The following is a 1,036,331-nucleotide window of genomic DNA, read 5'->3' as shown; positions in this document are numbered from 1 at the left end:
TTGAATAAACACACCTTTCTAAAAAGATATTTAAGCAAATAATTTCTATAGTGTAGTAAGTGTCATGATTTTTCACTAATTGCAGCATCTGAGAATGTTACTATTTGATTATTTCCTTTATTATAGCAACATAAATTAATAAGAAGGAAACACTTATTTTAACAGATGGTGTGTAGCCTTACCTTTATGAAGATGGGGAGTTTGATCTTCTTTCCAAACACTAGAGGGCAGAGGCTGATTAGGTGCCCAAAGTTGTGCCCTGCTAACAGCAGTTAAGTCTGTTGTTATCAGATAATAACAAATACAATCAGATTTAGATTTTATTAAATCTGGAATGAAAGAATCACATTTTCTGTATTGTAATACGCTTCTCTTTTCCTGTTGTTGGAAACCTAAAGAAGCAGGGTTTCAATATTTAATGTGCCATCGTTTTGGCTTTTTTGGTCATCTTTGTTTCTCAGTAATGTAGAAAAAAGAAGAATAAAGTGTTAAATTTAACCTAGTCCAATATTCAAAGCATTCTACCAGATAATGCATTAAAAGATTTTCAAGACTGTATCTCATTATCTTTGATTTGATAGCTTGTAAGGTATGCAATAATGTAATTTCAAATGTAGGTTATTCTCACTAAAGAAGATTGCACTGAGCAGCAGGATTTTAATAGGTCTGTTTGAACCACAGGAAGTGTGTGCAGTGGGGTGGGGTGGGGGGGAATCCCATTTTAATTGCTTTGTTGTGGCATGTGAACCGTCTTGTGAAAGTGAAGTTGAGTTCCAGCCAAACAAATAACCACAGCCATAAATAAATCTAACATGTTTTTAAAGTCAGGAAACGTGTTCAGTTGTCAAATCATAAATTATTCCAATAACACCCATTACAGTTAGATATGAATATGAAATGTGTTGCATAAAAGCTATGTTGTGATTGTCAAAAGTTTTTACTTAAGGTTTTGTGTTTTGATTTCACTTTTAAATAATTTGCCATGTCTAAAGAAATATTGTAAGCTGAAAATCATAATTTTTAAGTCAATAAATACGTTTTTATAATAATGTACATTTAAAAAAATGCTGTATTTTAAGAAACAACTATTTTGGGAAAAGCTGAACATTACATAGCCTGTACATTGCAACAGATTGTTATTGTAAACAATGCAGGCCACTGTTTATTTCTGTTTGTATTTCAAAGTTGATTTTGGGAGTTTCCAGATTCAGCTGAAACAACAGTGGTCATGGCTGCTGGTTACTTTGTATGTTATGAAGCTGATCGATTTTTAAGTTTATTTTGTGTGTGTCTAACACCAGTACAGCATAACTAATTTAATGCCAGTGCTGTGAACTATACACTGAATAGCTCTGTGTGGGCTTTGTAGTCTACAGGGATATCACATTATTAGCAATCATATCTGCTTAGGCAAAGCTGGCTTCTACAGATGGCTGCTTTCAAGTGCAAATGAACTGGTTAGACGTGTCTTGTTTAATACATACTCAAGATTCACAAATGGGTATTGATTTTTTTTCCAGCCAGTGTTTCTGGTAGCAATGAAAATGGATTAAATGGCCTTCAGGGAATTTAAAGGAACACAGTCACTTTTAATTAATTGTGAACTGGTAGCTAAAATACATAATACTTCTATTAGTATGTCAGAATGTATTTAATTAAAAGTGACTGTGCTCACTTTGTGAAAACAATGAACACAGCCACTTCGAATGAAACAGGCTATTCCAAGAATTCTTGAACATTAGGCAACTCTCTACAACCTTTCTACAACAGAAAATTGTATAATTTCCTAATCAGCAGCTAGTTTTGCTGGTGGGGCCCAAAGTTGGTTGCCTGTTGTTGCTCCTCCCTTCAACTACTCCCTCATTCCAATACCTACCCTCCTCTCTGCTCCTCCTCCTTTTCTCCCTGTAGAAAAGAGGGAAAGTATTAAGATATCAAGTTGTGCCTAACAATGTCCCTGTATATGTCTCCTCCTGGATAGCCCAAAGCCTATGCAAACAGACATAAGTTGTTTCTTCCTCTACATGTGTGCTGTCTGCTCCCCTTGATTGCCAGCTCAGAAGCTAGAGGCACCTGTACACTGTTTTAAATAGCTTGGGATTTGGAATTGAGGGAGAGAGATGCATGTGTGATATAGAGAGGCAGAGGACCCCAAGCTACACTTTTACACGTCTGTCAGATGCCAGTCTCTAGGAGAGATAGCATCTTCTCCCTCCCCGTCTGCATTGCCTCAAATGGTTTAGGGGATGTGGCAGAGAAAGAGGAATGTGAAATAAAGAGGTAATGCACGCACACACACAGACACACACGTTTTAAGAGGAGGACTAAAACTCTGAGGCTACCAGTTGCCAACCCTGTTGTAAGTATTTAATTGCATAATCTTAAGGAAGCTTATATTTATAGGCTAATTAGTACATGTCACTAATTAAACTAATTACTCCTGACTTTAGGCATTACTCATAGCATCACGAGTTCATTATATAGTGTACTGCTTCTGAGAGGCTTGAATGTATGTTGGTCTTATAATGCGGTGCCATGTCAAACTGTGAACAACAAGAAGTTAATTGTTCCTTTGCCAAGAGCTTCGGCTAATGGGCGGTATAGAAATTAAATAAATAAATAAATTCCTGATCCATGTCGTTAAAGGACAGGAAAAAGTAAAGCCATTATCTCCACAGAAACTAGTCTGAAAATTAATATTATTAATGTATCTATTCCCATAGCTGTTGCTAAATTGTGTAACCAACTTCCTTGCCATAGACTCTTATAAAAGTTGTCCCTGGAAACAGACTAAAATGGTCTTGTTTCTATCTTGTTAATTTGTGCTGTAAATAACTTTTAGAGATAATAATATAAACATCCTTTCCCTCTTTACCCAATTAGTCTTGGCCCATGCTTTCCTGATAGTACCTATAATAGTGGGCAAAACTAATTTAGGACACACAGAGGGAAAATATCACTCTTACATAATAAAAACGATCCTTGAAGTAATGGGTGCAGGTGTGTAATTTAGTTTTGTAGATGGTCCTGGATTGGTTCAGTGTGTGAAAAATCTTGTCACTACTTTCATCAATGTTCTGATCTGTCTGTGTTACCTCATAAGACAGTTTTTGGCACTTCCAGTCTCTCAACAAACTGGATCCCCCAGGTACACTTCTACAAAGAACACATTGTAATGTTTATCCTGCAGTTCCATTCTTAAAGCTGCCCTGTGTCTAAGAGAAGTATTAAATGCCATCCTCTGCACCAGTCCAGTTATCCCCTTCCAGGCCTCCAGCTTATCACATCTCCGCCATGCCTGTCGGACCCCATACCTGTAGTGATGTGGCTGTTTAAAATTCCACCACATGCAGACTGTTTCCATGTGGCAAGCTCTTCCTGTGCAGAACCTTGATAGAGGACTGGTGATTTTCTCCATGACGTTGTTTTGTTTTGTTTTTTGTTTTGTTTGCTGGTTTGCAGAGTTGGGGAGAAAATAGGTGGGTCACAGGGCCAAGACCTGCTCATAAGCAATCTGCTGTGTAGAAGAGGCTCCACATGGTGGCATCTCATTGCTGCTTGTTTGTGTAGATGGGGTCAGGGCAGGCTGCTTTAACTTATTCCTTCATACCCAAACACACCAGATTCCTTGCTCACCAATTCCCACTGCTGCTGAGGGAATCCTTCACCTGTCACTTGATGCTTCCTGGCTTTTGTTCTGCATTGCTCCATTTGCTTCTATTGTTCCTAAGCACCAGAAGCATCAGAACTTCAAGATGGTGGGGCGGGGTGGGGGAAAATTCTCCTCACCTTGGTATTTATTTATTTATTTATCATTCATTCATTCATTCATTCATTCATTCATTCATTCAAAATATTTCTGAATCACCCCTTAACTCAATGAGTGCTTGAAGCAATTTATAATAAAACCATAAACACAATAGAATAAAAATAATTCAAACAAAACTGATAAACCACATAACAATAAAACAAGGGTAACCTTCTAAAATCAAAGAGCAGCCTTAATCAGTAAAAGCTCAGTGGAATAATATAGGTTTTCCAGTCGCCTAAAGGCCAATGATGAGGGGGAGCCAACCTAACCTCTCTGGGAAGGGAGTTCCACAACTGGGGTGCTGGTTCACAGAATGCTCTGTCTCTGGTCCCCACCAACCTCAGCTCTCCAGGAGGTGGGACATGTAAGAGTGTCTTGGATGAAGAACTCTAGGCAAGTTCCTATGGGAGGAGGCAGTCTCTCAGATATCCTGGCATAAAACCATTTTCAGGCTTTAGAGGTAAGAACCAGCATCTTCAATTGGGCTCAGAAACAAACAGTGAAGATGTTTCAAGACTGGTGTTACATGTTTGGCCACCACGGTTTGCTCTAGCTGTATTTTCCAAACACTTTTCAAGGGCAGCCCCATGAAGTGCGTGTTACAGTAATCTAAATGTGCAGTGATTAAGGCATGGACCACTGTGGCCAGATGCCCTTCCACAAGCGGAAGGCATCTTCCACTCACAGAAGAAGTGTTACCAACTTAGTGGAGCAGCATTGCATGAGAAAGGCGACCCCAAATCCAGAAGGCTCCTCAGTTTGCACGAGCTCTGGTGTAAGACTGCATAAGCTCATTCTGAAAACCATTTTATGTCCCACTAGAATTTGTACGCTGAAGCCTACATTATGTACTGTTTCATCTTCTGTAATGCAACATTGTGGCACTATATTGCAAGAAGTCTGCTGCTGGTAGCTCTAGCACAGCAACTCACAGAGCAGCATCAGGGCATGTTCTCCTTTCGCTCACAGTTCCTTGGGTCCAAGCATTGTGTTCGAAGTACGCTTGCACGTGTGTTTACTTTCTTCCTTGGGGAATGAAGAGGAGTGGTTATTTTTGTATACTGCTTCATTGATGGAGAGGGAGAGAAATACAGACTATCCTGAAAATAGCTCTTAGACCATTTTAGGAGTGCGCTTGTTAAACAGTCAGAGCTACTTTCAGTCAACAAGAAGATTTTGGCATTTAAAAAAAAATGGTGGGAGCAGGGAAATTTAAAATACCATCTGTTACCTCTGTTTGTTTTAATATAAAATAACACCCCTCAGTGTTTAGGGATGCAAAGCAAATGCACAATTGACATTGTATAAGAGAATCTCATAGCAATGTTGTTTTCACTATCAGCAGTGAAGAATAAATTATGATTATATATTTGTCAATCAAATTCTGCCCAAGTCCAAGAAGTTTACAGCTACCAATTGCTTTTCTGAGTGGATAGCATTTTGTTTAAAATATGCACTGCTTTTTAAAATAGTGTGTTTATAGATACATAATTTCAATGCTGTAATCTGTTTTCCTTCTGTCTCTCCTAGGCGGCTGGGAAATACAGACAGCAAGGCAGAAATTATGTAGTGGAGGATGGAGATATTATCTTCTTTAAATTTAACACACCTCAACAGCCTAAGAAGAAATAAATATCGGACCTGTTCATTTCTCAGAATTAAACTCTGTTACCCAAAAAAGCATACGAGTTTTTATTTAGATAGGGATATCTTGGGGTGTGTGAGTGTGAAGAAGGGAGGATACAATGTGTAAACTTAAGGACAAATAACCCCTACAAATGAAATCCCTGATGTTTGTTTTGAATTAAATTATGACATCTCCAGTGAATGTACAAGTTCACTTAAATGTGAACAGCTCTGCATTTCAAATGATTAAGACTACTCCAAATTGCAGGAGCTTTTCAGGAACCATATTACTCTCATGATACTTCATTAATCTCCATCATATATGCCAAGCCTGACATGTTTGACAGTGAGGACAATGTGGCTTGCTCCTTTTTGAATCTACAGATAATGCATGTTTTACAGTACTCCAGATGTCTACACTCAATAAAACATTTGACAAAACCAGCCTCTGTGTGTTTGGGGATGTCTGTATTGACTGAATGTGGTGTGCTGAATGTGATACGGCACCTGGTGGATGCTGATTACAGAATTTTAAGACATGTGTATGATACAGTAACTGACAGTGTGGGGCAGCTACAATTGTATCTTAAAAGGGAGCCTTTCGTTGGAATTAGATTATTGGGATGCCAGTGATTTGTCTCAGAAAAGTTAATGTATTGGTAGATTGCTAGCACCTTCAAGTGGATGTCTAACAGGATAAAAAGATACATGGTTTAAGTGGCTTTGGAGAGAAAGCAAAGATTGTGTGTTTAAATCGTGTCCTTTGAACACTTGTGCAAAAAAATTTTTGAACATGACTTTCCTTGAAAACTTGTTAAATTGTAATGTGTTGCCCTCTGAGAGCAAGACTGTAGGTTGTTGGCAGGGACTCTGAAGTTAGTCTTGAGAAGGAAGGGGCTACATTGCTCTGATGGTTTCAGTATTTCAAATGACATGCTGTAGCTGAACAGTTCTCTATGAATTGTAGAAGAATGAATTGATGAATAGGCTACAAGTTTAACTATGTATTCATTTTAGCCTTGGAACTGCTGTTGTAGTCCATTTAGATACACACACACACACAAACACAAATGTTGAAGTGAAGATTTATTTAGGCCCTGGGGGAACATGAAATATGAAAAGTATGAAAATTTTCAAGAAATACGTGTACAGGCATTTGGCCTCGGATAAATATTTCCATAAGGCCTCACCATTTGTACATAATCATAAGGAACATTAGTGATGTCATACACCCAGACTGCTCTTGTTATTGTAGTGCTGTTCGTTTAGGCTTCTCTTTGCAGCAGACCGGGTTCTAGATCAAAGTCCATGCCATAACACTACCTATTGTAAAATATTGGCATCTGTGCCTGAGCTGTATTTGATACAGGAAAGCAGTGTGTCATACAGATAGTATGTCTCTTTTTGGTCACTGTGGGGGAGAATGAGCAATATCTGTGAAAAGGGGCTCATACTTAGAGTTGAAAAGCAGAACAGAATTTGGGGATTTTTAAGAAAAAAATATCAAAGCACTCTCTTGCCAAGTATGTTACGTGTTTGAATTGAGCAGGGGATTGGACTCGGCCTTGCAGGCCCCTTCCAACCCTACTATTCTATGAGTCTATGAATATTTTTTTTCCTTAAAAAAAATAAACTTCAAGTGTTCAGATACCTCAGTAAATGACACTGAGTTAAATCCAGCATTGTATGAGCAGAATTCCAATTCTGTCCTCCTCCCTTGCAACCCCCTGCGTGCCCCACCCATCTGTGCCAGAGGGTTGCAGTGGGGAGGGGAAATCTGTTCCACCAGCAGCTTCTGTTCTGGTGGCAGACAGCATTGGATCCAACCTATTATAACCCAAGATTGACTGTATGGCACTGTTGCCATGTTGTGTACCTGTTGTTCAGGTAGCAACGTAACCCAATAGGAATGGCTTGCCAGCCCAGGCCAAATACTGTTTCTCCCCTATGCTCTCTTGATGAGGGGACTACTGCCTGAATGACCTCAGGTCTTGTTGGGCACCTTTATTCCAAGGCAGTGCAACTAGCTCCAGGTCATTTGGGAAGTTCTTTTCCAGGCATGTGGCCTACTGCTTGCACAGGCAGGAGATGTTCTAGTCCCCAACCAGCCATGCTTACTACCATTACTGGTAGGACTTCATACCTCACAGGAAACAGATGTGTTGACTGTAGTAGAGTGCACCCAAAAAGTGACACAGTGAATCCATAGCTGCTTTGAATCCAGGGTTCTCATATATAAAACACTTGACTGAGTTAGATGTGCTGGTAAGTCACACTGCTGGTGGAGTTTAGGCCACCTAAATGGTTCAGAATTATTGCATCGAACTTGAGGCTTAAAGCATTTCTTGCTTCCATTTCAGATCTTCTCTAGCCAGTAATATTGATCTATCTGGGACTGGACAGAACTATCACATTAAAAATAAGAGTAGTTTTGTAAAGTCGCATCAGTAGAAAGTTGCTTGATGGTGACCCTTCCCACCACATTACTGTTATGGCATGGGAATAACTATATGTATGTTTACCATAGGCCAGCCATCTGTCCTGAATATGTCACATTGGTGTGTCATAAAGGGAGTGTCGCTGGCACAGTAGCACCAGTATTTGTTGCTATTTTAATAGGCTAGATGGGGATGCTACCAGGAGAACTGTCTTCTCAAGTTAGCACTAAGTCCTGTATGCTCAGTTTTGGGGAGCTGTGTATTGGGGCAGCTTGTAGGATCATCACCTCAGTCTGTATGTTCCAGACTTCTAACCATAATGGTACATGATCTTCTGGCACCACTGGATGAAGTTCTGTTCATGTCTGTCAACCACTACTGACTTACTAATGGTTTCTTCACTGAATGTGTTGTTTAGTGAGCTACTTAAAGAAGAGCATTTATTCAGTAATAGTTGGGAAATGGAATTAGAATTCTAATAAATAAAATGATTTTAGCTAATTACGTTGGCTTTCTCACTTCAGTTTGCAAGTGTCAAAGGGCATTCAGTACTTTACCATCACATCTGTCACTCAGCCTCTCTTGCCAGGCTGCAGTGCTTTCTCGGTTAAAAGGCAAGAGAATAATCAGTGTCTAATGCAGTATATTTAAAAATAAACCCATAGGAAACCCATATATAAATATATAACCTGAACTCTGAATAGTGAAAAAGTGCAAGGGTAATAAACTAATAGCTCATTTGTATCAAAGAGTGAATTAACCCAAAGGCCTCAGTTTACTCAGCCCAAAAGTTGTATTCTGAGAATTCAGACTAAAATGAATCCACAGCCTTGGCTCGACAGTAGCTCTCTGACGCTATTGAGTTCTTTAGGTGGAGAACTGATAAGCAATGCCCGGATGTAATATACATAGTAATTGACAATAGCTTTAGGTGCAGAAGAAACCAATAAAATATTTGTGAAGTTGCCTTGAAATAATCAATGTAATTTGTAAACCAAAGTACAACAAAAGTATAGGATCATAGAAGTGGTGTGTGTGTGTTTTAAAGTTTAGGTGAAAATGCACAATAATAATTTCTAAGCAGTTGCTAATATCCCTTTCGGTAAGTAGCGCCTATCAAGAGAAAGAGCACATGAATGCCCCTGCCACACATACACATAAAGAATGTTATAGCCCTAATGAGCTAGTAGTTGTCATCCTGCTCACAAATATGGAAGGCTCTTGATTTTCTTTTTTAATAGGCTGACCTATGTTTTCTATCAAATGTCAGAAGATAAGTAGAAATACAGCATTGGGGTATTATACTAGGCATACAACATGGATACGTGGTGGGAATAGCTTTTTATGTCTGCTTGGAGGCCTAGGATCACGTGGCACGTGCTATCCAGCAGGCCACCAACTCCTGTCTTTTTCTGCCTGAGCCAACGGGGCTAAGGCAAAGTGCAAAAGACACTCTGCTCTCAGCAGGCAAGGCTTTTGCCCATAGCAGAAACTGCCAGCAATCATGACCATATTATTACAGCTTTGAAGGGAGCTCATTTAAGGCATCACAGCTTGAGCATCCTTGTTGAGACCAGAATCCAGCATAGTATGAAAAGAAACATTTTTTGCAAGGATGCAAAACAAGGCTCTCGTATAGCCACAGTGTTAGCGCAGCTCACATGATGCATAAAGTCTTGAGTTTATGAATGGAATTAACTGGCTCTAAGTGACACCAAGCTGCCTTGGGCATTCATGGCAAATTTTTCAGAAGGCTTTAGCTCAGCCTACCCCACCTGGGGGTGATGGGAATTGTAGTCCAACACATCTGGAGGGCACCAGGCAAGGGGAGGCTGTTTCAGCTGATAAAAGCAACTCCCTGGCTTAAGATTTGTTTGGATGCTGAAATGGTAAGGGACCAAAAAAACAGTGAAATAGATCAAAACCAAACTTTAAAGATAAGTATTCTGTATACTTATGTGTAGGAAGGTACAGAAAGCCTTGCACTGTTAAGTGGGTCTAATGCTGAAGTCACAGATCCCCGTTATATCAAGCTGAAAACCAGCAGGCTTTTATTTGTGCATTTTTATGTTGCAAGGACTGTGAGCTGTAAGATGGCAAGATCCCTCCTAAGCCCCCTACAGACAGTTCTTTCCCCCCAGCTTCTAGCATGTTGATAAGAGCATGAATTGAATTTAGCAGCAACTAAAGGTAAAATCTTTCCTCTCCCAAAGTGGTTTCAGTCAATCATTAGTTCACTGTGAGCTCTCTCCCATTTTCTTCAATGGAATATATCCATCTATATTCAAGTGTCAATCACTACAAGATACAAATTAAGCTAAAATGATTAACTGGAAAGCACGGAAACCAAAATAGAACTAGTTAATATAAACAATTATAATAGCAGTTTATCAGGATAGGATGAACTATGAGGGGAGAGATCGTGTTTTATTTTTATGCATGTTTGAGATGAGAGTTATTCCTTCATAAATTGTGCTGTATGGTGAGTCTGTCACCATTCAACATGGAGGGCGGACATGATTGGCAGTGCTGTCAGAGAGACACTACATTTGTGGCTGCTGGCCCTTGGAAAGCCTCCCCCAGTAATTCCCTTCCATAACTTCAGATGCTCCAGGATTAGCTGTTCTCTTTCTAGCTGTAGAGAGCACTGCACCGCTCACTGAAAAGCAATACATAAACCCATGCATTGCACACACACTTAAAACTGCACATGGAACAGCTAGCAAAATGATACTTTTTAAAAAACAAATCTTTAACCTAGTGGTTGGGAGATTTAAAGACACATTTTGTTCACCAAATATAGTTGCTCAGGGTGAAAATAACCACAATTCTATATTTGGACTATTTAGCTCAGCTTTCCAGAGCTCTTTGGAACAAAGGAGCAACAAGGCTTGAATGAAGAAATATAAACTGGACTGAAAATGGCCAGTCTTTGCTCAGCAGTCTGAGGTGCGCACACACCTGTTTTCCCCACCCCCTTGACAAGCCAGCAAGAAAAGCATAGCAAAATCCTTATAGCTTAGTCTTTGGGTTTGGTAAATTTCTAGGACTGTTCAGGTTTTCCAGGACCCTCTAAGGTGAAAAAAGATAACCCAAATAAGTGAGTGAATCATATTAGCACAGCTGGTGACCATCGGAAAGCACATCAGTGAAATAATCTTTTTCAGGTCAAACTGGGTATTGCCAAGTGACTGCTGCTATAATTTCCCAGAACAAAGCCAGTGGCTGAAAATTGTAAATTATGAGTAATACACAGTTGACTGATCAATAAATTATAAAGACATCGGATCTCTAGCAGCCGAATCGAATGTGGAGGGCAACGTCCCTTCAGCTGTCATGGGTTGAAGCTGACCTATAGCGTTGGACTGTCTACAAAATAATTGTGCCCTGGAGGCATCCTTCTAAGGAATCCACAGCACCAACTGGCCGGCGAGCAAGCAAGCCCAGGCATGGTTTCAAATCACATAGCAACCATTGCCAAGAACAATTCCTTGCCTTCCCAAGCTTTTGGAATACATACAATGACAGTAGCGAGACGGCTGTAAATGCAGTTAGCATTCGCTTTGGAGAACTCCATGGTGCTGGTTTCTGCTGCTGCTGGATACCTCTGCCAAGGTATCAACCGTCTCTGCTTTCCTGTGTGAATGTTACCAGCAACAAGCGCTAACCTTGCAGCGTCGACAGCCATTCCCACAGGGTCCCTGGCAATTCCTCCACGAGTCCCCAGTCAAAGCATTGCACGCTGATGACACCCCCACATTACCTGTGAAGGAAAGCACCAGTCAGAATACTTGGTAATGCCTTGTGTGTCAGCCTACTGCCCACACCCCCTCTACATACGTCTGCACAGTCACTCCCAGGGAAAGCCCACAATACCATCTCACGTGCCTCTGAACAGTGGGAGGGTAGCAGCTGATACACTGCAGGACTGAGTGCTCTGCAGCCCAAAAACATACCCTGCAAACAACCATCTTTCACTAGAAAAGTCATCTGGGCCAGGCAGGGAAAACCAAACTTCCGTTCCAGCTACTGCTACCATCTAACTTTATCACACAGGCCAAGTCAGGGGCCTGCTCCATGTGCCTCCCACCCATCAAGGGTGGCGAGCGGTGCACAAAGGAACATGCATCCCTGCTGTTCTCTCCGATCCAGGTTGGGAAAACAACAGGATCCCTCCAGGGGAGAATTCTCCAGGGGGTGGAGCTTGGAGGCCAAGCCCCGCCTCCTGCAGCTACCCAAGGAGCTTTGTGGGCTGGGTTGGGGTGCCTGGTGGGCTGCATTGGGCCTGTGGGGTTCTGCACCCTTGCCCATGTGCTCCAGGTGGGAGTCACTGCTGCAATCTGTCAAGGAAAAGAGAGTGTTTACATGGTGATCCTCTCTGTGGCCATTAATGTTTGTGTTCTGAATCCGTACCTGTTTTCTAGGCCGTGTGTGTGTGTGTGTGTGTGCGCGCGCGCACATACGCACACACGTGCGCGTGTGTAGGATATTCAAGAGTGGTGGAGGCTGACGGCTCCTGTTTCAGTGGGGCGGTGAATCCACTCTGGGTTTCAGTCAGAACCAGTCAGAACTCTAAAGGTGCTAAACCCTATCTCAAAATGGGTCCAGCACCTTGGATGGCTCCTTCAGAGTTCTGGCTGGTTCTGACTGAAATCCAGAGCAGATTCACCACCTCTCTGGCATCAGAGCTACCAACCTCCACCATTCGAGAGTAATGCTTGGAGGGAGGACACAGAGCAGTCTCTCCCTCCCTGATGAGCAGTGGAGTTAAGACTCCTGGTGGGTTTTGCTGTTTGCAGGACATGGAAGAGTTATAAGAAGAAAAGTGTTATTTATGAACCCATGTTTTGTGCAAAGTGATCCATGTCTGCAAGTCTCCCCTTGTGAGCGCCTCGTTCTGTAAATCTGGAGGCAGAGTGATGGACTCTATAGAATAGAATGATAGAATAGTAGGGTTGAAAGGGGCCTACAAGGCCATCGAGTCCAACCCCCTGCTCTATGCTTCTTCATCTGTTATACGTGAACTATATTCCCTTGGTGGGGTTTATATATGGCTGCTGGTGTACTGGAGTCAGCTGCAGAGATTGTCAAAATCATGTCCTCCATTGGGGTCCCGGAGTGGGAGAGATTGGAGCATTCATCCTGGGCTCTCCACAGACTTCAGTGGAATTTTTTTTTCTTAGACCATCTCTTTTGCAGGTGTAACGTTATGCTTTTGTCAGAGACTAGACTAGCCCTGGATCATACAGAGGATCTAGATTAAGCTCTACTCCTTCCTCACCAATCCCCCAACTCCACCCAGATTTCCCCTTTGTGCTGGTGGTGTAGGGTAACCATTGTGCTAGCCATATTATTATTAAAGGTAAAGGTGTCCCCAACCAGTCGTGTCCGACTCTAGGGTGCGGTGCTCATCCCCGTTTCTAAGTCGAAGAGCCAGCGCTGCCCGAAGACGCTTCCGTGGTCATGTGGCCGGCATGACTGAACACCGAGGTGCACGGAACGCTGTTACCTTTCCCGCCGAAGCGGTACCTATTTATCTACTTGCAATTTCTTGCTTTCAAACTGCTAGGTTGGCAGGAGCTGGGACTGAAGACGGGAGCTCACTCCGTCACGCAGCACTCGGGTCTCGAACTGCTGTCCTGCCAACCTTCCGGTCTGCAGTTCAGCGTCTTAACCACTAAGCCACCGCAGCCCTTATATTATTATTACATTCATGTAATTAATTTTCTTCTTTTTATAAATGATGACTGAATGCCTGTTCATGCCAGAAGGTTTAATAAGTGTTGTATATAACGGAGTCATTCTGCTAGCACAAGTGCTGTTGTGCTGCTGGAAACCAAGTTCCAAACCATACGCAAGATCTTGAGTTTACAGAGTCGTCTGCGAGCACGTGCACAACTCTTCGCACAATGGGAAAAGGCAGCCAAGCTTCGCCAGCACAGCAATTTCTTCCACTAAATTCTGTTGGACTGAAGCCTAAATATTTCATCAAATACCTGGAAGCATCCTAAAACACAATTTCAGTGCTGTGGGCATATTCCACATGCCTACTATACATAATTCTTCATACTAAACACAACTTTATTAAATCTCTTCTACAAATGACAGTAAGTGATGACCAATGCTGCATGTACCATCCACTTCTATCAAACCAAATAAGCTTGCAACAAAATACCTGGCATAAGCAGAAATAATACATTAGTTAGACCTTAGTCACTTCCTTCTTTATTTGTTCTTCATTTTAATTCATCCAGTTAAATCAGACACACAGCATCTCCTAGGCTTCTGTTTTATAAATTAAAGGCACAATTATATTGGAACTTGTATTTTGCAATGTGAGAGCAGCTGCAGGCCATTTTAAAATGGCTCCCCTCTTGTAAACAGGCTTACAAGCTACTTAAGCTTGTAAACCGCCGCTTTGTAAACTTTTTAAGTTCAGAGGTGGGATAGTTATAAAAGAAAAGAAAAAAGAATAAATGGTTGTTACACAAATGATTCACATTAATTGTCCATAATCATGACTACGACATTGCCATGTAAAGAGAATACACAGAAACAGAATGTCATTTTAAAGACACCCTTAACAGGAGCTGTTTGTTTTTGATTCAACCAGTTCTTTTAGATGTGTGCTATGGGACTGAGAGGAAATGCTTTCAGTAGAGGAAGGGAACCCTGACAATGATATTAATTTTTAAATGAAAGGTGAAGTGTCTACTGGTGTGTGCTGGGTAAAAGGATCACCTTTCAAGTGGTGCTTGCTGTAACTTGGAGATAGCGACAGCCAGTGGAGAACAGAAGCTGCTTTCAAAATGCAGCCAGATCATGAATACATTTCAGTGGTATTTTAAGACAGTGTGGCACTTTCAGTTAGCCACAGGGCACATGGGTGCCTGGGGGATGTCTGGGGGTCAGATCAGCTGATCTAGTGCATGTGGTCCCTGAAAATCATACTTGTGTTTGGGTCCTCACTGGCATATTCCAAGGAATGTGGGGAATTGTTGTCTTAGGGGGTGATGGTATTTTAGTTCAGGAGTGGGCAGAAGGTAGTTCTCCAGATGTTTTGCACTTCCAACTCCCAGAAAACCCATGCCAGCATGGGCAATGATCAAGAATGCTGGAAGCTGGATTTCAACACATATGGAGATTTACTTTCTGCCCACCCTTGTTTTAGTGGATAATTGTTTTAGCTGATTTAATTTTGTTGTAAGTCACCTAGGGATGGCAGAGAATTTCTCCCCGAATCTTCGGGAGGCCGAGCGCCGACGCATTTGGCCCCCCGAAATTGGTTGGGAAATTCTCCGCCGGCCCCCCACCCCCCCCAGGACGGGACTTACCTTCAGTGAATGTCCCTCTGGGCAGCGGGTCCCGGTGGCGGTTTGGCGGCGGTTCGTCGCGGGCAGGGGCGGTGGCCGGTCTCCTGACCGGCTGCTGCCGCCGCCATTGGAAAAAAAAAAAAACTAAAGTAAAAAAAAAAACCCACCCGTGATAGGCTACGTAACGATTTATGTAGCCTATCATGGCTAGATTTCCAAAGTCAGCTGTGATAGGCTATGTAAATCGTCACGTAGCCTATCACGGGTGACTTTGAAAAAAAAAAAGCGCGTACGCAAATGGCGGCAGCCCATGGGCGCCGCCATTTGCGTTCCTTATTTTGGCACATCTAGTCTATGTAAAGATTTATGTAGACTACGGCGAAAATAAGGGCATGCTATTTGCGTTGCCCTTATTTTCACCGTAGTCTACGTAAATCTTTATGTAGACTAGACGTGCCAAAATAAGGAACGCAAATGGCGGCGCCCCATGGGCGCCGCCATTTGCGTACGCGCTTTTTTTTCCCTAAAGTCACCCGTGATAGGCTACATGACGAGTTACGTAGCCTATCACGGCTGACTTTGGAAATCTAGCCATGATAGGCTACGTAAATCGTCACGTAGCCTATCACGGGGTCTTTTTTTTTTTTTACTTTTTGTTTCGCAGCCGGGGAGACGGGGTGCTTCTCCCTGGCCTGAATTTCGGCCGGGCGAGGCAGGAAGCCTCCCCCCCTCACCTGAACTTCGGGGGGAAAAGTGAAGCGCCTCCCCCCCACCACGAAGCCAAGCTGTGAAAAGATAAGTGACTTTCGTACATCCCTAAAGTCACCTGGAATCTTCTTCTGAGAAAGGTGTCTAAGAAATCTAGATGATGATGGGCTGAGCTGCAAGCAGCACTTTTACTCTTTTCACAGAGGAAACTCGAGCAGAATACAATGGGGTAATGTGGTAGCTCATTATCTGCGATCTATTTAAAAACGGAACAAAGGGCATTTAGTGCAGGAGATGCCCTGGAGGGACACGGCGCCATGTAAAGAGCCCGCAAACGTCCATGAGGGAGCCATCTCAATTGCAGGATAAAAGCCCAATGTGAAGGAGCCCCGGGCAGCAGTCTGCAGAGTGTCTTGGATTGCTTGCTATTGGGCAGAAGGTAGCTGGAGCTAGTTGGGCTCTGCGCACTCAGTTTTTGTTGTTCTTTTATGTGGTGGCAAAGATAGTGAAGAGCAATGAGGGACTGTCCCAGTAAGCAGTTGCCTTGCCTGACAGCAACGTTCAGAGCTGAGGGCTGAAGAAATCAGTTTACTGCCCTGCTTACTGCAAATGTTCACTGCTACAGTGAACTGTAATTTGTGGAAGTGATAGAAGAGAAGGGACTCCAGCTGGCTAGTTCCTGTAACCATAGAATAATCTTCCCCAACTTGCCCCCCCCAGTTGTTTTGGACTACAACTTCCATCATCCTATGCTGGCTGGTGGATTCTGGGAATTGTGGCTGAACACATCTGAAAGGCCACCTGGTTAGTGAAGGTTGTTATAGAAGGAAGTTCTCTCTCTGTTGAATATTTTTTACACAGCAGTAAAATGTACTCTTTGTTGTATAAATTCAGTGCCGATGATGATAAATCAGATTTAATCAACATTTAAAAAAAAAAACATGGAGGGGAGAGAGATCCATTCCCTAAAGCCCTTGAGTAAGAAAGAAAAAATATGACTGACCCTATCCATCTGTACTACTGTGAGTTTAGAAGAAAGTACAATTGGCTGCTTATGATGCATTTTTGTTTCTATTTAAACTATAGTAATTATTTCTAAATTTGTATTTATACATATAAATTAAGATATGCAAATGCTATGCAAATTGATGCCCTCTTTTGTCCTCTTTTCTGGTGATGCGCTTCCTCTTTGGGGGGGATGCATAACTGACCATCCTACTTATTACAGATCAGAGGTGATAACAGCCTAATGCAGGAGAACCTATTTGTTGTTGCTATTCTAAAACGATTTGGCATCAGAAGCCATTGCATGTCTACTGCAAATCACTTCCAAATATACTGGTAGCTGCTGACCTACCATCTGCCCACCCTTGGTTTAAAGGTATTGACAGCTTTCCTAGCACATATACAGAGCAGTATTTGCTTCCCCCTCCACCCCCACCCCCCACCACACACTCTTCAACTACTGCATGCTACAACCACCTGCAAATATATCCCTTGCTTTTTACCTTCCAGCCTCTTGAGCAACTAACACAAAAGCAGTCTAGGAACTCCACTTGCATCTTCTCTACAGTCCTTCATCAGTGAGGCTGGAGGATAAAAGCAGCAAGCAAGGGCTTTACATGATAAACTGACTCCAAATATTGGAGTCTGGAGTGGAAATTAGCCGAGAGAAGTAGATGGAAATATGATGTCTGTGTTCAATTAAATAACTAAATGGTGATTTGAATACAATGCAGAAGAAAGTGGTTAATTCCCAAAGCTGCCATAGGCTACATAGCTAAGGGTAGAAAAAATGCAATCATGTCTCTATACATCTGAAAAAGAGGGCATTTTCCAATGTATTCCCAGGGGTTACTCAGTGAATGCAAGGAAAATAGATTATGTGTTTATGCACAGTATAAAATAATCATCCAGTACTTCTTAATTTATGCTGCTCTTAGTCTTGATGGACATATTCTATAATTCTAAACAATATATTTTTGGCATACAGCAGTAAACCCTGTACAGGCAAAATGGGATTGGGCCTGGATTTAGGGTGGCCACTTAAGCATCTCCCACCAAAGAGGACACAAATCACTGGAAAAGATGTCAAAAGATGATTTGCATAAAAGTTGCATATGCTAGCCAAAATATATAGGTGCAACTTTGGAAAGGATTAGTAGACCGTAAATAGAAATGCAATATATTTTGTGATAGTAGGGAAGACTGTGACCAGGTGACCTGTGTGCCTGCTTGTTCAGTTTGCTGTCCAGGTGCTGACTCTTGATGGGCAACTTCAAGGCCCCTTTCAGGCTCTCCCTTTAGGGTTCTTTGACTTTAACCCAGACTTGGACTGGGCAGCCCATCAAATGGAGGACACCTTCCAATAGAGGACTGTCCGTAGCAGCCATTCAAATAGAGGAATGTCCTCTGTAAAATTGGACACATGGCCACCCTCCCTGGATTGGGTCTGGAAACTGGGAGCCGGTGCAGATGTTTCAGGAGTTACAAAATATGTTTTAAATACCTGGTCAAAGTTAGCACTCTTGCAGCAGTGTTTTGCCCTAACTGCAGTTTCAACACCGTCTTTGAAGGCTGGCAGCCCCACTTACAGCACATTACAATCGTCCAACCTGGAGGTTGCCAGCGTAAGTGCAACATCCCCAAAAGATACAGTATCCCAAATAAGCTGGGGGATATACATATTACAAGTATAACATGCTTCTATGCCAGTGGCTCGATCTCAAAAACAAATATGTTGATCTTTTTGTAACAGTAACATTTAAAATCTGTGCCAATATTTGAAAAGCCTGTCTTCATATTCCTAATAATAATAATAATAATAATCCAAATTCACTCAACACATCCTATTTTCTGCTATTACGTGGAAGGTATTTTTCTCAAAATACACAATTATGTTTGAAGAAGCACTTTGGTGGCCTAGACTTCTAAAATGGGGGGATTAGGCTAGGCAGAAAAAATTCTAATCCCTCCTCCCTGACATCATAAAACAAACAGAAAAGCAACAAGTGAAAATCCAAAGTGAAAAATGAAACAAACCCATTAGCAGCCCTTCAACTGGATTCCTGCACTGAGTAGGGGGTTGGACTTGATAGTCATATAGGCCCCTTCCAACCCTACTATTCTATGATTCTGTGATTCTATGATTAATTTGCATTTTTCAAATTGATAGCAATGCATGTTTACATCTCCCATTGCTGGACATGTTTGCAGCTTTAGCCTGGGTTTGCTTTTTCTCTTCCTCCTCTGTAAATAGACAAGCATCCACCCGCCTCCCGTAATGCTCTACATCATACTGATAAGCTATAAGAGAGACATTTATCTGACACACACCTTCTTTTCTGAGGTCCAGGGTGAGATCTCTGAACTGTGGATTCCCACTGAGTTTATGTTTATAGCCATTGCCGCTATTTGTACAAAGCAAGGTAGAATATCCGCTCCATAAAGATTACTCTCACATTCCATGCCCTTAGAGATGTAGTTGTGTTCTTGTTTCTGAGGCAAGGAAGTGCTAACAATTTACCATCTCTGCACTTTTTCCAATTCTCGCTGCGATCAAGGTTGCCATCAAGGACTTTGAAGCAAATGGAAATCATTTGGTTGCTGTGATTGGCGGGGACTTTGGTCTCTCTCCATATAGATATAGATGAAGCTATTATGATAGATAGATATAGATATATGCTTATCATGATAGATGATGATGATGATATAGATAGATAGATAGATAGATAGATAGATAGATAGATAGATAGATACGAAAAAGTAGATAACACAGTCTACTTCATAATAGCTTCATTTTTAAGTTCATGTAAGTTTAGGGAGTTGTAAGTGGACTAAAAAAGATGAGTGGCTCTAAGATTCACTGAGTGATCCTGCAAATGCAGGGACTGCAATATGAAAGGAGTAGAGGATGCATAGACCTTTGCCCATTACATCAAGAAAATGAAGACGTTAGAAAGGGGACGGGGAGGGCGAGATTCCGATATTATACATCTCAAGTCTTCCTCCAAAGGGAGGGGTAACCAGCCTATTAGTAGAGGTGCCAGGAAGTGTGCTTTTGTGACATCTTGCCAAACACACCTGCATTCACTGGACCACAGAAAGATCAAACCTGTTTGAAAACCACCCATTACCTAAGACATCTAATTTATATTAGAGCTCACTAAAAGGCACAGTCTAGCCTCCAACCTTCACTTCCAATGATAAAGAGGATGTTTTACACTATGTGTGACACTTAATCAAAACCAATATTCTTTAACAAACCCTTAACCTCTCACACACAGCAGTCACCTGAGGCCAAGGAACAAGACCCAGATCCAGCTCAGGGTGGCCTGTCCTTTGATTAAGATGATAAAGATTTCCCATTTTTATCAGAGTGACAAATTCTGGATATGCCCCTTTTTGATTTGTCAGTGTTAAATTCCACTAAGAGGTTCAAGCTGGAGAGAGAGACCAGGGACTAGTTCTATCTTCAACTGGGTATTAGGAGATAATTTCTAAGAACTCTTGACTGTAATGATCCTCACATCTTCTGATCTTCCTGTCAGCAAGGCTTCCCAGAGAACCTGGATTTAAACTGGTACACGCCTTGCTTGCATCTGGGTCCTTTCTTAAAGGGGGGGAGTGTCTAAATACACTTATTCTGTTGGCCCCAGATCAGACCACCACCCCACCCACTTTTCCTTAGGTCTTTCTTTTTCTTCAAAGAGACAGATATCCAAGTGAGTTCTTTCACACTCTGTTGGATTTCTGGTGCACAAGGTTTTGCTCACCCAGTGTCTACAGTACTTCAGGCAGCAGCTTGGGTAGACTCTGCTCTCTTTTAGTATAATATTTACAACTGAGACCTGCAACAAAAAAGTGATTGTGTCAAGCAGTGGTGTAGTGCTAAATTTGGAAGTGCAGGCACTCATCATGACACTCCCTGCAGCCAGGCCCCCCACCCCTACCCAAGAGTCCAAGAATTCAGGCAGCTGTGTTGAGCCAGATCAACAAACCAATTCTAGCCATTTTCATCTTCCCCAGGAGCAGGTCTTTTGGAAAGCTATTGGGTCTTCATTGCCTGTTCAAGACCAAGCCCCCCCCCCCAAGTATTTCACATTACAACAGGGACAGCCCGCAACTAGATATAGTTGTTGGGAAAATTCCATGTTTCCCCCGGCTACGCTGAGGATTGCAGCTAAGCTGAGAGGGGACATGGAAGTCTGAGGGGGCCGGCAGATGTGCCACTGTCCCTGCTAATCAAAGAGTGCTGGCTCTGCGTCCTTGAGAGCCCCGGCTCCACTACACCACTGCTGTTGAGGGTTCTTATTCAGGGATCCCTCCAGCTATCATCTCTGCCAAGAAACTGCATTCCACTCTTCTCCCCTGGTTTTCCATTCCTCCCCCACAACAGATATTCAGTACTCTGCGACCACTGAGCACGCTCAGTCCTCAGATTTGATTTGGTCTGTTTCACCTCCCCCCCCCTTTATTTCTTTTCTTCTTGTCTCCTTGGAGTTTTTTCCCCTAAGTTGTCCCCCCCCCCTATTTCTGCACATAGAATCTCCACACTCACCCCACACTACTCAGAGTACCTCTGGCTTTGCTGCTACATCCCTCTGGTTTCTTAGTAACCCTGTTTTGGCTAAACAGTCATCGCAGCTCAGCCCCTGAGTTTATTATTACTGTATGTCATCTTCCCGATTCATCTTTGCTTTGCTCCAGCTTGATGTGGCCAGGATTCCAAGACATCCCCATGTTTGAATGAGGAACCCCCTGCCCATACTATGTGTGCACCAGAAGCCATATGAAACATTCCATGTGACTTGATTTTCCCATGCAATAACTGCACGAGAACAAATAGTCCACATATAAAAGCCTCTTTCTGTACTCAGAAGAGGATCTAAGGGCCCTGGTCCATATATCCAGTTCTAAATGATCTGTTCATTCTAGATTGACTTTCTTGTGCACTGAAAAGCTAAACTCTCCACTAGCATAGTTTTGTTTTGTCTTAATGCCCATCAAATCTGTTAACCTAATTCACTCGTAGGCTGTAAATGGCTAAAACTTTCCTAAGCAAGGGCTGGTAGTTACTGGACAAAACAGTGTTTCTCCATGAGATGTAAAGTAAATGTCCATGCTCTTTGGTTAGTACAGCCATAAATATTCATAATTCAAGAATCAAATGCACAGCAGATCTTGGATTACCCCATACCTGGTTCAGTGGATGATCCTATATATCTCACTGATCCATATCCTAGATCAGGGGTGGGCAGAAGGTAGACCTCCAGGTGTTTGGGACTTCAAGTCCCAGAAGCCCTGACCAGTGGTCAGGAATGCCGTGAGTTGTAGTCCAAAATATATGGAGATCTACTTTCTGCCCATGCTTGTCATAGATCTTAATGCTTGTGATGACTTGCCAGGACCAGTAAGGATTCACTAAGGAGCCATAATAACCAATACCATACTTGATTTATTGTGTCATTTATAATGCTTAACCTTAGAAGTCATATGTCTTCCTTGCTGGTTCTTTATTTTACACAGAAAAGCCATCTTTAATTCAGTGACCTGATTCACACAAAGCACCAAACTATGGCTTGGCGCTACAGAATGAGCTTGAGCGCACACACGCCCACTTTTCCCTCCCTCCTCCCCTTGTCCCTGTATGTTTTACCCCACAGGGCATATAACTGTCAGAATGTGATTTTAATTGAGAAAAGTGGCATGGGAAGGAAGGGTCAGCCCCCCTCCTTCAGTGCCAAAGCTCCACCTGGATCCCTCCTCCCCCAGAGGCTGCCACTAAACTTCAAAACAACAACATCAAAACATGCAACCACAGCAGGAAAACTGATCACAGATCTTCCAATGTCATGTCTAGTTGTGCCCTTTGTATAACTAATTTTTTAAAAATTGAAATACCATGGGTAGTATCCAATGTTAGTCCTACATAGAGTAGACCCATTGAAATGAATGGGACTTAGGTTAGTCATGATTAACTTAAGGCCCATTCATTTAAATGGATCTACTCTATGTAGGACTAATATTGGATACTACACAATAATTGATTTTTATCCACTCTGGGTCTATGTAATAACAGCTTATTGTCCATTTGCAGCAGCAGAATTGCTTTATCCCAGGCTTCTCTCCCAATCGTCCTTGCTCCCAGGACCAAAGCTGGCCCAAGAATTTTTGCTGCCTGAAGTAAAGATGGCACCTCCCCCGATTCAACGTATGAAAGCTGAACACACTGGCAGCTTCAACTAGGGATGGATGAATCTGTTAATTTTGGTTCCTCTCAGTTTCTCCTTTTTCCAGTCTGAAATTCAGTTTGGCTCGAGCTTTGGGAGTTTCGCCAGTCTCAAATTCAGTTGATTCCAAAGTTCAGGAAAACTTATCCATGAAAACTCAAAAGCGTTCTTGTGCACATTTCTCCTAATACATGCATTTTTGCCTAATATATACATTTTCACAAGCCATTTGTCCTAATATAATGCATATTTGAATGCTATTTTCCCTAATATACACATTCTTGTATGTATTTGTTTGAGCAGAGAACTCCATTGGAAAAATCAGAGAAGTGCAAATTTAGAGGGATAACGTAGGTTTGATTTGCATCATGGTTTGAAAGTGCAGAATTAGGGAAGTTTGCATTAAAATGCAAACTGAAGAAATCTCTCCGCCATCCCTTGCTTCGACACTGGGGGCAAGATGCATCCTCCACTGCACCTGAGGACAGGGGCGAGCTTGAGGGGCCGAGGGCAGGGCATGTAGCTGCTGCTTGAAGTGGCTGCCTCACTCTGCCTAATGATAGGGCCAGCCCTGCCCAGGATGTCAGAGAGAGAGAGAGAGAGAGAGAAAGCGAGCGCACTCGGCAAGAGCGTGGGCTAACATTTATCATTACTTCAGGTTCCCAGGCTGAGCCTTGATACTGATAACAGGTTCAGAAGCTAAGGTAGTGGCGTCTTGGCTCGAATGAAGCTCTTAGGCTGCAAAACATACCTGGGAGTGAGTCCTACTGAATTCAGCGAGTTACCTCTGAATGCCCATGGGATTGCACTGTAAGAATATTAATGAAGTGTGCTAAACACTCAATTATTATTTGAAAACTATTTCTTTATGTATTGAATTTGTTCATTGCCTCATAAAATAATTGTTTCTAGGTGTTTTATAATAATAATAATAATAATAATGCTGCTGCTGCTGCTGCTACAAATAAGATCGCAATAAAATCAATAATATAAAATGAATAAATGTATCAACACAGCAAACACTTTAAAAGACTTTTAGGGTGCAATCCTATGTCCTATGCATGTTTGGACAGAAAAACGTCCTACAACTCCCAGCATGCCCTAGCTGACTTGGGCATGCTGGGAGTTGTAGGATATTTTTTGTCTAAATGTGCATAGGATTTCTTTCTTAAAGATTTAAATGGGCTTGGAGAACAGGGTTTGGAGATATTATGTTCTTTAAATGTCTACTTTACAGTAATATAGAAAGGAGGGCATGAAAAACATTACTGTAAAATTCTGTCTTGATTTCTCCATTTCATCCCCTTAAAACAGCAATGCAGGTTTTCAGAGAATAGTCTGTAGCTATAACAATAATAAAATAAAATGCGGTAGCACTTTAGACTCTAACTGGCCTATTGTGTCTTAATGGGAACAAATTGAATTGTGACAGGGAAGTCTTTATGCTAGAATGTTTTAAAGCTTCATTTCCCCTAACATTTGTCTAATTATTATGTTTTCAATTTAAGGCTGTGAAAACTGCTGATGACTCTTAAAACATCCACAGCGTCCTTATAGGGAAGATAAGAATTAACATACTGATAGATTCTAAGTGCAAGAAAAAAGGCCAAAAAGAAAAAAAAAGTGGTTTAATAATGCTTGGAATAGGGATGTATGAAACTCGCTTACCTTTTCGCGGAATCTTTCGCGGTGGGGGGGAGGCACTCTGTCCCTCCCCCCGGAATCCTCGACGGCCGGCTCCAGGTCGTCCGCAGCCGGATTTCCGGCCGCGGACGGGCTGCTGCGGACGCAAATGGCAGCCGCCATTTGTGTCCAGCCAGGCAGCCGTGATAGACTATGTATGAATTTACGTAGCCTATCACGGCTAACCCCTCCAAAAAACCCACAAAAAACCCAGTGTACGCAAATGGCGGCTACGGCTGCCGCCATTTGTGTTCCCTATTTTTCACCGTTTTGTCTTACGTAAATATTTACGTAGGCTAGAACGGCGAAAAATAAAGGAACGCAAATAGCGCCTACTACGCTATTTGCATTCCCCTATTTTTCGCCATTTTATCTTACATAAATATTTACGTAAGATAAATAGGTGAAAAATAAGGAACGCAAATGGCGGCTGCTGTAGCCACCACCATTTGCGTACGCTGTTTTTTTTTGGGGGGGGGTTAGCCGTGATAGGCTATGTAAATTCTTACATAGCCTATCATGGCTGCAAGGATGGCAATGGCGGCGGCAGCAGCCCGGCCATGGCCGGCCAGGAGACCAGCTGCTGCCGCCGCCGCCACTGGAACCGCTGCTGCATCCGCCGCATCTGCCCCAGGTAAGTGCTGTCCTGGGGGGATTCTGCGGGGGGGAGGGCAGGAGGCCATTTCACCACGGATTCCGGGGGGCTGGATTCTTTAGAATCCGGCCTCACTGGAATCCGTGGTGGAATTCTCTGCCATCCCTAGCTTGGAGACAGTGTCTTCACAGAGCAGCTGAAGAAGAGGATGAAGTCATCCCTATCTTACAGCTGCCTTTAAGATCAGGTGAGGAAATATCTTTTGTAAACATGGATGCTGATGTGTTAAATGTGGAAAGCAATGGGTAGTATCCAATGTTAGTCCTATGCTGAGTAGACCCATTGAAATGCATGAAATTTATGTTAGTCACGACAAACTTAACTCCCATTCATTTCAACGGATCTACTCTATGTAGGACTAACATTGGATACTACCCATTGTTGACAAACTAAAAATTTGGAAGTTGACCTAGCACTTCAGCATATGTGAAAGGTCAATTTCTGTTTCTCTAGACGACTCCAAAATATTTGAAAAGTTACATCTTAAACTATCAGCAGGAATATTTTTTAGCAGAAAAAGAGCCAAGATCATGTATATATACTCTATTCACCCTTTCATCACGGAATGCAACAACATTTCCACAAACTCATATGTATTCCACAGGACATTTTGTACAAGGCTTTTCCTGTTAGGATTCGGAAAGGAACAGGAGAACAATATGATTTCCACAATCAAAACCTGCAGTTCAATTAGGAAAAATATGTCCTGTGTTAACTTTGACTGCACTGTTCTAAATCCCATGAATCACAGTGTTGTTCCTTTGCATTTTGGGGAGTTGGCCCTCAGTGCCTCCTTTGTAAACAAATGAGGTTGGATCCAGACTACGTTAATCACACTTTAGTCCAGTGGTGCAAACCCATGACCTGCAGGCCACATGCAGGCCCCATATTCTGCCCTCACAAATTTCCCTCTTTGCTGCTGCATCCCCCCCCCCCGCCTTTCCCATTGGCATCACTGCTTTTATGCTGCTAATGGCTTCAGTAGGAATTACTTCAGTGGGATTTACTCCTAGGTAAGTGTGTGTACCTCTTCATGGATCACTGCCTCCCCTTCATGGATCACCGCCTTGTTGTGGCGAAGGGGCTTGCGTAGCTCAGTGAAGCCATAAGCTATGCCATGCAGGGCCACCCAAGACGGACAGGTCATGGCGGAGAGTTCTGACAAAATGTGGTCCACTGGAGAAGGAAATGGCAACCCACTCCAGTATTCTTGCCAAGAAAACCCCATGGAACGTATCACAAGGCTAAAAGAGATGACGCCGGAAGATGAGCCCCTCAGGTCGGAAGGTGTCCAATATACTACTGGGGAAGAGCAGAGGGTCTTTCCAAGTAGCACCAGAAAGAGTGAAGCGGCTGGGCCAAAGCCGAAAGGACACTCAGCTGCGGATGTGTCTGGTGGTGAAAAGAAAGTCCGATGCTGTAAAGAACAATATTGTTTAGGAACCTGGAATGTCAGATCAATGAATCAAGGTAAGCTGGAGGTGGTCAAACATTAGATAGCAAGATTGAACATCGACATCTTGGGAATCAGCGAACTAAAATGGACAAGCATGGGCGAATTTAATTCAGGTGACCATCATATCTACTACTGTGGGCAAGAATCCCTTAGAAGAAATGGAGTAGCACTCATAGTCAACAAAAGCGTGGGAAAAGCAGTACTGGGGTACAATCTCAAAAACAATAGGATGATCTCAGTACGAATCCAAGGCAAACCATTCAACATCACAGTAATTCAAGTCTATGCCCCAACCACTGAGGCCGAAGAAGCTGAGGTTGATCAGTTCTGTGAAGACCTACAACACCTTCTAGAACTAACAACAAAAAAAGATGTCCTCTTCATCATAGGGGATTGGAATGCCAAAGTAGGAAGTCAAGAAATCACTGGGATAACAGGCAAGCATGGCCTTGGTGTACAAAATGAAGCAGCACAAAGGCTAATAGAGTTTTGCCAAGAGAACACGCTGATCATAGCAAACACACTTTCCCAACAGCACAAGAGGTGACACTACACATGGACATCACCAGATGGTCAATATCGAAATCAGATTGATTATGTCCTTTGCAGCCAAAGATGGAGAAGCTCTATACAGTCAGTAAAAACAAGACCTGGAGCTGACTGTGGCTCAGATCATGAGCTGCTTCTTGCAAAATTTCGGCTTAAATTGAAGAACGTAGGGAAAACCACTAAACCATACAGGTATGACCTCAATCATATCCCTTATGAATATACAGTGGAGGTGAGGAATAGATTTAAGGGATTAGACCTGATAGATAGAGTGCCTGAGGAACTATGGACGGAGTTCCGTAACATTGTTCAGGAGGCAGCAACTAGGGATGTACGAAAGGGACTTACCTTGTCCCGCAGCTTGCTTTGCAGTGGGGGGGAGGCACTTCACTTCTCCCCCCGAAGTTCAGGCGAGGGGGGGGAGGCGCCCCGCCTCGCCTGGCCGAAATTCAGGCCGGGGAGAAGCGCCCCGTCTCCCCGGCTGCGAAAGAAAAAGTGAAAAAAAAACAACAAAACACGTGATAGGCTATGTAACGATTAACGTAGCCTATCACAGCTAGATTTCCAAAGTCAGCCGTGATAGGCTACGTAAATCGTCACGTAGCCTATCACGGGTGACTTTGGGGGAAAAAAAGCGCGTACGCAAATGGCGGCGGCCCATGGGCGCCGCCATTTGCGTTCCTTATTTTGGCACGTCTAGTTTACGTAAAGATTTACGTAGACTACGGCAAAAATAAGGGAACGCTATTTGCGTTGCCCTTATTTTCGCCGTAGTCTACGTAAATCTTTACGTAGACTAGATGTGCCAAAATAAGGAACGCAAATGGCGGCGCCCATGGGCCGCCGCCATTTGCGTACGCACTTCCCCCCCCCCCAAAGTCACCTGTGATAGGCTATGTGACGATTTACGTAGCCTATCACAGCTGACTTTGGAAATCTAGCCATGATAGGCTATGTAAATCATCACGTAGCCTATCATGGGTGTGTGTGCTGTTTTTTTTTTTACTTTTTAATTTTGTAATGGCCCCCAACTAACTGCCCCGCCCCCAACTAACTGCCACCGAACCGCCGCCAGGACCTGCCGCCGAGAGGGACATTCGGCCACGGTAAGTCCCATCCCGAGGGGGGGCCGGCGGAGAATTTCCCCAACACTTTTGGGGGGCCGAATGTGTCGGCACTCGGCCTCCCGAAGATTCGTGGATTAATTCTCCGCCATCCCTAGCAGCAACTCAATCCATCCCAAAGAAAAAGAAATGCAAGAAAGCAAAGTGGCTGTCTGATGAGGCTTTACAAGTAGCTGAGGAAAGAAGGGAAGCCTGAACAAGGGAGAAAGGGGAAGATGTATCCAGCTGAATGCAGATTTCCACAGAATAGCAAGGAGAGACAAGAAGGCCTTCTTAAATGAACAATGCAAAGAAATCGAGGAAAACAATAGAATGGGAAAGACTAGAGATCTTTTCAAGAAAATCAGAGATCTCAAGGGAATGTTTTGTACAAAGACAGGCATGATAAAGGACAAAGAAGGCAGGGACCTAACAGAAGCAGATGAGATTAAGAAGAGGTGGCAAGAATACACAGAAGAACTATACAGGAAAGATCTGAATGTCCCTGATAGCCATGATAGTGCGGTCACTGAACTTGAGCGGGACATCCTAGAGAGTGAAGTCAAGTGGGCCTTAGGAAGCATTACTAACAACAAAGCTAGTGGAGATGACAGTATTCCAGCTGAGCTATTTAAGATCCTAAAAGATGATGCTGTTAAAGTGCTGCACTCAATATGCCAACACATTTGGAACACTCAGCAGTGGCCACAAGACTGGAAAAGCTCAGTTTACATTCCAATTCCAAAGAAGGGCAACGCCAAAGAGTGTTCAAGCTACCGCACAATTGCAGTCATTTCACATGCCAGCAAGGTTATGCTCAAAATCCTACAAGCTAGGCTTCAGCAGTATGTGAACCAAGAACTACTGGAAGTACAAGCTGGGTTTCGAAGAGGAAGAGGAACTAGAGATCAAGTCGCCAACATTCGCTGCATCATGGAGAAAGCAAGAGAATTCCAGAAAAATGTATATTTCTGCTTCATTCACTGCACTAAAGCCTTTGATTGTGTGGATCACAACAAACTCTGGCAAATTCTTAAAGAGATGGGAGTCCCAGACCACCTTACCTGTCTCCTGAGAAACCTGTACGAGGGTCAAGAAGCAATAGTAAGAACCGGACATGGAACAACCGATTGGTTCAAAATTGGGAAAGGAGTACGACAAGGCTGCATATTGTCGCCCTGCTTATTTAACTTATATGCAGATTACATCATGAGAAATGCCGGGTTGGATGAATCACAGGTCGGAATTCAGATTGCCGGGAGAATTATCAACAACCTCAGATACGCAGACGATACCACCCTAATGGCAGAAAGCGAAGAGGATCTCAAGAGCCTCTTGTTGAGGGTGAAAGTGGAGAGTGCAAAAGCTGGTTTGAAACTCAACATTAAAAGAACTAAGATCATGGCATCTGGCCCCATCACTTCCTGGCATATAGAAGGGGAAGAAATGGAAGCAGTGACAGATTTTATTTTCTTGGGCTCCAAGATCACTGCAGACGGTGACTGTAACCATGAAATTAAAAGACACTTGCTCCTTGGGAGGAAAGCTATGGCAAACCTAGACAGCATAGTAAGAAGCAGAGACACCACCTTGCCGACAAAGGTCCATCTAATCAAAGCTATGGTTTTCCCAGTAGCAACGTATGGCTGTCAGAGCTGGACTATAAGGAAAGCTGAGCGCCGAAGAATTGATGCCTTCGAACTGTGGTGCTGGAGAAGACTCTTACGAGTCCCCTGGACTGCAAGGAGGTCAAATCAGTCAATTCTAAAGGAAATCAACTCTGACTGCTCTTTGGAAGGACAGATACTGAAGCTGAAGCTCAAATATTTTGGCCACCTAATGCGAAGAGAAAAGTCACTGGAAAAGACCCTGAGGCTGGGAAAGACTGAAGGCAAAAGGAGAAGGGGACAGCAGAGGATGAGATGGCTAGATAGCATCACTGATGCAATGAATAGGAACTTGAGCACACTCCGGGACAGAGCGGAGGACAGGAAGGCCTGGCGTGCTATGGTCCATGGGGTCACGAAGAGTCGGACACGACTGAACAACTGAACAACGAAGTGTGTATAGGATTACAGCCTGAGTCTGTATCGGAGTCCATGAGGAGACTGTGAGGAGAAAAATAGAGACAGAGATTGTGAAGGAAGGTTCTGGGGAAACTGTGAAGTGGGAAAGACAAAGACAGGGAAGAGAGGGCCTGAGGATGCTGAGAAAAGACCTGGAAAAGGAGCAGGGGAGCAGCAGCGTTATGCCCTTCTCCCAGCTACCAGTCAGTAGTGGCTCCATAAATAACTGTTACTAACTGAGTACCAGTGGAGGCTGGTGGCTCTGATGTCAGTGGGGCTGTGAACCCAATCTGAGTTTGTCAGAACTCTAAAGGGGCTATTCAAGGTGCTGAACCTACTTTGGGGGTTGGGTTCAGCACCTAGGACAACTCCTTTAGAGTTCTGGCTGGTTCTGACTGAAACCCAGACAGATTTACAGCCCCGCTGGGAAGAGGGGTCCCAATAGGTTGGAAGATCAGCATCTGTCTACCTCATCCACTATTGTATGAGACTAGGCCCCATGGCTCCCCCCCCACTTGCCCCAGCGTTACTGGTAGGGAAAGTGAGGTTACATAACTATAAGAAATCCCTAACACAGTTTTGCCAACACTCCTAACAGTACAGCTGCAGGCCTGGTGCCATTTCCTCTGGCCAAACAAGCGTATTACAGCAACTGTTATTGAACTTCAGATTTATCATAAAATAAAATGGCTCGGAAAGCTGCCTTCATATTTGAATATGGAACATTTGTAGGACAAGGTAATTGGTGCTAGGGTCCACTTTCTTGACAGTAATTCTTGACATGGGGCTGGAGCCTACTGGCTTTCCGCTCCATTGGAGGCCATTTAGGAGGAACCATTTTTAACTTACAAAGATGCACACGGTCTCAAATATGAGGTCCGCTTTACAGCAACTAAAAGAGAGGCTGTCAAGAGGCAAAACCAGAGAAGGGAAAAAAATCACACTATTAGATGGCAGGGAATTTAAAAGTAAGGCTGTCATCTGTCTTCTATCCATTACAGCAGAACATAGACAAAAGGCATCCATTACGTTCTGTGGCATTACCGCTCAGTGTTGACACTTCCTATGCTGAAGTGTCGACAAATGTTAATAGTGAAAACTCAATTAAATATTAGTCTAGAAAGCAAACTCAGTTTTGTAATGGCCTGATGCTCGGGGGAGGGGGGCACTTTTTGAATGGCTAACATGATGTGTCTATTAAAAATCAGGAAGAATATACCTCAGCCGCCTGTTTTCTGAAGAAATAGGGGAGTAAATGACCACTTATTCCACAGCTGCAATTAGGTGAGATTGCTGACAGCTTCTCAAAGTGATCAACGTATCAGATATCAGCTCATCATAAATTAAAAGGGAAATGGCAAAATGCTCATCTCTTACGATAATGTCTTACCTGATTCTTTCAGATGCAATCCAAAATAATTTCTGGATGTTTGTAATTCCCTGTACAGGGCAACAGAAGTTTTTAAACAATGTCCCTGACAAATCGATTTCTAAAATGAGGGAGGTCTGTGTTTTTCCATATGTGGTGGTTGTGTGAGGAGATAGCTAATTTTTGGTCTGAAGTCAAGGTGGAAATTTCTAATATTTTATTTTATTTATCTAACGGATTCACAAGCTTCAATAAAATGCCCAGGTACAAAACTAAAACACACACCATGACACAAATTCGAACTGGGCAAGCTGTGCAACCCAATCCTAAAACTGCATTCTTCTTAATCTTCAACAGTCCTTTCAGTCATTTTTTTTAAAAAAATGAGTGAAATATTGTAATCAAAGGGAAATGAAAATGAAACACTTCCATGATGCCATGTTTCTCTCTCTCAAGCCCTCCATAACCCCCCCCCCTTGTGTTATGAAAACTTTGGCATCAGCAGGAACAATACTAGGGGTAGGAGGTTGAAGTAGGTAGTCACCTAGGGTGTAAAGAGATCCAAAGGGGCAAACAACACCCAGGCAGACAGCAACAATAGTGACTGGGCAAGGCTTGGCATGTGTAAAGGAATTGCTGCACTAGCCAGTCTAGGCTGCATGTGCCACTTTAAATCACAGTATTTTCCCTAGTTGGCGAACAGTGAGCTGAACCAATCATCTTACTAACTTTGGGGTGTGTGCAGCCAGTGAAGGCATTGCAGTGGTTAGAAGCCTCCCCTGTTGCCGCTCCAGAGCCCTTATTGGCTGTATGTCCCCAAACCAGCATCTGATTGGTTCAGCTTGGTGACATTCTCACACCAGAAAAAACACTGTGATTTAAAATGTGCACATCTTCAATCTGGGCTGAATCTACACAGAGCAGTTTTACCGTTATCATACTCCAATGAGAACTACTGGCGCACATCACACCAATAGGCACCAATAGTTATCACTGTAGTATGATGGGGAAGTAACTTGATTCACTGTGCAATGGGAGTTATTTGTGGAACAGGAGAATGTGTGAGCAAAGAGGTGCTTTGGGGTGACTTTCCCTCCCCCTCCCCCACCCCCATATAAAAACAAAGTGAACATGTGAAAGTGGGTCCCATGTTGCTGAGAATTAGAGGTGGGTCTCCAGTCTGGACAGGTTGAGGGCCACTAGTTTAAAGGATGCATATCCTCTCTTCCAAAAAAATGTTTAAAGCACCTTACAGTACAGTAACACTGATGTCACCACTGAAATGTTGCAAAGTTAAAGAATGGAATTAAAAACAGAAGACATCAATTTCCCATGAAACTCATGGTTCCCGTCCTCCATGAAGCCATTTCATGCTACTCAGGAACTAAGAGTGGTAGCATGTGGGGGGGGGGGAGGGAAATGGTCTCTCTCCTGGGGCATCAAAATAACTTGAGATGGGCATGAACCCTTAGCCCTCATTTCCTATTGAAGCTAAGGCTGTTTATGCGCAACTGAAGAATGCAGATGCTTTCCCTGTTTACCCTCACTTCTTCCCATTCAGCCTTCCCTGTGTTGAATTTCAGACTGTAAGCTCCTAGAAGCAGGACCTGGCTTTTTGCTGTTACTCTGTAAAATGCCATGGACCATGATGGCCTAATAATACCTTGGTGGTATGACTTTAAGATGGGGTGGGCAACTTCGGGGGCTCCAGGGACCAATTTTAACTCCCTGGAACACCCCCCCCATGGTGGCCCCATGGCCACCACAAGTCCACCTCCCCACACTTACACACATACATGCAACATACATATTGTCAGGGTGGAAACTGAGTCGATAGAACCCCAGAGCAGTTCTGATTCTGAGGAGGATCAGCAATCTGTGGGAGAGGAGCCAGCTCATCCCTCACAGGCACAGCAGCTGGCAGAGATTCCTCCTGCTGGCATTCCTGAGCTAGATAGTGATCCAGGCAGTGAGAAAGTGCAGGAGGGGGGCTTGCTAGATGCTTGACGCAGACGCAGGGAGCAATGAGCGATGGAGGGCACGGAAAGGAAGCGTAGCGCCTGTTTGGCATGCAAGCAACAGCCACGTCCCGTGGACCCAAGGAAAGGAGGGAGGATCTCTCCCTAGCCCATAAGTTCAGGATCTTCAAGTGACTCTCCTTCAAACAGGGATCAACTGCCTACTCGGAGCATAGGCTACTCTGCTGTTCCTTGCTTAGTCGCTGGTGATTAGCATCTGAAAGTGCCATTAAGTTGTAAAAGGATTAAAGCCTTGAAAAGAATCTTTTCATCTGTGTCTTGAGTTGGCTATTGGAGTGTACTGAAAGAGGCCGCTAGGGCGCTCCTGACAGCTTGATCCCCGTTCCTCTTTTTTCTCTCTCTCTCTCTCTCTCTCTCTCTCTTCTCCTACTGCTGAATGGAGGGTGCCAGGGACCCAGCGGTGCAAGCTCTGGCGCAAGAGAACCAGATGCTCTGTGATCAAGTGGCTCAACTGATGACTGCCATACAGAATCTACAAGCTGTGGTTCAACCCCCACCACCTCCGATTCCCCCCCCCCCGCCACAAGTGCCCGGTGGCTTTGCCAGATAATTTTTCTGGGGAGAAAGGACTTTTTCAGATTTTCTGGGCCCAATCGGAGCTGTACATGCACCTTCGACCTGAGGATTTCCTGACGGAACAGGTTTGTATGGACTTCATCATTAACCTACTTTCAGGCATGGCAGCTAAATGGGCTTCGGGATGTCTTCTCGCTAATGGCCCCCTGCTCGGGGACTATCAAGGTTTCATGACAGTGATGGCCAGATTTTTTGGTGACCCTCTGCGCACACAGACGGCTTCTCGGGAGATTCGCCGCCTCAGGCAGGGCAAGGACTCAGTTTCCAGCTATGCGACAACATTTCGCTTGCTGATGCAGGATTTACAGTGGAATGATGCTGCGCTGGTGGCTCAGTTTTTGGACGGTTTGAACTATGAGATCTTGGACGAGTTGGCGCGCACGCATCGCACGCCTACTTTGGAGGACCTCATCCAGACCTGCTTCCAGATAGATATTAGGCTGGAGGGGCGCCGGGGGCCGAGATTTCCCTCCTCCCATTCCCCCTGTTTCCTGCCCCCTCCCCCACCCCCACCCCTGTGGTGGGGGCAGAGGAGACCCCGATGTAGCTGGGAGCTACCTGAGCCCCACTGCCGCCAGAGGAACTAGAGTGGCGGCGCGCTGAACACCGATGCTTTCGGTGTGGAAAGCTGGGGTATTTCGCTAAAACCTGCCACACTAGTCCCGCACCTCCTCTGCCTCCCCCTCCTCTCCTTCCTCCTCCTCCTCGCCCCCAGGCCTGACTAGGCTGCCCCCCAAGCCTGTTGGGGGTCTCCAGTGTGGGGGTCGGTTCCACACCCGGTGGGTGCCTTCCGCAACCCCCCCACCCTCCCATCTGCTATTGCATGTACACCTCCGCTCCTCCCAGTGGGGTGGGGTGGAAGCCCTGGCTTTAGTGGACTCGGGGCCTACGACCAGTTTCATGGATGAAACCTTCGCCCTCTTTCATGAGATTTCTACCCTGTCTCTTCCTGCCCCCTTGGCAGTGGAGTCCATCGATGGATGTCCTCTTTCTTCGGGCACGGTGACCCAGATTACAGCTCCGCTCACTCTGCACACTCAGTCCCACATTGAGCAGATTCAGTTTCACTTGGCCAAGGTTCCCCAATACCCAATCGTGCAGGGTGTTTCCTGGCTCTCTAAGCATAATCCTCAGATTTCTTGGGAGCTTCAGCAAGTGGAGTTTGCGTCTCCCTACTGCCGGGAGCATTGCCTCCCGATCGAGGTGCCAGTCCAGGCCCAGGCCTTAACCCTTTCCTCCTCCTCCTCATCTGCTTCTGGCAGTTCTTCAGCTACCATGATCCTCCCAGAGAAGTATGCGGCTTTTGGGGATGTTTTCGACAAGAAGGAGGCCGACCAGCTCCCCCCCCCCACCGCCCATTTGACTGTGCCATTAACCTCATTCTGGAGGTGACCATCCCTGCTGGCTGACTGTATTCGATGTTGGAGCCGGAACTTTGAGCTCTGCGGGAGTTTTTGGACACAAACCTCAGACGTGGCTTCATTCTCCCTTCCTCCTCCCCCGCCTGTGCCCCTACCATCTTTGTGACCAAGAAATCTGGAGAACACCTGGTGCACGGCTACAGAGCCCTCAATTCGGTCTCAATCCCTGACAAGTACCCCCTCCCCCTGATCCCTGAGATGTTGGAGTGCCTGGGGCGAGCCAAGATTTTCACAAAGTTGGACCTGCGTGGCGCCTACAATCTGATTCACATCCAGGAGGGGGATGAGTGGAAGACCTGTTTTGGCACCCGGTACGGAGCGTATGAATACCTAGTGATGCCGTTTGGGCTCGCCTGCGCGCCCCCCCTCCACGTTTTCGCGTTTTATGAATGCCATCTTGCAGGATTATTTGGACACTTTCCTCATTGTGTATCTCGATGATTTACTTATATTTTCTGAGGACCCCCACTCCCATCAGCACCATGTCTCCGCCATCCTCCAGCACCTCCGCGAGCACCATCTTTATGCCAAGCTGGAGAAATGTGCGTTGGACTATCTTGGCTACAAAGGTCCAGGCTGTCCTGTCCTGGCAGGCTCCATCCACCAAGAAGGACTTGCAACGTTTTCTGGGGTTTGCTAATTTCTACAGAAAGTTCCTGCCAAGCTTTGCTCAGCTGATATCTCCTCTCACAGACCTCCTTAAGGGCAGGAAATCTCCTTTTCATTGGACGGCATCTGCCCAACAGGCTTTCGAGGAACTTAAGAAGCCTTTTAGTTCTGAGCCGATCCTGTTACATCCCTACCCGAGGAAGCCTTTTGTGGTGCAAACTGATGCCTCTGACTTTGCGGTGGGGGCGGTGCTTTTTCAGCCAGATCAGGTGGGCGGTGGGTTGCAACCCTGCGCCTACCACTCCAGAAAGCTGAACATGTCTGAGAGGAATTATACCATCTGGGAGAAGGAACTGTTGGCCATCAAGTCCGCTTTGGAGACCTGGCGTCATCTGCTAGAGGGGGCACAGCACCCAGTTGAAGTTAGAACTGACCATTGCAACCTGGAACATCTTCAAACAGCCTGTGCCTTAAACCAGAGGCAGATTAGGTAGTCACTTTTTTCCCCCCAGTTCCACCTTAAGATTTGCCATGTGAAGGCCTCCGACAACCTACAAGCAGATGCTCTTTCTCATAAGCTGGACCTCCAGCCAGGGGGTGAGGGAAATCCCCCCCTCTCTGATTCTTCCCCCCCCCCAGAGCCTGGTGGCAGCTGCGGTGCCTTGCTCTTGGGAAAAACTCCTTCACTCTGCACAGGCTCAGGATGCTTTTGTTTGCACAAAAGTGGAGGAATTGGGGCTAGCCTCTGCCCCCCCACTCTACCCCCTTCTCTTTGCGAGGTGGCCTGCTTTACCATTCCGGTCAGGTCTATGTGCCTTCTAGACCCCTCCGCGAGAAGGTCCTCCATCAGTGCCACGACTCCCCCACCGCTGGGCATTTTGGCTTTGCCAAGATTTTTGACGCGAGATTTTTGGTGGCCTTGTGTGTGTTGGGACGTCAAGACCTATGTCGCCTCCTGCCCAACCTGCCAGCGGGTGAAGGCCCCCTCAGGCAAGCCCACAGGCTTGCTTCACCCCCTGCCTACCCCCTCAGGACCTTGGAAACTGCTCTCCCTTGACTTCATCACTGACTTGCCTGCCTCACATGGTAAGACCACCATTCTGGCCTTTCCAGATTATGGCCCAGATTAACCCGGTTGCTTTTCGCCTGGCTCTCCCCCGCTCCATGAAGATCCATCCTGTTTTTCATCGGTCCTTGCTGTCCCCCCTGGTTTCTGGCGACCCTCATTGCTCAGTCGGTTCCCCCCCGCCGCCAGTGCTGGTGGAGGGGGAGGAGGAGTTTGAGGTCACGGAGATTCTGGACTCCCGCCTTTCTCATGGCTGCCTGCAATATCTAGTGGACTGGAAGGGGTACGGGCCAGATGAGCGAACCTGGGAACCCGCGGAAAATGTGCATGCTGCTGAGGCGCTTCCACCAACTGTACCCCCACAAACCCGGGGCCCCAGGGGAAGAGCACGGGGGGGGCGCCTCATGGGAGCGGGGATGATGTCAGGGTGGAAAATGAGCCAATGGAACCCTAGAGCAGTTTTGATTCTGAGGAGGATCAGCAATCTGTGGGAGAGAAGCGCACTCATCTCTCACAGGCACAGCAGCTGGCAGAGATTCCTCCTTCCGGCATTCCTGAGATAGATAGTGATCCTAGCAGTGAGAAAGTGTGGGAGGGGGGCTTGCTAGACGCTCGACGCAGATGCAGGGAGGGACGAGCAATGGAGGACGCAGAAAGGAGGTGTAGCACCCGTTTGGTGCGCAAGCAACGGCCGCCTCCCGTGGAGCCAAGAGAAAGAGGGAGGATCTCTCCCTAGCCTATAAGTTCAGGGTCTTCAAATGATTCTCCTTCAAACAGGGATCAACTGCCTACTTGGAGCATAGGCTACTCTGCTGTTCCTTGCTTAGTCGCTGGTGATTAGCATCTGAAAGAGTCATTAAGTTGTAAAAGGATTAAAGTCTTGAAAAGAATCCTTTCGTCTGTGTCTTGAGTTGGCTATTGGCGTCTACTGAAAGAGGCCTCCAGGGTGCTCCTGACACATATACACACACATACATATACGCACACTTCCTCCGCCCCCACATTCACACACACACACACACACTCCCCTCCCCTAATCCTAGTGACCTGGATGATGATCACCATGAGGAGGGCAGAGGTCCTTGAAGGAACAAAGGTGGGATACAAATATAATAGTAAACAAATAAATAAATGTCCCACAAATCACACCTTCTCCTAATAATTTTGCATTTTCACGGTGAAATTTGGGAAATTTAATATGATTTTTTTTCTTAATCTAACCTTCCAAAGTATCTTGCCGGCTGTCCCACCCATGCCTATTTGGAAGTAAGTCTCACTGGGTGAGCCTACAGACAATGGGGTCCGAGTGCAAAAAAAGGCCTCATGCAACTATTGTCCTTTCTTAACAGGGTTTCTGCAATAGGAAAAAGACAGAAGAAGCAGTGGGAAAATGCAGGAGTGTTACAAGTGGGGCTTTTCATACAACATGCTAACCCACACTCAGTGGTGGTTGTTAAACAGTGGGTTGTTTGTTGAACTGTGGGTTAGCGTGTTGTCTGAACCCAAGACATCCTCTGCAGGGTGGCTTGTTAACCACCCTACACAATCCAATAACAAATCATGGGTTCTCAAGGTGGCTTGTTCATGAAAAGTAAGCCACACTGCATGGTTAACAAGCCACGCTGAGGAAAATGGCAACACGCCAACCCACAGTTCAACAAACAACCATGCACGGTTCAACAACAACCCAGGCTGAACCACTGAGTGTGGGTTAGCATGTTGTGCAAACCCAGTCAATGACATTTAGATCCTCCACCCCAAATTCCGTGAATCAGGCAGGGCAATGGATCAAGAAAAGCCTTGTCTGGAAGCAGCCGCTCTGTTCATTGTGGCTTAACTAGTCCCATGTAAGTGTGCATTAGACGGCAGCCTTAGAAAACTTCCCCATCTTTAAGAGCTTTCCAGTTTCTCTCATACAATTAATGCTCAAATTATGACAAATTATAGCCCAGATTAAATGTTTAAACACTGAGAGTGCCTTTCCAGGACTGGCATTATCCATGTTTGCTGATGTTTTCTACTAACTGGCTCTCTTCCATGTTTTTGGACATAGAATTTGTTAATACAGGATGGGGCTATTATCAAATTAACTGGGAGGTTGTTTTAAAACTATTATTCCAGTTGTCAGTCCTGGTCTGTTACAGCTGCTGTCCGTTCAGTTGTTCTACATTATTGACGTCACATGGCTGGCACCATCAGCAAATATTGATTTCTCCACTTCTTATTCCCAGCACTGCCTAGCACACCTATGGAATTTTCTTTTGTAATTCCTTATCAGTGTAGGAGGGGACACCCCTAATTTCCCCATCCCACTTCCTTATTACATTTGCATTTCTTATTTAGAAATGCACACTACTGTAACAGTGATCTGTTGTGGGGTATTTTGCACATGAAGGAGCAGTGGACCTCACCGGTTTAATCACCGTCCCACTAAAGCTTAAGATAAAGATCTTCCATGGTCCTTCAGATGAAATAACCAGTCATTAAAAGCCTGGCATTTACCCCAGTTCTGAAGAGCAACAAAGGATTTAGTTATTTCTTATTTTCCCAGGCATTTTAGTCTTTCAGTTTCTGTTCTTTTAAATCTGTTACTGTATTTTAAATCTTGGCATTGCTGCTAGGTTTTATTTTGGGTTTTATTTTTATTTTATATTGTGGTTTTAACGTTGTAAACTTTTGTATCGTACCTTATCATGTAGTATTTTATGGTTTTAATTGCTGTGAACTGCCCAGAGAGCTTTGGCTATTGGGTGGTATAGGAATGTAATAAATAAATAAATAAATATTATTACATTTATATCCTTCCTTTTTCCCTCTTGCAAGGAACCCAAGGTGGCTTATGTGGTCCCCCTCCTCTCCATTTTTATTCTCACAACAACCCTGTGAGGCAGGTTAGGCTGAGACTCAGTGATTGGCCCAAAGTCACTCAGCGAGTTTCATGACCTAGTGGGGACTAGAACCTGGATCTCCCTAGTCCCAGAGCAACACACTAACCACCACACCACACTGGAATCCAGCATAAGATGTATTGTCCTTCCTTGTCTTCAGCTTAGATGCTACTGTATTCTTGACACAGTTCACTTCAGACATAATGGTTACCTGCTGTGAGAATGAACAATGGTGAGACTTGGGATCATGTACCCCCCCCCCTCCCCTTTGTGGCTGTGAGAAGATTAGAAGTTTTAGATTTTTATAGCTGTTAATATATTTATCTATCCCTGTGATGTTTCTCACTTGTATCTTATTCCTTTAAATATGTATTTTGTATTGCATTGTTTTAACTACTTTTTTGTATTTTATTATTTTAACTGTTTGTAATGTGCCCAGATAATGTGTGTTATTGGGTGGATTAAAAATATAATAAATGAATAAAGTAAATACTTTTTTCCCTTCTAGTTTTAAACAAACCACAGTTCCTCATTACATCCGAAGTCAGCGAACTATGGTTTGTTTAAACTCTAGTTAGTGAACAAACCAGAATCAGAAACTATGGTTTTATTGTGGTTCATTGAACTAACTATATAGTGTTTAAACAAACTATAACACCTGAGCTGAGATGTAACAGGGGTTTGCTTATCAATAGTGGAGGACCTCTCCACATATACCTGCCCGTACACTAAGATCTTCAACCAAGGCCCTTCGTCAGGTGTTCTTGCTGTCTGAGGTGTGGTACGTGGCTACTGGGGAAAGGGCCTTCTCGGTGGTGGTTCTCTGACAGTGGGATGCTTTGCTTAGGGAAGCTTGCCTTGTGTCCACTTTGATGTCATTTTGGTGTCAGGTGAAGACCTTTTATTTTCTTCACTTGTTTATCTCTGCCGATTGCCCCTTTGAATTCTGTTGTTTTTAATTTTGCTTTAAATTGATGTTATTGTAATTTGGATTCCTTGTAAGCTGCCCTGGGAATTTATTGAAGAGCAGAGTATATTCCCTAAGACAAATAAACAAATAAATAATGGGAAAGGAAAGCATCTGATCTCCTTGAGGCCATGAAAGAGGAGAACAGAAGGAGAAGGGTGCAAACCCAAGGCTCACTGTTTGTTCAAAGTGGGAAACCATGGTTTCCCATTATGCCTGAACTGGGCCATATTTTTTTCCCTACCCAACCATTCTTGAAAAGGCAAACCTTTCAGTGTAAATTGACCTGTGCTGTCTCTAGTATGGTTGACACTGCAAACTTAAAAACAGGATAACAATGTGGTAAGGTTTGGGTAGTTTGCAATATATTTCCCCTATGTTCCTGCCCGATTGTTGAGATCGTCTTCGGAGGCTTTTGTTTGGCTTCTGCTGCTGCCCACAATGATGTGATGGGCGACTGCCAGGGAAAGAGCCTTCTCTGTATTGTGTCCCTGTTGGGGAATGTGCTTCCCAGGGAGCTCCACCTGATGCTTTCATGATATACATATAGAGTCCCGGCTAAGACCTTCCACTTCCAGCAGGCATTTACTCTTTCCTCTGTTTAATTTATTATCAGTTTTATTGCTGGCTTGTCAATATTTTAATATTTTCATCAGCAGCATTTTTGTTTTGTCGGTATCTTATTGTTGTTTTGGGGTTTTATGATTTTAAACTACCCCGAGCGCATTTGTCAGTTGGGCGGTATAGAAATTTAATATAAATACAATTGTTTTAAGTAGCAGAATTCAGCATACATGAGCATGAAGTCCAATTGCCAAAGCCACATTCCCAAATGGAGAAAACCAGGAGCTCCCATTAAAAGTGAGTCTTTGCACAAGTGCTAGATAGAGGAATCAGGAGGTAGATTGGAACGGTATTGTCATGTGCTTACTGTTTACCAGCATCTCAGTAATGCTTTTCTATCTCTTTAACTCCAGTCTGAGCTGAGCAAAATCAAAATGGTTGTTTTTTAAGGATATGCCTTCCCAAATTCTTATTTTTGATGTCCTTTACTGAACAGTCTAAAATTCAGCCACAACTCTTTACAACGTTCAGGCATGTTCTGAATGCTTCAGAAATGTCACCATCAGAAGTGATTTAATAAACACACAACTGTATATTATATGCAGCCTTTTCTAACCTAGCACCCTCCAGATGTGTTGGACTACAACATATCTGGAGCTGGGAGTTGTACTCCACACACACATCTGGAGGGCACCAGGTTGGGGAAGGCTGTTCTAACGAACCGGCCGCAATGACCTTGATTCTGGTGACTGCTCGCTCACAAAAATGGCAGCATATGTTCAGCATTTCAGTACTTACTAGACAATCATACCGCTGAAACACTTTTGGGTTCTGTAATTTAACACATCTTACAATGATAGCAGGTTCCTGTAATGCCCCAGGTAATCTTACATGGTCTTACAAAGTACTTCACAGATTGCTATATGCTGTAGGTGCTTGGTTCTCTAGGTGATATTGGTCATTGTCACAGCAAGAGTTACTCATGCTACCCTCATCGCTTGTCAGGAGGATTGATACTCAGTAAGGCTCCCACGGTTCTTTCTTAAAAAATGGATTCTTTTGGCTTCTGTAAGCACCATCTGTGAGAGTCGTTTTCTGTGCAGCAGTTACTCACACAGCTGAGGCGATCCCTCTAATGCACCAAGAGAAACAATGTCTACCTCCTTTTAAAAAGAGAGAGCGAAATAACAACTTGGCTTTGATTCTTCCGATAATTTGTACAATTTTAAGTCCAACAGGAAGTCTTCATGTGGTTTTCTGCAAAGGCCCTTTTAAGATTGGAACCTTTAAGACTCAAATCCTAGGCATGCTTATTTGGAAGGAAGACCCATTGAATTCAGTGGGGTGTATTCTGAATAAATACTATAGGGTTGTGCTGTAAATCTTTAGATTCTATGGAAATCTGCATGTACTCAAGAGACATGTTTCTCAGTAGTCTGGCCTATTTTCAAAATTTAGAAGACACTGAATTTTTACTGTTTATATTATTGATGCTATATGTGTTTATAGAACATGTACATTTAGAAAAAAAGGGAAATGGCCAGAGATAAACACAGAGTTACAATGCAATCCTATACATGTATACTCAAAAATAAGTCCCATTGATGTTAGTGGGGCTCAGTTCGAGGTAAATGGGTATAAGATTTCAGTCTATTGACTATTTAAGTATGATGGATTCTGGCCAGAATGTCTTCATAGGCCAGATCTTATAAGAGCTTCTCATTTACAAAATGCCCTTTCCACCAAAGGGCTATCCTTTTCATTTCTATTATGCAGTAATGCAGGGCTGCGTTTCTTAAAATACACTTTGAGTCTCAACATCTGTGCAATGATTCTAGTTGAATTGGTCCTTACAGTGCACAATAGTTGCTCTTTATGGTGACATGTTTGGGTTGGAATGTATTTTCAAGCTATAGAATTGAACAGATCCATTTAAATACCAAGGTATTAATGAGGCAACATTGGTGTGTGGGTTTTGCCAAGCAATGAAACACTAATTTCTATAGCATGACAGAGCTGTGTTCTGCTTTGTAAAGTGAGACCTGACATTAAGTGGAAGAATTAAATATATTTGGGAAAAAAGCACTGCGTACTCTTAATTAAACTTTGTCAGAGTTATTTAGTTGGCCTTTACCTATTTTATATCTCTCTTCTTCCTTAGCATTTTTCTTAATGGTATGATATAGGAACATGGTAGTTAAGCTGTTAAGATATGCTGTTTATCAATTTTATTCAATGACCTTTTAAACGTTAAGTATATAGATTGAAAATCCTTAAGGAACATAATACATGACACTTTGTACTGGAAAACAAAATACTTTAATCAGCCTCTCACATATTAGGAGTAGCACCGATCTAACTGCTGTGATCTCACAGCATGTTTTATAAACATTTTAACTGCTATGGGGGAAAGAACTAGTTATAATTGTGACAAATAACACAGTAGCTGTGGGAGAAGTAAAATGTCCATTTGGGCTGGGGCAAAAACCTTGCCCAAGACCTGAGAACAGTGTGAAATTTAGGAGGTGGAAATGGCCACACAAGAGAACCAGTGGCTAAGAGACAAGGCCAAAGAAGCATCAGTGGAGAAGGGAACTGAATTTCATGTGTTTATTTGATATAGTCAGCCAAGTATTTGGCTGAAGGTCTCTAGCCGATATATCACTGTTGTTACCCACCCTGAAATATTACAACAGAGAGCCTATAATAGTTTATCTGGCTAGTGAAGCAGGAGAATCACAACTTTAAATGAATTCTTCTTTTTGGCAGAACAAGGACTTGGTGGGGGATTTACCCATCAAGCTGTTGCTATTGTTCACAGGAATCTAATAATTACACCAAAGTGTATTAAAGCTGGATATCTAAATGGGGAGCATCATGTATCTGGATAGCGATGCTGCCAAATTCCGCTAATATTTGGCTCATTGGTCAAATTGGATCTGTTTGTAATGCTCACCTTTGGAGCACGCCTGGACTGATGCATTACGAATTTGCTATTAAGTTCGGAATTGCTTGCGCTTCAGAGCATGTGTAGTAAAGCAGTATACAGAGTCCCTCCCTGTAAATGTTCAGTTGTCCTGCCACCTAGACCCCTGCCAGCCCCCCAAATTGTACTCACAAGTCTGGAAGAGATAGTGAAGGAATGAAGAATGGCAATGTCATGTAGTCGTAAGCACAATTGCGCTGCAATGCATCAGCCATCACTATCCACAGGAGCAACTGTTACAAAGTTATTCTGTGGAACAGAAGGTGTTGGAGGTACTGGAGTATTTTCTGTTCCCTCTGTGGGCCGCAAGAAGTCGCTTTGCTCTTAAGGTGCCTCTGTAGAACAGCCATCTCCAACCTGCTTGCCTCCGGATGTTTTGTACTTCAACTCCCACCAGCCCTAGAGCATGACCAATGGTCGGGAATGCTGGGCGCTGAAGTCCAAAACACCTGGAGAGCACCAAGCTGTAGACCAGGAGTAGGCAACACATACCCTGCAGGCCACATGTGACCCCAGTCTGCTGCCCCCATCAACCCCCCCAAATTAGAAAAAAAATAAAATTTGGCAGTTTGGTGCCAAAATTTGGTGGCATGCCTCTACAGAGGGTTATTGAGGACAGATTTTGCTCATTTTCAAGCTAATATTTGTCTACAGTAAGCCCCGTAGTGGTTAATCACTGTGCTTTTCTTTTTCGGCAGCCAGAAGGGTGTGTGTACAGCACATAGGGGGCCCCCAGGAGAGAAAATTGGCGCCTGGACTGCCCAAAGTTGCCCATCCCTGCTATAGACTATCTGTAGATTAGCTTAGCCTCCCCTAGCATGGTGCCCTCCACACATTTTGGACTATGACTCCCATCAGACCCAGTCAGAATATCCTATGGTTCTGTATGATGGGAGCTGTAGTCCATAATATCTGGAGGACACTAAGTTGTGAAAGGCTGGATGAGTTCAATCATACACACATACAGCACCATTTCAGACAGCCTTCCCTAACCATTGACCATGCTTGCTGGGAATGATGGGAGTTGCAGTCCAACACATCTGGAGCACACCAGGTTAGGGAAGGCTGATTTGAGGTCTGCCTGCCATAGCTCAAGCAGGAACACCTTAAATCGGCCTTAAATCAAGGCTGAGGCTCTCACACTGCCGCCAGCGTAGCCTAAGTCTGTGTGGACTTAGGCCCTACTGACATGTCTCCTGGAGTATTGTGCTTGCTCACACACTGTTCTGGGAAGCTCATGTAGGTAGGGCTGGATACTCTGCCCTGGGATCCTTTGGGAATGAAGGGCAGTTTATAAATTCTAAAAACAAATCTACAAGAAGAAGGAGGAGGAGGAGGAGGATGTCTGTCCATCATGGCTATAGCGCCAAGACCATGAAAGCTAGATGTCTAAAACTTGGTATGCTTGGTATAAGGGGAGCCTAGGGGTGTGCACCTCAGGGTTATTTTGTTTTTAAAACACATGGAGGGAGCAATCCTATGGCCACTAGTCAGCAGCTAGATGGCCATAGCATATCTTGTTTTCCGGGAACCGACCTCGGAGCCCGCGGCCTGAGGTTAGTTCCCAGAGAACCGACCTTCCCCCTCTTCCACGCTGCCTCACAGGCAGCACAGGGAAGGCCCGTGCTCCACGCTCGCAAGAGGAGCGTGGAGCGGCCAAAATGGGGTGTTCTGGGGTGGATGGAAATGCTGATATAACACATCCAATGCGTCATCCGGCAGCCTCCTCCCCCACTCCGCCGTCCTGTGGCTAGACAGCCGAAAGTGGCTGTCTAGCCGAAAATGCAGGGCAGGAAGAGCACGGACGGAACAATCCCCTCTGTGCTTCTCCTACCCTGCATTGGATAGGCGGTCGCCTCCGAGTTCGGAGGCAGTCGCCTATCTGCATAGGATTGCACCCTAACTTTAATTAATTTAAATGTGTCCACGTGGTTGAAGCCTGCAGTAACATCTTCAGCCACAAGGAGCAGGCTCCCCAAGCAGCACATAGCTTTGCAAGCCATACAGTTCGAAGCCAGGAGCAATTAGCAGGCCGAGGGACAGAGTTATATGCTTGCCCTCTCCCCCTTGCCTCCTTTCAGGGGAATGGAGTGGACAAACCCCTCCCTCAAAGGGCCATAGGGATGCACCACGGCAGCGGCCAAGAGTAGGGGTGCCAGCAGGCGTGGTTTCACTCAGATGGGGCGGGCACCACGTGTCCTGACAGCTGTGTAAGTTTGCTTGAAAGCTTTGCTGTATCAAACTACTGTCTATTCCAACTGTGCAAAGCCAGCTCTGTTTGCAAGCAAGCAAGCAAGCAAGCAAATAAATAAATAAATGGTTATGTACCATACTGGCGATGCCTGGGGCACATCAGTAAGGTCATGCGTAATCAAGCAATTTAATTATGAAGCCCAGTTTCTCTTCTTGTTCAAAAACCCTGCCTGAAGAGTGGGAAGAGTGTTGGAACAGTTATCTGACAAGTCCAAATGAATGATTTAATTAAGAACAGAGAGCAAGAAAAATATATTCATCAATATTTCTATAAATACAAATGTACATAACATTATGTCATTGCCCACTGAATTCCTCATATTGAATTATGAAACCCAATACAATATCACACAAGAGCCAATCATATGTGAATGGCATGATATCCTATTATTTCGACAGCAAAGAGAATTTTCATAACTCATTCATACTCAATTGAATTAATGCTAAGGCTTAGTACTGGCAGTTAATTAGCCTCTATAAAGATTTGGTTTTTGTGTTCACCCATAGTAAAGGGAACAATTGTTACTGTGCATGTTGAAAGAGCAGTACCCGAGGGAGAACCGAGAAAACATGCTTGCCTGGAATTTTAACAAGTGAAGCTTCACTCTAACTTTAGTTCTCCATACTGAGCTTTGGAAGATTAATATGTTTTCTTGATAAACAGTGGACAGTGAATCTTCTCAGTTTATGTGTGAATGTGAACCTCTTAGATTTGTATCTGAATCCAATGACACCCACAGGCTAGATAGTGCTGTTCATGTTTGATGTGCTCTGATTGGGCTGCTCTACTAAAACTTCATTGGCCAAGTCAGTAGCAAAATGAAGAAAAAGTGCTGAGGCTCCATAGAGATTTTGATTATTTATTGTGGCATGAATGCCACCACATGGAAGAAACAGATCCAGGTGAGAGTTCTCTCAATAATATGTATGACTTCCATAATGGAGCAACAGCCCTTATACTTGCCATGGGTGAAGGCAGGGTTTCCCAACCTTTTTGAAATGGTGGACACATTTGGAATGTTGAGCGTGTCATGGGTGCGCTCACAAAATGGTTGCCACATATGTGGGGCTTGCCCAGCCACAAAACGGTCACCATAGTGGGTGTGGCAGCTACAAAACATGTATTCCCAAAAAGGCAAACTGGTGAGGCTAATAGAAAATAACTTGCCCAAGGGCCTGGCAGAGGTGGGGCCTGGACTTCAAAACACAAAAGCACTCCTTTGAACCTGAAGTTTTCTGCTCCGTTTCACAGAAGGCAAACTGATGCTACTCAGAGACAAGTAACTTGGCCAAGAAACTGAGAGTACAAGGCAGAGGTGGGGTCTGACCCCAAAGGCTCAAACATGTATAGGACACAGCCCCATTGGAGGAAATGGGTGCAATGCAGAGAAACTGTATTTATTTATAATGACATGACAGAAAAGGAAAAGGGGATGCTCTTATATCCCATTGAAATGAACAGGCTGTACTTAGCGGAGCTGCAAGTTCTGCATTTCTCCCTCTGCTTTTTATTTTTAACCCCAAGCAATGGGTCAGACTGTGTTTGGGAGGCAGAAAGGTGGGAAGGGAAGGGATGCTTAACCCTTTCCTCACCCCGCTTTACAGCACAGAACCACTCTCCCCAAGCTGCTTTTTCAGCTACACAGGGAAAAAATACTGGGCTCTAGCAGTTTCCCTATGCCTCTGCATGTGCTCACATACCCCTGAATGAAAAAACAGCTTCCGGAGGGCAATTTTGAGCTTTGAAAGATCTGGAGAGAAAATAGTCAAGTATTCTGTCAGTGCCTATCCTTCTGCTCAAACACAGTCTGCCCAAGGTGCTTTAGTTTTTGTTTTGAAATCCAGCCATGGAGTAAAGCAGGAGTGGGGAACATGTGGCTTTCCAGAAGTTGTTGTACCCCAACTCCTATCAACCCCAGATAGCCAATGATGATGGGGGTTGTAGTCCAACATATGGAGGGCCACACCCCTGAATAATCATGTGACTCCACCTCAGATGTAGTTTGGGACTTTGATCCAATGCACTTAATTAGGGGTAAACCCCATTGAGTGGGGATTTACTTCTGAATAAACCATACATAGTATTTCAGTGTACAGCTAAAATCCTATCCACACTTAACAAGAGTCACACTGAACTCAGTGGGACTTGCTTCCGGGCAAGTATACGTACGATTGTGCTGTTACAGCCCATTCCTGCCTGCTTTACTTCCTGAACTTAGGACTGAAAACCAAATTTAAATGGCATAATACACATGCAGTTGTCAGGTGTACATGGCATACATGTATGATTGAAACTCCTTTGACTGATGGAGGAGAATGCAAATATTTGTAATAAATGTCTTAAAACTTGCTTAAATGGCTGCTTTTCCACAGTAAATGTGGGTGTGGTGATCAGGAAGGGAATTGGCCACCAGTTCTGTGTTTATTGGAATGAAATGTGTCCACACCATCACAGGTGTGTGTCTTTTACCATTTAAAGTCAAACATGATAGTGCCTTAAGCACATCTAACTTCCTCTGGAAACTGTCAATTTTTTAACAGTGAACTCCAGTTCTGCAGCCTTTCACAGATTTCATTTTGCAGGATTATAGTTGTTGTTTTACAACCCCTTTCAAGTTTAAACACATTCACTGTGGCCACAAGCAAGTAATATAATGCAACCGGGGGCGGGGAGGCGTGGATAGGGAGAGAAGGCCGGAAGCCATCTCTTCCCCTTTCTCAAACTATCATCTCGGCAGTTTGGGGTCAATACCTCCTTTCCCAGCGCATAATAAAACAAGCTTTGATGTGCAGTCAAAACAAGGCAAGAGGTCAGTTAAAACGTTATGTACATAGGAAGCTGCCTAACACCAGGTCAGATCATTTCTCCATCCAACTCAGTAATGTCTAATGTGATTGGCGGCAGTCCTCCAAGGTCTGAGGGAGATTTTTTCCTCTCACCTGCTCCCTAATCCTTAACAGCTGGAGATGACAGGAACTGAACCTGGGACTCTCTACATACCAAGCATGTGTGTTCTGCCACTAAGATATAACCCTTACCCAGGACTCCCATGTGTCTATCTTTGTATTAGTGTAATCTGGAGGCCACCAGAGCACAGCTAACTGTGGCCGGGGTATCTCAGTACAGTTTAAATAGATGGAAGGCATGGCATGCGACAGAGGCCTCTTGAGCATCCAGGGGCAACGGTAGACCTAGCAGTAACCCTAGACATGAACACGGCGTATCAGGAGGACTGCGACCCTGTCCAGGTTCAAGGCATATTAGCATTGCGGTTACTTTCTGCATAGCTCGTAGTGACATTCAGAGCAGAAATGTACTTCCAAGTATATATGTATGTATGTATTCAACTTAAGAGTCACCCTACAGCCAAAGTTCTCAGGGTGACAGCCACAAAATGAATTTTAAAAAATGAACCACAGTACAAAAAAGCAGCAATAAATCTCTGTTTACAAAGCAGTAAGTATTAAAGGCAACCAGTACCCCACCCCAATCTAAAAAATAGCCGACTGGGAGGAGAACAGTTAAAAATGTGGTTTTAATGTTTTATATATTTTGTATTGTTTTGTGTGCTCTTTGGTTTTAATTTTTGTGAACTGCCCAGAGAGCTTCAGCTATTGGGCAGTATAGAAATAAATACACACATACATACATACTTTAAAACACAAGTGATAAACATATACCACGTTAAAAGGCCTGAGAGAAGGTCTTGGTCTGGTGGTGAAGTCAACAAAATGCCTGCTTCCAGCCAGTATCTTGCCGCTGTTTTGTAGCAAAGTTCCAGACTGTCTTTCAAAGGCAGCCCCATGTACAGTGCATTGCAGTAATCTAAATAGGATGTTACCAGAGCTTGGATCACTTTAACCAGACTACTGCCATCCAGGTAGGGCCCTAGTTGCCATACCAGCCTAAGCTGGTAAAAGAAGCTCTGTACCACAGAAGACACTTGTGCCTCTAGTGACAGAGATGGATCCATAAGCACCTCCAAACTACAAACATGTTTCTTTAGGCATGCAACCCTTTCCAGAACAGGCTGAACACCACTACCCCGGAAATATGAGCCACCCACCAACAGTTACTCTGTCTCATCTGGAGTGAATTTCAATTTATTGGCTTTCATCTAGTCCATTACTGTGACCAGACACTGGTAAGTACTTCCAGCGCTTCACCTGGCTCCAATGAGAAAGAGAAATAGAGCTGTGTCATGAGCAACCTGATGACACTTCACTCCAGATTACCTCACTCAGTGGTTAAAGTAAACATGTATTTAGGACTGAGGAGTTTGTCTTCCTTCCTCCTTTAGTTGCAATCATCTATCATAAGTGGCACTTGAAGTCATTCAAAGTTAAAAATCATTAAAGTTAAGGCTTCCGAGTATCCGATGCCCTGCCAGGTTGCTACTGGTATTTCTTTCCCCAAGGAGATGGGGGTGGGAGATTGGAACTCAAAGAGTACCCATCCCAAGGTTGTACCAGTGTCTACGGCCTCGGGAGGGAGGACTCTGAACAATCCTATGTTCCTTGGGATGCTCTCCCAGGGACCATAGGATTGCTCTCCCCAATAATAATCAATACAATAAAACATCCTGAAGCAATCAGAACGCAAAAACATTGCCATGCAGTCACTTTTACTTGGGAAGGCCAGGGTTAAGTTTATATGCATATAAATTTATTTGTATATACAAACATAGCTCAGCACATCCCAAATGGCACTTCCCATGTACAGATCTAAAACTTCTTAATCTAATATTTTATGTTATGTAGATCATAGTTTTTATCTAGGCTTATGACACACCCTGCAGTCGCCTCCGTCTGATTTATGGGTTACACTTTTAAATAGGGTTGCAACAAATCCATAGTAGTGGCTTTGTTTTGGGAGACAAAAATATGTCCTTAAAAGAACCCTTAACTGAGAGAATGTTCACCTTGTTTTGAACTTGTTCACTGCCATTATTTCCTTTATCTGCTGTTACTTTATGACCATCCACACTAACCTCTGCTTAGGGCTTCTTTCTTCTTTCTAGTGATCCTAGCCACCCAAGGATCACAAAATTAATATGATGGCATCACAACACTACGTAGCCAACCAGAGTTGGCTAAACGCTTAAATCACTGAGAACAAATTTAGAATAAGAGCAACTTCCTGATCACACGGCCGACTTACTTAATGTGATGGTACCACTGAGAGTGACTGAAGCTTATTCAGGTGAATGCTTGATAAATAGGCAAACACTGGAGCGCGCAATCCTATGGGGATAGGCGGCTGCCTCCAAACTCGGAGATGACTGCCTATCCAATGCAGGGCAGGAGAAGCATGGAGGGGATCATCCCCTCCACACTTCAGCTGCCCTGCATTTGTGGCTAGACAGCCGATTTCAGCTGTCTAGCTGCAGGAAGGCAGAGCAGGGGAAGCAGCTGCTGGTACAGTATTTCCGTCTTCCCCGCCCTGGAACGCCCCGTTTTTGCCACTCCGCGCTCCTCTTCCAGTTCCAAGCTGCCCGCAAAGCAGCGCGGGAGTGGGGGAAAGTCGGTTCTCTGGGAACCGACATATCCTATGGCCGTCTAGCCACTGACTAACGGCCATAGAATTGCTCCCGAAATCTCTTTTGCATCAAGACCTGAAAAACTGCAGAAACGGTCTTTTTCAATGTTGATAAAAACTTTGTGAAAATTTCCCTTTCAGCTCAGCCCATCTTCAGAAAGGGAAGAGGGCTGTATTGAATCCTATGCTATCACCTTGCAGGAACTGTAGCTCAAGGGTAGAGCACATGCTTTGCAGAAGGTCTTGGGTTCAATCCCCAGCATCTCCAGGTAGGGGTAGGAAAGAACCCGGCCCGAATCCCTAGTTAGCCACTGCTGCCAGTGTCAACAATACTGGGCTCTTACCCATCTATAAAACTGCCACTGTCCTGTACTTGAATTAAATTTTTTATGGCAATTATAGAACTGTATTGCATTATCTGTTAAGGGTGCAATCCTAACTAGATAGGCAGCCGCCTCCAAACTCAGAGGCGACCGCCTATCCAAAGCAAGGCAGGAAAGGCACAGGGGGGATTGTTCCCTCCACACCTCTCCTGCCTTGCTATTTTTCGCTAGAGAGCCATGTTCAGCTGTCTAGTGGTCAGAGGGCCGACCGGGAGAGAAGCTGCCATACGACACATTGGATGTGTCGTACATGCAGCTCTCCCCCCACCACCCGTTTTCAGTCGCTCTGTGCTCCTCTTCTGAGCACGGAGGATGGGGCTTCTCTGTGCTGCCTCTGAGGCAGCGCAGACAAGGGAGGCAGTTGGTTTTCCCAGAACCGACCTCAGAACACAGGCTCCGAGGTTGGTTCCTGGAAAAGAGCATATCCTATGGTCTTCTAGACAGTGTCTAGTGGGCCATAGGATTGCTCCCTAATTCATGCGTTGATGACTTTTCATACCTTGTAGATTTTTTGTAACACTGTTTTAAGAAAACAAAAATCCATCATCTGGAATGTTAGTTTTCCACCACAACAATTTCACTATTTCAGGTAATAATATAAATCCTTGAAACATTTCTCCTCTTAAGGTGAACATAGTTGCAGCAGATAAATGTAACTAACACTTTGAAGTTACCCATTATGGTATTTCTAAAAACCAGTAGCAAAATAGATGATGTATTATAAACCACCAGAAAATAGCCTACACAGATGGTAATAATCTTACCAAAGGAGATCAAAAGTTTAAGTTATCAAGAGTCTAAAATTAATAAAATATTTCCCATGCCTCTTCCTTTATGGGTTGATCCTACTGGCTACTGCAAAAAGCAAGAATACTGAGTTTGTCACGCTCACAGTGACTACTGGATGTCATAGTAGCTGCTGTAGTAAAAACTACTATTATGGCAGCTAATAACTATCTCTATCATCAGGCGACCTGATCCTGAATAAAGACTTTAACTATGTGTTTAAGTATTTAAACACAGTTGACATAGGACCATAGCTACTCGCAAGGCAAAAGTACAGTAATTAGGCAGGGAAATGGGCTTGTCTGTCCCACAGAATGCTGGTTCAAATTGTTGATTCAATTGCCCTATATGTTGCTAACTTTATTTGGCATCTCCGTGAACTATAGTACATGGATTACCATTTAGTCAAAAATATGAATCCTAGCACTAATTTTAATGTCTCCAAAAGAAATTAATAGTGCTAAATACGTAAAGGTATCCCCGTAGTAACCTATGGCTGTGAGAGCTGGACCATAAGGAAGGCTGAAGGCTGAGCGAAGGAAGATAGATGTTTTTGAACTGTGGTGTTGGAGGAAAATTCTGAGAGTGCCTTGGACTGCAAGATCAAACCAGTCCATACTCCAGGAAATAAAGCCAGACTGCTCACTTGAGGGAATGATATTAAAGGCAAAGCTGAAGTACTTTGGCCACATAATGAGAAGACAGGACAACCTGGAGAAGATGCTGATGCTAGGGAAAGTGGATGGCAAAAGGAAGAGGGGCCGACCAAGGGCAAGATGGATGGATGATATTCTGGAGGTGACGGACTCGACCTTGGGGGAGCTGGGGGTGGCGATGGCCGACAGGAGGCTCTGGCGTGGGCTGGTCCATGAAGTCACGAAGAGTTGGAAGCGACTGAACGAATAAACAACAACAATCATAATATTTGTTCCATTAAAATGGGGAAAATGGAGATGCACCTGTCTAATTAAAAGGCTAATAATTAGATCATATACAATCATTTACTGTAGTTGTAACTCTCCAATCAGAGAGCAGAATTAAGATTAATCTACTTCTCTGATTTACTGCAGCTTAATAAGAAAAAAAATGACAAACATAATGTGCTGAAGAGAGTGGATATTTATTTGCTTGTAAAACTGCAAAATGTAGCTGGTCAGGAAGACTGTAATTTAATTTCACTGCTGAGGCTTGGTGATTCCTGTTACAGAGCTGATCATTACTGTCATTATCCCCACAACAAAAGATTAAAAAGTAAATTTTTTAAAAAGCCATGCAAACATCTTGTGCGTCAATAGCACACAAAAATACTGTGAAGGATGCCACATAAAACTCATCCTGCCTTTGTTGTCCTTTCAAAATGCCCGTTGGTTCACCTTTTGGGAAAAGAAGTGGCAAATAATTGTGCTGCTTGGCTTTTACATTCTTATGCTCTTGGGCCCCAATCCAGTTTTAGTCAGGCACAGACAAAGTGTTAATACGCGACTCTACCTGTGGGAGAATGGAGATGAAGAACCACATGAGAATTTATTTATTTTTACATTTTCTAATCCGCCCTTCTAATCCAATTCCAGGGTGGTATACGATAACAAAACGCATGTCCCATTCAAGGCACTGCAATGTGGCCTGCCTGTGGAGCTCATGCAACTTACCAGGGGGAGATGACCAAGTTCACAATTTACACTGGAAGCAAGACAAGATGAGGCACAATTGCTCAAGTTTTCCTCTATCAAATATTCTTTGGACATTACATGGATTTCTTATGCTCCTCCAAACCCCTTAAAGCCAAAATCAGCCTGGGCGGACTTGTAAGGGCAAATAGAGAGAAACAATCCTGCCTTCCTTTTTTGGCTCAGAATAACCACCCCCCGTTTCTTTTTTATGCATGAGAGGAAAATACAGGTAAGGGAATCCATATTCCCTCCCCCCTACACCCCCACCCTTGAGGATGGCGATTTTGAACTGGAAAATGACCCTTTCTCCACTCCAACCTGTTGCCTGCTCAGTCTGAGTTTGGTTTTTTAAAAGAACAGACAGGACCCCCACCCCACAGAACTCTGTCTAATATGCAGTCTTAATCTGTGTTTAGGGGAGCCCTGGCTTTCCTCAATGAGATCCGTTACAGTGGCCAAGCTTCCCTGGAAAATATCTTGCCCAGTGCTGGGGGTTGCTTGGACAATTCATGTGAAGCAACAGTAGGCCCAACCAGCCTGAGTAGCGCCCTGTACAAATTGAGCGTGTGCCCCAGAAGATGCTTACAAATCCTCTGTGATATGTAGGGATTCCACAGTAAATCTGTATGGCTTCCATGGTAGACAAATTGATGTGGAAGGTGTCTCCGAAGGTAAGAAGTTTGAAGACCACTGTTTTATGCTATCTAAAATTATTTCTAGGCTGCCTTTAAGGGTGGAACCCTATCAAAGCGGCATACAAGATTAAAACCACACAAAGTGGATACAGTTAAAAAAAACATAAAAACATGTTCCAGTAAAATCCATAAAAAGAGAGATTGCCAATTAAATTAATTAAAAACTAAACTTACTATAGCTAGCTTTTCCTAGTTAGGACTGTTATGTGTAACACGTGATAATGAAGGGCCAAACTAAAGGTAATGTTAATCCTGTAACCGGTCCTTGTGCACATTTTTTTCTTTACCAATTAGCAGCCTGTGGGCAGAGGTCTACGATCTGGATCAGGATCACAGTGCATGGGAAGGAGGGGTTTAAATCTCTGGCCCCACTTCAGTCTCAATCCAAATTGCCCTCCATGGCAGATATTTGCATCGAGAGGGAAGCTCCCACTGGCGCCAATGGCAGCTTCCTTATCAGTGCAAACAGCAGCAGTGGAGTTTTATCTGAACTATGCAACATCACAGTATTTGGAAAATTAACTGTTGTTTTATGCAATCAGTTAATTCTTAGCAAACCAAATAAAGTTGACAATGCAACATGAAAACAAGCTCACGTTTCAAAGGGAAACGACCATCACTTCATTTGAATCGGTGCAAAAGCAATAAAAACCAAAAAATGTAAACAGAAAATAACAGCAGACTTAGCTCTGTTACAGCCTGTTAGTTTGCTAAGTTTGTTAGAACGTTACAGAACTGTCCAGTTTAGGAGTAAAGCTTGCTTCAGGTAGCAATCCTAGAATCACGTATGTACCAGTAATCTTATTGAAGCCTGCGAGAGTTTCAAGAACAAGGGATTTTAGAATTTCCTGCCCTTGTATTTTTTTTAAAAATCCACATTGAGACATTCCTTTAATTAAAAATGTATTTCTTTTGGTTTTAGATCTGATGTTTAGGAAAAATGCAGTGGTTTACATGCGGAATAGACAGCCATTTTGCTGTTAAATGTTTTAGGATGTAGGCAATAATATGAAGTACAATTTTTTCCACTTTTAGAAATGTATTGTTTCATAATGGTAATTAGTAACACAACAAATGAACACAATAGAAGTCAAATTGGGCAAATTGGAGGGGATATAACACGAGTCAAATATGTTTAAGTTTTCCTTTTTCAAGCTAGATGTGACATTGTGTGAATGCAATTAACTCATCTGGATTACTTCAATGTGTTGTATGTGGCACTGCTTTTGAAAACAGTCCGGAAACTTCAGCTGGTCCAAAATGGGGCAGCGAGATTGTTAACAGGGACTGGTTGATATGAACATATTATGTCAGTACTTTCTGATCTGCGCTGTTTGCAGGTCTATTTCCAGGCCGAATTCAATGTGCTCGTATTATCTTTCAAAGTACTAAATGGTTTAGGGCCAGGTTACCTGAAGGATCATCTCCTCCAATAAATACCTGCCTGGACCCTAAGATTGCCGTAAGAAGCACTTCTCCATGTCTCCCTGCCAAATGAAGTGAGGTGGCTGACTGTTCAGAGGGCCTTTTCAGTGATGGCACCCCAGTTGTGGAATGCCTTGAGAGACTCATCTGGCACCTACGAATTGTGGTCTTTTCAGCACCGGCTGAAGACCTTAATTCTCCTAGGCATTTTAGTCCTTCAGTTTTTGTTGCTTTTAAATGTTACTGTATTTTAGATCTTTACGCTCCTGCTGGTTTTTACTTTTGTTTTACACTGTGGTTTTACATTTTTAAGTTTTATATTTTATTGCATTGTTTTATTTTATGGTTTTAATTGTTGTGAACTTCCCAAAGAATGCTGGCTATTGGACAGTATAGAAATATTGTTAATGATAATAATTCTTAAACATGTAAATAGATGCACGGGATGGACAGAACACTGTAACTACAGGGGGTCGGGGGGAGTTTAATCCTTTCCCCTTCCTCACCATGTTTCCAATGAAAATTGCCCCACTGAAGCTGCTGTTTGCATTGGTGGGAAATGTTTATGGATGTCACTGAAGGATTTCCACCCAATGAAAATAGAAGCTTCAGTGGGGTGATTTTCAGGGGTGGGGGAAGAAAGGTTAAACTCTCCCTCCCACAGCAGGGGGGGGGAGGATTAAACTCTCCCTCCCCACTTCCTGCATTCCGTCTGCTGCTTTATTTAAGCATGCACGCTAATTGCATTCATGCAATTAAAACCAAGTGTAGGTTGGCTCAGAGATGCACAGAAATACCTTTTTGCAATAGGTTTCAAACTGCTTAGGTATGCCCTTAATCACATCCCCTTCATCTGTTCCACTTATTTTATCCCTAATACAATGATCTGAGTATTTAACATTGTCAAGTATCTCACTGCCCCTTTCTTTCTGTTGGTAAGGTACTGATAGCAGCCAGCCTGTTGTTTTAGGCCTTGGGCTGGATTCTTTTCTGCCAGAAAGCGCATTCAGCTCAGAATATTCCCACCAGTGAAAAGGTGTGGGGGAGGCATTTTTTTCCAATTTCCTTCTCCCACTGTTCTGGATGGTTCCCTGGAGCACTTTTAGGGGACATCTAGGGGACTGCAGGGGGAGCAGGGAAGCAACGAAGACTGAGACCTTCTCAATTCTGTCAGCAGGATTACCCCACCAGATTGGAAGCTTCCTGGGACCGAAAGAAGCACTTCTGTCCATGGGTGGCAGAGTCTGCATCCAACCCTATGTTTCTTTCAATATTTTGCACTTGTCATATATTGCATGACCTACCATAACATCTGTTTCTTTCCATGATGAAGAGAATAATATAGTAATTGGCAGATAACCTTTGCACATACAGCAGTTTTTCTTTCACTGAAGGTAGGAGCACCCTGTTCCTCATTACATTCACCATAATCAGTGCCCTGTTCTGATGGATCTTGCTCTGAGTTTTCTTCATCTTCCGGAGAAATACAATTTGACATCAGTAGTCCCTTATTAATGAGAAAAATGCTGATAAAAATGTTAACATTTCATCTTAGTAGCCATCCAAGATGTTTTCAGTTCTTCAGAATCACAGAACCTGTCTGAAAATCCAAACTTGCACTTCCCGTAAAGCTTCTCTGATGTCCTTTGCAGCTGATCTGATGTTATGTATTTTTCATGTGTGTCAGACTATTTCATCAATCCCTAGATTTGCTGAAAATACCATCAAGGACTTATTTTTACTGTTAGCATAGGTCTCCTCCATAATGTTTTGTAGTCTAAATTTAACTTCGTTGTTTCTAGTTATGTCTTCTCCAGTCAATTTATGAGATCACAGATTTATGACAGTGTGAAACCATATCCTTTATGTTTAGGGCCAATAATTTCAGTACCTCTTTCAAAGGTAACACCTTTTGTTGAAATTTTTTGGTCTTTAGGATTTTGCATATACCGTATTCGTACAACCTTAAATATCCCTCCGAACATGTTTTGTGGCACAGTATGTCTGCACCAATTACCCAAGCATCTTGATTCCAGATCTGCTACATGACTGTGTCATTTTGAAAATACATAGCTGTGGCCAAAAAATTCTTTGCTCTTCCTGATTCCCTTATTGCAAAACTTCTCTCGCACACCATTACTACTTCGTTGGCCACAGACTATACATCTTACATGTGTTGATGGCATAACTAAAGACAGAGGCACTCGTGGTGGACCTGTGGACCTTGTTTTATGTGGTGTTCCGGCAGTGGCAGCTTTGCCGCTGACCAAAGCTTCATGCTTGCTTAATTCTTTATCTCGTTGTTCAACTATTTTATCAAGATTTTTTTTTCCAAGTGTATGCTTTGTAGCATTTGTTAGCCACATGATACACAAACTTGTCCTCATCTGCCACAGTCTTTTCACAACAACATCATATCTAATATCAGCTGCTTCCCGTATTTGTTTTCTACCATTTATAGTTGCGGTAACTGTTGCCTTAGTGTCTGAAGTCTGGCAAATAATGCACTTTTTCAGATCAAATGAAGTTTGCACCTCTTCCTGGTAAATAGATGCAAGTTTAGTTCCAAGCCGTTGCTCACCACCAATTTTTCTTCAATGTTCCTCTACCTGAAACAGAGAAATATATATAATAATGTACATTTAATATAAGGTAATCAGAATTTCATATATGTTACTGTTTACAAGAGTTTTTATTTAATAACATGAAACCTGTTTACTGCAAAATCTAACATCCACATAAATGTAAGAACCTTGTAATGGAATTCCTTGACCCCTCAAAACATATATTTAGACACCAGAATGATGTCTGTTAAGTGGTCGAGGAGCTGAAATAGGTGCAGTTAAAATTTGGTGGCAGCCATCTTGAAAGATGGTGTCTAGAAAATCTGTTCCAGGCTACGGTGATGACTACCCAAGTTTTTCTGGTTCTCTTATATGTATACCAGGTGGTTTTGTTGGTTACATAAATCAGAATGGATTTTTTTTATGGGGCTTCATTACAGGGACTGGATTATTAGGGAATCTGTCAAGTTTACCATTTTTATTTGGCTTTCTTATAAGATATCCCAAGCACTTAAAATACCCCCAATCCCCAAATCAATTTTTGCAGGATTTTTCAAGGTGTCTTTAGGGGCGCAATCCTAACCAGATAGGCGGCTGCCTCTGAACTCGGAGGCGACCGCTTATCCAATGCAGGGCAGGAGAAGCACGGAGGGGATCGTTCCCTCCGCGCTCCTCCTGCCCTGCGTTTTCGGCTAGATAGCCAATTGCAGCTGTGTAGCCGCAGGAGGGCTGAGCGGGCAAGGAAGCTGCTGTACGACACATTGGATGTGTCACACAGGCATTTCCACCCTCCCCGGAATGCCCCGACATGCCCCCTTTCAGCCGCTCTGCACTCCTCTTGCGAGTGTGGAGGACAGGGCTGTTCCGCGCTGCCTCCGAGGCAGTGTGGAAATGAGGGGAAGTCAGTTCCCGGAAAACAAGATATCCTATGGCCATCTAGCTGCTGTCTAGTGGCCATAGAATTGCTCCCTCCACTGTTTTATTAATATTTAAGAACATAAGAAGACCCCTGCTGGATCAGGCCAAAGACCTATCTAGTCCAGCATTCTGTTCACAGGGGCCAATCAGCTGTCTGTGGAAAGTCTTTAAGTAGGACTTGAGTGCCATAGCACTCTCCCACTTGCATTCCCCAGCAACTGGTATACCAAGGCATACTGCTCTTGATAGTAGAGGTAATACATAGCCATCATGACCAGTAGCCATTGATAGCCTTATCCTTGGTCATTTGATCTACTATGTTAACAACACATTCCATTGGTGCCAGTGGGAGCTTGCCCCTGACCCCACAAAGACTAATTGCCATGTCAGGAGATTTTTGTTGATTTTTGCAGGGAGGGAAAGCTTAAATCTCCCAATGAAAATCCCTCGACTGGTATTACATTTTTAAAAAACCCATAGATGCTAACCATGCATTAAAGGCAACATCTTCTTTAGCCATAGGAAATAAAAGTTTAAATAGAAAACTCTTACCCTTTCCCACATCTTTATAACCCCACGACCCTTGATAATTTGTGCTGGTACCTGTCTCAACTTTTGGCTTTGCATACTTAAAAAAAAAAAAAGATATTGTAGAACTGGAAAAGTGCAGAAAAGGGCAACTGAAATGTTCAAGGGGCTGGAGCATCTCCCCTATGAAGGAAGGTTACAACAGCGGGGATTGTTTTGCTTGGAAAAAAGGAGGGTAAAGGGAGACATGACAGAGGTGTACAAAATTATGTATGGTGTGGAGAATGTGGATAGGGAGACATTTTTCTCCCTCAAGGTACTAGAACTTGGGGTCATCCTATGAAGCTGATTGGTGGGAGATTCAGGACAGATAAAGGAAGTACTTCACACAGAGCATAATTAAACTATGGAATTCGCTACCTCAAGATGTAATGATGGCCACCAATCTGGATGGCTTTAAAAGGGGGTTGGACAGATTCCTGGAGAAGGCTATTAATGGCTACTAGTCCTGATGGCTGTGTGCTACCTCCAGGACTCCAGAGGCAGTAAGCTTATGTACACCAGTTGCTGGGGAACATGGGCAGGGGGGTGCTCTTGCACTTGTGTCCTGCTTGTGGGTTCCTGGTTGTTAGCTGGTTGGCCACTGTGTGAACAGAATGCTGGACTACATGGACCCTTGGTCTTATCCAGCATGATTGTTATGTTAATTCCTTTTCCATATTATATCATCTGAAACTTGGATTGGCTCCAGCCCTCAAAACAATGCTGTTTGCCCCTTAGCTGACCTCTTTTCTCCCCCAAGCTCTGAAACATATCAAAGGGAGATAGACACAGATCTGAGTATGTGAACCAGAGGTCTTCTCCTCTAACTGGTGTGTTTTAATCACTATTCCTACTACTTTCCTTTTGGGGAACTCAGACCAAAAGGATTAAGTAGACTGTGTTGCAACAGAGAAGTGAGTAATCTTTCTTTCACTGGTGTTCTCAGGTCTCTCCTTAACTGCTGTGCCCCCAGCTTCATTTCAGGTGGGGTGTGTGTGTGTGTGTGTGTGTGTGTGAGAGAGAGAGAGAGAGAGAGAGAGAGAGAAATGGCAGCTTGGTTTGCCAGAAAGTCACTGCAAGTGAGAAAATGGCCATCCAAGGAATAGTTACTGACCAGGATTTAGAACATGAATTACAAAAGGTAGAATGGGCTGCCTAGAAGATGATGAGCACAGACGAAGAAATATAGTTGACCAAAGAATGAATAAAAATATTAAAACATATTGCAATAAAAAAATAATTGTAAATCTAAAAACAGAATTTGATTAATTTGGGTAAAAAGTAAGACCACATGAAAATATTGAGCAATTATATCAATACAAAGTAGCATGGATATCTACAACATGTTAGGAAGAAAGCTTTCAGCTTGTGCTAATTTTGAGGGAAAAAAGCTACTTTGGGTGGAATAGTATGATTTTAATGGCTGTTTTGATACCTTTAAAAGGTGGAGAGTATATTAGTCTGAAAAAGCAATTATGCTCTGACTGGTTAGGAGCAAAAGGAAACCTGGCTGCCAAAGAACAAGATGGCTAGATACCATCAAAGTTGATACCAACCAGAGCATGGAACAGCTTAAACAAATAGTACAAGATCAGGATACATGGAGAGAGATGATCCATAGAATTGCCAAAAGTCAGACACGACTGAATGGATAATATATTAGTCTGAGATGACCCTCACTAAAATTTGAGAATAATTGGATACATAAAAAATACAAAGTAGCAACCACTATATAGTAATTGTAACTTTTACAGAAATTTCAGGAAGCTTTTTTGGTATCTAGAGGTATCTGTGGCCTCTCAAAACAAAACATGCACTGGGATTTCTAGATCTCAAAAACCGCTTATTTTGAGCCTGAAACTGCGTTTGCTTCCTAGGGCTGAACAAAGACTTTAGCGATGCTGATGTTATGATCTATGGATCATCCCAGTCATCACCAAAGTTCTTAATAGCAGGATTCCAGAGTCATGTGATAAATTTACATAGGTCATTAAGTTTTCTTTAGCTCTGCAACATGCATTGGTCTGATCAAACCTGCTTTACTAAACAGAATGTTATTTAAACAGTCAGCAGTGTTCATCACTGATGCCTCAGTAAAGTGCTGCGTCAATGTAAGTTCCACCTGCTGATTTGTTGTGTTCTTGTGGAAATGGTCACAAAACCCAAGTGTTCTGAGAAGCCACTTCTGAAGCATCTGCTTCATATTGTCTAATTTTGTCATAAGACATTCACAGCCAACATTCATAAGGTTGTAGTAATACTTTCGAAGATTCTGTACACCTCCATCTTGGTTCTTCCAAATCAAATACAACATAATAGACATGCTTGAAGAATATTTGCCAAACCTTTGCAAGTTGTGTCATCTGGAGATGCGGTAGACCACCATTTTGATCTTGGCAATACACAGCAGTACTGTCACAACCCAGATTTGTCTGCTGGTTCCAAGCACAATGCACATGTATTTTTATTATGAAGAATATCACAGCTGCTTCTTAATACCCTAGCAGTAAGTGGTGACAACGATTTTGCCCAGTGTTGCCATAGTCAGTGCTAGGCACTAGCATTTCCTCACCTATTTTTTGCTTTCCTATATACACCTTACTGCAGCTGCATCCTAAATGTGAAGGTAGCCTGGCATGTTTTATGTTACATATGTTGGAGTACTATCTCAATCCATGTCCTCATACATAGTTCCATCTTTATCCAGTATACTCCAGTGTTTGACTCTTCATTTTATTTCACAAGTCTATGGGATCAGCACTTCTGTTATGTTCATTTTGCTTACCACGTAATATACATAGGCGAGTCACCATGGGTGAAATCCAACATCATGTGAGTGGATTTCTGATCGTAAAATGGGGCTTTCCCCTCCTCCCCAAAATCTGCTCTGGAGGGTCCCCAACCTTCTGGAACGCATTTTGAGGATGTGCGTGGGGGGGCAAAGAGGCATCACCTCCTCCCCCTTCCACAGACAGAAACCATTCCATCGGCAGGAGGGGCTATACAAGTCCAAGTCTTCCCTTTCTGGCTGACCCCCAGGAACTGCTTTGTCCACAGGGGTGGACATTGTTTGGCTGCTGAGTGACAGTATTTGTACATATTAAAGGCGCCACTGTTAAAAAGTTCAAAAATATAAAATTACAAACATTTCAATGAAAAGATATATACACTGACCTGTAAAATTAAAAGCAAATTTTTGGAGTTTTAGAAATGCCTCTACTTAAGACACCCCTTCATGGATCACTGCCTTGTTGTGGCGAAGGGGCTTGCGTAACTCAGTGAAGCCATAAGCTATGCCGTGCAGGGCCACCCAAGACGGACAGGTCATGGCAGAGAGTTCTGACAAAATGTGGTCCACTGGAGAAGGAAATGGCAACCCACTCCAGTATTCTTGCCAAGAAAACCCCATGGAACGTATCACAAGGCTAAAAGATATGACGCCGGAAGATGAGCCCCTCAGGTCGGAAGGTGTCCAATATGCTACTGGGGAAGAGCAGAGGGTATTTCCAAGTAGCGCCAGAAAGAGTGAAGCGGCTGGGCCAAAGCCGAAAGGACACTCAGCTGCGGATGTGTCTGGCGGTGAAAAGAAAATCCGATGCTGTAAAGAACAATATTGTTTAGGAACCTGGAATGTCAGATCAATGAATCAAGGTAAGCTGGAGGTGGTCAAACATGAGATGGCAAGATTGAACATCGACATCTTGGGAATCAGCGAACTAAAATGGACAGGCATGGGCGAATTTAATTCAGGTGACCATCATATCTACTATTGTGGGCAAGAATCCCTTAGAAGAAATGGAGTGGCACTCATAGTCAACAAAAGCGTGGGAAAAGCAGTACTGGGGTACAATCTTAAAAATGATAGAATGATCTCAGTACGAATCCAAGGCAAACCATTCAACATCACAGTAATTCAAGTCTATGCCCCAACCACTGAGGCCAAAGAAGCTGAGGTTGATCGGTTCTATGAAGACCTACAACACCTTCTAGAACTAACACCCAAAAAAGATGTCCTCTTCATCATAGGGGATTGGAATGCTAAAGTAGGAAATCAAGAAATCACCGGGATAACAGGCAGGCACGGCCTTGGTGTACAAAATGAAGCAGGACAAAAGCTAATAGAGTTTTGCCAAGAGAACATGCTGATCATAGCAAACACTCTTTTCCAACAGCACAAGAGGCGACTCTACACATGGACGTCACCAGATGGTCAATATCGAAATCAGATTGATTATGTCCTTTGCAGCCAAAGATGGAGAAGCTCCATACAGTCAGTAAAAACAAGACCTGGAGCTGACTGTGGCTCAGATCATGAGCTGCTTCTTGCAAAATTTCGTCTTAAATTGAAGAACGTCGGGAAAACCACTAAACAGTTCAGGTATGACCTAAATCATATCCCTGATGAATATACAGTGGAGGTGAGGAATAGATTTCAGGGATTAGACCTGATAGACAGAGTGCCTGAGGAACTATGGACGGAGGTCCATAACATTGTTCAGGAGGCAGCAACGAAATCCATCCCAAAGAAAAAGAAATGCAAGAAAGCCAAGTGGCTGTCTGATGAGGCTTTACAAGTAGCTCACGAAAGAAGGGAAGCGAAAAGCAAGGGAGAAAGGGGAAGATATACCCAACTGAACGCAGAGTTCCAGAGAATAGCAAGGAGAGACAAGAAGGCCTTCTTAAATGAACAATGCAAAGAAATCGAGGAAAACAACAGAATGGGAAAGACTAGAATCTCTTCAAGAAAATTGGAGATCTCAAGGGAACGTTTTGTGCAAAGACGGGCATGATAAAGGACAAAGAAGGCAGGGACCTAACAGAAGCAGATGAGATTAAGAAGAGGTGGCAAGAATACACAGAAGAACTATACAGGAAAGATCTGAATGTCCCTGATAGCCATGATAGTGCCGTCACTGAACTTGAGCCAGACATCCTAGAGAGTGAAGTAAAGTGGGCCTTAGGAAGCATTAGTAACAACAAAGCTAGCGGAGATGACAGTATTCCAGCCGAGCTATTTAAAATCCTAAAAGATTATGCTGTTAAAGTGCTGCATTCAATATGTCAACAAATCTGGAACACTCAACAGTGGCCACAAGACTGGAAATGGTCAGTTTACATTCCAATTCCAAAGAAGGGCAACGCCAAAGAGTGTTCAAACTACCGCACAATTGCGCTCATTTCACATGCCAGCAAGGTGATGCTCAAAATCCTACAAGCTAGGCTTCAGCAGTATGCGAACCGAGAACTACCGGAAGTACAAACTGGGTTTAGAAGAGGCAGAGGAACTAGAGATCAAATCGCCAACATTCGCTGCATCATGGAGAAAGCAAGAGAATTCCAGAAAAACGTCTATTTCTGCTTCATTGACTACGCTAAAGCCTTTGATTGTGTGGATCACAACAAACTGTGGCAAATTCTTAAAGTGATGGGAGTACCAGACCACCTTACCTGTCTCCTGAGAAACCTGTATGAGGGTCAAGAAGCAACAGTCAGAACCAGACATGGAACAACTGATTGGTTCAAAATTGGGAAAGGAGTACAAGGCTGCATATTGTCACCCTGCTTATTTAACTTATATGCAGAGTACATCATGAGAAATGCCGGGTTGGATGAATCAGAGGTCGGAATTAAGATTGCTGGGAGAATTATCAACAACCTCCGATATGCAGATGATACCACCCTAATGGCAGAAAGCGAAGAGGATCTAAAGAGCCTCTTGTTGAGGGTGAAAGAGGAGAGTGCAAAAGCTGGTTTGAAACTCAACATTAAAAAAACTAAGATCATGGCATCTGGCCCCATCACTTCCTGGCATATAGAAGGGGAAGAAATGGAAGCAGTGACAGATTTTATTTTCTTGGGCTCCAAGATCACCGCAGACGGTGACTGTAGCCATGAAATTAAAAGACGCTTGCTCCTGGGGAGGAAAGCTATGGCCAACCTAGACAGCATAGTAAGAAGCAGAGACATCACCTTGCCGACAAAGGTCCGTCTAATCAAAGCTATGGTTTTCCCAGTAGTAATGTATGGCTGTGAGAGCTGGACTATAAGGAAGGCTGAGCGCCGAAGAATTGATGCTTTCGAACTGTGGTGCTGGAGAAGACTCTTACGAGTCTCCTGGACTGCAAGGAGGTCAAATCAGTCCATCCTAAAGGAAATCAACCCTGAGTGCTCATTGGAAGGACAGATAATGAAGCTGAAGCTCAAATATTTTGGCCACCTAATGCGAAGAGAAAACTCCCTGGAAAAGACCCTGATGCTGGGAAAGACTGAAGGCAAAAGGAGAAGGGGACGGCAGAGGATGAGATGGCTAGATAGCATCACGGATACAATGAATATGAACTTGAGCACGCTCCGGGAGAGAGCGCAGGACAGGAAGGCCTGGCGTGCTATGGTCCATGGGGTCACGAAGAGTCGGACACGACTGAACGACTGAACAACAACAACAACTACTTAAGACAACGTAGGATCCTTCTTAATTGTTGATTTGCAATGGCCAACTGGAGCAAGGCAAGGTTAGATGGAATAAAAACCAGTTTGTCTTTATCATCTGGAAGTAGATGAACTGCATTTACAAATTCATCTTCCACTCCATGTGATTTTTTGTGGAATTCAAAATGTTGCAGATACCAAACTCCTCACTGTTTGTACTACATAACCTGCCAGTTCCACCAAGAGTATGACTCTAGGTTTGTTGAACATATTTATTAAATTTCTTAATCGCCCATCTGGCTGGTCACCTGGCCACTCTGAGCGATGTACAACACTGCAATTTAAAACAGTAAAATTATACATTAAAACATTGTTTAAAAATACCCTAACCCACCCCAAATGCCTGCCGGAACAACCAAGTTTTCAATGTGTGGAGGAAGCTCATTAAAGAGGGGGCATGGTGGCGTTCCCTAGGGAGGGAGTTCCACAGAGTGGGGGCCACCAGAGAAGGCCCTCTCTCTCGTCCTCACCAGCCTAGCTGTCCTGGCTGATGGGACAGACAGAAGGCCTACCGAGGCCGATCTCACTGAGTGGCGTCCCTGGTGTTATTGGAGGCGCTCCTTGAGATAGACTAGGCTGGAACCATATAGGGTTTTAAAGGTCAATGCCAACACCTTGAATTTGGCCCGGAAAACAACTGGTAACCAGTGCAACTCCTTCAGCATCGGTGTGATGTGATCACACCGGCAGCTACCTTTAATTAAGCGAGCTGCCGTATTCTGCACTAGCTGCAGCTTCTGAACCGTCTTCAAGGGTAACCCCACGTAGAGCGCATTACAGTAGTCTAGACGAGAGGAGACCAGGGCATGTACTACCGATGGGAACAGATTGTATATTTTGTTCAATATACAATAATTATTTGTATGCTTCCTATTCTTTAACATAATTCATTTGCTCATCTCGAGTTTCAGTTGTTGGCTTACTCAGTCTTCTTGTGAATTTTTAAAAGCACAATAGGTGATATTTGGCTTCAGATGCAACTAAATTCTGACTTTGCACTACGGCAAGAATTCAACTGTCTCCTTTTCCCACTGCAATGTCTTTTATTGTTTGACCAGTTCTAAGCTGTGCGCATTGAACCGCTTTATCAATACCTGGTACCACTCTTACTCTTGGTTGACTTCATTGCGAAATAAACATTTTTCTTCAAATATTGGTGTTGAGATTCCTGCTGTTATATAAACCGCCATGATCATGCAAGGGTGATCCAAATATGACATCAGTCTTCATGCACAGATCCCTTTCTGGATCAGGAGCTGAATGTACAAAATGTGTGAGCTGTGTAAGTGGTTACCACATCCAGCACTTGAAGCTGTACACATAGTTCTTTTCCACTGCTGAACTGGGACTGTGAAATTAGAGCCAAAGATCTACTTTCACATCAGTTGCCCAAAACATGCAATGAACCAACAATTAATTTTCCTACTAGCATACTATTAAGTCATTGTCGTATGTTACTATAATAATTTATGTTCCATGGTCCAAGAACCCCCTAATTATCCATGTTGCTTGAGACAGAAACATAAGTGTTTTAAAATGAAAAAAAGTACATATTAAATATGGGTGAGTGTATAACTATTACCTCTTTCTTTTGCTGTTGTAGCCCTGGCCACTGAAAGTTAGCCAAAAGAAAAGCAGAAAAATCTTAAGACTTTAATCAAAGTTTTACAGCTGCATAGCAGTTTGTCACTATGAACTGAAAGATGGACTGCATCATCAAGAAAGCATTTTTGGCCATCTACAAATAGATAAAAGAAATGTAGAAGTCTCTTATGTATGCTGGCCCATCAGCCCTGCACTTTATAACATAATCATCCAATCCTGGCAATAGTATTCTCTTGCCACTCCCAATAAGCAAAATTCCTATTTTCATAACATATAAAATCCAACTTATTCCTGCCACATGCTGAGTCAGTTATGAGCTAGACCCATGGTTTTAACAGAAGTCAAAAAGAGCTAAACTGACTGAAGATTGTATGTTAAAGTCTCCCCAAATGGAAACATAGCTGTTGCAATCCTATGCAATCCTAAGATTCTAGCACGCAATCCTAAACAAATTTACTAGGGAGTTATAAGAGCCACCAAATACAGCGGGAATTATTTCCAAGTAAACATGCTTAGGACTGGGCATTATGTTCCATTGAACCCAGTGAGACTTCATTCTTAGTAAACATGTACAATATCAAGCCACATATTTAGAATTCAACATAACCTTCCAGTTAGGAACTATACAAGGACACAAATTATACCTTCTTGTGTGAAATTTTGAGTGTCCCACCACTAAAAATCCAATATATATGAAAAACTTCATTACATATGTAATTTTGACAAAGGATGTATAACACTGATCCTAATTCCGTAAATGCTTAAGGATTAGGGCCTGATCCATAAGAATCAATAGACAGTTCTCCATTGATCTCAGCGGGAGGTAAGTTTGCTTCCTTAGGGAAAAACACAGAACCATTGAAATCAATGGCTGTTTTGCCACTTAAAGAGGTGTGGTTTGTGCCTTTCGTTTTTGAAGTTCATTTCTTCTCAATATGGTTGCTGAGGACTCATAGCGAACAATATAAAAGTGTGGTTTTTTTAAGTAAGCAACCAGAGAGAGGAATTTGCAACACTTAAAATACTGCCATTTCAATATACAGAGCCCTCTACTACACTTGCCATTTATCAATCACGGTTTCAGTATGGAAGCCTGTAACTCCCCACGCAGCGACTAGTTCTGAAAATGTGTAGACCCATTACAGACTATGAATATGAGAGAACTAAGGATTCCAGTACGTAAAAAAATCAAATTCCTTTTCAGGTGGCTAAAAGCTGAAGGTTGTCAACGTGACAAAGTAAAGAATACGCCAGCAGAAGCCCCGGGTTGGGCACGTTAAAGAGGCCTCCTCTGCCCAAGAACGTGCCGTCCGACATTTTAACTCTGGTGTTTTGGTTTGGTGTTCTGGGCGAATAAACGCGGCCGCCAACTTCTCCTCCTCCTCCCGTGAGCCGCTGTCACAGACGCTGAGTGACAGCCGGAACGAGGGAGATTTCAAACCCCCGCTGAGAGCTCCGGGGTCTCCCCTGGAAACCGAGCACTGGCACGGCCCGTCTCCGCGGCGAGGGAGAAGCGCTCCAGGCTTCTTCCACCGGGCGGGGCGGGGGCCGCACGGCGGGCGGAGGACAGAGCAAGGGCCGGCCCTGAGGGCCCACACAGCTCTGGCGGCGGGGAGAACTCGGCCTGCAGCCCTGACGTGTGTGGGCTGCCCGAGCCCGTCCTGCCCTCTCGGCCGGCGACACCGTCCCGGAAGGCGCTGGAGGCCTGGGCCTCGCTTTCCCCTCTCGGCCCGGACCCATCCGAGCAGGCCTCGCTCATTGTCTCTCACACAAACCCTGGCAAACAGGAAGCCACCTCGGCAAGGGAGGGGGACTTACGGCGGGCGAGCGACACGCCAGGCAAGCCAGTGAGAGCCCGGACCACGGAGCGCCGCAGCCAATGAGCTGGCGGGCGCGCCAGGGAGAGGCGGGAGTTCCGGGCTGGCGGGCAAGGCGGCGGCGGTGTCGGCCGGGCCCCCTCTTCCTTGCTGCAAGCCCCACCTTTCGGCTTCCTCGCACCGTCAATCAAAATAGGGGAAAACCCCGGAGCGGGCTCAAGGCCGCCGCCGCCGCCGCCGCCACCACCACCACCGCCGCCATCTCCTCAGCAGCAGCCGCCGCCGCCGCCGCCCGCGCGCACCATAAGCATGTCCCCCGCGGCGGCCGCCTAGCCCTAGTGGCCGCGGCGGCGAGCGGGGCCTGCGCGCGAGCGAGAGACAGCCAGCGCTTTCCTTCCTTCCTTCCTTCCTCCCTCCTTCCTCTCCCTCCTTCCTCTCCCTGCCAAGCAGGCAGAAGCTCCCCTTGCCGCTCGCTCGCTCGCACACCATGACCGGTACGTACGGGCCTCGGCCGCTCCTCCTGCTCCTGGGTCCGGCGGGCAAGCGTGTGTCTGCCTGCGAGTGTGGCTCGAGCGGCACTGGCTGAGCAGCAGGAGGAGCAGAGCCAGGGGGAGGAGGGAGAAGAGGGGCAGGGGCAGCGGCGGCGGCGGCAGCAACAGCGCGGAGGGAGGAGGAAAGAGGAGGAGGAGGAGGAGGAGGAGGGCTCCTCCGCTGCGCGGGCGGGTGGGAGGGAGGGAGGAAGGAAAGCAGGGCGGGCTCCTCTGCGCGGGAGGGAGCGCTGGGGTTATGGGGAAGGGAGGGGGCGAGCGCTCCCGTCAGTGACTCTCTTCCCCTCCCCCCAACTATTGCTGCCGCCGCCCGCCCCCCCTCCCCGCGCCCCGCCGCCTCTCCTCTCCTCCCCCCGCCATCGCACCCCCCGCTCCCGTTATGCCCGCAGCTCCCGAGAAGCCCGTGAAACAAGAGGAAATGGCTGCCTTGGACGTGGACAGCGGCAGCCACGGCGAGTATCTGCAGCACGGAAACGGCGCCTCGGCAGCCACTTCGGCCGACGCCTCTGACGAGGCCGGCACCCCCCAGGTAAGCGCGGGCCGGCCGGCCGGCCCGGCAGAGCGCCCGGCGCCTCTTTCGCCCGGCCTCCCCCTCCCGCCCCTTGCCCGCGCCGGCGCCGCGGCCCCGGTGACACGCCGAGAGACGCGGGGCTCGGCGGCGCCGGCGCCTCCCGCGCGCTGCCCCGCGGGAGGGGACCGAAAGGGCTGCCGAGCGCCCCGCACTAACCGCCCCCCTCTCCCCTCCCGGCCCGCCTGTCGAGCAGGACACCCAGCCGTCGCCGCTGGCGTTGTTGGCGGCTACCTGCAGCAAGATCGGGCCGCCGTCACCGGAGGACGACGGCGAAGCTTCTCCATCTGCCGGAGCGGTAAGTGCCCGCCCCGCCGCGCTCGCACGGCCTGCCGGGGGGAGAGGGAGAGACAGCGCAGATCGCCCGCCCGCCCGGGGGGAGGGACGGACGGGGAGACACCGCGCAGCACTGCCCGCCCGCCCGGGGGAGGGACGATCGCAAGGCCGACCTGCCAAAGAGGGGTCCCCAGGCTCCCCTGCCTCTCCAGGAGGAGCCGGGCTCCCTGGGGGGGCGCGGCGGCGGCGGCGGCTCCGGCACTTCCCTCGCCTCTCGTGGCGGCGCCTGCTCGCGCTTGCGAACGGGGGCTGGGGGCGGAGGGGGGGAGAGGCGGGAAGCTTTCACGCTCCCGCTCATCCCTCCCCCGACGACAGGGAGGTATCTTGTTTTTTCGTCCCTGAAACGTGAACAGTCCCCGTTTCCCTCCTCCTGCTGAATGTCAGCTGTCACCCCGGGACCCCACAATAACACAAAATGAAGGCTGGGCTGAAAGAGAGGATGCACTTTATGGGTAAAATGGCTGTTTGAAAAAGCAGCCGATACTCCCTAGCGGAAGCAAGTTGTTTTGAACGCGGTGTCTGGGTGCGGGTCACTGTGCACTGCGGATCATTAAAAGGGGGGGGGGGGGTTGACTGTTTTATCTCTTTCGTGGGGTCTCTCCTCTATAAATAGCTTTAAGGTTCCTGTTCAGGAGTTTTGAGAAGAATCTGGTAGGGATATAATATAATTACAATTGCAAGTATTTTATTGTTTGGTCTTTTAAATGAGCAGGTTCTAAGGGGTGGAGAGGAATTAAGGTCAAGTTTTAAGTAATACATCTGATCGTTTCTTGGTGGATTGAACAAGTGTTTAGGCTAAAGCTGAGATTGCTTTAAAGGATTTAAGGTGCAATCCTATACATCTTGAAGGCCTACAACTCCCAGTATCCCCCAGCCACTAGGACTTTTTCTGTCTAAACATGCATAGGATTTTGTGCTTAGCCTTGTAAGGTAGTGGAAATGGGCACAAGTTCTTATTTTGAAATCTGTTTGTAATAGTTCATAGGACAAATGGAACATTTGATGCTAAATAAAAAATCTTCATCTTCTGTGATCTTTTCTGAATTTTATCAAGGTTTTTCTTTTTGATTTTATATTGGATGAACATTGTGGTGGAGTGGAATAGAGGGATTATACGTGTGTGGAATGAGAGGTACCACATTAGCTTCAGTGAGACTGGCTACAATCCTGAGTACACTGGGGCTTAAACCCCATTGAATTCAGTGGGACTTCTGAGTAAGCATTAATAGGATCACACTGTTCCAATGTCAACTTGGAAAATTTGTTAACCAGTTATTTTTTTAGCATTTGTTCACTTACTTTGGTATATATTTCTGTACTCTAGTGCTCATAAGTCCTATCAACTTCAGTGGAGGTTAAAAACCATGTCAGTGGATTAAGGTTTTTAAGGTCACATGGTAGAAAGAATTTATTATCTCCATAGCACACCAGGAAGCTAAGATGCAATTCAAGTTAATCACTTGTCCACAGCCTCAGTGAGTTGGTGTCACAGCCTGGAATGAAGCCAATTTTGACTTGCTCATATATGTCCTTCCAAATGTGATGCAAAGGAAGAGTAATGCAGCAATGTGGCCTCCGATTGTAAAACAGCCCGAAGCAAGATTTTGGTGTGGGTGAAATTCTCCATTCTGTGTTAATTAAAATAGGACCTCAAACTACACTCGGATAACATTAAATGGATATTTTTGTAGTAGTCTAGGCTTATAAATTGGATGAGATTTAAAAGGAGGTCATCAGGAATTTGCCAAGGGAAATATGGGCTGGGGAGCAGGCAGGCAGGTATGTGAAACAGAGGCCACAAGGAAGAGTGAAGAAGTGAGCATGAATGGAAAGTTTTTTTCCACAAAAAAGTTACCCCTATGGTTCTCTGCAAGTACTTTATGCAGTAGGGGATGTATGTGGTTTAAACAGCAGAATTGCTATACTTGTGGTTTAGCTGTGCCTGTCAATGTGCTATGACCCTAGCTCAGTGTGCTTGCAGCTGATCCAGACTGTAACTGATTCACACATGGCATTATCTTGTTCTTTTCATAATACTTGACATTCTGGACCTCTTGAGTATTTTTCTGCATACTGGTACCATCAAAGATAGAAATAATGACAGTAGATGAAGAGAGTTGGAAAGAAGAAGTATTGGCATGAATTTGCTTAAAAAGAGTCTTCTAGGATAGATAGTTTCTTAATAGTATTGAGTGGAGTGTTCCTTGAGGAAAGGAATTAGTGCACCTGAAAGTGCTAGCAAAATAGCAATGAAATTTATGAATTCTCTCGATAGGAAGAAGATTGTGAATGGTTACCTAAGCACACAGATAAGAGAGTTGAATCAAGTCTTCTTCACCAAATTCTTCATCCAGTATGTTGAGATGTAACTAAAAGTAGTTAGCATTTATATCATTATATAAGTACCTGAATTTTGTATGAATTTCTTAAATGATTTGTGCCCACCCACCCCCTTTATAATGTTGTTGTGACTTGATCCTAACAAATATATTCCTAAATTAATCTTACTACGCTGTTGTCTTTTGTTAAAATTCAGACTTTTCCTGGTTACTGCAGTGTTCATCACTAGTTTAGAATACTACTATGGCCTATATTTTACATTTTTAATCAGGAAGGTGTCTAGAAATGAGGCAGCCCTCTTGCTAAGTAAAGTATTTACCATAAAGATAATGTCAGTATTCCCTGGCTCTGATCTAATAGTCTATTTAATTACAGCTTCTATCGTACAGTGTGTTTCACACTAAGGCCTAGTTGGGATGCCACAGCCATTTCCACATTGTCTTTGAATTTATGTCCTCCCTCCTCCCCTCATGTCCTCCTGTTCCTTCCCTCACTTCCTGATTCTCGATTACAGAGGTGTGTTTGTACATATCCAGTGGCAATTTGTTGGTTAATTAACCCATGAGTTGTGAGAATGCACGTGAACCACTTCCAGTTTCCTGGAATAACCTACAAATGCTGCATTTTGTAGGTTGTTACTGAAACCTGGAAGCATCTTGCAAACGGCTCAGGTGTGGTGCACAACCCAGTGCTTCTGGACACTGCTGTTATGTCCAAACAGGGCCTATACTTTCTTGTAATCTCTGAATTGTGCAAATAATAGTTACCATGTTATTATTTGCATCCCAGTTTCAACTAGGTTTCCAATTCTGTTTGAAGGCAAACTTGTTCATATAAAGCATAGTTTGCCTGGTTCAGATTTAATGGCAAATGATGGTTTGCCACAACCCATGAAGTGAAGAACTGGAATGTCTAAACAACAGAACTAACAGCCAAACCAGGGTTTGGCCATTATATCTGAACTGGCAAAAGAAAATTAATTGATTTGCTCCTGATTGAACATAGTACACCCATCTGACCAATATAACTATCTATGAAATAGTTTATGTGAGATTTGGAAATCTAAATCAATCACACGTTGTAATGGAAGATTCTCAACATGTCAGTTAACGTTAATATGTGTTAAATCCCTTAGAAAATAAAACCCCATATCATCCAGATTATAGGGTACTGAAAATAGCAATCCCAAATCAGCAAGTTGCCCTATTCCATAGGTGTCTGCACAGTAAAAGGAATTGTTGAAGAAAATAATTCACTCATGGGTCTGTCTGTCTAATCTACAAACACTAGAATCTTTTCTTGTCTGTTTTCTCCTGATGTTTCCCAGGTATAACCATAATAGTTCTTTGTAATACTGAATTTGGTGGTTCTGTGCCTATCTGTGTAACAGCTATCCACAGACAAGGTAGCGGTTTTGCATATTTGGGGAACTCCCTAGCTATTCAGAAAAATACTAGCTTTTAAGGGTGCAATTGTATGCATGCTTTGACAGAAAAAGTCCTACAGCTCCCAGCATTCCCCCACCAGCATGTAAAGGACTTTTTTCTGCCTAAACGTGCATAGGCTTGTGCCCTAAATAGAGCAAAAATCCAAACAGCCCAAGGTCTTAGCACGCTTAGTTAACCCCCAGGAACCATGTTGAAGGTGTTAGTACCTTTAAAAAAAGAAAGAAAATTGGGAGGGGGGAACTGGTCTGCTCAAGGCCTGAACAGCTTATCTTGGAAGTGGGGTTATGTGTTGGATGGTGTGCATCCCATGAGGTTAAAATGCTCCTCCCTGTACTGCATGGAGAGGTTGAAAAACAGAGGGAATGAAAAAGGACAATTTTTCCTTTTCTCGCTTTCCAGAAACCCACTCACCTACTGAATAGGAATAAAGTACTCAGTTTGGGGACTGACAGTCATCCCTGAAACTGAGCACTGTATAGCACAGGTGGGAAGGTTTTAGGAGGGGCTGTAAAGAAAAAAATGTCCTTTCTCTTTTTCCTTCCATGATGCCCAAACAGCACTGTAAGGTATTCCAGGCTGGCACACTTCTGTTAATAGAGTGAGGATATATTGCAACGTTTTGTGTCCCCCCCCCCTTGTTCCGTCTAATACTAATATTGGTCCTGTGCCCTTAGTTTGACAGTGAAATGGGGCCACTCACAAACTAGTGGTTTCTGCATACATTCAGGGCTCCCCAGATATGCAGAAACACATTGGTTTATAATTATAAGAGGCAGAGTATAAAACTAAACAACCCAATGAAGAATGGGCATGCTCAGTGGTTTCTGGGAGCCAGGGAACATCAGCTTGGAGGGAGGGAATAGGTGGGGAGAGGTTTCTTTCTTGATCCCCTAACAAATTGCAGTGTATTACGAGGGGTGGGGGTGAGATTAGGGGTGGGGAATGTGTGCCTTATGGCACATATTCTTCCATACAGCATAAGCTCCTGTTCACTGAAGCCTGAACTTCAGGTAACACTATAGAAAAACTGCTATGGTTCAGAGCTAAGTAAGCAGGAAGCTGTTCATCTCCCTTGCGCTCTTTGGGAGAATGGAATTTCCCAATTCCTCATGGGAACACCAGATTATTCTTTCTAATAGCGAACTTGGTGTCCTGTGTGTAGGATAGAGAAAAAGGGCTACCAGCAGACAAAGTAGATGGTTCTGCATATGGGGGGGGGGGGGGAGTTTCCATGTATGCAGAAAAATACTTGTTTTTTAATTTACAAGTTAAAAGAAAACATGCCAATAACAATCCAGGGAAAGCTGAGCATGCTCATTACCCAGCAAGAGTCATGGAATGTTAAGGGGGGGTTGGTGGAGGAAAACGAGAAGAGGGAAAATTGAGCCCCTAACACTTTACAGCATCCAAAGGGGGGATTAGGTCAGGGAATGTGTACCATGAGGTGTACATCCCAGAATCCTAATTCCCCGCCCCACCCCGATGCAATCAGCTAAAAGCTATTTGTGTTTGTGTTAATTAACATTGGAGGAAAAGTCCTTGCTCCAATTCTAATTAATCAACCTTCCATGGACACTAAGGCTCTGCCCCATCAACAGTTTAAAATACCCTGGAATTATTTATTGATTACATTCATGCCCTGCCTTTTTTCTTCCTGCGAGGAACCCAAGGCAGCTTACATGATCCTCCTCCTATCCATTTTATCCTCACAACAACCCTGTGAGGTAGGTTAGGCTGAGAGTCAGTGACTGGCCCAAAGTCACCTAGTGAGCTTCATGTTTGAGTGGGGAGTAGAACCTGGATCTTCTGAGTCCCAGTCCAACATTCTAACCGTTATACCACACTGGCTCTACACTACGCTGGCTTTCATCATAAAGATGAAATCCCATACAGTGCTGGGATGGAAGGATCAAGGTACCTTCCCTCATGTATACTGTGCTGCTAAAGTTCAGAGCAAGATGATAAGCTTCTAGCTCACTGAGCCCTGAACCCCAGCGCCATAGGGCAATAATGCTAAATCATGAGAGTGCTGAGGTGCAGCGGGAGATACTCATGTAGCCCTAGAACGCAGCAGTATCCTGATCTTGCTGAATGAGGAGGATTTCCCAATAGTTTATCCTTTCACCATTCCTTGCAGGGCCAACTTATATAAAAGTTCACTATTGAGCTTGTATACTTGTGTGTGTATCTTTCTTTTTGTGGCAGATCCTGTTTAGATATAGAGGTATTTGTGTAATAAATACCACCTCTTATAAAGGTGCTTTGAAATCAGCAGTAGGTTTGTAGCACTGGTTGCATAGGTTATCTTGATTGCTTATGTTTTCAGTTAAGTTCTCTACTCAAACTGTTCTTTCCCCAGCCATTTTCACAGTTTCTGCTCTTTTGTTATTTCTCTCTCTCTCTCTCTCATTAACTGCACAATTCTATGCATGTTTAGACAGAAAAAAAGTCCTAAAACTCCCAGCATAGTTGGCTGGGGAATGCTGGGAGTTGTAAGACATTTTTTCTGTCTAAACATGCATAGGATTGCACCCTAAAACATATATAATCTTGGTTTCTGTCATACTTACAAATAGCTCTTATGTACTCCATTCCTGTCATTGTGTGCTTCCATTACTGCTTCTCTTCTTATACTCCCACCCCAGTAGTTTAACCATTTCGACAGCCCCTGTCTGAGGAGAGGTAGTGCTTCATACACTTTCACACTTTGGAGCTTTATATCAGTTGTGGGGTATGGGTGATTTTATAATTTGAGTACAAATGACACCATCTGGGATGCCTTTGTTTTGATGTAGGCTTTCACCTAGGTTTTTATCCCTTTTTTTCTTTCAGCTAGCAGTAGTGGCATGACATTTTTTTCCTTAAGGGAAATCTGAAATATATAGACAAATCCATTAAAAGAACTTGTTTGCTACTTGGATACAATTTTGAAAAGGTATTCTCAGTATTGAAGACATTTTGAGGGCTTCAAATTTATGCTGCAATCCAATGCACACTTATTTAGGATTAAGACACTTTGGACATAGTGGAATTTACTTCTGAGTAAACATGAACGCCTCCCACACTGGAGGCATTCAAGACGAGGCTGGACAGCCTTCTGTCAGGGATGCTCTGACTTGGATTCCTGCATTGAGCAGGGGGTTGGACTTGATGGCCTTGTAGGCCCCTTCCAACCCTACTATTCTATGATTCTGTGCACAGCGTTCTGCTGTTAGTGTATTAACTGTTATTCGAAAAATAGGTGCACAATAAGGAAAATGTTTAATACATACAAGGAATGGCCACTGTAAAAGAAAACTCTGAAAGCTAGATTTTATGTGCAGCTTTGTATAAAATGTACTTTTGAGTGTACTTATGAAAGAAGTACACTCATGGTAGAGATAATAATCAAATCAACCAAGTTTTAGAAACTGAGTAAATATTTAACTGTTCGCCTCCAAAATGGAGTAAACCCCAGAGCATTTGAAGTAGGACTCGTTAATATTGCAAGTAAGATAACAAGGCTATATTTTTGTGAATTTGAAATATAACCAATGTGTAGCATTTACATGCTAAAGCTAGAGGAGAAACGAATGCGTTTATGTAAATAACTCTGTAGTTGTGATTTTAAGAGAACTGGGAAGCTAAGTTCTATTGAAGCTAAAGTAAATACATTTAAATTAAATACAATTAGTATTGAGGTTAAACCTAATCATGTTTACAGCACACTTTAATAGTATGTACATGTCCCAATTATACAGTGGCAATGTGTAGCAATTTTAATTATGTATTATCGTAAGAAGGCTCCGGGTCACTGAACATTGACTGCCTGAGTCTGTGGTATGCTTTGAGAATCAGGAATCTGGTGTAAACATACCCCAAACAGTGACTGTGTAAATGTAGTGAGTACTTGCATCTCAGATAAGTCAAGTGACTGAATTAATCCTTGAAATATACTCTAGTAGTTTTTATTAATGGTGTGCACCAACCCTCTGATTTGGTGCTTTGAAAAATGGCTCAGTTTGGCTCAGACTGATTCAGAGCCAATCCACTTCGACTTATTACTGAACCCACATTGAAGTTCGAAAATCCTAGTCTTCATGCCTCCCATTCACTATTGTGGGAAATGTAAAAATGACTATATCTTTTTTCCGTCAGATTTGGATAATAGTTTCAGGCAGAATAACCCCTTTTGAGGGGATTATGCCTGCCAAATGTCAGAAAAAAAGATGCAGCATTTTTTGTGCTATGTGCCTTTATATTTTGATTTTATTTTTCAAGGGAACTGCCAATAACATCTATTTCTTGGCAGAACTGGATGAAAGTTTCAGGGATATTTGCCCATTCTGAGGGGATCAAGCCTGCCAAATTTCAGAATGGTAGCTGCAGGGGGTTTTGTGCACCAGTAGCTTTGACATTTTGAGTATCTCCAAAATAGAATGTGCTTATCCCCTCTTTTCCTTGTCAACCAGTGTTCTGAAAACGACAGGCAGCCTAGAGGGACGGTAAGAAATCGGAAAAGTTTTAGAAGGATAGGTGCAGCAGTTCATGGAAGGGGGTTTTCAATTTCTTTGTTGTGGTGGGAGGTGATTTGCTTCTCCTTCGCAGGATTATTTTTTTTTTTTTGACAATTTGCATGAAAATGATGCACATCCTAGAGGTGTCTTCAGGCAAGAAATCTGTAGAGTTTCAGAAGGAGAGGTGCAGGGGCTAATGAACAAGTTATTTAATTATTTATTTATTAGATTTATTAGCTGCCCATCTGGCCGGCTACCCGGACACTCTAGGCGGCGTACAGTGCTAATACCAACATGAAATACAACGAATTTACATAATCAACTGAACAAAACAACACTGCTCTAAAAAACCCTAACCCACCCCAAATGCCTGCCTGAACAGCCAGGTTTTTAAAGCCTGGCAGAAGCTCATCAAAGAGGGGGCATGGCAGAGGTCACTAGGGAGAGAATTCCACAGAGTGGGGGCACCACAGAAAAGGCCATCACCCTAGTCCTCACCAGCCTAGCTGTCCTGGCTGATGGGACAGACAGAAGGCCTACCGAGGCCGATCTCACTGAGTGGCGTCCCTGGTGTTATTGGAGGCGCTCCTTGAGATAGACTGGGCTGGAACCATATAGGGTTTTAAAGGTCAATGCCAACACCTTGAATTGGGCCCGGAAAACAACTGGCAACCAGTGCAACTCCTTCAACACTGGAGTGATGTGGTTTCACCAATGGCTTCCTTTAATCAGGCAGGCTGCCTTTAATCAGGCAGGCTGCTGTGTTTGCACCAGCTGCATCTTCCAAACTGTCTTCAAGGGTAACCCCACATACAGCGCATTACAGTAGTCTAGGCGAGAGGAGACCAGGGCATGAACTACTGATGGAGCAGATGGTTAGGGAGATAGGGGCGCAGCCGCCATATCAGATGGAGTTGGTACAGCGCTGCCCAGCTCACGGCTGATACCTGAGCCTCCATGGACAGCTGGGAGTCTAAAATGACCCCCAGGCTGCGGACCTGGTCTTTCAAGGGTAGCTGTACCCCATTCAACACCAGGTCAACATCCCCCAACCTCCCCTTGTCTCCCACCAAAAGTACCTCAGTCTTGTCAGGGTTCAGCCTCAGCTTAGTCCTTTCCATCCAGCCACTCACTGACTCCAGACACTTGGACAGGGTTTCCACAGACAACCTTGGCGAGGATTTAAATGAGATGCTGTCAAGGGCTCCTTGGAGGCCTCTCTCAGTCTAATCCAGTAGCCAAGTCCAGACACAGACAAAGGGATTCTTTTCAAAGCTTTATTCCTCTTTTACAACTTAACAACTCTACTGTTAGCAACTAGATATGAGCAGCAGAGTACCTATGCCCTACGATGGAACAGTTGGTCCCTGTTTGAAAGGGAATTACTGGCAGACCCCTGAACTTAAGGACTAGGGAGAGTCCCTCCCCTTTTCCCTTGGATCCTCTGGGCGCAGCCGTTGTTTACGCGCCAACCGGGCACTACGCCTCCTTTCTGTGCCCTCCATTTGGCGCCGCTTTCTGCGTCGGCATCGCGCGTCCATCAAGTCTGCTTCCCGCACTCTGTCACTCCCAGGACTGCTATCTAAGCTAGGAATGCTGGTGGGAGGAATCTCCGTCAGCTATTGGCCCTGGGAAAGAGGAGCGCGCTCCTCTCCCAGGAGCGACTCCTCTTCCTCAGAATCAGAACTACTCTGGGATTCTCTTGGCTCAGTGTCCACCCTGACAGACGTAGAGTTGCATGTCATCCGTATATTGGTGACACTGCACTCCAAACCTCCTGATGATAGCCTCCGGTGTCTTCATATAGATGTTAAATACCATCGGGGAAAGAATAGAACCCCCCACAAGTGAGCAGCCAAGGTTCTGAAGTCTCCTCCCCGAGAGCTACCTTGTACCTGCCAGAGAGGAAGAAACTGAACCACCATAATACGGTGTCTCCTATGCCCAACTCCTCCGGGCGGTCCAGGAGGATACTGTGGTCGATGGTATCAAAAGCCTCTGAGAGATTGAAGAGAACAAGGAAGGTGCATTCGCCTCTATGCAGAGCCCTCCACATATCATCCACCAAGGCGTTTCTGTCCCATGCCCAGGCCTGAAGTCCAGTTGAAATGGATCCAGAGAATCAGCTTCTTCCAAGTGTGCCTGCAACTGCAAAGCCACCACCCGCTCAATTATCCTGCTCCAAAACGGCAGATTCGAGACCGAGCAAAAGTTGTTCAAATCTTGGGGATCCAAGGAGGGCTTCTTTAATAGTGGTCTTACCACCACCTCCTTGAGGACTGATGGCATCACTCCCTCCTCGAGGGAGGCATTCACTACTGCCTTGATCACCTCCCTAAGTCTCTCCCTGCAGCTCATAATGAGCCAAGATGGGCAAGGATCAAGTAAGCAGGTGGTCGGCCTTAGAGACGAAAGCACCTTGTCCACTTCCTCAGAAGGAAGAAGCTGGAACCAATCCCACACAACTGGTCTGCCACTCGCCGCCCCTCGTTCACTAACTGTATCCATAGCGCACGGAATAGCGCTCCTAATCCAGTCAATTTTATCTGCAAAGTGCTTTGCAAACTCATCACAGGAGGCCTTAGAATGCTCCATTGGTTCCAGAACAACTAGACCGACCAGGTTCTGGACCACTTGGAACAGCCTCCTGGGACAACACTCTGCAGACGCAACAAAGGCACCCTCCCCACGCCAACACACAAGAAAAACCTTTCAGTTCACTCCTTACTCCCAAGCAGCTACACTGTAGTACTGAGAGAAATGGAGGATGGCAAGAATTTTATAGAAACTGTCAATGGAACTCAATCCCTCCCCCAAGCACAGTGATTGGAAATCTTAGTAAAATGTGTCCTGAGATTAGAAGGTGGACCTGTCAGTCACTGTCTGTGTCCCCCTCTCCCTACTCAGCGGTTTAGAGAAACAAAACAAAAGGTCTCAGCATCTCAGAAACTTGAGTCACTAATGAAGCGTTTTGAAGCAGGTTTGGTTCTGTTGCCTTCAGAGGAAAGCCCACTTTGACTTGGGAAGCAACAGAACCAGGCCAAAGTGGCCTGATTCTGCTCAGGCTTCATCCAAAACCTGTGCACATCCCTAGTTTTTATATATGGTTTTCATGTGCTTCATACAGCTGAAACTCTTAAACTTGGTTAGAAATAGTTCTTTAAGTCGTGATGATTATGCTGAAATAGACAAAGAAAAGTTGTTTTAAGGTTTTTCCATAATACTGTAGAACCGGGTTGCCTTACGCACAAGTCTCCCTTATTTATTTGTTGGCTGCTTTTTCTCGTCTCCCTACCATGTAAGTAGGTGCATGAGCAAAATTGGGTAGCACTTCTTCATCTCTCAAAATCGGCCGAGCCAAAGGATTTAGCCTAAGCAAATGAGAATTCCACTGACCCAGATCAGGCAGTCACCTAAACCAGGGGTAGGTAACCTGATGCACTCCAGGTGTTTTGGACTGCAACTTGGATAATCCCTGACCATTGGCCATGGTGGCTGGGGCTTATGAGAGTTTAAGTCAGAGCATCTGGAAGGCACCAGGTTGCCTACCTTTGATCTAAACCAGGAGTGCCTGAAGGTCAAATCAAGACCTCCTGGCAGCCCAGTCCAGTCTTCCAGGGTCCTCCAGATGGTCTTGTTCCTAACCTCCGATCGTTTGGTAGTTTCCTGGCTACCCAAATCTCCCTCTTCCATAATAATTTCTGAATATATTTCTGCTAGTATTTGTCCTAGTAAGAGGGATCCAGGCTTTATTCTCACTAGTGGGAGGGGAGGAGAGTTGATTTCCTGATTTCCGCCCTCCCTCTGCAAATCTGCACCAGAAGGCTGTAGTGGGGAGGCTTCAGGTTTGGAGGGTGCAAATGGCTGCATGAGGTGTGTGTGGCAAGAGTCACCTCCCCCCTTCTGCCAGTGGAGTCCTTCTGCTGTACCTAGCACCTTTTATGAATGGCAGAAGCCCTCCTGTTTGCAGGATCCAATCCAATGTGTGTACATATCACTGGTATTAATGTTTTGTTTGTTTGTTTCCGCTCTTATTCTACTCATTCTATTATGCATTTCTAGGAAAAATGGTTATTCATTATATTTGCTCTCATATACTTATTTACTTATGTATGTATGACATGTCAAAATTCTTCATGGTAGCTAACAGTCACAGACAGATTTATTTTTCCTTTTCTCTTTTATATTTCGCCTTTTGGAAGAGAATTTTTTAGGACGTGAGCTTTTTAATAGGCATGTGGCTAGATGCTTCATACCAGTAACTCCTTGGGGCTGATAAGAATACGTATTTCCCTTGTGCAAGAGTGGATTCCATTGTGTTTTGTTCGTCTGTTGCAAGAATATACTGAGAAATTTGATGGCCCTGGATACAGTGGTTTGATAGTTCTGATAGATGTTTCCTTTTCACATTCTGAAAGGATTAGGGAAGTGGGTAGAAGATGGCTGAAGACACACATCCTTAAAATGTCAGAAACATTAGGTGTGATTAAAGACATTTGAAGTTGGAAGATCCTAGAGCCTTGGAAGATGTGTGTCTTACTGGAGAAACCCTTGTATTACAGCTTCTGGCCAGTGCAAGAGAGTGCCATTCTGGTCTTTGAAGGAGAGGCTGTCACTAGGATTGTTGACATTTTATAGAGAGTATGAGAGAGAAGCTTCACTGTGGCTTGTTCTTTCTTGGCTTTGACTGTACATTAAAATTTTTAAAATGATTTTTGCAGTAATCTGAAGGAAGGGGCCCTTGTACTCTTATAAAGGTAGCCTGCCGTTTTGACTGGGGGCTGAAAAAGATAAGCATATTTTATTTTATAAGTCTATAGGCATAAGAGAAAGACTGGAAATTGTTTATTATAATTCCCAATATTGTACATTGCTAATTCTTTTTAGAAAATGGTCTGAAATGGAGAATGGTTAGAAAAGTGAACTTTAACAATTTTTTGTATGGGAACTTACTACTTTGAAAACTTTAGAGTGTGTCTGTTTTCCATGATATTCTTCTAAAAAATTGAGCTACAGCAGTTCATCTTTTGAATCTGCTGTTAGAGGACTTTTCATTCTAATAAATACAACTTCTGTTAGGATGTTGTAGCAGTGTAGCAAAGCTTTAGCTCTGTTGTGCTAGACTTGTTCGATTTTTGTCATTATGACTTTACCTAAACTTTCTGATTTTACAAGAAAACAATGCGGTTACATTTTCCCAAACCTCATTAACATGTAGAGCAAGGTTTGGGAAGAAAAGAAACAAGGCTATGGTGATTAAGATTTGCAGTCAAAGTAATGAGACTGAGACATTTGACCTTCAATGACCCAATTCAGAGCAACATTCCACAGTGCTACAGGACATGTGGAAAGGTGACTGTGTTGTAGTCTCATTGCTGCTGTTCAAGTAGAGTAATTTAGTCTCTTCCAAGCTAAAAAGATAGAATGCAGTACATCATTTCTATTCTAGGTTCATGAAGTATTAATCTTTTTTTCATTATCTCCAGAATAAATCACTACCTCCTTTTAGTGATGACCAACATGGTTTTTTTCATTAAACTTCTAAAGCAGTTAGACATTAACATGCTTAAAAATGAAAATGAGGTTAAATGTCGAATTTTCAATACTTCATACATACTAAGGAACACTAATAATACTAAGGAACAATTAAGTACAATTGGCTTTTTTCTTTCTAGATGTGGGAATGTGCATAAAGTCTTCTCCATATACTCCTGGTCTGAATTCAAAGGGCTCTGTGGAGACAGGCATGCAGCATAGTACAAGGAGGTGTGGCCAGAGCGGGGAGGGAAATCTCCCGTACACATGCACAGAGGTGCTTGTCCATGCCAGCCAAATACTGTAAATCCTAGTTTTAGTCAGGCAGAAGATCTATCCTAACTCACAGTATATCTTTGTTTTGTTTTCTTGTAACTGTTAATGTTAGTGACCATATTCAGACAATCGTATCTTGGCTTAATAAAGGATTTACTACTGAATAGACATGTGTAGGATTGCACTGTTAATGTAGGTAGAGGTCAAAATCCAGCGTGAGCTGAGCCCCATTGGAATCAGTTTAAGTGCATTTAAGTGGTACATCACAGTCTATAGCTTCTTGCATGCACATGTGTATTGGATTGACTTGCATTTCATATGTAACCTAACACTTGCAATTTAGATGTCTTAACTTTTGTTTGTTTGCTTCTGTTCAGACAGGAGATTTGGCTTCTGTACAGTTAGCAGGAACTCCAAATAGGTGGGAGGTGTTGTCTGCTACACCTACAACTATCAAAGATGAAGCTGGCAATATAGTACAGATCCCAGGGGCTGCCACAGTAACTTCAAGTGGTCAATACGTTCTTCCCCTTCAGAGTTTGCAGAATCAACAGATATTTTCTGTTGCACCTGGATCGGATTCATCGAATGGTACTGTGTCCAATGTCCAATATCAAGTAATACCCCAGATTCAGACAGCTGATGGTCAGCAAGTTCAGCTTGGTTTTGCAGCCTCTTCTGACAATGGTAGTGTAAATCAAGAAACTGGTCAAATTCAAATCATTCCTGGCTCCAATCAAACCATTATTGCCTCTGGAACATCTTCTGGTAATATTCAGAATATTTTATCACAGACTGGACAAGTCCAAGGGGTTACGATTGGTGGTTCATCTTTTCCTGGGCAAGCGCAGGTAGTTGCTAATGTTCCTCTTGGACTACCAGGAAACATTGCTTTTGTTCCCATCAACAGTGTTGATCTAGATTCTCTGGGACTAAGTGGTTCTCAAACCATGACTGCAGGCATTAATGCTGATGGACATTTGATAAGTACTGCACAGGCAATGGATAGTTCGGACACTTCTGATAGGACTGCTGAACAGGTTTCTCCTGAAATGACAGAAACCACCACTGATACAGACTTATTTGTGCCAACTTCATCTTCATCACAACTGCCTGTTACCATAGACAGTACTACTATTTTGGAACAAAATGCAAACAGCTTGCCTACTACTGCTGGGCAAGTACATAGTTCTGATCTTCAGGGAAACTACATCCAAACATCCGTCTCGGATGAGACGCAGGCTCAGAATATTCAGGTTTCCACAGCACAGCCTATTGTACAACATATACAGCTTCAAGAGTCTCAACAAACAACCAGTCAAGCCCAAATCGTACAAGGTATTGCGCAACAGACAATCCATGGTGTGCAAGCCAGCCAAGGTATATCGCAACAGGCTTTGCAGAATCTTCAACTTCAGTTGAATCCTGGAACATTTTTAATCCAGGCACAAACAGTGACCCCATCTGGGCAGATAACGTGGCAGACGTTTCAAGTACAAGGAGTCCAGAACTTGCAGAACTTACAGCTGCAAAATGCCCCTGGCCAACAGATAACTTTGACACCTGTGCAGACGCTCACTCTTGGTCAAGTTGCAGCAGGTGGGGGCTTGACTTCAACTCCTGTTAGTTTAAGTACTGCTCAGTTGCCAAATCTGCAGACAGTTACAATAAATTCCATAGAATCTGGTGGCATTCAGCTACACTCGGGAGAAAATGCTGACAGTCCTGCAGGTATTTATATTATAATAATTGTCTGTGTCAAACTGCCTCTCTTATGTTTTCAGTATTTTCAAAAGCTAATCATATTTACTTATAATTGAAGCATGCAAGACTTTATACTGCTATTTAATAAGAAATACTTTATTTCTACTGTCAAAATAGGTGCTTCACTTTCTACCATGTATAGTTATGTTGCTATTCTTCTAAATTAGTTGTCCATGTCCATGATGTCCCAAGTTCCTATTTTCTGAACTATAATATGTTACACATTTTTGAATCCCAAGATTCTAGACAACAGGTTTAGAAACACCTCTTGCGTCACCTAATCTCATGTGAATGAAGTAGTTTTTGATAGATCCATAGCAAGGGCAATGATACCAGTGGTGCAATTTGTTCTTCAATTGGCTGGTAACTCCCAGAAGTACAGAGGCCAGGACCCAAAGAACATACAAACTAGTTTCATGAGCTGAAGGGGCTTTAGACTTGTTTTTCTCAGACATAATTTCCTTATGTCATGTGGCAAACTGCTTTTGAAACTGGGAGAGATTTCAAAAAATCCTTAGCATGATGATTTATATGAATAGTTCTGAAATAAAACTCTCAAATTTGATTTGCTGGATAAACAGCAACATTACCTGTCCTAGAACAGACTGTGTTTGACATGGGTTCATTAGTTAGAAGTACATTAATGTGAGATATTCTGTAGATACAAGAACAGCCCTCGTGGATCAGACCAAAGTCCTATCTAGTCCAGGATCCTTTTTCCCACATTGGCCAACCAGATGCCTATGAGAAGCCCACAAGCAGGGCATGAGCACAACATCTCTCTCCCCCTGTTGTTCTCTGTTGATAACTGAATCTGCTCCTAGCTGCTTAGCTGGCTTTGGTTTCCTAACACATCAGTCCATGATGTGAGAGCATGGCAAACATGGAATTCAGGAACACATCTTATAGGAGTAGTAAAATGCGATTGTTATAGCAGATGAGTTATTTAACAGTATGGAGGAAGGACATGTCTGTTCTAGGACAGGTAAAGTAGCTCTTTATCCAGCAAGTCAAATTTGAGAGTTTTGCTTCAAAATTTTTCATATAAACATGGCACTAAAGCATGTCCTTAAATTTGGGGCAATTATTAACTGGCTGTTTTTGATTCTTCATGTGACCTGTACGTGAGAGGAATTGCATGGAAAAATCTCAGTGTATGTCAGACAGTGCATGATGATTGCCCACAGCCATTTCTGATGATATGCTGATACTTTTCCCACAGATTCAAGCAGCAAAGCTTTCTAATTCACATGCTTGAGAGTGAGACTGATGTCAGGTAGATGGCAAAGAAGGGTTGCTGAAATAACTTCAGTCAGACTTTGGAATATTTTTATATCTTGCTTTTTGGTTTTACAAGCGGCAATGACAGCAGTCAAGTATTTGGGTAGTATCCAATGCTGCCTGTGCACTAGCAGGAATTACAGCAAGTGCAACAGGAAGCTAGTGCAGTGGGAAACTAGTGCTTTATAGCATAAACCTGGAAACTAGCCCAAGCCTGTGCTTCCAGAATGTGACAGGTCAGCGGAGCTTGTGGAAGGGAGCTCCACTGATTTGTCCCATTGCAGAAGCTCTAGTTCGAGCTAATTTCCAGGGTTGCGCTATGAACTGCTAGCTTCCCATTGCGCTAGTGGTCATTAGGAATAAGGTTGTGTTAAACTAAATTATATTGCATACAACTTTTCAGATTGATTAAAGAAATTGATTAAACAATTGACATTTAAAAATGTGGTTCAGTGCAGTAGCTTGATATCCAGGCTAACTGGGATTTGCTCTAAAGACAAGAAGAAATAAAAACCTGGAATTATTAGTGGGGTAAAGACATTTTCTACAAATGAAATGTTAATCACTTTCTTTCCCCTTTTCCATATAGCCAGTTGATGGATTGTCTCCGTTCTAAATATGCGTCTTTGAGTTCACCTTATATGGGGCAATAATAGGCAAATATGGAACCTTTTCTAGGAAAATAATTCAAAATGAGAATTCTAATTGGGGTTAAAGCAGTACTCCAAGAATTGTGAACTGTTCCACTTATTGACCTACCCAGGTGTGAAGTGTTTATAGTATCCAACAAGTTTCTAACAGGATAGTATCCAGTGGGTCTGCTGCACTCCTGGCTCCTGCCGATTCCATTACAGAAGCAGGATAAACCACTTGCACAGCTGGGATTTAGCACTTTATAAAGCATGCCTCCAAACAAATGGAAACACTTGTTTCTGAATCAGGACAAGTTTGCTGAGCTTCGTTATATGATGAGCTCTGCTGATCTACCCCATTCTGGAAACCAGCGTTTATGTTCATTTCCGGTTCCTGTCCAAAGTGCTAAATCCTCATTGCACAAGCAGTGGGTCCCGCTGGTGCTTGGGCAGCATTGGACGCTGCCCTTAGATTAATAATCGGTTATCGGGACTGATAATGTATTTACCTGGTTGTTATGCAGCATCTAACATTGCCACAAGTGGGCACCTTTCTCCTCATTCTAGCTGCCCTTCTAGCAGCAACCGTAGGTGTTTCTGTGCCAGCATTGAGCAAAACCCTTACACAATACACCAGTTTGTTATGAAGTCTGCCGGCAAAGGGCTGATGTAATGTGATGTTAGCAGGAAGTGGTTCTGATCTTGGTAAGATTTGCTAAAGGAAGCAGAAATGAGTTGGCAGTGGGCTTGTGATGAGCATGGCCTAGACTGGCCATAATTGTTGAGGCTTGGCCAGTTGACATGACTTATTTCAATGTAAAAGGGCAAACATCCATTTTGGGAACTGGAAAAACTAGTTTCTTGGTATGGGCATAGATTATCTGTCACCTAAGCAACAAGTCTTCCCTACCTCACCCCTCTCATCCTGCTTAGTTAATGGCTGTCCAGTCATAGTTAAGTACCTAAGGGATGACAAGCAGGAGCCTTCTCAGCCTTCCAAGAGAAACAGCGTTTACTAGCATATCAGAATATAAAATAAATGAGAAGGTACATGCATGCACCTAAGGAGTAGTGTCTAACTGTGCTCTAGTGCTTATGATGTTGCTCTGCCCTAAATCAACACATGTGCAACGTAACTCACGCTTGTTAAGACAATGGGGGGAAAGTGGCAGCTTGCCACTGAACTTTGGTACAAATTGCTGCTTTTCCTCCATTGCCTTAGCAAGCACTAGTTATGTTACTCAGCATCATTAGCACTAGTACTAGGGCACAGTTGGAGACTACCCAAGGTATTTCCACACGTGTCCAGAATAATTAGTGATTTTCCCTTCCAACCCCAGCCTGTCGTAGCACATTATATGCTGATCTCGTGCTATGTAAAGCCGCAATGTGTGCAGACATTGGGATCCTAACAAAAGAAAAAAAAGAGGCTCGAAGAATGGCTGCTCTGTCTCCTGCATTTGGTTTGACAAAATAAATGAGAACAACCCAGTGCACCATAATAAATAACATGTACAAATGGTTAGTGCATAGCTTAAGCAAAAGGACCACACAGGAAACACTACCCCCTCACAGCCCCTACAGCATCTGAAAAACTACTTGTGAAAGTTCAGCAGGTCTTCCTGCTTGTCATTTGAATCAACACAAAGCTGCAGTTGGAAGATAACTTTTCTGAAAACCTGTGCAAGCACCTTAGGTGCACACATGAAAATTTTTTTGTTCCTGACAGCCTTTCTGGGAAACTGTAGTAGGAGCAGATGGGGAGTTGGAATAGAGAGGGTACAAGGCCGCAATCCTATGCACCTGGGAGTGTGCTCCATTGAACACAGTGCCACTTACTTCTGAGTAAACATGTATAGGATTGTGCTGCAAAAGATCCACCTGAATAGCTGATTACTGAACCACTTATTCTTGACTGTAAGCACCAACTAGAGTAAATATTTTGTCTTAGTAATCCTAAAGTAAAATGACTGACATTCTGATACTAGTCACATTGATTACTGAAATCAGTAGGACTTACTGGTGCACAATAGTTGCAGTCAAACAAAGTTGCATATGCACATATTTTTTCTTTGCTTTATAGTTCAGGAGTCTACTCATATACACCCCAGGAAGCTTAAAATATGATTTGGGAGCGAGGACACTGCTGTAGTGTGCTGCCATGTTGGATAGTTCTATAATGTGGTACTTACACGCCTGTCTACCTTTGTAGTATGAAATCATATTATATTGGAAGTATGCTTTGGGAAATGCCAGTTTTTTAGGGCATGAGTCAAATGCAGAAAATGTTTAGTGGAAAATTTTGTACAAAGTATGGTGAAAAAAAATTAAATGGTTTTTTGTTTTGTTTTGGAAAAGAAATCTACAAACAAGACTAGCATTGCTTCCATCTCCAAATGAGAGATTTGTCCATATTTTGGGATAGTTCATCATATGTTATCTAAACAAATATATGTGGCAACTATGTTGTTCTTTTTCTCTTACCACTTATTCCTGCTATGTTTCTTGGACTTGATTCCCCATCTATTTGTAGTGTTTTCTTCTTGGCATCCCCTTTACAGATCACTTGCTATCTATAGCGTGGGGGTGCAAAACCTCAGGCGCAGGGGGCAAATCTGGCCCTCCTGAGGTTCCAATCCAGCCCCCTGGGATTTGCCAGATGGCCGCACCCCTTTCCCGCAGCCACCTAGTGACTGATGGTTTCCCACCTTTTGTGTGTTTTTTCCCCATTCTAAAAGTCTGCAGTGCGCTTCCTGAGTTAGCTTAGTCACTGGCAGTAAGAGCTTCAAGCGAAAATATGCCGGTGTTTTTGGCCCTGCCCTGTTTGCCGTTGGCCCCGCCCACCACTGGAATGTGTCTCCTGAGAGCCTCTCTGAAATGGAACTCAGCCCTTGGGCCGAAAGAGGTTTAGCACCCTGCTCATTTTAGCAGATGATCTAAAATAGCTGCCAACGCTTTAAACATTTTAGGAGGCAGATGCTATGTAGGACAACTAACAACTCATTCTTTGTTCTAATCTGCAGTGTGTGATTTTGTTTGCATATGTCAGTCAATTAAAAGCTTTTGTATCATTACATTGTATCAAGCAGCTGTTTGAGCTGTTTAGACAGTGACAGTTTCATTTCAGTTGTGTTCACATCCCATAGCTGTTGCAAAGAGTAATTTACAGGGATTTTAATAAGCATTCTTGAAACTTTCAACCTTTTTGAGCTTTCCCTCTGGTTTCAATGAAATGCCTTTACATATTTAATTAATAGGGTTTTTTGATAAATCGTATTGGAAGATTCAAAAACTTTGTCATAAATACACTGTTTCTTTCCATTCTATTATACAGCATGCATTTTTTTTCTCTTCCAGCCAGAAAAAAATGTTTTTATTTTTAACAGTTTTAATTGTGTGTGCTGGTTGTTGTTTTTTTAAAACTTTCTTATATTGATGATTTGGAACGTGTGACTACGCATATCTTTTCAATACAGAACAGGTACTTGGGGATCTAGCCATAACATGAGTAGGCAGTAAAAGCACCTGACATTTCAACTGGTACACAGTGGTATATATGATATGTTAAAGAGGTAAGATCATTATGCTTTGTTTCCCTCTGTTTAATAGGCTAGCTACTGATCGGTGTTTCTTGTCCTCAGATATTAGGATTAAAGAAGAGGAACCTGATCCAGAAGAGTGGCAGCTTGGTGGTGATTCTACATTGAATACCAATGATCTGACACATTTGAGAGTGCAGGTGGTAGATGAGGAAGGGGACCAGCCACATCAAGAAGGGAAAAGATTGCGAAGAGTTGCTTGCACCTGTCCTAATTGTAAAGAAGGTGGTGGAAGGTATGCGTTTCTTGTGTAGTAAACGTCCTTAAAATAAATGAGGCAAAAGTGAGAGAGCTCATTAATTTCCACACCTGTAGCTGTGGGGGAATGTATGCATCTCGTACTTTCAGTGCAGATGGGCAGATGCCTGACTGAGGGATGTGTCCTGTATTGTGATTTTGAGGTTTAGCAGTGATGGCTGCCGCAGCTTCTGAGCCCATTAGTTCCCTTGATCCCTCTGAATGTATACTGAGATGTTTGAATGTATCTCTTTACAGTTCAGGAAAATGTACTGCATACTTAGAATTTGAATGTGTTGAATAACTTTTGTTTTAATGCATATTTTAACAGAGGAACCAATTTGGGGAAAAAGAAACAGCACATCTGTCATATACCAGGTTGTGGAAAAGTGTATGGAAAGACATCACATCTGAGAGCTCATCTTCGCTGGCATTCTGGAGAGCGTCCATTTGTTTGTACTTGGATGTTCTGTGGCAAAAGGTTTACCCGCAGTGATGAGCTACAGCGGCACAGGAGAACACATACAGGTTACCAACGTTTGATTTTTGCATGTTGCTCTTTGGTGAGGGAGAGTGAAGCTTAAAATTACCTATTGCTAATTTCTAAGTGTTTGTAAAAAGTTAGTCTTTAGTAGCATCCTTTTCTATCAGTACAATTTTATTTGATTTTCTACTCAAGACTCTATTTTATCCTGAGATCAGCTTAAGTTTCAGTTATGTTGTGTTGGCCAGCATTTTGGGTGTGTGCTCTGGTGTGAAAAAAACTTGTGCTTTATATTTTCAACAGGTGAAAAGAAGTTTGTCTGTCCAGAATGTTCAAAGCGCTTCATGAGAAGCGACCACCTTGCCAAACATATTAAAACACATCAAAATAAAAAGGCTATTCATGCCAGCAGTACAGTGCTGGCATCAGTAGAAGCAGCACCAGAGGATACTTTGATTACTGCGGGTGGAACAACACTTATCCTTGCTAATATTCAACAAGGTTCTGTTTCAGGGATAGGAACTGTTAATACATCTGGCACCAGCAATCAAGATATTCTTACCAATGCTGAAATACCTTTACAGCTTGTTACTGTTTCTGGAAATGAGACAATGGAATAAATCTACACAAGATACCTATTAATTGTGGTTATTTTTATACAGTAGTGAGAAGAATATTGTTCCTAAGTTCTTAGATATCTTTTTATTGATGTGCAAAAATTTTTGGATTGACAGTAACTTGGTTATACATGACACTGAAATGCCTTACTTTGTATGATATTCCATAGTATATTAAAATGGTAAAATTGCATGGGTTTTGTAGGTACTTTTGGAATCTAGAAGAGATTAAATTTTACCAACTTGTATAAAAAAAAAATTTAACGATGGAAATGGTAGTCTAATCAAATGCATCAATCCTTTGTGGTTTAGTGTAAAAATGAGAACATGTTGGTATTTATCTATTGTAAGATAAAAGTTGATTGGTGAAAAGAAATCATGTTATGATAAAAGAAATTTTGTAATTTTCTTGATGACTGGAATTTTTATTATGCATAACTGACAAATCAAGTTTCCAAGCAAATGTTTCATTGTATAGGCTTTAGCTCATCAAGTTGTCATTTTGAAGCTAATTATTTTAATTAGGTTAACTATGTACAATATTTTAAGCATTACTCTTGTAAGATTTTGAAAATGACATTTTAACATGGAACTCTAGGGATAGTCACCTTTTAAATCCTGTTGAAAAGCCATGTTTAAAGTTTGATTTTGCCAAAATAATGTATTGTTAATATTCTTTCAATAACTAATTTGGGCAATATATATAACCAATGTTTAAAATTATTCAAAGGCTTAAAAAAGATAGGTTGCAGCATTTTTGGTGGTGAAACAAAAATAAAAAGATACCTTTTTCTTGAATATTGGAGGACCAAAAACTAAAGGGTATCCATTTCAACAGTGGTTTTTTTAAGAATCTAATCTTGTCTCCAAAAACATCTGTCTGCCAGGGCCTTAAAAGCCATCATGTAAATTAACAGTGAAAAAAGCCCAAACACACACACATATGCAAATAATATAAAATCAGTTCCATAGGGACAATACTCCGTATTAATATTAGTCATAGTAAAATAAGGGTTTTACAACGCTTTCTTCTGCCAAGCTTTTGGTTAGCTGAGCTGCATTTAAATGTCCACATCTTTCCTTTATGCTTCCCTTAAATTGTATGTATCCAGTACATTTAACTGATAAACATATATGTTTTTTATTATGCTGAATTCTTTTTTATTTTTTAATTACTGTTTATATTTTCAATTATAGAAAAATGTACACACTTAATTTGCATAGCCAGTCTGTAAGTGCTCTGCCCATTTTACAAAAAAAAAGTACAATCATTACAGCAGTTCACTATTTACAAACATTTGGAAATCTGTTCATTTGTTCAAGTCACCTCAAATTTAAAGGCTACCTTATTGTACGTTTAAAGTGTATTATAACAGTGTGGTAGTTAATAAAACACTATTTTTTTCCTTTTGACTTGGGGTTTCTGGTTTTCTTTGGCTTTTTCTTTCTCCTGAAGAGAGTGACAAGTGACTTCTTGCAATGTATGGTAGCTGGTGGTATACTTGCCATTTCCAGTAAAGCTACACTTTGAAATTTTACTGTTGACCAATAAACCTGTTCAATTCTTCACTCGTACCCAGTTCACAAATAGGCAGTGTTGCCAAATATATATTAAATGTAACTCTCCCTTGATTCTTACGGACTGTTGTACACAGAACTGGCGTCAAGGGTAGGCATGGTTAGGCACCTGCCAAGGACCCACAAGCCAGCAGGGGCCCACTAACAAGGGTACTCTGGAGTTGTTCCTCCTCTTCACCATTGCAACCTTGTTCACCAGCCTCTTGCTCTGGCCCAGACAACGGTGGCTGTGAGAAGGAAGAGCAGTAGATGCCGCTGTCTCCTTGCTCCCTGGCTGTCTGTGCCTGTCAAGCAAGCAAGTGGTAGCAATGACGAGAAAAGAGGATGCAGAGCAAGACCAGCTGGAGACGATGGTGAGAAGGTAAGCTCACTGAGGGAGGGGGTCCTTCTCAAGGGCCCTCCAAAACTGAAGCCAGCACTGGTTATTCATATTTTTTGCTCTGAGTTGAATTCTTTACCCACATATGTTTGCATGGTATAAGGACCTTCGTTTCTTTCAAAACACTTAAGCCTCTTTCAGAAACTCAGCAGCCCCTGTGTGATCTCCCACAGGAGCATTCGGGACCCCTGGTGGGTTTGGGGCCAGGCAGGGTTTGGAGGCACCAGTTGGTACAGTTGGCACTTCCGTGCATTCCCTGACAGGCCAAGGTGCACTCATTCTGAGCAAAATACAAGATGTGGAATAGTTCAGCTTTGGAGCCAGGAGAAAAATACATCAACATGCTGATGAGTGCCTTTCCTTCCTCACAGCTGAGCTCCTTCAGTAAGCAAAAGTCTGACACGCTGCACTTTGCCTGGAATGAGGCTTTATATGTGGACTAATTCCATCTCAGTTCCATTAACATTCCATATTTATAACAGTATCCTACCTTACTCTGTCTGCAGTGCAGGCATAAGATTTATCACAACAACCAAATATAACAAAAGCACAAAAATATGCTTTCATCTGCAGTTCTGCAAGAGTAAACATTTTTGGAATCTCAAGCTTTTGTTGAGTTTCCTTTTCCTCCCCCCCCCCCCCAATATCTCACTAGTTTTGTTCTTTATTACCATTTCTTGCCTTCTCTGCCTCATCTGAACTGGGTTCAACCACCTTTTGTGCCACATTCCTTCAGTTGCAGGTCATCTGAACTCCTAAGTATCTTGGATGTTTAGGTTTCCTTCTTTACTGCCTCAGGGTCAAATTAGACATGATGGTGTCAGGCCTGTTTGTTTAAACCTGGCCTGCCTCAATTACATAAAAATTGGAGTTGCGGTTGAGGGTTGAAAAATCTGTTAGAGCAAAAGGGGTATGTGAGTTAAGGGAAGCTTGAGCCCTCCCCTGGCCTACCACTTCCTGGAGCCCTGCCCTCATCAAGTGTTCTTCCTGCCCCCGCCCCTCTGGTTACATGCTAGAGTATTCATTTTAAATTGAAAGGTAGGGTAAAAGTGTGTGACTAGTACATATCTAATACATTTTCTCCCAGCCAAGCTCATTTCTGGTATTGAATTTCATCTAAGGAGAAAAGTGCTTGTGGGAGGGGGAGGTAATTCAGGAGTTAAGCTGCAACTGGGGTGGGTTTATTGGCCCCCTTTCCCTACTCCTGGGGTCTTCAACATGGTGTCCGTGAGCATATCTCTTGGCACCTGCCAGGTTCCTTGCCTGTCCTGATCTTTATTTTTAAATTAACAAAACCTAACTGGGAGGCTGGAATGCTGCCAGATGAAGTGCCAACTTCTGGCACCATCTTCATTTCCAAGGATGCTTTTGGGCCCCAAATGGGTCCCAGAGGCATTACAAGAAAATTAGAATGGTGAGTGGCTGCGACCCATCGCCTTGTTTTGAAGTATGCCCAGCCACCCAGAAGAAGCAAAAGGTAAGCTGGGGATGGTAGGGGATGTTTCTTCCTGTGGGTGTATGGGTGTTAGGTTATTTAGTTTTTGTTCATTTGAGGGTGTGTGTTGGGGGGGCTGCCTGTGTGCATCTCTCTGAGCATTTTGCCTTTTGTGCAAAAGGCATTCCGTTGTGATTTGTGGGAGCCCACAACACTGAAAATTCCAGAAGTGCTCATCAACCCAAAAGAACTGGGGAACCCTGCTTTTACTCTTATCGATGGTAGTGGCAAACCTGGGTTTATGCAAAAAGCTGTGCCCTGTCACACTTCGTTTGGTTGTTATATTCAACCTACAGGGGGCAATGACTGTTCACGTCCGTGACATTCCCAAAGTCACACATGTCTCCTGGGTGGTGCTAAAGAACAGTCACTTCGAAGCAAACATCTGAAGCTTTGAAGTTACGGCAGCCAGTCAATCCTAGTGATCTCCTGGCTATATTACATCGCATTCAACCTACATTTAACCCATTTCTGTTTGTCATGATGTGATTACGATTACTTTTATTTCATATGTGCACCACAGCTACGGATGTACGAAAGTCACTTACCTTTTCAAAGGGTGACATTCGCGGTGGGGGGGAGGCGCTCTGTCCCCCCGAAATTCTCTCTGGCCAGCTCCACTCCGTGGCGATTCTGCGGAGCCGCCGGCCAGGGCCACCCGCAGCTGGACATCCGGCTGCTGGGCAGCCTGTAGGGACAAAAATGGCAGCTGCTGTAGCCGCCGCCATTTGCGTCCCTGTATTTTGCCGTGATAGGCTATGTAAATACGCAGCCTATCACGGCTTCTGCGGGGATGCAAATGCTGTCCCTGCGTTAGCCGTGATAGGCTACGTAAGTATTTACATAGCCTATCACGGCTATAGTGAAGAAGTGAATGGCGGCTGTGGCCACCATTCGCAAAGCAGCGTGAACGGCAGCAGGTAGGTGTCCTGTTTCATACGCCCTTCGTGGGGTGGGAGGTGGGGGGGGGGGCTTTGTTCCACCACGGATTTTGGGAGCCGAATGCACTGGCATTCGGCCTCGCCAAGATCTGTGGCAGAATTCTCTGACATCCCTAACCACAGCACAGAATCTGATTTCTTCATAGTAATAGTGGAAGATTTAAGAAAAAAGTACATATGGCATGTTCTGAAGCTTTGGGGAAGCCACTGGCATGGCTGTTGGGAGGATTTCCAGTAGTGGAAGATGTACCATCTTGTATCGCATCCTATTCCTAACTGCTGCTTGGCCTCTGGGAGCCTAGCATGGTCTTCCTGGAAGCCACTGTAAATAACCACCATAATTTAATATTGATGCCTGTGCTCTCATGTTCCTGTTGAACTTTCAATTGATGTGCCTTGTTTGCCCACCTGAGCAAACTTTCTAGCAAAGGTCTGATTTAGCATCTTCAGTCCAATGCCCTATAGTTTGATCTTTATAGCTGATCTTAGCTAATGTCCTAATGGAACATTAGATATATTTTTTAGAATCTCTTGAGTATTGTGTCTTGAATGAAAGTTACTATGGGTGGCACGTCAAAGAACTCTGATCATTACACAAGCATCCCAACCAAAGTAAACCAATTGCCTGAAGGGAGGTTTGCTGATTGGCTGCTTTCCCTAGGACATTGTGCATTATCTCTAATGTTTTAGCTTTGTCTAGATGTGGTGTTGGTGGGTATGCTTCCCACACCCCCTGCATTCCAGTCTGAGTATTCTGTTTTCAATTTGGAGCTGTCCAGCAGATCTTTGGGCTTGGGAGAGTCTCTACCCACAACCTCTTCAGGCAAGTTTGTGATTCAGCACTAACATCTTCAGAAATGCTGAAGCAATTCCAGTTCTTCAGGGAATCTGAAATGCATGGAAATGCAAGTCCATTCCCTGCCTGATGAGTCTACGGTTCCAATTCAGGCACTGCTTATATATAAATATGAGCTAGGGCAACCTTCCCCCATCTGGTGTCCTCCAGATGTTTTGGACTTCCAACTCCCATCTGCCCCAGCCAGTATGGCCAATGGCCAGGAATACTGGGAGTTGTAGTCCAAAGAATTTGGAGGAGCCGAGGTTGAGGAAGGCATCCCTTTAAAGTACAGCTTGAGGGGGTAGCAAATACCAAAGCCCCTGCCCAGGTGGTGTAGCATCTACCAACAGACCTCAGGGAGCTACAATGTGTGCCTGCAAGCAGAGAAGTATTCCCCATGTGCTCCTTACATAGGCTGGCCTTTCCTCCGTACAGTTAAATAACTCATCTGCTGTAACAGTGGGCATTTTGCTACTCCTAAGACATTTGTTCCTGAATTCCATGTTTGCCATGCTCTCACATTATGTTCTGATGTGTTAAGAAACCAAAGCCAGCTAAGCAGCTAGGAGCAGATTCAGTTATCAACAGAGAACAACAGCGGGAGAGGGATGTTGCGCTCATGCCCTGCTTGTGGGCTTCTCATAGGGATCCGGTTGGCTACTGTGGGATAAAGAGATGAAGTCTCAGGATGTTGAAAAAACTGCAGTTTTATTCTGAGGAGATTTTAGAATACAGACCACTGAAGAAAGCCTGTATATGTTAGTCAGGGCCGAAACGCATATGGCAACTCCTCAGAATAAAACCACTTTTTTTTTTTTAACATCCCAAGACTGTCTATTCCCTTGGGCTTTTTGGATGTTCTCCTGTTTTGTTTGATCCTGGCCACTGTGGGGAACAGGATGCTGAATGGGCAGGCCTTTGGTATGAGTCAGCAAGGCCCTTCTGAAATTCTTACGAAGTATTGCTGTGAGCCGCTTTGGGAGGGCTTCTGCCCTGAAAGGTGGCCAAGAATTTTTGTAAGTAAGTAAGTAAATAAGTAAGTAAATAAAGGGGCTATAATCAGCAAAGTGAGAGGAGGCAAAATGTACCCCCCTCCCCACTTTTAAACAAATTGAATTGCTGAGGATCACAAGTCCCAATACTTTTTCTTTTCCCCTAATAAGTGCTTTGTTGGAGGACGTCACTGTGGTGGTGATGGTGAAACATTGTGGGACACCCGCCCCCCCAGGGGAGTGGGTGTAATTTCTCCTTGCAATATACAGTCCCTCTCAATTTTGCCCCCTCTGTCATGATGGACATTTTCTTAGAATTCTGTCACACCTAGACACAGCTGTGCAATTGTGATCTGGGAGGGAGATGAGGGAGAAACTGGGGCTTGCAACAGCCCCAGGTGCTATGAACTTTACTTTGCTGAATGGTGTGAACACTTTTTAAATGTGTTAATGTGTTCCTTGCTTCTACATGATGAAAGAATAGGGCTGGTGATTAGTTCCTAATACAATTGTTTTTAATTTTTATTTTTTTTAAAGAGTGAAATTGCTGAGGTGCTGTGATTAATAATTAACCACACTCGGGTACATTGTACAATTTTCCATATGTTTTCATACCGATTTTTATGTAAGTACTGTGTCCTAAATATATAATTATTTAACAGCTTGGATTGGCACCAAAGGAGCCCCCATTACACAAAATATATATTTTAAAAGAATAGCTTTGTTCCTGCCTGTGACTTTTTCTTTAATTTGTTGAATATTTACCTGGGGTACTAAAATGGGCCATTTTTGAAAAGGTTAATTAATTCTAATTTTTTAATTGCCATGTTATTATGTACTTATTTACTCAGACTTGAGTACATGACAATATTATATAGGTTTATTTAAAGTGTTAAAACCTCAAAGCTACTCAATCAATAACTTGCACTAGGGGAGCTGACTTTTCCAGTTTTTAAATTTTGTATTACAATTTAAACAGACACCCCCCTAGAAACAGTTAAGGTTAGACTTCAGAACTGTACAAAACTGAATGTAAATGCATACAGGGCTTGCCCTACCACTAGGGAGAGTGAGGCAGCTGCCTCAGATAGTGGATGGTGGGAGGCAGGGAGCAGCAACGAGGTGACGGAGAACAGAACGCCTTGTGCCACATCCTCTTCCTCCCCACCGTGACTTCTAAGTTAGTCGCTGCCCTCAGGTATGGTGGAAATTGCTGTCCCAGTGAAGTAAGACTCAACTGCCAGTCTGGTCAGCTTCTACACATGGAGAGAGGCACCATCTTGTCCTTTGTCTCAGGCAGTAAAATGTCTTGGGCCAATCCTGAAGATGTACCATAATGCAGGGGTGAGGAACCTCGGGCCTATAGGCCCAATCTGGCCCTTCTGGGGTTTTCAGATGGCCACACACCCTTTCTCCTGACCACCAATCATTTGGTGGTTTTCCAGCTTCTGCACATTACCTCTCCCCCATTCTAAAAGGTTGAAATGCTTCTCTTAAGGCTTAATTACTGGCAGTCAGAGCTGATGTTTTTGGTATTTTGGCCTTGTCTCTTTCGCCCCCAACCACCACTGGAATGTGGCCCCCAAGAGCTGCTCTGAAATGGAATTTGGCCCTCAGCTGAAAGTTGTTCCCCACCCCTGCCGTGTTGTGTTGCACTCTGGAGATGTTACCTTGTGCTGTCTGAAAGTGCTCTCTGTCGGCTATCGCACTGGCAACCTTCGGGGCTCTCATCAACTTTTAGCACTTGCTATTTGAGAGCTTAAAAGAGAAGAGGGAATAGGTGAATAGAAGAATGCTTGTGTATTCATCCCCTGGCAACTTCAGTGGAATGATCTCTGAGGTTTTGGCTGGGAAAGAGATTTGCCTGAGACTCCAGAGAGGCTCTCTCTCTGTCTGACTTGGCCATTATGGGTTCCATGGAACACTGATCTGATTTCATCAAAGCATCTTCTTTTTTTTACTGACCACAGCTGGTAGCTGCTGCAGAACAATGTGGGCCAAAGTATGCCACAGCCTGTTTAGCATCTCTAATATGGCAATTGCATTCAGATGGCCAAAGCCACAAGTTTATTGTTGTATATAGCATATACAGCATCCATTTCAAATAAAAACAAGGTTGAACACAGACAGCCCATCACCTTTACCAGTCTTAATGGCTAATTCCCCATGCAGCTTCCGAAAGTTGAGTCATGGTAGTTTGGTTTTATTAAGGATGGCTTTTTAAATAAAAAAATGCTATATTGTGCTAATTTCTTTGCTGATGTTTGTAAACAATAATTACCAATGATTGTGATGAGCCTTAAGAGGAGCTGGGCTCCCATTTTGAAACATTGCCTTACAAATTAAAGCAGTCTTCAAAAGCGGTTAGGTCCAAGCCAAGAAGAGAAGATGCAGAGCAACTGTAACAAAAGAATCAGAGCCAACTTACATTATACATTTTTAATGTAGCCATGGCCTGGTTCATACATTTGTAAATGGGTTTACTCTAAAGCATGACTAGTCTGGATCCAACCCAATAAATAAAAATGGAAACTCAACAATTCCATAATCAGTATGCGTCATTTGGTAGAACTGATTCACAAAATATTAAACTCAGTAAAGACCACAGAAGGTGAAGATTTGACAGAAGCACAAAGAAGGAATAGGGAAAATATGACATATATTTTCAAAGGCACTTAGAAGAACTTCTGCTTTCCCCCAGCCATCAAGCATCCATACAAGGCTTCCAGAAAAGAGACGTGGTATTCCTGCATTTTAGCTTCATTAACCTGGGAAGGCCGTTTGTGCACAATCATAACATTCTACACTTTAGACCAAACTTCCCAACTGGGTGCCTTCCAAATGTATTGGACTACAACTCCTATCACCTCTGGCTAGCATGGGCACTGGGTCCAGCACAGCCATGGGGCATCTGGCTGAGGAACCCTGCTTTAGACATCCATTCTTTGTGAGCCAGGGCCTCTTGTTGCTTTCAGTTGCTTCCCCCAGCTCCTTAACTGGTAGAAATAAAACAGAAGCTCTCTGTGCAGGGGTAGGGAAGAATCTGGTTCTATCACATCCAACCAAACCAGTTTTGGATCTATTTCAGTTGAACAGCATAAGATTTTTCCTGCATGTGGCTAGTATGGCTTTCCAAAAGGTCTGTGCCTTACTGGGGACTGTCTTCATGAGCAATTTAGTGCGATGTTAGAGCCGTTTGAGGTCCTTCACAGCAGATGACATTGACACCAATCCGCTGCCAACCAGCTGCTTCCCTCTTGAAAAGCTGCATTTTTCTGAAACTCCTTTTACTTCCTTTTTTTTTTTTTTACTGAAAGCTGATCCCTGGTGGTTTTACCACAGTGTGCCATGTCCCCCCCACACATTAAATGCTGTGTGTGCCTCTGTGACCTGGCAGTGATGTGGTTGAGGGGGTGGGATGCCCCATTCCCTCTTGTTTCCCCAATGGAAGTAGTTTCTCCCATTCCCACTGAGAAAATCCCCAGGAGTGCAGCAGCAGCCCCTCACATTACCACAGCAGTGGGGACACTCAATCACCTCAGGGAGCCTGCTTTTAATCTTTAACATATTCCCCCTCCCTTCTGTGTATGTTTAGTCAGAAGTAAGAAATAAAACTTGCTCCCATGCAGTGAAAGGGTTAAAGGCTAACTTTAGTAACTCACCCTAAAGCACTCTTTCGCTTAGAATCATAGAATAGTAGGGTTGGAAGGGGCCTACAAGGTCATCGAGTCCAACCCCTGCTCAATGCAGGAATCCAAGTCAGAGCATCCCTGACAAATGGCTGTCCAGCCTCGTCTTGAAGGCCTCCAGTGTGGGAGAGCCCAGCACCTCCCTAGGGAATTGGTTCCATTGTCGTATTGCTCTAAGAGTCAGGAAGTTTTTCCTGATGTTCAGCTGGAATCTGGTTTCCTGTAACTTGAGCCCATTATTCCATGTCCTGCACTCTGGGATGATTGACAAGAGATGCTGGCCTTCTTCTCTGTGACAACCTTTCAAGTACTTGAAGAGTGCTATCATATCTCCCCTCAGTCTTCTCTTCTCAAGGCTAAACATGCCCAGTTCTTTCAGTCTCTCTTCATAGGGCTTTGTTTCCAGTCCTCTGATAATCTTTGTTGCCCTCCTCTGAACCCTCTCCAGTTTGTCTGCATCCTTCTTAAAGTGTGGTGCCCAGAACTGGACACAGTACTCCAGATGAGGCCTAACCAGTGCTGAGTAGAGGGGAACTAGTACTTCCTGGGATTTGGAAGCTATGCTTCTACGAATGCAGCCCAAAATAGCATTTGCCTTTTTTGCAGCCACATCACATTGTTGGCTCATATTCAGCTTGTGATCGACAACAATTCCAAGATCCTTCTCGCTTGTAGTGTTGTTGAGCCACGTATCCCCCATCTTGTAACTGTGCATTTGGTTTCTTTTTCCTAGGTGCAGAACTTGGCATTTATCCCTATTAAATGTCATTCTGTTGTTTTCTGCCCAGCGCTCCAGTCTATCCAGATCACTTTGAATTTTGTTTCTGTCTTCCAAAGTATTAGCTATCCTGCCCAATTTTGTGTCATCTGCAAATTTGATCAGCATTCCCCGCACCTCCTCCTCCAATGAATCCTCCAAGTCATTAATAAAAATGTTGAAGAGCACTGGGCCCAGGACTGAGCCCTGCGGTACCCCACTCGTTACCTCTCCCCAGTTTGAGAAGGTCCCAAATTCTCCAATGCTCCCTTAAATCGCTATTGTGATGTTGTGCTTTTTTGCTCTGTTATGTCCCTTCTCCGCTTTCTTGCAGTAATGATCTTTCATAGAAACTTCTCATTGCAAGCAGGGAGAAGGAAAAAGGGAGAAGGGGTGGGAGTGGAGGTTGAAGCAATAGGCAAAAGTACACATATGGGGAAAAATGGGGTGAGAGCAATAACTCCACAGCAGATTGCTGGGTTGTGGCAAAATTGGGGTAGGGGGGATCTCTCAGGAGCCTTCAGATGCTGCATTGGAGAACTGGGGATTTTGGTTTCTTCAGGGAAATATGCGCACGTGGGGAAAATCAGTTGCTTTCCATTCATAACAATGTAGAAGCAGCGGGGAGCAGGAAACAAGCCTCTCTCATTGGTTGAGCAGCCCCTGCCAGGTTGATAACATTCAGTTCTACTCCCCCCACCCCACCGGGAAGTATGTTCCTTTCAAGCACTGAAGATTCTGAAGGTACACTACACTCAGCTTATCTTGCTTCGTGTGTCCCTGACAGACCAAAGCCAATTCCATGAAAATCTGGGTAATACTCTAATGCACTTCCCATTCCGTTGTCCTGAAGACACCCCCTCTCCTGGATACTATGAGGGAAGGAGAGGTTTCTGCACAGGCAATACTTTTACCTTACTGTATCCTGTCCGTACAGTCACAGCCATATTAATCTATTTGCAACCTTCAGGACAAGGCAATTAGAGCTTTAAGAGCTTTAGTTCTACATGAGATGTCTGATTCTGTGTGGAATTTTGTTCAGGTGAAATTTCAAAGGAGGAAAAAACTCTGGTTGTGCATACAGGAATAGTATTTTGGGGAGGGGGATAACAAAGTCTGACCTAGGAACCTGTAGAGGAGATTAACAGTGCTATCCTATGCATGTTTACTTAGAAGTCTGTCTCATTGTTTTCAGTGGAGCTTACTCTGGGGTAAGTATGTATAGGATTGTAGCCTAATTTTGTTCTGGAATCCGTCACTCATCTGTTGACTTGGGGGTCAATCTTCCATATTGGAAATGTGTGCATGGATTTGTTTGTTGTTGTTGTTGTTTTTGCTCATGGTTGGCAATGATCATTGGCCTTTTTTGCTAATAAGAATGCAAAGGGCATGAGGTGGATAATGGTTTTGACATGGCAGCTGTGTTTTCTTTTCCTATGCAGATATTTAAGTCCATGGTGCTTTCCAGCAGTTTCACCTGATGGCTTAATAGCCAAGGTTAAGAGCTCACATTTTGACCTGAGCGACATGCATCCCTCATTAGTGAAGCTTCTTCTCCCTTTTCAGCCTGTGCCTCTGCCTGTCCCCTAATCACAGGAAGGCTTTTCAAACTTTTTCTTGAGCTCTCTGAGTGATGGGTTCAAATACAGCCCCTCTAAAGCTTGTTGCCCTGGCTTTGTATTTGCCAGAGGATCTTGCAATAATTATGGGCTGTGTTCCAAAGGTTTCTCCATTGTCTCTGTAAACAATGACACAAAACTTATAAAAGAGCCAGTGTAACCCAAGGTGGCTGTTTTGCTCAAGTTGCAGTTACCGAGAAGTCTTAGGCTGCCCAGCTGTCACTGTCTCAACCGCAAGGAAGATTCACTTACTGCTGTGCCTTTTCTTGGGAGCAGGTGACATGAAATAGGTGGCCAAGGGAGGATCGTCCTTGATGTTTAAGGAACGTGAAGAAGCTGTAGCTCCCATCAGCATGCTTTACTATCTGACAGCCTTTGAGAATAGCATGGCGTTTACACCCTCTGTCAGCAAACTGTTACATGGGAGGTACTAGCTTCCTGCTTGCTTGAATTCGCTGTGCAAAGAGGGAGTGATTTCTTGCTGCATTTCCATCATACAAATGTTTCCTTCTCCCCTTAGCCAGCCAGAGTCGTCGGCTAGAACGGTCCAGCATGTTGGGATCTGCAGGACTTAACAGCTCAGATTCCTTCCCCAGTGCTGCCCTGAGTCCAGTTCTTGTCAACTTGAATTCCACTTTGGCCAAAGATGGGCGCATTGATCACATCAAGGAGCATGCCTTCAAGTCCTTTAAACTGAAGGCTGAGAAATGGAATCACTTCATCTCAACAGAGGAGAACCAAAGGATTTTACTGGATTTCTTGGATCAAGGCCAGCGTCAGCGGCTGATCCTGTTTACTTGCCCTGGGGGCAATCTGTTTGTTGGTGATGGGCAGGTAGGAGCAAACTATATCAAGTGTTGGCATGTTCAGAATTATTGATATATTTATTTTGTAACATTTATATCCTGGCTTTCCTGTAAGGAGCCCAAGGCGGCATACAGACATCTCCTCCTCTCTATTTTATCCTCAAACAACCCTGTGGGTTACGTTAGGCTGAGAGTCAGTGACTGGCCCAAAGTCACCCAATGAGCTTCATGGCCGAGCGGAGACTAGAACCCAGATCTCCTGAGTCGCAGTCCAACATTCTAACCACTACATAGCACTGGCATGGGGAAACTTCTGATAGTTAGCTTTTGGGAGCCAAAGCCTGGTTAATCAGTCAGTGCTTACAGGGTAATTTATTAAAGGTGGTGGTGCTGTCGCCTTCAGGTGTGAAACTGGGGAGAGAGGCTTGACTTGGTTAATGTTGTGGCCTTTTGATATTCTGAGTTGATAGCTATCAAGAAGAAGGTGATTGCCTTGAATGATGAAATGTTGGCAGGGGAGTGTAGGGAAGAGATATGAAGTCAAAGAATCCTGTTAAGGAATATCAGAAGAAATTAATAAACAGCATCAGAGAAATTACAGGCTATGAATTGCAATTAACCCCTACAACTATACACCTGATCTATATTAAAGATCAGATCCCTAGAGATTTAGTGGTAATGGTGAGTTATATGTTAATAGCTGCAAGGATCCTCTTAGCAAAAACCTGGTGATCAACATGCATATCATGTCTGGTAAAATGGGAAAAAAAAGGGTTTGGACTACCATGGTAATGAATAAAATAACAAGCTATGAGTTGTTATGGAAGGGAAGAATGAACTCCATCCAGACTTTCCAGAACAGTTAGATATCATTTATCAATTATTGGAATAGCTTCCAGCCAGGTGATTTAGTAACTAAATTTAAAAATTATATAATGAAAAAAGAAGAAGGTGATTGCCTTGAGTGATGAAATGTCAGCAGGGGAGCGTAGGGAAGAGTTATGACGAAGACTTTCCAAAATTGTATGCCGCTCTGGTGCACCAACTGTAATACATGCATTAGAACAGGGGTAAGAAACCTGGTACCTTCCAGATGTTTTGACTCTAACTCCCATCAGCCAGTATGGCCAAATTGCCACATCTGGACGGTACCAGGTTGCCTATGCTTGCATTAGAAAGATGAATGGGATATTGTCAAGGATCAAAAATGAATTTGACTGCCTTAAACAGAATGATTTGATTATGTTCATCATATTCTGGCAGGAAGGGTAAATAGTTTTCTTTGCCGTTCAAAAGTAGTGCATATGTGTGTAAGTGAGCAAACACATGCAGAGACCTGTTCCATTAATCTGAAAGACGATGGTGGTCATATGCATGGGAGCCGGGTAGAAAGAAAAATATGCTGACAAATAGAGTAACTTATAGAAAAAGCTGGTAAGACTGATGTACAGGTTTTTTAAAGGTGTACATCAACCCACCAACTAAATACAGCAAAATGGAGGGAAACTGTCATTCTAGTATTCCTATTTACTTATACAAAATTATTGTACGTATTTCTGGCGTTTGACAGAGGGGTGATGAGAGTCAAAGGTATGCTAGGATTGTTATCCTGCTGCAGTGGGCCTACCTGATGCACTAATATGCTTAATTGTCATCTACGTTATTTTGTACAGAACTCAGGAAAATTGGAAACGATTTGTGCAGCTTGCTTACCTCTGTGTAGAATGCAACTCATTATAAAGATTGCATCGGCCGTCTCACAATGTGAATGCAGCTTCCTTAAATGTTTGCAAAAACACTTGCATATCCATTCATGCTGGTGATTCTTCTGTTGTTTGTCACCCGGATGCCTATTTCTTGGAAAACCAAACTTTTGTACGTTTTGCGGAAAATGACCATTACAAAAGTATCCCAGTCAGGCTACAAGCAGGACAGGAGACTGAATTAGGAGAGGTTTCATATCAGCTTCTGGATCAAGTTCCCATTCTCATTAGCCAGATGATGTCAAATATATGACTGCATATCTCTGATTTTATTTGATGGTGTCTGTATGACTTTTGTTCTGCCCACATACTTGCATTTAATTGGATAGGGGGCAAGGGAAAGGGCGGGGAGTCCTGGTGGTGCTTATATGATCTACGTGATGCTTCTTAAGTTCTTTTGAGGTATCTTTTGGTGAAACAAAAACTGCTCATTGTAAAGAATGCTGAGAGGGCTGTCTCATCTTTCCAGCTCCCTTGCCAAAATTTGCTCTACGTGCAAATATATGTCATCAGCCAGCAAATATTTTGCTGAGTACTTAAAATGAAATTTGTTTGATTAAGTGGCTCAGCAAATTTAATGCTTATATGAAAAAGGAAAGAAAAAAGCTAGATAAGAGGGAGAGGGATGTTTTGCAATTATCTTTCTGTTACGTTTCACGCAGCCCCACTATTTGGTAGGACTTTGTGCCTCTGAAAATATTTCTCTTTCCCACTCTGATTTTAATTTGCTGACCACATCTAAAATATATTTTACTCGCTGGCAGGTTCCGTTGGCCATTCTTCCCAACCCAAACTATTGCAGTAGCTGGAGGATATGAGCAAGCATGCTGGGATGCTCAAAAGCAGTCTGTGTTCTACAAGGGCATATCACAAGAAGAACTTACCTCCCCCTGCCCACATTGGCAGTGCATCTGGATGAAGCAGCAGTGTAAGCATTCACGGGAGGCGGAGGGGGGAGTGTTCCACATGAACTCCCCCATATGTCAGAAGCTCACATGATGGGCTTGCAGGATCATGGTGCTAGCCAGCAACAGTGCGCACGCTTTGGCCTTTGGCAGCCATGTGAAGGAACCCTAAAGATGCCCCTGAAAGTACACAGCATCGGCACTTTTTTATTAGCAGGTTTAATTAACTTTTTCAGCATCATCCATCCCATCCATTCCCTCAGACTTCCCTTTTCCCTCTGAGCTTAGCTGCAATCCTCTCGGTAGCAGAGCAGAAACTGGATTTTCCCAGTGACAACATATTATTGGGAGCTATTCCTGTTGAAGTGCAACGTATTTTGGGGTGGCCTGGTCTTGAATGGGCAATAAAGAGCCATTCGCTTTACCAAAGACCTGTTCCTGGCAGAGATAAAAACTGCTAGAACTGGATTGTCGATATGGATCAACACAGTGGCCTGAATTCTTGGCCGCTCCTTGGGGAAGTGGCAGGCCTGTAGCCAGCCTAAAAGTTGGGGGGGGAGTAGGGGGGTCATCTCGTTTGCAGGCCTTTAAAAGACAAAATTGTAAACTGTTTATAATTATTTGTTTGTAAAAAAAAAATGTAGGGGGGCAGAGAAAATTTAGGGAGGGCCGGGCTCCTCCTAGCCCACCCCTGACTATGGGCCAGGGAAGTGGCTATGATGAGCACCTGCTGTTCAGAATTTACCATCCCACCACTGGCTGTGTATATGTGGGGGACTTCTCCTGGTAAGGGAAAATATTCATGCAGTTGCTGAACAGCCAGCTGTTAGGAGGTAGTGTGTGTGTGTGGCCACCATGCATGCCATTGATCGGGCTGGGGTTAGCCGGTGCAACCCAGACCCCCCTCACGCTTGCTTTGGCTTGTGTAAACTTCCCCCTGCAGGGCTGGAGAGACTCAGGCCCAGGGGCCAAATCTGGCCCTCCTGGGGTCCCAATCTGGCCGTCTGGGGTTCGGTAGAGGGCCATGCACTTTCCCTTAGTTTCCCCCTTGCCCCCCAACCTATGAATGTTTGGTGGTTTCCTGGCTTTTGTGCAGTTTTGGCCCCATTCTAAAAGGCTGAAATGCCTCTTACTGGCAGCAAGGCTTTAAACTCAAACATGCTGGTATTCCTGGTATTTTTGGCCCCTCCCTGATTTGCCTTTGGCCCCGCCCACCACTGGAATGTGGCCTCCGAGAGCTTCTCCCAGATGGAATTCAGGCCCCGGGCTGAAAGAGGTTCTACACCCTTGTCATATCATAGAACAGTAGGGTTGGAAGGGGCCTACAAGGCCATTGTACATCCTACTGTTTATTAACAAAATTACCAACTTCTTCAAGTTTTCATCTGAGATTAAGGGTTAATTCCAATGGTGGCCGTCCATCAGCAGAATAGAAACCGCTGAAGGAAGAGATTTTACTTTCCCCTGTATGTCCCCCCCTGGCCCGGCACCCCAAACTCAGCTTCAGAGGGTCCTGACAGTGTGGTGAGAGGCCAAGAAGGAGGGAGCAAGCAGGGGCAGCCTGTCCATATAGGTGATCTAGGCGGTTGCCTAGGGCACTAAGTTAAGCGGGCAGCCTGTCCATATAGGTGAACTAGGCGGTTGCCTAGGGCACTAAGTTAAGCGGGCAGCCTGTCCATATAGGTGAACTAGGCGGTTGCCTAGGGCACTAAGTTAAGCGGGGAGCCTGTCCATATAGGTGAACTAGGTGGTTGCCTAGGGCGCTAAGTTAAGCGGGGAGCCCAATTCGAGGAAAGAAATACAATTTTAAAACATACAAATAAAATGACAAAGATGCCATTATTTCAATTCCTATGTGTGTATAAAGGGAATATGACTGAGGCTGTGGAAGTGATCAAGGGACCGATTGCGGGTGGTGGGGCTAAGTCAGTCCGCCCACCCGCTGCCCACCTTTGGGGCCCAGTCCTCTCTCAGGTGACATGAGATATCCTCCTGCTCTGCTGCTGGTCCCAACTGGAGGCAGGTTGTGCAGCCCTGAGAGAGCCGCTTCCTTTGCCCTCGGAGGGCTGAGCCTAGGGCCTGGTGGCGCCTTGTTAGCCATGTTGCCCCAAGGATTCAGCCAGGACCCTTCTTCCAGGGCGGTGCTCATCTCCTTTGTTGATTCTATCAGACCCTCTGTGCTGAGACAGTGCTTAGTTTAAAAAAACCCAATTTGGGGCACATTTTATTATACGTTATAATATTTTCTGCTTCCGAACATGGGTGTGTGTATGTGCGTGCCTCTTTATTAAATGGAAAATAGGGCCAAAATGTTTCCTAATTTACCAAAGACCTCAGCCTAGATCTGCCCTTGGGGTTGCGGGGGGAGGGGGCGGCTGATTGCATTGTTTGCAAACAAACAATTGTTTGCATTGTTTGTTAGCTCCCCTATCTTATGGGGTTCTCTTCCAACCAAACTGCCTACCTTCAGCCTATCTTTCCCACCCTCTGCACTCCTTCCCGATTAAAGTATGCAGCTCCTTTTCCATAAGGTTCTATATTTTTCCCCACTGCTCCCCTCAAAGAGGTTACAATCTCTTTCAAAATTCCATACAAGTGACAGACAGTTTTTAGTCTAATCTGATCTAAATAAATAACTTTACCAATATCCCAAGACAGGCCTGCACATTGCATGTCACCCATCACACCAAACAGAGTTCCACACTTCTGTATGGTGGCCCACCAAAGAGGTTCAAAAAGGGTGCAATCGCTGGCTGGGGCATGCTGGGAGTTGTAGGCCTTTTCTCTGTCTAAACATGCATAGGATTGCGCCCTTAGGCTCCTAGTTTGCTGACTGCCTGGGACTGAAAAACGGACAGAGGGCATGCGTCACATACTGAGCAGGCAGAATAAGTGGCCAGTACCTTATGTTCAGCTTGATGAGTCACATGTTGTGCTGCATAGGCTTTTCCTAAGACAATTAAATACCCAAAGAATATTGCCAACATGTACCACCCAGGTATTAATTCTGAAATTAATAACAAAACACTACTGCAAGCCTGGTGGATGTTGGAGTTGTATCAAAAGGAGGCAGAAAGGGAAATCGTTCTCCCTCAGTCCTAGAACTCACCTCACTTTGACCATTTCAAATGCTAATTGAGCATTTACACAATGTAATAACTGAGATAGGTAGATCTATCTATCATCTACGTGTCTACCTATCTACCTATCTAATTTATAATTTGCCATTGCGCACATTCCATCTGTTAATAGTTAATACAAATGTCTCACTCTTTCATGCCCAATGTAATTTGAGGAATGAAATCTAAACTCTCACTGAGCGTAAATAATAGATGCTAAAGTTAAATGGTTACATGTTTCCAGAATGAGTGTTGGATTTCTGCTGCTTATTATTTTCTTTTCTTTTTTGGCCACAGGATACATTATATAGAAGCCAGTTCACTGTATACAGTTGAAACCATGGTAATCCAATGGACCCATCTGATATCTGACGTTTTAAGATTGGATTCTGCTGAACTGACTTTACAGGGGGGAAACCCTGGACCTTCTGCAGAAATTCAGTGTTGGCAGAGGCAAAAGGAAAACCTGCTGGGAATGTATGAGCAGGTAGGACAGCTGTAATGGGAGACAGTGAACTTGTAGCCCTTTTGGAGTTTGTATCGTAACTCATGAAATGCTCATCACTCTTACAGATGGAGTGGGAGGAGTGCATATTGCAGAGACTCCTCCTAGCTGTGTCTGGGTCCCAGTCACAGATTGCGACCGCTCCTGGGGTATGTTTCCACGCTATCGGCTTCACTTTGTTTGCAACTTCATTGCGATGTTTCCCCAATTGCATCTGCTCCCTTTCCAGTTTCCACAGTGCTTAAAGTCCCGGCTTATCATTCATCGCTGCAGCCTGGGGCTCCGTGCTGTTTCCACTGAGCTCTAATCGAATTATTTTCTTGATGGCTGGGTGGAGTCTGAGTGGAGTCTGGGTTGGGTCTGATGACCTCATCCATGTTCCCGCCTCCTTGGCCATGTTTCCAGGACAATGGAAGGAGGAGCTAATGGAGGAGTATGGGATTTTTAAAGAGGAATCAGCTTTGCTGTGAAGAGAGGCTCCCCCCTCTCCCCCCCTTCCTCCTTTCCCCTGAAAGTCCAGATGCACCTGTATTTCAGGAGCAAGCCTCACTGAGCACAGTGGGAGTTACTTCCAAGTAGACACACATATGTTTGTGCTGGGAAAGGCAGGGGAGAACACAAAGAGGGAAATTAGGCCCCATTTTAACCCAGAGGACCACATTGACCACAATGGGAGTTACTTCTGACAAGACAGTAATGGGTTTGTTGTGGGAAAGAGAGCAAAACCAGCCCCCATTTTAACTCACAGGATCTTTATTTGGAAGCTGTGAAGGAGTTAAGTCCTAAGGCAAAAGACCGAAGCCTCAAGATCTCACTTAATCGCATTGAGGGGTGTACGAAACCCCACTTATATGGCTCTGCTGGGGTCCGCAGGTGGGGGGATTCTGCGGGGTGGCGGGGGGGAGGCCATTCTGCCACAGACTCCGGGGGGCTGGATTCTAAAGAATCCGGCCTCACTGGAGTCCGTGGCGGAATTCTCTGACATCCCTAATCACATTTAAGGAATTGGGCTTTAAAGTGTGCCATTTCAATTGAGGGGGAATCTCTGTAAGTTCTGATGTAGGCATTCAAAGGCAAGCCTCATCCAGCACAATGGGAGTTATTTCTGAGGAGACACTAATAGGTTTGTTGTGGGAAAGATAGTAGTAAACACAAAGACCGAATCCAGCCCCTACTGTAACCTGCAGGATAGCTATAAGGAAGCTGCCAAGTACTTTCTTCCTAAGGCAATTCATCGGAGCCTTGGTTGGTCACTTAAACGCATTTAAGGAATTGGGCTTCAATGTGTGCCATTTCAATTGAGGGGGACTCTCAGTCTCATCCACTGCAATGGGAGTTACTTCTGAGGAGACACTAATGGGTTTGTTGTGGGAAAGAGACCGAAACCAGCCCCCATTTTAACACGCAGGATCTCTATGGAAGCTGTGAATGAGTTATGTCCTAAGGCAATGGACCGAAGCCTCAAGATTTCACTTAATTGCGTTTATGTAATTGGGCTTTTATATGTGCTGTGTCAAATGAGGGGCTTCTCTGTTTTCTCTGTGGTCATTGAGAGGGCAAGCCTCATTCAGCACAATGGGAGAAAACACCTGTTGACTGGGGTCATGGGCTGTGTTCTAGTGCTTATTTTCAATGATGTTTTAAAAGTTGGTCCCTCGGCATCCTGCTCCAAAACTGCAAGGAAACTTCCGGAAAACAGGGAGGGAAAGGGTTGGGTCACTGAAGTCAGAGTGACACACTCACAAAGCCTGGGTTACACGCCCCATGGGCAGGACTGTGATACTGGACCCAGTACGATTGCAGAAACAATCATTAATGTGATTTATGGAAATCACATTAATGGTCAGTAATGGAGCCGAGGTAAGCTGGAAAAGGTGGACTATAAGCAGTCTCAGAAGAAGCGGTTTTTCAGCGATAAAATGCAGGGCTGGTGCTGAATGGCCACAATGCCATGGAAATACAGAGACCTCACCATGCAGGTTGGAGTAAATCACTGGTGGAAACACAGCCCTGATGACAGATTGCGGTCCATTTACGTGTCCCAGAAAGCTCAATAGAATGGAGACCTCTGAAAAATATGGTTGTGCCTCATCTGTGTAGCTCCAACCATTCACCTATGTAGCCATGCCCTGAGTTTTGTTTCTTAATCACTAGAGTTTCCAAACAGGCAACACCTAGGGACTAAAATATATGTGTCTCTGTGTATTAGGGGCTTGTTGACAATATTGTGTTTGATATGGTTGTTTGATTTTATAGACTTGTTTTGCTGCTGTTGACAGGTATAGTGTAGTATAGTATAATGCTGACTTGTGAAAGTGATCAGGACTATTTAGTTACACCTGTCTGAGGTCAATCTGATTTTACCCTGCTTGGATCATTCCCTCCCCTCTCCTCGCCTCCCCATAAAGAAGTAAGAAAAGCCAATTTGAGTCCACTCTGCATAGCCCAAGAACATAAGAACAGCCATGCTGGATCAGGCAAAGGGTCCATCTAGTCGAGCATTCTGTTCACACAGTGGCCAACTAGCTGTCAACCAAGAACCCACAAGCAGGGCACAAGTGCAAGAGCACCCTCCTGCCCATGTTCCTCAGCAACTGATGTACATAGAGCATACAGCTTCTGATACAGGAGGTAGCACACAGCCATCAAGACTAGTAGCCATTGACAGACTTCTCCTCCAGAATTTATCTAAGCCCCTTTTAAAGCCATCCAAATTGTTGGCCATCACTACATGTTGTAGTAGCAAATTCCATAGTTTAACTATGCACTGTGTGAAGGACTTCCTTGTATCTGTCCTGAATCTCCCACCAATCAGCTTCATGGGATGACCTGGGTTCTAGTATTATGAGAGAAGGAGAAAAATATCTCCCTGTCCTCATTCTCCACACCACGCATAATTTTGTACACCTCCATCATGTCTCTCCTTACTCTTCTTTTTTCCAAGATAAACAATCCCAGGTGCTGTAACCTTCCCTCATAGGGGAGATGCTCCAGTCCCTTGATCATTTAAGCCACCCCTTTCTTCACTTTTTACAGCCCTAAAATATCCTTTTTTTAGGTGTGGTGACCAGGGAGGTGTCTCCACCAGTGATTTACTCTGAGCTGGCTGTGTGTCGAGGTCGTTAGGGATACATGACGGCGTGGCCATCCAGCAGCCACCCCGGAGCTTATCAGGGAAAAACCGGATTTCCTGAGACTGCTTAAAGTACAATTCTTTTCTTTAAGTCGAGTTCTCCCTGGTATAGCTGTTGTATGCCCCAACCCCCACATTTAGCTTGGGTATGCTAGCCCTGCCCAGGGGTGTGCCTTTCACAGTGACCTCAGTCAAGGGGTGTTTCCATTGTGCTGAATGAGGCTTGCCCTCTCAATGCCCACAGAAATAACAGAGAAGCCCCTCAATTGACATGGCACATATCAAAGCCCAATTCCTTAAATGGGATTAAGCACAAACTCAAGGCTCTGATTCATTGCCTTAGGAAGTAACTCCTTCACAGCTCCCTTATAGAGATCCTGTGCATTGAAATGGGGGCTTGTCTCCGTCTCTTTCCCACAAGAAACCCATTAGTGTCTCCTCAGAAGTAACCCCCATTGTGATCAATGAGGCGTGCCTTTGAATGTCCACATCAGAATTTACAGAGATTCTCCCTCAATTGAAACGGCGCACTTTAAAGCCCAATTCCTTAAGTGCGATTTAGCGATCAAGTGCAATCTCGAGGCCCTGATCCATTGCCTTAGGAGGTACTTCACAGCTTTGTTATAGATACCCTTTGGGTTACAGTGGGGGCTGATTTCTGTCTTTGTGTTTACTGGTCTCTTTCCCACAACAAACCCATTACTGTCTCCTCAAAAGTAACTCCTATTGTTGTCAGTGAGGTCCTGTGGGTTAAAATGGGGGGCTGGTTTCCATCTTCATGTTCTCACTCCCTCTTTCCCAGCACAAACATATGTGTGTCTACTTGGAAGTAATTCCTATTGCGCTCAATGAGGCTTGCTCCTGAAACGCAGGTGCATCTGGGCTTTTGGGGGGGGGAGAAGGGGGAAGACTCTCCTATTGGTTGAACAGCCCCTGCCAGTCAGATGACATTCACTCCAACCCCCACCAGAAAGTATGTTCTGTGAAGCTGTGGAACTTCTGTGAATTTTTACTGCTGCAGAAAACCTGCTTGTGGAAACCTGCTCACAGCAAAGCTGATTCCTTTAAAAAAAAGCCAGTACTCCTCCATTAGCTTCTCCTTCCATTGTCGTGAAAATACGGCCCAGAACTGTACACAGTATTCTAAGTGTGGTCACACCATAGATTTGTATAAAGGCAGTATGATATTGGCAGTTTTATTCTCAATTCCTTTTCTAATTATGCCTAACATGGAGTTTGCCTTTTTTCTTTTTTTTTTTACAGCAGCTGCACACTGGGTTTATATTTTCATCAAGCTGTACAATACAATCCCAAGATCTCTTTCTTGGTTGGTCACTGCTAGCTCAGATCCCATCAGGTTATACTTGAAGTTGGGATTTTTTGCCCCAGCGTACATCACTTTATACTTGCTTAGACTGAACTGCATTTGCCATTTAAATGTCTATTCTCCCAGTTTAGAGAGATCCTTTTGGAGCTCCTAACAATCCCTTTTTGTTTTAACCACCTTAAATAATGTGGTGTCGTTACCAAACTTGGCTACATCACTGCTCACTCCTAATTTCAGATCATTTATGAACAGGTTGAAAAGCATTGGTCCTAATACCAATACTGTGGGACCCCACTATTTACTTCCCTCCATTGGGAGAACTTACCATTTATTCCTACTCTCTGCTTTCTGTTCTTTAACCAGTTACTGATCCATAAGAGGACCTCTTATTCCACGACTGCTGAGTTTGCTCAGGAGTCTTTGGTGAGGGACTTTATTAAATGCCTTTTGGAAGTCCAAGCAGGCAATGTCTACCAGATCACCCCTGTCTATTGACACTCTCAAAGAACTCTAAAAGCCACCCAACTTCCCCTCATAAAGCGGTAGGTAGGAATAATGCTTTCAAACTGGGCAACCATCACTCCAGCCTGTACTTCTGGCCCCTGCCCTGAGCGCTCAAATTACTTCCAAAAAGTGCGCTGAGGCACAGGACAGCCAGAGGAGCTTTGCATGGGATCATGGCTCTGTGATCCTGACATAGCTTACAAAAAGAAATAAACAAGAGAAATCAGGAAGCTATCTGTGCTGAATGTCACCTACCCTGTTTTGTAGCTGCAACACCCAAAGGTTCACTGAATAATGGAGATTCTACATAGGACAAGAAGCAGCTATTACCCTGGGTTCAATCAACTTATCTTTCAAGTGGAAGAAGGTATGAGGCTTTATGCACAGAGAGACTGCAAAGCACTTAGATTCTTTGTTCATTTTTAATCATTTATATTTTTTAAAAAAATATTGTGATTTGGTTCTGAAATGAAGAATATATTAACTATAGAGTGAAGGCAGGCCTTCTGTATATATCTTCCACAATATAACTGACCTGATGGATCAGACCATAGATTCATCTCATTCATTACACTGTCACAAACAGTGCTAGGCAGATCACAGATCGGGCATAGAGGAGACAACTGTCTCATACAGTCTGTGTTGGAGTGACAGTCTTTCCATTTGTGGAAGGGTCTAAGATCTAGCCAAGGTCCTTCTGATGGAAGCGGTATGGGAGTGGCAATTTTTGTTGATTTCCCCTTCTCCCTGCAGTCCCCAGCACCACTTCCTACATGGTTCTGGAGGGTCCATCAACCCTCCAGAGCAGATTTCTAGGGGCCACAGGAGTCTGCAGAAGGAAGGAGGAACTGGCAAAAATTTATTTATTTATTTATTTATTGCATTTATATCCTGCCTTTTTTCCTCTTGCAAGGAACCCAAGGTGGCTTACATAATCCTCCTCTCCATTTTATCTTCACACCAACAACCCTGTGAGGTAGGTTGGGCTGAGAGTCTGTGACTGGCCCAAAGTCACCCAGTGAGCTTCCATGGCCGAGTGGGGACTAGAAACCAGATCTCCCAGCTCCCAGTCCAACACTCTTACCACTGTCTCAGCAGAAGCATCCCATGAGTAGAGTTCTGCTCATGGAAACTCTGGATCCAAGTCTTTGCCTTCAGCATCTCGTAATCTGATTATGCCATACAAGCCTGCCAGGGTTTTAAGATCTTCAGGGGAGGCTCTTCTCTTGGTATTGCTGCCATCAGAGGCATTCACAGTTGTGGGGGGTACAAGAGAGGACCTTCTTGGAGGCTGCTCCCAGGGTCTGGAACTCCCTGCTGAGGGAGGCTAGGTTCGCTCCCTCTCTGTTGTCCTTCTACTAGCAGGCAAAGACATTGTTATTCAGGCAGGGCTTTGGCATATAAGCTGCCCTGCTGCTGAAGGGTTTTTTTATTGGTTGTTGCTGTTTATTGTTGTGTTTATGAGGTATTTATTTTTATATTATGTTTTAACATTTTCTTTTTAATCTAGATTTTATCGCTAGCTGCCCTGAGTGCCATTTTTTTGGCAGAAAGGGGATATCTATATCTATATTTATAGATATAGATATAGATATAGATATATATTCACATACACACAAACACACACACATAGATATGGAAGCTCTATTTTGGGCTATTATGAGTAACAGCCACTAATAGACTTAGGCCAGATCTCCACCTTGTGTCATATCATTACAATCCCATCATGGTGAAGCCATATCCCTCTTGTGCATTTATATCTTGTAGGACACACAGTAACGTTTGTTGTGGTATTTTGAATAATGTGGAATAAAAAGCAGGAAATAACAGTCCAAAAGTGGTATATCGAATGCATAATGTGCCCCAACAGTTATCAGTGCACTTCAATACCCCTATAAAGCAGTAGTGTAGATCTAGCCTCATGCTCCATGGTTTTCTCTTATTTGCCTGCCTTATGCTGACTCAGAGCTGTGGTCCAGCTCACTCTGTCTACCCTGACTGGGTAGCAGATCTCCAGCAAAAGTGTCTCCTACCCATGCTACCTGAGGCCCTGGAGCTTTATGCTTGCAAAGCATCTCCACCCTTTGGTCCATCAAGATGTCTCCTTGGCCAATGCAGTAGAGTCCACTTGGCTCACTTATAGGTCCCATATTCCATGTAAGACTGGGGTGGTGAGAATAGGGGCAGGCCTGGGGCAAGACTTTTCATTGACCCAATGTAGATTGAGGGTCAGGTGCCCCCTTTTCATTAAGAGCACCCAAATAAATTCTAAAAGAAACTTAGCTAAATAAGTCCATTTTCTTTTTGACTATTTTCAGCAGTTTCTGAAGCTGAAGATATTTACTTGTACCTAGCCCCCATAAAACTTGGAAGAAACCAGCTTCTCGAATGTTGAACGTCTCATTGCACTCTTTTTCTATACCATCTGTCCAATCTGGACCTATTCCAAATGCTACTGCTTCCCCAACAGAATTGTTGTCCTGCTACAGGAGTTTTGCAATCTTCTAATTGACAGGGTAAGGAAAATGTACTTTACACGTTTCAGTTAGCAAGTTATATGTTTCTTTGATAAAAGGATTTAAATGCCGACATCTGCCATATTAAGTTGCAGTTTATGGATCCCAGTTAGAAGGCACAAACTCTTTAATTATGGCCTCCTTGCTGGTCCGAGTTGTGCTTTTCCTTGCTGAAAAGCCAACATTATTATTATTATTTTTAAAGTATGCTTGAATCGTCTGCCAGTATGCTACCTAGTACTTCAATGTATTTAGCGTTGGAATGTTGTAATTGCAGTATCTGTTTATTCTTAAAGAACAGATGGTTAGAAATCCAGTAGTTTGATCTGAAATTCTTAAAAAAGAAGTTCCAGATCATAAGAGTAATTACACAGGTGAAAAAATGTTAACTCAATGGAGAGATTTATGATCCAGATTTTCAAGGGGACTAATGGTTTGGTACCTCTGTTTAATAAAATCACCCCACCCCACCCGTTTTTGGCAGAACAATTTTATATTTTCAAATGGAGTCTGACATTTTGGGCAGTGGCAGTGTAGGATACTGCCCCAAACGTCCAGAAGCAAGTTTCCATGTATGCAGCCAATGCCAATGTGGATTGTGTCACTCATTTAGGGCGCTGCTTGTGCATCTCTAAAAAAGAGGAAACGCATCATGAAAAAAGAGGACAAAAGTGGGCAGAGATTTGGATAACATTTCCATATGTTAATTTATATGTATAGATGTACATCTCGAAATAGTTACTATAAGTTAAATGGAAAAACAGTACAGTTCCCCATAGTGGGGAAGGCTGACCAGGTGACCTGTGTGCCTGCTCAGTCTGCTACCCTGGTGCTCACTGCTGATGGGCAACTTCAAGGCTTCTTCAGAACTGTCCTTTCTTAGATGCTTTGGATAGAGGAATGGCCTGACAGCCATTCAAACAGAGGACTGTCCTCTGTAAAATAGAACACATGCTCACCCTAGACTGAGCTGGTTTCATGTATCTTTTGATGTGAATGGCCTCTGCACCCATTCCCCTACTAGTTATATGGCTCTAGTTGTGCATTATTAGATGTAGACTAAAGCTATATTCTATAGGGTGGGCATATTGTATGCACAACATTCCCAACATATGCAGCTTTTCACTTTGCTTAATGTACGAACATCAAGGAAGTATCCATCCATTACTATAGGTTTCCTCTCTCTCTCTCTCTCTCTCTCTCTCTCTCTCTCTGCACAACCAAGCAACAAACAACAACCAAACAACATTGCAAACAACTAGGCCCTGGATTCTAGAAGGTTATTGGCAAATTGTAAGCCTGCAATCCTATACTCTCTTAACTGGGAGTAGGCCCTATTGAACTCAGTGGAGCTTGGCTGAATACATGGAAGCCTCCTTCACTTCCATTACTTCAAAAGCCCATTAAACTGCCCCCTCCTTCAATCACATAATAACATCTTCTGCTTAGACGAATTCCATGTGGTTAACAACACTGTAAAGAAAATAAATTATACCAGAAAAGGGTAAGACCTTCACAAGTGAGGTGAACTGGTGATGACAGAGAGAGAGAGAGAGAGAGAGAGAGAGAGAGAGAAATCAGATGGCAGGTAAAATACGGTAAAATTGTGTCCCCCAAATAGGAGCAAGCAACCCATCATTTCCCCACCAATTTGATACTTGGTAACAATTCTGATAGGCTTTTTAATGCATCAGTTGAAGTGTTTGGTTGTCACTGATTTTTATGGAGTCATGGTATTTTAGTGAAAATTGTTTTAGCTGTTTTAATTTTGTATAATTTAATCTTATTGTAAGTTACCTTCTATAAAAGCCAAAAAAATCTATCAGAATAAAGCTAAAACACAGTAAAAGCCTAGGTGAATTAAAAAATGGTCTTTGCCTGTCACCAAAAAGAAAATGAATGGCACCAGGTGATGCTTCCTGGGTGGCATGTTCCAAAGGTGGGGCACGACAGAAATGGCCCCGTCCCACATCCCTGGTTGCCTCCTAGAAGGGCCTCTATGGAAATTTTAATATTTGCACAGGAGAAGGTGATCCTTCAGATATCCCAGTCCCAAGCTCCTTAGAGTTTTAAAGGTTAAAACCAGTACTTTGGATTGGGTTCAAAAATGTTTTGAGCAAGAACCAGTGCAGCTGTTTCAAGACCGGCATGATGTATTCCATATGCCTGGTGCCAGTTAGTCACCTCATTGCTGTATTTTGTACTAATTAGCATTTTGGAACGGTCTTCAAGAGCAGCCCCATGCACAGTGCATTACAGTAATCCAAATGGGATGTTACTAGAGCATAAATAACTGTACCCAGTTTATCTTTATCTGGACAAGGCCAAAGCCTCAGTGACACAGAAGTTCAAAATGCAAGTGGCAGTGAGTTCTAGGGGAAAGGGGCAGCAAGAGAGAAAGGGAGAAGGTATAAAATAGAGGTTTAATCCCAGAGAAAAATATCGGCAGCATAAAGATGTCAGGAAGGCAATAAAGTTAGAGGGCAGGGGATGGGTGGGGGGAAAACAAAATAGTTAAGAAGGGGCCAAAGGGTACAGAGATTTAAAAACACCCCCCCCACACACACACACTCATATTTGTAAAATAGTGTAAGAGTCCATCAGCATGACCTCATAATGGAGCCATTATAGTATTGAGGTGGTTGACAAAGGGCTTTTAAATAACACCCCAGCCCCAGCCCTAGACAAAATGGCATTCCAGGCCAAAAGTGTCTTTGGCAGTCCCACCATTTGTTCAATAAGACTCTTCAACAAAAATAATTGTATTTGTAGCCCATTTCACAACATATAAGATGATAAACCTCTGGCTGTGCATGAGCACATGTGAGGTATTATGAGTTTGCATGTGCATGTGAGTGCAGCCCCAACCCACTAGTCATCACCCCATGTGGTCCTCATGGGCAGAAAGGTTGCCCACCCCTGCTGTGAGGATGTCCACCTTGCATCAAGAGGGAAGCACAGTGCTTACTGCTCACACAGCGTAAGCTGGCCTTCCCCAATGTGGTGCTCTCCAGATGTTTGGGTCGTGCTGGCTAGGGCTGACAGGATTTGAAGATCAAAATGTCTGAGGGTACCAGTTTGTGGAAGGCCGGCTTAAGCCATAGCAGGAGACTATGCATCCAGTTCAAGAAACTCCGGTGATATGGCATGAATGGTTGGCCAACCTGTGGCAAATGTGCCCCACATGACATAGGGAGCAAAGGGTTGTCACATGCTTGGATAGTAGAGGCCTGCTAGTGCATAGAACCAGGCCTAAACTCATGGCTGCACTGCTACCAGCTCCATGCCTCAGTAGACTGGAAGCAAAACACAAACAAGGCAAATTGAGAATGCTTACATACTGCAAAATACTAGAGTTTCAGCCTCTTATATTGTGGACTTAGCACATGCCTACATACCCTGCATACATGGGCACCCTTTAGCACAGAGGTCTTAATTGCACCAAACCATAATACACATGGTGGCCTTGATACTGCAAAGCACTTACGCCACTCTGCAAATGCCAAAAGAGCTCTGATGAAATCAGTAGGACCACTTGAAGTACATTACCGAAGAGCTCAGTAATGCTAGGTTTGAATCGGTAGACCAGCCTTCCTCAACCTGGGTCCCTACAGATGTGTTGGGACTACAACTTCCAATGCAGTAAAAATGCGATAAAATGTCTTGGGCCAGCCCTGGCCACAGCATAAACAGGTTACAACAGCATTACTGTTCAGATCTATGTGGAAATTTGAGTCTTATGCAAACAATTTATTAGGGCCAAACTAGAAACAATGCTAACTGTTTCATTTATTTATTGTATTTATTTATTTGCTTGTACGCTGCCCCATAACAAGATGTTCTCTGGATGGCTCACATAATAGAAAAAGAGGGGGGGGGGAAATACAATAATACAGCAAAAATGCAATAAAACAAAGCACAACATTAAAAATAAGATAGAAAAAACAGATAAAAGAAAACAGTGAGCAAAGAATGAAGTTCAACAGGTCTAAAACAATGTTAAAAGCTACAATATGATTTCAAAGGCTTGGGAAAATAAAAAGGGCTTTGCTTGGTAGAAAAAAAAAGTAGGCCAGGCAGACCTCTCTGGGAGCTCATTCCACAACTGGGTACTACCACTGAAAAGGCCCTTTCTCTCATAGTCAGCTGCCAGTTATCGCTTGGTGGGGGCACTTGAAGATGGGGCTCAGATGAAGATCTCAGCATCTGAGTGGGTAAATGTGGGAAGAGATAGTCCTTTAAGTCAGGGGCGCACAACCTTTTCGGACCCAAGGGCCACAGCCAGCATTTGCTATGGAGTTGGGAGGCCATACTTCCACTAGTGGGGTGTAGTTTCTCATGCCACACCCATCCACATGCTGTCACTAGTGGGGTGGGGAATCCTTTTCTACTCAGAAGTAAGCGGGGCTGAATCTCTCAGCAGCACCTTCAAATAGCATCCCAAGCCTTTGCATCCCTGCTCAGAAGCAAGCATGAACATCAATGTCTATGCACAAGTAAGTACAGTAATCCTCTGCATGTATACTCAGAAGTAAGCAGGACTCAATCACTCTGCAGTTTCCAGCCCCAGGCCCTGCACCCTCTCCCTGGCATAGATACGCTCTTATCCCTGATCATCAGCTGATTGGAGATAACAGAGTTTCCCTGCCGGGAGAGAGGACAAAGCTTGGGGAAGAAGCTGACAGAGGCAGATCAGTTGGGTAGCGGGAAGTGGGTGCGGTGCCTCTGGCTTTGCAGACTGCACTGGGAGCAACCAAGGGTTGCATGCGGCCTGCGGGTCTCAGGTTGTACACCCCTGCTCACCAGTCCCAGGTGGCAATCTTTCAGCCACATTCTCTCCTACCTAAAGTTTCAAGTGCATTTTCAAGGACAGCCCCATGTACAACACATTGCAGTAGTCCAAGTGGGAAGTAATGAGGGCATAGATCACTGAAGTAAGGCTATCCTTGTCCCAGAAAGGGTGGTACCTGCTGTACCTTGCCCAAGCACTTTGCAGTTAAATCCACTAAAATAATCATAATCATAATCATAATTAAGAGTAGTAGTAGTTGGGAGTGGGTGACTTTCACTGCGACCTCTGTGCACAGGGAGGGGAGGTTAAATCCTTTTATCCCCTCCTGAAGAACTGACTACTCTACCCCACACCCCCTTACTATCCCTGTGAGGGGAGGCTCCATTAGCAGAAGAGGCAGCTTCCTTCCTGGGAATACTGGCAGCTGCAGGAGGGGGAGGAGTGGGTTAAACCTAGGCTGACCATATTTCCTTGAGACAAAAACAGGATATTGGGATGACAAAAATGGGATGGAGTTATGTAATATTCCGTATTCATGAAAAGGTAAGATGATAACAAAAGTTTTATTAGAGAAAGAATCTCTATGGGCGGAATGATGGTAGAAATAACAGCAAGACTCACCCTCCTGGCCCCCACATGCTGAATGGGGCGTAGCGACCACCTCTTGCGTTCCCCACCACTGCAGACAGGCAAGGGGGCAGCCTCTGATCGTCGCTAGCTTAAGAAGCCTGGCCCTGGCTGGAGAAAGTAAACAGAACTTCCTCTTTCATCACACTAGTAGTTTTACTGTATGCATTGATTAGCATAGAGCCTTATGATAAACGCATTCAGTTTTTTACCAAAAATTAAAAACGGGACAAAATTGACATTTATATTAAAATGACGGGACGGTTGGGAAATATGAAAAAAACGGTACTGTGCCATTTAAAACAGTACGTATGGTCAACCTATAATATAAACCGCCCCTTCTCCCCATGCTGCGCTCCCAATGAAAACCTCCCACACCCACCATGAATACTATTGCTCATGAACAGGTTTGCGAGTGCTGCATTCAACGCCATGTCTAGCTTGGCCGTTTGGCGGCCGTCCCCAACATGGTGGTTCTCAGGTGTTTGGGACGTCAGCTCTCTTCAGCCCAGCCAGCACGGCCAATGGCCAGGAATGCTGGGAGCTGTAGTTCAAAATATCTGGACGGCACCAGGTTGGGGAAGGCCGAGGCAGAGAGAAAATAAACCCCCAAACAAAGCCCATGGAGCCTTCCTCATTTCTTTTCTCCTTTGCCTTTTGGGCTGGCTTTGTCTTCTGTACGATTATTATGCATTCAACTGGAAACACCTTAAAAACTAATAAACAACAGGAGGGGGCAGGCTTAAACTGACAAAAAGCAGTGAAGTCAGGCTAGCTGTGAGCCTAAAACGGCCCTTGAGTCACTGCGTGCGCAGGAAATTCAGCACATATGGGGATGCACAATCATCCTGTGTTCGGAATCCCTGCTGCATTTTGGCACTGCAGAGCCAAGCCAGAAGAGAGCAGCCATTCAGATTTAACCCTCAACTGCCTGGCCTGGTGTTATTGATGCCAGACAGCTGAGGCTTACATCAAATGGTATTCAGAATTAGAATTGTTGCTGATTGCTGTATTTTTCTTTTGGGAAACAATTTAACTCATTTACTATTCTTGGTGGCAAATCATTGTAACAAAAATGAACAATAAAAGTTCTTGACAGAGTTTTTTTTTTTTTAAAAAAACCATTAACAAGGGGTATGTCATGAATATTGTGTACAAAAATAAAACTTTGCTCAGAGGTATTCCTGGTGCGAATGTTTTGCAATCATCCAGTTTCCAATCAGCCTCTTGAAATTCTGAATAAACAGTATGCTAAGGAGATAAAAAGCATAGTAACTGATTAGAAACAAAAGTGATTTGTGGTGGTATGGGTTTCCTTCAGTAGGCCAAGGGTGAGTAGACAGTAGATCAGGATTTATTGGTAGATCTCTGAGGGATTTGCAGTAGATAGGCAAAAGTTTTCTGGTTCCCAATGGTCTAACAATTTGTTGTTGTTCAATCGTTCAGTCGTGTCCGACTCTTCGTGACCCCATGGACCATAGCACGCCAGGCCTTCCTGTCCTGCCCTCTCTTCCAGAGTGTGTCAAGTCCATATTCATTGCATCGGTGATGCTATCTAGCCATCTCTGCCGTCCCCTTCTCCTTTTGCCTTCAATTTTTCCCAGCATCAGGGTCTTTTCCAGTGAGTTTTCTCTTCGCATTAGGTGGCCAAAATATTGGAGCTTCAGCTTCAGTATCTGTCCTTCCAATGAGCACTCAGGGTTGATTTCCTTTAGGATGGACTGATTTGACCTCCTTGCAGTCCAGGGGACTCGTAAGAGTCTTCTCCAGCACCACAGTTCGAAAGCATCAATTCTTCGGCGCTTAGCCTTCCGTATAGTCCAGCTCTCACAGCCATACATTACTACTGGGAAAACCATAGCTTTGATTAGATGGACCTTTGTCGGCAAAGTGATGCCTGCTTCTTATTATGCTGTCTAGGTTTGCCATAGCTTTCCTCCCAAGGAGCAAGCGTCTTTTACTTTCATGGCTACAGTCACCGTCTGCGGTGATCTTGGAGCCCAAGAAAATAAAACCTGCACTACTTCCATTTCTTCCCCTTCTATATGCCAGGAAGTGATGGGGCCAGATGCCATGATCTTAGTTTTTTTAATGTTGAGTTTCAAACCAGCTTTTTTGCACTCTCCACTTTCATCCTCAACAAGAGGCTCTTTAGATCCTCTTCGCTTTCTGCCATTAGGGTGGTATCATCTGCATATCTGAGGCTGTTGATAATTTCCCCAGCAATCTTAATTCCAACCTGTGATTCATCCAACCCGGCGTTTCTCATGATGTACTCTGCATATAAATTAAATAAGCAGGGCGACAATATGCAGCCTTGTCGTACTCCTTTCCCAATTTTGAACCAATCGGTTGTTCCATGTCCGGTTCTTACTGTTGCTTCTTGTCCCTCGTACAGGTTTCTCAGGAGACAGGTAAAGTGGTCTGGTACTCCCATCTCAGGACAGGAAGGCCTGGCGTGCTATGGTCCATGGGGTCACGAAGAGTCGGACATGACTGAACAACAACAACTCCCATCTCTAAGAATTTGCCACAGTTTGTTGTGATCCACACAATCAAAGGCTTTAGTATAGTCAATGAAGCAGAAATAGACATCTTTCTGGAATTCTCTTGCTTTCTCCATGATGCAGCGAATGTTGGCGATTTGATCTCTAGTTCCTCTGCCTCTTTGAAACCCAGCTTGTACTTCCGGTAGTTCTCGGTTCACATACTGCTGAAGCCTAGCTTGTAGGATTTTGAGCATCACCTTGCTGGCATGTGAAATGACTGCAATTGTACGGTAGTTTAAACACTCTTTGGCATTGCCCTTCTTTGGAACTGGAATGTAAACTGACCTTTTCCAGTCTTGTGGCCACTGTTGAGTGTTCCAAATTTGTTGGCATATTGAGTGCAGCACTTTAACACCATCATCTTTTAGGATCTTAAATAGCTCAGCTGGAATGCTGTCATCTCCACTAGCTTTGTTGTTAGTAATGCTTCCTAAGGCCCACTTGACTTCACTCTCTAGGATGTCCAGCTCAAGTTCAGTGACCACACTGTCATGGCTATCAGGGACATTCAGATCTTTCCTGTATAGTTCTTCTGTGTATTCTTTCCACCTCTTCTTAATCTCATCTGCTTCTGTTAGGTCCCTGCCTTCTTTGGCCTTTATCATGCCCATGTTTGCACAAAACATTCCCTTGAGATCTCCGATTTTCTTGAAAAGATCTCTAGTCTTTCCCATTCTATTGTTTTCCTCGATTTCTTTGCATTGTTCATTTAAGAAGGCCTTCTTGTCTCTCCTTGCTGTTCTCTGGAACTCTGCATTCAGTTGGATATATCTTCCCCTTTCTCCCTTGCTTTTCGCTTCCCTTCTTTCCTCAGCTACTTGTAAAGCCTCATCAGACAGCCACTTGGCTTTCTTGCATTTCTTTTTCTTTGGGATGGATTGAGTTGCTGCCTCCTGAACAATGTTATGGACCTCCGTCCATAGTTCCTCAGGCACTCTGTCTATTAGGTCTAATCCCTGAAATCTATTCCTCACCTCCACTGTGTATTCATAAGGGATATGATTTAGGTCATACTTGTATGGTTTAGTGGTTTTCCCTACGTTCTTCAATTTAAGCCGAAATTTTGCAAGAAGCAGCTCATGATCTGAGCCACAGTCAGCTCCAGGTCTTGTTTTTACTGACTGTATAGAGCTTCTCCATCTTTGGCTGCAAAGGACATAATCCATCTGATTTCGATATTGACCATCTGGTTATGTCCATGTGTAGAGTCACCTCTTGTGCTGTTGGAAAAGAGTGTTTGCTATGATCAGCGTGTTCTCTTGGCAAAACTCTTATTAGCCTTTGTCCTGCTTCATTTTGTACACCAAGGCCGTGCTTGCCTGTTATCCTGGTTATTCCTTGACTTCCTACTTTAGCATTCCAATCCCCTATGATGAAAAGGACATCTTTTTTTGGTGTTAGTTCTAGAAGGTGTTGTGGGTCTTCATAGAACCAATCATCCTCAGCTTCTTTGGCCTCAGTGGTTGGGGCATAGCCTTGAATTACTGTGATGTTGAATGGTTTGCCTTGGATTCGTACTGAGATCATTCTGTCATTTTTGAGATTGTACCCCAGTACTGCTTTTCTCACCCTTTTATTGACTATGAGTGCTACTCCATTTCTTCTAAGGAATTCTTGCCCACAGTAGTAGATATAATGGTCACCTGAATTAAATTCGCCCATGCCTGTCCATTTTAGTTCGCTGATTCCCAAGATGTCGATGTTCAATCTTGCCATCTCATGTTTGACCACCTCCAGCTTACCTTGATTCACTGATCTTACATTCCAGGTTCCTAAACAATATTGTTCTTTACAGCATCGGATTTTCTTTTCACCACCGGACACATCCACAGCTGAGTGTCCTTTCGGCTTTTGCCCAGCTGCTTCACTCTTTCTGGCGCTACTTGGAAATTCCCTCTGCTCTTCCCCAGTAGTATATTGGACACCTTCCGACCTGAGGCGCTCATCTTCCGGCGTCATATCTTTTAGCCTTGTGATACGTTCCATGGGGTTTTCTTGGCAAGAATACTGGAGTGGGTTGCCATTTCCTTCTCCAGTGGACCACATTTTGTCAGAACTCTCCGCCATGACCTGTCCGTCTTGGGTGGCCCTGCATGGCATAGCTTATGGCTTCACTGAGTTATGCAAGCCCCTTCACCACAACAAGGCAGTGATACATGAAGGAGGGTCTAACAATAGCAACAACTAACACAGCTTTCTCCCCCCTCCCTTAAATTAGGTTGCTGGAAAAGTATGCTTGGGGGAAAAATAGGAGTGGATTTTTTGTGTGAAAGGACTTGTGAACTTCGCACTGGTAGTGGTCACAAATTCCTGGTCTGAGCTCAGAGACAATGGCCATGGCTGCGCGTCCTGACAACCCAGTTTTGTTTCTTTTTAAACAACCCTGGGTTGTTGTGAATGAACAGGAGTGAGCAAGATGTTGGCTCCCAGCTGCTCGGTCGCTTCTGCTGCAAGCAGGAGGAGCTAAACAACCCAGGGATGCTCCATCCATGGGTTGTTTATCATGATATCCAAATCTGGATTGTTGGGGGAGAGACAACCCAGAGCTGGAACCTATGGTTAAACCCTGGGTTCGAACTCTGGGTTGTCTCTCTCCCAACAACCTAAGAGTTCTGGGTTCAGATGACATGATAAAGAACCCAAGGATGTAATATCCCAGGATTGTTTAGCTGCAGCAGGAGGAGCAATCGGCCTGCCAGCAGCCAGCATGACAGGACAGCCCAGGATTTGGCTTGGGCTGAGCAGCCCATCAAATAGAGGACAATTTAACAGACCTCCCTCCACAATTAATCACAGATGGAAATAATGAAAATGAATGAATTAGTTCCAAACCCATTGTGAAAATGAATGAAAAGCAAACAAAAGAAGAGTGGATGAAACTTTTAATAACAAAAATGAATGGAGTAACTAAATGAAAAATATTTTCTTGAACATCTTCACATCCACATAGGTGCCTTTTAGGCAGAAAGGTAATTAACAAATTTAGGAAATTAGAACTGTAAATAAATTCCAATCCACTAGAACCTGCCCTGGTGGATTGGGCTCAAAATGATGATGGGAGCAGAACATATTGTGATCAAATGCAAAGATATTTTAGGTTGAGATTTCAAAATACAGTTTTGAAAATAATGTCTATTTGTTGGATCTTTTCTGTCAAAATAGACTTTCTCATTTGTAATCCCTGAGGAGATTTTCATGATGGACCTAGAAGAGGGAATGGAAAAAATAAAACAAACAGTATGGACATTCAGAACGTACAAGAATACATTCTCTACATACCAAGAAAAGCTTGTTTGTGGCCATATGAATGAACAGAGGGTGAACCATGGGACCTTCCCTCTCATTTGGTGTTTTCTAGATTTGATAAGATCCTTCAGAGGTTGCTGCATATTGAGGTAGAGTATCTCAGTTTTAATGATTAACAGCCATTTAGGCCACAACCCTATGCTTGTTTAGACAGAAAAAAGCCCCACAACTGCCAGCATTCCCCCCAAAAGTTGTAGGACTTTGCGGGATCTCTACACCTCAAGTTTATTGCGCATTCACGGTTGCTCACTCACTGAATTGTGCAGGCCCATCACATGATGTCGTCGTTGTCCAGTCATTATTCCACTATTTCCTCCCACCTATCCCGTGTTTTCGTCAAATGGAAAAACAGGGTATTTTTCCAGATATGCACAAATGGAGCACCATGTCCTCCCCATGTATTTCTTCCCTAGCGTGAATGAAGCGCTGAGTGTGGTTGTTGGGGGCGTGGTCATGATGTCGAAGGCGGTGACAGAGGTCTGATGGGCGTTCAGCCTTCCTGCTCCTGCGCCATTTTGGCCCCTTGCCATTTTCAGCCTACCTGATCAAAACAGAGCGGCAGAGCGGCAGCACATTGTGGCAGGGACTGAGGAGCAGCAGAGGGGCTGAGCAGCAGGGACTGGCCAAAAGCATGGAAGAGGGAGGCGGGGCCCGGGGCAATCAGTGGGGGGGCTGTCGGCGTGTCAGTCCCCATCCACCACTAATGTGCAAGGGGAGGGAAAGGGGCAGGAACCCAGGAACAAGTATCGCTGAACCTGGAAGCTGTGTAATGCCTCTTCACGGAAACATAATGCTATGGGAACGGCCATCTACAGAGAAGGAAGCGCGTGTAAAGGGAATCAGTTGTGATCCTGCATTTAAAACGGAAGCGGAAAGCTCCATTTTAAATGCAGGATTTTAGGTTGGTGTAGAAATCCCCTCAATCTGACTAAACATTCACAGGATTGTGCCCTCAGGTTGCAATACTGTATCCATTTACCTGGGAGTAAGCCACATTGGACTCAGTGAGGTTTACTTCTGAGGAGACATGTAAGAGATTGCACTCTTCAACTATTAGAATTGGACTAAGCATATTTTAAATTTTCATTTTTAGATGTGATTGCAGTTGGTATCACTGGTACTCACTCCTCTGGGGGCTCAGGGACGGAATTAACCTACCCTAATCTGACCAGATACTTGCTCTTAAAACCTCCGCTTGGGGATCTTTGCCATACTTCTAATTGATGCGTTTCAAAAAGTGGGTTCTGCAACATAATTCTGAGTGGGGAGTGTTCCTATTTAGGGTTCTACCATGCCAATCAGCCAGCCACGCCCTCTTCCAGTGTACTGTATTTGATTCCCCCCCCCCACAAACAGACACTCAGGAGCACTTGTCAGTCCTCATTAAGGGTGGGGGGGGGGCGGATAAGGGGTTGCCTCCTTAGGTGTTTCTTTTTTATACTAAAGATATTTTGTACTTCTGAAAACCTTTGAGTACCTCTGAGCATGCTGATATGTCCCCTTTGTTTCTCAGTGACCCTGTTAGGCTTCAGTCCTGTTGGCACTCACCACCTGAGTTTGCTATTAGAGGGAGTGATGCTCCTTTGCTCCTGTAATAAGAAAGCTCTTCCTAACGTCCAGCCTACATTTCTTTTTGTAATTTGCTCTGATTGTTTCTTGTTTTGCTCAGAGCAAACAAAGGAAGAAATCAGCAGGGGTGGCCTTAGAAGTGGGCAAGCTGGGCAGTCACCACCAGGGGCGCCGAGCTGAGGGGGGCATCAAGCTGAGCTCAGTGGCTGTGTGTGTGTTTTTAATGTACTATCTGCAGTGAGCTAGGGTGGCAAAAAGCAGGTGTAACCTTTCTTTCAAGGTTCTACAGGTTGTCTGGGTACTAAGGACAAAAATGATCTTCCTTCAATTAGCTTTAAAGTGTGTTTCTTTTTCAGTGTCCGCTTTGATGTCATTTGCACTAGGTAAAAATCAGTGGAATGTAGCTTTACTTTGAGGCAACATTGCTGAGCACTTCGCACTTCAAATACTGTAAACACTGTAAGAACTATATAACTAATAATAAAATAAAGCTGTAAGCTGTAGGAGGTCAGCTGGATACCTTTTTTATTTATAACTTTTCTTAATTTTTCAAAAGATAAAAATAATGGATATTCTAAAACAAAGAACGCTTACCCAGAGATACGTACTGTTACAAAACCAAAAATATAATCAGTAAAACCTGTGATAGTTCTGCTGTGATAGTTCTGCTGTGATAGTTCTGCAGTGCATAGGGCACTGCCATAGCTCAGAATATGGCCTGATTCTGTGAGCTACAGCACTGCTCCCAGTCCTCATGTGGCACCCTGACCACTGCAACCCTGGCTCTCAAATGGAACGTGGCTGCTCACATATACAAATTATCATCCACTACAATGATCCTCTCCAACCCATTTCCACTTGCAATAAAAAGAAGGGCAACTTGGCAAAATGCAGCAGGCAAAGCCAACGAGGTGCAATTGTAAATTAATAAATAGTTCCCCAATGTGGTTTGGTATCTTTGACAGGCAACATTGTTCAACAGTTAGAAATGAAGTTTAATCGTCTAGCATTTCATTGATAATGGGGCTGTGTGTCTATCAGTGGGATGCGAGAAGAAGGCAATGCAATTTTTTATATAATTATTGAACCATTTCCCCAGATCTAAATATCTAATCAAGCAAATGACAGGGTGCTATGTATCTTCAGAACCCAAAGTAGTCCTGTAATGCTATGTAAAAGGCAAAATACAATTAGGGGACAATCTTATGCATATTTTGACAGAAGAAAACTCCTACAACTCCCAGCATGCCCCAGCCACCAGCATAATATTAAACTTGCTGATTGCAACAGGAGTGTGTATTGTTCATCATTGGAAATATGCACAATCCCAGCTGGCTCATAACTGTAGATTGGGTTAAAAGTGTAAGTGTGTGTGTGTGTGTGTGTGTGTGTGTGAAAATACTCTTGTCAATAAAAAATAAGTTGCAATGGGGTTGTTGTATGCAAAATCCCCACCCCCACCCCCGTACCAGCAGAGGGGCAACTTTGCCCAGTTCTAACAGCCTACAGCAAACTAGTTCTAAGATTAGGATTTTCTTTATGTATTTAATTTCATTTCTATACCACCCAATAGCCAAAGCTCTCAGTTCACAAAAATTAAAATCACAAGGTACAGCATAAAGCAATATAAAATATCAAAGCTTTGTTGTTGTTCAGTCGTTCAGTCGTGTCCGACTCTTCGTGACCCCATGGACCATAGCACGCCAGGCCTTCCTGTCCTGCGCTCTCTCCCGGAGTGTGCTCAAGTTCATATTCATTGCATCCGTGATGCTATCTAGCCATCTCATCCTCTGCCGTCCCCTTCTCCTTTTGCCTTCAGTCTTTCCCAGCATCAGGGTCTTTTCCAGGGAGTTTTCTCTTCGCATTAGGTGGCCAAAATATTGGAGCTTCAGCTTCAGTATCTGTCCTTCCAATGAGCGGTCAGGGTTGATTTCCTTTAGGATGGACTGATTTGACCTCCTTGCAGTCCAGGGGACTCGTAAGAGTCTTCTCCAGCACCACAGTTCGAAAGCATCAATTCTTCGGCGCTCAGCCTTCCGTATAGTCCAGCTCTCACAGCCATACATTACTACTGGGAAAACCATACCTTTGATTAGACGGACCTTTGTCGGCAAGGTGATGTCTCTGCTTCTTACTATGCTGTCTAGGTTGGCCATAGCTTTCCTCCCAAGGAGCAAGCGTCTTTTAATTTCATGGCTACAGTCACCGTCTGCGGTGATCTTGGAGCCCAACAAAGTAAAATCTGTCACTGCTTCCATTTCTTCCCCTTCTATATGCCAGGAAGTGATGGGGCCAGATGCCATGATCTTAGTTTTTTTAATGTTGAGTTTCAAACCAGCTTTTGCACTCTCCTCTTTCACCCTCAACAAGAGGCTCTTTAGATCCTCTTCGCTTTCTGCCATTAGGGTGGTATCGTCTGCATATCGGAGGTTGTTGATAATTCTCCCAGCAATCTTAATTCCAACCTCTGATTCATCCAACCCGGCATTTCTCATGATGTACTCTGCATATAAGTTAAATAAGCAGGGTGACAATATGCAGCCTTGTCGTACTCCTTTCCCAATTTTGAACCAATCGGTTGTTCCATGTCTGGTTCTGACTGTTGCTTCTTGACCCTCGTACAGGTTTCTCAGGAGACAGGTAAGGTGGTCTGGTACTCCCATCACTTTCAGAATTTGCCACAGTTTGTTGTGATCCACACAATCAAAGGCTTTAGCGTAGTCAATGAAGCAGAAATAGACGTTTTTCTGGAATTCTCTTGCTTTCTCCATGATGCAGCGAATGTTGGCGATTTGAACTCTAGTTCCTCTGCCTCTTCGAAACCCAGCTTGTACTTCCAGTAGTTCTCGGTTCACATACTGCTGAAGCCTAGCTTGTAGGATTTTGAGCATCACCTTGCTGGCATGTGAAATGAGCGCAATTGTGCGGTAGTTGGAACACTCTTTGGCGTTGCCCTTCTTTGGAATTGGAATGTAAACTGACCTTTTCCAGTCTTGTGGCCACTGTTGAGTGTTCCAGATTTGTTGGCATATTGAATGCAGCACTTTAACAGCATCATCTTTTAGGATTTTAAATAGCTCGGCTGGTATACTGTCATCTCCGCTAGCTTTGTTGTTACTAATGCTTCCTAAGGCCCACTTGACTTCACTCTCGAGGATGTCCAGCTCAAGTTCAGTGACCGCACTATCATGGCTATCAGGGACATTCAGATCTTTCCTGTATAGTTCTTCTGTGTATTCTTGCCACCTCTTCTTAATCTCATCTGCTTCTGTTAGGTCCCTGCCTTCTTTGTCCTTGATCATGCCCGTCTTTGCACAAAATGTTCCCTTGAGATCTCCAATTTTCTTGAAGAGATCTCTAGTCTTTCCCATTCTATTGTTTTCCTCGATTTCTTTGCATTGTTCATTTAAGAAGGCCTTCTTGTCTCTCCTTGCTATTCTCTGGAACTCTGCATTCAGTTGGCTATATCTTCCCCTTTCTCCCTTGCTTTTCGCTTCCCTTCTTTCGTGAGCTACTTGTAAAGCCTCCTCAGACAGCCACTTGGCTTTCTTGCATTTCTTTTTCTTTGGGATGGATTGAGTTGCTGCCTCCTGAACAATGTTACGGACCTCCGTCCATAGTTCCTCAGGCACTCTGTCTATCAGGTCTAATCCCTGAAATCTATTCCTCACCTCCACTGTATATTCATCAGGGATATGATTGAGGTCATACCTGAACGGTTTAGTGGTTTTCCCGACGTTCTTCAATTTAAGCCGAAATTTTGCAAGAAGCAGCTCATGATCTGAGCCACAGTCAGCTCCAGGTCTTGTTTTTACTGACTGTATGGAGCTTCTCCATCTTTGGCTGCAAAGTACATAATCAATCTGATTTCGATATTGACCATCTGGTGATGTCCATGTGTAGAGTCGCCTCTTGTGCTGTTGGAAAAGAGTGTTTGCTATGATCAGCATGTTCTCTTGGCAAAACTCTATTAGCTTTTGTCCTGCTTCATTCTGTACACCAAGGCCATGCCTGCCTGTTATCCCGGTGATTTCTTGACTTCCTACTTTAGCATTCCAATCCCCTATGATGAAGAGGACATCTTTTTTTGGTGTTAGTTCTAGAAGGTGTTGTAGGTCTTCATAGAACCGATCAACCTCAGCTTCTTCGGCCTCAGTGGTTGGGGCATAGACTTGAATTACTGTGATGTTGAATGGTTTGCCTTGGATTCGTACTGAGATCATTCTATCGTTTTTAAGATTGTACCCCAATACTGCTTTTCCCACCCTTTTGTTGACTATGAGTGCTACTCCATTTCTTCTAAGGGATTCTTGCCCACAATAGTAGATATGATGGTCACCTGAATTAAATTCGCCCATGCCTGTCCATTTTAGTTCGCTGATTCCCAAGATGTCGATGTTCAATCTTGCCATCTCATGTTTGACCACCTCCAGCTTACCTTGATTCATTGATCTGACATTCCAGGTTCCTAAACAATATTGTTCTTTACAGCATCGGATTTTCTTTTCACCACCAGACACATCCACAGCTGAGTGTCCTTTCGGGTTTGGCCCAGCCGCTTCACTCTTTCTGGCGCTACTTGGAGATACCCTCTGCTCTTCCCCAGTAGCATATTGGACACCTTCCAACCTGAGGGGCTCATCTTCCGGCGTCATCTCTTTTAGCCTTGTGATACTTTCCATGGGGTTTTCTTGGCAAGAATACTGGAGTGGGTTGCCATTTCCTTCTCCAGTGGACCACATTTTGTCAGAACTCTCTGCCATGACCTGTCCGTCTTGGGTGGCCCTGCACGGCATAGCTTATGGCTTCACTGAGTTACGCAAGCCCCTTCGCCACAACAAGGCAGTGATCCATGAAGGGGATCAAAGCTTAAAACTACAATATAAAAGTACAACCAACATAACTAGCAGCAATGCAGAGATTTAAAATACAGATTTAAAACAGCAGAGCTAAAAAACTAGAATGCTAAAATCCCGGGAAAATAAAATGGTCTTCATCTGGTGCCAAAAGGAGCACAATGTAGGTGCCAGGCGAACCGCTCTAGGGAGCTCATTCCACATCGGGGTTGCCACAGCAGAAAAGGCCCTCTTTCTGGTAGCCACCTGCCTCGCTTCCTTTGGCAGGGGCTCCCGGAGAAAGATCCCTGAAGATTATTTTAGGGTCTGGGCAGGTACTTATGGGAGGAGGCGATCCTTCAGGTAACCTGGTCCCAAGCCGTTTAGGGCTTTGAACATTAATACCAGCACTTTAAATTGGGCCTGGACATGGACTGGCAGCTGTTACTCTGTAAGAGAGAAACACAAGTCATAAGACAATCAGTTTACAGCTAAATGGCCACTGTTTATTAATTTTTGGAGTGACATTTTCTATCGTAATGTCCAATCTTATATTTTCTTCCCAGTGCTATAAAATATATAGTCTGCTGTATATTTAAACCGTTACATTTATTTCCGTTAAAAATTGTCAGTATACCTGATATAAATTTTAAAAACTGATCTCTCTCTCTCTCTCTCTCTCTCTCTCTCTCTCTCTCATGATAGCCATTTTAATAGTATATTGTATATGGTGGCAAAGAGTCCTGATGATTCTGTCTTTAACTTAAAGGAGCTTTTTACATCAGCTGTTGACTTTCTCAAGTTAGAAAAAATGGAGACTGGGGGCCCGAGAGGAAAGATTCTCAGTGAGGAGATGCACTGCATGAACAAAGAATTTCGTGAGAGCTGGAAGGTCCTACAAGAAAGTAAATATGACCCGTTGGACTACAACAACCAGGCAAATATTAGCGTCTGGTGAGCACTGGTGCCCTGACCCAGCTAGTGAACATAGACATGTATGAAGGTAGTCTTCTGAATGCCCAGCCATAGCAGAATGCAACTTGGGGCTGTGCAGTGCAGTTTCTCCTCTGATCTGATTGCCAGGGCTGCCCATGCATACTCCCAGTTAGGAACTCACCCTCACCATTTGGGAGGGTACAGTTGTGCCAGATTTGAGTAGGGCAGATTATCCCAAGCAAGTTAGGAAGTCCAGGCTTGAGGGCCAGCTCAGTAACTTGCCCTTGGTGAGCCCACTCCTTTGTGGGCAGTCTCCTAAGTGGGGAGGCTTACCCTGTAGTTTGGCAGAATGAGTTCCTGGCAGCTGCCCATGGATACTGCTTATTGACCCCAGGTCTGGGGAAAGCATCTATTTCTTGTCCTTTATGGATCAAGAAACTGCACTTTTAAAGTAGGATTTTAAGGCAAGATTTGTTTTTAAATGGTTGTAGCATTGACTTTGTTTTCTCAAAACATCCAGAACTATGGAACTGAATTTCAGAAGCACTGACATAAATAAATAGATACAAGCAGTCTTTCTCACTGGATTAATTTATAGTCTAAATCTTTCTTTATGTGACATTTCTAGTCATGATGATAACACAAGATTTTCAACTGATAAATGTTACTGTGATCCTCATTCATAAGCTGTATATCATGGCTGATGTGTGATGGTGGTTTTACATTGTCATGTGACCAGCAAGACCAATGAGAGCTGATTCAGATGTTACAGTTTGGCAGCTGCAGCAGTAATTTCTGTTTGTCTTGCACACAGTGATAAACATATTGGGTTAGATCCAGAGTTGGGCATTGTGGAGCTCCATGAATTAAATGCTTCTGCAGGTGGAAGAGGGGAAGGCAATTTTGGGGATCCCCACCTCGATGAAAATCTGTTCTGGAGTGTTGGGGGGTCATCTTAAATGGCATATGGAGCAGCTCTATGGATTGCAGGGGAAAGGGGAAATTGGCAAAAATTGCCGCCTCCCTCTTTCCACCTACAGAAATGTCCAGTTAGTGGAACAGGAACTTCCACTAGAGCTGACTCACTTCTGTGAATTGAAGGAGACCTTCCATTTATGAAACAGCAGGTCTGAATCCAACCCATTATATTTCATAATGTGTTCATGGTATAAAAGGATACCATAACAATCTGAGGGATGGTGTGTTCATTCTCTCTCTCTCTCTCTCTCTCTCTCTCACACACACACACACACACACCGCTCATCACTCATTGATGTACCACCACAGTTGCATGTATGAATAACCTGATGTCAACTCAAACACAGTACTTTTCAGTAGAGATCATTCACGTATTCATCTGAGGCTTATCAAGTGTTGAGTAAACAAGAGATGAACTTGAATTTGTGAATCCCCTCTAATTTGTTCCCATTTAGCTCAAGAGCTTGTTGGATCCAGGGATATCATGGGTTTGATAACTTGCCTATTCAACAGTGTGGAACATAAGGAAGCTGCCTTATACTATGTCAGACTATTTGTCCATATAGCCCAGTATTGTCTACTCTAAGGGTGCCCAACATTTTTGGGAGTTGGTGACCACATTTGGAATTTTGGGAGAGAGTTGTGGGCATTCTCCCAAAATAGCTGCCATGGGAGGGCTTGGCCAATCACAAAATGGCTGCCATGGGAGGGCTTGGCCAATCACAAAATGGCTGCCATGGTGGCCGTGGCACCCAGAAGATGAACTGGTGAGGCTAAATGAAAAGTAACTCACCCATGAATCTAAGTACAAGGCACAGGTGTGGTTTTCACTGCAAACACCAGATCACGTATTTGCCCCCACAGAGCACAACAAAATATAAATTTCACAAAAGGCAAACTGGTGATGCTCAGGGAAACACTTACATGCACACAGAAGCAAAACACACACACACCACACTTCCACACCTCCTCACCAAAAACAAACAAACAAACAAGCAAAACACATTACCCCCCCCCCCCGACAGGCAAAACACACACCACGCCAAACGAAACACACCCATTCCTTGCTCCCCAGGACATGCCCTACCACTCCCCCAGCTCAGTTTTTTCCTTTTTCTGGAGGGCTGGACATAGTTTGAAACAAAGTGCTGGGCTACAGCCATCATTTTAATTGTTTTAACTATGCTTTTGGCCACATGGTGCCCAAAGGCATTCTTGGAAATAAAGATGTAACTAGAGGCCAGTACTTTGCTTTGCAGCATGCCAGCCTCCCAGTTAATTTTTAATTAACCTCCCAATTGATCCTTAAAAATAAAATAAAAATCAGAAGGGGCAGGGAGCCTGGCGGGCACCAAGAGAGGTGTCTGTGGGCACACTGATGGCCATGGGTACCATGGGCATCAGAGCCCAGGTCTACTCTGTCTGGCAGAGGCTTAGAGTTCAGGGTCACAGGGACCGGTCTTTCACATCACTTTCTATCTGACCCTTTTAGCAGGAGATGGCAGAGATGAAATTGGGATCTTCTGCATGCGAAGCACCGAGCTATGGTCCCTCCCCATAAATGAAAGCCCTGGCTCTCCTCCCACAACAGGGCTAGTACCAGCAACCTTCTTGTCTGCAAGGAACAGCTCTCACCAGCGACCCAGCTGGCCACACACGCAAATAACCTATCCATATGTGCAGACACAGGGTGGCTCTGGTGTTTATAAAACATCGTGTTTGTACTGATGCTCGCACTGTGCCGATATGCATGACCATCTTGCATGGTGGTACTACATTTGAAAGAAATGAGCTAGTAGTGCCATCTAAACAAATGGTTGCAACTGCAAGCTGATATTAAAAGTTCATGTTACCTATACAGGAATTTCTGTCTGACTACACAAGATACATTCGACAGATTAATGACTTCGATAACCGGTTGGGAACAATACTAAATCTTGCATTTCAGGAGTCAAAGGGACTAGAATCAGCTTTCAAGGTAAATATATTTACAATGGGCTGAATTCAGACTACATTAGTCATGATTTAGTCACATTCGAATTAATAGGACAAGCCAGTTATGACTAATGTAAGGCCCATTGGGGCTTGTATGTGAGAGACATAGTTAATTATTTCATTTTCAGGTATGTTTATGGCCAGCACAACTGATTTCAGGGCGGACACCCACCAGCAGCCACGATAGGTGCATTATGGGGACCTCCAAATTCTGCATTCAGTACTCTTGTAGTTCATCTTCATTTTCTGCCCTCACTTAACTCAGCCCTTTTCCCTCCCACTTCCCACTTATATCTCATATCGCTGAGAACTGGTTCCAAGTTGGGAATTATGCTTCAGCCCAAATGGACAGCCCAAATTCCTATTCTTTTTAAAAATATTATTTGGCTACAGAAGTTTGTTTGGTGCATCCAGAGATAATGCTTTTGACCACTATGTGGTTGGATCTCTATAACAGATCACTGTTACTCCCATTTTACAAATAGGAAACTGTGGCTGAAAGAGGATCATTTGCCAAAGACCACCCAGTGAGTTCATGGCTGCACTGGATTTAATGCCCAGTCTCCCATATCCAAATTAAGCATTCTGTCTACATTGGGAGGTTCTACCCATAGCCTTTTAACCTTTCCAAATAGTCAAAGACAAAAGCAAATGGAGCCATCGTAATTATTCGCTATGAGGAAGAGATTTGGGGGCATTATGAAGAAGAAAGGGAAAACAAATAAAATCCTAACCATGATGCCCTATACTTTTCAAGAGTTGCATGGGACTTAGCTGCACAAATTCCATTATAGTCAATGGGGGTTATTGAAGTCAGTGGGAATTGTATGGTTAGCTCTTTTGCAAAACCTTTGAAAATCTAAAGGCAAGTGACAATCTGTACATTGGAGGAAACCAAATTTAAAGTATCAGAGAACAGCATTACATGAGAAAATTAGGAAAATATCTTTCAAAATGGAAAAGCTGATGGAAAAGAGAGATGGGAGGAAAGGAGATGGTTGAATTGCTGAGTTAGGTAAGAGACTGAAAGAGAATTCATAGGGTTTCAGAAAATACAATTTCATCAAAAGCTGAAGGAAAATGAAAAGGAAGACAGCAGGTGTAATTGCTGTGAGGAACAGTTTCCTGCTGAGACAGGAGAGTTTTACCATCAGCTCTGTAAGAAAACATCCAAGCAAATACAATAAACATAGAAATAAATGTATCATGAAATCAAGAAGGTAGGACAAAAAGACTTGACATATGCACTGGAGAAGAGGCAGAGCAAAGGGTGAATAGGATGACAGTAGGAAAAGAGAAGTGAGAAAATTACATCTCCATGGTGCCCTACAGGAACAGGGGAGGAGGACAAACAGGAGGATAAGGATACTTAGAATGTAAGAGGAAAGGTATATTTATGAACAGAACAGATGGCAGAAAACAGCACAAAGCACATCAGAAATACATGGTTGGAGGACTGAAAACCCTCTTTTCCAAAGTTAATCGTTTCTACCAAAGCTAAGCGTTACCATGTCTCTTCATTTACATGTGTATGCTATCTCGCATCGATACATGTGTACTTAACTGTCACGGAAATATTAGGATCTTTTGCAGAGGCATGGTGAGCACATGGCAGATTATGCACTGTGCTTGGACAAAGTGGAGAAGCTAGCTCAACAACAACGATTCAGATTAAAGCACATGTGTTTGACAGAAAGGAAAACATTGATTAGTCTACCACCCCCTAGCACTGGAACAGCAGACTATTTTCTTGTGATTCCTAACAGCAGTGATGGAATGACAGCCGATGGAGGCAGGGAGTTATGATTGATCAAATAACAAGTGGGCAGGGCTCTATGGAAATGGTAAGGTGGTACTTGGAATGCCTTGAAAACGCAACGGGATGCCTTGAAATTCAGTGATCAGGGGTTGGCCACGAGAGGGGTAGAATGGACAGATTTAGAATGATACAAGGAGAAATGAAGAAAACTAAGACAGAATGGGCATATGTACCTGTTTCAGAGGAAGGAAACGTGAAGGGCTCCACTTCCTGGTTGGTCAGTCACTTCGAAACCCACAGCGAGCAATGGTTGTCCAAGTTTCTTAGGGCTTCTGGATACTTTGGGCAGACTCCAATGGGGCGCTTACACCCCCACAGATTCTTTTCCGCCCCACCGATTCCTTTCTCGAGTGGTGGGTGCGCTGATTGCATTGCACAAGCAGGGCCTGCTGCTTACACAAGGGAGAGTTCATGCTTCCTAGGGAAAGCCCTGAAATGAGCAGAAATGCTAATTTCCTACCCGAGCTCGGCCAACCTGCCTCCTTCCAGAAACAAGTGTTTCTGCTTGTTTCGGGCTGTCCTGGAAGGAGTAAGTCACCATTGTGGAAATGGTGGGGCTGCTTGTGCAACACAGTCGATTGGGGTGGAAGAGGATGGGGGGGAAGCATCCCATTGGATTCCCCCCCAATTTACCATGCATGATGGAGCAATCTATATCATCATCATCATTATTATTATTATTATTATTATTATTATTATTATATTAAATTCATGTGTTGCTACCCACTATGAAAAGCAATCTCAAAGTGACTTATACACACAATACAGAAATCCATGATTAATATGAAAGAAAGGAAAAACAAAAGAACACCCCCCATCAATCTAAACCATACTCAGCATAATAATACAATAATACAATAATACAAATAAATAACATAAAAAGATAATCTAAAAACAATACAATATGAAAAGCGGTCATCCACAAATGCATAAAATCTTTGCCTGCTCACAGCCTAGAATGAACACAACAAAAGCATCCCGCAGCAACTGGGCCATAGCGAATGACGAAGTGCCTGGGAAAATAAGCACGTCTTTGCCTGGTGCTGAAAAGGTGACAGTGTCAGCACAGACATGCTTCTTTGGGGAGAGTGTTCCAGAAACATTGGACTCTCACAGAAAAGGCTGTTCCTAAACTGACCTCTCCAGGTTTCTCTCAGAGGGAGCACAAAGAGAAAGTTATCTGAAGCTGATGTCAGGGACCAGGTAGGTTCATTGGGGGAGAGGCAGCCCTTGAGGTACTGGGGTCCTGAGCCATGTAGGGCTTTATAGCTTAAAGCCAGCACTTTGAATTTGGTCCAGAAACAAATTGGCAATTTGTGAGCCAGGAGAGCCAGGACTGGGCTTATATGTTCACATCACCTAGTCCCTGTCAACATCCTGGCTGCCACGTTCTGCACTAGTTGCAATTACCGAACCACCTTCAAAGGCAGCTCAATGCACAATGCATTGCAGTAATCTAACCTAGAGGTTACCAGAGCATAGATCACTGATGCTAGGCTAGCTGGGGTTCCAGCTGAAGCTGGTGGAAGGCACTCCATGTGACAGAGGCCATCTGAGCCTCCACTAACAATGATGAATCCACTCCCAAGCTGTGCACCTGCTTCTTCAGGGGGAGTGCGATCCCACCCAGAGCCAGTTGCACTTTCCCCTTCTAGACACAGGAACTACCCACCAGCAGAGCCTCAGTCTCATCTTGTTTGAGCTTCTGTTTATTGGCTCTCATCCAGTCTGTTGCTGAACACTGGTTCAGCACATCCACTGCTACACCTGCCTGAGATGAAAAGCAGAAGTAGAGATGTGTGTCATCGGCATACTGATAACACACCCCAGCACTCCAGGTGACCCCACACAGTTCTTTCATGTAGATGTTAAGCAACAGGGGGTGATAGAATCAACCCCTGCAGAAACCACACATGGCAGCTCCATGGAGCTGAGCAATACCCCAAGCACCACCCCCTGGAAATTGCTGTCCAAGTAGGAGAAGAACCATTGCAAAGCAGTACCCTCAACTCCCAACTCAGACAGCCACTCCAGAAGAATACTGTGATCAACGGTATTCAAATGCTGCCAAGAGATCAAGAAGTATCAACAGGGACATACTCCCCCTTTCTCTCTCCTGACACAGGTCATCATACAGGGCAACCAAGGCAGTCCCAGTACCAAAACCCAACCAGAATTCCAACTGAAATGGATTCAGGAGTGCCTGGATCTGGTCAGTGGCCACCCACTCAAAGACTTTGCCCAGCAAAGGGATCTCCGCAACTGGTCTAAAATTATTCAGATCTTTTGAGAAGGCTTGTTAAGGAGTGGTCCTACACCCAGCTCTTTCAGTCAACCTGGAATCACTCCCTCTCATAAGGAGGCATTTATCACCATTGTTTATCTACATACAAAAGGGCAACTCCTATTGATTAAGTTACAACAGAGGACTCATAGGTCATGAATTTTAAGTCAGGTAAGTATAACACTCCCATCAGGATCCTTTTGCTCCTAGTTGGCATAATTCTCTTACCCATGCAGCCTTTCCCAGAACAAAAGACCTATTAGACAAGGGGATGCTAGGGTGATGTCTACAAAACACATGTGAGCAAGCAATCACGGCAGAGCTTCTTAGTAAACAAGAGAATGTAACTATTATGTACTTTAAAAAAAACACACTTAAGTATATTATTTTATTTTTTGGCTGCTGCCCTGGTTCTATGAAGAAGGGTGAATTGAACTCTCAGCTTTCAAGAGTAGGATATGGGCAGTCAATTGGCCTGAACAAGATATAAGGGCTCAGCTGAACTCAGCCTCATGTCAGCGCAATGTCTGTTGGATCGGGGAACTATCCTTGGTCCTGAAGATTCTGACTCTCTGCTCTTACCAAGTCATCTATTTCTCTGCAGCCTACCATCTTGCTGCCTTTCACCAACTACTTGCTACCTTCAACCCCAATAACCTGCTGTCCAACTTCTTGCTCTGCACTGGACCCTCCAGGGGTTTGCCTAATATACCTCTATTGCTTCCACACTACTGGAAGAGGACATTATTTGGTAATTCAGGCGGATACCACTGCGAGAAATAAGAATAATATGGTTCCTTCAAACACTCGGGCATGGAAGGCAAAACTTGTTTACCTGAAATGTTAGATGGACACCAAGAGCTTTTGAGCAGGCAGGCATTTCAGATGAATAAAACTACTGGGTTTTTTTTATAGGGTTATGTGGGAAATATACGGTATGGTTTGGGGGTAAGTGCAATATTCACACAATGGGTGTGTTACATGGCGTAATTGTCTATGTATCCAGTTTGATAAATTTTGTAGCAAATGAGAAAAATGACTAATAATAATAATAATTAAAAGAAATAAACCACACACCCAGCAAAACAAACGATAAAAGGCACACAACAGTTTGCCAGAAGGACAAACAGCAGGGGAATACAGGTAAAGGATTTGAAATGATGCCAAAAATGGGAAGACACAACAGAGATAAATAAAACACACAGCAAAGATGCAATATAATAAAACGCTGTAATTTGGGCTGCCAGCATGAGAGTGTAGCGAGTTCACAATAGCAGGGAGTGAGTTAGCTTTTATGGGATATTTAACCACAAGCACGAGGAGAAGCTGCTGCTGTTCGTATTCAAATAAAGCAATGGTGCTATTGAAGGAAATGATACAAAATCACCGCTATAAACTTTTGGGTTCTATTTGTTGAGTTTGCTTATAAACCATCTGCATTTACTTTTCAATGGCTGCATTTCTTGATCTCACACAAAAGGTTCTTTACAGTATCCAAAAGGAACACAGTCTGTGTGTATGATAAATTGGTGTATTCAAGCACCGTGAATTATCTGTGCAGTGCTCCTTTAAGCAGAGCACAGCATCCAGATCCGAACACCCCCCGCACACTGCCCCCCACTGCCCTTTTTGCCATCTATGGAACTCCCTGCCTCTGGAGGTCAGGCAGATGCCAACACTGTGTTGTTTCCGGCACCTCCTGAAAATTTCTTTATTCCAGGAAGCCTTCCTTGACTCACCAGCCACTGTTTTTTTTTAATCGGTATTCTGGTTTTTTTAAAATAATAATTTTAATATGGATTTTTATTCTTCTAACTTTTTATCTTTTATTGTTCACTGCTCCAGAATCTGTCTAGATGTGTATATAAATGTTGTAACTAAATGAGACTTACTCTCATGTAATAGGATTTCAGCCTTAGATATATGTTGCAATTGGGTACATTTTAGTGATGAGGGACAGCCTGATATCCCTTTACTGATGCTGATCTGAGTTATAACAAGCACTGTGCTATGTAAAGACACAACTTAGTTATAAAATGTTATTCCACTTAAAATCCATATTACCCAAATAACACTTTTATTTGGAATACCGTTCAAACATTAATGACATTAAGACAAAATAAAAGTTGCAATAGAGATAAAGAAATTATTCTACCCTTTATGTTTTTATCAAACCAACTAAGAACTGCATCTTTTAAAAGTGAGATGAGAATTGGCACTTATGCTACCATTCAAGTTAGCTTAAAAAAAATCTTTAAAGATTTTGCAGATATTTGGAAAACTTCTGGAGAGGCCTGTCATATATTCTCATTTTTATCCAAACGTTGCTATTCTTTCAATGTTTGATGAGGAAATTACCTGCTGCAAGCAAATCTTTGACAATCAAACAGAAAAAGTAGGTAACAGCCTTTGGCACTCTAATTTATTATTGCACATTATTTACTTATTTGTGGAGACACACATTTTATTTTCTCCTTCATGAATAGCTGTTGTGTGAAGTCAAGATGATTATTCCTTTGTGTTTTAGTACAAACTGAAAAAAGCAAGCTTTAAAAGTTCATCATTTATTTTTCTTATGTAGATTTCCAAAGAAATTCTATGACATTCTTGTCTGCCATGTCCATGGGATGAACCTGTGTCAGAAGACAGCTGATTTTTTTTTTAAAAAACAAATAACTTATAAAATTTGCAAGGAGCCCAGGGCAGCTAACAAGCTATATACAATGACACAGTATATAAGCACCATTAAAATCATAACTCTAAAATTACAGATAAATTAAAAAAACACAATAGGTGAGCAATCCTATTGCCCCTGGAGAACGTCCAAGGAACCATAGGATTCTCCAGAGTCCTCCCTCTGAGAATATAGACACTGCTGCAAGCTCAGAACAGAGACTCTGGAATCTGATCTCTTTCCCCCTCTTCTACCCCTACCAACTCCTAGCTACTGCAGAAAGATTCATGGTGCTTGCATTATGGTGTTGCAAAAGCAAGGGGTTTAGTTCTGAAAAGATCTGGTTTTTACACCTGACATTAAAAGGTCTGGGATAGGGATGTACAAGTATTTAGTTTATGTCCACAAATCATCCGAAAATGTCATGTTCACAATCCCGAGTGTGAGCGTGAGCAGTAGAATGTTTTTTGAGAAATGTCCTCATTGTGATCTCATTAGAAAAATGTGACTTCTTAAAAAATGCACATTTTAACACTTTAGTCAAGGGTGGGGGGAAGGTGAGCACTTTTGAAAAATATGCGCAGAAATGCACATTTCCCCCCTTTCAAAATGTACCCTTTTCCTGTTCAAACAAGCAGAAGAATTAGATTGAAAATGAAAACAGAAGAAAGGCAAAACAAGCTTGACACTGCATTTTGGAGAATTTTGGTGAGCTCAAAATTAGCTGGTTCATTCTTAGTCTGGGAAGATCCTAAGCAGATCAGCTCAGATAAGCAGTTTATCAAGTTTCCCTTCAAGGGCAGCAGCCTTGTAAAATACTTCTCAGGCCTTTTCCCCATACTTTGCCAATTATAGGCACCTTAAAATAATTTTGATTTTGAGGGCACCACTTCCTTCCTTCCAAGGCAACTCTTGTTTACACAGTATGCAGCCAATTGTGGTGCTATTATTTCCCAATACAGTAGCTATTGATGAGAGTTTTGCCAAACATTTCAACAGAGACCTAGGATTCTTTTTTAGAATACAGGATTTTTAAAGAACTAAAAGCACAACCCTGTGTACATGTCTACTCAGACATAAGACCCACTGAGTTCAATGGAGCTTACTCCCAGGAAAATGGGTTCAGGATTGCAGCCTAATTCCAGTATTAATGTTCCTGTAATTCCTGTATTAATAACCTGTATTTGGAAGTATGTCTCGGTGATTTCCATGGGATTTAATTCTCAGTCTGTATGTTTAGATTTGCAGCCTAAGTCTGTTTCAGTGGGTAACTTTCACATTCACCTCCAATTGGAGCATTCTTGAGTTTTTATTGCAGGCTTTACTGTGGTGTATTGACAGTCCATCATCATAACAGTTTCTGTTTATTTAAGTTAAGGAATGGAGGCAATGCACTTCATAAAAACATGCCCGTGACTGCAGGCAATTTAAAATGGTCTCAGGAGTTACGAGAGAGGCTGCTGAAGCACAGAACACATTTTAGGCACATCAATCATCTGTAAGTATTGCTATAAAAAAATTGTACAATAGGGCTTAAACCACTTCACAAAGCACCTTCCACTGTGTACTTAGAAATGACATGGGGGGGGATCCTTTTGGTCTCTCTAGGATTCCGCTGACAGAGGAAACCAATGTTGTCTTCCAAAAATGTGGGAAGATGTTGGAATTATTGGATAAAAATGATGTGGACATTTACACCTCATGGGCGCAGGATCTAAGCCTTCTGTGTGAATCACATCTCAGTCAACCAATTCTCAGATACAATGACGGTGGATTATTTGAAGTTAACTTTAATGAAAAGGTAACCCTAGTTGTTAATCTGTGCTCTACTATGATTGTTTTCAAAGCATTGTCAGTCATGAAGGACTTCAGGAGTCGGGGGTGAGCTTCGACTATTTGCACTCATGATTCAGAGCCAGGGCCAGCCCTACCATTAGGCAGAATGAGTCAGTTGACTCAGGCATCAGATGCTCGATAATATGGCGGGACAGCGATGGCAGCCCACTGACCATTCCTCCCCATTGGAGGACAGAGCTCTGTGTCCCAAGCAGCCTGCCCTGCACCCCCTATGCTAACCTCAAAATTATTCCATTTGGAGCATTAAAATGGCAAATACAGTTCAGTATAAGCAAGCATAAAGTGATGCACGTTGGAGCAAAAAAAAAATAAAAATCCTATCTTCAAATATAAGCTCATGGGACCTGAGCTAGCAGTGACTGACCAAGAAAGAGATCATGGGGTTGTGGTGGACAATGAAAATGTCAGCCCAGTGTGTGACAGCTGTGAAACTGGCAGATTCCATGTTGGCTGTGTACACCAGTTGCTAGGGAACATGGGTGGAAGAATGCTGTTGCACTCATGTTCTGCTTGTGGGTTTCCATGAGCAGCTGGTTGGCCACTGTGTGAACAGAATGCTGGACTAGATGGACCTTGGTCTGATCCAGCATACCTGGCTCCCCTCATGGCCAGCTCTCTCCACGCTGGCTACATCTCCATGCTCAGAAAGGGAGTGTGGAGATAGGGAAAAGGGGGTGTCCCGGGGGCGGGGAGAGGAGGAGTAATGCATGTAACACAGTTTCCTGTGCACGTTCTGGCCTCCTTCCCTCCCTCTCCCCGAAGCTGCAGCTACTGCTAGACAGGAAAAATCACCCATCTAGCCAATAATGCGGGGCAGCTGGAGTACAGAGGTGAGGATATGCCCTTTACCACTATACTACACTGGCTACCTATGTATCAGAGTCTTTTTAAATTAATTTTTTATTGTACATTTCAATGAATACGTATGAAGTGTGTGTGGGGTAGGTGGGTAGGAAAATACAACTTTCTAGAAAATAAAAGAAATTATACATAAACTTCAACAAAGGCAGGCCAAATATCCATATATGTATCCATATATGTATCCATTCATGAGTGGTGCCTATACACCACCCATTTAAATGTTCAAAGCATTGTAAGCTTCTCAGTCCTTTGCATTATAGGAGGTGAGTGAGCATTTATCCTTCCAATGTTGTAATATCCATTTTTAGCTGTTAAAAGGGCACAGAGAATCCATTTACACTGACTCTTTGTTAGCTTCCAAGAAGCAGGTAGATAATTTAAGAGGACTTGTACATCAGTAAATATTAAAGAGTATTCTAATACAAAGTTGATCTGTATAATAACCTCTTCCCCAAAAGAGGCAACAATTGGGCATTGCCAAAACATATTGTTGCCAACCTCTGATTACTAGATATGTAATTAGATCTAAACTACAGGGCAAGACTAATACAAATTTATAAAATGAAGGAAAGGGCAAGTACAGAATTCAGATAATAAAGAAAGCAAAGTCAATACATATAACACTGATGCCAGAATAAGCAAATGCTTCCAGCATTTAAATAAATACAGTTTCACCAGCAGTAACACTTGTACCACAGTGAGTCTGTTGCAAGTTGGAGAGGGAGTAAGACGTGGTTGTGGAGCTGTAGGAAGCAGAAGGAAAGGGAGAGGATTCACTCAGCCTGGTGTCAGCACTGTGAAAAAGAGGAATGCCCAGTCCTGCCTGCAGCTAAGTGGCACCTGGATGGGGATGAGGAGGAGGGAGAAAAAACAAAATTAACCCTGTTTACATAATTCTAGTGTTTGATTTGAGCCCTGGCTGCTGCCAAGAGCCCCAGGAAGAGGCTTCGGGACAAAGCAACTTGCTCTGTCTGCCTACGGCCCGCCCATGCCCCCGGACCATGCCTGCTGAGACTCTGGCCTTGCTTGCCCCTGCTTGCATGCTCCCAGATGTTTCCCGCACTCACCCAGACCTGTCCGTGAGTGCCCGCCTTTTTGCTGAGCTTATTTTTATGGGGAAAAGGAGGTCATTAAAATGTGCATATTTAAATATGTGCAAATCCAGGCTGGGAAAGCTTGATATACACAATAATAAAGGCGTACATGGGCCATTTCTGAACAGTTGTTATGGGGAGTGAGGGAGAATAGTTGGGTGGAGGGGTGGCCAGAAAGTCTGTGAGAAGGCAGGGTAAGTTCACCTGTGGTCCTGAGGGAGGGATCTGGGATCTGGGGAAGTGGAGTAGTGAGTACGGTACCTCAGACCCCGTCTGATAGCTCTCCTCTATCAGTGAGGGGGGAACTCAAGGGGATCCGAGTGAGTCTGTTACAGCTCTGTCTCTCCTTCCCCCACCCTCTGGAGGTGTCCCATCAGAAAACACAAACCCCTAAAAGCCCCACTTTCTGCTTCAGTCAGGCCTGACACACAGCACAAATCCTTTGCTCTCTCAGGAAGAGACTCTTCTTCTGTTAACAGTAACTGCTTCTTTCTCCATCAGATCTTTTACTCTCATTCTTCTGCTGTCTCATGTGCTTATTCTCGACTTCTTCATCTGTTTTCATCTTCCTCTCATGAAGGCTTTCTTGAGCTTCCCTCTCAGTCAGCCATGACTCCAGCCTTTCTGCTCTTCTCTCCCCATCCCACCACATCAACTGCCAACATTTTTTTTCTGTTACCTGGGCAACTTGCTCCTTTCCCTTGCTGTATCTAGCAGACAATGTCAGCTCCTTCTACAATATGATTAAGAGCAGCATTAGCAGTATTACACCTCCAGCAATTAACCAATGTAGACAAATCCTTATGAAAGAGATTTTGTGGCATCTCTTTCATAAGGTGTTGTGGTATCCAATAGACACAGAACAAGAGTTTTTGCAGAATAAGATGTAACCTGAGACCCATAGACACTTCAGATACAGATGCTAAAGAGGTGATCCATTGATTAGGCAAAATGGGACAATCCAGTTCTCTGTTCCATTCCTGCTTAAGACCTTGTTATCATATTTATTCACTGGCAATAAGTATTTATAAACATGGATCATGGGTCGATATAGCAGATCAGCCTCAATAAGTATTTCCAATAGCAAAAGAAGCTGTAAAAGCAGCGGGACTGAACGTGGATTCTAACAAACGTTGCCATTGCAAGCATTACCAGTCATTCGTAGTAGGCAAATCATACTTGGCATGCAAATCCGAAAATGACCAAAACTCATCACTAATTGATCCAAGGTAAAAAATCAACTTATCCATCCAAGTCCACCACAAAAATATTTTTTGGCCTATTTTTAAAGCTGGATTTCCCCACAGAGTCAATTTAGCATGAGAAAATGGGTCAAGATAGAGTTGACGTGACATTATACACCACATGTCTCTAACAGCCTAAACTGTGGGAGGAACCCTATCCATTTTAATATGCCAAGAACCTAATGCCATCCAATTGGAGTGAGGATCCAAACAGGATGATTCCAAAACTGACCAAGGTGGAAAATCTAAGTGGAAAAGACCAAAATTTAGTACAGGTCAACAAATAGGGCCGATGATATAAAGCAAGATCCAGAAAGCCAAATCCACCTTCTTTAATTGTAAGTGGCATTCTTTTCAAGGATATTCGTGATCTGAGTCAAAGACACGTAATACATTCAGTTCTATTTACTGTTTGTTTATTTGTTTATTTATTTAAGTCAAATGACACCTGGAATTACAGGCAAGCATGGTCTGGGAGAACAAAATGAAGCGGGACATAGGCTGATTTTGCCAAGACAACTCACTGTGCATAACAAACACTCTCTTCCAACAACCGCAGAGACAACTTTATACATGGACTTCACCAGACGGTCGACACCGAAATCAGATTGACTACATCCTTTGTAGCCAAAGGTGGCAGACATCTGTGCAGTTGGTAAAAACAAGACCTGGAGCTGATTGTAGTTCAGATCACAAACTTCTTATTGCACAATTTAGAATCAGACTAAAGAGAATAGGGAAGACCCACAGATCAGTTAGATATGAGCTCACTAATATTCCTCATGAATATGCAGTGGAGGTGAAGAATAGATTTAAGGGACTAGATTTAGTAGATAGGGTCCCGGAAGAACTATGGAGAGAAGTTCGCAACATTGTTCAGGAGGCGGCAACAAAAAACGTCCCAAAGAAAAAGAAAACCAAGAAGGCAAGATGGCTGTCTGCTGAGACACTGGGAGCAGCCCAAGAAAGAAGGAAAGCAAAAGGCAACAGTGATAGGGGGAGATATGCCCAATTAAATGCAAAATTCCAGAGGTTAGCCAGAAGAGATAAGGAACTATTTTTAAACAAGCAATGCGTGGAAGCGGAAGAAGATAATAGAATAGGAAGGACAAGAGACCTCTTCCAGAAAATTAGAAACATCGGAGGTCAATTCCAGGCAAAAATGGGTATGATCAAAAACAAAGATGGCAAGGACCTAACAGAAGCAGAAGAGATCAAGAAAAGGTGGCAAGAATATACGGAAGAGCTGTATAGGAAGGATAATAATATCGGGGATAGATCTGATGGTGTGGTCAGTGAGCTAGAGCCAGACATCCTGAAGAGTGAGGTTGAATGGGCCTTAAGAAGCATTGCTAATACCAAGGCAGCAGGAGATGACGGTATCCCAGCTGAACTGTTTAAAATCTTGCAAGATGATGCTGTCAAGGTGATGCATGCCATATGCCAGCAGATTTGGAAAACACAGGAATGGCCAACAGATTGGAAATAATCAACTTATATCCTGATACCAAAAAAGGAAAGCACCAAAGAATGTTCAAACTATCGAACAGTGGCACTTAATTCACATGCCAGTAAGGTAATGCTCAAGATCTTGCAAGGTAGACTCCAGCAATTCATGGAACGAGAATTGCCAGATGTACAAGCTGGGTTTAGAAAAGGCAGAGGAACTAGAGACCAAATTGCCAATATCCGCTAGATAATGGAGAAAGCCAGGGAGTTTCAGAAAAACATCTATTTCTGTTTTATTGAGTCTTCTAAAGCCTTTGACTGTGTGGATCATAACAAATGGTGGCAAGTTCTTGGTGGTATGGGGATACCAAGTTGTCTACCTCCTGAGGAATCTGTATAATGACCAAGTAGCAACGGTAAGAACAGACCACAGAACAACGGACTGGTTTAAGATTGGGAAAAGAGTATGGCAGGGTTGTATACTCTCACCCTACCTATTCAACCTGTACGCAGAACACATCATGCGATGTGCTGGGCTTGATGAAGCCAAGGCTGGAGTTAAAATCGCTGGAAGAAACGTTAACAATCTCTAATATGCATGATACCACTTTGATGGCTGAAAGCGAGGAGGAGCTGAGGAACCTCATGACGAAGGTGAAAGAAGAAAGTGCAAAAGCTGGCTTGCAGTTAAACCTCAAAAAAACCAAGATTATGGCAACCAGCTTGATTGATAACTGGCAAATAGAGGGAGAAAACGTGGAGGCAGTGACAGACTTTGTCTTTCTAGGTGCAAAGATGACTGCAGACGCTGACTGCAGCCAGGAAATCAGAAGACGTTTACTTCTTGGGAGGACAGTGATGACAAATCTGGATAAAATAGTTAAGAACAGAGACATCACACTGACAACAAAGGTCCGCATAGTTAAAGCAATGGTATTTCCCATAGTAACCTATGGCTGTGAGAGCTGGACCATAAGGAAGGCTGAGCGAAGGAAGATAGATGCTTTTGAACTGTGGTGCTGGAGGAAAATTCTGAGAGTGCCTTGGACTGCAAGAAGATCAAACCAGTCCATACTCCAGGAAATAAAGCCAGACTGCTCACTTGAGGGAAGGATATTAAAGGCAAAACTGAAGTCCTTTGGCCGCATAATGAGAAGACAGGATACCCTGGAGAAGATGCTGATGCTAGGGAAAGTGGAAGGCCAAAGGAAGAGGGGCCGACCAAGGGCAAGATGGATGGATGATATTCTGGAGGTGACGGACTCGACCTTGGAGGAGCTGGGGGTGGCGACAGCCGACAGGAAGCTCTGGCGTGGGCTGGTCCATGAAGTCACGAGGAGTCAGAAGTGACTGACTGAATAAACAACAATTACATGAATAGGAGAGGTTTAAAGCTATCCCTCCTGGCCGCTTGTTTTCCTAACACCGCCCACCCCACTGCCCGAGAAAGAAGAAAAAACAGTCCCAATTGTCATAAATGGAGGCTTTTTTCTTTTTTGCCCCTGTGTGTGCTGTGGGGCAAATTTAGGAAAACAAGTGGCTGGGAGGAGAAGGTGTAAATTTCCCTTACCTGGATGTGGTGGTCCCAACCCAGATCCGAGCTCCACATGCTTGTACGTAAAAAAGAAAGCTAGGCTAAACTCCATTTACAAACCCAATTTAAAGTGTTGGTTTTAACCTTTAAAGCCTTGAACATTTGGGTGCAAGGTGCTTCAGGTACCACCTTATCCTGTACCAGCATGTCCATGCTCTGAGATCATCAGCAGAGACCCTTCTCACCGGCCTGCCACCAAAGGAGGTAAGGCTGGTGAGTACAAGTGGTGACCCCACACCTTTCAGTGGTGACCCCACACCTCTGAAATTAGTTTCCATCTGTGGTTCTTCCAGCCCTTACTTTGTAGGCCTTCAGGAAAACTCTAAAGACCCTCCTTGTTTTTTCTGGCCTTTTCATAAGCTGTGGGCTGCAGGTTTTATTGGTGTTATCTGTGTTTACAGTGTTTTATAGTATATATACTTATTGCATTTGTATTTTTGTTTGGTATGTTTTTGTATTTTTATCTTGCATGCCATCTTGAGAGGGTTCTACCCTTAAAAGCCGTCTAAAATTAATTAATTAATTAATTAAAGGTGGAATTGCTGTGTGGCATCTGAACTAAACCAGCCAATAAAGCAGCTGGAGGATTTTGCCAGAAGAAAGTTTGAGGTTGAACGAGTGCGCTCAAGGTGAAGAAGTTTTGAATTCGCTTCTTGTAGCATAACAAAACCATTTACATCTTCTCCACTGCAGCTCTCTGCCATCCTCTGGGAAGTGAAATACCTTGAGGTTTTAAAACATCCCGATATACCTGAGGTTGCCGTGCAATTGTATTCCAAGACAGAAATGCTTTACAAGGTAAATAGGAGTGATGCGAGTATGAAAGAATATATGTGCGAATATAAAGAAATGGAAGAAAATTGACATAACTGCAGTAATCTGTTTGAGTCTTCAACTATCCTAAACCAAAAGCAAAGAGTGCACAACTATTTTTCCTAATTATTTTGTCAGCTGGATGGTGGTTATATTGTAGTTTGTAGTTAATCTTGTATTTCAGTCTTACTGCACGCTTATGTGTTCCTGTGAATACAAAGGGCCCTCTTCCCCTCTCTGTTGAATTAGTTTGTGGTCCTATTGACAGCAAAATAGCAGTGTTCAAATGACAACGGGGGTGGGAAGACTAAGCACTTCCACTGTGTTCAGGGTCTCCACACTTTCCTTTTCTCTAAAAGTTCTGGAGAAAAAAACATGCGGCGGGTGGGGCACGGGGGGGGGGGACGGGAGAGGCCCCTTTATTCCTCTCTCACTCCTCCAGTAAAAGCACTGGAAGGAAAACAGGTTTCTCAAACCAAGAATTCACGAAAGGTGGAGAACAGACAGATGCCTCAATGGACTGTGGGTTTTTGATGGGAGACAGTGCTCATCACAAACCCCAATGTTGTCCAGTAGGTTTGTGTTCAGAATGGCAGCTTTCCTGCAATGAAATGGACTTCCTTGCTCCCTCCTTTGAACAGCAGCCACTCCAGCCCCCTGCAAATGCTAGGCAGAGAGGCGGGAGACCCTGCTGAATGGGGTGAACTATGGTGCGTGTGGGGGAGGGGTATCCCCCAAAACTGGGCAGAGGGAAATTCTGTAAGAGGAGCCCTTTCTCTCACAGAAGGCAGATTGTGGATCCAACCCCAGAAATTCAGAAAGCTGTATGGGAGGGTGGGGAGGTGTGGAGGGCAGCGTATGAGGTTCAAGGCTGGCACCAGGGATAGGCATCGTTGGGCACCTGCCAAGGCCCACCCTCCCAGTGGGGGACCCATTGCTACTCCATGGAGCCCCTTGGCCCTGCTGCTGCTCCTTGCTGGCATTGCCTATTTACCTGACCCCTTTAAGCGGGTCAGCAGTGGAAACAGCTGGTTGGCCACTGTGTGCACAGAATGCTGGACTAGATGGACACTTGGTCTGATTCAGCATGGCCCTTCTGCTGTTCTTATGACAACTGTAAGGAGATGGGGCAGAGGCCTTCACTTGCCTTGCTCTCTCCCTCTAGGGAGCTGTGTGGATTGTGCCCAAAGAGAGAAGGTAAGTCAATAGGCAGCAGTTACCAGCAGCAAGGAGGAGGTGACCCCCCTCAGGGAGGGGCCCACTGAGGGCATCTTGCTGGCACTGACAGGGTTGAGAGGAGATTGGTGCCAAAATCGTTGCCACCCATGTTGAGCCCAGCTAAGCTGTTGACTGGGATCAGCACAACTCTATGTAGTTACACTGGATTAGCACACTTGCCCCCATTAAGGCCCCTTTCTTCTGGAAGTGCCTGGGTCATGCAGGAAGGTGTTATAATTATGGGCCAGCTATTTGACTGGCCACTTGAAATGAGTGAGGGATTAGCCTGCTTCAAGCACTACATATTCATAGGATGATGGGAAGTTGTCACAGTAATGGACAGTCTGATTGGTAGCCCCTGAGAATGGCCAGAGATAATATCTTCTTTGCCACTAACTAAAGCTGGAAAAGGTCAGTTTACATCCCAGTTCCAAAGAAGGGCAACGCCAAAGAGTGCTCAAACTACCATACAGTTGCGCTCATTTCACATGCCAGCAAGGTTATCCTCAAAATCCTACAAGCTAGGCTTCAGCAGCATGTGAACCAAGAACTACCGGAAGTACAAGCTGGGTTTCGAAGAGGCAGAGGAACTAGACATCAAATCGCCAACATTCGCTGGATCATGGAGAAAGCAAGAGAATTCCAGAAAAACGTCTATTTCTGCTTCATTGTCTATGCTAAAGCCTTTGATTGTGTGGATCACAACAAACTCTGGCAAATTCTTAAAGAGATGGGGGTACCAGACCACCTTACCTGTCTCCTGAGAAACCTGTACGAGGGTCAAGAAGCAACAGTAAGAACCGGACATGAAACAACCGATTGGTTCAAAATTGGGAAAGGAGTATGACAAGGCTGCATATTGTCGCCCTGCTTGTTGAACTTATATGCAGAGTACATCATGAGAAACGCCGGGCTGGATGAATCACAGGTCGGAATTAAGATTGCCAGGAGAATTATCAACAACCTCAGATACGCAGACGATACCACCCTAATGGCAGAAAGCGAAGAGGATCTCAAGAGCCTCTTGTTGAGGATGAAAGTGGAGAATGCAACAGCTGGTTTGAAACTCAACATTAAAAAAACGAAGATCATGGCATCTGGCCCCATCACTTCCTGGCATATAGAAGGGGAAGAAATGGAAGCAGTGACAGATTTTATTTTCTTGGGCTCCAAGATCACCACAGACGGTGGCTGTAGCCATGAAATTAAAAAAACACTTGCTCCTTGGGAGGAAAGCTATGGCAAACCTAGACAGCATGGTAAGAAGCAGAGACATCACCTTGCCAAAAAAGGTCCACATAATCACAGCTATGGTTTTCCCAGTAGTAATGTATGGCTGTGAGAGCTGGACTATAAGGAAGGCTGAGCGCCAAAGAATTGATGCTTTCGAACTGTGGTGCTGGAGAAGACTCTTACGAGTCCCCTGGACTGCAAGGAGGTCAAATCAGTCAATCCTAAAGGAAATCACCCCTGACTGCTCATTGGAAGGACAGATACTGAAGCTGAAGCTCAAATATTTTGGCCACCAAATGCGAAGAGAAAAGTCACTGGAAAAGACCCTGATGCTGGGAAGGATTGAAGGCAAAAGGAGAAGGGAACAGCAGAGGATGAGATGGCTAGATAGCATCACCGATGCAATGAATATGAACTTGAGCACGCTCCGGGAGAGAGCAGAGGGCAGGAAGGCCTGGCGTGCTATGGTCCATGGGGTCACGAAGAGTCGGACACGACTTAACGACTGAACAACAAAAAAGCTAGAATGTATTGTAAAGGTCATATGAAATTAGGGAAAGCAATAGAATAATGGGGCATTTGTGAGGCCTGTACCATCATCTATGCTTATTTGCCTGGGGCCAACATAAAGTTCAACATAAGAATAACAGAGGTGTCTTCTGTGTGTATTTGAAAGGTTTGCCCATTTGAGGAACTTCAAATCACACCACATCCAGGTCCCAATAAAGGTCCCAATAAATTATATGCTTAAGGATATCTTAGGTATTTGACTATATCCCCACCCACACCCCCATCCAAGTCATTGGTAGAAAAGGGAATAGAATTTACACTTTGAAAAATCTTACTAACCTGGTGCCCTCCAGATGTGTTTCACCCTTAGCCAGCATTGGGTTGGGAAAGACTTCCTTACAACATGGTGGTATTTTTTCTTGGCACTCCTCCCCACTCCCCAATCCAGTTTCAACTGTGCTGCTTCATTTTTGTCAACTGCAACGACAGTGAGGCCACATACTAACGTTTGTTACAAATGTTTACTGTACACAATTTTTCCACAGATGCTCAGATGAGGCTGGCTCTTATGCACTAGAGAGGGATGCACTTCATCCATTCTGGTTTGCAAATAATACAGATGTCCCAGATTATTTTTCTGGATACTATTGGGTGCCTTGTTATTCCAGAGCCTGATGTGTTTTGCTAGAAACCTGGTGCATAGAAGGACTGCAGGTAGTTAGGAGTCCTGATCTGCTTAAGGATCTGCTTCTTGCAACAGCACACACTTACAACATCATTAGCACATGCCAGTGCCTATTAGTATCCTCTGAGCAGGCTTTGTGTGGCCTGACATAATTCCAGACTCAGAAGGACCTACCACAGTATTTGGTGAACCACCCTCTAAATTTGTACAGGGTCTTGGGCCAGCCAGATCCCAAAAATCTAACATTGAATTCTGGGTTTTCCTGGAATCCAGTAGCTACCTTATTGTGCACAGGTATTCAAAGCAGGTAACAAAATCAGCCTGGCAATTAGGGCCTCACCTGATTGCAGGTGATAAGTCCAACTAGCTGTTGACCAGGGATTCACAAGCAGGGCATGAGCACAACATCACCCTCCCACCCATGTTCCCCAGCAACTGGTGTACATAGGGTCACTGCCTCTGATACTGGAGGTAGCACATAGTCGTTAAGACTAGTAGCCATCGATAGCCTTTTCCTCCAGGAATTTGTCTAACCCCCTTTTAAAGCCACCGAAATTGGTGGCCATCACTACATCCCATGGTAGTGAATTCCATAGTTTAACTATGTTCCAGCCAGGTGATGAAGCCTCACCACCACTGCAGTTGCACTTGTATTCTCTCTTTTCTGCCAGAAGATGTAGAAAGTGAATGTTTGTTTGTTTATTTATTACATTTATATCCTGCCTTTCTTCCATTGTGGAACTCAAGGTGGCTACCTGTGGGTCCCAGGGGGTTTCCCTTCCAAGCTCTGACCAGACCCAGACCTGCTTCGCTTCAGCAAGGCGGCTGCCTCATGCCCTGGGACTACTTGCAGAGGCAGCAATGTTTCCTCAGCTGGGAATTGCAGCAATTGGTGTACCTGTCGGTGGCTGCACCTCTATGCTTTATTTCTGTCTGGCAGACCCAGAGAGAGACAGAAAATACCATGCAACAGGAGCAGTGACCATACTCCTGGAAGTGGGAAGTTCGTGTTACTGATACTGTGCAGCAAGAAGAACTGAATGACAGCAGTCTTGGTATGCTGTCTGCTCTTAGCGATAGGACTGGTGGGACAAAGTTTGCCTTTGTCTTCCTCTGTATTATTCCCTTTGGGTGACTGCAGTCTGAGGAGAGAGTGTGGCACCTGAATCACAAAGCTGCAGATGATTTCCTTGACCTGGCAAGCTCTCTGCTCTAGGCACCGAAGCTCTGTTACACACAGAGGGCTGTCTCACCCATAATGGCCTCTCAGTTCATGGCAATGTTTAGAAGCAAATCTGTGTGCGTATTTCTTGTCTCATACAGCTCTCCTCTTTTCACTGGAAGGAATGCATCAGACCTCAGGTTCAAGGGATCTGAGTGCAAGGGTGAGAATAGAGAGCTCTCGAGATCACGCTGAATGATGCAGTATACATCTCCATTGATTCATCACCTGTTGTTATTGTTTTTCTCTCCCCTCAGTACCTTGGAAATTTAAATCTAGTTACCAGGCAGTATAACCAGTTATGGAGGACAATTCTGCCTGAGGAAGCAGAGCTCATCGCACATGAGATTGGGAGAATCAAGCAACAGCTAAAGCCTGCTTTTGACATGCTGACCTGGCAGAATGAAAACCTGTGGGATTATATTGAACAGATGAGGCAACTTATTCAAAATGTAGGCAGCAGACTCCAGAAAGCCAATGTGGAATTGATCCAGATCCTGATGCTCAGGCTGAGCGAAACATCTTTTCTTGCCCAACAAATGGGTGTCACTTCTTCGCTGCTGTGCCTTGATAACAATGAAAGAATATGCCAGCTATATTGGATAGTTCAAGAGATGGGCAAGAGAATCCATCAGTTAGTTCAGGTGACTATGTTTTAAAAAATTATTCCAGTACACCTTTTGTCTTGGGAGTAACTACACACATTGAAGGGCTGAGATACAGTTGCCCAAACTCTGATTGACTGCTCCAGACAATAATACTTAAGAACTCAGACAAGGCTTGCAGCATAAAAGGGACACAGGAGAAAAGAGGTGGTTGATCACATTCACAACAGGGATGCACAACAAAACAAATGTTTTGTAGCATATCCCTGCCCTAGGTAAAGACAAAAGGGTTCACCTGCCCAAGTTTGGGGATAATGGGTTGGATCCAATGCTGCTATTCTGCTGATGGAAGCAGTTCCATCAGAGGAAGCGGGGGGAGAGATTCCCCTTCTCCCCTGCACCCTCAAAATCTTCTCCGGAGGGCTGAGAAACCTTCCAGAGCAGATTTTTGAGTGGCACGGAGGCTGCTGGGGCGGGGGGGGGGGAGGAAAGAGGGACAAAATCCCAATGTTGGAAATATCCCAGTGGGAAGAAAGAAACTGGGCAACAGACCAATACATTGTGGATAGGGCTTTCATCTGTCAGTTCTAGAGGAAAGCTCCTCAGCTTTTCCCCACCACTGTTTTTTCTCAGAACTATGGTGTGTGTGTGTGTGTGTCTTCTTTGCTCTTGCACTTTTCAGCCTAATTTGCCCGCACTGCCTTTTAATCCAACAGGCTGTGGTGATGCACATGATTTTGTTTACAAAGGTCCATGATGTCAACACATCGGCTGTGGCATCATGAGGTCTTCAACAACTTAATGTACATTACCAGAGCCCATAGGCTTAAAGAACAATGTGGGCAAATACGGCCATGGTCAGTGAGGGCAAAGGAGAAGAAGGAAAACCTGTGGGATGCAGTGCAAATGAGATACGTTAATTGAGCATGCACGACTTGCATCACATCTACAGCTCCCATCAGACCTCCTGCATTAGTGTTATCCTCCTTTCCTTTGAGCATCATTCAGTGGACACTCAAGTGATGAGGCAATTAAGTTGTAAGCAGCAGGGAAGCCTTTCCTCCTCAAAGTAAAGTTTTCTTTACTTTTTGAAGTAGTTAATTAGTCAGGATAGGGGAAATGTGTGCTGAGAAGTGCAATTTTAAACTCTTCTGTTCATTTTCTAAATGGCTTTCTGCAGGACAATCAAGGCCTCCTTTGGGCAGATCCTCTTTCCGAAGAATGGAAAGCCTACACTGAATACATAGATCACATGGTTTCAGATGGACTGTTCAGAGCTATCAAGTGTTCTCTCCAGTATCTGATTGAAAACACTGAGACAGCTGCAAAGCAAAACCCACTCCCTTATTTGAAGTACAGCTCATCCTTACTGGCAATGAACTGACCTTTAAACCTTCTCTGGACCATACTGTCAATGGCAATTTTTCTGATACTGTGAAGGGTCTAATCTGAAACATTTACCTGATTGCATCGAATATAAACAGAGTTGCCATGCATCTTGAACACAACACTTATCAGGTATAATCACCAATACACCCATTCTCTTTTCTTTTAACTTCTGACCCTTTTAGCAGCCATTTTGATGAGGTTATCTTGTCCATCCAAGTGGCTGAGTGAGCACCTTTTGCTTTATTCTCCCTGTGATGAGCCAGCCCTATATTGACCATGATTGCTGTGGTTTGGCCAACAGGACCATTTTAAAAATGGTAAGCTTATTCTTGGGAGACAGCCAGCAAAGCCGCCAGTCCTAATGGGTACGTGTGCTTGAGTCAAACTCGACGTTTAGATATAGAATCATAGAATGGTAGGGTTGGAAGGGGCCTACAAGGCCATCGAGTCCAACCCCCTGCTCAATGCAGGAATCCAAGTCAGAGCATCCCCAGCAGATTGCTGTCCAGTTTGAATGCCTCCAGTGTGGGAGAGCCCACTACCTCCCTAGGTAATTGGTTCCATTGCTGTATTGTTCTAACAGTCGGGACATTTTTCCTGATGCTCAGCCAGAATCTGGCTTCCTGTAACTTGAGCCCATGATTCCGTGTCCTGCACCCTGGCATGATCGAGAAGAGATGCTGGCCTTCCTCTCTGTGACAACCTTTCAAGTACTTGAAGAGTGCTATCATATCTCCCCTCAGTCTTCTCTTCTCAAGGCTAAACATGCCCAGTTCTTTCAGTCTCTCTTCATAGGGCTTTGTTTCCAGTCCCCTGATCATCTTTCTTGCCCTCCTCCGAACCTTCTCCAGCTTGTCTGCATCCTTCTTAAAGTGTGGTGCCCAGAACTGGACACAGTACTCCAGATGAGGCCTAACCAGTGCTGAATAGAGAGGAACTAGTACTTCCCGGGATTTGGAAGCTATGCTTCTATTAATGCAGCCCAAAATAGCATTTGCCTTTTTTGCAGCCACATCACATTGTTGGCTCATGTTCAGCTTGTGATCTACAACAATTCCAAGATCCTTCTCGCTTGTAGTGTGGTTGAGCCACGTATCCCACATCTTGTAACTGTGCATTTGGTTTCTTTTTCCGGTACAGTTTTGAAACATGTGCTTGCAATTGGCTGCATCTCTTTGTTTATAAAAGCAGCTGTGGCACCCTTAATTTGCATTGAGAACATGGCTCAAGGCAAGGGAGTTTCACCCTTTTCCCCATGATGGTTTTCCCATTGAAAATTGCCCCCCAGAAGCATCTTCAAGGAAAGTCAGCTTGCTCTTCCCCCTGGGCCATGGTCCACATCTGAATTGGAGGTCCCCCACAGCTACTTTTTGTAAATAAAGATGTAGCCAGCTGCAAGCTTGAGATTCAAAAGCACGTTTAAAGTTATGTCTAGCATGACTCTTAGTCACCCAGACAAAAACATCTAGGCCCCCCCCTTTTTTCTATCCGTTGTTCATTCACACTTAAGTACGCATAAATACATTTTTTGTGAACCGGCCAGAGAGCTTCAGCTATGGGGCGGTATAGAAATATAATAAATGAAATGAAATGAAAATGAAATCAGGGGTGGGGAACCAATTTTGGAGCAGCTCTTGGGGGCCACATTCCAGTAGTGGGTGGGACCAAAAGCAAAAGGGGTGAGGTCAAAAATACAAAAACAAAACAACCCAGCATATTCAGAGGCATTTCAGCCTTTTAGAATGGGGAAAAAACTGCACAAAAGCCAGGAAACCACCAAATGATCAATGGTTGGGGGAAGTGGCTGAGGAGCCCTGGAGGGCAAGATTGGGACTCCACCCCTGATGTTCCCCACCCTGCCATAAGGAAGCTGGTTAGACTATCCTGGAAAAGTGTAAATCAGACATTCTTTCCTCCTGGGATTCTCAGTTGTCAGTAAGGTCTGTTACATAGCAGAAGTGTGGTTATTCATGATAGGATTCCATTTATGACTTCCCCATCTGTAACTGGCCCAGGTCCTGGTGGCACTATTGTTATTAATGTTATTACCAAGGTGGGACATTTCCAGCTTAAAATGAGGTGGAAGTGGTTGTTCCTTGATCTTTCTTGCTTTATTCCAGATGTAGATGGATAGACTGGGGACAGATGGGCTGCTCTCCAAATTCTAGAAAGCCTTGGTACTCTGCAGTCAGTGCCATCTTGGAGTCTTTGAAATCACCTTAAGAAGAGGCTTTTGGAACTTCTAAAGTTTGGAATGAGTCCCAATCTAAACAGAAAAGAAAAACATTTACCTACGTAGCTCTTTATTTTGCTATTTTTATGCTTTTATGTTTCTCTTTACTAAGTGTTAAACTTAAGAGTCAGACAGCACTCTAATAAGAGTTCTGTCTAAGGCGAACATGTTTTGTATCTACTTTATGCATGGCATTGCCTAAATTACTTGGTTAAATGCTTCCTTGACCTGGACTTCTTTTTAAGGCTTGATGACTCTAATCCAGAATCACTGGTTCCTCTGATATAATTAAAGATAGGCTGATGGCGGCAATTATAAAATCAGCTCTGCCAGGGCTGGTGTCAAGGGTAGGCATGGTTGGGTACCTGCCAAGTCCCAAACCTCAGCAGGGTCCCACTGACAAGAGCCCCCTGGAGTTGCTCCTCCTCTTCACCATGGCGACCCGCTTGTTTACCTTCCTCTCACTCTGGCCCAGACAATGGTGGTGGTGGTGGTAAGGAGGAGGAGATGCCACGGCCTCCTTGCTCACTGGCTCTCTGCCTGTCAAGCAAGCAACTAGTAGCAATGATGAGAAAGAGGAGGAGGAGAAAGAGCAGCTGGAGACAATAGCAGTGAGAAGGCAGACTCATTGGGGGATGGCCCATTGAGGGTGCCTTGTCCCCAGGGGCCTCAAAAACCTGGAGCCAGCCCTAAGGCTTGCTAGCATGATAAGGCAGGTTGTGCAGCAGGCTTGGTCCAGGAGGTCTGCTGTAAACATGAGAAGGAGTTCAAAGGCAGCAAAAAGAAGCATGACCTAATTATGTGGCTTCTCAGTGGAATCGTATTTTGTCCTTTCCAACAAAATTCCCTGTTCCCATGGTCTTGCATCACTTCTTTGCAGCCACCAAGCGCTGCTGTTAGAATTGTGCAGCCGATATTTCTGGCAATGCTCACATTTGAGGGGTTCCATGGAAGCGGCACTCGAATTTAGGGACAAGTGGAGGTGAAGCTTAAGTTTGGGGGACTTCAGTAGGGGCTAGGATCAAATTTAGAGCATTCAGAAAGCAGAGGGAACCATTCTGAACCCTCCCAAGCCCATTCCAAATTAGGCCTCAAGTCCTCCAGAATCCGGTTCGCACTCGTAATAGTCCAAAATGTGCCACCAATGCCCCTTCCCTTTCCCAAACGTACCTGGTAATTCCCACAAGGAATTACACAAGGTTGTGGTGGGGCCTCCTTTAGGTGCTAGATCAGCCTTCTTCAACCTGGTACCCTCCAGATGTTTTGGACTACAACTCCTAGAATTTCTTACTGTTGTTGACCATGCTAGCTGAGGCTGATAGGAGCTAAAGTCCAAGACATCTGGAAAGTGCCAAGTTGGAGAAGGCTGCTCTAGATATTGCCTTGACCATGTGCAGAGGAATCCAGGGCAACTAGGAAGCATGGTAAATGTTATCTGGATATCCAGATTTCAACGGTGACTGGAAGCCCTGCATTCTTCCACATATACTTGCTATACCTTCTAAGGCCTAGAGAAGCCCTTGCTACTGACCTTCCCTTCCACCTCTGAGTAAATCTGGGAAGGGAAGAGGGCACTGGGAAGGCATGCTCTGGAGTTTGGGGGTGGGAAGGCTCCTAGATCCATCTTCTCCTGATGGCATCATCAGAAGTACAACAGGGTCTGGCTTAAAATCTCACTTGAAGGTAAAACAAATCTAATTTTGAGTATGTATTGAGTGTGAACATTGTCGCCTGCCTGACCTCCAAAGGCAGGGAATTCCACAGAAGGGGGGCCACCACACTGAAGGCTCTTTCCCTGGTGGACTCCAACCAGGCCATGGATCCATGTGGAACCACCAGAATATGATTGTGCAAGTCCATTCTTTCCTCCCCATTCCCTCAGTTAAGACTGATTCATACTCCAGTCATCTCTCTGGCCTTTTGTCATCACAGTCTAGCTTTCTCACCTCAGTCCAGTATCCCACTGCTAAAGTAATTCACTTCTCTCATCAGTCAGACATGTGCCATCCCTTCTCAAATCTTATTCCACCCCTTCCACATCCAGCACAAACTCTTCCTTACCTTCAAAGCTTGCCCCAGCCTTGGTACATACCATCTTTCCATTTCCATTTTTCATTATAACACCGCCTGTGGCCAAACAGTGCCCCTGATCAAAGACTTGCAACTCCCTAGGAAGCACCAGCCTTACTTATTATTAATATATTTACATTTATTAGGGTGACCATGTGTCCTCCTTTACACAGGACAGTCCTCTATCTCAAGGGCTTTCAGAAGCCAGCCCTCTGTTTGAAGGCATCCTCTATTTGAAGGTCCAAGTCTGGTTTAAAGATAAAGAACCATAAGAAGCCAGTAGAGCATGGGCCTTGAATTTGCCCATCAACAGTGAGCAGGCAGGCACACAGTTCCCCTGGTCATATTCTTCCTCCCTACAATGAAATATATTGTACTTCTATCTAAGTTATAGTAATTCTTTCTAAATCTGCATAGGCAAAGTTTATGCAAATTGATGTCCTCTCTTTTGGAGACATCTAATTTATATCCTGCCTTTTGGCCCAGCAGAACTCCACTTTTTGCTTTTATTTCCCGCCGTAAAACCCCACGTACACTCTGCTCCTTCCTCCCCATTTCTGCCCATCCCCTGAAAAGGCTCTCTTGAGGACTGGAGGATGCTCTGGAATGGTGTAGAGTATGGCTCAGGGAGCTGCAGTGGGAGCAGGGAATTGGTGAAAATTGGATAGTGGAGACACCAGCCTTTTCCAGGGTTTCTGATCACATGGACGACACCTACATGAATATAGTTCCTATGTGCGTAGGCTCTTTCACCACTTCTGCTGAATGCATATTGGAGGCAGGAGCAAGGACAGTGGGCGTGATCTTATTCCCTTTTCTGTGCATGTTCTTCATAATGTATGAGGAAGGTTAGAATATCTTTGGACTTCATGTATGAGAAAACAATGTCTTCTCCTCCTCCTCCTCCTGTGTGATCTATCTATCTATCTATCTATCTATCCATCCATCCATCCATCCATCATCTATCTATCTATGTATCTATGTATCTAATACTATTTGTACTTATTGTAACATGTCCCACTCACTTGTCTCGTTGGCTTATCTCTTAGGGGCAGGACACTTTTTTTTCTCTCCATCAGATTTCTGCTCTTTCTTTCTGCTACTTAGGAACAGCTTGCCATGGCAACAGCATTTTGCTTTATGTGAACAGTCACGTCTGAAATTGCACACTGATGGATTCTTGGGGGGAAAGTGGCATCTTGAACGAGATTTACAATGTGGCCGCTGGTGCTTACTTCATGACCTAATTAAGACATCTTTCTGCTTTGTAGCCTTTTTTGGTAGTAACCATGAGATTAGTTTATATACTTCCAGTAGGGCTGCGGTCTTGCTTCCAGACCAAATCTGAATTTCTTCCCACAGTATATATTAAATCACTGGCCCAACTCTATGGTTTTATTTTCACATTTAGCATGATGTGGACCAGATGGATACACTGGAAGAAATGCACCAGGAAATCATGAGTAGGGTGCAATCGGTCATTGTTAATGTTCAGGAATATCAAAGCTACTTTAAGAAATACAGCCACTTATGGATGGATAATAAAACCAAATTTATGAAGCAGTTCCTTCTCTATGGACGATTTCTCCATACTGAAGAGCTGGAATTATATGCAGACCATGAACTTCAGAAATGCTCCCCGCAGTTAGATCACTTTAAACAACAGGTACTTTGCAATGGTGTGCGTGAATCTTTTGAGCTATTCCTGTTGGTTGTGTTCCATTAAGCTATTTACATCTATTGTTCTTTCAAAGAAAAACTCAGAATTGTAATCACATCTCATTCCTTAAGATCAGCATTTATGAAACGCTACATAAAGAAGTATCTGAGTTTGAAAATCAGAAGACTTTTAATGGCTGGTTCCGGGTTGATATTAAGCCTTTTAAGATATCTACGATGAATACGATTAAAAAATGGAGCTGGATATTTAAGGAGCATCTGCTCAGCTATGTCACCCAAAGATAACCTACTTTTGATTCTTTTAAATAGGCTTTTGAATTTTACATCTTACAAAAACAAAACCCCCTGCTCTTTTTGTTAAATGTTGAGCAGGGTAGAAACAAGGACAAGAAGCAAAACCACTACTAAACTAAACCACCATACAGAGTCAATGCTTTGTGTCCCAACAACATCCTCTACATTAGGAGTGGGGAGCATGTGGTCCTCCAGATGTTGTTAGACTGCAACTCCCATCAGCCCTAGCCAGCACAGCCAACAGCAAAGGATGTGGGAAGTTCCAATCCAGCAACATCTGGAGGACTACACATTCCCCATCCCTGCTCTCCATCAGTCTCCCACAACCTGGTCCCTTCCAGATGTTTTGGACTTTACCTCCAATCAACCTCCATCCAGCATGGCCAAAACATCTGGAGACCACCAGGTGGGGGGATGCTGCTCTGCATAGTATCACTTGTGCAGGGGACTTTTTCTGCTTGGTGCTTAAAAGCCCCTTCATGTGTTAATCACACTGAAGGGACAGTAGGGCTGCCCCCCCTGCAACCCTGTCCACAATACTGTGCAGCTTCCCCAGCTCCCCACCTCTGATGTTCGTACAGGGAGTATGAATGTCTACAACAGGAAAACTTATGCCTGTGGACCTCCCTGTGGGTAGGGTGGGAGCCTATGCACATCAAGGTCAATGAGCACAGCAGCCCCCAGTGCAAACCTCCATGTCCACCATGTGGATGTCGGGGGCAGGCAACCACGTGACACGAGTGGCGGAGCCAGTGGTGTGGCCTGTTCGAGTATGAAGAGGGCTGGGATGAAGGTGGTGATGTTTCCTGGCTTACAGAGATACTCATCTTGATCCAGAGTCCTCGGTGCACCCCGAGGGCCATATTGACCTACTTCCATGGGTTTTTAAAACAACAATAATAAAAAAAGAGTTGATTGTTAGTATTTCGAGTCCTTTTGCCTAATACTTCTTATATATCCTATTGCTTAAGAGCCAGAGTCACGGATGCTGGGCAATAGGAGGAAGGGGGCTGAGCCTCCTGAGCAGCAGTGTTTGAAGTGTTGAGGGCCAGTCAGAGGCTGCCAGCTGAGGAACCCAGTCATCAAGTTCCATGCACCCACCGGGGCCTTGAACTTGTGTTTCTCAAAACAGCAGTGCCCCAGAAGGGGCATGGGGTGGGGTGAGGGAGTTGTATTGTAGAATGGCATGTGGGTATCTTGTTGGAAGAAAAATGCTTATCATCCTTCTAATCCTTTGCTGCAGAGTGGACAACCTCTCTTCTCCCCTTTGAAATGCACACTGGGGACAACAAACATTTCAGTGCTGGAGAGGGGAAGCACACAACTCCTGAATAATTTTTTGAAAAGATGGGATAAGTGTTAAATGCATCTGTTGAGAAGAGGGATATCTCTTCAGGGGAGGTGGGCTAGTTTTGCTGTGTTTTGTCCTCTATTGGGAAGGACTTAAAAGGCTGCATAAGTACTTTATGCCTGAGTAGAGATGTGGAGGCCTGGGGAAAAAAATCCCAAATTACTATTATTTTTTAAAATCATTTTTCTCCGGTGACTTTCTGTCCTTGGAAATGCCCCAAGGTTTTCTCTCATTTGTGTGTGTGGAGGATAGCTCTTAAAAGTCTCTAAAGAATGTGTAAAGAAGGTTATGAAAGGATACAAAATCCAACCACAGCACATTCAGTTTCCACTGATATCAGTGGGAGAATTAAGCATGTACTTAACTTGTGTCAGATGAAATAAATGGAAATGTAACTTTAGATAGATCATGCCCAAATATTTTTCTCTTAAACTGTATTGATGACAAATCACTACCTGATGACTTTTTTTGGTAGCTTCTATTATTTTGGTGCCCCTTCATGGATCACCACCTTGTTGTGGCGAAGGGGCTTGCGTAACTTAGAGAAGCCATAAGCTATGCCGTGCAGGGCCACCCAAGACGGACAGGTCATGGTGGAGAGTTCTGACAAAATGTGGTCCACTGCAGAAGGAAATGGTAACCCACTCCAGTATTCTTGCCAAGAAAACCCCATGGAACGTATCACAAGGCTAAAAGAGATGACACCGGAAGATGAGCCTCTCAGGTCGAACGGTGTCCAATATACTACTGGGGAAGTGCAGAGGGAATTTCCAAGTAGCGCCAGAAAGAGTGAAGCGCCTGGGCAAAAGCCGAAAGGACACTCAGCTGTGGATGTGTCTGGTGGTGAAAAGAAAGTCCGATGCTGTAAAGAACAATATTGTTTAGGAACTGGGAATGTGAGATCAATGAATCAAGGTAAGCTGGAGGTGGTCAAACATGAGATGGCAAGATTGAACATCGACATCTTGGGCATCAGCGAACTAAAATGGACAAGCATGGGCGAATTTAATTCAGGTGACCATTATATCTACTACTGTGGGCAAGAATCCCTGAGAAGAACTGGAGTAGCACTCATAGTCAACAAAAGGGTGGGAAAAGCAGTACTGGGGTACAATCTCAAAAATGATAGGATGATCTCAGTACGGATCCAAGGCAAACCATTCAACATCACAGTAATTCAAGTCTATGCCCCAACCACTGAGGCCGAAGAAGCTGAGGTTGATCGGTTCTATGAAGACCTATAACATCTTCTAGAACTAACACCAAAAAAAGATGTCCTCTTCATCATAGGGAATTGGAATACTAAAGTAGGAAGTCAAGAAATCACTGGGATAACAGGCAAGCATGGCCTTGGTGTACAAAATGAAGCAGGACAAAGGCTAATAGAGTTTTGCCAAGAGAACACGCTGTTCATAGCAAACACCTTTTCCAACAGCAGAAGAGGCGACTCTACACATGGACATCACCAGATGGTCAATATCGAAATCAGATGGATTATGTCCTTTGCAGCCAAAGATGGAGAAGCTCTATACAGTCAGTCAAAACAAGACCTGGAGCTGACTGTGGCTCAGATCATGAGCTTCTTATTGCAAAATTTCGGCTTAAATTGAAGTAGGGATGGCGGAGAATTTCTCCACGAATCTCTGGGAGACCGAATGCCAACGCATTCGGCCCCCCAAAATTGGTGGTGAAATTCTCCGCCGCCCCCCCCCAGGATGGGACTTACCTCGTGCGAATGTCCGTCTCGGCAGCAGGTCCCGGCGGCATTTCGGCGGCATTTCGGTGGCGTTTCGGCGGGTGCGGCGGCGGCGGCCAGTCTTCTGACCGGCCACCGCCGCCGCCATTGCAAAATAAAAAAGGAAAGTAAAAAAACAACAACACACACCCGTGATAGGCTACGTAACGATTTACGTAGCCTATCATGGCTAGATTTCCAAAGTCAGCCGTGATAGGCTATGTAAATCGTCACGTAGCCTATCACGGGTGACTTTGGGGGGAAAAAAAGCATGTACGCAAATGGCGGCGCCCATGGGGTGCCGCCATTTGCATTCCTTAGTTTGGCACATCTAGTCTACGTAAAGATTTACATAGACTACGGCAAAAATAAGGGCAACGCAAATAGCGTTCCCTTATTTTCGCCGTAGTCTTCGTAAATCTTTATGTAGACTAGACGTGCCAAACTAAGGAATGCAAATGGTGGCGCCCCATGGGCGCCGCCATTTGCGTACGCTCTTTTTTTTTTCAAAGTCACCCGTGATAGGCTACGTGACGATTTACGTAGCCTATCACGGCTGACTTTGGAAATCTAGCCGTGATAGGCTACGTAAATCATTACGTAGCCTATCACGGGTGTGTGTGTGTTTTTTTTACTTTCCTTTTTTTTTCGCGGCCGGGTAGACGGGGCGCTCCTCCTCGGCCTGAATTTCGGCAGCGAGGGATGGGGCGCCTTCCCCCTGGCCTGAATTTCAGCCGGGCGAGGCAGGGCGCCTCCCCCCCTCGCCTGAACTTTGAGGGGGGGAACCGAAGCGCCTCCCCCCCACCGCGAAGCAAGCTGCAGGACCAGGTAAGTCCCTTTCGTCCATCCCTAAATTGAAGAACATAGGGAAAACCACTAAACCATACAGGTATGACCTCAATCATATCCCCTTTGAATACACAGTAGAGGTGAGGAATAGATTTAAGGGATTAGACCTGATAGACAGAGTGCCTGAGGAACTATGGATGGAGGTCCGTAACATTGTTCAGGAGGCAGCAACTCAATCCATCCCAAAGAAAAAGAAATGCAAGAAAGCCAAGTGGCTGTCTGATGAGGCTTTACAAGTAGCTGAGGAAAGAAGGGAAGCGAAAAGCAAGGGAGAAAGGGGAAGATATACCCAACTGAATGCAGAGTTCCAGAGAATAGCAAGGAGAGACAAGAAGGCCTTCTTAAATGAACAATGCAAAGAAATCGAGGAAAACAATAGAATGGGAATTCTAGAGATCTTTTCAAGAAAATCGGAAATCTCAAGGGAACGTTTTGTGCAAAGACGGGCATGATAAAGGACAAAGAAGGCAGGGACCTAACAGAAGCAGATGAGATTAAGAAGAGGTGGAAAGAATACACAGAAGAACTATACAGGAAAGATCTTAATCTCTCTGATAGCCATGATAGTGCGGTCACTGAACTTGAGCCAGACATCCTAGAGATTGAAGTCAAGTGGGCCTTAGGAAGCGTTACTAACAACAAAGCTAGTGGAGATGACAGTATTCCAGCTGAGCTATTTAAGGTCCTAAAAGATGATGCTGTTAAAGTGCTGCACTCAATATGCCAACAAATTTGGAACACTCAACAGCGGCCACAGGACTGGAAAAGGTCAGTTTACATTCCAATTCAAAGGAAGGGGAATGCCAAAGAGTGTTCAGACTACTGTACAATTGCGCTCATTTCACATGCCAGCAAGGTGATGCTCAAAATCCTACAAGCTAGGCTTCAGCAGTATGTGAACCGAGAACTACCGGAAGTACAAGCTGGGTTTCGAAGAGGCCGAGGAACTAGAGATCAACTCGCCAACATTCACTGAATCATGGAGAAAGCAAGAGAATTCCAGAAAAATGTCTATTTCTGCTTCATTGACTACGCTAAAGCCTTTGATTGTGTGGATCACAACAAACTGTGGCAAATTCTTAAAGAGATGGGAGTACCAGACCACCTTACCTGTCTCCTGAGAAACCTGTACGAGGGTCAAGAAGCAACAGTAAGAACTGGACATGGAACAACCGATTGGTTCAAAATTGGGGAAGGAGTATGACAAGGCTGTATATTGTCACCCTGCTTATTGAACTTATATGCAGAGTACATCATGAGAAACGCCGGGTTGAATGAATCACAGGTTGGAATTAAGATTGCCAGGAGAATTATCAACAACCTCAGATATGCAGATGATACCACCCTAATGGCAGAAAGCGAAGAGGATCTAAAGAGCCTCTTGTTGAGGGTGAAAGTGGAGAGTGCAAAAGCTGGTTTGAAACTCAACATTAAAAAAACTAAGATCATGGCATCTGGCCCCATCACGTCCTGGCATATAGAAGGGGAAGAAATGGAAGCAGTGACAGATTTTATTTTCTTGGGCTCCAAGATTACCACAGACAGTGACTGTAGCCATGAAATTAAAAAACACTTGCTCCTTGGGAGGAAAGCTATGGCAAACCTAGACAGCATAGTAAGAAGCAGAGACATCACCTTGCCGACAAAGATTTGTACAATCAAAGCTATGGTTTTCCCAGTAGCAACATATGGCTGTGAGAGCTGGACTATAAGGAAGGCTGAGCGACAAAGAATTGATGCTTTCGAACTGTGGTGCTGGAGAAGACTCTTACGAGTCCCCTGGACTGCAAGGAGGTCAAATCAGTCAACCCTAAGGAAATCAACCCTGACTGCTCATTGGAAGGACAGATACTGAAAATGAAGCTCAAATATTTTGGCCACCTAATGCAAAGAGAAAACTCACTGGAAAAGACCCTGATGCTGGGAAGGATTGAAGGCAAAAGGAGAAGGGGACGGCAGAGGATGAGATGGCTAGATAGCATCACCGATGCAATGAAGATGAACTTGAGCACACTCCAGGAGAGAGCGGAGGACAGGAAGGCCTGGCATGCTATGGTCCATGGGGTCATGAAGAGTCGGACACGACTTAACGACTGAACAACAATTATTTTGGTGGCTAGACATTGAAAATCTGGCAGAGTGGCTGAAGGACATTCTAAGCAGAACAGAAATAAAAGATTAACAGTTATCGCCTGCAGCAGGAATGGACAAATTTACAGATGATTTCTTTCATTAATTACTGAAATAATCAAAATGGCAATCTCTTACTGAAATCTCTAAAGAAAATAATCACCCACTGATACCATAGGTACATACTCACAGATCAGCCTTCCCCAGCCTGGGGCCCTCCAGATGTGTTGGACTGCAACTCCCATGATTCCCAGCCAGCATGGCCAATGCTGGCTGGGGATCATGGGAGTTGCAGTCCAAGACATCTAGGCTGCCTTTACATTAAAGAAAAAACCTGCAGTCCTCCCGTTCTGGAGCCTTTCTGCGTTTACAGCAGCCCCCAGAGGGCAACCATGTGATCATTGAGAGGAGAAGCTTTTAATTTTCAAGGTTCCATAGAACTCAGTGAAACAGCACCATCTAGTGGCTGTTTTAATTGCGTAACATTCCAACTTAAGAAGATAGTTCATTAGTTCCGGATCTTTTTGAGATGGAATAACCAGGAAATACTTCTGGATGTGCCCTGGGAGTTGACAACGTCACGAAAAGGACCCACAAACTTCTGTGAGCAGACAATCTCAATAGCAGGATAAAAGCTCCATGTGAAGGAGCCCCTAGAGGGCCCCAGGTTGTGGAAGGCTGCCACAGATGATTGTGACAACAGGGCAACTATTATACATACAGCACTCTTATAATTTGCCTGCAACTGGGGGGCAACATGCACTTAGCAAATTTCTTAGGTTTGAATCCTGGGCAAATGGTACTTCCACACAATGGGAATGCCACATTGACTAGACACCCTACTCTGCAACTGAATGCATGTGCATGCAAACACAGGCACACACATCTGGAACGGCTATTAAAGTATAATGAAGGCCAGGGGTAGGTAGTGCCCTGCAGATGTTTTGAATTACAGCTCCCATCAGCCTCAGTCAGCATGGGATTATGGGAGTTATAGTCCAAAGCACCTGGAAGAAATTATTTTAAAAAAGGAAATCCTCAAGGCACAATTACAAACAATTCCAACAAGAAGAAAAGGTGGAAGACAACAGAAGAAGCCAATGTGGCTTCACAAAAAGCTTAGAGATGACCTGAAAACAAAACAGCACACATATAGGAAGTGGAAAGAAGGCCAAGCAACAAAGGAAGAGTACAGGCAGGTAGCACAGAATTGCAGGGATGGCATCAGGAAGGCTAAAGCTGAGAACGAGCTGAGGTTAGCGAGGGATGCTAAAAGCAACAAAAAGGTTTTCTTCAGCTACGTGCATAGTAAAAGGCAGAGGAAAGAAATGGTTGTTCAGCTATGAAATAAGGATGGCAAAACGATAACAGATGACAAAGAAAAGGCAGAGATGCTCAATTCCTACTTTGGCTCAGTCTATGACCCCCCTGGCAAAGGCGAAGTACAGGCTGAAGGGGCAGGATTGCAGCTTGAGATCGATAGGCATATGGCTAAGGAACACCTAATTACTTTGAATGAGTTCAAATCTCCAGGGCCAGATGAACTGCATCCTAGAGTAATAAAGGAACTGGCAGAAGAACTCTCAGAACCGCTGTCTATTCTCTTTGAGAAATCCTGGAGGACGGGGGAAGTGCCAGATGACTGGAGGAGCGCTAATGTTGTCCCTATCTTCAAAAAGGGCAAAATGGAGGAACCTGGGAACTACAGACCAGTCAGTCTGACATCAATCCCTGGGAAAATTCTGGAGCAGATGATAAAGCAATCCATCTGTAAGCACCTTGAAAACAAGCAGTGATTACTCGAAGCCAACATGGATTTGTCAAGAACAAATCCTGCCAGACAAATCTGATCTCATTTTTTGATCAAGTAACCTCCCTTGTGGACCGTGGGAATGCTGTAGACATAATATACCTCAACTTTAGCAAAGCTTTCGACAAAGTGCCCCATGATATCCTGATGAGCAAACTAGCTCAAAGTGGGCTAGATGAAATAATGATCCGGTGGATCCACAGTTGGCTACAGAATCGGACTCAAAGAGTGCTTATCAATGGGACCTTCTCAAACTGGGGAGAGGTAACGAGTGGGGTACCGCAGGGCTCAGTCCTGGGCCCAGTGCTCTTCAACATTTGTATTAATGACTTGGAGGAGGGGGTGCAGGGAATGCTGATCAAATTTGCAGATGACACAAAATTGGGCAGGATAGCTAATACTTTGGAAGACAGAAACAAAATTCAAAGTGATCTGGATAGACTGGAGCGTTGGGCAGAAAACAACAGAATTACATTTAATAGGGATAAATGCCAAGTTCTGCACCTAAGAAAAAGCAAAGACAGTTACAAGATGGGGGATATGTGGCTCAACAACACTACAAGCGAGAAGGATCTTGGAATTGTTGTCGATCACAAGCTGAATATGAGCCAACAATGTGATGTGGCTGCAAAAAAGGCAAATGCTATTTGGGGCTGCATTAATAGAAGCATAGCTTCCAAATCCCAGGAAGTACTAGTTCCCCTCTACTCAGCAGTGGTTAGGCCTCATCTGGAGGACTGTGTCCAGTTCTGGGCACCACACTTTAAGAAGGATGCAAATAAACTGGAGAAGGTTCAGAGGAGGGCAACAAAGATGATCAGGGGACTGGAAACAAAGCCCTATGAAGAGAGACTGAAAGAACTGGGCATTTTTAGCCTTGAGAAGAGAAGACTGAGAGGAGATATGATAGCGCTCTTCAAGAAAGGTTGTCACAGAGAGGAAGGCCAGCATCTCTTGTCAATCATCCCAGAGTGCAGGACACGGAATAATGGGCTCAAGTTACAGGAAACCAGATTCTGGCTGAACATCAGGAAAAACTTCCTGACTGTTAGAGCAATACGACAATGGAACCAATTACCTAAGGAGGTGGTAGGCTCTCCCACACTGGAGGCATTCAAGACAAGGCTGGACAGCCATGTGTTAGGGATGCTGTGACTTGGATTCCTGCATTGAGCAGGGGGTTAGACTCGATGGCCTTGTAGGCCCCTTCCAACCCTACTATTCTATGATTCTATGAGGTTGGATTCCTACCTTGTTGAAGGCCAATAGAAACTGCAAGATCTGTGCTAATTATCTGCTGACATTCCTTTGTTCTACTTATTATTAGCATTATGGAGTTAGCCAAGTTCATCCATGAAACAGAAAAAGAGTTAGCTAAGAAAGTGAAAGAAGGAGATTATGCACTGCTGGTTGAAATAATGGGACAACTCATGGCTATCCATGACCGACAGTCAACTGGAGACATTTTCAAACCTTTAAAATGCACAGCTGAATTGCTGCAAACTTATGGACAACAGCTACCAGAGCAGGTTTATAAAGAACTTGAGGTAGAGGTTCAACTAGTGGTGCATCTCCTGATTTTCTCATATTTCAGAATTGAGCATGGAGAAGTTTCTTAAGTTTCCTTGCTCTTAGATCGCTTCTCAGGAGGCTGTTATAGCCCAGAGGGGCCAAATCCAAACTTGCCAGAGGCAAACAGTGTGACCTAAATGGGCCAGCCATCAGGACACTCCAGAACAAGTGAACAAAGATCCAAAGGGCCAGATGAAGATGACGTGGCCTAAATGGGCTTTTGGTCAGATGATGAAGTGGCCAGATGATGGAGAGGACAAAGCAAATCTGTTCATCTTCTGGAATATGAGCAGAATGGTGCTGTCATTGCAATCATGTCATCCGTGTTGATTTCCCATGGGCATCTGGCTGGCCACTGTGGAGACAGAATGCAGGACTAGATAGGCCTTTGGTCTGATCCAGCAGGGCTCGTCTTATAATGTCTCACAAACAAATTGCTCAGACTTAGAACTTTCTACACGAGGCTTTTATTGTGCACTAAAGAACCCATAAACAACTCATGGTTGTTTATGGGTTCTTTAGATGAAGTCACAATCCTCCAATTTTACTTCTGTTTTTTTTAAGAGCACTTTCCCACCTTTTTTTAGAGCAGAGAAAATAGAGTCTTATCTGTGAAAGTGAAAGAAAATGTATTTTCCTACTTGTGTAATTGCATTATTCTGCTATAGCACAGCACCACCTAGAGGTTATGTAATGGAAAAGGAAAAAAGGAAAAGTGCTTTGTGCAGAACTTGGTTCTCAATTCTGCAACAAACACGAAAGTAGATACACAGATTAACAGCCTTGTGCAGAAAAAGTTCTGAGTAGCCAAGCCTAGGAGAGTTCTTCTATAAGGCCAACAGGAGCCCAATGTGCTCCTCAGTCACCTAATTCCTTCTGAGTTGAATGGCTGCATATTTTGTTCCTGCCCCTGTCGGGGAGTGCTATGCAGCAACATGGGGCAGGCCTGCCAATGCCTCCGCTTATAAGTTGTCTCAGCAGCACAGAGAGTAATACACCTGGGCCCTGGAGATAGAGTCCCTGGTTCAAGGCTACTGGTGCCTTACCGTGGCTCTTCTGTCGGTTCTGCACCCACACACAAAATTAAACCTATGTAGGAAGTATGCAGAACAGGGGGGTTTCTAGAGGTGTTGTTCCACTAGTGGGATTTCCCCCCTTCCCCACTGCAGCACCCTGTGACCCACAAATCCACTCTGGAGGCTTGAGGGACTCTCTGGGGGAGATTTGGGCATGCGTGAGGGGCTGCAGAAAGTAGGAGAGGACAAGGAAATCTCACCACAGGAGCGGAAGACTTCTGCTTGTGCAAGGGTTGGACCCAACTGAGGGCCATTTCTTTCCACTGCAATCCAGGCTGAAACTCTCTCCCACCCCAAGGAAGCCCAGCTTGCAACTTCACTGTGTAGTTTTAGAGCCTGAGGAAAAATGAGGAAATCCTGGAAGGATTGTCACAAAGATGACTGAAGACTTAGCCGTTCCATCTTTGACAAATAAAACGAGTACAAAAAGAGTACAGGCATAATCCCAGGAGAGATGAGAGATAAAAATAAAAAGGGAAAGGGGGAAAATTAAATACTGTTGCTAAGAAGAAGAAGAAAAGAATAACAGACCAAACAGTGTATTGAACTTTGTTATAAAAGTTCTTTCTAATCCGCACAGTCAGTGAAACTGTTGCAGTATTAGAGAGTTCACGTTTTCATAAATGCTCAGCTCTGTGCATAAATTTGCAAGGTCTTTCTTGTTTTCTTTTCCCCTCATTGTGCAATTTTTCCTACCCAAGAAATGAAAATACTTCATGCTTGGTATGAAACCTGGAAGCCTGTCAACTTGATTGGCTTATTTTTCAGTTCTAAATTCTCATTTACTGTAAGTACTTCATTGGAAAACACTTCTTTTTTACTCAGGAAATATTGTCTTTTAAGGTGCAATTTAGAAGCAGAAATGTCTTTGTTCCCTCATGTCTGGATTCATTGTCAGTAGATTGCTTATGTATATTAAATTCTCAGGCCATGTGAATTACAATTTTTGCATTCTGTAAGAATCTGCACTTTCAGCTGTATGATTTGGGGGCTTAGTGGCTTAGTGACTGGAAATGGCTCTCCTTGTCAGATAGACCTGATTTCAGGGCCGCTTTATATGGTTGGTTCTAAACATGGTTTCCTCTCAGGTATGCTTGCGACTGAGCTATAACCACTACAGACATCAGGTTTTGACACCAGGTAGTTTTGATTTTTATGCAAATCAGGCAAATCAATCAAATAAAATGTTTGGGCATTCTAGAACCTAGAGTGCATACAGACCAGCAGCTTTTCACACAATCTGCACCTTTTCTTTACAATGTGCATGCATTGTATCCCTTGATCTCTCATTGTTTTAGTGGTCTAATTCGTGTTTTCTGTTTGATTTTCTGAGAGTATACAAATCTATGGACTAAATCCAATGTTATGCAAGCGGATTTTGCTTGGGCAACATGAGAGTCCCTTCCTCTCCTCCCCCTGTAGCCCCTGCAGGCACCCCAATCTATTTTGGAGCCCCCCCAAACCCTCTGGAACAGATTTGGGGTTGCATGGGGGGCTGCAGGGGAGAGGGGAAATTCAAACTGCCAGAGATGTCTGTTTCACTGGCAGAAGGACAGTTGGATACAACCCTATGGTGTGACCTCACTTTGGAGTACTATATACAGTTCTGGTTGCTGCATCTCAGAAAAGGAGTGCTGGAAAGGTGCAGAAAAGGGCGACCAAAATGATCATGGGGCTGAAGCACCTCCCCTGTGAAGAAAGGTCACAACATCTGGAACTTTTTAAGTCAGAAAAAAGGTGACTGAGGGGAACATGCTCAAGGTTTATAAAATAATGCATGGTATGGAGAAAGCAGGTAGATGTTTTTATCCTTGTTTCATCTCATGAAGCTGGTTGGCAGGAGGCTGAGGACGGGTAAAACATAATGTACCATTAATCTGCTGCCATGAGAAGTGGTAACAGCTATTAGACTTCGATAGCTTTAAAAAGAGATTAAGCAAATTCTTGGATGATAAGGCTATCTGACTGTAGCTATTAGCCGTGATGGTGATAGGCTGCCTCCAGAGTCCAGGTTCAGAAGCAGTTTGCCTCTGAATTACCAGTTGCTGGGGCACAACAGTAGGAAAGGGCTATTGCGCCCGTGTCCTGCTTGTGGGCTTCTCTGAAGCATCTGGTTGGTCACTGTGGAAGGCAGGATGTTGGACTAGATAAGGGAGGGGTCCTCAACTTTTTGGGTCAGTGGGCACATTTGGAATGTTGAGAGAATGTGATGGGCAGTCTCACAAAATGTCTGCTGGGGGGGGGGAGTGCTTGCCCAGAATGGCACCTTGCAGCATACTACCCTCGTAGTTTAAAAAGTAATTAATTAAAATCAAATAAAAGTCAGGAGCAGCAGGGAGCTTAATGGGCTCCACGGGCCCCATGTTGGAGATCCCAGAGATAATGCATTGGTCTGATCCAAGCAGGACTCTTTTTATGGTTCTCATTAAGAGGTTCCTATGACTAGCTTTGACAGAAGATCTTGTCTAGGATTTTTCTAGACACTGTCCCACCTTTTCCTTCTTTATTAGAATCATTTCCCCCCTTTTGTTTCCTTTAAAACATTTTTAAATTTCTGAATTGCCACCATTGTAGCCCTGTACACATTTGCTCTTTTTACCCATGTGTTCATCTATGCCATTTATTTTAGCAGAAACAGATCTCCCAGGCCAAAAGTCCAATGCTGTCTACCAACTGATGCTGGCTCCCCTCCCTTTGAATAGTCAGTTCTTAGGGCTACTTCTGATGCTGTGCTTTGGGGATCTGAGAATGTCTCTGCCAGTTAGTCCTGCATTTTGTTGCAATGCTTAATACAAAACAGCTTAAAGTCAGACAGAATTTGGTTGTCTCCTTGTACTCATGCATCCTTACCAACAAGAGAGATCTAGGTATGTTCCTGCTACTTTAACTATGATGAAAGTATTATCCCATACATGTCATACTTGTTAACCTCTGCTTTTATTAGTTATGTACAAAAAACACACACCCTTAAGTGTGTGTGTGTGTGTGTGTGATGATAATGATGATGATGATGGAAAAGCACAAAATATAGATATGGATCCTGATAATATTCTTAAATGTACACTAACATTTCCAAAGCAAACTATTCCCATTTTAAAAGATTGATTGAGCAGATTTTAAGTCTTCATTATTTTGCTTACTTCATACATTCTAATCTAAGCATGTCTTGCTTTGTTTGCTGGAAAAACCACTGAGGATTTGCAAGATGGTCTACTTGGAAGCTTTAGAAAAGTTCACTGGCACTAACTTGAAGAAGAGCTGAGGTCTTGCAAGGACCTTGTAAGCTATTGCAAGGACTCATTTTAATTGGCTTGCAGAAGAGTTTTTATTTACTCTGATATATCAGGCTTAGCCCTTGCAGGACCAATGACATTTTCTTCAAGGAAATCTCGGTGAGGAAGTAAATGTTTTAGAGCACTTTTAAGTGCAACTGCCAGAACAAAAGCAAAATCAATAACTCAGTTTTCAGAGTTGGAGAGAAGTTAATCTTAAAACAGGTCTGCAGGTGCCTGATATGGAAACCATGGTGTGTATTAAGCACTCCAACTACATTGTGGCAACTTTCCCATTGTCATACCTTCATTCTGTGGTTTTGGGAGCACCTATTAGAATATGTTCATTCATTGATTTAAAACACGTTTATGCCACCCTTCAGTTTAACAGAACTCCCAGGATGGCACACAACAGTCATAAAAACAATGGCAAGTTGTTGTTGTTTTTTTAAAAAATCAATAGAAAACAATGTAGAGCAGTAAAACCTGAGCTGAGGGATAAAAATCAACAGTGACAGTAAAAAACAATGGGCAGTACCCAGTCAGACACAAGTGCTGATGTAAATTACTTGTGCTAGCATAAGGGACTTCTAGTGCAATGCCAACAGTGTTATCTGGTGCAACGGGTTTTCCTGGGAATCCTATTGCACCAGCTAATGCTATTGGTATTGCGCTAGAGGACCCTTACTCCAGCGCAATATGATTTATGTTAGTGTTAATGTCCAATTGGATACTGCCTAATATCATCAGATTAAGGGTCAGTTTAGATGGCATGCTGGAAACGCTGGATAAATGACAGTATTGTTGCCTGCTGCCGAAAGGACATTGAGTTGGATTGTGGAACTCTGCTCATGCAACTGGGCTTTCCTAGCCCCTCCATGCTGCATTTATCCCAAAGCTACTCCTGGGGGTTGATGGACCATCTGGACCAGCATGGGATGGGGCATGGGATGCAACAGCAGGATGGAGAAATCGAAGGTACTCAGCGGGGCTGCCTTGCACAAGCAGAAGCAATTCTCCAGTCCTGCAGGACATCTCTGGGTTCAAGCCATTCCATTCAGCACCAGGTGAGTCTCCTTGACAAGGGTGTTCTACAGAGTGGCCACTGCAACTGAGAAGGCCTCCCTGTGGTCCCCAGTCACCTTACTTCAGAGGGCAGGAGGATTCAGAGAAGGGCCTCTGATGATGATGTGTGGGAGATGACAGGCCTGTAGATGTGTATATGACCAAATACAGTAGCAAGGAGTATGGCACATGAACCATTCAGGATTTAATTCAACACGTTACATTCTCAGCAGAGCACAGTGATTGGCTTAAGCTATTTCCCAGATGGCCATTTTTTCAGGGACTACACAGCCATAAACAAGAATTGAGCGAAAAGGTTCCTCTGGCGTATCTGACCACAGACTCAAACTGGCTTAAGAGTCATTCAGTCTAGTTCTGCATGGGAAAGGTTCAGGTTCTGTAACAGAAAATTCTCAGCAGCCTCATCAAACTGCAATGTGCAGGATTCTTTGGGGACAACTGTGACCATTAAAATCAGCATAAAATGGATATAGTTTGGTAGATATGCCAATAAAAGAGGCACCAACTAACATTGGGAGGTAGTGCTACAGTACTGGTATGGTCTGCACCACTTGTTCTGATACTTTGAGGAGTTGGGTTGGATCATTTTGCAAATTAGCACAGTCCCCATGCACCTGACAGTGTTCTGATGAGTTCTTAGAGGAGATTGACACTGTTTGAACTCTTCAGTACACTTTACACAGGCTTGGATCCAGAGTCTTCCTTACATGGATGGAAGGGCTCCTTCCATCCATGGAAGTCTTCCGATCTAGTGGGGTATTTCTGCAGATGGAACAGGGGAGGAGGTGATTTCACTGATTTCCTCATCCTCTTGCAGTCTCCTATGCCCTGCAAATGTCTGCTCTGGAGGGTTGGGGGACCCTCCGGAATAGCATGGGAGGTGGCGCTGTGGGCTGCAGGGGGAGGGGAGAATCAGCAAAGATTGCCTCCCCTTGTTCCCACTAGCCAGGGTGTCCTGAGAAGACTCCACTCAGAGAGTGCTCCTACTAGTGGGGGAAACTCTAGATCCAACCCAATGCTGCAGGAAAGGTGCTGCTGATGGAGATGCTGAGTTCATTTCATACTGAATATACATAACGCACACTGTACCAAGGTACAGACTGCTATACCCAAATACACACACAAATTATTTTATAAATTACCGTGAGCAATGAGTCCATGATTGCAGAGAATAATGAGGTGGAGAGTAAAATGTACGATCTACTAGTGTAGAGAAAAAGGGAAAATGAAAATAAGACACGTGTACAATCTTTTGTGAGAGAAAGGGTTGCTGGCTTGATGTGCCAACGAACAAACAATATCTGTGCGTTGTTAGGAATTACCTGAAAAGTGGAAGAATCTTAAAAAGATTGCCTTCACTGTGAAGCATGAAGTGGCTCCTCTACAGTCCAATGAAGTGTCTGTTATCAGAAGAAAATGCGTACTTTTTGAGGTGAGATCAGTTCTGTGCTGTGAACCGAATGATTTTTCGTTTTTTGTTCCGATAACAAGCTGGTGGCAAGCTTCACTGAACTGAGAAATTGTAAACTCTTAGAAAAGGCTGTCTAAAGATAACAATTCAATGTTTCTTGGTGATATATTCCGGATGAATCTGATAATTTAAAGCCCAGTTCACCCAAAATGGGAGTGATGCTTGCATCCTCTTTATCTTCAATTATGTCTAATCTGTTTCTAATTCAAACATGGTGCCACTGTTGTCAGATCAAATGTAGATTTTAAATGTTTCATACTTATCCACTGGAAATGTTTTAAATGTATGCGAGCTGCGTGTCAGGGAAGTGCAGTCTGTATCTAATAAAGTTTTAAGCAAATTTAAGGGAAATAAGAGTACTTAAAAAGAAATGATTCAAGGTTCATGAGATGGAACATACTTAATGAATGGCAGCCAAGGAAAAGTTATAGTATAGTCTCAATGGATCACCTGCTTAACCTTACAGGAACCCAACTTCAAAAATATATACTGTGTCTTTCAGGTTAAACAGCAAGAGTTTAGAAACAGATTTAAAAATGAAGTCATCTTTAGATTTGATGCTGAGGATCCTTATACATGCATGGATAAGGTAACAAAATATCTTTTTCCTGAATTAGACACTTCAGTCACAGTAATTTAAAAAGAAACCCTCAAAGCTAGAAACAACTAGATTTGTTAACATTTTTATTGACCCCATTCCTGTGTCATTATCAGCAACCTGACACACAAACATTTAGTAGGTGAAGGTTTTCCTGGCATGGTGATAAGTAGTGGGAAAAGCATCACCACACAGATTTTCTGTGTTGTGCTGCTCTACAGTTCTGCTGTAAAAGGTGCAGGAGCAATACAAAGAAAAAAAAAGTGGCAACCCTAATGGCAACTGTCATCTTGCATACCTCAAAATGGAGCTGTATATTTCATATCTCTGGGAAAACTCCAACAGTACACAAAACCTGAAACAAAATATTATGAGCTTTCCCACAACTATCTTGGATTGGGGAAGACAATTCTGCAAGTCCTGTTTAAGAACAGTCTTTGCAAAGACGGAGGACTTTTTGCTAACAATAGGAAATGGAAACATTTTTTAAAAGAGGCAGGACCTCGAATAGATACTCAAGAAATAGGAATTCTTGTAGTGTATAACATACATCACATGTTTTGACTAATTCTCTTTGTCAGGGGCAAGAAAATCTCACACAGTTGTATTACTTACTTACATATTTATTAAACTTATGAGTCACCCTCTTTCCTAGGCCAATCTTCCCCAACCTGGTGCCCTCTAGATGTGCTGACTACAACACAGAGTAGTTCCAACAATGGCCATGCTCTCTTTGGATAATGGGGGTAGTAGTTCAACATATCTTGAGGTTACCAGGTTGGGAAAGTTTGTCCTAGGGCAATGTAGACAATAAAACAACAAAATCAATAACTTCTAAAATACGATCACAATGAAAAGCAGCCCCAAAGATACAATTCAAAATATTCAAAACAGAAATTAAAACAGCAACAAGGCAGCAGATACTAAACATCTAAAATAATCACAGAGGTAAAACAGCTTAAAACACAATTTCAGAGCATAAGGTATAAAATACAAAATACAACCAGGCAATAAAACATATAATGAGTGAAAATGATTGAGAGAATAACATTTTTTTCTTTTTTTCCGGCATTGACAAATCATTAAGGAAAACTCCAGGTAAATGTCTCTAGAGAGAGCATTCCACAGTTTCTGGGCGGGGGGTGGTCAACCAAAAAGGCCTGCTCACAAGTAGATACCTGCTGAATCTCAGTATGTGGTGGCCATTGGAGCAGGCTCTCTGATGATGCCCTCAGGGTAGATGGGAAGAGGCAATATTCCGTTGTCTTGTTACAATTTACTTAGTATATTGCCTCTGAAAAAAAGTAAAGTAAAAAATAGCATAAATCTAAAGAAAGATTTCCTGAGCATGTACAGAGTGCCTATCGTTCTACACTGTACACCCACAACCAGTCTCCAAAACATTTGGGATTATGGAAAAGGGTGTGGTTCAAGAAAGAAACCACATAAAGCTCTCCAAAGGAACCAGGAAGGGCTACAAGCAGTTCAGAACTGGGTCTTTGCTGTGCTGATTTGAGAGGGGATACAACATTTTTGTAACACCCATGCATTGTCCTCCAGCAAAGGAGATTGTTACCTTGTCGTGGTGCTGGAGCTTGAGCACCTCAATGACGTCATTAGCTAAACCATGAAGGGACACCCAAGACGGGAAGGTCATGGCAGAGAGGTCAGACTAAATACAATCCCTGGGGAAGGAAATGGCAACCCACCCCAGTTTTCTTGCCATGAAAACTAAATGGATCAGTACAACCAGAGATATGTCGGTATACCATCGGAAGATGGGACTCCCAGATCGGAAGATGGTCAAAATGCTACTCGGGAGGAACAGAGGATAAGTTCAACTAGCCCCAGATGTGATGACGCAACTACCTCAAAGCCGAAAGGAGGGCTAGCAGCCGATGGTGCTGGTGGTGAATGACGAATCCGATGTTCTAAAGATCAACACACCATAGGAACCTGGAATGTAAGAGCTATGAGCCAGGGCAAATTGGATGTGGTTACTGGGGAGATGTCAAGATTAAATATAGACATTTTGGGTGTCAGTGAACTGAAATGGCCTGGAATGGGCCACTTCCCATCAAATGACCACCAGATCTACTACTGTGGACAAGAGGACCACAGAAGAAATGGAGTGGCCTTCATAAGTAATAATAAAGTGGCTAAAGCAGTGCTTGGATACAATCCAAAAAATGACAGAATGATCTCAATTGGGATTCAGGGTAAGCCATTTAACATCACAGTGATCCAAATATACGCCCCAACAACAATTGCTGAAGAAGCAGATCAGTTCTATGAGGATCTGCAGCACCTACTGGATAGTATGCCAAAAAGAGATGTTATTTTCATTACAGGAGACTGGAATGCTAAGGTGGGCAGTCAAACGACACCTGGAATTACAGGCAAGCATGGTCTGGGAGAACAAAATGAAGCAGAACATAGGCTGATAGAATTTTGCCAAGGCAACTCACTATGCATAACAAACACACTCTTCCAACAACCTAAGAGACGACTTTATACATGGACTTCACCAGACGGTCGACACCGAAATCAGATTGATGACATCCTTTGTAGCCAAAGGTGGCGGACATCTATGCAGTCGGTAAAAACAAGACCTGGAGCTGATTGTAGTTCAGATCACGAACTTCTTATTGCACAATTTAGAATCAGACTAACGAGAATAGGGAAGACCCACAGATCAGTTAGATATGAGCTCACTAATATTCCTCATGAATACGCAGTGGAGGTGAAGAATAGATTTAAGGGACTAGATTTAGTAGATAGGGTCCCGGAAGAACTATGGAGAGAAGTTCGCAACATTGTTCAGGAGGCGGCAACAAAAAACGTCCCAAAGAAAAAGAAAACCAAGAAGGCAAGATGGCTGTCTGCTGAGACACTGGGAGCAGCCCAAGAAAGAAGGAAAGCAAAAGGCAACAGTGATAGGGGGAGATATGCCCAATTAAATGCACAATTCCAGAGGTTAGCCAGAAGAGATAAGGAATTATTTTTAAACAAGCAATGCGCGGAAGCGGAAGAAGATAATAGAATAGGAAGGACAAGAGACCTCTTCCAGAAAATTAGAAACATCGGAGGTCAATTCCAGGCAAAAATGGGTATGATCAAAAACAAAGATGGCAAGGACCTAACAGAAGCAGAAGAGATCAAGAAAAGGTGGCAAGAATATACGGAAGATCTGTATAGGAAGGATAATAATATCGGGAATAGATTTGACGGTGTGGTCAGTGAGCTAGAGCCAGACATCCTGAAGAGTGAGGTTGAATGGGCCTTAAGAAGCATTGCTAATACCAAGGCAGCAGGAGATGACAGTATCCCAGCTGAACTGTTTAAACTCTTGCAAGATGATGCTGTCAAGGTGATGCATGCCATATGCCAGCAAATTTGGAAAACACAAGAATGGCCAACGGATTGGAAATAATAAACTTATATCCCCATACCAAAAAAGGGAAGCACCAAAGAATGTTCAAACTATCTAACAGTGGCACTTATTTCACATGCCAGTAAGGTAATGCTCAAGATCTTGCAAGGTAGACTCCAGCAATTCATGGAATGAGAATTGCCAGATGTACAAGCTGGGTTTAGAAAAGGCAGAGGAACTAGAGGCCAAATTGCCAATATCCGCTGGATAATGGAGAAAGCCAGGGAGTTTCAGAAAAACATCTATTTCTGTTTTATTGACTATTCTAAAGCCTTTGACTGTGTGGATCATAACAAATTGTGGCAAGTTCTTGGTGGTATGGGGATACCAAGTCATCTTGTCTGCCTCCTGAGGAATTTGTATAACGACAGATATACAGTAAGTAGCAACAGTAAGAACAGACCACGGAACAACGGACTGGTTTAAGATTGGGAAAGGAGTATGGCAGAGTTGTATCCTCTCACCCTACCTATTCAACCTGTATGCAGCACATATCAGGCTTGATGAAGCCAAGGCTGGAGTTAAAATCGCTGGAAGAAACATTAACAATCTCAGATATGCAGATGATACCACTTTGATGGCTGAAAGCGAGGAGGAGCTGAGGAACCTCATGACGAAGGTGAAAGAAGAAAGGGCAAAAGCTGGGTTGCACTTAAACCTAAAAAACCCCAAGTTTATGGCAACCAGCTTGATTGATAACTGGCAAACAGAGGGAGAAAATGTGGAGGCAGTGACAGACATTGTCTTTCTACGTGCAAAGATTACTGCAGACGCTGACTGCAGCCAGGAAATCAGAAGACGTTTACTTCTTGGGAGGACAGCAAGTCAGCACAGAGATCAGGCTTGGTAATGTTTATCCTCAAGAGAATTTAGAGGAGGATGGAGCCACAAGGACTGAGTTATCCACAGATCAATCAGATTTATATTTGTCTTTGATTTGTGTAAACATACAAAGCTGTCTTATGTTGAGTCAGGTCATTAGTCCATTTCGCCCAATGTTGTCTATTCCAGTCTTGCCCAACCTGGTGCCCCCCAGATGTTTTGGACTACAACTCACAGCATTCCTGACCATGGGCCATGCTGGCTGGGGTTAATGGGAGCTGAGGTTCAAAACATTTGGAGAGTACCAGGTTGTGGAAGGCTGGTCTATTCTGACCTGCTGTGGTTCTCCAGGGTCTCGGATCTTCTTCCTAAGATACTTTTAATTATCGAAGTGTATGGAATGGGGGACCTCCTATATGCAAAGCATGTGTTTTACCACTGAGCTATGCTTCTCCCCAAAAACCTAGTGAGGTGTGAGAGCTCACTACTGCAGAGCCTCATACATGATGACTCAGGTTCACAGTCAAATTTTATTTTATTTTTTATATTTCTATACCACCCAATAGCCGAAGCTCTCTGGGCGGTTCACAACAATCAAAACCACAAAATACAGGATAAAATACAATATAAAATTTAAAAGTTTAAAACTGTAGTATAAAAAAAGTAAAACCAAAATAAATCCTAGCAGCAATGCAGATATGTAAAATACAATAACAGATTTAAAACAACAGATTTAAAACAAATGTATGGATATTGCTTATTGTATAGTTGATTCAACAATATAAAGGAAAATATCCTGATGGGAATTAATTAATTCAGAATCCACAGAGCTGGGCAGTACATTTATTAGGACCAATCAGAGTGCCAGCAAAGACTGTGCATGGATGGAGCAGTGCAGCTCTCTTTGCTTTCTCTGATGGGAATTTTCATTTGGCTGAACTAGAAATAGGTTCCTCTTATTAGTTATTAAGCACTGATAGGAGAAAATATGTCCTTGGAAATTAATCCCATTCCATTTCTGCCTTATGCCATGTGGCAACTGCATGTATGACAATGTTAACTTACTTATGAACATGTGACTAAAATGAATAAAGCACACAGGAACAATGTTTTTAAAAAGCAGATGCTAGTGAAGCACATCAATATTTTGTTTGATGATCTTCTGTCCCTGATGATTCTAGGATTTCCATTTTGTAATGCTCCCAAGTATGTTTACATAAAAACTAGAAATAAGGGGCCATCAGCAATAAACTTGGAAGAAGGAACTAAAAGGGAAGGTTCCTTTCCTTTTATTTCCCTGGATGTCTAGAGATCACAATATTACACGTGTATACATACAGGACATTTCTACACCAGCCTAACATCCTGCATTTAAAACGGGGCTTTCTGCTTCCGTTTTAAATGCAGGACCGCAACTGACTCCCTTTACATGTGCTTCCTTTTTCCCTTCCCCTTCGCCTCCCCCTCTGCGTCTTCCATTATCTTTCATTGATCTCGCTTCTCTTCTTGCAACTTTAACTCTTTTCACAGAGGAAACTCAAGCAGAACACAGCAGGGTAATTTAGCTCAGTATCTGCAATCTATTTAAAAATGGAACAAAGGGCATTTAGTGCAGGAGATGCCTTGAATGATCACAGCAGCGTCGCGGCATCATGTAAAGAGCCTGCAAACTTCCATGAAGGAGCAATCTTAATCCCAGGATAAAAGCCCGGTGTGAAGAAGTCCACAGTGTGTTTGATCCAAAAACTCTGTTATTCCAGTGGATGGAAGCTCCTAGACACTTGCTAATAAGAAGATGTATACCTTTTGCTAGTTAAATTAGTCCCCTCATATGATAATCAGGGAGCCATTTAAGCAGGGGGGGGGGAATCCCCCCCTTCCCTGATTCAGATCACACGTGAGTCATTATAATGGGTTAAATCCAAGGTCACGCAAGTGGACTTCCACAGTGCGGCTTCCCCTTCCCCTCCTCCCCTCTGCAGCCCCCCATGCAGCCCACAAATCTGCTCCAGGTGGACCCCCACCCTCTAGGGCAGATCTGGGGTATGTGCAAGTGGCTTCAGCGGGGAAGGAAATCTGATCCACCAGCAGTTTCCAATCCACTGGCAGACAAACAGCGTTGGATACAACCCAGTATCTCTGATTATTAGGAAATATTAAACAATGATCATAACAAAATGTTCTTAAAATACACTGCTTTGTTTTAGGAGTTTTAATGTACAATCCTATGCATGTTTAGACAGAAACAGTCCTACAGCTCCCAGCTTTCCTGAGCCAATTTGCACCCTTAATCTCAATTTCTGTATCTGAAAGCATTCTTTTGAACTTTGCTGTGAATCTTGCCCTTTTACTGAAACCTGAAATGGCACCCTGGTGTTACATTTTTTTTTAAAAAATCAAGGAAATGAACAGATTAAACTTCACCAATTCTTTTTTGATTTTGCATTTCCTTTTCTTAACTAAATATGAGCGATGACAGTAAGTCAGATAGAGGAATTGGGGAGGGGAAGAAGAGGCTATCCACAAAATGATTAAAATGTTAACCTCCTTTTCCCCCCAGCTTTTGATGAGAGGTCACCCTGTTGAATGTCAGAGAATTTCTATGTTTGAAAATATAATGTGTTTGAAATATGAATCTGCTCAATGTTTTCTCCCTGAAAATGAGAGCAAGATTTTCCAGCACATAGAATGAAAAAGATGTAGTATCCCCTTAGATTAGATTTCAGCCTCAGTAGGTTTCAGATTTTAAAATCCATTTTGTAGACTTCATACATTATACATATTTATATACAGAACCTACACTTGAGTTTGAAAACGCTTTGCATCTTAAGTTGCCACAAAAAGACTTATGGGATTTTTCCTCCCCAGATGAGCATTAAAGACTGGATGAAAACTCCATGGAAACAAATAAACATTGAACAAATGGATGTGGATCTTTGAAGATTTGCAAAGGTGATAATTTCCCTCAATTATTATATTGTATTTATATGCAATATGCAGTGTGCACTGTATTTATCAAACTGGCAAACTGATCTGGCAAACCAACTTTTGCACGCACTAGAGCATGCAGTGATCATTGCTTCTACAACCAAAGTGGTAATCCAGTGCCTGGTAAGCAAGGCTTTCAGCTATACTTATTTTGCTTTAACGGTGATTATTTTGACTGACTTCGATAAGGACCAGTGACTGTGAATGCAGCATCCTCAAAGTTGTTTAAAAACCCTATGACCCTTTCTACATGAGGTATTTATTGTGTGCTCATGATTCCTCACATACGGTAGTTTGCAGCAGGGCTGTGCATGGACCTCCCTATCCGACTTGGAGACCACTTTGGGGTTTCTGAGGCGGGCCCGAATAGGCTCAGGCTGACTTGGGCCGGGGGGCATGCCTCGCTTCGGCCTACAAAGCCAAACTGGGATTTGGATGTCCGAATCCTACTTCGCCCCCCCATCATGCTGCCCAACCCCCAGCTGCTTACCTGGGCCCTTGTTCCATGGGAGGGCCACCACCAGGGGAGCCACTACTGGTGCTGCCAGGGGACCCACTGATGCCACCACTGCTGCCTGGGGAGCTGGTGCCGCTGCTGGTGAAGCTGCCGCTGCTGGTGCTGCCACCAGGGGAGCCGCTGCCAGCTCCTGGACCCTCTGGACATGCACCAGCAGCCATCTTGTTGTTCTGTAGGAAGGGGAGCCATTTTTTAAATGGCCACTCCCTGTATTTCTGGAAATACAGGGAGCCACTATTTTCAAATTGGCTCCCCCCCTCCAGAATAACAAGATGGCTGCCGGTGCACATCCAGACGACACAGATAAGCTTGGCTACCGCACATTACTTCTTTTCTTCCTTTCTTTTCATGGTTTCTATCCTACATAGGATATGAAGATTCTGGATAAAGAAATACAGACTTGGGATATATATGTAGGATTAGAATCAACTGTGAAGAATTTGTTAACCTCCTTAAGAGCTGTGAATGAACTCCAGAACATCGCGGTCCGGAAAAGACACTGGCAACAACTCATGATGGCAACAGGGGTATTGCTTTTTGGCTTTGCACATGAGGGCTTTACACTGGCAGGGTGATCAAATATCATGGTGCAAATGACTTGTTTCTTTTTCAGTTCCTAGGTATGGTTTGTCATGAATGAAGACACTACACTAGGAGACCTTTTAGCTCTTCAACTCCAAAGGGTGGAAGATGAAGTTAAAAACATTGTGGATAAAGCTGTGAAAGAAATGACAATAGAAAAGGTAATATAATCCAGGGCTGGGGAACTTTTTGAGCCCAAGGGTTGTATTGGCTCTGGGCAAGCACAGCAGGGGCTACATGCCAGCAGCAGGCAGCTTCTGGCATGTAGCCCCCATATGCATTGGCCCAGACCCAGGGTCGAAGCTCCAGTACTTTTTGATTAGCAGGGATGATTATGTCATCTGCCACCCCCCACCCCCCAAGCTTCCATGTTCCCTCTGAGTTTAGCTGCAATCCTCACAGTAGCTTTGGGGAAATAGATTTTCCCAGCAACGGTATATTGTTATGACCTATCCCAGTTATAATGCAAAGTATTTGGGGGTAGCTTGGTCTCGAATGGGTCATTAAAACCCCTTAGCTTTACAAAAGACCTGCTTCTGGTGGAAATGAAAACTGCTGGAATGGGTTTCTTGACACGGAACAAAACAGTTGCCTACGTTTCTGGACTGTTCTTGGGGGTGTGGCCTTGGAAACTGTCACAGTGAGTGCCTGCAATTCAAAATTTACCACTACAACACTGGCGCTCATGCGCACACACACACGTACACACGCACACACGTCACAACTGCTTTTATAGGAAATAGTCTGCAGTCCTAATGCCATTGTGGTCAGTGGAATGGTGTGCTTAATGTTAAGAGACTCAGGACTGCACTTGTAGAACTATTGGACCCTTCTGATTTTGTGTCCCCCTCCCCCCAGGCACTCATGGAGATCAATCAGACATAGGGTGTTATGGATTTCTCATACGAACAACATCACGGCACGGGCACACCGTTGCTGAAATCTGATGAAAACCTCATTGAAACGCTAGAAGACAATCAGGTAATGACGTGCGTTCAAGATTTTCAAGGCATTATGTATGTTTGCTATCTAATTAGACATCCATCCAAGTCTTACAGCATTTTGTCATTAGCGATGGATTGTTGCGAGGTACATCAAGGCCAAGATGAAAGAACCCTGTGCACTTCCTCTCGCATCCCTTGGATTCTCGCCTTTATTTCCCAGAAACGTTCGAGCTATTACGTTGAATAGAAAGTGCAGAATCCGTTATGGTTTCAAACAATAGGCATTTTATTTTGAATGAACAAGAGATTAGTTTTACAGTGTACTGCTGCCCTCAGCATTTTAAGAACGACTGCAATTCTAAGGATGAAATATATTAGCGTGATTGTAAGTCATTGGAAGGGTCCCTCGAGAGTTTATTTTAAATGGGAACAATGCCTCCCAAAATTTCCATATATTTTTTAGGATATATACAAAATAATGTGAATAGTTTTATTAAATTAAATATCAAGTTGTTTTTAATCCAATTACAACCCTTCTGATTTCCAAGCTTAAACCACAGTTGTGAATATTTATGAAGTAAACAAGACAATAAAAATAAAAATATGCAGTGGCTTCTTACAAATGCACATTGCCTGCAAGAGATCATGATGCTACATTTGACACTACATGTACATACATCTCTCAGGCCTAGTACATAATGCAGACACTAGGACGCTCGTGTGTGTTTGTGTGCATGGAGAGCTAGGCATTCAGAACACATTACACTACTACTGCACCACTTATATTGGCTGCCTATTTGTTTCTGGGCTCAGTTTAAAGTATTAGTTTTGACCTTTCAAACTCTGGACAGTTTGAAACCAGGTTATTTGAAGGGCCACTGAATCCATATAAACTTGCCAGGGCCTGAAGGTTGGCCTCAGAGGCCCTGCTTTTGCAGGCCCAACATCACGGTCCACATCAGACTGGCAGGCAGTAAAGGGTCTTTTTGGTAGTGGCCTCATATCTCCAGAACTTTCTCTGAAAGAAAGTACATATGGCCACAACTTTCTTAACTTTAAAAACGACCTTTTAAACCCTTTTTGTTTTGTTTCATTCTGCATTTTACAAAAAGCGTCGTGCTGGAATTTTAAGCTGCTTGAGTTTTCGTTATTTGTAATTGGACTGTTTTGCATGTATTAAAATGTTTTATGTTTCAAGGCATGATCCTATGCATGTAGGACTTCTTTCTGTCGAAACATGCATAGGATTGCATCCTTAATTATGTTTGTAAGTCACCTTAGGAGAACTTTCCCTGATACATAGCATATACATTTCTTCTAAAAATAAATATCAACCCCCTAGATCCTGAGAGCCACTTCTTATGGTATAACCAGCATGTAGGGATATCAGAAGAATCCATTTGTGGGGTGGAGTTCAATGAGCTTCGTCACCTTGGCCCCTCCAGACTCCGTCCATCTTCTGCCAGCTGGTGGATTTTTCATATTTTTTATTTGTGCAAATAGCCATTTACCCCATTTACAGCTGCAATTTTGCTCAAACTGCTTAATTTACAGCCTCATTTTTGCACAAATGGCTATTTGCACCATTTTTTAAAAACTCCCAAAAGTTCCTGGATTTCAGGAACTTATCTGTGGCTTGGCTCACAAATATGAGCCAAGTCAGGGATGTTGCAGGGATCTGTCAGGCCCCCAAACGGTTGGATTTCCCCACGACGGACATCCCTACCAGTGTGTAGAGACATTTGAAACTGTCTCCACATGGCATCTAACACGGTGAGCCGTTGTGTGTACCAGCTTGTCATGTGATCTCAGTGCATGAGTTGTTTTCCCACACCTCTGGCTGCTGGCACCCACAGATGACCTTGAGTAAACTGCATCATGGATACAAAGCCTATGATCAGCATGGAGATCAGTATACACAAACAGCTTGTCATGTGGAGCAACCAGCGGCATATAGAGATAGTTTCAAGCTATATTGTGAATAAACAGCTCAGTCCTCTAAAATGCATACCAGAGATCTGGAGTGCAATAATGGGTTTTCTACCAGAGTCGCATATATCCTCATCATACATTTGGCAATTAAAAAATAATAATCCAGAAGATATGGATGTAGATATTCAAGTATTTGCTTTTTCATTCTCTCTCTCTCAATAACTCATTCAATCATGGTTGATTCACTCCAGATGATTTCCCTGCATGGATACCACCTCATGTACGCAGTCATCGGTGACAAGTCCACACCTGTTTAATTCACCATGTGTGCATTTGTCACTTGTGCCAGCGTACACATAGCATAAATCTCACCAAAGGGAAATGGGGCCATTGTCATGAGTGAAGCAGGTCTCAGTATATGTGGCAGCCAGCACCACCTTGTTCCAGTTGCTCCTTTCTCCATCCTGGCTAGCTCTTCCCGAGATGTGTACTTCCTGGTAAAGGTTTGATTCAGAAATGCAAAGCTGGTCACTTGCTTTCTTCACATGATCTCTGCTGGGCATGGGGTTGTGTAGAGAAACCACAGTGTGCATCAGCCTGTGCCCACAGAGCTGACAAATTAATTGAGCAACTGCCCTCTGTATGTGAGCTGGCCTGAAGCGAAAAGCTCACTAACAGTGTATTCACAAAAAAACAGCAGCGATTCTTAACCTACAAGTGGGATCTCCAACAAACTGACGCAATGCAGAGTTGTCACTATACTCCAGGAATGAAGGCATGAGATAAGTGATGGGGTTCAAGGATCTGGAACGAGTGAAATCCTTAACCTCTCATCCCAGCAGGCATCGCTAGATTGAGGAAAAAGCTGGAAGAACCTCCCGCTGTCCCCTCATGTGGACAACACCATCCTGGCTCCAGGTACAGGCTCAGTTATATAACTGATCCATGCCTCTTTCCCCAAGACTGCTGATACCTCTGTCTTGTGTGTGGATACTTTGGTTCTGGCTACATAAGGCTCCACACTAGGAGAATGAGTTCACTATTAGTATATATGATGATAGGCAGAGCTTTAGCCAATCAGTATATCTGGCTGTTTGAAAGCACTCCCTATGGGAGATTCTGAATATGAAACTGAGCCAAAGTCTTCAAAGTCTATCCATGTATTAAACCTGTATCCTGCCTTTTTGAAAATCTGTCAAATTACAAAACAATTAAAATATTGAGTATACAATGAAATCCAATCAAAAATGACTGTTCAGAGGGGAGAGGAATAGCTCTTTAAAAAAGATCTTGAGCATTCCAGTCTCAAGGCTGCAATTCTGTACCCGCTTACCTGGGAGTAAGCCCCATTAAAATCAGTGGGACTTACTTCTGAGTAGACATGGCTAGGATTACATTGTTAGACAATCTGTGCTTGCTGAAGGCAGTGGTTATAGGTAAATAGAAACTGGCAACAATTCGAACATATTCCAGCCTGGATGGTATGTACACAAACTTCCTTTATAGATACATTGATTGGGGGGGGGGGGGCTATTAAAAACAACAGCTACAATGTATTCTCATTGGTCTGATTGAAGCAAATTATGTTCTCTGTACTTTCATAAGATTGACTGAGTTTTATGTGGTTCTCACTATGAGGAAACTACAAAAACCATGTCAGGGTATAAGAAAACTGGCATTAATTAAATGAAAAGTCACTATTCCCTATGGCAAATTATTACCAGGTTTTGTTCAACATAAACAGTTGTCTATAGTAAGCCCTTCAGTTATGCAGATTGCATGCTTAGAGCATATGCTTCAGATATAGTGAACTATGAATGCTATTCCCTTTATTTCTTATATTCAGGCATGAGTGCTGATGTTTGTGTAGCCAGAGTGGCACCACACACACACAGGGGGGGGGGGGCGGAGAGAGAGGTATCAGAAGGTTTGGTGAAGCCCTCAGGGTTTTTAGGAGTACAAAAAAGCATCAGAAAAAAACGTAAGAGGGACACCCACTCACCCCAAAACGCTAAATGAAGACTGAGTATGCTCAGTGGCCACCGAATAATACTGATTGACTGTTAGGAGAGGGATGAAAACCCATGTAGGAGAGGGAATGGAGTATTGTGGACAAGGACATGGCTAGCTCATTGGAACACTGAACAGGAGCACTCCACACTGCAATATTCTGTTGTACATCCCATTTCTTAATAATCATATTACTTGTTAAAATGAGTGTGCGTGTAATTAACATACAGTATGGCCTTATTTCAATATCATTGCAGGTTCAGCTTCAAAACATCCTGATGAGTAAATATGTGGAGTATTTTCTGGTGGAGGTCAGCAAATGGCAGCAAAGGTTAACTGTAGCAGATACGGTTATTTCAATGTGGCTGAAAGTGCAGCAAACTTGGGCCCACCTCCAGAGTATCTTCACCAATTCTGAGGACGTACAGACTCAGCTTTCAGAAGATGCTAAAAGATTTGAAGGGATTGATCAAGATTTTAAGGTATGAGCAAGCATCCCTATCTTTCTTCCTAAGCAATAAGAGAGGTTGGAATCAGCTACCATAAATGTATCTTTGAGAAAACAAGAGCAAAATTTATTTATGTATTTATTTACAAAATTTATAAGCCACTCTGTATCTAAAAAAGCAATGAACAGCAAAAAAAAAGAATAAAAATACCAAAGAATACACTTATTTTAAATCAAGTCATACCAAGAAAACGGTGGTGGTCCTTTCAGGTAAAGCTTGTTTAAATATACATTTCTTTAGCAGAAGTCAAAAACAAAGCAAAATTGATGCCTGCCTGATATCACCTGGCAGAGAATTCCACAGAGAGAGAGCCAACGCATTAAAAGCTGTAGCCTATGTTGACTCCAGACAGACAGCAGGTCCATGAGGAACCACCAGGAATATCTCAATCTCTCAAATACAGACTTAATAACCAGCATTTACATAGATAATGACTGGGTTCACACAACATGATAACCCATACTCAGTGGTTGAGTATGGGTTGAGTGTGGATTGTCATTGAACCATAGGTTATCATGTTGTCTGAACTCAGCTGCAATAACAAATCACGGCCTGTTAACCACAAACAACCCAGAATTCACAACCCAACAACAAACCATAGGTTCTCAAGGTGATTTGTTCGAGAGAGAAATGCACTGAGAAAATGAACTGAGTTCAGACAACACAATTAGGGATGGACAGACTCACCAGCACCTGGCTTGCGCAGGTGCTTGCCAAGCCGCTGCCACTGGCCACTCTTGCTCATGGAGCTGTGCGAGCTTCTAAACAGCTCCGGTAAGTGCCTGAGGAAGCCACGGGGCCACCATTGTGTGCAACAACGGTGGCTTTGGATTTTCCATATTTTTAATGTTGTGTATTTGGTGGCCATAAAGGCACATTAAAAATACAGAAGTTTTGGAACCACCATTGTGCGCAACAGCTGCTGGAGTCCCCGTCGGGGAGAACAAGGGGTTAAGAGCAACTCCTGTCTCCGCTGCCTCTCAAGGCTTGCCAGGCAGGAGGGGCAGGAGTCACTCCTCCTGCTCGTTCTCTGCTCCTTGCAAGGAGGGGAGAACAAGGGGTTAATGGCGACTCCTGCCTCCTCCGCCTCTCAAGGCTTGCCAGGCCGTGTTAACTCCTTGTTCTCCCCTCCTTGCAAGGACGGGATAACTTGCCAGACCAGCTCACCAGGCACAGGGCTGCTTGGCGAGTGGGTCTGGGTGCACGTGCACACAGAGTCTCGGCAAGCCAATCAGGGGTGCGCCAGTGAGGGGGAGTCTGCTGGACTCTACCCCTTCCCGGACTCTCATGACATCCCTAAACGTAGTAACCCACAGTTCAACAATAACCCACAGTCCAATGACAGCTCATGCTCAACCACTGAGTGTGGGTTATGGTGTTGTGCGAATCCAATTGATGGCTGGGTTCATACAACACACTAACCCACACTCAGTGGATGGGTGTGGGTTGTTGTAGAACTGTGAGTTTTTGTTGTACTGTAGGTTATCATGTTGTCTGAATGCAGCCCGTTTTCCACAGGGTGGCTTGTTAACCATGCACTGTGGCTTATTTTTCTTTATCAAGAAAATTTATTTTTCTTTACCTTAAGAACCCATGATTTGTTGTTGGGTTGTTCAGCACGGTTAACAAGCCACAATGCATAGAATTTAATATTTCATCAGCCAGCCCAGAGTCCACTGCATCAGACAAAGTAGCCCATGAAAGCTTATGCCACAATCAATTTGTTTGTTTTTAAGGTACTACCAGATACTGTTTTTAAAAATTTGAGCTACATGGTAGCTCAAATTTTTGTGGACTACAAAGATTTGTGGACTTATCTACAAGGGTGTACAATTATTATTATTAGTTATTTAGCTGCAATCCTATGCATATGCTCCTGGGAGCAAGCATGAATGGACGCTGTTGGCGGAGATGGGGAGAACTTAATTCTGAAGAACCACGCAAAGGATTGCACTGACAAACTGTTTGGGTTAAATCCAAAATAAGTTAGCTGAACTTAGATCCCTTCAAAATCAATGGGACAAATTAGCCATGTCTTAAATCCCATTGATTTCAGTGGGGCTAACCTCAGCTAACTAACAGTGCAATTCTATGCACTGCACTTCTCTATTGAGAAGTAAGTCCTACTGAGTTCAATGGGACTTACTTCCAGGTAAGTGTGTATAGGATTGCAGGTTTAGTCTAGATCCAACCCTCTATATGATCTTTCTCACATGAAGTAAGTAATTATTACAGATTTCCCAATTTTTACAGTAGAACCAGACTAAAGGCAATTTACCCAACACTGCCTGAATTTCATTTTGTGGCAAAGCAGGGATTTGAGCTTCTCCCAGTTCAGATACAACACTGCCTATAAAACAAAGAAACTCAAGTTTTATTTGTTTTTGTTATTGTTTTTATTTTCTTCCTTTTTTCCCTCCTCTTGGATGTTCAGGATCTTATGGCGGTAGTGGTGAAGACAAAAGAAGTGATTAAAGTAACACACGGGATGGGATTGCTTGACAAATTGGAAGTTCTTCAGCAAAGGTTTGACTTAAATGGATCTAAGGTCCACACTTAAAATGGCCAGTGCTGTCAGCTTAGAGATGCTTGAAGAATTTTATCTTTCCGAATTCCCATACAAACTGACCCGATCAGCACCTCTCAGAACAATGTGTGGTTCAGAACTTAATTTCATCCTTCTCCACATGTTGCAACATAGTTCTCAGTAGTTTAAACATATAAAATACATTTTACAATATGTATTTTGAGAGGAAAATATGTTTAGCAATGTGCATTTGCAAGAAAATACATTTAAAATACATATTTATCAAGAATGTATTTAAATGTGAATTTGTGAAGTTTTTTGTGGGGAAAAAGTCAGATTGATGTGGAAACAGGGTGGAATGGACTTTTGGGTATATACATGCAAAATAGACTGACAGTATAATCCTAGGCATGTCTACTCAGAAGTAAGTCTCAGTGAACTCAATGGGCTTTATTCCCAGATATGTGTGCATAGGACTGCAGCCTAATTCGGCCACCCCTGCCTTGGGTATGACTATAGAACAGGCCAGCATGTGTCTCCTGCCACACTGCCTCCCCCTGCCCCTTTATTTCTTGTCTATGAAGGATGACGAGCTCTTCTGCATGAGGCATTTACTGTGTACTCATGATTCCTTACTCACAGTTGTTTATGGTTCTTCAGATGATGTCATGATCCTCCAATTCCACTTCTATTTTTTTAAAACCTGGAAGGGGGGCGGGTTGAGCGGGGAAAATGGGGTATTATTTCTGAAAGTGAAAGAAAATATATTTTCCTACTTGTGTAATTGCAATATTCCACTATAGCACAATGCCAACTAGAGGTCATGTAGTGAAAGCAAGAAGAGAAAAGCACTTTGTGTAGAGCTCGGATCTCAATTCTGCAACGAAAACAAAAGTAGATACAGCAATTAACAGCCTCATGTAGAAAAGCTCAATATTTCCTAGAGATGTTGAAGTGAAATCTCTTTACTGCACAGTCTGATACATGAAGTAAGTCTTGTGTTTAATGAGGCATATTCCCTAGGAAGTTCATTTAGGATTGCAACTGTAGCCATTCTAAGGCATTCACGTATTTGAGGTGTGAAGGCATTCTAAGCAAAGAGTAAAGAGAATGATATAATGGCATTCACTGTGTTTTTATTGTCTGCTCAAGATGCTTTTCTGTATCTGCATTCTGCAGAGGAAGGGGCGCTGGGAGAACCCTACTGTTAGGCAGAGTGAGATAGCCGCCTCAGGTGACAGATGCTACGAGGCGGCAGCATGTTGTTGGGAGGAGAGAGCTGTGTGTCATGCAGCCTGCCCTGCGCCCCCTAAGTTACCCTGCTGCCTTGAGGTGTGGTGGAAGACATTGTCGCATCCGCAGTATTGAAGGAAGATCCAACTGCCAATCCAGTCAGCTTTAGTACATGGAATGGGAGGGGGCGCCATGACGTTCTTCACTTCAGGCAGCACAATGTTTTGGGCCAGCCAGGACTCTCACATGACTACTTTGTCCCCCTCTTTTTGGTAGCAATTCTAATTCTGCATTGAACATTATTTTACAGTTGTGGGATGTATGTTTCCAGGCTCACAGTTTGTGAGAAATCCATCCTTGGCTGACTATTTGGATGCCAAGAGACTCGCTTTTCCAAGGTTCTACTTTGTCTCAGCTGTGGATCTATTAGAAATCATCTCCAAAGGGACTCAGCCTAAGCAGGTAAATTTCTCTTTTGTCCAGCTAGACAGCTTCACTAATTTTTGGTGATGCTGAACTGAAGCTATGACATGGTCAACTTTGGCATCCATATCAATCGATTACCAGGCACTCGATGAAGCTCTTTGACAACGTGGCTGACCTTAAATTTGAGGAGGACAAAGACAGGGAAACACAACAGGCCATCGGAATGTACAGCAGAGAAGGAGAGTCTGTGGTATTCTCAGAGCGCTGTTCCTGTGAGGGGCAGGTAAATCCATTGGCAAGAGGGCAAGCTGGGATATGGGTGTCAACAGTGGTGCAGCTGGGTAATTTTAGATGGTCATGTGTGTTAGGCAAGTAACAGGTACTCTCCTCCAACCCAGCTGCCATTCCATGCTTCACACCTGCTTCTGCAGTTGTTAGAATAGCAGATGTTAGAACAGCAACAAAATCGTTTGCTGACCCTGATTTAAACAGCAAAACAAAACTCTGAGCATGTGCAGTTTTGCATTTTAAACTCACTTAAATAATAGCACTATCCTGATGACAGGAATAAAATGGAGTTTACTTAAATGCCCACACCAGCTGACGCTCTCTGGCTGGTCATTTGAGAGGGTCTTGGGCTGTGGGGCCCTGGACTCTAGCTGCACCACTGGGTGTCAAAGCCAGAATGGGGGAAAGCAAACAGTCCAAGCATAATTCAGGGAGAATTGAAGCAGATTAAAGTAAAATAAACATTGGAAGGAACATTAGAAGATTTGAAGTACACCAGAGGGTCTAAACACGAGCTGTTGGCAGCCCAATCAGTGGTCCCTTCCTGCTTCTGTTTAAAGGGGCTGTTGGGAGGCTAGAAACAAGGAGAACAGGGATGTTCATGGTCTCAGGTGACAACTTGCATTCCCAAAACAGGGCACTGCTGAAGAACACTGATGGGCACTAACTGGTTTTAAAAGTTGTTTAACTACAGCAACTAGCCACTAACAAAAAACGCAGAAAGATGTGATTTCCCCTCCCACTGCAGCTCTTTATACCACAACCCAGGTCTTTCCTGAGAGTAACCAGACCCTTAGGAAAGGTTTGGGGGCAGGGGGAGAGAACTAACCAGACCCTTAGGAATGGTTTGGGGGCAGGGGGAGAGAACTATATTGGAGAGGAGAGAGCAGGACATTCTCATTGTGTGTGAGCAGTCTTCCGCTCACACAGCATTGGATACAACCCAATAATGCTGAAGCAAGTAGAATGCATCCTTTGTTTTTAGGTGATCCACGTGTGTGTGTGTGTGTGTATTGTGGCAGATATTGTCTCAGAGCTCCTCTACATGAGGCGTTTATTGTGTGCCCATCATTCCCTCTTCATGGTTGTTTACAGGTTCGTTAGATGATTCCAGACCCTCCAGTTTTTCTTCTGTTTTGAAACAGCACTTTTGGAGATTTTTTTTAGAGCAGGGAAAAGGTGGTATTATTTGTGAAAGTGAAAGAAAATGCCTTTTCTGCTTGCATAATTGGGCTATTCCACTATACCAAAGTGCCACCTAGAGGTTATGAAGCAGAAGAGCAGGAAAGGAAATGCTCTTCGTGTAGTGCTCAGATCTCAGTTCTGCAAAAAAAACTAAAGCAGATACAGTGGATTAACAGCCTCGTTTGGAAAGGTCTCAGAAGGGACATCCCTCTTACATGTGAGCACAAGGGGAATGCCTCTTCTGAGATCATACTTCCTTTCATCAGCTTTTTAAAAGTATTTTTAAAATTATATGTTCATTATATATATCTGCGATTCTGCTTTTCTTGCAGTCCCTCCGAGCTTCCTAATTTCAGAGGAATGGGCTAGAATCTCTCAGGTCACCAACTTGATGCCCTCTTACAACTCCCAGCATTCCTGACCATGGGCCATTTCATTTCATTTATTATATTTCTATATCACCCCATAGCTGAAGCTCTGTGGACAGTTCACAAAAATGAACCAGGCTACCACTTGCTTGCTTGGCAGGCACAGAGCCATTAAACAAGTAGGCAATGGCATCTGCTCCTTCTCCACCTCAGCACCACCATTGTCTGGGCCTGAGACAGAGGCAGGTGAACAAGCAGGTTGCCACGGTGAAGAGGAGAAGCAACTCCAGGGGGCTTCTGCAAGTGGGCCCCTGCTGGGGTTTGGGCCCCTGGCAGGTGCCCGACTATACCTACCATTTACGCCAGCCCTGAACTGCACAAATTATTTCCTTGGTCTCCCTTGGGCTATACATGAAGTGGCACAAAAACACAAAAGAAGTTGAATTCGTCCTTAAGTTGAATTAAGCCCATAATATTTCTGTGCCTTTCTACATGCTGTAGGCAGAATGCTGGTTAAGCCGATTAGAAGAAGCCATGCACATGGCAGAAAATAATGGAAGCTGTGGTGGCTTATGAGTTACGAGGACAAGCCATGAGACCAGTGGCTGTTTGATTACCCGGCCCAAGTGGCTTTGACTGGCAGTCAAATCTGGTGGGCTGCAGATGTCAGGACTGCTTTTGAGTGACTTGAGGGAGGCTTTGAAATGGCTCTGAAAGAGTACAGCCTCAAACAAGCAAGTGTAACAACCCTTGAAAAGGGAAAAAGGGAAAGTGCTATCAGGAGTGGCTGTCCCTCATTAGTTCTGACTTAGTAATAATTTAGATTTACTGGATGGTCTTTCTGGAGGTCAGTTTGGACTGACTAGACCAGGAAGGGCCCAACCCATGCTGCAAAAGCTGCAATGGGTGCATGTGTTTCTAGGCCCTGTGGGGGACATGTGTCCCCATAGATGTTGCTGGACATTTGCCTTGCTGATGGTCAGGGATGATGGGAGTTGAGGTCCAAAACATCTGGAGGTTCACAGGTTGCCCACCTCTGCCCTACAAGATTTCACCTGCCCAACTTCCATCAGCCCCAGCAATGGCAAGGTATTGTGGGAGTTCAAGTCCAAAACATCTGGAAGGAATCAGGGTGGGAAAGGCTGCACAGTGCTCACTGATGACATCTTCAACTCATGGCACAGCTTAGAACAGGGCTCAGGAACTCCCTCCCCCCGATGTTGTTGCACTATAGCTCCCAGGATCCCTGGCCATTAGCCATGCTGGCTATGGGAGTTGGAGCCCAGCAACATCTGGGGGGGCACAGGTAGGTCCCCCACCCCTGGCCTAGAAGCATGTGCACCTATTTCAGCTTTTGCTTCATGGGTTGGGCCCTTGCTACCTCTCTAACAAAATGGTCCTACTCTGCATAAAGTTCTTGGATGCTACTGTGCCATGATTCTGGGCAGGCCTAATGTAGCCTGGCAGGCTGACTGGTATTAAGGCACAGCAGCCCACTTCAGAATTTGGTGAGGCTCCCCAATTGCCATGCTGAATTCCTTTCAGCCAGCCTGCCAAATCTTCTTTCAAATTCCATGTGTTCCTTTAATTTGGTAGCAACTGGAGTTATTTATTTTTAGTATATTGGGCACATGCATTTTTGTTCGGCATCGGTGTTTGGTTAGGGTGGCCAGGTGTCCAATTTCACAGAGGACAGTCCTCTGTTGGAAGAGCTGTTGGAGGACAGTCCTCTATTGGAAGGTGTCCTCTATTTGATGGGTTGCCCAGTCCAAGACTGGTTTAAAGTCAAAGAACCCTAAGAAGGGAGAGCCTGGAAGGTGCCTTGAAGTTGCCCATCAACAGTAGCACCTGGACAGCAGACTGAGCAGGCACACGGGGCACCTGGTCACAGTCTTCCCTACTATGGGAAGATGAACGTATTATATTTTGATTTAAATTATACTCATTATTTCTAAATTCACATTTATACATATAAATTACCATATGCACATGTTATGCAAATTGATGTCCTCTTTCGTCCTCTTTTTGGGTGATGCATAAATGGTCACCCTAGTGCTTGTTGTAGATCTTGATTTTTGGATTTCTATACATCAGGCCAGTTTAAATTTGCTTTTTTTCTTCTCTCATAAACTAGATTTAATGAACCAGAAACCAGAATGGCTGAACATAATTCCCCCCCCCCCCCCCGGTAAAGGAGTTTAAATAACAAAGCACTATTTGTCTATTATATGATTCCTTTGCTCTGTTTATTAGATGTGTTCCATTGAAACTCTTAATAATTCCATCACATTGAACGCTAAAGCAAATGCAGTACAAATGAACCTGTACACCAGTATTTAATTCATATTGAAATAGAAGTAATGGCCACTAGCTGAAAAGTGTATCTTTGTTATTAAGGAAGCAAATTGCAATTATGAGAAAACAATACCATTATTAGTTTGCAAAAGTTATTTGCGTTGATTAAAAGCACCAATAAGTATGCCTTGCTACCAGAGCTGCTCCATTTAGCACTTGACATATAATAGGGCTTTCCCTTCACAGTGTAATATCTCCATTGAAATATAATTATTTTGCAGATTGCTCAACTGAACGCCCTTATAAACATGCTGTTAGGGGAACTCACCCCTGGAGATCGTCAGAAGATCATGACAATGTGCACAATTGATGTACATGCTAGAGATGTTGTAGCCAAGCTTATAGCACAGAAGGTAATTTGTTGCAGAGCAATTACCCTAATGCATTTTTAAAAGCATAAAATAAAGAATAATTTCATTTGTTGAAAAGATATTTGGGTTGCTTATGTATAATGATGACAGAATATTTTGATTCAGTCAATTTCTGTCCTTTTTCTTTCGTTTCAGACGGTAGATAATTACGTTTACCAGTTGAAAAAATGCTATTTAAATATATATAGATATATGTGTATGTATTTGTCCAAATGTTTAAAGTGTCTATTAAAAATGTATGCTATAAAGTGACAGCAGGTTCTCAATGATCTGTCCCAGACCTGTTAGATGTTACTATGTAAATGTGCAATTATTACAGCTGGCTTTGCAATTTGAATCATACAAAATACTATAATTGTATAATAATTTTGCAGAATACTTCTGTTTGTTGTTGTTGTTGTTGTATATTAATGGTTTTATTTTTTCCAGGGAAGGATGTAATGATAACTTGATAATTTCTCCCACATCTGTAAAGATGTGGCCCTTCTGTGTGCCTGTAGCTCAGCAGCTAAACTCATGCCACTTTGAATGCAGAAGCAGGGATGGCCCTACCATGAAGCAGAGTGAGGCGACCGCCTCAAGTGGCATATGCATGGGGGCGAAGGGGGAATCATTTCAGTGGTTCCTCATGAATGCTGCACCTGTTCCCCTCTGTTGGAGGATAGAGCTGTGTATGCCACACAGCCTGTCCTGGACCCCCTAAATGAAACTCACTTGCCCTCTCCCTCTGCACCCAATCCGCACTGCTGCTCAGAAGGAGCAAACAAGACTTGCTGTTGTCACTACTTGCATGCTTAGAGAGGACTGGTGAAGAGGCAGCAATAGCAAGGAGGAGAGGAGGGGCAGGGGGCTCTGGGGGTCAACACTGGCCCCTTTGCTGTGGTGTGGGCCTTTGCAGTTGCCCAGTGATGCTGACTCCTAACACCAGCCCTGGCATCTCCAGTTTAAAAGATCTCAGGGAAATGAACTAGGAACTGTCGTGATCTGAGACCTTGCTATAAGTCAGAGTAGTCAGTACTCTGATTTAGAAGACCAATGATCTGGCTCAATATAAAGTAGATGCCTATAGTTAAATTTGGGTACTTAATTTTTTGACAAGGTCAATACCATGAAGCTATACCATACCCGTCAAAGATCTTGAAGAGCTGTGACTCAAGGAGCTAGAGGATCAGCAGTCTTATGTTCTGTCTCTATAGAATAATTTGGGCTGTAGTTGTGGGGTTTGAATGTGTGAATGCTTCCCTCCCCCACCCCGCCCCAGTGAAGTGGCTTCATAAGATGCATATTAACTCATGAATTGGCCTAGGCCAGCCTTTCCCAACCTTAGATCCCCAGATGTTGTTGAACTACAACTCCCATCACCCCCGGACCATTGGCCATTCTGGCTGGTGATTATGGGGGTTGTAGTCCTCCAACATTTGTGGACTCGAGGTTGGGAAAGGCTGGCCTAGGATCAAGGAATTATAAAATTATGTATTTTTTTTTTTTACTTAAAAGCACACAGACAATATACACAAATAACATAAAACTAAAAACAACTTTGAACTGTCAGTCATAACTAAAGACACATCCAAGACTGATTAAAACTCATCACGTGCTGCCAAATGCCTGGGAAAAGAGGTAGGTCTTAACCTGGCGCTAAAAAGATAATAATGTTGGTACCAGGCAGACCTCATTGGGGAGCTTGTTCCACAAATGGGGGACCACCACTGAAAAGGCCCTCTCCCTCATTGCTGCCTTCTGAGCTTCCCTTGGAAGAGGCACTCAGAGGAGGCCCTTAGATGCTGAACGTAGCATACGGGTAGGTTCATTTTCGGAGAGGCAGACTGTCAAGCCATGTAGGGCTTCATAGGTTAAAACCAGCACCTTGAATTGAGCTTGGAAGCATATAGGCAGCCAGTGCAAGCGGGCCAGAGTCATAGGACTCAAATAGGGCTGAGCAGTTTAGACTGCAGCTCTGCAAGGTGCCACCAGTTGGCGTCTTGCACAATGTAATAAACATTCTGTGTAGTTTGGCTTTAAGAAAGGACTGGGAGTTTTTCCCAGGATAAAACATGACTATTCCTGTGTAGAAATGGTATTTGGTGTATAAGACATGACGTGGAAGAGAGGTACCTGAACTTTATCAGTCATATGCCCAATTGGCTGCTGCTGTATGAAGTACACTGAATATCCAATAAATGTATGCAAAGAATGCAAAATGTGTCATTGTCTTTGCCTTGGTTGCTGATTGTGAGGTCAAGAAGCTTCCCTATCTATCAGCATTATCTGTAGGCCAGAGGGCTCCAAACAGTAAGCTCTATGTGTGCAGCAGGAGCCTTTCCCCACCTTCCCCTTTTATTGTGGCCCTGCATACCACTTGATAAGCTGCTTTTGAAATTCACGGGAGTTTGAAAAGCAGAGTACAACCAGCCAGAAGCTGTTGTGACCAGAGAGAAGAGAAAAGGGCTGTCTGGACTGCAGCCTCATAAGGAGAGCCCTGCTGGATCAGACTGAGGGCCCATCTAGTCCAGCACTCTGTTCACACAGCGGCCAACCAGTTGTCCATGGGAAGTCCACAAGCAGGGCATGAGCGCAACAGCACCCTCCCACCCATGTTCCCCAGCAGCTGGAGTTGTAGGCATACTGCCTCTGATACTGGAGGTAGCACATAGCTATCAGGACTAGTAACCATTGACAGCCTTCTCCTCCAGGAATTTGTCTAATCCCCTTTTAAACTCATACAAGTTGGTGGTCATCACTACATCTTGTGGTAACAAATTCCATAGTTTAACTGCACTGTGTGAGGAAATAGAGGATATCCTGGAATATCTATTAATGTAGGTTAAAATCTATTAATCTATTAATATCTCCCCCACACATACACTTTTTGGGGGTTGATTACATCTCAATGGCCTGGTTAGGCTGAGTCTGTTGTAGATTAGCAAGGGGTGCAGTCATCTTTGATGCTGGGAAGCTCCTCTCCCTAAAGGCAGAGGTAATGCAATGCTGTGAGGGATTGCTTAGCAATTGGAGAAATGTGCTTACAAATGAAGGATGGTGTTGAGTTTACATGCAGCTGTGGCAAGAAAAGATCATTTTGACGGAACTCTACCTACATCATACAGTATAATGATATTGCATCATGGTGTAGGGGTGGGGAAGTAATTCATTCTGTTCACATTTTAAGATGAACATAACTCATTTCACACTTTCAAACCACTATGAGAACCAAAACTCAGTTATCCTTCAATATTCACACTTCTCCAAATTTTGCAAAGGAGTTCTCCAGTAAAAAAAAAAAATCATGCAAAATGGGTATATAAGGGGAAATAATATTCAAAAACACATTATATTAGAAAAATTGCTTGCCAAAAAAAAAGTGTATATAAGGCAAAAATGCATGAAAAATACATGTAGGAGGAGGAATGTGCACAAAAATGCTCATGCATTTTCATGGAAACAAAACAAAATTCCGCAAGTTCAGGATGAAACAAATTTAAGACTGGAGAAATTCTCAAAGTCTGAGATGAACCAAACTTATGACTGGAAAAATTCGAAACTGAGAAAAACCAAAATTGACAGTGTTGTCCATCCCTACAGTAGACTGGGTTGGTGTAGGGTAGACTTAATTTAAAAACCTGGCATTTCCACCTCCTTGCAGTGAGTGAATAGCAAAGATAATTCCGTTTTGTTTTTAATTGAGGTTTCTAATGGACAAGCATTTCCTGGCTATCACAGTTGCGCCACAGATGGGTGAAGATCAAAACAAGTGTTTTGTCAACATTTGCGATGCTCGGTTTCAGTATGCTTATGAATATCTTGAGAACAGTCCTAAGCTTGTAATTACACCTCTTACTGACAGGTGAGGACTATACTACATCTGAAATTGTTGAAGGGGGCAGTTTTAAAAGAGGAAGATGATAGAGCTCTACTGTCCATCCACTCAAAGGTTTTTCTGGGTTTTGGCTTGCTTCATCATTTGTCCATTAAAATAAGACATGTTTTAATATATGAATAAAATAGTGCGATTCAGCAATTTAGCAGCAGCCTGAATATTGGGGGGGGGGATGATTGCATTTTTTAAAAAATGTGTTGGCATCCTTTCTTAAAATAAAGGATTTACTTGGACTTTTCTAATATTGGAAATAGGATCCAATATTGGTCCAGAGTAGCTTGTCACCATGAATAAAATGTACGTTTTACTTAAAAATATAAAAGAAAGTAAATCCTTTAAGCTACGCTCCTATTCCCCTTTCCTGGGAGTAAGTCCCAGTGAACGCAATGGGACTGACTTCTGAATAGCCCCGCATAGGATTGCACTGTTAATTATTTGTGCACGTAATGAAAGCTCTTTGTCGAGCACAAAGCCTTGTTGACTGGCATTCTGTAAAAGAAAACAACCCCAACAACTGTGCAGAACTCTTAACAGTTGCTGAACAAAAATCCCTTTCTGCTGGAACATAATCATTTTGTTGTGGTGCGATGCATAATAGCAGTTGGAAGGGAAAATTTGCAGCAATTTTAAATATTCTTTCCGCTGAAATTGTTTATCCACATTGCCAAAGCCTTTAAGGAAGTACTGATGTTTTCCGCATTGTCGGGAGCAGCTGTCTCCGTCTCTTGCGGCTGTCTGCCCGCTAACGAGGCAGATGGCAGACAGTAGCTGAGGTGTGTCGGCTATATGCGGGACTAACTTTCCCTGGCTTGTAGGAAGATGCACAGCTGCCACGCTATTATGATGGTGATGATGATTCTTCTGCATTTGAGGCATGGCAAGCCTGGTGTGGAGCCATGTGCTTTTGAAGCGGGGCGGGGAGAGGGTTTTTTTTTTTAATGCACCAAATAAGCACTTTAATAATCAGGCTGCTGAGTGGCATGAAAATATGGAATTCCTATTAATGACAGTTTGCAATTAAGATCAAGCAGGAAAGCGAATTCTAAGAAGTGAGCAAGATTAGTTTGCCAAAGATAGGATTGAACATCTTTTATATCATCAGTGGTGCAGCTAGGACTGGACCTTGGTGGCCCCCAGCCCGGAGGACCCCCAAATTACCACCCAGAAAGTGGCAGGTGATGAGGGCATCAGGGTAGCAGGAGCAAACTCCATTTTGTTCCTGTAGGCATGATGTCGCTATGATTTAAGTGACCTTAAAATGCAAAACTGCACATGCTCAGAGTATTTATTTTAAATTGGGGTTGGCAAACAGTTTTGTTGTTGTTCTAATCTAAAGCTTGCCCCCATAAGACCATTTGGTCCAGGGCCTAGAATTACCTAGCTGCACCATTCTGTGCCATCTCCAGGTTTTTGAGGGCATTTGGGCAAGTCACCCTCAATGGGCCCCCTCCCTCAGTGTGCCTACTTTTCCACTGTCATTATCACCAGCTGCTCTTGCTCGTCATCCTCTTTCTCATCATTGTTACCGCTTGCTTGCTTGACAGACAGAGAGCCAGTGAGTAAGCAGGCTGTGGCATCTACTGCTCCTTCTTCTCACCCCTACTGTTATCTGGGCCAGAGTGAGAGGCAGGTTGCAATTGTGAAGAGGAGCAACTCAGACAAGGAGGCTCTTGTCAGTGGGCCCCTGCTAGGGCATGGTCCCTTGGCAGGTGCCCAATCATGCCTACCCTTGATGCTGGCCCTGGCACCACTTTATATCATGTGGAAAGGAGACAGAATGCAGGGGGCAGGGCAGGGCACAACCAAGGAGCTCTAAAGAGGAGCCGATTGACCAGCCTAGCCACAGCAGATGCTTTCTTTATCTTTTTTGCAGAGGCTGCAGGTAGGCTGTGGCCAATGGGACCAAAGCATACAACTTAGCCCCAACTGAGGCTTTTAAAGAACAATGGAATAAAGAGATGAAGTCTCCGGATGTTAAAAATATATATGCCATTTTATCCCAAGGAGTAGCCCTATGCATTTCAGCCCTGAATTGTATATATGGGCCTACTTCAGGGGTCAGTATTTCTAATAGTGCCTGCAGAGATCTCTGAAAATGATACTCTCCAAGATTAATCCTGTGACCAGGAAAAATGGCACTCAAGGGAGCTTTATCAGGCTTGAAACAGACTCTGCACAGTGGATGCTTCCAACATACCACATACTATGGATATATGGGGGAGAAATTCCTTCAGTTCACATTTTAATTTTGCACTGTGTGAACTGAAACTCATCCTTTGACATTCGCAGTTCTCTGAATTTTGCATTTGACTTCTCCAATCAAAACACTCATACAAAAACTGCATATATTGGGGAAAATAGCATTCAAATATACATTGTATTAGGAAAATGGCTTGCAAAAATATGTATATTAGACAAAAACGTAACTGCATGTATTAGAATTATCCACAAAAATGCTGATGAATTTTCATGCAAACTTTTAAAAACATTCTTAAATTTGGGATGAAGGGAACTGAAGGCTGGAGAAATTCTCAATGTTTGGGATGAACTGAATGTAAGATTGGAAAAATGAGAAACTGAAATTGACAGATTCGTCCATCTCTAACTGGACACATCATTATGTTCTTCCACCTGGCATGCAGGGTCTTCAGAAAGTAGCACTTTTTGCTACGTGCAGCAGCTGATGCTAGCCTGGAACTATTTAATGTGATATGGAAGAATGACATAATGAGCCGTTATGGTGGTGCATGAAGGAGAAACCATACAGATAAAAATAATGACTGGGATCCTAAAGTTCCTGCTAGTGGAAAGGGGCCGGGGAGGGGGGAGTCAATTTCTGCTGATTCCCCCTTCCCCTTGGAGCTCCCTATGCCTTCCAAATCTGCTTCAGGGGGTTAGGGGATCCTCCAGAACAGCATGGGAAGTAGTGCAAGGGCTCCAGGGGGAAGTGGGAATGAGTGAAAATTTCCCCCCTTTTGCCAATGGGAGCCTCCACTGAATTGGAGTCCTTTTCGTTTAGAGAAGGAGCCCTTTTGTTTATGGAAATGCAGTTCAGGATCCAAGCCAATGCATGGACCAACCCTTGATCAAGCTGTTGCCTCTTGATCAGCATCATGTGAGCAAGATTTTATGGGCACTTTAGGCACCTGTTCGGCTTGTAGTTGGATGGTGTGGAAAGCTTGTGGGAGTTTGGGAACTTTCCCAAAGGAACAGGTGAATAGAAGTGATAGCTGGAGATCAGTGAGTCTGCCTTACAATCATTGGAGAATTGCAGGAAACAAATATTCCTAAGTGTTCATAACTTGGGAGATCCGAGTCCCATCATAGTTGGCTAAAATTAGACACGACCCCAGATGACTGGACTTCAGGCTTGCAAACATGAAAATGTTTGTTGTTTTTAAAAGGCAAGTAAACCACTGTGATTTTCAATTTGGGTGTGTCACTTTATAGGTCATGTTTAAATCATGTTAAAATGATGAGTGTATGTCTTCCTGCTGCTAGTGAGACTGAAATCATCATATGGCATCATTATATGGCATCACTGTATGCTGTCTTTGCTGCCCGAACCCTCCTAGGTCATTTGTCAGCCTCTGTTTGGAGAAGGGACCATGAAGAAAGTGGAAGCAGTGGGGCTGTGGAACCGATTCCAGGTACTTGCAGATGAGACTGGAGGACAGCCTGCAGAGGAAGAATCACAGGGAACCTACATGAGAGTGAGCAAGAGGCTGAAAGTCAGTCAAACAGAGGCAATGAAACCAAGGCCTACAACAAGAAGAAGAGAAGAGTGGTAGTAGCGGGAGACTCCTTGCTGCGTGGGATCGAGACCCAAGTATGTTGCGAAGACCCGTGGACTCGCCAGGTATGTTGTCTCCTGGGAGGATGGATTAGAGATGTGACTGAAAGGTTGCCTGCAGCTTATAAAGCCCACTGACAGGTATCCCTTTCTTCTCATCCATGTGGGAACAAATGATACCGCCAAGCGGAGCTACAAAGAAATCACATCAGACTTTGAAGCTTTGGGAAGGAAACTCAAGAACTTTGGGGCCCAGATGGACATCCTTCCAGTAGTTAGAAGAGGGATAAAAAGGGAACGAAAAATACTTCGGGTGAATGACTGGCTATGAAGGTGGTGCCGACAAGAGAGATTTGGATTCTGGGACCATGGGCTATACTTCCTGGAAGATGGGCTGTTGGCAAGGGACGGGTTACACCTCACAAAGGATGGGAAGAATGTGTTTGGCCACAGCATGAAGAACTTCATCAGGAGGGCTTTAAACTGAATCCTACGGGGAAGGGAGATGTAAAGTTGGGGGTAACAATGGATGTAGGCTCATGCACTGCAATGGAGAGAACAGCTCTAATAGTGCCCAATAATAGTTTTCAGACACATGTAGGAAGAAAGCCAGACTATGAAGCACATGGTCTTCGATGTCTATATACTAATGTATAGTATACCAGATGTCTATATACCAGAGTATAGGAAACAAACAGAATGACCTTGAACTCTTAATACAAGAGGGAAATTATGACTTGATAGGTATAACTGAGACTTGGTGGGATGACTCCCATGACTGGAATACAGCAATTGAAGGATATAACTTGTTCAAAAAGAACAGGAGGAACAGAATGGGAGGTGGGGTTGCACTGTATGTGAAAAATACATATCTCTGCACAGAAATACAGGAGGATGAGCTTGGTAGCCCCATCGAGAGCATCTGCATCAAAATAAATGGAGCAAAGAATAAAAGGAACCTGGTGGTCAGAGCCTACTACCGGCCACCCAATCAAGGAGAAGACGAGGATGAAACTTTTGAAAAGCAAATAGCCAATGTTTTAAGGAAGCATGATGTAGTAGTAATGGGGGACTTCAATTTCCCCGATATTTGTTGGGAGACAAATTCTGCAAAACATGGCCCCTCCAGGAAATTCCTGACGTGTGGCGGATCACTTCCTCCTACAGAAAGTAGAGGAAGGAACTAGAGGATTGGCTATCCTTGACTTGATCCTAACCAACAGAGATGACTCCGTGGATCAAGTAGCAGTTACAGGAACTCTGGGGGAAAGCGACCATGTCTTCATGGTCTTCAAGACTTCAGTTCTTGGTTCTAAGGGAAACAAAAGCTGAGTGTAGTCAAACGCGTACCCTGGATTTTAGGAAAGCTGATTTTAATAAACTCAGAACAATGATCAGTAAGGTCCCATGGCAAGTGACTCTAACGAGAAAAGGAGTCCAAGATGGATGGGAGCTTTTAAAAAAGGAAATTCTCAAGGCAGAATTACAAACAATTCCAACAAGAAGAAAAGGTGGAAGTTAACAGAAGAAGCCAATGTGGCTTCACAAAAAGCTTAGAGATGACCTGAAAACAAAAAAATGACACATATAGGAAGTGGAAAGAAGGCCAAGTAACAAAGGAAGAGTACAGGCAGGTAGCACAGAATTGCAGGGATAGAGTCAGGAAGGCTAAAGCTGAGAATGAGTTGAGGTTAGCAAGGGATGCTAAAAGCAACAAAAAGGCTTTCTTTAGCTTCGTGCATAGTAAAAGGCAGAGGAAAGAAATGGTTATTCGGCTATTAAATAAGGATGGCAAAATGATAACAGATGACAAAGAAAAGGCAGAGGTGCTCAATTCCTCCTTTGGCTCAGTCTTCTCCTAAAAGAGGGTCTATGACCCGCCTGGCAAAGGTGAAGTACAGGCTGAAGGGACAGGATTGCAGCTTGAGATCGATAGGCATATGGTCAAGGAACACCTAATGACTTTGAATGAGTTCAAATCTCCAGGGCCAGATGAACTGCATCCTAGAGTAATAAAGGAACTGGCAGAAGAACTCTCAGAACCGCTGTCTATTCTCTTTGAGAAATCATGGAGGACAGGTGAAGTGCCAGATGACTAGAGGAGGGTTAATGTTGTCGCTATCTTCAAAAAGGGTAAAAAGGAGGAACCTGGGAACTACAAACCAGTCAGTCTGACATCAATCCCTGGGAAAATTCTGGAGCAGATGATAAAGCAATCCATCTGGAAGCACCTTGAAAACAATGCAATGATTACTCGAAGCCAACATGGATTTGTCAAGAACAAATCCTGCCAGACGAATCTGATCTCATTTTTTGATCAAGTAACCTCCCTTGTGGACCGTGGGAATGCTGTAGACATCATATACCTCGACTTCAGCAAAGCTTTCGACAAAGTGCCCCATGATGTCCTGATGAGCAAACTAGCTCAAAGTGGGCTAGATGAAACAACGATCCAGTGGATCCACAGTTGGCTACAGAATCGGACTCAAAGAGTGCTTATCAATGGGACCTTCTCAAACTGGGGAGAGGTAACGAGTGGGGTACCGCAGGGCTCAGTCCTGGGCCCAGTGCTCTTCAACATTTTTATTAATAACTTGGAGGAGGAGGTGCAGGGAACGCTGATCAAATTTGCAGATGACACAAAATTGGGCGGGATAGCTAATCCTTTGGAAGACAGAAACAAAATTCAAAGTGATCTTGATAGACTGGAGCACTGGGCAGAAAAAAACAGAATAACATTTAATTGGGGATGTAGGAAAGGTACTTACCTTTCCGCGGATTATGCTGATGCTGGGGGGGAGGCGTTCCGTCCCTCCCCCCGGAATCCTGGCCAGGGGGGAGGCGCTCCATTCCTCCCCCCCCCGGAATAATGGCCGGCTGCCTCTGCTCCGCAGGGATTCTGCGGAGCCACCGGCCGGCTCCGCCAGCAGCCGGACATCCGGCCACTGGCTAGCAGGGACGCAAATGGAGGCGGCCATAGCCGCCGCTGTTTGCGTCCCTGCAGTCAGCCGTGATAGGCTACGTAAACGTTTACGTAGCCTATCACGGCTGAGTAAAAAAACCAACAACAACGCGCGTACGCAAATGGCGGCACCCATGGGCGCCGCCATTTGCGTTCCTTATTTTGGCATGTCTTAGTCTACGTAAACATTTACGTAGACTAAGACAGCGAAAATAAGGGGAACGCAAATTGCGTAGCGTCTACGCTATTTGCGTTCCCCTTATTTTCGCCGTCTTAGTCTATGTAAATGTTTACGTAGACTAAGCAAATGGCGCCCATGGGCGCCGCCATTTGCGTATGCGCGTTTGTTTTAAGTCAGCCGTGATAGGCTACATAAACATTTACGTAGCCTATCACGGTGTTTTTAAAAAATCTAGATGTGATAGGCTACGTAAATCTTTACGTAGCCTATCACATGTTTTTGTTTTTGTTTTACCTGGAAATGGCAGCGGTAGCAGCCGGTCAGAAGACCGGCCACCGCCGCCAAACCGCCGCCGGAGCCACTACCGGAGCCGCCGCCTCCAGGAAGATCCGCCTAAGGTAAGTCCTGTCCCGGGGGGGGGGGGCATTCCACCACCGATTTCGGGTGGCCGAATGCTCTGGCATTCGGCCTCCCCGAGATCCGTGGCGGAACTTTCGTACATCCCTACATTTAATAGGGATAAATGCCAAGTTCTGCACCTAGGAAAAAGAAACCAAATGCACAGTTACAAGATGGGGGATACATGGCTCAACAACACTACAAGCGAGAAGGATCTTGGAACTGTTGTCGATCACAAGCTGAATATGAGCCAGCAATGTGATGTGGCTTCAAAAAAGGCAAATGCTATTTGGGGCTGCATTAATAGAAGCATAGCTTCCAAATCCCGGGAAGTACTAATTCCCCTCTACTCAGCACTGGGTAGGCCTCACCTGTAGGACTGTGTCCAGTTCTGGGCACCACACTTTAAGAAGGATGCAGACAAACTGGAGAGGGTTCAGAGGAGGGCAACAAAGATGATCAGGGGACTGGAAACAAAGCCTGTCAGGGTGGAAACTGAGCCGATAGAACCCCAGAGCAGTTCTGATTCTGAGGAGGATCAGCAATCCGTGGGTGAGGAGCCAGCTCAACCCTCACAGGCACAGCAGCTGGCAGAGATTCCTCCTGCCAGCATTCCTGAGATAGATAGTGATCCTAGCAGTGAGAAAAAGCGGGAGGGAGGCTTGCTAGATGCTCGACGCAGACGTAGGGAGCGATGAGCGATGGAGGGCGCGGAAAGGAGGCGTAGCGCCCGTTTGGCACGCAAGCACCGGCCGCCTCCCGTGGACCCAAGGGATAGAGGGAGGATCTCTCCCTAGCCCATAGGTTCAGGGTCTTCAAGTGATTCTCCTTCAAACGGGGATCAACTGCCTACTCGGAGCATAGGCTACTTTGCTGTTCATTGCTTAGTCGCTGGTGATTAGCATCTGAAAGAGTCATTAAGTTGTAAAACGATTAAAGCCTTGAAAAGAATCCTTTTGTCTGTGTCTTGAGTTGGCTATTGGAGTGTACTGAAAGAGGCCGCTCGGGCACTCCTGCCAAACCTCTATGAAGAGAGACTGAAAGAACTGGGCATGTTTAGCCTTGAGAAGAAAAGACTGAGAGGAGATATGATAGCGCTCTTGAAGTACTTGAAAGGTTGTCACAGAGAGGAAGGCCAGCATCTCTTCTCAATTATCCCAGAGTGCAGGACACGGAATCATGGGCTCAAGTTACAGGAAGCCAGATTCCAGTTGAACATCAGGAAAAACTTCCTGACTGTTAGAGCAATACAACAATGGAACCAATTCCCTAGGGAGGTGGTGGGCTCTCCCACACTGGAAGCATTCAAGACGAGGCTAGACAGCCATCTGTCAGGAATGCTCTGACTTAGATTTCTGCATTGAGCAGGGGGTTGGATTCGATGGCCTTGTAGGCCCTTCCAACCCTACTATTCTATGATTCTATGATTCTAAGAAGATAACAAGGAACAGTTGGTATTGAGGAAGTGAGTACCAAACTACCATGAAGGTAAGCAATGATTAGGTGTTTTCTTCCATGGTAGGTTGTTACTCATTTGCTTTGCCTCCAAATCCATTTGTCATATCAAGAAACCATCTCTTGTAGTATTTTGGCTTGAATCCATTTATTTGCTAAAAATTTGGGGATAACCTTCCCCTCCAAATCTGTCCTCCTAATAAACAAGTGTGTTATCAGTCATTGTATGCTTTGACATATCAAGCACAAGAGCAAACAGTGTTACCACTCAGATTTTCATCACAATTCAAATTGTAAATCTTAAGTATAATTCTTTAGATTTACAATATAAAAAAAAACTAAAATACAAATGGAATTATAGTATCCAATTACCATCAAGCGTCCAGGGCAGGTGCAAGTTGAGGTCCCTCGTGATAGATGATGTAGTCACGGCTTCGCAGCCATCCGTGGTTTTCACTGGGAAAAAGCGGAGTTCCAGGCAGTTGTTTTACTGCAATTTGGGGGGTTTGCTGCAGGTTCCCCCACAGTTGCAGGCCAACTGTTCCTTCCCTGAACTGACTTCACATCTTACAGTGGGAGTGTTGTAGGCATGCATAGTGCCTGCATCACCCTGTGATGCCCCTTTGCTCCCCCACCCCTTCACAGTGGTGCAGTTACAGAGGCAAAGAGGGACCTTATCATTTATTTAATCACACTTTTGCACATTTTTGCAGCTTCATATCTTTGCAATGGTTGCTTTTGGATTCAGTACACAAGGGCTGGGCGGGGGGTCTTGGGGGAGGAACAGCATTGCTCCGGGCACCATTTTGCAGTGATGGCTAGGCACGTAGAGCTCACACTTGTGAGTGTGAACCATCGTGAGAGTCTCTGGCTGGGGAATGACGAACTGATGCTGTGGAAATGAAGGAGCACAAAGCACCCACTTTTTACCTAAAAAGGGATGGAAAGACACAGCAGAGTCCCTCAAATATAAAACAGCCACTGAAGTTTTGCACCCCCACTTTCACGGGACTGCACAGCTGCGCATTTCAGTATAATGCCTTGTTCAAGCTTCACCGACCTCTTCTTTTGGCAGATCATAAGAGAAAAAGCAAAGAAGCAACTGGGAGGCACCCTCTTAACCACCAACATTCATGTGAGGAGTTTTGCACCTTCTTCATGGCCTACTTCATACCACCCTGGAGTATAGGCAGGGAAGTTACATGTCCATAATTGCCAAAAAATAGCATTCCCCACATGCAATAAAAATGCATAAAAGAAATAATGTCCCATGCATCTTTCAAAGTTGTGCATTAGGAAAAAGACTCCCCCCCTTCTTTATAATATGTTTGGGCACATCCCAAAATGCTAGGGACCATTTTCCTTTTAACGATGAAGCTGTCCACCTAGTTGTAACTGAATCCCCCATGTATCCTTCCCCATGCCTTTTTGTGTGCATAACTTTAGAAGTTTTGAAAGGAACAATAACATTCTTGTACATGACAGAAACAGCTGGTTAAAAAAAATGATAGGAAAGGCTGGCCACTTTCCTATTCCGCCAAATGGGCAGACAGTGACACGATCAATTATATCTCAGTAAAGCCATAGGATCAGTGTGCTGGAGGAGGCAATGCCAGAACAAACGAAGGAGGACACCTTGTGGAGTTTAAGGGGAAAAAATGTAGAGCATCATGATCAGGAAAGGACAAAGGAAAGAGCCCACTCCTTCAGAAGCCAATGGAGGCAGACCTACTAGCAAAGTACAAGGAGAGCAGGTATACAGTAATAATAATAATAAGTATTGTAGGTTAGAGGATCATGTGGAGATGGTCACGGAAGAAAGCAAAAGTACCATAACGCTAAGGGAAAAGGTTTTCTGGAAGTCAAAGATATCAGAGAACACACAAAAGACAATCACAAAGGTAAAGGAACTGAAGATCAAGGGTGGAGGAGAAGACTAATGAGGAAGAAGAGGATTTAGAGAAAGCAGGATAGACCAAGGGAGGCCCTCTAGAATGACAGATGAAAGACTGCAGGGTGGTGATGGTAAATAGTAGAAGCAATTTCTACAAGCTGATGTACAATGCCAGTGGCAGGTAGCCTAGGAAGCTGTCTTAACTACGGCTAAATAAATGGTTGAGGGAGAGGCTTTGGAAAGAAAAAAATGGTGTTGAAAGTTAATATGTGTGGAACTCTTACTTAGGGGAAAACTCCAAAAATATCAAATTCTCAGTTGGTGTTTAGCACTATTGTATTGTACAGTGAGTAGAATTAATGCTACTTGGGTTTGCTTAAGCAGTAACTTCCCCAATAGGTGAGGAGCTCCACAAGGAGTTACAAACTGGGGGGAGGGGTGTTGATGAGAGGTTTTTTTGTACTTTGCTACCTTATAGTAGCAACTCCACCATGGGAGGGGCAGTAGCACAGTAACAGAGCCCCTGCTTGGCATGCAGAAGGTCCCAGGTTCGATCCCTGGCATCTCCAGGTAGGGTTATGAAAGAATCCTGCCTGACACCCTGGAGAGCCGCTACCAGTCACTGTTGACAATACTGAGCTAGATGGACCAACGATCTGACTCAGTATAGGGCAGCTTCCTATATTCCTATCCTGTGTGGCTCAGACCAGCTGTTTGGACTAGCAGCGATCAACATGGACACCAGCACAGATAAACTTAGTTGTTGTTTTTTCATGAAGCATGGTTGAAGTGAACTAACCACATGCCAAGCTTGTTGCATGAGATTAGAATAGAAGTGTATGGGGCGGGGGTAAGCAAACTTTACAGCCAGCTTGTTTGAGTTTCTACACTATTAATGACAGATCCGTAATCCGTTTCAGGGACAGTTCTCACCGCTGGAACTGAATGCTACCTGTTGGGAGGGTTCCAAAGGAAATTCCAACACTATGCTTCTCTGAACAGGTATTTGGACCACCAATGATGTGAGCAGGACTCCAAACAGGTGTTTGGACAAGCAGTGATCAAGTTGGAGATCATCATGGTCACTTTGTGGAATGTGTGTGTCAGGGGCTATGAGTCAGTACACCTGACACTCAAAAATCCCTCCATTTAAAAGTACTATGAATATCAGTAACCCAGGTGGTAATAATTCATTGGGAGATGCACATATAGTAGTCCTTGAGAGATATAAAGACTAAACACATGAATGAATGAGTCTGCTATGTGTTTCTTGCTCATACTGCTTTTTCGTGGTGCTAGATCAAGGCTTGTTGTTGCTAGATCAAGTGTTGTAACATTTGCAGCCGTAAACCACTGCCACATGAGGCAGGCACCAACGTTGCTTTGTTTTCAGCGTTTGCTAAAGACATTTTTTGTTTAAACAATTTATCCCTGGATAACCAGTCATGGTCTTATTGTATAACTTGATTTTCAATGTTTTTATTGTTTTGTATTTTTATTCTTTTTGTTTTCACTGTTCACCGGTTGGGGATCTTTTTAGATATAGAGGAAGTTTAAACTATAGATATAGTTTAAACTTCTGTAAATAAATAAATAAAATAAATTGGAGGCATTCATGCCGAAATCATGTCCATCACATCCCTCTGATGGACTAGCACTGCTCCTGCTAGTCCATTTGATTAGCAAGGGTCTCGGTGCAGTCCTCACTGGAATTGCTGCTATCAGGCTTGCTGATGCAGAACAAACGGCTGCTCCTGGGAACTCCCTTACTATTGTTGGAGCATGTGTCCTGAAGTATAATTCAGACCCTATGGAGGATTTCCTCTCCCCAGCACTGCCACCACTTATGGGGAACTGCTTCTTCACCAGGCAATCCCACCTATGAGTTTTCTTATTTATAGCAAATCCTTATATTTCAGGACCTAAGGAACTCTCTGCCACTATAAGTCAGAGTTCCACAAGGTGACCCTTTTCCGCTGCCCCAATACCGTCAGAATGCTTTAAAATCTCCTAGTGTCTTGGTATAAGAGGCTTAGGTGTGAGATAGGCACCTACGCTAGAGACAAGATGAACTATTAAACAAGGAATTTATTAAAGGGATATTTTGTATATCAGGGATTACTAATTTACTTTTGTGGTTTCAAAAGACTGCTTAGCAACAAGAGATACTGTTGCTGCTACAAGCCTCTAATGACTTCTTTTACCTCAGGCCAAATTCCCTAATCCTCCACCCCAGCCAACCAGGTCCAGCTTCTGGATACAGTCTTCCTCTGACCCCAAAGCTCTTACTGTTGTATGTCTAGCTGCTTGGACAATTTCTCTGGGTTTTTAACTGTGTGCTTGTATAACCTTCTGGCAAGAACTTAGGGCAGCCTCCTGGCACAATACAGCCACCTGCTCCCTACAACTGATCTTCCCCAGCCACATATGGTTATCTACAGAGAAGGACACTCAGGCCTTAGCTATTCACTTTCTTTTCAGCTTTCTTCTGGTACTTCTAAAATACCACACACCAACCAGCAGACCTTTTCCCTGCCTCTACTACAGACTAACTCCACTCCTAACTATCAACTGTTATGCCATAACAGTTGTTTCTCAACCGCTCTTTTCCACCTAGCTAGAATCTCCAGCAAATCTAACAATATTCAAAGCAATTGTCTCTCTCCCACTTCAGAACATCCTTAAGCAACTAGTTCACAGGCCTGTGACAGTAACAAAACAAGATCTCAGGCCTACTCAGATACATTAATGCCTCACAGAGGCCACACAAAGTAAACATTACATAACCATAACCATTATATACAGGGCATTCCTTCACAGACCCCAAACCTGGTACCTTACACTATGAGCCAATCTACACGTGTGTTTTACTGCAGAGGGAAAGCACTTCAGGGTTGTTCAGGACACATGACATTGTGACCACCCCGCTGCTTCCCCCGCTGAAATATGCATTTTCTGAAAGTCGTTTTAGCAAGTTGTTGTTGTTGTCGTTCAGTCGTGTCCAACTCTTCGTGACCCCAGGGACCACAGCACGCCAGGCCTTCCTGTCCTCCGCTGTCTCCTGGACTGTGCTCAAGTCCATATTCATTGCATCGGTGATGCTATCTCGCCATCTCATCCTCTGCCGTCCCCTTCTCCTTTTGCCTTCAATCTTTCCCAGCATCAGGGTCTTTTCCAGAGAGTTTTCTCTTAAATATGGCTCCTGTGCGCTTCAGATGCAGTGTGCCCCATTCACCTGAATTAAGTCCTGCATGCTGGGCATGCCTAGGGGTGTGTCTGGCTGTGACCTTTGGTCAAGGGGTGCAGCCGTCACTTCCCCCCCTCCCCATTTCTTTATTTTCTGCCACTGGCAGTAGCCCGCTGCCTCTGCCTCTCCTCAGCTGCCTTTTTCTCTGCACAGCAATGAGGGGTCGGGGGAGAGGAGTTGGGAGAATAGCCTGCTAGGTCTGCTCACATGTAAGGAGTAGAGGAGAGAAAGCGAGCCAAAGGGTGTGTGTGTGTGTGAAGGGGTGCCATAAGGAGCTGCTGTTCTGCCATCACCGCCAGTCCTCCCCACCAACTCCTTGAACAGTCTGCCCTCCGCACCGCCATTGAGAAAATCGGAGCCCCTTCCCCCTGCCCCAGGGCTGCTTTCCCATTAGGGACTTGACTCATTCATAGAATGCAGCCTGTTATCTCCATTCATAAAAGCACAGTTTTAATCTTTAACCTTTCACAATAGCCTGATGGTGGATGAGAAGGGAGAGGTGTGGGGTTAAACTGGGGCGGGGGGCTTAATTCAGTGCTTCCAAACTTCCCTGGGCAGAGGAGCATGGAGAGGGGTGGGGAACAAGCCTCTCCTTTGCTCAGAAGCATCTACGTCTTGATGATGTTCAGTGCAAGTGCCAGCCAGGACTCTGCCCAGATGACCCCAAAGTAAGGAGGACTGACATGCAGTGTGACCTGTGAACATGCATTTAAGGTACTGTATGCTCTGCTTTTCTGGTTATGTGTGTCCCTTGACGGACCAAAGACAATTTCATGAAAACCCGCATTAAACATGAAAGTGCTTCACTTTCAATTGCCGTGTAGATCTGGCCTAGATTGCTGGAAACCCAGACTGTTAAGAGTGGTTTGATCAAGGGTTAGTCATGTTCCTGAAACCTTCATTGCTCCTGGGAATTAATGGCAATTTCATGTCTTGGGCTTATTAAAGCAAAACCAAGAGAAAGCATAGACTACTTTGGAGTAATTATGACCCTACTTTGTAAATTTATCCTGCTGGGTAAAACCTCTCTTTTGTATTTGTTCTTCTCATGTGTTTTCCTCTTCTTCTAGTGCTTATTATTTTGAAACCTCTGAGAAAGAAAACAGTATTTGGGTGGATCTGAGAATGATACAATATGGCACTGGCAGTTGCTTTACTAATAATATTCAAATATGAGCCATCTGTACATTGCAACCAACAGATTGTATCCAATGTTAGTCTAACTTAAATTCCATTCATTTCAATGGGTCTGCTCTAAGTAGATCTAATATTGGATACAACCCAATGTGCTCATCTGCACAGAGTGATGGCTAGATTCTAACACATTTCTTCTGTAGCTTCTCCAAAGGCACATGAATATGTTTCTGTTTCCTACCGATGCTATATTACATTGACACAGTCTCTTCACTTGGCTATGAGTGGTGCACTGTCCGGTCCTGCAGGAATGGGGAAAACAGAAACCACCAAGGACTTAGGCCATTCTCTTGGAATGATGGTCTATGTTTTCAACTGTTCAGAACAAATGGACTATAAGGTACTGTATTTGTTCAAATATTCTTTAAGAGCCTTACCACCTGGCAATTCATTAAAGAGCCATGGCTCAATTAGATCAGCAAACTAGATCAAGGCTAGCATCTATAAATTATAGGGGTGTACGAAATACTCACCCCGTTCCAGGGCGTCCGCGGGGGAGGGGGAGGCGTTCCGCCCCTCCCCCTGGAATCCTCCCTGGGCGGCTCTGCTCCATGGCAAGTCTGCAGAGCTGCTGGCCAGGCCTGTCCACAGCTGGACTTCCGTCTGCTGCAGGGCTGCGGACGCAAATGGTGTCGGGCGTCGGCTACGCCAGATGCCATTTGCATCCGCAGTCCGGGGCAGCGGACAGACGGCAGTGGATGGACCTGGATGGACCGGCTGGCAGCAGGTAGTGTCCGTCCAGGGAGGATTTCGGGTGGGGGGGAGTAGTCCATTCCGCCACGGACTCAGGGGGGGTGGATTCTAAAGAATCCAGCCTCATTGGAGTCTGTGGCGGATTTCTCCGCCATCCCTAGTAAATTATTGTGGAATGGTGAAAAATGACATGCAAAGAGAAACTTGCCTAGATCATGATGATGTTGATTAGTGTGAGGAGCAGGAATTCAAGGTTTAGGTTTCTCTAGCAATGGTTTTACACAATAATGAAGCCTTTAAGTCAAGGGTTGCTCTTATGAGCAACTCTAGATAAATATTAAATGACAGAGTAAGCACCTGGATGAAACATTGATCATCCATTTAAGTCAGGGTTGGGCAACTTGTAGCCCTCCAGATGTTTCAGCCTACAGCTTCCATAACCTCTCACCATTGGCTATGCTGGCTAGGGCAGATGGGAGTTGTAAACCAAAAGATCAGGAGAGCTATAAGTTGCCCAACTCTCATTTATATAGTGATATCATGAATGAGCTTCTCCTGTCAATGACAATTGCTTGTGTATGTTGAAGGAGCTCTCACAAGTACAGCAACACAATGATGAAGTTTCAGATGAAATAACTAGGCTAACTGATGAAGACTGCAATCTAGGTACAGGTAGTAGGCTAGATAGAGGTAAATCTGTCAGTTTATCCCACATTCACATATTTTAAATCTCAGGTTCTTTCTCTCCCTCCACCAAACTGGGTTATTAGAATTCTTGTCCTGTACTAACTCAGATGTAGATTTGGATTTGTAGGTCATCCCAATGTATGGTTGATGGCAGGGGTGGGTCACAAAGGAGAGAAACAAGTTCTTAGAATGCAAAAATATGTTTATTAACAAGAAGCCCAGCAACCAACAAGTGGATCCGGCAATACAAGTCTTTGAAAGACTTGCTTTACAAGACCTTGAAAAGATAGAGAAAGCAACAGCCTGTCCTTGGAACAACATCAAGCATGAAGAAAGAAAAATTCTACTTGATTTAGCACAGGACTCCTCCATAGTTATAAAAGAAGCAGACAACAGGGGAGCCACTGTAATTCAGGACAGCGCAGACTATAAAAAAGGATCCTTCAACAGCTAGCAGATATGGTATCATATATGATACGTTAAGGTGATTCCACTACTGATATTGCCAGGGAGATACAAGACACCCTGGATGAGGGATTAAGCCTGAGATATATAACTGAAGGAGAATACAGGTGATACAGGTAACCCAGAATCCTTGTATTTTATACCCTGCCAAAAATCCAAAAGGGAGTGATCCCCACTCCAGGCAGACCCATAGTGTTGGGATGCAACTCAGTGTTGGAACCACTCCCTCATTTGGACTACTTTCTAAACCCCTTCATACTTCTAACACCTCATTAACAAAATCAAATCCATGAATAAATAGGAGAGGGATATTCTGATCACCATATATGTAAGATCATTATACACCAATATACCTCAAAAAGATGCCCTAAAAGTTATACCACATGCACTAGATAGGAGAGCAGAAAAACATCCTCCTACCCATTTCCTTCTCTCCCTTGCCAAAATCGCTCATTGCCAGAATTATTTCCAATTCAACAAACAGGTTTTACTGCCAAATCAAGGGGGTTGCCATGGGCTGTTCCATTGCCCCAAAGGTGCCCAATTTGTACTTGGCAGAATATGAGAAGGAACTTTTTTCACCAGAGGGTCAATATGTAACAAAACTTTTGGCATGGCTGAGGTATACTGATGATGTATTCTCCATTTGGTGAGGGAGCAAGGAGGAACTACAGCAATTCATAGCATGGGTAAAGATGAAAACTTCAAACATGATACTCTATTTAACACCCTGGAAGTCCACTTTTTAGATTTAAAAGTGAGAAAGGAGGGAGAACAACTTCTTATGTCCATTCATACAAAGTCCACAGATGTTCGTACTTATTTAAAATGTGACAGCTCCCATCCCAGCTCCTAAGAAACAACCTCCCACATGGAGAGTTTTTAAGACTCAAATGCAACTGTTCCAACAGATCAGATTTCGGACAGGAGTCACAGACATTGCCTATGCATTTAAGGGAAAGAGGATACCCTAATTCTGTAAGAACACAGGGCTTCCTAAAGGCTGAAAAAAGACCACAGGCTGAGCTTTTAGGATATAATAGAACATCCTCAGACTGGATTAACTGTAGTTTAACATCTGATTATGTCACCAACAATTTGCAAGGAAGCCTAAGAAAACATGGTACATAATTCAGCACATCTCAGGGTGCCAGGAAAAACCATTGGTCTCCTTCGAAAGAAGCAGGAATATTAGAAATGTGCTGATAAGAAGTGAATTTAAGGAGCCTGACACAAGTTTGTCCAATATTTTACCAGGTGCTACCATACCTAGGGGTCACCACCCATGTGTATACTGTACTGCAGGTACACTTCCAAAGTCAAAGAAAATCCCTCCAACCAAAAGAAATATATTTTGAAACATTTTACCATCTGCAGCAGTAACTTTGTAGTCTATGCCATCCAGTGTAAATACCCCAAGATTTATGTGGGGAAAACAACAAGATCCCTAAAAAGCTGGATAGGAGAACAACGGAGTAACATTAAGAACATCAAGCCATTAGTTCTGTGTAGCCATTTCACCGAACAACAACATTCTCTTACAGATCTGAAATTTTGGGCACTGTATAAGCTTAGCACAAAAGATGACAAAACATCTGTTAAAAAGGGAAATGGAGTGGATGTTGAGACTAAAAATTCTGTCTCTATGTGGTTTAAATGAAGATCTAGAATTTTTACCACTTCTGTGGCCTATAGGTGATTTGCAAACACCCCCTAGCTACAGCAGCACAGGCCAGTTAGGAGACTTTGACTTAATCACATTAACAGGGAAACACATGGGCTCTAACATGGTAGACCCCAGAAAAGGAAGAAAAATGGGCCAAGAGTATAAGATAGAATTTGAAAAATACATTTTTCAGTTGCCAGTAGATTAATCTGTTTGCTATGAGAAACTCTGCAAACACTTTTATCTAGTAAGTAAGAATTTATGTTATATCTTAGCATTATGGCAGGTTTTACATGGTTTTTAAATAATATATGCATGGGCCCTTGTGGCAATGTGTTCTATTAACCATTTTGGGGGGGAAAAGTTTTATTATTATGTGTTGTATCATTTGTATCTTATTATTATTGTCACAGCCCCTGAAGAAGGCCTCAGAATAAGGGACAGGCCGAAACGTGTAAAAAAAAAAAAGGGCTTCTTGTTAATAAACCTATTTTTGCATCCTGAGAACTTGTTTCTCTCCTTTGTGACTTACTTTGGATACTCACCTCCTCTGCTTTTTATGGCAGGGGTGGGTAACACATCACCCATGGGCTGCAAGTGGCCCTTGCCAACCCTCCCACAGCCCACATTGTCCCCTGCTGCTGCCACGCTGCCAGAATTTGCTGAAGCAAAAACATCACCAGTTTGTCACTGAAAATTTGCTACTGCTATGGAAGCCTTAAATGGTCAAATCTCACTTCAAAACGAGATGTGGCTGCTTTAGGCTGCCTTAGCAGTTTGTTGCTGATGTTTGGCGGCAAGATAGTAGGTGTAGGAAAAGGGTCAGTATCCCAAGGGGTGTGGCCTGCGGAGAATCTTGCCTCATCTTGAGTACTGTGTCCAGTTCTGGGCACCACACTTTAAGAAGGATGTAGACAAACTGGGGAGGGTTCAGAGGAGGGCAATGAAGATGATCAAGGGACTGGAAACAAAGCTCTCTGAGGAGAGACTGAAAGAACTGGGCATGTTTAGCCTGGAGAAGAGACGACTGAGGGGAAATAGGATAGCGCTCTTCAAGTACTTGAAAGGCTGTCACAGAAAGGAAGGCTAGCATCTCTTCTCGATCATCCCAGAGTGCAGGACAGGAATAATGGGCTCAAGTTACAGGAAGCCAGATTCCGGCTGAACATCAGGAAAAACTTCCTGACTAGTAGAGCAATACGACAATAGAACCAATTACCTAGGGAGGTGGTGGGCTCTCCCACACTGGAGGCATTCAAGACGAAGCTGGACAGCCATCTATCAGGGATGCTCTGACTTGGATTCCTGCACTGAGCAGGAGGTTGGACTCAGTGGTCTTATAGGCCCCTTCCAACCCTACTATTCTATGATTCTATGAATCCAGGAAGGCAAAAATGGCCCCTGGACATATTTATTTATTTTTATTTACAATATTTATATACCGTTCCTCATCAGAAGGTTTTGGAGTGGTGAACAACATGATAAAAGAATAAAACAATGGTTAAAAGAGTTAAAACATTTTTAAAAAAAGACAAACCCCAACTAAGTGGAGTTTAACAAACCATGGCTGGTCATGCAAGGAAGGCCTCTTGAAAGAACAACGTCTTCAGGAGGTGCCAGAAGGAACACAATGTTGGCGCCTGCCTGACTTCTAAAGGTAGGGAATTCCACAGGAAGGGGGCCACAACACTGAAGACTTTTTTCCTAGTGGACTCCAACCGGGCCATGGGTCCATGTGGAACCACCAGTAACATGCCCTCTAATGACCTCAGTGACCGGGCAGGTTGGTAAGGAAGGAGGAGCTCTCTCAGGTGTCCTGGTCCCAAGTTGTTTAGAGCTTTGTACACTAGTACTAATACCTTAAACCTGGCCCAGTAGTGAATAGCAAGCCAGTGCAGTTCTGTCAGCAAAGGATTTACATGCTGAAAAGGGGCATCTCCCAACAACAGCCGAGCTGCTGCATTCTGCACTAGCTCCAGCTTCTGGACCAGCCTGAAGGGCAGCCCCACATAGAGCGCATTGTAGTAATCCAGTCTTGAGGTTACTAATGCCTGTACCACCATGGTCAAGCTATCCCTGTCCAGGAGAGGCTGGCTGAAGCTGGTAAAAGGCACTCCGAGCCGCCGCGACCACTTGGGCCTCCAGCGACAATTATAGATCTAGGAGTACCCCCGGACTATGGACCTGATCTTTCAGAGGGAGTGCAACCCCATCCAGAATGGGCAATGAGCCTATCTCTCGGACCCGGGAACCACTCACCCACAGGACTTCCATCTTGCCAGGATTCAGCCTCAGTTTATTGGCCCTCATCCAGCCCATTACTGAGACTAGGCACTGATTCAGGACTTGCACAGCCTCTCCTGATTCAGATGTCACAGGGAGATAGAGCTGCGTGTCATCAGCATACTGATGGCATTTAGCTCCAAATCCCCTAATGACTGCTCCCAGCAGCTTCATATAGTTGTTGAACAACATTGGGGACAAGATGGTAGCCTGCAGCACCCCACAGCTCAATTCCCAAGGGGCTGAAGAATAGTCACCCAATGTTACTCTCTGAAATCGACCCCGTAGGTAGGACCAGAACCACTGTAGCACAGTGCCTCCAATACCCATCCCACGGAGTCAATCCAGGAAGATACCATGGTCAATGGTATCAAAAGCCGATGAGAGATTGAGCAGAATTAACAGGGTTGCACTCCCCCTGTCTGTCTCTCGATAAAGGTCATCCATCAGGGCGACCAAGGCTGATTCAGTCCTGTAACCAGGACGAAACCCAGACTGAAATGAGTCTAGATAATCAGTATCCTCCAAGAGTGCCTGCAGTTGGTCTGCCACGACCCTCTCAAGTACCTTCCCTAGAAAAGGGGTATTTGCGACTGGGCGGTAGTTATCTAATACCATTGGGTCCAGAGTGGGCTTCTTCAGGAGTGGCCACACTACTGCCTCCTTAAGGACAGCAGGGATCACCACTTCCCATAGGGAAGCATTTATCACTCCCTGGACCCAACCTGTCATACCCCCTTGGCTAGCTTTTATTAGCCAGGAGGGACAGGGATCAAGAGGGCATGTGGTTGGTTGCATTATTGCAAGCATCTTGTCCACATCATCAGGCCGTAACAACTGGAACTGATCCCACAAAATCGGGCAGATGATGGCATCAGATACCTCAACTGGTACTGCACTAACAACAGCATCAAGGTCGCTGCGGAGAGAAGTGTTTTTGTCCTCAGAGTGCAATGCAAAATGGTCACAGCAGGTCCTCGACGGGGCCAGGGCCCCATTTACTGGGGAAGATGTTAACAACCGCTGGATCACCTGGAAGAGCTCCACTGGACAGTTACTTGAGGACGCAATGGAAGCAGCAAAATAAACCTTCTTTGCTGCCCGCACTGCCATGCAACAGGCACGATTATGCACTCTAGAGCGTGGTCGGTCATCTTCACTTCAAGTCTTGTGCCATTTGCGCTCTAGCCGACGTCCAGCCTGTTTCATTGACCACAGTTCCCCAGTATACCAGGGAGCAGAATGGGCTCCAAAGTGCCGGAGAGGGCATTCAGGTGCAATCAAGTCGATGGCCCTCCACATCTCACTATTCCACAGTGAGGCTAGGGCCTCGGCTGGATCACCAGCTCTCTCCACTGGAAAATCCCCAAGAGCATTCAGAAATCCACTGGATTCCATCAGTCTCCTGGGGCGGACCATCCGAATAGGTCCTCCACCCCCATGGGAGGAGAGTAACGTCGTAAGTTCAAATCTCACCAGGAAATGGTCTGACCATGACAATGGGGTTACTTGGAGCCCCCCAATCTTCAGACTACCCATCTCACAAGTTGCAGCAAAAACCAAATCAAGGGTGTGCCCTGCTTCATGAGTTGGGCCAATGACATACTGAGACAGCCCATGGTTGTCATGGAGGCCATGAAGTCCTGAGCTGGAACTCCAGAGACAGCCTCAGCATGGAAGTTGAAGTCACCCAGAACCACCGTCCTGGGTTCCTCCAACACCACACTTGCGACTGCCTCCGCCAGCTCAGTCAGGGAGGATGCTGGGCAGCAGGGTGGGTGGTACACCAGCAGCATCCCCAATCTATCTCTATGGCCCAACACCAGGTGCAACCCCTCAAGGCCCACTCCAAGGTGGAGTGGTCTCCTGGTGACAGACATGGAAGTTCTATGAACCACGGCAACTCCCCTGCCCCCAGCCCTCCAACCTATGTTGGTGCTGCACTGAGTACCCAGGTGGGCAGAGCTGAGTCAGGTTGACTCCACCCAGCTCACCCACCCATGTCTCAGTAATACACGCCAGGTCAGCCCTCTCATCCACGATTAAATCGTGAATGACTGCAATCTTATTACAGACCGATCTAGCATTAAATAGCAGCACCACAAGACAGGAGGGCAAAGTGGAAGAGCTACCAGCTACATGAGAGCTAGACGAGGGGGGTAGAAGGGGAACAGTGTATAAATACCTGTGGCTCATTCTACTTTGATGTCCCAACCCCCTCCTCCTGCGGTATCTCCTTCTGCCCCAAGTCACTGGAATAGTGGTGCCCCCTCCATTAGGGATGGCAGAGAATTCCGCCACAGATCTCGGTGAGGCCAAATGACAGTGCATTCGGCCCCCTGAAATCTGTGGTGGAACGGCCTGCCACCCCCCCGCCCCCCCGCAGATCCCCCCCGGGATGAGACTTACCTGGGGTGGATCTTCCGGGCGGCGGCGGCTCCGGTGGTGGCTGCAGCGGCAGCAGCTGTGGCGGCTGGTCTTCTGACCAGCTGCCACTGCCACCATTTGCAGTCTTGTCGGGTTTTTTGTTTTTGTTTTAACAAGACGTGATAGGCTACGTAAAGACTTACATAGCCTATCACGTCTGGCTCAAAAACAAAAACGCGTACGCAAATGGCGGCAGCTATGGCCGCCGCCATTTGCGTTCCTTATTTTTGGCCGTCTTAGTCTACATAAATATTTACGTAGACTAAGACAGCCAAAAATAAGGAACGCAAATGGGTACGCGCGTTTGTTTTTTAAGCCAGACGTGATAGGCTACGTAAGTCTTTACGTAGCCTATCACGGCTGACTACAGGGACGCAAACGGTGGCAGCTACAGCCGCCGCCATTTGCATCCCTGCTATCCAGCGGCCGGATGTCCGGCTGCTGGCGGAGCCAGCCAGCGGCTCCGCGGAATCCCCGCGGAGTGGAGCCAGCCAGCCAGGATTCCGGGAGGAGGGACGGAGCGCCTCCCCCCCCCCCAGCGGAACGCGGCAGAGCCAGGTAAGGGGAGTTTCATACATCCCTACCCTCCATGGGTCCCTGCATTAGAGTCCCCTAGGCACATTCTTACCGCCGTAAAAATACCCACACACTCTCCACAGCCACCCACCATTCAAATATACAATCAACCATTCAACTCATACACTCCACTCATCCAACAATCACTCCCAACCAAACTAATACAGTCACAGTTTGTAATTGTGGTCATAACCAGCCGCTGATCAGTCAGGACATCAGGCTTGTTAATCAACCAAATAAAGCAGAGAACAAGTAAAGTGCTATATCCTAGCCATGTAACCTTCTTCCATTGGTTCATGCTCATTCTATCTCACCTGGAAGGTGGCAAAGCAGTCCTCCCCACCCCCACCCCCTGGCTCTCACCCAGGGGAAGCTCCACTTCAAGCTACCACAGGCTCCCACCCTGGGCAGAGAAGCAGCTGTGGGATATGAAGCCTCTATCCCCTGTCTCTCACCCAGGGTGGGCAACAATAACATATGGAGAACTGCTGTTGGCAGAGGATCCCTGCTCTCACTATATCCCACTATATCCAGGTTTTCATTTAATATCAAGCACTCCAATTCTCCCACTTTGGCTCATCCTAGTATATCATGGAGCTGAATCTAAGTTAAAGAACAAAGCAGTAGTGCCATCTCTAGCACAAGTGCGCACTAGGGGGGACCCTAACCTGTGCTGTCCCTTTCTGAAACTATGCTCTGCACCACCTTGGTCTCTTCCACCACCATCACCTCCAGCCCTTCTACCAGGGATGATATCTTTGCTAGTTTTCGGAGGGCCTTGTGAGCAGGGATGTTGGAGAAATCTGCAACAGAATCAAATGAATTTGGATTTCTATGAATCTGACCTGTGGAATCTGCAGTGGACTGGATTTTCCTGAGTCATATGGGTTCTGCAGACTTGTGGACCATTTTGTCTAAATTCCACAATTTTACACTAATTTAGTTGTGGAAAAATACATAAAATTAAAAACCATCAGCTGAAAATGTGCATTTCTCCATAGGGTAAAGCATGAAAATGCGACTTCTGGGGAGATTTGCACAGTTTTGCAAGTGCACATTTGTGCAAGTTTGGGACATTGGAAAAAATCCAGTTCTGTCAGTTAGTGGACACCAGAACAGAAGGCACCTGACAATCCCCGAAACGCAGACAGAATGAATGTTACAAAATCCATACATCCCTAGTTGTAAATAGCCAGTGGCTGAAAAGATGTCAGTAATATCAAGAGCAAGGGTTTTTTTTGCTATCAGTTCTGAAATCCTCCCCACCCACCCCCCACGCTCCACAACTGCTTTCTACCAACAGCATACAGCTCTTCCTATCTTCTCAGATCTCTGTGAAGTTTCCTCTCACCTTCCTATTTCTTTGTTTCCCCCTGCCATTTTGGCATCCTGGCCACAAAACCGCTACAATGGAAGAGTCCACCTTCCTGTATCTCACAGTACTTCTTGTCCATACAAGTACTTCTTGTATGTGATATACATCCGGTGAATGGAATATAGTAGAAGAGCTAGCCCTGCAAAACAGTGGTCACCATGAATTTGCTATTAATTCCCCCCCCCCCCCGATAAAGTTAACTGGGAACATGCGCTATGAAAAAGAAAGTATGCTGTGTTTCTTTACCAAATTCATACATTTGGCATTAGTCTGCTGGCAAACTCATCAGTAGTATGGAAACAGCTTCCCATGGAATTCAGTAACATTTGTTTGTTTATAAGCCACTCTTCAGAATACGTTCCAAGGAAGACATACACTTAAAAACAATAGAAGGAAGGAAGCACGTAGACAGGGACCTGTCCATGCATACTGATATTCTTCACCACATTCATTCATTCAAAATTAGTGTGAGCATGATTGAGTGGGGAGGAATTACATACAGCATGCAGTTCCTGAATCCAGATTTTTCCAGAACAGCCTCGGTTAAAGTTACAGAGAAACAATTTTATATGTCTAACATTTTTTTAGCCAACATTGTTGATTAGATTATGTATATCATGTTAGGGAACTCCTTTTGTACCATTTATGTGATAGAAAACCTGAACCAGGCAAATAAGCTTTATATAGCATAAAATACTATGTTGTTGTTGAGTTCTTGATACATGTATTTATTTATTTTATTACATTTCTATTCTGCCCATTAGCCAAAGCTCTCTGGGTGGGTCACAAACAAAACTTAAAACCATAAAATACAACAATGCAGTAAAACATAATATAAAAACCATACGTTTAGAAAATACGTTTAAAGATAAAAGCCAGCAGCAGTGCCGAGATCTAAAAATGTGCAAACACAATATTTTTTGAAACAGAAAGACAAAAAACTGCCGTCCTTCACTTGGTCCAGCTATAGAAAAATGTAATTCAATACCTTGGGTTCTCTTTTGAAAGAATTAGCCATTCCTTTATATTTAGGACATGCAAACATATTTTAAAAGAATGAACAAGATGCAGTTGTCTTTAGGATTGCCTAAGAATTAAAACTCTCCTCATTAAGAGAGTTTTAGGCTAGATCTACATTACTGCTTTACAGCAGTACTGAAGTGCACTGATAACTGTTGGTGCACATTACACATTCTATATACCGCTATCATACTGTTACTTCCTGATTTTTATTCCGCAGTATCCAAAATACCGCAACAAATGTCACTGTGTGTCCTACGAGGTATAAATGTGCAAGAGGGATATAACGTTACCATGATGGGATCGTAATGATATGACACAAGGTGTAGGTCTGGCTGTTTTCAGCAAACATGTTTCTTTTTTTCTTTCTCCTTATCCCTTCATTAGTCATTTGGGAATAACTGCAAAGGCCTGTGCCAAACTGGCGTATGGGGGTGTTTTGATGAGTTCAATCGTATTTCTGTGGAGGTGCTGTCTGTCGTAGCTGCTCAGGTTAAAACTATTCAAGATGCTGTCCATCACGAGAAGAAAAGGTATGTTGAGAAGGAGATTCCACCCCTGTCCCCCAGGTTTATCTTCTGCTGTTCATTATTAATATCTTACTTTATCACAGTGACACTCACCTATTCCTACAGATTAAATTTTTTCAGGTGAAACTATACAATTGAAAGCAACAGTGGGGATCGTCATAACTCTTAATCCAGGTTATGCAGGAAGAACAGAACTTCCAGAAAACCTTAAGGCTCTTTTTTGGTAAGTGTAGAATAATTCAAGAATATATGACATTGGACTAGGTCCAAAGAGCCATGAGCAGAAGGAAAACAGCTGCTAATGTTTTTGCATGTACTCTGTGCATGAGAGCTTGCACATAGGGTGGCCAGGCATCCTACTTTACAGAGGGACACTCTGCTGTTTGAAGGTGTCTTCTATTTGATGGGCTGCCCAGTCCAAGTCTGGCTTAAAGTTTAAGAACCATCAGAAGGGGGAGCCTGGAAGGGGCCTTGAAGTTGGCCATCAAGAGTCAGCACCTGGACAGCAAACTGAGCAGGCACACAGGTAGGGATGTTGGAGAAATCTGCAACGGAATCAAATGAGTTCAGATTTTTATGAATCCAACCCACGGATTCCACAGAGGACCAACTTTCCCCCCTGTTGGGTGGATCCTGCAGACTTGCAGACCATTTTCCCAACTGATGATCAGGGGACTGGAAACAAAGCCCTATAATGAAGAGAGACTGAAAGAACTGGGCATGTTTAGCCTTGAGAAGAGAAGACTGAGGGGAGATATGATAGCACTCTTCAAGTACTTGAAAGGTTGTCACAGAGAGGAAGGCCAGGATCTCTTCTTGATCATCCCAGAGTGCAGGACACAGAATAATGGGCTCAAGTTACAGGAAGCCAGATTCCAGCTGAACATCAAGAAAAACTTCCTGACTGTGAGAGCAATACAACCAATTACCCAGGGAGGTGGTGGGCTCTCCCACACTGGAGGCATTCAAGACGAGGCTGGATAGCCATCTGTCAGGGATGTTCTGACTTGGATTCCTGCATTGAGCAGGGGGTTGGACTCGATGGCCTTGTAGGCCCCTTTCAACTCTACTATTCTATGATTCTATAACTTTCCCAAATTTTGCACAAATTTTGTCTGTAGAAAAATATTCTAAATAAAAAAATCTGATCAAAAATGCACATTTTCCCCATAAATTAAAGTGTGAAAATGCACATTTTGGGAGGGATTTGCACATTTTCACATGTGTGAATTTACGCAGATGCGTATTTGCGCAAATTCAGAAACAGAAAAAATCTGATTCTGGCAATGGGTGGACAACAGAATGAAAGGTGCCTGACAATCCTTGAAACACCGATGGAATAGATTTTACACAATCTGTACATCTCTACACACAGGTCACCTGGTCAGTCTTCCTCAAAGTGATGAGATGTATTGGATTTTTATTCAAATTATAGTAATTATTTTTACATTTGCATTTATATATATCAATTAGCATGTGCAAATGTTATGCAAATTGGTCTCCTCCCTTTTGGTACTGCATTTCCTCTTTTTTGAGATGCGTAAATAGCCATCCTACTTGTGCAAGAGAACATGCAGTGGTATAATGGAAGGTTTTGAGGCACTTCTCGTGCTTCCTCTTGGGGGAAAGATGTCCCATGACCTCTTTCACAACCTGTTCCACAAATGAAAGAGCATCTTTCGATTTAGTTTCTCTTTTAGTTTCATTTTTTGATTTAGTGTCACTTTTCTTGTGCAACACTATAGTGTGAGGTGTAAAGTAGTCATTCTGTCACCACAAGTAACTTTCTGTATGGACAGGCAGACCTTCAGATCCAACTCACTAATTTTAGATCTTTCATTCCTGTTTTTAAGTCATAGCTTATAAATGAATTAGGGATAGACAAATTACTATATTTCTTGTCCATGTCAATTTTGCATGTGTCCATCCATAAGTCCATACTGTCCTGTTTCAGCATTAATCTGCAAATTTTCTTTTTTAAGAATCCACACAAAGATTTACATATAAATACACATTTTAAATGTACTTTGTCTCAAAATATGCATATCTAAACATATTTCGTCAGGGGTGCCTCTGAGCATAGGCAGTGGCAGAGTAGCTCAGAATCCAAAGAGGAACCGCAAAACATGGGGGAGGAACTTTCCCAGACTCTTCCAGACAGGGAGAGACAGACTCCTCGGGTTTCAATAGTCCAGCTGGACAAGAGGGTTTCTCTTCACACACACCCCTGTGAGAGACAGTGAACAGGGAGAGGTGGGGCTTGGACAGCCTGAATTCTTAGATGCCAGGGGCAGACGCAGAGCCAAGAGAGAGATGGCAGGGGCGGAGCTTAGGCAATCTGCCTGACTGGCCCGGCAGGAACAGCTGCATGTAGAGACCTCACGAGATAGAGGGAGATCCCCCTACCCCTTAAGATAGGATAGCCTGCCCACCTTTTCTCAAACGGTGGGCAACTTTCAACCTGGGTAGCTTCCCCTTGAACTCCCTGAAGCCTTTTCCTTTGTAGACTGTGAGTTACTGACAATTTGCATCTGTATGACCCATTGATGTAAAGGATTAAAGAGCCATGGAGAGAAGCCTCTTGTCTGTGTTTTTGATTTGGCTTGTGAAGTTCAGCAGGGACAAAAGGGAATCCTAACATATTTTCTTTCAAAGTACATACCTTTAATACCCATGTTTATACTTTTTTGAGCCAAGAATTGCATAGGAACTTTTGCAAAGTGCAAAAGCTGGTGGATAGCTAAGTTCTTTTCCACACATTAGTCCAGTGACTGTAGATGACATCAATCCATACCGAAATGTGCAAAGATTGAACTTCTCAAGTATCTCTAAAATGAATAGTACAATATTTAGCTAAAATCCTCATGGGGGCGCAATGCCTATATGTCAAAGAATCCCCATAGGGAATAACAGGCCACTATTCCTTCCTAATCTCCAGTGCACAGATAAGCGCACAGGCTGTTGCAGCAAATAGGAGGCCTCTCCACGCCTCCTATATCCATAACTAGTCCTCCTCTTTCTACTTGTTCCTTGACCAAAAAGAAGGGGAAGGTTTGACCTCACTCTCCACCTGTGTGCCAACACCACAGGGGAGAGGGGAAACAGGAAACTGTTGTACCATGTGTGGATCGCTCCATGAATAATAAATAATTCCCCTGGAAGCAAATTAATGGTGCAAATCCTATGCATGTTTAGACAGAAACAAGTCCTACAACTCCCAGCATTCCCCAGCCAGCAAGGCTGACTGGGGAATGCTGGGAGTTGTAGGACATTTTCTGTCTAAACATGCATAGGATTGCACTCTAAGTCAGATTTATCAACAGTTTTGGGGCACCTCTCAGAACAACCCTGATATGGCTGCTACTTCTGCCACTGAATTAAGCTACTGCTACCACTCCCAGAAGCATTCAGGTTTGGACATTCTAGCACCAGTGGCAAGAAATCAGCATGAGCAATGGTTGTCTTGACATACTGGAGGCAGCTATGTAAACCAGCTCTGGGTTGTTTAATAATGATGGTCTGTATTATGAATGTCCACATTGTAATGCATTTTATCAATCTGACAGACCCTGTGCATTCCAGACTTGGAGCTTATTTGTGAAATAATGCTGGTCACAGAAGGATTTGTGGATGCCCGATTGCTTTCTAGAAAGTTTGTCTCTACACACTTTGCCATGAACTGCTGTCCAAACAGGTGACTGAGGATGAGTCTGTATTTGATGGTTATGGTCTTTGCCTTTCAGCCAATTGCGGTTTGCGATACTATTTAAAGAACAAACTCATATGTAATAAATAATAATAATAAATTTAAAAAACCCCAGAATACTAAAATGCCATACAAGGCAGAATAAAACATGATATGTATTACAGCAAAAGTCATAAAAGTTAAATGCTGTCAAATCCCGGAGTAAACAGAGATGTTTACTGAAAATTAGGAATCCATTCCCCTTTCCTGCTTTATTCGTTTTTTACATAGGTTTGGTCAAATATGATATTTGCGTTACTTCTTTCAGACATGTGTATTTTCAAACAGATCAATTCAGGCAGTTTTATTTGAATTGGAGGAGTGCAGGGGATAATTCCAGTTCTACGTCTCTTTCATTAATTGGTCAAACAATTCTTAAATTGTTATTAAATAATTTACATTATTAACAGTTATGGTTAATAATTAATTAAATAGACCAATAATCTCATACATTTATGAAAGTCAGCCTCAAGCGATTAATCTGAGCATTACTTAAAATATGATTACACTTTGCCCAATGCTACAGGCTAGTTTAAAATTTTTAAAGGCTAGCTGGTTATTTTGTTATTTAATATTTGTACTGCACTTTTTCACCCTCAGAGGGCTCTCAATAACACAGTAAGGCATAATAACAACCCTTTATTATACATTTACAGTTCACTCAGTTAAAAATAACCAAGGAAAACAGCAGCAGATCAGGTGATTCCTAATTTGATTAAGTTCATTAATCACAAATCTTACCCTTCTCAGTATAACTAGAAATTATTTTGGCTATGTAAGAGACTGGCAGGATTTCACTGGTCTAGTTCTCTCTGGGCTGGTTCAGCTATAACATTCCTGGCTTTTTATTAAGGGTCCCACTGAGATGGTAAACCTGTACCAGTGTACCACTTAGGTGTGCCGCCAGTGTACCTACCACTTTAGCCTGTACCAGATGAAAGGTAGGGAGGCTCACATGGTTGGATTCCCTGCACATTAAAATCATGACACTAGAGAAAGTTAGTGTCATGAAGGCTTTGAAGGGGTGGACCGAAGATAAATATAGATCTGTTGATAAATCTCTGGGTGGTTTGCAGTAGATTGGCAAAGATTTCTGACTGACAGATATTTAACAATGACTTCCCTTGCTAAATTATACTACTGAAATGCAGATAGCCTGGAGGAGTTTTGTGTGAAAGGACTGTGAGCTCAGCGAGTGCAAACACGCATTCCTGGGCTCAGAATTCTTTAATTCTAAGGGTAATTCTAATTCTCAGCCTCTGGTTGGTGGATCTCAGGGTTCTAGTTAAAAACAAAGTAGATCCCCTAAGCCTGAAATCTGCTCACTACTGGCTTAGAGGACACACTGGTCAAGAAGCTAGACAGGAACGTTTAAGCTACAATGACATATACGCTTACATAGGAGTAAGCCCCACTGAACACAGTGGAACGTCTGGGTAAAAATGCATAGGATTATACCGTTATTGCCTCTTTTAAACAAGTACAAAAAAACCCACAGGAAACTCTTGACTCCACCCAGATTCAATTAAGTCCAGTGCCACCTGGTGACTAAACAATATAAGGACACTATCTGCAGAGTTAGAAACCGTTTCTTGACAGACCTGTTGTTGTTGATGATGATGCACATAAGCATTGCTTCATCTGAGCCCCCCACCTGAAATCTGAAGTGGTACAGCCCAGACATACGTTTACCCGCCTCAGTGAGAATCAAGCCACAGTTTGGCAGCAATCCTCTACCCACTTACTTGGGATTAAGTCTCATTGAACTCAGTGGAACTTACTTCTGAGCAGACATGTAGGATTGCACTGTAAAACTCATTTGAAGATAAGGAGGATGAACCACTGCACCTCATGGGACTTCTTGTCAAAATGAATAATTTAAGATGGAGCCATCCAGAGGTTGTTGGACTCCAGCTTCCATAAGCCCCAGCCATGCTAACATGGCCAATGGTCAGGGATAATGGGAGTTTTAGTCCCTCAACATCTGGAGGGCCACAGGTTGCCCATACCTGATAAGACTTCGGAGGCAAGAGAAGTGTGTATACTAGAAGGGCTTTCAAGCTCACATATATTTTTAAATCAGAGGAATTTAGTCTGAAGGCAAAATGTCTTCTTCAGTGGAATGTGGTTATTTATAAATTACAGTTTCTGCCAGTGCATGTTGATATATCTAATTATTGACTAACATTTGAAAACCACATTGGACATGCTTAATCATACCTTAAAAAAAAAAAAAAAACACCACTCTATTCCTACAAGCTTCCGAAAGTATGGAAGTGTTAAGCTAATAATAGTATCCAGAGAGAAAAAAATGCCAGTTACTTTTTAACACATTTGTTGCTTCTCTTAGCCTTCTAAAAGAATTGAGTGGTAATGCATAAAAGATTACCATAACCTTTTTATTCAAACATTTGTACTCAGAAGTTTGCTTACATTCCTTTAATTAAGGAATAAGACGTGGCAGTTATTGGATATCTACTAATTATATCTCCCCTCAGAAAATTCTAAGAAGCATGAAGACAAGGGCTGAATAACACTAACTATTAAATTAGAGTGCCTTTTTGGACTGCTTGGCCCGGCCCTATCCTCCTCTGTTCTTACTCCACATACTTGACAATAGATGAAATTCATGGTAATGATAGCAATAAGAGTAATACTGAAAACAAGCTCAGAGATGGTTACATAGATGACTGGACTGATGATGTTACCCAAATGCAACTGCTTGTCCCTATCTACACATTACAAATTTACATTGATTTTATACCACTTTAACTGTCATGGCTTCCCCCAGAGATGACTGATAATTGAAGTTTTGTGACGTTGCTGAGAATTCTCTTTTACAGGTCCCAACCCCATCTCCCAGAACTATAATTCCCAGAGTTCCCTGAGGAGAGGAAATGACTGTGTAAAAATCCATTTAAGTCAGTACTTTGGAGTATGCCCTGAAAATGCAATCAGGTCACCTAACGGACTTGCTTCTGCCCATTGTGCCCAAAACATAGAATGGGTTGGATCCACATATAGGTGTCTGCAATGGGATTGGCGGAAGTGGACTGTCTTCCTCTCCCCACCCCCTTCATGGCAACCTGGAACTCTGCTCATGGAAGGTACTTCCACCCATTTTGGCCAATACATCCTTTCCCCTCAGCCCCTGCACCATAGCCTACCCCTTTCAACAAGGGTCCCCTAGAGCATTTGGAGGGGATACCATGGGAGAAGGAGGGGAAGGGAAGTCTGCTTCCACCAGCCCTGTTATACACATCTGAATCTGGATGTTTTTTGAGTTTGGGATTAAATAATAATTAATTTTTAAATGATCCGCTTACATGGTTTCCCATGTAATTTTAAGAACACTGTTGTATTGGTTGTAGGAATGAGTGCAGGAATCCGCAGGCCCCAAACACAACTGTTCTTTATTCAGCACACACATAAGTGAAGGACTTAGCAGAAGCTCCACCCACTGTTGCTACTCCCCCAACTCTACAGGAGCTGCTAAGGTTAAAAAACAATAACTAACCCACAGTACCTCTCCCCCACCCCCCTGCCCTGCCCTGCCCTGCCCTGCCTCCCGCCTCCCGCCTCCCAAGGATATGTAATATTTATCTGGGAATAGCTGGCTGATTTACTGAATAGATAAGTACCCACTGAAACCAATTGGACTTTCTTCCAGATAAATGTTTATGGGTGTAAATGTGTTGTGTAAAGGATTAATGAGTTCCATTTAAAATTTTGCTTTAGCAGTTCTACACGCTAAGGGAAAACAAGGAGTTTACTGACTGTTTCTCTTCCACAGGATCATTATGACTGGGGTCTTAGAGCTATAAAATCTGTTTTAGTTGTGGCTGGATCACTGAAATGAGAAGACCGAAGCAAACCTGAAGATCAGGTTACCCTTCTTAAGTGATTTTTTAACCTTGATCCACTCAATGTGGATAAAGAAGGATGGATTTTCAAAGGACTGTTGCTATCATACATTAAAATTACCCATGCATTTTAAAAATCTAATTTAATATAGTCTCATTTTGCAAGGTGTTCGGAGTGGTTTACATAGTACTTTCCCCCTTTTTTATCCACACAGATAGGCTGAGATAATAGTGACTGGCTCAAGGTCACCAAAGATCATCATTTATAGCTAATGTTTTAAATAGGTGAAATGTACCTCTGTATGTTAAAGAAATACTCTGTTTTTTAAACCTGCCAGAAAATTGGGCAGGCATTCCCACGCTGTACCTAACCCATGATAATGAAGATAATGCCACCAAAACCCCCATCACCACCATTAGCTTTAACATATCATTTTCTCATTCAGAAAACTAAGTAATTACGCTGTGATGGGTGGGGGGATGGGGGGTTGTTGTAGCATTGAATTTACTGGATCCAGTCTATGTCACTGCAGGTAGCAGATTGAGTTTAACAAGCCATATGGGTTGTAATTGTTTAAGTATGATTAATTCAAAATGTTTGTTAATTTTATGCCTTATATTATGGTTTGTTATTATTTCATTTAATTATAGTGTCATGTTGGTTTTTCTGAAGGTTTTGATGAGAGCCCTTAGGGATTTTAATATGCCAAAGGTAGTCACTAATGATGTCCCTATATTTCTGGGCTTGATCATTGACTTGGTCCCATTGCTGGAAGTTCCATGGAAAAGGGACCTGAAGCTGGAACAGCTGGTGCGCCAGTCCATTGCAGAACTCCATTTGCAGCCCAAAGAAAACTTCATACTGAAGGTGGAAATAATGGCTTTCTGCTTAGCTTGCCAAAATTCTAAATGGGGGTGATAGTATGCTATAATGATCACTGCTGTTTGATGTCTGTGGGTTCCAACATCTGGCTGCAGCCATTACAAGGTTCAGCAGAAAGTGAAAGCAGTATGCGTGGGGCTTCCTGTTTCCTCCTTGCAAGCAGCTGTGTATTTAATGTTTCTTACTTCCATATCAGGAAATAATTCCAGTTTGGGGGGATTCATAATCTAAGCGTGTGTGATGTAATATGATAGCGCTGCCTGTTTTAGCCCTCATGTTCATCTTTTGATGACCTGGATTTTATTAAACTTTAGCCGAAAGGTTTTAAAAACGATGTTAGGCCCTTATTAGCCTCTTCTAGACATGAATCCCAATCATAAACACACACAAGTTAAAATTAGCTCTAAGTGGGCTTTTGTCCTAAGAAAAGTTCAAGAAGGAATGACTAAGGAGACTGGCTTTTCTACTCGTGGGAGAAGAGGTAGACCTGTTTGGGTTGCTGGGGTTACAGAGGAGGGTGGTAACAAGTGTGTGATCATTACTCTTCTCTCGTAATTACCTGCCCTTTGAGCAAATGATATACTTGAGTCACCAAAGTGAGTGCCCTATTCCATCCCATTATCACTGTGCTGTAATTTGATTTTAAGGGAACCCTTTTCACATAAACCTCATAGAAGAAAGGCAAATTTTGTTTTCTTTGTCCTTTATAATAGCTTACAAATATTAATTTGTAAATATTAAACTGTTTCATTAATTTGTAAAATAGGAAACACAATAGCACCATAAACACACTTACAGCACAATCCTGTGCATTTTCACTCAGACATAAACCCCGTTGTGTTCAATGGCTCTTATGCCCCAACATATGTGCTTTAAGAAGACATCAGAATAACAGCATTCCACATAAAAAGTCTCTCTACATTGAGCTAAAGTGTCTGGGTAAATTTTAAAAGTCTTGACCTGTGGTGCCTAAAATTAAAAGCAAGGAAACCAGATGAGCCTCCCTAGAGAGTGTGTTCCATAAGTCTGGTGCCAACCAGTTAAAATTCATGAGCCACATACAGGAATGGCAAAACTAGCAATAAATCATGACACTATAACTCTGAGTTCAGGTTTTCCCTAAAATAGATTCAGCAAGATTTGCCCTTTTAGTCCCTCATTTCTGCTGCAGGTGCTTGTGAAAAAATAGCATGAGTAGAAGTGGCCTCTGTAGAGTTCTGCTTCAATTTATTTTTATTTTACCATAATAATGGATGAAAATTAAAGACAGTATTTCCTTCTAATAAACTTTTATTTATTTTATTGTAAGTTATCTCAAAATGCATCAGTACCCTCAGTGTGTCACATATATTGAGGTTTTCATATAACTGCGTAATGTATTAACTAATTAAATAGGTAAATAAATGTCCCTATTATGAAAACTTCTGTGCTTTCACAAACGCCCTCTCCCCACTCCTCCTCCTCCTGTGTGGCTGAGAGGAGTTTGGAAGCATCCACTTTTTGTTACCAACATTTCCATGTCATCCAAACCAGAAAATGTGGTTAACACAAACTTTTGGTTAATTTAAAAAAAAATCAAAAGCTAACCATAGCTTTTACAAAAAATCACTTCTGAAAGCCTCCTTCTGGCTGTGCTGGAGGAGACAAGGGCTGCATGTTATGCCAAACAGTGGAGAGGGACTAGAGTTCAGGCAAGGACAGTATTCAGTCGTAAAGCACATGGTTTGCATGCAGAAGGTCCCAGGTTCACTTCCTGGCTTCCTCAGTCAGGACTAGGGAAGAATCCTGCCTGAAATCCCTTCAGTGTCGACAGTACTGGGCTAGATGGACCAATGGTCTGGCTCAGTATCTGGCAGCTTCCTCTGTTCCTATGGTTTAGTGTGAGTCTTGGAGAAGCAGTAGACTTCAGTTAGTTTGATGTTTATTTTGCTGTAGCTACCATCTTTCATTTTGCAAACAAGAGCAGAAGATGTTGGCATCTTGACTCTGTTTGGAAAACCATGCTGGGGCTATCTTGAACATTTCCTGTCTCTAATGTCCTGAACGGGACCCAAGCATCATTTTCTCAGCCCTAACAGAAACTTGTAGAAACTAACAGAAACTGATAACATAGGCCCCTCCCACACACATACCGTGACACCCTCCACCCCCCCATATATAGATGTAGATATATAAAATCTCATGGAAGAAAAGTTTCTATTTTAATTTTGAAATTATATTTTTTACATTTCTGAAATTACACCATGGCCCATAGGAGTTTTCTACTATTCTCCCTGAACACACCTCCTTTATGCTATTTTTCTATAACATAACATCAAGACTGAAGAAGAGTCCTACAAAGCTTTCTGACTTATTTTTGGAACTTTTTACTTTGGCCTAATGAAGGTATCATCTTGTCATTGGGAAGTATCCAATAGGGCACAACCGCTACTGTAAATTACATTGCGCTAGTGTAAAATATTTTAGTGCAATGCCAATAGCACTAGCTGGCACGATAGTTTCCCTGGGAAATTGACACACCAGTTTAATTCTATTTGTGTTGTGCTACAGTAATACCCTAGCACAACATAATTTACATTCGTGGTTATGCCCCATTGGAAACCCTAATGTTTGGGGGTTTTAAAAATTCTAATGGATCAACACAGTCATAAACATTCAGTAAATAGACCATTTCACTTTGAAGCTTTATTTTTCTAGCCTTACAAAATTGTGAATCATCTCCACAAAGTCAATTTGTCTTGCAAGTTCACATTTGTCTGACAAAATACCTAGGAAGCAAAGCCATTCTTGACCCCGTACTAAAGCATCTGCAGTGCTGGCTTGCTGAAACTTCTTTCAGCTTCTTCAGTGTGCAAAAATCCATAGGGCTATGTACTCTTCACTGAGAATTAATTGCAGTTGTTGTTGTTGTTGTTGTTGTTCTTCTTTTTGTAAATCTCATTTAATGAGATAAGTAGGAGTAGTTCATATGCTTTTCCAGAAGTAGACTTGAAGATTTTTTTTTCCAGTGCAACATTTCACAAGGGAAATTTTCAGAAACATCTGTAGAATACTTGTGACATTTATTCACATATATTTTGGATCAGTAAATCCTGCCAGCACCACAGGCTCCCACAATTTGTTATTATTGTGGTGCTTTGTCCCTCTTACCAGCTATCTTTCCCTTCAGCCTGAGCACAAGGAATTCTGGGCCTGGTCGTTCATGAGAGAGCATGTCACATTCACAAAGTGCAAATCTCTCTGTCTCTCAGAGTACAAGCCCAAGTTTAACTGCACAAGCACATGACCTCGGTTCTAGAGAAAGACTTCAACTAGTATCACAGCGTTTCTGAACGTTGCTTGTTCTACTCTAGTTCCTCTGATTGGCTCCAAGATCTGTTGGAGTCATGGGAATCTAGAGACAGAGAAAAAAAGTTTCCAAAAATATCCTCCAGGGTGATCTACAATTTAGACTGCCTTTTCCCCCTCATGGTAATGGGGTTGTAGGCTGGGCTATGCATCCATAGATTTTTGGATCCCACTTAGGTACCTCAGTCTCTGCCACATGCTTGGGCCCTGGCGCTGAACTCAGCAAATGTGTGAAGAGATAAATGTATGGCTATCCAGAGAGGAAGGATCAAGAGCTTGCCGTATTAGCATCCACATGCATGTTCCATGATCTAGTGAGGCTCATGAATCTTTCTAAAGGTAATACTTGGCATGTGTAAGGTTCACATCAGGTTCTAACCCACCAAGCTCAATATAGCAGAACAGCCATATTTGACAGTAGGCAGACCAGCAGAGCTGGAGAAACAGGCCCAGTTTTTGTTGCAGCCTGGGTGAAGGTGAGGGAAAGCAAATTGCATTCAGAAGCCCCAGATTGGAAATGGCAGAAAATGGTGGGAAAGGCCTGTGTCTTCCCGAGACTAAGAATGGGTAAGAATTTAGTTCAGTTCATTTTTTTTGTAAAATAAGAACTTACCAAAAAGTCTTCATAAATAGGATAGAAAGAACTTGAGATTTAAAAACGTGAATGTGGGAGAAACTGAAACTGACAGATTCATCCATCCTGGAGAGCTGCTTTCAGTCAGAGTAGAAAATATTAGTTTTCATGGCCCAGAGGTCTGGGAGGTTATCAAGCACAAGGGAGACCACCATACCTGGCTGGTGAGCTGTGTTTGGCTTAGGGTGGCTGTATGTCCTTTTTAAAAAACAGAGGACAGTCCTGCATTTGAAGGGCTGACAGAGGACCATTCTCTGTTTAAATGCATACTCTTTTTGAAGGGCTGCCTTGTCCAGTTTCAATTTAAAGATAATGAACTGTTGCCCATCTACAGTTAGCACCTGAACAGCAGACTGAGCAGGCAGGCACACAGACACGGGTCACCTGGTCACAGTCTTCCACAATGTGGTGAGATGTACTGTATTTCTATTTAAATTATAATAATTTTATTATAATAGTTGTTTTATTATAATCATTATTTCAAATTTTCATCAATACATATCAATTAGCATGGGAAGGTTTGGGGTCTACAGAGGTAAGGCAAAAGGTCAGGCCTAGAGGCCTGGATTTTTCTAATGCCTTTTGTATCACTCAGCTCTGTTGTGTAAATACCTTTAGTTGTGATTTGCTTGCCTTAATTTACCAGTAAACTGTTGTTGTTAAACCCTGTGTTCTAGAGTGGCAGTCACCCCATGCCTACATCCTAAACCCCACGTAATTGGAAAGGGGAAGGTAAAAGAAGGAAGGTGGGACTCTTAAGGAAGCAAGAGATCCTTAAGGAGTTGCTCAGGGGGTCCAGGTCATAAGGGGGCCCTTATGATGCATGTTCTCTGTTTGACAATTCATAGTTTGGCTTAGTCGATCAAATGTTGTGCTGGCTTGTTTTGCACAGACCATCATATTACCTGTGGTAAACCTACTTGTGCCTAATCTCAGTTTTAACTTTCACAGTATAGCTGTTACATCTAACAGCATGTGTATCTACGTATATTTATGTCTTTTTCCTTTTGTAACTGCTGCCTAAGGCTTCATCTGCACTGTCTGCTGCAATAGCACCAACACCTAATGGGATAGCTCTATGGTCCATTTTACACCTGAAATTAGGAACAATGTTGTTCTGGACAAAGTGGAGTCATTGTTGCTACTGATCCTGTTTTTCCAGTCCCTGATCACATAGAGCAGTTTTGTCCCAGCCAATATAAAACTGACTTATGGCTTAATATCTGTATAAATACACCACAACTGCTGGGAAACAGAGTAAAACAGGGACTTAAAAAAAATGAAATGAAAGAATAAAATAAGAGTGATGTTTATTGAAATGAGGAAGAAAAATGTTCTTTGATTCTTTTTTGAGATTCTTACAATTTTCTTAATATTGTAAGGGTGCAATCCTATGCATATTTAGACAGAAAAAAGGCCTTTTCTCCATCTGAACATGAATAGGATTGTGCTCTAAAATGCCTGTAAAATGTGTTTGCTGCTATATCATTTCCCCCCCCTAATCTTTTTGAATGGCTTTTAGGTTATGCAGTTAGAAGATCTACTGACTGTCAGATACTCAGTCTTTGTGGCTGGAAATCCTGGGACAGGTAAAAGCCAGGTAAAATAAAGAATACACACATTCCTTCAATAAATTAATACCAATAAAAAGAACATGAACTGGTAATGCAGGTCACAACATGTATGTCACTGACTAAATTTCTGCATTCAATACTCTCAGTGGTACATTGTAACTATACTGTGGTATCTGTGGGGGCATACTGCTGAGTTCCTAGCAAAGCCAAAGTACTTGGCTATGTATGTAATGTATAGGCTTGGTACTTTGAATGCACTAGTCCCCATAATGCTGCAGAATTCAGAATAGAGCCCTGAAATTGCAACATTCAAAAGCAGACATCTGTGAACACATTTGTATTTCTCTGGAGAAATCTGATATGGCAAATTAAATATTGGCTTTCTGTATGATGGCTTGGATCCAAAGATTTCTTGTGCGAGCAGAAAAGCATTTCCACATGTGCAAGGGAGCCTCTTCAAATTCCTCCAAGTTTCCACTCCTAGATTGTCTAGGAGTGACTGGGCGGGGGGTGGGCAGGTGCAGGGGGCTGTAGCTCGGGGAGTCAGAAAAGTGCTGTTGCGCAATCTGAGCTCCAGTTAAATGTTTTTGGCTCTAACCTAATATACTCTTGATCTTACATACCAGATCTTGATCTTACATACCAGATCTTACATACAAACTTACATATGTATGTTTGTAACATACATTACAAACTGCTGTGAATCCCAAAGTCAATGTAGTTGGACTGAAAGCTATTTTTAAGACAGTGGAACTGAATTAGCTTAAATCCAATGACTTTGACTTTCCTAGATGTGGATAGAGCTGCCTATAAATCACAAAGCCTCCTAAATTTTTAAAGGGTATTTTTATATGGTAACTTTACTGATATCACACTCTCAAAATCTGGTGGAATATGTATCCCGGATATAAATGTTTGTGAATTTTTTCACATACATAGAAACAGGGCACATATAGCTAAAGTGGGGCACATATAACTAAAATAGTTTCTTAATTCCTATATATTCCATTCATGTCTATCTTGGTTGGGGCATTCCATATTTTTTTAAGGCAGAAGAAAAATAGTAAGCAAAAAATAAAGAACTGTCTCTTGTGCTGAAAGGAAAGAAAAATACTGAATAGGCATTCTGTGGACATTCACACAGTATGTATTTTAGGTATATACTTAGGATGTTTAAGTGTATACCTAAAATGCTATGTGTGAATGTGGCAAACACATATATTATACTAGTATACTTGTCAGGGAGTAATGCCTGGTCAGTATATATTCTGCAGAGTATGTGAAATGGTAGGTACAGAAGATAAGTAATTTTGAGGCATGTTTTTTTATAACTGCTGGTAATTTAGGCATGATAATATGTTCTAACTTTAGATATTAAACTTAAGACGCTACACATGACTTATTCCAATATGAAGCTGAAGCCACTATGGAATGACATCAACACAAAAGCTGTCACCACACATGAACTTTTTGGGTTTCTTCATCCAGCGACAAGGGAATGGAAAGATGTATACAAGTCAATTATACCTGAAATAAAATTACACATATTAACATTGAGAAAACATGTAAAAATTATAAATAAAAGCTTCTTTTTGTTTCCATTCACTTGAAGGCTTGTTTTCATCCACCATGCGGGAACTGTCAAGCATTGCCCATGCTGACCCCAAATGGATTGTGTTAGATGGGAACATTGATCCCATGTGGATCGAGTCATTTAATACCGTCATGGATGACAATAAGGTTTGTGGAAATCACATTGTTAATAACTGTGTTTTCTCATATGAACTATTTGTGTCCCCTTAGCGTGTGTATGACAAGCCAGGTAAGATACCCTCTTTGTATATTTCATTCATGTATTTACTTTAGTAAAAATCTGTGCAGCATTTTTGGCTTATATCATATCGATGAAGCATGGAGGCCAGCGATAGCTTCTCACAGAGTGGAAAGAGCCATGGTAGCCTGGACACAGTTAGCCATTTGGAAACTTGATGTGGTTAAGAATATGGCAGGTTGTAAACTAGGACCTGCCATTCGTGTTCTCATATTTGGCAATATTTAAAAGATCTTCACTGGCTTCCATTTTGTTTCTGGATGCAGTTCAAAATGCTGGTTTTAACCTATAACATGTTAAGGTTACAATCCTATGCATATTTAGACAGAAAAGTCCCAAAGTTCCCAGTATTGCCCAGTATAATGCTGGGAGTTATAGGACTTTTTTCTGTCCAAGCATGCATAGGGTTGTGTCTTAAATGACTTGGAACCCAGGTATTGGAAGGACCTTGTTTTCCTTAATGAACCTTCCTGCATGTTAAAATCATCTTCTGAGTGTTCCTGTTTTGAGTGTGTTTGGCCTGTGGTGGTTGACTGGGGACAGGCCCTTTTCTGTGATGGTGACCCATTTATGGGACACCTTCACCAGAAGCACTCACTTAATGGCAATTCTTTCATATGTTAGGTGCCAAGTTAAGTCTTTTTTATTTTCCAAACCCTTTAATGGTTGATTGCTCTCCCACTGATGCTTCTCTTTTAATCTGTAATACATTGTTTGGGGTTGATAGACACCTGCATGTACACACTTATTCTACTGTCATCTCTAGTCAATCAGGGGTTGCTAGTTTATGAAACAGCACACCACTCTGCAAAGGGATGATAGGGGGGTAAGTCTACACACCATGGGCATGCCCTTATTTTATCATCTTAAAAACAACAACAATATTTCTCTGGCTGTACTAGACCTACACTTGGGACCATTTGATGAAGATGGCAAGGACCAAAGATCCTTTTTATAGCAGACAAAATTCATAAAGCACCAGGCAAAAACATTTCTTACTGAAAAATCCAGCACAAACGTACTGCAATATAATTGGGGTTTAAAGTCAATAACAGAATCTCAAATAGAATTATGTTTTTCTGGATTGTACGGTAGATACAAACCCAGCCTTCCCCTTAAGACCCATTTAGTAATTATTAATTTGTTTTGCAAGGAAATGTCTCTTTAACTAAAATGAAATGCATAGTAAAAGTGGAAAGGTCATGGTTCAACCTTGGAAATGGGAGGAGCAGAAAGTGGAATCATTTTGTAGCGTGTGTGTATTAATTTCATTGATTAAAATATCACCTTTATTCGCTACATCATCCCAGTCTTTCTTTTTGATACATACAACAGCAGGAGAGCAAACTGTTGGAAATGAGATATTTTGTGCAAATTGAAAAGATATTTTTGCCCTAATTTTGCACAATGGTAAAAACCTCCTTTAAATCACATTTTCCTAACCAGCTCCTAGAATAGCTCTTGTTGTTAGATTCTAAGGACTCTATTGTAGCTTTCAAACTAAAGCACTCAGTAGGGAATGTGTGGACTTGCACCACCCCTTTGGAACACCAGAAGAATGGCACCTGATGGCAAGTACACTCATAGGATATAAAAATGGATCAAACTGAAACAGGTTGTCCAGCCCCACTATGTGCCAATGCTCTGCTGTATCACACTGGATCTACAACATATTTTGTGTGGCCTATTTTTCTGAGTGTTGAAATTTCCAACACTTTGCCATTGAACATTCCCCAATCTCTCAGCCAAAAAGTTACGCGCTCTTGCGATGTTTCTGTTAATCTTGAAATAATTGGTATTCTTCGAAAAAGGTCGTCTTTTTCATGTGGCTGGAAAGTCTGGCATAGGATTGAAAAGGAACCATTTTGGCTGCAATCCTATACCCACTTACTTGGAGGTAAGGCCCACTGAATTCAATGGCAGTTTCTGCTGAGGACACGTGTAGGGGTTTGCGCCAATGTATTTCTTTTCTGGATAACAGTTAAACCATTTAGACAACAGTTGATTTCGTTTTGGCTCAGTTCAAACATATTGCCAAACCATGGCACTGATGTTACATGAAAAAGCCCTGAGTTCATGTACTCCTTCTTCCCCCCTCCTCCTCCCTTCACGCTTACCATACTTTTCACACTGAACCACAATCTACCCTTTTGTCTGAAGGACGACAATTATGTTCTGTGTGAACTGTAGTTTGCCTGCAAAGTAGAATTGGAAATCATAATCAATAATGGCTTCCAACTATAGCTTGCAGGCAAACCATGGTTTGCCCAGTTCAGACAAAATGGTAAGCTATGTAAGAGGAAGTGCAGGAGGGAATCAGAGCATGCAAGGAAAGAAGGGAGTGCACAAGCCTTAGGATCATTTGAGTAATGCCAAACCATGGTTTAGCATTACATCTGAACTAGACCTGTATCTTAAAGGCTTTGATATTCAGATTAACTGTCTACGTTAGCTATCAGTAACAATGCATTTTAACCTATTTCTCTTCTGACCACTTTACCTTTTAAAAGCGTGTGAAACTCAGGATTAGCTTGCTTTTGCACATAAATTAATTTGGTGAAAGATGCTATTGTCACCTTCACTTCTTTTCATACTTCAAGGGCCCAAATATCAGAAAAGAAGCACCCCCCCCCCGCCCTGTTTTCAGAGTTTCATGAAATTGTATTTAATGTCCATTGAAAAAACAACATCTTAACTGAATTTAAGAGATTCGATTCATAGCTTGTTCATACATTCTTGATTTGATTTCATGAGTATTTAGTACTGTAATCCCTTTCATTTTGCTGTTTACAGCCATTGGCATAATAATACTTTTCCTCACAAACCATCATATGATATTGATTATTTTTATTTTCTGCAACCATGGCTATGAAAAGCCTCGCCTGCCTGTTGCATCGTTACCAATAAAGAATACCAAACAAACAATAGAGAATAGCAAACAAAACTTCAGGCACAAGTTATCCTTTCACTGATTAAGATTTTTCCTAGGTAAGTTGAGAGGGAATAATTTTTTCTATAAAAATTCAAAATAGGATGGGTCTCTAATAAGAAAGAAGAAATTAAGGGGACGGTCTAGTCAGAAGGTCTCCTGCGCATTGAATCAACTGGGACTGGCACAACAGCACAGTATTGCTGTCATTACTTGGAATGCATCTTTTGTTGAAGACCTTCCCAATTGGATTGTGCTCTTGTTCATCTTTTTGCTCTTTTCCTGAATGGCATAGTGGATATCCATGATGATAAGCCTATTATTTAAACAGACAAATAGCTGCAACACTCCTCTGAAAGAAAAATCATACTCCTGTGTATTAGCTATAGCTAAAAATGTGCTTTTTGATTCTTATTCTTTAAAACAGACTCTTAATGACTTAATTTGAAAAGCAAATGCCTATGGAAGTGAATGTGTAATGATTCTGTGTTTAGGTTCTAACTCTAGCAAGTAATGAACGAATTTCGTTAACACTCTCCGTGCAACTAGTGTTTGAAATCAGGCACCTTCTGCAGCAACTCCAGCCACAGTGTCAAGAGCTGGCATCGTCTATGTGAACACACAAGACCTTGGCTGGAGCCCGTGAATATGGCAGTTCAATCCCTCTTGCATCAGCAGTGCTGGGGCACCTGGTGACCCTCTCTTTTGCCGCCGCACTACATTCTTGGCTCGGAAGAAGACTGGCTGAGCACCCTATTCCCATGGCTACCATCTGTTCAGTTGCACCTTCCATGACACCCAGTGATCAGCTGTTCCCTCAGAGACTGACTGACCAACACTTTACAGGGGGACTCATGATTGGAGCCAAATGAACTGATGTAATCAGTGCTGTAGACACAGACCTTGTGAGCCAGGGGAAATTCACAGGTCTGGGAAGGGGTCGTAGTTCAGTGACCCAGCACATGGTTTGCATGCAAAGAGATCCAGGTTTCAATCTCTGGTATCTCAAGGTAGGACTGGGAAAGGCTGCCATCTGAAAACCTGGAAAACCACTGTACGTCAGTGTAGACCAGCCTTCCCCAATCTAGTGCCCTCCAGTTATTTTGGGCTTCAGTTCCCATCAGCCTCAACCAGCATGACCAATGGCCAGGAGTGCTGAGAGTTGTAGTCCAAAACATCTGGAAGGCTGGAATAGACCAGTGGCCTGACCTAGTCTGAGGCAGCCTCCTGTGTGCCAGAGCTGTAAAGAGCCCCAGCCTCTAAGAGCCATAGAGGCAATCTATCTGGGATGGCCAGAGGAAATCACCAGATCCTATGGGTCACCCGTAGGGAAGAGGGGTGATGGGATGGAATCCTGTTGCCAGGTGCAGGAAACATAGAGGAAAGCACCCCAGGCAGAAGAACTGTGTTGGGAGGAGACATGCAAGTGGCAATGTTTCTCATCCTTACCTCTTAATTACATTTGTTGTTTTCCTCAGCATCCATTAACATGCCATATGCATCTTTTCCCCCTGAAGTCATTTCACGTTACAGTGTAGCTCTAACTGGTGAAGTTTCAAATGGCAGAAAGATACTCCTATGGAACAGACTAGACAAAATTACACAGCAGTTTAATGACAACAGTAAGACATGGCCAAATCAGTTAGAACTGGATCATTGACAAGCAACAATGTCCAAGAGGTAATTCAGCAAGTAAAGGAGACTGAAAAGGCTGAGTCCCATAATAAACACACTAAATAGTCCCCCCCCAACAACCCTCTAATCCTCTCACAATCCCCCTTCCTTTCAACCTTTTCAACAAAAGGAATTCATTAAGCAACCCGCCTCCCCTCAAACATCTAAAGTAGTTATCGTTTTCAGAGATATGTGACTAGCTGGATCGAAACTCGCAAATCACAGTCTGAAAGAGCAAATGTAACCATCCTCTTTGACAAATGTGTTCCTTGCTGCTTGGACCAAGTCTGATGCAACTTAAAAACCATCACTCCAGTTCCGGAGAACAGCATGGTACAGGTAACAACAACAACTGCGGTAGGATCTTCAGTCTGCCACTCTTCCTGTGATGTGATTTTGAGAGTGTTCAAGTATGCAGAACTGGTGTGAAGGGACTTCATTATAATCACAGCATGGTTTTGTGCTTTGTGATTCAAGTAACAAAGCAGACAGATCATATAACTGTTTGCTACTGGATTAGGCTTGATGCTGTCCTAGCCACTAATCTCTCCGAAGTAAAAAAAAACTAAGACAATTCTAGGGTCAAATTATTGAAGACTGTAGTATAAGGAGCAGACACTTTTGTACCCTATCCATTTTCTCCAGTGCTCCTGGAAACATAATTTCTCACACACAACTTCTTGTTATATACCTTCATTGAGTGAGGGCAGATTTACACGTTTACCCATTGGAGGTTTTTAAAACTGTGATTTACAAATGTATCTGTCAGCCTGATTGAAATTAGCATACAGTGATCAATAAGTATCTGTGTGAACACAATGTGAATCTGTGTCAGTTTCTTGGTTGCCCATAAGCATTATGCTCACTGGGCTTGCAGTAAACAGAGTCACACAACTGGTCAACGCATACTGTACATATTTAAAGTGGATTTATAGGAGAAAATGCCACCAGTTTGAAAAAAACATAACCACCATCTCCCACCACTGCCCCTCCCCAAGTTGTGTGAATTCACTCTGAAAATTCAGAGTAATAAAAATCATTAGCCATTGTGCCATTGACCGACTTCTGTGGTGTGTGAATCACCACAATCATCTCTTTAAGAGTTGTGCATCACAGAATAATCAGAGAGCCAAAACGCACATTACTTAAAATGTGTCTAGTAGCTATGCCTTCCTTTCATTTTTATTCTAGTGTAGGCACAGGATCCCTAGTCCAGATCTTAAAAGTCCCCCTACACTAGGGCCCTAATCTGGATTGGGGTCCCTGCACCTACTCCGAGGTAAAAATGAAAAAAAAGACATAGCTGCTAGACACAAATTTAAAGTAATGTCTGTCTTTATTACCAAGAGTTATTACCATCATAGTGGGTTGTATCCAATATCAATCCTACTTAGAGTAGACCCCTTGAAATGAATGGGACATAAGCTAGACTAACACTGAAACAACCCATTGGATATAACCCAGTAAGTGTTGATATAAATACCCAGAATACAAAGTTGTCATCAAGAATCAAAGGGCTGATTTGTGCTTCTTGACCACCATGTGATCGCTCAAGATAGTATATGTAATTCTCCCTAGTCTTACTGCCTAAGTGAGATTGTTGAAGGTGCCAGTATTGTGAAGTGGCACCTTCCTTCTCAGTGGGTGGACACCTGGCCACTGTGATTCATGCAACCATTGGTGGCCCTTTTTCAGATTGCCATGATCATGCACATTGTGCATGCATATTTATCTGCCAGCAGCCCCATATCTAGACAATTGCATGGGGGTGAGGAAATGTCTGAACTGGGCCTCAGTGTTCATTGCCAGAGAATATGTAATATATATATTTCAGCAATTATACTGTTATGTAGAACACAGTTAGAGTAAGGTCAGACACATTCTACTGTCCAACTCTGTGCAGGGTGGATTCAGCAAATATGAACCATCAGGTGATAAGACATTGGCCCAATCATGAATGGGAAAATATACACTTATATTCACCCCTCTTCTGATCACCACCATACCACATAGTTGCTTGATGGCATTTGATGGCACTGGTTGCTTAGGCACACTGCAAGACAGAGTTATTTTTTACTCTTCTCTGAAAAGCTGTCAATGTGAAGTCTCCGCTTTTATCAAGAATTTACACTAAACGTGATGTATACAATATGAGTATGGATTGTATTACACCGATTATGATTTTCAGGTTTGCTTGTTTGGGGCTCTTAATATCTTGTTCTTCAGAACACAAGTTATCAGAGCGACTGGCCATTTAAAAATATAAGCAATAAAACACAAAATAGAAATAGCAGAGCAGCATTAAATTCATGAACATAAACCAATGTAGCAGCAGGTTAATATCACATACCTAGGAATAGAAGATCTGAACCTGACAATTTTTTTTAAAAAAATGTTCATCTGGTGCCCACTGATTAGGGTCAGTGTCCCTGGGGAGAGCATTCCGTAAACAAGATGCCACCACTTGAAAGGCCCTGTCTAGGGTCACCTCCAACCACAATTCTGGAGGTCAGGGGACACGGAGAAAGGCCTCTAGGGAAGATGTTAATATTTGGGCAGGTTCATGTGGGAGAAGGTAGTCCCTAAAGTATGATGTCCCCAAGCCATTTTGGTTCTGTGATATGAATAATAAAAAGGATAAAAACCAAGTTATTATTCATACAAGTAGTAAAAGATTTGAGACCATGGAGGGGAAATGTTGCTTCCCATTTCTAAAATCGGCCCATTACAAAGAGTACTCCTATTTCTAATGATACTAAAATTGTCGTCAGGGATGTAGGGATGTTAGCTGATGTGCAGAACTCTGCAGCTGGACAGATCTGTGTGTGATCTAATGTCACTTTAGCAAACAGTTGAAACTACTGCAGTTGGAGATTCTGCAGTATTTTATTTATTTATTACATTTCTATACTGCCTAATAGCCAAAGCTGTGTGGGCAGTTCACAACAATTAAAACCACAAAACCGCATAGATGGAGAATCGAGAAGACTCCTCCTTCCTTGCCTGGATTATTATTAAAATGCCATATTCATTTCTGAATGAATGCAGGAGTTATGCACGATATAATGATTTTTAGATGAAGTTTTTGAGTTTTAAAACATTATTATTTTAAAGCTTTCTGGATCAAAAGGTTTTCCTACAATGGGAAAACAAAGCCTAGAAATTAAAACAAATTCTTGTGACTCACATACAAGAGAGAAAAAAACTCAAACTGCAGAACTTAGATTCGGTCTTTTGAACAGCACAATTATGTTGTGTTTGAGAATCCTTTTCTTTAGTAATTCACATACTTAAAGCATCTGCACTTCAAAAGCGATAAAGATTATTTGGTTGTGTTTTTTCCTAAACAACTTTAAAAACATCTTTATTTAATAATAAAGTTTGCTTTGATAGATTCTGCACAAGAAGGAGCAGCAGCTTACAAGAGTGCTGATTGGGGTATTGCGCACAAAGCCTTTGAAAATGCTGGGAAAAGGAGAGGAATGAATTTTGTGCCCACCCATGGGGCTCTGAACTGGGAAACAAATAGATCTGTGTGATGTAGGGTAGCCACTTACAAATTGCCAAAAAAGGAGGACAAGCATCAGCAAACAAGTGGACAAAAGAGGATAGAGATTTGTATGACATTTTCATATGCTAATTTATTGGTATAGATGAAAATTTAGAAATGATTATTATAATTTAAATAGAAATATAGTACATCTCACAATAGTGTGAAGACTGCGATCAGGTGACCTGCATGCCTGCCTGTCCAGGTGCTAACTGTGGATAGGCAACAGTTATGATGGTCCTTTACCTTTATTCTGGAACTGGACTAGACAGCCCTTCCAGTAGAGGACTGTCCTCTGTAAAAGTGGATATACGTACATGGATTTGTATGAAATGCATACGACTTCCTAGCAATTGTATGTGGGCTTCAACAAAAGTTTAAAAGAAGCATTAGCTGTATTCCACTGCCAGCAATTAGCTGAATAAGACAACCCCTTATTAAAGAGATGTTGCAGTGGCCAGTAGACTGAAACATTTTTGCTGAATAAGATCCATAGACGGGACAGGTAGAAGCAAAAGCAATGATCCACTAATTAGGTATTTTGTGGTGATGCCTACAGCAGTTTCTCAAAGACCCAAATGTGCCCATGGGTTCAAAAATGTTGGGGACCCCTAATGTATATTATAGGTTAGGGCTGCAGAACCTCCATCACCCTGAGGGCAGAATTCAATTTGAAGAAGCTCTTGGGAGCTGCATTTCAGTTGTGGGTGGGCTGAAAGGCCAAAGAGATGGGGCCAAATTACCAAAAATGCCTGCGTAAATCCATATAACATTGCCAGTGACTAAGGTTTAGGAGAGGAATTTCAAAATTTTAGAATGGAGTGGGGGGAGGGGGAATGTGCAAAACCTGGGAAGCCACAAAATCCTCAGCAGTTGGGGGAAGGGGAGGAGGGTGTGGCCATCTGGGGAACCCCAAAAGGCTGGGTTAGGAGCCCAGGAAGGCTGGATTTGGCCCACTGGCCTGAAGTTCAACACCACTATAGTATAGTTTCTGAAATCAGGCTTTCCATGGAAATCACATCCCTGTAGAAACTGACTGGGAGAGAAAATGGAATTGTGAATCAGGAAGAAAGAGAGAAACTGCATGCCCTGCCTGGTCCAGCCACAAACCATCTCCTGCCTCCACCACTGCCATGTGTCACCTCCAGTAGCGGTAAGCCTAGTACCAGCCGCTTCCTGCTTTCGTCACCATTTGACTGGGCCAAGTAGAGTCTGTCTGTCCTGCATACCATCCATTAGTTGCTGCTGCTGCTGCTGCTGCAGACTCTCTCAAATAGCTCCATGCTGCCCAAGACTGACCTGCAGTGTTTTATTTGCTTAAGACCAGTTGCCCACAGGCAGGGTGGCCACTTATGAATCTCTCAAAAAGAGAAAATGTGTTACCCAAATAGAGGACAAAAGAGGACAATGATTTCCATAAAATGTGAATCTTCTAATTTATATCTATAGATGCAAATTTTGAAATTATTATAATAATTTAGACAGAAATAGAGTACATCTTGCCATAGTGTGGAAGACTGTGACCTGGTGACTGGTGTGCCTGCCTGATCAGCCTCTTGTCCAGCTGCTGTTGATGGGCAACAATTCTCATGGTTCTTTATCTTTAAACCAGAAGTGAACAGGACAACCATTCAAACAAAGGACCCCTTCAGACAGAGGGCAGTTCTCTGGCAGGCCTTCAAACAGAGTACTGACCTATGTAAAAAAACAAACAAAAAAACGACACACAGCCACCCTACCCACAGGCCAGAGAAATTTGGAAACCACATCTGAGAATTAATCTCCCTCCCCCCTCCACACTTCAGTCTAACACTTTCTGAGGCCCAGGTATGCCTGACATATCGCTGGAGTACAGTTTAAAGGACAGTTGCCTGGATTCTCTTTCACATCATTGCCTTAGTCTTCTGCGAGTTTTATTTTGCAAGCCATTTAACTTGCTGGTTGTTCTGTTTAGCGCTCTCTATAATGAGGTAATTATAATTATCTCACAATGGTTATATGCAAGACCAAATTAGGGTTTTAACAGAATTATTATATCTGCATAATATGAGCTATAGAAGTGGAAATTATTATTGTTGTTGTTGTTGTATTAATAAATAGAGGCTGTAGGGATGTTATTCAAATCTCTCTATTTTTTCCTCCCTCCCTTTTCTACCAGAGACGTTGTGTTCATTACTGGATTGTCTCTTGACCCCAGAGAACACTCCCCCAGACTGTCCTTGTAAACTCTACGAAATATATTTTGCATTTGCAAGTGTATGGGCTTTCAGTGGTGCTTTGTTCCAAGATCAGATCAGTTTTTGGTTTTGAGAAAAGATACAGTATTTTGGCCTTCTTTCCTCATTTGACAATTTATCTGATATGTTTTCCATAAGAAAAAAAGAGGGGACAGAAATTAGCTTCTAATGTATGTATCTTTAATCACAAAATGGTGGTGTGTGTTTTTTCATTCTTCTTATATGTAAATAGAGATACAGAAGGATTATTCCATACTGCCCTATTCACTACACAATCAATGTCACCCTTCTATCACACCAAAGTGATACGTCCAAAGGTCAGAAATAGGAATACATTGTCTATGTCAATAGACAAGGCCTGGATATCTTTTTATCCTCCATAGCACTTCTGCCATTTTGCTAGTTCTTCATGCCTTTCTCCCTGGGTATGTATTTATTAGCAACATTTATATGGCACCTAATAACTCTGGGTTGTTTTCAATGAAAAAAATTAATACAAAAATAAAACCATCATAAGCCATAAAACTAATGCAGCAAAGAACCAGCACAGAGAATAAAATCAATACAATAGAGCTCACAGCAGCACCAAAATTTCACAGACCTTAAAACCCCAGAAGGTACCCTAAATGTTTATCGATCACTAAGGCAGCAATGCTATATACATATACCTGGGAGTAAGTCCCGTTGCACTCAACAGGACTTACTTCGAATAGACATGCATAGGATTTCAGTGAAAAGGTCAAGAGTGAAAAGCCTGGGGAAATAAAAAGATTTTAATCTGGCACTGAAAGGTGCAAGGCAAGCCTCTCCTTGGAATACATTCCAAAATTACGGTGCCACTAGTGAAAAGGCTCTCACCCCAGTAGCCACCCTTCATGCCTCACGTAGCAGGGAAATCTGGAGAAAATCGGAAGATTTTCTTAAGGTACAAGCAGACTCTTCCTTGTGACAGAATAGTCTGTTTTCACGTAGCTCTACATAGGCTACTTGAGATAAACTTTGCCCCCCCCCCCCGCCCCAGAAAGACAATATTCATCACAGAATCCATTAGGCAGTATTCAGTGCTGATAGTCCTCCAGAGCCAATCACATTGTGCTAGCAGGAACGGGATGGAACAAGTCAGCAGAACTCCCTTTTGTGAGCTCCACTGACTTGCCCTGTTATAGAAGTGCTAGTTTGGTCTAGTTTCCAGTTTTGCTATCAAGTGCTAACTTCCTGTTCCTCTAGCCATTGTTCCTGCTAGCACAGTGGGATTGGCACTGGTGGACAGCCAGCTTTGGATGCTGCCCCTAACCTCTAGGCCTAAGCCAACCATCCTATTTCCCACTAGCTCCTGCTCCTTCAAAGCATGGGAAGACCAAATACATTTCTGTCTGCAAGGCCATATCTCCGTGATGGCTGGTCTAACAGGCAGGAACTTTTCTTAGCTCAATGGCTTATGACTGTTCCCCTGAGAGAGAGAAACCCAGGAGATCATCTGAGCCACTTCTTCCCTGACACTGCTTCCCAATGAAATACTATCTTTCCTTCCTGCATGCTAATTAGTATCAGTTGTGACAACAGGTTTTTGAGTTTAACATGGAAAAATACCCCACACAGATATGGGAGCTGGTCTGAGAGCTCACTAACATTTCTTTTCACAAATACTGGTTTCCTGGAGCAGCAAAAGGCATGGCTTCTCATCGCTCATCATCACTTTAAATTTGTATGATGCTTTCCTGCACAATGTGCCCAAAGCGGCTTACAACACAAGAACAGCAGTACAGAAAGAATGCCTATCAATACATTAACTGTGACAATACTTCATTAAAATATCAACTCAAACAATTCATTTCTCTAATACTAACATAACCATTAAGACACAATATTAATTTATATTAATCAATTTATATATTAAACCAAAGACAAATCCACCAACCTTTCCAAGACATTGAAGAATTAATAAACATACAACCAGTGACCACTGCCCCCCAAAGTGCCAAATGCGGGAAACAGCCACCAGGTTTCTTATAACCTGCAGCCAAGACCCACGCTCTCATTCTGGTGCAGTTCTTGGGGCTCCCGCAGAAACGGGGTGGGGTGAGTGATATGTAATCTCGTCCTGGTGCTCTGGATGTTCCTGCTGTTCCAACTAAGGCCACAAATGTTCCCTCTGAGGCCAGGAGTGACAGCACATGCTGGCCTGCCATCCCACTCGGGGAGATCATATGGGGGAAAACACGGCTGTCCTTCCGAGGGGCATCTGTGGGCTTAGTTGCAACACGTGCAACAGGAGCCACACTTTTTCACTGCTCCAGGACACTGGAATCTGAAAATAAAAAATAAAAAACTGAGCCCTCGGATCATCTTGTGGAATTCAGTGACAGCCCGGATTCCAAAGCAGGCAACTGTCCAGTTCACACATTAGTCCAGGACTTGAGGATCAGCTGAGTCTGCTTCGGAAACTGGACCCACCAAGTTCTTCCACTGTCCCTACAATATCCTAGGATGGGCATTGAATATTCCACTAGTCTGGGACCTAACGTGGATCGAATGGCATTTTCGCACCCATATATTTGATCAGAAAAACTCTATGGCCAGTCACTTGCTCTCTGGTGTCAAATGTAAGAATGCAGCAACATATGATTTTAAAGAATCCATAACCTTGGTTTTGTCATTGTCAAAATATAGAAGTTCTCAAAGTTAAACGATTACTATCATATTGTTTATTGAGCTCTTTCTCATTGTTTAGATCAGTTTAGATAATGGGTTGGATCCAGACTTAGTCACACTTAGATCAGACTCACTGAAGTCAGCAGGACAAGTTAGTCATGACTGACTTAAGTCCCATTGATTTCAGTGTGTCTGCTGTAAGCATGACTAAGTCTGGATCCAGCCCGATGTTGGGAAAAGCCCTTCGAATACTAGAATTTCTATGAGCTTGCCATTTCCACTTAATGTTCAGAGTGAGACCAACATCTCTTTCAATACTTTTAATTCTTGGCTTCCCTTTGTTCTGTTTTCCAGCTAATTGATTATCACATGGAGTTTAGTAAATGGTGGATCAAAGAAATGCGGACAATAAAATTTCCTTCCTAAGGGACAGTTTTTGATTATTTCATTGACCCTGATACAAAAAAATTTACTTTGTGGAGTGAGAAAATTCCAGGCATTGAAATGGAACCAGATGTCCCTCTCCAGGTAGGACAATCCGCTGCAATTAGTAATAAGAGAAGCAGCACATTTCTAGATAATTATGACTGGATTACAGAGAACATAAAGTGCATAACAAGTTGAAGTTCAAGTGCTGCTAATTATCCAAGCAGTGTCACAACACAAGAAATACTGTGCCAGTGGAAATTACATTGCTCTTCTGAAATGAAATTTGCCAAAGTATGCTCTCTTTTATAAGACACCATTGAATTTTGTGTGGCACCAGAGCTTGAAAAAATACTGAAGATCCCCATAGGCATAACAATATTGTATCCAAGTATATCCTAATCTAGGTACAAGTCAATGGCCTCCAATGGACTGTGGCTGCTGGTCATGCCACATAGGTCTTTTGTTTGAAGGGTGGTTGTTGTAATATTTGTGTGATGATTTGGGAGAGTTATTATACCCCCAGGAGGAAATATGCCCCAGATAACCTAGGCCGCAAGGCGGGGGGGGGGGAAGAACACCCCCTTTCTTTGAGTTAGGTCAGAAATCACTTCCCACACTCCAAATTAAAAAAAAACAAAGTTCATTTAAACATCAGGTAACAGATCAGAAGGAAAACAAAGGAGACACAAAACAAAACAGAAACTTACTAGCCTACAGTAACTCAACGCAATATGATCAATCCCACTGTCTGCCTCCCACCTCCATGCAGAGCTCTCACCTGACAACTGGAGTGTATTTGGAGAAACAGCATAGATCCCAAGCATCCCTCTTGAAAAAACATGTGATACCCATTTATTTCCCCTGGACAAGGAAGGAGTAGGGAGACTAGCCAATTAGATTTCCCCACATAAGCATGGGATGCTAATTGCCACCCATTAGATTAGGTTGGTAGGAAGCCACTTAAAAAAGCAGGACATCGACTGGTTCAGCCAGATGAAATGCCTCCAGGAACTGGTACATCCCTCCAGACCCCTACAGGAAGCAGCTGCCCCAGCCAAAACACACCCACAACTACATGGAAATAGATGACAAGAAACAACTCAGTGTCACAGCTCCTTCAGTGGATTGTATCAAATGGTGGATTTGCACTAGCAGAAGGCTGCTTCTGCTCACGGAATGTGGAGCAATTTTTATCAATTTCCCCCCTACCTGCTGTAGGCCCACCTATGTCTCATGAAAACCTGATTCAGAACAGAATGGGATATGCAGTAGGTGCCGGGGGTGGGGTGGGGTGGGGTGGGGTGGGGGGATGGCCAGCAAGAACTGGGTACCATACATTGGGCTAATGGAAATGCTTTCTGTTGCTGCAAGGCCATCACTAGATACAGTCCCATGTGAGCAGAGGCTCTTCCTTGAGACCTGTCCTGTTCAAGTTCCTGCCCAGCCCTATCAGCTTGTTTCCTGCTATCCGATAGCTTCTCCAGGTGTCTGGTATGGCCAAAACACAGATACTTTTGTAATTGCTACCAGAGAGCTGAGGAAGCTGAAACAACTAAGTGCTTTGGTCATTGTTTACTGCAAAGATACTGCCTGACGCTCTCCCTCACCTGTTCAAAGAGCAGGCTCTCTGCATTCCATTCCAGTAGTAGTAGTAAAAAATAACACAACACTCTGCTCATCTTCAAAAGAAACTAGAGTTACTTACAACTACAAAATTAAATCATATGAGCACAATCAATTCATAATTACATCAAAAGCAACAGCATAAAAGCAATAATAAAAAAGGAACAGCAGCATAAAAGAGCCATTACACAGCCATTTAAAGCCCCTTCCCAAAAGCAACCATGGATTGAAGGGGGCGGGGGAAACAACCCCAACTTACATTCTCTTAGCAGAAGAGAAAAACCAAAGCAGCCCTCAGCCCACACCAAAGGCCTCTCTAAAAAGTCAAGTCTTTACTCACTGTGCTGAGTGTTGGGACTGGTGCAAGCTGTTTTGCTGCCTGAGGTGAAGGACAAGAAGACACACCACCCCCATTCCATGTACAAAAGCAAATCAGACTAGACCAGGAGCTGAATCTTATTTCACGTCCTCGTAGGGGAGTTGCACTAGTCCCGTGATCATTTTGGTTGCTCTTTTTCCAGCTTCCTTCTGAGGTGTGGTGACCAGAACTTTACACAGTATTCCAAGTGTAGTTGCACCATAGATGTGAATAAAGGCAGTGTGGTATTAGCAGTTTTAATGTTGATTCCTTTCCTAATTATGCCCAACATGGGATTTGCCTTTTTCATAGCAGCTTCACACTGGATCGACATTTTCATTGAGCTGTCCACCACAACACCAAGATTTCTTTCTTGGTCAATAGCCACTGGCTCGGATCCCATCAGCATATATATATGAAGCTGAGTTTTTTTGCTTCAACATGCATCATTTTTTTTACTTGCTTACATTGATGTGTATTTGCCATTTTAATGCCCATTCTCCCAGTTTGGAGAGATCCTTCTGGAGCTCTTTGCAATCTTGTTTTGTTATCGTGATTGGCTACACTCCAGCCAACTGCAAGCTTCTATTCAAGTAAAAAGAATGAAAACTGAAAGAAAGCCCTTGTTGGTGCTATGGGGGCTACTATCTTTAGACTGAGACAATGAAATACCTTGGGCTGGCCTTGGTCATATTGCCAACACAATATTCACTGCAGCTGTTTGTTGAAGATTGATCAGTAAGCCCACTGAAGAAGAGTCACATTGCTTCTATGTACCACTATATGGTGTTGCTGTTACTTAAGGGTAAACAATTCAGCAGTTGTTGTGGCTAGGAAAAAGTCCCAACTTTAGGGAGCTGGTAGAGAAACACGTTATTAAAGAGCTGAGCAATTAGTATTATCCAAATCAGTATTATCTGTGCTCTCAAAGCATAATGCAGTTCTGCTTTATCTATGGTTAATGTTTGATGGGAATATTTGGTTCTAACAATAGGGAATAATCCAAGGAAAATTGTACATTTTAAGTTTAATTGATTTCAGTGGCAGAGACTGGAGTACAAACTCTCCCCCACTGAAATCAGTGGGACTTTAAAGTGTTCAATTTTGCCTGGATCATGCCCATAATTTTCATAATTAAAACTATTAATGCACAGAATGCAAGGGGAAGCAGTGGGAGGTTTCAATGAGCAGACCAAGGCATGGAGCAGTTTGAGTGGCTGTTACAATGAATATTAAAGCCAGAATCAGGTGCTAAGAGTGGGGGGAAATGGAATAGAACAACTAAAGTAGGGTGGAGTGGATTTAATCTGTCATGACTAGGCTTTTGCGTCTATTTTGATGGGATGCAGGGAGGCTGTGGTCTGGTCATTTTAATTATATTATTTTCATTCCCTCTTTAGAAACTGTGCAAAAGTGAAAATATTTTACGTTCTTTATGTCAATTGACTGGGAATTTTTCCTTTGTTTGCCTAAGGACTTATCCTGCACTGGTGATCCACATTAACTCTGATAATTGCAGTTTATATTATCTTCTATGCCTGACCTGCTTTGGTAGGTAGCAGTAGATCATTTTGGGGTGTTCTGTTTTGGCTGTATATTTCACAATATGAGCACAACACATCCTCAGTATGAACATTGCCCTCAAAATCACCACATTGACCAACACTGAAAGACTATATGCCTATATCACTAACCGCCATTTTTATTTCTGAGTGCTAAATGCAATTCCTCGTAGATGCCCTTTATGCCATTCCTATCATTTTCAATTAACTGCAGGTACAAAAAGGAAACAAAATGGACACACCTTTTCCCAGCTTTTCTTCCCTCCCCCAGTAGAGACCATGTCACCAAATGGACTGTTTAGACAGAGTGTATGGCTTGTATAAACATTATGAAAGCCCTTTCCTAAACAGGTGCCTAAACAGTTCATTTGGAAACATGAAATTATTGGAGTTAAGTAGGGACCGAATTTACTTTCAGATGTTTGTGGTGAGATATGCTCCTATTAAAGACAGACTCCCTACTACGTGGCATCACATCTTATCTGAATTAGTTTTCCTTCATTTTATAATTTGGCTAAAAGAAAACCCTCAAGGTTGATGTGGGCTGGGATTGACAGAACGATGGCTCTCGGAAATCCCTGCTGTCCATTTAAATTTTAATGTTTCTATCATTTGTTCCTCTGTGTAAATTAACAGCCATGGCAGTGTGTTGGGTTTCTTTTCTGAAGTCAAGACTTTAAATTTAATTCAATAGCCTAGATTTACAGCTATTCTATATTTCACAAGGCAGAATCAATAATGTGACTGAAGTGAAGAAGATAAAAATTTATGGTATCTTGCAATTTAATGGTTGAAAAGATGCAATTGGAGAGATCATAAATTGTGAAGGAGTTTATGCTTCATTGCTCCTGATTCAGTGCTTGCTGTTAGGACTTGATTTGTGACTATTCACAAGGTGTGATTAATGGTGTGATCGATGCTTGCTTCAGTGCAGTAAAGCAGTTGTAATGCTCTTCATTAGAATAAATAAAATAAATTGACTGAAGCTTTATAAAAACTGTGTAACATTTAAAATCTAAAATGTCATTTTTTTTCCCTGTTACAATTTAGGTTTCTTCAAGGCAGTTTCCACCTACAACACATTATTCATTGTCATTCTTTTTTTCCAGGATATTATAGAAATACGTGTGGGTTTGGGTTAGCTTTATGCAAAGCTCACTGAAGAGGAAAGGAGAGGGCGGGGGGTAGGAAGGGACTGGTTGGAGCCTAGGAAATTGTGATGATGACGTTTTGCCATATTCCAAATGTAAGTTCTATCCTCAAACATTTGAAGGCTGAAAATAACCAAGGCAGAAAATGTCCTATCCTATGGATACTTTCTGCTAACAAGTAGACAAAATAATAGTTCCCATTGTTCTTAAAAGGAGTAGCTGTATAATTGGCCCCATAGCAGAAGCAATGGAAATGCACAAAATATTTAAATAGCATTCCATTAGTGTGCATAATATAATGCTGTTTTATTCTGTCCTATTAAAACAGAAAAAAAGGATTTTATTTTGGGGGGTAAAACCTGGCATTGTGTGTGAGAGAGGATGGCTTGTTTTGATGTAGTTTTTTTAAATGGGCTCCAGTAAATTCAGACAAGGTCACTAACTCAAAGAAAGTTGGTTGTGCTTAAGACCCTTTGAAATCAATGGGGCTTAAGTTAGTTGTGACTAATGTGGTCTGTTTGTTTCAGTGCATAGCATAATTTAGCTAGCTTTATCTAGATTGGGACTAGGGAGTAGTGCTGAAAAGGACATATCTATACTATGAACCAGGTGTACCCAACCTGGCACCCTCCATACGTATTGGACTTCAGCTCCCATCATTCCGACCAGCATAAGCTGTGGCTGTACTGGCTGGGGAGGGAATCTATGGCAATTAAACTGGTATAAAACTGATTTAAGTCCGTAGTGTATATATGGCCTCATTATACTTTGTACTTTCTTTGAAAATACATGTATAGTTTTAAATTTTAAATATGTCTGAGCTTCAATAGGAGGGGAAATAAACAAGGTTAACCTAATACTTTCTATTCAATAACAGTTCCCACCTTTGCAAGAATTACGTTTCTAAAACCAGGTGCATTTCACCTTAGGTATTTTCCTTTCAATCCAAGGATGATTAGTAGTCAATAGATGGTGACAGCATGAAGCACCCCAGCCCAAGCCCAACTGTTCATAGCACAGTTAGTTAGTTCCCTGCCCAATAACACCCAAAGAGAGTGGCATCACCAACTCTGAGTACAACAAGAAACCTCCAATAAGTGCACAGAAGATTTAAGCCTTGTACAGATGTTCTTTTAGGTGAGCCTTCCACAACCTGGTGCCCTCGAGATATTTATTTATTTATTTATTTATTTATTTATTTATTTATTTCCATTCCACCCACTAGCCAAAGCTCTCTGGGCAGTTCACAAAAATTAAAACCACACCGTGCAGCATAAAGCAATACAAAATATGAAAGTTTAAAACCATAATATAACAGTACAACCATAATAAAACTTAGCAGCAATGCAGAGATTTAAAATACAGATTTAAAACACCAGAGCTAAAAGATTAGGAAGCTAAAATGCTAAAATACTGGGAGAATAAAAAGGTCTTCACCTGGCACCAGAAGGAAAACAACCTAGACGCCTTGTGAACCTCTCTAGGGAGCTCATTCCGCAGCCAGGGGACCACAGCAGAAAAGCCCCTCTTCCTGGTAGGCACCCACCTTGCTTCCTTTGGCAGGGGCTCCCGGAGAAGGACCCCTGAAGATGATCTTAGGGTCCAGGCAGGCACATATGGGAGGAGGCGATCCTTCACATAACCTGCCCCCAAGCTGTTTAGGACTTTGAATGTTAACACCAGCACTTTGAATTTGGCCCGGAAATGGACTGGCAGCCAGTGCAGCTGGAAAAGTTGTGGTGTAATGTGATCTCATTGGTCAGTCCCCCTTAATCTTGCTGCCATATTTTGGACTAGCTGAAATTTCTAGACTGTTTTGAAAGGCAGCCCAAGTATAATGCATTGCAGTAATCCAGATGAGAGGTTATCAGAACATGGATAACTGTAGCTAGGCTATCTCTGTCCAGATAAGGGTATAGTTGGTATATCAGCCTAAGCTGATAAAATGTGCTCCATGCCACTGAGTTCACCTGTGCCTCAAGTGACAGTTCTGGATCCAAGAGCACCCCCAAACTACAAACCTGATCCTTTAAGGGGAGTGCAACCCCCTCCAGAACAGGTTGAACATCACCTAGCCAGGCAGACAAACCACCCACTAACAGTACCTCCGTCTTGTCTGGATTGAGTTTCAGTTTATTGGCCCTCATCCAGTCCATTACTGTGCCCAGGCACTGATTCAGAACAGCCACTGCCTCACCTGGGTTCGATGAGAAAGAGAGGTAGAGCTGGGTGTCATCCGCATATTGATGGCACTTCAGCACTCACCTCTGGATAACCTCCCCCAGCGGTTTAATCTAGATGTTGCACAGCATGGGGGATAAAATAAAGCCCTGTGGAACCCCATGGCATAATTGCCATGGCACAGAGCAATAATCCCCCAGCACCACCTTTTGGAATCAGCCATCCAAGTAGGAGCAGAACCACTGCAGTGCAGTGCCTCCAACTCCCAACCCAGACAACCTATCCAGAAGGATACCATGGTCGATGGCATCGAAAGCCGCTGAGAGGTCCAGGAGAATCAACAGGGTCACACTCTCCCTGTCCCTCTCCTGGCAGAGGTCATCCCACAGGGCAACCGAGGCAGTTTCCATTCCAAAACCAGGCCTGAAGCCCAGTTGAAATGGATGTAGATAATCCGTTTCATTCAACAGTGCCTGGAGCTGTCCTGCAACCACCCGCTCAAGCACCTTGCCCAGGAAGGGGATGTTGGCCACTGGCCTATAATTGTTAACATCCTCTGGGTCCAGGTTAGGCTTTTTCAGGAGTGGTCTGATTACTGCCTCTTTTAAAGGGGCTGGCACCACTCCCTCTCTCAAGGAGGAATTTACAACCTCCTGGACCCAGCCAGACATCCCCCCTTGTTTACTGTAATAAGCCATGAAGGGCAAGGGTCAAGCACACAAGTGGTCAATCGGACTTGGCCAAGCACCTTGTCCGCATCCTCTGGCCTCAGTAACTGAAACTCACCCAATAAAACTGGACCAGACGGTGCTCTGGACACCTCTGCAAATTCCAACACTGCATTAACTGTGTTGGAATACCATTCCCATCACCCCCAGCCTTGTCCATGCTGGCTGGGGATTATGGATATTGTAGTCCAACATAGTTGGAAGGCAGTAAGTTGGGAAAGGCTGTTTTAAGTACTTGTGTATGTATGGGTTGTTGCTATTACTGCTACACTACCCGCTTGGTGCAGCCAGTCTCCATGTGATCAGAAGAATAAGGATGTTGTCCTACATGTATAGGATATGGGGGGGTGGCTGCAGGACAACGGAAGGAGAAGCTAATGGTGGCTTACCCAGATTTTTCAAGGAGCCGGCTTTGGTTCATGCAGGGTTCCATGAACGAGTGCACCGCACCATTCTAAGTCCCTTCACAGGAACATACTTCCCAGTGGGGTGGGAGGGATTGGAGTGAATGTCATCAGAGTGGCAGGGGCTCCTCAACCAATAAGAGAGGCTTCCCATCCTTCCTTACAGCTGACAAAGCTGTGAACGATCAAAGCTTTGACTCTTGGCATTAATTACTCCAAAGCAAACATTAAAGAAACACAGGTGCAGCCTTCTTTCTTCCCTGAAGCTCCCAATGCTGTGAATGATGGAAACTTCAAAGCTTGGCATTAATGACTCCCTTACAGCTGAGAAAGCAGCTTCACAACCTTTTGGAGAGTTAACCCCCTGAATACTTGAAGGACCATGGCTCCAACCAGCCCCCTTTCTAATCCCCTTTCTCCTTTCCGCTGAAGCTCCCAAGCCTGCAAAGGATCAAAGCTGCAAATTAATTACTTCTGAAAAGCAACAAAGCAAATATCAAAGACATGCAACTTTGACATTAAGGCTCCAAAATGCATTATTTCAATGCAGGGGAATCTCAGTAACTTCTGGAGTGCGCATTTTGGGAACAAGCCTCATTGACCACAATGGGAGTTATTTCTGAGCAGATACACATGTGTTTATGCTGGGAAAGACAAGGTCAGGAAAGACAGGGATGGGAAACCAGCTCCTTTTCTAAGCTGATGCAGTGCAGGGTCAAAGGTGCTAAAATTTAAATACAAAATAGCTGAGAGTAAAAAGAAAAAGAAAAAAGGCACAGTGGCCACAGTAGTGCAAACCTCTGAGTGCAGCACAGCAGCTAAAATGGACTCCACATGCTATCAGAGTGTTATTGTCCATTGATACTCAAGAGTGTTATTGTCATTGTTCAAAGACGTGTCAGGGGGAAGTTGGTATGTGGATGGTATAGACGGATCTGTGGGCTGAAGAAGTAGTTGCAGACATGATCAGGAAATCAGCAGCTGGTATAATAAGAGTGATAAGTGGTAGTGGACAAGTGTTATTTACATTAACACTTGCTCTATGCACTCTACTTTGCAATGCTTGTCACTCTGATGGACGGGGTGAGGGGGCCAATGAACTGCAGGAATCTGAAGGGAGGGGAATACACAGAGATGTATCCAGGACATTTCTCTTGGTGAGGCACAAGAAATTCTGCTACGGCAGAATGTTTTATCCAATGCCCACACCTAGTGCATGCCACTACAGCAGACTTTTCAAAAGTGTGTGTGTGTGTGTGTGTGTGCAGCCCACAACACAACACACCTGTGCATTTTCTTTGTGTATGCATGCACAGGTGTGTTGATGCTTAGAGTCACATTCCATGATATTTAGAAGCCTATGCAGAGTGGCAGGAAATCCTCAGAAGTGGGAATTTAACAGCACTAATTCAGAAGAGTGCCATATTCAAGCTTCACCCATAAGGCATCATTTTATTTATTTATTACATTTCTTTACTGCCCAATAGCCAAAGCTCTCTTTGCAGTTCACAACAATTAAAAACATAAAATACAGCATGATAAAACATATAAAACTGTACAAAGTTTAAAACTACAGTATAAAATCAGCAGCTGTATAAAGGTTTAAAAATGCAGTAACAGGTTCAGTCCCAGGAGGCAGATGTGCTCTGTGAATTGAGGGTTGTTTGAGGTTTTTTTCCTGTGAAAAGAAAACCATGATGATTCTTGAGGATCTGTGCCTCGGATCCATGTTTTTGCACTGTGGTGGTACCAATGAGCGGCAGATCCATGATTTTCATGGTTCCAGTCTGTAGAGGCAGATGTGCTCTGTGATGTGTTGGTGGTTTGGGGTACTTTGCTTGTAAAAATGAGGATCCGTGCCTCAGATCTATGTTTTTATGGTGCAGAGGTGCCTACAAGTGGTGGATCCATGATTTTTATGGTTCAGTCCATGGAGGCAGATGTGCTCTGTGATGACTGTGGTTTGGGGTGTGTGTGTCCTCTTTAAAAATCATATGAAATCATGAGGACCTGTTTTTGATTTCATGGATAGGACTTTTGCCCAGTCCGGTTACTGCCACCTTTCCTTAATGAATTCTGCCTGGAGGCAGCTGCAGTGCTGTCCTGAAACCAGAAATTCCAATAATTAAGAACTCGAGTTCTCAACCCTTCTGTTTCCATCTCTTCCACGCTCTGAAGCCTTGTGGCGAAGGGGAGCTGGGTTTTTGTTTTGTTTTTACAATTTCTACCATCCTTCCTGGCCATCCCTATAGCAGCAGAGAACTCCTCCTCCTCGAAGGAGAAGAGACAGTCCCTGGCTGAGGCTGAATGACAGCATTTGTCTGTCTTCCTCCCCCCACCCCCCTAGCTCACCCAGCTCGAGCCATGGAGCCCACGCCTTGCCTTGCCCCACCAACACCACCATCACCACCTCCTCCTCCTCCTCTGTCACATGTGCTTTCCCAGCCAAGGAGAGCTTTTGCCTGCCCGACTCCTCCTCCCCCTCCCCAAAGTGTCTTCCCATTGCCACTGCCATTCTCCTGCGGATGCAAGTGCTGAGCGTAGCAGCACACCGTCCCAGGCATCGGCTGCACTTCCTGCAAGTGCAGAAGGTGCTGAGAAGCAGCCGTTCACTTCACCCTCATTGCACCACTCTGAAGAAGCCCAGTGGTTGCAACAGGAGGAGAGAGATGGAGCCACCAAGCCCATAATGTGGGCAAGAGGCTTTGCCTTCTTTGCACCATTACAAGCTGGCCCAGCGATCCTGCTAGGAAGGTTGGCAAGAAAGCAGTGGGGCCACAACACCTGTAATGGGCCCAGAACCTTGTTTCCTGGGGCCTCGCCCCATCATCCCCAGACTTTATTATGGTGGCCGGTTACACATTGCAAAAACGGGACAAAAGAGGACACAGGGTTGCACTAAAAATGAATATGCTAATTTATGTATATAAATGGAAATTTAGAAACAATTATTATAATTTAAATAGAAATACAGTCCACCTCCTCATAGTGGGGGAAGACTGTGACCAGGGGATTTGTGTGCCTGCTCACAGGTGCTGACTGTTGATGGGCAACTTCAAGGACCTTCACTAAGGATGGACGAAAGTCCCTTACCTGGTCCCGCAGCTTGCTTCGCGGTGGGGGGGAGGCGCTCCGTTTCTCCCCCCGAAATTCTTGGTGGGGAGGAGGCACCCCACCCCTCCCGGCCGAAATTCAGGCCGGGGGGGAGGTGCCCCATTCCTCGCCGCCAAAATTCAGGCTGGGGGGGAGCGCCCCGTCTCCCCGGCCTCGAAATAAAAAAAGTAAATTGGAACATTTTACTGAGGCCGGGGAGACGGGGCGCTCCGTCTCCCCAACCACTGAGGCCGAAGAAGCTGAGGTTGATCGGTTCTATGAAGATCTACAACACCTTCTAGAACTAACACCAAAAAAAGATGTCCTCTTCATCATAGGGGACTAGAATGCTAAAGTAGGAAGTCAAGAAATCACCGGGATAACAGGCAGGCATGGCCTTGGTGTACAAAATGAAGCAGGACAAAAGCTAATAGAGTTTTGCCAAGAGAACACGCTGATCATAGCAAACATGCTTTTCCAACAGCACAAGAGACGACTCTACACATGGACATCACCAGATGGTCAATATCGAAATCAGATGGATTATGTCCTTTGCAGTCAAAGATGGAGAAGCTCTATACAGTCAGTAAAAACAAGAGCTGGAGCTGACTGTGGCTCAGATCATGAGCTTCTTGTTGCAAAATTTCGGCTGAAATTGAAGAACGTAGGGAAAACCACAAAACCATTCAGGTATGACCAAAATCATATCCCTTATGAATATACAGTGGAGGTGAGGAATAGATTTCAGGGATTAGACCTGATAGACAGAGTGCCTGAGGAACTATGGACGGAGGACCGTAACATTGTTCAGGAGGCAGCAACTCAATCCATCCCAAAGAAAAAGAAATGCAAGAAAGCAAAGTGGCTGTCTGATGAGGCTTTACAAGTAGCTGAAGAAAGAAGGGAAGCGAAAAGCAAGGGAGAAAGGGGAAGATATATCCAACTGAATGCAGAGTTCCAGAGAATAGCAAGGAGAGACAAGAAGGCCTTCTTAAATGAACAATGCAAGGAAATCGAGGAAAACAACAGAATGGGAAAGACTAGAGATCTCTTCAAGAAAATCAGAGATCTCAAGGGAACGTTTTGTGCAAAGACGGGCATGATAAAGGACAGAGAAGGCAGGGACTTAACAGAAGCAGATGAGATTAAGAAGAGGTGGAAAGAATACACAGAAGAACTATACAGGAAAGATCTGAATGTCCCTGATAGCCATGATAGTGCGGTCACTGAACTTGAGCCGGACATCCTAGAGAGTGAAGTCAAGTGGGCCTTAGGAAGCATTAGTAACAACAAAGCTAGCAGAGATGACAGTATTCCAGCTGAGCTATTTAAAATCCTAAAAGATGATGCTGTTAAAGTGCTGCACTCAATATGCCAACACATTTGGAACACTCAACAGTGGCCGCAAGACTGGAAAAGGTCAGTTTATATTCCAATTCCAAAGAAGGGCAACGCCAAAGAGTGTTCAAACTACCACACAATTGCGCTCATTTCACATGCCAGCAAGGTGATGCTCAAAATCCTACAAGCTAGGCTTCAGCAGTATGTGAACTGAGAACTACTGGAAGTACAAGCTGGGTTTCGAAGAGGCAGAGGAACTAGAGATCAAATCGCCAACATTTGCTGGATCATGGAGAAAGCAAGAGAATTCCAGAAAAAGTCTATTTCTGCTTCATTGACTACGCTAAAGCCTTTGATTGTGTTGATCACAACAAACTGTGGCAAATTCTTAAAGAGATGGGAGTACCAGACCACCTTACCTGTTTCCTGAGAAACCTGTACGAGGGTCAAGAAGCAATAGTAAGAACCAGACATGGAACAACCGATTGGTTCCAAATTGGGAAAGGGGTACGACAAGGCTGCATATTGTCACCCTGCTTATTTAACTTATATGCAGAGTGCATCATGAGAAACGCCGGGTTGGATGAATCACAGGTCGGAATTGAGATTGCCCGGAGAATTATCAACAACCTCAGATATGCAGACAATACCACCCTAATGGCAGAAAGCGAAGGGGATCTAAAGAGCCTCTTGTTGAGGGTGAAAGAGGAGAGTGCAAAAGCTGGTTTGAAACTCAACATTAAAAAAACTAAGATCATGGCATCTGGCCCTATCACTTCCTGGCATATAGAAGGGGAAGAAATGGAAGCAGTGACAGATTTTATTTTCTTGGGCTCCAAGATCACGGCAGATGGTGACTGTAGCCATGAAATTAAAAGACGCTTGCTCCTTGGGAGGAAAGCTATGGCAAACCTAGACAGCATAGTAAGAAGCAGAGACATCACCTTGCCGACAAAGGTCCGTCTAATCAAAGCTATGGTTTTCCCAGTAGCAACGTACGGCTGTGAGAGCTGGACTATAAGGAAGGCTGAGCACCGAAGAATCGATGCTTTCGAACTGTGGTGCTGGAGAAGACCCTTACGAGTCCCCTGGACTGCAAGGAGGTCAAATCAGTCCATCCTAAAGGAAATCAACCCTGAGTGCTCATTGGAAGGACAGATACTGAAGCTGAAGCTCAAATATTTTGGCTATCTAATGTGAAGAGAAACTCCCTGGAAAAGACCCTGATGCTGGGAAAGACTGAAGGCAAAAGGAGAAGAGGACGGCAGAGGATGAGATGGCTAGATACCATCACTGATGCAATGAATATGAACTTGAGCACACTCCGGGAGAGAGCGCAGGACAGGAAGGCCTGGCATGCTATGGTCCATGGAGTCACGAAGAGTCGGACACGACTGAACGACTGAACAACAATAACAATCTTTAAACTGGACTTGCACTGGGCAGGCCTTCAGACAAAGGGTGCCTTCCAACTAGAGGACTGTCCTCTGACAGACCCTCAAATAGAGGACTGTCCTCTGTAAAGTAGGCCCCATGGCCACCCTAAACCATGTCCAGCGCTAAGAATGCATTTAAAAAGTTGGGGCTGTGCAGAGGGAACAGGTCACTCTTCTTGCCAAGTAAAACCTAGGCTAGCCTGTCCTTCCATGCCTGGAGGATGATGGGAAAGTGTGCTGTGCTATCAGCAGCTGTGGCACAAAAGGACTTAAGGATTCTAGTCCATGAAAGCTTAGGCCATAAGAAATCTGTTAGTCTTCAAGTGCCACAAGAATCTCAGTTATTTTCGCTGTAACAGACTCACAGGGCTGCTCCTCTGGCCATTGATCCCACAAATAGGTGGCCTTAATCTGCACTCTGAATAGTTTACCAATCTTTTTTTTTTTTTTAATGGTGGAAGGCCTCCATTGCATGAACACAGGCAAAGAAGATGTCAGTTCTCTTCCTTCAATGATAGGTATCACCTGGACAGCCCCATAACCACATTAACCAAATCAGCCAGACTTATGATGCTCATCTTTTCATGCATACCCTTCCCCAAATTCTTAATGTGTCCATCTTTTGACCTGTTTTTCTCTTTAATATTAAAGCAGCCTAGTAATATGTTAGAAAATAAAGGACATAATACATGGAAAACTGTACGGGGGAAAAAAACTACCCTCTTCTTTGCGTCTATCCACCAGTCCTTTCTAGATCCCTCACAGTTCATTAGGAGGTTGCTCTATGTATTATGAACCAATCATGCATTCATACATTCTTCCATTTGAAGTGCACTTTTAAATGTTAGACTATACACTAATCAGGTTGAACATGATAATGAGAGCACGTTCACATTGTTAAGGTAAATGATCCAATGCACTCATAGTGAAGACGTATTTGAACTACAATTGGAGCTTTTCATTGCAATATTGAAACATTCTGGGGAACTGAGTGCGTTGTTTGGTGGCTGACTTGCAAATGTCTGATTATCATTACCCTGCTGGCAGTGGGTTGGACATTTCACTGCTGCTTTCGGTTGCTTTTCTAGGAGCCATTAGGATTTTATGGCAAATTGCTGTTGGGAGTCGGCTTCTAGATGGCATGAATATTAATACCCTTACTCTCTTACACAGACACGCACAGACATCTTATTTATTTTTGTCTTCAGTGCAATCCTATACATGCTTACTTAGAAGGAAGTCCCATTGAGTTCAGTGGGATGTATTCCCAGGTAAGTGGATACATAGGATTGCAACCTTATTTATTTATTTATATACATACATACATACCTATTTATGTTGATTAACCATTTGCTTTATCATATGGGCCAAGAATGGGTTACGTACGTTTTTACAACTTCATGTCAAAAGCAACAAGGGATAGATATCTGAGCCCACATGTTTGTCACTTTCAGAATTGCTCCATGTAAATTTGGTCCTGTTTATCTTCAGAACCTACACCAAATGGGTTCTAACCCCGCCCCCCATGGGTAACCAAGCTAATCCCAACAGACAAACATCACCACAGACCAAACTGTAAACTAAATCTATTTAAGGCATTATTTTTGAAAAGTACAAAATAAGAAGAATGTGACATAGTAGTTATGAGTATTAGAAACTTTCTCTGTACAGAGAAAAAGAATGCAACAAAAATGTGAAATTAATTAAAATAATTGCAGTTGCCAAAGCTGGTATTATGAATGTAGCTGATAAGATAACGGCTTGAGCTTCTAACGTTGTTATGACTCCTCCTTCCTACCTTCTCCTGTTTACTACTTGCAATTTAAAGCTAAACTAAAATAGCTTTATTTATTTACATAACATCAGATAACATCAATTTACAAATAACATCAATTAGCATAGAATCAAAACTTCAGGGTCCTCTCGCTCTGGGTCAAGAGTCTAGAATATATTCTAAAGTCTGATTCTTAAATATGAATCTGAAGCCTTTTAGGGGCTCTTCTTATACGTCTCCCCCAACCCCTCATTCAGGTCATTTAGCCATCTTCAGTCTTTTGTTAGCAACATTGTTTAACCCTTTTAGGACCAGATTAACACTCCAAGGTGAGTTTTAAACCAGATTTGGACTGGACAGACTATCAAATAGAGGATACCTTCCAACAGAGGACTGTCCTTTGAAAAGTAGGGCACCTGGGCAACTTAAGAAATAAAATGCCTTAGGCCTGTCTCTTAACCCCAGCCACACTCTGTAGACACACACATCTCTGCATATGAAAGATCATAGAAGGCAACATGGTCAGGAAGTTTTGCTCTAAGCCCTGCAGTGCTGCCACCCCGCCCCACCCTGATTGTGAAGTCTAGCAATCAAAATTTGAAAACCCTTCACACACAACCAAAGGAAAAAGAAAGTGGGAGTTTGGGAATACTGTATTTAAAAGATCTGTTGACATCGCTGCACCTACATTGCACAGACTGGAACCTCCCTGGTAGCCATCTGTATATGCACAGGCTTTCTCTCCTCCTTCCTGCCCCCACCCCGCTCAGCAGGCAGACTGCAACTGCCCTTGGGCTGTTCAAAGTGCTTACAAATCCATGACTAGAAGCAAGGACCACAATACTCTTGATATAAAATGCAGGAGAGAGATATGGTAGGATGGAAAGCCACAAGAACTCAACGTTTCAAAGGATGAAAGTCAGTCAGTTGATCCACCCAGAGAGCAGGAGTGGGCCTGCCAATCAACCAGCAGAGTAACAGCTTGCATATTATTATGTGTTGAATCTTTGGGCTTGTAGCGGGGAGGGCCTCCCGCTCCTTCTTCCCTGTTTACCCAGCCCTGGCAACTTATCTGTTGTCCTGGGGAAAATTTCTTTAAAACACTCCTGGGATCTTAAGCAGGAAGTACATAGCTGAGTTCATTGATGAACAGTTGCAGCTGCCAGCAAACACCAGCTGGGAGGGAACCACCCGCAGCTATGTGCCAGAAGGATAAAAAGACCTTATCCCAGTAGCAGGGGATGGCAATAGCGAGGGAGGAAGGAGCTGAGGCTGATCGTGTTGAGAGAAAGCCTGGGCAATTCATCTAGTGAACCCAACATCACTATCTAGAGGTGGCTGCCAGTGCCACCCTGAAACTCCCAGGTCCGGGAAGACCAGCCTATTCCTTCTCTGTACTGAAGGCTCCCACGGGGTGGGCAGAGAGGTCCAAGGCACTGAAATGGAAAGGACCTGAGAAGAGAGCTATCTTTGATACCTTTTACTGGTAAAGAACTATGAGTTTGCCAATGTTTTTGTTTGGACTGCTGATAACCCCTGCTGGCTGTCTACATTGTTTTGTTGAACTATTTTGGAGGCCAGCACCAGTAAACATTGCTCTGGATTCTGCATTATCTTCTTGGTTGTTGTTCGATGCTGTGCTTGGAAGACTAATTGGAAAGAAACCCAGCTGAAGCTGTGAGTCCTTCCCTCTTTACACAAGTTAAAGGGGAAAGCATAGCAACTCTAGCATGCACCCTGTAACAGGGGTTGTTAACCTTAAAAAAAAAAAATCCATCTGTAATATTTTTATTGTGCATTATAAGTAATGGCAGGTGATCATGGGAATTGTGAAGAAAAGAGGAGCATGTAGTGTATCTCAAGGGCCTGTTGAGTCATTAATTCACCCCTGGGCTTCTACCCAACTGAAATCGAGAATGAGCTTGTGGTTCACACTTCCTCCACTTTTGTCCTTACTATGGGTAGAAAGAAAGTAATGAGTGAAGCAGGAAATCCTATCTTTACATGAATATGGGAACTCTTTTGACTTGACGAGATATAAATAGCTTCCTACTGGGTCATAAAAAACCTATTCTCACATAAATGTGGGGTCTCCCTTGTTCCCTTAAGGTACTTTACATATAACGAGGGGAGCAGGGGCAAAGGCCCAGAGTGGGCTCACTCCTACGGGGATACAATACCATGGACAAAGGAGTATCGGAGAAGGCCATAAGAGTCCATGAGAGGAAAAACCTGAAGACTTGACATATTTCTCATGATGAGGGAACTTTGGACAGTATTCTATGCCATCTGTGTGCCAGTGGACCCACTGCCAGTGCAAGGGAGAGCTAGCGATTCTTAAAGCAACTGGAAATAAGTGGAAATTCTCATTTCCAGAATGGGCCAGGCTAGCAGAAGCTCACAGAAGAGACTTGTCCTGATCCAGAAACAAGCACTTCCATCCATTTCCAGGGTTCCTTTGTGAACTTCCTGTTGCGCAAGCAGTGGATCCCACTGAGGCAACACAATACCATCCACACGGTGTAACTTCCACACCAGCTAGAAAGCAAGAATTCCACTCACACACAGTGCAAGGGACCCTTATTTCTAGAAACTTGGGAAGATGTTCCGAGTTAACGTTCTTGTATTCAGCTTGGGTTGGAGGAATAGCAGTGGGGTTTGCATTGGCAGGCAGCCATCCTGAGAACAGCGCAGAAGTGTTGGACTTTCCCCTTATTGCAATGTAATAATTTTCAGCTTGTGGGATTTCCAGTAGAAGCCATTTTCTTCTATTGGAAATACAATATTTTGACTGGAGTCAAAAGGAGGGGTTTCAAAGGAGGCTAAAATGCTCACTGCGCAGTTGCACAAGAACACTTTCCACACACACATTCAATGTGTATTCCTTTCCCCTGGTGGCAGTGGATAGTGACAGGAGCATCTAGGGTAGCCAGGTGTCCTACTATACTAAGGACAGTCCTCGATTTGGAGGGCCGTCCAGTCTAAGCTAAAGATAACAAACCATAAGAAGGGAGAGCCTTGAAGTTGCCCATCAACAGTAGGCATGTAAGCCTCCCCCTATATGGTGAGATGTATTGGATTTTTATTTATTTTCTAGAAATTATTTCCAAATTTGATCTATGAATATAAATTAGCTAATGCAAATTTTATGCAAATTGGTGCCCTTTTTTTGGTAATGCATTTCCTCTTTCTTGGTGATGGTAAATGACCACCCTACTGACTACTGTTTGACACCATTTTACATTCTAAGTAGGCTTTCTTTTTCCTAGGAATAAGTGAAAGTAAGGAAATATAATTCAGAGTAAAGTGAAGTCTTTGTCTTCGTTGACATCATCACATAGACATTGTTTGGCAATGTCTTTTGTTCCTAGGAAACAAAGCCCTCTTTTGAAGAAACAAATGGTTCCAAAGCAGCCATTGATTGGTACTGTGAATCAGCATGGAAGAGGCACTGAGTGGTGTCAAGGAACCTTTTGTTCCCTCCCCCAAGTCCTCCAAAACGTTCAGCAGTGACCATTTGAGCGAGCCATGATACCTTCCTCATAATAGTAGTCGGTACTCTAGCACAGAGACCAAACACGGCCCAGATGATACAGGATGTTGGGCTCTGGGAGTTTTGCTTCCCCCTCCACAGACTTGAAGCAGCCTCCAGCTGGGGAAGAGTCAGGCAGCAATGCAAGGCTAAAATTGGGACAACCTATACATGAGTAGGCCCTCCTCCTTTACATGCTTGAAAAATCCATCAAACGGAGAAGAGGGTGGTCACAGCAGCCAGAAACAGATGAAGATTTCATATATACTTCATATATCAGGTCCTTGCTTTTCATTCGCTCATGACTTTATTTATTTATTTATTAAATTTATTAATCGCCCATCTGGCTGGTCACCCAGCCACTCTGGGCGATGTACAACATATAATAAAACAGTTTAAAACAATAAAATTCTACAATTAAAAAAATTCTAAAATACCCTAACCCACCCCAAATGCCTGCCTGAACAATCACATTTTTAATGCACAGCGGAAGCTCATTAAAGAGGGGGCATGGTGGAGTTCCTTTGGGAGGGAGTTCCATAGAGTGGGGGCCACCACAGAAAAGGCCCTCTCCCTCATCCCCACCAGTCTAGCTGTCCTGGCTGATGGGACAGAGAGAAGGCCATCCGAGGCTGATCTTGTTAAGCGGCCTGTCTGGTGCTGCTGGAGGCACTCCTTAAGATAGGCTGGGCCAGAACCACATAGGGTTTTAAAGGTCAAAACCAACACCTTGAATTTGGCCTGGAAAACAAGTGGTAACCAGTGCAACTCCTTCAGCACTGGAGTGATGTGATCTTGCCGGCGGCTGCCTTTAATCAGGCAAGCCGCCGCGTTCTGTACCAGCTGCAGCTTCCGAACCATCTTCAAGGGTAACCCCACATAGAACGCATTACAGTAGTCTAAACAAGAGGAGACCAGGGCATGTACTACCAATGGGAGCAGATGGTCGGGAAGGTAGGGGCGCAGCCACTGTATCAGATGGAGTTGATACAATGCTGTCCGGATCACAGCTGACACCTGAGCCTCCATGGACAGCTGGGAGTCCAAAATGAACCCCAGGCTGTGGACCTGGTCTTTCAAGGGTAGCTGTACTCCATTCAACAGCAGGTCAACATCCCCCAGCCTTCTCTTGTCTCCCACCAGAAGTACATCGGTCTTGTCAGGGTTCAGTTATTCCTCCCCATCCAGACACTCACTGTCTCCAGACATTTGGACAGGGATTCTACGGCCAACCTTGGTGAAGATTTGAACGAGAGGTCGAGCTGCGTGTCATCCGCATACTGATTACACTGCACCCCAAACCTCCTGATGATAGCCCTCAGCGGCTTCACATAGATGTTAAATAGCATTGGGGAGAGGATGGAACCCTGTGGCACCCCACAAGTGAGTGGCCACAGGTCCGAAACCTCCTCTCCCAGTGCTACCCTCTGGTACCTGCCAGAGAGGAAGGACCGGAACCACTGCAATACGGTGTCTCCAATGCCCAACTCCTCCAGGCGGTCCAGGAGGACACCATGGTCAATGGTATCAAAAGCCGCTGAGAGGTTGAGGAGAACAAGGAAGGCGCATTCATCCCTATCCAGAGCCCTCCTCATATCATCCACCAAGGCGACCAAGGCCGTTTCTGTCCCATGCCCAAGCCTGAAGCCCGACTGAAATGGGTCTAGATAATCAGTTTCTTCCAAGTGTGCCTTCAACTGCATCGCCACCACCTGCTCAATCACCTTGCCCAAAAATGGCAGATTTGAGACTGGGCGAAAGTTGTTCAGAACTTGGGGATCCAAGGAGGGCTTCTTTAAGAGCAGTCTTATCACTGCCTCCTTGAGGGCTGATGGCATCAGTCCCTCCTCAAGGGAAGCGTTCACCACCGCCCTGATCCCCTCACCCAGTGTCTCTCTGCAGCCCATAATGAGCCAAGATGGGCAAGGATCAAGTAAGCAGGTGGTCGGCCTTACAGATGAAAGCACCTTGTCCACTTCATAAGAACGAAGAAGCTGGAACCAATCCCACAAAACCGGTTTGCCACATGCCGCCTCTTGCTCACTAACTATATCCACAGCGTGCGGAGTAACACTTAGGGGTGCACGAAAGTCACTTACCTGGTCTCGCAGCTTGCTTCGCGGTGGCAGGGAGGCGCTTCGCTGCTCCCCCCGAAGTTCAGGCCGGGGGGGGAGGCTTCCCGCCTCGCCCGGCCGAAATTCAGGCCGGGGAGGAGGCGCCTTGCCTCGCCCGGCCGCGAAATAAAAAGTTAAAAAAAAACACACGCCCCCGTGATAGGCTACGTGACGATTTACGTAGCCTATCACGGCTAGATCTGCAAAGTCAGCCGTGATAGGCTACGTTAATCGTCACGTAGCCTATCACGGGTGACTTAAAAAAAAAAAAAAGCGCGTACGCAAATGGCGGCCCCCATAGGCCCCATAGAGCCGCCATTCGCGTTCCTTATTTGGTCGCTGTAGTCTACGTAAAGATTTACGTAGACTACGGCGAAAATAAGGGCAACGCAGAATTTCTCCCCGAAACTACTTCAGGGGGCCGAATATGTTGGCACTCGGCCCTCCGAAGTTTCGGGGAGAAATTCTCCCCCATCCCTAGTAACACTCCTTATCCGATCAATTTTATCTGCAAAGTACCTTGCCAAGGCCTCACAGGAGGCCTTAGAATGCTCCAGTGGTTCCAGAGCCACAGGACCGACCAGGCTCCGGACCACTTGGAACAGCCTCCTGGGACAGCACTCTGCAAACGCGATAGAGGCAGCATAATATTCCTTTTTTGCTGCCTTCACCGCCACGTGATAGGCTGAAGATACAGCTCTAGCCCGTGTCTGGTCGTCTTTGGAGCGGGACTTCCACCCCCGGCACTCTAGCCGTCTCACCTCCTGCTTCTGAGCTCGTAACTGTGGATTGAACCATGGTGCAGTCTGAGCCCTGTTCAGGGGGAGAGGGCATTTCGGAGCCACCTGATCTAATGCCCCAGTGATTGCGGCATTCCAGCCACCCACCAGGGTCTCAACTGAGTGGCCGTTGGCGTGCTCCAGAGAATCCCCAAGCACGTTCAGGAATCCATTCGGATCCGTAAGACGCCTGGGGCGGACCATTTTAATGGGTCCTCCACCCCTGCAGAGAGGTTGTGGAACCGAGAAGTCCAACGTCACCAGATAGTGATCTGACCATGACAAGGGGGTGGTGGATATACCCCCGACTTCCAGATCACTCCCCGCTTCTCCAGAAACAAACACATGACCGGCTACATGGGTGGGCCCAGTTAGAATATGGTGCAGCTCCCAGGAAGCCATGGTCTCCATGAAGTCCCGAGGTGCTCCTGTGAGGATGGCCTCCGAATGTACATTGAAGTCCCCCAACACCAATAAGTTAGGGGACTGTACACGCATATCACAGACCACCTCAAGCACCTCGGCCAGGGAGTCAGTCGTGCAGCGGGGTGGACAGTACACGAGCAGAATCCCCAAACTGCCCTTCGGGCCCAACCTCCAGTACATGCACTCAGCAACCTTGGTCTCCCGGAGAGGGGGCCTGGTGAAGACCAAGGACTCTCGGTAGATAACAGCCACTCCCCCTCCCCAATCCCCAGCCCTTGGCTGCTGTGCATACGAAAAACCCAGCTGGGCTCATGGCCACCAGAGTTGGAGCAGCGGCCTCAGCCAGCCAGGTCTCCATAATATATGCCAGGTCTGCACCCTCGTCCAGGATCATGTCATGGATGAGGGAGGTTTTCTGGGTAACAGACCTGGCATTGCAGAGCAGGAAACGAAGGCCAGAAGATGGAGTCACGCCTCCCCCAGCCATCCTTTGGCTCTGGACAGGCCCGGAGCAGGGGACAGATACTGCATATCTCTCCCTTGTTCCCCTTACCTGGCATGGCCTGCCCCTAGCACTCCGCCAGCGCCTGCCACCCAGCCTCAGTATGTTCTGGCCCCCAACACTCCCCCCACTGCCTCCATCAGGTGGACACATGCCCCCTCGCTTCCGCCTGTCAGGCAGGCTACCCACCCCTAACAACACAACAGAATCCCCCAGAAATTAAAAAACAACAACAACAACTAAAAAATCCCCTTAAAAATAATGCCAGGCAGAAGTCCACGGGGAAGGCCTGGTGGTGGTGGTGGCAGCGGCAGCAGCAGCAGACCCAGCAGCAGCAGGCACGCCTCTTCCCCAGTGGTGGTGGCTTCTCCTGCAGGCCCTGGCTCCATTATGATCATTACAGAAATGTTCATAATAACATAAATCCCAAACTAGACAAGATATTTTTGAGACATTATCTATGGCATCATCATTTTGGAGGCCTGTGTCTCTTCATTTGTAGGAAATACAGAACAGAGCAATCATTTTCTAGTTCTTAGAATATCTTTTCAGTTCACTGAATTGTTCCAGACCCCTTACTGGTGCAGGCTTAAATAATTCTGGGCAGCTATTTCCTAGCTATTACAGCACAGTTAGAGGCTTATGTCGGATGGACAAATCTGTCAGTTTCAGTTTCTCTCAGTTTCCCATTTTTCTAATCTTAAGTTTGGCTCATTCTGAACATTTAAATTTCAGATTTGGGGGGAAAAGTTTGTATGAAAATTTGTACACGTTTTTGTGCACATTTCTCCAAACATGTGCATTTTTGTATGCAATTTGTCCAATATACACATTTTTTTACAAGCCATTTCCCTAATAGAATGCATTTTAACATAATTTTCATGAATATATAGATTTTTGTGTGTGGTTTCCCCTAATAATCCACATTTTGGTACGCATTTTTTAAAAAAAATTGGAGAACAACATTGCAAAATTTGGGGAAATGCGAATTTTGAAGGATAACTGAGTTTCAGTTTGCGTGTTGGTTCAAAAGTACAAAACGAGGTAAGTTTGCCTTAAAATGTGAACTAAACCAATTTCTCCCCCATCCTTAGGCTTATGTTGAATAGTTACGGCAGCATCCTATGCAAAGCAAGGAATGCACAACTGGACGCATGCTCCAGAAACTTCTTACATAAGTTTTTTGCAACAGCATCAGAATAGCAGTACTGACAGCTGCTGCTACTTCTTTGGTTCAGGGGACAGGACCAGCTTCTAGTGGTGGCAGCAGACAGAAGGTGGACCCTTGTGTTTTGTACCGAATCTCCAGCATAAGTAGAATCATCCTCCCCCATTCAGAGTTCTTGGACAAATCGATATTCTAACCAAATGAAAGGTGGTATAAAATGTCCACCTTTTATTTCATTGCAACTGTTACAACTATATCCAAAGGCTATATCCAAATGCTCATGTCACAATAAAATATTTTGCCCTTAAGTGGGGCTAGTGACTAAGTGTTCCAAAGCACTAACCTTAATCAAATTCTCAACTACATTCCTGCAACACAATTAAGTAATAATATGTCCATTTTCTAGTTGGATAAACTAAGCATAGATAAGTTAATTAACTTACCCAAACTGCACAGTATCAATTAATCACCAAAGTGGAAACTGCATCCAGAATCACTATTAATTACAGCCCTCATCTGGTTATTAGACTTCCCTTTGGTATAGTGCATGATTCCTCTCACAACACCAACAGAAGGGTATTCACACATATACTCAGAGACAGCTGAAAAACACTTGAAGCTTTGAGATTGATTTGATATGCAAGTGGCATATTTCACTTCAAGAATGCACATTTTTCTATCTGCCTCCTCGGGTTCTTTGCGGGCTTGTAAAAATGACACTCCATTATGGACCTATATTTTATTTTTCATTTGGAACCTTGTAGAGAGAGAGCTATCTTTTTTTTCCCCCTCTCACCACCTCAACAGATTCTAGTATTATCTCCTATACAAGCTGGCTTCATACTTCATTTCTGCCATTGATATGCCTATTTTCTGCAGTGTGAATGAACTGCCTGGGGTGATAAATATTAAAGTATATCTGCAATTTCATTTTCAAAAGAAATTGGGCTGTTTCTGTGGATAAAACTATTGCTGCCATATTTACTCAGTTTCCCAATTTTAATTCTGATCTCCTTGGGTAGAATTTTCAGTCCAACTTATTGGCAAAGGCAATTTGACATCATTTCTCTTCATTTATGTCCATGTTATATTATTTCAGCATAATCATATGGTAGTACCATGACTTATGTTTATAGCATGTCATTTATATTTGAAAATGTGAATATAGACATTGCAATAATTCTCATATTACATTTCACTGTATTTTAAGTGACAGCAAAATGCAGTATTCCACCACATTGAGTTACAAATGCTATATAATGTAATCTTGCTAAAACAGCTATTTAGCTTCTGATCTTTGCAGTGTCAAAAATCATTCATTGTTATAACAAAATTAAGATTATGACAAGTATCAAGTCTGAGTAACCGTTATATATTTCCACTTGTTTAATCTTAATGTATAAATTCACTTTTCTGTCACCTAAATTGAAGTATAAAAACAATTACGTTGATTTACATTGTGGAAGAACACTCTTAACTGCATATATCTTTTTCCTTGTCTCTTAAATGCATATTTCTCTATGCCTTGTCTGCGGGAACAGACAGTCTTGATTCATACATTTGAAAATGTTCGCTTGAGATATTTTGTGGATTTGCTTTTGGAGAAGGGTCAGCCAATTATGCTGGTGGGAAATGCTGGAATTGGAAAAACAGCCCTCATCTGACAAGTTTACCAAGCTATCAGAAGAGTATATGGTGGCCAAGGTCCCCTTCATTTATTATACATCTGCTATGCTTCAGTGTATGTAGTTACCACCATCTCCTCTAATAAGCTATCTTTATACTATTGCAGTTTTAATATTGAAAAGCCATTCCAAATCGCCACAAACTTGTGAATTAGGTACAAAGATTGCAGCCCACTATTTGTCAGAAAAAGCAAAACAAACACCTAAACAAAATGCAGGATTACTCATCATTTGCGGTTTGGCCCCCAGAGTTTCAGGACTTGGTGGCCTACTGTATCTATCAACATTATCTATTTTGTGGATGAATGAAATAAAACTACTATACCTATTTATATGTACATTGTGGGTTGGATCCAGACTGTCATACTAAGAGTAAACCCACTGAAATCAATGGGACTTAGGTTATTCTGTAAATATGACTAGGTCTGGATTTGTAATGTGCTATTCTAACAGTATTCTCGCTATATTTATTTATTTAGGTGCTTGGGGTTGGAGCCAGTGGTGTTATTCCTACAACAGAAGGGAAACTGCTAGTAGAACAGAATTCCCCACTCCCCTTCAGCCCCCTGGGCTGTCCTCAAATCTGCTCTGGAGGGTTAGGGACGCCCTGGAGCAGATGTTAGGGTATGTGCACGGGGCGGCAAAGAGGAGACAATGGTGAAGTCCAGCTGCACGAGCAGAAGTCCTGTTGTGTGAATGGACATCGGCTTGCGTGATGTAGGATCCAAGCCTCATACCTCACTTTGCAGAGGAAGAAGACTTCACAAAGCAGCTTATGATGTTAAACTGGTATATATACAACTTAATTTTTTTAAGCACTCAGAACGCAGAATTCTGACAGTCAGTGGCTCTCCCAGGTCTCAGGCTGAGGTATTTCTCCTCACTTGCTACCTGAAACCTGGAAATGCCAGGCATTGAGCATGGGGACTTCGGCATGCAAAGCATGGGCTCTACCACTGGGCTATGGGCCCTCCTCTCTCTGGACGTGGGCCTCCCAGAGCAGGGAATACCAGGTGAGCCTCTCTGTAAAGTGTGTTCCAGAGTCAGGGTCCCACAACCGTATCGCCGTCCACCTCACTTCAGAAGGAGATGCAGCAGGGCCTTTGAGGGAGATGTTTCCTTAAAGCAGGGGTGGGCAACTTGTGGTTGTCCAGGTGTTTTGGCCTACAATTCCCATCAACCCTAGCCAGCATAGGCAATGCTGAGGGATGATGGTAGTTTAAGGCTGAAACATCTGTAGGGCCACAAGTTGCCTACCCCTGCCTTAGGGCGCAATCTTATCAAGGTAAGTGGCTGCCTCCAAACTCGGAGGCGACCGCCTATCCAAAGCAAGGCAGGAGAGGCACGGGGGGGGGACTTTCCCTCCGTGCCTCTCCTGCCCTGCTATGTTTTGCTAGACAGCCATTTTTGGCTGTCTAGCTGCGGGGGGGGGGGGCGACCGGGAGAGGAAGCTGCCATATGACACATTGGATGCGTCGTACACGCAGCTCCGCTCTCCCCACCCCAGAGCACCCCCCGGAACACCCCTTTTCAGTCGCTCCGTGCTCCTCTTCTACGTGCGGAGGATGGGGCTTCTCTGCGCTGCCTCCAAGGCAGCACGCACTGGGGGGGAGGTTGGTGTACCGGGAACTGACTTCAGAGCGCGGGCTCTGAGGTCGGTTCCCAGAAATGAGTATATCCTATGGCCCTCTAGACAACGTCTAGTGGCCATAGGATTGCTCCCTTAGAAACTGAAGGTTGTTTGAAAGCCACAGCAGGCTGAAAAGTCAGGCTTTCAAATAAGTCCCAAAGACCCAAACCAAGTTTGAAAGAGAACTTAATTTTCCCTTTGCTCATTTGTAGAAGCTGTAACTATTAGGCAAGGCATCAGTCTTAAAATCCGTTAGTCCATCATTTTCTGGTTGCCAGCTTGGAATAAATTTCATTAAGTACTTTGAGATTTTTAGTCCCCCAGAGGCTTGATCAAATCAGGTGGAAGCATAAATAAATAACCTAGAGGTGATTATAATGCTCCACTTTATTTGACACACATGCCTTTTCTTACAGCGGAAGTTCAGTGGTAGTTCTCATGCATCTTCTATCCTCTTGGCAGGTGTTCTTGAAAGATCCTTGGAAAAGAAAGCTGGCAGAAATTATGCTCCTCCAGGCATGAAAAAACTAATTTGCTTCCTTGATGATCTTAATATGCCTGAGGTCGATGCCTACGGAACTGTCCAGCCTCATGCTCTAATTAGACAGCACCTCGACTACAGCCATTGGTAAACTTTTCTTTTAAAGTTTTGAAGTTCACTAGTTATACATAGTTATAACATAGCTATACATGCATATTTAGAAATAGCCTTTGTTTGTTAATTTGCTGGTCTAATCTGAGTTCGAGTTTTTAACAGTTTTGAGTGCAAATTTGAACTCAGATTAGACCACCCAATTAACATTGCTAATTTGACAACAATAAATATGAACTGCTGAGTAAAGAAAATAGCATAGTATGTATTTATGATTATGAACCCCTATTTTGTTTACCTAGTCTTAGGGAAAGCATAGATATTTGTGCTTTTAGGTGTCCTGTATATAGGCAATCACTATCAACGAAAGAACATAAGGACAGATAAAAGGAAGGACTTATTCACACACCACATAGTTAAACTATGGAACTCACTTCCACAAGATATAGTGATGGCCACCAATTTGCATAGCTTTAAAAGGGGGTTGGGCAAATTCATGGAGGATAAGGGTATTGATGGCTACTAGTCCTGATGGCTACCTTCAGTATCAGAGGCAGTATCCCTATGTATACCGGTTTTTAGGAAACATGACTTGGAGGGTGCTATTACACTCATGTCTTGCTTGTTTCCCATGGGCAGGTGGTTGGCCACTGTGTGAACAGAATGCTGAACTTGATGGACCTTGGCCTGATCCAGCATGGCTCTCTTACGTTCTTAATATAACAAGTTTTAATTTAATTTAATTTAATTTCAATAGTGCCCAATAGCCAGAGCTTTCTGGATGATTCACAAAAATTACAGCCCATAAATGTAAGATAATAAAAACATAATATAAAATAATTGACATACAAAATTTAAAAACAATTTAAAACATCTAAAAACAGTCACAGTAAGATATCAGGGCCTGAAAAACCAAGTGACATGAATGCCTGCATCTTCTGCTGTCAAATGTCTGGGAGTAAAGTCCTAACCTGATGTCAAAAAGATGACAACATTGGCACCGGGCGGTGTTCTTGATATATATTGTTATCTCACATGATTATCCAAGGTCTGTTCTGTGTTGTATGTTGGATCTTAAATTACTGACCTTAATACAGGATTCAGGTTCTATGTGTGTGTTGGTGTTATGACCAGTTTTACACTGTTCTTTTAAACCCAGGTCTGCTGCAGAGTGTCTTCTAGGCCAAAATATGAGAGGGAGGGGAAAGGCAAGATGCTGTATTTAACATAATGGGATGGTTAATTCACTGTACCATGAATATAACACATGTCCCAACTGGATTTTTGTATGTATGAATGGAATTTTACCCCACCTTCTATCATAAATATTCAAGACAGCTAAACAACAATCTTGTAAAAATAAGTAAAACAATAAACCCCCCATCTTCAAAATTAATCTAAAAATAAACAGATTTAAAGAGATTGGAAGGGACCTTGGAGTCCTGCTCATCCTTCATTGTGGTATGGCCCTTCCCATGGATAATGTGTGAACAGAGCTTATTACTCTTGTGAGCTGGACTCTGTGCTTCCATTAATGTCTCTAAGATTGTGTTAAGCTTTTTTTCTTTTCTTTTTTTAGCGGCTGTTAGCTTTTTTTAGCAGCTGGCTGGCTCATGTTCAGGCTGTGATCAGCTAGAGGTCAAGCTAGATGTTATTTTGAAGATGTAGCTAGCAGTGATGTCTTTCTTTCGCTTGTAAAGTAAGCACAGGGATCCTGATTTGGATTGGCACCCTAGCATAGGGGTGGGGGGCTTGACCCTTTGCTCGCTGCTGTGGTCTCAGTCCAGATCAGGGGGCCTGCAAGTATAATTTTCGTTGCCAAAAAGTGACATATTTGTTTTTATGGATCACTTTTTGGCAATGGAAATTACAAGCTCAGGACCCCTGGTCTGTATTGGGAGCACAGTGGAGTTGGGAGGGAGGAAAGGATTGAAGTCCCCTATCCCCACACTAGGATCCCAATCTAGATCGGAGCTCCTGTGCTTACTTTTAAGTAAGTAAGAAAGATGCAGCTGCTAACTGGTAACTACATCTTCAAAATAACATGTAGTTTGGGTCTAGAACACCTAGATCTGTCTCACATATACTGCTGCCTTATTTGTCAGGGCCTTAGGCTAGTACAATGAACTTTGAGATGCATGTATATTTGAGTTGTTTTAAGAGCCCTAGAATGAAAACTACAGTAAAACACCTCATTTTTTTTTGAAGTACCGCTGCCAAGTCCACATCACATAGTTATGCCATGTATTTATTTATTTATTTGTACCTAAATGCAGAACATCACAAAGAATTAGAAGGTGAGCAAAGTCAAGCAGTAGTACAGCCAGGCAGACCTCCCTCAAAAGGGTGCTCCAAATTCTGGGCACCACAAAAGAAACATTTCTGTCCTTTGTTCCCATGCTCCTGGCTATACTTCAGACTGTGGGCATACCTGGAGTTGAGCTCCAGATTTCTGTGCTCAGGCAGGTTTACATGGGAGGGGGCAGTTTTTGAGAGTTTATCCTTTCAAAGATAGTCCTTGTTGTTGTTCAGTCGTTAAGTCATGTCTGACTCTTCGTGCCCCATGGACCATAGCACGCCAGACCTTCCTGTCCTCCGCTCTCTCCCGGAGTGTGCTCAAGTTCATATTCATTGCATTGGTGATGCTATCTCGCCATCTCATCCTCTGCCATCCCCTTCTCCTTTTGCCTTCAGTCTTTCCCAGCATCAGGGTCTTTTCCAGAGAGTTTTCTCTTCGCATTAGGTGGCCAAAATATTTGAGCTTCAGCTTCAGTATCTGTCCTTCCAATGAGCACTCAGGGTTGATTTCCTTTAGGATGGACTGATTTGACCTCCTTGCAGTCCAGGGGACTCGTAAGAGTCTTCTTCAGCACCACAGTTCGAAGGCATCAATTCTTTGGCGCTCAGCCTTCCTTATAGTCCAGCTCTCACAGCCATACGTTACTACTGGGAAAACCATAGCTTTGATTAGACGGACCTTTGTCAGCAAGGTGATGTCTCTGCTTCTTACTATGCTGTCTAGGTTTGCCATAGCTTTCCCCCCAAGGAGCAAGCGTCTTTTAATTTAATCACCGTCTGCGGTGATCTTGGAGCCCAAGAAAATAAAATCTGTCACTGCTGCCATTTCTTTCCCTTCTATATGCCAGGAAGTGATAGGCCATGATCTTAGTTTTTTTAATGTTGAGTTTCAAACCAGTTTTTGCACTCTCCTCTTTCACTCTCAACAAGAGGCTCTTGAGATCCTCTTCGCTTTCTGCCATTAGGGTGGTATCGTCTGCATATCTGAGGTTGTTGATAATTCTCCCAGCAATCTTAATTCTGACCTGTGATTCATCCAACCCAGCGTTTCTCATGATGTACTCTGCATATAAGTTAAATAAGCAGGGCGACAATGTACAGCCTTGTCATACTCCTTCCCCAATTTTGAACCAATTGGTTGTTCCATGTCCGGTTCTTACTATTGCTTCTTGCCCTCATACAGATTTCTCAGGAGACAGGTAAGGTGGTCTGGTACTCCCATCTCTTTAAGAATTTGCCACAGTTTGTTGTGATCCACACAATCAAAGGCTTTAGCGTAGTCAATGAAGCAGAAATAGACTTTTTCTGGAATTCTCTTGCTTTCTCCATGATCCAGCGAACGTTGGCGATTTGATCTCTAGTTCCTCTGCCTCTTCGAAACCCAGCTTGTACTTCCGGTAGTTCTCGGTTCACATACTGCTGAAGCCTAGCTTGTAGGATTTTGAGCATCACCTTGCTGGCATGTGAAATGAGCGCAATTTTGTGGTAGCTTGAACACTCTTTGGCATTGCCCTTCTTTGGAATTGGAATGTAAACTGACCTTTTCCAGTCTTGTGGCCACTGTTGAGTGTTCCAAATGTGTTGGCATATTGAGTGCAGCACTTCAACAGCATCATCTTTTAGGATCTTAAATAGCTCAGCTGGAATACTATCATCTCCGTTAGCTTTGTTGTTAGTAATTCCTAAGGCCCACTTGACTTCACTGTCGAGGATGTCCGGCTCAAGTTCAGTGACCATACTATCATGGCTATCAGGGACATTCAGATCTTTCCTGTATAGTTCTTCTGTGTATTCTTCCCACCTCTTCTTAATCTCATCTGCTTGTTAGGTCCCTGCCTTCTTTGTCCTTATCATGCCCGTAGTCCTGCAGGCATCTTTTCAGTTGCAGTGGTGCTGCAAGATCTCGTTTGCATGGCATAATTGTGGAGAGACCATAGTGTAAGAAGATCAGAGGAAGCCTTCTGGATCTGACCACAGGCCTGTCTAGTCCAGCATTCTGTTTGCACAGCAGCTAAACTGATGCCTATGGGACACCAACAGGACATGAGCACAATAGCACCCTCCTGCTTGTATTTCCCAGCAAGAGGAGGGGAAGGTGGTATGTTTTCAATGCCTCCTGAAAATGTACTTGTTTAAGCAGGCTTTGTCTGGCTTGTAATTAACCATAATTAATTATGATGCTGCTCTATTGTAGTATTGTTGTATTGCTTGTCTTCTTGTAGCTGAAATTGTTTTTAGTAGTGTATCTTCAGCTGTGATTTTAATAATGTTATATGTAAACTGCTTGGGGATTTTATTATATTAAGCAGTAGATAAGTATTAATCAGTCAACAAGCAAACTGGTTTTGAGAGGCACACTGCCTTGGATAGTGGAGGTAATATATAGAGCTTCTTTACATGGAGCTTTTATCCTGCTATTGAAATTGCTCGCTCACGGAGGTTTGCGGGTCCTTTTCATGACATCGTCAACCTCCAGGGCATATCCAGAGGTCTTTTCTGGTTATTCCATCTCAATAAGATCTGGAAATAATGAACCATCTATTTAAGTCGGATTGTTATGCTATTAAAACAGTCACTAGATGGCGCTGTGTCATTGATCTCTATGGAACCTTGAAAATTAAAAACTTCCCCTCTCAGCCATGAATCACATGGTCACTGTCTGGGAGCCCACTGTAAATGCGGAAAGGCTCCACAACGGGAGGACTGCGGGTTTTTTCTTTACTGTAAAGGCAGCCAGAGCCATTTTGACTAGTAGCCATTGATAGCCTTATCCTCCATGACACTTTGCTGTTAGGAGGATAGGTGTGCTGCTGTTCACATACCCTTCTCGTATTAAAGAAATACAGCTAGCTGCGTGCTGTGACATGAGGAAGCCTCCAAAGAACTAAGACTATAAACCCGTTTGGTTTTATTCCATAAGTTAGGAAGGCACTGCTGTGCAGGGAGAGTAGCTTTGTTGGTGTGTTCTATGTAATGCAAAAATAATAATAAAACAGTGATGTAATCCGTCTCTCAACTGAAGCTGTGGAATGCACAAGGCAAAGTGGTTGTGTCAGTATTCCCAAGCCTGAGTGCTGGGAAAGGCACTAATCCACTGATGCTTGCTGGGGTTATAGTAGGAATTAGGAGCGCACATTTTGTATTGACACAGAGGGTTGGTTTAAACAGTCACAATGGCCTTTCGCACCACAAAACTTAACTATCCTCAGAAAGAACGTAACATGTGTGACCCCTGGCCCTCCACAGATGCAGCGCCAGCTAACCATAAGCACTTCCTGTGGTTGCAATAGCTGGAAAATGTACTGCTATGATCATAGAAACAGCTGCTGGGAAACATTTCTTTTTAAGGCTTGCACTCCTCCTTACTAGTCCTGCAGGTTTCTTGAAGCAGCTTATGGTGGGGATGGGGGTGGGGGTGGGGAGAATAAAAAATATATTGAAAGAGCAAAATAGTGCACAAACACACACATAGCTCTCACAGGCCACACACACACACACACACACACACGGGCACCGAAAAAATAAAATAATTATTTTTTAAAGGCATCTGTAGAAGCTATGGAGCGCTAAAATGGTCAAAATGATCTTGCAAACAAACTCATTTTGACCCTTTGAGCTCTCCATAGCCACGCCTTCTTTTCAGACCCCCAATTTTGAAGCAGCAGTGGAGGAGCAGAAGGGGCCCACCCCTGTCTTAGATCATCATGTTCTCCATAGGAGCAGCCAGGTGGAAGAAAGATTGGGAACAGCAGAAGCTGCCTTATACCAGACTATTTGTTCATCTAGCCCAGTGCGGTCTGCTCTGACTGGCAGGGGTTCTCCAGGGTCACAGGCAAACAAGGGTCTTTCCCATCTCCTGCTAGCTCATTTTGATTGTGTGAATGAGTTCACAGTAGCCCTGAATCACTGTACATCTATGTGTGCTGTAGCCTGTTTCCATGTGCTGATCCCTACTTGCAGCACTTGTCAAAATTGGTTACGTCCCTCAATGGCCTTGTTTAAGAGAACCCAAAAGCAGAAATTTTCTCCTTATATTGTAGATGCTTGAACACTACCGTCATAATTTGATGAGAGGAGGCCAAATTGAGGTTCTGTCAGTCTTCAGAGCTGCTTAAGAGACTGAGAATTATAGAAATCTTGTGTAAGAGAGCTGGGACAAAAGAAAGGTTTTCAGATCTTTTAACAGAGGGCTACATAATCAGACTTTCTTACAGCAGTCTTCGCTGTGAAGATCTGTCAATAGGGATCTCAAACTGTGAATATACAATTGAGTTTTATTATCCCTTTGTTATTTTGTAACTACATAGGTATGACAGACAGAAACTGATTTTGAAAGAAATTCACAATTGTCAGTATGTCACGTGCATGAATCCCACTGCTGGAAGTTTTTCAGTAAATCAGTGTCTTCAGGTAGGTTGCCTTAAGTGCCAAATGTGAACAAGCTGTTCTTCCTCTGAATAATATTAAAGCTATTTTAATTTCGGCAAAGAGAAGATCATTAACTTTCTTGTGCACCCTGGCATTTACAACTCTGGAGGTTATATATATATGTATATGTATATATTCCCAAGGGAGACTATTTCTCCACTTCTCTGCATAAGAAAAAGAAGAATGATTATGAATCGTATAGAGCTAAAGAACATGTTCAAGCCCTCCAGCATCACCACCGCATGCCTGTATCCTCCATGCACACACAAGCCCCCAAAGAAATAACCTAATCCATTAAGGATGCAATCCTATGGCCTCTAGACAGCATTTTGATGGTTATAGGATTTTTTGTTTTCTGGGAACTGACCTCGGAGCCAGCACTCTAAGGTCAGTTCCCAGAAAACCGACTCCCCTCCCCCGCTGCCTTGTAGGTGTGCTTGTAAGAGCAGTGTGGAGTGGCCGAAAAGGGGGCATTCCAGGGGAAGGGGAGGGATGGTGGAAGTGCAGTTATGATGCTTCCTATGTGCCCTCCAGCCTCCACCCACCCTGCTCTGAGGCACCCTAGAAATCGGCTGTCTAGCCACAAATGCAGGGTGGCCAGAGCATGGAGGAGAAGATCAAGTACTTGAAAGGTTGTCACAGAGAAGAAGGCCAGGATCTCTTCTTGATCATCCCAGAGTGCAGGACACGGAATAATGGGCTCAAGTTACAGGAAGCCAGATTCCGGCTGAACATCAGGAAAAACTTCCTGAGTGTCAAAGCAATACGGCAATGGAACCAATTACCTGGGGAGGTGGTGGGCTCTCCCACACTGGAGGCCTTCAAGACGAGGCTGGACAGCCATTTGTCAGGGATGCTGTGACTTGGATTCCTGCATTGAGCAGGGGGTTGGACTCGATGGCCTTGTAGGCCCCTTCCAACCCTGCTATTCTATGATTCTATGATTCTATGATCCCCTCTGCGTTCCACCCGCCTTGTATTGGATAGGCAGTCGCCTCTGAGTTCGGATGCAGCCGACTATCCCCATAGGATTGCACCCTAAGTTGTCCTTTGAATGGATGACTCCATCAAATAAGACAGACTTCATTACAAAGCAAAAACCAAGAAAAAAGAAACAAAATTACAAACACAGTTCCATAGCTAGAGGTGATCCTGGGATCAAATGAACAGGATGAGTGAACAGGGGAATTTTCCATGGGACTGCTCTAAGGGGTGGAGGGGGTGGTTTTGTGGTTTTTAAGTTGAATTTGTTGCTTGTTTGAAGGTTTTTCACTTTCATTTGTTTCAGCTTTTGTTCACCTGTGCATGTGCGCGCTCTCTCTCGCATGCGTGCTCTCTCTCTGGTTACACTGCTGGGTTACCTGACTCAGCCTGCTATTCTTTGGCCTTTTTTCTGAATGTTTTTTTTTAAAAAACATGGGGTGGGGCTTTGGTGGGTCACCTGACTCATGCCTGTGGCTGGGGCTACATTCCACAGCTGGAGTAGATCAGAACAGGTAAGCTGTGTAGAGTTTGGCTGGAAATATTGAGGGGAAGTCCAGGGAAATGGCAGCAGCGTCTAGAAATCCAGTGTCACGGATACCAAGAGAGCCATTCCAGCGATCTGCAGGGTGTGCACAATGTATGTCTTTTTGCCTGAGGGCAGCATAAGCTACACCTGCTTCACCCACAAATGCCCTTTCAGTCCTCACTCTCACCTTCAAGGTTTTAGATACATAAATTAATGAGGTATTTTTAGTCTTCTCGGGTATACCTCACCGCACCCCCTGTTCTCTTTCTTGCAGAGACATTTCTCTGTGTTTGCTGTCCACTTCCCAGGAGTGGTGGATGCTTTAGCCACCATCGACAGCAAGATAGTAAATACGCATTTCCAGCTAGGGGGCTTCTGTTACAGTATGGTGAAGTCTACCGGCACGCTTCTGCAAGCTGCAATTTCTCTGCAGAAATCGGTGTCACCAGAAGATGACTCAGGATTTTCTACCTACAGCCATTCGGTTTCATTATATTTTCAAATTGAGAGATTTGACATGCATATTCCAGGTAATACAATTTACTGTTCTGCTTTTTCCTATGTATTGCATTATCCACATGTATAGGGGTCTGTGTAGAGTAAGCAGAGTCCAGGTGGGTGCTGTGTTTACTAAGAATATGCATCATATCCCAGCTCTGGGAAAGCCTCAGGCAACTGCTGTCATTCTTCCTCCTCTTGCCAAGGATGCATAGTCAGCATGCACTAGCTTAGTCCGATTTCCCCCAATCTGGCACCTTCCAAATGGGCTGGACTACAATCCCCATCACTTCCAATGGCTGTGGTGGCTGGGGATGATGGGGGTTGTGGGCTAACCCAGCTGGAGGGCACCAGGCTGGGGAAAGCTGGCTTAGCCAAATCTTCCCTTCCTACTGCCATGGTGGTTTTCGAAGCTTAAGGAGTGTGGGGTCAGGGGGGAGGGGGAAACTGACAGTTATTTTCCATAATGAAATAGAGAGAAGGAAAAGTGAGCAAGATACAGTTCCTCACAATTTTTTTTTATAGTTCCTAGTGTCACTGCATGTGCTGCCTGATCAGCTGTTAGCCGCAGCAGATACTTTCGACCTCTCATCACCCAAAAGAACAACATCACTAGCTCCTCTGCCTCTTCCCATGCTTACACCTTCCAGTGTCTAAAGGGCTCTGCCATGGGTCAGGAACTGGTGGCCTGCAGGCTATATATGGCCTGTGGGGGCCTCCCCAATAGTCCTGTGCTCCCCTCCTCAGCCCTCCCCCCTGCAGCACTTAAGCTTTAAAAGAAAAGGTTTTAAAAGGTTAATTTGCAGCACGGAGGACAATTTGGGGTGGGGTGGGGGGGAGATCGCAATGTGTGGGGAGGATTGGCCCTTCTCTCCTCAGCCCCCCCCCCCGAATGCGCCCATATCCACACACAGAGCAATAAGGCTTTTTAAAAAGTGGCTGCTTCATGAATAGGCATGTCTGAATGTGTGAGAGAGAATCTGTGTGTGAGTAAATGTGTGCGTGTGTGAGCAAGCGAGAATGGAAATGTGGATGTAGACAAATGGGTGTGAGGAGGTGTAGGAGAAAGAGTATGTAGGGCGTCCCCACCCACTTTTTTACTTTGGTGCCACCCTCTACTGACATGGAGGCCCAAGAAAGGGATATGAGAAAGGGATCCAACATTTTGCAGAAAGAAGTGGTCTCTGCCTATAGTAAACCAACCCATCAGAAAGACAGGTTTAATGTCTCACTCTCCCTGGTGTGCTTGGTTTCTCCAGCAGCAGGAAGGACTCAACATGGGGAAGCATTAAAAATGTGACCCCACTCCACCTGAGTCTGAAGTGGTTAAATCCTGCAGTGCTAGAAATCTAGATTTTTAACACTTCAGACCCAGGTGTGTGTGACATTTTTTATGCTTCCCCGTGGTCAGTTCTCCCTGCATGAAGAAAAGAAGCCCATCAGGGAGAGTGTTACATTAAACCTGTTTCTCTGATGGGTTAGTTTACCATATGCAGAGAGGCTTGTATTTATTTCATTTTATAATATGGGACAGTATTCAAAATTGCAGTTTCCCACCAACAGCTTGAAGTGGTATATACTTTCCATCCCATTCTCTGTGAAGTGTAAATGAAATACGGAAGAAAAGAGCAGAGGAGACATAAAAACGTGAACTCATGCTAGAGTCTGCCAAAATAGGATGGAAACTGAACGCTGTAAATAGAGCAAAGCAGTTTTGAAAAATAAAAAAGAGGATAAATTCCACTCAAATAAAAATTGTAGATCGTAAGTGTGGGAGGAAAAAGTGTCAATGTTCCTGAGGCAACCACCGTTCCTCATTATAAGTAACGTGTTGCTTTTAGCTGCAAGCCATTAATTGCCTATTAAATATATGAACATATTGCAAATAACAAATTCACATGTTTTTGGTGCCACTGGAGTACAGTTAATTGAATGGCATTTTTTATTTAATAGAAATGGATAGTCTAATGTTCAAGAAAGATAATGAGAAAATATACACTTTGCACTATTTTGCAGGGAATGCTTTTTGCAACCCCAGAGTGTATGCGATTCCCTGTTGACTTGGTTCATTTATGGTTTCATGAATCATCCCGAGTCTACTCAGATAAACTTATGGAGGAAAAGGATATTGAACATTTTAACAAAGTGCTTAACAATACAGCAAAAAAGTATTTTGAGGTGTGTCTTGAGTGTGACTTTGATCATGAAACATTCCTCTGAGGTACATTTTTAAAAGTTTGATATTATGTTTTCTTGTGCGGTATTTTATGGTCTTAATTACTGTGAACCACCTAGAGAGCTTTGACTATTGGGCAGTATAGATATGTAAAATTAATTAATTAATTAACTAACTAAAAAGAAATCATCTCCAGAATAAACATTAATGAGGGACAAACTACATGTTACTTTTAATATGTAGCATGTAGCTATGTCTGTCATTTTTGTTACTCAAAAGTAAGTGCAGTGGTCCCCATCTGGATCAGAACCACAGTGTGCATGAAGGAGAGGTTTAATACTTCCCTCCCTACATGTGATTCCCCCCAAAACTCCACTCTCCCTGCAGCAGTTAGGAATCATTAAAAAAGAAAAAAGCACAGATGTAGCTGCGTGCGACAGATTAAAAGTAACATGTGCTTTGACCTCCATGAAATTGTATTGATAGAAACAATAGAAGCAGGCTAGAGGATCTGATTGATTCTACTGAGAAAATTCCTTTGTGAATGTTCCTTGGCTTCCATCTATCTCAATGGTCATTCTTTGAATGAAGTAAAAAATACCAGAAATGTGAGTCTAGGTCAGCATCACATTTAATAAGATGGAGATCAGGCTTTTTATTCTGTGTTTTTGTGGTGACTGTAATCTTCACCGCTTATTTATTTATTTATTACATTTCCATACAGCCCAATAGCCAAAACTCTCTGGGCTCTTTCTTGTCTACTGCTTTGGTGAGTATATACATTAGGGCGAAGTGGGGGATATGTGATGGGTGGACATGAATTAGTTTAGAGATGGGGATTTGGGACCCAGAATTGGGTTGCAGTCTGACCTAAGTTAGGTCTCACCAGTAGCAATACCAACATGCACAGAGAATTTAAAAAAATTACCCTGGGCCCCAGAATTCATGTTTGGGCAAAAGGTGGGTCCCTGGAAAGGTTAAAGACTACTGGTACATAGCTTAACAAACATGTCAGTTTCTTCTCTTAAATGCCACTATTTACCACTTATTCCTGTAAAGTGCCTTGAGTTAATGACATATGTAACCTTAAGGGCCTCGTGTGGCGCAGAGTGGTAGGCGGCAGTATTGCAACCAAAACTCTCCCCACGACCTGAGTTCGATCCAACGGAAGCCGGGTCTCGGGTAGCTGGCTCAGGTCGACTCAGCCCTCCATCCTTCCGAGGTCAGTAAAATGAGGACCCAGCTTGCTGGGGGAAAGGTAGTCACGACTGGGGAAGGCAATGGCAAACCACCCCACTACAGTCTGCCATGAAAATGCCAGCATAAGCAGTGTCCCTCTAGGGGTCAGTAATGACCCGGTGCTTGCACAGGAGGAACCTTTCCCCTTTTTTCCCCAACCTTAAGGGATCCTATGGGTTGCAGATCCAGAGCATATTTGTCACATTTTTGTTGTTCAGTCGTTCAGTCGTGTCCGACTCTTCGTGACCCCATGGACCATAGCACACCAGGTCTTCCTGTCCTGCACTCTCTCCCGGAGTGTGCTCAAGTTCATATTCATTGCATTGGTGATGCTATCTAGCCATCTCATCCTCTGTCGTCCCCTTCTCCTTTTGCCTTCAGTCTTTCCCAGCATCAGGGTCTTTTCCAGAGAGTTTTCTCTTCGCATTAGGTGGCCAAAATATTTGAGCTTCAGCTTCAGTATCTGTCCTTCCAATGAGCACTCAGGGTTGATTTCCTTTAGGATTGACTGATTTGACCTCCTTGCAGTTGAGGGGACTCGTAAGAGTCTTCTCCAGCACCACAGTTCGAAAGCATCAATTCTTCGGCGCTCAGCCTTCCTTATAGCCTTCCCAGGCATTTTAGCATTTTAGCTTTCTAAATTTTTATCTTTGCTGTTTTAAATCTGTATTTTAAACTCTTGCACTGCTGCTAGGTTTTATTGTGATTGTATTGTTACATTGTGGTTTTAATGTTCTGTATATTTTAAATTGTTTTATTGTGTGTTGTTTGGTTTTAATTTTTGTGAACCGCCCAGAGAGCTTCGGCTATTGGGCGGTATAGAAATGAAATAAATAAATAAATAAATAAATAAATAAATAAATAGTCCAGCTCTCACAGCCATACATTACTACTGGGAAAACCATAGCTTTGATTAGACGGACCTTTGTCGGCAAGGTGATGTCTCTGCTTCTTACTATGCTGTCTAGGTTTGCCAGAGCTTTCCTCCCAAGGAGCAAGTGTCTTTTAATTTCATGGCTACAGTCACCGTCTGCGGTGATCTTGGAGCCCAAGAAAGTAAAATCTGTCACTGCTTCCATTTCTTCCCCTTCTATATGCCAGGAAGTGATGGGGCCAGATGCCATGATCTTCATTTTTTTAATGTTGAGTTTCAAACCAGCTTTTGCACTCTCCTCTTTCACCCTCAACAAGAGGCTCTTGAGATCCTCTTCGCTTTCTGCCATTAGGGTGGTATCGTCTGCATATCGGAGGTTGTTGATAATTCTCCCGGCAATCTTAATTCCGACCTGTGATTCATCCAACCCGGCGTTTCTCATGATGTACTCTGCATATAAGTTGAATAAGCAGGGTGACAATATGCAGCCTTGTCGTACTCCTTTCCCAATTTTGAACCACTCGGTTGTTCCATGTCTGGTTCTTACAGTTGCTTCTTGACCCTCATACAGGTTTCTCAGGAGACAGGTAAGGTGGTCTGGTACTCCCATCACTTTAAGAATTTGCCACAGTTTGTTGTGATCCACACAATCAAAGGCTTTAGCGTAGTCAATGAAGCAGAAATAGACTTTTTCTGGAATTCTCTTGCTTTCTCCATGATCCAGCGAATGTTGGCGATTTGATCTCTAGTTCCTCTGCCTCTTCGAAACCCAGCTTGTACTTCCGGTAGTTCTCGGTTCGCATACAGCTGAAGCCTAGCTTGTAGGATTTTGAGCATCACCTTGCTGGCATGTGAAATGAGCGCAATTGTGCAGTAGTTTGAACACTCTTTGGCGTTGCCCTTCTTTGGAATTGGAATGTAAACTGACCTTTTCCAGTCTTGCGGCCATTGTTGAGTGTTCCAAATGTGTTGGCATATTGAATGCAGCACTTTAACAGCATCGTATTTTAGGATTTTAAATAGCTCAGCTGGAATACTGTCATCTCTGCTAGCTTTGTTGTTAGTAATGCTTCCTAAGGCCCACTTGACTTCACTCTCTAGGATGTCCGGCTCAAGTTCAGTGGCCGCACTATCATGGCTATCAGGGACATTCAGATCTTTCCTGTATAGTTGTTCTGTGTATTCTTGCCACCTCTTCTTAATCTCGTCTGCTTCTGTTAAGTCCCTGCCTTCTTTGGCCTTTATCATGCCCGTCTTTGCACAAAGTGTTCCCTTGAGATCTCCGATTTTCTTGAAGAGATCTCTAGCCTTTCCCATTCTGTTGTTTTCCTCGATTTCTTTGCATTGTTCATTTAAAAAGGCCTTCTTGTCTCTCCTTGCTATTCTCTGGAACTCTGCATTCAGTTGGATATATCTTCCCCTTTCTCCCTTGCTTTTCGCTTCCCTTCTTTCTTCAGCTACTTGTAAAGCCTCATCAGACAGCCACTTTGCTTTCTTGCATTTCTTTTTCTTTGGGATGGATTGAGTTGCTGCCTCCTGAACAATGTTACGGACCTCCGTCCATAGTTCCTCAGGCACTCTGTCTATCAGTTCTAATCCCTGAAATCTATTCCTCACCTCCACTGTATATTCATCAGGGATATGATTTAGGTCATACCTGAATGGTTTAGTGGTTTTCCCTACGTTCTTCAATTTAAGCTGAAATTTTGCAAGAAGCAGCTCATGATCTGAGCCACAGTCAGCTCCAGGTCTTGTTTTTACTGACTGTATAGAGCTTCTCCATCTTTGACTGCAAAGGACATAATCAATCTGATTTCAATATTGACCATCTGGTGATGTCCATGTGTAGAGTCGCCTCTTGTGTTGTTGGAAAAGAGTGTTTGCTATGATCAGCGTGTTCTCTTGGCAAAACTCTATTAGCCTTTGTCCTGCTTCATTTTGTATACCAAGGCCATGCTTGCCTGTTATCCCGGTGATTTCTTGACTTCCTACTTTAGCATTCCAATCCCCTATGATGAAGAGGACATCTTTTTTTGGTGTTAGTTCTAGAAGGTGTTGTAGGTCTTCATAGAACCGATCAACCTCAGCTTCTTCGGCCTCAGTGGTTGGGGCATAGACTTGAATTGCTGTGATGTTGAATGGTTTGCCTTGGATTCATACTGAGATCATTCTATCGTTTTTAAGATTGTACCCCAGTACTGCTTTTCCCACCCTTTTGTTGACTATGAGTGGTACTCCATTTCTTCTAAGAGATTCTTTCCCACAGTAGTAGATATAATGGTCACCTGAATTAAATTCGCCCATGCCTGTCCATTTGAGTTTGCTGATTCCCAAGATGTCGATGTTCAATCTTGCCATCTCATGTTTGACCACCTCCAGCTTACCTTGATTCATTGATCTTACATTCCAGGTTCCTAAACAATATTGTTCTTTACAGCATCGGACTTTCTTTTCACCACCAGACACATCCACAGCTGAGTGTCCTTTCGGCTTTGGCCCAGCCGCTTCACTCTTTCTGGCGCTACTTGGAAATACCCTCTGCTCTTCCTCCGTAGTATATTGGACACCTTCTGACCTGAGGGGCTCATCTTCCGGCGTCATCTCTTTTAGCCTTGTGATACGTTCCATGGGGTTTTCTTGGCAAGGATACTGGAGTGGGTTGCCATTTCCTTCTCCAGTGGACCACGTTTTGTCAGAACTCTCTGCCATGACCTGTCCGTCTTGGGTGGCCCTGCACGGCATAGCATTTGTCACATTTAGGCCCTGTCACATTGTCACATTTAGGCCCTGTTAAAACCAATGTGAAAAATTAGTCATAATGAACAAGTCCCATTGATTCCAATGGGATTTTAAGCGCAGATAATGTGCTCTGGATCCAACCCTATGTGTCTTGTGCATGTGTACAATATTCTGGGCTGCCACAACTATTTTGGGCAAAGACTAGTGTACAGTTGCATGCGACACTGCAGGCTTCACCACAGTTGGGTGATGGGCAGATCTACTTCTGAGGCCTAGTCATTGGAAGCTGGTGGCTCCGATTTCGGTAGGGCTGTGAGTCCATTCTGGGATTCAGTTAGAACCAGCCAGAACTCTAAAGGAGCTATCCAAGTTGCTGAACTCTATCCCCAAAATAGGTTCAGCACCTTGGATAGCCCCTTTAGCGTTCTGGATCGCTCTGACTGAAACCCAGAATGGATTCGCAGCCTCACGAAAATCAGACCTGCCAGCCTCCGCTGGGCTTTGTTGACACAAACATTTGCAGGATAGTCTGGGACTGAACCACGTAGCAGATGGAGGAATTTCATAATCAAAACTTCTGCAAAGAGTTTTAAACTAGCTTTATGCCTGATATGCTCATGTGGTACGTACAGAGATTGTTTCTCCCATTTACATTATTTGGTCTCACAACTGCAATCCAAGGAGATATAATCCAAGAACTGGTTTACCTCATCCTATGTGAACTCTGCCCAATTTTTTTGATGGGCCAAACTAGACATAAAATGGAAGAACCATTTGTAAGAGCTGAGTCACCATCAAACAAAGCAGAGGTGTGGACACAGGGTGGGTGAGCGCTGAACCCCCACTTGAAACTTTTTTACGTCAGCAAAAAGCAAGAGCATGTGAGCATTCAGCTTCTCCTTCCTGCTAGGGTGGCCCTCTGTCCTCTTTTACAGAAGATAGTCCTCTGTTTGAAGGGCTGCCTTCAAACTTCTGTTTGAAGTTGGAGGACTGAAGGTGATGTCTATTTGAAGGGCTGTCCAGTCCAAGTCCCCTTTAAAGATAAAGAACTATAAGAAGGGAGGACAGGCCGTTGGACAGCAGACTGAGCAAGCACACAGGTCACGTGGTTACAGTCTTCCCCACAATGGGCAGATGGGCTGTAGTTCTATTTAAATTGTAGTAATTTAAGGCCACAATTCTAAACATGTTTAGACAGAGAAAAGGCCTACAACTCCCAGCATTTCCCAGCCAGCATGTCTGGCTGGGATATGCTGGGAGTTGTGGGGGGTTTTCATGTCTAAACATGCATAAGATTATAGCCTAAAGCTATTTAAATTATAGTAATTTCTAAATTTGCATCTATCTAAATTAGCCCATGCAAGTTTTATGTAAATCTAGGTCTTCCATTTTAGTGGCTTGTTTCCTCTCTTTTGACAGCGCATAAATGGCCACCCCATCCTAAACTCAGCTTGAGAATCCTAATTAAAACCAAGCACCTTTCCAATCCCTAAGGCCTGGTCTAGCATTAAATGTGAACTAGAGTTTATATTCCAGTTGCTGCCCTGTTTCTTACCCACCCATGATGCTCTTAAAAATTATCCCCAGCCCCTATTCTGTGTTTCTGTGTTAATGTGGCATGGCATGCTGGATTGTGCTGCTTTGGCTGTTAGTCCCATGTGTCCCACCTGTTGCCACACCTTGTCTGTTAAGCAAAAAAAAGGTCAGCCCTGACTGATTGGTCATCATAATGGTTTTATGGCAGCATAATGGTTTTCAGCAGCCATTGCCATGTTATTTTATGCCTTTACATCTTCCATAATCACTGGTCAGTTGAATGTGCTATATAAATAAGAGCACCATCTTATGCGTGTTTAAACAGAAAAAAAATTCCTACAATTCCCAGCATGACCCAGCCAGCTATGTATGCTGGCTGGGGCATGCTGTGAGTTGTAGGACTTTTTCCTGTCTAAACAAGCATAGGATTGCGCCCTAAGCCTCTTTACATTTCATAGTTCAGGCTGCCTCAAACTGCTGGGGAGGTGTTTTGAATAAATAAATACCTAAATAACTGGTACCGATATTTTCTTTGAGGCCAATCCAAAGTTGGTTTCATATTTATCCACATAAAGAAGAACAAAAAGAAGACTCGTTTCAACTTCTGTGTCTTCTGAGTTGGTTCGTCACTGTTTGCTCTCCGGAATGGAAGTTTCTGGGCCAGGTGCCCCAGGTACAGCTCTCGGTCAGGGATAGATAATGGCCACTCAGACAGACAGCAATCCTCTGCACACTTACTTGGAAGCAAGTCCAACTGAACTCAAAGGGGTACCTCTGAGTAAACATGCATGGGATCGGGTGATGAGTCAAACCTTTTGCACTCCATTCAGCAACAGGCAACACTTGAAGAGGCCACTAGACTGAACAAAAACATTTAAATTCAGACTCCCAAAGTGTCCTTTCAGCACCATCTGTTTTTATTTTTTTAATCAAAACTAGAAGAATCGGTATAGTGAAAGGGTTAACGTACCAGCTGAATGCTTGTTTGTATTGTTACCACCAGGGTGTTGATGAGCATGTATTTATCCATAAGCCACTAATTTACTGCCACTTTGCCCATGGTGTTGGAGAACCACGTTACTTTCCAGTATCTGATTGGAAGAAGTTGACCAGAATTTTAACAGAGGCATTAGAGCAGAACAATGAACTGCACGCAGCAATGAACCTCGTGCTCTTTGAGGATGCCATCCAGCATGTGTAAGTTCTCTCATCTGGGGGCATGTGTGAGCGGTGCTTCCATGCAAATCATTGCTGGAGTGAAAATGTATTTCCAGATGACCCATAAAGGTATTTAAAATGGCCTCATGGAAAGGGTTGGAAAAGGGCACTGGGTGCTCTGTAAGTGACCTGGTCTAAGCCAGATGTTTGGCACACAGGCTCACTTTAAAAGCCTATTGGTCCCCACGTTCTTTAAAGGTTTCAGGAAGCCAGCATCTGCTGTAACCTGCTGGCTCTTGCTCAGTGTGACTGATGGGTACACTGCTGCCGATGTCAAATTCACAGTGAAGCCCTGGGGCAGAGAGAGGCATGACCTGTACGGATATTTTAAGATTATTTTGTATAGAGTATTACATTGCTTTCCAAAATTTTCCTTTTCCGGATTCATGTGTGGCAGGAGAAAATGGTTGCTTTAAAAATTGCTCCCCCCACCCCAGGGAATGAAACTATGTCTGTTCCCCTTTCTGTACTCTCTTGGGTCCTGCGGCGTTTCTGGTTCTCAGCCTGTTGGATTCACTGAAGGGGGGAGGATTTTTTTTTTTTTAAATCAAGTCATCATTATGATGCATATTTAAATAGTCTAAATCTCCTGATTTAAATTGTAAGCCTATTGTATTCACTCCTTCCTCTTTCATAAGGAATAGGTTATTTTCATATGGTAGCTTTAGGGTTAACTGTGCATTTATTTCCAGTGGTGTAGTGGTAAATTAGGAAGTGCAGGCACTCATCATGACAGCCCCCATAGCCACACCCCTCCCCCCACCAAGAGTCCAAGAATTCAAGCAGCAGTATTGCTCCATTTCAACAAACAAGTTCTAGCAGTTTTCATCTCCACCAGGAGCAGGTAAAGCTAAAGGGTCTTAATTGCCCATGCAAGACCAAGCCGCCCCAAAATACTTGCATTACAACAGGGGACCGCAAGTTGTTCGAGAAATTCAATTCCCCACAGCTACTGTGGGAACTGTAGCTTAGATCAGATGGAATGGAGAATTCCGGGGCTGGTGGCAGATGACATCAGCATCCCTGCTAATAAAAAAAAGCCGCCTCTGCATCCCTGTGAGCCCTGACTCTACTGTACCGCTGGATGTAACACGTAGTTCTGGCCTGAATACCAATACAAATGTCAGAGGTCCAGGCAAAGTTAAACAGCCTTACTGATTTCAGTGCAAGAGTGTAAGGCTTTGAGTCTGAATAAACCTCCTGCCAAAATTCTAGGTTGAAGAGCAGGGCTGGCCCTACCATTAGGCAGAGTGAAGCAGTCACCTCAGGCAGCAGATTCTAGGAGGTGGCAGTTAGATGTTGGAGGAGAGATCTGTGTGCCATGTGGCCTGCTCTGCCCATTGCTGAGTTAGCTTCCTGACTTCAGGTGTGGTGGAGGATGCTGTCACATTATCAGTGTTGAAGACAGATTCATCTGCCAGTCCATTTGGCTTTTGCACATGGAATGGGAGGGGTGCCATCTTGTTCTTCGCCTCAGGCAGCAAAGTTCCTTGGGCCAGCTCTGTTGGAGAAGGATAGCTGGAAGCGTTCTGCTGGCCTTTCATTCTGGGTAATTGCTAGTATGCTGGCGTGTGCAAACACACACACCCCGAAGAAAATGTAAGGAGAAAGGCAAATGGTTGTGTTTGTATAGGACCAAATCACGCCCTGAGATTGTGTGAGGTTTTTCCCATGTAACATTGTGATACTATCTAATGAATCCATAAAATATATCAATTTTAGCAAATAAAAAAAATACAGAGCTATTTTCAATGTCTAGGCCGTCTTGTACCAATTTTGAAGAACGCCACTACGCTGATACATACTCTGCCTGATGTGAGCACACCTCATCTGCATGGCAGTGGTTTGATTGTTTCCCAGAGAGCTGATAAAGGCTCCTCCACTGGGATCTGCAATAGAAAGCAAATTAATTTTTCATCTTGTTTTGTTTTTTTGTTAATCAAGAAAAATGTACTTAATTACTCTGGCAGGAAATCATGCATGTAGAGGCTGAGCTCAGCCTGAGGCCAGATGTCGGGGAGTCTGAACTAGAATAGGTTCTTGAGGAAACGGCAGTCCCAGCAGAGAATAATCTCATCAACAAAAGAATCTTATTCCACAGGAGTCACAGTCCTGTGTAAGAAACCTCAAGCCACAGAAGTATTAACCCAGTGCTGATCACATCTTACTACTCTGCATTCTGATAGTGAAATGTAGCAGAAGTAATGTTTGAAAAAGATCCTGATCCACAGAAGCTTGACTACTTGTGGCTATGCAGTAAAAGAATCTATACCGGTAAGTTATTGTGGCTAGGGATGTACAAATCCCTTACTTTGTTCCGGGTGGGGACGTCTGCAGTGGGGAGGAGGCGATCCGTCCCTCCCGCCGGAATCCTCCCCGGCCAGCTCCGCTCTGCGATAAGTCCACAGAGCCACCAGCCAGGGCCGCCCGCAGCCAGACCTCTGTCTGCTGCTGGGCTGCGGCCACAAATGGCAGCTGCCATAGCGGCTGCCATTTGCGTCGCTGCGTTAGCCGTGATAGGCTACGTAAGTATTTACGTAGCCTATCACGGCAAAGAGCAGGGATGCAAATGGCGGCCGCTACACCATTTGCATCCCTGCTCTTTTCGTGATAGGCTATGTAAATATATACGTAACCTATGACGGCTAACGCAGGGACGCAAATGGCGTAGCGGCCACCATTTCTGTCCCTGCGTTAGCTATGATAGGCTACGTAAATACTTACGTAGCCTATCATGGCTAAAGTAGGGAGAGAAATGGCAGCCGCAGACTGGGGCAGCCATTCGCAGCCGCAGACCGGGGGCAGCGGATGGACTGGATGGCCGACACCAGGCAAGATCCGTCCCGGGGAAGTTTCGCGGGGTGGCGGGGCGGATTGCTCCGTTCCACCGCGGACTCCAGGGGGCCGGATTCTAAAGAATCTGGCCTCACTGGAGTCTGTGGTGGAATTCTCTAACATCCCTAATTGTGGCCAGCATCAACAATCTGTTAGAGAGAAGGTGAAGCAAGGAACATAATACAGACTCTACATGACATAAAAAGGGTCATGGTGGATCAGACCAGTGGCCAACCAGATGTTTTAGGAAGCCTAAAACTAGTCATGAAGGCGACAAATGTCCCCTGCTGTTGTTCTACAGCAGCTTCCCCCCATCTGGTGCCCTCCAGATGTGTTGGACTACAACTCCCATGATTCCCAGCCAGCCTGGGTAGGCTGGCTGGGAATCATGGGAGTTGCAGTCCAACACATCTGGGAGGTGCTAGGTTGGGGGATGCTGTTCTACAGCAAGTGGCTTTGAGATACTGGCTTTAAACTAAGATTCACCGTCTGTGGATGTGTATTTCCTTTTTGAAGGCATCTAACGTAGTGCTATCATTATATCACGTGGCAGTGAGTTCCATAAATTATGCGTTGCACAAAAAAGTACTTTCTTTTATCTATCCTGAATAGACTGCCAATCAACTTCATTGGTTGACCCTGAGTTCTAGTAGTATGAGAGAAGATAAAAAAAGTATCTCTGCCTAATTCCTTCACACCACACATAATTTTATAAATACCACATTCCCCTTAGACACTATTTTCTAAATTGAAGCATGCCTTTCCACATAGGGGAGTTGCTCCAACCCCCTGGTCATTTTGGCTGCCCTTTTGTGCACATTATAAGGACATCAAAATACTGTTGGTATTATTTTCCTTCCCTTTTCTAGTATACCGTAGCCTGAAATCCAGATTTTTCCACAGCTGACATGCACTGAGTTGATGTTTTCATGACCATGACCCCAAGACCTGGCTTCAGTCCTCAAACCTTCCCAAAAGTGTATTGTCCTTGTCAAAGTTCACAACTTCATTGGTGTGTCCAGCATGGATTATTACGTGCACAGGTTCAAGTGGTAGATGCAGGTGTTTAAAAGAATGACAAAATAGTTCCGCACAACATGCATTGGAACAAATGGATTATGACATAGAGGGGATCTATGTTCAGATGTCTTCCCTGTATAGATCACCCATACTGGATCAGGAGAAATGGATAAAAATGTTTTTTAATTATTATGGGTCAAATTCTACTGCAACCATAGGCTGCAAGTGCTCTTCTCAGCCCTTACTGGCTTTTACCACAAGCTGCTGCAAGAAGAGAGAACTACACATAATGCATGCCTTCTTTGGGGGTCTCTTATGCTCCTCCTCCTTACTGCCAAGAGCCATTTCACATAATCATAGCTTATTTACTAAATATATATTTTGCTGTTTACCTGTTTTCAAAGCGACTTACAACATCAAACATCTAATATAATAAGGCAATGTAAACACAATTTTAAAACTAGTTTGAAACCAATAAAACATTAAGTAAGAGCTTTTCTACATGAGCCATTTATTGTACACTCATCATTCTCTACTCATGGTTGTTTATGGATTCTTTAGATGATGTTGTGACCCTCCAGTTTCACTTCTTTTTCTAAACAGCACTTCCAGCAAGCCTTTTTAGAGAAAGAAAAAAGTGTTGTTTGTGAAAGTGAAAGAAAATGCTTTTTTCACTTGTGTAATCGCATTATTTTGCTATACCACAGCCCCACCTAGGGGTTATGTAGCAGAAAAACTCTACGTGTAATGCTCAGATCTAAATTTTGCGAAGAAACCAAAAGTAGATATAGCGGATTAATTGCCTCATGTAGAAAAGCTCAGAAAGCAGCAGTAAGCTAAAACTCAAACCAGGAGATATCAGTTAAAAGACCTGATGAAGCAAGAATGTTTTCCCCTTTCTCCAAAAGGAGAATTGTATTGGGGCTAACCAAGACACCACAACATTCAGGCATCTACTAAAAAGGCCCTGATTAGAGGCACGGCTAGCTTTGATGGGACCTCAGGCAAATTGCTTTCCTTGCGCTGCTGCTCTGATAGCCATCCCTCTTACTTTTTTTTTTTAATCTGGTGGCAGCTCATCCTCCTAGCCTCCCCCACCCCCCGCTGGCAAAAGGAAGCGTGGTGGCAGCCAGCTGGGCAAAGCTGTCGCCCTCCAGCACACCATTTTCAATTTTAAAAAACCCTTAATGTTTGAATAGCAGTGATCTGAAACAATCAGACAATTCCTGGGGGGGGGGGGGGCGGACAAAGTGCCTTTACGGGGAAGGGGCACTCCCTGTTTGGGGGCCTTCATGTACTGCAGGGCCCACACCTGCTCCCCACAGTCCAGCACTTCTCAGCTAATTTGATATCCACAAATGATGGTACCCTGTGCAGGATTTCACTTGTCACATTTCATTTGTCATGGAGCATATGTCGTGGTTACTTGGTGGTGTCACCACAAGCTGCCTTTCTGGGATATTTTCTCATGATAACCCAGTCTTGTGAATATGTCAGGATCACAGCTCACCACATGCTAGAAACATTTGAGCAATGCGGACAGTACCAAGTGACACATCCAGCACCTGTTCCCAAGACCAATTTACATGCTACAACTCCCTGAACATACCCATGCAATTAGTCCCGATCACTTGTCTATGTTCTAAGAAATGGTTGAGCAAAGTGGTGCACAGTTTGGCTACAGGGATGGCAATGGAAACTGTGACTGTATACCTCATGCCATTACGAGTGTCTCTGCATCATCTCTGTGTGCATTTCTACGCAGCAGTCTTTTTATCCGTACGTTATGACCATCTTGATGTAAATTGCATGTACATTTTAAATTTGATGGAGAGTGACATAAACCAAACTGTCAAACTCAAAAGTTGCAGGAAGTTCAAAATTAAGAAAGTTCTTGAAAATCACAAGTTGTATTTTTCTAGTCTGTGGTTCTAAAGAGGTTGATTGTAGAGCTACCAACTTTTAATTAATTTAATAGGTAGATTAATTAGTGAAAGCTTTAATAGCAGGTTTGATTTTTTTCCCTCCATTAATTGATGGAGGGTCATTGAAGGGCAAATTGCTTCGCAGACTGCACAGATGGATAGGTTTCCTTCACAGTATACCACATTTGGTGACCTTTCCATCCTACAGTTAAATATAAAATTTTCAACATTGTAATTTCAGAGAAATACCCTTCCTTCAATAGCCTCAAGAAGGCACTTATATTGATCCTTTTTTAGTTGATAAATTTAATAAAATATAATGGATGTATTAATCGATGAACGGACTAAAAAAAATCTTTTGATAAGTGATAGGCTTACCACATAACCCTATGTATGTTTATTTGAAAGTAAGTCCTACTGTGTTCAATTTACCATGTTGTATAGCAGCAATGCAGAACTTCAGACCTACGGGCCCAATCCAGCCCTCCTGAAGGCCAAATCTGGCCTTCTGAGGTTCACCAAAAGGCCCCATCCTTTGGTGGTTTCCTGGCTTTTGTCCCCATTTTAAAAGGTTGACATTCCTCTTCTAAGGCTTAGCTACTAGCAGGAAGAGCTTTAAGCTAAAATATGCTGGTATTTTTTGGCATTTCTGTCCCTCCCTTTTGTCTTCAGCCCCGTCCACCACTGAAATGCAGTCCCAAGAGCTTGGGACCAAAATGGAATTCTGCCCTCGGGCTGAAAGAGATTCAATGCCCCCGCTGTACAGGATTGTACCCTGAGTTTGTTACTATAAAAAATTGGTTAAGAAGCCAATTTTAAAAAGTTTCTGCCCTACAGCTGTCACATCAGCCACATTCTTGAGGTCCCATATGGAAATGCCCTTTTGATTGGGGCTGGAGGAAGTGGAAAGCAAAGTTTGTGCCATTTAGCTGCCTTCCTCAGCTCTCTGGAAGTCTTCCAAATAGCACTCCCCAAAAGCTATGGTATCCATGATCTCAGGGTAAGTGTCAGAGCAAGTTTTGAGATTTTGAATTACTCTTCATTTATCGTCATATGTTCTTCATGAGATGACTCATAAACATTGGCAACTTGGGTTAAAATGAATGCCAGGGACATCTCTAATCTACTGTGGCCATGTGCCTTACTTTACAGAGGACAGTCCTCTGTTTGAAGGGCTAATAGAGGACAGCCTTCTATCTGAAGGCATCCTCTATCTGAAGGGCTGCCCAATTCAAGCCCAGTAGAACCATAAGAAGGGGGAGCCTTGAAGGGACCTTGGGCAGCTGACTGGGCAAGCTCATAGATCACGTGGTCACAGTCTTCCCCACTATGGGGAGATGGATTGTATTACTACTTAAAATACATTAATCATTTCTCAACTGCATCTAAACATAAAAATTAGCATATGCACATGTTATGCAATTCTGTGTCATCTTTTTAGCATGTATTTCCTCTTTTTGGCAATGCACACATGGCCACCCTATCCTAAATTCAGTTTGAGAACCCCAATTAAACCCAAACTCCCTCCCAACCCCTCAAGCCTGGTCTACCATTAAATGTGATCCAGAACGTACGTTCTAGTTCTGCGGCCGATACAGATTGTCAGTGCCTCCCTTCCTTCTAGAGGATATAATAAATCTCATTGCTGAAATGTTATGATTACAGTAGTATGTATGTTCAGTTAGTTCCATTTTTGAATTTGTTTCAATACCAGGTTAAGTGTGTGTGTGTGTGCGTGTGTGTGTGCGCATGCGTGTTTAACTTAAATTTTTTGGCCCGCTTTCCTATATTGCTTTATTCCTGCTTTCCTATATTTAAAACACAAGGTGTTTTCTCTGCATCACTTTCTCCACCATTCATTTCCATTTGGGAAATTACAATATTAGCTGTGGAAAAATAAGAAACCCAAAGCTGGCAAATTAATTTTTTTATGCAATTTATAGCCCTCCCTTCCACTAAAAATAGTACTTAAAATATAAAATTATATATTTTATTAGAAGAATATTTGAAAGTGAGTGTTACAGGCCTTTGGTTTTCACTGAGATCTTGTTCTGGCACAGTGAAATAACCCTTAACTCGTACAAACCAAGTAAAAATATTTAAAGGATTATATTTTGTGAAACTGAAGCAACTTTGTTATAGTTGCACATAAAGTGTAATGAATTCATCTCGGATTCACTACTACACAGCATGCTTTAACAGTCAATAAACCTCCCCAGAATACATGTACAATAAGAGGAATGTCAGGTTTTAAATCAGACTTATTTTTCTCCTTCCCTAGTGCAGCATAAATCCTTGCCAATGGACAATTTGAAGGGTCCATAAATGTGTTTTTAAAAATTATCCCCCGTCCAGTTCTGTATGCCGTATGCAGCATAATTTCCTGGTCCAGGGGTGTCCAGCCTCTGCTTCAAGACCATGGAAGGAATTAGCTGGCCTCTGCTATGCTGTCCTGCAGCACCATCACTGCAGGTGGCCAAAGGGTGGTACTGCAGCTCCCAGCCCAATAGGAATCAGGTGACGCAAGGAGCTCATCGTGAAGCCTTCCCCAGTCTGGTGCCCTCCAAATGTGTTGGACTACAAATCCCACCATCCCTAGCCAGCATGGCCAATGGTCAGGAATGCTGGAAACTGTAGTTGAATGCTGCCATAGTGCCCCATCTGGCCCTATAAAACTGTTGACTCTGGCCCAGATCCTCTGTTGCTTAGGTGCAAGCTGAGTGGCTTCTCTACCTGCTGAACTACTTCTTGAACCATCCACTTGCTTAACAGGCCAGTAGCTCCGACAGAGACTTCTATAATCTTTGTATCGGTACATAGCAATGACATCCTTTTAAAATCCTTTTAGTAATGAAGGATCAGGCATCACATGATCAAGTGTCAGACAGTTACGGCTCGCACAGAGCTGGTGTCCTATAGCAACTGGCCAATACATGTGCTGAGTCCCACGCATTAGCATCCCCACCCATTATCCACATTTACATACCATTTCACAGGTGTGATAATAGCTTTATAGCATTATAACTGGTTCATATAAGCAACCGGCTTCCCAAGTGGATGCAGCTTGGCTGTATAAAACTACCCCTGATAGTTCACAAGAGGGACAGCCAGCTGGCAAGGAATGAACTGAATACAACTCGTGAAGCCTTTTTTATTGTGGCCCTTGTAAGACTACCAAGGTGTGGTTGAAATGTTGCCCAAAGTTTCACTAAGGGATATACAAGAATCCTGTTTCTGTTCACAAAACATGTGATCATGCCCTGTTCACACCCCTGAACATGAGTGTGAGCAGGAGAATGCGTTCTCCGAAAATGTCCACAAATGCTCGAACATGCACTCATATGAAAAATATGCAAATGTTGATGAGAAAAAAGTTTACAGTTGTGCAACTTTAAAAATGATCCACTTCACACTTTAGTCAATGGGGGATATTTGTGCAACTTTGGAAATTTGCATAAATTTGAGATTGTTTTTACACAACTTTCACGTTAAATTACATTCATTTTGAGCAATTTTCACGTTCACACAAAATGAACAGATATCGTAACTGCGAGTGCAAATCAAGGAGAGACGTCCACTGAGCCATGTTTGGAGAATCTAGGTAACATGAACATTGCTTTTTCGCACATCCCTAGTTTCACTTGAGAGCAAGAAAATGTGCTTTCAAAAATGTTCAGAATGTGACATATCGCACACTTGACTATTACACATGTCTGAGTTTTTCACATCAGAGGTAGGCAGAAGGAAGATTGGGATCTATTAGGAGATCTCTGAGTTATTTGTGGTAGCTTGGTAGGGGCTTCTGAATTGTTTAACAACTGCAACAACGAAATGACCCCCCCCCCAAATCCCATACATTAGTTTTCTGGAATAAACAGAGCTTGGGGTGGACTTTTATGTGAAAGGACTGCAAGCTCGATGTGGTTAAACAATTTCCGAGGCCCCCTCTCCTTTCATTATAAGTGTATGTTTTTGCCCTAGCTCTGATTGGAGAATCTTGGGGTTGTAGTAAAAACCAAAGTGGATCCAGCAAGCCTGCCCTGTGGTTCATAATCTCTCAACAATGGTAGATTCTTATAAGAACATGCATTCTGCTGTGGTATAGTAGTTAAGAGCAGGAGCTATGAGCAGGACAGCCATAATTCAGGTCTTAGCTGAGGGCTGAGGCATGAATTCATTGAATGGCCCTAGGAAACAAACCATCTCAGTCTCCTATATGTAGCATGGGGAGAATAATATTGGCTTACCTAAGTGGCTGGCGGAAAGGATTGCTAAAATAGTATATGTGAAGCTCTTGAGCTTTTGGGGAAAGGTACTCTAGAATCATTATCAGGTGTCAAAGAATAAGATGTTATGTCAGTGGAGAGCAACATGAGGCTTGGGATAATCTTCAAGTTGCTCATGCAATATAATTGTTCACTTTTCCAGATGGCATGTTCCCCCTTAAGGACAATGACGACATCTTCATATTGATAACGATGTGCCGTCCTCTACAGAGCTTTGCTTTCTGCTTGCTGGAACCTACTTGCACTTGCAAATAGATGCTTTTATCTTATTGCCATCTGACATTCTCTTGTGGAGTGCTCCTTTTGTTTTAATTTTGTGTGTTTGTTTTCATTTTGCCATTAAGTTTTAATATTAACCTCAGTGCAAATATTACTACTTTTTTTTACTCCTGTGTGCCAGCTTTGCTTGTTTGGAGTGGACTGCCTATATCCGGCAGGTCTATGGTTTGTTACCTCTCACATGGTTTATAAAATACCTGTCAGGAATGAATCTGAGCACGTGGAGATGTCTGGCAGCTCAGATTCAGAAACAGAATGGGAACAGCAGAACAAAGGGAGGCACCCTCCCTAGTGAGCCCAGATATGGCGAGACTTTCTTCCCAAGACCTTGACACAGATGGCCCAGCCTGAATGGGCCATTCCTCCACCATGAGAACTCAAGAGTTTGGAAGGGGGGCAAGGGTGAAGGGCATGACTTTAGGGATGCTAGGGTCCATCGCAGAGTGAAGTGAGAAAAGTTAGGGGCAGGGCTCAGACGCTCTGCCAGGTTGGCCATTCGTGGAACCCAACGTAGAAGGGAGCCACCCTAAGGGAGGGGCATCCCTGCGAAGCAAGTCTGGCCAAGAAGTTCTTGCCCAGACCGCTGGCAACTTCTTCAACTTCCACTGCGGTTCCTCTATTGATATTCGTAGATGTGTAGATTAGCTGTTTCATTGCAGTCTGAAAGTTTCCTAGAATCTGGATTTGTAAAGTAGCTAGTTGTTAACTGATAAAGTAGTGTTAACCTGAAGCATAGTTTCATGGAATGTGTTGATTGCGAAGGGAGAGGACATGACAATACCCCTAAATATCTTTGCCTGTGTATCTGCAGGTGGTACTACCATATTGTCACTGCGCTACCAGAGCGCGAATTACAGAGGGGCCATTGGGGCCCCAGCCCCCTTACGTTTTGTGCCAGACAGCTTAGCCACCATTTTACAAGCCATGGGGGGAGGGGGGCTGATCACCGCTTGGATATTGATGTAGAATGGTATTTTAATTACATAAATCAATCAATAAATGATTTGACTAATATTGAGTGAAGCAAGAGATAGGGCTTTTGGATGTTCATTAGTTCATTCAAATTTTATTGTTTATAGCCAATGGCTGTTGCAATATAAACACAAGAGAACATGTTTACAAAACATTGAACAATGAATCCAATAAAACACAAGTAGGGCCTTGGAAATACAAATAAAAGGTTTTAAGCGTATGTTTAATTAGAAAAATGCAACTCCCCTTAGCTTTTGTCACTGATGTGATTTAGAAAGCCTACTCTTAAACTTTGTTGCAGCTAGGGCAAACTGCACTACTTTGTGACTGACAAATGTGTCTATATCCACCAGCAGCCATCTGATCTTAAGATCATCGGATAGGCCTTCTAGAAAGATCTGAAAAGGAAGAAAGAACCTAACCCTAGGAGGATTATATAGCAGGCAGTATAGAATGTAATGCACCACATCTTCCATTTGGGCTAATCCACAAATAAGAAACGATCTATTGTTGACTTTTTAGAAAATCTGCCCACCAGGTATTTAGTGGGCATCAGCTGAAATCTGAGCTGAGTAAAAGCTCGCCTTACAGGGAAGAAGGTTAATTCCCACTTTTGGATGTACTTAAGGGCTCCCCAGCAGGGCTAGTGTGAGGGGTCAGCATGGTAGGGCATCTGCTACAGGCCCACAGCCCAGCAGGGGACCACCGAGAAGAGCCCCCTGGACCTGCTGCTGCGCTTTGCCGTTGCAACTTGCTTGTTCGCTGTCCTCCCACTCTGGCTAAGACAGCAGTGGTGATGGGAAGGAGGAGCAGCAGTAGGTGCCACTGCCGGTGCGCTCACTGGCTCTCTGCCTGGCAAGCCAGCATGTCGTAGTAGCGATGAGGGAGAGCAGTAGAAGCAGCTGGCGACAGTGGTGGTAAGAAGGTAGATCCACTGAGGAATGGTAAATCCACCATTGAAGGTGTTGTCCAAGGACTCTCCCAAACCCGGAGCCGTCTCTGCTCCGCAACATATAGCCCATAACCCAAGGCTTGCTCATTACATCGTAGAGATGGAATGTAACGGAAAGAACCCATCAGTTATGTTGTCCCATCTAAGGCAGAATGTCCCATACCGAAAGCCTCCCCAATCTTTTCTTGAGAACCTCTGCTTTTACTAAAAGAGACTCCAAAAATTATCCGACAGGTCAACTCCACTGCTAATTTGATCTTCCTAAAGTTTAGCTTCAGTATGCCTCCATGTGTCCTAACACTGCTGTTGACAAATACCAGTCTGAACACAGCATCTTGTTAATAAAGTAAATATATTAAATACATTTTGATGCTGCATTACCTAGCACAGGAAGGGACAGAACTAGGCTGTTAAAGTATATACGGTGTTAAGGTAATAGAAAACAATAAAATCAGAATCCTCCATTATCTGGACTTTGGACTAAGAGCTTTTCTACACAAGGCTGTTAATCTGCTGTACCTACTTTTGGTTTCGTCACTGAATTGAGCTCTGAGCTCTGCACAAAGAGCTTTGTCTTTCCACAATATAACTTCTAGGTGGCACTGTGCTATAGCGGAATAACAGAATTACACAAGTATGAACATACATTTTCTTCTGCTTTCACAAATAATGCTCCATTTCCCCCCACTCTAAGTGCTCTTAAAAAGCAGAAGCAAAACTGGAAGGGCATGATATCATCTAAAGAACTATAATCAACCATGTATAAGGAATAATGAGTGCCCAATAAATGCTTCATGTAGATAAGTTCATAAACCACTTACAACCTTATCCTTGCTCTTGGAAATAAGTTCCACTAATTTTGACGGAGCTTACTTCCAACTATGTGTCCTTCAGATTATCAAGCAGCAGATAACCTATATCTTCTTGATATAAATGGCTGATTTATATGAACACTTTCAACTAGTAGATAGCCTTCAGTTTGATGCCAGCCATCCTCCACTCTGGGCACAGACACAAGGCCTTGCTCTTGCCAGGTCTCTATGGACCCTTTCTTCTCTTTTCCCTGCCCAGTGCAAGTGGGAAGCCTTATCCCACCAGGCATCAAAGCAACCCGGAAGAACAGAGTTCTCATCCTTCTTCATGTCAGGCAGAACTCAGTTAGGCAAGTGGTCTCTCAGACGGCAGCAACTTCTGCTTCAAATGCTGTGGAAAGGCCCACCTAGGATTCTGAATGGGGTAGGTGGCATACCTCCCTCCCCTCCCCTCCCCTGCCCTGCCCTGCTAATGATAATGTAATCTAAGTGTCTGTATATGAGAAATAACAGAAACAGATTTTGGAATAATGAGAAGGAAAAACTGCAGTTTGAGATAAACTAAGGAAGAGAAAGTGTGTTTGAGCTCTTGAAGGCACCTTTTGGTCAGTGCTCTCTCTCTCTCTCTCTCTCTCTCAATCTCCGAATCTTTATTATTTATTCATTTCATTTCTGTGCTGCCCCCTAGCTGGAGCTCTCTGGGCAGTTTACAACAATTTCTAAAAATACACCAGCATTACAAAAACACATAATAAAAACAGTCTAAAAATTTTAACACCGAAAAATTAAAACCATGTAAGCAGCTAAAAGCAATTTAAGGAAACAATATTTCCTTAATAGACCTGTTCAAAAATAGCAGACATAGATGCCCCATCATATGCCATTGAATTCCTGGGAGTAGAGGGTGGTCATTACCTGGTTCCAAAAAGATGATGGTGTTGGTGCCAAGTGGACCTCAGTGGGATAAGGGGGGCACTACTGAGAAGGCCCTCTCCCTCGTTGACACCTTCCGAGCCTCTCTTGGAGGTGACAATCGGAGGGATGCCCCAGATGTTGATCATCGTGTCCAGGTATGTTCAGGTCGGGTGAGGTGTTCCATCAAGTATTGCAGTCCCAATTTGATGAAGATCAGTGTATTTGCTGCTTGCAGAAGTACTATGTTGTTTCCTCCACCTATATTTGACTTGTATATTTGTAAATAAATCCATATATTACAAACATTAGGGTGACTAGGTGTCCTACTTTACAAAGCATAGCCCTCTGTTTGAAGGTGTCCTCTATTTGATGGGCTGCCCAGTCCAAGTCTGATTTAAAGCTGAAGAACCATAAGAAGAGCAAGTAGAAGGGGACTTGAAGTTGCCCATCTTGAGTTAGCACCTGGAGAGCAGACTGAGCAGGCACACATGATTGTCTGGTCAGTCTTCCTCAATATTGTGAGATGTACTGAATTTTTATTTAAATTATAGTCATTATTCCTAAATTTGAAAATGTATTGCAATATGTAAATGCTGTGCAAATTGGTGTCCTCTTTTGTTGGACACGGAATCATGGGCTCAAGTGACAGGAAGCCAGATTCCGGCTGAACATCAGGAAAAACTTCCTGACTGTTAGAGCAATACGACAATGGAACCAATGACCTAGGGAGGCGGTGGGCTCTCCCACACTGGAGCAGGGATGGCGGGGAATTTCTCCACGAATCTTCGGGAGGCCAAGTGCCGATGCATTTGGCCCCCCAAAAGTGTTGGGGAAATTCTGTGCCGGCCCCCCAGGATGGGACTTACCTTCAGCGAATGTCCCTCTCGGCAGCGGGTCCCGGGGGCATTTCGGCGGCATTTCGGCGGGGGCGGGGGCGGCGGCCGGTCTCCCGACCGGCTGCCACCGCCGCCATTACAAAATAAAAAAGTACAGTAAAAAACACACACATACACACACCCATGATAGGCTACGTGACGATTTACGTAGCCTATCATGGCTAGATTTCCAAAGTCAGCCGTGATAGGCTACGTCAATCACCACGTAGCCTATCACGGGTGACTTTGGGGGGGGGAAGCGCGTATGCAAATGCTTTCCTTATTTGGACAGGGGTAGTCTACGTAAAGATTTACGTAGACTACAGCGAAAATAAGGGAACGTTATTTGCGTTGCCCTTATTTTCGCCGTAGTCTACGTAAATCTTTACGGAGACTAGACATGCCAAAATAAGGAACGCCAATGGCGGTGCCCATGGGGCGCCGCCATTTGCGTACGTGCATTTTTTTTTTCTTTTCCAAAGTCACCCGTGATAGGCTACGTGACGATTTACGTAGCCTATCAAGGCTGACTTTGGAAATCTAGCCATGATAGGCTACGCAAATTGTTACGTAGCCTATCACGGGTGTGTGTGTGTGTGTTTTTACTTTTTTTTTCGCGGCCGGGGAGACGGGGCGCTCCTCCCTGGCCTGAATTTCGCCAGCGAGGGATGGGGCACCTCCCCCCCCGGCCTGAATTTCGGCCAGGCGAGGCGGGGCGCCTCCCCCCCTCGCCTGAACTTTGGGGGGAGAATCGAAGCGCCTCCCCCCCCACTGCAAAGCAAGCTGCGGGACAAGGTAAGTCCCTTTCGTCCATTCCTACACTGGAGGCATTCAAGAGGAGGCTGGACAGCCATCTGTCAGGGATGTTCTGACTGGGATTCCTGCATTGAGCAGGGGGTTGGACTCGATGGCCTTGTAGGACCCTTCCAACCCTACCATTCTATGATTCTATGAAATCTCCAGTGATCTCTCCTTCCAAAGGAAACCAAACCCAAATAAGTATACTGTCCCATGTTATGGGCTCCCTGCTTGGAGAAGTGGGGATCACATAACAACATGGTCCTTACCAAGGCAGTGAAATAACTTAGGTTGCCATATTATGCAAATATGCAATTTCCCCTTCAGATAGTTTGAATTTTAAAAGTTGAAACTTTAAACTTCCCGTTTATGAGGTTGCTTTGCTTGACAAAGCATTCTGTATGCATATTTTGGTAATGATCTAAACCTCGCTTTCTTCTACAGAGCGATATTGCTACACTTTACTTTAAAGTTGGCGTGAAGAACATCGGCACGGTGTTTCTTCACACAGATGCTCAGATCCCTGATGAGCATTTCCTTGTATTAATTAATGACATGCTGGCATCAGGTAAGCAAAAGCTCACAAATAAAACAAATGGAGAGATTGAAAGACTGCTTCTTTTGTACTTTATTTAAATAACATCTTTTGAAAAGATCATTGAAGTCTTCGTGGACTTAAAAAAAAAAACTTTGATAAATATATTCATGATCAAAACAGTCGAGAAATAGAAGATCCTGAAAGGAGCAAAAGGCCACCGGGTTTTGAATAGGCTTCATCAGTGAGGGGGAAAGGTCAGCTGTTGAGATGAGTTATAGGAGCTATTAAGTCACCTTTTGTGACACTAGCAGTACAAGCTGCATAACATAATCAGCTGCAATCAAGAAAAAAATGCTGTTTATTATAAAATGGTTCCACTATTTTAATATTTGATATTGTTATATAAAATGGCACGGTGTAAGTCCATACACATTTCACCAGTGTAAACTGTCAGCTTTAATGATTTGTGGTGCATCTTACAGAGTCAAAAACTGTAGTGGGGTTATGTTCCACATTGCCATGAACAGGAGCTGCTGGATGATTCTGGGTCCTTAAAGTGTACTTGCAGACTCTGCAAAGTGAAAGGTGTCCAAAAATTCCTGTATCAAGAACCCTTCTCTCTATGTGCATATTGCATTGCCTGCCCTGAAATATGTATGCCTTATTTAAAAAAAATCAAAAAATCCAGTCTCTAAAATTAATCCTGCTGAACAGTTCATTGTTGCAATGTAGGTAGGCATTTTCTGATATTTATATCTAAGTTATCTCTAAAAGAGATAAATATAAATAAATATATATAATATATATAAATATATTTTACGTATATATTTTTCCACTGGAAGCATACCACTAGGGCTCATTATACTGTGTCCAGAGGTTCCCGACATTTTGAGTAAATGTGAGGTGTTTGTTGGATGTTCTCATGTGCATCAGTGCCCAGTTTGTTTGTTTATTTATTTATTTACAATATTTATATACCACTCCATAACTAAAACAGATTTTGGAGTGGTGAACAAAGAAGGTAAAATAGTAGAAGGATAAAAAGATTAAAACACCATTATTAAAATTATGCTTTTAAAAAACAGAATACCAATAAGAACTGTGGCTGGTCAGATAAGGAATGCCTCCTGGAAAAGTGCTGATTTCAGGAGGCACTGGAAGCAACACAGTGTTGGTGCCTGCCTGACTTCCAAGGGCAGGGAGTTCCAAAGAAAGGGAGCCAGCACACTGAAGGCTCTTCTCCAGGTGGACTCCAATCAGGCTATAGGTCCACGTGGAACCACCAGGAGCATGCCCTCCGATGACCTCAGTGACCGGGCAGGTTGGTAAGGGAGAAGGCGCTCTGGTCCCAAGTTGTTTAGAGCTTTGTACACTAGTACTAGAACCTTAAACCTGGCCTAGTAGCAAATAGGCAGCCAGTTTTTTGAAACAGTGTGGATGTGATGCGCCAGTATACTTGTGCTTGCATGTTTTCTTTATCAGCTTCATATATTGTGATTATGTGATTTATTTAGTAACACACAGTCAATAGCTGATGCCATAACCACACAGTATTTTCAATATGAATATTTTCATAAGGCTAAAAATCTCTACAGACCAAAGTTTGCCATCTGATTAGCAGGTACAGATAAGTCATGGGGCCGATCTACATTGCACCCACCATCACAATGAATTTGGTGTCCCATCAGGTTAAATGCTCTCGCATTAAAACGTGATTATTCACACTCACCCACTTTCCTCATTGCAGTGCTTCATCGAATGTGCAAGCTCGGTTCACACTTGAGCGCTGTGATGTTTTCCTGATGTTTTCCTGTGTGCACTTGTCTGATCTCAGAAGCTAAGTGGGGTCGGCCCCGGTCAGTAGTTGGATGGGTGATTTTTAAAAAAAAAAAAAATAAGGCGTTATCCTCGAAGAATCAGGGCTTCTCCGCAATGTTTTTTTTTCTAATTCAGGCATGATCTTCGAAGATCATGCCTGAATTACTTCACAACTTCGAATCTTCAAAGATCATGCCTGAATTAGAAAAAAAAAACATGGCGGAGAAGCCCCGATTCTTCAAGTATAACGCCTTAATTTAAAAAAAAAAAAACATCTGGAGTGGGTGATAGGAGGGGGTAAAACTTAGTCTCATTTGAAGGGATAGAACAACCCCCTGCTCAGTGCAGGAAGCCTGATTCCCAGGCAGTCGCCCACCCAACTACTGACCAGAGCTGACCCCGCTTAGCTTCCAAGATCAGACAAGTACGCACACATCCAGCCCTTTGCTTGTTGCTGAGGAAATGGGGGATGCTGAGGAAGCTATGCAATCAGTAGCCAGAAGAAGACATGTGGCCGTCAAGAGCTGTGATTGGACAGGAGGGAAATACAAATACTGCCGTATATGGACAGGCGGGGGGCGGGACTACGACCAGATATGGTAGCGAAGGCGGAAAATCAGAGCACATTAAGGGGAAATACCAGGATATCAGGGTATTGAAAGCAGGAGCACAGAAGTGGGAAATTCCAGTTCCATTTCGAGGCGGCTACTGCGTAGTGTGAAAGGCAGGTGGTGAAACCTCATTGGAAGTGAAAAAAGGCAGTAAGTGTAGATCCAGCCATGAAATCAGCCCCAGATTAGCCCATTATTGTGCTTGCCTAGACCATGTCGGAACTATCTTTAGAGTCTCAATAATACTATACAGATTTTCAGATTCCTCTAAAGAAAAATAATTTATATGTTTTCCAGCACTTTATACTAAAGAGGAATTATTCAAATCTAGATTTAGCTGCTGTTCACAATGTCTGAAGTCTTGGGGCAGAACTACACGTGAAGCTCAACATGGTGCTGCCAGCTAAAATGGCACCCCCTGTCAACTTCTCCCTTACAGTGCAATCTATGCACGTCTTCTCTGAAGTTCAATGAAACTTACTCGCAGGTATGTGTGTAGGATTGCAGCCTCAATCAATGTACCCATTTGTTTTCCCACCCCTGTGATCAGCAGCCAGTGATGTGAGGGAATGCAGGGAAACAACACAATCCATTCTGACTATAAGTAGGGGAAAGAACTCCACACAGGGCTGCCATTTTCAGCAGCAGCCTCACGTCCAGGCCCCTGTGTAGTTCTACCATTGATCAGTTATTCCTGCCACAATTAACCTTAAATTGCACAGCCTCCAACAGAGAACTTTATCAATAAACCTCTGCCTTGAGCTAACGTCCCATGAGAATCAAAGCTAATAGAATCATAGACTTGGAAGAGGTCTTATAAGCCTCTGGTCCAAGCCTGTGCTTGATGCAAGAAATCCAGAGCTAGAGCATCTCCAGCAGATAGTTGTCCAGCCTCTGCTTGAAGACCTCCAGTGATATTTTGTGGTATAATTTATTTTCAGGTTAGTGGTGCTGAGTTTGAGAAGCTGCCCAAGATGGCTTCCAGCAATCAGAATTTCAACATGCATGGAGCTGGATCCTTATGCACAAGAAATCTTCCACTTACAGAATGGTGTTTCACTTCTCACCCTAGAACATTGTGTGAGAAAAGTGATTGCACGATATCCAACTTGCCACACAGAAAGACATATGCAGCAAAAGCTAGAATGGAAAAAAGAATTTAGGGCTCATATTTTCATTAATGCACTATTAAGCTTTTATGTTCCAATAAGGAACATTCTCACAAAATAAAGGATGTCATATCAAATATAATTATATGTATTCATAAGCCTGATCAATTCCTTTTATATTGTCTGCATTTTCTTTTCAGTATAAGGATCAGATAATTGTTCGTTCTGCTTTTAAAAACAACAACAACAACAACAACCCTGCTGGCTTATCATGGTTAAATATATGGGCCATGTTTAAATACTATGAGTAGGATAGTATTCCTACTGCCACAGTACTAGTGCTAATGACATGGCATTTGCAGAAACCAATGCTTGCACAGCATAACTAGCACTTGCTAAGGCAATGGGGAAAAGCAGCACGTTACTGTCAAAAACTCAGAGCTGAGAAACAGTTGGATCCTACCATATGGATCCAGACTCAGTTAGTTTCACTTAGGGCAATATCCTACGGATACTGCCCTTAGTTCCCATTGAAATCAATAGAATTTTAGTTCAAATTCTTTTCAGATTGATTTCAGTGGGACCCAAGAGCAGCTCACTTAGTCTGGATCCAATCCTATGTAAGTTGAATAACATTGTCTTATAATTTCTTCCATTAGATGGGGTGGGGGTGGGGGAGGAAGGGGGATACAGGGAAAACAGTATGGGCATAGCAATAGACTGTCTTTTTATTCTCTGAAGCTATTGTAAGATATGTTGGTTTTGTGTTTATAATTGAGATGAACAGATGGCGAAGACTTCATTTAAAGTAGTGGTGTATATCCATTAAAATAATATCTGCTGACGGTGTTTCTTCACTAATTGCATGTACAACACAGTAACACAGAAGAAAGAGTTTGAGCCTTTTCAGCCATTTACTATTTTAGGACAATAGTATGGTCTTGTCAGAAAAGGAGATTCCCCCGGATAATAGATGCAATTTTGCTATCTCTACTGAAATGTACATAAAATGAACATTTTAGGATTATCATTGGAGACAGAGAGAAAGGTATTTGCACATATTAGGAAGTGGGAGGGATATTATTTCGTTTGTAGCACTGCTGAAAAAGCATTCAAATCGTCCTAAATCCAATTTTGTTTTCCACAGTTTTAAACTAGAGTAGCAGGACTAGAAATTTATGCCGTCATTTATACTGTGATAAAATCTAAGCATGAAATGGCTTGGGATCAGTCTTGTATGAGATTTCTGGGACCAGTTTTGTGCCACCAGAGGGTGTCCTTGGAAAATGTCTTTATTTCACTTGTTTTGTTAAATCAGCACTGTGAACTGTTTGCCGGGGGGGGGGGGGGGCGGACGAACACCACACTGGCTCCCCTGCAAGCTGAATGATGTCAGTGGGCAGAGCCACGCCCCTGTGTCACCCAGGTTCACTGTTCATGGGCTTGTGTGCAGCACAGCTGTTCCCAGCCAAGGCACCAGGTGGCGGAGTAGTCCTTCACCCTGCACCTCAGCTGGGGTGGCCTTGTCTCCCCTGTGCCTTCCCCCATAGGCCAGGAATGTACCTAGCACATTGCTCATCCTCCCCATCCTGGGAATCCTGGAATGAATCTTTGCTGATAGCCCCGCAGGCACCTCCGATCATTAGCGGGGTTCTAAGGGAATCTTTGGAATCCAGTCAGTGGTCGGAGATAACGGTGGCAATTCCTGTCTCTGCTAGCCGCCAGGGAGTGGGGATTTGGGGAAGGGCATAGGCAGGGTGCAGGATGGGGTTTGCAGGGCAGATGGGGAACCTCTGCAGGCTGAATTTGTCCCATGGGCCAGAGGTTCTCCATTCTTGACTTAAATAAATTAAGCTCTGCCTTTCTCAGGCTCAAGGACACTGACCTAGAACAACTATTATAAAAATTCAACAGTAATATATCAAGAAACAGAGCCAGTATAACAGCAGCAGCAAAAATCAGAAGCCAAAGCCTTACAGCTTGAGTGGAGAACTGCCGGTTTGTGGACAAGATCCAGCCTGTGGTGTCTTAGGTTCAGGCCCACTGCCTCTACTCTGTGGCCCAACCCACAATGCAGCAATTATACTTTTTTTTTAAGAAGCTCCTGCTGGAGCCAATGGAAAGTTTTTTCAAGCCTAATTGTTGGGTGGGTGGCAGAGGAGATAATCAGAATTTCAGCTGGAGAGGGAAGACTTTCAGACGGTGGAGGCTGGTGGCTGCAATGTCAATGGGGCTGTAAATAGGGATGTCAGAGAATTCCGCCACAGATCTCGGTGAGGCCGAATGCCAGTGCATTTGGCCCCCCGAACTCCGTGGTGAAACGGCCTGCCCCCCCGCCCCCCCGCGGATCCCCCCCGGGACAAGACTTACCTGGCGCGGATCTTCCGGGTGGCAGCAGCTCCGGCGGCGGCTGCAGCGGCTGGTCTTCCGACCGGCCGCCACCACCGCCATTTGCAGTCTTGTAAAACAAAAAACAAAAAAACGATGTGACAGGCTACGTAAAGATTTATGTAGCCTATCATGGCTGGGTTTAAAAAAAAAACACAAAATGACGTGATAGGCTATGTAAAGATTTACGTAGCCTATCATGGCTGGGTTTAAAAAAAACACAAACAAACCACGTACACAAATGGCGGTGGCTACGGCCGCCACCATTTGCGTTCCTTATTTTTGGCCGTCTTAGTCTACGTAAATATTTACGTAGACTATGACGGCAAAAATAAAGGGGAATGCAAATAGCGTAGCAGGCGCTATTTGCATCCCTTTTTGATTCGCCGTTTTAGCCTACGTAAATATTTACATAGGCTAAAACAGTGAATCAAAAAGGGACGCAAGTAGCGCCCACTACGCTATTTGCGTTTCCCTTTATTTTTGCCATCATAGTCTACGTAAATATTTACGTAGATTAAGACAGCCAAAAATAAGGAACGCAAATGGCAGCGGCCGTAGCCGCCGCCATTTGCGTATGCGGTTTGTTCCTTTTTTTCCCCAGAGCCCTCCGCTGCCGGAAATCTGGCTGCGGACGGCTCTGGCCTGGCTGGGCCTGGCCGGCTGCTCCATGGAGCTGCCGCGGAGCACAGCCGGCTGTGGAGGATTCCGGGGGGGAGGAACGGATTGCCTCCCCCCCGTCGAGGATTCCGGGGGGAAGGACAGAACTCCTCCCCCCCATCAACATAATCCACGGAAAGGTAAGTGACTTTCATACATGCCTAGGTAAATCCGCTCTGGGTTTCAGTCAGAACGCTGGGAGAATTATCAACAACCTCCGATATGCAGACGATACCACCCTAATGGCAGAAAGCGAAGAGGATCTAAAGAGCCTCTTGTTGAGGGTGAAAGAGGAGAGTGCAAAAGCTGGTTTGAAACTCAACATTAAAAAAACTAAGATCATGGCATCTGGCCCCATCACTTCCTGGCATATAGAAGGGGAAGAAATGGAAGCAGTGACAGATTTTACTTTCTTGGGCTCCAAGATCACCGCAGACGGTGACTGTAGCCATGAAATTAAAAGACGCTTGCTCCTTGGGAGGAAAGCTATGGCCAACCTAGACAGCATAGTAAGAAACAAGACATCACCTTGCCGACAAAGGTCCGTCTAATCAAAGCTATGGTTTTCCCAGTAGTAATGTATGGCTGTGAGAGCTGGACTATAAGGAAAGCTGAGCGCCGAAGAATTGATGCTTTCGAACTGTAGTGCTGGAGAAGACTCTTACGAGTCCCCTGGGCTGCAAGGAGGTCAAATCAGTCCATCCTAAAGGAAATCAACCCTGAGTGCTCAATGGAAGGACAGATAATGAAGCTGAAGCTCCAATATTTTGGCCACCTAATGCGAAGAGAAAACTCCCTGGAAAAGACCCTGATGCTGGGAAAGACTGAAGGCAAAAGGAGAAGGGGACGGCAGAGGATGAGATGGCTAGATAGCATCACGGATGCAATGAATATGAACTTGAGCACGCTCCGGGAGAGAGCGCAGGACAGGAAGGCCTGGCGTGCTATGGTCCATGGGGTCACGAAGAGTCGGACACGACTGAACGACTGAACAACAGAACACTAAACGAGCTATCCAGGCTGCTGAACCCTATCCCCAAAATGGGTTCAGCACTTTGGATAACTCCTTTAGAGTCCTGACTGGTTCTGACTGAAACCCAGAGCGGATTCATCTAGATCTATTTCAATCGGGCTTCATGCCTGGTTTTGGAATGGAAACTGCCTCGGTCGCCCTGTGGGATGACCTCTGCCGGGAGAGGGACAGGAGAAGTGAGACCCTGTTGATTCTCCTGGACCCCTCAGTGGCTTTCAGTACCATTGACCATGGTATCCCTCTGGATAGGTTGTCTGGGTTGGGAGTTGGAGGCACTGCACTACAGTGGTTCCGCTCCTACTTGGATGGCCGATTCCCAAAGGTGGTGCTGGGGGATTATTGCTCTGTGCCATGGCTCTACACAGGGCTCTATTTTATCCCCCATGCAGTGCAACATCTAGATGAAACCGCTGGGGGAGGTTATCCAGAGGTGTGTGCTGAAGTGCCATCAATATGTGGATGACACCCAGCTCTACCTCTCTTTCTCATCAAACCTAGGTGAGGCAGTGGCTGTTCTGAATCAGTGCCAGGGCACGGTAATGGACTGGGTGAGGACCAATAAACTGAAACTCAATCCAGACAAGACGGAGGTACTGTTAGTGGGTGGTCCGTCTGCCCGGCTAGGTGATATTCAACCTGTTCTGGAGGGGGTTGCACTCCCCCTAAAGGGTCACGTTCGTAGTTTGGGGGTGCTCTTGGATCCAGAACTGTCACCTGAGGCACAGGTGAACTCAGTGGCACGGAGCACTTTTTATTAGCTTAGGCTGGTATACCAACTACGCCCTTATCTGGACAGAGATAGCCTAGCTACAGTTATCCAAGCTCTGATAACTTCTCATCTGGATTACTGCAATGCATTATACATGGAGCTGCCTTTGAAAACGGTCCGGAAACTTCAGCTGGTCCAAAATAGGGCAGCAAGACTGTTAACAGGGACTGACCAGTGAGCTCATATTACGCCAGTACTTTTCCAGCCTCACTGGCTGCCAGTCCATTTCCAGGCCCGATTCAAAGTGCTGGTATTAACATTTAAAGCCCTTAACAGCTTGGGGCCAGGTTATCTGAAGGATTACCTCCTCCCATATGTGCCTGCCCGGACCTTAAGATCATCTTCTGCGGCCCTTCTCCGTGAGCCCCTGCCAAAGGGAGTGATGTGGATGGCTACTGGAAGGAGGGCTTTTTCTGCTGTGGCACCGTGGCTCTGGAATGAGCTCCCTAGTGAGGTTCGCCTGGCACCTACATTGTATTCCTTTCTGTGCCAGGTGAAGACCTTTTTATTTTCCCAGGCATTTTAACATTTTAGCTTTCTAGACTTTTAGCTTTGCTGTTTTAAATCTATATTTTACATTCCTGCACTGCTGCTAGGTTTTATTGTGGTTGTATTGTTATATTGTGGTTTTAATGTTCTAAATATTTTATATTGTTTTATTGTGTGCCGTTTGGTTTTAATTTTTGTGAACCGCTGAGAGAGCTTCAGCTATTGGGCAGTATAGAAATGAAATCAATCAGTCAATCAATCCACAGCCCCACTGACATCGGAGCCACCCGCCTCCACTGCTTTCAGAATGCATACATAAAAGTATGCCATATTGGTCCATAAGATCCCCCTGCCCACAAATCCATGGTCAGGCTTTTTGTAACATCTTGCCTGATGAAGAGATCTGGAGATCTCTAATGCTTGCTCACCATTATGTGCAGATTACATTAGGGATGGCGGAGAATTCCGCCACGGATTTCAGTGAAGCCGATTGCACGGGCATTTGGCCCCCCGAAACCCGTGGCAGAACAGCCTCCCATCCCCGCCACCCCACAGAATCCCCCCAGAACGAAACGTACCTGGGGCTCCAGTGGCGGTGGCTGGTCTTTCGGACAGCTGCTGCGGCTGCCATTTGCGTCCTGCCAAGCTGCCATGATAGGCTAGGTAAGTATTTACGTAGCCTATCACGGAAAGAGCAGCGGTGCAAACGGCGGCCACTACGTCATTTGCATGGCTGCCTTTGCCATGATAGGCTATGTAAATACTTACCTAGCCTATCACGGAAAGAGCAGCGGCACAAACGGCATAGCGGCCACCATTTGCATCCCTGCTCTTTGCCGTGATAGGCTACATAAATACTTACGTAGCCTATCACGGCAGCCTGGCAGGACACAAATGGCAACCGCTACAGTGGCTGCAGATTGCCCTGGCCAGTGGAGCCGGCCAGGGAGGATTCCAGGGGGGGGACGGAGCGCCTCCCCTCCCACCACAAATCACACCTGTGAAAAAGTAAGTGACTTTCGTACATCCCTAGATTACATATATTTTTTGTTGTGTCGGGAAGAACAGCTCCTGACAGCACCTCATGAAGGGTACTTCAGAGCCTTGGAATCAATGACAGGCATTTGGAGCAGGGCCCAACCTGCAGAGTGCAACTGCGTCAGGGGCTCTTACAAGCAGAGGCAGTCTTTAATGTATTTGGATTCCAGACAGTTAACGGCTCCATAGATCAGTACCCGTGATAAGTACCTTGAACTAAGCCCAGAAGCACAGTGGCAGCGTGTGTGGGTCGTTGCAAAATGAGCTGAATGTGTGGCTGCCTCCCATACCCCTCGGGAGGTGAGCAAGAGCAAGGGCTGTATGTAGTGTGCATTAGATAGTCCAATCCTAAAGCTTACAAAAGCATGAATAAGAGTGTGGTGAGGTCCCTCTTCTCCAAAAAGGGGCCATGTCTATACAATAAATGCAGCTGATCAAAGACATCCCTCATACAAATGAACTAAAAGAATTACACATTACTATTTTCATTTGATCCACTTCCTGCTTCACTGGTGGTATTTCTCAGTAAATGGAGGCCTTTGCAGTTAGTAACTATTTCGCAAAGCTGCTTAAGTGAGGTGTTCTGAGGCTAAGTAGTAATTTGGCCAAGTTAACCTGCAACGAACAATAGAATGGGTATTTATGATTTGCAATGGTCTTCTCATATTTTGTGTTGCTTTCCCTGTCTTGTAACATTAGTGTTCTTTGCACCACGGAATTTTAGGAATAGTGGTCGCAATATGTGGAGGGCCAGAATACCCCTATAAACATTGGTTTATATATCGTTGGGAATAAAGCTGTTAACTTCTAAGTTCAAAAATTCTGGCATCAGATAGAGGAACTTGAACAGGCTCAAACGCTATTCAGCCATTTGCTTGCTCGCATGTAGGGCAAAGGTGTGTAGGGTGCACATAAGCCCCACCCCAATGTTGCTGTGCACCTGGCACCTGGCTCGACCTTTGCACATTGAGCACCAAGGTCACATTCAGATGAATGCACTTACAGAGCCCTATAAAGCTCAACACGCGAATATCTAACCAGAGGATGGGGCGTATGTGCATGATCACATACTGCTACACACACTTGCCCTACACATAAGAAGGGAAACGCCTGAATAGGGCTCCTGGCAGACAGATATAGAGCTTAATCCCTGACTGGCCTACTTATACTCCTGGCTTTAGTATAGGGGTGGGGAGTCTCTTTCAGCCCAAGGGTCAAATTCAGTTTTGGAGAAGCTCTCAGAGGCCACATTCCATTGGTGAGCAAGGCCAAAGACAAAAGGAGCAGGGCCAACATTTTAAAAATACCAGCCTATTGCAGCATAAAGCTCTTACTGCCAGGAACTCAGTCTTAGCAGAGGCATTTCAACCTTTTAGAATGGGGGAAAATGGCACAAAAGCCAGGAACCCACCAAACAATCCATGGTTGGGAGAAAGGAGTGGGGCCGGGGAAAGGGCTGTAACCATCTGGGGAACCCCAGAGGGCCAGATTGGGCACCTGGGCCTGAGGTTTCCCACCCCTGCTTTAGAGTTTTGTGTTCATACTTACAGCAGTTAAAAGGTACTCTGGATTGGATGATGTAAAATGCAGACTACTGCAGTATTCCCCTTATAAACCGAAACAAAACTGAGCGGCATATGGCAGCTGGGTAGTATACTGAACACATGCAAGAACGTGTGCACAGTAACTTAAGAAGGGCGTAGCAAGCTGGCCAAACTGGAGTGCCCTGCAGCCTATGTTTACTTGGAAGTAAGGGACACACATTCAGTGGAGACAACTCCTACATATGCATTGGACTGCAGCCTTCATAAATATGTGTGCTGTAACTACATGTGTATGTGTGCTTTAAAAATGAAAGTGGGGGAAACCTCTGCTTAAAATTCTGACTTTATCAACAAAAATGCTCCTAACCTGTGAAAAAACACATTCAAGACGGAAAAACCTTACTGGTCGGCAAAGCTGATTGAGAACTGCTTGGAAATAAAAATAATAAATAGGGCACAGATTGGGAGAAAGGCAGGCTGGGAGCCAAAGGACCTCACAATATCACCCACTTCTAGAAAACATTCATATGGTTAATTTGTGTCACATAACAGAGAAAGGAGGGCTTGATTTTAAGACCTAGTTGTAGTGATTGATTATTATATTTGTAGCATATAGGAATGAATAATTGCTGAGAAGGGATATAGGAAATATTTTATTGAGAGTGCAATAATGCATAAGTCATGTGAAGCACAACACAAAATACCAACACACCAACATACCATGAAAGGGTTTAAATAATAACTAACCCAGTCTTGGAAGTGTTCCAGAGAAAACAGGGAACAGAAAAAGAACTAGAGGCGCAAACCTATGTATGTTTAGACAGAAAAAGGCCTACAACTTCCAGCATGCCCCAGCCAGCCATGGGCACGCTGGGAGTTGTAGGACTTTTTTCTGTCTAAACATGCATAGGATTGATTGTGCCCTGAACAGAAAGAAATGGTTTTTAGACATTAAAGAGAGAAAGGGAGTGGCACACATGCTTTTGCATGCATATAGCTTTTTCATTCCAACGATTTAAGGTTAGCATCAAGATAGTCGAATTGTAATGTCTGTGAAGAACTGATAAAAAGCTTTCTTTTCTTTTTTTAAAGTTGGAACACCATTCTTCCGTGTAACATTTGACTTGCTTAGGAAATGCCGAGGGGGGGGGGTCCTCACAGTGGCGACTGTTGGTGTTTGTTTTCAAAAAAGCCAGTCACATAAAATTCAAAAACGCATTTAACGTAACGTGGTTTGGCCCTCACTGGTTCCCCCTGGGCCAGTCATGCAGTCTTTCAGTCTAACCACACAGGGTTCTTATAGAGGCAAAATGGGGACAGGTAGAGGAAAGACCACCCTTAGCTCTTCAAAAGAACAACTGTGTAGAAGTGAAATAATGATAAAAATATTAATCTCTATTAAGGATATAACGTTGTTGACTAAACTTCAGATTTGAAAATCAAGATGTAAATTTTTGCCCCCCTTTTGAAGGTGATGTTCCTGATTTATCTAGTGAAGATGAGGTAGACAGTATCATTTCTTCTACAAGGATAGAACTACGGGGGCTTGGCCAGGCCGATTCGAAAGAGAACTGCTGGCAATTTTTTATTGATCGTATTTGTCGGCAGCTGAAGGTAAAGATGGAAAATGAGCATGAGGAAAAACATTCAACATATAATTTCTGCTCTAGGATGTTGCATGCAGAATGAATTATCACAATAAACACTGTTTTTGTGGGAAATGATCGATATATTGATTTTTTTTAATGTACAGAATCTAGTTATCGGATGTTGAAAGAATATCCAATCCTTTTAATCTTTACATTAAGTGCAAAACAAAAATGAATTATGGAAACTCAGTTTGGATTTTAGCATTGCATCCTATTTTTTACTGATAAAGTAGTCTGCAAGTCTGCATCTCAGGGAAGACAAAATAATAATTATCATTGATTTTTTCCAAGGAAAATTTAGTAGCTTCTACAGTTGTAAGTCATTTAGGATAGACGTGGAGGCAATTACTGTGCTGGGAGCATCAAATATGTTTAAGTAATTTTTCATATACAAATAATTCCACTGTATTAATATTCTACACTATTCATATGAGTAAAGATGTCCAGTGAGTTAGCCGTGTTAGTCAGTTGCAGTAAAAACAACAGTTCTGTAGCTCTTAAAATACTAACACATTTATTGTGGTGTAATTGAAAACTTTTGTGGACTAGGGTCAGCTTAATCACATTCAAGAGGGGTTATCTTTAGTTGGAAGGTTTGTATATACCTATGGTTGTGGAGGAAAGAAAATAAAATGTTGTAGACAGTGGGGCCAATGGAGGCATGATCGAAAGAGATGTGGAAAAGGGCTGTCTCTGTGGCTGCACACAAACTGTAGAATTCCTTTCCCAGGGAAGTTTGGTTGGCCCCCTGTCTCTTGACCTTCCACCAACTGGCCAAGACATTTTTGTTCTGGCAGGCATTAAGAGCATCTCTACGCCGGCCTACAATCCTGCATTTAAAATGGAGCTTTCTGCCTCCATTTTAAATGCAGAATCACAACGGACTCCCTTTATATGCACTTCCTTCCCCCTTCCCCCTCCTCCTCCCCCTTATTGGAGTCTTCCATATCTTTCATTGGTCCAGCTCCTCTTGTGCTTTTCCTTTTTCACGGAGGGAACTCAAGTGGAACAGAAGCAGGGTAATTTGATAGCTCATTCTCTCCGATCTATTTAAAAATGGTATAAAGGTCATTTAGTGCGGGAGACACCCTGCATCATCTAAAGGGCCCGCAAACTTCTGTGAGTAAGCAATCTCAAAAGCAGGATAAAAGCTCTGTGTGAAGGAGCCCTTAGCCTCTTGTATTACGTAGTTTTAACAGGTGGATACCCTGTGTTTTCGGTTTTGATGTGCTGTTCCTCTTTGATTTTTAAGGATTTATGTTATTTGTTTTTATGTGTTGGGGGGGCAGATGTGTTTTAATTTTTGTGTCTCTGAGTGTTGTGACTGCAATAGAATGGTGAAGTTTTTCATTTTATAAATGAAATAATAAAACTTCATTATTGAAACATCCTTGGAGCATAATGTGCTGTGTATGCCTACATTAATTCTTTGTTACTTGAGGTCCATCCAGCTCTCTCTCAGATCTTGTATCACCATTATGACCTTGCTTCTTCCTTTCAGACCTTCTCTGGAGGTCTGATCAATACCTGCTGCTTCTCCATTCTTCAGATGATGGATAGCTTTGGTAACTCTTTAATCTTTATTGGTCTTCAATCAAATTCTTCATGGTGACCTTCGGGTTCGGATTCCTATCGGTTGCTCTGGAAAATTTCCTTTTTTTAAGAAATAAGGACCATCTAAGGAAAATGTTTGTTTGTTTGTTTTGATCTCCAATATTTCAAATTTGCAAAGTGTCCTTTATATTTAGTTTTCTAGGCACTGACACTAAAATTGTTGTTGACACGATTAAAACAAACAAACAAACAAACAAACATTGAATTTAAGTTCTCCAGTGTTCATATCCTTTGTTCTATCTGCTGTACTGCATCTGTACTGTTCTAGTAAGCCCTTAGTAAACTTTATATGCATAAGAAAGTAGCATATATCATTTTTCCTTATTAAATATTTTATTGTTCATGCCAAGTTATCGGTGGTTTGATTCATATATGTTTAGATATGATTGAGAATGGCATGACATCCTATACTATCTAAAACACTAGGATAGTTTAATAATATGATGAATAATCTTTTCTGTCAATGCAAAGGGTGATCCTTTACTTGTGTGGCAGTGGAAAGTTTTGGATAAGAAAGTCTGAATTACTGGGGCAGGTCAGAGGGCCCTGTCTCCTTACTTTTTGTGCTAGCTCCTTAGATAGTGTTTTTAGGGGGAAATTAGATGTGGCGTTAAATGCAAATACAGTAGCTGGCAATGGAGAATTTCCTCCCATTAGGTTCAGAGAGATTTTTTATGTTAGGACTGTGGGGGAAGGAGGTGTTAAACTCCCCCTCCCAGCCTGTTGTTATCCCAATAATTCTGTCTGTCTGTCTGTCTCTCTCTCTCTCTCTCTCCCTCACACACACACACGACTGCTATTTTCATTGTTTAAAAAATGTGCATTTTAAAATGTGAAGATACTTTTAACATCATGACTGTTTTGGCCCTAAGATATCCAGGGTGGGAGGAGTATGCATAATATACCTAAAATTAGAGAAGTTAGAGTTGGGGTTGATGGGATTCGTTAAGCCACCCCTACCTTTCCCCCATGATTTGAGCACTGTGATAAAGCGTCAGGAGTGCTGAGGCAGTGACAGGATGGTGCTAGCTTTCTGTGACTCCTGAGGAAATGGTTTAAAACAGCCTGGGTATATTGATACTTCATCAGCCAAAGCACGTGGATTTAAAATAATGTCACTATTATCGGCTTCAAATGATAGAGAGGATGTGAAGTGGCTAAGGACGTATTGTATCCAAAGTTAAGCATTTTTAATCCCTGCTTGGCAACTGGGTGATTTTGGGCCAGTCTCTGACTCTCAGCCTTACCTACCTCACAGGGTTGCTGGAAGGATGAAATGGAGAGGAGGAGAATCAAGTACACAGTCTTGGGTTCCTTGCAAGAGGAAAAAAGGCAGAATATAAATGTAGTAATGAAATAATAATAATAATAATAATAATAATTATTATAATACATTCCCATGGATTTCAATAAGAGAAATGTATTTATTTATTTATTTTATGCCACCTAATAGCTGAAGCTTTCTGGGCCATTCACAGCAATTAAAACTATAAAATTGTTGTTGTTGTTTATTTGGTCAGTCGCTTCCGACTCTTCGTGACTTCATGGACCAGCCCATGCCAGAGCTTCCTGTCAGCCGTCGCCACCCCCAGCTCCCCCAAGGTTGAGCCCGTCACCTCCAGAATATCATCCATCCACTTTGCCCTTGGTCGGCCCCTCTTCCTTTGGCCTTCCACTTTCCCTAGCATCAGCATCTTCTCCAGGGTATCCTGTCTTCTCATGATGTGGCCAAAGTACTTCAGTTTTGCCTTTACGATCATTCCCTCAAGTGAGCAGTCTGGCTTTATTTCCTGGAGGATGGACTGGTTTGATCTTCTTGCAGTCCAAGGCACTCTCAGAATTTTCCTCCAGCACCACAGTTCAAAAGCATCTATCTTCCTTCGCTCAGCCTTCCTTATGGTCCAGCTCTCGCAGCCATAGTTACTACAGGGAATACCATTACTTGAACTATGCGGACCTTTGTTGTCAGTGTGATGTCTCTGCTCTTAACTATTTTATCAAGATTTGTCATTGCTCTCCTCCCAAGAAGTAAACGTCTTCTGATTTCCTGGCTGCAGTCAGCTCCTGCAGTAATATTTGCACCTAGAAAGACAAAGTCTGTCACTGCCTCCACGTTTTCTCCCTGTATTTGCCAGTTATCAATCAAGCTAGTTGTCATAAGCTTGGTTTTTTTGAGGTTTAACTGCAACCCAGCTTTTGCACTTTCTTCTTTCACCTTCATCATGAGGTTCCTCAGCTCCTCCTCGCTTTCAGCCATCAAAGTGGTATCATCTGCATATCTGTGACTGTTAATGTTTCTTCCAGCGATTTTAACTCCAGCCTTGGATTCATCAAGCCCAGCACGTCGCATGATGTGTTCTGCATACAGGTTGAATAGGTAGGGTGAGAGTATACAACCCTGCCGTTCTCCTTTCCCAATCTTAAACCAGCCCGTTGTTCCGTTGTCTGTTCTTATCGTTGCTACTTGGTCGTTACACAGATTCCTTAGGAGGCAGACAAGATGACTTGTCTGGCATTCGGCCTCACCGTGATCCGTGGCGGAATTCTCTGCCATCCCTACTCATATCTAACTGATCTGTGGGTCTTCCCTATTCAACATGATAAAATACAATATAAAAGTTTAAAACTACACTATATTATCATTTTCATTTTTATTTTGAACATTTATATAATGTTTCCAAGTGTTCAAAACATTTTATAACATCCATTATCTAGTTGTAACCCACAACAACCCTGTCAGGTGAGTCAGCATTATTATTCCCCATGTGGCAGATGTGGGAGAGGAGGCTGCTGAGAGCGGCTTGCCTAAGGCTACCTAATAAGTTCATGGCAGAAGCAAAAGTCAAGCAGAGGGCTTCGTGGTGCAGTTATAGCCACTATGCTGCACCAGCTCTCTAATGCTTGCATTAAGGCTGCTGTTGAAATCAGTGTGACTTCAAAGCGTTTAACTTTGGCTGGATTGTGCCCTAAGTTTCGAGCATGTTGTTAACTATAAGGTCACAGAGAGTTCTGCTGGTCTACTGCAGACTGAACAGTGAGACTACGGAATGGATTGTAAGTGCACAGTTGGGAATGGGAATGTGTTGGACTGACTGATTTAAGGAAGCACATTTTAAAGTTTTACTTGGAGTACCAACTAATTAATTATGTGAATGGTGCTATTAGTCTTCTGACATTAATTTGAAGCCTAGTTAATTATTGAAGGCTCTCTCACGGGAAGAGTGTTCTTCTTCTTCCCAGGTTGTGTTATGCTTCTCCCCAGTGGGTTTCACCCTGAGAGCGAGAGCAAGGACATTTCCAGCCCTGGTGAATTGCACTGCCATTGACTGGTTCCATGCCTGGCCACTGGTGACTCTCCAATTGGTTAGCACCAGCTTCATTAACAAGATAGATTTGCTTGACGTAAGTACAATTTGTTTTGCTCTTGTAGCTTGTTGCATTTTGAAATGACCTGTTCTGCAAAACTATTGTCAACACGGAAGCACATATAGATCTCTCGTTCACAACAGTAACTCATTTGGTTCTCACAGCTGTTACAAAATCATGTTTTTCTGTTGTATCTCTGAACATTACTTTACTGGAAACAGTTATCTATCTATCCATCCATCCATCCATCCATCCATCAACAGATAGATAGATAGACTCTCATGTTTTCTTTTCCAGACAACAGCAACTCCAAAAAACTAATATGAAGTCAATTAAAAACAATATAGTAAAAAAAGAACAAGCCAAAATAAAGATTAAAGCAACATTTTAAAGACAAAAGCAAAAGCGACATTCAGTTTGTTATGCGAAAGCCTGGTGAAATGTTTCTGCGAGGTGTCAAAGCGCCATCCATGTCCAGGTCAGCCAGAACTCACAGGGCAAATAATTCCAAGGTCCCATAATGCCCAGCTTCCCAGAGTCTCACAAAGGACTTGTCCAACAGAAACTGAGCCTCCAACAGTTGTGGGGCAAATATAGTATTTCATCTGCTTTATGCCTCTATAATACAACCTTGCGTAGAGATGGATCTCCAAGCCATACTCAGCTTCTATCACAAAAATTATACATGCTCCTTTCAGCATGCCAAGGGACTTTGTCTGAAAGTACACTATTTGTGTTCTGGCCTCAACACCCAGGCAGCTGAACTCACTCCAAAACCACTTTTGTACAACTCAAATCTTCTTTATTTAACTCAACATAAACAATAAACAACTAATAAATATAGGATCAATACTTAATAGTAGAAGGGTGAGATCAGATGGCTGGGCAGATGAGATGAAGTGGAGGTGATAAGAAGTGGATTGGAGAGATGAAGTGGATTGGAGAAGTGAAAAGACAATGCTAAACCAGGCCTTCAGGCTGCAATCCAAAGCAGCAGCAGAAAACAAGGCCTGAGGGAGGTTTCTTCCCAAGTGAGGAAGAACTGGTGCAAACCAGACAGAAACTCTTCTTAGGGAGGATGACTCAGTGCATGACATCGAGGCCTGATCAGTTGCTAACAGATACAGGGTAAAGTAGAGCAACTGTAAATGCAAAGCCTAGGGGGCAACATAACAAAATAACATAATGACCAATTGGGGAAGAACAATTTTCATGATATGAATTAACAAGGCAGTTGTAGTCATAGTGGTTGTAGTGGGTTGGCTACTGATGGATCTCCAAAGAATAGGAAAGGATCGCCCCCAAAAGGGCATATCGCATAGCATTTGCATTGGCTAATGTACATGTATAGATGCAAATTTAGAAACCATCACTATAATTTAAATAGAAATGCATGAAGGTGGGAAATCCATCTCATCATAGTAGGGAAGACTGTGACGAGGTGACCTGTGTGGCTCCTGCTCGGTGGGCTGGCCTCCTGGTGCTGACTGTTGATGGGCAACTTCAAGGCCCCTTCAAGGCTCTCCCTTCTCTTATGGTTCTGTATCTTTTAACCAATAAAGGGTTGTCCTCTTATGTCATGCTTGAGATGGCAGTCCAATTTACCATGTTCCAGCTGCCCCTACCACCACCACCACCACCACCGAAAGGAACCAAAATGGAGTTCTGTGGCTTTCAGCAGTTATGAGAAATAATAGGGAATTGGAAGCTAGTAAGCTCTGGGGTATGGTGGTAGAATGTTACCATTCAGACTAGTTACGCACAAAATTTGGGGCCTCTGAGCATTCTCCAGCACAGCATGATCTCAACTAGAATCAAATTGTTATTATTTTGTAAGTAAGGCAAAAGCAGGCTGTTGCCTAATGACAATATTAAACTACAAAAATCTTTCACGCCACCTAGGTCTAACCTAATGAATTTGCTTCCCACATAAAAAGCAAAATGGCAGTTTCTCCTCATCAAATGCAATTCCCCATCCCTAAGGGAAAAGTTTACTGATTTCTAGTACCATATTTTTCAGTAGCATTAACATCCTGAAAATATAGCAATTACCCTTAAATTATAGAGTTAAATATTGTGTCACAGTTATAGAGAAAATGGGATTGTTACGTACTACGATACGAATTTTTTTTTGCTTCGTAAAAGGTACATTTCCAGGTTTTCAGAGTGGAGGACAGGAAGGCCTGGCGTGCTATGGTCCATGAGGTCACGAAGAGTCGGACACGACTTAACGACTGAACAACAAAGGTTTCTTTTGTCAACAAGCTACCATTTCAGCTAAATTAAGTAATAGTTTTCATGCTGTATTTTGTACAGAGATTGTACATACGTAATACAGAATCCTTCAAAAAAGTTTTTTTAATTTAGAGCAGACTTTCTTATCTGCATGTCAATCTAATACAAACCATGACAAACAATAATATAATGAGTATTATGTCAGCCTCTTCTTTTGCACTTAATTTCTAGTTACTTAGTTTCGCTAACTCCTTTCAATTATCTGCACGTTTGCAAATAACAACAACAACAACAACAAGGGGCTTGAAATGTATTCAGAATGCTTAGGGTATTTCCATACTAGATAAAAAGATGGAACTTGGTAAACACCCAACCTAAGTGTTCTGTATGGAGTATTTGTATTGAAAGATTGTATATAAACGTTTGGACTGACTGACTGACTGACTGACTGACTGAATAAGAGAGTATGATACCAGAAAAAGTTTGAAAGGGAGACATATATTCCTTAAAATATGGAACACAATATCCCTGTTCAGGCATTTGCCTAAATGCCTGGAGACAAAAACTATATAGAGGGTCAGGGCAATGTCCCGTATGTATCAGTCCCTGACCTTGCCATGTTGAACGGGCAAGTCTGAAGACATGTTCAAGGTCCCCTATCTTGCCATGTTGAATGGCCATTGCATGTCTGAAGGCATGTTCTACTCATGCTCACTTGAACATGAGTAGAATTCTCTGAATGACTGGTGACTCTGATATGTGAACACTAGTAGAACGTGCTTTCAGACCTTGTTGCTCAATGCGGCAAAGTTGTGGATGGAGGGACAGGGCCAGCAGGTTGCACAGAGACATTGGGGCCAGAGTCAGTGTGCATGACCCCATCCCTTCTGCAGAGTTTTAGCCCTCATACGTGCAGATGAATTCCTGGACAGGGCTACTGTGCATTTTTCAGTAGCATTAACATCCTGAATACAGAGCAATTACCCTTAAATTATAGTGCTAAATATTGTGTCACAGTTATAGAGAAAATGATATGGTTACGTAATACTGCAAGAATTTTTTTGCCTCATAAAAGCTACATTCTCAGTCTCAGCAAGGCTTTGTTTGTCGACAAACTACCATTTCAACTAAATTAAGTCATACTTTTCATGCTGTATTTTATACAAAGGAATTGCACAGAATCCTTCAAAAAGATTTTTTAAAAGAAATTAGAGCACACTTTCTTATCAGATCCTGGCTTATTATCCTAGTCTGTTAACTGACCTTAAGCTGGAGTTCGCCTGTTTGGATATAATAAGGAACTCTGGCTTAATGCATGACTGTAGGAGGGGAGGGATGGAGCAGAGGGGAGGGTCAAGGGAGGAGCCTGCGGCCATGGCACATATCCACAGCTTCATAAACCATAGGTTATGAAGGCATGTCTGAATGTGGATGTTCTGTGCAAGACACCAGGATCATCATTTACCATGATTCATACTGGATTTACTTTGTGTTCCTTTAGTTCTTATATATTCAGCAAATGTTGTGTCTTGATTTTTCTTCCCATTAGTTATCTCCAAAATGTGTTACAGTTTTTACCATTGCATAAGATACCAGATATATATTGGACATAGTAATGACATTATGTTAGGCCCGCCTTCCCCAACTTAGCATCCTCCAGGTATGTTGGACCGCAACTCCCAGCATTCCCAGCCAGCACATCTGGATGGCGCCAGGTTGAGGAAGGCTGTGTTAGGCAATGTTTAATTATATATTTTTAATGGTGTTTCCCCCTTGAACAGTTATATCCTCCTTTTTATTGTAATGACTGGTGATGGCCTTTGGCTAAGCAGTAAGGATTTGAGGATTAACATGCATATCAGATCAGATAAAGTATGAAAAAAAAATCTGTTTTCCCCTCTTTGCAGATTTTTTTCTCTGCCAAATGTTCCACAATAAATGTAGACAAAAAATTGTGAGAATGGCATTTTCTGTCAAGAGCTCATGAAAAGGAAATATTCCTATCTTGTCTTTCCATAAAAATGTACTGAAGGAAACAAAATAAAAATAAAATAAATATATCAAAAATTAGCAATTTACAGTCAAACTAAAAGCACACAGGATTGTATCTAATGGTGGCTTTACCTTAGCAGAAAGTCCTTTCACTCACACAAGTCAGGACATTATTCCAATCTCCTTTACCTACTTCAGCCTTCCGCACCATATCCTGTTCTTTTCCAGAGGTTCCCCCAAACCTTCATGAATAGGTTTTCAGGGTCACAGGAGCTTTAAATAGGTGGGTGGGTGATTGGCAAAATTTGAGTACAAACAGAGGTGCTTTCTACTAAGACTAAGTCACCGCTGGATACAACCCAGTAATAATAATGGTCAATATAACCCAATCAATATAAAAATGGCAGCGGCATTAAAAAAAGAAAGAAAAGAAACTTAAAACAAATCAGTGAAGGAGGTAAGTCCCTAGCAGCTCCCAAAAAGGCGAGCAGCGATGGAGCCTGGTGAACATCCATGTCTCAACACCACCAGAGTTAAGGCCCCAGGGGTAGGTGGACCCAGAGCAGTGCCTCAATAGATGATCTCAAAGGTTAGGCAGATTATGTGGATGGAGATGATTCTTAAGATATTCTTGTCTCAGACCATTTATGTCTTTAAAGGTCAGAATCAGCAAAGAAATCGATAACCAGTGCAGTCGGTATAATATCAGAGTCCTTTGTCTGATGCTAATGTGGGTAGATACTCATGTGTACAGGAAGGCATGTTACTTAACAGAAAAAGAATAGCCTTGGTGTCGTGTCTAGGGCTGCTTACATTACAGTGTACATGCATATTTCAGTTTTAAGTACAGTATTGTAATAGTATTGTAATACATTGCATTTTTCTGCATTACAAAAATAAATAATAAAATTTCCCCCTGCTCTTCAGTACTATACATTTGTATTATGAATACCAATGAATTATATAGAAATCTATAATGCAGCAAAGAATTGGTTGAATTTTGCATTCTGTTTCTCCCCCACTCTCCACTCCTGAGCAGTCCAAGGAAGACAAACATTTTATTCCACAATAAGCAAGTTTGGTGGTTTTGTTGTTGTTTTAAAGACATTTGAAAAAGAAGAAATGAAAGTAAATTTGAATCAACTTCTGAGAGGATTTTCTTCTCTTCCCCTGCTGGGCAACTAAATAAAAGCAAAAAAAGTCTTATTCCAAAGCAACAAAAAAAAGTATTTGGATTATTATTTTTAGACAAAAACTATTTGGATTTTTAAAAACAGAATGGGACGTGGGCAAGAAGGAATGTGGTAAAACAAAATCAATCCAAAACCACTGAAAAGGTGTACACAGAGTACAAAACCCTTTTGCTGCTCTGGCAAGGCACAAACATATGAGAGGTACTGTAAGTGAGGAAGGGCTCCCTTCAAACTGCATCCATTTTACTTCAGTTCAGTAGTAGAGATGAACAGCAACAGTGTGCGTGGTGCCACACCTTTCTTGAGCATATAAATATCTGTTGATATCGTGAGACTACAGGTCATTAATGCGCAACTGTGATGAAAGATGCAATACTGGCTAGATTTTCCCAGATTGTTTCTGTACTAGGGACCAAGCTGCTAACGGAACCAATTAACGGAACTAAGTACCAATTCTGTACTGCAATTCTGCAGTAGGGACCAAGCAGCTAACGGAACTCAATAGCCACAATAGCAAGCCCCGCATATATTGACAAATCCTTGGCAAATGCCTGAGAGAGAACACTGAGCAACATGAAATATCTGGTTGGTGGACAGGCACCACTACGAACTGGGGCAGACTGGCACTGGTGCCTGTGATTTCCTTGAGCCCCTCAGGCACAGAGGTTTGTTTCACACATATAGCTATCAGGGGAAGAAGTTTTTAACTGTTCTTCTATCCACTTAACTCATTTTAGCTATTCTGTAACCATCTAGGTGGTGTTGCCTAGACTCAAAAGTCTAGGTGTTGTCTTTTTGAGAGAAAACAAGGTGAACAGAAAGACAGCCGCACTGACAGCTAGATAAAATAATCTTAGATAAAAGAGTCCTTGACAGAAACTTTTAACTGTGTATATGCATGTGAGTACACAAATGCGCATGCGTTTAATCTCTTTTCCTGCCCAAAGGTGTGTTTGTTCATTTATTACATTTTTATGCCCCTTAATAGCTGGACCTCTCAGGGTGGTTGGCAAAAGTTAAATCCATGAAGCAGGGGTCCCCAGCCTTTTTGGACCTGTGGGGACATTTGGGAATTTACGAAATTGCTGTGGGCACCACCACAAAGTGCCTAATCAGTGGATTGCCACTTTGGTGTCTACCTGTCTCAACTATGGATCTTAGGTTGTGTCTTATTCAGCAAAACCATTTGTTTCATGTCTATTGGACTCCACAACATCTCTTTAATAAGGGATTGTCTAATTCAGCTAATTGCTGGTGGTGTGATGACTCTTTTAAACATACATTTTGACAATGTCCAGTAGTTGCTTTGGGGGGCAGGATTATTACACAGATAAATTTTGTACTAGAACAGACTTTAATATTCACTGATGTACATGCTCTTTTAAATTATTTACCTGCTTCATGGAAATTAACAAATGTTCAGCATACATGGATAAATGCAATAAATAAATAAATAAATATTGTGGTTTTAATGTTCTATATATTTTAAATTGTTTTATTGTGTGCCGTTTGGTTTTAATTTTTGTGAACCGCCCAGAGAGCTTCGGCTATTGGGCGGTATAGAAATGAAATAAATAAATAAATAAATAAGATGAATACAATAATTTCATTTGAACAGACATGTCCTTTCCTACAATTCAACAGCTTCCTTCCCTTTACAAATTGTTTTGCCCTTGTCTGCAGGACCCCGCACTAACAGAAAACATTCTTCTTAACTCCTGTCAAACTCAATAGCCAGGCAAGTGGTCCATTGCTTTTGCCTCAGTTTCAGCCTTAACTGGGCAACGTTCACTTACAGCGCAATCTTGTACAAACTTTCTCCCAAGTAAACGTGTATAGGATCGCAGCTTGAAATAGCACAATGTAAACTAACTGTTTTGTGCTGGTTTTATGCCACTTGACAACAGATGTCCCAATTCCTTTTGAAGCTGTGGCAAGAGTTCTACTTAGGATACATTTAACTTATGGTTAAAGTACTGGGAGTTTTTTAAATGTTTAACTTATAGTGTATATTAGTAGGAAACTAAGTTGAGCAGAACCCATTAATGTCACAGTGATCGGTTACCAATGGAAATAAATAATTCATGATAAAGGGAATTAGTCTAATTAGCAGGCAGTTTGAGTCCTTTGATAAAACCCAGCTCTAATTCCGTGAAGGGCAGGAAATGCTGTCATCAGTCAGCCCTGAAAAGATTAGCATCTATTATGAATGAGGTTAGACACCCTCGTGAAGTCATGTGTGTCCTGGAGACAAACTTAATATGTTCCAGAATAGGACACAGTTTGTCTCACCAACACATCATGAGTCCTACTGGGCTATTGTATGTAATAACAAGTAAAAGATCAGTGCACTCTCCTATCATTCTCCCCCTGTCCATCAACCTGACAACTGTGCAAATACATTTTCCATGCAAAGCAGGGAATGTGCTTGGAATGCTTGTAAGGTTGCAGGAGGTGTTGGAGGAAATGTGTCTCCGGATTTCAAGACCTGAAAGACAAACACACGTTGAATGCATCCAAATAGCACATGTTTGAGCTGAAGGATTTCAAAGTGCAGATGGCAAGTTTGATTTGTCTAAAGTATATTTCATAGTATAATGTTCTTCATATTTCTAACATACCCTTCCTTTAAAGAGCTTGTGTATGCATTTTTTCCCATTTATTCTCACAACGACCCTATGTACTACTTGGATGCATGGATCAGCAGGTAATTTATTCTCTGGTCTTACAGCTTGAAGCACTTACAGCCAGCTCATAGTCACATTGTGGAAGTGGTGTTATAAGAATATCCATGATCCTGATACATTTATAACTTTTCCATTTCCTAAGAGGATGGGTTAACCAGTATCCAAACATACGGAAAGTCAGGTCAGTACAGGGAGAACATTTCTTTTGTGTGCATCCCAGCTCATTTGACATCACTGGAAGTTTTCCTAGTGATTTGAAAAACTTGGAAGTTATATACTTAGAATTCCTTATGTTTAAGGGTTTTACCCTAAACAGCAGGCTAAAATACTTTTAAATAAAATAAAATAAAGTTCTCACACTTTAATTTTTTTGTTATCTGAATTCAGGATAGCTGCAGCAGCCTCATATCCGAAACTTACATGCTGATAATGCGACATCAGCTGTGTTTCCCTTTTTACTTATGAGCTTTTTTCAAATTGCATGTTTCTATCTTCCAGTCTGATACACTAATGAAAAAAAAACAGTCTTTTGAGTTATTGTATTGCCTGTCTTTGTTGCAGGAAATTTATTTCTCCTTTTAGTTATGCTAATTTTTAGTAGACAACAAAGACTTTTTTTTGGTATTTCATCTCCCCCCACCCCCGAAATAATTAACATACTAGAAATGTACTCGGCACTATAGATACTGAGTAGGAGATTATATTCAGACGTCTGAACAGCACTTAACAGGCTAACAATTGTTACTAAGAAATCCTTCTATTTAAAAGTAGGTTTTAAAAGGTAACAACAATAAGTTGTTAATAATATTTTGGATTATATGCATTGATTTAAAGCATTAAAATAAAGCAGATGAGATTAGTACAGTCAGCTCAAGAACTGATATGAATGGGAACAGATTAATCTAGAATAAGAATATGTGACAACCTTTGGAGACATTCCATTTTGCGATCAATGGTGGAGATGTCATGAGCATTCAAGGAGACACGTTCGCATACGCGAAAACCGCTTTTAAAATGCTCATGCATAGGATCAGGATAAATGCAGCCCTCCTTGCTTAGGACCAAGAATCTGTTTGTTCTCATCTTCCATACTGCCTCCGCCTTCCTCTTCTGCTGTCTGAAAAGAAAGCCTTCCTCTTCTTCCTACCTTTGCCATGAAGAAGAAAAGGCAGAAGCAGTAGCAGCTGTAGGTGGTCCCAGTCTCCAGCAGAGTTCCCACTTGGGGAATGGAACTAGAACTACCAAACCTAGCATTCCCCATGAAAAAGTGCCACTCTGTGTGCTATCCTCACCAAGGAGAAGGCCTCCAGGAGTCTTCTCTGTGGGAACAACAAATGTAGCATTACTTTCCTGCTGTGTCTGATGGGACGGTCCTCTGGCAGGAAAAGACCTCAGTTGCTGACATCACTGCATTTTCCTTTTCCTGCCCAAAGTTGAGTGTATCTAGCCCAGTATTGCCTACAGTATTGTCTACTGTCTCTCCAAGATTTCAGCCCTATGTGAAGATGTTGGGCATTGAATCTAGGATCTTCTACATGCAAAACATGTGTTTTACAACTGAGCTACAGCCCTTCCCTACAGCCCTCCCCAAAGACAGTGGCGGCTACTGAGACATGAGAATGGGCATTTCTCAAGACCCTGCAAGGGCTTTATGTTTCTTGGAAGACAGGCAGAACCTTGATTCCTTCGAGGGCAAACACAGAGGTGCTTGCATATCCCTAATCTTCAGCAGCAGAAGATTCAGTTGCCAATTTGAATTTCAACAGGTCACAATTGTGTGACGGTTAATTTTATATTAGCAGTCTGCCCCTTAAGTAAAGACTTGCACATGTTTCACTCCTAGTCTCGCTGCTTCATGGGTTCTGTAGTTTTAAGGCTGCACAAACAGGAATTCTTGTGTTAGCATGTTTGGGTCATGAGACCAAAAATGGCTCAGCTGCCCTAACAAGAATTAAGTGTTGAAGGAATACAAATGCAGTAGAGTAGTTTAGTGGCAAAGCCAGAAGTGCAGGGTCCCTTCATGACAGTCACAGCCATGCCCCCTTCTAAGATTGTACAACCCTGTAAGATATACAGCCTTCAACTGGGATCCAAAAACAGTGCAGCTGAGAGTAAGGCAGGGGTATTTCAATTGGACGTCTGAGGAAAAAATGCAGGGGTGTTAACATCTTTTTCACTCACTCACTCACTCACTCACTCAAACACAAACATTTTAGGTTTTCAAAATATGATACTCTTTGGAAGTTTCACCCTCTCAACTGAGCCCTCATGGACAGATCCCTTCTCATTTAAACAGCTCCCCTTTGCACACTCCCTTAGCGCCCCAACAATACCCGTCAGCCTTCCCCAAGCTACTTCATTATATCTTCCCCCTCCCCCTCGAACAGAAACATCCACACATACACACATACTGTTAATTACTGAGGTGAATTGGGTGGAAGTGTATAGAAAAGAGTTTAGTGTGTATAAAAAAGTGGCGTGAGCCCATGAATATGGCCCATAAAAGGCTAGACACTTATGGCGCACACCGTTCATACATTTTGAAGTGTATAAACATCTGCCTGGGTTTTTAAAAAGGGGAAGTTTAACGCCTTTACTCTGTGGGTCTGTTTCTTCTTTCTATCTGATTAGGTACCAACCAGCCCTTGGCCGTAAAAACCAGTCAGGAACTGAACCAAGCTATAGGTGGTTATTACTTCAGGATACAAAATCAAATTAATAAGTAAACCTTTGCTGTGTGCAGAGCATTTCAAAAAAGAGCCTGTTGGCTCCCAAGGATGAACACATGAAGAAATTCCATAGACAAGCCTTTATACTTGTCCAGTTGAGGCCAGTTGAGGAGAAGAGGGGCTAGACACCTTACAGCTGTCCCCTCTTCTGGTTCTTCCCCCAACCTGATGGTTCCTGGCAGCCTTACCAGTCTGCCCTCGGGTCTGGTGGTGCTGCTGCTGAATTCCAGGTCGGCCCAAAATAAGACCTCCCTCATCCATGATTTGATTGTGGATGAGGGGGCTGACCTGGCATGTATTACTGAGACCTGGGTGGGGGAACTGGGAGGGGTCACTCTCTCCCAGCTGTGCCCTCCTGGGTACTCAGTGCAGCACCAACACCGACTTGAGGGTCGGGGAGGGGGGGTTGCCGTGGTCTATAGGAATTCAATCTCCCTCTCCAGGCTTCCTGCTCATTCAAGTGCAGATCTTGAGTGTCTGTACCTTGTGTTGGGTACCCAGGACAGATTAGGGATTCTGTTGGTGTACCGCCCACCCCTCTGCCCATCAGACTCCCTGCCTGAGCTGACGGAGGTGGTCTCGGACTTGGTGTTGAGGACCCCCAGGATGATGGTCCTGGGGGATCTCAACTTCCATGCCGAGGCCGCTGTATCCGGGGCGGCTCAGGACTTCATGGCCACCATGACAACCATGGGGCTGTCCCAACATGTCATTGGCCCAACGCATATAAAAGGACACACGCTTGATCTGGTTTTCTCGACTGGGCAGGAGGATGGTGATCTGAAAGTAGAGGAATTAACATCTGTCCCTTTGTCATGGTCAGATCACTTCCTGCTGAGGTTTAGACTTCTGGCGGCCTTTCCCCTCTGCAAGGGTGGGGGACCTATTAAAATGGTCCGCCCCCGGAGATTAATGGATTCCGTTGGATTCCAGAGGGCTCTGGGGGATTTTCCTGCTGGTATGGCTGGTGCTCCTGTTGAAGCCCAGGTCGCTCTGTGGAATGCAGAGATGACTCGGGCGGTTGACACGATCGCACCCAAGCGCCCTCTCCCTCTGAGCAGAGCCCGGCCAGCTCCTTGGTATACACCTGAGCTGAGGGCAATGAAGCAAGAGGGGAGACGGCTAGAACGCAGGTGGAGGAAAACTTGTGCTGAGTCTGACCGAACACAGGTAAGAGCCCACTATCGAGCCTACTCTGTGGCGGTGAGGGTGGCAAAGAGGCAGTTCTTTTCCACCAGCATTGCATCTTCTCAGTGTCGCCCGGTGGAGCTTTTCCGAGTGGTTCGCGGCCTGTTACATTCTGGGCCAGGGAGAGAGATGGTGGAACCCTCGGTAGCACGCTGTGACGGGTTTGCGCGGCACTTTGAGGATAAAGTCGCTCAGATTCGTCATGAATTGGACACCACGATTAATGCAGTTCCATTGGTAGAGGCGTTCAGAGCACCGTCTGGTCCAGTTTTATTGGATGAGTTTCAGTTACTGAGGCCTGAGGATGCGGACAAGGTGCTTGGCCAAGTCCGATCGACCACTTGTGTGCTTGACCCTTGCCCTTCATGGCTTATTAAATCAAACAAGGAGGGGTTGTCCAGCTGGGTCCAGGAGGTTGTAAATTCCTCCTTGAGAGAGGGAGTGGTGCCTGCCGCTTTAAAAGAGGCAGTAATTAGACCACTCCTGAAAAAGCCTAACCTGGACCCAGAGGATGTTAACAATTATAGGCCAGTGGCCAACATCCCCTTCCTGGGCAAGGTGCTTGAGCGGGTGGTTGTAGGACAGCTCCAGGCACTCTTGAATGAAACGGATTATCTAGATCCATTTCAATCGGGCTTCAGGCCTGGTTTTGGAATGGAAACTGCCTTGGTCGCCCTGTGGGATGACCTCTGCCGGGAGAGGGACAGGGGGAGTGCGACCCTGTTGATTCTCCTGGACCTCTCAGCGGCTTTCGATACCATCGACCATGGTATCCTTCTGGATAGGTTGTCTGGGTTGGGAGTTGGAGGCACTGCACTACAGTGGTTCCGCTCCTACTTGGATGGCCGATTCCAGAAGGTGGTGCTGGGGGATTATTGCTCTGTGCCATGGCAATTGTGCCATGAGGTTCCACAGGGCTCTATTCTATCCCCCATGCTGTTTAACATCTACATGAAACCGCTGGGGGAGGTTATCCGGAGGTGTGGGCTGAGGTGCCATCAATATACACATGACACCCAGCTCTACCTCTCTTTCTCATCAAAACCAGGTGAGGCAGTGGCTGTTCTGAACCAGTGCCTCGGCACGGTAATGGACTGGATGAGGGCCAATAAACTGAAACTCAATCCAGACAAGACGGAGGTACTGTTAGTGGGTGGTTCGTCTGCCCGGCTAGGTGATATTCAACCTGTTCTGGAGGGGGTTGCACTCCCCCTAAAGGATCAGGTTCGTAGTTTGGGGGTGCTCTTGGATCCAGAACTGTCACTTGAGGCACAGGTGAACTCAGTGGCACGGAGCACTTTTTATCAGCTTAGGCTGGTATACCAACTACGCCCTTATCTGGACAGAGATAGCCTAGCTACAGTTATCCATGCTCTGATAACTTCTCGTCTGGATTACTGCAATGCGTTATACGTGGGGCTGCCTTTGAAAACGGTCCGGAAACTTCAGCTGGTCCAAAATAGGGCAGCAAGATTGTTAACAGGGACTGGCCTGCGAGCTCATATTACGCCAGTACTTTTCCAGCTGCACTGGCTGCAGGTCCATTTCCGGGCCCGATTCAAAGTGCTGGTGTTAACATTCAAAGCCCTTAACGGCTTGGGGCCAGGTTACCTGAAGGATCGCCTCCTCCCATATGTGCCTGCCCGGACCTTAAGATCATCATCATCAGCCCTTCTCCGTGAGCCCCTGCCAAAGGAAGTGAGGCGGGTGGCTACTAGGAGGAGGGCTTTTTCTGTTGTGGCACCCCGGCTCTGGAATGAGCTCCCTAGTGAGGTTCGCCTGGCGCCTACATTGTACTCCTTTCGGCGCCAGGTGAAGACCTTTTTATTTTCCCAGGCATTTTAGCTTTCTAAATTTTTATCTTTGTTGTTTTAAATCTATATTTTAAACTCCTGTACTGCTGCTAGGTTTTATTGTGGTTGTATTGTTATATTGTGGTTTTAATGTTCTATATATTTTAAATTGTTTTATTGTGTGTTGTTTGGTTTTAGTTTTTGTGAACCGCCCAGAGAGCTTCGGCTATTGGGCGGTATAGAAATAAATAAATAAATAAATAAATAAATAAATACTTAGTTTCCAGGTTTTGAATGGGATCCCTTCTGAACAGCATAAATGTCCAAAGTGTAATACATAGGACAGCATCCAACTGTATCATTCCGTTAGTGCAAATGCAACCTGTTGTGTAACCGCTTGTGTCTTCCGCCTGTGCCACCAGTTGTGCAACCGGTTGTGCAATTGCTTGCACAATCAGTTTCACAAGGGCAATGGGCAACTGCTTGTGCAACAGGAAGATTTGGCAGAGCTCCGCAAGCGCGACTTGAGTTTGCAGAAGGACACTGTTGGATACTGGCCATAGCATGTAACCTTCAGTTCATTCAATATTTGACCCACTTCTCATGTGAACTTCTCCCTCTCCTTGCTAATGCAGATATCTAGCCAAGTCCCAGAGACTAGGGCCACCATGTGTTGGTGCCTGCTTGTATGTGGCTGATCTCCTACCAACCACAGCAGCATTCCCTAATGTGGCATGGCCTGTGGGCCATGTAATCTTTGGGCCTTGGTATGTCTAGATGTGCTGGATCTGAGATGGAATCAGCAGAGCACCCCACAGCACTGAATGTAGCAGCAGAATTGTGGATCTAGCCACTGGAGGCGTGTGACGCCAGTGTCAGTGGGGCTATGGATCCACTCTGGGTTTCAGTCAGAACCAGTCAAAACTGTAAAAAAGCTATCCAAGGTACTGTACCTATTTGGGGCTGGGTGGGTTCAGCACCTTGGATTGTTCCTTTAGAGTCCTGATTGGTTCTGATTGAAACCCAGGGCGGATTCACAGCCCCACTGACATCAGAGCCACCAGCCTCCACTGGATCCAGCCCCATGCTTTTTGTCTTAACATAAGAAGACCCAGGCTAGATCAGCCCATCTAGTCCAGCTAGGAGGGCCAGGTGCCCTGCTTTAAAGAGGACAGCCCTCTATTTGAAGAGCTATCAGGGGACAGTCCTCTGTTTCAAGGTAACTGCTGACTGATGGGCTGCCCAGTCCAAGTCTGGTTTAAAGTCAACAAATCATCAGAAGGGAGAGCCCGTCAAGAGTCAGCACCTGGACAGCAGAGCGAGCAGGCACACAGGTCACCTCATCAGCCTTTCTCAGTATAGTGAAATGCATTATATTTGTATTTAAATTATAGTAATCAATCTAAATTGGCATTGATACATATAAATTAGCATATGCAAAATGTTATGCAAATTGGTTCATACATTTTTGTCCTCTTCTTTGGTGGCGCGTTTCCTCTTCTTGCCTATTTGTAAGCGGCACCTTAAGTTTACGCAGTGGCCAACCAGATGCCCGTGGGAAGCCCATAAGCAGGCCATGACTGGAACAGCACCCTGCCACTTGTGCTGCCCAGCAGCTGTCATACATCTTGATTAATTGCTCTGGAACTAGTTCTGTATTGACAATTGCTAATGTAATTTAGAATCCTGCATTACTGAAAACCATGCACCTCCTTACAACTATTTAACCACCTGACTGGGCATATAAAAAGGAGTGGTTAATATGCAATACCCCGGTGGCCCAAAAGTAGGTATACAGTTGTTTAGAATGATGATGGGAGGGGGAGAGAATGTGTGAGTAGAAGATGTGTGGGTGGAGTCAGAATGACAGTTGGGAAGAGTGAGTGACAGGGAGTGACAGTTAAATCAGTTAAGTGTCAAGAGTGAGGGGAGTGAGGCCCTTAAGTAGGTATACTTAACATAGGTATATGTTTAGTTTTTTTAGTTATTTTTTTTACTGATATTGTGAATGATGGCAGCAAACTTGAGACAACAACAAAGAAACTGGATTCTAAAGCAGTACTGGAAGACTGAAAATGCTGAGCGGGTGCGCACAGCATGGCAAGAAGCATCTGACACTCCTCCACCAGCACGTCTGACAATTTATCGTCTTAGAGATAAATTTGAAGCAACAGGTGCAGTGGCTAATACACCAAAATCTGGACATCCTAGGATGTCTATGACAGAGGAAAATGATATGAGAGTCACTCTGACATTTGTGAACAGTCCGAAAAAGTCCACACAACGTGTGTCTAAGCAGCTATCCATACCCTGAACATCCTTGCAACGCTTAATGCGTAAATTGAAATTGAAGCCGTACTGTCCAAGACTGTTACATGGTCTTCTGGAGAATGACCCAGACCATCGGTTGCAATTCTGTGAGATGATGCATAACCAAATCTCTAACAAACCAGACCTTCTTGATAAGATCATCTGGTCATATGAGGCTTCTTTCAAGTTGTCAAGCCACATGAACAAGCATAACCGTTTGTATTGGGCAGATGAAAATCCTCATTTGATTATCACATCTCAACTGAAGCATTTATGGACATTGATGCAGACTGGAATTTGTGTCATACTGTGTGTCACAGTGTTCTGGACAGGTTTGAGGAATGTTGCAATGTTGATGGAATACATTTTGAGCACTTACAAGATTAAACAGTGTTAAACAAATGTAAATTTAATAAACAATGTAATAAAATGCAAATAAACTATACTGTATACCTACTTTTGGGCCACTCTGTATATTGTCTTGCATAGGCCCTCATGTTTAATTCGACTTAATTTACTTTCTGGATAAGACTCCATATATTTTTTGCAAAAAATTATACCCTTGGGGAAACTCCTAAACAAAGTTTCCCCACAACCAGTTTGATGAAATGGGCATAGGTTGTAATTACTGGTTTAAAGTCAAAATTCTATAGTCTCCTTTATGGGCTGGCACATACAGAACTTCTGAACATATCCGAGGACAAACTTTCAGGCTGTTTCCACCTTCAGTGCTGCTGAGGCATTGCTTTTCTGTAATTAGCTGGACATGGGATCGAAAAGCTTAAGGACACAATCCTATGGCTGCTGTATGGCGTCTAGACGGCCATAGGATTGGTTGGTTTCTGGGATCCTACCTCAGAGCCTGCGCTGCAAGGTTGGTTCCCAGAGAAGTTGGTTCCCAAAGTTGGTTCCCAAGGAAGGGGCCTCCTTGCCCCTTCCCTCGCCACCTCATAGGTGGTGCGTATCATCTCCACACTCCACGCTCATAAGAGCAGCACAGAGCAGGGCGAAAGGGAGTGGAGCAGGGGTGGAGCAGGGTGTGGAGAAGTGCCAGAACGACACTTCCTATGTGTTGCCCAGCCTCCCACCCCGCGCCCTGATGTCCTGCAGCTAGACAGCCCAAATCGGCTGTCTAGCCACAAATGCAGAGCAGCTGGAGCACAGAGGAGACAATCCATGCTCCTCCCACTGTGCATTGGATAGGCAGTCGCCTCTGAGTTCGGAGGGGGGTGCCCATCCCCATAGGATTGCTCCCTAACATAGCTTGATATTACCCAGCACAATGCTTCACAGTGTTCAAGATCCTTGTGTAATGTTTACTCACAAGTAGGTCCTGTTTAGCAGTTGTCCTTTCAAATGTTCATTAAAAGCTTTCTGTTTGCAAGTCCTGCCCCCTTTATTCCGTCCTGTTTGTTGTGGCTGGTGGAATGGTTATAAATAGCCATTTTATTGCCTTTTGAATAGCTTCTCTTTATTGCCCCAATATCAGTTTCTGTTCCTGCAGGGTGTGGGAATTACTAGCATTGTTTTTCTTTTAATTTTCATTGCAAAATAGCATTATTCAAGGAACAATTAACAGGCTACTCCTCATTAATTTTCCAGCCATGATCAACAAGAAGCAATAAAACAGGCAGGTCCTACAAACAGGAAACTTTTCATTGAAGGCACAGGAGTGATGAAAAAAATCTCAGTAGCACTTAGCCTGTCCACAGTAGACAGGCTAATGCTGCAATTCAGTTTCATTGCGCGCACACACACATACAATAATCAGAAATCAGGTTTGAAAATAATAGACACACAGAAACATTGGACTGCAACAATTTGACATTGATGTGGTCTGGATTCTCTGTAAAAATTGAATAAAGGATGACTATTCCAGAGAAAATTACTAGTGTAGAAGCAACATAAGACTCAGTATCTCTTTGTGGCCTGTGAATAAATATCTTGCATAGCTAGAGTGGCCTTTTCTGGTTGCAACAGCATTTGATTTTGACTGAGTAATTACAGTCACATTGTGACCTTCCCTTGTGCTATAATCTGTATGAATGCAAATTGTATTTCATTAAGCACTAATATTTTGAAGCTAAAAAACCTCCCTCCTCCTAGCAGTGTACTGTGTCTTCGCTCCATGACTGAACTGATATTTTGCTCCTGGACAGGTCTGCTAAATGACAACACCTTTTGAATAATTCCACCTTCAAACCAGTACCTTGCTTTGATGTATTACAATGATAGACTGAAGTGTTCATGCAATACATCACCATACTCAGCAGTTGCTTGACTCCCAAGGATTGAGAGACTGAGCCAGCTGTTTTTCTTATGAATTCCTATAATGCATCAGCAGACTGTGATCACCAGCAAAGCCAAATTAACAGAAGTCAGAAAAGAATGAACCCTAAGATTCTGTTTCCACATAATTTATTTTATTTTGCTTTATTTTAGAAAATCCACATCTTCTGACCCCCAAAGGACCCCAAAGATGGCTTTCAGACTCAAACAGAAAATTACGATAAAATTAATGAGATAAAAACAAATATAATACATCCATTATATCCTTAAGCAGCAGCAGCAAAGGGGCATTAAAAACAAGGTTCATTTAAAAAATACATTGCCACAGCAATATAATGCAAGGCCAGATTAGTTGTATTTTTAGGAATTTGGTTTAACCATTGCATGTACAAGGATGAACCCAACATTGGAATACACAGGCCTTTAAGCAGACTATGGCCCAGTTCACGCAATCACAGGGTGGTTAACAAGCCACAGAAGTTTGCTAACCACCCTGCGCATGCTGGCTGATTTACACAATTACCCTCTTCGGGTGTGGCTTCTTGTGTTGTCTGAACAAGGCAAGGGTGGCTTGTTGCGGTAATTAACAAAGCACCCAGAACCTATGGCCTGTTTTAGGGTTGTGGGGTGATTTGTTAACCACCTCAACAAGCCCCATGCTGGGGGCTTTAATCAGCAACCTTGCGCCTGTGGACACTGCAACCCACCATGGCTAAAAAGCTAATAAGCCATGGTAAAAAGGTAAAGGTATCCCCAACCAGTCGTGTCCGACTCTAGGGTGTGGTGCTCATCTCCATTTCTAAGCCGAAGAGCCAGCGCTGTCCGAAGACGCTTCCGTGGGCATGTGGCCAGCATAACTGAACACCGAGGTGCACGGAACGCTGTTACCTTTCCCACAGAAGCAGTGCCTATTTATCTACTTGCAATTTCTTGCTTTCGAACTGCTAGGTTGGCAGGAACTGGGACTGAAGACGGGAGCTCACTCTGTCACGCGGCACTCGGGACTCGGGGCTTGAACTGCTGTCCTGCCGACCTTCTGGTCTGCAGTTCAGCGTCTTAACCACTAAGCCACCGCGGTCCTTAATAAGCCATGGTAGGTTGTGGTAATTCTGCAAACCAGGTCCATATGGGAGTTTAATGGGACATACTCCCAGGTATATATATATTAGGATTCAAGTATATATTAGGATTCAAACCTAAGGCTACAGCCCTAAACAGAACCTTCTTCTGAGTGAACGTACGCAGGATTGTGCTGTAAATCTATGCAGAGCTACTCCTTGTGCTACCTTATTATCTAGAGTAGGAGTAGGCAGCCGAGCACGTTACAGGTGTTTTTGACTACAACTCCCATATGCCCCACCCAGGATGACTAATGATCAGGGCTTGTGGGAGTTGTAATCCAAAACATCAGGAGGGCACCAGTAGGGATAAATTAATTTGTCAATTTTAGTTTCTATCAGCTTCTTATATCTCCAGTCTAAAGTTTGGTTTAGCTCAAACTTTGAGGGGGGGGGGGTTAAGTTTGCATCAAAATTCATAAGCATATTCATGCACATTTCCTCTAACATATACATGTTTGCATACATTTTGCCTAATATACACATTTTTTGTCAGCAGTTTTCCTAATATGCATATTTGAGCATAATTATCTCTAATATGTGCCTTTTGCTACACATTTTTTGATTGGAGAACTCCATTGCAATATTCAGAAAAGTGCACATTTAGAAGGATAATGGAGTTATGGTTCAACAGGGATTCAAAAGTGCAAAATTAGGGACGTTTACATTAAAATGTGAACTGCATGAATTTCTCCCCCAGCTCTAGGCACCAAGTTGCCTACCCTGATCTAGAGTAAAGCCTGAAATATTGTGAAGTATGACTTGCCATGGATTTGTTTTTCAGTCTCATGTGAAGCCTTCGATCAGCCATTTCATTGCTTTTGCCCACACAAGTGTTAATGAAGTAAGTGTCAAGTACCAGCAATATGAGAAGCATTATAACTACACAACACCAAAGAGTTTCCTGGAACTCATTAAACTTTACCAGAATCTGCTGGGGAAGAAAAGGAAAGAGTTGGTCCAAAAACTGGAAAGATGGGGAAATGGCTTAGAAAAACTGCAGACTACAGCTTCACAGGTAGGTTAGGGAACATTTTGCTGGGAAAGAAAATAATAACAGAAACCTCATTTTTTAGCAACAGGCATTGCCTCAACTGTTGCACACTCTGCATCAGAAAGCCTTTTGTGTAGGTGAAATCTGAACAAGATGTTGTGGGTAGAGATATATGGCTTGCGAGCAGAGATGGGCTAAAGAAGACGCAGACAACAAGCTTGGGTTGAAAATTGGGCCACATTTATTGAAATACCTGCAAAGGGGTAACTAGGACGGGCATCTAACTGTGGCAGCAGCTAGCTGGCACTTCTCGGGCGAAAGCACACCCAGCCTGAGGGGTGGCGTCGATCTCACCGCCCCTCCGGACTGCCCCTTCTGGGGGAGGTAGACCTTCCGGTGTCACCCCCAACCCGGTGCCGCACAACACCTGGGTGAGTGAGGAGGGTTGGTCTCCCAGGCAACCCTTATCCCCCCGCCGAGCTGCACAACCCGTTCGGGGGGCCTCAGGCATCACCTGTCACCGTAAGGTGCCTCTGCATGCACACCATCCCTACTGTCTTTCATGTTTTGCCCGTCCTAGCCGTCACAGGAGTCACAAGCCTAGAGCTTGTGAAACTCCCCCCACCTGCGCAAAAGAACTTCCCGCAGACCTCTTTGCAGATCAGACAGAAATATGTTATTCACTACATGAGACAGGCGGACGCCGTCCTGCCTGTAACGCTCCCCCCTTGTCCACGGAATTTCCGTTGGGTGGTGCATCCATCACCCCATTCACATAGGCCATAAGCCATTTCTCTGTGCACGTTCCGATGTGCCCTGCCACTGGCAACATCATTCCATGCCTTCTGCTTGATCCATGGGAGCAGTGAGGACTGCAATAAGGCTACTTCCGGCCAGGTATGCCAAACCACCTGCACCTCAACCAAGGCCTGTTAGATCAGGTCCTTGCCTGACTTACAGCTGAAGTCATTCCTCTCAATGTGCAGCACCTGGACCTGCGGAGGAAGACTGACAAACTTTGGTGGAACAGGGTGAGGAAGGGGGACTCCCACCGTATGCCCTGTCTGTGAAGCCACTGGATCTTAATGTGTCGGGGTGACAGAAGCTGAAATCCAAAGTCGACATATAAGCCCTTCATGCAGCTCAAAACATCATATTGTGCCCATGTAAGAGCACCCATTCCGGCGTACGTCGAGTCTGCTGGTCTAAGGAATAAGCACATTAGGGCAAGCAAAGCGAAAATTGTGTCAGGAAGAAGCAGACAACGTACAAACGCAGGCCGGAATGCTGTGAAGCCCCATTTTCAATCTGCCATAAAGTGCCTGTGAGAGAAACCTCCAGTGGCTGCCATGGAGACTGCTTCAATGAAAAAACAGTGGGTTCTGAACTGAAAATTACTAATGTAGAAACTGCCCAAATTGCCATCATGTCAACGGTAAGCCGTCGAAGTGATGAAACGGAGGCCCCTCCTCGGACCCACGGCATTCCATAAAACCCATAAGGCCCCAACGGGGCATAACCCATTGACTTGCGTTTGGCCATGGGGCACTGCCGTGCCCTCGCCATACCGATCAGTTTGATCTCCAAATGCGTAAGTGGGTTACATTGGGACAGACCTGTACCTTGAAGTATATCAAGGCCCTCCGGGACAAGTCAGACTTGGGAGCCCTGACCAACCCTGAATTCCTAAGGGGGCTTGAAGCAGGCCGTTAAGTAGGGATGTACGAAAGTCACTTACCATTTCTCGGATTCATTCGTGGCGGGGGGGAGGCGCTCCGTCCCTCCCCCCAGAATCCTCGATGGGGGGGAGGCACTCCGGTCGCCCCCCCCAGAATCCTGCCGGCTGGCTCCGCTCCGCAGTGATTCCATGGAGCCGCCGGCCAGCTCCGCCCACGGCCGGACATCCAGCTGCTGGGCAGCAGGGATGCACTTGCGTCCCTGTAGTGAGCCGTGATAGGCTATGTAAGTATTTACGTAAGTATTACGTATTAAGTATTACGGCTTAAAAAAAAAACCGCGTACACAAATGGCGGCGGCTACAGCAGCCGCCATTTGCGTTCTGTATTTTTTGCTGTTTTAGCCTACATAAATATTTATGTAGGCTATTACGGCGAAATAAAGGGGAATACAAATGACGTAGTGGGCGCCATTTGCATTCCCCTTTTTTTGGCTTCCATCTTGCCAGAATTCAACTTCAGTTTATTAGCCTTCATCTAGCCCATCTCTGAGTCTAGGCACTGATCCAGGTCTTGCACAGCCTCACTTGATTCAGATGTCACAGAACTGTGTGTCATCAGCATACTTCTGGCACTTGGTTCCAAATCCCCTAATGATGGTTCCCAGCGGCTTCATATAGATGTTGAACATCACTGGGGATAAGATGGTACCCTGTGGAACCCCATAGCTCAGTTGCCAAGGGACCAAGGAATACTAACCCAATGCTACTTTCTGAAATGGACCCCACAGGTAAGACTACACCTACCATAACACAATGCTTCCAGTGTCCAACCCATGGAGCCGATCCAGGAGAATACCATGGTCAATAATATCAAAAGTTGATGAAAGATTCACCACATTTAACAGGGTTGCACTCCCCCTGTCTCTCTCTCAATAAAATACATCCATCAGGGTGACCAAGGCTGATTCAGTCCCATAACCAGGTCAAAACTCAGACTGGAATGGATCTAGATAATCAGTATCCTCCAAGTGTGCCTGCAGTTGCTCCACCACACCCTTCTGAGTAGCTTTCCTAAGAAGAGGGTAATCATGACTGGGCAGTAGTTGTCAAATACCATTGGGGCCAGAGTGGGTTTCTTCAGGAGTGATCACACTACTGTCTCCTTAAGGGCAGCAGGAACCACCCCTTCACATCAGAATTAGGGCTGCGCAGGGATCCTCCGCCTTGCCTAAGAGGATGCTTGGAGTCCGAAGTGGGATTCGGATGTCTGGATCAAGCTCACACACACACCCTGGATGCCCCCGCAGCACTGCGTGAGCCCCCACTCTTTATCTGGACTCTTGGGACACGCACTGTCAGCCTCTTCTAGGGAGTCGCCATTTTGTTTTAAAATTGTGACTTCCTCTATTTCCGGAAATTGAATCCTGTGCAAATGGTGGCCATTTGCACCTTTAATGTTGCATACATGACAGTCTTACAGCCAGCATTTGTACTCCCTCGAAGACGTCAGTGGCTGCCAGCATGTGTCCTGAGGGTCCCAATAAGGAGCAGGGGGTTCATGCAGCTGGGTGGTGGGGACAGCTGGGCTTCCGGCTCACTCCAAAGAATGCTGAAGTGCTTTGGAGTGACCCAACCCACTTCAGGCCGCTTTGGGCCACACCCACCCCGTTTCAGAAGCCTCCCAAGACACCCCGCTTCAGCTCGGAATTCAGCTCTAGAGCCAAAGCGGTGCACAGCCCTAATAAGGATGCTTTTACCACTCCCTGGACTCACCTGGTCATACCCCTTCAGCTAGCTTTTATTAGCCAGGAAGGGCAAGGGTCAGGAAGGCACATGGTTGGACACATTGCCGCAAGCACCTTCTCCACATCATCAGGCCACAGCAACTGCAATTGAGCCTACAAAATTGGACAGATGCTGGTGTCAGACACCAGAACTGGAGCTGTGCTAACAACAGCGTCGAGTTCACTGTGGAGACAAGCAATTTTGTCCTCGAAGCGCAATACAAAAAGGTCACAGCGGAACATTTGAGTACAGCCTTAACGGGGAGGTGCCAAGTACTTCACAGAACATGGCTGTTGGGTCTGCATTCAGCTTCATGGGTTATACCAGCCTTCCTCAACCTGGTGCCTCCATATATTTTGGAGTATACTCCAAAATATACTCTCAGCATTTCTGACCATTGGCTATGCTGGCTGGGGCTGATGGGAGTTGAAGTCTAACACATCTGGGGGGCATCAGGTTGGGGAAGGCTGCATTATACTTACAAGCTGATGTAGACCAGTAGTGGTTAACCTGTTTAACAAAACATGACTAAAAACTGGAAGACAAAAAAGCAAATAGTTTTATAAAAACACTAGTAAAATGTTTAATTCTTTTAATTAGTGTTTTTTTGGGCGGGGGGAATCTCACCAAGTTCTGCAGGCCTTTTACCAGTGTTCAGATTTACATGCATTTTTAACTCATTAATAAGTTCAATTAAATATTTTAGTACTCGAAATAACCGTATTCCTCTTTCAACATGATACAAACAGAAAAAGACAGTCCAGGATCCAAAGCATAACATCAAATCTATCGTCTGGTGGAACTCCTTTTCTCTTCTCTTTTTTCTCCCCACCCCATTGTTTTACATAAATATCCTCTTTAGAGCCAATGCCAGACAGGACAGTATACATTTTAGATTGGTGTCCTTCTAGTCCAGACTATATAAAAAAAAGTGACTCAAACGCATTTTGATCAATCTTCTAAGCCTGTTCTGATGCAAGTTTTCAAATATGTAATGCCTACCATAAAAATATTGAAATATAAATACTCTGCATTCATATTCATCAGTAGGATAATTCTGACTGTCATTGCAACAACTATTATCCCAACTAATTTCAGTACCTCATTGATGCAAGAAGCTTACTATCCAATTCCCTGACTGAGTAAACAGTTTGCCTTTGTGGTAGGATGGCAATTCAAACACTGCCCCACCTCTTGAAAATCGCTGGGAGTCGCTGTGGACATTCTTGTGACCCAGATTGCTAATTTCTGTGCAAAATGCAATTTCTGTGCAAAATTTCACCATGCAAAAATGGCTGCTGACCCAGTTTGTCAAACTCTGAAGAAAGGCATCAAAAAGTTTGTTCCTGTATTTATTATGATGAAAAATAATAAGTGCAAAGGATGGGTGCTTTGAGGATTTCGCAAGAAATCCTGTTGTTCTCAGAAGTTAAATTACTGTGTCTTTATTGTGCCCTTTTAATATAAAACAAACCTGTAATTCTCTGTTCTGTATTGCTGTTGTTGTTTTTTAAATTGTTTTAAAAGATAACGTTGCTTCTAAAATGGCATTTCAAGAGACATTCTTGCAAGAAACATTTGGAGACTGTCAATTGTATATTCTCTTTATACTGTAGCGAAATAATGGCTGTTAATATTTCGTTGAATGGGACTTCATGAAAATTGTAGTTGTGAACATGCAATCAGCTCATTGATGAAGTACCAAGCATTGCCCTGGGGCAGCCTCAGCTGACACTCATCATTTTGCATAAAACTCCCTTCCTCTATTAATAGTCATTGTGTGCACATGCTTTCAGTGTCTTACTTTAGCTATATATGGCACCTGCGAGAGCAGGATTTGCAACTGGTAGCTTTTCATAAGCAAGTATGGCAGACAGCCCTTAAGTTTCCATCATTCATGATTTGGAACAATCCATAAGTTCTTCCACAGACTTCCAGTTGCTCTGGTGGACATTTTTAAGCAAAAAGAATTCCAAATTCAGTCATTTGTGAGATCCAGTGTAGTGTAGTGGTTAGAGTGTTGGGCTGGCACTCGGGAGAATTCTAGTCCCCACTTGGCCATGATGCTCATTGGGTGACTTAGGGCCAGTCACTGACTCTCAGCCTAACCTACCTCACAGGGTTGTTGTGGGGATGGAATGGAGAGGAGAAGGACCATGTAAGACACCTTGGGTCCCTTGCAAGAGGTAAAAATGTGAGATATCAATGTAATAATAGAGAATAATAAATAAATGTGTATGTAGTTTGGCTGCAGTATTTTCCTGGAAGCTCAGAAATTTATTTATTCATTTATTTATTTATTCATTTCATTTCTATACTGCCCAATAGCCGAAGCTCTCTGGGCAGTTCACAAAAATTAAAACCAAAGAGCACACAATAAAACAATACAAAATATATAAAACATTAAAACCACAGTAAACAATACACCCAGAATAAAACCTAGCAGCAGTGCAGGGATTTAAAGTACAGATTTAAAACAGCAAAGCTAAAAGTCTAAAGAGCTAAAATGCTAAAGTGCCTGGGAAAATAAAAAGGTTTTCACCCAGCACAGGAAAGAATACAATGTAGGTGCCAGGTGAACCTCACTAGGGAGCTCATTCCAGAGCCAGGGTGCCACAGCAGAAAAAGGCCTCCTCCTAGTAGCAACCCGCCTCACTTCCATTGGCAGGGGCTCACGGAGAAGAGCCACAGAAGATGATCTTAAGGTCTGGGCAGGCACATATGGGAGGAGGCGATCCTTCAGATAACCAGGCCCCAAGCCGTTAAGGGCTTTAAATGTTAATACCAGCATTTTGAATTGGGCCCGGAAATGGACTGGCAGCCAGCACAGCTGGAAAAGTACTGACATAATATGAGCTCACTGGCCAGCCCCTGTTAACAGTCTTGTTGCCCTATTTTGGACCAGCTGAAGTTTCCGGGCCATTTTCAAAGGCAGCCCCACGTATAACGTATTGCAGTAATCCAGATGAGAGGTTATCAGAGCATGGATAACTGTAGCTAGGCTATCTCTGTCCAGATAAGGGCGTAGTTGGTATACCAGCCTAAGCTGATAGAAAGTGCTCCATGCCACTGAGTTCACCTGTGCTCAAGTGACAGTTCTGGATCCAAGAGCACCCCCAAACTACGAACGTGACCCTTTAGGGGGAGTGCAACCTCCTCCAGAACAGGTTGAATACCACCTAGCTGGGCAGACAAACCACCCACTAACAGTACCTCCGTCTTGTCTGGATTGAGTTTCAGTTTATTGGTCCTCATCCAGTCCATTAGCATGTCCAGGCCCTGATTCAGAACAGCCACTGCCTCACCTGGTTTTGATGAGAAAGAGTGGTAGAGCTGGGTGTCATCCGCATATTGATGGCACCTCAGCCCACACCTCCGGATAACCTCCCCCAGCAGTTTCATGTAAATGTTGAACAGCATGGGGGATAAGATAGAGCTCTGTGGAACCCCATGGCATAATTGCCATGGCACAGAGCAATAATCCCCCAGCACCACCTTCTGGAGTCGGCCATCCAAATAGGAGTGGAACCACTGCAGTGCAGTGCCTCCAACTCCCAACCCAGACAACCTATCCAGGAGCATACCATGGTCAATGGTATCAAAAGCCACTGAGAGGTCCAGGAGAATCAACAGGGTCACACTCCCCCTGTCCCTCTCCCAGCAGAGGTCATCCCACAGGCGACCGAGGCAGTGTCCATTCTAAAACCAGGCCTGAAGCCCAGTTGAAATGGATCTAGATAATCCATTTCATTCAACAGTGCCTGGAGCTGTCCTGCAACCACCTGCTCGAGCACCTTGCCCAGGAAGGGGATGTTGGCCACTGGCCTATAGTTGTTAAAACATCCTCCGGGTCCAGGTTAGGCTTTTTCAGGAGTGGCCTGATTACCACCTCTTTTAAAGTGGCTGGCACCACTCCCTCTCTCAAGGAGGAATTTACAACCTCCTGGACCCAGCCGGACATTCCCTCCTTGTTTGCTGTAATAAGCCATGAAGGACAAGGGTCAAGCACACAAGTGGTTGATCAGACTTGGCCAAGCACTGTGTCCACATCCTCAGGCCTCAATAACTGAAACTCATCCAATAGACCTGGACCAGACGGTGCTCTGAACACCTCTACCAATGGAACTGCATTAATCATGGTGTCCAATTCATGGCGAATCTGAGCGACTTTATCTTCAAAGTGCCGTGCAAACTTGTCACAGCGTGCAACCGAGGGTTCCACAGTCTCGCTCCCTGGCCCAGAATGTAACAAGCTGCAAACCATTCGGAAAAGCTCTGCTGGACAACACTGAGAAGATGCAATAATGGTGGAAAAGAACTGTTTCTTTGCCACCCTCACCACCACAGAGTAGGCTAGATAGTGAGCTCTTACCTCTGTTCGGTCAGACTCAGCATGAGTTTTCCTCCACCTGCGTTCTAGCCGTCTCCCCTCTTGCTTCATTGCCCTCAACTCAGGTGTATACCAAGGAGGTGGCCAGGCTCTGCTCAGGGGGAGAGGGTGCTTGGGCGTGATCATGTCAACCGCCTGAGTTCTCTCTGCATTCCACAGAGCGACCTGGACTTTGACAGGAGCACCAGCTGTACTAGTAGGAAAATCCCCCAGAGCCCTCTGGAATCCATCAGCCTCTGGGGGTGGACCATTTTAATAGGTTCCCCCATCCTTGCAGAGGAGGAAGGCTGCCAAGAGTCTAAACCTCAACAGGAAATGATCTGACCATGACAAAGGGACAGATGTTAATTCCTCCACTTTCAGATCACCATCCTCCTGCCCAGTCAAGAAAACCAGATCAAGCATGTGTCCTTTTACATGCATTGGGCCGATGACATGTTGGGACAGCCCCATGGTTGTCATGGTGGCCATGAAGTCCTGAGCCTCCCCGAATACAGCAGCCTTGGCATGGAAGTTGAGATCACCCAGGACCATCATCCTAGGGGTCCTCAACACCAAGTCCGAGACCACCTCCAGAGAAAGAGCCTCAGTGTGTCATCAGTGTATCATTCAGAACTTGTCTGCTTCTTTTTGTGGCTCATTATTCTATACCAGTGAAATGCTTTAAGTGGTATGGACAGAAGGGCAGGGGGATGACCCATATAGTGCAGAAAATCCTATAGGAAGGGGAGGTCAATATGCCTCTGTGCACTCTGCATAGAGAGATGCATCCCCCACCCCATGAGTTCATGTCAATGGAGGATGGACCATCCAGCATAAAGGGCTTAGGGCTGGGGTCTCCAACTAGGGATGCGTGAACCCATTCCCATCCAGGTTCTCCAGGAGCCTGCCCAGTCCCTGACCCTGCTTGCCAGTCCCCAGACCATGCTCAAGCCCCTTGCGTGCTCAGCGAGCAGCCCATACTCACCCCAGCAGCCTCATCGAGCAATGCGGTAGCCATTTTTTGGAAAATAAAATGGCAATTGCATATTTTGTGCATGTGCATATTTGTGTATGCGCAAAATGTGCATTTTCTCAAATGCACACTTTCGCATATGTGTGAGTATGCACATTTGCAAGAATGCACATTTTCACGCGTATTCAAATATGTGCATTTTTGCAATCCCCATTTTATTTTTCAAAAAATGGCGACCGCGGAGCTCACCTACACTGCCGGGGTGAGTGCAGGCCACTCGCCAAGTGAGGCCAGGGGGCTAGTGGGGACAGGGGCTTGGCGAATGGGGCTCAGGGGTGTGGTCAGGGTGGGTTCTGCCAGATTCCCAAATGGAATCTGGCGCCCGCACCATCTCTGTCTCCAGCATGGTGCTTCTGGGCAACAATGAGCCCACAGACACATTCCTCAGCACCCATCAGGCTCCCTGCCTCTCCTATTTTTATTTTAACTTGGAGGCTGGCATGCTGCAAAGTGAGAGGCTGCCCTCCAGCACCATCTTTATTTGGGTTCAAAAGGGTGGTTTTGTGTTTTCGAGCTCAGCCCCCACCTCTGTCTTGTACTTAGGTTCTTGGGCATGTTAGTTTACTTTTTAGTCTTACCAGTTGCCTTCAGGGAAATCAGTATTTTGTGACTTACCATTTCTACCATGGCAGCCATTTTGTGAGAGCACCCATTCCAAATGTGCCCACCAACCCAAAGTACTTGGGGACCCCCGGCTTAGGGCAAGTCCCCCCCCCGCGCCGCCTCGCTACTTGTGTCTTCTATTTACATTTTTCTAGAGAAATGAATGGCAACCATTTACTTATATTGGAGAAAGCACAAGGATGCACAGAGGACACTGTTGAGTAGGAGATTAAATCCGCCCTGGTGAGAAGTCTAAATGCTGCTCCAATACTCTAATAAATCAAATAAATTAGAGCCCAGATAAGTCCATGGGAGCTTTTGGCTTATATGGGAGAAACTAAGTGAGCTGCAATCTGAGAGACCATTAAAGGATAGTGACATCTGCCACAGCTGACCTGAAAAGAGGTTAGATTTTGCCCCACCCCACCCCATTTGTCCCATATCTCAACCCATTTCCTTTGTCCCAAAGAACTCAGTGGCAACCACTGAGAAATGAGACCCTCCTACCTGTTAACCATGTTCTGCATTTCATGGTCACAATAGAGTCAGTGTGACAAAGAGTCAGAACGAAAGAGCTAGTTTTTTATATCTGTGATACTCTTTAATTAAGTAAACAGTACGTCTGTTTAGAACTTTTCCTTTGATGTCAAGAACATGGTTTATTTCCATTTCCTGTTCGTTAGACAAAAAGAGAGGTGTTTTTGGTAGAAAATTCATATAAACGTTGTTGAAGCTGTTGATTCACAAAGAACTTGCAATGGTGGAGTTCTGTTGCTGTTGCGAGTGCTTTGAAACTCGGGCTGCAAACCTGTGCACACTTCCTTAGGAGTAAACGGAATTTGGCTATTCCTTCCTGATGGCTCTAGCAAATAAGATTAATTCTTTAACAAATAAAAAGCCATTTATTGCAGTGGAATTAGGATCAGAATTAAAATGTGTGCAAAAGGAAACCAGATAAAACAAAGTTACAAAACAATCAAGAATTGCATCATCAGACAGCAAATGAACCTTCTTCCTAATTATTTTAATGTTTCCCTCTTCTCTCCCTCTATTTACTTTATATATGATGTCCATAATTTTTTCCTACTTAGTTTGCAGAGTTTCCCCACATACAATGAACTCCAAAGGAGCATTCACACAGACTGCTTTGGATAGTTTGAAAATTGTTGAGAATATTTCTTTATTAGGGGGACATTTTGAACCCCCACATTAATATGCTAGTCAACAGAGTGTAAAATCATACTGGTGCCTTCAAGGCAATCTTTTTATAAATACAGAAATGTAATTATGCATCCTCTAGAGGGCTGAAAATAATTATACAAGTGTACAACAAAGCCCAAGGCAATGACTCCTTTTAACTGGTTGTTTTGAATATCATTTAAATCTTGTTAAAACTTAATTACCAGATTATTCTTGCTACATTTTAGGTAGAAGATCTGAAGTCTAAGCTTGCCATTCAAGAGATAGAACTTCATCAAAGAAACAAAGACACTGAGGCTCTCATCGACAAAACTGGACTGCAGGCAGAAAAACTAAATCAAGAAAAAGCCACAGCTGACGAGGGGCGGAAGGTTATGTTCATAGATGTGAACTATATATACACCACATATTAATAGGCAATCCTAAACACACACTAGAGAGTAAGCCCCACTGAACATAGTCTGAGTAGACATACATAGGTTCGTACTTTTAACAAATCAGACTGATCACATTGTAAGAACCTTTGATCTTCACGTACTATCATATTCTGCTGGGATTCAAAGAGTAGAAAGATGGTCTGAATGGAAAGTCCTTGCATGAAAGCTTGGTGTCTCTGTGCAAGCCAATTTTCTGGGCTTGCTACCACTCCAAACTTCAGGATTTTGCTGGCCCTAGGTCAAGACACCATCAGTTAACTCCCTCCACTAGAAAGCACTGAGCAAGTAGGCTGTGGCAAGTAGGCTGTACGCCCTTTTGCTGTAGGCTGTAGGCCCTGTAGGCCCTTTTGCTAGCCCTTGGTCAAGACACTCCCAGTTAACCCCCTCCGCTAGAAAGCAGTGAGCAAGCAGGCTGTGGCAAGCAGGCTGTGGCATCTACTGCTCCTCCTCCCCACCACTATTATCTGGGTCAGAGCGAGAGGCAGGTGAACAAGGAGGTTCCGATGGTGAAGAGAAGGAGCAATGGCAGGGGGCTCTTGTCAGTGGGCTTCTGCTGGGGTGTGGGCCCCTGGCAGGTGCCCAACCATACCTACCCTTGACACCAATCCTGCTTGCTACACATCATATTCATTGCAACTCCAACGTGTTCGCATGACCTTCAGGAGCAACTTTGCAGAAGATGTAAAAGATAACAGTCAGAAAGGAGCCCAGAAATGCCCCAATACCCATCTGGAATGCTATATGTAGTGCTTTGGCTCTCAACCCTTATTTTAATGTTTTCACAGGTTGTTTTATGGACTTTTAAAATGGTTGCACCACATTTGGGGGTCCTCCTTCAAAAAGGTCTGATTATGGTCTGAATAAATACAGCAGCGCAGTAACTGCGGACATTAATAAAGATAAACTTTACCTTTACTGACAAAGCCCAGTGTGTTTTCCCAGCAGGGCAAAGTCTGTATGGACTGCAAATCCCAGGAGGTTAGTAGTAGCAGAAACTATCTTAAGCTTCATTCTGTTCTGTGGATGTAGAGGAATTTGTGTGGAGAATGATACCCTTAGAACACACTTATATCAACATTTATATAACTTGTATCAAAATTTCTTCCATTATGCATCCATTAATTCAGCTCCTATCCTGTTCTGCTGAGAATATGCTGAAGACACAGCTATGGTGCCTTGAAATTAGACTTTTTGCTAATGCCTGAGTTGGACTGAGAAGGAATCTGTGGCCTGCTTTTATAAATGTAGGAATCTGGGCATATAATACCGTGAAATACAAAGCGGGCAGACTGCTATTTCCATCCTATATGTGAAAAATCTCTCCACATATGGTAGAACTAGATGTTTTAAGGAACAGAGAGTATATATCTGTTTCCCCTCTCCATTCCTCATAATGTCTGGATTATTGCAGTTTTATTTATTTAATGAATGAATTCATATACCACCCTTCAATGTATTTTTTTCAGAGTGGTTCATGTAAAAAGAGATATAAAACAAAATAAAAACATAAGAAAACAACAATAAAATGGCATAAAAATAGCAGCATAAAGATAAAAGGCCTGAGAAGATTCAATCTTTTTTTGTGGTGTGGAAAAGACATTACTGTAGGCTACAGTCACGCTCCCATAAGCACCATAACTGAGAAGGTCCTCTTCCCCAGTCTCCACATGCTTCACCTCAGACAGGAGGGGCACCCAAAGGAATGCTAAGATGGGCAGTCAAACGACACCTGGAATTACAGGCAAGCATGGTCTGGGAGAACAAAATGAAGTGGAACATAGGCTGATAGAATTCTGTCAAGACAACCCACTGTGCATAACAAACACTCTCTTCCAACAACCTAAAAGACGACTTTATACATGGACTTCACCAGATGGTCAACACCGAAATCAGATTGACTAAGTCCTTTGTAGCCAAAGGTGGCGGACATCTATACGGTTGGCAAAACAAGACCTGGAGCTGACTGTAGTTCAGATCACAAACTTCTTATTGCACAATTTAGAATCAGACTAAAGAGAATAGGGAAGACCCACAGATCAGTTAGATATGAGCTCGCTAATATTCCTCATGAATATGCAGTGAAGGTGAAGAATAGATTTAATTGACTAGATTTAGTAGATAGGGTCTTGGAAAAACTATGGACAGAAGTTCTCAACATTGTTCAGGAGGCGGCAACAAAAAACGTCCCAAAGAAAAAGAAAACCAAGAAGGCAAGATGGCTGTCTGCTGAGACACTGGAAGCCGCCCAAGAAAGAAGGAAAGCAAAAGGCAACAGTGATAGGGGGAGATATGCCCAATTAAATGCAGAATTCCAGAGGTTAGCCAGAAGAGATAAGGAATTATTTTTAAACAAGCAATGCACGGAAGTGGAAGAAGATAATAGAATAGGAAAGACAAGAGACCTCTTGCAGAAACTTAGAAACATCGGAGGTCAATTCCAGGCAGAAATGGGTATGATCAAAAACAAAGATGACAAGGACCTAACAGAAGCAGAAGAGATCAAGAAAAGGTGGCAAGAATATACGGAAGATCTGTATAGGAAGGATAATAATATCGGGGATAGATTTGATGGTGTGGTCAGTGAGCTAGAACCAGACATCCTGAAGAGTGAGGTTGAATGGGCCTTAAGAAGCATTGCTAATACCAAGGCAGCAGGAGACGACGGTATCCCAGCTGAACTGTTTAAAATCTTGCAAGATGATGCTGTCAAGGTGATGCATGCCATATGCCAGCAAATTTGGAAAACACAAGAATGGCCATCAGATTGGAAAGAATCAGCATATATCCCCATACCAAAAAAGGGAAACACCAAAGAATGTTCAAACTATCGAACAGTGGCACTTATTTCACATGCCAGTAAGGTAATGCTCAAGATCTTGCAGGGTAGACTCCAGCAATTCATGGAACGAGAATTGCCAGATGTACAAGCTGGGTTTAGAAAAGGCAGAGGAACTAGAGACCAAATTGCCAATATCCACTGGATAATGGAGAAAGCCAGGGAGTTTCAGAAAAACATCTATTTCTGTTGTATTGACTCTTCTAAAGCCTTTGACTGTGTAGATCATAACAAATTGTGGCAAGTTCTTGGTGGTATGGGGATACCAAATCATCTTGTCTGCCTCCTGAGGAATCTGTATAACGACCAAGTAGCAACGGTAAGAACAGACCATGGAACAACGGGCTGGTTTAAGATTGGGAAAGGAGTACGGCAGAACACATCTCACCCTACCTATTCAACCTGTACGCAGAACACATCATGTGACATGCTGGGCTTGATGAAGCCAAGGCTGGAGTTAAAATCGCTGGAAGAAACATTAACAATATCCGATATGCAGATGATACCACTTTGATGGCTGAAAGCGAGGAGGAGCTGAGGAACCTTATGATGAAGGTGAAAGAAAGTGCAAAATCTGGGTTGCAGTTAAACCTCAAAAAAACCAAGATTATGGCAACCAGCTTGATTGATAGCTGGCAAATAGAAGGAGAAAACGTGGAGGCAGTAACAGACTTTGTCTTTCTAGGTGCAAAGATGACTGCAGACGCTGACTGCAGCCAGGAAATCAGAAGACGTTTACTTCTTGGGAGGAGTGCAATAACAAATCTTGATAAAATAGGTAAGAGCAGAGACATCACACCGACAACAAAGGTCCGCATAGTTAAAGCAATGGTATTCCCTGTCGTAACCTATGGCTGCGAGAGCTGGACCATACGGAAGGCTGAGCAAAGGAAGATAGATGCTTTTGAACTGTGGTGTCGGAGGAAAGTTCTGAGAGTGCCTGGACTGCCAAGAAGATCAAACCAGTCCATCCTCCAGGAAATAAAGCCAGACTGCTCACTTGAGGGAATGATATTAAAGGCAAAACTGAAGTACTTTGGCCACATCATGAGAAGACAAGACACCCTGGAGAAGATGCTGATGCTAGGGAAAGTGGAAGGCAAAAGGAAGAGGGGCCGACCAAGGGCAAAGTGGATGGATGATATTCTGGAGGTGACGGACTCGACCTTGGGGGAGCTGGAGATGGTGACAGCCGACAGGAAGCTCTGGCGTGGGCTGGTCCATGAAGTCACGAAGAGTCGGAAGTGACTGAATGAATAAACAACAAAGTATTGTCAGAGCTTTACTGCTTCATCCAGTGAGAATTTTTACTTGTTAAGTGCAAGTTGAAGGAAGGCCACCTCCCTCCCTCTCCTTCTTCAAGTCCCTACTAATATCTGCTTCTTTAACAAACCTTTTCCTGAACCACCTTATGTCTCACTCCTCTCCATCTCAGTCTTGCCTGCCTAATGTAAACTGTGTAAGCCTCTGGGCACTATCACAGCTGTGTTCTTTGCAGTGCTTAGCATATTGGCATTGTTGAATTAAATGATGTTTGACAGCAATCCTTATATAAGCAAGAAATTGAATGTGACATTCGCAGAACTTGGTGTGCATGAAATTGAATGGTTGCATGTATGTGTTCCGATGTCCATTCGCTAGGCAAGGGTGCCACATGCAGCCTGACAATTATTGTGTGCTGTTTCCTAGGTGGCAGCTATTCAAGCAGAACTGCAGATAATTCCGCCACGGATTTCAATGAGGCCGAATACCCGTGCATTCCGCCCCCAAAATCCGTGGTGGAATGGTCTCCCCCCCCTCGCCCCCCCCTGCAGATTCCCTCCAGGATGAAGCTTACCTGGGGCGGATGTTCCGGCGGCAGCAGCTCCGGCGGCGGCTCTGGCAGTGGCTCCTGCAGCGGCGGCTGGTCTTTCAACCGGCTGCCGCGGCCGCCATTTGCATCTGCTGTTTGCCGTGATAGGCTATGTAAGTATTTACGTAGCCTATCACGGCAAGCAAAACAAAAAACAAACAGCATACGCAAATGGCGGCGGCTACGGCGGCCGCCATTTGCGTTCCCTATTTTTCGCCATTTTAGCCTACGTAAATATTTACGTAGTCTATTACGGGGGGAAAAAAGGGGAACGCAAATAGCGTAGTGGACGCTATTTGCATTCCTTTTTTTCGCCGTAATAGCTTACGTAAATGTTTACGTAGGCTAAAACGGCGGGGAAAAAAGGAATGCAAATAGCGTCCACTACTCTATTTGCAGTCCCCTTTTTTTCACCATAATAGCCTACGTAAATATTTATGTAGGCTAAAATGGCAAAAAATAGGGAACGCAAATGGCGGCCGCCGTAGCCGCCGCCATTTGCGTACGCTGGGGGTTTTTTTGCCTGCCGTGATAGGCTACGTAAAGACTTACGTAGCCTATCACGGCAGCCTGGCTGGACACAAATGGTGGCCGCTACGGCGGCCGCCATTTGCGTCCACAGCAGCCAGTCCGTGGCCGGAACACCGGCTGCGGATGGCCCTGGCCGGCTGCTCCGCGGAGCTGCCACGGAGCAGAGCCAGCCGGCCAGGATTCCAGCGGGGAGGACAGGATCACCTCCCCCCCCATCGAGGATTCTGGGGGGAGGGACGGAGCGCCTCCCCACCACCACGAATCAATCCACAAAAAGGTAAGTGACTTTCATACATCCCTAAGCAGAAGTAACAAATCAGTAGCAAGAATCTGAAAATGACCTTGCAAAAGCTGAGCCAGCTCTTAATGCAGCAAATGCTGCCTTGAATACACTAAACAGGGCAACAGCGCTTTGTATTTGATTTGTTTGAAAGGGTTATTTCCTGCCTTATTGTTTACTCTTTCTTTTTTTCAACATGGCTTCTTTTGAGCTCATGCACACGTTCCCACAGTTACATTACATCAGGGATGGGCAGAAAGTAGATCTTCAGGTTCCAATTCCTAGCATTCCTAATCATTGGCCATGCTGGCAGGGGCTTCTAAGCTGAAGTCCCAGACATCTGGAGATCTACATTCTGCCCACCCCAGCATTACGCCATTGCTACCAGTTATTTAGCCTGCTAGTGACTAGGCATTCAGAACTACCAAAAGAGCACGAAAGATGATGTTGTTGGGTTAAATGTGCCGAACATGACACAGAGTCTGGACTCTACAGGCAACCTTGGCGGCCAAGCATATTGTACTGAAGAATTGGAAGTCCCCCACTACACCACATATAGAGCAATGGACAGAGGATCTCTTGGACGTGGCCGTAAAAGAGAAAGTAGCATTTAGCAGGCGAGAGGCAAGCGAAAAATATCTAAGTATTGGTCCACGTTCTTGGAATTATTTGATGGTTAGCCTAGATCTCTGAGGGAATATGAAAACTATTATTTGGAAGTCACCTTCCTTGCTCCCTTCACTTCTGTCCCTCCCCCGCTTCCCCCTTGTCTCTTTTATTTTTATTTATTTATTTATTGCATTTATACCCCACCTTTTTTTCCTCTTGCGAGGAACCCAAGGTGGCTTACATTATCCTCCTCTCCGTTTTATCCTCACAACAACAACCCTGTGAGGTAGGTTGCGCTGAGAGTCTGTAACTGGCCCAAAGTCACCCAGTGAGCTTCCATGGCCAAGTGGGGACTAGAACCCGAATCTCCTGGCTCCCATTCTATCTGTATGTTCCTTTGCTGTATTAAAAAAAACTAATAAAAACTTCAATAATTTTAAAATCTCACTTCGTTGGGATTTGTCTTTTTAAATATTTTAACTCTTTTAACTCTTCTAACCATTGTTTTGTTCTTGTTATCATGTTGTTCACCACTCCAAAATCTTCTGATGAGGAGTGGTATATAAATATTGTAAATAAATAAAATAAATAAATAAAATGTGCCAAACACCACCAGCCCTTTCTGGAGTGTGTGTGGCCCTGGGCCCCTCCCATATGTTGGAGGAGACAGTACTCTTTAAATGACGAACATTTATCTTTAGAACTATAATTCATCTATTAATATTGGTGTCTTTCTGATTTTATTTCAGCTAAACCTGACAGAGCTAAGAACTTTCCCAAATCCACCTGCTATCGTAACAAATGTGACAGCTGCCATTCTTATTCTTCTGTCCACAAGTGGCAAGATTCAGAAGGACAGAAGCTGGAAAACCACAAAGATGTACATGAGTAAGGTAATGGAGGATGTTCCATTAGAGGACACAAATGATAACAAAGTTGTCTTCAGTAAATATTTCTTAGTCACTACATCTTGGTTTACGAGTTACATATTTGAGGGAAATGCCAAAGATAATAGAAACGGCAGGAGTTTGTCAAGGAACTTCCAAAAAAATCATCAAAGTAATTAGACATCTTTGACATTCTGTCATAGAAAAAAAATGTAATGACTTGCTTTGTACAGCAAATCATGCTTACTAAATGCTAGTACAGTATCTCATAAACATAAAGACTGCTCAGTGGGCAAGGGAGATCCTAGAAAAGTCAGTATGGTCCAAAACAACCTGCAATGTTTTCAGTATAACCTATGCTAATCATACTGTTCAGTTATATTTTAGTGATGGTTATGATTAGACTAGACTAGGGGCCATGCCAAATGGCATCTGGGAATCCTGCTCCCCTGAAACTACTGCTAGCCCTGCAGCATAAAAATACAGGTTCCTGCATCATGACCATATTTTTTCCACTGCTCAATTAATAGCAACTTGAGGGACAGATTATTTCGATCAGCATCGGGTGAAGGGGGAAAGTTAGACACTCTCCTCAAGTTGAGTGGCCCAGATCAAAGCTGGAGTCCCTTATGGGGGTTTTTAAAGCATTTTTGTTAAGTTGGGTGATCTGGTCATGTGTGTCTGACCCTAGATTAGACTATTCTGATATCTGCAGTTTGGAGGCTTGGAGCAGCTCACATTTGCATTTGTTTTTACATTCATACAAGTCTTCTATATAGATAAGCCAGATACCACCAGTGTGGGATAAATATGAAGGAATTTCCTTTAAGTTGATGTACTGTGACCTGCCAGATGCTAGACACTCTTCCTGCTTTTGTAGTCAGAAGCAGCCACAAAGCCAGTAAGTTTACTGAGCCCCTGGTGGACAACCATACATGCCTGCTGGACTGCATTTGGGTTGGTGGAGTCATACGTTCTGCAGGAATGTGCTACAGAAATTGGGCTTTCCTGATTTGGCACAAGACCCTTACTTGAGAAAAGAGAACTGAAATCCAGATGTGTGCTTCCATTTGCACAAGGCATTGTGAGGTCTTGCACAACATTTCACAAGGTCTTCTACTAGCTCTTGCGTAACAGTACACGGAACAGCATCACAGACAGAATTTCCTCTGCTAGTGTTTCTCTGACCCAACCCATTATAAATAAGAATTCCTGAAACAGAAAACACAACAAGAACTTGTCAGCCTCCAAGCCAAACAAGGCAGTGCCCCAGGCATTTGAGATGATGCTTTGGCAGCTCGCTATGGCCGGCCACAATACGTGGCTGGTGGGGCTGTGCTTAAATTGGTGAGTCGAAAGTTGTATTGGTCATATGTAGTACCATTCATTTGCAAAGCGCTTTATATGATGGCTCTATAATAACCTTCCTGAGGTGACAGTTTGAAAGGATGAGCATGTGGCCTCACCGATGTAACTGGAGTCATACCTGGGCTGAGATTTGAGCCCAAAGCTTTCAGCTCCATGTCCAACATTGTGTCTTTGCCACACTGGTTGTTGAGATGATTGTATTACTACTAGATGTGCAAAAAATAAATAAATCTGAGATTGTGTTGCTCTACTTCTTTTTCACTGGGGAAGTAGCAAGTAATGCATCGTGCTACTCCTGTACTGTGCTGCACTGCTTGACCATGTCAACCATGTTTAGTAGTGATTCACCATCATCATTGCCCTAACTGTTGTACGTCGATGTTGTACTGTCTCTTCGTGGAAGTCTTACAGTCCATCTTTGATGGACAAGATGAGCTGACGGGAAATATCAAAGATAGTACTGAGGATGGGATAGAAGAGAATGAGGTGGCAATAGATGTGCAATCAAAGTGAGCTAAGAACTGATTAATATCTTGCTACAGTAGACTGACTTCTCCCAAAAAACATTTCATGGCCCACACCAGCTTCTCAACCAGGGACATATTCCATGGTGCAGGGTGGGGCAGCAGGAGGCAGTCGCTGCAGAAAAGGGAGTTTCAGGGGTGTCTCCTTTGGTGTGTCATCAGCTAAAGAGGGCAGACCAGAGGTGTCCAGTGAGGTGCAGCAACCATCTGAGAGCCAGGTTTCCCTACCAGGATCAAACGTCCGATAGAGATCTTTAGCAGCCACTCCCCTGTATTTATAGCAGAGCTACCGGCAGTAGACTTTGCTTGAAACATATTGGTAATCTAGAAAGCTTCCTGCTTTCACTGGAACTGTGAACGTATTGGATTTTATTCTATGTGCTGAACGCAGGGCTGGTTGGGTCTTTTGTTGTGATGAACTGATTCTTGTCAAGATCGTAATCTGTTAACTGTGGATCTTTATTGGGACTGTAAAAGCTTATAGCTAATTACTGGAATTACTGCAATAAAAGGTTGTACTGAGACTTGTGCCTCAGCTCCAGGAAGTCAGGTTCTGACAAGATTACCCCAAAGATTTGCTGAGATCAAAGAATAGGCCTACACAAAAAGTTGTGGCTAATACCCAAAGATGTATCAGAAAGCAGCATTATACATTTCCTAATATAATAGGAACCACTGGGAAATATTTGTCCTTACCGCTGTTGTTGATTTCATGTGGAAGTTTGGGCAGTGTAGGCTGTAATTTACCATTTAGTAGTGTAGCAGCCATATCGGGGGTCAGACTAAGTAGCCTCATGCAGTCTCATGCTTCATGTTCTTGCTGAGCTCTTTCTCCCTTGAATATATTGTTGTAAGCTGACGAGACACAGAAATTCCTTATCTTGTCAAAGGTCATACAATTGTATATCTTGTTCTCTGCTGTTCTCTTCTGTTCTCTCCTTATCATGGCTACCCTATAACCCAGTTCTTGTATTATAAACAATAGTGCTAAGAGAAGAAATGTTGAGGATTGCAACCCCATGTGGGAGGGGGAGGAGGAGCCGTTTCATATGTGTCACAATGTCTATAAAACCAATGTGCTAATGTAAATCGGGGCTTCTGGCTCTTTGGAAACGATTCCAGCCTTAAGCCCGCGCGTTAAATAAAGAATCTCTTTTTCCTTCACTCCGTGGTCTATCTGACTCTGGGTTCTGCAACATAAATGGTGCCGTGACTCGGATGTGGCAGGCTCTGAGCCAGACAGGTGGCAGTTGCCTGCTCTTGATCGCCGCACCAGGAGGACGAGCTCGGCGCATGCCTCCCTTTCTTGGCGCCACCGACCTTTTTGTCGAGTGAATGGGAGAAAGCCTGCACCGGGATCGCCCAAACGGTAGTGAGCAGCAAGAGAACCTTGGGAAACGGAGGAAGGAACTTGAGCCCTGCCTGTATCGCAGCTGCAATTGAGTTGAAACCCACATTGGAAGCCTTCAGGAGAAAGGCAAGTATATGGGAAAAAGAGGGCCCCGCCTTTAGGGAGAAAGGCCACTGGGCAGAAAAAAAGAGGGCCCCGCCTTATGAAGAAGGTCAGTGTTGGTGGTATACATATACAAAAGAACCTACTCCTTGCGGGTAGAAGGGGGGCCTGATCACACCCCCGAGTGGGCGCCAGTACCTAGCACGCCAGTACTCAGTAGGAAGCTGAGGAAGCTGGGGAAGCCGTTTTCCGCTCTGGTAAAAAGTGGGAAAAGTGGGTGGCAGGGACATATGGATGTAGTGGAGAGATTGATGATTGTGTGAGTGGCTACTGCGGTTTCTGACGCATACCGTTGACCATCCGGGTGCCCAGGCCAGTAGCAAAGTGCGTGGTGTGAAAAATCCTCTTGTGTCGGCCAGTGAGACCCCTTACTCACTGACCAATTCCCATTCCCTAATTGTGTCTGTCTTCAATTTAGGAGGGAGGCTATGGGTGGTGGGGGAAGCAAACCTTGCACCCCCTTGAGATGTATGTCAAACAAAGAAGGAAAAAGGTTTTTTTAAAAAAAGATTCAGAATAGAAAGAGAAAACAGCAAAAAGCTCAAGGTCGAGCTGAGAGGAAAAAAACAAGATCTGAGGCTGTTAATTAGAAAAATGTTGCAGGACAGTCTGGCTTTTAACAAAGCGTGGGAGCGTGAGAGTGTAAGGCCGAAGAAGTAGCTGTTAGCCTAGCGCGCCAAGAGACGGGGGGCAGGAAAATTGCCCACAACGTTCTGAGTTGTGCAACATCATCACCTCGCCTAATTGAGATGAAATCCCTAAGAAATGGAAACTAAAAATGAAGACCCAGAAGATGAAGGCAAAATAGAAAATAAAGGTGAAGAATCAGCCCCCAGAGCACAGGCTAGACCCCTCTTCGAGTGAAAAGTGTGCCATAAGACTGTCCCAAAGCAGAATGAAGTGGAAAGACCATGTTGAAGATCTCTGTCAAGGTAACCATGTTTAGCTTTGAACTGTGTTAAAATTGCATAGAGCCTGTAGCTACTGACCATCAGCTATATGATTTCTGAAGAGCGTAACCATTAAGCTTTTGCCGTGGGATTCCCTGCAATGAAGAAATCTCACTGATTTGAGTGTCCAGTGTTACACTGCCTAAGTGTGTGTGCTAAAGAGACCGAGAAACCAGACAGCATGTTCCTGGCCAAGCCAAAATCACGCTACTGCCATGCTCCTGGAAGCTGCAATAAACTGTGTAAGCTGGGAGACCCAACCTGATTGAGAAGAAAAGATATTGGAGCAACTGTCTTAAAAAACAATGAGATCTGTGTAGCTGGCTGGCTGACGCTGTCAGTGATGTTACAACTTTAAATTAAGACTGTTTTCCTGTTTGAGACCCCAGCGAAGAAAGCTGAACCGAGTTATTTGTTGCCCCTGCCAAAGCAAAGATTTGGCTGCCCTGTACCTCATCGTGTCCTGTTTTAAGCTTGGGATTTACAAATACAAACAAACTGAGAAGCTTGCCTTTGAAGTCCTGCAAATCACCCCACCGCCTCCCCGAAGATTAATGGCTGCCTGAAAAATGCAAGTATAAAGCGATGCCCATCACCCCCCAGCGTCCTGAGTTTCGGCACTCAGTGTTTCAGTGCTTTCGTGTACCAGGTTAGAAGAAAAAAAAAAAGAGTAAGTTTTTAAAATGTCTGTGAGAGAACCTGACAGAAGTAAAATAAAATTTACAGAGGAGTTGCCCAGGTTAAAGTGTCACGGCTAGAGAGCTGAGCTGTGCCGCTCTGTTTAAACAGAAGCCTTGCTAAAAAGTTAAAGGCCCTTGTCTGTCAGAAGGGGTGTAGGGCCACACTTCCCCTTTTTAAACTGATGCAAAAGTAGAGAGCCTTTGCTGGAAACATCGCATCTTCATTGCCCAGAGCCTTCTCTGTTTGCCTCCATCAATGTCTGGGCTTTTTAGAGACACTCTGCACATGAACTAAAATTTTAAATTGTCACAAACTTGCCATGGACAGTGCTATGAAGCTTTTGATAAACTTGAACTCTCATCGCTGTGGACCATGTGTCTGTGTTTGTAGTCAGCTCAGTGTACAGCAGGCTGAGTTTGATCTGTGACTTTTAGATTTCCTTCTGCCAGAACTCATGCAGCATAGAGTTGCCGATGCAAAAATGGTGACCTAGAACTCTTTGTGTGTGTGGGTATGCCCATCCCTTGATTTTAATGAGCCCTGAGCTTTCAGCCAGAAGAGCAGTATGATTGCTGGATCTGCTCCATCATGCCTTACCATGCAAGAAGTGTTTTCCATTCATTGTGTTAAATTGCAGAAAAAGTTTGTTGTATATATTTTATGATTTCTTAAATATCATAAAATATATGTGATATTTGCAGATTAGTGTTAGTTGCAACTCCAAATAATACTAAGTGTGGTTCCCAATAGATGACAAGAAAAGAAAGACAAAAGCAAGTAGAAAAGAAGGAATAGAGAAAGTAGAAGACAGATAGAGAAGAGAGAGAAAAAAGGCAAAAGGCAAAGAAAAAACATTTGTAAAAAAGAAGCGTGGCCATAGTTGCCCCCAGGGTAAATTAAAAGCAGCTGATTGTGCCTGGAGCTTATTACCTGGAATAAAGTAGCCACAATAATGTAATAGTTCTTTAAAATGAAGAAAATGTAACTAGAAGGAGAAGAAGAGCCTATCCCAAATGTGTGTCATTGGGACTAGTGTAAGGCAGAAAGGTTTAAGTAAGTTTAACTTGAAAAAGACAAATAAAGAGACAAGGCTGGTGCATAGAGCAGAAAGTTTTATATAAAAAGTTTGAAACATGATCTGCAATACAGGCAGATCAGCAAAGAAAAAGAAAGCAAAAAAAAGAGAAAAAATTTGTCTTCCCATACTAATAAATAAAAGTGTTATCAAGCACTCTGAGAAGCGAAATTGTTTACAGGAAGCTGTGCCTGAGAACCAAACACTTCTAGCCTATGCTGAAAATGCTTGCTAGTGTTATGGGTAACATGTATAGTATAAAAACCCATTTAGTGCAATAGCTCGTGGTTCAGAGAAGCTGTCTGATCCAAAAATTAAGTACGCCTGTGTGCTGTAAGTTACCCAATAAAGTCTCCTTGTAAGTAAATCCCCCCCTCGCTGGAATCCCAAAACACAAGTGGGGCTAGAGCGCCTCACCCAGTATCAAACCCTGCTGTTAGAAGCCATGAAAGGCAGGTATAAAGAAGTCAATTAATATGACCAAAGTGTCTAAAGTGCTGCAAGGTGCCACCGAGGCCCCAGAGCGTACTTGGAGCGTCTTTCAAATGCCTATCGCCAGTATACCTCCCTCGACCCAGAGGCCCAAGAAGACGTAAACGAAAAAAGAAAAGAAGAAGACCCAGCAGAGGCAGAAGATTCTTAAAAAAGAACCAGTGTGCCCAGTGTGGACAAGATGGACATTAGTAGCATGAATGCCCAAATAAAATAAATCAAATACACAAAGGAAAAAACCAAAGGGGCCAGAATGGGCGAAGAGGGAGACAGCTTGAGAGGGGCCGTGACATTGACTGTGAGGGGCAGTGACATTGACTTCATAATTGACACTGGAGCAGCATCAAAAGCAAGCAACAAGAAGTCCAAACACTAAACAAAGGTCTTCAAGCCCAGCGTCGCTTTGTCTTAGAAAATAAGCCCCCAATTCCCATCACAGAAGTTCATCCTTTCCAACCAAGAGTTAAAGTATGAGTTAAAGAGGGAAAAATAACCCTTTGACTCCCAGATGGAAAGAACTCAGAACTGTCATACTTTCCACCCCCGCAGCTATGAAAGCAGCTAGAGTTAAACCCTAGATACATTGGACACGAGTCAAGAGAGCGAGAGGGGGAAAGTAGACTGTAAACAGAAATCCTGAAAATCCTTTAAAAATCATTCTGAAAAAGCAGTAAGAAGACTCAGGCTAGACCTTACTGTGGACACACCGGGAAACTGTCCCCCTGCGTACGGTCAGACCTGCAACTGGAGAATTGAAGAAGGGGACTAGACCCTACTGCAGCTTGCCAGGTGAATAGCTGCCCAGCGTACGGTCAGATCCCAAAGAAGATCAAACATGCGTGTTGTAGTGTTAGTAGTGCTGCATTGTGTTTCCTTAATAAGGTGCAAAAAGGGGGGCCAGCCCCTGAAAGAGAAAGTTTGTCCCAGGGATTTGCTGATAATTACTGGCTTCACCTGGCTAACATCACGAGAGTAAAACATTTTTGTTTGCCAAGAGGTATACCTGCAAACAGGCTTATTAGCTCTTGCCTAATACCTGTCTGTAGACATCCTGAGAAAATTCAAAAAGATACCATGTTAAGAGTTTATGGTGTAAGTTTAACTTATTCCCAAAATGCTAATTGGGGCGTGGTTGCAAAGATCCTACCCCCTACAGAGTTCACTCTACGCACCCCCATCATTGCTGAACCAAATGCTACGTGTGCACAAATGCTTAATTGTCAAAATTTTCCAGAAAATACAAAGCTATCCCTGGCCCCCTTCCACTGTAATAAAATTCAAAACATATCTTTTAATGATGCCCACATACTTTTGCCTCATGGATGGTTTTAGACATGTAATTCCCGCACTTGGTCATTCATTCCTGCCAACTTGTCTGATAACCACCCATGTTGCCTCAGCCGCCAATTGAACTGGTGCCAATTCTTCCCCTGTAGCCTGAGAAAATCCGTTGACAGCAGCCTCGAGCACTCCAACTAACTAAAAATTGTAATAGTCATGTGCAGTTATATTCTGACTCAGAAAAATTGGCCTTAGCAATGTCACTAGTTAAGGTTCCAGGTTTAGCCTTGGCTGATGGTCTGGAAATCAACCGGTTAGCTTGCAGCTTAGCCAAAAGCATAAATGCCACCTCACGAGCATTGTCATTGTTAAATAAAAAGCTGCGTGATCTAAAAGGTGCAGTTCTAGAAAATAGAGCTGGTATAGATTACCTCTTCCTTCTTCATCATTTAAGTTGTGAGACACACCAAAAGCTCTGTTGTTTTAACTTAACTAATAATGGCAATGCTGTAGATGAACAGATCAACAAGCTGCACAATATAGTAGCTAACAAAACAATAAGACAAAACAATTAGCTCAATTAGTTAACCCCTTGGCTTCCAGATCTTAGCTGGCTTAAAAGCATTGTTCATCCTAATTCTACCAGTATTGTTCATAAAAGTTCTGTTATGTCTCTGCGTTCCTTGTCTTATGCGCTGTTTAACCAATCTGTTTTATGTCTCAGCTAGTAAAACTGCTGCCCTCTATGCTCGAATAGCCCAACAAGAGGCTAAGTAATATGTATGTCACAAAAAGCTTTGTATAGTTATCAGAAATGCTATAATTGTAATGAAATTATGCATTTAAGGGGGGAATGTAGCAGCCATATCGGGGGTCAGACTAAGTAGCCTCATGCAGTCTCATGCTTCATGTTCTTGCTGAGCTCTTTCTCCCTTGAATATATTGTTGTAAGCTGACGAGACACAGAAATTCCTTATCTTGTCAAAGGTCATACAATTGTATATCTTGTTCTCTGCTGTTCTCTTCTGTTCTCTCCTTATCATGGCTACCCTATAACCCAGTTCTTGTATTATAAACAATAGTGCTAAGAGAAGAAATGTTGAGGATTGCAACCCCATGCGGGAGGGGGAGGAGGAGCCGTTTCATATGTGTCACAATGTCTATAAAACCAATGTGCTAATGTAAATCGGGGCTTCTGGCTCTTTGGAAACGATTCCAGCCTTAAGCCCGCGCGTTAAATAAAGAATCTCTTTTTCCTTCACTCCGTGGTCTATCTGACTCTGGGTTCTGCAACAGTAGTAGATATTTCCCCTCTTCATTCAGTTATTTTACATATGGATGGATGGATTTGAGTATAATTTCTTAGACTGAAAGACACTTCTGCTCATACCCAACAATGGGGTTGTCACTTTTATCTTCTGGCTGCAGCCTCCTGTACCCCACAAAGCCAGAGGATTGGGGGACCATCTGAATCTGACATGGTGCAACCATGGCAGTTGGGGAGATTCCCTAGTTATCCCCCCACCCTCTTCCATACAAAAGCAGAAATGCCTTTTACTTGCATTTGGAATCTGGAGGAAAGTTGTATATTTTATTACTTGTATGTAATATGGTCTCAGAGTAAATGTGTAAACCTTAAAGATTTGTTTATATTTATAAATTAGATTAGCTCTATTCAGAGATGTGGATGTCTCCTAACTGTAGCCTTTGTAATCCTCTGTAATTGTATCAGTAATGGGAGAATCTTTGGGGGTGGGAGAAACTTGAGAATGAAGTGTTCCGAAGCATATTACCCCCATGCCCCCTTCCAGATTCTCATAGTTGTTGTTATTCTTGCCTAAGTGAGAGAGGTCCAGTGCAGTAAAGATAGCCAAGAAGCATAATTTATGCTCTTCGGCATCCTTATTATAATTTTGCATGCTGAAAGAGACTCTTTGTTGTTTTTGCTGCAATAGACTAGCACAGCTACCCTCTGCTATTGGCAGATACATAACTACAACCAAGAGGATGATAACTACAGCCACTGCTGTCTTAGGTATGGTGGTTTCTAAATGGTGTGGCCACTGATCATCTCCAAAATGGCAGTGACAAACATTTAGGTATGAGGAGAAAGCAACAGAAGGGGCATCCCTGTAGGACAGGTAATCAAAGAAAAAAAAACCTCTGGATAGAAAAATAGGCCATGATCTACTGGTGGACAACTGACTGATTTCTAGTGCATCAACACCTGCTGGTTTCTGGCAAAGAATGCTGGTCTAGATGGTACTTGATCTGATCTAGCAAATTCCTTATGTTCTATAAGCAAATATTACATATTAAAGAGCAAATATTTAGGATTGCTTAACACAGAATAATTATGCCTTAATTGTTCAGAGATTCGGAGTATGCACTCTTGTTTCATAAATTTAAAACCCATCAGTGGACCTCTTGAATGGATTCTTTCTTGGTTGTTGGGGCTATTTTAAGTAAGAGTGAAGTCATCGTACCCCTCTCCTGTGTGTTTTGAGCTGGATGTTTCTCATCAGGGCAGAAGCTTTATGGGTTCGCCTATTCAAGCCAAAGATATACATTCTAAGAGCTCTTTGAGTGAAACTCCCTTGGTCCATGTCAACAGAGGGAAGCTAATATATGCTTGCAACCTACTTTGCCCTATGTGGCCATATACTAGCTCACCTCACTTTCTCAGGCAAAAATTGAGGTGGGGAGGTTAAGTCAAGTTGCTGGGGAAACATTTAAAATGGCAGGGGAACATGCTCCCTTGACAACAACACATTGTTGGTTTCTTTGTTTTTTTACTTTTTTGCTTTGAAGTGACAGATTTGCACTGACAGAGGCACTTATTATCCGAAAATATGGTGTAAACAAGGGTATTAAAATTTGCATAGTATTCGGTATAAGCAATTTAAAAACATGTGGACAGATATTTAATTAAGGGAGGCATTCAGACTTTCTACACTTTGCATCTCATAATTAATTAATGGACTTGGGCTGGGGTTCCCTTTGTTCTTTAGGTGGATGAATTCCTCCAAAGTCTTGTCAATTTCAATAAAGAACATATCCTGGAAGCAACAGTTAAAGCTGTGGAAGAAGATTATCTGAGCGATCCAGAGTTCAACCCAGAGTTTGTACGGACAAAGTCTTCAGCTGCTGCTGGTTTCTGCACATGGGTTATTAATATTATTAAATTCCATGAGGTAGGAATTGAAATACTCTGTTTCTTAGCTCTCCTTTGTTGTTTAATTCCATAAGAAATGTATACATTTAATCCATACATTTTTAAACCAGCTTTGCTCCAAAGAGCTCAAGGCAGTGTTCCTAGTTCTCCCCCTACACATTTTGTCATCACAACAACCCTGCAATGACGTAAATTTTGAGGTGGAGGAGCTCATCATGCCAGTCCCTGTAGCTGGAGTGGGAAACCTCTGGCCCGCAGGCTTAATCTGGTCCACAGAGTTTCCTTATCCAGCCCATAGTGTCTTGGGCTACCTTCCATAGGCCCTGCCCACTCCTCCCCAAGAACCAGCCACTGGCAAGGAGGCTGCCTGGGGCTCAGGGTGGGGAGAGAAGCAGAGAGAGGGTGAGTGGTACGCAGGGGAATCCCTTTGTTATCTCCAATCACAGATCAGTCATAACTAGGGGATTACCCTTACTTAGTGTGCCTCTTGGAGCACTCATTCCTAGGGATGTCATGGAGTCCGAGGGGGGTGGAGTCTGGTGGACTCCCCTCTGCTCAGCCTCCCCGACTCCAGTCTGCAGACTGCCGCACTTACAGGACCCTGTTCGCTGAGCTGCTGGATGGTCTGCAAGCAAGTGGCGTGTGGCTGCCCGTTCTCTCTGTGAGCCACCATTTTGCATAAAAATGGTGGTTCATTCTTTTCCTTAAAGGGCCTTCTATGCAAATGGTAGCTGTAAAGCTGCCATTTGTGCAAGATTACAGGTGTAAATGGTCCATTTACGCCTATAATTTTGTGTAAATGGCTGCTTTACAGTCGCCATTTGCGTAAAAGGCCTTTTACATAAAAGAACAAGCCACCATTTTACGCAAAATGGCAGCTTGCTGAGGGAACAGGCAGCCATGCACCACTCGCTGGGTACTCATGGACTGTTCAGAGGCTTGCGCGGCGAATGGGGCAGCCGGGCAGTGGGCGTATAGAGAACGGTGCACAACCCGGACCAAGATGAGTTCACCCATCCCTACCCATTCCTCCTCCTCTGTGGATTTTTAACTGAGAATTCTGAGCACACGCAGCTAACCACAGCTCCCACCATTATTTGGAGAAAGCCACAACAATTTACAGTGTAGATGTGCCATTATTTATAATAACTTACACAGCAGTGGGACAAATTCCTACCATGGGTGCTGTTCATTGCAGAATTTACAGAGGTAGAATTAAAATGTGCTCGTTCTATGATATTGTCACCTGCACAGTACTAAACAATGTTCCCAAATTTCAGCCATTTACCATTTACAGTTTTCATTTTATAAGCAAAAAAGCACCAGAGACTTAAAGTGTCCCAAGAAATCTATTGCATTTTGCCATCGGGGTGCTTTTTTGTCTCAGCCAATGTGACACATTGGGCTAAACATTTCCAACAAAAAAAATTCCAGGCAAGAAGATTTAGGACACAGTCCTATCGATTGCACCCTTGCTACTCAGAAGCGTCCGAATTTGGGAGCTTCTGATATTCCTATGCCCTGCCAAGCTGAAGCTGGCAGGGCGGTAGGAGCAGTGGAGTTGATCTTTGCCTCCCCATCCTCAGCCTTTGGCAATTTTCACTAGACGGGCTTTTCAGCCCATCTAGCAAGGGTGCTTTGGAGGAGGAGGGGAGGAGGCTGGAGGAGGTTCAAGATATCTCATAGCCTAGCCTCTCTGGTCCTCCTCTCCCTGCCCACTGGAACACCCCCTTTCCTCCTCCTCAGTCACTTTTCCAACCTAGGAGGATAGGCGGCACAGTTCTTTCTGCACTAGCTGGGAGGGGGCCAGGGGGCGGATCTCTGACTCCCCATTCCGAGGTTGGAGCACTGTCTCCGACCTTGGAACAGTTTTTCCAAGCAATCCTATGGTCCCTGGATCACTCACCCAGGGACCATAGGATTGCGCTCTTAAGTACCCATATTTCTTCCTAAAAAGAAAACAAACAAGCCTTGGCCAAAAAATATCCCAAAAAGTCTATTGATTTTGTTTCCATTGGGGTGTTTTTTTGTTTGGCCAATGGGAAGTATAGAAATAAATAAATGTCCCCCAGGGTTTTTCAAACAAAAAGTGATCCAGACTTAAGGGCTCTTCTAACACCACACATGGATTTGTTTGGGGCCACTTTACTACCCTGAGATTTATTGGAATTTGGCTTTGTATAAAAATATCCCCACGTTAAGTTTGGGGTTTTTTAGTTTCAGTCTCAAACCAATATTTTATTTATTCATTTATTTATACTTAATTTATTTACTGTATTTCTGTACTTCCCAATAGCCAAAGCTCTCTGGGTGGTTCACAAAACAAAGATTAAAGCTATCAAGTACATAATATACTGAAACAATGCTAGTACCGATGCATACTGATGTATTTGAGTTTGTATTTTTATCTATTTTATTTTAACCTTAATTGTTATAGTGGTATATTGTCAGGATTTTATTGCCTACCATGTATTATAAACTCAAATTTCACCATATGCAAAACATGCACTCTTCCACTCAGCAATAGCCCTCTGTTCTCCTGTGCACTGTTTTCTGCTTCCATTAAAATGGTTAAGGGTGCAATACTATGCATGTTTAAACAGAAAAAAGTCCAACAGCTCCCAGCATTTCCCAGCCAGTCATGCTAGCTGAGGCATCCTGGGAGCTCTGGGACTTTTTTCTGTCTAAGCATCCATAGGACTGTTCCCTAAACGTATCCTCAGTTCTGCGAGACTTGGATCAAGCTACAGATAAGGAGTTTGAATATCTCACTGCTGAGAGCTGATGTGTCAATGTGTATTATTCACAGAACCAAACACCCTTTCTGTTAAAAAAAAAATTCCATTGCTGTTTAATTAAAAGGTCCATAACCCATACTATATTTGATACGTGTCTAAATATAATTTGAAATACAAGATAGTTACAAAGTTATTTTGATATGTACTAACTAGAAGATATTATAATGTTTAAGTCAGGTTCAATTTCTTTGGTATATGCTTGAAGGAGGATTTGCTGTTGGGTGTGGTGCCATGTTTATGATTAAACACTTTCTTCTTACTCGTATGTCAATCTATTAGTGAGCTGTTAATTCAACTGCTAGTATGATATATTTTATCGCTATTAGCACATTTATCACAAGTAGATGTGAAACTTAGACAAAGGTGTATGCTCTCATTAATGGAGCAGACTATTCATCTTACTAGAATGTAATTAATGTAAGATACAATACTTAATTTTTCACTGTTTGTCATGATGCATATTTAGCATTTCTTCTACCCTTTATCAATCCACTCTCCTATTGCATGGACATCTCCAAAAGATATATGTAAGTGCTGATACTTTTTTTTGTTTTTAAGTTGGCAATTTATTTTCTGTACATTATAGCCTGTATCATTTGTACAAACCTCAGGGGTGTCCATATTGATTATATATACAACTTTTCCTGAATGATTACATATTTAATGTTGATCAGTTGAATCCATAAAACAAATGTTAAGGAGATCAATAATCTTGGTGGCTTGATCTAATCTTATATCAAACATAAATGTTCCATATTGTACTTTTCTGGCTGATCATATGTTGAATTTTAATCGTGAACTCTCATGGCCTGTTACATGTGTGTTGTTTCATTATAAGTGGTGCCAAATGCAGGAATTCCTTTATCCCTGTATTTGGCATCACATATTATGAAACGAGAGAGAGGGAAGTAAACATGTAACCACTAAGCCTTTCTGCTCACCTAACCCAGGTTCTTTCCATTATACGATACAACAAATCTCAGTTTCCCCCTAAATCCTAAGTAAATGTCTCAACATTATGATGTGATTAACTCTAACTTCCTCTTCCTTTATTAAAATTTCCTGAGGAATAAACCCATCTGCATTCTCTCAAAGCTATACCACTACAGTATGCTTCCTTTCTATTGCCACTGAGTAATGACTAAAGGGGGACAGGGGTGTAAACTCACTGGCTTCTTCCCATGATCTTAACTCTCCCCATTGGTTACTCCCACTGGCAGAGGAGCAGGGGCAGTTTTTGCCAGTGCCCCTTTCCCCCTGCGGCCACCTGTGCCCTGTGAAGATCTGATCTGGATTACTGAGGAACCCTCTGGAACAACATGGGAGGTGGCAATGGGGACTGCGGTGGGAGATGGCTCCCCTTTCTGCCAGTGGGAGCCTCGATTATATCGGGGTCCAGCTCAAGAGCCAAGGGGAATTCAGAAGTCTCCCAGCATTAGCCAACTTGTTACAGCCTCTGTTAGCACAAACCACTAGGAGCTTCTGCTCAGGAGCAGCATGGTTGCACCTGCACCAGGTGAGCGGGCTTGTCCCACCTCATCCGTTGCCACCTGAAATCTGTCTCTCTCGTCCTCAGCTGCAACTCGAGCCACTGATCTACTGGCATGGCGCACAATCCTGCAGAAGGCAACACCACATGAGCCTGGCCATTTCAAAGCCAACAGTCTTTCCTTTCAGTGATTCTGTGTTCCTTGTTGCTGTTGTTTTTAACTGTAGTTTTTACATACATACATAAACCCAGGAGTGCTAATATAATGGCACTGAACTTTTGCAGTGGGAAATTCCAGGTGTGCTTGATGCACACATAGACTTCATGGGCATCACCATTCACTTCGCCATTCACCAGTCTGCACGTACGTTTTATACTTTAACATTTCAACAAAGTTAAGGAGGAAAAGAGGGAATGGATGAACAGTGCCTTTTGGCTGCAGGTGCTAGGAGCCCTCCGTCTGGAAGCAGCCCCAGTGTGAGCTGCAGTGGCCACTGCATGGGCCACCAGGTGAGGGAAGGAGGCAGGTGCAGAGGGAGCTGGAGTGACGGAGGCCTCGCTGGTCCTGGCTTGCCCAAGTTGCTTAGCCATAAGCAGTGGAGGCTGGTGGCTCTGATTTCGGTGCACCTATGCATCCATTCTGGGTTTCAGTCAGAACCAGCCAGAACTTTAAAGGAGCTGTGCAAGGTGGTGAACCCGTTTTGGGGATAAGGTTCAGCACCTTGGATAGTTCCTGTAGAGTTCTGGCTGGTTCTGAGTGAAACCCAGAATGGATGCACAGTCCCATGGAAATCGGAGCCACCAGCCTCCACTGCCCATAAGGCAATGCTTGAGTGGAGGAGGGCAGCGGGCGGGAGCGCGCCAGCCAGCCAGCGGTTCTTCGGCAGCCAGCACCACCACCACCTCCAGGCTTCACCAGCATCGCAGGCAGCAGCCATTTTAAGTTTCTCTCTGGCCTGTGGACGACACCAACAACTGCCGCTATACAAATATTTCCAAAAGCCATACTAAAAAGATTTCTGTGATAAACACAGTTTAAAATCCTCTCCTGCTCTGCCTTTTAGGTATATTGTGACCTAGAGCCACAGTCTCTGCACAAGCCAGTTCAGACTTGATCATGGCAGCGGGAAAACTTGACTCTATTAGGAAGAAGCTCCTTGTAAGTCTTATTGTCTTCTACCTAATTATGGTTCTTTCGCAAACAGGGCATCATTATTCTTTTTAAAAAATCATTTTACATATATAGTCTTTAAATGGAGATAAGTGAGTTTCCAGTACTATGAAGTGTTTCTTGCTGTATTCCATGTTGCCTGATGCACTAGTCTGGGCAGGGGAGTATAAAATATTATTGTTATTGTCTCATGTGACCTAAATTGCCTCTTCACCAAGTCATTAGGGCCATGAGGCTGCAATCCAAAGAATACCCACTTACCTGGGAGTAAGCTCCATTGAAACCAATGAGACTTCCTTCTGAGTAGACATGTATAGGATTGCATTGTGCAAGCAAGGGCTACGTGCATGGCTTTTCTCCCTGATATTTGAGGATTGGTATTGCTTCCAGGATTGTTATAATACTGGTGCACCCTTGTTGCTGTTGGGTGTAAAGAAATAAAGAAAACACAGAGGCAACAGCCATTTCTGACTGTAGTCTAGTCTAAGTGCAGGTATCACATGCATGTTTTTTATATTAATGCTCTTCCTTGCAATAAATGGCAAAGTTTCCATTTAGATTTCAGTTTGCAATTCAGGAAATAACTGTGTGAAGCTTTCAGTTTCAAAAAGTATTCATCATAAAAGGAAAAAAAGAATTGCTCCTCTTAATGGGGCACACCACACCTGCTAGATTCATTTGATGCATGTGTGTTGTGATGTGATATTTATTTGCTTTCATTGCCAGTTGTCAAGCAATGTGCTTAGGCTGCTGTCTTATGCACACTTCCCTGCGAGTAAGCCCTACTGAACACTGTGGACTTCAACGTGTTTAGGACTGCACTGTTAAATTAATAAGAAAAACATATAATTGTAAAAGACTGCTTCTGTTCAGTAGGAATTAAAGATGTAACCCTAAAGCACACTTACTTGGAAGTAAGGGTGCTTCCAGGTGGAGGACTCCCAGCACTACCAGTGAGAAGGCATTGTGCAGCTATTCCATTTTTCTTTCTTAATGGATTTTCTGCAGTAAGAAAAAATATGGAAGAAGTGGTGGGAAAACATGGGAGGACTATGGAGTTGAAGACGACAACATCTGGACCCCCTGTAAAATTCTGTGAATGAGACAGGGCGATGGGACCATAAAAACCCCATCTGGAAGTACTCTAAGTCTCACTAAACTCAGAGGAAATTATTTTCAGCTAAACATGAGCAGTAATTTAGCAAACACATGGTATTTCCAATCAGTGCATTGAATCCAGATTTAGTCAGACCTAAAGTAGACCCACTGAAATCAATGAGACTTAAGTGAGTCGTAACTAACTTTTGGGTCTACCCTAGGTATGATTAACTCAGGATCATCCAATCCAATGTGCATAGCTTCTGTTTACTTCAGCAATATGTATCTCAAACTAACACTTCTAAAAATTAATTTTTTGTTTTTACATTGCAGCACAGGCTCACTCTTATTTGACATGATGTTTGGAGAATTATTAAAGTCTGTGCAATCGCAGATAGTAAGACAGCAAACTTGAGCTAGAGCCTATTTCAGCTGATAAGGAATAACGAAGTACAAAGTTGCCGTTAACCTTTGTGACTTTTTCAGAGTTACAAAGCTAGTTATAAAAACAAAGTATAAAATCCACCTGTAAGTGAACATTTCATTCTATTTATGATTTGACAATTTAACTTCAAATAGGAATTTGAAATAACACTGGGGAACAATGAACATTTGAACTCAAAATGTTCCGCGGGGGGGGGGGGTTCCCCCTCATTTCCAAAAGATGGTTTCTCAATAGAGATATTGATTTTCTGGCATTTGTCCAATAACCCACAGAAATAGACCTAGTCATTCAACTGGAATGCTAGTGTTAATTCAAGGACTTTTACTCACATACATTTACCTGTTGTTTTTCAGTTTTATCATGTGGGGGGGGTGAAAGAAAGAGAAAGAGAATAAGGTGAGCAACGAATGTATATTGCTATTCTCTTTACTTAACTTTCATTTATGGTTCTTTACTTAGATATTTGTACTCAGTTAATACATAGTTACATCAGCAAGAGTGCCAGTCAGTCAGTACTGTGTTCTCATACGGTGCTGATGGAGGCATTTCCTGTTTTCACTGCAACTTCCTGATGATTTCTGGTAAGCACTGGAATTCTCCCCCTTCCTCAATCTGCCCAAAGCAGCCAGCATTTCCTAGTACCAAACTGCTTCACCAGTCACCACTGTGGACCCTTATTTGTCTTCCTTTGCCCATTTATCACCTTGGCCCCATCTACACTAGGCTTTTACTCCAGGATGAGTGCGAGTCGAGGTCCCTTGTGATAGATGACACCATCATGACTTAATTCAAGGACTTTTACTCACATACATTTACCTGTTGTTTTTCAGTTTTATCATGTGGGGGGGGGGGAAAGAAAGAGAAAGAGAATAAGGTGAGCAACGAATGTATATTGCTATTCTCTTTACTTAACTTTCATTTATGGTTCTTTACTTAGATATTTGTACTCAGTTAATACATAGTTACATCAGCAAGAGGCATCTGTTCCTTCCCCGAACCGACTTCGCATTTTGTGGTGGGCGTGTTGTAGGCATGCGTAGTGCCTGCATCACTCTGTGATGCCCCTTTATTCCCCCCATCCCTTCACAGCTGCGCAGTTACAGAGGCACAGAGGGGTGTTTTCATCGATTTAATCACACTTTTTGCACAGTTTTGCAGTAAAGCTGTAAAGCCATCCATGGTTTTCACTCAGAAAATGTGGAGTTCCAAGGAGTTGTTTTATGGCGATTTGGGGGGTTTACTGTGGTTGCAGGCATCTGTTCCTTCCCCGAACCGACTTCGCATTTTGTGGTGGGCGTGTTGTAGGCATGCGTAGTGCCTGCGTCACTCTGTGATGCCCCTTTATTCCCCCCATCCCTTCACAGCTGCGCAGTTACAGAGGCACAGAGGGGTGTTTTCATCGATTTAATCACACTTTTTGCACAGTTTTGCAGCTTCATGTCTTCGCAACGGTTGTGGACTCAGTACCACAAGGGCTGTGGGGGGGAGGTCTTGGGGAAGGAACAACATCTCTCCGGCCACCATTTCGGGGCAATGGCTAGGCATGTAGTGCGAACCATCGAGAGAGTCTCGCTTGTGGGCTCAAACCAGCAGTGCAGTCCTGTGCTGCTGCTCCCCTGTGACAAAGGGGGTTAGGTGGCATGTGTAGGAGATGAAGGCATCACTCATCTTTACCTCAGAGATTCCCAACATGTGTATGCAAGTGTTTAGAAATTCATGTTCGTAAGTGTACACCATCCGCCCTGCTATGGGAAAGCACCACTGTTAACACCAGTTTACCAAGTAGCATGAATAACTGCCATTTCGAGATCAGTTGCTCAAGATTTTTTAATCTTGCCAATGCTTACCGTACCTTCTTCCCACACAAAAGAATAATGTGTGTGGAGAACAATAATCAGTAATGACCTGTTTTTCTGGTGAGTACATAAAGGTTTCATGCAGTTGTACACATGCAGCTGTGTGTGAGGACTTGTAGTGAGAAGATTTTTTTTTTTTTAGCACAAATGTATCTCCTCTTCTCCTTTCTCTCACCATCACCATTATCTTGCGTGGCCCAACGTTTCAGTGAAACTTACTCACCTGGCTCAGATGGGAGGAAGTAATGAGGTTAGCTGGGGATGGCACTGATGCCAGGTGAAGCGTTTGCACCAGCTGCTCATCTGGAGAGTCTGGCACACAGTGGAGGCTGGTGGCTCCGATTCTGGTGGAGCTGTGAGTCCATTTTGGGATTCAGTCAGAACCATCCAGAACCCTAAAGGAGCTATCCAGGTGCTGAACCCTATCCCCCAAACAGGTTCAGCACCTTGGGTTGCCCCTTTAGAGTTCTGTCTGGTTCTGACTGAAACCCAGAATGGATTCACAGCCCCACTGAAATCAGAGCCACCAGCTTCCACTGCTGGTACACATCCCCTCGCCTAAAACTGTCATCTTTCCTCGTCATTTCCATGCATCAGGATGTTATTTTTGGTGTTCAAGGAGTAAGACCACCAATAATGTGGGAACCCTCTCTGTCGCCCACCCCTAGATATCTTGCATTCCTCCCCACCCCGGCTCAGTCTTATCATTAGGCTGAGTGAGGCTGTAGCCTTAAGGCAGCAGATGCTGAGGGGCAGGTCTGGGAGAAGCAGTGCCCCACAGCCATTCTTCCTGAAGCCCCCCACCCCATTCCCTTCTGTTGAAGTGCATAGTTATGAGTGTCATGTAGTCTGCCCTGTGCTCCCTAAGCTAGCATGCTAACAGGTGCAGTGGAGGACTCTATCCTGTCACCAGAGTTTAAGTAGGATTCAACTTCCAGTCTGGCCAGTTTCTGAACTTGGAATGGGGCCAGGGCTGCCATCTTGCCTTTTGCGTTGGGCCAGCTGGTCTGCTATGCTTTAATCAGACTCAGCGTTAAGGCAAATTACAAGGCAATCCAAAAGGCAAGTAGGGATGTAAGAAAGTCACTTACCTTTCCACGGATTCTGTTCATGGGGGGGAGGCGTTCCATCCCTCCCCCCGGAATCCTCGGCAGGGGGTGAGGCCCTTCCTCCTGGAATCTCCTGGAATCGACGGGGGGGGGGAGGTCGTCCCCCCCGGAATCCTCAACGGCCGGCTGTGCTCCGCAGCGGCTCCACAAATCAGCCAGCCAGGCCCAGGCCAGGGCCGTCCGCAGCCGGATTTCCAGCCGCGGAGGGCTCTGGGTAAAAAAAAAAAAAGCGTACGCAAATGGCGGCGGCTACAGTCGCCGCCATTTGCATTCCTTATTTTTCTTCGTCTTAGTCTACGTCAATATTTATGTAGACTAAGACAAAGAAAAGAAAGGGGAACACAAATAGCATAGTGGGCGCTATTTGCGTTCCCCTTTCTTTTCTTCGTATTAGTCTATGTAAATATTGACGTAGACTAAGACGAAGAAAAATAAGAACGCAAATGGCGGCGGCTGTAGCCGCCGCCATTTGCGTACGCGTTGTTGTTGTTTTTTACCCAGACGTGATAGGGTAGCCTTAGTCTTTACGTAGCCTATCATGTCTATGGGGGAGGGAAACAAAGACTGCAAATGGCGGCGGCGGCAGCCAGTCGGAAGACCAGCCGCTGCAGCCGCCGCCATCCGGAACATCCGCCCCAGGTAAGTCTCATCCCGGGGGGGATCCACAGGGGGCGGGGGGTGGCAGGCCTTTCCGTGATAGATTTTGGGGGGCCGAATGCACTGGCATTCGGCCTCACTGAGATCCGTCGCAGAATTCTCTGACATCCCTAAAGGCAAGTCAAGAAAGCAGGCAGTGGTGAAGCCCAGTATTACCGGGCAAATCGGTGGTTTCCAGAAGAGAGGTATGAAGTACAGCCAAGGTCAAAACACAGATAAGCAGTCAGATACAAAATGCAGTCCAAGAAGCAGAGTCAAGCAGGAGTCCAAGGGTAAATAGCATGGAGGTTCAGTTGCAAGATCAGGGATACACAGCACTGGAGGTAGAACAATGTTGTTCCAGCACTAGCTAGGCTGAAACCAAAGGCTTCAGAGCCTCCTAAGGCTCACCCAGGGCTCAGCTGCAGTGTGTTACAGGCCATCTGGCAAAAGTCCTGCTCAGGAGAAGGGCCTTGCTCCCAAGGAGTTCTTTCCTCTTGTGGAGTCCTCCTTTGCAGTCTAGTACCTCTTTTCAAAGGAGCTCTACTGGCCTGTCTCTTGAAACAATGATGCTCTCGAGGGCTAGGTGGTCACCCAGCCTCTGCCTCAGAAGTGGAACTTCCCTCCTCCTGCAAGGACAGACCTGCAGTCATCTCCCCTGAGGGCTCAGGCTCCCCCAGGACTCCTTGGTTTTGTCTTTCTCTGGGAGCTCTAGCTCCTCCTCAGAAGACGTTTCCTCCTGCGGGGGCATGACACCAGCCCTGCCCTGTCAACCCAAGATGCTGCCCCTAGGTTGCAGTTTAATAGCTGGGGGAGATTAAGTAATGCATGTCATGTTAGTTGCTAAGGCACAGACTACTGGGGAACCCAGTTGCCATTCTAATTGAGATCTGCTACCTATAATTAAAACAACAACAACACCTAGTGGGCCAATTTGCACAAGGGCCGATGAGCAAGATAAAAACTTGTGTATCTGAATGATTTGATTTTGTCTACAAACTGGTCTAAAGGCTGCTCATCACTCGGAGCATTGATGCATACGTTTCATAGCGCCAGCCCAACATGGATCTTTGAGCTCCCCTTCCCCCACAACACACACCACTATTTACATCTCTCCATTCTGGAAACTCCCCATCTACTTCATATACAATTCATTTGTTTATGTGATGTGCAGGACTGGCATCAAGGATAGGCATGGGTGGGCATCTGCCAAGGGCCCACACCCCAACAGTGGCCTGCTGACAAGAACCCCTTGGAGTTGCTGCTCCTCTTCACCATGGCAACCTGCTTGTTCACCTGCCTCTCGCTCTGACCCAGACAAAGTGGTGGTAAGGAGGAGGACAGCAGATGCCAATGTCTATTTGCTCACTGGCAAAGCAAGCAAGTGGTAATCAAGCAAGCAAGTGGTAGCAATGACAAGAAACAGGATGAGGAACAGTAACAGCTAGGCATGTACGGTCTGTGTAAAATCCACTCCATCTGTGTTCCGCGGATTGTCAGGCACCTTTTGTTCCGTTGTCCACTTACATATGGATGCAAAAAAAAATTCATCATGTGTACAAATACGCAAATAATTATGTAAGAGGTTTTGTAAGAATTTACACAGTTTACCTTCATACATAACATTTAGCGTATTGTCCCCCATTCCATTCAACTTTCCTAAGCAGAAACCTGCATATTTTCCTACGAACAAATATGTGTAAATTTTGGGAAAGTAAAAAAATCATTCAAAAGTCCATGGACTCTGCGCAGCCTCAGGGGCTCACTCCACAGTGGATCCTCCAGTTCGGATTCATAGTAATCTGAGCTCATTTTAGTCCATCCTGAATTTCTCCAGCATTCCTAGTAGCAGCCAGTGACAATGGCAGTGAGAAGGTAGACCCACCAAGGGAGGATATCTGCTGAGGTGTCTTGCCCAAGGGCCCTCAGAAACCTGCACTGAAACTGGCACTGGGCACAGAATTTCTTCCCTACAAAGAAAAGTTCAGGAGGTTAGGGTCTTTTAGTTTGGAGGCGAAGGCAGGGGAGAGGCAGCAAAAGGAGAACATGCCATAGCTTTGTAAAATTGCTTTACATGGTCAGCACAGAGAAAGCAAATAGTGAGAAACAATTGTCTCTCAGAACATTAGAGCTCATAAAACTGACTGACAATCAGGATAACAGAAAAAAATAATATTTTCTTCATAAAGTACATGAAAAACCTATAGGATTCGTTGCCATAGAATGCTGCAATTGTCACTATTAGAGTTTCCCCACAACGGATTAGACCAGGGGTGGGTAACCTGTAGGCCTCCAGATGTTGTTGTACTCCAGTTCCCATCAGCCCTAGCCAGCATGGCCAATGGTCAGGGGTGGTGGGGGTTGTAGTCCAACAACATCCGGAGCACCTCAAGTTCCTCACCCCTGGATTAGACTAATCCATCCTGCCCCAACTTAGTGCCCTCCAGATGTGCTGGGCTGCAACTCCTATCTAATACAGAGACGCTGTGTCTAGCAATACCTATGAACTAAAAATGCCAAGAACTTCCATGTTCAGAAGCTGAATAATCAGATTGCCAGATACAAAGGACAAACGTAGATGGAGTTATCATCATGCCCTGCTTATGAGCTTCTTTGTTGTTGTTAATATAGCATCTCAGCTGGAATTAGGGATGTGTGAATCAGCCAAACTTGTGCTTGTTGAAGTTCTCCGAATTCCATCTCAAAGCTCATTCCAACTTGAGTCTATATCCGATTGCGAGCTTTGGGTTTTTTCTTTTCACATGAAAACCTGTGCATATTTTCAGGCGTATTTTTCAAGATGTACACATCAATTGTACACATTTTTAAATGTACACATTCTGCCATTGACTAACGTGTATTTGTGCACATTTTTCAAATGTACGCATTTTTCATGCGCATTTTTCAAATGTATGCATGCTGTCGAACGCATTTGTTCTGGGTCTGCGAATCACGTTGCAAACTTGGAAATGTACAGACTTCGACCACAGATTGCATCCGAGTCCGTGTTTGGTCCGGAAGGTGCAAACTGGGTAAAATCCTGATCAAAAACAAGTGGAAATGAATTTCTCATACATCCCTAGCTGTTGGAAACAGAGTACTGAACTAAATCTGCCAAAGCAGTTCCAAACTCTAAATATGCTCTTCTCTTTCCTTGTCTGACAGCTGATCATGGGTGGGGTGGGGTTCTTGTCTTCACCCCATATCTCTGACAGGCAGTAATGCCCAGTCTTCCACTGTATCCACATACCTCTATGGCTTTTTGCTACCGATAAAGCCAGGTTCCAGAAAGGGATTAGAGTAATGGGTCATGGAATCATAGAATAGTAGGGCTGGAAGGGGCCCACAAGGCCATCGAGTCCAACCCCCAGCTCAATGCAGGAATCCAAGTCAGAGCATCCCTGACAGATGGCTGTCCAGCCTCGTCTTGAATGCCTCCAGTCTGGGAGAGTCCACTACCTCCCTAGGTCTTCCAAAGAGATGTAACTAATACTATAAATGATACTGTGGGGTTATCACTTCTAACAGGTTTCTTGTTCTATGCCCTAAAAGAATGCAAGAACATGTAATTGTCAAGGATTGTAATTACAGAAATAGCCATCCTTCACCGGAAGAAAGTTTCCCTCCTCCTCCTTCTTCTCCTCCTCAGGTGGGTTTTTTGATAAACAATGATTTGTTGAGAAATCCCAACAAAACCGTTTACAGCAACACTTCATTTCACAGAAGAGATGGTGGCATTTTATTATTTTTTTGTTAAACAGAGGTTTACGCTTTTCTTCCTCTGGCAAATTAAAAACTCTGCTAGTATTTGAAGGCTTTCATCTGTTCCATTTTCAGGGAAGGTGGGGACAGAGCATTTTCCCTATTATTGCTAGGTTGATTGTTATATTGTAGCATTGCATGTTACTACCTCGGTGCTTGGCTGGCGAACAGAAAAAGTCCCAGGTAGGTTTAAAGAAAGCAAAAATGACCAGCAGGCAGCAATAGCACAAGGGATTCCTATCACTGTGGCTCAGAACCCTGCAGCACAATACAAACACTTCTTTTGCATAATGACATGGGGGGGGGGGACTGTTAATAACGGTTATCTTTCAGTAACGTAGCAACAGCCAAATCCTTGAAAAGAGGAAGTTTTCATTTATACAGCATTTCATTTAAACATTGAAATTTGGTATAGTGTACAGTATGAAACAAGTTTTGAAAGGAAGCTAATGATTAAGAAGAAATGCAGTGGGCATTTAATAAGTGGAAGGAACTGCAAGATAATTAACTGGCATGCATAAAGATTCATGCTTTATACCAAAATTTTAATTTTGCACATAAATGTGCCTGATGTAGGCAGCATTTAATCACCTAGCTGACAGGAGTAACTACTTTCATTTAACCTTGACTGAAGATCATGAATTCTAACAGGTTTAATTGGATACATCATTTAACAGAATGAACAGAGCAAATTTTTCTCAATTCATAGGTTCTGATTGACATGCACCAGCAATAAGGCGTTGCACAATTAAAGCTGATCTGTATTCCTGGCCTGGGCACCAATTGCCATAGTGATGTGACACTGTTTGATCACTGTGGCACTGAAACTATACTGAATTTCCCCTTGTTTTGAAAAGGGCAATGCTTTAAAAGAGAGAGAGAGAGATTTTGGCACTTAAAAAAATAATCACATTGATATGCACAAACTACAAGGGAAGGGACATGTCTTATTGGTAATTCGGTAAAAGGAAGAAAAACTGGTGTGATAAGCTAACTTACAGAGCAGTCCCATACATGTCTACTCATAAGTAAATCCTATTGAGTTCAATACAGCTTACTCCCAGGAAAGTGTGTACAGTATTGCAGCCCTTTTTTTAGCACATTGTTTAGATACTGTCAAAAATGTACATAGTGTACATAAAGTAGACTTCCCCAACCTGGTGCCCTCCAAATGTTTTGGACTACAACTCCTAGTATTCCTAACCTTTGGCCATGCTGGTTGGGGCTGATGGGAATTGAAGTCCAACACATCTGGAGGGCACCCGGTTGGGGAAAGCTGATATAATGGATATATCTCACAGAAGATTAAAACAACAAAGCATTTGCATATGTAAACTTATGTAAATAACATTTAATTTCACGAGCAGAAAAATAGACTAAATCCATGCTTTCCCTTTCTTTACCCTGGATGGCTCCATGTTGGACAATGAGCCATAGCCCCCTCTGTTGAGGAATGTATGGGGCAGGCACGATTTGGGAGAGCAACTGGGTTTGGAACTGTCCACTAGTTTGGGCTGTGAATGTATACTTACTAATGTGGAGTAAGTCCCACTGAACTCACTGGGCTTCCTTCTGTGTAGAGATAAAAACATAAGTAGAGTCATGCTGGATCAGCCCAAAGGCCTATCTAGTTCTATTCCTACCAGATGCCTATGGGAAGCCCACAATTTGGACATGAGTGCAATGGCACTCTCCCACCCATGTTCCCCAGCTACTGGTATATAGAAGTATAGTGCCCACGATATGTATGGGTTGTCATTGTTTGTGTTAACCAGGCTTTAATGAAATTCATCATAATGCATCCACAAGGAGTCAAGAGTCAATGGAGCAAAATACAAATATTTGGTGTGAAGGAACAGGGTACTGTCCAACAGTCACACGTGTCTCCCTTCTTGCTTTTGAGCATTGATCCCTGGAGTCTTCTTGAGGAAATCATGCACCTCTGTTGCCCAGCAATCTGAATTCAACTGCAGTGCAGTACATTCTCTCTTCCACCTCAAGTACATCTCCTGCCCAACTTACCATTTTATGGAGGAGAAGTCAAGCAGAGCAAATATTTCAAAGAAACCTCCAAGAGGAAAGGGGATCAGCAGTCTTCAAGATGGAGTTGCATACATTTTCTTTGCCCATATTTCATACTATGAAATCTTTAGGAAATTGCTTAGGTAAGTTAATGCTGCCCCCAGGCAAATTTCAGGTCCCTAAGCAGCTCTTTCTCACCACCCCACCAGAGGTTTTGCTGCTTCTGGCAGCATTCCACAGGTCATATTTTTTTACTTAGATGAACTCAAACTCTTCCTCCCATTCATTAATCACTAGAAGGATTTTCTACATCTTTTCATTTTTTAAAAAAACTACGCATTAGGGCAAAGTTCTAGAGTGAAAAATATAACATTATGCTCCAATCATAGGGTCTGGAATATGTCATCACTGGAAATAATCCTAATTAATAATCCTAATCCAGAGAGCTTCGGCTATTGGGTGGTATAGAAATGAAATGAAATAAATAAATAAATATTCCTCTCCCTGGTAAGAATTGACAGACACTGGCCTTGTCAAATTCTTACATACACTTTGCTCCCATTTTAAAGGTTTATAAAAAAAATCTATTACTGCACTCTTCACGTATTACTATGTTTGTTAGATTTTTCTTATCTGGATGGCTGAATTAAAAAGTGTGGGGGGTGGGGGAACTACCTATTAAAAAAAAATTGGAACTCTCTACTGAATTTTTAAAGCTCTTCTGTGAAATACTATAAGCCCAAATGTCCAGCTCCCAAGGGGAGCCCAAAGCAGTGCCTGCTCCTACACCAACCCATCCCCCAGCACCGGTGAATTACTAAGAGAATGAATTGTTTGTCAGGAGTTCACCAGTGCTAACAAGGTGGTATCCAATACAATCTTCTAGTCCTAGCAAGCAAAACCCCACTTTGAGCTCCCCCGTTATGTAATTACAGGATTTAAAGCCAAGGATGGCTGCAGAATTCTGCCTTCATTGCCTGATTCTGCCTAATATCCTTGATGGTATGCCATTGTAAAGCATAAACCACACCAGACGTTTCTGGCCTTTGATTTCACCTCAGGTTGGGCTTCCTTTTCTTTTCTTTTCTTTTCTTTTTTTTATCTGCTCTGTTTAAATGAGCAGGCAGGCAACCAGTCATAGGATGAGTTCAGCGCATATGAGCACTGATAGGTGACAGGCCATTGGCAAGATGTGTAACTTTCCTGCAGCTTAAATGACTCTTCACCCCATTCAATTGGAAAACAAGCACAAATTGGGTTGTGTGGACGTAGTCCGTTCCGTGACTTTTAATGAATGAAAGGTTATGGACATGATGGCAAGGAGCGGAAGCATTACTCTACTGTTACTACTACTTCTACTACTAAGCTAATTTACAGCTCTTTCTGACTGTGTGAACTGAACACCTGAACATTTTTAAGAGCAATCGTGTTTACGTCTTCCTCCCTGCTATATAATTTAACTTCCCACAATATAAAAATAAGACATCATTTGACTTTTTTTTTTTACTGGTCCCTACAATGTCTAGACTTGTTTCTTACTGTTTTTATTTGAAGGAACTAGACACAAACCTGGCTGGCTTCACCACCGCCTTTGAGAAGGCTACAGCTGACAAAATCCGCTGCCAGGAAGAAGTGAATAGAACTAACAAGACTATTGAGCTGGCCAACAGATTAGTGAAAGGTCTGGAGGTGAGGTCCTACAGGGCAGGCTAATGAAGCAGCCTACAGAAAGCATGTCTTTGTTATACACTAGTGATCTGACAATAACAGAGGCACTTAGCAAAGAACCTGATGAGCTGAACAAAATTATGTCATTATCATTCATTTTTTTTCCATAAAGGAAATGTGTTTTTGACCTTTACATTTTCTTGCATTTTGCCTCACTGCCGTATATATTAACTGCAAGATTACCTACTAACTAACATGTCGAAGAACGTTAAAGAGAAGAGGAATGGCAACCCTTGGGCTCTGGCAACAGACATGGTTTTTACGATGCTCTAAGCCTGAGATGCTCTGAGACAACAATGGAGCGTTTCTTATAATAACTGCCGTTGGTTGGGTTACAGAGAGTACAGTATGATTTGTGCTAGTTACTTAAGTAATATGATCATTCTCTAATTATTTTCCCTGGGATGTGCAACGCATATATTAATCTAAAGGACAGATAATGGCAAGGTGTTGGTCATTTTAAAAAATCTAAAGAGAGAGAGACCAGTACTCAAATGGACCTTAAAGCCAAACCCTCTGACCTTTCAATTCTGCTCCCTTGTCCCAGATGGTGGACACTGATTGTGGTTAATCACTGATTATGGACATTCTCTCCATACATGCTCAGAGTGCTGATATGGAAAACAAGATCTAAGCCCTGTAAAACACCATATTGGTCTCGATCCTTAGATTCCATGAGTGGAGTTTCACTCATGGAAAGGGTGTCTTGGTTCCTGTGAATGGAAGTGGGGGAGACCATTTTCACCAATTCCTCCTTCCCCCCTGAAAATCTGCACTGGAGGATTTGGGGATACTCTGAACAATGTTGGGACGTGCTGTGGGAGCTGCAGAGGCAGGGAAAAATCAGCTTCGCACCTCCATTTATGGGAGTCTCCACTGGACTGAAGCCTCTTCTATTCATGGAAGTACTCCTTTCTTGAAAGGAAGGGCACCTTTTGCTCCAAGCCTTTGCTTCTTAACCCAAGTGGAATCCACTTTTAAATGTATCATGTTCTGTATTTAATTTGTAGTGAGGGACATCTATGCTGCACACTCACATTTCTGGTATCTAAATTCTAGAATTCCTCAACCCCCATCCAGTGCTTTAAAGGTGCAGAGGGGGTGCAAATTCAACTTCTCATTTGAATAAGCATCCGCAGAAAGCAATGCAGTGTGGCCAGACAGCATTCACATTATTACTACTACTACTACTACTACCACTACTACTACTAGATTTATATTCCACCCTTTTTCCTCTTCCAAGGAACCCAAAGCCACTTACATGATCCCCCTCCTCTCCATTTTATTCTCACAACAACCCCATGAGGTAGGTCAGGCTGAGAGCCAGTAACTGGCCCAAAGTCACCCAATGAGCTTCATGTCCAAGTGAGGACTAGAAACTAGGTCTCAGAGTCCCAGTCCAACACTCTAACCACTACACCACACTGGTTCTGTCGATGTGCATCAGATTTTCATGAATGGTTCCTGTTCGGGGTTGTCTGTTGTGGGCAAATCCAGCCCTTTGGGGGCCTGACGGATCCCTGCGACAGACCCAGCTCGGCTTGCATTTGCGAGCTGAGCCGCACAATAGTTCCCCAAACCCAGGAACTTTACTGAGGTTTTTTTTGCGCAAAATTGCAGATCAATTTATGCAAAATGACAAGCATAAACAGCACAATTTGCACAAAATCTCAGGTGTAAATGGGCTAATTTGTGCTATTTACAACTGCCATTTGCACAAATCACGATTTGGGCAACCCCCCCAAAATCTGCGAATTGGCCCAACTCATTGTGCACCAAGTTGGGCCAACTCATGGATGATGATCAAGCCAGAGTCTAGGAGGCTGAGCGGGCAAAAACTCACCGAGCTCCACCCCCCCCAAATGGATTTCTCCAGCCTCCCTACTATTCCTGATTCATCAAGTCATAGATGCATGGAAGCCTGCCCTAACATGCAGATCCTTAGCAGAATTTCCAGAATTCACTAGATGTCAATGCAGCTGACAAAGCAAGATGCCAAAACTTTCATTTATATTTAGCTGAGCTTTTCCTCCCAAGGTGAATGATGAACAAATGAAACTGGCATTTCACTGTTTTGAAATCCTAGAAACAATTGAATAGAATTTCACTTATTGGACAATGAGGCTTTTGCACATTGCAACAAACAATCTAGGATGAATTGGCTTAGACCACAAGGCAATACTGTTTGTACTGAAAGAGCTGTTGGCTGTCATTCACATCTTGGTGACTTCTAGATTAGATTACTGCAATGCCCGCTACATCGGGCACTACACGAAGACGGTCTGGAAACTTCATCTGCTACAGAATGTAGCCACCAGACTTCTGACGGATGTAAGCCAGCATAGTTGTATTATGTCTATTTTAAAGCATACTTCATTAGGTTCTGGTTGGTTTCCAACCCCAATTCAAGGTGGTGATATTGCCCTTTAAAGTCTAAAATGGTCTGAATCATTAATATCTTGGGGAGAATCTTTCCCTTATGACCCTATCCCCCAATTTAAGAGCACTCAGTGAAACCCTGATCTAAGAGCCATATTTTCTGGATCCTAGATCGTTTTCAAGTAGGAGCAGGTTTTTCTCTGTGGTAGCCCTGGCGCTGTAGAACACCCTCCCCTGGGTGGCCTGCTTCTCTGTCTTACTTGTCTCCAGGTACAAACTTTTTTATTGCATGAACCTTTAACCCAAGCATGTTCACCTCAGGGTAGAAGTCTCCAAGAACATGAAACACGGCCTGAGCTCCCTTCCTTATATTTATGGACAATTTGATAGTTATCTTAAGTGACTGTTATGAATTAACCTGTGATCCTTACATTTCAGTCTGAGAATGCACGATGGGCTTACTCAGTAGCGCACTATCATGAACAAGAGAAGACACTGTGTGGGGACATGCTTCTAACGGTAGCTTTTATTTCATATGCTGGGCCATTTGCAAAGTGGTACCGGCATGAGCTCGTTCAAAACCTGTGGCTGCCCTTTTTGAGAAGCCAGAAGGTAACAAGCAGACATATCTTTAGCTGAGTTGTTTTCGGGAATGATTTTTGATAACTATTCATTATTTAGAAACCATACCAATGCCTCTGTATATACTGAAAAGTCCATGAAAACAAATTTTATCTGTACATGAGCAAAATATTTCACTGGCTAATGCTTGCTCTTAACTGCAGCAATAGAAACAGTTTTTATCCTTCAAAATAGTTCAATGTGTCACTCTGGTGCTCCTGACACATATTTACATTTCAAAATGGTGGCACCTGCCATTCCCTGCAGCGTTTGCAGGGAGTCTGTGCCTTTGATCCTAGCCAGTATTCTCAAACAAATGAGCTTCATTGCAAGCTCATCCATCCCAGTCTATATATACTGAGCTAGCAGGGCAGAAGAACTAAGAAAACAAAGACTAATAAATAGTCTCCCTGAATGTACAGGACCGGAGACATTATATCCTCCTGCCTGCTTCTTTATTGAAATAATTAATAAATGCCCATCCTCTGGTGTTTTTTGCACTGGCCCTGGACCTGCCACTGAGTTTGCTGGCATGGCAGCAGCAAAAAAGTGGCAATTTTGTACAACAAGGCATGCGGGGAACCTTGATCTCTTAGAGGATGATACTAGATGTTCTGTGGCTACCTCATTTACTGAAACTACAGCTGCTCCTTCTCCTTTGAATAGTAGCATTGAGAATGGCAGCTTGCATCTGAGAAGCAGTGGACAGGGAGGAGATACTTAAGCCTTCCCCACTCACTGCTTTTCTCTTGCAAACTCTGCACACCCACACACACACCCCACTTACTTTTCCTCCAGAGAAGTTCCGGACAATTATTTGGTAGAACTATTTGGTAAGGGCAGCTTGATCTAATTGGATTAGCCCTGTTCCAGCATTCGGTTTTGGTTCAAATAAACATATTGAGGGACTGATTTGGTTTGTGCTGTGTCACCTCCACACATTCAGGTATCATGTTTGCACAGAGTTACAGCATTTGGACATTACAATAAAACATCGTTTATCATGATGGGAATGAGTCTCGGCTAGTCTTGGGCACGCACACTCCCCATCCCCTCTTCTCACAACAAGGAGTTTTGACATACACTTGAAGGCATGTAGGGTCTTATATGCAAGATCTGGTACCCTGGACAATAGATGGTCTTAGCGTACAAGAGCCTATATGGATTTGGAGAGGTGTGTGTGTGCAGTGAGTCTTGAATGCATGGAGTTCAGGGCTAGGACCGGTGGATGTACATTCTAATAGGCCCTCCATACTTCCATTTGTACTTAATAGGGATCTTGTAAATATAACTGCAGTAAAGCCTTTCAGATTCTGTCTGTGTTATTAGCACAATTTCTATAAACCTTTGTGCCTTCTTATGCTTGAAAATCAGCGTAATCAACATACAGAATCCCTTAGTGCTCTGGGTGATCCTGCTACATTCCTCCCCCTGCCCCTTTCCCGATACTGCAGACATGAGTGGGGATGTATTGTCACAGGAAAGAATCACTGAAACTAGTCATTTTTAAGTTAACCTTTATTATTGTAGGTCCTCGTTCTGATGACTGAAGGTCTTGATCCAATTTCTATGCTGACGGATGATGCAACAATTGCTACATGGAACAATGAAGGCTTGCCTGGTGATCCCATGTCCACACAAAATGCCACTGTTCTCACAAACGGTGAACATTGGCCTATATTGATTGACCCCCAGCACCAGGGGATCAAATGGATAAAAAGCAGATACAGCTCAGATTTGAAAGTCATCCATTTGAGTCAGAAAGGGTAAGCACTCATTGGCAGCTATAGCTATTAACAGGAATAAAAACATTGCTGGACCAACTCCCATATGAGGGAAGCTTACAACAGCTGGGATTGTTTAGTTGGAAAAAAGGCAAGAAGGGGAGACGTGATAGAGGTGTACAAAAGTATGCATGGTGTGGAAAATGTGGATAAGGAGACATTTCTCTCTCTCATAATACTAGAACCTGGGGTCATCCCATGAAGCTGATTGGTGGGAGACTTAGGACAGATGAAAGGAAGCACTTCTTCACACAGCACATAGTTAAATGATGGAATTTGCTACCACAAGACATAGTGATGGCCACCAATTTGGATAGCTTTAAAAGGGATGGTAGGAGAAGGCTATCAGTGTCTACTAGTCATGCTGCCTGTATGCTTCCTCCAGTATCAGAGGCAGTGAGCCTGTGCACACCAGTTGCTGGGGAACATGGGCAGGAGTGGGCTGTTGCACTCATATCCTGCTTGTGAGATTCCCATGGGCAGCTGGTTGGCCACTGTGTAAACAGAAGGCTGGACTAGATGGGCCCTTGATCTGATCCAGCACAGCTGTTCTTATGTTCTTATTCTGTTTGTGGAAGGCTAGGGGAGTTGTATATGCTAGCTCGCTTTACCCCGGGCTTGTCACTTTCTTTGCAGTCAAGGAAACCAATAAATTTTATCAAAATACCTAGCGAAAAAACCCTTGAAGTGAATGCTGTGCCTTTCCTGCTTGCCCTGTATCTTCTTTCAGGTCCTTCTGCTGTCCTTAGGCTGCATTTCTGTACAAACTTATCTAGGAATAAGTCCCATTGAACTCAATGGGGCCAAGTAGATGTAGATAAGATTGCACTGTTAATCTCTCTGTGGGTTTTGCAGGTATGTCGATGTCATAGAAGAGGCTGTTGTTGCTCGAGATTCTGTTTGAATAGAAACCTGGAGGAAACTATTGATCCTGTGCTTGACCCTATCCTTGGGAGACACATGCTAAAGAAGGGAAGATAATGCTGTTTATTTAAATGTTTTGATTTTTAAGTCAACAAATGTCTGCTTCACACGTTTTTAACTTATGTCATAAAGTTCTCATCTCTCCATAATTCATAAAGATGGTTTACATTTCCTCAAGGACAGAGCAGTAACCTGCAGTTTGGGGTCGGGAGGAAAGTGCTTATGTCAAGAGTCCTCAAACAAGGAAAGAGAACACACACACAGTGGAGAGGAGAGGTACTGCTTAAATGGTTTTGGCACTAGCCCAACTAATTATGAGAGATTGACAAGGATCCCACCATTTTCTATTCTTATGGAAGAGGCAGGTTGGTGTTCTATCTTTGGAACCATTCAAGATACAAACAAAATTGAATGGGGGGAAACATCACAAAAGAGTACTTGCATCTCCCTAGAAATGACCAATGCTTCTATGGCCTCCTGCTGTAGTTCAAGCTTTTCTAGAAATTTATTTATTTGTTCAATCGATTTATATCCCACCTTTCCAAAAGTGGTGCTCAAAGCAGCTAACAATAAAATGCAGATTTTAAAAAATCTTAACTAAAACATAGCATAACAACAAATAAACTAAAATGCAACCATAGAGGAAATTTTAAAAAAAAATAGAGGAAATCAGCTTATATGCCAAAGGCCTGCCTGAATAAAAGCACCTTAGCCTGCTGGTAGAAAGACAACAGAGAGAGGGGAGCAGCTTCTCTCTCAGCAGGGAGTTCCAGAGCCTGGGAGCAGCCACTAAAAAGGCCCTCAGTTAAACAATGGTTAAAGTGCTATCATTATGCAGATCATTCTCAGGGCTAAACTACATGCTATATTAACTATATAGTGTGCAGCTGATTTTTGCTTTCTTATTTACCTCAGGGTAAGTGCACAAGCTCCTAATGTGGACCATAACATGCAGCTGGAGAGTATTAGACCTTCCCACCCAGCTACGTTTCCCCCTGAATTTGCCATCCACCACGCAGGGGCTAAAAAAAGGGAGGGGACCATTGGCACCAATGGAAGGTATTTTTTTTTCTTTTTTTTAGCTCCTGCTTAAGAGAGAGAAATTTAGGGGGGAAATTCGCTGTGTGGGAAGGTTTAATCCCCTTTAAACTGCGCTGGTCCCAATCTACATCAGGGCCTTACACACTTACTCTGAGGTAAACAAAGAAAGTGAGGATCAGCTTTGCTCTATGTATTTAACTTAGTGTGCAGTGTAGTCCTCAGTTGTGTGTGATCCAAAACTGTTTTCCCTATTTTATTTTGTCTATAAAATTTCTTTGCTGCCTTTTGCCACAAAGTAACCTCAAGGTAGCTTGCAATAACAGAGCTCAATAAAATGCAGTAAATGCAGTAAATATAATATTAACCTAACAAAACAAAATAGCAAAGCCAGCACATATAGAGATACAGCACATGAAAAGTAGCTGATAGGATGAATGTAGGCTATTTGGATTCCATTGCAGGGCTATCACATTTTCCACAACTCTCAAAACTGCAAATGTTTGTTTTGGGAGAATTATAGGGATGGGTGAAAACTTCATTCAGTTGGGTGTTTTGATAAGAACTTACCAAAATTAACAAAATTATTCCTCAGTGGGACAGAAACAACTTGAGATTTTAAAAAATGAATGTGACAGAAACGGAAACTAATAGATTTGCCCATCACTAGGAAAATGTCATTTGTCCTCAGTTAACAACACAATTGTTTGACTGGTACAGCTTTCATGTTCTATCGCACCTGCTACATCATTAGAGATGAGTGGTGCAACTCAGGCTCACATCTGCATCATTTATTTACCTTTATTTAAAAAAATTAAGTTTTAAAAATAAAAATCACTGTTTAAAGCCCTGGAAGATATCAGATGTGATAAATAGCTGACCCTGAAGTCCAATATGTTTTGCATGTGAACATGTGGAATAGTAGCCCAACATGTTGGGGACTTCTTCTAATGGAGGTGAGCAGAAGCGGGGGATGGGGAAGGGGAGGGCATCCTTTTTCCTACATGCCATTTCCCTGATCCTACCCCCACCAGCTTTCTCTCCCTGTGTATTTAAACATTTTTTCCCTGTATTTAAAACCTCGTGGGTTGGACTTCTTGGAGAGCAATTGAATTGGAAAGTGTTAAATGTCCCCTTCCTCTGCCACTTCTGCAGTCCAGATCAGCTGTGTTGAAAGAGGGTTCTCTGATCTAAATGAACTTACATTACATATGCGTGTAATGTATAATTAGGGTGGGCGGGTGTTCTAGCTTACAGTGTACAGCCCTGTCTTTGAAGGGATCCTATTTGATGGGCAGCCAGGGCCAGGTCTGGTTTAAAGTCAAAGAACCCTAAGAAGGGAGAGCCTGGAAGGGGCCTTGAAGTTGCCCATCAACAGTAGCACCAGGACACCAGACTGAGCAGGCACACGGGTCGCCTGGTCAGTCTTCCTCAATATCATGAGATGTTTTGTATTTTATTTAAATTATACTAATTATTTTAAGATTTGTGCATATATGTTAGCATATGCAAATGTTATGGAAATTGGTGTCCTTTTTGTCCTCTTTTTTTGGCAGTGTGAAACCCTATGTGGAGATGGTCCTAGTTTTCCCTCGTTAATATCATAGAATAAAGGGAACTTGCATGCTTTGCTATAATGCCATGGGCTTTGCAAGTAACTTAACTAAAGTTGATACAGCATGACATTTAGCACAAGGATTCATTGTGATCTGGCCCTTGCACTTTTATGTCCCATTGACTGCAACTGGAGAATGTTAGGTATGAACCAGCCAGTGGTGGCTGGTGACTCTGGTTCCAGAGAGGCAGTGATTCCATTCTGGGTTTTAGTTACCACCAGCCAAAACTCTAATGGTGCTATCCAAGGTGCTGAACCTTATCCCCAAAGTGGGTTCAGCACCTTAGATAGCATCTTTTAGAGTTTGGGCTGGTTGTCATTAAAACCTTGAAGGGAATATGACCCCTCCAGAACTGGAGTCACCAGTCACCACTGGTTCATACTTAAATATCTTATAGAAATCAATAGGACTTTAAAAGACTTAATGTTGACAGGAATGTTCTGTTACAATCTAGAAAAAAAATCAAATATTGGTGCAGTGAGGGGCTGATTTTTTGCTTTTCTTCTCATGTCACTTCATGTCTACTTATCCTGATAAAGAATTTGCAAGCCATATTTGTACTGACTTTCCTATTCAAAAGTTGGCTCCAATTGCTGAAGATCTCTAAGACGGCCAAACCAAGAAGCAAAGTTTACCTGAGCCTCATTGCCCACAATTCCAATGATAATCTTTCCACGTTTCTTTGTCACTTTGTGGCCTTAATTTCCCACCTAAGTCCAAATCTTGTTTGTGAGTTTGGCTGCCTGCTGGGTCCATCTTGTTTGAGTGGCATCTTCACACCAGCTGAATCCTCTTTATGCTGACAGACTTGAAATGAAAAAAAGCTATCTTTAGTGTCTTGCTCCCTTGGCAACATTTGATTTCAATGTGGGATTTCGTGGCCTGGTGAGACTTATTATATTTTTGTTGCAATTCTGAATTTGAATGAATGCCGAAATCTTTATTGTTTCAGCTGGAGCAAATTCTGTAGACTTTCCCTTGTCCTAATTAACACAAAACCAGGTAACTTTTCCATTTGTTCTCCTCCTCCTCCTCAAAATGAGGGACTGAAAATAGAAAAATGTTTCTGTTTTCTAAAAAATGCAATTCTAACTTGCAAATTACTGTAATCTTTCACACTGTGAAATAAGGAATAAGGCGTCCTTACACAGAACTCTTTGCAAAATTGGAGTGCCACCATGCCATGTTTTTACTTTTACAGATATATTAGATTTGGACATAAGGAGTGTACATTTCATGCAAAATTCCGGCTCATCCTCCACACAAAACTCGCTAATAAACCAGAAATCCAGGCCCAGACTACATTGATCAATTTTACAGTTACACGAGATGGTTTAGAAGATAAGTTGTTGGCAGATGTTGTCAAGAGGGAAAGGCCAGGCCTGGAACACATCAAGGTGTGTGTACGTGTGAATGTAAATGTGAATGCATATGTGTCTATGTTCCTGTTCATATACATACATCCAAGTGTTCTGATACAAATATATTTGTTTTTATTCAGCATTTATTTTTTTTAAAAATATGATTGCTCTATTCATTTGCATCATGTTCTTGCTTGGGTCACAGTTGAAATGTTCCACTCCCACCCCCTTGAAATGTTCTTCTGAGTTTAAAAACAAAGCTCCCCCTCCCCCCACCACCTGAATTTCTTTAGACTGAAGATACCACAGCAGTAATTATGCTAAACTGTAAGATATAAATCTGGATGTTCAGCTCACGCTTATTGGGGTGGATGCTAAATTCTATACCTGATATTTAGCTAATTTTTGTCTGGTTTTAAGTCTGCTTAATAATATTCAGAATAAAGGTCACACTTTACATCTTTACACCTGTTTTGTATTAATCCATTTCTTAATTACTAAACCCTAAAAATGAGGGCTATAATAAAGTCTTAGGAGATCAGCAAGTTTTGAAGTTCAGTGATGCGTACTTCCTATATTAATGGTGCTTGAATTATAGGTTTGCAACCTTACCATTTTCATTTCAGTCTGAACTCACAAAGCAGCAAAATTATTTTAAAATTGAGTTGAAAATGCTTGAAGATGAATTACTGACACGCCTTTCAGCTGCCGAGAGTAATTTCCTTGGGGATACCCTCCTGGCTGAGAGGTTGGAAACAACAAAACACACTGCAGCAGAAATAGAAATTAAGGTAAAATTATAAATATGAAGAAATGGTAGTGTACACCAACAATGATTGTGTAATGATGCAAAAGTAACTCTTTTTAAAGTCTAAAAACTGTTTCTTTTTACCAGTCTTTCTCAGCTGATTATTTTATATAAGTCTTGGTGTCTTCTACTGGAATGTAATTAAAGCATGGTTATCTGCCACAACTGAGTTATAATATGTACAGGATAACACTGTGTAGTAGACTTTCTATGCAGATTATACTGTGATCACATATAATGGATAGGTTTTAGTCAGAAGGAAATATTTTTAATGCATTCAAAATAAAAGCTATAAAACAAAGGGAATTTGGAACAGGCGTGGGTGTTTTGCTCTTTCTGTTGTTTTTACACTGCATATATAACTTCCAGTTGAAAATTAAGTGTTTGGGGTTTGTTTTTGAAGTATTACCTATTAGCATTATTTCCAGTGTCACCATGTGTGTGTTTTTCAGGATACAATTAAGGTGAGACCATACATTACACAAAAGTTGTACATTAGCTGTTGCTAGACCATAAACTTGGCATATTAAGTAAAACACAAGAGGTGAGAAAAAGAACAGATTATTGCCATGAAGTGCAGGCAAATTGGATGGCTTTAGTGTCTCATTCTCAATTGAACTGTCAGTACTAACAGCAATAATATACCAACTACGACAATGCAGACAGTACAAAATGAGTGCAAATGAACATGGATGCAATAAACGTGTATTTCTAACACCATGACTCGAAATTAATTTCTGCCACTTTGATGCACATCAGTAGATATTTGGTGCAGCCAGAATGCTTAAGGGTAGCAGGATGTAGCTTGAAAATCACTGCATTTTTTTAAAAAAAGTTAGTAACCACGTTGAATTACTTCTCTTACATTAGATTAACAGTGTCATGCAGTATCAACAATAACTTTGCCATTAAAAGTGGCAGTGTGTTATATCTGTATAGAAATTGAATGCCCTGTATATGGCATTTTCATAAGTTTTATTAGGTATTCCCAAAGCACACAGAACCTATCAATTAATCTTCATTCTTACGGTATAATATCTTCCATTTGTAATATAGAAAACTCAGGCCCATGGTTGATTTAGCTGAAGAAGAGGACAGAGTAATTATCCAAGCAGAGTAAACATCACAGGTCCAACCTTATACTTTCCTTTGCTTTAAATATATGATCATAACACTACACTTAGAATAGATTATGTAGATGTATTATTTCAGTATTATCTACACTGAAATGCAGTAAGCAAGGGTGGGCAATGTTTAGCGCCCCAAATGTTTTGGCCTGCAACTCCCATGATCCCTCACCATTGGCTATGCTGGCTAGGGCTGATAAGAGTTGGAGGCCAAAGCATCTGGAGGGCCACAAGTTGCCTACCTGTGCACTAAGGAATTTTGTGTAGTGATTAAGCCTCTGGCACTGATAAGCTGTGCTGATGTGATGCTGTGGAATGTTCACAAACATTCTGTCTCCTAAAGGAATATGGAGCTTTTCTACACGAGGCTGTTAACCCGTTGTATCTGCTTTCAGTTTCATCGCAGAATTGAGATATAAGCACTACACGAAGAGTGTTTTCTTTCCTACTTTTCCACTCCATAACCTCTAGGTGACACAGTGGTATAGCAGTATAGCTCAATTACACAAGTGGAAAGAGCATTTTCTTTCACTTTCAGAAATAATACCACATTTTCCCTGCTGTTTAGAAAACAGAAATGAAACTGGAGGGTCACAATGTCATCTAAAGAACCCTACTCAACCATGAGTAGGGAATAATGAGCACACAATAAATGCATTGTGTAGAAAAGCTCATTGTTAGAATATTCACAACAATCCAGTTCTGTGTGTAGAAAGGAATAGTCACTTGGCTTTTAAGAAGCACAAACAAACCAAAAAATCACAAAGTAACATGCCTTATGTCCTGGGTGGGAGGAGCTATGTGAGCATGGTAGGGAAATAGAACACTGGAGACTCAGTGGGAAGAGTTCCTAGGAGGCAGAGAAGCTGAGTGGCTATGAACCAAGAGCTGGAGGAAAGATGTAGAGCAGATAATGGTCAGTATGGTAGTCAGTTTAGATATCAGGGAGTGCAGATATTTTCACTCTAGCCTTGTGCAATTTCTTGAAAGGAGAGTTACTATTGTCAGGGCTTGGCCACTCATTCACTCTCTGAGCAGCTCCAGGTTTGAAAAGGCCCCTAGCAAAATGCCCTCTGGTACCCTCCTCCTACTTGGTGGGCTTTCCTGTTGGCAGCAATTCATCATTTTCATTCCCCATGTACACCTGGTTTGGAGGGCCATGGGCCCTCCTGGGATGCTGGAGCCCTGGCAACTGCCCATGGAAGCCAGGTGCTGATGTTTCCTTGCTCTCACTGACAATGTACTCGCTCCAAAAAGGTTGGAGACTCCTGCTCTGGTGCAACCTGATGAGCGCGGGTGGACTGCCAGCACTGAATACTGCCCAGTATCCGGGAAAATGCCCATTTTCTCTGTCTCCCCAGCTCCACCCCACCAGTCTTAAGTCCAAATGAGTATAGTGGAAACTGATATCACTCAACATACTGTACTGAACTCTGAAGTGTTCAGAGTTCAAGTACACAGTATGCTTCTGTCTTTTTCTTTTCATACTCTTTGACCCCTACTCAGCACTAGTAGCTTCTGAGACTCTGGCCAACCTTACCATTAGGCAGAGTGAGGTGGCTGCCTCAGGTAGTGGTTGCTAGAGGGCAGGTGAACAGCAGTGAAAGCCCTGCTGGCTGTTCCTCTTGGCCTCCCTGACATTCCCCTCTGTTGGAGGACAGAATTGTGTGCACAACAGAGTGTGCCCTGTGCCCTCTAAACTAGCCTGCCGCCCTCAGGTATGGTGGAGGATGCTGTCTGTCACCCGTGTGGAAGTAAGATTCTGCTGTCAGTCTGGTCGTCCTCTGCCCATGGAAATGGGGCAGGGGGCAGCTCTGCTGAGGGCAAATCTTATCCTTTCTCTCAGGCAGCAAAATGTCTTGGGCCAGGCTTGCTGAGCCTCACAGTCATATCATCTGAGTCCCAATTCATAACATGTCATTTTTGAACCTCTGGTACATTGCAGGTTATGGAAGCAAACATCAATAAAGTAAAGATCAACAAAGCTTGTGAGCTTTATCGCCCTGTAGCAGCAAGAGCATCCCTGCTCTACTTCCTCGTGGATGAGCTGAAAAAAATCAATCCAATGTATCAGTTCTCACTCAAGGTTACTATTCAGAAAGAAATCAATATGTTTGTCTGCTGCTGTTTTAATCTAGCATCGCTATTGGTTTACATGCTTGTCTGTCTTCTCTCACAGGCATTTAATGTTGTTTTCCACAAAGCAGTGCAGCAAGCAGAACCTTCCAACAATGTGAAGGAGAGGGTCAACAACTTGATTGACTGTGTAACCTACTCTGCTTTTATTTACATCAGTCGTGGCTTATTTGAGAGAGACAAGCTTACTGTCACTGCCCAAGTGGCTTTCCAGGTATGCTCGGTTTGGTATGATGGGACTTGCTCCCTGGTAAGTGGGTGTAGGGATTGCAGCCTTAGCCAGTGCAAAGGCAATAGGTTCTCCCCGCCCCCCCACCACCACCGCTTCCTGACGCTTGAAAGCAGTAGATCCACTTTTGTCCATGGTAGGGATGGGGAAGAAATTAGTTTGGCTTGAAATGCCAAGCAAATTTCTCACTTTCAAACCAATACATTTGAAATGCACTTATCCTTCGAAATTCGCACCTCTCCCAATTTAGCAATGGAGTTTTCCAGTTTAAAAAATGTTATGGGGGAAATTATGTGCAAAAATGCAGCGTATTAGTAAAACTACTTGCAAAAAAATGTAGGTTAAGCCACATTGTATACAAAAATGCATGTATTAGGAGAAATGCACACAGAACTGTGTGTGGATTTCTTGCGAAGTTTTGATAAAAAACCTTAAAGTTCAGGACTGAACTTTTGTTTGGAAAGGAGAAACCAAGGGGATCTCTACACCAGCCTAAAGTCCTGCATTTAAAACAGGGCTTTCCACTTCCATTTTAAATGCAGGATCAAGACTGATTCCCTTTACACATACTTCCTTCTCTGTAGATGGCCGTTCCCATAGCGTTATGTTTCCGTGAAGAGGCGTTACACACACTCCAGGTTCAGCGATACTTGCTGCTGGGATCCTGCCCTTTCCCCTCCCCTTGCACATTACTGGTGGACGAGGACTGACACGCGGACAGCCCCATCACCGACCTCCCCAGGCCTCGCCTCCCTCTTCTGTTCCTTTGGCCAGACCCTGCTGCTCAGCCCCTCTGCTGCTCCTCCGCTCTGCCGCACCCCCTCGTTGCCGCTCTGCTGCTCTGCTGTTCTGCTGCTTTGCCGTGCTGCTGCTCTGTTCTGAACAGGCAGGCTGAAAATGGCAAGGGGCCAAAATGGTGCAGAAGCGGGAAGGCTGAACGCCCATCAGACCTCTGTCACCGCCTTCGACATCATGACCACGCCCCCAACAACCACACTCAGCGCTTCATTCACGCTAGGGGAGAAATACACGGGGAGGACATGGCGCTCCATTGGCACGTATCTGGAAAAATACCCATTTTTTTCCATTTGAGGAAATCACAGGATAGGTGGGAGGAAATAGTGGAATAATGACTGGACAACGACGACGTCATGTGATGGGCCCGCACAATTCAGTGAGTGAATGTGTATTTAAACCATGAATGCACAATAAACTTGAGTTGTGGAGATCCCCCAAGAGAAACCAAAATTACAGAACAATATATTATGTTGAACTTTTTATATAACACACTAAAAAAAATCTGAAAGCATAAATAAAAACAAATACATTAAAACATATATTTACTTACTCAAATTAAAAATGCCTACTGAGATGTCTCCAAAATTCAATAAGTGGCAACTAAGATGATTGCTGAGGGCAACAGATTGATTTTGTTTTTCTGAGTGTTTTGTATTAAAAAAAAAAAGTTTGATGTAATGTATGGGGGGAGGGGTTGTAGCCCTTGATAAAGGCTCTGAAATAAAAGTGGGCCGAAACACATTCGGCTTGGAATAAAACATATTTTTCAGCATCCTGAGACTTTCTTTGTGGGATTGTAGTGGATGCTTTCCAGTTCAACATTTTTGTTGTATATGGTTCAGGGCCAATATGGCTTTGCGGTTAAAGTGTCAGACTAGGACTGGAGAGACTCAGGTTCAGCTTCCCACACACAGGCTGAGAGGGAGAGAAGGGATGGACTTCATATAAAGAAACTCTGAAAAAAAAAAGCAGGTGGAAATAAGAGAAGAACAATGGATAGAGGCCTAGATTAAATGGAATATGGTATTGAGAAAACCAAGAAATCAGTTGTCAGTATACTGAAGAATGGTTTAGTTTTCCCATAGACATGTGAATGTGTTCAGAACGATTACTCCGGCTTACTCAGAATACAAAATGTGTTTTATTCCTTATAAATGTTGTTAGAACTGCAATGCCAAAGATAGCAGAGACTTAGCATTCCTTTTCTTGGCCCTTGCATGGTCAAAGAATTGCAAGTTACACTCTAGTTCTTACCGAGTTTAATATCTCCCTTCCAGGCCCAGCCCTACCCATGCAGAAAGGTGAACCCAGCTGCTTACAGTAGCAGAATTAAGAGGATAGATAAAGACAGGAATTGATATCTGAATGGTGCAGCAAGACCTTTTTTAAATGTGGTATTACAACAACACAATAACAGATCTGTATTCCAGAATAGCTGGTCTATAATGTATAAAATGTTGGTCCTAACAGGGGATGGTAGTGGTGGAAGAATCATTTGGTGCTCTATGAGCAACAAAATGTCTTGAGCCAAAATTGCTCCCCTTCACATTTCTATAACCTGACGCTTGACTATGCATATGAATTATAGCACTGAAAACAATACGAGAATTAAGAATCCAAATTTGCTTCCGCATCACATGATATGAATGCACCTACAGCCAGAGTAAAGAACATGGGTGCCTTATGCCAAGCTGTATGCTGGAACTCCACATCACAGAACCTATAAGTCACACTTCCGTTATGCATGTAGAAGTGGAGGCAAATACAGACACAGCCTCTGATTCTCCTGCTTCCCTTTTCAGACCCTTTGTCTTGTGCCAGATAAGAGACAATTCTCCCAGGATACCAGAGTTCCATACTTCTTGCAGCACTGGCTACTTTGCTCCTGACTTGTAATAAGCAAACAAACGTCCTTCTCTTATTATTTTGGGGTTTTTGCTTAGAGCAAGGTAGACATAGGGCTCCTTCACAGGGAGCTTTTATCCTGCGATTGAGATTGCTCCTTCACGGAAGTTTGCAGGCTCTTTACATGACGCCGTGATCGTTCAAGGCGTCTCCTGCACTGAATGCCCTTTGTTCCGTTTTTAAATAGATCTCAGATAATGAGCTATTGAGTTACCCCACTGTGTTCTGCTTCAGTTTCCTCCATGAAAAGAATAAAAGCAGCAAGACGAGGCACAAGATCAATGAAAGATAATGGAAGACTCAGATATGGGGAGAAGGAGGGGGAAGGTTGTGGGGAAAAAGGAAGCACATGAAAAAGGGAGTTGTGATCCTGCATTTGAAATGGAAGCAGAAAGCCCAGATTTAAATGCAGGATTTTAGGCTGGTGTACAGATGCCCACACATTTCACGTTAATTCCAGAAGCTGACAAGACATTCTTGGGAATATTAGAAGCTGCCTTATAGAAGTTGTCAGACCATTGGTCCATCTAGCCCAGAAGCTGACACCTGGCCCAGCATTGCTAAGAAAAACACTGGGCCGTGAACAGGAAAAAAAGGTTTTGAAAAGTGGGGAGGCTGGCGTCAGCCATGGTGGACCCTCTGAGGCCTATAGTCCTGCCTCAGCATTTTCCACCATGCTTGGTGCTAACACCAGGCCTGTGTGGAATAGCCTTCTGAGAGAAGCATGTCTGACCTCTTGCTGGTCTGCTTTTAGCAAGTGGTGAAGATGTTTTATTCATTTATTTATTTATTTATTTCTATACCACCCAGTTATAAACACTATCACAACATTCTAAACACTACACAACATCACATAATACAACATAGTCTAAAAATTGTTAACATACAAAATTTAAAACAAATTTAAATAGCTAAAAACAATTTCAGTACACAATTTCAATAACAGACAAGCTTTTTAAGCTTTTGTATGATCCCTGTTTATTATATATCTGCTGCTATTTTTAGCTGAAATTTTAATTGTTGATTTTGCTGTTAATTTGATTTTTAACCTATATCTTACTATGTTTTATACCATTTGGTTTGTACAGGTCACCTTATATATGGTGTAAAAAAATAGCGTATAAATTGGTTGTTGTTGTTATTGCTGTTGTTATTTATTTTTATTACATTCCCAGATAATAGAACCATAGGAACTGAGGCTCTGCTTTGTGGATTACTTGGCATAGTCCAGCTAGTAGTGATCGAAGAATAATTTTTTAAAAAATTAAAAGGAGAGAAAATATTTTCAAGTGCCTAAAAATGCTTTAATAAACCCAATGTGTTTCAGAAAGTATTTCCTTCCTCAGGGACCACTCATCTTCCTCCACATATATTTTTTAAAATCTTACTGATACTTCCTCTGTTTCAAAAAAAAGAAAAAGAAGTGGCCCCTGAGGAAGGAAATATCTTTCCAAAATGTGTCAGGCTTATTAAAGCATTTTCAGGCCCTTGAGAATATCTTCCCCTGTTTTCCGACGTAATTCATGCCTTTTCCTCTCATTGGTTCCTTGAAAAATAGTAAAAAAAGACAAGAAAAAAAAGACATATTTATAGACTTGTGGCCACATACATATGCAGATATGTCTCAATATGAAAAGGCTCACAGAACCAGGGTTATGCAACACAATGGTGGATGTTCATATGCAAGGTAGCAGCAGCACATTGCAAATATCTCTTGGAGGCTGTTTTAGCAAATAATGCCTGTGTCTGTTTGGTGGCTCTAAATCTTTCTAAACTCCATTGCTATGTGCTGAATAAATCTGGGGCTTTTCCCCACCCTGATACCTATTCTTCTGTATCACAGAGGCAGCTGATCCTAACCATTTTCCTGCATATTTTATATCCTTAGACCAGAGTGCTTACTAATGCTGATGGATGCTTGAGATCATGCTATAATCTCCCCTCCCCCCCCCCAGTATTATCTATTACTGAATATAAATCAAACATGTGCATGTTAAGGTTAGGAACAGATGGCACTTCTGTTACACGAAGAAGAAATGAGGGTGAAAGAGCAGCAAAGTTGGGGGGAAAAACCCTTCCCTTCCTAGCTTATGAGGGTTCATTGTGTTGCCCTCCTGTTACACTTAGCTGTGACTCTGTATTGTCATAAAGAGGTCTTAGAAGCCGAAGAGAATGATGTTAACCTTCAGTCCTTTTGTGCATTTTAGCAGGTTTCCTTTCTACCCCAACAAAACAAAACCAATGGATGGCGTTAGAAAATGTCAGCAAGGCATCACAATATAAGAGCGCAATACATTTGCTGACCTCCCCCAATCCCTGGGTGTTCTCAGATAGATTTAGTTGCAGTCATGATAATGACATTGTTGCCTTCTTTAAAAAAATAATTTAAGCACACTTATCTGTCTGCCCGGGATAATAAAGCTGTCTCAACAGAATCCTTTTGTACTGCGGAGATTGAAACTAGAAAGGTGTTTACTGAAGTGCTTTCAACCCCACTCAAATATTCATTATTTACTGTTTACTAAATATTTGCTGTTTTATGTCTCATTCTTTTTTCCAGTCCAGTTTTCACTAAACCTTCAAACATTTTAAAGAAAATGCCTATTTTAAGAAATGGCAATTCCCTTACACATGAGCCTAGCACATCTTCTTCTCCACCCCAAAATGGCTTGTGCTGTGTTAGATTTGAAACCAACAGTATGCTGAATGGCCTAATTTTTCTGGAAGGAAAAAAAGGCCCTTGCAAGGTGGTCCCAAGAAGATTCTCACTGTGGATGTGTTTTGAAGCCGAAGCAGCAGCTTTTTGGACCCAGTATAGATACACACACACACACACACACCCCACACACATTCCATAATCCCATCTCATAATAAAACCTCATGATTTGTATTTATACCCAGACATGGTGGTATGGTGTGGGCTTGAACGAGACATTTACTCACATATATTTTGAGCCTGAAAATCCTACCAGCAGCACTGGCTTCCACTGTCCCTAAGATCAGTGCCTCTGACTGTTATGGTGTGTTGCTCCTCCTGACTATGATGCTCAAGGATTTCTGGCAGCGGTAGGTCTTGAGAGAGCATCACCTGATTTGCACATAACGCTAATCCCTAGTTTATTTAACCCATAGGTTGTTGAATTCTGAGTTGTTGTGATGTGTGTGAACCCATCTGTGCTAACAAATTCATTGTTTGTTAACCACAAACAACCCAGAAAGAGAACCAATGGTTTGTTGTTGGGTTATAAACTCTGGGTTGTTTAAGTAATGGGTTGTTATTGCAGGTAGACCAAGAACCATGGGTTGTTCATGGATTGTTTCACCAGACTACAAAGGCATCAGGCAAGAGTGGTTAAAAAAAACAGCCCCTCTACATGCCAGTATTACAATGCCACAAAGGCATTTTAGATCGAGGGAGGGAAAGGGCAAAGGAGGAGCGAAACAAACAACCCAGGGATTAAGAACATAAACAACTGTTTGTTCAATCATCTACCAGACAAACCCTGGGTAGGACAACAATTCATGGGTTAAATAAACGATGGGTTAGCATAATGTGTAAACAAGGCCACTATCACATACAGGGCAGCACAACTCTCCCTCTCCCTCTAAATCCTAGTTTTAACAGCAGAAGTTCCAGAGAGAAGGCCCTGGGCCAGTAACTCACTGATCAGAAGGTTGCTTGTTCTACTGTAACACTGCTTCTGTTTGACTTCAGGAAATCTCACACTATTTTGACAGTAGGTACATAGATACACAGAAATAAGTTTCCATAAATATGTTTCCTCAGGCATGTTGTACAACAGTCTTTCCCAATATAGTGCCCTCCACAGTTGGACCACAACTCCCATCGGCTATGCTGACTGGGGATGATGAGAGTTGTAGTTCAACACATCTGGAGGGCACCAGGTTGGGGAAGGTTAATCTGCTTCAATCTAGCTTCAATTTTCCCCTCATGGTAATGGGATTGCAACGTGGGCTGCCCCCCAGGTCTCTAGGCCTCCATAAAGTGTACCATTCTCCCCAACCCCAGGTTATGCCCTGTGTAATCTGGTGCGTTCCAAAAGCTAAACATTACCTGTTCAGAAGTATCTTCAGAAGCCTGGGCTCCTCTTCCTGGGAATAAAACACTCCATCAGAAACACCCCTGTCCTCCTTGACGTTCTCATTCCATTTGTTTCAAAGAGCAGCTATGCTCAGCAGCCAATCATCACATTATTTTCTATCCCGATTGCTGGCATTTGTGTGGTTCCTTTGATTCTCCTGAACATTTTCCAGTCAATTACAAATATTGGTACAGGTACAGGAAAGATGTTGCCCTTTGATGAAGTGCTTTAAAAAACTTAAGAGCATTTAGGTGACTGATTTTGCTTTACAACAGAGATTTACTGCTGTTTATTTATAAATAAATTATAAATGTATTCATAACGTTTATATGCTGCCCTATAACAAAACGGTATCAGGATGGCTCACGCAGTAAGACAGGTTGGAAAAAGCCTGGTTCAAAACAATAACAATATCTACAATCAAGATTTTTAAAGCCTCACAATATTTTTTTTTTTAATCTAAGCCTATGCCCACGGGACAATACAAACTATGGGTCGTATCCAATAGGGGCAGGGTATGCAGCCAGTGTTGCCAGGCCCCAGTCTGCATGCACTCAGCCCCACCAGCCCAGGTCCACACATGGCCACAATGTACCGTTTCTGGGGAGAAGCCCTGATGTGGTGAAAATGCTGGTTTCTGGAAAGGGCAGGCTGCTCCCCTTCCAGAAATCAGGGTTTTGCATGCGTTGGGGCTTGGCCCTGGAAGTGCTATGTCAGTCGGGGCTGCGAGCAGAGTGGGGCCCAGTGGGACTGGCCATGTGCACACTGCCCAAATTGGATACTACCCCCAGTAAATAAGATGACACCTTTTGATAGACCATGTTCTATCAAACATGGGTTAAAAGCTTCTGCCCTTCACCACACATGACCAAGGGCCTGTTCAGAAGTTACTTGGCCCCTGGGATTCGCTCTGGGGTGAGAGAAGGAGTGGATTGGGCCTCAGACTTACACACTTCCTCCTCCTCACAGCAGCTCCCCTCACAATGGGGAGAAGATCATGAATACCTCAGGACTGTGCATTTGGTGGGACATAGGAACACTTTGATAGGTTGAGATCTCTTCTGTAGGGTCAAGTACGCCTAGCATTTCTGACTGCATTTCCCCCCTTCTCCTTATAGTGGAAAGAGTGAGGAAAGAAATGTGTGAGCGCAAGGCCTGCTCCTAAATCTCTCTGCAGGTCAAATGCTTGGGTCAGGGGAAAGTAAGCATCCAAGTACTGGTTCCATCAAATATCTCTCTGACTTGTCTCTCCGGGGGCCAAACTAGTGACACTGCTTGTCTCTTTTGCTCTAGCATGGCAGATTTTTTTAAATAGCCAATGTGGGGGAGGGGGAGAGCCAGAAAAGCACCTTTGAAAGGGTGGGGAAGGAGTTTTACCCCTTTCTCCACATGCTGTGGTTCCAGTCAGAATCAGTCCTGCCCTGCGCCTGCTATTCACAATGGGAGGAGAGCCCCCATCGGCACCACCACCACCCCACTCCAATTCTGATTGGGACTACAGCATGGACCAAGGGTTAAAGCTCCCTCCCCTTGTGCCATGGTCCCAATCTGCCCCTCCCCATGGCCACCTATCTGTTATCTTTAAAATCAGCCATGCAAGGATTAAAGGCATGAATAACATCTAGTTTGGCCCTGAGTGCCATTTTATGTGTTACTGACAATTTCCAGCGTGGAAACAAATAGGTGACGTGGATAAAATGCAGCATGTTACCCAGTCCTAAGATTTAGTGTGTTTCTGAGACTCTCGTGACTCTTCAAATCTGCTTTTCAACTGACACTTTCCAAGTGTGTGAATTTTTCTCTGCTTTTGTTTTTAATTTGGTTGCATGTTCTTATTTTTAGCTTTTGCTCATGAATAAGGAGATTGATGTTCGTGAGCTAGATTTCCTTTTGAGATTTAATATTGACCACAGTTACAACAGCCCTCTGGAATTCCTCTCCAACTCTACCTGGAGTGTAATTAAGGTGTAGTATGCCTGCATTGTACCAGTTAAACCTGTATAGAATGCCACCACATTATAAAGAAGTGTGCGTGTGTGTGTGTGTGTGTGTGCGCGCGCGCGCGCATTTTGGAGGCAGGAACAGTTTGCTGTCCAAAATATTTGTGCAGACTTAATGCTTCTGCTGCCATTTGCCCTTTTAGACAATGAGCTTCATGGATGAATTTCATGGCTTGGACAAAGATATAGAAGGGTCTCCAAAACGATGGGAAAAAGTGATGAGGTCGGAATGTCCAGAGAAAGAGAAGTTTCCACAAGAATGGAAGACAAAAAGTTCCCTGCAGAAATTGATTGTTATGCGAGCCTTAAGACCAGATCGAATGACTTATGCTGTCAGGTTGGATTATGTGTACTAACTCCTAGAATGCATTGAAAGGCAGAATTGTAGACTCTGCTTGATTTCGAGTAAATACAAGACATGATGAAATGCTGTGTTATTGAGACTGTCTTTCTTTAGAGCTGAAATGCTATTTCCCCAGAGGCATTATTAACTGCAACTCCTCATTGTAGGAACTTTGTTGAAGAGAAACTTGGAACCAAATATGCAGAGGGACGTAAAACTGACTTTGCCAAATCGTTTCAAGAAAGTAGGCCCTGCTTCGCCAATAGTATTAATTTTATCTCCTGGTGTTGACCCACTGAAAGATGTTGAATCCTTAGGTAGGTCTAGACCAAGTACTGTGCTTGTTGATTTTCACTTCCAACGTAAAGCTACCACTACGGCGTTAGAATGACACTGCTGTTTCTATTGCAACAGCATTTTAATAGCCAAGCTTTGTAACAATGTAGGAATATAAGAAGCTGCCTTCTTCTGAGTTAGACCGTTGGTCAACCTAGCTCTGGGACAAACTGTGCCTGACCTTAACTGCATAGTTCTGCCCTTGAGCTCAGGGTTGTCTTCAAATTGCCAGCCAGAGACGGCCCTACCGTTAGGCAGAGTGAGGCAATTGCTTCAGGCAGAGGATGCTGACCGGAGGTGGCAGTGGTAGCAGACTCCCAGCTGTTGCTCCTGTGTTGGAGGACATTGCTCTACATACCGCACAGCCTGTCCTTGCCACCTTAAACTAACCTGCTGTCTCAGGTGTGGTAGAGGACACTACCCCATTGTCAGTGTTGAAGTAAGATTCGAAATTAAAAGTGCAATATGTGAATCTGCCACTGCAGGCTGATCCCATGTGGGAGATTCTCTGGATGGGCCTAGCTGCTCAGCACTCCAGCATGCTCCTCCTTTCTTTGGCCAGAATTAGATATTCAGAGGCAAACACGGGATACCCCAACCTATATTTGTCATGTCCATCTTGCAAAGTAAGACGGGTGGGGAGGCAGTACGCAGGAGAGAACTGGTAGGTGGAATGGAGCCCCATCCAGGGCCAGCATCAGAGGTCAGCATCACTGGGCATCTGCTGATGCTCACAGTCCGGCAGAGGGGCCACTGCCCACCCCCTTGGTGCCTCCTCCTACTTGCGGTGGCTGCCCTCACCAAGTGAGTGAACCCTGACAAGAGCAAAAAGTAGTAGGAGGAGCCTCCACTTGCCTTGCCTCTCCTTCCAGACGGTGGCACGGATTGGGTCCACAAGGACAGGACAAGTGAATGGGCAGCACCAGCAGCAATGAAGAGGAAGTGGAACTAATCACAGAGGGGAGGCCCTGTGGCCATCTTGGACCCAAACTGGGAAATCTGGGGAAGAAGATAGTTCAAGCAGTGGGTGATGGAAAGATGCATGGAGGAGAAGGCTATCAATGGCTACTAGTCCTGATGGCTATGTGTTCCCTCCAGTATCAGAGGCAGTAGGCGTGTGCACACCAGTTGCTGGGGAACATGAGCAGGGGGGTGCTGTTGCATTCATGTCCCATTTGTGGGTTTCCCACAGGCCATACAAACAGGCAAGAATTGTGCAGAGCAACCAATGAACAATAAGAGCCAGCTTCTCCTCCAAGGCCCAAATTTCACATGACATTAAACATGTGGCTTGTAATCACATGTGTCTTTTCAAATTATAAAGAGCAGCTGCCTGCCCACCCCTCTTCCCCCCACCCCCACCAGTCAGGATCAGGAATATGCTGTATGAGAATGAGGATTAACCCTTCCCCCACATCTGCCATCCTGATGAAAATCACTGTCCTTTACCCACCCCAGAAGCTGCTATTAGTTCTAGGAGGGAAGTGTCCATTGGTGTCAATAGAAGCTTCTCTCCCAAGTGGACTCAGGGCACAAATTTTGATGGGCCTGGGGGAAAGGGTTTTTTTAAAAAAAATTCAGTGTGCACTACGATCCCAATCCTGATCAGGCCCCTACCACAGCTGTTATTTCAACAGGGAAAATAGACGCACAGGCTGTTCGTGCATAATGGCAGCCCATGGGTTAAATAAACCTTAGGCTGTCAGGGACAAGCAGGAGAGGACGGGTGCACTCGGTTGTTGAGTGTGACATCCAAACCCAGACTGAGGGATTGTTTAGGGGCTAAACAACCCAATGGTTAACCCAACAACAAACCATAGGTTAACTGCTGGGTTGTTTAGCCCCTAAACAACTCATCAGTCCAGATTCAGACATCAAGCTCAACAATCTACAAAGGAGCCAATTGTGGGTTGTTAAGTAAAAGTGGAAACGGCGGGCATGCAGGATGCAGTGCACTTGCTTGTCCCTGCTCATGCACAACAACCCGCGGGTTGTTTAGAACATGGATTATGTGAGAACCAGGTCACACGTTGCATCTAGTTTGGCCCTTAGTTACACCCATGTAAGTGATAAGTTTTTCAGTGGGATTTTTTAGAAGAGGGAGTATTCAATGTTTACACTAAATTTATTTTTCTTTTTATTCTTCCCCCACCCTTCCTTACTCCTTCTGTTATAATATTATGTAGTTGTGTACAGGCAGGATCCCTTCATTTTATTTAAGTTTTGTGTAATATGGACAGATGGGTCAATCATTTACCTTGCAGAACAGGCAAGTGTGGTCTCATAGTTTAACATAATTTGTCCCAGTTCTGCAACCTGGACTTTATGTTGTGTATGCAGCATTCATGTCATGTGCCCACAAGAGCATGCCCTCACTTCAGTGGATGGGGCAACACATATGTGAGGTTTCTTTATTAAAAAAAATAAATGTTTATGGTACTTATGGCACAATCCTATGTATGTTTAGATGGAAAAAAGTCCTACAATTCCCAGCATTCCCCAGCTGGCTGGCTGGGGAATGCTGGGAATTGTAGGACTTTTTTTCCATCTAAACATGCATAGGATTGCACCCTTAAGGAGCTGCTTTATACAGGGCATTGGTCCAACTTCCCCATTACTGGCTACTCTGACAGGCAGCTGCTCTCTAAGATCTAAGCCAGATGTTTTCTCAGCCTGAGATCCTTTTAACAAGAAACCAGGAACAGAACCTGAGATTTTCTGCAAGCTAAGCATGTGCTCTGCCATTGAGCTGCGGCCCATCTTTTTTCTCAAAGTGACAAGTAACGGTCCAGCCCTCTGACAACTAAAATTGGAAGTTAGAAGATCCTGGCGTAAATATAGAACAACAAATAATAATGGATACAATTGACCATTTTGAACTCAGAGGGTGAATCTCCTGTGGATTTTAGAGAGTCTGGATTGTACTCCATTTGCTTGTCTAATAAAACTGATATTTTAGAATCATCAGCGGTTGTTTTTTGTTTTTGTTTTTTAGTTTAATTTTTCAGAGTACAACATAACCTTTCTTCAAAAGCACATATTCGCTAGCATTTTACTGGAGCTGTATTGTTCTGTTTAAGGAGCAAACGTGGCTTTACCATTGATTCAGGGAAACTTCACAATGTATCTTTGGGTCAAGGGCAGGAAGCCATTGCAGAGATGGCTATGAAAAAAAGCATCAAAAGAAGGCTGCTGGGTTATACTTCAAGTAAGTCTAAGCTCTTCACTGCACCAATTTCGTACTCTAGTGTTGTTGTTTCAAAGGCTTTCTCCCAAATAATGTATGCACAGCGCAGACGCATTATAATAATACTTTCCTTTTTAGGTTCTCCCTGAAAAGGGAGTGGAGGAAGGAATTCATAACTGCACATTTAGGTGTGTGCATGTATGTAGCGTTGATTACAATATAACAATGCAGGCTGCTGTGGCAACTGCTTTATAAGGCTAGAAGATTTATTGAAATACTTTCTCAAACGCTTGCTATCTGATTTACTAATTTATTATCTTTTTAAAAAACATCCTTTAGCAAATATATGTGTTGAAGAAAGAATTGTTATTCTTTATAATCAGATGAATAGATACAAACAGGGAAGATTGCTGTTATTATGCAGTACATTGTACTAAACAAATGCATGTGATTCCCTCCACCTCCCTAAATATTGTGCCACATCAAACTGCTTCCTTTGGCTCATATCAATAAAATGTTTCATATTTCAAATCAATAGCTCACTGGGAAGCCTATTTTTATCTCTCCTCTAGAATATTCATCTTGTTGCAAAGTGGCTTGACACATTAGAGAAATTACTGGAGAAGTACAGTGAAGGAAGTCACCCCACCTATCGGGTTTTTATGAGTGTTGAACCTGCCCCCACCCCTAAAGAACATATAATTCCTTGGGGAATCTTGGAAAACTCTATTAAAATAACCAATGAACCACCAGCCGGAATGCTGGCTAATCTTCATGCTGCATTGGATAATTTTGACCAGGCAAGTAAAAATATCACTTGGAAAGATCCAACACAAAAATTAGATGATTAAAAGTGCAATCCTATACATGTCTACTCAGAGTTCAGTGTGAACAGGATTGCAAGCTAAACGTTATTTTAAAACTATGTGATCACTAAAGAGCTACCTCAAACCGTAAAATGGGCTGATTTTTTATTATGTAAATAACCCCAGCAGCCTCATCCATAGTGTTACAACAGCCAGATTGACAAATATATTTAATAGTTCTCTGGCTAAATGCATGCATACCCCTACTGTGATTATAAAGAACAGTTACTGTGCAGAGCTAAGAACCGCTATTGGTGTAAGTCTGCTGCTTTTGAAAGGTTATTCTTTGCTAAGGGAGGGAAGGTTATAATATTTGTGCCATATATTGTAAATTACTAGAATGGTGTGACTAAGGCAAATCTGTAACACCAGACTGATATAATTTCTTTCAATTCACTGTAGAGATCTTGAGTCATAATATCTGACAACGTAAACCATATGAAAATATGAAACTTCCATTGCTCAACTTTTTTACCTCCCCTTTTAGAATTAATTCAAGGAGGTGTTTCATGGTCTTTTGGCATTTAAAAGTTATACGTCCATACAAATCAAACAATGCCTCTCACACTTGGGCAACCATCACCAGTTTACTGGCATTTCATAAAAAATGTTAGACTGAGATAGTTGACCTAAAGATTTTGTTATAATTTTACCAACTGCTGAATTTATATTTCTGAAATTATTTTTGAAAGCTTTTAAATAAAAGGGTAGAAGAGATTTTCTTGGATATATTTTCTGCTTCCACGTTAACATTTAAGTAGGCTATTAGGAAGGAATAAAATAGCTGCTGCCTGTATAAAAGAGGTGTGGTAGAGAAAATGCCAGAGAACGCATGATGTATAAACGAAAAGAGCAAGTATTTTGTCACTGTCTTGTATCAGTTAGTTCTTCAAGTCTTTGCTTTCAGCTGTCAAAAATACATTGTCTGTACCCTGGCACACAATCTCTCTCAGAAGAAAAAAAAAAGGTTTTATTTTCTTTAGAACATTCTTGATCAGTGTACTCGGGAACAGGAGTTTAAGACCATTCTGTTTTCACTCTGCTACTTCCATGCCTGTGTGGCTGAGCGATGGAAATTTGGACCCCAGGGCTGGAACAGGAAATACCCTTTTAGCAATGGGGACCTTAGCATTTCGGTCAACTTTCTGTACAATTACCTGGAAGCAAACTCACATGTAGGTCATCATGTCATTATGCCCACTTAAGAACCCTATACATCCATGAAGCCTTTAGTAAATGTGCTGTACTGGACTCTCTTGTTTCCTACATATGCAGTGCTCAGGTTGTTCCTCTAAGTTACATAGATTTTGAGGGCAATTAGGGCATTCTGTGACAAGTGATTTTGTATGACCTTTTGTGTATGTCACATGCAGAAACGCTGGCAATTTGGTGACAGATTGCCCCGAACCTGATGGTTGAAAAAAGACTGACTTGGGCTTCACTGAGGGAAACAATTACTCCATACTAACTCAAGCCCGTTTTCTGGCTTCACATATTTGTGTGTGTGTCTGTGTGCGTGTGCGCGCGTGTGCACTTTAATAGCTTAAGTATATTTTTTAGAAATTACTTTGTTGGTTCTCAGATACCCTGGGAAGATCTCCGTTACTTGTTTGGTGAGATTATGTATGGTGGTCATATATTACAGACGATTGGGATAGGAGACTTTGCCGCACTTACTTGGAGGGGTATATGCAACCCCATCAGGTAATCATAACTGCTGGAAGTTTAGCGAAAACATCACAAACACATTGCGTTTCCTGAGTTAGAGCTCCCCCTACTGGAAGCTGATGCATTCTTTTATAGGGTGTACTCTCCTTTTAACTGCATTGGTAGAAGAACATATTTCTGCTTATCCTTATTTATGACAGCAGACCTGTAAGGATGATAATGTACAAATTTAGGGTCCTCCCTCTATTTTACATTGGCACTGAAAGCAAATTATGTTGTAATTTTGTTTACTTTTATGTGAGTGTGTAATGAACACTATGGGTTCCCCTACAATAGCATGACATTCATCTATATATCGTCATCTAACAATCTACAACACTCAAGCTTACAGCTGGAATAGCTCTGTGTTTTGGACTGCTTCTTTTATGAGCTGCTAGTTGATTAAAACATCGTTTCCCTTCCCTCCCCCAGCATGGTAGATCTCGGTACATGAAACAGGCATAGCCACTTCCTTCCTATTCTCATAATGCCAAACTGCAAGGATCAGCTGATATCTTGGCTGTGATCACAGAGAGATATTACTTTATTATATGGAAGCAAGCATATGAAGTGATACTATCATTATTAATTATCACCTCAACTGATCATGTGAATTGGTTCTTAGGTTTCAACTTAGCTGGAGACTAGTAATCAAAGGATCACGGTTCTAAACCACAAGGAAGGGAATCAGTTCATGCTTTTGCATCCAGGTCTAGAAGCCAGATTTGTCTTAAAATCAGTGCACCTGTTTTTACTCACCACTGCTAATGGGCAGGCCTATGATTCATTGTTCTAGGCTCCTGTTTCTTTGCTTACAAATGCCAAGAATTGGCATATACAAATTGAAATTTTGGAAAAATGATGCCCTCCCCTTCCCACACCCAGATACGATTGCAGATGATTTCATTGTACAAGATGCCTTCCCCTTTCCCACGGTATAAAAGTCCTGGTCTCTTCATCATATCTTATAAAGGCTGGGGCTATTAATCTCCTACAAGTTTGTATCAAAACTTCCCATTAAAAATTGTGTCACGCTATAATAATGTAGACTCTACTCCTGTTTACAGCCTCATGTCTTTAAGGCTATAACCTTGTGCATACTTACATGGACCTAAATCCCCTTGAACTCAGAAATTTAAAAATAGATAATTTAGGTCATTTATTTATTGCTGGATGATATGAAAAATATTTGATCCACCACATATGACTTCCAACAGTGTTAAAGTTTTGCTCAGGAGCCACCCCTGATTTAGTTTGTAGCTTTAAAAAAAACAAGAAGGAAGCAACAGTGCTATACAGAAAGTATAAAATTATTCATAAAATGACTACATTGCAGAAACTACCCAGTGACTTTGGATGTTTGTTTAGCAGACTTCTGCAAAGAGTTTCTACATTACAATCGACAGTAGTTTAAAAGAGTACTGTTCCCCACCACTTATACAACCACATGGCTCACTGCAGGCATTTCTGCCAATCCATAATCTGTGCATTACCAGCAGGGGCCCCACACCATTCAAGGACTAATCTGGCTATCACTTTTATCCAGTTATTAGCTAAAAGCAATCACATTTAGCTAATAATACTAACAATAACAATAATGTCAGAGATGGATTCACGCACCTCTGACATTATTGTTAGCTAAAAGTGACCACATGGAAAGGGAATGTTTTGAGAGTATGATCCAGTAACCATTTTTTAACCTTTTAATCCTATCCCTCCTTACCACAGCCCCAATCTAAATCTACACACACACACACACACACACACACATGCTTTTTGCAGAAACAACAAAAAAATGGTTGTTGGGGGGAAGCAAAAGACACTGGAGATGCATGAATGTATCTTCAATGTCATATCTAGCTGGGTCCTCAGGAAAACAGATTGCATTGGCTCAACCTTAACTTTGCTAATGTGTTTGTTTGTTTGTTTGTTTTATACTGTTTCTATACTGCCTTTCTGAAGCCAACCAAGGCAGCTTACAAAAGGTCCAAAACATAAAGACCATAATCAGATAAAAAACATAGTAAAACACAGTTAAAAAACAGCATTGTGTGTCCAGTTGGCAAGTTGCTCCAGTGCTTCAATTATGGGAGAAAAAGCGGGGCAGAAGCCATTAGTTCATGCTCTGGCATCACTAGCTGTAGGGTGAATGAAAGAAAAAGAAAGAAAGAAAGAAAGAAAGAAAGAGCGAGCAGTCACGGGGCTGAGAGACCAACACTACTGCTGGTGACGTATAAACCAGCTCTTAAAGCTATAACACTGCAATCATAAGCAGTTCATGCTCCTTGCATAGTCACTGGTTCCATTGTACTATCCATGAGCTGGACAGCTGTTTTGTCTTTCTGGTAAACAAGCAGGATCCTAATTCATTCATGAATAGGGCATTTTTCTATTTATCTGTTTCTTTTCATCTATGTCCTAGCCCCCACCCCCGCACTCACTATCACAGTACACCTGCTTCTTTATCTATGATCCATAAGAATCCTTACAGAAAGATGTGCAGTATTCACATGCTGCCATCTTCATAGAACCAAAGTTACTTAAGAAAGGCATTTAGAGAGTGGCTGGCCCAGAATGGTAGAACAACTTTCAATGGGAGACACACTAAATTATAAAGTTGAGGATATTTAGAAAGCATCAGTAGCAGAGGACAAGGGGAAAGGAATTGATTATTTATTTATTTATTTATTTATTTATTTTGCAATATTTATATACTACTCCATATCTAAAACAGATTTCAGAGTGGTGAACACAAAAGATAAAACAGTAAAAAGAGAAGATAAAACACTAAAATGTGGGTTTTGCTATATTTTTGATCTTTGAATTTGAATATTTCTATTATGCACTTTATTTTAAAAAGTTGGATAAGAAGGCTAGAAATTTGAATGAAAGAAAAATGGCAAAAACCTTTCATAGACACCCCACATTTTGGCAGATGCATACTAATAACATGTTCCTTTTTGCTAAGGCAAGTGCCTTAATTTTACGTTGTGTGCCCAGAGGGCAAGTTTCTCCAGGGCTTGAATTATGGGAGAAAAAGTGAGAGTAGAGACCCTTAGTGAAATCCACAAACCACACCCTCTGACTCCCCAACATTTTATCCAAATCATGTCCCCCCATAGCCTTCTCAAAACAGCTGCTAAGGGGGTATCACAAAGGTGACAAGGCCAGGACCCCTCTATTCCAACCCCCACCACATAATTTCAGTACTGGGTTGCTCTACAGCTAATTCGCCATGTCGTGGAGGAGGAAAAGCTGCCTCCAGTGAGTGGAAATCCTGCTAGTGTGGGGTGGTTTGTATTGCAATTGTTGCTTTGGACCATGCCTCCCATGTTGCTCCTACAGGCCCTTGTCTGTTGTTCACACTGTCAACAATCAGCACCAGGATCCGCTCACTCCATGCATACCTTGTGGTGGGTGTCAGGAACTCCTAATTACATGCCAGCCATTAGAACAATCCTCCGTCCGAAAGCAAGAAATTATTTTCATCCCACACAAAACTGATGTTGTCTCATTTTCAGGATTTCAGGTTGTTTTCATTTGAAATGCTGAATCATAACACAAGGAGAAAATAGTATTTACCTTTCAGCAATGAACCCCACATCATTTTAAGGTTCCAGCATTTATCATGATTAGTCGTACAATTATTGTTGTGATGGTGATGATGATGATTACTCACATTGTTGTGTTATCTTGGCAGGTCGGTGGGTATTTTAAAACTGTAGGAACTCGGCAGTAATTTCACATCCCCCAGCAGCGCCTCGAAAGCATCAAATAGCGTTGTGAATATCAAGTCAATCCAAATAAATGTACTCCCACGTGCCTGTTGTTTCTGAACTTGAGCTGGTGTTTGCTTAGCAGATTCTGAGATGCAGCCAAAGCAGAACTCATGACCCTACAGCGGTGCATTAAACAATTGTCATTCTGTTCCATAAAGGACCCCGTTTGGCTCACTACAACCCATTTGAAATAGAAATCATTATTATGAAACTGCAGTTCTATTTTATTTTATGGGAGCATACTGATTGTCAAAAAGAGAGTGTCTGTATTTTGGTAATAGTCTAAAAGAAGAAATCTTGCCTGTTTTATTTTAAAATCCTTACGCCATTACTCGCTTTCATTTCAATAAAAGATGGCATTTCCAGATATGCTACCGTCAATGGCTTCATTTAGTAAAATTGCCACGTGGAATAATAATGCTACACCAGAGAGCAGCACTTTGTAATTTGGAAGAAATAACATTTTCCTTTTTTAAAAAAAAAAACCCATCTCTTTACTTCTAAATGAAAATTACCTTCCTGTTATTTGCTAACAGGAGAATAACCTGTGTTTCAGTAAAATGTATTGGAATGTCAGAATCTGTGCAATATAAAAGAACCAATTAAAATAGCAAGTAAATGAGATCAGTGTTCAATGATATCAAATGTTTTATTAAAAGTCTTGTCATTCTCTGGAATAACCCCATAAGCAGAACAATTTGATTTATACCTAGGCATGCTCCTTATTCTTGGTAGCAGGGAGTGATTAATAGATGTTGGGGGGGGTTAGCTGGATAGGAGGCGAGTCCTTGCTCCTGGCTTTGTAGTTCCTTCGAACCTGGATTACCAAGGTTACCACAGATACGTATATTGATGAAATGCTTCCGGCTGAAAGCCCAGTCCGTTATGGTCTTCATCCCAATGCAGAGACTGAATTCTTGACAGTGACTTCAGACAACCTGTTCCATTGTACACTGCTTGAACTGCAGTCCCAAGAGTCCATCCCTGGGGAAGGAGCATCATCGCAGACGGTGGAAGAAAAAGTGAGCTTTACAGCAGAAATCAAATGGCAAATTGTTCACCAGACTGGTATCAAAAAAAGAAAACCTCAGGATGGAGCCATGTGTGGGTAATGTACGGGGAAAGAGCATTACTCACAACCTTATCACAAAATAGGGGTTGAGCAAGTTGCAACGTTTCTGCAACAGTGACAGAACCCACCTTGTACTAGTAATTCATCAGGACGCCACTGCAGTAAATGCACAGAACACCCAAGCACAACCCACATTGTGTGAAAGCACATAACGGCTTCTAAAACCCGTCACAGGTTTCTCCTCCTCTCTGTCCTGCATCCTTTTATACCTGTCAGGGAGTTGTGCTAGTGAAGTAAAATGAGGCATCCGTCATCATCATCACTGCTGTTGATAACAGTGATGGTGACGGCTCACAACACAAAACCAGAAGTCCCCAAAGTGCCAAATGCAGGAAACAGCAACCAGGTTTCTTACAACCTCCAGTCGCTGATCTCTCTCATGACCCACTCTCATTATGGTGCAGTTCTTAGGGATCTGGAAGAGACAAGGCCGGGGCCGGGCAATATTTAGTCTCTTTCCTGTCCTCTGGATGTTCCTGCTGCTTCTGGAAGGCTTGCAGAAGCTGCAGGGATATAGACCAGGTTCGGATGATCGCAGGGGTGATAGAAGCCATTGTGGCTTCTTTCCCCCCATCCCCTCGCCGCCTTGCGCGCACAACCACGATTAGCATAATTGTCTGCAATGCAGCGTGGGTTGCTTTGTCATCTGAACCCAGCACAGTGTGGGGCAGGGGTGGCTTCTTACCCATTCCACAACCCATTGCTTCTAGTAGGGATTGTGGCGTGGGTAAGAAGCCACCCTTGCTGCACAACATGCCGGTTTCTGACGACAGGGCAACTGCACCACATCGCAGGTAATTATGGAAACCACAGGCGTGCGCGCAGTATGCACAGAGGAAGGGAAAGAAACCATGATGGCTTCTTCCGCCCCTGTGATCATCCAAATGCAGCCATATTCAAGACACTCTGGAGACCAGGTGTTTTCTGTTTCCCCAAGGCAAAACTCACTCTGCAGCAGGTGATCTCTCCCTTGCCCTACAGGCTCATTCTGAAATTACCACCTGTGTTTATGGTGGGGATGTCGGAGAAATCTGCAGCGGGATCAAATGAGGTCAGATTTCTATGACTCTGACCTGTGCATTCTGCAGTGGACTAGCTGTTCCCGAGTTGCACAGATTCCGTGGACTTGCGGACCAGTTTTTTTACTTTCCGGAATTTTACACAAATTTAATCGCAAAAAAATGTAAAATTAAAAGAATATCAGCCAAAAATGCACATTTCCCCCATATCTTAAAGCATGAAAATACACATTGGGGGGGGGGATTTGCATATTTTGGGGGGACTGGGGCGGAATTGGTCTTAATATCCTACTAAAGACCAAGCCACCCTAAAATACTTTGCATTACAACAGGGACAGTTCACAACAATATACTGAGAAACAAAATCAAAAACAAAGATAGCTATGCTGGTCCATGAGAAAAAACCCAAATCTTCAGTTGGGCAATCTCTTTATTAGGACCAACCAAAATGCCACAGAAGCCTGCAAGCTTTTGAGTTCTCCAGAACTTTTCATCAGGCGAGGTGATAGAAAAAGCAAGAGGTAGGGGGAAGAAACAGAAAAATCCAACAATTTGGCCAGATGTTGTGGCCATGAGGTCTGCAGCTTAGACCTAGTCTCAAAAGCAAGGTTTGCAAGCTGAATGAATCACTGATAGGGGTTTGCAGGTATCAGATCAGACCCGTAGCAATAATTCTGGGACAGAGAAGCAATGGCTGATCTCTATTTCTGAAAACATGAGGGCCAACTGCAATTCAGACTCTGTCTCTTGCCTTGGCCAAAACGCACAGGTTCCTGAGTCAGCACAGAGCAGAAGTGCAGAGAAATATGACAATCTTTATATTAGCGAAGCCGGAGATCAGTAGTGTAGTGGCAAAGCCAGAAGTGCAGGGTCCCTTCATGACAGTCACAGCCACGCCCCCTTCTAAGATTATACAACCTTGTAAGATATACAGCCTTCAACTGGGATCCAAAAACAGTGCAGCTGAGAGTAAGGCAGGGGTATTTCAAGTTCAACTGGATGTCTGAGAAAAAATGCAGGGGTATTAAAATCTTTTTCACTCATTCACTCACTCACTCACTCACTCAAACACCAACATTTTAGGTTTTCAAAATATGATACTCTACTTCAGCAAAGGAGATCATTACCTTGTCATGGTGCTGGAGCTTGAGCACCTCAATGACGTCATGAGCTAAACCGTAAAGGGACACCCAAGACAGGAAGGTCGTGGCAGAGAGGTCAGACTAAATATAATCCCTGGGGAAGGAAACGGCAACCCACCCCAGTATTCTTGCCATGAAAACTAAATGGATCAGTACAACCAGAGAGATGTCGGTATACCATCGGAAGATGGGACTCCCAGGTCAGAAGATGGTCAAAAAGTTACTGGGGAGGATAAGTTCAACTAGCCCCAGATGTGATGACGCAGCTAGCTCAAAGCCGAAAGGACGGCTAGCAGCCAATGGTGCTGGTGGTGAACGACGAATCCGATGTTCTAAAGATCAACACACCATAGGAACCTGGAATGTAAGATCGATGAGCCAGAGCAAATTGGATATGGTTATTGGGGAGATGTCAAGATTAAATATAGACATTTTGGGTGTCAGTGAACTGAAATGGACTGGAATGGGCCGCTTCACATCAAATGACCCCCAGATCTAATACTGTGGACAAGAGGACCACAGAAGAAATGGAGTAGCCTTCATAATTAATAATAAAGTGGCTAAAGCAGTGCTTGGATACAATCCAAAAAATGACAGAATTATCTCAATTCGAATTCAGGGTAAGACATTTAACACCACAGTGATCCAAATATACGCCCCAACCACAGATGCTGAAGAAGCAGAAATAGATCAGTTCTATGAGGATCTGCGGTAGTTTGAACACTCTTTGGCGTTGCCCTTCTTTGGAATTGGAATGTAAACTGACCATTTCCAGTCTTGTGGCCACTGTTGAGTGTTCCAAATTTGTTGGCATATTGAGTGTAGCACTTTAACAGCATCATCTTTTAGGATTTTAAATAGCTCAGCTGGAATACTGTCATCTCCGCTAGCTTTGTTGTTAGTCATGCTTCCTAAGGCCCACTTGACTTCACTCTCGAGGATGTCTGGCTCAAGTTCAGTGACCGCACTCTCATGGCTATCAGGGACATTCAGATCTTTCCTGTATAGTTCTTCTGTGTATTCTTTCCACCTCTTCTTAATCTCCTCTGCTTCTGTTAGGTCCCTGCCTTCTTTGTCCTTTATCATGCCCATCTTTGCACAAAACGTTCCCTTGAGATCTCCGATTTTCTTGAAGAGATCTCTAGTCTTTCCCATTCTGTTGTTTTCCTCGATTTCTTTGCATTGTTCATTTAAGAAGGCCTTCTTGTCTCTCCTTGCTATTCTCTGGAACTCTGCATTCAGTTGGATATATCTTCCCCTTTCTCCCTTGCTTTTTGCTTCCCTTCTTTCCTCAGCTACTTGTAAAGCCTCATCAGACTACGCTAAAGCCTTTGATTGCGTGGATCACAACAAACTGTGGCAAATTCTTAAAGTGATGGGAGTACCAGACCACCTTACCTGTCTCCTGAGAAACCTGTACGAGGGTCAAGAAACAACAGTAAGAACCAGACATGGAACAACCGATTGGTTCAAAATTGGGAAAGGAGTATGACAAGGCTGCATATTGTCACCCTGCTTATTTAACTTATATGCAGAGTACATCATGAGAAACGCAGGGTTGGATGAATCACAGGTCGGAATTAAGATTGCCAGGAGAATTATCAACAACCTCAAATATGCAGATGATACCACCCTAACAGCAGAATGTGAAGAGGATCTAAAGAGCCTCTTGTTGAGGGTAAAAGGGGAGAGTGCAAAAGCTGGTTTGAAACTCAACATTAAAAAAACGAAGATCATGGCATCTGGCCCCATCACTTCCTGGCATATAGAAGGGGAAGAAATGGAAGCAGTGACAGATTTTATTTTCTTGGGCTCCAAGATCACCGCAGACGGTGACTGTAGCCATGAAATTAAAAGACGCTTGCTCCTTGGGAGGAAAGCTATGGCAAACCTAGACAGCATAGTAAGAAGCAGAGACATCACCTTGCCGACAAAGGTACGTCTAATCAAAGCTATGGTTTTCCCAGTAATAATGTATGGCTGTGAGAGCTGGACTATAAGGAAGGCTGAGCGCCGAAGAATTGATGCTTTCGAACTGTGGTGCTGGAGAAGACTCTTACGAGTCCCCTGGACTGCAAGGAGGTCAAATCAGTCCATCCTAAAGGAAATCAACCCTGAGTGCTCATTGGAAGGACAGATACTGAAGCTGAAGCTCAAATATTTTGGCCACCTAATGCGAAGAGAAAACTCTCTGGAAAAGACCCTGATGCTGGGAAAGACTGAAGGCAAAAGGAGAAGAGGACAGCAGAGGATGAGATGGCTAGATAGCATCACCGATGCAGTGAATATGAACTTGAGCATGCTCCGGGAGAGAGCGCAGGACAGGAAGGCCTGGCGTGCTATGGTCCATGGGGCCACAAAGAGTCGGACATGAATGAACGACTGAACAACAACAACAAATGAGGATCTGCAGCACCTACTGGATAGTACGCCAAACAAATATGTTATTTTCATTACAGGAGACTGGAATGCTAAGTTGGGTAGTCAAACGACACCTGGAATTACAGGCAAGCATGGTCTAGAAGAACAAAATGAAGCAGGGCATAGGCTGATAGAATTTTGCCAAGACAACTCACTGTGCATAACAAACACTCTCTTCCAACAACCGAAGAGATGACTTTATACATGGACTTCACCATATGGTCGACACCAAAATCAGATTGACTACATCCTTTATAGCCAAAGGTGGCGGACATCTATGCAGTCGGTAAAACAAGACCTGGAGCTGATTGTAGTTCAAATCACAAACTTCTTATTGCACAAGTTAGAACCAGACTAAAGAGAATAGGGAAGACCCATGGATCAGTTAGATAGGAGCTTACTAATATTCCTCATGAATATGCAGTGGAGGTAAAGAATAGATTTAAGGGACTAGATTTAGTAGATAGGGTCCCGGAAGAACTATGGACAGAAGTTCGCAACATTGTTCAGGAGGCGGCAACAAAAAACGTCCCAAAGAAAAAGAAAACCAAGAAGGCAAGATGGCTGTCTGCTGAGACACTGGGAGCAGCCCAAGAAAGAAGGAAAGCAAAAGGCAACAGTGATAGGGGGAGATATGCCCAATTAAATGCATAATTCCAGAGGTTAGCCAGAAGAGATAAGGAATTATTTTTAAACAAGCAATGCACGGAAGCGGAAGAAGATAATAGAATAAGAAGGACAAGAGACCTCTTCCAGAAAATTAGAAACATCGGAGGTCAATTCCAGGCAAAAATGGGTACGATCAAAAACAAAGATGGCAAGGACCTAACAGAAGCAGAAGAGATCAAGAAAAGGTGGCAAGAATATATGGAAGATCTGTATAGGAAGGACAATAATATCGGGGATAGATTTGACGGTGTGGTCAGTGAGCTAGAGCCAGACATCCTTAAGAGTGAGGTTGAATGGGCCTTAAGAAGCATTGCTAATAACAAGGCAGCAGGAGACGACGGTATCCCAGCTGAACTGTTTAAAATCTTGCAGGATGATGCTGTCAAGGTGATGCATGCCATATGCCAGCAAATTTGGAAAACACAAGAATGGCCAACAAATTGGAAAAAATCAATTTATGTCCCCATACCAAAAATGGGAAGCGCCAAAGAATGTTCAAACTATCGAACAGTGGCACTTATTTCACATGCCAGTAAAGTAATGCTCAAGATCTTGCAAGGTAGACTTCAGCAATTCATGGAGCGAGAATTGCCAGATGTACAAGCTGGGTTTAGAAAAGGCAGAGGAACTAGAGACCAAATTGCCAATATCCGCTGGATAATGGAGAAAGCCAGGGAGTTTCAGAAAAACATCTGTTCTGTTTTATTGACTCTTCTAAAGCCTTTGACTGTGTGGATCATAACAAATTGTGGCAAGTTCTTGGTGGTATGGGGATACCAAGTCATCTTGTATGCCTCCTGAGGAATCTGTATAACGACCAAGTAGCAACGGTAAGAACAGACCATGGAACAACGGGCTGGTTTAAGATTGGGAAAGGAGTACGGCAGGGTTGTATACTCTCACCCTACCTATTCAACCTGTACACAGAACACATCATGTGATGTGCTGGGCTTGATGAAGCCAAGGCTGGAGTTAAAATCGCTGGAAGAAACATTAACAATCTCCGATATGCAGATGATACCACTTTGATGGCTGAAAGCAAGGAGGAGCTGAGGAACCGCATGACGAAGGTGAAAGAAGAAAGTGAAAAAGCTGGGTTGCACTTAAACCTCAAAAAAACCAAGATTATGGCAACCAGCTTGATTGATAACTGGCAAATAGAGGGAGAAAATGTGGAGGCAGTGACAGACTTTGTCTTTCTAGGCGCAAAGATTACTGCAGATGCTGGCTGCAGCCAGGAAATCAGAAGAATCAGAGTTTACTTCTTGGGAGGACAGCAATGACAAATCTTGATAAAATAGTTAAGAGCAGAGACATCACACTGACAACAAAGGTCCGCATAGTTAAAGCAATGGTATTCCCCGTAGTAACCTATGGCTGCGAGAGCTGGACCATAAGGAAGGCTGAGCGAAGGAAGATAGATGCTTTTGAACTGTGGTGCTGGAGGAAAATCCTGAGAGTGCCTTGGACTGCAAGAAGATCAAACCAGTCCATACTCCAGGAAATAAAGCCAGACTGCTTACTTGAGGGAATGATATTAAAGGCAAAACTGAAGTACTTTGACCACATAATGAGAAGACAGGATACCCTGGAGAAGATGCTGATGCCAGGGAAAGTGGAAGGCCAAAGGAAGAGGGGCCGACCAAGGGCAAGATGGATGGATGATATTCTGGAGGTGACGGACTCGACCTTGAGGGAGCTGGGGGTGGCAACGGCCGACAGGAAGCTCTGGCATGGGCTGGTCCATGAAGTCATGAAGAGTCAGAAGCAACTGACCGAATAAACAACAACAATGGAAGCTTCACCCTCACTTGGCGGCAGGGAAGGGGAGGAGACGGCTGGAAGAGCCCGGCCCACAGCAGTAGGCTGGGAATGGGAGGGACCTGGCTGAGACCTGGCTCTTAAAAAAGTCCCGGGTCTTCATCCCTGTGAGACCCCCCACCACTACACCCCTGCTCCCCCTCCAACAGAAAAGTCCACACAGCCAGCTGGATTTAAACACACACACACACATCATCTTGCTTCTCATTTGCACCACCCATCTGCCTCCCTCTTTTTTACGTTCATCAAGATGTGAAAGAAACTTTTCCATAACATTTCTCCAGCCCCCACCCCCACCCCATTGTAAAACACAAAAAGGCACCAATCCTAAAGACACTTACTGAGGGAGCTGGTGTGGCCCTGTTCTCCTTTCCTGCCCTGGGATTGTGGGAGTGGAACAGGATGGTGCTCTGCTGCTGGTACTGGTGTATAGTTTGGAGAACTGCCAAGAAGAAGTTTAAACATCAGGAGTTTTAAGGGTGAAGCAGTAATGTGGCCCCTGCACCATAAACAAAACTCAATTAAGGGTATGTAAATCAGCTTTATGTGTGTTTTGAAATACAAAGTACAAAACAATGGCAGCATATTTTCAAGCGGAGGACAAGGGTCTAGGCCATTTACATCTCAACACCCTCGCTTCCTAAACGCACATTTTATCTAAATGGTGTGAGGAAAAAGGAGAACATAATGATAATAGCTTGTATAATCAAAAATTAAGTTTCATACAGCTATGTAACTTTAGATTACAAATTAATTTTAAATTTAGATTGTAAGCTTCTAGGCGCAGAGACCTGACTTTTTTGCTTATGATTCTCTGTAAAGTACCACATATATTGTAAACACCAAAGTCTGTGCATCTTCTGGAAGCAGCTGTAGACATGTTTTATTTAAACTGTCTTTTGGTGACCAGCAACAGGGAAAGATAAAGTAGACTGATTAGCATATTGTTACCAGCCCTGAGTTTTTGGGATGAAATAGACGATCCATCCAATCAATTAAATAAATAAATAATACATCAAATATGGACAACTAATGATATATTTTTTTTCTACCACAGATAAAATAGTAACCCTATTATATGGATAGAATAAAGCCTCATGGCCATGGGGATTACTCTCAGGTATGGGGACTTGCTCTCAAGTAAGTGCAAAGCAAATATATGGAGGAAATGAATGAGAGTGTGTGCGCGTGCTCGTGGAGAGGGAGAACAAGAGAAAAGCTGCTTTACTTAACAAATTTATTTAAAGACCTTTAGGGTTGCTGGTAATGTGCACTACAGCAAGAAGAAATGCAGCAGGCTGCAGCAGACCTTCTCCAACCTGGCACCCTCCAGATTTGCTGGACAACAACACCCATTGGCTCCAGGCAGCATATTGGCTATGCTGGCTGGGAGGGCGGATGATAGGATTTGCAGTCCAACACATCTGGAAGGCACAACGTTGGGAAAGGCTAGGTGAGAGAAGTGCTGCGGCCCCTGCCCAGAGCTGTGTGGAAGCAGGTGAGGCAGCCGCTGCGTCGGGGCTCCCAGTATCCACATACATGCCTTCTCGGAAGTAGAGATGGCGGAGGATTCTGCCATGGACTCCAATGAGGCCGGATTCTGAAGAATCTAGCCCCTTGGAGTCTGTGGTAGAACGGAAGACTTAACCCAGCCTCCGCGCGGAATCCTCTTTGGCCAGATCCTCCGGCTCTGGATTGCCAGCGATACGGCCGCCATGCGTATCGCTGGCTGAAGGGGACTGACTGCAGCCGCAAATGGCATCCGGGACGCCATTTGTGGCTGTAAAGGCCTTAGTTTAAGGTAAATGCAGCCATAAACGGCTGCATTTACGTTAAACTAAGGCCTTTATGGCTGCAAATGGCATCCTGGATGCCATTTGCGTCTGTGCTTTTCATTAGTGCGATAGAGTCATAGAATCATAGAATAGTAGGGTTGGAAGGGGCCTGCAAGGCCATCGAGTCCAACCCCCTGCTCAATGCAGGAATCCAAGTGAGAGCAGCCCTGACAGATGGCTATCCAGCCTCCTCTTGAACGCCTCCAGTGTGGGAGAGCCCAGCACCTCCCCAGGGAATTGGTTCCATTGTTGTATTGCTCTAACAGTCAGGAAGTTTTTCCTGATGTTCAGCCGGAATCTGGCTTCCTGTAACTTGAGCCCATTATTCCGTGTCCTGCACTCTGGGATGATCAAGAAGAGATCCTGGCCTTCTTCTCTGTGACAACCTTTCAAGTACTTGAAGAGTGCTATCATATCTCACTCAGTCTTCTCTTCTCAAGGCTAAACATGCCCAGTTCTTTCACTCTCTCTTCATAGGGCTTTGTTTCCAGTCCCCTGATCATCTTTGTTGCCCTCCTCTGAACCCTCTCCAGTTTGTCTGCATCCTTCTTAAAGTGTGGTGCCCAGAACTGGACACAGTACTCCAGATGAGGCCTAACCAGTGCTGAGTAGAGGGGACCTAGTACTTCCCGGGATTTGGAAGCTATGCTTCTATTAATGCAGCCCAAAATAGCATTGGCCTTTTTTGCAGCCACATCATATTGTTGGCTCATATTCAGCTTGTGATCGACAACAATTCCAAGATCCTTTTCGCTTGTAGTGTGGTTGAGCCACGTATCCCCCATCTTGTAACTGTGCATTTGGTTTCTTTTTCCTAGGAAATATTTGCATAGTCTATCGTGTTAATGAAAAGCGTGGATGCAAATGGTGTCTCAGACGCCATTTGCAGCCGCAGTCAGTAGTCCCCTTCAGCCAGCGATATGGCATGGCGGCCGTATCGCTAGCACTTCGGAGTCAGCCGTCAGCTCCTTGGAATCACAGTAGAGCAGAGCCGGCAAAAGAGGATTCCCAGGGGAGGAACAGATCGCCTCCCCCCCTCGCGGACCCACCCCCCGGACTGGCAGGTAAGGGATTCATACATCCCTACTTGGAAGTAAGCATATAGATTTCAATGGGGGTTTATTCCCAGGTATTTCTTATCCATTTAATTTTTAAAATTTAATTTATTTTCACTCATATAGATTTCCTCCTTCTTCTCTCTGCCCCCCCACTCCTTACCGCCACCCCCACCCCGCTGCCTTTTTTGGATGCCACTGCCACCCCCAACCCCCCACCCCAGACCCCAACAAACTGACTGAGCCGACCGATCTGAGTCTGACGGCCAGCGTGTTTTCCGGCGCGTTGTGGTGTCTGCGTGCTGGGCTGCCGCCGCTACTCTAACTGGGCTTGCTGGGGGCACGGAATTGATGATCACGACCAGCGGCTCCAGCAAGCAACTTAGCCTGGCGCATGTGGCACACACCTAACCCTAACTTAGCCCTTCCCTGAGCCCTGCAAGAGAGGGTAAATTAACCCTTTGCCAGGTGAGGCTGCCTTGCCCCGGTGGCCTCTCAGGCCAGGGAAGGGGGGAATTCGCCGTTCTTCCTGCCCCAAGCCTGGCGCTGTGGGGAGAGTGGCGCTGTGGGGAGAGCAGCAGCACCCGCCCCACTCACAACAGCATCTCAGGCTCTTCCGGCCTCCTGCCCCACAGCGGTAGGCTGGGAGTGGGAGGAACCCGGCTGAGACCTGGCTCTAAAAAAAGTCCCGGGTCTTCGTCCCAGCGCTATCCGCCACCACAGCACCCCTGCCGGATATTAATTCTAGATGGTACTCTAGGTAAAAAAGTCGGATGAAGCCAAATTCTGAGTATTACCTAGTGGTTGAAGGGAATGGAACACTCTGTGTAAAGTCCCTCTTCAGGTGGTAGAAAACCTTCTTTCTCTGGTGGCTAGATATGGTATTTTCCAAAGCAAAGACAGCCATACCGGTCCATGAGAAAAATCTCAACATCCACAGTTTGGCAATACATCCATAAGGACCTACAATGCCACAAACACATGCTTTTGAGTTGTCCAGAAGAACTCCTTTCTTCTTCAGGCTAGGCAGTACAAAAGCAGGGCATGGGGGAAGAAAGAGTTGCTGGGAAGCCCTAAGAGAGGTGACAGATGACATCATCATTCCTGCTAATCAAAAAGTCCTGGCATTTTGACCCCGCGAGCCCTGTCTCCGCTACACTGCTGGTTCTGTTCCCAGTGCCTTTGTTAGAAAAACTGCAATATGGGAAGTAATTCCTTATTTATATTAACCAGCTCATTATATGAATAATTTCTACCATCTTTAACCAAATCATTGACGCAAATTTGTTTCCAGATGGTACCAATTGTTGATCCTATCTGAAGTAGGATTTGAACACAGAGCCCGGCCTACTGGTTCATATCAAACTGGGTCACACTGCCTCTCAGGCCATGCAAAGTATTCTTTTGCCAGCAAATACCTATTTAGGCAGGGATATGTTGAGCTACTCCAGAGCTGTGTCATAGAAAGAAACTATGATGCTAAGTTCCCAAACTGATGTTAAACAGATATGCCTAAGAAAAATGTTTAGGAGTAACGATCCTAGGAAATATGTAGTCCTGTACTGTCTGTTCTCTTTTTCTTCCGCTGATTTCCTAGGGAGCTGCATTCCCTTTAAGCCTGCAGAAATTTTCCACAGAAACAACTGTGATTCCCTGTTCCACACATACCACAGCTGCATGGTCAGGAACAGGTCGTACTGGAGCAGCCTTCCCCAGCCTGGCGCCCTCCAAATGTGTTGGACTACAACTCCCAGCATCCCCAGACAGCTTGGCTTAGGAATGCCAGGAACTGTAGTCCAACACATCTGGAGGGAACCAGGTTGGCGAAGGCTGCATTGAAATGTGAGGATTGGGTTTGGTGTGTAAGTACTTGTTTAACCCCAGAGCAGAACATTTATCCAAACTAGACTTTATTTCTTGGCATATGAATCCAGGCCATGAACGTACATATAACATTTAGATAGACTGGATCAGCAATTGTGGCAGAATAAGGTGGTAGAATGAACTGTCACTGTACCACTTTAAACTGCTTTAAAAAAAAATACTGCCCTGACAGGTTCTTTTATTAAACCCTGCAAGTAGAAAACTAGCATATCAGGGAAAAGGCAAGGCTGGAACCTTTATCTCTGTTATGTTGGTTTTCTATTACAGGGTGTATCTTAACATGGCAGGGGGCCATTCAAGAATAATATTCCCCACCTGCAGTCAGAAGTGGCCCATTTATCTCTGCTTTACCACTTCATTCTGCTGCATGTGTAGATCTTGCCACAGCCCCGAACATCATGCTAATGTTTTTTGCAATGATCACTTATTATATGTAATGTGTTCCTGTGACAATTGCGGCAAAGCAGTTTAGCAGATTTAAAGAGTTTTTGCTATATGTTCTTAATATATCCATTCTTTAGAATTTTTATTGTATGACATTGCAATCCTATGGCTGTTTACTAGGCAGGAAGTCCCACTGTATTTAATGGAGCTTACTCCCTAGTAAGTGTGTGTTTAGAACTGTAGCCTAAGTTGTTGGTGTGATTAAAGTGCCCCCTGCCCCACAATTCCCACAAATATTTTCTATATCTGGTGTGCATACCCTACTAGAAATCAAAGGAAGAGTGGGCTGGATCCAGACTTGATCATACTTGGAGTAGACCCATTGAAATCAATGGGACTTATGTTAGTCATGACTAATGTTAAGTCCCACTGATTTCAATGGGTCTGTGCTATGTATGACCAAATCTGGATCCAATTCAATACATTGTGCATCATGTGTAGGATAATGAAACGTGTAAAACCCTTTCTTGATAGAAGCTTAGCTCAGGTATGCTGACTGTATTTGAAGCAAGGAAATGGACCCTCTACATTATAAGCTAATGTTTATAGAAGCAGATCCCAGTGAAACTTTTGCTAGGATTTTTTCTGCCCCTTGCAGGTAAAGATAATATTAGATGATATTCAGGAGAAGCTTCCAGAAGGATATAACATGGCTGACATTACCTCAAAAACTGCAGAACGCATGCCATATATCCTGGTTTGTTTCCAAGAATGTGAGAGAATGAACATACTAATACATGAGATAAGGCGGTCTCTTAAAGAACTTGATCTGGGTCTTAAGGTATGTGTACTTTGCTTTATTCTCTTGTTGGATCTCCAAATATAAATCAAGTATTCTGCATTAAGAGCGCTGGATTGAAATATGGAGTTGGATTCAGACTTAGTCATACTTAAATTTTCCCTGGGAAAATTCTGGAGCTAAAGGAATCCATCTGGAAGCACCTTGACAACAATGCCATGATTACTCTCGGTAGCACACTGTGACAAGTTTGCATGGCACTTTGAGGATAAAGTCGCTCAGATTCGTCATGAATTGGACACCACCATTAATGCAGTTCCATTGGTAGAGGCGTTCAGAGCACCGTCTGGTCCAGTTTTATTGGATGAGTTTCAGTTACTGAGGCCTGAGGATGCGGACAAGGTGCTTGGCCAAGTCCGATCGACCACTTGTGTGCTTGACCCTTGCCCTTCATGGCTTATTAAATCAAACAAGGAGGGGTTGTCCGGCTGGGTCCAGGAGGTTGTAAATTCCTCCTTGAGAGAGGGAGTGGTGCCTGCCGCTTTAAAACAGGCAGTAATTAGACCATTCCTGAAAAAGCCTAACCTGGACCCAGCGGATGTTAACAATTATAGGCCAGTGGCCAACATCCCCTTCCTGGGCAAGGTGCTTGAGCGGGTGGTTGTAGGACAGCTCCAGGCACTCTTGAATGAAACGGATTATCTAGATCCATTTCAATCGGGCTTCAGGCCTGGTTTTGGAACGGAAACTGCCTTGGTCGCCCTGTGGGATGACCTCTGCCGAGAGAGGGACAGGGGGAGTGCGACCCTGTTGATTCTCCTGGACCTCTCAGCGGCTTTCGATACCATCGACCATGGTATCCTTCTGGATAGGTTGTCTGGGTTAGGAGCTGGAGGCACTGCACTACAGTGGTTCCGCTCCTACTTGGATGGCCAATTCCAGAAGGTGGTGCTGGGGGATTATTGCTCTGTGCCATGGCAATTGTGCCATGGGGTTCCACAGGGCTCTATTTTATCCCCCATGCTGTTTAACATCTACATGAAACCGCTGGGGGAGGTTATCCGGAGGTGTGGGCTGAGGTGCCAACAATATGCAGATGACACCCAGCTCTACCTCTCTTTCTCATCAAAACCAGGTGAGGCAGTGGCTGTTCTGAATCAGTGCCTGGGCACGGTAATGGACTGGATGAGGGCTAATAAACTGAAACTCAATCCAGACAAGACGGAGGTACTGTTAGTGGGTGGTTCGTCTGCCTGGCTAGGTGATATTCAACCTGTTCTGGAGGGGGTTGCACTCCCCCTAAAGGATCACGTTCGTAGTTTGGGGGTGCTCTTGGACCCAGAACTGTCACTTGAGGCACAGGTGAACTCAGTAGCACGGAGCACTTTTTATCAGCTTAGGCTGGTACACCAACTACGCCCTTATCTGGACAGAGATAGCCTAGCTACAGTTATCCATGCTCTGATAACTTCTCGTCTGGATTACTGCAATGCGTTATACGTGGGGCTGCCTTTGAAAACGGTCCGGAAACTTCAGCTGGTCCAAAATAGGGCAGCAAGATTGTTAACAGGGACTGGCCTGCGAGCTCATAATAGGCCAGTACTTTTCCAGCCTCACTGGCTGCCAGTCCGTTTCCAGGCCCGATTCAAAGTGCTGGTGTTAACATTCAAAGCCCTTAACGGCTTGGGGCCAGGTTACCTGAAGGATCGCCTCCTCCCATATGTGCCTGCCCGGACCTTAAGATCATCATCAGCGGCCCTTCTCCGTGAGCCCCTGCCAAAGGAAGTGAGGCGGGTGGCTACTAGGAGGAGGGCTTTTTCTGTTGTGGCACCCCGGCTCTGGAATGAGCTCCCTAGTGAGGTTCGCCTGGCGCCTACATTGTACTCCTTTCGGCGCCAGGTGAAGACCTTCTTGTTTTCCCAGGCATTTTAGCATTTTAGCTTTCTAAATTTTTATCTTTGCTGTTTTAAATCTGTATTTTAAACTCCTGTACTGCTGCTAGGTTTTATTGTGGTTGTATTGTTATATTGTGGTTTTAATGTTCTATATATTTTAAATTGTTTTATTGTGTGTTGCTTGGTTTTAATTTTTGTGAACCACCCAGAGAGCTTCGGCTATTGGGCAGTATAGAAACGAAATAAATAAATAAATAAATACTCGAAGCCAACATGGATTTGTCAAAAACAAGTCCTGCCAGACAAATCTGATCTCATTTTTTGATCAAGTCACCTCCCTTGTAGACCATGGGAATGCTGTAGACATCATATACCTCGACTTCAGCAAAGCTTTCGACAAAGTGCCCCATGATATCCTGATGAGCAAACTAGCTCAAAGTGGGCTAGATGAAACAACGATCCGGTGGATCCACAGTTGGCTACAGAATCGGACTCAAAGAGTGCTTATCAATGGGACCTTCTCAAGCTGGGGAGAGGTAACGAGTGGGGTACCACAGGGCTCAGTCCTGGGCCCAGTGCTCTTCAACATTTTATTAATGACTTGGAGGAGGAGGTGCAGGGAATGCTGATCAAATTTGCAGATGACACAAAATTGGGCGGGATAGCTAATACTTTGGAAGACAGAAACAAAATTCAAAGTGATCTGGATAAACTGGAGTGCTGGGCAGAAAACAACAGAATGACATTTAATAGGGATAAATGCCAAGTTCTGCACCTAGGAAAAATAAACCAAATGCACAGTTACAAGATGGGGGAAACGTGGCTCAACCACACTACAAGCGAGAAGGATCTTGGAATTGTTGTCGATCACAAGCTGAATATGAGCCAACAATGTGATGTGGCTGCAAAAAAGGCCAATGCTATTTTGGGCTGCATTAATAGAAGCATAGCTTCCAAATCCCGGGAAGTACTAGTTCCCCTCTACTCAGCACTGGTTAGGCCTCATCTGGAGTACTGTGTCCAGTTCTGGGCACCACACTTTAAGAAGGATGCAGACAAACTGGAGAGGGTTCAGAGGAGGGCAACAAAGATGATCAGGGGACTGGAAACAAAGCCCTATGAAGAGAGAGTGAAAGAACTGGGCATGTTTAGCCTTGAGAACAGAAGACTGAGGGGAGATGTGATAGCACTCTTCAAGTACTTGAAAGGTTGTCACAGAGAAGAAGGCCAGGATCTCTTCTTGATCATCCCAGGGTGCAGGACATGGAATAATGGGTTCAAGTTACAGGAAGCCAGATTCCGGCTGAACATCAGGAAAACTTCCTGACTGTAAGAGCAATGCGACAATGGAACCAATTACCTGGGGAGGTGGTGGGCTCTCTCACACTAGAGGCCTTCAAGACGAGGCTGGACAGCCATTTGTCAGGGATGCTCTGACTTGGATTCCTGCATTGAGCAGGGGGTTGGACTCGATGGCCTTGTAGGCCCCTTCCAACCCTACTATTCTATGATTCTATGTTTCTATGAAAGTTGTTGTTGTTGTTCAGTCGTTCAGTCGTGTCCGACTCTTCGTGACCCCATGGACCATAGCACGCCGGGCCTTCCTGTCCTGCGCTCTCTCCCGGAGCGTGCTCAAGTCCATATTCATTGCAGCAGTGATGCTATCTAGCCATCTCATCCTCTGCCGTCCCCTTCTCCTTTTGCCTTCGGTCTTTCCCAGCATCAGGGTCTTTTCCAGTGACTTTTCTCTTCGCATTAGGTGGCCAAAATATTTGAGCTTCAGCTTCAGTATCTGTCCATCCAATGAGCAGTCAGGGTTGATTTCCTTTACGGTGGACTGATTTGACCTCCTTGCAGTCCAGGGGACTCGTAAGAGTCTTCTCCAGCATCACAGTTCAAAAGCATCAATTCTTCAGCGCTCAGCCTTCCTTATAGTCCAGCTCTCACAGCCATACATTAATACTGGGAAAACCACAGCTTTGATTATACGGACCGTTGTCAGCAAGGTGATGTCTCTGCTACTTACTGTGCTGTCTAGGTTTGCCAGAGCTTTCCTCCCAAGGAGCAAGCGTCTTTTAATTTCATGGCTACAGTCACCGTCTGCGGTGAACTTGGAGCCCAAGAAAATAAAATCTGTCACTGCTGCCATTTCTTCCCCTTCTATATGTCAGGAAGTGATGGGGCCAGATGCCATGATCTTCATTTTTTTAATGTTGAGTTTCAAACCAGCTTTTGCACTCTCCACTATCACCCTCAACAAGAGGCTCTTTAGTTCCTCTTCGCTTTAAGTCATTAGGGTGGTATCATCTGTGTATCTGAGGTTGTTGATAATTCTCCCGGCAATCTTAATTCCAACCTGTGATTCATCCAACCTGGCGTTTCTCATGATGTACTCTGCATATAAGTTAAATAAGTAAGGCAACAATATGCAGCCTTGTCGTACTCCTTTCCCAATTTTGAACCAATCGGTTGTTCCATGTCTGGTTCTTACTGTTGCTTCTTGACCCTCGTACAGGTTTCTCAGGAGACAGGTAAGGTGGTCTGGTACTCCCATCACTTTAAGAATTTGCCACAGTTTGTTGTGATCCACACAATCAAAGGCTTTAGCATAGTGAATGAAGCAGAAATAGATGTTTTTCTGGAATTCTCTTGCTTTCTCCATGATCCAGCGAATGTTGGCGATTTGATCTCTAGTTCCTCTGCCTCTTCGAAACCCAGCTTATACTTCCGGTAGTTCTTGGTTCGCATACTGCTGAAGCCTAGCTTGTAGGATTTTGAGCATCACCTTGCTGGCATGTGAAATGAGCGCAATTGTACGGTAGTTTGAACACTCTTTGGCGTTGCCCTTCTTTGGAATTGGAATGTAAACTGACCTTTTCCAGTCTTGTGGCCACTGCTGAGTGTTCCAAATTTGTTGGCATATTGAGTGCAGCACTTTAACAGCATCGTCTTTTAGGATTTTAAATAGCTCAGCTAGAATACTGTCATCTCCGCTAGCTTTGTTGTTAGTCATGCTTCCTAAGGCCCACTTGACTTCACTCTCGAGGATGTCCAGCTCAAGTTCAGTGACCACACTCTCATGGCTATCAGGGACATTGAGATCTTTCCTGTATAGTTCTTCTGTGTATTCTTTCCACCTCTTCTTAATCTCCTCTGCTTCTGTTAGGTCCCTGCCTTCTTTGGCCTTTATCATGCCCGTCTTTGCACAAAATGTTCCCTTGAGATCTCTGATTTTCTTGAAGAGATCTCTAGCCTTTCCCATTCTGTTGTTTTCCTTGATTTCTTTGCATTGTTCATTTAAGAAGGCCTTCTTGTCTCTCCTTGCTGTTCTCTGGAACTCTGCATTCAGTTGGATATATCTTCCCCTTTCTCCTTTGCTTTTCACTTCCCTTCTTTCCTCAGCTACTTGTAAAGCCTCATCAGACAGCCACTTTGCTTTCTTGCATTTGTTTTTCTTTGGGATGGATTGAGTTGCTGCCTCCTGAACAATGTTACGGACTTCTGTCCATAGTTCCTCAGGCACTCTGTCTATGAGGTCTAATCCCTTAAATCTATTCCTCACCTCCACTGTATATTCATAAGGGATATGATTTAGGTCATACCTGAATGGTTTAGTGGTTTTCCCTACGTTCTTCAATTTCAGCCGAAATTTTGCAACAAGAAGCTCATGATCTGAGCCACAGTCAGCTCCAGGTCTTGTTCTTACTGACTGTATAGAGCTTCTCCATCTTTGGCTGCAAAGGACATAATCAATCGGATTTCGATATTGACCATCTGGTGATGTCCATATGTAGAGTCGCCTCTTGCGCTGTTGGAAAAGAGTGTTTGCTATGATCAGCGTGTTCTCTTGACAAAACTCTATTAGCCTTTGTCCTGCTTCATTTTGTACACCAAGGCCACGCTTGCCTGTTATCCCAGTGATTTCTTGACTTCCTACTTTAGCATTCCAATCCCCTATGCTGAAAAGGACATCTTTTTATGGTGTTAGTTCTAGAAGATGTTGTAGGTCTTCATAGAACCCATCAACCTCAGCTTCTTCGGCCTCAGTGGTTGGGGCATAGACTTGAATTACTGTGATGTTGAATGGTTTGCCTTGGATTCGTACTGAAATCATTCTATTGTTTTTGAGATTGTACCCCAGTACTGCTTTTCCCACCGTTTTGTTGACTATGAGTGCTACTCCATTTCTTCTAAGGGATTCTTGCCCACAGTAGTAGATATAATGGTCACCTGAATTAAATTCGCCCATGCTTGTCCATTTTAGTTCGCTGATGCCCAAGATGTCGATGTTCAATCTTGCCATCTCATGTTTGACCACCTCCAACTTACCTTGATTCATTGATCTTACATTCCAGGTTCCTAAACAATATTGTTCTTTACAGCATCGGATTTTCTTTTCACCACCAGACGCATCCACAGCTGAGTGTCCTTTCGGCTTTGGCTCAGCCGCTTCACTCTTTCTGGCGCTACTTGGAAATTCCCTCTGCTCTTCCCCAGTAGTATATTGGACACCTTCCGACCTGAGGGGCTCATCTTCCAGCATCATATCTTTTAGCCTTGTGATACATTCCATGGGGTTTTCTTGGCAAGAATACTGGAGTGGGTTGCCATTTCCTTCTCCAGTGGACCACATTTTGTCAGAACTCTCTGCCATGAATCTGTCCGTCTTGGGTGGCCCTGCATGGCATAGCTTATGGCTTCACTGAGTTACGCAAGCCCCTTCGCCACAACAAGGCAGTGATCCATGAAGGGGTACTTAAAGTAGACCTGTTGAAATCAATGGGACTTAGATTACTAATTTAAGACACACTGATTTCATTTAGGGTGGCCAGGTATCCTACTTTGCAAAGGACAGTCCTCTATTTGAAGTTGCCCTCTATTCGATGGGCTGCCCAGTCCAGTTTAAACCATAAAAAGAGAGAGCCTTGAAGGGCCCTTGAAGTTGCCCATCAGCAATGAGCACCTGGACAGCAGATTAAGCAGGCACACAATTCATCTGGTCAGTCTTCCCAATATGGTAAGATGTATTGTATTTCTATTTAAATTATGGTAATTGTTCTGAATTTGCATTTATACATATACATTAGCATGTAAAATGTCATGCAGATCGGTGCCCTCTGCTTTTTGGGCAATGCATTTCCTCTTTTTCGGTGATGCATTAGTGGCCGCCTTAATTACATTGTGTCTACACTAAGTGTGACTAAGCCTGGATCTAACCCCTAGAAAAGAAATGTCTCTCCCTGGGACTAGCAGCATCCATTCCATCTTTAGTGTCTCTGCTGCGAGACACAAGGGGAGCAGTTTTATTATGGCTGTGATCGATTTTGACGTTATAGGGAAGGTTACCATCTGCCATCACTTTGGTTTCACTTCAAAAGAAGACAAAGGTGATTTTCATTCAAATAGGGATTTGAAATTCAATTTTCTAGAAGGCTTGGCTGGCTGAGGGCTGCAATTGTCTTTCGAAGTCTTCCGGGCACTGAAAATCCCAGCAAAGTGAATCAAGTTTCACTTTTTTTGGCAGCCAGCAAACCTGAAGGAATTTCCATGTTATGTTGAGGAGACTGCATTGAGCCACTCCAATACGGTGCGTGCGCACTCTCTCTCTCTCTCTCTCTCTCTCTCACTCTCTCTCTCTCTCTCTCTCTTTGTAATGGATTCAGATTTAAAGCCACTGTAGCACAAGGTCTATAGCTGTAGGCCAAGCAGGTGTTGAGATATCAAATGCAGCAGTAGGTCATATTTCCCTAGTTTTTACATGAAGCTGGTATTTGCTGTTTGCTTAATGTTGGCTTTAAAAAGACAAAATAGATTGAGTAATAACGTTCAGAATGAAGGAGTGGGAAAGGGCTTCTCCCAAAAGAAAGAATAACTGGAGATTTGCATGCAGGAATGCCAATGTAATAGCAGTTCTTCTGCAGCTCAATCTACAATTTGGAGTTAGGGGATTGTGCATTCATGTTGCTTTCTAGATGTCCCAGCATAACTTGGTAACTAGATGAAGATATACGTATTCCCCTACAAAGCCTTGCAAACCGTTAATCTACTGTGTTGAACCTCTTTCAGCCAGAGGGCCAAATCCCATTTCTCAGAATGCAGCTCTTGGGGGCTGCATTCCAGTGCTCAGAGGCGGGGGGGGGGGGGGATGGCAAAGGTGCAGAGCCAAAAATACCAGAATATATTAGTTTAAAGCTCTTACTATCAGTAACTAAGCATGCCTTTTAGAATTGGGGGAAACTAGGAAATCACCAAATGATCAGGGGATGGGGTCAGGGGTGTGGCTTTCTAGGGAAACCCTGGAGGACCAGACTGGAGCCCAGGCAAGCCGGATTTTAACTTTTAAAGGTTAATTTTGAATGTTGGGACCTTTGCTTAATGTGGTGGCTAAGAGGTCAGACTCAGTTACTCTGATCACTTCCATAGGCTCTGCAATCTTAGTGTGTCCAGGCATAGTGTCAGTGATCAGTTTTGGGGGGGCGGTTCTCTGTGCCCCCCCTCCGTGGATGCCAACTGCTGATGCCATGCTGATGCATGGGGATGGATCCAGTTTGGCCATTCCATGAACGGGAAGATTACTTCCATTCTTGGAACAGACTGATCCAGCAGAGGCTCTCTGTCAGAGGAGACAGGTGGGAAGACAATTTTCACCAATTCCCCCTTCCACCTACAGTCCATCACCAAGAAACATGCTGGCTTTCATGTTGGTCTGAAGCGTCCGCCTAACCCACCCAAGCAGATTTTCAAGGGGCACAGGAGACTGCAGGGGAAAACTGAGATTGGCAAAATTGCCTCCCTCACTTCCTCTTGCGTTCTCAGTGGTACCTTCTCGATGGTGGCCCCCCAATTATGGAATTACCTCCCCAAAGAGGCCTGCCTGGCACCAACATTGTTATCCTTTCAGCACCAGGTTAAAACTGCCCTGTTATCTCAGGCATTTGGCAGCGTGTAATGAGTTTTTAAACAATTCCTAGATTGTCGTTTGTCGATTGTTTAAAAAATTGTTTTTAGATACATGTTGGCTGGATCTACACTTACCGCCTTTTTTCGCTTTTTTCACCGCCCGCCTTTCACACTATGCAGTAGCCGCCTTGAATTGGAACCAGAATTTCCCAGTTCCGTGCTCCTGCTTTCAATACCCTAATATCCCAGTATTTCCCCTTAATCTACTCTGATTTTCTGCCTTTGCTACCATATCCAGTCGTAGTCCCCTCCCCCGCCTGTCCATATGCGGCGGTGTTTGTATTTCCTTCCTGTCCAATCACAGCTCTCGACGGCCCCATGTCTTCTTCCCACAACCAATTGCATAGCTTCCTCAGCAGCCCCTGTCTCCTTAGCAACAAGCAAAGGGCTGGATGTGCACGCGCTTGTCTGATCTCGGAAGCTAAGCAGGGTCGGTCCCCATCAGTGCTTGGATGGGAGACCGCCTGGGAATCAGGCTTCCTGCACTGAGCAGGGGGTTGTTGTATCCCTTCAAATGAGATTAAGTTTTACCCCCTCTTATCCCCTGCTCTGGATGTTTTTTTTTAAAATTCAGGCGTTATCCTCGCAGAATCAGGGCTTCTCCGCGATGTTTTTTTCTAATTCAGGCATAAGCTTCGAAGTTTCGAAGTTGTGAAGCTTCACAACTTCAAAGCTTCGAAGACCATGCCTCAGTTAGAAAAAAAAACATCCGGCGCAGGGTATAGGAGAGGGTAAAACTTAGTCTCTTTTGAGGGGATACAACAATCCCCTGCTCAATGCAGGAAGCCTGATTCCCAGGCGGTCGCCCATCCAACTACTGACTGGGGCCAACCCCGCTTAGCATCTGAGATCAGACAAGTGTGCGCAGGAAAACAGCAGGAAAACAGCACAGCGCTCGAGTGTGAACCGAGCTCGCACATTCGATGAAGCACTGCAACGGGGAAAGTGGGTGTGTGTGAATAATCACGTTTTAATATGAGAGCATTTAACCCGACGGGACAGCAAATTCATTGCGATGGCGGGTGCAATGTAGATCGGCCCGTTGTCTCTGTGTGCACTGTCTGTTTATATGTTTTTATGTAAATGGCTTTACACTTTGTATAAAGTATATTTCAATGGTTTTTAATCTTTGTGCACTGCCCAGACAGCTTCGACTATGTGGTGGTATAGAAACAAGCTAACAAAAGGGCCTGGCTTTGCACGGGTTGGGAAGAGCCCTTAGTTTGACACAACAAAGCCTTACATACCTGTCAGAGTTCGATACAGCATAGCCGTCAAGCAAAGTTATGCGGCTGTCAGAGTGGGACACATTATGCCTGCCCTGGCCCCTAAGCACAGCCCTGCCATGGTGACCCCATAGCCCTGTGAGGGAGCGGCCTGCTTTGTTGCTCGTCCCCTGAAGACTGTCTTGAGCATCCCTCTCTGTCAGCCACGACTCCATCCTTCTCCGCTCTTCCTTCTCTCCTCTTCCCACCACATCAACTGCCCACATTCTTCTTCCGTCACCTGAGGCACTTTGCTCCCCAGCCCCCTGCTGTATCTATCTGTATCTCGTTTCACCGCCTTCTCTTTTACCACCCTTTCTTCAAAAACTCACTGTACCTATAACCATCCCAGACAGCGATAGAACATATCCTGAACAATCATAGCAATTGGATGTACGGTCTTCAAGTCCATCCAGGACATATGGACAAACACTTTTGGATGGATGGATAGATAGATAGATAGATAGATAGATAGATAGATAGATAGATAGATAGATAGATAGATAGATGAATGAGCGGATCTCTGCCAGTCAGGAGACTGGATCCAAACTGCTGGTGTATCTTATAGGTTGGGTGGCCGTGACCTATTTTACAGAGGACAGTGCCTGTTTGAAGGGCTGTCAGAGGACAGGGGCTGTGGGGCGGGGGGAGGGGAAATTGTTGGAAATCATCTCTCCTTCCCATGAGAGGGCAGCCTATAAATGCTTATAGGCATTATAAATAAATAAACACTTATAAAGAAATGCATTATAATTATTGATTATAATTATTTATAATTATAATACATAAATAAATGCTTATAGGCATTATAAATAAATGCATATAAATGCTCCGTTAAATGCTTATAGGCATGATTCACTCCCTTTCCACAGCCTCCCTACCTGTTCCTGCACATAGAGGAATTCATGCTTGAGTTCCTGCTGCCAGTCGCCCTTCTCATCAGCTGCCCTCCCAGAAGCGGAGAGCTTGGCTTCTGGAAAGGTTCATTTATTCACAGTTATATTTAGGGGCATCATTTTTTTTGATGATTTGGCCTCTGAATAATTGATTACATAACAGACACATAATTACTGTGTATTCTGTTCTACAGATATTGTGATTGTATTTAAGGGAAGCCGAGGAGGTGGAAACAGCCCGCCTCTACGTATGATCATTTTGCCCTTTTTAATAAATGACTCACCCTGATTTTAAGAGCCAAGATAGTCTTTACATCTGATAATTCCAGTACTTTACGTGTTTTTACTGTGTGTGGGGGGGGGGGAGTCCTCCATCATTTATCATGTCATCTTATCACAGTCTCTTTGTGAGACGCAAATAGCACACTAATGTTTTCTTTTGTTAGGGTGAGTTGGCAATCTCTGCTGAGATGGAGCAACTACAGACAGCGCTTTTTTTTTTTATAATCTTCCTGACACTTGGATGAAACTGGCTTATCCATCAACATACAGCCTCACTCAGTGGTAAGTCACATGCCAACAGATATTTGTTCATAAGCAGAAGAGAGAGAGAAAGCAATATAAACTCTGTTGTTTTTTCTTGATAAATACTATTCCTTCTAATGAGGCATGGTAGCCTCACACACAGTGTGATCTTAATGATGTCCTACAAAAGAGTTCAGTCTTTTCTGACATATTATCAAAGATTTCTCAAGTTTATTAAAATTGGGAGTTGAATCCAGAGTTCCTGGAAGTGGAACTTTGTTCACAGGACACTCCTGCTGGAGTATGGGAGGGCGGACATTTTTGCTGATTCCTCCTTCCTCTGTGCCCTCTGAAAAGCTTCTCTGGAGCTTTGAGGAATCCTCAAGAATGATATGGGAGGTGGTACCAGTGCAAATTACCTCCCTCCCCCTGCACCTCCTTCCTCCCATGGGAGATCTCTGCTGGATCTCAAGGGACACACTCTGGATCCAACCCGTTGTTAAGAGTCACATGAGGTTGGTGCAGATTCCGGTACACATTTCAGTTACAGAGCTCATTAGAGAGCTCATAGGTGGGATGGATCTTTTACATGTAACTAGATGGCCATAGTGTACTAAGATTTATCTCCAGGAATATGCTACTTATAGTGGTTAGGGACCTGACTGATGCGGGCGGCGGGGGTGGGGGGAAGTCTACAGGTAGTTACCATGGCAACTTCAGAACTATGGTGGTAGGATCTGGGATTGGCTCAGAGAAGTTCCGCTAACCTGTGGCCAAAACAAAAAGAACCCACACCCTCCATGGTGCACCAAATTTTACTCTTTCAATTGTTCATCAAATTATGCCTGCCATACTCTTCCAAAACCAGTAGCTGTGGAGGACACAAAAGATAAGGTGTCTTGCCCCATCTGAGTGCTCTGTAAGGTGGGTGAAGGGAGGAAGTTTTAATAAATTCATATTTTGACCTGCACAGGGACAGGAAATGTATCACGAAGACCGGGTATAGGAATGACGACCTTGATACAATGGAGGACCAATTGCTGATCTAAGCAGTTAAACATGATGAATGATTAGGCAGAATTACCAATCCAAGCAAATGTATTCAGGATTATTTTCCAATAACCAATACAAGCAATGTATTCAGGGTTAAAGCGAGTCTGTGTGGAACAGATATTATTTACATAGCTACAGGACTAGCAGCCCTTATGGAATCAAAATGTAGCAGTAAGTTGTAATTTGCTAGCTTTCATTTGAAGCCAGTGTTTATTTAAAGCCAGAATCCTGGCAATGAGCAACATCCTGGTAACTTCTTTCCTTATCCGATTTGCCTCCGTAGCTCATTATAGCCCTGCACTCTACTGTGGATTTCTCTGTGGTCCCTGTTTTAACTAACCATCCGTTGCCTGCTCAGGGATGGCAGCAGGCACTCTTTCCCCTTGGGAGGTCTTATGATTCTGAATAGTCCTCCACTTAGACGATTCCCCCTTTGGGAGCCATCCTTTGTTGGAAAGATGGTGACTTACTTAAGCAGCCTTAAGTTTCACAAGGGAAACAAATACAGTGGTGTATTGATTCTCAAGCCACAGTGATTCAGCAAACCTCCCAGAGCCTGAATTCACGGAACCCACTGGAGACCAGTTTTGTATAAAGCAAAAAAGATAGCGCCCCTGTGAATTTATGAAGCGGACTACCTTCTGATGAGAGCCAGGAATTTAGTTTGGATTTCTCACAATGCTGTGAAATGCCCAACATATTGATGCTCCATCCAGGGCATTGTGGGAAATACTCCAAGGCATTGTGGGAGATTTAAAATGGCGACTCATAACCACCCGCTGCAGAGGGGGGCAGGGCAGGTGCCAAGTGCTGGTACGCCCAACTGGGGTCAGCTGCCCAAGGGCTCCAGCTGCCGACATGAGCCCGGCCTGGAAAAAGTTTGTCAGAGAACAGCCTTGTTGCTTGCGGTTAGACTTGCCTCTTGGTTTAATGAACAACACACACACACACACACACACACACACACACATCTGCTGACCTCACAGGCTGGCAGGATGCATTTGTTTTTTTGGGTATTTGTATGCGGCTCTTTAGGACCAAAGGCCCTCACAAAGCAGGTCACACTTAAAATCAAAACAATACAATACAAATCTGCGTAATAAATAATAAGGCTGACCCAGCCAGTATTCTTGTAGTTGGCCGGTGATAATCTTACTGTGTTTTATTGTTGTATTTTATGTTAACAGCTAATCTATTCTCAATAGACTCAGCAGCTGGCAGGGATGAGGACCAATATGTGAAGCTACACATCATGGCCAAGGGCAGTGGTGCAGCTGGACCTTGGGGCTGATGTCCAGGGCCCCGCAGCCCAGGGTGGGGGGAATAACACCCAGAGAGTAGCAGGGATGGGGCATCAGTGAACAGGCCCGGCATCGGCACCTCAGCTGGCATGGGCATGCTGGGGCCCGCTGCGGCTAATGCCAATCACTCAAGCATCCTTTCTTCTTCGTTAAAGAACAAAAAGACCATTTGATAGGCAGGGGGTGGACAGCTAGGCATGTACAGATGTGCACATAATTGTTTTTACTTTAAAAATAAATTATCCTTTTGTACAACAAATGGGGGTTATTCTCAAGTGCATCTGTTTATTATCAGGCCAGCAGATGCAAACTCCATTTTGTTCCTGGAGTCGTGATGGGGCTATGATTTAAATGAGTTTAAAATGCGAAACTGCACATGTTCGGAGTATTTCTTCTTTTAAAAAAAAAAAAAATCAAGCCAACAGTTTACTTTTGTTTTGCTTGAACGTATCAGGAATGTAGAAGAAGCTGTAAAGCATGGACTGTTGGTGGCAGGTAGTGGTTGGTTGTGTGCTAACCACTGAAGTAATACACGTGGCCATCTAAAAAGGGGGCCCTGTAAGACCATCAGTGGCACAATACTATTGGATTTGCCCTGGGTTACATGTATCCAGTGCAGAGCGGGCAGTGCATCATGCTTCCTGCTCTGCATTTTAGCTAGACGGGCGTTTTCACCTATCTAGCAGAGGCTTTGGGAAAGGGGAGGGAAGGAGGCTGGGGACAGCAGGGGATAGCTCACATCCCCAGTCTGCTCCCCTCCCCGCCCGCCAATGTGCCCCCTTTAACCCATCTACAAGCTCATAGAAGCAGCCGGTGTGGTTCTCTCCACGCCAGCTGGGAGGGGGAGGGGGAGAGGAGCTCAGTTTCCTGGCTCCGAGGTTGGAGCGCTGTCTCCGGCCTTGGATCCAGGAATCCAACATATCCTATGTCCCCCAAACGCTGTCTAGGGGACATAAGATTGCTCCCTCTGTCCAGGTTCTACAATTAACTAGGTAACCAAGGAGAATTAAATAGTGTGACAAATTTGTTCTTGTCTAGGGATATTATGATATGGGGGGTTTGTATTTAGTTAATAATGGACCAGCAGGTAATGTATCTCATGCAATATTCCTGGTACAAAGTGTCACCAAGGCATTGTAAGTTTAGAAAATTAAAAACACAGTTTTTAAATAGAGGCCTCTGAGTTCAGGTGTATCTTTTCATCTTTTACTTTAAAATCTTAAGCAATTTTTACATTGCATGATATAAGAGCATTAATCATACAAGAATATAGTGGTTGCAAACAAAATACATTTTCAAAGCATTCTAAGAATCATCTAGGAACACTGTCTTTAATGTAGTAAACTATCACCCAGTAATATGTCTGAGCTTGTTGAATTCCCCCTTCCATTTGGGTTTTTTTAGGGGGGTAAGATGGGTGGACACACTGGTGTCCGATCCCAGCTATATTAAATATTAGATTTCTTCATTGATAGCTATGGGCAGGTCTCTCAGTGAGAACAAGGAAATGACCTATCCAGACACAGAGGTACTATTGTCTATCCATTTAATCTCGATGGATCTCTTCCTCCCTCCTCCTTGTCCAATCACGCCATTCCATTATCCCTCCCACCCAGTTGTCAGGAGAGGGGGCAGAAGAGGTTCCTCTTGGTCTGCCAATATTCCATGACACTGAGATGTAATCCAGCTATTTCGGGGATTCCTCCTGTTTTCCTAAGGTTCTTCATACCCCTGCAAATGTAAGGGTTACCTGAGATTGCAGATACCTCCCTCTTGTGTGGGTGGTGCAGTTTTGACTAGATTCAGATTAGCATGGGGAAACTCAGTGGAGGGTGGTGGCTCCTGTTTCAGTGGGGCTGCGAAGCTGCTCTGGGTTTCAGTCAGAATGCTAATGGAGTTATCCAAGGTGCTGAACTAATTTTAGGGATAAGGTTCAGCACTTTGGATAGCTCCTTTAGAGTTCTGAGTGGTTCCAACTGAAACCCACAGCCCCACTGAAATAGGAGCTACCAGCCTCCACTAGGAAAATTGCTTTTAAGCAATTTGAATCACTTTTAAGAGGAATGATGATGTCCTAGGTCCAAAGTCAGGGCTGTAGTTGCTGCCCCACATCTTTTCTTCTGGATCCCACAGCGCACCATGAAAGATCTCATGGTGTACCATTCCCATAGGCTTCTAAAGAGATGCTACCATCTGAATAAAACAGATATGCAGGCATTTGCTTAGTAGTGGAGGGCAAGCCACTTGTGAATGCTTGCAGTGTAGGCAGATACTCTCAGACGCAGAGCATGTAATCTGCAGAAAAGTATTGGCTTGAAAAAACATGGGTCATAGACGGAATACTGATAATGTAAGGTACATTATCTCTCAGTAAAAATGACAAATATCGAAGTTAAATAGGAAAGATATGCGAGGTGGAGAAAAGTGGAATAAAATGTGTGTTTTAACTAAATCAATTTTCAGAAATACCATGCACAGGTTAATCTTTTATAAATATGTTCAGGCAATATATTTGAGACTTGCCCACCTACACAAAATGAATACACACCCTCGGATGATTTTCAGAGGGAGGATAAATGAGAGAACTGTTCTGTATTTGATGTGGTTCTGCTCTGTAATTCACAGATACCGCAGATCAGTACTGAATTTTTCACTCATTCTCCCAGGGAACTGATACTGACAGCTCAATCCTATACATGTCTACTCAGAAGTAAGTCCCACTGAGTTCATGGGCCTCACTCCCAGGTATGTGGATATACAATTGCAGCTTCACAAATTTTGTGAGGTGTAGGTTTGGCAGAGGACTGGAGCCTCTGCATAAAATCCATGTTAAGTTTCAAAACTTAATAAAATAAAGGGCATATTTGCTGTAATGCTACCTTTAGGAAAACATCTGCTGGACACTTCTTAAAATATGCCTAAGGAATTCTAGTATGTATGTATGTATGTATGTATGTATGTATGTATTTAAAACATTTCTATACCATCTTACTGGAAAAACTGATCAAAGCAGTTTACCAAAAAAACCTGTAGTTCTTGAACCTAATTATCAATAGATTAGGAGCCCTGCACCGTAATTATTACTAAAATACATTTCTGGATACCAACATATAATTTTGTGGAAGGTAATATCTTACAATGGTTGCAGGAATGTTACTTATCTTTTTAACTATGAAGAAACATGGCCAGGCATGTACCTAGACAATGGGAATTTTTGATTGTGGAGTAGGGCATTTTTTCCTTAGTTTCTTAATTATCTAATGCGGTACTCAGAGACCGAGGTATGTACAGCATCACATGTGACATCATGCCAGCATTATGGAAAGGTTTGTTTGGGGAAAAAAAGTGCACGTTTAGATCTGGGGGCGCAAGTGACATATATCTTGACTGTTACCATGTGTGGCATTCTTTGCATGGGAGAGAAAACAGGGCATGTTGGATCCACTTTTAGGCATATGCAACTGGGCTGGCAGAAGTGGGCTTCACTGTGCCCCTCCTCCCCACAACATCACTTCCAGACCTCCTGAAAATGCTACCAGAGGGCCAGGGGTGGGGGACCCTGCTGAATGGTGTAAGCTGTTGTGCGGGAAGGGGGAATATGCAAAAATTCATTAGAGGCAACTTCTAGGAGTGGAGCCCTTCTGTCAAAAGGCAGTTCCTGGATCCAACCCAGTATTTCTTTGGTTCTGTCACTATTTTATGAAATTATTAAATCCATCAGGTTGGCAGACACAACAAACAGGACTTTTTCAGTGGTGGCCCCATCCCTGTGGAACTCCCCTGTGAGATATGTTTGGCTCCCTCTTTAGTTGATTTTAAGCAGGGCTTAAAGATCTGGCTGTTCCAGACTGCTTTTAATGGAATAAGATGGTTGCTCTATGATTTTAACTGCTGCTTTTATGTTTATGCTTTTATCTGTTGTGTTGTATTGTTCTATACATTTTTTTGTGACCTGCCTTGAGGGGGCCTTTGGCCCAGAGGCAGTTTATACTTGCATATATTTTTAAACACTACAAAGGAATGGAGGGAAGATAGGTGTGGAGTTCCTCAAAGATGGTGCTGAGCCTCTCTCCCCTTGGCCTGCAAAGTCATTTCACAGGTGGGTGGAGTCAGTATAATGCTGGCTGGGGGATGCTGGGAGTTGTAGGACACCAGGGTGGGAAAGGCTATCATTTGGAGAAGGCGACTTTAAAGCATAAGCCAGCCAGGGAATTCCCACCTGTGTGAGTATAGTACGTTGGGATCGCATGGGCCACTATAGTGAATTAGACACCTATCCATCTGTAAGCAGCTTCTTGTTTCAAATGGCACAAAACTATTACTATACCTCCAATAAACACTCAGTAGTTGCTTGATCAGCCCTGGGAAGTATTTCTTAGTAGCCAAGCCAGCTCATGCATTCCAGCATACTTCATAAAAATCAGAACTCGGAGAACTCATGTAGCTCAAAGGTCCAAAAATGTTGCCGCTGGAATGTTGGCATTCTCTTTGTCCAGAGCAGTTGGCTTCTTCCTTGAGCGTTGATCTGCAGGTCTGAGGAACAGAATCTCCTGTTCCACAGAAGGGTAGCTGCATTGTGGCATTTACTGCAAGATAAATTGGAATTGAATGCACCCGTCGTACGTTCGGGCTGGTTTTCAGCAGGTTCACCTGCCATGGGTCATCAGGATAGGTATGTGCAACATGTCTGATACTGCATGTTTGGTACTATCCGATACTGCATGTCTGGTGCTGCTATTGTTGGTGCAGTGATCAGCTGTTCCCGGAGAACATCACCCAGTCCCCTGCCCCTGCCCCATAGGCCAGTGGTCCAGAACCTCAGGCCTGGGCGCCAAATCCGGCCCTCTGGGGTTTCCCAGATGGCCACGCCTGCTTTCCCTGGCCCCATCCCCTTTCTCCTAGCCACCAATCGTTTGGTGGTTTCCTGCTTTTTGTGCAGGTTTCCCCCCAATCTAAAAAGCTGAAATGCTTCTCCTAAGGCTGAGTTACTAGCAGGAAGAGCATTCAGCTAAAATATGCAGGCACTTTTGGCTCCACTTCTTTTGGCTTCACTCCCACCCACCTCTGACAGCTTCTCCAAAATGGCATTTGGCCCCTGGGCTCAAAGAGGTTCTGCATGCATTCAGAGTAGCAACTCCTAGCCACAGGAAAAGCAAGAATGCTTTAGAAGGACTCACGGCGTGGTGCGAGAAGGTGTGGTTATTTTTCTTGGGTGAGTCTGCACAGAAGCCACAAAGAAGAACAAGTGATTGCAACTCAAGAGCTGAACAATATTGCAAAAGAGTGACTGTATAACCTCAGCAGCAGTGGCCAATTTGCTTTTTGTTTGCTTTGTTGTTCAGTCGTTCAGTCGTGTCTGACTCTTCGTGACTCCATGGACCACAGCACGCCAGGCCTTCCTGCCCTCCGCTCTCTCCCAGAGCGTGCTCAAGTTCATATTCATTGCATCGGTGATGCTATCTAGCCATCTCATCCTCTGCCGTCCCCTTCTCCTTTTGCCTTCAGTCTTTCCCAGCATCAGGGTCTTTTCCAGTGACTTTTCTCTTCGCATTAGGTGGCCAAAATATTTGAGCTTCAGCTTCAGTATCTGTCCTTCCAATGAGCACTCAGGGTTGATTTCCTTTAGGATAGACTGATTTGACCTCCTTGCAGGGGACTCGTAAGAGTCTTCTCCAGCACCACAGTTCGAAAGCATCAATTCTTTGGCGCTCAGCCTTCCTTATAGTCCAGCTCTCACAGCCACACATTACTACTGGGAAAACCATAGCTTTGATTAGACGGACCTTTGTCGGCACTTTTATTCTGTATCATTATTCAGATGTCACATTATACCGGAAGAGAACAAAGCTAGTCTATAACATTGACTCATAGACTGTAGAAGCCAACAGGAGTATCCCATCCACATAACAAACGTGTGTTGCAAATGTATTTAGGCTCCAGTGTGCTTACAGAGGTGTACCACCTATTTAAATGACCACTTCAAACCGTATCTGTCTATGCTCCCATCTCTCTTCTTTGGTGCTGCTAAGGTACATCGATCTCCTCCTGCGCTGCTGTGAGATTGACTCCTGGGCACAGGATCTCACCCTCCCCAGCATTGTCTGGATATCAGGCTTTTTCAACCCCCAGTCCTTCCTCACAGGTAGGAAGCACATCACACAACTCATTAGTAATTTACTGCTACAGTAATTTTTATAATTACTGCCAGGAGGCTTCATTAAATTTGATCTAATGAATAAATATTGTATTTTCAACGTGATTACCAGCACAGCTTAAGCTGTGTGCCATAAACAATTATTTTCCTCAATACACAGTGTGTCAGTGACTATTGATTTGGGCTTTTTTTAATTTCGCAAGGAGTTTGCTATATTTGTATCGTAGAGGCACTCAATAATGGCTGAACGTGAAGAGTCAATTGTCAAGGGTCATGCGGCTGTCAGAGAAATAAAAGGGATAGCAATTGCAAAAAAGCTGAAAGAATTATTGTTAGTAAATATATTAACTTTGTGTTGGATGCAAAAAATGGGGCAAGAAGAGGGATTCTTGGTGTGTGTTAACTATATAAATATACTTTAAGCATGTCCAAGGGAGCTAGCCAAGTGAGCTTCATTTATTTTTAACTTTTGCCCACCTCTAAATATCACGCTACCATGTTATGGCATAAACTGGTTTTGGTATTTCCCACTGTTTCGAGGGTCATTTCCTACATAGCAAAGGCTGGGAGTTGGGGCTGCTTTCAAGAAACAGAGATCCAAAACAACCCACTGGGTACAAATAACTAATTCCCTTGTTTTTTGGATTACAGACAGCTGCTAAATTTATGGCTCCGTGGGTCAAACCAAGATCCATCTTTGAAATCAGCACTATCAGATAGTTGTAAAGCTAGAGCGCAGACTCAACACAAATGGCTCATAGCACATGGCTATGCTGGTGCAGTCCTTCACATCCTCAAATTTGTATTGGTATTGGACTCCTGGATAATCACAATTTAAGCCCAGGTTTCAAGGACCAAGACCCAGTCCTGCAGTGGAAACTGCTTTTTTGAAGTGTTAAAGACCCAAACATCAAGTTCAGAAACATGACATGACAGTCCTTGCCAGACTGTACAACACCACAGAACATGTGTTCAAATGCTCCTTTGCATCAAAACCTCCCTGCCTGTGGAAAGCAAGGATATCAGGGGAATGCACAAATCCACATTTACTTTAAGCAGCCTCAGCTTGGCCCTGATGTTGTAGGCGAGGTTCCTTTGGGGACTGATAAGAGTGTTCACATTCACTCAGATCTACTTAAATTCAGCAAATAAGGACTAAAACAAAGACATAAGCCAAATGCATTTATTAAAGAAAGATAAAGAAAAATTAAGTTTAACAAGCACACAAACCTTCCACTCAGCAATAAAGCAAAGATAAGGCATACTCATACACCCTACCACTCACCCTTGTACTTTACCAGGAAGGGGATCCTCCTTTTTCTGGCAAAGATTTGGAACTTTCTTCACAATACAGGACCTCATAGTGGCCCTGTAACCAGGAGAAAGACACCCTTGTCCCATTATGCATGAACTTAAAATACTCTTTCAGATTTGGTGATCTCCTTATTACATTTTCTTGGGCCAAGTCACATTATAGGTCATCCAATTCCCACAAAGTCCATCCTTTTGTCCCCAATATCACCTCCGTCCTTGGTGTAAAGTATTGTCTACAAAACAGGTCTAAGTTCTCCTTTTATGTGGTCTCAACAGCTCCTTTTTCTTCCCTTTATTTCCAAACAGGGGAATCCCAAACCACGTGTTCTTATCTTTGTCCCCTTACCTTTTACCCAGTTTCCTTACAAGGAAGGGACAGTTGATCAGGTTGGAAGGTTATCAAAACATCTCTTCTCAGTTCATATATGACATCTAGCAAGCTTCAAATACAGTAGATTTTGCTCCCCTACTTGCCCCTTTACCCCATTAGCGGTAATTGCCCCCCCCATGAGCACCATCTTACTCCTCACACCCCATATTGCACCCAAATGTAAATCGGAAGGCCCCCCAAAACCCATACTCTGCTCTCGAGTTTTTAACTGGAGATGCCAGGAATAAACCTGGCGCCGTTTGCATGCAGAGCTATTGCTTCCCCCCATTTTTCTGCTCAACTAAGTCTCCCCAACTGTTTATTTCAGCTATCATGCAGAGTCTAGCCCGAACAAATGGATGGCCTTTGGATAAGATGCGCATAACCATAGATGTTACCAAAAAATATAAAGAGTTTATGCAGCCTGCTAGAGAAGGGGCATATATACACGGCCTGTACTTGGAAGGTAGGCATTACCTCTACATGGTCTCAAGGTTTTAAAATGGCTAGGTAAAGGTAAAGGTGTCCCCAACCAGTCGTGTCCGACTCTAGGGTGTGGTGCTCATCCCAGTTTCTAAGCCAAAGAGCCAGCGCCGTCCGAAGACGCTTCCGTGGTCATGCGGCCGGCATGACTGAACACCGAGGTGCACGGAACGCTGTTACCTTTCCCGCTGAGGCGGTACCTATTTATCTACTTGCAATTTCTTGCTTTCGAACTGCTAGGTTGGCAGAAGCTGGGACTGAAGACGGGAGCTCACTCCGTCACGCAGCACTCGGGTCTCGAACTGCTGACCTGCCGACCTTCCAGTCTGCAGTTCAGCGTCTTAACCACTAAGCCACCGCGGTCCCTTTAAAATGGCTACCATGCTTTAAAATGGCTACTTTGTAAACTTTGGAGTTTTATTTGTAAGCCTCCTTTAAATTCCTTTTAGGGCACAATACTATACATGTTTAGACAGAAAAAAGTCCTACAGCTCCCAGCATTCCCCAGCCAGATGGGGAATCCTCAGAGTTGTAGGACTTTTTTCTATTAGTGCAATCCTATTAGACAGGGTATAAATTGACTACTTCCATATTGCCAGCAAATAAAAGGTATCCATTTATAAAGGTGTCACCTGTGCCTTCCGTTGTTTCTTGCTGCCACGTTTCCTTCATTTCTTAATTGGAAGAAGTTAAGTACAGATTGTTGTAATTTTTGTTCCTACCGGATAGGTTTACTCCTGTCAGCTGATAGCAGATATTTTCTAAGGATCCTAATCTTATGGTATTATTCAACACCAGTTTGCACGCTGTCCACATACATGCTGAAACTTTCACACAAGGTTGTGGCTACTTGGGAATGGACAAGAGCCCCATCTAGTAATGTGAATATACTATAGCCATATGACCAACTGGGTCAGTGGAAGGACTACAGGCTGGTAAATAGATAACAAATCAGACCTGCGACACAATGTTGCAGTATGGTGTGCTTCTATTCAGTGTTCTAGCTAGCCATTCTTTTTCCAGGTTGCTCCATTCCATTCCCCTGCCTGTCTGCCCCCCTACTTGCATTCCGTGTCCACCGAGTCCCAATTTAACTGCTTGGGTGTTCCTCCTCCACCACCCCCTAGTGGGTTTTTTTGTACTGCTGCAAAACTCGGGGTTCCTGAGCATCACTGTCTTTTGTGTGGATGGTGCTGTTTTGGCTACATAAGGATCGACACATGCAGGAGCGTATCGGTATATAAGATACTGCTCTATATAGGCAAGAAAGGACTGCAGGTCAGTAAATTTCACCAAAGCTAACCCAATAAACAAAATCTGTAACTGGCTCAAGAAACAGTGCAAATGCAGATATCAGTAGAACGTGTGCTGTTTAAGGAGGGAATATCTTGATTTTAAAATCCCTTTCTCTACTTCTAATTATTCACAGGTGCTCGTTGGGATGTTCAAGGGGGCCATATAGCTGAAGCTCGCCTGAAAGCACCAACAATAGCAATGCCTGTGATTTTTGTGAGAGCCATCCCCAATGACAGACAAAAAAATCAGCAATATTTATGAATGCCCAGTATATTAAACTAAACTAAGGGGCTCCACTTATGTGTCGACCTTCCATTTAAAAGCCAAGGAAAGGCCAGCAAAGTGGATTCTTGCTGGTGTTACATTGCTTTTAAGTGTGTGATTATGATGCATTTCCAGAGAAGATATTTCAGACCAATCTCTTTAGCTTTACCTGCTTGTTCTCTCACCTCAGTGAATTTGTATGCACAACAGCATGGTTTTGCTTTGTTTTTAAAAAGGACTGTGAACGTAGATGTAGGAACACAAATGATACTCATGAACCCTTAAGCTTAATAAAATAAAACCACAAATTGTGAATAATCTTCATCTTTTTAAATACATCTCTAAAACTACAGGCAGGGGTAAAGCATACAGTATCACACCTTTAAGTACGTGGCAAGCAGTAAAGCTGTTTACTTTTCCCAGTGCTGTTATCAATAAAAACCAGAAAATCAAAGTAAATGAACAATGGTTACATTTCAGTCACTCGGTGCGGGTAACAGTCTTCTTTGTGGGGGGGGGGGGGGAATTAATGCCTTAATCCAATAAACCCTGATCAGATTTGGGAACTCAGATATACTCAAAGCCTCTCCCACCTGCAAGCACTTCTCTCTTGAGGGCACCTAGCCATGCACATTCCTTTGTGCACACAACAGACTGGTGTCCTTTGTTGAAATAGGGACCTTGGTACACGTGGATATTAAGTGTGTATGCCACCGCTACTAACATAAATGTGCAGGAACTAAGAAAGAAAGAACAAATATTTCTAAGCAAAGTTTTTATTATCAAAAGTACATTTTGTACATAAGAGCTTTATAGATCACAGGGTCTATTTACAGTATTTATGAAGCTACTTAAGAGAATATATGAGCACTGCTACAGTACTCTGTTAGGTGTAAAGGAAGCCTCCACAAAATCTGAATGGCAAATAAGATGCTGAACCAGGGTTTTCCATGTATGACTGAGGAACATCTACAAAAGGCTGGAAAAGCAGGATATACATTGGATTTACATACTTGGTTCAACAGAGATTTAGATGCAAAGCAAAATAGCAAAGAATGGTTTTTCCCCTCAAATGTATCTTTTGAAAGTAACCCCACCCCTCACTCACCCTATCTGCTGGAGAAAAGACTGCCAACGGCCATTTGTGTTTCACAATATTACTTATGTTGAATTATGTACAATGTGCTGTGCTGAACACTAACAAGATGACGTTGCATGCAACAACAAAGCTGCATAAAAATATGCTAGCAAAAGATGCCTTTGGTTTGCAATAACTCAAGATTTAGGTATTCAATTCCCTGGTTATACAATGTTCAACGAAGAGTTTTGCATCATTCATGTAAACGTTACCGCACTTTTCTTTCCACTGCTTTAAGGCTTACAGCTCCTTATCCATGCGGCACAGCATTTTAATTTTAAGCAAATGCACAGTCAGCACCTTACTCAAAGTGAATTGCATGACTAATAACAACCGTCCCCACCTGTGATTGCGGTTTGAAGCATATGCCCCATGTTCTATTAACTATACTTTGAAACATTGTAAGTGTCCTATTGCTGGACTGGAATTTCCTTGATCCGTCTATATTGTAGCTGATGAACTTGAACTATCTATGGTCGAGCAGCAACACTGAACAAGGTCACATTTGTCACCACAACATGCTCCTGCATGTATGGTCCACATGCACTGATATGAGAGCAAGCCTCTGGCTTCTGCACGCCAGCACCACCCATCCTACATAAGCTGTGATACAAGGCTCACACAGGTACACGTGTCATATGATTCCACCACCTCGTTTTTGGGAGCAGATGGATTCCACGTGCAAGGCTACACATACTACAATCCATGTTAAACATCTGTTGTGCATGGAGTGAGTGAATGGACTTGCTCTTGCATAGACTCTGTTGCTTGGTCACTGTATGAATTAGCCTCCAAAACTTTGGACTGTACCCAAGTATCATCCTAGCACAACTGCTTCTGTCATCAGAACAGGAGGGGGGCAATTCCCCCTCCCTCCCTGTGTGCCCTCAAAATCTGTTCTGTTCTTTCAGAGCAGATTTTTGAGTGGTTTGGAGGACTGCCGGGGGGGGGGGGGGCAGAAATAGGAGAGGGAGAAAGTCCTATGCACTAGCAGACTTCCACCAGTGTGACACTGAATTTTATCTTGTGGGTACACTGTTTCTTTCATATATTCCATATTAAACCTACGGTGTGGCTTTAAGAACTTTAAGACAGTCTGATAACTTTTCAGAAGGCAAAACTGAACTAAATTTTATATTCAGCTGCTCTTTCCTTTTTCTTTTATTTACCATTCTAATCACTATGTAAGATGTATGAAAATCCATACATACTTTAAGATGGATAAAACAACTAAATGCTGTCTTGAACCTGAATGATAAACTGGATGTTATATTTGATTTAAGCTGGCTCAACTACTGCCACAATTCCCAGTTTAAGAAATGTCAACTTTTCTCACTGCTTCTTCTTTTCTTTTCTTTTTAAAAACTAGGTATCTAGAATTTAACTTGTTCTGCCACATTAGTTACAGAGCTACTACCACATAAAATGGACTTCAAGGATTTGCTTGGTTTGTTACTAAATCTGCTGCACATGGTATGTGCAGAAAGGTGAGCACCAGAAATCCCAAATGAAGTCTCTGTTCCCTTTTCCAAAAGAGGGCAAAACCACTGGACTGAAAGTAAACATTAAGAGCAGATATGATAGTATGATGGTGGCAGCAGCAGCAGCTCCAATCCAAAGACTCTTAACATATAGACACACTTAACCATGTCAGTTCTCCAAGTTGCACACACAGTCTCCATGCTAGCTGTCACCAGAAATGTGAGGCTCTGCCACGGAGAGATTCAGGACAGCCTTATGCTAAGTATCTCTTTCTGCAAATTACAGCCCTTGTGCAAACCTACTACCATCCAAATGTGCTGAACATGGCTGGCATAATGCATGCAACAACTAATAGCAAGACATTGAGCACTTCTACTTAATGGAATTACAAGCTCACATCCAGTCATATGGAACATCAGTCAAACGACACAATGGGGGTTTTGCTCCATTTTAAAAGAAGAACAGTAACAAATATTGAAACTTCCAATCAGATGGACAGTTAACCGTAACATTGATAGAGCTGATGATCGCAGAACAGTGCCAGAACTTCATTCTTGCATTTCAAGTTCTTGTTTCAGACTGTAAAAGTTTTTTTTTTAAAAAAAGGACAGGATTATTATTTATGAACTGAAACTAAGACCAGCAATAACCTAATGCAAGATTGATATAGATATCCCTAGCTCCATCCAGGATTGTCGTAAATACTCGTTCTTTTTCTGGCACAGGAGATTTTTATACTCTTTGCGCAAGCTGATGTACACAGTAAAATTTTCTAAGAAGTCTTCTTGCCTCAATCTCCTGATTGTTCCTGCCAGCCTACGTTTCTGGGCAGTGCACTGTTTATCAAACCAGCCTTGACTAGTTGCAGGCCTGGAAAAGGAGCTTTAGTAGTGACCACAAATGGTCTAAGTTCTTTCTGGTAATTCTTTCTAAGTTCTTTCTGGTAAGGGCTGGCAATTCTAGAAAGAGATTCAACTAGATTCTGGATGTTAGTGACAAAAGGGACAAGGAGACATCATTGCTCTATTGATAATCAAATTACTTCCTCACAGTGGCAAGCTCACTTTTCAGCCTTGTTTAGACAATCTTTTGCTGGGACCCCATCTGATCCCCTTCATGGCAGGGATTTTTTGTCTTTCTCTTCCTGCCCTGATTGGGAACCAGTAACCTGGGATGAAGTGCATGATTTGATTGCCTCCCTGCCTCCTAAAAAGGCTCCTGGAGAGGATATGCTTCCTGGTGAATTGTTTAGATCTAATTCTACTTGGTGGTGCCCAATTCTTGCTAAAATGTTTACTTATATAAACCAGCATGGAAAAATCCCCCAGGGCTGGGAAGTGAGCATTGTTGTTCCTATTCACAAGAGAGGCTCTAAAGCAGATCCAGATAATTTTTAGACCAATCAGTCTGCTTAATGTTGTTTCAAAATTATATACCAAATATATTTTACACAAATTAGAGTCATGGGCAGCTGAAAACTTGATCTTAGCTGAAAAACAGGCCGGGTTTGCAAAGGGGAAATCTACAACAGACCAGTGTTTTGTTCTCCGTCACCTAATACAGAAATATTCTCAGCAGGATAGAAAAGAGTTATTTGTTACTTTTGTGGAATTTAGTTCAGCCTTTGGCCTTGTAGATAGAGATCGTTTGTGGCAAAAGCTATCTGCCACAAACATTGATAGAAGGCTGTTTCTTTTAATCCAAATGCTTCACTCTGACACTACTCTTAGAGTTAGGCTGGGGGCGAATGGATTGTTATCAGAAAGCATCCCAACTGATAAAGGAGTGCGTCAGGGATGTTTATTGGCCCCTTTTCTTTTTAATTTTTATATTAATAGCATTGTACAAGAACTGAGTGATTTGGAATGCTTCCCAGCTTCTATTCAGCATGTTAAACTCTCAGTCCTCCTTTATGCGGATGATATCGCAATGATTTCCACTACATTAATTGGTATGCGAAGGCTCTTGAGAAAGTTGAGTACATTTTGCACAAGAGAGCATTTATCTATTAACTATGCTAAGACTAAAATTGTAGTATTTGGGAAGAAAAGGAAAACACATATGTGGAAGTTGGACAATGAATCCCTTGAACAAATGAACAACTTTAGATATTTGGGCCTTAATTTCAACGCCCGACTTTTGTGGAGACAACATCTAGATGTAATTAAACTGAAATCATCCCAGTCTACTCAATCTCTCCTTCAGTTCTCTCAATCACAAGGGGGAAGTTTGGTTGCCCCTGCAGCTGAGATATTTCAGAAGAAGATAGTTTCACAACTGACGTATGGGGCTGAGGTATGGGGATACACGAATGCCTCTATTTTTGAGGTGGTTCAGAACTCTTTTATGAGATCTCTCTTAACTGTCCCCCGGAGTACACCTGGGGCCCTTCTAAGGGCAGAAGTAGGATTGATTTCAGTTAAAACATCTATTTACGCTGCTCTTGCTTTGTATTGGCTCAAGGTGACCCATATGAGCGATTCCTGCCTTCCAAAAAAATGCTCTCAAGAGCAACTTCAGACCCCATCCCAAAAGTCTTGGGTAAACCCGACCAAACCTACGTTGCAAGCTTATGGAATTGATACCGAGTCCTTTCCTTCTTTCCCTTCTGATAAAGCAGAGGCTTAAAGAAAAAAATTATCTTTATTCTAAGTGGATGGATTTGGTTACAATCTCACAAATGCCTTACTCTTGCTGGTACCCATTATATAAGACGTCATTTGGTCTGGAGAGTTACTTTACAACTCTGACTGTGCCTCACTTACGGAAATCATTTACAGCATTGCGTCTACAATGCATGCCTTATTGAGGGAAGATTTGACAATACCCCAGTCCATCAGAGACTCTGTATCTGTGGGTCTGGGGAGGTTGAGGATGTCTCTCATTACTTACTAAGATGCCCTCTCTATGGCCATCCTAGGCATAAATTTCTTGCCAGTATTTCCCAGAGCCTCCTAAATAGAACACCTTTAGAACAGATATGTGTCCTTCTTTCTGGCACTGATGCTTTCACCACTGCCCAGGTAGCAAAATTTGCCTTGGCAGCAAGGAAAATACGTGCCAAAGCCCAAACAGCCTACTAGGGATGATTCTGTTGGATGTATGAATTTATGTATATACAAATATGTGAATGTACTGTTTTTTTTCTTTCTCTCTCTCTTTTTAATGTACATTGTGATAGCCTATGGCTTTAAGCAATAAAGTATCGTATCGTGTCGATATAGACATGGAAAACCTATCCTTCTAGCTCCTGCTTCCATGGCTCCTTTATCTGGAGATGTCTGGGCAGAACCTTGCAAATCAAGCACTCTAGCCAATAATCTATATACCCCCTCCCTACAGATTCAGTTATTTGTTTCAAGGAAGCACAGGACAACAGAGTAAAGTTTGCAGCCAGCAGATCATGTATTCACTTTACAATTCTTACAGGACAAGGAAAGAGGGGAGGACCGGAGGAGAGAGAAACACAGAAGGTACCTTTTCAAGTAAGCATGGACGTTGTCATATCCATGGTACTTGGCCAAGTAAACCAGGACACCTGTAGCACACCGTCCTTCTCTCTGCCTGCAGAAGCTACAGTTGCAGATCCCACGGCATGGTGGGCAGTGCCAGTTCTGAGGAAATATACAGACAGATAGATTAGTGGATCCGAAGTAATTCTGCAATGACTCACTTTCTTGTTGCTACTAGGCTCTGCCTGGATTAGAAGTTTCTAATTAAATCTAAAATGAGAACATGAAGGAATATGTGCATTTTTGTCTTAGAAACCTTAACATGCAGTCAAATGAGCATCACAGTGAAATTATCTTACCGGATCCAACAAAGCAGCCCTAACTTCTTCTCCATAGCGATTGCGAAGGCAAGGCCCACAGAACTGACCGCGCACTCCAAAACATTCTGGGTTACGACAGTTTGTCTTGGTGTCTATGGTTTTCTGGCGGCACTGATGACAGGTGGAACCCTACCAAAAACAAACAGTAAAGGAAAAGAAAATCAGGCTTATGGTTCTTTTTGAAAGACAATGCGCATCAAGCGGGTTGACATGCTGCTTTTGCTATGCAGACTCATTGAACTATATAAGAACGAAGCATTCTGGGAAAGAAACAGGTCTTGTACATTTACAGCTTATCTGAGGGCAGGGGTGCTTCAGCATCTTGACTTCAAAACGGATGCACTGGCCCACAGGCACACGAGGATAAAGCGACTGCAAGACACTTTGGTTCAGCTACGACAACAAGCCCTGCGCTTGTACCCTCCCTTTCTCTACTCATATGTTCAGTTCCACCCCTCACTTCTGATTCAGCAGCGAACCAGAGGTTGTCACTATATTTGAACTGAGCAAACGAACAGCAATCTATGATATTGCCACTAAACCGCAAATTAAGTAGCGAATCAGAGCCTGCAAGCACAGGGATCATTCATATATTTTCAAACCATGATTTCACATAGTGTCTGAACTGTCACTTTTTCTCTTCATTACGAGCGGGGAGACACCTGTGGCTCTCTAGATCTTTTGGTCTACAACTTCCACCAGCCCTAGCAGAGCCAATGGTCAGGGATGACGGGAATTGTAGGCCCACCCCTGCAATAAGAGGAAGCATATTGCTTACATCATATCCATTCATACATCCTACAAGTGCCCAGACACTTTGCGGTTAAAAGGAGAAGATGGAAGGAATAAGGCCCAAACAAGCTATCATCTAACTGGCTGTTGTGAGACAATCAAAGAGTACAGCGACATCTACTTAAAGTGAGAAAAGCAGAGGAAGAGAGCTGTTGCTCCACTTACTACAGCTCTTGGCTGCATACTGGTACTAAAAGCTCAGGCCTGCCACTGTTGCCCCTTCCTCCCCGACAAGAGCTTCCCAATTTTGGAATAGGGGGTGGGACAGCTTCTAACAGTAGATCAAAGGGAGTCAAGGATTAGCCACAGCACTAGAAATACTGAAAGAAGTCCTCTGGAGCATGAACATGCACAGCAGACTTTAGCATCAGGCTCCTAGTTAGTAGTGGATAATCAAAGCAAAGAGCAAAACTCTTGAATCTCCAATTCCAGATACTATCACACACTCAAAAGCATTACGCACAATTATTTGGGCAAAGCAAATGGATATGCTAGTGCAGAGTGGCCAAATGACATGAATATTCTTACCATCACACGGTTATATACTTTATCTCTCGCAGTCTCACAGATGTTGTTCAACTCTTCCTTAGATATTTCTTCTACTGGACGGATAATATGGGGAAAAGTCATAGTACTAGAGCGTTTTCTTCTGGGAGTGTCCATTTCATCCTAAAGTCGTACGAAAACCAAAATGCATCTAGTACTTTTGAAGCCAAGCCATTAAAAAAACACACAGTGGCCCTGTTCAGACATAATGCTACGCCATGATGGTTAAGCATTTTGAGCAAAGTATGATGGCTTAGCATGTTATCTCTGGGCTGTTTTTTCTAACCACGGCAGCTACATAACCACAGTGTAGCCACATTCACTGACCATGCACTGCAGTAAGGTTAGTGGCCCCTACCGTGGCTTAGCGTATTGTCTGTCAGGCCCCCGTGGTTAACCAAACACTACCACGGAGTTCCATGGCAAAAGCAGCCAAAACAGCCCTACCAGTGCACAAGACCTCCATGGCTGAAATCTGCCTAGCAACACATGATGCAGCAGCAGAGAACAGCCTCCTCGCTCTCTGTCCCCACCCGCAAGCTGGAGAAGCAGGTAGGGAACAAAGATGTTTTCAAGCCCACGCCACTGTTATCAGCAGAGCAACCTTGAGTGCTCTGCAATCCTAGGCATAAACACCTGTGGCTACTGCAAAAAGCAAAGACACCCCTGCCCACCCAGCAGCCAAGCAGCAGCATCCCTGCCACAAACAGCACGCCCCCGCAAAGCTGCAGACCTCCCAGGCCCCACTGCCGGTAAGGCTACGCCAGCCCCAAAATGGCCACTTGCTCTGCCGGGGCTGCTGGAATGCATGGCAGCCTGGCTGGAGGATTGCAGGGTGCTGTGGGACAGGGGGGTGGCTAGGCTAACCATGCTGCAGGCTGTGGGTCTGTGCACATTGGCAGGAGCACGTGGCATTGTGAGTGGTAATCACCGTGCACCGTGATTAGCCTAACCACCTTTCCCCAGGTTATGTCTGAATAGGGCCACAGACAACAACTACAAAGGGCTGGGCCACATATGTAGTGATACCACTGCGTTTCCTAAACAAGCCATCACCAAGCTTGCATTTGCCTTTGTTCGCATGGAGAAGCAACAGGTGAACTGGATATACGTGCACTCTCCATCATGTGTAACTGCTACAATCCCCACGTTACTGGCGACAGACTGTCACAATGGTGGAAGCTGCAGGTGACCACCTACATTTTCTGGTCACACACTATTTCTTTCACATTATCCACGGGCAAACCCAAGGACATGTGTGTGTAGGAAATGTTGTCCCCACCACTGCATATAAGAACTGTCCCTACCATCCCTGGCTCTGGGGGTGCCTCTCTCTCAAATACAATTTGGTGGCTTCTGTTCCAACAGACGAAAAAAAGCCTATTGTCTTATTTGTTAGGTTAATTATGGTCTGCGGTGCTAATTAACTACATACGTTGCTATTTTTGTGAGTTTTTCTTTAACCCGTATTTTAAACCACCCAAGCTAAGTTTATATTTTAGATGTTTCCACCAATTAGAACACTTAATTAGAATAGAATCACCAACACAAACCTCAGAGAATTCATCAGACGTTTTCCTTCTCACTAAGATGTAAGGATCATCCTCCTCCTTCTCTGGTACAGGACTTGGGGGGCCTTCGATCAGGGACCTGGATCTTGTGTGAGGCCTAGAACTTCTTTCTGGATTCCTCCTTAAAGCACTCCTGGGAAATGATTTTCTTGGGGACCGCTGTGGTTTCTGAGGTGAGGACAAAGATACAGCACACAGAATTACAATTCAAGCCATCTATTAGCTACAGTCCTCTGTACATTAACAGTTCACTCCTATGCAAGTTTACTTAAAAGTAAGTCCCACTATGTCTAATGAGGCTTACTCCTAGTTAAGTGTGCCTAGGAGTGCAGCCCAAGGCTCAACTAAGACATCATGTCAAACTATGGCTAGAACTCAAACCATGGCCTGGCCTTCCCAATGTGTAGGGAAAACAAGGCTTGGAGCAATTTGCCTTGCTTTCATTTTCCATCTACTCAGTCCTCCCTTTTCTATGATGAAGCTGCCTCTGGAACAGGGAAATTGCTGTATCCGTGGTTTATCAGTTTAGACACCACACTAAACCATAGTTAGGCTTCTTTTGCCATGATTTGGCACAGTGTTCAAGTTGAGCTTCATTCATTATACGCAAAGACCCATATAGTTTTCAGTAAGATGGCAACATTCTATGGAAACCCCATTTTCAGTAGGTTGATCAACATAAATTATTATGATGGACTAAGATTTTATGCTAACAACAACAGTGATAGTGGTGCCTGTCATAACTGGGCAGCCAGAAGGGCCTCTGGCTGCCATTGGCTGAGCTTCTCGGATCTTACAGAAGACTAGGCAGGCAGAAGGGCCTAGGCTAGTTAGGAAGCCATGCTGGTCATTCCACGACCAACAAAATGTCACCATAAAATATCTCAAAGGTGGGCCTTCTCGGTGGCAGCCCCGCCCTGCCCCTGTACGGTTTGGGAGACAGAAAATGTGGTGTTTTAAATGCCTCCTGAAAACACACGTGTTCACCCAGGCTCTCTTTGGCTTGTAATTAATTGCTCATAAGCTGCTCCATCGTATTGGAATGTCTGTATTATTATTCTAGTTGTAATGAATAAATACGACATTAAAAGCCATTTCATTTCTAATCCACCCAATAACTAATGTTACCTGGGTGAATTACAAACAGTTAAAAAACTAAAATGCCACAGAACAGTTAAAAATATAAAATGCAATGAAAATATTTAAAATAATAAAATAAAATGTAATTCAAAACAATAAACAGCGCAGGAATCGATAAAACAGCCATAACAATCTAGAACTAGGTCTCTAAAATGCCTGGGACCAAAGGAAGGACTTTGCCTGGCAGAGAAAAGGTAACAATGTAGGTGCCAGGCAAGCCTCTTTGGGGAGAGCATTCCATAAGTCGGCTGCCACAACTGAGAAGGCCCTCTCTCTTGTAGCCATCCACGTAGCTTCCTTTGGTGGCAGCACTTGGAAGACCTCCAAAGATGACCAAGGGTCCAAGCAGGTACATATGAGACAAGATGTTCCTTTAGATACTTTGGTCTCAAGCTGTTTTAGGGCTTTAAAGGTCAACACTAACACTTTGACTTTGGCTCAGAAACAGACTGGGAGCCACGGCAGCTAAGTATTAGCATCACAAGATCACATCAGCCAGTCCCAGTTAGTAACCTAGCAGCTCCGTTTTTAACTAACTGAAGTTTCTCAATCGTTTTCACAGGTAGCTCCACATAAAACACATTGCAGTAATCCAGCCAGGAGGTTACCAGAGCATGGACAGCAACCCCCTTGAGGACAAGTTAATCAGCCAGGACAACTAGACTGGTGGGGATGAGGGAGAGGGTCTTTTCTGTGGTGGCCCCCACTCTGTGGAACTCCCTCCCTAGGGAACTCCGCCATGCCCCCTCTTTAATGAGCTTCTGCCGTGCATTAAAAACGTGGTTGTTCAGGCAGGCATTTGGGGTGGGTTAGGGTATTTTAGAAAATGTTTTTATTGTAGAATTTTATTGTTTTAAACTGTTTTATTATATGCTGTACATCGCCCAGAGTGGCTGGGTGACCAGCCAGATGGGCGATTAATAAATTTAAGAATAAAATACAAATAAAAACACCACTCAACTGGGCAGACAAACTACCTGGTAATAGTACCTCTGCCTTGTCTAGATTGAGCATCAGTTTGCTGGCCGACATCAAGGCAAGTTTTTTTTTTTAATCTTTGTAAACCGCTCAGGGAAGCGGTTATGGGGCAGTACAGAAATGTAAATAACAACAACAAATGTCCATTACCCTGCTCAGGCATCAATTCAAAACATCCACAGAAATGTGATTTTTACTATTTGCAAACAGCTTGAGAGATATTATGTTAAGCAGTACATAATTATAAAAATACATTAATTAAATAATTAAGCAATCTCCCCTACCTAAATTAGGTTGCTAAAAAAGAAAGGTGCAGGGATTGAGAGAGACTGGGAGCGGATTTTTGTGTGAAAGTACTTATGAGCATGCTTCTGGTACTGATCAGACCTCTGGGGGCTGAACAAATGCTCAGAAGCACCTTGTTCTGCAATTCTTAGCATATGTCCACCAGCCTGAGCCACCATTTTGCATCAGATTCTGATTGGTGGATCTCAGGGCTCTAGTAAACACGAGGTAGATCCCACAAGCCTGAAGTCTTCCCACCCCTGGGTTAGAAAAAGGAATCTTGAGAGAGAAGGAAGAAACAATGGCACAAGAAACAGCCGTACTGCAAGGTGAGGAAATAAACTGAAAAGATGAGGCTGGTTGTGTCGATGCTGAAACCGAATTGAAACAGGAAGTGTAGTATTTTCAGTTTACACACTTCCCACAGCCACACAAAAGGAAAGGATGTTTCACCACTACAAGTATCAGGATGATGAGAGCTTGCAATGAAATCAAGACCTACAAGTTCTCACTCACAAATAGTGACTCTTCATTTCTAGCTTAAAATAAAGGTCCAAATAATTTTTGCATTCAAAAGTTAAAAGATCCAGATTTGAAGTTTGACACTTAGGCTCATTTTTGCTGTGTGAGTGAGTGAGTGCGTGTAAAATATGCAGCAGAACAGGACTTTGCTTTATTTGTCTTAGATATGAAGGCTTCCAGGTGCTTTTAACTGAAGTTTTAGAGAGTGACAAGTCAAAAGGTAATCACAGCAGGTGGCAACGGTTTTATAATGTTGTAAACTTTAATTTATTTGGCCTGTCAAGTTCATCTGTAACAAGGCTTAAAAAATCCCAACAACTGAATTGTACTAAGTAAATAATTGTGCCTCACCAGAGTAGGAGTTGCCAGTGGACCTTTCCTAGCAAAAATTCCAGGAACATTTTTTAATTCTGCCATTAGTTTTGCAAGCTGTAAAACAAAAACAGAAAACAAGTAGCAGAATCCCAGGATGATTGTGCTATTGCAGAATTTTGATGAGACACTCATTCAGAAATATATTAATTCCCAAATACAACACAAACACAACAAAGTCTCTTTACGAAAGGAATACACAACAGTTCAAAGTACTAAAAGGACCACAATAATCATCACCGAGTATAGCGACAAAGTGCAAGTGTGGCCCAGGACCATTTTTGTTGAAGTCTTAACCTTCTTGAACTGGTTCCTAATTAAGGCCAGCCTGAGACTAATTATTCAGGAAGTGTACAAGACCTTGCTGTTTAAGAGGCCCTTTAAACTGGGAAGATGGGTAATGCTAAAGTATCTGATCAAAAACATATGGCTATTAGATTGTAATTCTAAAACTTTAGTAATCTGCCTTAGGGCTGGGGCATGCTGGGAGTTGTGGGCCTTTTCTCTGTCTAAACATGCATAGGATTGCACCCTTATACTTGTTAACACTTCTGGAACAATTCAGCCTGAGGGCCAAATTCCATTTCAGAAAAGCTCTCAGGGTGGCAAATAAAGCAGGGTTAAAGTATTTTGAATGAAGCTGAATGGAATGTAGAACGCCATATGTAAATGTGGCATTAGGAAGTAGCACATGTTTTAATTAATGTAATGGAACTCAAGCTTAAACAAGTTTTACTTCAAAATTTGGTCTAGAAAAAACACTTCAACATGCTTTGAGAACATTCCTTCACACTCACCATGGCCTTGTTCTCCTTTATATTTAAAGCTCTTTTCTCTAAGAATTTGGGCCCTCTTTCTTCATCAGAGTCTGAATCCAATTCCAGTTCACAGGAAGATTTGGGGGCTGAAATTATTTCACTCTTTCCCCTCTGAGACCTTCGAAGTGGGAACTTCATAGCAACTTTAAGAGGAACAGAGGATTTCTGTGGCCTCTTACGCAAAAAATTATCTTCATCATTGCTCGTATCATTTTCTTCAGAGTCCGTCTCCAGTTTCTATTCAAAATTTTAAAAATGGAACTATGAAAATCACAGTAAGTCAGTGCTGCAATAGGATCCAGATCCCAATCTTTCTGGACTCTTCCAGATCAGGTGGATTTAGAGCCATAAAATTTCCAGTGCACTCCCAAGCATGTTTAAAAAGAAGAAAATCCTCCCACTCCCAGCACTCCCCAGAATATTGGGAGTTGTAGGACTTCTTTCTGTCTAAATATGCACAGGATTGCAACCTCAATTAATGTTTATGTTTCAAGTCAGTATCCTTCTTGCCTCTTCAGTTACTTAGCTTTGCCCTTCTTCAGGTTCAAAGCCAAGAGTATTTATTTGAAGACCCAAAAGGAAGCTGCCCTGAAACATACAACTGGATCCCAGCAACCAAAACATATGCTGCTCACTCACAGGCCCCACTGGAGCCGTTACCACAGGGGGATTGAACCTCTTTCAGCCTGAAGGCGTAATTTAGAGAAAAGCTCTTGGGGGTCTCAGTCCAGTGATGGGTAGGGCTGAAGGCAAAAGGAGTGGGGCGAAATGCAAAAAATACTGCATATTTTACCTTAAAGCTCTCACTGCCAGTAACTAAGCTTCAGGAGAAACATTTCAACCTTTTAGAATGGGTAAAAACATGCAAAAGCTGGGAAACCATGAAATGATCAGTGCTCAGGGAAAAGGGGTGTGGCATCTGGGGAACCCAAGAAAGCAAGATTGAGGAAACACCTGGGGAGGAAATTTAATATGCCCAGTGTCAGTTAGGGTTACTTGAAGAAAAAAGAAGAGGGAGGGAAAACCTAGAGGTGGTGCAAAATAAATCCCAAAGCCACAATTCAGGGGAAAGAAGGCAACCTGGTTTCCTTGTGATGTTTTGGACAACAACTTCCAGCATTCCTGACCATTGGCCATGCTGGCGAGGGCTGATGGGAGTTGATGTCCAACTAATATCTGGAAGGCACCAGGTTGGGGAAGGCTGTCTTATGTTTTTAAAGGGCAGGAACAGCCTCTGGAATTGGTAAATACTAGGGCTGTTCTATGGATACCAAGTAAACTGAAGACCCAACTATAGCAATTGCTCACAACTAGCCCTAGTCATTGAGGCACCAGCAACACTTAAATACATGGCTTTGGATTTTCAAGCTTTTTCAATCAGAGGTTGTCGTCTCAGTTTCAAATGTCAGGGTAAATGGCACAGAAGGGATGTTGCCTTGTGGTATTCAATGGCTACCGACATGACCTTGTTCCAAATTTTTATTCAGGTCTTTTTCCACACTATTTTTATTCAGGTTCTCCCTTATGCAATCTTAAAACCGCTCTAGTAACCTGTTTGCATGACACACAGCACCGCTGGCCAGGATCCAGAGGACCATCCTACTAGTTTTATATGCTCACGGACCAGCTATGCCACAAGCCAAACCACTTTCAGTATAATTCCTCCCCTCCCCACAAGCTGCAATTAGCTCTGCAGGAATTGGGGGGAAGAGGAAAACAGGTACCGCATCTAGTTTTAAATAGGAGGAAAGGAACAAATACCTCACCCAGAGCACCTCTTCCCAGATATTTAAAGCAGTGCTTGGAGGCTAGTAAGTAGTCAAGAACCAGAGATGGAACAACCGATTGGTTCAAAATTGGGAAAGGAGTACGACAAGGCTGCATATTGTCACCCTGCTTATTTAACTTATATGCAGAGTACATCATGAGAAATGCCGGGTTGGATGAATCAGAGATCGGAATTAAGATTGCCGGGAGAATTATCAACAACCTCCGATATGCAGACGATACCACCCTAATGGCAGAAAGCGAAGAGGATCTCAAGAGCCTCTTGTTGAGGGTGAAAGAGGAGAGTGCAAAAGCTGGTTTGAAACTCAACATTAAAAAAACGAGGATCATGGCATCTGGCCCTATCACTTCCTGGCATATAGAAGGGGAAGAAATGGAAGCAGTGACAGATTTTACTTTCTTGGGCTCCAAGATCACCGCAGACGGTGACTGTATCCATGAAATTAAAAGACGCTTGCTCCTTGGGAGGAAAGCTATGGCCAACCTAGACAGCATAGTAAGAAGCAGAGACATCACCTTGCCGACAAAGGTACGTCTAATCAAAGCTATGGTTTTCCCAGTAGTAATGTATGGCTGTGAGAGCTGGACTATAAGGAAGGCTGAGCGCCGAAGAATTGATGCTTTCGAACTGTGGTGCTGGAGAAGACTCTTACGAGTCCCCTGGACTGCAAGGAGGTCAAATCAGTCCATCCTAAAGGAAATCAACCCTGAGTGCTCATTGGAAGGACAGATAATGAAGCTGAAGCTCAAATATTTTGGCCACCTAATGCGAAGAGAAAACTCCCTGGAAAAGACCCTGATGCCGGGAAAGACTGAAGGCAAAAGGAGAAGGGGACGGCAGAGGATGAGATGGCTAGATAGCATCACCGATGCAATGAATATGAACTTGAGCACGCTCCGGGAGAGAGCGCAGGACAGGAAGGCCTGGCGTGCTATGGTCCATGGGGTCACGAAGAGTCGGACACGACTGAACGACTGAACAACAAAGTAGTCAAGCAACACCCATAGGTGGCCCTGATCACGGATCTCCCATGTCGTGTCTATTTTGCCTGTTAATTTGGGAGGGTAGTTTAAGTTTGTGTATGATACAGAGAGAACGTGTTTCTAACAACATGTTGCATTTCAGGATGCTGCTATTATATACTTTCAGGTTTTGTGATATTGTATGTTTTTTATTAGGGAGCACATTCTCCCATATACGCTCCCCCATCAAGTTTTAAGATAATCACAGACGGCCTCACTGAAGGTACCTTGTCCACAGGGTCTGTTCAGCAAGCATTTGAAACTCGGCTTTCTCAGTCATTTCCTCAAGGAATGGAACTCTCTTCCTCAGCAAGCCCAACAGGGTGCCCTCGTGGGCCATGTTTAGGCAGCTTAAGATATTGCTTTTCCAAGGCCTATGGTGGTTAGTTTAGCTAACAATGTATTCTGGCTGTGATTAGGGATGGCGGAGAATTTCTCCCCGAAACTTCGGGGGGCCGAGCACCAACGTGTTCGGCCCCCCGAACAAGTTTCGTGGAAAAATCCTCCGCCCCCCGGGACGGGACTTACCTTCGCCGAATGTCCCTCCCGGCGGCGGGTCTGGCCAGCGGTTCGGCGGGTGTTCGAGTGGGGCGGGAGCGGCAGCCAGTCTTTCGACTGGCTGCCGCCGCCGCCATTCCAAGAAAAGAAAAGAAAAAAAAAACACCCCCGTGATAGGCTACGTGACGATTAACGTAGCCTATCACGGCTAGATTTGCAAAGTCAGCCGTGATAGGCTACGTCAATCGTCACGTAGCCTATCACGGGTGACTTTAAAAAAAAAGAAAGCGCGTATGGATAATGGCGGCCCCCATAGGGAGCCGCCATTCCCGTCCCTTATTTGGTCGCTGTAGTCTACGTAAACATTTACGTAGACTACAGCGACCAAATAAGGAACGCGAATGGCGGCTCCCTATGGGGGCCGCCGTTAGCATATGCGCTTTTTTTTTTTTTTTTTTAAGTCACCCGTGATAGGCTACGTGACGATTAACGTAGCCTATCACGGCTGACTTTGCAGATCTAGCCGTGATAGGCTGCGTTAATCGTCAAGTAGCCTATCACAGGGGCGTGGTTTTTTTTGTTTTTTTTTTAAACAATGGAGTTCGCGGCCGGGCAAGGCGGGAAGCCTCCTCCCCGGCCTGAATTTCGGCCGGGCGAGGCAGGAAGCCTCCCCCCCGGCCTGAATTTCGGCCGGGGCGAGGCGGGAAGCCTCCCCCCCAGCTTGAACTTCACGGGGGGAGCCGCGAAGCGCCTCCCCACCGCGAACAAGCTTCGACGAAAGTTAAGTGCCTTTCGTCCACCCCTAGCTGTGATGCTGCTGTTCAACATGATTTTATGTTTTTTTTAATGACTGCTGTTTTGTGGTTTTATTCTCTTGTATACCGCTAGGGCATTCTTTTAAATAAATCTTTGCATTATTTCAGTTTTGACTCTAGTAAGTAATCATCCACCAGCTCACTTGTACAAAATGTTGCTTGTGCAAGAGGTCTAAGCATGAATAAGCAACACTGATGCCATGAGATCACGGTTCCTGTTCTAACATGCGATTTGTCCATTTGTGGCAGAAAAGCCATGCTCTCACACAAAAGTAGCAACACTTAATCTCTGCATGAGAGTAGACTGCTTCTATGAGCTATTTTTGCCAGCTCTTGATCAAGGGAACCAACTCCAAGATTGTGCACGCTAAAGTATCATGACAGAGGGGCCATGGCTCAGTGGTAGACCACCTGCTTTGCATGCAGAAGGTCCCAGGTTCGATCCCTGGCATCTCCAGGTAGGACTGGAAAAACACCTGCCTGAAACCCTGGAGAGCCGTTGCCAGTCAGCATTGATAGTAGTGGGCTAGACAGACCCATTGTCTCACTCAGTATAAGGCAGCTTCCTAGGTTCTATGGCTATTACAGTATCAACATGCACGTGCAGTGTGACAGTAATTAGCAAGTTAAACTGTACAACTCACCAGTACATCCTGAATCTCACTTCCTGAAAAACCACAGAATGATTCATCATCCGAATCTTCATTAAAGATTTTAGCCATTTTTTCTGCAACTTCTGGCCTGAAGCTCGGTTTCTTAAAAGGAACAAGTACACTAGGTGTTTCTCTTTCTCTCTCTCTCTCTCTTTTTCTTAAAGAGAGAACCTATTTTCCATAAACTGCTCAGAGAGCAAATCACATTTTACAAGTGCACTACAAGAGAATAGCTTTTGTAACAAAGAAAAATGGTTCAGGGGGTTTACAAATGGTTTCAGAGCTGTTATGGCAAATCATCAGGCATGTTAGGTTAGCGACATTTCAAAAGGATAGAATAAGTGGCTAATCTACCTCCAACAATTACTACCTAGAAGCACAAGGGAAAAAGTGAAATGAAATTACAGTACATTCCGTATATTCATAACTGCTGTATAGAAATGTAAGCAAAGCATTTTAATCACATATGGGGTATTTTTCAGCATCACACATTCAATTCTGTTTATTCTCACACTTTCTACTTACCGTGTTGGCAAAATTATCAGAGCCAAAACTGTCACAGCTGTCATCAGAGGATGAAGAGGTTTCCATAGGAATGAGTTTTGTATTGCGGAATGCTGTGGACTTCTTTCCCGAAAGGTCACCCTGCAAAATAGATGATGGCAGTTCAATTAGCTACTATAATAAGGTAGGTTGTCTAAAGTGGCCTCATGAAGCTCAGATATCAAGAGTTGTTACGTAGTCATTTGGTATGGATGTTATTAAAAAGATGACACTTTCACCCTATTCATACGACGCTGACACCCGCAAGCAAAACAGTTAAGCAGTATTTGTTAGGCAGAGGGACTTTTCACCATACATATTTACACAACAATATCAGTCTTAAGAGCTATGCATTTAAACTTTATTGGAGTTCAATAATCCACAGTATAGATTTTAATACAAAGATTTGTTAACATTTACATTTCTGAAACTAAAATATATCAATCAGTTTAGAATCAAAGCAATGGCATGGCAAAAAATGTAAAAGCACATATTTTCTAACATAATTCTAAGTACTGCTTTTCCTGTTACGTTTGCCAACCGGCAAACCTGTTTCAGCCAATGGCAGCCATGCTTTTTCAGCCAACCTATGCTTACCGCCAACCACCTTAGCCCATGCTCAGCCATTCAAGTGACTACATTGCCACAAGATTAAATTAACTCAAGAGTTGATAGAGACATGCCAAAACCCAGATTCAGCCCAAGATTACACAATCACTTTGGCACAGGCGGAACACAAGTTGTGTAAACTGGATCTCATTGCAGGTATTTTATGGCAAAACGTCTTATCTGTGGGCCAGAGGCAAAACAGCCATTAGGCTGGCCAATGATCTACCAAGAAGATAGATGCATTGCAGTTATGAAGCCTGGTATACAGACTTTGAGAGAGTCTAATTATCTCTACAGGAAACACATACAAATCTGCCGTCTCATAATACCCTTCCATCCGTATCAATCCCGCTTCATGATTACTTTACTGCTCTATCCAGCAATACATATTTCCCCCCTCTTAACTGTAGATAAGATCTGGATTGCAATCCTGTACTCAAGGCCTCAGGAACTTGTGGTTTTCTAGATGTTGTTGAACTCCAATTCCCATCACTCCCAGCAGGCCTGGCCAGTGGTGAGGGATGATGAGTTCATAAACATCTGGAGGGGCACAGGCTCCCCCTGCCTGTATGCACTTACCTGGCAGTAAATCCCAATGAATTCAGTGGGTCTTACTTCAGAGTAAATCCACATAGGTTCAGGCTGTTACTTTAAAAAAAATTAAAACACAACCACATAAAGCCAAAGCATTTTCAAAGCCCTGCAAATGATCCAAAGTGTTAAACCCAAATAACGACTAAAAAATGATCAATCCCTGCAAACCGGCACAAAAATCAAGGTGAGTGGGGTGTCATAGGTGAAGCCACAATCCTATCCACTCAGAAAAAAGTCCAATTGAACACTGTGGCACTCACTTTTGAGTAAACATGCATAAAGTTGCACTGTAGATGTAGTCTTTTAAAAGTCTGAAAATAAAATGAATTCTAAACCTGGAGAACAAAATCCTCGAGTCCGCCTACAGTGCAATCCTATAAATGTCTAGAACGGAAACAAAGCCAGAAAAATGTTAAATATTATTTAACACTATATTTAAAATAATGTTAAATTGTCAGTGTACTATTACTTGCTTTAGTAGCGGACAAAAGGAATGTCCACAACACCCCTGTTTGTCAATGTAAGAATTCAAAAAAGTGAGTACAACTGATCTAAAATATATGGTAGGGGCAGGGAATCTGGTTCCCTCCAGATGTTTTCAATTACAACCCCCATAAGCCCCAGCCAGCACAGTCCAAAATATCTAGACAGCACCAAGTTGCCTAACCCTGGGTTACTGTCTAACTAACTCCATCATCCTAAACACTCTTCTGTACTGAATGTGTGCCCCATTCAATTTATCAGGGCTTAATTGTAAGGAGGTAATGTTTAAAATTAGGATGCAGGTTAAAAAGGCAAAAAAGAGACAGCCAATGTGGTGTCGCTGTTACGATAGCGGTGCGAGATCAGGGTGATCCAGGTTCATATCCTCACTCAGTCATGATACTTAACTAGGTGACCTTGAGCCAGTCATTGACCCAGTTCGCATGATCATGGTGGGGGAAATAACCCACGGTGGCTTATTTCCCCTGTCACATTTCCCCTGCCACGTGTGCTGAAGGGACTTGCATAATTACCCTCACCAGCACAGCTTTTTGTGCTATGTGAACTTGGCAAGGGTGGTTTGCATCCATGGTTAACAAGCCGCCCCAGAATCCTGGAGCAGTCGATAGGTTCTGGGCGGCTTGTTAACCACAGCAAGAAGCCACCCTCACTGGGTTTGCAGAACGCCCTGACACACGGTGGGGGAAATAAGCCATGGTTGTTTGGGGGTATAAACCTACTAAAAAGGCTTTATGTGAATGGCTGGGAGAGCCGCATACACAAACCTGAGATCCCTGGAGGAAAGGTGGGATAAACATGTAATTTTTAAAAGAAGCCTAGAAGCAAACCAATTCTGGCATCTGTAATGTATCTAAGCTGTATGAAGCACGAAAACAATGCACTCAGGCCTTGGAGGAATTCCACATTAGACATAAGTGGTGGAAGATGTCAAGTCAGGTTTGATCTGAGCCAGGACTCAACCTAGCTTTGCCCTGAAATCTGTCTTCAATTCCAGGGCTCTATCCTGGAGCATAAAGTAGCAATAAAGAAGCCAGTGCCTGCCTGTGAGGACAAGCACCTTTCCTCTCCACTGCATAACTCCCACCATAATTACTTCCCCCACATACAAGACATCAACCTGGGATTACGGAATTTAGGGGAAAGGGTTTTCAGGTGCGAAAACAAGCCTCCCAGACAGGCTAGAGCCTGTTCAGCACTTAAAATGCTGGAAGGACTAACAAATGAGCAAGGTGGGGTTCTTGGCTTGTATCCATTGTTCATCCTACCTAAGTAGACCCACAGAAATGAATACGGCTTAAGCTAGACTAACATTGGATACAACCCCTCACCTCTGCATATATATAAAAAATTGCAAACCATCCCGCAATAGTCCATTTGCTCCAAGAGTACCGAAGGGCAAACACAGGGCAGCCACAATTTGCCAAACGGCTGGCCAACCATTTGCACGGCGGGTCCTTCCTCCATGCAACGATTTAGGCGCCCCGACCCTTTTTTCGGGAAGCTCAGCTACACTCCCGCTCACGTTCACTGGCTGGCTCTCGAGCAGCCTCACCCACGTGGGGTCTAAGGGGCCCAGCGCCCCCAGAAAGGCTAAAAGACGCCGCACCAGGGATGGAAGCCGGGGGCGGGCCGCAAAGGCCAGGCGTGGGCCCGGGGAAGAGGCGTGCGGGGCTAGGCAAGAGCAAGCCTAAGAGGGACGCGCCCCGAAGAGCGGGAAAAGCGCGGGCTCGCCCTCGTCTCTTTCCCCCCACCCCGGGAAGAAAGAGAGTCTCCTCCTCCATCTTCTGTGCCCCTCTTGAGAAGAGCGTGGAGAATGCACCCGAGGAGGAGGCTTCGTGCAGTTCATCTCCTCAAGGCCTTTCTTCTGCCCCGACTTTTTCGAGCGGCGGGAAAGCAAACTTAGTCGCTCTTAGGTGGGGACACAGCAGAGATGGGGAACAAGTTTTACTGCGAGGAATTATTCTGTGTGGTCAGGCTGACGGAAACACCAATTAAATCCAGAGATTTAAGGGCTTCATGATCATCGCCACCACTATCGTTTTTCATGAAATCCTCAGAAATCTTTCTGAGTATTTACTTCTCTCAGTACTAAGTAGTGACTGCCTCCCAAGTTAAGATGTGTTAAGAATTGAAATTTTAACTCCGGGGATAAATTGGCGCCTGTTCGGGCTTAAAAATGAAGCACTGTTAAAAGACGCGCTTCATAATACCCTCCTACATCATCTTCGGCGGCAGATCCAAAAATCGAAAATACACCTAATTGGCGGTTGCTAAAAGTACAAAAGGCGACAACTCACTCCCCCTAACAACCTATTTCTAACTCTTACTTTTCAACGCTACTTAGCTCGAATAAGTTTTTGCAAGATTGCAGTCTTAAGGCTGCAATCCTATGCAGCAGGAGTGAGACCAACTGAACACAATGGAACTTGCTTCTGAGTAAATACACATGGGAGTGGGGCTGCACGTCTGCGATCCTAAACACACTTTCAAGGCAGAAGGGCTTTTCCCCCCCTCCGAGTAAACGTGCTTAGGATTGCTGGGCATGTTAAGTGGAGGGCAAAAATCACATCATTCTGGGTTTGCGTTCTAATTCCGCCCCGGCCCCCCTCCTTCCTAATTCATCTCCGCTCCAGAGGCAGAGCTTCGTTGGGATTTTTTCCCCAACTGAGTAATCAGTTCTGAAGCGATTCAAAAATATGCTTTTGTTTTAAGAGCCGCTGCGGTTGTTCTCCTTCCCTGTTCTCCTCCCCTGCATATTTCCTTGAAAGTAACTTGCACCGATTCAAATGCAACTTACTCCGAGGCAAGTAGGGCTGCAAATTTAATTCCCAGCGACTTGCTTACCTGCAGACGGAAGGGATCCATGCTGATGATTGACGTGCCACTCGCAGGACGCAGCAGCCTCTTTCAACTGGATGGGGAAGGAAGGAAGGAAGGAGACAACACGCCGCAGGCTCGCGCCAAAGCAGCTCAGAACTCGCCGGGGGCGGGGATTGGGACAGTTTACCCGCGAAGGTGCGGGAGCCCTGGAAGGGTCAGAAAGAACTCCTTCCGGACACTGCTTTTGGCTGTCCCATTTGGTTGTGAATAAAATATTCCCCATGTGAAGATACAGCCACGATGCAGATAAAGATGGCTGTGGACACTGGACATTTTTTCGGGTTAAATTCTGTAATAGCGTTTGTGGTGCTGCAAGGACCTAAGTCAGTGGCGCGAAATAGTAACGAAGTATTTGCATAGGAGGAGAGGGCGGGTGCGCCGGGGGAGGCCAGGCCTGGGACGGAAGCTGTATTTACAAGATTAGCACAGGTTATACTAGAAGAAACCGAAATTAGAACGTGCGGTGTTGCTTAGCTTTCGTGAATCTGTTCATGCAGACCAGAGAAGGATCACACAACTCTTCTAGCAAAACACATTCATACACTGTTTGCATAATCACAAGGAATGGAAGCAATTCTTAGACGATTGGGATCGCTAACTGCTTCCAGGAGAAGTTAATTACATTTTGACTAAGTTGATTTAGGTAGTTTCGCTATGAAAAGGTCTAGCAACGGCGAGGCACTCCTTATTTATTTAAACCGAAAACTTACTTAAACCGCTACAGTGGAGTATCGTAGGCAGACAGTCTGAACTCTCTGAAACCAACAGCCTTTTACATGTGCTGTAACTTTATGCAAAAATATGATTAGAACCCAGTTAAAACAAGGGGGCGGGAGTCTTCCGACTTGCTCTAAATTGGTGCATTTAGAAAATCAGGCATACACTTGTAATGCTTTCAGAGTTGGTATATCCTATAGCAAAATGTGATGCTTTCCATTTGCAATGAGAAAAATATAAGATCGAGACTAGACGCTTTGAACGTAGTTGTTCTTCAGTATACTGTTTTCAGGAATTACTATCACGATGCAAATACTGTTATAGGTACAATGCTATTTTATTGTGTCATTCTTGCTTTCTATAACACTTACTAGCACTGATTTGGAGCTGAGCAAAGCCAGGCCTGGGCTGCACGTGTGTGGCACACGCATAAACCACATAAGCTGTAACACGAACCAAAAATTATCTAAAAAGTAGAAATCTCACAGACAAAATCACAATAGAATACAGGGCGTTATGTAAACTGTGGGTTATTATTCCGTGTGAGCGTGCTGCAGGCTGACATGTAAAAGAATCTCCATTTTAAATCCTTTAATTACATACTCACCTGCACCAGTGGCTTCTCAGAGTGCACGCAAAAGCAAATGAACTAAAAACAGTTCTCTAGAGACTAGACCCACACTTCATTCTCCTAAATCCGCTTTAGCTCAGGAATGCTTTTCAACTAGCAGAGAAAGGGATTTCCCCACCCTCCTTGCCCACCCTTGGAGTTTAAGATGACTGAGCTTCTGGGGGAAAAAAACTATCAAAAATGTTTGCAGAAGGGGAGAGGGGAATGTAAGAGTTAAAATGTTTCAACCAACCACAGATAGTTATTGGAGCTGCCAACAAACGCTGCTATTAGAAATATTGTGGGAATGATGCAGCCCCCAAAGCAGTAATACTTTGTTCCACTCAATTCAATTGGAGAGTTAAGTAAGGTTGTGTCCATTGTTAGCCCTACTTAGAGTAGACCCATTGAAATGAATGGGGCTTAAGTTAGTTATTTCCATGGGTCTGCTCTAAGTAGGGCTAACATTGGATGCAGCCCTAAACTGCATCCAGTGTTAAGCCCTACTTAGAGCAGAACTGTGGACTGTGCCCTTTATGTTTATGCCTGTTAATACCATCAATGCCTGTTAATACTGTCAGCACAGCCTCTGCTCCAAGTACCATCTTTATTTGAGAAGAATATATCAACTACATTAGGAGAAGGGCCTTTACAGCCGTTTTCTTGAGGGAGTCCAGACCACTTCCCTCCTGGTTGCTAGGAAAAGCTGAAAAATGCATCTATACAATATGTGCATGTATGGTAGCATTCTGTTTCTCATACCAAGGAACATTTTGTAAAGAGCACCCTCTCCGTTATTACACATGATTGAAGGCTCTACTACATGCTGAATTCTGAATATATTTACCCGGAAAAGTCTATTCAGTACTGATTTAAAAGCCAAGAAGATGTTATTTAGGTCAAAAATACCCAGCCTGGTGCACTCCAGATGGTGCCCAGCATTCCTGACCATTGGCCAGTTGGCTAGCGAAGACAGGAGTTGAAGTCCAAAACATCTGGAGGACACCAGGTTGGAGGAGGCTGCACTAGAAAAACAATTGTTCTACAGTGTACTATCAACACTTCAAAATATACTTCAGCAGCAGTGCATGAAGTGGTGGCAGGCTGTGCTCTGCATGGTGTCTCAGGCTGCAATCCTCTACCTACTTATGTAGGGTAAACCCCGTTGATCTCAATGTGGGACTGCCTTTGAAGACAGGTCAGAAGCTGCAGCTTGTGCCAAATGTGATGGCCAGATTGATGACAGGGACAAGAAAGTCCAAACATATAATACTGATTTTGGCCCACTTGCACTGGGTGCCTGCATGTTTCTAAGCCCAATTCAAGGTGTTCATTTTAACCTATAAAGCCTTACATGGTTCGGGACCACAATACCTGACCTAGTGCTTCTCCCAGTGTGAACCTACCCATATGCTACATTCATCATCTCCTCCAGATGCTTCCTCTGAGTGAGGCTCGGAAGGTGCCAACAAGCAAGGGGGCCTTCTCAGTGGTGGCATCCCAATTATGGACCAATCTCCCTGATGAGACCTACCTGGCACCAACCTTATTATCTTTTTGGCCCCAGGTTCAAACCTTTCCCTTCTCTCAGGCATTTGGTAGCATATGAAGAGGTTTAATCAGGCCATGCATTTTTCTTATTGTCAATTGTTTAAAATAGTTTTAGATATGTGTGTGTCTCTGTATGTGGTGTCTGTTTATATGTTTGTATGTAAATGGCTTTCACACTTTGAATAATGTATTTTTAATGGTTTTTAATCTTTTAATAGCATCGGCTTTTGGGGGATATAGAAATGAAACAGGACTTCCTTCTGAGTGGATACATATTCACTTGCACTGTGAATATTCATCAACATGTACTATTTACCTACTTGTGCACTAGAGGAAAGATGCATCTACTTCTAGAGACCCTTGGAAGGTAGCCAAACGATGAAGAATGAAAATTCCAGCAATTGCATTAACAACGTTTTAACAAGGCACCCAAAAATCAAAACAGAGACAATAGTGCATCAGAGACAGGTACCATAATATAGGAAACCTGATGTCCTCCATCTCTCATAAATTCTGACCTTTGGCCATGCTGGTTGGGGCTGATGGGAATTGTAGTCCAAAACATCTGAAGGACACCAGCTGCCTAAGCTGTTTGGAACAATATTGGGCCAGGAGGACAATGAGGCCTAATGAAAGGTCAATTAGTTGCAAAAGATAATAGAGTGGCCTTGTATCCCCTTTACAGAAGACAGTCCTCTATTTGGAGAGTTGCCAGGGGACTGTCCTCTCTTTGAAGGTTTGTCCAGTCTAACTCCACTATAAAGTTAAATAACCATAAGAGGGAAGCAACCTTGAAGTTGTCCATCAACAGTGAGCACCTGGGCAAAGGCTGCACAGGGCACATAGGTCACCTGGTCACAGTCTTCCATACCGTGGTGATATGTATTGTATTTCCATTTAAATTGTAGTTATGTCTAAATTTGCATCTATACATATAAATTAGCATGTGCATGTTAGTGTCCTCTTTTGGGGTGATACATTTCTTCTCTTTTGGCAATTCATAAGTGGCCATCCTACTAGGTAAGGAACTGGGAGCCAGTCTTCTGTTCTGTTGCTAGTACTTGATGATCTTGTGGAGAGAAGTAAATGTTTTCTGTATTTTCTTGAATGTTGTGAGCTGCCTTGAGCAGCTTACAACGTTTGTGTTTGTCAAATAATAAGTATTGTTAAGATGATAAAATGTATGAGATCTGTAAAGGCCCAAAGTAGAAAATAACACCCCCTCCTCCAGATAAAAATGTGAAAAAGTTAGCATTACAAAAAAGCACAGAGTTGTGAATTTTTGTAAAGCTACGTATCAGCAACGCTATATTGTGCTAAATCAAACTTTAAAAATATGTGCAGCTATAGTCTGGTGGAGTTCCACAGGTGAAACTAAGCAATCTTGTGCTGTAAGGTGCTTGGATGGAAGACCAGCTAGGGTCCCAACATAACCTGTTCTGAGCAATTCAGTGGAAATGTAATAAAGCTACATATGTAATATAAATTAAGTACAATAAATAGATACATACATGAATTGGTATGATGTAAGAACGTGATATAAACATAAATGTACTAAATAGAGGCAGTCTGCCATATGTATCATTACGAGATTAGCTCTGCAGTAAAGTCCCTTTGTCGGTGGGTCCATAATCAAATGTAAGCAAATTAGCAACTGCCCCACCCTGAATAACAGAGGCCAAATGGAAGCCCATGTGGAAGCAGGGAGTGGGGGCTGCCGCTGGAGAGATACCCGCAAGTGCACCCGAAAATACTTCTGCTACAGCCGGCGTGGCCTGGGATCACAGCCACCCACGCTGTCCCAAAGTAATGAATGGCTCCAAACGGACTCTTTTCCCATGCGGCAATGATGTAAATGAATAAGGGCCACTGATGCAGATACCCACCACCTGGCTACTATCTCTGCTTGTTAGCACCTGAGGCTGGAGCAATACTCTTTCATGGAATGGGCTGGGGGGTGGGGGGAGTGTGATGAACCTATTACATTGGCTCTGTTAACTTCAAAGGGATATAAGGCATTTTAAATATTAGAACGGTGTTTCAGTAGATCAAGATACCCTCTGTCCCTCTGCCAGGGATGCTTTGACTTGGAGTCCTGCACTGAGCAGGGGGTTGGACTGGATGGTCTTGTAGGCCCCTCCCAACCCTACTATTCTAGGATTCTATTGTCTGATCAGCTTCACAGATAGCAAATACATTAAAGGCGCAATCCTACGGGGATAGGCGGCCACCTCCAAACTCAGAGGCAACCGCCCATCCACTGCAGGGCAGGAGAAGCTCAGAGGGGATCGTCCCCTCTGCACTTCAGCCACCATGCATTTGTGGCTAGACAGCCGATTTTGGCTGTCTAGTCGCAGGAAGGCGGAATGGGGGAAGTGGCTGCCGGATGACACGATAGATGTGTTGTACCGGCATTTCCGCCTTCCCTGCCCTGGAATGCCCCCAGGAACACCCTGTTTTTGCCGCTCCGCGCTCCTCTTCCGAGCGCAGGGCTGTTCCGAGCTGCCTGCAAGGCAGTGCGGGAGGGGGGTAGGTCAGTTTTCCGGGAACCAACCTCAGAGCGCAGGCTCCGAGGTTGGTTCCCGGAAACCGACGTATCCCATGGCTGTCTAGCTGCTGACTAGCGGCCATAGGATTGCAGCCTTAGTCACAAACCATTGTTGAAAATGTTATTCTTTAGACTTGTTTAAAAGGCAGGTTATTTATTTTTTATCAAGGCTTGTTTTTTCAGGTTTAATTTTAAAATATTCTGCCCCTCTTGGTTGTATATACACATGTGGATGCCAAAGCCTTAAAAAGAACATTTTAAAAGTTACAAAATGGAATAACCACCTTTCCACATGTTTAAAGTCAAACTTTTAAAAAATTGACAACGCGGCTAGTTGTTTCTTTGTAAAGGTCCGTAGCTCAGCCTCGATCAGTCGTTTCAAAACATGCATGCAGTTGAACAAATTAACACTTGAAGATGTGTAATGGCCACTCTCTTCTCCCTCTGAGAGAAGTGACAAGCCTACTCTAAAAGGACTCATAGCCAAACAAAGCAAAAGGGGAGTGTTGCTGGTTATTTTAATAACCCATACCTGTTCTTCTCTTGGGCTACAGAGCATGCTTCTGTGCTTTTATGGACATGGTATCCTAAACTATAGTTAACCCCTGGTTACGCAAGATGTGTACTACCTCTTTGTCCTTAAGGGTGTGATCCTATCTAGATAGGCGGCCACCTCTGAACTCAGAGGCGACCGCCTATCCAAAGCAAGGCAGGAGAGGCACAGCGGGATCGTTCCCTCCGTGCCACTCCTACCCTGCTTTTTCTGCTAGACAGCCGTTTTCAGCTGTCTAGCCACCGGGCGGCGGGGCGAGCAGGAGAGGAGGCTGATGTACAACACATAGGATGTGTTGTACAGGCAGATCCGCCCTCCCTGCCCCAGAACACTCCAAGCCCTGCCCTTTTTCAGCCACTCCATGCTCCTCTTCCATGTGCAGAGGACAGGGCTTCTCCGCTCTGCCTTGGAGGCAGTGTGGACGTGGGAGGAGGTCGGTTTTCCGGGAACTGACCTCAGAACGTGGGCTTCGAGGTTGGTTCCCAGAAAACAGCATATCCTATGGCCATCTAGCCGCTATCTAGCGGCCATAGGATTGCTCCCTCCATAATTTCTTGAAATGCTGCATCAAACAACACACCCAAGGTACTTCCACACTAGGCTTTAATTGTGCTATTAGCCTGCCTCATTCACGGAATTATGTGGTGGTCTAGATGTCATTAACTTCCACCCATAGCCCTGCCATGTTTTCCCACCACTGCTTCTGTCTTTTTCCTTACCACAGGAAATCCATTAAAGAAAAAAAAAAACCAGAACTGTAGCATAATGCCTTCTGACTCGTAGTGCTAGGAGTCCTCTGAAGTACCCCCAGTTATCAGAAACTCAGTCTACAGACAGGGATAGCCTGGTCACTGCGCCCCATGCACTCTGTAGAAAAATGGCATACAAACATAAAATCCAATCGAACCTCAAAATTGCATCACTGCAATGTGCTTTATGTGAGGGTGTCCTTAAGTTTGGTCTGGAAGCTGTAGTTGGTGCAGAATGCCACAGCCAGGTTGGTACCTGGGCAGCTGAATGCTGACATATTAGCCTTATGCTGAGGGAACTGCACTGGCTGCCTATATGCTACCAGGTTAGTTTTAAGATTTTAGTACTTGTGTATAAAGCCCTAAGCAACTCAGGACCGGAATACTTAAGAGAGGACCTGACCCCCTGCCTGCCTGTTCAGAGGCTGCACTCATCAGGAGTGGTGAGTACCTTCCTGGTGGTGCCGAAGATTTCAGAAGTCTGGTCCATAATGGATCGGAATAGTGCTGTTAATATCACAATGCTCACTTTGGAACTCCCTACCACTACAAATTAGACAGGCACCGATTCTTCTGGGTTTTTGCCACCTACTGAAAACTTGTTCCAGCAAGCTTTCCCAGAAAGGTGATTCTGTCTACCTTGTTGTCATGCTATTGTCCCTTCTAAGATTTATGCAGTATTTTATTATGGTGTCATACATACTCTATTATTTGTATATTGCTTAGAAATCTTTTTCTAATTTAAGAGATTAATAAATATTGGCAAATAAATATACTATGCCTTTCAGTCTGTTTGAACTAGTGATGGCGTACACATCAGTTCTGAAATATTGTTAGTTGGATATGAGAAAACTTTGATAAAATAATCTTTACTGGTTTTATTGTCCTAAATGAGTCCTACATAACAGTGTCTCACAACAAATTGATTTGAACTGTTCACTTTTGGCACTTCATCCGAAAGGGGAAAGATATGGTGTGTACACACACCACAAATGTACAGAACTTATTCAGATTTCCAGAGAGACTCATGCAAAATGGCTAAAGACTCTCGTATTCTCCCCACCCCTGTTCTCAGTTACAAAAGGAAGTGTATATTTGCTTATCTAATAGAAATATCGAAATAATTAGGGCAAAGTTCATCACAAGTGGGAGTTTTAAAAAAATAATTAAATGCCTATCTTTTGAAGCACAGACTCAATATTCTTGGGAGTGAATTTATAGAGCACATTGGTGTTGGAAGGCTGTGGTTTCATTCTCTGCAGCATCAATGGAGTTAGAAAGGAGAATTGTTCTAAGTAGAGCAACATACAGAGGTCATTGTTTTGAGTGATTTCTCACAGGAGGAAAGGGAAGAACAAAGTATGTTTGAGCAACTTCACCTCATTAAATCAGCTCAGCAAGTTGCTGGATAATGGTCAGTAAATGACGGTTTTGATGTCTGCCCATGTAGGATACCTACTTACATTGCACTCAGTGATTGTCAAATGTGGCCAGTTGGACTAGACATAGGCACTGGGAATGGGTCACAAGGAGATCAAATTAAAGCAGCAACTTCCTTTTTTTGGGTGTGGGGAGTGACTGACACAGTACTCTGAATCAATCCAACACAGCTATAAAGTACCAGTTCAGAGAGGGTGGGGGAAGCTATCATTTTAGGCTAATAACATTCGACTGAAGGGAAAGCATGTAAAATCTAAAGATAACTTTTCTTTAAAGAACACACACCACTACATCTAGTTCGAAATGATGATAGTTTATAGGTATCAGTCATTCTTAAAACATTTCATCTGAGACTAAATGAGACAACAGCAGTTTGTGTTTGGACTGTAGTTTAATTCTGTAACGTTTTGTTACTGAATGCTGTTATGTTTAATGGTACATCAGAGTTAAATCATATTTCAGCCTCTGCCTGTAAGTCTGTTAGCCAGGGTCAAGATTTTGCTTCTCATTACCCCAGTCTACAGACTTATTGGAAACGAGTCATTTTTGCAACATGGTGGTACAGCATAAAGCAGTTAGGAGCCTAACAAAAAACTAGCATTGTTCTTTCTGCCACTTCTTCTGGATTTAGATTCTTGAGTGAAAGCAGCAACAGAATATCACATATGTTTGTGCATGTTCACTAATTAAATGAGTTCTACAAAACATTCTCCCACCCAGTCCAATTAAACCTGGAAAACAATGGCATGGCAACATAGAGTCTTTGCAGTGTAACATTGTTCATCGTTCTTCCAGAGCAGGTCACAGTCTAGGCAGTGTTTTTTGTCCCTAGTAGTCTGTGAAGAACAGGTTAGAAGCAAAGGCAGCAGGAAGTTGTGAACAACAGTGATCCTTTCTCATCCCGTGATGTGTGAGTGCATTTGAGGGACTTGACAGAGGAGCGTATCTCTCCTCTGTCAACTCCCTCGGGTGGCACAAAGCTGTTGCTGTCTAAAAAGCTGGATCAAGGCATTACAAAAGTGGCTACATTTCAAGTGTCAGATGAAGCAAATCTGACTATATTTTAATGACAAAAGCAATTGGCAGTTAAAGAGGCAGGTGCTTTGGTCAGAAGGGATGAGCCACACACAGTAAAACTGGTTCTTACATGTTGTACAGAGGCGTTTAGGGACAAACTAGATGAAACAGCAGAGGTCCGTGATTTCTTGTCTTTAAACGTTGGCAACTAGCAGCCTAGTGCAGACTAGATCTGGATCAGGATTGCAGCACTGGGGTAGGGGATGGTTATTCCTTTCCACTCCTGCTGTTTTTACAGTGAAAGTCCCCTCCAAAGCTGCTATTTGCTGTGTACATGTGTACAGGCCATGTAGTTCAGCTGTGACTGAGATTATAAACCTGTGTCTGGGCTGTACCACATCAGATTGTGGATGTGGGGGCCTCACATAATTGAATGTTGTGCCATTGAAAATAATTCCCTCCATGCTGGGGTGGAAGGATTCTAGCCTAGCTAATTTTTGATATGCAGGGACGTTTTTCGTGCTGGAAGAACATTGTCATGTAAGCTGCAGCCTGAACCCAGACACAGGCTTTCCACATCAGTGAGCACTAAGTCATGCCTGCGTAGCTTGCAGGTGACCACAGACAGAGGACTGAGCTCCTGTACTTTAAAATAGTTATACAAAAGGGGGAATTTATCAACTGCAGCTTTTCTAACCTCCCATTTGGATTATTGTATATATGTTATACGTCAGGCTGCCTTTGAAAATGGTCCCAAAACTTTTGTTAGTCCAAAACAGGGTGGTTAAACTTCTAGCTGGGACTGGCCAATATCATATTATGTCAATACTTCTTCATCTGCAATGGTTGCCAGTCTGTTTCTGGGCACAATTAAAAGTGCTGGTCTTAACCTTTAAAGCCCTAAATAGCTTGGGACCAGGTTACCTGAAGGAATGCCTTCTCCCATATTTACCCACCTAGACATTGTTTGAGGCCCTTCCCGAGGTGCCCCTGCCAAAAGAGGTGAGGTGGGTGGCTACAGGACCTTTTCAGTGGTGGCGCCGTGTTTGTGGAACACTCTCCACAGAGAGGCTCGTCTGACATCTACATTATGGTCTTTCTTGTGACAGGTGAAGGCTTTGTTATCCTCCTGGGTATTTTAAGACCAGTTTTTGGTGCTGTTAGTATTTCATTCTGCTGCTGGTTTTAACGTGGTTTTATGTGTTGTGATGGTTTTATTTGTTGCTGCTGGTTTAATTCTTTGCTGATTTTAGTTTCAGTTTTGATGTCTGTATTTTCCAGAGAACTTCAGATATTGGATGGTTTAAGAGAACAGTAAATAAAAATAAATAGAATTTATAATCCTTGCAAGCATGGCAAGCTGTGCTTTCTGAAATCCCCTCTGAAATTTGAGATAGTTAATGTGAGTCCATGAATCAAGAAATGTTCCTAATAGGGTTTTTATTAAAACCTATTCCAAAATTATTGTTTAATTTAAAATATAGTTGTTTTCCATTTTATTATCCACCCCCGTTTCCCTCATCCTTAAATATTTCTTTTTCTTTTGCTCAGTTCTGTTATTTTAACAATGATTCCAGCAAAGGATGATGATTTCTAGCCAATCAGTGCTGTATGATTGTTCAGTTTTAATAAGTGATCAATACCATCAGCTTCCCCTTTAAATGCTAATGAATGCTTTAACAGAGAAGATATGGACACACAGTATAGTGTAGAATAAAATTAGGCACAGAATTAATTTGCTTGCAAAACAGCAAAGGAATCCATTTAGACATCTTGATAATCAGCTACAGCAAGATGATCAATTTGCAGAATGGCCGCTTCTACAAAAATTCTCAGGCAACTTCAGTCATATTCAAAACATCCGTAATTATCCTCCCCCCTCCCCTTTAATCCAATGATGTTAAGCCATCTTTGGAACATATAATATATATAACATATAATGTCCATGGCAAAGCAGGGATCAAAGGCTAGGGCCTGGACTTGGGCAAAATGGGAAAAGGTGATAGGAGACAGCTATGGGAAGGGCTTGAGCCCACTGATATCATAGGAGTGTGGCCTCAGGAGAGCACGTAGGTTGCAAAAGAGTGGAGGTCAATGACTGGAAAGTACAAAAGGAAATGGGAGAGGAGAGTAAGAGAGTGAAAGCCAGCAGATATGGGCAGGAAAGAAGATGAGGCGGAGGCCAGGAGAATGGGTCCATGTTCCCGGGAACAGGACACCTGTAGGAAGAAGCACTGAAGCCAAAGCCGGCTGGGCTAGAGTCAAGAGTAAGCTTACCTCAAGAGAGAAGGAGAGGACAAGGAGAGAGTCAAACTGGAGAGACACCACAGAATGGAAATTAGGCTGGACTGGCTTAAAGTGCTGGCTCAACCAACACTCTTTTGATCTGTAAGCCACTCCGGGAGCCTTTTCAGCTGAAGAGTAGGTTAAAGATGCTTTAAATAAATAAACAAAACAAACACCTGCCTTTCTGTGCTTTCCTAGCACGGGAAACTACAGACAAAATGAGCTTGGTTGGGGAAGCAAAGAGGTGGAGAAGAAAGACCATCATTAGGTGAACAAGGATGTAAGCCACGCTATATATAGGATCGTAATATACTGACCTGATTCGCATGTAAAAAGAAACCACTGTGGATGAATTCCCCCATGGGGCGTCTTATCATGGTGGCTGCCACCATTTTGAATATTCAGGGAATGGCGGGGGCACGCTGCAGCTTCTTGTTACATGCAAATCCAGCACAGGCGGGTTGTTGAGGTGGTTGACACCCAGAACCCATGGCCTGATTTGGGGTTGTGGGTAGGTTGTCATCCACTCCAACAAGCCACTCTTGCTGGGTTTGCCTGTAACAAGCTACAGTATGTCCCAAATATTCAAAATGGCGGCCACTGCCGCAGTGAGACATCCCATGGGGAAATTCACCCACAGTTGTTTCTCATGATGTGTGAACTGGGCCATTGTGACTGAACAGTGGAGGATAACAGGAAGAGCCTCCTATCCCTCACTACCACTAGGAGTCATCCCTGCTTCCCAGGAATAGGGGAGAGCCCTGGGTGAATCAAAGGAGGAATGGCTCTTTGACTGAGAGAAAGTGTCACACCTCATCTTACTGCTAGGCTGGCCAGTTGCACCTCACCAAAAAGAGGGCACAAGGGGCAGTATCCAATGGGGTGCTGATCTGCCACCAATTCTGTTGTGCCCTCATCAATTCTGTTCTCCAAGTGAGACACACCACTTGTCCAATGGAGATGTAGTGCTATCAGGAGCAACCAGAAAGAAGTGGTAACTAGGGATGGACGGACTTACCTCAGTCTGTCCTCGCTGGGTGCTTGCCGAACCACTGCTGCCACCCACCCCTGCCTGCTGAGCAAGCCACTAGCTGGCCTGGTGAGTGCCCACCCCCTTAGTGAGCTGCCATTTTGCATAAAAATGGCAGCTTTGGTTTTTCCATAAAAGTAATGTTGCGTCAATGGTGGCCGATAAGGGGCCATTTAGGCAACATTACAGGCATAAATAGACCATTTATGCCTGTAATGTTGCCTAAATGGCCCCTTTACGGCTGCAATTTACACAACATTACTTTTATGGAAAAAAACGAGCCGCCATTTTTACGCAAAATGGCAGCTCGGCGAGGGGATGGCAGACTGCCAGGTGCTTGCGGACTCCGTGGCGCTCAGCAACCGGGCCAGTAAGCTCAGTGAGCGGGGTCCATGCGGCCGAGTTGGGGGAGTCCGCAGGACTCCACCCCCCCCCCCTCAGTCTTCCAGAACATCCCTAGAGGTAACACTCGTTTCTGGAACGGGACACATCAGTGGAGTGGGTTTGCTATAGGAAGCATTAAATCTCCCTTGCACAAGTACTGGGTCCCATTTGCGTAATGGAATAGGCAGGTGGGGCCCCTTGTCCAATGGCCCAGGGTTGCAGAAAAATAGCATATACGAATTTATATTTATAGATGCACATTTAGAAATAATTCCTATAGTTTATATAGAAAAACACCATATCTCACCATAGTGGGGACGTCTGTGGCCAGGTAACCTGTGCGTCTGCGCAAAATATTGTCCAGGTGATAACTGTTGATGAGCTACTTCAAGACCCCCTAATCTCCCTATGATATCTCCATTCAAGACTCCCTAATCTCCCTATGATATCTCCATTGAGATAAAGAACCTTATTATGGTTCTTTATCTTTAAACCAAACTTGGACTGAACAGCCTTTCAAATAGAGGACAACTCTGTAAAGAGGACTGTCCTCTGTAAAGTAGGACACCTGGTCTCCCTGGCTGGGATTTGGGGGGGGTATTCTTAAATTTTTGCATGTGAAGAGGGGACAGAAAATGTGCAATATAAAAGTTAATAGTTCCTACCCCTCCAAACATCAAAATTTAAAAAAAGAAAACAAACTCTCAAGCCATTACTATTCCTTTTCATAAGGGACAAACAGGGTAAGTAGGTTTTTGTGGTGGGTTTTATTTTGTTTTTTTTTAAGAATGTGGGTCATTGCAATTGGAGAAACAGGCTAACAAGAAACACTGTCCAATCCTAAGTATGTTCGTTTCAATGAAAGTCCTACTAAGTGTAATGGAACTTATGTTCCAGTAATTATGGTCAGAATTGCCATCTTAGGAGCTCCTAAGAATCCCACCTCAAAAGCATTTTAATGGAATAGCAACACATACTAATAAGCAATAATATCTTTATTATCTGAAGACAAAATCGATTGAGTGCACTTAAAATACAATGAATAGAATGTGTGTCATACGTTAATAAATAGTCTTACAAAAACATTAGAAGCTATCAAGGCTGTTCTCATTATTTTCTTTGTTCTCTGGAAAATTATGATACTGATCACAAGAATGATCATAAGAATAATTCTAATGGAAATATCTGCAGCTGTATCTTTAAATGGGGGATTAACATTACACATTATCAGCCTAGAGGTGGGGGCTGTGTGTGTGTGTGTGTGTGTAATAGGTCAGATAGAAGGGAACTCAGAAAGACAGGATACAAGAGCTACATAGGAAGAAAGGATAACCTTTCCAGTTACGTTTTTTAGACATCACATGCAGGTTTAAAATGGAAGGCAGTTGCTTTTTATGGACATGTCAGTTCTGGATCAGATTATCTGAAACTACATTATGCGCAGTGATTTCTTATTTAATGTTCATGGAACTAGGAACATAGGAATCTGCCTTATACTGAGTCAGAGCATTGGTCCTTCTAGCCCAGTATTGTTGCCACTGACTGGCAGCAGCAGCTCCCCAGGGTTTCAGGCAAGAGTCGCAGGCAAGAGTCATTTCCTAGCCCTACCCAGATGCCGGGGATCGAACCTGGGACCTTCTGCATGCAAAGCAGGGGCTCCGCCACTGAGCCATGACCACTCCCATCCCGCTGAACGACAGCCCTGCCTAGAACCAGACAAAATAAGGAAAAAGAGCCTGTGGTGTGTTGAAATTCAGAATGAAAACAAGGCCATCTTATTCGCCAGAAACTAAGGCTGCAATGCTGGAAGCCCCTGCACTCCACTGCTTGTAGACTTGTGGTATAGTCTCCATGAGAGGTAGTGTATTTATGTTAAGTAGCTCCTTCAAGAAGATTCCCATCACAGGTCATCCATTCCCACATTCAGCGTCAAATATCTTAAGAACAAAAAAATGTGTTTTAATTTTTCTCTGTGGAAACTAAATGTTCGGTTCAATACAAAATAAAACCTATTTTTCAAAAAGCATCAGTGGGATAATTTCTGGAGTGTTCCAGTTCTTGTTGACTTCTCTTTACTTCGCTTGTCAACACTATGCCGGTGAGTTTTCTTTGAATGACTGACTTTTATCCATCCACCTTCGCTAACTTTGCTTTCTTCCTCCTCTGTTTTGGGTTTACTTTCAGTTTTCAAGGGCATCCCCGGTATTGACTTGGGCTGCTGCAGGTAATGTGCATGCTTTCTCTCATGTGCCCTTGACAGGTGTTGATTTTGACTGCATGTTGACTGGGAAGTCCTGTGAAACCTCTCAGTGTTTCTAGCTGCTGCCTGACCACCTGCTGGGCTTCTTGGAAAACGCCTGCCAGCCACGGACACGCTGCGGGAGGAACTGATGTGTCTGCTTTTCACTTTGGACCTGTCTCCTTCTGAAGTGCTGTCAGAAGCTCCACTGGAGGTGCTGCTTCCCTTGGAATTCAAATGCAAAGACGATAAGTACGTCGTTGGAGAGGAGCTTCTTGACTGATTCAAAGGGGTAATCAGATAGTTTACAGGGGCTGGGGACCGTCTCACAGCAGCGGCGTAGGTGTTCTGAAGGTACGGTAAAAAATGCGTCCAGCTGGTGGGACTGTGGGGGCGGGAATGTTGGAGAGAAGGGCTGCTTGCCACATGACGCATTTTCAGGGTGTTCATCCACTGACAGTCGACACCTGAAGCAAAACAAAGGGCGGCAGCGGTTTTGAATTCCAGGTAAAGCTTTCCTTCTAAGGAAACACCAGAAGTAAGGGCTGTGGGTGCCGCAAGAGATCTGATGTTTTTCCTTCTGCTCAAATGCAGATGCTGGGACTACCAGTTTGCTTGGAGAGCAGTTATGCTTTCCCTCCCAAGGAGACTGCAGTTATCCAGTAATTCAAATACATTTATGAAATCATAGAATCATAGGGTTGGAAGCTACAAGACCATCAAGTCCGACCCCCTGCTCAACGCAGGAAGCATGATTCCCAGGCGGTCTCCCATCCAAGTACTAACCAGGGCTGCCCCTGCTTAGCTTCCGAGATCAGGTGCATCCAGTCCTTTGCGCTCTTGGGCCTTTCTCTGAAAAGCCTTCTTTGGCAGGGAGTCTAGATTCCATATTTCAAAATCTGAGCTGCGTGGTTCAAAGATTATTTTAGGGTGCAATCCTATGGCCGCTAGATAGCGGCTGGATGGCCATAGGATTATTCGGTTTTTGGGAACCAACCTCGGAGCCTACGCTCTGAGGTCGGATCCCAGAAAACCGCCTTCCCACACCCTCCCCTGCCGCCTCATAGGCGGTACAGATCATCCCTGGCTCTGTGCTCATAAGAGGAGCATGGAATGGGAGGAAAGCGGGAGGGGACCTCAGAAGGGCTGGTACGATGCTTCCTATGTGTCAGCCGGTTGCCCCACCCACAAAAGCGCTGCAGCTAGACAGCAGAAATTGGCCACCTAGCTGCAAATGCAGAGCAGCCGGAGCATGGAGGAGAAGATCCCCTCTGTGCTCCGCCCACCCTGCATTGGATGGGCGGTCGCCTCTGAGCTCAGACATGGTCACCTATCCCCATAGGACTACTCCCTCTGTGACTATGCCAGTTTTCCCCGACCTGGTGCCTTCCAGATGTATTGAAGTGGTTGGGGATTATCAGAGCTGTAGTCCAACACATCTGGAAGGCACCAGGTTGGGGAAGGCTGGACTATTCGACTTGCAGTTATCGGTTATAACAGTGCAACACTTCTTTATCCACCCCTTTAACTGGGCAAATCCTATATGCCAATTAGTATCTGCATACACTCACACACACCTAGCACATAATTATTTACAGCATTGCAATCTTCCACTAGTATCCATTAGATTAGATCTTTGCAAGGTCTTACAGATGTATCAACTGTGGTTCTTATTGTACAGGACAGAATACCACCTGCTCCACAGAAATTAAAAAGTATGAGCAGATAGAAATCTGCCAATTCAATGGATAAAGTCAGAAGAGCTTTTAAACATAGGTGTGAAGGTAAGATGCTCCTCTCTGTAAGGAACAAAGGCCTTTGTTGAATTATTGAGAAGAACTTATGGGAGTGTGTGCAGATTTCTAAACTGGTTGTTGTTGTTGTTACTATTATTATTTGCTAATGTTCTTTCTCAAAACTTTGCCCATTTCAACTTACTAGAATTGGATCTACTCCGTGGGTTGCCTTCAGAGTTTGGGAGTGATGTCTGTATTTTGAGCTGTATTGACTTCACCTCATCCTGAAGTTTCCCTTGACTCCATTGCACTGGCTGGATATGTTTGGTGGATTTGGGGGTTCTGACATCACTCTGTTCAAGAGACATAAGTAAGCTGTCACTCAGAAGGGTAAATGAAAATCCCACAACAGCCAGGTAACATTTATCCAGGCGCTGAACATACAATAGTGAAATTGACGGTACCAAAAATTTACATGCTGGGTTTGTCTGATATCCCTCCTCCTCCACCTGACCTCAAAAGATTTTTGAGTTGTGCAGTCCAGTGGCAAATTACACTTTCTCTTCTACCTGGCCCCCCCTCCAATAGTGTATTGAACAAGGGCAATATTTTAATGGTTGGCTTTTAACAGAATCATTTAGTAATTATGAGATCGTGTAGTGCTTCAAGTAAATAATCTCTTCTGTTAGTGGAGGTAGGCACTGAGGAGGTATTGTTGCTGGGGTTCCCTTGCAGTAGCTTGCCTACAGTTGCTAGCTCTTTAATCCTGCTGTCAGGCTCTGATTCCTGCGAGGAGCTACAGTCTGAAAGGACCCTATGGTTATTCTTCCTGTTAACAGAAAGCTACTGTTCTTCACTTCTGAGACCAACAAGGTCCAGAATTTTCCTATATCGCTCTCTCACTGCTTGAATCCATGCCACAGGACAGAGCTGAAATTTCAATTATTGGCCTCAGTGTGAAATATCCCATTGGTCTTTATGAAACACTTTTCTGTAAGTATCCAAAAACCTACTCATACAAAGGCTAATTTCCATCCTATTATACATAGCTAAATTGCTTCTAGGTCTTATTTTATGTTTTCCTTCTCACCCTTTTCCCTTCTCCTGTTGTTCCTCTGCTCTGCTAATTAGCATTTTATCGAAAAGGTAAGAAAGACATTCTCTTCAACAAACACCACCTACACCGACCTTTACTCAAAGAAAAAGTAACTTTTTTTTAAACTTAAGGGAGCAAGCTTTCCCAGCTAGAGGTCTGGGCATAGTTTCTGAAGATAGCATTCAGATTTGTATGAGAAGTTGTTAGTTTAAAATTAATTACAGCATTTGGCCTTTACTATGGTGGGTAACAAAGTTAAGGAAGGCCAGTTCCTCATTATGAAACCATACTGACAGAAGGGGTGGACTGCTTTTTTTTTTCTGAGACTCATACCTCATAAGTCACTATACATTCCACGCTTTGATCTTTTTCTATTCCCACAATCCATTTCTCCATCACAAATGGTGGCTGCAAGAAAGAGATAGAATATTTACAGTTTTTAATAATTTGTCTTTTCTTTTTGGCCTATTTTACTAATTACCCGAGAACCTCTCAATTTCTACCCTGTGAAAAGGACAAATAAATATACAGAAACACACACCCCCGTACAAAAATAAAATACAAAAGCACAAAACCTAGTCCACAATATTTGTTTTGACTTTAGGTATTCCATTATTCTAGTACATGGAATAATGATAAAGTCGAGCTGATACATTTGGTGACTGCATTCCTTAATTTGATTCCACTATGCAATAAATGGTTTATTGCATTTTTCTAATAACTTAGTTGTTTTCACACTTCTTCCTGCTCACACTTCTTTAAACAACGTAATATTACTCATTAACATTATATGCCAGATGTTACTAGACCATTCTTTCAATTAAGGTTTTCTCATTTTTACCTGTTATAATTTTGGCCATGTCTTTACTGTTTTCTGTGCAACCAACATCTTTGTAGAGTATATTCACTGCCAATTAGAAATAGCAGCCATAGGCATATGCTCTTTAAAAAAATCTGCACGGCTGCAATTGCAGAACACAAAACAAATGAGCTCTAATGAATAGGCTTCGATCCAGGGTTGTACAAGTTGACAGCTTTCTCACATTCTTCTCCTCACTGCAGTCCCCCACACCACATCCTGTGCAGTTCCAGAGCATCCTCTGATCCTCTGGAGTGGTTTTTTGTGGGCTGCAGGGATCTACAATGTGAATGAAGTCACAGAAAAACCCCATTGTCTGAGTGGTCTTCTGCTCATGCAGCTCTGGATCCAGCTCATGGTCTCATACCTGCCTGTAATACTGGGCATATCACCTTGTATTTCAAATAAAAGTAAAACCCCTCTATGATTGTGGAAACAATCCATGAGGGCAATTCTGCTTGTTAGGCTGTGTCATGGGACAAACAGTCATCTGACACAAAGTGACATGGGGCAGTCCACCATTATCCTGATCTTGTGTGCTCCTCTATTTCCAGCACTATACCTGAATATCTGGAGTGCAAGCAAACATTTCACAGCATGGCAAAGTGGAACGGTATGGTGTAGGTTGTTCTGTTTCAGTGTCTATCAAACAGAATGTGCACTCTTGTCACAATGTTGTTTTTTTCCAAGACTGACAGCAACTGCCCTGAGCAAACAGCACTTCCTCAAACCACAGGACTCTTTTCTTTTAGCGCTATGTTTGTTCTGACAGAGAAGACCTCTCTCTACATTTGCATACATTTTAGAGAAGCTTGGTGGAGAGGAGAGGAGAGGAGAGGAGAGGAGAGGAGAGGAGAGGAGAGGAGAGGAGAGGAGTAGAGCTTAGATATTATTATGGAAAAGAGGAGTAACTAACTGAGTGTTCAGAAAGGAATGCAATATTAGCCAATATCAATGACTTGCGGGAGCGTGTTCAACATTTATTTATATCCTTCCTTTTAACACAAGGCCTTCAAGTTGGCTTTCAAACAGAAGCTAAAAACAAGGCAAATATAATAAACCAATTCACAATTTTGCCTTTAAAATCATCATTGGCAACAGTAAAACCTGCCAGATGAAGTTAAATGCAGTTAAAAGCTTAGAAGACTAAAACAGTTTTCATCTGGCTCGCCCACTTCCAAAGGTAGCAGTTAGATAATTTTAGACTCTGAACTTAATGCTCTTGTGCCCCTTGCTCTCTCTAAATATGGTAACATGCATTACTTCACTTCAAAATATTATGGTAAGCCAGCCCTTCTGCAGTTGGGGACCCTCCTACTCATTCTGCAAAGTGAGGCCCTGGAACTCGCTCCAAAGCCCTGCCCTGACACACCACTGGCCTGGAACAGGCCCTCCGTAGATCCTTTCAGTGTATGGGCAGGTGCAAAGGTCACCTATCAGCTTAGCTTTACACAGGTAGGTTATAGTAGTAATTGTAAATCAATAAAAGTAATATACCACCAGTTGTATTTAAACTGCGGCAGCAAAAGTACAGGGTCCCCTAAAATGTTTGCAAATAGTACTGCCGCTGTTAAGTCATCAGAACCTCCCCCCCTGCCATGCCACCCCAAATATGCCACAAGGAATGTGTAACGCAGTGGTGTGTTTATAGCAAGAAATGGCCTAGTTCATTTCCCTTGTATCTTATCCCTTCCTCCAATGAACCCACAATATTGTCTATGATACTCCCTGGTAGTTTCCCACCTAGGCACTGCCTAGGTTCATACCCGCTTAGCCTGGTATGTGCACTGTGCCTTACGTTTAGACCAGTCTCTCAGAGCACTTTCGCTGCAGCATTGATCATGAAGTCTGACAGATACTGTAGCTCTCCTTTGAAGCACAGGCCTCACAGCAAGCCTTGCTTGTGACAAGTCTTGAATGTTCTTTGTGACATGTTCCTTGTTGTAGATTCGGTGATGATTAATAGTATCTAAACAATATATAAGCTTTGCTCCAGAGTTGTCTTACACCAGTAGAAAGGCACTTCCGCTTGTACACAGCAGGCTCGCCAGAATCTCCTGATTTCCCCCGTCTCTCTGCAACCAAACCCCCGTGTGTCCCATCTCACACTGTTCTAGAGCAGTGGTCTTCAAACATTTTTGATTGCACGCCCCTATCTGTAATGAAAAATTTGAGCATGCACCCCCAATATATGTATATTTATTTATAAATGATATACATGTATTACTGTACTAATATATTATGTACATTATAAAACATACACAAAAATAGAAACTAAAGCAGGATGAGATAAAAATGAACTAAACAGTATTTCTAAAATAATTTATTTTATTTATTAATGGTTTAAAACCCTTTTTGCTCTCACTAAAATATATATATTATCATTAATAATATCCTTTAGTGAGAGCAATGTGATTGAACGTGCTTCATTATTTTGAAAATCTTGTTTTAACACCTTGTGATACAGCAATTTGAAGGTCTGGTTCTAAGTTCAGTTTATTTCGATACTTGGTTTTAATGGCTGTCATAGCTGAAAAAGACACCTCACAAAGATACGTAGATCCAAATGGAAGAAGTGCACTGTTGGCTGTGCTTAATAAATCATGATACTCATTTCTCAATCCCATCTACCAATTATGCAAAGGTTTTTGTTGAAATTCAGCTAGTAAATTTCCATCTTCCCTGATGTCAGTCAGTTGTTCTTGCAAACTAATTGGAAGGTGTTGCATTTGTATATTTTTAACAAATGGGTTCAAAACCCACGAAAACTCTTCATTTGGAAGATTTTTAAACGGGTTAGAAAATTCTGTGTCCAAGCTTTTAAGAGTGCAGATATGAGAGTTTTTATAGGTGACACACATCATTTTCGGCAACAAAATTACATACCGATGGAAACATTTCCAAACATCCATTTTCAAAATGATCTCTCCATAGCACGAATTTCTTTCGAAAAGCAGTTACTTTCTCACTCATTGTTAAAACGTCACCTTTACCTTGAAGGGACAGATGAAGCATGTGTATCTTTTCAAAAATATCTGCTAGGTAGCATACTACTGACAGCCACTTGGCATCACAGGAAAGGTCAGCAAATTTGGAACAGATATGCTCTCCTTCGGGAGGACGGCAGCCGCCCCGGTGCCACGGCCGCGCAAGCAACTGCACCTTCCTCTGCCATGCCTGGTGGAGACTGGCGCAGTTGCTCACGGTGGCTGCAGCATGATAGGGCTGGAGCTGAGAAAGAAACACCATGGAACTTCCCTCTCGGCTCCCGTCCCATCCTGCTGCTGCCATCACTGCACACAGTGGCAGCTCGTTGGGGCAGCAGGAGGCTGCTCAATTATCAGGAGGCTCGTGCACCCCAATGGATCCAGATCTGGAACGTGATTTATTTCGTGTCCAGATCAAACTTTGCTCTGCCAAAATGTAGCCACCGCCACAGCTTTGTCATTAGCTTGCTGCAGATCACCAACAGTACAAGACCCCGCCAGTAATCGACACACCATCAGAGGCGCTGGGTCTTGGGTTTCTCCACATTCACATAATGTATTTGGAACATGATGCCAACCAAGTGTCATTTGGTGGTAGCCGTGCAGCAATGGGGCCATGTGCCACTCAGCCCTAACTTCGGAAGTACGGCAGGCATGCAATATGTGTATGCACTCTGGACAGCAGCTAGATGGCCACAGGATTGTTCAGTTTTTGGGAATCTACCTTTAAACCCGTGCTCTGAGGTCAGTTCCCGGAAAACCGCCTCCCCACTGGCACGTCCGCCCTCCCCACCCACTCCCCTGCCGCCTTGTAGGTGGCGCGAATTGTCCCTGGGCTCCGGGCTCGGAAGAGCAGCGCAGAGCAGGGCAAAAGGGGGCGTTCGCCAGGGTAGGGAGGGGCAGGAAGTGTGGAAGTGCTGGTACGAAGCTTCGTATGTGTCATCTGGCCTCCCCTCCCCCCCAAAGTCCTGCGGCTAGACAGCAGAAATTGCCCGTCAAGCCGCAAATGCAGGGCGGCCAGAGCGTGGAGGAGAATACCCCCTCTGTGTTCCGCCTGTCCTGCAATAGATAGGCGGTTTGGAGGTGGCTGCCTATACCCATAGGATTGCACCCTAAGTCTCTGTTGGGTAGACCCAGAGCTAAGGAGGGATGTTTAACGACCTCCTTCACAAGTGGCTGCAGCCAGTTCTCTTAGAACATTCAAAACACAGAGAAAGTAGTTACTAGTCAGCACTACCTTAACTTTTTTAGGAATCTGGAGAGTGCCTCAAAATCTTTTTTTTTTTTTAGGTCCTCAAAATATCATCAGTACCATAGAATACAGAGTGTGTGCAAGCTCTGAAAGTTTAATGCAGAGATGTAGTAAATTTAAAAAACGGGTTTCTCATCTGGAAATCATGTTTCCATTTCTTTTAGCCATAAAAGTAAAGAAGATATTTCAGAATACGGCTAAGAAGCAGACTTCTTTTCCCCACAATGGTAAAAGAGACCAGACCCATACTTGTGTAGCTTTTGGGGTCTAGGCCAGCCTTCCTCAACCTGGTGCCATCCAGATGTGTTAGACTGCAACACCCATAATTCTCAGCCTGGCAATGTCAGCTGGGAATTATGGGAGTTGCAGCCCACACATCTGGAGGCTGGGAAAGGCTGGTGTAGAAGTTAAAATTTACCACTTTCCAAAGCTGGGTTCTGAAGCCTGGTACAGTTAAAAAAAACAAACCCTCATGAATGCTAGGCACATAATGGCAACCAAAGAGCAAGAACAAGGAGTATGCTCCATGGCACATAAACTCAAAACTGAATCGGCAAGAAACTCTGTTAAATTTACTGGGTCCTACCCTTTAATATGTAGCTGTCAGCATAAGAGGAAAAGATCATCACTCCCCTGGTCCTGTGGACCAATCAATATCATTCCGGAGGGCAAGAGGCAAGGCTTTTTGTGACAAGCCAATTAGAAGTAGGGAAGGCATGGATAATGTCATGTACTAGAGAGGGTAACCCATGGAGATAAGAAAAGAGTAGCTGGACAATCCAATTGTCTGGCAGCACAACATCATGGTTCCTTTTGATGGTGCTTTTTCTCCTCTCCTGAGGTAGAAGTGAGGTCTCCCCATAGAAAACAATGGAGGTTTTAGCATCACCGTGATTGGGCAGCAGTGTGTCCATCTAGAAACTAAATGTAGCAGCAAAGGCAAGAGCTAATATTCCTTCCAACTCACTTTTTATTTGATGTGGAAAACGTGTGTTGGGGAGGGTTTTTTGGCGATGGGGGGGGAGTTTTTAAACATTTTAAAAAATGCACTGCCAATGCCAGTACGGGTCATTATCTCTATAATGTAGGTTGTGGGGTATGGGGGCTGTTGCTGAGAGACAATGGCTTACAACAGCCCTGCACTGTTAATATTACAGGTCAGAAATGGAGCTGAGGCTAGTCTGGGTTTGCAGCCCAAAGTCCACTATGTAAAATATCCTTCAGGTTTTAGCAAAGGTAAATCTACTTAAATTGCCCTTCAGGCTCCCTCCCATCCAAAATATAGTGTTCAGTTGTCTTCATTGAATTACCTGCAGGTGTGTTGTGCTTTTAGATGTTGAAAAACTAAACACCACCACCACCACCACCACCACGAAATGAATTACAAAAGTATATGAACACCTGTCCTTCCTCCTCCCTTTTGGTTTTTTGGAAGGAAAATAGGTCGTTGTCCAATCACAGCTATGCTAAAATCCTGGTCCAGGATTCCAATTTTCAGACTTCTCTACACCAGGCTTTTATCCTGCACCTTTACCAGAGCTTCTGCTTCTGGAATCCTCATGGGATTAAGATTGGCTCCTTTACCTGTGGTTTTTCCAAGGGTTTTCTTTCTCTGCAAGTTCTATACATTTCATTTTACAGCCACTAGATGGTGCTGTGGTACAGCAGCAAAATAGCAGGATTCTGGAAATTCACCAGCCATTGGAGTGCTTCAAAGTGTGACAAAAGTATATTACTGCATTTTCCCCATTAAGAATAAAGTCACTACAATGGCTAGAAAGCACAGAAAAGGCCCTGGAGGTTGACAGCATCGTGTAACAGATCCATAAAAAACCATGAGTCATAAGCGCACATTAAAGCCTCGTGTAGCGAAGCCCAACATTTCCACCAGGAGCAGGTCTATTGTAAAGCTAGTGGGTCTTTATCACACACTCAAGACTAGGCCACCCCAAAATAGTTTGCATTATAACAGGAATAGCTCACAAATATATGTTGTTGTTGGAAAAATCCATTTTTCCTATAGCTGCTGTAAGGATTGCAGCTCAGAGGGAACAGGAGAGCATGAACGGGGGTGGGGGTGGCAGATAACATCATCATCCCTGCTAATCAGAAAGTCCTGGTGCTTTGACCCTGTGAGCCCTGGTTCTACTACACCACTGCGTACAATGGAAGAACAGTGATAATTAGCACTAGGCACCACCCATCCTGAAGTAGCTTAGCTGCTTTGCCAGCATGGAAAATTTCTACAACAGAATTTGGGACTTCTGTAAAACGGAAGTTTGCCAGACCTCATAAATCATAGGCCTGGTTCATGACTCCTCCCCACTAAATATGTCTGCCTTGTTTCTACATTTTAATAATATAAATTGTTCTCAAAGGTCAACAGTTTATTTTTCCATTACACCTTGATGAATGTTCTTCTTGTTTGGAAGTAGTCTGTGCATTGACTGATGTACCATTGACTTTGTTATGGAACCAAGAAATCACACACTTTAATTATAGTGTCTAAGTCTTCCCATTGCTTCATTATTAGCAGGAGTGAAAAAGGAATGTTTAACAAAAAACTATTATGATAGAAACATGCAAAAAGGGAGGAGGTGTCTTAAAGCTGCCTGCAGAATGAGTTTCTATAGGCACAAAAGTCTGCTGCTGTGGTATTTTAATACCTTTGTTTGAGATCTAAGCAGTCATTAAAGCTTCAAGCCCATAAACAGAACCTTACCTTTGTCATCTTTAAAATCTCTGCATCAGGTAGGTTAGTGTTAAATGTCACATCTTTTATGTAGGTTATTGCAATCTCATCCCCATCCATCTCCATATACATTTTCCATTTACAGTCCTAGTATTGAAAAGGAAAGACAACATGTTAGCATTGGAAATTGGATCAACTCTTTTCCATGTTTGCTCCTCTTCCATGTGCACGTATAGGTTCAATGTCTCACAGCTACAAAACCAAAACGCAGTGGTTTTTCATGTATTCTGATAGCTGCTAGGCAAGAAATGGTCTGCAGGGAACAAGCAAATTCCAGTAGAACAAAACTTATGAACTACTGGCTTATGTATAAGCAAAAGTCACCAGGAAAAAAAAAATAAAATATATATATATATATATATATATATATATATATATATATAAAAATATCTGTGTGTGTGTGTGTGTGTGTGTGTGTGTGTGTATATATATATATATATATATATATATATATATGGAATGTGTTTTCCTGGAAGAACCAGAGAAGGTATTTGAACTATGTACCTTTTATAACAGGTGGAGGTTATTTCTGAAACAACTGTGAGCATTTTATTTTATAAGCCAAACCAGGCAAATTGACAGATCAACAGCAAGCTAATATTGAGGCATTGAGACATCACATTTCAAATCCTCTCTGTCTCCTGTACATACATTGTATGTATTTGTTTATTTAAAATATTAATATACTGTCCTTCATTATCAAATTGCAGGGTGGTATACAAAATGCATTAAAACAATAATTAAAATACAAAGATAAAAACAACAAATATACTAAGATACATATTAAAATCAGCAAAAGCCTGGGTATTGTATCCCATCTTTCCTCCCAGCACCTTAGGGCAATGTAAGGGGACTTTACCATCAAGTCCAGCCCCCTGCTCAATGCAGGAATCCAAGTCAAAGCAACCCTGACAGCCCAGACTCATCTTGAATGCCTCCAGTGTGGGAGAGCCCACTACCTTCCTAGGTAATTGGTTCCATTGTCATATTTCTGTAACAGTCAGGAAGATTTCCTGATGTTCAGCCGGAATCTGGCTTCCTGTCACTTGAGCCCATTATTCCTGTCCTGCACTCTGCGATGATGGAGAAGAGGTCCTGCCCTTCCTCTCTGTGACAACCTTTCAAGTGCTTGAAGAGCGCTATCATATCTCCCCTCAGTCTTCTCTTCTCAAGGCTAAACATGCCCAGTTCTTTCAGACCTCCTCCTAGGGCTTTGTTTCCAGTCCCATGATCATCTTTGTTGCCCTCCTTCTGAACCCCCTCCAGCTTGTCTGCATCCTTCTTAAAGTGCGGTGCCCAGAACTGGACATAGTACTCCAGATGAGGCCTAACCAGTGCTGAGTAGAGAGGAACTAGTACTTTACGGGATTTGGAAGCTATGCTTCTATTAATGCAGCCCAAAATAGCATTGGCCTTTTTTGCAGCCACATCACATAGTTGGCTCATATTCAGCTTGTGATCAACAACAATTCCAAGATCCTTCTCGCTTGTAGTGTTGTTGAGCCAAATATCCCCCATCTTAACTCTGCATTTGGTTTCTTTTTCCTAGGTGCAGAATTTGGCATTTATCCATATTTAATTTCATTCGGTTGTTTTCTGCCCAGCGCTCCAGCCTATCCAGATCACTTTGAATTTTGTTTCTGTCTTCCAGTGATCCCACCCAATTTTGTGTCATCTGCAAATCTGATAAGCATTCCCTGCACCTCCTCATCCATGTCATTAATAAAAATGTTGAAGAGCACTGGGCCCAGGACTGAGCCCTGCAGTACCCTGCTTGTTACCTCTCCCCAGTTTGAGAAGGTCCCATTGATAAGCACTCTTTGAGTCCGATTCTGTAGCCAACTGTGGATCCACCGGATCGTTGTTTCATCTAGCCCACTTTCAGCTAGTTTGCTAATCAGGGTATCATGGGGCGCTTTGTCAAAAGCTTTGCTGAAGTCAAGGTATATGATGTCTACAGCATTCCCACGGTCCACAAAGGAGGTTACCTGATCAGAAAATGAGATCAAATCAGTCTAGCAGGATTTGTTCTTGACAAATCCATGTTGGCTTCGAGTAATCACTGCATTGTTTTCAAGGTGCTTCCAGATGGATTGCTTTATCATCTGCTCCAGAATTTTCCCAGAGAATTGATGTCAGACTGACTGGTCTGTAGTTCCCAGGTTCCTCCATTTTGCCCTTTTTGAAGATAGGGACAACACTAGCCCTCCTCCAGTCATTGGGCACATCACCCATCCTCCATGATTTCTCAAAGATAATAGACAGTGGCTCTGAGAGTGCTTCTGCCAGTTCCTTTATTACCCTAGGATGCAGTTCATCTGGCCCTGGAGATTTGAATGCATTCAAAGTAATTAGGTGTTCCTTGACCATATGCCTATCAATCTCAAGCTGCAATCCTGCCCCTTCAGCCTGTACTTCGCCTTTGTTAGGGGGGTCATAGACCCTCTTTCGGGAGAAGACTGAGCCAAAGTAGGAATTGAGCACTTATGCCTTTTCCTTGTCATCTGTTATCATTTTGCCATCCTTATTTAATAGCTGAACCACCATTTCTTTCCTCTGTCTTTACACATCTGAAGAAAGCCTTTTTGTTGCTTTTAGCCTCCCTCGCTAACCTCAGCTCGTTCTCAGCTTTAGCCTTCCTGACACCATCCCTGCAATTCTGTGCTACCTGCCTGTACTCTTCCTTTGTAGCTTGACCTTCCTTCCACTTCCTATATATGTCCTTTTTTTGTTTTCAGGTAATCTCTAAGCTTTTTGTGAAGCCACTTTGGCTTCTTCTGTTGTCTTCCACCTTTTTTTCTTGTTGTTTGTAATTGTGCCTTTAGAATTTCCTTTTTTAAAAACTCCCACCCATCTTGGATTCCTTTTCTCATTAGAGTTGCTTGCCATGGGACCTTACTTATCATTTTTCTGAGTTTATTAAAATTGGATTTCCTAAAATCCAGGGTATGTTTTTGGCTACACTCGGCTTTTGCTTCCTTTAGAACCAAGAATTCAAATATAACAGGGTCACTTTCCCCCAGAGTTCCTGTAACTGCTACTTTATCCACTAACTCATCTCTGTTGGTTAGGATCAAGTCAAGGATAGCTGATCCTCTAGTTCCTTCCTCCACTTTCTGTAGGAGGAAGTTATCAGCAACACAAGTCAGGAATTCCTTGGAGGGGCCATGTTTTGCAGAATTTGTCTCCCAACAAATATTGGGGAAATTGAAGTCCCCCATTACTACTACATCATGCTTCCTTGAAACATTGGCTATTTGCTTTTCAAAAGTTTCATCCTCGTCTTCTCTTTGATTGGGTGGCCGGTAGTAGACTCCGACCACCATGTTCCTTTCATTCTTTGCTCCATTTATTTTAACCCAGATGCTCTCGATGGGGCTACCAAGCTCCTCCTCCTGTATTTCTGTGCAGAGATATGTATTTTTAACATATAGTACAACTCCACCTCCCCTTCTGTTCCTTCTGTTCTTCTTGAACAAGTTATATCCTTCAGTTGCTGTATTCCAGTCATGGGAGTCATCTCACCAAGTTTCAGTTACACCTATCAAGTCATAATTTCCCTCCCATATTAAGAGTTCAAGGTCATTCTGTTTGTTTCCTATACTCTGGGCATTAGTACTGTATATAGACATCGAAGACCATGTGCTTTATCATCTGGCTTTCTTCCTACATGTTTTTGAAGATTGGGCACTATTGGAGCTGTTCTCTCCATTGGGGTGCATGAGCCTTCATCCATTGTTACCTCCAACTTTACGTCTTCCTCCCCCAGAGGGAGTTTAAAGCCCTCCTGATGAAGTTCTTCATGCTGCGGCCAAACACATTCTTCCCAGCCCTTGTGAGCTGCAACCCATCCCTTGCCAACAGTCCGTCTTCGAGGAAGTATAGCCCGTGGTCCCAGAATCCAAATCTCTCGCGTTGGCACCACCTTTGTAGCCAGTCATTCACCCGGAGTATTTTCCTTTCCCTTTCTATCCCTCTTCTAACTACTGGAAGGATGGATGAGAAAACTATCTTGAGTTTCTTTCCTAAAAGTTCTTGAGTTTCCTTCCCAAAGCTTCAAAGTCTGATGTGATTTCTTTGTAGCTCCGCTTGGCAGTATCATTTGTTCCCATATGGATGAGAAGAAAGGGATATCTGTCAGTGGGTTTTATGAGTGTAGGCAACCCTTCAGTCACATCTCTAATCCATCCTCCTGGGAGACAACATACTTGGCGAGTCCATGGGTCTTCGCAACATACTTGGTTTTCAATTCCACGCAGTAAGGAGTCTCCCACTATTACTACTCTTCTCTTCTTGTTGTAGGCCTTGGTTTCATTGCCTCATTGCCTTAGCTCATTTTATCCTCTCTGCAACCCTATGAATGGCTCAAGGTCACCCAAGTTGCTTCCACACAAGCCCATCCTTTGTTTGTTTTTACAGAAAACTGTTCGTGGCAACACTGTTTCCTGTGTTGATCTGTATTTTTAAGGTTTCCTGATTTCTAGCAATTTTTACAACAAATTTAAAATGCATTTTCCACACCAGGCTGTCTAGTGTGGACAAGCAGGAACTATTGAGGCTTTTCAGCACACCTGTGCCTTCAATGAAAATGTTTATAGCAGAGATGGGCAGACTTCAGGTGTGCAGGATCTAATTTGTTTTTACTTGAACCCCAGGTTCACCTGCCCTGCCTCTGGTGCAAAAGACATACACTTAGAATTCTGAGCCCACAAATTTGTTCTGAAGACCAGAACTGAATGGCACTCACAATCCACTCCTGGTTATACCAAGCTTTGTTTATTTCAGCAGTATAATTTAGTTTTGTTAATTTTGTTACTACTATTGTTAAATAACTGGGAGTCAGGAATCCTTGCCAACCTAGTACAAATCACCTAGAGAACTACCAGTAGATCCAGATCTACCTTCTGCCTTCCGCTGGTGTAAAGGTCCTGCCTGTTTATTGTTTCCTGTTGATTGCAGCTGCAGGGACTAATGATGAATAAGAACATAAGAAGAGCCCTGCTAGATCAGGTCAAGGGTCCATCTAGTCCAGCATTCTGTTCACACAGTGACCAACCAGCTGACCATGGGAAACCCACAAGTTGGACATGAATGCAACAGCACCCTCCCACCCATAATCCCCAGCAATTGGAGTGCATAGGTACACTGCCTCTGATACTGGAGACTCTTGCTTCTCACACACCTTGCCCCCCACAGGTACAGAAACTGACAATGGGGAAATTAAGAGGTCATTCATCCCACAGCCAAGGCTAAGAAAAAGAAATAAAACAGGGAGAACCTGTGAAGAGGGATCTTTTAATTAACACTGGAATGGATCTTTGCTGAATGGGACTTAGTAAACCTTTTAGAAGGGTCTTGGGACATACTTTGCTTGTTAATCTAGAGCTATATTAAGTGTGGTGTGTATAACCTGTTTTAATTCCTCTTCTAGCTAATTACAGCAAAGCAATGCCTTGGCAGTGTGGAGGCAAGCCCAGTGAGCTTCTAGCATGGATTTGAATCCAGATGTTCCTGGCCCAAGTCCTACACTCTGTCCATTACAGCAAAAATGCTCTTTTTGTTCACAGACTACCAAAGAAAACCAGGACACTTGGAATAAAATTTGAGAACTGTAAGAATGGCACTCAAATTAACATCTTTAAGAATAGCAATCAAAAAGAAACTAGATATATACTTTGTGATTCAAAGACAAAGACCATGTTTTGTTATCAGACCCGTGTACAATTTTATTTATTTAAGACATTTGTGTACCACTTTTTCTAAGCCCAAGCAGCTGACAGAAAAATTAAATCTTTTAAATCTTTTAAAATATAAACATACAATAATGAATAACCATTCAGGTTCAACAAAACTTGTTAAGGGATGGACCAGTCTCCCTCCTGCACAGGAGCAACCCCATGTTAACATGTATCACTACAGTCAGGATAATTAATTAGGCATGGCTACATAGCTGCCAGAAAAAAGATCCCAGCCACTTCATGACTCCCCAGGGGCTGGCTGCTAGAACTACTTCCAACAGAAAAAGTCTTAGATCCCAGTGAGCATTGCCCCATTACCTCTTATGGAGTCAGTCCAAAAACAGATATTTAGGGGATCTGAAATGTGACTGCACTACCAGCATGAGGCAGAGCTGTTCACATTGATTGTTTAATATATGAGTGAACTATATAATTTGTTTGTATGTAATTATGGTGTTGTATTAGTTTTAATGTTTTTATTGATATTTTATATAAATGTTTTAGCAATTGTTATGTGTTTTAATTGTATTTTAATGCATATCACAATGTATTTTAATGTATTTTAGTTTTTTATTTATTTATTTATTTAAAACTGCTTAGAGTTATTTTTCAAAATGGTCAGCAGCATATACATCTATTAAATAAATAAATACAATTATATTGAAGGTAGACTCAGCCACATGTGTTCATTTTAAACCTATGTGTTCATTTTAAATCTGCTCATACAAAAAATAAAGGAACCAAATAGTTATAAAGTGGGTGTAAGTGTAATTGAACAATATAGGGCATTTGTTATAAAACAACAATTACAATAGCTGTAGCTGGTGGAATAGATATTATGATTTGTTGACAAGATCTCTGGATTATATCCCATTTCATTACTTTGTCAACACCAACTCAAAGCCAAAAATTCCTCCACTGAACCAACATTTCTTATTCATGGAGGGCAGCTGAATTTTTTCTCTGGCCTGTGATATGTCTCTTAAAAACCACTCGTAAATCTTCCAAAAAATCTCTAACCACAGAATTTGCCAGAGTTCTTTTGTTCTTTGCTTATTGCCCCAAACAAGGCTGTAATCTTGATAACAGCATCTATATATCATTTTGCCAGCCTTCACCAAACTGGTGCCCTGCAGCAGATGTGTTGACTGCAACTCCCATTATCCATAGCCAGGATGCCCATTGGCCAGGCTGGCTGAGATTGATGGGAACTGTAGTCTGACACATCTCACATCTAGAGGATACCAAGTTGGGGTAGGTTGGCCTACACTATACCGTGGGAAAATACAGAATTTCAGATAAAATTAAAATAGTCTTACTATATTTTAAACTGTCCTTTCTCCAACAGGATGCCAGTAAAAGTAATGAATGCCATGTCCACAGTATAGTGCATCCTCCCCCAACTTGGTGTCCTCCAAAATGTTTTGGGGCTTTAACTCCCATCAGCCCCAGCCAGTATGGCCAATGGTCAGGAAGTCTGAGAGTTGTAGTTCAAAACATCTGGAGGGCACCAGGTTGGAGAAAGTTGGTATAGCTTAACTTTACTGTGGAATAAATGTCACAATCATTAAAAAGCTCTTGATACAGTTCGTGGATGATCTGCCTATACTGAAGACAATATGGAAAACAGGGAACAAATGTGTGAGAAGTTAAAAATGGGACAAAGTAAAATGAGAGATCCTTTGTCAGGTAGCAGTTGTAGGCCTAATTACAAAGCAGGTACAAATATATGGGAGTAGTGCCATGCATTCCTAAACATGTTTACTCAAAAGTAAGGCCTTCTGATTTCAGTGCGAGTTACTCCCATTTTAGTGTGCACGGGATTTTTAGCCTTGTTTTGTAAACGCCTCGGGGCATATAGGTAACACTTCTTACTTTTTTATCACAGATTTCTATAATTAAAATCAGAATAGGACAATTACAGAACAAAGCAGAACACATTATGGTACTAATTTGTATATTACTAATTTGTATAATACAGAGCCAAGTTCCACAAAAATGTCATAAATGTGATTAAGTCCAACTAATAAAACAACCACAACAATTTCCCTTTGAAATGTGCTTGCTACATGAAGATACCATGGTGAAGTTTACTACTGGATAAACTGGGAAGATAGGCTGTGAAGGGATTTTTTTGTTTTAAAAGTCACACAGTACCTAAAAAAGCTGTTGGAGAGCTGAAAAGGGTATAGAAAAGGACAACCAAAATGATCAGATGGTTGAAGCAACTCTCTTATGAGGAAAGGTTACAACACTTGTGGGCTATTTAGGTTAGAAAACAGGTGAGTAATTGGGGACATCCATGGAGAAAGTGGATAGAAAGAGGTTTTTCTCCTGGGGTCATCCCATGAAGCTGAATGGTGGGAGATTCAGCACAGATTTTTAAAAAAAGCACTTCTTCACACAGCCAATTATTAAACTAAGAGATTTGCTACCACAAGATGTAGCCATGGCCACCAACATGGACAGCTTTAAAGGGAGATTAGACATGGGGGATAAAGCTATCAGTGGCTGCCAGTCATGATGGCTAGATAGTACCTACAGTATCAGGGGCAGTATGCCTCTGCTGGGAAACATGAGCAAGAGGGTGCTATTCCACTTATGTCCTGCTTGTGGGCTTAATATGAGCATCTGGTTGGCTACTGTGTGAACAGAATGCTGGACGAGGGAGGCCTTTGCTCTGGTCCAGCAGAGTTCTTTTAATGTCCAACGTTTTCCCAGCATTTCACACATTTCAAACTAAAACAACTAGAATGACGACTCTATCTGTGCAGTCATGAAAGCTAAAAACTGCATCTAAAGCAGGTCAAGTGATGCAAAAGCCATTAAGGTTTGTTAGACTTGCCATTTAAACAGCTGTTAAAAAATGTGCCAAGAGCATCACTGCCTTGTTCTGCAGATCCAGGTCTACTCTATTGGCCCTTTAGATCCAGAAGGAGGAGCTGTAGCGAGCCCCACTCCCATTTGCTCCTGCTCTCCCCCATTTTGAACAGCTCCTTGGAAATTGTGGCATCACCATACGTTTGCCACAAAGTAGCACAGAAGAAGCAATACAGATGATGATGACGATGACTGATTGATTGACCTACCTTACAGAGTTGTAAGTTGGGGTGGGTGACTTGTAGCCTGTCAGATGTTTTGGCCTACAGTTCCCATCGTCCCTCATTATTAGCTATGCTGATTAGGAATTATGGGAGTTATAGGTCAAAACATCTGGATGGCCACAAGTTGCCCACCTCTGTTGTAAGTATTACTGAGAGAATGTGCATGAAGCACTTCATAGAGCACACTATTGTGCACTGAGGCCAGGGATGAACTGCGTTAGCTCCAAGACTCCCTTCTGTGACCTGATGCCCCAGCATAGCCGCTCATGGTACTGGGCATATGACTGATACACTTTAAAATAGGAACAAGAAGTTACATTGTGTAGTAGCGAGAGAAACACTGACACTTCAATTGAAAAACAAAACAAAGCTTTCATTTACACTTACGGAAATTCTGGAAATGGCTGTGGGAGGAGAAAGCAAGTATGAAGCACACTCCAACTCAGCTGGCTCTACCATTGGACAGAGGAGGCAGCCCCCCCTCCAGCAGCTGATTTTGGGTGACATGAAAGGGCAGCACATGGTTATTTATTTAGGGTGCTTCCAGACAGAGGACTCCTAGTGCTAGCGCTCAAAAGGCATTGTGCAGCTATTCCATCTTTTTTTTCCTTTAATGTTTTTTTTCCTAACAAGAAGACAGAAGAAAGGGTGGTTCAATATGGGAGACCTACAAATGGAAGATGTCACTGTCTTCCTGTAAAATTCCATGAATGAAGCAATGCGATTGTACAGTAAAAGTTTTATCTGGAAGCACCCTTAATTTATTATTGGTGTGTGTGCGTATAGACAGACAGACAGATACATATATCGATATATATAGATTTACTGCCTGGGAGCAGGGGGGGCGCTTGTGGGATTTTCTGCCTCAGGTGCCAAAATAACTTGACCAACCTTGGTTACTAAGCGCCTTGACATGGTTGTGAAGATTTGCTGCTCTGCCCCAGGCAGCAAGATGTCTTGGGCAGTTCTGCCACTAATTATCAAAACTGTAATTGTGGTGAGACTTTTAAAAGGTCAGGTTGGGTTTTTTTTAACATGGTGTCTCTCCCTTGCATTATCCAGATGTTGAATCTCACTGTGAAAATGAACAACCAGCAAGAGAATTTGGTCAAATAAAAAACCGAACTTTAGGAGAAGTGATTTTTGAAAGAGACCTGTTTTTAGAATGAATTTTTGGATTTTTAAAATAACATTTAGTTCACATTACAGTAGACTGAAAGAAAAAAGAAGTGGAAGATACATTAGAGAAAAAAATGGAGGTGCCATCTTAGCAGGAAACTGGATACTAAAAAATATAAGATGTAATGTAAGATAAAACAGACATGAAAAAAGCCTGATCATGCTGGTATTAAAAGTAGTAGCATGTTGATAATTTCAGCCCCGAATAGCTCTTTTACATTCTTTGCTATTATCTATCTCAGCTGCTGAAACCTGCTGTTTTAAAGGCAATAGAAGTTAGAACGTCTATAGTGGTAGCACCTGGGTTATTTATCATTAAGGCTAACTCTGCTACACTATATTTTATTATGCCAGATTTAAAGGGAGATAACACAAGTATGGTTAATTTGCTTCTCTTCTTTATATATAGTGTCATGACCCACCACTGCTTTGTCCCAAGAGAGAGAGAGAGAGAGAGAGAGAGAGAGAGAGAGAGGTTTAAAAAAAAAAAAACCCTAAAAAGAAATCTGCAAGAAACTCTCCCTCAAAATTCCATTAATAACCTCTTGTAGCGTGTTTAGGTTGCAGGGTCTGGAACTAAGAATGTTTTAATCTCTTTCAGCAAAACAATGTCTCGTAATGATGTACAGGACTATTGCTGTACTGATGAAGAATCATACATAATTCAGCACCTTTCACTTGGCACCACTGTGATATCCTCATTAGTAGTGGCTCACGGTGGCTGTCAGATGGTGTCCATGCGAACGCAGGCATTATATTGTCTTTGAGATGTGCAGCTGCTTCCATGACACTGCCAGTATATAAAAACATGACGCCAGTTTGTTTTATTTAGTGCTAAACCTTCCAGTTTGTAAAAACAAGGCTGACACAGAGCCTGACATGAGGCAGTGAAAATAATTAGCTCTCATTTTCTCAGCCTCCTATTTCCTTCTCCCTGCTGTGTTCCCTTTCCACTAAACCACCACATGTCAGTCGAAATGGGAGGCAATTAGTGGGCTCATTTCAGTCCCCACAACTGTGCTGAAAAGAAAGTATTTATGATGGCACAATGAACAGCTGAAAGATTAAATAACATTTGCCTTTTGAAAAGAAAATGACTTCTAGCTAAATGGGCAATTTTTGATTATTCTCAAACAAGCTTAGAGTAGTTTGGTTTTTAAAAAAAATACAAGAAAGGAAAATGAGTCATTTTTAGGTGAAAGAATCAAATAAAACTTGACACAGTAATGCAAATAACTGATGTTTTATTGCAAAATATGTAAATGTGTTATAGCCTTAACAATGGCCTCTGTCTTGGGTCAAGGAAGACTGCTGCCAAGTAGGCACCAGTATAGAAAAGGTGGCTACACAGGAATGGTTTTTTAAAAAATAATTATTATTACTATTATTATTATATTTATTCTGGATCCTGTTTTAAAAATTGGTTTTAGGGAAGAGGCGGTCGTTAAAAATGATAAACAAATTGAGTGAAACATTGGTATATATGAGCTGTAGGTTTTCATGACTATAAGGGTTGTAGCTAGATTCAGGCAAGCATCCCAAATCAGTCACAATTTTGGCTGAGAACTGCAGAATTAGGCCCTAGGAATAATTAAAATGGCCAGTATTTTTTAAAGAAGAAATGATGCTTTGCTTGCTATTCTCTTTGTTTCAAGTATTACGAGGAGGAATTTATGCATAATAATGAATTGCTTAGGTACTAGAAACAGTTGTTTGTCTCTAGCACTTTTAAAACAGCAGGTTTCAGTGGCTGAGATGGATAGAATTCGAAGATGAGAAATTATATTTCAAGAGGAGCTGCTGTGGGTTTCAGGGTTTCCCATTGCCTAAGTGACTGCAAGAAAGACATTTTTAAGTCTCGTAGGTTGATCTTCAGTTTTGCTGCAATGCTATTTAATTGCTTATATGGGGGTGACAGCCATGAACATTACAAAATAGCAGGTTGAGCCAGCAAGGGAGGAAGATTAGGATGATGCTATATGCAAATATTCTGATCAGTTTGTTTAAAATCAGAGTGCCTAATCACAAGCACTATCATTATTATTTTTAAAGTACGGATTCCTTTTTTGGTGAATTAGTTACATTGTTTTAAGTCTTAAAAAAATGCATTTTCAAGTCTCTAAACTTTTGTTTCCTTCTGTTGTGGTGGAGGGGCTTGCATAACTCAGTGAAGCCATAAGCTATGCCGTGCAGGGCCACCCAAAATGGACAGGTCAGGGCGGAGAGTTCTGACAAAATGTGGTCCACTGGAGAAGGAAATGGCAACCCACTCCAGTATTCTTGGCAAGAAAACCCCATGGAACGTATCACAAGGCTAAAAGAGATGACGCCGGAAGATTAGCCCCTCAGGTCGGAAGGTGTCCAATATACTACTGGGGAAGAGCAGAGAATATTTCCAAGTAGCGCCAGAAAGAGTGAAGCGGCTGGGCCAAAGCTGAAAGGACACTCAGCTGTGGATGTGTCTGGTGGTGAAAAGAAAATCCGATGCTGTAAAGAACAGTATTGTTTAGGAACCTGGAATGTAAGGTCAGTGAATCAAGGAAAGCTGGAGGTGGTCAAACATGAGATGGCAAGATTGAACATCGACATCTTGGGAATCAGCGAACTAAAATGGACAGGCATGGGCGAATTTAATTCAGCTGACCATTATATTCTTGCTACTGTGGGCAAGAATCCCTTAGAAGAAATGGAGTAGCACTCATAGTCAATAAAAGGGTGGGAAAAGCAGTACTGGGGTACAACCTCAAAAACGACAGAATGATCTCAGTACAAATCCAAGGCAAACCATTCAACATCACAGTAATTCAGGTCTATGCCCCAACCACTGAGGCTGAAGAAGCTGAGGTTGATCGGTTCTATGAAGACCTACAACACCTTCTAGAACTAACACCAAAAAAAGATATCCTTTTCATCATAGGGGATTGAAATGCTAAAGTAGGAAGTCAAGAAATCACTGGGATAACAGGCAAGCATGGCCTTGGTGTACAAAATGAAGTAGGACAAAGGCTAATAGAGTTTTGCCAAGAGAACACGCTGATCATAGCAAACACGCTTTTCCAACAGCACAAGAGGTGACTCTATACATGGACATCACCAGACGGTCAATATCGAAATCAGATTGATTATGTACTTTGCAGCCAAAGATGGAGAAGCTCTGTACAGTCAGTAAAAACAAGATCTGGAGCTGACTGTGGCTCAGATCATGAGCTGCTTCTTGCAAAATTTCGGCTGAAATTGAAGAACGTAGGGAAAACCACTAAACCATTCAGGTATGACCAAAATCATATACCTTCTGAATATACAGTAGAGGTGAGGAATAGATTTCAGGGATTAGACCTGATAGACAGAGTGCCTGAGGAACTATGGACAGAGGTGCGTAACATTGTTCAGGAGGCAGCAACTAAATCCATCCCAAAGAAAAAGGCAAGAAAGCAAAGTGGCTGTCTGATGAGGCTTTACAAGTAGCTGAGGAAAGAAGGGAAGCGAAAACCAAAGGAGAAAGGGGAAGATGTATCCAACTGAATGCAGAGTTCCAGAGAATAGCAATGAGAGACAAGAAGGCCTTCTGAAATGAACAATGCAAAGAAATCAAGGAAAACAATAGAAAGGGAAAGACTAGAGATCTTTTCAAGAAAATCGGAGATATCTAGGGAATGTTTTGTACACAGACGGGCATGATAAAGGACAAAGAAAGCAGGGACCTAACAGAAGCAGATGAGATTAAGAAGAGGTGGAAAGAATACACAGAAGAACTATACAGGAAAGATCTGAATGTCCCTGATAGCCATGATAGTGCGCTCACTGAACTTGAGCCAGAAATCTTCGAGAGTGAAGTCAAGTGGGCCTTAGGAAGCATGACTAACAACAAAGCTAGCGGAGATGACAGTATTCCAGCTGAGCTGTTTAAAATCCTAAAAGACGATGCTGTTAAAGTGCTGCACTCAATATGCCATCACATTTGGAATACTCAACAGTGCCACAAGACTGGAAAGGTGAGTTTACATTCCAATTCCAAAGAAGGACAACGCCAAAGAGTGTTCAAACTACCGTACAATTGCACTCATTTCACATGCCAGTAAGGTGATGCTCAAAATCCTACAAGCTAGGCTTCAGCAGTATGTGAACCAAGAACTACCGGAAGTACAAGCTGGGTTTCGAAGAGGCAGAGGAACTAGACATCAAATCGCAAACATTCGCTGGATCATGGAGAAAGCAAGAGAATTCCAGAAAAACGTCTATTTCTGCTTCATTGACTACGCTAAAGCCTTTGATTGTGTGGATCACTACAAACTGTGGCAGATTCTTAAAGAGATGGGAGTACCAGACCACCTTACCTGTCTCCTGAGAAACCTGTACGAGGGCCAAGAAGCAACAGTAAGAACCAGACATGGAACAACTGATTGGTTCAAAATTGGGAAAGGAGTACGACAAGGCTGCATATTGTCGCCCTGCTTATTTAACTTACATGCAGAGTACATCATGAGAAATGCGGGGCTGGATGAATCACAGGTCGGAATTAAGATTGCCGGGAGAATTATCAACAACCTCAGATATGCAGACGATACCACCCTAATGGCAGAAAGCGAAGAGGATCTAAAGAGCCTCTTGTTGAGGGTGCAAGTGGAGAGTGCAAAAGCTAGTTTGAAATTCAACATGAAAAAAACGAAGATCATGGCATCAGGCCCCATCACTTCCTGGCATATAGAAGGGGAAGAAATGGAAGCAGTGACAGATTTTATTTTCTTGGGCTCCAAGATCACCACAAATGGTGACTGTAGCCATGAAATTAAAAGACCCTTGCTCCTTGGGAGGAAAGCTCTGGCAAACCTAGACAGCATAGTAAGAAGCAGAGACATCACCTTGCCGACAAAGGTCCGTCTAATCAAAGCTATGGTTTTCCCAGTAGTAATGTATGGCTGTGAGAGCTGGACTATAAGGAAGGCTGAGCACCGAAGAATTGATGCTTTCGAACTGTAGTGCTGGAGAAGACCCTTACGAGTCCCCTGGACTGCAAGGTGGTCAAATCAGTCCATCCTAAAGGAAATCAACCCTGAGTGCTCATTGGAAGGACAGATCCTGAAGCTGAAGCTCCAATATTTTGGCCACCTAATGCGAAGAGAAAAGTCACTGGAAAAGACCCTGATGCTAGGAAAGATTGAAGGCAAAAGGAGAAGGGGACGGCAGAGGATGAGATAGCTAGATAGCATCACCGATGCAATGAATATGAACCTGAGCACACTCCGGGAGAGAACGGAGGACAGGAGGGCCTGACGTGCTGTGGTCCATGGGGTCACGAAGAGTCGGACACAACTTAGCGACTGAACAACAACAACAACTTTAGATTCATCAAGTAGTATGGAGATCATATTTGGCCTAACAAGCCAAATATGATCTCCTTTACAAAGGCTGGATTTTATGCAACTCTTCATTATTTCCCTTAGGTCTCCAAGACCCATAAAGCTGGAAGAATCCATAGATCATATATGTCCAAGAATAGTATATTCTATATTTAAAACATCCATAATAGATACCCACTCACACACACCGTTTTTCTTTTCAAACGTTCACAAATGATGCCTTCATAATCTTCCCATAGACAGGGCTACAGTGGGAAGGACGAATTGGCAAAATTCACCACTTCATCTACTTCCTCCAGAAGGAAGCCTCTGCTGGATCCTGGTTCTCTCTGCAAGTGGAAGGAGTCCTTCTGAGTGCAGAGGGACAAGTCTGGATCCAACCCAACTTTCCTAGCATTCAACCTAAGTGTAGAAGTATTGTTCTTTCAGTGGATAAAACATTTTGATACCATCAACAACTTTTTTTTGCTCCTGCTTATTTATACTTGTTTTAGAACTAGGTATGTATTTCCCCTCCAGCAAAGGAGAACGTTACTTTATCATGGTGCTGGAGCTTGAGCACCTCAATGACACCATGAGCTAAACCGTGAAGGGACACCCAAGACGAGAAGGTCATGGCAGAGAGGTCAGACTAAATACGATCCCTGCGGAAGGAAATGGCAACCCACCCCAGTGTTCTTGCCATGAAAACTAAATGGATCAGTACAACCAGAGAGATGTCAGTATACCATCGGAAGATGGAACTCCCAGGTCAGAAGATGGTCAAAATGCTACTGGGGAGGAACAGAGGATAAGTTCAACTAGCCCCAGATGTGATGACACAGCTAGCTCAAAGCCAAAAGGACGGCTAGTGGCTGATGATGCTGGTGGTGAATGATGAATCCAATGTTCTAAAGATCAACACACCATAGGAACCTAGAATGTAAGATCTATGAGCCAGAGCAAATTGGATGTGGTTATTGGGGAGATGTCAAGATTAAATATAGACATTTTGGGTGTCAGTGAACTGAAATAGACTGGAATGGGCCACTTCATATCAGATGACCACCAGATCTACTACTGTGGACAAGAGGACCACAGAAGAAATGGAGTAGCCTTGATAATTAATAATAAAGTGGCTAAAGCAGTGCTTGGATACAATCCAAAAAATGATGGAATGATCTCAATTCGAATTCAGGGTAAGCCATTTAATATCACAGTGATCCAAGTATACGCCCCAACCACAGATGCTGAAAAAGCAGAAGTAGATCAGTTCTATGAGGATCTGCAGCACGCCACCTACTAGATAATACACCAAAAAGAGATGTTATTTTCATTACAGGAGACTGGAATGCTAAGGTGGGCAGTCAAACGAAACCTGGAATTACAGGCAAGCATGGTCTGGCAGAACAAAATGAAGCAGGACATAGGCTGATAGAATTTTGCCAAGACCACTCACTGTGCATAACAAACATATTCTTCCAACAACCTAAGAGACAACTCTATACATGGACTTCACCAGATGGTCAACACCGAAATCAGATTGACTACATCATTTGTAGCCAAAGGTGGCGGACATCTATGCAGTTGGTAAAAACAAGACCTGGAGCTGATTGTAGTTCAGATCACGAACTTCTTATTGCACAATTTAGAATCAGACTAAAGAGAATAGGGAAGACCCACAGATCAGTTAGATAGGAGCTCACTAATATTCCTAATGACTATGCAGTGGAGGTGAAGAATAGATTTAAGGGACTAGATTTAGTAGATAGGGTCCCGGAAGAACTATGGACAGAAGTTCGCAACATTGTTCAGGAGGCAGCAACAAAAAACGTCCCAAAGAAAAAGAAAACCAAGAAGGCAAGATGGCTGTCTGCTGAGACACTGGAAGCAGCCCAAGAAAGAAGGAAAGCAAAAGGCAACAGTGATAGGGGGAGATATGCCCAATTAAATGCACAATTCCAGAGGTTAGCCAGAAGAGATAAGGAATTATTTTTAAACAAGCAATGCACGGAAGTGGAAGAAGATAATAGAATAGGAAGGACAAGTGACCTCTTCTAGAAAATTAAGAAACATCGGAGGTAAATTCCAGGCAAAAATGGGTATGATCAAAAACAAAGATGGCAAGGACCTAACAGAAACAGAAGAGATCAAGAAAAGGTGGCAAGAATATCTGGAAGAACTGTATAGGAAGGATAATAATATCGGGGATAGATTTGATGGTGTGGTCACTGAGCTAGAGCCAGACATCCTGAAGACTGAGGTTGAATGGGCCTTAAGAAGCATTGCTAATAACAAGGCAGCAGGAGACGATGGTATCCCAGCTGAACTGTTTAAAATCTTGCAAGATGATGCTGTCAAGGTGATGCATGCCATATGCCAGCAAATTTGGAAAACACAAGAATGGCCAACAGATTGGAAAAAATCAACTTATATCCCCATACCAAAAAAGGGAAGCACCAAAGAATGTTCAAACTATCAAACAGTGGCACTTATTTCACATGCCAGTAAGGTAATGCTCAAGATCTTGCAAGGTAGACTCCAGCAGTTCATGGAACGACAATTGCCAGATGTACAAGCTGGGTTTAGAAAAGGCAGAGGAACTAGAGACCAAATTGCCAATATCCGCTGGATAATGGAGAAAGCCAGGGAGTTTCAGAAAAACCTCTATTTCTGTTTTATTGACTCTTCTAAAGCCTTTGACTGTGTGGATCATAATAAATGTTGGCAAGTTCTTGGTGGTATGGGGATACGGAGTCATCTTGTCTGCCTCCTGAGGAATCTGTATAACGACCATGTAGCCACAGTAAGAACAGACCACGGAACAAAGGACTGGTTTAAGATTGGGAAAGGAGTACAGCTGGGTTGTATACTCTCACCCTACCTATTCAACCTGTACGCAGAACACATCATGCGACGTGCTGGGCTTGATGCATTCAAGGCTGGAGTTAAAATTGCTGGAAGAAACGTTAACAATCTCAGATATGCAGATGATACCACTTTGATGGCTGAAAGTGAGGAGGAGCTGAGGAACCTCATGACGAAGGTGAAAGAAGAAAGTGCAAAAGCTGGGTTGCAGTTAAACCTCAAAAAAACCAAGATTATGGCAACCAGCTTGATTGATAACTGGCAAATAGAAGGAGAAAACGTGGGGCAGTGACAGACTTTGTCTTTCTAGGCGCAAAGATTAGTGCAGATGCTGACTGCAGCCAGGAAATCAGAAGACGTTTACTTCTTGGGGGGAGAGCAATGACAAATCTTAATAAAATAGGTAAGAGCAGAGACATCACACTGACAACAAAGGTCCGCAAAGTTAAAGCAATGGTATTCCCCGTAGTAACCTATGGCTGCGAGAGCTGGACCGTAAGGAAGGCTGAGTGAAGGAAGATAGATGCTTTTCAACTGTGGTGCTGGAGGAAAATTCTGAGAGTGCCTTGGACTGCAAGAGGATCAAACCAGTCCATACTCCAGGAAATAAAGCCAGACTGCTTACTTGAGGGAATGATATTAAAGGCAAAACTGAAGTACTTTGGCCACATAATGAGAAGACAGGACACCCTGGAGAAGATGCTGATGCTAGGAAAAGTGGAAGGCAAAAGGAAAAGGGGCTGACCAAGGGCAAGATGGATGGATGATATTCTGGAGGTGATGGACTCGACTTTGGGGGAGCTGGGGGTGGCGACGGCTGACAGGAAGCTCTGGCGTGAGCTGGTCCATGAAGTCACAAAGAGTCGGAAGCGACTGACCAAATAAACAACAACAAAATTGTTCCCCGTTCTTTAGAGGTCCTCTAAAGTTACAATTGGAAGTATTTTTCCATACTGAGAACAGAGACATTACTGTGTAAAAGAGAACATCTCCAACAACTGCAGTTAATAATCCTGCAAAATGTTTGAGGTGGCTACCATTCTAGATTCTTGCTTTCTTGTGCAGGGTATGGTCTGGCTATGTAAGAAGTTGGTGGTTGGATAGATTTATCAGAGTGTTCATAGAATCATAGAATAGTGGGGTTGGAAGGGGCCTACAACACCATCGAGTCCAACCCCCTGCTCAATGCAGGAATCCAAGTCAGATGTTCATCTCTCTCAATCTTTTGTTTACATGTTTAAATGGATATATTAATAAGACTTGAAGAGATTTACCTGAGTTATAACTGCAAAGTTCTGGAAATATTAAAGAATGATTTGTGCCCTGTCATGTTGCCATTGCAGGAATATTGTGACATTCCATATGATTAGGAGTGTGGTTAAAGCTGCAACCCTAAGTTCACTTTTTCAGACTAAGTCTCCATTGAACATACTGGGGCCGTGTTTCCACGACAATGGAAGGAGAAGCTAATGGAAGAGTACTGCATTTTTTTTTTTAAAGGAATCAGCTTTGCTGTGAGCAGGGGTTCCATGAGCAGATTCTCCACAGCAGTAAAAATCGCTTCACAGAACATACTTCCGGGGGGGGGGGGGGTTGGAGTGAAGTCATCTGACTGGCAGGGTTTACTCAATCAATAAGTGAGGCTTCCCACCCTCACCCCCCTTTCTCTTTCCCCTGAAAGTCCAGATGCACCTGCATTTCAGGAGAAAGCCTCACTGAGCACAATGGGAGTTACTTCCAGGTAGACACACATATGCTTGTGCTGGGAAAGGATGGGGGAGAACACAAAGATAGAAACCAGCCCCTATTTTAACCTGCAGGACCTCACTGACCACAATGGGAATTAATTCTGAAGAGGAAGTAATGGGTTTGTTGTGGGAAAGAGAGCAGTAAACACAAAGTCAGAAACCAGCCCCCATTGTAACCCACAGGATATCTATAACCAAGCTGCAAAGAACTTATTTCCTAAGGCAATGAATCAGAGCCTCGAGATCTAGCTTAATCACACTTGAGGAAATGGGCTTTAAAATGTGCCATTTCAATTGAGGGGGAATCTCTGTAAGTTCTGATGTGGGCATTCAAAGGCAAGCCTCATTCAGCACAATGGGAGTTACTTCTGAGGAGACATTAATGGGTTTGTTGTGGGAAAGAGACGGAAACCAGCCCCCATTTTAATGCACAGGATCTCTATAAGGGAGCTGTGATGTCCTAAGGCAATGAATCAGAGCCTTGAAATCACACTTAATTGCATTTAAGGAATTGGGCTTTGATATGTGCCATTTCAATTGCAGGGCTTCTCTGTTATTTCTGTGGGCATTGAGAAGGCAAGCCTCATTCAGCACTCATTCAGGGGAGGAAACACCCCTTGACTAGGGTCATGGTGAAAGGCACACCCCTGGGCACGGCTAGCATACCTGAGCTAAATGTGGGGATTGGGGCATACAACAACTATATAGAGAGAACCCGACTTAAGGAAAAGAATCGGATTTGAAGCAGTCTCCAGAAATCTGGTTTTTCCGTGATAAGCTCCGGGGTGGCTGCTGGATGGCCATGACGTCATCTATCCCCAACGACCTCAACACACAGTCAGCTCGGAGTAAACTGCTGGTGGAGACACCCCCTAGATCTTACTTCCAAATTGGCAGGCTTTATGTCTCAGAAATTATACAAAAGCAAAGTTAATTTTTTCAAGCTTGGATGCTTAAAATTTTTGTTTTGTAAAATAAAAACCAGAATGTGAACTTTACTACATCTACATTTAGCTAAGTGTACAATATGTAGAACAGCAGGTTTCAAAGGATGTGTAAAAATCAATTTATAAAAATATTTTTTTAATAAAAACATTATAAAAAATCAATTTATAAAAATACACAACACAAAAAACAAAATAGCAAAACAAAGGCTGTGCCTCAGTGCTAAACAAACTTTGCCCATTCATATCTCTGCAATTCCAAAGTAGTGATAGTATGCTGGTGTAGTGATACATACAGCCCACATGAGACTTAAACTGGTTTGAAATGCAACTGTGAGATCTACATTAGTCAGAATTGGCACTTCGGCTACAAATACTTTTATCTCACTTTCGACTTCACATTAACAATGATCACACATTCCTATAAATAGCACATGGAACGCTCAAAGACAATGGAACGATCACATGTAAAAATGCCCTAAGCATGCTGAGTCAGCAAACTGGAGGATGAGACTGCTAACTAGTGTTCATACTGATGCCATCTAAAAACACTGAAAAAAAAATCATAGAAGAGAAAGGTATAGATTGAGACAAAGGGAAATGGCCATATTTCCCTGCAATACTAAATTGATGTTCCATTTGGTGATAAGTGTCAACCTGCCAAATATATCTGTCTTGATTATGATAAATGCTAACTTCCTTTTTTCAGCTGACGGTGTATTTTCCAATAGATGGTAACCTTCTGCTGCACATTGCTTGCAACTTTGCTGTAAATTTGCAAGCTGATCAAAATGCTTTCTGCACTTTCAGTGTGCGGATTTTAAATGAGAAATTTAAGTCATGACAGAGATTAAAACTGAGGGATAACACACAAGGACTGGATTTGGATGGTCACATTGGTAAAAGAAGCCATTGTGGCTTCTCCCCCCGCTTCCAAACTCCCTCAAAGTCTTCTCCAGACAATTGTTGTCCTGTTATTCTTGCAAATCATAGTAGCATACCAATAATGCTGTTGTCCATGATTAGTCTTAGTTATTCTTTCTCAAAAATAAAGAATAGAGTCATCGCATATTTTTTCACAATCAACACCAGCCCATTAACATTTTCGCGTCGCTAGTCAACTATGGCTTGGTTCAGATGCTCAATTCCTGGGTTGTTAAACCATAGTTCAGCAGCTGGGAACAAATAACAAGACCGTGTGCTCCCTCCCCACCTTGCCTCCTCCCTTCCTTTGGACTTACATCCTGGTTTAATTAAACCACAGTTCGGTGTTATTTGTGAAATGTGGAACTGTGGTTTAATGTCAGTTTACCAACCTGGATCTTAAACCACAGTTTGAAGTTGATTTAAAACTGTTCCTCAGTTTGAATATAACAGCTAACAGCAGTTTAATTAATCCAGGATGAAAGCCCTAAAGAAGGGAGGCAGCAGCAATGGAATATTAGAATAGATTAGAAATACCATCTTATAGAAAATTAGTGCATCATCGAGAAGGTTAGACTAGAACCTTCCTGCCTGACATGCTAGGTTTCCACAGACTTCGAGTTTTTGATATGAAGGAGTATTCAGTGGTGTGATTCACTTCTACATTCTGAAAAAGGGGCCAAAACAGATATTACTTTATATTGGTATCTAGCAGGTATGGCTTTTTAAAAATTTTACTCTAGAGTAGGTGCAGGGCCTCTGATTTTGATCTTAAAAGCCCCTCTACCTCCAACACTAGGGTTTCAATCCAGAACCCCTGCACCTACTATAGAGTAAAAAAATTAAAAGACGTAGCTGCTAGGTATGGATATAAAGTAACACCTTTTTTGGCCCTAAGAACCCTAGAAGAGCTGAGCCATTTGATTGTTCTGAATATGAATGTGTTGTTTGGTTCTTGGCAATGACACCCTGAACATAAGATTCTTACCAAACTAATGAATAGCAGGATGAGTCACTTGGCAGACCAAACATATTTGTGCAGATTGTGAATATATATGGTGGAGTTTTCTTGTGAATGAAACAAATAGTATAATCTCCTAATCATTCATTTACCTGAGGGCCATTTCCAGGCTTGAAATGATAGCCAAAAACCAGCTCAAGGTTCACTACTTTCTCCTCGCTCGCCTCATTTTCACTGGCAGAATCCTACCACAGAAAGAAAGGATGAGTAATCTTGTTTCAGGTTTGTTTAAGTTCAGAGCAAGGCTATTATTTGACAGATGGGGTTAAATAATTTATCATTCTGAATATAATTACACAATTCTGACTCTACTTAGGTAAGTCTTCAGTGTAAAAAGGAATCTTGCTTTGTACACATTTTGAAAATGGTTTCCTTCTACTGTGAACTATAAGGGAGTTTTTAGACATCAGCCAAGCAGAGGTGATAACACAGTACTGGAAGTTCAACAGGAAGCTCCTACTGCAGGGGTTTGGAGTGACCATCACTACTTTGGCATAAGGCAGCTGCACCACTCATGTTGTTGCTGCTAATCTGTGTGGGCCAGCAGTGATCAGCAGAGGATCAGCACCCTCAGTCCCTGGATTGTGGGTGGCTAATTCGGAGTGCCAACAACCTACAAAACTCTATGGGTGAAATCCAGTATTGCATGAATGGCAGGAAGCAAGCTCACACAATGGATCTTTCCCTTCCCCCTCCATCTCCCTGCAGCCCTCTAGTCCCCCTCAAAAGCCACCCCAAGACCTGGGGGCAGGGGAACCTACAGAACATTATGAACTTAGTCTTACTGGGCTTTAGTGGGAGAGGGGAATCCTTGAAATTGGGGACAGAAGCTTGTGCAAAGTTTCCAATTTCTGTGATCCCTGTACCCCGGCTGCAGCATGGTAAGACACACCTCCCAATGTTCCTCCCACCCTCTGGAGAGGCTTTTTGCAGGGCACAGGGGGAAGGAGGAGAATGAAAGATTTGCTGTATGCATTGTCCTTCCTTTCGCACAACATTAGATGTTACCCAACGTCTGAAAGCACTGTGAGGGAGAAAAACAAGACAGAACTCGGTGCATTAATGCTGTCTGATGAGTTGATAAAATGTTGAGTGCCTGCTACTGAATTAAACAAAACTCACAATAAAATGCAACAATGCTGGACCAGTTTAGATGGATAGACAGCTAGGAAGGCTGACATTGTGATTTAACAGTGTTTGACCAAATATGGCATGAGCTGTACAATAACTACAGGTGAAGACAGACAACAAAAAAGTGGCATGCTAGAGGCACTGTTTCCTGTAGCCAATACTCTTTTTTCTTTTGTCCCAGTATTGTCTTTATTAAAACAAGTTTAAAGCCCCACAAAGTTTATTTATCAGAGACAACAATATATGCATACTGTGGGTACAAATGCTTCTATCATACCAGTTGCCATTTTCTGGAAGAAGAAAAAAAAAATATGGCTCCAGAAGGTCATCTATGGCAGCCTTCCGCAACCTACTACCTTCCAGAAGTTTTGAACTACAGTTCCCAGCATTCTTGTCAATTGGCCTTGCTGGCTGGGGCTGATGGGAGTTCAAGTCCAAAACATCTGTAGGGCACCAGCTTGGGGAATGCTAATCTATGGTCTTACTTCTAAGGCCTAGTTCTCACTGAGGTGGAAAATCTGTATCTGGGTTGTACCATTTCGAATGGCAGAGAAAGGCTCACACGATGGAATATTCCTCCATGCAAAAAATTCTCTGTACCCAGAAAACTAACCCGCCATGCAGAAGTCTAGGCTAAAACCCTTCTACCCAACACCTACTTTTCTAATCATGTTAGCCCTTACCTGCAGCCTGAAGCGGTACAGCCCCAACATAGGCTTACCACCTCCATGACAAATTCATTTGATCTAAATATGTCATGTAAATTTGCTGATCCCAATTGCACAGATATTTCCTTCCCAGGTGTCAACTCATATTTTTACTGTTTATATAACTTTAGTTACCTTAATCAGAGGTGGAAAATGAAACATATTGAGGTAATCTTGAGTTAGTTTCTCAATGGCGGTCTGAGAACGAGGGGGGGAAAGCGCGAGTAAGTTCAGGAGTAAAAGCAAGTTCAAAAGTACAAGTACAGAACTTTCTACACAGCATATACAGATATTTCCCCATAACTCAGCCAGAGCAGGGCCAGTTCCAATCGCGAGCCCCCACACAATAAAGTGTTCTCTGGTACCCCCCTCCTACACTGGTTCCCCCCCCCCCAGTCTTGCTTCCTGGAGGTGGAGCTACAGTGGGCGGCGTGACTCAGCTGCCCTCTTCCTTACCCACAATGCCCCCAACACAGTATTGGTCCAAGTCATTGTGGATAATGAAAATGGTGGGCAACTTTTAGCCCCAGACATCCAAGGCAGGTGGCCCAGGGTCAGCATCAGTGGAGGGCTGTGCCAGGGTGCTGGGCCCTGGGAGCTGATGGCAATGCCGGGCACCGATGCCGGCCCTGAGTCAGAGTACAGAATATTCCCTTTGGAGTCAAATACACTGTTCTCAGGTGACTGTAAAATGGCGAAAGCTTTGGTTGTATGGCATGATAAAAGAAAATGATTTATTTCGAAGTCGATGGAGGCAGAGGTTCGAGATGGGGATTCATCCATCTGTACATTCTGAAGACTTCTGCATGCAAAGAACGTGGTCTACTACTGAGCTATGGCTCCACTGTAGAGAATCTGAAGAACTTTAATAGAAGTAACCTAGTTAGGTTGCCCAAAATGATGGGGAAATTGGGCTCATGGTCAATGTTTCTCTGAGGCCGATCCCTTCCTCTCATTTTAGGCCCAGAGCCACTTTGCTTCCCTTCAGCCTGTGAAACTCCCTGCCAGCTGAGGACTGTAGTTGCATACACAGGTTATTCCCTAGCATGTGCTGATCTTTGATAATAATAGATGTATCTATTCCCTAGCATGCAGGTGCAATCCTTGCCCCTAGCCACTTTGCACTCTCCTCCACACCCATTTAGGTTCCCACAGTGTCTGTACACAGCCACATCTTCTTTACAACCAGAAGGACTGAATGGTTTAGTGGATGATGGATGTGCTGCTAGAATAATCTTTGGGAATTCTAAATCCTACTCTACACAAAGCTGCACAATACAAAGATCTATGAATTTATTTTTTGTCCCTAATAAAAGTTTAACAAGCTTGATCAGCATTCCATGAAATATTATTCTAGTTTGCTTTCATTCTTTCTTCTTCTTCTTCTTAGGTATGTCGGCAGTTCTTTTTGTCCTGAGTGACTGGGATTTTTAAAAATGATTTTAATACATGAAATGCTTAATTCCTTTCTACAGCTCCTTTATCATCCAAGGCTTGCAATTTAGGTACCTTCAAATGAATGATGTGTCCTTTGGAAACAATTCCCATGTCCTTCAAGTCTTCTTCTTCCAGAAGAAGTAATCGCTTCCCTGTGATGTGATTTTCTTTAAACAAGCTGGAATATATGCTCATTTCACCAGATGTGTCATCTTAAGATAATGAGAAACTGCTCAGAAATCTGGACACAGGAAAGTCAACTCTTGTGAGTTGGGTTTCTGCCCTATGGTGTTAGATAACTATGGCCTAAAGAAGACTCCGCTCTCTGGTACCCAGAGGTGAATAGACCTATATTTTGGCTTTCTTCACACGGAGCTTTTATCCTGCAATTGAGATTGCTCCTTCACTGAAATTTGGATTGCTCCAAGGCATCTCCTGCACTAAATGCCCTTGGTTCCATTTTTAAACATATTGCAGATAATGAGCTATCAAATTACCCCGTTGTGTTCTGCTTGAGTTCCCTCTGTGAAAAGAGGAAAAGCGGCAAGAAGAAGAGCGAGATCAATGAAAGATATGGAAGACTCAGATATGGGGAGAAGGAGGGGAAAAGGGGAGGGGGAAAGGAAGCGGGTGAAGTGATCCTGCATTTAAAATGGAAGCAGAAAGCCCTGTTTTAAATGCAGGATTTTAAGCTGGTGTAGAAATGCCCTTAGTGCAGTGACAAATATTATTCTCCACTACCCTTAAGTAATCTTTCAAATTATGGAATTGCCAGAGCCCCATTCTTGCACATGTTAACTGTCTGTAACTATAGGAGGGCATTTATCCTTGCTTACTTTAATGTGCTGCCTCTGCTTTGTTAACTGGATAATTCAACAAGATTCCACTCAATGACCTGGAGAAACAGAGTCTGCTTGGCATGTTCTTTTATGCTGCAATTTGTAAAGGGAGCCCAGAGAAAGGCTGATTCTCCTTTTACTAAGAACTCTACCCAGAAGACCCACTGGAACTCTGGTATCTCTCTGCTTGACCTATTACTAGCGGGGTAGCTACATTCTTTTTATCCTCAGTACAAATTGCAATTTAGCATCTCTGAGATTTCATTTGTGTTCTTATTATGTATTAACTTGTTGTATTAGCTTTTATTGGTTTTGTTGTGTTAACCTTTATTGGTCTGTTACCACAATAAACCATTCATTCATCCAACTCTTGTGAGCTAAACGTACAAAGAGCCTTACCTTTTCTAACAAGCTGTTGCATCCAAAAGTACTGTGAGGGAAAGACATAGATTTTATTACTTTAGGCATAAAAAGCTTTAACTATAATATCTAATCAGAAAACATTATGAGAGGTAAAGTGCAGTCTTCAAAACTCTGTTCAAATGAATAGGAATTGTGTAAAAGAGAGCCAGTGTCGTGTAGTGGTAAGAGTGTTGGACTGGGAGCCAGGAGATCTGGGTTCTAGTCCCCACTCGGCCATGGAAGCTCACTGGGTGACTTTGGGCAGTCACAGACTGTCAGCCCAACCTACCTCACAGGGTTGATGTTGTGAGGATAAAATGGAGAGGAGGAGGATTATGTACGCCGCCTTGGGTTTCTTAAAGAGGAAAGATGGCGGGATATAAATATAATAAATAAATAAATGATAGATAAATAAATAAATAAAAGCACTACAGCATATTTAAATGAGTCCTGCACTTGAGTAGAGATCAGCAGCTATAGGTGCCAAGGCCAAGGCCGCTCCCTGCCAGTTGCCATCTCAGAGGCAAGAGAAAGATGTGGACTGAGTGGCAGCTGGAGCAGCGAGACTTAGGGTGCTTCCAGATGGAGGGCTCCTATTGCTAACAGTCAAAAGGCTTTGTGCAGCTATTCCATCGTTTCTCCTTAATGGATTTTTTTCTGGTAAGAAAAACATGGGAAAAGTGGTGGGAAAACATGGGAGGGCTACAAATGGAAGATGTTGCCTGGACCCCCTTGTAAAAATTCCATGAAAGAGGCAGTGTAATTGAACAATAAAAGCCTCCTCTGGAAAAGATGGACCCGATTTGAAATCGCTATATCTCTGCAACCACGAACCGCCCATGAATGAAACTCTTGCCACTCGAAAGGGTGGGGCATAGAGTTTCAAATGATTACCACAAGATGCCTCTCTCAGAGCACAAACAGCCTCTAGCCTCAGTCATTCGCAAGATGGCGACCCCGCAACACAAGGCGTTTTGCGTTCTGCAGTTCAGCAAGACTGAATCCGCAATTGCGGTGCAGCGTGTGTTTCAACAGCGTTTTGGCATTGATCTGCTAATGTCGTTGGTACCAACAATTTGAGGAAACAGGCTGTTTATGTAAGGGGAAGAGCACAGGGTGACCACGCACTTCAGAGGAAAACATGAGAAGAATTCAAGAGAGTTTCCAGCATAGCCCGCACAAGTCCACTCGTCGTGCCAGCCCAGAATTTGCAACTGGTATGGCCTCATAATTAAACGCCACCTTAACACACGCCAGACAGTCGTATGAGAGATCGCAAGTTCTGGGCTGGCACAATGAGTGGACTTGCGCAGGCTATGCTGAAAAGTCTCTTGAATTCTTCTTACATTTTCCTCTGAAGTGCGTGGTCACCCTGTATTCTTCCCCTTACATAAACAGCCTGTTTCCTCAAATTGTCGGTACCAACGACATTGGCGGATCAATGCCAAAACGCCATTGAAACGCACGCTGCACTGCAATTGTGGATTCAGTCTTGCTGAACTGCAGAACGCAAAATGCCTTGTGTTGCGGGGTCGCCATCTTGCGAATGACTGAGGCTAGGGGCTGTTTGTGCGCTGAGAGAGGCATCTAGCGGTAATCATTTGAAACTCTATGCCCCACCCTTTCAGGTGGTAAGCGTTTCATTCATGGGCAGTTCATGGTTGCAGAGATATAGCAATTTCAAATCGGATCCATCTTTGTGAAACACCCTGTATTATTAGAAGTCCACTTTCAGGGATTGTTAGGGCCCTGCTCTTCCACTCTCCACTACATTATTGAAGTGACCCTTGAAACTTCCCCCAGCAATGTTCTCTTCACCAGCGTTCTGGACCTTTGTTTACCTTGCAAGCGTGGGCCTGGAATCCCACCATGTTGGAGAAGATAGTGGATTAAACAGCTCTTTCCCTGTCCTGTTCTTTGCTGCTCCACTTGACAGCAAATTACAAGGAAGAAGCCACTGGTTGCCATTTCACACTTGTTTAGCCCAGGGGTGGGGAACATGTGGCCCCCCAATTGTTGTTGGAACCCAGCTTCCATTAACCCCAGCCAGCATGCCCAATGACCAGGGATGATGGGAGTTGTAGTTCAACTTCTGGAGAGCCACAGCTTGCCAACTCCTGGTTTAACTAAGGTTGTCACAGAGAGGAAGGCCAGGATCTCTTCTCCATCATCCCAGAATGCAGGACACGGAATAATGGGCTCAAGTTACAGGAAGCCAGATTCCGGCTGAACATCAGGAAAAAATTCCTGACTGTTACAGCAGTACGACAATGGAACCAATTACCTAGGGAGGTGGTGGGCTCTCCCACCCTGGAGGCGTTCAAGACGAGGCTGGACAGCCATCTGTCAGGGATGCTTTGACTTGGATTCATGCATTGAGCAGCGGGTTGGACTCGATGTTCTTATAGGCCCCTTCCTACCCTACTATTCTATGATTCTAACTCTTAGAACAGCCTTTTTAGAAGAAGACTTCTTAGCTAAACAAAAAACGCTGATATAAGGAATGATGGCTACTTACCACATCTTCTTCAGTCCATGCACAGATATCAAAGGAAGGCAGCAACTGTGTAAAAAATATGAATTTAAAAGTGGACTGTTTCTTTTCTTGTCTCTCTGTTCTTCCAGTTTCCTTTAGTAGCTGGCCTTTCTTTAGCATGTTCTTTGCAAATAATACACACGATCTGCTTTGAGGGATTAGTGATAAGTGTCTGATATAAAGAAAACATATCTCATGGTCTGAAATGAAGCCATTCTCCATTAAGCCAAGCCATTCCCATCTGACACATTTATTTATTTTTTTGCTTATTCTTGTCGATTCATAGTTACAGGGCAGTGTGTGTGTGTGGGGGGGGACTGTTCTAATTTATATTTTTTTCATTTGCCAGATCAAAATTTCAGCAATAATTTCTCCCTGTGCATGAAGAATTCAAACTGGAGCTAAACCAAATTATCATGAGTCAACTTTGAATTAATTAATATGACAAAGTCTAATTTGAATTTGCCTTTGGGTTTGTAAACTTAGTACTGAGTAGGCTGTTTGAGATTCATATTTCAGTATTTGTGAAATATGTAAATTGCAATGAATGTTTAGTTGATTGCTTGTTAAACATCCTGCAGTGACGAGGAATGTTACTTAAAAAAACCCTGAACACTTAGATTTGATTCTGATCTGAAAAGCACTATGTACTTTAGCAATAGAAAGCGGTATATAAATATTGTTAATAAATAATAGGAATGTATTAGTGTAGCTAGATATTCTGAGTGTCTTCCAAGATTTTCCATGGAAAATCTAATCTCAGCAGCTGAAGGCTATCCCATCTGTTATGAACTTCTCATTGATTTCCTGACAATTAACTAATTCATACTAGATGTACTAGTTACCAGCATAACCCAAATCCAAGAATCCCCCCCCCTCCCGTCTTTCTCTCCTAATGGGGAACTAATTCCCTATTAGTTGGATAGAGTGTGGATACTTATATAGCCAAACCAGCACCACCCATGGCCAAAATGGAAGCATCATCACAGGAACCACAGGGTTTACAGATATACAACAATATTAAAAAAAAAAAAAACCCTGTGTGGAAAGAAAAAGAAGAAGAAAACAGCTAATGAAGACTGAGGATGCTCAGTAAGTACAGAATGCTGACTGAGTGTTGATGGGGGATGGCTGGCTGGCGTACTGAACAGGAACACTCCACACTGCAGCATTTTGTTGCAGATCCCACTTTAATATATAATAACAGTGAATTCAGGTAGTTGAGTGCCACCTGAGTTTGGAAGCAAAAGAAGACAGTAGCTTCTACATACCTGGTGGACCTCCCAGGAATGCAGAAGTATACGTTTGCAAATTAAGTAAAAGTAAGTATACTAAAATTAAGTAGATACATAAAAGTAAAAAAAAAACACAACTCTATGGTTTCCATATGTCAGGGATTCTCAAATGTCCATTAAAAAACAACAACTGGATGTTTGGGGTTGTGTGTGGCTTGCCTGAACTGCTAACGCCTTATAGTATCTTAGGAAGAGGCCATGGCTGCCTGGCTGAAGTGCTAATCAGAAGCATTCCATTTAAGGGGATATATTGCAAGATTTTGTTGAGGAGGCACAACTTGCTATGTTCTAGGAGCAATTTCATTCAGCCCAAATGATAATCCCAGTAATCAAGCAGAACCTCACATCCCTACATGGTGCAATTTTTCATGGCAACACTTGGCAGAGAAATGAAACCCAAAGCGTGAAACTGTATGTCAGTGGTGTCAAACTCAAATGTGCTGGAAGTCCAAATTCTCCATTCAGCAGATGCTCAGGATTAATTTACAACCATCATTTTCCCGCCCACAAAAAATGTCAATTCTACCTGAATTCACCAACATCTAATGCACTGCACTGTACTGCAGTCTCCTATATTTTACATTTGCCTTGGCATTCCATCTCCAAGAGTGGAACCAACATTATATGAAACATGGAGCTGGGGCTGCTGTGAGCTTCTACGCTCACTTCCTTGCAACATCTAGTACAAGACAATGCATGCCATGATGCCACTGTGTGGTGTCTTTTTCCTTTTTTGGCCATTCACCGGCAGGCAAGCAGGGGGCGGGGAGCACAGTTCAATGACATCACACATTTTGTTGTAACAGACATTAAAAGGAAGAGACAATGCACAGATTGATGTAGAGCAGCAGGAACTCTGTTTAGTTCAGACCTAATTTATAGAAAATTGGGTGGTATGCTACTAAGGGCACTTCTAAATTCAAGACAATCCTTATCATCTCAAACTTCAACTACAGCGTGTGGATGGTGAAGTGCTAGATATACATAGGAAATAGTTAATTTTAGAATATGCTTCAAATAGGATGAGCCCATTTAATGCAGACCTTGGTACCTGCATGATTAAACACCAGAACAAATATTTCATGCCAACTGGTTTAGTGTTTTATCCTTCTCCTGGAAGATATTTATTTTGTTATGTTTATAACCCAACCTTGCATCCATCATCAAACTCAAGGTGGCTCCATGTGGTTCCCAGGTAGTCTGCCCTCGAAGAACTGACCAAACCCAGACCTGCTTAGCTTCAGCGAGGTGCCCATCTCATACGCCTTCAGACCATCATGATATAGTACAATATTTTGTCTACTTGATTTATTATTTATTAAAATTGTAAATTCCAGAATAACTAGGCTGACCATATTTCCTTGAGACAAAAACGGGATATTGGGATGACAAAAACGGGACGGGGTTATGTAATGTCCCACCAGAGAGTTCCGCTGTAATAAAAAAATAGCTAACAGCCTGTTGAACCGAAATATGACTCTGAAAAGTCCAAATCAAACTGAATGTAGGGCAGAAAGAATCTCTATGGGCAGAATGATGGTAGAAATAACAGTAAGACTCACCCTCCTGGCTCCCACATGCAGAATGGGGCTTAGCGACTGCCTCTTGAATTCCCTGCCACTGCAGACAAGCAAGGGAGCGGCATCTGATTGTCGCTAGCTCAAGAAGCCTGGCCCTGACTGGATAAAGTAAATGGAGCTTCCTCTTTCGTCACACTAGTAGTTTTACTGCACGCATTGTTTAGCATAGAGCCTTACGATAAACGCGTTCAGTTTTTTTTACAAAAAATAAAAAAGGGACAAAATTGACATTTATATTAAAACGACGGGACGGTCGGGAAATATGAAAAAAACGGTACTGTCCCATTTAAAACGGTACGTATGGTCAGCCTAAGAATAACACAACTTCAGCATTCCATTGGCAGCTTCCATACAGCTACCATTTCCAGGAATGGGAAACTGACAAGTCAAAGACATTTAATTATATTCATAAAATATATGTTCGGTACCATGGAAAACTGATTGGAAATTGTGAAGATTTGTTTAAACTCGTTGTATCTCTCAGTAGGAACTGGATTCCATTAAAGCATTTGAGAGACATGAAAGTGCCTCCATGAACTTGGCCCAAAGCCTAGTATGATGTGGCTGCAAATACACATTAAACTGTATCCACACATGAGAGGGAGGGAGGGAGGGAGAGAGAGAGAGAGAGAGAGAGAGAGAGAGAGAGAGAGAGAACAGCAAGTGACATTGCAGGATTTTAAAAAATCTTTCTTTAATGAGAAACTAACTGTCCCAAGGCAAAACCCAGGAAGTGGAGTACTAACCAAGGCATTACCCAGAATGCAATGGAGATATCATCAGCTGTTTGCTGTATATTCTGGGACATGACCTAGGTAAAAATAGCTGATACAGACATACAGTTATAGGTCCCTCATTTAAACATGAGTGTTTTTATGCAGGACTAGATTTTATTTTTCTTTGTTTATTCTTCTGTCAAAATGTGTATTGTAAAGTCAGCAATGGAAACAAAAAGAACAAAAGGAAAACAGTTCACAAGAAAATATGATTTATGACACCAAATTGGAAAAAAATGATTACATTGCAGGGTGTTGTTAATAACAAGAAAAGCAAACCCATTATATGGATGAAGCAAGACATCACATGGTTAAGTGCTGTAATGAAAAAAAAGACTAACTACAAAAAGTCTTGACATGCAAGAGTGTAACATTTCATATTCCATACAAATTAGATATTCTGTTTACACACTGCAGTAGTTTTGGCACAGAGTTCACACGGCACAGCAGTTTTTAGAAAAACAAATCTGAACTTTTCTAAACACTGTGAAAATACTTTCCATTTACATTTTCATACATGTCTGGAATACAAATAGTATTGTTTCCTTATTAATCAGTATAAAATACTTCAACAGTGCAAAGGCAAAAAAACTGTAGTGTGTTATATTAGCTTTCAATAGAGAGGCATTACAGATTCCTGAAACATAAAATGTTTTCTATAGTTTGCCTCCATGATATTTCTGAAATTATTCTTCATCTATCAAGAAAGCTCTAGGCAGGCTTTGCAAGTGTTGATTAAATTAAAATCTTGAAGAGAAAGTGAAGATTTTCTTCACCAGTCTCTAAGAGTAGGGTAGGTTTTAAGGAATGGAAGCTATTGTTGCCATATCCTACTCATCTGTTTTACTAAAACAAAAGTTGGAAGATGATAATGGATTCAGTGGTCTAGCGCAGGGGTAGACAGATGATGGACCTTCAGATATTTTCTGCTACAACTCCCTAAAGCCCCTGCAAGTATGGCCAATGGTAGAGAATTCTGGGAGTTGAAGTCCAAAACATCTGGAAATCTACCTTCTGCCCATCCCTGGTCTAGCATACTGTATGTCCTTCAAGCGGCAGGTTCTATTAAACTGTACATATGCAGGGGCAGGGGGGCAGGGTGGAGACATTAAAATAGCAAGAGTAATTGGGCCTATTCATTCATTATACTATGGAAACATCTCAACCCAACATCTTCCTCATTTTTTCTTGGGGGAGAGGAGTTGATCAAGTGGCCAAGTAGCTACAGTATAAATAAAACATACATGGTGGTAACTATGCAGGTTTCCCCCAAGAGGATAACCATTGAACAGGCCCATACTTTCCTGCAGAGCATGTCCTGCTATGGTTTCTGGCCTAATAGATTTTTGGAGTGCCTCTAAGTTCTATTTGACCATCTCGGTGGGACGGATGAATGCACGCACATGCACGCACACAGAATGAGTATACTGCTTACAGTGAAGACTCTACTGCCCTCAATTCTCTGAAAAACTATTGCCTGTACACCCAGCCTTAGAAATGTTTAGTGCTCCCTGACTGCGAAATGCAGTAGCACAGTTGCACATTGTAATGCACTATCTGAAGTGAGGCCTCTCAAACACTGTGCTTCAGTAGAATATAAATATTTAACTCTGAATACTCAGCACTACACTAAAACTTCAAATGATAAATAAACGGGTAGTGAATGTGTATTAAGGAGATATTTCAGTTCCTAAATTTCTACAAGCAACCAACAGCAAGGTCTTTCTGTGTTTGCAGCACAGAGCACAGATCAAACTATCAATTAAGCACACAAAATCATCAGAAAGTGTTTTGAAATTATTGGAGGAAAGGCACAATCGAAGTGAAGTGTATTGGCAGTCACATATTTGGTTTTGTAATTAAGGCTGCAATCCTATGCATATTTACCTGGATGTAAGCTTTGCTGAGGATAGTAGGACTTATTTCTGTGTAACCATGCATAGATTTGAGGTGCATGAAGATTGTAGGTTTTCAAATTGTCTACATCCGGCAAATGCAGAATATCCGTCTGGCTCATATTTTTATATATTATCTACATGTATCAACTGGCTTGGTTGCAAGATTGTAATATCAGATTTAATTAGAATTAGTTATATACCTCAGGCTAGCAGTTCATAAACACTGCTGTCCTAGCTGAGCCCCTGTAGTGTCTAAATGGATACCTGCGTTCACATGCGCAAAAGGCGGAGAGACTCAAGTGTCAAAAACATTTTTGTGCATCTACAGATGGCCGTTTCTGGCTAATAGCTAGTGACTATAAATTGATCACATTAAATTATACTGGAAATATGGTCAGGTGATGCTATACTTTCTACATAAAAGTACACATAACTGCACATGAGAAAATTACATTGACTGATTTCTTTCTTTCTTACTTTTGGAGTGACATACTCACATAAATGTTATTGATGTAAGTGCCAATACATACAAAACCAATTCTACATACATGTTTTTGTCATTACCCTTACATTTTCTCCCCCTCCAAATCCACAAGTGATTCTTTGAGATACAAAATCCTATCAACCACCAATATTGTAGGAGTATTGATAAAAGTGTGCAGCGCAACCTATACATTTTACTCATTGAGCTCAATAGGGCTTTCTCTCTAGTACAAGTGTTTAGGATTGCAGCCCATATATATGAAAGGATTTTTAAGTGTTTAAAAAATTATATATAAACAATTTCAATAGGGCTACCAAAATATTTTCCAAAATAGCAGACAGCTAGTTTTAAGATTGTGGCTGATTGGCCTGTGAAAGTATTCTATATTAAAAAAAACAAACCAAAAACAAATAATCAAAGATCAGAGTCTTCATAGTACAGTTAAATTTAAGTTCTAAACTCTCCATACTCCATCCTATTAAGATCTAGGCCATTAAGCCAGCTGAACTCTGTACTTCCCTGGGTTTTTTTGCAGAACATGCAAAGTTCCATGTTTTTTGAGATTTAGTTTCAGAACTGTAGTCATGTGCTATAAAGTTTTATTTTTCATAATATTTAAAATACTAATCCACAAAACAGCACTGAAGTTTTATAGTCTGGCATTTCTAAAGAATATATTTAGACTGGATACTGTAAATGTTTTCAACTGCAAATGGTTTTGATATGCCATTTAGTTAAAAAAAAACCAACTGACTCCATACGCCACAACAGAGTAGCTCTAGTGTATATGTGGAAGCTTTCATGTGCGTAAACCAGTCTTCATAGATAGGAGCTACTGTCATTTGGGGAACGAACCTGCACATAAGTAGAGCATTCCCAAACTCACAAGAAACAGTGACCGAATTCACACATAATTGGAAAACATCGTTTTCTGCTATGAGTTGTGTGTGCCTCAAGGCCTGTGCAATGTGCTGTCCTCCTCAGTGCACTAGAGGAGATAAAAAGTTTCCACTTCAAATTTTAAACTAACCACAGTTGCCCTTCATTTTCAAACTTGAGGAACTCTGGTTTGAGAACAACCCAGGATATAAAATCACAATTTCATCCTGGGTTGTTCTCACTAACCATCGTTTAAACAAACCATAGTTCCCCAAATTCAGATATCACTGGCAACTGTGGCTAGTTGAAAATAGAAAAATAAGCTTTCTATCTCCCTCTCTGGCTTGTGAAAGAGGAGAGGGGAAGCTCATGGCAGCATGTACATGTAATGGGAATCCATGGTTTCCTATTATGTCTGAACATAGCCAGCAAAGCAAGGAATGTGGAGGCCCTGATATGTACACTTAAGACCCATATAGCTTTGGGTCACAGGCTTCATTATTATTTTAAAAAATGGGCTTTCTTTCTCCTGCTAGGCTTGTTTATGTTATGGGATCTGCTAAATATTTACGTGTCCACTACGACCAAAGATGTTACCAAACAAAATCAATCTATTAAATGACGTAAATGTGCACATGACTAAATCAATGTTACTGCAGAAAAAAACGTACTTTACTGATTTTTAGAGGATGCACGTGTATTGCAGCAGGCATCATCCTAAAAGAAGCAGTCCATACTGTATGAGAAGGGGGAATACATCACCTATGACAGTGTCTACCATCAATAGCTCTCCTAGGTTTTAAAAAAATAACTATTTTTTTTAAATGCTGCCTGATTAATTGGAAGTACAATTTTGTCAGAAGTTTTAACTGGTTATATTAACCTGATTAAGTAGCTAAATGTTTTAGCCTTACTAATTATTGTGTCTACAGCTAAGTTATTTGGTTACTTCTATGCAATTGTGCTTGAAGTGTAAACACACTTTGAGGAAAAAGAAACCACCAGTGAGTTTTCACATTCAGTTTCTATTCTAGAAGCTGTGCATTTAAATGCCACTGCATTAAATTCAGTTTCTCTTTTCTAATTATGAATTTATATCTGTCTGAAAATGACAGAAATGGTAACAAGTAAACAAAACAGTATAAGTGGAGGATAAAGCGCACCAAAATCCTGCAAGGGTGACCAAGCAATGGAAACAGCCATCTTCCATGTGTGTAGCACCTTTCTGAATCAGGTCCTGTTTGTGTAAAAGGGTTCTGGGGAGGAGAAACCTATATGAAGTGTCACATATATGGTGGAGAAAGCTGTACTGGAACTGATAACCTGTAACCACCACCACCACCACCACCCCAAAACAGGTGATCAATGCTGTCAGAGACAATTATATATTCTGTGAAGGGGAAGAGGAACAGATCCTAGCATATCCTAGTGCACAACCTCCTCCTGCGTATGAGACTCTTTAGATTGGGGCCATAAAATTTCCAGGGAAAGTCCAGATGGAAACATACATGTTTCCATTAGTTAGCCTGCTCAAGAAACCTACAAGAATAGTACTATATGCATAACGTACCAGCAATCTTTGTGAATTAATAATATTCCTAACAGGTTTTTTACAGAGTTTTTTATAGTGCTGAGCCATAAACACTTTGGCATTCAGGAATCTAAGGGCAGTATCCAACAGGGTGCTTACACCCCTTCCAATTCCCTTGTGCCCCTCTGATTCCCTTCCTCCAGCACTGGGCCCCACCAATTCTGCTGCACAAGCGGGACCCACCACTGACGCAACAGAGATTTAGCACTTCCTAGAGAAAGCCCCCCCCCCCCCAAGTGGAAATGCTCATTTCTGGATCAGGACAGGTCAGTGGAACTCCCTTATACGAGCCTTCTTCCAGAAACAAGTGTTTCTGCTCAATTAGGGTTGCCCCTAGAAGCACTAAATCACTGCTGCACATGCAGTGGAGGTCACTTACACAGTGGAATTGGTGGTGCGCAAAACACTCGGTGGGAGCATAGGTAACCCCATTGCATGCTGCCCTAATAATGCAGCATAAACAGAAAAATCATTTTTAAAAAACCTTCAATGTGTTTTTTTTAAAAAATCACTTTAAATTTTAAAGCAAAAATTCAGATGGGGATAAACATAGGTAACATGATTGATCACATACAAGCAACAAAAAACGCATCCAAAATAAAATGGTGCTTTTTTAAAAAGTTACTGTAAATCAAACTGCTTTGGATTCTTTGTCTGATTTTTTCCCCTTCCCCCTTTGTTTTAGATGCCACATTAGTGTTCTTATTTCTTTCATTCACTGCTAATCACTGTCATCATCAAAATCAATATCATCATCGGTATCATCATCATCATCATCAGATAAGTCGAATTCATGGAGCCCCAACGCCATGTTGACTTTCTTCCCTTTTCTCATAGAGGTGGTTTTGGAAGAATTCTTTTTGGCTTGCATATTTATCTGCATCCCAGAATGCAGGGCGGACCCTGCTTCGTTCATAGAGAAGACATCCCCAAAGCCCTTCATCATCAAGGCCTTCAGACTTTGGTTCATGCCAGCTACCTCCCCGTTACTTGTTGCTGTGATCTGACATGACATCTCTGCACTGTTTGATTCCTCTGTTTTAGATTCAAAGTAAGACTCCTCAGACATTCTTGCAGCAAAAGGGAAGCAAAACTAAGTGAAAAAGGAAAGGAAGGACAGAGGGGGGGAAAAGGAAAAGGAAAGTTAGAACCAATTTAAAATCCCAGCAAAAGGCACCACCAGATTAGTTAGCAATAAACAGAAAGTAAAATGATTAGTGAGTCTAAATATAAAAGGCCAAGTCAGAGTTTATTTCATGAAAGACTTGGCTGTTTATTTTTAAACAACAAAAAAAGCATAACCAGCACCAATGTATATAGGAGGCACCAAAGGTAGCTTTCATGCTGAAAATGTAAACTTCACATTTTATGAGGTAAACATTTTTTGTGGTTTTTTGTCTTTCATGAAAATACCATTTTATCAGAGCAAAAAAAAAGATTGCAATTGTGTTCTGTTTTAAAATCAAAAAGCACATGTACTTAAAATACTTGTTTAAATATTCCAAAGGACAGAAGAAAGATTCCTGACCAGTACAAAGTACTGCCATGGCAAAACATACTGGCAGATTATGTTTGTTTATGTGCCCCTTCTGATACTAGGATCAAAAGCTACCACTGAAGTCAAGAGACATGCTTTCAACAAGTTTTGGAAGGAGCAGAAACAAATCCTTACTCTCCAGTACTAATACACTACTTCTGCAATAGTTTACAATTTTTACTGGAAAATGGGAATTAACTGATAAACGTACATAGGATCCCTGATCTGGAACCACACACATGCTGCAATGTGCACGAAGTGCTCCTGATATGGCAGATTCTCCCATTCTCTCCTGTAGCATGCTATGGTCCACATTACACTGGCCTTGCGGAGGCCTGGGGCAAACAGCCTCTGTGTAGCACATGCTCCGCGCTCTACGTGGATTGTATAGACCACCAGGGTTCAATAACATGTGGCCCACAGGCCACATGCAGCCCCCTCATCCTCTTGTGCAGCCCCCGCCACTGCCTCCCCACTACCAAATTCAGCAGCAAACCTTTACAGAGCTTTTAAAAAAGGACAATTTAGCTTGTTTTCAAGTTAATTTGTCCTTTCTAAAGCTCTGTACTGGTGCTCCACCGAATTTCAGCAGAAAAAATGCCATTTTTTTTTAGCGTGGTAGTGGCAGGAGTGTGAAAATGGAGTGGAAAATACTCCCAGATCTCCCAAAGTTGGCCACCCTGGTATAGAGTCTCCGTGTCATTGTCAGCTGCTGCCAAGATTAACTGGGGATGGCTTATAGCCTGTCTACGTGGTGGGAGTGATCTGCATGGTAAACCTCTTTGTACATTACAGCTGTATGAAGCATGGGCGACCACTCACCATAAGGGGACAAGATCTCACCTTGGGAGGAGATAGGGAGGAGCTCGCAAGAGCTTTCTCCTGGAGACCAAAGGCCTCTCCACACATGTGGTAGCAAATGCACGGACACATAGCAGGAGGCACGACAAACTCAGTTCCCTGGTGGCATGTGATACTACATGCACGCACTCACTAGGGCTACACATAAAAGGAAGTTCGCCTGCTGTGATCTAGTCTAGCCAATAAGACCTTTACTATCACATTTTGGGGGGAAATGAAGTGACACACTGCGCTGTGTTAAGTCTTCATCACTTTCCAGCCCACCGGAATCTGTTTAATTTCTTTTGTCCATACAAACTCTAAAAGCCAGCTCTGTCTGAATAAGATTTTTTGGCGGTCGACCTGGCAAACGCTCTGAAAACCCCCCAGCCCTGATGTAATGCATGTTTCAGGCAACAGGTACCAATACATGGCCATTCTCAGTCACACCTCTGTGTTAGGTTTCACATAATGTATCTGGCATGTACCCACCACCCCAAAAAACATAGTGATCGGATTCTCACAATCACCACAGCCCACTGTGGCTTATTTAAGCCACAATGTGTTGCAGCATGTACGGGCAGCCATTCTGAATACTCAAGCTACAACCACAGCTTCTTGTGTCATCTAAACCTGGTGAAGGTGGGTTATTGCTGTGGTTAACAAACTACCCAGAACCCATGAGCTGCTTTAGGGTTGTGGGTGGTTTGTTAACCACACCAACAACTTACCCTTGCCATGTTCAGATGACACAAGCTGCGGTTGCGGCTTGAATATTCAAAATGGCTGCCCGTACATGCCACTGTGCAGGCCACTGTGGGTTAAATAAGACACGGTGAGCTTCCTGATTGTGCAAGCTGGCCCAGTAACTACAATTCTAAGTGCCTGGGCTAAACTGTTTCCTTCTTTGTCCAGCCTCCCTCTTCTCAGCCTGACAATGCAAGCAAAGAAATGCATGTTCAAAGGTCATGCTAACATCTGGCTTCATTTTGTCAAGTGTGGGTGTGCGCACGCATGCACGTGTGTGTGTGTGTGTGTGTGTGTGTGTGTGTATATATATATAGTGGCTTTGAGGGCCGGAGTGGTATAAGTGGTAAAAGTGGTAAAAGTAAAAGTGGTAAAAGTGTTGGAGAAGGACCAAGGTGACCTGATTTTGAATCTCCACTCAGCTATGGTGGCCAATCAGTATCTCTCAGCCTACCCTACAAGACTGTTCTGCTAATAAAATGGATAGAAGGATAAATATATACCCTGCCTTGGATTTCTTGGAGGAATGGCATAAAAAATATGAGCAAAGGGGAAAGTGAGTGATACTGAAAGAATCAACTGAGAAGTGGAAATTTACCTGGAGAGTGAACAAACAGATCCCATTTCCATGTTTTATGTTACGTTGTAAATTGGATTTTTTTTTAATGTTAAGTTCTTGACTTTGTTGTAAACCAGCTAGGAGTCCCCAGAGGTAAGGTGGGGTTTAAATGTTTTTAAATAAATAAATCTTATAGAAAAGCCCATGATGCGAGGAGAGGGGTGACATGAGACCTAAGGGTCTAATGTTCAAAGGTCTGGAAACATGCCTGGGTCTTTCATTTGAAGGTTCCAGGACTTAAGATGTCTGAAGACTGCCGGAAGTGTTCTATGCCTGAAACATATCTTGTACTTCTAGCAATAAAGTAACATAGAAGTGTTTTATAGTACAGCCCATTTTTTCCATATCCCCCTTGCCTCAATAAACTCTTTGATTCCCTATAACTGGGCTTCAAGTGTTGCCGAATTCAGCAGCAAGGATCTGGAGACGGTTGGTCAGCTATGGGAGACCCCACTACAGAAGCAAGGTTGCTTTTCTAGATCTCATGCACCTTAGAGGTTAAGGCAGGCACCATCCAGGAGTAAGGGTCAGGCTGGTAAAGGCCTGAGAAGAAGAGCTTTATTCATTCATTCATTCATTCATTCATTTCATTTCTATACCGCCCCATAGCTGAAGCTCTCTGGGCGGTTCACAAAAATTAAAACCAAGGAGCACACAATAAAACAATATAAAACATATAGAACATTAAAACCACAGTATGACAATACAACTGGAATAAAACCTAGCAGCAGTGCAGGGATTTAAAATACAGATTTAAAACAGCAAAGCTAAAAGTCTAGAAAGCTAAAATGCCTGGGAAAATAAAAAGGTCTTCACCCAGTGCTAGAAAGAATACAGTGTAGGTGCCAGGCAAACCTCACTAGGGAGCTCATTCCACAGCTGGGGTGCCACAGCAGAAAAAGCCCTCCTTCCAGTAGCTACCCGCTTCACTTCCTCTGGCCTCATGGAGAAGGGCCTCTGAAGATGATCTTAAGGTCTCTGGCCACAAGCCATTAAGGGCTTTGAATGTTAATACCAGCACTTTGAATAGGGCCCAGAAATGGACTGGCAGCCAGTGCAGCTGGAAAAGTACTGGCATAATATGAGCTTGCTGGCCAGTCTCTGTTAACAGTCTTGTTGCTCTATTTTGGACCAGCTGAAGTTTCCGGACCGTTTTCAAAGGCAGCCCCACATATAATGCATTGCAGCAATCCAGACAAGAAGTTAACAGAGGTTAGGGTCCAAACATTCAGTGGAGGACAACTTGAAGTTTGTTCATGCTGTGTTGGGCAAGAGTGGGGCTCACCTGGGTGATGAAGAACTGTGAGACACACATAACCATGGGCAGAAGTCTAAGGATGCACTCCTTATACACCAAATCTAGAATAGCCCTACTGACTTCAGCATAAACATTCTCCAATAAAAGGTCTCAGGACTGTGATCTACATCCTGGTTCACACTTGCAAAGAGCATCATCACGATGGCTTACAATGCAATCAGATGCAGTTTGGTCCATGCAGCAAGCCATTTGTTTAAAGTATCTTGCCAGCCAGTTCAGGTCATTATCACATGTCACTGCAAACTGGGGGCGGAGTGGGGAAGGGGTGCACATTTGCAATGGTATATGAAAAAAAATGCCAGGAAAAAAAACACATGGCTGCTTCACATGAATGGCTTGCTGCATTGAGCATTCTGCAGTTGCATTATAAGTAGCCACTATTTGCATGTGTGAATCAAGACTAAGAGGGAAGAGTTTCCATAATATAACCATAAAACTGCTCAATTTGTCCTCCTTTCAATTCTATGTCAATGTCGCCACAATATTTGACAATGACAGAGCAGGTGCTGTGCAGCTGCTGCTTAGCCCCCTTAAATTTGAAAACTCTCTGCTTAGCATGTGCCTCCATCTGCTTCCAATTCCTGACATAAGTTCTATGCACTAATTCTTGCATATTAATTAAGCCTTCCTTCTTTTTTTTTAACCTCAGATACAGTTTCTTACCGAAACTGACACAGAGCTGAGCTCCATAGCTAAAATTTCTAAAGTACATTTAAAATTAAAGATGTTCCTGTTGAAAAATACCATTTTATTGCAGTCTTTCCCCACACAGTGAGGGCTTACTGCTGCAGTGAAAATTTAACTAATGCTATGGATCTGGAAAAGACCCTGATGCTGGGAAAGACTGAAGGCAAAAGGAGAAGGGGACGGCAGAGGATGAGATGGCTAGATAGCATCACCGATGCAATGAATATGAACTTGAGCACGCTCTGGGAGAGAGCGCAGGACAGGAAGGCCTGGCGTGCTATGGTCCATGGGGTCACGAAGAGTCGGACACGAGTGAACGACTGAACAACAACAACATGGATCATGATCCTTGTCCTAGCACTCTTTATGTTTTTACCATGTCCTGTTCAAATCTAGGTATGCTAGGGGAAGCAGCAGCTCTGGTGTGATCAGATAACAAAGCCCATGTTTAATTTCTAAAATGAGAGGTGTCTGGCTTCAAGACTGCCTTGAATTCACCCCCTTTGCTCTGGCAGCCTTTGTCCTGAATCCTAAAAGGGAGGAAAACATACTATTCTTTACTGGTCCTTCGTATATTCCATGGCCAAGTCAAAACCAGTCCCAGGGTCCAGCCCTCATAAGCCTTGATTAAAGCTGTGCCTTAGAGGCAAACTAAGGGGAACATTAAATGAATGAATGGAATTAATGTGCACATTTTTTGTTATGTAAATAGCAGCCAAAAGAAGTCTGAGCAGCCTCAGGACTGTGGGTAGGTAAGGGAAGTCTTTCTCTCTCTCCCCCTACCATGGTCCTGACAAAAATAAACTCTTGCCATCTGCCATTTGCATTTCAAGGGTTTCAATTTCTTCCACTGGAACCAATGGGAGCTTGTCTTGAAATGTAAATAGCAGCTTCAGAGAAGGCAATTTTTGTTGGGACCATCGCAGGGAGATGAAGGATTAAGCTGCTATTTACCTAACAAAAACATGCCCATTAATTGCACTGAAGCAATTGCCATGTCTAGTTTGGCCTTTATTCAGGCACATTTTGATCACTCCAAAGCTGGAGCATGCTTTGAATAACTCAACAGTGTCACAACACATGCCATCATCCCGTCCTTCCATTTGCTAACCTGGCTCCCCTAGCACCCTGCTGGAAGTTCACACTGCTTGCTGGATATCGTGACCTAGTCTCAAGTAGATTCTTGGGGGAGAAGCAATAGCACTTGGCTTGCACCCAGAAGGCCCCAGGTTCTTTCCCTGGCATCTCCAGATAAAAAAGGATCAGGTAGCAGGATGCGTGAGAGTTTCGTTTTGTTTGTTTTTTGATAAGAACTTACCCAAATTAGCAAATTTCTCCATACATTGGATGGAAAGAACTTGAGATTTAAAAAACACAAATTTTGGAGGAAGCCAAACTGACAGAGCCATCCATTCCTTGCAGCAGGTGATGAGAAAAACCTCTGCCTGAGACTCTGGAAAGCCACTACCAGTCAGAGTAGACAATACTATTCTAGGTGGACAGATAATCTGACCTTGTATAAGGCAGCTTGCTATGTTCTTAAGGTATCTGAAACCAACATCCCCAACTCTCAAGGGTAACATCAGACATCAGACACTGATGTTTAATAATCCTTGAAGAAAGGAAGCTGCAGGCAACTTGGATAATGATGATATCCTGCTCATAAAATTCCTTTCGTTTCCCCATGTATTTCCCTGTAACACCGTGTATTTCTGTATGGATTATATACCAGTGCTTTACGGGTTATAGGATTATTATTTTTAATTGACAATAGTACTGCTTGTTAGTGTTTTGATGTTTTACATTAGAAAATGGATGACTGCATGAAGTGAGCTACACTTATGGAGCCCAATGACCATTATACCCCATTTTGGAACCTTAGCTTCAAAAATCTACTTTTGTCACTCTCCTGGAAATTACACAGTTTGGAAAGTGGATTTTTTGCCCTACATTCAATTATGTACCAAACTCCAAACTTGTTTCCTTTGTCCCATAGAACACACCAGCCCCCATCTGCATAGCCCCACTGCTTCTCTTACGAGTCCCCTGGACTGCAAGAAGGTCAAATCAGTCCATCCTAAAGGAAATCAACCCTGAGTGCTCATTGGAAGGACAGATACTGAAGCTGAAGCTCAAATATTTTGGCCACCTAATGCAAAGAGAAAACTCTCTGGAAAAGACCCTGATGCTGGGAAAGACTGAAGGCAAAAGGAGAAGGGGACGACAGAGGATGAGATGGCTAGATAGCATCACCGATGCAATGAATATGAACTTGAGCACACTCGGGGAGAGAGCGCAGGACAGGAAGGCCTGGCGTGCTATGGTCCATGGGGTCACGAAGAGTCGGACATGACTGAACGACTGAACAACAACAACAACCCAGGAGTAGGCAACCTTTTGGGGGGCCTGTGGTCTCATTTGGAAATTTGAGAAACCATCCTGAGCACCACCACAAAATGGCTGCCATGGGATGTGTGGCTAGTCACAAAGGACAAGTAACTGCCCCAAAGACCAAGTACAAAGCAGAGGTGGGGGCTCAGCCCCAACACACTCAATCCTTTTGAACCCAGTTTTCATTGGCAACTGGAACCTATTTTACAGAAGGCAAACTCTTTCTCTTCCCCCTCTGCCAGTCAACTCATTCCTCCATCTCTTTTCCTCTCTCCATCTGTATCACCACCCATACTAACACTCTCTCTTGCTCTCTCTGTCTCTCATCCCAGCTCACGCTCCATAGACATTCTCTCACACACTTATGGACACACATCCATCCTCCATCCATTCATACACACACACACACACACACACACACACAAGTGCAAGAACCCCATATATCCTTTGTACATACATGCACATATGAATGAATGAAAAAAACACTCTTTTTCAGCATCCTTCCAAAAAAACCCTCTAAACACTTTCCCCCTCTTTCTCACACACATGCATCCCTCATCCATTCAAACATATAAGCACACAACCCTCCCCCAACCCCCTGGGTTGTTCCCTGCTGGCTCTGCTGCTCTCCCTTTCCCATCCATGATTTGTACTGGCTTCCATAACTGCCCAGTTGGCTTACTGATACCCTTTCTAGCCCCACCCCACCCAGCTTACCAGAGGGAAGTGTCAGGAGTCCCTTTTTCTATTTCCCCTTCTTCTTCTTGGTGGCTGAGTGCACTGCAGAGGAAAGCATCAGCCTGCAGCTGCCCTCCATCTTCATTTCCTAAGTATGTCTCTGAGTCTTACATGTTGACCAGGGGCAGTTATGAGAAATGAAGACAGCAGCAGATAGAGGCCCTCACTTTGCTTTGAAACAATCCCATCGGCTGATAAAAAACTGGGGACTGGCTTTTCTATATTAGATATATACATATGCCCGTCCCCAATTTGTGGGTTTAAACTCGTGTATATGTATAGTTGCCACACACACACACACACTCGCAGAGTTAAAACCTTTGGGAAGGTGGGTTGTGCTTTAAGCACAGCAATCTACCAGATAGTTCCTTAGTTTCTTAAAACTGTGATGAAGGACTAGTTCTCCCTGAGGCAGCAAGCTCAGACTGCAGAAGGAAAATCGCATAACTGAATGCTTCTCGTGTGTGTGTGTGTGTGTGTGTGTGTGTATATATATAAATATACAAAACAGAAAAAGCAACCAAATAGTGCTGTAATCAGGCAAATCCTGGATCGGAGAGGGGTGCACCCAACTGTGATAAGAATAATTATTTTTGGTAAAGCAATTGGAGAAACAGAGATAAATATACTTTAATTTCTATCAAACATTTGTGCTTCCACCTATGTCAGTGACAGACACATTGACAGACACAAATGGCCTGAACTTGGAGGATAACACCTTGTCCGGCACTTTACCTGCAATCTCGGAATTCCATCCACAGTGCTAACATTCTATAACTGTCACTCAGGGGGGCTGTGTTTCAGCTCTTATATTAACACACCTAGTAGCACGACATGACAACCCACCATGGGTAGGTTGTTGAGACTGCCAAACCCAGCGCAGTTTCTGCAGGACAGCTTATTTTGGTAGTGTAATTGCTAGTAAAGGAAGCAGCCTTTTAAAAAGAAAGGCCTTTGCTAGCAAGGCAAGCACCAAAGTGAAATATGAAATTGACAAGGACATTGACAAGAGGGGGATATCAGTATGCTGGGCTAAACAGAGGACAGGTGGTCTCCCCTCTCCCCCTGCATTTTTATTTTTATAGTTTGCAAACGCATTACTGCATTCATAAAGGCTCCAAAAATTCATTCCATTTGGCAAGCTGATGGGGGGGGGGATTTCCCTTGGAAGCCGGCAACCCCAGTGGACCAGTTGCAGAAAGGGTGCTGATGTAGAGGAAACAAGTTCTGCCGCAAACATGCCTGGGACACATGCCGGGAGCTGGCAGGAGGACTGAGGGGAATCAGGGGAGAAACAAGCCAAAGAAAGCCACAGAGCAACCCATCATCTGTCAGGTTAGCGAGCAAACAACAAACCCATGGTGGCTTATTCTCAGGGTGATTCAGCATGATGTGCAAACTCACCCAAACTGTCACTGATGAAGGTGGAAGCTGAAATGTTTGACAGAAATTAAAGAATATACATTTACCTATGTTTTGCCAATTACTATTACAGTTCTTTGTAAACTGCCCAGAGAGCTCCGGCTATTTGGCAGTATAGAAATGTAATAAATAAACAAACCAACAAATAAATAAATACTACAGAGAGAGAGAGAGAGATTTACGCATACAGAAAATTGAATGTCAAGGAGAAAGAAGATTAGTCTATTTGTCTATCTGACATACTATTTTCTTTGTGAATGGATTTTTTGAGGGTGGGTTATGGGTGATTCTTCACCCATATATAGTTGCCATGAATGATTTTTCAGTAAAGGAAGAAAAATTGCACATCTGTTTATTTCTCTTTCATCCTAATCTTAATTTGCTTCTGCTCCCACCTTCATGCAGAAGAAATATAGACCTCTTGTCAATAGGGCTTGCCATTTTCACAGAACACCTGAGCACATTTTGATCTTGTACATTCCCATATATCTAGATTTGTCTTTGCGTGCAGAAGTGTTCTGAAGTTAATTTCTTAAGGAGCAAAGGAAAGAAGGGAAAGCATACCAAGAAACAGCAAGATTTTTCACCATTCAAATATATAACAGAAGCTCTTTCAGCTGAATGGCTGTTCATTCAAGAAGTTTAAAAGATACTCTGCTTCCTACTTTATCTTCAGACAGAATTGCATTTGCTTGCAATAGGATGGTTATGTTAATGTCCTATAGAAAAGAAGTTTATGCTAAGCACAACAGGCTTTAGCACAACACCCTCAGCACAATCAGCCAGTGAAAAGTAGAAGCGATAAGCAAGCACAGAATAAAAATCCCTAGCCTTGCTGGTGAAAAGATTGGCTCATTAGGGCTATGTTTCATGCGGTGCGCCATGTAGGTGATGGCCCATATCTTAGCTACTGGATCTTCGCAGACATTAAAGAAAACCTACAGGCTGCCTACTGAGAACACAGATCACCGTGCTTCTGGGAAACACTCATGCTCCATCATTATATGCTTCTACATGTTCACAGCTGGAATACCCATGCGGTGTCAGTCATATAGATGCCATTAAGCTCTTTCTCAGAAAGAAGGTGCAAAAACAGTGAACAAGCCAAAAGTTGCTCCTTATACTAAAGAATAATTATAATGTGTACTGTAAAGTCAATCACAAAACGGCAATAGATTGTAACAAATGCAGAATATATCAACATTTTAAATGGATGTTGGATTTAGGGGCAGGGGAGATAAAGTCTATTTGCCCATCATTTTGGGCAGAAGTAAAATGCAACACAAGTAAATAATGCAAACAGGAAGCCTTGCAGTTAATTTACATCAAATGTCTCAAAATGTTAAGGTAAGAAAGCATACTTTATATGCCAGTTTTCTAGCAGCCTTTTCTTGGGCATATGATTTCACTGCATATGAAACCAAGTTGTAATTACTCCTAGAGGAGGAGAACAAGGAGTTCCATTTTACGTAGAAAATGTTACTTATGTTTTGCCCTTTACTTATATATGGAAATGTTCCTTTAAAAATTAATACGACTAAATAGATCTTTATGGTAATTCTATTCCTAGTTCCTTCTCATAAGATCCACTGCCTATATATAAGCCATGATTTGGACTGAGTTCTATTGTATCATCGGCATAGATTTCTGGACCTCCTTCCTGCACCAGACTACCTTTAGGGCCATATCATATTAGTAATAAATCTATAACATAATTACCAATTTTGAAAACAGAGTCCAATCACTTCTTAATTTTTTTTAAATGCAAACAGCAGCTCTTCAAGGCTGTTTATCAGAATCCATTCTTTTTTTAAAAAAATGCTACCCCCAATCGGTAGGCACATCTGCAAACACACTGTTAAAGCAAAGCAGATCACAGCCTGGTCAGTGTCTTACGTGGAGATCCCAGGCAGTCCCCCATTCAGATGCTCTGCGCTTCTCGAAGGAAAAGTAGGACGTAAGTGTAGTAAATAATAATTAAAATCCTAAGTATCACTAGAGTAGCAGTTTTAGAATTGCAAGTTGCAATGGTTCCGAATTTTGTTACAGATGTAGGATGCCCACCCAGGCTCCACTATGTGCAGGGGCATCAGCATTCACTTCAGTGGAGGAAGCTGATCTGATCACGCATTCTTTTGCATGCATGGGCGTTCTCCCTCCATTGAGCACACCTATACAAGAGCAAGAGCTCAATTTACATATTAAAAGCTTACACAGGGATTGGAACATTTATGCTGGAATTCTGTATGTGCATATACTGTTAGCAGTATGATATGACACACAAAGATCAGTGGTCCCTAACTGAACAAAATTTAAGAGCTGCTGATCTAAAAGAGCAGGTTTGCATATGTCCCAGGACTTTCCTGTTGTCACCTACAGAGAGAACCACATGGAGCTGTGGGATTTTCTCTCCATTACCCTGAAGTCAAACAACTGCATTTAGGCTGCAATCCTATCCCCACATACTTGGGAGTAAGGCCCATTAGACATGTATTGGATTGTGCTGTTACGGGCTTTTATAATGCAGTAGATGACATTTACAGGATGCACTTTACTAACTGAGACAACAGGCTTGCTTATTTTAAACATGTGGTACCATGCCTTTCCATGCAAAGTTAAATATAAGCCCTATTCCATTGTTCTCTTACCCAGGCAGATCAAATACATGAGAATGGGGAGCACTCCAGCCCCACCCTGCTCCTCATGGGTTGCCATCACCCTCTCATCACTCATGGACGGTGACCTCTGAAGAGGAGACTCTCCTATATTTGTGGAGGCGCTCCGCATTGAGCCAGAGTGCTGGAAAATCAGCAGATGTGACGAGGAAGAGGGACAGGCCTGGAGGGCTCTCTGTCCTCACGCGTTCGATCTACCTAGGTAAGAGAAGGCCTGAATAGGGCTATACATTCACTGGAATCCAAAGAACAGTCCAAGTCGTTCTAAGAGTGCTTTGTTTCTCAAAAAGCTGCCACTCATGCTGTATGGCAAACCACTTTTAAAACTATGGGGAGTTTCAAAAGTTCTGTCCAACATGAACAAATGAATTATTTATTATGGTCACAGACCCAATAAGGTCCTCTCCAATAGGGCATGTTCAAAAGAGGTGAAAGTGTGAAAATCCCACTGGGTGAACACAATCCATCAGGCATAGTTTAACCAGCTCTTTGGAACCCAGCTTTTGTTGGAATTTCAGATTCTACTGTGATGAACAATAAAAGAGCAAGCATTTATGTACTTACAGGTGTATTGGATTGTTCAGTTAGCTTCTGCTCCCACATCCTCAAGCGTCTCTCCCGTTCTTTTAACTCCTGCTCCTTAAAGCTCAGATCACGTTCCAGTTTCTTTAGCCTCTCTAAGGTTGCCTCTATTTCACATCTACACAGAGACAATTTGTTAAGTCATGTCTTTTCCTGACAAGTACAAATTGTTCATAATTTTTTTCCACATGAATATTAATTAAATGTGAAAGGGTGAAAAGTACAGTACGAACTCATGCAGGACATTTAATTACCACCAAGAGAGGATTGTTTGAACCATAAACAAAACAAAAAATGTTCAAATAAAGCCCAGAACTACCACTTTAAAATAGGTAGAAAAGTTAAATCCCAGGGTTTTGTGTTGTTGGTTTTATTACATTTTACTTGAATGTTATGAAATTAAGTTCATTACAAATGAAACAGAATTAAGTGGACCTGAGGTGCATCACTTCAAGGTATGGGTGGTGGGTACCACTTTCGAATACCACCTCCTATGTTAAAAAGTGCTAAGCAAATTAAAAACTAGCATTTAACCCAGCCCTTTTGGTACTGTGCTGGTTTTCTGTTTGCAAGTAGCTTTTAACACAGGGGAGCATGCAAAAATGTGATTCCTCCTCCACCACCTGTATTCTCAAGTGGTGTAACATTTACATATATGCAGCAGAATGAGGTGGTAGAGTAAGGTGGTAAAGTGGACTCTAGCCCTTCAAACTGCTGCTTGAGGATACCACTTTTGAATGCTCCCCCACTTTAACACATAAAGCCTTCCTGCAAGTAAAATATTTAGAACATCATGGAGAAAGGTTCTAACTTGGCCTTCTTCCTGGTGTGCTCGTTTTCTGCTTGCAGGGAGTTTTTTCATATAGGGAGCATTCAAAAGTGATATCCTCTCAGGTACGTGTGTAGATATTACATTCTACCACCTCAGAAATCTTCCACCTCATTCTGCTTCATGTGTAGGTCAAGTCTCAGTATGTGACAAATGGGTTATGGAAGATATTCACTGGCATGGAGACAAAACACCTCTTTGTGAATGTGGTTTATAGATCATCCTGGGTTTCTTTAAGTAGCAACTCATCTATTACAGCTTCAACTCAGCATCACATACCCACACACATACACACACGTTTAGTGGCGTTGATCTAGCATTTGAAATAATAATAATAATAATAATAGTTTTAATTATTAATAAAATGTTGACACTGCAAACAAAGGTATATGAATGAATCAATGGTAAGAATGAATAGGGGAAGTACTTTTACAGCACAATGACTTCAATTGGACTTGCTCCCAGGTAAGTATGTATGGGCCTGCAGCACTTACTTAAGGGTAAGCCCCAATAAACACAGAGGGACTTACTTCTGAGACAACATGCATAGGGTTGCAATGTAAATTGTTTTATTTAGATAAGCAAATTTTCTAGCTTAAAAGGAAAATTGGCCTGTCTTGAAAGACAGTGAGCTTTTGTTTGTTTTAAAAGTAATGTAAATTTAAGCTACCCTAGTCACTTCACATAACATTTTCAAAAACATATTTCATTAAAAAGAGAGAATATGAGAGAGAGAGAGAGAGAGAGAGAGAGAGAGAGAGAGATGGAGATGTAAGCCCTAAATTATATTATTCCTAACCCTCATTTTCCTTATTTGGAAAATTTGTAGCGCAACTAAGCCCTATCATAATTTTTCTGTTACATTACTTGAAGAAACTCCACCCATGATTTTTAACACTAGGGCTCTCTCTGCCTCTTCAGATGGTCAGGACACCAGAATTTTCTGCTGTGCCTTCTACTGCTTGGGTAGAAGGGATGCTTGAAAGAGAGAGTCATGATTCTACGTCAATCCACTGCCAAGCTCTTCTTGTGCCTGAATTACATGCCTGACATCAAAATGACACATGATTGTCAACAGGAAAGGGCTTGGCAAGAAATGTCAAAGGTGTTTGACATGAAGTAGGCCCCGTTAAATAGGCCCTCGTGTTGCCAAGTACAATACAGTGATCCGTTTAATAATCTGTTATGCATTCCTGATCCAAATGTTAAGAGCTTAACTAGCTAGTATGAGAGACCCAGAACTGCTGTTACATTGTGTTTATTTGTCCCCTCTTCCTCATAACGTTCGGGAAAACACAACATGTGAAATATTGTGATTGCACTGTGAGTTGCTTTGCCCAGGCAGCCAACAACCAATGATGTGAGGTTGAGGTGATGCAATCCACAGTGCAATTATGTCATATTACATGTTGTATTGGAATGGCTTAATCAGTACAAGATGTTATGAAGAAAAAGAGCCAAAGAAGCACAGAACAAAACAATTAAGTTCTAGATCCATACATTCTGCATTGCAAGACAACAGAATATAGACTAAGGAGTCAACCTTGATGGAAGCTTGGGGCAGGTCATTGTGAACCAAAACATCAAAGCCAAATTTGCAGAGGTATAACAGATTTGCATCTTACACTGATTATGTCATTTCAATCTCTTCAGGGATATGTATCTGGGTAAGAATTCCTATGCCATTTTACAAAAAAAAAAAAGTAATGTCAACAACCATATAAACCACATTATCATGTAGAGAGTCCAAAATAAGAAAACCATGTTACCTTTATTTGTATGCTCAAGTGTGTGTATCTATCCATTTTAAAGCTGTATAAAGGCGCTATCCATTTTTTAAAATCTCTGTCCTTGGTAACAACAGCTTTCTATATGTCAAAACCATACTGTTTTTGTACTGTAATTATTTCCCCTCATTAGGCAAAAATTTCTTTATAAGAAAAGGTCAGACTCTGAAAAACAGCTGCATTCTTTCAAAAAATGTATAATAATAAAACAGTGTAATTAAATGGAAGGCTCCTGTACATTGCCCAGTTAATGAGTCTGTTACTCCACAAGTTTAGCAATTTATATCTAACATTACTGGTCATGTGTATTCTGTTTATTTCCATACTATTGCAGATTAAATTTGCTTGCTTTTCCATGACCCAGATCAATATATTATCTCAGTCAATTTATAAACAGCTTATAATGAAGTATATAGGGGCACTGTATCATATCTGTCTGTCTGTCTCTATATCCATGGACTTTCTGTTACTGATGTATTACATTTTAAATGTTTTGGTGTGACTGGAAGCTGGCCCAAGTCTCTTGGGTTGTACATGGGGTGAAAATTGAAAAAAAGTAAAACAAAACCAGGGTAACTATTCTAAATTTAATTACCATATTAATAATGGGTTGTATCCAATCATGCCCTTCCATAAACAGAAGGAAACCTTCACTTTGCGGAAGAATCTGATCTACTGAATCTCCACAAATGGAACAGGAAGGGAGATGACATTTGCCAATTCTCCCAGCACCCCCTGCACCACATCTCATGCTATTCTGGTGGTCCACAAACCCTTCGGGGGAAATTTTCTATTTTGATAGCATTTACTCTTTCAACCGAAAATGGGAGAGTTCTTTACAATTTGATTCTAGTTTCTTAAATTTATTAAGAGCACTCCTATGGGCATCGCGGCACTCTGGGAACTAGAGCCAGGCAGGGTGGGAAGCACAACAGCAGTGCATTTTAGAAACTGAATGCATGTTCTAATCGGTGTGGTCATTCATTTGATTTACAGAGGTGGAAAATTCAAATGGCAATTACAGAATTACATATGAAAGTGAGGTAATCATTTGGTTATTGATAATTTAAGGAACCAAGCCTCAAGCTTTTAATCCAAATGGTGGGTTGCAGGGTGCCAGTTGTAGCCACACCTTCAGCATTCAGTGGCCATACGGAAGACAAGGTTTTACATCTGTCTCTGCCACTACATTACATTTTCATACATAGCTAAATGCAAAAATACGTAAGTAGCATATACAGATGACAAAAAATTAGGAAAATGCCAGTAAAGCAGCAGGCCAGATCTCAAATATTAGAAGATATTAGCAGTGCATAATTTTCACTATTTGCTAGACTGCTTGAACACATAGAGATGCCTAGTTTAGATTTTTGGCTCATACACACACACACACACACAAATAGGTTTTCATTATCTTACCTACAACTGCACCTTGGCTTTAGCAAGTGAGGCAAGCTAATCCAGTTATGCTACACATCAATTAACATCCTATTATAAAAGGATGCTGTAAATCAAGTGTGCAGGATCAAGCCAATGTAGGAGCTGACATGTCTTTATGATGTAGCTGAGGTCAGGTACCCACTCAGTGAGGTACCCACTACGTTCCCTCTCCACCCAGTTTTTTTTGCCATGCAACAACTTTGCTTGCTGTTGCTACATCATGCCTGACATGTTGATACTGAGCCAGCAATAGCAGCTTATGCCACCATGCCAACACAGTAATGCAACATTTTGAGACCCTATACTTGCACAGTGGCCCTTATGACCCACCCTATACTCCCAACCTGATGCAAAAGTCCATAGGATCAGGGTAGTAGCCTTTCAAATCTAACCACTACAAAAAACAAACAAGCAAACAAAACAGAGCACTGACTGCCTACACACATCCTACCCCCCACCCCCATTTTTTAAAAAAGAGATCCTAGTTGCTTCAAGGTCTTAATAATAGAGATGGATGGATGGATGGATGGATGGACAGACGGACAGACGGACGGACGACACACAGACAGGTTTCAAGATCTTAGCAACCATTTGCAAACATTTCCCTGTTTAGTGAGCAGGAAAGAGGCAAATGGGATGCATAGTTTCAGCTTGAAAATGTATGTATATATGGAAGTTCAAAGGCTGCAATCCTAAGCACATTTTCTAGGAAGCAAGCAGTGGGATGTATTTCCAGGTATGCATGTTTAGGATTAAGCTGAAAAACTGTTTTAGGATCTGCATGATTATAGCAAGCTTTGGGTGTTATCCCAAGTTCTGTCATGCAGTTTTCAGTTTGAATCAGGAGGTGGCGCAATGCATTATACTCTGCTGAGTGCTGTGTTCCGCAGTCAGTTACTGCCATATTCTGCTGAGTCAGTGGAAGAACAATGTCAGTTCTAAAACAAGCTATTTATACTTGCATCATGTGACTTGGCTCGAACTCCCTATCCTGTGCTCACTTTTTCCACGCGTGCCATAAAATTCTCTTGTTATCAGTTCACTTTTATAGTTCTCTTAAGTTTAGGATGCTTTGTTCTGATACATCTTATTTCTATAAATCTCATTTTTTTATTTTTTACATCTTTAGACCCCTCTACTTTTCTTGCATGTTTTCCCTTGCTTTAGTACACTATTAAATTGTACTCCACATTGCCCTGGAGAGTAGCCAAAGATTCTTAATTTAGAACTACTGCAAAGTCCGCCTGGTTATGATCCTCTGCTAATACAGCTCCCTTTTCAAAAGGCCTTGGAAACACCCTAAGCCTAACTGTGTTAAATGCTGCATATGCAAGACAGACTGATGGACATTTCCAAAGGAGACACTAAGACTGCCCTATGCACATTTTCCTGGAAGCAAGTCCTAGTTAACACAGTGAGACTTCTGAGAAAACATGCTTAGGATGATGTAACAAAAAAGACTTTTAGGCTGAAATATACCACTTATGAATGTCATTAATACCGGATCAAAAGTGGAAGAGTCAATGAGTTTTAGCTTACCAACCACTTGCACATATGCCAGGACAGAACACTGAGTAGGCTGGAGCCACAGGCAAGCAATCAGGTTATGAATTGCAGCCCACCAAGTCCTTGATTAACCCTGTTTGGCCTGCTTGGTTTACCTGGTGGCCTTTCAGGGTTGCTTTTCCTGGTGGCCTTGTGCCGGGCAACCATGGGCACCATTTTTGCATGGCATCCATGGGTGACTGGCTTGCCTTGGCTTGTCATGTTATGTCATGCAAACCAAGGTGGTAGGGGTTAAGGGTTAGACATCCCTTGGATAATCCTAAAACACATGCGTTATTTGAGGGTCATCTAACCCTCAAACAACCCCTGCTGCCTGGGTTTGCACAACACGCCAAGTCATGGCAAGCCGGGCACCCACGGGGCACCATGCAAAAATGGCATTTGCACACACCTGGCACAACGCAACAGCCCCTGGTCAATTAAGCTGCAGTGGGCTGTGGTGTCATACAAACCAAGTCAGTCTTTAACAGCAGTATATAAAGATACTGAGTTGGATACAGAAGTTGTCTCCCAGGAATGGAGGAGTTCCTCCTGTCTGCGGAGTCCTTCTGATCCAGTGGAACATTTCTGCTGTCGGAATGGAGGAAGTGGTGATTTCGCATCTCCTTCCCCCTGCAGCCACCTATGTCCTCTGGAAAATCTGCTCCTGAGGGTTGGAGTGGTGCTGGGGTCTGCAGGAGAGGTAGAAATCAGCAGAAATCACCTCTTCCCCCCTTTTCTGCTTGCTGGAGTGTCCTGAGTGGAACTCTGTTCAGAGAGTTCTCCTGCTCATAGGAGCCAACTCTGGAACCAAACTGTTATGATTATAAAGACACCAAGAACAATGTCTAATCCAATCTTCAATCTTTGATAGCAAAGATACAGTAATCGAATTTAGGTCTACTACTGACTCTCCAATTCTAAAATATTTATGCTGGCAAATCTGCCTGCCATACTGTTTTGATGTCATCGTTGTGATGCTGCGTTAATTGTTGGTACTCTTCTTAATTACTAGGAGCTAGTCCAACAAAGCCACAACGTAGCACAATATTTCATTAGTGTTCCTAACTCTATACAAGATTGTGGCCCAAGTCTTAGGTTTGGACTAATGGTCCATGGCTTATAAGCAACAAGCTTCGATAAACATAAATCAAGTCTGAGGCTCACCTTTAACTCAAGCAAAAGGGATAATGTAAAAAGATTACATTAAAGCGTACATTCTACAAATAACTGGAGCGCATCCCACAAACTCCACAAATGCATTTCACAAATGCATGCATTTCCACAAATAATTCCTGCTATATATCTCACAATTCAATTTAATATTGCTTAGGAATCAACACATGTGAAAAAATGTGCTGACTTTCATATTCAGCAATGAGTTAGGTGGACAAGGCCAAGAATTCAAACAACTGACATCTTTTGCACCTAGCCTTTCAGAAAATATTTCAGTTTCCCTCTCCAGATCATTTTATATTTATCTGCATACACCATGAAGACTTACTGCCACTCTGCCTTGTTATGCAGGAATGAGTTGCATTGGTCTGGAAGGTTGCTATCGTTTGACATGGAGTCCAAAATCGAAATGATTTGTTTGAAAGAGGGTCTTTTCTGAAGAAGAAGAAAAGAATGTATATACTTTTTTAAAGTACATTATAATACTACAATAGTAACAGAATTCTCTTGAGTATGCCTGCAAATACAAGACTGCAAACAGAACCCCTACTGGCATAACGACTAGATAATTTTAGGTATACAGCACAAGAAAAAAACATTTTCTACAAGTATTAATTTAATACTTTGGAGGCAGTTTAAATTTTAATATAAAAAGGTGTCTCAAAATAAAAAAAAAGTCAGCACAGTAAGAGGCTGACCTGAATGGACACACTATTTGCAGCTACATTATTATTCATGCACAATAATATGACAATGGAAGTGTCTTTGTCATTTTCCTCAACTTCAGAAAATACAATGAGGACACCCTCAATGGAACTAAAAGAGGCGACCTATTCTTCTTTCCTGCCCTTTTGCAAAGGTAGCGATCTCTGCTTATAGCACATAAGTATTAACTCTGATCACGCTAAGTTACATGAAAGTGTTCATTTGAGGAGAATCCAGCTTTGCTGAAAGAAAATGGATTTGCAGATTGTAGGCCATGTCTAGCCCTTTTGGATTCGGCATTTGTTTTTTATTTATGTCATTTATTTTACAAAATTTATATACCTCTCTGTATCTAACAAAATTCCAGAGTGGTGAACAATAAAAAGAAAGAAAAAGGAATAAAAATACAGAATAAAATATTTAAAATCACATGATGCCAATAAAACTGTGCCAGTCAGTAAGGGAAAGCTTGTTTAAATAAAAAATGTCTTTAGCAGGCACTGAGAACGCAACGTCGGCACCTGCCTGACATCAACGGGCAGGGAATTCCACAGAGAGGGAGCAAGTATACTGAAGGCTCGACTCCGAGTGGACTCCAAATGGACCGGAGGCCCATGTGCAACCACCAGGAGCCACAAAGAAAGCATAACAGTAAATAGATGTCTGAAGGTACTGACACTGGGCCCAATGTGACAAGGAATGTAAAATGGAACTGTGACTGTATAGGAAAGTTTTAAACTACAGATTATACACCACTATTACAGGAACCAATGTTCCTGAGACAAAAGCCCCATTCAGGCATTGTTCTTATCATGTTCAACCAGCGTGAGGAGAGGGAGCGTGTCAGCCTCACCCCTCTCTGTTGTTGTAGCCATCACCCTGTTCATGTGAAGGGCAGCGGTCAGAAGAGGAGAGCCTCCTGTATTTTTTTTTTTTTAAATTTCACTTCTATACCACCCAATACCCGAAGCTCTCTGGGCGGTTCACAAAAATTAAAACCGAAAAGTGCGGGGTAAAACAATCTAAAATCCATGGAGGCTCTCCACACAAGCCAAATAACTGCATCATTTAAATAAACGTACTATAATTTAAATAGGACTTTCTATATCAGGCTTACAAACACTAGCCTTAAATGCCCACAAAGTTTATTATGTGTTTTTTTAACTAGCTTGCCTTTTTGGTGTCCACAGATCATTTTATGCCACCTTTGTTGGCTTCCTACTTGCTTCCATGCTCAATTCAAAGTGCTTGTTCTAGCTTTTAAAGCCATAAGTGGCTTATGACCAGACTGAGTTAGGGACCACTTGCACTTATATAGGCCTGCCTATATGGGGCTCGCTGTCAGTTGCACCTCGGGATATTTGGCAAGTGAGCATGAGGGCAGTGCCACAAATTCTGGAATGCTCTTCTAACTGAAATTCACCAGCCTCCCTCTTTGTGTCTCTCTCACCAGAAATCGAATACATTTATTTCAACAGGCTTTTAATGTGTAACTCTTAGATTTATTGCTGCCACTTTTAATGTGTAACATCTTTTACCCTTGCTTAAGGCTTTTGTTTTTGTTCTGGTTAACGTGTTGGTTATATAATATGTTCTTTGTAATTACTTTTAGAAATTGGTGGTTAGCAGTATTTGTACTTTTATGATTATGTGGCCTGGTTTTATGCTCTGCATGGTTTATACTCTGCCCTTGGTACAGGTAAAATCATTTGTTTATTTGTTGTGCAAGTCATTTGTGGCTTAAAATGAAGAATAATCTTTTATAAAGCTTCAGTGCCTGATTCACCTTAAGATAATTCTGATTCACCACAGGCCACCACAGAAGTGGATGTTTACATGTCTGTTTTACTTGTAATTTACTACTCGACTTCTGTAATTCAGTGCCCAGAAGGAAAATATTGGTCAGACCCAGAAAACAGTAACCGGGGGCGGGGGGGGGGGGGGGTTACCCAAAATGTTTAACAAAAACAAAACACACCAAGAGACTATTTATTGAATCCAAAATTTTAAAAAACGAGGAAAACTTTTCTAACATCTAGGTACAACACAAGAAAATAATAATCAAGACTTGGGAAAGATCAGCCATCTCATACAATGCCATTTCATTGTGAAAGTTAACCACAATGCAGAGGACAGTTGTGTTTTAGTTTTGTGATGTTCTGTAAAGACACAAAGACTCACTTTACACAGAAGTTTTCAAAAAGGTTATAATATTTCAGTTTCATGGAGGTAACCAAAAGGTTTTATATCCACATCTTTAGGTCCTCTAAAAAAGTAGCTACAGTCACAAAACAGTATTACATGATCATTTTAGTTGACTTACTGTGCTAATTTACAGCTCTTCTATACATTTTCTTTTGGGTGTGCCATTCTATGGGTATGCCATTCTAACACTGTGATTTCAAGACAACTTGGGTCTGTCCAGTGACAAAGCAGAGAAAGACTGTGCTGTGTATAATCAGAGACGACCTGATTATTTCAAGTCAAAAAATTGACTCAGATAAAGCAGTCATAACTTCTCTGCATTTTTGCCTGCGTTTATAGCTTCCTTTGTTACAATGAAAAAAGTGGGATAATTGTTGAAAACTGAAAAAGTCACAGTTAAAATGTTTCTTGAGGGAGCATCGCCTCCGTTAGTCTGTTTGACAGACCCCAGACAAGGTTGAGACAAAAGGTTGAAACCAAAATGTGGATACATAATAAAGGGATGATGCACATTCTCTCTGCATCACGCCTGTAATTATACCATTTCTGCTAAAATTACAGATGCAGCAATTAAAACGTGCATTTTAATTTGGGTGCACAAAAACAATTAGGAACAATGCTGAGGTGTCTCTCCCAGGCAGATCCAAGTGATTTTCACATTATAAAAGAGAGACAATTTCTTTATTTCAAATGTCAAACAACATAAAAAAATGTCAAACGTATAACAAAAAGAGACAAGTGCTCTTCTATGCAAGACTTGCCTATTCAACACTTAGGCGAAGGGATTTTTTTTCTCTCTTTTTCATTTTTGGTCCATCTGCACACAATTCTAAGGCAACAGTTTAAAGCTAAGCAGTTGCTATTCCCTCCACCCCACCCCACCCCATATCTACACTGCATGTTCACACACAGCCATTTCCCCCAACCATTCCAGCAAAACCCACGTTTTAGGACCTACTGTATAGTTTATTGCTAATCGGCTTGGAGCAGGAGCACAGCATGGCAGCAGGTGCACACTTGGCAGTGTATTATTTCCACCTGTTGATATAATTCCATAATTGATTCCTAATGTCGAGTCCTAATGGCTTGCTTCAGCAGTTCATGGCTCCCTGCGGATACCACATTGGTAATGAGTGGCTACAGCCTCACAGTAATAAATGTGAATGAGGCCATGGAGGAAAGACTGGATTCCCTTGCATCCATCATGGCATCTCCTCATTCAACGCACAGGAATCACTTTCAGTTTTAAAAGGTTTATTTTAGACTGGCAAATCCTCAGGGGCAAAAATATTGTTCTGCCCCAATTGGGCACTGTGTTATTTGCCATGTTGCCCCCTCATCTTTGCATTTAGAACTGCTTTAATTTTCCCTGTACAGATCTGTCAGCAACTGATCAGGTCTTACTATGTGCTATCATGCATTCAATGGTTGTTCCTAGGGCGAACTGTTAGTCCAGTTCAAACCAGTTTATTCTTCAGTAGGAATAAACCATCCTCAGGTCAGCAGCATAGAACCAGGCCAGAGTTGTGGCCTGGAAGGCCTGGCCTTGCATTGCGTTTTCCCCTTATTTATTTACTTATTTATTTATTTTATTACATTTATGTCCTGCCTTTTTTCCTCCTTAAGGAACCCAAGGCAACGTACATAATCCTCCTCCATTTTATTCTCACAACAACAACAGTGTGAGGGGAGTTGGGCTGAGAGTCTGTGACTGGCCCAAAGTCACCCAGTGAGCTTCCATGGCCAAGTGGGGACTAGGACCCGGATCTCCCAACTCCCAGTCTCAACACTCTAGCCACCACACCACACTGGCTCTTCTTCATTGTACTGTGATATATAATGCCCAGAATGACACAGATGCTGACTGGACAACTGAGACACAGGATATTTGGAGAAATAGCCCAGATTAAACAGCCCCTGACTAGGGTGCCATCTACACAGCACCGCTTTCAACCTTCACTCCGTTGTAACTCTGCAGCATTGCAGATGCGAATTAGCTTCTGCTGTGGTGGACGCATGATTTACTGTGGACTTCTCCAATGAAAAATCCACTGTGCCTGACACATAGCCATTGAAGCAAAGTAAACAGCAGCAGTCGTGGTGCTCTTTTTTTGTACCATTATATTTACATGCACAGCTGCGCAGGCACATGAGGACGGGGGTGTGACACTTCGGGTTTTAGTGGCTGTTTTGTATTTTAGGGGTTCTTTTGTGTCTGTCTATTCCTTGTTAGTTGAAAAGTGGGTGGTCTGCTCCTTCATTACCATGCCAACTGTTTGGTAGTTCTCCAGCCCGAGACTCTCGCAATGGTTTGTACATGCCAAGGCATGTGCCCATGAGAGGTACATGCCTACCCACATTCCACAATGGTGGCTGAAGCGAAGTTGGTCCTCAACCTTCTGTTCCCCTGATACCGCCCCCCCCCCCTCGGCCTTGGCCACTGACTCCAAAGCAGCAACTGCAAAGATACGAAGCTGCAAAGGTGTGGTTGAAGAAATGAGCACACTTCTCCATGCCTCTGTAACTGCACAGCTGCGAAGGAATGGGGAAGAGTGAAGGGGCATCACAGAGTGACACATGCGCTAGGCACGTCTACCACACACCCACCACAAAATGCAAAACTGGTTCAGGGAAGGGACAGACAGCTCGCAACCACAGGAAACCTACAGCAAACCAAAAACTTCGCAGCAAAACACTTCTTTGGAAATCCACATTTTCTGGGTGGAAACCATGGTTTGGCTGCGAAGTGGTGACTGCGTCAAATGTTCTGAAGGACCTCAAATCGCAGCAGCCCCAGAGAAAATGGCTTGTGTAGATGGGGCCTGAAACAGTTTTTACAACAAATTCTGTGTTTAATAAAGATGAGTATTTTAAATCTCTACCCCTCTTTCAAATAATTCCTCCTAAGGGGTGAGATAATGAAGATAAGGGCATTTGTATTGGACCCACACCCCTAATTTGAGGGAAATAATCTGGATTTTGGAGCTAGAAAGATCTGTCAGGAATGGAAGACAACCCATTGACCTAGAATAGGGACAATTCCCAAGACTGAAAACTACTCATCTGGTAGTATATGCTGGATCAAGAAAGGCCTACTAATGACTCAACGCAAAATGATAAGATTACCCAGACACAAGTAAAAACAATATAAAGGAAATAAATCCCCACGCCTAGCTTACTGTTAAAGGAGGAGGTGGTTGCCCCTGTCTCCACCCCCCCTCCAGTTAAACAACAGGATCAATGTATAAAGACAGTTAAACATCTTGTCTTCTGGTACAATATAACAGGAAGGTGCGGGATTTGAGTGGATTCCCTAAGAATAAAAGATGTCGGTATTCTAGTAGATTACAGTTTTTACTTTTGAGATGGCTGAGGTGAAATATTTTCAGAACCACTTAGTTTCTAGTACAAGTTGAAGCATGGAATTGGGCTGGGATCCTTTTAGTTCATGAATGAGGATTTGGGAACAAACAAACAGGCTTTTGTCGTACATACAGCTGGTAGAGGTAAGGGTATATATCAGTTAGACCTTTGCCAGCTTTTTCAAAAGTCACATCATAGTAGCCTTGGGACAGTACCAGAGCCCTTGTAAAATCCATAATAATGGGTTAGGTTTAATGCATAAAGCATCTAGAATAGACTTGTAACTATCAACTTCAAAGACTACATCTCAAACAGGGAAGTAAGTTTGTATTATTTCCCCAACCAATGCATCATTTCTTAATTCTTGTCGGATTGGAGAGGCATCAGCTGTAACAGGGAAATATAAAGAAAGGTTTCAGCCTAGTAAGAGACTCCGTAAGCCCTATGACACATGTGGCTTGTGGAGTCCTGAGCCACTGTATAAAACATATAGGAACAACAGGTAAGTCTCTGAGATTTATTCAAAGAAGTCTCACACTTAAATAGGTATGTGAATTTTGTACAATTTCTTAAAATAACATTCCAATGGTTAACCTTATTTGCTGTAATGGTAACGTTATTAAGAAAACGTGTAAACCCACAAATTCTACCAGAATTTCATTTCAGTGACTATCTGGCAATGAGAGGGAACTAACAATAAAAAAATTACACCTTCTTTCTTGGAATATAGCAGAGTGGGCAAATAAATGTGTGGTCACTGAATTCCCAAAAGTATCTTCAGTTATTTGATATTAATTCTCTGCAAGAGACTTGGTTAACTGATGGGAGTACTCCTGAGCTGTAAGGATATAGGGCTTTGCCCTGCCAGCAGAAAGAACCCAGGAAACAGGGTGAGGCTTCATAGGGTCCCGGAAGAACTATGGACAGAAGTTCGCAACATTGTTCAGGAGGCAGCAACAAAAAATGTCCCAAAGAAAAAGAAAACCAGAAGGCAAGATGGCTGTCTGCTGAGACACTGGAAGCAGCCCAAGAAAGAAGGAAAGCAAAAGGCAACTGTGATAGGGGGAGATATGCCCAATTAAATGCACAATTCCAGAGGTTAGCCAGAAGAGATAAGGAATTATTTTTAAACAAGCAATGCGCAGAAGAAGATAATAGAACAGGAAGGACAAGAGACCTCTTCCAGAAAATTAGAAACATCGGAGGTAAATTCCAGGCAAAAATGGGTGTGATCAAAAACAAAGATGGCAAGGACCTAACAGAAGCAGAAGAGAAGAAAAGGTGGCAAGAATATATGGAAAATCTGTATAGGAAGGATAATAATATCGGGGATAGATCTGACGGTGTGGTCAGTGAGCTAGAGCCAGACATCCTGAAGACTGAGGTTGAATGGGGTTTAAGAAGCATTGCTAATAACAAGGCAGCAGGAGACGACGGTATCCCAGCTAAACTGTTTAAAATCTTGCAAGATGATGCTGTCAAGGTGATGCATGCCATATGCCAGCAAATTTGGAAAACACAAGAATGGCCAACAGATTGGAAAAAATCAACTTATATCTCCATACCAAAAAAGGGAAGCACCAAAGAATGTTCAAACTATCAAACAGTGGCACTTATTTCACATGCCAGTAAGGTAATGCTCAAGATCTTGCAAGGTAGACTCCAGCAATTCATGGAACAAGAATTGCCAGATGTACAAGCTGAGTTTCGAAAAGGCAGAGGAACTAGAGACCAAACTGCCAATATCCGCTGGATAATGGAGAAAGCCAGGGAATTTCAGAAAAACATCTATTTCTGTTGTATTGACTCTTCTAAAGTCTTTGACTGTGTGGATCATAACAAATGGTGGCAAGTTCTTGGTGGTATGGGGATACGAAGTCATCTTGTCTGCCTCCTGAGGAATCTGTATAACGACCAAGTAGCAACAGTAAGAACAGACCATGGAACAACGGACTGGTTTAAGATTGGGAAAGGAGTACGGCAGGGTTGTATACTCTTACCCTACCTATTCAACTTGTATGCAGAACACATCAGGCGACATGCTGGGCTTGATGCATCCAAGGCTGGAGTTAAAATTGCTGGAAGAAACATTAACAATCTCCAATATGCAGATGATACCACTTTGATGGCTGAAAACAAGGAGGAGCTGAGGAGCCTCATGATGAAGGTGAAAGAAGAAAGTGCAAAAGCTGGGTTGCAGTTAAACCTCAAAAAAACCAAGATTATGGCAACCAGCTTGATTAATAACTGGCAAATAGAGGGAGAAAACGTGGAGGCAGTGACAGACTTTGTCTTTCTAGGCGCAGAGATGACTGCAGACGCTGACTGCAGCCAGGAAATCAGAAGACGTTTACTTCTTGGGGGGAGAGCAATGACAAATCTTGATAAAATAGTGAAGAGCAGAGACATCACACTGATAACAAAGGTCTGCATAGTTCAAGCAATGGTATTCCCTGTAGTAACCTATGGCTGCAAGAGCTGGACCATAAGGAAGGCTGAGCGAAGGAAGATAGATGCTTTTGAACTGTGGTGCTGGAGGAACATTCTGAGAGTGCCTTGGACTGCAAGAAGATCAAACCAGTCCATACTCCAGGAAATAAAGCCAGACTGCTCACTTGAGGGAAGGATATTAAAGGCAAAACTGAAGTACTTTGGCCACATCATGAGAAGACAGGATACCCTGGAGAAGATGCTGATGCTAGGGAAAGTGGAAGGTAAAAGGAAGAGGGGCTAACCAAGGGCAAGGTGGATGGATGATATTCTGGAGGTGATGGACTCGACCTTGGCGGAGCTGGGGGTGGCGATGGCTGACAGGAAGTTCTGGCGTGGGCTGGTCCATGAAGTCACGAAGAGTCGGAAGTGACTGACCGAATAAACAACAACAAGCTTTATTCAAATAGTCCATCAGATTGAAGATTGGGATTTTGTCTCACTTGTGTGGGTCGGATCCAGACCTGCACTCAGTGGAGTCCCACTAATGCTAGAGAAAGGGGTGGGGCTGTGATTTCCCCCAATTCCTCCTTTCCCCAGCAGTCCCCTGTGCCCCCTGAAAATCTGCACTGGAGGGTTGGGGGACCCTTCAGAACAGCATGGGAGGTAGCAATGGGGGCTTTAGGGGAAAGGAGGAGTTGGCTAAAGTCACTGCCCCCTCCACTAGATTTAGGTTCCCTTCACCAACAGAAGGTGCACTTCCATTCACAAAGGGGCACATCTGGATCCATCCCTAGATGTATATTCTATGTAGAACAACCTCCACCAAAATGGGAGGGTAAGCTAGCATCTGCGCTGAATTAATACTGAGGTCAAAATTCCTAAATACTGAAATTGTCCTGTTTGCGGATTTTAAGACCCATATAGAGGCTGCTGACCTGAATGTAAAAGAAAAAGGATTTATTTGGTGTTTCAGAAATGTGGTCTAGTAAATTAATTTCAGTGGAATTCTTCATTGTTATATTGTGTCCGACTGGAAGTTGTCTGCCTTTTCATATATTATATATTCCCAGCATAGCTATGCTGGATGGGAATGATGGGGGTTGCATTCCAGCCCACCTGGAGGGCACCAAATTAAGGAAGGCTGCGTTACACTATGCATTTTCTTTAGGCACTTACAAATTTGCTTTGCCTGAAAGTGTAATACTACCATCTAAGCCAGGATTGTGGCTTGAGGTCTGGTGGCATGACTGCCCTCTGAGATGCCTTCTGTTGGGGCTTTGAAGCCTGAAAAACTGCCTAGAACAATTGCTCCCATTCCTCTGCCATGGGAAGCAAACATGGCACCTCTTCCTTTTTCTTGAACCAGTTTCTACTCCACAGGGAGCTGAAAGCAAAGTAAGGGCAGAAGTGGCTTCAAGAAACAAGAAGTAATGCCTTGTCTTCTTCATGCAGCAGAGGGCAAGAAGGAAAAGCATAAGAGGACTTTTGGGGTAGGGTGGAGTGAGGGAAGAATACTGGGGAGGGACTGGTGGCCCACCTTGTATTTGCTCAAGGATCCACAAATCTTTTCAGCACACTACCCACCAAGAACAAATTGGTCCTGCTCTAGGCTTATTTGACAATTGAGTTTATTCAAGCACACAATGTGAGAGATCACAAAAATCTTCCATCTGTTACAAGAGGAATGAGATCCCCCCCACCCCAACTCCCACAACTGACTTGAGTGAAAAAGTCCTCTTTCATTTTCTTAACTACCATTGAAGGTAAACAAAATGCTTGCTCGCATTAGGTAACAATGCCGATACTACATTGGCTTTCCTCTAGCTATACAGAAGAACACCCACTTTGTTCCAGTCAATTTACAGTATGACGGTCAACCAAGTATGAGAAAAATGTGTGGAATCTGAAAGTGCAACACTCAGTTTGCTTTGGCTGAATAACGGCACATTTGACCTATTCCTGTCATTGATTCTGCTAAGGTAGCCTTCCCCAACCTGGTACCATCCAGATTTGCTGGACTACAGCTCCTACAATCTTATTGGCCATGCTGGTTAGGGATGATGGGAGTCGCAGTCCAACATACCTGAAGGGTATCAGGCTCTGCTAAGGACACTAAGGGCACAAACTTTTAAAAAACTTGTTACATTTATATCCCGCCTTTTTTCCTCTTGCAAGGAACCTAAGGTGGCTTACATGGTTTTTCTCCTCCTCTCCATTTTATCTTCACAACAGCTCTGTGAGGTAGGTTAGGCTGAGAGTCAGTGACTGGCCCAAAGTCACCCAGTGAGCTTCATCACTGAGTGGGGACTAGGACCCAGATCTCCTGAGTCCCAGTCCAACACTCTAACCACTACACCACACTGGCTCTCACACTGGCTTAGCCAGAATGGTTGGCTGGGGAATGCTGGGAGTGGTGGAACTTTTTTTCTGTCCAAATATGCAAAGGACTTCACCCTTAGACTGCAGTCTGATACATACTTACCTAGGAGTGAGTCCCATTGACTTTCATGTGGCTCGCCTCTGAGTAGACAAGCATAGAATTACATTGTTAAATATTTCTAAGATGTATTAGTTGTCCTGTAGCTAATAGCTCTCAGGGCGACATACAACACCAAATACATATAATAGGTTTAAAAACAATTAAATCTAACATTGTTTCTGTACCTGCTTTTACAGTTCATATTTTCCATTCTGCATTCCTGTCTACTCTGGTGTGGGGAGTGGATAGTGTGCTTGGTATTTATGGTGATTGTTGTGCGATACTTCCTCCACATGAGGAGAGAAGACAATTGAGTCTTTCTTACTGTGCCTTACAGGTACTACACTTATATGGTAAAACAAAACAAACAGAACATTTGCAAACAAAAACATTTCAGAAGAAAATCTGATTTACACACAAAGGAGCTTGCTGTCAAAGATAATTATTTGACATGAATCGCATGAATTATCTGACATCCAATCCTTTACCTGATTCAGTAACCAAAGAAATGCTGGCTTCCTTTAACATAACTAATATCAGCAAAGAGAGCAAGTAATATGTTCTAAAAAACATACAAATGCAATAAACTTACCTGAAAGCTCTTAAAATTTAAAAGTATTTTTAAAAGTCTCCTATTTGCAAGAGCTGCACCACATTTTTAACACAGTGCAATTAAAATAAACAGTGAAAAATGGAACATTTAATGATATATTAGCAGAATAAATACCTTTGGGTCTGCTTCCCAACACTGGAGCATCAATTCTGCAAAGCTTCCAGGACAGCTGCTTGGAATGGTCAGTCTCTATAATAGACACAAGGAATAAGTCAGACAAGCAAAGGACAGGAAGCGAACAGCAGAAGATCAGTCCCAGCCCTGTACTAAAGCAGATGTCATAAGTTTGCAACAGAGCTAGAAAACTGACCACAGGTCTACCACAAAATAAAGTGTGGTACACCACACCAAAGGCACACTACACCAAAGTGCCAGCAGAGCAGATTGCTTGCGTCTGGAGATGGAAACCAAACCAGTGAACCAAGCTATCACCTTCCAGTCTCTCAGGGATGTGACCATGGGGGAAATCTTTTTTCTGGCACCAAGAATGATAGATCCATCATTAGGCCTATTTCACACATTACATTCATGTCATTGCTGCTTCTGAGGAGAAAAACGCCATGTATGCTGCACTTTACAGTTTGTGGTTTGTGGGAATTATGGAAGTGCTAGACCAAAAAATAGTCTTTCTAAATACATTACCTCTGTGTGGAAACTATGCTGTCCAAAACTGTTTCGGGAAACTATTCCAGAATCTGACCCCTCGTGTCTGCAAACTCCTTTTAATTTCAGTCAAATTTCCACTAGTTCTTATACCACACTACCGCTCTCCACAACAATACAAAGAATCTACCAGTTATGTACTTTCCCAAGGTTTTTAAATATGTGCATTCCAGCAGTCATCTGAGATACTGTTCTTTGCAGTTATTCATCCTAAATTTATCCTACTCTTACGATATGCATGTTCAAGAGTTCTCATAAGTTGTTTTGTATATAGATACTAATATTTCCTGGTGGATATTAGTTATTTGGATTAAAGTGCTAGATTGTGTTGAGTGGTCTAATGCCTTATTTTCTACTTAATGGAGCCATTCCAAGTTTAAATGTGCACATAGCTACAAGTTAACCATGAAGAAGCTTAGCTTCATAATGGTGAATCCATGCGTAAGCATCCAAGTTCTGAACAAACATTCTAGTAGATTAAAAATACTGTGATGAAGAAAGGCAAGTTGAACCAAGTACAGAAGGGTAATATCAAAAGATTTGGAATCTGTGTATTGAATTACGCATGTTCTAAGGCTTTAGAGCAGTTTTCCCCAACTCCAGGTGTGTTGGGCCCGCAACTCCCATAATTCCCACCTAGCATGGCCATGCTGGCTTGGAATTATGGGAGTTGAGGTCCCAACACATCTGGAGTGCCCCAAGTTTGGGAAGGCTGCTTTAGGGAGATACCAAGGAGGCACTGTAGAGTTATCATTGTTCATGATACAAACATTCCATATATGCATCCCACTATGGTCTCTGGTCAAAACAGTGTTGCAGATTTCCTGAATCCTGCAATCATTTTAAAAAATTGCCCACAGAAGCATGACCAGCACTGCTGCACAAGATGTGTTCACATTCTGTTATGCCTGTTGCTAGTTCTTGTTGGATAGTGCCTATAATGAATAACATACTTGCCTATCCCATATTTGTTTTAAATTTATTTTAAGTGCTAAAATTTTTCTTAAAAGCAACCTGAAAAACAGCCTGAAGCTTCTTGTGAGTTGGTCTACTTAAACCTACCACTCAATTGACTTATATTGGACTAAAGCAGGGATGGGGAATGTTGTTGGACTACACCCCAGACGCTGTTGGACTGCACTTTTCATCATCCCTCACCATTGGCTATGCTGGCTAAGCCTGATGAGTGCTGCAGTCCAACATCTGAAGGGCAACACATTGCCCACCCATGGATTAAAGGAACAGGTTATAGTCACTTATTTGAAAACTCGAGCAAATACACTGAGGGTTTTACTGGTGTGTTCTAGTTTTCTAATAACTGGAATGTTTGTATAGTCACCAGCCTACTGATGGTGGATTAGGGGTGACATCATTCCTGCTGCTTCAGAGGAACAATTGTACATGGCCTTAGATGTATATGTAGCATGGCATAAAAACCTAAGACTAAACTAACGCAAAAACAACCTGTCACTTTGCACTTTTTGAGTGTAAACATCAATTCATACAAGTCTCATTACATGTTTTAAGAATGACTAGCATCTAAACATGTTATGGGAGTTGACTAGCATGCTGGCAGGGGAATGCTGGGAATTGTAGGACTTTTTTCTGTCTAAACATATATATGATTGAACACTAAATAATAAAAAATATTTAGGTGTAGTAAAAAAACTCTCATATTTTAGAGACTGACAGAAGACTGAAAAACCTACTGCGAACAAACAACTATAGATGAACAGTTAGTAACCTAGCGACATAGAACCAAAGGCAGTGTCAGAAGCAATTTTGCATACAAGAGCAAAAAACTAGATTTCCTCACTTCATGCTATTTAGTCAATACACAATATATAAGATACACCTATGAACCTTTAGTTATATAATTAAAGGTATAATCCTACAGCTGGGGCATGCTAGGAATTGTAGGACTTTTTTCTGTCTAAACATGCATAGGATTGCACACTCAATGGCTAAGGCTGCAATCCTTGTTGTTATTGTTCAGTCGTTAAGTCGTGTCCGACTCTTCGTAACCCCAAGGACCACAGCACACCAGGCCTTCCTGTCCTCCACTCTCTCCCAGAGTGTGCTCAAGTTCATCTTCATTGTATCGGTGATGCTATCTAGCCATCTCATCCTCTGTCGTCCCCTTCTCCTTTTGCCTTCAATCTTTCCAAGCATTTTCCAGGGACTTTTCTCTTCGCATTAGGTGGCCAAAATATTTGAGCTTCAGCTTCAGTATCTGTCCTTCCAATGAGCAGCTCTCAGCCTTCCTTATATTCCAGCTCTCACAGCCATATGTTACTACTGGGAAAACCATAGCTTTGATTATACAAACCTTTGTCGGCAAGGTGATGTCTCTGCTTCTTACTATGCTCTCTAGGTTTGCCATAGCTTTCCTCCCAAGGAGCAAGCGTTTTAATTTCATGGCTACAGTCACCGTCTGCGGTGATCTTGGAGCCCAAGAAAATAAAATCTGTCACTGCTTCCATTTCTTCCCCTTCTATATGCCAGGAAGTGATGGGGCCAGATGCCATGATCTTCGTTTTTTTCATGTTGAGTTTCAAACCAGCTAGACGTTTTTCTGGAATTCTCTTGCTGTCTCCATGATCCAGCAAATGTTGGCAATTTGATCTCTAGTTCCTCTGCCTCTTCGAAACCCAGCTTGTACTTCCGGTAGTTCTCGCTTCATATACTGCTGAAGCCTAGCTGGTAGGATTTTGAGCATAACCTTGCTGGCATGTGAAATGAGCGCAATTGTGCGGTAGTTTGAACACTCTTTGGCATTGCCCTTCTTTGGAACTGGAATATAAACTGACCTTTTCCAGTCTTGTGGCCACTGTTGAGTATTCCAAATTTGTTGGCATATTGAGTGCAGCACTTTAACAGCATCATCTTTTAGGATTTTAAATAGCTCAGCTGGAATACTGTCATCTCCGCTAGCCTTGTTGTTAGTCATGCTTCCTAAGGCCCACTTGACTTCACTCTCTAGGATGTCCGGCTCAAGTTCAGTGACCGCACTATCATGGCTATCAGGGACATTCAGATCTTTCCTGTATAGTTCTTCTGTGTATTCTTGCCACCTCTTCTTAATCTCCTCTGCTTCTGTTAGATCCCTGCCTTCTTTGTCCTTTATCATGCCCGTCTTTGTACAAAACGGTCCCTTGAGATCTCCGATTTTCTTGAAGAGATCTCTAGTCTTTCCCATTTTATTGTTTTCCTCGATTTCTTTGCATTGTTCATTTAAGAAGGCCTTCTTGTCTCTCCTTGCTATTCTCTGGAACTCTGCATTCAGTTGGATATATCTTCCCCTTTCTCCTTTGCTTTTCGCTTCCCTTCTTTCCTCAGCTACTTGTAAAGCCTCCTCAGACAGCCACTTTGCTTTCTTGCATTTCTTTTTCTTTGGGATGGATTGAGTTGCTGCCTCCTGAACAATGTTACGGACCTCCGTCCATAGTTCCTCAGGCACTCTGTCTATCAGGTCTAATCCCTTAAATCTATTCCTCACCTCCACTGTATATTCAGAAGGTATATGATTTTGGTCATACCTGAATGGTTTAGTGGTTTTCCCTACGTTCTTCAATTTAAGCCGAAATTTTGCAAGAAGCAGCTCATGATCTGAGCCACAGACAGCTCCAGGTCTTGTTTTTACTGACTGTATGGAGCTTCTCCATCTTTGGCTGCGAAGGACATAATCCATCTGATTTCGATATTGACCATCTGGTGATGTCCATGTGTAGAGTCATCTCTTGTGCTGTTGGAAAAGCGTGTTTGCTATGATCAGCATGTTCTCTTGGCAAAACTCTATCAGCCTTTGTCCTGCTTCATTTTGTACACCAAGGCCATGCCTGCCTGTTATCCCGGAGATTGTACCCCAGTACTGCTTTTCCCACGCTTTTGTTGACTATGAGTGCTACTCCATTTCTTCTAAGGGATTCTTGCCCACAGTAGTAGATATAATGGTCACCTGAATTAAATTTGCCCATGCCTGTCCATTTTAGTTCGCTGATTCCCAAGATGTCAGTGTTCAGTCTTGCCATCTCATGTCTGACCACCTCCAGCTTACCTTGATTCACTGACCTTACATTCCAGGTTCCTAAACAATATTGTTCTTTACAGCATCGGATTTTCTTTTCACCACCAGACACATCCACAGCTGAGTGTCCTTTCGGCTTTGGCCCAGCCGCTTCATTGTTTCTGGCGCTACTTGGAAATACCCTCTACTCTTCCCCAGGAGTATATTGGACACCTTCCGACTTGAGGGGCTCATCTTCTGGTGTCATCACTTTTAGCCTTGTGATACGTTCCATGGGGTTTTCTTGCCAAGAATACTGGAGTGGGTTGCCATTTCCTTCTCCAGTGGACCACATTTTGTCAGAACTCTCCGCCATGACCTGTCCGTTTTGAGTGGCCCTGTATGGCATAGCTTATGGCTTCACTGAGTTACGCAAGCCCTTTCGCCACAACAAGGCAGTGATCCATGAAGGAGGCTGCAATCCTATATACACTTAAATGGGAGTAAGTCACACTGAAGTCAATGGGGTTTACTTCTGAGTAGACATGTATAGGACTGCAGTGTAACAGGGACAAGTAATTGGGCTGTCTTTTTCTTAAGAAAAAAAATCCTAAATCAACAGTTGGATAACGCCTTTCTTGAGAGAAGCCAAGAAAGATCCTATAGATTCATACATTGACCTAATTACAGAAAACAATTAAATTTGAATTCCTGTCTACTCAATTTGCTGTATAAAGTCATTTTGACATGCACTGCACTTTTTAAAGAACACACAAAGTAAGCTAAGCAAAATGGATTGCTGTATCAGCATATTGGGACCTGCAAAACTTTATAAACTGTTGTGTTCCAAAACAGAAATGCAATAGAACTGTTACACAGGGAAGAATGCTGAGAGAGAAGAAAAAGGAGACAAGAAATACATACAGTAAATGCGCAATCAGGTATGCAATAATTAAAATAAATACTATAAATGTGAAAAAAATCTATACCAAAAGTATATTCAGTAAGTCTATTTGGCATAAACAAAGTGGCACTGACACTTGATCTGCAGGCAAGTCATTTGCCTAAAAATACACCTGATAGTCTAGCAATGGCATTTGTCTGTAACCCTCACTGTTCCAGGAGATGGAAAATGAGTTACTAAAAGACATGTAATCATCACTTGCATTCGTCTTACTTGAGTAGAATGTTATTTGTCAGGTAATTTATAGGTAGCTGGCCCCAAAGAGTGTCATACACTAATAAAAGTGACATTTCTTAGTAGTAATTTGATGTTACGTAATGACATATCTAATATGAACTTTCATCCTTAGGATGTTTCGGAGTTTAAAACATGCAAGCTCCAAGAAAACTCCAGTGAAATGGGGCAAAAAAAAGTCCTTTGAGGCTACAACCCTGTATGCACTTACCTGGGAATAAGTCCCACTGAACTCAATGGGGCTTACTTCTGAGTAGACATATAAAGGGTTGCACTGTAAATCACTAACATTTCACTGATACTATGCGTCAGTATGGTTTAGTGATGGCTATACGCTACTTTCAGTATCAGAGGCAATATACCTCTGTGCATCAGTTGCTGAAGAACATAACGGGAGGGTGCTGTTGCGCTCATGTCCTACTTGTGGGTTTCCCACAGGCAGCTGGTTGGCCACTGTGTGAAAAGAATGCTGGACAAGATGGGCCCTTGGTCTGATCCAGCAGGGCTCTTCTTATGTTCTTAAGTACTGGGCATGGAGTGTGAACATCTGGCTCAAATATCTGCTTATGAATTTCACTTGATGCCTTGAACAAGTCTCTATCTCTAGCCTAACAGAGTTGTGAGGATAAAATGTACACTGTCCTAAACATCTCCGAGGAAGAGCACATCACAAATTCTTCTGAATTCTTTTTGTAATATAAAGGTGAACTCATCTTGCTATGAGTTACATCTGCTCTAACTTTAAAGAGACAAGAATTCTGCCTGGCACTAAGCGTACACTCAGTGCAACAAATTCAGGGTTGGATCCAGACTAAGTTAGTCATGTTTTAGTCCCCTTGAATCAATGGGACTTACGTTAGTCATGATTAACTTGCTCCATTGACTTCAACTTGGTTTGAATCCAACCTGTAATTTGCAGAGTTACAACTAGCAGGAAGGTTGGGCCTTTGTTACTTCATTTCTCCTTCTACACAAGTTTCAGAACACACAATCCAGACAGAGTTAAGCACTTCTAAGTTTCACTTATTTCAATAGGAAGAGTGTTAAGTGCCAGAATCAATGACATTTTAAAGTGCTTAATTTTGGCTGGATCGTGCCCATATTAAGTAGAGTAGCAACGTAAGTGGTAGACATGGTACACTACTATATGTTTGTTATATACCATAATCCTGTATGCAACTATGCAATCAGATAATTCATTTCTATAGGGGAGTTCCTTGCTTTAATTGCCATGTGTCCAAGAGGGTGGAGGAAATCTTGTGCTGAATCAAGAAAGCTCTTCCTCATGCTTAAAAGTGAAATGGATATCCATTACATCTTATTATTTTAAAATTATATTGTAGGAAGTTACAGGTATAACATTATTCTGAATGAAGGAAACATTCCCAACTAAGTTGGGTATTCCATATAGGCTCATAGCCAGCTCAGCCAACCTAATATTCAAACAAAACTTTAAAAGACAGCATAGCATTTATACATTAATTCACTCCCTCTCCCTTTCAAGTAATAATTTAACTATATAACTTAAAAGTTTCTAAAACAGTTTGGGAAGCCAGCTTTATAAAAGGAATAAAGAAGCCATACCGCAGAAATTATCCAAGTCACTTTTATAATGGTACCCAAACATCTAGCCTGCCTAGACAGAGAAGGATTTCCATGCTTTGCCTGTGTGCAATATAGCCGCAACTTTAAAAAAAAAAATTAAAATGTACTTCCCGCCTTTGATATCAAGGAGCCATGTGTTCAAATACACGCTCACATGTTCAACTACCTGAAAGCCTCAATTTGTAGGAAGAAGAAAAGCAACGCTGGGGACACTGTACAAAGGGTGTTTACGCCACTGAAGTTCTTTTGAAATGGAAAGACACGGCATGGAGGAAGCTTGCAACGATGGCACAGCCTTACCAATACCAGTGAGGAGCTCATCTTCAATGTAGTGGGGAACGTAGGTGGCAAAACTGTAATTTCCCTCTTTTTTTAAACTATTTTTTCTTCTTTTATTTTTGAAATCCTCATCTAAGTGGCAGTTTCTTGTACTATAGTGACTCCTGCTGGGAGAGTTAAGTTGAAGTAGCTGAAGGTCTCTTACAGATATATCAACTCCCGGCCAGTATAAAGATGTCCTAAACGCAGGAGATGGAGTTAAACTGTTCCCCTACCTTGGACGCAATGGCTTCTTTCATCACTAAGAACAAACCCCTAGGTTTTACAATTGAGACTGAGAAACTAGTACAGTACTTGTACAATTTTTGATCTACAGCATCACGACGTGAAGCTGCAACAATTAGATGTAAAGGGTCCATTCATGAGGAATAACATCACTTTGACCCTTTGTGTTAGCTCCTACTGCTAATCTTTCCATACGCGTGAACTTACTTTCAATTTGAAGAAGATGAAATAGTCTTTTGCAAAACCCAATACTGTTTTCTGATCTATGTACCTGAATGTAGAAATGTAGTCTTACCTCATTTTTTTCTACTACAAGCCAAGCTACTTGTAATCCTTCCAAGCCTTTAAAGGGGACCTCCCTTGTTAGCATCTCCCAGAGAACCTGGAACAGAAAAAAGAAAAGAATTTTTATTTCTGTACTTTGTATTTTAAATACATTATTAAACATTAATGCAGCACTATCTGTATCCAATTATCAGGCAACTAGAGCCCATTTTCAGGAACCTGGGCATATGTTCCTCACGCTAAATTAATTTTGAATGTTTCTCTCTATTATTTTAAGATAAACCCTGTTTTAATAATTATTTAGAGAGGTGTGGGGCTGGATTTTGTGAAATACACAAGATTACAGTCTTCTTTCTCTGTTCCTCAGTTGTTCAATACTTGAGACCTGTCAACTATTGGATTTCTTCTCTTCAAATCATACTAGGAAATGTTGTTACAACCCTATCTCTGTTGTACAAAAGGAGCTTACTTCCAGAGTCACTTCCATAAGAAAACAGTTACCTCAACATGTGAGAAGCACTATAAGCAGCGTAAAAATGGCTTCCCATCTTCCAATATATTTCTATATTAATCCCAATGGCATAACACAGTTTTTCTATTTAACTGTTTAATAACCATATCTCACCTTTAGCCAAGACATCAACAGTATACATAAACACCATATTTTTTACTAGTATAGCTCCAGCCCGTTCTCTTAATGGTACACTGGGATCTCAAATGAGTTGCACTGAGATGGTATTCCAACAGTACTGCAAAGGGTAATATAGTCTATCAAACCTAGGAGGCCAACATCCTTGTTTTCTAGACAAAGAATACTGACGTTCAGCCAAGCAATATTGTTTATAACCTTGCCTACTTCTCTTCAAACTTCACTAGGCAGCTATTTCATATTTCTATTAGTGTGAGGTGGAAAATATATCATTTAGCTCAACCAAAATAAAAAAGCCTATTGACCTTTTTTTAAACTGAATCACCTAGTTAGGTATTCCAAATATCATTGCCCTCAGTAAGTGCTTATAACCATGTCCTGTGGGTTAGCATTCAGGTTTAGTTGGGATATATAAAATTGGATTCTGGCAATTTTGAAGGCAGTCAGTAGGAAAAGAGAAACCTATTGGCAGATGCTGCCCGTACAAAGCTGGTTGAAACCAACTAGAAACACAGAAGTGTGAGTCACAGTAAGCTGTTATGTATACCCCCCACTTTTTTATGTTATCACGCCATTTTGATGAACAAAACTTATAAGAGTTGGTAACCAAACCAAAGCCTCAGGAGTATACAAGATTTCCACAGCATTACTGTGGTCATGGCAGCTGGAGCTTCCCAAATACATGAGACTTTTTTTCCCTCTCCATACTCTGCAGTGTGGGGAAACCTTACTGTTTCACAGCTATTGATTCTAGCTTGCAAAGAAGCATGGGTGTTTTGCATAGTTGAGCAACTATCTTAAAGCCTGGATTAAAAAGAAGTGCATCTCTCATTCACTTTATAAATAGGTTTTCATACCCAAGGCAACATGTGCTTAGTGGTATTACTCAGTGTCATTATGTATCTTCACCAGGTCTATATTTCCAAACTTAAATTTATTACATAAACCCTCTGCAATTAAATATATATACACATGCATGGGTGAAAGCAATACTGTTGAACTGGTATTTAAACTGAATATGCTGAACTATTTAAATTGAATATGCTGTAACATTGACATCATCCCTTTTCATATCAGGTAGAAGTATGTTTTTCTAATGCGGAAGGATATGCCTAGTCATAAAAGAATGATGCGTTATATTTGCCAAATAGTATTTATTGTTTGGAGTACTGACATTTTTAATGTCAGGAATTATTGGATGGATTTGTCAAGGTCTACCAACTATGTGTTAAATTGGCAAGGACCCTGATTACATACCTGTCTCCCTATATTTCATTCATTTCAGTGGAAACTGCTCAGAAGCATATCAGATTATAGTATCATTCTAGCCCTGCTTGCACAGAAGTCAGTCCTACTGTTTTCAGTGGGACTTGTATCTAAGTGTGCATGGGATTTGCACCCTTAAGTGTCCCATGAAATTATTTTCCAAAGCTCAAAAAGACAGAAGATAAACCATAAAAAGGGCAAATGGTATGAACAATATATGCCATCCTCCCTAATTTTCTTGTGACTTATTCAGAAGAGGCCAGCTTGACCAAGGAAAAACTTGGACCTTTGGGTTGACAGCATTACATTGTACTATGGTGGGAAAATACTTTTTCCCCTTTACCTCGTAAGTAGAAAATAGAAAACAATATAATAGTTCAATGAATACGACCTATTCTGGCAGGGAAAACCCAGGGAAAAAAACAAATAAAAGAAAGGCCATGGATTCTGCCAACAGAATGCCATTTTTCAACATCTTACTAGTTTACATTTGAAAAGGATTCTGCTCTTTGTTATCAGAATTTCAGCTGCACTTCAACTGATGAAAAGCAGATGTCTGTCTAGCACAAAAGGCACTTGTAAGTGCTCTAGATTGTGATACTAGGCGGTTCAAAACTTTATGGACAAGATTGTTTTAAAAGAAAAACGATCACTTTTTCATGGACTAATTCTTTATCTTCAGAACATATTGTTGGCCTAAAGGTTTGTGTTAGAAGAACACAAAGACCTATAAAGCGAAAATCTTGACTGAAACCAGTTATTAGAAAATCAGAACCAATGCACTTCAGCTTACTAAAACAACTATCTAGGTCAGAAATTAAAATGCACCCCAAACCGTGCCATTATGAAAATCTATAAACATTTACCTGTGTGCCAATATACAGTTATTTTGTAAGCTTTCCGAATTTCATACTCTCTCATAAACTTTTCAAGTTTTCTTTTTACTGTTTAAAATGGAAAATATCAAGTTGAACAAAAATTACCTCAGGTTTTGCAGTTATCTGTCATTGGGGCATGTTGATTAAGCCTACTTAAACCAGACCCAAGGAGTAATAAAGGTCATTATCCAAGATGAGATACCATCTCTTGTACCTGAACTGCTTCCCTTTAGTGCGATGGACTTTTCTCCAAAAACAGTGGATTGGATCTAGATTAAGGCTGCCAACCTATACACACTTACCCGGGAGTCATTCCCACTGAACTCAATGGGGCTTACTTCTGGGTAGACATGTGTAGGTTTTGATGTGTAAGTTAGTAGCACTTAGTTCCCACTGAAATCAGTGGGACTTCAGTTATTCATGACTAATATTTCACACTGATTTCAATGGAATGTATGTGTGATTAACTTAGTCTGGGTGCAAGCCAGTGTCTTTGGACTTGGCTTGGAGCTTTGTGGCTAAAATGTGGCTATATGGCAGGGGTATGCCCTCCAGATGTTTTGGACTACATCTCCCATCACCCTGACCATGGTCCATACTGACTGGTACTGATGAGAGTTGGTCCACATCTGCCTACCTATGCTCTATGGGAATGTGTGAATAGTACTCCCCACTACAGAATGTAATGAGAGTGACCCTTTGGGTCCAATGTTTTTTCTCCAGCCTCCCCCAATCTTCTTACTGCATGTAGAAGAGAATGTCTACACCAGGAAAGTTCTGTTTATTTTAAGATAGATTTTCTCTAATCTGGGATATTGAACCATTAGTATAGTGGAAAATAAGGATGGACGGATCAGTCTATTTCTGGTCTGTCTCAGTTTTGCATGACCTTTGCACAGGTCCATTCCATCCATTTCCATAGTAATCTGCAAATCATTTTTAAAACATATTTAAATTTGTGGTCTGAATTCATTTTCTAAGAAAATACATATTTCTTAACACATTTTGTCCTAAAATATATATATTTTATATGCATTTCAGTACATGTCTTGAACTGACAATTGCTTTGCAAAATTCAGGGAAGGGCAAAGTGCAAAGGATAACCACTTTCCAATCTGCACATGAATGCAAGGAGTACAGATCAGATCAAACTGAATTGAAATTAGCAAAGAACAAATTTCTCCAGCACCCCCAGTAGTAAGGTGTGAGTGTGGTGAGAGGTGGAGGAGAAATGCCTAAAAAGGTCGTCTGAGAAAGAAACAAGAGGAAAACTTGCATCACATGAATCATGTGAAAGAAAAGCAAAAGCTAAAAAGGTGACAATGGAGTGTGCATATATGCCAGGGGCTGAGTGTGAAAGAATGTACCTACACAGAAATACCAGAACAGACTGTCAGTGGAGGAGCACAAAAGGGGTGAATACACATATGAGGGAGAATGCATACTTTGTGTGGTATGTAGTGCAGTATGAATGTGACATATATTCTAAACACCACCTAGCGTTTTTGCCTTTGTTTTGGTGCCTAACTGGACCTAGCTGTCCTAAGACAGAATAATCAAATATTGTTTGGAAGCCCATAAGCAAAAAGGCTACTCACCACACCATATGAATATGTGTCACATGTTTCTGACACTGGAAGACTCTGTATAACCTCTGGAGCCATCCAAGGAAAGGTACCAACTAGAGACATATGTGTTGTATGGGAGTGGAACCTTGAAGCACCAAAATCACAGATCTAGACAAAGAAGTAAACAGACAGTAAAACAGCTGTTCACACATTAAGAAAAACAAGATAACTAATATACCTTATCTATGATTGAAGTATTCCTACCTTTAATACTCCATCACCAGCTATAACCACTGAAAATAAAAAAAAACAGTAGTAAGAGGAAACAACATTATAACTATGAACAAACTGTTTACATTCCTTAAAGAAATCCCATCATGATGATGGACTTGTACATACTGGCAAGCACAGTTCATATAATTTGTCTGGTTGACAATAAATTGAACTGACGCCAAACTGCCTCATACTGATTTGTTTCTGACAGCCACCTCCAACCCGATGCCCTCCAAATGTTTTCAGACTACTATTCCCATCATCCGCAGCAAGGACAACCAAGAGATAATGAGTGTTATAGCCCAGCACATCTGGAGTGCACTAGGTTGGGGAAGGCTGGTCTATGTCTACCAAGGAAATACAGCTTGCGATCATGGTAGACAGACTACTGAAGATGACAACTCAGAAAGTTATGGCAGAGGTAAAGGAAAAACTCAGCACTAGGAATTACTGGGAAATTATTTAAAAATAAAACTGTCAAGTATTATAAAGCTGTCATATGCACCTATAGTGTCATGAAATTTGGAATATCCAAAAGGAGTATCACAGAGCTGGAAAAGGTACAGATAAGGTCAACCAGAAATGTTGAAGTGATTGGGGTACCTTTCCTAAATGAAAACCAATTTAGTTAAGATAGTTTAATTTAGGAAAAGACAACCAAGAGAGAACGCACTGTTGAGAGAATAAATAGGCATATTTCTTCCTCTCCCTTAATATAGGATTGGGGGTCACCCAATCTAATTGACTGACTTTAGGTACATGACAAAAAACAAACAAAAAGGCATAAACCATTATACACTGCTTAATGAACTTTTGAAATGCAGATTCACATGATTTGATAAAGGAATTAGAAAATATTCAAGGTCTGTTAACAGCTATCAGCTGTGTTCATGGATCACTGCCTTGTTGTAGCGAAGGGGCTTGCGTAACTCAGTGAAGCCATAAGCTATGCCGTGCAGGGCCACCCAAGACAGACAGGTCATGGCAGAGAGTTCTGACAAAATGTGTTCCACTGGAGAAGGAAATGGCAACCCACTCCAGTATTCTTGTCAAGAAAACTCCATGGAACGTATCACAAGGCTAAAAGAGATGATGCCGGAAGATGAGCCCCTCAGGTCAGAAGGTGTCCAATATACTACTGGGGAAGAGCAGAGGGTATTTCCAACTAGCGCCAGAAACAATGAAGCGGCTGGGCCAAAGCCATAAGGACACTCAACAGTGGATGTGTCCGGTGGTGAAAAGAAAATCCGATGCTGTAAAGAACAATATTGTTTAGGAACATGGAATGTCAGATCAATGAATCAAGGTAAGCTGGAGGTGGTCAAACATGAGATGGCAAGATTGAACATCGACATCTTGGGAATCAGCGAACTAAAATGGACAAGCATGGGTGAATTTAATTCAGGTGACCATTAGATCTACTACTGTGGGCAAGAATCCCTTAGAAGAAATGGAGGAACACTCATAGACAATAAAGGGGTGGGAAAAGCAGTACTGGGGTACAATCTCAAAAACCATAGAATGATGTCAGTACGAATCCAAGGCAAACCATGCAACATCACAGTCATTCAAGTCTATGCCCCAACCACTGATGCTGAAGAAGCTGAGGTTGATCGGTTCTATGAAGACCTACAACACCTTCTAGAACTAACACCAAAAAAAGATGTCCTTTTCAGCATAGGGGATTGGAATGCTAAAGTAGGAAGTCAAGAAATAACTGGGATAACAGGCAAGCATGGCCTTGGTGTACAAAATGAAGCAGGACAAAGGCTAATAGAGTTTTGCCAAGAGAACATGCTGATCATAACAAACACTCTTTTCCGGCGACTCTACACATGGACATCACCAGATGGTCAATATCGAAATCAGATTGATTATGTCCTTTGCAGCCAAAGATGGAGAAGCTCTATACAGTCAGTAAAAACAAGACCTGGAGCTGACTGTGGCTCAGATCATGAGCTTCTTGTTGCAAAATTTCGGCTTAAATTGAAGAACGTAGGGAAAACCACTAAACCATTCAGGTATGACCTAAATCATATCCCTTATGAATATACAGTGGAGGTGAGGAATAGATTTAAGGGATTAGACCTGATAGACAGAGTGCCTGAGGAACTATGGATGGAGGTCCGTAACATTGTTCAGGAGGCAGCAACTCAATCCATCCCAAAGAAAAAGAAATGCAAGAAAGCAAAGTGGCTGTCTGAGGAGGCTTTACAAGTAGCTGAGGAAAGAAGGGAAGCGAAAAGCAAGGGAGAAAGGGGAAGATATATCCAACTGAGTGCAGAGTTCCAGAGAATAGCAAGGAGAGACAAGAAGGCCTTCTTAAATGAACAATGCAAAGAAATCGAGGAAAACAACAGAATGGGAAAGGCTAGAGATCTCTTCAAGAAAATCGGAGATCTCAAGGGAACGTTTTGTGCAAAGACGGGCATGATAAAGGCCAAAGAAGGCAGGGATCTAACAGAAGCAGAGGAGATTAAGAAGAGGTGGAAAGAATACACAGAAGAACTATACAGGAAAGATCTTAATGTCCCTGATAGCCATAACAGTGTGGTCACTGAACTTGAGCCAGACATCCTAGAGAGTGAAGTCAAGTGGGCCTTAGGAAGCATTAGTAACAACAAAGCTAGCGGAGATGACAGTATTCCAGCTGAGCTATTTAAAATCCTAAAAGATGATGCTGTTAAAGTGCTGCATTCAATATGGCAACAAATTTGGAACACTCAACAGTGGCCACAAGACTGGAAAAGGTCAGTTTACATTCCAATTCCAAAAAAGGACAATGCCAAAGAGTGTTCAAACTACCATACAATTGCGCTCATTTCACATGCCAGCAAGGTGATGCTCAAAATCCTACCAGCTAGGCCTCAGCAGCATGCAAACCGAGAACTACCGGAAGTACAAGCTGGGTTTCGAATAGGCAGAAGAACTAGAGATCAAATCGCCAACATTCGCTGGATCATGGAGAAAGCAAGAGAATTCCAGAAAAACGTCTATTTCTGCTTCACTGACTACGCTAAAGCCTTTGATTGTGTGGATCACAACAAACTCTGGCAAATTCTTAAAGTAATGGGAGTACCAGACCACCTTACCTGTCTCCTGAGAAACCTGTACGAGGGTCAAGAAGCAACAGTAAGAACCGGACATGGAACAACCGATTGGTTCAAAATTGGGAAAGGAGTACGACAAGGCTGCATATTGTCGCCCTGCTTATTTAACTTATATGCAGACTACATCATGAGAAACGCCAGGCTGGATGAATCACAGGTCAGAATTAAGATTGCTGGGAGAATTATCAACAACCTCCGATACGCAGATGATACCACCCTAATGGCAGAAAGCGAAGAGGATCTAAAGAGCCTCTTGTTGAGGGTGAAAGAGGAGAGTGCAAAAGCTGGTTTGAAACTCAACATTAAAAAAACTAAGATCATGGCATCTAGCCCCATCACTTCCTGGCATATAGAAGGGGAAGAAATGGAAGCAGTGACAGATTTTATTTTCTTGGGCTCCAAGATCACCACAGATGGTGACTGTAGCCATGAAATTAAAAGACGCTTGCTCCTTGGGAGGAAAGCTATGGCAAACCTAGACAGCATAATAAGAAGCAGAGACATCACCTTGCCGACAAAGGTACGTCTAATCAAAGCTATGGTTTTCCCAGTAGTAATGTATGGCTGTGAGAGCTGGACTATAAGGAAGGCTGAGCACCAAAGAATCGATGCTTTCGAACTGTGGTGCTGGAGAAGACTCTTACGAGTCCCCTGGACTGCAAGGAGGTCAAATCAGTCCATCCTAAAGGAAATCAACCCTGAGTGCTCATTGGAAGGACAGATACTGAAGTTGAAGCTCAAATATTTTGGCCACCTAATGCGAAGAGAAAACTCTCTGGAAAAGACCCTGATGCTGGGAAAGACTGAAGGCAAAAGGAGAAGGGGATGGCAGAGGATGAGATGGCTAGACAGCATCACTGATGCAATGAATATGGACTTGAGCATGCTCCGGGAGAGAGCGCAGGACAGGAAGGCCTGGCGTGCTATGGTCCATGGGGTCACGAAGAGTCGGACACGACTGAACGACTGAACAACAACAACAACAATCAGCTGTGTTAGCTAAATGCAGCCGCTGTATTTAGAGCTTTCCCTGACCTAGTGCCCTCCAGATGCTGGCAGAGGATGATGGGGATTGTAGTACAGCACATCAGGAGGGCACTAAGTTGAGGAATGTTCATTTAGGGGAAGTATACCGCTGAGCTGGGGACAAACAACAGGGAAAGGCTGTGGTCTTTATGCCCAAATTTGACTTTGTTACCTAGTGTTCTTGCAGTGCTCTATCTTAAATTGTTACTTGTTTATAATTCACTTTAGTATATAGGTTTTTGACATTGATGTTGTAGGTACCATTTTGTTTTAGTCTCTGTTAAAATCACAGTTATTTTAGTCATCATTGTTTTGTCCACATCAATGTCCATCTTTATTTCATTGTCTGGGGTTTTGAAACAAATGTTGTGTGAAAACAAAAACAAACACTTCAAAAAAAAAGTTTTCTAAACAAAGCTTCACAAAAACGTCCTGGCTGACTTTTTCATCTAATCCAACAAGGCAATTCCTTTATTCTGGTTTAGTAGAACACAGCAGTAAACGCTAAAAACTTTTGGGTGTGTCCCACTGTACTAATCCCACTTGGCATAAGGAAATTCTATCATGATAAACAGCTACAAAGCATGAGCTGCAATCACCACTAACTTGGAGAGCAAGAGATAGAAAAGGGCTGGATGTGCCTGATCTCGTCAGCTAAGCAGGGTCAGCCCTGGTTAGTACTTGGATGGGAGACCGCCTGGGAATCAGGCTTCCTGCACTGAGCAGGGGGTTGGACTCTATGGTCTTGTAGGCCCCTTCCAACCCTATGATTCTATGATTCTAACTAAGTTAGGTATTCCATATACGGTTCTGCGGTACTGAACATGGTTCAATGGCTTTTCATCTGGAGCCCTAACAATAACCAAAGTCCTTTTCTTAATGAGGGTGTGCCCAGTTTGCAAATCAAACCTTGGTTTAAATGGATGATGCACATCTCTGGGAAAAGCCTGGAAAAGCTCCATATCAATTAGTAGCCCACTAATTACAATTAATGCAAGGAATTTTCACAATTCTTTCTGCAGCTGGATAGACACATTTGCCAAGTTTGAAGGCAGGTATGACTGAATTGTCATGGCCTTTCATATTTAAAAAGGAAAAGAACTTCAGCAGTGATTTACATATAAGTAAGAGTCATTTGGATAATTGGCTTTGGGTCTGCAAGACAAGGAAATTTTGAAGAAAGCAGACTTTGCTTCCTTGCATGTAGCAATGGGTTGGAATGTTGTCAGCTTTGACAGTACTAATTGCATTTTGGAGATGGAGGACTGGATTCACTCTCAACTAACTAGTATGCACATGTTGACTTACTGCAAAAGGGATCTCCTTGCGCACACTCCCTGGGTACACGATGCAGGTTTTTTTTTTAATCCTGTGCAGCACTTTCATGTGTTTGCATATTTCATCTAGCAAGGTGACCTGTGCAAAGAAGCCTGCTTCTGCAGGAAGATCACCCTTGCTAGAAGATTGGGGTGAAAATCTTTGGAATCTTATCCAGATCTTAGACCTTAGTTTCGTGTTAGCCAATGTTAAAAATTTTCAGTATACCTGTTTTAATAAAAAATAAAAATACTAACAGGAAATAAGTACTGATGTACTTTAAAGTATTTTATTCAATAGATGCCACAGATGATACTCTATGATGCAAATTCCATGAGGTATTGTATTCTGATTTTGGCCACTATACACAGAATACCCAAATATTTCTCGGAATAGCTTTACAGATGTGTATCTCAAGATTCTTCTTTTTCAAAGAACCAAATAATCTTCCCTCGAGGACAAATAGGACAAAGGATTAAGAGGTAAACATGTTTTTAATGTGTTTCCAGAAACACATAGAACACATTTTAACTGCAAGTAGAGTTTCCCCCCCTATTTCCAATTATAATACTAAAACCTAGTATTTGCAAAAAAAAGAAAACAAAAGAAAACAAAGAAAAAACATGTAAATTCAAGCTGTATTACCATTTCGGGACTTCAGATCTCTGTGGATTACTTTGACTGGAGCCTCCATATGTAAATAGTGCATTCCTAAAAGGAAATGAATGTTTAAAAAATAATTTTGTTGCAGCAAGAATACTTCTTGTCATAGCTTGTTCACAAGTGAATGCAAATAAGGTGTATCTAACCAACTCTGGAAGCAATCCAGTGATGTCAGTGGGACTAAGCATGCTTAACCATATGCTGCATGGAGTCCTTTGGCTCCAGTCCAGCATCCATGTTTATAGGGACCAACCTTTCTTTCTGAGTGTGAAATTCAAGTGCTCATGGTCACTTCCCACAGCACACACCACTTGATTGCTTTCTTATAGCAGGAAATTAGGACACCTAATTAGGACAACTCAGTGCAAATTATACAGATGGGAACACTGCATGCCTATTCTTCTTTTTCCAGTTCCTGATGCATATGTCTATAGACATCTAAAACCCAAGCAGAGTTAGTCATAGCCCAAATGGAGCAAATCTTTAAAGAGGAAGGGAGATTATCTATCCAAACCATAACCCAATCAAGCTAAAGCATTTGGAATTAAACTAATTCAGTCCCATTGACTAAAATAACGTGAAACTGGCTTGAATCCAAGTATTTCACATCTAAAATGGATTATTATTTGGATGGCACGTGCCTTAACTGGAAATATCACCATGTTTCTTGGTATACAAGTTGCTCAAATGTCTAAACCTTCTGTGCTTTGCTGGGATTAAAATATGCACAAGCAAAATGCATTGCATTATATGCTATAAACAAGTCAGGAAACAACATTAAAAACATAAAAAAAAACTCCCTTTCAAAATATGGGTTACTTCTTGAGAAGCATGGGTGGAATGCAAATGAATTCCAGCTACATATGTAGTTTCAAAACCAATTTAGTAACTTTGAACGGATGTAAGAGCCAAGATCCACTAGGATGAGCTTCTGGAAGACCATAGCAATGGGTTTCATGTCAGCCTAGGAATGCATTGTTTTTAAAACTTCCTCGCCCATGCCAAGGTAGGATTGTACAAGACTGTGCGTACAAAAAGTGAATGGCCCCCAAGATCCTTTGCACATAACTTGGAATTTGTTCATATTGATGCCAATACAAATTACTTCCACTTCAATTCCCAAGCCCGTGTGTGCTTCAAGCGAAACTTTTACACAACTAGGCTTTCCTAAGCATTTAAATGGACAAGGCAATTCTGTGTGTGCACTGGACTTCCTGTGCCTGTGAAGTCATCACTGAATTAAGATTGGGGTGCATTTGGCATAATCTGCTGTGGAGGAGAAAGATTCAGATTTGTTTACGTGTATATAGTCATCATGAACTTGAGCACACTCCAGGAGAGAGAGGAGAAGGCCTGGTGTGCTATGGTCCATGGGGTTACGAAGAGTCGGACACGACTTAACGACTGAACAACAACAACATATAGTCATCAGACCACCACAAAGCAAACCATTTTACAAAGGATACTACACATCTATGTAAAAATAACACATTAACATAAATAAAATTAACACAAACCCTATAACATAAAACAACTTAAAATTCCACAACTCCATGGTATTGTTGTCTTTCTTGTAACACCAGCGTAGATGAATAAAATGTACACAGCCCTGCATAAAATCAGTCATGGACTTACAATTCTGAAGGTAGTATCCAACTGTGCCCCAAAGCTACTGCTAATGACGTTGTGTTAGTATCAACCCAGCTTTGCACAACATAATCAATGCTTGCTATGGCAATGAGGAAAAGTGGTGATATGCTGCTAAAAGTTGGCAGCAAATCACTGCTTTTCCCCATTGCCGAGCAAGTGCTAGTTATGTTGCACAAGCACTGGTTTACAGTAACGCAGCATCAGCGCTAGCCCTGGGGCACAGTTGGATCCCTCCTTGACAAGGCATAGAAACCTCCCTTAACATTTTTACATAACATGTATTACTGTAGACAGAAAACACACAGTCTTTCCAATTGGCTACTGTATCTATCTTGCCCATACAGCAGTTATATTACCGTCTTGGAAATAGACTTGCCCACATATCTCTGACTCCAAGTATTGTGTTCTCAGCACGTTATACAAAGGACAATATATACTAGTACATACAAGGTCTTTCAACCTGTTTTAAATCACACGGATAGGTATGCTCAAAATATGACCTATTCCTGTATCTTCCTTCTAACACAGCTGAAGGCATCAGATTTAACTGAGCTTTAGTAAAGGCTATCCTCTGAGTTTCTATAAATCCTTTAACAAAGGTAGAGCAAAAGGCATGTAAGGAAAATTCTTTTACAACTGCACTGTTTTAGAAACTGATATCGCTGATCTGTAAGGATATGTCAATCAGTCTCTGTCTGCCTCAGAAATCTTTTAGCTAGCTCCATCACCAAACTCCTTATGTATAGTTCAGAAAAGCTTAATTGCATCACTAAGGAAGAAACAAGTCCCTTCCAAAAATGGTTATTCATTTTCTCAAAGGCTATCCTAAGAGGACACAACATAAAGATAATTTTTAACCAACAGTTTAACATCATTTTATATGCCACTGTTTGTATTGTTGCTGTAGCCAGTTAAGCTCTACATAAATCAGAAAGTTTCAAAGCACAGAATACTAGCAGTGATCTTTAAAAAAATATTTCGAACCATCTCCAAAGGATTTAAATACCCAGAAGCCCACGTCTGGGCCCCACAGAGAAGTTGTAGGGTGAATTTTCTGTACAGTTATGACAAATACCTGACAGAGCACCTCTCTCAGTATAAACCTACCTGTACCCTATGCTCAACATCTGAGGCCCTCCTCTGAGGCAGGTTGGAGGACAGCAACAAGAAAGAAGGCCATTTCAATGGTGGCCCCCCTGATTATGGTATGCTTTCCCCAGCGAGGCCTACTTGGAGCCAACACTGTCATCTTTTCAACACCAGGTCAAGACTTTCCTCTATTCCCAGGCATTTGATAGCATCTGATGAGCTGTTTTAATACATCAGTTGAGTTGAGCAGTCTAATTGTCTATGGTTGTCACTGATGTTCTAGTTGTTTTATGGGGTGGTTGTATTTTAGTATGATATGGATAACTGATTTAACTGTTCTAACTTTCATATGTTTTTTACTTAATTGTAAATCACCTTGGGTCTTTCTTTCTTTTTTTTTGAGAGAGTGGTGTCTAAGAATTTTAATAAAACTAAATATAAATTACAGTTCTAGTACTGCTGCTATTAGATGACCACCTCCAGTTCTATAAAAACGCAAGATACCCGAAGCTGTTTTCACCGTTTTCTCCTCTGTGAATTCTCCAGGCTGACCTGGTTTGCACAAGCACAGTGTGCTTGTTAACCCCACTGCGTGTGCCAGCCAAATTTCCCTAATTACCTTTGCTGGCATGGCTTGCCATATCATCCAAACCTGGGTGGCACTGCTTGGTTGAGGGAGCAGCAACCCACAAATAACTCATGGGCTGTTGTTGGGTTATTTGAGGGTTGCTGCCCCCCCCCCCCCGCCAACAAGCCATACTGTCCAGGTTAGGACAACACGGTAAGCCACGCCAGCAAGTGTAAATAGGGAAATCCGGCAGGCACGAAACTGGCATGCACAGCAGCTGGAATCACTCACCGTGGCTTATTTCCCTCACTACAATCATGCAAACCGTCCCTTTGTGAAACAGGAAATTTTACGTTTTGCTTAAATGTCTATTGGAGCAGCACCAGTGGGCGGAGTGTTTAGTCCTTTCCCCTGCACCCTTTTCCCAATCTAAATAATTATCTGAAGCTGCTGTTCACCTCGCCAAGGAAAAACATACTGTATTTTTTTCATCTGTAGAGCAAATAAGCAGCTTCAGGTTAATACAGATCAGAAAAATGACATGGGATGGGGGAGAGTTAAATACTTTCCCCCACAGCCCCACTGATCTAAATTTAGATATCCATCCCCTGACAACTGCTTTTAAGCCAAAATCAAAATGTTGGGAGACCTGACCATACATAATATGTTCATCTCTTTTTTCCCTACATATTTTCCATCTGCAAAAATGTCACTCATAGGAAATCTCATTATTCATATGTTAGTATTTTATATTTTATTATCATTTTGATTACTGAAACAATAAATACAAACATGTATTCCTCACAATATTCACCCTGGATAAATATTATCAAGGGAAGTATGTAAATGTCATAAATAAATAAATAAATAAATAAATAAAGTCAACATAACAATATCAAGACATATTTGCTTTCACTGGCCTTTTCATATTATGTGGCTGCAATTCTTATTGGTGTTATCTGTTTTTAAAGAGCTTTTATAGTACTTTTTTGAATATTTATTCATTATTTTTCAATTCATTATATTTATGGATTGTTTTTATATTGTCCACCACCTTGACAGGGTTTTACCCTTAAAAGCAGCCTAAAATAATTTTAAATAAAATAAATATAAATATATATAAATGGCAATATCACATTACCCATATATTTGTATTTTACTGTACTTTGAATTATCTTAAGGAAGATTTTTTTCATACTTTTCAAAACAGAGTAATAACACACACCCTGGACAGCAGTTTTATGAAACTATTTCCCTTACAAAATAGACTAACAAAGATGATTTAGGGGACACAGGAAAATTAGTTATTATAAACATTAGCAAAATGTAATCTGTTCAGGTGTTCCCAAATGCAGGCTGAAGTTATCTCCTTGAACTAAATCCCATTTGATAAATCAAGATTCACCAGTAGGTTTTAGGAGATTTCAGGGAAGGTAACCAAGTTGCTAGCATTAGACGACGCGAGCAATTCAGACTGGAGATGAAGAGCAGGCTTTCTGAACTGAGCTGGATGTGGACCAAACAATAAGAATTCTGATCATAGATTATTTACTCCTTGATAAAAATATTTTGTGAAATACTGTTGCAATCTACCCATTGTATCAATGAATCTCACATACCTTTAGCTATATCAGTTGCCCAGGTCATTATATGATCCATATCCATTTCTTCACTTCTGTTGCTATTAATGTAGTCATACAGCGATCCAGCCGAAGCATATTCTGTTAAGAAATACCACACATTTTAAAACCATTGAGTCTCATGATGGACAGGCACATGGCAACTTACTCGAGTGACCAGCCACGTTTTATTAAATTTAGTTTTTATCAGAACTCTGTTTCTTTAAAAAAAAAAAAAAACTTTTAACATGGTGTTTTTATTCTCTACCCTGTCTGTTGTTCACCTCTCTGAGGTCTTTGGATGTGGAGCAGTATACAAATACTGTAAATAAATAAAGAAACAAACAAATAATAAAACAATGACTAGCAATCCTAGCTTTCAAAATGAGCAGGATTTACATTTCTTAAAATGCTGCAATAAAGTAGTCTGATTAATATTCCATACGTAGACTGGGTTCACACAACATGACAACCCTCTTTTTCCACTTGGTGGAATAAATGTATAAAAATTAAGAGAATGAAATTTTCTAAGTGTGTGTTTTCAAGGACAGACCTTATATTCCATAAAATTTAAACTACACCAAGTACCATCTCTGAGACTTTCTAAGATGTTCCACTTTTGGCTTCATAGAAAACATCGCACCATGGCATTATAAATGAAATGCAACCCACACAATCAATTTCACCCAGGAGTTCATGTTCTGGCAAATTACATTAAAACATACAAATCTCCAAGGGCTCTCTCTCTCTTTGTAATCCTTCTTCATTTCCCGTTCCTATACAAGTTATCCATTCTGTAGTTTGCAGTTTTATATTGCCATTGCTTTGCTTTTCCAAACACATTGATTTGCCTTGTTTTATACACATCACTCCTTTAGATTAGATACATATCAGCCAAGAAATGTTCATGTAACATTTCGGCAGATTGTAAGAAATAAATACTTGTTTATAACTCAAATAAATTAAAGTAAGTATCCCTGTAACACTTAGATACTATAACTCCATGATATGTTAAAATAACATATTCAGTTATATTTAACTGAAAAGATTATCAATCGAGTTGAAGTCTTGTAAAAAGTAACCATTTTTGTTTGTTTAAAATAGGTAGCTTTTATTTTGCCTTAAACTGTTTAAACTTTCTCTAGATACTACTATTAATAGTGGATAGATGGTATCTTATCACTTCACAGCTATTTCAGCACACATTTACAATGCAACATGGGAATAATTGTTGGTAGGAATTATACATAAAATTATTGCTTGATAAAGCAGCCTTGACATAAAAGCATTTTTACAACAAATGGTTCTGCACAAGAACTGTTCACCATCATCACAGACACTCACTGAGGGGTAAGTGACTGCAATGTCCATTCCTTTGTAGGTGCTAAAGGGAGAAGCAAAGTGTGGCAGTCCAAGTGCAAGAGAAGAGCTTTTAACTCTCAGATTGTATTAGTATGGCTGTTCAGACATTGGAAAGAGAGAAGAAGCCATTAAGCCCTAGTGCTACTATAAAGATGGGCTGGTTGCTCCAGCTGTTATAGAGCAGATGCTGTAATGCAAAGTATGAAATACGGTTGTAACTAGAACTGTTTAGACAGGTTCTGATGTTATTAGCAGCATTAAGCAAAGAAAATATTTTTTACAATATTTCTTGATACACCGAGCTAAATGTAACCTCTTTGAAACCTTCTGATCACAAAAGCTGCAGCAGGACAGTAACCATTACTAAGAGATATCTAGCATTTCAGAAACATCAGACTTTGAATGTAAAACATGCCACCACCACTTCACCCACCATCCACTAAAAGGAGGACGTGTAACTTACCTGTAACTATGCCATAGTTGGGAGGTTCAATGACAGCTCCATAAAACTGAATGATGTTTCGGTGGCTAAGCACACTGAGTATTTCTGCCTGTTCAAAATCCAAGGAACACATTAGATGTGAATACAAAACTGAATGCAGCTTTAGTAAAAAACAAACACTAAACTCTGTGAATTAGATTCTTTTGTGCAAACAACATCAATACAGAAAGAATGCCCACTAGAATTATTTTCTGAGAGATCAAGTCCCATTTCACACAAATGGCTTTCATGCCAATCCATCTTCAGGTAGAGAGATCACCTTGAGAAACGTAATGTATGAATGGTACTCCACAGATACAGACAGATGGTGATTTCTCTGATCACACTGACACTTTTTAGAGCTGCCACAACCTCTGAAATTGGAGTGAGAGCATATCCATGGCAAATCAGTTCATACAATATGCTTCTCCACATAATGCCTGTACCATTAAGAGGGAGAGGGTAGAGACGGCTGCCTGTCAGAAATTGTTGTCAATCTACCATGAGACTCTGCAATAGGAACAGTCTGCAGCACTTCTAAACCATGTTTTTAAAATACCCGAGTAAGGACTTAGGAGAGCCATGAATCAGGACTGGTGTCAAGGGCCGGCCCGGTTGGGCACTCCAGCAGGGGCCCACTGACAAGAGCCCCTGGAGTTGCTCCTCCTCTTCACCATGGCAACCTGCTTATTCACCTGCCTCTTCCTCTGGCCCAGACAAGAGTGGTGGTGAGGAGGAGGAGCAGGAGATGCCACTGGCTACTTCCTCACTGGCTCTCTGCCTGTCAAGCAAGCAAGTGGTAGCAATGACGGGAAGGATGAGGAGGAGCAATAGCAGCGGGTGATAATGGCAGTGGGAAGGTAGATAACTGAGTAGAAAGACCACTGAGGGTGTCTTGCCCCAAAGGCCTCACGAACCTGGAGCCAGCATTGCCTCGAATCAACTGTTTTTCTAACTTAGAAGTATTGGAACAATGATATTTTGATCCTGCATTTCTGTTAGGAAAAGGGGCAATAAAAATTGTGACAGAGAATTAAAAAAATAGAGGACAGTACGCTCAGTTGTGCTCTATGAGTCAATCACGCCCTCTATTTGTAAAGTGTGTGTGCTGAGTGCAGACAACTTAGGAACCTAAATGGGAGAGGGGAGCAGGGTAGGACTGTTGATCGAGATCCCCTGCTACTTTTGCAGAAAAATATAGGAAGGTTGAAATAATTCCCCATCCCCTACCCCTACAAACTGGCCAGAAAACACAGTTGTGTGTGCATGAGCCAGGACATGGACTCTCCCCTCACTGCTGAAAGAATCCTGGATGGGAGGTAAGAACCGCCCATTCATCACTGAGAAGCGGGGGAATTAGCCTTGGAGAGCACACACCATGACTGTTTTTCGCAACTGTCCAGTATTGATGTCTAAATACACTATAATTAACTTCTAAAATCTGTGGTAGAACTGTTTAATTTCCCTGTTATTAAGGGTATTCCCTATCCACACAGAACATGAGAACTGCGTCCATGCGAGAGGAACAGGAGATGTCCAATCACAGTAATAAAATCCCGGATTTCTCTATTATCAATACGTACCTCTCAATTTTGTACTGGGAAGGAAAACAGCTTTAACAAAAAACAGGAAGGTCCATCTCCAGACAGCTGAACAGTCACTCTAGCTTTTTCTGTTTTCTGTGATTACTGTTTCCCTTGCATGTTAATACATAATAATATATTATGTAAAGCCTCATTATAGCAGCTATTCTGTAATAAAACACGTTGTCAAAGGGTCTTATGGAATCTCCTTGGAAGGCCTTCAAGTAAAGGCTTTTCAAACATCTACAGAACCAGTTGCCAAGAGAAGTTATAGTCCCAATTCAGACATAATGGATAATCATAGTTGTCTAAGGGAGCAATCCTATGGCTGCTGCTCAGCGGCTAGACGGCCATAGGATATTTGGTTTTCCAGGAACCGACCTTCCCCCAGAACAGTCCCATGTGCCGCACTCGCAAGAGGAGTGTGGAGCGGCCAAAACAGGGCATTCCAGGGGGCATTCCGGGGGGCGTTCCAGGGTGGGGAGGGAGGAAATGCCAGTAGGGCGCAATCCTATGTATCATCTGGCAGCCTCCTCCCCCGCTCCGCCCTCCTGCAGCTAGATAGCCGAAATCATCTTGTTGTTGTTGTTCAGTCGTTCAGTCGTGTCCGACTCTTCGTGACCCCATGGACCATAGCACGCCAGGCCTTCCTGTCCTGCGCTCTCTCCCGGAGCGTGCTCAAGTTCATATTCATTGCATCTGAATACATGAATACTGCTTTCCTTGCATGTCAGTCATAGATGCAACTTGTCTCATGGCTACAACAATGGGAAACAAGAGTTTCTTACTAACTCATTGTACTGCCTCTACATTTTGCCACATATTTCCAGATCTACAGGTCTAGAGACTTTCTTCTTTCTTCTTCATCAAGAAAGCTAGGAATCCAGGCCAGTGAATCCAGGCACTGGGTAGTATAGAGAATCCAGGCAAAACTGGGCCACATAGCCATCTTACTTGGGGGATTTTTACAAATAATTTCCAATAGCTTAATCAACTTACAATTCCCATGGTTCTTTGGGAAAGCCGTATCAGTTAAACTGCTATAGAACTGTAAAGATATAGGCCAAAGCTCAATGTGTCTGTAACAATTATTTTATTTTCTAGTAGTATATGAAAAGGAAAGCTGGGCTCCCCATTAATTGAGCTCATTAGAATGTATCTCTATTGTACAAAACAAGCAGCTTCATTGAGGAAACTTTCACCCTTGTATTTGTCTATGCCTAGAGGTCCTTACCACGCATTCAGTAATGCAAATAATTTTTTCTTCTCAGAACCATCAGGTTGTAAATGCCACTAAAATGAATCAAAAAGCAAGATGAGCATGGTTCAAGCCAAAAAATATATGCAAAGAATACTAAAAATATTTAACCAGCTTGTGATAATAACCAGTAGAAGTGCCAATAATATATGTAATGTTCCATTTTATTCAGGAAGAGTTTACTTGTCAAGACCATAGTTTGAAAATAAACTCAAACTCCATTTGGCCACTAGATCAACCAACATTGTATTAAATAAATCAGCTAAATTTCCCAGCATGAAGCACTCTCTCATGACACAAAATTACAGGGTTAGATGTGTTTAACTACTCTAGCACTCTGATTAGCAGAACATCACTAAGTGCTTACTAATATTTATTGCTGTTTCATGTGAGAGTTGATTAGTTATATGGCTGCAGAAATGTTTGCCACATTTATTATAGGAACACAAACAGTATTTAGAAAGAGCTGAAGGCAGATAAGCAAAGAAATGTAGCCCAAGTGTTCTGCAGTATTTTAAGTAACTGCACAGTGGTAGGTAACCTTTATGTGCCCAAGGGCATATTTGGAAATTGGAGAAACTGTCCTGGGCATCACCACAAAATGTCAGCCATGGGAGACATGGCTAGACACAAAGGCTAGTCACCATGTAGCCCAGAAGCATTCACAGGAAATTAAGATGGCAGTTGCTGGAGGCCTTCACATTATATATATATATATATATACACACACACACACACAGATACATACATATATACGATGCTCTCAAGTGTATGAGTAGTAGCAGGTGCTCATTTGAATACAGGAAGGGATGGGGTTGTAGTGGGGTGTATCTTAAGTGAGTGGTGTATGCTAGGTAAATTTCCTGTTTGAGCAGCAGTGTCAGGGTTCCCTTTTTGCCCCCGCTGAACGTCAAATAGCCAAATCAAAACAGACAAGAGGCTTCTATCCACGGTTCTTTAATCCTTTTACTTCAGTGGGTCATACAGATGCAAATTGTCAGTAACTCGCAGTCTACAAAGGAAATGCCTTCAGGGAATTCAAAGGGAAGTTACGAAGGTTGAAAGTTGCCCACCGTTTGAGAAAAGGTGGGCAGGCTTTCCTAACTTAAGGAGGGGGAAATCTCCCTCTATCTCATGAGGTCTCTACACGTAGCTGTTCCCACTGGGCCAATCGGGCAGATCGCCTAAGCTCCGCCTCCGCCATCTCTCTCTTGGCTCTACGTCTGTGCCTGGAGTCTAAGAATTCCGGCTGTCCAAACTCCACCTCTCCCTGTTCGCTGTCTCTCACAGGGGTGTGTGAAGAGAGGCCCTCTCCATCCAGATGGACTATTGAAACCCAAGGAGTCTGTCTCTCCCTGTCTGGAAGAGTCTGGGAAAGTTCCTCCCCCACGTTTTGCGGTTCCTCTTCGGAATTTGAGCTACTCTTCCACTGCCTATGCTCAGCGGCACCCCTGACAAGCAGCATATAAGCAGCTGCCTTTCAGAGCTGAAATCACTCCAGTCCGGAGATAGATCCTGGCTACAGATGTGCTTTGAAGTGATCCTATCTTGATTAAGAAAATGTATTTATTTATTTTTAAGTGGGAGAGGTAAGGCACCTTGGTGGGCACCAAGAAGGGTGTCTAGGAGCACATTGGTACCAGTGGGTGTCACACTGCCTACCCCTGAACTTAATCCTGGGGAAGTTTTAACCTGTGCTTCACCACAACATTTTATGGACATAAGAATATAAGAAGAGCTCTGCTGGATCAGACCAAGGGTCCATCCAGTCCAGTATTCTGTTCACACAGTGGCCAACCAGCTGTCAACTAGGAACCAGCAAGCAGGGTTTATTTATTATAATTACACATGAAAATAAATTATTTCCTGTAGGTCTCGCTCCCAGGTTTCTTTCAGACCTATGAAGCCTGCATGGAATACTATATGGTATTCTACTAAATGGATGGGACTCACAGATAGGATTGTCTGAGGATCTGTCATTTACACAGTTCATAGTGACTTCATTAGCAAGGAATAAGCATCATGTTTAATGATCAGATAACATTCTTCCTATTACAGAGGCACCAAATTAAAAAAAAAATCCAAACAAAAATGAACTTACATACCAAAGCAGAATACATATTGTGGGCAATGCTAAAATACTGCCACAGTCTGACAGACAGTTCATTTGATTTACTTTTTCATCATTGGCTAACTTGTTGGTTGCAAAAGCAATATTGCTTTCTAGAGAGGAAATTATCATTCTATCTATATGAATAGAGAAACCATGAAAAGGAGAGAACACTGGTTTAGTTTTGATAATATTATTTCAAACCGGTAAGGATAGGAGTATGTGCAACTCTTTTAAAGAGGGTAAGGTTGCAATTCTATATACACTTACCTGGGAATAAGTCTGAATGACCTCAATGGGGCTTATTTAAGAACATAAGAAGAGCCATACTGGATCAGACCAAGGGTCCATCTAGTCCAGCATTCTGTTTATACAGTGGACAAACAGCAGCTACATGTCTAAGAAAACATGTAAAGAATTGCACTGTAACATACTCTAGTTCTCCTTATATTATCTCCTCTCTAAGGGCTCATCTACAGAACTTAGTTGCATGTAGGGATGTACGGATTGTGTAAAATTCATTTCGTCTGTGTTTTCGGGATTTTTAGGTGCTTTTGTTCCATCATCCACCCATCAACAGAATCAGATTTTTTTTGTTTCCAAATGCAAATTCACACATGTGAAAAATGCACAATTTCCCCCCAAATTTTCACACTTTAGCCTAGGGGGAAATGCACATTTTTGGCCAGGTTTTTTATTTTGCATATTTTCCTACAACAAAATTAGTGCAAAATTTGGGAAAGTTAGAAAGTTGGCCCACTGTCAGGAATGCCCCTGCTGCCTTTTGAAATCCTCCAGTAGCCAGAATCAACACGCAGACAAAAGGACTCCTTTCCAAGGCTTTATTTCCATTCAGCCTAATGAACCTTACAGAAGCTAATTGCCTTAGACTAAGTGGAAATACAAAGGAGCAGCCTACCAGGGGAATCTAAGAGTAGGACGTCAGTTGGTCTCCGTTTGGAGAAAAGCGCGGCAACTCTCTGAACTTAAGGAGTAGGAGGGGAGAGTCCTCCCCATCCCATGGGGCCTCAGGGCGCAGCCGTTGTCATGCCAGTCGGGCTGAGCGCATCATCTTGGTGCCCGCAACCTCTCACTTGTCTCTGCGCCTACGCCTCGCATCTAGAAGCTCAAGTTGTCCCTCCCTCTCCATGCCAGGGTCACTGTTGCTCCCAGGAATGTGAGCAGGAGGGGGCTCTCCCTCCAGCTGCGCCTCTGAAAAGCGAACAGGTTCCTCTCCCATGGATTGTATCTCTTCCTCAGAATCAGAGCTGCTTTGGGGCTCTATGGGCTCAGATCCAACCCTGACACCCACAAGTCTGAGGAATCCTCCCGACAGGGGAAAAGCCAGGTGAGATTCATGAGAATCCGAAATCATTTAGTTCCATTGTGGATTTGTCCAGCATCCCTAGTTGCATGGGAAACCACCTTCATGTGGCAACTCCTTATGTCTAAATGTAACATCTAGTTCCATGCAACTTATCACGTAGATTCGCCCCAATTCTATGGAAGGTCTTCACCAGCAATGTATTTATCCATGAATACCCAGCACTACTGTGGAAATGCTCCACTTTCTCAGTATGTTCAAGGTGAGCATGGTGGATAAAAATCGATGATTTTAAAATTTAAATCATTTATTTTTTAAAAACATCATAAAGAAAATTATATTTCTCTCTCTCTATTAAAAATAGAGACCCAAAGTTAACCTACAATAAGTAGTTAGGTTAATTTTGGTTGTTGTTTAACAATTAACCCATAGTTAATCCATGCTTAACCCATTCGGATGTCATAGAGCAACCTTTGATCAGGCCAATCAGAGGTTGAATATTCAAAATGGCAACTGCATACACTGCACACACCACAGCAAATTGTGGCTTAATTGACCCACTATCTGTCATCATTACGTGTGAACCATTGATTTAAATCAATCCACCATGAAGGTGAGAGGATCTTTGTGGCATTGCGGTATTTGATGTTATTGGCAGAAAAATCACATAAACAGCCTCCCATGTGGATGAAGAATTTTTATGAGTTTTTTAAACTCAAAGAACTATTTCCATTCATAATTTCTGTCAAAATGTTCTGCTTTCCTTAAGTTCTGTTTCCTTCTCTTTTTATTACTAACCTGAAGGCAGTGTGAAAGTAAAAAACCAACAAAAAACAATCAATATGCTATTTCAACCATTTCTTCCAAGCTTAATTATAATCTATTGTCAGCACTGATGGGCCCTCATGAGGCCCTGGTAGCTGCCTGTGGATTTCCCTGGTAGAGCTGAAGGAACACATCACCATGTATATTTCCCATTCAGAAAAGTTCTTCAAGTAGCTACCCATGGAGCAGAAATATACCACCAAAATGAAAAAGAAAAGCCCCGATTTAAGGAAAAAAGCAAAGGGCTTTTGATACAGAATATCACCAGGATCCAGAGATGCATACATTCTGCATTTTCATCCTTTTTCCCCCCCAGAGTCCCTATTTCATAAAATGCCTCAAGAACCTCAACCAATTTCAAGGAGTTTGGTGATTTGGCATGACAACAGTTTCAGGAGAGAATCTTTACTGAGAAAACAGTACCCACTTCCACTAAAATAGGCCCAGTCCAAATCATCCCTTCCCCTGAAGCTGCCTAGCTTGACCTTGCGAGAGTAATTGTAAATGTGTCAACCTAATAGAAGTATTCCTTTGAGAAGAGGAAGGAGCAGAAAACCACTAGTGCACCATTGCAGAGGACGCAGCCAAATATGTCATTGTCTACCAAGATGTAAAAGTACACTGCCCAATATAAAACATTTGTTGCCACAATCCAGCAATGGAGAGCTGTGTACATATGCAGCCAAAGTCAAAAACTTGGTTTTAGTTCCTAATACTTGACCATACAGGCAAAGCCAAAAAATTACACTGCAATACAATTAGAACACAGAAACCATGATTAAGAAATTTTTCTTCCAGGATTGTTCAATTTGTTCACCACTAAAGGTGAAATCACAAATTTATAACATGCCAAAGGACTGCAGTTCATTTGCATGTTTTGCTGCATGCAGTTAACAGAGCCTGCTAAGCCATGATGTGTTTTTGAGCTAACCATGGTGGCTTAGTGTGACGTCTGAATGGGTGTCTGACCCAGCCATGATGGATTATTAACAACGCACAAACTACCTGCTGCAAGATGGTTAGCAGCACTAACCATGGGTTAGAATGATATCTGAACAGGCCCCATGCTTAACAGAGCACTTCCATATTGCTGTACAGCACGAGCAGCCGAAAATGGTCATTAAAGGAGTGGGGCTGCTGTTGGTGGCCATTTTCTTCCTTCTTTCTGATTCCATTATAAAAATAAGTAATAAATGAAAACATTGAAAAATTGCACAAAAATCGCTGTATTGCTTAAACGCACATTTGCACAAAATCACTATATCTCGCTAAAATGCACATTTGCGTATATGTGCACGTGTGATATATGCATATCGATATAGCAATTCTGTGCACATGTGCATATGCGCATTTTAGTGATATATGGGGATAATGCGCATTTTAGAGCGATACGGAGATTTTGCACAAATGTGCATATGTGCAAATGAGGATTTTAGCGATATCGTGATTTTTGTGGAATTTTTCAACATTTATATTTTTTACTTATTTTTGTAACAGAATCAGAAAGGAGGAAGAAAATGGCCACAAACAGCCATCAGCAGCCCTGCTTCTCTAATGGTCATGTGAGCCGCTGAGACTGCTGGGATGCGTGAGGGACCGAAGGGAGGACTGCAGGAGGGAGCATGGTTAGAGAGTGGTTAGGCTAACCACACTGCGAGCCATGGTTAGCTGCACATGTGGCAGGGCTCTCACAGTGGTTAGCACTAACCACCCTGCACCATGGTTAGCCTAACCACCCTGTCCCAATGTGTGCCTAAACAGGGTCATTTTCTTTAAGCTGGTGGACACAAAAATACAGGTGGGGAATGTATTGCATTTATTCTACACTGCCCTTATTCAAAAATTGTTGCCTTCAAATATGAGAAACTTGAGATTGTGCTTTTAAAGTCTAGACAGCTCAGACATCAGGAGAGTTGAAAAACATAATGAAACTGACCCTCTTTATTCTTTAGCATTGTTTGTTATGACAATCTTGAACTTATTTCTGCATCCATGATCTTCGTGGAACATTCATGAATCAAAGGTACATTCATGCATTTCTTTCAGAATGCTCTCAAATATTTCCTCCTTTTCCCCCCAAATATGTTAAGAAAGAGATATTATACTGTACATCAGGGCTGTTGAATCTCTTTCAGCAAAAGGGCCAAATTCCAGTCCAGAGAAGCTCTCAGGGCTGCATTCCAGAAGTGGGTGTGGCAAAGGACTCAAGGCTAAAATATTGTAGCTTAAAGCTCTTACTGCCACTAACTAACCCTTCGGAGAGGCATTTCAACCTTTTAGAAGGGGGGGGGGCTTCATCCAAGCCAGGAACCCACCAAACAAAGGTGGTTTGTGGGGAAGAGAGCATGGCCATCTGGGCAACTCTGAAGAGCCAAACTGGAACCCAGGCAGGCTGGATTTGGCCCCCATGCCTAAGTGTCAATAACACTGCTGTTCACACCTCTCCCCCTGCCCCCCCCAAGTAGTCCACCTTTGGTGGCTAAGAAGAACTGAAATGGACGAGTTAGTGAGTTTTAGGCATCCAATTTCATCCTTTCCATCAGCTTTTTAAGAACTTTTAGCTGTTCTCAACTCCCTTTAAGGACACAGTAATTCCAGTATGCAGTTAGGAGAAAATTAGCATCTGGAAGTAAGGATGAGGTGCTATTGTGGAGAAACAGCTGATCCACTTGCTCAAAAAGCAGGGTAGTGTGGGATTAAACCACTTACCTTTAGAGACTGAGGGTTTTTTTTAACCCTTCCTCCATAACCCATAGCTTTTCTTCACTAAATCTGTAATGATGCTCCTGAAGATGTGCATTTGTTCAGGTAACTGGTGCAATTAAATGGGTGCCATAACTGCAGGGGCCAGAGCGTATTAAAGAAGTAAACCTTTTCAGTGATGACCCCTCTGAGGCATCACCAGGCTGGTGATGGGGCTTCCCCAAGTCAGCCCCTTAGAGCCTGTTGGCTTGAGCAGGTGACCACACCAATCTGGAACATATTGGTTTGAGAGGTGCCAATGCTGCTTATTTCCTCTTAAATGAGCACTCTGTAGTATATAAATTAGGATCAGTATGAAACTACTGGTGAGTGCTCCATGAGTCAAAGCCAGGTGAGGTCACCTAGAGGCAGATGTGATCTCCCCTCCCTCACCTTAAGCATAAAGTTAGGCAGGTTGCAGGGCGTTCATATTCTCAGTAAATTTGTGACCTTAGTTCAACCCTTAGTTCTGTATTTTACTTCCAGAATTTGTGGGCAACTCATCTTGTAATGTTTCCCAAGCATATTCCACAATACTTTTCTGGAGACATAAATCAAGAACATTCAGGCACATCAACACTACTAATGTGCACCTTCAGACTTGACTTAGGGTGCTTCCAGATGAGGCTTCTATTCTGCAGTCTCCCTACCTCAATCACATAATTTTATGAGGGGTCCAGATGATGACAACTTCTATTCATAACCTCCTCCCCCATCTTTTCCCACTGCTTCTTCTGTCTTTTTTTCTTACCAGAAATAAATAAATAAATATAAGGAAAAGACAGGATGGGTTCACAATGCTTTTGGATTTGTATAATAAGGAGCCCTCTGTCTGGAGGCACCTTTAGCCTCTGTGACAATTAATGAGATTGCAAAAGAAAATCCAAGGAAATATCAGATGCACCCAAATCATATTTCAACATACTTGTATCATATCTTAATTTACTTATTGAATCATTATAGCTCCTCCATAATGTATCATTTTTGTGCCACTGCTTGCAAACTAGTGTCAAACTCAGTGCAATCCTACACATGTCTCTTCAGAAGTAAGCCCCATTGACTTTAATGGGACTTACTCCTACCCACTCCAGTATTCTTGCCAAGAAAACCCCATGGAATGTATCACAAGGCTAAAAGATATGACACCGGAAGATGAGCCCCTCAGGTCGGAAGGTGTCCAAGGTAGTGAAACATGAGATGGCAAGACTGAACATCGACATCTTGGGAATCAGCGAACTAAAATGGACAAGCATGGGCGAATTTAATTCAGGTGACCATTATATCTACTACTGTGGGCAAGAATCCCTTAGAAGAAATGGAGTAGCACTCATAGTCAACAAAAGGGTGGGAAAAGCAGTACTGGGGTACAATCTCAAAAACGATAGAATGATCTCAGTACGAATCCAAGGCAAACCATTCAACATCACAGTAATTCAAGTCTATGCTCCAACCATTGAGGCCGAAGAAGCTGAGGTTGATCGGTTCTGTGAAGACCTACAACACCTTCTAGAACTAACACCAAAAAAAGATGTCCTTTTCCTCATAGGGGATTGGAATGCTAAAGTAGGAAGTCAAGAAATCACCGGGATAATAGGCAAGCATGGTCTTGGTGTACAAAATCAAGCAGAACGAAGGCTAATAGAGTTTTGTCAAGAGAACACGCTGATCATAGCAAACACTCTTTTCCAACAGCACAAGAGGCGACTCTACACATGGACATCACCAGATGGTCAATACTGAAATCAGATTGATTATGTCCTTCGCAGCCAAAGATGGAGAACCTCTATACCGTCAGTAAAAACAAGACCTGGAGCTGACTGTGGCTCAGATCATGAGCTGCTTGTTGCAAAATTTCAGCTTAAATTGAAGAACGTAGGGAAAACCACTAAACCATTCAGGTATGACCTAAATCATATCCCTTATGAATATACAGTGGAGAAGAAACCTGTACTGAGAAACCTGTACGAGGGTCAAGAAGCAACAGTGAGAAGAACTGGACATGGAACAACCGATTGGTTCAAAATTGGGAAAGGTGTACGACAAGGCTGCATATTGTCGCCCTGCTTATTGAACTTATATGCAGAGTACATCATGAGAAACGCCGGGTTGGATGAATCACAGGTCAGAATTAAGACTGCCAGGAAAATTATCAACAACCTCAGATACGCAGACGATATCACCCTAATGGCAGAAAGCGAAGAGGACCTAAAGAGCCTCTTGTTGAGGGTGAAAGTGGAGAGTGCAAAAGCTGGTTTGAAACTCAACATGAAAAAAACTAAAATCATGGCATCTGGCCTATCACTTCCTGGCATATGAGATGGCGAGATAGCTTCACCGAATATGCAATGAATATGAACTTGAGCACACTCCGGGAGAGAGCAGAGGACAGGAAAGCCTGGCGTGCTATGGTCCATGGGATCACAAAGAGTCGGACACGACTTAACGACTGAACAACAACAACAACAACAACAACTGAGCATAGGATTGCAACCTCAGTGGCTTACCTGAAATCTAGTGCTTGTATAATACGTAACCAAAAGTGAGACAGAGAAAGCATGAAATGCATGCAAAATATGTTGGTCTCTTTGGTGAATATTTCTACAGAAGCTTAAAAAATAACACCTTTAGCTCTTGAAATTAGAGAAGCTGTGACCAGCTGTTAGGAAGAATAAATCAGATTAGCTTTATTGGAAAATGTTTCTCCACAAAAGTGTCCTGCCTTTAATATAACTGTGACAGGGATAAACACCCTTGCCTTTCTAATGCACTTTGTCCTGTACAGAAAAAGTATGTACATAAACCAAAAAAGAAAAGAAAAATAAACTGGCAGCAGCCTACTGAAAAGATTCCATTCTGATTCAAAGATTTTATGGAATTCAAACTTTATAGCATAGTTAAAATCATACTGAAGATATTATTTTTTCATAAAGTACATTTTCTACTGAATATGGTTATTTTTTACATTTAATTTCTTTTAAAGATTTCATCCTTATTTCTTCTTTTAAGCACAATGAAACTGACAAGTTTGGTCCAGTAGAATCTTCTAATCAAGCCAACATAACAGAATCTTCACTCGAAAGCTCACAGAGGCCTCTCCATCCCTTCCCAATTTATCCACTGCCACAATTCTTTCCAAAGGGGTGTTTGGCAATAGAGCCTGAGCACTGAAATATTTAAAAAGCATGGGACAGAAATATATCCATCAAAATCCGATTGTGGTCCAAACCCAACCAGCTGTTAAGTCAAGCAATATGAATGTATGCACACTTTCTGCTTAATAAAATTTGAATCAAACACTTTGCATCTGATTCTCTGTGTAAGCTTTTATGCAAACTTCTAAAGTGCAAGGAATCCTGGGGTGGAAAAGCTATTCTGAGAGCTTTCACATAGTTCATATAATTAGGGAAACCACTTCCTTTGATTGTAAGTGTTCAAAACAGCTGAATTTCTTCTATCAAAGGAACTCTATGATTTGGGTCATCTCTTTTACTTCCCTTTCATGTTTCTCAGGATGAGAGGTGAGAGGCTGTGGAGCACATTATTGGGGGGAAAAATCACTTTTTGTTTTAAGGATTGAACATGGACTATTCAAAAGGTTGTCATTTGGGAGCTCTCTTTCTTTCCCTCCCTCTGTTTCCTTCCTTTTCTGTTGAGGTCCTTCAGTAGTGCTAAGTGAACGTACTCCAAAATGCCAATTTAAGACTGACAGAAAACTGGTTTATGGTTCGTAAAGAAAGGAATTGTATTTTTGCTTTGTACTGTTTGGGATGAATGTGTAATTGGAAGAGGGCTGAAACTGCAAGGTCTTGCTCTCTCTACCTTGCTATCTTTTAGCGGTTCTAAACACTGACCGAGCCAAAAGAAAAAAAGAAAAATTAGACATGTAAAAGAAGATAAAGAAAGCCATTACTCTTGCCTTTAAGAAAAGCTATCTAAGCTTCTCTCTTTAAACACACAAACCACACAGGGAAATCAGCTAAACAGTTTAAGGGGGAAAACATAGCTTGTGTTTGAAAATCAGTGCCAAAGCTGTGACAGTGTTAAGCGTCACTTATTCCAAAAGACTTTCTCCTGCCAACCACCAACTTAATCTGCAGAACAGATCCTCTTTCCACGGTATCTCTCTTGCAATTAAAAATAAAAATGATGGCACAGAGCACCCATGTGATTTGGAAAACTATTTAAACTATTGAGAATCAATCCACCTAGACCACAGTCTAAGACAAACTTAGGCACACATAACCCATTGACTTCAGTGGGTTTAAATGCAACCAACTCTCTATTGGATCATGGCTTTAAAATCCAGATAACAAATGAATTCTTAGAATTATTATTTCCTTAGTATATATCAAGGGGGGCCAATTTGCTAAGCCTTGGACTATCAGACACATTTAGCATCATATACTGATGACACTCTTTTTCTTTAAACAGAAGCTATATGCTACCTCCAGTACCTACACGATGGCTATATGCTGCTTCCAGTATCAAAGGCAGCATGCCTCTCTACATCAGGGCATGGTCTGAAGGCACATGAGGTAGTTACCTTGCTGAATCTAAGCAGGTCTGGGTCTGGTTGGTTTTTGGAGGGGAGACTACCAAGTACTCCTATGTCGCCACCTTGAGTTCCACAATGGAAGAAAGATGGGATATAAATGTAATAAAGTAAATAAATATCAGTTGTGGGGGAACATGAGCAGGGTGGTGCTGTTGCACTCATATCCTGCTTGTGGGTTTCCCGTGGGCAGCTGGTTGGCCATTGTGTGAACAGAAAGTTGGACTGGATAGACTCTTGGTATGATCCAGCAGGGTTCTTCTTATGTTCTTAGGATTGTCTCAAAGCACTGGGCCTGTTCAGTGGTTACTTTTCCATGGGATTCTGCCCAGATAAGATGGGTGCAGGTGGCCTCTGGATCATATACTCCCTCACCTGTCCCTCCCTGCACCATGCAAAGAAGCTAACAAGCATACTGGGAGAACCTGCTCCCAGTATGCATGATGTTCACAGACAAAGGCAGGATCTAATAGTAGTCATTAATTTCTTCCTGTGGTGAGGAATGAGGGATTGGGGTAGGGCACACCTATCGCAATCTTCCCCACTAAGAGATGTTCTGTCTTTCTATTTATGTTATAGTCATTATTTCTAAATTTACACCAATTCACATAACTTGGCATATGTAAATTTTATGCAAGTATTTGTTTTTCTTTTGTGTATACAATGTATTTCCCATTTTTTTTAAATAAGTGGCAACCCTAGTTTGCAAGGAGCTGTTGTTCTTGCCTTGCTCAGTCTGCTAAGTGCTAACAGTTGATGGGCAACTTTAAGACCCCTGCAAGGCTCTCCCTTCTTATTATGGTTCTTTATCTTTAAACTGGATTTGGATTAGACGGCCCTTCAAATAGAGGGCTGTCCTCCAACAGCTCTTCAAATAGATGACTGCCCTCTGAAAAGTAAGGGGCCATCTAAATCAAGACGTTTTCCAACGCGATCCTGTTTTAAACTGCATTTTCAGGAAATTGGACTTGCTTCTTCCATGGCAGACACAGCCAATTACAGCAGGCTATCCTCCCGAAAAGAACTGCTTTTGCGTGGCAGACAGGTGGAGCCTCACGGCATCAACAAGCTCCCGCCCCGCTCTTAAAGGCAGCAAAAGTCAATGCCCAGATTGCGGGGGGGGGGGTGCGCGCGCACCTGCATGGACCTTCCTTTCTCCAGCGTCCACGAGCGGTGAGCTCAGCAGGAGCAGCCAGGCCACGGGAGCCCGAGAAAGGGAGATGCAAGGGAGGATCTGCAGTGCCCCTCTCTCCTGCAGTGGCAGTGCCCTAGGCTCTGCAGAGGCCCTTCCCTGGAAGGAGGAGGAGGAGTCAGCAGCCCCCAGCCCAGCCCTTTTCTTTTATTTCCCTGCTCCCCTCAACTCCGCACTTCTGTAGCTGCAAAGGGTGGAACCTTAGTGGAAGTCAATGCAAATTATTTCCTAGTTATTGTTTACCAGGCTGTTGTCAGAGCAGAAGCAAAGATTTCAAAAGAACAGAAGTAATCCCAAAGTGCAGCCTCACTTGGGGAAAACAAAACAAAGCACCTTTTAACTCATTAACCCTTTAGCGAAGCTCCACACCTCTGGATAGCGGCAGCTTCAGAGCAATAGCCTTCCCCACCCCTCTCGGCTCTTTGTTGAGTATGTGCAGTGCAAGCCAATGAGAATTACTTCTGAGTAGACATGTTTAGCCAGATGTTTTAAGGGCAGAAGTGGAGATTTCAAAGGAACAACAGTCATCCCAAACGACAGGCTCATTTGGGGAAAAACAAAACATCCACACAACTGTGAATGAGTGGGGCAGGAAAAACAAACAAAAGCAAAGGGGCATCCGAGAGCCATGACGTTAAGACCCGAACACACCCCTAGGCTCGCCCACCATACTGAGCCAAATTTATTTTGGGGAATTGGGGAACACTCTGCACAAACCGCATTGAAGCCTCAGCAAGAAGAAAATCCACTGCAAAACACCTTTACGAAAATGCGCATTTTCAGGCAGGAAACCACGTTGTTGCTGCAAAGTGGTGGCTGCATCATGTGACCCAAACATCTCTGAGAAGCAGCAGCGCCGGAGTAAATCACTCATGTAGATGGGCCCCAGAACACATAGCCATCCAATTGCAAACACTGGTTTATATCTTAAATAGCCACTGTTGGTCTTACGTATTTTGATGGGTTAGGCAAAATATTAGACCCCCTACATTCTCTTCTCTCTGCCCTCCCCAAAAATTGGCCTGCAGGCCAGACAAAGCTTTTATAACACCATCACCCTGCCTCATTCACAGAATTCTACTGCAGGTCTCAGATGATGTCGTCTTCCACGCGTAACCTTCCCGTGTTTTCCCACCACTTCTTCCATCTTTTCTTACTGCAGAAAATCCGTTAAGAAAGAAAAGACAAGATAGCTGCACAATGCCTTCTGATTGTTAGCACTAGGAACCCTCTGTCTGGAAGCACCCCAGTTTCCAAGGCCTATGACATTCCCACCCGTTCCCTTACAGGAATGTGTACCCTAACTTGATATCTTAGGCCACTCACTGCACATGATTTTTACCTATGTGTTGCTAGTTGCACACAGCTCTTGACTGTATGAGATGTTTACGTATAACATGGAAATAAATAAGTCAGATTTATTTTGATGGCTTCTCTTAGTTGGCCCAGTAAGTTCCATCATTAACCCAGAGATGTCCTGAGGTAGAAATGTAGGTTTGCACACTAATTTCCAAATTATCACAGCTAAGGAAGACAGCTAAGAATGCAGCTTTAAGAAGTTAAGGACACTTTGGTAATGTATAAGGACAAAAGGGATAACAAACTCCAGAGGGTTTTTTGTTTTGTTTTTTTAATTAAAATTAAATAGAAACTTAAATATTGATCATATTAACAAGAAGAGCAGGCTGTTTACTGTTTGATTTAGCATGTGCTCAAACTTGCAGTTTTTCCAAACACACTGCTACAGAAAATCATGCGAAGGGGGAGTGTAACATGCATCATATCCCATGCTCCGTTACTGTTCGATGTGCCACTCCTGATTTTTTTTAATGCAAGAGCTTATACTTTGTGAAAATGCACTTTGGATATCCTTTTAGCAGATGTCTTATGCTATTCCTCTTTCTGACTATTGACCTCCCGTTCTCACACAGTATCGGAAACATTTTAAAAGATGCTGAATTTGCACTACTGTACTCACTTACCCATTCACCATAGAGACTTGCTCATTTATTTTAGCTGAAACTAAACCCAGGTACTTCAGAATCCATCCCAACATCCCCCACCACACTGCATTGATTTCTCTGGAGTATACCAGGGTACAACTGAACAAATTCAGCACTTATGAGAGAAATTGCAGACCTATGGCCATTTCAGAGGAAGGAAGAACAAACAGATGGGAAACATGCAAAGACAGTGAATGCTGAAAAGTGAAAATAAATTAAAAGCTAACAGGACTACCCTGGACAACCTTTAGCTGCTGTCACATAGCAATGCATCTGAAACATTTGCAGCAGTGGCAGCTTGTATAGGTGTTGTGGCCTCACAACAAAATCAGTGTCACATCATGTTTAATAACCTCTGCTGGCATAAATGTCCCTGTATTACACCAATCCTAAGCACTTATGTGCTGTGCAGCAATTCTTATGATCAGTCTATTGGTGTATTTATGTAAGAGTGAACTGACTGGTAGCTTTCTCTGTATCTGTGCAGTGCCCAGTTAAGATAAACAGGTGCTCAGTGTTTCCTTATAACTGTTTATACTGCCCTCTTAAAAAGGAAACTTTCTTCATGCACATCTTAAATGGCAGAGAGCGTAGGCAGAGAGGAACTTTGAGGCCGCAGCTGTGTTACATTATGATTCCATTTAATCTTTTCTATCCATTTTACCCAAGATAAAAATATTTTGTCTAGTTGTTTGTTTTTATCAGTAAGAGTCACCTTCCAAATGGAAACAAAAGAAGGTAACAAGAATGAAAGGGCTGCACTGATATTTCTATGAAATACAGTAATTGCCAAGCATTTTGCTATGCTAAAAAACAGGTAAAAAATTAATTGTGGAAATAAGTGATTATTTATTTGTTCTGGAGGGCATCTAGATGCTCCAGTCTTTCTTGGGATGGCATATGTTCTATACAACTGTAATGAAAGCATAACCTTGGGACACATAATTGCAGTGTCAAAGCCATTCTGTGCAAAGATACTTTCTAAAATGCTGATATATAAGAACGCTGGAAGTCCAGTGGCTACAACACTGTCTTCTCACATACAATATGTTGTGAAAAGTACCATGAATCAATATGGTACTGAAAAGTACCATTCAGTACCATGAATCAGTATGTTCTGACAAAATGCATAAAATCAGAAGAGCAAAAAGGCTGTGATTCTGCCAAATGATGCACATGCTCAGGGGAAAAAAGGATACGATCCTCCTGAACCTGCACTAGAGCTTCAGAATTTCTCCCAAATAAAAAAACTCCCTGCCTACACAAAGGTGGCATTATAGTTAGAAGGTCTGTAGCCTCAATGTGGAGAAAGGAGGAAGAGGAGGATTAAAGAGCATTCAAACATGCAATTCCCCATCTTAATTCTGAAGCAACAAAATCCTATAAGGGCTGCACCACTTTTTTCTACACGTATAAAAAAAGGCCTTAGTCAACTACCCTCTCTTGCCTATAAACACACAAGTTAGGAAGCACAAACATTCACCACCACTACTAACCATACTTCCATCTCTCCTTGTCACCACGCTAATCACACCATGTAGGAATGCAATGTTTTCCTCCCACAGACTTAAATTTGCATTTGCATTTGAATTGCTTCTTTAAAATGCAGCAAATACTTAGAACAAAGAAAATGCTTGTACAGAAAGCAAAATTAAAACGGAATATTCATACTGCTAACTAAGTTGGACAGAAAAAGATAGCATACTACAATAAGCTAATAATAAACTTACAACCAGGCCTCACTTCTTCTTCCATAGCACCAACAATCCCTGGTATGGTATGTCATGTCAAGGAGCTAAGTATCCTTATAAATTGCACGCCAAGCGAATATGTCTATATTTAATCCTGTGAAAGCAAGTGTCACTGGGTTGTACCCAGACTTACTCATGCTTCAGGTAGATCAATTTAAATCAATGGGACTTAAGTTGGGTAACCATCAATGGCTAACTTATCCCACTGATTTCAATGGGTCTACTTTAAACATAACTGTTTCTGTATTCAACCCAATATAACATTTATTTAACTATGTGTATTCATTTTGCTACTAGTTCATTCTATTTATTTAATTAAGGGGTGGGGTTTTTTGGTCTTCCTTTATTTGTACTTGGGTTCCTAAGCCTCATGTGGCGCAGAGTGGTAGGTGGCAGTATTGCCACCGAAACTCTCCCCACGACCTGAGTTCGATCCCAATGGAAGCCGGGTCTCGGGTAGCCAGCTCAGGTCGATTCAGCCTTCCATCCTTCTGAGGTCAGTAAAATGAGTACCCAGCTTGCTGGGGGAAAGGTAGTCATGACTGGGGAAGGCAATGGCAAACCACTCCGCTATAGTCTGCCATGAAAACGCCAGCGTAAGCAGCGTCCCTCTAGGGCTCAGTAATGACCTGGTGCTTGCACAGGAGGAACCTTTCCTTTCCTAATACATGCCCCAATGAGCCATGTTTTAGGGTCCAATATATTCTGGCATATAAATATTTCAAGCTGGGGGGCTGGTCACCTCTCAAGGATGCCCCCAACCATGTAAAAACAGACTGTTAGAATAGGTCAAACCAGTCGGACAAGTTTAGCCTGGCTGATTCTCTACTGTTATGAAGATTAGCTGAGTGGTGGCTGTCCTCAGAGATGGCCATGGGTAAACTATTTTGGAAGGGGACTATATTCCCTCTCCTTCTGCATTTGTTCAGAAGTCTGTGAGAACAGTAGAAGCAAGCTAAGTCTGTAGTTTAGTGAGTCTGTGCTGGAACTGGATCAGAAAAGGAAACGGAGAGCATGACTTTGCTCTCTGCAGGAAATCCTATCATACTATGGGTTCCCCTAGACATCTGATAGGGAACAGGAATCTGGTGGAGTGTTGATGCTGCAAACCCTCACCTTACACTCAGCCTGAATATATGTATAAATAAGCCTTATATCACAGAAACACCATAAGTCTCCAATGACCTCCTCCTAAGGAAACTGAATCCTGGGTAAGCACTGGAACCCTTGAAACAGCTCGCAGCTTGGAAGTGGGATGCAGGCACATAACAGTATAATGCTGTCACATGGACCACTGAATGTTTTGCTATAACAAGGTAAGACAAACACATGCAAGAAGTTGTCTAATTGCTGCTACCAAATTACAGCCCAAGCAACACGATCTTACCCTGCCTCTTGTCAGCTTCAATCCAGGCCCACCAAAATGCATACACTTGGATGGATTAAGTAGATGAACCTTCGCTCACTCCTAGGGTTTGTGAGGAAGAAGATGGTCTCTACATTCCTTACCACTGGTTCCCAACCTTGGATCCCCAGATGGTGCTGGGCTGCAACCATCATCCCCAGTCAGCCTGCCCAATAGTCATGGATGATGTATATGTTGTAAAACAACATCATCTAAGGAAGCAAGATTGGGAGCTGCAGTCTTAGAGCCCAAGCTTTTAAAAAAGTTTTCTAAACTGAAACCAGCTCCTTGGATTATGCACAAAATGTTCTAGGAAGCCAGTGCCAATTCCACAGCCCTAATCCCCATCATTGCATTCTTCACTAGTTGCATACTACAAAACAATCTCCAAAGGCAACTCCATGCAGATACAAGGCAGGAATCAGGCACAAGGTTATGAATGACAGCAGCTCATTCAAAACGTGAGAAATATGTAGCCGCAGACACCCGATGAGGAATACAGAGAATGCTCCTACTTGCTGCAGCTACCTGACATTTCAGGCCCAGCTCAGGAGCATCCAAGGCTGCAAACATGAGTGATCTCAGGAAGCCGGCTGTCTTTACCAGAAGAATGCAATGAACAGGTGGTAATAAGAAAACAACATTATCAAATTCTAATCATTTTATTAGTGTCATAGAGGGCTTAGGGGATACACCCGTCAGGAATTCAGACAAGAACTTTATTGTCCCTTCCCAATGAGAACAGACACAGGAAACGCCACCCAGATACAGCTAAGTCCACTGCTACCTAGTGACATATAATAACACTAGCCACACAGTTAGGAAAACTGTTGATCCTTCCCCATAATTACAGGTTCCATTTGCAGAATCAGTGTATTTTCTTTACAGCCATCCTTAAACCAGTGAAGTATAGAGGGGCTAGCATGATGGAGAAATGTGGGAAATGTAGACGTGAGAAATCCAGATTTAAATCTGGATGTGAGAAATTTTAGATGTGAGAAATCCAGATTTAAATCTGGATGTGAGAAATTTTAGATGTGAGAAATCCAGATTTAAATCTGCATTCAGCCATAAAGCTTACCATGGCCTTGGACACCAACATAGCCTAACCTATGTCACAGAGTGGTTGAGAGCACAAAATGAGGTATCCTAGGTATGTCGGCCTGAAGGAGGCATGGCATACAATGCATGTGAATAATGAAAACATATCAAATACTCATATGAAGCTGTTACCAACATTTTGAAGGCTGTGCTTTGTTAGTACAGGTATGCTCTATCGATATGGATACCTTCTGTTATCAAAAGGCAATGCAAACATATGCTATAAATTAAAGTGCACAAGCTATAGACACATTATTATAACAAGATTCCACAGTAACCCACAAGATATATACCATCCTCCCCATCTCTCAGATTACCAGCGTTGTTGAATTTACATATAAATACGTTATAGGTGCAAATAAGTGCACTAAGGAAATATGATTAATGTTCTTCTGTTAACAGTCGAACAAGTCAAATCCCCTTGACTAGATATGTATTTTATTTGCTGGTTCAAACAACAGCAAACAATGGATTTTAATTAAATCTTTCCAAGACTGAAACTGCTCTGTACTCATAACAGTTTGCCAAATGTACATTCATGGAAATGAACTGCTGTATCATCTCAGAGATCTTAAAATAAAAAGTCATATCTGATAACTTTTGCAGCTATTACTCAAAACAATCTTTATAGCCATCATAAGTTTCAATTGATAATAAAAGAACTTTAAGACTGAATTGCACAAGAAAACTGAGGATATTTAAGTTTGCAGGTAGCATGCATGTTTCAAACCATAAATTTAACTGTGAAGAAAAGATAGGAGATGAAGCCAAAGTGCCTATTCTAGACAGAAATCCATGTCAAGATCGAGAATATATAGAATGATAGTCCTAACCACATTTACCCTGAAAATCACACTGATTTCACTGGGAGATATTTTAAAGGAGGCATGCTTAAGACTGGAGCCTTAGGGTAATCTAGTCTATCCACCAGCAGAATGGAAACCATTGGAGGAATAGATTCCCTCGACCCCCAGCACCCACACATAGTCCACTCCAAAGGGTGGTGGGAATATCGAGAACCGATATTGGGGAGGGGGTGCAGAGGGAAGGAGAGCAAGGGAAATTCCTACTGCACGAGTGGATGTCTGCTTCTGTATTGTTGGATGTAGCCCTTAAGATCAAGATTTAATTTAAATCCCACTGAATTCTGGGGTATCAGATCCGATCCCTTCGCCATTAGGCGGCAATGCTATATATGCTTACCTGGGAGGAGTACACCCTGCTGAACGCAATGGAACTTACTTCTGAGTAGACACGTATAAGATTGTACCATTAACTTATCTTGGCAACAAGCAGAACACCAAAGTCAGAGGTCGTTTGGCCCTGACAATTATAAACAACTACCACAAAAAGCCTCCTTTAGAATAGACTAATCCATATAAGTAAGTGAATGGAGTTTATTTTGCATACATTTCAAATGTTGATTCAGTAAATGCTGTTTCTATCAAGCAAGTCAGAAATTGGATGGCTCAGGTTAGGCAGATCTGGCTCAGGTTAAGATAATTTACATTTCTTTATTATATATTTAATTTGGTATACTGTTTTAATATATTTCTCTTTTTCTTGCACCACTGTTAAACACTCTGAGATAACCAATGGGACTGGCTTTAATACAAACGATGTAATTTGATTTGGGTTGCTATTTAATAACAGATATACAGCCCAGTCCTATGCATGCTTACTCAGAAGTACGTCACACTGAGTTGAATGGGAACTTACTCTCTAATAGGTGTACATAGGATTGGGCTGCATCTGTTATTAAATCACTTGAGATGTGCTATTATAGTTTCCATAATGTGTTCCTATAGTTTCCATAATCAGCAAACCTACTCAGTCAGCATCCAAAGATTGCAAACCAGGGTTGCAATCCAAAACACTCTTACTTGGGAGAAAGTTTCACTGAACTAAGTGGGACTTCTAAGTAAACATGCATATGATTAGTTTGTAAGTATTTTCAACCTATTCATACCAATGCCACATTTCTGATATTGTGGGGGTATTTTGCTACCTGCAGTATGTATAAACAATGTTGTTTTACTGAGTTGTGTTGCCGTATAATAGAAGGCCGTGTTTATACTGAGAATGCCTATTAGTATGACAACATGTTTCCGTAAATAAAGATCTGACTGAAATATGATGTTGCACATCTAGGCTACAATCCTGTCTTTAATTACAAGCATGCATTTCTCAGAAAAATCAAGATGAGAGGTACATATATCCGAGTGCAAAAGTACACCACTAGATTAGCAATATTTTAGCAAAAGATAGGTCACCCTACTAGGCTCTGGTTAGACACCTGCTTAAAAATCAAGAAATGAACATGATTTTTACTCTACTCCATTCACAAACATGCTGATTGCTTAAGTTTACTTTTAAGTATATCCTCACTATGCAAAGGTTTGAATAATTTAAGTTATTCCATCAGAAGTACTCTGATAACAAAGTATGAAACAGGCTGCTGGTTTCTGATAATAGTGGGACTGGCCAATATTAAATGCTCGGACACAGGAGGGAAAAGACTATGAAGAAAAGGAAGAGCTTAACTCTTGCTTAACTGCCAATTAAAATTTTAGTTCTCAGTAATTCTTCTGATATAAAGAACTAGTTAAGTGCATGCTTACCTCTTTCTCTATCTTAAGCAGCTTCTTCACAGCCACCTCCTTGTCCTGAGATATCCATCGGGCTCGGTATACACTCCCAAAACTCCCTCCGCCGCAGTTTTCAAAGAACTGCAAGTCATCAAATTTAATTTGCACAAATGAAGCACCGAGAGACAACATCTCATAATGACAAAATATACCACGACAAAATCTGTAAGAGAAAGGGGGGGGGGGAGAGAAACTCATTATACTTGTTGCTACGGTTGATCGTATTCTTAAATTTTCCCTTATATGATAATGCAAACAAGATTCTACCGATATAAAAAGCTTTGTCACTCACACTGCGTATATATACTACCCAGACTCTTAGAGCTACTGTTTGAAGAGAAACAGCTAGAAAATCCACCACATTCTCTCCGATTTTCAGATGCAGGAGCAACTCTTTTGTGTGTGTGCATGCGCAGAGAAAGACTGGTTCCCTTTTAGTGACGTACACTGTCAAAAGGGAAGCGCGATTGCAACTGTCAGCTTGCCTAGGAGTTCTGGAATGTGGAGTATGCCATGTATCCATGTCGTGATCACTTTGAGAAATATACATAACCTAAGCCCCTGAACATTCTAGCACAACAGCTACTTTAGACTTCTCCAGACCAAGCGGTCTGTCTGCAAATGTTCACTAAGGTGAACATTTGTGAGAAAACTTGGCACTGTGAGAAAACTTGGCCAAAGCACAAGTCTGTTCCAGAAGTGGTTTAGTTGTGCTTTCAACAGCAAGTGCAGAGTAATTTGTCTTGAATGCAGTACACAAAATCCAAAGTGTATGCCAATGCCGGGGTTTCTTTCTTTTTCTTTTGCAGTTATAAGGGATCGTATCATATTTGTTACCAGTGGAACAAAACATTCTTCCCTTAAAGTTGTAAGTCCCAGAGCCTCTTCTTAAAAACTATGATGCAGCCATGAGAAGTCTAACCACCTGATCAAAACACGATCAAACTGAAAACCCATACCTGGGGACTCTCAACACAGTGTCCATGGGCACCAATGTGCCCCAGACTCTTCTCTTGGCACCAGCCAGGCTCCCTACCCCTCCTGATTTTTATTTCTTTATCGTTTTAATTAATGGTTTAAAACTTGGAGGCAGGCATGCTGCAAAGTGAAGCGCTGCCCTCCAAGGTTCAAAAGAATGGCTTAAGGCGCAATCCTATGCATGTTTAGACAGAGAAGAGGCACATTCTCTGTGCCTCTTCTTTGTCACAGAGAAGGCACAGCTGTACTGGCTGGGGAATGCTGGGAGCTGTAGGACTTTTTTCTGTCTAAACATGCATAGGATTGTGCCCTTAGTATTTTGTAGCTCACACTGTGGGCTCAGACCGGACTTCTGCCTTGTACTTCAGTTCTTGGGCAAGTTAGTCTCACTAGTTTGTCTTCTGGAAAATGAATGTTTTATGACTGGCCATGCCCTCCATGGTGGCCATTTTATTAATTGGCAAGCCCACCTCATGGCAGCCATTTTGTGAGAGCACCCACAATAGTCCCAAATCCCAAATGTCCCAATTCCCTATGCCAAATGTCCAACTCAAAATCCCAAATGTGCCTACTGACCCAAAAGGGTTGGGAGGACCCTGACATATGTCATGTTCAGGTTGAAAGCAAAGTTGTAATGATGGCTTTCAGCAGCAATTTGTGGGTTAATTAACCCCCAAATTGCAGGGACAAGAACAAACCATAGGTTAACTTGGTGTTGTTTAACCCATGAATAACCCCAAGTGCCCAGGTTCAGATGTCATGGAAACAACCTACAAATGCCACATTTATAGGCTGTTGCTGGAAACTGAAAGTGGCTCTTGCTTGGCACATATCCCCACAATTGCCACCGAAAGCCACTGTTACATCCAGACAGGGTCTAGGAGTAAGTTTTTAGTGGCATATCAGTGTAACTGAGAAACCTGACATATTTCACTGTAGATCTAAGAGGTTTTTAAAAAAATAGTCCGCAAAGCAAGCACAGCCACATAGCACTCTACACAGGCTCTGGCATGAATTGCTGCACAATTCTGCACAGAATAGGTTACTCTCATGTTGCAGAGATTTTACAGCTGACTCTTTAGTATAAACACTCGAAGCCTGAATTAGCTTTGCTAGACGAGGGGGGCACAAGATGTAATTATTTTCTGGAGAATAGAAAATCTTCACCAATTTATATCTCAACCCATGGAGAGCGGCAAAAATATTCCACTGAGTTTCCATGTCTGCTATTGATCAACAAATACTTTGTAAGGTAGACCATTAATGATATTTCCCTATTACAAATCAGGGAAGGGAAGGAGGGATGCAGCTGAGTCTGATTCACAGTGGCTTGTATAGGACTGCCCAGTGAGTTCATGGCTCAGGTGAAGTTATCGACTGGTGACTTCTAATCTATTTGTTAAGCTCAGGCTTCCCCAACCTAGTGCCTGCCAGATGTGCTCGATTACAAGTCCCAACAACTCAGCCGGTATGCATGGTTTGGAAAGGCTGGCTTAACTCTAATAGGGCACTTTATAAGCAAAAAAAATGCTAGCTAACCTGTTGTAACGTAAAGTCCATGTATGTCTTATGTGTCTTTAAAGGCATCCCTGCCTCTTCACAGTCACCTCTCCCACTAGGGCAGAGTTAGCCAACCTGGTGCCCTCCAGATGTTTTGGACTACAACTTTCATAAGCTCCAGCCAGCATGGTCAATCATGAGGAATTATGGGAGTTGTAGTCCAAAACATCTGGAGGGCACCAGGTTGCCTATCCCTGCACCAGGGGCTGCCTTTAAAGATACATACAGACTTAATGTTACATTATCATACATAAGGCTCTGACCTGGTTCTCATATCACAATGGCAGCTCCTGGGTTGTTAAACCATGGGTAATTGTTGGGTTAAATCCAGGTTGCTTAATTATAAACAACCCAGAGTTTCCAGGTTCAGCCATAACAAAACAACCCAGGAACATTAAATAAAATAAAGAATGGAACACACATGGCTCACGTGCTCTTCTCCTCCCACAATTCCTGGGTTAAACAACCCAGGAATTGTCCACTGTGATGTGGGAACTGGGTTTCTACGATAAATTTTGTTGCAATCCTTTATGCACATCTAACTTTAGACATATGAATATTAAAGCCAATGGAATTCCTCTCATGTGCACTGTTCAACTTCATTTGACTCATCTGCTTCCAAACCCCAACCAATGCAGTAAGCATAGACATTACAGATCATGGGCCAGATGAAAAGGAGAAATAGAGCAAGGGAGGTCATCTGCATAACGATTTCATACAAAACCTATAATTATGCATGAGCAGTGGCTCCATATACAGATGGGAAAGGGGTAAGCATAAGATGGAACTCTGTGGAATCCAGCCAGAAAATAATGCAATGATTAAAAAGGAATCCCAGAAATATACTTACTTAGCTCTGCAGTTGCCACACCACCTCATGATCAACAATTAGAAAAAAATGTGACAGGATGAACTAAGTACAATTTACCATTAACAGGCCAAGCCATAAGCATGGTGTCAGTTCCTGTACCTTTTAGAGACATACAGAGGCCCTTTTGACATTACATTCATGGCGTGAAAGCCACTAGAACAGAGCCCCTTCACACAACGTGAAGATAATGTCAAAAAAGCCCTGGGTCATTTACAAGGAATCCATAATGTAACTTGTTCCCATGCCAGTGTTGCCCTAGTCTGGAAATAGGTCACATCATGGATTCCTCCCAGATGAGCTGGGACTTCTGGCACTGACCTGTTTCGCACGACATGACAAGCCATCATGGGTTAATTAACCCTCGTGGAGCTGATTCTACCATCAGTCAAGTTACCCATCCATAATGATGGTGGCATTATGAATATGCAACCGCTGACCGGTCTGTTGTCCACCAGTTATACAAGGGTTGCTTAACCCTCAAATAATCCCCGCTGGCCGGATTCACATGACATGACAACCCCCGGTCAGGGGTTGCATATTCACAATATCAGCCAGCATGCACTGCAGCTCCTCAAGGGATAGTTAGCCCACAACAGGCTGTCATGTCGTGTGAACTGGCCCAACCTTCATGGCGTAGACAGAAGCCACCCCATTAGTCATAACAGCTCCCATGCCGCAAAGAGGGCTCTAATGTATGTGAAGCACACTGGACATGCTATATGTCTATGCAGCACTATATAAATACTACATTATTATTATTATTATTATTATTATTATTAATGAATTACTTGTTTATTATTATTACTTTGTGGTATTTTAAAAAGTAGATTGCAACAGCCTACTGCCTGTTTCTATTTCCCTATGTAACCTATGCCTCCAAAATTGACCTCTCTCAAAAATTGGATTCCCAACCATTTTATTTGCAGGAACAGTATATATACCCTGCATATTGTTATAGTGTTCTACTTTTCTGTCTCCAGTGTAATGAATAAAAATAGCAATTTAGGTTATCCAGGGTAAGTATTGGCTTTCGTGGCAGTTGGGCATAGCTGGAGGTTTTGCTCCCATCTCCTCCAGTTTTCGTTAGGATTGTCTATTAGCTAGTGGCTTAAAACTTTTTTTCATTTGTTTTTGCTGTCTGTAGGGGCTACAGTCCACTTTCTGTTTTGCATGCTGCTGACTCTATGACAAAACAGACTCATATATAGCATTCTGAGCCACTCACTTCTGTTGGATTAGCTCCCAAGAAGGCAATCCTCACAAGCACAAAAGTTGGCAACTAGATTTTATTACTGGAAACAGCCTGCAAGAAGAAAAATGTATTTCGGGTCAAACTAGATATTTTAAGACACGCAGAGTTGCTGATACTCCATGCATTTTTTCCATCTGGTCCCTGCCATGTCTAACATGACAGCATCATGCTGTCTAACATGACAGCATCATGCTGTCTAACATGACAGCATCATGCTGTCTAACATGACATCTCCTTACACCCTGCTCGCATAACTGGCTGTCATGGGCAGGGATATCATATTGCAATGGCATCACATTATGTGCTGCTTCTGTTATAGCACAGCAGCTGCGCCATGAACATTTCTACACGAGGCTTTTATTGCACGTTCATGACTGGTCACTCATGGAAGTTTGTGGTCCCTTTACATGACACCATCCACCTCCAGGGTGTCTCTTGCGCTTTCTGACCTTTATCCCGGTTTTTAAAATATCGGGGATAATGCAGTAATGTTAATATGCTTTAATGGCTGCGTGAAATTGCACAATTAGACTATAACACAGCGCCATCTAGTGGCTGTATAATGAAACATGTAGAACATGCAGACAACCCAAGTCCCTGGAAAAAATCAAACCAATCTTAATCCCACAAAGAATCCAGAAGCAGAAGGTCCGATAAACTACAGGATAAAAATCCTGGTGTAGAGAAGCCCAGAGTCTCTTATAATGGGCCTTGATGAAAACCCAGAGAGGGAGGGGGAGAGAGAGAGAGAGGAGGAGACTCAGGCAAGAAAAGGAAATGAACTGTTGCAATATCTATGTCAAAGCTAGGCTGGCATATGTGATGTCCCAACAAACGATGGCATCTACATACACTTGAAACTGTTGATGGTAGAATATTCCACTATCTTCCACAAAAGGGAAATGGGTGGGTAACTTGACTGATGATAGAATCAGCATCAAGACTGGTCTAATTAGTTATGGGCAGAAAAGCCTCGCTATAAAATGTACCTGTGTTATCATCCTGTGGCAAAACTGCCCAAGGTCCAAAATCCAGATGTTACAGGTTGGACTACTAGACTAACACCCCCCAACCCAAAGCACCCTTGGAATTATGTTTTGCTGAAATCAAGGAAAGCTGTTCCCAAGAGCACATTTTTAGGATCAGATCAAGCGTTTTCCTCCTCCTGTCCCAAAACAAATATTTCACTCATCCATTCTCACGACCTAAAGACCTGGATCTTAAATATCTCTAGATGTAAGCTGCACCTTTCTGAGAAAATCTTAATGTAGGAACAAGGAAAGCAAAACATCATGAACCTCCTCGAGTCCCATGGTTCTACCATTTGCAGAAACGCAACTGGGAGTACCTAGCTACTATTATACAAGAGCCATGGGGAAGGTTATGGTGATTGGCTTTGTTGTCTGCAGCAGATTAGTAACACATGATGTGCATTTGAAGGAATGGTTCCATCATTATCCATCATACAGAAACACTTCTAAAGTAACCATCACCTCATGAAGAGAAAGTCCTTTGTTTTCATAAGGTGATGGTTACTTTAGAAATATCTCTATGGGATAGATTGAACTTCAATTTTGATCTAAACAAGTTAATGTGCCTCAAGAGCCACCCCTCACACACACACACAAAACCAACCTAAGAAGAGAACTTATATTCTGTAGATTTGCTGAGTAGAAGGGGAGTTGTTCACTTCCTGGCAATTATTTTTATAGCTTAGAAAGTGTTGTCTTTCACACCAAGGAGAAAAGAATCTAAGAGACCTTTTGTTGCATTTTGTATTTCAATTTTAATGCCCAGCAGCCTATTGTGGTATGTGCTTTATATATCCAACTCTTTAACAACAGCACGCTCAGTTCAATATTGTTCAACAGATGCTGCCTGGTGGGTTCCTGTTATCTGATAGCTTGCCTTTATGCCCATCTTTAACTATAGCCCTCACTTGTTCCAAAATGAGAATAAGGCAACATAGGAAAGAGGACATGTGCAGCCTTGTGCACATTGTAGTACAGAGCACTGTGCTAAAGACGCTTACAAGGTTCCTTTCCTTCCTGCCCTTTGGAAAAGCTGGAGTTTAGCTCCTCACTTCCTTGAAGATAGAATTGAAAAAACAGTATTTGAAGAAAAAGATTAGATTTGTAGATAGCTGCTCATTTGGTTGCCTATGTACAGAAGGTAAAAATTATCCCCTGGTAACTAAGCAGTGAAGCTTTATAAGAAGTTTGTTCTTTTTTTTCCTTTTAGGGCACAAAGGGCTAAAATAGGTATGGTGGGCAAAGAAACATTTTTGTGGGCTTATTTGCAAATCTGGGCCTGGATCAGACTAAAAAGGCATTTGCCTTTCAAAAGTAAGGATTGTGTTTAGGTAACCAGGCAGGGATGTTCTTGTACTTTAAAGAGAAATTAAGATTTGTTATTGGCAAGTAAATTTTGTGGACATTTGCAAAGGTGAGCTTGAACCCTTAATGTTTATGCTAGTTCTCTTCCCACCCACCCTGCTACCAATAAAATCTATTGTTCGGAGGCAGGCATGGACCTAAGAACCCCACATACTCTGGCCCTTGCTCCTGGCTCGGGAGCTGCATACCAGATGGAGTGCCTCTTCCTCAGATTGATTAAAGGGCCATACTTGTTCTATTGCAACAGTTATTCCAGAGAAATAAGGCCTTCTTCAGTGACACTGTACTTATAGAATTCTGTTCCCATAAAGGCCCACCACACCCTGTCACTGTTGGTGTTCAGGAAGAGAACACACACACACACACACTCCAACAAGGCTTTGGAGAAAGCTGAACATCTGGACGTCTGCCTTTTAAGGTGGCTTTAAGATGGGCACAATGGCCAATGTTGTTTAAAACAGATTAGCTGTTGCTCCAATACTGAATATTTTGCAGTGGAAGCAGGTGGGGTGGGGAGTTATGCATATGTGCATAATCAAAAGTAAGGTGACACCTATTGTAAGGTAGCAATCAAAGTTTATGTTCCCAATTTCAATTCAAACTCAGTTTAATGTGTTTGTCCCTGCCCCTCTTAAGTTTCAAGGCTTGGCCTTGAAATATGCTGGAATTATGGTTGTTAAAAAATAGATAATGACATAAAATACTGTATTTTCAGTTGTATTTTTCAGCATATGAAGATGAAGATAATTGTATTTACAACCCTTCCTTAAGCAAATATCCTAGCAAGTCATAGGCATTGTGTAGTACAATCTTAAGCATGTTTACTCAGAAGAAAATCCCTCTATGTTCAATTGGACTTACTCTGCAGGGAATATGTATTGCAGGCTTAATTTACCATGAATTGTAATGTCATGGGAAATTTACTAAATTGTAAAATGATGTTAATTTAACATAAGAGACATGATATTAAAACATCCAGCATATGAAATGAGCATATTGCATGAAAAGACCATATCCCAAGTCAGCAATGTGTTTCCACAAACTGTACATCTTAACAGAGTACCAAATCCATAACATTACGAGCACACACACCTGACCTATCATAATAATAACAACATATCTTGAACAGTCACCAAATTTCCAAGGAATCCAAGAACCACAGGGTTTTCCACTAATCTCCCCCTTTTAGGTTACATCTTAAAATGAAATAAAAAAATAAAACCAAGACACAATGTAGCTTTCAGTGCTTCCTTTGGAAAGGCAACATGCCAATGTATTGCCAATAAAGCAGTACTACATTTGTGCTAGCTTAAAACATACAGCAGAATGTGCCAAGTTTCCTTATTTGGGAAAAAAACAGTTCCGTGGCTTTCCAGAACTTTGACAATCCATTTTTAGATTCATGATTTCGTGTCCCAATACTGCACTCAGCTCTTGGGACTCAAAAGTAATCCCTTCCAAGCACCCCAAAACAAAACAAATTGACCTGAGTGATAGACAGGAAAGAAATCCATATAATATAATGCTGCTTTGTCCTCCAATGTTCTTCATAAGAAAACCTGACTGATAAATCAAAGCTACATTTGCTATTTTTTAGGACAAAACATAGAATGTGTGTGCATGTATTAGGTTTGCTTGTTAGGATCTTTTCCCCTCCAGGCAGGGATCCTGGCACCTTCAGCTGCTGCCTAACAACAGAAATGGTCAGATTAAGCTTTCCCCATTACTGACTCTCTACGCTGGAAAGTTTCACTGGCCAGCTCTCTTCTTCTCAGGCAGCAGCTAAAGGAACAAGAGCCTTGTCAGAAAAAAAAAGTTGACAACCCTAGCCCTTAAGAACAAAAACCCTTATAAATTTGGGAATGTCTGACATTCCCAAAAGCCTCTTACCAAAAAAAGGTAAGGAAGCTGATCAGTTAAGAATTTACAGAAGCTATGCTAACTTCTATAAATAGAGTCATAATCAAACATGTTTTCTCTTGTTTGGCTTTTTACTCTTTTCTTACTTTGATTTCTAGTTTTATTGAATTGTGAAGTTTTACACAGCAGGGTTGTATTGCTGGCAATAATTTATCATGGTTAAATAACCATAACTTATCATAGTTAAGAGAATGTGCTATGTGCTATAGGTTTAGGATATCAATGCAGATTGAGGGCTCCTAGTTCTTAACAGTCCTTAACAGACTTTTCGTGGAAAGAAAAAAGACAGAGGAAACAGTGGGTTAGAAGTGGAAGACATCTAGACGCACCTATACCCCGTAAAATCCTGTGAATGAGACAGGCTGATTGCATGATAAAAGTCTTATATGGAAGAACCCCCAGTCTGTCACCTATAATATGGGGGAATGGTCTTTTCAGTGGTGTCTCCCCATGCATGGAAGACTCTACCCAGACTAACTTGCATGACATCCTTATTAAACTTTAGGCACTAGGTTAAGTCCTTTCTGTTTGCCCACCCATTTTAATCAGCCTTGTAAATAAGCCCACAAAAGTTAATATCCTGCCAAAAAATAAAATAAGACTGCTGGGGGGATGGTACAGGAAGACAGCTGCATTTCTATACTAGGCCCAGAGGAGGGGGCCTCCCTCTTCTAGCAGTCCACTTGGTTTCTATACTGGGTACAGAGAAAGGAGCACTCCATCCCTCCCTCTGCCAGCCTGCTCACTCACCATATGGAATTCCTGGTCATCTATGGCCATCAGGCTGGTGCTTAAATACAAGGCTGATTTTAACTGTGAGGTTAATTGAACAGTGACCTGATGGCATTTTTATACATAATTGTTTTAATTGCAGTAATGTCTGGTGTTGTTAGATTTTGCTTATATGTTTTTTTTGGGGGGGTATGATTTTTCTGTTTAAGTATGCTAAATATTTGCTTTGTTGGTTTTTCCCCTATTTTTTGTTTAAAATTTGGAGACTATTTTAAATTATAATTAAATAATTAAATAAGAAAAATTAGAAAGCATTCTATAAATACTCAAAGCAAACATAAATAAGTAAATAGGGTTATTGTAAGCATTATTAAGATATATGACATGTTTAAGCCTTTAGGAATAGCACTATATGTATATTAAGGGCAGCATCCAATTAATTGTGGGTACTGCTGCCACATGGGGAAGATATCCATCCTGTTTCTGCCTTACTTTACCTATGCCAGTCTTTGCCAAACTGGTGACTTTTTTTTTACTTTTTAGATTTTTCAACTTCATCTCCCATCACCCCAGTCAGCATGGCTAATGATCAGGAATTCTGGGAGTTGTAGTCCAAAACATCTGGAGGGCACCAGAAGGTTGGCCTTTGTGCACATACAGACAATGCCAGAGGCTATTAATGTGACTGGGAAGTCTGTATGCGCCTCCATATCCCCATCCTACCCCCTCTTCAGCTCGATGAAAGTTATGGGGCACTTTGTCTCAAAGTGTGTTTGGGGTAGAGATGCTGGAGAAATTCGAGACGGATTAAAATGAGCTCGGACTTCTAAGAATCCAACCTGTGGAATCCTCTGCAGAGCGACCCCCTCAGGCCCTGCAGAGTCCGTGGACTTTCGGATGATTTTTTTACTTTCCCGAAATTTATGCATATGAATCCATAGAAAAATACGCAAGTTTCTGCTGAGGAAACGTAGAATGGAATAGGGGACAATACACTAAATCTTACGTACTGGGGTAAATTGTGTAAATACTTACATAACTATTTCTGTATTTTTCCGCATGACGAAAAAAAATATATTCGCATCTCTCTGTGGGCGGATGACGGAACGAAAGGCACCTGACAATCCGCAAAACACAGATGGAGTGGATTTTACACAGCCCGTACATCCCTAGTTTGGGGGGAGGATGAATGGGAGACACATGTATGACTTCTCATTCACCCTGGAGACCTAGCACTAGGCAGAGAGGAGTGGTAAACAAAAGCCAGAGTGGTGTAATGTTAGAGCAGCCATGAGGAATCTTCTGCCTGCAGGCTGAATACAGCCTGCCAGCCTCTCCCTAGGGATGTGAGAGAATTTCGTTTCAGTTCAGTTTTGATATTTGCAAAGTTCTCCATATTCAGGACAAAAAGAACTTGAGATTTTTTTTAAAAGTGGGGAAAACTAAAACTGACAGATTCATCCATCCAGGCCCAGGGCTTTGAGTGCTTTGCTCTTCAAAGTTTGAGTTTGAATCCCTGTGCTTAATTAGGGTTGCCACCTCTTTTTCTGATAGGCTCCTCATCTGTAACTGCTATATGGGAGGCAAATACATCAGGATCCTGTCCATGGTGGGAATAGCTGTACCTACTGACTTTGACTGGTGCAGATTGATGAGAATTTCATTTCGGTTGACTTTTCATAAGAATTTACCAAAACGCATAAAATTCTTCATCATTCATTGAGAAAGAACATGAGATTTTAAAAAATCTGAATGGGAAGAAAGCAAAACTAACAGATTCACCCATCCCTACCTCTCCCCAGGCACCCTTTTCCTACGACTTTTCCATGCTGCGGCTCTCCGCAGCATGGAAAGGCAGCGAACGGCCCATGGGAATAGAGTGCTCTCTCCCTTCATGGACAGTTTTCTGCCCTTCCATGTGAGGATGTACGTGCGACAATCAGGTGTATGAATGTGTGGGTGAATGGAGTGTGTGTATGTGTGGGTGTGGACAGAGTGAATGGGGGAGGGGTGTCCAGGCAAGCTTGCCAGGTACTTCATGCCAGCAGTGGGGATGGCTCTACCTACACTGGGCTGTAGTCCTTCCCATTGCTGTCATGTAGCCCCCAATGTGTTGCCCGGAGCCAGTGCAGCCCTCAGGCTGAAAAGGGCTCTCCACTATGGGGTTAGAGTGCCCACCTAAGAGCAGGGAGACTCCGGTTCAAACCACCACTCGACCATGAAAGCTCATCGGGTGACACTGGGCTAGTCATGGTCTCTTAGCCTAAGCTACCTCAGTGTGTTATTTCTAGGATAAAATTGGGAGAGAATCATTCATGCTGCCTTGAGTTCCTTGGAGGAAAGGTAAGATACAAATGTACTAAATAGACAATTAGGGCTCTACTGAGCCTAGGGGATTCTTCACATGCTATCACTACACCTGCCACAGGCTAGAGTATACCCTAAGCATTGCTATTTAACTTTTTAATTTAAAAAACATGGTTAAAAGCATGGGCTTTTAGGACAACTGGCAGCTCTGTTCTACAGCTCAGGTGTGACAGAGTGGAGAAAGAGAGATGAGCAGACAAATATTCATGTTTTTATTTTCCATACAAGTGTACACTCCACTGGAAGATGCTAGATCACTCTAGCTATAACTTTATAATAGTTTTTGTATGAGCCACATATCAAATATTTCAACATATTAGTTACACAGCTAAGTCTGTCAAAACAAATATGTTCGTGTCTCAAAATCTGCAGATGAAGCATAACAATGTGTGAGGGCTTGATGCCTTGATCCATTTCAGCTGTCCAGGTTTTGGCTTTTAAAAGGATGAGCAACATCCGTATTCTTAGGGATTACGAATATTTCGAGTCAGAGCTCAGGGATCAGAAGCAGGCCCAGCTTCGGGCCACCACCAGGGCTTCAGCTCCTTGGTAAGCCCACTGGCGCTGATGCCTGGCCTGGGTCCGTGTCTAGTGGTGGCTGCAGCAAGCAGCCATTTTAATTTCCCACAACTGCCCTGTTGTTGCTCCCTTTCAGGCTACTACAACCCTATATACTCTTACTTGGGACCTCTGCATTTTAATGTTACAGTTCTTTGGGATTTGTTTATGCATCCCAACTATGCCTAAGTACACTTAAAACTCATCCCAGCTTTCTTCTGAGTAAGCATGCCAAGTATCAGGCTGTCAGAGTTGCGAAATGGCATGTTCATTTCAGGACATTCTGAATGTTACTTAAAAGAACAGATAGCATTCTTTACTAACACTGTCAAAAGCAAACTAACTAGCTTCCCAGATAGAAAACTTCTGAAAGTTTTATTTTTCCAAAAGCAAAGTCAAACATACAAGTCTTTTCTTGTTTCTTTGGCTTTCTAATTTCTATACTGGCTGCATAACTTGAAGCTTTTCTCTTCCCCTACAAAAAAAAAAAATGCCAAAAGAACAACAACACGCCAATTCTAAGGACTTTCTTTGAGAGGATGGGAAATGGCATAAACTCAGAAGATGAAAGATGACCTTAATCATCCCTGCACCCACCCCTGCAAGGGTGGAGTTCCACAGGTATACCTACTTCAGAAACAGGCAGCAGCACCATCACCGCCACCAGGGCCTAATGTAATAAATTTTCCAAACTTCGTAACAGGTTTAAAAAAAAAAAAAAATACGAGTCATAAAAGTATACGGAGAGCACGGGTGCACGTTTACGCTAAACACAAGGAGGCTTCCGAGAGCAGGAAATGACCCTTTCAACTCCCTGAAAAACGTACATAAAAACCTCTTGGCTTAGCAAGCCAGTCTTACAGTCCCCTTGTCGAGCGGCTGAGGCCGGCTTGAGAGAACTCTGTCCTCAGCCGCCCAGCCAGGGCGACTTCTTGCGCCAGCAGGGCTCGTTCCCGCTGCAAAAGCGCGCAAGAGGGGCCAGGCTTCGTAGCCCTGGTGGGTCGACTCGCCTTTTGGCGCTCAACTATGCCCAGTGAGGGGCTGCGGCGCGCCTCCTGCCCCAAGGAAGCGAGAGCGCGCCCGCCATGCCAGCCCCAGACGTTCCTCGTTCCTCCCACACCTCCGCGCTCACCCACCGACCCTTGCGAGGAGCAACCACGGGGCTCAGCCTCCGGCTAATCTCCACCCACACCAACGCGCCCCCCGCCCGCGCCAGCCAGCCAGCGAGCTCCGCGCAGCGGCGCGGCGCGCTTCCTTACCTTCCTGCGGGGACGCCCGGATGGCGGTGCCCGCCGAGAGAGGAGCCACGAACTTGTCAGAGGCAGCGCCGCTCGCCTCGCCGCCACTAAGCGCGCTTCCAACCAGCGGGACTTCTGCTGGCGCGCTGGGCGTGCGCGCGCGGTGTCTCCCACGCTTCCGGTTAATGTCAAAGGAGTCAAACAATCCAGCCACTCGGTGTCTCTGGAGCTTGCGATAACAGCACCACCCCGCGCCCAGCCAGGCCAGGCGCGAGGGGCAAAGGACGTCCCGCCCACTTGGCTGGCTCGGAGGCAACTTTGGGGTCCTCCTCCCCCCGCGCCAGTGCAGGGCTTCTCTTGAGGGGACCGTCGGCCCGTACCGCCCCCTTCCCAACTCCCTCCCACAACCCTACGGGCAAAATACTCAGACACCAAAGTCCAGCTTGATTATATTAGTCCAAAGCCCTGGACAAATCACGAGGGGAAAGGCCCACAGCATGGACTCCGTTGGACCAAGGGCGGTTTAGACATGTGTTAAATAAAAAATAAACATTCATGTTATAGAGTCCAGGCATGAGGTGGTCGTTTTTCCCCGCAGTACCTGAAGACGCCCGAGACTGAAGTTCAAACCCGCAACTCTTTGCATGCAGAGCTCGTGCTCTACCACAGCTGCAATCTGTGTGGTGCTTTAAATATGAGCAGACTCGCTCTGGCAAAAGCTGGAAAGCTTTACGATAAACCTGTTACATTGTAAGGCACCTCTGGAGTCTTGTTTGCGTTTGCTGTCAATCGACAGGCAGGGCCATCTAACAGCAGTTATACTGGTATCATAACTATTGGTGCTCATTGGTGCCGTGTGTACCAAAGTTATGATAACGGTATGATAACAGTATACCTGCTATGTGTAGTTCAGCCCAAGTCCTCCTATGTTCAGTGGGCCTTACTGACAGGATTGTATTCTGAAGCACTTTACAGGGAAGTTCACCAAGTGCCAACTTTGTTATCTTTAAGGCACTAAGGGAAAACGTCTTTATTCTTCCCAGCATTTTAGGTGTGTTTTAGTGTTTTAAATATGTTAAACTCTAGCGTAAGGTTGGTTCATTTTTCATTCTTCTGTTTCAAGTCTTTCATTTTGGATTTTTATTGTCTATTTTCATTATTTTGTGTAGAGTATGTTGTATTTAATATTGTTATTTTATTATTGTAAACATAGCATCAAATGATGAAGGTCATTTAAATCAATGGGACCAACTGCTGAGTAAACCTGCTAAGGATTGCTCTTGTAAAGGCTTCAATCCAAAGCGTACATAGTGAGGAGTAAGGCCCATTAAACACAATAGGACAGACTTTTGAGTAAACATGGTTGAAATCCTATCCATACCTACATGGTAGAAAAATTGATGGTGGGACTTACTTTTGAGTTAATGAACATAGGCTGTAAAACAGCTGCTCCTCTGGAATAAAGGAATAACAGTCTTACCTTAGAGCTTAATACATTGCAGAGCATTTATACATCTAAACAACTCCCTGTAAAACTTGGTTTTAAAGAGTAATAGAGAGATGTATTTTTCAAAGTTGGTACCAAACCCTGCTGATAGCATTAGCATCTTGAGGGTAAGGATATGGGAAGGACTGACTTTGGCGGCACTTACTGACTGACTTGGAAGATACATTTCAGCAGGCTAAGCAGATGTTAGAACCATTAACATCCTTGCATACCTGCCAGCAATATAATGCGATGACTGCTGCTGACACACTGCTTTACATACTGGTTGACACACATTTAAATGGGTATCCTGCAATGAATATTAGAGCACAGAGTTCTAACTTTTGCTGAGACTCATATATCAGCAATTCAGATGTTACATTATTAGCAGAGTCACAAATTAGGTAATAATTGAAGTATTTAGGAATGCTATAGGTAACACGGATTTGAAGCTGCAAAGCACTGTGCACAATCCACCAGGTAGGTCTCCTATGCAGGCCCCATGGGAAGGAATAGAAGCTGTACATGACATTAACATAGTCTTGCCCAGCTCCCATTAGTACTGCTCCCAATTTTCTCAGGAGAGGTTTCTGGTAGCTTGTATCCATTGGCTTGAATCCAAATGTATTGTTGCTCAAGCAGAATGCTGATGCCATATGTCATTCTATTCCAAAGGGTACCCAAAATTCAGGAGCAGATTTTTCAAGACTAAAACTAACATTACTTGTGTGGACTTCTACTCACACAACAGGACATTCCCATCCTTTCCTCCACCCCCACCCCCCGCACTCTGCACCTACCCCCACAAATCTGCTCCAATGGTCCCCCAACCTTCTGGAGCAGATTTGGAGGGTTTGCTGGGGGCTGCAATGGAGGTTGGGGGGGGAATCACCTCCTTCCTGTTCTGCTGATGGAAGTCATTCCATTGGTGGGAGGGTTTATTTGTATACAGCCCAACCCATTACGTCTAACTTCAAATAGCAGCATTGTATACTTTTTACTTTGTTCACTCAAGATATCAATGCTAATATTTATTTTGGATAATATACTTACCTATATAAACATTAAATACAACATAATTGATTTAGAAAGAAAAATGCATAGACCACAACAATGCACGCATCTTGTACACTTGTGTTTCACAGTGATTCACAAAGGTGAAGAGTATCACAAGGAATCATCATGGCAGAAATATATACAGGTGAATGACAATCTTTTTAAAAATGCACATTCAGAAAATTCTTTTCCTGTGGTTCCCTAGTAGCTGGCCCCAAGATAATTCCTCATTCCATTCAAATTAAAATGTTACTAAAGATGTAGTGAGCAAGCCTGTACTTAATGTAATGCACACTTCCTATTGTGTAGCTAGTAACTCCCAAGACTTGTCCCAGATTGTTTTAAGCATATGCATTTGTAGAACTGATGCTTTTGGATTCAACATATTTGTGGGTTTCAAAGAAAAGTTAGAAGAGAGACATGAGCTGAAGTATCTTCAGTATATATTCCTCTTACCCAAATCTAAGAGGACCAAACTACACATTATATTATTCACAGTAAAAATAAATAAAAACAAGCTTGTCAATGTGCTCTCAGTCCAAACTGCCAGTTCCCTGTTGAAAACTACCCTGCTGAAAATAACCCCCTTCCTGGTTGCTATTTGCCCCTAAAAGTGCTGTTTGAAAATGGAGCCATGTATGCAGGACCTACAAAATAAAAAGTTATAAATATAACACAAACACACACACATATATATAAAGCAGCATCACTGCTTCCTCCTTCTCATAATGTAATCATAATGTATATTGGGGTGTAACCCACATAACTTGAATCATTACTTGGCATGCCTTTCCAGTGGACCAAAATTGTTTCCCATGATTTTTTCTGCCAGTGGGTTGGTTCCATATTTAGTCATAACTAACTTGAGTCTAATTGATTTCAGTGGGTCTACTACTCTAAGTATGACTAAAGCTGGAACCAACCCACCCAGTGTTTCTTAAACTTATGTGTACATAGCCTGCTGCTGCATGCAAGTATCTGTGGGCTGGGATATTAAACCCAGCAATGGGATTAGAAAAGGAATTGCAAGAAAATGTTGTAATGTATCCCCATCCCCTGTTCACCTGTCTCATCAGGGTTTCTCTCTCTCCATGGAACTCATGCTCTGCCTCTCAAGGTGTCCCACATGCCCCATCAGGCCTGCTCCAAAGCTTGAGTTCCAAACCACTAAGAATAGCAATGTTATGTGCTTGCTCTGAGAACTCCAGGGCTGCAACCTAAGCTTTTGGTTTTCTTTGAATGAGGTAACTGGAGACTTACTGGCATTTTGTATTATTTGGCTTATTTACAAATATGCAGGTTGAACAGAGATGGAGATTCACAGTATTAACACCCCAACAGATACTGCTCCCCCATCAGATTTCTAGGGGGACCCTAAAGATGCTAACAAAGCCCACATTCAGCTCTGTCTCTGACTCCTAGATGCAGCTAACACAGACTGCTTCTATTGTTGTTCACACAAACTGAATAAATACATCCCAAAAGGAAGGGGGAAAGGAGAATGCAGCTGAGTCATCATCTTGCCATCTTGGCCCATTTGCAAAGGTAGCAGCTGATAACCCAGGAATATGTCTGAATAATTAATCTTGGATCTTTTACAACCCAAGTCATTGGGTTAGGGGGACCCCTGAAAGGCCATTTAGACCAACTGCACATCCATAATCCTGATTCCTTGTAAAAAGCTGAGTGAAAGCATTAGACAATGCATAGATGTTACTGATCTAGGGTGACCAGAGCATAGGGAAGGAGATGTGTTTACATACGCTTAGGGTGAAGGGAGAGAAATTACTACATTGTGAGATGGCTAGAAGGCAAGTGGAGAAAATCTCGTGATGAGTCCAATTGAACACAAGTAAGAGCTCATTATCAAGCCTACTTTGAAGGTGAAGAAGCGATTATTCACCACCACTATGTCTTCACAATATTGTCCAGTGGAGCTTTTCTGAGTGGTTTCAGGTCGTTTTCAATCTCATCTAGTAGGCAATATGGTGGAACCCTTGATACACTGTGCAAGGCTTGCAAGACATTTTGCAGACAAAGATGTTTGCATCCACCACAGTCTGGATACCATAATTACTGCAGACCAATCAGTAGAGCTGTCTGGGGCATCTGGCCCTATTTTGTTGGATGACTTTCAGATTTTAGGGCCTTAGTCCCTAAATATGGACAAGGTACTTGGCCAGATCTGGTCAACCACTTGAATGCTCAACTCTTACACCTCTTGGCTTATTACATCTAGCAGGGAGGGGATTATTGGTTGGCTCCATGAGGTGGTAAATGCCTCACCAAGAGAGGAGGTAGTTCCATCTTTCTTAAAGAAGGCTGTAATATGACTATTCCCCCCACCCCCAAACATAAAAGGTAAAGCCCCAAAACATGAGTGGTTGCCAGTCAAGTCAAGGGACCCTCGGATTAAACTGATTATCTAAATCCATTGCAACTGGGCAGGAATAGCTATTATGATTATGATTAGTGCCATTTATTATTCATTGTTTTAGTATCCACATGAAAAAGGCAACAACTGAGAAGCTGGCTCAGGAGAAAAAACATCTGGCTGTGTTTGGCCTTGTTACATTTTAAACTGTTAAACCTAAACTGTTGGATTGGTTATGACTTCACTGTGTAAACAGAGGAAGAACTCATTTTACTTCTGATGATGAAGACTTTTTGAAACTATTGGATGCCTGTCTGTGCATTCTTAGACTTGTGCGTCTTTGAATGGGTCTCTGTTTGTGCATGTTGAAAGTTTAGTCCTGTTGTATTGTTATCCCCATTCTTTTGTATAAGGACTTAGTAGTGCTGCATATTGCACAGCTGAATTTTTAGGTTTTGTAAAAAAAAAAAATCGCACATTTCATATTGGTAATTACAGTAGTTGAGTGCTTTTGAGACAATTCAGCTCAGACCAATTCAGAGTCCATGTGCATCAACTCAGAACTGAACCCGAATCGAGGTTCAAAAATCTGAGGCTTTGTGCTTCTCATTGACTATTATGGGAACTGCAAACATGGCCATAACTTTATTTTTTCTTGAGCGGAATTGGATGATAGTTGTAGGCATTGTAGTACCTTAGGAGGAGATTACTTCTGCCAAACATCAAAAAATTAGGTGCAGGGGGTTTTGCACTATGCATCTTTACATTTTGGGTTTTTTTTTAAGGTAACTGCTGATAATGTTTTCATTTCTAGGCAGATTTGGATGAAAATTTCAGAGATAATTGCCTCTTCTGTGGGGATCAAACCTGGGAAATTTCAGAGTGATAGCTGCAGGGTTATACTACAAGAGCAGTCTTGACATTTTTAGGGTCTCCAAAAGTGAATGAACTTTTCCCCCTACGTTCCTTGTGGACCACTTTTCTGAAAATGACAATCAGCCTAGAGGTGCCCCTAAGCAAGAAACCTGCAACGTTTTTGTTGTATAGGTAGAGGGAATGACTGTAAGAGTCAGCAGGCCTCAAACACAACTGTTCTTTATTCAGCACACACAGAAGTGAAGGACTTAGCAGAAGCTCCACCCACTGCTGCTACTCCCAACTCTGCAGGAGTTGCCAAGGTTCAAAACAATAACTAAGCCACAGTACCCCCCCTCCCCGTGATACATAACAGTTTTAGAAGGATAGGTTCAGCTGTTCATGTGGAAGGGAAATCCTGAAATAATTTGGGGGTTGGTTTGCTTCCCCTTTCTTTCCCCTGGCACACATTGTAGCACACACCCTCCCCCTGGCACACAGCCTTTGCAGGCAAGAAACCTGCAAAGTTTCAGAAGGACAGCAGCAGGGGCTATGGAGTTAAGATACTTGAAAACCAGTTTAAGACTTTTTTCTTGATGAAGCCAGGCAAGGTTGGAAGACCGGATGGTGATTGGAGCCTCTTGCTTGCCTGTCCTTTACTCTTAATCTTTTTCTATTTCCCCAGTCCCCATCCTTTATAAACCTGTTTTCTACATTCTTGCTGCAACATCCATAGAGTGCATAATTCCACATCAATGGGAGTGCTGCTTGTCCATTGATTCAAGCACTTCCCCATTATACCCACTGCTATGTATGAATGAGTGCTGTTAATTTTAGGACCTGCTATATCCCTTTGTCTTAGGCGCTGTTTCATATCCCAGTAGAGGAAAGATGCTACTTGACTATTACCTCACATGTAGTGACTAATCTGCTTACATCTTTCACCCCCACCTTTTTCTCTGAGGCAACTGTGAAGTATTCAAAGCACTTGCTATTTAAACAAAATACGCTTAATCATAGGAAATTGCTTCAGACCTGGTGCAAATTTGGAGCAGAATATGGCATCCTGGAATGGGTGAATCTGTCAGTTTTGCTTTCTCCTGCATTCATTTTTTTTAAAAAAATATCAAGTACTTTCTTCTCCCAAATATGAACTTCGTGTATTTTGGTAAAGTCTTATAAAAAAAAATGAACGGGAATGAAATTCTCACCTATCTTCACCAGCCAAATTCTATAGTTTCAGCTATTCCGAGCATGGAGTAGACCATGATGTACCTCCCTACCACATAGCTGTTAAAGATGAGAAGCCTGTCAGAAAAAAAAGAGGTGGTGACCCTAATGCAGCATCATTGCAGCATGGTTGAGTACACAGGGATTCAAACTCAGACTTTCACGGGTTAAGCACTCAAAGCCCTGGGTCTGGATGGACAAACTTGTCAGTCTAGCCTTCTCCCACATTCAAATTGTTACAATCTCAAGTTCTTTTTGTCCTGGATATGGAGAACTTTGTGAATTTTGGTAAATTCTCATAAAATTGAACTGAAATTAAATTCTCACCCATCCATTGGCATCCCAAATTCCTTATTAAGGGACAGAATGCCTCAGTGAGACATCTAGTTAACACAAACTGGATGGTTGTAGGAATGTTATTCATAAAGCCTTAAAGTGCACAACTGTTATGTGGAATAACTAATCTCCATGTTCCTTCCTTTTCTCATGCTCTGAGCAATTGTTCTGGAGTTTGTAAACCATATCAGCAGCACCAGGTCCCAGCTTCCAATGTCCTGGGGATCAATACGTACATGATTATTATGGGTGCTTGTCCCTCTCTCCCACTCCCAACTCACCACTATGCCCTGTTGGCTCCTCTATGTACAGGAATGTCAGCAGTCAGAGCTAAGGAATTCTGGGACATGGTTTTGGAGAGAGCATGTATAACAAATCCTCCCCCCACCTGCCCCGGCCGCATTTTTTCCCCCTGGGTCCAATCTTCACGGCTGATTTAGTGAGGAACAACAGCACATCAGGGTCTTTCATGACAGATGATGTTGTCCCCAGTCTGCAACCACCCCGCAGCTTCCCTCTGGAAAAGGCGCATTTTTGGAAAGTCCTTTTAGTGCATCTTTTTTCCTTAAACACCTGCATGGTTCCACTGCAATGTGCCCCATCCCCCCCCCCCGCATTAAATCCTGGGTGTGCCTATTTCTGTGACCTGGCTGTGACCTGGCAGTAACCTGGTCAGGGGTGGGGCTGCCACTCCCCCTCTCCCATTCCCTCTTTTTCCCCATTCACAGTAGGGCTGCTTTCCAATTCACAATATGTAGCCTCTTTCTCCCATTCACAGTATCGCAGTAGCGCTGTTTCAAGCATTCACAATATCCCAAAGGGGGATGAGAAGGGAGAAGTGTGGGGTAAACTACAGGGGCTTAATTCAGCATGTCCATTAAGCTTTCCTGAGCAGGGGAGCATGGACAGGGGTGGCGAACAAGCCTCTCTCATTCACTGAGCAGCACCTACAGGATTGATGATGTTCAGTTTTTGTCCCTGGACTCCCTCCACCCAACCCCGAAGTTTCAAGTGCTGTGTGTGAAAGAGGATTTTTAGGTAGTGTATACTCCACTTTTCTTGCTTCGTGTGCTGCTGGCTGACCAAAGCGATTTCATGAACATCTGGATATAGCCAGAAAGTGCAATTCTGTGGACTGTGGCCCCGTTGCTCAGAAGCCTCTGAACTCAGAGGCTTCCAAGATTCCTATGCTCTGCTGGGCTGAAGCTGGCAGAGCGGGAGGAGCAGCGGAGGCAATCTTTGCCTCCTTGTCCTCCGATCTCGTATATTTTAGCTAGACAGTCTTTTTAGCCAGTCTAACAAGGGCACTTTGGAGCGGGAGGGAAGGAAACTGGAGGAGACTTAGGATAAATCGTATTCTGGCCTCTCTGGTCATCTCCTCTCCCCACATACCAGAACACCCCCTTTCCCAGCTGTCTGAGGTTGACTTTCTGACCTCAGAGAGACAGCCAGCAGGGTTCTCTCCACGCCGGCTGCAAGGAGGCAAAGGGTGGATCTCTGGCTCCCCCTTCCAAGGCCGAAGTGCTGTCCCTGACCTCAGAGGGGGGGAAACGAGCCATTCTATGATCCCCGGGATGTTCACCCAGGGACCACAGGAATGCTGTCTTAGTTTGATATTTCACTTTATTTTAAAAGTACCTATTTCCAAACTTCTCTCTGTTTGGTTCTTTAATAAATATACTGACTTGGAAATGTGAGTTGATTTAGTTCTTTGCCTAGTCTGAAAGTCCCATGCACTGGACTGCTTGGCATATATGCTAACCTGGGTTTAAAGGAACCTCTGGAAAAGGGACTTATCCTCCATAAATGCATAAGCATGAATTCTCATATCTCAAGGAAATAAGAGTGAGTAAAAACGCAAGTGCTGGCAGCTACTTCTTAGGAATGTAGATAAAGGGTGTCTTGCAGCCTGTCCTACCTCGCAAAGATGGAGTGGCAGACATACCAGTTTTGTCACACCAAACCATATAGGATGACACATGTATCTCTCCTCGCATTTCCTGTACAAGCTTTTTCTCTCTGTGTTCTGGGCTAGGAGCTCACTTTTCAGAACGTTGCTTGCTCTGTTTGAAGACTGCTCCGGACTGGCTACAGCAAACGTCATAAGATCTGGACACCCCATATAGATGTCCAAGGGGAAATGTTTGCCTAAACATCCTCAAGCATGAGCTACAATTTAGCTTCATTTTTTTTCATCATAGTAATGAATTTACAGCCCTGGGCCCCAGTAACATGCATCCCTGTTGGAAAGTGTGTTTATTTATTGTTCTGCATTCAGAAGAAGCCTAGAGCACAAGTACAATATTTAAAGGCACTGTGTTTGGTTTCCACCACTACGCTCCCTTCAGGTAATACTGAAATTAAACCATTTTATCCTTTAATATTTCTACTAATATCACAGTTTGCAATTGATGGCTTTACTCAGCTGGCACTTACTCCTACATTGTAAATATTTCCAAACATGTTCTTAATCTTATATACAGCCCTCATGCTAGTTCGTATATTACACTTTGCGATCCAATAGAGTTAAATTGCTGATCTAATTTCAGAGCAGCTTTTCTCTGTGGTGTAATCATAGAATCATAGAATAGTAGGGTTGGAAGGGGCCTACAAGGCCATCGAGTCCAACCCCCTGCTCAATGCAGGAATCCAAGTCAGAGCATCCCTGACAAATGGCTGTCCAGCCTCGTCTTGAAGGCCTCCAGTGTGGGAGAGCCCACCACCTCCCCAGGTAATTGGTTCCATTGCCGTATTGCTCTGACACTCAGGAAGTTTTTCCTGATGTTCAGTCGGAATCTGGCTTCCTGTAACTTGAGCCCATTATTCCGTGTCCTGCACTCTGGGATGATCAAGAAGAGATCCTGGCCTTCTTCTCTGTGACAACCTTTCAAGTACTTGAAGAGTGCTATCATATCTCCCCTCAGTCTTCTCTTCTCAAGGCTAAACATGCCCAGTTCTTTCAGTCTCTCTTCATAGGGCTTTGTTTCCAGTCCCCTGATCATCTTTGTTGCCCTCCTTTGAACCCTCTCCAGCTTGTCTGCATCCTTCTTAAAGTGTGGTGCCCAGAACTGGACACAGTACTCCAGATGAGGCCTAACCAGTGCTGAGTAGAGGGGAACTAGTACTTCCCGGGATTTGGAAGCGATGCTTCTATGAATGCAGCCCAAAATAGCATTTGCCTTTTTTGCAGCCACATCACATTGTTGGCTCATATTCAGCTTGTGATCGACGACAATTCCAAGATCCTTCTCGCTCGTAGTGTGGTTGAGCCACGTATCCCCCATCTTGTAACTGTGCATTTGGTTTCTTTTTCCTAGGTGCAGAACTTGGCATTTGTCCCTATTAAATGCCATTCTGTTGTTTTCTGCCCAGCACTCCAGTCTATCCAGATCACTTTGAATTTTGTTTCTGTCTTCCAAAGTATTAGCTATCCCTCCCAATTTTGTGTCATCTGCAAATTTGATCAGCATTCCCTGCACCTCCTCCTCCAAGTCATTAATAAAAATATTGAAGAGCACTGGGCCCAGGACTGAGCCCTGCGGTACCCCACTCGTTACCTCTCCCCAGCTTGAGAAGGTCCCATTGATAAGCACTCTTTGAGTCCAATTCTGTAGCCAACTGTGGATCCACCGGATCGTTGTTTCATCTAGCCCACTTTGAGCTAGTTTGCTCATCAGGATATCATGGGGCACTTTGTCGAAAGCTTTGCTGAAGTCGAGGTATATGATGTCTACAGCATTCCCACGGTCTACAAGGGAGGTGACTTGATCAAAAAATGAGATCAGATTCGTCTGGCAGGACTTGTTTTTGACAAATCCATGTTGGCTTCGAGTAATCACGGCATTGTTGTCAAGGTGCTTCCAGATGGATTGCTTTATGATCTGCTCCAGAATTTTCCCAGGGATTGATGTCAGACTGACTGGTCTGTAGTTCCCAGGTTCCTCCTTTTTACCCTTTTGGAAGATAGGGACAACGTTAGCCCTCCTCCAGTCATCTGGCACTTCCCCGGTCCTCCATGATTTCTCAAAGAGAATAGACAGCGGTTCTGAGAGTTCTTCTGCCAGTTCCTTTATGACTCTAGGATGCAGTTCATCTGGCCCTGGAGATTTGAACTCATTCAAAGTAATGAGGTGTTCCTTGACCATATGCCTGTCGATCTCAAGCTGCAATCCTGCCCCTTCAGCCTGTACTTCGCCTTTGCCAGGGGGGTCATAGACCCTCTTTTGGGAGAAGACTGAGCCAAAGTAGGAATTGAGCACCTCTGCCTTTTCTTTGTCCTCTGTTATCATTTTGCCATCCTTATTTAATAGCTGAACAACCATTTCTTTCCTCTGCCTTTTACTATGCACGTAGCTGAAGAAAGCCTTTTTGTTGTTTTTAGCATCCCTCGCTAACCTCACCTCGTTCTCCGCTTTAGCCTTCCTGACGCCATCCCTGCAATTCTGTGCTACCTGCCTGTACTCTTCCTTTGTTACTTGGCCTTCTTTCCACTTCCTATATGTGTCCTTTTTTGTTTTCAGGTCATCCCTAAGCTTTTTGTGAAGCCACATTGGCTTCTTCTGTTGTCTTCCACCTTTTCTTCTTGTTGGAATTGTTTGTGATTGTGCCTTGAGAATTTCCTTTTTTAAAAGTTCCCACCCATCTTGGACTCCTTTTCTCGCTAGCATTGCTTGCCATGGGACCTTACTGATCATTGTTCTGAGTTTATTAAAATCAGCTTTCCTAAAATCCAGGGTACGCGTTTGAGTACACTCGGCTTTTGCTTCCCTTAGAACCAAGAACTCAAGTACAACATGGTCGCTTTCCCCCAGAGTTCCTGTAACTGCTACTTTATCCACTAAGTCATCTCTGTTGGTTAGGATCAAGTCAAGGATAGCCGATCCTCTAGTTCCTTCCTCTACTTTCTGTAGGAGGAAGTTATCCGCCACACAAGTCAGGAATTTCCTGGAGGGGCCATGTTTTGCAGAATTTGTCTCCCAACAAATATCGGGGAAATTGAAGTCCCCCATTACTACTACATCATGCTTCCTTAAAACATTGGCTATTTGCTTTTCAAAAGTTTCATCCTTGGCTTCTCCTTGATTGGGTGGCCGGTAGTAGACTCCGACCACCAGGTTCCTTTTATTCTTTGCTCCATTTATTTCAACCCAGATGCTCTCGATGGGGCTACCAAGCTCCTCCTCCTGTATTTCTGTGCAGAGATATGTATTTTTCACATACAGTGCAACCCCGCCTCCCTTTCTGTTCCTCCTGTTCTTTTTGAACAAGTTATATCCTTCAACTGCTGTATTCCAGTCATGAGAGTCATCCCACCAAGTGGTTTTGGTTTCTGAATCTACCCTGATCATATCATTGTTTCATCCATTTCTGTTGTCTTGTCTAATCTAATCTAATCTCACCTCACGCTGGCCCTTTTTAGTGTGATCTGCTGCTGTTGTTATTGGGCCTAGTCAATTCTGAGGGCTCAGCCAGCCCTCCTGTTAAAGATTCCTTGCCTGAAATGGGATTTTGGTGCACCATTTAAAGACAGCAAAATGCAAAATTGTGTGTGTGGGTGGGGTTTTTTTTTTTACTGCTGTTCAATGTATTTTATTGCTGTATTTTATTGCTCCCATTTTATTGCATGGGAGGGCTTCTGCCCTGAAAGGCAGCCAAGAATTAAAAATAATAATAATAATAAACACATATTCAAATGAAAACCAGAAGGGAAGTACCAAAACAGGGCAGGACAGTTCTTTTTTTGCATTCTGTCCAACACATATTTAACAGATAGCGATGTCAGGGTGGACACTGAGCCCATAGAATCCCAGAGTAGTTCTGATTCTGAGGAAGAGCAGTCGCTCCTGGGAGAGGAGCGCGCTCATCCTTCCCAGGGCCAACAGCTGGCAGAGATTCCTCCCACCGGCATTCCTGGCATAGATAGCAGTCCTGGGAGTGAGAGAGCGCGGGAAGAAGACTTGCTGGATGCGCGACGCCAACGCAGGGAACGGCGCCAAATGGAGGGCGCGGAAAGGAGGCATAGTGCCTGGTTGGTGCGCAAACAATGGTTGCGCCCAGAGGATCCAAGGGAAAAGAGGAGGGACTCTCCCTAGCCCATAAGTTCAGAGTCTGCCAGTGATTCTCCTTCAAACGGGGACCAACTGTTCCCACTTAGGGCATAGGTACTCTGCTGCTCATAGCTAGTTGCTAACAGTAGAGTTGTTAAGTTGTAAAAGAGGAATAAAGCTTTGAAAAGAATCCCTTTGTCTGTGTCTGGTCTTGGCTACTGGATTAGACTGAAAGAGGCCGCCAAGGAGCCCTTGACAAGCTGCTCTGGAAATGCATGTATCATACGTGAAGTATAAATATAGAATGAATGAATGAATGAATATTTCAGAATATCACAAACAAAAGGAGGACGTACCCACCAAGAAATAAAAACAGGGATGGAGACAAGAGAGAGTTCTGAGATTGGGTGCAGCCAACTGGGTGCAGCCAATCCTGAGCCAATCGAGATTCCCGCCCCCCGATGGAGGAGCTCTACGTGCGTGGCTAGTCGCTCATGATAGGTTGGCGTGTTGTGTGAACACCCCCATTGGTACATATATAGAGCCCCTTCACACACTGCCAGTGGGCAGGGTGGGGGAGAATGGCGGCAAGGAAAATGCTAGCTAGTGTGACCCTGTGACCCCCTCATGCATGCTTTCAGCATCTAGGATTCAAACAAGTGAAGTAACATGGACTTGGGAGTGACAAGTGGTGTGGTATGAAGAATTTCCTGACAGTAGTTTACCTCCATGTACCCTCTACTGTACTGTGGGCCACTGCCATCATAGATGGAAGCATGTTCCTGTCTGCATACATTTCTTCCAACACAGAGACAGTTCAGATGATACTTGAGAGAGCCAATCCAGCCCTATCTGTAGAGCTGGCACACCAGCCCCATCTCTGACAGCCATGAACTTTCAAGCAGACATGGCCTATCCAGGTGTCTCCTATGCATGTAGGCCAAAATTCCATGCTCAGCTCCTGGATAAAAATCTGGAAATTGATTGTACAGTTTTGGCCTCTCTACCTAAAATGTTAGCTACCTTCAGATGGGCTGTCCCCATGTGGATGGTGAACAGTGCAGGGGACTTTTTATTGATTGATTGATTTTGTTTTTTGCATTTATATCCTGCCTTTTTTCCTCTTGCAAGGAACCCAAGGCGGCTTACATTCTCCTCCTCCTCTTCATTTTATCCTCACAACAACCCTGTGAGGTAGGTTGGGCTGAGAGTCTGTGACTGGCCCAAAGTCACCCAGTGCGCTTCCAAGTCTGAGAGGGGACTAGAACCCGGATCTCCTGGCTCCCAGTCCAACACTCTTGCCACTATGCCACACAGGCTCTTTGAAGTACTGTCTGAACCGGCCCGGTTCATATCAGATGTAGTTTTGCTAGGGTTATGTACAAGCTGCAAATTATGTTGCGTTGTGCTTGCTATATAATTTAGTATATATTCGCTATGGCACTGTGAGCAGGGCTGGTGTCAATGACAGGCATGGCTGGGCACCTGCGGAGGGCCCACCCCCCACCCTGTGAAGGTGCTGCTCCTCTTCACCATTGAACCTGCTCGTTCACCTGCTTCAGACAACGGAGATGGTGAGAAGGAGGAGCAGCAGATGCCCCTGCCTGCTTGTTCACAGTCTCTCTGCCAGTCAAGCAAGCAAGTGGTAGCAATGAAGAGAAAGGGGAGGAGGCGCAAAGAGCAGCCAGTGACAATGCCGGTAGCATGATGAAACCGAATGCTCTTAGCCCGTCCAGTGTTGCTTCACTCATCCTCTGTCAGGGCCAGCATTGCGCAAACATGCAAGATCTTTCATACTTGCACAACAATCAAGGGCCTCTGCAAGAGGAAGCGGTCCCTGTAGAGTCTCATATGTAAATCTATGAAAATCGGTGTTGCTCAATCCAGTGCTACCTTGGGCAGCACAGTAGCAATACCTGTTGTGTTCAGCAAAATTCTCAAGCAAGAATGTAAGTTGGACAACGTGCTAGGGAGGCGACAAATGCTTACCCCCACCCCCACCCCACTTCCCTGCTGTCCTTAACTCAACCAGGTGCAAAGAAGATACCCCAGCCCCCATTTCCATTTGCAACACCAATGCCAGGGGTGGGCAGAAAATAGATGGGGTACTATTGGTAGATCTCTGGATGATTTGCAGTCGGTCGGCAAGGATTTCTGACTCCCGATTGTTTAGCGATAGCAACAGGAGAATGACCCCCCCCCATCCTAAATTGTGCTGCTGAAATAAGAAAAAGAAGCAGCTTGGGATAACCAGGAGTGGATTTTTGTGCAGAAGGACCATGAGCTCTGTTCAATTCTGCCACTGAAAACATATTCCAAATTCCTGGGCTCATAATTTCTTTAATTCTAAGTGTATGTGTTTTACGCCAGCCTTCAGTTGGTGGATCTCAGGGTATTAGCAAAAAAAGCTGAGGTAGATCCTCCAGGCCCGAAATTTGTCCACCCTGACCTATAGGGTGGGGCTTGCCTTGTCTTGGTGGAGAAATAGGATGGAGTGGGAAAGGTTGAAGGCATTGCGTTTGCTAGAGATCACACGGAAAGAAAGAGATTAAAAAAGAGGTGGAATCCCTCAGCACTTTAAATACATTAGGAATTCAGGAAGTGGTGCATTCAGGCAGTTTTAGGTTCTGGACTTAATAGTCTTATGGGTGTTGGGGGCACACTTTAGATGATAATGTGTATTATTTCACTTACTTCAAATGCAAAGTAAATGTGAAGTAAATCAGCCCTGCAGCATTTGGGGGCCCTTCTGCTCATTCTATGGACGTGGGCTCTGGGCTTCTGCCCCAGTGTCCAGGCGTGAATGCAGCACCATATTCAGGGGCGGCTAATATCCTGCCTGGGTGAAGGAGGAGGAAAGCAAATCAAGCTGGATTTCCATAGACTCAAATCTCCATAATGATAATACTTAACATTCATCTTGGCTCCAAAACGTGACGCCTGTACCTGGAGTGTTTACGCTCAAAGTAGAGTCAAGGTACTGTACAAGTTTCTGCTGCTTTTTTTTTTAAGGAAAACTTTTTAATCTGGCTATTATTTCCTTTGATTGCTAATACATTGACCTTTGGTGACACCTGCTGCTTGTGCCTGCTGAACTTTAATGCTGATCAGAGTAAAGAACACTATGGTTATTTGAAAAGGCAGGGTGTAATGCATTTCAGATTAACGGTGAAAGAAAAGCTATTCAAGGAGGCAGAGGTTCACTTTGCTATAGCGCACTCTATGCTGCTTTTCTTATTATCAGTAGGGAAAAAAAATGAAATGAGAATAGCACATCTTTTAATTTCCTTCCACTATTACCTCTTGATTTGCATTCAGGTCTCCCAGAAGGAATACCTCTGAATTCAGAAGAAGGCTATTTAAGCTGCATGGTGTTTAAAAATTGCTGGAAGAGGTTAAGGTGCCGTATATTATGCAGTTGACCTTACTAAGAAGCTACGCTAACAATTTAGACTTATAATTTTCTCCAGTTACATTTTGTTAAAATATTTCTTTTTTTCATTTTATTTTTCATAGCAAAACTCATTATCCCTTCTGGGTACCCCTGCAGGTTAAACCCTTTGATTTTCTCTTAACTTGTTTTGTTAGATTTTTTAAATGGCATTAAAAATTATATGAAAGTTATTTTACTTGCACAGAATTGTCTGGTCCTTTTCCCTTTCAGTGGAGTTAATTGTTTTGTTTTGTCTTTTTATCTCCTTTTGTTGGAAGAACCCTGCAGCAGATAGCATCCTGTAATATTATAATATCCAATGCAGTATTTTATCAGGATTTTTTAAAAAAATATTGGGACTGGGTAAACGAGATCTTTGCTTCTGAGCCAAAAATCTTGAATACTACAAGAATGAGCCAAATGTAGGGTGTTCCATCCTAGGCTGGAACTTTCTCCCACAAATTGGCAGTACCGGATATCTGGCCTAGACAAATATTACAGCAACTGATATTATCTGAAATTATTTTTTAGGTGCATTCAAGAGAGCAAGAACGCCTGCTGTGTACCAATGTGCAATTGTCTCTCTAAACTGATTACCACTATGCCATTGCTTCATGACTCCGGCTAAGAACACTTTTTGCTAGATGATACCATCCCACCCTCGGCAAAACCTAAATGACCACAGAGACCCCATTGGTCCATAGGCCAGCCAAGTGTCCTGTTTTACAGAGTACAGCCCTCTAGAGACTTGAAGAGTTGTCAGTCCTCTAGTTGAAGGTGTTCTTTATTTGATGGGGTGCCCAGTCCAAGACTGGTTTAAAGTTGAAGAACCATAAGATCCAGTACTGGTTTCAGAAACTGCCAAAGTCACTGTGATGGTTGATCTATGCCAGGAGAGAGATGGCATAGTTGATTTTCTGGGACTGTCCAATGCCAGTGTATATCCTGGGTGGGCTTTCTGGACAGAGCACTCTGTTACAGTGGTTCCATTCCTACCTGGACAGTCAATTCCATAATGTGGTGCTGGAGGACCATTGGTTGATTTCTTGGCATTTATACTATGGGAACCCTCGGGGTTCAATCATGTCCCATGTCCCCTATTCTTTTTAACATCTACATAAAACTACTGAGTGCGTTCATCCTGAAATTAGCAGCAAGATGCCACAAAAAGGTGAATGACTATCAGCTCTATTTCTTTCTAATTCGTGTGAGGCAGAAAACTGCTAAACTGGTGCTTGAGCATGGTAATGGACCGAATGAGGAACAAAAAGCTGAAGCTTAGGGCTTTTTCATACGGGGCTTTTATCCTGTAATCAAGATTGGTTACTCACGGAAGTTTGCAGTTCCTTTACATGACGTCATCACCTTCCAGGGCCTCTCCTGCTCTTTATAACCATTATTGCGGGTTTTTTTCATGATGAGGAAAGTCTAGTATTTTCTCTCTACCCCACTTTATCCCACTGTAGAAGCCTTGTGAAAATGCAAAATTCTGTTATGCTGCAGCAGCATCAAACATAGAACTTGCCGAGAAATAAAATCTCCAAAAAACAGCCTGTGTAAAGGAGCCGACCTTAATCCTGGAAAGAATCCGGAAGCAGAAGCCCTAGTAAGGGTGTGGGATTTTACTCTCATGTAGAGAAGCCCTTAGTCTCCATAATATGGATGTGCTATTGATGTGTGTTTTGTCTACCCAGGTGGTATTCACCCTGTTTTGGATGGGGGTTGCACTGCCTCCAAAAGAACAGGCTTGCAGTTTGGGGTAGTCTCTGAACTATCTCTGTCACTGGAGGCACATAGTGACAGAGTGTCAAAACTGAGCCTACAATGGAGACTTTGCTGATTTCCTGGCTGTGACAACTAAAGCAAAAAACTATATCTGTAATCTAGACATACGTTTGTGATCTTCCTGTCTATATTGTATATTTCATATTTATTATGCTCTATGTTTTAATTGTAACGCGATGTGAATGTGCCATACAATAAATAAAATAAATAACTGGAGGTGCAGCCAGGTTCTTGCTGTGGCATAGAGCACCTTTTAACCAGCTTAGACTGCTTCTCTTTATATTCTTTCACATGCTTCCACCTCTGGTGGCAACAGATTTTTTTTTTTTTAAGTGCAGAAAAGATCTTGGTGTCATTTTTCTTCTTTTTTTGAGAAGCATACTTAAATTTTGCTTTAAGAGATGTAAATTGTCCCCATCTTTGATAGTGGATGTTGACATGAAATCTAATGAGGAGGATATCAATTGTCATAAGTGTTAATTTAAGCTGTTTATTTTATCATCAACATCTAGCTCCTTCGAGACCATGGGGGGTGGCTTGAGTAGCATAGAGAATACTGTTGTTTCAAAAGCAGCGTTAGTTTGATCATTTATAAATTCCTGCACACCAGCTGTGTTCCTAGATTATTCAAGCTACTACAATTAATAGCATTAAGGAGGGAACACAGACATCCTTGGTGATTATTGATGAAAAGGTTCAGATGACATTCTTCTTAACCCAGGTTCTGTTTCTCTGAGTAAAATGCAAATGGAGGTTACACTGGCAAAGGCACTTCACTCTGAAAGAGGAAAGCTATTCAGTGGTGTCACCAGAGCTGGACCTCAGGGCTGGAATCAAGCTGGCGGGGGAGCAGATGACCACCTAGGGAGCAGCAGGTGATGGGGGCAGTGGCAAAAAGGCCTCAGGCCAGCACCTGGGCCAGCATAGGTATGGGGTCACAGGGCCAACACAGTTCACCACAGCATCCTTTCTTTCTTCATATTTTCAAGAACATTTTATATTCAGTGGGTGGCCGGATGGGCATGTGTGAGGTTACAGATGCCTTTTTGTTATTTTTTTTATTTTAAAAATATATTTACTTTAAAATATATACTTTTTTACAATTCCAATTTATTTCTGTCGTCATGATGGTGCTATGATAATTTAAATGATTTTAAAATGTGAAATTGCACATGCTCAAAGTATTTCTCATCTGTCTGTCTACCTCAGGGCATATATAGCAAGCATTTGGGGGGGGGGTACTAACCTATCAGGAATGTAGAAGCAGAATGGCGGTGTGTATGTTTGTGTGGAGAAGAGAAGTGTTAGATGTGTGCTTCAAATCTGAAGAAATACACATGGCTGTCTAAAGGGGGATTCCTATAAAATTATATTAAGTCCAGCGGCAGAAATGACTTAAGGTGCAATCCCATGCATGTTTAGACAGAAAAAAGTCCTACAACTTCCAGCATTCCTCCAGGCAGCCATGCTGACTGGGGAATACTGGGGGTCATAGGACTTCTTTTCTGTCTAAACATGCACAGGATTGCACCCTTAACTGCAGTACTGGAATCACTGAAGTCTTGGCTCCACTAAGCCCCCACCCCATTCAAGATTTGAAGGGAACCCTCCATTCAGACCCTGGCATGCCACCCCTTCCCATAGAGGGCCTGCAGTGACTCAGTGAAGATTACTGGGTTCTAAAAATCCAGAGGGACCTTATTTTCTCCAAATCACAGTCAAGAAATCTTGACCTACCAGCTGAAGGCCTCCCAGTTTAGGTTAAGCTGACTAAATTCCAGGATTACAGCCTGGTATTTTAAAATAATTTTTAAAGGTAGAGATATGGACCAGCCTGTCATTTGGGAAGACTCTGTCTCTCCCTGAGTTTTGGAGGCATTTGCTATTTTTTCCCTTGCCTATCCCTGCACTCTGCATTCAATCCATTTGACAGAGTAGGGATGGGTAGGCAGCTGTTTATTGAGTTGTTTCTGTTTGGCTGTACTTGTTTGACTTGAGAAAGCAAGCACTAAACAATTTCTGTGCAATGTTCTTTGGATTCTTTTTTGGGTCCTTTTCTTTCAAAAACAGGATTTGCACCACTGAAAGTTGCAGCTCATCAAAGCAGTACATAGAACACGAAGGCTGAGCCAGACCACTGGCTCATCAAACTCAGGCCCCATCTATATGGCACTGCTGTGACTCCCCACCCCGTTGCAACGGTGCAGCAATGCGGCTTCGAGTCGACATGCCCTGCGATACACTCGTGATGTACCGCACCCTTCCGTAACAGACTTGCTGTGCCCTTTTTTTTGTGGTCATTTTACTGAAACGCGCAGCTGTGCAGTCCCGTGAGTGTGGGGGTGCGACACTTCAGTGGCTGTTTTGTATTTGAGGGGCTCTATTGTGTCTTTCTGCCCATTTTTAGGTAAAAAGTGGGGGGTTTGCGCATTTCCGCACCATCAGTTTGACAGTTCTCCAGCCCAAGATTCTCGCGATGGTTCGCACTCACAAGCATGAGCGCTATGTGCCTAGCCATCGCTCCAAAATGGTGGCCGGAGCGATGTTGGTCCTTCCCCAAGGACACCCCCCTCCCCGGCCCTTGGGTACTGAGTCCACAACCATTGCGAAGATACGAAGCTGCAAAACTGTGCGAAAGCGTGATTAAATAGATGAAAACGCCCCTCTGCGCCTCCGTAATTGTGCAGCTGCGAAGGGATGGGGAAGTAAGTGGGCGTCACAGAGTGATGCAGGCACTACGCATGCCTACAACATGCCCACTGTAAAATGCGAAATAGGTTTGAGGAAGGAACGCAAAACAACTCCTTGGAACTCCGCATTTTCCGGGCGAAAACCATGGATGGCTACAATGTCGTGACTGTATCATCTATCACAAGGGACCTTGACTTGCACCTGCCCTGGAGTAAAAGCTTGGTGTAGATGTGGCTTCAGTAGAAGGTTTGATGAGTAGTGAGTCTTTCCCAGTCCTGCCTCGAGAGGCAAGGAACTGAAGCTGAGACTTTCTGCATACAAAGCATGCGCTGTATCACTGAGCTATGGCAGGGCTGTATTCAGGTTCAGGGGCTGGGCAAGCTGCCCACTTATGTTGATGGGCCGCTTCAGGCTCACCTGGCAGTGGGACAGCACAAAAAGAGTGGCTGGGAGCTTCCATTTTCATTTCCTGCCATGCCCTTGTGAGCCTGATATAGTGATATGGAGGCTCGCAGACCCAGGTGCCTGAGGTGGAAAGCCCAGGGTAGGCATCAGTGCTAGTGGACGCTGCTGACACACTGGGGCCGCAGCAGCTGCCTTAAGATGCCAGGTGCTGGCGCTGGGCTTGAGCTTTAGCTGTGCTATTTATACCCACAGCTATTAATGAAGTCACTGAGGAGGAAAGTACTTCTCAAATACGTCTACAGTCTGCACTGGGCAAAAACTACAGTCTATGCTGGGCAAATATAGTATCTATAGTAATAGATTAGGAAGGATCAAGGTACAAGTAACAGATGCTACCATTTTTAATAAATGACAGCAAACATACTTTACTTGGCAGTTACATTTAATGAAGATAGTACACTTTATTTACATAAAACATAAAAGACACTCCTTGTTGTCATGAAATCTAGACCAAGTACAAAGACCAAACTGTACTTCAATTACATGCTAAATAAAAATAGATAAAAATAATAATTATGACACAACTAAAACATAAACAAATAACTCTCACAATGAATTAACACTTCTGTATACTGCCTACTTAAAAGTGCAAAACGAATCCTGAAAATTAGAAGATACTTTGTAAAGTTTAAAGTTCAGAAAATATGACCTAATCAGCCCAAAGTGTAGCTAATCAGCCCAAAGGGTAGCTGATGTTGAAGATTTCAGTCTCCAGGAAAACATTTATCTTGAAATAAATTGTGCATATTGTGCTCTTTTTGAAGAAGGTGTGTTTTTTTGCTGCTTTTAATGCTTTTCCCCCTGCCAAAAAAACTTCATTACCTTTGTCCTGGCATTCTGTAAAATCCTGATTGGCAGTTTAAAAAAACAGCAACAACCAAAAGCAGTGAAATGTAAACAAATACGTACCTAAGTCAGTCCTAGGGTTAAATTACGTGGCCACAATGCTTTACAGCTGTAAGGCAAATGTGGTTAAGAGCTGTCTTTTAAAAAATATACTTCTCTTGCAGTTAAAGGCTTTTAACTATTCTCTGAATACTAAAGCCATAGTAGTATATAACTGTACCAGTTTTCTGCCATTAGTTATTTTTGCCACTGAAGCTCATGTGAGCTGAACATGCAAAATCAATAGCAAATTGTGGCCTTTAATTTGATAATGGATTAGAAAATACTGCAATTTCTTTTATTAGCTAAGAGAACCCACCTATATATTCCTTGGTAATGGCAGAAGTTTTAGATTCTCTTTTCACCAATGTTTGGCGGCGGCAGCAGCAGCTGCTTCTCTTCCTCCTCCTCTCTCTCTCTCTCTCTTCCCCCCTCCCCTCTCATTTTAAATAAAAATTTGTATTATGTGCAAGACTTTCAGTATGTTTCAAAATTAACTAATGGTATATGATATTAGCAACCTCCAAGCTACACTGCATGACTTCTTCAGCAGCCAAATTCCTCCATCATTTCTTGGGGATGGCAGGTACATTGTGCATTAATTACCAAATATGTTAGAATTTGTTGTTGCTTAAATTTGTAGTGGCAGTGCAGTAGCAGGAAGAGCTGGCATTCTTAACAAATGACCTTGTACGGGAGAGAGAAAAAAGGGAGGTGTAATCACTTGAAACACTTAAGCACGTCGTGGTTCTAGCCGGTGTGACATCTGTGATAAAGTCCTCTGGTTGTCAATCACACTTAATTGTCGCACATAACTCCGGACATCCTGATGGTTCTTATTCGCCAGAGATGCATCAGGATCTGATGAAACAGAAATGATGTGCCATTCGTACACTTAGTCAAACTCAAACCTGAGCAGAATATATATACAAGGCACTTTTGTCTTTCAGCAAAATAGTATATAAATATGCAAAGCCAGGGCAACAGATTTACAAACCTTCTGCTACTTTCATCCCTTTTAAATTAACCTTGCCATATTCTTCCTTGATAGTTGTCCCACAACCTGGTGCTTCATTTAGCTTTCCCTCATTATTCCCACTCATACTGGAGAAACTCTGAACATTATTTTATTAGCATATGTAATGTTTACAATTTGATTAAAGGGCTCCCAGAATCTCAAAATGGTACCTTCATTTCTCTAGTAAAATGTCCCAGGGGCCACAATCCAGCAAACACTGGTTTCAGTGGGATTAGATAGTGCCTCTAGTCCAGCCTTGCCCAACATGGCACCCTCCAGATATGTTGGACTACAACCCCCAGCTGGCTGGGGGCTGCTGGGAGTTGTGGTCCAACACATCTGGAGGATGCTGGCTTGGGGAAGGCTGCTCTAGTCTGTAATTCTAGACTGTGTTCCTAGTTATAACCCTAGTTATAAGTTACGGTGCTAGACACAGATGGAAAATTATAGTCATGATAATGTACATTTGATTAATTACTTAATTACATTTCTATACTGCCAAATGGTCGAAGCTCTCTGGGAGGTTCACAACAATTAAAACCATAAAATACAAGATGATAAAATACAATAGAAAAAAATTAAAATTTTAAAGCTACAGTATAAAAATAAAGATAATTACCAAATAGTACCTAGCTGCAGTGAAAAGATGTAAAATACAATCCCAGATTTAAAACAGAAACTAAAAACTAAAATGCCTGGGAAAATAAAAAGGTCTTTACCTGGAACCGAAAAGAGCACAGTGCTGCAATACTTACTGAAAGGCTGGCTCCGGCAGAATTTCACTGTCTTAACAGTGTTTGAAATCATGCGCTAAAAGGAAAGACAATGACTATAAATGATAGTCAATGATGGATGAGAATTAAAGTATCATCCTACTCAGGGAAAGTAAGCATGCCAGGGAATAAGTTTTTTGTTTAGACTGTTCTCCTATTTTTCCATGTGCAGGCCTCTTTTAATGTGGGGGTTCATTAAACGTGCCATAACCACCCATTCTACATTCTGAAATGGTACAGTATTGCACTCTTTCTCTTTCTTTCTTTCTTTCTATTGCTAATCTGAATCAGCTCAGTAACACTGGTGGAAATATGTTTGTAAGAAGATAAAGGAAATCCCCTTGTGGGATCAGACCAAGTCCATCTAGTCCAGTGTTTTGTTTTGAATGGTGGCCAGGCAGATACTTTGGGGAGCTCCTGGGTAGGACATGAAAGCAGTGGACTTTCCTTGGGTTGAATCCCACTTCCTCATTACACCTGCAAAATGGATACCGCTCCTCTCCCCTAGATGTCCATGTCCTCCCCTTCCCCCTGCAGCCCCTTGCAAATCTTTGGAGGGTGTTGCTGTGCACGTGAGGGGCTGCTGGAAGGAGGAGAGGACACATGAGTCCCATTCCACCAGCAGCATTCGTTCTGCAGGCACAAGAAGGAAGTTGCATCCAACCCCTTGTTGTTTGTCCCTAGTAATGCCGGCCCAAGACATTTGGCTGTCTTAGTTGAAGTACAAGATGGCACCCCTTCCACTCCATTTACAGAAGCTGACCAGGCTGACACACTGGTGACAGACAGCTTCTTCCACCACACCTGAGGAAAGCAGGTTAGCTAGCTTAAGGAGCACAGGGCAATTCGGTGACACATACGGGTCTGTCTTCTTAATGTCTCACTTGTACTTCCTCCCCACAGCATCAGCCACCCTGCTCTGCAGAATCTGGTATTCAAAAGAATACTGCTTCTGAACAAGAAGGTTTCACTTTGTCGTTGTATCTGTTGATAGACTTACCTTCCATGAAGTTGTTTAATCTCATTTATGTGCTAGCAAAAAAGAACTTTTCAACATACTCCTCGATGCTGAACAGGCGTTTCATTCCTGTGTTAACCTGGGAGTATTCTGAAAACCATGTTGAATTCAAATAACTGGAAAGAGAAGCTGACACAAACATTCCCGTACTGTGTGCCAGAAGATATTGGGTTAGATCCAAACTTAGTCATGCTTAGAGTAGGACCACTGAAATTGATGAGACTTCCATTCATCACGACCAACTTAAATGCTATGATTTCAGTGGGTCTACTCCAGCTGTGACTAAGTCTGGATCTAACCCTTTGCAAAAAGAAGAATTCCTAAATATTCCTTTATATCAATAGGATGACTCAAGCAAAGATACAGTTATATAAAAAGTACAATTCATGTGGCTATTGTACACCTAAGATTAATGGTATACCTAAGGGCTGTTGCACACCTAAGGGTTCATAGAATCATAGAATAGTAGGGTTGGAAGGGGCCTATAAGGCCATTGGGTTAATGAGCATAAAGGAACCTCTTTTTAGTATTTTTGCTATTATAATTCACAAGTATAAGGGATAAAAAAGGCTAAAGTTCTGCAAAAAATAAATTTAAAAACCGGACACATTCAGTAACAAGAGCAAACTCTTTGTCTGTGTAACACTGTATCCCCCTCAAATTAGCTGAAGTTTACCAATGTGCTTTAAAAGTCTATTACTGGCAAGCCATATAATGGTAAATCTCGATCCCTCCAATACAGAGCTGACCAATGGATACTCTGGGTCCCCCACCCTCCACTTCTCGTACGCACACTGCAGTTCCAATTCAGGTTGTGCGAGCAGCCTAGGATAGTGGCAGCAGGCCAGCACATTATCTGCTAATCCATTCCTGGACCAGGCTTCAGTGTTGTTATAAATATTCATACACACCGTACAAAAAACTGCGAAGTCACATACTTTTTGCATAATCTTTATGTTCCAAAAATGAAAGAATGCTTGCCCCCTCTTTTTCCCCATAAGGATCAGCATGTGAATGCCCATTGTTCAGATCCATAAAACCTGGAAACCAATATGCACACATTCGCTAATCCTCATTTCACACCTCAAGGGTGAAGAGCCTCAGTAAAAAGATGAACCCGTGGTTGATGGCACTATTTTGTACTGCCATGGATGGAGACGCTTGTGTTTCGGGGGTGTCTCGGAACGGCTTGTGGCTTCTTTGTGCAACTACCATAGCAGTAAGAAGCTGGGAAGCACCTTAGAGAGAGAGGTGTTTCCAGTTGCACTTCAGCTCCTCTCTTGACACAGTGATTTGAGGAGCTGTGCTTGCATCTGTGCCCATGCATCGCATTTTTCCACGAAGATGGCATACCGCTGTCATGGCCAGGTGTCCTACTTTACAGAGGACATTCCTCTGTTTTGGAGAGCAAGCAGAGGATGGTGTCCAGCCCAAGTCCCGCTTAAAGTCAAAGGACCATTAGGGGAGAGAGCCTGGAAGGGGCCCATCTACCTTGAGCACCTGGGCAGCAGACTGAGCAGGCACACAGATGGTCACAGTCTTCACTATGGGGAAATAGGTTGTATCTCTATTTAAATAATAGTTATTGTTTCTAAATTTGCACCTATCCATATACATTTGCATATGCAAATGTTATGCAAATCGGTGTCCTCTTTTCATGCCATTCCCTTTTTTTGGCAATGTGTAAGTGGCCACGCTAGCTACCTCTGGGCATAAGGTTTAATGGGTCAGCTCCTTTGCTATGCAACCCCAGTTCTTCTTCCACCTTACCTTTGCCACACCTGTGCTACCGCCAACAGATATCTTGATTTCTCAGTCCATATTAGACATGCAAAGCCCTGGAAACCCCCACAGAAGAATTCAGGAAAAACAGTTTTTCCTGTTTTTTTCCCGAGAGCCCTTTTTGGTCCCCCACCCCACCCACGCCAGCATAACTATGCTGGGAATCTTTTACCATCTCTGTAAAGATTCCCAGCATATTTACTTTTTCTATTCCTTATTAAAATAATTGATCTAATGTCTCTTTTATTGATAGATACTTAGTCATGCTCAGTCTCGAACATGTGAGGCAGACCCAGAACTACAGCTGTATTTCATCCCCATCTCCCGGGCCTGGTTGCGGATGGAGGAAGACGCAGGTGTGAGGGTAAGTCAGCACCATAGGGTGCCAATGACGACCAGAGATCCAAAGGACTGGACTCCCGTGTCTTTAAAACTTGTGCAGAAAGGCGAGTTTCAGTAGCTTTTCTCACCCCACGTGATAAGATGCAACCTGGCACTTCTGCTCAGCGATTGAAAAGAGAAGAGCCTGCGTCCTCCTCTCTTTCTTGTACAGCAGCACCACAGATGCCGAATATTGTACTGTTCAGTTCCTCCTGCAGAGCCCACTACCCCCGCAGGGGAATGGGAGACCCACAGAATCAGAAAATGAAAAAAGAGAAGGGAAAGCACTGGCTTTAAAGCCAGAGTTGGCCCAATTTTCACACAGCTTAAAGCCAAGCTCTCGCAAAGGTGAGAGACATGTGTCTGGACTGCAGGTGGGGGCTCATACGATTGAACCCTTTTTCATATAAAAATACTTGCTGCACTCCATGTCAGAGAAGAAGCTAGACAAGATTTTTTCCTCTCCCCAACATTTTGCTTTCTGTTCAGGGCTGTTGTTTTATGCTTTGATTGTTGCTGATATTATGGAACATTCAGTCATAGGAGTTCCATCAGCATTATGAAGTGGTACAGTGCCGTTACTTTTGGAAACTAGGCCTATTGTCTTAGGTAGATGATACCTATCACCCCTGTGGGGGGCAATCTTGGAGAAAAGGTTTCTGAATCGATGGTCAAAGGCAGACATTCCTCACAAACTCCAGATGTGCTACCGCCTGCTCAGCATGCTGTACCAGATCCATGTGCAAAATCAAAATAGTTTTAAAATGGGTGTTTAAGCAGGACAGGTCTGCCAGCCTGTCCTCTGACTTGGTATGTGAGAGATTGCCCTCTAGAGGCTTCTTTGGAGAACAGCAAAAACTAAAAAAACAAACCATGGAAACAGAAAAAATCCAGAACATTCTTTTAACTAAGAGGCATTAAGGAAATGTGTTTTCCAAGGAAGCAAGATATTCTCTGTAGATCAATAATTGTCTAACCACTTGGAAATGAAAGAGGTGTCTACCAGCAAAACTGGCTACAGAGAAAAAAAATAGAGAGATGAATAAGCGTTTTGTGAGACAAGTTGCCACTGTTTCATTTGTCAGCATTAGATTAATAAAGCTAATGTGCAAGATGAAAGAAAGTATCAAAGATATATGATTCTGGATCTATGGAATAGATTCCTGGCTAATTTATAACATGGGAGCCAGAACTGACTTGGAATGGGAAGCAATTGTAACTTTGAAATAGTTTCCTGTTTGGAAGCTTACAGCCTGATGCCCACCAGCTACCCAGTCCCTTTTGCATGCCCAGTAGTAGAAATCCACAACCCAATACTGATGATGCTTATTATATTTTGCCACTAATTTCAGCAGGATGTGGATGACGCCTGGTACTCAGCCTTCATCCTTAGAAAGTCACCCAAATACTTGCTTTTGGAATACATATTACCTACCATTTTTTCAAAGTTCACTAGACTGTCGATGAATGTCTTGTTCCCTTCATGAGTAAAGGTCATGTCTGCAATAGAAATAAAGACACAACCTATATAACTAGAAATAATTTTATTTTTAGTTATACACCTAGAACACGCACAAACCATCTCACTACAGATAGACCATTATTACCCACTAAAATGCCGATCACTGGAAGCATTTTTTTCATCCATGTTTGCTACTACATTTAGACAGCAATACTTAGATTTTTTCCTTTGCATGAATTGTAAAAATGTGGCAAAGGGATCAAATGTCTCATTTGAGATCTCTCATTCTATTTTTCATTAATCTTGCAGCATTTTTTCCTCTTCAGCTGGTTACCTTTTATAAGTAAAGGCATAAAGGGGATAACAGGAGGTTCCAGTTTAGCTACAGTGAGTCTGTAGGCCCTGTGGTTTCTTGAGGGGTCCTGAAAAAACAAGAAATCGTCAACCTTTTGCAAGCATTGCTCGTAAGTTACAGTCATTTTTAAAAAAACTGCAGTCATCACATAATCTAATTTTTAGGAAAATGCTTCCTTAAAAATTAGGAGAATCATCATCCATTTCACTCATTGCCTATTCCAAATAAATTATGCACACTCTGCTAAGTGTTTACAAAAGAAGTGTTTATTATCAAATGGGAAAGTATGGTGAGAGATGTGATTCTAAAACAACCTGCTCATCTGAATAGAATCCTCTTTCATGCATTTGCTGAGTCATGTCTAGAAGCTGTAAAACCACAATTCTGTAGCAATAATCCATGATAAAATTCGAAGTTGGAATATACATTCTAGCAGAGATATACAGGGAAGATAATATTTTCCACATTTCCCAGAGACTGGCTTTAAGTGGGGCATACATTTTTTCAGAATAGGTTCCCTGAGAGTATAATTTATTAGTCATACATGCTTGTTTTATCAGCACTATAATGGGATCATAAACTCCTTAAAGTCATACAAGGACACATAAAATGTTGAAAGCAGAGGAATTCGGATCAGGTACTCAGAAAAAGAGTGAATCCAGGTAGCATTGTGTACAGAATTAAGTCTCTACTGCCATTTACCATTAAGCTTTCAAACTCGGCATAGATCTTCTTAAACTTGCTTGGAAGTTTCTGTCAATTAAAACAAACAAACAAACAAACAAAAAACACAACATGTGAAAGCCCATATTCAATTAAGATTGATTGGTTTCCTGAAAATAAAGGGGGTGTCAGGGTGGAAACTGAGCCGATAGAACCCCAGAGCAGTTCTGATTCTGAGGAGGATCAGCAATCTGTATGAGAGGAGCCAGCTCATCCCTCACAGGCACAGCAGCTGGCAGAGATTCCTCCCGCCGGCATTCCTGAGATAGAGAGCGATCCTAGCAGTGAGAAAGTGTGGGAACGGGGCTTGCTAGGCGCTCGATGCAGATGCAGGGAGCGACGAGCGATGGAGGGTGCGGAAAGGAGGCGTAACGCCCGTTTGGCGCACAAGCAACGGCCGCCTCCCGTGGACCCAAGGGAAAGAGGGAGGATCTCTCCCTAGCCCATAAGTTCAGGGTCTTCAAGTGACTCTCCTTCAAACGGGGATCAACTGCCTACTCAGTGCATAGGCCACTCTGCTGTTCCTTGCTTAGTCGCTGGTGATTAGCATCTGAAAGAGTCATTAAGTTGCAAAAGGATTAAAGCCTTGAAAAGAATCCTTTCGTCTGTGTCTTGAGTTGGCTATTGGAGTCTACTGAAAGAGGCTGCTCAGGCACTCCTGACAGCGGGCAATTCAGGCCTTTGCTTTGTTCTGTCTGCCCTGGCATGTACAGCTCCATGCACAGGGTTCCCACCCACCAGTCCCTTCCACCTGCAAGAGGAGTGGGGCTCGCCCATGTTCACACAAAGGGGAAGATGGAGTTGCTTCCACCGTTTCTTTAACAGAGCCCAGAGATGGAAAAAGACTTGTTCTTTTGCCACACGTTTACAACAATGCAGCAGTGAAAAACACAGTAAGTCTCCTAGCAACCAGATTATAAATAGAGAGCCATGAAGCTTGGAGCAGATTTGGATCCAAACTCCCAAAATACCCTGGGAAATCTAGATAGCTTTGCTGTTGGTTCAGAGAGGTTATACAACAGCAAAGCAACCCACATTCCCATCTGGATTTCCCAGCATTCATCTAGGAGGGTGGGAGTGGAAGGAGTTCTGTTTACAGTTTCTTGTTAGTCCCACTTTTACTGCAGTACATTTGACAAATAAATAATTAAGTCTTCAGGAGCATGAATTTGGCTACATCAATTACAAGTTTCTGCAGTATTTACCGGTCCCTAATTTCTCAAGTGTGTGCTTCCTGAAGATGCTGCATAATATAAGCTATTACATAAATTCTCAATTAGCTTTGCAACCAAAGGTCACACTGTGGCCTTCGTTATTGTTACTGGAACAGTTGTGCTGGTGACTCAGGCCGCATTCCTATACACACTTACCTGGGAGTAACTAATATTGAGCTAAATGGGACTAAGTTCTGTGTAGACATGCGCAGCATTGTGCTATAAGGCCAGGATCCGAAGAACTAGTTCTGTAAGCTCCAGGGAGATTTAGACTGTTGTTTTGCAAACATCAGTCTGTGATATGGCTGTTCAATGCTGAAATAGGCAAATATTCCAATTGATTGGAGCAGACTTCCTCAACCTGATGCCCTCCAAATGCTTTGGACGGCAACTCCCATCGTCCATTAGCATTGCCCATGCTGGCTGGGCTGATGGGAGTTGTAGTCCACCACAGCTAAACAGCACCAGGTTGGGGAAGGCTGGGTTGCAGCAGACACCCTTTGCATGAGTTTAAGCCAGGGGTTGGGCAAGCTTCTGGTATGCAGGATCTACTTTTATTTTTCCACTATTAGCCCAAGATCAACAACTTGACATAGAATTAGAGAATTCTGAGCCCAGGAATTTGTTTTGAGTAACAGAACTGAATGCAACTCACAGTCCTTCCACACAAGAATCTACTCCTGGGTACCCTAAGGTTTCTTCATTTCAGCAGTATGATTAAAGGTGAAGGAAGAGTCATTTTGTTGCTGTCGTTGTTAAGCAATTGGGAGTCAGAAATCCTTGCTGATGTACTTCATATCACCCAGAGATCTACCAGTAGATCCAGATCTATGTCCTGCCCACCCTTGGTTTAAGCAGCTCTTTGGATTATGGCCTAGGCTTCTTGCTTCTTTGCTGCTCCAAAGAAACAGCAACAAGAGCCCTATTGAAGGTGTTCTCTGAGTCAGTGGTCTCCAAACTTTTTTGATCATGCACCCCTATCAGTAAAAAAAATTAAGCATGCACCCCCAATATATGTACTACTGTACTACTGTATTATGTACATTATAAAACATACACAAAAACAGAAATTAGAAAAGGACAAGATAAAGATGAAATAAACAATGTTTTTAAAATAATTTATTTTATTTATTAATGGTATAAAAAACCCTTTTTGCTCTCCCTTAAAAATATTATCATTAATAATATCCTTTAGTGAGAGCAATTTGATTGAATATGCTTCATTAGTTTTGAAAACTTTGTTCTAACACCTTGTGATAGAGCAATTTGAAGGTCTGGTTCTAAGTTCGGTTTATTTCGATACTTGGTTTTAATGGCTGTCATAGCTGAAAAAGACACCTCACAAAGATACGTAGATCCAAATGGAAGAAGTGCACTGTTGGCTGTGCTTAATAAATCATGATACTCATTTCTCAATCCCATCTACCAATTATGCAAAGGTTATTGTTGAAATTCAGCTAGTAAATTTCCATCTTCCCTGATGTCAGTCAGTTGCTCTTGCAAACTAATTGGAAGGTGTTGCATTTGTATATTTTTAACAAATGGGTTCAAAACCCATGAAAACTCTTCATTTGGAAGATTTTTAAACGGGTTAGAAAATTTTGTTTCCAAGCTTCTAAGTGTGCAGATATGAGAGTTTTTATAGGTGACACACATCGTTTTCGGTAACAAAATCACATACCGATTAAAACTTTTCCAAACATCCGTTTTCAAAATGCTCTCTCCATAGCACAAGTTTCTTTTGAAAAGCAGTTACTTTCTCACTCATTGTTAAAACGGCACCTTTACCTTGAAGGGACAGATGAAGCATGTTTATCTTTTCAAAAATATCTGCTAGGTAGCATACTACTGACAGCCACTTGGCATCACAGGAAAGGTCAGCAAATTTGGAACAGATCTGCTCTCCTTCGGCAGGACGGCAGCCGCCCTGGTGCCACGGCCGCGCAAGCAACTGCCTTCCTCTGCCGTGCCTGGCGGAGACTGGCGCAGTTGCTCATGGTGGCTGCGGCACGATAGGGCTGGAGCCAAGAGAGAAATGCCATGGAACTTCCCTCTCAGCTCCCGTCCCAACCTGCTGCTTCTGCCGCCGCCATCACTGCACACAGTGGCAGCTCAATGGGGCAGCAGGAGGCTGCTCAATTATCAGGCGGCTCGTGCACCCCAATGGATCATCTTGTGTCCCCCCTGGGGTGCATGCACCCACTTTGGAGATCACTGCTCTAAGTGGTTAACTTTAATGCATGAGGAGAGGGAGCGCTTAAGCCCCAGCCCCTCCACTGTTGTGTTCTCTACTCGTGGAGGGTGACTGTTTGAAGAGGAGAGTGTCCTGTATCCATGGTGGCTCTCCATGCAATTGAGAACGCTGGATAATTAGTGTTCTCAGTCCCATGGAAAGCCTCCATAGATACAGGAGGCTCTCCTCTTCAGACCATTGCCCTCCACAAGTAGAGGGTGACAAACATTACAACGGAGGGGGTGAGGCTAGAATGCTCCCTCTCCTCAAGCATTAAAGTTCACCACTTAGAGAATGCCTGACTAGGGCTAAAGTCAGAGGAAGAAATCAAAGTCAAACATTGGTAGAACCAGGCTTTACCTAACACTTACCTCCCATGTCATCGTGAGGCGGCTCACTGCGACATTGCTTAGTCCCATGATTAAAGCAAAAAAAGAATTCAGGTTTTTATATTCCTTACAGCTGTAAGAGAAGAGGTTTATAGTTTGAGGAGAGCAGAGAGAAAAACATTGCCAATGAGGAAAAATAATGGAAGGACCCATTTCTATTGTTAGAGCTCTTCTAATCTTGATTGTATTCATCCAGAGTGGCCTTAAAAGCACACTTAAATGTCATCTTTTGGATGAAAATAAAACACCTGTAAACACCTGGTTTATTATAAACCAACTCCTGCCCTTAGGTTACAATTCTAAGCATATTTACTTAAGAGGCAAATGCCATTTGAATCACCAGGAGTGGCTTCCAAGAAAACCTACTGGGTTGTTTGTTTGGGGTCCCCAAAGTCAAATCACAAGAAATTCTTCACCAAGAAGGATTTAATACATACTCATGAAGTCACCAGGTAGTATCTTTTTTTTAAGGTTTCTTCATATGTTACTATACCTCCAGATCTTTGTTCTAATGATTTGTTCATTCCCTCCTATCCAGTAAATACCATCATGCAGGCATTTCTTAAAACTAGACCAGGGTGGGGAACTATTTCCAGCCAAGGGCTGGAGTGGCTTCAGGCAAGCACATTGGGTACTGCATGCCAGCAATGGGTGGGCCATGGCCCAAAGTAAGCAGGGTCATCCCTGCTACTGGCACATGGCCCCAACGTATTTATACACACACTCACTCACTCCATTCACATAACACCAGGGGTGGGCAACCAGAATCTTGTGGGGGACTGGATGACCCAGTCCTCCATGGGCTGTATGATATCATGGTGCGTGGTCATGCCCCCTGACCTCAAAAGAGCGTGACCACACCACCTGAAGTTATTTTGTTCCCAGCAGCTGCATTGGGAAGCTATCCGGCTTTCCCTGCCCCATGCCTTCTCCCTCTGGGGAGGGGGCATGGGGCAGGTCAGGTGAAGCTTTGGTTCCGATGGCATTGGGAGAATGACCTTCTCAATGAGGCCACTGGGAACTGGTTCCCCTGTCCTGTGCCTTCTCCCTCTCTGCTCCCAGAGAGATCGGAGATAACAAGGGGATTCCTCTCCCCATCCCTCTCCATGCCCCTGGTAGCCTCTAGGCCAGGGGGTGAAGTTTGGGGAGGGGGGCTATGGAGGGATCCAAGTCTCCACAGGCCGGAGGTTACCCTCTCCTGCCTTAAGTAATAAATGTAACAAGTAAATAAACACTGCGGAATTTTAGTATGAACATTTTTTTCCCCTAGGGGTAAAGAGAGAAGGTGTCTGCAGAGGAAAAGCAAAGAAAATGTACTTTTCTGTATGCTCATTCACAGAAAAGTGTCAGTATGAGGAGTAAGCAATCTGGGGCTTGTATAGACCACCGTCCTGATCCAGAGATTACAGCCTATTGTATAATATATGTAAAGCCAGCTGCACATGGAAGAGCAGATCCAGTAATTGTGTAGAGTATGTGGAAGCACTTACCTCAAGGCTCAACAACTAGATATCCCTCAGGTCAAATCTGGCTCTTTGAAAGCTGCTGCCCTGGCCCACAGTTACCAAACCAGGGATGAAAGAGGTGGGGAGGAACTGGTGTCTGTTCATCCCCACTTCTCCCATTTTTGGGAGAGGGCTTGGGGTGGTGGCCCAACTCTCCCTCACTTCTTGAAGTTGCTGTCCTCTCTCCCCGAAAAGAATACTAGTTGCTGATCAAGGACTTTTATGTGTGCAACTGCATGCAGAAGAGTCCCCTGTGGCAACTGGCATTGTGTGTTTGCGGATGCAGCAGCCGGCCTGCAGCTTTCTGCGGCTTCTAGAGACTTCTAGATCATGGTGAGTGTCTGCATATCTGGGGGTGGCTTGACCAAGGCTTTTTGGGAACAATCTAATTTACATTCCTGTACTCACTCACCTATTCTGACCAAGCTAAGTTTGATCTCCCTGTTCTAGCTTGTGTTCCCTTCACATTTTTGTAACCAAAAACCCTCCCCACCCCTGTTGCCATTATAGCATTTTTTGGTTGTTGTTTCAAGAAAAAGCATGACAAAATGGAAAGAGAGAGAAATAAACCATCACAGTTTATAATAGAAATACTTTGGGTGACAAATCTTTCCAAGTCCTTGCATTAAAAAAGAGCCTGAGCACTTGAGCTATTGAGTTTACCAAGGGAGCAGTAGAAAAAACATGGAAAGAAATAGTGGGTTGTCAAGCTACACCGCGTGAGATTAATCTTATGTTATACTCGAATACCAGCAAGTTGCTCACCTCAGGCAACTCTATTGCATTTTCTGCTATTTTTTCCTTATTAAAAGTAAAGCTTCATAACTGTTTGATTTTTAAAAATGTATATGGAAATAATTCAAATTATTTAGTTTAATAACTTCCCCTCCCCCTATTTTGTGTTAAAGATTAGGAAAAGAAACCATTTTTTGTTCTTATGTATATATGCTACTGCCCTCTACTGGGCAGAATGTGGAACAGCTCTGTACAAACTAGTCAAGGCATAGAATTTTTTATAGGCTAAAATATGCTGTCTGCACTGTGTTAACCCATTATTCTCTTTCCGCGAGGCACTCAATGCACTCTATAGGATGTTGGAAATGCTTTCATTATCTGCAGATGCAGGCAGAATTCAGAGCACTCAACAGTTTGTGTACAGTGCTGTGCTATATGCAAAGGTGATGCCAGTGTTCTAGAGAGAATTTAGACTTTACAAAATGGTCACTTGGTAATTTATTTGAATCCAGTGGTGTAGTGGTAAATTTTGAGGTGCAGGTCCACATCATGACAGCCTCCATAGCCAAGCCCCCAAGCAGAGGCCAAAAACGCAGGCAGCTGTCTCTGTCTCTGTATTATATATGTCTTTTGTCAAGCTAATCAGGCTGATATCCAAAGACCAAGCCACCCCAAACTACTTTGCATTAGGGCTAGTTCACAGTGTATTGGTTTGGTCTGATTTAAGCCACGGTGGGTTGCAGCATGTGCCGGGAGGCATTTTGAATGTTCAAGCTGCAGCAGTGATCGATCAGGATAAGCCTCCTTCCTAATCAAAAAGTCCTGGTGCTTTAACCTGCAAGCCCTGGCGCCTCTATTTAAATCACTGTTTAAAGCACTATTTACTTGAGAATAATTTTGTTCAACCACTCATATATAATTTTCTAAAACCACCCCTTCATAGTATATACTTTTAATATTCCTATTTTATCACAAATTACCATGATAAATTAAAATCAGGGTAGGGACTGGAGCGGCCTTGCCCAGACTGGAACAACTCTAATTATCCCCATTTAGCAGAATAATGGCCATGCTGGTTGAGGATGATGGGAGGTATAGTCTGGAGGGCAACAGGTCAGGAAGGCTGGACTAGAGTCTTTAGATGTTGGAAACTCAGTTTCAGAGTTCTATAAAACTATGCAATGATCAGAGTGGTCTTTTACAGTTCCATCTCTCAAACTAACCTACATCAGAGTCAGGCTTCTCAGCAATAAGAAATAATTTTCTCTGAGGCAGTTCTGGGACAATTGTTTCAGACCAAAGAGTGATTATTTATCCTGCCAGTCATGTGAAGTGGCCCTTAGCTGTGGCAAACTGTTACCAGTTTTGGGCCAGCATAAGCAGCTATTAAGCGGGTTACACAATGCCTGTTTTGCAACTCTTTGGATATATGAACCCCTTTTAGGGCTTAATCCTATGCACGTTCAGACAGAAAAAAAGGTCCTAGAACTCCCAGTATTCCCCAGCCAGCCATGCTGGCTGGGGAATGCTGGGAGTTTTAGGACTTTTTTCAGTCTAAATATGCATAGGATTGTGTCTTTAGGGTGCAATCCTATGCAGATAAGTGGTCGCCTCTGAACTCAGAGATGACCACCTATCCAATGCAGGGCAGGAGAAGCACGGAGGGAATTGTTCCCTCCGCACTTCTCCTGCCCTGCATTTTTGTCTAGACAGCCGCTTTCGGCTGTCTAGTCGCGGGAGGGCAGAGCGGGGGAGGAGGCTGCCGAACGACACATAGGATGTGTCATACAGGCATTCCCGCAATCCCCGCCCTGGAACACCCCAGAACGCCCTGTTTCGGCCACTCCGTGCTCCTCTTGCGAGCGTGGAGAATGGGGCTTCTCCGCGCTGCCTATGAAACAGCACAGAAGGGGGGGGAAGGTCAGTTCTCCGGGAACTGACCTTGGAGTGCAGGCTCCGAGGTCGGCTCCTGGAAAACAAGATAGCCTGTGGCTGTCTAGCCGCTAACTAGCGGCCATAGGATTGCTCCCTTAATGTATTATTTTCTTTATATACATTTCTCAGTACAATCATTCCAGAAAGTTCATGTATTTTAATGTATTTGACTATACTTACTGGGCTGCTATTTTAATAAACTTCTTTAAGAGTTGAACACGCTTGCTGAGCTGGGAACACAGACAAATCTCTGTGACTACCCAGAACTGGATTTCATTAAATCTTCGTAGAAACAAATCCAAATTTGCTGTGGTCTTTTTAAAATTGTGCCTTCCAAACGTGTGGTAGACTAGTTCCAGCTAGAAAAAAAGGTTGGCGGAAGAATAGGGGAGAGGTTAGATAAATTATTTATACTTTAAAAAAAATTATCCTGGGAGAAATCACTAATTATGTTTCCAAATGATTTGAAGCCTGGATATTGCTATGTAGCAAATGATCTATAATCTAGGTAAAAAAGGCTCAATTTATTTATTACTAATGTTTATTTACCACCTTTTCACAAATGTCACCAAGGTGGCATACAACAATTCAAATAAAAACGATAATACATAAAAACATAAAAGCAATAAAACCATACTAAAACAACAGTAAAACCACTACTTACAATTAAAAAGGCCAAATTAAAGAGATGTGTACGATCTCATGTTTCTGTTTCTTCTCCCCTTTTGAACACTGATTAAATTTTCCCTTTCATGGTTTGCAGTAACCAGAGCTTGCCATTATGTCTGAATTGGACAAACATGGATTAGTATAAACCAGGAATTGCCTGTAAACCATGATTTTTGAAACCATGGCTGGAAATGTGTTGGCAAACCGTGGTGTAGAGACAACCCTGTTTTGTATTAACCATAATTTGCCTGTTTTGGATGTCACAACAAATTTTGGTTACTTCAGATGGCAATCACTGCTTCAATTGTTAAATGGGCAGGTTTGAATGCTGATGATTTCAGTCTTCATTTTATTTCCCCACTTCCACATGCCCAAGTGACAAAAACTAAGATATATTTAGGTGCCTTAACGTGCAGCAGCAGCATGCTGCTCCATCTCTAACAATGGGTAAATTTGAATAAACTGCAATTGCACTTCTGAATTTCATAAACACACAAAAGAACGTAAAATCATACGCTGCTAACATACACAATTCATTTTATGATTAAAAGCCATAAGGAAAGTACATATTTGCATATAGTTCCATGTCCCCCCAAAATATCTGGATAATTTTTCCAGAAAAAAAACGTATTTCCCCTTTGATTAAGAATTGGCAGAAACGTTATATCTCTAGCTAGAATCGCTCTGCCATAGGTGCTAAATGGTATTCCCCCATTTGCAGTCTGGATTGTACAGTCTACTCTACCACCTCATGTTTTACCTAATGGTGCTGCATGTATAGATGAGGCTGAAGCCAAAGGTAGGAGAAGCTTAAAGGGATACACACATGAATTCTTATTACCTCGTGCACACAGTTGAAAAGCTCCCACTCATAAATTGTCATTTGGTATGCTAGGTCTTTGGAACTCATGAGTTCAAACGTTCCCACAGTTCCGGAAGATGGGCCTTCTTGCTCCTGTAGTGGGATCTGGGAAAAACAAAATGCATCTCTAAGAACTGTATTCTTGATCTGATCTCACACTCTGCCTTGAGAGCTTTCACTTTCTTTTTATTCCTTTTTTTAAAACATATAATAATAGTCATAAAATACAATAAGAACTGAAATAAAAGAGTTGCTTCAAAGTTATATATTTCTTGCAAGAGAGAAAGCATATGTTAGAAAAAACAGGGATATTTCACAACACACACACGCACCATTTTTATTTATTTATTTATTTATATCCCGCCTTCTTGCCAAGAAATGGCACTCACATTGCAGCACAAATGTACAAGTGAAATAGGTTCAAGTGTGATGGACACATGTAGTGATTGTGACATACACACGTTTCATCTTTTTTTCCTGCCTGGAAATTAGTAACATTTAAAGCAGCCCTAAGACACAGTTACATACCGCTGAAGGCTCTTATTCTATTATGCCTCGTACCTGTATTACAGTAACTGTATCCTTCCCCCTGGGGGCAAATAGCAGCTTGGGGAGGCGGGGTGGGTGGGGGAAGCCATGTGCATCACAGCTAAGAGTATGTATCTTCAACTTCGAAATCACCGTGGAAATCTTCTTTGTTGACGTGACACTAGGGCTTCAGGCATAAGAAAAGTACAAAGAGCTGTGCCAAATATGCCGTTCCACTTTTGTGGGACCATTCACACATACAAAATGTGTGTGTGCGGGATATTTGGTGACTTTCAGGTAGGAACTGTACCTTTTTAAAATATGAGGTGCTAAGGATTTCTTTCTTTCTCTTCTTTTTTCACTGAAAAAAGTGCCTTGCTGCTGCTTCAAGCAATGGCTTGACTGCCTGTGCAGCAGCCCAGCGGTGATCTAACCTGTTCAACAGAATGCCCCATGGGAACGACAATCTACATCATGATACAGCACTGCTATCCCCATGGGGCATTCTGTGGAACAGGTTAGATCACCGCTGGGCTGCTGTGTGGACAGATGCTTAAAGTGGCAAGGCCTTCTTAATTAATGAAGAAAAGAAAAAGGGAAATAAGCTTCATCACCTGATATTGAAAAGCTAAGACACACACAATCTGGAAAAGATCTTAGAATTTCACCCCCTCCCAAGACCAAATCTATCTAAACTGAAAGGAAAACAAACCACTCATTCTCTACCATTTCTTTCCACATGACCTTCACTCGCACTTATATTAATTACAGCTATGTGCACATATAAAATATGGATACATTCATTTTAATCATTCAGTTTTTTAAACATTACAATCTCATTTCCATACCACATAATGGTACCGATGAAGAAAACTGCCATTTGGTAACCAAATTTAAAGTAATATTTCATATATGACTTAAAGAGGTGTACCTCTTTCAGCCTGAGGGCCAAATTCCATTTCATAGAAGCTTTTGAAGGCCGTATTCCGGGGGGGGGGGGGAATACCAGCATATTGTAGCTTCAAGCTCTTTTTGCCGGTAACTCAGCCTTAGGAGAGGCATTTCAGCCTTTCAGAATGGGGTAACAAACTGCACAAAAGCTGGGAAACCACCAAACAATCAGTGGTTGGGGAGAAAGGGGGTGTGGTCATCTTTGGAGCCCTGGAGTACCAGATTGGGAACACAGGAGGGCCAGATTGGGACCCTAGACCTGAAGCTCTGTGTGTCTGACCTAAAGAGTGTGCTACTACACTGGAGAGGCTAAGAGACTGAGACGTTAATAAAAAATCTTTAGTTCACATTTTGTATGCCATTTATTCTGTCAACCTCAACTCCAATTTGCAATATATGGATAATATTACTCACATGCAGCTATAAGGATTGTTGAAATAACGTGTGCTAAATACTTTGGACACTGTAAGGCAGGGGTGGGGAACATGTGGCCTTCCAGATGTTGTTGGACTGCAATTCCCATCAACCCTAGCCAGCAAAGCCAATAGTGAGGATGATAGAAGTTATATCCACAGGGCTACTACACTTTCCCCATCCCTGACCTAGAGCACTCTATAAATGCGAAGTATTGTTATGGTTTACAATATTCTATAGTTAAATGTTTCAGCTGCTAAGAAATGACATTTCTACTTCTCTCACCTTGTGAGTGACTCGGATAATGTTAGCTGATGAAATGGGGCTACTATGATGGTTGTTCTACCCTTGTGTGGAAACTGCTCAGACTAGATGGCATTTTGGTACCTTCAACGTTTCTGTGTCTATCTTGAAAATGATGGCAAGCAAGTCTTACAGAGTCACCAATATGGGGGTCCAGTTGGTTAAAAAAAAAAAATCCTTGCAAGTTGCGAGAAGGAATTCCTGTTTTGCAGGATTTTATTTTTCTCTAAAATGACTCTGTTTGAATGTAGAACCAATATCTACAGTCCTGCAAATGGGGATCTGCTTATCACAGTTTTCATTTTGTTCTAGGTGAAGCTATACTTCTCGATGCTTTCTTTCCACAAGAGGGCAGTGGAGTTCATTCACATTTTCCCCTCCAAATTTTTCCACATTGCACAGTTTTAAATAAGTACCAGTATATCATAGAAATATGTGCCATTAGTTCAACAGGACTCAATGGGACTAATCCTTGAATATATTTAGAAGGATGCTACCTAACCCTGACCTCACACAGATCAGGTAAGACTTTCCCCCTGATGCACGATCTCTTTCCCCAGACACATATAGGCAGAAGATCAGAGTTAAGGTCACTGGAACCAAACTACGAGCTTAATACTTTTATTAGATTAAAATTAGATAGGGCTAGGCCATACATTTATAGCAGATGTACAGTATTTCACCTAATCTTCCTACTCTGCCTTCTAATGCCACAATCGTAGGCAGCGTGACTCTGCTTTCTAATGTCACAAAGCCTTAGCAAAGACAGGGTACAAGCACACATGCAACCATAATGTTTTTAAATGTTGATTGCCCAGCAGAACAGGCAAGCTTGCTTTTCCATTTAAAACAGACTTGACTGTTCAACCTGGTAATCGGTCTCAGTAAAACAATCAAAACAACTCTAGCTGTTGTTTTTCCTTCTCTCTTGTACAGTGCTATCCAGCTTTGCAATCTAAGGCAATACATACTATAAAGCCACAACTATTTTAAGCAGATTTAAAATGTTTAGAGATGACTCCTTAGTAAATAGTTTGTGAATGACAACATGTGGGATCATTGCAGGCACCAATCACAGGATAGCTTGGTTGCGTGAACTAATAATTATGGATCAGCTTGCATAGGTACATCTCTCTTCTCATATGAAGGCAGTAATGATGAATGGGAGGCAAGTTTGTAAGTGATCAGCGTGCTAAAGACTTTTTGTTCCAACAATGAAAGTCTCAGGATCAGGCTATTAGAAACTCTGTACTATGCAATGGCATCAATATGACATTAGAACACACTTTGTAAAGGTTTCCAGGTGCATTTGACACTATTCTAAATAGTGCTTGCTTAAAAGAGTAAAGGGAATGATAGTGAAAGTACTGAAAATTTGGGCACAATCTAGCCAAGTTAAGCACTTTTAAATTCTATTGATTTCAGTGGAAGGCACTAGGAATTCTCCTCTTAAAATCAATACAACTTTAAAACAACAGCAACAATCCCCCTCTGGCTGGTTAGTGCCCATTACTGTACACCCTGTCTGTGTTTCATGGATTGTCAGGCATCTTTCATTCTATCATGTGCTCATTGACCGAACTGTTTTTTTTTAGGGATGTACAAGAATTTTGTTCCATTTGCGCAAGGGTGCATGAGGTCAATTATGCATGAACACAAATGTGCATTAGTGCCGGTGTGCATTAGCACTAATGCACATTAGCACAAGTGCAAGTTTGGGCAAATCTCCTCTCAGAAGTAATAAACCCTGTCCACAAGTCCATGGAATCTACAGGAATCCACTGCAGAATCCACAGGTTGGATTCATAGATATCCAAAGTTGTTGTGGATTTCTCCGATATCCCTACTTGAGATACACTTGCATTTACTCTGATGATTCCTCTAACTTTTAAAGAAGCACAAGCTAGGGAGGGGCATGTGTTACAGTGGGAAGGTTTATTCGTTTTTATGTATTTCTTTTATTAATTTCTCGCCTTTCTGCCAAAAATGATACTAAAGGTGGCTAATAATAATAAAATACAGAATAAAATATAAGAACAAAATCTTGATTAAAACATAACCTAAAATCATTAAAATAGTTAAAAACATAACAATAAAAGAAATAGACAGCACCCAACTAGTTAAAAAACACCACCTTCAGCGACAGACCAGAGCATATGCCAAAGACCTGCCTGAACAAAAATGTATTTGCCTGATGCCAGAAGGACAACAGAGTGGGGGGCAACCTAGTCGCTCTTGGCAGGGAGTTCCAGAGCCTGAGAATGGCCACGAAGAGGGCCCTCTTTCGCATCCCCACCAAATCTGCCTCTAATGGTGGTGGGACTGAGAGAAAGGCCTCCCCCAAAGATTTTAAAACCTGGGCAGACTTATGGGAGATTACAGCCTTTCAGATAGCCTGGTTCCAAGTCATATAGGGCTTCATAAACAGGGATATACAAGAATTTCATTGCTGTTCATATATTATGCGAACATGTTTCATCCACAATCCCAAACACAAGCACTTTTTTCCCCCAACAAATATTAGCAAATACCCGAATTAGGGATCGCATTTGAAAAATGCATAGTTTTAACAAATGTGCACTCTGAAATGCATATTTTTCAACAAAATATGCATTTTCATGCTTTAGTGGAAGTAGGAAGAAGTGTATACTTTTGAAAAATCCACACAGAAAAGCACACTGTTCCCATTTGAACAAGCTGAAAAATATGTCAAAAATAGAAATGGGAGTGAGCTGAAATAAGCTTTCGAGTGGTTTTCAGATAATTTAGGGGAGCTTGAAAATGGCTCATTCTCCCATCCCAGTCGGACACGACTGAACGACTGAACAACAACAACAACCAGCACTTTAAATTATGCTTGGAAACAGACTGGTAGCCATTGAAACTGTTGGAAACAAGGGAGTCATGTGCTCCCTGTAAGTGGCCCCTGTCCACAGGTATGGTTTCTGCCCATGTCCACCCAAAAGCCCTGAAGTCCTGGTGGAAGGCACCATACCCAAACCCTGCCTACAACCCTTTGGAGCCTGTCCAGGCTCAACGAAGGAAGCAAGCATGGTCCTGCCAGAAACTGATTACCATCTTTAAAAAGATTTGCATCTTACATCTTATTTACATCTTTGTGTCTTTTTAAATTTTAAATATTTGGGATCCAACGACATCTTTGCATCTGAAGCAATGGCAAGGCTTCCATTTTACAGTGACTTACGAAAGGAATGAAAGCCAATAAAGCATTTCATTAGAAGAAAAACAAGGGACAATATCAAGGCTTGGAGCCATGGAGTTCATGCTGACACAGCTTGGCAATGAGAGCTGCTTTTAATGAAGTTGAAAGGACCAAAAAATACATTAAACAAAACCTAGTTCTACTGAAGTGGACCCCCTTGGAGGATGGTTGGAATTACTTTACCAGTAAGTACTTGTAAATATTTTTAATGTTTAAAGAGAGCAAGGCTTTCCAATGCGAATGTCTTTGGTGATTTTAATTATACAGGTACTATTTTTAAAGAATGTATTCTATGGCTATATAATTCTAAAGCCTATATAGTATTTTAAAATTCTTACATAAAGTACAACATTAAATAAAACAGGACCAGTGTATTTCATTGCTTTCACACCCCAAACATGGGCCATTTTGTTCTTCTGTCTCTACATATCCACAGAGAATATCAGATTTGGTACCTGGTGGGAATTAGGGAATAATAATGTCCTACTTTATAAAATTAGTATGCTCTCCTTTCCCATAGTTATGGTCTTATCACAGCCCTTTTTCTCAAACCTATGCTTTGAAAATCTCAAGATTTTCCTGAAAGGCTGTAAGAGAAGAAATATTCAGAGTAAGAAATGCTTATTTTATTTAGCATTCAAGTATCTAGAACTAACAACAGCCTCTGACCTGAAATATTTTCAGAGACTAGCATACTTACATACCAGTGAGTCAAACTGGTCTCGAGGACAAGCAAAGAGACGTCCATTAATACTGAGTGTTGTAAACACCGAAACATCATTAGGTTTGAGCACCACCTTTTCTGTAAACATGAAAAGCAAGTGATGCACCACATAAACATTTACAACAGTTATTGCAACAAAAGCAAGATGTCAAACACGTTATTGGAACAAAACAGAATGGATATCTCTGGTGGAATCACATCACTAATTTTCTCCAGTGTAGTCAACTCCTTGTATATATATGTAGGAACATAGGAAGCTGCCTTATACTGAGCCAGACCATTGGTCCATCTAGTCCAATATTGTTGACACTGACTGGCAGCGGCTCTCCAGGGTTTCAGGCAGGACTCTTTCCCAGCCCTAACCGGAGGTGCCAGGGATCGAACCTGGGACATTCTGTGCACAACACATGTGCTCTGCCACTGAACCATGGCCCCTCCTCATAGTCTTATGAATGGACTGAATATACTTTGACAGACATAACAATCTAACATGCTCTCAGCCTTAAGAAAAACTCTGTCAGGTGCAGAGTGGGGTCCAAATAATAATAATTTTTAAAAAATGTGTTTTGATTGTTTTATAGTTCCAAGCCAGTCATGAGTCTTTGCCTGGGAAACAGATTCTATTCTTGTCCATAAAGCTCTTCATCAGGTGTCTTCTAAATCCCTTGCGTGCCATTTTTGGCAGAAAGGTGGGATGTCACGTCAATAAATAAAAGAATAATACATTCCCTGGAATTCCCAGCTTTATTTTGTCTGTTCACCAGTCTCTACCTGTCTATCTATGTTCTCAGCTAAGCCTAGATAGGTCCTCTTCTAGACCAGTCCAATATCCCTCACTGAGCCATGGCGCCATTCCAGTGGGAACCCAAGGTCAAGCCGGGGAGATAATTTCCTGACCAATTGAAACCGTGTGTTAAATCTCTGGGTTGTTTCTCCCTCAACAACCCAGAGTACCTGGTTCGCACATCAGGAAGCACAACCCAGGACTGGGGTGTTCCTGCGTTGTTCTGTAATCCGAGAAAAAAGTGGACGCGAGAAGCCATTGGGAGGCAGTGTGCTCGCTCCTGTGCGGCTCCAACAACCCATGGATTGTCATTACATCCAAATCAGGCCAATTACTTTAAGTAATGACCTGAGAAAGTATTAGGCGGCAGTCCTATATACCTTTACCAGGGAGAAAGACCCCGTTGAACTCAACTGGTCTTACTTCTGAGGAGACATGTCTAGAATTATGCCATCAATTATATTTAGTCCTCACTGGTTGGTGCAAGGCTTATTTATTGACATAAATCTCTTCATCCCAGCATATGTCCATCAGAATGCCTCCTACTCTGATGAAAGAAGTCCTACTGAAACTGCAAACTGGCAACACCCCTGGCATCAAGTTATTTGCAAATGGAATCATTTCTATTTGCTTCCCAGTGTAGTTTTAATTAACTCTGTCAGAGCTCACGGTGCCACACAAAATTAGAACCAGCAGTACCTCAAGGAAGCATTTTCTTTCTAAACCCTTGCCTTCACTTAATGTTCAATCTTAAAGGTCAAATATTAAATCTTGTGTCAGAACAAAGTAAATAGAAAGAAGCAACTTTTGCCATAGCAAAATGTTTCATAGATCCCACCAAAAAATGAAAAAATGTAAGGCATGATCCAGTCCACCATGGGCGTATCACCCATGCATGGAAGATTCCCATTGGCTTCAAAGAACCCTTCTCCCCTTTCTCCATAAGCAAATAATTTGTACTGAGGAGAAGGGGGACTGTAGGAGGCATGCACAGACCTCCCATTCCTTCAGCAGCCCAGCCGTAAATATAGGTGGGGAGAGGGAAGAAAAGAAGGCTCTGTCAGGCTTATGGGAATCCCCCATGCCTGATTACTCTGCCTGTATTGGATTGGATTGGGCCCATAGATGCTATGGCAAAACCAGAAGTATTTCCTGTTGTGAGTGCAGTTTATGAAATCTATATACATACAAGGAACAAGAGGTTTCTAGACCCTACGGCTGAGGAAGATTTATGAAAAGCTATAAGTGCTATCTGTCAGGACCATGAGACAGACTGAGGCGGCTGCCTCACGCAGCAGATTCTGGGTATCATGAAAGGGCAGCAAACAGTTACTTACTGATGTATTCTTACTGCATTTTTACTTCCAGGGATGAGGGAACATGTATTTCCATGTGCCAAAATAATTTGGCTGCCTTTTGGATAGTATGTGCTTTGACATGGGTGGGTGGCACTACCGGCAGAATATTTTCGGCTGGACATGGCATCTGTTACATGGCTGAAAAACTAGAATAGCCCTGGTAGGACTTTCAGCAGTCAACAAGTGCGAGGTCCTTACTCTGCACATTCCTTCCTTTCCCTCCCTGCAAGCCTTCTCAGCAGTGTCTTCTGTGATGAAATTACTATGAAGGGCAGACCTTCAAGCTCCCATTCACCACTTTCCCCCTAGTATTTCAGCTCGCCCCACCTACACACACACAAAAATCTCCTTCAAATTCTACAAAAATCCAGATATTGCAACTGAAACAAACTGGGAGTGGGGGGACAGGACCTATTGAGTTGATCAGTTTGTAGTGTAATAGATGCACAGCTCTTACTCCTCCATAGGAGGGAACCAAGGGGTCCTCTATCAAGGTCATTGTGGCCATGTCACGTTTTCCAAACCACAATATTTTGTCATTAGGGAAATGCGATTCTTGCCATCTGAGTATCATGGGAGTTGTAGTCACATCTGGAGGGTACCAGGTTGATAAAGGTTGGTCTATAGTTAAACTGATTAATTAATCTACAATTGAAAGCCTACAAACACTCTCATTATGTTTGTGTACTTACTCTGTTCTGGCCTCAGTATGTCCACTGTGAAAAGTACAGTTTCTTCCCGAGAGAGAGAGAGAGAGAGTCCAGTTTATCAGATATTAACATTGAGAATTCTTTGAAAAATCAGTATCCATTCCATCATGGTCTGCTGCTTCAGGGTAAATGGGGAGTGTTAAAGATTATGCAAACGTCCTTACCTCCTCCTGAGCTCATCTTTACTAATATCAAGCCATCTCCAGAGCCCAGTTTGTCAGCTATGGCGCTGATGACTTCTTTAACAGAAGACAACACTGGAATGCGGATCGTGGTGTAGGTGTGATCTATGCAGTAAACCTTGAACAAAACTTCAGACAGAAATAACACCATATTAATAGGGGCTCTCAGAACAGGACACATGGCATGATACAGAATATGAATATCACAAAATATTGCCTCTATCTTGATGGCTGTCTCAAAATGAACCTAAGTCCTAAGGTATGCTCAGATATTGTACACAGCTGAGCAGTGCTTGTTCCAGGTTTTCGTGGACCCTTGGGCAAGAGGCTCTCAGTCGGAGGGCTGGACTGGGACACCAGGAGGGGTGGATTTGGTCCCTGGACTTGAGATCCTAACTCCTGCCCTATAGGGAGAGGACAAGACATGTAGTGGCTACTGCTTCTTTTTAATGCTCACTCCCTTGGAGAGGGCACATGACCAGACAGCAACAGGAAGGAAGACTAGCAGCAAGGCCAGGAGCTTCCAAGGAGTGGCAATTGGGCCTCTACTGGTGCATGACCTGATCCCAATGATACTGATCCCTGATGTAACCCTACAATTTAAACTAAGGAAGGACAATCAACATTAGAGGAGGTGCCAGCTTCATCTTGACTACCCCCATCCTGTATTCTCATTCCCACTCAGTATGTCTTTATAAAACATCTCCCCATTGCTGTACGTATTGGCTGTGTTGTGGACCAATGAAGCAACTCCTTATTTGATTTCCTGTCATCCATCCTTTGATGACCTGAAAATCATACCATGGTTATGCATTTTCCAACTATTTCACCACCACCACCAATATTTGTTTTAGGGGCTTCTGTACTTCGCTTGTAATATAATATATGAAAGCACCAACAGGAACAGAACAAATATGGCCAAGAATTAAGCCCTAGAAGTTTTGAGATTTTTAAAAATCACCGGCACTCTGGTTTGAAGACTGACAAACTCATATCAGAATTTTATGAAAGAAAGGTGGGCACCTCTGAATGAACCTGTAGCACAGGATGGCCTATTCAGATATGCCCTGCATTCAGGTCAGTGGCTGACATCAGGGGGTCCTCCGGCATGGTGCTGCAAATGCGCCCCTGCTTCCTCCTCCTCCACCACCATCTGTGCCCACTGGCCTCCTCCTCCTCTCTTCTGCCTGCTGCCGCCACCTCCACCACCATCTTGCCCACTCACTCACTCCCCTCCCCAAAACATTTCCTGGCAGTGGCACTTTGGAATAGCAACTGCCACTCACCATTTTAAGATTATCCCAATGCTGACGTGTCAGACATTGCATTTGGGGTAATCCTAAGATGGTGGGCAGCAGCTGTGGGGCCGAGCGACAGCTCCACTCCCATTCAAAAGCACTGTTGTCCTGGCAGGAAACTTCTGGGGAATGTGGAAGAGGTGCCAGCGGTGGCAGAAGGCAAGGCACACAAAATGGTACCGATGGCAGGATGAGTGGTGGGGTGAAATGGTGGTGGCAGCAGGGAGGAGGTGGGCAAAATAGTGGAGGGGGTTGTGGAGGAGGGAGGAGAGGAGGGAAAGGCATGAAGTGGAGCCGAGCACCATCTTGGCTCCCATTCAAGAGTGCTGCTGCCCACCACCCTAGGTAAACCTGTCACGGGGGTGAGGGGGTGGCTGGCTGTTGCTTCTGCCAGCCATAGGGATGGCCCTTCTGAGCCCGTGGGCCCTCAGCAACTGCCCTGTCATGCTGACCCTTGACACTGGGCCTGCCTGCCTGCATCTGTGCACTGTTACAAGCAGGCTGAGATTTTATGTCATCTGTACAGAAGTTAAACTGGAAGTGTGGATTTAAATGCTTGTAGAATTCTGCCTTAGGGCATCAGCTGGGATTAGAGTGGATCCACTGAGTTTCATTCCCATTCAGCACTGCAGTCCTGTGATCCTGCTCACTGACTTACTTTCATCATTTCCTCTGATGGGCTGGCGCTTTTGTGTTCTTTCATCACTCGTGTTAAAGTGCTGCAAAAGGACTTTGTGCTGGGAAAAACAAAACAAAAACTTCATAATCATAAATGCAAGAGGAAAACCTTGAGGAATGTACTGCATATGAGTAATGACGCTTGTGAGAGAAAGAATGACAAAATAGGCATACATTTGAAAATATTTCTGTGCGTGCACTTGGTTTTACTTTGTAGGCTAAAATCTCAGGGCATTGTCATATCTTGCATTTTTAACAGTGCAGCTGAAATGTTGACATCTGCACATAAAACCACAATGTGTCAGCACAATAAATGTGTTTCCCAAAGCATGCGTGACATGGGTACATGTGCCAGGTTTCGTTGTGGCTCCTCACCATGTGACCGCATGGTGGTAAAGATGCATTTGTCAGTCTATAGATGTAAAGCAGCATTTCGTGTTTAGTAAAGTAACAATTTATGTGGGTTGAGTATCCATAATAATTACCTTTTTCTGAGGTGCTTTAGCTTCTTCTGATCTATAAGAAAAAAAATACAGCATGTTTGAAAAATAATTTCAGGAGTTTTAGACACATTTAAGTATTATGCTTACTTTTTTTTTAAAGTGCTTTAAAAAGCCATCCTCAGTTAATGATAAAAGTCATGAATCAAATGTTCGCTGAGACAAAACAGTTTTCACGGAACATCTAAGCGCTAAAAGAGGAGGGCCCGACTGGTCTCCAAGACAGGGAATTCCACAGTCTCAGCGCCACCGCTGAAAAGGCCTGAAAAGGTACACAACCATCTGATTTCCTGTAAGGGCAGGACCACAAGAAGAGCATCAGATGCTGATCTTAACTGATGAGCAGGTCCATATGGGAGCAGATGGCCCACAAGGTAACCTGGGCCCAAACTGTTAAAATATGCTGACTGTAGTCACATGGGAATTGTGCTAGTGCTGATTACTGCTTGTTGGCGGAAAAGCCACACTAGCACCAAATCAGCTATGGTAGCACCAAATTCCCTCCTCCCCTGCTCTGCCCACTAGGAAGTACTTCTTCTTTGAGATACTTCCTGTTCAACTTTCTGTGCTGGTACTAGAGTTGCTGTAGAAGGTTCCATCCAAAAGCATCCTTATACAAAGGAGCAAACTATATGATACATGCTAACAAGGCCCTACTGTATATGTGTGTGTGGGGGCGGGGTGAGTGTGTGGCATTTAAATTGTTTGTTAAAGCAAAGCTGCTTCCAGAGAAAGAGATTTAGAGCAGAGAAGCAATGGAGAAGGGATATTCCTTAACTCAAGCGGCTTTTTCTCTTGCAGGATTCAAAATGCATATTTTCAAACTCCCCATTTCCTCTTCTCCTCCTCTCTCTTGTAACATCTAGAAATACGAAGTGCATGACCTGATGTTATCATTTTTCTACTCCGCTTCATCGGCCTGGTTCGCACATAATGCTAAACCATGATTGGCTGTTGTTTGAATGAGTAAAAACTCAAGTGCACAATAATATCATGTGTCACTCATTTTTAATACTAGATGTTACTGAGGGGAGTTGAAAAACATGATATAGGGCTGCTCTTTTTGGCATACATATTCCTAAAAATGTTCTACCTAAATTCTTTGCTGATGGCTAGTCTGAAAATGGTGATGTTTTATATCTAGGTCTAGGCATTTGCAAAGGACTATTTAGAGATGGGTGAAATCAAAGCTGCACTTACATTTGTTTCATGGTCTTCTCTAGCTCAGGGAGTTGGTCTTTGAGTGCTGTAATCACCCTCGTATCATCTGATACAGATACATAAAACTCCTGTCAAATGATAAAGAACACTCTTCAAACAATAATACAAAGGTAGCTCAAGATATGTATCACAGGTGGGTTGATTTCAAACAGGGAGAAGCTATTCAATAAATGGGCATAGTATCAATATTATACTGCAAACATCCATCTTCAGTGAAATGGCTTAGACAAGCCCCTAAGCTTACCTCTACTCTCAAAAAAACATGTGATAAGATTCCTGACAAATGGATACTAGAAAACCTTCCGTCAAAGGGATGGAAGATGCCATCTGAAACCTATTCTACCTAATCCAAAATGATCTCAAAAGGGACACCAAGGATTGGCCATGCCAAGTGGCCAAATGAGATTGTCATCTCAGGCAATAGACATGGGGTACAATTAAAGGGAGGCACAGGGTCAGTTGTTATAATCATGGCAACAGGGCCATTTTGATTTTCCACTTCATAGACTAAAATGCCTTGGGCTAGCAATTTGGGGAGGGGGGTTCTCCACACCAATGGAAGGAGAAGCGAATGGAGGATTACCCAGACTGTTTCAAGGAATTGGCTTTGGTGCGCTTGTGTCCATGCAGGACTCCACGAATGAGTGCACGGCACCAGTATAAGTCATTTCACAGAACATACTTCCAGGTGGGGTGGGGGGATTGGAGTAAACATCATTAAATTGGCAGGGGCTGCTCAACCAATAAGAAAGTCTCTTCCCCTCCCCCCGGCATCCAGACTCTCCTTTCTCCTTCCGCTGATACAATGGATAATGCAATGGATTGAAGCTTAGCACTAATCACTTCCTTACACCAACAAAGCAAACAGTAAGAAAACACAGCTGCAGATCCTTTGTTACTCAATAAAATCCTGGGAAGTCTCCTCCCATGAAATGGTGTTGCCAAAAATCAACCTCTTTCTCTCTGTGCCCCCCCCCCATTAATTACCTCCTTTCAGCAAAGCAAACAGTAAAGACATGCAGCATGGATATTTATGGAACATGCCTCACTGACCACAATGGGAGTTACTTCTGAGGAGACACCTGCTTCCCCAAGCTATGCCCAATTCCGCCAATTTCCCCCCCTTCCCCTCAAAAAACGCTATCTCACTTTATCATTAGCGCACACTTGTCCAAGAACACCTACACCCCCTATCTTGCTTTGCCATTAGCACGGAATTGCTCTATCACACAATTGTGCAATTGCGTAATAGAGCAATTGCATGACAGATGCATAGTGAGATGGAAGAAATCACCCATCCTGAAAGGAGGTAGTTTAACAAATCACACCAACAAAGGGTTTTGGATGTTGCTGTGTCACTGTCAGGCATTTGTCCAGCAACACCTATACCCCCATCTCACTAGCTCACTATCACACAATAGTGCAGTAGTGAGATAGGGGGTATAGGAATAGCTGGCAAATGTGAGATAGTGAGATAGAGGGTATAGGTATTGCTGGACAAATGCGCAATAGTGAGACAGTGAGATGGTGTAGGTATTGCGAACAAAAGTGCTATTTCACTTTAATGCTTTACTTTTTAAAAAAAGGTTACAGGCTCCCCAGAGCACACCTACACTTGTGGGGATAGCCACCAGAGTTTAGTGGTAGACAAGGTGAAGTAAATGCCTTGAGTTCGCTCACAACTTTGACGGCCAACCGTGAAATGGTGGCAACATGGGGAAACACAGGCAGGGAAAACATTGGGGAAACACCCCTTGACTGGGGTGAGTGAGTTCATGGCCAGGTGAAAGACACACCCCTGGGCAGGGCTATCATGCCAGAGTAAATGTGGAGGGTGGTGCACACCACAACAGAAGTGCAGACAAGCCAAATTAAGGAAAACAATCAGACTAAAAGTAGTCTCAGAAGAACTGTTTTTTCTGCAATATCCAGTGTGGCAGCGGGATAGCCATGATTTCATGTATCTCTAATGACCTCCAAACGCAACCAGTTTGGAGTAAATCACTCGTGGAGACAACTCCGTAGTCACAGTCAAACAATGGTGGTCATGGTTGTCTTGCGTTTACATCAATGAAAGTAGCTCTGTTTGACCACAGCTTATGGTCAGTGATATTGACAAAATACATATTTAGAAACTGATTATTTTTGAAACAATGTGCTAGTCCCAATAAATGGTCACAGTTTCTCCATGAAGGATGTATGTGGGAGCAGCATGTTTTGACAATGCCGCAATTACATGCCTATATCCCATAGCCTCATAAGGCCCATGTCTTCCCAGTGACTTTAAAGTAACCCACTCCATAGTATAAAATACACACAATTCTTAAATTGCCTTTTCTTCCTAAAATTGGCGCCAGTTGCTTGCAGCAAAAAACCCACAAACCCAGAGAGAGACAGAAATGCCAGTTTGCACTTTAAAGTAATATCCTTATAGGAATTCTAAGCTTGGAAAATCATCTGTCTTGATACAGCTTTCTTGCTGCAGTTGCAGTCAATATTCATTCTAAAGAAGCAGCTGTTAGAGCAATTGTCACCTACCTCCAGAAAGGCCATTGCTGCTTCCTCCTCTTGCAGGATGTCTCCGTACAAAGCAGCCCACTGCAGAACTAAGCGAATGACTCGCTTCTTATTATTTAGGGCATAATCCATTTTTTCTTGCTCTGTTCCTTGGGAAGGCTGGGCATGGTAAGTAGCAAGATGTTAAGGGAATCATTTGCTCTGCTACTCCCCCTCCCCTCAGAATTTCCCATCACTTGTTCGTAACACAGCATACATGTCAGTAAATTGGCATTCTCAAACATTGCAAAATGCAACTGCCCAGCAAGATTTTAAAGATCAATGACATTTTTATGTGTTCTCCAGTTTAAAGATTTTCATGGCTTTTGATGGCTTGACATGAGGGAGAGGGGGAATAAAGGAAGGTAAACAAAAGGGCTTTTCCTAATACAGCATGATCGGTCAATTCGTCATGCAACATGGACCCAAGTCATGATATTTCCCTGGGCTGAGGATTCTCTTTGCATTGTGGAGGGCTGGGTGCACATACCTCCCCCCACACACACATAAGGTACAAACATATATTAAAGGTAATGTCTGAGTTAAAAATACATTAAAACAACATTAAAGGTAAAAATCCCCTTCATGGATCACTGCCTTGTTGTGGCGAAGGGGCTTGCGTAACTCAGTGAAGCCATAAGCTATGCCATGCAGGGCCACCCAAGACGGACAGGTCATGGCAGAGAGTTCTGACAAAATGTGGTCCACTGGAGAAGGAAATGGCAACCCACTCCAGTATTCTTGCCAAGAAAACCCCATGGAACGTATCACAAGGCTAAAAGATATGACGCCAGAAGATAAGCCCCTCAGGTCGGAAGGTGTCCAATATGCTACTGGGGAAGAGCAGAGGGAATTTCCAAGTAGCGCCAGAAAGAGTGAAGCGGCTGGGCCAAACCCGAAAGGACACTCAGCTGTGGATGTGTCTGGTGGTGAAAAGAAAATCCGATGCTGTAAAGAACAATATTGTTTAGGAACCTGGAATGTCAGATCAATGAATCAAGGTAAGCTGGAGGTGGTCAAACATGAGATGGCAAGATTGAACATCGACATCTTGGGAATCAGCGAACTAAAATGGACAGGCATGGGCGAATTTAATTCAGGTGACCATCATATCTACTATTGTGGGCAAGAATCCCTTAGAAGAAATGGAGTAGCACTCATAGTCAACAAAACGGTGGGAAAAGCAGTATTGGGGTACAATCTTAAAAATGATAGAATGATCTCAGTACTAATCCAAGGCAAACCATTCAACATCACAGTAATTCAAGTCTATGCCCCAACCACTGAGGCCGAAGAAGCTGAGGTTGATCGGTTCTATGAAGACCTACAACACCTTCTAGAACTAACACCCAAAAAAGATGTCCTCTTCATCATAGGGGATTGGAATGCTAAAGTAGGAAGTCAAGAAATCACCGGGATAACAGGCAGGCATGGCCATGGTGTACAAAATGAAGCAGGACAAAAGCTAATAGAGTTTTGCCAAGAGAACATGCTGATCATAGCAAACACTCTTTTCCAACAGCACAAGAGGCGACTCTACACATGGACGTCACCAGATGGTCAATATCGAAATCAGATTGATTATGTCCTTTGCAGCCAAAGATGGAGAAGCTCCATACAGTCAGTAAAAACAAGACCTGGAGCTGACTGTGGCTCAGATCATGAGCTGCTTCTTGCAAAATTTCGGCTTAAATTGAAGAACGTCGGGAAAACCACTAAACCGTTCAGGTATGACCTAAATCCTATCCCTGATGAATATACAGTGGAGGTGAGGAATAGATTTAAGGGATTAGACCTGATAGAGTGCCTGAGGAACTATGGACGGAGGTCCATAACATTGTTCAGGAGGCAGCAACGAAATCCATCCCAAAGAAAAAGAAATGCAAGAAAGCAAAGTGGCTGTCTGATGAGGCTTTACAAGTAGCTCACGAAAGAAGGGAAGTGAAAAGCAAGGGAGAAAGGGGAAGATATACCCAACTGAATGCAGAGTTCCAGAGAATAGCAAGGAGAGACAAGAAGGCCTTCTTAAATGAACAATGCAAAGAAATCGAGGAAAACAACAGAATGGGAAAGACTAGAGATCTCTTCAAGAAAATTGGAGATCTCAAGGGAACGTTTTGTGCAAAGACGGGCATGATAAAGGACAAAGAAGGCAGGGATCTAACAGAAGCAGAGGAGATTAAGAAGAGGTGGCAAGAATACACAGAAGAACTATACAGGAAAGATCTGAATGTCCCTGATAGCCATGATAGTGCGGTCACTGAACTTGAGCCGGACATCCTAGAGAGTGAAGTCAAGTGGGCCTTAGGAAGCATTAGTAACAACAAAGCTAGCGGAGATGACAGTATTCCAGCCGAGCTATTTAAAATCCTAAAAGATGATGCTGTTAAAGTGCTGCATTCAATATGCCAACAAATCTGGAACACTCAACAGTGGCCACAAGACTGGAAAAGGTCAGTTTACATTCCAATTCCAAAGAAGGGCAACGCCAAAGAGTGTTCAAACTACCGCACAATTGCGCTCATTTCACATGCCAGCAAGGTGATGCTCAAAATCCTACAAGCTAGGCTTCAGCAGTATGTGAACCGAGAACTACCGGAAGTACAAGCTGGGTTTAGAAGAGGCAGAGGAACTAGAGATCAAATCGCCAACATTCGCTGCATCATGGAGAAAGCAAGAGAATTCCAGAAAAACGTCTATTTCTGCTTCATTGACTACGCTAAAGCCTTTGATTGTGTGGATCACAACAAACTGTGGCAAATTCTTAAAGTGATGGGAGTACCAGACCACCTTACCTGTCTCCTGAGAAACCTGTACGAGGGTCAAGAAGCAACTGTCAGAACCAGACATGGAACAACCGATTGGTTCAAAATTGGGAAAGGAGTACGACAAGGCTGCATATTGTCACCCTGCTTATTTAACTTATATGCAGAGTACATCATGAGAAATGCCGGGTTGGATGAATCAGAGGTCGGAATTAAGATTGCTGGGAGAATTATCAACAACCTCCGATATGCAGACGATACCACCCTAATGGCAGAAAGCGAAGAGGATCTCAAGAGCCTCTTGTTGAGGGTGAAAGAGGAGAGTGCAAAAGCTGGTTTGAAACTCAACATTAAAAATACTAAGATCATGGCATCTGGCCCCATCACTTCCTGGCATATAGAAGGGGAAGAAATGGAAGCAGTGACAGATTTTACTTTCTTGGGCTCCAAGATCACCGCAGACGGTGACTGTAGCCCTGAAATTAAAAGACGCTTGCTCCTTGGGAGGAAAGCTATGGCCAACCTAGACAGCATAGTAAGAAGCAGAGACATCACCTTGCCGACAAAGGTCCGTCTAATCAAAGCTATGGTTTTCCCAGTAGTAATGTATGGCTGTGAGAGCTGGACTATAAGGAAGGCTGAGCGCTGAAGAATTGATGCTTTCGAACTGTGGTGCTGGAGAAGACTCTTACGAGTCCCCTGGACTGCAAGGAGGTCAAATCAGTCCATCCTAAAGGAAATCAACCCTGAGTGCTCATTGGAAGGACAGATAATGAAGCTGAAGCTCCAATATTTTGGCCACCTAATGCGAAGAGAAAACTCCCTGGAAAAGACCCTGATGCTGGGAAAGACTGAAGGCAAAAGGAGAAGGGGACGGCAGAGGATGAGATGGCTAGATAACATCACGGATGCAATGAATATGAACTTGAGCACGCTCCGGGAGAGAGCGCAGGACAGGAAGGCCTGGCGTGCTATGGTCCATGGGGTCACGAAGAGTCGGACACGACTGAACGACTGAACAACAACAAAAGGTAAAAATGTGAGGTAAAACAAATTATAGGTAATGTCTGAGGCAAGGTTTCCACATAAAGGGATGAACATAGACCTGATTTTCACTATTATTCCCCCTCCAAACAGGAAAGTGAAGTGGATCCAAATAAGCAGATGAATTGGTCTTTTGTGGATGAATTGGTCTTCTGTCATAAGATAAAGACAGATATATATATAAAATCAACAGAATCTTGTGGCACCTATCAGGATGATAGATGAATATCTTGTGAATCTTATCAGGATAGTTGGCCACCTCCAAATTTGGAGGCGACCACCTATCCAATGCAGGGTGGGCAGATCGTGGAGATCTTCTCCTCCGTGCTCCGCCCACCCTGTATTTACAGCGAGACAGCCAATTTCAGCTGTCTAGCTGCAGGACTTCAGTGTGTGTGTGTGTGTGGGGGGAGGCCGGATGATGCATAGGATGTGTCGTACCAGCATTTCTGCACTTGCCACCCCTGGGAACAACCCTTTTCACCCTGCTCCACACTGCTGTTCTGAGAGCAGAGCCCAGGGATGATCCACACCGCCTACGAGGCTGCGGGGGTAGGGACGCGGTTTTCCAGGAACTGATCTCGGAGAACAGGCTCCAAGGTCAGTTACTAAAACCCAAACAATCCTATGGCTGTCTAGTCACTGTCTAGAGGCCATAGGATTGCACCCTAAATGTGGCATAAGCTTTCATGGACTATAACCCATTTCATTAGCTGTATCTGATGAAGTGGACTGCAGTTCATGAAAGTGTATGTCATAATAAATGGGTTAGTCTCCAATACTCTTTGTTGATATAGCTATACAACTGTGATTTCAGTAGAATCCAGATCCCACAATGCATTTCTATATTTCAGGGTGCGCAACTTGTGGCCCTTCAGAAGTTTTGGCGCACAACTCCCTTCACCCCTCACCATTAGCTATGCTGGCAAAGGCCAATGGGAGCTGTAGGCCAAAATATCTGGAGGGCCACAAGTTGCTATGTTCCTGTGTGAGCAGCTGACATGCAAACAGTGATCTGTACTCTTCAACTTGAACATGAGGTTTTTGCCTCTGCAAAGGAAGCAGCTAACCTCTGCTGCTTCAGTGGACCCTATCGTTCCATGAAATCCTACTCTCTTTCTCCACCACATGTCATTTTAAATGAACCAGAACACCTTGTTGGAGGCAGTAACCAGCTCAGTGGGGGAACTGCTGCGCAACATGAGCTGGGCCAACTGAGCCTAGGATTGCCGTTTCAGTGCTAAGACCCTACCCCACAATGCCACATGCTCTTCCACCAGCATATAGTTCACTTTTATCTGAAGATTTTCCATATTTAAGAGTTACTGTGTTTGTTACAATTGGTATAACTAGCTTCAGGAATTATTTTTCTACTATGTTACCTTTTCTTTTTGTGAAAAGCTGTAATCAAAGCTTTATTTTAACTTTATTTACCCCCCTCTTCTTTATCCCACACTTTCCTTCTGTTTACATATATTGTATATACTGTTTATATTGATACTTCTGTAATCTTGGTTGTATTACCATAATAATATTAAAAAAGAGCTATTCTGCTTGTGAAAGATGTAACAGTTTCAATGTGCAATAATTCTTCTTTTCTTACCATGATTTGGTCATGTGCCTGGCAGAAAGAAAGAATGTGTGTGTGTGTGTGTGTGTGTGTGTGTGTGCGTGTGCAGGGGGGTGGCCTGGTTTTCCAGGCCAGTACTGTGGATCAAGGGAGGCAAAGGACTGGTTCAGATTTCCACTCCCAGATCTAGCTTGCCCTATGATGCCATTAGCCTGGGACCCTGAGAAGGGATGTTGGCGATATATTGCCTCCACTTGTGGAGGTGAGGCTCCATCAGGAAGAGGAAGAGGCACTCTCTTCCCCAACATAATCCAAACTGTCCCTTGGGAGCCATCTTCCTCTGAGAAAGGTAGATAATATGTTTCTGTACAGAGATACATTGGTCCCTCCATTCTCTGCTTTCACAGGCCTTTGATATGTGTGCACTTCCACAAAGGCACACCAACGAACCAAGAGTCCAGCATGACCAAGGGGAACAAGGCATATTTTTAATGTATATATGATTATGTCATGACGGTCTTGAAACCAGCCAATGGAATTGATTGCAATTTAGGGTGCGATCCTATGCATGTTTAGATAGACAAAAGGCCTACAACACCCAGCATGCCCCCGCCACCACTGCTGGCTGGGGCATGCTGGGAGTTGTAGGCCTTTTTTTCTGTCTAAACATGCATAGGATTGGGACTTTTGTCATTATTATTAGTGTTTACAATCAGTTCTGATGATGGGATAGACTCTGGCTTCAATGACTGTGACGCCAGTGGTGGTGGGCAGCAGAAGCAGGGTCACAACCTCAGCCCTTCCAGTGCAATAACAAAAATCGGAGCACCAAATAGTTTTAAAATGAACACTGATGTTGTTTAAAAAATGGATAACTAATTAAGGGGTAAAATTCTCCCATTTTGAAAGGGAAAATTTTGACATGAGAATCAAACACAATGACTGTTAGGCATAACCTTAGTTTGAGGGGGGTGTTTATTTTACTTTATAACATCTATCTTTACCTCCAATGGTGGGGTCATTCTATATGAGTCTGCAAGCATAGGCTTGACTTCTGAAATTCTGCTTAGTCCTGATTCGCCTGGAATATGGTGACAGGCAGACTTGACAGTCAGACCACTAGATATAGATAGATACTCATGAAAGAAGGGAAAATTGAACACAGTCGTATCTTGTACATTCCAGGTGGAATTAATGGCCCAGAATATTTTCCACATGTGACAGTTCTGACAAGCACAGTGTTGTTGTGAAGATAATTCTTAAAATAATCTGTTTCCTTCAAATCAAAGCATGAGGGCTTTAACCTACAGTCTCTGGAATGACTGCTGCTCACAAGGCAAAACAATATCTCTATTGAAGAAGGGGGCAAGAGAAGTGGGAATCCAGGTGAAGGGAGTGCAAGAAAAGTGGGAATCCTGAAAGTAAATGCCCACAGGCCAAAATGACAAATGCAACCACAGGAAAAATACTATAAATGTGACTGCCTCTGCTCTATAAAATGCTTCTCCACAAGACATGGTAGCATATGCACAATATGACTAGAGTAGTAATTTAAGAAAACATTCAAGAAGCGGGCCTATTAAACCATAATTTTATAACAACGTCCCTGAAATTATAACAAAGCCCTTGCAAACTGCTACAACAATTTGACTGCTGGGTTTGGGACATGTACAGAAATCTACATTTTCATTTAACTCGGAAAATATTTAGGTAAGATCAGAAAAGCTAGACAGGATATTTTATGGAGGAGGAACGTAGGGTGTAGATGTTACACTGCAGGCATTGGTCCATATAACATTACAGAAACCAAGTAACATTGCACTGAGTCACTCTCTTCAAGCAGCTTCTACTGTGCAAGCACTGTAATTAATTAATATCCATTTACCTGCTTATTAAGTGACTCACCACAGGCACCAGTAATTTTTCCCTCCAGATCTCCATTGCTCATTGACTTACTTTTAATTCTGCTAATAATTTCTCCAATGCAAATTTTGTCACTGGAAAAGGTAGAGCCCTCCCTCTCAAATATTCATGCTGCATATCTACCAGAATAATAGCACTGTGTATAAATAAATACCAGAGACCCTGTAATTTCTAAGGTATTAATCAACAACAATGTTGTAACAGAATACTGATTTGATCATATTTTGTAGTTTAGTAACAAACTAAACAGCCCGTTCTGTCCTCAGCGTGATCAGGGATCTATTTCCTTTATTGTGGATTAAGCTATTGCTCTGCTGAACTTTTTTTCCTGACTATTCTCATTCAAAACCCTAAGGAAACAAGAAAGAAGCTGTGCTACAGCCTCTGCCAATGGTGAGCCTTATCTGTGAGAAACTGTTGGAGAATTCCCCCCCCCCGGAGAAATTCGGTGAAATTGTATCCCCCTCCCCAATTTCTATGCCCACAAATAGGGTGGAGACATTCAAGAGGCCATTTGCACCTCTAGGAGCCTTTCTACACGAGGCATTTATTGTGCACTCATGATTCCTTACTCACAGTAGTTTGCGGGTCCTTTACACGACGCCGTCATCCTCCAGGGCCTCTCCCATGATTTGCAACCATTTTACCATGTTTTTTTCTAACAAGTCTGATATATCCTGAATGGCAGCATGAAAGTTTAGTGCATTTCCACAATTCCACTATACCACAGCACCACCTAGTGGTAGTGTAATGGAGGTTATAGAAAGGCAAAGAAAGAAACCCCCCAGAAAAAACAGGTGTAAAGGAGTCAATCTTAATCTCAAAAAGAATCCGGAAGCAGAAACCTCAGTAAAGTAGCAGGTTAAAAGCCTCATGTAGAAAAGCCCTAGATGAAACCCAAAGCCAACATCATGACAAAGTAAATGCATCAGTTCATGGGCATGTAAAATGCTAATCTTAAATAATAATAGTTCCTTGCATTTATATAGCACTTCACACTGTATAAAGTGCTTCACTTTAAATCAGAGTCAGAAGCAGGAACTGATGGTAAGAGGCAAGAAGCAGAACTGAAACTAGGTCAGACCCTAGAGACCATACCTGGTTAATTTAGAGGAGGACTGCACAACCTTTTTGGTACACACCAGCAATCCTGATACAGATCACTCCCTTTTCAGTGCTGCTACTGGCAAGGAAAGAGTGATCTGTATCAGGATCACTGGGGGAGGGGATGGAAAGAAGGATATCAATTGGCAGTGACAGCAACTACAATGGTACAATGTGGCACTCCCGATGTGGAATGCCCTCTCCAGAGAGTCCTGCCTGGCACCAACATTGTGCTCTTTTTGGCACTTGGTGAAGACCTTTCTTTTTCATATCCATTTTAGTATTTCAGTTTCTGTTGTTATTTTTAAAAATTGGTTATTGTATTTTTAAATCTTTATACTGCTGCTGGTTTATACTTTGTTTTGATACTATAGTTTAAAAGTTTTAGATTATGTTTTATTATACTGTATTTTATGGTTTTAATTGTTGTGAACTGCCCAAAGAGCTTTGGATATTGGGGAATGTAAAAATGTAAGAAAGAGAGAGAGAGAGAGAGAGAGAGAGAGAGAGAGAAAGAAAGAAAGAAAGAAAGAAAGAAAGAAAGAAAGAAAGAATCAAACAAACACAATCAGCAGAAAATCAGTGGATGGAATTTACTGGCAGGGCTCGGGCACCTTGGGGGGCTGCAGTTAAGGACTGTGGGGGCCTTGTGTACCCCCTGCTTTAGAGAATACATAAAGCCAGGTTATAAAAGCAGGGAAGGGAGCTGGAATCAAAGAGAGGTCAGAACTCAAGAGCAGATCATTCAAAAATATGGTTTAAATCTAGGCTAGTCAAATGGATTGCATACTAACCAAATCTGTGCTAGTCAAATGGATTGCATACTAAGCAATATGACTGAACTGAAGGATTTTAAAATTATACTTATTTATTTTTATTATAATGTAATACATAAAGTGAATTGGGCTGCAATTATATAGGTTTCCTCACTGTGCTTTTAAACACTTGCTGTGATTTGAATTACTTTTTGTCAGTTGTAGCAGCACAGTTGAACTCAACCAGAACTGGTTTCCAGGGCAATCATGCCAGCTGATGTAGAAATCTGAAAACAGGTGGACTCCAAAGAGCATCTTATTTTAAATTAGGGGTGGCTGATTTCTTTTTAAGAAAAAGCACTGGTTAGGCCTCATCTTGAGTACTGTGTCCAGTTCTGGGCACCACACCTTAGACATAGAATCATAGGGTTGGAAGGGGCCTACAAGACCATCAAGTCCAACCTCCTGCTCAGTGCAGGAAGCCTGATAACCAGGCGGCCTCCCATCCAAGTACTAACCAGCGCTGACCCTGCTTAGCTTCCGAGATCAGACGAGATCGGGCACATCCATTAAGAAGGATGCAGACAAACTAGAAAAGGTTCAGAGGGCAACGAAAATGATCAGGGGACTGGAAACAAAGCCGTATGAGGACAGACTGAAAGAACTGGGCATGTTTAGCCTGGAGAAGAGAAGATTGAGGGGAGATATGATAGTGCTTGAAAGACTGTCACAGAGAGGAAGGCCAGGATTTCTTCTCGATCATCCCAGAGTGCAGGACACAGAATAATGGGCTTAAGTTACAAGAAGCCAGATTCCGGCTGAACATCAAGAAAACTTCCTGACTGTTACAGAAATACGACAATGGAACCAATTACCTAGGGAGGTGGTGGGCTCTCCCACACTCAAGGCATTCAAGATGAAGCTGGACAGCCATCTGTCAGGGATGCTTTGACTTAGATTCCTGCACTGAGCAGGGGGTTGGACTCAATGGTCTTATAGGCCCTTTCCAACCCTACTATTCTATGATTCTATGATTAGCTAAACTCAGCCACTTGATGGTCCTGGAACGTGGCCACGTTACAATTCCATCTTGCTGCCAGAAGCCAGAAGCAGATTCAACAAGCCTCCCTCCTCAAAGGGACCACAAACAGACCTCTGGCAGGCTGGTGAGAACGGAGCCCTTCCAAGGAGACTATCTAGGCTTCCAGTGCCACAATCACTGGCCACTGCTGAGCCTTATTTGCCTGCCAACAGCCTTTAATAGCAGCCAGAGGCTGCACTTCAATCTGTGCAAAGTATGGAGATATGGGCAGTATCCAACAGGTCACTTCCACCCCCACCAATTTTCTTCCACCCCACCAATTGTGTTGCGGCAGCCACCACTTCCACAAAAGCGGTTTAGCACTTTGGGGGCAACCAAAAATGACAGTTTCTGCTCATTTCAGCGCTTCCTCCAGGAGGCACAAAATCCCCCTTGCGTAAGCAGTTGGTTCTGCTTGTGCAATGCAATTGGTGGGACCCACCATTTACAGAAGGGAATCAGCAAGGTGGAAAAGAATCAGCAGGGGTATAAGAACCCCGTTGGATTCTGCTCTAAGTGTAGACTTAGGGGAACCATTCCACCTCAATGCACTGTCCTCCCATTTAGGCACATACATTTCAGCACACTGAATCTAATTTATAGGCTAGGTAGGTAGGCAGTATGGGTACAATTATTCAAATTCAACACTCTTTGGGAAACAAATACTAAAAAGTCAAAGTTTTCAATTCTGGGAAAAGGAAGTGCATATGAACAGGAGACACGTGAAGGCATATATGGGTCCAGGAAAGGACAAAATAAAAAAAAATTAAATGATGGTCTGAAACAGTGGTGGTCTGGACATATGCTAAAATAGTTCTCAGATAGAGGTCTCTTAACTACAAGCAGGTTGGCTGGACTTCTGTTTCTTAACAGGCCAAACCTGTTGGAAATAAATACTTTTTGTCAGCGTTAAATATTTGGATCAAAAATATGTCCAGTGGTTTGTTGAGCTTAATTGCTTTTGAAGAAGTGGCAGTGTTCACTTCTGATGAGACTGATCTCTGAAAATTAGATTTTTTTAAAATTTCAAAAAAGGATATTGAGCCATCAAAGCTGGACACAGTTGATTGTTTGGCATGAAGACACAATGCATCATCACAAAATCATGTACACCAGCATCTGTGAAAAGAAAACCAAAAGTAAAAGCAATTTATATTCCTGCATGCTCTTCCTATTTCAGTGAAAAAATCTTGTTCATTCCTTAAAGAGCACAAAAGATTTGACTAAACATATTTTCCATTAATTAAATGGTTAGGATATGACACTAAACCAGCGTTTAGCACTATAAAGACAAGCCTAGCTTCCTTACCTGAAAGGAGTTCAGAAGCTTTCGCTTCCATTTTTGATTAACTGCAGTTTGTTGTGCCATCCTCCGAACCTGGACAAAACAGTAGTTAATCATAGCTATGGTTGGTGGAAACAAGCCAACTTCAACTCATAGCTTATGAAGCTAGCTGGTTTTCATTAACCATAGTTAAACACAGTTTAGGGTTCAAACAAACTAAACTGTGGTTCCTCTAAAATGGAAGTGGAAGTTGTTGATCTCACAGCCATGCTGGAGGAAGAGAGGAAAAGAGAGTATGTGAACAGAGGGGAGGCTGGGCTTGTTCTCAAAATGCTAAACCATGATTTAGTGTTACATCTGAATGCAAGCAGATTTCTCCTTGTGAAACACAGCTTTTCTGCCTCCTCTTTCTGGCTGAAGGGTCCTGGGCCCTCCACACCAAAATGCCACTGCTGAGGTTTGGGGGCACCTTCTGGAACATCAGTCAATGCTGTATAGAGGGCTGCAGCTGAAAGGGAGGGGGGATTGATGGAAATCCCAAACCTCTTTTACATGAGCAGAAGTACCTTCTGTTCACACAAGTGAACCACTTGTGGGGAGCCTTCATTGGGCAGACACAATACTCTATGCATTTAAAAGCAAATCAAACAAGCACACAAATGGAATAGCATTAGATGCCTCATACCTAACATATTTGGCTAACTGAATTTGCTGTGTTTAATAATAAATTTCCACAGATACGAAGCATCACAGTAAAGCATCTGAATCATATGAACTTTAGTATTTGTTCAGCAAAACCTGCAAATAACACATATGTATGTCACTTGTAGGCCAAATGTTGTTTTTCTAAATTGATTCTAAGTTCCTACTTTAAAGTTGCAATCCTATGCACACTAACTAGGAAGAAAGCCCCTCTGAACACAATGAGGCTTTCTTCCAAGTCAAACATGAACAGGATTGTGCTGTGAATCATTTTCATCAGGGTTACACAAATGCTGCAATTCTACAGCACAGAAAGGCTGCAGAATGTGCTGCCGCTTGTAGAATTCACCGGCTTGAGAATCTTGGCCTTCTTCTTTTTAAAAGCAACCTTTTAGGTCTTATGATGGTTTGGAGGTAGCTTGAAAGTGTGCGGGCCATACCAGATGGATGGAGAATAAGATTTCTATTGGTCACAGAGTGTGGCTTCAGTGTCCTGCTCAGGTCCTTGCTCTATGACTAGCAGAACAAGAACACGTTATGCTGAAAAAATATTTTCATATATTTTGGGCATACTGGCTTAATTTGCATAATGTACACAGGCTGAGAAATTCAGTGCAGAATTTGGATTACCTTGGTGCAGAATTTTGACTTCTCTCTTCTTTTTTCCCTTTTTTTAAAGCACAGAGTATCTTCTCTGAACTTGTTGTATGGCATATCCATAGCAGTGCGATATCTAGATCTAACTCTGACCTGCTCAGTTTGGCTTGTTCCCATAAGTTTAGAACTCTTAAATCCAGGGCAGAGTTCAAGGCAACTGACAATTTAGTTACTGTCAAGTATATGGACTGGCTAATTTATATTCATGTATTTTAACTTAAAGCTGGTTCATACATAATTTCAGCTGGCTCTCTTGAGCATTTACCTATCACACAAATGGGCTACTTGCAAGAGCAGTGTAACGTTGGAGAAGGAGACTCACAGAGGATAACATATCAGCATATGTGAGTAGTTGTCCTGAAATCTGAAATCCCTGCATATGGAACCCGATCTCTAGTCTTCTGGAGTTTCCTCCTCCAACATGATACAGTTCACAGAAGTAGAGCATTCACATAAGCAGTTAAACACACAAGAGGTAACATGACCTGGCTCTAAGGGTCAAGCTACACATTACCTTAAAGATATCGCTAGCAGCTGCATCTTTTATTTTACTTCACTCAAATGTAAGCATGGAGGGCCCAATCTGGATTGAGACCACACCATAGGGGTAGGAGTGTTAACCCCCCCCCCATGCTGTGGTTGCAGTCCAAATTGGGGGCCCTGCACCTTCAACTTGCCAAAAGATGACCCACTGAAACAAACAGATCATTTGGGGGCAATGCAAATTGCAGCTCCCGCCCCCTGCTCCAGATCTGGAGGAGGTGCACTGCCCTCCCTTCTGGAGCAGGGAGCAAAGGGCTAAAGCCTCCTACCCCACCACACACTAGGGGTGCAATCCATATCAGGCCCCTCCCATGCCTATTATTGAGTAAGAAAAAACAAAAGACGTCACGCCTGGCTACGTCTTTAAAGTAATTTGTGATCTGACCTTTAGTCTTATTCATTGCAAGATTCTGGATGAGGTCATATAAAAATATGTGATACACAAAAAAGTGTTCTTCTTATACAAGAAGATATACCTAAATTCTAAGGGCAGTATCCTATGCTGCCTGTATGCTAGCTGGACTCACTGCTAGCACAACGGGAAGCTATGTTTCCTCAAGCATCCAGAAAGAGTGGAAATGCTCATTTCCAGAATGGGGCAGGCAGAAGAGCTCTCAGAAGGGAAGTGCTAGTTCCTGTTGCGCTAGCAGTGATTCCCACTAGTGAAGTGGAACCAGAAGAGGAGCAGTGGATACTGCCCTAAATATCCCCCATGCTACACTGACGATGCAATCCCATGTAATGCAATCCCATCCATGTCTACTCAGAACCAAAGCCCACTGAGTTCAACGGGACTTACTCCCAGGAAAGTGTTATAGGATTGCAGCCTTAGAGTGTTGCCCTCAAAGTTATGTATTAACAGGAAATTCACAATCTCTCAGAATTTTAACTTTTTACTATACTTGATATTTCTCATTCTTCTCTCCACCACTACCACCATCATTTCATATTATTGCTTTTCAGTGAAATCTCCTTCAACTTTACATTAGGAGTTTTCAACTTTAACTCAGATATCAAATAGCAGGATCCGCTATAAGCATTTAGCAAGGAGGAAGGCTGTGTGTTGTTGGCAAGAAGGCAGGAGACATGAAAAAAGAAAATGGATTCTTGGATGTATGGATCAGGCATATAAAGGAGCAATGAAATCCAACACTGGGGGCTAAATTTTATGTATTTTTAACCAGTCAGCCAAAATTTTGGTTGCTGAACAAGTTGAATCATTTTAAGGGTTCAATCCTATGCATGTTTAGACAGAAAAAACTTCCACAGTTCTCAGCATTCCTTAGCCAGCATGGGAGCTGTAGGGTCTTTTTCTGTCTAAACATATATAGGATTGCACCTCAAACCTGGATATACTCCCTGAAGTCAACTGGGCTCAGATCAAATTACTGTGGTCCCCCATGTCCTCTAAAACATGAAAATGTCTTTTAGTGTAACATATACAAAGTCCATTGGATGTTGGCCAGGCACTGTTTTATTTGCTAGTCTACTGTGCATAACAAACTGTTTTAGATGTTTCAGTTCTTTTATTAATTTCAGGTCGTGCAAAAGGGAAGAAAAATGAACAAGTGGTTACAGATGTTTGTGCCCCTAGAACTGAAGAAAGAAACTTCGTCATTGAAGTTGTAAGTCATACAATGACAGATGGAACACTGCCCCAAGATATTTTGGAAAACAACCATCTCAAAATACTTTCAAAAGTTAAGCCACACTGGAAAGTTTGGAAAACAAAAAAAAATGAAAAAAAAATGGTCCCTAACAGAAATGTGAAACTTAGTACCATATAATTCCAGACAATTATAATTCCAGACCTAGCTCCTACGTCTCTGCAGTGTTGTGTATATAGCTCTTCACAATGCAAACGTAAACTTTGGCTGTGGTCTTGCACAATCTGGCTGCCAGAATCCCTACTAAATGGAATTTAAGCAATTTGGTATGCAGGACTGTAGCTTTCACTTCTTATACTAATCTGCAATTACAAACAGGCTTTTATTAAGTTAGCCTACCTGATCCTTCACTTAATGGTGATTCAAGACGCAGCGTTTCTAGGATGTGTTCTAAAATTTTCTCCGGAGTTCCTGACATCACAATATACCTGAGTAAGAAAAAAGAAATTAATTCCCTGCACTTGTGGGAAGAAGGAGGGGAAATATAGCTGTAACAAAAAAATATTTAACATAAGCAAGATATGTCTTATGTAGTATGTCTTTATCTTTTGATTTTAGCATACCTTTAATGTAATAATAAATATGGAATAGAAATAATTATTACAGCAATATGTAACAATAAATAAACCAAATGTATCAATATGCTCTGTTTGGGTTTATCACTTTGCTTACTTTCATTAGCTTCCATTTCAGAATTGGCATTAAGTTAATCAGGGATCAAAAAGGCAAGGAATCCAGTGTAGTTGTTACATGAGAGATCCAAGTGAGGGAGAAATAGGAAAGACAAGCAACAGAGTAAGGCAGTGGCATTTCCAGCACTGGGGGCAATAGTGGCAGAGATACCAGGAAATTTGTCACATGATACAATTCTGAGATCGGCTGTACTGCTAACAAAAGAGCCAAAGCAATATTATGGACAATTTAGAGCCTGCCATCTTCTTAGGGTCAGCTCAAATGTGAAGCAGGCACCTTTTCAACTACATGCTGAAGAACCTTGTGATGAGCTACTCAAGACTTGAGCCATTAAGGGTGCAATCCTATGCATGTTTAGACAGAAAAAAGTCCCACAGCTCCCAGCATCCTACAATTTTCTGTCTAAATATGCCTAGGATTGCACACTAAATGTTCTTGAGATTATGCTTGTGTGCAGTTGTCTGCCCACATTACTTCTGCAGTTATCTGTTTGTAAGCACATTTCCTTACGTTCTTTCTATTTTGAGCTCAGCATGGGGCAAGACAATGACCTATGGAAGGAACAAGTAAACTGACTGATTGATTCATAACAAGAGCAGAGAGATGTTCAACAGGGCACATGTAACGGTCACAGCTATCGCACTTCTTGAATTATGAGGGGAAAGGTAGGAAACCTTTCATGAAATCCATGAACCCTATTTCGGTTACCTGAGGGAACAACTTCTCATATCAACTTGTCGGTTCATTGAAATCTATAGATCAGGGTCATCCGGTTGTTCCTTCACTTACACAGCTACATCTGATGGCAACTAGCGGGAGGGCCTTTTCTGCTGTGGCACCCCTCCTTTGGAATTCTCCCAGCACTGTGGCAAGTGCCAACCTTGATGTTGTTTTGGCACCTGATAAAAACCTACCTGTTTAAAACAGGCATTTGCTATTTTTTTATACTTTGCTTGGTGACTTTTCTTTTCTTCTTGTAGCTTTGTTTTTATTGTGGCTTGTGATTATTTTAATTGATGTTTTAATGAATTCTGTACACCACTCTGTGATTTCGTAATGAGGGGTGGTATATAAATATTTTAAATAAATTATCATCATCTTATCTCCTGACTCCCCACCTCCCAATGTTAGAGAACTCATGTCCTCCCCGTAGCCAATAGCCAAGGGAGCGATCACTAAAAGTTAGGGGGTTCGGCCCTATTTGGCAAGCTTGTACTTCAAGCACTGAACTGTCATAGTTTTAGATAGCATTAAAAAACAGAAACTTCTAATAAGCTCTTCTATTTCCTTTTTCATTAAATTGTGTGTGTGGGGGGGGTTAAATATGCCACTTGGTTCTTAAAACTTTGTATCATTTTCCTGAATTCAACTAGAGGGGGGGGAAAATAGAAAACTCCCCTGTCCCCCAAGCTCCTGCTGAGAAATAAGTAGCAGAGCTGAGAGCTTCTCCTTACTCTGAGCACTGGCCATCACACACTTCTTTTACCTGCCAGCCCTTTGTGAAGAGCTGTATTGATGTCCCAAGAACACAAACCTTTGTTAAGCCAAGTGAACATCCATGCAGAGAGACTAACTGGGTATCTTGGGGAGCGAAGCAGAGAGAGAGAGACAGACAGACAGACAGAGCTCGGTTTGCTGCACTTTGAATATGAAAGTGAAAATGAAACCGTAGAAGTGGCTTGCAGTGCCTGAAGACTAGTTGGCAGCAATATTTTGCAAGACACCGGTCAGTTAAGAGAGGATGTGATTGCTCACGAAGAGGAAGACCTTTACAGTCAGCTCTTCAAACAAGATCACTTTGAAATGGGGCTCAGAATGTAGCAGTGGAGCTGGGGAACATGGAATGGGCCCAAATTGCATTCAGGCCATGTGCTCCCAAAGAGAAGCCTGTCTCAGCCTTTTATTTTCCTAAAAATGAGAGAAGCCAGCACCAAAAGCTTCCTGGACATCATGCTTTGTATATTAGAAACTCGCACGGAGAGATAGAGAAATTGCTTGGGATTAGTCATCTATGAGCAAAAAGTATTCTGAGCATGGCCTATCATCATCAGCATGTTTCCTGGGCTGAGCCTTTGTTCAGAGTAAGATCTGATTTTCTGATATGGAAGATGTATCAAAACTACACAATTAAACATGTCGAAGAAACGTTCCCCTCCAGGGAACTTTGGCAGTTGTAATTTTGTGAGGAGAGGGCTGGAGATCTCAAACAGGGAATTCTCAGCATCTCACAGAGTTATAATTTGCAGGAAGCCATGTCCCAAGACATGGTCTGAAGGCACATGAAGCAGCCACTTTGCTGAAGCTAAGCAAGACTGGGTTTGGTCAGTGCTTGGAAAGGAGACCACCTGGGAACCACATGTAGCCACCTTAAGTTCCACAGTGGAAGAAAGGTGGGATATAAATGTAATAAATAAACAATAAATAACAATGTTGTGATAAAGAACTGCTATGCTCTAATTTTGTACTGTAGATAGGGTCTGAGAATGGAAATAAAGGTTCATTTCAGAGATGACATAGCGAGCGTGGACACAGGGATGCTCTCCTCTAAGGGTTTTCAGTTCAAATTCTACCTAACATAGCAGGGACTCAAGGTGGAACATGGGGTGTAAGTTCACTTCTGATGGGTAAACAATGGGCGAGAACTAAAAGAACTATCCAGAGCAAAAATCTAACTCTGGTTTGGGATGCACTGAATATAGGACTTCATTTTGGCTTTCACTGTGTAGCACATATGAGAAAAGCTGTCTCAGACTAAGTCAGACTACTGGACCATCTAGCTCAGCATAGTCTAGCAACAGCTTTCCACAGTTTCACTGGAAAATACTCAGGGAAGGGAGAATGGCAGTGGGAGAGAATCCCGTGATCAGGGGCAGCCATGGCAAGTTGGATAAGAGGTTCTTGTATGCTTGGGACATGGGCAATCCAGCTGGTAGGCAGAGGGAGATGGGTCTTCCTGGGTTGAAGAAGCATTGCCAAAGTAAGAAATATGAAGTGGGAGAGATTTCTTCTCTGCTGCAAGAAGACCAAAACCAGTAAGGGAATTCTTAGCTTATGTACCTGGAAGATGTGACAAGGCAGCTCTGTGAAATGGCAAAGTTAGGTTACTGGGGCAGAGATAGGAGATTTTTGAAGAGGCATTTGAGACTCAAGACTTCTGCACAGAACGCACCAAGTTGAATCCACATCTCAGTAAAGAATCTCAGGTAACAATGCAGAACAACACTTCTGGCTGGGGTCTTGGAGAGCTTCTGCCAGTCACAATAGACAGTACAGGATTAGTGGACACAGATAGTGAGCATTTCTACACCAGCCTAAAATCCTGCATTTAAAATGGGGCCTTCTGCTTCCGTTTTAAATGCAGGATCAAGACGGACTCTCTTTACATGTGCTTCCTTCCCCACGCACCTTTCCCCTTCCTTTCCCCCCTCATCTGAGTCTTCTATATGTTTCATTATACAGCCACTAGATGGCACTGCAGTCTAGCTCCCCTTATTGCACCTTTTCCTTTTTCACAAGGGAACTCAAGCAGAACTCAAGCGGGGTAATTTGATAGCTCATGATCTCCTATCTTTTAAAAAATGGAATAAAGGTCATTTAGTGCAGGAGACACCCTGGAGATTGACAACGTAATCTAAAAGACCTGCAGACTTCCATGACTTCCAATCTCAATAGCAGGATAAAAGCTCCATGTAAAGAAGCCCAGTATTTGTATAGGGATCAGTATTTCAGTGATGCACAACTTGAACTAGGTAAATAAATAGGGTTAATAATGCAAGCACGTTGCACTTTAAATGGCAGGAGATCTTAAGAAAGCTAATTTTAACAAGGAGTGATTCTAGCTCAATTCTATCTCACACTGAATTATGCCATCTCCTTGGATATTCTCATCAGGTGCTGAAATAATGTGCTGTTTTGCTTTTGTTTTTAAAAGGCGGATTTCAAAAGTGTTCTCAAGATGAAAGCCAGTATATACCTACTATACACCTGAGCACCCGAAGTTCTTAATCTGTGAGAGCTTAGTTTGGTGCAGAGTGCATATTGCACAGATGTGCAGCATCAGAATTAGAAATCCAGAAATTAAGATCTATTTTCTTAAGATCAAAACAATATGCTTTTAAAAACTCTTATAGCTAATTGCCCTGCTTAATAACAACATTCCTTATGGCTCATACAGTTGTCTTTAAAGCTTTTGTATGTGGTGAATATTTACAGTGAAGGCTGCTTAGAAAAGTTGAAGGACCACAGATATTGTGTTTGGAAGTAGATGTTCGTAACTGGCTGATAGTTCCTTTTCGAATGTGACACAATGCATTTCTTCACAGCCAGAAAGTGCACGCTACTGATTAAATAAAATCTTCTGAATACATTCATCGTAGCCCAGGATCAACACTGAGGCATGAAAACATACTTGTGCTGAGGAGGTTGTGAGTTTGTTTGATTAGAAGCCCTGTTTCCTGCTGGGATCTTCTCTAGTACCAAAACATCTTGGTCATGTTCTTTAAGTCTTACTGTGTTTGCTTCAACATCCTGAAAGATGATTTTAATAATTAACACACTAGACATAAATAACTTTAAAAATGCTGGCTTGGATCCTAACTAACGCTCCATGAATGGAAGAGCTTCCACCTGCAGAAGGGACTCTGATCCAGTGGAAACTTCCACTGGAGGAAGGGGGGGAGGCAAGTTCCCCCTCGTCTCTACAGCCCCCTGTGCCAATCCCCCCCATACTGTTCCAGAGGGTCCCACAACCCACAAGGGTGAAAGAGTTTGCAGAGGGCAGGGAGAATCAGAGAAAATTGTCCACCCCCTTCCGCCAGCAGGAGTGCCCCATGTGTGGAACTCTGCTATGGGGAAGCTCACGCCACTGGAGTGTTAGTTAGGATCCAAGCTAATGAAATACAAATAGTTTTCACATACTGCAAATAAATAAAGGCAATCACCCTATGGCTCTGTATTCCCAGAGGGCGGGGGGAAAGATATGGGAGCCAATCCAGGGATTGACAGTTGTAATTTTGTCCCATTAACTTCAACAGAGCAAGTTCATTACAACTTGCAACTAATTTAAGACTTATGAATTTCAATGGGACTTATGCACAACCCATCTCTTTTGGGATGTAGTCATCCACTGCAATCCTCGTGTACAGTTCGGCTGCTTAAATTCCACCAAAGTCAATGGGATTTAAACAGTTGGACCAGGTTTTGCGACTTCCTTTTTCTATGCATGCAGATCTTCCTACATTAAGGCTGACATGTTATACACACCCCTTTTAACAATGGAAAATGAGTCCGTCTTTCCAGATCTCTTATTTTTTCAGGGTTCAAAAGATGGTTCTCACTTATTGAAACAGTACTTTAACTGAATTCATTTTCCAATTTAAAATTGGACTCAATACTAGGGCTCAATGAATTCTGAATAGTAGTATCAGCACTATAACTACTATCATTCACTACCACTACCCAGTCATGGTCATTTCCTCCATGGCCAAGCATAAACACAATGCCTTTGCCCAGTTCAGTCATGTCCCACTGCCAGAGAGATGACACCCTCTCCCACTACTGTCTTTACGTCAGCAATAGAGCAACAGCTGCACTGCACTCCATAGCTTCCACTTGTGCACGAATGTATGAAGGAGCCCCAGACATGCAGAGGCTTGAGGGAAGAAGTGCCCAACAGTTGCAGTATTTGAAGGGAAGTTCTTGTGGGGCAAATAGATTGGTGTCCTCTCCTGAGCACTTACTTACCCGGAGTATCCTGTTAAAGTCTTCCTTGTCTACTCTCAAGAAGTGGCAGTTGTCTTCTCGTAGAACAATGGATGCTGCTCTGGGCGCATCATTCACTAATGCTAGCTTGCCAAAATCATCGCCTTCATGTAGGGTACATACCACACCCTAAAAGCAACAACAACCAGGGGTAAAATGCATTTACATAGAGAAACCATAATTTAGAGTTTGTTCCATTGACACTCCATGTGCAAACACTGGGTCTCTAAACCAAATACTGTAACAAATGCATCTGGCAGGAAATCAACAGTCCAAATAATGAACAGGAAACAACATACAGCAGCTGGTTATTACTAATACTATGGAGAGGCAAACGCAAAGAAAGAAAGAATGGAGTTTGTTCTCTGAAATTTGATTCAGAGACAGACAAGGCTTCTGGCTCCACTAATGAAGCCAAGTCTCTATTTTGTTTTTGTTCTTTAAGTCAGTATCTTTTTAAATCAAGTTTGTTGAATAATAGACCTTCCTCAGCGACTGCCAGTCTCAGATATGTATTCTGGCCTGTTATCAGATTGCACTAACTCAAGTCCCATTTGTTAGAATGTGGTTTTTAGTGACAGAGGAGTTTATGGGATCCAGCTTTTTCTTAACCACCCACCTGCCAAAGGTGACTTATTTAAAATTCTTCTATCCCATATTTTAAAGATCTTCTGTAATCAGAGTACTCCACCTAAGAGCCTAGGATTACTCTCTCTATGTATTATGTGGGGTACAAAACTATGTATTATTTCAAAAGGAGACCCAGGTTTGAAAAGAACTACAGCTGTTTAGTCATAAAACACTATGGGATGAACGTACAAAGCTGCATTATACTGAGTCAGGCAATTGGTCCATCTAGCCCAGTACTTTCAACACTGGCTGGTGGTGGCTCTCTGGGGTTTCCAACAGGGGTCTTTTCCACCATCTGCTACTCAATCCTACCAGCTAGAGATGACAAGGACTAAACCTGTGACCTTCTGCATGAAAAGCAGGTGTTCTGCCATTGAGCGATTGCCTCTCCCCAGTCCAAAGAAAGTTCCTCATGCCTGGGCCCTATTGAAATGAATGGGATATACTAGGGCAGATAGGATCTACTCATATAGACATTTGTAAGTGAGACTCATAGTTCACATTCCAGGTTCTATCTGCAATGGAAAGGCTGTGATCCCGGGCTTTGTTCCCATACCCCATGCAATCTGTATACAAGGGCTGCCTATGAATCTCCCTGTTTGTGACTAATGTCAGCAATAACACCAATTTTCAACAGGATGCAAGAACAACTGTTTTTCTCTGTATCACGGCATATTAAAATATCATGGGTTGTATCCAATAGTGTTGTGTTTGCAGAAAGCATCCATTCAGGTAAAGCAGGAAACCCAACTTTCACTAATCCCCCCAACCAGTCACTGCACCCCTCCCCTCACATCTCCTAAGGCAGCCTTTTCCAATCTGGTGCCTTCTAAATGTTTTGGACTATGGTTCCTAGCATCTACATGCTACATGCTTGGAGCTGTAGTCCAACACATCTGGAGGGCACCAGGTTGCAGAAGGCTGTCCTACAGTTGGAGAGCCTTCCGGAACAATATGGAATATGGCGCAGGGGACTGTGGTATGTTACAGGGATCAGCAAAAATTGGGTAGCCCATGTTGCTCAAAAAGAAGATATAAGTATTGCATCTACAGCTGAAAATATACAATTCCAGTCAAGAGAGAGAGAGATCATATATATAGATATATGAGATAAAGGAAATACTAAGCATTTGAAAAGACATTACCTTGCCATAGATGACTACATTTACCGATCCTTTGAGAATAATATACCAAGAAGTTCCTTCTTCCCCCTGGTTAAATACTACACAACAGAGAACAAAGAAGGTATCATGAAAATAGAACAACTTTTAATGGTGCAGCCTCTTACAAAGCCCAGCATGAAAAACAATTTTATGGAGCTTCTTTTTTCAGCCTTTTCCAGGGATGCTCTAATCCATTTGATTAACTCTGGATCCAACCAATTAATAATAAAATAAATTCCTAACAATTTGCTGCCCTTTCATGAACCCCCAATTCAAATGCCTGAGGCAATTGCATCACTCTGACTAACTGCAGGGCTTGCCCAGGCCTTTTCTGTCATATGTCCCTTGCAGTAGGCAGCAAAAACCATTTTAAATGGGTTCAGAAGCAAAAATAGATAGGCCATACTTGGTATTTTATAGTATATGTAAAGGACTATGTGTAAAGGACAGCAATTATGACAGAGTTAAATCTCATCTAAGGCCTGATCACATATAGCAGATTGAGGTTGTGGAGTTCTGCGGTGGTAGAATGGAACGAACTTCTGACTACAAGTGGGGGAATCACATTTTTTAATGCTCCTGTGTGTGGAAAAACTCATAGCAAGGAGAATGATAATACATCGGGGAGCAGGCTGAGCTACATCCTCTCTCCCCAACATGCTAGCCCCCCCCTCCAAGAGGGTGTTGGTGTTGTTTTTGCATGGGGAGTATTTGAAATTGCATGCCCCATCTAGAATCTGAAATGGACAATCTGCTTTACTACCTCAGAATTTTACCTCAGGATTCTACCGCTACATTCTGCTGCATGTGCAATCCTAAGCAAATTTATTGGAGGTACGTGCCATTAAGATCACTGAGACTTTATTTACAAATAAATTTTGCTGCAATAAGTATGGTTACGAAAAATAGGCTCTAACTTAACATTTACAGTCCCCCCACCCAAAATGAAAAAGCTAAGCCTCACCCGTGAATGACAAAAAGACAAGTCCTATATCAGATCGCCCAATTTCCTCATAATACAAATGGCCCAGCATATTTCTGAGGTTTTTCTGCACTTGGGTTCTGAATTTTGAATTGCAGTGCATAAAAGTCATTCGCTTAATGCTCCACACAAGTATGAAACTGTCAAAAAATTCATTTCACTTACAGACAGTTCCTGCTTTGGGGTGTGATTCAAACACTAGAACACCAGCTAGCTCCCGCTTTACCTTGAAGCAAGATGAAGAAAAAGTGTTATATAACGTGTCGACATCTTTGATTTGTGTGGGCACATATAATCTCATATAAGGGGTGGGGGTGTGGGAGGAAGAGGACCACAGCACCAAAATAGATGCCAAAAAATTCCACTGAAAGCAGCATCAGAAATCTTGATATCATCAGGAGGACATGTTTACTGCTACATTTATGGTGGAGTGACAGAGGAAAGGGAAAATCATGCAGAAATAGATGAATCCTGAAGAATCTGTTTGGTTTCAGCCAAACATTCCAGTTAAGAACAGTAACGCTATGGCAGCCTTTCCCTGCCTCATGCCCTCCAGATGTTTTGGACTACAACTCTCAGCATACATGATGATTGGCCTTGCTGGCTAGGGGTGATATGAAGGCCAAAACATCTGGAGGGCAGCAGGGCTAGGTCTGCACTAGTGCTTTTTATCGGAATTGAAATGCGCTGATAACTGTTGGGGCACATTACGCATTTTGTATACCACTTGTGTAGTGTCATTTCCTGTTTTTTATTCTGTATTATCCAAAGTACTGCAAAAGATGTCATTGTGTGTGCTACGAAGCATAAATGTGCAAGAAGGATGTAGCATCACCATGATGGGATCGTATCGATATGACATAAGGTATAGATCCGGTGCAGGTTGCGGAAGACTATGTAGGCTAGGGCATCATATCATCCAGCCCAAGAGTAGACAGATTGTTTTTATAAATGCAAGATATGGAGGACACACAAGATGCTCCCACTCAGTCACTATCAACTGTGTGGGGTGTGTGTTTGTGTGTGAATGAGGGGAGTCATACTGTATTTCTATATAAATTACAGTAATTTGTAAATTTGCACCTATACCAGCATATGCACATTTCACGCAGATCAATGTTTTGTTTTGGTGATGCATTCCCTCTTTTGGCATGATGTGTAAGTGGCTACCCAGAATGAGGGTAGGTTGGGCCAGTACAGGGCAGACCCTTCCCTGTGCCCCTTTTGTACCCTCATGGGGCTAGGCATGGGCCAGCCCCACTTTGATTTATTTATTTATTTATTTATTTATTTATTTATTTATTTGCAATGAATGATAATAAAATATAAAAGACTCACTGTTGTTGAAAGATGAGATAACGCTTTAATGTGCAGAAGTTCTTCGTATATAATTTCTAGGTCATCAACAGTTCTCTGGCCAGGCCTGTTGTAACACACGCACACATACACACACAAATTACAAAGAATGTAAAAGCGAACAAACTATCACAAAATGCTTTTAAGTGTACTGCTGCTTGGTCATATGAGATCAAGGAGTCCATTAAGTTATTTTTCTATATATTATTTATTTATATGTATACTGGCTTTGGAATATTTAGTTCCCCAAGCAGAGCAGATTAAAAATCCAATCAGCTCAACAGCAGCATTATAAAGTAACATCTTTTATTAGCGCCACCCCTCTTTTTAAGGTTACTATAAAAAAGGGCCACATTTCATGAATAAGCAGGAGATCTGTGACTGGATCTCCCAACTGTTTCCTGAAATGCAGCTGTGGAGGGGCTGACATTTTTTTCAGAGTGTCAGCAGCAGAGAGAGAGGTGTTTAACCCTCCCTCTGCCTTATTTTCCGAATGAAATCATATACACTTCAAGCTGCACTTTGCCCCACAGGAAGTGATGGTGGGGTATATACAGGTACCTGTATTTAAACCATCTAAACAATTAGTTTAAACCGTTTACATCTATTTAGTAGTTCAAACAATTATTATAAAATATTTAAACAATAAGTTACTTACTTTACACCCATCTGTATGAGTTGAATGAACGTAAATTAACTTATTGTTTAAATAATTTAAAAGAATAGTTTGACCTACTAAATAGTTGTAAAAATTTTGTTACTAAAATTTCTTTAACCAGGTAGTAGCCCTAACAATAGGTGATACAGCATATGGATGAGTCAGGAGTAGAGAACCGAAGGTATCTCTGAGACTTTTGTATCATAGAAGAAGCATGAGGTCCTCCTGTCTCACTGAAATTCTTACCTAAGCAGCCTCAGTTTTCCCCAAGCTATTCTGAATGCCCAGTAATTAAATATTCTTGCTCTCCGCCCCAGACATCACTAGCAAACCCCATTTCTAGCAAAGGGGTGGGGTGCTTGAGACAAAGGAAGAGAAATCTATACTTTCTGTATTGTGCTTAAACATGAATATAGGTAGCTCCCATCTACTAACCCTCCTCTTTCACTCCAGTCCAGTTGAACTGGCAGGAGCTCTTGCTTTCCTTTTTGTAAAGCCGAAAAAGGAAGACTAGGCAGGGCTCCATGTGCTATGCGCTAAAAACTACAAAAAAACACAAATTCTGTACCAAAAAACAGACAAAGTCTTTGATCTTTATATGCAATTGCATGTTTTGAAATAATTCATTCTACTTCTGCAAGTCACAGGGAAAGGCAGAGCACTTTGCCACCACTCCTCATCACTGGAAAGTTTACTCAGCCACCTTTTTTTCACCAGATGCTTCCCACACGCTTTCAAGCCTATGTTACAGTCTTAAGGACTAGACCTTTAACCCGTAAGATGCTAAATACTGTGCCCAATACCAAATCCAATGCCTGCATGGTGTGATCGCATAAAAGTGGCACACACAGAGCCCTGGACATAGGTAATTACTCTCTGAGGCTTGGGAGAGGAAGGTTGGCTTACTACCTCCAGGATCAGAGGCAGCATGCATCAGAATACCAATTGCCAGGGAACAAAACTGGAGCAGGATATTGCCCTCACGCAGTGCTTGTGAGGACTCAAAGGTATCTGGCTTTCTTTCACTTTCACATTTAAATGCTGCATTTTCCCTGATCAAAAAGAGTTACTGGAAGTGCTGGTTAGATGCAGAAGTGAAACTGGAGGGTCACAAGGTTATCTAAAGAACCTGTAAACAACTGTGACTAGGGAATGATGAGCACATGATAAATGGCTCGTGTAAAAAAGCCCGAAGGCTCCTACCCTCATGTCCTGCTTGTGGGCTTCCCATAGTCACCTCATCATACACTGAGGGAAAGAGGATGTGGGACTATACAGACTATATTTGGTCTGACCCAGCAGCTTTGCTTTGTGTTCTTATAGTGTGTGGTTTTGTTTTGCATTAACCACCCATTCTACAAAATGGCTGACTTTGCTTTGGGAGGATTCAAAACTTATAAAATTTCACATCGTCCTAGTCAGGAGAGTCATATTAAATTGGGAGCTATACTGCTCTGTGTGTGAAGCTCCCTTTTTTTCAACAGACTGTATAAATTATTTATAAGGTAGAAAGGGAGAGGGCGAGAGAAAGGGGTTGTGGCACTACCCGGCAATCTTTTCACTCAGCCGTTACAGTATTTCATCTTTGCCAGAAAGAAGTGGGATGAAAATTCTTATTTAAATACAAGTATCCCTGAAAAGGTCATATGAAATATAAAGTGATTTTACCTTACATATCTGAGAAGAAAGCTATTTTTCATCAATTGCATGCCTATAACAGACACGCTAAATTTTTCTAGACCCAGACCCTCAAAGTAGTTTTTGGCCTGTGCCAGAAAGAGTGAAACGGCTGGGCCAAACCTGAAAGGACACTCAGCTGTGGATGTGTCTGGTGGTGAAAAGAAAATCCGATGCTGTAAAGAACAATATTGTTTAGGAACCTGGAATGTCAGATCAATGAATCAAGGTAAGCTGGAGGTGGTCAAACATGAGATGGCAAGACTGAACATCAACATCTTGGGAATCAGCGAACTAAAATGGACAGGCATGGGCGAATTTAATTCAGGTGACCATCATATCTACTATTGTGGGCAAGAATCCCTTAGAAGAAATGGAGTAGCACTCATAGTCAACAAAACGGTGGGAAAAGCAGTACTGGGGTACAATCTTAAAAATGATAGAATGATCTCAGTACGAATCCAAGGCAAACCATTCAACATCACAGTAATTCAAGTCTATGCCCCAACCACTGAGGCCGAAGAAGCTGAGGTTGATCGGTTCTATGAAGACCTACAACACCTTCTAGAACTAACACCCAAAAAAGATGTCCTCTTCATCATAGGGGATTGGAATGCTAAAGTAGGAAGTCAAGAAATCACCGGGATAACAGGCAGGCATGGCCTTGGTGTACAAAATGAAGCAGGACAAAGGCTAATAGAGTTTTGCCAAGAGAACATGCTGATCATAGCAAACACTCTTTTCCAACAGCACAAGAGGCGACTCTACACATGGACGTCACCAGATGGTCAATATCGAAATCAGATGGATTATGTCCTTTGCAGCCAAAGATGGAGAAGCTCCATACAGTCAGTAAAAACAAGACCTGGAGCTGACTGTGGCTCAGATCATGAGCTGCTTCTTGCAAAATTTCGGCTTAAATTGAAGAACGTCGGGAAAACCACTAAACCGTTCAGGTATGACCTAAATCCTATCCCTGATGAATATACAGTGGAGGTGAGGAATAGATTTCAGGGATTAGACCTGATAGACAGAGTGCCTGAGGAACTATGGACGGAGGTCCGTAACATTGTTCAGGAGGCAGCAACTCAATCCATCCCAAAGAAAAAGAAATGCAAGAAAGCAAAGTGGCTGTCTGAGGAGGCTTTACAAGTAGCTCACGAAAGAAGGGAAGCGAAAAGCAAGGGAGAAAGGGAAAGATATACCCAACTGAATGCAGAGTTCCAGAGAATAGCAAGGAGAGACAAGAAGGCCTTCTTAAATGAACAATGCAAAGAAATCGAGGAAAACAACAGAATGGGAAAGACTAGAGATCTCTTCAAGAAAATTGGAGATCTCAAGGGAACGTTTTGTGCAAAGATGGGCATGATAAAGGACAAAGAAGGCAGGGACCTAACAGAAGCGGATGAGATTAAGAAGAGGTGGAAAGAATACACAGAAGAACTATACAGGAAAGATCTGAATGTCCCTGATAGCCATGATAGTGCGGTCACTGAACTTGAGCCAGACATCCTAGAGAGTGAAGTCAAGTGGGCCTTAGGAAGCATTAGTAACAACAAAGCTAGCGGAGATGACAGTATTCCAGCCGAGCTATTTAAAATCCTAAAAGATGATGCTGTTAAAGTGCTGCATTCAATATGCCAACAAATCTGGAACACTCAACAGTGGCCACAAGACTGGAAAAGGTCAGTTTACATTCCAAGTCCAAAGAAGGGCAATGCCAAAGAGTGTTCAAACTACCGCACAATTGCGCTCATTTCACATGCCAGCAAGGTTATGCTCAAAATCCTACAAGCTAGGCTTCAGCAGTATGCGAACCGAGAACTACCGGAAGTACAAGCTGGGTTTCGAAGAGGCAGAGGAACTAGAGATCAAATCGCAAACATTCGCTGCATCATGGAGAAAGCAAGAGAATTCCAGAAAAACGTCTATTTCTGCTTCATTGACTACGCTAAAGCCTTTGATTGTGTGGATCACAACAAACTGTGGCAAATTCTTAAAGTGATGGGAGTACCAGACCACCTTACCTGTCTCCTGAGAAACCTGTACGAGGGTCAAGAAGCAACAGTAAGAACCAGACATGGAACAACCGATTGGTTCAAAATTGGGAAAGGAGTACGACAAGGCTGCATATTGTCACCCTGCTTATTTAACTTATATGCAGAGTACATCATGAGAAATGCCGGGTTGGATGAATCAGAGGTCGGAATTAAGATTGCTGGGAGAATTATCAACAACCTCCGATATGCAGACGATACCACCCTAATGGCAGAAAGCGAAGAGGATCTCAAGAGCCTCTTGTTGAGGGTGAAAGTGGAGAGTGCAAAAGCTGGTTTGAAACTCAACATTAAAAAAACTAAGATCATGGCATCTGGCCCCATCACTTCCTGGCATATAGAAGGGGAAGAAATGGAAGCACTGACAGATTTTACTTTCTTGGGCTCCGAGATCACCGCAGACGGTGACTGTAGCCCTGAAATTAAAAGACGCTTGCTCCTTGGGAGGAAAGCTATGGCCAACCTAGACAGCATAGCAAGAAGCAGAGACATCACCTTGCCGACAAAGGTCCGTCTAATCAAAACTATGGTTTTCCTAGTAGTAATGTATGGCTGTGAGAGCTGGACTATAAGGAAGGCTGAGCGCTGAAGAATTGATGCTTTCGAACTGTGGTGCTGGAGAAGACTCTTAGGAGTCCCCTGGACTGCAAGGAGGCCAAATCAGTCCATCCTAAAGGAAATCAACCCTGAGTGCTCATTGGAATGACAGATAATGAAGCTGAAGTTCCAATATTTTGGCCACCTAATGCGAAGAGAAAACTCCCTGGAAAAGACCCTGATGCTGGGAAAGACTGAAGGCAAAAGGAGAAGGGGACGGCAGAGGATGAGATGGCTAGATAGCATCACGGATGCAATGAATATGAACTTGAGCACGCTCCGGGAGAGAGCGCAGGACAGGAAGGCCTGGCGTGCTATGGTCCATGGGGTCACGAAGAGTCGGACACGACTGAACGACTGAACAACAACAACAACCTGTAGTTTCTAATTGGAATATATTAAATGAAGACTTACTCTAAAAAAAAAAGTAATTTCTGGTCTACAAGTACCTTATTGCGGAAAAGTTTACAAAAAGTCAAGAATTCTGGATCAAATCTTAACATCTGAAAAGTCCATTCTACTATGGTGTGTACTTGCTATGACACACAAGACAGGCCATGCTTTATATGAAAATGGATGGGATTGTGGTTTTCTTATATATGTTGAGATAGATGATAGATGGATGGATGGATGGATGGATGGATGGATGCTTTGGTAGAGCCAGTCCTACATTAAAAATGTTTGCCCTGATTCTGCTGAGGGATGCAGATAAAGGTAAAGGTGCTCAACTCGCAGTGAACTTTGTTTATTTATTTATTTATTTACATTTCTATACTGCCCAATAGCTGAAGCTCTCTGGCTGGTTCACAACAATTAAACCAACAAAAACTACAATATAAACATTTAGAAGTTTAATACCACAGTATAAAAAATAAAAATAATAACCAAATAGAAGCTAGCAGCAGTGCGAAGATTTAAAATATAGTACCAGAACAGGGGACTCAAGCTCCCATCAACCCCATCCAACATGGCCAATGGTCAGGAATGATGGAAGCTGTAGTTCAATGGAAGCTGTAGTTCAACATCTGGAGCACCACAGGCTCCCCAGCCTGCTGTATACACTTTCCTTGGAATTAGTACCATTGAACTCAATGGAGCTTACTTCTGAGTAGACATGTGTGGGCTTGCACTGTAAGTCTCATTGACCAATATGTTACTTCAGCCATTTATTTTTCTCTGGGCTGAGCTCTGGACTACCCTCCATGAATTCATCTAATACCCTTTGGAAGACATCTATGTTGATGGCCCTCACCACTCTGCTGGACTGGAATGACCTCACCCCTAAGGGCAGCAGAATCTGGACAGGTGAGAAGTGTTTGCTCAAGTGTCAACCCTGTATTCTTGGGAAGGAGGAAGCTGTGCAAAACAGCTCTTTGTGAGTAGATGGGAAGGAGCTGTTGGCTGGCTGGGCTTTCTCCTTTGCCAAGAGTGTATCAGAAATGGATCATCCTTCCCCTTCCCAATCAACACCACAATAGACAAAGGCTAATAAACTTTATTTAGTTAGAGACTAGCCTCTCTACAAATGCAGATTCAAGGAAACTCTCGGACTGCCCCAGGCCCTGAACAACTAATCAACAATCACTAAGCAGAGGAGACAAACCATAAAGTAGAGAAGTTGCCAGCAGTTTAGGTATGAACCTCATGGTCAATCTTGCTTCGCAGTGATGCCCCTCCCTTGGGGTGGCTCCCTCCTACATTGGCTTCCAAGAGTGGCTATCCAGGTGGAGCATCTGAGCCCTGCCCCGAACTTTTCCCACTTTGCTTTACGACATGCCCTAGTGTCTCTCAAGTCACGCCCCTCTTCCTCCTCCTCGGAAGCTTGAGTTCCCATGGTGGAGGGAGGGGGCAGGGACTCAGCCTGGGCCATCTGTTTGTCAAGGCCTTTAGAGGAATCTTTTCCAGCATCTAGTCACTCTAGGGAGGGTCCCTCCCCCAGGCTTTGATCTAGCAGTTCTAACGCTGACTCAGAATCGGAGCTGTCAGACAACTGAAAGGGCTGGGACTCATTCCTGACAGGGAGAGTCTGATAATGGCTCCCTCATTTGCCAGAGTGCAGAATCTGTGAGGGGTGAACTTCACATCTCTCCGCCCTTCCTTGCCTATAGGGACAGCATCTGAAGAGAGCTTTCAGCATTCTAATCAAGCGAAGCAGAGCCATTTGCCAGGTGAGCAACGTGTACCTGGGTTCTCATGGAAAAAACGCTTGCCTGTATAGGTGTGTGCCTGGTCACATGCATTTACTACAAGTCAGCCCATTTGCATGTAGGGTTAGCATGCCGGTGATCAGTGGGCCTCCTGACATGCAAACCTTGCATGTCAGGGGTCCCCAACCCATTTCCTAGAAGCAAAACTGTGAGACTAAAAGAAAAGTAACTTGCCCAAGAAGCCATGTACAAGGCAGAAATGGGGTCTGAGCTCCAAAACACAAAAACATAGTTCTTATCTTCTTAATACCCCTCTCCTGTTGTTGTTCCTCAGCAACTGGTACTCAGAGGCATGCTACCTCTGGACCTGGATGTTGCTTTCCATCTAGAAGCTGAATACCACCACTAGTAGCCATTGATAGCTCTTCCCAGCCCCCAGTGAATTTGTTTAATCCCCCTATAAAGCTATCTGAGATTGTGGCCATCACTACATCTTGTGGTAGTGAAGTCCATAGTTTAACTATGTGCTGTGTGAAGAAGTACTTCCTTTGACTGTCCTCCCATCATTCATCTTCATTTCCCAGAAGCCAAATTGTGAGTCTAAAAGAAAAGTAATTTGCCCAAGAAGCCAAGTACAAGGCAGAAATGGGGTCTGAGCTCCAAAACCCAAAACACTCTTTTGAAGCCAAATAAAGATGATTCTGGGGGACAGCACTTCACTTTGCAGCAAGCTAGCTTCCCAAAGTTATTTTTTTTAAATAAAATAAAATAAAAATCAAGAGGGAAAGGAAGCCTGGCGGGCTCCAAGACAGGTGTCTTTGGGCACACTGGCACCAATTAACACCATATTGGAGATCCCAGGTACATGTGAATTGGCCAGCTCATGCAAGCAGCATGTTCACACATGACAGATGATGCATGGAGCACTTACACAGGCTGGCATTTTACCTTTGGCAAGTACCATGCCTGTTTCAGCTCTCAGACATTGTTCTGTAAAAGGCTGCAATCCTAGGCACTCCTGAATCCCACTGATCTCCATGGAATGTTCTTCCAAGTAAATTCAGCTATTATTGGACTATGAAACTGTTGAGAGTCATTTGGTAAACCCTCATGCCATATGTTTGAAAAGTAGCACAGAATGGATAGCAAAATTAGGAGAGATATAAATGTGCATCTCTGGTGGAAACTGTCTTTTTGTGTTATATACATTGTGTCATATATAAAACAGGCTATGACTAGGTTTCCCATTTGAAAGTGTACAGTATAGCTGGTCAAAACTGCAAATGTTTCATTTGAATATTCAGTGAGCAACAGCCTCAAGGTTAGAGTGCTACCGGTTTTCATTTCCTTCATGTTGTAATTACCTTTTAAAAACTGCATCTTATTAGTACTTTCATAAATGTTAAATTGTATGAATCTATATATTTGTTTATTATTATTTCACTACTTTTGTTGGCTGTATTTCACCGAAGTGGTCCTATATGTGTGTGTATTTTTGTTTTTACTTTGTATTTGCATATTTTTGTAGGTCTTTTTTTTTGTTTTTTTAAATAGCCTAAGCTCCCACATTCCAACTGCATTACAGTCTGTTTTCTGAAAAGGTAGATATCGCGTTCTGATTCATGTATTTGTACTTTAATTTTAGCTTTCCTTTAACATTTATTACTGAAAATGTCACACAGCAGAAGCAGCAGCCTGTTGCGGAGGCATCCCAGACTTCTGCTCATCCAGGTGTCACATGGTAAAATATTAGGCCTCACAGCTTCTGCAAAGCTGTGTGGTGCCCCACTGGTATAGATTCCTAGGATCCTGCTGTGTGAAGACCTACTTTCTGCAGGAGACTCATTGGGCAAGCTACACCTAGTTATACCCAGGATAATAAATGGGGAGGGAGATGGAAAACCAAGCTGCACATTAGTGGAAGGGAGAATTTGGTTGAAATTACATGATCGATACACACTGTTGGCTGTGTGAGTAGTCCATCAAGGTCACAGGCACTGCGTTTCTCTATTGCTGCGGTGTGCGCAAGAGCCGGGAAAGCATCTCTGTAGCAAGCAGCCACTGCTGTGCTTGCACTGCCTGCTTTCCCCCTCTGTAAACTTGGATAAACGTCTACCCCTGAATTCCAGGGATAGAGGGCAAGATGGCAGCCAATATACTGTTATTTAGAATGTACTATTACAACCACACAGAATCATTGAATAGTAGGGTTGGAAGGGGCCTATAAGACCATCGGGTCCAACCCCCTGCTCCGTGCAGGAATCTAAGTCAAAGCATCCCTGACAGATGGCATATTTTTTTAAAATAACACCAGCAATATGCCATAGATATACGTTGTTGCTGTGTATGTGCTCTCTTGTTTTTTGTCATTATGTGAATTATTTTATACTTTATATAATGTATTTTAATGGTTTTTAATTTTTGTGAACTGCCCAGGGAGCTTCAGCTATGGGGCAGTATAGACATATAATAAATGAAATGAGAATGAATGCCAGGCACTGTATAGAAATGGCAGTGATGTGATGCCCTACCCGGGCAAATTAGAATCTAAATCAGGGATGGGAAATGGGTGGCCCTCCAGATGTTGTTGTGACAACTCCCATCATCCCTCACCATTGGCTATGCTGGCTAGGGCTGATGGAGCTTGCAGTCCAACAACATCTGGAGGGCCACATGTTCCTCACCCCTGCTCTAAATGATAGGCCACAGGAACGAGGTGGGAAAACTGGATTTGGTAAAGGAAGCATCAGAAATGGGGTGAGTGCAAACCTGCTGTCCAAATTCAACAGGCAGGGAGGGGAGACTCCTGCCATGCGCCAGGCTCAGGCATAGCGACCAAAGGCCCTCCACACGTCCCACTGATGCGTCCAGTGTGACAGACTCCATGGATGTGTGCTGCGTCTGCCAAGAGCAAACGGAAGCCCCGTGCATGGTGGAGAGAGTGCCTTTTGCTGCCTCAGGAGGATGAGCAGAAGCTAGGACAGTGAGTTCCAAACAAGTTAGGTGGATTCAAGAAGGAGGGCGCTGGGTGGGTTGGCTCACTCCTCCTCACCTCCTTCCAATGCGTACTTCCTCAGTAATGGTGGCTTGCAGTTGCTGAGTGGCAGGCAAGGGGACAGCGCAGGGAGGAATAGACCGGCCAAGACCTCTCCCTCCGCCGCCACCATCTCACTCATCTCCACATAGAGCTTCCATGTTCCATGTCAAGCCTCTTGGGCCTTCTGCTGCCTCTGTGTATATTAGTGCAGAACAAAGCAAGCAGGCAAGGAAGCAACTTCAGTAGTGCCTAAGGAAGAAGTCACTACAGTGCTCTGTCCAGGAGTTATTGATGGGACACACAGAGATAACACCCTCCTCTCTGCATACAGGGCACCCTCCCTAGCCACAGCTAAAGCTCACATATTCTAAAGCTACAGCTCTTCCTAACATATTGGAAAATCAGGCTGTTTTTGTTCCACCTAGCCGGGCATCCTGTGTACATCTGGCATCACAGCCAAGGGTGGAAGGTGAGAACTGAAACACCTTGATTCTCAAAGCACTGACTAGCACAGCACCCATTAAAGCAAATGGCGCTGGGCCTGAATCGAAATATTTCACACACACACATTTCTGACGAAAGCCCCTCGAATTCTGCTGATCACACAACTAACTGCACCAGCAATATCGAACAAACGTCTGGGGAAGCGGCTTCCACTGATCCTATTTAAGATGATTATTTATTTATTAATTACTACTCATACAACTACATTTATATCTTAGCTTTTTTTGAGAGACTATTCAATCATTGGCTGGTGAAATGAAGTACAGGTTCAGGGGAGGGAGGAGAGGGTTAAGTGCACCTCTATGGCTGCAATCCTATACCCACTTACCTGGGAATAAGCTCCGTTAAACTCAATGGCACTTACTTTTGAGCAGATGTGTATAGGATTGCACTGCACATGTATGTCATATCTCAATTGGGTTTGTGACATTCTATGGTGTGTTGTGCTTTTTTGCAGAATCAGGCCTCCTGTGAAAGGATGTGAGGCACAATGACCCTGGGGATACCAGTACTTAAGGGCTGGTCCTATTACAGGCCCTCACTGCCAAGCTCTGCAGAGGGAGACAGACAGACAGACAGACAGACAGACAGAGAAGAAGCCCCCACTACTTCCTGGCACCCATATCTTTATCACACAACTCTGTCTATTACAAATAACACTTTCGAAGTTAAATACTGCATTTAATTCATAATTTTTAAATGTCTGAATTTATGTTTAAATAAGAGCAAGCCAGCATTTCACACTAACTGCTAAATCAACTAAAATACAGATTAAAAAATAAAAATTCAATTTAGGTTGTCATTCTTGAATTGCAAAATACTAAAAAAAGAGAAGTCACAGCTTTCAAATATGTTTCCAAGAGCATACTACAGATTTGTATTTCTTACTTGCATGCATCATTAGAAGCAGGCAGCTTTGTTTGCTGCATTGAAAAAAGAAGCTAATTTTACATTTATAGCAATGTATGTTTTTTAACAAAAAGAAAAAGAAAAGAAACAACAACCTTACCAATAGCAACAAGAGTCTGCCAATTCCCCCCTTGCAGCTTTATTCTGTTTTTTTTTTTTTTAACACTACAGACATTCTTTCATCATCTGACAGTTTAAATGATGCAGTTAATGTAATAAATAGAGAATTTTTAAAGTTGCCTGTCAAAACAAGTGACACATTTTGCAAGTGAGTTTCAGATTCGAAACAATAGAAAGCACCTTTTAAAGCAACAGCATCATTATAAAATCAAATGCTCAAAGTAATCTTTTCAGCATTTTTTTTTTTAAAGCATTATTTCTTTCATGGTAATTATCTGAGTTTTGCATCCTCTTGACGAGTCACAAGTCAAAGGCAGCAGCTGTGGTGATTTGCAAATTGGGAGTATTTTTCAAGTCAACACAGAACCAATATCCTGCACCTCCTGTAAATTTTAATAATATGGCGGCAATATCCAGTGAAAACTAGGCCTAGTTCTCATCGATGTGATAGTAAATCTGTGTCTGGACTGTAGCACAAACTACAGGCTAACATGACGCTTCCCCATGGTGAGGAGCACGCCTGCACATGGAAAGCTAGCAGTCAGGGAAAAGGTTAGACCAGAACCTGGGCTTCCTGGAGGCATCAGATTGACCACTGTGTGAAAAGAATGGTGGACAAGATAGGCCTTTGGTCTGATCCAGCACAGTTCTCCTTATCTGCTTAATACCCCTCTCCTGTTGTTGTTCCTCAGCAACTGGTACTCAGAGGCATGCTACCTCTGAACCTGGATGTTGCTTTCCCTCTAGAAACTGAATACCATCACTAGTAACCATTGATAGCTCTTCCCAGGCCCCAGTGAATTTGTCTAACCTCCCTTTAAAGCTATCTGAGATTGTGGCCATCACTACATCTTGTGGTAGTGAAGTCCATAGTTGAACTATGTGCTGTGTGAAGAAGTACTTATTTTGACTATCCTGAATCTCCCATCATTTATCTTCATGGGATGACCGCAGATTCTTGTATTATGAGAGAGGGAGACTTCTCCCTATCCACTTCTTCTATATTACACATAATTTTATAAATGCCCATCATGTCTCCCCTTACCCTTTGTCTAAACTAAAAATCCCCAAACATTGTAGCTGTGGTGAGCTTGAGAGAGGGAGACCTACAATTTGGCTTCCTACTAGTGCTGGCTAGCTGGTTGAAATTAAGCACAGCTGGACTGAATCAGGCTAGGGATGGGAAAGTGGGGGCCTGCAATGAGCAGGAAGGGCAGGTTCAGCTTTATAAAGCACAGAGAACACAAAGGAGGGGAGAGAGAAGGTGGAGGGCTGACAAAACAGAAAAAGATTATGAGGAGTAGCACCGAAAGCCCCAGAGAAGAAGAAAGACTCTGGTAAGGATGAGGTGCTTTGTAGAAGGGATGGACAGATGGACTGTCCTCAACTCTCCCCTGTGATGAGCTGGGGTCCCTACATCCAAGAACAGAGACCTGGAGTGGTTCCAAGCCCTGTCCTCTGACATAAGCATCTGAAAACACTCTGAGGAGTTGGGGTCTTGTGGAGAGCCCCACAGTAACCTTTTCCCATAGAGATGGGTGTGTAAATATTATTTAAAACAGAATATCCAGACTTAAGCACGTGTTGATAGAGAGGTGTATCCTCTTTTCACATCACTACACATACAGCATAAAGAACAAGCCCTTGGGAAAGCATAGTCTTTGCTTCTGGCTATACACCAGCTGCCTCCAACCTGGTGTCCTCCAGATGTTTTGATTACAACTCCCATTATCCCTAGCCATTGGCACAGTTTCTGATGTACACCAACAGAGCATGGGGGTGAGGGAGTGAATTTCCCCAGGAAAGGAGTTCCACAATTTTGGCACTGTAAGAACGTAAGAAGATCCCTGCTGGGTCAGGCCAAAGGCCTCTCTTGTCATGCTGATGCTTCCTATTTTCCACAGTGGTCAGCCAGATGCCTGTGAGTGCAGGACATAAGTGCATACAGGACATGAGTGCATGCTGCCTCTGATGCTGGATGTAATATATAGCCATTATGACTAGTAAACACAGATAGCCTTATCCTGCATGAATGTGTCTGATCTCCTCTTAAAGTGCTGCTGTTGAGAAGGCATTGCCCCTTTGGAAGTTTCCACCATCCTGCAGACAGTAGAAGGACCCAATGTGGGCAGAAGACCTTAAGGTATATTCATATGCAACAGATATAGTGCAATAGATGCTTGTAAGTTAAAATACAGTGGCCATAAGCTGTCACATCACTAATACCCAGGCCAGCGAGGAAATAATGAAAGCAATGGGGAGGGGGAAAGACCCACAAAGCCGGAGAAAGCAGCTTCCCTCAGAGATAGCGGGCAGGAGCAAACAGAGCCTCCGCCTCTTACAGTGAGGGCCAGATGACATGTGATGGGCACTTGCTCTTTTTGTTACTCTCAAATTGAAAAGCAGCCTCAAAGGCTGCCATAGGAAACAGAAGACATGGGCAGGGGAGGGGAGGGGAGGGGGCTGCTTATGCCTTTCCACTCTGGCCTACTAAAATCATCCTCTCCTAATCTGCTTTCCCACCCATGTGGGGGGAGATGTGGGACAAATGCTGGATTGTGGTCACAGATGTTTTGAAGGATGTCAGCAAAGCACCATCTCTCTGTGCCCTATTGACAACCTAGTTCTTTAGCATGGCTGCAAGACTGAAGGCTTGGGAGGCCTGAACCTGCCTTCAGAGTCTCAAAAACAGTAATCTGCTCATCATCTTACGGCTTTCTAAGAATCATCCTCATGTGGGCATCTGGTCCAATCTGAGAGAGGAGAAGCATGGTGTCCTGTAGTTCTTCATCACATTCTTTCTTTTCTTCCTCGGTCAGCACTGGGGCATCTTCATGCTCATCATCCAAAAATCGATAAAACAAGTATTTGTCCTGGAAGTGTTGCTCTTGATCCACTGAAAGCACCAATATGAAGTTCGGAATTAATGTAGGAAAGTGTTGGAGCTTAAACAAAATACAATGGCTTAGAGCTATAGTTCTCAACGGGAAAGGCAGCCTTCTGTACATAGGAGCAGCCTGTCACCAGGACAGTGCTGGACTTCTCACAGGTCTTCCCCTACAATGCCTTGCCTGAGCCACGAGACAAAATGGCAGTGCCGGCGATATATTAGCAGATGGTGTGTTCATTCTTTGTGTTGAGTATTAATGCTGGAATATCCTTGAGCATAAGGCAATCAACTATTTCTTACTTTTTAATTCCAGCAACACTACTATGTGGACTTCAAAGTATGTCTCCTTTTCTGCAAGGATTTTAGTTGTTCAGCGTAATGAGCTGGTTATTTACATGTTTGGATAAATAGCTGTTTTGTCTTACTTGATCATTTTAGTTAATCTAGTATTTTATATTTGGTAAATGCTGAATTTGGTTTCAGGTGGAGTGGGAAGGGTGGGATATAATATAATTCCCACCACCATCATCATCATCATCCCTGCTCCTTCCGTTTGCGTCTCCTTAGAGTACCAGAGTGGATGCTGCCAGGTGACTTATTCATTTTACGCTTTGGCTTACTTGCAGTAGGGGAGGCATGGGCACTCTTGCCTCTGGCAGTTCCCCATGACCCCCTGATGTGTATACTCCTTTTGTGTACAGTGAAGACACAGAGCCCCAAGGGAACTTTGGCAAGGACAGATCTTAGGGATGGATGGGCCTCTTTCTGGTCCATGTCATTTTGTCGTCTGTTCCATACTGTTTTCTATGAATCTTTTTAAAAAAATGCATAGACGTTTGCATTTAAATTGTATGCAATTTCCCCTGAAATACACTTTTCTCTATATATGCATTTTGAATGAATTTCCATCCCAAAACATGCTTTTTTGTACATATTTTTGGGGCAAAAACTGCATTGCAAAATTTGTAGAAATGCACAGTCTGAAGGATAACTGCATTCCCATTCACATATTCACCTGGGAAGTGTAGATGAGGTAGGTTTGCCACCTGGACAGCCTCCCCAATTAGTTTTTCTCTCCAGTCTGCACTGGTACACCTGTTCACCCCAACAGCTGTCATGACACAGTAGGGGGAAGTGAAATATGAATACTGTGGCAAATCTGAGTCAGCGAGGACAGAGCAGGGGTGTACTTTCACCATCATGCTTTGAAAGCCTCACATTCCTTCTTTAGGCAGATACTAACAAGAAACACATGTTTGGTTATAAGAGCAAATTTACTGAGCTCAAATTCCTTTCCCATCCCTGATTTATTTTTTATGAAGTACCTGCATAGTTAAGACATATTATTATCTCAGCAGATACATCTATATTAGGGATGGACAGATCAAACTATTTTTCATCCATGTCAGTTTCAGATGTGATCATTCATCAATCTATTCCATCCTTTTCATGTTAATCGGGGGGGGGGGTGTCTGCATGACAATATGTACACATTTTAAAACACATGTTATGGTACGATATGTATTTTATATGCATTTTAGTGCTTTTATAAAGCCAAAAACTGCACCGCAAAATTCAGAGAAGTGCAAAACCAGAAGGATAATTATGTTCTGATCCGTAGATTAGTTCGTGATGTCCAGATTAGGTTGATTTACTTCCAAAATCCTGGAGCATCCCTAATCTAGCTAGTTAGCTAGATAGAGCTACATAGATAATCATATCAACAAACCAGTTCTAGCAGTTTTCATTTACAACAGGAGCAGGTCTTTTGGAAAGCTAATGGGTCTTAATTGCCCATTCAGGGACAAGCCACCCCCAAATACTTCGCATTAGGACAAAGCACACAACAATATACTGATGCTGGGAGAATCCATTTCTCTCCCAGCTACTGGGAAGATTGCAGCTCAGAGGGAACATGGAATTCTGAGGGGGCAGGGCGTGGCAGATGATGTCAATATCCCTGCCAATCAAAAAGTGCCTGCAGTGAGCCCTGTCTCCACTACACCACTGTACATGTGTGTGTGTGTGTATTACACATTTTCATAGTCTGTTTTACTCATAAGAGAATCCCAATCAATTTGAAACTGCTAATGAATGTATGCAGTGAATCTCACAGGAGAAATCTTCTGTACAGCAAGGATTTCCTCTTACCGTGATTGAGAACACCTTCCTCCAGCAACACTTGCCACATGCCCACAGCCTGCGTCCGTAAATGCACGCACGAACTTTGCTGCATTATCCAGTCCACCAGTTCTGTTCCTACACAGCATTGTCTGCCGGAGGGGGGAAAAACACTACTTTTAATTTCAAAAGCACAAGAAATGTTGGCTCCAATATGCTCAAAATTTCTGTACAGCGACTACTGGTGTGTTGTTGTTTTTATGGCACTTGATATATAAGAATCATTTAAAAGTAAATAGAACCAGGTCAAGAAAGGGAGGTTACTTGAAGCACCTATCAGGAATAATGGCAGCAAGGAACTTTGCCTCAGCTAGACAAGCCAGGCCTCATCACAGAAGGCATGACACTGATTTATTCAATACAATCTCAGTCTCACTTTGAAGGACTGTCAGAAACAGCCAATTTTTAGAATGTCATGTAAAAGTAATCCAGAAATACTGGAAGGTAACCCCCATGAGCTATGAGCTAGTCAGTCATACACAAGTATATCTCTGTCCATCTGTCTGTCTATCTATTTCAAATAAATTAAGATTGCATTCAATATGTTCCTGGCAGCAGCTGCAAATCCTCTTGCACACATGGATGCTTCATGTTTGTGAGAAGAGGATAGCTTCAGGGGAAGCAACACCACACGCCAGAGAGAGAAAGCTGGTCTGAGGGAGTTCTATTGCCCCATCAGACCCCTAAGACAGCTTTGGGGTGGTGGGAGATTCCCCTCTCCTGCAGAAAGGAACAAATAGCTGTGCTTACATTTCACTTGTGAGCAATACTTACAGTACATAGGCCAGTCTTTCCTAACTTCACAGCATCCAGATCTGTTGGACTTCAGCTACAATCATCCTCAGCCAGACATCACCATTGGACATACTGTCTAGTGATTATGGGAGTTGTAGTCCAACATATCTGGGGGCAGGAAGGGGCACCATGCTGGGAATGGTTGATATAGACATTTGGAACTAACTGACTAAATCATGGGTGTCAAAATGGTAAGGTATCTGAAATATGATGCACACTCAGTCCAAGGTGTCTTTAAAAAAAAGCACCTGAAAAATATGATATGTTCATATTTCTCCCTGGAAACATGATGGCACATACAAATTGAAGTAGCTAAGGGGTAAATGTTGAAATTTGGTGACAATTAGCCTAAGATGCCCTGTTTACAAGACAGTAGCTGAAGTGGAGGGTGTTTTATAAAAACAAATCATTCTAGTAGAAATATCAGCAGCATTAATATCCAGAATGTCCACAAATAACCACAATCAAGATGGAAAGCTGATGCTTCTGTTGATTTCTATTGCTTTAGAGCTATAAAGAGATGTTGAATACAGGATTCCACATATATGGCCTCCAGGTTGTCATTGGCAACCATGTGCAACTTCTCAGCCAGTGCGCGTCCAACCCTGGCACAAGACGAAAGATCCTGTCAGGGTGGAAACTGAGCCGACAGAACCCCAGAGCAGTTCTGGTTCTGAGTGGGATCAGCAATCCGTGGGAGAGGAGCCAGCTCATCCCTCACAGGCACAGCAGCTGGCAGAGATTCCTCCTGCCAGCATTCCTGAGATAGATAGTGACCCTGGCAGTGAGAAAGTGCAGGAGGGGGGCTTGCTAGACGCTCGATACAGACGCAGGGAGCGACGAGCGATGCAGGGCGCAGAAAGGAGGCGTCGCGCCTGTTTGGTGCGCAAGCAACGGCTGCCTCCTGTGGACCCAAGGGAAAGAGGGAGGATCTCTCCCTAGCCCATAAGTTCAGGGTCAAGTGATTCTCCTTCAAATGGGCACCAACTGCCTACCCAGAGCATAGGCTACTCTGCTGTTCCTTGCTTAGTCGCTGGTGATTAGCATCTGAAAGAGTCATTAAATTGTAAAAGGATTAAAGCCTTGAAAATAATCCTTTCATCTGTGTCTTGAGTTGGCTATTGGAGTGTACTGAAAGAGGCTGCTAGGGCACTCCTGACAGATCCCTTCATTCTTCCCACCCCACAAATTCTCCATGCACCACAGAATACTAAGATAATGCCAGGTGGGAGAAACAGATTTACACACCCACCCACCACCCTTTCCCCATGTCCTCTGGTAAACAAGTAATCTCATTTCAAACTGGACTTTGGAGACAAAGAGAATCCTTCTCATATACTGTAACTGCCTGTGGGTTGTTCACCCAAAGTGGGCTAGTCACTAACTTTGTGGCATGCTTTGAAGGCTCTCCCTCTGCTTTGAAGGCACCTCTTCCTCAAGTTCTAGCAGACTCAGGGGAAGGAAGGGTCAGCCTTTCCGGGTCTGCAAAACCTGACACAATGATTCCCTGCATCCCTAAGTCTTCTTGAACCTGATGAGAGTCACTCACTCTCTTGAAGTGTCTTCAAGGCAAGGCACAAAGTGAATAAGTAGCTCCCTTTGTGCCATGTTTTGAAGGCCCCCAGAAACAGCAAAAGGGGTTCTCACTACTTCCAAGTATCTGGAACATCTGGCATAAAATGAGAGGCTGATCTCCCCTTACTCGAGTTGTCTGCATGTGCCTCAGGGGGAGGATAGAGTTCAAAGGCGACTACAGATAAAAGCCAGCTACCGAGGCCAACTAAAATCTGCAGACCCCCAATTCAATAATAAGGGACCAATGCAAGCACAACTTTATACTGATAGGTGAAAGCTATTCCTTCTGCAGGTTTACATTCCACTGTGATGAAAGAAAATAACAAAATCTCACCTTATTCTATCTCCACATAATTGCCCATATGGTGAAAACATCACTATGAGTTGTCACAGCACAGTAGCACTGAGATTCTTTGCTAAGCAGATATAGGAAAACTAAGTATAGCAGTGGTTTTAAAAGAAAATTGGCTGGATTTATGAGAGAAATACCATGGTGCTTCCCTCTATGTTCTGAGCCTGGTTTCATAGTATTGATTAAATATCTCCTTAAAAAAAGATAAACTACAAAACACTCCAGCTAAGGAGATCATTACCTTGTTGTGGTGCTGGAGCTTGAGCACCTCAATGATGCCATGAGCTAAACCATGAAGGGACACCCAAGACGGGAAGGTCATGGCAGAGAGGTCAGACTAAATACGATCCCTGGGGAAGGAAACGGCAAGCCACCCCAGTATTCTTGCCATGAACACTAAATGGATCAGTACAACCAGAGATATGTCAGTATACCATCGGAAGATGGAACTCCCAGGTCGGAAGATGGTCAAAATGCTACTGCGGAGGAACAGAGGATAAGTTCAACTAGCCCCAGACGTGATGACACAGCTAGCTCAAAGCCGAAAGGCCGGCTAGTGGCTGATGGTGCTGGTGGTGAACGACGAATCCGATGTTCTAAAGATCAACACACCATAGGAACCTGGAATGTAAGATCTATGAGCCAGGGCAAATTGGATGTGGTTATTGGGGAGATGTCATGATTAAATATAGACATTTTGGGTGTCAGTGAACTGAAATAGACTGGAATGGGCCACTTCACATCAGATGACCACCAGATCTACTATTGTGGACAAGAGGACCACAGAAGAAATGGAGTAGCCTTTGTAATTAATAACAAAGTGGCTAAAGAGTGCTTGGATACAATCCAAAAAATGATGGAATGATCTCAATTCGAATTCAGGGTAAGCCATTTTACATCACAGTGATCCAAATATATGCCCCAACCACAGATGCTGAAGAAGCAGAAATAGATCAGTTTTATGAGGATCTGCAGCACCTACTGGATAATATGCCAAAAAGAGATGTTATTTTCATTACAGGAGACTGGAATGCTAAGGTGGGCAGTCAAACGACACCTGGAATTATAGGCAAGCATGGTCTGGCAGAACAAAATGAAGTGGGACATAGACTGATAGAATTTTGCCAAGACAACTCACTGTGCATAACAAACACACTCTTCCAACAACCTAAGAGACAACTCTATACATGGACTTCACCAGATGCTCGACACCAAAATCAGATTGACTACATCCTTTGTAGCCAGAGGTGGCGGACATCTATGCCATCAGTAAAAACAAGACCTGGAGCTGACTGTAGTTCAGATCACGAACTTCTTATTGCACAATTTAGAATCAGACTAAAGAGAATAGGGAATACCCACAGATCAGTTAGATATGAGCTCACTAATATTCCTAATGAATATTCAGTGCAGGTGAAGAATAGATTTAAGGGACTTGATTTAGTAGATAGGGTCCCGGAAGAACTATGGACAGAAGTTTGCAACATTGTTCAGGAGGCAGCAACAAAAAACGTCCCAAAGAAAAAGAAAACCAAGAAGGCAAGATGGCTGCCTGCTGAGACACTGGAAGTAGCCCAAGAAAGAAGGAAAGCAAAAGGCAACAGTGATAGGGGGAGATATGCTCAATTAAATGCAAAATTCCAGAGGTTAGCCAGAAGAGATAAGGAACTATTTTTAAACAAGCAATGCGCGGAAGCGGAAGAAGATAATAGAATAAGAAGGACAAGAGACCTCTTCCAGAAAATTAGAAACATCGGAGGTAAATTCCAGGCAAAAATGGGTATGATCAAATACAAAGATGGCAAGGACCTAACAGAAGCAGAAGAGGTTATAAAAAGGTGGCAAGAATATCTGGAAGATCTGTATAGGAAGGATAATAATATCGGGGATAGATTTGACGGTGTGGTCAGTGAGTTAGAACCAGACATCCTAAAGAGTGAGGTTGAATGGGCCTTAAGAAGCATTGCTAATAACAAGGCAACAGGAGACGACGGTATCCCAGCTGAACTGTTTAAAATCTTGCAAGATGGTGCTGTCAAGGTGATGCATGCCATGTCTGCCTCCTGAGGAATCTGTATAACAACCAAGTAGCAACGGTAAGAACAGACCACGGAACAACGGACTGATTCAAGATTGGGAAAGGAGTACAGCAGGGTTGTATACTCTCACCCTACCTATTCAACCTGTACGCCGAACACATCATGCGACGTGCTGGGCTTGATGAATCCAAGGCTGGAGTTAAAATTGCTGGAAGAAACATTAACAATCTCAGATATGCAGATGATACCACTTTGATGGCTGAAAGCGAGGAGGAGCTGAGGAACCTTATGACGAAGGTGAAAGAAGAAAGTGCAAAAGCTGGGTTGCAGTTAAACCTCAAAAAAACCAAGATTATGGCAACCAGCTTGATTGATAACTGGCAAATAGAGGGAGAAAACGTGGAGGCAGTGGCAGACTTTGAATTTCTAGGTGCAAAGATTACTGCAGATGCTGACTGCAGCCAGGACATTAGGAGACATTTACTTCTTGGGAGGAGAGCAATGACAAATCTTGATAAAATAGTGAAGAGCAGAGACATCACACTGATAACAAAGGTCCGCTTAGTTAAAGAAATGGTATTCCCCGTAGTAACCTATGGCTGCGAGAGCTGGACCATAAGGAAGGCTGAGCGAAGGAAGATAGATGCTTTTGAACTGTGGTGCTGGAGGAAAATTCTGAGAGTGCCTTGGACTGCAAGAAGATCAAACCAGTCCATACTCCAGGAAATAAAGCCAGACAGCTCACTTGAGGGAATAATATTAAAGGCAAAACTGAATTACTTTGGCCACATAATGGATACCCTGGAGAAGATGCTGATGCTAGGGAAAGTGGAAGGCAAAAGGAAGAGGGGCCGACCAAGGGCAAGATGGATGGAGATGATATTCTGGAGGTGACGGACTCAACCTTGGGGGAGCTGGGGGTGGCGATGGCTGACAGGAAGCTCTGGCGTGGGCTGGTCCATGAAGTCACGAGAAGTGACTGAACGAATAAACCACCACAACAACAAAAAACACCAAACCCTTAGCACAATATTATTTTAAATAAATGACCGATGGGGAACCTCAAGTCTGCAGGACAAACCCAGCTCTCCTGGGGTCCAGTCTAAACCTCTGGGGTTCCCCAGGTAGCTACATCCCCATTCCTCCGGCCCCACCCCTTTCATCCGACCACCAATTGATGGTTTCCTGGCTTTTGCACAGTTTCTTTCCCACTAAAGACTGAGATGCCTCTCCTGTGGCTGAGTTACTGTCAGTAAGAGCTTTAAGCTGAAATATGCTGGTATTTTTAGCCTTGCCTCTTTTGCCTTTGGCCCTGCCCTCCACGGGAATGCAGCCCCTAAGAGCTTCTCCAAAACTGAATTTGGCCCTCAGACTGAAAGAGGTTTCCCACCCCTGAAAGGAACTCTTATGTCTGGAACACCATTTCAGCTTCAAGGGAAGAGGGCAGTGTTGTTGTTGAAGAGATGATGATGATGATGATGATGATGATGACAATGATGATTTATTACGTTTTTATGCTGCCCCATAGCTGAAGCTCTCTGGCTGGTTTACAAAGATTAGAAACCATTAAAGATACAATATACAAAGTTTATATACAAATGGCAAACCTAGACAGCATAGTAAGAAGCAGAGACATCACCTTGCCGACAAAGGTCCGTCTAATCAAAGCTATGGTTTTCCCAGTAGTAATGTATGGCTGTGAGAGCTGGACTATAAGGAAGGCTGAGCGCCGAAGAATTGATGCTTTCGAACTGTGGTGCTGGAGAAGACTCTTACGAGTCCCCTGGACTGCAAGGAGGCCAAATCAGTCCATCCTAAAGGAAATCAACCCTGACTGCTCATGGGAAGGACAGATAATGAAGCTGAAGCTCCAATATTTTGGCCACCTAATGCGAAGAGAAAACTCCCTGGAAAAGACCCTGATGCTGGGAAAGACTGAAGGCAAAAGGAGAAGGGGACGGCAGAGGATGAGATGGCTAGATAGCATCACGGATGCAATGAATATGAACTTGAGCACGCTCCGGGAGAGAGCGCAGGACAGGAAGGCCTGGCGTGCTATGGTCCATGGGGTCACGAAGAGTCGGACACGACTGAACAACTAAACAACAACAATACAAAGTTTAAAAACCATTTACATAAAAACACATAAACAGACAGTACATATATCTAAAAGAACTTTGAGCAACCTACTCTAACCATAATACAAATCCAGGACCTGACTAAAACTCATCATGTGCTGCCAAATACCTGAGAAATAAGAAAGGTCTTAACCTGGCTCCAAAAAGATAACAACGTTGGTGCCAGGTGGGCCTCATCAGGGAGATCATTCCATAATTGGGGAAATAGAAAGATTCCGTAGCAAGGGGGCAAAGTTTCAAGGGCCATTCTTAGATCTATTTGTTCTAGCGACATTTTTATACTTTATACTAACTAGAGCAATCTTATAAACAAAATCAGTCACCACCATTCCTTTTTGACCCGGAGACAGATGTACCTAGTTTGTTCAGTTGCTTATAACAATGGTCTCTGACAGCACAAAGCTATTGGGACTTACTCCCTGGTAACGATGCATAGGAATGCAGCCTGAGTATGTAGAACTAGTCGATTGGATCCAGACTAAGTTAACTGAGTGTAGGTCCCACTGAAATCAATGGGACATCATGACTTAGTTCCCACTGAAAATTAGTTCCTTGCAAAAGCTGCAATTCATTGCTATTACTGGAGAGAGAAAAAACTTAGTTAAATCTCTCTAGTAGCTTTACATTCTTACCTGCCAGAAGAGGATAGCTCATTTTAACAAGGCAGTGCTGCCACCAGGAGGATGCATATAACAATGAACAATAATGAACAGAAATCTACATCTACTCTCTCTCACACACACACACAGAGTAAAATACAATTACACTGACACATTCCTATACATGTCTATTCAGAAGTAAGCTCCATTCAGTTCAATGGGACTTACTCCCAGGTATTAGATTACTCTTATTCACACACATACACATGTTCTTCTCCACTTAACACAGAATATGCCCTTATACCCTTAACACACACATCCATTCACACCCACAAACTCTTGTCCCAGCAATTAGGATTGCTGGGGTGTGGGGCCAGAGTGTAGCCACTCTCCTGCTCTGCCAGTGATTTCTTTTATTCAAGATTTCTGTTTCCTGGCTGCTATTAGCAGTACTGGAACAGCAGTCTGTTCTCCACCGCTCAGCCGATGGCTGATCAACTGGGCAGCAGAGATATATGAGTGGGTTTCCACAGTTGCCACCAGTTGCCCACCTGTGGGCTGTAGAATTGCAGTCTGAGTCTAAAATCCGAGAGAGAGGCACAATTTAAACAGGACCCTGGGTGTGGAAGGCAAACGTACCCATGTGGTCTGTGTCTTGTTTGAACCAGGATGCCTGGCCTATGAATGCAGCACTGGCTTCTTAATCAGGCCAGAATGAAACATGCGAAGAGCCACAGATTCCAACCGGGTTAAGCATGCTTGGAGTGTGGTCATAATATCCCAAGTAAGTACTTGAAAGGTTGTCACAGACAGGAAGGCCAGGATCTCTTCTTGATCATCCCAGAGTGCAGGAAAGAGAATAATGGGCTCAAGTTGCAGGAAGCCAGATTCCGGACGAACATCAGGAAAAACTTCCTGACTGTTAGAGCAACACGACAATGGAACCAATTCCCTAGGGAGGTGCTGGGCTCTCCCACACTGGAGGCCTTCAAGACGAGGCTGGACAGCCATCTGTCAGGGATGCTCTGACTTGGATTCCTGCTTTGAGCAAGGGGTTGGACTTGATGTTCTCATAGGCCCCTTCCAACCCTACTATTCTATGATTCTATAATTCTATAAGTTCAGATATTTGGAAACCTCAACAGATAACAAACTATAATTAAAAATCACAAGATGCTCTTCACAAAAAGAAAGGTGTGTGTGTGTGTGTGTGTGTGTGTGTGTTTCCTTATACAATCGGCTCACACGTACCTGTATGTCTTCAGGTGATATTTGCGGTCTCTTATCATGTGAGGTGCTCGGGAGAGGATTGCATTCCGCAACACCTTTCCAGCATGGAGGATTTTTTCTGATGGAACCTTGAGGAGGATGAAGAGGAAGGAAAGAAGGTAGTGAAGATATTTTAAGTTTTCATGGTCTCCTGAAAGACAAAATAGCACCCACCATCTTGTATGTAGTAATACCATTAGCATTATCTTCTTAAACAAAACCTGAAAGCGTAATAAGCTAGGTTTTAATGGCACAATGGGGTTTGTAAACATGGTCCTACATATATGCCTATGTATCTTCTTGGAACCTGAAGTTCTTCCACGAGATGACAGGTCTGTGTACATACTCCCCATCTGTGAATTATACCTTGCTATCACACCTGGTTTCAAAACAAGATTTTCATTTTTAATATTATTTTCCATTTTCAAGATGATCAAGGCTTCTCTGATCAATGTATAAGGTTCCATAGCCATGAAAAAAGTAAAGAGAGAGAGAGAGAGCAAAGAACGTTGTCTCCTGAACTGGGAGGAGTGGATGAGGAACATAAGAGAAAGAAAATGACCGACTCCACACAAGGGATATGCTTTATTTGCAACCCATGATGAGTCAAAGTAACTTTTTAGTTATGTACAATTAGTATGATTCCTACACTAATTGCCAGATATGTCATAGACAGGTAATAGGGGTGAGAAGTGAGGTGTGTGTGTGTGTGTGTGTGTGTGTGTATAGAGAGAGAGAGAGGGAGGGAGAGGGAGCGGGGAGAGAGAGAGAGAAAGAGTTCTGCATTGACTTGTGGTAAAGCCATCAGACAAGCAATTTAGTCCAGAGTATTTACAGTTAATGCATGGGACTACACTAGGGTAAATTACCCAACCATCTTATAATCAAAGCATTATTACTATGGATAATCTCACAGCATTGGATAACCCCATCATAAATTATTTCAATTTATCTAGACCTTTTGCACATCTAACTCCTATTACCTCTGCAATGGATTTAGCTGGATGAAGTGCAATATGATGATCAATGAAAAGAGCCTGAAAAATAAAATGTGATTGAAATAAACAAAGGTAGCATTGATGAAGGAAACAAAAATGGGAGTGATTTTTTAAAACAAAAACAAAAAAGTGAACTTACTAAAATGAAATCTGTTGGAAGTCCGAAATGATAGAAACCAATCTCTGCCTGTGGTAAGGTAATTCTCTATAGTATCATGGCTATCATGCATAGTAATTAATAAAAACTAGGCTCTAGGTTTAGATGAAAACAGAACTATGTATAAACTACTGAGTTAAAACATGGCAATGAGATGCTCAGATAACAATATAAAAACAAGCAAACAGCAAATCACCATGTAACTGACAAATCACATGGGTCTTTTTATAGTTTAAGTCAACTTCAGCTGCATTTTCTCAGTCAATTTTCCACATACAATGAAACCATCCTGTAAAGTTGTCCAGCAGATCGAGATCCTCAATGTACTCCCCATACAATGTAAATAATACAAATTTGGTAAATTACAATATTCCCACAAACATCTCTGTGTCTAGCAGCTGAAGGCACAAGCCAGTTTCAGCTGATTTCCAAGCCACATGGAACCAGCTGTGTACCACAGACTTTTGTTAATCATCATTAACCAACATTTATGGTGGTTTCTAGTAGCACACCCCTTCATGGATCACTGCCTTGTTGTGGCGAAGGGGCTTGCGTAACTCACTGAAGCCATAAGCTATGCCGTGCAGGGCCATCCAAGACAGACAGGTCATGGCGGAGAGTTCTGACAAAATGTGGTCCACCAGAGAAGGAAATGGCAACCCACTCCAGTATACTTGCCTACAAAAACCCATGAAACGTATCACAAGGCTAAAAGAGATGACGCCGGAAGATAAGCCCCTGAGGTCGGAAGGTGTCCAATATACTACTGGGGAAGAGCAGAGGGTATTTCCAAGTAGCGCCAGAAAGTGTGAAGCGGCTGGGCCAAAGCCGAAAGGACACTCAGCTGTGGATGTGTCTGGTGGTGAAAAGAAAGTCCGATGCTGTAAAGAACAATATTGTTTAGGAACCTGGAATGTAAGATCAATGAATCAAGGTAAGCTGGAGGTGGTCAAACATGAGATGGCAAGATTGAACATCGACATCTTGGGAATCAGCAAACTAAAATGGACAGGCATGGGCGAATTTAATTCAGGTGACCATTAGATCTACTACTGTGGGCAAGAATCCCTTAGAAGAAATGGAGTAGCGCTCATAGTCAACAAAAGGGTGGAAAAAGCAGTACTGGGGTACAACTTCAAAAACGATAGAATGATCTCAGTACAAATCCAAGGAAAACCATTCAGCATCACAGTAATTCAAGTCTATGCCCCAACCACTGATGCCGAAGAAGCTGAGGTTGATCGGTTCTATGAAGACCTACAACACCTTCTAGAACTAACACCAAAAAAAGATGTCCTCTTCATCATAGGGGATTGGAATGCTAAAGTAGAAAGTCAAGAAATCACCGGGATAACAGGCAAGCATGGCCATGGTGTACAAAATGAAGCAGGACAAAGGCTAATAGAGTTTTGCCAAGAGAACACGCTGATCATAGCAAACACTCTTTTCCAACAGCACAAGAGGCGACTCTACACATGGACATCACCAGATGGTCAATATCGAAATCAGATGGATTATGTCCTTTGCAGCCAAAGATGGAGAAGCTCTATACAGTCAGTAAAAACAAGACCTGGAGCTGACTGTGGCTCAGATCATGAGCTGCTTCTTGCAAAATTTCAGCTTAAATTGAAGAACATTGGGAAAACCACTAAACCTTTCAGGTATGACCTCAATCATATCCCTTATGGATATACAGTGGAGGTGAGGAATAGATTTAAGGGATTAGACCTGATAGACAGAGTGCCTGAGGAACTATGGACAGAGGTCCGTAACATTGTTCAGGAGGCAGCAACGAAATCCATCCCAAAGAAAAAGAAATGCAAGAAAGCCAATGTCTGATGAGGCTTTACAAGTAGCTGAGGAAAGAAGGGAAGCAAAAAGCAAGGGAGAAAGGGGAAGATATACCCAACTGAATGCAGATTTCCAGAGAATAGCAAGGAGAGACAAGAAGGCCTTCTTAAATGAACAATGCAAAGAAATCGAGGAAAACAATAGAATGGGAAAGACTAGAGATCTCTTCAAGAAAATCGGAGATATCAAGGGAACGTTTTGTGCAAAGATGGGCATGATAAAGGACAAAGGAGGCAGGGACCTAACAGAAGCGGATGAGATTAAGAAGAGGTGGAAAGAATACACAGAAGAACTATACAGGAAAGATCTTAATGTCCCTGATAGCCATGACAGTGTGGTCACTGAACTTGAGCCGGACATCCTCGAGAGTGAAGTCAAGTGGGCCTTAGGAAGCATGACTAACAACAAAGCTAGCAGAGATGACAGTATTCCAGCTGAGCTATTTAAGATCCTAAAAGATGATGCTGTTAAAGTGCTGCACTCAATATACCAACACATTTGGAACACTCAACAGTGGCCACAAGACTGGAATAGGTCAGTTTATAATCCAATTCCAAAGAAGGGCAATGCCAAAGAGTGTTCAAACTACCGTACAATTGCGCTCATTTCACATGCCAGCAAGGTGATGCTCAAAATCCTACAAGCTAGGCTTCAGCAGTATGTGAACCGAGAACTACCGGAAGTACAAGCTGGGTTCCGAAGAGGTAGAGGAACTAGAGATCAAATCGCCAACCTTCGCTGGATCATGGAGAAAGCAAGAGAATTCCAGAAAAACATCTATTTCTGCTTCATTGACTATGCTAAAACCTTTGATTGTGTGGATCACAACAAACTGTGGCAAATTTTGAAAGAGATGGGAGTACCAGACAACCTTACCTGTCTCCTGAGAAACCTGTACAAGGGTCAAGAAGCAACAGTGAGAACCAGACATGGAACAACCGATTGGTTCCAAATTGGGAAAGGAGTACGACAAGGCTGCAAATTGTCGCCCTGCTTATTTAACTTATATGCAGAGTACATCATGAGAAACACCGGGTTGGATGAATCACAGGTCGGAATTAAGATTGCCGGGAGAATTATCAACAACCTCAGATACGCAGACGATACCACCCTAATGGCAGAAAGCGAAGAGGATCTCAAGAGCCTCTTGTTGAGGGTGAAAGTGGAGAGTGCAAAAGCTGGTTTGAAACTCAACATTAAAAAAACTAAGATCATGGCATCTGGCCCCATCACTTCCTAGCATATAGAAGGGGAAGAAATGGAAGCAGTGACAGATTTTACTTTCTTGGGCTCCAAGATCACTGCAGATGGTGACTGTAGCCATGAAATTAAAAGACACTTGCTTCTTGGGAGGAAAGCTCTGGCAAACCTAGACAGCATAGTAAGAAGCAGAGATATCACCTTGCCGACAAAGGTCTGTGTAATCAAAGCTATGGTTTTCCCAGTAGCAACGTATGGCTGTGAGAGCTGGACAATAAGGAAGGCTGAGAGCCGAAGAATTGATGCTTTCGAACTGTGGTGCTGGAGAAGACTCTTAACGAGTCCCCTGGACTGCAAGGAGGTCAAATCAATCAATCCTAAAGGAAATCAACCCTGACTGCTCATGGGAAGGACAGATACTGAAGCTGAAGCTCAAATATTTTGGCCACCTAATGAGAAGAGAAAAGTCACCGGAAAAGAACCTGATGCTGGGAAAGACTGAGGGCAAAAGGAGAAGGGGGCGGCAGAGGATGAGATGGTGAGATAGCATCACCGATGCAATGAACATGAATTTGAGCACACTCTGGGAGAGACAGCGGAGGACAGGAAGGCCTGTTGTGCTATTCTCCATAGGGTCACGAAGAGTCGGACATGACTTAATGACTGAACATCAACAACAACTAGTAGCACAACAAAAACCTTACTCTGGATATGAAACTCATAAAAGCCACACATCTTTTCAGAAATGTCATGAGTGTCTACTTGAAAACTAACTGTCTAAAGCAACCTTCCCCAACCAGGTGCCCTCCAGATGTTTTGGACTTCAACTCCCATCAGCCCAGCCAGCATGGCCAATGGTCAGGAATGCTGGGAGTTGTAGTCCAAAACATCTGGAGGGCAATTGGTTGGGAAAGGACGGTACGAAATACGCCAGGGTTTCACGCATAACTGGTGATAAATTTTATTGATTTCTGGACTGTTTAATCTGCAGTCCAGGAATCATTTCTTGATTGTATGAGTTTTTATGAACTTTTTTGTTTGATTTAATTTTGTTTTGTTTTATCACCTAGCATTTAGTTACTCTGGGTGCTTTCAAAAGCAGGATACACATTTTCTTATCGTTAAATACATCACAAGAAAAGTCAATGAGTCAGGCACTTGTGAGAAGTTGGAAGACCTCACCTTTGTTCCCAGATGGGCAAACACTCAACACTTTAATTTTTCTCAACCTGAGTTTCCCTTCCATATCATAAAAAAAGAAGGATGATTCTAAACACCATTTCACACATTATAAATTTAACCACCTGGGTTTGCCACTGAACACTGTACACTCAGCTGGGAGCAAGAGTCCATCTCAGATATGTTACGAGCATGTCTGTGTGATGCATGTGTTTTGAAACACTGTTTGTCACATTCACACTTCACATTTCAGGTCTACACTTAAAAAAACTGTTAGGTGTACACCTAAAATAATGTAATGTGTGAAGAGGCCCCAAGCACTATGACTGAGAAAGTGCCTTTGCAAAACTAAAGGTAATTTGTTTGGGGGCATTTAGACCTATTAGGGTCAAACTAGACCAGAAGTGGGCAAGCTGTGGCCCCTCAGAAGTTGAATGACGACTCCCATCATCCCTAACCATTTGCCATGTTGGCTAGGGCTGATGGGGGTTGGAGTCCAACAGCACCTGGAAGACTAAATGTTGCTACATCTGACGAGAGCCTGGCCAGAGTTTTGTGTTGCTTTCTTAATCTTCCTCTTCTGTAACCCAAAGTGTTCTGGGAAGGCTGCTATTCTGAGCAGAGTGGGGTGGGGAGAGGCTGTTTGACCCTTTCCCCTTGTGTTGTTTTTCAGCTCAAAACCACCCTTCCCCAGAGCTGCCTTTCACACCTGCAAGGGAAAGGATACAGGTACCTTATGCAACATCCAGTTTGGTCCCTATTAAAGAGCACAAATGGAAAAAGCAAAATGCATTTATTTAAAGAACAGTAAATTGAACATCATTTCTATTTTGGTGAACTCTGTTTATTCATAACACTTCTAACGTATGTCCCTTTAAAAATCTCTTTGTGGAATCCTTGCAGCCAACATATGTTAGAATGCTATGTCAGGCATGCATTATTTAACATTTTGTACTGTGCTGCTTCAGACAAACTGTAAATGCCCTTCCTTTTTCAAAACATACACACAAAATGACCCAACCATTACCAAAAATGACACATCATGGCCAATGTCAGAAGAACAGGAATGCTGAAGCGGAATATGGGCTGTGAGCAAATACGCACAGGAAGACTGGAACACAACCAATGATTTTCCTGTCACTTTTCTGCTCCTCCGCTACAGCCAAACAGCGGCTATAACTGCTTTGCATGAATTGAATAAGGTACTCCAGAAGGCAAAACACTGACCACCAGCCTGTGCATACAAGATACTGAGGCTGCATTTGTCATGGCCATTCTTAGTGGGGGGATGGAAATTGTTTGCCAGAAATGTTTTAATCTATGCAATAATGATGAATTTCTGCCCCTTTATACTGAACAAAAACATGTTTATTTAAATTATTTGTACTTTCAAAGTCAAAATGTGCCACTGACTGAAGGCCCAAAGTGCTCATCCTTACCACATAAAATAACGTGTGATTCATGCCTATTCCTCCGAGGAGAGCGTTTTGTGCTGTGATGCTCATCCTGTGTAACTCCATCTCTAAGATGACCCGAGAACATCTCTCCCTCCAGGTTTTTAGAAGGAAAGGGCAATAAAGACCTTATGAACTTTGGAGACAATTACAGAAGAGTTGTAGTTTTGCTGCTACTTTGACCTTTAAAAAAAAAGTTGCTCTGATTCTTCCTGGCTGCCAAAAGACACTACCCGGTGAACCTTAGGGTGTGTCTACACAGGTTATTTCCCATGCTCTAAGGTCAGATCTGATTTTATGTTAAAAAAAAAAGTAAGTTGTAAATCTTCATGCAATTGTTTAGCATTTTTCCATCACTATAGAAATCACAGAACAATAGCTTGCACGTGACTTAGAAAGCAAGAGGCACGTTGGGAATTGCTTTGCTCCTGGTCTTCTTGGAGCTTTCCTATACAAGGCTGTTAATCCACTTCATCTACTTTTGGTTTCATTGCAGAATTGAGATCTGAGCACTACATAAGGAACGTTTCCTCTTCTGCTTTTCTGCTACATAACCTCTAGGTGGCACTGTGGTATACAAGAACAGCACAAATACACAAGTGGAAACAGCATTTTCATTCACCATCAGAAATACCACCCCATTTTCACTGATCTAAAAAAAAATCTGTTTACAAACAGAAGCAAAACTGGAGGGTCACAATATTGTCTTAAGAACACATAAACAACCATGAGTAGGGAATGAAGAGTGCAAGATAAATTCCTTGTGTAGAAAAGCTCTTGTTTGCAGGGATGTTTTTCCAGTGGGATTTGGAGGTGCTCTGGAGGCAGGAGGAGTACCTGGAGGCATGTGGCTTTCAGTTTCTTGTCCCAGGAAGATCCTATGACAATCTCCCCCAAGCTGGTGCCCTCCAGATGTTTTGGACTACAACTCCCAGCATTCCTGACCAGTGGCCATGCTGTCTGAGGCTGATGGGACTTGAAGTTGAAAAGATCTGGAGGGCATGAGGTTGGGGGAAGACTGGGTCCCATGGCCTTTCATCATGTTTGAACTGGTGCCCAGCTGAGTCAAGGAACAATCTGACACACCCGATCCACAACCTTACCCAAGTCTTGTGTGAAGTATTACTGCCCCAAGAAACAGTGATGGGCCTTAGACCCAAGCAACCTGCTTAGCATTAGGGTATTCAGGGTCTCAGTAGTGCAACCCTGTCTTAAGGACACTTCCTGGAGAGTGAGTCCAGTTGAATTCTGTGAAATGTACCTTGGGAAATATCTGTCAGTAAATGTTAAATAGACATAAATTGTCAAACTTCACAGAATTGTACAGCATTTTCCCATCACTGTAGAAATAATGGGGCAGTAGCCTGCATGAGACTTGGATATACAACAGTTTTGAGTCAACCCTGTAAGTGTTCTTTACTGGAAAATAAGCCCTGTTGAGCTGCTGGAATTTGCTTCTGAGCAAACATGATTAGGATCATGCTAAAAATCTGTTTCTAATACATGTCAGTGAGACAGTAAATCATTTTATCTACTCTTGCTCTTCCTTATTAATCTCTGATATCTTTGCCCCCAGTCTTTCTTTGTATACATGAAGGAAAGCTGCCACAGTTATTCCACGTATTGATCGATTATTTCATTGGCTTCGTATTACATTTTCATTCTGTAACGGCAAGTCCTCATTCCTTACTCATAGGACAGATGTTCACAATGCTGTTTGTAAGACACTATGAATGACTTACACAAATCTAGGTGTTCTTTTTAAATTTCCTTTTTAAATTTTTCTGCCAGTGTTGAAAGAATAATTGCAAGATTCAGGAGAATTCATTTGGCTGTTTCAAACATCAGTGCCAAATGTGTTGCTCACATGCGCTCGGCTTGTCGGAAGAACTGAACCTTGAAAAAGGCTACCTTGTTACTCACCGTAATTACTTTTCTCCCCAACTGTCGAGCTGCAAAAACTAATGGAGCACGTGTACATGTCTTTATAGACTGTGATAGAATCACACAGAATATATGGCAAAGGAACAAGGGCACAAAATGCCATTCTGACTTGCATCTGATCACACTCAATGATCCTCTGCCCCATCTGATGTGGTCATTTTCTGTGGTCCTATATCCCACCTCCAGAACATAGATATAAAGCAGGGGTGGGAAACATGTGTCCCTCCAGATGTTTTTGGCCTGCAACTCCCATCAGCCCTACCCAACATAGCCAATGGTGAAAGATGATGGGAGCTGCAGTCCAACAACATCTGGACAGCCACACATTCCCCATCCCTGTTATAAAGTATATGATGCCATGCCATCATCAGAAGCAGCAGAAACATCCAGAACATGGGGAAAGAGACTAAACACCATCACCCTTGTCTCTGTTGGAGCCTTGAGAGCTGCACCACCATGAGAGGGTGGAGCACAGGAGAAATCAGCTGCTGCAGGCTGTATGAAATCTGGTTGCTATTTTCTGCACTTTGAACTCCTGGGGTAGCTGTTTGCAGTATGTATTGTTTATTAATGCCTCAATGCATAGGAAAGGTCTGGTGTATTTGCCTCTGGCTTGCACATTACTGATAAATAATAACTGATATTGTAGTATAACAGTTGATATTGCCTATTTTGTAATTCATTTGAACTGTTATACTGTTAATATTAGTGAAAGGAATTGTTCGTTTTGTGTATTACTGTATGATGTACTATTGTAATTGATGTATTGGCATGCTTTCTTGTTTCTGTATTGCTGTTGTGTTGTGAACCGCTTTGAGCACATTTGTGGAAAAGCAGCATACAAATTAAATGATAATGATGATAATCATCTTACGCTACTTAAAAGCCTGTACAATATTTTTGAAATGAAGAATTCCCCATGGGTATATTTGTCGTATCTTGCACATGGGATTTCTAAAAATAGAAATGTCGAGAAAGTGTGATGAAGAGAATCCACACAACACAGATGTGTTTGCCTATATCCCAAAAGAATAATCCTTCCTAAGGATTTCTTTTGGATTGTTTGTGTGGGAGAAGATGCCAGGAGAACCCATGCCATTGCTGCTTTAAATAATTTCATTACTTATATTGGTATTTATTTTTAGGCAGTTTTATCGCACCACATGGTTCTACCAAGCCCTTAGGGTGGCTCTGAACATAATATAAATAAGTTAAAACACACTAACAAGAGTAACAATTACAATTTTAAAAATTCTAAAACCTTAAAAAGCAAAAACAAAGAAATACAGCAGCAAACAGAAGTCTTGTTAGTAGCTTTGCCCTCCCATCCACCTGCTGGAATAAAAAAGTTTTTGCCAATTTCCTAAAATCTAAAAAAGAGCTGGCCTGCTAAGCATCTCTGGTAGCATTTCCTGGCTAAACAAAAGAAGAAAGAAGTAACCAAATCAATGTTATTTTGCCAGCAGGAGATAGTTCGAAAGCGCACACTTGTGCATTTTTACAGTTTAGCCTATGGGGGAAAATACGCAGTTTCCTGATCAAAAATGCACTTTTTTCCTGATTAAAATTTTTTAAAAGACGCTTGCGCTTGGGAACGCAAACGAGATGAAACAAGCTTCGAGGAAGAATTCAGTGAACATCAGTGAGCTCAAACATCGCATGTTCACCCATCCCTAGTTGGGTCGCAGACCCCACCTCTGCCTTGGACTGTCTTTTGGGCAGGTTACATGTCCTTTGCCACACCTCCCATTTTGTGGTGGCATCCAGAACAGTTTCTGAAAATGCCAAATGTGCCCACAACCCCAAAGGTTTGCTCCCCCCGCCCCCGCTTTAGAGCATGCTCAGTTGCGTAGTTCAGACATGCAGGCTGAATCTTACAGTCCATTTCCTCAGATTCACCAGTCATATTGGGGGGCAGGTGAAGGCTTATACCAGGGGTGGGCCAACATGTGGCCCTCCAAAAGTTGATAGACTGCAACTCCAATCAGGCTTATCCAGCAAAGGCTATGGTGAGGGATGATGGGAGCTGCAGTCCAATATAGTCTGGAGTGCTACAAACCTGCCCACTGCTGGCCTATACTGTGGATGGCTATGTGTGACTCAGGTGCCACAAATGGTGCAGGTATCAGGAGACTTTATGGCACTCCTGCAGAGGAGCGGAAGAGATCTGAGGTGTGGTTATAGCGCAGCATCAGGCATACCCTTTAGTTTACTACTCCCCCTGCCTGCTCCTTGGCTCAATAGACTTCCAGCAAAACCATCCCACAGCTCCAAGGGCTATGTCCTACAAAGCACACCCTAGAGTCACACCACCTCACATTTCAGGCTTTGGTTTGGCACATTTACCAAACGGACTGGCCACTTCACTACTTAGGCTACTTAGCCGCGGCACTGCCATATACCTTTGCTGCTGCTGCTCCAAATTCAGTTTTCACCAGGTTTTAAAACCTGGGTCACTGCTATAGCATTCCCAACCAGAAAAGAGCAACCTGGGCCCCATCTACACCGGGCTTTTACTATTTTACTTTTAAAATGCGAGTCGAGGTCCCTCATGATAGATGACACAGTCGTGACTTCGCAGCCACCCGTGGTTTTCGCCCGGAAAATGTGGAGTTCCAACTGAGACTTTTGGGGTTTGCTGAGGGTTCCCCCGCAGTTGCGGGCCATCTGTCCCTTCCCCAAACCAACTTCGCATTTTGCAGTGGGCATGTTGTAGGCATGCATAGTGCCCGTGCCACTCTGTGATGCCCCTTTACTCCCCCATCCCTTCACAGCTGCACGGTTACAGAGACACAGAGGGGCATTTTCATCTATTTAATCACACTTTCGCACAGTTTTGCAGCTTCGTATCTTTGCAACGGTTGTGGACTCAGTACCCAAGGGCCAGGGGGTGGGGTCTTGGGGAATGACCAACATTGTTCCAGCCACCATTTTGGAGCGATAGCTAGGCACATAGCAATCACGCTTGTGAGTGTGAACCCCTACGAGAGTCTCGGGCTGGGGAAATGACAAACTGATGGTGTGGAAACGAAGGAGCACAAAACGCCCACTTTTTACCTAAAAAGGGACAGAAAGACACAACAGAGCCCCTCAAAGACAAAACAGTCACTGAAGTGTCACACCCTCACACTCACAGGACTGCACAGCTGGGCATTTTAGTGAAATGGCAAAAAAAAGGGCACGGTGAGTCTGTAAGGGAAGCACACAGTACATCGTGAGTGTATCACAGGCCATGCTGACTCCATCAGCCCCTGGCATCCTCAGGCAGCAGCTGTAGCCCCTGTGATACAGCAGAACCTACTGGTTCTGATGTGTGCCCTGGGAACCCTGCGCTGGGTGGCTGACTCTGGAAAGTGACCATTTAAATTTCCCTCCAGTGCTCCAGAGCATCCCTGCAGTGGACTTTCCATCTGCCACCAGGTAACTCCACAACTGGGGGAAGGGGCTCCAATGTAGGATGAAGCCCACCACAGGACACTTTGCTGAGGGCCCCCTAAAGTTCCCCCGTGCCCTAAATTGCCCAATGTAGACATGCTCTTTCAAACTACCATTAACCCTCTTGGCATGTGGGTGGAGTGTCAGCCTCAAGCCCTACAGTGGTGTGATTGGGATTTCTTCAGTCATGCTATGGAAACCTCAGTGCTAAAACTGGGGTGCACACAGCATCAAAGGTACAGTTGCCCCCGTTTTGGGTTTCAATATCTGGAGAGAGGAAAAGTGCTTCTGAGGGGAGACAGCTCTATGATTGAATAATTGGCCCAAATCAGTTTCCTCCTATTCTACAGTGGTGGGTAACTTGTGGCCCTCCAGACGTTTTGGCCTATAGCTCCCATAATCCTTCATCATTGGCTATGTTGGCTAGGGCTTATGGGAGTTTTAGGCCAAAACTTCTGGAGAGCCACAAGTTGCCCACCACTGCACTAAGAGATCAGTGTTACATTCCTAACTAAGTAGAATTCACAAAGCCCTGTTTGTTTACATAGAGTGCCCTAATTACTTTCAATGCATTGTCTTTGTTTTTATTCTTAACTAGAGCAATTTCAGATGAGGTTAATTTCAGCATTTTTGTGCATATACCTCAATCACAGGATGCAATGTGGATGTCAAGAACACTGAACCTGCTCTGTTTCAACAGATGACTGGAATTAAAGGAAATACACATGTAAGCAACTTCAGCAAATTTACACGAAGCAATCAGGGACTGATCATTTGATAAATGCTATGCCTTCTCAAAAGTTCTTCTGGGATTTCATTGGTATATTTCTTCTTTTGGATATCCCTCTTGTCTGTACTGTGGAAATCTCTTTTTAATGACAGTTACTCTAAACTTCTTGAGCCTGGAGGAGGGAAAGTGTGAAACAATACCTTCACTGTTGACATGATGGCTTTCTAACCATTCAACTTATATAAGAACAGCTCAAGCAAACTTCAGTGTGCTTCGATATTTTATCTTACATAAGGAATGAACCAAGGATAAGTGAAGACCTGCACATATGTCAAGATGCATATCACAAATGTATTTGTCAGACTCCTCCACAATTTGCACCTCAGGAGTGTGTGTTGGTTTACTCTTCTTTCCATGTACACGATCCATCTGTGTCATCCAAGCCCAGGATCCTAGCTTGTTGCTCCCAAACAAGCCAGGATTTGTAAACCAAGAATAACCCCTGGTTTATTATCCTGGCTTGTATAGGAGCAACAAGCCAGGTTCAGACAAGAGGCTAAGCAAACACTACTGGTTTATTTAGCCAGTCTCACTAATGGGAGGAGCCAAGGAGGAACAAAAGTGCATGTAGTTCATTCACAGTAAGCCAGGATTCTCCAGAATCTGCCATTGTTATTATTTGCCTATAAAGCCCTATATGACCTTGGAAATACATATCTCCCTACCTTTCTCTCACCATAATCCCTAACAAACTGTGAAAAAGAGTCCCGATAACAATATCATCTATGCCTCATGAAGGGATGACAACAGCACATGGATAGGAATTCTTGGTCATTTCTTCACATTTGTGGAGTTCCCTTCACTTGGAGGTTCACTAGACTCATAGGAGGAGCATAACTGAAGCAGTGGTGAGACCTTTTTGTCTGGTCTGCCAATCTGTGAAGTGGGACTAAGCAAAAAGTTGCAGGTAATTTTAATTTGCTACATATATGTATAGTTACACACCCTAAGCCTCTAGAATAGGGGAGAGCACAATCTGAAATGAGGAGCCTCATCTCTTCCTGTACAGAAGAAGAAACATCTTGTTCAAAGACACAACCTGTAGTCTATAAATATTTGTAAAATACTGTTCTCTGCTTTCCACCTCCCAGAGTGGTAGGAAGTTCCAAGGGCAGCCTTTCGAGAGGAGAGAGCACGGACTTCTTAGGGGCTTTTTGTAATATCTGTTTACAAACGTACTTGCTGAGGATGGGTGAGAAGTAGGCAAGCACCCTGATCAGAGATGCTAGTCACGGCATCACTTTTCAAAAGCAGCAGGATGCTCTTCCTTACCCCAAGGTTGCTTCTCGACAGCTAGCAGGAAAAAAAGCAGGGGTCCATCAGGCCCCCTCATTGCAAGCTTTTAGGAAGGGCCTGAAGTCAACTTACTTGCTTTCTCCGGCCTTTTCCTGATGTTTTATTGGACTGTTCTGGTTTTTAAGCTGGAACTGTGTCTTAGATTTTTATTCCTATCTAGCTAGATGTTTTATTGCTAGTGCTGGTCCATTTTATTACTTTCTGCTATTTTAGCACTGTATGGGTTTTTACTGTATGGGACTTTACTGCATAAGCCACCTTGGGAGGGCTGTTGGCCTGGAAGGCAGCCTAGAATATTTCAAAATGAATACATTAATTAATAGATTGATTAATTAATTAGTTAAAACTCAGGACTCTTTCTCTACTACCAGCCGGATGGGTGATTAATAAATTTAATAAATAAATAAATAAATAAATAAATCTACAGTCAAACTAACAAGCTGTTGCTCTTCTGCCCCATAGTTGGCAGCATTTTTGGTTGTCCCCCCACCCCCACCCAAAGAAATCCACAACTAATTTCTTGGGGAAGAGCTGAAAGGCCGTCAGAGGGCTGTCCTCTATTTGAAGTTGTCCTCAATTTGAAAGGCCCCCCAGTCCAAGGCCAATTTAAAGATAAAGAACCATAAGAAGGGAGAGCAAGTAGGGGCCTTGAAGCTGCCCATCAGTGGTTATCACCTGGACAGCAGACTGAGCAGAAGCCACGCAGGTCATCTGCTCAGTCATCTGCTCAGTCTTCCCCACCATGGGGAGATGGATTGTATGTCTATTTAAACTATAGGCCTGTAGTCATTACTTATAACTTGGCATCTAACTTGGTACACATTGTTCTTCACTTCTGCTAGGGATCCAGGACAAAAACTATGACCATTTATCAACCTATCAAAGAATAATGAGGTGAACATAATTTAAAGAGGGCAAATCCTAAAACTGAAAACTGAATCAGATTATGGCTTCTAAAATACTGTTGAAAGTCTAAACTGCTTTGAAGCAGGATTGTTGATGTCCAAACATTCCTAACATTATCCCCTAGCACAGAACAATGTGCCGTCATCTATTCTGATCTAATGCACTCAGAACACTTATATGAGAACTTTGTACTGCAAAACTGTCAAACAAACCTCGTCTGCAACCCCAAAAGCGGAGTGAGCAGGAAAACATGTTCTCTGAAAATGTTCACAAATTGTTGAGTGCACAGCCACATGTGAAAAATGCACGAATTTTTATCGAATAAGCAGTTAGCAATTTTAAAATTGCACAATTCCATGCTTTAGTCTATAGGGCGAAGTTCTGCAGCTTTGGAAAATACTCAATTTTGCCCTGCAATTTTTTCCATTTGGGCAAACTGAACAGAGATCACAAATGACCGTGGTAAATGAGATGACAAGAACATCAGGGTGATGTTCAGGGAACCTGGGCGAATGCGTACATCGCTTGTCCACCCATCCCTACTCCTAAGCCTTTTCTCCATCACATAAGGTCCAAGTAGAAGAGAGACAGTGGTGAATAGCACTCAATAGCGCCCAACAATAGCGCTCAAGCAGCTGGCCAATGGAACGTAAGGAGGGGCTTGGAAGATAGCTCTTCTCATGCCATCTTTTCTCCAGAGGTCGCACTGACTTCAGTGGGGCTTTGTGTGCTGAGTAGGAATGTCAGAGAATTCTGCCACAGATCTCAGTGACATCCAGCCCACCGAAATCCGTGGCGGAACGAAGCCCCCCGCCCCACCACCCCGCGAAAAGGCACGCGAAATGGAGCACTTACCTGGTGCCGTTCGCGCTGCTTTGCGAATGGCAGCCGCATCTGCGGCCGCCATTCACTTCCCCATTTTTGCCGTGATAGGCTATGTAAATACTTACATAGCCTATCACGGCTAACTCTGGGATGTCATTTGCATCCCTGTGGAGGCTGTGATAGGCTACGTAATTTACCAGATTTCTGCTACAAGAACTCTAAAGGAGCTATCCAAAGTGCTTCACATCTTGGATAGCTCCTTTAGAGTTCTGATGACTGAAACCTGGAGGGATTCACTGCCCCACTGACACTGGAGCCACCAGCCTCCACTGATTATTAGGTCCCTCAGCACTAGGGATGTCCGAAAGTCACTTACCTTTTTGACAGGGGTGATTCACAGTGGGGGGGAGGAGCTCCTCACCTCCCCCCAAAATCCTAACCCAGCCAGCTCCGCTCCGCGGCAACTCCGAGGAGTCTGACTGGTTCTGACTGAAACCTGGAGCAGATTCACCGCCCCACTGACATCGGAGCCACCAGCCTCCACTGCTAATAATAGTGTTTTGCCTAAAGTTTCCTACTTCATTGAAATACTTGAGAAAGGTACAAAGTCTATGGTAGTCCATCTGACTGGCACCGGGTTGTTTTTCCCCCAGGCCTTTCCTATCATCATCAGCCTTTGTTATTAGACAAGCCCATCTAATTTGCCTGATCTACAGTAGTTATTTTTGGTACCTTTCATTTAGGCAAATTTTATTTTATATCACGTTCATATTTTAAAGAATGTTCAAAAAATTCTTCAGAGATTTCTTTGTTTGCTTCCCTGAAACCATTAACACCTCTTTATATTGAGTGGCAGCTGATATGATAATAAACTATCCCTTTCTCAAAGGATGTAATGAAAAGTACACTTAGGGCTCCTTCATACTGGGCTTTTATCCTGCGATTAAGATTGCTCCTTCACAGAAGTTTGCGGGCTCTTTACATGACACAGTGACCCTGCTGTGACCCTCCTGCACTAAATGCCCTTTGTTCCATCTTTAAATACGTAGATCGCAGATAATGAGGTATCACATTACCCCATGGTGTTCTGCTTCAGTTTCCTGCGTGACAAGAGTTAAAGCAGCAAGAGGAGGAGCGAGATCAATGGAAGATAGTGGAAGACTCAGATACTGGGAGAAGGCGGAGGGCGGGGAGGAAGCGCTTGTAAAGGGAGTCAGTTGTGATCCTGCATTTAAAATGGAAGCAGAAACCCCGTTTTAAATGCAGGATTTTAGGCTGGTGTAGAAATGCCCTTACAGTGTGATCCTATGCATATTTACTCAGAACAAAGTCACCATGACTTCAATGGGGTTTATTTCTAAGTATACTTGCTTAGTTTTCCTTCCTTGACCGAGTTTAAATCAGCTTTTTTTTAAAAGGAAGTTGCATCCTGGTTAAAAATAAATAAACATGTTTGGAGATGCTGATCTCTCTTCCTGTGTTACTCACAACAATGGACATTTCTATCAAAGTGCCATAAGTTAACTCCACCCAAACATGTTTACTTTCATGCAGGATAAGGATGGGTCAGGAAGTACCAAATTGTAAGACAAGAGGAAAACCAAGTATATGCAGTAATGCCTGTAAGGTTATTAAAGGTTTAAAAGATGTGTTAAAAAGATCAATCTCTCTAAGGAAATAGGACAGACGGATAGGAAGTGGTGGAACTGAATAAGAAAAAAATGTGCTGGGTTTTTTTTTAATGGAGCAGTTATTTTCACTTGAGTAAAATCTGCCAAAAGCATTATTTCTTATGATCTGATTAGGCTATTAATTTTAATAACAGAAATAGAAAATAGATGGACCATGCAACTCCTCACTAGCCAAAAAACGAAATACTGTAATAAAATAAAAATCGAAGGACACACAAATTTGGAACTTTTCCTATCCCTACCTGATCAGTAACAGAGAAAAAGGCATTGTTAACTATATAACGTGTTGTATGGGGTCAACTGAATGATTAGAGATTTCCTTCATTCTAAAACTGAAGGTGAGAATTCATTCACAGGATATATACCATATAAATTTCTTTGATCACTGCATACCACTAGTGGTTATTTGATGAATTTGCCATTTCCTATTACAAAACAAACAAACAAACTAGTCCACAACCATTTTGCTCGGATGACAGTGTGTTGCCGTGCTGTCTATTCTTTGTCACTTAGATCCCATTTAAACGTTCCTTGGAGTGGCAAAGTTGCATGCTGCCATCCTTCAACTGCTCCCACATCATTCTGGTAATATCGGAAACTTTACCCATGTAGTCTGGCGCCCGCCTGGCACCAATATTATTATCTTTTCAGCGCCAGGTTAAGACATTTCTCTTCTCCCAGGCATTCGACAGTATATCACAAGTGTTTGATTGATCCTGGAATGTCTTATGGTTATGGTTGTTTGTTTTTGAGATGGTTGGTTTGAAGCTGTTTTAGATATATGTTTCTTTTGTGTATATTGTCTGTTCATGTGTTTTTTAAGTAAATGGTTTTTAATGTTTTTAATCTTTGTAAACTGCCCAGAGAGCTCCAGCCATTGGGTGGTATAGAGAAGTAAGTAAGTATAATAATAATAATAATAATAATAATAATAATAATAATAGTCAAGTCAGATTGTGGAGTTACATAAAGCGCTGTGTTGCTTGCCAGATTAAGTGATGCATCAAGAGCATGATATGTAGCCTCAGAATAATCTTGAACTATGTAGGTTCTTGGGAGTGATGTGAGAGCAACCTCAGCACAATAGCAGCCAGGTTGTTCCAAGAAACAAAAATGGAGCCTTAAAGATAATAAAGGGTACAATGTGATTTTTGAATTTGACATTGGTTTATCCATGTAGAACAGGGGGGTCGAAGCTCTTTCAGCCTGAGGGTGAAATTCAACCCTGGAGAAGCCCAAATTGAATTCCAGTAGTGGGTGCAGATGAAGGCAAAAGGGGTGGGGTCAAAATATGAAAAATCCCAGAATATTTTAGCTTAAAGCTCTTACTGCCAGTAACTAAGCTTTAGAGGAGTCATTACAACTTTTTAGAATTGGGGTGTAGGGCTGTGGGGAACACAAGCTGGGAAGCCACAAATGATGAGTAGGCAGGGAAAGGGGCGGGGCAGGGCGAGGGGGCTATCTGGAGATCCCCAGAAGACCAAATTGGAACTCCAGGTGGGCTGGATTTGATCTACAGGGCCTGAGGTTCCACGCCCCTGATGCAGGATTTACTCTTACTAGTTTCTGAATTTTCTGATAAAGCTAATTAAAAGTAATTCAATTTATTTTTTTCCAGCTGCAAACATCTCATTGTCTCAAACATCTCATTGTCTCAGACTGATGCACTAATGCCAAACGTTTGGGCAAATTGCCTGTCCTACCAATATAAATCGGCTTCGGCTTTGCTCTCTTAGTTTTTTCATAACCAATCGTTTATAACTTGGGAATGTGCAGAATTTCACTGACAGAAATGGTCCAATGGCACCCTAACCAACCTGATTTTCACATTTGTTGCAAAGACACTGGCATTTCCTCCCGATGTGATTAATTTATTCTGCCATAACTGACAGTAACATGTGTACAACCCTGACTTATTCAAGTAATATGTAGTTTCACAAGCATCTAAAACATTCAACAATGGAGGCATTTCCTTTTTCACGTGCAACCCTATGCAATTCTACACAGAAGTAAGTTCTGTTGAGTACAATGGGACTTACTCCCAGGTAAGTCTGTATGGCAGGGTGTTGAACCGAAAGCCTGCTCAGGGTACCAATCCAGCACTTCAAGAATTCCCACAAAGCCACCCTCCATTCCCTTGACCACACCCCTTTCTTTTAAACATTGATCGTTTGGTGGTTTCCTGGCTTTTGAACACCAGGAACGTTTTTCTCTTATCTTAATGGTCAAAGGCTTCGTTACTAAGGCTTTGTTACTGGCAGTCAGAATTTTAAGCTAACATACGCTGGTATTTTTTGCATTTTTGCACCATCCCTTTTGCCTTTGGTCCCACCCACCACTGGAATGCGGCCCCTGGAAACTTCTCCAAAATTCAGTTCAGCCCTTGGACTGAAAGAGGTTCAACACCCCTACTGTATAGAACTGCAGCCTCAGTAATGTTTTCACAAAAAGGTTAACTTAATTTACTCACGCATAGATGTTTACTGCCCCTCCATCCCTACAACAACAACAAAAAGTATTTACCTTATTGCCATTTTTAGAGATTGAGCAGAGGCTGCTACTAGACATATTTTCCTTGTCAGGCATCCCTATAAGAAAGCAGGGTATATATTAGAATAACACCCCCTGAGGAATGAAGCTTGCAATTCAAGTCGGGAGATCACTTTCCCTTACATCTGGACCCTTAATCAAGATCAGTTTTATTTCCATATTACAGATGGTTTACTGAGGCTGGGGGCCCTGCCAGACTCTCCCCAAAACCAGTAACACCATATATTCTTAAGCCTCACATTCTCTTGGGTGAGACAACCCAGCATATGTATCTACTAAAATCTAAGAACTAACTGAAAAGTATCCCCCTCAAGGCCACTTAATGGAAGGCTCAGAAATATACTTGCTGTGGTGAAATAGATGCTTGTTGCCCACTTACAAAAAACAAACAAAAAATCACTGGGACAGGGTGCACACAGCTTTCAAATAATTAAATGTGGGGCAGGGGGAGCAAAATGAAAGAGAACTCCTGTGGAAGAAGATTACTTTGGTGGTATTCAATATATATATATATATATATATATATATATATGTGTGTGTGTGTGTGTGTGTGTGTGTGTATGCACTGTATGAGCACTCCCATTCTTGAATGGGACAATGTACAATGTATAATGTAGGAGTGCTCAGCTTCTGTAGAAGTACACCTGAAATAAAATAATACGCTAGCAAGGTCAAAAATGATCCACGCATGGGAGGAAGAAGGAGCTATGTTGCTTGTTCACAAATAATATCACCAATAATATCCAGGAGCTGTCCAGAACAATTACATTACACACAACATCCCTGGTCAAAATGGACAATTTGTTGTTGTTCAGTCGTTCAGTCGTGTCCGACTCTTCGTGACCCCATGGACCATAGCACGCCAGGCCTTCCTGTCCTGCGCTCTCTCCCGGAGCGTGCTCAAGTTCATATTAATTGCAAAATGGACAATATCTAGGTTTAAATGCTGGGAAAGGTGATGCTCCCTTTCAACATATGTGCAACCTTGAAGAAAGACCACTTGGGCTGCTTCCAGATGAGGTGGTTATGGCACCACCACCCTGCCTCATTCACAGAATTTTACAGGATGTCCAGACAATGACGTCTCCCACTAGTAACCCTCCCGTGTTTTCCCACCACTGGTTCTGTCTTTATCTTACAGCAGAAAATCCATGAAGTAAAAGGTAGAATAGCTGCAGAATGCCTTCTGATTGCTAGCACTAGGACCCTGCTGTCTGGAAGCACCTTGGATCTCCTGAGACAGAAGAGTAACTAACTGTGCATTTATTGTGTGGCGGTAGGCCCTGAGAGATGCCGATTTGTCTAAGGTCACCATTTCATGGCTGAGAAAAGCATGGAGCCGCGTCTAACATTTTGCACACAGGAACATATGCTGGGGTCTTAGTTTATTTTTGCTGAGAAGGAAGTGGCAGGTGGCTTGGGTCCCTTCAGCCACCTAAACCTCCAGCTCCATTTACCTGAGAAATTTATCTCAGCCACTAGGTGAGGAATTTACAGGTTGGAAGGAGAGGCAATGGGGGAAGATCTCCCTCAGAAGCCCTCCTTCTGCTCATGGGCCCTCTTTTCCTGAATGTTCTTATTACTCATTCCCTGACAGCATGAAGGTGGGATGCATATGCAGCCCATTCACTGCAGCAGTTTCTGGGGTTGCATGTGTGTCTGTGTTGTTCTGATACCTCAGTATTTTTCACTGTGGACAGAGACCCTCATGAACACTGGAGAATCCCCAACACACACATTCCTCACCTTCTGTCTCCACGCACTCAGAGCCAAACTACACATTATGCTAATTGCATACAGTGCAGCTCAGGGTTATCTTTTTATTTACTCTAGTATAAGCACATGTGACCCCAATTAGGATTGGGACCACTGAGCTCCAGAAGAGGAGGATTAAATCTTCCCCCTCCACCATTCCCCCCAATCTGCCCCCTTTTCAAGGGAGATTAACGAAAGAAAAAAAAGGAGAAAGAAATGTCAATGGAGGCTTTTTTTCTGCGGGGGTGTGTGTGTGTCGTTTTGTATAAAAACAGCACAGGAGGGGAGAAATGGTTTAATTGTCCTCTCCTGGAGTGCAGTGGTCCACTCCTGATCCAAATCTAGGTCCCACATTCATACGTCAGGGTAAATAAAAAGATAACATGCTACATAATTAGAGCTACATGCTACATAATTGGAGCTACATGCTACATAATTGGAGCTACATGCTACATAATTAGAGCTACATGCTACATAATTAGAGCAAGGTATAATTTGGCTGTCAGAGGGGATGTTATAAATAGATAGATAATGGCCACTCTTAATAACAGTAAGTAACATGAATTCCATATACTGACTTTCAAAACATGCAGCATAAACCTGTGGTTCTTTTCAAAGGAGCATTCGACCATTAATAGTGGCCTAGAATTAATGACAGGCAGACAGGCAGGCAGACAGACAGGCAGATGATAGGTGTTTGTCCCACTGTGTTCAATGGGGCTTACTCCCAGCTAAGGCTGCATAGGACTGCAACCTTATAGTACTTACTGTCATTGTTGGAGCCAGTTTCCATAACACCATAAGGAGGAGCAAGAAGTCCTGACATATACTGGCGATATTTCTGGGGAGGAAAATAGTTCAGACATCACTTTGACGGAAGTTATTCACATGAATCTTTTAAACGAGATGGGGTTTAAAAACGGAGTTCTGAGGGCCATACATGATGTCCATTTTCTTTCTCCTTCTGCTTATAACCTACGGGCAGTATCTAGTACCTCCACTGTGCCTACACTAGTGCTGTGGCACCTGCAGAACTGACCACTAGCGCAATATGGATTAGCGGTTCCTAAAATAACCCCAGAAATGAGCGGAAATACTCCTTTCCAGAACAGCACAGGTCAGTGGAGTTCCCTTCTGAGAGCTCTGCTGACCTTCCCCATTCCGGAAGCAAGTATTGCACTCGTTTCCAGTTCTTTCAGGAGCCACCAGTTCCTGTTGCGCTACTGGTTGGTTCCAGTAGGATACTGCTGTACGAGAACAACGTGATATTGGACCCCAGGTAATTAGTACAGCACCTACAGGAGTTACTCTTGTGAAGAGCTTGCTTAGAATTAAACCAATCATACTTGTAGCCCTACGCAGGTATTCGGTACCCATGGGCTACCTAGAACGGATGTGCTAGTTTCACCACCTAGATGCTGGCACATGGGCTGGCCACACCCATTGGGTGGCTTGTGATTGGTGTCAGTCTGAAGGGAGCGTAAGGCTCCCTCCACAGGGATGGAAACCCTGAGAAATCCATTAAACAATATACTGTTTCTCAGCATCAGTTACAATACATGGCACTGCCATCTTGTTCAGTTTCAAGACATTATTATTAGCGCCTTTCACCCTCTCCTGGCTCATGATATAAATCAGCCTTCCTCAACTGGGTACCCTCCAGATATTTTGGACTACAACTCCTAGCATTCTTTGTCATTGGCCATGTGGGCTGAGGCTGATGGGAATTGAAGTCCAAAACACCTGGGAGGGGACCAGGTTAGGGAAAGCTGATATAAACAGAGATTTTCCACAATTATGATACACAGTTCACGGAAAAGCTTCTCTGAACGGTGTATTGATGCAATGTACAGTAAATCACCCGAATCAGAAGAGGTGCCCTCGCACCGATGCTGCACACCAGTGAATGCCAGAGCGTTGCAGACACAATCAATGAAGCATCAAGCTTATGTAACTTTCAGACTAGCTATTAGGTGATACCCCCCTTAACTTGAGAAACAAAGAATATAATGCAACAAGACCAACATGATTCTAGATTAATATAAATCCATACACGCTTACCAAGGCACTGTGAATCATATTTCCTTGTGATTGTATTAAGGAGCACGAATCTTAATTCCATTAAAAAACAGATGGACAACAAGCTTGTACAAAGGAGGTCTAGGAAGTAGGCAACATTTTTTTAGTTGGACTGTACACTGAGCTGTATTTGAATGGATAGCTAGCTGATATTCACGTTTATTTCACATGAGCACACAATAATTTAACCCTAAGATCTCATTCACTATGCAGTTCTATCTTCTGAACCAAATGGCTGAATACATTCAGATCCCACGATCCAGACACATGAAAGAAAAACCCTGGGAGTAGATTGTCACCTATCACTCATATAAGAAGCTCTTGGGGTGACAACCCAGCTGGCAAAGATGGTCCTGGTCCAGAGATCCAAAAGCTCAGCAGCAGGATGTATACAGTGCACATGCCTGATAAACTTCTGGAGCTCCCATGTCTTTCCTATTGGGAAGGAGCACTTACTTAAGACTCTGCCTTCTCCCCCATTCAGTAGAAGAAGGGGGCAGATACGGGAGTATGATGATTCTCAGGGTTTGGTGGATTTGTTTCTACAAGCTGCACACTCCATTTCTTTCTGGAAGTGGTGCCTCAAAAATGTCACTAAAGAATGGAGTACACCTCATTCAAGACAATAGCAACAGATACTGAAACCATATATCAACAACTTGGCTCCAGTTCCAGACTATTACTTACTATTATATTACTTACTGTTACTATTACTTACTATTACTATTAAATACCTATTACTGTATTACTTAAATGGTTATCCCAACTATAATCTCTCTCTGTGAACGTATTAGAAGATAAATATTTACTATTAAATGACACTGGATCAGTCCCATTTGGTTTGGTCCTCTTTCAAAAACAGTGAAAACATTATCAAACACATTGTAAAAATGCCTTTGCCTGACAATGTAGATTTTACTTCAGTGTATTACTTTCAACTTAGCCACCACCCCACCTACTGACCATCTTCACTTTCCTTGTGCTGAGCAGAAGCACGGAGAAAGGGACCTGGCCAGGACTCGGAAGAGCAGCTTTGTAGTAGCTGTTATATTTGGCAGTATGCAACTTCATTATCATTTGATAATGCTCTGACGGCTTCCCTTTGTCTTTTTCAAAATAATGTTCCTAGTGTCCCATCTCATGCAGGTCACATTGATAATTTACCCATTGCCTTAAGTGAAAATACCACAATAACATGGGTCCTTGGCCACCTTTTTTTCAGTTATATTTTCTTTTAATGTCATCATCTATTCAGTCTTTGAATCTTACAGTTGACACTCATCCCTGCCCACTCTGCCAGAGTCAACAAAATGAGCTGAATAACAATATAGGTTTGGACATGCTACTCCTGCTTGCTGTTTGATTTTCCGTAATAGGATGGCCACTTATGCATTGCAAAAAAAAGAGGAAACACAAAAGAAGACAAAAGAGGACACCAGTTTGCATATGCCAATGTATATGTATGAATACAAATTCAGAATTACTATAATTTAAATAAAAATACAGGACATCTCATCATCTTGAAGAAGACTGGCCAGGTGATCTGCTCAGACTGCTGGGCAGCTTCAAGGGCCCTGCTCTAGGGAGAGAAGAATCTTGGTTTCTCTCTGTTTCTCATTATTCCAGTCTTAGAGATTCCAGAGATTTTTTTAAAGTTGCCATGAAAGTTCATACATATTCTTGTGCATATTCCTCCCAATACCATGCATTTTACTGTTATTTTCATTAATATTCGCATTTTATTTTAGAGAGCTTCGGCTATTGGGCGGTATAGAAATGAAATGAATAAATAAATAAATAAATAAATAAATAATTTTTTGTGTGCACTTTCCCCAATATTCTCATTTTCGTTCAGAAATTTTGTTCGGAGAACTCCACTGTAAAAATTTGGAGAAGAGCAGATTCTGAAAGATATTTGAGCTTTGGTTTGCAGATTGGTTCAAAAGTGTGAAATTAGGTCAGTTTACATTCAAACTGAATTATGTTCTTCCCCCAACCCTACCCTGCTCTCCCTCCTTATGGGCCTTCAACTTTAAACCGGACTTGGATTGGGCAGGCCATCAAATAGAGGACACCTTCAAATAGAAGACTGTCCTCTCTAAAGGAGGACACCTGGCCACCCTATTCTATAGGTCCTTCATTTGGAATCTTTGCCTTTCCAAAAGACTAAGGCATTTTCTGACACTTTTCTAATAAACTGCTTTTAATAGCAATTGACAATGGTTGGAACAACAGCAGCAGCAAATGTTCTAGGTTCACTTTATTAATGCTATTTTTCCAGATTAAGACAGCTTGTACTGTTCCCCTAACCATACATCTCTTTTTATGTTTGACAGGCTTATAATTGATTTCACCAGATTGATCCAATCTGGAAATCAGTAAAACACCTAAATGTTTTACAGGCTTACTCTTGCATTTAACCTTCCCCCATGGCCTGTGTAGTTTCCTTCTCTCAATTATCCAACTTAAAATCTATACACTCTGTTTTGTCAGCATTTACTTTAAAATTGGATATCTGTCCAAACTCTAAAATAAACTTCTTTACTTTGCCAATAAAAGTACTTGGTTAGCTTGGCTGAACAGGATTTCATATGCTTTATGACGAATCTCTTGTCCCATTTTAAAAATGCCTCCCTATATCAACTCAGGCACCAGCTGCAGTCAGGGCAGCAGGACCTGTTTACTGTTCAAGCACCGTGTACAATTAAAATGACAGCAACTAGGGGCTGACCACCATTGTCCCAGACCCAGGAATGTCCTGCCTGAGGAGGTGAGGAAGTCTTAGGCCCGGATTGGACCTAACACTGAACCATAGTTGAACATTCTGTGAACAAGCCTGTTCAAGCCTTGGGCCACTATGCTCCCAACCTGTCACGCTCTATTAGGGATTCTGTTGTCTACTGTAATGGCCCCAGGCCTGTAACCAAGTGACCAGTAGTTTTAGAGGAACCTAGAGATCAATAAGGCTGCATATTGTCACCCTGCTTATTTAACTTATATGCAGAGTACATCATGAGAAACGCCGGGTTGGATGAATCACAGGTTGGAATTAAGATTGCCGGGAGAATTATCAACAACCTCCGATATGCAGACGATACCACCCTAATGGCAGAAAGCGAAGAGGATCTAAAGAGCCTCTTGTTGAGGGTGAAAGAGGAGAGTGCAAAGGCTGCTTTGAAACTCAACATTAAAAAAACTAAGATCATGGCATCTGGCCCCATCACTTCCTGGCATATAGAAGGGGAAGAAATGGAAGCTGTGACAGATTTTATTTTCTTGGGCTCCAAGATCACCGCAGACGGTGACTGTAGCCATGAAATTAAAAGACGCTTGCTCCTTGGGAGGAAAGCTATGGACAGCATAGTAAGAAGCAGAGACATCACCTTGCCGACAAAGGTCCGTCTAATCAAAGCTATGGTTTTCCCAGTAGTAATGTATGGCAGTGAGAGCTGGACTATAAGGAAGGCTGAGCGCTGAAGAATTGATGCTTTCGAACTGTGGTGCTGGAGAAGACTCTTACGAGTCCCCTGGACTGCAAGGAGGTCAAATCAGTCCATCCTAAAGGAAATCAACCCTGAGTGCTCATTGGAAGGACAGATACTGAAGCTGAAGCTCAAATATTTTAGCCACCTAATGCGAAGAGAAAACTCCCTGGAAAAGACCCTGATGCTGGGAAAGACTGAAGGCAAAAGGAGAAGGGGACGGCAGAGGATGAGATGGCTAGATAGCATCACCGATGCAATGAATATGGACTTGAGCACGCTCTGGGAGAGAGCGCAGGACAGGAAGGCCTGGCGTGCTATGGTCCATGGGGTCACGAAGAGTCGGACACGACTTAACAACTGAACAAAAGAGATCAATAATGCTTTGGCTTTGGTTCATGGGCTGCAGTTCTCTTGCTAGTGGGCCTCTTGGCTGGTAAGATGAGTCAAAGGTTGATATCACTGCCTCAGCACATTCCATGCTAACAAGCTACCGTTTAGCTTATCAGAGCCTGTGCTGGGAAAGTTCTGATTGTTTTCCTTCTGAACAAGCACTGTTAGCCTATGCCAGGAAAGTGGCAAATGAACGCTAATTAACGCTTGCTTCTGTCATGCTGCCTCACTGCTGACATGTATGGTATAAAACCCATCTTGACCCTTGGCTCTGGGTTCAGCGAAGCTGTCTGATCCAACCATTGGATCCAACCATTGGGTACACCTGTGCGCTGTAAGTACTTAATAAAGTCTCCTTGTAAGCAAAACTGGGTCTGGCTTATCATTACCTCGGCACCTCCAAACCTGAGCAGCTCACAGCCGGGGCATACATCTACTCTGAGTGATGACTCAGGCAAGGAGGCACAACATGGGGCAGGGAACAGGGACAGGAAGAAGTGCAGGTACCAACCCAAGACTTGGCTTTAGTTCAGGACTATGGAGAGTAGCTAGAGTTCTAACAAGATACTCCAGCTTCAGTGATTTTTAAAGGGCCAGCCCCCTTTCCTGCAATCACTGGCTTCTTCTAGGTGCTGCGGATCTGGGGAAAGAATGTTGGGGAATGTTCCCCAGGGCCTCCCTGCTCACTGGAGGAGTTTGAAGTCAGAGGGCAATGGCGCCTCAGGGGGATTGAGAAGACAGGGTGCAGGATCCAAGGCAGAAGGCCCCATTTGTGAAAGTCCAGGAACAGCTTCTGACTCCTTTTCCGAGTCACTGCCACTGGAAGTCTCCAAGAGCTCTCAGTTCTCAACCTTGACACAACCTCTAATTCTCCTCTGGTGTAGCCATAAGTAGATCAGAAATATCCACTTCTTGTTTCAACGTAACTGGAGTTTTTCCAAACTGGGAGAACTCTGATTAGCTTATGAACTGCTGACCCACTTTGAGCCCTTGGGAAAAGCAGTTTATAATAAATACATAAATAAATTTTAAAAAATAACCTGAGAAGGATTTCTGTGAAAATTCAAAAGATCATATACTGGGTTAAAAAAAAAAAAATCATTGTTTGGTCCTAATAAAGATACTGTTTTTAAAGATTCTCTAAAACTTGTTGTTCTGACACCACACAGCTCCTTGGGTTTGATCTGCAAATCTATTTATGTGTGTTCTATTTTCTTACCATAATGCTGGTGTGAAAGACAAAACAGCTCTCCGTGTGGAGAGGAGACATAAAACAATCCTACTGATTAACTACATTGCATATTTACAAAAGAGATGTTCAAATGCAGCACTCATTCTGAGAATATAGAGGACAACAATAATTTTCAATCACCAGCAGCGTGTATATAACAGTGAGCCCCTCAAAAATGGCAAATCCAGCATGACAGCGGGTATTAAAGCCTAATGACCTATCTAAAGTGCCTTCACTTCTGCTTTCTAAATCTACCCATTTATACATTTATAAATGTATTATATATGTGTAATAGTTGCTTAAAGATTGGAACCAACTTGCACCCCTGAATAAACACAAAATATGATGCATTTGTTTTAGGAAAAAACTGTAGTCATTAAAAACAAAAACAAATGCCATATGAAATTTGACTTTTATTTATGTCTGTAGGCTAAATAATTGGTAAGTTAGTGAGGGGTAAACACCTGAAGTTTACTAAAGGGCAACCTACTCTAAAACCTAATGTTGCAAATGCGGCTATTTTTGTTCATCAACAATGTTTAAAGACACCATCCTCATGCATTTTACAGGATTCATCCATCACATGCTGTATGACTGATCTGCTGATCTGAAATCCTATTTCAGCATAAATGAATTTCCTTCCACAACATTAATGCAACTCAGTAAAGAACATTGCATAACCGCTTTTAAAAGGAGGCTGCCTATTTTTAGCAAAACTTAACAACCCCATTCAATACCATCAGGACAACCGTGTCTGTGATACAAAATGTGACGGGTGATGCTGTGAAAAATGTGTGCATGTTACAAAAAGTGACACCAAAAAATTTATAGTATACAGCTACCTTCTTATAGTATACAGCCCCTGTATCCTTGTATGTTGCCGCTTCAAAAGTTGTTTCCAATCATCTCCCAAATTAGTTTTCACAGATACGTTGTAAAATTTGACCATGTAAAACAAAATAGAATGTCTCCTTATTACCCTTTAGCCAATTCAGCCGTGATGGGAAACCATGGTTTTGCACTACATGAACAAGCCACGGAAAGCCTTATTCTAGTGTGCTCTCCCTTCCCTTCCCCCCATCCTCTTTCTCATGCCAGAGGGGATCAGGAGTATCAGATTCCACTTTAAACTCAAAATGTTTAAACCATGGTTTGATCCTGGCTTGTTCTCACTAACAACAGTTTTAGGCAAACCACAGCTCCCCAAGTTCAGATGTTGTGGGAACCATGACCTGTTTAAAACTAGAAGTGGAAGCTTTTGATCTTCCCATGAGCACAAAAGAGAAGAGGGGAGGGAGGTTCATGCGAATTTGAGGGTTACTGCCATTTGTTCATATAGTGGGAAATAGGGTGGCCAGGGAAATAGGGTGGCCAGGTACTTTACCAAGGACAGTCCTCTATTTGAAGGTGTCTTGTGTTGGCAGGGCTGTCTAGCTGAAGTCTGATTTAAAGATAAATAACCATTACAAGGGAGAGAAGGAGCCTTGAAGTTGCCCATCAACAGTTAGCACCTGCACAGCAAAATGAGTAGCCCAACACACAGGTCACCTGGCCAAATTTACCCCACTATGGTGGGATGTATTATATTTCTAATTAAATGATTAGTAGCAATTATTTCTAAATTTCCATCTATACATATACAGTAAATCAGCATATGCAAATCAGTGTCCTCTTTTTTGGTGATCCGTAAGTGGCCATCCTGGTATGTAACCATGGGCTGGATTCAGATATAGACATCCTTAGAACAGACCTGCTGAAAACAATGGGACTTTAGTTAGTCACAACTACATTAAGTCCCACTGATTTCAATAGAACTGCTCTAAATATGACTAAATCTAGATCCAACCCCATGAGTTCTGACTGGATCTGAACTGGGCCTATATTTTCATGTGGTCAGTGTTAAGAAATACCTATATTTCAACTATCCATAATTATCAGGGACAGACTCTCTTTTCTAGTCCCTGTCCCAGGTAAATCACTGTACCAATTTTTGCTCTTTGGGGATGGCATTTCCAAATATCATTAGTGTGCACACTTATTATCCTTCAGGGTCCATCTTTCAGAGGAGGAGCAAATCCAGGGGCTTTTGTCAATAGGCCCCCTGGTGGGTGTGGGCCCTTGGCAGTTGCCTAGTATGCCAAACCTTTACACTGGCCCTGAAATATAGAATATTTGTGGGGATGGGGCTTGAGCAATGATCCTTGGTATGAGAACTGAAGTGTTATAGTTATGCCCCCATTTTCATTTGTACAGTGATGGAAATTATGGAAGTATAACTTCTATTGGTGTGACAGTTACTGGAATAATGCCTTTCTTCTTAAATGTACTCCTCCCCAGCATGTGGTTGGCATCTAGCTTCTTAAATGGGCATATGGCATTCAAACAACTGAGATTAGTCGGTGGAATTATTTAGTTTCTTGATTCTTAAACACAATTCACTTTCATTTTGGGCACACTTTGGCTTGGTGCAGCCATAACTGCTCAATATCATAACCACGGTTAGGCAACGGAGAACATCTCTCTCCCCCCGCCCCCACCCATGCTCCTCCCTCATCCCTGCTCATGTGCAAATTCCCCCTCCCTTTCATTTTCAGAGCTAATTGTGGTTAGCCTTAGGACTGCACTGTTGTTGTTTTTAAATAAGCCAGGGTTGGCTCCAAACCACAGTTTGTAAACATGGTGAGAAGTGTTCAAATCAATGCAGATGGCAGGCCCTGAAATGAAAAGGAGGAGAAATTAGCACATGAGAGGGGGAAAGTGAGTCTACAGGGTGTCCCTAATCTCCTAACTATGATTAGATTAGGCACTTACTATGTAATAGGTCTTGTCCTGCATCAACTACCCTTTCTGATAAGTAAAAAAAAGTATTAATTCCCAGTGGTCTTCCATCCAAAAGGCTGATCAGGTCCATACTCATTGACTCCCAGGCCATTCACTGAGCCCACTTTCTGATAATTTTGCAACATCACTACCGAATGTTTTTGCAGAGCTCCACAAGAAATCTGCTGAAGGGTGTTTTTATTATTATTTCCTAATGCAGGTTTCAGAAGCAAAACCATACAGTGTATTTGCATTAATAAAAGATTATGTTCTGAGATCTGCAGAAGACTCACTGGCATGATTCTAATGTAAGATATTGGCTGCTCAGCATATTAGAGTACAGTAATTAGTAAGCATTTCTCCAAGGAAAGCTCAAATAGGGAAAAACACACACACACGTATGGCAGATCAATGTCACTTAACTGAATGTCATAAAAAGGACCTGCCTCATGGCTATTTGTTATTGGATAATAAATCCTAAACTGGAGATGCAGTAACAACGCTGTAGATACTATTGCCATAATTGATTCAAATCTAAATCAGAGTGGGGTTAAGCACCTTAAAAGCCTACACAAAATAAGGGCAAACTTTTTCAAAAGGTAGCACATTTTGGTTTCTCAACCCTCTGTAACAAAATCTCTGTAATAAGCAGCCCAGAAGGTACTCGTTAACAGCATTCTGGAAAAAAATTAATTCCGAATCCTAATTTCTGAGCTTTTCATGTAGAAATAAAGGGAGAAACATAGTACAGATGACTGAAACCCCTCATACTTACAAAAATAATTAGATAAACTATGGATAAATGTCATCCCAAAATATGTATTAAGTTATGTAATTATTAACTGTTTATCTGCTTTTCCAGCAGATACAACAATAAAAAAATAAAATAAAGATACTACCATGGCAGGAGTTGGTAATATAAAATGACTGCATTTGGATGTCACTCTAACTGTAATTTAGCAAGATACCCTACCCTTCCCCCAGAATAATACACTCCTTCTTCCTCTCCTTGCACATGAGTAGGAGGAAAAATGGAAACTCCCACTGCCACTTTTGATTAACCACAGCTTGCCATGTCTTCCAAACTATGGTTAACCTTAAATACAGTTAGTTTCAAACAAGCCAGCTTCAAACTCCTGAAGCTGGCTTGTTTAAACTAACCATAGTTAAAATTAACCACAGTTCTTGGTTCACACAACACTGAAAATTTAAATTGGTCTGCTTTTGATCCATAAGGAACAGACTATCCTAGTCTGCTGTAACTAGACTACAACTATCCTAGTCTGTTGTAATCAAAAAACAAAAAAGTCATAAACACTAATACATTTATCATTGCATAAGTAACTGTTGCCTGGTACTAAATTAATCACAATGCATTAATAAGTGCAATATATTTATGCAAACAGACCAGATACATATGGAAGAAAAATAGTTTTATTCAGTGTATTGGTTCACATGTAACATCAAACCATGGTTCCATGCTCCAGAACCAACCCTATACTCAAACATGTCCTCCTCTCCCTCCAGTCTCCAAAATGGCAAAGTATGGTTAGTTTCAAACTAGAAAGTAACTAATTAAGGAGAGCATGCAAGGGGAAGAGAAAGTGCACAAGAACAGGGTTCATCCCATAGTGGCAAACCATGCTTTGGCACGATGTGTGAACCAGTTTGGCCAAAAGACAAAGGCTGCATTTGGCTGTAACACTAAACCATAATTTAGTGCTACTTGAATGAGCCTTGGGCCCATGTGCTCTTCCTTAACCTGCATGGTGGCAATGAGGAGACTGGAAGCATCCACTTCAACTAACTGTGCTTTGTCATTGAGTCTGAACCAGGGCGAACTGTGGTTAATGTTAAGTTTGAATTGTAAACTATGTTTTGTCCAAACAAGCCAAGATCAAACTATGGTCTCTGGTCCTGATGTGTTTGGATAAACCATAGTAAAAATTAACTGCAGTTCCTAGTTCAGATGAAACAACAAACTGTGGTTCATTGAAAACAGAAATGGATACTTCAAATCTCCTCCTTGTTGACACAACAGAGGAGGAGGAGAGAAAACCAGCTCATGCACATCGTGCTGAACCATGGCTCACCAGGTCAAAGACAATACAACTGTATGACTCAGTTCCATGCGAAACAAAGCTGGATTCAAGATTCTCTCAGAGTAAGTTGACCAACTCCCACTGCAGCCAAGGGGCATGAGCCATGCTGAACTCATAGTGACTAGAATAGCGTTCAGCCTGCATCATGTTGAATGCTATGCTAGTCATCACCTGCTTTTGTTGTGTACTGTCTTTCCTATACCGTTCTTATTACAATTAATTTAGTATGCTTAAAAAAAAACTTTGTTCACAGAGCACAAAATCTCCTTGGATTTAAAAATCAGGAAGCAAAAAATGTGCCCAGCTCAGTCACGTTGTGTCCAATAAGAGAGGGGCTCTGCTAGCAGAAATGTGTGCTAAGAGAAGAGTGCAGGGTCTAAAAACTCATCTCCAAGGAAACTAGTGTATGAACAATGACCAAACAACAAATTGCACAGTCTTATTATGCTTCAGTTAATTTACGGGCATAAATCCCATCATGTAATTCTCTAGTTCAAAATTCAGAAAGAGTCGAACTCAGTCTCCTAGAGGAACCCACTCAAGAAATGCACTTAATAGCTGGGAACTATTTATACCCAGAAGAGGACATAAAAATACATAAATGGTTGATAGGGGGGAAAGTGTCTTGTCTGTACCATTTATTCATTTCCATGACAAGGCTGAAAAACTGTAGCACAAGTTACTTATAAGACTCCAGCATGGTTCACCAGCCCTAGGATCTTCACATGCAGGTAAAATAAAAAAGCAGCTATAAAAACAACACTAGGAGGGTTCTGTCTTTTTTGTTGTATCTGAATGAACTCCTGACTAAATATGCTCACGTTATAAATCAGACGATAAATTATCTAAGTGCCTATGCTGAAAGCATAACACAAAACCTGAAATGTCAAGCTGTGTTCTTTCTACCTTTTCCATTATCTCTGTAGTAGAGATTCCACAATGAGAACATAGTAGGAAATTGTAGGGATGATGCAAGCAGCATGAGAATGTCCCTCTTTAAGCTCTAACCATTGCAAGCCTTCCTGTGCGGTGATGAAGTCAATAATGTGGCTTGAAAATGCACAGAGCCAAACTATTGGATCTGGTGGTACCTTGTTTTGCATAATATTTTACCCCCTCATAGCCATACTTCAAGTTGTTTAGAATCACATTCACAGCAGAACTTATTCTGTCTTGTCCACAATGAAAACATTAACAGGGGCAGCATTTTTCACAAGGGGAGCTATTCTAGAACAATTTCCATGCCAAATAGATTGCACTCAAACCAATTCCTGTCTTCCCCCACATACGTCTTTCTCCATGGGCACTAGAGAGTGAGAAAATACCTTCTAATTTTGTGCTATTTACATGTTCACTTGTGTCTGGAAGGCCTATGCAACCTAAAGCTCCAGCCACTGCTCTGAGCAAGGGTCTAATGATCTCTTATCTAATTAGCACAGTCTGCTTTAGCTCTTGCTCATTTGTTCTGAAGAGCATCAAACTTAATCAGCCTTCTCTATTTATTATGGACACAGGCTCCAAAAATACACCCAACCATCAAAATTATGAACAAGTAACAACTTCAGTTTGCCCCTTAAAAATGCCAATTCACTTGCTTTGTGTTTTTCATTCTGTGGCATGAACTGATCCAGGGGATAGTCTGCTGAATTTGGAAGATGAAGACAAAGGATTCAATCGGCCAAGAAGCCTATTCTCATAGGGCAGCCATGTGCCCTGGGTTACAGAGGTTAGTCCTCTACTTGAAGGGTTGCCAGAGGACTGTCCTCTGTTTTGAAGGCATCCTCTGTTTGAAGGCTGTCCAGTCCAAGCCCAGTTTAAAGGTAAAGAACCATCAAAAGGGAGAACAGGGCTTTGAAGTTGCCCGTCAAGAGTCCACACCTGGACAGCAGACTGAGCAAGGCACACAGGACACCTGGTCACCCTTTTCCACACTATGGTCAGAAGTACTGTATTTCTATTTAAATTATAATAATAATAATTTCTAAATCTGCATCTATGAAAATTTTATTCAAATCAGCACATGCAAACGTTATGCAAATCAACTCATGCAATTTTTATGCAAATCTGAGTCTTCTTTTTTGGTGATACAGTTCCTCTTTTTTGTGGCCAGCCTATTCTCCAATTATCTTCAACCCCAACTGAGAGTTGTTACAACTTTAGAAACTAAGCCCACAAGAGCCCTCTTCAGGCATTACAAAATTGGAAGCATGGAGGGCGGAGAGGTTCAACCGCCCCGCCCGGCCCTGACTCTACCATGTTGACAGGGAAGGTCTATATTGAAGCTGTGAGCATGTTCAACCGAACTCAGTTACAATCCTCTGTGCAAGTGGGTGCCCTGATCCCATGGAGGACTGCGTGTTCAGCCAAATTCAGTGACATCCTTGCTACAGACCTTCCCTGTCAACACGAGGAGGTTGAGGCTGGAGCGGGAGGGACTGATGTGCACATCTCCACCTGCCATCTGTGCTTTCAGTTTTGGAACACTTGAAGAGAGTGCAAGACAATGTAGGTTACCTGAAGGACCGAAGCCCCACAGAGACAACTCAATGTGGGTGATCATCAACGTGTGGAGAGCCAGCACATGCTCAATAGTCTACCCCACCCTCCACTCATTGACTGGATCTTTGGCACAGAGCCCACATGTGTACAAGCTGTGCACACCTTGGCACAGACAGCCTATATGCATTATAGCAGAAACACATCACACGTAAGAGCTGATCAAGTTGTCAGGGAGAAGCTGGCATGGCCCTGTTCTTCCTGTCCACATGTTGAATATTTCCACTTTTAGTTGTCTGCATAGCAGTTGCCTATTTTAAATCTTTTCTCCTGCCTACCCTCTTGCATGGCAAAATGGAAGGCATGTTCTGATCTGGGGTTTATAATTCATTATACAGTTATTATGATAGTGCTGCAAAAGCAGCCAGTGTTATTCATCATGCCCTTAAAGGGTGAAATTTTATCGTGCGGCCTTCCCCAACCAGATGTTTTGGGCCACAACTCCCCTTGTTCCTGACCATTGTCCATGCTAACTGGATCTAATGGGAGTTGTAATCCAAAACAACTGGAGTGCACCAGCTTGGGGAAGGCTGTTAGACTGCCACACCATAAGATCTCTGACTGTGCAATTCTACAGTTAACTCAGGTGTAACTCCCATTGAATTAAATGGAGCTAACTCCCAGGTAAGAAAAAAAATATAAAATTGCAGCCTGAATAACAGAAAAACAGTTGAGCTGATTAGCTCTTGGATTCTTCTAAATTTCACCAGAAATTCACAAAGCACCTGCCATCTTCAACTATTATTTGCAATACATGATCCTTGAAACTTCAAGGACCCCAATTTGGAAACCGTGTTCCCATTATTTAATTCAACTTTATCAGGAAGGAAATGAAGTATCTAACCTATTCTCTTTGAAAGTGATGGTAAACCCTGAACTCATCAGGGCCAGAGTTGTCCTCACATGATACTTCTCAAAAGAGCCTTTGCCAAAGAAACCCTGGATGCCTGTTAAATATTCAATCAGTCTTTTTGATGGCTAATCCCACAAAGAGAATCCAGGTTCCGTTATAACTAAATCCAAGAGAAAGCCCTTTCTTTGGTTTATTTTCTATCAAAGAAGGCTTTTAATCCTTGTATATTTCACTGAAGCTTTCTGGCCTGGTATTGACATTTGTTTGATTATGTCATAAGCAATTGCACATTTTGGTAGATATGCACAGAAATCACAAATTCTGAAACTGATAAAAGACTTGGTGAGATTCTCCAAGTCTTAAAGTAGGCTCCATTCATTTCAATGGAGCCTTGAGGTTTACAACTGCTTTCTTAGGGCTGTTGCCTTTTCTTAGGGCTGATTCACACGTACATGTTCCTCCTTCAAGTGACTGAAACCAAGCAGTAGCTTGCATGCGGTGGGACGCCGCCTTGAGTCCCAGTATTGGGAAAAAGGCAGGATATTAATAATAATAATAATAATAATAATAATAATAATAATAATAATGCGTGAACCCCCCCGCACAGCTCAAAGCACCACAGATGGAACTCCCACTATTACCTCCCACTACTTCAAGCACAATGCATGCAATTAATGCAACCTGTGCTGGACTGCATGTCACATCCACCACAGTAATGCCACCCAAAACAGCGTTCCTGTAGGGCAGAGATGAGGAACATGTGGCCTTCCAGATCTTGTTGGACTACAACTACTGGCTATGCTGGCTAGGACTGAAGGGAATTGCAGACTAACAACATCTGGAGGGCCAGATGTTCCCCACTTCTGCTGTAGCAAGTTCTTCCCCTTCCTGCCAAAATGTCGAGGAGCACTCCCTAGGTGACCTATATAATATAGCAAATACATAAAAATTATGGAGAGTTGCAGGACCCTCAAGTTATCTGTCATGAAAAGCTCTTGCAAATTGTGCCAAAATGAACAAAGGGTGGAGATTAAGCAAATGCCTTGGGATAGGGGCTGTTTTATAGCCCAAGGCCGCTACTAGGACAATCTTGTCCCTGGAAGCCATGACCTGACCTCTAAGGACAAAAGTGCTGAACCATGGCCTCCAGGAATAATTACCTCTGTAAATGGGCAGGCTCATCACAGGAGAAGGCAATCCTTTAGATATCCTTCAGATATGCCAGAATATATGCGTTAGTCTTTAAGGTGCCACAAGACTCTTTTATTTATTTACTTATTGCATTTATACCCCGCCTTTTTTCCTCTTGCAAGGAACCCAAGGCGGCCTACATTATCCTCCTCCTCTCCATCTTATCCTCACAACAACAACCCTGTGAGGTGGGTTGGGCTGAGAGTCTGTGACTGGCCCAAAGTCACCCAGTGAGAAAGCAAAACTAAATTAATAAAATGCATACATACAAGTAGACAAAAGCGATTGTACATCGGGGGGGGTTTTAAGCCAGTAGACAATTTGCAACATTATTTCCAGGTTCGTTATACTACATTATTTTACTTTCAGTACTGAAGTTCAGTTGTGATATCTTTTCTGGGAAGTCTAAAGCCCAGATCAAAACACATGCTGAATCCTGAGAGAGTAGTATGAATGTAAGAAACAAATTTAAATGTAAGAATCTAAATAACATTGTGAACAACTGCAATACATTACGGTTTTGAAGAAATGACTGCATAAGCGACAAGATGAATTAGCAGTATAACAGTTCTTAAAAGCCACTCTAAATATGACCGATACGTAAAACATGGCAACACAATTCATAACCATATTCTAATAAGTGACTATTGGCAAGTGTTACACATCTAAGGATTGTTTATTACCCTAAATAAACTGGTCTCAAGGTGCAGATCTCATGTCTAATATCAGGCAAATGATGTGATGTAAAAAAAACCCTCCTTCCCCCCTTGCAGGATAGTTTTCAAAGGTTGGTGCTCACACCGCTGATGAGCAGCTGGAGACGGCATGGGTCACTTCTGGCTTCCTCTCTCCCTCTTTTAAACACTTTGTTCTCTGTATGGGGAGAGAAGACAGTTTTCTCCTCAGAAGCATCTTTCATTGTGAAAGGATGCATAAGAAAATGGAGGAATCAGCCAGCCAAGCAAAAGCATAAAAGATCTTGGAGGATTCTTTGGCAAGATGTGAAGAAAACAAGGGAAATACCAAAGAAGGTGCATGTACAATACACTAACATACAGAGAGAGAGAGAGAGAGAGGGAATTGTGTCCACAGAGAAGCAGAAATGTCCTCTAAAGGATGGCTCAAGCATGCAGATCTAATTTCCTTGAAAAGTCCAGAGATGGTTGTTACGGAAAAATCTTGAGATGAGCAGATGTACGCAGAATGATCCCCAGTAGGATACATAGCTGTGCATGCTAAACTGAGATACTGGATTTTACCAGTGTGTGAAATGAGGGGATGGGGGGAGAAAAAACATTATCAAAAGAAGTTTCCAAATGCACACTTGCCTTCTGCTCTGAAGCCAGAGGGAGACTTTTCTAATGTCAAATGTTTAGTCACTTGATGAAGAGTTGTAAAAGGTACAGAGCTAGGAATCATGGTGTAGCAATTGGGTTGGGTGTCATACTTAAGAGTTTGAAACCAATGGGACTTAAGTTAGTCATGACAAGTCCTATAGGTTTAAATGGCTCTACTCTAAGTATGACTAAGTCTGGATCTAACCCATTGTCTCTGCACCTTTTAATTGTATTTAAAAAAAAAAAACTTTGGCCATATCCTGCTTAAGACCCATACCTAGTCTGAGCTGAACTGAACAAGATGAGGGGATGGGCTTAGCACCATGGGATCTGGTCCATGCAAGGAATGTCTCCTCTTGGACAGTGTCGTTCCACTGTTTATTCACCAAATATTGGGGAATTATCCCTGTCTCACACATTCCCAAACCGTGGCCCTCCAAACATTTTGTAATACCTCAGCCGTAATACCTTAGCCTATTTTTGTAATACCTCAGCTTATCTCCAAGAAAGAAAGAAAGAAAGAAAGAAAGAAACTTCAGAACAGGAAAGGAAGAGCAAATGGTTATTTTTAGCCCCCTTGATTTGGATCACTTGGTAGTACCCTAAAGCCACAATCCTATGCATGTTTAGTCAGAGAAAAGGCCTATAGCATGGCTGGCTGGGGCATGCTGAGAGTTGTAGGCCTTGTACTCTGTCTAAACATGCATAGGATTGCACTCTACATCAGTGATGGGCAAAAGGTAGATCTCCATATCTAATTCCCAGCATTCCTGACCACTGGCCATCCCAAACATCTGAAGATCAATCTTCTGCCCATCCCTGATTTGAAACTCAACCCTACCGCATGTTTAGAAGGCAACTGAAGATGAAGTATCTGATATAATAGTGATGGGGGCTAGAGGAAATTCTAACAGCTTTCTTTCATGCTCTATTACATAATCCCCCCAATTTCCCCTTTACAATAAGGCACGCTCGCATCTCGCTACAATCTGTCAAGTTTAAAACTACAATGATATTTTGAGACTAGCAGGTGGTCCCTGCAGTAGTAAGAAAAGCTATAAAATATGTTAAGGAAAATTAGAAAAAAATGAGTTTAAAACAGAGAAGTATAACAGCTGGAAAAAAAAAATCATAATTGTCCATGGGAAAAGGTTGTTGTTGTTGTTGTTCAGTCGTTCAGTCGTGTCCGACTCTTCGTGACCCCATGGACCATAGCACGCCAGGCCTTCCTGTCCTGCGCTCTCTCCCGGAGCGTGCTCAAGTTCATATTCATTTAACGTCTATTTCTACTTCATTGACTACGCTAAAGCCTTTGATTGTGTGGATCACAACAAACTGTGGCAAATTCTTAAAGTGATGGGAGTACCAGACCACCTTACCTGTCTTCTGAGAAACCTGTACGAGGGTCAAGAAGCAACAGTAAGAACCAGACATGGAACAACCGATTGGTTCAAAATTGGGAAAGGAGTATGACAAGGCTGCATATTGTCACCCTGCTTATTTAACTTATATGCAGAGTACATCATGAGAAATGCCGGATTGGATGAATCAGAGGTCGGAATTAAGATTGCTGGGAGAATTATCAACAACCTCCGATATGCAGACGATACCACCCTAATGGCAGAAAGCGAAGAGGATCTCAAGAGCCTCTTGTTGAGGGTGAAAGAGGAGAGTGCAAAAGCTGGTTTGAAACTCAACATTAAAAAAACTAAGATCATGTCATCTGGCCCTATCACTTCCTGGCATATAGAAGGGGAAGAAATGGAAGCAGTGACAGATTTTACTTTCTTGGGCTCCAAGATCACTGCAGATGGTGACTGTAGCCATGAAATTAAAAGACGCTTGCTCCTTGGGAGGAAAGCTATGGCAAACCTAGACAGCATAGTAAGAAGCAGAGACATCACCTTGCCGACAAAGGTCCGTCTAATCAAAGCTATGGTTTTCCCAGTAGTAATGTATGCCTGTGAGAGCTGGACTATAAGGAAGGCTGAGCGCCGAAGAATCGATGCTTTTGAACTGTGGTGCTGGAGAAGACTCTTACGAGTCCCCTGGACTGCAAGGAGGTCAAATCAGTCAATCCTAAAGGAAATCAACCCTGACTGCTCATTGGAAGGACAGATAATGAAGCTGAAGCTCCAATATTTTGGCCACCTAATGCGAAGAGAAAACTCCCTGGAAAAGACCCTGATGCTGGGAAAGACTGAAGGCAAAAGGAGAAGGGGACGGCAGAGGATGAGATGGCTAGATAGCATCACGGATGCAATGAATATGGGAAAAGGTGCTAAACAGCAATTGACAGAAAGGGGAGGCAGCACTGGGGTTTTTTATTTGCCCTATCATAACTTCTTATAAGAGCATACTGAGAAAAACAATGTCACACAAAACAATCCTACTCTGTATCTATGTTGCATATGCAAAAACATATTGCAGAGGCATAATATGATGGTCTTGAACCTAACAAAAATGTAAAATAGTCACTATCCCAAATTGCTTAGAATCTTAATAGAGATAAAACTAATAACTGGGACTGGAACTTCCTACTTTGTTTGAAACGGGTAGATAATGTGTAGTAATTCTTGATACCCGTCAAGGTGCCCTGTCCTTCCCCCCTTTTAAAATTAACAAATTTTCTTACAGGCAGCTTCTAAGCAAAATGAGGGCCTCCAGCTGCTGCCATCTTCATTTCCCATGAATGCCTCTGGGCTACATGATGGGGTCAGAGACATTCTTAGGAAATGAACATCACTGCAGAGCAATGCTTTCCTCTGCAGCACACACCAAGCCACCAGGAAAAAGAAGGGGAACAAGAAAAGAGCACCAATAACTGTGGGTTCAAAGAAGCTGTTTAGTGTGTTATGGCTCAGAACCACCTCTGCCTTGTACACAGTCATTTGGGCAGGTTACTTGTCCCTTGTGACTGGCAACACCTCCCACAGCAGCCATTTTGTGGTGGTGCCCATGACAGTTTCTCAGATTGCCATATGTGGCCATGGGCCCAAAAAGGTTGATGATCTCTGGTGTGAAAGATACAAGCACAGCATATGTTGGTTCTTGCTAGCCATGTATCTAGCAGAAATAAGCATGGCTGAAAGGTCTGTGCACATCTGTACTAATATCTCCAAAATCTGAAATGACCAGATGCGCTCTAAGCAGTCAGATCAAGATGTGTCTACTCTGTTGCTTTATTGGTATCAAATCCACTAGCATTCTTATACCCTTATTGATAGACTTTTCATATTATACTGTGCTTATAAGGCTTCTTTTACCTTCTGGAAAAAAAGAAAAAAGAAAAGAAAAGAAAAGAAAAGAAAAGAACTTTGTTCAGGCTATTTGTCTGAAAAGGAAACAGCAACCCAAGTAAGAGGCTCAGGGTCACACATGCTGCTCCCCACCTCCACAACATTTCCATCCCCACCTACTTGACCCACAACCTCCACACATTGAGTGGGAAGATCTGAAGGGAGCTTCCAGGCACATTCACTTGAACATGAGCAGGAGCCTCTGCAGCATCAGGAACCCTGCTTTTATCAGGGTTTCTGATGGTGCAGAGGCATCTACTTGCATTTTAAGTGAACATACACAGAAGCCCCTTTCAGATCTTCCCACGCAACATGGGAAAGTTGAGGACAGACAGAGTCAGTTATGGGGACATTGGAAGTAGAGTTAGTATATGTGGCTCCCTGCCCCCAACATGCATTGCTGCTTCCTGTTCAGGCAAAATGCCTGATCACAGCTAGACAGATGAGGAAATTAAAACAGTTACAGTGCAATCCCATACATGTTTACTCAGACGTTCAATATGGCTTACTCTCAGCTAAATGGTTATAGGATTGCAGGCTTAAGATAACTGGAAGCAAGACAAGCACCAACACTGAATAACATTAAAAACAGAAGGACAAAGATTTTTTCACCAGTCACCTGAAGGAAGTTTGAAGGGCTTCCTGAGTCAAGAAGAGCCACAATAAAGGTACACCACTGAAATAAACCATGACAATCTATCATAGAAAATATGTCTTGACCTAAGCCAGCCTTCTCCAACCTGGGACTTCAAGTCCAAACCATCTGGAGGGCACTAGGTTGGGGAAAAGCTGATTCAAGCTGTGGTGTATTTGCAACTCCGTAAGCTTTTTCCATTTAGTGACTGGATATGATTGATAACAGAGTATCCAAACACTGTTAAAAGGACATTTTTAAGGAGATCATGAAACAAAATAAACCACATGATGAGTAATTCTGGAAGAGCATCAGCTTTGTGTATGTAATGAGGCACAAGAGGAATCAAATGACCTACATGTGAGAAGATGCATCAGCCTCTAAGGCTGGGGCTTAATTATATGATGGCCTTGAAAGAAAGCTTAATTAAGAAGCCTGAGTTCTAATACACTATACTTGATGAAGCACATTTTCACAAAAATATTTTGAAATTAAATGATCTTGATGATGTTGCAAGATTTGCTCATTTATTTGCTTTAGAAGTACAAAAAGAAATATCTTGCAATGTGTGAATAATGTATAGGCATTTAGTACAGACCAGCCTGTTACCATTCCAGCTGCTGGAATGATGGGAGTTGCAGTCCATCACATCTGCAGGGCACAAGCAGCCCATTTATATGAGGGTTTTCCCTGTTATTGTAATGCCTGGCTCAGTCACACAGCACATCAAACCATTCTCCTCCCACTATTTCTGCCCTTATCTCCTGTATTTCTTCAGATTACTTTAATCACATTTCTTTTCTCTGTCTTTCAGTTGCTATGAGGTGTAAATTCTGGTGTGTGCCAATCTCGCAGTACTGTAACTTATCCTGGTGGTAGTGAGTTCAGCCTACAGAGCCAGTTCAGCAACCTTTCTTCCCACCTTTGGGGATTTCTACACCAGCCTAAAATTCTGCATTTAAAATGGGACTTTCCGCTTCCATTTTAAATGCTGGATCACAACTGATTCCCTTTACACATGCTTCCTTCTCTGTAGATGGCCGTTCCCATAGCGTTATGTTACACAACCTCCAGGTTCGGCAATACTTGCTCTTGGGTTCCTGCCCCTTTCCCTCCCTTTGCACATTAGTGGTGGATGGGGACTGACACACGGACAGCACCCCCACTGATCTCCCTGGTCCCTGCCTCCCTCTTCCATGCTTTTGGCCAGTTCCTGCCACTCAGCCTCTCTGCTGCTCCTCTGCTCTGCCACGCATGCACCCCGCCATAATGCGCTGCCGCTCTGTTTTGAACAGGCAGGCTAAGAATGGCAAGGAGCTAAAATGGTGCTGGAGCGTAAAGGCTGAACCCCCATCAGACTTCTGTCACCGCCTTCGACGACATGACCACGCCCCCAACAACCACACTCAGCGCTTCATTCACGCTAGGGGAGAAATACACGGGGAGGACATGGCGCTTCATTTGCACATATCTGGAAAAATACCCCATTTTTTCCATTTGAGGAAAACACGGGATAGGTGGGAGGAAATAGTGGAATAATGACTGGACAACGACGACGTCATGTGATGGGCCCGCACAATTCAATGAGTGAGCAACCGTGAATGCGCAATAAACTTGAGGTGTAGAGATCCTCTTTGTCTTTCATCTTCACTAGGGTGGGAGTGGCTCTGTGGTGAAGACGTAGGGGTTTGTCCTCCATTTGCCGTCATTGAGGGGGGAGTATGATCAGCCTTAAAAAAAGACATGGTACTTGCCAATGTGCACCTACAGAGCTCCACACCTGCAAATAACACATTTTTTGTATTAAAATGTTCCTACATAGTTATAGAGCTTTGTAGGTGCACTTTGAAAAATATTTTTTTAAAAACTGCAGCTTTGCAGTCCCACAAGCAAAAATAGCAGTGGCTTGGAGGAGAAGGGAAGCAATAAGCCTTTTTTGACACCTTTCCCACCTCCCTCTGCCTGAAGGACTTCCCCTCCCCCTCCCCCTCCCCTCCCCTCCCCTCCCCCCACCCTCGCTCTGTGCCTTGCCCAGTGAAATGCAGAGTGAGATCAATGCTACTTCCCACCACCACCTGTCTCCTTTGAAAAAAATAAAATTTAGAATGTTTTTTTCCAGTCTTCCCAGTTATACCCCTTTTTCTTTCCTTTGTCTCAAAAACCTACTACCTGATGATGCAATGATAAACAGGTCTACTCAGAATAAGTCACATGGATTTCAATGGTGTTTACTTCTCGGTAAGGAGAGCTTCAAGCAGGAAGGAAACTGTGCTTGAGGACATAACAATAGGAGTTGCATTAGCTGTTGTGTTGGTTTGCAGAGGGGGTTGGAGAACATTTCTTGGTGGAGGGAAAGAGGGGAGCATGAAGGTGGACTGTATGAAGTCACTGTGCAACCCCCCCTTCTTTTCTCTGGTTAAAATAATGTGGGCCTTCGCCAATCATCTAGGTCCATCCTAGCGTCCTCTGAATTCATGCACTGAACAACACACACAAGGCCAGAGCAGACATTACTTTGAAGACGTAGCTGCTAGATGCAGCTTTTTTCATTTTTGTTTTAGGGTAGCCATAGGGGGTCCAATCCAGAGCAGGACCCTCACATGGCACATAGGGGGGCTTTAACCTTTCCCCCCACCTCCTATGCATCCGATCTGGATTGTATATGTGGGGGGGGGGTGCTTGTAATTTCTTTTGCAAAATAATGTTCCATAAAGCAAATGGATCAGTATTTGACAATAGAAATTACAGCAGTGGGGGTTGCATCCACATAGTGGGGTGGGTGGGGGAGAAGGGTTAAAGCCCCTCTACCCCCCCCCAAACAGGTGCCTGTTGTTCAGTCGTTAAGACGTGTCCGACTCTTCGTGACCCCATGGACCATAGCACGCCAGGCCTTCCTGTCCTCCGCTCTCTCCCGGAGTGTGCTCAAGTTCAAAACAGGTGCCTACTCTAGAGTAAAAATGGGAAAAGATGCAGCTACATCTTTAAATGTCTGCTTTTGCCCACAGAGAAGCATGTACATGCAAACACAGAGTCCCATCTCTCTAACCCCATGACAGCATGAGAAGCCAAGAACCAATTCCAACATTCGTAAGAGATGAGTTGAGAAGCATGAATGTATAATTTAATATTTGATGCTAGATCTCAGAGATCTTTCCAGAACCAGGGACAGCCTAGAACATATTGCAGCCTGAGGCAAAGGACAAGATGGTTCCCCGCTTCCATTCCATGTCTAGAAACTGACCAGACTGGCAGTAGTACTTTACTTAGGCTGACCATATTTCCTTGAGACAAAAATGGGATATTGGGATGACAAAAACGGGACGGGGTTATGTAATATTCCATATTCATGAAAAAGTAAGACAATAACAAAAGTTTTATTACATGAACATATTGAGCTAACAATTATTCTTCAGTGACAGAACTCATACAAAAATTTAGGTAGACGTAGAGAGGGGCTGTATTTCACCACGATCGTACCATGAATATTTCTCCGATGAAGTAATCTTATGCAGCAAATTTTGGTCTTTCAACACCTTATCATAAAACTTCTCACACTCCATGACACAATTTTGTTTTACAACTAATATAGCCTTCATTGTCTCAACACTTAATCTAGATTTCTCTTTTGACCACATACCGTTCATAACAGAAAATAACGGAATGATGGTAGAAATAACAGTAAGACTTACCCTCCTGGCTCCCACACGCTGAATGGGGCGTAGCAACCACCTCTTGAATTCCCTGCCACTGCAGACAGGCAAGTGGGCGGTGTCTGATCATCGCTAGCTCAAGAAGCCTGGCCCTGACTGGATAAAGTAAATGGAGCTTCCTCTTTCGTCACGCTAGTAGTTTTACTGCACGTATTGATTAGCATAGAGCCTTATGATGAACGTGTTCAGTTTTTTTACAAAAAATTAAAAACAGGGCAAAATTGACATTTATAATAAAACGACGGGACGGTCAGGAAATGTGAAAAAAAACGGTACTGTCCCATTTAAAATGGTATGTATGGTCAGCCTAACTTTACTCCAGCACTGGGATAGCATTACACACTGCACCTGAAGGCAGTAAGCAAGCTTAGATGGGGCACATGGCAGGCCGATAACATACACAGTTCTGTCCATCTTGCTACCACTGCCTGCTCCCCAGCATCTGCTACCTGATGCGGCCACCTCACTCTGCCTAATGGAAGGGCCAGCCCTGTCCGGGATTAGTACTGGTATGCTTGAACAGCCAAAACTAACTATACAGTAACATTCTGCTTATTGTTTTAAGAACCACTCAGTTGGGAGTGAGATGGCAGCGTACACTGCCGTTAGTGTGTGGGAAGGCCTTTGTTTCTCACACAGAGGCCCTTCACAGGTTACAATGGGAAATAAGCAGTTTCTCTCAGAAAGCATGGGTGTGATCATTGCTGTGATAACAAAGAATGCACCTTCCTGACCAGAAGCCAATAGCTGAATGCCTCTGTTTCACATTGTCAGTTTTCTGTCATATATTTATACTTATTGTTTCCAACATAGGTATTGGGGAGAAAATGAATGCACACACACACAAAATGAATACACAAACATTCACATGCTTTGTTTTAAACCCGGGATGGGCAACTTGTGGCCCTTCAGATGTTTTGGCCTATAACTCTCATCAGCCCTTGGCAGCATAGCCATAGACCACACTAGAATGAGAGCAGAGAGGTCATAACAAGAGTTAGAAAAGGTTTATACCTGTTTAAATTTCATGGCTTCCCTATGAAACCTAGAAATTGTAGTTCAATGAAGAGTTCAGAACTGTATTAGAGCAGCTTTCCCCAACCTGGTGCTCTTCAGACCTGTTGGACTGCACCTCCCATAATTCCCAGCCAGCATGACCTGTGGCCTATGACCATGCTAGGTGGGAATTATGGGAGCTGCAGTCCAACACATCTTGGGGGTGCTTGGTTGGGGAAGGCTGTATTAGAGAGCTTTAGCTCCCCTCACAGAAGTATAGTTCCCATGATTCCCTGGGAAAAGAGGATAACTATCAATCCAGATGACGTCTATGGTATAGATATGCACAACATAATTCAAAACCACATGACTAAGCCCTTCAGATTGGCTAGGAAGGCTCCCTACTTCTAAGCCACAGACATCCTATCTAAAGGAGGAATAAGACATATTAAAGTTCAAAGCATTTTTCATTGAGAGATAAATTTTACTAAAAGTTGATAAATATATAATATTAATCTATATCTAAGGCATAGCTTGCTACATTGTGAGTGGTATGTTACAGAAGGAGAGATGAATGATGAGTGAGCATTTCAGCAATAAGTCAGAGTTTTTGCCCTCATATATTTCTTATTCTTGTTTCATATCACTAGCAGATACATACGTTGCCCATCAATTTTAAGTTAACTTACAGTGCAATCCTTTGCATTTCTACTCAGAATTAAATTTTATTGGGTTCAATGGAACTTACTTCCAGATAAGTATGTATACAGGATTGCAGCATTAGATGTTATGGTTCACCATTTTACTTAGCATATTTCACGACTTCTTTCAAGTTAAAAAGATAGCATCAGGGATATGCTTCCTTCTCTACATTATTTATGTTATTTATTTCAAAGCAGTTTTATCACGTTTCTATTTTAGAGGAATACTCAAACCAGCCAATATAATGACTGGGCTCAGACTATCGCAGGGGCAAAGAATCCATCTTAGCTTTTCCCCCCCACCCCCATGCGTGCAACACATGCAAATGAAATTTGCATAATTGTCTGCAGTGCAGTATGAGTTGCCGTGTCATCTGAACCTGGTGTGCAGCATGGCGGGAGTGGCTTCTTTCCCATACCATGACCCATGGCTTATAGTAGAGGTTGCGGGGTGGATGAGAAGCCACCCCTGCCATGCCAGGTTTGGATGACATGGCAACCCGCACTGCATCACAGGTAATTATGCAAATTGTAGTTGCACGGGGGGGGGGGGGAGAGAAGCCATGATGGGTTCTTTTGCCCTCGCGATCGTCCGAACACAGCCACAGTTAGATATCTTCCAATAGATCACAATGATCACTGATATATAATATAGCATGTAAGCCAAGGCTAAGCACTTAACAGTTTGTAGAGCCCAAGCCTATTGGGAAACAGTACAGAATTTACAACCAGAAACAACAAAAAAACAAAAAATAACTATTTCAATTGCTACATTTTTGTACTGATTCAAATCTGGAGTCGGGAGAGAGAGATGGTGGTAACTGCAAAATGTCCACTCAGGTTTAGACACATTCTGAGATTCTCATTAGGACAGCTGAGAGACAGTGCTGATTCTTTGCCTTAGGCAATACGCAGGTCTCTGTTACTTTTACTCCAGGCCTTCCTGTACAAGCCACCTGCCACTGAAGAGCTAATTATAGCAGTGACTCAGCAACTCTAGGAATTCTGGGCCATATTGAAAACCAGCTGTTGGCTAGTGGTAAAACGTGGGAGGGAGAAATGCGTTCAGTAGCTGAATACTTTTCTTGTCCCCCTCTACCACAGAAATTGCCCTAATAGGTTAATCCTGTTAGTGCACTGAAGGGAACAGAAACTTTTGCCAGTGGTTCCAACAAGACTATGCTATATTACATTAGCCCTCCTAATCTAGCTGGCTACAACAGAAGTTGAGAGAAGCAAGCCAAGGATCCAGGGTTGGATCCAGGATCTGCATTCTGCAAGAGAAGGGCTCCGGTCTCTCTGCCCAATTTTGGGGGATCCCACCTTCCCTCAACAGCTCACCCAGGGTCTCTCTGTGTACCATTTTCAGGGTCTGGAGGGAGTGCCATGGGAAGGAAGGGGCAGGGAACATTTCCAGCAGTGCAGATGACCCAGTGTAAGTCTGGATCCAATCCACAAAAGTACAACAGGCTTGTAAGCACGAGGAGCCCCAGTTGACCAAGTGTCTCAGTCCCAGAGACAAAGCATCAAGGAGATCCCCAAGTTGCTGTGAACAACAGTGGGAGAGAGCTATTCTCCTCATGTGCTGCTTGTGACATCCCACAGGCATCTAGTTGGCCACTGTGGGAAACAGGATGCTGGAACAGAGAGGCCTTTGGACAGATCTAGTGCACTCTTCTTTTGTTCTTTTGTTCTTCGGTTCATATGGTGAAGTAACTCAGAATGGTTTAACTTACTACCAATAACGCAAGCTAAAGACAATAAGAGGCCCTGGCTTGCACAGGTATTACACGTTCATAACTGTTGTCTTAATGGAGTACCCCAGCCCCCCATTTTTATAGTTAATTCTGCTTTTGACTCTCGCACATCAAATGTTCAGTTGTTGTTTGCAACCTGCATACAAAATAGTATTTTACAGCAAAGCATCCACTTATTAATTTAGACTACTTCTATTTACCTGACTTTCAGAAGGAATATTTTTAATTAAAATTATTTTGCACTATATACAGCTTTCAGAATACAGTTGGGGAACATGTGGCTCTCCAGATGTTGTTGGATTCCATCTCCCATCAACCCCAGACATCACTATTGCTGATGATGAGAGTCGTAGCCAACAATATCTGGAGGGCTCCAGGTTCCCCACCCATGTTTTAGAATATACTACCAATTAGTTTATGTTTTTATTTATTTTAAAATATTTCCATACCAGTTGTCATGTGTAATTTATGCAGGCAGTATACAATAATAAAAAATATACATTATAATGAAACCAATCAGCTGTACAATATATAATCAGCAGCCATAAATTAAAAAAAATCAAAAGACCAAAAGACAGATGTTATTAAGCAATAAATGCTGCAGAAAAATTAAAAAAATCAACATGCACCAAAACTGCAACAGAGTCAGAGCAGCTTTTATTTCTGGGGAAGGGTGTTCCAGAGGATGGGTGCCACCATAGAAAAGGCCCTTTTCCTGGTTGTTGCCTGATGGACATCTGCAGGATATGGCACAACCAGGAGGGGCTCTGATGACGATTTGCAGTGGTCAGGGAGTTCTGTAAAGGAGGCAGTGTTCTGTATTGTCAAAAACAAAACGAACAAAACAAAGCACCACATTTTCATAACCAACAGCAAGATGTGCTCTTAAAGTCAAATGCAACTCTACTTTCATAGAATGTGTCAGGGTGGAAACTGAGCCCATAGAGCCCCAGAGCAGTTCTGATTCTGAGGAAGAACAGCCATCTGTGGGAGAGGAGCTCGCTCATCTCTCACAAGCACAGCAGCTGGCAGGAATGCTGGCAGAGATTCCTCCTGCCAGCATTCCTGGGAGAGATAGTGACCCTGGCAGTGAGAGACTGCTGGAGGGGGGCTTGTTGGACGCTCGGTGCAGACGCAGAGAGTGATGAGCGATGGAGGGTGCTGAAAGGAGGCACTCTGCTCATTTGTCACTCAAATAACGGTCGTGTCCCGAGGACCCAAGGGAAAGAGGGAGGATCTCTCCATAGCCCATAGGTTCAGAGTCTTCCCACACTTCTCCTTCAAACGGGGACCAACTGCCTTACCTGGAGCTTAGGCTACTCTGCTATCTTTCCCCAGTGCTGTTCCTTGCTTAGTTGCTAGTGATTAGTGTCTGAAAGAGTCATTAAGTAATAAAGGAATAAAGCCTTGGAAAGAATCCTCGTCATCTGTGTCCTGAGTTGGCTATTGGAGGGGACCGCAAGAGGCAGCTAGGGCTCTCCTGACAGAATGCTACCATCAATATAGGTGATTATTCTTCTACTAATATAGTAATACATGAACCATGATTTTGAAATCTGTGGCTGAAAAAAACAGTGTAAGTGAAGGTTAGAAGTGCTGATTTTCTTGTCCGCTTTGAATTTGCATTAATTCTCTGTCCCCCAGATTCTACACACATGAATACACAGACCTAGACTAACATTTCCTTCCAACTCATACAACACAGTAAGAAGTGTTTGATTCTGCATCTGGCATGACTATTTCTTTGCCTCCTCACAAAGTTGTCTTCTTTCTGTCATAACCCTGACTTTCGAGCAGTAGCCACATTGGGGTTGGAGACTGCTGGATTACCATGGCCTGTAGCATAAGCTGTGCAGATGCTGGATCCAGGCCATGATACCAAGCCTGAATCTGACATCCAGGGGACCCTCAAAGTGGAGTTATCTGAACTGGGACCCCCCAGACACAACACCTGCCAAGGGACCAGCTTCTTCCACAACAGGAACCTTGTGTTCTCCGGTGCTCCCACTCACAGATGCAGGTGAGACTTGACAGAGTGCTAGGTCTAAAGCATGAAGCCCAACATACTGTCTTTTTATAGGTCTCAGCACGGGGGTGGAGTCCAGGACAATGGTTAAAACCAGGAAGAATATAAAGCAGGATGGGGAACTTGTGACCCTCCAGACGTGTTGGTCTACAACTCCTTTCAGCCCTAGCCAGCATAACCAGGGGTGAGGGATTATCTGAGTATTAGTAGGAACCTGGAATGTCAGATCAATGAATCAAGGTAAGCTGGAGGTGGTCAAACATGAGATGGCAAGATTGAACATCGACATCTTGGGAATCAGCGAACTAAAATGGACAGGCATGGGCGAATTTAATTCAGGTGACCATCATATCTACTATTGTGGGCAAGAATCCCTTAGAAGAAATGGAGTAGCACTCATAGTCAACAAAAGGGTGGGAAAAGCAGTACTGGGGTACAATCTTAAAAATGATAGAATGATCTCAGTACGAATCCAAGGCAAACCATTCAACATCACAGTAATTCAAGTCTATGCCCCAACCACTGAGGCCGAAGAAGCTGAGACTGATCGGTTCTATGAAGACCTACAACACCTTCTAGAACTAACACCAAAAAAAGATGTCCTCTTCATCATAGGGGATTGGAATGCTAAAGTAGGAAGTCAAGAAATCACCGGGATAACAGGCAGGCATGGCCTTGGTGTACAAAATGAAGCAGGACAAAAGCTAATAGAGTTTTGCCAAGAGAACATGCTGATCATAGCAAACACTCTTTTCCAACAGCACAAGAGGCGACTCTACACATGGACGTCACCAGATGGTCAATATCGAAATCAGATTGATTATGTCCTTTGCAGCCAAAGATGGAGAAGCTCCATACAGTCAGTAAAAACAAGACCTGGAGCTGACTGTGGCTCAGATCATGAGCTGCTTCTTGCAAAATTTCGGCTTAAATTGAAGAACGTCGGGAAAACCACTAAACCGTTCAGGTATGACCTAAATCATATCCCTTATGAATATACAGTGGAGGTGAGGAATAGATTTCAGGGATTAGACCTGATAGACAAAGCGCCTGAGGAACTATGGACGGAGGTCCGTAACATTGTTCAGGAGGCAGCAACGAAATCCATCCCAAAGAAAAAGAAATGCAAGAAAGCAAAGTGGCTGTCTGATGAGGCTTTACAAGTAGCTCACGAAAGAAGGGACGCGAAAAGCAAGGGAGAAAGGGGAAGATATACCCAACTGAATGCAGATTTCCAGAGAATAGCAAGGAGAGACAAGAAGGCCTTCTTAAATGAACAATGCAAAGAAATCGAGGAAAACAACAGAATGGGAAAGACTAGAGATCTCTTCAAGAAAATTGGAGATCTCAAGGGAACGTTTTGTGCAAAGACGGGCATGATAAAGGACAAAGAAGGCAGGGACCTAACAGAAGCAGATGAGATTAAGAAGAGGTGGCAAGAATACACAGAAGAACTATACAGGAAAGATCTGAATGTCCCTGATAGCCATGATAGTGCGGTCATTGAACTTGAGCTGGACATCCTAGAGAGTGAAGTCAAGTGGGCCTTAGGAAGCATTAGTAACAACAAAACTAGCGGAGATGACAGTATTCCAGCCGAGCTATTTAAAATCCTAAAAGATGATGCTGTTAAAGTGCTGCATTCAATATGCCAACAAATCTGGAACACTCAACAGTGGCCACAAGACTGGAAAAGGTCAGTTTACATTCCAATTCCAAAGAAGGGCAACGCCAAAGAGTGTTCAAACTACCGCACAATTGCGCTCATTTCACATGCCAGCAAGGTGATGCTCAAAATCCTACAAGCTAGGCTTCAGCAGTATGCGAACTGAGAACTACCGGAAGTACAAGCTGGGTTTAGAAGAGGCAGAGGAACTAGAGATCAAATCGCCAACATTCGCTGCATCATGGAGAAAGCAAGAGAATTCCAGAAAAACGTCTATTTCTGCTTCATTGACTACGCTAAAGCCTTTGATTGTGTGGATCACAACAAACTGTGGCAAATTCCTAAAGTGATGGGAGTACCAGACCACCTTACCTGTCTCTTGAGAAACCTGTACGAGGGTCAAGAAGCAATAGTAAGAACCAGACATGGAACAACCGAGTGGTTCAAAATTGGGAAAGGAGTACGACAAGGCTGCATATTGTCACCCTGCTTATTTAACTTATATGCAGAGTACATCATGAGAAATGCCGGGTTGGATGAATCAGAGGTCGGAATTAAGATTGCTGGGAGAATTATCAACAACCTCCGATATGCAGACGATACCTCCCTAATGGCAGAAAACGAAGAGGATCAAAAGCTGGAGTGCAAAAGCTGGTTTGAAACTCAACATTAAAAAAACGAAGATCATGGCATCTGGCCCCATCACTTCCTGGCATATAGAAGGGGAAGAAATGGAAGCAGTGACAGATTTTACTTTCTTGGGCTCCAAGATCACCGCAGACGGTGACTGTAGCCATGAAATTAAAAGACGCTTGCTCCTTGGGAGGAAAGCTATGGCCAACCTAGACAGCATAGTAAGAAGCAGAGACATCACTTTGCCGACAAAGGTCCGTCTAATCAAAGCTATGGTTTTCCCAGTAGTAATGTATGGCTGTGAGAGCTGGACTATAAGGAAGGCTGAGCACCGAAGAATTGATGCTTTCGAACTGTGGTGCTGGAGAAGACTCTTACGAGTCCCCTGGACTGCAAGGAGGTCAAATCAGTCCATCCTAAAGGAAATCAACCCTGAGTGCTCATTGGAAGGACAGATACTGAAGCTGAAGCTCAAATATTTTGGCCACCTAATGCGAAGAGAAAACTCCCTGGAAAAGACCCTGATGCTGGGAAAGATTGAAGGCCAAAGGAGAAGGGGACGGCAGAGGATGAGATGACTAGATAGCATCACGGATGCAATGAATATGAACTTGAGCACGCTCTGGGAGAGAGCGCAGGACAGGAAGGCCTGGCGTGCTATGGTCCATGGGGTCACGAAGAGTCGGACACGACTGAATGACTGAACAACAACAACAAGTAGGCCAAAACATCTAGAGGGCCACAAGATGCTTACCCCTGATATAAAGGGTTCATTTGGGGTTGGAACTGGTAGGAATAAGTTGTCTGCTCCCTGGGAACTCTCCAGGGTCCTTTGTTCTCAACGTTTGAATGGATATGCCATCTCTGCTCATTTGTTTCCTGATCTTGGCATTTATTTCAGATAGTTGCTGGACCTGCTTCCTCCAAACCCCCTATGTGCAGAAAAGGGAAACTAAAATGATCAAGGGGTTGGAGCATCTCCTCTATGAGAGAAGGTTACAACAGCTGAGAAAAAGGACGGTAAGGGGAGACATGATAGAGGTCTACAAAATTATCCATGGTGTGGAGAATGTGGATAGGGAGACATTTTTCTCCTTGTCTCAAAATACTAGAACCTGGGGTCATCCTATGAAGCTGATTGGTGGGAGATTCAGGACAGATAAAAGGAAGTCCTTCTTCACACAGTGCATAGTTAAACTATGGAATTCGCTACCACAGGAAGTAGTGATGGCCACCAGTCTGGATGGCTTTAAAAGGGGGTTAGACAAATTCCTGGAGGAAAAGGCTATCAGTGGATACTAGTCCTGATGGCTATGTGCTACCTCCAGTACGAGAGGCAGTGAGCCTGTGTACACCAGTTGCTGGGGAACATGGGTGGGAGGGTGCTGTTGCACTCATACCCTGCTTGTGGGTTCCTGGTCGACAGCTGGTTGGCCACTGTGTGAACAGAATGCTGGACTAGATGGACCCTTGGTCTGATCCAGCAGGGCTCTTCTTATGTTCTTATGAGCTCAGCCATACCAGCAGTGGACACCTTCCTCCTGAGGCTGAGTGTCCTGGAACTGAAGGGATACACTGCTGCCTTCCATTGCCAGCTCCATAGAATTAAATATTGTCTGTCTTAATGTCATAAGGTCAAGAGAAAATGTACACACACTTACAAGTCACTGTTGCTTTTTAAACAGGGCTTGATGACACAAGCACAAGTCATCATCCATGAATGGAAGTCCACTAGGGGCTTGACCCATTTCCTGATTCTGTTGCCTGCCACTTTATAGGGGCAGCTGTGTTTGTTGTGTTGACACCTGTGTGAAGCAGAGAGACACACACTTCTAAACATGCAGTTAACACATGCCAAGGAGTCATAGCCAAGCACAGTTCCCTGGCACATGTCTCCAAGGGCCCGGAGCTGGGAATCTTCCCTTTGTGCATTGTGTGTCCCTTCCAAGAAATTCCAGGGCAGGTGCAACAGCAAGCTGCTGCCTCAAAGTCTGAATTGGACTGAAAAAGAAAAGGAGAGATACCAAGCCCCTGGCATATAAATGGTGAGTGTGCAGCATCCAGATTGGTGAGTAACAAGCTGTGTACAAGCAATCAGTGAATCCCTTTCCCAAGTATTCATTAGTCATGATCTTCATGTGAGCAGGCCCACTAAACAAAATGTATACTTGCATGATCAGGGATTGGTTCCATGTATATATGGAAACAGATGCATAATTTTCTTCTGTAACAATGGCTGAAAACCTTACAGTATGTGTGCTGAAAATTTCAGTGAAAAGAGGATGTAATTCCAGCTATATAGATTTGTGATATAGCCCAGTTTCTGCTGAAAAATGTATAGCTATTGAATGGGTGCCATTCAATAGCTATACATTTTTTGCTATTGCAAAAGCTCCAGCTGTGAAACCAAAATATGAGAACATAAACTGATACCTCACTTATTTTGCCACCATAGTTTAAGATTTTTCCTGAAACTTTTAGGGGCAGGGGACTATTATGTTACACTCTGTGTTTTCACTTGTTCCTTCTCCTTTTAAAGTATATGACACATATTTGGGGCAATAAGCAATACTAAGAATGTGTCAGGGTGGGAACGAAAAATGGTGGAACCTGCATATTAATATCATGCCCATTTTAACCCTATTCAGGCAATATATTTAAGAATAAGCACAACACACAAGCGGGACAGTGGCAAGTAGTACTGCCACCAGTGGGTGTGCTGAGTAGCCCCTCCCCCTAACCCCTGAGCTTACAGAGTGAGTATCTGCAGGGAGAGATGATCGTTACACATACAGCTGTACGTATGAAGGCTTCCATGGAACCTGCAACCCCAATAGCGCAGAGCTCCAGGTCACAAGGAAGCCTTCATATGTACAGATGTACACACAAAGGCCCTCCCCCTGCAGACATTTCTGCTGTCAGCACAGATGCCAGGAGGAGAAGCTATTTGGCACATCCAACATTGGGGTGGAACTACTTGGCATGGCCCCTGCCCCTAGAATGTTGTACTTACTCCTAAATGTAATACCTGAATAAGACGATTGGCAAATAATAATGGGAGTTTCATCACTGACTTAAGTCATATATGGATTGTAACTTTTGATAGTGACTGTTATTACTCAGCTCATGAACAGATTATTAACCCCTGTGTTGGAAGAAAGACCTCCAATATTGTAAAATGTTCTAGAGTGAAATGGGTTGTGGGTGAGTGTAGGCAATGTTTACACATCCACCTCAAACAAACCCACAATTTGATAAATCCCTGAAAATTACAAGCAAGTTTCCACTAATGGGTTCCACTATTCAGGTTACGCATCAGGCCTGCACTTTATATCCACTAGAACAATAATTTACAAAAAACACACGAAGTACTAGATTTAATATTGCTGCCATTTTTAATCAGAGACGGACTAATTCAAATAAAAAGTTTTCCAGGGGAGAGATTCAACTTTGACAAAATCATTAGTAACTTTGATTTAATATGTTGACATACTGAAAAATAAAGAGGCAAGCAAGAGTTGATTTCAAGAGTTGATTTCAATAGCAAATGATATGCATATATGTTGAACAAGCGTCACAATGTACAAACAGTACAATTTATGTGAAGGCAGGAACCAAAACATGACACTGTCAAATTTAGGGATAACACAGAAAATCATAGGCCATCCGCCCACACAAGCACCTTCAGGCTAGGGGCTGCAAAAGTTCAATGCCTCCTTGTACCAGAAGTCCCATGAGGAATTGTGCCTTGTTCTAATTTTGGAATCTGGAAAAAAAAACCAGGAAGGATGTTTTTTTAAAAAATTGTATGTATATTTTTGAAAAAGAAAATCCCTTCAAAGAAAAAGGAAACGCAATATGAAGCAAATGAATACTCATGATATATCAAAAGTATTGAAGCAATGGTTTGCTTCATCAATATGATTAATAGTAGACATCCTCTCCTGTGATGTTTAGGCAGACTTAAAAAAAAAAGGTAAAGGTGTCCCCAATCAGTCGTGTCCGACTCTAGGGTGCGGTGCTCATCTCCATTTCTAAGCCGAAGAGCCAGCGCTGTCCGAAGACGCTTCCATGGTCATGTGGCCGGCGTGACTGAATACCGAGGTGCACGGAACGCTGTTACCTTTCCCGCCGAAGCGGTACCTATTTATCTACTTGCAATTTCTTGCTTTCGAACTGCTAGGTTGGCAGAAGCTGGGACTGAAGACAGGAGCTCACTCCTTCACGCAGCACTTGGGTCTTGAACTGCTGTCCTGCCGACCTTCCGGTCTGCATTCAGCATCTTAACCACTTACCCAAGTCATAATAACATCACTTGTGCAGGTCCCCAGTCCCAGTCCTCATCTTTTGCTGCCACTGGCAGAAAAACAACATGGGTAAGTCTGCCTAAACATTACAGGGAGAGGGGGAGAACATGAACAAGACAGTCTTTTTTGGCAGCAGACACTGTTAAGTGTCATTTCTAGTTCAGCCCTAAAATCAGGTTGCTATTCTTGAAAATCTAGGAAAGCTTTATAAATGCATATTGACTGCTGGAATTCTCTCATAGGGTCAATACACATGACCAGCTGGTATGTTGAAAATGTAGGTTAAGTATATTGACCAGTGGAATTAGTCTGGCACATGATGCAGTGAACAAAATGGTGGTGTACCATGGAATGTGCTATGACATAGGCACATGGTGAAGCAATCACATGACCAAATCCTACAAAAACCCACTCTATATTTCCAGTTTGCCAATATGGTTGTTTAAATTGGTCCTTATTCAGTTCAATTCAGTTGATCCCCTTGACAATGCCATGTTTGCCTGGGGTTCAGTACGTGGCAACTGAAGACAGGGTATCTCAATATAGGCACCCCAATTGTGGAACTCCCTCCTCCCTCCTATACAATTGGCATTGAGTCTTACAAGCTCTCAGCACCAACTAAAGACCTATTTTTTCACCCAGGCTCTTGATTGAATCTGTGTTGCTGTATTTTGTAAACTTATTTATCTGTGTTTCTGTTCTTCTCTATTTTATTAACCGATGTTTGCATGATTTTACTATGCATTATTGATTTCATACTCTCCTTCGGGATTATTTTACAATGAGAAAAGTGGGTAATAAATTTTATAAATAAACTCAGCTAAGCAGAGTTGAAAGACTGCAATAAAAATTAAAATGTTCTTCAGTCTGGGTCTTTGGGGAGATGGGCTAGGCAGGAAGCTGCCAAGATGAATGAGCAAGTACTACTGGTACTTATATTTGTATATCAAACTAAAAAAAAAAAGCAGCAAGTTAGTAGGACTGGTGAGGAAGCTCATTCTAAGTTGTACAATTTTGAAAACACAGACTATACTGGCTTCTGAAATAGTTAAAACATTGTTTTTCTGCTAAACTGGTCTACAGGGCCTTCATTTGTTTCTGATACGAAGAGCTCTAAAACAAATAATGATGAGCTTCTCTGAGCTGGACATCTTCCATTCGATTTTTCGTATTTCAGCAATATAAGCTGGAGTAATGCCAGGTGCTTTTGACAAATCCTACCCCACAAAATAAACCTCTTCTCTGGTCGTCTATCAAGGAGATTCAAGTGAAAATCAATTATTTCCTAGAACTAAGCTTTGTGACATATTAGAAGCTCAGGGCCGAGAGCAAGGTAACCAATTACTAATGGGGCACACAACTGTGAGCTTGAGAAGTACGGTGGGGCATTGGATGCATCGGGTAATGGCAGACCACTTCCCAGGCAAGTATCCATGGGAAGCCAATCTGTGGGAAGCACAATGGCAATAGCATTTGCTGGTGTGGTGGTTTGCCTGGAAAATCTGTTGTGCCAGCTAACGCTGCTACCATTGGGCTAGACATCATTTATGCTAGCGCAATGTGATGTTAATGCTAGTGCTGAACTGGATACTGCCCAATGATTCAGACAGTGTAAGGAACCTGGAGTTCTCTAGCCTACTTGCCAACAAGAAGAACAGCATTAAATATAAGAAGCTAAGGTGGGCCAAAATGGATCTTGACATGGGTTTCACACATCGACAGAGCCCTTTGAATTTAAGAATGACCCACACATGACACACCTGTCAAATTACCTACACAAGGAAGAGAAACACTAGAATACAGATCTATAACAGATGAAAAATTACAAGACTGCTTACTCAACAAGAGCAACAAGATATCTATCTTACTCAGCAAGAGCAGCAAGATTACAGTCTTGGGGCTCAGGGGGAGTGAATTGTTTTGAAAAGAATCTTCAGTTCAACTAGCAAGTCAGCAAATTGTTAAGCCTTAAAGCTGAAATTAGGGTGGCCACTTATGCATCACCACAAAGAGGATACAGGTGGATACCATTTTGCATAACATTTGCATATGCGGATTATTTGTATAAATGTGAATTTAGAAATAATTCCTATACATCTCACCATAGTGGGGAAGACTGTGACCAGGTGACCTATGTGCCTGCTCAGGCTGCTGTCCAGGTGCTCACTGTGGATGGGCAACTTCAAGGCCCAGCGCTTCCTCCTTATAGTTCTTTGAAACAGACTTGGACTGGACAGCTGTTAAAATGGAGGATGCCTTCAAATACAGGACTGTCCTCTGACAGCTCTTCAAATAGAGGGCTGTCCTCTGTAAGGTAGGACACCTGGCCACCCTAGTTTCAATCCTAGGCATGTGTCTACCTGGGAATAAGTCCCACTGAATTCAGTAGGGCTTTGTCTTGGGTAAACATTCATAGGATCCTTGATATATTATAGGTGGGAGGCTTCAACGCGCAGCTAATGAATCAACTTAGCCTTAGATTGTTGCATGTTATTCTCTTGGCAGGTCAGATACCGTAAACTACAGTTAATGTGCACACAGCACTGTTCTACAACCATGCAAGAGCTGAGGTGCTGGAAAGGTAGAGGCAGACTGTACAATAAAGGGGAAGGTCAGGTCAATATGTTTTGCTTTATGCACATTATTATAATCCCTAAAAGCATATATGGGGTTAAATAAGAAGGGTACTTATAGGATTGTTCAGCATAAAAACAATACAATCAAAATAATTACATGTATTTCTTCTCATTAAAATAGGTTAATTCTAGTCGTGTTGTTGTTGTTGTTGTTTTGGAGGCAGTGATGTGTGCATGCATCTGGACTTACATCTGGAATTAGCAGAAACAAAGAAAAATGTATCTAGGGGTGTCATGACTGAGCTGCAGCCTGGACTGTGACTCAGAGAAGCTGGCCAGTGGTGCAAGCTGTAGAGGCCTTGACCTTGAGCCAGAGCCTGTTAGCCAGGAGGAGCGAGTGACAGCGGGAGCGGGACCCCTCAGAGACAGCCCGGGCGCCAGCCAGATTCCTCTGAGGGATCAGCCCCCTGCACTAGGGACCTCATGCTTCCTGGTACATACTTGCCACCACAGGCAATGGATCAGGCAGGAGGTCTGTCCCTTTAAGTCTGTCTACTCGACAGGAAGGGCAGGGATAGTCAGACCCCAGAGGAGTTCATTCCTCCTCTGGAGGAAATGGTTAACTTGGCATTTGCCAGTGTCCTGCGACTCTGGCCTAACCTGCTAGTTCAGCCTTCCCCAACCTGATAACCGGCAGATGTGTTGAACTACAGCTCCCACCACAATGGCCTTCATCAGCCACTGGGCATGCTGACTGAGGATTGTGGGAGTGTCGTCCAACACATTTGGACAGCGCCAGTTTGGGGAGAGCTGGACTAGACCATGTCATCATCAGGAGTATCTTCAGGCCCTGTGGGCTTCTGCTTGTGGCCACGTCATGACGAGGGGCGAGGAGACACTGTTAAACCTCATCCACAATTGTCTTACTGAGTGTCAGTCTTGGTGTAAAAAATCTAGCTAGATTTCCTGAATTAAAATATTTGAGAACTAAAAAAATAATTGCATTCTAATTCTTTGGTAATTTTTCCATCACATGTTTAACATGTCTCTCTACACACACATTGGATAGAAATTTATTTTGGGACTCCAATGGGTACCCAAGCAATTTTCGTTAGCCACGTGCAGCCCCAGGCTTGTCTTGCCCACCTCCAAGTCCCTATATTTGCTGAAAACTGACCTACTATTATAGCCTGTTATAGAAATGTGCCCTTTTATTTTACACATAATGCACAAATGGTAAATCTGAAACACAATTGTTCAATTACTTTCTTGACCCATTATGAAAAGGTTTACCTGTCTTTCTCTACACTACAGTATAGTGGTATTAAATAGCTGTGTCTATGTACAGGGAAGGAATGTATGTGGAGTATAGACTTAAATCAAGCAACTTAAAAAAAAAAATTGTACCATCAGAACAGGCTGGATACCCTGTATGACTTGATTGCTGCATTAGGCGAGCAACCCAGATGCTCGTGGCACTTCCAGATCTATTTCACTGAGTTTGATAGATCCCTTAGTCTTTACAAGTATTTTGAAAAAGCATTGTACTCATCTGCTATCATAGCATGTCAAGGGGGAATCAAAGAACCACCAACTCTTATAATCCCAGAATGGAATTAATACTGACATAGCTTAATGGTTACTGCATAGAAATAAGGAGGAAAGGTTATGGTGTGCCTGACCATAGATATGTAATCCCAACCCTCCTGCGGGAATGGTGCAAAACTGTCAGGGTTGGATCTGAGCCCACAGAGTCCCAAAGCAGCTCTGATTCTGAGGAAGCGATACAATCTGTGGGAGAGGAACCCGTTCGCTTTTCAGAGGTGCAGCTGGAGGGAGAGCCCCCCCCCTCACATTCCTGGGAGCAACAGTGACCCTGGCATGGAGAGGGAGGGACGACTTGAGCTTCTAGACGTGAGGTGCAGAGACAAGAGAGAGGTTGCGGGCACCGAGAGGAGGCGCTCAGCCCGACTGGTGCGATGACAACAGCTGCGCCCTGAGGCCCCACGGGATAGGGGGAGGAGACTCTCCCTTCCTACACCTTAAGTTCAGAGACTTGCTGTGCTTTTCTCCAAACGAAGACCAACCGACGTCCTACTCTTAGATTCCCCTGGTAGCCTCCTCCTTTGTATTTCCACTTAGTCTCAGGCAATTAGCATCTGTAAGCCTTATTAGGTTGAATGGAAATAAAGCCTTGGAAAGGAACCCTTTTGTCTGCGGGTTGATTCTGGCTACTGGAGGATTTCAGAAGGCGGCAGGTGCATTGCTGACAAAAAACTGAGAGATTAAAAACACACATATAGGAACAAGAGGGGGAAAAAACCCAGATGCGCAAACACAGTACAGCTCTCTTTAAAATATTTTAACATACATTTTATGGCATCACTGGCCGTATCATAACACTGACAACTTCACATGACTCATCCTAGAATGATTTCCTTCATCTTGGAAACACTGGTGAACACTCTTCCAGAGAACCCGGTGCCCTCCAGATGTTTTGGACTACAACCCTAGCATTCTAGCCCATTGGCCATGCTGGATGGGGCTGATGGGAATTGAAGTCCAAAACATCTGAAGGGCACCAGGTTGGGGAAGGCAGCTCTGGAGAGTAGCAGTGGAATCTGTGGGAAGTGTCTTTAGCCGTGGAAGGAGAATGAGTGTGCTTGATCAGGTTTTACAGCTGGAGAAGAGCCTGGACTACTCACTTTATTCATGTTGTTATAGTCACTTTTTACAACAGCTAACAATACAATTTTTGCATGGCTTGAATTTTGAACTACAGCAAAGTTCTTTTGGAACTGCATAGTTTTCCTTGGACTGTACATTTTTTTATGTTTGCACATTTTTTAAAAGCCCAAATATCATCAGAAAACAGGTCTACCATTTCTAGTAGATCTGGTGACCAAGTGGCGATAAGGCCTGGGCACCAGGTCTACCAAGATAGGTAGATTGAGTTGAGCTTCTGAGAAATTTGTATCCCAGGTCTACCCCTCTGTTGTTTCTCATTGGGTAGAACTGGTGTATAGACAATGTCTTTCCACCCACAGCTGAAACTCTGTTCTTTCCATGACTCCCTTCACCCCTACAATGGCACTTCTGCTCTACAGGCAACGCACAATAGATTCAGATACCATCACAAGAGGTTTCTTTATTTCTACAACAGGTGAGAAAACACTGACCTCTATGAAGCTGCATGGCACATTGTTTACGCTTCAAGACCTGCACTATGAGAGAGATGGGGAGAGGTTCCACTTGAGCCTCCTGGAAGAGCTAAAAGTGGCATTCTTAAAACTCTCTCTCTCTCCCCCCCCCCATGCCCAGATCTCACAACAACCCATTCTTATTTTTTTTATTCATTTCATTTCTATACTGCCCAATAGCCGAAGCTCTCTGGACGGTTCACAAAAAAGGTTCAATCTAAACCTTAATGAACTGCAATGCTGCTACAATCAATTTCACAGCCCCATCTGCATTTCCCTAAAACATCAACTGACCTGTCCTGAGCCTTGCCCATATGGCTGGAAACTGAAAGTAGAGGCAGACAGGGCAGGCGCAGAACAGCAGCCCTGTTGCTGCTCTCAGAATGACATCATGACTGGAATCCAGGGGGTGGGGGAGTTGCATCCCCTTGCCCCTTTTAGTGGATGCCCATGACTACAGAGGCAATAAGCTCCACCACCATACAGAATCCTTGGATTCTCAACATGCAAAATACTAACATATACAGCCCTACTACAAATAGACTAGACCAGGTGTAGGTAATGTTTTTTGGCCATGGGCATATTGGGCAATTTGATAAACTGTCCTGTATGCCACCACAAAATGGCTTACATGGGAGGTGTGGTGAAGGACAAGGAACCTGCCCAAAAGACTTGAGTACAAGGCAGAGGTGAGTCTGAACCCCAACACAGTAAATAACTCCTTTGAACCCACAGTTTTCGGCACCAACAGAAACTTATTTCACAGCAATCCCAGCAGCCAGTAAAAAAAAAAAAGTTAATTTATGTGGGAGGGGTAGGGCACCTTAGTGGGCATCAAGAAAGGCTTCACGTTAACTACCCATGGACTAGAGATACCAATGTATACCACAACAGACATTAAACATGATCAAGATCATCACCACAATATCACTTAAAACACACACACACACACACACACACACAATAAACCTATTACTCCCCCTCCCCCTTTACACCTTTTAACAGTGGCAATGACCTCTGCCTAGGGCTTTAGAAAGGATTAATGACTAACTGGAATTAATGGACCTTGGATGTATATCAGCTATGAATTCCTAGTACATCATTAATCCTACGAAATACTCTGGGCACCATTCTGTCATTATTATTAAAACTTCATTAAAAAAAAACCCTCTGCACAGATGGGTGCAGCATAATTGGGAAGGGAATAAATGTAACTGTATCTTGGGGGTAATGTTCATTTTGAGGCTCAGGGTTAAGAAAGGTAAGGAGGCTTTAAATACATCATGCTTCCTTTTGAACCTTCAATCATTTGAGTATGACACCAGTAAGCCCTGGTTCAGATGCTGACCCGGCGTCTCATCCTTTGACTTGGTGGAGGACCTGGCCACCTCACACCTATAACCATATAATTTTATTGTTTGCACAACATGACCGCCCACTGTAGCTTAAGTGGGAATTTTTGCATTGTGCTGGGTGCCCGTGAGTACCCGGCTTGCCATGGCTTGTCATGCGAACCCAGGCATCAGGGGCTGTTTGAGGATTAGACAATCTTCAAATAACCCATGGGTTGTTTTAGGGTTATTTGAGGGTTGTCTAACCCTCAAACAACCCCTGTCAGCTGGGTTCACATGACATGACAAGCCACAACAAGCTAGGCACCCATGGGCTCCTAGAACAATGCAACCAGTCCCATGTGTGATTTAAGCCATGGTGGGCTGTTGTGTCATGCAAACCAGGTCACTGTGATGCTAAGGCAAACCCTCCTGTACTTGTGAGAGCCCGCTATATGGGGTTCTTCCTCCTCCTCCTCAAAACAAGCAGAGGAATCACATGACCTGGGCTCTTGCACATACAGGCCTACATCCAAGGGGCCTATATCACATCTTACTCCTGTCTTTCAGGAAACTCGTTATACCTTTTATGTTCAAAAGAAAAAGGATAATATATTTTTGAAGTAAAAGTAATAAAATGAGCATCTGTAACCATGTTCGTGCCTGTCTGGCTGTTCCCCGATGGTAAAATGTTTTTACAGAAGAAAAGGTGCTGCAGTGAGCAGTTCCTGCCCATACTCATGCCAGCCCAGGTGTTGACGATGGGACAGGCCTGTTTGCCGCTGCCCCCATCATCTGCTGCTCTTTGGGAGAGGGGGCTGGTTTCTGGCTCCAAACGCCAGCCCTGGCTGCACCACTGTTCAAAAGGGCTTTTGGCTAATGAAACTGTATTCTGGTGTTATTAATTCAAATTCTGCTGTTGTCTTATGTTGTGGTTAAATTAAAGGAGAGTCACAAAAAAAGGTTCTGCCACTATAAGCCTGAACATTCTACTGCTTATAAATATGACACCCATTGAACTAATAACATGAAATTTGGCATCCATAATCTATCCCATGAGGTTTACAGTTGTGCAAAATTTCAAAGCAATCTGATCAAAGTTCCCACAGGTTCAGCAAGTTAAGTACTGCTGAAAATGCACACATTTGTACTTTGTACTCCGAGCTGTAGCTTGGCATATCATACATTTCTTTCAGATTCTGAGGCAAACTACTTATGTACTGTATTTGGGTTTGTAGAGGAGATGTGCCTTTTCTGGGTTTGGTGAAGTTCTAAGCTGCAGTTCAAAAATTATTAAAGTTTTTCTGCCCCATGAAGCCTATGGCAGCAACTGCTGGCAAAGTTATGTCAGGCATGCTCAGGTTTTCCACACTGTAGCTAAAATGTTGCCAGTACTCCAGCATTCTGAGAGGAATTTAAGTGTGCCTGTCAGTATTTTGACAGTGGGGGAGAGGTAACATGGAACTGTGAACTGAGACAATTTTGAAGGCTGAGGGAATCACTCTCACTGAGTAATAGATCACTGATGGAGAGGGGATAGGAAAGGAAAGAGTATGTTGGAATCCTATGCAGGCTTACACAGAAGTAAGCCTTTCTGAACATACAGGGACATATCAATCTGTTTTTATACATCTCCTCAGTTAATGACTTGTTAGTGTTGTTGGTTTTTAGTCTGTGCTCTTTCCCCCCCCAGAACACTGTAATAATAAACTTCCTTTTTAAAAACTAGGGAAATTCAATGATCAACTAATATGCCAGCTTAAGACAACAGTTAAGGCTATCTCATCTTGGCTCAAGCTCCACAAAGCCAGGAAATTGGAAGCTAAGGCTGTTGCCTTAACAGACATGTCGTGTGATCAGTAATGATGTGCAAAGTTACAAATCGTGCTTACTTACAAGCAACAAATAGGCATGGATCAACTCACTAGGAATGGCAGCAGAATCCGGTTGGGGCTTAAGCTCAGCAGATTACCACCAGTTCGACTCCCTGGACTGGAGTCCACAGACCACCACGCTTGTCTGACTTGGCGCGCATGAGTCGCTGCTGCTCCGCCAAGCCACCATCCTGCACAAAATGGTGGCTCAGCCTTTTCCGTGAAGACCACTCTTATGTAAATGGCGGCCATAAAGAGGCCCATTAACGCAACATTACAGCATATTTAGACTATTTATGCCTGTAATGTTGCATAAATGTGGCTCTTTATGGGCGCCATTTATGTAAAAGTGGCCTTTGCGGAAAAGGCAGAGCCTCCATTTTGCACAGAAGGGCGGCTCAGCGGAGGAGCGGGACAATGTGCACCACTTGCTGGGCACCTGTGGACTGCAGCTTGCTGCATGCAGCGAGCATGGTCGAGCAACTGGCGGGAGTCTGGTGAGCGGCACATGGCATGGGCGGGAGTGAATTCGCCCATCCCTGATCACAGGAGGATTTTGCTTCAGTACAGCAAAGTTCATATGCATCATAAGGCAATCCAGGACCAGGACAATGTGTGGCATCTTTACTGGTCTCAGGTACTCCATCCTCTCCTCTGGATTTGGGCCTGAAAGACTCAGGAAAAATGTGGGTGTGTGGAAGGTGAGCTGTAAGCAAACACAGTGGAAGAGTGGGCAGAATACCTGCTCTTCAGTCATGCTAGAGGATCAGCCAATTCAGAACCTGGGCCTATTGTCTGAAAACAGTGTTCACAGCGGTTCTCTTGAGTTAAATACAGATTGCGAACATATATACTCTCTATATTTTCTCTAAGAGGCAAATCATGCAAAATACAAAGTCATGTAATATGTTGTATCATACCAGTGGGAATTGACTGTTTTTAAAAGAACTCTGTTAAAAATGCACTACTGCAAGTATTTGACCCTTACATATCTGTGTTTGATATGACAGTAGCCAAAAGTCATGACGATGGGCTTTTTACACAACCACTTACTCCATGCTAAAAATCAGTTGAACATCTGATTTGCCCACAGCTTTAAGAAGTGAACCAAAGTTGTTTTAACATTTACAGAAAAAAGATCAAGAACCATAGGCAAAATCAAGGGCTCTTGCCTCAACTCTCTTTCACCTTGGGATAAATAATCATGCAAACAATAGCAGGACTGTTAGTTACCTCTGACTGGTGGAGTTCACAGTTTCTTGGAAAAACCGTCTGTAAATGATCTGAGATAACGAGCAAGGGGGCATATTCTATATATATGTAATTCAAAGTTGGGAGTTAATTGGTCATCCCTTTTTGACTACCTTCCTGTTGATCGATTCTCATGAAACACACTTCATAGGAAAGCTCTTGACATGCAGAGTCCACAAATTACAACAGTTTTCACCATAATTCAAAGTTGGGAGTGTATTTATGTCCATAAAGCTTTTAGCAAGACAGCTGTACATGCTAATGCAGGCAAGGTCATTCCATGTCCCAAGAACAAGCACTGTGACTACATCAACCAGATGGTATTGGACAGAATGGAAGTCGAGGGAAGGACCTACTTGAGTGCAGACAAATTCACTGGCTATGATGCCAGGTTCAATGTGCTATACCCTTCGGAGTTCCTGAACACTCTCAACCCAAGTGGTTTGCCACCAAGCAAGTTGACTCTGAAGAAGGGCACTGAGGTCATCCTGCTAAGGAACCTGGACGTGACTTAACATCTTATCAATGGCTCAAGGTTCATTGTGCTTGCCATGCACAACAACTTGTCTGTATCAGGAAGCCTTCACTGGACAGGCTAAGGGCAAGCAGATCTTCCTGCCAAGTATCAGCCTTGAACCTTCTGGCTCATCTCTCCTTTTCCAATTCAAGCGTCACCAGTTCCCCATTCATCTGGCTTTTGCCATGAACATCAACAAGAGCCAGGGAAAGACTGTGGACCAAATTGACATCTATCTGCCTACCCCTGTCTTCTGCCATGGACAAGTCTACATTGCCATCAGTCGTTTGCGCTCAAGATTCACGTCGTCAATGGACCAGAACAAGGATGTTACAGTGGCCACTCTGGAGTTTACACTAAGAACATTGTATTTAAGAAAGTTTTGTAAAGATGAGAGACGTAACACTTTGAATGTTTCAATAAATGCAGTAAGTTACATTAAACCTTTCATTGTTGTTGTTTATTCGTTCAAGCGCTTCCGACTCTTTGTGACTTCATGGACAAGCCCATGCCAGAGCTTCCTGTCAGCCGTTGCCACCCCCAGCTCCCCCAAGGTCGAATCCGTCACCTCCAGAATATCATCCATCCATCCTGCCCTTGGTCGGCCCCTCTTCCTTTTGCCTTCCACTTTCCCTAGCATCAGCATCTTCTCCAGGGTGTCCTGTCTTCTCATTATGTGGCCAGAGTACTTCAGTTTTGCCTTTGATATCCTTCCCTCAAGTGAGCAGTCTGGCTTGATTTCCTGGAGTATGGACTGGTTTGATCTTCTTGCAGTCCAAGGCACTCTCAGAATTTTTCTCAAACATCACAGTTTAAAAGCATCTATCTTCCTTCGCTCAGCCTTCATTATGGTCCAGCTCTCGCAGCCATAGGTTACTACAGGGAATACCATTGCTTTAACTATGCAGACCTTTTCAGTGTGATGTCTCTGCTCTTCACTATTTTATCAAGATTTGTCATTGCTGTCCTCCCAAGAAGTAAACGTCTTCTGATTTCCTGGCTGCAGTCAGCGCCTGCAGTAATCTTTGCACCTAGAAAGACAAAGTCTGTCACTGCCTCCACGTTTTCTCCCTCTATTTGCCAGTTATCAATCAAGCTAGTTGCCATAATCTTGTTTTTTTTGAAGTTTAACCCAGCTTTTGCAGTTTCTTCTTTCACCTTCATCATAATGTTCCTCAGCTCCTCCTCGCTTTCAGCCATCAAAGTGGTATCATCTGCAAAGCTGAGATTGTTAATGTTTCTTCCAGCGATTTTAACTCCAGCCTTGGATTCATCAAGCCCAGCTCGTTGCATGATGTGTTCTGCGTACAGGTTGAATAGTAGGGCGAGAGTATACAACCCTGCCGTACTCCTTGTCCTTTCCCAATCTTAAACCAGTCCATTGTTCCGTGGTCTGTTCTTACCGTTGCTACTTGGTCGTTATACAGATTTCTCAGGAGGCAGACAAGATGACTTGGTATCCCCATACCACCAAGAACTTGCCACCATTTGTTATGATCCACACAGTCAAAGGCTTTAGAAGAGTCAATAAAACAGAAATAGAGGTTTTTCTGAAACTCCCTGGCTTTCTCCATTATCCAGTGGATATTGGCAATTTGGTCTCTAGTTCCTCTGCCTTTTCTAAACCCAGCTTGTACATCTGGCAATTCTCATTCCATGAATTGCTGGAGTCTACCTTGCAAGATCTTGAGCATTACCTTACTGACATGTGAAATAAGTGCTACTGTTCGATAGTTTGAACATTCTTTAGTGTTTCCCTTTTTTGGTATGGGGATATAAGTTGATTTTTTCCAAACTGGTGGCCATTCTTGTGTTTTCCAAATTTGTTGGCATATAGCATGCATCCTTGACAGCATCATCTTGCAAAGATTTTAAACAGTTCAGCTGGGATACTGTCGTCTCCTGCTGCCTTGTTATTAGCAATGCTTCTTAAGGCCCATTCAACCTCACTCTTCAGGATGTCTGGCTCTAGCTTACTGACCACACCGTCAAATCTATCCCTGATATTATTATCCTTCCTATACAGCTCTTCTGTATATTCTTGCCACCTTTTCTTGATCTCTTCTGCTTCTGTTAGGTCCTTGTCATCTTTGTTTTTGATCATACCCATTTTTGCCTGGAATTTACCTCCGATGTTTCTAATTTTCTGGAAGAGGTCTCTTGTCCTTCCTGTTCTATTATCTTCTTCTGCTTCCACGCATTGCTTGTTTAAAAATAATTCCTTATCTCTTCTGGCTAACCTCTGGAATTTTGCATTTAATTGCGCATATCTCCCCCTGTCACTGTTGCCTTTTGCTTTCCTTCTTCCTTGGGCTACTTCCAGTGTCTCAGTAGACAGCCATCTTGCCTTCTTGGTTTTCTTTTTCTTTGGGACATTTTTTGTTGCCGCCTCCTGAACAATGTTGCAAACTTCTGTCCATAGTTCTTCCAAGACCCTATCTACTAAATCTAGTCCATTAAATCTATTCTTCACCTGCACTGCATATTCATTAGGAATATTAGCGAGCTCATATCTAACTGATCTGTGGGTCTTCCCTATTCTCGTTAGTCTGATTCTAAATTGTGCAATAAGAAGTTTGTGAACTGAACTACAGTCAGCTCCAGGTCTTGTTTTTACCAACTGTATAGATGTCTGCCATCTTTGGCTACAAAGGATGTAGTCAATCTGATTTCGGTGTCGACCGTCTGGTGAAGTCCATGTATAAAGTCGTCTTTTAGGTTGTTGGAAGAGAGTGTTTGTTATGCACAGTGATTTGTCTTGGCAAAATTCTATCAGCCTATGTTCTGCTTCATTTTGTTTTCCCAGACCATGCTTGCCTGTAGTTCCAGGTGTTGTTTGACTGCTCACCTTAGCATTCCAGTCTCCTGTATGAAAATAACATCTCTTTTTCAAGAGGAACACAGAAAAAATGGAGTAGCCTTCATAATTAATAATAAAGTAGCTAAAGCAGTGCTTGGATACAATCCAAAAAACGATAGAATGATCTCAATTCGAATTCAGGGTAAGCCATTTAACATCACAGAGATCGAAATATACGCCCCAACCACAGATGCTGAAGAAGCAGAAGTAGATCAGTTCTATGAGGATCTGCAGAACCTACTGTACAATATGCCAAAAAGTTCCTCTTGTCCACAGTAGTAGATCTGGTGGTCATCTGATGTGAAATGGCCCATTTCAGTCCATTTCAGTTCACTGACACCCAAAATGTCTATATTTAATCTTGACATCTCCCCAGTAACCACATCCAATTTGCCCTGGCTCATAGATCTTACATTCCAGGTTCCTATGGTGTGTTGATCTTTAGAACATCGGATTCATCATTCACCACCAGGACCGTACTGACATATCTCCGGTTGTACTGATCCATTTAGTTTTCATGGCAAGGATACTGGGGTGGGTTGCCATTACCTTTCCCAGAGATCGTATTTAGTCTGACCTCTCTGCCATGACCTTCCCATCTTGGGTGTCCCTTCACAGTTTAGCTCATGGTGTCATTGAGGTGCTCAAGCTCCAGCACCATGACAAGGTAACGATCTCCTTTGCTGGAGAACCTTTCATTAGATTTGCTTTTTCTTCACAAACCGTGTTCGCAGTTTGTGAAATGACTGACATATTCTGGTGACTGACATATTCTGGACTCCTTGTATGTGTAGAAAAGTTGTCTCAGGAAAACAAACCACACTTACTTCCTATACTTACTTGGAAGCAAGCTTCATTGATACCAGTTGGACACTTTGATGTGGCAATCCATTTCACATGACTAATATTTCTTATGAAAGCACACCCCCATGGTGAAAGCTGGTACTTGCTCTCATATGAGAAGCCACTCTTACAGCCCAAAGTAATACATAGTCTCAAGCTGTAAATTAGAGTAAGGGTTATATTTAGGATATAAGGAGCTCTCTTATCCTGATTAGACCATTGGTCTAACTCATGTACCATCTACTACTGGTAACTGTGTTCCACAATGTCAGGCAGAGTTCTTTGACCATCCTAAAATACGCCATACTTGTAAAGGCATTTTAACTCACCCAATGTCCCTGTCACACTTTGCCTGCTTTGAATCGATGGCCAACCTTTCCTTGGTCGCAATTTGCTGTAAACAGCATGCTTTTTTCCATATGAACCTACACAACCTTTTGAGATTGGCCCTGCTCTTTCCATTCATATGTGTGATCAGGTGGGCAAGGACAAGCGACAGGTCCTTCTTGGTGGTAGTGCCATGACTGTGGAACTCCCCCCCCCACTCTTTCTATCTTTCAACGAATGATAAAAAAAACCTTTTCATTTAGGTTAGTTTTTAATCAGTAACCTATTGTTCTTATGACGTTTTTGATGAAGCTTCAGCATTGTTTTGTCTTGATGTTTTTACCACTGAGGTTTTACTCTTGATATCTTACTATTGTGGTTCTTTTACAATGATATATTTTTTATTGCTGTTGTTAATCATATAATATTTTCTTCTCATTTTAAGCCACTTGGATATTATTTAAATTTTTAAAAGAGGGATATAGATAATAAACTAAAGTAAAACCTCTGCACCTCCCCCCTCCCCGCCTCATCTTGATATGCGACATGCTTTTCCCCACACTGCTACCCAGCATCCAGGCATCTCAGCCTGGGACCTTCCCCATGTGATCTTCCGCTGTCCGACTCCTTCCAGTGATCACTTAAATTTCAGCCAGATGACTCTGGAAACCAAAGGTTAATGTAGCTGGAAAGGCTTACCTGAAAGGCCTAATAAAACCCCACTCAGTTACCCTTTTTTTCCTTTCAAAGTCAGAACACGTTCGCCATGCAGCTGCGCTATGTATATAATGCCTTTTTAAAGAATGAAACTAATCTGGCCATCCTCTTTTGGAATACAGACCCTGCACCCCAAAATAAGTTTAATGTAACAAAGGAATTCATGTAAAAAAGAAGAGGCAATTAAGCAATTGACAGGCCAAGACTTGATCAAGCCTTAGGCGGAGGTCTTTCCCCATCTTTTACCTGAGGTCTTTGTAACTGGAGGCATCAAGAACTAAACCTGAACTCTTAGATGTATGACGTATGTTGTGCATTGACCCACAGCATTGACCATAAGAGCACCAGAAACAAAAAAGCATAAAAACAGGGCAACTATACTGCTCGATGCTGAATGTGCCCAGATGGTATTCTGAGGAGCTAACTAAAAATTACAGCAACAGGCTTGTCTCTTCAGATGCATCTCTGCCCATGTCACGTATAAAATTGGGACATGTGTGATCAGGTGGGCAAGGACAAGCGACAGGGTCACACCTTTCTTCACACCTTTAGGTGTGCTGACCTAAAGGTCAAACAAGGGACACTGGTGCTCACCACTTAGCTCTTTGCGTCCACTTACCCAGGCGCTTTTCTCCCAGCTAGACTCACTTCTGGTATAGAATCCAGGCTGGGAAGAAAAGGTACCTGGGGCAACAGACTATGAGGAGTAAGCCCTACACAGGAGAAAGGATCAGGGCCGACATCAAGGGTAGGCATGTGCACCTCCTGACAGCCCTCTGACAAGAGCTTCTGGAGTTGCTGCTCCTCTTCACCATGGCAACCTGCTTGTTCACCTGCCTCTCGCTCTGGCCCAGACAACGGTGGTGGTGAGAAGGAGGAGCAGGAGATGCCACTGGCTACTTCCTCACTGGCCCTCTGCCTGTCAAGCAAGCAAGCGGTAGCAATAAATGAGAAAGAGGACAAGGAGCCATTGGTGACAATGGCGGCAAGAAGGTAAATTCATTGAGGGTGGGGGCCAATGGAGGGCATCTCACTCAAGGGTCCTCAAAAACCTGAAACTGGCACTGGGAAGGCTTTACTACCAGCATCATTGCCACCACCCACATATGCATGTTGCTGTTAACATCTGATTTCACCACCCTGACAGACAATCCTTGCTGTATTCATGATTGCAGCAGACAGATCTACACCTCCTGTCATATCGATACGATCCCATCACGGTGATGCTATATCCCTCTTGCACATTTATACCTCGTAGCGCACACAACGACATCTGTTGTGGTGTTTTGGATAACGTAGAATACAAAAGCAGGAAATAGCACTAGAAAAGCGGTATACAGGATGCGTAATTTGCCCCAAGAGTTATAACTTCAAAGCTGATAAGAAGCACTAGTGTAGACCCAGCCCTGCATTTAAGGACATGAGTCTGCAGCTGTCATGTTTAATTTGGGCTGACAGACCAGGGTACTTGGTCTTATATATACAAGTCCCCCTCCACACAAAACAGTCAAATAACCATTTAGAGAGTAAAGTCGTTTTCACTCCTTATTTCAGATGAAGGAGCAACACAAAGCCATCGCAAACATGGGTGGAAGGCCTGAAGCCTATTAATGGGCTCATTCAAATAGTTATTCATTTAATTTATTTAATTTATATCCCACCTTTCCACCCAATATGGCTCTCAAGGCGGCTAACAATAACAAAATCGAGCTTAAAACATAACATAAAAACAAATACATCAAAAACACAACTAAAAACATAACACTAAAAGAAATAAAGAGCACCCAATCCATGAAAGGCCCCTTCAGCTCCAGATCAGCTTACATGCCGAAGGCTGGCATGAACAGAAATGTCCTTCCTCCGGGAGGGAAAGACAACAGGGCAGGGGCCAACCTAGCCTCCCTCAGCACACCCATGCAGAAATACCTCTCAAATTCAAAATGTCAATTTTAAGCCACAATATAAGCTTTGGTTTCCAGATTACCTGTCACTTAACATGGGTTCAGACATGCATGCAACATGTAGGATTTTTCAGGCAACAGCTTGCACTGGAAATGTAGGCAAGGTAAATGGATACATAAATAATACATTTCAATCTTGTCAAGATCCAGGACTTGGGCCCATGACTAGGAATGTAACTCTACTATTAAACAGGATATTCTCTGAAGAAGCTTCTGCAACCTCAAAGTCAAAGGTAATTGTAAATTACCCAGGTGAACTATGGAACTGTCCCTGAGCAAGATGCTGCTATACTGCTAATCTGATGTCACTCCTGCCTGTTCCTGCTCCAACTACTTATCTAGCCTACCCATCTACCCCATCCTGCACTCCAGATATCCAGCTTCCAATTCCCTGGAAAGGGTCTCTTGACTGTTGACCCCAACTTGAACTCTGACAGTATCTGGTGTAACGCTCGGAACCACTGACCCACACGACTGATTTATCTGCTTCAACCAGTGCTCTCTGAACTTTGTTTGTGCAGGGTCATGCACCTAATGCTGACAGCTTTATGACAACACTGACAGAAGCAAAGGATCACAAGCAAACAGGAACACAGGTGGAATGACAACTATAAATCCCATGACAGATGTAATCACATCAGCAATGAGTTCATTTTTGAAAAGGGGAAAAAAGGTGCAGTGCGTGAATTTTCAATCTACCCCTGAATTAAGATTCGAGAATATTGTTCCCTGATGTAGTAAGTAAATACCAGCGGTCATCATGTAGAGTTCATTGCTTTTATATGTGTGTGTGTGCTGTGTATACACACTGCGCACACGTGCGCACAGAGAGAGAGAGAGACCCAGCTGCCTCATGAAACTGACCAGGTCAAAATAATCTCTGAAGCAGGATTGGCACAACTGGCCAGTCTTAAGTAGTGAGTGAGTGTACATCAACCTCCACACTAGAAAATGAAACTAGCGGGGCTCAAGGAACAGTCTGAAGACACACATGATGCTCAAGCAAAGCAAGTCTGGCCCTGAGTACTGACTGGATGCGAGACATTTAGGGTGACCAGATGCAGAAGAGAAGAGGGCTCCTGCAACTTTTAATAGCTGTGTGGAAGAGGGCATTTTTCATGCCTCCTGCAATGCCCTCTTCTACACTGCTCTTAAAAGGTGCAGGAGTCCTTTCCTCTTCTGCATCTGGCCACCCCAGAGACAATATGGACTGAACGGTGTTTGTGTTTATTCGGATTATCATTTGGAACCCTCATCTCAGAGCCTCAAAATGCTTGATTTTTTTTGCTCATAACTCTTGTATGGGGTAGGGAGGGGAGAGAAACAACTTGGCCTCCTTGTTCTTTCACAGCAGTGCTGTAATAAACCACTTCACCTGAGGAAAGTGCCTGGGAGCAACATAGCTGCCACGCTCCTCATTCATTTTGCCTTTTTCTCAGCTCAGTCAGATAGTGCAGCAACCATTATTCCACCCACCTAGTGCAGTGAAAAGGCCAGGCTCTCTCCTACACTGATCTTACAGAAATGAGAGTGAGAAGAAAGCCCCACTCTCCCTGTCTGCTGTTATAGGTGCTGTTATTGAGGAGGACATGTAAGAAGAACTCCCCTTTGCACAGCAAGGCACCCCACCGCACCAAGGTTGGGGCAGAAACAGCAATCAAGCAGAGAACCCCCCCCATCTCACCAGCCTCTCTCCCAAAGGAACATAGGAAGGTGCCTTATACCAAGTCATCTCATTGTTCCATCTAGGCCAGTATCATCAGTAATGACTGGCAGCAGCTCTCTCCAGGGTTTCAGGCAGGATTCTTTCCTAGCCCTACCTGGAGACGACAGGATTGAACCTGGGGCCTTCTGCACGCAAAGCAGGTGCTCCACCACTGAGCTACGGTCCTTCCCAAATACTTCCTCACTCTTGCTTGAGACTTGCTGGCCATATCAGGAACTGCTGGGTGCATCTGTGGACCTCTCTCTTTCTGTGCGTAATACGTGCCTCCAGGAGTGCTACACTGGGAAACCCTGAATTGTCTGTGAGAGTACAAGAGGTCTCACACTTCGTATCATATGAGAGAGAATTCTCGCACCAAGGGGAGACCACAGGAACAGTACTTAAGCCGTACTGTAACATCTTGGAAAAAGTGACAGAGGGAGCAGTTGTGGAAGTCTAAAAATAAATACAGTGTCTTCAATTAGCCAAGAGACCGGGGGATAATTCGCGAGGCTTTCTGGGTATGGTAGAGCAGCTCAACCTGCCCTGAACGACAAATTGCTCAGACTGGGAAGCCAGGCTACAATCAGCAATTATGCAAGGCTAGGTGGAACCCTGTTAGCACTACAGATCACTCTGGGCCAGCCTCCCCCCACCTGGGGCCTTCCAGATATTTTAGACTACAAATCCCAGCATTCCTGACCATTGGCCATGCTTGCTGGGGCTGATGGGAGTTGTAGTCCAAAACATCTGGAGAACACCAGGTTAGGGAAAGCTGCCCTGAGCTGAAACACTGTAGCAGTGGTGCTACAGAGCAGCAGGGATCAGGTCAGTGGTTTCTTCTGTTTGTTAGTTGTACATGGAATAAGGCGCCTAGGCTCAGCTCCTGGGTCTGAGGCCTCTAGGGCCTTACGCTTCCCCCACTACCGCCACACACACTTCCTGTTTAGCACTACATTTGATAAACAAATTGCTGCAGCAGCTGCCATCTTGAAACAGCCTAGGATCAGGGTGACAAGGTGCATACTACTGAAAGCCATTCATCCTTATAAGACTGTAGTGTGGTGTAGTGGTTACAGTGTCAGACTGGGGCACGGGAGACCCGGGTTCTAGTCCCCACTCAGCCATGAAGCTCACTGGGTGGCTGTGGGCTGGTACTCTCCACATAATCTACCTCACAGGGTTGTTGTGAGGATCAAATGCAGAGGAGGAGGATCAGTTATGCGGGCTTGGGCTCCTTGGAGGAAAGGCAAGATATAAATGTAACAAATACATAAATAAACCCTGCAAGACAAAGATCATAATTACTACTTTGCAGACTGGAAAACCGAAGCCTGAGGTAAACGATGTACACCGCTAGCCAGGACATTCATGACTAAGGTGAAATTGGAACTCCCTTTCTCTATCCTCCAAGCAACACTTTATCCAATAAGTCATGACTTTTAAAAAAAAATCACGATCTTTCCTACTACCATAAAGGACATGTGCTGTTTAGATTTCAGTATTTAAGGTTCTAATTTGCATATTAAACCAAAATCACTGCCTCAAAATCTGTGCAGCAAAACTCCATTTGTTCCCCTTTGCACTTGCACATGCATCACTCAATCATGTTGTTCTGAAAACTAGCATCAGGCTCCCGCTCCCACTGCCAACCATTAGCAGCAATATTCTAGCTTCATGCAGGACAGTATATTTGAGGGTTTTCAAATACATGTATTTGCTGTAAACTACTCAGTGACTGAGGCTGCAATTCTACACACGCTTATTTCAGAGTAAGTCCCAATTAACTCATTGGGATTTACTTCTGAGTAGACATGTATAAGATTGCACTGTAAATATTATAATCTAATTTGGTTATTGGGGTGTGGGGAACCATCCTGAAATCATATTTGTTCAAAATATGTCCTGAATGCAGTTTTCATGCAGATAAGCAATGCTTATTCAGCTCCAGTGTTTCTCTTTTTGAAGATGTAGAAGTGATGTTAAACTAAATAACTGCTCACATTTTTAAGACCTTCAGGAAAATTATAATCTATACTGAATTCTAAAAACTATTTGCAGAAAGCATCTTTTTATTGTCACTGCTTTAATAGAAAGACTACACCCATTATGATACTTCCACAATAAGAGAATATAGTGAGAGGCATTATTCTTGCTTCTCAAGTATTTTTCCCCAATTCATAAAAAACCTAAGAGAACTAATGTAGCTAAGCAGCACACACAAATGTTAAAATGGAGAACTCCCATTAATTAGTCATGCAATGTCAATTCTATATCTATATGACATTCGCTCAAATGTTTCCTCTCTTTTTCCAAAAGTGAAAAGAGCAAGATTTTTTTAAATAAAAGAAAAGAAAAAGAAGAAAGCATCCCCAGGCCCCCAATATACTGTAAGAAATCTTAAAAACTTACACTGTAGTGCTCTCATCAGTCCAACCCAGCAAGCAGCCTTACAGGTACATTTTAGATTTTTTATCCATACTGCGTTTCTCTTAGTGATGTGACTGTTCAGGCACATGGTCAAGTTGCACTCAGCTTCTCCCTTAGTGATGTACGAGAGAGAGAGAGAGAGAGAGAGAGACACGCGCTCTGCTGATTTATCTAGTCTTTCTGCAGCAGATTAGCACTAATGTTTCTGCCTCTGCATCCTACATTTCTTTAAGCGATAGGCTCTGCATTATCATTGGCAATCCAAATTAAACAATGAATACAGCACAGATTCTCTCTCTCTCTCTCCACATGCACACCAATGAGACAATTGCTATGCAGCTACACATACAACAAATAGCATTGTATAAACATATTGACTCCCCCCTCCTCCAATTAGCCTGCTGGCAAGAGTAGCCAAGATAGATGGCCTCCTGCAAACAAGACTGCTGTAGTTCAAAGGTCTGTTTGTGATTTATTCTTCTGAAATGTATTTAGCCGAGACAGATCGTCTCCAGCAAATAATTTGTATTCAAAAAAAAAAAATCAGGAATGCTGTTATTTGTAGCCCATTGATAAAGGGCACACACATGCAAATGTACTGTTTACTCAATGTAGTAATGTTTGGGGAAACCGAATACAAAGTGGGACAGACTTTAATGCATTTAACATCCATTAGCAGCCATGATCTTGTGCTCATAACAAGTGTTATTTAATTACACTATACTGTGGGGATAGGTTATGCACTCACTCTAACTCAAATCCATTCCTCTTTTCCTCCTTACTTTGGAACAACTGTCATTTTTCTTAAGAGTTGCCCTCAGATTGGTGTTTTACACTTTGCCTCAGAAGATGTCAACAACTTTTGTTGGACCAACTGGGAAACAACAAACTGAATGAACCGTTGTTACATTATTCTGGGCTTTCCAGTAAACAAGGAGTGTCTTAGCAATAAGAAGCCATATTTTATTCATGACGTTTTCAGGCCAAGACAACATGAGATATTTTTTAAAAAACCAGTTTAAATTTTCATTAGCTCTCTCAAACACTCAAGAAAACAGAAAATACCCCAGAGCATTTATTCATTAAAAATTTGAACAGCCTGACAAGCTTGCCCACTGTCCAAATCAATGTATATCATGCTTCTGCCTAGACTGATTCTCTCCATTCCTCCTAACTGACAACTGCTATTAGCCTTAAGTGTAAGGAAATAAACCTGATCTTAGAATAACAGCAAATGTCCAGTTGTCACAAGTTAATATTTAAGCTCTCAACGGTGTTGAAAACTCTTCTTCACAGATGTCTGTTTAAGTAGATTTGTGCTCCCTTTATTATTACAAGTAGTGTTCATGCATAAAAATATGTACTATGCACAGAATTAACAAACAGAAATGTTTCCAACTATACTGTGAAGTGCTCCTATCTTTTGTTAATCATTTAACTTCCCTAAATAGTCATAATAAAGAGATTCAGCACATTTTATCCCAAGGTTGGAGGTATATCCCAAAGTATATCTTATAAATATACAGAAGGATTTTTTTTCTTCACCACTGACCTACTCATTTGGTGAGTTCCAGCAACTTACTGTGATTTGCAATGCCACACAATTCTCCAGCAGAATGCTGTAACCAGCAGAGATGGCAAGGGAGATGCTAGCTCAGCCATAGAGCATTTATCCAAACAGAGATTAGTTCTGGCCATGAAAGCAGGTGGGAGGGGGAAAACCATTTCTGCTCTTGCAACGAAAGTGTCATGGGACCTGTAATGGCTGCAAGCAAATAAGATCTCCTTGTTTTAAAATCCCTTTGAAGATAGATTTAATAGCAGGAGCGGCAGAGCATATGTTCAGTGATTCATATGAAATCCACTTTTCCAGCTTGCCTGTTGATTGCCCAGGCTTTTTTGATAAAGCTGAAAGAAGTTCAGTTTTTAATGGGCCTTGTCTGTCTGTTTACCGGGTATCAGTACTGACATGAAGGATCTGATAACATGTGCCCAAACTGCCTTTACCTAGACCAAAATAATTTGAACATCATTTGAATGCAGTGTTAGAATAATTAACACTGGGTGGATACAGGCAGAGCCATTTTACCAACCAGACATATAACAAAATCCTCCTTACTATTTAGTAGGATGATACAGGTGAGCAAGGCCAAAGATAGTTTACTCATGTTTATGCATTTCATTGTGCTTGTCTGAAGAGTGAAGGTTTCCATATATCAGGGATGGAAAACATGTGGCCCTCCAGGTGTTGTTGGACTACAACTCTCGTCATACCCAACCACTGGCCATGCTGGCTGGAGCTGATGGGAGTTGCAATCCAACAAGATCTGGAGGACCGCATATTCCCCACCGCTTTCATATATGGTAACATTTGTCCTCCTTCCTACAGGATGAAAAAAGTAGTTGGACAAATATTCCATTAACTGGACATCTAAGGTGCCACACATGTGAGAGGGCCTTCTCTGCAGTGGCACCACATCATTGGAACAAGTGGCCATCAGTGGACCGCCATGCTCTGTCATTGTAGGCTTTTAAGAAGGCCTTGAAAACAGTTTACCATGGCCTTCTCTTGATATGACTGCTGTTGTTGCTGTTGCTGGTTTTATTGTCAGCTTTTATTGTTGTTTTTGATATTTTGATATTTGTTGTTTTTATTGATATTTTGATATTTTTTGATATCCCTGATATCAAAATATCAATAAAATTGATATTTTATTGATGTTTGTTGTTTATTCATTCAGTCGCTTCCGACTCTTTGTGACTTCATGGACCAGCTCACGCCAGAGCTTCCTGTCGGCCGTCGCCACGCCCAGCTCCCCCAAGGTCGAGTCCGTCACCTCCAGAATATCATCCATCCATCTTGCCCTTGGTCGGCCCCTCTTCCTTTTGCCTTTCACTTTCCCTAGCATCAGTATCTTCTCCAGGGTATCCTGTCTTCTCATTATGTGGCCAAAGTACTTCAGTTATGCCTTTAATATCATTCCCTCAAGCGAGCAGTCTGGCTTTATTTCCTGGAGTATGGACTGGTTTGATCTTCTTGCAGTCCAAGGCACTCTCAGAATTTTCCTCCAGCACCACAGTTCATTTTATTGATATTTTATTTTAAAAATATTTTATTGATATTTTATTGATATCCCTGAAAGGCAGCCCAGAAATTTTTAAAATGGAAGAAATATGGGGTCACCTCGGATTGAGCTACCCATATCCTTACTCTAGTGGTGGTTTTCTAACCATGACTGTCCTATTCTCATTTTGTGCTAAGGAAATTGTGAGAAGTATTTAATAGGTTGATCAGTGGACAGTAACAGGCAAATAAACTCTGCTTACAGAGCCCAAAATGTAGCTTCTTTGTCCCAGATTAAGAGGCCGACTGACAGGACCAACTAGCTCAGTGACAAAGCATATGCTTTGCATTTGGAAAGAAGTCCCAGCTTCAATCCCCATCTTCACTGAAAAGCACTCTAGGCATAGCACTGGGAAAGATCTCTGCCTGAGCCCAAGAGAACCATTGCCAGTTGGGAGTGCTGGGCCAGGGCCAGATGAAGTAATGATCCAACTCAGCATAATGCAGGTCAGTTTGGAAGCTTGAGGGCTGAGTAAATCAGCACAGCAATGGACAGGCAGGAAAATGGTCACACAGTTTATTTTATCACTCACCTAGCTTGTATCTCAAACCTCGTGCCTTGTGCGGCAATAAAGCTGCTGAAAAGTTACATGAGTGGTTCTCAAACAGGCGCAGCGGCAGCCTCAGCACAGTCATATCCCATACAAATGTCTTCATCTCAGGAGCTTTTAGATCTGTGTAGCAACTTGATGTGGTGAACCACTGAACTGCAGGTGGCTGCTTCTCAGTGGAGTACCTTCAGGCCCTGGACTGACTCCTCCCACTCTGGCTAGCCACTGAATCCTACTGGGCAGGAAATGGTATAGAGCTCCCTGCTTCAGTTGGGACTGGCTCAATCAGCAAGGTCTTCTTGAGCTCTGGCACCTTGGTTGGTCCTGACTTCTGGGTTTCTCCTTGATCCTGATGCCTGGTTTGTTCTTCAGTCCTGACTACTGGCTAACCCCATTGCTCCTGACATGCCTCAGAGGGTTGCCCACACTTGGTTGCTACATGACTGCTTTTGGGAAACCACCAGTTAAGTGATGATAAACATGAGCTAACTTTGAACTGTGCATGTTATAAATAAATCACATCACTATTTCAGTACATGCTGAACCCTGAACAGATATACAGAAGCCAGTTTGGAAACCTAAATCTAACACTGCCATATGCAGGAAAAAATAAAGTTTCCATTAGGCCTGGCTAATAGCCATTGTGGCTAACTGGAACCTCTAGGATGAGGATGCTGCTGAATGTTTTGGGGAAAAGGAGCTGTTTACTTTAGGTTCTGCTTGGGAACTTCCTAGGAACAGGATGCTTTGGTCTGATTCAGCAGGGCTCTTATTAGCCACTAACTACAAAACATTGTGAACCAGAATTAAAATACAATCATAATATGCAGAAATGCTGATGTCACATAAACTTATGTTGCTGCCCTTCGTGGTTCCTGAGGCATCAATGGAGGGTGTTTGTTTGTTTTAAACCCCTGTGGGGGGATTTGGAGAAGAAAATCAAAGGTTTAATCCTCCCCTCCTGGTGTGTGGTGGTGCAATCTGAATAGGGACCTACACGCTTACTCAAGGGTGCATGTGTGTATGTATGTGCATATATATCTATATATCTATATCTCTTCAGCAACACATTACACAATGTAATGTAACATGACCCTTAAAAGCGTAACATTGTAACTGATGGCTGGTGCATCACCAATTAGACTTTGCACTTTGGAAGTGGAATCAGCTCTTCCCACACTGTAGCAACAGCGCTCCCCCCCCCCCAAGTGGGAAATGACATTAGTAGAGAGTGCACTGAGATTGGGCAGTGGGGGTGGGGTCAAATGCATATTCAGTCTCTCTAGACCTCTTAGACTGCAATCCTATGGATGTTTAGACAGAAAAAAGTCCTACAACTCCCAGTATGCCTGGCTGTGACATCCTGGGAGTTGTAGGACTTTTTTTGCCAAAACACACTACCTTAGAGTCTTAAAAAAGGGGGCTGGGTATTATCAAAAAGCATTTAGCACTTCAAAGACTTATCATACCACCCAAAACAACCTGCTGGCCAATGCCCTGTATCATGCATATTTGAAATGGTAAAAGCTTTGATATTACTATCAAGTGCAATTAGCCCTTCTTTCTATGTAACCAATGAATACCTCCCTTTCTATCCTCTTTGATGATTTCTTTTGTGAAACTTAAAAGTCTGCATTGTCTTAAGATTTAAGCAAGGCAAGATAACCCAGTAGGATACTACATTTTGGCTATTTTGTGTTTGAAGCACTGCTGGTTGGAAGATGTGTGTGTGTGTGTGTGTGTGTAATGCAGTATGCAGCATTATATATTTTATGCCGCACAGTGCCCTAAAATCAAATACAATGAAGGGTGGTATAAAAATGTTTTAAATAAATAAATAAACCATGGTTCTTATTCGCTGATCCAAACAGTTTCACTTTTCAGCGATAATGGCACTTACGTAACACGTGAAGTCCTTGGTAAGGGCACTATAAGTGGCAGCTCCGGCTTTTGGCCATAAACCAGTGGTAAAGTGTGTGTGTGCACGCACATCCACATGTTTTGTTTCAGCCGAGAGAGAGTGAGTTCTGGAAGTGCTACAATGCAAACTGAGGCGAACCTTCTCTTTTCTTATTGATACTTTCTTCATTTGTTTGAATTCCATTAGCAATTTTAATGGAAACATCCTTTATTGCCTCATCCTTTGCTGTAGGCAGTGAGAGTCAAGGCTGCAGTGTGGAATATCACACAGCCTTCCCATTGTCGCTTGTCATTGTGGCGCGCAGTTACAAATATGTAAACACGAGAGGGGTTTTTGAAAGGGAATCATGGTCAGCCAATAGGATCACATGAACCAAGAGTGCTACTTAGAGCTGGAGGATGCCCCAGTTGCTACAGAGATGCTTCTGAAGGCAGCCTTCCTGTTTGTACCTTTTAAGGCACTGTGCACATTGATGGTGCTACAAAAACAAACAGAAACTGTGGAAAGGGGAGAGATAAGGCTGGGGATCTCTTTCGAAGAATTCTCAACACCTTCCCCAAACTTCCGTTCTCATATCCTTTGGGGGAAAGCATGGTAGTTATATAGGTAGGAAAATGCTTAAGTTTGCAGTGTAGATAACTGATCACAATACTCCCAGCGTTTCCCTTATGCCTCATTTTGCCAACTTAACAACTGATCTAGGGACTCGCCATTCCATTTGGATTGTCATAGCCTGCCACACTTCTTTAGTCCTTACTACATTATTCAATTCCTCATGAAGGCTCAGAGGCAGAAAGGGAAAAAAAGAATCTGCCTTACAATATAAAACTATACTAGCTACATTGCTTTTATATCCTTCTCCATGAGACAGTTCTACACAGAAAATGATTACAATTATATCAGAAAGAAAAAACCTGCCACCAGAGTTTCTGCACATCATCTCACCATATTTAGTCTTTCAAACAGGCCTACTCCAGGCATTAAATGATTTTAATAGGGATGAACTAAAGTCACTTACCTTTTCGCAGGGGTGATTCGCAGTGTGGGGGAGGTGCTCCTCGCCCCAAAATCCTAACCCGGCCGGCTCCACTCCGCAGCAGCTCTGCGGAGCCGCCGGCCGGGTGCATTCGCAGGCATCTGGAGCCTGCGGACGCAAATGGCGGCAGCTACGGTGGCCACCATTTGCGTTCATGTTTTTGGCCGTGATAGGCTACGTAAATATTTATGTAGCCTATCATGGTGAAAGACAGGGGTGCAAATGGGGTGCTACCCCATTTGTGCCCCTGTTTTTTTTACCATGATAGGCTACGTAAATACTTAAATACTTAATTAAATACTTACGTAGCCTATCTCAGCCTCCGCAGGGACGCAAATGGCGTCCCTGAGTCAGCCGTGATAGGCTATGTAAGCATTTACATAGCCTATCATGGCCTAAATGGGGAAGCAAATGGCGGCCGCATTCGCAAAGCGGCGCGAACGGCACCAGGTAAGTGCTCCGTTTCGCGCGCCTTTTGCGGGGTGGTGGGGCGGGGGGCTTCGTTCCGCCACGGATTTCAGGGGGCCGAATGCACTGGCATTCGGCTTCACTGAGATCCATGGCGGAATTCTCTGACATCCCTAGATTTCAATCAGCGTCCTTTGGTATACAGCTCCCTCACATGCAGGATCTCTGAGCACAAGGAATCCGAGTATGTGATTTGACACTTGCACGCTGAGGAGGAGGAGAAACATAGGGAGCTGCCTTATACTGAGTCAGGCCCCTTGGCCATGTAACCCCGTTCCGTCAACACGGTTGGCAGTGGTTCTCTAGGGTTGCAGGCAGGAATTTTCCAGCCCTACCCAGAGATGCCAGGGATCAAACCTGGGACCTTTGGCATGCAAAGCATATGTTCTACCACTGAGCTAAAAAGGCCAACGTTGGAAACACCCACTTCTCTGCTCCCATGCAAAAAAGAGATTTGCGTCTCTGAGATGAGAATTGTAAAACGATAACACAAGCCTGTTCGTAGTTTATCCTCCCTTCTACCCCAGATTAGAACTGTGTGATGAGGAGGTGAACAGGGACAGGTCTCCTGGGCTCTGCCCTCTCCATTGCATCCTTGTCAACCATCCCCACAGCCCTCCACACACTGAGAGCTGAACGGCTGCAGCAGGCAGCCTCCTCTACTTGTGTAGAGTCCCCATGTGATTTAGGGCCAAAATAGTTATCATTTTAAATCTGTGTGTAGCAGCTACATCTTTTAATTATTATTTTTTGCTCTGGACTAGGTGCAGGACCCCAATCCAGATTTTTAAAACCCACCCACCACAGTAGGGTCCTGATCTGGACTGGGCCCCCTGCACCTACCATAGAGTAAAAATGAAAAAAAATGTAGTTGCTAAACAGATTTAAAGTAATGTCTGTTTTGGCCATTAGAAACCTGAAAATTCAGAGTTCTAAATTGACCTGAGGCAATGAGGGCCCGATGGAGGTGGCAGGGCCCATAAGCTCATGCCCTCATATGATTCTAATCATGTAGAGGGTGAACCTCTGAATAGGGCTACAGTGGGTCATTTAATGAAGGGGACAAGTCATTAACAAACTGTTGTAGACTTCAAACAGATGAAGAAGGTGACAAGTTGAAGGAGGTGAAGAGGAAACAGTTTATAACGAGCTCAAGTCTTAAAGTCTTAAATAGTATATTGAGAGCTGAGCGGGTTGTCTCTGGGGATGAATTAAGTGGAAAGCTGTCAGCCAAGCAAGTTCCCATAAGAAATTTAGTTCCTTATGACTAATTAAATTTTTCTGTTCCATCAGTAGATTCAAACTAAGGAGCTATGCTATTCAAACGGGGATACAGCAAGTTCTTGACATGTACAATGATGGCCAAGGCCAATCTTCCTCAACTTGGTGCCCTCCAGATGTGTTGGGCTATAACTACGATCACCTATCTGGGGATGATGAGAGTTGAAGTCCAACCCATCTGAAGGTGCTAGGTTAGGGAAGACTGGCCTAGACATTTGACCAGCTTTTGTGGGGGTGGAGGTAGAACAAGGCCCAAAGGACACAGCCTTATTTTTCTGTCACTTCCTTGTGCCAGTGTGGAAATAATCTTCCACTGTATGCTAGCAAAGATTTCCAAATGTTTTTCCCAAGATTACAGCAACAGAAGCTCATGTGTTAAAAAAAAAAACACACTACAGTTCTAAAAGATAAGATTGCTCAGCCATCATTATGTCATTTTGCACTTTGCAGTACTTATTTATAACATATCCAAAGGGCTTACTGTGGGAAGCAGATATTGTACATTAATTACTGAGTGGATCCCTTTTCCCCCTATATGACAATGTGTCAAATCAGGCATGCATGAGCAAAACAAAAGATGCAAGTGTACAGTTTAAACGTATCAATATAAAATGAAAGTAGACCCATCTGTCCCACTCAGTTCTCTTCTCCTAAACCTATTACACTTTCCCCTTGTTTCCTATCACAACTGTAACCTGCCCTCTTTCCCTTTCATTGTCTCAGTTCAGACATCACCCCAGACCATGGCTAAGGAATCTGTGGTTTGTGATGTGCCAGCAAACCAGAATCAGAAACCCAGGTATGAAGTGGCTTCGCAAACAATTGTCATGTGATCTTTTGGCATGGTATTGGAATTGACAAACCATAGAGATGGCTATCACTCCTTCTCCTTTCTATTTGCAGAGGCTGCTGCTCATGTAGTCAGGAATGAACTTATGAATGTATGAAGCTGACAGGATGGAAAGCAGCTCTAAACCAGGGTTCGCCTATTGTACATCTGGAAGGTAAAACTATGGCTTGAGTTCCAAACTGTGGTTAGCATACTCCAGGGGTAGGCAATATGTTAGGCCCTGGGCACAACCATAAAATGGCTGCCATGGCTAGTCACAAAGGACAAGTAACCTGCCCAGTGCCATCGCTGGGAAGATTTATTGATTACTCCATTTGTATCCCACCTTTTTTCTTCTTGCATGGAACCCAAGGCAGCTTACGATCCTCCTCCTCTGCATTTTATCCTCATAACAACCTTGTGAGGTAGGTTCGGCTAAGACTCTGTGACTGGCCCACTGTCACCCAGCGAGCTCCATGGCTGAGTGGGGACTAGAACCTGGATCTCCCAAGTCCCAGTCCAGCACCATAACCACTATACCACACTGGCTTTCACAGCAGCTGGAGGCTTCCACTTCACCCTGAAGCGATCCCAGCTGCCAGTAAGAAAATATAAAAACAGGTAAATAAAGATTGGGAGGAGTAGAGTGTCACAGTGGGCATCAAGGAAGGTGTCTGTTGCCTGAATTGAGTCCCTGAGTAGTGGAGTGGGCTCTCAGATCAGTACTTCTGCACCCACCTAATTCCATCCTGCATCAACCTTCACCTTCTGGAAAATTTCATTTCCATTCCCTGACCTTCTTCCCCACTATGACAAACATCTTCCATTCCCACCACATCTTTGGACACAGAGGAAAATACCATATTTCGTGTACGCTTTCTATACCAGGCCTGAAATATTGCAATGGAAACCATCATTGCTATATATTAAATGTATTCCGTTATTAGAAGGAAATAGTTAACCAACAATGGATTCACTTTTACTTGAAAAAGGAGGATGGCATGCCTCTAGACATAACAGCAGATTAAGCTTTTGTGGAAACAAGATTTATTGGCAGGGGGTGGGGGGAGCCAAGGAGCGTGAGATGGCAACACTAAGAGAGAGATTAGAAATTTCAGTCCCTGAAATAACCTCAGTGTCACACATGATCTCAAGAATTAGCACAACTGGATAAACTATGCAAATTCCAGAGATATAAGCAAAGCAGAGCTTTTGCAATACTTACTGTGCTAGTCTCAGAGCAATAATGAAAGTCCATTCTGGCTAAACATTAAAAGAACCAATGTTCTAATCAAATTTAACAAATGATCAAGATACACTCCCACCCCCAAATTGGGCACATTTGACATAAAAGCAAACACTTTTTAAAGAGACAACATCTTGACAAGGGGCTGTTCAGCCAGATTTTTGCTTTAAATGACTTGTGTAAGCATTGCAATTTTTTGTCTCAACTGGAGGAAATCGGTTATCAAAAAACTAGAATTAGTCCAGGAGATGGAATTTATATTTCCCCAACTACACTTTGCAAAGGAATGTTAAAGAAGCAGAACAATGCAGGTGAGGTGCCAAACTTTAAAATACAACCTTCTGAGGACCTGTCTTATGCAGGCCCTCTAATGGCATTATATTTTTGGACTACTGTACTGTGGACTGTGATTTTAGATTGCTCTTTCCGTCAAGCCTGACTTCCATCTGCAGCAGAATGTGGCAGAATGCTGAAGTGGTAGAATAGGCTGTACAACATCACTGCAGATGGGAGAATCACATTTGGGCGGGGAACATAGAGGGAGCATTCAATAAGCTCCCTGCAAGTAGAAAACTAGCACAGCAAGAAGCAGGTTGGGCTAAATCCTTTCTCCTTGATGCGCTAGGGTTGTTGTTTTTAACATGGAGAATATAAAAAAAAAAAATGGTATCGCCCCCATCTGAAGTCTGAAGTGGTACAGTCCACCCAATTGCCTCTGAACACCCCCACAGCCAATAGATCAAAAGGCTGAAAAGTAATACTAAGCTGACTGTGTTCCACTTCAAAAAGTGATGGCTTTTTAAATGCAAGTTGTTGCCAACTCTTTCTTTGATCTACTTACTGTCTTTTTGTTCACATGCACATAGTTCCTAGGAGCTACTATTTTGACTTAAAATAACCAGGTTTAGCCTGAATACCCCAGAGAGGCCTGAATTTTTATTTATTTCTGGATTTCTTGCTATACTTTACATTTTAATTAAAATCTCAGCATGGGGTGCACCTCAATGAGCTCTGCATGAATGGTCAAAACCTAAACATCCCTAACAGATTAAGCCAAACAGCTAAAGAGGAAACTTGTGGAATTTCTTAGGTTCCCCAGAGAGTTTTGCTGCCATCTCCCAGCCCCTCTTGGGGCCAATCTACACGAGCAATTTAGTGCAGAGGGAGAGCAGTTTGAGGTCCTTTGCAACACATGTCGTCATTGCCAATCTTCAGCCAACTAGCAGCTTCCCTTCTGAAAAGCCGCATTTTTGGAAAGTCCTGTCTGTCTGTCTTTCTTTCTTAAAACAGCTCCCAGGTGGTTCAGCTGCAGTGTGCCCCATTCCTCTGCATTACATCCTGGGTATGCCTCTGTGACGCAGAATCATAGGGTCATAGAATAGTAGGGTTGGAGGGGGCCTATAAGACCATCGAGTCCAACCCCCTGCTCAATGCAGGAATCCAAGTCAGAGCATCCCTGACAGATGGCTGTCCAGCCTCGTCTTGAATGCCTCCAGTGTGGGAGAGCCCACCACCTCCCTAAGACAACTGGTTCCATTGTTGTATTGCTGTAACAGTCAGGAATTTTTTTCCTGACATTCATCCAGAATCTGGCGTCCTGTAACTTGAGCCCATGATTCCGTGTCCTGCACTCTGGGATGATCGATAAGAGATCCTGGCCTTCCTCTCTGCAACAACCTTTCAAGTACTTGAAAAGCACTATCATATCTCCCCTCAGTCTTCTCTTCTCAAGGCTAAACATGCCCATTTCTTTCAGTCTCTCCTCATAGGGCTTTGTTTCCAGTCCCCTGATCATCTTTGTTGTCCTCCTCTGAAACCTCTCTGGTTTGCCCGCATCCTTCTTAAAGTGTGGTGCCCAGAACTGGACACAGTACTCAAGATGAGGCCTAACCAGTGATGAGTAGAGGGGAACTAGTACTTCATGTGATTTGGAAGCTATACTTCTATTAATGCAGGTCAAAATAGCACTTGCCTTTTTTGCAGCCACATCACATTGTTGGATCATATTCAGCTTGTGATCTACAACAATTACAGATCCTTCTCAGTTGTAGTATTGTTAAGCCAAGTATCCCCCATCTTGTAACTGTGCATTTGGTTTCTTTTTCCTAGGTGCCAAACTTGACATTGATCCCTATTAAATTTCATTGTTGTTTTCTGCCCACCACACCAGCCTATCAAGATCACTTTGGATTCTGTTTCTGTCTTCCAAGGTATTAGCTATCCCACCCAATTTTGTGTCATCTGCAAATTTGATAAACATGGCTGTGACCTGGCAGTGACGTGGCCGAGGGGTGAGGCAGCCCCTTTCCCTCCCCCCATTCACTCTGTTGCCAGTTGAAGTAACTAGCCTGCCTTTTCAATTCATAATTTTTAAATTTAATTTGCACCAGATTATTTTTTTCCCCAGAATGCCAGGTTGGGGACCAAATCTGACAAAACAGTGCCCATGGGCACCATATTGGGGAAATAACTGGTTGTCTCCTCTCGCATATCACTGAGCATGGAAAGGGGGGCTGTGGAGGAAAGCAAGCATGTTGTTCTCAATGGGCCTGCGTTTCTCATTCAGCACTGTTTCAGGGCTTCAGAATTGCATATTTGTGGCTTTCACCCATCAGAGTCGAAAGCCAATATCGTACTGCCCCTATTCAAATCTATGGTGAGACCACACTTGAAATACTGTGTACAGTTCTAGTCACCACACCTAAAAAGGATATTGTAGAGCTGGAAAAAGTGCAAAAAAGGGCAACTAAAATGATCAAGGGGCTGGAGCAGCTCCCCTGTGAGAGAAGGTTACAATAACTGGGATTGTTTAGCTTGGGAAAAAGGAGAGTAAGGGGAGACAGGATAGAGGTCTACAAAATTATCCATGGTGTGGAGAATGTGGATAGGTACACACTTTTCTCCTTGTCTCAAAATTCTAGAACCTGGGGTCATCCTATGAAGCTGATTGGTGGGAGATTCAGGACAGATAAAAGGAAGGATTGCTTCACACAGTGCATTAAACTATGGAACTCGCTACCACAGGATGTAGTGATGGCCACCAGTTTGGATGGCTTTAAAAGGGGATCAGACAAATTCCTGGAGGAAAAGGCTATCAGTGGATACTAGTCCTGATGGCTATGTGCTACCTCCAGTACTAGAGGCAGTGAGCCTCTGTACATCAGTTGCTGGGGAACATGGGTGGGAGGGTGCTGTTGCGCTCATGCCCTGCTTATGGGTTCCTGGTCGACAGCTGGTTGGCCACTGTGTGAACAGAATGCTGGACTAGATGGACCCTTGGTCTGATCCAGCAGGGCTCTCCTTATGTTCTTATGAGTATCTAGCTTTATCTCCCATTCACAAAAGTGTGGGCAGGAGGAGGAGGCTTAGTTCATGGTTAGGAAGTGGAGGTGGCAGCGGCAGCGGCAGTGGCCCTGCTGCTGGTTCCAGAATGTTTAGGGAAAACTACCACATTATTCCTCCTTGAAACTTCCCTGAGCATGGAGAGGGGTGGGGAGCAAGCCTCTTTCATTTGCTGAGCAACATCTATGGGGCTGATGACATTCACTTCTGTTAGTGGGACTCTGCCACCTCAACCCCAAAGAAAGGAGATTTCAACTGCAGTTCAATCTTTGAAGAGCAGGGTTTTAGGTACTGTTTGCTCCGCTTTTCTTGCTTTGTGTGCTGCTGATGGACCAAAGCCAACTTCATGAAAATCCAGATAATACCCCAATGTGCTTCTCATTCTGTTTTCGTGTAGAAGCCTCCCTTGGAGTTTTGTCTCTAAACATTGGGCGAATGTGGGGAAAAACTACCTATTTCCATACTAAAGCCTTACTTTCTGTCTGCTGGGAGCTGTCCAGCCCAGTGTTATGGCTGAAGATTTGTTAAGAGGAGGGAAAGGGTCTCACTTAAGGCTCACATTAAGCCTCACATTAGGTAAGAATCTCCCTAAGAAAACCCCAACTGAAGCCTGCTTCTTTGCTTCAAAGCAGTTTCAGGACAGCAATTTGGAAAGAAGGAAGAGAAGGTGGTTCTTAATCCATGATTTGGCTGTGACATCTGAATCAGACCAGGGTTCCCGCCCCCCTTTTTTTTTTTTTTGGCTACACAGCAGCTTTGGGAGGGAGCAGTTTTATTCAGAGAAGAAGCAAAGGAAGGTGATACTTTTGCTTCCCACTGCATTCTCTCTTTCTCTCTCTCTCTCTCTCTCTCTCTCTCTCACACACACACACACACACAGATAACTTTCCATAGCTCATGGTTCTATACATGTCTTTTGCCATGCAAACCTGCATCAGAAATTCAGAGGGAGGGAGGGACAGTGGAGAATGAGAGGGATAGCCCTGTTGTGGCTCCTTAGCAGTTTTTTAAGGGCTGGATGTGCATATTTAACCTAACTTTCCGGGATATGCATAGCCCCCAAAGAAACACAGCTCCAAATACAGTTTTAAAATAGGTGACAGAAGGATGTCAAAATAGGGGGAGGGGGGATGTATTGCTCATCATTACTGATACTACAAGCGATATCCAAAAGGTTCCTGTGCCTCTTATGCAATGACACTTTGCACAGCAATTACGATGCATGTACTTTTCACCCAGGTATTACAACTGGAGTGGTCAGGAAATGCAATATGCATCAGGGGAAATACAATACCTAGAGAAGATCTGTAGACTGTGTGTGCATTTATTACATAAAAGTTGGTCACATGTAAAGACCACTTCTAAATACAAAGCAAATACCCCCAGCATCAGAGGCTACAATGTCAGACAGAAAGACTTTTACTATGGCTTTAACAATTCCTACAGCATCCAAAGTCATATGCTGCAAACCAGATTTTAATTCCATAGCGCAACACTACACATCTCTGATTGATTGAAAAGCATGGGAAAAAAACAGAAGATATGGTAGAAAGTAACCAAATGGTGGGCCAAAATTCCACATCATCTTATGACAGAGCTGGCATGTGTACAAATTCAATTTGCACCCTGCTATCATGCGTACGATCTGCTCATACCTTTGGACTAACATGAGGGTCATGGCATGCCCCTAAGGCATGACCTCATTTACCCTACCACACATTCACCACATTCAGACTCTCATATCTCAGTTATGATAGCTAAGAAGCTAAGATATGAACAAGGCTTTTGGCTTTTGAATCCTGAAAAGACAAACCAGGAAGTCTTCAATTAATTTCCTAGGTTATCCGACCCAGGAAACTATGGTTACCAGCTTTAAAATAAGCCAGGATATTAAACCATAGTTTGAAGTTGGTTTCATATCTTGGCCTGCTCCAAAGCTGGTATCCATAATTTCCTAGGTCAGATGAAATGGGAAACTATGGTTACTTCGAAACTTCCTGGTTTAATCGTTACTTGCAGAAAGAAAGGAGCGAAGGAGTTGTGTCCATGCACGGGCAAAATGCTTGTTTGTCTAAACTCTCTCATTTGTTCTATGTGAAATGGTGTGAAAAGGGCTGCAGTTTCTCTTCACTTGCATGAGAATGATATGAGCCACTGCTTTGCTCCTCCCATCCTTCATTTTCTTGTATATTGCACTCATATTACAGCACAGAATAATCTCTAGCAGATGATCTGCTGAAATGTTGCTGAATGTTTACTGTGTTTCAACAACCCGATGCTTTTTTCTTGCATTTAATCAATAAAGCCATATTGGGCAAGATAAGTCAGAACAGTATGCAAATAGGATGACATTAAGTGGGTACCGAACAGCTGCATGTTTTGGGTATTTCTGAGGGTCTCCAAACCCTTTACTACTTGAAATCACATGATCATCCCATAAAGCCAAATATTCCTCTGTTTATTAACTCACTGGTTTTATATCTGTACAGGGCTTACTGAGGGAGAAATCACAGTAAAGGTTTCTGGAGTTGATTGCTGTGCAATAAACCAACAAAGTAGTGTCTCATAAATCAACCCAATAATTTAAGTGGCAAGACTTAGAACTGAAAGTTCCTCTATAATTTTTATAGCAAAATTTCATATCTTATATTAATTTCCTTCTCAAATGAACTGTAAAATATTTCTGGCATGCAACACTTGGAAGCAAAAAAAATAAATAAATTAGAATGTACTGACACAGACCTCCTACTGCTCCTCAAACCACCACCACTATAGCTAAATAATATCTACTTCTAATAGTATTTAAAACGTAGTTAGCACACAATGTGTCCTATGTGCTAATGAAAAAACAAAGGGAACAATCCAGTTGAAAGTACTTTTGTCTCATTTATTTTAATGGAAGATGTTATGCACATACTTAACTCTCCCTTGAAATCAATAGGACTTAAACGTGATTAACTTTGGCTGAATTGTGCCCAAAGTCTCTTTTGATTTCATTCTCATCATAGCATTTCTTGGTAACGGAAATAGCAATCGCATCATTAACAAAGATAAAAAGGGGGGGGGAGTAGCTAGTACCCTAATATTGCTTAGACAAATATTAAAAATACATGATTAAAACTAAGCCTTTAATAGGTTTCTTGGGTTGCAACAGAACATATGTACAATGCTGGCATTAGATATTGCTCTTTAAAATGGTTGTATGTAAGGATGTAGCTATCAGAGAGATTAATATTAGGGGCTTTAAGTTTATTTTAGTTTGAAAAGAACTTCCGGATCCTTTCAAAACAGTTCACATTTGATATTATGTAACATTATGTAACAGTCCAAGCACTGTGTAATTTGTTTTTCTTAAACACATTTCTTTAAAGGGGTGGATTTTTATTTTCTTTTTCAAGCTTGGCTCAGAAATTAATTTTCAGATTTAACACTCAGTAAGAGAGAGTCACATAATCAAAAGAGCATGAGATAAGGCAGCACTTACCAAGTCGGTTTGTTCATTGCTACTATGCCTAGTCAAAAAGAAGAGACACCCTGCAGAAGAAGTCCTCTCACAGTCTCTTCCCAAATAATGAAGTCCAAACTTTGTCTGTTATACACTGGAAAATGCTATACTTGTGGGTGTCAGTTTGTGCTGCCCATGCTATCCATGGCTATAATTGTACCAAATGATTATTTTATTCCACAGGAGAGAAAACTACTTGTTTTTCTGTTGTTGTCTCAGGAAGTTCAAGCCACGCACAGCAACAGGAAAATACTCTAAAAATGTCATGTCTCAACGGATTCACTGCTTTCCTGTCTGCGTTTGTGCGACCTAATCAAAGGATGAAACCTGGGCACGTGCTCTGAACTATCAGTGTCTATAAATAAATGAATTTCTCTCATCATCTCTTTAAAAAATACAACACAAGAGGATACAAGGGTGGGGTGAGCTAGTGACGTACCAGGTTGTGTATTTCTCATATACAGAAACCACTGTTATATTTGGATTTGTTTTCCTTTTGAAGCAAATGTCAAACTCCACAGAGTAGCCTGTACTACTAACTTGGAGATTCTGTGTTTTCTTTAAATTAAAAAAAAACTTAGGGTGCAATCCTAAGCATGTTTAGACAGAGAAAAGGCCTCCAACTCCCAGCATTCCCCAGTCAGCAAAGCTGGCTGGGGAATGCTGAGAGTTGGAGGCCTTTTCTTTGTATAAACATGTATAGGATTGTGCCCTTAAAAGCCTAAAGGGGGCAAAGGCCCACCTTTTAGAGCTTCTTGGTTTGGAGATAAGGGATCAAGCATTGGAACCTTTAACCAGTGGTTTCATCTTTTCCAAGCTGCTGCAACAGCTGCCTGTGTAAAATGACACGTCTCTGAGGAAGAAGATGATCTGTGGCCAAGCAGATGTTCATGGACAGGGCGTTATGTCAATAGAAATAGTCACTGGGGGCTGGTGGTGGAATAGCAATTTTGCTAGTGATTGCTGCCAGAAGGATAATATTAGTTGTTTTGATACAAGATTAAAAATGAAGGGAAACGTGGGGGGAACTATCTAACATAAAGACGCTTGGAGGAAAGCATAGTTTGCTAGTTCGGATATAACGGAAAAATGTGGTTTGGCAAGAAGACCAACTGCCCTGTGCAAAAGAATTAGGAGAGGGAGAGAGGCAGATGAAGACACAGAGTAAGCCAAAGACATTTTGCTGCCTGAGGCAAAGGAGATGGTGGCTCTCCATCCCACCTAACAAAGCCAACCAGATTGCCAGTTGAATCTTACTTCACAGTGCCTAATCATAGCACCAGCACTATTCCATGCCTACTCCTGTGGTATTCAGTAAATTATTGGAGCCACTTTGGGGACTCTGGTCAAAAGCAGGATACAAGTCTACTGGAAAAAAATAAGTACAAAGTAAATAATGACCCTGGGCAGTATCCAACACTGTCCACATGCTGGCAGAATCTACTGCTGGGTCAGCGGGAAGCCAGCAAATCCTTAAGCAAACAGAAACAAGCTGAAATGCTTATTTCTGGGACAGGGCAGGTCATTGGAGCAGAACCTGTCCTATTCTGGAAACAAGGATTTCCCCTTGTTTCTGGGGTTGGTTTAGGAAGCGCTAGCTTCCTGTAGCACTAGCAGTGGGTCTCGCTGGTGAAAAATAAACAGCAGGAGCACAGCAGCAGTACAGGATCCTACTGTGCACAGAAGGGAGAGCAGGCGACCCCAAGGTTCATTCTAGATTTGTTCTTGTAGCTCCAAACTGAACCACTTCAGTGTTCTGCAATAGTAATTGGTGAAGTTCTTTAAGCAGATTTTAAATCTCTGCCATTTCCACGCATGGTACGACATGATGCAATAATACTCATTTATAAAGGTGGAAACCCTTTACAATATTCTGGTCCATGTATTACCTGAACTAACTAAAATGCATAAAGAGTAAAGAGACATTGTTCTGATGATTTCACATATTCACACAGCATGATGACCATTTAAAAACAAGATCCAGGAATCGGGTACTATCTAGGTATGCTTGAAGCGGAAAGGCAACATCCCTTTCCACAACCTTACCATAAAAAGTTGGTCAAAGAATTAGTGTCAAGCTCTGATTTCTTCTGCATGGGCCTAAGGCACTATCAGGTACACAGCCTTCTATATGCCAAGCAGGTCCCCTAAAACTAAGCAGCAGTTGATTGATGGCAACAGGTTTCTAGTTCAGGGATACATCATATAGACAGAAAGTTAAACTCAGGTTATATCGCTTCTGTGGAATTCCATGTGAAGTGAACATCCTTCCTAAAGCTATGAAACCTACAGACCATGTAGTGTACAAGGCCTGAAATATACCTTTCCAGTGTGAGTAATAATTCTCTGGCCATATTTTCAAACCTTGAAAGTATTTACTCTCCAGTGTCTGCCAGATTAGTATGTTAACACATGAATGATGCTTATTAAGCATGAAGACACAACTAATTAAAATCAGTGAGAGCTTCAAAGGTTTGTTACCCATGTGCCAATGAATGAGCTTTTTTTTTTTCTTTCTTTCAAAGTTAACCTCATTTCCCTGCCAATTCTAAACTTCCCCAAACTGCTGGCAGAAGGCTTCGCCCACACAGCAGTACAAATATTTAGCAGCATCCAAATCTTGGGGGGAGTGCAACTAAAGAGTATTAAAGAGACTGGCAAATAAAAAGCAATTTCAGGTTGCAGCTAAAAGAACATCTTAAAGATATGGATGTTGAACAGAGCTAAAGACAAATTAACGAAAATAAAAACCTATATCAGGGTAACATACATATGGCAATTTAGCAAAGGAAGAAAAAAGTTCATCTTTAATTAAAAAAAAAGGACCACTGTGATACCTAAAAGCAGCTTTCTTCCCCAGACTGGCAGCCTCCAGATGTTTTGGACTACAAATACCATTGCCCGGGCAAGCATGTGGCCATGGTGGTTGGGGATGATGGGAGTTATAGTCCAACAATCTGGAGGGCACCAGGTTGATATGATGTGTCATATATTAAGACTCCTTTCTATTTTTGCTATGCCAGACTAACACAGCTACCACTTTAGAAAATATTGTCTTAAAAACTTATAATATCACAGAGTCAGCCTACAAATGAAATTAACCAGTTCTGCTGTATCTGTGCATTCCCAGTACATGACCTGCACATTCAGTGTTATGGACAGCTTGTCTCATTACTGTTCATATCCTCTCCCTATGTTATAATTGATCAAGCCGTCTTTTGAGCTTACCTCCCAAAGTGCCTTGAAGTCCTTCTGCTCAATTCGCAGCAGCTCACTGTTTTCCCTCGTAACAATAGTGGCATGGCGAGGGGTGTTGTCCAAAATTGACTCTCCAAAAGCTGTTCCTATTCCCAAGGTGCAGATTGTCACCGCATCCTGCGAATCAGAGTTAAAGGGACATGCACTCAGCCTTTTGGTGACTGAGGGACTCATGACATAGTCCTGCTCAAGACACACAAGCATTCAGTCCTCAACAAATATTTTACGGTATGATAACTCATTACCTATGAATGGCACGGTAGGATTTTTAGCAAAACCATGTCTTAATTCAAACTCAGCTTCAGAATTAACCTCTATTCAATCTGTGTCAAATAACATTAAAAGAGAACTCACTCATGAGAGAATGGTTTTCTATCACCACAGTCCAGTGTTCAAATTATTGGGGGTGGGGGTAGACAAGACCTGATCCAGTAGTTCACTTAGGTAATTTTAGACTCTAAGCTTTGTGATGGGCTTTTTAGATTGTACTGTGCATCACTTCACTTACTTCAAAATGTGGTAGGCCATTCCTGCTGTGGGATGCTCAAAGTTTGGGGGCTCAAAGTCCTGCTCTGTGTTGCCACTGGCCTGAAACCCCTATGGTCCTCTTAGGTTCTGTTTTTACAAGGCTCTGGAGAGCACAGTTTGACTAAAACTGGGGGGAATCAAGGAATAGGGTTTATGGATTTCACTAAGCTCCCTCTACCCCACCTCTTTCTACATAATTCAAGCACTGCCACAGTCAGCCCTAAACACTGAGATTAGGGAACAGGGATTCCAGATCAGAGGAAAATGGCTTCCATGCATGTTTGAAACTGTAGCTAGGGTTGGCCAGCCAGCCTTGCTCCCAGCTCTGCTCCTATACCCTGAACTGTGCCCGACATGAAGAAATTAACTAGGATAAATGCCAGGAAAACCTCCTCTGCTAAATTTTTGCATGCTATGCTGCTGCTGAAGCAGAGTAACACTAATACATCACCCCCCAAAAAGAGGAAATGCATCACCAAAAAAGATGACAAAGGAGGTCACCAATTGGCACAGTATTTGCACATGCTAATGCATATGTATAAATGCAGATTTTGAAATGATAACTATAATTTAAATAGAAATACAACCCATCTCACCATTGTGGGGGAAGGCTGGCCAGATGTACAGCTCTGATATGTACAACCAGACATATGAACCCCCCAAACTAGGATCTCGACCAAACATATAACGAGTTTTGTGCCACCACCCACCCAGGTTCAGAGGTGATATGACCATGTGCATTTTTCAGCCTTCACCAGACCCCACAAAGGGGTATGACATTTTCACACTTTTAGCGCTGCCACAAAACCAGGGATTTGTGGTATGAAATGGTACAAAATGGTACAAAACTAGCGCAGAACTTTGCCATAGGTTTGGAGGAGAGATGAGAATGTGCATTTTTAATCATTTGCTATGCCACACCTAAGGCTATGTCATTTCCATGCCTTTGGCACCACCACAAAACTCGGGATTAGTGGCACAAAACTAGCACAAAATTTTGGCACCGGTTTGGAGGTGATATGACAATGTTTGTTTTTTGGGGTATTAACTACGAACCCACATTTGATGTGTCAGTACACAGTTGTGGGTGGCGGCACAAAACTCGGGATTTGTGACACAAAACTAGCACAAAATGTTGGCATATTTTTGGCAGAGATCCTAGTTTGGGGGGTTCGTAGTTAACAGAGCCCAGACAAACTGTGTGCCTTGCTCAGTCTGCTGTCCAGGTGCTGACTCTTGATGGGCAACTTCAAGGCCCCTTCAAGATTCTTCATTCTTTATGGTTCTTTATCTTTAAACCAGACTTGGACAGGACAACTGTGCAAATAGAGGACACCTTCAAATAGAGGACTGTCCTCTGTAAAGTAGGACACCTGGCCACTGTATGTTAAAGGATTATGAGCAGAGCTAGGAGGAAAGGGAAGCTGCAAGTAGCAACCCTAGCCCAACGGCTACACCTTACAAATTAATTAACCACTGAATGAAAGCACTGAAGACATATTTCCTGCCTACTTAGGGAATGGGATATTTGAAGATGTAATGAGTTGGATAAAGGAACGAAAAATTAGGACTCATGTCTACTTTCTGACAGTTGTCAATATCCAGCTCATTAAATCTGAAAGCAGAAGCTGCTTTCTACCAACTCAGAGACTATTGGTCCATCAAGCTTGATATTGTCTATAACAGGGATGGGGGATCATGTGGCCATCCAGATGGTGGTGGACCACAACTCCCATCAACCCTAGCCAGCATAGTCAATGGTGATGGGAGTTGCAGTCCTGTAATATCTGGAGGGCTACATGTTTCCATATTCTTGGTATGCACAGACTGGCAGCAGCTCTGCACCTTTTCAGACAGGGGTCTTTTGTTGTCCTATCTGTAGATTCCAGGGGTTGAAACTCAGACCTTCCATATACAATGCATGCGCTCTTCCCCTCAGAGCGAGGGTCCTTTCCACACTGAGGAATGGAAAATTCGTAAAAACAATGCAGATATAGCACATGATACTACATGCGCGTTGCAAAACCAGAGCATAGGCAGTTACAGATGGTGGTACTGGCATGACAACACAGTACCAGTAGCAGGCCTCCATTAGGACTGCCAACCTCTCTCTTTGGGGGCAGGATCCCTTTGCCTTTAATAGCCATTAGAGAAAATGAAGCTTTTCCCAGATGCAGTGATGGGAAAAATGGTCTGCTGCATTCTAATCATACAGCTCTGCATCAGCAAATAAACCTGCTGCAACTCTCTAGCTGTATAGACCACAGCAATTTTTCACCAAGACTAAATCTCTGTTGAGTGCAGAAAAAGAATTAAGGATCTAAGAACGATTTGACAAGTTTCTCAAGAAAACAAAGATAAGTAATGCAGTTCTGTGGGCAGAAGAGCATTAACAATTTCATTTGTGATCCCTTCCACATGGCAACAATATCACATTCTCAGCTATGTTTTTCCCTAGAATATTTCTACAATAGTTTTAATCTTTTAGTCTAGTAAATATCCCATGGTCATTAAGTAACATGCTCAGGTGAGGTTTTAAAAAGCAACCTTTATTATCCCTGTACTGACCGTAACACCAGCATTTAATTGAATTAGCCAGTCCTGTTTCTCTACCTTTGTCTGAAGAGAACAGAACAAAAAATGAATTAGTTATATAGGATTCATTGTGAATGGCTGGAATCAACACTTTGTTGACTTCAATGGAGTAAGGGATACAACAAGATGCATGCCTTAGCAGCCTCATGCATAGACTACTGTAATGTGCTCCATACAGGGCTGCCCTTGAAGACAGTTTAGAGACTTCAACTAGCGCAGAATGCTGCTGCTTAGTTCTTCAGTAGTATGCAGAGTTGGAGCCATATTACACCCATCCTCTCTGATCTCCACTAGCTGCCTATTCACTTCTGAGCCTACTTCAAGGTGTTAATGTTGACCTACAAGGCCCTAAATGGCTTGGAGCCCAACTATTTGTTGGAAGGTCTCTCCTGGTATGTACCAGCTCAGCTGTTGAGATCTTTGAAGGGGGCCCTGTTAGTGATCCCTTCTATGAGCAATGCCAGGGAAGCAGTGACCCAAGCAAGGGTCTTCTTGGTTGTGGCACCATCGGAACTCCCTGCCTTTTGGGGTGCATAAGGCATCTTCAGAAGTTCAGTTTCACTGCTTACTTAAGATGTACCTCTCTGCCTAGGCCTTTTGATATTCTTGAGATCTTTGAGTCTTCTGTTTTGTTTGTATGGTCTGTTGTAAGGGGTTTCCTATCAGTGAACTGAGTGACATATAGTAGAGGTTCAGTATGAAAAATAAAAGATTGGCAAAAGTGGGGGAGACTGGGTCCATACAAGAAAAGGTCTGAGGTTTTAGGGGCTTAAAACAAAACAAAAACCTCTTAAAAGGCGAGCTTTTTCCTCCAGCGGGTAGGAAGCTCATTCGGTACCTTGGACTTCAGAACCCCAGATTATTTCTGTTCCCTCTTTATAGATTGATCATCTTTGGGGAAATCCAATGCTAGATGCCAATTAGGTGGGTTAACATTGTTCTCCAGGAACTCCTGCTGTTCTTCTGGACTGACTTTGGGAAAGTTATCAGCTGGAAGCCTTGCTTGTGGTTCCCCCCTGCAATTTCAGAAGTAGCAGAGGATCCCACTCCTGGGTACCAGCTGATGGACAGCCACAGAGTTGTCTAAAAAGATGAGGTAGGAACTTTCAAAGAAGTGCTTGTTTCCAAACCTACAGATCTGCTGCACATACTGTGGGGAAAGCACAAAGTTCATGACACAAATCTCATGTAGCAAGGATACATTCTGCGGTATTGAAAACTGAACACTTGGAAGCATCAAATCCTCTGAATGCCTTTCGGCTTTAAGAGACAAATACGGTTTAACAATTCAGTTTTCATGATGAAGGTTGATGGTCCTTTCCTCAAAAACAAAGAAACAAACACAACCTTAGTAGAAAGGCTCCCATTATGTGCTAAAACAGAGCATTTAGAGATAGAAATTTTGGAATTAGTTTTCTTTCCCTCCCCTGCAAAGTATTCATAGCTGCAGGTTGACGTGGTTATTTATACTGTTGAGGCATGATGGTTTTTTTGTTTTTCATTGCTTGTGGTCTTGCTTGAGTCATCAGGAATCGTTCTCCTTTGCATGCATTTTAAAAGGCCTGTAAAAGCTTTCTTTTACATCAGGTATTCAGTTTTTATATCCAGAGGGACTTTTTGTTCTTGCTGATGTTATTCTGTTCTTACTGATCTTATATTATTTTAGATTTATTTGTGCGCGGGGGTAGGCAACCTGGTGCCCTCCAGATGCTTTGGACTACATTTCCCATAATCCCCAAACACTGGGCATCCTACCTGGTCCGATGGGAATTATAGCCCAAACATCTGGAGGGCACCAGAGTGCTTACTCCTGACATTAAACGAACAAATAAGGTAGTTCTAAGGGTTTGTTATTTTATTTGCATGTCCAGTTTAAAACACTGAATAAGAAAAGGATGTTTAAAATAAATTAATAGTATGCGACACATTAGGCTGAACCTTGCACATGTGACTCTAAAGGGACAATCCTATGCATTTCCACTCAGAGGTAAATCCCATTCAGTTCGATGGGGCTTTCCCTCAGGTACGTGCATGTAGGATTGCAGCCTAAGCGTACTGCTTTCTAATCAGTGATTGTTGTTTTTTTCTGTCCTTGCTGCAGCATCCTACAAGAACATGTAGAAAGGAGCGGGGGGGGAGTAATTTTAGAGACCATTTCTGTTTTTCTACATCAAGAAAACATTTCAAAGAGTTTATTAAATGAACTACATCATAATCTTGAATGTCTCGCCTATCCTAACTCATTTATTGCCTTCTGTTCTGGGTCACAGGGTCACAAATCCCTTCAAGTGTGCACGAGGAGGGGAAAAAAATCTACAAAAGCTGAGTTTCTATATGCTAGGTGTGAAAATACTTGAACGTTAGTCCCTTTTGTTCCCAAAAGGCTATTGTCAGTTAACTTGCACATAAAGGCATGCTACAGTTTTATCAGGAAAAGGCATTTTTCAATAACTGTACAAATAATTGGGGGAGGAAGGGAAAGGGGAAGAAATACAAGTCTGGAATTATTGTCCTCCTTGAATTTCTTTCAGATATCTCTCCACCCTTAAAACACAGAAAGAGTCAAACAGCAGTTATCCTTTAGCTCAGCCTTCCTTAACCCAAAGCCTTCCATATGTGTTGGACTACAACTCTCACCATCCCCAGCCAGCATGGGGATAATGGGAGTTATCACCCAACATGTATGGAGAGCTTTGGGTTGAAGAGGACTGGTTTATCTGACACTATGGAATCCTCCCTATTCATGGTGTCAGAGACAGTAATATCACCATTGCCGGCGCCAGGTTCTTGAGGGCCCTTGGGCAAGACCCCCTCCCTCAGTGAGTCCACCTTCTCTCCACCATGGTCCTCAGCTGCTCTTGCGCCTCGTCCTCTTTCTCATCGTTGCTCCCACTTGCCTGCTTGACAGGCCGAGAGCCAGGGAGCGAGCAGGGAGCGGCATCTACTGCTCCTCCTCCTCCTCACCACTACCACCGTTGTCTGGGCCAGAGCACGAGACAGGTGAACAAGCAGGTTGCAGGGGTGAGGAGGACGCGCAACTCCAGGGGGCTCTTGTCAGTAGGCCTCTGCTGAAGTGTGGGCCCTTGGCATGTGCCCAACCATGCCTACCCTTGACACCAACCCTGAATATTACCATGCTTCTATTCCTTCTCCACTAGGGATGCTTGGCAATTTTGTTTGATTTGTATTTTTAAGCAAATTAGCCTCATTCACACTTCCTGGACTAATACATGGATTGGAACAGAGTTATCTTTCGGTTCCTGCACTTCTGAATTTTGTTATGACATTTTAAAGCTCAAAACATGTAAGCTCAAATTTTTAAGCTCAATTTTTAAGCTCAAAACATGCATTAAAATACAAATTTTGGGATAAAGTATGTATAAAAATGTGTATTTTAGGGTAAAATAAGTACAAGAATGCATTAAAAAAATACAATGCAGATTTCTGTCCACTTTTTTTAAAATTGTAGACTGATGCAGAAATGGGATGGAACAGATTTTTGAATGAATGCATGCAGAACTGATACGGACTGGAAATAGCCAAAGTCATGCATCCCTACTCTCTACCCGCTGCCAATTCTGAAACTGCTTTTGCTTTTTCTGCCAAGTGCAGTGAGGCAGGTCAGAGGGGGCACATGCAAGATCCCCCTCCCCCCAAAAAGGTGCACAAGTGAATTGAATCCAACACATTTCAAGAAAAATCTCTTTATCGAGGGAAGTTCCTTTCAATGCTTCTTGAAAAACTGCTTGGAAGAAGTACTCTTCCAGCTCACCTAAGCTTTTTCTGGCCTTTTCTACAGCTGTCTTTCATCCTTTCAATTGTGGGCAAATGCAAGATCTATCTCTGCCCATAGGAAGTCAGAAAGCCAACTCAATCCTTGCTCAAGCTAGTAGTAGAAACATCAGAGGTGCAATTGGGACAACAGCCATTGGCCATGCTGGGAGCCTGGGAATTCCGGGAGTTGCAGTCCAATAAATCTGGAGCGCACCAATTTGGGGAAAGCTGCTTCCCTGTGGCCCTTCTCATACATACAAGCAGCTGTCACCCTAACATGGGCTAATTATTAGTAATTTACCAACTGTAATTACCATATCGCACTGGGGTGGTCACTGGCACGCCCAAAGAGATTCAGAGAGTCTACATTTTATTGGCTCATAAACTTTGGGAGTTTGTTGGAGTAAACAAGCAAACCTTTCCAAATGAGGAGAGATGACAGGACTAGAGCTGTGTGCAAATGGCCTCTCAAAATTCTCCAGAATACCTGCAGGCAGAGAAATTGGGGGGGGGGGGGACAATTTCACCAAATTTCTCCAAGGGGAGGAGAAATTCTCCAACATTTTCTCATCGGGAGAACTCACAATTGGCAGGGGTTGTAGCAAAGCTTCTTTCTTTTTTTCCTAAAGGTTTTTTGAGGGGGTTCTGCTGCCACTATAAGCGTTGAGGCTTCCACTTTTCTGCATCATTCTCAGGGCATTTTATAATTTATTTTGGTGGCATTTTTGAGCTTACTTAATCACCACAATGTGGTAAAGAGTGCTGCGTGTGTGTGTGTTTTCTTTCTATTAGACATCTCCTAGTTGCTCTGCAGCCTTCCAGGCTGCCTGTGCTTCCTGATATGAAAAAAGCCCTGTGGGAGGAATGATTCGTTATGTCTTCCTCATGATGGCTTTAACTGAAGTGTGGGAAGCTGAGGAGGCTACAGGCTGCCTCAGAGATGATTGTACAATGATAGACAGGACACTCATGCACACTCCTCAGCCACCTCATAAGTAGGCACAAGAACCCTAAACACCACCCATGAGAATTTATCTGAAATGTGTTCTCCTTTGATTTTCGTTTTGAAAGCAATTTCTTTTCTATCAAATCGAATGAGAATGGTCGGAAAAAAAAAAGAGAAATTTTCGGTACAGAACCGTGTGGGTGCTGAAGCTTGCCTATTTCAGTGGAAAAAAGAAAAGGGAAGATCTTCTGCATTCTAGCACTGCCCTCTTGTGGTATATCATCATTTTGCAGGTATTAATATAATCCAGTATTATTCTATATTTATTATTTTTACCTGCTTCATGTTGAGTTTATTATTCCCCTAAAACTGTTACTGGCTTTATTCATGTCTAAGTTAGTAAAAAAAAAAGAAAGAAGAAGTAAATTTCTAGTACGCCCGTTTTCAATCACTTAAAATATTAAATATATGAGATATAAGTGGAGGAAGAAGTTAAGGTCTGCCAGCAGCTGCATGCCAATCCAGGAGCGCCCGTTCCAGTGTTATACCAGTACTTGAACTGATGTCACTAAGTTCTGCATTTGCCACGTCTATTATGCTAGAAATCAGCCACATAATATTAGCCAGCTGCCTTTGAGAATAAACAAAGTCATACTGATTTCTCACATTTTAGATGTTAATTGTCCATTTCCTGCATTCTTTGCTTGCTCCCTTATCACTGTCAATGCATGTTGCAAAACAACATAAAAACACAGTTCCCGCCATAGGAAGTTCTCTTACACCGGGTCAGTCCAATGGTCCACCTAACTCAATATGCTCAGTGTGTTTTAGATCTTAGCAGTGCTGCTGGCTTTTACTTTGGTTTATTCTGTTTAAAACTTTCGGGTTTTATACTATGTTTTAGTATGTTATGGCATTTTATGTTTTTAAGTTTTGTCTTGTGAGCTGCTGAGAGAGCTTCAGCTATTGGGTGGTTTTAAAAAATGTAATAAAAAAATAAATATTCTCTGTGCTAACTGGCAGCAGCCCTCCAGGGTTTCAGGCAGAGGTCCTCCCCAGCCCTAACTGGAGAAGCTGGGGACAGAACCTGAACTCTTCTGCAGGCAAATCACATGCTATACTGCTGAGTTACACCTCCTACCCAAAATTAAAGGCCGATGTCCCTGAGTTGGCCCCAGACCTTTCAATATGGGTGGGCAACCCATGACCCTCCAGATATTTTGACCTACAACTCCCATCAGCCCTAGCCATTGGCTATGCTGATGGGTGTTGTAGGCCATAGCATCTGGAGGGTGACAAGTTGCCCACCCCTGCCTTAAAACTGACAGTTTTGACCATGTGGAAGGCAATAATGTGAAGGAAAGATAATACTCCCTACCCCGAAAAGGAAGATTACAAGTAGGAAAGACAAAGCCAAACAAAATATATTTATGCTCTGTTTGGATTGATACAGGGACTGAGAGGTTAAGCATTAAGTCAGAGACTTCGCTGAAAAGGTGGCATCATATGTAAACATTGGAACAGGGAAAGTTCCAACCATACCAGGCAGCAAGGGAAAGAAAGGAGGAGCAACTTAATTATGCTTTTGAGCAGCTGAGGGCAATAGAGTCGAACAAAGAAAAGTAAGTGAGAGAAATAAGACTGTGTTTAAGTCTTAACACAGGTGATAGTCTAGCAGCCCAATCCTACACACAGTATGCTCAAGCTCGTTGATGGGCACGTTTCCTGTCAAGGAGTTTTCCATATCACCTTTAAACATCAGACTTAAAAGCTACAGTACACTCACACTGATTCAGCCCCCACCAGCATCTCACTCTGCACCAATGAAGAAGAATGGAAGGGATGGCAATAACTTCCATCACTAAATGGATTAAATTCAGACTCTGCATTGATTGGAGGAAACCCACCATTGTGTAAAGGTAATGGTGATAGTAAACATTAATATTTATTTATAATATAATCTCATGCCAGAGATATGACCAGTCAGACCAAACAAAACCTTTGCATCTTAAGCATCCATGCAGTCACACAACAATGCTGCTATAAAATACGCCACTGTGAGAGTCACAATGTTCTACTGGTCCTCCAAGAAGCTGGATTGCCTCATCTGCCCCTGTATTTTTTTTTCTCAACAAAAGAACTATAGCAGCAAACCTACTGGGGGTGAAAGACACAATATTGACAGACTCCTCAACAGTTTTATCAACTTGTAGGTAGGGATTTCGTTAAATCTCTTCTGCCTGTGTTTCACAGATTGTCAGGTGTCTTTCATTCCATTATCTGCTCATTGACAGAACTTGATATTTTGTATGAGAATTTAGTTCATTCGCAAATGTGCACTTGCGCTAATGTGCATTAGCGCAAGTGGACCTTTGCACAAATTTCCCCCTGAAGTTAAAGAAGTTACGAATCTGCGTGACTCAGAAAAAGCCAGCCCACTGTGGAATCCACAGGTCAGATTGACACAAATCCAATCTCATCTGAATCCACTGTGGATTTCTCCAACATTCGTACCTGTAGGTAACATTCTCCCCAGAAGATTGTGCTGTACTAGAGTTGTAATTTTACCTGGTGGTTGCTTGTATCAGAAACCTTAACATCCAAAGATCCTGTCAGAACAGCATACCAATTTGTTCCAATATCACCTTGACGAAATACTGTAAACAAAAAGAATGAAACATTCCAGTTAAAATGTGTATTTAACCACAATTACTTTATGGTTGATATTGACTAATTGTGACAACAGCTATTTAATTAGGGCATATCTGCATTCATGGTCATTCCCATTCCCAAAGGAGCTCTGGGATCTTTAGTAGTGTGAGTGGGACAGAAGATCAGCAATATAATTCCAAGCACCAAACCTACAACTCCTAGGATTCTTTGGGGACTGGCAATTTCCCTGGAGTCAAATGGACAAACATTTTTTGAAGCATAATTCTGCCCTTCTTTCTACTGATATGCCATCATAATCAATCAGATTACCTGACAACACCCTCTCAGTCAGCCTTCCCCAATATGGTGCTCTCCAGTTTTGTTGAACTGCAATTCCCACAATCTCCCAGCCAGCACAAGAAAAGCCTCATCTGGAAGTACCCTTAGCTTGCAATTTCCCTTGGATGCTTTAATGCTTTGTTTTAACATCGCTCCGTGCTCTGAGAACTCATTTGAATTGGAAAGGAGATTGGAGGTCCTTAGACAAGGATGCACCGAACTAATCCCCCTGTCAAATCCATCCGTGGCACCACTGCAGTCTCTCTCACCTTCATTCTCCTGCGGTACAAAAACAAGTGTCCCAAAGGTAATGAAGGATGGCGCATGGACTGGCCACAAAAGGGGAGCCATTAACACTGGCAGCTGTGTGGCGGCGTAAAGGGAGGGTGGCTCTCCAGGTTGCAACCTGGAAACCAGACGTGAAACTTCTAACTACGGTGGCTGAGGAGCGATAGCCATTTGACACAGGCACGTCATCAGCACTTAAATATTTCAAGCTCTTCCCCCGAGAGCTTCTCTAAACTGCCTGGTTTTCTCTAATTTTCTTTTATAAGAGTGCAAAGAGGAGGTAGCAGTATTTGGAAAGCATCTTTGGAAAGCACTGGAGGTGGAGACGAAACACTGTCATCTTCCCCATGACACACACCCTTATTCTTTCCAAAGAGACCATCTCGCCAGAGTCTGTCCATTTCTACTCCATTAGTGTTACCTGACCTCAATGCAAAGATGCTGAAAGCTCTTCTAACTATTGTAAAGGGATATAATCACATAAAACAGATTTCCTATTAAATCGAAGAGTGGCCAACAGAATATATAGTGAAAATAAATGGACATGTTTCACATGACATAAAGTTTTGAGAGCCAGACTAACCATTGCTCCATGTACCCATCTTCAGAATAACATTTAATGCTAGTAATATTAAGAAAGAATGACCCCCTGATCGGATTCCTGGTTTACACTTAGAGATTTTCTAATCCACAAAGAAGAACCTCTTACATGTAATTCCCTTTTCCAGGTTTTCATAATAGCCGCAGAGACAGATTTGTTGTAGAAGGTTCGGATGAAATTTCTCAAAAGCTTTCACTTCTTTCAGCCGGGTGAATATAATATCAACATCTTCACTGGAACGCTCCAAGGGCCTGCAAGAACAGACATGAAATCTGTTTGCCTGGATATCAAGGAACACCTTTCTTTTGCTGTTTAGGTCACTTTCTCCCAAAGGCAACAAGGGAGGATTAAAATATGTTTAAAATCAAACCACCCACTAAAGGATAAGATAAAATGCAAAAGTAAAAACTCCACGTAATTAAATCCAGCCAAAATCCTAAATCAAATGCACTCATCCTTCCAGCAACAAATAGCAGTCTAACCTTGGTGAGATATGTCAGTTCATATGAATACCTCACAAAACCAGGAATATCCTCAGGAAAGTGCTCAGGTTTCATGAGAGAGAGAGAGAGAGAGAGAGAGAGAGAGAGAGAGAGGGGGAGAGGAATTCCACCATGTATGAACAGCCACTGAAAACATCTTTCCGGATGCCTTGCAATGTGGCCATAAGCCATACAGTGCACAGTTGAGAAGTCTGTCCCAGTGTTGTGAACCCCAATGCAAAACACTGAAGAAAGAAAGCATCCATTGACTGTAAGCGTCAGCGTTGACGTTCCCACCCGCCCTGTCCCCGATCAGGTTGTTGCCGCTAGTACTTTTCTATGTCGGAACAGCAGATACGTATTTAGTGCCATAAGGATGAGGAACCGGTGTAAGTCAATCATGAAAACATTACACAGGGTGTAGGCCTTACCATCAAGCAACTGAAGCAGTTGTTTGGGACAGCCAATTTCACAGGGGATGATGTTTTCCTGCGTCTGAACATCATCTCTCTTTGTGGTTTACAAAAATGACCTCCAGTCCAAAGCACAGGTGGGGTGGAAGGGTATGGTTTTGACTTTAGTGTTTGAGGTTTGTTGTTGTTTAGTCGTTCAGTCGTGTCCGACTCTTCGTGACCCCATGGACCATAGCACGCCAGGCCTTCCTGTCCTGCGCTCTCTCCCGGAGCGTGCTCAAGTCCATATTCATTGCATCCGTGATGCTATCTAGCCATCTCATCCTCTGCCGTCCCCTTCTCCTTTTGCCTTCAGTCTTTCCCAGCATCAGGGTCTTTTCCAGTGACTTTTCTCTTCGCATTAGGTGGCCAAAATATTTGAGCTTCAGCTTCAGTATCTGTCCTTCCAATGAGCACTCAGGGTTGATTTCCTTTAGGATTGACTGATTTGACCTCCTTGCAGTCCAGGGGACTCGTAAGAGTCTTCTCCAGCACCACAGTTCGAAAGCATCAATTCTTCAGCGCTCAGCCTTCCTTATAGTCCAGCTCTCACAGCCATACATTACTACTGGGAAAACCATAGCTTTGATTAGACAGACCTTTGTCGGCAAGGTGATGTCTCTGCTTCTTACTATGCTGTCTAGGTTTGCCAGAGCTTTCCTCCCAAGGAGCAAGCATCTTTTAATTTCATGGCTACAGTCACCGTCTGCGGTGATCTTGGAGCCCAAGAAAATAAAATCTGTCACTGCTTCCATTTCTTCCCCTTCCATATGCCAGGAAGTGATGGGGCCAGATGCCATGATCTGAGTTTTTTTCATGTTGAGTTTCAAACCAGCTTTTGCACTCTCCTCTTTCACCCTCAACAAGAGGCTCTTGAGATCCTCTTCGCTTTCTGCCATTAGGGTGGTATCATCTGCGTATCTGAGGTTGTTGATAATTCTCCCGGCAATCTTAATTCCCACCTGTGATTCATCCAACCCGGCGTTTCTCATGATGTACTCTGCATATAAGTTAAATAAGCAGGGCGACAATATGCAGCCTTGTCATACTCCTTTCCCAATTTTGAACCAATCGGTTGTTCCATGTCTGGTTCTTACTGTTGCTTCTTGACCCTCATACAGGTTTCTCAGTGTTTGAGGTGCACACACACAAAAGATGGCGGTGAGAAAGAAAACGCGGGCTACTTTTGCTCTGAAAATACTGGACTAAACTCGCATTAGATCCATTGAGAACTGAAATGCTTTCAGAGTTCAAAAATGAATAAGAGGGGGTGTTCTGACATTGCCCAGGGTAAGGAAATAAAATGGTGCATCTTGATCAACTGTTGCTGCTCCACTGCAACAATGCACACAGGGTCAAAAATGCAAGTTTTTATTTTAGGCATTTATGCCCTATGCCTCAACAAGCTCCCAGGGTGGTGCTTGTGAAGCAAGTGAATTCCACATAAGCAGTGGCAATAAAAATGTGGCTTAAGTGCTGGGTGCCTTTCAACAGAGATATAACAGAGTGAAGACATCATCAGGGCGGGCCCTACCATTAGACATCATGAGGCCAGTGTCTCAGGCACCTGATTTTGTATGTTTTGAAAGGGCAGCAAGTTTGCTAGTTATTTAATTTATTGTTATGGCATTTTTGTTGCCAGGGAGGGAGAGAGGCCCTTGTGGAATTTTTTTTATTGTTATGGCATTTTTATTGCCAGGGAGGGAGGGAGGGAGGCCCCTGTGGATTTTTTAAACTGTTATTGCATTTTTATTGCCAGAGATGAGGAGAGGCCCTTGTGGAATTGTCTGCCTTAGGTGCCAAAATAATTTGACAGGACTTGGGTACTGTACACCTTGACTTTGGGGGTGGGGAGGGGGTGCCATTTGCTGTTCCACCTCAGCCAGCAAAATATCTTGGGCCAGCCCTGGACATCTGTATTTCCTTATGGCTAAGGATTACAAAGGTACTGTCAGCTCTCTCTCTCTCTCTCTCTCTCTCTCTCAAAAAGAAACTTTATGCAAGACCTAAATGAATGTTAAAAAAATTATGTGAGAAGTGCAATGCCTACGTGGTGGTTTGGCATCTGTCGTGGACTGCCCTATTGCAGTCTCGGTCTGCTAGCTAAGAATGGAGGGCAAGCTGCGATACGGTAAGAGAGTTCAACCCACTGGCAACAGAAGCGCGAGACCAGTCCAGCATATTCAAGCAAGCACAGAGTAAGGACAATGACCATGCTATAATGGGAAAGGTTGCCATACGCCACTGCACTTTGCCTGACTGCATGAGCCTATCTGTTCTGACACCTAGCTCCAATGAGACGTCCACAGAATACATTCTTTTCATCCGCAGCCCTAGTTGGCATCTACATTTTAATCAGTAATCCCCTGAAATTTTTCATTCTGTCTTCAGCACTAACAGTAAAGGGAGAAATATTTTTTAAAATCTTTCGTTTAAAAGGCTGAAATTCAGAAAAGCACATACACTATCCTTTTGTGTAGTATATTATCCTGAATAAAAGAACCTTCTAATGATTAAATTATGTTACTGCTGTTAGCTATTTGACCTCTGTATTCACAATCTAGCCCTTTGTCTTTATCCAGATAAGAAAGAACAAGTGGAGAGAGGGAGAGGGAGAGGGAGAGGGAGATAGAGAAAAGGAAGGAGGAGAGTGGAGTTTTATTTATTATTACATTTATATCCAAAGCAGCTTCCACGATCTTCCTCCACTCCATTTTATCCTCACAACAACCCTGTGAGGTAGGTTAGGCTGAGAGTCAGTGACTGGCCCAAAGTCACCCAGTTAGCTTTGTGGCTGAGTGGGGACAAGAAGTGGGTCTCCTCGATCCAAATCCAACACTCTAACCACCACACGGGCTCCGTGTCACTGAGCATATAGCCAGGTGATGCTTTGGCTGATGCTTTGGGGCAATATCATTGTCATCAAAGAACCCCCAGGGAGACGTCCCATATGCCATTAATAAGGTATTTCATATGCCTTCTAAGCTTCACATATTACACTCTTCTGTGGTGCCAGTTCCCAGATGTCTGCTAACTAATCATCTGTATCAGGTGGACAGTTGGGTTTCTGAGCCTGTAAAGTCAGCCAGTTAGCAACTAAAGTTAATTTTTAACAAGGGCCATGTCTTGATTTTGAATTAAGCAAAGGCAGAATGATTAGTAGGAATATTGGCTCTGTTCCCACAGGTGCCAAGAAGAAACAGCTCTTTAACCCCTTCCTCTCCATCATGAACAATCACAACAAAGACCTCTCCTTATGTGCCCCAGGGGCTTGCACAAGGGAACAGAGCAGCTAGGGTGCATCAAAAGAAGAACTCTGACAAACCCTCTAATACTGGAGGTGAGTAGTTAGGAGCCCCATCCTATGGTCCCTGGGATAGGACAGCTCGTGACACCGCTCCGACCTCAGAAGGGGGAGTCTGAGATCTAACCCCAGACCCCCACCCCTCGCAGCCGGCACAGAGGGAACTGTGCTGGCTGCCACTCTGAATGAGGCCAGAGACACAACCTTCGTTCCCAGGGGAGGGGTGTGGATCAAAGAGCCCAGGATATGAATTACAGTATCCTGAGCCTCCTCCAGCCTCCTTCTCTTCCTCTCTGAAGCACCCCTGGTAGACGAGCTGAAGAGACCATCTAGCAAACACAGGAGATCAGAGGATGGTAGGCAAAGATCGTCTTCACTGCTCCTCCTGTCCTGCCAGCAGAGCACAGGAAACTTGGAAGCCTCCGAGTTCGGGAGCTTCTGAGCAGTGAGGGTGCAGTAGATAGGATTGCGTCCTAAAAAGCCCTTGACCTCTTTCTCAGCTCAGCTGAAATGTCTCATGTGAGAAGGGGAGGGTACCTGAGATCAAGGGCAAGGACTAAAATGTACTGTGGATATTAGCACAGGTACAGTAAACAGTATTTGGTGCTTAACTGTTTCAGCTCCATAAAAATGCCCTTTTCACTGTAGCACTTTGGAGATGCTTTTACTTTAAACTTCCATCACAACTTCTTCTCTCAAACCTTTTAAGAAACAAGTTTTGTCCTCCTCGTTCCTTTTGAAGTTCTACACTGACAACGATATTAATAAATATTAATTTTCTTGTCACAATATTTTAAAGAAGAGGTATAGATTCTAAAAGCAGGGATTAAAAATTCCAAGAAAATATTGCAGTGTGGAGTGTTCCTGTGCAGGGTTCCAGATAGCCTTGCCCTCTCCCACAATACTCCTTTCCGTTTTTTCTCCCCCAGTTTTCCACACACACCCCTCTGCAAGTCCATCAGAATTTCATGGCCATTGAACAGTCCTCGTACATTCCACATACAAGTAGCTGATTTTTAACGTGAGGAATCATTCAAACATGAAAATCTCTATTTGTGGTCTGAAGGGGAAGGACTGTGTATCACATGCCATTTCTACACATTTTAATTGTTTACACATTTATCAATTAATTATGTAGCACCATCAACATACATTGTCTTGCTTGCAGTGGTGCAGGGACTGAGCGCCAGGGTCAGTACCAAAGACAAGCTTAGGCAGTCCAAGGTCCAGAGAAGAGCTAGGTTATCCGAAAACTACAGCACAGAGACATGGTACAGAAACATTATTCCAGCACACTATGCCTAGAACTGAAGGCTTTTACCTCTGGGCCTTCTTAGCCCCACCCAGAGCACAGCTGCAGGCCATCACTGCCACCTGAGGAGTGGTCTACTCATGAGCAGCACCTTGCTCATAAGTATACCTTTACTCATGAGGTGGGCACTTCTGGCAGCCTTATGCCTCAGGTGGGCACTTGTGCATTTGGCGGCCTGCAACTTTAGGTGCCTGTGGTCCCTGGGGCTAGGTGGCTGCTCAGTGTATGTTTGGGAGTCTGAGAGGGGCTTGATGAGAAGGGTCAACAGCCATTTCCTCTAAGGGCCCAGTATCCCCCTGAGGTCCCTCAGCATGCAAAGCACTTTACGCCCCCCTGCAATAGGCCAGGTCCCTGCCCCAAGGGGCATACAGTCTACAAACAGATACCCATATAATAATTTAAACTGAAAGGGCTGCCAGAATTAGAGTGGAAATGGTGGTAATAATTCCCAGCATGTGATACCTGTGTGAGTGGTCACAGAGATCAGGCGCAATTCTGGGGCCCGTTTCATTCTTTCCTCTAATATAATATAATGTCATAGACACCACAGAAGCACTACTGGAAAATACTTCTGTGTGGCTTCACTCCAAGCAGATGCCACAAATGTGGCTAATTTACTTTTCTCCTCTTGGCTGAGGTTCCATTCCAGGACTAATCTTCCAGAGCAGTCCTGGTGCTGGTAAGCGAATGCTTCGCATCGTCAGTGCCAACTGCAGGGGGAGTTGCTTACAGTTTTATTTTCTTTGGCTTTCAGGTAGAGCGCTGCTTTGCAGAGGTCTTCCCCCACCGCCAGTAGCACTCGTGTGGGAAATGGTAACCTCTGACATCACCCCAGAATCTCTCTCTTGGCAAGGATTTCAGAAGTGGAGAGACCTGAGCTCCTTGGGGCATGTTGCATCTCCCACAGCAAGGCTGCCTGGAATAATGAGGGGTGGGGCATGCATTTGGGCAGTGTTCAAATTAAATTTTTGGGAGGGGGAGGTAAGAGGCCCTTAACGCAACCCACAAGCCACACACACCCCAACACCCCCTCCCAATTTTAGTCAAATTTCTAACACATCCTGTAGCTTTCTAAAAACAGTGACCAGGTTTGCATGATCACAGAGGAGGAAATAAGCCACCGTGGCTCATCCCCCCTCCCCCCACACACATGCCGGTCACATGCTGGGTGTGTGTGTGCATAATTATGCTCAGCAGCAGGCCTTGTCATGTCTGAACCTGGTCAGAGTGGCTTGCTGCCGTGGGTGACAACCCATCCAGAATCCATGGGCTGTTGTAGGGTTCTGGGTGGCTTTTTATCGATGGCAACAAGCCACTCTGGTTGGGTTTGCACGACACGACAAGCTGCGTGGCTGAGGGTAAGTATACACATCCTTTCAGCACGTGACAGGTATGCAAGGGGAATGAGCCATGGCAGTTGGCTGGGGAATGCTGGGTGTTGTAGAACTTATTCCTGTCAAACCAGGCATAGGATTGCACCCTAAGGGAGCCTTCACAAAAGGTGAACTGCTGTGGCCCATTTAACCCCGTCCCTGTAATTCAAACACTCTGCTTGGGAAGAAGTCAGCAGGGAAGGATATGGCTGAAAATCTCACAGAAGGCAACAGCAAATATAGCACATATTTCCCACAGACCTTCCAGAAAAATGTCATTTTTAAATATATGTTTTTTAATTAAATGTGTGATAATCTTCCCTCACTAAAGTTCATTCATTGTCATCTTCAGATCCCAGTGGGACAGCTACTGCAGCCTTGGATGTTCCCACATCACAGTACTGCTCCTCTGAGACAGGAAATTAGCTTGAAAATATAATGGCGTTTCAGAGGATTTTCCCCTCCACCACAATTTTACACAAGTTCCTCTTTATCCTCAGCCTCTTTCTGGAGAATTAGGACAGGGAAACCCAAATACTACCTCAGGCAAAGGTGAATCTGTATAGACCAGCCTTTGCCAACCTGGTACCCTCCAGATGTTTTGGACTACAACTCCCAGCATTCGTAGCCATCGGCCACGATGGCTGGGGCTGCTGGGAGTTGAAGTTCAAAACATCAAGAGATCACTGGAACAGGAAAGGATCTCTGTGGTGCACAGAAAGTCCAGTCTCTAACAACTTGAAACTCAGGCCTGCTTTTGGCTTGAGTACACATAGGAAGCTGAGCACTGGTCCATCTAACTACGCTGACTGGCAGCACCTCTCTAGGGTTTCAGAAAGGAACCTTTCTAAACTCAAGCAGGAGATTGAAACTGGGACCTTTTCCATGCAAACCATGTGTTCTGCCACTGAGCTACAGCCTTTCGTCTGCAATGACATCCTCATATCTTATGTCATGCTCCCACATGAACCTGCCTGACTGTTTTTGAACTGCAACTGTTGAGAAAGTTTTCAAAAGAAAGGTTGGGAGCTGTAATGCGGATTACCTAAGAGTCAATTAAATAATAAACTGTCAGTTAATTATTTTTTCAAACACCAGAAATTCAGGTTTCAGGTTTGCCCACACACCATTTGAATATCTTCCTCCTCATGCAATTAATTATCACAATCTAGTTATAATATTAGACAGCTTTCTGTTCCCAAACTGAAATCTGTCTAACAAGCCTTAGTGCAGTGAGAAACATCCGCTTCCTTTCTTGGGGCTCTGAAATAAACTGCGTAATACTGAAACATGAGCCATGTTCAAACAAAATGATAAACAAAATGATAAACCAGAATTGTGAAGAATTCTGGCTGATCGTTCACAAGCAGCATGGTCTCTCCTGCTTGGCTTCTCTTTCCAGAAACTTAGGAAGAAAAAGCTTAGCATTACATCCGAAACACCCAAATGTCCGAACACCACTTGTCACTCCTGAACAAGCCAGGGATTGAAAACCAACTTCAAACCTTAGCATCAGACTGTTTTGTTGGGATAGTGACAAAAAAAGAGACCCAAGTTGGATATAAGACTAAGTTGTTTCTTCCTGGGCTCCATCTATATGGCACCGCTTTGACCCTGCACCCCATCACAACTGCGCAGAGATGCGGCTTTGAGTCAACATGCCCTGCGATACACTCGCTATGTACTGCACCCTTCCCTAACAGACTTGCTGTGCCCTTTTTGGGGGGTCATTTTACTGAAATGCGCAGCTGTGCAGTCCCGTGAGTGTGGGGGTGTGACACTTCAATGGCTGTTTTGTATTTGAGGGGCTCTGCTATGTCTTTCTATCCCTTTTAAGGTAAAAGTGGGTATTTCGTGCTCCTTCATTTCCGCACCATCAGTTTGTCAGTTCTCCAGCCTGGGACTCTCGCGATGGTTCGCACTCAGAATCACGAGTGCTACATGCCTAGCCATTGCTCCGAAATGGTGGCTGGAGCGATGTTGTTCCTTCCCCAAGACCCGACCCCCTGGCCCTTGGGTACTGAGTCCACAACCGTTGCGAAGATACGAAGCTGCAAAACTGCGCGAAAGCGTGATTAAACAGATGACAGCGCCCCTCTGAGCCTCTGTAACTGCACAGCTGCAAAGGGATGGGGGAGTAAAGGGGTGTCACAGAGTGATGCAGGCACTGCGCATGCCTACAACATGCCCACTGCAAAATGCGAAGTCGGTTCGGAGATGGAACAGAAGGCCCGCAACCCAGCAAACCCAAAAAATTGCAGTAAGAAGACTCCTTGGAACTCCACATTTTCTGAGTGAAAACCACAGATGGCTGCAAAGTCATGACTGTGTCATCTATCACGAGGGACCTCGACTCACACCCGCCCAGGCGTAAAAGCCCAGTCTAGATGGGGCCTTGCTGAGTCAGACCCTTGGTCCATCTAGCCCAGTACTGTTGACACTGACTGGCAGTAGCTCTCCAAGGTTTCAGGCAGGCCTTTTTCCAAATCTGCCTCTGCTGCCAGGGACTGAAGCTGGGAACTTCTGCATGCAAAGCAGGTGCTCTACCACTTTATATCTCCCACTTATAGGATAAACCACGTCTAACATGTCTGGACATGTTGTCCATAATACATAGTAAAAAGAACTCTCTTTGAGCTGGATCTAACTGCGCACACACTCTCTCTCTCTCTCACTCACACTTGGGATAGGCTTTGAACAAATTGTGTGGCTGGATATCAAAGAAACATTTTTTCACACGTATATGTGTAATCATCCTGAAAGCTAATGGAGTGATGCTACTTTGGAACTGGTCACCAGTCTCACTGAACACAACACACTGATGTTCTAGATATGACCTTATAGATAAGAAGTTCACAAAGGCATTTAACATTTCTTCCAACCTGATGGTATTACACTAACCAGAACTGTTGCCTTATAACAATTGCCTAAGATTGCTGTACTGTCCTGCTTAACTGTGGTTATACATTTCTTTGGGAGGTAAAAGAATTTGGATGAGACATGAAAAACTGTCATATACAGATTCCTGCCAGGATAATTTGAAGGTGTAATCGCACTGGAGTCATAGATGCAGTTAAGCTACCCTCCAGAATTTTACATTTTAGAGTACTCTTACTACATTTAGTGTGGCTGTTCAGAGTTAGGGGCTCATTCTATTCCTCCTGCTCTGCTGCTTCATGTTTAGGGATGGCAGAGAATTCCACCACGGATCTCGGTGAGGCCAAATGCCAGTGCATTCGGCCCCCCAAAATCTGTGGTGGAACGGCCTCCCGCCCCCCCTCGGATCCCCCCCGGGACAAGACTTACCTGAGGCAGATCCTCCAGGAGGCGGCGGCTCTGGCAGCAGCTGGTCTTCCAACCGGCTGCCACCGCTGCCATTTCCAAGGGGAAAAAGAAAAAAACACCAACAAACATGATAGGCTACGTAAAGATTTACGTAGCCTATCACGGCTAGATTTTCAAAAAACACCGTGATGGGCTACATAAAAGTTTACGTAGCCTATCACGGCTGACTTTGGGGACAAAAAAAAAAAGTGCATATGCAAATGGCGGCGCCCATGGGCGCCGCCATTTGTGTTCCTTATTTGGGCACGTCTAGTCTACGTAAATATTTACGTAGACTACGGCGAAAATAAGGGCAACGCTATTTGCGTTGCCCTTTTTTTTGCCGTAGTCTATGTAAATATTTACGTAGACTAGACGTGCCCAAATAAGGAACACAAATGGTGGCGCCCATGGGCGCCGCCATTTGCGTACATGCTTTTTTTTTCCCCCAAAGTCAGCCGTGATAGGCTACGTAAGGATTTACGTAGCCTATCATGGCTGACTGCAGGGACGCAAACAGCGGCGGCTATGGCCGCCGCCATTTGTGTCCCGGCAGACGATGAGATTCGTGGCCGGGGAGACGGGGCGCCTCCCCCCCAGCCAAGAATTTCGGGGGGAGAAAAGAAAATCTCCCCCCCACCGCGAAGCAAGCTGCGGGACCAGGTAAGGGACTTTCGTCCATCCCTAGCTGACGCCATTTGCGTACGCGGTGGTTTTTTTCCCCCCAGAGCCCTTCGCGGCCAGAAATCTGGCTGTGGACGGCTCTGGCCTGGCTGGGCCTGGCCGGCTGCTCCGTGGAACTGCCGCGGAGCACAGCCGGCCGCGGAGGATTCCAAGGGGGAGGAACGGAGCGCCTCCCCCCCACCATCAACATAATCCGCAAAAGGTAAGTGACTTTCATACATCCCTATTCATGATTTCCCTTCCACCTTCCTAAAGTCTGGTTTAGTGTTTTTCAAGCTTTCTACCCTCCCACCATTGACTTGTCTGTTGCAGAGCCCCATGTAAGTGCCACAGCATCCATGTGCATGCTAGAAGATTGTGTGGCATGTTCTAGGAAGCTCCGTCGGTTCTCTGGCCAGATCTACTGGGCCTTGTCCTAGCCACCCATGAATTGAAAGTGGGGCCCCAATAATCTCCTGTAGCTAAACACTGCAGAGGAAGATTGCCAGTAGGAAACTACCTTTCAGGAAAATGTGTCGGATATTAATTATCTTCTTACTTAGGAACCCCTGAGAAACATGCAGGGAACACCAGAGAACACCTCAAAACATGCAGGGAACACCAGAGAACACCTCAAAAGCACGTTTTGGAAACCACTGTCAAGTTTATGTCTGCACGAATACATTCCATAATTTTATATTTATAGTAGCAGCCAGAAGAAGACACTGCCAGGTATGCGTTTCTTGACAGCTGTTGAATCAAAATATCCATTAAAACCATAAAGCTAGCTGTTGTGATGTGGTATTAGGGAATGTTAATCAAACACATGCTATTATATACGCATACAAAGACCATTATAATATGATGACCACTAATAGGCAACAAACAATAACATGAGGAAATGTACACAATGAAATCATGTTACAAAAGTATTGGATTGTTTACTAGTTTACATTAACTCAGGAGTTCATCACATGGAGCTTTTATCCTGCTATTGAAATGGCTCTTTCTCGGAAGTTTGCGGGCTCTTTAGATGATGCCATTACCCTCCAGGCTGTCTCCTGCCATTTCCTCCAGCCTACCTCATGTTTTCCCCAAATGCAAAAAATGTGGTATTTTTTCCTGCCCACCAAACAGGACCGCCATAACCTCCCAATGAAATTCTCCAATAGCGGAAGAAATCGCTATGTCTGCCTCCTGTGGGTGTTTGTTTTCAGTTGTTGGGGGTGGGGTCAGGATGAGATCTGACAGGAGCGAGGGCAAGAATCGCCTGCCAATTGTGTCTTCTGCCTCTGCATTTCTCAACTGGAAGGAGAAGAGGGTAAAATGCCTCCCTGCAATGAAGGAGACACATCTGATCCCCCATCCCACCAAGCTCAGAAGCAACGTCCTCTGTTGTTTCAGAGCACCCTATTAAGTTCAATGGGGCTTACTCCCAAGTAAGTGTGCCGAGGGTTGCAGACTTACAGGGTGGTCTTATGTCTGCTCAGAAGTAAGTCCCATTGAGTTCAATGAGGTTTTCTCCCACATAAGTGTGCCAAGGGTTGCAGACTTACGGCACAATCTTACATTTTATGTCTACTCAGAAGTAACTCGGAGGTTTCCTGGGGGTGCAAGAAAACAGTACAGCAGAAGTTAAGACACGAAAGCTAGAACACACACACCCTGCCCCTTTGCACACATGCCAGGGAGGGAGGGAGGCACTCCCCCAGTTCAAACGACGTGGCTGCCATGTAAAGAACCCCTTCCTAATCCCGCAAAGAAACTGAAAGCAGAAAGCTCAGGAAAGGATGTGGGTTTTTGCAGCTTTTTTGCTTAATGTAGAAACATCTTCAGGCAGAAGGAGACCATCTTACAAGAAAGGTGCACCTTGAGAGCTTGCAATATGCCTGAAGTAGTTTATATATTATGGCAGCCATCAAGCACCCAGTGCATTCTACTGAAATCAATGGTAGTTAAACAGCCTTAACTATGCACTGGATTATGGCTGGAGGTCTTACACAGGAAAGTTGGCTTGAGAGTAGATAAGATTTTCTCATGTTCCAGGGTCCACGCACCTGCTCACCACACTCACTATGGTGACTATTGCCATTTCCCTCTGGTGACATGACACAAGGAGCCCCAGGCTTCCTTTCCACCTTGGAACCAGGGAAGGGGAGGTGGGGATTGGTTGTGCTGCACTTCAGAGTGCCTTGGATGCTCAGCACAAGTACAGCCCTTCCCCCACCCCCAACTCTGACCTGAAAAGGATGCCTGGGACAGATTTTGGCACAAGGCTTGCTAAGGCACTCAGATTCCTCAGCAGCCCAGCAACAAAGCAAGGCCCAGGCTTCCTCTCTAGCTCCAGATAGGAAGACTTAGGCTTGTCATTTTGGCCTTGGGCTGCTGAGATGTTCAGGCAGCCTTGGCAGCCCAGTGCCAGCAAAGGCCTCGGCTTCCTTTCCAGCCTAGCATCGGACAAGAGGGGTGGGGATTGCCTTGTCACCATTGTGCTGGGCTGCTGAGGCCCTCCAAACACCTCTGAAACCCAGGACAACTATGGAGACAATCCTGCCCACCTAAGGGTGACCACTTCTAAATCACCAAAAAAGAGGAAATGCATCACCAAAAAAAAAGGACAAAAGAGGACATTGGTTTTGCATAAAATTTGCATATGCTAATGTACAATTTATACATGCAAATTTATAATTATAATGTAAACAGAAATACAGTACATTTCCCCATACTGTGGAGGACTGTGACCAGTCCTGTGATCAGTGTGTCTTGCTTAGGCTGCTGTCCAGATGCTGTTGGTGGGCAACTTCAAGGCCCAGATCTTCATTCTGATGGTTTTTTAAAATCTTTGACAGGGCAGCCCTTCAAATAGAGGAGGCCTTCAAAATAGAGGGAAGTCCTCTGGCAGCTCTTCAAATGAAAGGCTGTTCTCTGTAAAAGAGGACTCGTGGCCACCCCACCCCCGTCCAAATTTGGAACTGGCAAGAAAAGCAGGAGATAATACCCGACCCCGTACAAAGGCGCACCATGATGTCAGGGACAAGACGCTCTCTCCCCGCCAAGGGAGGAATTTGTGACTACAAATTCCTGGTTGCCTAGGAAGGCCCCGCTCATACTTATTGGCCACAATCTAGCTCAGCATTAGCCTTACTTTAAACCACTGAAATCAACAGGCTTACGTGTACCTAATTCTGTGTTGTATTGTGGCCACTCATTTGATATTCCCTTAGCTGGATACCCAAGCATTAAATAATGAAGTGAGACAAAGTGTTCAGGGCCGTGTTTCCATGACAATGGATGGAGAAGCTAATGGAGTACTGGATTTTTTTTAAGGAATCAGCTTTGCTATGAGCAGGGTTTCACAAGCAGATTCTCTGGAGCAGTAAAAATCGCTTCATAGAACATACCTCCTGATGGGGGTTGGAGTGAAGTCATCTGACTGGTGGGGGGCTGCTCAACCAGTAAGTGAGGCTTCCCTCCTCTCGCCCCCCCCCTTTCTCCTTTCCCCTGAAAGTCCAGATGCACCTGCTTTTCAGGAGCAAGCCTCATTGAGCACAATGGGAGTTACTTCCAAGAAGACACACATATGCTTGTGCTGGGAAATGGAGGGGGGGATAACACAAAGGGGGAAACCAGCCCCCATTTTACCCTACAGGACCTCATTGGCCACAATGGGAGTTACTTCTGAGGAGACTAATGGGTTTGTTGTGGGAAAGAGAGCAGTAAACACAAAGACAGAAACCAGCTCCCATTGTAACCTGCAGGATATCTATAACAAAGCTGTGAAGTATTTACTTCCTAAGGCAATGAATCAGAGCCTCGAGATCTAGCTTAATCGCACTTCAGGAAATGGGCTTTAAAATGTGCCATTTCAATTGAGGAGGAATCTCTGTAAGTTCTGATGTGGGCATTCAAGGGCAAGCCTCATTCAGCACAATGGGAGTTACTTCTGAGGAGACACTAATGGGTTTGTTGTGGGAAGGAGGTGGAAACCAACCCCCATTTTAATGCACAGGACCTCTATAAGGAAGCTGTGAAGGAGTTACTTCCTAAGGCAATGAATCAGAGCCTCGAGATCATGCTTAATTGCATTTAAGGAATTGGGCTTTGATATGTGCCGTGTCAATTGCAGGGCTCCTCTGTTATTTCTGTGGGCATTGAGAGGGCAAGCCTCATTCAGGACAATGGGAGGAAACACCCCTTGACTGGGGTCACCGTGAAAGGAACACCCATGGGCAGGGCTAGCATAGCTGAGCTAAATGCAGGGGTTGGGGCATACAACAACTATATAGAGAGAACCCGACTTAAAGAAAAGCATCAGACTTTAAGCAGTCTCAGGAAATCCGTTTTTTCCCTGATAAACTCCGGGGTGGCTGCTGGAAGGGCACGATGTCATGTATCCCTAACGACCTCAACATGCAGCTGGCTCGGAGTAAATCTCTGATAGAAATATCCCTCAGGGCTGTAACTCAAGCAGTTATTGTGTTTACCAAAAATCCACTGGAACCCACTAGAAGACCTCTCTGAATGACTGGATTGTATACATATTGCATGCACAATAGCTTTGCTTCATGATCAATGCTATTCATATTTACAGGTGTGTAAAATTCTACACTCATAATTAGTAAAGGTCAAGCTGGAATGGAGCAGCAAAAGTATATAAAGAACTCGGTTGACTATGTCCTCAAAGCAACTCTCCATTTTTAAATAATTCATCAAAAGCTCATCAAAGACTGTAACATTCTTGACACACCATGACACCAACACAACATAGCTTGTTCTGTGATCATCTCCTGCAGTCAAGTGCAACAGTCAGCAAAGGCACTGCAGGTTCTGTCTACTGCAAAGGAGGCGTAAGAATGAATGTATAGCTCATGCAGGGAACTGTACTCTTTGGGCTATCTAAGGGCATGATCCTTGCACATCATCATTATGCTGGCATCTTAAAACCTGTAAAGGGTCTCAAAATGGCAATCCTTTTTGTGTCCATGATAAGACGACTGGAAGGCTTCCCTTCCCATGAACACATGCTGGACTCTAATTTTTGTTTTCTGAGTCACTGTCTGCTTGTTGAGTATTGTTTCTTTGCTTTATTACAATTATTTATATCCTGCCTTTCAGAATAAAAATCCTTCCAAGGCAGCTTACAAGTAAGTAAATCCCTCTGAAAGATGAGGTCCATAGTCTGGAGGTACTCCTAGATCCATCATTGTCGCTGAAGGCCCAAGTGGTCACGGCGGCTCAGAGTGCCTTTTACCAGCTTCGGCTGGTTCTCCAGCTACAGCCGCTCCTGGACAGGGATAGCTTGACCATGGTGGTACAGGCATTAGTAACCTCAAGACTGGATTACTGCAATCCACTCTATGTGGGGATGCCCTTAAGGCTGGTCCAGAAGCTGGAGCTGCCCCTTTTCAGCGTGTAACTCCTCTGCTGAGGGAACTGCACTGGCTGCCTATTCGCTACCGGGCCAGGTTTAAGGTATTAGTACTAGTGTACAAAGCCCTAATCAACTTGGGTCCAGGATACCTGAGAGAGCACCTCCTTCTTTACCAACCTGCCTAGTCACTGAGGTCACCAGAGAGCATGTTCCTGGTGGTTCCAAATGGACCCATGGCCTGGTTGGAGTCGACCAGGAAAAGAGCCTTCAGTGTGGTGGCCCCCTTCCTGTGGAATTCCCTGCCTTCAGAAGTCAGGCAGGCACCAACATTGTGTTCCTTCCAACACCTCCTGAAAACGTTGTTCTTTCAAGAGGCCGTCCTTGCACGACCAGCTGTGGTTTGTTAAATTCCACTTTGTTGGGGTTTGTCTTTTTAAAAAATGTTTTAACTCTTTTAACCTGATGTTTTATTCTTTTACTATGTTGTTCACCACTCCAAAATCTTCTGATGTGGAGCGATATATAAATATTGTAAATAAATAAATAAGTAAATACATTAATAAAAAAAATTATAAACAATATAAACTGATAAAAAGCCCTGTGGGGAAAGGGAGGCATAGTCTAACTGGAGCAGGGGCCTGAGGTGTCTCTTCCTAGGACCATTCCCACAGGGACGTTGGTGGTAATGGCCCTTCCCACAGGTGGTAAGTTGGTGGTAATGACCATTCCCACAGGGAAGTTGGTGGTAAGAGGCAGGGAGAGGAGACAGGGAGAGGAGACAGGCAGGGGGGCAGGCAGGCGAAAATCACCTCCGGCCTCTACTCAATTGCACTTTTCCCCTCCCCCAGCAGGGACATTACCCGTAACTGGTCTGTGGGAAGGGTCCCAGAAGAGAGGCAGGCAGGCAGAATGAGTAACAGAGAAGTGAATGTTACACGGCCCTTTTGGACTGCTAAACCATGGTCTAGCAAGTCAGGAATGAGTATTTGTTTGGCCTGTGTGTTCCTCGCTGCACATGTCAGCTTTGGCACAGGTTGAAGATCCTGGTATCTTTACATCTGAACATAGAACTCTGGCTTAATGTCTGTTTACTAACCAGGAACTTAGACCAGGATCAAACCATGGACTCTTGTTCATTTTGAAGAAGAGCAGACTCTCCATTACACGATGTAGTGAAGGTCACCAATTTTGATGGCTTTAAAAGGGGGTTCGTCAAATTCATGGAGAAAAAGGCCATCAATGACTACCAATCCTGATGGTTATAGGCCACCTCCAGTATCAGAAGCAGTATGCCTATGTACACCAGTTGCTGGGGAACATGGGCAGGAGGGTGCTATAGCATGGGTTTCCCATGGGGATCAGGTTGGCCACTGTGTGAACAGAATTCTGGACTAGATCAACCCTTGGTCTCATAAAGCGTGGCTTTCCTTATGTTCTAAGGCAAGCAAGTGGTTTAATGGTGATGGAAGAACATTCCCTCTTCTGTGGGTGTCTAGCTTCTTTTTGAGATAATTCCAACCCTGGCCATATGAATTGTTTTGCCCAATTCTACTTTATCTTTGGTTTTTCCTTTCTCATACCCATGCCTCCTTCATCCGTTGTTTCCTTTGGTGTGGGCTTTTTAGGCTAATGCCAATTTTGTCTCACTTCCTTATGGCAACCTGTCGCTTGGCCAGCCAACTCACACACTTCTCTGCCCACCCTCATGTTATAACCCTTCCCTGCTCCATTAGCCTTGCCTCAAATCCATTTCTTCACTGCCCCTTTCAAGCCTTGTCCTCCACCTACCATTCTTTCAGGTTCCTCTTTCTCAGTCTGTTGCCTTACTCACCCTTCCTTCAGCCTGCTTACATATGACCATCCTGTCCCTTAGATTCTCCACATCCCAGGAGCTCTTCCTAGCCCTCAGTTGCCATATGGATGATGTTTAAATCCCTCCCAAACTGTCAACATTCCCTTCCCTGCTAAAAGATGGACTGAGATGGAAACCGAACAACTAAAGATTCTGAGCTGTCACACCAGCTTGTCCAATCAGCATCAAGATCTTTACCACCACAAGTGCAATACAGTATAACTGAATACCACATGGGCCTGACCAACCTGTGCAGCAGACTGACAGTCCTGAAGTGGTAGCATGGATTGTACCACTTCAGACTGTAAACATGTGAATATGTAATGTAATAAATAAATAAATGAATTTACCATGGGATAAACTAAGACTAAGACTAAGTTCCCATTGAAATCATTTGGGCTTAACTTACATCATGACTAACTTGTCCTATTGATTTCAATGGGGATTAAGTTCAACTGACATAGTTAGTTATATGCTGCTCTTCAGTCTCATAGATTTCCAGGGTGGCTTACACGCAGAAACATAATATATGAAAAAAAATTCTGTGTATAACATTACACATAATAAAAAAAATTCAGTGACAAACAATAAAACCAGCAGAAACAGTAAAATGATCAATATTTAAAATCAGGAAGGCAAGAAAACACATCAATAACAATAAAAACCAGTTCAATAAATATACTGAAAGGCCTGGACAAATAAAAAGGCCTTTGCCTGCATGACGACAGAAGGACATCCGATTCAGTGCCAGGCAAGCCTTCTGGGGGGTGGGGGGGGATGCTACAGGCGGGGAGCTACACCCAAGAACACCCTCTCTCCACTCCTCACCTGCCTTATTTCAGAAGGCAGGGGGACTTGGAGAAAGGCCTCCGATGAAGATCTTGGCATATGGACAGATTAATGCTGGTGAAACTTCTGTTAAGATGTTATTAATAAAATTTCTTAGACACATTTCTCAGAAAAAGACTCAATGCATCTTACAACAGGGATTAAAACATACAAAAAATTAAGATACCTTCAGACTGTAGACAGGGAATGCTGTCTCATGTAAAAATATTCCCTGCATGGAGGAAAAATGTTAGCCTATGAGGGAGGAAACATCTGGCAGTGTGCTCCTTGTTGTGCTATTTTCTACTTGCAGTGAGATTGTTCCCATAGGGAAGCATTCAAAACTAGCATCCTTCACCTGTGGGGGTACAGTCCAGTCTACTACTGAAAAATTCTACCACCTAATTCCCATCTCATTCTGCTACATGTGTAGTAGACCAGCCTGTGGTGGCTGTCTGAAATAGCTCCCATGTGTCAGTTTCTCCATGCAATAGGTCTAGGACTGTTTGGTATGTGGCTCTCCAGTTTGTATAGAGAATTTCAACACTAACTCCTCACATTCCTGAGTAACTTCTCACATGGAAGGTGATCCACATGGCAACAGTTCTATCATGAATGCTGCATGAAGAAGCCAATGCTATTCCAAATGATTTCCAAATGGCACTCATAATGTGTCCTCAATCTCAGGTAGAGAAGGGTTGTGCTGGCTGGGGCATGCTGGGAGTTGTAGGCCTTTTCTTTGTCTAAACACGCATAGCATTCTGCCTTTAGTGTAATTGTTACCATGTCATTTGTCCACCATAACCCTTCTCTACCTGAGATTGAGGACACATTATGAGTGCCATTTGGAAATCACTTGGAATAGCATTGGCTTCTTCATGCAGTATCCATGATAGAACTGTTGCCATGCGGATCACCTTCCTTGTGAGGTGATCCACTTCACTCTGTTTAAACATGCATAGGATTGCACTCTAAATGAGTTTTATCAGAACTGAAGGCCCAGAGTCCCTCCTCCCTTGCTGTGGTATAACGCTACAACTAGAAAATATGAGCATTAAACCTAAATGTGAATACCATGTGCCACAAGTACATAATCCGAACAGCTCCCACAGAGCATGTCTGGATGCACAAGTGGCAGTATTGTGCAACGTACTGATATGATGATCACACACTGCCAAAGCTCCCAATTCAACGACACAAGGAGTCATAAATGGGAGTTATTCTGTGACGACACACCTAACGCCTGGCCATCACAACAATAAAAACTGTAGAGCACTGAGCAAATGGAAGTGCTCTATAAATAGGACTTGCCTGACACCACTAGCTTTGCATAGAAAACCAACTAGTTGGTAGTGGTGCCAAATGCATCAATAATAAATCTCTGTAGCCACTTGTAAAATTGGGTAATTCCCTTATATGCCGTAATCTTATACCCACTTACTTAGGCATAAGCCCCATTGAACTCAGTGGAACTTTCTGAGTAGACATCTATCGGATTCCACTGTTCAGCACTCAGGAATAGTCTAATAAATTAGGAAAACAAATTAATAATTTTGCCATCAATAGGATCCATCCTGGGATAAAAGTAATGATCATATGTACTACAATACGCCTAGCATGTGATCAGATATGATCAATGCTGTTAGAACGAAACCATGAGAAACTTTCCGGCGTTCTTAAGAATCAATGTTATTTTACTACTGTCTTTTCACCACCTAATCAGTGTTAATGAACAGGAATGACTAATAATGTATTGTTTATAGCTTAACCTACATTCTGATCCAACCATATATTAACCTGTCCGTCAGTATCTGGGGACAATTGCAATTACAGTCCATGATAACGAAGAAATTGTAAAAGAGACTTTAGGGTGGGGAAGAAACTAGAGTAATACAGATCATTCCATATCCAGCTTAGTTTATGCTATCATGAGAAAGATCTTCTACTTGTATGTGAAGCATAAAGAATAAGTCATCAGAAACCATAATCATTTGAGAAGAGATGTTAAGTAAATCCAAAGGATTTTTCATGGGAATGCAAATCCCTGGAGGAAATGGAGGAGGCAGAGTATCCAAAGACTATGAAATGAGAAGGCTTAAAGTCATAGCTATTTACACCTGCAATATGGCTCAAAGCATAGGCCTGATTCACAGGAACAAAGGACCTTGTGGTGTCTGCATGAAATAAAAAAAATGCATGGAGATGGTTCTTCAGGGCAAGACCAGCATGTGCACAGGTCTGCTGATGTCACCGCACTAGCCATATTTTTTTCTGGATTGTGGTGGTGTGGTGAAATCCACAGTGGTGAGCGATGGGATCCACAGGGTGAGCAGCTACACAAAAGCACCTCACTGTGTGGAGCGGCCTCCATGCTGCAGGGATGTCAAATGGCCTCCTTGTTTGTGTGAATAATGTTAGAAAGTACAAGTCTATGTCTATAGTACAGTGGTTCCGGTATAATGTAGTATATATACTGCATAGATAGAAACAGCATGGAGTCAGAGTCATACCGAATTGTATAATTTAAGGGACCAAGAGGGCAACTAGTCCATCATTCCATTGCAAGCACTTCTCTTCTAGGAAATCAACCCTCATCAACAAATTAAGATTAAATTGAATTTTACATGTCCATCACCATGGTCACGTACCACCACCCTCAGCCTTTTCAGGGCACAGAAGACCCCAACAGAGATGAGGACCAGACTGCTCTTCCAGGGGAAGGTCATTCCGTCCCATATTCTGCCCCCTGCCCCAGCCAGAAGACACGGCCTTGCCATCATCCTCTAAATCGGAGGAAGAACCTTCAGCAGAACTTCCATCTCCCCAGCCTCGCAGAAGTCTGAGACTACAAAATCAGGGTGAGGGTCCTTTAACAGTCCAGCCAGCTCCCCCAGAAGGGGTAGAACTGACCACACTACAGATGGTGGCTGCCTATGTAAGGCTTTAGTTGGCTTGAGCTTGGTGTTGAGACAACATCCTCCTATGGTTCCAGTTGAAAGAGCTCCAGCCAGCAAAGCTCACTCAGAGCTATCCATGGTCCTGTTCCAGCTGCTCTTTACACAAGAGGGTTCTGCCTTTACTTATAACTTGCTGTGCCGGATGTACTTATTTATCTACAATATTTATATACCACTCTATCTCTAGAACAGATTTCAGAGCTGTGAACACAAGAAATAAAACAGTAAAATCTTGACTGGATTTGACCTCACCTGCCTAGACCTTACTGTTTTACCTAAAACGGATTCTCCTTGCCCAGATCTGACCCTGCCAGATGCCATTGGCTTTCCTGTGAACCTCAGGTAACCGTTCACAGAGCGCAGGACAGGAAGGCCTGGTGTGCTATGGTCCATAGGGTCACAAAGAGTCGGACACGACTGAACAACAACAACAAGTAGTACAATGTCCTCTTCTCTCACACAAACACATATCATCCTAAAGGCCTCTGCTTGGAACCCAGTCAAATTTGACAATGTTGTGCTAGATGGACAAACAGTATGACCGGGCCAGATTTTTAGTGTCACGATAAGGCAGCTTAGTTATTAATTCATTAGTATTGTACTTTTCCTGCCAGGAAAGGGGAGAGGTGCTTGTGTGATTTTCTGCCTCTGCTGCCAAAATAACTTGACCGGCCTTGAGTAACTGTGCATCTTGACTTGGGTGTTTTTGCGTGTGTGTGGGAGGGGCAGGGAGTGCTATTTGCTGCTCAGGCACCTTGGGCCAACTCCCCCCCCCAAAAACATCCCTCTGGAAATGCTAGCATCAGCACTGATATAATACAATGTGGCACCACTTGTCAATACAAAGGACTCCCGCATTTCCCAGCCCTGTATTGAACTGGGGAACCTTCCACCTTGCCTCCTCCTCCCAGTAAGCACCCAACGCATACTTCTGCAGGGACCATCTCTGTGGCCTCCTAGGTGGGGGCTTCCTTCTGTGCAGATGATTGATCCCTCACCCCACCCCCAGCATTGCCTAGAGAGGCCTGGCCACAACAGCCCTGGATATCAGCAGCAGGGGGGAGGGAGGGAAGCGGGGGAGGAGAAGACCCCAAAGTTCCCGGGGGACGGTTCTTTCGTTTCCTTGTCCCTCCGGCACGTGCAATATTTCACGGGCGCCAGAACCCTGTGGAAATGTGCGACCACCCCCCATCCCCCTGCTGCAGCTGAGCAGCACAGCGGCTCTCCTCTGGACACACACCCGTGGAGAAGGGGCCCCCTCGCTCTCGCTCGCTCGCACACCCCACCCCCTCCGGCCCAGCCCTGCTTCGCCGCCCCACCCCCGGCGCAGGGCTTTTGATCCCGATCTTCCAGAGTATGCATTGCCTGCATGAATACATAAGGCACGCTGTAATGGGTGGAAGCAGGTGGGGCTGGGGATGCTTAGAGGGGTACAGAGCTACCAAGCGCACGCTGCCTCCAGCCCCTCCCCCCCCATACGCCCTCCCAGCCGCATACCACGAAGGTGCCAGTACCTTTTATCCAGGCAAGCGATCCACTCGCTGGAGGAGGAAGAATGGGAAGTGTGAGCGGCCACCATGTTTGTCCCGATCACCCAGGCGGCGGCGGCTGCAGCGGGCGGCTGCTCTGCTTTCCCCTCCTCCCCCGCTGCCTTCCCCCCTCCCCTCGCGCCCCTCCTGTGCTAGTGCCGGCAGCCCCTCCCGGCTCCTCCCCCTCGCCCGCTTCTTCCAGCCGGGCAGCCTCTCGCTGCTTCCCCCCGTCCCGAGGCTGTGCAGTAGGCAGCGGCGCCACCTGGCTCATCCCCTCCGCGGGCGCGCGTTCTGGGTCGCCCGCTGCTCGGAGTACTGCGCTCTCCCTTGGACACAGTGGGCTAAATATCGCCCGACCGCCGTGAGCCCGCTGAAGTCGGCAGCCTCGGCGCTGAAGGGAACACGGGCTCGCCGGGCGGGGTCTCCCGCTTTGGGGCGGCAGCGGAGAAGGGGGGCGGCAGGCATCCCGCAGAGCAGCGAGGCGCCGGGCATCATGCCTACACGCCCCCCCGCCCTCTGGTGACTATGACAACCGCAAGAAGACCAGGCCGCCTGCCATCGACTAAATAACACACAAAGATCCCCCCCCCCCATGCATCGAAGTATCCCACCCCCGCTTGGATCACGAGCACGGCTTCTTGTGACAGCCCCCTCGGCTTCTGTCTTTACTTTAGGGCAGCTTTCCTCCTCCTGGCCTCCTCCAGCTGTGCCGGACTTCCATTCCCATCAGCCCCAGCCAGCATGGCCCAGTTCATGGTCAGGAAGGCTGGGGGTTGTAGTCCAAACCAGCTAGAAGAGCGCCCCAGTTCGGGGAAGGCTGCTTTAGGGGAAGAGCTGTGGCTCAGCGGTGGAGCACCTGATCTGCAAGCAGAAGTCCCCGGTTCAATCCCCGGCATCTCCTGAATCCGTATAAGGCAGTTTCCTGTGTTCCTTCAGAAAACTCGGAGAGACGTGATTTGGCTAAAATTGGGGGCGAGTTAGGGGTGTAGATGGAGTTCAGTACGGGCCTCCAGCTTTCAACCCCGCCCCCAGCGGAGGCCAGTGGCACTGATTTCAGTGGGTCTGTGAATCCACTCTGCATTTCAGTCAGAACCAACCAGAACTCTAAAGGAGCTTTCCAAGGTGCTGACCCCTATTCCCAAAATAGGTACAGTGCCTTGAATAGCTCCTTTAGAGTTCTGGCTGGTTCTAACTGAAACCCAGAATGGATTCATAGCACCACCAAAATCGGAGTCACCAGCCTCCACTGCCCCCTCCATAATTTGAGCACTGATATAATCTAAAAATACTGAAGCTGAAGCTCAAATATTTTGGCCACCTAATGCAAAGAGAAAACTCCCTGGAAAAGACCCTGATGCTGGGAAAGATTGAAGGCCAAAACAGAAGGGGACGGCAGAGGATGAAATAGCTGGATAGCATCACCGATGCAATGAAGATGAACTTGAGCACAGTCCAGGAGACAGCGGAGGACAGGAAGATCTGGCGTGCTATGGTCCATGGGGTCACGAAGAGTCGGACATGACTGAACAACAACAATAATCTAAAAAAGACCTCACTCAGAGAAACATAATGTGAATGCAATGCAGTATGCACTGTGAAACATTTAGATATCTAAACATATAAATAAACAAAAAATCACCCATCCTATGAATATACGGAAATATGAAATGAAGACAGAGAAAGAGAGAGAGAGAGAGAGAGAGAGACAGACAGACAGACAGACAGACAGACAGACACTCTATTGCAATGTGTTAGGCATGGGGCTACCCTTGAAAGGTTTCAGAAACTGCAGCTGGTCCAAAATGCATACCAGAAAGCAATCTGGCTGCAGTGCTTTATAGATCATATTACATGGTCTTATACGAGTTGCAATGGCTTGTAAATTATTTCAGGGCCCAATTGAATCACCTGCTGGAATTATGAGGCTACTATAGGTAGTTCTTACCTATGCTGGTAAATGCGCTGGTTCTTATTTTGTTTTCTAAACCGCCCAGAGAGTTTCAACTATTAGGCAGTATAGAAATGTAATAAAATGAATAAACCTATAAAGCTCTAAATGGCTTGGGGTCAGGATATCTGAAATATTGCCTCCTCCCAAATGAACCTGCCCATAGTTTAACAGCTTTATCCAAGGCTCTTTTGTATGTCCTGCCACTGAGAGAGATTAGTTTGGTAGAGATGTGGAATAAGGCCTTTTCTGTGGCAGCATCCCAAGCCCTTCGGGGGCAAGTTGCATTAGTCCGAGGGTTCCCAACATTTTTGGGCCAGTGGGAACATCCGGAAGGTTGAGTGCTGCGGGTGCTCACACAAAATGGCTGCCATGAGGGAGCTGACCCATTCATAAGATGGCTACCATGGTGAGCATGGCCAATCACAAAACACCCATTTCCCAAACTGGTGAGGCTAAAAGAAAAGTAACATGCGCAAACACCGAAGTACAAAGCAGAAGTATGGTCTGAGTTCCAGAACACATAGCCACTCTTCTGAACCCACAGCTTTCTGTTCAAATACCCACTTTGTAGAAGGCAAACTGAGAGGCTCAAACAAGTAACTTGGTCAAGAAACTGAGTACAAGGCAGAGGTGGAATCTGACTGCAAAGTGCTGGATCACATCTTTTCCCCCACAAAAGAGCCATTTCACAGAAGAGAGCTGGTGCTGCTCAGAGAACAACACACACGCACACAGGCAAAACACAAACTGAAACAAGCAAACAAGTCAGCTAATGCACATGACATTACACCACACCACATAAAAACCCACAACAGGTTAGGACTCATACAGCATGGGTATTTCCTGCCAGTCCCTCTGGATGGTGCTTGAGGCCAGTGCATTGCTTTGCAGCATGCCACCTCTCAATGTGTTTTAATTTTTAAAAACCTTTAACAAATAATCATGAGGGACAGGGAGCCTGAATGGCATCATGGGCAGTGTCTGCAGGCTTACTGGTGCCCAAGGGCATCATTTGGAAACCCCAGAATCAGCCCCATTGTTCAGGAGAGTGTGCACATAATCTGTCCATGAAGGAAGTATTGTGTACATTATCCAGTCAATATAATACTTTCCAAAAGGTCTTGAGGAGTGTACATATCTCAGTCGATTTTTTAAGAAAAATTATATTGTCCATTCCCTGGGCAATATGCATACACTCCAAGAAATACATCCCATCTCTCCTTACCCCTTAAGTGGCCCATGGACTCTCCATTCCCTTCTTTTCAGTTACAACAGAAATACACTGTACTCAGTTATAAGTACTCAGAAATCAGTATTCATCACCCACACCCCACCCAAATGTAGTAACGTAGGCTCTTATCAGATATGTGGGCTTAAGTAATGTCTGGGTGTGTGTATGTATGTACAGAGGGAAATCAGGGCCTGAGAGACTCAATGCTCCTCTCCTGACCTCCACATGTTTTTCATTCTTCTGAATTCTATGCATGTACAAGTGTTTGCACATAGAGCCTTACCCATGCAATCAGGAATCCTGTCCTGCTCCTTATATTTCTGAAGGTTCCCCAAAATCCAGGTCCTAAAAAGAGGCACTAGAACTCCTGCAAATTCATGCTAGTTACCATTCTGTATTGATTGCAGCACTCTCTGAGTGCAGGGCTAACCAAAAAGCATTGCAATGAAGCCAACAAAGGTTAAAGTACACAGGCTCAGGCTAGGCACGAGTGGTCAAGATAGCAGGCAGAGATTAACTCACATTTAGGCAGTCTGATATGTTATACAGTTCAGAAGCAGAGCCAAGAAAGAGCCCAAGGGTCAGTAGCGTAGAGCATCAGTCATAACACAAGATCCAGGAGACAACAAGGTTAAAAAACACAGGAGCTGAAAGAATAATGTTCTAGCACTATCGCTCGGCAGACACTGAAAGCTTTTAACACCATGGCCTGCTACCACACCCGTGCTCAGCTGCAGTACATTAGAGCTCTCTGGTTAGAGCCCTACTTATGAGGAATCACATTCTCCTGAGAAGTCTTCCCTTGCAAGAAGCACTTCTTCTCACTGGTCTGCCACTGAAGGTGACAGCACTCCTCAGAGGCAGAGTCCTTTCCCCCTGACCTGCAGGGCAAACCTGCAGCCATCTCCCCCAAGGGCCCAGGCCCCTTCTGGTCTGGTGACAGTGACTACTCTGGGGAGCCCTCAGTTTCTGGGAGCTCTAGCTTTTCCTCTGAGGACAATTCCTCCAATGAGGGCATGACATATCCCCCAAATTGATAACTCTGTAGTAGCACTACTTAGGGCCTCTCTACACCAGCCTAAAATCCTGTATTTAAAATGGGGCTTTCTGCTTCTGTTTTAAATGCAGGATCACGACTTCCTTTTTCACCTGCTTCCTTTCCCGCCACCCCCATCCCCCTGCATCTGAGTTTTCCATTATCTTTCATTTACTCTTTTCACGGAGGAAACTCAAGCGGAACACACTGGGGGTAATTTGATAGCTCATTATCTGCGATCTATTTAAAAACGGAACAAAGGGCATTTCGTGCAGGAGATGCCTTGAATGATCATGGCGTCACGTAAAGAGCCCTTAAACTTCCGTGAAGGAGCACTCTCAATCGCAGGATAAAAGCTCCATGTGAAGAAAGCCTTAATCTAACCATCTTCAGTCATGCATCTGGAAAAATAAGCTCTAAATGGAAAGTGAGACCTCAGAAACATCCACAGCAACTGGAGCAGGCAAGGTGCAAGCGGCTGACCTGGGTGGATCATTCAGTTGACATAAAAGACAGAAACAAGTTGATGACACTCTCTCGGGACAAACAAATATATGCTGAGCATTTTGCGTGTGCCGAGTTATGATGCCCACAAAGGTACCATCAGGTGACATCCAGACTTAGCACCAAAAGCTGAGAAAGAGACATTCGTAACCCAGCATTCCTCCCAAGAACTCAGAGTGAAGTGTGTGGGTTGCTAGGGAAACTCTTGTCCAGATCTAGACCTGCTCAGCTTTTTACACAGTTATGTGAGGTGCCTTCAGATCATTCACTAGGCCCATGAATGTCAGCTGGACATAGAATAATAGAATAGTAGGAAGGGGCCTATAAGACCATCGAGTCCACCCCCAGTCAACCAGTATTTATTTATTATTTTATAACATCATTTTTACCCTGCCTTTCGCCAAAGGAACCTCAAGATGGCTTACACCATCAATTAAAAGCAGAATAGAACAATAAAATGAACAAAGAACTAAAAACCAAAGCTAAAATACAATACCCCTAGAGAGGCAACAAAGCTTAAGAGAATCCAAAAGCTTGAGGGGAGATGTGGATCTCCAAGAGCTGAGTTTGGGTAACTCGAGTTGGATTGTCCAATAACAAAATCATATTGGGGTGAGGAAACTCCTTAGTGATACCTTAAAAAAAAAAAAAAAGTAAAGGTGTCCCCAACCAGTCGTGTCCGACTCTAGGGTGTGGTGCTCATCTCCATTTCTAAGCCGAAGAACCAGCGCTGCCTGAAGATGCTTCCGTGGGCATGTGGCCAGCATGACTGAACACCGAGGTGCACGGAACGCTGTTATCTTTCCCGCCGAAGCGGTACCTATTTATCTACTTGCAATTTCTTGCTTTTGAACTGCTAGGTTGGCAGAAGCTGGGACTGAAGATGGGAGCTCACTCCGTCACACAGCACTCAGGTCTCGAACTGCTGTCTTGCCGACCTTCCAGTCTGCAGTTCAGTGTCTTAACCACTAAGCCACCACGGCCCCTTAGTGATACCTTAGACTGCGTCTTTAGAGCAGGAATGTGCGTCACATGGGCCACATGCCCCCACACTGTTTGTGTGGGGCCCCCATGTCTTCTCTTCACTCCTGAAAATCTATGCCACTGCCAAAAGAAGCACCGAAAAAAGGTGGCCATGCTGTCTCCTTCTCCCTCCCACCCCCAACAGCAGAATTGCCAGGATACCACCCTATCTGCCACAATTCACTCCTTTCCTTCCACCGGAAATCTGTGAGAGATTCTCTGCTCTCTCTCACAAGGCTTTATTGTGCGGAGGATGCACTGTCACTTTCCTCCCCCAGCCTTCCCCAACCTGGTGCCCTCCAGATGTTTTGGACTTCAAGTCCCAGCAACCCCAGGTCATAGTTAGGAATTCTGGGAGTTGTAGTCAAAAACATCTGGAGGGCAACAGGTTGGGGAAAGCTGTCAGTGGCACGCAGAAGAGGGGTGAAGGGCTGATCAGAATCACAGGGATTCTGCTGGGTAACAGGGCTGCCTGTGTGCTCCATTTCCTAGCAGAAACAGGGCTTGCAAGGGAAGCCATCCCTGAGTGCCCCAATTCTATGCAGAATCTGGCTCCCAAGGGCCTGCCAAACAGCTGACTGGTGGGCAGGCAGGAGCATGATTGCACTGGGAGGCGCATGCACTGTTTCCCAGTACAATTGCTGGGTTTTCAGCGGCATCTGTGGTAGTGGCACTGACAGGGGAAGGACGTAGCTCCCGAAGGGTTCCACGGGGACTAACAAGTTGTCTGGCCCTTTAGAGCTTCTGACAATATTGTTACAATATTTGGAAGGCTGAATCAGTTCCAATAAAAGACTTGGCGCGGAGCCTGTTAGTAGGAGCAAGGAGAAGTGCCTCTCTGCCTCTACTTAGGGATTTGCTAAGATCTGGAAAATAGCAGCAATGACTTAATTGTACAGCTGAGAGATGGAAGACACTAAATATAACATTTTAAGAACAAGTGGCTTCAATTTGCTTTTATGAAATATAGGTATTGGGTGTGGTTAATATGGGGGTGAGCTTACCGGCTCAACTTGCAGTCCACCCCTAGGCCCTGCTCTCCAGGCAACACACTTCAGACCCAGGAACTCTCACAACAGCATTCTTCATAGCGCTTTTCTACATGAGGCTGTTAATTGGCTGTTAATCCGCTGTATCTACTTTCAGTTTTGTCACAGAACTGAGATGTAAGCACTACACGAGGATTCTCCTTGCCTGTTTTTCTGCTACACAACCTCTAGATAGCACTGTGGTATAGTGGAATAGTGCAAATACACAAGAGGAAATCATACTTTCTTTCTCTTTCACAATTAAGTGCTGCATTTACTTTGCTCTAAAAAAACTTGTGGGAAGTGCTGGTTAGACACAGAAGCGGAACTGGAGGGTCACGACCTTGTCTAAAGAGCCCATAAAGAGACCGTGCATAGGGAATGACAAGTGCACGTTAAATGCCTCATGCAGAAAAGCCCATACACATGAGAGAAGACAAACTCCTCAACAGCCACACAGAAGACTGCCTCAGCACCAAGGCCTGCCCTTAGGGTGTGCGACAGAGGCCCTGCCCAGGCTTTCAGAAAAGAAAGAAAAACCAAAAAACGCAGGCTTCTCCCATATACACATCACAGGTATAATTTATATAGTTGTAGTAATGGGAAATCAATGACAGGGTAATTTTAAAGTCTTCACTATATTTGGTTAAAACGACAGACTCCATACCTTCAAACTGTTCTTATGTTTTACTTTCATTTTCATTTTCAATTCTGGTTGCTTGTTCTGCACAATACAGCTTATGATTTGGGCCTAGAAACCGTGAGTAGATTCCTCACTTCTTTAAAAGTGAGGAACATAGCGACATTAATATAAAAGTTTCTCTCTGTTGTGAATTGTAGCTATTTAACTCTATCAATATTGAATAGTGTCATATTTATTCATGAAATTTATCTATTTATAATATAGAATAAAAGAGAGAAGGGGGAAAGCTTGATGAAATAGGAAAGGCCTCACCAGTGTTTCAAAGCTGGTGGATTGCACCCTGCAGAACCAAATAGACTCAGCTTTATGAACAAACTTCCAGGTTTTATTTCAACAAAGGCCTTTTGGGCTGTGGCCTCTCTCTCCTCTGGCCAGAAGCAGCAGGTGTTGCCCTCAACTACTTCCTGGCTCCTCCCAGGAAGCACACCCCATCCAGGTCAAATGTGGCAGTTCTTTCATATTATTACAGCAGGCACCAAAACACCAATAAGGAACGGGATAAGCTGGCTTCCTGGGTTAGGGAGCTCCACAATCTGGGTTTCACAACCAAAAAGGCTATGTCAGTGACATAAACTGAATGGCTATGGGTGGTGGCAGTGACTTGGTCTGTACAGCACCCCGTAATAAATAATGCTTGGACAACATTAGCTTCAGTGTGTGAAAGCGGGGCGGGGCGGGGCGGGGCGGGGCGGGGAACGAGAATGAAGTTTTCTCCTCACCCTTAAAAAGTAGATAAAATAGCATGAGACCCTGAATTGTGCCAAATTCTCGAGTCCAAATCTTTGGACCAGTTTATAAAATAGACTCAGGAATCCAGATTCCCTGTAGTTGTTCCTCTCCCGGAATCATGTCTTTCCACGCTGGGGCCCAGTAGCCCATGTTCTGGGCACATGTTCCCAGGCCACCCACCATTTTAAATGTTCATGCCTGCCCAGTATATTTTAACTGGCCGCTATAGAGAAACATGATGATGCCTTTGTTTAGCTACAGTAGCCAGGAACCCAGTACCTCTGACACTTAAAAACACACACCTGTTCCTGGCATCCTAGTTCCAGAAATGTTTAGATAGATACATCTTTCTGTTCCTTTGAACAATTTGACCCACCACCCAATTTTTCAGGTAAGTCATATACTTGATCAATGAGACACCCCACATTTTTTTTTAGAATGCATTCATGTACATCAGCATTCCTTTGTTTTGCATTGTGCAGCCCAGGTCCAACTTTTCTAGGTCTACATGCATCCAGGGCTGGCCCTATCATTAGACAAAATGAGGTGGTTGCCTCAGGTGGCAGATGCTGGGAGGCAGCAGCAAGGCACTGGAAGAGAGAGCTGTGTGCAATGCAGCCTGCCCAACACCCCCTCAGCGAGCCTATTGCCTTCATGTGCAGTGGAGGGTGCTGTCCCATCACCAGTGATGAAGAAATATTCAACTCTCATCCAGTTGGCTTTTGTACATGGAACTGCACCATCTTGTTCTTCACCTGTGGTAGCAAAATGTCTTGGCCCTGCTTGTACCTCATATGTACTTGATTCTGATCAGTGTGTGTTGCTATGACTCAGGGCCAAACTAGATGTAAGACTAAATGCATCTCTTGGAATCACATCAGGGTTTTAAAGAGAGAGACAGAGCAGGTGCAGAACAGGGGCAGTTTTCACTGGAACTGCTACATATGGAGAGGGGATGTTCAACCCTTTCCTACCCCAGAGAGGTCCCAATGAGAATCATTCTCCACAGATACTTTTAGCACCCCTACCCCCAAAAGTTCTCATTGGTGTCATGAGGTTTTTTTCCTGCCAATTTTCATCAGGATTATGGTGAAAGGGTTAACACTCCTCTCTCCATGCACAGCGGTTCCAATTTTAAAAATCCCCTCCCCTGCACTTGTTATTAATTTTTTAAAAACTGTGATGTGATTCCAAATGATGTGCTTAATTGGGCCTTAATAGCAGACCAATTTGGAACTGACAAATCCACTGTTGGAGACATTATCACCATGATGTGATTCTCTTCCCTTAATAAAAAGTTGTGTGCACATAAGTGTAGCATTTTAATCAGTTTAAACTTTGCATGGTTCTTTGGCATTGCCTTTCCATTGTCTTTCAAAGTTTATACACATGAGCATAGAATGTAAGGAGTGAAGAATAAGGAGTGTGTGATGATACACACCTGCCTAATTTTAAGTTAACGAGAAGCATATGCACTCATGAATGTAGCACTTACATTTAAAGCGCCATCACCATGCTTGAAATCTCATGTGAAAAGAAGAAGCTTCCTATGGGAAGCATTTCTTCTGAAAAATCTAAGTATCAAAATGTCCAATGCAAGAAGCAGGAAGTCTTTTACACTAAGCCAAGACAAGGTCATTTCAATTCTGTCTCCTGTTGGGACCAGCAAGTGATAGTATGATCCGTTGCTTCTGCACATACATGTAATGCATGGAAGAAAACTAGCCAGAGTCAGGCACATGCTCGACGTTGTATGCCTCAAAGTTATATTTCTAACATGTTTGTAACTTTGGCAGGGATGGTTGGCATCTTGGAAGAAGAGCAAAATGATGAGCTAACTAAAGTTGAAATCCTAATCACGTTTGCTTAAAATAAGTTCCATTGATATCAGTAAGACTTATTTCCAAATCAATGTGTTTAAGACAGAGATACTTGACCTCAATTTTGCACACAGTAATAAGCAAAAAGGCTTATTTCTGATGGTTCGAATTTCATTTATGGAAGTGCATCATGTCAGTCCTGTAACAAAAATCGCAAACATTGATTAAAAAAGGTAAAGGTGTCCCCAACCAGTCGTGTCCGACTCTAGGGTGTGGTGCTCATCTCCATTTCTAAGCTGAAGAGCCAGAGCTGTCCGAAGACGCTTCTGTGGTCATGTGGCCGGCATGACTGAACACCGAGGTGCACGGAACGCTGTTACCTTTCCCGCCGAAGCGGTACCTATTTACTTGCAATTTCTTGCTTTCGAACTGCTAGGTTGGCAGGAGCTGGGACTGAAGACGGGAGCTCATTCCGTCACGTGGCACTCGGGTCTCGAACTGCTGTCCTGCCGACCTTCCGGTCTGCAGTTCAGCGTCTTAACCACTAAGCCACTGCGGCCCCTTTGATTATTGATTATACGCCTATATATTTGTGGATCCCACCTGGGTATATCCCAAACCATTCCCAGAGTTCTCTGTATATCTGTATTGACCTGCCAGAATATATTAATATAGCCCTTCCAAAAATACAGGTACATACCCATGAACAAGACAGGTAATACTGGAAGCAGCCTGAAGCAATACCACTTGCTGGGGAACATGAGCTGGTCTGTTGCATATAGGCATGTCAGAGAAATCCACAATGGCTTCAAATGAGTTTGGATTTCTGTTCATCTGACCTGTGGATGCTGCAGTGGACCGGCTTTTCCTGAGTCATGTGGATTCCATGGACTTGCAGACCAGTTTTTTTACTGGGGGCGGGGGGGTTGAACAAGTGCTCACTCGCATAAGTGTGCATTTGGGCTAATGTACATTTGCAAACAGGAACAAAATTCCTGAACATAAAATTGATGATTCCGGCCATGAGTGGACAATGGAATGAAAGATGCCTCACAATCCATGAAAGACAGGCGGAATGGATTTAACAAAATCCATACATCCCTGGTTGCATATAAGCTGATCTGTTACTGAATGGGGCTTTAATGAGTTAGGTGCTATTTATTTCTTTTATTGTATTTTTAATGGTGCTTTTAGTTTATTTGTTTTCATGTTACGTTTTAATTCAGATTTTGTTTTTAACCTGTATTTTATTTTTAGTGCCTTGAGTTTCTGGCAGAAAGGTGGTATATCAATTAAATAAGGGCACAATCCTATGCATATTTAGACAGAAAAAGTCCTACGACTCCCAGCATTCCCCAGTCAGCCATGCTGGCTGGGGCATGCTGGGAGTTGTAGGACTTTTTTTTCCTGTCTAAACATGCATAGGATTGCACCCTAAATAAATGAACAGGAAGGTGTCACTGCACTCCTATCCTGTCTGTGGGTTTTCCATGGGCATCTAATTGGCCACTGTGGGAAGAGAATGCTGGATTAGATAGGCCTTTGGTCTGATCCAGCGCAGCTCTTCTTATGTTCTTAAGAATACCTTGAAATCTATGGTCCAGTGTGCTGACAGTCCCATAGGTGACCAAGCATGTGACACCTGAAGGGCAGGAAGACGTGGGAGCAGAGTCGGATGGAGTACTGGGGTAGACCTGCAGGTCAACACAGAGTCAATTGCAGGCCAGTGTCTGAGCTGAGTACAAAGGGGCTCTGGAACAAGGATGCAAACAGGTAGCTAGCAGAAGCGCAAGCAAGAAGATGGGGAACTGGGCAGCCTGGAAAGAGAGAGAGCAAGACTAAGACACCAAACAAGTACGACCAGAGGCTGGTTGCTACCCAGACAAAAGTCTAACCTGACCAGAAATATTTATAGGCTTGTCCAGAGGGGTGGCCATGTTAGTCTGTTGCAGAAAAAACAAGAAAGAGTCTTGTGGTACCTTAAAGAATAACTAGTTTATTTGGGCATAAGCTTTTATGGATGCTGCCCACTTCATCAGATGCATCTGATGGACAGTGTCCACAAAAGCTTATGCCCAAATAAATTAGTCTTTAAGGTGGCACATGACTCTTCATTGTATTTATAGAGTTGTATCTAATAGGTCCCATCTGCCAGCAGAATGGATACAGCTGGCAGAATGGATTCCCCCTCCCCCCTACAGCCTTCCACAAACTCCATGTGTTCTGGAGGATGCCAGAGCAGATATATGGGGTGCAGGGAAGAGGAGAGCATAGGGAAGTCCTCTTGCATGAGTGAATGTCTGTTCACATGACAATGGATGTAGCCCATTGTCAAGATAGGACAGAAGGAACCAATAGGCTGCTGGGAGGCGGAGGCAGAGGGCAGGGGGGGGGGAAGCCAAGCTTGGACCTGGTTGGGCAATCCTGCCACTTCTTCTCTACTCTGCAGTCTTTACTGACTCACTACAAGGGACTTACACATACCAGGGGGCTGTCTGCACAACCACAGAAGGAAAAGGGAACGGTGGCTTACCCAGACTTTCCTAGGAATCGGCTTTGGTCCATGCAGGGCTCCACGAACAGGTGCACAATACCAATATAAGTCACTTCACAGAACATACTTCTGGAGAGGGGGGGGCGTTGGAGTGAACGTCATCTGACTGGCAGGGGCTGCTCAACCAATAAGAGAGGCTTCCCTCCCCCATCCAGGCTCCCTCCTTTTCTCCTTCAATAAAATCCTGGGAGGTTTCCTTCTGGGTCTCCAGAAAAATCACTCTTCTCTCTCTCCTATCCCCCACATTAATTACTTCCTTAGAGCAACAATCATTAAAGGAACACAGTATTTTCCCTCCCCTGAAGCTGCCAATGCTGTGAACAATCTTCTTCTCCCCCCCCCCGCCTGCATTAATTACTTCCTTAAAGCAGCACCCATTAAGGAACATAGTGTTCTCCTTCCCCTGAAGCTGCTGATGCTGTGAATAAGTGAAGCTTTGCATTCATTAAACACATTATTTTAATGCATGGAAATCTCAGTAACTTCAGGAATGTGCATTTTGGAAACAAGCCTCATTGACCAGTAACAATGGGAGTCACTTCTGAGTAGACACACATATGTTTGTGCTGGGAAAGACAGGGATGGGAAACCAGCCCCCTTTCTAACCCAGTGCTGCATAGGTGCAAATTAGTTACTTCCGAATGGCAATAAACCAAACAACGAAGAATTTTAGCTTCAAGATAGCACTGTACAGCATTTAAGGAATTAGTGCTTTAAAATGTGCTGTTTCGATTGTGGAGGAACTCTGTAAATTCTGAAGTGCTCATTCAAGGGACAAGCCTCACTGACCACAATGGAAGTTACTTCTGAGTAGACACTAATTGGTTTGTGCTGGGAAACACAGGATGGGAAACATGGGGACAGAAAACACCCGTTGACCGGGGTCACGGTGAAAGGAACACCCCTGGGCAGGGCTAGCATACCTGAGGTAAATGCAGGGGTTGGGCACACAACACCTATACTGCAGAGAACCCGACTCAAGGAAAAGAATCGGACTTAAAGTAGTCCCAGGAAATCTGGTTTTTCTGCTAAAAGCTCCAGGGTGGCTGCAGAACGGCCACGACGTTATGTGCCCTGAATGACCTCCAAACAGAACCAGCTCGCAGCGAATCGACCATGGAGACACTCCCCCCCTCCCCCGGAGGATCCTAGTTTAATCCCACCTGATGTGGACACCTGCAGTGTTTTCAACCTAAGGGATGAGTTGTCCCTCTAAGAGCTGTCAAAGCGACGCACATTCATACAGTTAACCTTGTTCATGTTCATATTTTCAAAATAGTGCCTTGTCCTGAAAAATCCATATAAATCCAATGTAATTTTACCGCACAATACAGCATTCGTGTATCTTCATTTGTGCCTCACTGGGTTGCTTTCACGTCCTGGAAGAGTCTGTTTTCTCTCAGCTCCTGGTGGTGGCACCAGCACACCAACAGAACCACAGAAACAAACAGAAGAACTAGAGAAACGGCCATGGCCCTTTTATGGCTGATCATCTGGCATACTCTACATGGACTCCTTATAAAAGTAACTTTACATCCCAATATTTACAGCCTTCCATTTATAGTCTGAACATGTGTATTCTTGCTATAAAGTAGCTATGAGTTTGTACATGAATGGATATCTTTCTGTTTTATGGCCAGAATAAACTGCTAAGGGGCAAAAACATACACATGCAGCTTAACTCTAGAAGGACACAACTCTGCAGGAAAGCATGCCAGCAAGTGAAGAATGAAGATGAATGTTGGACAAAGGATAAAACAATTTCCATTGGTAAGAGCTGTGTTTTTTCTGTTGGAAACAGATGGCATTTGCTGGCTGTAAACAGCCTGTAATCTGTTGTGCCATAGAAACCTCAGCAGCAATGCAGCAAAACGGTCATGGTCAGATGCTACCTGCTGCCTGCAAAAGCAAAGGGAGGAATTCTGAATTGAATTTCAAACAGCATTTTGAAAAAACACAACAGAAATTGGGGTAATAAAACCCCATGTCAGTACACACATATATCTGTGTGTAATTCCCACAGGGGTTAGAGGAAGATTAAGAAGATTCACTAGATTGACTTTGAGATAAATCCTGTGTCTTCAAAATACTTTTCCTTATCTTAAATGGTCCCAAATATTCCAGGCAACATACTATTTCCACTGAAAATTCTTCCTCATGCCTCCATAGTGACAAGGTTTGTATTGGAGATCAATAGTATTCAGAATGTCCTTCCTAGCTTTAACCAGCATGGGTGCAGTTCTGTGCATGCTTATCTGGAAGAAAGGATGCTGTTTTTAAAGGAATACAGGTGCTCCCGGATGAATTTTTTATCCTGCGATCACCCTGCCTCAAACACAACATTTTACGAAAGTGGTGGGGGGTCCAGACAACAGTGTCTTCCGTGTTTAACCCTTCCATGTTTTCCAACCACTTATTTAGTCTCTTTTCTCACCAGAAAAAAAAAAATTCTTAAGGCAGTAAAGATGGAATAGCTCCTGCATAATACCTTTCGATTGGTAGTGCGAGGAGCACTCTGTCTGGAAGCATTCTAGGACAGAGATCCAAACCTCCTACACCACCCCAGGGATAAATAAAAGTGTTCATCATACAAGTTGCCTGGACCATGTTGCTTTCCATGCCATCATCTCAACTGCATCAGTGTTGCTAGCTGGAATGAATCCGGGCAATCCCTGTCATTGGTGCTTTGATATGTTACTGAAGTGATATAGGAGTCCAACAATGGGGGAACCACTATCCCACCATTCAGATAATATATAAACTAGGTCTTACGTTTGGAGTTTAAGGTCAGCTTTGCTGTATATGTACAAGAAAACAATGAGGCTATAAGGATGAAACCAGATTAGAAGAGAGACCAAAATAACTGTACATGGAAAAGGAGAGAGTGTAGTGGGAGAAGACTAGATTACAACAAAGAGTAGACATATCTCTGTTAGCTTTCCCCAACCCAGCACCCTCAGATGTGTTGGACTACAGTGCTCATCATCCCCAACCACCACGGCCATTGGTCATGTTGGGGAAGGCTGTTCTATATCATGAGGACTTGGGTAATAAATCTTTCCTTAGATCAACCTATAGTGTGAATGCAGAACCCACATTGGCTGCAACCTACATTCGATTTCTCATCCTATTCTTCCCACTTGCTAAAAACATTTACCCATGGTGCAAATAGGATGATATGGGCTCATTGATGTTTTTCACCTTCATGTATGAAAAAGCTCTAAACCACATATTACCATAAAAGGCTAATACTCCCCATAACCTCCTAAGCCTACTGGCCAACCCCTTTCTCTTTTCTAAAACTGCATTTGTTTTTAACAAAGTATGTAAGAGCAATCCTATGGGCCCTGGGTCCCTAGGACCATAGCATTGCTTGGGAAAACCTTTCTGAGGTTGGAGACAGCACTCCAACCTCAGAAGTGGGAGTCAGATATCCACCCCACCCCCTCACGGCCGGCATGGAAAGAACTGAGTTGGCTCAAGGTTGGAAAATCAACCATGGAGGAGGAGGAATGGGGGTGTTTTTTGGGGGGTGGAGGGGAGGAGGCCGGAGAGGCCAGGATAAGAGATATATTGAGCTTCCTCCATCCTCCTTCCCTCCTCTAAAGTGCCCTCACTAGAGGGGCTAAAAAGCCCATCTAGCGAAAACTGCCTAAGGATGGGGAGGCAAAGATCACCTCCACCACTCCTCCCACCCTGCTGGTTTCAGTCTGGCACTGCATAGGAATATCAGAAGCCTTTGAGTTCAGAGGTTTCCTAGCAGCAAGAGTGCAATCAATTGGATTGCGCCCTAAGACTTCTTCTAGTTCAGTATCATTTCGAAACATTTGTCCTATTCTTTCAGTTACAGTTTAGACAGATGATATGGACTGTTCATTCAGGGTCTAAATTTAGAGTGTAAGCTCATTGGGGCAGGGGCAAGCTAGCATTTTGGACCATTCAAAATACTTTACATATAATATCTCAGTGAGTCGTTACATCAACTCTGTAAAGTAGATCAATATTCTCAGTATCATTATTCCTACACAGCAGATGGGAAGAAGCAGGGACTGAGGGTGAGAGATGGTGGCTTATGGAAGGTCAATTTGCAGAACTACACGGCACATGAACCAGGAACTTCCTGTATCAGACTGTTATCAGAAGCCCTTCTCTGAGCCTCCCAACTGTCAGAAAGTATATGGCTGATCACTGAACAAGAAGGCCTTCTTGGTGTTGGCACCTGTATGTGGAATGCCCTCAGGTAGACTCACCTTGATGTCTTTTCGATGCCAGGTGAAGAGGTTTTTAATTTGCTCCGACCTTCCAGCATGTCATTTAAGCTGATTTTTAATGTTTCTGATTAACATTTTACTGACTCTGCTGGTTTCATTTTTATTTGTTTTATTGCCTTTTCTGTTTTAAATTTATTTTGAGGATTGCTGCCAGCCACTCTAGGAGCTGTAAAGCTGAAGGGCGGCATACAAATGTTTTAAACCAACAATCAACACAGGACCTTGCTCTTGCTGGGTTTTGTTTGTCTTGTGCTTCCCCTTCTCCTTGCCTTTGGTACAATTCAACTCAACCCAACCCAACTAGAGCTGGGTCTGACAATAACCAAGGAAAGTCCCAACCTATGATGAGTGTTCCTGAATCACACCCACACCACCTGTTTATTATCATTAGTGGATTCTTCCTTTCTTTCTGGATTCATTTCACTCAACACATCGTCATCCAGTCCATAACTAATGACGAGATACTCAGTACTGATGACGATCCCCTAGGAGGATAATCTCTATACCTGAACCAAACAAGACAAAGCAGGTCAGAAGGAATCGGGAACACGCCTGGCATTTCCCCCAGGAAGTGTTCACCATTCCCATAGGCATTTATAATGGGAGAAACACATCGCTATATTTACCTTCAAAAAACCTTTGACCATCAGGACATCCTACCCTCACACCCAGTATGAATATTTCTGGAGTGAAGTAGTGTATCACTTATAACCCTGATGGATCACTTAAGCTTTGGATTTATAACTGTGCGCTTTCAACAGATTACTTTTTTTTCCAGTCCTAATTTAAAATCTATTCGTGCAGAAGAAAAGAAAGGGGTCAAATATTTGAGCACGACAGCATCTAGTAAAATGTGGCCTCAGAGCACTCCCTTTTCAGAGTTGGCTGCTCAGAGGAACTTGGCTGGTCCAAGCAGAGGTCAGAAGGGCTCATATTTCCCTTCCATTCTGAGCCTCACAGTTCTTCATGAACTATTTGTTGTACATCCTCCCCGTGGGGTGCTGTTCTCGCCAGTGTCACTAAGGGCCAAACTAAATGTGCAGTGGAAGACCCACGTGTCAGGATTGGGTTGCTGCTGAATCCTTATAAAGTGGGAATGGGCTGGCTGGGGTGATTTAAAGTTCAGGATGGGGAGGATGCTGGACTGCTTGCACTTTCTCCGCTGAAAGCAACCCTCCCTGCTGTATACCTGCTAGGGCTCTGAGGCTGAAAGAAATCTCCCATCAGAGGAAAAACCACTGGGGGGAAACAGTTTCATGGGGGAAGAAGTCTGGGTTCAACACCCTGTTAATAAATGATTGGAATTAGGGGTTTAGCAGCGAGGTGGCCAAGTTTGCTTATGACACCAAACCATTTAGGGTGGGTAAAACAAAAAGGGTTGTGAGGAGCTCCAAAAAGACCTCTCCAAACTGGGAGAATGGGCATCCAAATGTCAAATGCAGTTCAATATAAGCAAGTGTAAAGTGTTCCATATTGGGGCAAAAAATCCCAACTAGCTGATGGCACTGGAATAACCAAAAAAAAAGATCTTGGGATTGTGGTGGATAGCTCAATGAAAACACTGTTCCGGTGTGTGGCTGCTGTGAAAAAGGCAAATTCCATGTGAGGCATAATTAGGAAAGGAATTGAAAATTAAACTGCCAAGATCATACTAGCCTTATATAAAGTTATTGTGCAACTACACTTAGAATACTATGTACAGTTCTGGTCATTGTACCTAAAAAAGGATATTGCAGAGCTGGACAAGGTACAGAAAAGGGCAACTAAAATGATCAAGGAGCTGGAGCATCTCCCCTATGAGGAAAGGTTATCATATTTGGGACTGTTTAGCTTACAAAAAAGGTGAGTAAGGTGGGACATGATACAGGTGCACATAATATGCATGGTGTAGAGAAAGTGGATAGGGAGAAATTTTTCTCCCTCAAACTACTAGAACCTGGAGTCATCCCATGAAGCTGATTGGTGGAAGATTCAGGACAGATAAAAGGAAGTACTTCTTCACACAGTGCATAGTTAAACGATGGAATACACTACCACAAGACATAGTGATGGTCACCAATTTGGAAGGCTTTAAAAGGAGGTTAGGCAAATTCCTGGAGGAGAAGGCTGTCAATGGCTACTAGTCCTGATGCCTCTATGCTACCTCCAGGAGCAGAGACAGTGTGCCTGTGTACACCAGTTGCTGGGGAACGCAACTCACGAGAAGGAGAGTGCTATTGCACTCATGTCCTGCTTGTGGGTTTCTCACAGGCAGCTGGTTGGCCCTGTGTGAAGAGAATGCTGGACTATAGACCAAACTAAATGTTCAAGAGCTTTGGCTATTGGGCGGTATAGAAATGAAATAAATAAATAAATTCATTAGTGGCAGTGGTGAAAAAAATGGGATGGGGGAAGCTTAAATCCTTCTCTCCTGGACCACCATAGTCCCAATCCAAACTAAGGCCATGCGCATACAGAAGAGTAGAAATTCTCGGCTATGTGTGCTTTAACGAATGTTAAGTTTGGCCCAAGATGGACCCTTGGTCTGATCCAGCATGGTTCTTATGTCCTTATGTTCACAGCCTTTCTTATTGTACTTTAAAGAACTCCCACCCTAATTGCTAGGAATTCAGCATGTCCTGCATTCGTTTGTGTCACCATGATGTCTTGTTTGTCCACAGAAGGGCAAAAGCCTCCAGCAGCAGCAAAATGCTGTAGGACTGCTTCAGTGTTTACTAATGCTAATTCTCTCTCTCTCTCTCTCTCTCTTTCTCTCTCTCTCTCTGTCTAAGGTAAATTTCAACCCCCAACTGTATAGCACACTTCTGCCTATAATTCATGCCTTTGAAATCTTGTCCGACATAAGTTGATGCCAATCATCCATGGAATATATGGGATTACACAGAGAAATATGCAGTAACAGGAGCAAAAGAATAGTAATGAATCATTGACACATTGGCTGCTAATTAAGCACAAACATAAATCACATGAAAACATCTGTTTGACCATGCGTTATCAAGACAAGAACACCTGCCTCATCCAATGTCTACTTTCCTTTTTTTTAGTAGAATGTCTCAAACACCTGATCCGCCATGCTTTTGCTTATCTCCCCCATATTCCACATCATACTTTCCAGAGGCATCTGGTAGATTGCTACTCGGGATACATTACCTGGACTAGGTAGGCCACGGTGTTACAGTTTAGAGGACCTTGTGGTTTTAATTTCATGGCAGCAGGAATCACTGCCCTCCTCTCAGAAGAAGATACTGAGGGGGATGCTGTGGCTGGCTGAGACAAGATGACCCGCCTTTGCAGGACTCCTAGGTCAGGATAAAAGATACAGAGAGGCTGAATAGCCCATCATCAGTGGTCAGAACCAGTTGGTTGCTCTGCCAAGGCCCACGAGATGTGAGTCAGAAACAAAGCAGTGATCTGAATCTAATTTCAAGACTGTGGCGTCTAAATGCAGAGATGTTGTCCAAGGAACAAGGGATTTTAGGAACGCAAGGAAGACTAGAACGCCCACAGGCAGAGATTTGGGGAAGTCCCAGGCCAGCCCTATGTTTATGGAAGTGTAGATTCCCACCTATAGTGGTGTGGTGCTGTTGGTCACTACAGCCAGTGAGCAATAGGGTGGTAACTAGCCCTCATCTCATTCTCAAATCCAGATATCAAGGAGTGTTGTGGTATTTTGAAGCAGGAGTGGGCAGAAGGTAAATCAGGATCTACTGGTAGATCTCTGGGTAATTTGCAGAAGATTGGCACAAGGGTTTATGACTCCCAATTGCCTAGCAATAGCAACAACTAAAGAGCTTCCCCCCACCCCCATGTCCACACTTAGGTTGCCAAAATGCTTGGGGGGAAAACCAGGAGTGGATTTTTGTGTGGAACGACTTGTGAGCTTGGCACTTGTACTGATCACAAGTTCCTGGGCTGAGCATGTGCTCAGAGGCACTCTGTTCCTTCATTCTTAGGGTATGTCCACCTGCCTGAGCCACCATTTTGCGCCAGACTCTGGCTGGTGGCCTTGAGATTCTAGTAAAAAACAAGGTAGATCCTGCAAGCCTGTAGTCTACCCAGGCATGTCTTCAAGACAAACAGGTTAATTGTGACATCAGCTTCTGTGAGCTGACGCCGCTTATCAGATGCACAGAAATGTCACAGTCTGGGCTTCGTGGCTATTTAGACCCATCGGAGTTTCTTCTTCTTCTTCTTCTTCTTCTTCTTCTTCTTCTTCTTCTTCTTCTTCTATTGTGCGTGTGTACACATACACATCTGACAAACTGAGGATAGCTTCTGACAAAGTGAGCTCGGACCCAATATTGCTTATGCCTCAAACTGTCTGTTATTCCACATCCCAGAACTTAAAAGCATATTAGTGGACTTCTGAAATGTGGCAAGTCTGGAAATAGATAACACCCAGTCAGAATTATGTTGCATGAATATTGCAGCTGTGGAGCAGAAAGAGCTTCAACGGCTATTGAAACTAAAGCTGCAATAGAGATGCTTTAAATACCTGGGCATTGTGATAACCAGAGATTTAAAGCAATTCAAGATAAGGAGTACTGATCTGTGGATAAAGAACTTAAGATGGGAGCTTGCTTCTTAGAAGCATTTTAATCTTTTGTGGTCAGGCAAGATTCCAGCATTGAAACTTATGCTCCTCCCACAGTTTTCAACCATAGAACTTCATGTTTAGCTTGTCCTTCATATGGGTACTCCTGTGGAATTTATTTATGACCCAGATGCTATTCCAATTCTGCTGTCCCATCACAGCACCAGTATCGAAAGCCTAGAATTCAACTCCTGATGCTTCCATGTCGCCATATTATTAGGGCTAAACTACACAGTATGTTAAATACATAGCATGCGGATGATCCTAACTTCTTTACCTTCCAGTAAGTGCATGGGGTCCCAATCCAGATCTGGACTAGCATGCAAAGCTAGGGGAGGTTTCAACCATCCTACCCACATACTCTCTCCACCCTGTAAATGTGTGTGTGTGTGTGTGTGGTCCACCCCACCCCACCCCCACTGCCACCACATGGAGGCTAACAAGAGATTAAAAAACTCAATTAGCAGCAATGGAGAAGTTTCCCCCCTCTTTTTAGCCATCATGCCGTAGGGAGAAGTTTGGGGGGAAAGTGGCCTAGTGGGAAGGTTTAAAACACCCATACCCTTGCATGCTGGTTCCAACCTGGATTGGGGCCCTGCACACATAACTGAATGTAGAAAAAAAAAAGCTAGGATGATCTGCATGTGATATATTTAATGTAGCATTGTTAGATAAAAAGTTCTTGCTTTCGGTTTAGAAGAAAAGGATGCCAGGCAGGCAGCAGTGGATCCAACACTATTTTATTGATCGTTTTGCAAAACGGGTGCAGAGCAGTCTGGACCCCGAGACATGTGTGCAAAAGCCTTTTATACCTTATCACTTCTATTGTTCTTGCCAATAACCAATGAAACAGTCAGTACATCAGCTTACCAAGCCAATAGCCAATAAACAGTCAGTATCAGCTTACCAAGCCGTTAGTCATGAGCGTGTCATTATGGTTCCCCTTTTTGCTCCGCCCACATTTTTCCCGCCACTCGGGCTCTTACGTGACTGAGGCACCAACCGGTTATGGAGTCTCTTTTTCTAACAGCGTATAGTTTAGCCTTTAAATACGGGTTTTCTATGTGACGAAGCTTAGATCTGTGGGAAAGGCCTGTCTTGTCTCACTAATGGAAGAAGTACATTGAGTGGTGACATGAGATAAGGCCTTCTCCATGGTGCCACTCCGACTCTAGGATGACTTCCCTCAAGAGGTATGCCTGGTACCAACATTACTATAATTTCGGTGTCAGGTGAAGATCTACTTGTTTATCCAGGCATTTACTATTGGTTAGCTCTCCTTTGGATTGATTTGTTTATCAGAGGGTGCACAGGCACACACACACACACACATATGTTGTTGGACATTTTAATGGTGTTGTTACCCACTCTGGGTTTTTTTAAAATGAAGGGCAGGGTATAACTGGAAATAAATAATAAATAATAAATCACTCTACCGGCTTTGCCATATGCAGCCACAGAAGGCAAATTAGAAATTAGAAACTCCCGGGCAGATTTCTATCTGGCAATATGCCATGAGCATACCACCTAGGTTGACTGTTCAGCTTCTTGCTTCTTTGAATTACAGAAGCTAGCTTTTGAAAAGAGGATGTCTTGAAAATAATTTTGGTAAGGAATCCACATTAATGTCCCTTGTAATTAATATGGGAACTATTTGTGGTTTGTTGCACCACCCCTCCTCCCATCACTCTCATTCATATATATATATATATATATATATATATATATATATATTTGCCCCACACCTGTGAGGCATAAAAGGGTGTGTTTGCTTAGTAAAGTTGTATCTGTGTTCTACAGCTTCAGAAAAGGCTGCTAATTATATGATACTTTATGCCCTGTGAAAAGAAAAGAAAATGATTAGGTGAGATCATAATCTACAGTTTCAAAACACTATAGAAAACACATCTTAGAGAATAGAATATCGCCACAGAAATGTTTTAAAAATCACCATTCCTTGTTTTCATCATACTTTAAAAAAAAACCTAGCAGAAGCAATAGCAAGTGAGAAAGATGAGCTCTTAAATCACATTAAAGCTTTCTTTCTTGTGTTTATGTGTTAGAAATAGTACTTTAAATTCAGATTTTGTGACTAAGGGCGGCATGGTGTCCTATATAGAAAGTGTGCCTGTCACTGTAAGAGAAGAGAGCTCTCGCAGACAAGAAGTGAGAAGAAAAGTGGTTGCAGGCTAGAAAAGATGACTCTGCAATGTTGTCCAAATTGTTGTTAGTGTTTGAAGCAACTAAAGCTGTCTGATCAGTTCTTCCCAAGCCATGGTATAGGCCGGATGATATATTATTTTGGCAAATACATGTTTTCCCAAATACATCTTTGCTAGGTAACGGTAAAGAAAGGGTCATTTGCAGGGGTGCTTGACCATTTCCATGTCCGCAAATAACTCCTTCCTCAGGCCTGACCTATCGCCATGGGAAGAAGAAAAAACAAGTGGGGGAGGCATTCCAGGGAGAATATGCAGAAAGAGGAAGGATTAAGCACAGTCAGCTGCTTGCTGATTGTCTCCTGCAACAGGGCCTTTTTAGGGGGGAAGGCACAGGGGGCAATTGCCCCAAGCCTCACACATGAGGGGGACCTCACACATGGAAGGGGCCACATCAACATTGGCAGTGCGGCATTGTTGGCAACTCTTTTCTTTCAGAATCCCACTAACTTGAGCTCCATTAACCTAACAGGAAAAAAATCACAAAACAAACTCTACTGGTGGCCATGTCCTTTCGTCATGACAGCATGGGCAAGATGGTTGCAGCTGCAGACCGTGCCAATAGCAGCAACCCACTTCAACCCTGGTCAGACATACACAATGGGGCACTCAACCCAGTGCTCACAGGCACCACTGTGTCACAGAGACCTACCAGAGTGCCCTCCATTTGAGGGGCCCTCAAATTAACATTACGCACCAGGCCTCTCAGTGTCTTTAAAAGGCCCTGCCCTGCAAAATGACCCTTCCCCCAGCATTAGCATTACACGGTTATGAGGAAAGATAGAAGGAACTGGGTATGTTTAGCCCGGAGAAGAGAAGACTGAGGGAGGACGTGATAGCACTCTTCCAATACCTGGTGAGCTGCCACACAGAAGAGGGCAAAGGCTTGTTCTCTGCTGCCCCAAAGGGTAGCACTTAGTCTAATAGGCTTAAGTTACAGAAGGGTTGATTTTCATTGAACATTAGGAGAAACGTGTTGATGGCAAGGGCACTTAGACAATGGAACCAGTGACCTAGAGGGGTGGTGGGCTGGCCCTAGATGGAGGTCTTAAGCAGAGGCTGGGCTGTTAGGGATGCTCTAGCTTTATTCATTCATTCATTCATTCATTTATTCATTTCATTGCTATACTGCCCAATAGATGAAACTCTCTGGGCGGTTCACAAAAATTAAAACCACAGAATGCAACACAAAACAATATAAAATATAAAAGCTTAATACCACAATAAAACAATACAACCAGAATAAAACCTAGCAGCAATGCAGAGATTTAAAATACAGATTTAAAACACCAGAGCTAAAAGATTAAGACGCTAAAATGCTAAAATACTGGGAGAATAAAAAGGTCTTCACCTGGCGCCAGAAGGACAATGATGTCGCCGGGTGAACCTCTCTAGGGAGCTCATTCCACAGCAGAAAAGGCACATCTCCTGGTAGCCACCCACGTCACTTCCTTTGGCGGGGGCTCCAGGAGAAGGACCCCTGAGAATGATCTTAGGGTCCAGGCAGGCACATAAGGGAGGAGGCGATCCTTTAGATAACCTGGCCCCAAGCCATTTAGGGCTTTGAATGTTAATACCAGCACTTTGAATTGGGCCCAGATTTCCTGCACCAAGCAGGGGTTGGACTAGATGGATTACAACTCAATTATTCTGAGGGAAACACAGGACTGAGAACCCCATGTGTGTCCCTGCTGTGTAGTTCCACGCCTTGTGAAATAGCCTATGAAGAGTCCACATCCTACGGAGTGTTTTTCAAATTGATACAGTACGACTACAATCTCCAGACTTGTGGTTAGTGGTTTACAGAGCTAGTTTTCGGCTTATAGAGCTAATTATAATATACGTGTCCAACCAAAAGAGCTTGTGACCTACTTTTGGAACACAAACCATGAAATAAATAATGGTGCAAAAAAATACCAAGATTATGCTACCATGAAAATGTGATTGCTCTGTTAATGCCCACGTACATCAGGATGTAATGGCTGGGAACCAGAACTCCACAGGGCAAGCTGCCAATGCTCACATGAAGTTCTATGCAAACGGTGTTCATTTCACACCAATGTGGGGAAAGCTTTACATGTGTACAATTGTGCTAGTAAAGCAGCCTTCACCAATCTGGTGTCTTCCAGATATTTTAGACTACAACTCCCAACATTCCTGAAAGAAAGGAAATAATACAATTTACAAGCAAAGCAACTGGTTATAGTTAATGTAGTAACCATTTTAGTAAAGCTTTTTTTAAAAAAATCTCAGTTTCTGTGATCAATATTATCAGTTATTCAGTTATCAATATTATCAGTTATTCACAGTTTTTCTTCTTAAATACATTTCAAGCATTGAGTGATGATCAAGGATTTAATTTTATTCAAATGTTATTATTTTGTTTTCCATTGTATTCGCAAATGTTAATATCTATTTAGTGTAAGCTGCAGCTGCAAACATGGATACATTGCTTCTTTTCTTTGAACAAATGTAAATCTGGTGCTGGGTGTGCGCAGAAAACGTGGCCATGTTGTTTTCCGTGCAGCTGGCTTCACAAATAAGCTGAGCCCTCAGCTACTACATGTGCAGCATTAGCACACCAATGAGGTACCTGTCCGGGGCTATGAATCCCTAGCATGTTAATGCTGAGACAACCTGGTTACTCCAGCCATGTCAAATGCCTCATGGGTAAGTTTTTCTGACATTTAAAGTAGGCCTTTAGGGAACAAACAAAAAGCAGTTTGCCAACTCTGATTAAGAAAGAAATACTATGAGCAGGTGCAGTTTGATATTTTAAACTTACTTAAATTATAGCACCATTGTAACTACAGTAATAAAATGGAGGCCAGACGCCCTGCTCTGACTATCACACGTTTTGTGGAATGAGCTTCCTAGAGAGGTCCGCCTGGTGCCTACGTTGTGTTTGTTTCGGTGCCCGGTGAAATCTGTTTTCTTCTCCCAGGCATTTTAGTTTTTCAGTTTTTTATCTGGTACTGTATTTTAAATGTTTTGCTGTTTGATTATTTAATTTTTATATTAGCATATTACATTTTTTTAACTTTTATATTGGGTTTTATCATCTGTATTTTATCATTTCGTATTTAATGGTTTTAATTGTCGTGAACCGCCCAGAGAGGTTTGGCTATTGGGCGATATAAAAATGTAATAAATAAATATCAGAAAGAACAGATGCTGCAGCAAGCAGCATCAGCCCTGGTGGATGCCAGGATGCTACTGCTGGGCCTGTTTGTTGCTGCTCCCATCCCCTGCCACTTTCTGGTGATTATTTGAGAGCCCCCTAGGCTGCAGGGCCTTGGACTTTGCCCCTCAGGTCCCTCCCTTGCTGATGGTAGACGTTTGAGCACTGCAGAGGAATCTCATGCTTTCTGATAAATTTGTGGTATTCCCATTTCTGTCTCTAAGTGCAAGGCTGGATAACTTTCCCTTATAACTGAGTTGGTTTAAATATTAATTGTTCGCTGGATTTACTCCCTAATCTTTAGACATTCTTGTACAGAACAAGACGTTTGTTTTCAATTACATTATACTATGGCTGCCCTTCTGTCATGCCTTAATCTGCTTACCAAAGCTGATTAGTTACATTGCATTTGCTGTAAAGCCAAGCCTCCCCGCCCCGCTTTTCCATTAATGAATATGGTACAACAGCACACTTTCCCTCTGAGCAGAGCCTGTAAAGTTGAGTCAGAAAGGCATGCTAGAACATTGAACCTTGGAATTGCCATACCAGACATGTGGTGTGTATAGTCCAGGAACCTGTTTTGAGATTACCTGTGATAAGTACAGAGTCAACTTTACTCAGCTGACTTTATCGTTACCCTTTCAGTGTTAAAATCCCAGCTAGACAGGACATCACTTTACAAATTAGATCTGCAACAAATGGAAGCAACTTCTAACATGTCACTTTCCTCACTTTGGGAGTGACTCTCTTTGAACTCTGTGGGATTTCTCTGGGAGGAGATGTCCATAGGGACGCACTGTAATATTTTTAACTTGCCCTATCCCCCAAATGCTCAGTAGGGATAATAACAATAATAACAGAAGGATAAAATATAGTGATTTTCCCAAGCACATCAACAACAAAGATAGCATGCTGGTCCATGAGGGGAAAACATCCAAATCTATAGTTATTACCCAACTGCGGGTTTTGGAGGGAGAAAAATAGAGTGAGCCATAGATAGGGAAGGGCTGTAACTCAATGGCAGAGCATCATGTTTTGCATGCAAAAGGTCCAAGGTTCGATCCCTGGCATCTGCAGTTAGGACTGGAAAAGACTCCTGTCTGCAGCCTTAGAGAGCTGCTGCCAGTCAGTGTCAACAATAATGATCTTTTCTGACTTGGTATAAGGCAATGCTCCATGTTTCATTTGTACAGTTAAGGCACAATCCTATGCAGGTTTAGACAGAAAAATGGCCTACAACTCCCAGCATGCCCCAGCCAGCTATGCACCCTTAGTTGTTAATACAACACAAAATGTTGGGGAAGGGAGAGGTGGGGGAAAACCCTACTTATTTGACTAGAATAGTAGCTATTCGCACACAATTAACTGGGCTTAGATCTCATATTAAGCTGTGCTCTATGTCTCCCTTCCAAAGATCCATGTGGGGGTTTCCACATGGAGCTTCCCCACATATTTAAGTGAATGAGGATGCCTTGAGTATGCAGGAGTTCTGAGAACGCATCAGAGCTCCTGTGTATGCACTTAGGATCCTTCTGTGTGGGGGTTTATGTGTTTATTAGAACCACTGCAGTGAACCATGCTACAGACTGATAAGCCTATTTAGCAATAGGCTCGATACATTAGAGCGCTCTACACTACACTATACGGAAATTTCCGAGGCGTACTTTTTCTGCCCCGTTTCACCACTCCTTTCCAGCAGGCCTTCCCCTTTCCTTCATGCCCCTGTCTCTCCAAAGCACCCAGACCTCGAAGCTGCTTTCTTTTGACTGCAGATGATCTGGTCAGCAGCAGCAGCTGTGGGAACAACACATGCCAGACTGCAATTCATGTTTCAGGAATGTCTCCTGTGGGGGATGAGCAATCACTGTTTGGTTAAACGCTTTTCACAGTAACATATTATCCAGCAATAGAGAAGAGGCATGGCCAGTAGGCTTTCTGCTTTTGCATGGCTTTGCAAGAGTACCTGAAGGTTAAGCCATGAAATCTTTTTCTTTTCAGTTCATTTTTTTTAAAAGAAGTGCAATCAAAAGGAATCACTTGAGAATCAGAACCAGCTCATGAGATACAGGGATAACAACCTAACAAGTACTATAATGCAACAAGGATATTAATGGGAGGGGCCATGGCTCAGTGGTAGAGCACAGGCGTTGCATGCAGAACCTCCCAGGTTTGATCCTCGTCATCTCCATGTAGGGCTAAGAAAGACTCCTGCCTGAAATCTTGGAGAGACGCTGCCAGTCAGTGTCAGCAATACTGGGCTAGATGGACCAATGGGCTGACTCAGTATAAGACAGCTACCTATGTTCCTATGTAATGTCCATTTAATAACAGATTTGTTCCAGTACCAAAGGCACACTAGTCAGAAATCTCAATGCATATTTAGATTTTTTACAGCTTAAGGGTACATGTTAAGACCGAAAAATGCCCTGCAACTCCCAGCATGCTCCAGCCAGCATGCTGGCTAAACATGCATGGGATTGCATGTTTACCCTAAAGCACATTGTTATTGCCTTAAATGAAGTGTAGAGTTTATCCCCTTCAAAACATTGCTCAGAGTGGAAGCCAAACATGTAACATGATACATTAGATTATAAGAAGGTGGCTTAACTCCAAGAAAGATCATTGCTCCATAAAGCCTAGTGCCATCTACTCTGAATGGCAGTAGCTTGTGAAGCCCTCAGGCAGGGAATTTACTGATCTTTTAACAAGAGATGCTGGGGATTTCCTTCTGCGTGGAAGGAATCTGTTCTTCCACTGAACTAGGAGCCTCCCTTCTAGAAATGTCAGTGACTGAACCTGAGACTTCTTGAATATATAGTGGTGTGGATAGTGTTATATAACTTACTCACTACGTGGCACTGGCCTTAGAGCTTCTTTACATGAGTGATTCATTGCACACTCGAGACTGGTCATTCGTGGAAGTTTGTGGGTCCTTTACATGACATCATCAACCTCCAGGAAGTCTCTCCGCTTCACCGCGCCCTTATCCAGCTTTCAAAAAGATTGGAGATAAGCTGTAATAAAAGGAAATGCTGCATTATCAGCAGTGTGTAAAGCCAGCATAGCACTATAATTCAGCCACTAGATGGTGCTGTTTCATTGACCTTATAGAGCATTGCTGAGAAGGGAAGTTTTCAATTCCGAATCACTGGTTCGCCATCTAAAGGAGTCCATAGTAAATCCAGAAAGATTCCAGAAGGAGAAAGCCCCAGTAAGGATGCAGAATTTTAGCTTAATGTAGAGAAGCCCTTAGTTGCATCCTGAGTGCGGTCAGAGGTTTCCTGTTGGTGCTGTGTTCAGCTTTCTGACTGGTGTGTCTTATAAGCCACCCATGACACATGTACTTTGCCACTGAGCTATGACTCCTCCTATACTTCACGTATAATCCCATTACTCAGTTTCTTCTCTGCCTCCACTGAATCCTTGGGTAGCTGTCCAGCAGAGCTTTTACTAGTGGTGAAGGGGTTGTTACATCTAGACCCTGGAAAAATGTGTTGGAATGCTCAAAGACCTGCTGTGACAGGTTTGCTAGGTGCCATGTGGGTAAAGTCATATTTGCCCTAGCCTCGATATCATCATGGATACAGTTTCAGAGGAGGTATCCATCTGCTCTGGTTTTGTGGGATCAGTTTCAGTTGTTGCAGCTTGGGGATGTGGCCAACATGCTTGGAGAAGTTTGTCCTACCACCTGTATTTTCAACTCTTACCCAAGAGTTTGACCTGAGAGATTGTTGCAATTGTTATTGTCCAGTCACTTCGGGGGCAAGGTGCTTGGGAAGGAGGTAGTTCAGTTCCAGGCTCTTCTGGATGAAGCAGGTTATCTCAATCCAGTTCAGTTGGGTTTCAGACCTGGGTTTGCCACTGAAACAGCCTTGGTTGCTCTGATGGGTGACCTTTGTTGAGAGACCGTCTGGGGGAGTATAAAGCTATTCATTCTTCTTGATCTCTCAGCGGTTTTTGATACCATCAACCACAATATCTTGCTGGACTGGTTTGGTAGATTGGGTTTGGGGGCTAGGGTGATACAGCGGTTCCACTCTTATCTGCAGTGTTGGTTACAGAAAATAGTACTGGGAGATTTCTGCTTGACTGGAAGGCATTGGAGCTGTGGGATCCTGCATGGTTCCATCTTGTCCCCCATGCTCTTTAATGTCTGTATGAAGCTGCTGGGTGAGATCATCTGGAGGTTTGAAGTGAGTTGTTGTAAGTATGACGATGACACCCAGTTCTATGTCTCTGTTTCATCTGAATAAGGAGTCTGTGGAGGTGCTAAACTGTTCTCTTGACTTGGTAATGGGATGGAGGAGGGCCAATAAACTGAAACTGGATCTTGACAAGACAGAGGCACTGTGCAGGTGGCTCCTGCATCCGGGACATGGATGTTCAGCTGAGTCTGAATTGTGTTGCATTCCCCTTGAAGGAGCAACTTGGAGGAGCTCCTTGCCAACATTGTCAGGAGGGATCCAGGAATCTTCAGTGGTACAGAGCACCATTTATCAGCTTCAGCTGATTCACCAGCAGCCTTTCTTGGACAGGGATAGCCTAGCCACAGTGACTCTAGTCACCTCCAGGTTGGATTACTGTAATGTGTTATATATGGAGCTGGCCTTGAACAAGGTCCCCAGGCTTCAAACGATACAGAATTGGGCTGGTAGAATGTTGGCATTCATCCATTCCTAGTCAGGGCTGAGCCATAGGCATCAGCCAAAGAGGAGCCAGTGATCAGGAGTCAGGAATTGTGCCAAGTGGTCAAAGCATAGGTTCCAGGCTGGAAGTGAGAGCCAAAGAACACACAGAAATGAGTTCTCAGAAACTCAAGCCAAAGGTCAAAAAGGGATAGTCTGAGAAGTTAGGTGTTTAAGCGGTGATTAGGAGGAAGTAACTATCCCTAATCTCCCCTAGAACTACTTTCCTATTCAGCTTCACAGTGGATGACCTCAGGCTGTCTTTGGCTGAATGGAATACACATTACCTGGGAAAACAGGCAGGCAGGCTGGCAGAAGAGTTTTGTGCTATGTGCTTTTTTCAACACAAACTCTCAAAGCAAAGAGCTATAACTTTTCACTGGTTGCATGAACGTGCATGAAATCTGGACTCCTGGCAGCCCCAATGCAGGCATGATCCAGACTGGGGGACAGCCAGCTTGGCTACCAGTACTGCTGGTCCCAGCAGCGCCTCACACACCTCTGTCCCTGCCAAGACCCCAAAGATGCCTCATATTGGGCTTGCTTTGCCACACAAGCATAGAATTAAATTTAAATAATATATGTTAAGGTGTGCAGTGCTTTGCCCACTATATTTTGAAATGTGGACTCGTGTGTAGTGCTTTGCCACACACTGTTTGCTTGTCCACAACACAAACACACACACACACACACACACAGAGACACAAGAGCAAAAGGAAAGCAAGTACAGAGCTACCTACAAGCAAAAGGCGGGGGAGCACAGTACACTATGTATAATCCTAACAGAAGAGAAAAGGGTTTTTAATTTTAGGGAACAGTTTGTTCAAAAATGCAAAGGGAAGGAATACAGGGATTGAGAAGGGTGGGGGTGGGGACCAAAGAACAAGGTATGGAAAGGAAACTAAAGTACTTAAATGTGTGGGGGGGTTGTTTTTTTAAATAAAGAACCTAGAAAAGAATGAAGGGGAATAGTTGAATTGAGATGGGCTGGGTGGGCAGGAAGAATGACAAAGGTGCAGTACAACACACACACACACCACACAGATCTAGCCAACTCGCTCTCTCTCTAACCAGCTCTCTCTCTCATGAAGCAGGCTGATCTCCAATATATACAGTATCTCCCACCACCACCACCACTGTCACTGATTGGAGATTGCTGCGTTAAGTTCAGCCCTAATCTGGCAACTAGATTTGCTATTCATCAAGGCTCACCATTTCCCCCCTCCTTCCTCCTTCTCACCCCTTTCCTGATCTTTAACATTTTAGAGACAGGCTGTCTGGGCTTCAGATAACTTCAGAATAGCTCCGAATCTCCGAGGCAGACCAAGGCGCTTTGGCGGCAACCCGCTTCACTTTGCATTGCCTCAGTGCTGTTCTGATCTGCTTTGGATCTCAACGAGGTACCCTTGAAACAGCCCAATTCACTTCGGTATTTGGATTTGGCTCTGAAGCAGTGCACAGCCCTAGATTTAAGGTACTGTATATTCCGCTTTTCTGGCCAAAGCTGATTTCATGAAAATCCACATTAAATATGAAAGCACTTCACATTCGGTTGCCTTGTAGATCTGGCCCAGGTGCTGTGGATGGGCAACTTCAAGGCCCAGCTCTCCCTTCTGAGGGTTCTTTGTGTTTAAGCTGGGCTTGGACTGGACAGCCCTTCAAACAGAGGATACCTTCAAAACAGAGGACAGTCCTCTCGCAGCCTTTCACACAGAGGACTGTCCTTTATACAAGAGGGCACATGGCCACCTTACCAGACCACAATCTAGACATTTGCTTAGGAAGGGGGACTAAAGGGATGCAATCTGGTGTTGGTTGAAGGGGAAGTAAGAAGGGCCAAGGAGCAAGAAACAAGAAGGAAAGAATGCGTGGAAGGACAGGAGGCCTTTCATTCCAAAAACCCACCGTCCCACCCATGACATTTCGTGGGCTATTCCATCACTAGTAAATCTAGTGGCTATTGTGATCCAGAAAAAAATGCAAGAAGCATGACTCAGGAAGCATGCCTTTTGTTTTCTTTGCACAGTAATTCACAAAATAATGTTTCATGCCACAAAGTAATGTTTGCTGGACTGCAGCAAAGTAATTTATTATTTAAATTCACAGCCTATCCTATTGCGAGGGGTTGGAGTGGGTAATTAAAATGCATAAAATAACCACATAACTCATAATGTGCACAAGATTCTGCCCATTGCAGAGATTAATTCCCTGTCCCCTATGTTATCCTTTATTCTGGGCCGTGAATCAAACATTAGTTTGGAGTTGGAAAAAAAACCCATGATGTAATAATGTTCAAAATTGTTCATATTTTACTAAGTATGGTAAAAAAAATTATAGACCCACAAGTGGCATTAATCCAAGATCCTATTCAATGGTTACAAAGGTCAAGCCAAAATGGTTTTTTTTAAAGTACAGAAGTATTTACAGTTTAACAAAGCTTATGAGATGCAACTTCTTTAGCAAGAACTGAAATGCATGCTATTGTTTTGCCCAGATTACCGGAATAAATGACACCCCAGAACAGCAGAAGATAAACTGCATGGCAACTAGAAAAATGAACACATATATCAATCAATGTTTCATGGGACTGAGCCTTATATAGTTTCTTAATTTGTAACTTTATATCTTGTGATTCCATTAGGTATAAAACTACTGGTCTTACCCTGTCTAAAAGCTATCTCAGATAAATTACCACAACAAATTTATAGTTGCTGCTTGGATTCCAGATATCTTTTTTCAAGGAAGTATTTCTAATTTGAAGATATTGCTTTTTCCTAGAACTAAATCACAATACTTTGTCCCTGGGAAAATGTAATTATTTTCCCAATTAGCATGACCACTGAGATTTGGAGGGCTCTTTGAAATGTGATAGACAATGCCACAGGCACCTATTAGAAGACAATGGCCACGGTACCACTTAGTACAAAGCCACACAAGTCTCTTCACCCACCCATCTTGTCAGCTGCAATGCAGGCCTGGTCTTTACATGCAGCAGACTGAGGTGGTAAAATCCTGAGGTTATAGCGTGGTCTGTACCAATTCAGACTGTAGGATTTTTTTTAATACTTCTCATGTTTAAACTTCCATGTTAAAAACTCCCTTGCAATTCAGAAAATAGGACATCAAGAAGAAAGGGTTGAGCCAGCCCTCTTCGTGTATGCTGGCTTTCCACTAGTTTTCACATAGGAGAGCATTAAAAAATTATCCCCCCCCCCCTTCAATCTACAGTCAGGGTCAAACTACATGTTATATTAATTGTGTGGCGTGCAACTGAGGATAATCATCTTTTTTTACTCTAAGTGTGCACTGCTCCAATTCAGATTTGGACCACCACATGCCAGGAGGGGAGATTTAATCCTCCTCGCCCCATTTTTTCCTAAAATTTCACCATGGGGGCGAGGGGGTTAAAAAGGGGGAGGGAAGCTTCCATTGATGCCAATGGAGACTATTCTTCTTGTATTTCTTAAACCCACACAGGTGGGATTTGGGGGGGAAATTGTGGGGGGAGTTTAATCCTGCCCTCTCAGTGCATGGTGGTCCCAATTCAAATCGGGGCTGTGTTTACTTACTCCAGAGTAAAGATTATCCTCAGCTACACATAATGCGTGAGATATCTTTGTACCAGCCTCATGGTACTATTGTGTTTGTGGTCTGTTTTGTTTTTTTGTTTTGTTGTTGTTGCTTTCATTCTTTTGTAAACCACTTTGGGATTTGTTTTAAATGAGAAGCAGTATATAAATATTGGTAAAATAATAATAATGATTTCAGCTTCACTAAAATATGAATCAGACCACCAAAACAGTGGAGATTACCATTTGTAGTGGTACCTAAAGAATAAATTCTATATCATTCAACAGCAAGTGACACTATGTTCTTAATTTAAGTCTGCTTTTATTATCATCCGTTTATTATCTACTTTTATGAAGATTTGGGCAATGAGCTGTAATTAAATCAAAAGATTTTGGTTGCAATCCTATGCACGCTTACCTATGAATAAGTCCCAATGAACTCAGTGTGACTAACGTCTGAGTCAACATGCATAGGAATAGGATTTATTTATTTTGATTTATATCACAGAGCCCAGGGCAGCTAACACCCTATATAAAACACACAATACCACATAAACAATATTAAAAACATGACTCTGAAATCACAAATATATAATAAAACCCAAATAAAACTATCAACACAATCAGTCAGTCAGTCAGTCATACATAACAGATAACGCTGGTTTCTCCAAGGATGTCAAGGGAGTTAAGTTCAGAATCATAGAACAGTAGGGTCGGAAGGGGCCTCCAAGACCATCGAGTCCAACCCCCTGCTCAAAGTTACCTGGATCTTTTAAAAAGAACAGGGACAAGAGCCAACTGGGCCAGCAGAATTCATCTCCTGATACATGTTCCATGTCATCTAGGTTAGAGATGCACCAGTTCATTGCATGTCATAAGGCTGTGTTATTTATCATTGTCCCAATAGCTTTCCAGCTATCCACGGGGCATGCAAGGTATTATATTTATGGCAACAGCTCCACAATAAATTGACATAGTCATAGAATCATAGAATCATAGAATAGTAGGGTTGGAAGGGGCCTACAAGGCCATCGAGTCCAACCCCCTGCTCAATGCAGGAATCCAAGTCAGAGCATCCCTGACAAATGGCTGTCCAGCCTCGTCTTGAAGGCCTCCAGTGTGGGAGAGCCCACCACCTCCCCAGGTAATTTGTTCCATTGTCGTATTGCTCTAACAGTCAGGAAGTTTTTCCTGATGTTCAGCCGGAATCTGGCTTCCTGTAACTTGAGCCCATTATTCCATGTCCTGCACTCTGGGATGATCAAGAAGAGATCCTGGCCTTCCTCTCTGTGACAACCTTTCAAGTACTTGAAGAGCGCTATCATATCTCCCCTGTCTTCTCTTCTCAAGGCTAAATATGCACAGTTCTTTCAGTCTCTCTTCATAGGGCTTTGTTTCCAGTCCCCTGATCATCTTTGTTGCCCTCCTCTGAACCCTCTCCAGTTTGTCTGCATCCTTCTTAAAGTGTGGTGCCCAGAACTGGACACAGTACTCCAGATGAGGCCTAACCAGTGCTGAGTAGAGGGGAACTAGTACTTCCCAGGATTTGGAAGCTATGCTTCTATTAATTCAGCCCAAAAGAGCATTTGCCTTTTTTGCAGCCACATCACGTTGTTGGCTCATCTTCAGCTTGTGATCGACAACAATTCCAGATCCTTCTCGCTTGTAGTATGGTTGAGCCACATATCCCCCATCTTGTAACTGTGCATTTGGTTTCTTTTTCCTAGGTGCAGAACTTGGCAGTTATCACTATTAAATGTCATTCTGTTGTTTTCTGCCCAGCGCTCCAGTCTATCCAGATCACTTTGAATTTTGTTTCTGTCTTCCAAAGTATTAGCTATCCCGCCCAATTTGGTGTCATCTGCAAATTTGATCAGCATTCCCTGCACCTCCTCCTCCAAGTCATTAATACAAATGTTGAAGAGCACTGGGCCCAGGACTGAGCCCTGCGGTACCCCACTCGTTACCTCTCCCCAGTTGGAGAAGGTCCCATTGATAAGCACTCTTTGAGTCCAATTCTGTAGCCAACTGTGGATCTACCGGATCGTTGTTTCATCTAGCCCACTTTGAGCTAGTTTGCTCATCAGGATACCATGGGACACTTTGTCGAAAGCTTTGCTGAAGTCGAGGTATATGTCTACAGCATTCCCACGGTCTACAAGGGAGGTGACTTGATCAAAAAAATGAGATCAGATTTGTCTGGCAGGACTTGTTTTTGACAAATCCATGTTGGCTTCGAGTAATCACGGCATTGTTGTCAAGGTGCTTCCAGATGGATTCCTTTATCATCTGCTCCAGAATTTTCCCTGGGATTGATGTCAGACTGACTGGTCTGTAGTCCCCAGGTTTCTCCTTTTTACCCTTTTTGAAGATAGGGACAACGTTAGTCCTCCTCCAGTCATCTGGCACTTCCCCCATCCTCCATGATTTCTCAAAGAGAATAGACAGCGGTTCTGAGAGTTCTTCTGCCAGTTCCTTTATTACTCTAGGATGCAGTTCATCTGGCCCTGGAGATTTGAACTCATTCAAAGTCATTAGGTGTTCCTTGACCATATGCCTATCGATCTCAAGCTGCAATCCTGCCCCTTCAGCCTGTACTTCGCCTTTGCCAGGGGGGTCATAGACCCTCTTTTGGGAGAAGACTAAGCCAAAGTAGGAATTGAGCACCTCTGCCTTTTCTTTGTCATCTGTTATTGTTTTGCCATCCTTATTTAATAGGTGAACCACCATTTCTTTCCTCTGCCTTTTACTATGCACGTAGCTGAAGAAAGCCTTTTTGTTGTTTTTAGCATCCCTTGCTAACCTCAGCTCATTCTCAGCTTTAGCCTTCCTGACGCCATCCCTGCAATTCTGTGCTACCTGCCTGTACACTTCCTTTGTTACTTGGCCTTCTTTCCACTTCCTATATGTGTCCTTTTTTGTTTTCAGGTCATCCCTAAGCTTTTTGTGAAGCCACATTGGCTTCTTCTGTTGTCTTCCACCTTTTCTTCTTGTTGGAATTGTTTGTGATAGTGCCTTGAGAATTTCCTTTTTTAAACGCTCCCACCCATCTTGGACTCCTTTTGTCATTAGCGTCGCTTGCCATGGCACCTTACTGATCATTGTTCTGAGTTTATTAAAATCAGCTTTCCTAAAATCCAGGGTACGCGTTTGACTACACTCAGCTTTTGCTTCCCTTAGAACCAAGAACTCAAGTACAATATGGTCGCTTTCCCCCAGAGTTCCTGTAACTGCTACTTTATCCACTAAGTCATCTCTGTTGGTTAGGATCAAGTCAAGGATAGCCGATCCTCTAGTTCCTTCCTCTACTTTCTGTAGGAGGAAGTTATCCGCCACACAAGTCAGGAATTTCCTGGAGGGGCCATGTTTTGCAGAATTTGTCTCCCAAAAAATATTGGGGAAATTGAAGTCCCCCATTACTACTACATCATGCTTCCTTAAAACATTGGCTATTTGCTTTTCAAAAGTTTCATCCTTGTCTTCTCCTTGGTTGGGTGGCCGGTAGTAGACTCCGACCACCAGGTTCCTTTTATTCTTTGCTCCATTTATTTCAACCCAGATGCTCTCGATGGGGCTACCAAGCTCCTCCTCCTGTATTTCTGTGCAGGGATATGTATTTTTCACATACAGTGCAACCCCATCTCCCTTTCTGTTCCTCCTGTTCTTTTTGAACAAGTTATATCCTTCAATTGCTGTATTCCAGTCATGAGAGTCATCCCACCAAGTCTCAGTTATACCTATCAAGTCATAATTTCCCTCCTGTATTAAGAGTTCAAGTTCGTTCTGTTTGTTTCCCATACTCTGGGCATTAGTATATAGACATCGAAGACCATGTGCTTCATAGTCTGGCTTTCTTCCTACATGTGTCTGAAGACTATTATTGGGTGCTCTCAGAGCTGTTCTCTCCGTTGCAGTGCATGAGCCTACGTCCATTGTTACCCCCAACATTACATCTCCCTTCCCTGTAGGATTCAGTTTAAAGCCCTCCTGATGAAGTTCTTCATGCTGTGGCCAAACACATTCTTCCCATCCTTTGTGAGGTGCAACCCATCCCTTGCCAACAGCCCATCTTCCAGGAAGTATTGCATGCAATAAACATGCAATCCTATGCATGTTTATTCAGAGGTAAGTTCCACTGTGTTCAATGGGGCTTGCTTGCAAGTAAGTGTGTGCAGCAATTCTAACCCTGTGGGCTGGCTCACTGGAAAGGGTTAGGATCAGACAGGTTTTCCTCCACTGGGAGAGAAAAGTTCCATCCATGGATGGGTGTGTGTGTGCTCTGTCTGTCTTGGCAGCCCTGTTGCACCTCTGGAGAGGTCCACAGGCAGGTGCAGAATGCTATCCCCTGTGGTTCTCCTGCCAGCTGTAACAAACACTAGGGCCTGAAACACCTGGGTGTGATGGATTTGAATTTGCCCGAGGTGACCCATGGTCAGCCCCCCAGCTAATGGGGGGAGGGGAATTTGTAACAAAATCCACACCACTGGGCGGGAAAAAAATCCACTTCCTCTGCCTGGTGCAACTCAGCAGGGCTGTGGATGAGGTGGTAGATCTGTCTTGTTTCCCCTCCATCCTAGGATTCAGTTTAAAGCCTTCCTGATGAAGTTCTTCATGCTGTGGCCAAACACATCCTTCCCATCCTTTGTGAGGTGCAACCCGTCCCTAGCCAACAGCCCATCTTCCAGGAAGTATAGCCCGTGGTCCCAGAATCCAAATCTCTCTCGTCGGCACCACCTTCGTAGCCAGTCATTCACCCGGAGTATTTTTCGTTCTCTTTCTATCCCTCTTCTAACTACTGGAAGGATGGATGAGAAAAGTATCTGGGCCCCAAAGTTCTTGAGTTTCCTTCCCAAAGCTTCAAAGTCTGACGTGATCTCTTCGTAGCTCCGCTTGGCGGTATCATTTGTTGCCACATGGATGAGAAGAAAGGGAAATGAGCAGGGAAAAAAAACATGAAGAACAAGCCAAGAAATCAAATTCAGTTATCAATTTTTCTTCATAATGGGTGAATGCTGTTGCTGTATAGACTTTTAAAGAAAGAAAACACACACATCAACAATTGGACTGAATCGTCCATAGGCGTAGGAAAATTACCTTAATGGTCAAAGTGAGTGGAAGAACCAAAAGAAAAGGAGTCAAAATAAAACTCTAGTGCACCAGGAAAGCAAATTGGGTGGTGAAGTGTATATAGACATGGATGAAGCTAGGTCATATTTGGAACAACTGTTGTGGAGAAAGAAGGAGAGAGAAATATAACAATATATATCCTTGGCCATGTATACCTCCATATGATCATACAAACTTAGTGGGTTAAATCCAACATTGTACAAGCAGAAGGCAAGCTCATGCAATGGATCTTTCCTTTCTCCTCCCCCTGTACCTCCTGAAAAGCTCTCCAGAGTGTCAGGGAGCCTACAGAACATTGTGAAATGTCTATTACAGGCCTGCAGTGGAAGAGGGGAATTGTTGAAATTGCTAACCTTGTACAAGCGGCGTAAGCTCCCTATTTCAGGTGATTTCCCACTCCCACCAAAGCCTTGTAAGACACAGCCCATGAAGTCCCCCCAAATCTCTGGAGAGGCTTTGGGGAGGTACAGAAAAGATCCATTGCATGAGCTGTTTTCTACTTATGCAGTGCTGGATTTCATCTGATACATGTTAATTTTTTTTTTGCTCAGTATTGCATCTGCAGAAATCCTTTAAAACTGACTAATTCAGTGCTGAGAATGAAATGTGAAATTGAGGTTCTTCCTTAGATTTCACGGCAATGACAATGACACCATTTCTGTCTTTGGATATAGCCTTTGTGAAAATGGACACTGTATGTATAGCAAGCATCCTTTGCCCTCTTGTCTCTAAAGGACCTCCACAATCATATCCTGCCTCCTTTTAGCTGTATATATTCTTTTTAATTGAGAAAGATGAAAGGGAATTCAGAGTATACTAAAAGAATCTAGTAGCAGATGTGGTGAGAGGAGCACCAAGGGAAAACTAGAGACTGAGAAGGAGGAGCTGGAGAAATCTCTGAAGGAGCTCTCAGAAAATAATAGAGAAGAGGGCTGGAGATCATCAAATAGTTGTAGGAAAATTTACTATATTAAACAATTTCAGGGGCAGCAGGTTAAATAGCATAACTAGTCCTTCTTACGGTAGTTGGGAGAAGAAAGTCTATATCATTAGTAGTTCCTAGTTCCCATTTGAGAGAGGGAAAAATATTGACTCACTAACTTTTCATGGATATTTCTTGACAAATTAAGGCTTTGGCACATGAGACATCTTTCAGTGGCAGCTATAGAATCCAAGGAGTGTTAACAAGTCTAAATATAAGAAAAATTTTATTCATATGGAAGCATCCAAACTGCCCTGACCTTGCTTCCAGGTTCCGTTGGATAGAAGGTTGAACTGGCCTGGCTTTGCCAATCTGCTACCGGTGCATTGAAAAAGAAAGTTGAGAAATGAAAGCGTCCATTTTAGACGCCATGAAAACTAGGAAGATAAGAAAAGTTGAAGTTCTGAAAAGAACCCTTTTCACTGAGCCTGCTAATAAAGAGGGTCCATCTCTTCATTACCATGCTACACATCCACCTCAGTTAGACTTCACAAAAGGGGAAAAAAGCAGTCTTTATAGTTGTACATGATTATATTTTTCTTTTGTATTGAGTTCAAAGTCTTTTTTTTAAAAGCATGTGTGGATTGCGCACAATGTAATGGACCATTCCCAGGAAATGGGGGGGGGGGATGGCCCTTGCGTTTTATATTAATACAATAGGTTATGTATAAAACAGTTTTTAAAAAGTTAATGCATATTAGCTTCGAACAGCCATATTCTAACACCGTGCGGCTCTTCCAGTAGAGCAGATGAATGGAGGTACAGAAGAAGAAGAAAAAACCCTACAATGACAAAGGGATAAAGGTTTAACTAAAAGGACATGGATCTATGTTTCAGGTAGCTCTTTACCTTCCATCAGGAAACGAGTTATTAGGAGTAATGAAAACAGAGATCGACAATACAAAAACTTTTCAGATCCTTCTGTACAAGGCGGCGACACTGGCCTTTTACTTCTCCACTTTGTAATGATTTCCTTTGAGTTGAGGTTCTGAAAAAGCTGTGAGACATCTTCCTGTTAGTTCTTTTTCATCTGTTCCAAACACTGGCCAATAATAACCCCGATCCTATTCTTGCCTTGCTTTTTTTGAAACACATATTGACTATAATGACTATAAATTACCTACTCAATGTACCGGGCTTGTGAAAGAGTTAGAGCTCCTCTGTGCTGCTGCTCAGTGCCTATGTAGAAGTTTGGTGAGATGGAGCTGGAATGTAGCGATTCATACTGCCATTGCTTTCCCAACTACAACCCATTGTACCAAAGAAAAAATATGAATGTTGCAGTCACTAGCAGGAATTGTAGCCTATTGTTCCTAGCAGCTTTATGGGCAATTCTGTTATTGAGATAATGTTTTATTTTATGTATGAAATTTCAAGTAACTAGGAAAATATGTTTGATTTGCTAAAAGCCATTCCGAGTTTTATGGCCTGCTAAGCCCATACATAATAGGATGAGTTGAAATAACCCAAACTAGGCAACTACATTTTCATGAAGTATTTGTAATCCTCTTGGCTAGCTATATTTACTTATTTCACAATTAGGCTGCCTCATAACCAAAATTCTCTGGATGGTGTACAGGTAGATTAAAAAACTTAAAATGCAAAATAATGAAGCCGTGCGTAGAGCAGAGGTACAGAACCGCAGAGTGGAGCGGCCTAATCTGGCCCTTTGGAAGTGCCAGTCTGGCCCTCCAGGGTTCTCCAGAAGGCCCTACCCCCTTCCCTTGGCCCCACCCCCTTTCCCCCAACCACCCATCATTTGGTGGTGGCCTGGCTTTTGTGCAGTTCCCCCCATTCTAAAATGTTGAAATGTATCTCCTAAGGTTTCACTACTGGCAGTAAGAGCTTTATACTAAAATACGCTGATATTTTTTAAAATTTTGGCCCCTTCCCGCTTTGCCATTGTCCCCACCCACCACTAGAATGCAGCCTCCGAGAGCTTCTCCAAAATGGAATTCAGCCCTGAGGCTGAAAAAGGTTCTGCACCCCTGGTGTAGACTATAGGGTATTATAATAGTGATATCTTAGGCCATTTATTCTGCAATCCATGCTCACAGAGGCTCTCCATTCCCCCCCCCCCCAGCTTTCATCCTCTGATTGTTGGGGGGCTTATTAGTAGACAGTTTTAGAGTGGCTGACAAATATTTTTCCAATTCTTCCTGCATTCCTGTCCAATTTGCTAAGATCTTACAAGGCTGTTCCTAACTGATTTCCAGAGATTTATGGGAATTCATTGTAACCTTGAGTCTTAAATGCATACTTTAATTGTGTATGTTTAAATACAACCTAAATATTTTGCAAGCAGCAGCAAAATATAATGGTGATATATTTGTTTTCCACAAAAGGTCCTGGCTGCTTTAGTATTTAGCTGGCTCCAAATGCTTGGGATGGAGGAGGATGGAAACCTGAATTGTTTGCCTATAAAGTACATTACAACCTTCTCTGGGTCAGTGCTCATAATATATCTTGTATTACAGTTTCTTTGCTGTTTATAATTCTAAATGCATTAGTCCATCTTGATTAGTGGCTTGAGATTCCACTTTGTATCATGGAGTCATACCAGGCTTTTACCCGAGGCTTCGCCATCCTTGGGAACGCTAGCTAACAAGGTGTTGTGGTAGCAGGAAATTCACAACGCATTGCCATGTCATGTGTTTTGCCTTACTAAATTATACAGGGAAGAGGAGGAGGAGGAGGAAGAAAGACAAGGGCCCTATTTTCAGCCAATACCAGCCCAAAATATTTTGAGGCCTGAAGTGGAACTCAGATGGTGTTTTCCCTTCAAACATGTTAAAAAGTGCAGTGTTGTTCAGACATCAATTCCCATCTTCACCTGTCCTCACCATGATGCTGCCTGAAGTAGATCGCTTCACCCTGCTGCACTGACAGCCACACATCAGCCATAATATGCCATTTCAGCCTCACTGTATTTTTCAGTACATGATTTCAACTCTTATTTAGCCTCGTTACACTTAACCTAATTAGTCAATCTCTTGCCTGCAATGATTGTAGTCAGGATTCAGCATGGCAAAATATAATAAAACCGACAGTAATTATGTCTCACCTTGTATCAACTGTAAATCACACAAGCAGAGGCCCCTAAAGTCTATGAACATTCAGATATTTCTCCATCATAATAGTGTTAAAAATAAAATTGTTCCTTTCAACAATACTTACCAGATGTGTTTATTATTGCTTTTTACTTGGGGCAGTATCCAACGCAACAGCCCCCTCCTGCCGAATCCATCGCGCATGCGGCACCTCCTGCTGGTTCCATTGCACAAGTGCAACCCACCGCTTGTGCAAGGGAGATTTAATGCTTCCTATAGGAAGCTCCAAAATTATTAGAAACACTCATTTCTTGATCAGGACAGGTAGCAGGAGCTGCCTTACGTGAGCTCCACTGACCTACCCCGTTCCAGAAACAAGTGCTTCCACTCGTTTCTGGTTGCTCCCAGAAGCACTGAACCTCTGTCACGCAAGTGGTGGATCTCGCTTGCAGAATGGAATCGGCAAGAGTGAAACAAAATCAGCAGGGGTGAAGCACCCCATTGGATATGCCCTTAGTACTTGGTGAGGTGCCTTAAACACAATTTCTTCTGAAGAAAGATGGCATATAAATTAAAATCTAGTCTGCTCATTCATGATCCTTGGACAGAACATCAATATTATTCTCTGTTTCAACCTTCTGTTTGTCGATATCTCAGTTAAAACCTCATTTAGGATCTTGATATTCAGCCAAAGAATTGGCCTATTTCGGTGGGATCTAACACAGACTTCAATTTCTTTAATTGTACTAGTTGTGGAAGTCCATAACAGGATTGCATGAACAGATTAACACACTCCCAAATTTCCCAACTCATCTTACTGCTAGCGTTTCCTACAGCGACCCCGGAAACTACCTGAAACTAGTGTTTCCGCAACAGGACAGGTCAGCAGGGCTCCCTTCTGCAAGCTCCGCTGACTAGTCATGTATCACAAATGCTAGTTTTGTCTAGTTGCTTGCTGCTGTAGGAAGCACTAGCTTCTCGTTGTACTAGCAGCCATTCCTGTTAGCACAAGGGCAGCTTTGGATACTGCCCACAGCATCCCAACTTTTTCCTTCCAAGGCAAACAGTGATGTGGTGGTGGTGGGAGCTTTTTGTCAGGATTGTGGTGGGGGAAGGGTTAAACTTCCCCACGCACTGCAGTCCCAGCTCTCCTGCTCTTGGGTGGGGGTATGGTTGCTATAGTGGCTATTTCCTTTTTTTAAATGTCTATGTAAAATGCAATAGCACAATTAGGGTGCAATTCTATGCATGTGTAGAAAGGAAAAAGTCTTACAACTGCCAGCATGCCCAATGGCTGGCTGGTGCATGTTGGAAGTTGTAGGACTTTTTTCTGTCTAAACATGCAAAAGATTGCACCTGTAACATTAGGTCATAGAATTAGACTTCGCATTTTGGAAGAGGAATCCGCTCTTCCCACACTGTAGCAACAAGGTACCCTCCCTCACACACACGCAACTGAGGAGGAAAATGACATTAATACAGGGTGCAGTGAGATGGGGGGTGTTGAATGAATATTGAGTCTCTTCATGTCTTAGGGCTCAATACTATGCATGTTTTCAAAGAAAAAGTCCCACAATTCCCACTATGCCCCAGGCAGCATGGCTGGCTGGGGCATGCTGGGAATTGTAGGACTTTTTTCAGTCTAAGGGATTTTTCTGTCTAAGGGATTGTGCTCTTAATGTCATGTCTCGTTGGGCCATGACTTACTGCCCCTTCCCTGATCATACATAGGATGGGGCTGTAGATTCCTTTACCTCTGTATTAAAAATACAAAATGGAGAGGGAGGGCAGTAGACAGACAAGAAATAAACTATCTTATCAAAAAGATATATTTCCTCACACTCTTTCTACATTCTTTTACAATGTATTTTCTGCAAACATCTTTTCAGATTCTACTGTAGGGGTCAGCAGCTCTGCATTCACTTGAAATAGCTGCATGCATTTGCAATAAATGAAGGAAAAATAAAACATATATAATCCAGCATGACAGTGAAGAGCTCAGCCAAACAATAAAAAACTTCTCTTCAAAATACTGCCTTGCATGAAGCTTGAGAACTGCTTATGTTTAAATACTCCTGTATGTTTTGTTTTGTTTTGTTGTTTTAAAAGCAACCTTAGATGTTCAGATTTTCATTGTGTTTGGGCGTGGGAGGATGTCCCATTCGATCCAATGGAAGTGTTTGCCTCAATGTGAATTGCAGGTGCACCCTTGTTTTACATGCACCCATACACACACACACACACACACACGGAGAAATCAGCCTTCACAGGTGCAAAGAAAATCACTTCTGCATTGTCAATCCATAGTTGGTAGTAGTTTCTTTAGATATAGGTAGAGAGCTCTACCTCTCATTCAAATCTTCACCAAGGTTGGCCGTAGAATCCCTGTCCAAATGTCTGGAGACGGTGAGTGGCTGGATGGGGAGGAATAGGCTAAAGCTGAACCCTGACAAGACCGAGGTACTTTTGGTGGGAGACAAGAGGAGGCTAGGGGATGTTGACCTGGTGTTGAATGGGGTACGGCTACCCTTGAAAGACCAGGTCCACAGCGTGGGGGTCATTTTGGATTCCCAGCTGTCCATGGAGGCTCAGGTGTCAGCTGTGAGCCGGACAGCGCTGTATCAACTCCATCTGATACGGCGGCTGCGCCCCTTCCTTCCCGACCATCTGCTCCCATTGGTAGTACATGACCTGGTCTCCTCTCGTTTAGACTACTGTAATGTGCTCTACGTGGGGTTACCCTTGAAGACGGTTTGGAAGCTGCAGCTGGTACAGAATGCAGCGGCTCGCCTGATTAAAGGCAGCCACCGGCGAGATCACATCACTCCAGTGCTGAAGGAGTTGCACTGGTTACCAGTTGTTTTTTGGGCCAAATTCAAGGTGTTGGTTTTGACCTTTAAAACCCTATATGGTTCCGGCCCAGCCTATCTTAAGGAGTGCCTCCAGCAGCACCAGACAGGCCGCTTAACAAGATCAGCCTCGGATGGCCTTCTCTCTATCCCATCAGCCAGGACAGCTAGACTGGTGGGGACAAGGGAGAGGGCCTTTTCTGTAGTGGCCCCCACTCTGTGGAACTCCCTCCCTAGGGAACTCCGTCATGCCCCCTCTTTAATGAGCTTCCGTCGTGCATTAAAAACGTGGCTGTTCAGGCAGGCATTTGGGGTGGGTTAAGGTATTTTAGAAAATGTTTTTATTGTAGAATTTTATTGTTTTATTGTATGTTGTACATTGCCCAGAGTGGCTGGGTGGCCAGCCAGATGGGCGATTAATAAATTAAATAATAAAAATAAATAAATAAATATTTTGTTAACAATGTACTGAATGTTTATATCATAATATGCAGTACATCACAACTTAATAATTTAAAATGCATTCTAGATTCTATTATTCTTATTACCATTTATATAATATAACCAGCAGATTTCTATCAAATATAAAAAGAGACTTTGAAGCCTTTGAGGGTTCTTTATTTTCCAGTATCCATTACAATTCTAGTCTCTTTCAAAAACAGTTATTTTACACAAAAGTTGCAGACTTTGTAAAGAAATTGTCTATACTTTACAGAATAATTTCAACCAGCTTTATATTTCTATATGTATATTTAGTGAGAGTCTAATGGCTCATGACTTACAGTGTCATAAAAATCAAGATTTGAAGTAGTAAAATATCTAAGCATTGACTCATAAATTCTGTTTGAACAGGATTTGTTAATGTAATTTTCCATTCTAGTGATTTAATGTACTATAGATATTGTAATGCTAAATTTAGCTTTTCCATGGGGGGCTCATAAACCACAATCCACAATGATGTTGGACTCTACTGTCTGTGATCAAAAGTTAAGGAATATAAATAAGGTACATTTCTCTGCCTCTGAAATCTATGTAGTTTAGCAGCTAGAGGTTTTCCCAGTTTTTATACCCTTACTAGTTTTCAGGCTAATCTTAGGAGCTGGGCTGCCCTGAGTTGGGATATCTATCAGGTGATTCACCATACCCAGCCCTACCATTACATAGAGTGAGGCAGTTGCCTCTCAGGTAACAGATCCTGGGAGGTGGCAGCAAGGTATTGGACAAGGAAGTTGTGTGGCACTCAAACTGCCTGCACCCCCTAAGCTAGCCTGCAGATTTCAGGTGTGATGGAGGACACTGTCCCATTGCCAGAGTTGGAGAAAGATTCAGCTACCATCCAGTTGGCTTTTGTACACAGAATGGGAGGGGGTGCCATCTTGTTCTTCGCCTCAGGCAGCAAAATGTCTTGGGTCAGCCCTGAGACACATTTTGTATTTTTATGTAAATATAAAGCAGGAGTTTTCACATGAAGCAGAACTGGCATTAGGTTCTTGGCCAAAACCATGTGTCTCCTTAGCCAGGTCCTTGATCTCTATTTGTCAGTTCCTTTTGCTTTAAGGGTTTGTTCAGACTAGTTAAGGGTCACTCTATAGTATCACCCATCTGGTCGTTCATGCAGCCCTCACAGGGCCTCTTGGTTATTACTCAACCCCACCAAAGTCCCACTACTGCCACAGTTCAATTTTTCTCACTGCCATGGGGAAGACTGGCATGCGGGGGGTGGGGGAACCTTCTCAGCGTGTCATCCTCCTCATGTGAATCGCACTCCCCCACAGCCCATCAAAAAGTTGTGTGGCAAGCTGTGGGGGGCACGATTTACATGGGGAGGAATTTGATGCCTGACCACAGAGCACACCAGATAGAGTGCCAAGCAGACATTCTACCTGGCATGCTCTGTGGTCAGCCCTCTGGGTGCATATGCCAGAGCAACTTCTAGTGGACACACAATAAAAAACTTGCTTAGGGATTTGCTTTGGTATGAATCTCCTATAATGTCAAGTCTTGACACTTGCATAGTCTAAAGGTGCAAAGACTTTGCAACCTTTGCAAGACTTTGCAACTGTGCAAAGGCAGGAGAGCATCCAAAATAGACCCACAAGTAGAAAAAAAAAAGTCTCAGGATGCTGAAACAAACACTGTATTTTTTTAAAAGCCCAATGCGTTTCAGCCTATTTGTGTTTTAAGACCTTCTTAAAAGGTCTGTAAAATAATACTAGTCAACACATTATTATAAAAACATCTGCAGAAATTCTTATAGTAAAAATTGCCAGTGATTTTTAGTAGGAGATTTTTATAATAAGAATTTCTCCTACCATTTTTATTATGAGTTGTCTTGTATTATTTTACAGCCTCCTGAAAAAGGCCTTAAAATACAAATAGGCCGAAACGCATTTGATTTTTTTACAAATAAAATCTTTGTCTCAGCACCCTGAGACATTTCTCTTCTATTTAAAGGTAAGAGGAGTCAACTTTATTACCACTTTTCACTACATGCTGAAAATTTGCACAAGGAAAACATTTTGAAGGAAAGATGATCATAAATGTTGAATTTATGTAGAATTTTCTCATTGAGAAAAGCTTAAAAGAACCATTGATTGATTGAATGGATTTCTTAATCGCCCATCTGCCCAGTCACCCGGCCACTCTGGGCAATGTACAACAATACAACAGTATTAAAACAATAAAATTCTACATTAAGACATCATATTTCTAAAAATACCCTAACCCACCCCAACACCTGCCTGAACAACCACGTTTTTAATGCGTGGCGGAAGCTCATTAAAGAGGGGGCATGGCAGAGTTCCCTAGGGAGGGAGGTCCACAGAGTGTTGGCCACCACAGAGAAGGCCCTCTCCCTCATCCTCACCAGTCTAGCTGTCCTGGCTCCTGGGACAGAGAGAAGGCCATCCGAGGCTGATCTTGTTAAGCAGCCTGTCTGGTGTTGCTGGAGGTGCTCCTTAAGATAGGCTGGGCCGGAACCATATAGGGTTTTAAAGGTCAAAACCAACACCTTGAATTTGGCCCAAAAAACAACTGGTAACCAGTGCAACTCCTTCAGCACTGGAGTGATGTGATCACACCGGCAGCTGCCTTTAATCAGGCGAGCCGCCGTGTTCTGTACCAGCTGCACCTTCCGAACCGTCTTCAAGGGTAACCCCATGTACAGCGCATTACAGTAGTCTAGATGAGAGGAGACGAGGGCATGTACTACCGATGGGAGAAGATGGTCAGGAAGGTAGGGGCACAGCCACCGTATCAGATGGAGTTGGTACAGTGCTGTCTGGCTCACAGCTGACACCTGAGCCTCCATGGACAGCTAGGAGTCTAAAATGACCCCCAGGCTGTGGACCTGGTCTTTCAAGGGTAGCCGTACCCCATTCAACACCAGGTCAACATCCCCCAACCTCCTCTTGTCTCCCACCAAAAGTACCTCGGTCTTGTCAAGGTTCAGCTTCAGCTTATTCCTCCCCATCCAGCCACTCACCATCTCCAGACATTTGGACAGGGATTCTACAGCCAACCCTGGTGAAGATTTAAATGAGAGGTAGAGTTGCGTGTCATCTGCATATTGATGACACCACACCCCAAACCTCCTGATGATAGCCCCAGCGGCTTCACATAGATGTCAAATAGCATCGGGGAGAGGATGGAACCCTGCGCCACCCCACAAGTGAGCGGCCATGGGTCCAAAACCTCCTCTCCCAGAGCTACCCTGTGGTACCTGCCAGAGAGGAAGGACCGGGACCAACATAATATGGTGTCTCCAATGCCCAACCCCTCCAGGGAGTCCAGGATGATACCATGGTCAACTGTATCAAAAGCTGCTGAGAGGTCGAGGAGAACAAGAAAGGAGCATTTGCCCCTATCCAAAGCCCTCCTCATATCATCCACCAAGGCGACCAAGGCCATTTCTGTCCCATGCCCAGGCCTGAAGCCCGATTGAAATGCATCTAGATAATTGGCTTCTTCCAAGTGTGCCTTCAACTGCATCGCCACCACCCGCTCAATCACCTTGCCCAAAAATGGCAGATTCGAAACTGGGCGAAAGTTGTTCAAAACGTGGGGATCCAAGGAGGGCTTTTAAAAAAGCGGTCTTATCACTGCCTCCTTGAGATCTGATGCCTCCTCAAGGGAGGCGTTCACCACCAGCCTGATCCCTTCACCCAGCCTCTCTCTGAAGCTCATAATGAGTCAAGATGGGCAAGGATCAAGTAAGCAGGTGGTTGGCTTTACAGATGAGAGCACCTTGTCCACTTCATCAGAAGGAAGAAGCTGGAACCGATCCCACAAGCCGCCACAAGCCACCTCTTGCTTGCTACTTCTATCCACGGTGCATGGAATAACACTCCTAATCCAATCAATTTTATCCACGAAGTGCCTTGCCAAGGCCTCACAGGAGGCCTTAGAATACTCCAGCGGTTCTGGAACAACTGGACTGACCAGGCTCCAGACCACTTGGAACAGCCTCCTGGGACAGTACTTTGCAGATGCCGTAGAGGCAGCATAATATTCCTTTTTTGCTGCCTTCATTGCCACGTGATAGGCTGAAGATACAGCTCTAGCCTGCGTCCGATTGTCTTTGGAGCGAGACTTCTGCCACCGGCGCTCTAGCCATCTCACCTCCTGCTTCTGAGCTTGTAACTGTGGATTGAACCATGGTGCAGTCCGAGCCCTGTTCAGGGGGAGAGGGCGTTTCGGAGCCACTCGATCTAATGCCCCAGCGATTGCGGCATTCCAGCCACCCACCAGGGTCTCGACCGAGTGGCCGTTTTTGTGCTCCAGAGAATCCCCAAGTGCGTTCAGGAATCCATTCGGATCCGTAAGACGCCTGGGGCAGCCTTAAAATCCCTGGCCTTCAGTTAGGAGCTTTAGTAGTGTTGTTCCATTCCATTTCTGTTCTCAATTGTCACCGTTTTAGTATGACTTACAATCATTTTCTAAAGACTTGATAATCCGGATTTTGCAAAGTGCTGTGTGCTTTAGGGGAGAAAACACCTAAATGGCAGCGTAAAGTAATAATCTCTACAAGAGCAGCTGGTGCTGCTTACATAAAACACCAGATAGCCTAATACAACAGACTATAAATGTGTTTGTAATTTAAAAAAACAAAAAACACAACCATAGACAACAGGCTAGATTAGGACTTGGAATGCCTAGTTTCTGTTTGAACCACAGTGGTACAGGGTGGAAATCAAACAGCCGTAACACACAACACAGTGTTTAATGAGCTTCCATCGTGTATTAAAAACGTGGTTGTTCAGGCAGGCATTTGGGGTGGGTTAGGGTATTTTAGAAAATGTTTTTATTGTAGAATTGTATTGTTTTAAACTGTTTTATTGTATGCTTGTGCATCACCCAGAGTGGCTGGGTGACCAGCCAGATGGGAAATTTATAAATTTAATAAATAAATTTTGCATCTCCAGTATTGCCTGTGGCAGGTAAAATCTAGAGGACACTCTTGATATATCACCCACACCATGAATAGCTTGGGTTTCTTTCTTTAGAGGCTCATAAAAGACTGCAAACTCTGGGCAGCGTCCTATGCTGCTGCTGCGCCCCCACTAGTTCTGTTGAGCCAGCAGAACCCGCTGCTAGTACAACAGGAGCTAGCAGTTCCTGAAACAACCCCAGAAACAAGCGGAAACACTCATTTCCAGATCAGGGCAGGGCAGCCTTCTGTGAGCTCCACTGACCTACCCCGTTCCAGAGATGAGTACTTCCACTCATTTCCAGTTGTTTCAGGGATGACTAGTACCTATTGTGGTAGCGGTAGGTCCTGCTCGCATGTGGGCAGCTTAGGGTATCACCCTATAATTTCATTTACATGTCTCTGAGATACTTCAATTGAGCTACATGTAGAATTGCAATTGACTTTTCACGCTTTGGCGGGTTTAATGCTTGGGGCAGGGGTTGTACATCCCACTGTCAGTGGTACAGTGGTAAATGTTGAAGTGCAGGCACTCATCATGATAGTCCCCATAGCCACATCCCCAAGGTTTGTCCAAAAATGCAGGTAGCTGTATTGATCCCCCCCCCCCATTCTATTTCTGTATTATTCTTGCTGGTCTTTTGTAAAGCTATGGGTCTTCATTGCCCATTCAAGCCCAAGCCACCTCCAAATACTTTGCATTACAACAAGGATAACTCACAACATATTGCTGCTGGGAGACTCCATTTTGTCCCAGCTACTATAAGGGTTAAAGCTAAACTCAGGGGCAACAGGGAAGGGAGCAGCAGATCATCATCCAATCCACTTGGATAACTGGATAATCAACAAGGTTATCCAAGGTTATTGAAGATTATCCAAGGTTATTTGGATAATTCAAATACTTGGGTGGCATATCATCGTTCCTGGTAATCAAGAAATCCTGGTGCTTTGACCCTGTGAGCCCTGGCTCTATTACATCACTGCTCACTACATTTCATCTATCCTCGTTGGTGTGACATATCTGTATGGGCAGAGAAGGGACCATTCACCTGAGCACACCATTTTAGTGGTATGCTTATTTTATTTTTTTTTAAGTAGTGTCTTGATTTCAGTTGTGCTAAATCACTTTTTTCACTTAAGCACTCTTGCGCAGTGGCTTTAATAGCACTTTTGAAAAATCTATGCTAAACAGTGTTTTAGCAGAAATTAAAGCATGGGGGAGGGGGATGAACACACTGCTAAAATGGCACCAAGCAGAAAGCTAGTATGGCTTTTTAAACAAATGTTTTCATTTGTGCTAAAATAGTGTTTCATTTACACTTCATTGCACAATTATTACTATTTTAAATGTAGGTAATGTAGCACAGATTAAAAGATTGATTTAAAAATGAATTAAACACACTGCTAAAATGGCACTAGCCAAAAGTGCCATTATAGTAAAGCTGTGTTGAAGTGCAGATGGACAGCAATAAACTCAGCCACCTGATACGTCATTGCACATGTCAAAACTATGCCTCTTCAAAAAGACAGAACAGTAGTCCTAAAGCTATCAACACCTGCATAGATTGTGCTATTGTTGTTGTTGTTGTTTAAGTCATATCAAGTTATCTGAGGTCTCAAAAGGGTTGGAAGAAGCACAGGATAAACAGGAATACCGTAATTTGATGGTGATGTCATGCAGATACCCATAAAAAGTGAGTAAACAAAGTGTGGCAATTCCAGAGTAAATACCTAGTGAAGAAGCAATTCTGCATTCTATACCCGGATGGATGACAGTGAACAAAGATATCATTAGATGCCACAAGACTCTATGTTGCTTTTGCTGCAACAAATTAAAGTGGCTAATTCTTCTGAAAGATGTCATTTGCTCCGTTTGTTAAATGTAAATAACAAAAGCAGTTTTAATAGCTAAAATGAATATAGGTGCAGCTACAGCAGTAGGCTACTTTCCATTTTTTCAGGTGGGAGACATTTTAGGATAAGCCATCTCTCTCGTATCTTTTCTGAAGGGAGCATCTCTACATTCTATTATCACAATAAAATCTATTATCTATAGCACAGCACAATCCTAATTCCTAAACCACTCAGATGGCCATCTGCGAGGGAATGGATGGGGAGGAGTTGCCTCGCAGTCAGTGGAATGGAGTTCCACCAGTGGAAGGGCACGTCTGCCCAGTTACCCCTGGGATGCCCACGGAAAGCTCTGTGGATGTAAATCAGAACCTCTTTCAGTCTTGGGCTGCATTTCATTCCATAGAAGCTTTTTGGGGCTGCTTTCCAATGGTGGGTGGGATTGGAGCAAAAGGGGTGGGGTCAAAATATGAAAAATACCAGCCTATTTTATCTTAAAGCTTTTACTGCCAGTAACCAAGCGCTGGGAGAGGCATTTCAGCATTTTAGAATGGGGGGAAATGCACAAAAGCCAGGAAGCCACCAAATGATTGGTGGGTAGGGGAAAGGGGAAGGATGCATGGCCATCCAGGGAACACCTGAGGGCCAGATTGGGACCCCAGACCTGAGGTTCTGCATCTTTGGCACAGATCTACTGCCAGTGGTGTTTCCTGCTGGCAGGAGACCCCCAAAGTGGATATTCCAACAAATGAAGATCCACCAGATTAAAAACTGGTAAAGCTGCCCTCCACCTCCCACCGGGGTTGGTGTGAACTGGACAGGGTTTGGAAGTGGCGGGCAATTCGCATACACACATGCGCATGCACAATTGCTCTGGCAAACTAATTTGTTGGTCAGCTGCCTCCACTAAATGGATCAGAAAGCAGTGCTTTAGATCCAAATGCCACAGGATACAGGATAGGGGCGGAATTTGGATTTTGAATGTCAATATATCAGTTCTAACGTTCAAACAATAAATAAAGATGGACTAACTGCTTTTTGTTTACACCAGCCATATTAGTAATCAACCTTGGCCAACGAACACAGAAGGCAAAGGCTTTCCAACAAGGTAAACTTGATGGCTTGCTCATTCAGGAAACTCATATGAAACTAAAAAGATATAAATTTCGGTAAAGCTCTTTACAGAGAAACTATTTGCTACAAAAGGAGTTTTGACAGGAATTAAATCAACCTGGATCTAAGACTTGGAAAGAGCTTTTGAGACTAAGCTGGTAGATGAGTCTGATAAATACCTCCAGTAGGAAATATATACCCCATCAAGTTCAGCTCTATTTTTTAGGTATTTATTTAATTTTTTTGTCGATCCAATTTATTTGATAGTTTCAGTTAATACTATCTACCAAGAAGTTACCCCCAATCCTTCAAAAATGGCTTCAGGAAAACACATTAATAAATATTGGGATATTTTACAATTCAAAAGTCAAGGACTAAAGTTTTATTCAAATCATCCGAAGTCTGTATATTTAAAATGTTCACCCTCCATCATAAAATCTTCAGCAAAAACTGCAATAGCCTCTATCGTAATTAGAGAGGGTGGTCCTCTATTTTTTTACTGGACATTTCAAACTAAACTAAACTTAAGATCAGTAGGGCACATTGAATATTAAGACTCAATCTACCCTCTGTGACATGCTAGCTTTCTATGTGCAGAGGGTTTTGAATATTGGAGGCAGGCGGAGCATTCAGCATACGATCACCTACCAGCATTCAGAAATGATATGGTCTCAGGAAAGCGGTACTACTGATTTCCATAAATGTGTACATTGGCTCTTACAGCCCAACCCTATGCATATCTACTAAGAAGTAAGTCCCACTGAGTTCAATAGGATTTACTCCCTTGTAAGTGTGTATGGCAGCCTCCTCCAGCCTGGTACCTCCCATGTGTTAGACAACAACTCCCATGGCCATGCTGGTTAGCTGTCATCCAACATATCTGGAGGGCACCAAGTTGGGGGAGGTTGGTGTATATGATTGCAGTCCTAATCATATATTATGGCATTACTCTGAAACTGTATGGAAAATCCGTGGGTAATTGGACCAGTTTTAAGAGATAACTGCTATAAGATTGCTAATTGTATTAGGCATACAAAAAGTATCTACTGGGGCTAGTTCTTTTCTGAAATAGAAAGGGTGAGAAACAGAGCTTTGAAATTCTGGAACAAATAGTGTTATTTGTCTGCAACCCGAAACACACTTACTAAACAGTAAGCTCCACTGAACATACATCTAACAAACAGAGAACTTTCAGAATGCTTGGTCCCCCTTTACAGCTTGTAAAGAACAGATATAATACTGATATTGTTACCATTCATTTGGATAGCTATGGTGTTGAAATGACAGTAATAGGTTTCAATAATATTGTTTTTGATAAGCTCTTTTAAATGATATTCCTTCAACAACCTGCATACTATTTATACCTCTAACATGCATAATGTTGTTATATATATTTTTCATGATTGAGAAAGTTTTTTTGTTAAGCACATAACGATTTATATGAGTTTTATTAACATTGATGTCTATACCTCTGTTTTTCACAAGCTTATTAATATTTAAAATGATACTTAGTTATTTCTACTGTTAATGTCTTAGTATATCTGTTTTCAAATTAATTCTCTTATCTTGTATTTTTTCTAATGTTTTAAAATTTTCTAGTATGTATCTTCCTAATATCTAAGTATTCCCCATGCTGGCTGGGGCATGCTGGGAGCTGTAGAACTTTTTTCTGTCTAAACATACATAGGATTGCACTCTTAGTTTTTGAATTTTTTCCCCAAAAGATCACACTGGGACTTACTTCTGTGTAAGCATAGATAGGATTGCATGGTTAGACAACTAGCACAAAGCATTTCTTACTAAGGGACCATTCTGGAATTACAAATGGCTGAGCAAAAACTGAATGAGAAAAGATTCCTGTCAAAGTGAAGATTTTCTAAAAACTTATATTGCCCACAATGCTTTGTGTCTTATGTCCTTGTGAGAAATTACAAATTCTGCCAGGTGTTGCAAGTAAATAAGTTACATAGTTAGTTTATGCAGGATTACATAAACAAAGAATGACCACGAATCTATGGCTGCAGATGTTCTGCTCATCATTTTCAAAAAATGAGTTCTGAAATGTATCTTCATTGATGAATTTGGATATATTTATTTTTCTCCTAAGCTCATGTACACAGATAAAGAAAGATAAGTTCCTGGACATTCCATGGTAACTGGCATATACATTTCAACTAACTAATGTGTTTTTATTGTGTTGAGTTTGGAAATGGTGCTTGAAGAATGTTTCCTAGTTGAAACAGCAAGATAGAAACCTGAGCGCATAGTTGTGTTTCAGCCAGCAAGAATTCCTATCAAATGAAGCATTAATCATGATGCCAGAAAAATGCAATTTTCTCAGAGCCATGGGCTCTTGGTTAAAACTGAAAGCCAAGCACCATGCCAGAGAGGACAAGGGGCCAAGTGCCTGGATGTAGGACATGACACCATGCAATTCCAGTTCGTTATGATGTTTCTGATCTCAGTCAGTTGTGTTCAAATGGCATTATCATCTCACAACACAGTGTCATAGCTCAATGGTTATCATCAGTGCTGTAGTGCAGCCAGGGCTCAGAGGGACCCAGCACCAGCACTTTCTTATTACCAAGGATCATCTGCCCCTCTCAGAACTCCTGTTTCCCCTGAACTTAGGAGCCGTAGCTGGGAGGGTGGGTAGAGAATGAATTTTCCTAACAGCAAATATATTCTTCCTTGTTGTAATGTAAAGTATGTTGGGGTGGCTCGTTCTTGAAAGGGCAATTAAGACCCATGAGCTTTACAAAAGATGTACTCCTAGTGGAGATGAAAACTGCTAGAACTGGTTTGTTGATATGGATCAACACAGTAGTCTGAATGTTTTGACTCTCCTTGGGAGCGTAGCTATGGGGACTGTCACTTCAAAATTTATCACTACACAACTGGTGATGATTTAGCTGCTCTATGTCCGTCTTCCACTTCAGAATATGCTGACAACCATGTCCATTCACCAGTTTATTCTGCGTGCGTGCAAGACATCCACTGCACACTGCTTGAGGGCTTGTTTCTTACAAGCTGCTTGCCCTACCTCAGTCATGCTTGCTGCATTTCTGAACTAGTTCTTTCGCTGGAACTATGGAGGATGCATCATTAATCATTATGCACTGAGTTTCCCTGGCTCTGCTGCAATTATTGGCCACCACATTTTTTTCAGGGGGTGGGGACTTAGACCAGAGGTGGGCAGAAACTGTAGATAAGGATCTACTGGTAGGTCTCTTAGTAATTTGTAGTAGATCAGTAAGCATTTTTGTGTATGTATGTATGTATGTATGTATGTATTTCTATACCCCCGCAATAGCCAGAGCTCTCTGACACCCAACTGTTTGTTGTTTTAACAATAACAACACCAAAAAGTTTTTCCCCACCTAAATAAGTCTACTGAAATGAAGAAAGCTTGGGATGGACTTTTGTGTGAAAGGACTGCAAGCTCAGCTCAGTTCTGGCACTGAAAACAAATTCCTAGGCTCAGAATGTGCACAGAGGCACCCTCTTCTTTAACTAGTGTAAAGCCCATATCACCATGGGCATTAGAATCTGAGGGAGAAACATTCTATTCCTTGACTCCCATTATGTCAGTCCTCCAGAAGCTGTATGGTGGTTACTTCAATGCAACTGAGGACTTTTGGCTCTCACTTCCTCACACCTGTCGCCACTGAAGGACATTCGCTTCTTCCCCTCAGGCCTCAAGCCCACCTCCTTCCCTCTTCCCCCCACATTTTAAAACCTGGCTTTTCCTAGGGCTGCTTCTTTTTCTCCTCCACCACCACCTCAAAGCATTCGCTGCCGCCTCCACCACCATCCCTGCTGTCAATATGGCCGCTCTGAGAGCAGGCTCAACTCATAAAGCCCAAAGCCCTCCCTCTGTCCCTTTTGTGTTCTTCTCCCTGCATGCCTGCATAGTGCAGAGTTACATGGGAGCTGTAGTTCCCCAACTGCTTCAGGCTCCTGGCCAGGGCATGGAAACATACTGTTTGGCTATTAAAGCTTAAGCTTTGAACTTTTTCAGACTTTCAAAATTTTCTGCATGTCTACACTGCTCAAATTTCAGTTTTAACAAAAATGAACAAAATAGATCTGGTAGATCTCTAGTAATAAGCATTACACTAACATATTCATATATATAGTATGTATTTTGCACCTGACTCTAGTTGGTAAATGGGGTGTCGGTCCTTGTAAAAAAACCAAAGTCAGTCTATCAACTCTGAAATCCTCCCATCTCTGGCTTAGACATTATATTATAATATTAGACATTAGCAGAAGAGGAGAGATGTGAGGCCACTGTTTTCAGCCTCCCTAACATCTAAACTAATTCCAGTCTTAGAGGGCAACTCTACCGTACAAACTTATATTCCAAGTGCTGGTATTAACCTTAAAGCCCTAAATAGTTTGGGGCCAGGTTACCTGAAGGAACGTTTCCTCCCACATGTACCTAAAATCATCTTCAGATACTCTTCTCTGGGTACCCATGCCAAAGGAAGTGGGTGGATAACCTTTTCAGTAGTGGCACCTCAGTTGTGGAATGCCCTCTCCAGAGAAGCCGTTGTATTTTTTTTACAATTAAAAAGAATATACTCCACCCAGAGATTGTATTGCTAATAGACATTGTCATCATCATCACAACAACCAGTTTATCCTGGGAATTGTAGTATGGTGAGAGTGCTTAGAATTGACTATTAGAGAACCCATGCCTTCTTACAGAATGACAGTTCCCAGGATGCCCTGGAGAGAGAGAATAACTATGAAGGATTCAGTCCTGTGGACTGCGCCCTCAGTGCTCAGAAGCCCCCAAACTTGGAGGCTTCTGAGATTCCTATGACCTGCTGGGCTGAAGCCAGAAGGGTAGGAGAAGCAGTGGAGGTGATCTTCGCCTCTCTGTCCTCTGTCTTTGGTGAGTTTTGCTAGATGGGTCTTTCAGGAGGGGGAGAGGAGGCTCAGGATATCTCATATGCTGGCCTCTCCAGTCTCCTCCCCTCCCTGCCCACCAGAATGTCCCCCTTTCTCCCTCTCTGAGGTCAATTTTCTGACCTCAGAGAGGCAGCTGGCATGGTTCTCTCTACACCACCTGTGCGGAGGTGGGAGTTGGATCTCTGACTCTCCCCTTCCAAGGTTGGAGTGCTGTCCCCAACATCAAGAAGGGTTTTTCCAAGCGATCCTATGGTCCCTGGGATGCTTGCCCATGGTCATAGGATGGCTCCCTAAGGCACTTTAATATCTAGATATGCTCAGAGTCTTTCCAGTGATCAGGCTGGAGTCCAACAAATGTTGTAGGTGCTCATATAAGACAGGACCAGAAAAAGGTATTTTGCTATATGAGGCAGAGCAGCAAATGCCCCTCCCAAGTCAAGATGTATAGTATCCAAGGCCAGCCGAGTAATGTTGGCATCTGAAACAGAAAATCCCACAAGCACCCTTTCCCCTTCCTTGGAAGTAAAAATGCAAAAATAATGAGTAATTAACAATTTGCCACCCCTTCATGACACCCGAAATCACCTATCTCACTCTGCCCAAAGGTAGGGCTGGCCCTGCCATAAGTTAATGCATAGAGATAATACAAGGAGATAACACAATACAAGGAAAGAAATATTTCTGCTCTTCAAACTATTCTTCCCCAACCTGGCACCCTCTAGATGTTTTATACTTTAACTCTCACCAACTCCAGCCAGCATGGCCAATGGTCAAGAAAGCTGGGAATTGTATTCCAAAACATCTTAGAACAGTGGAAGGCTGTTCTAAGACATAATTCTGTATTTCTGTTTCCAGTTAGCACTTATAGTTCTATACAAATTCACCCATAGTCTAGGTCGGGGTGGGCAACACATGAGCTGCGAACCACATATAGCCTTCACCGCACACTTAGGGATATCAGAGAAATCCAAAAAGGAACCATATGAGTTCATATTTTTATGAATCTGACCTGCAGATTCTGTAACAGACCGGCTTTTCCCCTGTAGGATGGATTCTGCGGACTTGTGGACCATTTTTCTAACCTTTGGGAACTTTGCACAAATTTCATGGTAGAAAAATACACAAAAATGTTTTTCAAAAACCCAGCCGAAGATGCGCATTTCCCCCATAGGCTAAAGTGCAAAGATGCGCATGTTGGGGAAATTTGCACATTGGGGGGTAATTTGCACATTTTTGCAGTGCAAAAAATGCAAATTTGCGCAAATACCCATTTGCACAAATTTGGAAACTTTTAAAAAATCCGGTTTTGAGGACAGGCAAGTGATGGAGCTTTTACACAATCTGTACATCCCTACCTGCCATTGCACCCCCAAATAAATGTGTGTGTTTTTTTTAAAACACTATGGCATTCTGTAGTGGCTACAGAGCATGAAAACAAGTTAAATTTGTCTATTTTAGCACTACTGAGCGCTATGGAGCAGCACTTTTATTTATTTTATTTTTCCCTGTCGCAGTGCAGCCCATGGGGGGTGGTGGAAAAATGGGCCCAGACCTCCTGCAGTTGCCCATCCCTGGTCTAGGAGGATTGTCTCTTTAGATTCCATGTTTTTCTCTCATCATCAGATTCCGGTAAAACAAATTAGAACCCCTTGCATAGTCATTGTTGCCTACATTGTTAATAAAGTTATACTTTCCACTGATTAAGGAAGACTAAAAAATATTTAGAAATGCAAGAATAACAGTTCAAACCACAAAAATCCTGCAACATAGGACAATAATCCTCCGTTTTACCTCTGGGAGCAAAGCCACAAGGAATGCGAAGCTGTCTTCATCTAAATTCCCCATTACTTCCCTCCTTCAATCAGGTGGGGATACAAGCATTCCCCAAGCACACTTTACATTGGAGAATTTACACATAAGTAAACGTACAACATAGTCCTCCCATGACATTATTGTATTCTGTCACCTGCATAATGTCCCCATGTTTCAGCCCCACTCACCATTTTCTGTCTGGAAAAATGCCCAGCATGGGGCGTAAGATATACTCAGAATCTATTGGTTTTGCCATGAGGGTGCCTTTCTGTTCCCAAAATGAAGCAATGTTTTGGAGGTATGAAATGTCCCCATGTATTTTTATTTTTTTTTTGAGAATTTACCTCCAAACCCCATGGAACGTATCACAAGGCTAAAACAGATGACGCCGGAAGATGAGCCCCTCAGGTCGGAAGGTGTCCAATATACTACTGGGGAAGAGCAGAGGGTATTTCCAAGTAGCGCCAGAAAGACTGAAGCGGCTGGGCCAAAGCTGAAAGGACACTCAGCTGTGGATGTGTCTGGTGGTGAAAAGAAAGGCCAATGCTGTAAAGAACAATATTGTTTAGGAACCTGGAATGTAAGATCAGTGAATCAAGGTAAGCTGGAGGTGGTCAAACATGAGATGGCAAGACTGAACATCGACATCTTGGGAATCAGCGAACTAAAATGGACAAGCATGGGCGAATTTAATTCAGGTGACCATTATATCTACTACTGTGGGCAAGAATCCCTTAGAAGAAATGGAGTAGCACTCATAGTCAACAAAAGGGTGGGAAAAGCAGTACTGGGGTACAATCTCAAAAATGATAGAATGATCTCAGTATGAATCCAAGGCAAACCATTCATCATCACAGTAATTCAAGTCTATGCCCCAACCACTGATGCTGAAGAAGCTGAGGTTGATCGGTTCTATGAAGACCTACAACACCTTCTAGAACTAACACCAAAAAAAGATGTCCTCTTCATCATTGGGGATTGGAATGCTAAAGTAGGAAGTCAAGAAATCCCTGGGATAACAGGCAAGCATGGCCTTGGTTTACAAAATGAAGCAGGACAAAGGCTAATAGAGTTTTGCCAAGAGAACACGCTGATCATAGCAAACTCTCTTTTCCAACAGCACAAGAGGCGACTCTACACATGGACATCACCAGATGGTCAATATCAAAATCAGATTGATTATGTAATTTGCAGCCAAAGATGGAGAAGCTTTATACAGTCAGTAAAAATAAGACCTGGAGCTAACTGTAGCTCAGATCATGAGCTTCTTCTTGCAAAATTTTGGCTTACATTGAATAATGTCAGGAAAACCACTAAATCATTCAGGTATGTCCTAAATCATATCCCTGATGAATATACAGTGGAGGTGAGGAATAGATTTAAGGGATTAGACCTGATAGAGTGCCTGAGGAACTATGGACGGAGGTCCATAACATTGTTCAGGAGGCAGCAACTCAATCCATCCCAAAGAAAAAGAAATGCAAGAAAGCAAAGTGGCTGTATGATGAGGCTTTACAAGTAGCTGAGGAAAGAAGGGAAGCGAAAAGCAAGGGAGAAAGGGGAGGATATATCCAACTGGATGCAGATTTCCAGAGAATAGCAAGAAGGCCTTCTTAAATGAACAATGCAAAGAAATCGAGGAAAACAATAGAATGGGAAAGACTAGAGATCTCTTCAAGAAAATCGGAGATCTCAAGGGAACGTTTTGTGCAAAGATGGGCATGATAAAGGACAAAGAAGGCAGGGACCTAGGGGTGGACGAAAGTCACTTACCTGTCCTCGAAGCTTGTTCGTGGTGGGGGGGAGGCGCTTCGCTGCTCCCCCCGCGAAGTTCAGGCCGGGGGGGGAGGCTTCCCGCCTCGCCAGGCCGAAATTCAGGCCGGGGGGGAGGCTTCCCGCCTCGCCCGGCCGAAATTCAGGCCGTGGAGGAGGCGCCTCGCCTCGCCCGGCCGCGAACTAAACAGTTAAAAAAAAAAACAACGCCCCCGTGATAGGCTACGTGACGATTAACGTAGCCTATCACGGCTAGATCTGCAAAGTCAGCCGTGATAGGCTACGTAAATCGCCACGTAGCCTATCACAGGTGACTTTAAAAAAAAAAAAAAAGCGCGTACGCTAATGGCGGCCCCCATAGGGAGCCGCCATTCCCGTTCCTTATTTGGTCGCTGTAGTCTACATAAAGATTTACGTAGACTACAGCGACCAAATAAGGAACGGGGGCCGCCATTATCCGTACGTGCTTTTTTTTTTTTTTAAGTCACCCGTGATAGGCTACATGACGATTAACGTAGCCTATCATGGCTGACTTTGCAAATCTAGCCGTGATAGGCTACGTTAATCATCACGTAGCCTATCACGGGGCATTTTTTTTTCTTTTATTGGAATGGCGGCAGCGGCAGCCGGTTGAAAGACCGGCTGCCGCTCCCACCCTGGACGAAGACCCGACGAACCGCCGGCCGGACCCACCGCCGGGAGGGACATTCGACAAAGGTAAGTCCCGTCCCGGGGGGGGTGCGAGGGGGTGCGGAGAATTTCTCCCCGAAACTTGTTCGGGGGGCCGAACACGTTGGCGCTCGGCCCCCCGAAGTTTCGGGGAGAAATTCTCCGCCATCCCTACAGGGACCTAACAGAAGCAGATGAGATTAAGAAGAGGTGGAAAGAATACACAGAAGAACTATACAGGAAAGATCTTAATGTCCCTGATAGCCATGATAGTGCAGTCACTGAACTTGAGCCGGACATCCTAGAGAGTGAAATCAAGTGGGCCTTAGGAAGCATTAGTAACAACAAAGCTAGCGGAGATGACAGTATTCCAGCTGAGCTATTTAAGATCCTAAAAGATGATGCTGTTAAAGTGCTGCACTCAATATGCCAACAAATTTGGAACACTGAACAATGGCCACAAGACTGGAAAAGGTCAGTTTACATTCCAATTCCAAAGAAGGGCAATACCAAAGAGTGTTCAAACTACGCGCTCATTTCACATGCCAGCAAGGTGATGCTCAATATCCTACAAGCTAGGCTTCAGCAGTATGTGAACCGAGAACTACCAGAAGTTCGGTAGTAACAAGCTGGGTTTCGAAGAGGCCCAGCTGGGTTTCTAGTTTGAACTAGAGATCAAATCGCCAACATTTGCTGGATCATGGACAAAGCAAGAGAATTCCAGAAAAACGTCTATTTCTGCTTCATTGACTATGCTAAAGCCTTTGATTGTGTGGATCACAACAAACTGTGGCAAATTCTGAAAGAGATGGTAGTACCAGACCACCTTACCTGTCTCCTGAGAAACCTGTACAAGGGTCAAGAAGCAACAGTAAGAACCGGACATGGAACAACCGATTGGTTCCAAATTGGGAAAGGAGTACGACAAGGCTGTATATTGTCGCCCTGCTTATTTAATTTATATGCAGAGTACATCATGAGAAATTATTATTGGCTATTGCATTTTACTCAATATCAGGGCAGTGAAGGCACAAAAGTCCGCAGTAGAAGCTTATGAGAATCCCTTCTGCATCCACACACAGTCATGTGTGTCAAAGGGAAAGAATTTTTCCCTCTCTCAAAATACTAGAACCCAGGCTTATCCCATGAAGCTGACTGGTGGGAGATTCAGGAGAGGTAAAAGGAAGTATGTCTTCACACAGCACATAAACTATGGAATTCACTACCGCGAGATGTGCCAATGGCCACCAATTTGGATGGCTTTAAAAGGGGGTTGGACAAATTCATGGTGGATAAAGCTATCAATGGCTACTAGTCCTGATGGGCTATACATTACCTCCAGTATCAGAGGCAATATGCCTATGTACACCAGTTGCTGGGGAACATGGGCAGGAGGATGCTGTAGCGCTCATGTCCTGCTTGTGGGCTTCCTGTCGACAGCTGTTTGGCCACTGTGTGAACAGAGTGCTGGACTAGATGGACTCTTGGTCTGATCCAGCATGGCTCTTCTTATGTTCTTAATTGTGCCCTCTGAGTCTATAGCTTTCACATTATAAATCTTACAACTTATATTTGGGCTGGATCCTTCTATTAGCAGAAAGCCTCTTCCACTCATGGATGGGCTGTTTCCAAGTTAGCGCAAGGGTTGTTGTGTGAGAACAATGACCCCACAAATGCAGAGGAGTTCCTCCATATTCACACACTCTTGTGTAAGACTTTCTGCTAGCTCTACTAGTGCAAAAATTTACAGAACGGCACTAATGCATTTTCTTTTGCCTACCCTTCTTCAAATCCAAGCCTTTGTGTGTAGCATTTGTCTTTAGCGTTTTTGTCTATTTTTTACATTTCTCATGGTATAAAGCCACAAAAGGATAGTTACTTACATACAGCTTATAAAATACGATACCTGTTGTTGGTAGATTGGAAGGGACCTAATAACATTTTGGAAAAGAGAGATGGCATGCTAGAACATAGCAACATTTTTGCTGTTCAGAGCAACATTTTTGGTGTTCAGATGTTTTTATATACGTCAACTAATTTACACACATCAAGAATAAACTTTAATATATACAAAGATACACAAAGATACGTAACCATACCTAAAAACCTATCCATCTCTTCAACAAATGTCGACCAAATACAATTTTGGGGAACTGAGGCACTCCAGAAGCTGCTGGACTACAACCCCCATCATCCATGACCACTGATCATTCTAGCTGGGGCTGATGGGAGTTGGGGTCCAACAACATCTGGAGGGCCACAGGCTCCCAATCCCCACCCTAATAAAACCAGTGGACTTACATAGGCAAAAAAGAACACATTGAACTAGCAAATTAATTTGTTAATAGGTTTATTATTGAAAGGAGAAAAAGGGTATTTAAAGGATTGCCAAGCATCTTGAATGTACACATATGAGTCTAAGTAAACACAATCATTTGAAGTAATGTCTTTCTCTTGAAAATAATGCTTTTTTTTCTCTTATTCAAAAATATGCTTGTGAAAACTCCCACTGGTATCCATGAACAGCATGGCTGGCTGGAGAATGCTGTGGTTGTAGGACTTTTTTCTGTCTAAACATGCATAGGATTGTGCCCTTAGGTGACCAATTGATATAAATTAATGGCTAGTGGTAATTTAAAATGCTGTTTTGCTCCTGTATTACATACATGCACACCCAAGCTGTATGTGTGTGTGTGTGTATACATACAACAGTGAGGTACAAAGAAACTGGTGAGACATATGACACAACACTAAAATCAGTGGGTGTACTGGGTGTTTCCTAAGGAAACCATAAAACCACAACTATAGAAACCACAAACCACTTGAATTTCTAGGCATGAAAATCTGTTACCACATTTGTTTCCTTCTGTTTGATATCCAGAAACAAAAAATACAATGAAAATATATAGTTTCTATTACAATATTTGTCTAGGACCACTCACATTACCCTATGTACAGCGATGCTGTCAAGGTAAGACTTTGGGGCAGACGTCCGGGGCCCCGCTCAACAGAATGAGCACGAGTCTCCCCCAAATGCAACACAGTTGCTGTACAACATTTTGAAGTAATACACATCACCATCTAAAGAGCACACACACACGGTAAGACCATATGAAGTAAGTGAAGTAACATATATTACCATCTAAAGAGAGCTCCCCATATAAGACCGTTGTCTGATCTTGGAAGTTAAGCCGGGTCAGCCCTGGTTAGTACTTGGATGGGAGACCTCCTGGGAATCAGGCTTCCTACACTGAGCAGGGGGTTGGACTCGATGGCCTTGTAGGCCCCTTCCAACCCTCTGATTCTATGATAAGTCCTTAGTCTAAAATTACCTAAGTACGCTGCTGCCAATGTATGATGTGATAACTGCAGCTATCACATGATGGCTTACATGTGTGACATGGGCTAGTGAACATTAGTTAGCATGGAAAAAGCTTTCTTATCAAATATGTACAGCAGTTGTCAATGAAAACTAGCTGGCCATGGGATTATCTTACCACCTCAGTTTATCTTTTAGAGCACCGTTGCCTCTTACAATCAAAACAGTGCCTGAGGATTATCATACAGTATCCAAACCCTTCTTTAGTGCAACAATAACTTAGGTGGAAATAATTAATCTCTGAGTAATGGGAACATTTCAAGCTGATCAAACAACCACTTTGGTAAGGGCCAAGCGAAACATGATGCAGAGTTCCATGTTTGTGTCAGGAGCGCCCTAGTGGCCTCTTTCAGTAGACCCCAATAGCCAACTCAAGACACAGATGAAAGGATTATTTTCAGGGCTTTAATCCTTTTACAACTTAATGACTCTTTCAGATGCTAATCACCAGCGACTAGGCAAGGAACAGCGGAGTGGCCTATGTGCCAAGTAGGCAGTTGATCCCCGTTTGAAGGAGAATCATGTGAAGACCCTGAACTTATGGGCTAGGGAGAAATCCCACTTTCCCTTGGGTCCACGGGGTGCGGCCGTTGCTTGCGCACCAAACAGGCGCTATGCCTCCTTTCCGCGCCCTCCATCGTTTGTTGGTCCCTGTGTCTGCGTCGAGCATCTAGCAAGCCTTGTTCCCGCACTTTCTCACTGCTAGGATCACTATCTATCTCAGGAATGCCGGCAGGAGGAATCTCTGCCAGCTGCTGTGCCTGTGAGGGATGAGCTGGCTCCTCTCCCACGGATTGCTGATCCTCCTCAGAATCAGAACTGCTCTGGGGTTCTATCGGCTCAGTTTCCACCCTGACATCATCCCCGCTCGCATGAGGCCCCCCCTCATGCTCTTCCCCTGGGGCCCCAGGTTTGTGGGGGTACAGCTGGTGGAAGCGCCTCAGCAGCGACGGAGCATGCACATTTTCCGCGAGTTCCCAGGTTCGCTCATCTGGCCCGTACCCCTTCCAGTCCACTAGATATTGCAGGTGGCCGCAAGAAAGGCGGGAGTCCAGAATCTCCGCAACCTCAAACTCCTCCTCCCCCTCCACCAGCACTGGCGGCAGGGGGGAAGTGACCGAGCGAAGAGGGTCACCAGAAACCAGGGGGGACAGCAAGGACCGATAAAAACAGGATGGATCTTCATGGAGGGGGGGAGAGCCTGACGAAAAGCAACAGGATTAATCTGGGCAGTAATTTGGAAAGGCCCTGTGCAGCGAGGTGCGAGCTTCCTTGTGGGGAGTGAGAGGGGAGGTATTGGGTGGACAACCAAACCCAGTCCCCCAGTTGTAGAGACAGACCTGGCTGGCGCCGCCGGTCTGCAGAGGCCTTGTAGGCTGTCTGGGCTTGCTTGAGGGAGTCCCGTAAGAGGTGCTGTACCACTTGCAACTCCTCTAAAAAGTCATGGGCCGCAGGCACCGAAGAGGGAGCTAAGGTGGACGGGAAAGCCTTGGGGTGGTAACCAAAATTGGCAACAAATGGAGTTTGGCAGGTGGAAGCATGGCAGGCATTGTTATAAGCAAATTCTGCAAGAGGCAGCAAGGAAAACCAGTCATCTTGCTGGTAATTGACATAACAGCGCAAATATTGCTCCAGAGTCACCGCAAAGTCAGAGGTATCAGTTTGCACCACAAAAGGCTTCCTCGGGTCGGGATGTAACAGGATCGGCTCAGAACTAAAAAGCTTCTAAAGTTCCTCGAAAGTCTGTTGGGCAGATGCCGTCCAATGAAAAGGAGATTTCCTGCCCTTAAGGAGGTCTGTGAGAGGACATGTCAGCTGAGCAAAGCTGGGCAGGAACTTTCTGTAGAAATTAGCAAACCCTAGAAAACGTTGCAAGTCCTTCTTGGTGGATGGAGCCTGCCAGGACAGGACAGCCTGGACCTTTGCAGGATCCATCCTGATACTGTCAGCTGAGATAATGTAGTCAAGATAGTCCAAAGAAGTTAGGTCAAACGCACATTTCTCCAGCTTGGCATAAAGATGGTGCTCGCAGAGGTGCTGGAGGACGGCGGAGACATGGCGCTGATGGGCGTGGGGGTCCTCAGAAAATATAAGTAAATCATCAAGATACACAATGAGGAAAGTGTCCAAATAGTCCCGGAAGATGGCATTCATAAAACGTGAAAACGTGTGGGGGGGGGCGCAGGCGAGCCCAAACAGCAACACTAGGTATTCATACGCTCATACCAGGTGCCGAAACAGGTCTTCCACTCATCCCCCTCCCGGATGCGAATCAGATTGTAGGCGCCATGCAGGTCCAACTTTGTGAAAAATCTTGGCTCGCCCCAGGTGCTCCAGCATCTCAGGGATCAGGAGGAGGGGGTACTTGTCAGGGATCGAGACCAAATTGAGGGCTCTATAGTCATGCACCGGGTGGAGTTCTCCAGATTTCTTGGCCACAAAGATGGTAGGGGTGCAGGCGGGGGAGGAGGAAGGGCGAATGAAGCCACGTTTGAGGTTTGTGTCCAAAAACTCTCGCAGAGCTCTAAGTTCCGGCTCCGACATGGAATACAGTCGTCCAGCGGGGATGGTCGCCCCCGGAATGAGGTTTATGGCACAGTCAAATGGGCGGTGGGGGGGGAGCTGGTCCACCTCCTTCTTGTCGAAAACATCCCGAAAAGCCGCATACTTCTCTGGGAGGATCACGGTAGCTGAAGAACTGCCAGAAGCAGACGAGGAGGGGGAGGAAGAATTAAGGCCTGGACTGGGACTGGCGCCTCGATCAGGAGGCAATGCTCCACTTGCTGAAGCTTGCTGAAGCTCCCAAGAAATCTGAGGATTATGCTTAGAGAGCCAGGGAACACCCAGCATGATTGGGTATTGGGGAACCTTGGCCAAGTGAAACTGAATCTGCTCAATGTGGGACTGGGCATGCAGAGTGAGCGGAGCTGTAATCCGGGTCACCGCGCCCAAAGAAAGAGGACGCCCATTGATGGTCTCCACTGCCAAGGGGGCAGGAAGAGGCAAGGTAGGAATCTTGTGGAAGAGGGCGAAGGTTTCATCCATGAAACTGGTCGTAGCCCCCGAGTCCACTAAAGCCAGGGCCTCCGCCCCACCCCACTGGGAGGAGTGGAGGTGAACATGCAATAGCAGATGGGAGGAGAGGTTGCGGAAGGCACTCACCGGGTATAGAAACGACCCCCACACTGGAGACCCCCAACAGGCTTGGGGGGCAGCCTAGTCAGGCCTGGGGGCGAGGAGGAGGAGGGGGAGGAAGGAGAGGAGGGGGAGGCAGAGGAGCTGCAGGTCTAGCGCAGCAGGTTTTGGCAAAATGTCCCAGTTTTCCACACCGAAAGCATCGGTGCTCAGTGCGCTGCCGCTCTAGTTCCTCCAGTAGCATTGGGGCTCAGGTAGCTCCCAGCTGCATCGGGGTCTCCTCTGCCCCCACCGCAGGGGTGGGGGTGGGGGAGGGGGCAGGAAATGAGGGGAATGGGAGGAGGGAAATCTCGGCTCCCGGCTCCCCGCCGGGTCTGCCGGTGGCCCTCCAGCAGACTATCTATCTGGAGGCAGGTCTGGATGAGGTCCTCCAAAGTAGGTGGGCTAGGCGTGCGTGCCAACTCGCCCAAGATGTCGTCGTTCAAACCGTCCAAAAACTGAGCCACCAGTGCGGCATCATTCTACTGTAAATCCTGCATCAGCAAGTGAAAAGTTGTCGCATAGCTGGAAACTGAGTCCTTGCCCTGCCTGAGAAGGCGAATCTCCCAAGAAGCCGTCTGCGTGTGCAGGGTGTCACTGAAAAATCTGGCCATCGCTGTCATGAAACCTTGATAGTCCCCGAGCAGGGGGTCATTAGCGAGAAGAAGTCCTGAAGCCCATTTAGCTGCCACGCCTGAAAGTAGGTTAATGATGAAGCCCACACGAACCTGTTCCGTCAGGAAATCCTCAGGTCGAAGGCGCATGTACAGCTCCGATTGGGCCCGGAAAATCTGAGAAAAGTCCTTTCTCCCCAGAAAACTTCTCTGGCAAAGCCACCGGGCACTTGTGGTGTGTGTGTGTGTGGGGGGGAATTGGAGGTGGTGGGGGTTGAACAGCAGCTTGTAGATTCTGTAGGGCAGTCGTCAGTTGAGCCACTTGATCACGGAGAATCTGGTTCTCTTGTGCCAGAGCTTGCACTCCCGGGTCCCTGGCACCCTCCATTCGGCAGTAGGAGAAGAGAGTGAGAGAGAGAAAAAAAGAGGAATGGGGATCAAACTGTCAGGAGCGCCCTAGCGGCCTCTTTCAGTAGACCCCAATAGCCAACTCAAGACACAGATGAAAGGATTATTTTCAGGGCTTTAATCCTTTTACAACTTAATGACTCTTTCAGATGCTATTCACCAGCGACTAAGCAAGGAACAGCAGAGTGGCCTATGCGTCGAGTAGGGAGTTGATCCCCGTTTGAAGGACAGTCATGTGAAGACCCTGAACTTATGGGCTAGGGAGAGATCCTCCCACTTCCCCTTGGGGAGGTGGCTGTTGCTTGCGTGCCAAACGGGCGCTACACCTCCTTTCCGCGCCCTCCATCGCTCGTCGCTCCCTGCATCTGCGTCGAGCATCTAGCAAGCCTCGTTCCCACACTTTCTCACTGCTAGGATCACTATCTATCTCAGGAATGCCGGCAGGAGGAATCTCTGCCAGCTGCTGTGCCTGTGAGGGATGAACTGGCTCCTCTCCCACGGATTGCTGATCCTCCTCAGAATCAGAACTGCTCTGGGGTTCTATCGGCTCAGTGTCCACCCTGACAGTTTGTCTCCCTGACACACACATACATACCACACACTATAAAATAAGCACAGGGTCTCTAAACTTGAATGGCACAGGGGTGGGGGATTAAACCTTTCTACCTGCCATTTCCCTGGTCTAAATTGCCAAAACAACAAGAACCACAATCCAAGCTGATATTACTCCTGTGGAGAGGAAAAATGTATAAGTGAGGTTCCAGTGCTTTTAACTATAGCCTGGTATACAGAAATGTAGCATGAGATACATTTAAGAACATAAGAAGAGCCATGCTGAATCTGACCAAGGGTCTATCTATCTATCTATCAGCATACCAAGAAAATGGTCACTCAAGTCATGCCTGTCTATACACATCTGAAACCTATTCTTCTGTGTTCAGAGGATAAGCCCTTCTAGAACATGAATGACTGGGTGGAAATTACTCTAGTGCTTGGGGAATTTCTTCCCTCTGCAACTCTGGCTACTGTCAGTACAGTAGAGCTGGCTCAGAAATGAGCATGTTACTAAATATGCAACAGCGCAGCATGCCTAACATTATGAACATTGGTCTAGGTAGTGGAGTGCTCTCGTAAGGTACCAGAGATGAGGCCAGAGCTTTTCCAGGAAAAAAATGGTGGGATTATTGATGAAGGAAAATAAAAGGGAAATTGCAAGGCAAATTAATGAAGACAATAAAGTACAGGGGAGGGGGACAGGAAGTAATGAGCCTAAAGCAACTGTGTGGTGATGCTGTAGTGTTCAGAGGAAAAGCAGGGGGAAGTGCTGGAAATTGGGAAGCTGATGAGTGAGTGAAAGAGAGGGAGGGAGGGAGGGAGTAATAATACATAGCCTTCTGTCAGAAGCATGTCAAAGGGAGGTAGAGCTGGAATCCTCAATGGCAGGGGAAATCCATTAGAAGGCAGGAAGAGCAGGCATGTCATGGCAGAGTTTTTAACAGGCAAGGACTGCAGGATGAGAGGGTGCAGAGACAGGCACCCAGAGACAGGAGTTCCAAGTGTCAACTGGTCTGCATGTCTGCCAGCAAGAAAGCATGTCTGCTTCCTTGAAATCACACTGAGTTCAGGAGTCCAACACCTAGAAAAACAAAAGTCCTAGAAAAACAAAAACCAGTATGGCAACCTAAAGAGAGATTTAAGGGAACAATAGGGGAACGTAATTATCCATGCTTTTCTGAATAGAAGACAGAGCTGGCATCACCAGTGGCAACCTGGGCAGCTGATGGGGTGCATCACTGACACTTGCCTTGGCCTCCCTTTATTCTCTTTCTTTTCTTCAGCCCAAAGCTCCAAACAGTGCTGGGAGGCTAGGTCTAGCCACCATTTAAAGAGGATATTGTAGGAAATTTCATTGGTGGCCAGATCCAGATGTCCAGTGTGCTGCTGTTGGCGCCATCAAATAAGTTTGCCAGAGCCCACCAATGGATGAGGGAGCCAACCAGAGAGCAGTCTGCCCAGGGCTCCTCAAACCTGAAGACTGCCCTGATAGAAGGGTACTTGGCTCTGGACAGGTATGTTTTGGTGCTAGTAGTAGGTCACCTAAGAACTCAGTGGTCTCAATAGCCAATCAACAAGTAGTAAGATTTTGACTTGATCGCATTAAGATAGGAAGGGACTTTGGTTTTTTTTACATCCACAATTTTTTGCACCCAAGGCAAAGAGGCCCAGAATGCTCTCTTGTCTATGTCTATAGAGGGTGGTGATTAGTCCTGCAAACCCAGTCAGACCTGCTTAGCCAGTTCTTGTCAGCTGACATTTGCAGACAAAATGGAGGCTGTGAGACCACAATGGATGTGTGGGGACAAAATGGAGGAGGTGAGCTGGTGTTCTCTGGTAACAGTTCCGTGGAAGAGCACATGCTCTGCATACAGTAGGTCCCAGCTTCAATCTCTGGCACCTCTGGTTAAAAGGAAAAACCTCTGCCAGAGAGCCACTGCCTGTCAGAGCAGATGGACAATGCTGGAGCTACATGGACAAAGAATCTGACTGGGTTTAAGGCAGCTTCCTATGATCCTGTTTCAGCTGGACTGTGGCTGCATTGCTGAGGACAAAAAGAAGAAGCAAATTTCACAGCCCAGAGTTCAGATCATGTTTGGACCTAGATCAGCTGTATTTTAAAGCGCAGAGTGTCCCTGATCCTAGCCACTATGCTTTTTACTGCTTCTCTGAGGGGAGGGGTGTTTTTAATCCTTCCTCTCCCACATGGCATGGTCCTGAAAAGTACTCCCCCATTGCCCAAACGTTGCCTCACTGGCCAGAAGCCAAAAATGGGGCAGCCTAACTTCACAGTGTTACAATGCAGCTAGAACAGGGGCGAGCTATGCTGGCTTCAGCTGATGGAGCTGTAGGCCAAAATATATGGAAGGCCTCAAGTTTCCCACCCCTGAGCAAGAACTTACATTGTTGTTGTTTATATGCTTGAGGTTATTTAATTGTGTTACTTCTTATTGAACAATTGATTAAAATGTTTCCTGCATGCTTTTCCTTATGCACACACACAAACACAGTGGCCACAGGGCCTTGGCTGAAAATGGAAAGACTGGAATGGACACTTCAAAGGCCAGAATGCAGGAAAACAGCTGCAAGTTGTAAATGTGCACAACATTTCTGCTGCTGCCGCTTTTAGCTTCCAATTCAGCAAAGTCCATTGAAAACAACCAAGGACCATTTCAGTGCTTGAAGCCTTTAATGAATGGATTTAGCAGTTCGCATTGTTCCAGCCTATAATAGGAAAGATTATTCATAAGTTAGGTCATACGTGGTTACTTAAATACAGAGAGAACACAGCACTGTTGACAAAACAGCAGTGGAAGGAGCAGTGATTTATTTTTCTACTTACCTGGCTTCTTGATGACACACAGAGAGAGAGGGAGAGGGAGAGAGTCTGGTACAGTGACTATGATAATGAAAACACTTCAGCTTGTAGCTGAAAAGTGTGTTGTGAAAGAAGTGAAGGCCTAACAGTCTCTCTGAAGGCCTGAGTTGACAGGGGTGTTCTCAGACCTGGTGCTGAAGACCAGGTGTTGGATGTGGGAGACCTCAACATTCAGGCTGAGGCTGCAATTGTTGGGGGTGGCGGATCAGAGCTTCATGGCTGCCATAACAACCATGGGGCTCTCCCAACATGTCATCAGCTGGACCCATCTAGGAGGATATACCTTTAATCTGGTATTCCATCTGGGAAAGAAAATGGGATTGTTGGGAGTGGTGGATCGCTCTCTCTGGCCCAATCTACATGGGGAATTTACTGCAGCACTACTGTCCCTCATACACAGGCATGACGTTACCTCCAATCTGTATTACTCCCAGATTTCCTTGCCATAAAACCCACATTTTTGCAAAGTCCATTTGTGACAGATTTCCCCTTTACTGTGGATTTCCTGTGTTTTGGGATTCAGTGTGTCCTAAACTTGGGGTACTAATCTGGGGGCAGGGGGGAGTGGCACTGCAAGGAGGAATGTAGAAGAGTTAACCCATTCCTGTCAGCTTCACCCTCCACTTTACAAGATTGGGTTTTGTTTTGTTTTTTTAGTGCCTGCTAATGCGTATCTGCAGAGGTGTGAATCTGTGACTAAACACACACATTTCTGCTGGCTTCTCTCCTGCTCCTTCTCTCTGCCCTGCCCAGTGAACTGAAGAGCGAATGCAATGCTGCTTCCCCTCCCCTCCCCGCTCCCTGTGCCTTTGGAAAAAAATAAAGTTTGGAATGTCTTTTCAAGCCTTCCCAATTCTCTCTTTTGTCCTTTTTATTTCTTTGCCTCAAAAGAACAACCAGCTGAAAACTCACCAATATACATCTCTGCTCAGAGAAGTAAATCACATTCTCTTCAGTCAGGCTTCCTCCTGAGAAAGTCAGCACGTTGCTCTTTTATGACTTTTTTTTTTTAAATCTCCACTCCTTCACACCATCACCTTTGTGCATAATACATGTATAAACATTTTTTAAGGGCAGGAAACTTGTTGATGTCCTGAGACTCCGCCTATATAGGCAAATTAATGCAGTTTAAGACTACGTTTGCCTCACAAAAGATTTATATCAAGTCTACATTGCATTAATTGGCTAAGTGTGCCACAGGAGGAGTAGATGCGAATTCAAGAAAATGCTTTTAAACTTCAGTAGATGCGAATTCAAGAAAATGCTTTTAAACTTCAGACGCCTCCGTTTAGATTGGGCCTCTGACTCATCTGTCAGGGTTAGATTATCTCCTGGTGAAGTTAAGTCTTAAAACAACTATTTCCATCTACGTGAAGGTGGACCAGTTAGAATGGTCCCCTCTGGAGGTTGATGAACTCAGAAGAATTTGTGAGGGCCCTCAGGGAGTTTCCTGTTGGCATGGCTGGAGCTGTCTCCATGCAGACAAGATGGCTGTCTGCTGAGACACTGGAAGCAGCCCAAGAAAGAAGGAAAGCAAAAGGCAACAGTGAAAGGGGGAGATATGCCCAATTAAATGCAAAATTCCAGAGGTTAGCCAGAAGAGATAAGGAATTATTTTTAAACAAGCAATGCGCGGAAGCGGAAGAAGATAATAGAATAAGAAGGACAAGAGACCTCTTCCAGAAAATTAGAAACATCGGAGGTAAATTCCAGGCAAAAATGGGTATGATCAAAAACAAAGATGGCAAGGACTTAACAGAAACAGGAGAGATCAAGAAAAGATGGCAAGAATATATGGAAGATCTGTATAGGAAGGATAATAATATCAGGGATAGATTTGACAGTGTGGTCAGTGAGCTAGAGCCAGACATCCTGAAGAGTGAGGTTGAATGGGCCTTAAGAAGCATTGCTAATAACAAGGCAGCAGGAGATGACGGTATCCCAGCTGAACTGTTTAAAATCTTGCAAGATGATGCTGTCAAGGTGATGCATGCCATATGCCAGCAAATTTGGAAAACACAAGAATGGCCAACAGATTGGAAAAAATCAACCTATATCCCCATACCAAAAAAGGGAAGCACCAAAGAATGTTCATACTATCGAACAGTGGCACTTATTTCACATGCCAGTAAGGTAATGCTCAAGTTCTTGCAAGGTAGACTCCAGCAATTCATGGAACGAGAATTGCCAGATGTACAAGCTGGGTTTAGAAAAGGCAGGGGAACTAGAGACCAAATTGCCAATATCCGCTGGATAATGGAGAAAACCAGGGAGTTTCAGAAAAACATCTATTTTTGTTTTATTGACTATTCTAAAGCCTTTGACTGTGTGGATCATAACAAATGGTGGCAAGTTCTTGGTGGTATGGGGATACCAAGTCATCTTGTCTTCCTCCTGAGGAATCTGTATAACGACCAAGTAGCAACAGTAAGAACAGACCATGGAACAACGGACTGGTTTAAGATTGGGAAAGGGGTACGGCAGGGTTGTATACTCTCACCCTACCTATTCAACCTGTACGCAGAACACATCATGCGATGTGCTGGGCTTGATGAAGCCAAGGCTGGAGTTAAAATTGCTGGAAGAAACATTAACAATCTCCGATATGCAGATGATACCACTTTGATGGCTGAAAGCGAGGAGGAGCTGAGGAACCTCATGACGAAGGTGAAAGAAGAAAGTGCAAAAGCTGGGTTGCAGTTAAACCTCAAAAAAACCAAGATTATGGCAACCAGCTTGATTGATAACTGGCAAATAGAGGGAGAAAACGTGGAGGCAGTGACAGACTTTGTCTTTCTAGGCGCAAAGATGACTGCAGACGCTGACTGCAGCCAGGAAATCAGAAGACTTCCTTGTTCTCCTCGACCTCTCAGCGGCTTTTGATACCGTTGACCACGGTATCCTCCTGGACCGCCTGGAGGGGTTGGGCATTGGAGACACCATATTGCGGTGGTTCCAGTCCTTCCTCTCTGGCAGGTATCAGAGGGTAGCACTGGGAGAGGAGGTTTCGGACCCGTGGCCACTTACTTGTGGGGTGCCACAGGGTTCCATCCTCTCCCCGATGCTATTTAACATCTATGTGAAGCCGCTGGGTGCTATCATCAGGAAGTTTGGGGTGCAGTGTCATCAATATGCGGATGACACGTAGCTCTACCTCTCATTTAAATCTTCACCAAGGTTGGGCATAGAATCCCTGTCCAAATGTCTGGAGACAGTGAGTGGCTGGATGGGGAGGAATAAGCTGAAGCTGAACCCTGACAAGACTGAGGTACTTTTGGTGGGAGACAAGAGGAGGCTAGGGGATGTTGACCTGGTGCTGAATGGGGTATGGCTACCCTTGAAAGACCAGGTCCGCAGCCTGGGGGTCATTTTGGACTCCCAGCTGTCCATGGAGGCTCAGGTGTCAGCTGTGAGCCAGACAGTGCTGTATCAACTCCATCTGATATGGCAGCTGCGCCCCTTCCTTCCCGACCATCTGCTCCCATCGGTAGTACATGCCCTGGTCTCCTCTTGTTTAGACTACTGTAATGCGCTCTACGTGGGCACTACCCCTGAAGACGGTTCGGAAGCTGCAGCTGGTACAGAACGCGGCGGCTCGCCTGATTAAAGGCAGCCGCCGGCGAGATCACATCACTCCAGTGCTGAAGGAGTTGCACTGGTTACCAGTTGTTTTCCGGGCCAAATTCAAGGTGTTGGTTTTGACCTTTAAAACCCTATGTGGTTCCGGCCCAGCCTATCTTAAGGAGCGCCTCCAGCAGCACCAGACAGGCCGCTTAACAAGATCAGCCTCAGATGGCCTTCTCTCTGTCCCATCAGCTAGGACAGCTAGACTGGTGGGGACGAGGGAGAGGGCCTTTTCTGTGGTGGCCAACACTCTGTGGAACTCCCTCCCTAGGGAACTCCGTCATGTCCCCTCTTTAATGAGCTTCCGTCGTGCATTAAAAACGTGGTTGTTCAGGCAGGCATTTGGGGTGGGTTAGGGTATTTTAGAAAATGTTTTTATTGTAGAATTTTATTGTTTTAAACTGTTTTATTGTATGTTGTACATCGCCCAGAGTGGCTGGGTGACCAGCCAGATGGGCGATTAATAAATTTAATAATAAATAATAAAAAATAAATAAGACGTTTACTTCTTGGGAGGACAGGAATAACAAATCTTGATAAAATAGTTAAGAGCAGAGACATCACACTGACAACAAAGGTCCACATAGTTCAAGCAATGGTATTCCCCACAGTAACCTATGGCTGCGAGAGCTGGACCATAAGGAAGGCTGAGCGACGGAAGATCGATGCTTTTGAACTTTTGGTGCTGGAGGAAAATTCTGAGAGTGCCTTGGACTACAAGAAGATCAAACCAGTCCATACTCCAGGAAATAAAGCCAGACTGCTCACTTCAGGGAATGATATGAAAGGCAAAACTGAAGCACTTTGGCCACATCATGAGAAGACAGGATACCCTGGAGAAGATGCTGATGCTAGGGAAGGCAAAAGGAAGAGGGGCCGACCAAGGGCAAGGTGGATGGATGATATTCTGGAGGTGATGGACTCGACCTTGGGGGAGCTGGGAGTGGCGACGGCCGACAGGAAGCTCTGGTGTGGGCTGGTCCATGAAGTCATGAAGAATCGACTGACCGAATAAACAACAACAACATGGCTGGAGCTCCTGTCAAAGCCCTGCTCTGTGAGATATGGCAGTTTGCCGCCTGAGGCAAATTGCGTCTTCGGAGTAAGGGTGGAGAGTATTTTTGACAGGACCACAACATGGGAGGAAAGGGTTAACCCCCTCCTGTGCGAACTACCCATTTATATGTAGGGTTTTTTGCAAGAGCAAACGAACGTAATGGGCAGTTTTGGCCTTCATCCAGAAGTTTTCTCTACCAAGATGAAGACCAGCTTTCACCACATGGGGGTGCATTTATTCATTTATTTATTTGCCCTATCCACAGACTTTCTGAGTGGATGCATGTATGAAAACCTAAATAAAGAGATAAGCAAACAAACAAATAAAGCATTTGTAAGTAATCATTTTAAGACCTATATTCTCACAGCCAGGCAAAAAGGTCTAAGAATGCCTCTAGAAGATGCAAGTGCTGTGGCTCTGGCAAACCTCAGCAAGAAGAACAACTGCACAAAATACCACTCTTGTGTGCCCATGTTGTTCTAACTGGTCTCACCTTCACACAACATATTCACCATGCAAAAATGGCGAAAACTCATGGTGAGTTTGTGACTTCGAAAAGTAGCATGAGGCTCAAGCCTCAGGTGTGTGTGTGTGAGTGTGCTTGTTACAGAATCCTTCCTTTCTTCTTATTTTTACGAACATTTTAGAGTCGGGTACTGCAGGTCAGGCATGTACATGGCTACAGATTCCCATTTTATTATTTTTTACTTACATTTATCCTTTTCTACAAGAATGTTGGCTGGGGAATGCTGGGAGTTGTAAAACTTTTTTTCTGGCTAAACATGCATAAGGTTGTGCCCTAAGCGAGTTTAAAATGCAAAACTGTACATGCTCAGACAATTTCTTTCTTTCTTTTTAAATCAAGATTTGCAAACAGTTATTTTGTTTTGTTTGAGGTATGTGTTTGGGTTAGAAACGTAGAAGTAGTTGTAAGGCATGGAATGGTGAGGTGGGAAAGAAATGTTAATTGTGTGCTTCACAACACAACATGTCTGTTTAAAGCCCATCCCCATAAGACAATTTAGGGGGCAATCCTATGGCCACTAGTCAGTGGCTAGACAGCCATAGGATATCTGATTTTTCTGGGAACCAACCTCGAAGCCTGTGCTCCAGGGTCAGTTCCCAGAGATCCGACCTTCCTCCCCTTCCACACTGCCTCGCAGTCAGTGCAGAATGGCCCTGTGCTCTGCACTTGGAAGAGGAAGATGGAGTGCCCAAAATGTGGTGTTGGGGGGGGGGGGGCGTTCCGGGGCGGGGAAGCTGGAAATGCTGGTACGACACATCCTATGTGTCGTCTGGCAGCCTCCTCCCCCACTCCGCCTTCCTGTGGCTGGACAGCTGTAATCGGCTGTCTAGCTGCAAATGCAGGGCAGGAGAAGTGCGGAGGGAATGATCCCCTCCGTGCTTCTCCTGCCCTGCACTGGATAGGCGGTCACCCCTGAGTTTGGAGGCAGCTGCCTATCCCCATAGGATTGCGCCCTAAGTCTAGGGTCTAAATTCCCTGGTTGCGCCATGCATGTGTGCGTTTCAGCTGGAGGTTACACCATTATTCAGAGTATTTATGTTACCTTTAACTGCTCCTGTTCTTTCATTTTTTAAAAATGCAACGTTTTCCATTTACTTTTCTCTTGACAGTTTCCTGGTAATGATCACCATTGTTCAGATAGTCATATGCAGTCATAAAGTTAAAGTGGGATGAATCTGATTTTTTTTTAGTATCCCCAAACCACACCTATTCAAGACCAGCTCTGGGCATTCCCTACAATAGCACCTGCTCAGTGAACCAAATGGCCAATCCTAATCTATTTATTTAGGAGTAAATTCCATAGATTCCAGTGGCATTGCTTCCAGATAAGGGTCCTTAGCTTCAGGGTTGTAATCCCACTTCTCTGTATGTTAATGGTCAAGCTGAGCTATTGAAACTGTTATTAAACACCTTAATTTGTCTAATTCCAACACTGTCACCACAAACCAATTTACACAGTGAAAAACAGATTCTCATCCATTTTGCAAAAATGATGCGTTTTTCTAGCTTTCAGTCGACTTTCAACTCTTAACTTGCATTATATATGTATGCCATTTGTGTATATACTGAATATTAATCTTCTATATATATAAAAGTCAAAAATTGTGTGTGGGTTTGTGTGTTTGTGGCTGGCTGCAGGGCCGTCTGTAATGCAGGGAATAAGGGGGAGCTGCCCTGGGTGTAATCACACTGTAGGGGCCCACTGAGCCTGCCATTTGGGCCCTACAGTTGCTGCCCCTTTTACTTCACATACTCACTTGCCAGAGTGTATGACAGGCTCACTGGGTTACATTATTACTTTGTTTATACTTCCCCTTACTAACAAGTACACCCTCTCAATCATGGTACAGGCCAGGTTTCTGATTTCAGCCACCAGTCATCCTATTGGCCATCTTTCATTCTATTGGTCTCTCTCCCATTCACTCTGACTTCTTTCGGCTTGGATTGACTGGCTGCCGTTCGTTCCCTCCCCTTTACTCATGGTTTCTTTTCTGACTGCACAGAGCATTTAGTTTCTCTCCCCTGTATCCAGCAAGGAAGCCTCTGTTGGACATTTTAATAGTGGTACGAGATTCAGTGTGGATTATATTGTAGTAGTGCTTAACAGATTCAGTCCCTTGCATTTTTAGTAGTGTTTTTTATTCAATCTGCTCATTATAATTGTTGTGCTTTTTTAAATCAAGTCTGGTGGATTCAACTTTTCGCCTTTCTTATGGGGCCTTTCCGAGAAGCGTAAACCTACCTTAATGTGTTTCTAACAAATAGTGCCTATGACAAAATTACATCCTGGGCAACGCCAGGTATATCAGCTAGTATTATATACAGTTAATGGGTTGGATGTAAATTTAAGCTGGATCAACTGTGCTGGGGGGTGTCTCCATGAGCGATTAACTCCAAGCTGGCTGTGTTTGGAGGTCGTTAGGGATACATGATGTCATGGCCATCCAGCAGCCACCCCAGAGCTTATCAGGGGAAAAACAGATTTCCTGAGACTGCTTAAAATCCAATTCTTTTCCTTAAGTCGGGTTCTCCCCGGTATAGTTGCTGTGTGCCCCAACCCCCACATTTACCTCGGGTATGCTAGCCCTAGGGATGTGCGGAACCCCTACCTTTCATTCCGGGGGGGGGGTCTGCAGGGCGGGGAGGCGATCCGTTCCTCCCCCCCCCCAGATCCTCTTCAGTGGCCACCCGTCTGCTGGGTTCCGCGGACCAGAACGCCTCTGGCGATATGGCAATGGTAGCTGCCATTGCCCTTTTGCTTTGAGAAAGACAGCGCCACTTGTGGCCATAAAGCTCTTGCAGCCCTTTACGGCTTTATTTACGTAAAACTCAGGGCTTTATGGCTGTCTTTGCCGTATCGCCAGAGGATCCGGAGCAGGAATGCCGGTCCAGCAGGAATCGTCCTGGAGTGGAGGTAAGAGGTGCTGTCCCACCACAGACTCCAGAGGCCAGATTTCAAAGAATCTGGCCTCATAGAGTCCGCAGAGGATTTCACCAGCATCCCTAGCTAGCCCTGCCCAGGGCTGTGCCTTTCACCATGACCCGGGTCAAGGGGTGTTTCCTGTGTGTTTCCCATCCCAGCACAAACCAATTAATGTCTACTCAGAAGTAACTCCCATTGTTCTCAATGAGGCTTGTCCCCTGAATACCCAACATCAGAATTTACGGAGATCCCACTCAATTGAAATGGCACAGTTTAAAGTACAAATTCCTTAAATGCTGTACAGTGCTATCTCGAAGCTGCAATTCTCCATTGTTTGGTTTATTGCCTTAGGAAGTAACTACTTCACACCTTTGTTTTAGAGATCCTGCACAGCATCAGGTTAGAAAGGGAGCTAGTTTCCCATCCCTGTGTCCCCCCTAGTCCACTCGGAAGTAACTCCCATTGTGCTTAATGAGGCTTGCTCCTGATAAGCAGGTGCATCTAGAGCTTCAGGGGAAAGGAGGATGGTGGGGAGAGTGGGGCAGGAAGCCACTCTTATTGGTTGAGCAGCCCCTGCCAGTCAGATGACATTCATGCCAACTCCCACCCCCATGCAGAAGTATGTTCTGTGAAACGAATTTTACTGGTGCGAAGCACTTGCTCATGGAGCCCTGCATGGACCAAAGTGCAGCAAAGCTGATTCCTTTTTTTAAAAAAGCTGGTACTCTTCCATTAGCTTCTCCTTCCATTGTCATGAAAACACCCCATGGTGGAAGTGGGCTTCCCCAGCCACTCCTTCCAATGGCAGCCTCTCTAGCTGCCTGAAAATGCAACACAGAGAGTCAGGAGACCCTGCTGAATGGGGTGAGCTGGGTGTGGGGGAAAGGGGGAACCCCAAAAATCAGGCAGAGGGACCTTCCATGAGCGGAACCCTTCCTCTCATGGAAGGCCCTTTTCTCTCGCAGAAGGCAGATCCTGGATTCAGCCTAATATATATGGTAATTAGAAAGGATTGTGGTGTGGGAAGAAAGTTTCCTTTTTCAACTGCAGTTAACTTGGAGAGTGAAACAAGGTCTGATTTGTTTACCGCTTCTCTAGAGCGCTATCAGAGAAGGTATCAGTTACACATTATACAGCACCATATGAGCAATGCAGTCACACACCTCTTAGGTTAATAAGCATTGTATTTGCAAACCAGCATTGATACTAGTGAACAAACATGCTTTTGTACGACAGTAGGCGGATCCTGAAATGAGTTTTGAATAGACATTTCCATTTTTGGCAAAGAATAGTGTTTCTTGTTAGGTATTATTGTACTGAAGATCCTTTGATTTCTTTTGAAATATGGAAATATTTGATCATTACAAGTAAATTTATTATTCAAAGTGCTAGGGCTTACTTTTAAAGTTGTACACAACTTTGGATCTGGGTACCAGAAGGAATTTCTCTCTCCCCATACACCTACCCATACACTGAGATTTCCTGAGCCTTTCCTCCAGAGATGCCCTGGCCATCTGAGGTGAGGTGTTTGGTGACTGGAAGGGAGGGCCCATTCGGTTTCAAAGCAGGACTGACCCTGCTTTGAGCTTAGGCCAGGAGTTTTGAACTTCAAGCCTGTGGGCCAAATCTGGCCTGCCTGGGGTCCGAAGCATTCCTCCAGGGTTCCCCAGATGGCCACGCCCCCTTCCTCCCAGCTGCCGATCGTTTGGTGGTTTCCTGGCTTTTGCACAGTTTCCCCCCATTCTCAAAGGCTGGAATATATCTCCTAAGGCTTAGTTATTGGCAGTTAAAAGCTGTAAACTAAAATATGCTAGTACTTTTGGTATTTTGGCCTCACCCCCTTACAGTTAGCCCTCACTACACCCCACTTTACATTTGTGCCTACCCCACTTTCAGTTACCCCTCCCACCACTGGAATCCCCACCCCCCACCCCGGAGAGCTCTCCAAAACTGAATTTGGGCTTCTGGCTGAAAGAGGTTCAGCACCCTTGCGTGAAGCAGACTGAGGCATCTGCCTCAGGCAGCTGATTTTGGGTGTCATGAAATGGCAGCAAACTGTGAATTATAACATCCAGTATTGCTGCTGCGCTCCTGCTCAATCTGTTACGCAAGTGGGATGCTCATGCAACAGACAGCTGGTGGTTCAAAAAACAGCCCCAGATACAAGTGGAAACCCTTATTTTCAGATTGGCACCGGTCAATGGAGCTCCATTCTGCAAGCTCTGTGACCTTCCCTGTTCTGGAAACGAGCATTTCTGCTAGTTTCTGGTTGATTTTTAACCACTAGCTCCCTGTTTGCATGAGTGGTAGGTCCTACTGGCACACAGATAGACTTGGATACTACCTTTTATGTATTCATCACCAGGTAAAGACTTTTTAAATTTGCCCAGGCTTTGAGACTTCCATCATGTTTTATGCTGCTTGGAGCTTTTTAATGCCTTTGATGTCTTTACGCTCCTTGATATTTGCTGCTTTAGTTTGTTGTTCTTATTGCTTTAGTGATAATTTGCTGTTTTAGCTTCCTGTCTTTATTGCTTTAGTGCAATTCCTTGCAAGCTGCCCCAAGTACATGTAATGAAGGGCAGGACGTAAATATATGAAATAAATAAAAACGTTATATCTCCATAGGCACCTATTTTTCTTGTCTTGTTTAGACATGGATGAGATATTTCTCCTAGTAATTGTCTGTTACAAAGAGCAATAAACATATATGCCAGTTCTATTAAATATATTACGTCTAGGGCTGGATGCACCTGATCTCGTCTGATCTCAGAAGCTAAGCAGGGTCAGCCCTGGTTAGTACTTGGATGGAAGACAGCCTGGGAATCAAGCTTCCTGCATTGAGCAGGGGGTTGGACTCGATGGTCTCGTAGGCCCCTTCCAACCCTATGATTCCATGATTCAGTAATGTGAACACTACTCCTGCGAAGGAGACAGGAGCAGGTAAAGGGAATATCAGGGCCAGGTGCTCCATTTGGACTGCCTCCGCCCCCACAGGGCCGACTGACATCATACTTGGTTGGCTCCTGCTCAAGTGGAGCTGTTTGAGTTGTTTAGTTTTGTTTTTTGAGTATGTGGTTCTTGCTAGGGATGCTGGAGAAATCCACAGCAGATTCATATGAGTTCATATTTCTATGAATTTGACCTGCAGGTTCTGCAGTGGACCAGCTTTTTCTGAGTTGCACGGATTCTGTGAACTTGCGGACCATGTTTTAACTTTCCAGAATTATGTGCAAATTTAGTCATACAAAAATAAAGAAGTTGCTGGAAACTATGGTAATACATACACTATTTTTCAAAAACACACACAGCATTGTATACATCTTGGAACTTTCTTCAGCCTCTCTTCAGCCTCTGCTGTACACCAATCTTTTTGTATGTGTGCATGCTCTGCTCACTGACTGTATGCTGAGCTAAGAAAAATACGAAAAGTGTTACGTGCCAGCACAAGTTTTGTAAATTGTGGCTGACTTTTTTGCATACTTTTCTGAAGGGGGAAAAAAATTCCAAATCTGTCAGTGAGCAGACGACGGAACAAAAGAAGCCTGACAATCTGTGAAATGGAGACGGAACAGATTTAATAAAATCCACACATCCTTCGTTCTTGCTGGATCTGTTGTCATGTATAAATATTGTAAGGGAGCAATCCTAGGGCCACTAGACTCTGTCTAGAGGGCCACAGGATTGTTTGGTTTCGGTTCCCAGAAACCGGGCTCCCCTCCCCATAGTGGTTCTCTCTGGGTCATAGCTGGCCCAGAGAGAACCACACCTCCTAGCCGGCGTGGTTCTCTCTGGGCCAGCTATGGCCCAGAGCTATGTAAGCTAATGTAGCTATGGCTACAGCACATTGTAACCCACTGAGCCAGCAAAAGCCTCTCCTGAGAGTCAGCCTGCCCCCAAGAAAAGTCTGAGTTCCTTGCGAGAGGGAGAAAGGCGGGGTATAAATGCAATAAATAAATAAATAGACTGTGGGGGCAGGAGGCTGTCGTGGGAGGAGGAATTGGAGAAATTAGGGCAGAGGCATGTCATGCAAGCAAACTAGAAGCCTAACCTGATTAACTCCAGGATTGAGTGAGGCCTCCTTGTATTTCTCAGAAGGCATCAATTTCTAAATGTTGCCACATCTTTGAAAGATCAACAATATTGCAGACATATAAGAAGGCAGAATATAAGCTTATCAGTCGCCCTCAGAGTTGAATTGCCAGTAGTTCCCTTTTCTTTTACCCGCTTAGCACTTACTTGTCCTGCTGTCTCCAGTGCTTTCTATGCAAAATACATCAGACTGGAACAGATTGTCACATTTTGTCTGGAATTCAGTTTGAACATATGTTACTATGTTTGGCCAAACTTCTGAGCAGCTGGCAAAATTGTACTCTTCAGCCGGTGAGTGCTTTTCTGAGATTAAAAGGGCAGAGTGGTGACTAATAGTCTCAAAAGGAGGAAATGAACCGTCTCCCCAAACTTTTGGTGTATTTATGCAGAGAGTAAGTTGTTGAGGGAATGATCTGACAACACCGCGGAGGGCATGTGCTTGCTTGTTTATTAAGGAATAGCTGTCCTTTTTGGCATGCCAGGAAAACACAGTAGTGTTTTAGTTTTATGTGCAGGATGCCTGGGCTCAGAAATCTACTCAAAGTGTTTCCTTTCCAAACATACAAGACCAGACAGTTTTAAGGAGGTACCTATGTGACTGGACGATAAAAGAACCATTGCTTGTTATAAACTTAACTTATATACCACCGAAATACCTCCTAAATGTGAGCACTGCCATTTAATAATGCGGAAAGATGAGGAAGCACCTGAAATGTGAGAGTGAACACAACCTGTTGGAAAACCTTGAGCAGCAAAAACGTCAGCCCTGTTTCCATTCTTTGGTTTACTATCTTTTTCTCTTCCATCCTATCTAGTTTCTCTTTACCTCTAGCTGATATGTTTTAGGCCAATGTTTCCTAAGATTCCAACTCTGTCACACATGTTCTTCTGAATTAAAATTGAAGACACATGTCAGTCTTCACTTTTTGACTTCAAAACTAGGGCCTAAGTGAAAACTCTGCCACTTTTTTGCCTCATTTGCAAGTGGTGAAATGGGATGGGGCGGCTTGTCGGTCAGCTTTTCATGAGGCAAGTTAAAGGGAGGCAAAAGTTACCACCGATGCCTGGAGTTCCTCCTGGCACCTACTGCATGTTGTCTATTGTGTTTTTTTCCTAAAAGGCCTGTGGAGTGACACTATGTGATGATATTGTATTGCTCTGTTGGCTGCTGGGGGCTTCTTAGAAAAAAAGGGCAGCCATTGGTCACCAAGAAGAGTTCACCAGGCAGCAGTGGTGAGATTTGTCCCTGAAAAATTTGTGCCCCCAAATTCACCAGAGGAGTTCGCCCTCCTCCACCTGTCATATTCCCCTGAAATTCAAGCATGGAGAACTTTTGGCTCAACCCTAGTAAGAATCACTTGCCTTCAGAAGAGCTCAACCTTCTGCATGTTTCTATAGGGCTCACAGCTCTGAGGCCAAATTAGATATGACATTAATTGTGTCTTTATGTCATAGTCGTGTCTTTTTAAAAAGTGAATTTAATGTGCACTTTAAAAGATGCCAGTAACAACCATTGGGGGAGCAGAACAATTATTGGGATGAAAAAAGGTGGGAAGGGCGAGTTTAACCCTTTTCTCCTCCGCTATTATCCTAAGAAAATTGTTCCTTTGAAGCTGCTATTTGCATTGGAAGAAAATTATCAACTGGCATCAAGGACTGAAACACCTTATTGCTGTTGTTGTTCTATAACTAGCAGATGTAGGACTAACTATCTAATGCACTTTACCTCTGGAAGGAATTGATCAGTGTCTACTTGCTATGTAAAACATACCTAATTTGGCTGTGCTGTCATCTAATGAAATGCTGTTAGAAAGGCCTTGTGAATCCTTCTTTTATTAGCTTTGGATGCCAAGTTGCATGATCACATTTCAGCTTCTTAAAAAAAGATGCATGCTATTAATAAATAAATTGCTACTGGCATGAGTAATATAGTCCAGACCCTGCGACAAAACTAGTTCTAAATGTTGGTTTCACTTGTTTCTTGGCATTTGATGAAAAATACCCTTACCTAATTATCAACAGAGCAAATTGGCACCCCAGATATGGCAAGATTGATTCCAGGGCCCCACAAACAGAGATTTTGCTTAGACATATAAAGGCAGGGGTGGGAGGGAATAAAGTTTATTTTGAAACAATACAGTACTAAAATGGAAGCTGAAGTCCTGCCTTCCTCCAAATTTTTCTCATGTCCATTTTTACTAATACAATGCACAGCCGATGGAAATGTGACTTCCAATATATTATTTGAGCCATTTCTAATGTATGATTAAAAAGGACAATTTGTGCAATATTGGGGGAATTAAAATCAGTTAATTGCTATCTGAGTTTGCTATTTGGGATTCCAGGAGCCCCTGGGGTTCAGAGACCATATATCACTTGGCAGGCAAAGGTTCACAACAGTTTTGTGGATGCAAGTCCATCTGGCTCAAAGGAGCTCAGCTAGAATAGTATTTTATTTTATTATGATTATGAAGAATAATAACTTACATGATCCCCGCCCCCCGCATTTTATCTTCACACCAACCCTGTGAAATAAGTTACGTTGAGAGTTGGTCTAAGGTCAACACAATTTGTGGCTGAGCAGAGGTTTGAATCCTGGTTTCCCAGCCCTAGTATCATCTACTACTGAGGTGGGCAGATGATACTAGGGCTTGCAGTTGTTTTGGAGCTCAACTCCCAGAAGCCCCTGTCAGCATGACCAATGGTCAGGAATGCTGGCAGTTGAAGTCCAAAACATCTAGAGATCTGCTTTCTGCCTAACCACTGAACTACTGCATCATAAAGCAGGCTCCCCCAACCTGGTGCCCTCCAGATGTGTTGGGCTACAATTCTCATCATCCCCAGACTGCATGGTCATCGGCCATGCTGGCAAGGATGATGGGAGTTGTAGCCCAACACTTCTGGAGGTCACCATATTGGGGAAGGCTGCCATAAAAGTTAAGGCAGAGACTTACCTACTACTACATGAGAGCTTGAGTTGTAATAACAGTGATGCTGAACCCCACAAAGGCCAGATCCCTACTGATTGCTTGGCCATGCTCCTGACTCATAAAGAGCCAGTGTGCATGAATCTCCAATGTTCATGCAAGGCTTGAGTCTGTATCAGGCACTTGAAATTAGGGATGGACGAACCTGTCAATTTTGGTATCTCATTTTTCCAATCTTAAGTTTGATTCATTTTGACCTTTAAGAATTTCTCCAGTCTTAAATTCAGCTCATCCCAAACTTTGAGAATTTTTAAAGTTTGCGTGAAAATTCAAAAGCATTATTACAATGATGTACTATTATAATTGATGTATGGGCTTGCTTTCTTGCTTTATATTGCTGTTGTGTTGTTAGCCATTTCGGGCACTTTGTGTGGGAAAGTGGCATATAAATTAAATGATGACGTGCATTTTTGTGCACATTTCTTCTAATACATGCATTTTTGTATGTATTTTTGCCTAATGTACACATTTTTGCAAGCAATTTTCCTAATATAATGCATCTTAACACTATTTCCCCTAATGTATGCATTTGTGCACACCATTTTTGATTGAAGAATTCCACTGCAAAATTGGGAGAAGTGCGAATTTGGAAGGATAACTGATGTCCAGCTCACATACGGTTTGAAAGTGCGAAATTAGAATGAATTTCTGCCCCATCCCTATTTCATGTGGCTAGACCATTCTGGGACTACAGGGAATAGGCATATGCATCAATGCCATGCTCTGAGCAGCAGGGATCTGTTTGAAGAATGGGGCCCATTCTGGGAAGGCCTTTCCATCTCAGGTGGATTCTGAAGAATTTCTGATTAGGTGGAGAATGAAGGCGCATCTTTAAGAGGGTCTGTGGTTTGGTGACAGCAGTGTGCCATGTATTGTCATTTGTATCCAAGGAATTCTCAGGGTTGGAAGGTATGTCAAAACCTGTGTCCTCTAATAGTGTACTCTCCATTTTCCCCTCAGGGTATCAAGATCTGGTCATGTCACAAATTATTTTTATTAAGATCAATCAGTTAAAATGTTTGGTTATGAAATGTTCATAAAATGTTTTTTAAAAATAGGACAAATGAATATTGTATCAAGTTTAAATGGTCTAATCAGTATGAAACCTGGTGATATCCAGCAATAATTCAAGTTCTCATTCATACAGACAACTTTTGATTTCAGTCAAAATTTCTTCCGCACCACGCAAGCAAAACGGCTGGATGTGGAATGCTGGGAGCTGTGGGAGATTTTCTGTCTAAACCTGCATAGGATTGTGTCCTTAAATACATGCTGGTATTCCTGTGATGTGGCAAGAAGTGTGATGCCCTCAACAAAAAATATCTGTGGCACACAAATCCAAGGTTGACAGTGGTGCATCTAGGGCTTGTTCTTGAGTCGAAGGCCCCACAGCCCAGGGGGCCCATAAATGACCACCCAGAGAGCTGCAGGTGATGAAGGCATCAGGATAGCAGGAGCAAACTCCATTTTATTCCTGTAGCCATGATGGTGCTATGATTTAAGTGAGCTTTTTAAAATCAGGGTTGGCAAACATTCAAACATAGAAGCAACATAGAAGCTGTGGTAAAGCATGGAATGGTAGGCTGGGGGACAGAAATATTAGTTGTGTGCTTCACATCTGAAAAAATACATGAAGCCATCTAAGGGGCCTCCCATAACTCCAGTTAGTTCAGGATCTAAAACTGCCTAGTTGCACCACTGAAGGTTGGCAATCTCTCATTTTAATTTGCCTCATTTTAATGAACTTGAAAGCAAAGGTTGTTTACAATGTTTTACTTTCACAAAGCTTCAACAGTATTCTCAGTACAAGCCCAAGACATTTTGGTGCCTGAAGTTGAGCCCAAATGCTGCTGACCTGTTAGCGCCAAAACTTTAAAAAGCTTTGCTGTCCAATTCGGACACCAGTTTCTGCCATCTTTCCCCCCACATGGTGCTAACTAAAGCAGACAGCTCTACCGTGCTGCATGGCAGGGCTGTCCCTATACCCTTGATATGGCCCCAGTTACAAAAAACTGGGGCATATCAAAATACTGCATTTCATTATTTATATGTGATCCAGATTTGGCATTTATGGGCTGTGATCCAGACCACAGTTATGATTTCTTAGGCTGTGCCGATTTAAATTGGCCTTAAGTATCCATTAACTATGGGCTGGGTTGCAATCATGTAGAAGAATCAGTTATAATTTGAATGAAGGAGAAGGCGACTATAATGTAAGTTTAAATAGCTTTTGTATTAATATTCTACAAGGAAGCCAGAATGAAATGGCTGGGCCTTACTGTCTATAACAGAATGGTTAAGCCTAAAACTGTGCACTTTGGGATAAATGTATGAAGCTCAGCACACTTATATATTGACCCATACTCAACATTTTTTGAGATGGATCCCAATAAGCAATGCCCCTGGAGGGTCAGTAGACTGACAGATGTGTTATTCTGTCTTTTAGCCAGGGCAAAAATTCTTTTGCGATGAATAGTGTTGATTGTGATTTTGAGCAAGGAAGGGATGGAAAATGGGTGGTAGACCTGCAACAGTTACATGGTGTTGTATGTAATCAGAATGTATATAAATCTTACCCAGGGCTGGCTCAGCCATGCAGCAAGATGAACTGACCTGCAGAAGGGGTGGGGAGATAGAGGACCCAGAGTGCTTTGTGTGGCCACCCACACACCTAGCACAATGTCCTCTGAGTTTCCACTGCATTGCTTCTGGCCCAGTGGTTTGTTTGGGTGCCAGACACTCTCAAGCATACTGCCACAATGCCAATACTAGCCAAATATTTATAAATGAATAAGAAATTAGGGGGGGGGAGTGCATCCCCAAACTAAGCCTTGGGCCACCAGAAATCATATAGGCAAGTGAAGAAGACATCATGGCCTGCTGCAGCTGGACACACACACATGCACACCAGGACCCATCTACCATCACAATAGCCCTGTGGGAAGGACTCCAGGAGAGAGAAGGAGGTAGATGAGGATACCAGATACCTACTCCTGTTCTAGCTAGACTCTTCCCCTTCCTGTCCCTGGGGCCATCTCCCACCAGCTGCCCTGTGGGAAAGATCCTGATGAGTTTCTATTTGTTAATATTGTTTATTGTTATTTATTATTATTTTGATGTTATTGTAGGTTTCCTTTCTAGGATTTGTATCCTAAAAGGTAGCTGATAAATAATGAATAATAACTATATCCAACCTCAAGGAGAGTAGCCTTTATGAGATACCACGGATGCGTATCTGGCCCAATACTTTGCTGGGCTGTAAGGCATTGTCAAGCATGGAACCCCTATGCCAATAATACCCAATGTGCTAAAAATGAATAATGAACTGGGGGTATGCAGCCCACAATGAGCTTTGGTCCAACCCAAATCATACACTCAAGCTTCTGGGGGAGTGGCCTTTACAAGACACCACAACATTGCCCCAGCTTTTCATTTGGATGCAGGGCACTTTCAGCCATGAGAGCCAGTGTGGTGTAGTGGTTAGAGTGTTAGACTGGGACTTGAGAGATCTGGGTCCTAGTCCCCACTTGGCCATGAAGCTCACTGGGTGACTGGGCCAGTCGCTGCCTTAGTGACATCCTGTTTGGATTACTGTAACACATTCTATGTGGGGCTGCCTCAGAAAAGTGTTCGGAAACTTCAGCTGGTTCAAAGAGCTGTGGCCAGACTGCTGACTGGGGCTGGTTACAGGGAGCATACAATTCCCCTGTTAAATCAGCTTCACTGGCTCCTGGTCTGTTTCTGGGCACAATTCAAAGCGCTGGTCATGTCCTATAAAGCCCTATACGGCTCGGGTCCAGGTTATCTGAAAGACCATATTCTCCCCTATAAGCCTACTCGTGCCCTTAAATCTTCAGGGGAAGCCCTTCTCGCCATCCAGCCATCATCACAGGCATGCCTGGTGGGAACACGGGAGAGGGCCTTCTCGGTGGCTGCCCCAAGGCTCTGGAACTCCCTCCCCAGGGAGGCAAGAGTGGCACCCTCCTTGATATGTTTTCATAGGCATGCAAAAACTTTTTTGTTCCAGCAGGCCTTTGGGGATAACTAGTCTGGACCTGTGAAAATGTGACATATGGATATTTTTGTGGTGGTGGTGGTTGTCTTTTAATGTTTTAATATTTTTACAATTTTAACATTGATGATTTAATTATATTTTTAACTTTGTACAGCTGTATTTATATTTCTGTTTATAGGTTTTAATTGTAGAAGTTTTAACGTTGTAAGGCCGCCTTGAGTCCCAGTATTGGGAAAAAGGAGGGATATAAATAAATATAATAATAATAACAACAACCTAACTCATGGGGTTGTTGTGAGGATACTGTGGAGAGGAGAAGGACTGTGTGAGCCACCTTTGTATCTTTGTGAAAGGAAAACAGGTGGGATATAAATGTAATAATAAATAAATAAATGGCGCTCCATGCAAATAATACCCAGTGGAAACAGAAATGAATACAGCAGTGGAGATGTGCACTTCACAATAAGCTTTGAGCCACCCCCAAACCATGCACCCAAACAGCCAGGGGACGGTGCTCTATGAGTGACATGCCATTGTGTCTGGCCCAGGTTTTCATTTGGGCACAGGAGCCTGTCAAGCAAGGCTCACACCTCCTGGGTGTGATATGAGCTTGTTCTTTGCTGGGAAAGGCAAAACATTTGCTGGGAACACATGGAACGTATTTCCAGATGTCACCGCCGTGTTTTGACACTGGCAGAAGCTCCAACACACATCCCTGACGATACCAGTGTCGTGGCGCTACTTGAAAGGACTGTAGTACTTCTGTATGGATTGGGCAAAGTCAATGAGGCAAAGCAGCATCTGTTTTCAAGCAGGTCATGATCCCAGGAGAATATTCCACCAACACAGATGCCTCTCAGACAGCACAAAGTCTGTGCAATTGCTCGGGGAAGGCATGTATGGGGACAGGTATTTCAAAGAGATCCAGAGTTACCAAGTCCTGAAGGCTGGGCCTGGGAAAGGAAAGATGGATCTCAATGGCAACCAAAGTGGGCAACTTTAGGCCAAGCTCAGGAAAAGTACTGTGAGCTGATAGACTATAAGAAGGCATGAAGAGGCTTGTGCAAGTACTGCAGTACGGCCCTTAATTGCAGTGCCCTTTGTCAGTGAAGGAAGCTGTTTTCAGTGATAATTTGACTTCAGTTAAGAGTAGTGACAGGATATACTTTACAGAGTGAACTTCTGCCATAAACAGAATAAATGGTTTCCAGTTGATGATTATAAAAAAAAAAATGTACATGACCATGATCATATTTATGTTCCATAAATCAATTTATGTTGCATACAGTATCAATTTACACACATAACCAAGAAGTTTAGGTCAGTGATTTTTCAGAGACAGTATCTTATGCTGTTTAACAACATTTTCAAGTGAACCACCTCCACGTATATTTAATTAAAGAGATGTCTAGGATTTCATATTCCATTGTGAACATGCACACTCTTTGTTTCTATTTTTGTCTATGTATGTTCAATTTCAATTTGTCATCTAATTGTATTGAGACTTACAATCACCACCGGGAACATTCTCTCGATGTTAATATTTTTTTTTAAAGAAAAAATATAATAATTCAAACTAATCTATTTCAAAACAGGAGTAGATGTGGAGGCGGGGGGCGGGTCATATCAGGAAATATTAAGGCATTATCACTGCAAGTTCATGGCAAGTTTGATGCTTTAAACCTAGGCTGACCATATTTCCTTGAGACAAAAACGGGATATTGGGATGACAAAAATGGGACAGGGTTATGTAATATTCCGTATTCATGAAAAACCACAGTATAACAAAACTTTTTGTGGTCTCTCAGGCTGTAAGAGACCTAAAAAAACAACCTAAACTCACTGCAAAAGAAATGGAAAGGGGCGCAAATGAATAACACTAATTTATTGCATATACATACAAAAAACACTCATAAATATACATATATAAAATACTTATAAAATATCAGATGAGCAGTAAACAAATCTGTATGGCATACCACACTGAACACTCTAATGCAGGACTGCAGTGGCCAGACTACAAAAAAATATCAACATACACCAAAAAGAAAAAGGAATGAACACCCTGACTGCTATCACAAGCCGGTATATGTTAATGTCCCACCGGAGAGTTCCGCTGTAATAAAAAAATAGCTAACAGCCTGTTGAACCGAAATATGACTCTGAAAAGTCCGAATCAAACTGAATGTAGGGCAGAAAGAATCTCTATGGGCGGAATGATGGTAGAAATAACAGTAAGACCCTCCTGGCTCCCACACGCTGAATGGGGCGTAGCGACCGCCTCTTGCATTCCCCGCCACTGCAGACAAGCAAGGGCTCGGCCTCTGATCGTCGCTAGCTCAAGAAGCCTGGCCCTGGCTGGAGAAAGTAAACAGAACTTCCTCTTTCATCACACTAGTAGTTTTACTGCATGCATTGATTAGCATATAGCCTTATGATAAATGTGTTCAGTTTTTTTACCAAAAATTAAAAACGGGACAAAATTGACATTTATATTAAAACGATGGGACGGTTAGGAAATATGAAAAAAACGGTACTGTCCCGTTTAAAATGGTACATATGGTCAGCCTATAAACCCAAACAGCATGATTTGGTCAACAATTCTGGCTTAATCGCTACACTGCTGCTGCAGAATTCTAAAATGTATTACTTTTTTGGGTTGTGACAGAGGTTAAGCAGTCTTTTCCCCAAGGTTTAATAATAATAGGTCTCAAGCGGCACTGGAGACATACTAAAATAAACTAAACAGTTAAACACATGGCATCACAATGATTTCACATTCTTGTCTAGACATGCTAATGAAATAAATATGCATTGTAAGAAAAAGTCTAAAAAGCATAAGAATAAATAATGATTTTGGCTAAGATAAGAAATTATGATATTGAAGGAAAGTTATACAAGCCACAATTAACAATAAAAGTCCTTGTGAAAATATTAATAGGATCTATTTTATTTGCCCTTAGATATAGCATGAAGCAACTTTAATTTTATGCCAAATAAAACTTTAATTAATCCAATGTTGGGTCTATCTCTTTAAGAAATCATGGCCCTGTAATAATTACTGTACACTTGGGTTACTTATTACTATAACCTCACAGCGGCAGTACAATCAAAGTATGTATTGAACAGTTTTACCAGTGCAAATTTTGCTTAGGGGACCCTCAAGGTTTGAAGAAATAGAATAAATCTTTTCCGGGGGAAATCCCTAGTTGGGGCACCACCACCACAAAGAAAACCACAGCCCAGCGGGGACAGAGCATGCTCAGATGACACAGAACGCTGAGTGTCTGTTGGAGGGGGGAAATGGAAAGCCTGGGGGAGGGGCAGGGCTGGCACGCTGAACAGGAGCACTCCACGCTGCAATATTTTGCTGCAGGTCTCATTTGTATTAATAGTAAAACTTTTGATCAGGTAATCTATCTCCAACTTTAATTATTTGATAGGCATGTTTCCTATTTTCTCCCTGGTAGTTGGTACGAAACAAATCCATACTAAGAATTCCCATTCGTCATCCTGTGCGGGGTTGCCATCTTACACAACATTACACAACAGGAAATCTAAACACAGCCATTCAATAAATACCGCTCTAGTACTTTCCCCAAAGCAACCAGTATCATGCACCCTTTTCAGAGGGGGCATAAACTAACACTCACAGAGGGGAAGTGGCATTGTGGCAGCATGCTCGTCCCATGACCTATGCAAGTTCCTTAGAACATGTGTAGTGAGCCACTTATTATGCACAGTGGCTCACTGAACACATGCTGATGATTGATTGGAGGGAGGAACCTGGCAGCACAATCCCACTTGCCCCTAAGCACGTTCAGTTACCCCACATAGAATGCCTGAAAAGAGCCCAGCAAAGGTGAAGAACTTCCGGCTTTTACCATAGATTTATACATTTACTATGGATTTATAGATTTTATTTATTTATTTATTATATTTATATTCTGCCTTTTTTACTCCTTAAGGAACCCATGGTAGCGTACATAATCCTCCTTCTCTCTATTTTATCCTCACAACAACAACCCTGTGAGGCAGGTTGGGCTGAGAGTCTGTGATTGGCCCAAAGACACTCAGTGAGCTTCCATGGCCGGGTGGGGACTAGAACCCGGATCTCTCAGCTCCCAGCCCAACACTCTTGCCACTACACCACACTGGCTCTCTTAACTATACACCCAGCCCTTAGGGGGTCTCAATCTGGCCTTCCAGGGTTCCTAAGAAGGCCACACGCACATCCCCTGGCTTCTCCTCAGGGTTCCTAAGAAGGCTACATGCACTTCCCCTGGCTTCTCCTCGATCATTTGGTGGTTTGCTGGGTTTTTAAGGGTTGAAATGCGTCCCCTAAGGCTTAGCTACTGGCAGGAAGAACTTTCAGCTAAAGTAGGCTGGTGTTTTTGATATTTTGGCCCTGCCCCCTTTGCCTTTGGTCATGCTCCCCACTGGAACGGAGCCCCGAGAGCTTCTCTGAAATGGAACCCAGCCCTCAGGCTGAAAGGGGTTCTGCACCCCTGTGTTACAGAGTGTGGAAGCTATGGGTACAAGGGAGAACACTAAGAGCCAGGGCAAGAGCCCCAAGAGGGCTATTGGGAGCTTCTGGCCTAAGGGATGCTCCAAGCCCCCCCCCCCCACGCATTTCTCAGTTTCGTTGGAAAAAAATAACTCCCTGTCCCTTTTACCTGTGTAGAATAGTGTGCAGGCAATATTCTACCGAATGGCTCACAAAAAAGTGGCACATGCTCGTTATGGAAAATGAAGCCACTGGAGGCTGCTGATCTGACCACTATTTCTCTGCCGTCTGTCAGAAACAGCATAGGGAAGCAGATTCACCCATGAATCAGCTTCTCTGTACCAAATACTTTGGATGGATGGGAGGTAGCCTCAATTCATGGGACATATTCCTGTTTCCCATTGTGGGTGTGTGGGTGTGTGGGAATCAGGGAGGTTTTTATGATTTGTTTGCTTGGGGTATTTATATCCCAGCCCTCAGCAGGCTTCTAACAATCAAATATGCAATTCCAAATATAATTAATACAAAAATACAAGATTGTGCACTCCACTGCAGGAGAGGAGGGCTGAGGAGTGTACAGCCTTCAAAGAATGGGCAGAGAAATCCGAAATGGGGATGGAGGGGAAACAAGACAGATCTACCACCTCATCCACAGCCCTGCTGAGTTGCACCAGGCAGGGGAAGTGGATTTTTTTCCCGCCCAGTGGTGTGGATTTTGTTACAAATTCCCCTCCCCCCATTAGCTGGGGGGCTGACCATGGGTCACCTCGGGCAAATTCAAATCCATCACACCCAGGTGTTTCAGGCCCTAGTGTTTGTTACAGCTGGCAGGAGAACCACAGGGGATAGCATTCTGCACCTGCCTGTGGACCTCTCCAGAGGTGCAACAGGGCTGCCAAGACACAGAGCACACACACACCCATCCATGGATGGAACTTTTCTCTCCCAGTGGAGGAAAACCTGTCTGATCCTAACCCTTTCCAGTGAGCCAGCCCCCAGGGTTAGAATTGCTGCACACACTTACTTGCAAGCAAGCCCCATTGAACACAGTGGAACTTACCTCTGAATAAACATGCATAGGATTGCATGTTTATTGCATGCAATACTTCCTGGAAGATGGGCTGTTGGCAAGGGATGGGTTGCACCTCACAAAGGATGGGAAGTATGGGTTTGGCCACAGCATGAAGAACTTCATCAGGAGGGCTTTAAACTGAATCCTACGGGGAAGGGAGATGTAATGTTGGTGGTAACAATGGACATAGGCTCATGCACTGCAACGGAGAGAACAGCTCTGATAGCGCCCAATAATAGTCTTCAGACACATGTAGGAAGAAAGCCAGACTATGAAGCACATGGTCTTCAATGTCTATATACTAATGCCCAGAGTATGGGAAACAAACAGAACGAACTTGAACTCTTAATACAGGAGGGAAATTATGACTTGATAGTTATAACTGAGACTTGGTGGGATGACTCTCATGACTGGAATACAGCAATTGAAGGATATAACTTGTTCAAAAAGAACAGGAGGAACAGAAATGGAGGTGGGGTTGCACTGTATGTGAAAAATACATATCCCTGCACAGAAATACAGGAGGATGAGCTTGGTGGCCCCATCGAGAGCATCTGGATCAAAATAAATGGAGCAAAGAATAAAAGGAACCTGGTGGTCGGAGTCTACTACCGGCCACCCAACCAAGGAGAAGACGAGGATGAAACTTTTGAAAAGCAAATAGCCAATGTTTTAAGGAAGCGTGATGTAGTAGTAATGGGGGACTTCAATTTCCCCAATATTTGTTGGGAGACAAATTCTGCAAAACATGGCCCCTCCAGGAAATTCCTGACTTGTGTGGCGGATAACTTCCTCTTACAGAAAGTAGAGGAAGGAACTAGAGGATCGGCTATCCTTGACTTGATCCTAACCAACAGAGATGATTTAGTGGATAAAGTAGCAGTTATAGGAACTCTGGGGGAAAGCGACCATGTTGCACTTGAGTTCTTGGTTCTAAGGGAAGCAAAAGCCAAGTGTAGTCAAACGCATACCCTGGATTTTAGGAAAGCTGATTTTAATAAACTCAGAACAATGATCAGTAAGGTGCCATGGCAAGCGACACTAACGAGAAAAGGAGTCCAAGATGGGTGGGAGCGTTTAAAAAAGGAAATTCTCAAGGCACAATCACAAACAATTCCAACAAGAAGAAAAGGTGGAAGACAACAGAAGAAGCCAATGTGGCTTCACAAAAAGCTTAGGGATGACCTGAAAACAAAAAAGGACACATATAGGAAGTGGAAAGAAGGTCAAGCAACAAAGGAAGAATACAGGCAGGTAGCACAGAATTGCAGGCATGGCATCAGGAAGGCTAAAGGTGAGAACGAGCTGAGGTTAGCGAGGGATGCTAAAAGCAACAAAAAGGCTTTCTTCAGCTACATGCATAGTAAAAGGCAGAGGAAAGAAATGGTTGTTCACCTATTAAATAAGGATGGCAAAACGATAACAGATGACAAAGAAAAGGCAGAGGTGCTCAATTCCTACTTTGGCTCAGTCTTCTCCCAAAAGAGGGTCTATGACCCCCCTGGCAAAGGCGAAGTGAAGGCTAAAGGGGCAGGATTGCAGCTTGAGATCAATAGGCATATGGTCAAGGAATACCTCATTACTTTGAATGAGTTCAAATCTCCAGGGCCAGATGAACTGCATCCTAGAGTAATAAAGGAACTGGCAGAAGAACTCTCAGAACCGCTGTCTATTCTCTTTGAGAAATCATGGAGGACGGGTGAAGTGCCAGATGACTGGAGGAGGGCTAATGTTGTCCCTATCTTCAAAAAGGGTAAAAACGAGGAACCTGGGGACTACAGATCAGTCAGTCTGACATCAATCCCAGGGAAAATTCTGGAGCAGATGATAACGCAATCCATCTGGAAGCACGTTGAAAACAATGCCGTGATTACTCGAAGCCAACATGGATTTGTCAAAAACAAGTCCTGCCAGACAAATCTGATCTCATTTTTTGATCAAGTCACCTCCCTTGTAGACCGTAGGAATGCTGTAGACATCATATACCTCGACTTCAGCAAAGCTTTCGACAAAGTGTCCCATGGTATCCTGATGAGCAAACTAGCTCAAAGTGGGCTAGATGAAACAACGATCCGGTGGATACATAGTTGGCTACAGAATCGGACTCAAAGAGTGCTTATCAATGGGACCTTCTCCAACTGGGGAGAGGTAACGAGTGGGGTACCGCAGGGCTCAGTCCTGGGCCCAGTGCTCTTCAACATTTGTATGAATGACTTGGAGGAGGAGGTGCAGGGAACGCTGATCAAATTTGCAGGTGACACCAAATTGGGCGGGATAGCTAATACTTTGGAAGACAGAAACAAAATTCAAAGTGATCTGGATAGACTGGAGCGCTGGGCAGAAAACAACAGAATGACATTTAATAGGAATAAATGCCAAGTTCTGCACCTAGGAAAGAGAAACCAAATGCACAGTTACAAGATGGGGGATATGTGGCTCAACAACACTACAAGCGAGAAGGATCTTGGAATTGTTGTCGATCACAAGCTGAATATGAGCCAACAGTGTGATGTGGCTGCAAAAAAGGCAAATGCTATTTTGGGCTGCATTAATAGAAGCATAGCTTCCAAATCCCGGGAAGTACTAGTTCCCCTCTACTCAGCACTGGTTAGGCCTCATCTGGAGTACTGTGTCCAGTTCTGGGCACCACACTTTAAGAAGGATGCAGACAAACTGGAGAGGGTTCAGAGGAGGGCAACAAAGATGATCAGAGGACTGGAAACAAAGCCCTATGAAGAGAGACTGAAAGAACTGGGCATGTTTAGCTTTGAGAAGAGAAGACTGAGGGGAGATATGATAGCGCTCTTCAAGTACTTGAAAGGTTGTCACAGAGAAGAAGGCCAGGATCTCTTCTTGATCATCCCAGACTGCAGGACACGGCATGATGGGCTCAAGTTACAGGAAGCCAGATTCCAGCATCACGAAAAACTTCCTGACTGTTAGAGCAATGCAACAATGGAACTAATTACCTAGGGAGGTGGTGGGCTCTCCCACACTGGAGGCGTTCAAGACGAGGATGGACAGCCATCTGCCAGGGATGCTCTGACTTGGATTCCTGCATTGAGCAGGGGGTTGGACTCGATGGCCTTGTAGGCCCCTTCCAACCCTACTATTCTATGATTCTATGATTCGAAGCCCCATTGAACACAGTGGAACTTATATATATTCACAAAATGGCTGAGAATTGTGGCAGAGGCTGGAAGAGGGTAGTTTTGCTAATGAATGACCTTTACCACTTTTTGTTTTAAAAAGAGGCACACCAGTGGCCCAATAAGGGAGTGCTCAACCTTTAAAAAAAATGTTTTTCAGAATGGGACAGCCAGGTTAATTGTCTTGCTCATCACAAGTGATGGAGTTTGTGACCCTTGCAGAACGGCACATTTCAAACCACGTTAGAAAGTTTCACTGGGAGAACGGGAATTTCATTTTCTCAGTGAAAACTGTTAGTGACTTGATTGCTGTGATGTAGAGGTACTACACTGAGAAATGACATCTTGGTCCCCATAAATTAATAACATTTATTGTGTGCAAACAGAATAATTGAGAAAGAGCTTAATTACCAATTGTGCCAATTATGCTGGCATAATATCATCTCTTTCTTATCTGAGTATTTTGATAACACGTATACCATTTTGAAATTTCTGAAAAATTCATATATTGTGAGTGAGAGATGATGTGTGTAAAAATGTACTAACAGAAGACTGAAATGCTAAATATGTTTTCTGGATTAGCATCTGCTTTGCATGCAAAAGGTCAGAGCTTAATCATGAGCACCTCCAGATAGGGATGGAAAATCCTCTGTGGGCTGGTTCGCACATAAGAAGAAGCCACTGTGGGTGAATTTCCCCATGAGGCTTCTCGCTGTGACACTGGCCACCATTTTGAACATTCAGCTCATGGCAGGGGGCACACTGTAGCTTGTCATTATGTGCAAACTCGGCCAGGGTGGTTTGTTGGGGTGGTTAACAAGCCACCTGCAACCCTGAAACACACCATGGTTTCTAGCTGGTTTGTTAACCACCCCAACAACCCACCCTGACTGGGTTTGCACGTAACACAAGCTGAGGTGTGCCCCTGCTGCAGCTTGAATTTTCAAAATGGCGGTGACGAGAAGCCCCACAGGGAAATTCACCCACGGTGGTGTCTTGTTATGTGTCTGAAACTCTGGTGAGTCACTGCAGGTGTAGATAATATCGACACATATGGACCAATGGTCTGACACGGTAGAATGCAGCTTCCGATATTTTCAAGTTGATGGTAACCCCCACCATTAAAAGGCTGTTGTGGGGTATACCACTAGCTGTTGTGGGGTATACCACTAGACCCCACAGAAGTGACCCATCTGTTCACTTCACCCACTACCATATTCTGCCTGTAAATAAATCTATTTTTCTTTAGGAGGGTGTATTTTGGACAATCATTGGTCAATTTGTTTAAATAAAAGTAAATTCTGCTGTTGATAAGATTGTATGCTGCTGTTAAGAGAGGCAAGCCGCTGCCTCCTCTTTTCCTTGAGTTCTGTCTTGTGATAGTTTGCTGTTAGTCATTGCTTCATAGAATTCCATTAAAAATACACATGACTACATTTTAAAAGTTTTATTTCCATGCTTACACTAAGTCACCATGACAGGATTTTGTGTAACTTGAACTATAGTTGCTATGACAGTTTTAAATTATAACCTTCAGGCTTGGCTAGAGTGTAATCTATAATTAGAGACCCAGTTTAAGCATACAGAAATTGTGGTCTAATTCTATAGTGAAGAGAAGCTCTCTTGCCTTTCAATTTACTAAGCCTATCTACAATTGAAACTTAGTACCACTTCAAACAGTAAGCATTTTCTAAACCAAAAACACTTCCTTTTGTTACGTATGACACAGGCACATACCTCTATTTAACTTCATATACACGTGTGTGGGAAGTCAGAGTAGCGCATCATTTGGAATAATCTTCTTTCAGGTTATATGTGGGGCTGCCTTTGAAAACGGTCCGGAAACTTCAGCTGGTCCAAAGTAGGACAGCAAGATTGTTAACAGGGACCGGCCAACGAGCTCATATTACGCCAGTACTTTTCCAGCTGCACTGGCTGCCAGTCCATTTCCGGGCCCGATTCAAAGTGCTGGTATTAACATTCAAAGCCCTTAACGGCTTGGGGCCAGGTTATCTGAAGGGTCGCCTCCTCCCATATGCGCCTGTCCGGACCTTAAGATCATCCTCAGCAGCCCTTCTCCGTGAGCCCCTGCCAAAGGAAGTGAGGCGGCTGGCTACTAGGAGGAGGGCTTTTTCTGCTGTGGCACCCTGGCTGTGGAATGAGCTCCCTAGTGAGGTTCGCCTGGCACCTGCATTGTATTACTTTTGGTGCAAGGTGAAGACCTTTTTATTTTCCTGGGCATTTCAACGTTTTAGTTTCTAGACTTGTAGCTTTGCTGTTTTAAATCTGTGTTTTAAATTCCTGCATTGCTGCTAGGTTTTATTCTGGTTTTATTCTGGTTGTATTGTTATACCGTGGGTTTAAATGTTTTATATATTTTATATTGTTTTATTGTGTGCTCTTTGGTTTTAATTTTTGTGAACCACCCAGAGGGCTTCGGCTATTGGGCAGTATAGAAATGAAATGAATGAATGAATTTTATATATATATATATATATATATATATATATATATTTCTTCTCCTTTTCCTTTGTCTCCTTTTCCCGTGCATTCAAACCTTTCCAAGGTTTTATTCTAAACATATTGCCCAATAACATTAGTCCAGAAGTCTTCTAGGTGAGGAGGATTGGGCTGCAATCCTAAACCCACTTACCTTGGAGTAAGCCCCATTGATGTCAATGGGTCCTACATCTGAGTAGACATCCATAGGATTGCACTTTTATGGTTGTAATCCTTTACACACTTTCCTGGAGGTAAATCATTGAACTCAATGAGATTCACTTCAGAGTAGACATGCATAGGATGGCACTGTAATGCTGTAATCCTACATCCAATTACCTAGGAATAAGCTCCATTTAACTCAATTGGACTTGCTTTTGAGTAGACATGTATAGGATTGCACTACTAAAATGTACATTTAAGAGATAGCAGAACAGTGAGCACATAATTGCAAGTAGCCTAGCAGACATTATTAAATACTAAGAAAATAAAATAGAATTTAATGTATTTTTTAAAGGCTCCAATGCGTATCAGTTATCCCAGTGCCTTAGATCAAGAGAGGGGGATTAATCTGCACTTTCCTGAAGGTCTGTAAGAAAATAGAACAAGATCTTGGACTTGTGGCGACAGCTTGATGAAAATGCTGTCCTGGTGTGTATCTGCCGTGAAAATGGCAAATTCCATGTTGGGTATAATTAGGAAAGGAATAGAAAACAAAACGGCCAATATCATACTGCCCTCATACAAATCTATTGTGCGACTACATTTGGGATGCTGTGTACAGTCACTGCACTTCAAACAGAATATTGGAAAATTGGAAAAGGTGCAGAAAAGGGGAACCAAAATGATCAAGGAGCTGGAGAACTCCCCTATGAGGAAGGTTTAGCTTAGAGAAAAGGTGGGGGTGGGGGAGACATGAGGAGGTGACAAGATTATGCATGGTATGAAGAAAGTGGACCTTTTTCACCGTCTCTCATAATATTAGAATTTGGGGTTATTGCATGAAGCTGATTGGTGGGAGATTCAGGACAGATAAAGGGACGTCCTTCACACAGCTCATAGTTAAACTATGGAATTCGCTACCAGAAGATGTGATGGCCACCAATTTGGATGGCTTTAAAAGGGGACTGGACAAATTAATGGAGGAAAAGGCTATTGGTGGCTACTAGTCCTGAAGGCTATATGCTACCTCCAGTGTCAGAGGCAGTATGCCTATGCACACCAGTTGCTGGGGAACATGGGCAGGAGGGTGCTGTTGCACTCAGATCCTGCTTGTGGTTGGCCACTGTGTGCACAGAATGTTGGACTAGGAACCAAACTGTGGGGGTGATGAAAAATGGGGTGGAAAAAACTTTAAATCCTCCTCTCCCGGAACACAGGATGCTGGACTAGATGAACCCTTGATCTGATCCTGCATGGCTCATCTTACGTTGTTCTTATGTTAGTAATGCATAGTTGAATACTGTTTACTCACATGGAACTTTTGGATAAGGAACTGCCCACAGGATTGCAGCCTAAATGTTTAGACTTTACTGAAACATTTGTTTTTTATTTTTGTTCCACCACATGGCAAATATGCAAACAAAGGATACTAGATTTGATGCAAATATACTTCTGATTGATCTCACTTACCTAGAAGTTAATTTGATGAAGGCACTTTATGCATTATAGTGAGAATGGTAAATTATTTTCTCTCTTAGCCCCAGAATGAAATGAGGGAAGCAGTACAACCACAAGTAATTATCAAATAGTATGATTAGTATACTATGCGTAGTACTGTACAGGGACTGTAGCTCAGTGGCAGAGCCCCTGCTTTGCATGCAGAAGGTCCCAGGTTCGATCCCTGGCATCTCCCGGTGGGGCTAGGAAACAATCCTGCCTGAAACCTGGGGAGCCACTGCCAGCCAGTATCAAAAATACTGGGCTAGATGGATCAATGGTCTGTCTCAGTATAAGGCATGTTCCTGTGTTCATAACATTAACTGAGTTCAGTGGGGCTTACTCTCAGGCAGTGAAGTGGGGTGGTAAATTTTCCAGCACTCAGTTTTTCCCCTTCAGAAGTAACAATGAACGTATGCCAATTGCAAATACAATATTAGGGAAGCTTGGCAGTTTCAAAGTTGTAGATGAGTGGCTGTCACCATATCATGCACAGTCCTTTGGGTTGCTAAAATTTATTAGTGTGTCAGCAATTTTCAGTATCTTGTTTTTGTTAAATGCAGAAATTGAAGCCAAAATACAGAGCGGGAGGAGCACAGAGGCGAAGATGGCTTCCGCTGCTCCTCCTGCTCTGCATTGGATGGCCATAAGCCTCAGAGTTCAGAGGCCCAATAGGATTGCACCCTAATTGCGCCTAAGGGCGCAATCCTATTGGGATAGGTGGCTGCTTCTGAACTCAGATGTGACTGCCTACCCAATGCAGGGCAGGAGAAGCACGGAGGGGATCATTCCCTCCGTGCTTCTCCTGCTCTGCATTTGTGGCTAGACAGCCAATTTCGGCTGTCTAGCCACCGGAAGGTGCAGCGGGGAGGAGGCTGCTGGATGACACATAGGACCTTCCCTGCTCTAGAATGCCCCTAGAATGCCTCATTTTGGCTGCTTTGCACTCCTCTTCTGAGCACGAGAGCGTGAGGCCCTTATGCACTGCTTGCAAGGCACAGACAAGAGGCTTCTATCCACAACTCTTTAGTCCTTTTACTTCAATGGGTCATACAGATGCTAATTGTCAGTAACTCACAGTCTACAAAGGAAATGCCTTCAGGGAGTTCAAAGAGAAACCAGAAAGATTGAAAGTTGCCTACCGTTTGAGAAAAGGCGGGCACGACTTCCGGTCGGAGCCAATGTCGCCCTGGGGGTGTTTTGCGGAGTCTCCGCAGGACGCTATCTCAAACAGATTTTAAAAGGTTGAAAAACCTTTTTATCTTCCCCTGGAATGAAAGGGAGAAGCAAGAGCAGCATTCTGGATGAAGCCTTGGAAAAACAGCTCTATTTGCATCGCAGCAGAGGGGCTGGACTCCGAGACAAGTCTGCCAGAGCTTAATCACTGCTCAAAGTTGTTTTGAAAACTCCTATCTAATTAGGAGGAATCAGGGCTGACGTGCCCCAATGTAGTTTTTAATGTTTATTAAGGATGTACGAAACACTTACCTGGCTCTGTTCTGGGGCATCCGCGGTGGAGGATGCCCCGGAATCCTCCCTGGCTGGCTCCACTCCACGGCAAGTCAGCGGAGCCGCCAACCGGGACCAGCCGCAGCCAGAATTCTGGCCGCTGCCGGGCTGCTGTGGCCGCAAATGGCGGCCACTACGCCAGCCGCCATTTGCATGGCTGCCAAGCCGTGATAGGCTACGTAAATACTTACGTAGCCTATTATGGCAAAGAGCAGGGGCGCAAATGGCATAGCAGCCGCCATTTGCGCCCCTGCTCTTTGCCGTGATAGGCTACGTAAATACTTGGTATTTACGAAATATTTACTACGTAGTATTTACGTAGCCTATCTTGAAGAAAGGCAGCCACACAAATGGCGGCCGCTATGACAGCCACCATTTGTGGCCATAGCAGCCTGGCAGCGGCCGGGAGACCAGCTGCAGCCACCGCAGCTGCCGCCAGGTACGCTCCGTCCCAGGGGGATTCTGCAGGGGGGGGGAGGCCGTTCCGCCATGGATTCCGGGGGGCGCGGATTCTTAAGAATCCGGCCTCACTGGAGTCTGTGGTGGAATTCTCTGACATCCCTATATGGACTAAGGAATACCAGCAATATTCGAGGACCTACAAGATTGGTTTAAAAAGAAGGATGGCAACACCAAGGAGGAGAAAAGTGCCGTCGACCCCTCCCACACCTCCTTTGGCAAAGGTTTCAATAAACTATGAAAATATAGAGGAGTTACTTGCTCTGATAAAAGCTTTGTCTCTGCAATCTGCTGAACAGGCTAAGAGACTGGATTCAATCCAAAATTCCATCACCACCCTTTCAAGGGGCTGTGGATTTAATCAACAACTCTTGGCAAAAAATGGAGGTGAAGGTTAACGAGCTGCAAGATTGAGTGGCAGCACAGAAGACTGTCTCGCAAGCTTTTCATAATAATTTTTCTGCAAGAATCTCGCAATTGGAGGCTTTCACACACAGAGCAAATGTGCGTATTATTGGTATCAAAGATTTATCTACTGATATAAATTTGTTTACTTTTGTAGATAAGCTTCTGCATGAGGTACTTCCTTTGTCATCTGATTATGTACTTGATATTGAGCATACATTTCCTGTGCCAAATGCTAAAGGGACTGACTATACGGTTATAGTTCAATTTGCAAGAGTCTCCACAAAAAATCATATCCTGCACTTGGCAAGACAGGGATGAAATCTTTTTTGGGGATCAAAACGAGCTAGAGTTATGTTATTTCCGGATTACACCAAAGAAGTTGTTGATAAAAGAGGGCTATTTACCAAGGCAAGAAATCTGGCAAAACAAATGAATCCACAATATCATTTAAAATATCCTACTACGTTCTGCATTTTCTCTGAAGGTCAGATGAAGAAGTCTCTAAATCATGAAATGGTGGAGGTGTGGCTAATCGGAAAAACACATGAGACTTCTGCTCCAGCTCCATTAACTGGAATTTACAAACATGTTTTGTCAATTGGCTATGTTTAGTCTGTAAGGCCAGAGATAGCTGATTGTGTATATCCGTTCTTTTTCTTTCATCCTTTTCCTTTCTTTCTTCTTCTCCTTCTCTTAAAATGGATATGATAGACTGTAGTTAAATCTTCCGTGTGAGGGTGCACAGAAATGTGCACACTCATTTATATATTTAGAAATGATACTATCTAAAATATAGATAGTATAAAATATATTAGTGTGTTTTATTGTTTTATTTTTTTGTTATTTTTTATTCTTTATAATCTCTTCTTTTCTTTTTAATTATTATTATCAATATTATCAATATTATGATACTAGGATTAGTAAATATTTTTTGCTGATTGTTCTTAAGCTTTATTATTATATAGTAGCTAAAAGGCATGATATGGCCAATGGAAATGAATTCTAAACTTGCTTCTTTTTTATATGCCTGAAGATACAATATTGAAATTGATTATTTATGTTGTATTGACCTGTAAGATTGATGTATCTTTAAGTAGAGTGATATTTGAAATCTATGTGTAATGTAGTGTAAATTTAAGTTTGTTATGTAAACTTCTGTTTATATTTTGCTTTGTTTTCCTCTTTTTGCATTTTTTCTTCTTTTTTTGTTTCCTTCTCCTTTGCCCTTCTTTTTTTTTTATATCATCTCCTCTCTTCCTCTCTTCCCCCCCCCCCTTATTTCATTATTGATGGGTCTCTTAAGAATACTGTAATGTTGGAAACTGTAGAAGATGATTATGTTGTTGGTGTTCTTTGGTTCATTTATAAAGATAAAAGTAGAATAAAAAATATTAGGAAAACAAAGAAAGAGAAAAGGTGGGCACACTTCCCTAACTTAAAGGGTGGGGGTGAGATGTCCCTCTGTCTTGAGAGGAATCTACGCGTAGCTTTTCCTGCCGGGCCAATCAGGCAGATCGCCTCAGCTCCACCCCTGCCATCTCTCTCTTGGCCCTGCCTCTGTGCCTGGTGTCTAAGAATTCAGGCTGTCCAAGCCCCACCTCTCCCTGTTCACTGTCTCTCACGGGTGTGTGTGAAGAGAGGCTGTCTCCATCCAGCTGGACTATTGACACCTGAGGAGTCTGTCCCTCCCTGTCTGGAAGAGTCTGGGAAAGTTTCTCCCCCATGTTTTGCGGTTCCTCTTTGGACTCTGAGCTACTGTGCCACTGCCTATGCTCAGAGGCACCCCTGACACTAGGGCATTAGAAAAATTTCCATTGCCAATTACCCAATTACCCAATTACTCTGCCAATTAAAGGCAGAGGAAAGAAATGGTTGTTCAGCTATTAAATAAGGATGGCAAAATGATAACAGAGGACAAAGAAAAGGCAGAGGTGCTCAATTCCTACTTTGGCTCAGTCTTCTCCCAAAAGAGGGTCTATGACCCCCCTGGCAAAGGCGAAGTACAGGCTGAAGGGGCAGGATTGCAGCTTGAGATCGACAGGCATATGGTCAAGGAACACCTCATTACTTTGAATGAGTTCAAATCTCCAGGGCCAGATGAACTGCATCCTAGAGTCATAAAGGAACTGGCAGAAGAGCTCTCAGAACCGCTGTCTATTCTCTTTGAGAAATCATGGAGGACCGGGGAAGTGCCAGATGACTGGAGGAGGGCTAACGTTGTCCCTATCTTCAAAAAGGGTAAAAAGGAGGAACCTGGGAACTACAGACCAGTCAGTCTGACATCAATCCCTGGGAAAATTCTGGAGCAGATCATAAAGCAATCCATCTGGAAGCACCTTGACAACAATGCAGTGATTACTCGAAGCCAACATGGATTTGTCAAAAACAAGTCCTGCCAGACAAATCTGATCTCATTTTTTGATCAAGTCACCTCCCTTGTAGACCGTGGGAATGCTGTAGACATCATATACCTCGACTTCAGCAAAGCTTTCGACAAAGTGCCCCATGATATCCTGATGAGCAAACTAGCTCGAAGTGGGCTAGATGAAACAACGATCATGTGGATCCACAGTTGGCTACAGAATCGGACCCAAAGAGTGCTTTTCAATGGGACCTTCTCAAGCTGGGGAGAGGTAACGAGTGGGGTACCGCAGGGCTCAGTCCTGGGCCCAGTGCTCTTCAATATTTTTATTAATGACTTGGAGGAGGAGGTGCAGGGAATGCTGATCAAATTTGCAGATGACACAAAATTGGGAGGGATAGCTAATACTTTGGAAGACAGAAACAAAATTCAAAGTGATCTGGATAGACTGGAGTGCTGGGCAGAAAACAACAGAATGGCATTTAATAGGGACAAATGCCAAGTTCTGCACCTAGGAAAAAGAAACCAAATGCACAGTTACAAGATGGGGGATACGTGGCTCAACCACACTACGAGCGAGAAGGATCTTGGAATTGTCGTCGATCACAAGCTGAATATGAGCCAACAATGTGATGTGGCTGCAAAAAAGGCAAATGCTATTTTGGGCTGCATTCATAGAAGCATCGCTTCCAAATCCCGGGAAGTACTAGTTCCCCTCTACTCAGCACTGGTTAGGCCTCATCTGGAGTACTGTGTCCAGTTCTGGGCACCACACTTTAAGAAGGATGCAGACAAGCTGGAGAGGGTTCAAAGGAGGGCAACAAAGATGATCAGGGGACTGGAAACAAAGCCCTATGAAGAGAGACTGAAAGAACTGGGCATGTTTAGCCTTGAGAAGAGAAGACTGAGGGGAGATATGATAGCGCTCTTCAAGTACTTGAAAGGTTGTCACAGAGAAGAAGGCCAGGATCTCTTCTCGATCATCCCAGAGTGCAGGACACGGAATAATGGGCTCAAGTTACAGGAAGCCAGATTCCGACTGAACATCAGGAAAAACTTCCTGAGTGTCAGAGCAATACGGCAATGGAACCAATTACCTGGGGAGGTGGTGGGCTCTCCCACACTGGAGGCCTTCAAGACGAGGCTGGACAGCCATTTGTCAGGGATGCTCTGACTTGATTCCTGCATTGAGCAGGGGGTTGGACTCGATGGCCTTGTAGGCCCCTTCCAACCCTACTATTCTATGATTCTATGATACCCTACACAAATTACCCTAATTTTCATAGGATTCTTTTTCCAGAAAATTTCCTAATACAAAATTTTCTGGAAAACCCACATCAACAACTCGCAGGTAAGTGTATATAGGATTGCAACCTCATACTAACTAGGCTGTTGCACAAATTAAAAGTTATAACACTAGCTCCAAGGAAGATAAAGCAATGCTTTTAATCCTTATCCCTTCATGTTAAAGTTTTCTCTGTATAATCATTAATTGAACATGTAGAGTAACTCTTTGGTGTGCAGGCAGCATAGAAAAGTACTGTATCATGTCTAATGCAATTATACAGACTTACTACATATTTAAGAAGTAGTTTTTGTTATGCTTGTTAGTAAATAAAGGATGCAATCCTATGCATATGTAGACAGAAAAAAATCCTTCAGTTTCCAGCACTTTTTCTGTCTAAACATGCATAGGATTGTACCTTAAAATATTGTTCTCTAGATGTTACTTGTGTTTTGTCTTTACACTATTTCTGGTTTCTGCTTAACATATCCTCAGTGATCTCTATTATAAGCAGTTGCTGCTGCTGATCTTATGCTACTTCAGATGCCTGGTGTTGAACATTCTAGGACTACAACTTCTGGTGTTGAGCATTCTGGGACTTTATTTGGGGCTTCAAAGTTCACTTGGTTACAGCTCACTAGTGGGCTGCCAATTTAAATACAGTCGAAACTTGAAGCTTCAGAGTTCTATCTTACACCATTTATTTGGAGCAGTTTTAGTAGGTCTCACCTGCCAATGTGATGATGTACTTGGCATCATCATGACCTGCACATTGGATCCATTTCCATTCTGGCTGGTGAAAACCAATTGAAAAAGCTGACAAGGTTGTTAAAAATGTCATTCAGGGAGGGCAGGATGCCATATGACCTCAAGTCTTTTGTTGTTCAGCCTCTGTTAAAACCTTTTTTTTAAATATAACTTTTTAAAAATTTCCCAGCCAGCTACTACCCCATCTGGAGAAGATAGTTGAACAAGTGTCTATCAGTTTCAGGCAGGCTTGGATAACATAATCTTCCTGGAAACCTGCAAGCTTGCTTTTCAGCCATCAGTATGGATTGCTTCATGCTACTGTGTTAGACTAGGGTCAGGGAACCCTGGTCCAGGGGCCAAATCTTGCCCTCTGCCATTCCCCAGACAGCCATGCTCCTTTCCCCCAACCAACCACCATGTGGTGGTTTCCTGGCTTTTGTGCCATTTCCCCCCATTCTAAAAAGCTGAAATGCCTCTCCCAAGGCTTAGTTACTGGCAGTAAGAACTTTAAGCTACAATATGTTGGTATGTTTTGTTTTTGTGGCCCCAACCCATTTGCATCTGGCCCCTCCCCTTTACTTTATTCTAATCTACCACAGGAATGCAGTCCCTGAGACATTCTTTGAAAGTGAATCCAGCCCTTAGGCTGAGAGAGGTTCCCCAGCCCTGTATTAGACCTTAGTGTAACTTTTGATACAGGTGATCATGCCATATTGGTGATGTGAATGCTAAACCTTGTAGGGATTTGTGGTACTGTTCTTACATGGCTCATCTCATTGACAGAGGGCAATGATTGGCAGGTGGTCAAAATTTCTGTGTGTCCTACCCTATGGTGTCCTGCAGGAAGCCTGGCCTCTTTCCTCCTGTTCAACATATTATATGAGGTTGTTCGGAGATACGAGGGCACCACCAATACACAGATGGCATGATTTTGCATCCAACCCAAGTCTTTACCAACCAGTTTATTACCTTAGCTGAACTACTTCAACTGTCATAGCCTGGTGACAAGCAGCCCTGCTCCCTCAGCGATACGCAGGTGATAACCTTTTGGAGACTGGGGCAAAGGCAAAGTTGTGGAGCTGTTATTGCTCATGGTGTTCTGCCATGGTCTTTGGTCAAACTAGCTTTTCAGGATTTTGTAGTGCTTCAGACAGTACCTGGGAAAAGCTTAAACTGACTCAGGACAGCACAAGCAGCTCTGCTGCATTAGATGTTTGTATGGGTGCAAAGGACACCCATTAGGGCCCATAACATCACTAGTGGTAGATAACACACTCTTCTTTCTCTCCACCCTCATGCCCAGAACAGTGATTACACTTCTTAAAAAATATTTCTTTTGAGTATGATAAATAATGTGTTCATGACATTGAAGAATGCTTTTCTTCAGGTGGGCAGAAAATATTCTAACAGCTAATCCAGTACAGGGTCTAGGCGGAGAGTTGGGAAATCTCTGTGGGTAACTTTGTATAATGCTGTTGTGCAACACAATCTCCAACTACTGTTGCTACATCAGCACATTGGGCTGTATGTGGTTCACAAGTATGTCCCTACAGCTCAAGCATAACTTTGCATAGAAGATGGAGTGTTTGGGAAAGGGATAGAAAAATAATACCATTACAATATGAATATTTTAAATTTTACCTTCGTAGAATGTTGTTAAAAACAAGGATTTCAAAGTAATTGTTTCTTTGAAATCCTTGTTTTTAACAACATTCTACGAAGGTAAAATTTAAAATATTCATATTGTAATGGTATTATTATAAAATGAAAAACACTATCCAGATTCCGTATAAATTTGAACAGGATGTTCTTTATATCACATTATAAAACTAAGGCTGCTATCCAAAACACACTTATTAGAGAATAGCCTCTACT

The 1,036,331-nt window shown here is 43.2% G+C and overlaps 5 protein-coding genes, 1 long non-coding RNA gene and 1 pseudogene across 20 annotated transcripts in view; 3 read left to right on the top strand and 4 right to left on the bottom strand.

The window, feature by feature from the left end:
- The window catches only part of OLA1 (Obg like ATPase 1), a 137,076-nt gene extending 128,702 nt beyond the window's left edge, over positions 1-8,374 (top strand). For 2 of the 3 annotated variants that reach the window (XM_084813142.1, XM_084813124.1), the window contains exon 11: positions 5,342-8,373. In XM_084813142.1, the coding sequence (XP_084669268.1) occupies positions 5,342-5,443 (102 nt within the window). In that variant the 3' untranslated portion in view covers positions 5,444-8,373. Of the gene's footprint in view, positions 1-5,341 lie in introns of all 3 variants that reach the window. The other variant, XM_084813133.1, reaches the window with a different exon arrangement.
- A 46,813-nt stretch (positions 8,375-55,187) lies between these two features.
- Positions 55,188-73,286, bottom strand: LOC146358529 (uncharacterized). Its single transcript, XR_014784733.1, has 3 exons — positions 73,190-73,286; positions 59,181-60,485; positions 55,188-55,574 (listed from the first exon to the last, which is right to left on the bottom strand). It is a non-coding gene; the product is annotated as an uncharacterized LOC146358529 (long non-coding RNA).
- SP3 (Sp3 transcription factor) lies at positions 71,931-97,413 on the top strand. Of its 6 annotated transcripts, XM_084813103.1 has the most exons (8): positions 72,162-72,333; positions 72,777-72,916; positions 73,152-73,610; positions 75,567-75,644; positions 87,764-89,117; positions 94,705-94,897; positions 95,231-95,427; positions 95,687-97,413. In XM_084813103.1, the coding sequence occupies exons 1-8, from the start codon at positions 72,327-72,329 to the stop codon at positions 96,001-96,003; spliced, it is 2,745 nt and encodes a 914-aa protein (XP_084669229.1). In that variant the 5' UTR covers positions 72,162-72,326; the 3' UTR covers positions 96,004-97,413. The 6 variants fall into 6 exon arrangements, with proteins under 6 accessions (XP_084669219.1, XP_084669229.1, XP_084669209.1 ...); XM_084813093.1 differs by lacking the exon at positions 75,567-75,644 and having other exon boundaries at positions 71,931-72,333; positions 73,152-73,253; XM_084813075.1 differs by lacking the exon at positions 72,162-72,333 and having other exon boundaries at positions 72,685-72,916; positions 73,152-73,253.
- A 74,597-nt stretch (positions 97,414-172,010) lies between these two features.
- On the top strand, positions 172,011-492,590 carry LOC146358527 (dynein axonemal heavy chain 11-like; annotated as a pseudogene).
- Positions 492,591-493,235: 645 nt separating this feature from the next.
- Positions 493,236-517,354, bottom strand: CDCA7 (cell division cycle associated 7). 7 transcript variants are annotated; one of them, XM_084813026.1, is made up of 10 exons: positions 517,180-517,308; positions 511,251-511,370; positions 510,717-510,827; positions 505,928-506,185; positions 505,110-505,187; positions 501,816-502,001; positions 500,245-500,385; positions 498,904-499,053; positions 498,570-498,706; positions 493,236-495,671 (listed from the first exon to the last, which is right to left on the bottom strand). In XM_084813026.1, exons 2-10 carry the CDS (start codon positions 511,314-511,316, stop codon positions 495,641-495,643), a joined length of 1,158 nt encoding a protein of 385 aa, XP_084669152.1. In that variant the 5' UTR covers positions 511,317-511,370; positions 517,180-517,308; the 3' UTR covers positions 493,236-495,640. The 7 variants fall into 7 exon arrangements, with proteins under 7 accessions (XP_084669152.1, XP_084669126.1, XP_084669144.1 ...); XM_084813000.1 differs by lacking the exon at positions 517,180-517,308 and adding an exon at positions 515,820-516,181; XM_084813018.1 differs by lacking the exon at positions 517,180-517,308 and adding an exon at positions 515,186-515,205.
- A 12,176-nt stretch (positions 517,355-529,530) lies between these two features.
- On the bottom strand, positions 529,531-676,807 carry MAP3K20 (mitogen-activated protein kinase kinase kinase 20). 2 transcript variants are annotated; one of them, XM_084812965.1, is made up of 20 exons: positions 676,437-676,807; positions 662,517-662,706; positions 638,032-638,119; positions 636,207-636,308; positions 631,263-631,328; positions 625,156-625,184; positions 624,922-625,059; positions 620,541-620,627; positions 612,324-612,398; positions 600,740-600,846; positions 593,617-593,752; positions 571,558-571,602; positions 569,037-569,067; positions 567,871-568,010; positions 566,497-566,559; positions 564,616-564,708; positions 541,632-541,748; positions 534,145-534,219; positions 532,918-533,068; positions 529,531-531,446 (listed from the first exon to the last, which is right to left on the bottom strand). In XM_084812965.1, exons 2-20 carry the CDS (start codon positions 662,673-662,675, stop codon positions 530,767-530,769), a joined length of 2,382 nt encoding a protein of 793 aa, XP_084669091.1. In that variant the 5' UTR covers positions 662,676-662,706; positions 676,437-676,807; the 3' UTR covers positions 529,531-530,766. The 2 variants fall into 2 exon arrangements, with proteins under 2 accessions (XP_084669091.1, XP_084669102.1); XM_084812976.1 differs by lacking the exon at positions 676,437-676,807 and adding an exon at positions 667,178-667,257.
- A 21,691-nt stretch (positions 676,808-698,498) lies between these two features.
- RAPGEF4 (Rap guanine nucleotide exchange factor 4) lies at positions 698,499-920,013 on the bottom strand. The gene is made up of 31 exons (XM_084812949.1): positions 919,879-920,013; positions 896,555-896,697; positions 895,135-895,223; positions 884,694-884,840; positions 805,566-805,638; positions 803,016-803,080; positions 783,750-783,803; positions 782,749-782,855; positions 773,970-774,091; positions 771,641-771,824; positions 757,205-757,289; positions 756,032-756,092; positions 754,867-754,943; positions 753,074-753,220; positions 751,740-751,858; positions 746,978-747,066; positions 742,825-742,903; positions 731,525-731,675; positions 728,966-729,054; positions 727,751-727,781; positions 727,246-727,324; positions 725,272-725,418; positions 722,236-722,333; positions 716,092-716,217; positions 714,762-714,940; positions 710,389-710,479; positions 706,550-706,600; positions 705,827-705,914; positions 705,466-705,530; positions 700,832-700,886; positions 698,499-699,919 (listed from the first exon to the last, which is right to left on the bottom strand). The coding sequence occupies exons 1-31, from the start codon at positions 919,941-919,943 to the stop codon at positions 699,792-699,794; spliced, it is 3,084 nt and encodes a 1,027-aa protein (XP_084669075.1). The 5' UTR covers positions 919,944-920,013; the 3' UTR covers positions 698,499-699,791.
- Between the last annotated feature and the right edge of the window lie 116,318 nt (positions 920,014-1,036,331).

Source organism: Heloderma suspectum, chromosome 1, assembly GCF_057233095.1.
Source record: "Heloderma suspectum isolate Gila_16-S chromosome 1, 16-S_ref, whole genome shotgun sequence".
Classification (NCBI taxonomy): domain Eukaryota; kingdom Metazoa; phylum Chordata; class Lepidosauria; order Squamata; family Helodermatidae; genus Heloderma; species Heloderma suspectum.
This window is presented reverse-complemented; position numbering and strand designations above follow the sequence as displayed.

Coding starts and splice junctions, on each gene's coding strand:
- SP3 (XM_084813057.1), top strand. CDS start 72,767: ATGCCCGCAGCTCCCGAGAAGCCCGTGAAACAAGAGGAAATGGCTGCC. Junction 75,645..87,763: donor TTCACCAAATTCTTCATCCA/GTATGTTGAGAT, acceptor GCTTCTGTTCAG/ACAGGAGATTTGGCTTCTGT. Junction 89,118..94,704: donor AAATGCTGACAGTCCTGCAG/GTATTTATATTA, acceptor TCTTGTCCTCAG/ATATTAGGATTAAAGAAGAG.
- CDCA7 (XM_084812990.1), bottom strand. CDS start 514,439: ATGGAGGAAGGACCCGCCGTGCAAATGGTTGGCCAGCCGTTTGGCAAA. Junction 499,054..500,244: donor AAGTATATAACCGTGTGATG/GTAAGAATATTC, acceptor TGTTTTTGGTAG/GGTTCCACCTGTCATCAGTG. Junction 495,672..498,569: donor GTCCATGCTTACTTGAAAAG/GTACCTTCTGTG, acceptor AAACTTTTACAG/TCTGAAACAAGAACTTGAAA.
- MAP3K20 (XM_084812965.1), bottom strand. CDS start 662,675: ATGTTGTCTCTCGGTGCTTCATTTGTGCAAATTAAATTTGATGACTTG. Junction 638,120..662,516: donor TGCTTAAGATAGAGAAAGAG/GTAAGCATGCAC, acceptor GATTTTGAACAG/GCAGAAATACTCAGTGTGCT. Junction 568,011..569,036: donor GCAACAGCTTGTTAGAAAAG/GTAAGGCTCTTT, acceptor CATTATCTTAAG/ATGACACATCTGGTGAAATG.
- RAPGEF4 (XM_084812949.1), bottom strand. CDS start 919,943: ATGGTGGCCGCTCACACTTCCCATTCTTCCTCCTCCAGCGAGTGGATC. Junction 731,676..742,824: donor TGTCCAGCTTTGATGGCTCA/ATATCCTTTTTT, acceptor ACATCTTGCTAC/TTACCATGCCCAGCCTTCCC. Junction 725,419..727,245: donor CATCAGAGGAAATGATGAAA/GTAAGTCAGTGA, acceptor TTCTGTCTGAAG/TTTTGTTCAAGGTTTACTGC.